Below are 1094576 nucleotides of genomic sequence, written 5' to 3' on the forward strand. Positions count from 1 at the left end.
CAGCTGAGATGCAGTCATCTGAAAGCTTGACCGGGGCTGGAGGGGGTGCCTCCACGGTGCCTCCCACACAGCTGGTAAGTTGATGCAGGCTGTTGGCCAAAGACCTCAATTCCTTGCTACATGGAACTTTCCACAGGCTGCTCGAATGTCCCCACAATGTAGCTCTTATCCGAGCAGGTGATCCAAGAAAGAGCCAAGAAAAAGCCACTTGTTTCATCCACTAATTTTGGATGTCACACACGGTTACTTCTGCGGCATTTATTGGTTATACAGGGCAGCTCTTTTCAGTGTCGGAGGGGACTGCACGCCGGAAGGTGGAAATCACTGAAGCCATCGTGAGAACTGTCTACGACAGTGCCCTGCTCTGTCTTGGGCTGTGTTCTGGGTGTGGGTAATATTGTAGTGAACTCTGTGACAGACCACACCCAGCCCTCATGGAGTTTTCGTTACTAATGAAAAGAGATACATAATACCTAAACTGATGAGTAAACAGGGTAAGAGCCAGAGAGGAAATGAAGTGGGATGATGCAACAGCGGCGACCAGCTGGGAAGGCCGAAGGGCTCTTTGGATGGAGCTGGCAGGGAAGGCCTAGCTAAGTGGGGGTGGGGGGTCGGTGTCCTTGGGGCTGGGACCTGAATGACAAGCGGGAGCAGGGAATCCCCAGTGGCAGAGTGTTCTAGGCAGAAGGATCAACAGGTACCAACTATTGTTAATAGTAACTGGTGGAACTTTGCGTTGTGCATGAGGGCTGAGTATTTGGAGTAACGGAAAAAATGTTTTGCTTTATAACAAGAAGTTACCCCTTATCCACTTAAAGCAAGAAATAGTATAGAATAGTGAGGTTGTAATAGAATAAAAGAATCAGTCTTCCTGATGCCATCTTGCTCAAGCCTGCGTAGTTCCCAAAACATGTGGATTGGCAACTTCTGCTTAGTCCTGAAGGTGGGCATGCTAATTGTGTAGAAAAATCTAACCTATAGCCTACGAATTACTGAAACAACTTCCATGCTTGAAACTACCTCCCAAGGAGATAAGAACGGTATGGAGAAAAGCAGTGAGTATCAAAGGTTTATAGGAACCTCATGATGGGGACCCAAGCAACTGGAATGCGTTGACCAAACGCAAGGAAGTCTCACTGTCCCTTTCCAACCCTCGATGGCACCCAGATGTCTGTGGTCACCCGTCACTTCCTGACTTCCAACACCTCCCATCCCTTAGCCTGACATAAAAGAAGCATGAATTAGGTACTTTCTCAAGATGGTTTTTTAGTACCCTGGTCTGCCATCTTCTCCCCTTGCTGGCTTTTTGAATAAAGTTGCTTTGCTTGTCTAACTCCCTGTTACTTGACTTATTGGATGTCATGCAGCGAGCAGTTCAAGCTTTCACTTGATAACAACGTGAGGATAAAATGGCACAAACACTTCGTAAACTTGCTCACCACTATCTACTAAAAGCTAAATGTGTGTTTCCTTCCTCACCCAGGGATTCCACTCCTACTACCCAAGAGAAATGAGTGCATGAGCCCACCCAACGACATGCAGGCTAGTGTTCAAAGCATCTTTATTCAAATAGTCCCAAACTGGAAACAGCACAAATGCCAACAACTGAGAAAAGATAAATTGTGATATATTCACACAATGGAATACTACATAGTAATAAAAAAGAATAAACTATCATTAGATGCACCAATTTACATGAATCTCCCTGACATAATGTTGAATGAAAGAAGACAAACACAAGCAAGTGCCTACTATGTGATTCCATTTATAGGAAATTCAAGGACAGGCAAAAACGATTTGATGGTGATAGAAGACAGATCAATGAATGGTTTCCCGGTAGGGGCAGTGTGTGCAGTGTTTTGAATTGGGAGGGTCAAGAAAGACTGTCTGGAGAATTGAAAATATTCTATACCTTCATCTGGTTGATTATGGCTGTGTCCATATGTGAAAATCCCCACACCCAAGTAGCAAGGCACATACATAATTCTTATTAAAATTGACAACAACCAGATTCAGTTTAATGTGTGATATCGGTAAGGGCTAAATGAAACAGGTAAAAGAACCTAGTTAGAGTCCTGAAGATTATCTTTTGGGTCCAAAGTTTCATCTAGTGCTTAAGTTGGCCAAGCAGAGAAGCTAAGGACCCAGAAGCCAAGTCAGGCCATGGAACCCATTTCTTTCAGAGGTTGACCCCCACAGTTGCAAAGCCACTCAACCTCCAGGAAGTCCAGCCAGACCCAGAGCATCCCACTGGCTTTCTTACTTCCTAGCCCCTCCCTCTTTCTCTTTCACATGTGCCTTCTTATCCCCTTGCTTTGCTGTAGAGACAAGGTGATTTCTTCAATATGTTAAAAAGTGTGTTTGCATGCATGCAGGAAAGAAAAAAAATGTTTTAAGTAGCAGCTTGTAAATTTGTGGATTAACTTTTTCTGCTAAAAGCTTTTCAGCAGAGGCGGGGAAGAGGATAAGAAAGAAGTGTGTGTGTGAAGAGGAGGGAGGAAGAGGATAATGACTTAGTCACCCAGGTAACCACATTCTGAGTGGAACAAAATTATCATGGCTTCTCAGTAGCAGGAGAAAAGAGAGGAGATGATCTCTCTCTTTCCAGTTTCTTGCTAGGTTTTAGAAGGGTTGGGAATGGGAGGAGATAGTAATATTTATTGGTACCCAATTTATGTCATGCAAAGTGCCACTTTGTACAGGAATAAAAAGCCAGGCAAATTGGTTTAGCCCCTACCTTCAATTATCTATATACCCTCTGCAGTGTGGTGCCCCCACTTCTCAGCAATATGAAGGCACAAGGATATGAGCTTTGCCTTTTGCTATTGTTACCTTACTGTGAGAATAGCTACCTTCTTTTTGTGGGCTGAGCAGACAGGTGCTGCACTAAATACTCTGTATTCATTTTCCTATTTAATTCTTAAGACATCCCCGCAGTGTCTGTATTATTATATTCTGATCAAGCAGGGCTCAGAGAGGTAAGGTAACCTGCCCAAAGTCACACAGCAGAGGCAGAAAAGAAACCCAGACTTCTCACACCTGAATTCTTAAGCCCCTAATGCCTGCCTCTGACTGCTGTGACCTAGGGTCCCTTTTGTGTTCTAAGGAAGCACTGAGAATGCTCCCCATTTCTTCTTCTAGATGAAATGTAAGCATTTCTAATACAACTCAGTAAAGGAATAGGCACTTTCATAAGCATTAAGGGTGGAAGATATCACCTCCCCGCTCCTTTTCAGATCTCCAACCCAGCACCACATGACCAAGCCTGTTCTGAACTCTGATATTTTACTTACATCACTCCGAAAGCATCAAATGTCTCTTCGAATCTGATCACCCTTAGATTCTTGTGAATTCCTGTAATTCCTTAGCATTTCATCAACATTTCTGATCTTGCACGCATCATGTTGCATGTCCTTCCTTCAGCCCATCATAAGCTGGGCCATGTTCAGGTACCAGGAATTCAGTCATGAGTCAAGACACGAAAATCCCTTCCCCATGGAGCTTGCATTCTGGTTGGGGGGAAATGTACAATAACATGGTCAAATATAAGGCATATCAGATGGTGATCAGTGATATGAAGAATAATGCAGGGAAGGGGGTAGGGATAGTGGGAGAAAGAACATCAATGATGAGTCCTTTTATTGTTCGTTTACTCATGTATCTGCTCAAGAATAGACACTGAGCCAGCCTTGGTGTCTTGAACTCTTCACCTTTTATACTGCTGGCCTTGTGAGGCTCAGGAGATACTTGTTGATTGAACACAGGAGGCCAGTTTCATGGAACTTATTTGGTATGGAAATAGTTTGCCTTTCCCAGCTTTCGATGGCATAAGTACTGGTCATACTACTCATGGCTCTCCCAAGAAGGAAGTGACTGTTTATTTTTGGGGTGGGTTCTCGCCTTTCTACAGTTTTATCAGGGCCCAGCGCACACTGACACGTTTGAACAGAGCTTCAGCATTAGCCCACAGAGAACAACAACAACAAAAATAGACAGATTTGGTCCGGAGCGATGAAGCTTGTTCCTTTTATGGAAGAGATGAAAAATGAGAAATTAGAGGGCAAGAAATAATGCCAGTGTTGGAAAAAGGAGACAAGAAAAAGCAATGAAAGGAAATTACAAAGAAACAGGAGAAAAATATAAGAGAACGACTTGGTAGAAAAAGCCCAAACCATGTTAGCAGAAACCCAGAACCCCTAGCTCTGAGGAAGCGCGGAAAACTGGAAGGAAGATCCTGGAGCGGGGAGAAGGGGAAGAAGCATCCAGTATTGAATCCGAGGCAGAGAATCTGAATTTATTTCTATTTTTGATGGATTGTGACTTTCTCTGAGAGTCTAGTAAGAGCTTATATCTCCTTCCACTAGTACAATTATCCCAATTAATCTTCACAGTCCTTAGCATCAGGAGGATGGACTTTGGAAAGGAGTGCATTGCAAGCAAGCCTTTTCTGTGACTGATGGGTCAGGAAGCACAGCGAATGTGGTCTGGGAGCAGTGGGTTCTGGACAAGGTCAGAGCAGGTCTTCTCTCATGAAAGTCAGCAGTGGAAAATGTTACATAGGCAAATGTGAAATTTTAGTAAGTCTATAAGGAAAGCTAGCTTATTCCACATAAAAATACTTTTTAAAAATAGTCAAAAGCAAGAGTGAGTTCCATTTTATTTATTGATTTTTAGAAAGAGAGAGGAAAGGAGAGAGAAGAGAGAGACATCAATTGATTCTTGCATTTATTTCTGCATTCATTTGATGATTTTTGTGTGTCCCCAGACCAGGGATCAAATCCCCAACCTCAGCTTATGGGGATGATGCTCTGACCAACTGAGCTGCCCGGCCGGGGCAGCGAGGCTCTTTTTAAAGACTACTTCATGACTCTTTGAATGCATGTATCTAGTACCTCTCTTACGGAATGAGGGTTCTTGTCTATCTCTGGGTGGTGGTACCAACCACACCTGCTTTCTGACCCCTCATCATACTGGGGAGAGGGAGAGGTGGAAAGATGTTGAGTAACTATAACTCAGGTGGCCGCAAGTAAGTGGCACTTGGCAGTCAGGCTGAGGGATGAGAAGATGAGTTTAGGGCCCTGCTCAGAGCTTCATACTGCCCACCACAAAATGCCAAGGGCTCCTTCTTACGGTAGAACTTATGTCCTCTGTTGAAGACATTATATCAGCCCGAGACCCTCACTTTCACCATCTCAGAGGGATGGGGATTAGCATTGTCTAGTATAAATTTATTTCAGTAAAACCAGGGTTTTTGTTTTTTCCTTTTTGTGAAAGCTCTAGGAGTAAATGGAGTTACAAAATGGTCAGGTCACTTACGCTGATCTCACTGCAAATAGTTGCTGGCGTCACAACTTGAACGGAGCTCTGCCTTTTCGTTTGTACACCCCTCAGTACACCTGGCCACTCCCTGGTGCTCACACCAGGGCCGCTGCGGAACACGGGATGGGGGGCCCTGAGGGTGGAACAGAGAGGGTTAGGGTTGTGTGCCCCACACGTGTCTGAAGACCTCCTCCCCAAGTTAAAGAATAAAAGGAAATGTCTTGTGTTGACATATTTAACAAATAATAAATACAATTTAACATGAGATATTCATAAAGCCTTTCAACTGTGTCTCCTTCAACATAAAAATTTAAACTGATTGTAAGGTCCTTACAGTGAATAATATTCTACATCTGTGCATTTATCTTTTCTATGTATACTTAGTCTAAAACTCCCAGTGCTGCTTCTTTGTGTTTGTTTTTTAAAGCATCATTGCAAGGAGCATCTAGTCATCAGCCTCGAGCAATCAAATACTTGAAGCTAGCAAATAGAAAAGTGTTCTGGGCTTCAAGGCTGGTCCAGGGTGTGGAGGAGGGGTAATGACTAGACCAATCTATATTTTCTGGAAACTTACAATCTACAACAAAAAATGCATCCTGGCAGGAAGTGCTTTAATTATTAAAATCAGCATAGTGTTTGCCCTGCAGACAGGCTTTTAGAATATGACTGAGGATAGGAATCTGCTTAAGTAGCAATCAGTCCAGTGTTATCTTTCAAAACATTTACAGATATGTAAACAGAGGGGTAGCCAGCTTATATGATACCAACACCCCAAGGAGTTTTTGGTCAGCTTGTTTCAGGAAGAGTAGAAGACAACAGAAAAAGTGCAAATATCAGTTCTCAACGTGGGAGGTCCCTCAGAAGACCAGGAGAGGTGACTCTGGTTTGCTGACTCCGCAGGAAACAAGGACGCGGAGGGGGAGAGTGTGAAAGGCGTTGTGGATTACCACAATGGGATGCTCTTTGCCTGGCCCAGACTTGCTTCCTCGTGACATCATCGAGTTGGGTGCTTTCCAGAGCTACAGGAGATCCAAGAAAGGGGTAAGGAATATAAAACCCTATTCATAGGAAAGCTGCTGTCTTCAAAAGACAAGAATGCATAGGATAAGACAGTGTCATTTAAAACCCTAGAAAACTGATAGAAAAGGCATGGTCAGTACTATCCTTGGGGTTTTCTAAAACACAAAATATCTCTGTACCTGATGAGGATGGCCCTGGAGACTTTAAGGCCAGTTTCATGCCACAACCCCAAGGTAAGGGGAGAGGGGAGGATCGATCGGGCTTGGGTCTCAAGTTTGTTTAAGAGCTTCCCCTTTATCTTCAGACTAAGATAAACACACAGTCACAGAGTGCCCAAGGGGATTAAAATAAAACGATCTTCATATAACTTTGACTTGAATCCCATAACAAACCACACCAATAATGGTGTCTTACGAATTAATATTTTAATAAATTCTGCAATTATCTAGCCTTATTTTGTGAAATCGTTATTACTTACTATTTATAATATTATTATTATTTTATTGCATTGTATCTTGTGTGTATGTGTGTGTGTGTGTGCAGGTTAAGAGTTTCAACTTATTAAAACTAACCATTATTAATATGCTGCATATGTTTACCCTATTTTGAATTGTCTCCAATACAAGAAAATTAGACCTGGAGCTTCAAAGAACAGGAATGACTGTAGCCTTTTGTAACCTCCCAGAGGCCTTGTCTAAAGCCAAGTGCCCCTTTGCTAGCTATTCTTCAGGCTATGACCTTGATAAATACAATTTTTAAAAAAGACTTCAAGTTCATCTTCACTTGGAAGGATGGAAGGAAGCAAATGAAAATGCTTGTTAACACACAGGAAGTTGTCAGCATGCTGAAAAGCTCTTGAATTAGAAGGCATAAGCATACATGACAGTGTTCCTGAACTTGTGGGGATTACAAAGCACACTTGGCCACTGATGCTGGGGATGGAGTTTTACGTTCTGCAGGATGCAAAGAGTTTTCAGGTGTTTCGCCCGGGCGTTTGCTCTGGTATTCTGCGGGGCACATCCCTCTCATGCCGAGTGACAGGTCCTTGCCCAGCTCCACTGGGATACCTCTCACATCTGCCCTCTAACACACGAGCCGGGATCTGCTCCTGCCTGTCGATACTTACTCGAAAGGACACAACAATTTGGCCTTTAGGAAGGCAAAGATATGTGTGTCTAGAGAAGTCCTCAGTATTTCAAGGAGTCATCTTCCCCCGTGATGATTAAAATGAGCAATGGGTACGAAGACCCCTTCTGGAAGAGTGTAGAAAAATGAGGACTATGAGAAAATTGTTTAGATGGCAAAATAGTCTTTGGTGAGGCCTTTTCCTCCTTTCTTTCTCAGCCTTTTTCTGAAAATGGTTGGGTACTTTTTGTATTTGTGAACACTTACTTAATGGACACAAAAGCTTTTTTTATGGTGTTGAGAGTATATTCTTAATTTGGCTCCATTCCTCGTAAACTGGCAAACCTTAAAGGACACTATCAGTGAGCCCCGGCCCGGTAGCTCAGCTGGTTAGAGCTTTGTCCCTGACACACCAAGGTTGCAGGTTTGATTCCTGTTCAGGGCACATACTAGAATCAGTTTATGAATAAATAAATAAGTAAGTAAGTAAATAAGTAAATGGAACAACAAATTGATGTTTCTCTCTTATCCTTCTTCGTCCCTAAAAAAATTAATAAACATGTATCAAAAAAAGTGCAAACACTTTAGAACAAAACTTCATCAGCATATTTATAATTAACAATGATTAATTTTAAAGGGAAAGTATACCAAGCATAATAACTTTGTGGCTCAACTAAATAATACATACGATCTTTTGTATCCTTAAATACGTTACTTTTGTTAAAATAAGAACGGAATTTAAAAAATCTCTATCCCCTTCTACTCTGAAGGATTACACAACTTTATTTTTCTAAAAGTAGATGCACTCCTTTTCTCATGAATGCCAATTTTTCCTCGTGTGCTCTTGGTTCTTTATCCTGGCAAGGAGTTTCAGCTTCTAGTGATTTTGTAATAACTTGGAACCCGCAGACAGTGGGACAAACAAGTGTGTAAGTCTTCCCTTCGGGCCTGAAGCCCCCCAGGACCCACAGGGGGCCAGCTCTGACTTGTCCCTCAGAGCAGCCGTATTCCGGATGAATGCCAAGTAAATGCTTGTTGATCGAAGTGTCCGAACGCAAATCATTCCTGAGGTTCTCGGGAAGCGTGCTTGTTATTTATTAAGCACCCACAGTGGGTCAGAGAGTCAGTGAATTTCAGAACTGGAAAAGATTTTAAAGGCGACCTGGTCCAACCTCTTTATTTTATAAACAAGGAAATTGAGGTCCAGCAAGAAGGGCCCTGCCCAAGGTCAAACATCTCGTATGAGCAGAGCTGGACTGGCCAAGGTCAAACACCTCGTATGAGCAGAGCTGGAAGGGAACTTTCGGCCCCGGCTCTATCCTTCTACCACCCCGTACAACATCTTCCACACCTGCTTGTTGCTCGCAAGAATTTTATAACTGAATTATACCAAATTTTGATAGTTTATGTGCATAATCAGAATGGCAGAGTGGGGATCCACATTTGGATTAAGGGGGAAGCTGTGGTAAGACAGAAATAAGCAGAAAAATAAACACCCCTCACATACATACATTTTTAAAAATGATTGACTTTATTTATATTCTACTTTGTTCCAAAAAAGATATTAAGAAGCTTTAAAGGGATATACAATATAACAAGATAAAATGAATAAGAGCAATACTACAAAAAAAAGCAAGAAAAATGACAAAAAGGAAAATAAAGATAGTAAAGTTAAGTTGGGAACCAGAGCAAGTCTGGTACAAAATACGTGCCCTAAAGCTCTAGGTATTTGCTACAGGAAGGTTAGAAATTTGTTGCTAAATCTCCTAGCAAGCTGTGGGAACTGTTACAAGACTCACAATTCCCAGATAAAATACAGACCAGCCCTGAAAAAGCACGACTCTCTTTGCTAAGGAGGCCTGAGAGCAGGTTCTCCCAGGTGTCCTCATACACCCTGAAGGACATTAGTTTAAACTGGAACTGGAATCCCAGCCTCTTTGAGGTTTGGGGGCTCACTGGGTTTGACTCCCTCCCCAGGAACTGGAAAAAACACTTCTCAAGGCCCAACCCTGACACCCGGGGCTATGGATTTGGAGGAGGAAGGAGTCTTGGGAATCATTTCCACAACAGACCTAGGGAGGAGGTCAGGATTTTACCTGGCAGAGGAGTCATTGTTCTCCTCTTTGAGTGTCCCAACACCAAGGGCCAGCTGGAGTAGCAGCTTCCCCTCCCCATCCCCCCACTTGCAGTCTAGAATATTCCTCAAGGGAGTTCTCTGAGGCCCAGAGGGGAGTGTCAACTTCCTGAATGACTGGAAGGATGATTAAAACACGCAGAAATCATTTCCCTGGGTAAAAGGCAAGCACCATTTACAGCTCTAAATATCCAGTGTATGAGAGAAGGAGGCTTAACTACCTGTGAGGAGAGGGGAAGGGGAAGCAGAGGTTACTGAAGGGAAAATGGAGTCCCACCTACGGTTTCTCTGTTAGGGAAGACACAAAGGGAACACCTGGGTTCACTTTGCCCTCGAGGTGGCTGAGAGTAAGGGTGTATTCAGATTGCTTTGCAGTAGAGGGGGAGGAAAATCTATGTTATAAAAAGGTCATTTGTAATTTAGTTCTTGTTTCTCATTTCTTAGGTCTAGTCTACCTAGGAAACTGATGGTGAGAACAACAGAACGTAACTTGGGAGACAAGCTCAAAAATGTCTACGATGAGATCCCATCAAAGGAGGGTAGGTAGCAGGGGTGGGGGGCAGGGGGACAGGGTTGAATACTATGCAGACAGAAAGATAATTTTTTCAATTTTAAACTTTTCTCTTTGATCTTGATTACCAAAGTATTACATAATCATTGTGAAAAATGCAGGAAGTAAGCTCTATGGGAATAGAGGATAAAATTCCCTATAATCTGATCCATTTTAAAGTTCTGAAAAATTTCCTTACATTTTTGTGTTTATGCATTCTCTGTTTTTAAGATTTTATTTATATATTTTTAGAGAGGGGGGAAGGAAGGAAGAGAGGGAGGGAAATATCAATGTGTGGTTGCCCTTTGTGTGTCCCCAACTGGGGACCTAGCCCACAACCCAGGCATGTGCTCTGACTGGAACCGAACCGGTGACCCTTTGGTTCTCATGCTGGCACTCAATTCACTGAGCCGTATCAGCCAGGCCTTATGCATTCTTTTTATACATAATTATGATTCAACTGGAAAACTAACTAATTTGAAAATCAATGTCCAGTTGCAAGATAGTTCTTGAATTTGCTTCTTATCATTCTTTAAGCCTAAAAGATTGGGTTTGACTATAAAAGTAATGATACTGGTTTTTAGCAAATCTCTCAGATCTTAACCATTGAAATGAGCAAGTCCTCTTCAAAGTAACTTGGGAGACAATGACATCACACCACCACATGTTACTTCAACACTGCTGACTTAGCTCACAAGGTTTCTTGAATTCTTCCTGTGGAATTAATTTCTGAATCCATGGCAATTTCTTTGGAACATTATCAGGTTAACAAGTTCTTCCACTTTGGAGGTGGGTTTGATGTTTGGAAACTGCCAAAAGGTCTCGGGGTCAGGTCTGATGAGTAAGGTATGTGATCCCTCAAGCTGGGGAATATTGTTTCTGGTTAAGAACATGTTGAGTTCAGCATGCGATGTCAGATTTTCTCATTTGGTGAAAGGTTTGGGGGAGGAAATGTAAGTGAAGGGAGAGCTGCCCTCTCTCTGTGAATCTCCAGGAATTCTGTAGTGTGGAGTGGAAAATTGCCTCTGGAGGACCAATGCACAATGGGTTATCTGATTTGTCATTACACTTTTGGTGGCCAAAATCTATTTGTTTCACAAGCTCCATGATAATTCTCTTCTCTGTTTCTAGCAAAGCAAAAAAGTGTTTCTTGTTGAAATGTACAATAGTCACTGAGGCCAATTGTTTTTAACCAACTCATTAGCGAACACTACTACACATAGCATTACCATTATCTCAAGATGTAGAAACCTTCCTGCTTTAATTATCCTGTTACTCACTTATGATGTTATTTCTATTCACTTCACCCTGAACATTCTTTCCCTAGTTTTCACATCAATCTGGTAGCATAAAAGAGAAAATTAGATAGTCCTGTTTGTCAGTACAGATTGTTAATATTTCTGAAGGTTGCACAGAGAGCCATGTGCTGCCTTCCAAATTCTCAGGCTTGCATAATATTTTAAGTACAAAGCAGAACTCTTCCCAGTGTTCTTTTATCATGTTTCTTATATTTGACAGCTAAAGATTGCAAGCTTTTTTATAATTCAAGAATTTTAGAAAATATCTTCAAGAAGACCCAACAATATTTCTCTTTATACTTTTCCCCCCTACACATTTTTGTTTCTTCCTGAGAAGTTGAGATACATAAATGATAAGAATGAAGCAAAAGTAGGTGCACGTATATTTTTAAATTTGGGGGGCTGTGTTCTTGATATTTACTAGTTTTTTTAATTTCTTGAAGACTAGTCTCCTTTCATCCAATTAAAAATATTTCCCCCCTTTGGGCCTGGTGGATTCTATGAAAGAAAGAACAAAATACTGTCTGTCATCTGTGTGCATATTATACTGCCATTTGACTTCAAAAAAGATGTGAGGGTATATTGCTGGATGGACATAGACTGTTTCTGGAAATATAAAAACAACCTGGTAACATTAGTTGTCACTGGGAAGAGAAATTGGGTGGCAGGTGGTGAGGAAGGAAGGAACTTGACCACCCATCTTTTTAAAACTTTTTGAGTGTTTGGACCATGAAGAATTCAATTACTAATTAAACAAACCTGACAGTTTTTTAAAAAGAGAGAGAGAAAAAAATCAAGGAAAAAGAAAAAATATATTTTCTGTTGGCCTGAGTCTGGAATTTGGAGTGGAGATCAAAAGAAAAGCATACCCTTTCTTGTTAACGTCATCTCTTCTGTATTTTTCCTTTTGCTCTGGCCAACAGCTTTTTTTACCTTCTGTTGATCCAATGAGAACTTAGGACCGACAGGTAGCAAATGCACCGAGTGTCCTTAGGATGCCCCTAAACTCCACAGGATCCTCCGGAGACAGATGTGTGTCCTTCACAGACAGAGGCCACCTCTGCTTTCCTCATCACAGTGTTAGCCTGGAACTGTGGCAAAGCCATACCTGTCAATCAATGTGTCCCAAACCATGTCCTTCTTGCAGTACTCTAGGAGTGTTATCATCCTTTGCTGTCCATTAAGTAGCCATGTTTTTCTCACTTCTGATTCTTCTGGCATGTGGCTTACTCTTTGTTTGGTTAACTCTTACCAACTCTTAAGGCCTTATTTCTTGAGCTCAGTGAGACTTAGTGGCTGGTGAGTACAGCCTGCCTCCTCCCTAAGTAGGAGGTGATGATGCCTTTGACCTCCCTGCCTAGCATTTCCTCTGTCCCCCATACTCCCACAGCCTAATTCAGGACTCCCTGTTTTGTTCCTCAGTGTTGGGCACAACAAATACCTGTAAATAAAACAGATGAATAAATCAATGAAAATCTTGTACACTTGTACCTTGCCTTCTAGCCAGAAGAGATGGTACCACATGTCTATCTCTCCAGGGTTTCTGGGGAGAGTTTACCAGGCCTTAGCATTATAGTTCATATATGTTAGACCTTCATAAATTGAATGCTCATGAAGTTAAAGAATGCTGGCATTCTCTTGCCACATGGTGGGTAAACGTTATCTAAAATGAGTTCAACTAGAAAACCTATGTGAAAAATAATAATCTCAAGTCCAACCTTCCAGAACTTTTATTTGCTTGTCCAGTACCATAGGTTTCTATCTTTTGTGTTTGTTCTTCAACCATTTGTTTGTTAATGGCTATAACAGAAGCAGAGACTTACTTTAGGTAAACAGTCATCTTTTGAGAAGTAAACCATTATAAAAAAACATTTTTATTCTATAGAAAGTATAGTTATAAAACATGCATATGTTATAAAGTTGGAAAGATTGATGGCAAAAATTATCCAAAACTTTTTTGAAACATTGAAAAAAGTTGAAACTAAAAAAGATGAAGTTGAACAGGATTAAATTAAAGCTCTGCATTTAGGTTTTAAAAAAATCAGCCGCACAAGAAGATGATGGGGGAGAGAAACTTGGAAGCTGTTCATATGGAAAGAATCAGTTATAACTGACTCGGATCTCCAGCCAATGGTGTGATGGTGTTACTTTAAAACTTAATGCATTTAGATTAAAATAAAGACTCCAGTTCTGAACTCAGGAAGTAGAAGCCCCTTTTGCTCACTCATATCAGCCTGCAATAGCGAGGTGCCACCTTCTAAGAATGTTAATAGGCCAGAGTGTATCTGGAGTAGTGGTTTTCAGACTGCCGGTTGCCACCCATGAATGAGTTAGAAATCCATTTAGTGGATAGCAATCAGCCTTTAAAAAAATGAAATAAAACAACACAGTAGTATTCAACAGAATAGAGTTGAATTGGGAAATATATGAGTACATGGCAGCTAAGAAGGGTATGTATTGTTTTATGAAACTTCTGTTTCAGTTACATGCCTATATATGTGCACTCATGATGAATAAAATGGATTTCTTTCTGTGGGTCATAGTCAATGAAGGTTTTAGAAATACTGATGCAGACAAAGATACCCAGATGATGAGAGAGATGGACACTTGGTTATTTAAGAAACAGGTGCAACCATCAGGAATGTTTAGCTTGAAGGGGAGACCAGTAAGGGATGACATAAGAGCTGTCCTTCAATGGTTGAAGGACTGTCACGAAGAGGAAAGTATGGCTTTGTTCTCTGTTGTTTCAGGATACAGGGGTTCAAGGGAGGCAGTTTTTAGATCACCATCCAGTTAAATTATCTGGCCATAATGGCTGTCTGTCAATGGAACTGCAAACTAACACATTCAAGGGGTACTTAAGTGCAAGACAGGGGACCATCTGCCAGGATTACTGCGGCCGAGTTCCTGTATCAGGAGAGAGGTTGAATTAGACATCCTGAATGTCCCTTTCTCCTTAAAGATTTGGCCGTTCTATTTTTCTCTCATGTGCATGTTAGAATTTCATTAGCTATGTGCTTTAGATCAGGTAATTAATTCAGCAGATATTTTAAACAAGTGGTTATTTTATATGCTCACATGTCACAACATTTAAAATTTAGCCATGACATATCTATTTTACAGATGAGATTCCTAAGATCACTTGAAGTGAGAACAGGATCTGGGCTTCCTGCATTCTAGCCTTTCCACTTAACTGTGGCTGCCTCTCCACCCTGAACAGCAGCACTGACATTGCTCCGGGTGTGGCAGACTGCTGGGTTCCTACCTCAGTATCTGTAACAGAACTACCGGATTTTACCTGGCCCGTGACCACCTGAGTTAAACACCTTATTTCCCAAGCTCTCTTACAGCTGTATATGGCCAAGTGGACTCAGTCATGTCCAAGTAATATTAATGGGAGAGAGTTTCTGGGCAACTGGCCAAAAAGAGAGCTGATATGTACCTACCTTTAGCTCCTCTACCTCCTCTTGCTTCCATCCTTCCTTCCTGTTGGGTGGATCTCAGGCAGCCATGTCGAACTGTGAGGTGGAAACCATGTGCTGAGGGTGACAAAGCCTGCGTCCCTGAAACCAAGCCACTGTCACAGTAGCCTGAGAGTGGTTCTTCTACAGGATCAGGAATGAACCCAAACTCTTGTCTTATTGAAGCCAATGTTATTCGTTGATTATATGCAGTCGAAGCCAACCTTAATTTATAAGTAGTGTCTTTCTTTTACCTGTAGACTTTGGGTGTCCCACCTTTTTTTGCTCTGAGGATGCCAATTATTCTGAAGTTAGAATTTCTGCTTCTTAGCATCTATCTCTCATAAGAGGTGAACACCCAAATATGTAAGCCAGTTTCTGTCTAGCTATGTAATCTTATCCAGGGTTAAAATGGGGTATATTTGCAAGCCTATTGCTTTTTCAGTATATTAAATGCTTTCTTTCTTAGTAGCTACAATTAATTAGACTTCCAAAGGGTCCTTAGGCCCTCAGAGAACCAGGCCTATCCATTGCACTTCTTCCCTTTAGCCCTTTAGAAAATTTTTCAATAACAATAGCTCCTCCCTCTTTTCCTAGTCTCAGTTCATCCTTGCAACCAAACTGGACCTTGGTTTATCACTTTTTTTTTACCACTTACTAGAACACAATGGCCAGATAAGTGACTGTGATTCTGGGAAGGGCCTGGATTTCAATGACCTCAGAGAACGTGTACAGCCCTTCCCATTTTCTCAAGAACAGGAGAGTCTGAGACGCTCCCTCCATAGTTATACAATTACTCTGGCTAAAAGGTGATCGCAGAGTCCTTGTGCAGAGAACACAGAATCATGTGTAAGACCCGAAGGTAGAATTTTTCCATATCTATTGCTACTGTCCTTTTTTAGATTTTCAGCAACAAGTAAAACCTTCTAGATACTCTGGTCAGTCTGATTCTGGCAGACCTGTAACTTTATCTGGTGACTCAAGATCACTGTGATATTTAGGGTAATACTAGTCTTCTTGATTCTTAGTTTGGAACTCTACCTATAGTGGTATTTAGTGGTCCCTGTTCGTGGTACTTTGGAATACATTTGATATACTGGAAGCTGGTATCACACATACATGTCCATAAATTTATCATGTCAGGACAGAGAAAAGGTAATAGAAGGGCAAGTATTAGTTTTGAGGCTGTGAGTCACGTGGCAGTCAGAGTTCTGATCATGCTGTAAGTTTGAAGGGTTTGTAGCTTTACAGAGCCTCGATCTAAAATCTCCTGCCAAGATTTCTTCTCAAAGTTCACTTTACTTTAGTGTAAAAATTCCAGATATTTTAATGATATACAAATATCATAAGAAAAAAAAACAAGTAATCTACTGAATAGTGTAGCTAAAAATGTTTATTTCGAAGACAATCTAGAGTCTCTGTAAGAAAGTTCCAAATTGGACTAAGAGTAGAATAAACATGGTTTTTGCAAAAGCATCTGGTGTGGCCCAGCAGAGCCAGTAGCGCTAGTGGAAGCATTTCTATTAGCCACCTCACACTTGCATACACATTTACTTAGGGTCTCAAAAATAAATTTAAAAATTCTTTTTTTTAAAAGACTCCTCATAGGGGGCATCAAATAAAGTTAGCATATTAGACCTCTAAAATTTAACTTTGTAACACACACACACAGACACCACTCTTCGCTCTTCCTCAACCCCCTTCTTTAGCAGGCTATCATTCTCATAAAAACAAAGGGAGTAACCTATTAAAGCAGAATTGCCTTATTTACTTTTGTGAAAAAGGACTTTTTTTGGTGACTACCTTTAATGTGTGTGCGAGGCAGGCGGAGAGAGATGATGAAACCACAATAACTAAATACCCGTAAGAGATAGAGTGTGTCAAATGGTTAGGACAGGAATCCTTCACTTCCTGTTTGGCATCCCTCTGTGTCACTTTGGACCAATCAGATTCCACTTTGTTTCAGCTTCACCAACTCTGAGGGGGAAAGCAATATCTGCTTCTGCAAGATACAAATGCATTATTGTCTTGACTTGAACTCCATCCTCATTGCCACAAATATGAGAATAAGAATCATTCTGTGCCTTAATAGCTCAGTTAATTTAATACTACACAATTCTCGTGGAAAAGAATTGGGAAAATACACTTATGCTCGTTAAAATAAAATAAAATAAAATAAGGTTTACCGTGCACTACAAATTATCACAAGGACTAAATCTAGTTTAAATGAGATGCCTAGAAAACACATCAGCTCGTAAAACTTCCCTTCCAGCAGTTTGCTGACAAAGAGGTATTTCTCTCCTGCCCCTACAGAAAGCTGTGTTACTCACTCCCTGCCTTTCCACTCCTAGGTGACTCCACCCAATATGATGACCAAATAAGGCGGCCCTGCAAGTGAGTTTTCCTCCTCTTTACTGGAATTGTTTAGTGAACAGGAGGATTTTTTTTTAAAGGACTAGCCGGTTCTATTTCCTTTTTGACACTCCTGACTCATCAGCCAGGGAGAGAACTGGAAGCATATAGGATAGCGATTCTCAGATTTGCTGCACAACAAAATCCATAGGGGACATTCAGAATTAAGGATGCCCAATTAATTGGCCTGGGCATTAGGGTATGTAAAAGCTCCCCAGGTGATTATAATGTGTATGTATTTTGGGGGGTGGCAGTTATGGAGAACCATTGCTGGAACTTGAAAGTTGTGCTCTCTTAATTCCAGAAGCCACAGTTGATAGTAAAATTAGTTGCCACTAATTGAGCACTCCCCGGACCAAGCGCTTTGTAAGTGCTTTACATGCTTGATGGCATTTTTATTTTCCCCACCACTGTGTCAAGAGCCAGTGATAATTTTCATCATCAGTCTAATGCAACAAAAATTTATCGAACATCATTATTGTTCTAGGCACCACTGCGAACGCACAGATGAGTAATACATAGTTCATGTCCTTAAAAAGTTAATGAGAACACTAACAGGGATTCATTAGAACCATAATATAATGAAGAAGACTTTTCACGAGAGGGTACAAATTACTGATGAAGGAAAAGCATACTACGGATCACAGATATCAAGAAAGGTGTCACTGTAGACTCAGGGGTGTGCAAGAGCCGGCTCACTGGTCTCTGAGAATGAAGAGCTCCATTTTCAGAAATTCTGTGAGGTGGTTGATGTCAGGTTGGTAGCTTGAAATTGGTGAGAGTGGGAATATTTACACTATGAGAATTAGCAAACATGACAAATCGGGGCTCCTTCTGCCTGCAGAGCTGGGTGTGCAATACTTCCCAGCATGCCCCTGGTGAACCTTAAGAGATGGTGGGCTTTCACCCTGGAGAGGTGTAGATGCCTGGTAGAAAGAAGAGTATGACCATAGACAAAGAATAGGAGAGCATTCAAGCTTGCTCAAGTAAGAAAGGATAAAGTCTAGTTTGCCTGACATAAGATACAAGTAGAAAAAGAATGGCCCTCACAAGAGGGAGGGATCTGTTAATTAAGTCTAAAGCTTCTGTGTAAAATGTCTAACAGAGGCTGACACTTGGTGCTCAGAAAAAGTAGCACCCCTTTCCTTCCTTTGCTTCTCAAATAAAATTCAAACTCTTGGCATCTAAGCCTCTCTATGAAAACCCCATGAGGAAGGCATTTTTAAGAAAAATAGATGATGAGGCTGAGGATCAAAGAGATGAAAAAAACAGGAATATGTAATTGCATTACTGAGCCTTATGGCGGTAAAGTGGGTTGAAAAATGGGTCTAAGCTGGTGACTCTAAGTTGGTGACAATGGATAATGGAGGTGCCATCTAGAGAAACAGGGAAGAAAAATAAGCCAAAATCTGCTGAGCCCGAGTGCTGGTTGGGCACACATGTGGCAATGCCTGGCAGCAAAGGTGGAGTTTGGGAGAGAAGCAGGGGCTAGAGAGAAGTATGGTTTGCAAGTCACTGCCCGGGGCCTGGTGAACATGACAAGTTCTTCCATTTCATAGGATCCACAGAGCTTGAAGGGCCCTAGTTTCTCCCTCTCTCATTCCTCTCTGAAGGCCAGGACATTCAAGCAGGCAGAGCTGCTTTAATGGGCAGCAATCAGAGATCGAGGATCAGCGGTAATTCACCAAAAGTACTAGGAATTCTGGAGCCTATGCATGATGTCCCTGGAGATTCAGTCCAGTCTCTGGAAGCTGAGATGCCTTCTGGTAGTATCAAATCCTGCCAGGAACTTGAACTTCGGTTCTCTGAAGGGTGGAGGAACCTGAAACAACTGGTCTTTCTGCCTCTCAGAACCAGGAAAACCTGACCTTTGGTCAATGGAATGAGGCAGATTTCCTGAATCCATCCCAGGTTAGGCCTGGCCGCCTGATGGGAGCAAGCTGAATGGCGAGTCCACATGCCCTTCAAGTGCCTGTGGCTGGCCCAGGGTAGGCAGCCCACCCCAAAGGATCTCGGAGAGTTCCTTAAGCAGTGGGTTTGAGGGCCAGAACCGTCTTTTTTAGAAGTAGCCATTCTATCCACTCTCATCACTGGTAGAAGCCCCAACCTGAGAATTCTGTCACCACACCTTGAACAGACTCCTGAAGGACAAAGATGAGCCAGGTGTGGAAAGCCCTGCTTTCTTCTTAAACCCCACACAGGCTGAAGAACATCTTTTAATCCTAGACTGCATTAAAAATTTTTCTGGGTACAGATTGTTCCAATTAAATTCTTAAATGTCAAAAGTTTCTTAAAATAAAACTCCTTAAAATAAACCAAATCAGCTGTTCTGGATTACAGCCAACATAAATCAAAGTACCTAACCAGATGGGGATTCTGTAAACGAAAGGTAACAGCAGTCCTTCACAGCTTAAGCCCTGATGAGAAAAGCAAAAGGCATTGGATAGGCCATTTTTCCTTTTCAAATTGTTTTTCAAAAACATACGCTAATATCTTAATAAACAAATGAATCGTGCTTCCTGTAGCACCTGTCCAGAGAACCCCACAAATATGCCTGTGAAGTTCTGAGAAAAGAAGCTGTAGTGCGCTTAGCAAAACAACTGGATTTATTCAGAGCAAGAGAGGAATCCGGCAGCTGCTTGTGGGAAACATGTGGGAGACATCACTCACTCCAGTCACCATTAACCTGGAGGAGGGCATCCGCAAGATGCGAGGTGACTTGACCCAGCAAGCATGGCTCTCCTGCACACCATGCCGCCAGGACCTGGAGGGTGGCCTGGCCGCGAGAAGATGTGGCTGTGTCAGAAATGGTTTCCTGCACAACCGTTGACCACACCACAGACATAAACCTTGCATTGAGCCTGACTTATTGTCCTGGGAGCAAAACATAGCTTTGTTCAGAAAGGAGGGCTTTCTAATAAGTTAAGAGGAAAGCGATGCCATCATGTATCTTGCTCCCCAGCTGGGTGGTGATCCTGTGAGCTGTCAGCACCAATATGGATGAAGTGGAAAATGGCCCAGGCCAAGGTCAGATACAGACAAGAACGGAGGCAACTCTCCAAACTGGGCCTGCAGAGCTTTCACCACCACAGGGCATTGGGCAAGGGCAGTGTGGAGTCAACAGCCAGAGATGCCAAGTAGGAGAAGGGGTTTCTCGTTGGCTGGAGGGATGGGTAAAGAGGCCAGCTAGAGAGCAGGAGACCTCCCCTCCCTCCTTTCTTCACCTGGCTTACCACTACTCATCCTTTGGGCCTCGGCTCAGACATCATTTCTAAAGGTAGCCCCCAGACCAGGGTCAAGTCCCCTCTGATCCATCCTCTTATCACCCTGAAATTTTCCTACACAGCACTCAGAACTGAAGTTGTGTAATGGGTGACTGATTGCATAGGCCTCCCTGCTGGAAAACTCCCTGAGCTGGGCCTGTGTCTGTCTGTCGTCTGTCTGTCTGTCTTGACGGCTCCATCTCTTGTACCTGGCACAGTGTGTGGACCATCCTCAGCCCTCCACACATCTTGGGTGGAAGGAAAGATGAATAAAAGGCATGACAGGGAATAGAGGGCTGGAGGAAGGACAGGAAGGAGAAGTCCAAGCGCACAAAGCTTCCTCCAGGTCCAGATCCCCTTTCCAGGGACCTGCTGGCAGGCTGGCAAGTGGAGGCGAGCACCGCACATCCTGAAGGTGCGGCGCCCCCAGCCCGGCAGCTGACCCATGAGGAAGACGCTCGAGGGCATGTGGCTGAGAAACCTGAACCAAGGATCTTTCCAAAAAAATGGGTTCACTTTATTTCTCAGTGTGTCACTCTCGATGAGGTTTGTTCTTTCTCTGGCGATTTGAGCTGAAAACAAGCTGAAACCTGAAACTATAGATACTCCTCAAGGATGATGGCATGTTGAAAGAATGTAGTTAAGATGTTCGTTAGAGATCATCTCCACTGGTAAAGAACAGGGTAGAGGAACAGATTTTCTCAATCCTAGGATTTTTTTCAACAGGATTTTACTAAAACAGGGTGAGCCTCTGAAAAAAACATAAGCATTTACAATGCCACTGCACACCAAATCTAATGAAAGACAACTCAAAAGTACAGGTAAAGGGGCAGCTTTAAGAAGCCTGAATTTTATAGGCAGAGACTTCTACCAATAGCTGTACTATCCATAGAATGTTTGTTGGCTATCAAATCAGCAGCAGATGGGAGCCTAGCGGTGGAGAGGTGGCTGGGACAATGGGTGTGGGGCAATTAGATGGGGGGAAGCAGTCGGTGCTCCTCAAACTTCAGTGTTCCTACAGTTTGCTTGGGCTTGAGCAGGCCTGGGTGGTGGCCAGATCCTGCCTTTTTAATGATCTCCCAGGCGATGTCCATGCAGGTGGGTTTTGGACTGCACCTTGAGTAGCAAGGCTGAGTAACACCGGATGATGTGCCATGTTGCCATGGAGAAAAGCACAGGTGAAAACAAAAAGCTCCTTGAGCGTAGGCAGCATCCCCAGGAATTTTGTCTTTTCCTGAGGTCTCTTCTTCACAGTGAACACTCCTGTATTTGTAGTTTCACTTAGATTTCTTGGCTTGCAAGAAATAAAGGGTCCCTCAGTATAGTCCTAGTGATGAGGTTTGTAGTGGGGACGGCGGAGGCTTCTGAAAAACGGGATCTGTGGACCTGCCAGGCCTCGCAGAGTGGAACCAGATATAGTTCTGTGACCAGGGCAGCTCCAGGGACCTTCTGGGCAGGGGTTTCTGAAATTCTTCACCCTCTTGTTATTCTTCGAAGAGCTTTCCTGTTTCATAGCTTTTACTTCCCTGTGCTTCCTCATAACTCTCGAAGGCTCACAGCTTCTCTAGCAGCACCTCTGACTCCAAGCCTCTGTGTCACTTTCTTTCAGTGTCTCTCTTAATGACAGGACCTTTTCTAGTTCCTTCTTACAGCTTCCAAGAGCAAGAATCAAACTGGCTTCCCTCGTTAGTCAGAGCAGGTCACCCAGCTTTCCCCCTTCAGGGCTGTTGTGTCCAGGGGCACATCTGGACGATGGACAGAGTGGTCCAGCCTGGCAGACCAGAGCAGGTGTGGCACTGTGTTCCCGGAGGCCCTTTTAAGAATGTGGTGGGCTCTGACCAGTGTGGCTTAGCTGGCTGGGTGTTGTCCTGCAAAGCAAAAGATCACCTGTTCGATACCTGGCTCAGAGCACGTGCCAGGGTTGCGGGTTCCGTCCCTGGTCAGGGTGCAATCGATCAACGTTTCTCTCTCACACTGATGTGTCTTTCCCTCTCTTTCTCTCTCCCTTCCCCTTTCTCTAAAACAACATGCAAACAAACAAGCAAACAACAAATACATAAGTATTTTTAAAAAGAATATGGTGGGTCTGATACTTGCGTCCTGCAGGACATTCAGAGCTGGTGGAGCTCCAGGTCTTTGTGGTCTTAGGAGAGTTACTTGCTCTTGGTTGTTCTTTGAGGCAAAAAAAAAATTACCTTTCTTCAGAAAAATATGGGGAGACTTCCTATTAGGAAAGTTCCAGTCAGTTCTACTGAAGATAGGGGAGGGGGTGTTCATTTTGCAGTTTTAATGGGTTGGTGGTTTTCTGCAGGACCCTCATGCACACCTGCTCCCTCTGAGGGGATGATTGGCACCCCCAACAGGCTGCAGGGTGTACACCCCCACGGATTGTCCATGTGCCATCCATGCAGCCCACTAGGAGTACTCATGGAGTGCTCCCTGTGCCGGGCACTAAAATGGGGCCCGGGGCTACAGCAGTAAACAGACAGACAACCCTCTGCCCTCCTAGAGCTTATGTTCTGGTGGCAGGCGGCCACTGATAAATATGACAAACATATAAATCAGACATTCTGTTAGATGGTGGTACATATGTGCTTTGGGGAAAAATACAGCAGAATAAGTGAGGTTAGGGAGTACTCATGAAGGGGGGAGATGGGTTGCAATTTTTAATAGTGTGGGGAGGGAGGTGTCCTTGAAAAGTTGATATCTGTGCCAAACCTTTAAGGAGGTGAGGGAAGATTTGAGATTTTGCAATATCCCTCAGGACAAGACACTAGAGGCACCTTGGAGTCTTGTGAAATCAGCCCTGAAAACCCCGGGAACAATCAACGAAGGAGTCAGAGTGTGCCGAGGCAGGAGTATTCCGCGGCTGGGCAGCGAGAGTGGCCCACGACAAATCTTTGGGGAGCAGGAGTAGCGAGAGGGTTTGAGAAAGAGGGGTCAAAGCAGCGGTGTGGGAAATGGTAGCAAAGTCGAGGTTCACTTCAGTATATTATTCTTTAAACTTTTCTGTATTTTGAAAAATTCAAAATAAATTTGGAAAAAAGTCTTAGTTATAATAATGGTATTGTGGTTATGTAGGAAAATGGCCTTATTATTAGGAGGTAAAGTATTTGGGAGTAATCTGTCACGATGTCTACACCTTTCTATCAAACGGCACATAGAAAATACTTTATAGGGACGCAGAGGTATGTTGCTACCAACTGAGAATCGAGGTAAACGATGTGTTATGTACCATTTCTCGACTTTCCTACCGATTTGAAAATGTTCAAAATAAAGTTGGATTCCACTCTGAGGTATTTACGCAAGAGGAATAAAATTACGTGATTACACATAGACCTGTGTGTGAATGTTTATAGCAACATTATGCATAAGAGTTCCAAACTGGAACCAACCTCGATGTCCATCAACTCTTAATGGACAAACAATGGCAAATCCATGGAAATACAGCTCAACAAGAAGGCAGGAGCTACTGATATACGCTAAAATGTGAACCAGTCTCAAAAACATTACACTACCTTAGATGAGCCAGAAGCACAAGACTATAGATTCTGTAATTTCATTTATGCCAGCCATCCAGAAAGAGAATCTATAGATGGAAAATCTATAGATGGAAAATGGATCAGTTGTTGCCTAGGGCTGGGGATGAAAGTGGGGATTGGCTGCAATCAAATATTAGAGAACTTTTTGGGGTAATAGAAATGTTCTAAAGCTGGTTTGTGCTGATAATTGCACAGCTCTATAGATTTGCTGAAAATACTGCATTGTCCAATTACAGGGGGTGGAGTTTGCAGGAGGTAAATTATGTCTCAATAAAGCTGTTGGGTAAAAAAAATTAAGGGAAAAACACCTCAAAGTTTATTTTTCTACCTGGGAATCTGATGGCAAGACCTTATTCATTCAATAAATTTTGGGTTTTCTTTAGTCCTACTATGTGCCAGGCACTGTGTGCTAAGCCCTGGGGATAACGTGCTGAATCAGACAAGCATTGAGGGTGATAAGCTTTAGGAGCTATTTGTTTGGTGCATTTTCTAGGAGGCCTGCCTGGTGGTAGAGGTATGGACTAGATAGCCTGCATTTCCTTTGCTGCTTGTTTTATTTGCGTTCTACCAAAGCAAAGCCAGAGACGAGTATAAGTTGCTTACTTGGCAGGGGTAGTAGTTTGAGTGGTGGTCTTCAAATAGATGCATTCATGTCCTAAGGCTCACAATTTGCGAATGTGATCATGTTTGGGAAAAGAGTCTTTGCAAATGTGATTGTTAAAGATCTCAAGATGTGAAATGATTCTGGAATACCTGGGTAAGTCCTAAATCCAATGACAAATGTCCGGAGAAGACCCAGAGAGAAGATGCGGATACGGAGGAGGAGAAGGCCATGTGGAGATGGGACCAAGATCAGAGTGAGGCCGCCACATGCCAAGGCGCACCTGGAGCGCCCAGAAGCTAGACGAGACAAAGGCGGATTCTCCCTAGAACTGTCATTCAGAGTGAATGCAGTCCTGCCACCACCTTGACCGTGGACTTGTGGTCTCTAGAACTGGGAGAAATAAATTCCTGTCATTTTCAGCTACCACTGAAATCATTATGATAGTTTGATAGAATCATTATGATAGAAATCATATTATGATAGTTTATCATAATATGTTACGGCAGCCTGGGAAACAGCCTAGGGAACGAATCCAGCAGGTGGCCGTTGGTGAAGGAGTGGGGAAATGAGACACAGGAGGGAGGAGACCCTTAAGGGAATGTAGAGGCACGCACTTCTGCCCTGAGGCGACCTTCTGAGAGACAGTGACAGAAGGGTGAAGGGCTTGGTTATCCACCAGCCCACTCCTCACCAGTTGAGGGTAACTCCTGTTTGTTAATATTTAGTGGAAGGGTCTCATGTTCCCATTACATTTGTCTTAACATGTGAGCCCCATCATCATGCATTCAATCAACCAGCTCCTTGTAATAAATATGTGAGAAATGCTGCCAGATGCTTTGTGTGGAGGCTGGCTCTCCTCCGACTCCGACCTCACAGCACCCAGTATGGCGGAGACGCACAGCAGGTGAGTAGCCAGCCCACTGTTCCAGGTCTCCGCTTCTCCTGCCCCCGGTCCCCATCACAGTCACTGCCAAGCTGTGCTTCTAACCGCGCTCATTTTTTGTCTGTTCTTTGTTGCTTCCAGCCAGCCATGTTCTTCTCTTGTTTCTCTTCTTCTAGTTTCTCTGCTAGTGCTTTTAGCCAAAACCGGGTGGGAGCTCTCAGCGACTATCTATGTCTTTTTATAAAGCTCCATATATCAGATTTGGCATTTGATACCCAGCTTCAAACACCAATCACCCCCACTCGCAAGGAGGACTCAACGATTTAGCACAGAATAAACATGTATATCTGAGATTAAACATGAAACTGTATCTGCTCACTTTAAAACTCAGCATCTCCTCTTCAAATTGGGGAAAATCTTGGAAATGGCATGTCTTTGCTTGTGGGTTCTCACCAGCGCACCCGGGGATGATCTGGGCTGAGGCCTCTCTCTTTTCTTAGCTGTTTGCTTCTATGGGCTGCAGTCGGGAGAGAAGAGCATCCCGATGACTAAGGTAATTTTGTGTCTAGCCATCTTTGGCTTAAATCCTCCTGGCACCCTCTGGCAAGCAGAAATAGCATCCTCTATCTGCACTAATGGCATTACCTTAGCTGAAAGAAGTGAGTTTTTCAAAAGCTCTAATTATAACTCATATCTAGAGAGGCTTTACCTCACACCAGGGCCCGTGCTAACGGCTTGGTGTTATTTATCCATTTCAGTCCTCACAACAAACTTGGAAAGTCACTCCTTTATCATCCGCATTTCACAGATGAGGAAACCGAGACTTGGGGAGCTCAAACACACATCTGAAGCCACCCAGGTGGTACACCTAGGATTCAAACCTAGACCTGTCTAACTTCAGAACACGTGTGCGGAGCCTTCAGGGTATGTGGCCTTTGAGCAGAAGAATCCTGGTCTTTTGTTCCTTTTCAGAGAGAGTTAAATGGAGAAGTTGAAAAGGCAACAGCCTCTGAAAAGGTCCTCAGAAAACCCCACTGTTAGGAGCCGGGTCTATCCGAGTTGGTGCAAATAAAGCGAGGGTTGCTGGCCAACCAGATTGTGGGCTGCTTCTGTTCAGAAAGACAGCATTGCCTCTAAAAGGAGCTTTATGGAAGTAGATGGTGGAAGTAGACATTAGGAGGAGAGAGTGAGCGCTGTGGACCACGGAGGTGCAGGAGGATTGAGGCCTGAGTGAATCGAAAACCATGGGGGCAACAGAAGGGAATAAGGCTTAAACCCTACGAGCGAGTATTCATGGGAAGAGAAGGGGAGGGAATTGTGACTGCTGGGCATTGGGGGCTTATCTGGGGGCTGACACCAGGAATGATGTGGGGTCACTAATGCATGGGGCGTCAGTGAGCCAGTGGTCACCTGGCCCCTCGTCCGGGCAGATGGGGAGGTTCAGCTGTGAGAATTCCGGCCCAGTGTGTCCTCTCTCTGCCTGAAATGTGGTCTGGCCTCCCGCCCCTCTGGGCTGTCTGGCTTTTATCACACAGGAACAGAGGAGAAAAATAAATTGGGAATATGGATAACATTTAAGTGACTCTGAAAAGTTTTGTGGTAACATGGACCTGTTTCAAGAATTATTTTTAACTGCAGACATTTAGTCCCAGTGGGAAATAAAACTTAAAAGGACAGTTATAATTAGGTCACATTTTGAGAAACTTATTATATTTTGCTGTACGTCCCTGGAGGAGTATATCTCGGATGATTTTAGTATTTAGATTCTATCCGAGCTGTGGGAAGCCCTGCTCGGCAGCGACTGTGTTGGGGACCGGGAGGCAGGAGGAGCGACCGGGAAGGGGAGTGAGGAATCTGACAGAAAGCTCTGCGCGGCTCACTTGCTGTGTTTCCGTGCCACACTCAGCGCAGAATTCCACTTTTCTATGCAACAATGGGGAGAGACCAAGAGAAATCATGAGAGCAGTGTTAGATGAAAGCAAAAGCAGGAATAAATTTAACTTGGGATAGAAGAAAGAGAAGTATCATATAATTCGTCTCCTCACTCCCACCTCTTTCTTTCCTCCTTGGCTGCACCCTAAAATAGTGTCTTTGGAGGGGCCTGGCTCCTGCCCCTGGGTTCCCCAGTAAATGTTCTTTTATTTGTGTTCAAGGGGAGAATTTGACCAAAGACAACACTTTCATTTCTCAAGTACAGTAGACTGCAGCAATTTAGTAGAAGAAAGGCGGGTATCTCACTGGGAACCAGAGAATAAATATTAACAGGGGCTGTTACCCTGTTTCTGTGATCTCCGGGCAGGCCTCAGAACTGAGGGCCCGCTGGAGACAGCTTAGAGCACCCTGGGGAGTGAGGCTGGTGGGAACGGGGGAGAAAGGTTGGAGACAGGGTGAGGAGAGGACAGTGGCCAAGACAGGGGTCACACTGCTCTTCGGTGAAAAATGGCCCATGAGACCTTTAGTAAACTGAAGACTGGCAGAAATCAAGGCCGCTGCTTTGTGTTCTACAGACACATGATGAAGTCTGGCCAATCGCTTTTCCCCAAACGATCTCATACACCTGTGCAATTAAAAAAAGAAACACTAACATTTATCTGTGCAGCCATGAGTTAAAGAGAGCCAAAGATGTGCTCTCCTGCTGACAAATATATATTTTTAGAGTGAAGTACCTCCCACAGAAATGATTTTACTGGCCTCTCCCTAACCTTTTGTAATATAAAAGGATTCATAAAACCTGTATTTTTAAAAGCATCCATCTGGGGTCAAATCATGGTTTGCTTTGAATGAGTGGATATGGGGGTAATTTGGGGTTACATGAGGTAGAAGAATTGTGTGCAGAGATTAGAGCTGCACCGAAAGCCCACTTGCATTTGATGAGCAGGCATGAGGCTTAGAGGAAATGGCGCATGGGCTGCCTCCCTGACTGGAGAAAGTGTGAGGAGTCAGCCTTGGTGATCAGCTACCTGAGGGTGAGTGGCAGCCATTCGTGACTGGTGGTGGCCATGGTGACAGGCAGCTCATACTGAGTGTCTTCTCCTCCTGGCAGGTCAATGTCTCTGCAGCTCCCTGCCTCATCTGCCTCTCAGTCTGTACCTATTCTTCTACTTGGAAGTCAGAAAGTGTGTTTTGCTGCCCTGGAACCTACATTTGGGAAGATCAGTGGAAGAAACACTACTCAGGGAAGTCAGGGGTCAGCAGTTAATAAGCCATCCTACTTTCTAAATCCAACAGTCCCATGGATCCAAGGTCCAGTCTACGCCAGCCCACCCTGTTTCATGCCATTTTAATAGGAGGCCTTTCCCCTCTGTTTTCCTATATGACAGACCCCCCTATTATCTGGTAGGTGGATGTGTTATTAGTTAGTGATGGATGCGTTACAACTCACAGAGCCCACACCAATATCTTCACTAGGTATCACAAATTTCAATGCCTACAGAAGGCATGCAAGTACTACAAGTGAGTACAGGTCCAGCGGGATCTAGGAGAACTATAGGAAAAAAAGTCTCCTTCATAATATGGGCATATGAGTCCCGTGTTGCCAGACTTACCAATTTTTTAAAGAAAGTTTAGGAGTCTGATTTTTATATGATCTCCTAATTTTCAAATGTTAGGCAATTAATTAAAAATGAAATAACTCTCATAAATCAAACAAATTAAAATATACACACTCACACACACATGCAGACATGATGTGGATCCTCCCTGAAAGCCGTTTTATTATGTCTGCATTAACTCAGAAGGCATTAGACTGTATGGTAGAAGATATCTCGGCATACCAAACTGTAGTCAGTGGTTACATTTGGGAACAGGAGTGGGAGTATGTGGGGACTTTTACATTTTTCTTAGCATACGTTTATTTTGTTTGAATTTTTGGTGATGAGAATACATTTATGTATTCCTAATGTAGATATTTTTAAAAAAATCAACAGTCTGAAAAATACAAGAGACTGGATTTACAAGTTGGAAAACATTGACATTCAAGAATGATTAAAGACTTATATTTAACATGGGAGATTGATTGCATAAAAACCAGAAACCAAAAGAAAAAAGGAAACTTGGAGGAAACAGGGAAAAAGTAAGGGAGCAGAAACAAATAAAAAACACTACTAATTTATGACATAAAAACAGATCCTAGAAAAATGAGAGAGCAAGAAAGAACTCTTAGAAATTAAAAGTGCAATGATGGAATAACATTCAATAGAAAGGTTAGAAGATCCCATTGATGAAGTCTCATAGAAAACAGGAAATAAAAGATACAAATTTGGAAAGTAGGAGACAAATAAGAGACACTATGAAGTTAGGAAGATTGATTCAGTATTTTCACATTCATCTCATAGTATGTTCAGAAAGAGTGAATGGAGAAAACTGAGGAAAGAAAATTATCAAAGAAATAATATAAGAAATCCCATGAAGTGACCAAACAAAATAAATAACAACCATAAAATAGAAACTCATACCAAGACACATTATTATGAAATTTCAGAACCCTAGGAATCAAGAGAAGATTCCAGCGAGATTTCCTGAGTGAATAAGCCACAAGAAAGGATCAGGGAGAGGATGACATCTGACTTTTCAACAGCAACACTAGACGCTGGAAGGAAATGGAACATTTGGAAAAAATATATCCGTACTTGTATATTTAGCCAAACTTACACCAAGTGAGAATGTGTAATGAAGACATTTTTAGACATGCAGGGTCTCATTTTTTTTTCTATGTACTCTTTCTTAAGAATCTACTAGGGAATGTATTTTACTAAAATGAGTGAACAAACCTAAGATACTACAAGGATGAATTGTATACTAGACCCTCAGAGGGATGATAGCAAGAAATTTTCTGTCACAGGATGACTCAGTTCTAACTGCCTTCCTACATGACAGTACTTAGGATTGTGGAAAATTTTATTGGCCCAACTTAGTCACATGCTAATCCCCTGCCATAGGATTAGCTGGACACCAGAACGAAGAGGGTGGAGTGGGGAGTGGAAGAGATGCCAAGCAGAGAAACCAAGCAAAGCTCCACCTATGTGGCTGTCCACAATATTTGTAAAAATAGTAACAATAAAAAATAGCTGCTGTTTGTGGAGGCTTGTATGGGCCAGGAACCATGTTCAGTGCTTTACCTCATCTCCCTGTCACCAGCTGCATGAGGTTGGTGGGTTAGGAAACTGAGGTGGAAGAGAGGCTGAGAGACTTCTGACACTGCTATTAAATGGCATAACCAGGATGCAAACCTGGATGTGTCCATCCCACCCAGCCTCTGCCTTATTCAGGCATATTGCCCTCCAAATAAGAATAAATGTTCTCCTTAGTATAACTCGGCTTCAGTGCCCTGTGCCCCTGACCCCACGGGCTTGGACCTGGCTGTAGATGATTGTTCTGATACCAGTGGGGCTCCTTCATGTTGCCACCCTTCATCCTGGCACTTGTTGCTTGCTCTCATAGGTGGTACCTTGTGTCTAAAGCATATCCAGGGGCAAAGTGTTCTCATTCATTGTCTCTTCACAGCCATCTTTGGGTGAGGTCCTCTCGGCTGAGCTGAGTGACTCTAACAAGGACCCATCTCTTGCTATATGCACAGGCCTGCCTCAGACCCAGAACCAATGCTTGGGTCCTTTTGTGCCCCTCTTTTCTCTTCCTTTGGATGAGGTCCTTCTCCTTTGGACATGCTGCATGGGAGATTGAGGGGCAGCCTATGTCTCAGAGCTGTCTGTCACCACACTCTCTAGGTCAGTAACTGCCCCTGGAATAACATTCATACATCTCTGTGCAAACATTCCTTGCCCTTCCACCTGCCCTGTGGCCCCTCAAGCCTGACTGGGTGGCTGTATTAGAACTGGGAGCCCCACTGAATCCTCTGGCACCTGCCCTGTACTGCTTCATCCCTAGTTCCTCCAGCCCCAGGCAGCCTATTAGCAAGAGTCTACCTGGCCAGCAGTGTACTGACTGCTCTTTGGCTACCCAAGCCAGGAATGTCTTGTCCTTCCAGCTCCCTCCCTTTATGATTCAGAAACCTTCAAAATTCTACTACTCCCTGGGCTGGGCAGCTCCTCTTGGGTGTGGTCTGGAGCTCGCCTCCAGTTGTAGAAACACCATGATTGAATTTAAACACTAAAATTACACATTCAGCATTGTAAGAGTTCTGCTCCTCCACATGTGATGTCTTCAGGACTGAGTGACTCACTGGTCCTCCCCACTTGGACGGGTGGTGTCGAACGCGCAGGCTGCCTGCTCTGTATCTCTGAGGGGCACGGAAGTTGTCCCTGAGCAGTCATAAAAGGCACTTGCAGCTGGGGTGACCACAGCTTGTTGTGAGGACATTCGAGTAGCCCAGGGGGCCCACAGTTTCCTAGGAAGAAACCTCCTCCTAGGCGAGTTAGGGGTGAGGGCCACTGGCAGTTCTCATGGGCCACAGAGAAACTCTTCTCCTCACCTGCACCCATGAAGGAGCACAGAAACAACGACCAGGGTTCACCAGGGACTGGGCACCGTTGGTCACATGCTGGCCTCTCCGAACCATCACCTGCCCCACTCCACCTTCGCAGGGAGGGCAAGTCTGATGACCCTATTTAAAAGGTAACCTGAGTCCAGGATTCTGGGGCCCTCTTCCCCCATCCCATCCCCTCCCCTCTACTACCTGCAGAGCACTTAAACTTTCAACCCACTATACAATGGACTTATTATGCTTTTTGCTGTTTTCTGCCTGTCTCTACCAGATCTTAACTCCATAAGGGTAGGCAGGGCTTCTGGTCTGTTTTGCCTAGGATGTATTCCAAGCATCGCAAAGTGTGGGCCTATAGTAGGTGCTCAATAAATATTTGTTAAGTGAATGATTCACCCCTAAGTGCCTGTGGTGGTTTTAAAACATACCCACTAATTCTGTGATACTGCTCCCTATAAGGGTGGAGCTAATTCCCTCCCCACTGAGTGATGGATGCCCTTATGACACATAGAATGTGGCTTTGACAAAAAGAACAACTTTCACCTGGCTCTGTCATGGACCAGTCACTCTGGGGGAAGTCAGTGACCTTGTTGTGAGGACATTCGAGTAGCCCAGCAGGCCCCCGTGGAAAGAAAGTGAGGTCTCCACCACCAATAGCACCAGCCCTGCTCGCCACGTGAGTGAGCAGACCCTCCGAGTGACAGCAGTCCTACCTGACATGGTGACGGTGGCACCATGAGAGATCCCTGTCCAGAACTGCCCAGCTAAGACATGTCTGAATTCCTAACACATAGCTATTGTGAGGACAATTGATAGCTATTATCATATAGTATTCGCTATGTTTTGTGAGTAATCTGCTAGGCAGTGATAAAGAACTAATACAATTTCAAGATCACCTAGTGCATTTACAATGTGACTTGCTTTATAAAGACTCAATAAGCCCCCAACTTCCTAAGAAAGCAATGCTGTGTGCAGACAGGCACAGCTACTGATATGTAAATAGAGGTTGTGTAGGTTTGGTGGCGAGAGAACAGGCGTGGGGACATAAAATATAAAAATTGTCAGATAGTCTTCATTCTGTCACTTATCGTGGGAATATTATTTTGAGGCGTGAGTCCTTGGAAGAAGCATGTGTCAGCAGCAAAATGGCACAAAGACTTGAGCCCTGACCGGTGGCACGCGCTTGGTGAAACACTTGTCTGCTGATTCAAGGGCCCATTGTCGGTTTATTCAGTGAGCTCACGCATAATGAGGCGCAGGGCTGGGGTCTGCTCAGCAGCTCGCAATCTGGGCTTGGACAAAGGCTGCAGCTGTTGCTGTATTCACTCAAATTCAGAGTGACCTTCAACCACATCCCCTAGGGGTGAAACGGCCAGACTAGTACACGTTGAAGATGTTACTCACCCCCCTCAGTGTGTAGAAGGTAGGAAATAACCACGTGGAGAGGCGTGCAGTCTCCCAAATTCTCATCGTGTGGTCAGACGCAGCCACCTTCGCTCTGCAGCACTTGCCTGTTTAGTGCAGTAAGTGGAGCTGGATGAGCAGCTCCAGGGGCTCCTGCCCTTCCGCCACCCAACTTGATCTGACAGAGGTGTTGGTCCTTGGAGCCCACTCCTGCTCCCGGAGTGCCTGCCGGTGCGGCTCACAGAGGAGCAGATGCAGTTCATCTGGGTGGCCAAGTCCCCAGTGCAAGAAACTGGGCCCTTGAGAGAATGATTGGATTGGCTTTTGACAAAATGATTGAAGTTCCCTTTGGGCTGAAATCCTCTCACCCGGGAGTTTCACCCGATTGTGGGGAGAAAAAGAGGGCTTTAGTCACTGGCTGTTGAGGATGTTCTTTCTAATCTGTCTTGTTTAACAGATGGAAGAAAAGATAAGAGAAAGGACCCGTTTATGAGTTTGGGGCAGAGAAATCAGAGCTTTCTGGTGACCTTGCTTGCTCGCTCGTAGTAACAATAATAATAGTAGATAATGTTCACTGAGCATTTACTATCTGCCCATGCTGAGCAGTTCAGGTCTATTTATGTTTAAACCCATGACTTCACTCTGAGGTAGGTACTATTTTTAGCCTCACTGAACTGTGAAGAAACTGAGGTTCAGTAAGTAATTTGCTTGGGGTTACATAGCTGAAGCAGGGTCTCTCTCCAGGCTCTGCCTGGCCAAGAACCAGTGCCTCAGGTAGAGTGTGGTCACTTTCCTGAACACTGGTGGTTTCTGGCTGGTTGTCTGTTTTCACGGTTGGTGTGTGTGGTGTGTCTCAGGCCTGCTGTATCCAGACAATACCCAGCATCAAGGAAGGAGGAGGCGGTAAAATCAAGAGGGAGACCCAGCCCTGAGCCACCCCTCCGTGCCACCATGGAGGTTCATACTCATAATCCTGGTTAGAACAAAAAGGCTAAATCGTGTCCTTTGCTTTAAAAAATAGAGAGGTGAATACTATGTTTTTGAATGATTTTCCTCCAAATGATTAATATTTTGGGGAAAGTATTGGTTCTCAAAGGAGAACACTTCTCCTTTTCCTGTAGAGTTCTGGAGCCTATGGAACACTACATTCCAAGGCTGCTGGCAAAGGAGGTCTCTTGTATTAACATGCTAACGTGCTGATGTAATTTGAAATGACACAACTTTCCCATTTTGCAGGATCCCATAGATGGACCAAGAGAAGAGGAAAACACTCCAGTGTGCCATCTTTAGGTCCTCCCTGCTCTGCTCAGACCTCACATGGGTTGTTCCAGGCTCAGCCGTCTGGGTCATTTAAACAGACTCATCAGTATTCCCACATCGGAGGAGTGATCCAGGAGTGTCTCCCTCAACACCACATCCACGTACTAATGATAGCAGTAATGTTTGTCCTAATAACAGTAACTGTCTATCGACTCTTCTGGGCCCAGGCTCTGCGTTAGGCACTTGCATCTATGTCCTTTAATCCTCTCAGTTACTCCCTTGGAGTTTTATTGTGCTCATTCTGCAGATAAGAGGAACCAAAGGGCAGTGAGCTCAAGTAACTTGCTTGAGATTACAGAGAGGAAGGAGTTTAGGCACAGATCTGCGCACCACACTTTTTCCAAAATATGTGTGCTATTCAGACAGTTTCATTGCCTTAGGTCGTGATGGGCACCAAAGACACTGGACAGCTGGGGGTCTTTATACCCAGAAAGAGAATTGAGAACAAGTTCCGTAAATATAATGTTATAAAGTTAGGTTGATTAAAGAAACACACACAGATGTGATCTGTTTACTCAGAATGAGAGCTATCCTTGAAAAGAGTCATCTTGGAAGACTATAATTTCTTTCAAACATTATCTAAAATGCTGGTGATTCCTTTTTGAAAAGCGAGCTCACAACTAGTTTACATTGTCCCCCACTGGGAAAGTGGCTTGGCCCTGGTGCTAAGGGTGTCAAAATGTGCCCAAGCTGTCCTTGTCTAACAGAAGGCAGAAGGAGGAAGAGAGTGCTTCCTCTTCTTCCTGCCTTCCGGTCTTTCAGCCTTGCCTCCCAACAGCGGATCCTCGCTGGAAATCAGCTGGCAAGAGAATCTGGAAAACATAATTCTCAGACTCCAAGCCCATACAGCTTTACAAATCAAAGTATAGAATGAACTGAGAGATAATAGAAAATGACAAGCACACATTAGTCAATCCCTTTAACACTCTGCAGCACTGTGAATAAGTAGGAAAGCCAAAGTTTAAACCAGAGCCCTACACCAGAGGCCTTACTCTCACAGTAAGTTTAAACACTTTAACTGTTTACATTTATACTCTGCCCTTGACTTTTCTCTTCTAACATTTATTTAGCACCAGCTATGTGCTGAGTCCTGTGCTAAATGCTTAGGCCATTCATATCCTATTTAATTTTTTAAAAAATATTTTATTTATTTATTTTTAGAGAGAGGGAGAGGGAGAGAAACATCAACGTGTGAGAGAAACAGCAATCAATTGCCTCTCACACGCCCCCAACGGGGACCTGGCCCACAACCCAGGTATGTGCCCTGACCAAAAGTCAAACTGGGGACTTTTTGGTTTGTGGGACAATGCCCAATCCACTGAGTAACACCAGTCAGGACATCCTATTTAATTTTTGTGCAGGTAGTGTTGGTGCAAAGTTGTCCAGTAAACAATTGAATGAGAAAACTAAGTAAAAATAAAAACTTTTCTTGAGTGGAAAATGTGTGTGTATACACACACACACACACACACACATTTATTTATTTATTTATTTATACTTATTTATAAAGATTATATACATAATGGCAGGTTATGTACATAATTACATATTATATATGGGTATATATATATTGATTATGCAGAACACTCAGGTGAAAAATACCATAATTAAAAGAAAACAAGACTATTGTCCTAAGTTATTCAGCATGTCATTCCAATCAAATTCACTTCACTTCAGAGCACAATTGTTAAACACATATGTATGCTCAGCAGAAAGCTACAAATAATAGAGGATACAATATGGATTCTGTTCTCAAAAAACATATTGTCTAGTTCTGAAATTAAGGCAGCTACATGGAATGACACACACATAATGATAACAGAAAGGTTAAAAAATGTCATGGGCAGTCGCTGTGGGCTGGCATTGTCAGGTAAGGTTTTGGAGAGAAGATGAGACCTGAAGGGACAGTGAAGGTGTGGAGGACTAGATGCAACCTGGTTCCATAGGTTCCATAGGACTAGAATCTATGTTCAGGAAGAACATGAGTAAAGGCTCAGAGGTGGGGCATGACTCTGCCATTATGAATAACTGCAAAGAGACTGTAGGTACTGGTAAGAGAAGTAACAATAAGTCAGCTAGTGGGGCTGAGTCCTAGCTGTACTTCCCCATACCCATTCTCTGTAGCATTAGAAGTTTAAGCAGGGCACTTGGCCAGCCTCCCTTGCAGCTAGATATGACAGTGTGACTAGATTCTGGCTAATGGGATATCAGCAGAAGTGATGTGTGAAATTTTCAGATCATGTTTCTGAAAGGAAGTGGGTTTGTCCACCACTGCTCCTCTTTATCTTTTCCTGCAGGCTGGAGTGTGGATGTAGTGTTGAGCCACTTTGGACTGTGGGAACAAAGTCAACTTCCTAGGGTTACCAGATAAACAATCTAGGAGGAGTCTAGATTCCCAGCATTGACAAACCGACGTCCCAGCCCTGAGTGCCTACCCTGAGTGATAAGTGAGAGGGAGGATTCCATCTGAAAGGTGCTGGGGAGTCATTTGCTCTCAGGCATCCACAGCACTGATTGGAGATTCTGGCATTTGTTCCATCTAAATTAGAAGTAGTTCCTCCAAATGTAACATTACCTTAGCCACCAATTTGCATACTTGCTATGAGGAGTATCTTTCAAGAAGACCTTTTAGAGAACAGGTACAGTGGGGGAGGAGTGACTTTCCTTCTGTATGTCAGACAGGGACACTCACGGTTTTGGCCAACCCTCTTCTGAAGGAATATGAAGTTCGCTGCAAACCCAGAGAGCTGGTGAGATCTTACAGTTGGTGTGGGGGAGGTATTAAAAAACACTAATATTTCTGGAATGGAAGCTTTCCTTGAATGTAAAAAAGATACCATGACTTAGAACAAATTGCCTCTGAAATCAAATACATCCTTGTAGATGACCTGATCTGGCTTTTCGGTTGGCTCTTTCCAAAGTAATCCCCGTGAAAGAACGAGCCCTTGCATCGGCTCTGGCCCTGCAGCCTCGTTCTCTCTGCAGGTACAACAGCGCACAAAAATCCGAGAAGCAGAGTTGGGGAGGAGGGGGTAGAAGTTATGGCTTTTAGATCCTGGATTCTTTCATGTTGGAGGGTTAAGTGTCATTTTTTTTTAAATTGAGGTGAAATTCACAGAACAGAACAATTTTAAAATGAACAATTCAATGGCATTTCGTATATTCACTGTGGTGTGCAACTGTCTACTTCGAAAACATTTTCATCCCCCAAAGGAAAGCCCCTCACTCATGGAGCCATTATTCCTCCTTCTCCCCCCCCACCCCCCCAGCCACTGGAAACCACCAATCTGCTTTTCGTCTCTATGGACTTACCTATTTGGATATTTCATGTAAATGGAATCATACAGTATGTGACCTTTGGTATCTGGCTTCTTTCACTTAGCTTAATGTTTTTGAGGTTCCTCCAGGTTGTAGCATGTATCACTACTCCATTCTTTGTTATGGCTCAGTAACATTTCATTTTTTTAAATTTTATTTTAATTGTTGTTGAAGTACAATTTTCTATCTTTTACTCGCACCCCAGCCCACCTACCCAGCCTTCCCCACCTCTCCCATTTCCACCCGCCCCTAGTTTTTGTCCATGTGTCCTCTATACTTGTTCCTGTAAACCCTTCCCCTTTCCCCATGAAATTCCCCTGAAATTCCCTCCCCTCTCCCCTCTGAACACTGTCAGCCTGTCCTCTATTTCAGTGTCTTTTGTTATATTTTGCTTGTTTCTTTGTTTTGTTGTTTAGGTTCCTGTTAAAGGTGAGATCATATGGTATTTGTCTTTCACCGCCTGGTTTATTTCGCTTAGCATAATGCTTTCCAGCTCCATCCATGCTGTCGCAAAGGGTAGGAGCTCCTTCTTTCTTTCTGCTGCATAGAATTCCATTCTGTTAATGTACCACAGATTTTTGATCCACATTCCATTTTATTGAAGCACCACAATTGGTTATCCATTCATCTGTCGATGGACATTTGGGTCATTTGTACCTTTTGACTATTGTGAATAGTGCTGCTATGAACATGTGCATATAAGTATTTGAGTATCAAGTGCCATTTTTAATGAATTTTAAAACCTAGGACTCAGAGGGAAATGAGGAGCATCTGAAATTCCTAGTTCTTATTCTTCTTCAGTGTGTGGGAGGAGCTGGTCCCCTTGAAGGGGCTGCCATGACACACAAGTCCAGTGTTTATGGTCGCCCAGAGCTGTAGAACAAGCGGTGCTTCTGAGCACGAGAGAGAGTGGCAGACGCATGGACCCGGCCTCCTTCCCTGCTGCAGACCCCTGTTTCTTTGAGAACCCAGGCAGGCCCACTGTTGGGTCAGTCCGAACCCCATTTCCTCTCTCTGTGGTAGACCATCCTCCAGGTTGTTCTCTTTATTGCTGTTCTGCTCAACGGGCTCAAGGCCAAGTGTCCTCACACATTCTGAAAGAGGCCTTCCTGGCTATATTGGACACACAAAACTTCCCAGATTAGGGCAGTAGGGACCCCAGGCCTCTGGATGGGAGACAGGGGACAAGTAGGAAAGGCAACCAGCTCTGCAAATATAATAATAATGGCTGCTAATTATTGGGTATTCACTGGGACCTAGACACTGTTTTATGTAATCCACTCAACAGCCCTGTGAGGCAGGCACTACATTCCCATTTTATAGATGGAAAGATTGAGGCCAGCGAATTGTAAATACCATCTTAAATTTACTCAGTTAGTAAACAGCAAGGTCAGGGATCACACTCAAGCAGGGGGACTATAACTACCCCCCAGGGACTCACTGTTAGGTGGGCCAGGGGAGAAAGGGTTTTGGCTGGTAATATTCTGGGGACCAGATGAGTGATGCGAGCAGGGATCCAGGAGAGAGGGTGCAGTCTGGAGCAAAGCAGCAGAAAGCAGAGCAGAAAGGCAGGCAAGGCCTGACAGGGCTCAAGAAGGGGTGGTTCCAGCACGGAGCACTGCATATGGCACAGCTCACCACAAGACAGTTTATTTGTTCATAACGAACAGCCTGGACCCAATAACACCTGTGCCAGTCGGCTGCGAAGCCACAACCTTCCCAAGACGAGTTGATCATCCTTGCATAATCAGCACCTAACACAATGCCTGGCACGTGACGGGCGCTCAGTAAAGGCCTGCTGAGGGGCGTGAATGAACGCACCTGTGTATATCATCACACTTTCTCTACAGCTAGGACATTGCACTGGCCTCCCCTCAGGCTGGGACATCGTCCTTATGTTGTCACCTGCATCCTCAGTGCCTTGACAACTTCTAAGGGCCACCAATAGTGTGTATTACTTTCCTGGGCCTGCTGTAACAAGTTAACACAACTGTGATGGCTTAAAACAATAGAAATTAATTCTCTCCCAGTGCCGGAGGCTGGAAGTTTGAAATAGGTGTCGTTGCCTCCCTCCTCTAGCTTTTGGTGCTTCCAGGTGCACCTGTGCTGGTGACCGAGGAGCTCTAGTCTCTGCCTCCATCTTCTCGCGGCCTTCTCCTCCGTCTCCAGTGTCCCTCTGCCTTCCTCTTACAAGGAAACTTCTTACCGGGTCTAGGTGGGTTTAGGGCCCACCTAGACACTCAGAATGATGTCATCTCAAGACCCTAAATTTAATCATACTCCTTTTCCACAGAAAGTCATGTGTACAGATTCTAGGGATTGAGGGCGTGGGCATTACTCTGGGGGGCACCATTCAATCTATACCCAGGACCCAAAGCCCCAAACGGAGATAAAGTGGAACCACTGGTTTCAGAAGGGCTGCCTTTCTGTCACTGTCATCTCACAATGGGCTGCTGCCTGGTCCCCACACTGTCCCCTGCAACCACAGGTAAACTGTAAACCCGTGAGGGAGAGTCACAGGGCATCCCAGGAATCAAGAGAAGAAAGTGCAGATTCCCCTGGGTGCTCACTGGGTCCTCACAAGGGTATTTTGGCTGAACAAGGCTGTGATGAGCTGTGTTTGCTCATTTTGGGAACTCATTAGAAATTCTTCAGTAAGCCTGAAGTTGGGACAGGTAACAAGGGAGGTTAGTTAGAAGGGCAGGGGGGGTCATAAGGCTGGGCGTGGTTTTCTCTACCCTCCTCTGTTTGGCCCCTCCGAGGCCACACTTCCCTTTCCCTCCTCCCTGCACTAGCCTGTTCTTTAGCAGAGCCTTCAGTACCTGGATCGCCGGCCCACTGGCTCCCAGGACCCAGGCTCTGGTCCTGGGAATGTGTGATGGAGAATTTTATGTGTCATCTTGGCTGGGGTGCCTGGATATTTATTTGGTCAAACATTATTCTGGATGTTTCTGTGAGGATGTTTTCAGACTTTACGTAAAGCAGATTGCTCTGCATAATGTGGGTGGGCCTCCTCCAATTAGTTGAAGGTCTAAATAGAACAAAAGGCTGGCCTACCCTAAGGAAGTGAATTCTGGAATAGACTCCCTTTGGACTTGAACTACAACATCAGCTCATCATTAGGTCTCCAGCCTGCTGGCCCATTCTGCAGACTTTGGACTTGTCAAGCCTCCATAATCACTTAAGCCAATTCATTAAAATAAATCTCTATCTATCTATCTATCTATCTATCATTTATCTATTTTTCTACATGCACACACGTTGTATTCGTTCTGTTTTTCTGGAGAATCCTGACTAGTACAGAATGCTCCACCTTCCCAACCAGACAATTGTTTTTCACGAGGGTGGGCGCAGGGTCCTCTGTAAGCTCTGTGCTCAGTCTCATGCTGCTTCCCTCTCTCTCTGGTCTCCATCTGGACCCCACAGTTTCTAGCTTAGAGAAAACCTGGCTTTTGACGTGCATAAGAAATTCATACTGGGTCTGTAATATAGTTCTCTTTGTTTCAAACTGCAGATCACAATTTTAGCCCAGCCAGGAGCCACCCCGCCCCCCAACCCACCAGCACAATAGGATTCCTGGAGGTGGACCATCTGAATATGAGAAATGGCAGGAATACAATAATGGTATGGCCCAGCTGGGTGTCCAGAAGGGCCAGGCAGCTGAGTCACCCTGAGCAGGACACTGATGCAAGAGAATAGAGACTGCAGCTTGCATGATGGCTAGTTGGGTTCTTCCAATAAGCGAGTCAGGTCTGTGTGGGTAAAGACCTACTAGGCAGGGTCTGAAAGCAAACACCATGTAACCAGAAAGAGGCCATGGAGGGGGTGGCGGTGGCGAAGAAACAGTAGGAGTGAGCCTGACAAATTTCACTGGGGAAAAGGTTTCAGCTGTCTTTTAGCCCTGTTTCTGCACTGGATAATATACACATTAGGCTTCTCACAGGGAAGCACCATTTGGTGCACAAAACCCTATTCCCAGTGCTTAGATGGTCCAGTACAGGAAGTGGGAGAAAGTGTCCTTCCAGCTGCCCAGGAGTTCTCTGACCCCGGAGGGACACGGCAGCCTCCTGAAGGGTTAGAGGGAGAGAGACACATTCAACCTGAGGAGGCTGGTAAAGCACACTCAGACTTCAGAAATTTAGGGAAAAAATGTGAAAGATTTTGAAATTTAGTGTTTGTTTGAGTGAGCTCAACCATCTGCGTTTGTCTTTCATGAGGCTATTCACAACCCCTTAGAGGTAGGTGTTTGTTTGTAGGAAACTAACTGTAATAATCCCTGGCCCGAGGAGTGCAAATGTGCCCACTGGAATGCAACTGATGATCACTCAGTGGTTATTGAACAGGTTCACATCCATTTGTCAACTCACTTTAGCGTTCCTCATCCAACTGCAAACCATGGGACTTGGAGTTCTCTCTTATAATACCTGCTGGCTCTCTTGGTAATTAAGAGTTAAACAGAATCTTTGCCCTGTGATCATCTTGAGTCATGATTTTTCTTTTTTATTTTTAAAAAGTATTATCCTTTAACAGAGTCCAACCTCTCTCAACCCTCTCCCAAATGAGATGCAATCACCTAATTAACTTCTACAACAAATCAGTCCATTGCCACACACTAAGATTATACTACAGAGGTTTAAGAGGTATACAGAATGGGACAAAAACTTACGAACAAGTAGAAACATTTTCAAAATTTCCTTCCCTCCATTTTTTCCATTTATAGGTTTATAGAGATTATGCTAAATTTAAAAAATCAAATTAAGAAGATCAGCATACTCTCTTTTTAACCTATTTTTAAAATTTATTCGTTGTTGTTCAGTTACAGTTGTACGCATACTCTTTATGCAAGAAAGGAAAAGGACACCGAGTCACCTTTCAGAAAATACGGTATGTTTTCCCATTTGCTTATGTGTTCTGCTGTGTCCTGGCGTGTGTTGTTTTATTGAGTTATAATTGACATACAACTTATTAGTTTCAGGCATTTAACATCCTGATTCAAATATTTGTATACGTTGCAAAATGATCATGAAATTCCAGTTAACATCTATCACTACACATAGTTACAAAACTGTTTTTTCCTATGATGAGAACCTTTAAGATTTACTCTCTTAGCGTCTATTGAATATGCAATATGATCTTACTAACTATAATCACCACGTTGTACTCCTCCCCACCTGTACCAAGGTGGAATATTTAGAAGGACCAGACATGTACATATAAACTTGTCTTTTCCCCTTCTTTCTAGCTCAGAGGTTCTCAACTTTGAGGGACATAGGAAGTACTGCACAGCATTTTGTACCTGGGACTGTGAATACCGGTCATCCAAGAGGTTTAAAAGCCTTACTGTATTTTAAGGAATACCAATGGTAATACTGACGGTATGAAGATTTTCATCTTTTATGATTCTGAAACTACCAGACCACCTCCTTCTCCCTATAAAATGTGACTGCACCATAATTGCATTCAAGGTCAAGGTGTCTGGTCTTATGCTGTCAGTTGCTTTTACTTCATATTGCATTTCCCTGGGAAGGCAGGTCTATGGCCCTAACTTAAAATATATATATATTTTTTTGAGGTGAAATTCACATAACATAAAGTTAACCATTGTAAAATGTACAATCCAGTGGCATTTAGCACATTTACACTTTTATGAAGTTCCAAAACATTTCGTCATCCCGAAAGGAACCCTGAATCCGTTAAGCAGTCACTTCCCATTCCCCTCTCCCGGGAACCACCAATCTGCTTTCTGCATTTATGCACTTACTATCCTGACTATTTCATATAAATGAAACCATAGCATATGACCCAGCAACCCCACTCCCAAGTATATACCGAAAAGAATTGGAGAGAGGTATGCAAACAGATACTTGTACCCATATGTTCATAGTGGCTGTAACTATTTGTCTTCCCTGGGCACTCTCTGTCTGCTTCTCGGTGGTTCTGCAGGTAAGGTTTTCATCAGTTGATCTGGATGGGTGAAACCCAAAATCAGGGTGGGGATAGGGGAAAGACAGGAGCAGCACCCAGTTACCCCCATTACTCCCCAAGCGTGACGACCCAGTGTGATGTTTCAGCAGAACTGCCTCTTGCCACAATCTTACCCACTGAGGGGTGCTGCACAAGGATGAATCAAACATGCCCAGGAAGGACAGGCCCAGCAGGTGCCCCAGGCACCATCGGGTGATTCACCAAATTCACAGGAAGCTGGGAGTGCCTGCCATGGAAGCCGCAGAACTGGGATTAGTCCGGGTCCCTCCTCCTCACTGATGAGCGTTGCCTTTAAGCTTGTCTAAGGGAGCTGGGTTTCCAGCCTCAGCGAAGACTGTGCAGGGGAACCTGCCTCAGCGTAGGGCATGGTTTTTATGGTCCTCGCAGGGGCTTCCAGGAGCACAGACCTGTTTCTAACTCGGTTCTTGGTTCATGAATTTTAAGCATTTGAGTCTAGCCCTCTGTGAGCTCAGGGCTTGGTGGGCACTGCATTCCCTCCATTACTGCATTCTCTACATCACTGCATCCACTGGTTTACACATGGAGAAACTGAAGCTGGGAGGCCTTTTCCAAAGTGTTCTTCCCTACTCTCACTTCCAGCAATTATTTATTATGAAGTACACTCATTATCCTTACAATGGTTTGGAGAATAAAGCTTAATTTGAATTGTTATTTCTGTGGCTTTGCCTAATAGCGTTTGTACCTGTACCAGCCCCACTAGGCCACTAGGCCGAGAAGCCAACACGTCTTTAAATCACCAGAGGCTCCAGTGCGCCTCTTCATCTTGGTTCCTATTGGTCTGGCCAGAGGCCGTTTTCATGAGAACATTTTAATGGGTCACCAGGGTTTTCTGTGGGGACAGCTGTCTCTGTAACGGGCAAAATGGGATTCTCTTATGAGAAAAGCTGGCCTGCAGGAAAATGATCAGGCTTAAATTCCAACACACAGCAGGGGAATAGTTTGCACCCTTTGCTGAAAGCAAATGCAAATGAGGCCACTCTCCTTTGCAGGTGAGGAACAGCAGGAGGCAGCTGGGAAGCAGGGCCCTGGGTTCAAGACCCAACTCTGCCAGTGTGTTGTTTGGGCAACCACTCTAATGCCCCTGAATCTCGGTGTGGAATAGGGTGATAGAACTAGAGTCATTGGACCACTGAACCAAATAATTGATCGAAGCGCCTGACACACAGTAGGTGCTCAAAGATGATAGCATGAGTATGCATTTTAGTACTCCAGTGTGAGCTGACCTAAAAGGATGAAACAATTGGGGGACGTTTTAGTCTCAGAACCTACGATGTATACGATGTTAGATCTCATAGAACTCTCCAGCCCTCAACATGGCAGTGGTCTGGGATTCTCACCGGCAATACTGGCCCCTCCACTCGTCCAGATATGTAGTTTATTTATTAATTTTGAGGGCTTCACCAAGTTAAAGCAACGTTTTTAGGTCTGTAATTCCTGGGGTTGGGGCAGGGTCTAGAGAGGCCGGTGGGAGGGGAGGGCAGGATGGGAGGAGAGTGGGGAAAGAACGGTCTGTTTTTATCTAGGTTGCATTCAAAGCTCTTTTGGCCCTATGTGAGTTATCCAGATGTGTTTCTGTCTGTCAGTCATTCACCAAATGCTAACTGAGCACCAGTTCTGTGACTGGCTGATACTCTAGTCCTTTGCACACGGGTTCCTACCTCCTTTCTGCCTGCTGTCTTAGGAAGGCCACCCTAACGGAATACATTGTTTTCTCTCTAAGAAGAGGAAGGGGCATGTGAAATAGCTGGGGGATGGTGTGAGTGAAGAGGGCATCCGAGAGCAGGAAGACAGACAGGTTCAGATAGGAGATGAGGGAACAGAGAGGGTTGGTATTTTTTCAGCAGAACTGCCTCTTGCCACAATCACTCCTCTCTCCCTGCACCCATGCTGCTGAAAATCACCCGTGTGATAGCTCTGCCATCAGGCCAGGAATCCCCAAGGGATGAGAAATTGCAGTCGTGTGCGTGTGCACATGCATGCGTGTGTTGCAACGTTTCTCTGTCCTCTGCTAGAAGAAACGCTTCCGTTCAGCCCAACTGCATTCAGGCTTCCTTTCTGCAAACATCAGGCTCCAGGGACTGCAGCGGTGTGACCCTGCCACGAAGAGACCACAGCCAGAGACGCCAGGGCTAGGATCCGGGAGGCACCGGGCAAAGGAAAAGACAAATACAGGCGAGGGGGAGTTGGTGCCTTCCTGCCTGGCTTGTTTATTATTACAGCTTAAGAAGCAGGAATGTGCAAACCCTTCTTTATGGCAGAAACCGTGACTGCCCAATTTTTCTCCCCTCTTTTCCTTTCTATTCAGCGTTCCTCTCCCTCAATTCCCCAACAACCCAAGACAAATTCCAACTGCCAGCAGTGCCCTTATATTCTCAGCATGCGAGGAAAGTGGTGCTAATACCCTCTGGGTGACTTGTTTAATTAAAGCCCAGGACATATGTTGGTTTCTGGTATATGTGGAGAAATGGAAAGATAATGAGGGGGTCAAGTGAATTAATTACCCACGACCAGATCTGTAAGCTCTTCTGATTTCCTGTTTTCTTTGTTAGCCAAAGAAAGGAGCAACATGGAGAATCATGACTAGATTTTTGGTTTTACATGCAAAACAAAAGTTACAGGTTATGATACACAATGGTAGGCAAAATGTATTACATATCTGTTTACATGTGGAATCCCTACTCGATTAAAATGGCAACTTAATTTATATTGCCTTTGTTGTTTTGCAATTCAATCAGACCTGCTGTCTCACTGCACCAGCCCCTGGAAAACAAGCTCCTGAGATTTTCAAAGAAAGTCCTGCTGTTACACTGTAATTATTCTTGTGGCATCAACCATTGGAAGGAAAGGAATTGGTGATTTAATATTGTGATGAGTTTAATATTATTCGCCCACGTCTTCAAACAATCGAGGGAAACGGCTGTGAGGGACAATATGACGTGCCCAGTGAAATGCTCCCGACCCCACCCCCTGAAGAAAACCTGGAATCTGCCTGTTTTGAAGTGTCTGCATATCCACTAGATCCATTGTAATCGTTTTCTAAAAATTTCAAGGTATAACATTTTTAGTGATCTGATATGTTGCAGAACTATACCTTGTAAATACATTTTTTAAAGTTTCCTTCACTTCCTCACTCATGAAACTTAACTTGAGTGATTACTACACTCAGGCCTTGCTGTTGGTGCAGGAGACACAAAGTGACGTCAGTCTGGGTGACTCACTTCCCCTCTTCTTTAGCCAGTCTGCCTCCTGGTAACACCCAGCACCTTGATATTCAATCAAGGATGGAAAAAATGGCCCTCGGATACTCAAGAGATTCATTTATCAACCTGTCAACCTCCCTGATGGGTCCAGCAAAAGCCTGGGCAGGCTTCTTATTGTCTAAACTAGTTTGAGTCACATGACCACACTGCACTAGGCTCTGTGTCTGAAGGTAGTGGGCCCTGCTTGGACAGCCTGGTTACATATCTACTGATGTAGGTGAGGGATGAGTTTCTCGCAAACACGTGGTTACTCAAAAAGAGAGCTCTCCTACAACAGGACTGGTAGGACATCCAGGGAAAAAGGGCAGTAGATGGCTGCTCTATAGCTCAAACCTCCTTCGTGGGCACCAGACCTGGATTATCTCATTGTTGACTCAGCATCCCCACCTGGATGTCTCACAGGCACCTCCTAGTTACCACATGGACAGCTAACTGTTCAGTAGCATGCCTGTGAAAGGACTCATCCTTCCCGACATGCCTACATCTTTCCTGATGTGCCTCCTCTTGGCAAAGCCTATCATAAGGTACCCATCCAGCCAAACCAGGACCTGAGCATTGATTGCAGATCCCAGTCCTCCTCACCTACACAGTCCATCTGTCTGGTCTCTGTCCCAATCTCTAGCCTTACTGCCACCTTTTTGCTTCTGGATATTATCATCATCATCATATCCAGATGACTGCAGTGGTCTCCTAACTGGCTTTCCTGTTTCTAAGCTTTCCCCTCTCTGATCTAGGTAGATTGTTCCAGAACTAAAATATGACCGTGTCACTTGGCTGTTTAAAATCATTCAATGACTCTCCAGTGCCCTTAGGATAAAGTGCAAGCTTTTAAGACTTGGCATACAATGCCATAGTTTTCATACACAGCCCCCTCACCGGGCTTGCTGACCGCTTCTCTGGCTCACATTGCACTGATAATATCGGGATGTCTATTTGCTTGACTCTGTCCCTAAGCTGGAGCTCTCTAAAAGCCAGGATATTCTAGTTTGGCTCACTCAACACCCAGTGTAAACATTCCATAGTTTGCCTTCTTGTTTGAGCTGGAAAATGAAGAGTTGCATTTGGAAAACTTACTTGTTGCTGGGATGTAGGAATGTGATGTAAGTTCCATCAAGCAGATACACCTGTGTGAGACTTCAACTAGAAATGAACAACGATACGTGGGTCTTCTGGCAAGCTGGCTGGTGATAGCTGGTTCCTTTGTGGCAGGTACAGTTGAATTTCTTGGGGTCCAGCCCCTAGCACAGGGTGTTAAGGTGATGGTGTTCTCACTGGAATATTGCCTGGGTGTGGGTGATCATTTTTCTTAGTCTTCATAGTTCCTAGCTGCATTGCTGCTGTCCATACATAGGAGACCCCGAGCCTGGCTCTGGCACTTCCCAAGGTCCTGTGAGCTACCAGTGTTCTATAAGAAAACCCTCTGCATAAACAAGAGTGGATGCTGTTGTCTATAAGTAAACACCTGATTAATACAGATGTTAATGAAGATGCATTACACATCTTTGTGTCTGTAGTGCCCAGCACAATGCCTGGCCCCTGAGAGATGCCACATGCATCACTAAATGAATGTTTTGAGTGGATACATTTTCTCTGTTGTTAAAGTGCCGACTGTACCATAAGAGAGGCACACACAAGAGAAAATATTTCGAGGCAATGGGTTATAATAGTGTTAGAGAGTTATATAATAATAGGGTGTACAAAGGCTATGAAAATGCAGAGATGAAAGCATTAAGGGCATCCCAGGGAAGGTAACATTTGAGATGGGCCTTGACAAATGAGTAGCATTTCACCAGCCCGACAAGGAGACAAAGGCTGTTCTAGGCAGCAGAATGGCGTATGCAAAAGTGGGAACATATGAGATGGTAGAAGGAATGAGGGAACGCGTGTGGTTGTACAGAATATGACTCTCTGCTTAGGAGATAAAGATGGAAAGGGAGGGAATGCCGGGGTCTGAAAACCAACAACAGTTAGGAAGGTAAATGTTGCTGGTGCTTTCCAGACACCGGATACTGGACTATGTCGCTTACATACAAGGTCCGGCAGAAGTAACACCTGCTTGAGGGTGGTGGGTAGGATAATAATATGGATGTAATAATTTACAGTTTTAATTTGAACATTTCACCTAAAATGTCACATGGTGTGTTTGTTGAGTGTGATATTGTTACGTTACAGAATTACATGCTTATGATTTTGTAATAAAAGACTTTGTAATAAAAAAGGGGACGTTGTTTGTGCCCGGCCCTGTACATTATTTCATTTAATCCTCACTGTTGTTATTGCTTTTCATTTCACAGGTGAAGTGACTTGCCCAAAGTCATAGAGTTGCATGTAGCAAAACTCATATTCAAATGGAGACCTTTCTGACTGACAGGCTGAAGTGCTTTGACTTTATCCGCAAATGGGCAACGATAAAGATTAGACAATAGTATGATTAGACTGCCATTGCCAAAGGATCAGGAAAGGGAGCTGACTGGAAGGAGTGGTCTGGAGTCCAGAGGAGAGCTGAGAACAGCCGACGAATCAGGAGTAGTGAGTGGGAATGGAAGCGATCAGAGATGCATCTGAGAACTATTTAGAGGCTCGCAGACAAAACTTGGAGACCAGTCCCATGCCGCGGAGTGAGGGGGCAACATGCGCCATGGGTCGAGCGTGAGCCCGAGACGTGGGCTTGGGCCCCTGGGTGGTTGGTGGCACCATTCATGACAATAGGAAAAAGCAGGCGAAGAAACTGGCTTCAGGTTAATTAATGCTTTTTGTTTTAGTTATGTTAAGATGTGATTTCTCTGCAACAATAGCTTGGCTAGATATCCATTTGCCCGAATCTACAATCCCTGTGACCCCGGAGCAAAGCCTGGTGCCCCGGGTGCTTTGGCAGCTGTTCAAGCATGACTGGGATCTGGCTCAGCACTACGCTGATGAGCACAGAGCCTTGCGTTGTTGCATGTTTAAAATTACTGGGCAAGCAGTGGAGCTGCGGAGATGAAAGGCTGTGGCTGGGGACGGCAAGCGCCCGCGCCATTCAATAATCCAGCACAGAGCCTATCTTGGCCGCAGCGCTACCGACACAAAGGGGCATTTTTAAAGTCAAACCCAATTTCCTTGCTAAGTCATGTCTGGGCCGCTGGGGAATTGCCAAAAGACAAGAGAAAACGCCAGGCCTCCTTAGAAACAGGTCCTGAGAGATTTGGGTACTGTGTGATGAAGCTGTCAGTCTGGTCTCCGCAGTGCGGGCATGTGACTCATTTACATATGTCACTTCCTTCGGCATACCCCAGTCTGCAGTCCCCTCCCCCTTCCAAATCCTGTGACCAAATAAAGCTGCCCAGCGTAACCCCTAAAATCGGATTTCAGGCTTTTTATACGTGGGGGTCTGCTTCATATCCCTCATCTTTACGCTGTTCTGGACTCATCCAACTAGAATAAAACTCTTCTAAGGAAGGGTTTTTTTGTTTTGTTTTGTTTATCCCTACCTGAGGACATGCTTATTGATTTTTAGAGAGAAGGGGAAAGACTGAGGGGGCGGGGAGGGAAGAGAAACATCGCCGTGAGAGAGAAACATCAATCAGTTGCCTCTCTCACGTGTCTGACTGGGGATTGAACCCACGGCCTAGGCACGAGTCCTGACTGGGAATTGAACTCACGACCTTTTGGTTTGTGGGAGGGCTCTCCAACCAACTGAGTCACAAGGGCCAGGGCTAAAGGAGATGTGTTTTAGAGGAGGGCCCCAGGCATGGCCGTGTGTGGGCTGGACAGGGGAGATGCTGGAGTGCCGCTAACATTCCGCCACCAGCAGCCAACTTCCAAAGCTCTGGGAGGACTAGCTAAATCCACTTTCTCAGTACACGGCTCCTCAGCCTGCCATGGGGGACGAACCCTGGGTGCAGCTGCCTGTCTCCCTGATCCCCTCTGGCCTTGGGACTGTGCCTCCTCAATGAGCCCCGAAGCCCTGTCCTGCCTAGACTTGGGGATCAATTACTAAGCCAGAGACCTGCAAGGAGACCTCGATCAGGCATGCATGGCCCTGCCCAAAGTGTTACTTGTTGACTGGTTAGGACTGGATTCAGGCCTTCATCTTTTTTTCTTTTTTGAGTTGGACACTGGGCAAAGGTGCTGTCAGCAGGAGAGATCTGACCTGGGTGCTCAAGGGCCCTGACCTAGCCTATCTGGTTTCCCCAAGGGCCACATGACCTAGGTCTTGACTGGTTTATAACCTACCAGCAGAGCCAGCAGCTCGTGGAAACCAGTAATAACAACCCCGTGTCTTTTCTTGTGGGTTGGCTCACCCTGTACTAGGACGCCAGGCTTGGTAGACAGGACACAGGCTGGGTTTCAACCCCCACGGTCCCCCTCTGCCAGGTTCTTTGTGCCAGCCGTCAGCTACATGGTACAGGTGTGGGCCCTGTCCTCGACCAGTCAGCCAGAGTGTTGTGCCCTGCCAGCCAGAGAGTCCTGCTTTAGAGACAGTTCTGCAATGCCTCACACCAGCATGAGGTTCAATGTAAAAACAGTACTGACCCTTAAAACACAAAACTTACGTGAATGTTGAAATTAAATTGACTTTACTTGGGATGTTTAGACAAGCAAAATTTTGGTTCAGGTGTCACTGAAGCTGAGCATTTTTTAGTTTTGTGAGAGGCCCCTGCGGGGCTGGGTCTCTAAGCTCATGTTTAGGCTGCCCATTGGGCAGCGCCGCTCTGTGCCTGGGGCTGGACTGCTGTGGCTAGCCCTCCTGATGCTGCCTGCCCGGTGGGCCTGCCCCATGCCACTTGCATCCGGTCACCCTGCATGAGGGGACTGCTCAGACCGTGTCTAATGGGCTGTGTCCAGCTCCTACTTTCCCCCTCATGCTAGTTGCCTGAGTTGGAGGAACTTGAGAGCCCATCCCAAGAGTGATGCGCATTCGTCCGTGCTCTTGTGCTTGGACCCCGATACTTCCCTAACCTTACTGTCCCTGTGAATTATGTTCGTTCTTCTCACTCTGAAGGGGATAATTTACAGATAGCAAAGTTCACTCTTTTTAGATGCACTTCCACATGTTTTGACAAATGTATGCAATTATAATGACCACCACAATCGAGATACACATATAGGACAAATCACCTTGAAAAGTTACTGCCAGGACCCTGATTTTCGTCATACATCCTAAGCTCTGGTGAATGGAAGACCTAGACTTGCCTTTGAATCTCAAGGGCATTTCTCTGCTTTCTGCTGCCATGCCCCACCTGAAGCAGTGCGTGCCAGAGAACTGAGTGGGGGAAGCTTGGGGACAGTTAGAAAATTCAGGAGTAGGACTTTGAGTTAATACTCTCACACCTAAGTCCTACTGCGTAGCCAAAGACAGAGCCACAAGGAGTGTTGGCGAATCAGTGAATGAACGAATGAAGGAATGAATGAATGAAGCAACCGAAGAGTAGAAAGGTAGGGAGGGTTATTTTCTTCCGGGTACCAGGGATCACCAAAGAGAAAGAACGCTAGGCAGCCGGTCCTCTGTCTTCCTGTAGCCACAGCCATGTGCCTTTGGCCTCCCAGCTCCTGGGGGAGATGGGGGTTGACTTCAGCCCAGAGGCAAAGTATGAGTCCTGCATTCCTATCTCCAACACAGCTCAGTGCAGTCTCGTAGATTTTTCCTGGAATGTGAAAGTGTCTTCTGGGCCCGTTCCTGCTCTTGCCTGCTAGTATTCACCCAATGAACCTACAGCTCAATGCTTGTCTCCCCATGAGAAAAAAAATAAATTCACTTAGACCCCTAATTCCAAAAGTGTCAGCAAAGGACCCTTTCAAACTTTGTTAATTATAAAACTTAACCTTCCCAGGAAAAGAGATCAATGCCCCTATCTTCACTTTTCTGCAGCCCAAGGATCTGTGTCAGCAACTACGGCTCCCAGGACGGTACATGTGCTCAGGGGGAAAAAGCATTACGATTGATCAGCACTGACGTCTGTATGAGGGAAGGGCAGGGAGAAGGAGAGAGGAGACAGAGCTCTGCGGTATTTACCACCCTGACCTATACTTGTGAGGCTACTGTTAGTTCTCTATGACATTGAGAAACAGCCCCTTCTCTGGCAAAAACCCTCCCATCCTTCTAGGAGGCCCAGTGGCCAATGCCATCTCCTCTAGCTGACATAGAAGGGCTCTGTCTGGATGCGGCTGTGTAGTGGCATTCTTTCTATTACTGGGTTGAGCAAACACGATGACAGCAAGGGAGTTGGCTCAGTACTCCCTCGGCCCTCTGCGCTGGAGGCAAATCAATACAGAGGTCTGAACTGGCCTTTCTTTCTCTTTGAAGGTCCTGGCAGCCAGTCCAGGGGCACTTTCATTACTTAGCGCCCAGAAGGAGGCGTGTGCTGTGTGAGAGAATGAGCCACACGGGTCCTAACACCTCATTGTTGCTTCTGATGAATGAAAACGGGCAGCCCGGCCTCGGGAATGCTGTTGCAATGGGGGAAAGAGGGTCCCAAGTCATACCCATTTGCCTGTTGCAAGTGCTGACCCTCCTGGGGTGGGCTGTGCATTGAGGGTTTGTTGATTTCTTGCTTCTTCTAACTGGTCACAGTAAAAGAAAATGAGGACAACAATCTCTGGGCTTTAAAAGGGAATTAACTGAAGTATGTGGCCGTGCTCTTTCCCCTGCCCTGTCGGGCATGGGCAGGTCTCTACAGTGCCCGGTGGAAGCAAAGACTCTGAACAAAGAGGTGTGTCTTCATCCTGTAGGACTCCTGGGGATCCTTGCAGTGGGGGTTGGATGGGTGTGGGGGGGGTACAAATCTGGGAAACAGCAGCCAAGAGCACACTGCTGAGGGCCAAGCTCGGATGACCTCCAGCCCTCAGTCACTGCAATCAAAGCAGCCTCACTGTGTCCGGATCGCATAAATATTGGATAAGGCTGCTTGGAAGATCGGAGATGCTTAAAGGATTTGGGGGGCGGGGGAAGAGTTCAACGCAGAAGATGGTGTCAGAAAATGCTGACCCTTAGCTAAGAGCTAATACAGAAGTCAGCAGCAGCAGAGCGAGAATGGATTCTATCAGGCGTGGCTTCTATTCTTGGCTCAGAATTTGCACGTGCCTTGCCTTTGAGGTGTAAGTGGTGCAGAAATTTGACTGTCAGTTCAGAACCATCAGAAGGAAGAGAGCACTCATCTTTCAGTTTGACTTCCCAGTTTCCTATTTTATTTGGAAGTCTACATGTTAATTTGAAGCTCCTTCTGCACTGCAGGAGGGCACTCTATCCCTTCCTGGGACACATGCTTTCAGGGGTCTCCCACAGGTGGGCCATTCTCCAAGGGGTCCCAGTCAGCTGGGCACAGCCCCCATGCCAGCTTCCATCAGAGTGCACATGCTACTGGCTCGTGTAAGTGTCCACCTCTCCCACTAGGCTACCGCCACTGGGACGGGCTGGTGCCTCACTCACAATTCCGTGACTCAGCAGTGTCTAATACAAAGTAGGGCCCCCAAACATTTATTAAATGGAACTGGGGAGTCACAGAATGAGCCATGTGGAACAGCTGCTTGTAGCGCAGCCTCCCTCTGCCCCCACCCCCTGCAACCAGAAGGTGTCTCTGAGTTCTTGTGACTTTTCCTGGCTGATTACTGGTTCTGCCAGGAGATTGACCCGGGATGATCCTTTTGCAAAAGCTGTACCTCAGGTTTTATCACCTGGCTCTTTCCTCTCCTAGCGGTACCCACCTATTGCTCAGTCTGTCCACCCTGGAGCATAATACATCCGGGAGGCCAATTTAAGAAACTCTCCCCACATAGCGTGGTGAATCTGGGTATACCGCCTGGTGTGTTTCCTGCTTGGTGGTTTAGGGTTAAAGCGTTCCAGCAGTCTCTTCCCAGCCTTTTCCATTCCTCTCACCCTCTCTGGCTGCTCAAAGTCCAGATTCCAGGGGCTTTCTGTCTTTGTAAATATTTTCCCTTACTTACTTTCTTGCCAAGGATTGAGATGTCTCTTATGCTTTCTCTCCTTTGTGGATTCATGGGATAGCAGGCAGTTTTAGGCCAGGGTTCCTAGGTTTTCAGTTGTTATGGCTCTTCCTATATATAATCCACTGAAAGGTGCTGTAGCACCACCCTGGGCCCCTGGCATTCATATTCTGTGTCCTTCCCCAGTTCTCCTCTCTGTCCTCCAGTCCCTTCTGAAAGCACAGCTCACTGGGTGCGTGCACCTAGACTTTACACCCCGTCAGGTTTCACCTCTGCCGGTCCCACCCTCCACAACTGTGCCCTGCAGTAGCTTCCTCATTCAGCCACACCCTCCCCTTGCCTGACCTCACTCCGCCTCTCAGAGCCTCCCACTATAGGCCTGCCTGCAGATTCACACTGCTTCACAGTCTTTTGCCCAGCTTGGGTCTCCCCTCAATTCACTTATAATTTGGGCAAAGAGTCTCACCGTTTTAAATTCTCACTCTCCTCTGCCCCATGTGGTGTTTGTAATGAGAAAGTGTCACAGGTCTTGAAAAGTTTTGCAGGAATTTGCCAGGACGATGAAGAGAAAAATTTCATTCCAGGAAGAGGAAACAGCCAATACAAAGGACCCAAAGAAGAAAATCCCGTGAAAGAGGGGCAGCCAGAAACCTGCTGCGACCAGGGGGTGGGGGGTGAGGGAGGAGTATGGGCAAAGGGATGAAAGACCTTGCCTTGAAAAGAATTTCCTGGGAAATCATCAAAACATCTTTGGGCAAATGAGTTATTGATTAGCTCTGTGTTTATATTCATTGTTCCTCATAGTACAGACAAAGGGCTAGTGTCCTCGATAAATAAAGAGCTTCAAATTGGTAACAAAGCTGATCGGAAAAATTAATAAGAAACTGACTTTTAAAAATAGCCAAAAACTCCACTGAAGAAGGTGTAAGAGATATAATCAGGAAAAAGCACTACAAACAGCTCTCACACATATAAAAGACGTTTGACCTCACTCATAATAAGATAGATGCAAATTAATTCTCCACTGAGATTCCATTTTCACCTATTAGGTTGGCAAGACCCCCAGAATTTGATAGCACATTCCCCTGGCACTCTCAAACGTCGCTGGTAGAAGTGAAAATTAGCACAACTGGGCTGGAGGGCAATTCGACAATATCTACCCAACTTGCAAATGCTTGTTTGACCTCTGCTTCTAGGAGTTCACTAGAGGGATATACTGTCCACGCGGGAAAGACTGTATGTTCAGGGTTATCAATATAATGGGAAAACGTAGGGAACACTGGAGTGTCTGTGACAGGGAACTGGTACCCAGCAGGTGGCCTAACCACGCGAAGAGCACCATGCAACCGTGGGGGAGAAGGAGGCGGCTCTGTGTGCCCACGGGCAGGGTTCCAGGACATCCGACGTGGTCATCAAATGATTAAGCAACAGGTAGACCAGTGGATATAGTTGGCACATTTTGTACAAAACAAGAGGGGAAAAATGAGAATATGTATTTGCATTTTTTTGTAGAAGCCTAAAGAAATGAGTGCTGATTGCAACATGGCTGCTCAGGTGGAGGCGGGAGAGGTGCCGGGACCAGGCAGATGAGGAGTAGGTGTGAGGAGACTCTTCACTGTGAGCTTTCATATATATATATATATATATATATATATATATAATTTCATTTTCTTGTTCACAGTCTTAATTTTTAAAATATTTATTGAATTTTTTCCAGTACCATTTAAGTCCCATATACCCCTTCCCTCTGCCATCACGACACTGCTGTCCACGTCCGTGAGTCCTTTTCCCTTTTTGCTCGATCTTATATTTTTTGAATTTTGAATCCAAATTATACTATGAACCCTATTCAAAACATTATACTACAAAATTAGTTTCCTTTTCCCTAGTCTTTTGTTCAGAACAGTTTTTCTACGGCCTGGCTGTCCAGAGGAACCCAGAGCCTGGTGTCATGTCTTACACGCCCTCCAAGGGTAAGTGTTAACAATGTTCTGCCCTCAAGTTCACCAGTGTCTCTAGAGCCAAGCTGCGCCGTGTCACCCGACTGTAAGTCATTGCAGCCTCCTGGGGCTGAAGATACCTCCTCGTCCTTCTGGGGGCTCTGATTCCGGTCTCTGCGTTTTCCCACACGCTTCCTTCCTGCTCAGGTTGTCCCTTTCAGGTGGCATTTCTAGTTAATAAAGCCAGTGTCTGCCTTTTTCTTGGTTTCTTTCCCCCTCAGACATTCCCTCCCTAAGACGACCCTGCTGAGATGTTCCTGAGAACGGGTCGGGTCAGGCCCCTCTTGGTGCTCGGTGACTGCTTTTCCAGACTCTGACTTTAGGCGTATCGAATGTGGTTACCCAATTTGAACACCTTGTAAAAACATTTAAAATCACTCGGTGAAAATCCTTCAAACAAGGAGCAGCTGTGTGGGAGAAAGAGCCAGCTGGTTGCTCACCACTTTCTCAGAACCGTGGTGAAGCACAGTGTTCAAGAATTCTAGGAGGTGAAGGGCAAAATGAACCTACACTTGTCCCATGGCTGGCTGTGACACCCGAGAAAACGGCCCTCTCCTCGTCCAGCTGGTTCTCAAAGTCGCCCTCAGCAGGGGGCGCAGACAGCAGTCCTTCCAGGTGTGCGCTTTGGGCTTGGCCTTCCCTCCTGTCGGCTCCATAGCCCTGTGGCTGCGACTCCTGTCACTCAGGTCTGAGCTGACTTGCCCTCCACACATCTGCAAGCAGATGTTGAATGAAAGACTGACAAGTTCAAGTCCAACCATGTTGGCTCACTCCTCTGCTCTTCTTCTCTAAAGCTGACCTTATTTAGAGTTCTGTTCTCTCATGTGCAGCCTGCTTCCTTCCTGGGATTAGAAAGGTCTAGATCTTTGACCCCACATGTGTTCTCCCAACCAGTTATAAACTCCAGGAGTGCAGGGGCACCTGTTTTTCATCTTGGTTCTCGCCACAGGCGCTAACACGCCGCTGGCCCTCCGTGAATGCTTGTCGAGGAAACAGATAAATGAGTGGTCTGGTGGATCTCTGATGCTTGCTGTGTATTTAGATCAACTCTGTCACACAGAAATTTCCGCGATAATGGAGATCTGTATCTGTGCTGTCCAATAATGTGGCCACTGAGCACTTGAAATGTGTCTAGTGTGACGGGGAACGAAATTGTAAATTTGAATTAATTGCATTTAAATGGTCAGGTGTGGCTCATGGCTACCATGTTGAATGGTGTGGATTTAGATGATTGTTTCAATGATTTAGATTGAGTTAGATAATTTGATCATTTGCACTGATAAAACAAACTGCGTAGTCTTCTCCAGTTTACGTTTTGTGTTTGATACATCCCAGAAACTCTCCACCACAGTCTGGAGGCCGTGAAAAGGCATATTAGCACTTCCCATGGCACTTGCCGTCATCACCGCAGGCAAATGGGGGCCAGAAGGAGGAAGAGAGAATAGAGATTAGTTTTGCCTGTTTCTTTCTGAGAAAGTCTTGGGTTCCCCAGGAGTGTAAGTGGTCAGCCTCTTGGACTATGACTCATCGGAGAGCCACCCTCCATGACTTCTCTGAGCCAGCAGGCAGGGCTCAGAGTCAGGGCTGAGTCTGAGGGCAGAGTGCCACGTGCTGAGTCACTGCGCCATTTCTCACCGCAGGTGTTCTCAGGCCGGCCTCCGTCGTGGGCGCCCCACCCAACCTGCCTTTTTACCTGTGGGGCTGACTGGAGCCCAAGGACAGGCATGAGGTTCCTTCTTGTTCAGGAATGTCTGAGGTAGTGTGGAGTGACCGGGATTTGTGCCCAGAGACCCCACCAGAAATTGGATCCAGGGGTGGGTTTTGTAATCCAGCTGCTCTGGCGGAGACCGAAGTCCTCTGTCTTCAGCGGCACCAGCAGCACCTTCAGCAACTTCAGTGTCCAGCCAGGACCCTTTGTTCCGCACTGGGTTCCACCCATTGTCACAGTGGCCGGGAAGCCTGGGGCTCTTCAGTCACAAGCAGGAGGAATGACTGAAGAGTGGGCACTTGTGTGTGTGTGTGTGTGTGTGTGTGTGTGAGAGAGAGAGAGAGAGAGAGAGAGAGAGAGAGAGAGAGATCCCCTAGGTGCCACTGTCCTCTAATAAATGGAACAGGACAGAATTCCCACACCCAAGGTGAGTGGGGCTCACTTCTGCTGAACTAAGGCAGCTCCCTCTGCTTCCTGGGTTAGGAAATGTCCACAGAGCGAGTTACGAATGTGCCCATGATGCCAGGTCATTGAGCCAAAGCTCCCGGAGCTGCCAGCATCCTCTCTTTCATTCCCAGGGACGCAGGTAAAAGGTACACACACCTAGGGCTCCCTGGTCCCAGGTCACATCTCCTCTGGGGTAGCCAAGCCTGCTTGTCACCACCTATTTTGAAGACAAAAAGATTGAAACTCTGGATCCCTGACACAGCAGAACCCCCAAGGTGCCCGAGGCCCAGGGTGGGGTCTGGGTGTGGCCTCTGGTTGCTGCAGAGCCATCTTCTGGAGCCTAGAGTTGTTTCAACGAATCTGACACACCCTACAGACCCAGCAGGCAGGGTGGGGGTGCCCAGGCTGTACGCACCACGCTGGAGAAGTTCCTGTTACCAGTTGCACAGCGGAGCCTCATTCCAGGACTCAGGTAAGTGTCAGGGTAACTTGTCACTCCACACTGATGCACCTCGCCCTTCCCTCTTCTCCCGATGGCATCTTCGGGGCTGGGGCAAGCGTCAGTCTGGCGTCAGACACCTGGTGTCTGGAGACCCCATCACTGCAGGGATCATGTGTTGACTGCATGGCCGTCCACTGTTAGCTTGTCATTAGGGCCTTTGCTTCTTGAAGTCCCATGCGGCTGCGTCTGAAGTCCCATGGTTTTCTTTACTGCCCTACTTTTTCAGAACTTCTCATCCCTGCAGATGGCGTGACTATTTCTGGGTCAAGTGTTACTGAAAAGAGTAGGGTGAGTGGCCATTCCGAGAGACACTTTTCAGGTTCCCTAGAGAAGGATTCTGTCCCAGCCTGCTGTTTGTGGCTCTCTGCATTTCTTGGGATGCTTAAGGCTAACATCTCTAGAAACTGTTTCCTAAATAAAAAGCACTTCTTTAAGGACAGGGGTGTCACTGGGGAGCATAGTCACAGAACTTTAGATTCTGAGCATTGGAACAGAACCTAGTCATCACAGCTTCACTTTTAGGGTGAAGAAAATAGCATCAGAGAGGTTAAGCAATTTGGCCAAAATCACTCAGCGTGTAGCCAGAGCTTAGAACCTTGAACAGGCAGTTGATCAAGACTCGATGTGTAAGCCAGTGAGTTGAGGTTGACTTCGAAGGGGAACAGGGACTTACTGTGGACCCCTCACTTAGGAGAAGTTCACTTAGGAGAAGGGGTATAAATTCAAAATTACTTTGGTTACTATTTTACCAGTATCAGATGCTCTAAATTTTTTTATATTAGTATCATATATTAGTATCATACATACTACATATATTAGTATCATATATCAAAGTGATAACCTGTTCTCTCTTTTACCATAAAATGTTCTGCTTTGGCTTTTTCCCTTCACTGCACCAGTGGACCTGTGTATTTGGAATTCACCTGATTGACTGAACCTGGTCGGAGGGGAAGACCCAAGTCAAGGTCTTGCTGCCAAAAAGGCAAGTGAAGCCAGCCTAGAGCCATCTTCACCTCCAGGGCAGTGGCTGCTGCCACGTGTCACAGATGATGAGACCTCTTGGGAGGACGACCCCGAGGGTGCACTGTGGACAAAGCTTGCTGTTCCCATTTTCCCTGATAATGTGTCTGTCGACTCTCAGGAGACCTGGACTGTCATGGGGCTGAGATGAGAATGGGGGGCTGACACCCTCTTACGACTGACATCAGCTTTGGCCGAATGAGCCCCCGGGTGAGAGGTGCCCAAGGCCTTTTTGCCAGAGCCCAGGATGCACACGAGATGAGTGAGGCCTCTGATCTTCCCGAGAGCCAGATGGGTGTCTCTCCTCCATCTCACTCTGGACACGCAGAGGGCAGAGCCTCTCCGAGTAGGATCTGGTAAAGAGATCAGTGAATGTTTTCCACAAGAATCTTTAGAGAAGGTTTTTTCCTTGTCCTGCTAGAGGTCATTCCAGTTCTGTTTATGAAATAGTTGCTAGTTAAGAACCTGGCTGTTATCCATCCTCTATGTGGGGCCAGTTTTGTGGTGGGAATCCTGTTTTTCTGGAAATGTCAGAGTTATAAACTGGTTCTCGGGCTGATGGCCCGTGTATCCTACCCATCTCGCACTGTGTTTTACACTATGTTGTATCTTCCCTCAACAAAACTTTGCGTCCCTTCAGCCCAAGTAATGCAGTTTCTATTTTCTTTGACTCTCCTCTAGTGCGTGGTGTCCTACACACAATGTCCACACTAATGGGCAGCTTGACTTGATTTGAGTTTTTAGAGGCTTAAATTAGGTAGAAACATATACTTATAGCAACATATAAAATACGCATTGCATATAGAGTAAAAATTTATAGTGAAAACATAGTTACTTATTCGCATTGGTGATTAGAAGCAGAAATGTTTTTTACAAAAAAATTATCTTGGTAAAAGACTTCCATTCAAAAGTCTAGAAGTTGCCCTGGCTGGTGTGGCTCGGAGGGTTGAGTGACAGCCTATGAGCAGAAGAGTCGCTGGTTTGATTCCCTGTCAGGGCGCATGCCTGGGTCGGGGGCCAGGTCGCCGGTGAAGGGTGTGCGAGAGGCAGCTGATCAATGTTTCTATTGCACATCAATGTTTCTCTCCCTCTCTTCCCCCCTCTTTACCCCCCAAAAAATAAACAAAAATGTTTTTAAAAATTCTAAAAGTTTTTAATAATGTCCCTTAAAAAAGTTGGCAGTCCATGTTGTAGAGAGCAATGAGTTAGCTCAGAAGGTACAAACTTCGCATTCACACATGTGAAGAAACCCCTCTGAAAACTCAGAACCAAAGAAAAGATGGAGAAGTGCCCCAGATATTGCACACGGATATTGCACACGTCCGGGGAGTCGAGTGCCGTGAGGACGCACTGGCACAGATGTCAGGTATTTGGATAGATAAGGGAAAAGCATGTCTCTAGTCACCCTTTCCAAAACTGGCCAGCTATGGCTTGGTGGAGACCAAGAGCCACCACACCACTTCCTTGTCGAGGGGTTTGCACATACCCGAGGTGGACACTCGGGGAAGTTCATGCCCCCAGAGGTGCTTGCAGCCTGGGCGCAACAGGAAGTTAAAGGAAGCATCTGGCTCCTGTTCTCTGAGATGAGTCAAAGGCAGAGCGGTGCCCAACCATTTCACTTTAATTTTTAACAACATGAGGGGCTTATGCAGTCCTGTTACACGGATGTGATCTACAGAATCCACAGCAGACGGGGCAGAAAGCGGAGGATGGGGACTCAGATCCTGGAAAGTAGCACTTTATGGGAGATAATGAACATGAATAGCTACCATTTTTTAAGTCCAAATTGCTCAGCCCTGGAAGGTTCTGTGAGGGGAGGAACCCGAGGAAGAAACTGAAAGGAGGAATTGTTCTGCTCTTGGGTACTGGTAGCAGATTAAATATCAGCAATAACACGTGCACTTAAAATCATTCCACTGGGCTGGAGAAATTTTAGCCCAAGGTCACTTATTTCCAGTTCTGAATACAATTATCTACGTTGTTGCCTTAAAATGTTCAGATGCATTTTTGAGCTGGACTTGGGCCACGCTGTCAGGCAGGCGTTTAGGGAAATGTTAGCTTTGGAAACTGCTCCCTCTGCCAGGGCCCTCGCCGCTAGCCCGGAGGAGTGAATCCATTTCCCCAAGGCTCTGGCTGGCGGTTGGCGCCTGGAGACCTCCATTCTTGCCTCTCTGACTTGCTTTTGTCCTGGTTCCTGGTTGAAGCTCACGGAAGTCCCCCTGCCTTTGTTTTTCTCTGAGCAAAAAACAACAAACAAATGAAACTCAACCAAGCACTCATACACAGTTAGATGTTTGTATTTGGATGCTACTTTGAGTTGAGTACTGTCTGTTACTTTAAAACGTGTCACCGACTTTTGTTTTCAATTGTTGCAGCCAAATTTAACACAAGGAGATCTGATGTCAGAAAAACAGCCCTGGCTGCCTCAGCGCAGAGTGGTGAGGTCGGGCCGGAAGGTGGGCTCCTGCCCATGACGCCCTGGCTCGCTGCCTGTCTCATGGGAATCGACTCCCATTCTTTCTTTGTGGGGACTCAACAAGCAAATTGAGGGTGTTGAAGCATGAGTACCCCTTACAACTCTTCTTCCTGTTCTTGAGTGAGACAGGGCTGGATGCAGGAATCACTTGGTTGCCAAGTCAGGCAACCTACACTCGCTGTGTGTCTCAAGCTGAGCTGAGCTGTGTAAGATCAAAAGAAGAAGGGACTTTGTTCATGCCCATAGGGACGCTGTACAGAGACACACAGCCCCAGCGGCCCCTGACACAGGCTGAGGAGGGCGCAATCAAATACCCATGACTTTCTGGGGGCCTCTCGTGCCAGGCTTAGACAATCTGGTGGGCACTGGACATGTACCCCCTCCAAGAGTGATACTGAGAATGTCCCCTTTGGGCTTAGGAAGAAATGAACTTCTAAGATGCATATTTTTAATGTGTAACAACTGACTCTTGGGGTGGGGGAAGCCCTGGTTTTGTAACATTGGCCAATTCCTGTGATGTAAATACTCCCGATGTGGCTAATTTCAAGCCACCCGTGTGCTGTCAACTTTGCCCAAGAGCCCTGCGTTATAACTGACCGTGTATTTAAACGTGGAACCCTTGCATAGATTTGTTTGGAGTATTTTGTCACTTGGGTTTTTCTTTTTTCTTGTAAGTGAACTTTAGAGAAGTTTACAGTGTTTCCCAATCATGGTAAAAGAGCGTTTGGCTTAGAAGAAGCGGATGGGGAAAATTCCTGAATATTGACAATGCACTTTAGCGGATCAAAGCCAGATTTAGCTCTCCCCATTGGTGCTAGCCCTGCACTGCGTTACTGAGACTGACCTGTAGACACAGAGTGCTGACTGCGGAGCCAGACACACATGGAGAGGCCCCCTTCCCTGGCACTTGGGAGGTGTGTGCCGCAGGCAGATTCCCTAACCTCCTCCGCCTTAGTATACTTCCAAAGATGACAGGCTCTCTTTTCCTGCTGCACTTCGGAAAATTACAGGGATGGCCACTTACCGGGTCATGTGGGTTCACATGTACACCCTGGACCAGGCTTTGTGGCCAGGTTGATGGAGGACCATGACTGGCAGCCTCCACCCTACCTTCTGGTATAAATTAGTGTTCCCCAGAAGAAGAACTGGGTGCCATTCTGAGCAAACACTACCCCAATGGCCACCTCAAGGGTCATGTGCTGCTCTTGCGGGATGGCCATGAGCCTGGAATAAGATAATACAAGGAATGCAAAGGGCTGCCCTGCAATAGGTATTTGATGTGTATTATCTTGACTCATCCCCTCCTCTCTCCCATTCTTTCTTACACCTCCTGCTTTGGTCCCAGGGAAACTGCCAGACGGACCATGGGCCTCTGGCAGGTTGGGGTCCAGTTGACCCACCCCACCTGTAACAAACAGTCCTGCATGCTCTGCCTCCTGTCCCTGCAGGACTAACAAGACTGTACCCATACTGATTGTGAGGTGCAAGGAGCTGGCATTAGTGCATAACCACCATCTTTTCCAGTATCTTCTTCTTCAACCTTTTTGGTCACTGATTTATATCCTGGGTCCTAGTCTTCAAGGACTCTGCTCTCAACCATTACAATCCATGAACCCTTGCACGTGAATTACAGTCACATCTTTTGGAGGTGGGATGTTGCAGAGCACTCTGCCAGCGCCCTACAGCTCCTCTCGGCTCTTCCCAATCCATGCACAGCACTCCAGAGCCCAGTGTGGTGCTTCACTGTCTAGGGGCTTCCCCGCACCCCTGGAGCACCCTCCCCTAGCTGATGGTGTGGTGAGAGCCTTCGGGGAGCATCATGCGACTAATGACTGAAGAGCCTTGACGATGAATGCGCTGACTCCCACACCCTTCAGGGGAGCTACCTCTGAAAGGTGCATTTTACATGAAACCCCAGAGCTTCCCCAATGGGATGAAGCTCCGTCACCTACATGGGCAGCTGGCTAGGTCACAGACCCCTTATTAGCTGCCTTCCTTTTCTTGTCTCTCTTTGGCTATTGGTGCTCTCTTTGCCTTTGAATCCTTGTTTCAGGGTCTCCACTTCAGGGGGAACCCAAACAATTATAGGAGATTTCTGAACAGATGAAAGAATGTTTGTTGGAAAGTAGAATTCCATATTCTATTTTCACAACTGGAAAGAGTGCATGCATGTCAGTGGTTAGGAACAAGGAATGGAATACTTCACCTGGAAATTATCCAGCAAAATCAGGGAGGCTTGGCTGCCAGCCTGGTAACACTTAATGGGAGAACACTTTGGGTTGGAGATGCTGCTTGAGCCCCTTTGGGCCAAAGGAAGCAAGCACGTAGCTTTCTGTCATGAGGTCAAGGTCTTGCAGAGGAGAGCAACCCTATACGACTTGGGCCTGTGCCTCTTCATGCTGTTGGTATCAGCTCTGGCAGGGCACCGGGAGCACATTCTAACTCTGTGTCTCACCAGATCCTTGAATAAAACCCATTTATACCCTGGAGCAATTTTCATGGAGGCCAGGCTCCCTTTGCTGAGGAGAAATGGGTATTTCTTGGCACAGTGGAAGAGGGGAGTTCCACTGCACATGCCTTTTGTTAAACCCCTGTGGAATGGATTTGTGCTAGGAAGTGGAATGGATTTGGGAGGACTATGACCCGCCCCATGGAGCTCCTGGTCTGAGTGGAGAGACAGACAGGACACCTGCTACCTGAAGAACAGAGCATCGTGAAAAGCATCCTGGAATGTCTGGTCTGATGAAGGGCTAGGGGAGGGCCTGGAAGAATGGCCAACTCCCATTCATGGGGTTGGAAAAGACATTCTGTGCGTGATGAGTGGATGCAGATCTTCCAGCCAAAGGTCAGACACACAGTAGGAGCTCCATAAACCTTGATTCGCATCTAGTGTCCTTTCCACACTGATAATTCTAAGTACAAGTGCACAGAGAATGTCTACTAGATGTTTGATGACGTATAGCTACAGTTATCTTCAAAATGAAAGGCAGAAAGCCAAGGGTCCATTTGTAGCCAACTTAAGGAACATTGGGAGGATCTGGCTGGTATTATCTGGACTGCTTGTTCTTATTGCCAGAGAACAATGTCTAGTTTCTTATTCTCCATCTTACTTGGTACTTGTGGCCTTGGCATCCAATCCCATATGGTAGGGGGAGGGGAGGGGAGGGCAGTGAGGGAGCTTACCCATCCAGGTTGGACCCAGAGCACAAGCGGCATTTTCAGTACCAGCTTCTGCAGCCTTTGCTGCCATGCTCACTGCATTCTAGTTCCTTCCAGAAGGGACTGACTGTCCTTCCAGACAGGGAGGGCTCAGACACCAGACACATTGGCAAGGTCCCCCCTCCCAATTATGGGCAAAGTGTATGTGGTGGTGCTTGGTGGTGGGACCAGTTCCTTTGTACAAGAGGGTGGGAAGGAGATGGCAGGGAAAATGCAGATTATTTGAGCCCGAGTCCAGAATCACCATGTGAAGCCCTGCAAAGCGACGTGAGCCACTTCATCTTGAGATTTAGGAGATCACTTGCAGCCTGCACCCCGGGGACTTCTCCCCAACCCTCCCACACAGCAGGAAAGATGCAATGTGTGTTTGCCTTCTGTCTGCTGAACATGGAGCTGTAGATGTGTGTGTGGGAGTGGGGGGGTGCCAGGGAGGGCCTTTGCCACCCTAATAGGTCGGGGGTGGGGGGCAGCTGTTTGGGGATGAGAGGCAGAGTGGGAGGGTGCCTGAGCTACATCAAGGGAATTGTTAGCTGGTTTATCTAGACAGCTCACTTTGGGGAGGCCAGGAAGCAATGATTTGTGAGCTCAGTGTGTGTGTGTGTGTGTGTGAGAGAGAGAGAGAGAGAGAAGAGAGAAGTAGGTCATGAGAAAGCAACTTGGGAAAAATAGGCAACACTTACCTTTAGTAACTCTTATACTAATCAAAAGTAATTGAATTCCTTTCACAGATGTATTTATTTGTACAATCTGATTTACTTATAAATCGCATTGTTTGGTTTTTGTTGTTGTTGTTGTTAGTTGCCTGCTTTGTTTAAGAGATGTTAGGGAGTGAAAACATTTGCTGGGACCATCAGGCCTCCCCCCTACTCTCCCCGCCCAAAAGAAAAAAGCTGCCTAGCAACAGTGTCCCTTTCCCCTCCTTCCCCACCACCCCCACTACCTCTCGCAAATGCAATTACTTTCTCTCCTTCCCTTTTTCTCCTCCTTGCCAATTTATTCTGTTTAATAATTTATTCATTTATTCTATCAACTATTCAGTCACCTGGTCAGTCAAGATACATATTATAGGCACATATGCCTGGCATTAGTATCTTTGGGTGGAAGCTATTAAAGGAGCAGAATTTGTTTTGCATTTAGTCTAAGGAAGAGTTTTCTGACAGTTAATTTCTCTCCTAAAAGGAGAGCATGTGCCATGGGGGGACAGGAGGCATCCTGGGAGCTGGCAGCAGCCAGCGGGAATGCCGGGGGAGTCTTCCTGCACCCTGCTGGGCTCGGCGGAGCCCACGATTTCCTGGTTGCAACTTCCGATGGAATCAAATAGACACCAAAGAAGGACCCTGGTCCCTAAACTGGATTTTCCCCCTCAACTCCCAAGTGGTCAATTCCTACCAAGTAAATGCCCTGAGCCGGCCTTCTCTCCTGCCTTCCATTACCTGGCGCTGTCCACGCGGGGAAAAGGGCAACGTGAAGCCCGGGCAGGACACAGGCTGTGGAGAGGCTCCCCGTGAGATGCTGCTGCTCGTACTACGTCCACGAGTTGGCACCATTCGTCCCCCAAAAGGGGGAACCGAGTCCTCACTCAGAACTAGAGATTACAACGGAAAATGAAAGACACGATAAAAAAGCACAAAACTGACAACGAGGCGATTTTGTCATTGGAGACTTGGCAGCCTGTGTGGATCCCACTGGGCAGGACGGAGCGCGGATGTCGCTTCGCTGTTGCTAGGCAGAACGTGATTCGCTCTGACAGGCACGATTTGCCCATTCCCACTCCCCACCCCCACCCACCCACGGGGTGCCCTTGGGGAGGCCGAGGGGGTGAGCTCCACACGGTCCACGGGGATCCTCAGAACCTTGCGCCTGCGGCCCTGGCTCCACCAGGCCGGGCAGGACCGCGGACGGCGCGGCCTGCTCACCACGGTCACCAGGCACAGAAGGTGTCTCTATGGTTAGCAAGGAGAATAATAAATTCCGACTTTGCTAATCCTGGCACAGACCCAAATTCGCCCCGGAGCCCACCCTGCTTTAGGCTCCTGTTCAGGAATCGGTATCAACGGCCGCCCCTTCCCTTCCCTCCCTGTCCCACTGCGGCGGCTCTGTAAGGCTGCGGCCCATCGGGCAGACTTGGCGGTGGGGTGTCTGTCGTGTCTGTCGGAAAGCCTGCTCTCACAATGCAGACCTGCCCGTTGCCAGTGATGAGGTAATTTCCTCTTAAGCTTCAGGTAGCCGAGGAGGAAAAAGAACAACAAAACAGGGTCTGTTAATAAAGGTGTGCCAGTCTCTGGGCATTCGCTGTTCCTGAAGAGACCTCAAGCAAGCCTGCTTCTGGGCTGAAAGCAAACCTTTGTCAAGGATTTCATTTTAGAAGGTTCAAAAGACACCTGAGGGAGAGTGAGAACAAGAAGCAGGAAGAGGCGAGCGCAGAGAAGGGGAGAGATGAAGGGAGGCGGAGGCGGGACAGCCGGGCCCCGCCGAGATGTCACAGGGGGCAGTCGTGAACACTGGCCCCAGCAGTTTGATCGCCGGGAGCATGTCTGTTCAGGTTGATGCAATGAAAGAGAAAAACTTCGGGATTTTTTTTTTTAAAGGATGTGCTTTTGCTCCTGCTGCTCTGCTCACCTGAAATGCCTTTTTCTGTCCATCTTTAACCCTTCTATTCTAGAGGGCTCAGCTCCAATGCCCCCTCCTCCAGGAAGCCTTCTTTGGTATTTCCAGTTAGCTGTATAATTGCTTTACTCCCTGCAGGTCAAAAGTAATTCTTTGCCATCACATTTCTTACTTTTATTTATGGTAAAATACACATAACATATTTTCCCATCTTAAACCTTTTTTAAGCGTACAGTTCAATATTGTTAAGTGTATTCACATGGTCTCCAGAAATTTTTTCTCTTGCAAAACTGAAACTCAATACCCATTAAACAATGCCTGCTCATTCCCCCCTCCTCATTTTATTGGCAATCACCATTCTACTGTCTTCTCGATACATTTGACTGCCTAGGTGCCTATTATAAGTGGAATCATACAGTTTATCTTTTTGTAATTGGCTTATTTCATTTAGGATAATGTCCTCAAGGTTCATTAACATTATAGCATGTGTCAGAATTTTCTTCCCTTTTAAGAAATAGTAATTTGATTTTATTTTTTTTTCTAATGGCATTGATAACATGCTGTCTTATTTTTAAGTGACATGTGCATGTCACATTTCCCCTGTAGAGTTCTAGGTTCTCTGAGGACAGAGTCTGAGAGTCTCTTCGTTGAGTCCCACTGCGCCTGTTGGCCCAGGGCTTGGCAGAGGGCTTGTGCCAACTGAAGACTTGTGGGGAAGACCAAAGGACAGCACTGTCTTCAGTGGGCTCTTCCAGCCCTCCCAGCCTTCCATACAACATCCCGAAAAGTCTCAACAGCCGTTTAAACCAGTCCACGGCACCACGTTGAGGCCAGCAGAAAGACATCGGCATCAACAGTTTTGGGCTCATCTTCTTACCCCAGAGCCTTGAATCAGTCCTGTGTCTTCTGCTTCCTTCTGAGAGTCTGGGAGTCATCTCCTCTGGGACAGGGAAGTGGACCCAATCTTAAAATAACAGAAAGCCAGATGGAAAGAGTAAGGAGAAAAGGAGATGGTTCACATAAGAATGGAAGCTAATATTTAGATGTAAATTTTCCATCTTGTTAAGTTTCTGGTTATGTGAAGATATACATATCTTCAGTAAAGGTGGGGTGGTAGGGGGAGTAGACTGTGGAGGTCTTGTTGTTACTTGGAGTAAGCCTCTTCTCCAACCCTCTCCCTCAAACTGGCACTATAGAAGATTTGCTTGTTTTGCAACTCAGGAACAATAAGGGAAGAAGCCTTGAAATTTGATTTGGGATCTTGGAGAACTAAACAAACTTCAAGCTTGTCTATAATAGCTATTTTTGGAGTAACTTCAGTTAGCTTTGCCTTTCCCTTGGTTCTTTCAGTCATTTATAAGAGGGGATTGTGGAATGAACATGGCATTGAGGCAAGTAGTCCTGTTTTCTGCTGGTGGTGTGACCCGGGGTGTGCCAGTTCACCTTACTGAACCTTAGTTTCCTCATCTGTAAAATGGGGGGAATACCCCCTACCTCACTCACCAGGCTTTCCTGAGGATTCAGTAAGCCCATGAATATTGAGTGCTCAGTTGGACAAATGGCAATTGGATAATACATGTGAATTCTCTTCTCCTCCTGAGCTGTCGTGATGTCCCTCTACTCAAGGCTGTGTCCCTGTACTCAAAGCTGTGGCTGACTCGGTTCCATTTGGATCCATGACTCCGTATCAGGCACACTCACTGCACTGGCTTCGTCTGTTTCTCAGCAGCCCACAACCCCCACGGAAACTCCATGGCACTTTATCTTTTGGGGACACCTGGACTCATTAAAAAATGGCATTTTGCCCTGGCTGGTAGTTCAGCTGGTTGGAGCATCAGCCCGATGTGCCAAGGTTATGAATTCGATCTCTAGTTGGAGCACATGTGGGAAGCAACCAATGAATGCATGGGTGGGTGGAATAGCAGGTCAGTATCTCTCTTCCCTCCTCTTAAAAACAAACAAACAAACAAACACCCCTAGCATTTTGGTTTGGTATGGAAAAGAACTCTTTTTAAGTCTAACAGAATCTTGTTGGAAGATAGAATTTGCAAACCCACAAGAGAATTCATAGCAGAACAAACCTCCATAGTTAGATTCACTTTCCAAATGATTGACCTCCAGCTGGGCAGAGGCTCTGTGCCTGTATATGCTGTTGGAGCTGTGGGGGCCCAGCCTACAGAGGGGCCATCACTGTTGTGACTCCTGTCAACTTTATCCAAGAAGCCTCATCCTTGGGGTCAGCAAATGAGTAACTGCGCAGCCAGCCCAGAGCAAGCAGAAATATGAGAGCAGTTTCTGCGATAGTCTTAACAGAACTGCTACCTTCTCTGACCTGGATGCCAAAAACCAAAAGCCTGTTTCTGATTTTTAAAAGTACATGGAATATATTTGAGTTTCCTCACTGTACTCATCAAAGTGTTATGCATTTATCTTCTTGAGCACAAATAGCTGTCCTTTGTCACTTTCCCTCATTAGACTTTACCCCTGGGCCTTTGGAGAAGGAAACGACGACTTCCGGCAAGGGGAGATCAGCGTAGGCTCCATGGAAGTGGCATTGAGTCTGGCCCCCCAAATGGGTAGGGTTGAAAATGTTAATATTTGGAAGCAGGCATTTCTGGCAGAAGGAACAGCAGCAGCAAAACACAGAAGTGGAAACTTATAGTGGCATTAATGGAGAATAATTTGGGGAATAAGATATACTCAAAGAATAATAAAATAGGTAATACCAATTAACCACATTGGTAGCACTCTTTAAGAAAACCCCCCCAATGATCTCTGCCTCCTGATCTTCACATTCTGTGTATCCCCTCTTCTTGAGTGTGCGCCGGATTTACTGACTAGCCTCTGATGAGTAGAATGCATCAGAAGTTGTGGGAAGCCCCTCTGAAATTAGACTATGAAAAGACTGTGGCTTCCTTCTTGGGCACACTGTCTTGTTCTTATTCTCTCTTGGAGTGTGTGCCCTGAAGAAGCCCAGCTGCTGTCACGAGGGAGCCCTGTGTAGAGGACCACGTGACGAGGGACTGGGGCCTGCTGGGAACCATGGAGTGAGCTTGGATGTGTCCCTTCCCCCAGGAGCCGAGTCTGTGGGTGAGACCTCTTCGCCAACTGTTTGGCTGTGATCTCTTGAGAGACCTTGAGGGGAAAATATCCAGCTAAACTGCACCCCGACTCCTGACCCACAGAGGTTGTGAGATAATGCTTGTTCTGTCACTAAGTCTGGGGGTAATCTGTTATGCAGTGATAGTAATACAAGCACTTACTCCAGTGTCTAGACACTGTCATACATGTTTCATGTATTTATGTCATTTTATCAACAGTCCTAGGTGGGTATTATTATCCCAACTTTTTTTTAGGTGGGAAAACGAAGGTTTAGACATCTGCCCAATATCTGTCACATATCTAGTAAGTGGAGGAGCTAAGATTCAAACCCAGCTATCTTCCTCCTGGGCATGTGCTCTTAACTTGGGCACTATGTGTTTTGCTAGGAGCCACTGTAAGTTACAGTGTGGTCCACTGTCATGGCCCCTCTGCCCTACTCTGTGTTTCTCAAGGTCTTCATGTCTCATCAGAGCCTGAAAGGAGACTTGGGAATTCCTCTGAAATTTTTTGAACAGAACCTCACTCTACACTCAGTTGCCTTATCTCCTTGCCACCCTTTCCCCTGGACATGACCCATGGTCTTAGAAGTCAAGGCTTGGGGCGCTACCCTCACATGGGTAATGATACTCTCTCTCTAACAACCCCGGGCTGGAGGTTGTTTCCTTGGACACTACCTCCTGTATTTCAGGACCTAATAAATACAATTTGTCCATTTACTTAAATCACAAGGCTGGGAGAACCCAGAGGGTCCTGTTCTCACACCAGGGGATGGAGAACTCTATCTTGTGTGTCCTTCACTAGTCTCTGATAAGAAAGTAAAGCTCTGCCCGCCTTGCACTGCCTCCCCCGTGGTTTAATTGGACACTGGTTTGTGCAGAGTATTCCTGCAAGAGTTATACTGGCCACTGCTCATTGGTCACAAGCGACAGTCTCTCCTTGGGTCTTTGCAGGGAGGCAGAGGGTGCAGATGTGTGACTCCCTCAAGGTCAGTCTGGAGTGACCATGGTCACTTCCTGATGACAGTATTTACTGACAACTCAGAGAGACCTTTGATACATTGCCTGAATCTCAAGAGGTCTGTAGATGAATGATTATCTTTGGCTAATATTAAAAACAAACAAATGAACTAACTAACTAACTAATTAAACAAACCTTCAGAGTTAGAAATAAGCTTTTATGATTGATAAGACATTCTTCACTGTTGACCTACCATTACATTTTGCTGTACTGTGTGTGTGTGTCTATTTGAGCTCATAAGCTCAGAGGAAGCAACCACTCAGAGAGTTAGCTCCAACCAACTGGACTTCATCCCTCAGTTCCGTGCCAACCTTGTTGGTGGGAATGAGCAGAGCCCTGAGATTCAGAAAGAACTTAGAGCAGGTGATTCAAAGTCCAAAGGCGACCTCCCCCTGTGACAGGAGACCTGGGCTCCGGCTCCAGCTCCACCATCCGCTCTCTGGGTGACCCCGGGAGGTTCACCTCCTCCCTGTGAACCTGTTCCCTTGCATGTTAAACCAGGAGGCTGGGGCAGGTCACCCCGAAAACCCTCTAGTCTTGACTGTAGTTTTGTGGGGTTTGGGGGATCATTTCTACGACTATGAGCAGAGCGGCCTGCCTGCTTTGTGTCTTTTTCCTCTTCTCACACAGGCTCCCCAGCCCCCCTGCCTCTTCTTGAGGTGGTACCCATTCATCTGAACCATGAACCAGAGCTTCACATAGAAGTGGTCTGTGGGTCCGAGGCTGAAGCACTCCTGGTGCAGCACCTGCTGAGGGAAGGAACAAACTCTTGTAGCTTCCCAGATCACTCCTAACAAGCCAGGAGTTTCCTTGGAAGTGTAATGTGCTGGTCTCCGAACATCTGCAACAGCCCATTCCGCACCCGTTGGAAGGTGAGGGAAGCGGGGTACAGGGACTAACCAAGCCAGCTTTTTCCTTCTAGAACTGGGCACCACGCTGGGACAACCCTGTGAGCAGGTTCCATTTTACAGGGGTGGAGGGATCGAGCAAAAAGGAAGAAGGACTCATGGACACAGAGAACAGTGTGGGGATTGTGGGGAGGGGGCGGGTAGAGGTGGAAGAGGATATAAGGGGGATAAATGGGAATGGAGACTCAAACTTAAGTTCACCATAGAGAAGACATTAATGAATTAATTCCATAAACATTTATAGAGTGGAAGTGATCTCAGTAGATCATCTGAGTTGGCTTCGAGGCAGTTTAACAAGCAGAGAAGTAAAATGATTTACTCAGCCACACAGCTAGAGAATGCATTATACATTAGGACACCTTTCTCTAGTAAGACTGACTCAGAGCCCTTTCAAAGTAAGTTCAAGGAAGTGTAAGTTGGTACTCTGCCTTCCCTCTGGTTTCTAGCAGGACTTCCTCTACTTTCCAAAGAGTGTTCTTTGGCCTCTCTACCAGCGGCCCAGACTGCTCGGCATTAAAGGGCTGCATGTAAACACCCTTCCTTCTATCTTATCAAAGTCCCTGTGCTGGGTTTATCAGAGCTGACTCACTCCCTGGGGCCCTTTGCAACGACCTGGGCTGGGATTGCTGGGCTGAGAGGAAACTGCCTTCTCTACCTCCTGCAAGGGTGACCTCTTAAACCCCCACTCCTCTCCATGTCCCCCCACCGGAAGTGCAGCCTTTAGGGGAGCTTGCCCCCAGGAGCTGTTCCCCTGGCCTTTCCCAAGAGCCCTGCCCCTGTCAGTGTCCTTTAGGGGCAGAGGATCCTGGGGAAATCAGACAGCTGTGGGCACACAGGAACAGGGGCTGGTGAGTGTGTGTGTGTGTGGTGGGGGGTGGGGGTTTGGATTGGGGGGAGGAAGCAAAGCTCTGAAATGTGAGCCAGATGGCAGTACCCCACCAGAGGCGGCTTGTTCAAGAAATGCTTCCTTTCATACCAGCTACTCCCACCTTCAAGAAGTACATTTCTAAGAGTAAGATAAATGATCATTTGGTTCAAGGGCCTCAAAGCTCTTAATTTTCATTGTATTTTCACCATCATGATGTCCTCTGGGAAGATGGGGGAACCACAGGGCAAGAGAAAGTCACAGTGATTTCTGTTTCCTGTGGGGCAAGGGTGGATCAGGGGACTGCAGCCACTTTCCCTGAGCAGGGCTAGTGGATGTGCTCCTCCCTCCCCTCTTCCTTCCTTCCTTCCTTCCTTCCTTCCTTCCTTCCTTCCTTCCTTCCATTAGAGTGATGACCAACCCCCAGACACTGTGTGGGATGCATGGGAGCAGAGACCAAGGCCTGACCCAGTCCACTGCCTCTTCCAGTCCGGTGCCAGGAGAGACTTCATACCAAGCCATGGCAGCTGTGAGGGACACTGCAAAGGAGAGGTTCATGGGCCCTTAGGGGTGGAGCGACCGGTCTGAAAGGCCAAGATAGATATTCCTGACCAAGTGATGTTTGGGCTGCTATATGAAGGGGCAAAAGCCAGGGAGGGAGTGGGAACGCCCCAGGCTGGGGGAGGTGCATATGCAATGACGCTATGAGAAAACTGCAGGGAATGAAAAGATCCAGTGTGGCCCAGGGTGGAATGTGAATGGGACTGAGTAGGAGTCAGGATTGGAAGCAAGGAGGCCAATGCAGAGCATCTGAGATGCGTCCACTGCTTCCAGGGTCTTGTCTTTATGATGGGAGGGATGGGAAGCCTATAAAGGGGTTGAAGCAGAGAGTGACATTCAAGGAATGCTGGAGAAATATTGGAGCACCCAGCCCAGTGAAAGCAGTGGGCCCAGAGGCCCCTCTGCCCTCCCTGTCAAGCAGTGTCCATGGGAGACCCCCAGGCTCAGCCAGGACGTGGTGGAGCTGGAGGCAGGGCTGCGACAGAAGGCGGGGGAGTGGGCCTTCAGCATCACCTTCTCCACCCTGTCCAAGTGAAGCCCAGGGCCCTCAGATCTGCCTTCTCTGAATGTTGCTCCCCCCAACCCCCCCACCCCCCCACCCTCTGAACGCTCCAGAGGGAGGCTTCTGTGTGCTGCCTCTGCCCTGGTTACACCCCAGGTGCTGTGAGTCACCCACCTGCATGGTGAGTCCAGGGAAGGGGTAAGAGGGAGTGCTGAGGAGGTGGGAGAGGCAGGTGGGCACCCAGCAGGCACCCAGCTTGGGGGGCTGCACCTCCCCGACTGGCCCCTGCCCAAAAGAGCCTCTTCAGAGAAATCCTTTGGCTCCATCCCCTGCAGCAGGCCTCTTCCCAGATTTCCTCTCCCTTTCTCCTCTTCCCCACTCTCCCTCTCCCCCACTCTCCTCTCCCTCAGCTAGCTGTCAGCAGACTGCCACCATCACCATGGCTACGCTTGCTCCTTCTTGCAGCTCCACAAGCAGCGGGAGTGAGAGCAGGGGGAGGGCGGCTGTCTTCCTGTTGAACTGGGTTCTTTTAGAATCAGCTCATGGCTGCGCACGGCAGACTCAAGGCCTAGCCGCTTACCTGGAGAGCTCATCTCAAACACAAGACAAGAACAACTAAAAAAAACAAATACGAAAGGGACTTATTTGCACCATGAACAGATGCAATGTGGCTTCCCTTTTAAGCACTCATGTGTAACTGCGTGTCGGACATGACTGGTTACCCAAGATTTGAGGCCCACCCACTGGGGGACTTGAGGTAGACTTGTTAGGTAGGCTTAGGTTGTTGGAGGCGATTTGGGACCAGACAGACTGGAACTGAAATCCTTACTCTGCCACTTATCGAAGGCATGGACTGGGACAAGTTATGGAAACTTGCTGGGCTTCAGTTTCCTCATCTGTAAAATAGGGATAATAAAACCCACCTTGTAGGTTGCGGTGAGGATTAAAGATAACTTATGCAAAATTTTGGCACATAGTAGGTGCTAAAGTGGTTATTGTTGTTTTTGCTCTTATTATCATTCGGAGTTCTGAGCCCTTTGAGATGCTCCACATGTATTTGTTGATTTGAGGTTAGAACAAACAGGCAGTTTTCCCCAGTACTGACTTAAAGGCTGCCAGGACCTCAGATTTCAAGATGGCAGTTAGAGCAATTTCCACTTCCTCCTCGAAAGTTCCTGACATTCTGGGAGACGTATGTGAACCTGATGAAGGTAGTGGAAAGGTAAAGAATTAGCAGACAGGAGGAGAGTCTGAGTGCCCGGGGGCAGGGGTGGCACACACTGAAGAGAAGCAAACTGCGACAGCCCATAGAACCTTGGCAAGCCTCAAGAACGGGGGCACCAAGTACTGTGGAAACAGAAAACAGAAAGGATTGTGTAGAGGTGTTTTTAAGAGGCCTGTGTGTCCCAGTCCCTACTCCTCCCGCAGGGGACAGGAAGTTTATTTTCCAGAAAAACTGAACCACTGAGACTTTGTGCTAATGACATGAGGTTCAGAGGGAGGCTGAGGAAGGGTAGAAGTTTGCACACTATATGACTCCTTCTCCCCTGCCCCTCTCCCCACTGAGCCTCAGAACAACAGGGACAGGAGATCGAGAGATTCTTTTCAGCAGCAACTGACCCACTTGGGGAAAAAGACATGCACATATCGACAGTTGGAGGAGGCCCCTGGTGCAAAAGCCCATTGTCCCCCTGGTCGCCCGAGCAGAAACCCCATCCGTGTACACAGAACTTCCAATCGCTCATTAGAGTCTCATCCTTAAAGGTGAGGGACGGCCAAGGATCACCATGGAGGGAAGCATCCACCATGGCAGAGAATAAAATAACCACACAGGGAAAAGAAAGAACCTATGAAGGAAGCAGAAATGATAAATGAGCAGCAGAAACTGAAAATAAACTATTTTGATATAGTTAGAAGCACAAGAGAAGGCAGTGTATCCACAGGATGTGATGAAAAAGGAATAAGTAGAGCAAGACAGAGTTCCTGGAAATGAAAAATATGAAGTAAAAATCTCAGAAGTCCTGTAGCAGTGTTAGAAGGTACAGTTAAGGAAATTTCCCTGAAAGCAAACAAGGAGAAAGACAGTAGGAGGGAAAAAACAAGAAAGTTAGAGGACTAATTCAGGAGGTTCAACACCAGAGTAGTTTTAGAAAGAGAGAACAGAGAAAAATGATGGTAATGAAAAGTACTAAGATGTCCCAGAATGGAAGGACACAGTCTTGATTGAAATGCCCAGCACAAGAGTTGAAAATGGACTAAGACACAACATTGTAATACTGCAGAACTCTAGAGATAAAAAAGTCTTAAGAATTTTCAAAGAGAAAAATGAAAACATTTACATATAAAGCACTGAGAATCAGAAGGGCACTGGACTTCTCCATAGCAACACTGGAAGTTAGAAGATGTTGGAAAAATGCTTTCACTATTCCAAGAAAAAAAATTATTTTAAGCCTAAACTTCTATTTCCAGTCACACTGTCAATAAGTAGGAGGGTAAGATAAAGACATTTCAAACATGCAAAATACAAAACAATTTTACATCTGATGTAGACTTTCTTGGGAAACCGCTGGAGATGCTCCACCGCGATGAGGGAGTAAGCAAGAATGAGAGCACCGTGCGATCTGACAAAAGAGAGGGCAAAGAGAGTCTCTAGGATGCTGGAGAAGGGACGTCCCAGGATAGCAGCTGTGGGGCAGGCTCAGCACCAGCCAGTCCCGGCTCGAGCAGAGCACTGAGGACTGGAGGAAGATTTCTCCAGGAAACTTGGACTACCAACAGGTTTGAGGTATAAAAAAAAAATGTATAAAGTGTCAGTTTGCCGAGTCATTGGGAATAGGGAAACACTAGATGTTTAGAGAAAACAAAGCAAATGCAAACTATGAAGGAATAATCAATTCCAGGAAGAAGAAAATATTGTGAAAAAGAAATGTAGTTTTAGTTCATTCCTTGGCTCAGTCGTGAACAATGCTTATTTTACATGATCATCATAATAAAAACACCATGTGGATCCAACCCAAAACTGACAAACAATTATGTTGGAAGGATGAAAAGTACATAAAGGGGAGTAGTGAATATTATAAAATATTCACTTACTATACTGAAAAATATTTAAAATAAGTGACTAAAGAGCTGTGTATGCCTATTATTTAAAACATGTGAATGAAACACAAGGAAAAAAGTTGTGAATGTTGGAAGTGGTTGCTTCTGGGGAACAAAAGGAAGATGAGCCCTGGCTGGTGTGGCTCAGTGGATTGAGTGCCGGCCTGAGATTCAAAGGGTCGCCAGTTCGATTCCCAGTGTACGGCACATGCCTTGGTTGCAGGCCAGGTCCCCAGTAGGGGGCACTCGACAGGCAACCACACAATGATGCTTCTTTCCCTCTCTCCCTCCTTTCCTCACTCTAAAAATAAATAAATAAATAAAATCTTTTTTTTTTTAAAAAAGGAAGATGAGGTAGGAAAGAGTTCAGGGGATATTAACAGATGATATACTTTGACAAAATAGAAATAAAAATTAAACTCCAATAAAGAAAAAAAATGTTGGGTCTGCATTGGTCAAACCATGGCTCTCCGAGCCCCAACACACCCCCAGGGTGCTCTTCAGAGTCCTCAGTCACAGTCCACAAAACCAAAGCGGCAGATGCATGCAGAACATTAGGAGAATTTCTGGAACTAGGGCTGACATTCCTGCTAATAGGAAAACATCAATAGTAACAGGTTTCAAAGGCTACCACAGGTTTCAAGGGCCACCACAGGTTTTTCAAGGTTCCCTCGCAAGTTAGGTACCATATTATTCCATGTTTTCAAGGAAAATACCAAAAACTCAGAGAACTTCTTTGGAAGTCTTTGTAAGTGGTAGAGGCGGAACCTAAAGCCAAATCCTCTGTGGTAGGTTATAGTTCCAAAGACGGACTAATGTCTCATGCTCTTCTTCCACTGCTCCACCAAAATATGGAGTCTATTTATTTATCCTTGAATCTGGGCAGGTCTTGTGACAGCTTCGATCAGCATGATACCATGTGAGTGATGCTGGGTGACTTCTAAGGCTAGATGATGAGAAGACATGCAGTTTTGTGAGATTTTTCCCTCTGGGACACTTTCCCTTGGAAAAAAGCCGCCATCCTGGGAGAAGCCTCAACCATGTGCTGAAGCCATCATCCCAACTTGGCCAGCTTTACCTGCCAACCACGTGAGTGAGCTGTCGTCTCGGACAGCCAGCCCAGGTGAGCCTTCAGCTGACTCAGTCACTGTCTGACTACAGCCACATGGGAAACCCCCAATGGAACCACACCGCTGATGTGTCAACCCACAGCCCTGTGAGTGGGAGTAAGAAGATTGTGGTTGGAAATCAGCAGGTTTTGGAGGGATCTGTTATATGGCAATTGGTAATTGAAACATCGTCTGACATCAAGGTCCATATCCTTTCCTCAAAACTGCCCTATAGGTGTTTCTCAGCAAAGACATTATTGGAACTTGTCAGCCCCTGCCGACGTCTAAGTTGCTGGTTGAGACCCTTTTGGCCCTGGACTCCCTAAGCCTGGCAGACTGTTGGGGTAACCGTGCCCATAGAGGGAAAGGGTATGGGAAGGACAGAACCACAGAGTATTGATCTGGGAGATCACCTAGTCCAACCCTCTCACCTCACCACCTACTGAAGCCAGAGGTGTGCCAAGACCACACCCCAGGACCCCCATCCCCACCCCAACTCTTTCTACCACTCAAACAAGGAAACGGTTGGGGTTGAGCTTATTCAGGTGGTAAAATGGACAGATTCACCTTTTGTGTGCAGAATACCAAAGTCCAAGTTGGCCTAACATGATTGCTGGTTGTATTCGTTTGCCAGGGCTGCTGTAACAAAGTGCCACAAACTGGGTGACTTAAGCAATGGAAATTGATTTTCTCGCTGTTCTGGATGGTTCTTTCCAAGGGCTGCAAGAGAGAACCTGTGCCCTGTTCTCTAGCTTCTGCTGCTTGCTGGCAATTTTTTGCAGTCCTCTGTCTTGATCGTCACACAGTACTCCCTGTGTGCCTCTGTGTCTAAATTTCCCCTTTTTATAAGGACACTGGTAGTACTGCATCATGGCCCACCTCATCTCAGTGTATCCTCATCCTAACTTACACCTGCAAAGACTCTGTTTCCAAATACTGTCACTTTCTGAGCTACTGAGGGTTAGGACAGGAATTTTAGGAGGACACAACCCGACCCATAAAAAAGTGTCCCGTGAACTGACATGCTTTCTGTTTCCCTTGTGAAGGTTTACCTTGGATTTTCTAAATTTGCATCTTGCTCTGACTTTTTGGCTTAAAACTGTACAATTCTATGGATTCGCTTGAAAAATCTTATTAACCAGATGAACACGGGGAACTGTCCCTTTTCCTGAGGCAGCGTATTGCAACCTGAGACCTGCTTTGGTGACTACGGAAAGTCTTTGGTGGGGTCTCTAATGTGCTCCTGTGGACACACAGCTGTGACTGGGCGTGAGTCCTATTTTGCCCTCGAAGGATCCCAGAGAATATTAGCAGGGTGAAAACACCTGGGAAATGCAGCCAGCTGGGAAAGGAGGAGCCTTCCAGCATTAGAAGCACAAGGTAACTTTGACAGTAATGAGTTGTAAGAGAATGTGGAAAAGGTCTAATGCCATTGGAAGTCTAGGGGGAAGTATTGAGTCATTCATTCATACATTCTTTCAACCTATTCTTACTGAGTACCCAATATGAGGCAGGCACTGTAAAATTTAAAATCTAGTGCAGAAGGAAAGTAAATACACAGTAGTTTCTGACTGTGATAAATAACATGATGGGAACAGTGTACAAGGAACAATAAAAATATCGACTTTTAAAGTAGTCTGGGGGCCCTTACTAACGACATAGTACTTAGGCTGAGACCTGAAGGATTCAGACAAGGGCATTCCAGGTGGTGGGAATAGCTTGTGCAAAGGCCCCAAGTTGGCAATGAACTCAGCGTGTTTGAGGAACAGAAAAGAAGCACATGTACAGGCAAGAGATGAGGCTGGAGAGCAGCATGGGGAGCAGATCACGCAGGGAGGGCTCTGTGGGCAGTGACAGGCGGCTCAGACTTCATGCAGACACGATGCAAAGCCACTGGCTTTTAAGCAATAGAGTGACATGATTTGATTTCTGGTTTTTGTTGTTGTTGTTGTTGTTCTTTTAAATCGTTCTCCTTGTCCACCAGATTGGCAGAGATTCGATTTGAAAACACACAGTGTTGGCAAAGGTGTGGGAAACAGACAAGCTCATATTGTGGGTAGAGTTATAAATTCATACAAGCCCTGAGGGGAGCAGTTTGGTAAAACTTATCAAAATCGAAAAGGCACTACTTGACCCAGCAATTTTATTTTGATAAATTTAACCTACCCATACATGCTTCAAAAATTAACGTATGCTAGGTTATTCACTGCGGCCTGGTCTATGATTGCAAAAGATGGAAAAGAGCTAACTATCAGGGAGCGACCAAATCCAACAGTATCGACAAGTAAGGGCTTGGATGAGTAAAGGCTGGACAACTGCAGGATGAAGGAGCTCTTTATGTACTGACCTGGATAGGTCTCTGAGATACTCAAGTAATCATTTTTTTCAAAAAAGAGCCGTGTGTATAGTGTAGCTATCATTTGTGTAAGAAAGAGGTGTGTGTGTGTTTATGAGAGAGTGTGGGTTCTCCAGAAAGCAGAACCCAAAATGGAATTAGAAGTGCAAGATTTATTGGGAAGAACTGTTTTTTTAGAGGAAGATGGGAGGTGGGAGGGGGGGCGGCAGGGAGAGCAGAAGTAAGGGAGGAAGAGCTCAGACCCCTTGCCCACTGCCACCAGTGGAAGGAGAGGGGGGATGAGTGTGGGGCCTCAGACTTCAATGCCGCCCTGAGTCTATCTAGGCCGCAGAGCAAAGACGACACATTAAAGGAGTCTTGTGTCAGGCAGAGCTGGTCCTGCTCCAGTGCCCATGCTGGGCCCTGTCACTGACAGGGAGAGACCTGCAAAAGCGTGGCCTTAGTGTGACCGTTGTGGTGCATCCCCACGTGCAGCAGCTGGAGGCTGTCAGCTGACAGCACCCTAGCAGACGGGTCCCTCAGATAGATAGGTCTCAGCTGTGCACCTCTGTGGCTGCCACAATTAATATGCATGGAATAGTCAGGAAGCATGTAAAGAAACTGTGAGACTGGTCATCCCTGGGAAGAGGGACCTGGAGGCCGGAGCGGAGGAGTGGGAGGCAGGCTTTCACAGTATAATCTTGTACCATTTGAATTTCGTCTTTTCTTTTTTAACTTTTCCAAAAAGATTTTATTGATTTTATTTATTTATTTTTAGAAAGAGGGGAAGGGAGGGAGAAAGAGAGGGAGAGAAACATTAATGTGTGGTTGCCTCTCATGTGGCCCCCCCTGGGGACCTGACCTGCAACCCAGGCATGTGCCCTGACTGGGAATCAAACTAGTGACCCTTTGGGTTGCAGCCCAAGCTCAATCCAAAGAGCTACACCAGCCAGGGCTCTTCTTTAACTTTTAATTCACTGGCACGTAGTGTATTCACAATGATGTGCAGCCACTACCTCTATCTAGTTCCAAAACATTTCCCCAAAAGGAGACCCTTTACCTCTTAGGAAGTTGCTGGCCGTTCTTCCTTTCCCATCCCACCCCCAAGCCTCTGGCAACCACCAATCTGCTTCCCACCATAGTGGAGTTACCTATTCTGGATATTTCACGTGAATGGAATCATACAGTATGTGATCTCTGGTCTGGCTTCTTCTACTCAGCATAATGTTTTCAAGGTTCATCCATGGCATAGTACTTCCTTTTTATGGCTGAAAAATATTCAATTTTATGTATATACCACGTTTTGTTTACCCATTTATTCTCTGATGAACATTTGGGCTGCTCCCGCCTTCTGGCTATTTAATTAATGCTGCTATGAACCTGCATGCCCAAGTATTTTTTTTTTGAGTACCAGTTTTCAATTATTTTGGGTACATACCGAGGAGTAGAACTGCTGGTCATACGGTAATTTCGTGTTTAAACATTTAGGAAATGCTGAACCACTTTCCACAGTGGCTACTCCATTTTACATTCCCATCAACAGTGCACAAAGCTTCCAATTTTTTCATATCCTTCCCAACACTTGTTATTTTCCAATTTTTAAATAATACCCATCCAAATGGATGGGAGGTGATATCTCATTGAGATTTTGATTTCCTGATGTCTGGTGACATAAAGCATGTTTTCGGTGCTTGTGGTTCATTGATGTGTCTGCTTTGAAGAAATGTTGATTCAGGTTCTTGGCCCGTGTTTTGGTTGGGCTGCCTGTCTTTTCTGTTGTTCTCAGAGGTCTTTATGTGATCTGGATACTAGACCCGAATCACCATTTGAATTTGAATTCATGTAAATGGTTTACCTCCTCAAAAGACAAATACAATGAAAACTGCAAAGCAACAAAATACCCTTTGGCCACTGTGTGGACAGCAGGGGACAGTGGAGGGGGTAGAAGCAGGAGGGACACTTCAAGCTGCAACGGTGCCCAGGCCAGGGGGTGAGTGGGCAGTGGGGACAGGGGGAAGAGGGGAGGGGCAAACGTGAAATGGGAAAGCCGCGTAGGGGTGTGAAGAAAAAAACGAGACTTGAGGGACAGCTAGCCAGGTTTCTTTCTCGAATTCCTGGGTAGGGTGCCATTGACCTGGAGGAGCAGCAGGCTTGGGGTGGGGCGTGGGAGGCAGAGCACTGAGGGTTTGGTTTTGGACACTGAAGTCTGGAGTGCCTGTGAGTCATCTAAGCTGAGGGGTTGGTTGCCTAGGAGCGACACCTGTGAGCCCGGAGTTGAGACTTTCCCCTTGATCCTTTCCCCTCAAAACACTGTCAATCTGTGAAGGACAAGCGGCCCTGTTCCGGTGACCAGAAGAGGCCGGAGCGCGCCTGCACGGGGAGAAGTGAGCGCCGAAGCCTGGCGCGGTTTCAGCCTGAGGACGGCGTGACGTGGTGAGAAGATCTCTCGGGTGCCAACATGACAGACGAGTCAGAGGGAGGAAAAGAGAGCCAGCTAGAAAGTTGTGGCTGAGGTACGGGGCTGAACAAGCCTAGCGCGAGGGGAATGGAGAAGAGGCTACAGCGCGGATGTGGATAGGATGTGGGGGTAGGGAGGGGTGGAGGAGCTGAGAATAACTCCCAACCTTCTGGCTTGAATGACTGCATGGGTGGTAGGGCCATTTCCCGAAAGCAAATGTAGGAGGAGGAAGGGGGAGGCAAATCCTTAATTAACTTAAGCTTGACTCTGTTCCCGGAGACAGGTCCAGGGTGGTGCAAAAGCTGTCTGTCCCCTCACTGTGCCGCACCCTGTGCTGGGGACTTCAGAAGGTCCTCATTCTGGCCCCACCGCTTGGACTCTTTCTCTCCTCCACATCAGACCCATCACCAACGCCGGAAAAACCCTACCATCGAACTAGCTCGGACCTGTCCTGGCCTTTCTATTCTTACCGGGGCCTGCCGTTGGCTTACAAGAGACATCTTGCTGCGACAGAGGCTGCTGTGCAGAAAATGCTACAGCAAACTGCGTGTCAAACCTATAAATAACTATCATTAGGAGCTTTCCTCTTAATAGCATGATGATAAGCCCTTTTTCTCCTCTCATAGATGATGCTGCCTAAATCCAAGGCCAGGATTCAGAGGAAGTTCCTCTGGACCTTAGGACCTGGGAAAGTCTTTTGATAAGTGGCTGACCACTATTCACACAGCCGCCCATCCCAGCGAGAGCCTGTCTACGGCCCATGGACTGTTTGCTACTGCAGGGCCTTGGCTCTGGAGGGGTGCCACCCTCTGTGGGTCATCACAAAGCCACACTGTACCTTACCTCCCGTTTTGCAGTTAGGGATTGTGGACGGTCTGCACCAGCTTGGCCAGGTACCGAATGTCAGGAGCCCAAGTAGGAGAAGCAAGGTGTGTGCTTCGCACCCACGCACTGTGTGGTTGGGCGAATTGTTCAGGAGGAGGAAAGAGCACCAGTATGGGAGTCAGGGGTCAGGTGGACCAGTTCAAGTCCTGGCCACACCTTTTATGAGTTGTATAACTATGGGAAGGTCATTTCACTTCTCTGAGTGCCAAGTTCACGAGCTGTCGAATAACGCGTTTTACTAGATGTTTCAGGGTCTTTCTTGGAAACACACACAGCAAACTTCCATGGTCTCAATGATCCAGGGCTGTACTAAGACCACTGTTTGCTGTTTGCTAGATATTTTCCCTGTGTCTTTGACCGAGTTCAGCTGAGTATTTCTACTGTCTCTGGACAAAGGCTGCATTTTGGCAACCTGGGGGGTGAGGGGGAACCACCTCTCAGGAGGTTCACTCACCCTTTCCCTTCCAGGTCACCCTGTCTGGGTTCACTCACCTCCCTGACTAGGGAGATAAAGTAAAAGATGTGAGGGGTGTTGTGCGAGTGTGTTGTACGAATGTGTGTGAGTGTGTGGGGGGGACGTGTGGCAGCGGAGCGGGGGACAGCAGTAAGGTCCCTGCCACTGTCTCTGGATGGCAGAGAACATGAAGAAAAGGGGGTGCCAAGGGGCCCCGGGACGGGGAGATGGCCTCGTGCTTTCTTACTCAGGCTGCTGCCCTCCTCTGCACTGGCCACATTTGGAAGCTGGGCCGGGGGCCTAGATTGTTTCTCAGAATCCCAGCAAGGTGGTCTGGAAGGTGAAGAGGAGAATGGAATAGGTTTGCCTCCTCATCTGTTGGACTCATGGTTGTAATTTGTCAGCTGACAGGTTTTTTTTTTTGTTTTTCAGTCAAATGAAGCTTTTGTTGGATGTTTGAGTGAAAAGCACAATATACTCCCATAATCAAAACCCTATGGGGGGGTGGGCGGTGGGGATCTATCTTTATTGTATGAGCAATCATACAGTCCTAGAAGCCAGAAAGTATTGTTTCAAGCACAAAATCTGAATAGACTCTCTTATTAGGCTGCTTGAATGCATGTTATGAGAGAGAGGGAGAGAGAGAAGAGCTGCTTTTTTTTCTCTGCCATCCACCCACTGAGGGGTGGCAGCTCAGGTCCCGGGGACAGCGCCACAGCAGGGAGACCCTGTGAGGCATGGGCTCCGGCTTCTGCGCTCCTCCAGGGCGCAGTCCTGTCTTTCTCTCTGGCCCTCCCGGAGTGACCAGTGCTGTGTGGGGCACATCCTGGGCCCTCAGAAGGTGCTGGCAAAGGAATAACTCAAAAAGGCTGGCTGGATGATCAGTGTGTGTGTCTGGGGCCATAGCAAGTTTTGGGGGTACTGTGACTCTGACCAGTCACCAATGAGCTTTCTCACTCTTGGGCTGTATCCATCTAGGGTCCACTGCAAGCCCGTTGACCTTAGACCCCTCAGAGCTGAAGCTCATGCCCTTGGACAACAGGTAGGAACAGCCATCCACTGAGCCTGCAGCCACCCCCTCACCCCTAGACCTCTGTCACCCTCTCAGCTTCCTCCACTGCCATTGTGGTGATTTCAGTATCCTCAGCGCCAGTCCTTTCCATGCCCTATTCTTCTGCTTCTTGATCTCCTGTCCCTCACAGGTGCTAGACCTGCCCATTATTAAGAAAAGCCTCTTCTTCAACCACCTCCTAACTTCTCATTTCTTCCAGAGCCCCATTTCCCACCATTGCTCCACTGGACCAGGACCGAAAACCCTACCCCATGTCGGGTGTCCCCCACCACCCTCCTCTCTATTTTCTCCTCGTGCACCTTCAGTTCCACGGTCTGTCACGGGGGTAAGTCCCTCACACACACGAACCCAGTCCCCTTCTGTTGCCTGTGGCGCTCGCCAAACTTCGGGCCCAGTAGAATTTGGTCCTTTGTCAATGCCATACCTGTCCCACTCCACACCTGGAAAACCCATCCCCAAAGCTGAACAGGGATGGACAAAAAGATTCTAAGCAGGCCGGTTGGTGCTGTTTTAAACCTAGGTCAGCCCTTTGTGCTGTCTGAAAACCCATCTCTCCCCTGGTCCATCCGGCCCCTAACCTCCTCGGGGGCTGTGTTTTCGCCCTCTGCCCTCCAGTGTCCAGCATCTCCATCCTCACCCTCCCTGGCAACATTACTTCTGGTTTCAGTCAGGAAATAGTGAAAATAGAAGAGCATTTTAAGAGATTCCTGTTATTTATATGGGTATTAGTTTGCTAGCACTGCCATAACAAAGTGCCACAGATTGGGTGGCTTAACGACAGAAATCCGTTTTTCCAGAGGTGTGGAGGCTGAAGGTGCAAGATCCAGGTGTTGGCTGGTTTGGTTTCTCCTGAGGCCTCTCTCCTTGGCTTGTAGGGGGCCGCGGTCTCTGTGTTCTCACATGGTCTCTCCTCTGTGTGTACCCATTCCTGGCGTTTCTTCCTCTTCTTATAAGGACATGAGTTGCATCGGATTAGGGCCCACTCAGGAGGCAGCCAGCCCACCGCCGTCCCCAGCACACAGGCTTGGGCTCCTCCCAGGTGGCTGAGCCCCGCTAGCAAAGGCTTGAGGGGCAAAACAAACCCTCCCTCCACACCTACAGTAGTGTTTCTGTTTACTTTTAAACAGGTTTTATTTTTCCATCAGGCCCCCAAATGCCAGCAAGACACAAGCAAGCGATGGGGCTCCAGGCAGGTCAGATGGTCTGTGATAAGATGTTTCCTTGTGTCTGGTGGAAGCACTACAGCCATCCTGTCTTCCCTCGGGCTCTTCCCGAGGCAGGCCCGGAGGAGGCGCTGCTGTGTCCTTCCCCTCTGCACTGTGTCTCAGCCCTCCGGGCTTCTGGCCCCTGTCCTGGAGCCCTGTCTAGGAAGGCCGAGCCCCAGTGTTAGACCCAAAGGGGCAAAGAGCTTTGGGGCAACCACAAAAGCCTATTGATAAATGCTTTATGTACGTAAGTCAAACGGAACCCAGCACTCTTAAATTGAGGAGGGCAGTTGAGGAGTTTGGAGAAGAAAAACAATTTTCTTGTTCTCTTTTGTATTTTTCTAAATGTCTCCTGGTTTTCTACTCCATTGTGGTGTTTTTGGGGAGAGCGGGGGAGAGAGAGAGAGAATATTTCCCATAATTTTAAGGAAGAAACGAGTCTCCAGTGTTTGCTTATTTGTTTCTCAAACCTATAAACTTGCTCTGCTCCTCACTCAAGTCACCTCGGGGCCCTGGCACAGGGACTAACGATCCGTTAAAACATAGAAGCAGCAGCGATGACGGGCATATATGAAAATAAAAGGGACACAGACCGTAACAGATTATTTTCTCTGTGGCCTGAGGCTGCTTCCTAGGCAGGCCTCAAAGAATCAATCATTTCTGCTTTTCTGAAGAGAAAGGGATTCCAGATTTTTCTTATTAATTCATTCCTCATTATGAGGAAGGCATCTCTCTTCATCCCCAAAAATCTTTCCAGCTGAGACCTCAGCATCCATATAAGTTTGCTTTGTACAGTTTTCTGTCTCCTAGGCTAGCCTTTTCTAGTTAGATTTTTATATTTTCTCTACTTTTATCATCATAATCCTTTTTTTTTTTGCATTTTTTTTTGGTTCCCTGTCCTTTTCCCTCTCTTTTCTAATCCTCTGACTCCATAGTCAGAGTATCATGATACCTGTGCACAGTGGGGACTAAACGAAGGTTTCAGTCAATAAAGGTTGCATCACTTGATCTGCAGTAACGGCTCATATTTACTGAGCATTTGCCATATGCCAGCTTTGGCCCAAGCTCCTACAAGGCATTACTCTGCTGAATCCTCAAAGTTTCCACGTGAGGTGGTCCGGAGGGCCAGGACTAGCGTGAGGCAAGTGGGATGCTGAGGGCAAGTGCAGGGTCAGCGCCCGAGAGCCTCACACTGCGCTTCGTCCTCGCCATCACTATGATCACGATCTCCACTTTAACATGTGAGGAAACTAGCCTTACAGAGCATAGGTCACCTGACCAAGGTAACAGTGTTATAAAACAAACAGAATTTGAACACAGGTCTAGCTAACTATAGATCCCAAGCTCTTAAGAATTATAATTAATATATGCCCAGAGCATCCAAGTAGCTTGCAAGGCGCCATGAAGAGTGAGCCCAGCATCTTCAGACATTTGTTTAAAGCCTCTAACACAAATGCCAGAGATCTAAGCAAACAAAACAAGAAATGTAGAAAACCTAAGCTCAGTGAAGGCAGAAAGCAGAAGAAAATTTCAAACCAAAGTTTATATTCCTAAAGTGTCATAAGAAGACATTGCATCTATAAAACAAGAACAGGAGACAAAGAGAAACATTCAAAGAATAAAAAAATGTGTAAAAATTAAGAAGCTTTTTTAAATAGAAATGAATATTTCAGTAGAAGAGTTGAACAGTAAAGTTGAAGTATCCTAAGAAATAGAATAAGACAAAGAGATGAAGAATAGGAAAGAAAAGATAAAAGCAGCCCTGTTTGGTGTGGGTCAGTGGGTTGAGTGCCGGCCTGCAAACCAAAGGGTCACTGGTTCAGTATCCAGTCAGGGCACATGCCTGGGTTGTGGGCCAGGTTCCCGGTGAGGCGCCTCCAAGAGGCAACCACACATTGATGTTTCTCTCCCTCTCTTTTTCCCTTCCTCCCTCTCTCTCTAAAAATAAATACAATCTTTTAAAAAGATTAAAAAATAAAAGATAAAACCAGAGAACTAATCCAAGAAGTCCAACATCAAGCTTACAGGAGTTCTAGAAAGAAAGAACAGCAAAAGCTGGAAAGAAAATAAAGTATTGTGAAATTTGAGAACACCAGGGATAAAGAGATAAAAACTTCCAGAGGCAGATAAAAAAGATCAGATATTGGAATAGCGTTCAGATTTCTCTTAACACATTTGTTAACCAGAAGACAATGCAGCAATGCTTTCACTATGTTGAAGAGAATGACTTCCACACTGCCAATTGAATATGAGGATAAACTAAAGACATTTTTCAGATGGGAAAAGTCTCAACAAATTCACTTTTGATGGACCCTTTCTCGAGCATCTTTTCAAGGATGTGTTTCAACAAATAAGGGGGCCAGCCAACAAAAAGCAACGCAGGAAACACCTAGTGTAACAGGAGCGAAGCGGAGGGCAGTCTCGGGACAATGTGGGGCAGTCGGTCCAGAGAGCTCTCCGTTCAGAGAGGAGCACAGGATGGAGGGAGGACACCAGCCACCTGGGCTCACGCACGACAAGGACAAATGATCTGCTCGCTTACTCCAAGTGATTAGTGAGAGACCCGGACAATCTGAACAAATGCAACCAAGTGGTCAGCTCCGGGGGAAACAAAACATTGTACATGAAAGGAAACATAACGATAAATTCTGAGGCTTAGCTATAAATCATATTTAACAATATCTTCGGAGGCACGTCGTCAGAAATTCTGTGTATTAATTGATCCAAAAGAGGTAAGATACCATATTGGAGAATAATTGTGAATGTGTGCTGTGTATAAAATGTAAAAACTGAATCTCCCTCTGCCATAGTAGGACGTTAATACGTGTCTAAAATAGAAAAAAAAATAAGAGAGAAATGTATTACTTAAAATTATGGAGAAAACTACCAGAAAATGTCTAAAAGAGTTGAAAGTGCTTGCAAAGCAGGGACAAGGGAATTTCTGCTTTTTATTATAAGCCTTGTGGCTCCTTTTGATGTTAAAGAAAGGCATATTTGTTACCCTGATTAGAATTAATAGTAAAAGGTCATTTCAATATGAGCTTACTCACTTGCCTTTCTTTGTCCACATAAAACCAGAACCTGGAGTGGGAAGACACCACCTCTTCTGGCCTTTTTGCTCTTTGAGCAGAATGCACTGTCTTACCTCTCTGTTTTCTCTACCAGTACAGAACAGAGCAGCAGCTTTAACCACCCAAAGAGCAGCACATCATCCTCAACCCAATATTTGACTTTGACTTTAATTTTACAGTTATATTTGACTACACGTAGGTCATAAGTTAAATTGCGAAAAGCCAGCTCCTGACAAATTGAAAAGGAGTTCCCCTCCCCCACGGCCGCCTCCTGCAGGGGAGGCTCTGCTGCGCTGTCTCTCTGAGGGCAGAGCAGCATCGGCCCCTCACTGGTTCTGCTCTCATTTGGGGTCCCGCACCTTGCCTGGACCTGGCTGCCTTTCCGTCACTAAACTCTGAGAGTGTTTATTAAGCCTTCCAGGATGGCTAACGAGATCTTAGCCCTCTGGGGAGAGAAAATACCAGAAAGAGTCTTTGCCTTGAAGGAACTTAAAATCTATTTGAGAGAGGGGGCCGTGGACAAAAAGGCATCATGCACGACGCAGCATTAACAGAGCCACTGTAGGTGCAGAAAGACAGCTGGGAGCGTCCTGAGCGGGGTGGGGCGGGGCAGTGGGCGTGGCCAGCGCGGGCTCCTGGGAGGAGGTGGGACTTGACCTGTGTGCTCAGAGGTCATGGTTAAAACTATCTTTTCTGGACTCCCCTGACTTGGCGCCTCTCCCCCCAGAGTTAATCACGCCTTCCCCAGGGCTGGCGCTGCATTTTGGATGTGCTCCTAGTACCGCAATCATCCTGAGACATGACAGTTGTAACAATTTGTTTACCCCACTCAACTCTGGGTTCCGCGAGAGCTGCAGGGCTGTGTCATTTTGGCAGCCCCAAACCCCAGCTTAGCCCAAGGGCTCAAGAATGCCAGCTGAATGAAAGAGTATTGTTTACTGCCAGGAGGAAAACGATGACCACTGGACGGGGACAGTTTGTGGCAGCCCTCTCCTTCCCACCTGGCAGGTTTGCATCTGCACGTGGGGACATGGGAAGGCTGGTGGCACAGCAGATCAGAAAGCCAGACAAGACGAGGAGTTCTCCCTGAAGGTCATCTGAGGGGAGAGGCTGAGCTCTGGCTGTGCCTGGAACATTGAGGACTTCCTGAGAACCCACAGCCTTCTCTCCCAGGCCCTGGGACTTCATACCACCCCGTGAAGGCCCTGGAGGTTCCATGTCCTCTCTGGAGTTCCCGTAAATACAGAGCAAAGCAGCAGCCAGGTGGCCTTGGTGGGGAGCGGCTCTGTGGGGGACTGGCATTGAGTGACCTCCCCAGACCTGTGGGTCTGGGGCCGCCTGAGCCCATGTGGTGAGCCCAAAGGTGGCAGGAAAGAGAGGCAAAAGAGGCTGGTGGGACCCATGGGGTCTGGCTGCTCCCAGGCCACCCAGGAGACACCCCCAGGCTGTCTGTCCACCAGGTTGGCCAAGGCAAAGCTGGCGCCAGTCTCACCGTACACGGTGGTGCTATCTCTGTCACAGTTCTTTAACTTCAGCCTCTTTGTCAAGGGCCCTAATAATATCCCCCTCACGCGACCATCAGGCCAGGTGAGGTAATGCACACGTGGCCGACGCCAGCCCTGCAAGAGCACACCTCGGTGACTCGGTGACTCTCGGTGGCCACACTGTGGTGACGGCTGTCCCACCCCCTCCCCGCAGTACCAGCTCTCACATGAGGGAGGCGCAGAGCACAGCAGCGTCCTGAAAAATGACAGGAGTTCTAACCATGACTTGCAATTTTTATAATTCTGTTTTTCTCTTGACCCAATTAAAAAAAAAGGCTTGTTATTCCTTTTCCTCTTGGGCTCAGGGGTTGTGCTAGTTTGCCCAGCTGGGTGTGGGTTGAGTCAGTCAGAACGTGTGCAGGAGGGACTCTGAGTAGTCCTGGGAGGGAGTGCTGTGTCAAGGTCAGGGCGAAAGTCAGCCTCCCAGGCCTCTGGCCTGGGCTCAGCCATCCTGGGGGAAGGAGGCGGGTGCAGGGAAGGAGGGAGGGAACAGATCTGAGCGGACAGCCCCCCTCCCCCATGCAGCTTCCGGTGCCCTTCCTGCCTAACGCTGGCCATCCTGGAACCACCTGAGCTGCTTTTAGACATTGTTCCTGCTGTTATTTTCAACCTAATCTTGCAAGTCGGAGAAAGCCTTGGAATTATTCAAGGCTCTCATCTAATGGACTCTGCACATGACCACACCAGCGGTGCCAGCCCAGGCTCTCCCCAGGAAGATCCTCCCGAATCGTTTTGCCCCCAGTAATGACAGGAATGTAGTTCGGTAACATCCTGTTACAAAAGCGTTTTTCAGTCGTCATCTCATTTAACACTAGCCCTGCCCTCGTGTCAATCCCACAGCTCCTTCTCCACCCGAGTGACAAACGGAGCCACGTCAGTGGGTGCCGTGGGCACGGAGAAGTCGCAGAAGCCGGCAGCTCGGGCCCCAGACCTGGCCTGGCTGGGCAGGAGTCTTGGACGTGTGCATACGCCACAGGTCACCTTCGCTGACACCTCGCATGGGTGCAGAGGGCATAAGGGGAATAAATGGTAATGGAAAAAAGAGTAATAAAAAATGAACTATTTAAAAAAAATTTTAAAGCAACTCATTTACTCTCTGGGAAGGGTGCTGTCCCCCAGCTACTTACCACCCCCATGCCCCCAAGCAGAGAGGACAGGGGACAGGACCCAGGCACTGGCAGGCAGGGGCGAGGGAGCCATGGAGTCACAGAGCAGTCAGGGAGACCCAGATGTCCTTCTTATAGCTTCTCTCCTTCCCAGGGACCCCATCCCCCTCATGCCTATCCCTAGTGAGCAGCTCAGCTGTGGCTCCCTGCTGGGAACTGCTTTCCCCTGAGCTCTGGAGGAGAGATGGAGGCGGAAGGAACTCCACTCAGGGAACCAGGGAAGGTCAGAGGTCACTTCCTGAGGGAGGAAAAGGCCCATTGATAAGAACTGGAGTGAGGCCTTGTGGCTGGCACGAGTGAGCAAAGTTGAGAGTGGGGCTCGGAGGTAAGTGGGGTGACAATGTGGGCTTCCGGGCTGTGCGCACAGCCTGTCTTTACTCCTGGGACGGTGGGAAGGTACTGAGGTGGCTGGCCTTGGGGATGCCGTCGCCAGATTTACGGTCTGTGCTGGCTTCGGCTCTGCTTAGAATCCCTTTATTCTTTCCACTGACACAGCATCGTCATAGGCCAGGCCGTGTGCTAGGTATGCTATTTGTAAGACTCCCTCTTCCTCGGGGCCCCACAGCTCATCCAGGAGGATGCCGGGACCCTATTTTGTCCCTGGCCTGTTCCAGGTCTCTGTCTGGCCCTTTGCAACGGAGTGAGGGGCTGTTTTTAGCTCCCTGGATGTTAGAGTGGGTGAGCCAGATTCGCCCCCTTTTGATGTCACATCTAACGTACTCAGCATCAAAAGTTCTCAGAGACAGAAGGATCCCTGATGTTCACCTTTCCCACACTCTCACCCGAGGCTTGAACTCACTCTGAAAGCCACTACGGGGTGTCAGGAGGCTAGCAGAAAGCACCCCTATGGATGGAGAGACCTACCCCCAGATGGCAGACCTCCCTCACCATGGGGGGGCTGAGGATGCCTGGCCAGCCGCCCTCCAGGGGGAGGGTATCTGAGACGGGTCAGGAGGGGCTGAGCCCGGGACATGTAAGCTCATCGATCAGTCAATCACCACCCCCACTTGGGAAAGCAGTGAGTGAGGGTGATCCAGTCACTCATGAAGTCCAGACACACTTGCTTCTGAACCCTGTTAGGAATGAGGCAGGGCTGGTGAGGGGTGTCCCCGAACGACCACCATTTGTTGAGAAACTACCGAGCACTTGATACTTGACAGCGCTTGTCCTTGTCCTAATGACAAGCCATTTCACAGACGAGGAAACTGAGGCCCAGAGTGGTTATCTAGTCCTAGTCGCATGCCTCTTAAGCAGCGTAGCTGGGCTTTGAGCCCGGAGCTGTCTGTGTTCCAGAGCCTGCCTGGCTCACGGACAGCACATCCCTCCGGTGGGTGCCGAGGGGCCTGAGCCTCCCCAGTGAGCAAGGACCTGAAAAGAGGCTTTGTCCTTGTTGTACAAATTAGTCTGCTCTTGTAGTTCAGCAGCTCAGCCCCAACTGGATAAATACATCCCAGCAACTGTTTGTTGAGGCAGCACTGTGGCAGCGACGTAATGGGTACCAAGAAGTATTCCCTTTTCTGTTGATACCTGAGTGCAAATTGTATCCAGAGACCTCGAGTCCTACAGAGCTAGGTAAGCCCTGCTAGTACCAAGGCACAGGTCACCCAGGGCCCCACACTGCATGCAGTCACGAAATGACTTAAATGGGTTTTGACTTTCAAACTATGACCCAGAGTATCCAATAGATGCTGGATGTTGCCAGAGATGTGGTGGAAGTGCTGCCTGGCCATCTAGGTAGGGCAGGCTAGACAGCATCTCTGTCTTAACAAAACTGGCGCGCGTGTGTGTGTGTGTGTGTGTGTGTGTGTGTGTGTGTTGGACTGGGGGAGGGGAGGGGGAGGCTGAGGATCTGGGAGGGTCTCCAGATGCCCTTCCCTAAATTCCACTGTTTCTATTCTGCTTTAATTTACTATATGTATATTGGAGGCCTTATGCTGAAAACAGTTGGAAAACCACTGCTAGAAGGGAATGGTGAGTTAATGAAAAACTGGGAGCAGAAAAGTGAGGTAAGATTTGCATTTTAGGAATGTCGCTCTGCTTGCAGGGTGGAGGATGGGTTGGAGGGGAGCAAGAGTGGAGGTGCTAAGTCAGCTGGGAGGGGCCGCAGCACTGCTGGAGAGGAGGGCGGAGTAGCAGGGTATTTTGGAATAGAATTGAGGGATTAGGTGGTTGTGGAGTGTGCAAGATGAGAAAAGGGGGTTGTGCATAATTCATTGGTTCCGGTCTGGGAGGACGGCGGTGGGTGTCTCGGAGCTGGAGCACACAAGGGAGGGGCAGTTTCTTAGGCAGGTGGGTGCTGGGCATGCGGTATGAATGCTCACGGGATATTCCAAGTACAGACCGATGGCAGATAAGCTGCCTTTTCAAGGCCGGTGGAGAGGTCTGGGCTCTAGATATAAGCTTGGGTTTTCAACATAGAAATGTCATTTAAAGTTACACGAAGGGATGAAGGAACCCAAGGGGAAAGTGTAGCTAGAAAAGGGCCCAGGATTGTACCCTGAGAAATCCAGCATTAAGTGGGGGCAGAGACATGAGAGCCAGGAAAAGAAACACCACAGTGGCCATGTGTTAGTGGGCAGCTGGATGTAAGCGTCTGAAGCTTGGGAGAAAGCACTAGATGCAGATTATGAGTCATCTGCACCCGGGTGTCATCGAAATCATGAGAGAGGATGGAAGTGAGAAGAGCGAGCCTTGGAGACGTCAGCTTGTCAGGGGAAAGGGAGGCGGAGAGGACCTGGAGGGAGATGGTGAGGAATCCACCAGAACAGCATGACAATGGAGACAGAGTAGTTTCAGGAGCTGGGTCAGTCCGGGTCCTTTTGGCCACGAGTAATAGAACAGCTGAATAACATTGGCTTAGGAGCTTTAACTCTCTCACGGAGATCCCGAGGGGGGCAGTTCCAGGGTCGGTTTGAAGGCTTGGTAAGTCAGGCGTCTCGTGGGCTTTTCCTCACATTTGCAAGATGGCTATAGCAGGTCCATGCATCAACTTTTCACCAAAAACGTGGCTCTCTTATCATGTCTCTCCTTCCCCTTTATCAGAAAGTAAATCTTTCCCACAATCGCTCCCAGTTAGCCTCTCCCTCAGGTCCCGTTACTCGGCTCTGGCAGGAAGGAGGCTGGCGAGGTAAATGACTAGCATGGCGGTCTCAGAGTGGAAGCTGAGCTCTCACTGCAGGCAGGTGGGAGGAGGCTGCCAGTGTGGAGGACGACAATGGGGTCTGCAGCCACAGCCCGCCGAGTTGAGAGGTTCCAGAAGCAGCGGGTGGTAAATAGTTTTTGTAAAGCATGTGGCTCAGAGCCATGAACACTGCGATTTAACAATAATGGGGTATAAGATGTTTACCAAAGCAGTTCTGGTAAATTGAGGGAGAAATAGAAAATGCAATTATAAGTGAATTGAGAAATGAATGGGGATAAGAAAGTGAAAGAGATAATGTAGACCAATGGTTTTGAACAGGGGAAATTTTGTCCTCTAGGGGACCTTTGGCAAGGCTTGGAGACAAATTTTGGTTGTCACAACTGGGAGTTGTCCACAACTATCACAGCTGGGGGAGGGGGAGCTACCCCAGCTGTCACTACTGGCGTCTAGAATCCTTCGCCATCTTTGCAAACTGAAAGAAATGCATGGGTAGTGGTACCTGCTAGGGGTGCTGCTGAATATCCCTCAGTGCTGTTATGGGCTGAATGTTGTGTCCCCCCAGACCCGAGTGTCGAAGCCCTAACCCTTACTGTGACAGCAGTTGCAGATGGGGCCTTTGGGAAATGGTTAGGGTCAGATGAGGTCATGAGGGCGGGGCCCTGGCCTGACGGAATTAGTGTCATCTTAAGAAGAGGCATGGGGGAGTCTGCAGCCTCTCTGAGCACTCAGACAGAGGCCTGTGGGGGTGCGGGGACGACCGTCTGCATGCCCTCACTAGAAACCACACCCTCTCAGATCTCGGTCTCGGTCTTCCAGCCTCCGTAACTGTGATACATCAATGCCTGTTGTTTAAGCCATCCAAGCAAGAGTATCTTGTTACGACAGCCCAAAAGAACTAAGATAAATGTACAGGATGGCCCCCACGACAATGAATATCTGGTCCAAAATGTCAGTGTGCTGAGGTTGACAAACCCCGGTGTGGATTCGTCTTTTAAGAAGTCACATTGAATGGGGAGGTAGAGTGAAAAATGCTGTGGCAAGAAAGGTGGGAAAACTTTCCCAGGCAGGGGGTGCAGCACAGAGGGAAGGGCTAGACATTCTGAAGTGAAGACTGACCGCTGGTGGAGGAGGACTCGGAGAGCCAGGGCGGGCTGGGCAGCGGCTGGTCCGAGTGGAGGCCTTGGACAGGAAGAACACCTGCGGCCCGAAGCCTGAAGAGGGAAAAACACACGGCTGGAGTAGGGACAGGCGGGGGGCAGGAACTAAGGGTCCTGCTCCAAGACCATGCCTGTCCGGAGCAACGGGGGGCAAGGCCATCTGCTGAGTGTGAGAGGAGACAAAGAAGGGGGAAGGGACGGTTTAAAATGTTAACAGAATGAACAGCAGTCAGGCCACATGTGGGAAAAGGACTGTGAAGCCTGCTGAGAGCCTGGCTGAGGGGGGAGGTCAGAGTCTGTGGCGGCCACCGTCCTCCTGGCTGTGTGACTTTCTCCATAAGGCTCAGCACCCAGGGCCAGGGGAAGATGCTCTGTGGGGCTAATGGGCGGGTCAGTGGCTGAGAGTGCAAACTGCAAAGTTGCTCAGAAAGGGGGTAGAAAAATGATTCAGGCAATCAGCCCTGTGGCCTAGGCCTTGGGCAAGTCATTTAAACTCTCAAGACCTCAGTTTCCTCATCTGTAAAATGGAGTTAATGCTGCCATAGTGTGACTGTGAAGTTCAAGTGGCAGGGTGTACAAAAGGGGCTTTGTGAATTGGGATACCTACCCTAAACACTCATTATTATCACTGCCCTCCTCTGTGCCTGAGTGTTCAGAACTGGGGATGTCTGTCCTGGCATGACAGGGGACGCATGAATTATCCCAGGATACACAGCAAGCCCACACCTACCATCTCTCTCTGCTGTCAGGTCACTGGTTGCATAAAAAAATCTTCCTTTTGCCCCAACCTCACCCCCAGGGGACAGGCCTCTTTTTGTCCTATCTCTCTGGTTTGGAAGGGACAGGATATATTCATTGTCACCTGCTGCATAATTTCATGTATAGAACTTAACCAGAGCCAGAGGGAGCCATGGAATGGGATGAGAGAAAAAGTGATTTAAAAAGGTGGGGAGTGAAGGGTAGCTGGAGATCCGAGTTGGCAAAGTGTTGGAGCCAGAAAACGACGGGGACGCTGGGCAAGGGGGGTGTTCCAGGGGCCTTTTCCACCTCGTTTTACAGTGTGTTCTCTGATCTCTCAGGGTTGAGAGTCCAGTGGCAGGAGGTGGGAGCCAAGGCCAGGGCGCAGGTGGGAGAAAGGAGGGCTGGGGTCACCTGAAAAATAAAGACAGGGCGGAAGTCTGGCAGGGCTGGGAGAGAGGGAGGGTCAGCACAGGAATGCCCCGGACACCAGAAATAGAATCCCTGGAGCAGGAACCAATTTCAGAAGGAAGATCAGGCTAGGAATCTATTCTGCGCCAGTCACATCACCTACATAGCTTATTGAATGATAGCTACTTAAGGTAGCTGCTATCAGTATCCCCACTGACAGGTGGGGAAACAGGGCTGCCAGAAGTCACGTGACTTGCTCTGGGCCATAGCCAGTAGAGGCAGCAGCACTTAAATCCAGCTCGGAGGCCTCAAAGCCTGTGTCCCAGCCCCTGTGCCACACCAGGGGCAACACCATCAGTGGTGTTCTCTGCAGAAGCTCCCAACCCCTTGTTCCTCTTTCCTTACAAGTTGGGTTACTCCTCCCAGCCCTTAGGCCTCCTCTGGACATCCCAGTGGCCACAGTGCATGGCCAACGGTTGACATCACCCCGATTGCTTAGGGGCATTTTTTGAAGTCAGTTAGAGACTAAAACGGAAAGGGATGCATTTTGGTAGCAGATTCACAGGCCCTGAAACTATAAACAGAGGAAATCATTTTGAACAGGAGGCTTTCATGTCATTCTCTCTATAGCCATTAACTAATTGTTTTATCCATTCATCTATTAGTCTGTCCATCCATCCATCCATCCTTTATTTATGGGGAGTCACCGTGGTATGATGGTTAAGAACGTGGACTCCAGAGCCAGACTGCCTGGGCTCAAACCTGAGTCCCATTTGTGAGCTTTATGAACCTGATCTTTCTGTGTGTCAGTTCCCTGGCCTCACAAATGGGAATAACACTTGCTAGCATTGAGGTGAGGGTGATCAGCTAACACACCTAAAGTACTCAGAACAGTGCTTGGTCCCAGCACCTGCTGACCTGTGGTTTAGCTATATATTCTGAGGCTTAGCTGTATTCTGTGTCAGCAGCGATACCAAGTTCGGAGGGGCACAGTTTCTGCCCTTGATCTTGAAGTCCAGGGAGGGCATCCGGGCTGCTTTGTCCACCACCCCTACTGCCAGAATAGAGACAGGGTGAGGCCAGACTGCCCTGGGCCTCTCCAAGGACTTTTCTTTCAGAGGCAGATGCCTCAGCCTTGAGCAGGGGCCCCGAGGGCCAGAATATCACTCTGAAACTGGGCACCTGCACCAGCCCTGCCTTTGGGCGCTGCCCCAGCCCCCAGGTATGAAGACCTGTTTGAGGCCCTGCAGCCATGTGCCTTTTTCTGACGACTTCCTTCTTCCCCGAACCCAGAAGCATGTGCCTTGGGGAGGTAGGAGAGGCTCTCAGGAGGCTGCAGCTGGCTCTAACAAGGGTTCATCTCCCCAGGGAGGCCAGCTGATGAAGATCGAGTCCTAGGCCCAGAATTCTGACCCCAGGACCTCACAGCAGAAGGCAGAGCCCAATCAGGAAAGCCACTGCCTTAAGTAGGGCACTGGCCGGGGCTTTGTCGCCCGCTAAAGACATCTGCTGCCCCCAGCGCTTTGTGCCGCGGCTCCTGGCTGCTGCTCCATCAAGGAGACAGCCTCTGTCTGATCTCCTCCTTTTGCTGGAGCTCAGGCAGAACAAGGCCGGAGTCTCATTTGTCTGTCTGAGATGGAGGCTTTCAGAGCAAGGCAGCTTGGAAAAATGAGGCGACAAAAGAAGCTGGCCAGCAATTAGGTAATGCCAGCCTGCCTGCTGGGCAGCCTCGCATGGAAACTGTCCCCGGAGTTCATTGGGGAGCCCCAGGGAGAGCACACATGGGGACTCTGTGGTTGGAGGTGCACAGCCATGCATTAGAGGAACAGCCAGGGTGCATTGGGAAGGAAGGACTCTGTTGAATAGTGACCTAACAGTGACCTAACCTCTCTGAGCCTCACCTATACACTGGGGTGGAGGATGCCTCTCTCACCGGCGGGTACAAGACCCTGACATAAGTCTACTGTGAGCACAGGTGACATGACAGGTGGTCGGCTGTGCCTGGCTCATTCCTTGTCTAGCTTGGCTTCAGACTGCCAGCTTGCACCCAGAGGAGCTAACACCAGGCAAGCGGCCCCCCGGTGCAGTGCTGGGTTGTGAGGACCTTCTAAGGGCCCTTCCCAACCAGTCCTGGGCTGGGAGCTGAAGGCCTATGCTCACAGCTGTGCGGAGCCCCTTCCCTGGCAAAGGCTTCTCCCACACAACTGCTAATTCTTTTCCTTGCTTTCTCTTCAGCTTCTCTGTCTTGACAAACAAAATTCTATGCTTATTCATTTCTCTGAATTTTCTCCCTGGCTAGTCCTTGGATTAAAAAAAAACAAAAATAAAAACTGGCCCTGGTTGGTGTGGTTCAGTGGATTGAGTGCTGGCCTATGAACCAAAAGATCACCGGTTCGATTCCCAGTCAGGGCACATGCCTGGGTTGTGGGTCAGGTCCCCAGTGCATGAGAGTGGGTGCATGAGAGGCAACTGATCGACACATCATGATTCCCTTTCTTATTAATTAATTAATTAATTAATTAATTTTTATAGTTGTTCAAGCACAGTTAACTCCACTTTGCCCCCCACCCTCTCTTACCCCACCCTCTCCCTTTCTCCCTCCTTCTCTCTAAAAGTAAAAAAAAAAATTAAAAAAAAAAATCTACCCAAGGCCCAGTTCTCCCTGGAAAGCTCACCACACACGCTCACCCCCGGAGAGCCGTGGGGAGCAGCGTGGCCCAGGACTTCTCCTCCAAACACCCGAGTCTCTTTCTCTACACCCAGGGGTTTATTTGGGTTTTGCTTTTTTTTTTTTTAAGTATATGTGAGCCTGAATTTCTGTGTGGAGTATTGGAAAGCCCAGAAGTTCTTTGGTCCTGAGTTCAAGTTCTGGCTTCACTGTGTACTAGCTGTGTGACTGTGGGCAAGTCACTTAACCCCTCTGAGCCTCAATTCCATCATCAAATAATATGTTGCCTCAGCAGCTTCTTAGAACAGCCTTACAACAAAGGAATGATTGAAACGCCCTATATTACAAGTGAAGAAACAAAGGCTTTGAGAAGTTTTCTGAACAGCGTCTCCGAGACACACAGCACACAGCTAGTGACGGAACTTTAACTAGACTCTGATCTCCCTATTCTCTCTTTGGGATCAGGGCTGGTGAGGATAGCTGTCCAGGCATTTCAGAGTTGCTGTGAAGGTCACAGGACATCATCCTCGTGTTTATTTAACAGGCATTTGTGGAGGGCTACAGTGGACCTGCCTAGGTTTCCTGGAGTGAAGGGAGCTGGGTGGATGTGAATAAGGGCGGGGTCCTACCCCCCACCCCCACCCCCCAAGGGAGCCCATAAAAGATTCAATTGCTGTCATTGCTTATTGGGTTTGGTAGTGACAGGCAGCCCGAACTCCAGTGTCTTTTTTGGTTCCACTCTGGGCTGCATGTACCTTCCCACCTTGCTGGGAGCTGGGGCTTCCTTAATGGGGTGGGGTCCATGGCCATCCTTCTCTGTCTTTGGAGGGAGGTTTGGGAAGCAAGGATTATGGGCCAGCAGGAGGCCTGGTAGGCCAGCAGAAGCCAGAGAAAAGACAGCTTCCCCAGGTGTTTGTGGGCCAAAGGCAGTGTTACTCAGGGTGGAGCTCAGCATGGTGCCTGGAGCGAGGTAGGAGCTCAGTGAATCCCTGCCTTGAAATTGTATTCTTGGTGCTTTTCTTCCATTTCCACCCTTCCCCCTGGCCCCCACCCCAGCTCTTTCTGCAGGGCTTCTCCCCAAATCTGTTAGAGGCGTCCTTGCTGCCTCAGGAAGTCCAGGGTTTTTAAATGTTAGAAATAGGCCTCACAGAATTGTCCTAGTGAGCCCAGGCTGCTGTGACAAAATACCACAGACTGGGGAGCTTAAATAACGGGAATTTATTTCCTTACAGTTCTGGAAGCTGGAGGGCCAAGATCAAGGTGCCAGCAGGATTGGTGCCTGGTGAGAACCCTCTTCTTGGCTTGCAGATGGCCACTTGCTCACTGTGTCCTCACAGGGGGAAAGGAGGGAGGCGGGATCAGGGAGAGAGAGGTGCGGGGAGAGAAAGAAGAGAGACAGAGACAGAGCTCTCCCCCTGTGGTCTCTTCTTATAAGGACAGTAATCCCATGTAACCCTAAGTACCTCCCAAAGGCCCCACCTCCAAATAAAATCACATCATGGGTCATGGCTTCAACGTGCGAATTTTGAGGGGATGCGATTCAGTCCATAGCATTCTTCTCTTGCCCCACCAAATTCATGTCCTTCTCAACAATTATATTCATTCCGTCCCGACAGCCTTAATTCATTCCAGCATCAGCTCCACAGTCTTTGGTGCAATTTCATCCAAAAGGCATCTGACTGAGGTATGGTGAGGCTGGAGACACAATTCATCCTGAGGCAAATTCCTCTCTTGCTGTACACCTGTGAAACCAGCTCCGTTCCAGGCTTCCAGAATACCACAGCGGGACAGGCACAGGACGGACATTCCTGTTCCTACGGGAGAAATGGGAAAGATGGAAAGGGCAGTGGGTCCCAAGAAAGTCCCAAAGTTAGCAAGACAAATTCCACTAGATCTTGACTCAAGAATAATCCTCTTGGGTTCAACGCTGTGCCTTGCAGACCCACGGGGCAGTAGTCCCCCCTCTGCAGCTCTGCCTAGTGGAGGTGGGAGTCTCCCTCTGATAGTCTCTGGATTGCCTTCAGGGTCCTTCTTCCCTTTCCCCGAAGAACAGTGCACATTTGCAACCAAATAGTTCTGTGGTCTGGTCCTTTAGGACCCAAGAGTCCCACAGGGTTCTTTCACTCTGTCCCCTGTAGTCCAAACTGGCAGCATCTTTGCTGTTATAATCCTGTCTCTATTTCTGGTTTCCACTGAGAGAACTGATTAGATCTCTGGTTACACCCTTGATCTTGGTGTGAAATGGCTGTTCAGCCACACCCTTAGCATTCTATCAGAACAAGCTTTCTTTGCATTCCTTTGCAATATGGCAGGCTGAGATTTTCCAAGTTTCCAAGTTCTGGTTCCTTTTTGCTTAACAGTTCTTTCTTCAATCCGTCTCTCCCTTTGCATTTTACTCTAAGGACTCAGGAGAAACCAAGCTGCTCCTCTACCACTTTGCTTAGAAATCTCCTCAGCTAAATATCCAATTTCATAGCTCAAAAAAAAATCTACATTCCACCAAATACTAGAACACAATTCAGCCAGGTTCTTTGCCACCTTATAACAAGGATCACCATTCCTCTGGCTTCCAATAACACGTTCCTCATTTACACCTGAGACTTCACCACATCACTCTTAACACCCATATGTCTAGCTTGCACATCAAAACTCAGTGTGAAAAGTGGCCACGCATGTGGAGACAGTGCCAGGCTGCCATGCAGGAGACCAACAGCCTGTGGAAGCTGGGCCTGCAGACCATTCCCCTGCATTTGGGTGGCACTGCCAGGCACGGGTGGGGAGCAACATCAGTGTGCACCCCTCGCTCTGGATGTGCCGCTGTTGGAGGCTGCCCCCAAGTCACCAGAGGATCAGGTACTCAATTTTCCAAAGCCCCTCAAGTTGTCTCCTATAAGCACCGACTTTCAAAGGCCCAGAAGAGTCATAAGCTGGTCGGGCTGATGGGAAGGAAACAAATCGTGGGTCAGGAGAGTAGAGAGCCCCTCTCCCCTCATATGACACATGTGACTGGCAGCACAGTAGGGCAGTCTGTACCCAGGCCTGGCAGATTGACACGTATGAAGTTCTGGCTTTGGCCCTGCCTAGCAGTGCGAACCTGGGTTAAGTTTCTCAGTGTCTCTCTGTTTTGGTTTTTTCCCCTGAGAGATGACGAAAATAATTCCCATCTGATGGAGTGATGGTAAGAATTAAATGAATTAATTCAAGTGTTCATACTGATTCATGGCATACAGTGATTCCTTAAAAAAATGTGCCATTATGGTGCACTGATGAAACTAACCGTGGCTGAGATCTGACAGCCAATCAGGAGTGAGGAGGCAATAAAGAGGCGTGGTCAAGGCTGGGATGGAACAGGTGTGGACTGAGATGTAGTGACTCAGGTATCTAGCCTTTCTGAGCCACAGTTTCCTCATTTGTAAAGTGGAAATAACAGCACTTAGCATATCCCTTCTTACCATATCTGGCAGTAGGAAGTGTAAAATAAATCTTTACAACTGCATTTTTTTTTTAAATTAGAAAACTGAGGCACAAAGAGCTCAGAAACTTGCCTTAGGTTACCAGCTAGTAAGTAGCAAAGCTAAGATTTGAGTCAGACCATTTGCCTTCAGAATCCTGTGTCCACACTTCAAATAAATTGTTGAAAAGATAATGTATTCATTTTTTTTATTAGGGGCTGTTAACAGAATAAGATGACACTTGGCAAGCAAGGGGATAAATTGTTCATAAACCTAATCTTCAGTGAATTCTCTACCCTCTTGATAAACTAGCAACCTTTAGAGATTACGTAAAAACCCATTCAAGGTGCCATCTACTTAGACTTCTGGGGGATCGTGCCCATTGGTGGCTGATTAGGCTAAAGCTACAATATATCCAAATCTGTCTACAAAACTGGAACGACAGCCATAAAATAAGAGGTAACAGCGCCAGCGAATTCTGCTTATTTCAGACGACATTCAACACAGCAGAGGTAGGAAGGAAGGTTCAGAGCTCTGAGGAATCCCTGCAGTGAAGGCTTGGCCTGTGCTCCTAAATTACACGGGCCTGTGGGCCTGGGGGGCCTGGGGGCCCTGGATTGACTCCCACCTCTGCCAACTGCTAGTTGTGTCTCTGATGGCAAACTCAATTTGTGGTCACTCAGCAGCACCCTCTGAGGTTACCACATGTTCAAGGGAACTTCTACAAAATCAGTGACTCTCAAAGTGAAGTCCACCAACCACCTGCTTAAAAAACACCCGGGGCGCTTGTTAAAATGCAGATTCCATGGCTTTTACCCCTCATCCTCTGTCAACAAGGCTGGGGAATGGGTATTTCTGACAAGTCCTCCACGTGACCGCGGGCCGGCCCACTCAGGCCATATCCCGTACACCTGAGGCCTGTGTGGGCCCTGGTACTGCAGATGGACCCTCCTGGACCATGCCACTATAGATCTGTCGCAGAGCTTTGCCTCAAGCCTCAAACACTTGAGCCTTTGGAGGTGGCATCCTCACGGACAGCGGCTCCTGCTCAGAGCTGTGACAGTGCTAGGGGTGACCTTGGTGATGGACTGGCGCAGGGTGAGTAAAGGCCTTTGTAGAACAGAAGTCAGGAACGCGTCCTTCCGGGTGAGGCGGGGGTGGGGGGTGGACATGTGGCCACACACCTGGCAGTCAGCGGTGACTCAGGTCTGGAAGGCAGGCGCCCAGGCCCCGGCTGTGCTGGGCAAGAAACAAAGGACCGCCCGAGCGCGCCCTCCGGGGCCTAGCCGCACCTGCCCGGCGGCCTCGCCCCCTCCCCCCTCCCACCCCACCCGGAGGCGGCAGAGACAAAGCGACTGTTGCCGGGCAGGCTGGGCCCTCGGCGTCTGCAGTTGGCTGCCCCGGCCGCCCCCGCCCTGTGAGTCATCCCCTCCCAGTCGGAGCGGAGCCTGAGCCACCACCCAGCCCCGCGCCTCTGCGCCTGCGCGCCGCTTGAAGCCTTCCGTCCGCCAGCGCTAGGCTCTCGGTGCAGGCAGGGACCCGGTGAATTTACCCGCCGTGGCACCGTCCTCCCGCCGCCGGTTTCGGTCCAACTGCGTGCATTGGTGGGAAGAAAACCCACTTTGGCATTCTTCTGTCATGGTTCTTTCCCGGCCTCCCCGATGCTGGTCACACCCGCCTGCGTGGCTCTGCCTTGGGAGGGAATGGCAAGTCGCTAGTGGCACCCACCTTACACTGCCTTCAGCTTTCCCCTTTCTCCTGCCAGTGGTTGTCCGAGGTTGCTACCCGTTAGAACCATCTGGGGAGCTTTAAAAAACCCTGATGCTCAGGCCGCTCCCAGACCAGTTAAATTCGAACCACGGTGCTGGATCTGGGCGTCAGCATTTTGCAAACTCCCCATGTTCTCAAACTTTAGGCACTGAAATCATCTGGAATCTTTTTAAAATGTAGGTTCCCTACCGGTAGGTCTGGGGCAGGGCTTGAGAGCGTGCATTCCTACAAGCTCCCAGGTGAAGCCGAGGCTGCTGGGCTGAGGGCTGCACTTGGAGCTGCAAGACGCTAAACGCTCCTGTCCCTTTACCCTTTCTCTTACCTCATATTAAAGAAGTGGGCTTTGGAGCAGATGGACAGGGGTTCGAGTCCCACGTCTTCTGCTTCCTAGCTTGGGAAAATTATACCCTTGTTCCTTGTGTGTAAAACAGTGAAGTTCAGCGGTATTAGGTGGCTAAGCTCTAGGTTGGCCCCTCATAGCAGAGTCTGCCAGGGAATGGAGCCTTCCAGGGTCCCTCTTCCCTGTTCTTTCTTATAGGATTAGGTTGGAAGCCAGAACACCACACTGTCTGGAGGGAAGAAGGGTGGTGCAGAAAGGAAGGGGAGGCCAGGCTGTGGGAGCTGGAGGAATTTGGGGAGGTAGGAAGGGTCAAGGTGAAGGTGAGCCTTCAGGAGAGTAGTAGGACCACTCAAGCTGTGGTGCACTTCTCCCTTGGTATGGCTCTCCTGAGCTGCCGACCAGAATACAACTCAGCTAACCTAAAAACGAAGAGGCCTTTCAAAGGGCTAAACAAGCATTTATCGAGATCAATAACAGCAGCTTCAGGAATTGTAAATTCAGGCAAAAGCTCAAATAATTTTCCAGCTAGGAGACAAAGACAATGGGCAGTTATGAGAAGGGAGGAAGAACAATTACGTCAATAGAAGGAAGATATTTCTATTGGTGCAGATAACATAACATAGTGATATTAATTCTAAACAATGTTTTAAATTTTTGATCTGGAAGTCATCAGTCCAGTAGTCAAAATAACTGCTTTCTTGTTATCTTGGTAAACAGTTTTTGGGGAAACAAGTTTGCTGAGGCCCAATCCAAAGGTCATTTTGCCATGTTTGAACATTCCAAAAGTTTGAGACATAAGACGTGCAAGACACTTCCTTTGGTGTGGTAGCTCCAGCCCCATTTTAAAGTGGCTCTGTTTATATTATAGTTTATATCGCATTTAGTGGCCTAGTAAAGGAATCAGAAGCCAGAGGCTCTGAATGAAAGCTTACTGCCTCTCTTGAGACTGGTGGTGGGGACTGCGTGCAAGGAGATTGCGCATGTCAGGAGGCGTGTGAATGCTCTGGTAGGATCTGCCCGAATGCAATGCTCAGCCAAGGTTTGCCCTTCTTGATGCACATGAGATCATAAGGCTGCACTTTCTTTTAAATCACAGGGTTCTAAGGTAGCACTGATGGGCAGTTCAGTAGGCAGGATTTTTAAAGAAAACTTTCTTCTACAAAGAGCCCATGAGCTCTGACAGCCAGGGAGCTGCAGCTGAGCCATGGAACTCCCCGGTCCTAAGGCCACCCTCACTCCAGGCTCCTGCAGTCTGCCCTGAGCACTGCTAGCTCAGTGTTCCCGGTACTGTTTTGTAAGCACTGCTGTCAGATCCCCCTCCCCGGACAGTCAGCCTTGCAAGGGCAAGCTGTGTCCCACTCCACCGTGTGTTCCCATCACCCAGCAGAATGCTGGCACCTAATCAGTGCTTATTAAGTGCTCATTATCAATGTAAGAATAAGTGAACTCTGGGACCTGGGGCAGGCACCTCATTCTCTGTTTTTGCTGGAGGGGTGGCGGGAGAAGAGGCTCAGTTTTTTCATACATAAAATGGGGTTCAGACTAAATTTGATCCCTTAGGCTCCCTCTGGCTCTAACAGTCACTGGGTTTGGATTACTCTTCATCTGATCATAATTCACTTTATTTTTCTTTCCCACATACATCCCACATTTGACCTTGATTTTATGTTTCCTCCTTACTTGGGCAGGAAGGTGGGGGTGGTGGATGAGCTTTATTAAGTGATGGTAAATGCCCCGCTAGGCAAGGCCTGAAATTCCTTTATTTTTTTTCACTAAATTCTTCTTGGCCAGGCCATCCATGTTTTTTGTTAGAGGCACACTGGACTGATCATTTGGGGCTGATGGAACTGGTTCTGTCTTCTCCACTTACTTTGGCAACTCCTGCAACATCCTTGGGCACACCTCCGCTGGGTCCCCAGTGGAGCCAACACCCCCTGCACCCTTTCCTGTGCCAGGGGTTCTCTCTCGGGCAAAGAGAGTGTGCAGACTGCCCAGGCCAAGGGAGTGCCACTCCCTCCTTGCAGTGTGTGATGTGGGCCCTGGACTCAACTGGACACAAAAGAACATCATTTATCAGTTACAGGATTGGATGAGTGATGCCAACTCCTGTTCCCTCTAAAATCCCCTCTGCATTTACCTGTTAGGGCTGAACCAGTGCAAATAGAATGTACTTTCCCACAGTGGGACTTTCTGAACTTCGGCCTAATGCTTGGATATCTGCCACTAGCAAGTCACCATGTGCAGTGCTGTCTGCAAAGTTGGCCATGCACAGGCCATCCCAGTTTGCACATGCTGCTCCCTGTCCTGAAAAGGTGGAGTCTATTCCCCTCTTCTTGAATCTAGGTTGGCCTTGGGACTGGCTTTGAATGATAGGAGGAGGCAGAAGGAGCGCTGTTCAGTCCTGGTCTAGGCCTTGTTCTCTCTACCCACCCTGAGCCACTGTATAAGGTCCTGGCTACCCTGCTTAGCAGAGAGCTAGCAGCCAACCTCGAGGCCCCAGGTATGTGAGAGGCCCTAGTCCGGCCAGCTTGGCTGACATCATATAGAACTGTCCTAAGACAGCCTTGCTGAGCTCTGCCCAAAGTCCTGGCCCACAGAATTATGAGCAGTGAAGTGGTTTTGTGGTTTAAGCCACTCAATTTTAGGGTGGTTTGTTACATAGCAGTAGGTAAACGAAACACCGTACTCTCTGGACCCTAATTTCTTCATTTGCAAAGTGGGAGTCCACCTTCAGTCTTTGAGATCAAGCCAGTGCCTCTATAACTGTATCTAACTCTCACCATAAATGAGCCCTTTGCCACTTAGGCCCCAATTAAGGGTTTGAAATCAGGAAAAATGCCCCTCTCTGAATCTGAGAGGCTACCAGCACTAATGCAGCTGAAATTCATGAAGGGAAACAAGGAAATACCATCATGAAGCACTGGTTTTGAATTCCAGTTCTGCCACTTTGCTGGCCTCTGGTCTTGGACAAGTTTCTTCGTCCAAATCTCAGTCTCCTCATCTGTAAAACAGATAATCATGGTACCGACTCCCAAGGTTAATGTGAGGATTAAGTAAAGTAATGTCCATGCATTTCTTAGCATGGTGCTGGGAACACGGAAGGTATTCAATAAGTAGTATCCATTCTTTTATTGGCTCCTATAATGTTTTTTGCTTTTATATCTCTCTATTGAGGGAGTGAAGATTAATCAAAACACAATAACCCAACCTTGCCCCAGCCAATAAGAAAATGAAATTAAATATTACCAGGAGCACTCACAACACTGGTATATTATCTCTGTAGGTTCAGAGACAAATCAGAAGATTTCTGTGTTAAGAAAAAATAAACAACTGAATGGGAGGGGCAAAAGTAAGAAACTGGCTAATGATTTGCTTTTGTTTCTAAGATGATGTTGCTCACTGAGTTTATGATTAGAGGGAAAGTCGATGAAAAGGATTTTAAAAATTAATTTGTGGCTTTGTCGAAATAGAACCCAAGAAAGCGGCACATTGGTTCGCACATTTTTAGAGAAAAACAACACAGTGGAACAAGAGAAATCAAAACCTAACCTTCTACCATCTGCCACAGATGATTCTGTAGCTCTCTACAAGCATCTCATTAGCATCTTCTAAGAGGCTGGTTGTGCCACCAGCAAAACAGTGATGGAGAAAGGGACACGCACACCCACGCAGCCACACTCTTGCCACCTGAGCCCGCTCTGGCAGCAAGGTGGCCAGACGGAAACTTGGCTCCCTCTCCCAGTCCCTCCTTTGTACCCAGGAATTCCATAGGCAGACAGAAGCTCCGTTTCAGCAAGGAGAGAGTTACCCTTTAAAAAAAAAATCTGCTCCAGGCAGCGAGAACAGCGAGGGGGTGTGACTGGCCCAGCGAAGACAAGAATAACACTGAAAACCCACATTTGCCTCCAGTTCTGGGCCTCCTGGGTCTGCTCTCTCCTGGCTGTATTTTTAAGTGCTTTATTTTCTGGAGCTTTTTAAACCTGGGCCTGCCAGATTTGAGATGCAGGGATAATGTCTCCCACCCCCTCCAACTCCCCAAATCACCCTCCCACCTTGCCTCCCGAAGGAAAGCAAGACAATAATACGAGGCTGTTCTCAAATGGCTTTCACCTACTCAGGGGCTGTGACAAGAAGTCAGCTCTGAGATGAAAGTGCTTTAGGAGGGAAAGGGGCCGATCCTGAAAATGGCTCCCAAGGGAGTTTGAAGGAATTCTGATTATTTTCACCATCTTTCTAATTCTTTTTTTTTTCTGGAGAAGTTTGCAAGACTGGAACCTGAGTGTGTGTATACATGCATGCATTCACATACATAGACACATGCACACACACATACATGTACACACACGTGAATGACATAAATACCACCTAGTGATTTTCTTTCTCTAGGAAGGCTGGAATCCATGAGATTCTGGAAATCTGCCAAACCTTTCAGGAACTGGTGATTCAACTGAACCCTTTTACTGTGTAGAAACCCAGGTCCAGAGGGTTGCTTTGATCCAAAACAGTGTGATTTCAATTCAGAGTTGTTAGATTTCTTTGCCCCAGTCTCCTTGTCCGGAGACATCCCAGGTCCCTAAGCAAACCATTGTCCATTTGGTGTCCCCTGGTCTCTAAACACTCTGGCAATAGAACTGGGGGCTGCTTTCTTTTGGGTACCCCCAGGAACTTCAGAGGCCGCATGGGAAGTGGTAGGTCTACAGGTGGGGGAGACAACGTAAAACTAGAACCCGTAAGCTCTGGTGGTCAGTTCGTTTACTGCCATGAGGACTTGGGCTGGGACTTTTAACCTGTTAGCTTCATCATTCATGAAACTAAATGACAGCACCGAATCACTCAGCTAAGGCTGTGGCTGTTAGCTCCAGGGGAATCCCACATGAATCAGTCCCTTGGGCTTGTGAGGGACCCCAACTAGCTTAAGCAAACAGAGGGGACGTATTGACTCCCCTCTCTGAGAAGGACAGGGGCACGGGCTCAGGCAGCACTGGCTCTGCTTTCTCCTGCGGCCAGTGGACGAAGGGAGGGGGGATGTAGGCAGTTCATTCTTATGTCACCCCCGCTTAGCCACCCCTGAGGAAAGAAAGGTGGTTCTCCCGATGCCTGTAACATTAACAGGACAATTTCCAGTTGGTGCCGCTTAGATCATGAGTCCACCTTTTGGGCAACGCCTGAAAACGGGAGTGAGGTCTGGCGGTGACATGGGGCGGGGATGGGGCAGTAACTCCAAGAAAGGGAGGGGATGCCATTACCAAAACTAGAAAACAGTGGACACTGTGCTCACACACACAAAACAGGGATTTGCCCCACGGGCTTAAAAAACATTTAACATTCACCAGATCTCCTCGTCTCTTGCCTTCAGATTCAGCTTTTACAGCAAGGTGCTGTAGGAGGAACCCAGAGTCAGGGTCTGATGTGTGTTTTCTAACACTGCCAGGCAGTTCTTCAGTTCTCAGCGGACACTGACCGGGCGTCCTTACAGTTCAACTCCGTTCTGACCCATCTCCCTGGAACGGCATCGGATCCCACAGGGTAAGGGTCCAGGCACACAAGACTGCCCCCCTGTGGATGGCAGTCACAAGTCCAGATGGTCACCCGTGCTTCTGACCAACTGGCTATAAATCCGGGGCTCCACCATGTCCTCCTCAGTTTCGATTAATTTGCTAGAGCCTCTCACAGAACTCAGAAAACGTGTACTTATATTTACCAGTTTGTGATAAAGGATACAGATGAACAGCCAGGTAAGAGGTCCACAGCGGGAGGTCCGGAAGGGTCCGAGGGCAGGAGCTTCTGTCCCAGGGAATTGGGGTGCGTCACCCTGTCCGCACACGGATGTGGGCACCAACCGAGAAGCTCACCGAATCTTGTTTTTCAAGAGTTTTTATAGAGCTTAATCTGCAGCCACCAGTAGCCCTCATTTCCTTCCACTTGTACTTTTTGGTGCCTAGACCCATCCCGAGACTGTGCAGGGGCCTCACTCTAAATTGCTTCATCAGCATACTCTCCGATATACTCAGAAGCGGTTCATTAGGAAGGACAAAGGATAGTTTGGGCAATCAGGGAATTCCAAGAGTTTTAAGATACTTGTGCCAGGAACGGACATAAAGACCATATACATTTCTTACTATGCCACACAGCAATGCCAACAAAGGCAGACTTGAAGGCATTAAGCAGGGCTCCTGTGGACACTTCCGGCGCCAAGGCCATTCCTCACTGGGCTTTGCTCCTAGCATGAGCCGCTGTGACCTCTCCTTGCGGCCCCACACTGACCCGGTTATGGACATGAACCCAAAGGCCTACAGCTCACCGGCAAGAGGGAGAGGTTCAAGGTTCATCTACACCCTGAGACCAATTGTTGGAACAAGTAGAAAAGTGTTTCCTGCCTGAGGCCGACCCACCCTCCCCAGATCCAGGTTGAGGTCTCCCTGGCCATTCGGATTTGGAGCTTCTGCCTCCTCTCACCTCTGAGGCCTGTGTGTTCTCGGCCCGTGGCTTGTGTAACAATATTAGCTAACAGCACTGTGTGCCAAGCATTGTTCTAGGCACTGTAGCTATACTGGTTTATTTTGTACTCATACTGCCCTGTGCGGCATGTGTAATTATTGTTAGTCCTCTTTTACAGATGAGGAAACTGAGGCAGCAAGAAGTGAAGTAATTCACTTGAGGTCACATGGCGTTGAAGTGGTAGAGCTGAGAAACTGCAGGTATTCAGGTGAAGTAAATATGCAGACCTTGAAACAAGACCGACTTTGTCATACCATGTGACCTTGAGCAATTTGCTTGGCTTCCCTGAGCCTCAGTCTCCTCATCTGTGAAATGGAACTTGAAATTCTCAGTGTATTCCAAGACTTCCTCAGTCCCCTTCAGGGCCTACACTCTCCTCCCAGGTGATCCTGTGCTTTAAGAGCTTTAAAATTCATCTGCACCCTGATGCTTCTTTAAGTTAGATCTTCAGGCCATCTCTCTCCCCTGAACGCCTGCCTGCCCCTTAGTCTCTTGAACAATTCTACTTGAAAGTTCATTGGCATCTCAAATTAGGCAAAATAGAACTCTTGCTTTTCCTCACCAAATTCCTCCCCAGTTTTCCTGGTCTCAGTGCATGGTACCACCCTCTACCTAGTTACTCAGGCTAAGAACCTAGCATCTAAATTGTACTCCTCATTTTCTCACTATTGGCTCCACTTCCAAGATATATCCTGAATGCTGGTCATTGTCACTGTTCCCATGGCCGCAGCTGTAGTCCCAGCCTAGAGGCTCTGGCCTGGATCACTGCATGGCCTTCTAACGAGTCTCCCTTACTCTGTCCTTGCTGCATCTCCGTAAACTAGATCATTTTCATGTCTCTGCTTAAAACCCCCCTGTGGCTTCTCACCGATTCAGGATAAAATTCAAACTTCTTTCCATGGGCTACATGGTCCTAATTAAACTGGCCTCTGCTTCCTCTTGCAAACTCTCCGGTCTGCTCCTTCCTTCCTGTTCTGCGACAGCAGGCTGTTTGTCTGCTTTGTTCACTGCTGGATCCCAGACCCTAGAACAGGGCCGGACACAGAGCAGAAGTTCAGTATCTACTGCCTTGTTGAATGAATGAGTGACTGTGTGCCAGCCTCATGGACATTCTCCCTCCCAAGCTCACTATGCTTTTTCCTGTCCCAGGGCGGATGCCCTTGCTCTTCCTTCTTCTAAAACTCCTCCCCAAGCTCTGCAAGACCACACCCTCCATATCTTTCAGGCTGTGACTCAGCTTCTCAGAGAGACTTCCGAGACCGGAGTAGCAGAAGCAACCCCTAATCCACGGAGCTCCCTCAGATCACTCTCATGTTCATGGCAGGTATCAGCACCTGAAATTACCTTCTTGGCTCTCTAGGTTTTGTTGTATGACCTGTCCCCCCTCCCCGTCCCCCGCTGCCTCCCACCCCGCAAGAATGCCTTAATGCCAGGGACTTTGTCTGTCTACTCATTGCTGTATCCCAGCACCTAGAACAGTGCTTAGTACATAGTAGGTGCTTAATTGTGAGCTGAGCAATTGCGAGCTAACTGGTGAACACTTCAGGTTGTGGTGAAGATGAAACACATATTAAAGTAACCACTTTGGGAAGCTGGTTGTTTCTAACAAAGCTAAACATACATTTACAAGAGCCAGCAATTCTACCCTGAGGTGTGCACACAAGAGAAATGAGTATATACATCCCCCAAATCCTCATACAAGGATGTTCACAGCAGTGTCAAAAACTTAGAAATAACCCAAATGTCCGTCCGTAAGGGAACAAAAAACCAAATTATGAAATAAGAAGGGCATAACTAGTGGCGAACCTCAGTACAACATAGATGAATCTCATAAGTAATATGTTAATAACATCAACAAAAAAAAAACCCCACACAAAAAAGACATACTGTGTGATTCTATTTGTATGACATCGAATCAAGAATAGAGGAAACTAATCTTGGCTGAGTCCCACGACCCCTTTCCTGTGCCGCTCACGGGCTGGGAGCGACACACACAACTTTTTAGGTTTGCAGAAGTGAGACAAACTCCTAAGAAGGGCGGGGGGTGGGGGAGGGTTCACATTACCAAATGGTGGAGTGTCAGTGCGGATACTGTGGGTGGAAAGAATGTGATAGCCTCGGTAATTTTGGAAAGCTATCTGCAAGGCTGCCTTGGCCAACAAAGGTTTGAGGAACAGCTGGGAAAACACAGAACTTTCAAAGAACACCAAAGAGGATGCTGCGGCTTCACGCAGCAATCAGATCTCCAAATGTAAAGCACACAATGAGTATGACCCCGGTAGTGACCGTTGCTGCGGCAGGTGGCTTCCTGCCCAGACTGGGAAGGGCGGTGGAGGAGGGTGAGGGGCCAGGGTGCCGCGGGCCCTGGTCGCCGGGGCCGCACAGGTGAAGGTGTTCCTCCATCTAGTGGTGGAGCGAGGCTGCTCTGGGGGCCCTTTCCAGGGCACCTGAAACTACGCAAAACGTGAGCAAAACAGGAAGAGGCCTGTAAGGTGTCTACCTGATAACCAAAAGGCCAAGATTTCCTTTACAATAGAGGCCACCAGAAGCAGCAGCACTCACAGGGGCAGAGGCCCCTGGACCGTCCCAGTCCTAGCTGCCACCCTTCAGTCATTCCCGCTCCCGACGCCGCCCATTCATCTGTTACGTTGCAGCAATGACTTCAGCTAGTTGGGAAACACAAAGATCAAAAGTAACTGCTGGGTGTGTAACCAGAACCTTGTGAAACCTGCAGTAGGCTGAATTCAGAAAGCGTGCCATGCAGGGCCGCGCAAAATGGACCACGGGGACCGAGGGCCTTGGGGACGCGGACGCGCACGCTGGGCGCGGGCGGAGTCTGCCTGCCGTTAGTTAATTGCACACAGGTGTTCACGGGGCTCTGCCTCCTCAAACACACAGCCCTCACACGGATGGGAAATTCCCCTCTTTCTGGATGGTTGGAAATGTGTTTTATTGTTCTCAATAATGTCCAGTTTTGAAAAGGGAATTTGGTACTTGCTGTTCAGAACAAGAATGTAGTACAATGAAGGGTCCTGTGTGCAATCGCAGTCATTTTTCAGTTTAAAAAAGTGCTTTTTCCACAAGGGCTCCTCCAGCCTGAAGACAGCACGAGAGGGCAAAAGTTCACGCAAATGGAAACTTGGATTCCAGTTTCAGTTGCAATACTACGTGCAAGAAGTTTCGTCCCGAAGGGTGACAGCGTTGTTAGATTATCTTGGAGTGAAATCCAGCAAAGTCAAGAGGGCAACGGGGCTTCCGAGTGGCAAGAAGTCAGTGAATGTGTGACTCCAGGGAACCACAAACCTGTGATTTGGCCCAGGCAGCCACGAGGCAGGCCAGGGGCTGCCCCAGGGAAGCAGTGACCTCATCACTTGCAGTGATTAAGAGGCTTGAAGGCGAGACCCCATAAAACCCAAATCTTACTGGTTATGGAAAAAACAACTGAAGCAAATCACGCTGATGATAAATTATATTAACGAAGATGAAGTGTAACTAGTTTTATTTAATTAGATGATGCATCTGGCTTATTCCTGTTCAGTCCTCTCAGAACTTCGAAGGAATTGCTCTGTGTCATTCCAGCTGTTTCTGGGGCACTGTCAATCAAGAGCCCAGTTCACGGGGGTGGCTTTGCACCCGGCCCTCAGCAACGGCCATCTGAGTAAAAAGGGTGCGCACGAAACCCAAGCAGGATGAATTCATTGCTATGTGGGTGCTGGGAGAAGGAAGCTTTGTTAGTTTTCAACTTTTTCTATTGCGATTGTCACGAGAGGGTGGACATTGAGGCTGTGGTAGGAAAAGCTTTCTATGGAGTGAAACTATTACTGGTGTTGGGGTTCTTGGGTTCTCCAAGACAGAAGTAGAGAGGAAACCCCACAGAAAGAAATTTCCAGACAGATTTCATTTAGCTTATGCTCGAGCACGAGGAAGGCTGCAGAGAGGAAAGGGCAGTCCTTTGAATCGGCGCAGGGGCTGGCTCTGCTTGGCTGCTCTTATAAGTTGAGACAAAGCACACTTGCAGGAAAAGGTGGGCTTTTTGAAAAAGGCAGGCTTGCAGAATTTTCCATTTCAGGGTCAAGTTCCTTCCTTTTCCAGCTGTTGCCTGGTAACTATGTCCCCTACCTGTGCTGTGGGGACAAGATGGTGGACTGCTCATTACTGCCACCAGACGAAGGTTGTACACAGCCACCAAACCTTGACTAACTGCGCATGTGGGCCTGTAGTTTATGCAAGCAGTGGAAGATAAAATCAGCTACCTCTGTGTTTCTGAGTAGAGAGTGGAAGGGTGGTGACATTCTTTCTTTCCTTCCAGCCCCTGGTCTTAACTTGGATCCCTGGCCACATGGTATTTTCCATTCCCGGGGCAGTCTCTATGTCCTCACAAAAACAAGCAGAGAGAAGCAGATTAAGTGATGAATGAAGAGAGATTCTATGGCGATGGTTCTCAGCCTTGGCTGCAGATTGGAATAACCAGGGAGCTTTTAAAACTGGTGGTCTGGGTCCAGCACCAGAGTTTTCGTGTGATTGGCTTCAGGTGCCGCCTGGGCCTCAGAACTTTTAAAAGCCCTCTGGATGACTCTTACCGGCAGCCAAGGATATGAACTGCTTGTCTAGAGGTACCACATCTGACGCCCTGAGGCCTTGCCTCCTGCAGCTCTTCCTGAACTTGTAACCCATCTCCATGCCCTCTGCTAGGCATGTAGTCATGTCTGCCTCTTCCCTGCTTTCCGCCAGTTCTTCCCTAGGGGTGGGAGGGAGAACAACCCTCTGGCAGCTCCCACTCAGGAGCAGGTTCCCTTCTGCCTAAGGTACGCTAAGGTGGAACAGATGTATTCACGGCAGAGACAGGAAGGCTAAGGGGTTTCTGTCCTGCTGTGAGCAGAACATCTAGCTTAGGTTCCTCCCCAACTGTTCTTTTGAGTCTTAAAAGTGGAGAGGAGCCTGCCTCGGGCGCGAAGCCACAGTTAAATACTTAATGGGAGAATGGCCCCAACAAGCCTCTATTGGTGCATTCAAAACAGGTGCCAACATATTAAAACCAACCAAAATATTAAGAGCATCAAATTTTATCAGAAAGCCAAGTCATCAGTAGGTAAGGACACCAGGTTTGCAGCCTTTGTGACAAAAGGAAGGGTGGTTTTCTCTGCGTTCCTGAAGGGTGCAGATTCAGCGTCACTGCACGGAACTCCAGAAACCAGGACTTTTCATCTCAGAGAGCACTCGTGGCCTCCACAGACCCAGGGCCCAAGACCCCAGATGCAGAAGATGCCTGGTAGCCTCAAGGCCTGGAGGTGCTGGCAGCACTCGGAGCGGAGAGCAGGCATCAGCTCCCAGGGTCGCGGTAGCCTTGGCCCCGTGCCTGGGAGTACCAGGGCAGGACCGCCCGAAGCCCGAGGGGCAGTGGAGGCCATGGAGAGCTGGTACTTGCTTGTGACCATCCACTTGACAAATATTTGTCATTGGGCATCTGTTCCATGCCTGCCACTCTTCCAAGGGCTCAGATACACACGGCTTCGGTCAAAACGGAGCGGGAGGACTTCAGCAAGTACCTCTTACAGGAGTGATCTTTTTTCTTCACTCTTTTCTGTACACAAATGAGCTTAAGGTTCTTTTCAAATTAGAGGGAAATTTATTAAAGTCAGTTATTCAAAACTGTCTGAATACCAGGTAATTACACATTTGCAAGAACAGAGGACTCTGGACCCTGAGGAGGCCTGAGGAGGTGTGGTCAGAAAATCAACACCAGATGGTTCTAAATGAGTTGGTTCCAGCTGTTATGTTCTCAGAAGTTGAACTAGGGGAACCTTTGTTAAGAACCCACTTAACGTTATCTGGTACTGTTTCTTTCATTCACTTAGTCATTGAAAAAACAATCTTGGGACTAGATTCTGCAAATACAGAATTGAGCAAGTCACCATCCTATTTATTGTCTAAGATCCCACATTCCTGGTAAGTTGACAGCTACGAATGTGGAACATTGAAGATACCGCAGGAGAACGAGTGAAGGGCGTGGACGGGGCCCCAGAGGAAGGCCCGCACTGTGTGTCTTTGACCACCATCTGATCTTGGCCCGTGGCACAGAGCATGTGACACAGCAGGTGCTCAGTATATTACTGAACGGGTCGTGTTTGGGCAAAGCTTCATGGATATGGTAACCTGGGAACCTGAGCCTTGAAAGACGGCATCTTTTTTTATTGCTTCTTTCCAGCTGCCCTTATTTCTTCCCGGGTAACACCAGTCACCCTTAGGTGCTCTCTGACCCACTGCTTACTTCACTTCCATCGCATTCACCATATGCCCTTGCGTTTTCATTTTCCACACAATGTGTTTCTTAAAAAATGCTGTCTTCATTTCATTTAAACCTACTCTTTCCTCATCATTTTTTTTGCCCCTGCTTCAAACAGGCCTTCTCTTTTTGTGTCCTAGCCAAGGTACAAAACAGTTTTCTAAAATTCTTTTCTGGTTCCTGAAGTATATTATGTTCAGAAATCTGTTCTCCCTCCAGGCTTCAGGATGATGGTCCGTTTCCTTTAATCTGCAACATTCTAGAACTTACCCTGTAATAAAGGGAGATCTGTTGGCTGCCCGTGTGGTTTGCTCTTGGCCCCTCTCACTGCCCATTTGGGTGTTGGTAGAATCCTTTTCTCAGATATTTAACTGGAAGCTAGTTAACTACGAACTAGTGAACTATGTGCACAGTTCAAGGTAATTTCCAATTTCTAGAAATTACTTATTCCTTTAGTGTAGCTTTGTCGGATTGAGTCAGAATCCCCTCCTACATCCAGTATCTGGCTAGTTGGCATTCTAAATAGATGAGATGCACACACACACGGGGTCCCTGGACAATGCTGTTTCCAGAACCCTTCCTGTATCTTCCTGTCATCACCAGAAGCATATTTGTTGAAATTGCACGTCCCCCAGTGTAGTCTGTCTGCCGTCAGACCACACCTAAGCACACTTTGCTATTGTGCACATACGTTATTGTGTATGTATGCATACACACTGTGTATTGTATGTGTTGTGTACTCGCACAGTTGTACACAACATTATGCGTTAGTGTCTTCTGGAATTTGTTTATGAAACTGGGACTTGAAGTTTCTTAATAAATACAGAAACCAAACACTGTGACGAGGTCAAGAAGAGGGGAATGAGGTTCTGTCTTGCAACACAAAACCTAAATAACTGAAGAATAAATTCCTAATATTTTGGTCAATCCAGACCCTAGAATTCCAGGCCAGAATATAAAAACCCAGAGAGAAATAAAATGTCTAGCTTCCTTCCTTGGTGCAATAGGCCTGCTCCGTCTGAGGCGACAGAGCATGGAGAGGCTCAGACTTGGATTCTCAAGGGGGCCCTGGAAGACAGAATTATTCTAAATTTCTTCCACACTCAGGCAGCGGATTTTCTAGTTTCTGGTGGATTTTTAGCTTCTGGTGAGACTCCAAGTTCTTACTGTTTTTGTGCATCCTAAATAGGTGTTTTAGTAGGAAGTTGACAGAGGTACTGATAAATAAATTCCATTTGAAACCAGAAACCCTGACTTATTACACCCTTGGTCATTCATCAATTCACCCGACTATTTGTTAGATACAAACCACGGGCCAGGCACCACGGTAGGCACTGAGTGTGAAAGAGCAGCCCCTATCCTCTTGAAGGTTAAAGTGTAGAGGGTATGTCAGACCCCTCTAGGAAAATGCAGTACAAGATGATAAATGTTTCAAGATTAAACACAAGGAACTCCTTCTCTACCCTGCCCTCTGGTCCATAAAGCAGACAGAGTAGGGGGAAACACTGGAATGAGGGGTCAAATGAAAACTTGAATTAAGTGTCAGCAGTGGAAACAGAGATACGAGACATGTTAAAGGATCTGGTGGTTGCACATGGTGGTGAAAATCAGGAACACTGATGATACTAAGGTCCTAGGTACCTGGGAGGATGGGGGTGTCAGGCACCCCAACGGGAAGGCCAGGAGCAGAAGCAGGGCAGGGAGGGGCTGGAGAGTGTGGCTTTGGACTTCAGAGGAATAGTACCCACCCCTCTATGCTTTCCTTCACACTTGACTGTTATTCGCTGTACTAACTCCATTCTTAGGTGCTAACACGTGAGGAGTTGAATGTTCTACAAAGAAAAGTCCAAATAGGCCTGGCTGTGTGGCTTGGTGGATTGAGTGCTGGCCTGTGAACTGAAGGGTCACTGGTTCGATCTCCGGTCAGAGCACATGCCTGGGTTGTGGGCCAGGTCCCCAGCTGGGGTGTGTGTCACACATCAATGTGTCTCTCCCTCTTTTTCTGCCTCCCTTCCCTTCTCTAAAAGAAAAAAAAAGTCCAAATAAATCAATTTGAAGAAGGTATTAAGACCAAATCTACATAATTATGCTAACTCATCACTTGATTTCATATGCTTCCAGGTCAAATGTAGCTAGCTGGTGCGCTTTATCATCCAAATGCCCCTGAACGGCAAACCGAGCCATTAGCTTCCTTTGCACTCCCAAAGGGTAGGCATTTGTTGTAATTTTCCTAAGGAGCCGGGGGTGGTGCGGTGTCAACTGTCAGGGCAGAAACAGGATTACAGAAATTTGATCATTCAGTCTTAAATATTAAAAAAAAAACTTTCCCTAATTTGAGGGGAGAGGGTAAGAATAAACTTGATTCCATTTTAGATTTATCAACATCTGCTTCTATTCCTCAGTATCTGTGTTCCCAGGAAAATTCCACCCCCATCTGCCAATCCCTTAGACCTGTGGGTTTAAGAAGGAGGACCCACAGATTGGTTCTGATCAGCTTCCATCACGAGAGTCGGCCCTTGGTTTTCAGTGGGGAGCAAGAAAGGGACGACACAGGCAGCCCAGATGCCCGATTTAACCGGTAATTCCGAATCCTCCTCCATTTACTACTTTTTTTTCATTAGAGGTAGCAAGGCTCAGCCTACGTTTCGGGACTGGATCTAACCAAATGTGAACTCATCAGAAGGCAAGCAGGTGGACGTAGGAAGGACAACGAGAAGTTGGGGATTGTTGGCTTTTCCGGAACTGACAATCGGCCGTGAACTTGCTCACTCTGTTGGTTTCATTTAGGAGAATCACAGCATCAGCACTGTTGGATTAAATTGGGGGCTGCCAGGAAGAATTTTTAGGAAGGCCAGCTCACTCTTGGTTCACCACTAAAAATCACCTCACAGATCGAAGACCCCCCCCCCACCCCGCCCCGCCCCCTACAACGGGTTTGAGTGACTGCAGGCAGAATGAAGAGATGGAGCAGGAGCTGACCTCCCGAGGCAGAGGCCCTTCTCATTTGTCTCAAGCTTTAAACTCTACCCGTTTGAGCTTCTGATATGACACAGTCAACCAACCACTGTTAATTCCTTAGACCCAGTCCACCCAAAGGCCCTTCTGTAGGCTCCCAGCTGCCTGCCATTCACAGCTGCACACGATGGAACCAAATCAGACCCTGGTTCTCACTACTCTCCAAACCACACACAACCACCTCTGCTCAAGTGTACCCACTGGTGCTGGAACATGTCTGTGCTTCCTACCACCTTGCCTTTGTTCTTATCATTTTTTTAAAGATTTATTTATTTATTTTTAGAGAGGGAAGGGAGGGAGGAAGAGAGACAGAGAGAGAGAGAGGGGGAGAGAGAGAGAGAAGCATCAATGTGTGGTTGCTGGGGGCTATGGCCTGCAACCCAGGCATGTGCCCTGACTGGGAATCGAACCTGTGATGCTTTGGTTTACAGCCCACACTCAATCCACTGAGTTACACCAGCCAGGGCTGTTCTTGTCATTTTTAACCCCCTAAATTCCTCACCCTCTTCTCTTGCAGGAAACATAGCTAATTTTCAAGGTCCAGCCCTTCCATGAAAACTCCCATTTCCCCAGGCTCGAAGTGATCATTCTGTCCTGCGACAGCACGTTGCCAGTGTATGTCTTACGACACTTACCACATTATGCTTTCTATTATATCACAGTAGCTTATGTCCCGTATGACTTTAATGTTCTCAGAAATGTAGGTCATGACCCACTAGTGAATTTTGAAATCACTTTTGTGAGTCATGACCTGAATTTTAAAAAATGAAATAGAATAAAAGAGAACATTTTAGAATACACTACATGTAAACATGTTTCTTACTTTGGTTTATGGTCAGGAAGCTTGAAAGCTTATGGTCAGGAAGCTTGAAAGTGCCTCATGTGGTAATGATGTTTTCAGCTTCTGTGTAACAGGCAGCCTTGATCCACCAGCTTAAATAATCAAGGAGGTATTACCTTATATAATGAGAAGTCTGGAAGTAAGGGAGCCCTAGGCTGGTTTATCAGCACCTTATTGATGACATTAAGGACTCAGGTTTTTGCCATCTCTGTCATCCTCCCATCTGCCTCCCCTCATTTGGCTAGATGGCTGCAGGAGTTCCTTGTATCACAACAACATCCAGTGGCAGAAAAAAAAAAGAACTACTTATTCTTTGGAGCTCTTTTTACTAGGAAACAAATCTTTCTCAGAACTCCCCAACACCAGCCAGACCTCGTCCCATTTCCCTTTGACATAAACTGAAATACAATGAATGCTATACCTAGCCAAGAGTGGCAAGAAAAAACAAAAATTGGTCTAGACGAGGATAAGTGCACCTTCTCAGAGCACTTGGCTAGTCATGAAGACGTGGAAAATTGCTGGACTGGAGGGAGGCAAGCAAACGCATCTGCCAGCCTCACACCAGGTGTGTCGGGCGGGATAGAAACAGGGTCCCCTCCCTTCTCCTCATAGTCTCTGCAGCGCCTGCCGCACAGCAAGTCTAGACAGTCACCTCGATTTCCAGTGATAAATTAAGTCATTTTGCCTCAAAGTATAAATATTCATGGGATACATAGATCAAATATCTAATTTGAGACACTGAAGGCATTCTGCAGGCATAATTTGCCGATACAGAGCTCACTAGAGGCAAAGATTTTTCCTGTCTTAACTTTTTTATTGAATTTTTTAAACGTGGAGGGCTTGATTAGCAACATTGTGCATTGTAATACCATTTAAATGATGAAATACATATTTGTCACAATGCAGATGGCAACTGAAGATGCCACAGATGGAACTGTGGCTCTGGGGAGGGACGGTAAATGTGTGGCAGTGGGTGTGGAGAGAGATTACGTCATCTCAGATAGGGGCTTTCTTTGGGAGCCTGGCAGGATTACTGCTGAATCATTCAACAAGGCAAATTATTGGCGTGTTAGTTGGACAAAGGTCCCTATATTTAAGCTCTTGTTCCATTACTCTTCTTGGCATCTTTCTGCTTATGTTGCCATTTAAGGCCAGACTTGAAGATGTGAATACATAAAATAATCATATCTGTTAGAATCAGTGACATAGAGTATGGAGCCTGTGCTGTTTCTCCTGTCTTGTATGCACATACATGTGCGTGCACGCACACACCCACATGCGCACGCACACACACACACCACTTTATCAGAGAACCCACAGGTTCAGAGGACTTTGAACTGCAGAAAAGGGTTTGTCACTGACGTAGTTCGAATCTTTCTATCTGCTCCTGTGACAAATGCAGGTTCCTCCCATCTGCCCGGAAGATAAGACTGGCCTTGTAAATAAATGTCTTGCAATTCCTTGAAACACAGCCTTGGTTCCGGAGTAACACAGCAAACCTCAGGATGCTGTAGGTGCATCGGGTTGGCCCCTGGGGAAGGGAGACTGGAGCTCTGCTCTTGCCTCTGCTGACTTATTACCTAGTCGCAAGGCTGTGCTGGGTCTGTGCGCCTCAGGTGTGGTCCCCGCTGTGCCAGAGCTTGCTTGCAGTTCCACATTCAGTTTCACAGGCTTCGTTTTTACGAAGGTCCTTGGCAAAATAGATGGTATGCTTGCAGCCAGAAATGATGGAGAAACTATGAGGAGACGACAATACAATAGTAGTGATTTCCATTATATAAGCTTTCATATACATCATCACATTTGATTTGCTCCCCCTATCAACCTTAGACGGTATTTACACTCATTTTGGAGAGACTGTAGAGAATGTAGGCCAGAGATTGAGGTCGATGCCCAGAAACATTCTTAAATGTGTTGTTTAACAGATGGCTTGGGAGAACACAGAAAAGGAAGTACAGATTACAGAGGGCTCCGTGGCTTCACCCTCATTTCCTTTCTATGGCATCACCCCAGAATTGATCATAAGAGCTTGCCATGTGCTAGGCACCATGTTAAGTGTATCAATGCATTTAAGCTTCACAGCAAACCCTGACGTGGGTGCTCTTAATATGTCAGTTTTACAGATGAGAACATAGAGCCTCAGAGAGAGAAACAGTCTTTTTTTTTTCTTTTATTTTCCCCTGTTTGGGGCTATCCTCTGTTTTTCTCCATGTTCATTATCTTGTTCTCATTCTTCAGGACTCAGCTCAAGTGTCCTGGCCCAGCCATTGAAGTAGACCATTGGCTGCTCTGGCTGGGTACTCAGTTGGTTGGAGTGTCGTCCCAAGGCACCAGGGTTGCTGGTTGGATACTCGGTCAGGACACATATAAGAGTCAACCAGTGGGTGCATCAACGAGTGGAACAACAAATCAATGTTGCTCTCTCTCTTTCTCTTTTCCCCTCTCTCTCTGAAGTCAATACATTTTTAAAAAATATAACCCATTGGCAATCTCAGGTGCCCTGTCACACTCCCCCTGTTCATTTCCTTCATGGGACATATCAGCATCTGTAGATAGCTTGTTTACTTATTGATTTGTTTGTTTATTTTCAGTTTCTACTACTCAGATATAAGTTTATGAGGGTAGGGACTCTGTCTCTCCCATTTGCCCTGTATTCTAGTGTCTGGAATGTAATAGGTACTCAATAAAATTTGAATGAGTGAATGAGTGCATATCTGAGTAAGCTAACCAATGGGAATTTGACGAGTTTGTCATAATGCTACAGACCAAGTTTGTAGACCTCTCTGCTCACATGTTTCCTCACTCATCCACTCAGCAAGCATTTATTAAATTACCAACGGCACCAGGCACTGAGGTAGGTACTGAGGACTCAAATAAGCACAGTCTCTGCCCTTGAAAACTTCTCCTATGAGGGGCATAGAAGGTAGTTGGGATGAAGTGGGTTTATTTTTTTAAAAAGGACAAATAAAACTATAGTATAATATGTACATCTTGTAATAAAGTACAAAGTGACACACAAGAAAAATAAGAGACCCCCTAGATGCCCCTGTTAAACTTGGGAGACTTCTGCAGAGCAGGTGACTTTGAACCTGACCTTGAAGGAGGACCCTGGACTGTGGCGGAGAGAAGAACATGTGCAGAGGCAAGGAGGGGAGAACTCACGGGTATACTTGGGGAATGGCATGAACTCATCCCCTGTCCTATACTGCTGAGTCACATTTTGATCTCAGTTCCCAGTTGTTAGGAGGGCCATTTACCAACAGAACTCTCAGTGGAAACGCCACGGAAGTGGGGGTAGCAGGGCAGCAGAGGTGTGTCTGAGCAGCCTGTGAGGTCTCCTCTAAGAGCAACATGACTCGTGAAGGAAGTCACCAAAACACGGGATGGAAACAGCCATATTCCCACCCTCAAGGTAGAGAATGTCCTAGTGAGAGGGTTAATTATAATCAAAACTTGTAGTTTCCAAAACATCTTCTCAAAATGATCTCATTTGATCCTCCAATAGCCTGCTAGATATTCTGAAGCTCAGTAAGACCATGTATTTGGTCAACAGTTACAGAGAGACTGCCAAGCCCTGCAGACCTGGACAATGCAAGGAGGATCAGCCCAGCCTCTGACCCCAAAGCACTTACATGCAAAGAGGCAATGAGAGAACTGTGTTAAGTATCGAGACTCCACTCTGCACGTAGGTAAGAGATTTAGCCCAGGGGACACAGGAGCTGAGTGCTGAACATGTGGCCAGCTGCATGGGCTCCTGAGTCAGGCAGTCTTGAGTTCAAATCCTTGTTCTGCACTCACTTGCTTGGATAATTAAACGAAATAAGTAGAAATAAATGAGAAAATGCGTGTATACTAGTTAGGTTATACGCTGGTTACTAAAACAAAGACTCTTAAGTAGATAGTGACTTTAATGAGATTGAAATGTATTTCTCTTTCACATGTACACAGAGCCAGGTCCTGTGGCTCTGCTGCAGGAAGTCATCCAGTCCTGGGCTCCTTCCTGCTAGTTGCTCTGTTTCTTCTAGGGGGTTGACCTCATCATTGGGTCCAAGATGGCTACTGATCCCAGCACATGCTGTGTTCGAGTTCAGATGCAGCTGTTCAGAAGTAGCAATAGGAGGAAAAATAATATGACCAGGACCTGGTCCTCTCTCCACATGGCTCCCCTCTCCTCTGAACGTTGGCCATATTCCCAGATAAGCTCTCCCATCGTGGTTATAAGGGGGTTTGGGCAGCTCCGTACTTCATGTGCTTCATGTCCAGGGTCTCCTTTCTGAGAGCCGAATAAAGGTCTCAGTCCTGACTCTCAGTAACCAGCACCAAGCCCAGTGGCCAAGGGATGGAAGAAGTTGGTTTGCTGAGACTAATCAGGGCCGCTCACAACTACATGGCTGAGAGTGGATGAGGAATGAGTCCTCGCACAACATTCTCCATAGTGCTGCCCTGGAGAAGAGTGAAGAGATGCCAGGTGGTTAAAAAAAATCCCTTACTCCTTCCTCAATTATATGTATTTGTTGGGTACACAATCCATAGCAATAATCATTGAACTCCACCATGTAGAAACCAATTTTGACTATGCTCCCAAGAAGTACCTTTATTTGTGAGTACTAATAACACATCTGCCAGTCTACTGCTATAGTGCCGTGGTAAAGGCTGCTAGTGGCACCCCAGTGTTCGTCCCTTCCTACTTCACTAGTACAGCATTCCCCAGTGGGCACATGACGTGCAGAGTAGACTATATGAGGCCATGTGACCAAATTCTAGCCAATGAATTGTCAGACGCGTAGGGTGGCAGTTCCCAGGAGGTGTCCTTAGTGGGCGAGGCACGCAGTTCTTTGCTTCTTTCTGCCTCCTGCTGCCCACAGTAGACAAGAAGCCTTGACCATGAGCAATGCCTTCATAAGGAAGTGGTAGCCACATTTTAGAAAATACGCCTTACCAGCACTGGGCAGCTTGCCCCCAGACTGCATGTACAAGAGAAAGAAGTCAAGTTCTCTCTTGGTGAAACTGTTGTTTTGCCTAATCTCTTCTTTCTTAATCTCAGCCGAATCTGATCTTACTTGATATAATTACATACTATACATTATAATACATGTTCCAAAATAGATATAAAAAAGGAAGAGATCAAACAACTATATATGGAATTTCTAATGTTTTCTGTACCCTACTGGGTAGAGTCTCACGCACCCTTGCCGTGCACCCCTGGCCCCTTCATTTTAGAGACTTCTAGCCTCCTCGGCCCTTGCCCAGTGGGGCCCACAGGGTTAGCTACATTTGTGAGTCTGCTGCTTCTTCCAAGTCTCCCCCCCTGCCCCCCGCAACCCCCACCACTACACTCTGTTCCTTGAGGCAGGGGCCCTGAGGCAAGTCCTCCAAACCACCTAGTGCAGCCAAGGGTGGAGTCCCTCCCAGGCCTTACCTTCTGTTGCCTGCTGATGTGTCATCCTGACTTTGCTTTTGCAATGGGGAAGAAGACCAGAAAATCGGATGGGAGTGACAAGGAGAGATGTGATCTGAACTCGAGAAGTAGGCAATCTGTAATTGTCAGAAAAAAGGATGTGCAATTCTAGCCCAGGCTGCTGCTGCTGAGGTCCACCCACTCCCCAGCCAACTTCCAGAGCTCCAGACTTGGGCTAACCCACTAATGCCATCTGGTTCCACCGGGAAGGTGTTGAGGGAGGTGGGGAGATGGGGAGGTAGGGAGGTGGAGAACTTTGTTGTTTGAGAGCTCTCTCCAGGCGCTGACTTTCTCTTCGCAGAAAGCAATGCCTTTGGCGGGGGGGGGGTTATGTCTACTGTACCACATCAGAGGTTGTCAGAGTGAACCCAGTTCCATGACCCTGAGGCAGTCAGAGGGTCTACAGACCCCCTGAAGGTTGTGCCCGGAAAACCAGGCCCCACCTGGTCTCTTTAGGAACCGGTAGAACCGGTGCTCCCTCCTCCCCTCCTTCCCTCCATCCCCTTGAGGCACTGGTATCCTGACTGTACCACAGCTTCAAAATCCCTGACTCATGCCATCCTTGAGTTTTAAAAAAGAGCTTATTCAAGTGGTGTAGGCTGCGTGCTCCACTGCTTCCCACTCAACTCAGTGCTGTATTTAATTACAGCTCTCGTGTGTGTGTGTGTGTGTGTGTGTGTGTGTGTGTGTGTGTGTGTGTGTATGTCAGAGGGGTCAGGGAAGGAAGGGGCTAGGGAGGGGAAGATGGGCTCCTGAAACTAGAGGGAGAGGCCCTTGAGGAAAACTTGTGTTGCTTTCATCACAGAAGCAACGTTCTGGTACCCAAAGAATGGCTGGCCCTGCACCTCAGAGCTGGGGATATAGGAAATGAAGAAGATGCCGGGGCCACGCAGGTCTGCTAAGGAAAAGCGACTGAGCTTGGGAGGGAGGCATCTCCCCCATCACAGGCTGATGGGCTGTTCTCCTACACTTCTAGGTAGCGAGGCTGTCATGTGGTTTGCTAGTAACCATGGCAACAAACCCTGTTCCTGAAGGGTAAGGAGAGAAATCCCACAGAAAGAGATCACGGTGCTGCTGACTCTAACTCCTGTTCTTTATTGGTGCCATGGCAATTGATGTTGTTACAGTTATTGAGGGGATGGCAGTAATTTGTTCTCTTCTGAGCTGGAGACATTGGCTTCTTTTGGTTTGCCTCCTGGTCCCTGCCTCCCATATTTTGGAACAGTCTCTAAGATGAAAGACAAAAATAGCCCTCTTCAAAGGAGAGGATGCTAATGCACAGCATGTTTTTAAAGACGGGCTTCTCATCACAAAATGTCCACCTCCAGTAACCAAAACCTTGCGAGGGTTCTGCTCACTCTCCCTGACCACAGCAAAAACACTGGAAGCCGATGGAGAGAACACAGTGCTGCCTGCCAGGAGAAGCTGGAGGGAGAGGTGCTTGGTGTTCTGCACGACTAAACAGCAGTGAGCGGGGTGCATGCCAACCCAGCTGCTGCGAGCTCTCGCCGCTCCCTGGCTCCCAGGCATAGCTGCTGGAGGAAGTGGCTCAGATAGTCTTTGTTGCACATGAAGCACATACTTACCGTTTAGGACAACGCACACTTTTCAGTGATGCAGCATACAGCAGCCAGACTGCTGCAGGGCAAGGTGGGCACACACAGTGCTCCCTCGAGCTGCAGTGTCAGCTGTCTTTACAGAGACTGGCTGGAGGGGCTGCTCGTTAGGGGGATGCCATCGCCGACTCCACTGTTCACTGCCAGTGCGACCTTGGACGAGTCACTGAGTCTCTTTGGGTGTCAGTTTCTCTATCTTTAAAAGAGGCAGAATATTATTTCTGTCACCTCTTTCACTGGGCTTTCATCATAATCATATATGATAATCTAAGGGAAAGTAAGCAAAAACTATAGATCCCTTCATGGTTTCATTCTCTTTCTTCTGAGTTGTAGAAGTATCCATTCTTAAAGGATTCCGAAGGCTGGAATGAGTAATTAGGCCAAAAATCTGTGGTAGAGCAAAGCTTATAGACATTGCCATAACAGGGTTTTTAGTTAACATTTAATGAATGCAAAGCAAATAGCCTAGCGCATTTAATTCTAACACCACCTCCAATGGTATGACAATTTCCATTTTACAGACGAGGCCCAAATTCACATAGCCGGTCACGAAGTCAGGATTCAAGTCTTGCTGGTCTGATTTCCACGCCTAAGGTCTTAATGCTGCTGGAGCTTGTGCTGGGGCAAGTTCATTGAAACGTTCTCCAGGCTGTTAGAGTTGGGTCGGCAGGGGTTTCCTGTCAGTTCATAGGGCAGCATGGGGTGTGTGTGTGTGTGTGTGTGTGTGTGTGTGTGTGTGTGTTAGAAAGAGGTGGCATGTACAGGAACCCAGTCTCCATTCTTCCCCGAGCATAAGCTGGTTTATAACAAGAAACAAGGCATACTAAACAAATTGAAGTCAGTGATTTATATAATGGGGCAATGAAACAAGAGCATTAGGTTCAAGTGAAGGTGCAAATGAATGATCAAATAGGCATACACAGCAATTATTCATTTACCCTAAAATATTTACTAAGCACCTGCCATGTGTAAGAGGTTTAGCAATGAACAAGACAGATGTGCCCCATTTTCTCACAGACATTATGCTCCAGTTAGGAAGACATACAGCTAAACAAAGGACACTAAGAAATCTTCTTCCTTTTAATTAAAATTGTGGCGGGAGGATGAACGGTGGTGAGAGAAGTGACTTTTAACTGAGCACGTCCTATATGCCACTGCGTAAGGCATTTTAATGGCTTTATTCCATTTAATTTCACAACATGGGCTAAGCGGAGTTATCCCTTTTCTGTAATGAGAAAGCTGAAACCCAGAGAATTTGTGATTTACCAAGTTCAAAGACCACTCAAAACGAATTTGTGGAGCCACGACTGTACGCCTTGCCCTGTTTCTGCTTTCCAAGAATTTATAGATGGGAGATGCAGGTGCAGAGACAGAGGTGCATCAACAGTGGTTTATGTGCAGTAATAGCGAAATGTTTAAGGCATTATGGGAGCACTCAGGAGGGATCCTCAACACCCCCGGGAAATGCCCAGAGAGACTTAGGGAGGTTTGTGAGGGAGAGGCTGAGGGCTCAACTGAGTTCTAAAGATGAGCTGGGATAGCCAGGTCCAGGGTCGAATGGTAGGGAGAATGGCAGCCTCTCAGGCAGAGGGGCTGCCATCAGCAAGGATAAAACAGGCTGCGGAGCAGGGACTGTGGACTGGGCGTTGTAGGTGGGGGGCCAGGCCCTGGCAGAACTTAACTTTGTATCAAGAAATACGTACTCTAAGTCCCATAGTTTACCCTGTAGGCAAAGAGCTCAAACAGGGGAGTAATATGGTCAGATGTGGGTTTCTGATCGATTGCTCTGGCTCTTCTGTGGAGGAAGAATTTGAGGTGGACAAGAGTGGGAACAGAGCGACTCTTTTGGAGGCTTAACAGTCATCAAGGCAAGAGATAATAAGACCCCAATGGAGGTCAGAGGTCCAAGTGATGGAGCGGAGGCAACTGTTTGGAGAACTACTTTAAAGGCAAAATCTTAGAATTTAATGGTTGATTGTCTTTGCTATACAAGATGGATGTGAGGGGGGCATGAGAGGGAGGGGAGTGGGGTAAGTGGGGGAGAGACCCCTTCCCAGTCTCAGTGGTAGAAAGAGAGATAGTAGGAGAATCACCAACTGAGATGGAAAATGTAGGGGGAAAAACAGATTTGGGACACATGGTGGCTATTGTCTTTCCAGGACCTTTTGCATCTCTTGTCCCCCTTTATCCTGAGAACAGACCCAAGAAGTGGAGCCGTGACCCAAGCTGGGCATGTCAAATTCACTTTTAGGAACTTGAATCTATGCCGTAATATGGTCCTTGCCTACCAGACCGCAGGCTGTTCAGTGATTTTTTTCCTGGATTCTAGGAACCATCTTGCTATTCTTCCAGTTAAGGAAGGATTAATTGTCCTTTAAAATGTGCACGAGCTAGACAGAATCAGTCAGTCCCTGTTGTTTGTAACCAAAGTGCCTTAATGGGGAGATGAATTCAGCTCTGGACATGCTGGGTTTCAGGCTCATGAGACATCCATGTGATGACCAGCTCCTCCAGGAAATATGAATCAGAGGGAAAGGTCTGGGCTGGAGTTATCAGCATATGAATCGTGGTTGAAACAAAGAATGAATCAGACCACTGAGAAAGTGTTGGGGTGAGAACACAAGTAAGCAGAGGGCGGCAACCAGGAGGGCAACAAAGAAAGGCTGAGAGAGGAAGAAACAGGACTTCGAATGTTCAGAGAGTGCCCAGGAGAACCAGGAGAGCACGATTTCACAGAGACCAAGGGAAGGAGGGTTCGAAGAATGTGAATAACTGAAGATTCCACATACAACCAACCGCCAACGTAAACTAGGGGCTGAACTTTGGACTTGACAAGTGGATGGTGGAGGATCTGTGGGTTAGTGTCCCTCAAGGAAGATGTAAGTAAGAAGCAGCCAGGGTGTGCGTGGGAGGTGAGGAAGAGGAGGCAGTGGCTGTGGGGGAGGTTAAATGGAAGCTTAGCTGTGAGAAACTAGATCATGCTGTAGAGGAGTCAGGACTAGCCTGACTGAAAGCTCATACTCCTTTTACTCAGAACCTGCTCTCCTGTGGTCTGAGAGAATGGGGGTTTGGTGAGGAGAACCCCAGCAGAGCAGTCTTTCCAGGTCAGTGGTTTTGCCTCTGCCAGAGGCATCACGGAGCGGGGCGTGGCTAAGTGTGGGAGGGGCTGGGGAGCATTTGCAACCTTTCTTGGCTGGTGGCTTTCTTGTGCTTGCTTCCTGCTTGACTTCTTTATAGACCGTTCGAAAACCCAAACATCAAGACATGAGGAACAAGAGGAAAAATCTGATCTACCCTTTTGTATTCAAACTAAAATCCCCTCCCTGCCCACCTGTCACCTCTCAAAAAAAGTTCAGGAGTGAAAAGAAAAGAAAACCTCAAACTATGTCTGAGAGGTTAGTATTGGGAGGAGGGAACTAGCCTCAAGCGTGTGTTGCCTCCGGGAAGGCAGGCTTGGTCCACCGTGCTGACTAGCACTTCAGAGACATACTTTTTCTTTAGATATGTACCGGCAAACGAGGGACAAAATGAAGTCGAGCCAATGATATGCTCTGTTAAAAATCATTTTAAGAATCCTTGAAATTACAAAATGTATATATGCTTATTATAGAAATTTTGGAAAATACACAGAGAGACCTCAAGTATCCTGCAGTCCCATCACCAGTAGTACCATCTGGGGATATTTCCTTCTAGATTTTCCCTCACATAGGAGGTCCCAGTTTGGGGAGCTGTTCTTACGGCACATCCACCAATGTCAGTTGCAAAGCTGATCTCAGGAGTGACCGCACAGCAGGTTCCTAACCACGGTGTGTGGGGGAAGGGAAAGGGTGGCACACTTAGACGCAGGGGGAAAGGTCCACTTGATGGTCTAATTTTAACCTCTGTGACAAAGAAGTAGCAACAAGAGGAAGAATGAGTATGCTCCCAAGTTAGACCTGGAACCAGAAATCCCGACTGCAGTGCCAGAACTCTGCATCAGACAGATGGCTGTCATAGGACAGGTGGCCTCACTTTAAGAAACCCACCATTCTTCTCTACTCCACTCCTAATTTCCATGCCTGCCGCATCACTCGTATTCTATTTGTTGTGGCAGGTTGGGCTATTGTTGGTTCATCTTTACTCCTCCTGCCATGTGATAGAATTGGCCCATACAGCCTCACCCCACTGTCTTTGGACTTAGCCATGTGACGTGCTTTGGCCAATAGAAACATTACTGGAGGTGTTGTGAGCAGGGGCTTTAGGTATGTTTTCATGGCGTGGCTAACTCTCTTGCACTTCTGCCATCTGCCCCACAGTGAATTTGCCGGAATAGCCTCTGGTTCCAGAATGAGGAGACAGTTGGAATAGATCTGAACACAACTGGCAGCTTGGAGACAAGCCTGGTTCCAGCCACCCAAGAGAATCATAGCCAACCTGCACACCCGTAAGCAATAAATTAAGTGTTTATTGTTGCAAGGCACTGAGATTATGAGAGTGCTTGTTACATGGCACTTCAATAGCAGACACCTGACTACTATAATTGCTCAGATGTGAAACTTCAGTCATCTTTGATGTCTGCATTTGCTTTATCTGGAGGCATTCCATGTCAAGTCCTCTAAAGTTCCTTCAAATCATCTTCCATATCTGTTTCCTGATTCCCATCCCACCGCCATCGTTTCCATCACTTCGTATTTGGGCTCCTGCAAGGGCTTCCTTAATGAACCCTCATTCCTTCCCCATCCAATCTGTCTTGCACGGAACTGCTGGGTTCAGCTGCCTAACAAAGCCTTTGCACAATGGGAAACCTCCACGCAAAAGCCTGCAGAGGCTTCTATTTTCTTCAAAACTGAGGCAGCTAGGCAACTCAGGACTAAATTTTATGTATGACTTTCATAACCGGCTTTAGCCTAGAGTTCTGGTGCAATTCTCTCCCCTGCTTTCCACAGCTCTTGTCTTTTATCCTTATAGGATGGTCCTAGTGACTATGGGTCATTTTACTTCAATTCTTCTCAAATCATTTTTTAGAAGTAACAAATATAAACTCCTCACATCAAGGTCAAATTTCTCTTCCTGATCTTTTAAGCCCTTCTATAATTTGTTCTCACATAATCCATTAATTAACACACACTAATAAGTAACAATAATAACATTTATTCAACACATATTGAGTTGCTTGTTATGTGCCAGACATCACTTCAAGTGTTTTATACATTTTATAGATTAGGATTAGGCTCAACCATGAGTAGAAATGGCCCCAAATAACAGTGGCTAAAATATTTATTTTTCTCTTATGTAGAAGTACAACAGTAGGCAGTGAAGGACTGATATGGTGGCTTTGCTCATGAAGGCTTCAGGGACATAGGTACCTTCCAGCTCACAGTTGTACTATCCTGAGGGTGTTGCCCTCATCCTTATGTCCAAAATGACAGCTAGATACCAGGCATCATATCCACATTCCAGGAAGAACCCTGGCCAGAGGTCACTTATATCACATTGGCCAGACATAGTTATATGGCCCATGCATAGCTACAAGGGAGCCTAGGAATTGTGGTGTTTATTTTGAGAGACTGCTTGATTAGTTAAAAATTGGTAGTCATTACTATGGAAAAAGAGAAAAAGGGTATTGTGGGGGGTAACTAGTAGCCTTTGTTGCAGATATATTCATTCACTTAATCCTCAAGACAATCTTGTGAGAAAGATCCTATTCTTATGCTCATTGTACAGATGGGGAGACTGAGGCATAGAAAGGATTACTACCTTGGCCAAGGTCACACAAGGTGAACTCAGACAACCTGCCTCCACAGCTTTTCAACACACCATGCCACACAACTTCCATGGGAGTGAGTCAGGTGCTCCTGAAGGCTGCAATTGCCTTGTGTGTCCCCCAGCTAAGCTCTGTCCTGCTCCCCGCTCCCCCACCTCCCTTCAGGCTCTGCTGAAAACTGCCATGATGCCACTGTCTTGGCTTACTTGCCCGAGAAGCAGAGACACGGTCTATGGCAGCATCAGAGTATGGACTCTGTCTAAGGAGTACAATATAGTGATTAAGAGCTTGGGCTCTGAAGTCCAACAGAATGAGGTTTGAATTCCGTGTGACTTTGCACCAGTTACTCAACCTCTCTGAGCTCATTTCCCTTGTCTGTAAAATGAGAGCTTTGAGAGAAGTTGCCTCATGGGACCAAGACCTGAGGCCAGAGCATGACACACAGCGAGTGCTCTATTTACAAGGAAGCTCCCGTGATTGTGCCAACATACGGATGCTTCCATCTTCCAAACAAAAATGCCTTAAATACACAGGAGAGAGGGACCCAAACTGGAAGCCCTTTCCACTGATGCCTCCCTCTCTTCTCTTGGGAATCTGCAAGGGCTGCTCGAGAAGAGCATTTCCTCTACAGCTCTGACCCTTGAGACGTGGCCCTAACAGCCATTAGAAGCTATAAACTTTGACTCCCTTGGTTTGGAATACAAACTGGCCACCCATGGACTCTTACTGGGGGGCGAGGCTATGATTTAACAGATATGAAATACTGTTCTTGGACAGAACACAAAGCAACAATGGTATCTACCAAAGGAATGATTTTTATTGTGACACAAAACATTTGCTATCAGAGCACACATAAATCCAGAGAACAGCTGCATTTTCAAAAAAAACAGATGGAACACCTTTGGTGACCTGAAGGGAGGCAGGGTAAAACAGGCCACACAATGTTAAAATTCAGTAATACTTTTACTGAATTTAAACAGACATGAAAACCAGGACAGAGCGAGAAAACACATGTTCACGAACATGCCTTCTCAGGAGCAGGGCCTATCATGATATTTACTGGTTTATGCAGAAAGACTGGGTTCTATTTGCTGGGCTGGGAAAGGTGCAGTGATGCCCACACCTGACCATGGGAGAGGGAGGGCCTCCTGGCACCCACCTTTCTGCCCAAGTCGGCCAAGCTGCCGTGCTCCTGGGAGCTGCCTTTCCCTGCCTGCAGGTCCCTTCTGAGACATCGACAAGCGGTGCTCCACCCCCACACATCCTCTGGGGCATGCACACATGGATAACCCAGCTCTGTTCATTTTCTATTACATCTGTTCCTTCCAGTCCCTTCTGGCCTCTTCCACCCTTTCTGCCTCATTCTGGGGCTAGTGCTGTAGTGTCCTGACAGCTTACAGTCTCTCTCCTCTCTGCTGCATGTGACCTCCAGTCTCACAGCTGAGAGCCTTGAAGGCTGGCCTTTTATCCATCCTGCCTCTGAGTGTAAATTATTCTCACCGTTTTCAAAACCATTTTCAGAGGTAGAGGATTTTAACTATCAAGATAGCCCATTCCTTCTCTGAGAGTTCTATTTTTTTTTTCTGCTGAATCCAAATCTATGTTCCCGATAACCTCCACTTGGTTGAGATATAATTAATCAATCATCTCCCTTTTACAGTTTTTCTTCTCACATGGAATTCTTCTTTTTCTCTTTGTGGTACACTGTTGTCTTCTCAGTATCAGTTTTCTCCTTCTTCAAAGTAGTTTTAGCTGGGTACGGTGTTACCAGCGAAAGACTACATTTCCCACACTCCCTTTCACCAGAGTGTAGCCATGTGACTAAGTGCAGGCAGAAGTGCCGGATATAAATAGAAACATTGTAAAGAACTTCCTCAGAATGTCCTTAGAATGACTAAGTGGTACATCTCGGTCGCTTTGTCCCTTCCTTCTGGCTGAGCATGGTGAGGACAGGAGCCGTCACCTTGAACATGCAATTGGAAGCCTTGTGTTGAGGTCAGAACAACAGCTTGGACAATGTGCCTATCTTAACTATTGAGAGAAATGAATAGCTTGGTGATAAAGCCTCTGTGATTTGGACTCTTTGTTACAGCAGCTTAGCCTGCACCTAATCCTCTCATCTCCACTTGTGACAACCCCACTCATTCTGTGAGGTTGCACCTAGCCAGGAGTGTGTCTCGTCATTCTTTGAACCTGTGAAGCCCTTTGCCCTACCTCTTGTGTTCGGCCTCTATTCTCCCTTGTACCACGTGGATCTGTGTGTGAGTCTTACATGCTCCTTGCAGCTCAAAGAGGAGAGGGGCCAAACTGCAATCATTGCTCTCTATCACACTAAGCCTCATACTGTCTTGTACATGACTGGTTCTCAACAAAGGAGTTGAATGAGTGAATATTCTCCATTGTCTGTATGCACAATGAATTATAACAAAATGAGCAGCTAGTAATATGTGGTTAAATAATGTACCCAAAGACCACTAGACAAGAGGTCATTGGCAAGTTGGAGAATGAGGTGCCTGCCAATCTGACAAGCTGCTGGTCTTTCCCCTGGTCAACATCTGCATCAACTTTAATGAAACAGTCAATATACAAATCATACCTGTGGGTCACCATGCAGCAGTAGACTAGATAAGAGAGTCAAGAATCAAAAAGTTCTGTAGTCAAGGAAGATGGGTGCAGATGAAATTCCAAATATCAAAGTGGGCTAAGGGAAAGAATGAAGAGAAGCAGCTCAACTGAAGACTGTACTTTTAAAAGGCTTAAGGGTTTTATTTGACTGGAAGCCCAGTGTAAGTCAAGAGTATGATGTGATGACCAAAAAACTTCCGTGCAATTCCAGGCTAATACGTTTTTTCAACAACTACTTACTGAGTGCCTACTAAGTGCTAGAGGCTGTGCGGTCCTCACTTTCAAGGAGCTTACGAAAACACGGCAGGTATTCCACCTATAGCACAAGGTAAAAGCTTTTGGTGCTGCAAAACCAAGGAGTTTAGCTTGAGTGTGGGCTTGTGAAGACCATGGGATGATCTGGTAGGAGTGTTTAGTACCAACATGCAGTGGGTTCTGAGTGCCAGGCTAAGGAGACGTGGCATTATGTGAGAGTAGGGGGCAATGGGAAGATTTTGCAGGAAAAAGAAGATCAGTGTTTTAGGGAGATTTCTTTAGAAGCAGTCTTTTGGGCAGATTTAGAGAGGGGAGATACAGAGTACCTTAGAATTAGAGGTAGCTTTTTAGAGATTGTCTTGTTCAACATCATTTTACAAATGGGAAAACTGAGGCTGAACATAGAAATCACGTACCTAAAGCCACAGAGAGGCCCAGCTGAACCAGGACCCAGGACTGGAGGCTTCTTTGCCCAGGGGGTGGGGGAAGACAAACCAAAAGCAAACAGACTCTGTATAGCCATTGGTGATTAGGGAAGCATTTCTGGGGAGACACAGACAAAGAAACCAGCTACGGGACCATTTCCATGGTCAAGGTGAAAACTACTGAGTAGTGGAAGTAGGAAGAGGGTGAGCTGTGAGAGGAATTGCTTGGAGGCTGGGGGTCGGAAGGGAAGGAGGGCAGGCAAAGTGACTGCATTTTCAGGGCTGGGAGACAGGAAGGAGAGCAGTGGGATTGATGGGCCCTGGAAACACAAGAATGAGGAACGAACTGCAGGAGTGCCAGTTGCGGGGGGCGGGGGGGGGTCCCATTTTAGTAAAAGGGTTACTGAAGACTGGAAAGTGTCAGTGGAATGTGTCCAGGATAGGGCAAGCAGAAAGCACCTCACAGGAGGGAGTGATGGAACTGCTTAGTCTGGAGAAGCCTAACTAGACTGCAAAGGGTGGAGCTGAGCAGATTTAGGGAGAGATATGTTCACCGGCTTTACATATGTGGAGGCTCTTACAGAGTGTTTGTGAAATCGCCTCCTAATTAGCATGACGCCAGTGGAAGGTCCCGTTGCGTGGCGCTGATGCAGGCTGTGGAAAGGGTGTGGGACAGATAATTTGGGGCAAATTGTTGCTCTGTGAAGCAATGTATCAACGGAAGAAACAAGGGCTTGGGAATCTCACAGACCTGGGTTCTAGGCTCAGGTGCACGCTGTGTGACCATGGCCAAGTTGCCCAACCTTTTTGTGCCTCAGTTTCCCCAAGTCCAAAATAAAGAGGCTTAAATGACTTCAAAGATCCAGTCTAGGTATACATTTCTTGGTATTAAAATGGTGGCTTATGCTTATAAAATAAACAGGTGCAAGTTTCAGGGCTGTCTTATTTGAATTTTGGTGCTGAACCTGTACTAATATTGGTGACGGAGTATGAACAGCCAGGCTGCTTCTGTTGCCCTCGACGATGGCATGTAATGATGGAGCAGAGCTGACACGTTCACAAAAGCACTTCTCCCTCTGAGTAGGAGTGGCAAATAGTCCCATTTAGCTGATATCACTAATTTTTAAAGAAAACCATATGAGCAAAAGAGAATGGAATCAGAATGTGGGAGCTATGAGTCAACCACTGAATTTCAACTGCATTAATTTTACATTATAAATGACACAGCTTCAGAGTTCCTTAGATTTCTTTTATAAAACTTGTGATTTTTCTTTGAAAAACCTCATCTGGATTCATTCTAATACACATTAAAAATACTGAACATTTACTCCCATCCTAAAGCATCTTTATTTATTTTTTAAGGACTTTTTTTTTAAAAGAAGAATTTATTTATTCACTTTTAGAGAGAGGGGAAGGGAGGGAGAGAAACATCAATGTGCGAGAGACACATTGATTGGCTGCCTCTCATACACCCCAGGTTGCGGACCTGGCCCACGACACAGGCATGTGCCCCAATTGGGAATTGAACCCATGACCTTTCGGTGAGCAGACCAGCACTTGATCCACTGAGCCACACCAGCCAGGGCCAAGAGCATCTTTAAAACAATGATTGGGCTCTTAGCAATTTTCAATATAGAATCCATTTTCTAGGAGTCTTATAAATTGGACACTACTTTTTGTGAAAACTAGCTTCTTCCTACAAAAAATAGCCCTTGTTACTCTTGTGGGATTTTTTTTCCTTTTCAGATTGTTTTGTGATGGATAATGTTGCTTTAAAACACTCAGCATTTCCATTAGAAATGAAATATTCAGGAGGCTTCTCGATAAGCAATATTTATATATAGTTTCTTCAGTCTTAAGCACCTAATATTTAAATAGCAGAAATGAGAGACTGTTTTCCTTCACAGCGGTAGAGTCGAAGGGCGTTACCAATTTTCAGGTAGAGAACTGAAACGGAAGACCTAGAGCTTACATAAGGAAGATCTGCACTTGCCATCCTTACTTCAAAGCAAAAGCCCCAGAAGCAGAAAAGAATTTCAAAGCCTGACTTTGGATTATGAGAAATAATTCTATCAAATCAAAGTTCAGGACAATCTTGGACTGCGGCAAGAGGAACATTTAGCACATCGTTAAAAATAGATGTTCATTCTCTTTTAACTATCGACAGTTCTTTAACATCTCACATTAGCAACGCAGAGAGATTGGACCCACTTCCAAGTTCATTCTCGGTCACTTAACCCTTCCTAGCCTCAGTTTTTCATCACCAGACTGGGGGCAATATTATTTATTTACTTCTAGGGTGCGAGGCTGACATGGGATACACATGTGAAATGCTTTGCAGATCGTACAAAAACACATCAGAGGGTCTTCCCGTTGTCGACGGGGTCTGTCTGCCGTGGCCGACACCACCGGCCTGGGGAGGACTTGGAGCTGCTGTCCCATCACACACCCTGTCGGCATCAGACCTGCAGGCGGCATTCGGTTTGCAGTCGCATCACTCGGGGGGAAAAACTGCTCTGCAGATTGCGACTGCGATACGGTGCCGTTCCTTGGCACAAACCTCCCCCTTAAACTAATTAAGCTCCACGCAGGTAGGAAGAATATGCGATTTTAGATCTGCCATGTGGACCTAAAGGGCAAAATAGTCTCCGGCTTTTTATTTTTTTCTTGCAACGGAAAGCAGCATTTTCTTTGTTTAAAAAAGGAAAGCAGGGGGAGGGGAGTGTACGTGGATTTCTTCAAATGCTTGGGAAAATTGTTTTAAACAGCTGCAGGAATAAAAGCGGGAGCACTAGGGAAAGATGTGCTAAATCTGAAGGTGTGAGCAAAACACCCAGGAACCGATGGAAAATGCTTTGGTGACAAGTGAGGCGTGTAATGGCAAGAAAGCAGAGTGTGTGCACATCAATGACTCGCGTGTGGAAAGCAGGCTTATCCTCTTAATTAGCATAGCTACTGGGAGAACCCTCTCCCTCCAGGTTCTGACCATTTCTTCCAGCCCAGAACCTTTGCGGTTTCTGCAATGTCCTAATGAGGCTGTGGGCCGGCTCTGAGTGGGGGCTGGGTGGGAACTGCTGACCTCAAGGCCGCCTCACACACCGGGGCCCAGAGTCCCCTGGAGGAGAGGCCAGCTCGGGTGGTCGTGGCCTGCCGTTCCCTCCAGCCAGCCAGATGCCCTCTAAAGGAGAACCAGGGAGGGTGCAAGCCTTTGATAATACCTTCAGCCAGATATCCTTGAAGGAGGTAACGATTCCTTTCTCCCTGACCTGCCCACTTTCCCTTCTGAAATGTTTTACTTTGCAGGAGTATGCTAGAGAGACTACTTGTTTTTCCCTTCATTCTCTTCCTTTCTTAATGGAGTCTATTTTTACTGGTTGACCAAAATACATCTCCCAGCCTTCCTTATGGCTGGTGTGTGCATGCGCATGCGTTTCTAAGCGCTGGGTGCAGCTTCTGGGGAGAGGCCGTGCCCTGCCTCTCTCCTGCCTGCATGTGGCTGTGGTGAGCCATCTGGACCATGCAGGTGAGGGCCATCCCCTAGGGATGACAAAGCAGTAAGACAAGCGGAGCCTGGGTCCGACACCACGCGGACACAGTACTGGTTCCAGGAGGCAGAACTGCAGACTGTTAGGTGAGAGGGAGATAAACCTCCATAGTGTTTCAGCGGTAGCTCTCTGCTACATGCAGTTGAACCAATGGTCAACAAATGCACCTTCTTGACCCAATTTTACCTTCTTACTCTGATTTATAAGCAAAGAATAAATTTAACTTTGCCTATATTTGGGGTAAAGACATTTGTAAGGGTCCCAGCAGTTGTTCCGTAAATCTGGTTTTTCTCCAAAAATATTCCAGAAAATTCATGATTGGAAAACTGGGTTGAGTAAGGCATAAAAATGGGACTTCTCCACAGGGGATTCTTTGGGCAGCTGATGTCTTCAGGTATGTCTCCAGAAAGCACTTCGAGTCTGGCTGGCTCATTAGGAGCTGGTGAGCTTGTGCAGGGACAGAGAACGTGGACGCGCCCTGTGTGACTGTAGCCGGGGCCTTGGACAGGGGAACAAAGCCCAGGTCAGCTCTTGCAAAAATGACTCTGCTATCTGGAGAGGCGCTGAGCATGAGTCACCGAAGGTAAAGCTGAAAAACAACAGCGGAGTCTGGACTAAGAGACCAGTGAGCCAAAGCCAGTGTGTTATACACGGTTTTACAGTGTTTGGGGAGAGGGAGAGGCTCTGGAAAAGAGCAATGTGAAGAACCTGTGCTGGCCTACTCCACTCCCCACACCCTTACATATATGTGTATGTATTCCAGGGCTGAAGTACAGTATCACTTGGGACAACCTTCTTTACATTAACATTCACTTCCACAATGAAGAGGTTCGCAACTATAGCTTTCAAAGAATCTTAGAACTAGAAAGAGGACTAGACAACCCTGCAGATGCAAACTCAGTGACTCCGTTTGCGTTTCTCTGTCCCAGAATCTGAGGCTGTTCTGTGTGATCTTGATAGAGGTAGGGATGACCCCGGTCACCAGCACTGTCCCCAATCTACCCCAATTGGAATGGTCTCCCCTTCCTTACAGATTCCTTTCTGAAGTCTCACAAAATGACTTTTTAATCAGGCATTCTATAATTTTTCCAAGAAACAGGTTCAAACTTACTGGCTTGTATTGTCCACAGCTGGTTGATATTTCCCTGATTCCTGTCCTCTGGCCACACCCATGTCTCATAAGCTGTAAGAATTTAGGGCTATTCAGTTATATCTGCCCTGAAAATAAGTTTTTAGGGCCGTGAGACATAAATAGAGTTTGTACAGCTACCTTTATACAGTGTTCTCCAAAACCATGTTTGTTTCAGACATTCTAATTTTGACAGCACTATTTTTGATGGAGAATACATGGATTTTTTTTTTTTTTAATTTGGAAAGAAATAGGTAGCACATGGAATGGAACCTTTTAAAAAGTACGATACTTTCCGAATGTTTAAACAGTAGAAGCTCCCCACCCTGGCTGCACTTCAGAGCAACTCAGCTGAAAACAGAACAAACACCAAACCATGCCTGGGCCCTGCCCCACAGATTCTGATTTGATTCATCTGGCTGGGTGGGGGCCCAGCCGTCTGTGTTTTTCTGTGTAGAATCGAGAACCGCTGTGGATGTAGCCATTAGAAAAGCACACCATTTTTAAGGCCCGCCCCACAGGAAACCTTGCCTGTTGTCCTATCAATCAAGTTGCAGCTTTGGTAGATGAAAAGGAATTTTTAGGCTGTGAGCCCTGTTGAGTATTCCAGTGCCTCACAGCCTTAGCCAACGACACGCACAAGCCTGTAACACATGTGGAACGGGCCCTCGAGCACAGTTCAGTGCACTCAGAGCAGAGCTTTTCAGTGCTGGGTGCGAACAGGTGAGACCCTGACACACCAGGGCCGCCTTCGAGTCCAGGTCTGCGCTTGACCACCAGACCCGGAAGGAAATGGCTGGCTCTGGACCGAAGAAACAGATGCTGACAAAGCCAGGTTTTCTGGGCCGTCTCCATCATCTCCGGGGCCTTCCTTTAGCAATGCTTCCCTAAAACAGTGTTCTGCTGTTTCTTGTCAGCTGTTGAATCACTGTCCTCCCTTAACCCTTGCTCTCCAGCACCTCTGTAAGTCCTGACCGGCCCCAGCCAGAGGCCTCAGTGGACCGGCTTCGGCCGTCCTGCCGGTTGCCAGTCGATGCCATTTCGGGGGCCCTGCTGGCACCTCACCTACACTAGAGCTCTACCATGCCACAGGGCCTCTGAGGTTACCTCCTTTCTCAGGTCAATCATGTGATTACATGACACAACTGCCTTTTTTAGGGCTTCAGCTCTCTTCCCCCAGAGTCTCTTTTAAAAAGCCTCCGGTTATGAAATCCTGCCTATGGTTTTCTGAACGTTCTATATTACACGTCCTAATACAGGGGGACAGGGAAGACTCCTCGAGCGGGGCTCCATCCAACCCCGGGGGAGGCCCCTGCGGACCCAGGCTCTCCTGCTAGAACCTGGGCACGGCTCTCGCTCCTTTTTGAGTTTTTTCCTTAACTGGGGACCTGCAACCCAGGCATGCGCCCCAGCTGGGAACCAAACAGGCAGCCCCTTGGTTTGCAGGCCGGTGCTCGGCCCACTGAGCCACGGGAGCCAGGGCTTTTGTTTGAGTCTTCACACCGTGTTTTCACTGTTAGTCTCCGTGCCTTTTCTGCATGAAACTGTGAACTCTACAATGCTACATTTTTCATTCTTGGTGAGAAGTCTGTCTACATAGTTAATCCTCATTTCTCATTCACAGAGGTGAAACTGTCAACATGTTGAGAACTTGCCCAATACACTTTAGCTGAGTGAACATTCTAGCAAAGGCTGAGAACCGAAATGCATTTTTACCATTACTGCGTCTTGCCTCTTTTTTTGGAATGGAGGTTAGGAAACTACAGCCTACAGATGCTGAGAATGGCCTGCAGTCTTTTAAGTTTTATACCGCCCCCGGGTGAAATCACTTCTGCTTCTCTTTTCTACCAGGTTTCTGGATTCCTGTGTACTTCTCTAACTTTTGTACATGTACTACTCATATGCCATCCCTTAAATCCGAGCATCCATATTCTAGTCCCGGGCCCCACGTTTCAGGAGCATCTGGGACATACTGATTTCTTTCAGGTGTTAACACCTCAGAGTCCCTTGGCTTGACTGATACTGACCTAACTTGAATTCAGATACTGCAGGTCCTCAAATACCATGGTTTCATCGTCACGTTGATGAATACCCCAGGAACGTAACTGCTGTTGATTCTGTTAAAGTCTCAGAACCCACCCACGAGGTGGGCAAGAGAGGGCTTACCGTGTGTCATTGCTTACCTTTTCCCATTTTCCCATGCAAATTCAGGGAATGTCCAATTGCTCTAAGTCTACGTCACATGTGTTTTCTCACACATGCCAAGGGTTACAGCTTCACCTGAGCCATTTTCCCACCCTCTCAATTCCAGCTTAAAGCCTTCTTGCTGACGTGCTGAACCTCTGACAAGCACATCTCCCCTGAATTTCACAGGGTGAGTCCAGGCCCTTGCTCAGAGAGCATCATTCCGGCAAGACAGTTGTTCCCCAGGCCACCGCCTTCCCAATCAGGGGTTGGGAAACCCTCACAGAGAAAAATGACAGGTGATTTTGGCTCCTGCCTTTCTGTGCTGCCGATCCGCAGAGGTGCTTTCTGCCCCACAGCCGGGAAGCCTTGAGTGACAGCGTGGGGCGCTGCTGGACCCGGTGAAGCCCTCGTTACTGGTTTCAGGGTGGGTCTTACTGTTCCCGAGGCCCAGTACTGCCCTGTCCTTCCTGCAGCAGTGGCTCACTCGCTGAGGTGGGAGAAGGCCTCGCCCTAGACAGTTACAGTCCTCTCACTGGACCCCGCAGAGGCGGGCCCTGTTGGCTGGTCACTCAGCACTCTCAGAGGACTCTGGATTCATTCCCTCCGAGCTGAGTCAGGGACAGCCGAGTGACACCACCGCTCAGGACCAACTTCCAAGGGCTCCATCTGCTGACGGAAACCTGTCCCCCAGAGCCCCGCCACTCTGACCCACCCGATCCAGGGGGAGTCCCTGCTGACCAGCGCCCTCTTCTCCCAGTGGGTGGGGGCAGCTTCTGTAATGACGACTATGAGTCTCAATGTTCTTTTCTACAACTTCTGCCTTAAAACCCATAAATCAAGTGAACATTTAGGATGCCGGGGACTCCGCATCCTCCTCCATCAGCTCCCTTTTACAATGAGACTCTCCAACTGGGAGGTCTGCACACCCTGTTTCTACCGGCTCCTCCCCCGTTCCTTCCTGAACCCGCAGATCTGGCTTTGTCCTCTCCACTCGCTCTACAACGATGCGTTCAGATCACCAACATGCCCTCACTGTTGCTGAGACTTCTCCAGCTTTGTCTCACTGGCCCCCATCATTTATTTAGCAGTGAGCTCCCCCTCTCTGAAGTCCTCTCGATTCTGGGTTGCTTGTTCCCTTCCTCCCTGGTTCTTCCCCGCTCCCTCCACTCTTGAATGTTGGGGGTACCCCGGGCTTGGGTCCAGACCCTCTTCTCTCTTCTAAGCAATCTCATCCAATCCTATAGCTTGAAAGACCTTCCACATGTTGGCAACTCCAGAATTCACGACTCCAGCTTGCCCTCTCCCCCAGAATCACATATGCACTGGGACACAACTGTTTCAAGTGCAATGTACTTGACATTGCCAGTTGGCTAGTGGGCACTCCACACACGTCCAGAACTGAGTTCTTACTCCACAGTCAGTTCCTTCTCCCATCCCAGTGTATGGCGTCAGTCTCCAACCAGCTAAGCCACGACCCGAAGAGGCCATAAGCAGGTCCAGTTGACTCTGCCTTTCAGTATCTTTTAAATCAGTTCACTTCTGTACTGACACCGTCCAAGTCCAAGACTCTAATATCTTTCCCCTGGAATGCTGCTATAATCTGCACTAGTCCATCTCCCATTATAACACTTCCAAATGGTCCTCAACACCACAGGAAGAAAGCTCGTGACAAAATGCAAACTGGATCCCTTCACTCCCCTGCACAGAACATCTTCTGTTCAGAATCAAGTCTGAAGGCCTCATGGCAGCTGGCAAAGCCTTGTCTTCTCTGGCTCCTGCTCGACTCAAAACCCATCCCCGGCCGTCCCATCCCTGGAATGTTCCCTTCGCTCCAGCATATGGTCCTCCTTTCCATTCCCACAACAGGCGAAACTCTTCCCTGCCTCAGGGCCTCTGTACTTGCTATTTCTTGGCCTGCAAGGCCCAGGTTCCTCCCAGAGAGGAATCTGATGGCCACCCTATCTACAGGGGGACACACGGCACCCTCCTCCCTGTCTGCCCAGCAGGCTACCAAGTGCACGAAGGCCGGGCCCTTCTATCGTGCTCAGGTTTGCACTGTAGTGCCTGACACATAGGTGACCAATACCGAACAGGGATCCACATGTAGGTCCTTTAGCTTTTAGGATTCTTCCTTTTTTTAAAGATTATATTTATTTTTAGAGGGGGGGGAGGGAGGGAGAAAGGGAGAGAAACATCCATGTGTCAGAGAAACATCGACCAGTTGCCTCTCACACGCCCCCAATTGGGGACCTGGTCTGAAACCCAAGCACGTACCCTGACTGGGAATCGAACCAGGGACCTTTGTTTGCAGGTGATGTCCAACCCACTGAGCCACACCAGTAAGGGCAAGCCTACAGAATTCTTAAGGCCTACCTTCATATGCTACATCTCCCCATTCCTCACCAAAAATGGTGCACTGAGGGTCTGCAACACCCGTGAAGTGTGCTGTTCAAATCTCCTTTAGGACAGCCAGCGGCGGGAAGCCTAGGTGACTGACAGCCCCCACTGCGCCTGCTTCGGTTCCGCCAGTCTCTGTGCCGAGGCCAAGTGCTCCACCCCACTGGAACACCACCCCCAGCCACGGACAGCCTGGCGGAGCAGTGCTGGCCCGTTCCCTGCCCTGCACGGAATTCCTCTCCCGGGCAACTTTGGCTTAAGGACACTCCACAGGCCCGACAGCTTTCTTGGAGCTGCACTGCAACCTGAGGCTTTTTCACTCGTCTTCTTTCCTTCAGTGTGAGAACTACACTGTGGTCTGAAGGCTTTCCCACCCTATCCTGACATTCTCCCCCTTTTTTCCTCCAGAGGTGGTTTCTCTCATCTGTTAAACTAACAGCCTCCCAGGAGCCCCTTTAGAACTTTGAAATATTGATACTATAAACCATGGTGCAGAAAAACAAACTCTTATTTGAGGCTATGCATAACACCATCTGTTCACTTCCCATACCTCTTCTGGGCATGACCTTCAACAGGAGAGAGATTAAAGAATACCACCTGTGCTCCGGAGCCTTTATTTTACCACCCAGGGCTCCGGGTCACTAGAGATACAATCCAGATTACATTTAACATCTGTTCCCATGGGAGTTAGCAGAGTGGGTGACCACTGGCAGACACGGTCAGCGCAGGCACAGCCCGTGGCTCCAGAAAGGTGGCTTTAAATCCACATGCAGTCACCTATAAATCCCTCAGTGCAGACAGCCGCCAGCTACTGCCACTTGTTTCGTACCAGTGACATAACTGCTGTAGCTGCTGGCCACTAGAACGTTTCAGTAATGTTATAAAGAACAGAATCGGCTCCCTTCGTAAGATTATGTAACTCGAATGTGTGGCCTTTCTCTGCCTTTTCTGTTTGAAAATCTGCTGTGCGAGCCCCATGAACACCGAAATTGTTCATTTGGGCCATGAAGGTACTCAGTAATTATTTGTTGGGCAAATACTCCGACAGGTGCTTTTGCGTTATCTCCCTGAAGCCTGGGAAATACGCACTGTCTTCCTTTGACCGAAACTCAGAAGGATCCGGCGACTTTCCCAAAGTCACCTGGAGCAATCCAACAATTCAGACACCGAAAACTCAAGCAGCTTATCTGCCAAGGTCAGAAAATTAGGTTCTTTTTTTGTCTGGTTAACATTTATTGAATATTCTGCTCTAAGCACTTAATGCTTTTATCACATTTAAGAGGTAATGAACTTGTATTATCATCCCTACTTTACCCATGATGAAACTGAGGGTTGCTAGGTTGAGGGACACACCTAGTGTCACACAGGTAAGAGGCAGGGCTGAAATTCAAACAGGGTGAGCTCAGAGGCCACGTTCTAAATTCTTACACCATATTGCTTAATCCCAGATAAGAAACAATTGTTCCCCCACCCCACCCCAACAACCAGAATTTAAATGTTGTCTTTGGGAAACTAATGAAAGGTCAACAGAGCAGCTGGTGGAAACAGTACATCAGAGGGCAGAACTACATTCTACCTCGCCTTTGAGGAACGCTGCTCTTTCAGTGGGTGGTAGGGAATCCACGCATGCAGAGGGAGGACTGAGTCACACACAGTTTTCCAGTGAGAGGCAGGTGGGTGCCCCTGAGCCCCGCATTGCTCAAGGGTCAGCTGTAGAGGGATCTCAACGTTAAAACAGTGACAGCAATCCTGTCATTGACAGCCTTCTGCCAACACTGACAGCAAATGACTTAAGGTACCCACTTCAAGGTCCAGAGATAGAAAAGGACAAAGCGGGGAGTGTCCTCTCAGGCTGAGGTGAAAGAATATCTGTGCACGTGAGAAAGAGAAAAGGCAGGCAGAGTAAAACAGAAGTGTTAAGAGACTGAAGCAAACATGGGAACTTTTCCCTGAGCTATGGCGTTCCCAGCAGTTTTGCATTTGACCATTTAAATCGTGCATCACACTCCTGTGTTCAGTATTAGAAATACATTTGCCCAACGTGGGCTTTTGCATTGATCATTCAGCTGTTGACACAGACAGGGATGAACATTCAAAACACATCATTCAACAACCAGCAGGGCATGGGTTAACCAGACTAGATCCTGGGCCACCTGCTGGTGCAGGTCCAACAAGCCCGGACTCTGCCAGCTGTCACCCTGCTAGTTGCTGGATTCCTCAGAGGCTGGTGGGGGCAGTGGGACATGGTGGCTGAGGCAGTGGACACAAAACCTGCTTAAAGGAAGAGCATCACTTTAGCATCATAATGCAAACTAAACGCAGCAGACAGGGAGAAATCCAGCAAAGCCTGTTTGCTCAACTTCCTTCTGTGTCCCGTCCTTTCTAGGGGGCCCAGCAGGAGTTTCTTTATCACAGAAATCCCAGCCCCCGTCCCCCTTTTCTCCTTAGTCAGAGTGGGTAACCCTCAGCTGGCTCAGTGCATTCTTGGGTCTGCATCCTTATGGCACTCTGACGTGTGCCTTGGACAGTTTCTCCTGTTAATCTGTCTCTGTTAACTGGATTATCAGCCAGGCCAGAAGAATTTAGAAAGGTAGAAGGAAAATTGTTTTTGTACCATCCATAGTGCATTAAAACTATTTTCTCTGAAACTCAAATTCTTCCTTTTTAACATCTTTTCTCAGGAATCGGACAGTAACCACAACAATCCTACAACAGGCAAATTCACTCCCTTAGGCCCATAATTAGGCTTTCAAGACCTAAACAAGAAAGTGCCAGTAAACCTCACTTTCTGTGAATATGCACTCAAACATTTCCATGGAAAAGGAGCAGGAAAGCTGAGCTGTGACCGGGCTCCAGGCCTCCCTCACTCAGAAAGCTCCTGCACATACCATGGGCCGTGGCATCGCATTAAAGCAGCAGGCTCTGGGGGTGGAGGGGAAAGGCTGCATGGAGGTGGGCAAAGGTGGGGAAAACTGGGGACATCTGTGATAGTGTCAACAATAAAAAAAACCCTTAATGAAAAAGAATAAAATGGGTTTTTTTTTCTGTACAAAAAAAAAAAGTAGCAGGCTCTCTTGTTAGGGCCTTTCATACACAAGCCAGTTAAAATCTGGTTTTATATTGAGTTATTTTAAAGAACAGAGGCCTGGCTGAGTTCAGAAGCAGTCTTTGTCAGTAGGTTGACTACTGGTCATAGGAATTTTCCCCTTTAGACAATGCGAACAATCATTTAAAAATAGTAACATTTTGGCCCTGGCTAGTGTGGCTCCGTGGTTTGAGTGCTGGATTGAGAATCAAAAGGTCCCCGATTTGGTTCCTGCTGGGGCACATGTCTGGGTTGCAGGCCAGGTCCCCAGTAGGGGGCGTGTGAGAGGCAGCTGATTGGCTGTATCTCTCATCTCTCATGCACTGATGTTTCTCTCCCTCTTTCTCCCTCCCTCCCCTCTTTAAAAATAAATAAAATCTTTAAAAAAATAGTAACACTTTGAATTTAAACAGCAAAACCCAAACTAACCAACCCATCAGTAAACAAACCAATCAAAACCAAAAGGAAAACCAGCTTCATGACAGGAATGGAAAAGTAGGGAGTAACACTTTCTACATCTGTATTGCCTGAATTGTTAACCACGAAGCATGAACTAGTGTTATAATTGTTTTTAAATTAATTATAATTAAAAACGAATTACTCCCAAACCAGATTCTTACATAACTGAAGTTCTAAAGCAAAGAGTTTAGCAAGGCATTTAGCACTGCTGTTTATTCAAAGTATAATAAACATCAAATATATTATATTGAACACTTGCATCTATCCAGACTGGAAGCTGGGTCCAGCGTGTATTTGTACCACACCTTTCCCAGGGAGTGCTAACTTTTAGATGGCCAAGAGCCATAGTTTTGGCTTTTAATATCTATCATGTGCAGGTACTGTGTGCTAAATGCTCACAACTACTCATAAAGCAGGTAGTTATCCTCATTTTAGAGAGGGCAGCAATATGTGAGATGAGTTTGCTACTTAACATCGCTCAGAGGCTAAATGGCAGTGATTGATCTGAACCTAGGTTTACCTGACTGAGAAGCCTGTGCTATTTCCTCTACATCAGTGACTCTAACATCTTTTCTTCCTGCTATGACACACATGCCACTTCATGTTCACATGTATGACACACAGATAGGCTGTATGTAACTTGAACTCTTCCTCTCCCTACGGAGAAAGCCCACTGAAATGCCACTAGGTGGTTGGTGCTCTTGTTGGGGAACATCATGAACCCACTCTAATTCATAAAACAGCCTATAGACTTGGGTACTTTAAAATGATCAATAGCTAACTTGATTTCTTTCTTTTTTTTTTTTTAAAGATTTATTTATTTATTTATTTTTAGAGAGGGAAGGGAGGGAGAAAGGCAGAGAGAAACAGGAATGTGCAGTTGCTAGGGGCCCTGGCCTGCAACCCTGGCATGTGCCCTGGCTGGGAATCGAACCTGCGACACTTTGGTTCGCAGCCCGCGCTCAATCCACTGAGCTACGCCAGCCAGGGCTCGCTAACTTGATTTCATAGCTGGAAACCACACTCTAGTATGCTGGGCACCACCCTGGAGAACCACTACATCACCCATTCAAAGGGCTTGACGTTTTACAAAAGCACTTTAATGGACTTAAGAAAAAGTTCCTCCTCACGGCACTAACCGGAGCTCCTGAATGTGTCCTCCACCACTGACCCGTGCAGACGGGTTGCACAGATGGCCTTGAACCCTAGGTCAAAGCAGAGCCAGTATGAAAGCCTTGTGCTACCATCAAGCCAGAACTTTCGCTTTCAGAAATTCCTTCTAGAAAATAACTACATTTTTTTTTTACCTAAAATAAAATGAATCCCTATTCCCTGTCCAACCAAATCAAATACTCTGTTTTCATGCTACCAATAAAGGCTAGTAAATTTTACCTATCAGAAGACTAAAAACTAAGAGCCTAGGTTAAGATGCTATACCTAAATATGGCATATTTAATCATGTTGTAGTATTTTAGGCCAACATTTTAACTATAAATTAAGCTTACTGTACCTAAAAAACGAACACCCTTACACAGCATATTTTAAACTGTGGGCACATTTCCTACCCAACTCCAGACAGGTTTCCCTGGCCACTCGTGCTCTGAAGGGCGGCCTTGACTGTGGAAATGAACGCTTGTCACGTGACACAAGCCTACTTCTCACCTGCTCCCTCCTTGCCACCTGGCTTCCACTCCTTCTGTTTTTTTTCAAAACCACACTACCTTGACCTCAGGAAAGCATTTAGGATGATGATCACTGCTGTTGAGAGTATTTAATCCACACGCTGGCACAAAGCAGACAATGAATGAACGAAGGGGAGCTCTTGCCCCTGACTACCCAGCCGTAGCTCTGTCTCCTCTCTCGGGTCCTCCGTGAGCCCGTATTACCCTGGTACTCTCCTTACCCCTTTAACTGCTCTTTCAGTGACTCTTCCTGTCCACCCATCCTGTAACAGTGAGGGCTTTCCACAGTTTTACACTCTCAGCTGCCTGTTCTTTTGACTATACATTGCCTTATAGATATCACCTCTTTCTAAGGTTTCAAAGATCACCTTTATGGATATTAATGCAACTCTCCCTCTTCAGTTCTGACTTCTCTTAAGTCCCAGCATCATGTTTCAAACTATGTGCACTAAATACTTAAAAAAAATGTTGTCACACGCCCTTTAGAAGTTTACTTTTCCAAGCGCATAATGAATCTTTTACCTTTTTTACATACTTTGCAGACGTTTATATATGGCACAGACACTTTACACATTTCATTTGTTTTCACTGATTTACACAGATCTATGCATTTGTAAGTTTTGCTAGAAACGCTAGTTTAAAAACAAATGGGAAAGTAGGGTCTCAAGTTTTATGCCAAGGAGCAATGGTTTCCAAAGTGAGGGGTGTGCGTTATAAGTGCCAACGTGAGATGACCCATTGGGATGTGAAAAGCACTATTAGAATGTCTTTTCATCTCATTCTATCTTATGTCTACTTTTGTGAAGGTTTTAAAGTTACAGTGGATGTACATGCATATAATTTATAAATACATTAGTGTACAATCAAGAATTCTTTTACCAACAGAACTTTATAATTTCAGTGTGGAGTCCAATGACATAAAGAATGGTTCTAACTTAAACTTACCTTACTACATACTGCTTGCCAGGTGATAAAAAGAAGCACTTCTAAGCCAGGAGCTATTATATACCCTACAGTCAGATGTACAGCTCAGGTCCAAATATGAAAAAGTTATCCTTACTCCTATCTGGACTCAACACTCTCCCCGTTTAAAACTTACAAGCATCTGAGAAAGGTAAGGACACAGACTGAACAGTTTATATGTTAAAATAAGTCAATATAAGAGCCGTTTTCCCTACTACTTTTTTCTATTGCCCTCTTGACAAAACTTGCTCAAAGCACAATGCCTCCTGGACTGTCCGTTACTGGCTCTCACAGGACTGCTGCGTGGAAAGGGATCACAGAGCCCCATGCCTTACCCCCATCAACTGCTGCAACACCCTGCCGCACTATCCCAGACATGATCACGCAACCTCTTCGTGGAGAACTTGAGGGAGGGGATGCTCATTCCCTGAGGCAAGCCGTTCTGCAATTGGTTCGATCTAGGCACTGCAATGTTCTTTACAGTGAAGTGATCTCCACCCATGGCTCCCAGACCTGCTCCCTGTAGCTACTTTCCAAGTGTTTCCCTTGTAAACAGTGTACAGTCTACTCATCATCCTAGACTTCTTCCCCCGTGGAACTGAATCTAGCCAAACAACATTTCACTTAAAAACCACAACAAAAACACCCGGAATCAAGTGTGAGAACTGGCTATACAATGCCTTTATATAATTAACATGTGTGTACTCCTAAACTAAGGTTACATTCCCACCTTTTAAAGCGAGAATCATGCTCGACTCATAAGCCTGCAATAAACAAACTGGCTCTCACATGAAAGAATGCCACGATGAATCCCTGTCCTTCTTGAACTCGCACAACGCAATTTTTATAAACACTGTGTGGATTTACATTAATTCCATTTGAACTACTTCCTGTTGGTTTCACTTCAATATTTCAGCCTAAAGTCTTTCTGAATTGTGATTTCGATGAGCTTCATTTCCTACTTGGTGCTACCTGTAAATTGCTCACACACATACATACATTATGTAAAATGGGCAGGACAGAGCTTCATGGAACTTGAGAGGGGCCACTCATCTATTAAACATCAAAGTACAGGAGTTCCAAATTGGTTTAACTCAAATATACTACCATCTGCATGACTTCTTGCTATTAAGATTATAATAAACTACTCTGTCTTGCTGAAATTAAGATATATTATCAAGTTGTCCCTTGATTTAAGTATATTTTTACATTCATTTCAAAAAAGAAAAAAGACAGCCCTGGCTGGTGTAGCTCAGTTGATTCAGTGTGGGCCTGTGAAGCAAAGGGTTGCCAGTTCAATTCCCAGTCAGGGCACATGCCTGGGTTGCAGGCCAGGTCCCCAGTTTGGGGTACATGAGTGGCAACCACACACTGATGTTCTCTCCTTTTCTCCTTCCTTTCCCCTCTCTCTAAAAATAAATAAATAAAATAAAAAAAAAGAAAAAATACTTTGTCAAGTATTCTACATACCTGGCATCACTTGTAACAAACACTCATGACTTAAGTCTAAAAAAGTAAAAAAAAGTTTTTTAAAAAAGTAATTCACAAAAGCAATGAGAATCGTTTCCTGCCATTTAGGGAATGCCACATTGAAAGGTAATAAATAGCTGCACGCTTGGTCATAAACATTCAAGTAGTCACAGAAACAAGTAATTACTGTTCCCAAGGATCCTTAAAACAACAACAACAACAACAAACCACACCCCAGAATATATGATGATGAAAAGATAAAAGACTACTGGAAGTGGCTTTGAGAGTAAGAAAGAGCAATCCTATTAGAGTGGAGAGCACCATGAAAAGTTAGAGATAAGCCTCAAAGGAACAGAAGAAGAGAAAGAGAGCACCCCAGTATTAGAGACAGAAAAACTGGAAGCCAGAAAGGGTAGTTCGAGTGACCCAAGAACAGCAAGCAGTTCGTTTTGGCAGGAGCCTGGGGTCGGACAGGCAGCAGAGGGGCTGGCTGGGGCACCTGTGGGGCCAGGCCGTGGAGGCACTGTCAGCCACGGCCCAGGAGTGTGGGCTTGTCTGGTGAGCAACGGAGACTGACCGACAGCTTCAGCGGGGACGTGGCTGGAACTGCGCTTTGGGAGAATTCCTCTTGTTGCGGGAAAGCAAACCAGGGTGCAGGAAGAGACTAGGCATAAAACTACACATGAAATTAGTTCAACTGACAAAAAGGGAGGCCCACAGTGAAAAGGCAATTATGTATCTACTTACAGACTAAGAGCAAATATACAGTTCTGCACTTTCTTCAATATTTTCTTTTGTACTTTTTGAAAACCAAGACACAAATTACCTATCTTGAGTGCAGTGGGGAGCTTCTCATCCGTATCTCTTTCCTGGAATGACAGTGGTTCAGACTTAGGGAGAAATCCTGTAAACTCCTATAGCCCTCGGAATTGTAATTAATCAAGGCCAGGTGAAAACCCAATGAAATTTTACATCCCCTTAGTATTTACTCCTATTAGGCTTGTTTCAGTTTGACAATGAGACTTTGCAAAACACATGGCAAATCAACACAAGCTGCAAAGGCAGCATTGTCAAACACTTACTCCTTGTGATGGATGCTTAGCTGAAAACTAAGCTATTTTCTTTACCACTTTTCAGGAACTCGGCCCTCCTACAACTCAAGTCTCCTGACACTATTTTTTAAATAGTTTCCAGCCTTGTTTCATATTTATTACTATGTATTCCTCTTTTCCACATTTAATAATCTTTTTAAAGTACTGAGCTTTGGCCCTGGCTGGGTAGCTTAGTTGGTCAGAGCACAGTCCTTATACGCCACAGCTGGGGGTTTTATCCCCAGCCAGGGCACACACAAGAATCGACCAATGAACGCGTAAGTGGAACAACAAATCAGTGTTTCTTTCTCTCTCTCTCTCAAATCAGTAACAAAATAAGAATTGCTCAAAAATTATTAAAAAAAATAATAAAGTGATGAGCTTCATGGAAAAAAATCAGCATTTGAGTTGAGCCCAGAAGAACGGGTTAATTTCCACAGAAAGAGAATGAGGTTCGATGGGAAGGAGAGAAAGCACAGCAGTGAGAAAAAGCACAAGCAGAAATAAGAAGAGCACATGTAACACACTTTATGTATGAATTTCAGTAGAAGGATGAGCACCAATGATGGAGCAGTTACTTCAACTCGCATTATTTCCTCCTTAAGGCAGAACGGTCCTTTGAGGTAGGTATTAGTTTCTGCATTTTATAGGGTGACAGAAGATACCGTAGCTTGGAAAGGTGAAGTAACTAACTTGTCCAAGTTCACCTGGCTAGGAAAAAGAAGAACCAAATTTGAACTTACAAATTGACATTTTTTCCACTGCGTCATTCAACTACAGCTTTAAATTCTCGTGTTTACAATCTCCTATCTTATTTCAGAAACACTTCGTTATCAGAAATATTCCTGGCTACTCAAAGCAAGTCTTAAGTGTAGTCTGTTTTGTTACGTATACGAAAATTTGAAATAACAGAACCTAACAAAATGCTGATCAGAAAGATCTAGAAGCATGAAAGGCTACTTTGTTACTGTAATTTGCTAAACTGACTTATAATAAAAATTAGTTTTCTTATTTCTTCATAATAGGCAGGTGTCAATAAATTAAAAGCAGATTTCATTAGTCTTGAATAAAAATACACCTTAAATACAAGGTGTGATTTTACAATTTGTTTATCTATAGCTAAGACTTCAGCAGGCTGTGCGCCGAGAGTCCAGCAGGATGTCTCCTGCATGAAGCTAGCGCGACACTCACAGCGCTGGTCAGCTCACGTCCCCTGCGGGCTTCAGTCCCTCCCAGTTCACTGTGCACAGGAGACTGAATGGAATGAGAAGACCCTAAACCAACAAATGGGCAATGAACAATTCACAAAAATAGGAATTAAAAATGGTTAACAAATATAATTAAAATGCCCAAACATCACTAGAAATCAAGGAAATAAACTACATTTAAACTACAAATTCATGAAAAGTGCTAGTATTTAAACAAAAGTAAGGCAACACTCAAACACCTTTGGCCAGGTGTAACCTGCTCCCCTCTGCTATCCACTGAAACTTTGGTTCAATATTTTAAAAAAATATTATACATTCTTCAAAATATCACCACCTATCTCCTAGCAAAAGAATGAAAGTTTATGATGCTTAATTCTAAATGTTGGAAATAGACTTCTACACAAGTTATGAAGAGGGGAATTGGCTAAAAAACAATACAGCACACCTACCCAAATGGATCATATAGTCACAAAAACTTCATTTACACAGTTTCTAACGTGAGAAAAACCCTACTTGTTATGTGTGTTAACTGAAATGGCAAAGAACAAAAACATAATATGTAAAAGTGGCTACATAAAAACAAAAGTGTGCATCAACTTAACATACGTATTTGCATGTACGCACAAGTACATGTGTGTACATATGCGAGAGAGAGAGAGAACAGTCACCAAAAAGTACCGTCCTGGTAAATTTTTAAACTCCAACTTTACCATATTTTCCAAATCTCTCTATATAATGAAAACATGTTACTTTTATAACAAAATAGAAGACAACAAATATCATGTAGAGACACACTGCAGCCTGCAACCATTTAGTGCAGAGGCAACCATTTCTAAATACAGCTGCTGGAGCACTAGCCATATCACTGCATTAGAGCAGAACAAAACTACTGCCTGTACACCTGCACTCATAATGACCTTGAATGATCAACTGTGAAATAACGGGCAGTATACTCTGTTAAAAAATAAGGAAAGTACGAGAGTTTGGAAAAAACTGTAATAACAGGATGTGTCAGTGGTAAATACTTCCTTCCTAACACCATGTCACTCCCCTGCCCCCACCCCTCCAAGGGTCCCCATGGCGTCAGGAGTAACGTGAACCAGTTATTGCAGTGCGCACACTCTGCGCAATCTGGTCCCATTCAACGACCGCTCCCCACTCTCGTCCGCAGGCTCAAAGGCTCTCATTCACAAGCCTGTGCTCTGGCTGGCCTACTCACTTGCTTTCAAAGAAACTTATGTACTTCACTGAGCTTTTGCTCACTCAGCCACCTCTTTTTGATTCCCTATTCACTCCTACTCCTCCCCCAGCCAATTCCCCATTCTTTCAGGCACAGAGGAACCTCTCTAACCCACAAGTCATCTCCCTCTTATTTGTATCCTGTAGAAGTTATTGCCTACAAAACACAACAAGCACTTAACCACATAGCTTAAAGTTATGTAAATAAATATATGCATTATCTTCTAAAATGCATTTTCATTTCTAAAGATAAGGAATCTTCGTTTATATTTCTTTTATAATAATGAATTACTTTTATGTAATGCTTTGCAGCTTACAAAGCACCTTCATATATATTATTCTCAATAAATATGTTGGTGAGTTAAAAGAGAATGCTTCAGTAATGATGTGCAGAAAACTCAAAGAGCTCATCCTCTAAAGAGCTGGGATAAAGATACTCTTCTCCCTACAACACTCAAATGATTTTAGTTAATGGTGGGGAAAAGTTCAACATTTCATAATTAAACAAAGAAGAACCCATACACCTCATACCCAGTGCCCAGATCTTACTTCTAAATACCATTCTCCAATAGAAGGGATCAGGGCTCTTTGGAGAAATGGCTCAGGGGTGGGCCACTCCCAGGGGCTGGGCAGGGAAAACACAAGACCTGTCTGGAACGAAGCAAGGAAATGCTCAAAAAAGGATGGGGCGTGGCAAAGGCATATAGGAGCCGATCTGAAAGACTACCCAGTGGCCAATGCTGGAATGATTTGAATATCAAAATAAATACCATAGTATCAGATTGTGAGTCCATGTGAATATAAATAAATAATTGAATAAATGGGGAGAAGAAACAAATCCTTATAGAATTCCAAATATTATATATATACATATACATGTATGTATCTATTTTTATACATGCATGCACACACACATGCACATACTCTCCCCTCCAGAAGGTGGAGCTAAATTCCCACACCCCTTGAGTAAGGGCTGGACTTACTTTGAAAGAACAGCATTTGAAAAGAAAGCAAACAGTAACTTTCCAGTGGAGAAACCTGGCAGATAGCACCTTAACCAGTGATGTCACGTGGGAATCATTCACCTGTGAGGCGATGAGAAGGGCACTTCACCACCTCTGTGGTCGTCCTTCTAAAACCCTGTCCCCCTCACGCAAGCATGAAGAAATCATTCAACAGGGCCAAACTGAGGGACGCCCTACAACATACCTCCGAATACCTCAAAACTGTCAAGGTCATGAAAAACAAGGGGAAGACTGAGAAATCACAGAACACAAGAGTCCAAGAAGAAATGACAACTAAATGCCACGTAGCATTCCAGATTGGATCCTGGAACAGAAAAAGGCCATTAATAGACAGATGGGCTAATGTTAACATACTAAAGCTGGGTTCTGACAAGCATACAACAGTTATGGAAGATTCGAACTAATTAGGGGTGGGTGATCTGAAACAAATATAATATTGTACCTAAACTATAACTAGAAAAAAATTATTAAAAAAAAGAATATTACAGAAGAATGTTAAAAGAATGTAAATTGGGTGAGGGGATACAAGAACTCCCTTGGACTACCATTACAACTTCTCCATAGGTCCGAAAGTATTCCAAAACTAAGAATTATAAAAGAGGAACCTTTAGATATCCAGATCAAGTATGTAGAAGCGACCTGTATCAAAATAAAAAGATTTGCCTAAATTTTCAGCCCAGCAGACAGCTAACTCGCATCCAGTGCTGCTTCTCCTTCCTTCCTCAGCAAGCGTTCTACACCAACAGGCCGCACCTCTAATCCCAACTGGCCTTTTCCCGTAAGTCCTTTGGGTGAAAAGATGGTCAGGAAACAAAAGTCTAAACAACTTAGTACAGACTACAAAGTTAACATGAATGCCCGTGAATAAAAGTATTTCAAAGTTCTGGAATCTAGTTCATTCTACCAGATATTTAAGTCTCCATAGGGGTTTTAAAATAAGAAATAAAGAGATTCACGGACTTTAAAATGAGACTTTTTTATTCTACATTTTAAAAAAGCAGTTGTTTACCCTGGCTGGTGTGGCTCGGTTGGCTGGGCATCGTCCTGCAAACTGCAGGGTTCCTGGTTTCATTCCCGGTCAAGGGACAAGCCTGGGCTACTGCTTCACTCCCCGGGTCAGGGCACGTGCAACAGGCAACCCATACACATTTCTCTCACATCAATGTTTCTCTCCCGCTTCCTCCCTCCCTCCCTTCCCCTCTTTCTAGAATCAATAAAAGAAAAAAAAATGTTTTTAAGTGCTCAAAGAAAAAAAGAAGCTGTTTGACATACTCTTAAACTGACATGTGTGAGTAAAAGGAGGTAATATTAAGATTTATAATGAGATAACTTAATATCTAATATTAATTTAATATTTACTATTAAATATTAGACTGTCTTTGGCAAACCAGGATGTATGGTCACCCTATCTTTAAGACCTCATTCTGAGACACACTGTTACACTGTTATAGAGGAAATATTATGATGGCCTACTTCATAGTAATTAAAATTTTAGTAAGAATCCAAAATACAAGGCACATTCTGAATTTTATAAGACAGTAAGCAGTCATAAAGTGAGGTACCTATTTGGTCTATAAAAACCTAAACCATCATTCATATGTATAGAAAAAGATGCATGCATAAAAAATGATTAAAAAGTACTATGACTTTAACGTAATTACTTCACAACTGTAGATATGCCCGTTATGGACATAAATAAATGACTTAAGTCTGTGTCTACATGTACAGATTTTAAAGTTGGAGCCATACTATGGGCAGAAATTGGAGCTAATGAAGGGCTGCTCAAAGGCAAAACCCGTTCCCAAAGGACAGCAAGTCAGTGAACAGCTTATCCAAAGAACATTGAAAATAAAAGACATTTAATTTTTGATTTAATATGGTAATCCACAATGAATGACAGGATAAACTTTTATTAATAAAAATATCTATTATCTCATTTAAGTTGTTAGATGTTTTATTAAATCTACACACTGGAAATTCCTAAGATTTTTTAGAAACTTTTACAACAGATAAAATTCGGCTAGCTGGGAATATTTCAGAATATAAAGTCACAGTAAACACAACCCCCTGGTGTTGATCTTCATTGCTATACACTCCAAAAATTATGTATCTCTGTCTAAAACCAAACCAAACCCAAAACACCACAAAAATGAAAATCTAGCACAAATGAATTGAGATTCAGTACTTTAAATGTTGGTAAATTCTACCTTATTCATGTGATATACATCTCAGAACTGAATTATGGTGTAACTAATTAGCTATTATAGTATTTTAAATATAAAACCAAAAGTGTTATCTCAAATCTGAGTCAATGTTGTAAGGAGTTATCCACCCAATTAACGGACCTACAGATGTTTTTAATATTATTTTATATTACTAGGCAATTATTTCCCTCTTCCAACAACTTAGTACACATCCTACAGGGTGAGGTTTCAGAACAACATGCTTCCTTTCATTTCTAAGGATATGCTATAGATCCAAAATAGACTACAGGAAAAACAATGAGAAATGAAAGAAATCTCATCACCCTTAAAACTACTCAGGAGACAATTCTGAGTTGAAAATGAAAAAACAAAAAGGGAAGAGGCAATATAAAAACCCCTAACATGTAGAAGAAATTAGACTAGTTTGGTTTTCTTTAACATCTCCTTTAATAAGACATTACAGAACACAACTGAGCCCCGTGTGCAGGTAGAGAAAGGGGTGCAGGTCCATATGAAGGGGAATAGGAACAAGCTGAATCTTAGCTCCATTCCTTTTGGCAACTATTGGAAATACAGAATACAAACGGACCAATTCTCTCTTGGTGTATTTCATCAGGTCTTTGAAGACATCATTTAACAGTTTTATAATGAACTTTGCTGTAATCTGTTAAAGAATCTTTGAATTAAATAACAAGGATGTTTAAGAATTTAAATTTTCCCCTTACAGCAGATTTAGCTCAAACACAATAAAGGGGATTGTCCTAACAATCCTCACACAGAGGATGAGAACTGACACCTACGCAAGATCAATGCAGCCAGTCCTATCACTGAGACGGTTAAACATGATGTCCTCAGCTGCTTATAAAAGAGGGTTAAATACAAGAACAACAAGCTTTTATTCTGAGTCAATCAGTAAAACGAATGAAAAAAAAATTAAACCAAAACTTGTGAATGGTTTTTAAATGATTTGTTACTAAACATAATATGCTCATAGCACTTTAAAACCTTTAAATTGTAATTTAACCAGAACTTCTGTAATACCCACCACAAGCAATTAGGCAAAGTCTAATAGTCTGGTAATCAACATATAAGGAAATAACATTAAAATCTGAAACTTAGGAAATTAAATACATGAAAAAAATCATTATTTTAAAGTAATAGTATAGGAATAGGAATTGCTAAGAAATTATCACCACTGAAGATTTTCCTCAAAATATCTTATTTTAAACTTACAATGAAGACAAACAAGGTGGGCACGGCAAAAAAACAAATGCAGCGATGAGTTACAGCAGAAAGGAGGAATGCATTTTTAAATCCACAGGATCAGGTTTGTGGCTCTAAGCAATTACCAGTAAATAATTGAGTGTTCTTCCTATTATATTAACTTTAAAATTTAAACTGAGTTACAGCAGTTTCACTCGTAAAGTTAATAGCTAACCCAAGCAAATTAGAAGAACCCTAAAATTAGCCTCCCTTAACTGGGTAGGATTTACCTCAACCATCTGAACCAACCCACTTCCCCATTCTTGGAACCAAATGAATGTGGATACTGGCTTAACACTTTTCTGGTTCAGACGGAAATCATATAATACACAGTCTTTGATTTTAGGAATCAGCACAAAGTAAACTCCCAAAATCAACGACTCAGAAAGAAAAGGAGGGAGAAGGTTCTGGGAATTAACCCAGCCACAAGTCATTCCAATCTTCCCGTTCATGCAAAATCCATTGGTCAAATCGTTAATAAGCTCCAAAAACTTCAACATTATGAGTTTCTATATCAAATTACAGAATTTGAAGAATGTTCAAAGAATCCAGCATAATTTATGAAAGATAAATCTTTACTAGTTCACATACGTTCCATCATATTTTGTAATAAATGATTAGGCTTACTGATTATTTCATTACGGCACGTATTTCAGAACCTAGTTTTTCAGAAGGGCTCACTAACGATCCAACCGCTTTAGGAATGTATCACTTATCTCTACAGGGCATACCTAACTGGTATCTATAGCCAAGTTATATAGCAAGTTGAAATATTCCAACCTCAAACACATGGAACAATCAGAAGAGAAAATGACATATGATTGCAATATACTAAGGAAGCAGGTAAGTCATTCCTCACCTAGGCAGCTGCCAATAAAATTGTGTACACAAATTTAATAAATGAGTCCGCTCTAGTTCAACTAATGAACCTGCCACTGAGCTGAGAGGGAGATAAGAATTGCGCTTGCAATTCTAGCTGATGAATTCATTACATTTTTATAAGGCAAATAATGTGAAAAGTTAGAACAGAATTTCTAGAACCATTTATCCTGTGATGTTGTAAAATCAAAGTACTACTTTATTAAATGAGTTATTTTACACAATATGAACATCAATATAATTACAATTGTAAAAAATTTTTTTATAACAAGGATGGACTGATTTTCAGATTTCCAAATTAGAGTCAACTGTACATTTACACAGAATTGTCTTTGCATGAAGCCCAAAGGGAACAGCATAAAAATGAGTGTTTCTGTAGCCCCTTTATTTTTGCTGATCAACAGTTTGTTAGAAAAGCAGCTGCAGGTTTGTTACCTAAGGTCTGGGACAGTAGAAGAGTCAGAGGTGTCATGAATTCACCTGTAAAACATAAGCGAAATTCTCTGTGAAGGAAAGCACTGCACAAATACAATTTACAAATATTTCAAATATCTAAAAAAAATACCCCCACAATACTCATAAGCTATCAAGTTAGTTTGACAGATCTTTCAATGGGATTTTGTAAACAGAACTCTGATTAATTTACTCAAAAAGAAATTTCTTGCACCACTACCACCATCACAGCTATTTAGGAAGAAAAAAAAAAGAAACCCAACCACACAGAAAATCTAAGCCGATTATTTTCAAGCAACCACTGTTAAGTACCTCTAAAAGGCTCTCAGGAACATTGGTCTGCTTCATTTCTCTGAGCAAGACCCTCAGTACCTTGGAAATAGTTATTTTCTTTAAGCTGACAAGTCTCTTCTATTCTTGGACCAGAGTTGGCCAGAATCCCTTCATTCCCCACCATTTCTGGCTATAGCAGTAAGTAGAACTTTTATGTAGTAAGGAACTTCTAGTTCATCAGGATATGCTCTGAGAAGTGGACTTCTAACAATTGTTGAACATTAACTTAAAAAGGGGAAGCAATCAAGACAGCTAGACGGTAAAATCAATTTCACAATTATGGAAGACACTTTTGTTCTTGAATACAACCCTGACATTAACAAAAAGAAAAAAGGTCAATTACCTGTAAACAACTTTATGCCTGAACATCAGCCAATTCTGGAGGAAGTGGAGTCTTAGGATGCTTGCTCTCAAAGTGCTGCTTGAAGGTCTTAGGGTCTGGCATTTGTGTCTAATTACAAAAATTGTACAAAAAAAAGAGTCAGACCTCATAAAAAAATGACCATGTAATAAACAAATGCCTAACATACTCCCACATTGCATACAGGGTGGGCCAGAGAATGAAGTATTCTGCTCATCTAGCAGCAAATCAGTAGCTTGTTCTGCACTATTATGTTAAGCATGTTACCAGAATTCTCACTGATCTTCACAGTAATCTTACATGAATTCCTACTATGCTCATATTACATGATAGGGAAACAAAAACCGAAAGCTTAATTTGCTCAAGACCTATGCTTTAACCTAGTGCTAGGTACTGTAGCTCTCAAATACCATACTATACTATACCAACTTCCCTAGGCAAGGACCTTCAATTATTAGTTCAATTTTGAGTGTGCATCAAAGTTCAATATGAACAAGATATTTAACACAACAGATCTGTCTTTTATGAAGTCAGGAACTTTTATTTCATTAGTAATGACTTCAACAGATAACCCAGGAATCATGTATTATCAAGATCCCTCCCCATCCATCCTAGCAATCTCTCTGTGTACATTTCCTTTAGAATTTCTATGTGCTAACCTCGAGGGTGGTGAGCTTAAACCAACGGGCAAGAAAGACTCTGGCCTGAAAAACTCGTTTTGTCCAGAGAGTGGACACTGGAGCTGGACTACCTGGGTTTAGATCCTAGCTTTTCTATGTCCTAGCTGGGTGACCTGTGCAAATTATTTAATTCCCATGACTCAATTTATTCTTTTGTAAAACGACTACAATATAAGTACTTTTTCTCATTGGGTTGTTGTGTGGATTAATGGGCTCATCCAGGTAAAACACCTGGTTTAGTGCTTTGGCACATAGTAAGCACTCAATAGCAGCTGCTATGATTCTCCTTCAACTCTAATAACACACGCGTGAACAAACTCCATATAGTTTTACAGACATCCTAACAATGGACTTAGTGAAAGAAAACAAAACAATCGTATAATGAGTCTTATTCAGTGGTATCTTATGTAGTTTAAAACTAAACTGACTTCTTAATATATATCTGACTTTTTAAAAAGATTTTATCTATTTATTTTTAAAAAGGGGGAAGTGAGAAAGAGAGGGACAGAAACATCAATGTGTGGTTGCCTCTTGCACGCCCCCTACTGGAGACCTGGCCTGCAACCCAGGCATGGGCCCTGACTAGGAATTGAACCAGTGACCCTTTGGTTTGCAGGCTGTCACTCAATCCACTGAGCCACATCAGCTAGGGCAGATCTGAGCTCTTTACAAAGTTCAAAGTGTATTATTTCACCTTAAGAAGGCATCTTTATTCACCCCGAGGAAAGGGACTTTGTTCACTCCTTTCCAGCACCTGGAAAACTGCCTGGCTACAGGAGCCATTCAATAAAGTGTTTGTTGAAGGAAGAAAGATGGATTCGTACAATAACCAGTTCTGAAATCTACTATTTCAAGTAAAGCATTTATTTTGACATGACTGCAAAATTTTAACCTATACAAATGAATCTTTAATGAAAGAACTGTCCATGGGAAAGCTATGTCTTTCAATTTCCCTTACCCTACAGACAGTGCAGGTATATATTAAGGCAGCTTTGGCAGCAGCCTTTTGGTCGTGCCCTTGTTTCTTCTTTTGTCCAGCTTGCTTTTTGGCATTTTTCTGCTGAGACTGAATCTTCTGCTGCCCACGAGCCATATCTAAAAACAGAAGTTGAGGCATTAGAGTAATTTATTTACTTTAATACAGAATAATCTAAACATGATTAACAATCTCAGAATCAATGGCTCAAATTTCATAGAAACAGTTGTTAATCAAAATGTATGGGTTTTCAAATTCTCACATACAATGCTACTAGAGAATAAATTAGTACAACCATTGTATAAAACTGTCTGTAGTTGTTTATAACCTAACAATTCCACATGGTATGTATCCAACAAAAATGCAAATGTATGCACACCAGCGATTTTCAACCGGTGTGACCTAAGAATTTTTAAAGCATGCAACACCTGACTATTTAGTCAGGGGCACTGGCCTCTTTCCCCTTAGATGGTCAAATAAAAACATGACAACAGCCAACACAGCAATTGCCATCCATTGTGAATGAATCATAATCATAGCTATTTTTCCTGTCAGATCAACAAATAGATTTTGGTGTGCCGCAGAGTTTTAGTAATTAGTTTACACGTGCCACAAGATGAAAAAGGTTGAAAACTGTTGATGTACATCAAAAGACAGAGTACGAGAGTGTTCAGACCACTTGTTTCCAAAACTGGAAAAAACACAAATGTCTATTAGTAGTAAAATGGATGTGTATTTTTTTTACAATGAACTACTACGTAGCATTCAAAAAGAAAAAATTATGTCACATGACTACAACTCAATATTAAAGGAAAGAAACCCAATACAAAGAACATATGGTATACAAAGTTCACACAGGCAAAACTAATAATCTGGAAGGCAGTGAGTGACTGGGAAGAAAGGACATGAGGGGGATTTCTGGGGTGTGATAATATTTTATATCTTGATGTGAGTAATGGTTATATAGGTGTGTACACTTGTAAAACTCACTGAGCTATCCACCTAAGATTTCTGCACTTACATAATCTTCAAGAGTTTATCAAAAAGTTTAGCCTCCTTCCCCAATCATTTGTTGGGTAACTCCGCAAAGGTGCGTTCCCCTTCCAGTGTTCACTGCTGTGACCTGACACGCACAACTTGAAGAGAAATAAGAGCTGTCACCTAATGCCTCTAAAAGAGATTACAGGAGCTACGGGGACTGTTCTCTTAAATACTAAGGTTTCACAAAACTCCTGTGCTGTTCTAAATCTTTCTTAAAGACTGGCCATAGCTGGACAATTATTAAATAAGATTAAATTAGTTCCCAGTTGAGTGAACAAGCCTTATTAAAGGGTAAGGGTACTTGTATAAAAATGAAAGACACCATTTTCTACTATTGGTGGACTGTAAATTTTAAACTTTTAAATCATTGCGGGACATAAACATACAATGGATCTACCTCAACGTCCCCAGAAAGGAGTACTGATTTTTTTTTTTCTGACTGGAACCCTAACTAGTTTATGGATATGAGGTCAAAGCATTTCATAGAAACACCTGAGCTTCTCCCAAAAAGGGAAACTGAAAAAATACACCAATGGGACAGGTTCCCTCCAGCATTGACTACTAAACTGAAAGTCAAATAAAATACAGAGGATGATCAGTGCTTTTCTAGAAAGCCAGTTGAATATTTTAACAAATTACAAAAATGTTTAATATGCAAGCCTAACATAAGAACCCTGTTTTTACCAAATAGTGGTAAATATTACCAGATGTGTTAGTTCTTAAACTTCCATTTTCTTAAAAACCAAATTCCAAGCCAAATGGAATAATTTTTTTCAAAGTACATTTAAGTCCAAATGTTATGGCAAGCGTACAAACCTATTGCTATGGAAATAGATTTGGGATACTTACATATTATTCAGATAATAGTACTGTAGTTGGTACTCAATCTTCCTGTACTGAAATGTTTGTAATGTCTCAATGTCTTAGTATCAGAACATTACATTAGAACACTTCAGTCCTCTCATGCATCTGAACTCTTCCACGCGATGTATGCTATGTATGTTAATACACTGATTGTGTGGGTAACCTCCTAATTCCTCTACACTGGGGGAAAAAACTCTTAAAAAATTGCAGTCCACTAATACAGAACTTTGATGGTTATCAGTTTCTTGATAAGCAGTGTCATTAGATACACGTTAGTTTTTAACTTTTGTATGTCAGATTTCCCCTCAAATATAATACCACACAACAGATTTAACCTACTTCCCACTGTATTTAAAAACTAACAAAAAAACCCATAAAAACTCTGTAAGAGACTGGTCACTTTTTCTTATTTTTAAAACAGAAACCTTAATACCAGGTAAAGGAACTAGAAACAGTCTAAATTCGTAGGGTAGGCCCCTAACGTCTAACAAGCAACTGCGTTGATTTCCTTTCTGAAAGTAGAAATGCAAACGCACAAACCACCTGCTTTTGGACAGTTCAGGGCTTGCTCCCAAGCCAATCGTATTTTCTGCAAAATCTTAAACATAACGGCTCCTTGATTAAATGTGACAAACTGAGGGGCAAGAAGTCATTTACAAATACCTAAAAGCTGTTTTTTAATGTAACTATGGTTTTCCGAAGGGGTTGCAAAGAGGGAAGTAGTAAAAAGAATAACGAGTTCTTTTAAAATGAGGAGCTCTTTACAGGAGGCAACAAGTAAGCACTGCCCCAAAGATTCTATTAAAACCAAAACCAGAATGAATAAGAGAAAATTTTGGATCCAGGAAGTAGGATCATTCTCCATAACCACTGAAACGCCGAACAGGCCCGTGCAGTTATCAACATCAGACCCTAGATTTTTAAATACATCCTTTTGGGAAAGGGAGAAGATGAAAGCACCAGGACTAACGTCTATTTCATCCAACACTTCACTGACCGCAGATGCGGGCTAGCCCACCTTCTTCCCAAACCCGCCTCTCTCGCCTCGGGGAGCCCCCTCTCCTCTTCCCCACCACTAAGGGCCATACAGCCCCCACCTACCCTCCACTTCTCTCCGACCCCGGCCCGAGACGCGCCTACTTGAGGCCTCAGCTGCCCGAAACCTGGCACCTTCGGCTACAGGGAGCCCCGGCGTCGAGAAAACGACCAGCTGCTGTCGCCAGGGGGTAAGGTTACCGCTCAGCTCCCGCGGCTGGCCTGCGACCCGGCCACCTGCAGGGCCTGGCAGGCGCCCGAGCTTCCCCTCCTTCCCGCAGCCCGCGCCGAGGCAGGATTAGCCCGGCGGCCCCCGGGGAGGCGGGGTAGGCCAGCAGCCCCTCGCGACCCCCGGCGACCTCCCACGGTTCCCGCCGACCCCGCCAGTGAGCGCCCACCCCGGTTCCCCGGCGTCCTGCGGGCGTTAGCGCCGCCCCCAAAGCCACTCACCCGGGCCGGGACAGTCTTGCGTCGGAGAGACCGCGCAGCGCGAAGGGGCCGGAGGAGGTGGCCAGAGGGAGAGGAAAGGGGAGCGCGCCCAGCACCGCTTTGGCCTCCTGCACCCGCCTAGGAGGGGAAAGAGGAAAGCCTGAAGCACAACAGCTTGCGCCTCGCACCCGCCGCCGCGCTCGCACCCGCCGCCGCCTCAGTCTTGGGAAAGGCCACTAAGCCTCGTGCCCGCGCACGCCGCGCGGCTCTCCCAAAAGCCCCAGTGCCCGCCCGCTCCTCCTAGCCCCCGCCCACCCCCCCGACTTGCCTTCCTGCTGCGGGCTCCTCCCCGCCCCGCTCGCACGCCCGCTCCCTTTCCGGTCGCGCTGGCCAATGGCAGCGCTCCCCTATTACATAAACCCGGGAGGGCGGAGCCTGGTTGCGATGGCTGGCCTTGCAAGCTGGGAACCGCAGGGTTCGTCGTCCCCTGTCCCCGCGCCCCGCCCCTTCCCCCCGCCCTGCTGTATTTGGGCCCCTCTGTGCGCCCTAGGATCCTCGTGATCTCGGTGTTGGTGGGTGACGGCCCGCAACGTGTTTCACAAGTGGCTCGCTCACTTACTCGGGCGGCGGCCAGGCCTCAGCCTCAGCTTCAGCTTCAGTGTCACTTCTCACGCTCCTTTTGGGCCCCGGCCACGGGAGGGGCCCGGACCGGAGCTCTGGGGCGACGTGGGTCATGGCTTGGGGAGACCGCCACCCACGTACACTGCCGCCCCACTCTCAGTGAGGCCAGCGGGCCGGGCGACCTTTAACAGGGCCACGCAACCATTATTCTCTTACCGGGCGCCCTTTACCTCATTCCCACGCAAACCCCCGTTACTTGACCAATGTGAGGTTTTCAGTGGTTTGCAAAGCAAAGCCTGACAGCCTCAGTGAAAATTGCTGGCTAGGTCTCCCTGACCGGTAAAGGCTGACTGATAACAAGATACTCGGTTGCTAAAAATTGAGAGTTGATTTTTTTAGTGTGTTTTGATTTACAGGCCACAATATTTAACTTCCAGTCTACCAAGAGCCACAGTGTTATCTGCTGACTTATCTGGAAACGGCATTTGAGACAATGATTTTATTCTGCTTCTCTCCTACCCCCTACATACACATAGGTTTGTAGTTAGATATAACAACAGCAAGAAAAAAAAAACAAAAAAAGAAAGAAGAAAAGGAAGCTTTTGCATTTGGCGTTCAGCTTCCCCATAGCTTCACCTCTCCCAAATTTACCCATCAGTGCTCAGGAGTCGTTATTTGAATATAAATACAGCCCAAATTGCCTGGACTGGGCTTTAGGTACCAGAGAATTGTTTAAAATAGCCGGAAAGGCGCTAGCTGCTTCTTGCTTTTGGGTGTCATGCAGTGTTCCGGTTGTTCAGTCCTGCCTTTTCATCCCTCTTTCAGCTCCTCACTCTTCCTCCCATACTACAGTTTTAAATTGCATGTTTAAATTCTATTAATCTCTCTCCAGGACTCAAATGTAAGCTCATTTTCATCAGTTTACTCAGTGCTATCCATGTGTTAAACATTATGGGCATTGAATAAAATAAATGGATATTGAATGACTGCATGTGTCTAAAGAAAGCAGGACTTTTGTTGACATACAGTTATAGCTTAATCATTAATAATCACCATAACCATAATAATTGTATTAACCTGGCTTAATAGGAGGTGGATGAGGTCCTTGGAGGGTGCATAGAGGGGAAATCCAAAGCGCTGTGTTCGTTTAGCCATGAATGAGCGTGGACAGTGGAAAGGAACAGAGGAATCTGGCTGGCAGGATGTCTTTTTAACTAGGAAATCTTACCTTTTGCCACGGCATGGATGGACCTGGAGAGTGTTATGGTAAGTGAAATAAGCCAGTTAGAGAAAGACAAATACCATATGATTTCACTTACATGTGGAATCTAATGAACAAAATAAACTAACAAAATAGAAATAGACTAATAGATACATAGAACAGACTGACAGCTGTCAGAGGGGTAGGGATTGGGCACTGAGTGAAAAAGGAGGGATTAAGCAAAAAAACCCTGAGACACAGACAGCAGTGTGGTGGTAAAAAGAGGGAAAGGGTGTTGGGGAAGGTTGAAGAGGATAAAGGGATAAATGGTGATAGAAGGAGACTTGACTTTAGGTGGTGAACAGACAATGTAATATGCAGATGTTGTGTTATAGAATTGTACACTTGAAACCTATTTCATTTTATTAACCAATGTCATCCCAGTAAATTCAATAAAAATTTTAAAAGTTTGTAAAACTTTTGGAATTTTCTGAGTGATAGCATTTTTTTTGTTTTTCCTAAGGATCCTCTTTTGATCACACCTGAATTTATGCTAACAAGTTACCGTATTTTGTTGTGTATAATTATGCACTTTTTTGCCACAATTTTTAAAAAGATTTTATTTATTTTTAGAGAGAGGGCAAGGGGGATGGAGAAAGAGAGGGAGAGAGCATCAATGTGTGGTTGCCTCTCACGTGCCCCCTACTGGGGACCTGGCCCAAAACCCTGGCATGTGCCCTGACTGGAAATAAAACCAGCGACCTTTTGGTTCGCAGCCTACACTCAATCCACTTAAGTATACCAGCAAGGGATTTTTTGCCCAAAGTATTGAGGGGAAAATAAAGATGCACATTATACATGGATATAATGATTACATATCATGGCTATAATAATGGGTATAATAATCCCATGTATAATGTGCACAAAAATGTGAGGATGCATTATACATGGTAAAACATGGTAATTATGGTGGGGCCTCTAGATAGCCTCAGGATGAGACTGGTCAGGAGAAAGACCAAGTGATTAGAGTATTAGAACTTTCAGCCCCACCCAAAGGCCTCTGGGAAGGCCAAAGGGAGAGGTCTGGGGATTAAGCTCTATCAAAACTCTTGAACAAGATTTGATGAGTTACTGGGTAGGCAAACGGGACATTTATATGGTGCGAGGGTGGCCCACCCCGATCCCATGGAGCCAGAAGTTCCTGGACCTGGAACCCTTCTAGATCTTGCCCTATGTATCTTTTCATTAGGCTATTCATCTGTATCCTTTATAATGTTTTTTTATAATAACAGTTTAAAGATAAGTGAATGTTTGTGTTTTGTGAGCTGCTCTAGCGTATTAATTGAATGAAAGGAGGTGATCATGGAAACCTCTGATAGATAGCTGGTAAGTCAGAAGCTTAGGTAACAACTTGACATGCAGTGGGCATCTGAAGTGGGAGGAGGCCAGACCTGTGGGATCTGATGCTATCCTCAGGTAGATAGTGTCAGAATTGAGTTCAATTGTAGGACACCCAGTTGATGTTTGGAAGACCTACATATCTGGTGTCAGAAAGTAGTGTTGCAGTGAAGTATTGAGAGTAGAGAAGACAAATAGAAAAGCATGTATTTCCTTACACGAGAGTAGCCAGAATAATATTGAAAAGAGGAACACAGTTGGAGGGCTCAAACTCTCATTTTCAAAGCTTGTTACAAAACTACAGTATTCACGACTGTGGCACTGGCATAAGAATAGACACACACACGGATCAGTGGGATGGAATTGAGAATCTGGAAATATATATTCACATTGATTTCAACACAGTTGCCCATAAAATTCAATGGGGGAAGGAATAGTCCTTTCACCAAATAGTACTGGAACAACTGGATAGCCAAATGTAAAAGAATGAAATTGGACCCCTACCTCACACAGAAGTACAAAAGTTAATAAGGTACAAAAATACAAAAGTACAAAAGTTAAGTACAAAATTAATAAAAACAAATCACAGACCTAAATTTAAGTGCTAACCTGAAACTATAAAGTTCATAGAAGGAAATGTAAGAGCAAATCTGTGTGATGTTGGGTTAAGCAAAATGTTCTTAGGTACAACACCAAAACATTAGTGACAAAAGAAATAACCCAGTTAAAAATGGGCAACACCTGGCTGGCGTAGCTCAGTGGATTGAGCTCGGGCTGTGAACCAAAGAGTCGCAGGTTCGATTCCCAGTCAATGTACATGCCTGGGTTGCAGGCCATGACCCCCAGCAACCGCACATTGATGTTTCTCTCTCTCTCTCTCTCTCTCTCCCTTCCCTCTCTAAAAATAAATAAATAAAATCTTTTAAAAAAAGAGTGCGCTTCTTTAAAAAAAAATGGGCAACAGATCTGATTAGATATATTTCTTCAAAGAAGATACACAAATGGCCAATATTACAAGAAAAGATACTCATCATTATAGCCATCAGGGAAATACAAATGAAAATCCTGAGATTGTATTTTACATCCATTAAGATTGCTACAATAAAAAAAATAATAACAAGTGTTGGAGAAGATGTGGCTTAACTGGAACCCTTATACACCATGTTTGCAATGTAAAACGATGCAGCCTCTTAGGAAAACATTCTGGCAGTTCCTCAAAAGGTTAAATATAGAGCTACAACATGATCCAGCAATTGCAATGCTAGGTTTCTATTTGAGAGAAATGAAAACACAACCATACAAAAACTTGTACCTGAATGTTCAACACAGCATTTTGGCTTTTTATAATAACCAAAAAGTGGAAACAGACCACATGTTTATCCAAGGATATATTGATAAAATCTGGTGTATCCATAAAATGAAGTATTCAGCCATAAAAAAAGAATGGTGTTGATACATGCTACAAAATGGATGAATCTTGAAAGAGTGTAAGAAACCAATCATGAAAGATCTCATATTGTATGATTCAATTTATATGAAATATCCAGAATAGGCAAGTCAATAGAAGCAATGTTGATTAGTAGTTGCCTAGGGCTGGGAGAATTGGGGAGAAATGGGAAGAGACTGGTAATGGGTATAGACTTTCTTTTCAGGATGATGAAAATGTCCTAAAATTGATTGTGATGATTGCACAACTCTGTGAATATACTGAAAACCGTTGAATCATACACTTCAAATGGCTGATTTGTGACATGTGAATTATATCTCAATAAAGTTGTTATATAAAAATTGATTTAGAATGATGAAAAATTGAATGCCCGATATTCTCTCCACTCCCATGCACAAATCTCCTTCTCATCTGTTTATCCTATCTCAATAAAGGCACTGCCGCCCACTGGGGTAACTCTTTCAAAAGCTTCATTGTTAACCCTGGCACTTGTCAACCCATTAGCTTCCACTTCCAACTATTGCCAAGTCACGTTGATTCTACTCCAAAATACATATTGACACTGTCTACTCTTTGCCCTTGACGCTGCCACTTTTCGCCCTCTCCACTGTCACTTTTCTAATCCAGATCACCACCTATCACCTGGTTGGTGCGGGGCTTGAACCTACCAGGATGTGGAGAAATTCTGCAGTTCCCCTTTCAGACAATCCCCTCTAGGCAATCAGAATGATCTTCTTAAAATGGAGATCTGCTGAGCCCACTTCCATTCCTAAAACCCTTCCCTGGCCATCCATGGCATGCAGAATGGAATCCGGTCTTGCTCCTGCCGGCCCACGGAGCCCTGTCTGGGCTCCTGACGTCCTGCTCTCCTGCTGTGCTCCAGCTCAGTGGTCTTTCAGTTCCCCAAGCCCACCAAGCTCTCCCTTACTTTGGGGCTTTGATGGATGCCCTTCCCTCTTTTGTAACACATTTCTCCCCACTCTGGCTACTTTTTAGTCACTCTTCAACTTCCAGCGGAAATATCTTGTTCTCAGAGAAGCCTTCCTTCCTTGAGTCCCCATCTAAATGAGGACTCGTCTGGTTTAACGCTCTCATAGCACCCTGTACTTTTTACCCTTAGCACTTACATGCTATGTGATATATTGTAAATATGTACATCATATTTATGCACACACACATATATAAATGTATATGTATAGACGTATATGTAAATATATATACAGGTATATGGCTAAACTTATGTTTGCAGAATGTGTGTGTGTTTATATATATACACATACATATATATAGAAATTCTCTTCATTTGACTCCTAGAATAATAACAATATGTAATATTTACATAGTACCTACTGTCTACCAGATATGGTTACATGTGCTTTACTTATTTTGATTCATTTAATCCTCTCAACAACTCTTAGGTAACTAAGGCACAAAATGGTTAACTTGCCCAAGATTACGTGGCTACAAAGGGGAAAAGCTGAGATTTGACTCCTGGCAGTCTGGTTACAGAGCAGACTGTAAAACAGGCTGGGCCACTGTTCTACACCATAAGGGTAGGCTCTCCATTTGTTCTTTTCAGCAGTGTAGCCAGCAGTGCTCATAGTGCCTGGCATGATGAAGGCATCCGATAAATACTTGTGGAATGAGTATATGCCTGAATGATCCCTCCACACTAGAGTTAGGAGCCTTCCTAAGTATCACAGAGCATGCTGTGGACAGATCGACATAGTGACAATAGTGTGAATATGAACCTACCTACCAATACAGCGTACTGAGCGGATGGGGGAATAAGAAGTCTGTACGTGTGGTGGGGCCAAGTGGGGGAAGAGCTGGAAGAGAGCTAAATTCTCATCTCCCATAGTGGGAAGTGCATATATAATGCCTAAAACTGGAAAAAAAAACCCCTTCCAAAAATAGTAGTATAAGAAAGTATTTTTAGAGATATGTAGATTAAATACCAAAAGAATTGACTAAAAAACTTCTAAAAAGTTGCTGTGGCCAAAAAAGAATTTGGAAGGTGGGAAACCGCTGGGTTTTTTATTTATTTTATTTTTTTAAATAACTAGTTTTGTAGGACTAGTTGAATTTTTAAACTCTGAGCATGTAATACTGTGATAAAACAAAAACTAAATTAATGAAATTATTTTTATCTCTAATAATTTGTCTAACCGTGTTTGTTTCTAGGCAGTACATATGTCATCACAGCGCTCAGTGCTTTAGAAAGATCGATGAGCGAGTCCAGGTATTATAATAAGTCCAGGCCTTCCTGGCACCCTTGGCATCTCCCCGCAGTTAGAGTCACTACATTTTGTTCCAGGTGGTGAGGGCATGCCTCGGTGTCTGCCATTCCACTTTTCCGGTTCTTTGCATACCATCCGTATCATCAGGCTCTCAAACAGCCGAACAAGCTGTGGAGAAAAGAGTTTCCACATTGAATGTGCCTGTCCTTGATGTTTTTTAAAAAGTATTACTCTTTAAAAATATTTTTACTAACTACTTATTTATTTAAATTAAGTATAATTGATATATAACATATTCATTTCAGGTGTACAATGATTCTATATTTATGTATATTGTGAAAGAATTCCAACAAATGTTGTTAACATCCGTCACCATATAGGGTCACAAAATCTTTTTTTCCCCTTGTGATGAGGAGTTTTAAGATCTACTCTGTTAGCAACTTTCAGAGAGGCAATACAATATTATTAACTATAGTCACCATGCTATGCATTACATCCTCATGAGTTATTTATTTTATAATTAGAAGTTTGTATCTTTTCACCTCCCTTAACCTATTTTGCCCACCCCCACCTGCTCCTGGCAATCACCAATCTGTTGTTTGTATCTATGAGGTTTTTTTTTTAATTTTACATGTAAGTGAAATCATATGGTACTTGTCTTTCTCTGATTTATTTCACTTAGCATAATGCCCACAAGGTCCAGTCATTCATGTTTTCACAAATGGAAAGGTTATATTCTTTTTCATGGCTGAGTATTATTCCAGGGTGTGTGTGTGTGTGTGTGTGTGTGTGTGTGATCAACCATTTTTATTCTTAAACTGGGGCAAAAAGCAAAACAAAACAGGAAACTCTAGAACAGAGCGAGTCATTGTTCTACAGACAGGAGTTCATACAGGTGTCTATTGGGTGAGGGCCTTTGCCTTGATAGCTTTGCCCATAAAGCTATCTTGGCCTGGTAGATGGGCCTGATTTTGTTTGAAGTCTGGTGACTGTACTGGTGATGGCAGGATGACTGTATACAGAGAAATCCATCCAGAAAACAATTCCCGTAGTTTTTTTTCTCACTTCTGATGATCTGCAGAGATTTCTTTCTAGTGTCTTTACTTGGAACTATTCCTTTAGAGGAGAGGAGGCAAGAAAAGAAGAAAAAGGTTTAGTTGTACTCTGAAATTTAACCACTTTTTGGCCGAGTGTGGTTATTGATGCTTTTAATTACATGTTTAATTATACTCTGTTTGATTTTAATAGCAGTTAAGCCATTAAGACCCAGAAGAATTTTTAAGGACTGATTCCCCAGATATAAAATGAAAGAGTTGGTCTAAGAGATTTCCAAGACCTCTTCTAGTCCTTGAACTTCTATGACTTGATCACTCAACATGAGCTTCAGGGTCTAAAAGAATTCTTTTTATGAAAGGCAGAGTAAAAATCTCCCCAAACTCCAACCAGATGAAAACTTGAAACAAAGGCTGCTTACTATGTATATATATAAAATGAAAATGTAGTTTCCATACACCCTAGGAGAGCCTAAATGATTAAGGGATGAGTAGAAAATAGCATGAAAGGGGAAATACTTGTTTGAAACTTCTGTAACAATATTAATCCTGTTTTTTGTATTCTGTATCTTAGGATGTTTTAATATTTGGGGGGGGGGCCTTCCAGAGCCAGGGAGAGACTGTACGTCCCAGGGCTAGCTAATTCCCGAATACGATAGCAACTGCCTAGGATTATACCTTTTGTTTGCAAACCAGCCAATACTGAGATTATACCTCATACCACTCTGCTTGTCTCACTCTTACTCCCCCGCCAATATTTCCCCTGACCAGGTAAGTAGCAGGCAATTAGAAACTACCCCTCCAGCCTAAAGCCTGCCAGAGTGATTCAACCTGGCTGATCCTAACATGTTCACCCTGCCCTGCCTTGCCTTTCCCACACAAACCCCAATGAAGGTTCTGGTGCACACTTCTCACTCCTGCCTCTGCCTCCTGACTAAAACCTGGTGCTCCACACGGGGCCCTGTGTGGCATGCCATGCACCCCCCTGTCTGGAATGGTAAGTAGTAAATTCTTCTTTAAATGGCATTGACCTCTCCATATCATCATTCAGTCACCTCCACAGATTAAAACTCCATGGGTACAAATGAGATAATGACCTGCATTCAGTTTTTGCTGCCTGCATAAATTGAGGGAAATTCCCTGCCCTCCCTGCGCTCATAGCTGTGGCTGGTTGGGTCACTTGCTTAGGACACCATACAAATGATAACCCAGACTTCTGACTCAGCCTCTGTGCAGGCCAGGTTAGTAGCTTAGCAACATTTCAAGATCACCCATCAAACCAAATTTGACTGGGCCAAATTGTCAAAATGAAAGATTTTTGTAAAAAGTATAAGGTGGCAAAGACATCTGGGAACAGGAACGGAGAATGGCAGGTGATCCCTGCACCTATTGTCTCTTCTGGAATGATTGGTCATTGAGCATGCCCTACTGAAGCCAGGCCCCTGGTATTACCTTCCCATAGGAAACTGACTCCATTATTACGCAAAGCCTCCTAATGATAGTCATAATAGCTGCAATTAATTGGGCACCTGCTGTGTGTCTCTCATCCTCATGTCAGACCTTCAGTGTGTGTCTGGTTATCCCCAATTTATTGATGATGGAATTGAAACACCAAGAGATTAATTTTCTCACTGTCACACAGCTAGAAGGTGGAGAGCTAGTCAGTACTAAGAATGAGGAAAAAAAGTTTAGTTACACTCTTTTGGAGTGTAACTCCCAATCCAAGAGTGTAGCTCTTGGAGTGAGGAGCCAAATCTGTCTGATTCCAAACCCTTCACACCTCTCCCACCCCGCACTGCCTCTGGAATGAATTCCAGTGTGGGAGTTCCTCCTCCACTTGGCTGCACCAGCCTCATCATGGTAGTTAACGTGGCCACCAAGTTTCTTTCCATGTCCTGACCGTGTCCTGATTCTCCTCTGGGTTGCACAGGGAAATCGCTTATTATCTCTGGCTCTTGTTTCTTAATCTGAAAAATGAGAGACTAGAGTAGATGTCATTTATGATAAAAATGTGGGTTCTTAAAATATGATTATAACTTTGCTAAATATAATATATTGGGTTGGCCAAAAAGTCCATTTAGTTTTTTCTGTAAAATGAAAGACACATTTTTCATTTTCACCAATAGCTTTATTGATTTGAATATTTTGAGTATGTTTTCTATCTCCTGCTTCTGGATTCTAGTGGGTAGAGGCCAGAGGTGCTGCTAAACATCTTCCAATGCATAAGCCAGCTCCACAGTAAAGAATTATTTGGCCAAAATGTCAACAGTATCAAGAAACTTGCAGACCACTTCTGACACATTGAATCAGTCACAGTACCTTCTCCACACACTACACAAATCTTTTGTGTGTGTGTTTCAGTTGCATTTTTACCTTTCTTAAAATAATAAAGCATAATATGCTAAAAATGTGCATTTTTCCATCTTCAATATTAGAATGACTACACAAAAATTCACCAATTTTGATAAGTTTTTTCTTTAGTGCACGCTGGTATGACAGCTTTCACAACACAATCTAACAATATTGTTTCGAATGAAGTTAAAGACAACTAGGTACTACTAGAGCCATCGCATGGGAAAAAACTAAGTGAACTTTTTGGCAAACTCAATATGAGAAATTTATATTTTATATCCTTATTTCCAAAGTAGATGTGGAGTACCCAAGTATCCAAGTGTTAGTTTTATTTAGTGACGTTTTTACTTTTCTTCTTTCACATAATTTCAGAAAGCCAACGAAGAACATAAATTGGTTAGTCTTAAAGCGAGCTATCTTTAGTGGCTCAGAATTTAAAGTACAAAGAAGAAAAGGATGTCTTTAATAAATAAATGATGTGTCATTTGGAACAAATGCAATAGGATGTGTGGGTTCATCCAGCATAGTCATCAGGATACTTCAGCATACTTGGCATAGTTAAAATTTCCAACGTGCCTATGTGTCTACTTGACAACCTTAGTGTTTAATTTCTCCACTGAAGGGCCGCAGCAGGGCTCATGCTCCCAGCTGTCCTTGTGTCTGTGGGGATGGGTGGGTACACACAGATCCTTCTCTTGCCCAATCCATCTTTTGACCTATGACTTACATGGGTCAGATGTTTGGCTCACTAGGATCTGTAACCGTAATGGTGCATTGGTACCTGTCTTACCAGGGGATTGGACCGAAGGCCTTTTCCCACTGGCCCTAGGGACTAGTCTACTGTCCTCACCAATCACACAGATCAGGAGATGGGAAATTTTTACATCAGCTGGGCAAGCCATGCTACATCATTGTGCTTCAGTTTCTACTTTATTTTTTTCCACAGGGATCATAATGCCACTGTGATATCTAATGGAAGTCAGTATTTTTCCTGATAGTATATATTAACTACAAGTGGTTGACTGGCTTATGAAATAAACCAATTAACTGGAAGGAAAGACAGTATACAAAGTTAAAAACCATTGTATTGACTAAAATCTAATTATAACTAAATTGAAAATTGGCTTTAAAATAATTTTCTCCAAATGTTCTCAGTTTGGAGAAAATTTGATATGGGGAAAAGAAACTGAGAATAGGAAGATCATTTTTCCTATTTTTGATTCAAAAGTTTTTAAGAAAAATACATATAAAATTTGCCATAATATGAAGATCTTGTGTTTCTTAATTTTTAGGCAAACCATCTTTTCCTATAACATATTATTGTAATTATTAGAGTGTATTTTTCAGGTGACAGCGCATATCTTGTTTCACAATATAAATGCTTAGTCCAAACTGTGATCATGGATGGCAGGGTTAACACTTCAGGTTATAAGCTTGCATTGAAACATGGACGAAGGTAGCAGGTTAAAATATTGGAAATGAGGCTGAATAAGCATTAAAAGCAGGGTGTGATCCTAAACAACGCCAATCTGTCTGGTCGCTGCCTAGTTAGGGAAGGGATGAGCAGACTTGCTAGACGAGTCCAACAGAGACTAACGAGAAGCTCTGAAATTGCGAGAGTTCTCATGTTCTGTTCCCATTGGATGACATTTGTCAGGTGAAAAGAAAATTGCGAAAAAAACGTGCTTTTCAACAAAACCTAAAACCCGCTGTAGCCCTTTAATGTTAAAGCAGGGTTCTGGTATTATCAGTGCAGTTGGTTTCTGAGAGCAGCTGGCTGCTGTTTTGCCTGTTACAGCTGAACATTCCAGGCGCCGTATCACCGACTCCTTCGCAGCAGCGTCACGCCCCTGCAGACGTACTAATAATGGACAGTCATTTTCCATCATCTGACAATGTGCTCAGTCTTTTTGTTTAAAGGAATTCTGGTTCCACAAATCTGATTTTTATTTCCTTTCCTCTTCTTCCTCCTTCTAGACAAAAAGTAAGTTAGACAACTGTTGACATTTTCTTAAATCATTGCTGCTTCAGTGACATCCCAGAAGCCTGTGCCGGAGACAGGAAATGCAGAGAGGTTGTCTTAATTCAGTGTGCAGACACTAGGGCTCCCCCTGGAAAATCACAGGAGACATATCAAGTCCTGCTCAAGGGTAATAATGGCGCGGTTGCTCTTCCGTAGGAACCTATGTTGATTTCTACGAATAACTCAATTATATCTAGTCTACTTACTTTTTTAGCCTTTTTGTAATTACACTGTGGAATATTTTCTTCTTTTTATCTTTACGTCTTTTATTTCTATGCTTCATTGAAATCATCATCACTGCAGGTAAAGCTTAAAGTAAGAAGAGGCGTGCGTAACCGTTTACTAACAGTGATGAAGAATTGGGAAGCCTCATGGCTTCTGGGTTCCGGTGGGAGTGGGGAGGCTGGGACCACTCTTGAGACGAATGGGGGTGATGAGTGCACAGGCGCATCCTGGGAAGAGTGAGAAGGGATGGCGGCAGAGTCATTCTCTCACCAGTAACTGAAAGTTAACCTCTGAAAGAGTGAAATTGTGCAAGTGAGCGTGGCACATTGGTTAACCACCATTTTTTACATAAGCAAATATCCTCAGGCAAAGATTGGAGTTCAGATTTAGATAGTGAATTTCATGTTAATAACCTGCAAGTCTTTTTCATTATTCATTTAAATTAGAAATGTGCACATGTTCTGTGATTCTTTTTCTCTGCCACCTGGTGGATTATACTTAAACTGCAGTAGTAATGGCCTGGTTTGAACGTGCCGACAGATGTTTATGTTTGATGATTTATCTCATTTGAATTTTTCCAAGTGATTGACTGTTAATAAACATTTTAAAGTCCATCATAGGTTAATAATAACAATCCCAAAGGCATCTAGGTCTCTTTTATGATTCCTTTAGCATGAATTTTTATTATTACATTATTTTTTACTTAGGCCCATTTCCATGGAGGAAATGGAGTGGTCATAACTTTGGGCAAGAATCTTAGTGAAGGTCTCTAGTTTCTTTTGAACTTTTAAAAGTTAACTTATTTTTATCATATACTTGACATGCAACATTATTTTGGTTTCAGGTATACAACAAAGTGATTATACATTCATATACCTTGAAGTGATCACCAGGATAAGCCTAGCAAACATCTCATGCCACACATAGTTATCACGGTATTATTGGCATATTTCCTATGCTGTACTTTACACCCCTGTAACTTGTTCTAGAACCGGCAGTTTGTACTTCTTAGCCCCCTTCCTCCTTTTCGCCCATCCCCCAGATCCCATGCCATTTGGCAACCATCAGTTTGTTCTCTGTATCTATGAGTTTGTTCTTTTGGATTTTTTAAAATATAAAAACTTTCAAGCATATGGGAACATTGAAAGAATTTTATGGCACATAAGCATATATCTCCCTTCAGAGATTTTACCATTAATATTTTCCTTTACTTGATTTGTTGTGTATTGTGCATATGTATACCTACCCCTCTGTCTATTCTTATATTTTTAATGAAATTTAAATTAAGTTGGAGACATCAATATACTTTAAATGCACTTCACTAATGGTAGTTCAATACTTGTTAATAATTACTTTTCTTTCTTTTGAGGTAAAGTTTACATACAGATGGATGCACGAATCCTAAGAGTACCATGTGATGAATTTTGGTCCCCTTTAAATGCCAATAAAATGTAGAACATTAGCCTCACCCCATTTTTCTTCCCCATCCCAGCCAGTCCCTACCCCACTCCATCAGAGGTAACTTCGGTCTTGATTTTATCTACCATAGACAGATAACATGTCTGTTCTAGAACTTCACATAAATAAAACTATATGTGTAGTCTTTTGATAAGACTTCTTTTGTTCAGCATAATGTTTTTAGAAACATAGTAAATTTATTACATGATATTCTACTCAAGCTATACAATATTTCTCTTTTCTCCCTCTTACCAACCAGTATCTTTTTGTTTTGACTAATAATGATTTTATATTTGTTCCACACCAATCTTTACCAAGTACTTACAAATCAGGGTTAAATAAAAGGTAGCAAATTATAGAAAGATACATACAGATAATCCATATGTAAAATCCACAAAGTAAAATCACATCCAACCTTATTTATTTCTCACAATCAGGGATTATATATCCCATTTTTTTGCCCTAGCTGGTGTGGCTCAGTGGATTGAGTGCCATCCTGCAAACCAAAAGGCTGCAGGTTCAATTCCCAGTCAGAGCACATGCCTGGGTTACAGGCCAGGTCCCCAGTAGGGGCCACTTGAGAGGCAACTGCACATTGACATTTCTCTCCCTCTTTTTCTCCCTCCCTTCCCCTCTCTAAAAATAAATAAATACAATCTTTTAAAAAAATTCCTCTTTAAAAAATATTTATCCCATTTCTCTCCTGACAAAACTGAAGCAGTTTGTTTTGGGCCATGGTACTAGATAAGCTCCTTATCTTGACTTTCCCTCTTCTACCAAATTGTTATCAACATAATGTTTTTGAAATTCATCCATTGATTGTAGAGTTGTTCTGTTCTTTTTAGTTGCTGAATAGAATTCTATTATGTAGATCAACCACAGATTGCTTATCCAATCTCCTACTGATGAACACTCAGGCTTTTTCCAGTTTTTCATTATTCATAAAAATCCTGGGTGCTGCTATGAACATTCTTGTGCAAGTCCTTCTTCAAACATGTACTTTAATAATCTTGGATAAATACATAAGAATGAAAGTGCTAGGTCATATGACAGGTGTATGTTTAGTTTTTAGGAAATTGTCAGACATTTTTCCAAAGTGATCATACTGTTTTACCTTCCCCAAAACAGTGTTTAAAAATTCTAGTTGCTCCACATCTCACTGACACTTGATATCTGTCTAGGTCTTCTCATTTTAATAAAGGGATAGCAGGCCTACATTCTGGTTAGAAGATTGTTCAATAAATCAACTTCCCCTTCATCAGTAACATGGGTGAAAGGTTCCTTTTAGAAAATATAACCAAATATTCTCTGCTATTCAACTCTTATAACAAATTTAGTTGTAAGAAATCATAAATAAGAAATTATTTCTTGAGAGCATGTAGTCCATTCATTCCTTTTAAAATCCGAATTTCATCCCTGGGGCAAAGAACTGAATACTTGGACAGCCTTTCTCCATCCCCTCCCCATGGACCTAATTGCGAGTTTCACCTTATGTTATACCTTTCACTTCCTCTGGGTAGCACTATAAAGAACAGCCGCACAGAACACAGTTTGCACTTGCTAAGGAAGTCAGAGAAGACATGACCTACTGTATAAATAGTTCTCCCCAGTTCTTCTAGAGTTCAATCCCGGGGACATCAAGGCTTCCTTTTCCTGAGCAATGGGCAGTTTTTGGTGTGTCTGCTTGCTTATCTTACAGACCCTACCTCTCTTATAACTGATCCTTTCTCTCGTGGGTAACTAGGAAGTTTAGAAATTGTGACCTACTTACTTTGCCAGAATTCTGGTATGTTACACATTTTTTGTGTGTGTGTAACTCCTAGCTTCATTTTACAATGCCATCTTGTTTTTCTTTCCATCTTCCTCTCTACCTATTTTGATCCTTTTGTATTTTGTAAACTTCCTCAAATAATTCCTGGACTGAGGTTAAAATAAATAAGCCTTATTTGGCACACTGTTTACAGCACTGATTGTTAAAAGAGAATGTCACCAGTGGTGTACATAAACATACGTTTGGAACACAGGTGAAACACAAGAACAGCTTAAATACCATTCTTCTATAATTAGGGTAATTAGAATTGCTAGTCATTTAATAACATCAGCACTATTTACAATAGCCACCAGGTAGAGATAGCCTAAATGTCCATCAACAGATGAATGGATAAACAAACTGTGGTGTATATATATGATGGAATATTATTCAGCCATAAAATGGAAAGAAATTCTGACATAAGATGGATGAATCTTGGAAACATTATGCTAAGAAAATAAGCCAGACACAAAAAGACAAATATAGTATGATTCCACTCAATGAGTTATCTGGAATCGAGGAATTTATAAAGACAGAAGGTAGAATAGAAGTTACCAGGACTAGGAGAGGGGGAAGTAGGAAGTTACCCCTTAGTGGTTATAGAGTTTCTGTTCAGAGTGATGAAAGAATTTTGTAAATAAGAGTGGTAACGGTTACACAACATTGCGAACGTACACAATGCTACTGAATTGTACACTCAGAAGTGGTTGAAATGGTAAACTTTATGTTATGTACATTTTACCACAATAAAACAGTTAAAAACAGGTTAGATATCGTTCTTTCGTGTTGAGGGTAATTAGAGCTGCGAGTTTTTTGGTGGATCATTAGTAGTTGTCATCCGGCTTTTCCACAAGGCATCCTAGAACCTGTGCCATAGAGCTGATCACTGTAAAGAAGGTCATGTTTTATTAAAGGAAGAGTGTTACAATTGAGAATTGCATTTAAGAGTACATTGCCAAGGAAACAGTATCGTGTAAGTTGCAGACATGCCCAGAAATATACCATAAGAGCCAAGACACGGTCATTAAGACTTGAGACTATTGTGTGTGTTTATACGTAAAGAGAGAGGGAAGCGCAGAGCGCTGGCACCTGACCCCGGGCACTTGCCAAGGCAGGGGCGGCCCCGCGCACATTTCTAACACGGCTCAGAAAAATGGTGTGACCTGGGAGTCTGCGCAGCGGGGCAGAGGGTCTGGAAAGGGAGAATCTACTCATGACACACCTGCAACTGTGAGGTGGGGAGGCAGACAGGAAGCAGATATCGGGGAGGTGTGTATGCTGGGCACAAGTTCCCACCCACTGGGAGGGGCGCAAGGCGGGGCTCCAGCTTCAGGGTGGAGTAAGGATCTACTCAGTTTCATGGATCAAGAACTTGGAAATGGTGGTGTTTGGAAAAGGTCTTAAGAGCCTTGATAATATATATATCCTTCAATTAAAACTTTTGTTCAGAAGAACTTTATTTCACAGAAGTAATTATTTAGTAAAAAATTGTAACTATTAGTACATTTTTATAATAACAGTGCTTAAAATAAAAGACTGTGATTGATTTAAATGCCCGAACAGTAAGGAAATCCATACAGCAAACGAACATGTAGCCATTAAAATTGCATGTTGTGGAAGAATTCTGAAAGGCATATAAAGATGCTTCCGTTTTTGTTTGTACACTATAGCCCATTCTTCGGTTAGATAACACTGATGTGAGCATGCCACTGAACAACTGCAGGGAGATTACACTGCCAACATTTCATGACGCTCCCTGTGTTTCTCAGGCCTTCTTCCGATTGCAATGCAAGCTCTTGGGATGAGAAGTCTTTCTTTCACTCCTCTCATAGTGTTAACATGTAAAGGTAGCTTTATTACCTTTGTAGATTTTACAGAAAGAACATTTTTATGAAGTCTTGCATAAATGCACAGTCAAAAGACTGTGTTAAAAAGTTTGCTTCTGGTACTGCAGGGAGGTCCTGTTCGGTAAGGAATACCACTTCCATCCACTCATCCATTCCCTGAACGCCTGCCATGTGCCCAGCACTGGCCCGCATCAGTCTGCTGGTCACTCACATTCCGAGGGAGAGGACGGGGCAGACCACCCATAAGTAAACCACGATTGTAGGTAGTGACTGATGCTGTTGAGAACAGGAGGGAGCAAGACTGGGGGGTGGGGGTGGCTGCTTTAGGTAGAGTGTGCAGGAAAGGCCTCACTCTGAGAAGCAGACACGTGACCCCGCATATATGTCAGCATGCCCAGAGAAAGAATTTTGCACTTGATGTTTCTATCAAACAATAAATCATGTCATGTTATTCAATTTATACTCAGATGCGCTGTGGTGAAATATGGCAGGATGCAGGTGGTGTATAGTGGAGAAGAAACTTTCAATAAATGTCATTTTTGACTCATTTTTTACTTCACTGAAAAGTCAGAGAAAATGATGAAATCAATAATTTGGACTTCACAAAATCAGCTTCGAATTTCTTCTGCCCGGAAAATTTCTACGCCACTGCCGTAAATCGACTGGGCCACAAAGCTGGTGGCCCAGGGTGGACATGCCAGACAGTAGCAGGGGTGCAGGTTCCTCCCCCGACCCCCACCCCCTCCAGGCCCTAGAGCCAGGCTAGGTTTGTGCAGACACTCTGCTAGAGGCTACAGAGGTCATTTCTTTCATTCATCCATCCATTCATTCATTCATTCATTCATGGAATGTTTCCTGAGCACCCAGTGCATGCAAGGCTCCGGGGATGAAGCAGGGAGCCGACCAAACACACGTCCTCTGAGCACAGAGCTTGCAGCTGAGTGGGAAAGGCAGGCAACTAAGCAAGTACGACAAACTGCAGCAGGTTATGAGGGAGGGCACACGGAGAGATGCGAGAAAAGGGAAGTTCTCTTCACCCATCCTATTTATAATGGAACAGTTTACAAACATATACTGAAGTGGAGAAAATAAATAATGAACCCCCATACATAGCACCCAACTTTAATAATTATCCACTCCTGGTCAATCTTGTTTTCTCTCTAACTCTTCTGTTTCACTAATGTGCCCTCCCCCACTCCCTGGGTTATTTGGAAGTAGCCATTGTTTTATTTGCAAGTATTCCTGTATTTATTTTATCTCCAGCTCCTGGTATAGTATCTGCTTATAGTAGACACTCAATAATAAACTGATTTGTTTGGTGAACCAATAAACGGTGGGGTGGATGGAAAGAAAGGCAGGCAGAGCCACGTGGTGAAGGGCCTTGTCCGCTGTATTGGGGTCTGCACTCAGCTCTGTGGGTCCCGGGACGTCAGTGCAGGGTCTTGAATCAGCGAGTGACATAAAGTGGTCACTCTGCCTTACGTGGACGAATTGGAGGTGAAGTTGTTTCTGCAGAGAGATTTTTAGGAGCCTGTGTACAAATGCAGGCAGCCAGGTTACAGCTGTGCATGGGAGAGAGAAAGAAACTGAAAGAAGTGGAAGGGGGAAAAGGCAGAAAAAACCCACCTAGAGACACAAAGAGTAAGAAGAAGGAAGGCAGACAGTGAGACAGAACAAAGAAAAGGGGTGAGTAAAAGAAAGAGAACATATACAATAGGGGCGCTGAGGACAAGGGGGCAGAAAGGTTCTTACCGCTGCCTCTCACTGTGCCAGGCCAGGCAAGAGCCTGCTGAGAGGGGATTGTCCGTTTCCTGCCAGTTCTCTTTGCCTCTCTGGGGGCAGTGCCAGCAACGTTCAGGGGGTTTGATCCATGGAGGGGGAGTGGGGGAGGGAAGCCCAGTGACAGGAGTTCTCGTGACAGCATCTGGGACAATCAGGGGGCGGTGGAGGGCAGCAGTGGGTAAACATAGGCAGGAAAAGAGTTGGCTGGAACCAGGCTGAGGGGAGAGAGCTCGCAGCCAACTGGGAAGAGGTTCAGGGACAGGTCCTCCCCCAGAAGGAGCTGGAAGAGGAACAGAGCACATGGGCTCTGGGCAGATGACCGTGGTCCCTGGCACCTTCGAGTGGCGTTTCATAGAGTGCTGGTGGCTCAAGACACTGGCAGTGGGGGTGAGAGCAGCCCTTCTCTCCCCACGCACACACTTCGACTGGGGTGTGGGGGTCACCTGCTATGCCTACCCTGTCTATCCGCCCTACCTCCAGATTTCGGGGCTCAGGGCCTTGGCCAGGCAGGCCTTGCCAGTGAACAGCCATTAGAACATAAAGCTTGGCAGGCAGGGGACTGATAATCAAGATATTCCATTTTCCTAAATGGCAATTTTACTAAGGTTTTCTAACCATCACAAGTAGGTATTGTTTTAGAGATAGATGACTGTGGGGCTGCTTCTCCTCTCTGAGCCAGATGGGCTGTGCAGGATTGCCCTCAACGCAGGTGGCCTCTGAGGGGCTGAGTCCTTGGGTGGTGGGTGACACTCCTTTCTCTCTGTCGGTTTATGGGGTGGAGTAATCTCCCTCCACTCCTTGGCATGGGTGGGTGGGATTTGTTCCTCCCTTCATTTCCTCCTGGGCCAGCAAGAAGCTGCCTCTTGGAAGTATGTTCACTTTTCAGACTCCACCCCCCACAGATGGGGGCTGACTTTGGACTGGGGTTAGCAGACCTGTCGGGCCAATGACCCTGAGCTATGCTCCTTCACCTGACGTTCAACGGCAGCACAGGTAGATTGGGTTAGCTCTCTGTCACCTCTTCTGTCCAAGACTTGGGGGCTTCTATTCTTGGGCCCCAGAGGGGCTGGACAATGCTTTGTGCAGCCTGGTTTCTGTCGGCAAGGCTTGGCCTCTAGTGGGAAAGTGTGCCCACCCCACTGGTCACTCCCGCAGGGCCCTTGGTGGGATCCACTGGCCACGTGTTTTTAATTTATTTGTGATATATATGGACACGTTTCTCTAAAACTCTCTATGGAGATATTTGTATCAAAAACAACCAGGAACAATAAACAAAAGGGGGCCCATGTATGGGGTTGACAGATACCCTTCATATCTCACAGAAAAGGGGACAGCCACCCCCAGCTCATTTCACTCGAGAACTTCAGTCACAATCTGATGTGCACTCTGTTCCTGTAAAAAGGACAGCCTGTCACGATGCAGCTGCTGGGGGCTTCAGGCCCTTTTGGACAGTCTTGCTACTTGTCTCCCTGGCCCTCCCGATGCTGCTGGAGCAGATCGAACAGGAGTGTCTGCCCTCTAGTCTGAATTTCAGTGTTGAAAGCTGGGGCTCATGGCGCAAAACAGTAATCGCTCAGCATGCACTAGCAGAGAACAGTTCTGGACAAAGATGTCATCTCTGAAACATGGCAGTTTAATTCCTAAAATTCATAGTTTGTAAGCATTAACTAACCCTTTCGACAGCATGTTCTCACTGCTCTGCCTTAGTTAACAGAGTAGGCTGGAACATAGCTTAAACTCCCATGCTTTCCAATTGCTACTGGACACTTCTGGCAGCACGCTCTGCCCGTGGGACAAACAGCCTGTCTTTTTCCTGCATTCCACCAGATTGCCTCCCGGGCAGTCCTCTTTGGCCCTGATTCTGTGTTTATAAACTTAATAGTTTTACTCTTGCACCATCCTTCCTTTGGTAGGCTCTCTACAACCCCAGAGTTTCACAGAGTAAGACTTTTTAGAGCGAGAAGGAAATAGGAGCCTCTAGTCTCTGGTTGTCACCCGGGCAACCAGAGAATCAGTGTCAGGCGCCGCACTAAATTAGAATGGCTCTCTGCATCTGAAGGAATAAAGTTTCAACGCTTTGTCACAGGTGCTGTTGTTGAGGTCAGAGTCTTTCAAACTTATTTACAGCTCGTCTTCATGGTCACTGTCAACCTGGAGCCAGGCTCGAGGAGGAAAGCACCGCAGCACTCAGACTGTAGCCCACCTCCACAGATGGAAAGGATCGGATCGTAGGGTTGGGAACTGAGGTCTCCTCTCAGGTTCACATGCCTCTTGAATCAGCTTTGGATGCAGCCATAGGTAACGCCGGGCAGTTAGGAGGTGTATGAAACGGTCCAAGCCAAAGGTTGAGCCACCGCGATGAGAACAGAAGAATGTCCAGGTTTGCTAGATATTCTAATGTGAGAGCTGGCGGGTTTGCTGACTGGTTTCTGGAACATAAGGGGTGAAGATGAAGGTAGTGAGGCCAGCTTGCTAACGTGGATGTGACGTAAACCGAGATCTAGATTCGGGCCCTGCGAGCTAACCTGATTAAACAAACAAGATTTAGAGCACAGAGAGAGGAACTACTTTGAAAGTGTGGACAGCAGGGGCTTTTTTGCATATGTGTGTGAGGGCACATGCAGGGGAAATACACTCATTTCCGGCTAACAAACATTCGGGCCGCGACTGCTCTGGAGGAGGTTTACGGAATGGCCCTGCCTGTGAAGACCGTGGGCAGGAGACAGTCAGGATGGTGGTTCTCTCGGGCCAGGTTCTTCCGTTAATCAACTACACTACCTTAAGCAGGTCATAATTTTTCAGGAACTTCCATTTTTTTTTAGTCTCCAAAATGAGACTATTTTCAAGATCTGTTCTAACTGTAACATCCATGGCCAGATGTGCTTTGATTCACGCTGTCTTCTTTTCCAAGATGGTATCCGGGCTTGTTTTTTCAATCGGTGTGTTTGGGCGTGCACACTGAGACAGCCATGTCAGTCAGTGCCTTGGCCCTATCAGCTGAGTTAAGTGACATCCTTGTCTCTCTGTCAGGATGTTTGCCTGGTATGGTTTGAACCTAGTGCATTATGTGATGTTGCTGATGGGGGACTTGAAAGTTGGAAAATTGTAGTTTAAGTAATAGCTAATAATCTTAGTAATCAATGCACGTAAAGCTGTTGTTCCAGGAAGTGAAGGTGTGACCCACCCTGACTCCAGGAGACCATAAGCAGATCCACCTGTGAGCCCCAGGAGGCATGCAAGCCATTCAAGATGGAATCTGAGCCATTGCGCCCCAGGGTGAGAGGCCCACCACCCAGGACACAGCTAAAGACCACTGTCTGGGGCGAGAATGCTGCATTTTTCTTAATCCAATTAACTCGCCCCCCTCCCCCCACAAATTCCAAACCCCTTACCTATACTTTGTTCTACTTATAAAACGGGGCATTTTAAAATGGAATTTAAGATGGTCCATTAGGGCATGAACCCACCATCTTTTCAGATTGCCAACCACCCATATGGGTGAATAAAGAACCCATAAAGATTCAGTCCCCTGCTTGTCTCTGCTTATAGACTCTGGTAGGTGACAAGCAGCACAAACACCAGCTTTTCTGGTCACGAGACTTTCTAAAGCAGTTGCAGGACCAACACTTCCAGTGCCGTGCTAATTCATTCACCAAATCATCTCTGGGACTCATTTACTATGGTATAATCTTAGGAAAACTTTTTTCTTTTCTTTAAATTGTAGTAAAAAACAACATATTATAAAATTCACCATTTAAACCATTTTAAAGTGTCAAATAGACTTTATCCACAACGTTGTGCAACCATCACTGTGTCAAGACCTCATTCCAGTGACCCTGGAACGCTGTGGATGGCTCGTCAAAACACGAGAAAAACATACACACGGACAACCAAGTCCTGTGGGGAAATAGGTGCGAAACAGCCACTGTGTCTAGTGGGGAGTGCCATGGCCACCCTCCCTAGGGGAGAGCACCCCATTCTCCTACCTGACCAGGCTTTTATTGGGTTCGTTTACACAGGAATTCAGGTAAAGCTCATTACTCATTGCCAGGAAGTAAGGATCAAACAATAGATAACAAAGAAGTCTGAGGGCCTATTTTGAGTCAGGGTCAGACAGCTAAAGAGCTGTAATACTTTGAGGAACAAACTTACTTCTTCCTTGGACTCTTATCATTCAATTGAGAGCATTCTAAACAAAGCAGGTTTCACAGGATTTTACATATTCTTTCTTAGGCCTGATCACCTGGGGAACCGCCCTTCAGCACAGTGCTGTACTACCAGCACAGGGCTGTACCACCCTGTCATTGTTTCAGGCTTAGGTGGAGCAAGGGAAGTAAGGCAGCCAAGAGATTAGGAGATTTTCTTGCAGACAATGAGGACTCAGGCTATGTCAAAGCGGAGGGGTAAGGGTCCATCATCTCCTTTTTTGCTGTAGCCCCCAAAGTCCTTCCTTGAGGGCCTCCCAGGTGATCGTGCCTGTCTTAGGTCATTCCCCCCTTGGGGAATCTTACCCATCATTGGCTAACCGACCAAGCATTGGGGGCCAGGCAGGGTGAAGTAAAAGGAGCAGAAGCAGCACTCCTGCCAGGGAGATAAGCTTTTGTCTCCTTGCTGGTTTACTGTCCAAGGTTGTTCCCTCAGCTTTAGCCTTGGCAGGAGTTACAGCTTCTGATACCAGGCGGGGCAGTTCCCAACATCACTGTTATCTAGTTCCAGAATATTTTTCATTATGGCAAAAGGAAAGTCTGTATTCACTAAGCAGTTACTCTCCACTTCCTCCTTCCTCAGGCCCTGGCAACCACTAATCTGCTTCCTGTCTGCATGGATTGCCTTTTCTGGACATTTCATACAAATGCAATCATACAACATATATTCTTTTGTGCTGGCTCCTTTTAGGAAACTAGTATTTGTTGAGTTTCAGTATAATATTAAAGAGGAATATCTACAATGATCATAAAGGCTATTAAAATACTTCCCTCTCTTTTTTTTCTTTTTAAAGATTTTATTTATTTATTTTAGAGAAAGGGGGAGTGGAGGGGAAAGAGAGGGAGAGAGATGAAACACCAAAGTGTGAGAGGAACATTGACCTGGCCCTGCCACCCAGGCATATGCCCTGACTGGGAATCGAACCGGCGACTTTTTGGTTCACAGGCTGATACTCAGTCCCTTGAGCCTTACCAGCCAGGGAACTTCTCTCTTTTTCTAACTACATGTCTATATAAGGTGACTTTTTCTCATTTGCTTCAAGCAAAATTGAAATATTAAAAAAATTTAAAAAATTGAATATTCCTCAGTTTTAATTTTTGCTACAATAAATGTATGTATGTGTATGTATGTATATGTATATCACCAACATAAACAATGTAAAGAAGTCCTGAGACCAAAAGATTTAGGACCTGCTGATCTCAGCTATAACGATATCATTAAGTTGGGAATTTTACTCTTACTATAGCCTGCCCTAGCTCTGCATATTTTGTTTTGAGTGATATGAACCTTTTTCCTTGTTTAAACCAGTGTAAGTAAAAGTTTGTTAGTGCTTACAACCCAAAGTATTCTAAATGATAGGTCATGGTACAACTTTCAAACCAAAGGACACTTTTTCTCTGAGGAAATTGTATCTGATACTAAAATATTTTAGCTGTTTTTGCTCTTTATGTTTTTCAAATGCATTCTAATTTTTTTCTGTACTATAAGCAACATAATTATTTAAATCCAAGTAATTTAATTCTTGCTGACTACCTTTTATAAAATATAGTGTGCTTAATACTGTACTATTTCCTTCTGGCCAGCCCCTGCATTTTCAGCTTCTCCAAGATGTTATGCCTAATATTATTATCATTCTATGTCAAACTCAAATTCTTCCCATCCCTGAGCATGTTCTGAGTAAGGCAATAAAGTTCTCGTGAGCCTTAGCCCAGGACTCAGTGAGGTCTGGAAAGATACTTGCTATTCACCTGGAGTTGGTGTTTGGCCGTGAGTTCTGAGCTGCAGGGAGCTCTTTTTCTTGCTCTTATCGTCTCTGACTCTGTCTCCTTGTTTATTTCCCTGTCTAGCCTTTTAGTTTCCTTTAAGTCCTATTGTGAACATCTAAGGTTTTTTTTGGGTTTTTTTTTTTTTTTGACTGCTCAGCATCATGTTGCTTCTCCTGGAAACAGCATTCTGATTTTCTTTTGAGGAATCAAGTTTTCACTCAGTGCATGTGGTTTTCTGGATACTGTTATTCAAAATGCTTTCTCCATCACCTGCTGGAGTGAAGACAGGTAGCCCGAGCTAAGCCAATCCAGGCCCTCTCTCCCCTAGGAGACTGAATCTTGGTTGAAAAGAGGGAAGGATAGAAAATGTTGATGTCAACACCAAGAAAAGACTTTCTCTTTGTCCCTGCTACCTGAATTCTCAGAATCAACCTAGTTCCTGTTCCTTCTGACAGTTGGATATTCAAGTTTTCCATAGATTTGTGAGCCATCTGTATTCATCACGAATTATTTTTGGCTTAAGTCTCATTCTGTTGCTTTCGACCACCCGGACAGAGGTGTGGAAAGCTGCTCTGAGTCACTGCCTGCTTGGCTGGGACTCTGATGCTCTCGCTGCCTTGCTGGGCCTTTTGTGCTCTCACCCGCAGATCAGGCTCTTCCGAATGACACTGTTGGTGGACAATGCATGGAAGGAGTTAGCCTGACTACCAGCCACTTACCTGGTGAAGCAGGCACCAGCCTTCCATCAGACCACATCACGGGAGATGTGGAGTACCTGTCTGGGCCCAGCCTGTTCCCTCCGTGTCCACCCAGACAGGGATGCCTCTTTGAGGACTAGGTACAGCTTGGATCTGGTTACTTTCCCTCCCCATGAACTGTGCTTATGAGTTCCCAGATATTTTCAGACCCAAGACTGCAATGAGCTTACAGCAGAGAAAGGACACATACCTGTTTTATATACGTCTCCATAGTGCATTGGAAAGAACAGGGGACCCAGCATAAAAACACCTGAGTTGAAATCTCAACTTTACTACTTACGATGTGGCCTTGGGCAAATCATTGAACTTCTCTTGAGTCTCAGTTTACTCATTTGTGAAATGGAAGGGGATATAATTATTTCTGCTTTACTTACCTTTCAGAGATGTTGTAAGGATCAAATCAGATGCTCAATGTGACAGCAGCTATCTCCACCAGAATGAGTTTCTAAGGGTCTGGGTTTCTCTTCTGCATTCCAAGTACATGGCATAGACCCTAGTTCATGGTAAATACAACAGGTTGGCTGAACCAGCCCACTCTGGGTGGGAGCTGTTTCAAAGCTCAACTAGAATGGGGACTAACTTGGTGATGGTGAGAAAAGAGCAGAGCTGGGAGCAGGTGGCCCCATTCTTCTGTCCCCCTGTTCTCCAATTCCTCTTTTAGGGCCCTTTATACTAGACTGAATTTTCATAACACCAAAAACCTGTTTTTTTTTCCTCCCCCAGTTGCCATTGAAACCAGAACTGCCCTAAAGAACAGCTGAGCAATTCATCAGGCTCCTGTGGCTTAGAAGGAGCTGCAATCCCACTCCAAATGAGATTTCTAACGACACACAGGCTCCAGTGAGGATGTTACAGTTTCATGGTCATGTGTTATGGGCATTGTTCTAAGCCTGCATGAAAGCTTTGGCTAAGCCCAGCTGTTCTGAGCTTTGCATGAACCGCCTGGGTAAACCACCAGCCCCTGTGCCACATTCTTTCCAGACCAGAAAGATTGTTGAGTATCACTCACAGATTTTTCTGGGGTGAAGCATCCTAGTAATATAGGTACATGTACCCTTGAAATGAGGCAAAGGCCAGTGGGATTTTTTTTGTTGTTAAGAATTTATTTTTATTGAGGTAAATTGTATACACAATAATACTCCTAGATCTTAAGTGTACAGCTGAATTTTTTTAAATGTATACACCTAAGTAAGCAACCCCCCAATCCAGATGTAGAACATTTCTGTCGCCCCCCAGAAATAGTCTTCTGTCCCCTTCCTTCCTATCCCTGCCCCACCCAGTAGTCAACGACCTTCCTGATGGCCATTGCCATGCCTTAGTTTGTGTCTTTTCTGGAATTTCCTATAAATGGGATTACACAGTATGTCCTTTTTAAATCTACTTTTTCTTGCATCTGGAGTCTTGTTTTTGAGATTAATTCTTGTTGTCACTGGTATTCATCATTCCTTATTTGTAATTGCTAGGGAATGTTTCATGATACAAATATAACAAAACTTGCTTATTCATGTTTTTGAGATTTATCATGATTGTTGTATGTATCAACTTTTAAATTATTTTTTATTGCCAAGTAATATTCCGTTATGCAAATATTCCATGATTTGTTTACTTCTTCTCTAGTCGAAGGACATTTGTTTTTTTTTTTTACTTTTCGGCCATTATGGATAAAGCTGCCATAAAGCTTCCTATAGAAGTCTGTTTTTGGAAGTCTGTTTTACCAAGATGTTTGATTGCTGGGTTGTGTAGTGGATGTATGTTTAACTTCCTGAGACCTTTCCCCACAGCGGTTACACCATTTTACACTCTCACCAACAGTGTGTGAAATTCTAGTTGTTGCACATCCGCATGTCAATCATTTTAGTGGGAGGGGCATGTTGGTATCTGATAAGGTCAGTGGGACTTCAGTGGACTGCTGTATATTTGTCTGTAGGCAGGATGGATGAGAGCAACAAGAAGACCCCAGCAGCAATTAGGGCTCTGGTGCCCCACACCCTCCTCCTCCCCATCCTTCACCAGATTCTACTGATTTTCCTCCATAGTCTCCCCCACATCTGACCCCTTTCCACTTCCAGAGTCATAATTAGTGCTCTGGCAGTTTCTATTTTGGGGCTGAATCCCTGAAGCTAGGCCAAACTGTAACTCCTTTTCCAGGAAATTGAGGGTCCTGGAGAGCAAATAGTATCAAGAAAGATATTTCTCTCTCACCTCTACCTCATTTCAGCCATCTGGCCTCCTTCAGGGTTATACTTTCACTGGAATATGCAAGTCAGATCAGTTACCATGGTCATTCTATCATGTGGGACAGAAAGCTCTTTGTGTATTGAAGATGATTTACAGGAATCATAGAACTTCATTCAGTGATCATCAGAGCTTTGCCAAGAGTATATAGTTAAGTGGGGTGGTAAGCAGGCAATGCAATATACAGATGATGTATTACAGAATTGTAGTCCTGGAATCTATATAATTTTATTAACCAGTCACCCCGATAAATAAAAAACAAATAAAAGAAGCTCTTTACAACCCTCCCTCCCAAAAGTATATAATCAAAGATGACTTCAAGGTTTTGAGTATAAAAGTCATCTCTTTACAGATCCTTAGACTTTCATTTTTAGAAAACCCATTGTTGCCTTGGCTGGTGTGGCTTAGTGGATTGAGTGCTGGCCTGTGAACCAAAGGGTTGCTGGTTCGATTCCCAGTCAGGACCCATGACTGGGTTGTGGGCCAGGTCCCTGGTAGGGGGTGCACAAGAGGCAACCATACATTGATGTTTTTCTCCCTCTCCTTCTCCCTCCCTTCCCCTCTAAAAAGAAATAAATAAAACCTTAAAAAAAAAAAACCCTCATTGTTTTATGGGAGCTCTCCAGGGTACTGGACTTCTGCTTGAAAACATCACTGACACCGAAGACTAGTGTTCCACGCCGACATCTCATATCTCTGTGTGTTTTGATCATCGTCCTTTTTATACCAGCATTCAACCCCAACACAAGTTCTGAATGCCCATGACTAAGACATTCTCTCTTCCATCTCCTCGTCCACTACTTCAATCAAGCTACCTTGGTTTTCCAACTCAGTGATTCTCAAACTTTAATGTACAAATGAATCACTTGGGCATCTTGCCAGAATGCAGATTCTGATTCTAGGTTTGAGGAGGGGCCAATGCGCCACATTTCCAACCAGCTCCCCTGTCAATCTGCTGCTGCTCTGTGGACCAAGGCTCTCATTTTCCCACTTTCACTTTTGCCCCTCAACACTAGAGTTATTTTGAAAACATAAAGCCTTCCAGTGACTTCCAATTGTGCTGAGAATGAAATAAAGACTCATCATTTTGGCCAGAAAAAGTCACTGCTGCACGGGCTGGTACCTGTTTGCCTCCCTCGCCACATTAGGTACCACTTCCTCTCATCCTCATGCCTCAGTCACACCGGTCTTTGACGGCACTCACAGAGAACCACATTCTCCCCAATCCTAGATCCTAGAGCTTTGCACATGCCATTTCCTCTCCTGGAAAACCCCTCTTTTCAATAGGACTGCTTCTTTCTAAGTCTTTGTGGCTCAGCTCAGCTTAAATGTTTCCTTTTTAGAAACACCCAACTAGGAGGTAAGCTTCATAGAGGTAAAAAATGTCTATTTTATTTGCTGTCATAGTCCTAGCATATAGTACATACTCAAGAAATAGTTGAGTGAATAAGTGTAAATACCACAAGCTCTACCCAAACTGGTCTTGATGAACATATCTTCAAGCAGTTTCAAATAGATAACTTGTTTTTTTTTGCTGGTTATTGCATCTGTGAACAATTGGCTATAGCTTTCTAACTGCTTTATCAGCAGGATCTCCTGCTTTTGAATCTATCTTATTCTCCATCATCACCTGTATGTCTGTGTCCTAATGCCCGGAACGTGTTACTGTGGTATCATACATGGCAAAAGGGACATTGCAGATGTGATTAAGTTGAGGATCTTGAAATGGGGAGATCTTCCTGGATCATTCAGGATCAGAGTTAAAGAAAGATAATGACAGAAGCAGGGGTGGTGGGGGGGAAAGGGGGAGAGAGCGAGAGAGAGAGAGAGAGAGATTTATTGATGGATTTGAAGTTGCTAGGCTGCTGGTTTTGAAGATGTAGGAAGAGGTCAATGAGCCAAGGAATGCCGATAGCCTTTAGAAGCTTGAAAAGGCAAGGAAATGGATTATTCTATAGAGCCTCCGAAAGTCTTGCTCATGCATTTTAGACTTCTGATTGCTGGAACTGTAAGACAATAAATGTGTATTGTTTTACACCACTAAATTTGTGGTAATTTGTCACATCTGCAATAGAAAACTAATACAGTTAGTAACGTAGGAAACACTCCAGAGGCCAAATTCCCAGACGTGAGCCAAAAGTCAGGTCTTCAAGCAGATCCTTCTGAAGGGCAACATCAGGCCTAGTATTAACTCCTCCTATATAACCGTATAAAGAGACAGTCCCCACACATGTGAGAAGGACCAGGCATGATCAGCAGAGCTGCCTATCCAACCCACAGGAGACTGTAGACATATGAATGAACCCAGCTTGAAATGAAAAAGGACTTCTCAGCAATATTATTATGGTGGGCAATAATAAATGCTTATTGTTTTGAGCCACTGAGTTTTACGGTAGTTCGTTATGCAGAAAGAGCTAACTAACTCACATAGAATTCAAAGCCTTTGAGTAGGAATTCATGAACCCAATCCATACACCTCATCTCATCTCTTGTTTAGAAACTGTTTTGTTTATACTGGTCTATTTTATGCCATCCAAACCACCGTTGTTCCTTCCTAGCAGTATACTTTTCTCCATGTCCTCCCTGATCTAGAATGCCTTTTCCTTTCACATCTTTGCCTGCTATTTCAGAATGTAACTGACAGGCATTTGGCATGTACTTTTGTGAACATCCAAGCTTCCAAGTCTAGTCAACTGATGCCATGTGGAATTCGGCTAGGATCATGCAGTGTGTTACTAGTACTGAAAAGGCTTTTAAGTCATTGCCATCTGTAAGCTCTCAAAAGAACAAAGACTTTAGAAAATGTTTTCCCTCAGATGAGAAAGTAGAGTTGGTGACAGAGCTGCCAAAGATTTTTTCTGTTAGTGAAAGGGAGGTTTATTGATTCTTTGCTCATGGAACTCTCATTTCTTCAGTCCCACAGTCAAGCTGTCTGGTACGCTCCTTGGCGCTTTGATTATTATTGTATTATAAATGCTAAGAGCTTATCTGGCCCAAAGTTAAGCCGCTTATTGTATTTCATTGCTACCTAAGAGTTAAAGCTAGCTATAGAGTCTTGAAACCAGCCGGTGTTCTGAAGTAAGAGCTGCAAATCTTGTTGACAAATACAAAATGATGACTTGGCAAATGCTCTGACTGCATTGTAGGAAAGAAACACCACGACCAGTATTTATGGAGTGCTTAATCTGTGCCGAGCCTGGCACTCAGTCACGGGGCTACAGACGTGAATGATACAGAAATGGTTTTTTGATCTTCTGGAATTTATAGTGTAGAAATAATAATAGAAGTAAATCATTTTTAGGTCAGCAGTGTGATGTAAAGGCATTTGAAGATAAAAACATGTAACAATGATGTCATCCCAAGAATATCCATCTTTCGTCTAATATAACTTACTCACTTGTAGTTTTTAAAAACAACACTCTGTAACAATCTTATACTCAACAAATATCTTTTAGGTGCTAATTCTGTCCTAGGCCCTCCATTTGACACTGAAGAAAACGTGGAGAGACCTATACAACGCACGCCCTTGTGAGTCATGCGTTCTATCCAAACATCAATAGCAGTAAGGACAGTATATCTGAGCCACAAAAGTGTGGCTCATATTGCATTATTTGTATGTTATGCATTATTGAAATTTGTGCATTTTGTTAAATCATTGAACATGCTTCTAAAAGCTACGTTCTTTTCTGGCCCAACTCCTTGATCTAGAGATATGTGGATTAGTTGCGTGGCTAGAGGTAGATTAGGTGTGAACTGTAAGAACGGAAGAACTGACCCTGGGACATCTGGCGGTGTTTTCAGCGGCTCCCCCATGTGTCTCATCATTTGTATGGTGAATGTTGTAAAAAGTTCTCATTTCCGCTTTGCCATGAAACAAAGCTGTATGATTTTGGGCAAATCACTTCCCCTTTTGTGTCCTATGAAAACAGGAATTTCAAGTCTGTCAGCTCCAATGCCTGGAACTCTCTGATCTATTTTTTCCACATAGTTGTTATTTCCATTCCTCTGTGACTTCCGAGAGTTTAAATTTGATAGAGAGGCCCAGCTACTTAGAGATAGAATTGCACACGAGACTAACGTCATATGTTACTACTATTCATTTCAACAGCAAGAACATGAAGTAGCAAAGAGTGTTTGCTCATGAGAAAAGGCTTGTTTGTGCTTAGGCAAACAGGATTCGGGGCAGCAGCCGTGGAAGATCACTGACTGTGAATGCCTGTTTTAGCCGCTGTTTCAAAAAGAACACCCAGCTTCAATTTCAGGATGTTAGCCCTGGCATGGGGACCCGGACATGGAGAGATGCAGCCAGGGCGAATGTGGCTTTTGTCATTCTGCCCACTCACAGATTCATGGACTGAGAACAGTGCATGGATTTGCCTTTTTAATTTTTTTTTTTCTGCTACAGAGCATGAATGTTTTCTGCCTTAGCAGCCCACAACCTCTGGCAACTCAAGCTTTGTAACTCAGTTACCTTAAAAGCCACCAGAGGCAGGATAGGGAGATTTTCTAGCTTGAGTGGTAAAGCAGAATCAAATAAAATGAAAAAATATAATAACATTAAAATTCCCCAAACAAATATTGATGCTTTAAGAACTTCGGCACGCTGGTTGGAGGGGAGCCCATCTGATTGCTTCTCCTTAAGGAATCTTGCACATGGAATCCCTAACAGTACCAACCAAACTGATGGCTCGCTCCAAAACCCTGGCTGCGGAATGATGACTTGGGCAAATGAATATTCATGAGGCTGTCTACGGCATCAATATTTATGAAGGACCATTAATGTGTTGAAAGACAGAGGGCACGGGTGATAGAGTGCATACTCTACTACAGGCTGCTACCTGGCTGCAGGGGAATTCTTGCATCTCACTGAACGCATCTCCCCACACACTCATGTCTCCCCCTTCCCCCACCACGGCCTCATTACTGAGAGGGTCAACTTCTTATTTTTACAAAAGGTACATTTTGGTTATCTGGGATCAAATATCCTTCCCTTAGATCTTCATGACAAATGTCTAACCCAACTGTGACCTATCTCCTGTGCCCTAGCAGATTCTGGAATCTTCCCCTGATTCTCTGTCACAGCTGCTGTAGAAACCTTTAGACAGGGAGGACAGCAAAGCTGTGAGAGCGCAGAGCCCAGGGGGAGAGGGACCTGGGCATGCAGGCCAGCGCGGGCCCCCGAGGTCCCTCTCAGTTAACCTCCTAGATTGTTTATTCATCTCTTAAAGTGGAGACTCTAAAGTAATGCTACTTACTTTCAAAGGGTCATTTTTAGGATTAAATGAGCAAATACAGGTGGGGGCTTTGATACACTTTACCAGTATATCTGCCAGGGTCCCGGCAGGAGCCAGATAGCATATTTAACCCAGGGAACCTGAGGAGGGTTTAATAAAGGACCTACAGGTGTTTACAAAGGTGTGGGCAGAGTTTAAGGGTGAAGGATATTGCAGTGCTGTGGGACTACTACCCCACTACAGGGGTTGGGTGGGGAGCAGTTGACAGGACCCAGAAAGGAGGGCTGCCTGGTAGGTCACACCACAGGGCCTGTGGCCCTCTTAGGAGGATACAGTAGCCCTTGTGATCTGAGGGGAAGCAGCATCATACCCAGGGAATACATGCTCCTCCTTCACTCTCCTCCTTCCTCCCTCTCTCAGTTTCTGCCAGTGCCTCCTTTCGGATGAACCGAACTAGAAGGGAGCCCATTTTTACAGTCTGTGTGGGTCGGCCTCCTAGGAATCGGAGCAGTACAAGAAGCAAGCAGAAAGCACCCAGTCAAGCTGGTATTGAAACCTCACCCATTGCAACTAGCTGAGGAGACAATGAGTCAGTCTGTGAGAGAACTTGAACTTCGGACTGGCGGACAGGGAGACGCTGGGTGGGAAAGAAGCGAGTTCCCTGGGGCCTTGGCCCAGTGAACAGGCAGGAAACCACTTCTAACTAGTACCCTGGATGTGTGTAGATGGTACTTCCAAACCAAATGGGAGTTTGAAAATAATTTGTTCTCCTTAGTAGTGCATGCTTCCTCTTTCATTGTGTTTACTCAGCAAATGCAAAGATAACACAGTGGCGAAATTTACTCCATGCTTTTCTGAACTCATAATTCCCGATCCAGTGGCACCCCAATGAATAAAAATTCTATTTTGATAATTTAGAAGACCCAACCAAATGATTCTGGGGTATTCACATTTGGAATTTGTATTAGTTTGCTAGGGCGGCCATGACAAAGTGTCACGGACCTAGTGACTTAAGAGAAATTTATTGTCTCGTGGTTCTGGTGGCTAGAAGTCCAAGATCAAGATGTCTACGGGGACTTTCTTCCTCTGAAGGCTCTAGAAAAGGGACTGTACCAGACCTCTCTCCCACATTCTGGAAGTTTCTTAACTTGTGGCTGCATAACTCCAACCTGCACTCGGCATCCTCCCTGCATGCATATGTCTGTATCCGTATGTCTCCTTTTTATAAGGACACTCACTGGTCATACTGGATTTGGCCCCACCCAATGACCTCAGTTTTTGCTTGATTACCCGATGTCCAGATAAGGTCTCATTCTGAAGTACTGGAGGTTAGGACTTTAACCTGTCTTCTGTGGAGGGACACAATTCAAGCCACAACAGAATTCTCTGGGCCATTGTTTCCTCTTCAGGACAGATAATGAGACCTGACTGTGGACTCCTTATTGTCCTGTTTTCATTAAGCTTCCTAAGCATCTGGCTACATGGGCGATAGGCTCTGGCTTGGCTTCACGAAACATTGGGCTCCAAATAGGGTGACTCCATGGTATTCACTGAAATACAATAAACACCATCTATTAAATAGGCTCTGTTTACCCCATTGTATAATATGTTCTTGCCTCCTTTGTCAAATATTAATTGACCATACAGATGCAGGTTTATTTCTGGTCTCTCTCGTCTGTTCCATTGATCTGTATGTCTGTTTTTACCCCAGTGCCATGGTGTTTGGGTCACTGTGGCCTTGTAGTATAGTCTGATATTAGGTGATATGGTTTCTCCAACTTTGTTCTTCTTTCTCAAGATTACTGTGGCTATTCAGGGTCTTTTGTGGTTCCATATACATTCTTGGATTATTTTTAGTTCTAGTTCTATGAAATATATTATTGGCATTTCGATAGGAATTGTGTTGAATCTATAGATGGCTTTGGGTGGAATAGACATTTTTACAGTGTTAAATCTTTTCCATGAGTATGGTATAGGCTTCCGTTTGTTTGTATCTTCTTCAGTTTCTTTGTTCACTGTGTTATAATTTTCTGAGTGCAGGTCTTTTACCTCCTTGGTTAAATTTATTCCTAGGGATTTACATTTTTTTATGGTAAATGGGATTATTTACTTAGTTTCTCTTTCTGATAGTTTATTACTGGTGCATAAAAATGCAACTAATTTCTGGATATTTATTTTGTATCCTGCTACTTTACTTAATATATTTATCAGTTCCAGCAGTTTTTGAGGGTTTGAATACTTACAGTTCTCTGTGTGCAGCATCATGTCATCTGCAAATAATGACAGCTTTTTCCCTGAGAAGGGACAGCATCATGTTTTGAGCACTTCCTATGTGCCAGACATTGCACCAAGGATTTTATATGTGTTATCTTTTTTAAACTTTATAACTTTTTGAGAGAGGGACAATTATTACCCTCATTTTACAGGAGATAAAACAGGCTCGTAGAATGGAAACAATTTATCCAAAGTCAAATGCAAGGCCAGCATTGGAACTCAGATCCATCTGATTTCAGACCCCCACATTTACCATTGCTTGTGTGAGTCGAATGTGGAAGTATGAAATAGTGGGGGCATCAGACACATGCACAGTTAACAATACTACCACACAAAGTTAGATGGCAGGCACATTAAACAGATGGATATGTAAATTAAGCATGTGCCCTTTCTAGAATGACTCAGCCCTGGTTCTATGACAGCAATTGGAGGTAAAGAAATAAGTCGCCTGGAATGTAATGCTTTCCCAGGGCTTTTCCCCCCTTAGTTTTCCTTACCACCTCTAGGCATGCCCCAGCTCAACCTTAGGACCCTGCCCTCACTAGGGAGCAGGCTGCAGATGGTGCAGAACTTCTTTCCCCTCTTCCCCATCAAAATTCCCTAGTTCATAAAAGCCTCAAAAGGTATTAAGGTTTGTTCTTTTGTACTTTGTTCTTCTTAAAAAAGATCTTATTTATTTATTCTTATTTTTAGACAAAGGGGAAGGGAGGGAGAGAGAGAAAGAGAGAGAGAGAGAAACATTGATCCGATGCCTCCTGTCCTCACCCTGCCTGGGACTGAACCCGCACCCGACGTGTGTGCCTTGGCCAGGAATCTAACTGGCGACCTTTAGCTGTGCAGGGCAACACCCAACCAACTGAGCTGCCCTGGCCAGAGCTCTGCTTTATTCTTAATAATAGTTAATTATTATCCAGCTGTTAGCCCAACAAAGACCAGTTTTCCTCTTTTCTCTTTGTATTTTATTAAAATTAAAGACCCTCACTGGTTAAAAATGAGATCATTTTTATGTTACTACAACATGGAAATGTGAGTCAAACGCACCAGCGACAAGCGCATTTTCCCTCTCCTAGCCCCCATTAGGATACTTTGAAAACTGCTCACAAATCTCTCTCCTAGCTTCCAGTCTCCTCCCAGATTCAGGTGCCCGAGTCCCAAGCCATGACTGTCAATGAAGACAGATCTGCCTTTTCAGGCTGTGGGCCTGAGGCCTTGGACACACCTGCCACATTCCCAAGTCACCCTGGGACAAGGTGGGGTGAGCTGGCTGGGCACTGCCCAGGTGACATGGGACTGTGACAAGGTGACAAGGTGACAGCTTCCTGGGAAAAGGATATAGGGACTCTGCCAGTTTGTTACATTCAGGGCCTTAGGCCAGCTTCTGCATCTCAGTTTCCTCCTTTGCAAAATGGTGTTAACTGGCATTCTCAGGGCTTTTGTGGGGATTAAATAAGATAATGTATATTGAACTCTTTTTTAAAAATATTAAACTCTTTACCCAGTGCCTGGCACATTTAGTATTCAAAACACAGCCCTGATGAGTGGCTGCATGCTGGGGACAAGGAGGGAAAAGGCATCCTCCGTGACTGCTGTTTGGAACAGCTCTGTCTCTCGTTCCCTCGGCTCCGCCTCCCTCTGACCTTCGGGGTGAGCAAAGCGATAATCGAGGAGACCACGCCACCTCTATTTACAGTCTCAGTGGCATCATTATAAATTTAGCCACTCTCTCCTAGCTGTGCTCAACCTTGGTTGCACAGTTTTCGCTGTCACCCCTGCTTCTGCGTTTCTCATGCCTGTTCCCTTGGAGTGGATCCAGGGGCGTTGCCCAGCCCTCCTCTCAGCTGGCCTTCTGCACGACTGCTGCACGAACAGTTGGAGCTGCAGGGTCTAAGGGAAAGAATGAAAATGACGGACTCATACATCTCATTTGCACATAAAAAGCACCTGTTTCCACTAAGGCAGAAGTAAAAGAACATTCCTAATCTGCTTCACATCTTTTGAAGTTCCATTCTTACACCAGTAGTAGAGTCAATAAAAGATTTACTTAAAATGCACTTGGTCATGCTCTACTTGAACTCAGCATTCTTCAAAGCACGAGTTCTATGGCATGCTTGTTCTGAAGAATGTGAGGAGTTAACACAATGTTAAAATTATCTCTAGCTAGTCAAATACGAAAAGAGGTTTTTGTTTAGCCCTATACAAAATTTAAATTGTAGGACCTCTCAGAGCCTTAGAATGAAAGTCTACTCTGAATCTCTAAGGGAGTTATGACATACAATGGTTACCAAATTGGATTTCCAGCTCTGATTGTGAGAAACATCTCACAGGAGTTGCGTTCTTCTCAATTCACTTTGGAGAACAGATATGAACCCAATGAAGATGAAACCTCATTTATTGTTTATTCTATAACATATAAAGTGGAAGTAAGGCTGAGAATGACATACTTGGGGACAGCCAGAGAATCTGTCCTTCTGCTGTGAGACGACAGGGATTTAAGAGGGCGGGAGGGCAGTGGTCACTGATGGGGAAGCAAGTTCTGGGGACAGAGTCGCACATGTGTAGCGGGGCTTCCTGTCTTGGATGCTTGTCATAAAAAGGAAAATAAAGTGCGTCTTAAAATATATGGCACTTAAACATGGCATTGCGGAGGGAGCAGGGGGTCATGGCATGGGGGGAAGGTGTGTGTGAGGAGTGCCTCCCTCTCTTTAGCTTTTGGGAAATATGACACAGCTGTGTAAAGAAAGTAAGCCAGTGCCATAATTAGGAAATAAAAGGCCCGATTATGCATTTTTATAATAGTATACAAAAATCAAAATTTTAACCACATGAAAAACAAAAACAGAGAACAGATTTTTCTTCATTTAGACTGATCACCACTATATCCAAGTGACCGGTGCCTGTCCCCGAACCCCTGCCACATTGCAGTCATTCTGCCCCTGCTGTGTGGCACTGACTCTTTCCTGCCCTCTCCGCCTTGTCCCAAACTCGGATAAGATATATCATCTTGTCTAGGACTATTTCACTTGTCTGTGGCAACAAACAAACAAAATAAAACTAAAAAAACAAAACCTGGCTTGAGCAAAGAGCTGAATTTATTGGATTACCTCACTGAAACATTCAAGAAGAGTCTGGTTTCAGGTACCGCTTGAGAGGACCTCAAACAAGGTCTCCAAGACCGGGTTCTTTCCCCATCCTCTGCCTCTGCTCCCCTGTGTGATGACTTCTTACTCCAGCTTACTCCAGAGCATGGCAAGAAAGCCGGAACTGCTCCTCACAGATCTCCAACTCAAGTCCAGCTGAGGCAGTGGTGTCTTACCCAAAGTCTCTGCCATTGTCGCTGTTAAATCTCATTGGCTCTGACTGGGTCCAATCGCCAGGCCTAGGGAATGGGATGCTCTGATTGGCTTAGGCTCAGGTCATTTACTGTACTTTCCAGCCAGTGCACTAGTGTGAGAGTGGAGGAGCAGATTTCCCAGAGAAAAATCAATGCTCTGTTTAATTACCAGAAGATGGTCAATGGCTGCTGGGAGCACAAATGAGAGATGCCCCCATACTGGACTGGAGAAGTCAGCTAGTGCTCTGCTCTGAGTGTTTGTGCCCTGTCCCCCCATTCCTGTGTTGAAATCCTCAGTCCCAAAGATAATGGTATTAGGAGGGGAGGCCTTTCGGAGATGCCTATCAAGAGGGCAGAGCTCCTGTGAATGGGTCTGGTGCCTTCATAAAAGAGCCTCCAGAGAGGTCCCTGGCCTCGTCCACCATGTGAGAAGTAAGTAGTCTGCAACCCAAGAAGCATTTCCTTTTTCTAAACACAACCATGCTGGCACCATGATCTTGGACTTGCTGTTGGCAACAAGACTGATTGCTTCCTTTCCATCTGGCCACAGGTCTGTTGTTCCATCCTGTCCCCCAGCCTGAGCTCCAGGCTCTTCCTTCTGCAAAGGGGAACACCTCACCCCCTTTCCCATGGCCCAGAATCGCCTTCTCAGCTCCCAGGTCTACATGACCGCTCAGCTCCATGGGCTCCCCTATTCCTTGTCTGTATTCCCAGGTTCTGAGACCAGAATCTGATTGGTCCAGTTTACCCATTCCTGCTAGGCCAAAGGTAAATGATTCATTTAGGGTTTTCTTCCATAGGGGAGGGACTTGGCACTCGTAGCATCATTGCATCCCCTATACTTGTCACAGAGCTTGACATGCAGTCAGTCCTCAAAAGTTATTTGCTGCATGAACGAATGGTCAGTTTATGGCAGGATTGCCTTCATCTAGCCAGTGGTGGGCGTAAGTGAAGGCAGGCTCAGGGGGACAGCAGGGACGGTGGATGGGGCAGTCTGCTTGCAGGGCCCGCAGTGGGGAGGCGCAGCAACCGACATCTTCAGTGCTCGCCAGGTCATTAGAACCTCACTGGGCTGTCGGCTTAGAGCTGGTGGCCGAAACGCTCAGATCTAGATTTTGGGTTCAGTGTTAGCAGCTCTCTTCAGCTTAGATTTTTCTAATGCAAGCACTCCTGTCTGCTCCTGTCTGCGCCTTTCCCTTCATCCAAAATTTTATGAATTTTTCATTAGTAATTATTTTAAAGGTTCATTGCCTCTGTTTTTTTTTTAATATCTCCAGCTCTTAAAAATGTTATAAACCTGAACAAAATAACAAAAATTGTAAGTGATAAAGTGGAGACAGGCAGTTGGGGGCCACGAAAGCCTGGACCGCAGGCACGGGAGAGGGAGTCTCCACCTGGTGCCGCAGGGAGAGGAAGGGCTGGGAGAGGGCACTGGGCTCCGCGGCTCAAATCTGAGGAAGGCCGCGTGCACACAGGGTTTTTGATCAAACTAGTAGTGGGGTAGAAGCAGGTACCTTCTTGTTTCAATACCTTTGTCTCCTTCTACCTGATCTTTAGAATATTCTAAAACCTTCAGCCTCACCTTTCACCTGCTTGTGGGTGGTTCATTGCAGGATTAACGAGGCTAACGTGCATAATTTACCGATGCAAATTTTGTGGCCAGGATTAAGTTCTGGATTCTCTCCCGTCTAGTTCTGTGCCAGTAACATTTTGGACCCAGCCTTCCTCTCGAGAGGTAGCTGCTGTCTTCCTCTGCCCCACACTCCTCCACTTGCTGGCTTCCCTCCCCTCCGCCCTACCTCTGTCCACGACCTGCCACACCCCAGCCTACCCTCTCTGCCCCGCACTCCTCTAGAAGTGTATAATAGGGTACCGCTTAGAGGTTCCCTGGCCATTGGTGACACAGGTCATCGTACTGTCCCTGAGGCCTTTTCAGATGAAGCCTTGGAGAGGTGAACAGCCAAGGCCCTCCCCATCCCCCTCCACCCCCACTTCCTTCTGCTGGCAGCACAGTATGTCGATAGCTATGTTGGGTTCCCCCATACCCAACCTCTGTGCTGTTGCCATAGTAACAAGATGGAGAGAGTTGGGTTGCCTGGTATCCAAGGTTACACTGTGTTCACACAATTGCTACATACTACATGTACATACAGATCTACAGTTGGTTTGAGACCAGATTTTAATGGTATACAGGTTTATACACGTGACATAGTGAACCTGGGTCTGATCATAAGATTTCCTCTCATTTGTAAAACTAGGGCTCAGAATTATAACTAGGAACATTTTGCAATCAACAGAGAAAGGCTTTTAAAGACAGGGTTGAAAACTGGGAAAAGGGTGAATGGAAAGAGAGAATGAATGTCATTATTTACTTTTTATTCAGTAATGTGAATTTATGAAAAAAGAAAAGAGGAGGCATCTTAGTACTTTACGGTTCATAGCCCTGGGTGCTCTCTCTGGGGAACCCACAGACCATCCGCCCCTAGATAGCCAAGGATCGAGCTTGTCATTCCGGAGGTACTCAGAGCTTACTCCAGGCACTCGGGTGCAGGCAGAGGCAGCAGGCCCTCAAGCTAATGTTCCTCTGGTGCCTCGGTCCACTCCACCACCCGCAGTTCTTCTCCTGCATCTGAGGATGCTGCTGAGGCCCAGGCTCTTCTCTGGCTGCGGCCTCTCAGCCCTGCTCACCTGCACAGGTTTTCACCTGGGTTCCTGCATAGTTTCCTCAGGCCTTCAGGTCCAGGACGCCTGGTCTCCAGCTTGGTTCACACCCGACAGTCCTTGGTGGTTCCCAGGGCAGTTTCACAGACATCTCATGTGATCCTGCAGACATCCAAGGAGGGAGTATTATCTGGCCTGTTTCGCAAGTGAACAGACAGGGACTCGGGCAGCCCACTTGTTAGCTCGGAGCCTGGGCTACACCTGGTGCCGGAGTCCTGAGGCCCGAGGGCCTCCTCTCCTCTCCCCGTCGCTTTAACTCGCCCCATGCCCCGTAGGAAGCCGTCCTGCCCAAAGCAAGCGTGCCGCCTCTTGCAAAGGAGATTTTGTGTTCCCTCAGAGAGATCGGAAAAAATTAATACGATTCCATTGGCTTTAGTAATGCTGTTCTCGATAAAAGTTCATGGTCCCAATGACAACATACACTGTCCAAACTAAAAAATAGAGTGTGGTCTCACCCAGGTTTTTTGCTAATTTCTGAATATGATTTATGAGAAAATTCATAAAATTCACATCTCATTTAGCTATACATTTAACCAATTACTATCAGTGGAAAAAATAAAATTACGTGAATCTGGATTATTTCAGAAAGTTTGGAACAATTGTGGCTGTTTGGTGATGCTATGAGTATACGGCATACTTAAATTTTTTAATTCATGTGCTATTTTTCTTTTCAAGAAGATTAAAATGATTTATAAACAACTTTTATTAATCCTTTTGTGAATATTGAAATCAAGTTCAATAAAAATTGACGACTGATGAGGCTTCTTCTAAGAAAACTGGAAGCGTTAATATTTAAGAGGAGCCATAGATTCTGATTGTTAACTATACCTGTTTAAAAGATTCATATTAGGAAATTAGTAGTCAACAGTGAAAAAAGTATGACCTTTGACTGATGTCAGAATGCACTTTAGAAGGATTTTCAAGGACATTTTACCCTTGAAAGTTTTCAGGGTTTTTTTTTCTGGTTTTCTTTCAAGGAGGTTTCGGAAGGATTTAATACACGTGTAGGTCAGGCAAATGTGCAGAATGGCGAAGATGCGACTGTAAATTCTTGGCCACCAGGGCTCTGCTAATCAGAAAAGCTGGCAGCAGCAATTTGCCAAGGACTTTATTTTACGACAGTTGGAAACCGAGAAATGGTGGTGTTAGACCTCCTGAAGCTACACTGCAGGAGTGTGGGGCACAGACGCCGTGTCATTTCTTAGAGGTTTTAAATTTAATAAAAACCTAATTGCAGTACAATTTTATTGCATGTTGATATTGCATACAAAATTATAATTATACAAATATGAAAATAGGCTTCTGTTACTGGAGTGCTCTCATTTTACAGGCTCCTGAGAAATTTTTCCTCAAATACGACACTAAGCACCTTTAAGTGACCTATTCTGCGACGTCAACGAAATGACCCTCCCGGTTTGTCTTAATCTAGATCATTTTGCAAGAAAGCACTCTTAAGATTTGACAAGTGTTTTACAGGGTTGAAGGAAATGGAAATGCACCGTTATACAATAGCTTTTTCAAACTGAGACTTGCATTCTCTCTGCAGGTGACTATTAACAAAATAAGCAGGATGAAAGCCCAGAACCGCAAGGAAAGTTATGAAGCTAAAGCTCTGTAGTGTGTCCCCACCTCAAACATACATTCGTCCTTGTTTAGTCTTTAAAATTATAACCTACCAGTCACCCTGTCTAGTGTCATTTGTGGCCACATGTTCAGAAGCTTCCGTTTCTTCCCACTTTGGAGACAGGTGCTCTGTGTGAAACTCATTTACATAAATATTCAGAAACTCGCAAAGTGTGTGTGGCCACATTAAAAGGATGATTGCATCTTCCCTGCATCCAACTGGTGCTACAGTGTTCCAGCTTTGAGCAGGTGAGACTCACAGTCTGTGCTGGAGTCCAGAGTGTGAACGACCGGAGTCGAGCTCCCTGCTGGAGAAACCACACACCGGAGAGAAGCCTGGGACCAAACCCATCCAGGCGGATTCGAATTCCAAAAACAGCCACCAGGTTTGCCCCGATTCGACTCTGACACACACAACCCACTGCAGTTAAAGTGGGTCACAAACACAGCTCGCATTACAGAGGTGACCGAGTCCGGGGCACCGCGCCGGGGCCCTGCGTTTCCCTTTTTGTCCTCCCTGCGTTGTCTTTGGCCCGGTTACACACCAGCCCAATCGGGCCTTTGTTCTGCTGCCCAACCTGAACGTCAGTGGAGCTTCCTTGTCTTGTTTTTTTTTTTTTCCCCATCGGCACAAAAGCAGCCCTCTTCCTACCCTCTCAAACAAGATTCATGCTGTGGGCAACAGCTTTTGGTAATAGAACTTGAACTTAAAGGATGAAAGAGAAAAGAGAACTGAGTTGCCTTTTGGGGGTTAATTGAACACAGTCCTGGGTGCAGTGGAAGGCTTGAATGTCTCTCCCTCTCCCCAACCCCCTCCCACCTCACACACAGCTCCCCAGGCTGTGACGCCTGGTCCCAGACGCACTGTCCCAATGCCAGCTTCTTGACAGAGCCTTTGCCCGGCACGTTCATTCTCTGCACTTCCAAGTTCAGCCAATCACAGTTGTTGATGAGTTCAACATACATACCGATCTTCTGCTATAGGCCAGTCATTGTTCTGTGGATACATAGGTCCATTTATTCCATTAATCCATTATCAATATTTTTTTAAAGACTTTATTCATTTTTTAGAGAAAGGGGAAGGGAGGGAGAAAGAGAGGGAGAGAAACATCAATGTGTGGCTGCTTCTCATGTGGCCTCCCCTGGGGACCTGTCCCACAACCCAGGCATGTGCCCTGACTGGGAATAGAACCAGCGACCCTTTGGTTCACAGCCCACACTCAATCCACTGAGCTATACCAGCCAGGGCTCAGTTATCAATATTTATTAAGCAATTATTACATGTGCTAGATGCCAGTTGTATAGCAGAAAATACAACAGCCTTCATGCAGCTTAGAATCTATGAGGGTAGTGGTGGAGATGAGTGAACGAATTACATATGTATAAATTACATACTATGTTAGATAAACCTGAAGAAAAACAAAGCTGAAAGTAGGGGGAGGGGCACGTGAGGTCAGGCATTGCGATTTTAAAGCACGTGGTTAGGGAAGGCCCCCCTCTAATGGTGAGGCCAGTGAAGTCCTGAGGGAGGGAGTGAGGGAGCACACCACACAGATGTCTGGGGCAGAGCTGTGCAGACAGAGGAACAGCTGTGCAAAAGCCCTGAGGCAGAAGAGTGCTGGGTAAGATCCATAGGGAGTCAGTAACCTGTCTGCATGTGTAAGGGGGCAGTTGTAGGAGATGAGATCATCCAGAAATAAGAGGTGGGGGAGGATCATCTTATAAAACATGAAAAGAACTTTGACTTCAACTCTGAGTGACACGGGGAGGCATTTGGGGCTTGAAGGCAAAGGAGTGATGTTTTTGCCTGTGGTAACAATTGACTAGATACAGGTGGGGGAGGGGAAGAAGTAGGGGATCAATTGGACACCCCTGCAGTAACACAAGTGAGAGACTCTGGTAGTGAGGAGCAGGGCGTGGGTGGTGGGGGTGATGAGAACTCTGTGTAAATTTTGAAGACAGAGCTGAAAGGATTTACTATGGATCAGACATGGGATGTGGAAGAAAAGGAGGCACGATGAAGATTTCAGGCCTGAAATTTGGGAAAATAGGCACAGACTCAACAGCTGCCGCAGGGAGCTCATGGTCTATGGAGTGCCCTCCGGTGGAGGACTACCTGCATTGCAGACTGAGAGCTGTGGGAGCAGGTTGTTCAGCGTCAGCTGAGCCAAAAGGGAGCAGTAGCAATTTGCCCGGCTGGCAAGGTGGGGATGTTCCAGAATGAGAACCCACGGAAGCGCATGAGACTCTGGGAACCCTGAGGCGACCCCAGCAAGGGCAAGGGAGCAAGTGGCCACCAAGGAGCTTGAAAAGCCAGTGTGGCTTCAGTGTTGCCAGACCAACCCAACAGGCCTTCCTACCCACTTCTTCCTTGATAGTTTACCGTGTGGAAAAGCTAAACGCAAAATTTGACTGTCTCCTTTGCAGCTAAGAGTGACCATGTGACACAGGTCTGGCCAATGACACAGAAGCTCATCTGCTGGGGGTTGGCAGCACAAACGTGCTTTGTTCTCCTCACGAAGGAGACGTCATGGCTGCTGGTCAGGACCTCTCGCTTCTGCTCAGTGTAGGGTGTGATGTGGAGCTGCAGCAAGCAGCTTGCAGGCCTGGGCTGGCAAACCCATGTGCTAAGGAAGGTGAAGTGGCAAGCCGGAAAGAGGTCTTGGTGAGATGAACCAGTGTTCCAGCTCTGCCCGCCCACTTCTAGGCCTCTTGCTTGTAAAATCACAGAATAGCTTTGCTTGCTTAAGCTTCTGTTAGTACCTGAAGTGGTCCAGAGTGGGCCCAAGTAATGGAGGCAGAGCTTTGTAGACCTTGCAGATTTGCTCTGACCTCTGGGCAGTGGGGAACTGCTGAAGGGTTTTGAAGGGGGTGATGTGGTTTGATTTTCATTTAAAAAAAAATCTCTCTGGCAACAACATGGGGCTGAACTAGAGACCGGAGACGAGAAAGCCAAGAAAGAGAGCCTGTGCTTCTCCATGTGGGTGGAGCTTAAGGTGGGTGTGGCCCGGGTGGGGCTCTCAATGGGCCCTTCTCTTACTCCTGTTCACTGGTCCCTGCAGCCCCTCCTGCTCTCTCTGCTTTCCTCCGCACTGGTCTTCACTGGGTGCTGCCCCTCTCACGCTCCCTTGGGGGCCTCTTACTATAGCCACCCAAGCAGGAGACTGTGCTCGCCTCTTCCTTTCCTCTCTGACACGCATGACCCTTCCTGGATTCTGGCCACATCCACCCACAATGGTGATTGTGAAACTGTGTGGGTCAGTAGCCCTGCTAAGGGGTGAGGGGGCGGGATTCTAGACCAGGCCCTGCCCTTATGGTACTGAAGAGCCTCGGACAAATCACTTTAACCCCTGCAGGCCCAGTTCGCTGACTCTAAGGTCCGGGCTTAGAAACTGAAGGTCTTGTGCCACTCCAACATCCTGTAATACAGGGATGTCTGGCCCCAACACGCATGACTGCCAAGCCGGGGGACTGGGAGCATCTCCTGGAAGCGTAATGTCCCACAACCGTGTCCTCTATTCTCCATCATGCCCGAGAACCCACCATTAGTTGTTTCATTCCGTTGGGTCCTGAAGACCCTAAGACTTCCCATACATTCCTACTGAGGTGCGAATACTCCTCCAGAGGGCTCCCTTCTGTCTCTCTCCACCTGCTGGGGAGGGATGGAAAGCGAGGGACTTAACAAGAATGGATAAAAAATTCTTGCTGAGAAAGAAACATGGGGACAAGAAGGGGGAGGGGATTGACTGGAAATATCCACAACAAGACTATATTTGCTTAGCAAACCACCCGTCACTGAGTCATCCGTCATACCCTACCCACTCTCCATTACCATCTGGCCCAGCCCCAGGACCGTCCAGTTAATGTACTGACGTGGTTCGTGAGTCCACTTCTTGTTATAGCCCCCTCCCTGCTGCCTTCTCCCTATCTTAGACAAACAGTTCAGGTGACAACTCACTCATTTCTTGTCAAGGCTTTGGGATGCCTGCCAAATGCTTACTTATATTTTTAAGGAGAGATGTCCAAGCATGGCGTAGCTGGACTCTTTCCTCCGGGCCTTACCCCGCTGAGATCAAAACTTCAGGGGAGGAAAACTCTAGAATAGGAATTGTATTGTCAAAAGGGAATTTGAAGTGAAAGTTTCTACTTTCTTGCTGGGTGGCTCTCAGCTCTGAGAGGCCTTCCTCAGGGGCGCTGACTGGTGTGGCTCAGCGGGTTGGGTGTCCTCCTGCAAACTGAAAGGTCACTGGTTCAGTTCCCAGTCAGGGCACATGTCTGGGTTGTGGTCTGAGTCCCCGGCTGGGGGTGTGCAAGAGGCAACTGATCAATGTTTCTCTTGAACATCAATGTTTCTCTCTCTTTCTCCCTTTAAAAAAAAGTGTTAGCTGGCTCTGTGGTCTCACCTGCAGCTTCTGGTTCTCTTCTAAGCTCATTCAGTTTGTTGGCAGAATTCAGTTCTTGGGGTTGGAGGACTGAGGTTTCCACTTTCTTGCTGGGTGGCTCTCAGCTCTGAGAGCACTTCCTCAGGCAGTCCTCAGAGGGCAGTTTGCTTTCCTGTTTGAGGAAAGGACAAATCTATTTTTGCCAGTCGGCTGAGAAGGAGTCATCTCCCCAAGTTCCCCTCGCATAAGAGAAGGGGGTGGGATGAGGCATGTGTACTGGGGTGTGAGAATCTTGGGGACCACCTGGAAATCTGACTACTCTCCCCACCATCCTCTTTCCCCCCTGTTCTCTTCTCTCTGTGAGATGTAATCTCTATGTACTTTCTCCCTCTAGGAAATTGTAGTCATATTCTGGAATAGGAATTTTATTGTCAAAAGGGAATTTGAAGTGACTCAAAGAAACCCGAATAGAAGGGAACATCCCCCCCCCCCACCATCAGCTAATCTAAAGCCCACAGATTTATTTACCAAACCATAGCATTTCCTATGTTCTAGGTCTTGCTGCTAACGCTGTGCATGCATAGTCTTATTTAATCCCCTCATCGTTGGTGCAAGGGGGGCCTTGTGCTTTCATGTCACAGGTGAGGAATGAGAGACACACTGGGGCTCACACAGGTAGCAAGCAGCGGACGAAAGTCTATTCAGAGCTCTGGTCTTAACCACTAGGTTGCCTCTGGCTGTCGCCTCCGCTGGGTGTGTGTTGGGGTGTGAGGAACAACAAAGGCGCCGCTAGGAATGACGGTCCTCCGTGGCGCTGGGTGGGAGGGGAGCTGTCTCCGCGCAGCTGCTGCATCAGACAGCCGCTCTTGGCGTCTGTCTCTGCGGCGGAGGGCGTCTGACAGTTCCAAACCAGCCTGCAGGAGTCTTCGTGAGAGATACAACTTGGCATGAGAGAGGAAGGATTTCACACCTCGAAAATCAGAAATAAGAGACTGTGAGTGTGTTAAACCCAGGGAGAGCCTCCGGCATTCAGGACTTGCATAAGTTTTGACTAGAAATTGCAGGAGCTGGAAATAGAAATGCCGACCGACCCCACACAAAGCACACACCTTGCCTGGGCCGATTGCCCAGGCCTCTGCGTGGGCCAGCCCTGCCCTGGCACTGCCTCTTCAGAATTTGGCTCTCTATGGGTTGCTGCCAGGGTTTTGACCAAGGCTTGTGAAGGAGGCAGGTCATTTTATTGGCACAAAATGACCACATGGCTTAGTGTGGGATCTTTGCTCACTCACGGGGATTGAGAAAGCACCCGGCAAGCCTGATGAGCGCGTGTCAAATGCAACCTCACAACTCGGTGAAGACCAGGGGTGTTGGCCCAAGTTCTGTGTTTAAACACCTGCTCTGCCATTTGATAGTTGTTTGACTTAGGGTGTTTTTTTTTTGAATGATTCAACTTTATTTCATCTACTGTGACACTGCTGCAATTTTAATGTAAGTGAGCATTGGTCTCTTCTTTATTGAGGTGTAATTGACATGTAACATTACATTGGCTTCAGCTGTCCAACATCAGGATTTGAATAGTTGTCTCTATGGCAAGATGATCACTACGAGACGCCTGTTTACCACCCATCACCACACATGGTTACCAGCTTTTGTTCTTGCGTGGAGAACTTTTGAGATCTGCTCTTTCAGCGACTTTCAAATATACAGTATAGTCTTATTAACTATAGTCACCAGGCTGTACATTACTTCCCCACGTAGGGAAGCTTTCTTACCCTCCCTGAGCCTGTTCCCTCTCTGTAAGCTGGGCATGCCTGCGAGAGAATGTAAATGTTACTAAACCACCTAGCCGGTGGTGGAGCCCTGCCCACAGAGAGTGTCTGGTGAGAGACAGCGGATGTATTGCTCTTGCAGCTGACGCTTTCTTGCTCTGCGCTGTCTGCCAACATCTTACAGGGGTACCTCCAAGCCCTAGTGGCAGCTCAGCCAAACTGCAAGCGGGAAATGCCCCATCTTCTGAGATACTTCTTTTAGGTTCAGCTCCTAAGTGAGCCTGGGGTGCCAGAGAAGCTGTCAGTATGAGAGCATGTTCAGAGCTGCACAGAGAGATGCACAGAGAGATGCACAGATATTAACAGAAGAAGAGAGTGTGGCAGGGGTCCGGGAGGAGGGTGTGACAGGGACAAAGGTCTGCAGGGGAGACAGGAATCTGTGGTTTGTCATTGCTGGCACTTAAGTCCCTATGTATTTCCTAGCCCTCTGTCTAAAAGAAGGCATGTAGGAGTTTAAAATGTACGAAGCATCACCATCTGTATCACTGAGAGATTTAAGTGTTTTGAAAAGCTTCTGTGTGTGTGAGCAGTACATGCACGCCTCCTCGTACACACGCACTTTGAGGCAGCAGTCTCTAAAAGTCCAGTGACGGCTGTGGTCTTAGGAATGGGAACCCGTTTTACAAACTGTGGCCGAGAGGAGAGAGCACACGGCCTCTCTAATGTGGGCGGCCATGGGAACAACATCCCAGCGTTGTTTCAAGTGGCCACCCTGTCAGCCTAGACCCGGGCACCATGGCGGGAGCTTTACCGGTGGCGTGACGGATGTGTTACTGTCTTTCTGCATGCCCCTTGACTCAGTCTGCAGGCTGTTTCATTTCCTGTCCACACAAGATGCTGGAGGAGAAGGGAGTCGGTGACAGCCTGCCCTGCCTACCTCCGGGGCTGGGCCTCTGCCTCTGTGGTTGCTGCTCTGGACGTTGTTGTTCTGGAGCCCTGAGTGGGGGCTCTTTGGGCCCGTGGACCTGTGACCTGGAAGGAAGGCGGCCCAGAGGACTGTGCGCACAGAAGGGACAGAGCGCTTTCAGCCCCAGGCATTCCTTCCTGCTCATTGATTCCATTCCCTTATCTGTTCAGCTTTGTCTGCCTCCTGGCTCTTTCAAAATGTGCCACAGAGTGACACCAGCGGAAAACAGAAGTATCTCCCCCAGATCTCCCAAAAAAGAAAGAAGAGAAAGAGAGAGAGAGTGAGAGGGAGTTTGTGTCAACCAGACAAAAAAAAACAAACAAAACCCGGGGCAATCTCACTGTTCTTGGGTGTCCAGATACTATAACTTCTGGGCAAATACAGCTGCAAAGGAAAGCACAGACCACCCCAAACCTCAAGGTCCCATCTGTCCAGACCCCAGGCCCTCCTGGCAGGGTCAGGCCTGTGGCCGCCAGCCCAGCCTGGCTGCCCCTCGCTCTGTGCACTGTTCCGAAGCTTGGGTTTCTCTGCATTTTCATCCTTCTCTCTTCGGAGTCTGCTGTTCACACGCAGGGGTTACTATGGTAATAGCAAAGTCCTGCTGTGTTAGGAAATTCTGTGGGAATATAATTCAGGCAGAAGCATGAACCTGGTGTGTTTATATTTGTGTGAGGATGGAAGCCCAGATTCTGAGTTCCCAGGGCAGGTGGAGAAACTCAGGTCAGAGCACAACTGTCCAAACCCCCACACCCCCACTCCCACCTCGCAGAAGTGGGCCACTGGGCCAGGGATCAAAGGGGCCTGGGCTGGTGCTGGGGCGGAGGATGACAACCCTGGTCCTGCCCCTTTTGCTGAGCTGTCAGACTCCAGGTCTGCCCATCATCCCTGCACCTGGCAAATCCCTTCAAGTGAGTAAATGAGTCTGGGCCTGGTTTTCTGTTTGCTCCCCAAGCTTCTCCCTTCCCTCCTTACGAGCTGTGGCAGGGCGAGGAGGCTGGCCGAGAGCCTCCTCAGAGCAGGGCCTGGAGCTGACGTGGGTTTTGCCCCCTCTTCTCCTGCTCCCTGAGCACCCGATTCCAGGCTCAGTGGGCACTCCGTGAATGCGTAGGTTGGCTTATAGCCCACGGTAGTGGGGACCAGCAGAGACCGATTTCAGCAGGGCTGTGAAAGGAGTCAGGGAAACGGGCAGCCTCCTCCTCAGGGACCTGTCTGAGCAGAGACCTGGGGCCAGAGGAGATGTGGGTTTCAGGGTCTGAAGACATCTCTACGGAGGTTGGGAAACTGACTCCACCCCCCCACCCCCCCACCCCCGCCGTTAGATAACCCAGGGCACGTCTACAAGACTGTATCATGTAAAACCATCCTGTGACTGGTGACGTGGCCCCATTCCCTCACTCTGTCCACCATTTTTTAGGCCGATTACCCTTTCTCAGCTCTGCAGCGTAAGTCATGGGGAGGTGACCTAGCTGTTCACAAGAGCACTGTGTAGAAATCATTGTCTCTTGGGCATAAGCGCTGCCCTGGACCGTAGGGATCATCTGGAACAGTGAGTGATTCACGATCTTTCTCACGCCCTGCACTCTGAAGAGCTGGGAGGCACGTCTGTCAGCGGGAGGGGGCTTCTACAGCAGTGGTTCCACTAGGGGGCGATGGGGAGGCTTCACTTGGAATCTCAGGGGTAGGGGGAACCTGTCAGCTTGCTTTCCTCTAGCAGGCAGAGCGCTTGGGGGAGACAACATAGAACAGACATATTTTGAAAAAGTGATCAAGAGTAGCCCAGAGCACATAGTGAGGAAAAGTTGTGAACCACCTACTCCCGTGATTCTGATAGCCCCCTGTCTACACTGAAAATCACCAATCAAGCTGACACCTCCTTTTGGAGACGCGGGAAGCCAGGGAGACCCGAAGAAGTGAAGGGACCAGAAACACACAGTGAGAGACCAGGCTATGCGTCTAGCCCAGGTCTCTGACGCCCAGTCCAGGTTAGGATGTAGCACAGCACACAACTGTCTAAAAAGAACTATGCGTTCTGAAGGAGAGGAATAAAGCATATTGATCTATTTGCTTGTTAGTTTAAAATATGGAAAGAAGGAAGAGTCCAGGAAGTTATTGAAAAGAAGCTGGAGAAGGCAGGGGGACCTGGGCGTCAGCCAGAGGCAGGGACGGGGGGGGGGGGGTGGCGGGAGCTGGTGCTCAGGACGGGAGGAGCCTGCTCGGTGTGACAGCAGACGCTGCCCCCCAGGATTGGCGGGCAGGGACGGGAGGGGCGCAGGTCGCTGGAGCCATCCTGTCCAGTGACGCCACGTTGGTGGCACACCCACTCTGCCACTCACTTACCAGCTAAGTGACTTTGGCAAATTGCCTAATTGCTCTGTGCTTCAATTTCCTCATTAATAAAAATGAAGATAACAATGGAAGCCCTCATCTGACAGGTTACCATGAGGATCAGATGAGTTGGTAAGGGTAAAGCGTTTGGAAGATGGTCAAGTAGAAAGCGATCCGCTGTATGAACAATGGTGTTTGTATTACCCTGGCTGGTTTACAGAGAATGTCGGAGTTATCATAAAACTCGAGCAGTTGAAAATGCAGCAGTGTAAACTGGGATTTATCCAGAGCCACCGAGTCTATCTGGGGCACATCACTAAAGGACTTGAGTGTTGGGACCTGTGATATGTCTGCTAAGCTTAGTGCCCAAAACGTCCCACTCGTTTTCTCCCAGCCCTCCCTGCTCTTTCCGGCCATGCTTCCTTCCTCCTCCCAGGTGTGGGCTCCATCCCACTCTCCAGCGGTGGCTACAGCCCCTCCACGCACGGGGAGGGACACCTGTATTTGCAACTTTACTGGGAGTTGCCATCAAACCTGCCCCGTGTCAGATGCCTGTCCCCCACTAGGTTGTAAACGGCTGCATGGATGAACAGATCCTAAACACTCACAGTGCTTCTGAGTGCCAGAGTCACCCCCATAACCACTTCAGGCAATGGTTACAATTTCACTATTAGTGCCCCAGAGAAATCGTGGTTTTGATAGAAGGGAAACAAATTGCTCATCAAGAAGGGTTCCTGATCACAGCACATTGAACCGTGGCTTTCTCAGGGTGCTGTCTACTACTCTCCCCATTTCCCCAACTCCACCCCCGCCCCAATAAGTCCCAAATGCTGCCATTCATGTCTACCTCAAGTCTCAAATACGCCTCCAATGCCATCTGTCCCAAACCAACTGCACCATCTTATTTCAAACCCAGCTTCTCTTACTCTCTTTCTCCCTGGGGACGGCAGCCCCACAACCACGACTGAAGTTGGCCGTTTATTCTCGATCCCTCCTCCTTCTTCCTGAACCCCATTTGGGTCTGCTGAATTTCGGGTGACCGACTGCTACAGTCTGCATGTTTGTGTCCCCCTATATCCATATATCAAAGTCTTAGCCTGCGTGGCGATGGTGGGTGGAGGTGGGGCCTGTGGGAGGTGGCACAACAAGAAGTCCATGACTCAGAAGGAGGCCCTCACCCAACCCAGACCAGCGCTGGCACTCTGGTCTCGGACCCCCATGTCCAGAACTACGAGACACACGTGTCTGTTGTATGTAAGCCACCCAGGCCGTGGTATTTGTTACAGTAGCCTGAGCAAACTGAGACACCCACTGTCCCAGTCTTCTGAGGAATTTCCCAAGATGTAAGAATTTTGGTGCAAAAATCGGGTGTTGGGAAAACAGGTGAATTAGTCATCCTAGGTGAACTTCACCTCCGACATTTCTCTTGACTCCATCCCGAGTGCCGTCTTCATGGCTCCCTTGCCCGTTCAGCTTGTTCTCACACTCTCTGGACCATGGCCACGGCCTCCTAATGTACCTCAGTGCCCCAGCCCGGCCCCTCCCACAGCCCCTCACACACAGCGAGCATGGTGTCTTCGTAGAAGCTGCTCTGAGCAGGCCGCTTCCCCTCATGGCTCCCCTGTGACTCCGTTGGCTTTTCAGTGGCTCCCATTACCTGTAGGTTGGAGCCAAGCTCCTCACCTGGTACCTGGTGGCTCCTGTGGTCTGGCCGCTGGCAATGACTCCAGACTCTCAGCCACTTGCTGGGCACTTTTACACGCCAGTGAGACAAACTGGCCTCTGGTGTCTTCCATGCCCTCCTGCCAAACTTGCTTTTGCATCCTTGCTCCAGCTATTTGTCTTAATTTGGGCTCCCTGAGAAGCAGAGCCTGAGACAAGGATTTGGATGCAGATAGTTTATTTGGGAGGTGGTCCAAGGGGTCAGGGATGAGAGAGTGAAGACTGTGAGACAGGCAAGGAGGAATAGCCAACCCAAAAGTGTGCATGACCTTCAACGTCTTTTTCGGAGACACGATGCAATCCAGAACGGGGAGAGGGGTGCTTTCCACTCGCAGGACCCCTGCTCTTAGTGACGGGTGCAGAGCTGGGCACTCACACTCCAGGACGCGTCAGCAGGTGAGCGGGCACCAGGCTGCCTCACTGGCTCCTGACCTCCACAGTGTATCCACACCCAGCATCCAGCCCCCGGGGTGGAGCACAGCAAGTCTTTACCTTCCCCATCAACTGGTCTTTTCAGGCAGTGCAGAACCCGTGTCAGAGCACCCTTGAGTTCCTTTTCCCTTTCCTTCCTTGTCCCTTGACATTCATCAGCTTTCCAGCTGAAAGGGCTGGATCACTCTTTACAGAGTAACCCAAAATCAAGGTCATGGACATAGGTTTCAGGCAAAATTCTGGGAGTAAGGCGACCCTTAAGCATCTGTATCATGTTGTGCAATGTCCATATCTCTCAGACTTTTGGGGGTGCTCAGACCAACTTCCACCGCCTGTCTCTGCCTCTGAACCTGAGGACTTCCCCTGACCACCCCGGCCCAACCTCTGAAATCTCGGCCCACTTGCAGGTAGATCGGAAGTGCTGGGAACTCACAGGCCTGGAAGCGACTGCCTGGCTGGCGCACAGATACCTGCTCCCAGGCTCCAGAGGGTGCAATTCTGAGCTGTGCATCTTACACCGTCTCTCAATTTCTCCACGGGTTACCAGCTGCCTGTCCTTCTCTGTGTCACCTCCCTGCTGGTGTGCCCCGCACTTCTCACGTGAAACACTCCCACTTGAGTCCTTGCTCCCAGATCTGCGTCAGGGAAAACCCAAACTGAGAGAGACCCCCTGGCTTGAGCCCCAGGTCTTCCAGGTTCCTCAGAGGAGCTCGTAGATCAGCGCTGTCCAATGGAACTTCCTGGCACAGCGGGAATGTTCTAGATCTGCACGTGCATACCCAGAGTCACTAGCTGCAGGCGGCTGCGGAGCACTTGAAATGTGGCTAGTGTGACTGACAGGTGAATTTTAAATTTTACTAAATTTTAACTCATTTATATTTAATTAGCTACATACATATGGTTTGTGACTATTATATCAGATAGCACGTGTCTGGAGAAAAATCATACCTTTCTCTTGCCCACTCTTAATAGAGTTAACAAGTACTTTGATCTGCAAAAACCAAAGGTTGGAGGTTGATTGGGGGAAGGCTGGGGGGCGGAGGGAGAAAACCCTGGCTTGTGACAGTCGCCTTCCACCTGTTTCTCCAGAGGACAGCTGTGCGGTTGGAGGGTCGGGGTTCACTCGAGGCACACACTGTCAGAACAGAAGTGCACTATGGGGGGCACACGTCAGAGACTGGCCTGCTGTAAGTATGAGGATGCTCGTAGCTCTGGAAATCAGTCCAAATAAGACCACTCCAGTGTTCCCTTGGTAAGGTCCTTCAAAGTCCAAGCCAATTTAATAACTCTTCTTCTTCTTTCTTTTTTTAAAAAAGTATTTTATTTATTTACTTTTAGAGAGAGGGAGAGGGAGGTAGAAAGACAGGGAAAGAAACATCAATTGGCTGCCTCTCGCATACCCACTGCTGGGGACCTGGCCCACAACCCAGGCACATGTCCTGACTGGGGATTGAACCAGTGACCTTTTGGTTCACAGGCCTGCACTCAATTCACTGAGCCACAGTGAATTGCCAGGGCCTCTTGTTCTTCTTTAAGACAAATGTTCTTAGAGACAATGTTTCTCATGACCTTGATCTTTTTTAGGTCGTCACGAGAGGCTGAGAGCAGTCTCCTTTGGAGGAACATTGAACACATATTTCTAGGAGAGAATGTTTGCTAATAAGCATTTGCAGTGAAGAGAAAAAAAATAAAAATCTCTTCTGCATAAGGAGCAGAGTCAGGCTGTCCACAGGAACTCAGAATTTTGTGATTATGCAGAATTTTGTGTTATGATCAGTCACATTTTGAGACAGAGGATACATACAGTACAGTGACAGGTAAGGGCTTTGGGGTCACTGTGACCTGGGGTAGACATGTAACTCTCCCTCTATGTGACTGTGAGACATCGGGCTTGTTGCTTAACTTTTCCCCATCTGCAGAACGGGCACAGCGACAGCACCTGCCCCACAGCAGTGTGCGAAGAGTAGATGAGGCAATGGAGGGAGGGGTCGGCACGTTGCCTGGCACGTGGAAGATGCCCAGTAAATATTGTCATCGGACAGAACAAGTTCCAGTCCCAGATCAGCCATTTATTGATCGTGTGACCTTGGCCAAGTTGCTTAACCTGGGTCTTAATTTCCTCATTTTTTAAAAAAGATTTTGTTTATTTATTTTTAGAGAGGGAAGGGAGGGAGAAAGAGAGAAAGAGAAACATCAATGTACGGTTGCTGGGGGTCATGGCCTGCAACCCAGGCATGTGCCCTGACTGGGAATGGAACCTGCAACACTTTGGTTCGCAGCCCACGCTCAATCCACTGAGCTACGCCAGCCGGGGCAGATTTCCTCATTTTTAAAATGGAGATATCTAGCTTGAAGGATTGAATAAAATAAAGTACTGGGTATGTAAAAGGTACTGATTATACACTTATTATTATGTCTTTTTCTCTATAGTTATAGGCACATAGTAGAAATGGAATAAATACTTTCTGACTTGATTTCCCCCCTCTGCTGAAAAATATCAGGCCTCTTTGAAACACTCCGGTGGATTCTGAAATTTGCATAGTGTTCTATAGTTTATTAAGATATGCCAGGGATATTCTCTCACTTGACTTCTTGTTTTTACTGGCTATAACTAGGGATAAGCTTTGTATTTTACATGTTCATCACTTCTCGGCCTGATGGCTAAGATCAAGTGTGTGCATATTCATTTCAGCCAAATTTTTGGGCATACTCAAGTTCATTTCAGGGATGAGTTGCTGGGCTAGGACTAGAAATAATAGAAATTATCTGAGTACTTTGTGTCCAGCACTGGGTCCAGATTTACCCATACAATTTCATCTTGCCTTCATAGCAATCCTTTGTTATTCCTCTAAGGGGCCATTATCATACCCATTTCACAGATAGGAAAACTGAGGCAAAGAGTGGTTAAACAGGTGGTCCAAGATCACACTGGGCCAAGTTTCAAGGCCAGGCTGTGTCCCTCCATTGTGTCCTTTTCCCAATGACCTTCACTTGGACCCAAATCTTGTCGAAATGAGTCTGGCCATACAAAAGAGTGGCTCTGCTCTTTCCTCTCCCTGAACCACTGGGTCCCAGCAGCAGGTCCCAAGGCCCTCCCTCCCCTCAAGGTCTAGGTCCGTCCTTGCCACCCGCAGGTATGGCTCCTGTGCTCACCTCTCTCCAGTTCAAGAGCTCAATGAAGCATATCACGTGATAACGTGTTTCCAATTGCTGTAGGTAGCAGCTTGGGAAATTGGTTTCCTGCTCTGGTGCTGCGGAAGGCCTTCCATCATCTGATGAAGACCAGGTAGGTGACGTCTGCGGGTCAGTGGGCATGTAGTTTGTGCTGGCGTGTGTGTTGCAGGGAGCCCAAAACAAGTTTGCTGGTTCCGTCTAATCTCTCTCTGTCTGTCCTGTCTGTCTGTCTGTCTGTCTGTCCCTCTCTCTCTCCTTTCTCCCTCCCTCCCTCTCTCTGTGGCTGTTTTGTCTGAATGGACCAAACTGAAAGGATGTTATTTCACGAACACAAAATATGTTGCAAAAATAAATTTTTTTAAAGGAAGCTGGCCTCTCATTGCCAGGCTTGCTGGGGTGGGTCGAACAATAACCATACATGGGCTAGATCCAGGCCGCGAGTCACATAATTCACATTCTTGCCTTCCTGAGTCACTTTTCATTATCTGTCCTTTTCCGGAGAGCCTGTGGCGAGTGGGCGGCCGGGAACAGGAAACCCGATAGGCCCCATCTGCGTGCACATCTGCTCAGAGGCCCCTTTACCTGGTTCTGGAGGAAGTGTTTCATGTTTGAAGGAATGCGACAAAATGTCTCGTATGGATTTCTTAATCCCTCCAGTCAGTGGACATTCCGGTCTGGACCGGAAGACGCATGGCTGCCGTGAAAGGCTGAGTCCGAGGCAGAAGTCAGCTCTTTCGATCCCAGACCTGATTCCCTGGGGAGGGGAACCCCGGTACTTCGGACTAGGGACAGGCTGTGGAGTTGTTCTCAGAATGAGAACCATTCTCCAAATCTCGTCCTTCATCCCAAACCCTCTCCTGTTCTCTTTCGTCTCAGCTGGTGGGACACATTCTTCTTCTGTGCAAAAGCCAGCCTTCTCCAAGCGAGAAGCAGCTCTGGAAATTCTCTCCTGAAAGGTTTCCCCCAAGTGGTGGGCGGCTTCTCCCTCTGCCCACAGGCCTGCTCCCTCTGTCAGTCCCCCCGGGGTCTGGGTAGAAACCCTTACTAAGGAGCCATCCTGTGAGAGTCTTCGAGGGTCTACGGTGAGGACAAGGGGAGGCGTTCATTACACCCTGAAGTGATCATGTTTTGAGGCCCAGGCTTAGGATTGGGACCCCCATGTTCTCCTCAGGAACTGGTCGGCTCCTACTGTAGGGACTTAGTAACCCAGTCCTGGGGTCACACACTCAGGGGCCCATGGGGCGGTGCAGGTCACGGATGAGGGGCGTGGGCGGGGCGGCCACGAGGGGAGCCCGTGTGGGCTCCAGGGGGCACGCCTATATCCCCTCCAGCTGATGGCCGCCAGTGGGAAGGCAGGCTGATTTTTTTAAAGGAAGGTAACCTAGAAAGACTTCCAAACAAAATGAAATATCCCAATTTTTTAAGGTTGGCAACCAAACAACTGAAAAATAAACAAATAAATGTTTACAAACCAACAGAAAAAGACTTGCAAACAAGACACTGGAAAGGCCCAGGCAAAGCATGTCCATGGGTCACATCCGGTCCACCAGCCTCCGTCTGCAAGTTCTGCTGACCCTGCTTCGTCGACTGTCAGACCCACGTCCATGTCCCTCCCCCCCTCAGCAAGCCTAGGGGCGCCCTGGGTTTTCTGTGCTTAATTGTATTTCAGGCTTCATTTTGTGCATCCTCGGTGTTTTGTTTTGTTTTGTTTTCTACTTCATCCTCATCACTTAATCCTTTTCATCATTGTGTGGTTAAATCGCATGTTCCTCGGAAGGGAGCTTTTTGGAATAATAAGGAGAGGTCAGCAATCACTCAGCAGCACCGACCTTTCGTCCCCGTTCTCCCAGGCCTGCCCATTGGGATGAGTCTCCAGGTGGGTGCTGATTGGTCTAAGACCATCATGGTAATTTCACTCCCCCGGCCAGGGATTGGTTGAGGCAGGTCATGCAGCGTCACCGACCAATGAAATGGAAGGTGAAATCTGATGGAAGGGGTGCACTCTGGAAACGTTTTCCTTACGAAAAAGCTCCCGAGTCTTGATGCCGTTGTGAGTCTCAGAGCCGACCACCCTGACTCTCTGTCCTTCTGCTTCGGCTTAGGTGAGACGATCGATTTTCCTTTTCACTCGAGCTGATTTTAATCATTCTTTTTTGTCAGAATTGTGTCAGTTTCTGCTTACTTTCTCCTATCAACATTTTATCCATTTCTGGCCCTCTTACCCTGTCATACGCTTCAAAATAAGACTTGCACCTCCCAGAGAAGCACAGGCCCCCGGAGCACCTGCAGTGAGGGTGGAGTCACGGGTGTTCATTACCTGCCACGTGGCCACTGTGCCCGGATGTGCCCCCTCCTCCCTGAGTCTAGGTCCCCTCCAGGCTTTCCATTCCCGAGCCCTTGGAGGCTGCAGAATACACCCTTGATGACGGCAGTGGTAGAGTCCATACCAGTACCGGCTCCTCGACATTGAGACTTGGTGTCAAACTCTGTTCTAAGTGCTTTTTGTATATTAGCCCATGTAACTCTTACAGCGAACCTATGAGGACAGTTGTCCCCATTTCGCAGATGGTGATCTACTGTTTTCTGGGTTAAAGATGTTGGACTTGACAGCCTGCGCCGCACACTGCTGGGAGTAGGTGTCCAAATATACTCCCTGGTGTGCTAACCTTCAAAACCCTATTCCTACCTGTAGGAATTCACTGACACCCATCCTTGGGTTTCCACCGTTTTTCCTACTGATGAGACCTTGGACGAAGAGAGAGAAAGGATGGGTCCTACAGTAAGAGCGTGGGGCCCCCATGTGGTCCCTGGAAAACCTCAGCTGGAATACCTCTGACTTTGGGGGTGTGGAGAGAGGGAACTCAGGGGAAAGGCATGGGGAGGTGAGCTTGGGCAGGGCACTCACCTGGGCTCTTAGACTGTTTATAGCACGAGAGTGGAGGGCAACTGATACATTTTCACAAAGTGAACGTGTGATTTTCTTGGTTAGATGTCTGTCTTCATTCAGATGCCATTGGGTATATATATTTCAATACGATGGCCGCATAACAATCACCCCCTAAACGGAGTGGCGTAAATCAGCCGTGCACCATGCTCGTGGAACCGGGGGTCAGGAATTCGGTCAGGGCCCAGTGAGCGGGCCTTGCTGTGTCTGCCCCTCCTGTCCGCCAGAGCCCGAGACGGCTCTGCGACTTCCCACACGTGTCAGTGTGGGTGCCACCCCGACTCCTGCCACCTCACGGGGCTGCCACGTCATCTCGTGAGTGAGCAGACGCAGAGCACTTAGAGAAAGGCATTATTGCAAAGGTAAGTTTTACGGTTTGCCCTCTGTCTTCTTGAATAAGCTGGACTTTGTAAAAACAGCAAAAGCGAGGCCAAGTTGTTCACTTGTTTACTCTACGAGGCCTCTGCGAAGTCTCAGGCTGACACACAGGATTCGCAACTTGTTTGTTTTGAAATCCCATGAAGCTCCTGAAGTCAGACACACACACGACGTGATGCGCATGGTTCACGAAGAGAACAGTTTCCGAGGTACCACACTAATGAACAGAAATAAATTTCCTTTAGTGTTTTCCTTCTTGGACTTCTTGACATCTGACAGCTCCACACTACACCTGTGAGCCAGTAAAAAATGCAGCCAAAGAATCCTGCAAATCCAGAAAGGTCACTGTGTGTGTGCATCATCTGTCTGTCAAGAGAAATTTTGGTTCAAAGCAAAAGCAAGTTTATTTTGGGGACTGGTGACTTGAAAAAAACAGCTGCAAAAGAAATGGGAAAAAAAGCCCTGCCACTTAATTTTCTTTCTAAACACTCACTTCAAGTCCAGCTTTGGTAAGGTGGGATGGGTGTCAGTGGGTGGGATCCTGCCAGACAGACGTGGCGGTTGGGAAGGCAGTACAAGTTGGAACCCAGGACCGCTGGTTGTATGCACCACTTGCTAAGGACTGAGGGTACGTGCAGCCCGGGCTGGTGTCTGCCCAATGCGGGCCTGGCGCCCCTCGCCTTGCCTGCCTTGTTGCACAGCCGAGGGGTCGGTGATGCTGTGGAAACTCGGGACCTCCACCAACTGCTCCTTGGATCCCAGAGCAATCCTCAAGATTTATGCAGAACCCCCTTCTCACCCCCAAGCTGGGATGACTTGTCATGAGCCCCTTCCACCAACTGGGTTCTTGTATACGGCAGCTCCTTCCCTGCTCTCTCTCCTGTGCTATCACCTGGAACCCTCAAACCACCCAGTGGGGCAGGTGTCTCCTGATGAGAGGTAAGAGAGAGGTCAGAGGACATGCCAAAGCCACGTGCAAATGGACGAACCAAAAGGGCCTGCCCTAATCCCTCCCCTCTGACCTCTGCACTGTCCTGCCTTCCCAGGCTTCTGTTCGGTCCATCAGGCGAGTCTCGTCCCCGCTGCCCCTGCCTGCACCTGCTCAGTGCTGGTTTGCAGGGTGACGCCTGTGTCTTCCTCTGGGGCATCTCACTGTTGCTGCCTGCGGTCTGCAGCTTGCCACTTTCAGGGGTGTCACTACTGGGGGTCAGTGAATTTGGTCGTGAGAAATGTCACCTTTGCTGGGAGAAAGCAATGCTTCTGCTCCTTTCTCGGTGTAAACAGACAGAGGTCAGGCCAGGGAACACAGTGTTGGCTGTCTCCCCTTTTCTCCAGGCCAGGGGACAGATGGAGCTCAGGCGCTGCCTTCGATGTCTGGCCCAGGGCACAGGTGGTTCCTTTCACGAGCCAGGGGTCCCGTCTTGGAGAGACGGCGCTGTGGCCTTGGAAGAGCCGTGCTCCCCGTGTCTGCAGCGACTCCCATGGTGGAAAAGGTGGAGACCGCAGACACAGAGAGGCTGCTGCCCCGGCCACCCTGCTGTCTCCTCTCCTCTCCTGTCCTCCCCCGACGCTGCGGGCCCACGGGAAGCTGAGCTGTGGGGCAGCGGCAGGGCTGGGGGCTAGCGTTAGGGGGGTGGCGCTGACTTGCACTGTTTTCAAACCCACACGTTTTGTCTGTTTTCAGTCGAGGTAGGCTAGGTGACAAGGAGCAAAGCCTTTCAGATGGTGAGAAGACATGTGGAAGATTCCAAACTGATTTTTAAAATTCAAAACTGGACATTTGGCCTGGGAGTCTTCCTCTCCAAGAACAAAACATGGCACCGTCGGCTTCTGTCTCAGTTGCTGGAGAACAGCCTCCCGCAGCCTGTGGCCTTGGCTCGGGGTCCCAGGGGCTGGGCTGGGCTGGGGGTCCTGACAGCTCTCGAATCCCAGCGCCTAAGCCTTGACAGACAGACCTCACTGTGGACAGAGTCAACATGAAACGCCTTCAGAGGCAGCTTAGTAGCACTGCTGGCTGTTTTCCGGGCTCAGGTCCACCCCTTGAGGCATGAAGTCGCTTCCCTGGAGAGGCAGCCTTACCCCAAGGCAGCTCTTCAATCACTGTTTGTGCCAGGCTCGACTGAACCTTCTGAGGGCAACTGATCTTAATACGCAGTCACAGACCCAAGTGAAGCCTTCGAAACACAGCTCCCTTCCGAGGCCGGGGAAGGGCACACGTGAAACTGCACGGGGACCAGAGCAGGCGAGAGAGAGGAGGGTCAGCTCAGGACAGGAAGAGAGTGCCTGTGTCCACGAATTACATAATCCACAGTTACATAAGCCACTAGCAAGTGGCTCTGGGGAGGAAAAAAAACATGATTTGTTTTCCTTTTCCTTTGTCCTTTTCTCCCCTCTTAGATGCTCGAACATGATTTATGATGCAAAATAAAGCACTTTAAACCTGTCATCCACGCCCACGTTGGGAGATAATATTAAACCTAGCAGAGAATGACTCCTCCACTTAATTTCTCCCGTAACACCGTTACTATAACTACCACTACTAAGTACATTGGGATGGACTTTCTCGGATCACAAAGTTCTTATTCCTTTCTTCGCCTTAAACAGCTGTATGTATGGCTCCCGTTTCCACGATCCGCCCTTCCGAGAAGAGCCAGCCCCGCAGTGCATCACCATGTGGAGAGGGGAGGCCCACATCCACACCCCTGGTGACACGTGGGTTGGGACTGTGGATGGATGCCACGGACGCCCCCCCGCCCCCCCTCGGAGCCTAGAGAAAGTGACGAGCACACGGTGGCTGTGCCGGGCAGCAAATTCTGTTGCAGTTTCCCATTGCTGCACAACAGGCTCCCCCAAAACCTAGAGGTTCAGCGTCACAGCCACTTCTGCTCCCTCACAGTCCTGTGCCCCAGGAATCCAGGGAGGACTCGGCGGGCTGCTGCTTTGGCCCCGGGGGAGTGGACCGTGCCCAGTGGTACTCGGCTGGGCTAGTCTGGAGGGTCGGCTTGCTCAGCACCTGGTGCCTCGGTGCGAACAGCTGGGAGGTTGTGCTCAGCTATGCCTTTATTTTTCTCCCAGCAGTCTTCAGGCCTCGTCATGGGGTCTCCCCAGCAAGGCGGTTGGACTTCTTATGTAGTGGGTCAGGGCCCCCAGAGCCACGGTTCTGAGACAGGAAATGAAAGCTGCCTGGGCCCGTACAAAGCAGTCCCCGATGCAAGGGGGTGCAGAGGTATCTCATGTTTGAGGTAACCCCGTAAGAGGAAGGAAGGCCCACGCCACTGCTGTTCGATGATGATAACCGAGTAGGTTTTTATGAAGGATGCTCCTAGTTTGAGAAGTTTCCACTCACAGGGGAGAAAAGAGTATGTGTTATCTACTTCGGAGTCCACAAATTCCTACCCTCTGACAAACAACCAGCTGTGGATTTCCCAGAGCACAATGTATACGACTGTTCATGGACCGGAAGATGTTAGAACAGGAGCCAGTTCCGAGGTGGTTTGGGAAGCCTGGGTTTCCAGTAGCTCTTTCTTCCCCTCTCAAGGGGTCTGGATCTTAATGCCCTGAACCTGTGCATGCTACCAGACATGGCAAAAGAGACTTTGAAAATGTGTTTAAAGATTTTGAGATGGGGAGATTATCGTGCCCCGTATAATCCATCCCCAGAGTCCTTTTCCTAGGGCGGTGGGAGAGCAGAGAGATGTGACGGCAGAGCGAGTGGTCCGGGTGAGGGGAGGGGGTGGGAGCCACGCGGGGCAGGCGGCCTCTGGAAGCTGGAGACAGCAAGGACCACACTCTCCACTGGAGCCCCACCTGGGTTTTAGTCCTGCAAGCCTCGTTTTGGCCTTCCAGTCTCCAGAGCTGTGAGACAATGAATGTGTGTTGTTTTCAGCCACTAAGTTTGTGGTAGTTTGTGGTAGTTCCTTACAGTAGCAATGAAAAACTAATACACTACCCTAAAGTAGAGCTCAGAGATCACCTAAAACATCTCATGGGCTATATATCAACAGGAAGGTTGACCTCATAAGTAATAAAATGTAGCAAAATCTTTCTGCCCAGAGATAAATTGCAATTCAGCATCCAGGTTCCAACTAAGTCCCTGTTAATACTCTGACATTTGCCCTCCCTTCCTTCCTAAGTGAGCAGCTTCCAGGGAAAAGAAAACTAACCATCTTCTAGTGACCAAGGGGGGGTGGGGAAGAGCAGTACACTTTGCTTTTGTTATACTTCTAAACTCAGAGGAGTGGTTTAACTGGGAGTGGGGGGAGGGTGTCTCTTTTAAGAAGGCCATTGATCATACAATGACTTCTTTAAGAATTATCTGGATGGTCCACACCAGAGAACAGAGCTTAATGTAATGTAAAGTAATATAATATAATACAATACAATTTTGTACAGAGGAATACTGCTGAAGATTTGTGTACCAAAGTTTATTTGCTTTCGAAGAGTTTCACAGACCACAGAGTAGACCACTCTCTGCACATTGCAAGGCTCAGAGCAAGTCCGCTGGTCTTCCCCTTGGAGAGACTGGGAAGGGAAGGCTCACCCACCCAGACTGGCCGCTAGTCATGAAGGAGCAGGTCCAGGACTCAAGCGCCTTTCACTAAACCTCCCAGGTCAATGCCGAAGGGAATTGTTCCCACCCAGCCTCTTGCTCCTAGCCCAACAAGAAGGGCTGGGAAATTAAAGTGGGTTAAATGGAAAATCAGTAAGATATTTGCCTGTATTAAGAGACAACTTGATCTCATTTTGAGATAACTGGTCTTTGAGACAAGGGGAGATACGAATATGAACTAATATGGTATTAAATGATAACGGCATGGTCGTGATTTTTTTAAAAGTCCTATCAGTTAAAGATGTCCCTCTGACATATTCTGGGGTAAAGAACATATTGTCTCAGACACACTTTAGTTGTCCATCCCTGCCTCCCAGACTTCTGACAAGAGATGACATAAGATCGGTAACCTGTTGAAACTCTATGTTGCGGCCCATGGGGTTTTGCTTTACTCTTCTTTCCGCTGTTGTATATGTTTCGAATTTTCCATGGTTATGAAGAGAGAGAGAACAGTGGCTTGGGCGCCAGGACAGATACCGTGCGTGCTCACCACAGAGCGATCTCTCAGGTCGGCTGTCCTCAGCCTGGACCCTCCCCCAGCCTCCTCGGTCACTTCAGTGTCTGAGAGCAGACACCTGCCCTGGAGCAGGAGCCCGAGGAAGGTGCGGGTGGCGAGCTGCTCCCGGTCAGCCTTGCGGAGAGGGGATGACGGTCTCCAGCTTGCCTGGAGGAGAAGCAGGAAATGCTCACAGGGGCAGCCGAGCAGCATCTGTCATCGCCTCTCTGCTGGGCACCAGTGGAGACGAGTTCCATGTGGCCCAAGGAAGACAGACTCTGGGGTCAGCGGCTAGAATCTGTCAGGCTCCAAGAGCACAGCTGGGCCCACTTGTCAGTTCCACAATCTCACATCCTCTGTCCTTTCATGATTCCTAATACGTTCCAGAGCAGGAGGGGGAGGGGCAGGGAGTTCAGGTACGAGGTCAGAAGAGGTGGGGATGTGGGAGAAGCAGCTCAGAGTTGTCACCGAGGAGCAAAAAGAGAGCTCCCTTTCCTATGACAGAGAGCTGGCAATATGCCCCCCCCACCCCCGCTCCCACGCAGGCCAGTCCAGGGAACCCACGTGGGGGTGGGAGAGGGCAGTGGCTGGGTTCTCCCAGCTCTTCGGAGAAGTGAGATGATTCACCAGCCCAGAGGACTGCCAGCGTGGGGCGTTTTCTGGCTGAGTGAATTTGCTGCCCAATTTGAGACCAGATTTCAGCTTGGGCCCCAAAGTAGCGGGGGGCGGGGGGGGGGGTGCTGGGCCTTCAGGCTGCAGCCAAATGTCAGGAAGCAGCAAAGAGTCCCTGACACCTTTCTGCTCTTTCGAATAACAGGGGCACTTTTCGTTCAGAGCAGAATTCCCACTAAGGCACATGTTTTCCTGCTTAGATATTCAGAGCTAATGCTTCTCAACCTTGGCTGTCACCTGGGAGTGTTAAACCCCCCAGTGCTGGGTCCTCCCCCGACCAGTTAAGTAAGCCCGCCCATGGGTAGACCCGGCACCACCTTTAAAGCTCCCCAGTGATTCCAAGGTGCACCTGAAGTTGGAGTCACTTGTTTAGAATCATTCAGGCCTCTGCTCACCTGTTGCTTTCTCAGGCCAGCCCACCGAGAGTCTGCTTATTTTCCCTTCTGAGTACCTATTCGATGGCAGACACTACATGACAGAGTTATCTGTGTCTTTGCGCGGTCTGACTGCTTGATTAGAAAGTTCTGTATGGTTAGGGACCTCACTCAGCCCTCTGTTTTGCTAGCCATCACATCCCTGGCTCTGGGAACTGCACCTGGCACACAGGAGGCACTGAATGAATCCATTAGTAGGAAACAGTTGTTATATATTTAATGACCCATTCGGAGGCTTGTGGTGGATGAATTATGTTTGTCAGATTGCAGAATGGAGGAGAGTGTATCTGAGGGTTGGTGGTGGGGCGGAGGGGCGGGGAAACGCTCGCTTTTGGCGGTTGATGGAGTCCCTCAAAATCACCAGTAGGTCGCTCTGCAGAGCACGGTGTACAGCGCCATCTGCTGGATAAAACGTAAAACGGGGTTTATTCTAAGATCCTGAAGGATTGCTTGCTCCGGAAAAGCAGCTGGCAAGCCTCATCCTGGACACACTGTCTAATTTGGGTGCACACCATCACGGATGTGAAGGTGAGTGTGTGTGTGTGTGTGTGTGTGTGTGTGTGCGCGCGCGTGCGTGCAGGTGTGTGAGTGGAGACAGTGACAGATTTTTACCTGATGCATAAATGCAAAACAAAACACCCCTCTTTTAGGATTGATCTAGACAGCCAAGACTCTCTGGATCTGTGCCAGAAAAGTCAAACCTAAGAATCTTCAAATAACTCTAAAGAGTAAAAAAATGCCAAGCTTGAACTCCCCGAGAGACACTGAGCTCTCTTTCTCAACATCTGTTGCTCCGGGGCCGGTCTGAGGTGACCACATAAAGGTCTAATTTGTGGTCTTTGATCAGCTTCCTGGAGCCAAAATGACAGGGGGCCCAGCTGTCAGAAGAGCGATTCCGAGTGCTTAACTGGGCTTTCAAATGCTTACCTTATGTTCATTAGACTTTAGACTGGATTTTTAGACAGTAATCTGATCTGCAGAATGAAAGCTTAGTCATCATCCAGGCTCTCCTCTCTCTCTTTCTCTCTCTCTCTCCTCCTTTCTCTTTCTATCTCTGACACACACACACACACACACACACACACAACCACATGCACGTCAGGCCTCATACACACACCGCGCACACGCACACACACACGGGATTTAATATATTTAGAAGCTTCCCTTAGACCCTTACAAGATTATTGTTTTGTATTTAAATTTGAAAATATTGGACAAGGTCAGAAATAATCCTCAGGAGAACTGAGATTTTTTCTTTTTAACTAGAAGAGGAGAAAGTTGATTTAAATAATCTTCAGCTGAAGAGCAGGACTTGATTAGGTAGAAATAGGTCTAAAATATGTGCAGGCTGGTCACACCCTGGGGACGTGCACTTTGTGGGACTGTGTTCAGGGGACACCATGCTACCCCGGGTGACAGCAGGTCATGTTGTAACAGAGTTCTAATGTCTACCAAGAGCCGTTATGCCAGGCATGGGCCCCAGCTGTTCTCCAAAGTTTGGAAGTGCTAAGAACAATGAAAAAAATCTGCGTACAATGCGGCTGGAGGAGCTGAATTAAACATCAGGAAGAGTTTCCCAACAGTGAGTTATTAGATTCTAGACCAAGTCCTGGAGCGAAGCTGTGAAATACCCTTTTCTGTGAGTCTTTTCAAGATACAGCAGATTCTCATCTGAGATTGCTGACTCAGGGAGTCTCAGGAATTGGAGGCAATGAGAATATTAGATGAACTCTGCGGCCGTCCAGCCAATACTAATGAGGACCTGATCTGTGTCCGGCTCAGGCCTGGTCCCCAGGGGCATGCAAGCGTGTACCTGACTGGTGCTGCCCTTGAGGGGGGTGAGGAGTGATGCAAATAAGCACCGGATGCCCCAGGAGAGGTTGCTTCTCCTGGGAGTGACCGGGTTGTGCTTGACTTGAGCCTTGAAGGGTGGGTTCAATTTTGTTTTATGGGACGGCTGGGAGGGAGGTGGGCAGGTGCAGCTCGGCCAAAGCACGTCGGAAATCAAGACCCAGACCTAGAAACACACAAGTCTAGCCGAGAGAATGGTGGGTGATGTGGACTGGAGAAGAGGAGTATGTGTGTGGCGGGGGGAGGCTGGGCAAAGGTACTTTTGGGTGGCCTTGAAGGCCAAGGTAAGGAATTTGGACATTGTTCAAACTGAGGACCTTCATGATGCCAGTGATCAAAAGGAAGAGTGTGAGCCACGGACATCTGAGCCTGTATTTTATAAGGCTGGGTGTCAGGACTCATGGGGGTCCCCTCTGTGTCCTGGCACATCTGGGAACCAGAGAGGCGGGGATGGCTGGGGCTTCCTCAGCAGAAAACACAGCCACGGCACAGGAAGATGCCACATTCCACCCAACATGCTTGGAACTCCATCTGGGAGGTATGACCTACACAGCATTGCCTTCAAGTGTCATAAGCGGGTTTTTACTTCATTATGTTTGTAAGCGCTAATCTTACACAGATAGTAGCCCTGCTCTTCCAGGAGAGGAGGAGGTCTGTGAACCTCTTGCTATTTTCCTAGGAGGAATAGCCTCCCTTGGTATTTTGAGCGTGGTTTATCTCCCTTGTTTTAGATTTGTACCTGCACTGTATCTGCTCCCTCTGATAGGCCTAGTGCTATTTGGAGGAATTTTAAAAACTGAAGTCCTGCCATATTTCTGGATAGAAGTAGTAAAATGGTTGGGCTCTTGAATCAGACTCCCTGGGTTGATATCCTAAAAACCTATTGTGAGCATATTGCTTACCCTCTCTAAGCCTCTGTGTCTCATCTGTAAAGTGGGCACATGACTGGGACTTACTACCTGACACAGCCCTCCGGAGTAAGTGACCTAAAACTTGCCAAGTGATGGCAGCAGGGCCCGACGCAGGATCAGAGCCCAGGGCCTGCTCCTTTCCACATCTCTTCTTGCGCTGGGGTCAGAGTCTGCTCCTCTCTTAGCAATATCCCTGGCTCCCGGCTGGCTTGGTGCTCGGACTCTTGTGATAAAAGAGCCCTATCTTGCCTGGCTCCTGCTCCCTGCCAGACCTCAAGTCCTGCCTTCCCTTTATGCTCCACACTCCTGAAGTCTGCTGCCATAGACAGGGGTGCTCGTTCATGCTCACTGCCTCTGTGTGTACTTCCCCTGGACTCTCAACATCTCTCCATCCTTCAGACCCAGCACGGGGGGTGACTGCCCAGTGAGGACTGCCCGAATCTCCACACCCACCTCCATTCCGCCCCCACCACCCCAGAGAGCAGGAGCACTGCCCGCTGTGACAGCCTGGGCCTCACTCATATTTTTATCTCTGCTTCCATTGCACGGGTGGGCGATTTTGTCCTTACCGGCCTGTCTCCGCCGATGCCCTGGAACCTCCTTGAATAATAGCACTCCAGCGTAGTAACTTCTGTGTTTGCACACTGGTGCACGTGAGATAGAGCAGCCACCTAACAAGGGCTTGCTCGCCTGAAATAAATCGAGCCGAGAAGATTCAAGTCCACGTTAGAGCTCCCGGGGTGTAGGAGACACTGTTTTGGGTGCTTTGGGGTGGGCACATGCACCTAATGAGCAGGGATCCATGAAGCTCTCGGTCAGGTTAGGGACTGCATAGGCCTGCAGGGGACAAGGCTCAAGGGGAATGAAAGAACAAGGCAAATGAGCACAAAATAATGAAGAGTATGGTAGATAGCAAGGGAAAGTGCTGGAGGAGGGGTGAGTCTAGGCCTGGGGATAAGGAAGGCAAAGACCTGGGTTTGAGGAAGGAGGTGGAGGGCCAGGAAGTGTGGGCCGGGCAGGGCCTGTGGGATTCCAGGATAAGGACCTGCCTTGGAAAAACGCACAAGTCCCCAAAGGGGGACACTCATGGCCTGCTCGCACCGGCAGCCCGTGAGAGGAGCCAGAGAGGGTAGGGCTTCGAAATAAGAATTCATGGCGGGGACACTACCATTCACTCTTGGGCAAGGAACCTTCGTAATAGGAGTCTTATCCTGCTAGTTTTCAAGTTCTTTTACTATGGCACTTTCATAATTATTTATGGAATGAACAGCAAGGAAGGAGATAAAATGTAGAAGAAAGAAGATGAGCTGTGGACTCAGACACCTGGGTCTGAATTCTGGGTCTACTCCCTGCTGTATCTGGGACGTCGGCTTGTTCCTTACCTTTCATAAGCCTCAGTTTCCTCATCTGTGAATTGAGGATGATACATGTTCATTTTGGGGGCTAGGTCAATTTTATCTAGGCATAATTTACATACAGTAACAATTTGCCTATTTTAAGAGTTAATTTTTTGTATGTAGACAACTGTGTAACCGCCACCCCAAAGAGTTTCCTCACGTCCCTTAATTAGTCCCTTCCCTCCACACCTGTCCCCTCGCAAATGATCATTTTTCTCTTGTTATAATTTTTCTGTTTCTAGAACTTCATACATGTGAAACTATACAGTATTGTGATCTTTATGTCTACTTTTCTCACTTTGCATAATGCTTTTGAAATGCATCCGTGTTTTTGTTATTATCAAGAATTCATTCCTTTTTATTGCTAATTAGTCTTCTATTTTATGGACCTTCTACAAGATATGTGTCTGTTCACCAGTTATGGACACTTACGTTGGTTCTGGATCTTGGCTATTATGACCAAAGCTATTGCGAGCGTTTGTGTATAAGTCTTTAGACTGCCCTGGCTGGTGTGGCTCAGTGGGTTGAGTGTCAGCCTGAGAACCAAAGGGTCTTGGTTTGATTCCCCAGTCGGAGCACTTGCCTGGGTTGTGGGCCAGGTCAGGTCTCTGGTGGGGGGTGTGCGGAGGCAACCACACATGGGTATTTCTCTCCTTCTTTTTCTTCCTCCCTTCCCCTCTCTCTAAAAATAAATAAATAAAATCTTTAAAAAATAATAAAATAAGAAAAAATAAGTCTTTAGCAAGACGTATGTTTTCATTTTTCTTAGGTAAAACCTGGGAATAAAAGTGAATGGACACATGACAAGCACATGTTTAACTTTATAAAAGACTTCCAGGCTGCTCTCCGAAATGACCGTGCCCTGTCACAGTCTCACAGGCAGTGTGCGGGAGCGCCAGCTGCCCCTCGTCGTTGCCGACGTTTGGTGTTACACATCTTGAAAAATTTTATCCATTCTATTATAATGAGTTTGCAGTGGTAATTTATTGATTGTTGTTTTAATTTTCATTCTTTCTGATAACACTTTTTATGTGCTTTGTGGACATTCATTGATCTTCTTTAATGTAATGTCTGTTCAAATATTTTGCCCATTAAGAAAGTTGAGTTCTTTGTTTTCTCACTACTCAGTGGTAAGAGTCCTGTATACAGTCTGGGTAGTCTTTTATCAGATATGTGACTCACAAAGACTTTCTCCCATTCTGTGGCTTGTCTTTTTATTTCCTAGTAGTGTCTTTTGAAGAACCAAAGTTATTAATTTAATGAAGTCTAATTCATTAATTTTTTTCTTCGTAGTTCATGCTTCTTGTATTCTATTTAAGAAATGTTTTACCAACTCAAGTCACTTAAATTTTCTCCTGTGTTCTTTTCTAAAAGTTTTATAGATTTAGGTCTTTTTCTTAGGTTTATGATCCATTCAGAGTTAATTTTTATATATGTTGTGAGGTAAGGATAACCACCTGTTCTGGCACCATTTGTTGAAAAGATTATTTTTTCCCTATTGAATTGCCTTGGCTTTGTTGTCAAAACCAATTGGCCAAATATGTGTAAAACTATTTCTGAACTTGCTAGTCTGTTCCATTGATTTATATGCCTATCTTTACATCAACATCATTCTCTCTCTTTCTTTTTTTAATTTTTAATTTTAAGAGTACTTTTATTAGAGTTGGGAATAGTGAAACAAGAAAGGGCTCAGGACAGAAGAATCAAGAGGAGAGAGACTAGGCAAGGCTGCTTTGGCTCTCTAGAAACATTATGGGGAAGAAGTGAGCTAAGGCAGGGCTGCTGTCAGCTCATTGGAGAGTCAGAAAAAAAGGGGGCCTTGGGGACAGATTCAGGATGTCAGCCTGGGGCAACCTGCTGCTGCCCATTGCTCCCTTGTGGGGACCCTTAGAGTTAGGAGATGCATGCCTGTGGGGCAAGAAGAGGGGGAAGGGAGAGGCACTTTATACCAAGTCTTGAAATCAGGTAGTATAATTTATAAATGTTGTTCTCCTTTTTCAAAATTGTTTTGCATATTCTAGGACTTTTGCATTTCCATACACATTCTAGAACCAGCTTGTCAATTTCTACAAGAAGCACTCTAGGACTTTGATTGGAGTTTTGTTGAACCTATAAATCAATTTAGAAAGAATTGATATCTTAACAACATCGAGTCTTTTGATCCATGAACATGGTGTATCTACCCTTTTTCATTTCTATCAGTAATGTTTTATAGTTTCCAGTGTATGTGTCTTACACACATTTTGTGGAATTGCATAAAAGAATTTAATAGTTTAATGTTTATTGTAAATAATATCTTTATAATTTCAATTTATGATTTTCTTCAAAATAGAAGTGATTTTTTTCATACTGACCTTGTATTTTGTGATCTGGCTAACTCACTTATTAAATACTAGCTTTTTTCTAGATTCCTTAGAAATTTTTACATCAACAATATGTCTTCAGTGAAAAAAGACAGTTTTCCTTTTTCATTTCCAATTTGTATGCCATTTTTTTCTTGCCTTAATGCACTGACTAGCACCTCTAATACAAGGTGGAATAGCAGTGGTGAAAAAAATGTTCTTGATGTGTTCCCAATCTTAGGCATACAGTCCTTCACCATTAAGTACGATCAGTTGTGGCTCTTTTCATAGATGTTCATTATTAGGTTGAGAAAATTTCTATCTATTCCTAGTTTTGTTTTAAATCATGAATTGTCAAATTTTGTCAAATAAATTGACATAATCTTGTGTTTTTAAAAAATGTTTTATTGGTTAAAATGGTGAATTACATTGATTTTTTAATTTTTAACCCAATTTTTGATTCTTGGAATAAACTCTATTTGGTTATGATGTATATTGTTGGATTTGACTTGTTAAATATCTTGGCATCTATGTTCATGAGAGACATTAGTCTGTACGTTTCTTTACCTAAAATGTCTTTGGTTTGGATTCGGCTGTCTCCTCACTGATGGAGTCCATCGGTCTCTGTCTGGAACCCCCTCCTTGGCACCGTGGCCCACAGCCTCTCTCCAGGCAGTGCGCTGGGGCAGTTCTGGAGCTCACCTTATTAGTTTCCTGTCCCACAGAGATTACTGTCCTTTGTTGCCTGATGAGGGCTGTTGTTTCATGTATTTTTGTCTGTTTTTTTAGTTGTTTCAGATGAATGAATGAATGAATCCTTTGTATTGTTGTACCTTTTTTTTTTATCATTTAACTTTGCTCCATTTGCTTTATCTTCCACACCAGAGCTAAGTTTCTTGCGTGCACCTCCCTGATCATCAGTTAAGCAGTATAACGAAGATCAAATTAAATTACATGTGAAAGTGTTTGAGCCAGAGTTAGGTGTATGTAGATACTCAATAGATTCCATGTACTTGTTTACTAACTTATGCTTCTTTCTATTCATTTAATAAACGTTTTCTTGCCAGGTGCCATGACAGGAAATGAAAGCAAGGTTCTGGGACAGGTATGACATCAAAGACACCCACCAAACTCTGTCATCAGTGTAGCTCCACGAAATTGCCACATTTTAAACTCGCAGTGCTGCAGGAAAGTGGTGGTATTTTTTGCCACAGCCCACATCAAAGTCCAGATGGAGTGAGGGAGGGATGGAAATGGGGCCCCATAACCCCCAGGAACTCTGAAGATTTCATCTCCTAAGTAGTGTGTTCCATCTGTTTCTGCAACTTCCTTAGCAACATAACAAGTAAATTCTTAAATAGTAACTGCCAGCAATATCTCAGTGTTTTTGTATTTCTTATTAGGTACGAGAGCCATGGAGGCCACCCTTTGTAAACTGTGTGCTCTTTGAGTTGTCCCCTGGCCTGCTCTTCTAGGCCCACATGCCCTTCCAACCTGTCTGTAAGGGGAGATTTACCCTTGGCCACAGTGAGTTAACACTCACACATCCCGCTCGACACCCACTGTGTCTGCCAGTCCGATGCCTAGGACCCTTTCTCGAGTAGCGACTCCCCGATCTCCCTGGGCCCCCTCTCAGTCTCAGACTACCTGGATGGGGGGAGGAGCGCACCTCTTGGATAATTATTTATGTAGGGAATTATGCTGAGAAACACGTTTCTTTTAAAAAGAAATCGGTAAAAATAATGTTTGTTCTTGCAGCTTTGATCTCCTGGATGGTTCTGTCTTGGAACAGTTGTTATGAACGACAGAGAAAACACTTTGTTGTACATCGTGGTTTGATTGGAAGTCTGCTGGCCAGACCTGGGGAGATGGTGACTGTGTTCAGACATCAAACAGATTTCTTGTTTCAGATGATGTTTTTCAAATCAGGGCTTTTTTGTTTTTATTTTATTATTGTTTTCAATATGACTCAAGTGTCAGTCACCACCAGAGTGCCCAGGGCTGTTTGTTGTTCCAACTCCCCGGTAGCAGGAATGGAAACTCAGGAAGTGTGTGCTCTCACACTGCCAGCCGTCACGGGGCGACGTCAGCAAATTGAAGTAGGGCCCTTCCTCTGTACGTCTTGGTTCTTAGGCTCCGTCATCCAGGTTGCCAGTTCGTGCAACGCCCACGTATGACAACCGTACGTATTTCCAGATTTGTCAGTCCTGATTTCAAAGATGTCCCCTCGTCCCAAACCACATCTTGAGTTTTGGATTGGCATCTAAAATCACTGTAAGACTAGAACGCTTGGTTTCATCACCCGGATGCCTCATCCCCCAAATGCCTCATCCCTCATGCTCTTGGCTCCTCCCCCCAGCTCCCCTTCTCCTTCAGGGGTCCCTCTTATTCTTTCTGCCTCTGGAATGTGGGTCTTAGACATTCAGCCTTTCCTTTCTCAAGCTGTTGACCTTTTATCTGATGACCATTGGAGTGGACAATGTCATACTTCTCAGTTCCCTTGGATTCGTTTTAAAAAATTACTTTAGCGTGTTTTTAACCACATAAAGGCACACACGGCACTGGAAGTGCCCAGAAGTTCCTGTCCCCTCCCCACAGCCCCCAGCCACTAACTGTGGAGCAGCGTGAAAACTCAGCTCAGGTCGTGACCGCGCTAAGGTGTCTCTTTCCCTTTTCCTCATTAGTGCCACCCTTCACCTGGGACAGGCAGACGACTGTGCCCACTGCTCCCTGGTGGCAAAGGAAAGACAGGCTTCCTGCTACTGCTTCAGGGGCCATGGCTGCCTCTTGAGGAAGTGAGGGAGGGGAAATCAGAACTCAGGAAAGTGAGGTTCAGCTCAGTGTTAGGCCCATTAGCCTTTTTGTTTCCCATCTCTTGTCCATTGTTTTCATGTACATGTTTCTACCCTTCAAGAAATGATAAATCACCTGGACTTTGAGATTAGAATGCGGGTAATTAGTGTCCTCAAAGTACTACTCATACACAAGGCATTTTATTTTTATCCTCACAAAGTTTACACTGAAAGTTTGTGCTCGTGGCTGTCTTATGTGATAATCAATCACTTGGCAAGCATTTACTGAGCACCTACTATGTACCAAGCACTCTACTAGATTCTGTGGATGCCAAAGCAACTTTAAAAAAAGGTGCATCTCCACAGACAGACATTGAAACACTAAAGAGAATTCAATGTGAGTGGCAGAAGGCCAGTTGTCCCCCAACTTCCATGCTCCCCTCCTTAACAACAGACCTTTCTCAGCCCCTGTGGGTGCCGGGGGCAGATAGTAAGAGAGAGGCTGGAGTTCTGAAAGGCCAGGAGGAAAGACCAAGGGTGGCGAGAGGGTGGGGAGTAGGGGCAGTTTCTAAAAGCAGAGAGGAAGGAAACTTCATAGCCATAACATGGACCCAGACTTCAGATCTACAGGTCCTGCCCTTGTGGCCCATTTCATAAGTGTTTGTTCAAATTTATTTTTACAATCCTAAATTTTATGCTTGTGACTACGCGGCAAGTTTGTTTGGTCTGGTGGTCATGAGAATGACTCACAGACTGAGTTCATTCCAGAACCAAACGCAGCCCAGCTGGGTCATCAAGGCCTGGTGCTTACGGCAGATCTGTTTTCAGCCTTGAAAGAAATGAATTGGAGCTGCGAGGGGACACGCATTCCAAGGGACCCCCAAAATCTCCACCTTGTATTGTCTATTTTCTCCTTTCAATGCCCTTGTGCTGAAAAAAAAAAAAAAGAACTTGTTTCCAATATGTAAAGCTCTCCTGTAAAATAGATTGTAATACTATTTTGGGGTCTGCTTCTCCGATTTCAGATCTGGGTTTTCAATTCAATCCGTCTCTTCAGGCTTCATTATCTTCCTTTGTACCTTCTAAAATGAATGAAAGGACGCTTGGATCTTGGAAGGCAGCTGTCACTCCTCCAAATTAAGAAATCTCCATCCAGGGATCTCACCTTCGCTGCCTGTCTGTAATGATTTTCCTTATGAGAACCCATCTCCACCCCGGCTGTCCGGAGAACATTCCTTCCCGCTCCTCCCCAAGCTCAGCAGAGAGGGGTCTCCCAGGCCATCCATTTCTTCCTTCTCCCACCTCCCCTCTAATTGCAAGCAAATTCCTTGCCTCAACCACAGAAGAATTACTCAGTGCTGTTTTTCATTCTTTATTTTAATTTTAGTTTGAAGGGATCAAAACTCCACCATCTGAAGCTTTGGTTTTCTTTAACTGTGCTTCAAGACTGTTCAGAACCTAAAGACTAATCTTTCTGTTTCCTGTTTCTGCCTTTCCATTTGGATTGCCCCAAAGTCCTTTCTTCATAAGGAGATTGTCTTCTTCATCTCTTAAACATATTTTTAGGACACTTACAAAGCTAAAACTGCATGCACCATGTGCCCAGCAAGTAAGTACAAGGTCGCAGAGGTTTTGCACATATTTCAGCCATTTAGCTACTTACAGGCTTATAGTTCCTTATGGTGCTTTAACTTTCATTCGCCACAATGGAAAACTCCCTTTCATTCAATGATTGAGAAATGGGACTGCTGGTGACTTGTTCCTTCAGGTTAACTGAAAGTTACCAAAACGGCATCGATGATGATCGATGTTCACATAAACCTCCAGCAAAGTGTGCTTGGCCCGAGAGCCACCCAACACCTTCTTGAACCTTTCTTTGATGGTTCAGAGGGTCTTCGCAGACAGGTTATCCCATAGCAGTTTATTACTCAGGCATCACTAACCTGTTGCTTATCCATACTGGAAGGAATATCCCAACTGATATTCCCAATTGAGCTTCCAAGAATTTAGCATTCTGGATAAATAAGCAGGAAGTTTATTCCCAAACACACCAGTAAATGTGTTCAGGTACAAAAGGCAACATTTTGAACAGGTTACATGCTAACTGATAAGAAGTTATTTGGCCTTAAAATAGATGAACAGATGTGGATAATCAGATCTAGTGCCTTTATTTATTTTTTTCCAGAGGGGAAAGCAGCAAGAAAAGGCAGCAAGCAAAGGTAGCCAGTGAGCTGATTCAAATTCTGGTCCATCTTCTTCATTTTCAGGAAGTTTTAGGCACAGAGGCCATGAGCTCAGCTTATAACCAACCTGGCTGCTTAGTCATTTTTCTGTCTTCAAAAGATGTTCAGTGCGAACACTATTGTGACAACGTGCCCGGGATCTTCAGGGCATACGTCCCCGTGGGGCCTGCCTGCTGACTCTTTCCTCGTCTGTGCGAGGTCTGTCCTGACTAGCGGGGCTCACGCCATGTCCCAGGGGGAAACTGGAGGTCCCTCGCTGGAGCGGAAGAGGATGGATGCGGGGCGGCCACACACAGCAGGTGCTCACAGCGGCCTGTGTCCTGGACCTCTCTCTCTCCTTCTCCCTTACCCAGATCAGTTACAGATTTGGTGATGTTTTTTTCCCCTAAGTGTTTGGTAGAATCTACTAATGAAGCACCTGGGCCAGGAGACTTTTTTTTTTTTAAAGGTTTTAAGTACAAATTCAGTTGCTTTGGGAGGCTTAGGGCTGTTCAGGTTGTCTGTCTTCCTGAGTGAGTCTGTGTTCTTCAGGGAATCTCTTCATTCATTTCAGTTGTTAAATTTATCAACAAAGAATTGTTTGTATTATTCCATTATTATCCTTTTATTATCTATAGAATCTCAAGAAATGTCCCCTCATTTCTGATATTGATAATTTCTGTCTTTCTGCTTTTCTTGCTGATCAGTTTAGCTAGAGATTTATCAACTTTATTGATTTTACCAAAGCTATTGTTTTCATCATTTTTTCTATTATTTTTTGTTTTTTTTTCTTTCACTGATTTCTACTCTTATTTTTATTATTTTTCCCTCTATTTACTTTGGTTTCACTTCCTCTCCTTTTTCTAGTTTCTTAAAAGCCATTGATTTTGAGGCGTTTTGTCTCCAGTATAAGTACCTGGTGTTATAAGATTCTCCTAAGTGGCTTTTTTTTTTTAGCAGAATCCCACAAATATTGTTTCAATTTCCTTTAAGTTTAGTACACGTTCTATTTTGCCTTTTGATTTCTTTTTGCCCAGGGGTTAGTCAAAGTGTGTTGTCCCCTTCCCACACCCTTGGAATTTCAGAGAGCCGTCTACTCCTGATTTCTAACTTCATTTCATTTCATGCGTATTTATTAAAGGCAGCAAATGGCTGGGTCTTGCTCTGTAATATAATCTGATGGTCTCTGCATTTTAATTAGACTGTGTAGACCACTTACCTGTAATGAGTATTGAGATAATTTGTTTAAATCTACCCTCTTACTGCTTTCCAGTTTGCCTCTGTTTTCTCTCAATATTTTTCCTCTTTTCCTGCCTTCTTTTTGATTCACTGAATACCTTTAATGGTCCATTTTTGTCCTTTCTTTGGCTTATTAACTATAACTCTTTGATTTATTTTTTTAGTGGTTGTTTTAGGGTTTATATGATGCATTGTAATTTATCACAGTCTACCTTCTGGTGATAATATACCACTTCACATATACATGGCACACAAACCTTACAATAGTATGTTTTCACTTTTCCCCTCAGGCCTTTGTGCACCTAGCACAAGCTGGGCAAGTGATTCTTTATTTTAATTTGTTATCCACAATAATACTGTTATCAATATAATAATAGCTATCATATATTGAGTGCCTTGGATAGGCCAGGCACTAGGGGAAGCACTTCACAGGTATTAGCTCATCTTCACTGGGATCTTGTTTCATTCGGGTGATGTCAGAGTGGCATTTCCCCTGTTACACAACAGCTTGATATAAACAACATCTCTGAACACTCACTCGGTGCCCTGCACTGCTCCTGTGGCAGGCAACTGCGTGCATTGACGCATTTAACCTTAATCATAAACCCGCAAGGAAGCTGGAGGCAATTTAGGCAGCTTGCTCCACACTGGGACTTGAGCCTATCAGTCTAACTCTAACTTTCTTGACTGGTATACTTAATAAAGACTATACTGACATAGTCAATTAAATAAATCATTATAATGCTTTGAGAAGGTGGTGCCTTGGGTCAGGATGACAGATAAATAAGGACAACTAGGAAGAGTTGTCTCTGCTCCCTGGACGAAACACTTTTCTTTCGAAGACCCCCACACTCGTCCCCCCTTGGGGGCTTGCCTGCTTTGACGGCTCACGGAGGCCGAGCACTCGGAGCCCTTCAGCCAACTGACTTCTCGGATAGAAGCACTGGATTCTCTTTAGAAAGCAAATGTTCATGTTTGTGAAAGCATGACCTTACTGCACTAAATTTTATTCCTTGGTAATTTATTCAGTGAAAATCCTTGTCTGTGAGCCATGAAATTAAAAACAATCACCACCACCGCCATGAAAAACCACTCTACCATGAGTTTTGCTTTTACTTTTAGAGTCTTATATGAGATGTACACTTTGAAATCATACTTCTCTTACGACAGTCCTAGAGGAAATACGCTACATGGGCGTGTATTTAGTTTACGGAATAATCTTTCCTTTAATAAAAGGAGACTAAATCAACAGGCACTAAATTACTTGTGCCCTGCACTGTGTGTTTGCTGGTTATTTCCCAGGATGTGCTCCATGGTAGGCATGTGTATTTCTGTTTTACAAAGAAGAAACTGAGGCCCAGGCTCACACAGCTGCTGCATGGGACAGGGGGATTGTGGGGCTAGGTCCCTCTTCAGCACACACCAGGCTGTCTCTAGTTCTGTTTATCACCAGATGAGAAATAAATTATTATTTTCTTTCTGCAGTTCTTATGTAAAGGCCAGAGTTCATTTTAAAAAGTAATAATAAAGATTTAACCTTGTGTTACTTATCTTAAATGGAAGTATGTTTCTGGAAAACTCAAGAAAGGAAATGTAATTAGAAGCTGATACTTGTCTGAGTGAAGCTTAGACAAATCATAGTTATTTTGGATTTGAACACAAATTGCCATAACCTGTACTTAGTATACAGGTGGTAGCTAATATGCATTGGGAATAATTTTATTCACAAATTGCGCTGCGATGTTTTAGTCAGCAGGTGGCGACATTGTGTCACAGAGGACATTCAATGTAGTGGGAGAGAGTAAATGGTGATTTTATTTCCCTATCAATTGTTGTATTTTTAAATAAAGTAATGGCTTACGTTTTTATCTCCTGAATCCTGTCTCTTCGCATGAACAAAGCAACACATATTGCTTTGACGGCTCCTCTGAGTGCTTAGACGTCGGAGTGGGGGAGGCTCTCCCGCGGACCTCAGTGAGGGTTGGGATTGGCGTTCCCTAGCGTTAGGGACCCTGGGCTCTGAGGGCGCCGTGGCTCCTGAAAGCAGGTGCTAATCACAGGGTTCACAGCCACCTAATGGGAGGGTAGGTTCTTCAAGGGACATGGGCACTGCAGCAACTTCTCACTTCTTTATAGAGATCCTCAACCCCATCAGTTCAGCTATTAAGATCTCATTCAAAAAGAGAAGCAAGGTGGGGGCGCGGGAAGCTTTTACACCAGGAAAATGGTGGCAGTGTTGACACACAGACCCAAATTCATGTGACTCATGCCTGAGAGAGAGCCCGAGCTGCTTACTCAGGAGCATTTACTCTTATTTTAGACGTGATTCCAATCTAAGTTTCTGCTACATAACAGATTAAAAACAGCCACTTGAAAAAGAGAAAAAATTGTTAGAGACAGGTACAAAGATGGACTCAAGTTCAGAAAGCAGGGTAGTGAGACTGGGAACAGAAAGGTGAAAAGAACAGGAAACTTGAAGGCCGGGGACTACAGCTGGCCCCCCATGGGCATCACTGCTGGCTGGTTATAAAGAAGGCCCCGAATCATCCACCTGAGTGCAAGTTGCGTTTGCAATGCTTGGTTTCATAAGGCAACTAAGTGTTCAGTGAGACAGATGAGATTTTTATCAAAAAATGGTTTGCTGCCGAACAGTTTCAGCAAGAGAGGCGAGAGGCGGGGCGAGCTCTGGTGCTCTGGAGGCAGACAGGCTGGGTGTGAACCCCCGCTGAGACCTGTTGTAGGAGCATCAGCGGGCTACTCACGCTCCCTCACTAAGCCTCAGCTCGCTCAGCCATAACATGGGGAATAAAAGCATTTGGGTGAGCATACCAAGTCCTTAGCTCTGGCCAGGCCCACGTCAATCACTGTCATCATTTTTCATTCCAGGTTAGCCGACATGTAAATATCTGCTGTGATTGAACTTCAAATGCCTACAGCGGCATCACTAGTTTGCTTAACTATTCTGTACAGACCCCGTGAGGCAGCTGGTAACACGGAACACTGGTTTAGACACATTCACCTCATGCTAATTACACGAAAGCCACCAACATCCTTGACTGGAGACACAGCGTTGCAGACCTTTCTGTCATCTGTGTGCTCTGGAAGAGGCAGCTGGACAAGGGGGACATCGAGATTATCATCATTATTTACACTACTGATTAAATTCAACAGTTCTTCCTCTGAAATCGAAGCTGGTTTCACAAATGTCTCACTGTCGATGGCAGACTGCTGAGAAGTGGAGGGCACCGTGGCGGAATTGGCATCTCTTTGTGGGCAGGAGCAGCTGGTGGCCAATGTGGACACCAGGGAAGGAGCTGCCACAGCCCACGCTGGTGTCGGTGCTGGCCACCAGGTTCAGTGTTGTTGCAAGTCTCTTAGCACCTGAAGTGCACGATCCCTCTCTCTCTCTCACTCATTCACACACACACACACACACACACACACACACACACACACACACATACACACACACACCCTAGCTTGATGCTTCAAGGTGAGAGGAGCACTGTTAATCCCCACTGGTATCCTGAAAAGATCATATCAAAACCAGACGTGGGGAAATTGGCTTCCATTTTCCTGTGCATTTTCAGTATTTTGGTGATGACCTATCTGTATATTTCCTTTCTTATTACTTTTCTCATAATTTAAATGTTTCTGTGCACCCCACGTTGTGATCTGCAAATATTAAGTTCAACAATCAGAAGTCATGCCCTGGCCGGGGTGCTCAGCTGTTTGGAGCATCATCGTCTCTTCCACCAAACGTCGCTGGTTCAGTCCCCGGTTAGGGCACAGACCTGGGTTGGGGGTTGGCTCCCCCAGTGGGCACCCATGGGAGACAACCAGTCAATGTCTCTCATGTCAATGTTTCTCTCTCTCTCTCCCCCTACTCCTCTCTCTAAAAACCAATGAACATATCCTTGGGTGAGGATTATTTAAAAGCCAACGAAAACTAAAGTCATGCGGGGGGAGGGACGACTCTTCATTCAGTGGGACCGGCCCACACATCGCAGGATGTCTCTCAGCCCTGCCCCCTTACAAGCCAGCAGTGCCTCCTCTTCAGTGACAGCCAAGAGCCCCTCCGAAGAGTGGAGTGAGACAGGTGCACGGGGGCGTGGCTTAGGGATGGAGGGGAGCAGGGTGAGCCACCCTGTGTGGAGCTGTCCTCAGAGGCTTGTATAAGCGCCTCTGAATTTTTCTAAGCTCCATTTCCAAGGGTATTCCCCACCATTAAAATAACTGCAGGTCTTGGCTCTCTGGTGTGAATCTTGGTGTCTATTAGTCGGTTACACGGATGGGTGCTAAGTAGACTTCAGGTTTCAATATTTTAAAAATTATTTTTATTTTTATTTTTAATTTAAATTATGTTCACGTACAGTTTTCTGTCTTTTACTCCCATTCCAGACCACCACCCCCAGTAGGTTTCAATCTTAACAACATTAAATAATGCAAAGGCCTGCTAGTTCCTTACGTCCATATGTGGAAATTTACCTATATGCAAATGACCTCATCTGCTGAGCCCACATGCAAAGCAACCTTTCAAGTCTTTCAAAGGACTGGTAGCCTCTGGGAGAGTCGGATAAGAATCAACAGGTATTTTCCCAGAGTGGGAACTGCTGGCTGCTCTTTCCAGCTCCATGAAGGCAATTTATCCGTGGGGACCTTCTGGTGACCTCCCTAGCTTTGTTTACTGTGCTTTGTAATATGCAACTCACTTCACCTCTGCATCGCTAATGACGGTGGGCCAGTATTTTCCTGAAATTTGAAAGAGCCCTTAGAAGTTTTACTTTTTGGAGCAAGATTATCAGGCCACCAGGGCCGGGTGCTCCCTAACCTGCCACTAGGAGTCTGCTTTCACCTGGCCTGGCTCAGCTGGCAGGCGACTCCCGGAAGTTGGAATGGGAAGAGGAGACAGAGCTCCTTCCCTGCCAGGTAAATATTGACTTGTGGTTTTGTTTCACAGCAATCGAGGCCTCTCCTGGCCTGGCTCTGCCTTGCTCTGGACTCCCCCTCCCTTCTGTACACTGTCGCCCACCATTCTGATACACAGACTGTTAGGTTTCCCATAACATGCTGAAAAACAAGCGTAAAAACTCTGTTTTGTTCACTCAGGGCCTGCCCTGGATGGTCCCCCCCGTGCTTCTCTATTGGGTGGACACTTCTTCCTGTGTCCAGGCCTCAAGGTGGCCTTGCCGGCTCAGCCTGGGGAGGGCTCATTCCACATGGCAGTGCCTCGTGCCCAGGTGTCCCAGCCTTGGGCCACCTTCCTCCGGGAATCCGGGTTGGTGCTCCTCACGTGCTCACTCAGAATCTGGGCAAACATCTCACTGAAGCCCTGTTTCACTGCATCACAATGGTCTCTTTGCTGCTGGCAAGGCTATGAGTGTCTGAAAGGCAGGACCATGATTTTGTTAAATTTGTTTGGTTTTTAGCCCCAGTCCTTAGTAAATCCACTAACATAGGTAATATGTGCTCAGCTAAAGCTGATGGAATTCACTAGAATTTCAAAGCTGAAGGAAAGATCACCTACTTCGGGTCGACTGCTCCAGAGATGATCACGTGTCCAGAAAGGCCAAGTGGCTTAAGCACACCAGCGACTTATGGCAGAGGAAAGACTAACCAAGTTCAGTGAAAAAAAAAAAGGTTCCAGAACACTTGCATTTTATTTAGCCCTCTGCATAGCATCATGGGATCAAAAAAAAAAAGGAAGACCATTTTTTCCGTGAGAAACTTATACCACAACCCACTAACAGCTACAATTATATTATAACCAATCCTCAGCAAAGGTTTATTGAGTGAATGAATGGATTAATGAATGAATGAATGATCTATTTTTATACTTTAAACTCTTTAGTGAGAAGTACACATACATACAGAAACATGCAGAGGTTATAAGTATACAACACAAAATTCTCACAAAGTAAACACATTTAACTATTGTTCATGTCAGAAAATAAAACTATGCCACTACCCAGAAGCCCACTCTATGCCTTCTTTCAATTAATGCTTATTCCCTCTTTCTAAAAGTAACCGCTTTCCTGACTTAACCACACATTTGTTTTGCTTGCTTCAGACTTTTTATGTAAATGAAACAACACGGTATGATTCCTTTGTGTCTGGCTTCTTTGCTTCCTGTCACGTTGGGGAGACTCAGTCGGTTATGGTATATTAGTTGTGGTTTGTCCATTTTCATTGCTTTGTAGGATTCCATCATTTGATCACACTGGTTTGTCCATTCTTCCACTGATAAATATCTGGATTCTTCCTGGTTTGGGGCTGTGGTGAATTATACGAACATTTTTGCTTATGGATTTTGGTCCACATTGAACATGTATTTTCCTCTAGAATATTTGTGGGAATAGACTTGCCATGTTATAAGGTGTGCATATATTTAACTTTGTAGATAATGCCAAAGTATTTTGCAAAATGGTTCTATGAATAGTCATGCTCACCAGAAGCGTGTGAGCGTCCCCATTGGTTCACATCTTCACCACCGTTTGGTATTGTCAGTCTTTTTAATTTCAGTTACTTCAATGGGTGTGTTGTGGTAATCATTGTGTTTGAATTGTTTTTCCTTCCTAATGAATCTGTTTGCTGGCCATTTAAATGTCATCGTCTCCTTCTAATTCTAATTCTTATTCTTCTTTTTGTGAAGTGCCTGTTAAAGTATTTTGCCTATTTTTTTGATTGGGCTATCTTTTTTAAAAATTGATTTGTAGCAACTATGTGTATGTTCTGGATACTCTTTGTTGTTTATGTGTTGTATCTTCTGCCACTTGGTGGCTTTCCCTTTGTATTGCCTTGTGCTGTCTTTAAAACAAATTATGGAAAATTTCAATATATACAAAAATAGAGAAAACCCATATATCCATTGTCCAGTCCCAACTCACACCAATCCCTCTTCATGCGTACCTTAGCACATTTCTCTATCCTTTCTCCCATCTCCACCCCTGCAATGGAAGGATGTTTTGTAGCAAATTCCAGATATCATATCCTTTCATGTGTTTTGGTGCGCACCAAAAAGAGATAAAGACTTTTAAAAAATATGACAACAATATTATTGAACCTAAAAGTATTAGTAAAAATTTTGTAGTTATAATAAATGCCAGTTTGTTTCCAAATTTACTTGATCACTGCTTCCCCCACTCTGTACACAATTATTTTGAGAATAAACAGTGTTTCCATTTCCCATCTATATGCATTTTTTAAATTTTTCTTTCCTTATTACACTGGCTAAGTATTCCAGTACAATGTTAAATAGAAGTGGTGAATGTGATGGCCTTTGGTATTCCACTTTATTTTCACTATTGGATTTTTTAAAAAGTGGCTGCTTTAGAATATACTATATATCTTGAACTTTACTCTCTGTACTTTGGTTTGGATAGTTTCCATTATGTCTTCAAGTTCATTATCTTTTATTTGGTACTACCTAATCTGCTATTAATCATAACCAATGAAATTTTCATTTTAGATATTCTATTTTTTAAATCTTTAGAATTTTCATTTTAAAAATGAGATGCCTTTCATTTGTCTTATTATATGTTTTTGTTATTTTCTTCATCCTTGAGCGTGTGGAGCATATATAAACAATTGTTTTAAGATCCTTATCTGCAAAGTTGTCACCTCTGTCATTTCTTGTTCTGTTTCTATTCATCAATTTTTCTCCTGATTATGGGTCTTTTTTCCTGCTTCTTTATAGGTGCACTATTTATTTTTTATAGAATAGTAGATATGGTGAATCATGCTGACAGCTTTTGTTGTGTACCTTTAACGAATGCCAGACTTTGTTATGGTAGGCAGTTTGGTCAGACTGGATCTGTTTGATCCTTTGGTGGATTATTTTTGAGATTTCTTAAAGGAAGTCTAGAATAGCCTCTGCTGTTGTGGTTTGAAATACTTGATAAAGTTATCTTTGAACTTGTGTTTTGTAATTGAAGTCTGATGGAATAATGAAGTATATGCATGAGCAGAGGGAAAACATGGAGAAAAGGAAAAAGCTTTATATTTTAGTACATTTAATAGCACATTATTTCTGCTTTTTGAATAAGAGGCTTCTTGTTTTTATTTAGCACTAAGCCCTATAACATGTAAGTAATCCTGGGTAAGTTTCTAGTTATTAACCTAGGTGGTAAGTGTACAAATCTTTATTTTACTATTATTATCCCTTAAATGGGCTGTATTTTCTTTATACTCTCCTGAATGTATAACACTTTTTGCAAGGAAAAGAAAAGAAGAGAAAAGGGGGAAAAGACAGTTAAAATGTTTTTAGAGACTGAGACTCTCTTTTCTATAAAGTTAATGAGGCTGATCTTCTTTTACAGAAAATCGATTTTACTTTTTGATGCAGCCAAAAACAATGTGGTAATGAGTCTGGGTAATGACTTTGCTGGAAGATGCCAATTTAATTCACACATAAAGTCATTACTATGACTGATTTTTATCATATGGTTCAAAGTGGTGCTAAAGAAACTCTAAATAAATGCTTCACACATACTTGTGAACACATAAACATCATAAGATTGTTTAGATGCTTCTAACTTGACACTTTGGATTGGATCAGTGACCTTGGAAAATGTGAGTCCTGATATGATTGTTAAGAAATTAGGCAAACCACTTTATTAAAGTCGTTTCTCCACATAATCCTGAAGTACTGTAATCTGGGCACAATAAAGATTTATTTAAAAATTAGTTCTTTCAGCCCTGGCTGGCATAGCTCAGTGGATTGAGCACGGGCTGGGAACTAAAGTGTCCCAGGTTCGATTCCCAGCCAGGGTACATGCCTGGGTTGCAGGCCATAACCCCCAGCAACCGCACATTGATGTTTCTCTCTCTTTCTCTCTCTCTCTCTCTCTCTCTCTCTCTCTCTCTCTCCCCCCCTCCCTCCCTTCCCTAAAAATGGATGAATAAAATCTTTAAAAAAAAATAAAAAATAAAAAAAAAATAAAAATTAGTTCTTTCAAACAATTTGGAGAAAGTTGCCATTCAAAGCAGCATAAATACATCCTTAACTGATAAAAAAGGGTATACTTACTATTTGGCCAGAATTTATGTGGAAAACATGAATGTATGGTGTTGGGGGGCCGAAATCGACATCACACGCCACGTGTAGATTTGAGATAAGGTGTGAAGGTAAGGTTCTCTATTCTAACTAATCAACATCTTTTCTTTTGTTCTTCTTGATATTGGCTAGGACTCTGGGTTTTATTTTCTTTTCTGTGGCAATTTAGTTATTCTTGTTTATTAATTCAGATCAAAATGGACAAACCAGTTTTCATACTGTCTGAATTAGAATGTAATTTCTGCTATGGCTAACCTGCAAACCGTGTTCTGGGTAATGACTCCAGCAGTGATAGCAAGGGGACAGGACTGCATGCTGATGGCATTCATGAGCTACATTTCCCATGATGCTGGTTTCTCGTGTTCTCTGGAGAAGACAGGAGTCATTAAAGTTATAAGATAAGGAGTCACAGCCCATGAGATTTGCCATCTGTCTCGTGTACTTCCTTACTTCCCTGCTTGGCCAAGTCAGCAGTGGGTCTGGCCCCTCCACCACTCTGCTCAGCAGAAGGAGAAGGTGTGGAACTCCAGCACAGTCATGAGTGAGCTAGCCTCCCAAGCTAAAGCCAGAGGTGTCCTGCAGCCAGCTCCTGCCGGCTAGCTGAACTGATTATGCACATCTCTTCCCAATTCCATGTTCGCTGACCTCAAGCTGATAGCTTAAAATTGGCCATTGTGGGTTTATTTACATGAAGGGAATTAGCAAATACAAAGCTTTTCTTTTTAGAGAGCATGTTGTTAAATATTTACCAGCACACCCCTGGCTGAGCCCTGAGAATGGAGACCAGAGCCTGTTGGGAATGAGGCTGGCCTTGGGAAGGCTGGGAAGACATCCCTTCAGTTGTGACTTAGCTCCTCACACAGTAGGAGGAACGCCAACACAGGGACAAATATGGGCAAGACTGTTGCAGAAAGCACAGACTGGCAAGTTGGCTGGCCCTTACAGGCTAAGGGTAAACTGGATTCATTAAAGTAATCCTTTTGTTTTGCATCTAACTGTTTTGGAAGAAGGGAAGCAAGCTCTTGTTCTAGGTGAGGCCTGGCTTATCATGAGAACTGAAAAGATGCCAGCGGGCACCCCATGATGCAAACAGGCCCCTTTCTAATGAAGTCATACGACCCCTTTTAATATTAGTTACCATTTCTGGTTCTTCTGTGTCTAAGCATCAATAATAACAGGAAATCAAATAAAGAAGAAAATTTTATTTACAAAAGTAAAATAAAAACCTAAGCAGAGCTAATGTAGGGAAAAAGGGTTACATAGCTTTTTTAATGTCTTTATCATGTTGTGAAGCCATGTCTTTAATTTTCCACTTGGTTTTCCTGTGTTTGTACATCCTACTGGACTGTGTAAATGGAACCCATTATGAGTGATACGAGCACTGTCAGCCCAGGTGAATTTGGGCAAAATACCTGTTGCTTACAGGTAACCCAGGCTAAACACGTGTCGAAGAGTCTGTCCTCACCGTTGTTGCCTCTGAGGACCTGAAGCCTCAGCGTCCTGCTTCCCTCTCAGCGGACGCCGTCTCACTGAGCAGAGGGCGGGTGGACTGAGTCCACTTAGCAAAATGACTCAGACACAGTAGTACCAGAAGTGCATTGTTTTAGATATTTTTGTCTTCACAAAAACAAAATAATTTTTCTCCTTTTTAAAACTATAATGACCTGTTTCTCAGCTAATTAAACTATCATACTTCTTAAATCCCAAAATGACATTTCTTGTCATATCAATTTCATTCACATTTAAAATTGTGAATGCTAAAAATAAAGTCACATAAAAATTCCACTTCAGAAATGCCTGGAGATTCTTTTTTTTTTAATTTCTGTGTGAATATACAGGGGTGGGCAAAAATAGGTTTACAGCTGCTCCTATGGAAAAAGACATGCAGGTTATGATTGTTGCAGTAGCTTTATTAACTCAAAAGAATGTCACAATGCAACTGTAAGCCCATTTTTGCCACCCCTGTATATGGAGAAGAGGCTGGGCTAACAGCCGTAGGAAGTGTGAGAAATAGGTCACATTTAATGAAATTCGTGCTGGATGTTCTAGGTTTATTCAACATTCAGACAACTGCCATCTCCACAGACTACATACAGCCAATATTGCTCTCTGGAGAAGAAAGTTCCTAATCCCGGAATTTATGAAATATGAAATACCTTGTTGAGGAAAGGTTGAGAACGAAAATGTCAGCTCTGAAATGTCAGGGAATTCTGGAGTTCTCCCTGCAAAGTTAATTTGCTCTTCTCAGAAGGCATTTTAATGTTGGGGAAAAGACTGAAGGACCAGCCAGGAGGGCCTCTCTTAACACACACATATACGGTACCTTCCTCCTGTATCTTCCCAGAAGCCTTCAAGGAAGGCCCGCACACACCCTCTATTCAATCCGAGCCAGCCTCCCGGGGCAGATGCTCGGTTTACTCTGCCTCTTTCATTGCAGAATGGCCACCCCAGTAGGGCCTGGAGCTGAGCTGGTGGGGCCGGCTGTGTGGGCAGTGTCTGCCTCCACAGTTGTGCGGCTCCCCCACCCACAGAAGTGCCTGTTGGTTGCATATTCCCCTAGGAGCGGGGCTTAGGGTCCCATCCCTCAGATAAAGCAGATGACTCAAGTGTTTTAAAAGCTAACTGACCCTGGAAGGTGATACGTGGATTCTTAGCTGTTTAAACCATATTGAGAATTGGTTCAAATGAGTGGTTTTCAAGAAAACAGCTGTGATGTCAGGACCTGGTGGCATTTTGGGCTGGATAATTCTTTGATGTGTGGAGCTGTTCTGGGCTCTGCAGGATGTTTAGTAACATCTCTGGCTTCTACCCACACGACACACCAGTGGCATTCTAGTCCCTAGCTGGAATCACGGAAAATGTCTCCAGACGTTGGCAAATGCCCCCTTGGGTGCCAAAGCTACATCCACCCCCAGCTGAGAACCGCTGTGCTGAAGGCATGAGAATTTTGTAGGAAAAAGAAACTTTGCAATGTAGGAAGATTAAGAGGAGGTCTGGATAAGATTGTTGGGGGCCTGGGGTATGGATGATACCCTCTGATTTCTGACCCAGTTGTGTCTCAGCCCCAGAAAAAACCCTCACTGTTCCAGTGAGAGAGACTGGTGCACCATGGGAAACAGCAGGCACTGGAGGCCAAGTCCACCCATGTGAAATAGCTCCTTGTGCCAACACGGAACCTGCGTGTCCTCCGGCATTTGACTGGTCTCTTCACTCCCTCGCTGCCTCCAAAATGCAAAATGTTGTAAAGTTAGGATTTACCATGGGAACCATCTTGTCCCACTTCCTCCCCTTCAGAAATGTTTCCAGCTCTTCACAGTGACAAAGCTGCCTCTCGTGAACGCCATAAACAGAGCTGGTTCACTGACACATCCTTGTGTCATTTATCACACGTGAGACCATAATACACGTTCCCAAACTTCTTTAATTCTGATCTGCCTAAATTCCACATTGCTAACGTGGGAGCATGTTTAAGTTTACAGAGGGAAGGCCGAGGGGCCTGGCTGGCGGAGGGCTGGAGCCCTGCTTCCCAGACTGAGCCTGGACCTCTGCAAACCACCCTCTTTCCTCTCACGCACTTCTCCCACCTTGGAGAAGGTTCTGAAAAGCTGTTTTTCAAGACCGTGTCTAACTGACCATTTTACCATCCTCACCTGAGGCTTCTGCTTTATTGGAGGGATGGGACCCTAAGCCCTGCTCCTAGGGGAATATGCAACCAGCCCTTGCTTCTGCAGGCGGGGGAGCTGTGCGCCTGTGGAGGCAGACACTGCCCGCCAAGGCCGGCCCCACCCAGCTCAGCCCCAGGCCCTACTGGGGTGGCCATTCTGCAATGAAAGAGGCAGAGTAAACAGAGCATCTGCCCCAGGAGGCTGGCTCAGATTGAATAGAGGATGTGTGCAGGCTCTCCGTGCTCCTCGGCCCACAAACTTTAACCACTGTGCAAACTGGTTGAGAACACTAAAGCCCAGCTGTTTGTTTAGGGCCTTTATTGACTCAGTTCCCGCCTCTGAGGCAGGTGGCCTCAGCCAGCCACTCAGTCATTGTTCTGACTCGGTGCTCCTCGGTGACACTGCGGCCTCCCTGTTGAGAGTTCCCTTTCTTTATTCTGTTTCCTGGTCCTTGAGCAGTCGAACAACCAACTCGCATTTACAGGTGTAGAGTTTCATTTTTTTAAGAGGCATAATTCACTCCGGTCAAAGTTTTCAGCTGGCTAATTGGGTTTGTTGTGTAATAAGTGCTTTTCTACTTTCCTCTTGCAAAGGGAAGGGCTGGCTTCCCAGTGGACCATGAGGAAGGCTGTCACTGTTCTGGCATGCTAACTCTTTCTGAGCCCGGGGCCTCACTTGTAAGTGGCTTTCAGTGTGCCCTGATGTGTAATTAGGATGGACCAAACGCTTCTGCAAACTTCCCAGAGGGCCAGGCTTCACTTACGAGAACTATTGATCTCCCCAAAGTGGCCACCTGGAAGAAAGAAACGGGGTTATTTTATTCATTGTTCATTGGAACAATAATATCACTAATTGAGCATATACTTTGTGCCAAGTACTGTGCTTAGTGGTGTTTTTATTAGATGCATCGGCTCCTTCGGTCTTCACCATAAACTTTGTGCTGTGTGTGGTTGCTCTCTTTTATCGGACAGGGAAGCCGGGGACAGATTGGTGAAGTAGCTTGCCCACAGTCCCTTAGTGTCCTTTAGTGTCCAGAGACAGAGCAGGAATGCGAACCCAAGTCTGTTCACCTCCACCTTATTCCGTCCCTAGCACCTGACCACCTCCCTCTTCACTCCACTGGCTAGGACCAAGGGAAAACCCATGGGCCCCGGTAGGGGGCAGCACTCACATGCAGCGGTCTGGGGAGTGAGGCTGGGGTGGCGCCAGTAGGTTTGCTCGCTACCGCCTGTCTGAGCCCCCTTGGCCACTTCTCCCAGCGGCCCAGAGCTGCATCCCCCCTTCTCCCTGGCCAGAGATGTCCCCGGACAACTTTCTCAAACTTTCTCGTCGAGGGCAGAGCTCATGGGTCACTTGATCTGGCTGGCAGGAAAGGACGTCGGGAGCAGCACCTGGCGTCACCACTCACACAGATGCAACATGCACAGACACACTCACCTGTGTCACTCATACATGCACATGTGCACAGGCATTCATTCAGACACATGCGTGTACACACTAAGACATTCACATGTGTGCACATTTGCATGCACGCCCACACACAGGCTTGTGCACATGCATATCCACACACATACAGAGTGGGGCAAAAGTAGGTTTACACTGTGAGTACGTGAAACATATTTTCTTCTTGTAATATTATTTATTAATTATTGTATTATTTTCCATATGAACAACTGTAAACCTACTTTTGCCCTAACCTGTATACATACATACATTCACACACACACTCACACTGTACTGCCCTCAATACATTCACTCACCCACTCACTCACACTTTCACTTACACACACGCACAAATGCACCTACACATATTCACATACATCACTCCCACACACACTCACAAGGACACACAGCAACAATCCCTCCACTTACATAAATTCATACCCACACCCTCACAAGCATTCACACATACTCACACGCACATTACTTACACACACCCTCTGCATTCACACACACAGGCACATACATTCTCGGGCACATGCACACCTCTCACTTCCTGCACAGAGGCTGAGGGCACACTGGTGTGCAAGATCAGGAGGACAACACCCTATATAATAAACTGCAGGGGAGAGGGTGGCGTCACGTGGGGTTTTGTAACTCAAAAGCCTCAGGAAATAATTGTACAGTGACAGCAAGGACCCTGGCTGTGTGTTAAGGAAATCTGGTTTCCATTCTAACTTTAATAATTGCCCCCAGTCGGTATGAGTCAGGTTTTGGCCCCAGGTCCTTCCCTCACACACTAGCTCAGCGACCTTGAGCAAGTAGCTTAACTTCTCTTTGCCTCATTTCCTCATCTGTAAAATGGGGATAATAGTAGTGCTTGCCTTACAGAGTGATGAGCACTAAACAAGTTAATACACGTGAAGCTCACAGACCAGGGCAGGGCACGCACATGCTCCCCACAGTGGGCTACTGACGGCTTGGGTTTGCTCTCTGTCCTTAACCAGTGAGAGTGGTATCAGAGGCAGAAATCAGTTCCAGATTTGATATGGAAGTGAGAACCACGGAGAGAGTCACCAAGTTTTAGGGGCTTTCTGCCCCAGCGGTTGCCATTTAAAAGCACTTACACTTGAAAAAACTTCAGGGCAGGGGAGAACTATCCTGTTTCCTCCTCACTCCCAGTGTCCTTGACTGCCTTGCACTGATGAGCAATAAACACAGTCACCTGGATCAGACGGGTAGCATCGGAGCCTACTGGCGAGGTCAGGGGTGCACCTGCTGTCCCGCTTCCAATCCATTAAATTATCCTTCAGCTTGTGAAAATTCTGCTGGGAGAAGGAGTCATGCAACCCGTGAGAGTTTTATTTTTGTGAGCTGCTTACTTGTAAGCAGGGTTAGCACATGCAATCTGTGATTCCAAGACATGCCCTCTTAAAAATTATAGAAGAAACTGAAATTACAAATTGGTAGTTGCAGAACAGGCAGGGGGATGTTAAGAGCAAGTATAGGAAATGGAGTTGCCAGAGAACTTATCATAGGCATGACCCATGGGGGCTGCTGGGTGGAGGGGGGCATTGGGAGGAAAATTGGGACAACGGTAATAGCATAATCAATAAAATTTTAATAAATGAAAATAAAAATAAATAAGTGGGAAAAAAGAGTATTTAGACCAATGACATGCTATTTTGTTCTGTTTCTTTCCTTGATCAGCTCATTTTTGAAAACTTCTACGCCTTCATTACCCCAGTCACGTCACTTTTCCCATTCATCCAGCGCTCCGGCAGGAACTCTGGGCCGTGCCTTCTCTTCCCTTCTCTGCTCTGTGGTGGTCGGTCCACGCGTCAGCCGAACCTTTCATTCAGCAAGTCCCCACAGGGAACTAGCGCTGTTCCTCCCCTCCCCATCCCAACTCCCTCCTCTGAGTTAGACCAAGGCTTGATCAGAAAGGCACCATTTGCCTTAAAATTCTAACTATTTTATCAGAGGGCTCATCTCATCAAAGGAATGACCAGAAAGAGGCTATTTAACATTCTCTGAAATCACAAGGGCCCAACGGTTTTCCTTTGTAATTCATTGTGTGTGTAGGTTTGTACTCCTTGTTTACAAAATAATCCCTATCTGGGCCTGGAGAATTGTTGGAATGGTAACTACTTAACACTCAAATAGTTACTAGGGGAGGTGTCATCAGGGGTGATTTTTTTTTTAACTGATTTCCGCTTTGTACTGTTCTGTATGTATCAACTGACTTAAAAACAAACATGCATCATTTTGTAAGAAAGAAAACCATTTAAGAAGAAATTTTTTAAAAAACATACACGGCAATGTGCTCCGACTTTCAAAAAAATACTTTGAAATGCACCATCTTCTTTCCCAGTTTGTTTCTGAACACCGCACCCAGCTGGCCAGTTAAGTAGCATTTCTGTCCGAGTGCTGGTCGAAGCAGGTTCTGAGGTGGAAAGAAAGTTACTCTGAGTGTGAAGCTCCCATTTTCCTTCATTCGGTTGAATTATCTCAACCCATACAGCTTTTGTAAATACACCTTATAGGCATATCTTCTTTTTCAGGCATTTATGGCCAGATGTCTCTAAAGAAAACCAGAAAGGCCAGTGGGGGAAGTGGTCGGGGGGTGCAGTGTGTGGGCTCTTCCTGGCATCACAGGAAAGAAAGGGGGTTCTTCTGCCCTGGCTGGCGCAGCTCAGTGGATTGGGGATCGGCCTGGGGATGAAAAGGTCACCTGTTTGGTTCTGGTCGGGGCACATGCCTGGGTGTGGGCCAGTCCCCAGCTGGGGGCCTGTGACAGGTCACTGATCAACTGATCAGTGTTTCTCTCCCACTCTTTCTCCCTTCCCCTGCCTCTAAAAATAAATACATAAAATCTTTAAAAAGAAGAAGGGGGCCCTTTTTCAAATAAATGTGAATTTTCCTTTGGTGAGTTTCATCAGCCACCCTCTGGATTACATCCTTGGGGATTATGAAATCTAGCTTCATTTATTCAATTTGTGTGTGTGAATTTAGCTATTATGTTATTGGAAATGGTTCATTTTCCATGCTGTAGAGTATCCTAGTGTGTGGACATATTACGGTTTATCTATCAGTCTACTGTGGATGGTCACGGTGAAGCTTGGTGTGGAGCTGTTGGGAAGGTGGAAGTCAATAGATGATGATGATGATGATGATGATTTGTTTTGACCTTGACCCCCTGACCTTGCCAGCAGGCTCAGATGCTACCCGTCTGATCCAGGTGACTGTGTTTATCGCTCATCAGTGCAGGTCTTCGGTGAGATGTTTGTATTCCCGTGGTGTGTGCGCAGGCGTGGAGCAGGATACACAAATGTCCAGCTTTACTACAGTCGTCCAAAGTGGTTGTAAGATGTACAATCCCACCGATCATGCTGGGGAATTTCAACAAACCACTTTTTAAAAAGATTTGTGATGATGGCAAAGTATTCCTGGAGAGAAACGCTTGCCTGAACCAACTGAGGACGATACACATGAGCCCGCCCACAAGGTCCCAAACACCATTCATTTGCACATTAGTTGTTAGATCAAAACAACCCTGTGAAACAGCTGGAGGTATGTCTTATTGTACTTCCTCCTGAAGGTGAGGAAAAGACAACTGAAATGCTTTTTCTAAGAGCCCTACTAAGCTCTACATCTCCCGCTCTTGCCCCAGTGGCCAAATGTGACTTTAGGTCCAATGCCTCTCTGTGAATTTGCTACGGGAATGCCATGCACATGCTAGCATTTCTACTATAACATTGCTAGTTTCAGATAACAAAGTGTGATGGTGTGAGTGAACCCTCATAGCATTTTCTAGGCAATCATCCAGCAGAAAAGGGCATATTTATAAATTCTCAGGCCCGACCTTGAAGGTGTTCTGACAGTTTTAAAAAGAAAGAAGCCTATTTGGACTTCCTTCTAGCTGCACGTGAGACTCACCTGGGCTGCTTTTCAAAATGCAGAGCCCCATCCCCTCGCTGGAACAAGTGAGCTGAATCCCTCAGATCGGGGACTTGGGAATTTGTGTTTTATGAAGTCCTCAAGGGAACCTGATTGAAATGGAGACCACTAGTCAGTCATTGGACTACTGGACTCACTCTCACTCACAAATAGGTTCTTGTTAATGATATTCTATTAACATCTCACCTAATCTAAACAGAATAGCAGAGTCCTGAAAATAAGAAGAAAAGTGAGTAAAAGATCAGACCTCTCTCTCTCCTTCACAATATTCTCTCAAAGGGCAATATCTTGCCAGATAAAACACAGATATGACAATTCAGTTAGATGTGGTTCTAATTCCAGGGTAATAGTACTTGTAAATTAACAATCACTTGGCACTTAATAGTTTGTTGAATGGTGTCACATATATTATTTCACTTAGTCACTCAAGATCTCTCTGAGGTAAAAATAATAATCCCCAATTTACAGAACAGGATGCTGAAGCTTGGAGGTTAAGTGACTCCTCCAATGACGTACAGGCGTGACGTGGAGGAGCTAAGACACAAGCCCAAGGGTCCCGGTTCCGAATGTGTGTGTTTCTCATTACCTCCTGCTGTACTCTAGGAGGCAATGAAAGCCGCCCGAAGGCCAATAGGTGTGAAGTGTTTCAACAGCTCTGAATGAGTCCCATGAGTCTGACCGGACTCCCTTGCATTCTCCTTCCTTTCCTCCCTTTCCTCTTCTCCCTTCCTTCAATGTGCTTGTAATGCCTCCTGTGTAACAGGTAATCTGCAATGTGCTAGGAAACCAGCGATTGGAGAAAAAGTCTCTACCCAGGAAAAGTTCACATTCCAGCTTTGGCTGGTGTGGCTCAATAGGTTGGGCTTCATCCAAGAAACAGCAAGGTTGCCAGTTCGATTCCCTGTCAGGGCACGTGCCTGGGCTGTGGGCCAGGTCCCCTGTTAGGGGCGTGCGAGAGGCAACAGATCGATGTTTCTCTTGCACATTGATGTTTCTTTCCCTGTCTTTCTCCCTCCTTTCTCCTCTCTCTAAAAGTAAATACATAAAATTTTTTCAAAAAGCTCACATTCTGGTGGGGAGAGAGACACATTCCTGTGGTGATGTGCCAAATGTCACAGTCATACCTAGTAAACGACAGACCGCCACAATCAGGTCAAAATGGGACAAGGAGACTGTGCTGGGATCACCCATGCAATTGGGCATGTGGGTTCATACCCTCTCCTCAGACAAAAAGTCCACGTTCTTAGAAGGGAGGGGAACTCACTTTGATGTACTCTCACTTCAAAGGGGGACTGTTTTATTTTGAAACACTCCCACTGCCTTCAGTATCCTGTTCGTACACCCTTCAAAATGTGTCTTTAGATCTCTCATCTATGTTCTATAACAAGTGTTTACCCTTTCCTAAATTTAGAAGCATGCCATCTTATTAGTGGTTCATTTATCTACTCTTTAAAGAATTATCAATGTTCAAAAGTGGTGTAGACGCCATAAATAAGTGCAGGGAGAGCTCAGAGATCCCCTTCCTGGGCTGGTGCAGAGAAAAAGCAACTTCCGATACATCAGGAAACAGCTTTGTTTACACTCAGCAACTGGGCTACACAGAGCGGGGGGTAGGTAGGTATGTGTGTGTTCGTGTGTGTGGCAGAGGTTGGTGGCAGACAGATTTTCCAGCATACTGTTTCATTAGTGATAATAGAATACCCACTTTGTTTTTTTAAACACCTAAGAATTGTTCAACAATAAGTAAATCGTTGTCAGGTGCCCCCTCGGTCCCAGCAGCTCCTTAAACACAAAGTCCACGGTTGTGAAGGAGACAGATATGCCCTGTGTACCCCGCCCCCTACCCTTTCTCCAGTAGCCTGGCGAAGACCAATTAAACATTTCTGGAAGAGTGAATGGGAGTGTTGCTCTCATATCTGATGCCTTACGTGCATCACTGCCTGACTTAGTCGACGTTTCTGGAGCGCTGAGCACTACCGATGGCCCCTTTAGTAGGCGTCTTTGGTCTGTGTGCCTCTGCTCTTCCCAGTTACCGTTTCTCTGCCTGCTTGCCCTCCTTTCTGCCTTCACTGTGTCTCCTCTGGACAGCTACGGCATCCTCTTCTTTGCTGCCTCTGCTCCGGGTCTCCAACTTTTAATCTGGTCCCATCTTTTACTTTCCCATTGGTGTTATCTTTTGCTTTTTTCCTGTTCCAGCTCTAAATTATAACAACTGACAGTTGTGTGGTTTCATATACATTTTCAGAAAAAACTTCCATCCTTTATCTGAGTCAGCACTCACTGAGAATCCTCTATGTTGTAGGCACGGTGCCTAGTTCAACCCCAGTGGTAAGTACTGAGGTTGGTCCAAAATAAGTCCACTAGGATAGACATGCTCAGGATTCTCATCCTTTATTCCGATTCCTTCCATCTGTTGCCAGGTGGTTCCCTAGGAGATGAAATTAGTGTGCAGGGGGTTGATAAGGAATACTCTTGGGACCAGAGCCTGCAGAAGGGAAGGGGAGGATACAGGATTGGGCAGAGGGAGAATCTGAGTGGCCAGGAGGTCTCAAAGGAAGCCTTAGAGTTCTGAATATGGGAGGACTCTCCAGAACTATCTGCTTATCAGGTAAGACTGACAGCTGAGGGTCGTCTGCTGGTAGGACTCAAGCAGCACAGCGGGTGGGCCCTTCAGTCACAAAGGGGGATCCAGGTGGTGCATCTCAGCACCCACCACCCCATCCCGCAAGGCTAGGATTCACTGGAGGTGGCTGACTTGACTTGTTGCCTTGGGTCTTAGTACAAAGAGCAGGAAGCTCATAGAGAAAGAGAACTGGGTTCCTGAGGCCAGGGCCACTGCCCTTGGTGGTGGCAGAGCAGGAAGAAACTGGAATGGGTCTGATTGAGTTCCACCAAATAAATGAACAGAGGCCAAGGTCAGGCCAAGGTCAGGCCAAGGCAGGCAACCCTATGTCCTGCCTCAGATCTTTCTCAGGTGCTGTCCCTTCTGCCTGAAATGTTCTTCACTCAATCTTCAGGTCTCTGTTTACATGTGACATCCTCTATCCTGTCTCCTTGAGCCCAACCTAAAATTTTGAACTTCGCCTTGGTCATATCTGTCCCTCTAGGGCCTGTCATGGGACTATTTATTCAATTCTTTTATCTATTTTACCAAGAGCCTTATGAAGGTAGACATTTATTTTTTTTTACTATGGTATCCCTCATGTCTAGTGGCATGCCTGACACATAGTAGGTGCTCAAGAAACGCTTTTAAATGATTAAAATTACAATGGGTGCTACATCCGGATTCTTTAGTTGCAAGCAACAGAAACTAACACTGACATGATTAAGAGAGAGAAAAAAAAGAGGGCATAGCTATGGAAAGAAAGTGGGGGAGTCCCAGGATCACAGAAACCAGGGATGAGAACAGGCCATGCCCAGCAGCTCTGGACTGGGGGTCCCAAGGCTGCTGGACAAAGCACCCACTTTCAGTCTCTGCCGTTCATCTCAAGTCAGTTTCCACAGGAGAGAGGCAGTGTCTTAGTGGCCTAGCCTGGGTCACATTCTGTCCTCTGGGCTATAATCCCACCCGTCTATATCCAAAAGGAAACTGGTGGTGGGGGGCGGGCTGAAGAAGAACTCACCAACATCTCTCTGCAGGCTGAGGCTGCCCCTGATGCACTAACGAGCCCAGCAGGGACAGTCCAGTGAGCTCCCTTAATCACAGACCTAGTCATGACCTGTGTCTGCTCAGAAACCTCCAGTGGCTCCCCATGGATTGTAGGATGGCATTCAAATTTCTAATGTGGCTCTTTGAGCTTTCCACACTAGCTCCCATTTGCCTCTCTAGCACCTCCTCTGGCCACCCTTCCCCAGGGCCCTGGGGGAGCTGCACAAGGCTGCTACCCTCACTGTCCTGCAAACGTGCAACCTGTCGCCTTATCTGTTCTTGTGGCTTTGCTTCTGCAGATCCTTTCACTTGAATGACCCTCCCTCTCGTTTGGCTCTGGTAAAACCTCTTCTGGAAAGCTGTCAGACTGTCTTGTGTGCAGTGGGGAGCAGTAGCTCTTTCTGTCTGCTTTGTTTGTACTGTTACAGCAGCACTTAGCACACTTTATGGCTGTTAGTTGCATGCAAATCTGATTTCCCTAATAGAATCTAAAGTGCTCCAAGGCCAGGTTTGCAGTTTAGGTGTCTCATACCCCAGGTACCAGAAATGCTATTCTGCCGCAAGTGAGTATAAATAGTAAATTCTTTAAAAATTAGCTTTCTCACCTGGCTGGCATAACTCAGTGGATTGAGCTTGGGCTGCGAACCAAAGTGTTGCAGGTTCGATTCCCAGTCTGGCCACATACCTGGGTTGCAGGCCATGGCCTCCAGCAACCACACACTGATGTTTCTCTCTCTCTTTCTTTCTCCCTCCCTTTCCTCTCTAAAAATAAATAAATAAAATCTTTAAAAAATTAGCTTTCTCCTTTATTGTCATCAGATCATTCCAGGAAGAAAAAGCTAGAGAGAAGTTGTTCTTATTGAAAATTTACTTTTATATAAGGCCCCCTGAGAAGAGGCTCTGATATTAAAACAAACAAACAAACAGCAGGCAACATCAAGAAATTGTGGAAACAAGTAAATATTCCTGGCACAAACCTGAAGTTCCCATGAGGAGATGAGTGTCCAGTGCTGGGATCCTGGGTGGTCCCAGACTACCTTCCCCTTAGAAAGAAAGTTAAAAAAAAGGAAAGCTTTTGATACATTTCTGTACTAGAAAAAGTCAAATACAATCAATGCACATATTCAGTTCCCCCAAAGCAGCTCACAGCATTCCTTTTCTCCTGCCGCTCTTCCTCGCTAGGGACCTTTGACAACTGCAATTTCAATATTCTCCACGTTGCTCGAAGAGATCGGTGTGGTTTAAGATGGAACTAAGAGTTTGCCGGTACAGAAGAGAGACTGGGCTCTAAAAGAACAATCAGGGGCTCTGTTTGGAGTTGTTGGTGCTAATCTCGACCACTTCCCGGAAAGAGTGGGAGGCAGTCACTGCAGCCAGATGGGCACGAGCACCACTGAGTAAGGAATCCCAGTGTGTGGAAGCCCGGTGGATTACTTAGCACTTACCCTTGTACCTTACGTACCTCACGTGTGCCAGGCACCACACATGAGCTGAGCCCAGTATTTACATGTCTCCTTTAATCTCCACAGGACCTGAGAGATAAGAAGGACTTCGATGACTTGCCTTTTGCAAACGAGGTTTAGAGGAGTCAAGGAACTGGGCCCGGTCATGGGATCTCTCAGCTCGGAGGCAGCACTGAAACCCGGGTCTGAATAACTCTGAAGCCTGCGCCCGAACTCTGCTCCTTGCCAACCTGGCTGCGTGTTAGCACCTTGGGAAAATGCAGAATAAATCAGACAAACAAAGGCAAGAACAATAACAACAAAACAAAACAAAATACATAGTATGTTGCATGGTTATAGCACTCTGGAGAATAATAAAGCAGAGAAGAGGGACCGAGCGCTGTGTGGGGAAAGGGTAGGTTGAAATTTTAAATACTGTCAGGAAAATGGTCAGGGAAGTGATCAATCAGATAATATATTAGCTAAGATCTAGGGGAAACTGAGGGAGTCCTGTGGGTATTCTGGACAAGAGGTTTTCAGACAGAGGCACTGCTACAGATGTCAGGCCCTGGTATAGAACCATTGGCCAGTGTGGCCAGAGTGACGGGGGTGGGCCTGGGAGGGGAAGCAGAAGATGAGGTCAGAGAATCATGTGGGAACTGTAAACCCCTGAAAGACCTTTTCCCTCTTAGTAGGTAACCCTACTGGTTGAATTGTTCCTATTCAGTTTTGTACAAGCGTTTGACATCTTATACATGAAAGCGAATTGGCCTAAATGATGCTAAAACTATATTTCAGAGTTGGAGCATCTGAGCAAACATTTGGCATCAGGGGCCAGGGAACGCGGGAAGCGTGGAGAGAGGACCTGGGACCCAGCTGGGGCTCCAGGGAGCCACCCACCTGCGACTGGTCATCCTCCCTTTCAAACACCAAAGAGCTTTGTAGGGACTCCTTGGAAAATTGAAGCTCCCCCATTTGAATAACAGCACATGGATTTATAAGCATTTTCTTCCCACTTCTCTTTATGAGAAATCAGCAATTTTTTCTATCCATTGCTTAGATTCCACCTTGCAACCTACCTAGTTTCTTTGATTTCTATTCTGCTCTCTTGACCACGCCGTCGACGGTATCTGTTTAAACAGCCATGGTCCCCTTGCTGATCTCCTTGTCCTCGCCCCCACCCCCAATTGGACCATTGTTTCAGGTTGTGGCTACATTCCCACATGGCCTCTGCACCCCCACTGCATTCCCCTTTCACACCCTCATATCACCCCACTATCTTGTCTCGGTCCTATGGTAGACTGTGGGGTTGTTGGCCCCCAATAAACCACACCTCAGAATAGTCATAGACTATTCAGCTTCTACACTGACCCTGGATGGGCTGTGGGACTTGCTTTGGCCAATAAAACATGAGAAAATATGAAGTAAGCAGAGGCTCCACTGGTGCTGACACACTGGAAGTTACCTGTCATACTGTAAACTTGCTGGGACCAGATTACCAACCCAGAGAGACACAAGTGGATGAGGTGCTGCCTTGGATACCAGTCTGAGCCACACTCCCAGTACAGCGCAGCTCCGTGACTTTAGCTGTCGCAGGTGAAAGAGAAAAGCTACCCAGCTGAGCCTGTTCAACCCCCAGACTCATGAAAAAATAAGAAATACTGTACTTGCTTTAAGCTACTAAGTTTTGTGGTGTTTTGGTACACAGCAATAGTTCACAAAAACAATCCCCATGTCTTCTGGTCCAAAACCTGTGGGTCCCAGGCCATCCTCACTTCTATGGCACCTCAGTTGCTGTGTGTCTAAGTGCTTTCACCAAGACCTACTGGCTCAGCCACACCTGAACCTGGGGCTGCTGCAGGCATCTGGTCTGGAATCGTTTGGAACTGGCTCTCAGAGCAGAACACAGATAGAGAGGAAACCAGGCACATGGGTCCTCATTATTACCACTGTGCTGTGTTATGAGGGCTGCACCACTCTCACACATTCCTAGGCCTGAGTTCGAGCTGTCATTATGCTGAGTCATTGTTTGGAAACACATCTGTATTTGCATTGTCTGCCAGCCAAGGAGCACGGCACGTACGGGTTCCTTTCAGAAATGCACTCCTTATAACAGTGTTGTCTTTTGTCTCGCTTTCCTCCTCTCCACATTCTTGAGCGTGAGAGAGGATTGGAAGCCGTGTCCCACATGAAGGCTCATGTATTGCCACACTCACTGACCGGGTGTAGCCCTTCAGGATAAAAGAGAAACAAACCAATGAATTGAAAGTTTACTAAGGGCTTCTGTTTTCCAATTATCCTTGTAGTCTAATTTTTGTTCCCTCAGCTTCCCAAGGCTCTCAGAAATGCTGTCGTCTCCAGCCTCTCTGCCACCTACTGTGGAACAAGCTAGCACCCCTAGGAGTCGACCTTCCTAGGTGCTGTACTGATGTCCCGAGTTTTCTTCTTCTTTTAGAATGGCAGGCCGTTCTTCACTGACATTTTAGCTCTCAGAGCCTTCAAGCAGATGTATTTTATTTTATTTTTATTTTTTAATTAAATTTATTGTGGTGACATTTGGTTAATAAAATTATATAGGTTTCAGACGTACAATTCTATAATACATTATGTACAGATTATGCTGTGTGTTCACCACCCTGAGGCAGATGTATTTTAAACTTTGTCCAGATCTTCTAATTGTTTTCTGCAGGGAGGTTGGTCTGAGTTGCCTCATTTGCCATTGCTGGAAAACTGAGGTTCTTTTAAAAATATTAATTACAATGGAATGTATTTAATTCTGGGGTGAGTTATTCTTAAATTCCCAGTATAATTCATTGAGTAATATTTTCATAATGACATGAACAATCACCATTACCATACTCTAATTATATAAATATTTGGGTCTGCTTCTAGACTTTCTATTCTGTTCTATCCTTGTGTATATTTCTGGGCCAGAACCAGGTCATTTACTGGGTACTGCAAATTACTATAATTTTATAATACATTTTAATATCTGATGAGAGAAGATCTCCTTAGTTTGTTTTCTCTCTCTTTCTCCCTCTTTTCTTTTTGCAAATTTTTTTGGCTCTTCTCATGGTTCTGTTGTTTTGAGCTGGAGCAGGAAGAGAGTGGCTGTCGTGTAGCCCATGTTTATGAACACACGTGACACATCTGATGGAAGCAGGTGGGAGTAGGTGGGGCAGACTTAACCCAGAGCAGGCTAGAGGGTGCTGTGTTAGTTCAGGTCCCCCCAGGAAACAAAAGAATGGTTGAAGGCAATGCTTGTGAAGGAGAAAAGAGGGAGTCAGAGAAGACAGGGATACTGGACCTTTGTGAAGAAGTAAGTAGGAAAAGTCTCAGACTCCAGGCCAATTCATGGAATGTCTCAGACAGGCTGACCGGGAGTCTCTGAGCCAACATCTGGTTGGAGAGCCCCATGTCCTGCCGTGCTCAGGGACTCCATCATGCTCAGTCATTGGCTGGGAGCAGTCTGTGGGAAACACGACCGTGGTACGTACGTATGGGACCAGATCCAGAGGGATAGTGTGCTCCTTCAGACAGTCATGCGCCCGTCCCAAGGGATCCAAGCTGCTCATCTTTGTGGCCACCACAGTCTCTTATGGAGGCCAGAATAGAAAACACCATTTGCTATAGTCTAGGAAGCCACATTTTTAACCCCAGGTCTGTGTTATCTACATGGAGAAAGTCAGGTTAACATTATTTGGATCTTAAAGAGTTCTATGCTTAGTTATCTGAGTTCCTTTATTCAGAACTGAGCCCTATTCCCTCCTAATGCCGGTTCACTGAGGTGCATTTATAGGAGGTAATTTTCGATGCCTTGAAAGAGGTTCTGGAATTACTGACAACTTGTGCAGAGATGGTCAGAAGATCAGAACGAGGTTTTCCAGGCTCATAATGTAGAAAGCAAATAGATTGTTTGCATTTCTCTAAATCGTACATAGAGTTGGCTCGGGTGATAAAGGCAAGGATATGTGAAGGAACCCAGGTGAAAGAGGAGAAACAACCAGCCCCTTTTCTCCTGCTGCTCAGCTGTCTAAGAAATAGAAAAATGGCTTTGCACACTCAAGATTTCAGAACATTGGTGAGAAAAAGGATTCTACGAGCCTGAAAACCTGAGCCCACGTGCATTTGCCATAATGCAGTTGTCAGTTCCAGAATGATTTGCTCAACTGGTCCTTCAGCCACATCAGGTTGATCTTGTTTATCCACACCGCACACCTGGGGTGGCCCCTGGGAAGAGCGGGAGGTAAATATAGGACAGGGAAACGAAAGTACATAGGTGGCGGCGACTCACTGAGCTTGTTATGTCAAGAGGTGGTGACAGCCAAGAGTATAAATAGCATCACTTGTTTCTGTTTAATTTAAAAAAAATTTTGTAAGAAATTATTCGGGTCAAACTGACATTGCCGGGAAGCAAGATCTTAAGCACTCCCTAAATAGCATCACTATCAAAAAGGTTAGAGAAGTTGGTGCCTGACAGATCACTAGCTGTGATTTGGAGGTGACCTTCTTTGGCCTCTTGAGGGTGACATCAGAGATGCTGTCCTATTGGTCTCACAACAGTCCCTACTGAGGCCTCTGGGAAAGTCAGATTTTTGGACTATATGTACAATGGTTCTAATGCAAATGTTTTAAAAATTTGAGGAATTTCTAAAGCAACCGTTCACTTCTATGGTTGTGCCAGCTCCAGGTCATCAGACCTGTGAGGGTGTTGCAGGGCTCTTTCTCCCAGAAGACAGTTTTAAGGGCACCACCCAGACATCTTCATCTGCTGGCTCTCGAGGATTCTGGAGCTCACCTAGTATTTGGTTTCTCTCTCGTGCGAGGTGTTGAACCAGAAGTTGGATCATCTGGAAATGCAGGGGTTGTTGAAAGCTTTTTCAAACACATGGTCCCAACCCACAGCAATGGAGCAGCTCTGATGGAAAGGATGATGGGGAGAAGATTGGGGGTTGAGTGCAGACAGCAGGCGACCTGTGCCCATCCTCTTTCTCTGTTCCCATCAAAGCCCCTAAGACTCTTCTGCAGGGGATAATTTGAGCACCACTGTGGCAAAGGAAATCAATCTACGCAGAGTTGACCTCATGGTCAGTGATACCTACCCAGTCTTAGGACTGCAAGCTTGACTGCATGATTCGGAATGCCACACTTGTGTGGCAACCAGAGTTGTCTAGTGAACATAGATGAACTTTTCTAAAAGGCAACATGCTCACTTGGACAGAACATGAATTTGGAGTAAGAAGACCCGGGTTCAAGTCTTGACTCTAACATTTACTAGCTTTGACTTTGGCAAATAACTTCTCCAAGTCTGTTTCTGGCCTTCAAAATGGGGAGAATAACATCTTCCTCAACAAACTGTAGGGAAGGTGAAGTGACACATCCGTGTTATCTTGGTCGAGACAGAACAGTTCTGCTCAGACAAACATTCCCCAGGAGCTCTTGTCTGGTTTTCTGACAGCTTGTTAAATCTTGATTCCCACCATTCCATCAGGGCTCCTGTCTTTGGCTGCCCACTTTGTATGCAACAGAGCAGCCCAATATCAGTGTTTCCTGAGACACAGTCCTGAGACAGTCCTGACGTCTTGACTCGACCTACTGTGACCATGGCTGAAAGGCATCTGGGCACTCCTAAGACTGGCCTTACAGGACTCTGGCTGCTGGAGAGGAGGTTGGTAGGTAGGCCTAAGGCCCTGAGATCAGCTTGGTTTATAACCTCACTCAGAGTCAGCCTTCTTATCAGCACTTGGGTTCTGGATCCTACCTAAGCTGAAAGAGCATGCAGTGGCTTCACCCTCACACTGTAAAGCCCAGTTCCTCACCCCAAATAAGCAACTGTCCTGATTATAAGCTACTGGGGGAATCTTTAGGTCTGCCAAGGATGGAATGCATGGAGAAGACCAAACGTTAGCCAGGACTCAAGGATGAGAAGATAGGTTGGGTTCATCCCAAATGAGTCCTGGCTGCATAGAGCATGCCGAAAAGATACCAAGGAGAATCCTCTCCGGCCATGAGCATGGAAAACGGCAGGGGCTGGAAGGAGGAAAGAGTGGTGGCCTGGGAGTCTTGGCTTGACCAGAGTCCAGCTGTCAACATCCTTTTTGACACCCTCATCAGGAGAATAAAAAGGTTGGATGAAGTGCTCCCATGGACGCCATAGATTCATAAGAAAGAACCTACAAATACAGGGCATGAGTTACAAGTGTTTTTTATTCCATAGTGGACCACCTCTGTGGGCAGATGGAAAAGCAGAAGGAAAGCCAAACCTTCTACTCTGGGTCACTTGAGAGAAGAGACCCTCCGTTCTTAAATAATTGAGCAGAAGCAACACCTTGGCCTTATCACAATTTATGCTCAGCGATGCACCACTGATATCTATAACACATGTTCTTGTCATTCCTGATCCCAGCTGATAGGCCGCCTTCTGTTCATTGTGGAGGCGTTAGCAGAAGTGAAAGGATGTGGGCAGCGAGTAATGGGGAGAGCAGGTTTGTCAAGCCCCGTCACCGTGGGTGCCCGGTAACGTAATCTGGGGAACATCAGATAAGCAAACAAATCTGTTAATGGGAGGAAATGGAGTCCAGCTCTGCCAGCTAAGGAGAGAGATTGGGCTGATAGTAAATAGCCCTTTCCTCTCCAGAGGCCATCGCTTCTCTCTTCTTGCTGATAAAGAAGATGAGACAGGCGCTTACATTCTACCTGGAACATGAAGTGGGATTGTGGCCACGTGTTCCAGATGTTGAGAAGCCTGACAGGAAACAAGAATGACAGAGTCTGGCAGAAAGGGAGAACAAGAAGCAAGAATCCCAGTGATGCTGAAGGAGAGGATCAAAGCAGCTGGGGTGCACGTTGCCCTCTGGGCTCAGCGAGGAAGGCTTGGGGGTGGGAGGCAGTCCCCTGCGCCAATGGGGTCTCCGACTGGGACCGTCCTCCATTCCACCATCTCCCTCGAGTTTGCGTCTTGTCTCCTAACTTAGGAGATGGATTTCATGACAACCCAAACTTATTTTTACCACCAAGTCGTTCGTGTGAAAATTCTTTATACTGTGTGTGCCAAGGATGCATCTCGTATCAGGCTTCCTGTGTTTCAGCCTGTCTTCAGAATGCTTTTTGGTGATGAGGGAACCAATAAATAATGATAATAGTAATAATAATAATAATAATAATAATAATGGCACCTGAGTGCTGGAAACTCTCTCAAGCACTTTACGTATATTTTCTCACTAAAACCACATAACAGCCCCTTGAGATAAGTACTACTATTATTACTATTTTAGGTAAGAAAACTGAAGCTCAAAGAATTGACAAAATTTACTCCTGGTTGCAAGGCCACTCTGTGGTGAAGTTGGACCTCCAATGCAGAACTGTCTGCACCCACATGCATTTCGTACGTTAATATGCTATAACAGTGCAGCCAGCACAAGCAGGGGCATTCAGTGAGATCTCACCAATATTCAGATCTCCCAAGAACTTGGCATTGCTAATCTCATTTCAATACAGCAGCTCATACGTACATACTATTCTTATCACCCTTTTTAATATTATTTTATTATTACAGAAGAAGACAGCGAGGCTTGAGAGGTTCAGTAACTTGCCCAGCCCAAGGAATTCAAGCAGCAGGTTGGAGCTGTAACCATGGGTGGTCTGGCTGGCAGGCTCACACCATTGACCACTGAGTTAAACTTGGAGTTAAACCCTCTGACCGCACTGACCCAGCGGTACACATACTATGTGTTGTGAATAATCTGAATTTCCAGGGTAAATCCTGTCTGTTTGCCAAGTTCAATTTTATATTTTAACCGTTTGGGGCCCTTCCCACAGGAGCAGTGCTTGGTGCCCGGCTGATGGCCAGCAGCTTGAATCTTCGGGTAGTTTCATTGCTCCCCGGTCATGCTTGGGCTTGAAGTATTTACCGCACAGCACCAGTCGTTTCCCAGGCAAAGGAAGCCCTCCCTGTGTGACCTGAAGGATGAGGAGCTTCCCTCCCTGCCCCACCCCCACCATGGAACATTGTCTAAACCCTCCCAAAACGGACAGGTGGCCAACTCCACACTTACTCTGCTCTTATTTACCCTCCTGCCAGGCGGGGTGTGAGCCCGCCACTGTGGGCCAAGTCCTCAGAACAATGCTGGCTATTCTAAGCCAAGCTTCTGTGTCGTAAGAGCTTTAGGACTGTCTAACACCAGACTTGCATTTGATTGGGAGTTCTAATCGGTCCCGGGCTTCCCTCCCCTGGTCTCGGCACTGCTCTGCCCCTGCCAGACCTCCTACACATTTGAAAAGGCCCACTAAAGCGTTTCTAATGTCCACCTCCATTTCCTCCAGTGAACTCGAATGTAAGTTCCTGGAATCGTATCAGCATGAAGAATCTTAAGCCATTTCTGATGTAATCTGCCTGCTTCCCAGATCCTCCTCAGCTACGCATCGCAAGTGGGATCCCAGATCAGGAAAGCCTCACTTTCGTACGAATGAGAGTGCAGGGTACTCCAAGTCTTCCGTAATTCCTTCATCCTTATCTTTTGTATAACACCTTATCCTTGGCCATTTGAGGAAGACGTTCGGTTTGTATCCTCAACCGTTTGTTTATTGTTAATTGCTTTTGTCCCTTGGAATGTTTCCTAATGGCCACTTTCATCTTTCTATAACTACGTTTTATTTTTTGATCCAGGACTTGGCCAAACTGTAGTTTGCTCATCTGTTAAGCAGTTGGACTAGATCAGGGCCAGTAACCTTTTTCTGCAAAGGGCCAGATAGTAAGTATTTTAGGCTAGTGGGACATATGGTCTCCATGGCAACTATGCGACTCTTTTTGAGTTGTAATTCAAAAGCCAAAGTAAAGTTCCAATAAAACTTTACTTATGGACACTACAATTTAAATTTCATAGAATTTTAAATTTCATATAATTTTAGATTGCATGAAATACTGTTTTTTTATAAACCATATAAAATTATAAAGTCCATTTTTAGCTTTCAGGGTGTACAAAGTCAGGCAGTGGGCCAGCTTGGGTTCCTGCACTAGACAATTTTAAGTTTCTTTGTATTCTAAGTATCATGACATTTCAGAACTCAGGTGGCCCCTAGAAGTCATGAAGTCCAGGCACCCTGTGTGCCACTGAAGGAAAAAGTGGCCCGCAAAGGCCACGAGACTGACCCCACTCACACAGTTGGCCGGCGAGTGGTAGTTCGAGCCCGTAGCGTGGCTCTGTGGGCTCCCAGTCAGAGTCACCCCCAGCGCTGTGCCGCACCCCCAGCTCATAGACAACATGCTGCCTTTCATTTCGTAGCAGAATGAGAGCATTATACAGAGTTACAAGTTTGGGGATCTTTCTTTACTCTTGCCTGGAAATAGCATTTTATATTCTTGTATTTAAATAAATGCATGATTGTGTATTCTTTATTTGAATGAACATATGTAAACTACTCACTTCTAAAAAACACTAAAGAATGTGTGTGGTATACATGTTTTCCGTGTTGCTCTTATGATGAAGGGCAAATTAGACAACAGCTTATATCAAGCAGAGCAATGTACAGAGATCCAAAATTTGTGGCACTTGATCTATAAAATAAGTTATTTAAATTTATCTAGAAAATTTTCTTGAGTGAATTGGACTGAAGTACTAAATTGCAGAATACACACACATACACACACACACACACATACACACACACACACACATACACACATACACAAAAAAGTTTTGCCTTCTCCCAATCAAAGACTGGTAAAATGAATACATTTAAAACTACCCTAGATGAACCAGATACAGGACATGCCCCTTCTCCTCTCCGAGGAGCCTTAAAAAGTATTGATGACATACTTGTTTTTGTAGCAAGACTGAGTCCATGGCAGTGCAGCCAACTTAAAGTGCAAAGCACCATTTAAAAATCCCTCACTCGCCACCCACATAGATCGACCCAGCCATGAAACAGATTATTGTTCCAGCCTGCACTTTTCCCTGCTTCTCTGCTAAAAACGGGTAGTGTCCTGGAAGGGGGTGTGTTGGGGTGAAGACTGGGCAGATGCTTTAAAAATTCAGAGCTCTCCGTTTCCTTTTCAGTGACTAGGAAGGTGGGAAACAAAAGTTGAGAGAAGAAGAAATTTCATTAAAAAAAAACAAAAGAAAAGAGCCCATCCATTTTAGGAGGGTAGTGAGGGGAGGAAGAGGTAGCCCAGGAGGAGAAGACTATTTCAGCAATTCCCATCTGGTTCTTGGTTTACACTTCCTGGATCTTCCCACTGTTTCTGCAGTTTCTTAGCTTCCAGAAAATTCTCTGCCTTAGCAGCCAACTTTAGCAACTATTATCTAGTGATCCAGGGAGAGGCATTATTGCAAAGAGAGAGCTGAGAGATACCTCGAGTAGCTTTTTGTATGGCTCACATCTTTCCATGGTGACCTTGTTCTGAACTGCAGGCGCTCACCTTTCTGAACCCTTCCCAGAACCTGTCTGCACTCACACCTGGGAAGAAGAGAAACTGGAAGTTTTAGCAGGAGCAGCTTTGATGCCGCTTTGGTCTCTACCTACCAGGCACGAAGTTGACCTCATAAGTAGTCAGGCCTTGGTGACTCAATGACTCCACAAGAGGCACTAAAGCCAAGAGGTCAGGGTCCACCCTTACTTATGTGGAGAACCTGGTCTTACAGGTGCTGAACCATTTCTCTCTGTTCCCCATACTTTTCAGGAGCTCAAGTCTTCATCTCACAAAAGCAAGGGATCCCAGCTTTATACTTTGCAGAGCAGAAAACAAATGGCTTAGCTTTTCCTCCAGGGTGAAGAAACCCTTGGCCTTGGTTTGTCATTTCCAGCATGCTGGCCAGCCTTCCCTGTTCCCTCACCCACACACAACACTGTGTCCAGGAGAGGAGAATCTGGGCATCTCGTGTTCACTCAAGCGGAAGTCCTGGACTATCTCAACTTCTGCTCACCAACTCCATTCTTGTTCATGTTTGACTCCTAATTTCTCAGTGTGGTCTTCCTTTTCCTCTCCATTTCTGGATCTCTATCCATAGTTGTTTGTGTACTTACTATTCATTCCTGCCACCGATACTGGGTGGCCTCATGTGCAGGCACTGTGCTAATGCGGGTGGACAACAAGATAGAGGAGGTTCCTGTGCACTTGGAACTTCATGTTTAGCAATGAACAAGGCAGCTGAGAGACAATAAATTACCTAAGTACTTACCTCCTTGTGATGTGGTAAGAGCGATGAAGGGTATATTACCTCACTAAATATTTACAGAGAACCTACTAGTGCCTGGCTGGGGGCACAATGGTGATCATAAAGAGACCCCTCCCATCCCTATTTTCATGGAAACTGACCATTAATCAAACAATCACACTCATGAATGCTACATTTCAATCTGAGTATGGAAATGGGGACCTTAGAATTCTGGGAGACAGGGGTGGCTTCTGGGAGGAAATGGCATTGAAGCAGAGACCTGCAGGGTGACTGACTCACTTTAGCTTCTCTGATACACCCAGTAGTGTGTGGGACCCCCAGGAACCCCTCCATGATGCAATTTCTGCTCCTGCCTCCTGCCTGTATCCGGACTTGCCAGGGAACTAACTACTTGGACTAATCCAAACCCTCCCCTGATACACCAAGGCATCAGCCCATGTGGCCAGCATCCCTGGTCCCTGATAGTGGGTGTCTGTCATGGGGCACATCCAACAGCTTCAGCTTTGCTTACTGTCTACCGCAGGGCCTGCGCGTAATAGTCACTCACTAATGTTAACCTTTACTATAAAGTAGGTAATTTCCATTCATTTGATAACTAACTCTGGTCCTCTGTGGGTGAGGGTCTCCCCTCACATTATTCTCCAACTCTGCTCTCTGGGGAGAACTTATTGCAAATACATTTCTATCTGCTGTAGCTAATTATTATCGACACAACGTCAATAGCAAGTTTATATTTTAGCCTCTGGGGTGGGTGTCTCATTTCTTTTTTTTTCTTTTAAGATTTAATTTCTTTCTTTTTAGAGCGAAGAGAAGGAAAGGAAAAAGAGAGGGAGAGAAACATCCGTGTGGGGTTGTCTCTCATGTGCCCCGTATGGGGGACCTGGCCCGCAACCCAGACATGTGCCCTGACTGGGAATCGAACTGATGACCCTTTGGTTCACAGGCCTGCACTCAATCCACTGAGCTACACCAGGGCTCATTTCCTTCATGAACTTAAACGCAGAGCAGTCCACCCTTCCTTGTCCTCTGTCTGTACAGACTGGAAGGCTAAGCTGGAGGAACACGGATGGCTCGATGGATTTATAACCTCGGGAAGCTCCGGACTGAGCCGGGGCACAGAAGCATGGCTGGTCACTCAGGGCGGAGCCTGAGTCATGATCCTCACTCCCCTGCCACCACTTTCTCTTTCCAGGTCTCCATTGCCTGCAGCGTTGTCTGGGCTCCTGTGCTGAGAAATGTTCTGAGTCCAGGAACACAAAGCACTTTTTCCCAGGATCTCTGGACAAGCCAGTTAGTGACCTTTCCTGGAAAGGAGAGTCACAGGACAGAGAGGAGCTGATCTCCCAGGACTGGAGGGGAATCCTTATTATTTGAAGGCACTTAACAAAGATGAAGTTCAAGGTCGGTGTGCCACGTGGTCCCTAATGAAACCTTTGGCACTTTGGAGGGGAGAGCTGTTGCAGAAGGGCAAGGTACTGGAGAGGACGGCCCAGGAGAGGGCTGGGGAGGGCAGTGACCGGTGCCCAGCAGGAGGCCGCGGCCCAGCCTTTTTGTCCATTCATCAGCTATTTCATGGCAGAATTTCTGTGATGGGAACAGGCTGCAAGATCTGATCATGCTCGAGTGGTCACCCAGTTCTCCTCTTAGGGTTCGTGGAGGGACTGTAATTTGTGTCCGCAGACAGCAGGTGGGTGTCCCCTTTGATGGGAACGACCGCTTCCTCCAACAGCCCTCGCAGGCCCCCGTTCTCGAGCTGACTCGCTCCCTCCTTTCAGGCACATGATCTGTAATGATCCCGGGGCCTCAGAAACTACCCTAACTGCTCAGTTTTGAGCTCTAGGATAAAGAATGTTTTTTAACTGTCTAAATAATATAGCCACATGTTAGAAATAAAATAGAGAAACTTAGAAAGTTTGTGTATATTTTTCTTTAATAAAAGAAAATACACACAATCCCACGAACATGAAACATTACTGCTAAATGTTACCATTTTGGTGTATTTTTTCCATCTTTTTCAATTCCTTTTTTTACAACGTGTAATGCTGTGCATTAAAATCAGTGTCCTGTGCTGCTTTATGTTTCTATCTGAGCTTCATAATCAAACTGAATTGCTAGATACTATTCATTGAAAGAATAAATCATATTTATCTTAATCGTTTCTTATGGCTTTACATTCTCTTGCTTCCAGTTTTTCCACTAGTGGGACGGAACTGCAAGGAACATTTTTGTGCAGGGTCCATGGCTGAGTCCTAGACAAGGGCCTGGGTCACACAGCAGAGTGGCCTTCTGCGGAAGGCTGGCTGGGATACCTTCTGTGGTATTTCGACTGGGGCTCACTGCATATCAGTCAGGAAGGGCCTCTAGTCACACGAAGGACTCTGTCCTGGACCCTGGATTTGCAAAGTCACCTGTCTCATTTCTCATCTCTACAAGCATTTGCTTCCTGTTCTTTCCACTTCTCTGAACATGACGTGGGAGACAGAAGGTAGCTACTCCTCAGCTCCTGGGTTTGAAGCACCGTTCCAAGGTCATTCCCGGGCTGAGTCTGACCTCTGAATCCCTCCCTATTCCAAATTCCAGAGAAAGGGAATCTGATGGCCCCATCTAGGCCTGGGATGGCTTTTTTCTCCCCTGTCAAATATAAGCAAGGAGGTAAAGTCACCTAGGACCCATTGCAGGCCTACTGTGTTGCTGTTTTGGCTGATGTATCTACCCCTGCCCCTCTGACGGTGCCCTGTATCCTACTCTGTCTTGCTTCTCAAGGACGTGACTCCTGCAATTATCCCCTCCCTCTAACTTTCCCTGTGACTCCTGTCATTTTGTTTGTCCGCAAACAAACATGTTCTAGTATCTTTCAACTTAAATAACAAACCTCCCTTGCCCCTAGTCTTTTTCCATTTAATTCCCAGACCTCTGCCCTTGTTGACTGATAACATTATCAAAAGAATTATCTCTCTTTCCAATTCCACTAAAATTGCCCAGGTTAAGGTCACCAGGACCTCCATCTTGGTATGTCTCTAGCCTCACCTAAGCCATCCTTTCAGAAATGTTCCACCCGGCTGGCCATTCCTGTCCTGAAATAATCTCTTCTCTTGGATTTGAGGATATTGTAAATCACAGAGGCCCCACTGTGCTAGCCAGATTGCCCCAGCGGGGCCCAGGAACAGATTCCTCCAGTTGTCAGGCCTGCTGGCGGCCCACAGCTCAGGGCTCAGTCTGTCTCAGAGGGCTGCCCTCAGATGGGCAGACCGTCTTACCCCAGTTGCGCCGGGGGAAGCCCATCTCCAAGGACTGGCTGATGGGAGGGTGCAAAGTCCAGGCCCCACTGCCCCAGCGTGGGACAGCTTTAGAGGACTGCCCCAGCTCCAGGGCCCCTGGCTGGATGGCACACGCCGAGGCTTCTGTGGTAACAGCATCACATTTGAATTTCTCCCTCTGCTCATCAGCTCTCTTCCTTTCCTTAAAGGAGCTGCCCCCAAGACCTCCCAAATCTCCACCTCGGCACTGGTTTCCAGGGCACCTGGCCCAGAACAACAAAGTCTCCTGGTTTTTCTTTTATCTCGTGTTGTGCCACCTGGATTTCTTGCAAGTGCATTCTTATATAACTCCATTCCTCATGTCTCTGTGCCTCAACGACTTTAATATACATTCTTTTCTCTCTTCCCCTCGCTTTTCCTGCTCTCTTTTTAGCTTTCTCCTCTTTATTTGTATTATCTGGTTGTCACAATGGTGCTAACTGATAAGAGTGGGCGCACTAACAATCTTCCTTAGAAATAACCACGCTACCCAGTGGCTGTATTCAAGTTTTTGGAAACCTAGGGAGAGAGAAATTGCAAAATGGACTTTAGCCACTGGCTCACTGAAATGAATGCAGCATCATTCCATAATCAGTTAAGGAGATAGTATTTACCCATGGGTGCAAACCCGAGGACCTGGTACACAAATCAAATCAGTGATGGTGAAATATTGTACTTATCTGCTATTTTGTTGTGAGTACATTTCATTCTTTCTCTTCATTAAACTCTAAAATAGAAAAGAAAATCCTGGCTGGCGTAACTCAGTGGATTGAGCATGGGCTGCGAACCAAAGTGTCGCAGGTTTGATTCCCAGAGTACATGCCTGGGTTGCAGGCCATGACCCCCAGCAACTGTACATTGATGTTTCTCTCTCTCTCTCTCTCTCTCCCTCCCTTCCCTCTCTAAAAATAAATAAATACAATCTTTAGAGAAAAGAAAAGAAAAGAAAAGAAAAGAAAAGAAAACGACCAAAAGTTTGGATATGCAGCAGCTCACCTAACTTAACCAAGGTCAATTTGGCCTGCTCATTTTGGGAAAGAGTCCTCCCTGCTCCAGGAGGTCCGTCCTCATCCATCAGAGCCAAAGGCTTCAGGTGGTCATTCGGGCCTACGCCTGAAACAGGGTCTCAGCTGCAGAGCTCCCTCAGAATCTTCAGTGTAAGCAGCTGGTCGAGGGTTCTCCCAGGATTCACATGGTCCCTCCAGCCCCTCCCATCCACAGGCATTACATGACTTCCAAGAGGGGTGATCTTTTGCTTGCTCTGGCTTTTAGGACCAGTCCGTATCCCTGGCCCATGTAGAGCCCTGGTTTATCAGTGCTCTCATACCGTCCTCTACACCTTGCCACAGTGAACCTGGTCCCAGCCTGTGGTCCAATGCTGGGGCAATAAATGTATGCCTTGGAGACACATATGATCAAAATGGATCAATAGACAAGGACTGATGGTCAGAGAAGAAAGTGTGAGATAGGAAAATTCATGCACGTGGCTGTCTTACGGTTGCAGACATAAACAGAGCACCCTGTCCTTGAACGAGCTGACATAGGAAATGGCTCACGTTTGGCCTGTTTCTCTTGAAAGTGCCATCTCCTCCCACTTCTCACTTTGCTCTCAATTTCCCGAGTCCCCGCTCTTGTGTCCCCACCTTTCCCACCTCCTTCTGGGGCTGAGAACCGCGGTCAGCCGCTTCCCAGCACACTTAAAACCAGTCCTCGGCTGCCAGGCACTCATCACCGATCACAGCTTTTCAGGTCTAACCACCTTATAACATTGTAAGTCACAAGATTTTGTTCAAACAGGACACCAGTGAGTGTCCTGTTTGAACTACTTCAAGAAAAGAAAGAGAGCGACATCCGAACAAACTGAGCCATGAAACTGTGAGCCTTGTCTCCTCTGGAACTGGTGACGTTCTGGTCATTTCTCTTTTTTTGTTTTTAGGAAATGGGGGACAATTTTCCATTCTTTTACCTCTTCTCTGCACACCCCCACCTCCCAGCAGATCTATCCTTGTCAGTTTTCACAGGCATCTTTCTATCCGGCTCACCCCCATAGTGTGACCCTTGTCTCCTCTCCCCTCTGAGCACAGTTGCTGAAACCCTTGGACCCCCAAACTCCTCTTGCCGAGACCCACGTCCCTATGATCAGTAGGCGCCATCATCACTGGTCTGGAGGGGTGAGTAAGCAGATGTATGCCCCTTAGAGGCAAGTGTGGATGATGATGCCAGGAGATGGGAACTCCACTTCAGCCGAGCAGTGGGCAATTGTCAGCGCACGTTGGAAAGGCGGACCCAGCGAAAGGCAGGAGAACATCAAGCCCCACATGTGTAAAATGACTCTTTGGAAGAACCTAACTAGAAACAGGAAGAAATTGTTTGCTGGCGTTAGGATGGTAAAAATAGGGCAAATGGAGAGGAGAATGCATTTGTCTTTAGCGTTTCTTTCTTCACTAGGTTCAGAGCTCCAGCTCGGCTCCATTCTGCCGGCCTCACAGCTGGCCTTGTGGGCTCATTTGCACTGTGTGGACATGTATATTGCTTGAAACAGACAAATGGATCACTATGGGAGAGTTTAAAAGACCCTAAGTGTTTATTTGTTTGCATTACATGTGGACCAGGGAGGTGGGAACCAGGCCTTCCCAGCCACTTAATTCTGGCACACAGACTGCTGCTGGCATCTCCCGTGCATCAGGCTGACTCCAAGAGAGGAAACAACATAGATACATGTTGAAGATGTGTACTGGGGTACCAGAGTGCTAGGGTGGGACTTTCTGGATCCCTGTACATTTTCATCTTATTTCTCCAATCTTCAGATGCCTGGATGGCTGAATACATGCATGGCTCCAGGTGCTAGGGAGATAAATACACCCAAGACACAGCTCTGCTCCTGCAGACACATGTGCCCATATTTACAAGAATGGTTTCAGCAGGAGGAGCTCAAGACAGGACAACTGCTGGCAGAGGAGGAAGGGGGGCAACCAGAGGGAATGGCTGTAAAGGAGGGAACTCTACTCTAAGCCACTCTGAGCCTGGCTGAGATAGTCTTAGGCTCTGCCCACCTAAGCCTCCAGAGGTCCCCTAGGAGTGGGGAGGTGGGATAGGGGAGAGACCCAGCTGGTCTGCCACTTTTCTGGGGGTAGCATTTCTCAGGAAGGTCATCTTCCCACAAGCCTCTCCCATTTTACTTAGTGGATCCTCAGGCCTCTTGGACCCTAAGGCTTGCTGTGACTCCAGTGGGGGCCAACTGAACGAGACTTCTCTGGGAGGATGCTGGGGCATCTGTCAAGAACGTTCTGTATGAAAGCTGAACACCTCAATAAAATGGCCACTCCATCCTTCCAGTTGCTCAGGCTAAAACCTTGGGGTCACCCTTCACACCTCTCCTTTCACATCACACTTTCAATCCATCAGCAGATCACTTTGGTTCTACCTTCAAAATACAGGGCTGGGCAAAAGTAGGTTTACAGTTGCAAGTACATGAAACACAGAGTTTATTCTTGTATTATTTATTAATGATTGTATTGTTTTCCTTATGGACAACTGTAAACCTAGTTTTGCAGGTTTATATACTGTGTATATACTGAATCTGGCCTCTTCTTGCTATAGATTTATTGCTACCACCTTGTCTAAGCCACCATCATTTCTCATTTGGCTTTTTGCAGAAACCTCCTAACGGGTTTCCTGGCTTCCCTTCTTGCCCTTCCACAATCTATTCTCAGCACAGCTGTTGGAGGGATCCTGTCCCTCCTTGGCTACAAAGGCTCCATGCCTCCCTGTTCCACTCTAGACTAGAAGTCAAAGTGCCGCAAAGTCACGACCAAACCAACCCAGTCTTGCCGACTGATCTCCTACCACCCCTCCTTCATGGCCTCCCCAGCCTCCTCCCTTATCTTGAGAACACGAAGCACACTTGTGCCTCAAAACCTCTGCCCTTGCTCTGCCCTTGGGATAAGATGCTCTTCCCTGGGAGACTGACCCAGCTCCTCCCTCACTTCCTTCTTGCCTCTCCTCCAGGGTTGCCTGATCAGTAAACCTTTCCTTGTCACCCCCCTTCCTAGCCCTGAGCCTGCTTTGTGTTTCCCTGCACCGCCTACCGTGATCTGACATATGTGTTTACTGCTGTGGTTTCGGTGGTCTCTCCCATGAGAATACCGGTTCCGTGAAGTCAGAGACTTCTGTTCCTCGATTTAGTGCTGTACCCCCGGGGCTGTGGACAGGGGCATGCAGGAAATATTTCTGAATGGCTAAGTAAATGGAAATTTAATTGGGGCACCATAAGGTACAGTAAAGATATTGTTGCAATTTAGATCTAGAACTCTGGTTTTGAAGCCTTCCTGTCCATGGACTCCTTTCTTTAAATGAAACAAACAGGTTGAAGAAGAGGGGAGAGTTGAAGGATTAGAAGCTATTCATGTGTCTCTCTTCCTGCTTTCCAAGCAAGTCCCCAGGAGTGAACCTGCACGGGTCTGACAAGCAAAATGGGAAGACCGGTGATCTAGGGGCTAATTGTAATATTGTGACTGTTTTAGTGGTTTAGAGGTTGTTTTGTCCTTTGGCTATAATTTTGGGTACATATTTGGATCCTTTGAAGATGGTCTCTAATTAAACACCTTTACCTCAAAAAAAGGCCACCCTCCTTCTGAGAAAGTAGAACTTTTTTTGGATCAATCAGCCTCATGATGCAGGTTTCTGGAATACTATGTGGTGAAAAGCAGGGACTCTTTATGATGGTGTTTTGGTAAGTCATCATAGAACTAAAACCCGGGAGAAATATTTCCACTTGACTTGTGAGAACTAAAGAATCAGACACCAAGGTACTCATTTTGCGACAAAGGTTTATAAAGGAACTGTCTTGTGCCAGGGACTGCTAGGTGCTGGAGATTCAGTCCAGAACTAGACAGAGTCCCTGCCCCACGCAGCTTACATTTGAGAGGGCCAGGCAGATAGAAAACACACACACAGGTGAATGGACTGTCTATTTTCAGATAGTATTACAAGCTATAAAGAAAACAAGTCAAGCCTTTGTCTTGGAGAATGACCTGGGAGTTGTCAAATAACATAGATTTATTCACTATTTAATTGTCCAGAGAATTTATCAAGCTGATTTCCATATCTCAAGCCTGAACAGTGAAATTTTGTGTTCAGAATGATTGTCCAGAAGAGCAGGAAGATCAAATTATATCTCTTTACTCATTTTTAAGAAAGAAAGAAGAGAGAAAATAGGAGGGGGAGAGAGGAAAGGAGGAGGGAGAGAAGGAAAAAACTGTGTTCTAGAAAAATTTTGGCAAAGTGAAGAAAATCCAATTAACCAAAGTATGCCACTCCCAAAGAATTTTAGCTTATCAATGATTCATTGAACCTTTAAAATTATATCTTTATAATTTGACTGTCTAGATTGAAAATCTAGAAAATAGTGTTAATATTTATTCATTTTACCTAATTTAAAAAATCACCGTCTCTCTTTTAACAGAGAATATCTTAGTATAGTTTTCATAAATATAGTTTTTATTTCAAGTATAACTTATTTTATAATTTAGCTCCTTTTGTATTTATAAGTGGTATCTTAATCATCCGTGGTCTTTATATAACTGGAAAGAAATATCTCTCCAAAAATGACAAATTTATAAAACTTACAATGTACTTTTGATCAAAGTGACCCAATTTAATCCAAATTGATTAACATTATTACTTACTTTGAAAAGAATTCAAGGCACATGCTAGACCATACCAATTGCTTCCATTTTTCTTGACTAACTAATACAAAGCAGAGTCATCCTTTTCAGAGAAAGTCCAGTTAAACTGAGTGTGACATAGGCCTGCATGATTTAGATGCAATTCCTTTCGCATTTATAAATTCAGCCTTTAAAATCAAGGATAAAGGGCATGATCCTGAGCTTGGGGCAGAACTGGGATCTTCTAGAGCAAATTTCTGTCCTATCGGGGTCCATGGAGAACACCAAGTGCTTGGTGAGAGCAGAGGCATCCTGGGATGTTCCCAGTGGGGTGGCTCCAATCCGGGCAGATATAAAATCAAAACAGTGTAACCAGTCAAATCTGGATTTTAAGATGCGGTTCTGGTGGGGATGCCTGAGTCATGCTTGGGATTTGGTTCATCTTCTCCTCCACCGTCGGACACCCTCATCAGAACTGCTAACTTCTGAGTGCACACTAGGTGTCATTCGTTACAGTCATTCACTCATGCAACTACCCTGCCAGGTGTGTACCATTATTATACCCATTTTGCAGCTGTGGAAACTGAGACCAAGTTAACTAATTTGGGCAATTTTGCATTCTAGTAACTGGAGGAGTTAGGCTTCCCACTGAGGCAAGTAGCTCCAGAAGCTGCATTATAAACACTATATTATGAAGAACTCTGCTTTGATCTCATTGTATGTGGCATTTCTTATACAATTTGGTTAAAAAGGACAAAAAAATGATGTTGTTAAAACAAAGCACTCCCTCTCCAAACCAGGTCTCAGAGACCACCCACTTAGAGTAATCAGAACGTCTCTACCTAGTGCATCCACACCTTGCAAAGGGGAGTAAATGGTGATCTCTACAGAGAGGCAACACCTTTGTCCTGGGGAAGGCTGTAAGCCTTCTCATGAAGCCCAGATGCCTGGGATAATAACAGGGAGGGGACAATGGCAATAATTAAGGACAACACCCATCATTTCTTGAGTGCTTGTTGTGTGCTAGGCATTAAGCCATTATACTAGGTACATTACATAGATTATCTCAACTGATTCTGCCCCAACCTTTGAGAGGTCAGTACTGTTGTTTATTTTGAATTTTAAAGGGAAGAAACAGACTTAATCCATGTGACCTGCCCAAGGCCATGCGGGACTCCTGAGTGACAGATATTTGAACCTTCATCTATCTGATTGCAGAGCTGGAGTCCACAACCACTAAATTCTATACAGCCCAAGGTCAAACCAAGCTAAATGTCCTGACAAGTTGAGGTTAGGTTAACTGCCTGAGTCAGAAACAGAAAGACATAAGCTTGCTAAGAAGAAAATGGAGTAAGGGTACAGCAGTTTAGAATGTATTCATCCATCCATTGATTCATTCTATTATTCTACAAATATTTCTTGCATGCTCACTATTTGGTAAGCTAAGCCAGTTCCACTTGTGAGCTCTTTAATACATTCAGCAAACATTTACGAGTGCTTCATCCTGGGCAGATAAAGATAAGTCAATTCCTGTTCCTAGAAGCTCCAGCCTAGCAGAGACATTGTGTTGACAAATCTCTAAGCAGAGAATCACCAACCTAAACAGAGCAAACCCCATTAACCCTGGGGCTTCCTTTCTGGACAGCTGCCTTCCCATGCACAGAGCCTGGTGGGAGAGGCAGTGCACCTCTGCTGCGTGCGCAGGGAGGTGGTTTCAGAGCTCCTGCTGTTGGTGTAAGCAGCCAGAGGGCGCAGATCTGGGGAGACAGGACTCTCATTCATGCGTGAGTTTGGGGCATCCAAAGATGGACCAGATCTTGGGTAGAGGAGGAGTGCAGACTGAACCTGCCGTGTACAGGGAATTGACAGGAAATGGGGCTGGGCGTGGGGAGATGGTGGGTGTGTGTCAGCAGGCTTAGGAGGAGTGAGGCAGACCCCTCGACAGGGCAATCACCTAAGGGTGCTATCCAAGAGTGATCGCTGAAGGCAGGGGATGGATGGGAGAATTTTAGGACAGGGCTCTTTAACACATGTTTTAAATTGCTGCCTGTATTATGTTTGGTTACAATGTAACCCTTGTCTCCCCAAAGCTTCAGTAAAATCCTGATATGCTGGTGCTACCTGGGGAAGAAGAGAGTAGAGCTGCCGTGATGACCTAGGATGCAGCGGGAGCCTGGGTGCAGACTGACGGCAGGACTGGCAGCCCCGGGTAAGCTCAGAAACTTTGAAGGGAACACTCGACTTGCCAGGCTACGACAGACGGAGCGTGGCGAGGGTCAGGAATCTGGCCAGAGCTGGGGCGGTGGCCTCAGCTGCATTCTACTTGGTTGGGGCTACTCTACAGGTCCGACTCTTGGGGCAGGGGCGCGGGGGGAGGTGGGGAAGGCGAGGCCCCTGGGTTAGATCATGTTTAGTCTGGGCCTTGAAGGATGCGTAAGAGCAGCCCCAAACAGAAAGGTGGCAAGAGCATTCTGGGAAAAATGCAGGAAAACAAAACTCAAGGGCAAGGAACAGCCAGGTCTGTGGGAGGAGCCAGAAGTGGCATCAGTGATGGCAGGGGTGGGTGAGAGGTGGGAGGAGGAGGCAGAGGAGGCCAGGTGGGACGGCTGGGTGAATCCCGCCTGGGGAAGTGGGTTACTCATCCACGGGCCCATGCTCCTGAACAGCCTGCCACGAGGAGTCTTCGCAGGCCCTGCTGACATGAGGGACCTGTGGACCTCTGTCTAACATAAAGATTTTTTTCCTGAAGTTCTATTCTCTTTTACTGATTAGTTACAGTGACCTTTCTTTTACGAAATTCAAATCTTGAATATAGATGAAAGTTTTCCAAAGAATGAGAAGGTATTTCAGATAATTAAATTTATACATCACAGGCTTTATCAGCTGTTAAGAACAGGTTAAACCAAAAAAAAAGTCCGGGAGGGACTATCCTTTCCTTCCAGATTCAGATTCTGAATGTTAACCTGGCGTCTTCTGGGCTGACGTGCTGATCATTCTAGCCTGCCTTCATTGCAAAAGTTGGGGGAGGCGGGGAAGTGAATAAATAAGCGTGTGCGATGGGGACGAGGAAGGACCCCTCTTTCCAAGCATCCAGTATTTGACAGGCACTGTGCTGAGCCCTTAAAACAGACTCTCTCATTGGATCCTCAGGAGCGCCCTGCTGGGCAGGGCCCTAAGGTCTCACACGCTGGGGAATGGAGGAGCAGGGAGGCTCTGAAACTTGTCTTCAGTCCCGTGGTCAGTAAAGTGGTAGAGATGGGACTGGAACCCAAATCTGGCTCGAAAGCTCTGGAAAGCGCCCAGCATGTATTCTGATTTCCCATCTGCTTTGGGCTACTGGACTTTGATTTGAGCGGTCACCTGGAAGGACCCCTCTCCCCAGATCCTCCAGCATCAGAGTACTCTCCTGCCCTTGAAGAAGGAGGAGGAGAGGGAGGCAGAGAAGAAAGTCGGTGAAAGCCAGCACGTGTACTCCCTCGTAGCTCTGAGGAAAGAGGGCAATGCTCAGCCTACCTGCATACCCTGATGGTCATCAGGCAGGAGGACGGGGCAGAGGTGACCTGCCCAGGCAGGGAAGAACCGGGAGGGGCCCCAGGCGGGGGTAGGGAGGCTCTGCCGCCACTAGCCTGGAGATCCATCGGTCTTAGCTCACCTGGCAAAGGCGTGGGGGAGGGGAGTGGTTTTCCGAAGAGTTGTAATGAGGCCTGTGACCAGCGCTCAGGAAAACGCTGAAAGCCTGGGGCCCCGATACGATAGCACCTACTGGTGTGCGGCCCCTTCACTCATTTCTTTACCAAATGTTTTTGGCCTGTTTTGTGATTGGCGATGGGGCCACTGGTGGCGAAAAAAAAGAGACACGGGCTTTGTCTCTGTAAATTTTATCATCTGGGGGAGGGACACAGATAACAGACGAATCCAAATGATAAAACTACGATTTATAATCACTGTTCTGTGGGAACTGTTGGACCTCTGGGCGTCATCCATGGCAATCGCAACCTTCGGGAGGCCGTGGGGTGCGGGGGGGGCGGGGCAGACCCGGGAAGGCGCACCAGGAACTAGGCTCCCGCAGAAGCGGGTCGCACTGGCCGAGCCACCACCGCTGGTGACGGTGACGGTGACGGTGACGGTGACAGAGGGCCTGTGCCGAGAGAGCGCCTTAGAGGAGACGGGGAGGGGCGTGAGAAGACGGTGTCCGAATCTGGAGGGAGGCCACCCCTAGACCGATGCAGTTGGAAAAGGTACGTTCCATCCGCCTCTCGCGCCGCTCTGGGGCAGCTGTTGGGAAGGAGCGTCCCTGAATATTAGAGCGGCGGCCGGCCAGTAAAGCTGCTTAAAAACAGTCAGTCCTGCTCTTCTAGCTCCGGGGTGCGAGTGTACAGGGTGGGGCAGACGCAGCTTACAGTTGTGAGTGTGCGAGACACGGAGTTTAGTCTCGTAGTGCTGTGTATTAATTATTGCATTATTTTCTATATGAACAGCTGTAAACCTTCCTTTGGCCCACCCTGTATTTCCCAGAGCCTGGGCTGTGGGCTCAGCTGTGCGACTTTGGTCCACGGGTTGCCAGCAGATGTAACATAAGTCCTGACAGTGGGCATTGCCTGCCTGCTCCTCTGTGGGGCCATGAAAAGAGCTTCCCCTGAGCGATCGTGACTCCTTCCGTGCGGACCAAACCCAAGCGCAAGAGAAGCCCAGGCCGGCCGGCCAACGCTGGGGCTCAGGGCCGTCACCCCTGCGGTAGACAGAGACACGTGACCGTGAGAATAAATACTGACGGCTGTAAACCCTGAGTTTGGGGGTGATCTGTTACACAACATTATGAGGCAAGTGCTCACTGATACAACCGGTAACAGTGCCAAGATGTGTTTGGGAGAATCAGCCCCTCTTGCTCAAGCCACCCCAAAACAAACAATCCAAGGGAAAACAATGGGTGTACTATGGGACTGTGGCATCAGAAGACTCCCTTTGGTGACTGCTCCCCTAGGAATGCCGGAGGACCGCTGCTGAGAACAGCTTCTGCCTCCGAACGGGGGCGTTGCTGGTGGCATGGCCCTCCTCCAGGGGCACAGGTGGGTCTCTTCATGCCAGTTCTCGCCCTGACCGTGGCTCTGACCTTCAGGGTTAAAGGCAGCAGCTCTCATTTCCACTGTGCCTGGACGTGTTTGAATCCCTGAGCAAGTGTAGTCCTTACCTGAAGTCTGTCCGCGAACAGCTCTGCGAGAAGAGAAGGGTGGAGCATAACCCCCATAACAGGGGGTGTGGAGCCACAGCAGCCCCAGGATGGCCTTCGGCGTGAGGGAGAGGGAAAGGGAGTCCTGTGGAGGTTTTCAGTCCAAGGGGACTGTCACCTCCTGCCAGAGCGACTGTGTCACTAACTTCCATCTCTCAAGCACTGTCCCAGAGCAAGACTGAGAATCTGCTGTCAGGGACATGGGGGATAGATAGTCTCTGGTTCTCTCTGAGTGTTCCTTGCATCTGCCTTCTCTGGGATGCATTGCATATAGGTGACAATAGGCTGTTACGTACATCTCTTTCCTTTTATCTGGTTTCTCTCTCTGGCTCTTCCCCCCTTCCTCTTCCTCCTCCTCCTTCCTAGGGTGGTCTCTCTCTCTTTGTCTCTTTCTCCTTCCTTTCTCCCCACCCCAGCCCCACATTTACTGCAAATGGGCTCTGATTGGCTCTGTGCGGGTCAGATAGACACCTGAAGCCCAGTCACCAGGCCCAGGGTGTAAGATCATGGTAAATAAACAAGGCCACAGGGAGCAGGCTTCCTGTGAGTGAGCGTAGAATGGAAAGTTAAGGGGGCATGGCGAGGTGGGCACAAACCCCCAGAGCAGTCTATTCTGGCCAGACCGCCTCAGTTATCCCTTTGCATCTGCACAAAACATTCCACACAGTGTCAAGCACATGTACGGGACACACAGAAGCTGCAGATTGTGACAGATTGCTTACAGTAGCATTTTTATACCAGGGAAAGAAGACCTACCGCAGCAGTGATACTAAAGCCAGTTACAGGGCAGTAGCAGGAAACCAGGCTTTCTCAGCATCCTCAGGTAACACTGAGCAAACAGCCCGTCAATTGATCAACAGTGTCAACATTGCAGCCCCTGTGTTTTCTCTTCTCTTTCTTACTCCTCTGGGACCCTCCCCCCTTACTCCCTGCATTTCAGAGTCCAGATTTCCATTCTTCGTTAGCACTTCTGCTTTGGCTCCTCCAGTCTCCCCAGAGCAGCTCATATGGGGAAAAACAAGAGCAAAACAGCGGGCAGAGCACAGAAACCTTAGTCCTGTTTTGGCTTTAGCACAATCTAGTTGTGTGACCTTGGACAGATTACTTGAATTTCTCAGAGGTTTTCCCCCTCAACTCTAATTAAAATAGAGGACGTGGTAGTCTGCAGACTATCCTCCCTGGAGCCTTAGGGATCTGCAGGGGGCAGCAGGGGCAGTCACAGGGCAGGGAGGCTGATGGGGGTCCAACCCCACCTCCGTCCAACAGAGCTCCTACGGTTTTATCACAGGTGTGAGACTTAGCGTTCTGCTGTTAAACAGGATTGGCCAAACTCAGATTCTTTTCCATATGACTTCAGAGTTTTGTTAAGTGACGAGGAAAATTTTCATAAGGACTGTGAGGGATCTACTTTTCTCTGATGTAAAAGAAGTCTGGAGTTCAGGGTCAGGAGGGTTGTTCCCCAATTTCGGCCATGACCCTGGCTTCCTCTCTTCCTGCCCCACCAGTCTCAGCCCTGGCTACAGGTCCCCACTCTTGCATTTGCTGAGTGTCTTTGGAGCACCCATCTACATGTGTGCGAGTACCCACAACCATAATAATCCCAAGACTGCTAGGGATGTCTCCACACACCTTGTCTGTGAAATCTTCCACAGGCAGAGTTGATAAATGCCCACATCTGGTGCCCATTCTATCAGTACTTTATATCTGACGAGTGTTGTGTTTACCACATTGCATTATAGGCCATCTTTCTATATCTCATGTGGATCTGGGCTCTTGACAATGGACACCAAGTATTGGCTCCTCTTTTTGTTCCTGATGCCTAATCCAGTACTTAGCATCCGGCAGGAGCATGGTGCTTGTGCAGTGGATGGATAGATGGGTGAGCCATGGCGTCATCCTGTCCTCACTGCTCATCGCCCCTCTCTAACCACTGAGAATTAGATCGTTTGCTCACAGTTGTATCCCCAGGGGAGGGGACAGAGGAGCAGGACACAGATGACTAGGTACAGGTCCGGAGCTCCAGAAGAGGGCTAAGCTGGAGTTAAATATGTGGGAGTTAAATTTGCAGGAAAGCGAAATGATGGGGACTTTAGAGAACACCCACATTTAAGAAGTAGGTGGAAAAAGAAGATGTAGCCAAGGAGGCTGAGGAGTGCAGAGAGGGGACGAGATCTGAGGCAGGAGAGAGCTTCATAAGGAAGCCATGGGCAACGCTGTCAAAGTTCAGTGAGGCAATAGGTGTACATGCTCGGCCCTGCCTGTCTTGACCAGTCTCCAGAGTTAGTTGTAGGGCACCAGCTGGACTTGAACTTTGACCCTAATTCTCAACACTCTCTGGAGGAAGCCCCATCTAACTGTCACAACTATACCGCCTGTTCCATAGGTAATTTTATCTATAGCAAAAGCCACTTACACTAAAATATGCCTTTAAGGAAGGGAGGCTGTTCTTGCTGCAGAGTTTTCATGGCTGGATGGTCCTAGCATAGGTGTGCCTATGGATGATAAGGCAAAATCAAACCATGCATCAAGCGGGCACTCAGAATCTGAGTCAGATCCTCAGGCTGGGGTTATGAGTATGGCAATGTTTCCCAGAGCACGCACCAAGAAGCGCTGGTTATAGGGAGATGATGGGAACAACAACAACAACAGAGGACTCTGTGGTTCAGTAAGAACCAGGAGATCAGAATCAGTTTGCTGAGCCAGAGACTGGAGGCTAGAAGCTCAGAGTCAAGAGTAAGAGAAGAAGCTCCGGAGTGCGGCCTCAGAGAGCGGAGCCGCAGTGTGAACGCTACAATAGACATGGAGACGAAGTGCTGAGAGGGCACTGAGGTAGAGGAGTTAACGCGTTGCAGGGAGATCTAGGACAATCTCCCAGATTGGCACATGTGCCGGGCATGTAGTAGCCATGCTGTGGATTTAGACTCAGATAAAGCCTAAATAGGATTTGAGCTGGTCTTGAAGAATGGCAGATAGGGAGGTGGGAAGGTGGATCACTTGGGGCAGAGGAAAACATTTGGACATAGCTTGGCATAGAGGGTTCGTTTTGCCAGCAGGTGGCTGGGAAAGGGTGGGGGTGGTGAGGCTTTCGCTTTGTGCAGTCTCAGCATCTCCCCTGGGAGGGAAGAGCTACTTTCAGCCTCGTGCTGTTTCAGGGCACAGTCCTGGAATGAAACAGGACCCACTGCCCTCATCAATGCCAGCTTTTGACTGAGAGTGGCCCGAGACTGGGACAGGCAGCCCAAATTCCCGCCTGCACAAAGCAGACACCCAAACTCTCCTGGCCTGGGCACCTGCGTGGGGCCTGCTTAGCCGAGCCCAGAGTCTCCATTACTCTGAGCGGCAGGCTCCCAGGCAGGGCCCCAGCTGCTTTGTCTGTGGCTGCTCCTTTGAGCGAGAAGGACAGTGGCGCTGGTATCTCCTCCCGGCTGAGGCACCCGCTTTGTTCCGCAGGACAGCCCCGTCGTTGTGCGCCCCTCTCCATCCACACTCCGGGTCAAGGGAGAGGGAGATGCGGTGTCCTTGGTTTAAAAGGCTCGAGAGCTCTTGGGTGGGAGGAAGTGTGGAACAAGGACAGACTGAGGATGTCTACGGAGAGTGCCAACACCCAGCACTGAGCCTTCTGGAGAGACTCCAGATGAATCTTCACATTCAAAGTATAACATTAAACAAAAGCAGCGAGTCAGGGAGGCTTTCTGGGCTGCAGTCTTGGCCCAACCATCTACCTGCTGGTCAGATTGGGACGTGCGCCTCACGGGAGTCCCAGCCTTTAACTCAGCCTCCTCTTCTGCTTAGTGGGGATAATCACATCTACTTGAAGGGAAGTTGTGAAGTGTCATTGAAATGATGGGCATAAAGCATTAGCATAATGCCTCGCACCTTGTTAAGTGCTTTAAAACGTGTTAGCCCCTCAGTGTGAAAACCACTGCCCTACCAGCCAGTGTTGTCCCCTTTCATACCAGGCTGGTGCATACACGCCTCCCTAGCCATGGATCCAGTAATTCCCTCCCAGGAATTCACCTTAAGAAATTAAACAACCAAGAGAAACAAGAAATATAGGCATAAGGATGTTCTTTGTAAAGTTTATAGCAATAGAAAAAAAAAGACCAAAACTCTCTTTTGTGGTATCAAGTGACAAAGTGTATTTATTATTAAACATCCATTTTAATGACTATTCTGCACTATTAAAAATTATTACAGTGAATAGCCATAAGAATTTTGAAAACAAACAAAGTTGGGGGATTGCACATAACCTGATTTCTTTTTAAAGATTTTATTTATTTATTTTTAGAGAGGGAAGGGAGGGAGAAAGAGAGAGAGAAACATCAGTGTGTGGTTGCTGGGGGTCATGGCCTGCAACTCAGGCATGTACCCTGACTGGGAATCGAACCTGCGACACTTTGGTTTGCAGCCCGCGCCCAATCCACTGAGCTACGCCAGCCAGGGTGTACATAACCTGATTTCAAGACTTACAATTACAGTGTGATATTGGCATAAAGAGAGATAAAAGTGAATTAAAGTTGAGAGCCCAAAATTAAACTGCTATGTTTATGGGCAACTGATTTTTGACAAAAGCTTCAAGGCAATTTAGTGGGGGAATGATAGTCTCTCCAGCAAACGGTGGTGGGACAATTGGGTATCCACATTGAAATAAAGACAACTTAGAGCTTACATTATACTCGACACAAAAAATAACTCAAAATAGATTACAGGCCTAAACATAAGAATCAAAACTAAAAAGCTTAAGGATGCAGAGTGGAGAAAATCGTTGTGACCTTGGATTATGCAAAGATTCCTTAGGTATGATACCAAGAACATGATCTGAAAAGAAAAACATCAAAATGAAAAACTTTTCCTCCTGCAAAAAATACCACTAAGAAAATGAAAAGCCACAGACTGAGAGAAAATATTTGCAAATTGTATGTCTAGCAAATGACATAAATCCAGAATATATAAAGAAAACTCTCACAACTCAGTAACAAGAATTCAAACAACCTAATTTAAAAACAGGAAAAAGGATTTGAATAATCATTTTACCAAAGGAGATCTATAAAAGGCTACTAACACTGGTGAGAAGATGTTTCACATCATTAGTTATTAAGGAAATGTACCTTGAAACCAATAAAATACCACTTCCCACCTCCTTTAAACACGATAATCAAAAAGAAAGACAATAGCAAGTGTTGGCAAAGATGTGGGGATATCGGAACCTTTGTACGTTGCTGTATGTAGGAAGGGGACACAAAATAGTGCAGCCACTTTGGAACAGTTTGGTAGTTTCTTTAAAAAGTTAAACACTCCCGGCTGGCGTAGCTCAGTGGATTGAGCTCAGGCTGCGAACCAAAGTGTCGCAGGTTCGATTCCCAGTCAGGGTACATGCCTGGGTTGCAGGCCATGACCCCTAGCAACCGCACATTGATGTTTCTCTCTCTCTCTCTCTCTATCTCCCTCCCTTCCCTCTCTAAATAAATAAATAAATAAATAAAAATCTTTAAAAAAAAGTTTCACTTAAAAAAAAAAGTTAAACACTGAGTTGCCATCTAATTCAGCAATTTCACTCTTAGTAATCTGCAAGAAAGGGGAACACAAAATATCTATATAAAGACGTATGTTCATAGCAGCAGTATTCAAAACATCCCAAAATTAGAAGCAATCCAGGTGTCCATTGCCTGGTGAGTGGAGGAACAAACTGTGGTACAATACATCCACACCATCAGATAACATTCAGCGACACAAGTAGGCAGGCTACTAGTACTTTCTGCAGTGTGGATGGACCTCAGAAACATGTTACTAATTGAAATAAACCAGACCCAGTTTCACATGAAAGTTCTAGGAAATTTGAATCTAAAGCAGAGAGCAGACCTGTGGATTCCTGGGGCAGGGGATGAAACGGGCACAAGGGAATTTCAGAGGATGGCGATGTTCTAAAACTGGATTTTAGCTACATTTGCACAACTATAAATTTGCTAAAAATTCTAGAATTATCCACTAAAATGGGTGGACTTTATGGCATACCAATTATGCACCAACAGAACACTTTAAAAGTTATAAAGTTTCTGTAAGCAACATGAACAAGAGGTACGTCATGTTAAGTAAAAACAAAAGAAGCTAAAGCACCCTGACTGGTATGGCTCAGTTGGTTGGAGTGTTGGTTGGTTGGAGTGTTGTCCCATGAACCAAAAGGTCTTGGGTTCAATTCCCAGTCGGAGCACATGCCTGGGTTGAGGGTTTGGTCCCTGGTCAAAGTGTGTACGAGAGACAACCAGTTGATGTTTCTCTCTCACATCGATGTTTCTCTCTTACTCTTTCCCTCACTTCCTTTCTCTAAAAACAATGAAAAATGTCCTCAGGTGAAGATAAAAAAAATAATATGTAAAAAAAGCTGATGCAAAATACATTTAAGTACGTAAAATACAAAGTACATAAATGATTTGCAACCATGGATGAATCAGAATAAAGATGAAGGAACTATGGAGCAATCAAAGTTGCCATATTAGTAAAATGGAGAATTTTTTTTGTATTTTAACAAAATGTTCTTTCATCATTTTTTGTTATATAAAAAAGATAAAAAGCCAAGACAGACTGTTTTTTGTTTGGTCCTTTAGCTATGCTGGGGCTGGGGGAAGAGAAAATAACACTTAGTTTTCCAGTTCTTTTCTTCTGCACTGCTAGAGAGCTTTACCGATATTAATTATGTCATTAATCCTCTGCAATCCATGAAACAGGAAGGTAATAATATTACCTTCCCCACTTTGCTTGTTCAAGTTCATTTAATGACATAGTTCAGAAAAAATTATAATGAGGGCTTTATGTGAAGCCTATTGTAATCATATTTTTATATATTCTAAATCCCCACCAACAAACACACCAGAATAAATGGATTACATTTAACCACCTTCTCAGAACTGGGTTATTTCTCCCCCATTCCCATCGCCCTCTTATCCATTCTGAGCTAACGCCGGGGTGTCGTGTTGCCTCCGCTTCCAAGCACGATGCCCAGGCCTGCTCACTGCTCTGGTGGGCCCAACTGTCTCTTCTTGCACTGCGCCTAAGTGGTCTGGGCGGTAAAAAGGATGTCCAGGCACCAGCTGACCCAGCTGATCTATGCAGCGTCTCTCTCACTTGGTTTTGGTTCAGACAGACTTTCTCTCCATCACAGACAGGTGAGGTCCCATCTTAGAGAACAGATGACTCCTAAATAACAAATGCTAGAGAATGTCCCTGTCACACACACCTTCTACCGCAGGTGCTGTCCTCTTGCCGAAAATGCCCTGTCCCGCCTTATTTACCAAATGACCTTCCTTGACATTTTGAGGACTGGTACCCTTTCTAACCTTTTCCATTTTTTTCTTTGCTTCTCTGTAAGTACTCCCCACTCCATATCGTAGAGCATTCCCTCTCCTGTGCTCTCATGGGTACAGACCTCGATTTCCATTCTTATCAGCCGGTATCATAAAGTGTATTTGCCTATGTGCTTGTCTCCCTCTGTTAGACTGTGAATTCAGTGAAAAAATAAGTGATTGGCATAATCACCTTTGAATCCAGCACACAGTGATGACGACTCTATTCATTTTCCAGGGCTGCTGCAACAAATACCACAGACTGTGTGGCTTAAACTACAGAAATTTACTTTCTCACAGTTCTGGAGGCTAGAAGTCCAAGATCAAGGTGTTGGCGGGTTTGTTTCTTCTGAGGCCTCTCTCCTTGGCTTGTAGATGGCCCTCTTCTCCCTGGGTCTTCACGTGGTCTTGCCTCCGTGCCCTAATCTCCTTTTCTCATAAAGGCACTAGTGTTGGGTCAGGACTCACCTATACAAACTTGTTTTGCTTTAATTACCTCTTTAAAGGCTCAGCCTCCATATACAGTCTCATTTTGAAACACTGGGGGTTAGGACTCCAACATATGAATTTGGAGGGGAATACAATTCAGTGCCTGACAGTGGTGATAAAGAGGAGGGTAACAATTCCCTTTCACTGAGTGCTTACTATATTTGGGGCACTTGACTTTCTACCAGGTATCTCTTTTAATCTTCAATAACCCTATAATTATGATCAATATATTGTCATTCCGGGTTTAAAAATGAACCAAGGCTTAGGGTTAATGTGCAGTGCAAATGGGATTCAATCCCCAGTTATTTTGCCTCTCTGATTAGACTCGTCATCACCATGCACCACTACTTGGTGCATAAGCGGTGTGCAGTGCACATTTGAAGAAAAAGTGACCAAGTAAGTGAATAAAATAATGAATAATGTGGACACGTGACATTTAGATTTGGTTGTACCATAGATTAAAACATGGTTCCACAAACTTAAATACTGCACATTTAGTAAAAGTTTGATAGATGATTATTCTAAAAATTAACTTTATTCTTGCCTTCTAATGCCAGATTTTAAAGGCACTCTATTAAATTTAAAACACTTTTTTGTTTAAAAAACGAAAGTTGTATGTCATACAAGGAACTTCTGAGCTGGGAGAAGTTTTAAAAATCATCCAGTTCAAACTCCTTTTACAAATGAGAAAATAAAGGCTCAGTGAGGTTAGCTCACTTGCCATTACTTTGTTAGATTGATAACCCGTTCTAATTATGTCTTATTGTTCCTATTACTTATCATCACTGAGCTCTTAGGTGTGGAGTAATCAATCAGCTTTTCCTTTTCCCAAAGGCCATTTCAGAGCAGCTGGGGCGTCAGAAGAGGTTAAGTCAGCAATCCTTCAAAACCCTCTTCCAACTGCCTTTTCCCGCTTCCTTTTTTTTCCTACTGCAATTCATTCAAACTAGAGAAAGGGGGCCTTTCCTTCCTGTGTAGGCTGGAAGGAGTGTTCCCTAACTGTTGCTGATGAAAGGAAAACCAAAGTCCTGTAAAAGTATGAAGATTAGGCAGGTGGATGGAGTGTTGCCAGGGAACCAACTCTTGACCACATCTCCTGCTGGGCGCTGGGCCCTACAACAGAATCATGAAAAACTGCAGATCCTTAGAGACAGAAAGGAACTCATACCTTATTTAGTCCAACTTCCTTAGATGAGGAAGTGAAGTCGTAGGGAGTGACTAACCCAGGATAGATCAGCCATTTAATGTGAGCATTAGAACCGATCACCCTCTTCCATGAGTGAATTGGACAGATTACATAAAGAAAGGTTCATTCACACCTAGCATTCTCCTTAGCTAGGCAGTGTTTTCCAAACTGTGGTCTGCACACCACTCCAGGTTACCCAATTTTTTTTTTTTTTTTTTGGACAAGGGAAGGGATGGAGAAAGGGAGGGAGAGGAACATCAACTGGTTGCCTCTCGTTTGCTCCCTGACCAGGGACTGAACCCACAACCTAGGCATGTGACCCAAATAGGAATTGAATTGGTGACCTTTTGCTTTGTGGGACAATGGCCAACCAACTGAACCATACCAGTCAGGGCTACACAAAATATTTTTAGCTATTCTTTTTAGCCAACATTTTTTTTCTTTTAATACTACATATTTATTTAAATCATTATTAGAAAAAAACAACTAGCCCATAAAAGCTATAAATTCACAAGTAAAACTGATTTGGAAAAGACCAATTTGATTCAGAAATACTCTATTTAGGTTTTAAAAAAGGGTGATTTGATTTAATGGAAAAGATCAGTAAATAATATTATGAACCTTTTGATAATATGGCAAAAATCGTGAAGTAGTATACAAGTGTGGGACACACTGAGCTGGGATAATTCTCTCCCTTTAAGAAATGCACTGGGGCCGTAAGGTGAAGACGAAATCTGCTCATGAACAGGACAGCACTACTTTTGTATATAGCTTGGGGATCTGGCCTCGCCCTGTCTTACAGCAATGCTAGGACAAGTCATGGGATTTCATCTATGTTTGACAGGTCATGGAATTTAAGTGGTTTGAGGATAGCCATTAAGCAGAGCTTTCTTCCCCCATTAGATAAATATTGTAAATACATCATGAGAACACAAGTTGTTCTGAAGTTTTATTGATACGCTTATGAGTTTGACACTGAAATGAGGAACCAGAAAAGACCCTGACACAAACGTTCTAATGGTAATCTGTCACTTATCAGATCCTGGTCTTTCATCTGAAAATTGGCAGATTGGACAGCAACCAGTCTACACTTGCCCTATACAGCTGCTGTTCTGACATGTTTACTGCGAACAAATACACCTTGTTTTTATAGGGTGAATAATATCCTGAAAGGGCAACTTGGGTTTCTCATTGCCCTATTTAAGCTGGCCCCAGATATCCTTAGCCTTTAAGTAACTCCTTCCTTTATTTAAAATGTCTCATTAAGTCCTCCAAATTCGCAAAGTTGAGTAATGAGTTGAGGTAAGACTTTCTGTAGAGTTTTCCTGTGGTTGTTCTTGTTGTTTGCAAAGTTCCCGCTGTAAAGATTCGTATCTGAAGTGTTTGTAATCCACCAGCAGAGGCTTAACCCCACCCCCACCACCTTCTTGCTTTTAGAGGAGGATCAAGCATTAATCCTCAGATTTGAAGTGTATGGCCCAAAACTCTGGGCCCAGAATCCTCTGCTTAGCCCAGTCCCCAGAAACCCATGGTTAATGCATTAAACCTCCCACTCCTACAGAGAGACTGTGGTAATGTTTTCTTGGAGACGCTTTGTCAAAGGAGCACCTCAGAACAAATTGGAAAGATACAAGTCCAGCCCTGGGGGTGGGGTCTCACAGGCATGTGAGCTACAACCAATTACAGGGCAATCCCTGGGTTGGCTTTCAAATATTCCCAGGGAACATGATGTCCAAGGGCCCTTTTCTAGAATGTTCCACTCTCCCTTGTGTTAAATATGGTTTAAGACACTTACCTTCCTTACTCCCTGAACCACCCTTTAGTCAGAGGCCATGAGACTACTGCAGTTAAGAACTTCCAAGTGTTTAAATCTAATACGTGTTGACAATTAGAGTAATTGTCAAGGTAAATACAGCTCCAGGCCTGGAGAGGTCTTACGTGCCTTGTTCATAGCTGGCACTCAACACAGTCCCTGGGACTGAGCCCTCACCCAGCCCAGCTCTCTCATTCTTTCTGATTCTGTGTACTCTTTTCCTAGTGTCACTGCAAATTCTGGCCCTCAGTTGGAAGCAGCAGTTCTTGTCTGGTTTCTGGCCTTGGCTGCCTTTCCTTCGCTCTGCAGCTCCCGTCTGACCTCTCTCTCCCACCCAGCTCTCGCATTTGACTCCCTTCACTTCTTATTGCCCTCTCCTTTCCATCCTCATGACCTGGGGTCCTCCTCCCACCTCTCATTCAGCCGAAAACCAGAGCCTGTCCGTTGAAACCCTTTGGTCCTAGCTCAAGAATCCTATATAACCCGTGTGAAGACTCAGTCGCTTCAAGTCATTATCTGCCACGGGAGGGAAAGTTACACGTTCCCGTAGGAGACCTTTTTCAAGGGCAGACAGCATAACAGCATCCTCTGAAGTTTGAGGCTGAGATACAATCCTCTTTAAAGACTAGAAGAAAATGGTGGGAAAATTTATCTTGAAAGGGGTGTTTAATATATAAAAATGTATCTCATATTTTGTGTCATCACAGTTAAGATACTTTTTACCAGATATCTCTAGTGTGTTCTGGCCAGTTCATATTTCCTGTTGAGTGGGCAGAAGACGAGGTGAATCTGATTGTACCTGGTGAGGACGTGGATCTCAAGAATGGTTCATCCAACCCTGATCAGTGTGGTTCAGTTGGTCCAGTATGGCTCAGTTGGTTGAATGGCATCCCACAAAGTGAGAGGTCACTGGTTTGATGCCCAGTGAGGGCATATACCTGGGTTGCAGGTTCAGTCCCCAGTCAGGGTGAGTGTGAGAAGTAACTGATTAATGTTTCTTTGCCACATCAATGTTTCTCTCCCTCTTTCTCCCTCCTTTCCCCTCTCTCTAAAAATAAAATCTTAAAAAATGGTTTATTCATGTATGGCATATGACATAGTCTGGTTCAACAGCTAAGCCAGTCAAATCCTTTCCTAGAATTTCAGGAAAAGATGCCCAGACAGAAATTAGTTCTGGTGCCTAGACCTGGGAGATCATGCAGATGTGGGGACTGAATGGCCATTGTGGGCCAGGTGTGGGCAAATCAGCAGAAATATCCAGGTGGCAAAGAAGATAAAGGAGGCAACACACAGAGACAGACCTTGCTATAAGGAGGAGAGTTGGAAATGGGAAAAGAGCGTATCACAGAGCTGCTGTGATCCCTGCATTTTTGGAGGCTGGGATCCTTGCCTCTTTTTCAGGGCCATTTTGCATAAGTGTCCTTCCAATAAACCCCATTATTTCTGGAACAACTTGAATGAGTGTCTGTTCCTGATTAAGGCAAAACCATGGTGGAAGCTCTGAGTCAAATGGACCTTATGAACACTAACCTGGGTGACCATCAGAGCTCTCTCCAAGGGCAGGCTGGGTAGTGACACCCTCCTCAGCACTGGCTTGGACATCAGCCCAGAGGATGCACGCAGGCATGTTCTGTCCTCATCCCAAGACTCTGTCTGGCCTCTGCCATTTTGCTTTAAAGGAGCTAACAAATCCTTACAAACAACACTAAATCACTAACACAGAATCACAGACCCTCAGTGTGGCAAGGAAATGAGGCCATTATATCCAACCACTCATTCCACCATTGAATTACTTCTATAAATCTCTGGCCAATGATTTCCCGATGGTGACTTGAATTCTTCCAGTAACAAACAAATTATAATAAAATCATAGCAACCACTTATTAAGCACCTACTATGGTGCTCGGCACTATGCTAGCTAATTTGCATACATGATCTTTCTTAATTTTTCTGAAAACAGAAAACTTATGCTTTAGAGGAGAAAGAGAAGGGAACCAACACTTATTGATTACCTACTATGTGCCTATCTTTTTACAGATACTGTCTTACGTTATACTATAAAACCTCCTGGGATTATTTTCACATAAAGAAAGTAGGGCTTGGAGAGATCTGGCTGTTTCCTGCGATCACAGTCATGCGTTGAGTTAATGATTGTGTCAGTAAAACTCTTTGCTCACCTTAGAAAAGCAGTCCTACTTTACTTAAGCAAAAACAGAATGTATTGGGAAGACACAGGTAGTTCACGGAATTGAGAGAGTATTGAAGAACAGGATAAAGGATAGTAATACTTCTGTTCTTCAAGGTCAAATCACATTGTAAAGAGCTTAGGTTGGAGATATAGTTCTTGATTCTCTTTAAAGATCGGAATACAATGATGAAAAATGTAGCTTGAAGGGCATGTTTAATGTATATTAATTAAACAATTCTAATATTTATTCTAATTAATATTTAATTAATATACATTTCTAGTGATTTATATACAATTCTAGTGATTTATATACAATCAAAGTCTGTTTCCCTCCAACTTCCTCTTGTTGGTCCTGGTTTTCCAACTTGGAACCACACAACATCAGCCTACTCTTTCTTGAATCAGAATATAAATATTTCTGGCTCCTTAAACTAGAATTAAACAATTCTAGTGTTTTGGCATCCTCATGAGCAAGAAGCCTCTTACTAGATATCTCTAATGTTTTCTTTTTAAAAATTAAAAAAAATTTTATTTATTTCTTTTGAAAGAGAGGGGATAGAAAGGAGAAAGAGAGGGAGAGAAACACCAGTGTGTGGTTGCCTCTCATGTGCCCTGTACTGGGGACCTGGCTTACAACACAGGCATGTGCCCCGACTGGGAATTGAACCAGCAACCCTTTGGTTCACAGGCTAGTACTCAATCCACTGACCCGCACCAGCCAGGGCATTTTCCTTTTTAAAAAAATTTCTCCCATTATAATTTCATTTGAGAGAGGAGAAGGGAGAGAGAGAGAGAGGGAGAGAGAGAGAAACACTGATGAGAGAGAGAAACATTGATTGGTTGCCTCCTGCATGCACCTGACTAGGGAATGAACTCACAACTCTGACTGGGAATCAAACAAGTGATCTTTCAGTTCGGGCCGATGCTCCAACAAACTGAGTCACACCAGCCAGGTCTCTAATGTTTTCTGACCAGTTCGCAGCTTCTTCTGTGGGAAGTTTAAGATCTAGGAACAGAAGCCAATGCTCAGATAGGACAGGGCGTTTCTCAGGGACAACTCAACTCCAGCCATTTGTCCACCCTTGTGTTTCTCAGCTCAAGATAGATTATCCTGAGAGAAAGGATCTGACTGGGTCACATACTCAAGGCCCGGGTGATTAGCACTACTTGATTGGCTATCCCACCAGGACTGCTCGCAATGGGGAAATGTGACTTCCCTTAAGGGAAATCAGACCATTGCCATCAGAATAAAGGAGAATGGACTCTAGAAAACCAAATCAACAAATGCTTACCACAGTGATGGAACTGGCATTCACGCGTTCTTTCCACTGTTCTCCGGACTGAGGGATAACAAACTTGTCTTTATATACAATCAAAGTCTGTTTCTCTCCAACTTCCTCTTGTTGATCCTGGTTTTCCAACTTGGAACCACACAACATCAGCCTATTCTTTCTTGAATCAGAGTATAAATATTTCTTGCTCCTTAAACTCTTCCTCACGTGACATGATTGAGTATGTTCTCTACTTTGGTTGTTCTCCTTAGAACCTGCTTCAGATTGTTTGTTTTCCCACTTAAAGCACGGTGACCAGAGGAGCCCAAGGTAGCACTTCTGGTCTGCCTTGTTCAAAGCAGAGTAGAGCAGAATATCTCAGAATTGTGAAACCTGAAAGACCAAATGGTCATTCATTTCCACATCTGTCTGATGCACGCCCTGGAGCTTGATGGGTCTAGTTCTGCACCTTAGCATTGCCGTTTGTTAGCTGTGTGATCTCAGGTAAGTTATGTATTCTCTGTGAGCAGGCTCCCTTCCCTATTACTTACAGTCGTAATACACATCTAAAGCCACTGTAATCATTATTATTTTTTAAAGGTTTATTTTATTCTCATTCAAGAGAAAGGGGAAAGGAGAGAGAGATAAACATCAATGTGAGAGAGAAACACCGATTGGCTGCTTCTTGCACGCACCCCAACGGGGGATCAAGCTTGCAACTTCGGCATGTGCCCTCACTGGGAATCAAACTGGCAGTCTTTCGGTTATGCGATGACACTTGAACCAACTCAGCCGTGCCAGCCAAGGCGCCACTGTAATTGTTAAATGAAACAATGCATGTAGTGTGTCTGGCACGGTACCTAGTGGGCCCTCTGTGTACTTATTACTGTTACCATTTATATTATTACTGTACCCCAAGTGGCCCTTCAGCCTTTCCACAGCTACTAAATATGGGTCATCTTGACAGCATCATGTCTGTCCTTCAGAGTGTGCTCAAAGGCACACAAGGGAGAGATTGGCCGAATAGCACAAAGTTCAGGATTCATACCCACCAAGAGGAGGAAATATCACCAGTTGGGAAATAAAAATGACCTTGTGGGGATATGTGCAGTGTTGCAGGGTAAGGGTACCGCTTTATGGTACAAGCCAACTTTGCTATGTGGTTTTCAGGATTCTCAAGAAACAGTTATTATGTCAGAATCTATAAAGATCAATTTCTAATCATGAAGAGGTAAAAACCAACTTGCAAATATTTGTTATTAATAAGGTACCTTGTCATCAAAGTGGCTTCTCACACCCAGAGAAAGCTCTGCTCTCAGGACTTACAGACTTGAATTTATGTATCCCGAACTTATTTGGCACATAAAATAAAGCAGGTCTGGAGTGGACAGGAGGTGTATATCCTGTCAAATGGCCATCGTCCTTTGCCGCACTCAGACGCGGCTGCTGAGGCTGTCTGAGCGTGGCTAGGAAATGGCAGAGGGCAACCTCTGGTAATCCGTGGAGTCAGCCACAGCAGTGGACTTTGTGGTGTGTGCACCACCAAGAAACCATGTATAGCAGCGACTTTCAACCTTCTGCATCTCATACATAAACTAATTACTAAAATTCTATGGCACAACAAAAAGCATATCTTTTGTCAAAAAATAGGTATAATTTTGATTCACTCACACTAGACGGCTATTGTTGTGTTGGCTGTTGTCATTTTTTATTTGACAGTCTAAGGGAAAAGAGGTCAGTGCCCCTGTTTAAATAGTCAGGTATTGCATGTTTTAAAAATTCTTGCGGCACGCCGGTTGAAAATCACTGATGTAGAGGGTGGTTGAGAGAGCTGCTGTAGGGGTCAGAAACACCAGTTAGACTCTGTGAAGTCTCATTTGTCCATGAAGGACCAACTCGAAGAGTTCATCGTGGTCTTGTGGACCCCGGGCACTGTGCCTGTCTCAGGACAGGCGTTCCAGCTGTGACTGAGTGAATGAACTGCCTGCTTCAGAGCCGAGCTCTTCCACTTACCAACGGGCTGCTCTTAGGCAAGTCCTGCAATTTCTCTGTGCCTCGGTCACCTTGCCTGTGAACTGGAGATCGTGATGATACTTGTCTCAGGATCACTGTGGAGACCAAGTGAGAAAACGTAGACCATTTGGCACAGCACATAGCACAGAGTAAGTCCCTGCAAGTCGTTATTGTTCTGACTTTTTATTGTGACTATTGATCAATTCTGGTAAATAGTCTGTCAACACATTAGCAGCTGTTTTACCACCAGCAATAGTCAACAATGAGACAGCTAAGTTTTTGTTTGCTTGTTTGCTTCTGCCAATTGAATTTTAAGATCCTCTGCTTCACTATAATTAACTCTTTGAACTGGCAAGCCGCTTTCAGTGTAATCATTAGCTGCCAGTCCTTCTCTGTGCCTCCCCCCTCACAGGCAGGACCTCGGTGGCTTGCATCCTGGGACTGTCCCCCGGGGACCTCAGGGCTCTGAGAGCAGCCACAAGAGCAGGAAGCGCCGATCATTTGTTTGGAGGTGACTTACCTAATCTCTGTCACGAAGAGGGACAAAGTGAAGGAGAGGGAGATTGTAATTTTTAGAGAAGTAACTTGGTCAGTTTTTAAAAATTCTTGAGAATTTTGAAAGAGTTTTGAGTTTGTTTTAGCAACGTTCCTTATTGCATTGCGATTCTCAGGTCCCAGTCTCCCTGGCTTTATTTCCCCCTGCCCGTCAGTGATGAATACGGAACAGGGAGATTGAAGTGATGCTACCGAAAACCCCTTTGAATGAAAAAGAAGTCATGGTACGTATGCAGGCCTGTGTCTGCGTGGGTTTCCTGTTGTACATCATGTGTAACATCCTAATGTCCTTCTATTCATTTAAATAGCAAGTTACTCTCTTTAATTGTGTTTTATCGAAACAGCATTTTTAACTTTAACAATATACAGATTATATACAATTTATTGAGGTGGGGGGAAACCCCAGAAATTTGTTTTCCTGGTCTTCTTCTGCAGCTATGGCAAGGAAAATAGCAAACACATTTCTAGACTGTCTCAAGCAGACACCATCCTTCAAGGAGCCCATCTTTCGCCCTCAATATTATGACCTTTTTAAGAAGGAAAAGAAGTTGGGGGAGGGGGAAGTGACTTTTCACTTCTATTATCTTTGGCATTTTGTACCAGTCTGGGGTTTCTCAAGTCTCGAGACACGAAGCACATGTTCATTTTAGGCATTAAAAGAAAAAAAAATTTTTTTGAATACCTTTTCAGTTTCTTCCTTGAGCTGTCTGGAGGGAACTATTTATTTTTCTTCTTTACCTTGCAAATAGCTAATGGCTTCCAGCCAGGGCTCAGCCCAACCCTTTGTGCCCTGCAGTCATCGCTGTGTCTTTAAAAGAAAACCGATTCTCTGGAATGCTGTGCGTGCACATGCCTGTCGGACCCAGCAGGCCCCACCTGCCCAGCAGGTAAACCAGATCCTCCACCGGCCTCTGCAGCCACATTCCAGCCAGGCAAGCTCCTACTCTCTAATTGTTACCTGTCAAACAGGTCAACCAGGCACTTGGGTCTGGTCCAAACACGCGCATGTTCCCACGAAACCCTAAACCAGCAAACCTTTGACCTTTCCATGGTTCCTGAGATCCCTTGATTATTTTAACCAAGGCTGATTTAAATCCCAATGATGACTTTTTAACGGGCACACAGGTTCTTTTTCCCTCTTATCAGGAATGGTAAAGCTGATCACGCACTGTTTGAGGTTTCTGAACTAGCACACCCGTGGTAATTCAAGATAACCGGAAGGCATAAATTGGGGTGGCCAGAGCTCCTGAAATGAAATCCACGAGCACCAAATCACTCATGGAAATCACAGGCTGTCCACCCTGACCAACTAGACAGTGAGTTCCTCAGGGGGGATAGAAATGGCGGTGACTCATAGGTAAAAAGTTTCTCCTCTCCTCCCAGGCCCTGAGCTGGCCATGGAGACTGCAGCCTGTGGACTCAGCCCCAAACTTATGACAGGTAAGACTTTGAGCAAGTCACGCAAACAGTTGGGGCCTCAGCTTGCCCTCTCCAGTACGGAGAAGAAAGGGACTCCTCCCGCTGCCACAGGACCTGATGAACGTGCAGCACTGCGGCCTCCTGTGCCTGCCCAAGAACTCCCACACGGAGCACTGCTTCCACCCTGGCCTCTCCTGACCACAGCTCTCCGACACTGCGAGGATGAGAATGGGAACATTGTGGGGTACGTTCTGGCCCAAACGGGAGGGGACCAAGATGACATGCCTCATGCACCTATCACCTCACTGGCCGTGAAGCATTCCTACCTATGCCTTGGCCTGGCTCAGAAGCTGACAGGCCAGGCCTCTGAGCCATGACTGAGAACTTCAATGCCAAATCCATCTCCCTGCACATAAGGAACCAGGCCACCATGCACCTCTATTCCAACACTCCCAGCTTTCAGATCTGTGAAGTGGAGCCCCAATGCTATGCAGATGGGCAAGATGCATAAGCAATGAAGCAGGATCTCACCCAGACCCCTGGTGAGCTGCAGCAGCACCTGCAGCTGAAGCAGAAGGGCAGGTGCACAGCGCTGGACTCCATCGAGAGTAAGGTGGAGAGCAAGGGCCACTCCTTTCCAAGCTCAGGAGACCCCTGTGGGGAGGAGAAGGGCCTGGCTGTGGAGGACAGCGGTGGTGACAGCCAGCACCTCAGCAAGGTCAGCGAGACCATAGAGAGTGCCGCCGTCAAGGACAGTTCGGAGGCCTCCGGCTCCTCTCCCTGCCCTGGCCTGCCCATCCCCATCTCACCCCTTGAGGTTTCACAATAAACCTCACCTGGTGGGAGAAAGAGAGAGTGAGAGCGAGAGTGAGAGCGAGAGTGAGAGCGAGAGCGAGAGCGAGAGCGAGAGCGAGAGGGAGAGGGAGAGAGAGAGAGAGAGAGAGAGAGAGAGAGAGAGAGAGAAAGAAAGCTCACACAAAGAAGGAGGGTAGCCTGGGTCATAAGGGTCTCTTCCAGAGCCACTTCTGTGTTCTTTCCTTTCACTGACGCCACTCAAAGTAGGGGTGCCACCTCACAGGAATGCTGCTGCTCCTTCACTGTGTTGTTATCGGGTGCTGGAAGGGGGGCATGGGCGCTGCTGCTGGGGGACCCTGGATCAGCGGAGGGCCCGCTGTGATTAGGTTCCCAGGTCTAGGGACTTCCCGAAGTGTGGCAAGGCCTAGGCTTCCCTGGTTGGGGCATGTTCACCTCGGTTTTCCCTCCGTATCTCATCCAGTGCGTCCATTCCTTTAACTGGGAGAGAGGATTATTTCAATTGTTTTGGTAGCACTGGCTGTCCTTTTTATTCTTCTGATAATGAATTCAGAATCAAAACTACAGGCTCACTGAATCTGAGTACTTCACATTACAGATAAAGAACCTGAGGCCTAGAGCAAGAGGAGGAGCTGCCGGCTGTCATTCCACTCATCCGGCTCCTCAGTCAGAGGACTGTGGGAGCCGGGGAACGGGGCGGGCCCGCAGAATCATTGCCAGAAAAGTGACACCCGAAGGTGCTCCCAGACTGTTCCAAAGACAGAACTTAAAAAATGCAGGCAGAGCCCATAAGTTCTCCGTCCAGCAGGTTTCAGAGAGGGGCGGTGCCGCCGGGCCAGTTTGCTCGGGGGCAGGGGGTGGCTGCTCTTCTTGGGCAGGACAGGTTATTCTACAAAGAGCCCAGGATCACTGCGGGCAGAGCAGGAACTGGCACTTCCTGCTTGTTCATCCAGCTCAGGCTTGTCCGCCAGAGCCCAACAGGCAGGGCTGGCTCCCCAGAAAACGTCCTCGGGGCTCCGGGGTGGTGGAGCTGGGCCGTCTGCAGGCCTGCCTAGCATCCTTCTCCCCAGCAGGTCACTAGAGAGGGAGTCCAGTGTGGTGTGCCTGAGCTCCAGGAGGGGAACGCCAGCCAGAAACCCACCTGGCTGTCTTCCAGGGTGCCATGCTATGAGTGCTGTGGTCCTCCAGAAAGGGGCTATAGGTACTGAAGGGGCCTTTGGCGGTCACACTGGACAAATGGATGGGCATTTTTATTCTCTTGAGGTCTCTCTGGGGGTTGCTTTAAAATAAATATTAAACAATATTTACAAAACATCCTTGATGAGCATTACTTTCTCATTTCCAAACACAAAACTTCCCACAAAAAATACATCGCTAGCCATCAGCTTCTATCAGCTCTCAAATGTCCCACTTTTCATGTGTTTCCCTGATTCACCTTTCCACACACTGACTGACTGTGGGCCCCTGAGCAAGGAACCTCAGCCTTCTGAGCCCAGCTTCCTTACCTGCACAGTGGGAGCAGTGGGAACAATACTTCCCTAATCGCCTCCCTGTGTGGAATGACAGATAAGTTCCCTGCCTGGCAGGGGGCCTTGCACACAGCATACATTTCACATCACCTATTTTTGTTGTTGTTGATATGAAACTTACTAAAGTAGTGACCCATGTGGCCCAGGTTCGGAATGTATGTCTGATGGTCAAAAAGTAACTTCAGAACAGCCCAGAGTTCTCTGCTTGTCTCCAACTCTGTGTGGGGGGCTCCGGTTTCCTCGCACACCAGGGCAGCTCCCTGTGTGCGCCCCGTCTTCAATTCCAGGCTCTTCCCCCTGCCCCTCTCCCTTCTGACTGCCTATGTTGGTAAGGGATCAGGGGTTTTAAACAGATTTTAGCATCAAAGAATCCAAAGCAGAATTAGAAAAGGTACTCTGAAGGGGAGGGTATTTTCAGATAATGGCATGGGGTCTTTCCCACCACGCCCGCTTCCTCCTCCGTTGGCTAAGCTCAAATGACCGACCACACAGGGCAGTAGCTATGTTGGGTGATTGTCTCTCTCCAACCCTTTCTTTAGGTCACCACACTGATTACAAAGCGGGCTTTCAGAGAAAGGAGAAGAATCTAAACACTGAGAGAACCCACTCACCAGGCGGGCAATCACCTCCCAAATCCTCAAGTGTTGACAGCTCTCTCTAAACTCCTGGCTTTTCTGAAACAAGAATGGCCTGGGGCTAGCCAAAGCAACTTGGCCTCGGGTGGATGAGGATGGGGAGGGCCAGTGAAGTTTGCAGGACGTTTGACCTGGGGGGCTTGATAACTAAATCATACTGACTGAATCCTAAAACTCCATTGTTTCTACTCATATTGACTGCTCATTGCTTTGTCTCTCTCTTTTAGAGCACCAAGGTTTGTTATGTGAATTAATAAAAGTGTCCTAACCAGTCTTCTAAGAATGGTTTATGTGGTTTTTGATGGTCTCACTGTTGTTTGCCTCTTCACCTCACTCTGGGATGCCCCTTCTCTGCCCCAGGGCATACTGCACAGGCTGTTCCCTCTGCAGGGAACACCCTCCCTGCCTAAACCCTACTGAGCCTTCAGTTCTGTTTAGACAATGCTTTCCACATCTACACCAAAACTAGTCTGAAACTCTCTCCCAGGCTCTCAGCAGCATGATGTCAGGAACCACTTCCAACTTAGACAAGTCTGCGCCTTGACCTATGCGTGCAGTGCCTGACCTATCTCAGCTGTTCACCATGCGTTTTTCTCATTCAATCTGTATAGGTGCCCTAGCACAGGTGTGACCAAACCCACATGACAGGTGAAGAAACTGAAGTTCAGAGACATGAAATAACTCGCCCCAGGTCACCCAGTTAGGATGGGGGCAGAGTCTATGGTTTAATCCCAGCCTACAGAACTGAAGCAAGATGTTTCCACAGGAATACTCAATTCACTCCTCAAGTTCAAACTCAAGCAAATGTGTTATCTTTCAGAGGAAGGTATGCAGGCCCCTGGGGAGCCATTTCTGATGGAGCCACACTAGATTAGCCATTTTTACCCCCATGAGTATTTAAAAGACACTTTTTATAATGATTTTTTAAAAACTAGTTTGGAAGGAGGTGCACATTTTGCTTTTAGTTTAGATGCTGCAGTCAGAACGTTTTATGAGACAATGAGGTCCGAGGGAACGGTTCTCCAAGTTCAGAAATGTACAGAGTGGCCGGAGAGGACTTAGAGAGGAGGCCGCCTTGATACTGGTAGGTACAGCCCGCAGAAGGATGGCAAACGGAAGGGCTCTGAGTAGTGAACAGGGACTACGAGAATGCCAGTACTCCACCCTCCCAGCGACCCCAGAGCTCCCGGGCTCAGAGGAAAGGACCTTCATTTGATGCAGAAGAACTAAGACTGTTCTGGGACTGTCCAGGTTAGCCGCATGGAAGAGTAAGTTGGAACTGGGGCTGTTTTAACCCTCTTGGAAAGGATGTGAGAAAGAGTCTGAGCCAAAGGCTTTCTAAGGCCTCACCCAGCTATTCCTGAGGGGACTTCAGGATTAAATGTCATGTTAGTGCCGAGAAGGACACGAGCACATCAGCTGAGCTGGCCTCCTGCTCTCGAAGAGAAAGGGTCAGCACTATGTAGCCAAGGGCTTTGGTTAGAAGTCAGTAGAAACAGAAGTGGACGAGACCCTGAGCGGAAAGGGCGACACATCTGGTGTCTTCTACTCCTTTGCTGTCCTGCCGTTTCTGTGCCCCACAGCCCTTGCCTGCAGACCTCTGGTTTCTGCTGGAGATAGGGCGGGGTGTAAGATCCTGGGAACATGAGTAAGATCACTGATTAGAAACTTACAGAATGTAGTGGGTTTTATGGCACAAATGATATGAGAAAGGAACATTTTTCTAAACCAGCCATAGCAAGTCCTTTCTGGGACAAGTTAAAGTACAAAATAATAAAAAGAAATAAAATTAAATACGGTAATATAGACTAAAATCCACCAAATCATCAGTAGCACCCACTGGGTCAGCAAAAGAAAAAAAATCATGTCAGAAAGGGAAATATTCTGTATACAAAGGGCAACGATAAACTTCAGAAATCAGTTTGTGCTTTAAGAGTGAGTATCACATACCTTGAGACTGCGCAGGCCACCTCCCCAAGTGGAAAGTATTTCTCCTGTTTATGGAAGCAATACGTTGGAACTTGAATGTCAGAGAACTACATGAATCAATTAGTGGCTGAATGAAGCAATTGAAATGCATCCAACTTCCTACCTATAAAAGGTAATAATGTTTCATAATAATTTATGATGATAATCTGCGATGGTATGTGAACACTGGGAGGCTGAAAATTTAATGTAAAAGGAAAGGGTTGTTTTTAAAAACATATACACATACACATATTCACACACACACGGAAGGGTGCGTGCTCCTCCATGACTTCAGCAAGAAGCCCCTTCTTGGAAAGAGGAATAGGACCAAAGATCCATCTGTGTTCAAAGCAAATCAGCACCACAACGACGGGAGCATTGGAGAGAAAGGAACCACACCACGGAGTAATTGGTCGAAACTGTCTATAGTAAAGCACTAATCTGACTTCTCTGGGGAAGAGGGAAGGGAAAGTTACACGGTGCAGGTTTTGTTAACAGATTTCTGGACTATCTTAAGAAAGCACAATTCTTATGGTAGCAAAATTCCAGAGGAACTTTGACAATTCATACAAAAAGAAACACTCTGCCAGTCTATCGCGCCCTTGAATGTGCCCAGGGCTTTCTGAAATACAGAGGAATCAGAAGACGCTGTCACTTCCCTCCGCTTTAATCCAAGTGGGCAGGCAGAACAAACGCACACTACGTGGGCGGGCGGGCAATGTGTAAGGAAGGAAGCTAGTCTGGTTTAGTTGCCCAGGAGCACGAGGAGTCTGTGAGCAGGGGAGCACGTGCTACCAGAGGATGGTTTCAATCTTGGGTGCTCAGCCCCGTGGTTCTCGAACGAGGGGTGTGGGAGTGAGGTTAGTGATTGCCGGGCGGGTTTCCTAAGCTCCGTGGATGTGCTTGGGTGCTCCTTGGGCCAGAGGCTCTCAACCTTAGCTGCACATTAGAGACACCTGGGGAGATGTGAAAAATCCCGCTGCTGGGCCCCGCCCCCCGGGGATCCTGTTGAAGCAGCCTGTGGTGGGGCCCAGCCAGCGGTACTTTTCCAGAGCTCCCAGGCGATGCTAACGTGCACCCAGGATGCGAACCACTGCTTTGGTGTTTGCATTCTTTTTCTAGTTGCAAATGTTGTATTCTTTGGCATTTCAAAAGAGGCTACTGAGATCAGATTATTTTCTTATTGCCAAACATTAATTTTGTTATTAACAGAGAGCACTGATAAAAAGCACGCAGTCAGAACTTCTGGCCGGGCCACTCTGTATGCTTGTGGTAGGCACCACGTGATTCTGGGGTAGTGATTTTCAACCCTTTTCATCTCATGGCACACACGAACTAATCACCAATAACTAAAATTCTATGGCACACCAAAAATATTACTTTTTGCCTGTCAGACAAAAAATAGGTATAATTTTGATTTATTCACACCAGACAGCTATGGTTGTGTTGGCTGCTGTCATTTTTTAATTTGACAGTCTAAGGGGAGAGAAGGCAGCACCTCTGACTAAATAGTCAGGTATTGCATGTTGCACAATTTCCTGCAGCATGCCGGTTGAGAATCGCTGTTCTAGGGGACACACCCACAGTGCGGTCTATGCAACTGGGGCCCCTTGGAATTGGTCGGTGCACACCTGCCCTGCTGTACCCAGCAGTCTGTTTAAGTGCCCACTGTGTGCCACCCGCTGGGCTAAGTGCCTTGGCTACCCTGGTGAACACAATGACATGGCCACTGCCCCGGTGGAACTCCCAGCCTCCAGGGAAGGCTGTCACACTTGCGATTTCCATGCCACATGGTTGTGCTGTGGTGGGAGGGGCACTGTAGGATCTCAGGTCAGAGTCCCTCACCCAGTCCAGGGGTCAGGGGGAGGCTTGCTGAAGGAACTGAAATTTGAACCAAAACCAAAGGATAAGTGGTTCTCTTGTGGGAAAAAAATAGTGTTGTCCACCTGGTGGGAACATCCCCAAAGGGGCAGATTTTACCATAGTCTTCACAAAAGAGCTGAAAGATGCTCAGAGTGAGTGAGTGTGACAGGCAAGGGTGAGAGATGAGGATTTCAGAGAAGGCAAGGTCTGGTTACAAAGGGTCTGTGAGCTACGCTAAGAAGTCTGGACTTCATCACATGGGCACGGAGGAAGGAAAAACCCTGTATGAGGCTTAGAAAGACCGTCTGGCAACAAGCAGAGCTGGGGCTGTAAGGAGCCAGGCATGGGCGTGGAAGACGGGTTGTGGGACTGTTGAGCAGGTCAGGGTGACAGACGGTGGTGGTCCAGATGAGGGAAGAAGAAAAGTGGACACATGTGAATGATGCCTAGGAGAGGCAGGCTGTGGAGAGTGCCGGGGGGACAGGGCGGGTGCTAGACACAGGTGGTGCCGCTCAGTGAGATGAGGCAGTACGAAGAGGAGGAGATGGGGTGGGACGGAGCAGGCAGAGAGGAAGATGATGTCTTTCTTTGAATGTGTTATTTTGGGTGTGATAGTCTTACAGGTTGAGTTGCTGGGAACTAGGCACTGTGACATAGTTCAGGAATCAAAATACGTCTTAAGGTGTGCTCTTGAGGGTGACACCTCCAAAAAAGGAAAGTGAAGGAGACAGGAGTGGGCAGACGGCGAGACCTAGCTGCTGGACAGGCCTAATGACGGGCTTGGCTGTGGCAGATTATATTTTGCAAAGATGGTCACACCAACTTGTGTCTCATCCTCCGTGTTTTCTTCAGTGTGACATTGATACTCTTTCGTGGAGAGATAGGCTCTATGCTCCATACTCTTAAACTTGGGTGGACTTTTGTAACTGCTTCACCAGAGTGATGCTGCATGACTTAGGAGGCTAGGTCATAAAAGGCAATATGGCTTCTGCCTGGTTTTCTCTCTTGGGATGTGCATTTTAGGGGCCCTGATTCCACAAGGAGGAAGTCTGGCTGTCCTGAAGCATCCATGCTGGGGAGGGCATATGGAGAAACCACATAGAAATATGGAGAGATGCCCATGGAGCCCAGCAGTTCCAGCCCCCAGCACCTTGGGTGTGCCCAGTCCAGGTGCCAGACATGTGAGTGAGTGAACAAGCTTGTAAATGCATTCAGCCCCAAACTCCCAAGAAACGCCAGCAGACACTGGGTGGAGTAGGGATGGGCCATCTCCTTGCCCCTTCTCCCACCTGGAGCCCAGCCCAGACTGCAGATTCACAAGCAAAATAAATGCTGCCATTGTTTTATGCCATTGCACTTGGGGGTGGTTTGCTAGACAGCATTAGATAACCAGCACATCAGCTTACCCCCTGAGAGGCCCAGAGCTAATATGGCCTTTCAGAGCTGTTCCAAGCTGGGTTGGGATGACAGAGCCTGTATACTCCCACACTGAACAGTGATGGGACATGGACTACCCTGAGAAGTGACATGACCTTGGAGGAGGAGGCTCTCTCCAGCCGAGGCAATTCTGGAAGAGGCTGACTGCTGAAGGCTGGATGTGGACAGCACTCATGTGTGCCCCATAGCTGGGGCAGAGGGGAGATCTGGTGGTACATCACTGTGACTGCTGCAACCAGGGAGATGTCAAGCCAACCACACAGTCTGGAACTTGGAAGGGCTTAGTATTGGAAATATTAGCCTATAGCTCAGAGTGTTTCATCCTGTGGTCTCAGAACAAAGAACAACCTGCTCTGAATCATGTGAATACAGCCCCCTTCCTTAACCTGACGGACCAGCACCCAGGCTCCCTCAGATTGTCCTTCTGCCCACTAACATTGAGAATCTCTGGATAAAGGTGATATCGAAGCCTCGGAGGAGTAGATGCGGTACCCCAGGGAGACTACATAAGATGGAGTGAGAACCCGGAACACCACCACTTGGGAAGAAGAGGCTGCACAGGAGAGATGGGTTAGGACTGGGAACACAGTGCTTTTCGGTAGGAGTTGACACTAGTAGTGCATGAAGACTGAGTCCAAGTAGAGCGAGAGCAGCGGGCAAGTAGGGTGTCCGTTGGACTTTGTGTGGCAACACAGAGGTTACTGTTGGCTCCAGCTAGGGTAGTCGGGGTGGCTGTTAATTACACGGCACAGCCCTGATGATATTTATCCTGGCTTCTTGGCTGGAATTCCTGGGGCAGAGGGAGGGACTCGGTGGGGGTTGTCTTGAGATGCGTCTTCTGCTCAAAGCAAAAATAAAGGGGCTGGCTAAGCAAAGGCAACACAGAAAAGATAGCAGAAAATAAGTGAGTGAGAAGCTGAAAGGAGAAGAAGAAACCTGCCGGGGAGACTAAGGACTAGCTAAAGGAGCGACACCCAGAAAAATGTGTGTTAAGTACCTTCAGGGTGTACACGACCCAAGCAGGGCAACCGGTGGAGGCTCTCGCTGGAATAGTCACTCATTTTAGTAGATGAGAGAACGAAAGTACTTGGCACCAAGAGACTTGGCTTTAGTTCCCAGCACTGTGAAGTTACGTCTCCTTGGAAGGCTGTTTAGCTTTTCTAAGCATCCACTTCCTTATCTGAAAATTGGGGGTAATGCTGCTTGACTTGCAACTTTGCTGCAAGGACTGTAGTCATTCACTCATTCAGTGAGTGTTTACGATGCACGGCCATATTCCAGACACTGTGCTAGACGTAGGTGGTGCAACAGCTAACAGCACAGACTTGGCCCACAGTAAGACGTGGTCCTTTAGTAAGAGACACGTTCAATAGATTATAACAACAATGACATCACTACTATTGTGACAAGCGCTATAAGGGAGAAGAAAGGCAGAGCATATTAGGCACCAAACAGAGCCTGAAACATAGTAGGGGCTCAAGACGTGCTATTTGCAGCCATCTCCACCATTGAATGGGATCGTGTTCAGCAAAATTGTGAAAAGAGATTTTTATACTCAATATCTACAGATCCCTTCTCTCTGCTCTTTCCTCTCCAGAGGAACTGTGGTATTTCATGTTTTTCTTATCAAAATTAGCAATTAGTCATCACTGTTAAATACGTCCAGGGAAAAGTGAATAGACTCGTGGGGAGAGAGGGCATCGTGGTTCCTGGGCCTTCAAACTCGCTCGTGGAGATGGCTGCCTCTGCCACTCACAACGCCAACTCACCCTTGAACCTCTTACATGTAAAAACAGAAGGTTTTAAAATGATTTCTCCTCCTGCACTTATTAGAACTAGCACAAAGGTGCTTTCCTGTGATGCTAATCTGTGTAGTATATTGGCACCTCTCTTTAAAAAAAATTTTTTTTGGATCAACATTGACACAAAGCTGACTCATTTGGCAAGAAAGTTTGCCAGTAGGAGTTGGGAGTGATTAGGAGATGCATTTTACAACTTATCATTTCAAAAATCACTGATAAGAACCCCCACTGAGATGCCATGTTCCCTATGAAGCATGGGAGCGGATGCTCTCCACAGCCGCAAGGCACAGCAACTCCACTTCGCAGCAGAGGAAGCCGAAACTCAGAGAAGTCCATGCAGCTCACCAAAGGTCCCAGAACTGTGACTCGGTCCAGGCTTTATGTTTCTCAAAGCCCTGCCCACCACACCAAGCTGTCTCCAGAAGGGGAAGAAGCCAGAAAGAGGCAAAGATGCTGGGTGGTACCTGTCAGAAGTCAGTGACGGGGTCCTGCCTTTCACCGCGACTACCACTCACTCAGCACACTGACTCCTACCTTTAGCAGCTTCTAGCCTCATATGTACATGTGATTTGGAGTCGGGGCAGTGTGAGCAGACTGTGAGGCAAAGGTGAAGGCAGCAGGATAGCTAAATGAGCCCGGGTCTGGGAAGATGCTGGTTGGGCCTGGGCCCAGAAAGAAATTAGGGCAGGTTAGTACAGCTACGGCAGTTTTGCCGAAAGTATATTGTGCAGGTAATAGAGAGAGAGGGAGAGACAGAGACAGAGAGACTACGAGGAAAGCACGTGTGTGTGTGTATAGAAATGTGTGTATGTGAGAACATGTGTGCATATGAGCATGTTGAGTGTTATGTGAGCTAGTGTGTGGATTTGTTGGAGAGCAAGTGTGTATGAGACAGCATGTATATGTGTGTCTGAGAGCATGTGTGTGTGGCTGTGGGTATGACGTGTGGATTGTATGTGATATGTCTTGAGAGTGTGTGTGTGATGTTTGTGTGTGAGAGAGAGTGTGCATGTATGAAGAGTCCACCTGGCGATGTTCAGAGATAAAGGTGCTCTAGCTGCCCTGGGTTACTCTGAGGCGTACCCGCTCCTGACTGACTAGGGCTCTACAATCGCTTTTCATTTCCTTTCGGGGGAATCTGAAGGAACACAGTCCCCAAGTTACCCGAGCCACAAATCCCCGGGAGTAAAATTCCTGCACACCGGCAGGTATCATTTAGAGCCTTTCTCAATTAGCAATCATAACACCTGAAGCTTTGAACAGTTGTTGTATGTTTATCTTTCTCTTCAAGTTCACTCTTCTGGCTCTCTAACCAGCCAAGTTCAAACAACCTTCTGTCTGGCAGCCACGAAGACAACACCCCCAGCCCCCACCCCAAAGGCAGATGGAGGATGGAGTCGATTTCCAGGATCTCTGTGTGTGTTCTGTTGCCTTTTTATTTAATTGTGCTGTACGATGTGCTTACTTCATCAAAGATTTGCAGCTATTTACAGTATTAAAAAACATACCCAAAGGCAATGCCTCAGAAACACAAAAGCTCAAATCAAACTCCAGCCATAGGAAGAGAAAGACGTTGCAGAGAGTGTATTCTGTTGCTTAATTTTCTCTTATGCGAAAACAGGGCCATTAGAAGTGCAATGCTGGGTAATGGTTAAGAATGTGTCTTTAGGAATTACCCTGTCTGGATTTTAATTATTGTGTTATTTGTTTGAATTCTCCACACCCCACTTGCCCCACCACTAAAAAAGGGAATGGTAGTAACTACCCCATAAGATCCAGAGCAAAGTAAGATAATGCATATGAAGTGCTTAACCCAGTGCCTGGCACACAGTAAGCGATCAGTTTGGTTGTGTTGCTGTTATCATGTTCACTGCCAGGCTGGGGTTTCAATTACACCCATGTTGCATCTCTTTTTGGTGTGTGCACAGACCGAGGTGGGATTTCCCCTGATCTGGCCCAACAAAAGAGAGGCAGAGTGAACATATTACTGGACACTGTGGCCTGCTCTTGTGCATGGCCGTGTGACTGTTCTGGCTGCATAAGAGATGCATGAAATCAAGATTTTAAAAATATTCTTGTTTAGTTTTGGTTGCAAGGTCTGTTAGACATTTGCATGAACTGGTTTGGCTTGTAGGCTCTGTGATCACCAGGTGTGCAGCCGAGCCAAGCCAAGGTGATGCCATGTGCTCAGCTGCAGGTCAGGCCTCGCTGAGACTATTCCAGGGGCATGGTCTCAGAAGACCCACGGGCCATCCTCCAAGGCCAACTTGAGCTCCATTGCCATCTGAGAAACAACTGCTCTGGGAGCAACCATGTTCAGGGAACACTGGCCGACTGTCTAGTGGGCGCAGCACAAACACCTCCATGTGGGTTCTTGACTCACCCCAAATGCCTACACACACAGTCACCACATCCATTCTTTGCTCACATCTTCAGTGGGTGAGTGGGAGATGACCTATGATCTCCTTGGGTATAACGGAGTGCTCAAGAGATTCCCACTGAGCCCTTCTGCCTCCCACTTCCCCTTGGCCTCACCTGTTTCCCAGGTTCCTGAGGCAAGCATCATCTGGACAGGATGTATGTGGGAGTTACTCTAAGAACGAGCAATCTAATCCTGCGTGTATTTGTTTTCCACGTGGATGTCTCCCCGTCTCTCCCTCCGTCTAGCAAGATGGGTTCAAGGGCCCATGGTTCAGTATTTATCTCTGTAACTCCATCCCCATCTTTCATCCAGGTCTACTTTGGTGCCTGGCACTCAGTAGGTACTCTATAAATATTTGTTGAATCAGAGCATGAGAATAAAAGCAAGTAAGGAAAGGAATGAAGTATTTCACAGAGAAAAATGTTAAGGCAGGTATAACCCCTAAGGCTGTTAGACTGAGCGCGCACACATAGTGGTCAAGGAGACAGAGGCTGTGACTCCCCTAAGAGGGAATGAGCCTCAGTGGCAGGACTAGAGTACAGATGTCATACTTTTGCTGTGACCCTGTGCTGCTTCTCATTCCCACTCTTAGTCTTCATCTGTCATGCTTCTCAGAGAGAGACTCCAGGGGTCCGTCTGGGTAACCATCAGCCCCACCTTTCACTGAAGTCACTAGTTCATTAACTAGGGTCTGACCGAGCCTGGCCTCAAAACGAAACCAAATCAATGGATATTGATTGAGTGCTGACCATGTCGACAGTCAGCTGAGAATGAGGGAAGGCATCAAGCACAGGAGAGAGAAGCTGTGCGCAGCTTGTCTGCCTTATTAATGGTCAGTCTGACGTTCCAATTCACGTTCATGACACAGTCTGAGAAGGCACAGGCATGCCCGTGGGCTTTCGGTTAGGAAAGATAAGGAAGGGGGGTGGTCTGTACTGGTTCCAGAGAAAGCGCCTTTCTCCCTTAGGCAAGAGGGAAAGGAGAATGTTGGGTAAATAATGAGTCTGAAACTGCAGCCTGTTCATGTACGAGAATTCCAAGAATGATTAAACCTGACTGTGGCTCCAGGATACACAGAAATTTAACATCACACTTGCCCAGTGCACTTCTCTGTCTGTCTGTCTCTCTGTGTCCCCGTCTCTCTCTCCCTTGCTCTCTCTCTCTCTCTCTCTCTCACACACATACACACACACACAACACAATGTGCACATCTGCCCCCTTGTAACTGGTCTGTAAGGAAGGTAATACTGGGCTCAGTCGGAAGACTTGACCATCGGCCCTGCTCACTGTGACCCTGGGTATAGAAGTTAATTGCTCTACTTGCCCATTTAAGAAAAGTATAATACTAATACCGTTATTTATCTGCTTCACAGAAATGTTGTAACTACAGTTATGCTTTGTAGATACAAATAAAACTACCGTATGCTTCACACAGTCACAGTATCAAAAGCTGACAATGAAAGTAAATACACCACAGAACATCACAAGGAAATAGAAGGCCTGAACAATACCATAAACCAGCTAGACCTAATAGACATCTATAAAGCATTCCATCTAACAATAAGAGAAATACCTCATCTCCAGTGTACATGGAACATTTTCCAGGATAAACCATAGCTAGGCCACCACTATGGACTAAATTGTTCCTTACCCCCATTCATATGTTAAAGCCCTAACCCCCAGTGTGACTCTAGAGTAAGAAAGTCATTAAGGTTAAATGAGGTCACAAGGGTGAGGCCCTGATCTGATAGGATTAGTGTTCTTGTAAGCAGGAGCACCTGAGCTCACTGCCTCTCTCTCTCTCTGCCAAGTGAGGAAAAAGAAACTTTGCAGGCTAGAAGGGATTGGCAAGAAATATTCAAAGTCATGAAAAGCAGGGACTTACAGCCAAGATTGCTCTGCCCTGCAAAGCTATCACTTAGAACTGAAGGGCAGATAAAAGGCTTCCCAGACAAGAGAAAATTAAAGGAATTCATCATCAACAATCCATTGTTATATGAAATGTTAAAGGGGCTTATTTGAGGAAAAGAAGATCAAAAGTATGAACAATAAAATAGCAATAAATACATATCTATCAACAATTGAATCTAACGATCAAACTAAGCAAACAGGAAGAACAGACAGAATCATGGATATGGAGAATGTTTTGATGGTTGCCAGATGGGAGGGGGTGTAGGGGAATGGGTGAAGAGGCGAGGGGATTAAGAAGTACAAATAGGTAGTTACAGAACAGCCATGGGGATGTAAAGCACAGTATAGGAAATGGAGCAGCCAAAGAACCTATACACATGACCCATGGACATGAACAATGGTGTGGGGACTGCCTGAGGGAGTGGGGAGTGCTGGGTGCAGGGGGGCAAAGGGAGAAAATTGGGACAACTGTAATAGCATAATCAATAAAATATAATATTTTTTTAAAAAGTGAGACTGCAGCTCTCTGCAAGCCAGGAAGAAGGCTCTCACCAAAACTGAATGGGCTTGATATGCCACCTTGATATTCCACTTCACAGTCTCCAGAACTCTGAGAAAGCAAATTCCTGTTGTTCCAGCCACAGTCTGTAGCATTTTGTTATGACCGTCAAAACAAAACCAAAACCCCCAAAAACTCAAACCCTAGTACAGGCACAAAACAAACCTCAATACATTTAAAAGGATAAAAATAACACCAAGCATGTTATCTGACCAGGACAGAAGTGAAATTAGAAATTGACAGAAGGAAAAATTGGGGGAAATGCAGAAATATGTGGAATTAAACAACACACTCCTAAATAACCAATCGGTTAAAGAGGAAATCAAAAGGGATATCAAAAACTACTTTGATGGGAATGAAAATGAACACACAATATATTGAAATGTATGAAATTCAGCTAAAGCAGTGTTTATAGGGAAATGTATATAGCTGTGGATGCTTACATTAAGGAGGACAGTCTCAAGTGAATAACCTGGTCTCACATATTAACACACTGGAAGAACACACCAAACCTCAGAAAAACAGAAAGAAGGACACAATGAAGATCAGAATGTAAATTTAATGAAATATAGGCCAGAAAAACCATACAGGGAAATCAATGAAACCAAAAGCTGGTTCTTTGAAAAGATTAAAAAATAAAAAGTGTTTAGCCAGATAGATTAAAAGTCACGTATAAATAGACTTCACTGTGGCTAGGGCCTTCAGGCCACCGCCCATCCGCTGCAACAGCCCAAAAGGCTGGTGGAGTGGCCAAAGCAGGGGCCAGAGTAGAAACAGTGTCCTGACCCCCACCGGGACCTCTGACACCCCACCCCTCAGGCAGCGTCCAGCACCAAATCAAGTGCCGTGTGTCAACTCAAATTTGAAAGGCAATAAAAAAGCTGATAGAGAGAATTTTGCCGTGATATAAACTGAGAAATCCTTGAGTGAATCAGATCATTGCCCCCTACATTGTCTTCTTACATTGTCTTCTGCATGAATCAAAAAGTGTCCTGCTCTGGCTGGTGTGGCTCAGTGGATTGGGCCAAAAAGGTCACAGGTTCGATTCTCAGTCAAGGCACATGCCTGAGTTTCCAGCCAGGTCCCCAGTTGGGAGCGTGTGAGAAGCAACTAATCAATGTTTCTCTCCCTCTCTTTCTCTCTCCCTTTCCTTCTCTCTAAAAATAAAAAATAAAATCTTTAAAAAAACGTGTCCTACTTGAACTCACTTGAAGTAGCGACTACTCCCCCCAACCCCCGGCCCCCGAGCACTGGGCCTATTTTCTCTGGTTGCTTAAAAACAACCCAGGCTATAATAGATGTGGAAGGAGAAAATTGGAGTCATTATTCTATAAACAGCTATTCTCTTTCAGGGTCATGGTGACTGTTTTGGGATTTTAATTCTGAACAGGGAAAAGCTGGGCAGTGGCAAAGCCAGAGTACACACTGTATTGGGGAATATGGTCTAGCGTGGGGAATCCAAACCCCCAGATCATTTATATGGAGAGAATTTATATGGAGAGCTGTGTCTCTCACAGTTCTCTGCAAGCACTGGGTGTGTGGCTGAGCTGGGCCGACCCTCGTCTAAACGATTTCAGAGAGAATCCTTGATTCTTTCCTGAGGAAAGATGAGCCTGGTGTTATTTCTAAGAACAAAATCAGAATCTCAGAGCAGTGATCTTATGGGAGACCCTAAGGTCTTCTCTCTCCTGAGCAAACACTATATGGAAGCCCCTCTTATCCTGTGAGGGGATGTGACCACTCTCAAACCCCTAGATTTTGCCCTTTGTTAAGTAATATTTTTCATAGGGTTCCAGCAGCAAATGTACTTCACAATCCAGTTGAGCTTTTTCTCCTTAATATGAATTTTATTCAGCTAAGGAGACAGCAGAACCTCAAGGCAGGGAGGGTTTTCAGTCATAGTTCAATGACCTTGGTCAGAGGAGAAAGTCTAGGAGTCATAATAATAACAACAGGTAATATTTGTCGGGCACTTGCTATAGACAAGTAATGTTCAAAGTACTTTACATAAATTAACTCATTTAATTTGCTTAATAGTTCTATGACGCATGTACTAATATTGACTCAGTTTTATAGATTAAAAAACTGAGGCAGAGCCCTGACCAGTGTGGCTCAATTGGTTGGGTGTCACCTTGCAATGTGAGGGGTTGCTGGTTCGATTCCCGGTCAGGGCACATGCCTGGGTTGCGGTTCCATCCCTGGTCAGGGAGCGCACAAGAGGCAGCTGATGGATGTTTCTCTTTTACATCGATATTTCTCTCTCCCCTCCCCTTCTCTAATATAAAGAGATGAAATCTTTACCAAAAAAAATACTGAGGCAGAGAAGTTAAGTATTTGGCCCAATGTCACACGAAGCTGACCTCCATTAAGTCTGTGTTCTTAAGCCCGCCATGTAACCAGCCACTTGAGGGCTTTTTAAGATTTGGTTCTATCAGTCCTGTTCTTTCTCTTCCTTTCTCTATCTGTCTATCTATCTATCTTTATATTTATTTACGTATCTATTCAGCACTTTTCAAATTCTTTTTTACTTCCTCCAGCTGGAATTCTCTTCAGGAATTTGAGTAATGAACAAATTAAGAATCACCATATGTTAGAATGTCAGACCTTGGGGGGACCTTTGAAATTATATAAGCGGAGCCTCTGTTTTATAGCCGAGGAGACTGAGGCCCAGAGCGTTCACAGCGTCAGAGAGAGAATTCTTCGCACAAGGCACAGTCACATAGCTTTAGATTCAGGCGTCAGAGGCCACCGAACAACAAACCTATTTTATAGCTCCTTCTAAACTAACTAATTCTGGATCTTTCTGAGAAAGAAGAGAGACTTGCCCAAGAGTTTTAGATCCTGCTGCTCATTCAAATCACCTGAAGAACTTGTTTTTGTTTTTGTTTTTGTTTTAAATACATCTAGCTCTGTTGAATCAGAATGTCTGTGGCATAACCTGGACACCTAGGTGTTTCTCAACCACCTCCGGGTGAACGACATGCACAGTGGAGGCTGAGAGCCATTTGCTTAGCCAATATTTGATATATGCTTGCTGCTTGGCCAAACCAAGACTTTATTTAGTTGAGTACTCAACTGGTGATGGTGGAATGACTTGCCATTCCATAGGTTGTTTTTCCCCAGCCGGGTTTGGACACTGTAGAAAAACAACATCAGTTTGGCTGCTGGCACCCTGAATTCTTTCTGTGAATTAGAAACCTCTTTCACAGCATGCAACACTTCCAGGTATCCCGTGAGCATGGCGTTAAGTTCAAAAAGATGAGTGGGCTGGAGAAAACACAAGTGTTAGGAAGGAAGTTGGCATTGTGTGGGTCTAATCCAGAAATGCACCACCAGAGCTACCGGAAAGCCCCACGTATCCCAACCTCGGCCTTTCCTTCCCTCGGTGTGCAAAGGCCTGTGGGTCCCATGCCAACCAGCTGGCCCCAGAGCTACAGTCAGGCTACAACTTAAAGATGTGTAGTTATAAATTTAAAAAAGAAGTCAAGCGTTGGCCAAATGAACAGGCAGGCAGACTCCCAACATAAATAATCAGCCCGCTTGCCCAGAGGGCAAGTGCTAACATTTGGGCGCGGAGGAATGAAGTGGGGAGGAAAGAGAACGGCATCTCCCATTCCCGCCCTGCCCCCCACGCCCTCACGCACTAAACAAACAAACAGCCATTGGAATCGCTCTGCTTCTCCTTTTTTACGCTGCACAATAGTAAAGACCATTCCCATGGTGTTTTCCGGGCTAAAGTTGTACACACTGCATTTTGTCAGTTTAAATAAGGCAATTTAAGTGAGTCAAAAAATTTTGTTATGGCTGAGATCAAACAGAAGTGAAGGAAAGTGGGAGGCGGGGTTAAATGGTCCATTTGAGATGTTCGCCGTGGGTGAGAGGAGAGGGAAAGTGGACCATGGTCTGGAGCGGCACGGGGCTTAACACCAGCTCCCGAAGGACCCGTGGACGCCTGTCCAAACCCCGAGTCTTCCATGGCAGAGCGGGACCGAAGATGTGAGTCCATGGAAGCTCTTTAATGAGCAGGGACAAACAGTGACTAAAGCGTCAGGGTCCAAAGAAAACAATTACAAATGGAAAAAATAGCTGACGTCGTTTCTTCTGCTTGTAAATGAAAAGCCAGGTGTGTACTGAGAATGTTAAATGTCTCCGTGAGTCGTTCTCCTGAGCAGCTCGATGCTGGCGAGAGAGGATGTCAGCGAAACGATCGCAGCCACACACTAGGGATCTTGACTCGGGTTCTGAAGGCAGTGCCTTTGGATTCCGAAACCCGTGCCTTTCTGTGAATTGTCCCCTTGTTTCACACAATTTCATAGGGCGCAGGAAGACTGAGCTGCAACACAGCCATTGCCCGCCACCCCCCACCTTCCTTGTCTTTCCTTTTAAGTTTTAGCGCAGGGGCTAATGACAAAGGAAGCGCCAGGAGGCAGGGCTCTCCGCTCCAAGATCCTTTGGTGCCCAGCATGGGCTGGAGTCAGGGAAGGAGGGGGTTCACCCCCATCTGAGACAGCGCGTCTGGAACGGGAGCCTCAGCTTGCTTCTAAGGTGCAAAGCCCTTGTGATGAGACTGATCGTAGGGAGAGATAGGAACCCACTAGCCAAGGTTTCTTAACCTCTCTTTATTTTTGATTTGCATATTCACTGACAAAGATCCTCATTGTTTGGGAAGCCACCCGAAGTCTTTTCATATGCATTTAAGCGAAGCGAATTTGCTTTCTCTAATCCCTAGGAAGAGGGAAAAGAATCACTATTAAATTCTTTTTTAAATTTAATTGTTCAAGTACAGTTTTCTGCCTTTTATTCCCATCCCAGCCCACCCCCCAAGCCCTCCTCACCTCCCTCCCATGTCCACCCCCCCCGCATTGTTTTTGTCCATGTGTCCTTTATACTTGTTCCTGCAAACCCTTCCTCCTTTCCCCTGAAATTCCCTCCCCTCTCCCCTCTGGTCACTATCAGCCTGTTCTCTACTTCAGTGTCTTTGGTTATATTTTGCTTGCTTGTTTGTTTTGCTGATTAGGTTCCTGTTAAAGGTGAGATCATATGGTATTTGTCTTTCACTATTAAATTCTTAATGTGTGCCAGGTCCCTTACAAATGCCCTCATTTTAAATCCCGTAACTACGCAGTATAATTACATTACCGGTTCCCTTTGCACAGGGAAGGAAACTAAGGCTGAGAGAGGGGAGGTAGTTTTTCCAAGGTTACACAGCGAACCAGTGGTGGGCTCTGGGGCCCTCACTCTTATTCTCCACAAGGGGCAGCCTCCTTCCCTGCTGTTTTCCCCTCATGGCTCATCATTATCTTCCTCCAATTTTCTTGCCTCCTGCCCTGAAGAGTGGTTTTACCAAGAGCAGCATCTGCCCCCATTTCCCCCCACTGTCCTTATTCCCAGTTGGCCCTGACTGGGTTTTTTACTAAGAATGTCGGAATGTCTGGACAATGGCAACCCGATGGCATTTTATGGCTAAAAGGATACACACAAGATAGATAGCCTATCTTTTGATATTTCAATCTTGCATTTCCCCAGTTTTTCTTAGGTTCCTTCTGGATAACAGGATGACATTCCTGTTCCATCTGAAGTGACGAATGTTAAAAGCTAGAGCTATGAAATAAGAAAGAGCCGACTTGAAGTGCAGGGAGTGGCATCGTGTGACTGCAGGTGGTAAAAGGAGGACAGTCGGGGACTGTCGTGGGCAGTGCACAGATTAGTGCAAATAAAGGGCTTAGTGTGGTGACTGGTGTGCAGAAAGTGCCTTGGGAGGTGTTTCTCCTCATCCTTATTGAATTCCTTCTACTCTGTTTTTTTTGTTGTTACCCTTACCTGAAGAAATCTGTGCATTGCTTTTTTTAGAGAGAGAAAGGGGGAGAGAGAAACATCAGTGCTAGAGGGAGGCAACCAATCAATGCTGATTGGTTGTTTCCTTTGCGCACCCAGCACTGGAATCACATGCGCCTAAACGGGGCATCAAACCCACAACCTGTGCTGGCAATAGGGATAGGACTGTGAGCAAGAAAAGCATGTTATTTGCCCTCATGTGGCTGGAATTCTGGGAGGAATTCAAGGTAGGAGAAGGTTATCAGGCCTAGCAGGCACACAGTGTGTCTTCAATAAACACCTGTTCCCTCCTCCTTTGCCCCAATTCACCCCACTGTGCTCCACACAGTTCAACTCATAACTGACATTTGTATTGTCGAAGATGGTTGAAGAGCAACCACTGCATACAGTCCAACATAACACAGCAGGGAGGAGGCCTGCCTTGACTTAAAGCAGTACTAGTAGCAACAGCTTCCCAGCGGGGACTTCAGTGAGACCATTTTTCTTGATTTCCTAGGAAGGCAATTCCAGCCCTTGCTCTGTTAAACCTGGTTCTGGAAGCAAGGCATCAAAACAGCCTGTTGAATGCTCACCGAGGTAGAAAACCGAGGCCCACCAGCCGTGTTCCATGTGGGGAACCACAGGTGGAAACAGGGAATGTGAAGGTAGCTGGCACACTGTCTGCGTGGACAGACGGACAGCAGCCTCCAGCCCCAGCCTAGGGCAGGGAGAGCTACTGGCCTCTCCCTTTTCCAGAAGCCAATCCAACCAACAGATAAGCACCGGAGATAAAAAAAAATATAATGCTATTTTGAACCCAGGCAAGGACCATCAAGGGGGATGCCTAGAATGGAGCCCAAATGTGCTACTCCTGCAAAAACTGGGTAGCTCAAAGAATTCTACTCTATTAACCTCTAAATGCCTCCAAACAACCATTTGATTATCATATCTCATTAATAACTGCTCTCAAGGACAATCTACCATTATGGAGGTATTGTCTTGTCCTTCTAGTTAGGGTGATAATGTCCAGTGTAAATAAAGCCTTCTTGGCTCATTTCAATTATGCATGATGAAAAGCCTTTTTTTCTTTTCCTTTTCCCCCCTTTCCCCCTAGGGTTCTTTGGACTAAATTTACTCTGGTTCCTGAAGTGTGGAAAAAGTAAACAAAGTCTTGTTTGGACTCTACCCTTCAGTTTCTCTGGACTAAAAGTGCCAGAATGTTAGCCCAAAGAAAATAATCGTCCTGGAGTAGGATAATAGTTTCAGAAAATGTTACAGAACAAAAGAATCCAGAGGTATTTATACTTAATGAGACGGGTAGGGGGAATGTTTGGTCTAGGTCCAATTGCTTTGTATTGCCACAGAGAGGTAAACAATTTTAAAATTCTTGTTAAATTTTAGCTAAATGGGTATGCAGGCCATTAAAAACAGGATGCCAATTGGTAGGTTAAATATTTCACATGATTACATCAAATTCTGACACAAAAACTTAAATGAATCATTATAAAATTTCTGAAAGAAAGATGAGATACAATAAATATCAGGGATTTAAAAACACAGATGCACAAAGAGGTAAAATCATCTGAATAAGTGACCTTGGCCTTTCTCTGTGGCCCTTAGTAACCTGCATGGAAGAGGCTAGTTACTGAGAGCTGACTTTTCGGTACGCTTCCAGTCAACTTCAGGCTGTTAGTAGTTGAGTTTTTGGGGAGTCAGAAGTTATACACAGCCCTGGTGGATGCGACTCAGTGGATGGGGCACTGACCTGTGAACCGAGGGGTCGCTGGTTTGATTCCCAGTCAGGGCATATGCCTGGGTTGTGGGCCAGGTCCCCAATTGGGGGTGTGTGAGAGAGGCAACCAATCGATGTCCCTCTCGAACACTGATGTTTCTCTCCCTCTCTTTCTTCCTCCCTTTCCCTCTCTCTAAAAAGTAAATAAATAAAATCTTAAAAAAAAGTTATATGTGGATTTTCAACTGCATGGGTGGGGAGGGAGTCAGTGCCCCTAACTTTGCATTGTTGAAGGATCAACTGTATTTACAAATGTAGGTAGTAGTTTTTGTAGTAAGATCACTACCACCAAGAGACTTATAGCATCAGGTATCCCAATATTGACACATTACACTTTGTTGACACATAGAACGTGTTGCACCATGGGTGGAGATTTGAAGCAAGTCTGACATTACACTGCTGTTCACAAGGACACCATCAGAACCACACTTACTGCATTTTACCAGAGTAGGCTCACACTGCACGGGACAGAAAACCAAATCATTTCCCATCACCATTCCCATGTCTAAGAATTCTTTGGTCCCATCTAAATTCTCATTAACATCACTCATGAACATTCATTCATGAAGCTAACTAGAGTGACTTACCTGATTTGAAAACTTGGGAAGCTGAACTGGACACGTTGTTTGGCTTCTGGCTGTCTTTCACTCTCTCGGACGCACCCTGCCTACAGGAAAGCGTGAGCTTTTCCTTTGCTCTTCCATTGTGTCAGTGCATGGGCCTCGGCCTGGGGCGGGGACTCGGACTCCAGAGTTCGGGCTGCAGGTCCTGCTGGGTTCTCCTGTTAAGTCATGGCCTTCAAGAGCGCCTCTCTCAGTTGGAAAGATAACATGTCGGCCTCTGCTTTCAGTTTTTATTTTGTGGCTCATCTTATGTAGAACCAAGGCGGGAACAGGGAGTGCAATTTATCGGAGGCCTCTTTGGGGACTTCAACAAGCTGTTCCTCTAAATTTTCCCGTTTTATCTCGCACATGGTTAGAGAAGACATATTTTGTGATGCTCAATAGGTACTTTTAGAGACCCACCATCTGTAAAAGGTGTAATGCACTAACATCACGTTCCTAACTGCATTTTGCAACAACCTCATTGACTTTATTCATACGTATGACAAAATCCTGAAATGTCTATATTGTTTTTCAGTTTGTTTTCATGACAATTATTAATTTGTATTCTTTTTTATTTAAAAAATTTTTAAAGATTTTTATTTATTTATTTTTAGAGGGACGTGATGGGACGGAGAAAAACAATAATGCAAATCCTTGTCTAGTCATGTGCCCTGCCCAGGAATCGAACTGGCAACCTTTCCCTTTGAGAGACGACACCCAACTGACTGAACCACACTGGTCAGGGCTAATTTGTGTTCTTTAGATACAGTTACTCTTTACATAATAAACATCACAATAGTCTTTATTTCCACAGAGAACTAGGCTGTCTTACAATTTTCTTAAAATAGGTGGTCCTCAATCTAAATGATTTTTTCCTCCATTTATGATAAAGGCATAGGAGCAGAAAAATGTTCAAGTACTAGAAGAGTGGTTAAGGTTGCAGGTGACACTCAGCCCAAGGGTTGCAGGGTGTGGCAGAGGCTGAGGCCGAGGAGACAGGAAGCGCCACTTCGGGCCAACACATGAGCCCGGGGTTGCCAGTCATCTGATTTTACTAAAAAGAAGCTGAAATAAGATTTTTATGTGCAATTCCACTTAAAAATTTTTTCAATTAAAAAAATAATAAACATATCAACCAAAGTTGTTCTTTGGCAGAATTCTTCCCAAGGACTGCCAGTTTACCTGTTATCACAGACAGCCAGGGAGCTTTGTGAAGCGGTTGGGGACAGATGTCTACCTATATCATGAAAATCTGTGTGGGGAGTGTGGGGGCCGACCTAGGGAGAGGATGTCTTCCTTTCTAAGAGCAGTGTTCCCTCACAGAGAGGGCGGGACAGTAGGTCGATCCTGGCTAAGGATACATTTTGCATTTTGCCTGGGGCAACCCACCAGCTGGTGACTCACTGGGACTTTCTCCCAGATTCCAAGTAGGCGAATTCCACTCAGACTTCTTTTCCTTTCCCTTGGACTTTTCTTTCCTTCCTAATCTGCGCATTCTGATTGCTTCTATTTTTTAAACCATAGACGTTTAGTTTCAATTCAGGTTCTGTAGATGGGTGGACAGTAAATTTCTTCCCGAGAGACACAGCCGAACTACTGAAACAAGGACCCAATTAATTCAACTAGAAAGGCAAAATGTTGGAAATAAACTAGAGCAGCCAGGAAAAACAAAAAAAGCTTTCATTTATTGTGGAGAAAATAGAATCATTAAAAAATCCAAAACAAAAACTCTTTTTTATAAGAAACATACAGAACACTTGAAGCTCTCCTCTAAAATGATTCAACATTCTGAGAGCAGACACATCCATGTTATACCACATCCTCAGGCATTTGAGTTACTCTCACAAGCATTTTGTCTTAAGATGCATTAAAAACAAATTTTTGTTTGCTTTTGAGTACATTTTTATCTTCATTGATTATTTGAATGTCCACTTTTTGGAAATGCTTGTTCAAGTTTAGTGGTCCATTTTCCTTTGGATGACCTCTTTCTTAGGGATTTGTAGAATTTCTTTCTGTCTTTCTTTCTCTGTCTCTCTCTTTTTCTTTCTATCCCTTCCTCCCTCCTTCTTTCTCTTCTCCTCTCTCATTGTTTTCTTCCTTGTTCCTTCTAGTTTTAAAAATATACTCTGGATATACATTCTTCACTATTTATATGAATTGAAAAACTCATTCTCTTTGGTGTGTGGATTTCTTTTTACTCTTTTAACAATGTAGAAGTATTAAATTTTGATGTAGTCCAATTTAGGGATAGTTCTTTTTGTTCTGCTTAAGATATTTTTTTGTCTACTCCAAGGTCGTGAAGTTACTTTTCTATGTTATCTTTTAGAAGGTTTATTGTTTTACTTTTAACATTTAATATTACAGTCCACCTGGAACTGACTTGTTTTGTGTGAGGTAAGGGTATGTTCCTTCCTTCCTTCCTTCCTTCTTTCCTTCCTTCCTTCCTTAATTTGGATAGTCTATTGGCTCACAGTCATTTATTTAAAAGACTGTCTTGTCCCCACTACACTGCATATAGCTTTGTCCTAAAGATGTCCAACAGTTTTTCAAGATTTTTTTTTTTTGAGCTTTGAAAACTACATATATGATAGGTAGCCTCTGGGATGGCTCCCATGATCTCACCCCCTGATATTCACATCCTGACGTAGTTCTCTCCCACACTGCACCAGGGTTGGTCTGTGTGACCAATAGAATACAGCAGAAGGGATGACATCTCACTATCAAAATTAGGTTGTAGAGGATGCTGAGGCTTCTGTTTTGCATTTCATCTCTCCCTCTCCATCTCCTTCTCTGTCTTTATGTCACTCCTTCTAGGGGGTGCCACCTGTCATTTCTTGGGGATATTCCGACACCCCTATGGAGAGATAGACATGGCAAGTCGCTGAATCTGCCATCCAACAGTTTGTGGAACAATCACATGAGTGAACTTGGAAAGAGATCCTCTGGCCTTCAGATGACAGTGACCCGGCTGGTGGCTTGATCACAACCTCATGAGAGACCCTGAGCCAGAACCACCCAGCAGAGCTGCTCCCAGACTCCTGACTCTCAGGAACTGTGTTTCTGAGATAATAATATACCATTGTTTTATTTTTAAAATGCTTATATAGTCAAAAATACAAACAGAACTAAAATTCTTACTTTATGTGAGCTGCTTGTATTGAAACATCAAAGGCACTTTTAAAGCAGAGGGTTGCCTAATAACTGATGCTTTACACGTCCTAAAATCACAGCACCTCTGACTCTGAGCACATCATTGCTATAGAAAATACGTGGCTGCCACTGACAGCACGAGAAAAAATCAGATTAAATCTGGAATTCCAGGATTACTTCTGTGGGTCCTTCCTTCTGGGCAATTTATGATTCTGGTAGAAATCTAAGAAGCCTAGTTCTCCCTTGAATCCTAAGAATAAAGAGCAATCACCTTTGTTCTTCCCTCTTCTTGTTTCTTCGTTCCTATAACAGTTTTAAGTTATTTACGTTAACTGCTGTAAATGCTAGCCAGAAAATGGATTGAGTATCTAAGATACAACTATGTCTAGAGCAGTGCGCCCGGTGCACAGAGTTGAGGAAGGGTGGGTAGTGTTAGGAGGTAGGTCTGAGAAAAGTTAAGTTGGTTACCTTTCACTCTTGGCCCACCGAGCAGGGATTAGCCATACATTGCTCTCCACGGGCTGGCCTCACCCTCCCCAAGTCTTGCGTGCTCATTCTTTTCATGTCTGTCTCCAGGGCCTGACCATAAACCTCCCCTGATAATTCCTGAAGTTTCTTTGTTTCTGGGGACCTACCCAGCAAAGAGATACTTATTTTCTCACCCAGTTTCTATTCTCTTTGCTTTCTTGGTTTGGGCATCACCTGATATTTTGGGAAAGGAATTCCCTGTTGCAAACCTCATCTTTAGGAACTTCATCCTGAGCTTGATAACTCACTAGTTCCTAAGGAAGAGTTGAGTCATTTTGTTTAAATATCAGATTTTCATTTGAGTCCTCCTCAACACACACACACACACACACACACACACACACACACACACTCCCCAGGATCTCACCTACCTATAGGTCAATGGAGGGTGGAGACCCACATTTTTTATTCTGGTTCTCAAAGCATTGTATAAATGCCTCCACACCCAGCTCCCCCTGTCTCCTCCCTTCCCTGCAGTCTAGTAGCTAAACAAATATAAAAATTGAGGTCTGGGTTTTGATGCTTTTAGAGAAAATTTTGCTTATAAAAAATTAAACACAGCAAGTAGAGAAAACAGTACAATGAATCCTCGATACCCATTTGCCCAAATTCAGTATTTGTGAAAGATTTTATCTCATTTGCTTTATCTGTACCTTCCCCCCTTTTGTTGAATTATTTTAAAGCAAATTTCAGATGTCATGTCGTTGCACCTCTACTAATTTCCATGTATATTTCTTTAAAATATGCACGTTTTCATATATAACTACCATGCTAGTATCACATCCAACAAAACCAAGAACAGAATTTTGGCACCGTTTAATTCCAAGTCCCTAACCAAATTTCCCCAATTGTCTCAAAAATGGCTTTAGACAGTTAGTTGTCCAATTCAAGATCTAAACCAGGTTCACAAATTACATCTGGTTGTTCACCTTTTAAACCTATTTCGGTGTAATTTCCTCTGTCCCCACAGCACTCTTCTTCTTCATGTCATTGACTTCTCGTAGTAAAAAGTCTGATTCCTAAAGGCTTCCCAACACTCTAGATTTGCCTGTTTGGCTTCTTAGAGAGCTATTCAACAAGCTTCCCTATCTTCTTTATTTCCAGAAGCCTGACTAGATTTAGCTTTACTTTTTTTAAGCAATAACATCTCAAAGGTGATGGCATAGGCTTTGTCGTGCCTCAGAAGGTCCACAGTGTCTGGCTGTCGTACTTTTAGGGATGTTGAGATCGACCAGTGGGTGTAGGTGGTGACTGCCTGACACCATTCTAAAGTTTCTCATTGAGTGTTCATCATGTTAGTTTCATCCATTGATAATCCCCAGTGAGTTCTGAAGAGGAAATTCTGTTACGGCAACAGACCTGGTCCACAATTTACCTGCAACAATCCATTATATTTCTTTGCCCTAAACACCCAGGATATATGGCTTCCACTCATGGTTGCATCTCCAAGCCCTAGACAAGTGTTTGTCCAACCTGAATGTGCATATAAATCTTGTCAATATTTAGATTCAATCCAGGAGGACTGAGGTTCTGTATTTCTAACAAGCTCCCAGGTTATTCCATTATTACTGGTCTGAGGCTACACTTTACATAGCAAGGCTCTAGTGCATCTCTAACATCCAACATCTCACAGGAATCAGAAGGAACTATAGGCTACTCAGAGATTTTTCCAGAAACTCTCTGATGACTTATGCCACCTGGTCCCAAGAATCAGGGATGACATGTGAATTGGGCAACAGTGTGGCTCTCTTCTTCTAACATGGAAAACAAGTACTTGAGGACCTCAGAAGCCTTCCTTCATATGGCTTCTGCCTCTACTGCCCTAGCCCATGACAATCCCCTTCCTGATGGGCTGGACTGCCACACCCTCCTCCTACCCTCAGGCGTGTCTCTGCCTGAAGCTCTGCCAAGTGGAGATGGAAAAAGTACAGTAAAAAAATGTTCTAAGCTCTTGTTGTGTCCAAAACCTAGTATACTGATAAGGGCATGGATCAGTATGTGCCACAGAGACCTGCTTCGTACAGGACAGAGTACCCTGGAAAAGTTCATGGCCCTGTCAGGACCATGCAGTACAGGAAAGGGAGGGGGCTGTACCAAGACCATGGTAGAAAATGCAATCAAATCATCCCCACCAGTGAAGGCCACAGCTAATTGCCCCAGATATTTTGCTGTCTGAATCTCAATGCTCCCAACTGACTTATACTTGTATCTCTTGACTTGATATCCTAGATTCATGGTCCAGTTTTAAGACCTGCTTTTGGCCCTCTTAAGCTTTAAGGTCCCTTCAAATACCCTTTCTGGCATTTTGGATCCACCTCCCAATTTTCATGCACGGTTTAAGGTTCTGCTTATACTTGTTCTTGGTGGGCGGGGGAAGGGAGGGGGCCGGTCTCAAGCTTTGAACAAGAACAGTTCTCTCCAGTCTGTAGCCCTGCAGGTCCCACATCAGGCCACACCCAACTCAGGTATCCGTATGCAGAAGATCAGTGGGGATGGATTCCGGCTGTTGGAGTTAGATTGAAGAACATCTCAATGGTAGATTAGATTACTTGATGTGTACTGAGGAACTGCTGAAGGTTTCCAAGCAGGGAAGGAGTCGCTACATGATAGTAGGTTATTTGAATATGTTTTTCTAGGCTGAGACACTTTCAAGAGTATATTGAGGCATTGACACTGAGCAGGCCTCATTAAAAACCTCAGAGAGAACATTCTGTTCTGCTGTAGCCCCAGCCATGGTCTCTGGCTTCTCATTTTGGTATGTTCCCTTGGGTAAGAGACATCTCTTCTCAGTCTATTTATAGTTCATTTAGATCATCAAAGTAACAATAAATTCCCAAAATAGGAAAAAATGCTCTGATGATCAGTGGGATACATGAAAAGCATTTTTATATGAGAATAAAAATAAAGAAAGTAGTATTAATATAATGCCCCACCACCACCCTCATTCTCTCCATCAACCCAATATGTGTGGAGTTTTTGCTTTATTATTATTTTTTTTTTGCTTCAAGCCTTTTTAGACTTTGTCTAAAGTATTTTTCTTCTGCAAAGCCATTACTGACTAAATCCACCACATTTTGTTACAGGAATAACTTCTTCACATTCAAGGCTAGGAGATGACATTATACAGACTTTGAAATAAGAGAAATCAAGATTTGAATCTTGAATCTGCTATTTACATTATCTGAATAAGAGTCAAATTTATCACCTGTATTATGAAGCATCCAACACTATGGTACCACTGTTGATTTTTTTTTTAACCAAACACTCATCTCCCACTACTTTCTTATTATAACAATTCTGATTTTTTCAGATATTGGGTGGAGACTCCTAATTTCATGAAGCGTGCATCCAACACCTGATTCTTACTGGCCATGTGAGTCAGTTCTGACCACTGAGATATAAGGTGAAACCTGATGGGGCCTTCTGAGAAAGATTTTTCATCCTTGGAGCAAGTAAGTCCATCATCTACATTCTTCCTGCTTCTAAACTTGTGTAAGGACATGACACTTTTTTGGGGTGAGAGGCAGACCAGTGCAAAGACAATGACCCAAAGCTCTGAGTCATGCAGCTGCCAATCAAATGCCAGCAATTGCCTCCCTTTGTTCTAGTCCCCAGACTTCTTAGAAGGCAAGACGGATTAACCAGTCTTGGGTAAAGCCCTTACTAGCTGACTGCCCTTTGGCTTGCTGCTGAAAGCATTCTCAACTGTTATAACTACCTGTCTTATAGAGTCTATTAAAACTTAAATAAGGAACCCACTGGACACCTGAAATGTAGAAGGTGCTCCACTAATGCTTATAGAATTCATTTGTTTACTCAACATTGTTGATGAAGTTGCTCAATTTGATGATATCTCTCTCAAAGTTTCTCAAGTTGTAGAATGGAAAGAATGCTCATGATTATTTGCCATTTATTCATCAAATATTTACCAAATGCTAGGTATAGCATTAAGCACTAGGGAGACAACAATAAGCCAATAATAGGCATCCTCTCTGTCCTCATGGAGCTTAGAGTCCGGAGGAAGGGGATGGTTGATGATTGAACACCTCGCAAATAAATGTAAAGTCACAACTGTGCTTAGTTTCAGGAAGAGGAGCATGATGTTGCATAAATAAATTATGGAGAAATGTATCTTCCCAGTGTACCTGTCCCTGACCTGGGAGAGCCCAAGAGGCTTCCCTGAGGATGAGATGATTGAGCAGGTTGTTCCAAGGGCAGGTTAAAAGCTGGTTAGAGAAGGAGAAAAAGAGCAGGAATTTTAAGGAGAGAGAAGAGTAAATGCAAAGACCCTGGGCAACAGGGAACATGATATGTTTGCAATTTGTGCTTTTATTTTATGAATCAGTCTTATTTTGATCAAAGTTATAAATGTGTGTATATATAGACTATGTATGTGTATACAACTATATAGTTTTAAAAGTAAAATAATTACACTGAATAATAATATTGACACTAATATTGATATTATTGAAAAACAATAATCTGTGCTTCATTTTTCCCCTCTTCAGCTCTTACTCCTAAGAGGCAACACTTTTTAAAACAATTATTATTATTACTGGATTTCATTTTTCTAAAAGTTATTTTATTGTTGTTCATTTACAGTTGTCTGCATTTACCCCCCACCACACCCCCCCCCCCAACCCCAACCATCCCCACTTCCCTCCCCTGCTTTCACCCCCCTTGGTTTTGCCCATATGTCCTTTATAGTTGTTCTTGAAAACCCTTCCCCCCTTCCCCCCATTATTCCCTCCCACCTCCCCTCTGGTTACTGTCAGAATGTCTGTGGTTATATTTTGCGTGCTTGTTTGTTTTGTTGATTAGGTTCCAGTTAAAGGTGAGATCATATTGTATTTGTCCCTCACTGCCTGGCTTATTTCACTTAGCATAATGCTCTCCAGTTCCATCCATGCTGTCTCAAAGGTTAGGAGCTTTTTCTTTCTTTCTGCTGCATAGTAGCAGTATTCTATTGTGTAAATGTACCATATCACTGGATTTCAAAAGAAAAATCTAGCATTTACTTCCAAATTTCTAGAAAATATACTGATTGATTAATCCAAAACACATATCCATTTTTTTCTTGCTTGTTTCCACCTCAGAATTTGGAAAAGCTATATATCCACTTTTGTAGCCATCCCTGCAGATAGTGGTACCCCTGTAACCCAGTTCTGGCCAATGAAATGAAGGCATGTAGAAGGCTTCTAATTTCAGTGCTGGCATTGCTGTGCTGATAAATGGCAGAGCTATGGGCACCACCCTTTCCCCTTCTTACTGCCTTAAGCATGGATGTGATGGCTAAAGTTGGAGGGCTCATCCCGTATCCACAAGCAAAAGGCCAAGAGATGCCACTAATCAGCCTTGATGCTGGTAGCAGCCCAAAGCATCCCTAGCTGATGTTTATGTTGCTAATTCTTGATTTACAACTTTTGACTTTCTGTTGATGATTTAACTCTTTCACAACCGTTTACTTCCTCCATGCCCACACAGACCATCTTCCTCTTTCCACCTTCCCAACTAAGTTTTATCACCAATTTTAGTAAATTACCATTCAGTAATTCTATTGTTATTATTATTATTATTATTATCATCATATGACTATTCTTCACTGTTGAACCAAGTATGTACTAAAATTAATATGCTTATATTGCCATTCTTGTACTTATTTCCCATCTGGAGTTACTGACTGCTAAATATTTGCGAAATTTTCTCTGTATCTGTTGCTAATACTTTCCACGCCCTCAAATGATTTCTCGATATAATTTTTCAAGATGTTAACTTTAATAGTTGGGTTCTACTTCCCAACCCGCACCCAGGGACCTCTGCTGAAAGAAAGTTTAGCTGCTCTCTAAGCCTGCCTGCTACAAAGCCATAGTTCTGACTTGCCTTGAACTTTCTCTTCTGTTGACTCCCTTGTTTTCTTAGTCTTAAGACATCCCTTTTTGGTTTTTATCTTGTTCTTCCATGTCTTTTTTTTTTATGCTCACCCAAGGACATTTCTTTTTTCATTGCCTTTAGAGAGACGGGGGGAGAGAAGAAAGGAGAGAGAAACATTGAAGTGAAAGAGAAAAATTGGTTGGTTCATAAGTTGGTTGCTTCCGGTATGTACCCAAATTGGGGGTCCAACCTGCAACCTTTCAGTTATGGGGTGGCACTCTGTTCCACAGAGCCACACTGGTCAGGACTGTTCTTTCATGTTTTAATGGAGCACAGCATCCAGTATCTTTCAGAGAAAGGGTGAATGAAGGCGATTTTGAGACTTTGAATTTCTGAAATAAAATTTTATTCTACTTTTATACTTCACCGATACCCTGCCTAGGCATAAAATTCAGTATTTAAAGACATTGCTTTCTTATACCTTCATGCTTACTGTGCTGTTGAGAAAGATAATACATTCTGATTCTTACTTTTTTGTATCTGAACTGTTTCACTTTGCTCATTTTATTTTATTTTTATTCTCAGGGAAGTTCAGACCAGACATTTAATGATAATTGCTTCAATTTATGTCATTTGATAATGACCCGCCTGTGCTGAGTAGTAGGTGGATCTATCAATTAGACTTGTAACACTTCAGTTCTTAAAAATCGTATTTTTATCTATTCTCTAATGATTCACTCACCATTTTTTTCATTCTTTCTGAAGCACCTACTAGTCACATCTTAAACTTTCTTGATTGATTCTACAATTTCCATGCCTTTTCTTTTTTATTGCCTATTTTGCTGTCTTTTTTTGTTTTACTTTTTGGAGATTTCCTTGATTCCATCTTCAAATATACTACAGAAGGCTCTATTTCAGCTTTTATATTTTAATGTCTACATGTTCTTTTTTATCTTTTCATTGTTGTTTTATTGTTTTTAAATAGTATGATGTTCTTGTTTCGTTGATGCAATATCTCCTTGTATATTAAAAATATAGTCTTTATCCCACCTCTGCACTATCTGTTTTCCTCAGAATCACCTTAGTTACACTTTTGTTCTGGTCTTTGTACTTCATTTTGTAGGCTTTCTCCGATTCCATGCACTACATTTTTATGGGACCATGCTTTCTGTTGAAGAGTTACCAATGGCCAGCCCAAACAGCAGAAACGTATGCTATCCTGAAGGAAATATGCAAACTTTAGCAAGCTTTCACACTGCTACCTCAAGAGCCTTCATAAAAACCATAAGTGTCCATGCAAATATGCATATCCATGCAACCATGACAAACAGAAATGGCTTTAAACTGCAAGAGAACTGTTATAACTCAGTTGGTTAAATTTCTATTTGATTTCAAAACCAGGCATCCAATGTACAGTTTCATTCTGTACAATTTCATTCTTTGCAAAATTTCTTCTTATGGATAATATCTGATCAAACAACTTAGCGTTTTTTAAGTTCAAAACAACCTGGGGGATACCACTGATCATTGGCTCCACAGTAAATTCGATGACAGACCTATTACAACAGCCCTGCGTATGAGAATGTGCAGTGGAAGAACACACAGCAAGCAGATGAATTTGACTAAACTGTAACCCTTTCAAACGTGATATTTCTGCCCAGATGCTGCAGCACTGTCATCCTTCTCCCCAAGTCTCTCTATAAGAAACTCACCATTATGACAATTTAGCATCAAATGCTGTATTTTTTACTTTAGAAAAATGGGATTAGCCATCATAAAAGATGCAAAAGACCACTACTAAAATAAAGCCAGAATTAAACAATACTATTTTTCTTTCCTGAGAATTTAACTAAAATTTTAATTTCATAAATTAAATAATTTAGTCTAAAAAAAGTACAGTCTTATCACTAAATTTTATATGAATATTAATTTTGTTGCTGCCACATAAAATGACCATCAAACTAAACTGTGCCGAAACCCCAAAGTCTATGATGAATACTGTGGCAGATACCAGGTTTCTTTTTATTTCTTTTAATGTACTAACTGCTCCAATTAAAGACAGTGGTCAACCATTATATTAAAAAAATCACTACTTTGGTAATGGAATAATCAAGGAAGGTAAAATCCACTCTTACCTCATGGTTATTGAAAACGGTTGGAAAACTCTGGATCCAGCATAATTTAGGATGAATGCCTTTGATGGCTAAGGATGTACCACTTCCTCCTATCGGGATAACATTCAAGTATGTTTCAAACTCTAATCTATCAGCACTGCTGGAGGGCTTGTTAGAAATACAAACTGCTGCCTATCTCCTTGAGTTGCTGCTTCAGGTCTGGGGCAAGGTGATGAGCATGCATTTCTAACAGGTTCCCAGGTGATCTGATGTTGGTGGTCTGTCCAGAAACCACACTTTGGGGACCACTGCCGTACTCAAGTATTTATGGATACAGGTGTTTGGAGAGAGAGAAATACTCTCTCGTGATGGGTGTGGCAGGGACTTTCCCATTCATTTATAATTCTTCTGCCAAAAGAATCAAAACCCTTAGGTAACTAAGGTAATTCCATGATTGACAACTTAAAACTGTCCATAAGGACCTTCTCCTTCACTAACCTAACCAATTAAGTACATCAGTAGGAAGCCAGTTGTGGGGTACTAAGCTATCTAATCAAAGTTGGGACAGTTTGAGAAAAGCTACTAGAAAATTTTGAAAATGGATTAATATTGAAGATGATAGATTGACTCACCATTATTTATCTTCATGGTCTTCTGCAAAGGATAGTAAATGAAGGTAGAAGAATAAATCCACAGGGACAAAGAGGAGAGAGGAGGGGTCATCCGCAAAAGATATATTCCAACACAATTCTGAAAGATGGGGCGATGAGAGTGGAAGCTGATTTAACAGAATAGCAGAATTTATGCAGAGGTCAGTATAGAAACAACTCACATACCCTGTAAATACCCAGAGTCACCTGGGTCTTGGAGATGCCGTAGATCATCAGATCACCGTACTGATGAGAGGACCCAGGGTCCTTACAGTGAAGGAGAGATGAGAGGCGGGGCCTGAGTGAATGTGGGCATTTAGTTGTCAGGTCCTTAGGTCCCCTGTCTCACTCCTTGCAGCCGGGTGATCACAACTCCCGCAGGGGAAACAGGAGAGAGGCTTGTGCCCCATGCAGGAATAAGGGCAGGAGTAATGTGTCTACCACAAAGAAAATGATGTTGTGAAGACTGCATACTAAGCAGTGACTCATCCAGACCCCTTTCTCTCAACTGTTTCCAGAATATTGGCAGCCAGATGAATACTCCCTTAGGCACGAGAATGAAGATATTTCTTCTGAAAAACTGAAGAGCCCGAAAGAAAAGACCTTTCATTCTGGTATTTGGGGCTCCTCCTATGGGAGGACCAGCTCTCACCTGATCACCATTCATCAAACCCACCAGTGAGCAAGCACACTCCCTCTCATTCCCTGTACATGGAGTCTCTGGTGGGACTTTCTTGTTCTTTCTTTTTTTTAATCTTTTTTTTTCTTGAGAGAGAGAAAGAGAGGGGCAGAGAGAGAAACATCAACCTGCTGTTTTACTTATTCATGAATTCACCAGTTGACTCTTGTATGTGCCCTGACTAGGGATTGAACCTGCAACCTAGGTGTATAGGGATGACTTTCTAACCAACTGAGGTTTTCCTAAGAAGAAAGCTTCTAACATGATGAGACTAAAACAAATATATGGGAAAAAAGGAAGCAGAGAGAAGGCAGAAAGCAGAAGAAAACCCTAGAGTAACTGTCCTCGAAAGATAGAAGAAATTATTGCACCCATGACATAATCATAGAATTGTCTAAAAAAATAACATAAAACATGAAAAGAGCTCTTAGAATAGCTGAGATAAAAAAAAACTTCAGCAGAAAGTAAAGTAAGGAACTATTCCCCTGTATAGAACAAAACATGAAGAGACGTCCAAAGGAAAGACAAAAATTCTAAGATTAATCCAGAGGATTCAATATCCAACTAAGAGTTTCAAAAATGAAATGAGTGGACAATAACTGAGGCCTTGCTTTGCATCTGGGCACTATTCTAAGTGGCTAAGATATATCAATGAGGAAATTATTATTTCCCCCCTTGTAATATATATATAGATACATTATGCATATTATAATTATACATGAGGAAAGTAGAGCACAGCAAGAATAAGTGACTTGGTCAAGGTCATGTAATAGAGGCATGATTTGAACTTAGACAAATCTTTGCTATTGAGTACCCAGCACGTAATTATGATATTTCAGAACATCAGACATCAAAGGATTATTTAAAAACTTTTCAGAAAGAAAAATCCCAGGTCATAAAAAGATGAAATAAGGATAGCACTGAAATTCTCAACAGCAACACTGGATGCTAGAAGATAAGAGAGCACCTTTTATAAACTTATGAAAACTTATGAAAAATTCACCTTGTTATTCCATCTCCATTGGGACAGAAGGATAAAAGACTTGGAGGGATGTTGGGGGGGGGGAATGGAATTGATTGTTTGATCATCTGGAAAATAAAATTGATAGTTATTGGATAGATAAGTTGTAGAAAAAATATCAGGATGGCTGCATAACAAAGTAAATAGAGAAAAGATTTTATAAGAAAGAAAACAACCTTACTACACCAGTAGGCTCTGCTGACTGGTGCATCCACAGCCACCCACTACTTACAACCCCTAAAGGGTGAATGAGCTATTTTGGAAGAATGGTGGAAGAACTGGGGGAGGGGGTTGTGAAAGCTAAAGCCTTATCTGAGACAACAGGTAGTTAAAGCACGATAACTAAATGGATAAATCAAGCTAGCAGTACAAACTATTTAGAAATCAGGAGGTATGTGACAACAGAGACAGTTCAAAGTGGAATGTGGTCCCCTCTAAAAAGATTAAGAGGGTAGACAAGGGGTGCGTAATGTATAATCTTAAAATATTATCTTTAAAAATGTGTGTGCTTATACTGTCTTTAAAAAGAATAAAATTTTGAAATTCATTTGCTGAGAGTGTAGCCTTGTTTCATAAAGTGATTTTAAAGGAAATATCCGATCCATAAAGATTAAATTAGAAGTTGTATGGTAAGCATTTCATGTCCTTCTTCAGTTCCGCGATTCACATGTGTGGGCTAGATCCCTATCAAAACTTCCACAACTACTCTTTGGGAGCAGCGATTGTACATTAATTATACCTTTGCTGATTCGCGTTGTTTCCAACCAGGTGACAGAAAACCACAAAGAAAGTCAATTTCATCCTGGATTGTTTCCGTAGCAACCATATTAAGCTGGAAAGATAAAGCACCTTTGTAGTAGCTGCTTCTGTTGAATTACAATGCAAATGTTGACGTCTGCCTGGAAACGTCAGAGGACCGTGGGGACGGACCGAAGGGGTGTTTGCAGCTCTGGAATCCCGGGCTGCGGAGTTGACACGGAAGAGGAGCTCCCGGGCCATTTTAGTGTCCCTTCAACCAAATCTCTTCAACCCACCAAAACTACGCCACTGCCCCTGTGGCCGGCCCGTGAAGGGATGCTCGCCTCTTTGAAAATCTGTAACCTACTTGGTATTTTTTGCACATCGGGACACGAAAAGTGCTTGTTGTGGGTAAGAATGTTAGAAATGACATTACGCAACAGACCCGGCAATCGCCGCGTTCCCCCTCCTCTGAGCACAAAGTAAACTTCAGCCCCGAACTCTCTGCCACTGTCCAGCAGTCCTCTGAAGGTGGACATTAAAAGCCTTGTGGTTGTGCTGCGCATTTGATTCCGGTTGGCTTGCGATACCTGAGTTCAGCTCTCCTTAGTCCTTCCGTTCGACCCACAATCCCTAGTGGTTGCAGGTGTAGCTTTTTTTTTCCTGGTTCCTTGTCTCCTCCAAGCCCCCCAACCGTCCCCCCGCCCACCCTGCGCTGCTCCCGCCACACCCCCGGTCGGCCCCCGGGAAGAAGGAAAACAGCGTGAAGTCTGCTCGAAGCACTGACCCTCAGCTCCCGCGGGCTGCCGCCGCGCAGCCAACGTGCCACCGCTCCACTCAGGTAAACTTCGGAGTGAGTTACCTGCACTTGGAGAAGGGCCTTACCTGAGCGCGCCTCTGCCAATGGCAGCTCACCTGAGGGAGCCCCACAGCCAATCACCGCGCAGCTCGTCCCTCGGGCTTGTACCCTTTAGTGAAAGAATTCAGCTCCTTGCGAGAAAGTTACCTGTGGCCGACCAAGTCCGCCACTTTCTGCTCTGTGACTGCCCACTGCCACGATCCAGGAGGACTCCGCGCCGCCCGGCCGCCTCCGAGCTCGGGCCCCATGTGAGGGGCCCCTCCTTATCCCACCTTTCCGGCTAGGTGAGGGCGCGAGCGGGCGAGCGAGCGAGAGTGGTGAGGGGGGACGGAAAAGCAGAATTACCTGTAGCTCTTGTTCTGCCATCTCGGGCGCTCTCACACACCTTCACCTGCACAGACTTGAAAGTCCAGTTTCACCAGAGGCTGAGGCTCCAGGAAAAGGGGAGCGAGTTCATTGGATCAAACATGTCACAAGAGTCGGACAAGTAAGTGGATCACACGCGCCGGCTGCTGCTACTACCACTTTGGGCTGATGGCAACTGGTTTGTTATGTTTTTGCTTTATTTTTTTTTTAAGTTGCTATTGTTGCTATTTTTTTCTTTTTCTTTTTGGTGTATCCGGACTTTTTTTTTTTTTTTCCAGATTAGGTTTCTACCCTGGTTAACGGGAGAAACCCTACAGTATTGTGAATGTCGAATACCCCCTCTGGGCCTCGGTAGGAAAAGTGGGTTCTCCTCTTTTCCTCCCTCCCTTACGCAGGGTCTCAACTCCCGTCTCCCAGGACTGGTGCTTGGATAAGGACAGAGGTTTGGGGAGAGGAAGGCGGGAGGCCTGTTATTCCCCTCTCTTTTAGTCGCTCCCACCACTTCAGGCTTCTAGGGCCATTTGGAAATTCGGCTGAGTTCCTTCGATTTGCCCAACGGGCCAGCTGGAAAAGCGGCTCTTGGCGGCTTTTGTGTGAGGGCAACAAAGAGCCTTTATACTGAAGCAGAAACGGCCATCTTCCCGCACTTGTGCAGGAGGGAGTGCGTGTGCGCGCCCCGAACGCGAGGCCGGGCGCGGGGGCGACCGGGGCCTGGGGAGCAGTCCCGCAGTGCCCGTCGACCCCTGCCCACTCCCACTCCTACCCCACCCGCTCGCCCCGCATTGTTTAGCGACTTTACGCTGGTGCGCGAGGACAGGGCCTTTGGAAAACAAGGGGAACTGATTTGAGGCATCGAGTTTGCGCCTCGGCAGGACGCGAAGGGTCGCCTGAAGTTTGCCTAGTCTCCCCACGTCTGGACGCTTTCCGAGCGCCCGGGGCCCAGCGCTCCACGCTGCAGGCCGCCGGCTCGGGCGTGGCTAGCGGGACTGCACTGGCTGCACCGGGTCTTCCCGGGACCTCTCAGCTGGAAAGGCTGGGGCCTGGCGGCGAGGTCGACTTCCCGCGCTTTGAAGGGCGAGCCGGGAAGCGCGTCCTTCCCGTCCGGGACCGGAGCTCTAGACTCGCTGGCGATCCGCGGCCTGAGCCGCGGGTTGCCGGGTCCAGTCGCGTCCAGGCGGCCTCCCAGCAGGCCTGGCCCCTGCCTTCTGGACGGCTTTGTGCTGGCAGGGGGAGGTGGGGCCGAGGGCGGGAGCTGGAGGGAGCCGGAGGTGGGTCCCGCGGCCTTTCCTGGGATTCGATGGCCACACTCCCTTCCCCCTCCTCTGAGGCGCCTCGTGAGCTGGGAACTGGCTGTGTCTTAGCTGAAGTGCGTAGTGGCCACCTTTTTTGCTTTCCCTGGTAACTTTGCCCTGGCGGTGTGGCCAAACTCAAGGAAGCCTTACTAAGGGCGTCTGCCCCAGGGCAAGGGCAGGACGCCCAGAGGCCGCGAGCCGCCTGCGCCTCTCATCGGAGAAGTGGCCAAGCACCGCCCGGAATTCAGGGACTCGGGGGCCAGAGGGAATGCGCTGCGGACCTGTCCTGGGGTTGAAGGGAGAGACTGTCCTCAAAGTAAAGCCACTGGTAGGGTAGGCACATCTAACAACACGCTGTCATGCTTTTAAAAGTCTACCAGGTGCCTGGACCACTTTACCTACCAACGAAAAGTAGCTGCGTACCACACACCTGAGGGGAATAACTAGGTTACAGACACAGGAAGGGGGGCGGGGGAGCAGGGGAAGGAACGGGAAGGTGTATGACTCTACGAATGCTCCCACGCTCACCTCAGATTCTCTCTGTGGCTTTTAAGAAATCTCTACTCGAGTTAAGAAATCACTACTCGATTTTAAAAACTTGGGTCGCCCAAAGCCTAGATGACAGCAGGGTTTTTGGTTTATTTTGATCTCTGTGTCAAAAATGGTCGCTAATCTAGGGAATATAGGATAAGACTTATTGTAATTCCTTAATTAAATCACACAATTAACATTTGGTTGCACTGTTTAGTTTTGTGATACAACACGACTTGAATGAATTAAGAATGAAAACGGGTGGGTTTTTATTTTCATCTGTTATACGTAGCACCAAGAAGGACAATTAATTTAGAATTGAAATTAAGTGCTAAACGCTAGCGATCTGGTTTGACTACAATGCATTACCTAATTTTTATGGTGATAACTACCTAGGATTACATATACATACATTTAGTGAAAGGAGCTTTTACCTACTCATGGTTTCCAAGAGTTAATTTTGCATCCTGGGAAAAACAACACTAACAAATGCAGCAAAGAAAAACACCCTTGGACCGCACTTGCCTCCATCTGCTTGGACTGCCGAGAAATGCTGGAAATTAATAACCGAGTTTTGGATTATTTTTGCCAATGCTAGCCTTGTTTTCTTACTATTCTAATGGAAAGCTGGCAGGCATAGATCCAGGTTTTATGTACCTGAAGTTTATGCAATTGTGTATGTGAGGTGAGGCAGGGGTACGGGCTCTTAAGAGCAAGAACACTTGAGCAGTTGCTGGGACTTCCTGCCAAGGCAAGCGAGAGGTCCTGAAAGCTTGAGCTTTGTCAGCTTCCCAGTAAAGAAGGCCTGACCGTGTTTTCTGAAAGTAACTTAAAGGAATACACACAGGGTATTTTTCCATAAACCTATTAAAGTGCAGGTGATCTTTTGGGCAGCATACGAAGACCATTTCAGTTAGCAAGCCCAGGAGGAAATAGTAGCATCGTCTTTTTTACTGTTGTGGGCTTTTCAGATTGAAGTGTCCTGCTTTTTATGTTCTGCAGTGTTGATACTATTGCTAATTAAAGCAAAATAATTTTAGGACAGTGTGTCTTGGTACATATTTTAAAATTCTCTGTTCCCCCTTTCTTAAATATTATGAAGGTTTATGACCTTTGTCAGCAAGCAAGTGTATCCTAGCAAAGCAATGCCAGATTTAGAAACTATTATTTTACTGCCATATGCAATATACGTTCAGAGAGTATAATTTTATTTGATACCCATAGGTATTTTTCACTACATAAATGTGTTTTCTGACTGCCTACTATTTGCAACACGTTCAAATAGACATTGTAGAGGAATAAAAAGATGTGGAAGGTGAGCCATAGCACCAAGAAGCTTATACTCTAGTGGAAGGTGAGACATGAACAGACATAAGTTTTTTAAAAATTTTAGTCAACATGCAATATTAGACTAGTTTCACATATGCAACACAGTGATCACGTATTTGTATGACTTACAAAATGATCACCCATCTGACACCATGTACAGTTATTACAGTATTACTGACTATGTTCCCTATGCTGTACTTTTTCTATTTTTATAACTGGCAATTTGTTAATTTTAATCCCATGTCCTTTTTTACCCATCCTCCCAAAAGCCCCCTGCCACGTGCCAACTAGTAGTTTGTTCTTTGTATCTGAGTCTGTTTGTTTTGTTTATGTATTTTGACTTTTAGATTTTGCATATTTGTCTTTCTCTGACTTACTTCACTCAGCATAATGCCCTCTAGGTCCATCCATGTTGTGGCAAGTAGCAAGATTTCATTCTTTTTTATGGCTAACATTTCATTAGGTAACGTTCCACTGATGGACATTTGGGTTGCTTCCGTATCTTGGCTGTTGTGAATAACACTGCAACAAACAAAGGGGTGCTCATGTCTTTTCAAGTGAGTGTTTTGGATATTTTCAGGTAAATGACCAGAAGTGGAATTGCTGGGTCATATGGCAGTTCTGTTTCTAACTTTTTGAGGAGCCTCCATATTCTTTTCCGACTGGGCTGCACCAGTCAACAGCCCCACCACCAGTGCAGGAGAGTTCCTTTCCTCCCTATCCTGGAAGGCACTTGTTATTTGTTGATTTATTGATGATAGATATTCTGACAGGTTGAGGTAATATCTGACTGTGGTTTTAATTTGCATTTCCCTGATGATTAATGATGTTGAAATGAACAGACATAACTTTAATTAAAGCAACACCTAACAAGTTACTAAAAGAAAATACAATAGTGTTTTTATCAGGCCATAGTATAAATCTCCCTGCTCCCGACCCACCCCACACTTTGTCTTAAGACAATTACTCTTAGTCATTCTGTGTACTTTTATCTTAAGAAGTCTGGCCATTATTCTAGCAAGAAAACAGAAAATGCCCAAGTGTTAGGTATTTCATGTGGATAACCTTTTAAGTAATGGAATGAAACATTTTGATTAAACTTTTACTCTTTAGTTTTATGAAGGCACATGTTTGTTTCCATTTGGCTATATGAAATATCTTTTAAGGCCACAAATATTAAGAATTAATCATATATTTCTTAGGCCACTAAAAATATGCAGTCGTTTATTCAGCGAACACGTCTTGTGTAGCACTATAGACCAGACATTGATCCTGACACTGAGATTTACTAGTGAGTAGGACAAAGTCCCTCCCCTCGTGCTGTGTACATTCTGGTTGTGGAAAACAAACAGTAAATTAATCAAGAAGTAAACACATAATAAATTAGATGGTGATAGGTGCTATGAAGGAAAGCAAAGCAGGTTAGAGAGAATAACAGAGAACTATTTTACATAAAGTGGTCAGGGATGGCCTCTCCGATGAGAAGGCTTTTGAGCGGAGACCTAAAGGAAGTCGGGGGTAAAGCGCTGAAGATACCTGGGGTAACGGTGTTTCTTACAGGCAGATGGAGGAGCAGGTGCAAAGGCCCTGAGCTGGGAGAGTGCTTAGCATGTGCTCGCATCAGAAAGGAGCCCCATGTGGGGGAAGCAGAGGGGCAGAGAGATTATGGTCCTGTTAAGTAAACTAACAGAACCAACTCTCTACCTATGACTATACTAAAAAACAGACAACATTATACTTGTAAACGGTCCCGGCAGTCAAGAGGTGAGTAAATAAAGAATCAGCTAATAACAGCAGTCTTATCTTTCCCTGGAGCATCACCAGTTTAATGGTTAGGGACTAGTGTTCTCTTCCCTAAAATAGATTGAATTCTGCATGCTCCTTAATTTAGAGATGAGTGAATGAATGCATTCTAGAAGAACTTGGCGAATGAGAACCGAAGAGGAGGGACCACCTGCAGGTAGTGTTTGCTCTGACAGTCCTGCTTCCCTAAAACTTTTCCTGTGTCATATCACTCTTCTGGGACTATCTCAGTTCTTCAACATCAACCTTCAGCAAAATAAGGTTTACCTTTCCTGCCTTCCTCTAGACCTCGTTCAATTTCTGCAAACTTGTGTTTATTGAAAAATATAGGCTAGTTCACTGTTTGAAAGTGAGACATTGCAAACAGTGTGCTTTGGTTAGTTTTGCATCTTCAGTGAAATACAACAAACTAATGCACAGGCAGTTAACCCATCTGAAAAATAAGAAAATGCTAGAGAACAACAGGAAGAGCTGGATTAATTGTAAAATGTTGAGGATAATTATGTATGTGCTTAATAGTAGAACTCTCCATACAAATCATTTAAATGACTGTTTCCCAAATTCATCTGATTACGAAAATATCACCTGAGACACCTGGTGGAACTACAGATGCTTAGTCCACACCCCAGAACTGTGGAATCATATTCTCCAGAAAGTGGCCAGGGCATTTGCATTTAAACAATGTCCTGGTATTGTTTGTGAATGGGTAGGTTAGCCAAATAATGCTTTAAGTACTTCTATAATAAATTCAATTTATATGCAATTTCTCAGGTGTTCATCAGTATGTCAGTGAAATGAAACCTGTAGGTTTATTTTATGTTTATTACAATGCTTCTGGGTGAGTGGCTTCAGATACAATAAGCTGGTGTAAGAAATAGGCCTTCTCTCAACATCACTTACTTTGCTTGCTTGCTGAATGGCCCCTTCTGGAAGAATGATGTCATTTTGATGGGTCAGTGTTTCCAGAGCCATGAAAGACGTGACTTGCCCTGGTGTCACCTGTGTGGGCCTCTGCCAGGCACGTAGCTCAAGGTCAAGGTCAGGTTTTAGGCTGGATCCCATGCACCAGGGAGCTGGGATGGAGTTAGAAGGCCAGTGTTGTCTTTCTATAGTTTCACACTAGAATCCAAAACTAACGTTCATTTTTCTGGGGATAGTCATTTCATTAAATTTAGATTCGACTTTGCAGCACAAAGTCAAAGATAACAAGGTCCGATTTGATGCTGGTCCCTGGTGAAATGGTTTAATGAGATGCTGGTTACAGTTTCATTTTTAGGGCTAATGGTAGCTTGAAGTAGTGCCCTGATGAGATGGTACTAGGCCTTCTGTTGGCCTGTAATTAGGTCCTCTTTTAAACTGGCTGCGGAGATGAAGCCACTCAACTGGGCGCTGTGCCATCCGATTTAAGGAGGATTAAAGTACGTACTGGGGCAACTGGTGAAGAGCCATTTCTACTAGACTTTGCAAGGTCAAGGAGACTTTCAACAAGCAGGCAGGTAAATCAAACACGCATAAGAACATGGAAAAAACAGCAATAACCAATAACCCCAAGAAGTATTTGTTTGAAATCTACAAATAAGTTAAGAAAAAAAATCATTATTTTGATGTCAGGTTATTAAATCTTAAAACATCTTAGATAGTTTCAGCAAATGCTTCAGTTCCTCTTCATGACTCTCATAGAACTAGGTATATATCTGAGTAAAAAATGAGCAATTTGGTTAAATAGTATTTTCAATCCCTCTTACTTCCTCTAGTGTGAACCAACATTTTCTCTCCCCTCCCTTCCCTTGGTCTGTCTCCTGATATTTTTCCCTCCTATGTTATACTTAGTGGGGATACACACACACACACACACACACACACACACACAGCTTTTATGCACAGAGATCAATGCTAATCAGATTTCAGGTGTCATTTTAGTCAGTGAACTTTGTTGCCTTTCCTTCATTTACAGTATCAGCAACCCATTCTTGTTACCTGAGCCCAGAGAGAAGGTGATGGCAGCAGGTGACGTCCTCCCATCTAACTCAAGTCAACTCAGTTTAACTTTGGGAAACTTTTAAGGTCTTTTCAACGTAGGAAAAGCCTCATCCTAGGTTAATTGTAGTCTCACTCATGATACTTGGCACTCACTTTGGGGTGTGGATACTCTCTTCCTCTTCAAAAGATATTCAAGGATTCCTGCTCGATTATTAAAAACTAGGTCTGAGCTGAAATAGAGGAGCTCTTGGTTTGGCAAACTTGTTCAGAAAAAATTCCTTAGCGAGCAGCAACAGGTTGAATGGGAATTTTTGCTTTGGCTCAGGACTAGTGGGTTGCTTAGTAATAACAGCAGGAACCCGGGAGTCCCTCAGACAGCTTCGCTGGTCTTCAAATTCAGGTGCCCCACACGCAGATCCACCCTGCCCTCCACCGACCTGCCCGCCTGTTTCTATCCTTTAGAGCAGCGATTCTCTTGTGCTGCAAGAATTTTCCGAATATGCAATACCTGACTATTTAGTCAGGAGCACTGACCTCTTTTCCCTTAGATTGTCAAATAAAAAAAATGACAACAATTAACACAACAATAGGTGCCTGATGTGAATGAATCAAAGTTATACCTATTTTTTTTCAGATTGGCAAAAAATACGTTTTTTTTTGGTGTGCCACAGAATTTTAGTAAGTAGTTCATGTGTGCCACGAGACGAAAAAGGTTGAAAATTGCTGCTTTAGAGATGTCCCAGCACCTTGGTTCAGACAGATAGATCAGTGGATCGGCGTATCCATCCATCCCTCTATCCATTACTGGGAAATTCCATTTTATGATGTAAGTCTTTTGAAGGTAAATGGTAAAAAGGACTGAACTGTAACAGGCTAAATGGGATAGAAGCAAGAAAGTATCTCTTTGGGGCTCTATCTCCACTCTCCCCCTCCATTTTATTGGTAAGAGGGTTAAGAAGTGTTTCAGTTTGATATGTTTGGAATAATACCACTAACAGGATTAAAGTGGTATTATTCCTAAAAACAGTACATTTTGATTTGTCATATACAATACCAACCCTATACACAGTTTTAGAGTGCTATGGAAAATACTAGACAAGCTGGTACATTTCAAGGATTTCAGCGTACATTTTGACACAGTAAGTTGGGTTACGGAGATGGAGCATGTGAGGGGGCTTGCAGGGGAAGGCCACCGCTTATTTTACATGGCAGTGAACTTTCTGGGGAGCACTCCTAAAGTGGGCTGACTTCACTTGCATTTCCAAGGAAATGTTTCTGTTACAAGTGTGAGTGCAGACACCGTGCAAAGCAGAAAAGGAAAGCAGGATTCTCCTGTTGCCTCTTTCTATTTTGACACCTGCCTTTCATCCGAACGCTGAATGTGCAAGTACAATGCACCCCCAAGGCCAGAGTCTTTCATTTTCCAAGGTCCCTGAATTTAGACTGCAGTTTTAGAAAAGGAGAAGGTTGAAGGGAAGGGAAGAATGGTTAAAGGACAGGACGAGAGGGAGCAGAAAGAAACTGCTTTAGCCGATGTTGAGTCCCCAGCATTTCCTCAGTTAGGAGAGTCACCATGTTCCTGCTGGGGTCTAGGGCGGGGTGATATGTGGCGTTTGTCCTTCTGGGGAATTGCTTCTAGCTTGAAGCCCAGAACCCTAGATGTAGGGAATCTATACAGGGCATCACACAGGGCATGTGAGTAACCAAGCATAGGATTTGGAGCTAAAACTTCATTTTGAGAAAGGTGCTTTACATTATTTCTTCTGTGTTGCATGTTGGGTTGTAAGAATGAGTGAAAATCTGAAGTTTTTTTTTATTATTTTTATTTTTAAATAGATTTTATTTATTTATTTTTAGAGAGGGGAAGGGAGGGGGGTGAGAGAGAGAGAGAGACAGAGACAGAGACATCAATGTGTGGTTGCCTCTTGCGTGGCCCCCACTGGGGACCTGGCCCGCAACCCAGGCATGTGCCCTGACTGGGAGTTGAACCTGTGACCCTTTGGTTAGCAGCCCAAGCTCAATCCACTGTGCTATGCCAGCCAGGGCTGAAGTTTTGATTAACTTGAAAAAATATGCTGTCTCCTTTTTTGTAGGGAGATTAAAACAGGGGAAGCATTGCCTATTTCCTCCTTAAAATGCAAGGTGGGGCAAATGTAGGTTTATGTTTGTTCACATGGAAAATAATATAGTAATTAATAAATAGTAATACAAAAATAAACTCTGTGTTTGGCTTACTTGCAACTATAAACCTACTTTCCCCCACCTTGTATGAACATAAGTATTAGAAATACCTGTTTAGGATTCTGATCACATTACTGTTAGTGTGGGCTTCCCTTTCCACATTCACCCCAAATCATTGTTTCTAGTTCTTAGCTCAGTGAGCCCCATAAAGTAACTGCTTTCTGCAATCCTGCTTTCTTGGAGTTAACTTTTCAACGAAGCAAGAAACAAAGGTAGCTTTTGCCTCTTTCCTGTATTGCCAATAACATAATTAACATAAAATCAGAGGATCCTTTCTCCAACTGGCTTATTTCACTTAGCATAATGCTCTCCAGGTCCATTCCACTTGTACATGGAATCTAATGAACACAGTGAACTAACATGCAAGATGGAGACAGACTCATAGAGAGCAGGCTGCCAGCTGTGGGGGTTGGGAGGCGGAGTGGGGGGAGTGTGGAAGGATTGAGCAAAAAAGAAAAAAACTCATGGACATGGAAAACAGCATAGTGATGGCTGGGAGGAGAGGGGATGTTGTGGGGGACACAGAGGAGGACACGGAGTGGGGGATAAATGGTAATAGATGGAAACTGGACTTGGGGCAGTGAACGCACAATACAGTGTACAGATGATGTGTTGTGGAATCGTGCACCTGAAACCTGTATAATTCTGTTAACCAGCATCACCCCAATAAGTCCAATAAAAAGGAAGACAACAGAAGATCAGAGGATTCTTCTTTAATTATTTCTCATCTGTAAAATGAAGTCGAACTAAATGGTCTCTGAGGAGAACCATCTGCTCCAACATTCTGTGGGTCTTCTCCCTCCAGAGGGATCGGGGTGGGGGCCATGGGGGCTCACAGAGAGAGAGGGATGTCAGCAAGCTAGGAGAGTACAGGGCACGGTGGGAATGCTTCTGTTCCCTTGCCCCCGAATTCCTTTACCAAAACAAAAGGCGGTCTGACTAAGATGACAAAGAAGCAGACTTCTGAGAAGTGGGAAGATTTCAGAGGGCCATGTAGAATTCAGAAGGGCAGCTAGGTGGTAAAACCAAGGGTTTGCCTCGAGGGCCCCTGCACGGCTCCACTGGATTGGTAGATAAAGGTTACGAGAAAATCAGATGAAAAGACCTGGCAGGTGCTCTGAGAGCTCTCTTTCCAGAGAGAACCCAGGAGGTGGTCTGCTCTGGGCAGGCTCTTGGAGCGAGAGGAGGAGGCAATGTCAGAATGGAAGAAACACTGAATAAAATTCAGTAAGTCGGAAACCTTAGGCAAATGGGACAACTTCCTGGCTTCCCCAACCACCTGCACCCCCTTTCTGTTCCTTTCTCTTCCTCTTCCTTGTCTTCCTCCTCCTCTTTTTTTCCTTCTTTTTCTCCTCCTAATAATAAAACCTAATTTAGGGATACCCACTGTCAGACAACAGTGCCAAGCCGGTAGTTTGGTAGGTGTTCAGAAAAGGTGTTAAATAATACAAGGATGAGAGTAGCACCTGCAGTTCCACTTCGGTTATGAGGTAATGTATTATTTCACATCGGAGCACACAGTAACCATTTAAGAATAAAATCTTCTCTGGTATTCTGTTGTGTTATAGGATTGGAAAGCCTCTGAATTCCGTTTTCTCTGCAGTATAGTGGAGTGGGGATGGGGAACAGACTAGCTCCTGGGAAGGTCTCACACTGAAGGACTTTTGGTAGATTATAAAATCCCTAAAGTACATTATTGCCTCCTTTGCAAACCATAGTTTGTTTGTTTGTTTTTTTTAGGTATTTGGAGTCTTGGTGTCTACTTTGAAAAATATGTATATCTTACATGTTTTTGAAAATATTAAAAAGGACAAATGCCTCAGTAAAAATATGGTAAAATAATACAAGTAGACAACTCACAAAAGCTATACAAGTGGTTAATAAACATATGAAATACTGTTTAGATTTACTGATAATCCAAGAAATACAGATTACAGAGCAGGGAAGTTCCAAGTTTCCTGTCAAATTGGCCAAGATCAACAAAACTGGATTTGGAGAAAATACATTTCTAAGAAGATTATAAATTATTACGAACTTTGTAGAAAGCAGTTCAGCAAAACCAGTTGAAATGGCCCAACCTGTTGACACCTGACTCCCAGTTTTAAGGATTTACCTTAAGGAAATAATCAAGGATATTAATTGTTGTATTATTTTTGAAGGTGAAAGTCAGTAAAACAAGTGCTTAACTTATAAAGCATTATAGAAAAATGACAGGAGAAAAGATTTATGATGTATTGCCTTAGAATGCTAATAGGCATAAAGAATAAAGAATAAAAATAATAAAACCACAATAGGTTAAAAGTAGTTTGCTCTCTGTAGAGAAATTGTGGGTACCTTTGTTTCTTATTTGTGCCTGTATATTTTTTTAGTGTGCTGAGGTGAACTTATACTGCTTTTGAAATTAAGGAGAGAAATTTAAAAGGTTATTTTTTAAAGTCACCATTCTGACCTGGACACATTTAAAGACATCACACACATACGCTAAATATAATGGAGAAGACTGCCTCCTCGCTCGCTCTGGGTGGAATTTCTCCGACTGCCACAGTGGCCCTGGCCTCGCTCCTGATGCGGGCACGCCCCCTGCACTCCCCTCTTGTGGTGCCTTCTGCACTCTGCCTCGCTCACCTGCAGGGTAGCTGCATTTGTACAACTCTGTCTCTTGGGATTTGCCCAGTTATCCAGTCCAACTATTTTTCAAAATGGCACAAAATGGGTGTAGTAGTTTCCAGCCTTTTTTTATAACTGGAAGGCGGAGAATGACTAAGGAGAGAAACTCCGTTTCTTCTGCTCAGGAGGCTGCGTGCGACTGCCTCCTTTCCCTTGCAGCAAATCCTCTGTAGGCGAGGCCGCCTTCCACACCTTCTCAGCCACTGCCGGCATGTTTGTGGGAGAGACGCGGTGGTGGGTCCAAGTTGCCCTTAATCTTTTGGAGGCATAGGGAGGGCCTGGAGTATGACTTCCTGTAAAAACAAGAAGCAGTTATAGGCAAAGTTAAGTTTCTATTATTTTTTAACAACAATTTATTTTTTCCATAACATAGACTTGGTTTTTCACCAGAGGGCCAAACGTGTGACTCATCTACCTGCTTCTACAAGCTTGTACACAGACCATGCCAGCTCCGGCCCGGAGTCTGTTAGTTAAGCTGGATGAGATTGCATCACTGGAGTTCCTGCAGGCAGCCTGTAATGGAGGCTTTGTCGCAAATGTGAAATTATTTGCTTATCAACACATCCTAGGAGCATCCACAACAGGGAACAAAAAGTACGCAATGTGACTTTGAGGAATAAAACTGCCCCAGAGGATCCTGAAGTTGCCAAATTACGTCAGGAAAAAAAAATGGAAAAGGGAGGGTTCAAAAAAATGGAAATGATCTCAGTAAATGTGAGCAAAACCAAAGCAATGTTTGGTTGTGGGAATCAACCCCGCTGGTGAAACAGGAACTCATAGGTACGCCTTTTGGTTGTGGGCTCCAAAGTGACATCTGCAATTGCCCGCTTCTCCCCCAGGCTCATCAGGCACCCCTCCCCCATACATTCATTCTCATTGAGCAGGATGTCACTGGGTCTCAAATCCTGCACCTTGTATTTAAAAAATCGTCATCTTCTTTGGATGTTCAAAGTATAAATAAAGGCACACCCCCGCCATGGGGCTGGTAGAGGGGGCTGAGGGGAGGGCTACGTTTTGTCTTTTTATCCTGTGTGTGCCTTCAGTTTTAGTAAAAACCCCACAAGCTGTGGTGTGTATTCTGTTCAGCCACACAAAGCCACACATTTGCTTTTTGAATCGGCCCTCAAGTTTTGGGACACAATTCATCGATCCCTTCTAGTATTCTGAAGTTGCATTGAACTGAGGTAGCCCATATAGCGTTTCCTTTCTCTTTCCTCGTTTAAAAGACCTACTTGCTTTGGTCATCCTGATCCTTCCTAAGCAATGAAATACCTATGTGGTCGATTCCTGGGAAACATTTCATTACAACTGCTAAGTGTTCTCCTGCAGCAGACCCGCGCTTGGCCAGGTGCACCAGATTGAGTATGCTCTTCAGAACTTTCAGGACTAGCCAGATTTTGTTGTTGTACCAAATGTTCCTGGAATATGGAAGAAACTGAACATGTTTTTACTATTCTGAGATTTTTGTTGTATTGAGTGTTTGATGGACTATTGTATAAATCACTGGTTGGAAGCATTGCTGAATCCTCATTGCTTCCAATGCTACTATACAGCAGAGACTGACTTTTATTGCAACTATTTTGTCATACAGTTTTTTACATTTGCAAGTTTCTTTTTTAAGCACTCTTTCTTGGGGAGGCTTTTTTTCCTGATTATGAAAATAATATATGCTCATGGGGAAGAAATGGAAACTAGAGAAACCTATATGGAAGAAAGGTCACTCATATTCCAGGATTCTAACATTTATATGTTTTCTTACAGTTTTTAATATATGCATACACGTCAATGTGGTTATAAAAGAGCATACAAATTATGACTTCTCATCTCCCCATTTTTACATTATTCACTAGTCTTTTAAGTGTCCTTCTACATAGTATTTAATGATAAAATCTATCTTCTATTTTTACACAGGTTTTTTTGCTTTATCTTTATTATAAAGCATGCTTACACATAAATCTTTGTATCTCTCATTATTATTTTAGAATATGTTTCTGGAAGTACAAGAACAAAAGACAAATATTTTTAGATTCTTAATTCAAAATTTGAAAATGATTTCTAGGAAGATTGTAAAACTTTATCTTTTCTTCCCACAGAGACTTTCTCTGTTTGAGACTTTCTCCTACTGTGGCACCAGTAAATGAGACTTATAAGTTTTTCTTTTGTCAGTTTGAATGAAAGGCAAACATCTGCATTTTTGTTTTATTTTGCAGTATGATAATTAAGAAGTTAAACACTTTTTCTGATATTTATTGGTCACTTATATTTCTTTTTTATTGAAGATCTGGCTCTTGCCATAGCTACTACATACGGGTGTGTTATTGTGTCCTGGACAAAGGGACCTTGGGGCTGAGATCCAGCCGAGTTTCCCTCTGGCCTCTCCCCAGGGAAAAGGGCACCTTCTAACATCTGTGCACATGCACTGCATGGGATAGCAGTGGCCTGGTCTTGTTTTTCACTCACATTTAAAAACTAGAATGCTGATATTTTTCTGATTGATTTGTGAGAGATCTTTATACACCTATGATTAGTAATCCTTTTGCAAAACTCCAGCTATTATTTTCCTAACTTCTTGTGTGTCATTTTATTACATGGTTAAAAAAAATATTCAGAACTTTAATTTTTTTGATGTTATGTATATTCCTCTTGTGTGTATAAGTACTTTCATCATTTTCAAATGTGGAAAGTTTGAGATCAACCTCTATGGACTTAACTCCTTAAAATTTTTTCCTTTATTTTAGCCTCACTTTTAAAGTTATTTAAAAAACCCCTTAAAAGGTAATCAAGTCATACTTAATTATAAAAACATTAAGAATAGAATTGTTGTAAAACTACCACTCAGAGATGTTACCACTGCTAACAATGCTAACATTTTGACATCTGTGTCTCTACTTTTTTCTATGCAATTATACACGAATACATGAAGTGTACTGAGGTGAGACAGTCATTTATATAATTTGTAACTTATGTTAAATGAATGTTGATCACAGGTAGCTTTTTGTGGTGATAAATATTTTTAATGGCCCTAATGTTTTACATTGAATGGAAATGTTCAAATTAATTTAACCAGTCCCCATTGTTGTACATTTAGACATCTTTCTCAGTTTTTTTTTTTTTTTACTATTAAGAGTCAATATTTGAACGATTATCCTTATGGCTAAATCTTTGCACACTTTTTAGTTATTTTCTTGAAATAGGCTTCATTGCATAGACATTCCTGGTGGAAAGGTATGTTCTTTTTAAAAACGTTTGGTTTGTATTTCCAAATTGCCATCCAGATACGTTCTCATAAGCACTCCCGACACCGGTGTATCTGTGGGAGAATCCCACGTTCCTTCCCCAGCAATGCATACTAGCCTTTCTTCAGTCTACCAACTTAATAGGGTAAAAGTGGTAATTTATTTTGAATTGCATTTCTTTCCATTCACTCAAATTATGTTTTCCATCTCAGAAGAGCTTGTCTTTTGTTTTATTTTTAATGTATATATAGTATTTTTTAATCATAAAAGGTCTTTTGGGGGTTTTGCAGAAAGTTCAGCATCAGTAAAAAGAGTCTATGGGTGGAAGGTCCAGCCACGTCTCCACTCTCAGTACAAGTCACTGGGTTTGGGAACAGTCCCTAACTGACAGCCCCCATCTCTTGCCAGTGAAAGCGATGACCCAGGTCAGCATTCAAGTTCCCTAATGGAAGACCACAAGTTCAGGGAACTTAGGCAAGGAATAGGGAGTCCATGTTCCCAAGGTGACGGATGACAGCGAGTTGTCATTCGAGGTGATTAGTTGTGGGAAAAGTGGAGGCAGGCAAGTCCAAACTAAGACAAAATAGTCAGAGTCTTCAAATTTTCTGCTTTATTTTGAAAAGACTTGCCACTTTTTTTTAATTCCTCATGTTTGGTCAAGCTTTCACCCATTCACTTTATTTATTTAGTTTGGTCTATTATTAGCAGTTAAGAAACACTTTGGTTGTTTATCTCAGTAGTAGGGCTATTTAAAATGGAGACACTTTTCAAAGATAAATCTCTAGGACTCTGTAATTAAACTTATTTTTTTTTATTGCCCAAGTTCCTGCATAGGTTTTATTACACACAGAGGGGAAGGGGCTCAGTCCTTCTGGGCTGCTTCGTTCCTGGTGGCTGCAAGGACATGGCTCGGTTCTGGTCTCTTCCTCTTGGCACGGATGCGCGTCCCCACGTTTTCTTGATGAATTTCAGGGCCCTCTTGTCCTTAGAGACCTTGATCACCTCCATGGCGCACCGCTGGTCGCGGAAAAGGCACACACCTCTCGGATCATGTCCTGCACGAAATCGGTGTGCTCTGGGAGGCGGCCATGCTGGCGGCTGGACCTCGGCTTGCTCATGCTCTCGTTCACGCTCTTGGTCACCTGGTGGCCCTTGGTGAGGCCCAAGGCCATAGGGGAGCCCAGAGCCACCGCGGCTGGTCCTCCACAGCTGCCGCAGCGGGAGTGGAGTTAAACTTTATATTACAGAACTTTTCTAGAGCCATAGGTTAGAGCGTTTGCTTGTGTCTCTGTGTAATGAATGTCGCTTATAGCGTTAGTGGTAACAGCTGTGCAAACTGACAATTTATGGAAGTAATTTGGTATTTTTCTTTCTTTTTGTGACCATCAAAAGAAAAATAAAAAAACTTTAACCATTTTTATTATATTTTTCCCATTACTATTTATCACCCTTATACCGTCTTCTACCGCCACCTGTCCCTGCCACCCCATCCCCTCAACCAATCTACACAGTTGTGTGTCCATGAATCCTGTTTCTGTTTTGCTCGGTCCCTCTGCTCCCCCTCCCCCCTCCCCCACCAGAGCTGTCCGCTTTTCTAAACTGAGTCGACATGAAAACATCTAGGACAATTAGGAATTTATATTTAAAATGTCAGTTGCTTTAGGGCCAGCTGCTTTAATCAGGAACTCAATTATCTGGTTGATGAATTATCAAGGCTGTTTTCCTCAATCTCCCTTTTATGGTTAACCTTTTAAATATATATATATATATATTTTATTCCTACAGATGTAACACAGAGGGCATGAAAAGGAAAATTCAGCTTAATCAGTTTGGCTACTAATTAGGGGAAAAGCATTTAATTTTAGCAGAAGGTTGAAATTATTATTTTAAATACACTCTTTGACCCCTGGCTGGTGTGGCTCAGTGGACTGAGTGCTGACTTGTGAAGCGGGGAAGTGGGGAGTCACCGTGTCACCAGGTCAATTCTCGCAAGTCCCCAGTGGGGGGCGCATGAGAGGCTATTTCTTGACCTTTCTTTCCCTCTCTCACTCCCTTCCCCTCTCTCTAAAAATAAAGAAATTAAGTCTTTAAAAAATCGCATTCTTTGATTATCTACGATTTCACATGATGCATACCATACTTTCTCCTATTTTTTTCAAATGTTCTTGAAGTTGTCAATTTAAGGTTTGTTTGCTTAGGAAGTCTATTATTTTCATGGTATAAATAATGGCCTCTCCCCATGACATCTGTAAATCACTGTGCCAATGAAGGGTAATCTTTAAGTAATGGTCATATTGCACATGTTTTTCTTTTTCCCAAGATAACTATATTCATTTTTTCTAAATATTTTAATGGCTGCAGAGTATTATGTGCTGTGGATTTACTATTATTGACTTACATTTAGGTTACATGTAGGTTGTTGCCATAGTTTTTGTATCATAAAATTATACTTTTATAAAAACCTCAGACATAAAACCTTTCAAGATTTTTAGATCATTTCCTAGAATGAATTTCTACAACTGGAGTTTACTGGATTAAAATGTACAAATATTAAAAAATAAGTTATTACACAATAATTGTAAATTTAGAGAGAAAAAAGATAAATGGCCCTTTTGTAATTCTTCCTCTCCAGTCATTTTCAGCAGAATTTTGGCAGTTTGTTGGAAAACCTCCTAGATGTGTTTCCAGGCATTATATCACACATATGAATGTTTATGTATTTGAGAATTTTTAATTTTTTCACTTTTTAAAAAGATTTTATTTGTTTGTTTGTTTTTAGAGAAAGGGGGAGGGAGGGAGGGAGAAAGAGAGGGAGAGACATACCAAAGTGTGGTTGTCTCTCGCAGGCCCCCAACCAGTTACCTGTCCTGAAACCCAGGCATGTGCCCTGACTGGTAATTGAACCATTGACATTTTGGTTTGTAGGCTGCCACTCAATCCACTGAGCCACACCAGCCAGGGATCACTTTTTAATATAAATGAATGATTTAATACACATTATTTTATGATTTTAAGTGGTTCATGTCAGTAGTACAAAATTGCTTTTTTTTTTAAAAAAAATGGTGGCACAATTTCCACAGTATGAGTGACTAAAGGATAAATGCACAGAAGTGGAACTTCTGGAGCACAGGCTACACATACTGAAATCTTAGATTATTCTCCAAAAATGCTCCTTTGTTTTATACTCCAATAATGTTTAAATATACCTATTTCTGCCTACTCTCGAGCAATAGATCTTATCAGTCTTTACAATTTTTGCTAATATATAAAAAAGGTATCTTCTTATTCTCTTAATTTACATTTTTTAAATTCTTTATATTAAGTTAAAAGGCATTTGTATTCTTATTCCTGTGAACTGTCAATGTTCTCTGCTTATTTTTCTATTTCATTGTTGATCTTTTAATTTTTTATAATAGCTTTGTTGAGGCACAATTGATATACAAAGAATTGCACATGGTTAGTGTGCACAATTCAATGGGTTGGGCATATGCAAAACCTGTGATATCAGCACCACAATCAAGATAATAGACATATACAGCGTGGCCAGAGTTTCCCTGTGTGCCTGCATGTGTGTCCGTGTGTACATTAAGAACACTTAATATGAGATTCACCTTCTCAGCAAATTTTGAAGTGCCTAATACCTTATTGTTAACTACAGGCCCTATGTTGTATAGCAGATCTCTAGATTTTATTCATCTACCATAACTGAAATTTAAAACCCATTGTATAGCAACTCCCCATTCCCCATCACTCCAGCGGCTGGTAACCATTATTGTATTTCCTCCCTTTCTGAGTTTGACTGCTTTACTTTACATAACTCATGTAAGTACCTCACTTAGCATAATATCCTCCAGGTTTATCCATGTTACCAAAAACGGCAGGGTTTCCTTCTTTTCAAAGGCTGTATAATATTTCACTGTATGCGTATAACATGTTTTTTGTTTATTCATCTGTCCCTGGATACTTGGGCTGTTTCCACATCTTGCCCATTGTGAATAGTGCTATAATGAACGTCACAGTTCATATCTCTTTAAGATCCTCATTGCATTGTTTTGGATACATACCTGGGAGTGAAACTGCTGGATCATGGGGTGTTCTTGGCCTTTTCTTGATGAATTTTAAGAGCTATGTTTGTACTGAGAGATTAACCCATGGTCTACCAGATTGTCCTTTGCCTTGACTATGTTGTGTTTTGCTCTGTGGAGATTTTACATTTTTAAGTAGCCAAATTCATCTGTTTTCTTAAATGGCTTCTTGGTTTTATGTCTTGCTTAGGAAGGGTTTCTCTGTTCTAAAGTTACAAACAAACTATCCCTCCCTCAGCACTAACTTCTCCCAAAGTTTATTCTATCCTTCTGTGATTTATGACCTCACATTTCCATCGAAAGCTTTCATCCACCTGAAATTGACTTGAAATGAAGTAGGATTCTTTCTTGGTGGACACTCTATTGTGCCAATTTCCTTTAATGAAAAATACACATTTCTCTCACTTATTTGCAATGCAGTCTTTACCATATATTAAATATCTATGTGTATTTGGGACTATTTCTTAAAATACAAACTTTTCCAAAAGTTTAAGTTTACTCAAGTATTTTTTTTGGTACTGTTTAGGGGGGGTCTTTTTTTTTCTTTTGTATGTTTTAGCTGGTTGTTTTACATAGGAAAGCTACTGATTTTTAAATATTATTTTGTATCCAGCCACCTTATTTTATTGCCTTTTATTTTTAGTTCATCCAGTTATCTTGGGTATCAGTCATGCTCTCATATTGTGTGCAGATGATGTGGATTCATCTCTTCCAATTTTTATACCTTTTGTTTCATTCTGAGTGTATCAACCTATCACTATAGAATAATGTTAGCTAGCACTTACTAATAGGTGTGTGAGTGGAAATCCTTATCTAATATCCTAAGGGTTTCAGCATTAAATATGATCTGGATTTTGAAAGTGCTTGGTTTTATATGATCTTATATCTGACCACCAATGAGATTCTTCTATTCTAATATCTATCTATGTATTTATCTCTCTTTCCCCTCTCTTTTACTGAATCTCAAATTATCCATTCAATAATTATGTTATCTATAAATAATGATCATTTTTCCTCCTTTCCAGTTTTTAGATTCCTTAAAACTTTTTTCTCTTTTATTGCATTGCTCAGGATGTCAAGTACAATGTTGAACAGCGGGATGATAGAGGAGGTTCTGTAAAGGAAGTGGTTTTCATGTCTCGCTGCTAAGCATAATGGTACTGTAGGTTCTTGGCTATCGAGGATGATTTTCATATTTTTATTCTTTGTTGTTCTTTTAATGTAGTGACATCCATAAATGATTTTCCCAATCTTGGGGGAGAGCACTCTTCTATTCCTGGGACACGCCTTGTGTGCCATCACATCAAAACATACTTTGAGGATTTCATATCTATATTCATCTCAGCCCCACTGCTTCCTAGTGATGTGACCTTGGGAAAATTACTTAATCTCTCTGTGCCTGTTTCTCCTCTGGGAACAGGATTAATAGTAAGAGATTTTGCCTTCTAGCATTGGGGTGAGGTATATAACCTTTCGAATAGTACATGGTACATGGTAAACACTCAATACATGTTAGCTATCCTTATTATTGTCATCACAGCTATATTATTATTGTAAATATTGTCGTTATTACTGGTCTCTTGTTTCTGGGGGAGTGTGTGTGTGTGTGTGTGTGTCTGTAAGTGTACCTGGCTGAATGCTATCTTTGTTGTATTTTGATATCCATGTTATGCTAGCTGATTAGAATGAGTTGGGAAACTTTCCATGTCTTATTATTCTCTGAAATAATTCAAACAATGTTGGAATGATCTATTCCTTGAAGGTTGCCAGGACCTGGTGAAGGTCCTTGATTAACCTTTCAATTTCTTCTTTCCTTCCTTTGTTTATTCAGACTTTCTACTTAGCATTTGTATTTTCCAGAAAATCGTCATGTTCAGATCACCTTTGTTAACTGTGGACTTGTCTCCTCCCCATTCCTTTATCAGGTTTTACCTTTCCTACCACCACTTTCACTCCCTTAAGCTCCACCCTTGCACACGCACACAGAAGACAGCTCATCCCTGCTTTTATGCACATTTGACTAGCAAAACTGAGATCACAGTAGAATAGACTTTTGCAGTGATTCCCGTGGATAGAACCGGGACCAACATTTAAAAATAAGATTTTGTCTCAATTTAGGTAAAATATACATAGGATTATATGCTAGTTCAAGTCTTCCAAGAAACAGTCACCGAGATGAGATTAAACAAGCAAGGATTTTATCGAGGGAATTCCTGTGTGAGGGGGTGGAGGGAGGGTGCGGGGTAAGGTGGGGAGGCCCAGGCCCTGAGGCCAGTGTGACCCTGAGTGCAGGAGAGAGGAAGGGGAGATTGGGTGGGAGCCTCTTGCATGCCCAGCAGTCTAAGGAGAGGCCTCTACTTCGTGCATTCAGACTTCTGCTCCTGCCTTGGCATCTGGGCTGAGTTCTGTCATTGGTGGGGGGCATCCTGGGGGAGGCCTGGCTCCAATGGCACTGGACCCTGGTCTATTCTCTCCCCGTTAGGGTACACTCCGGTGATGGCAGAAAGTAAAAGCTTTCTTATAATGAGAGTTTTCTACCAGTGGAAAGAATAGCTTGGTAAGGAGCGACTTCTCACTAGAGATGTTTAGGCAGAAGGATGTAAGGTGCAGGGGCTGGGCTGTGGGTTACACCTGAGAGGGATTCTCGACCTTTACAGTACCATTTCTGACCTCTTCCCCCAATCCCAGTCCTACCTCCACCCCTACTCCTCGCCCTCTCACTCTTCCCATCCTCCTCCTTGCTTCCCTGTCCCTTTTTTTTCTCCTTCTCCTCTCCGCCTTTCCCATCTCTTTCTCTTTGTCTCTCTGTTTCTCTCTCTCTCTACACACATCCACACACATAGGGTTGGGGTAAGTTAATCATTCTTCCTACTTCATGAGCTTTGCTTATAGGTAGAAATATCTTTTAATATTGAAATTAAACCATTCAGCACTCCTCCCCTGCTCAGACTGCCTTTCTGCCTTCTTCCACTCCCAGGGTCCTATCTCTTCATTAAGTTCGTGAATCTGATGGCTTCCATAGGTCAAGGTTTTAGTCCTGGTTACAAGAGAGTCAGGAAAATAATGTCGCGATATTGGGTCAGGGAGCCTCAGTCTCTTCTGCCCTTTGTGCTTTCCTGGTCCTTTGGAGTCACTGTTGCAAACCAAGACCTGTTGTAAGTTTTCAGTTTTCATGGGAGGCAGTTTAAAGTGCCCAGAACCCCCTCCCCCGAATCCCCCCCACCCCACCCACCCAGGTGTGCCTGCAGTGCCCCTCTGGAAGCTTTTAAAATCATCTCCATGTATTTGGTTTTCTGAAATGTCATGATAATATGCTTCAGTCACTGCCCCGCCCCAGCACTCCCTCCTACACTTTTTGTTCTAGATACTCCATGTACTGTTCATTCAGGTCCTTCTTTCTGTTCTGGGGCATTTTCCAATATTTCTGTAGTAATTACTTCCCATTAAGTTCTCTCTTTTCTCATTACAGAATCCACAGTCACATGTTTACCCTCTGACTGATTCTCTAATTTGCTCATATTGTCTATCTTTGTGCCTTTTATTCCTTTTATTCTGGAGCTCTCTTCACTTTGATCATCCAAACTTTCCATAGCATTTTTGTTATTTCATACTTTTTATTATTTACAATATTCTAGCTCTAGCTCTCTCTCTTTCCAGCCTCCTCTTTTTACTACATAGATGCAATAACTTCTTTTTATCTCTCTGAGAATATTACCTTTTTTCTCTGTCCTCTGCATTGTCTCCATTACTTTGTGCTTGTTTGTGTTTTTGTTGTAGTTTGTTTTTGTTTCGATCCGCATGGATCGATCCTGCCTCTCCCTCAGGCTGTTCAGTAGTGCAGTGTATTCAACCCCCGCATGTGACAGCTACTCAGTCAGCAGCTGACTGGGAGCTTTGCGTCGGGGGTGCAGGGAGGGCAGCAGTGGACAGGCTCATTGACTGCCCATTTCTCTGGGTGGTTTTCAGGCTGTGAGCCTTTTCTCTGGGGCCAGGGATCGCCTCCAGAGAAGGACCCTCTGGTTACAAGTACTGGGATGGGATGGGATTTGGGAAACTCAGGGAAAGGAGAGTCTCATGGTTTTTACATCGCCCTTTCACTTAACCCCTCTATTTTCAGTCAAGGGCTCCACCTTCTCCTCCTTCTCCTGTGCTTGGTGCTCCCAACCTCTGGCCTTTTAGGTTCAGTGTTACCAGAGATTTAACCTCCCCTTCATTCTAAAATGTAGGAGAGATAGACGCCTGATAATTCGGGGTGGGAAAAGAGATATGGGGGAGGGGGTGTTTATTCTTTTATGTGCTTTTAACCAATCCTGTTTGTATCTATTCCCCACATTCCAAGGTTTCTAATGCTTCCAGTTCCTCGGGCTGTCATAGTCAATGGTACTACTTGACTTTCTTCTTAGATATCCCTCGGCACGCATTGAGGCTTTATCGTTCTCCACTCTGCCGAGGCAGTGGCCACTCTTCTAGTGTCCGCCTCCCCTAATTTAGTTCGTGTGTCTGATACAGACCCTGTCCTCCTCTCTCAGACCTTTGACCACTTTAACTATCATTTTAATGGGGTTTTTGATAATCTGTTCAACGTGCTGTATTTCACCAGAAGCCTCTAGGTACTAGAACTTTGAATATTGTTTCTCTTTCCTTTGTTTGGTGTTTATTTCTGGAACATTTATATTATCTCCATATTCATTCCTCTTTGTCTACCCCCGGTTATTTATTATCTAATAACTCAAGGTTCTGTTTCTTCTCCACATGCACCATGATTATCACAAGTCTTTCCTCTGTCATTAATTCCATTTTCAGTTCCCTTGGTATTATTTGCTCTATAACCTGCTGTTTTGGTCTTCTCTTTTCTTAGCTCTGCAATTTCCCTTTTCTGCCTCATTCTATTGTGCCATCAACTGTGCACTTTTCTTTTATTGAATTCGTGTTCTTATTATGTTTTGTAGTATAGAGCAATTTCTGGGAATTTTATTCTTTTTCTCAGGGAGGGGTTAATTCTGTTTTCTTATGCACACCATGTTCTTTCATTATTTGTCTGGCTTCCTGTGGTAGTTTCTGCCCTGTCGTTGTGCCATTTCTTTTTGACTTGTTCATGCTTGACATGTTCTTTTCAAACCTCCTTTTGTTATGATATAATTAAAATGAATTATCCCTTCACTGTTTTTCTGCCATCTGAGGTGTGTTTGCATGCCCTTTCCAGGCCGGCTTAAAGCCTACGCGTTTGACGATGTGACAGGGTGGGAAAGCTCAGCTCGGCCACGTGGAGCCTGTGGGCGCCTTGGCCCAACGTTCCGTGTTGAGTTCACTCCACGTCTGCAGGAAGGCATCCTCTTCTTGTGTGTGTGTGTGGGGGTGCCTTTGGGTTTTAGGTCTGTCCTCTCCTTGACCGTCAAGCACTGTGGCTGCTGGAGACAGTCGTCTTGGTTGTCCACATCTCTCACTTTCATTCTCACTCCTGTTGGTCACGAGGGTTAAAAGAAGAGGGTGCTTCAGAGTGATGGTACCACTGTTAACAGTTTACATGGAAAGTCATCATGAAACTTCACCTGCAGCTTTCAATTGTCTTCTTTCTGCTCCTGCCCCAGTTTTCTCTGCTTTAAAGGGTCTTACCACATTTATCTACCATTTTATTTTCAGTCCTGCTAAGTTTCTCGTCACTGCTGAGGTGATTTAATGCTAGCTCCTTCTTCCATTCAACCTCACCCCTCTGGCTGGACCAGAGACCCCAGGGCAGCAGGAAGGGCAGGAAAGTGTCCAGATGGCTGCCCCAATCACCCCAAGTTACAAAAGCCACGGGGACAAAGAACTATGCTGACTGTCACTCCATTAGCCCTTTTCTGTCAAAGAAATCAGTCCTCTCACTGTGTTTGAGTGAGCTCTGAAGGACACTTTCATTGGAACATATTCTTACATTAATTAGGTCTTCTGTATAATTTTAAACAATGTTCGCTTTCCTCAGAGACAAGGCAGACAAGATGAGGTTTACACAGAGAGTGAAGTAACATAAAAAGTACAACACCGACATTTGTCTTTGCTTTAGACTTCCTAGTATGTTTGAAGCAGTCTGATACAAGCATCGCAAGCACTGTAATTAAGCAGCCACAATTCCTGGAAAGTTTTATGTCTCTTGCAACCTCACTGCTTTTTTGAAAAGACTTAGCACAAGCCTGGCCAGCCTTTGCCATGACTGAGGGTGGGAAGTGGCACTGCGCATTGTCATACAGCGGTGATACCAGGGAGGAGAGGCAGAGCGACACCTCTTTCTTAACACTTGGCTTATTCCCCCTGATGCCTTCACGGGGCCAGCAGGAGAACAGATGTGTCTGCAGAGTCTTAGACATTCTAGATCTTCCAGGCTCAAGGTGGTCCTCTTCATCCACAGCGCAGGTCCATTCCCTCTGATTCCGTGCTGTGTCCACAATAAGGCATGTCTTTTCTGACTTTCCAAGGTGGAGACCTTCACATCACATATTGCCCTGCTCCTTATTTCACTTACATTACATGTGCTTTACAGGTCACTTACATGTGCAATATGTGATGTGAAGGTGGAGACCTTCACATCACATATTGCCCTGCTCCTTATTTCACTTACATTACATGTGCATTACAGGTCACTTACATGTGACCTTTCCCATGCGAAAATCGTTAATATGGGGAAAGGTACCAATTGCTAGAGCCCCCAGGAGTGGCGCCTACACAGAATCTCTTCACTCGGTGGAGCACCACCTGATTTTTGGTCTTCCCTTGTGTGTTTGGTCATAAGACATGACCATTCTGCAGGCTCCTGGTCCTTATGTTAGACATTTTTTCCAGGGCCTCTCTGCTAGTCATTGACACAACGTATTATCTTTCTATGCATGAATCAATGTCCCTTCAGTACAGAACGATTCACTCTTAGCCAGTAAGAATTACTTACACATGGTTGAGATCATTCTGCATTTCTTCTCTTTCGTCTTCATACCAGAAAAATCCCAAGTTCTTTTCATCTCTGCTGAAGTCTGATGGTGGAGGTAATGATTTATCTATCTCAGAGGGTTCTCCCAAGCTATTATTCACCTGTCTTTGAGCTTCTCTCCATATTGGGGAGTTTTTAGTGAGAATGCGCCATAATTTGTTGATTTAACGTTTGTCTCCTGTACTTCTCTGGGTAATGGTTAAACAATCATATACTTTACAAAGTGCATGCCCCCTGCCCCACTACTCCCTGTACTAACTGGCACCATACCTAGCTATTACAATATTGTTGACTATATTTCCTATGCTGTACTTCACATCCCCATGACTATTTTGTAATTACCAATCTGTACTTCTTAATCCGTTCACCTTTTTCACCCATCCCTCCACCCCTCCCCTCTGGCAACCATCAATTTGCTTGGAAGAAAAGTTCTTTCAACCCCCTTGCTTCCCTTTTCCCTTCATCCCTCTTTTCCTTCCCCCCTCAGATAAGTTTCTTTACATGCTTACAGTTTTATGCACACACATAATTTATATAAATGCGTAATGTGATCATATTGTACACAGTGTATTTTTTGTCTTCCTCCTTTTCTTTTTTTCGCCCCTTCTCTCTACACTACTCCCATTCATCTACATCACACATATTCTGCCCAACCCTAAGTATGTCTATGTAAAGATATGTGTATATACACCTATGCATATCCATATACATTCACATAACATATACAATTATAAAATTAACTTTTAATTCCAATTACAGATCTAAGGCAATAGGAAGAACAGTGTTTTTGATTATTGTCCAGAAGAGGAAAAACAAGTAATTGGTTTTTATTTTCCTCATAGTGTTCTCAGAAGCCTATCTAAATTCTAATAAGGCAAACTAGATTGAAATATTTTTTATTATTTCCAGCATTATTTGTTTTAGGTTAAGTTTATTGTATAGTAAAGCCCATTTATTTGCACTATTTTGTTTTATAGAAGGGGCATCTTGTGTAATCAACAGATTTATTCGGATTTTGTATGGGCTTTCCCATTACTTTCTTGTGTAACCTTGTTAGGTCTCTAATCTATTTCCTTATCTATTAGAGATGGAGGTAGATTCTAATGTTTTTACCATTGAGTGTTTTTGTTAATTTTGGAGACTATAGACTAATTCACATGCTATGTATAATTGCAAATTGAATAAGACATACTACCCACTTGTACAAAGACAGTAAAAGTTAAGACTTTTACCTAAATGAAGACTAAGTAATAAAATATTGAATGTAAAAAAAAAGCCTGTTTACTCTTAAGAGAGACTTTATAAAAATGATTTTTTTTTTCAGTAGGTAGAAAAGGATCCTTAATTTATCTCTTCCTGGACCACTCCAATAGCCTCTTCCTTGGCCTCCCAGTACCTCTGTTCTTTTTCATCCATTCACTGCAGCCAGAGCGATCCTTCAAAAACACTTATTGATCAGGTTTTTCTGTGGCTAAAGACCCTGGCATACCTACCTCATGCACTTAAAGTTAAAATTCTTAAAGTGAATCACAAATCCTTGCATAATCTGGCCTCCGCCTATCTCTTAATGTTCATCCGATCTTGTTCTCTTTCTTTTTGGAACACTGTGATCCAGCTACACTGTCCTTCATTTAGTTCCTCGACCGGGAGAAGGTCCATCCCGCCTCAGGGACCTTGCACATGCTGTTCCTGCCATGCCCTCTTTCACCTCTTCTTTTCGTTTGTTTTTCTCTCTTACTAATTCTTCCTCCTCAAGTCTTAGCTTAGGTGTCACTTCCCCAGTAACCCACTTTCTCTGTCTAAATTAGATCTGTGTTGGTCTGGGTTTTCAGAGATGAAGATGCATTAGTAAAAAATCACACCTGCTGATATCTCCATCAGTCTCATCAGAAAATGCTTAGTATTATAAAGTCAACAATAGTGGTCAATGCCAGTTTTTAAAAAATCTAACTTTTGCTTGAAAACTCATCATTTTTGGCAACAAGTGCCATCAATTGTTTTACTTGAAATGATAAACTCACACTTGGTTTATATTTGTGAAAGTGCTGGCCAAACACCCAAGTCTGAACACATAGTTTATTGGTCTGTCATTCTTCCATGTAATAATGGAGTTTTAGGGGGAAAAGCAACTAGTTCAGTTTTATTGAAACTGTTACACAAGTCCCTTTCCTCTAGGAAAGCATTGTGCTTCAGTGTGAAGTAGAAGCGCTTTGTACGTAGTGCCTACTTTGTCACACGGAATGTTGAAAAGATGCATGCCTGAAGTTTGAGATTAAAACTAGTACTTTGTACGACTTCACAAGGGCATTCTCAAGTGAAGGTAGCATTTTTTGTTTGTTTTGGTTTTATTGTGTGTGTCAATAAGAATACACTGATTCAAGGAGAGTTTGATGTCACTTCTTGACTTATTTTAAGAACCAAAACTTTTACCCACCGTTAGTTTTGTACCATCAGAGCAAATGTCAACATAGTGGATAAGGCAAATAATATCTTAGTATCGTTATAAAAATAGTTCGACCCCACAGACCTCTGAAAATACCTGAGAGACATATTATGAGAATTGCTGCTCTAAAATTTCTATATCCTGTCTTTATCATAGCAATTATCATCACTGAATTTTTAATAAACACATTTAAACTCTTATTTTCTGTCAATATCAGGAATTAATCATTATCCATTGCTCTTTCTCTGGGCAAAGCAAAATCTTCAGTATACTTTTTTAAAAAGTTTTCCCATTTTTTTCTCCCCTTTATTCCCCTCTGCCCTGTACCTGCTTCCCTCCAATGTTCTTCTCGCTTAGTTCATGTCCATGGGTTTTACATATACATTCTTTGGCTTCTCCATTTCCTATACTATTCTTAACCTATCCCTGTCTATTTTGTGCTTACAAATTATGCTTCTTATTCCCCGTACCTTTTCCCTCATTCTTCCCTCTCCCCCTCCCTGCTAACAAGCCTCCATGTGATCTCCATTTCTGTGACTCTATTCCTGTTATAATTGTTTGCTTAGTTTGTTTTTGCTTTTGTTTTAGGTTCAGTTGTTGATAATTGTGAGTTTGTTTTCATTTTACTGTTCATATTTTTGATCTTCTTTTTCTTAGATAAGTCCCTTTAACGTTTCATATAATAAGGGCTGTGTGATGATGAACTCCTTTAACTTGACCTTATCTGGGAAGCACTTCATCTTCCTTTTCATTCTAAATGATGGCTTTGCTGGATAGGGTAATCTTGGATGTAGGACCTTGCCTTTCATGACTTCAAATACTTCTTCCCAGCCCCTTTTTGACTGTAAGATTTCTTTTGAGAAACCAGCTGATAGCCATATGGGAACTCCTTTGTAGGTAACTCTCTCCTTTTCTCTTGCTGCTTTTAAGATTCCCTCCTTATCTTTAATCTTGGGTAATTTAACTATGATGTGCCTTGGTGAGTTCCTCTTTGGGTCCAACCTCTTTGGGACTCTCTGGGCTTCCTGGACTTCCTGGAAGTCTATTTCCTTTGCCAGATTGGGGAAGCTTTCCTTCATTATTTTTTCAAATAAGTTTTCAATTTCTTACTCTTCCTCTTCTCTTTCTGGCACCCCTATGATTCAGATATTGGAACGTTTATAGTTGTCCCAGAGGTTCCTAAGCCTTTCTTCATTAAAAAAAATTCTTGTTTCTTCATTCTTTTCCGGTCAAATGTTTATTTCTTCCTTCTGCTCCAAATCACTGATTTGACTCCTGGTTTCCTTCCCTTCACTGTTGGTTTCCTGTATATTTTTCTTTATTTCACTTTGTATAGCCTTCACTTCTTCCTCTATTTTGCAACTGTACTCAATCATTTCTGTGAACATCCTGATTATTAGTGTTTTGAACTCTGTATCTGATGGGTTGTCTATCTCCTCCTTGCTTAGTTCTTTCTCTGGAGCTTTGATCTGTCCTTTCACTTGGGCCATATTTCTTTATCTCCATGTACCTGTTATGTTGTAAGGGGAAGAGCCTTAGGTATTTGCCAGGATGGGGCAACCCTCTTTGCTGCATTGTGGCACGGTATGTGAGGGAGGGGTCAGAGAGAAAACCAATGCCACTTGCTCAGCTCTTGCCTGCTTTCAAGAGACTGGCAGTTTCTCTGACCACCACAACTGCCACAGGTTTTTACAGCCAGAGGTTCTGAGGCTTTCTTTTCCTGTGCTGGAACCCTGGGTTTTGTGGTCTGTCTCGCTCCTCAGTTGTTCCTCCTGGTTTATCCATATGTGAATGTGGGATCACCTGCTCTGCCAGCTGCCACCTTGCCATGCATCATCCTCTTGCCCTGGCAGCCCATCTCCACCCCTCCTACCAGTCTGGATTAATGTTTCTTCTTTAAATCTTTGGTTGTTGGACTTTGATACGGTTTGATTTGCTGGCGGTTCTGGTTTTTTTGTTGTTGTTGTTTTTAAATTAGTTGTTTCCTTCTTTTGGTTGTGAAAGGAAGTGAAACATATCTACCTACACCTTCATCTTAGCTGGAACTCTTGAAATGTTTCAGTACACTTTTTAAAAAATTACTCTCCTATAACCTCTCAGATATTTCATTCTAGTTTGGTATTATCCTTAAGGATACTTTCTTAGTGGCATAAACTATATTTTCATGATCAGAAATTAGTTACAGTCCATTTAACATTTTACTGGTTTATTTGATACTCTGGTTTGCTAGATCATTTTTCTTTCCTAAGCATGAATGTCTTTTTTCACTTTGAGCTGAGGAAAAATTCTTTCCAAAGGGATATATGAGTAGAGTAGTTTTTGAATCCATTCATGACCAAACATGTCTTTATTTTGCCATCACACTTGTTGAACTTTTACTGTGTTCAGAATTCCACGTTCAAATCTCTTTTCTCGTCTTACAACATTTAGTGACGCAGATGAGAAGTTTGCTGGTTGACTTGTTTTGTTGTAACTTACTTAGTTCTTTTTCAACTTGTTTTTGGGTAGCATTTTCTATTTAATTTTTAGCACAGAAATTTTGCAGGCTATGGCTTGATGTATTTCTTTTGTTATTCTTTTCAGAATTTTGAAGACTTTATAAGACTCAAATTTCTCTTCAACTAGACGGCATTTTCTTTTGTTATTTCTTTGATTATTTTTCCTTTTACCATTTTCATTGCTTTCTTCTGTAACTCTTGTTAGTTGAATATTACACATCTGAACATATTTTTGCATGCTTTTTAAATTTTTTTTTTTACTTTCTCTAAAAACTAGGAAAATTCATTGTTTAGATCTCCCAGATCATTGCATTTTTTAGGTCTTATCAATTCAAACCTCATAAAAAATTTCATTTTTATTTCAGAAATTATGTATCTTGTATTATGATTATTTATTTTTCATAGTGACCTGACCTTGCTTTGTAGAGGTAGTATCTTCCTTCTGACATTATTTTTTCTATCCAACATTATTTTCCTCAACAATAAGCTGTTTTGATATTCTTGGAGAATTCTCTTTCATTCTTGTTAGATTTCCTTAAATATCTGGTGATTCTTAATTTTTCTATTAAAAGTGGAATTTGATCACCTTTCAGAGCTGGCAGGGTTTGTTAGTAGAGTGGAGCTCACTCTCCCAGAGTGGGCTGTTCTCTTAAACGAAGGAGTGGCCACCGGTGCTGAGGATTTCTGGAAGATTCCTTTGCATATGTACAAGTGAGATCCAAGGGGGTTGGACATATGAGAGGGTTTTCCTGTTGTTTTAAGATTAACATTTTCTTGGTTTCCAATTGATAGTTTAAATTTACTCTAGGCATTTCCCAGGTTATTTCTCTCTCTGATCCTAGGGCTTCCAAAGGTCCACTCATTCTGTACTTAAGAAGTGAATGCTTAGCTAGTTCCTTTGGGTGTACTGGGCCAAAGGAACACTGAATGATTGGCTTGGTCGTAGACCCTGAAGAATCTGAGTTAGGGTTTTCCAGGCTCACTGGGAAAACTGGTACTCACTCTTGCATCAGCCTCACCTGCACCAGAGCTGGTGAGTAGCCTTGGCTTTCGTTTCTCCTCTCAGTCTCTTCTGCTTTCTATCTTTTAGAATTGGACAAAATTTTCTGTTTCCACATTGACTATACACATTATTACTTTTTTTATTTCAGGCAAATCTTTCAGATTTGAAATGGTCTTGAGATGAAGTCTGTCCTGCAGACTTCTTTTAAAAATGGTTTTTCAATCTCTGCTCTCCCCTCACTTATAATCCTTCCCTGAGGATATGTTTATTGATTTTAGAGGTGTGGAGCAAGGGGTGGAGAGAGAGAGAGAGAGAGAGAGAGAGATTGGTTGCTGCCTGGGGATCGAACCCCCAACCTAGGTATGTATTCTGACCAGGGCTTAAACCCGAGACCTTTTGGTGCATGGGATGATGCTCCAATCAACCGACCCACCTTGTCAGGGATGTTCTATGGCCTTTTAAGAGACATTTGTGTTTTGTTTTTTTCTGCTAGAGATTTGAGCACAGTAAGTTCCTCTGAAGAACAGATTTTCTTTTTAGTTTTTAAAACTGATTTGCCTTAAAAGATTCTTTCTTTAAAAATTGTATTTTTGGCCAGTATCTAAATATAATGTTTTGGTATTTTCTAATTACTTATTTTACATTTCTATCAAGTCGGTTATATAAATTTTTCCACCAGACTTTTGGAAAAGTTGGCCTGTAGCTATGTCAAACTAAAGATGAGTAATGAGGAGTTGCTATGGTATGTGTCTCCTGGTAAACATACCCTGCGGAATGTTTCAGCATCTTGAATTCTACAAATAATCTAATCATAATGTCTTTGTCTTCAAAAAGTTCATAGAATTCCCTTTGCACACTTTCTCTAAAACTCTGAATTTGGAAATCCTGTTATTTACTTGCATGTAAGAAATTCCCTGTTCCATTGATCTCTTGTATCTCTCTTTTCAAGTAACTTTTTTTCCCTGACTATGAAAACAGAGCATAGTTAAGAACTGGGCAACAGAGAGGGATGCTTAAGAGCTCTGGTATTCAATCCTGGTGGACGCTGAGTGCTACGTGACCCTGGGCAAATTACTTAGCACTTGCTGCTCAGTGTCCTCATCTGTGTAAAGGGCAAGTCTGCATACTAGCTTTAAGGCTATTTTAATCCATGCCAGGGGCTTAGAACACTATCTGGCATATGATAGGTTCTCAGTAAGTATGTGTGACTTACTATTATTGAAGGCTATTTGAAAAGTGGAAAGAAGCAAATAAAAATTCACATATGATCACTATAAACATTTGAATTTAGATTGCTACACACACATGCACACACAAAGATTGTGATCTCTACAAATTCTTTACATTGAAAAAATTCTTTTCTTATCCTCCTGCTTTCACTTTCCAATGGGATATCTTTCTCCTTATGGTTCTTTTTACCACTTGATGATGTGCCTTTCCTGCAGCTTCTTAATTATATTTTGAATCCTCTCAGTCTCCGTTCTGGATTACTCAGTAAGTTGACTAAGATCATGTTGAGGGTGCTAGCAAAGCTGGGGCAACAATGAGAGAAAGAGGTAGAGGGAAAGTGTGCACACATGCCATAGATAATGCTTCAATCTGTGGATCAGCATATTTTGTTATTAGTGTATCTAAAAATGGAACTATCTTAATTTCTATACCTATAAATTTTGTTAGAGTTTATAATTTTCAAAAATTATACCTTTTACATGGTGGAGGTTATCATAATATTTTCACTGAATGGACTCCTTTCTTAAATACAACAGTATTCAACATTAAGATTATCAATATCATCCCAGGTTTGTGATGATATTGATCCCAGGTATTCATTTCATCCCCCTTGAATCTTACAAAAATTATTTCAGGGGCGAAAGGTTAGTCATTAAGGACAAATGTTCAGTGTAGAAAGTTCCTAATAAATTTCAGCCCTTGTTCTAACATGGAAAGTGTCTGTTATCTCCGGTGATTTGCCTTTAGCGAGCACCAAAAGGAGGCATATTACCAAAGATAGCCAGCAGTGCAATGACTAACATCATTGGCAAATTCAGTTATGACATTAACCATGGCTGGGATGATTGGTTCATTAGTTTCCATTTGAAAGTCTTCTGTTCATGGAGAAAAATGCCAAGATTCCAAAAGAAAGAATAATTGTCACTTCCTGAAACTTTGCTCTTAAGTTTAGTTTCTGAATGCGGTCTTCCTCCGCAACACACCCTCCACCCCACAGGCAGCTGAAGTATTGTCTATTAGTAATGAGCTATAGTAGGTCAGTGTCAAACAATTGAAGTGGGTGAGGACTAAACCCCAAGTGCGGAACACTCAGAGTATAAGATATCCTATTGATCTGAGATATTAGTTTTGAGATAAATGAGACTGTTCTTCTTATTAAAAAACATAAGGTATTCTATTTGGAGAACAGAATTGATACCATATCAAGAGAAGGGCTCTGTGAGAGACAGAGAGGTGGGGGGAGACTGAGGTAGAGGACATAAAATGAAATCCTGAATGAGAACTATATGAAAGCTTCACTTCTTAAAGAAAGGACAGTGCTTGTCCTGAGTGGAAAAAATTCTTTTTCCACTAATTCAGGTCAATGTTGGGAATAATGACCGACAGGTGGGAGAAAGGGTCATGAATATCAGACTTTTGCTGGTTGGATTCCAGTCTTCCCCTTGCTTCCCTTTGGTCTGCATGTAAATTTTCTTGGTTTCCTAGTACTGTAGCTCACATTTAAGGAGAGTAGAAGTGTGGAATATCATTTGTTTCATTCTAAGGCAATAATTAGGAAAGGAGGGAAAGATAGTTTACTTACAAATGGGAATGGTTGTTAAAGTAAACTTATAACAGTGCCTCCTAAAATCAAGGCAACCTGCATTTGTATAGCACTTCATGATTCACAACCAGCTTTACAAATATGTTATAAGTTGATTTCATCAAAATGTGAAACAGATAGCTTCCCCACTCCCTTCACAACACTTAAAACTCCAACTTACACTTCAGTTCCTCAGTGAACTTTTATTCACACATTCAACAAATGTTAATTGAGTACCACATATGAGGCAGGCACCAAGTGTGACGTAGCCATGAACCAAACAAAGAATCCCAGGTCTTGTGGAGAGGACATTCTCATGAGGGTAGACAAACAATGAACACCAAACACAATAAATAAGAAAGCTACATGGAATGTTAGAAGATGGTGAGTGCTAGGGAAGAGAGAAGGATTAGAGAGCTGAATAATGGAGATAAAGAGTTCTAGAGGGATTTAAATTTCAGGGCAGGTGGAGACAGGTCACTACATTAAATCAGGTAGTCAGGGGAAGTCTCATAGTGGTGAGATTGGACTTAGAGGAAATAAGTGTTAGCTGTGGGTATTTGGGGGAAGTACATTCCAAGAAGATGAAACAGTTGGAGCCAAGGCCGTAAGGTAGAGGCGTAAGCAGGGAACAGGATCAGAATGAGTAAGGAGAAAAGTATTAAGAGAGGAGGTCGGAGAAGTAAGGGAGGTGAGATCCTTTAGGGTCCAGCAGACCATTGGAAGGGCCTTGACTTTTATTCTAAGGGAAATGGAGGATCACTACAGGAGTTAGCATGAAGTGACATGATGTGATTAATTTTTTGAAGATTTTATTTATTTAGCTTAGAGAGAGGGAAAGGAGGAGAAAGAAGGAGAGAAACATCAACAGGTTGACTCTCACTCACCCTGATTACTTGCCAGGACCACCTGAGTGCCCTGATTGGGGATGGAGCCTGCGACCTAGGTATGTGCCCCGACCGGGAATCCAACCGGCGACATTTCACTTTCAGGACAATGTCCAACCAACTGAGCCACACTGGTCAGGGCTGATTTATGTTTTAGTGGATTTCTCTAGATGGTGTATTGTTGAGAATAGACTGGAGGGAAGGGGGGGTGGTGGTTAAAGCTGGGATGGTTAAAACTTATTAGGAAAGTATTAATTACCTACTGCTGTGTAACATATCTTAAAACTTATCAGGAAAAACAGCAAATATTAACTACCTCACAGTTTCTGATAGTCAGGAATCTGAGAGCAGTTGAGCTGACTGGCTCTGACTCAGGGTCTGTCATAAGGTTGTAGTTAAGTTCGTATCTGGGTCTATGATTGATGTAAGCCTTGGCTCTGGGGAATCTACTGAGCTCATTCATGCTGTTGTCGGCAGTTCTCAGTTCTTTATTAGCTATTGGTTGAAGCTTCAGTTCCTCCCCACAATATGTTGGTTTGCTTTTCCTAGAGAAAGATAGAGATAGAGATGAGAGACAGAAAGGGGGAGAGAGAGAGAGAGAGAGAGAGAGAGAGAGATTTATACCATCATGGAAGTCGCAGACTGTATTATCTAATTCTGGAAGTACCATACTACCGCTTTTGCTATATGCTATTGGTCCTATAAGGCAATTCTGGAACAATGTGGGAGGGAAAACTCTAGGCCACCAGTGGCAGACACAAGGCCCACTGGCCGAATCCGGCTCTCCACCTTATTTTACCAGTCTGGTACCTTGTGTCTACCTGGGGGCAACACCCAGCTCTCGCTTAACTGTTAAGGAGAAGTTACATTAATAGAGTCCTAAAATTACTTTTGGCTCTTTGAAGGCAGTCGCAAGGCTGATGTGGCCCCCGGTGAAAATGAGTTTGATGGCCCTCTTCTAGGAGATAAGTATCATTGGAGATCTCCTAGGACAGAGCAGATTAAAACTGAGATTTATTGAAACCATCTCCAAACCATCCTCCCCCTAGATTTATTGAAAACCATCTTGGTTTTATTGAAACCAACTCCAAAACCATCCTCCTCCTAGATTACAGAAAAAAACAAAAAACAAAACAAAACAAAAGAAAAAACAAAAACTAGCGCTCCTTCTAGAAGTTATGAAAGAAATGGATGATGAGAAATGGGTTGCACCTGATAATTTGTGTGAACAATTCACTCTCCTCATTTTTGTTTTGTGGTCCCAAGTACAGTGGATTTATGCCTGGCTTTGTTGACTATTACTATACGTACCTTTAGGAGGTAAAGATGTTGTGTGCTAAGTTTCATAAGCTTCTCTGCAGGAAAGCGTTCCTGCCTTAGACTCCTATCAATGCTCCAGGGTGGCGGGTGGCAGGCAGTATCTGACAGCGATCTGGAGCTTCTCTGAGCTGGTTGCTTGTGATTTCAAATCACATGACTGCTCCACCTCTTTCACTACAAAGCTGATGACTCATCTCTCAACTGTTCTCCCAACACCCACAAAATGAAGCAGTGGATAACCGAAAACAAATGTGAACAGAAAAGTTATATGCGTGATCTAATGCAGCCTTGGCCTTGCTGTCAGTGCTCAGGTGCCAATCCAGACTCCTCCGGAGAAGATCCACAGGTTGACTTTATAGTTGCTCTTTGCACTTCTGTGTTCGAGGCCACCCAGAACCTAATATAACTAAAGCTACACAAAAAATATTTAAAAAGTGGGTCGTGGCAGAGTTAGAACAGTGATGAAATCAACCACAGAAATTGTTCCAAATTTTGGTAAAAGCTGCTCTGTGAAACTTTCCTTTTTAAACCAGTCGACATTTTTGCTCACTGTACCAGAAAGATTATCCTGTTGTTATAAAACCAAGCTCTTTAGTCAACAGTGCTTTGTACCAGAGAGATTATAATCTGTGAAGAAAAAATACCAAAGTCATTATGCAATTCACAGGAAGAGCACAAAAGGCCCCTTTGGCCATCAAAAATATTAAAATAAATGCGTAAAGTTGTACTTTTCAGAATATTTCTTTCCGTTGATTATGTAAGGATTCATCAGCCATGTCATCATCGGGGAAAGGCTGAAGAGTCCAAACTTATGAGGGAGCATTTGTGCTGGGAACAGATGAAATCAGCAATCCAGGAAGCTCGGCAGGAGGGCGTAGGGACTTGAAGAAGGAAGACTCGAGGAGAAATCTTGCCAGTGAATTGGGACACTGCTTAGTGTATATCAAGAGTTGGCTCTCATCCTTTAGCCTGGCACTTCCTGGAAAACTTTTGGAAATTAGCCAGTGTTGTAATTAACACTCTCCTCCCTCAGCAATGTGTGTTTCTCTTAGGCCTGAAACAGAATAAAACCCTCATCTTTTTCGATAGTGAGGTAACTGCAAATAACAGGAAGCTCTTCGTTCCTTCCTGCAGGACTGAGCGTGTTTAGAAAGTGTGCATGGCGCCTGGGCCCTCATGGGCAATGATCAGGGTTCAGAATCCTCTATTTCACCCTTTCAGTAGAGGCTGCAGACCAGGCACCCAGGGAGGCCCCAACTCGACAACCGTGGAAAGGGGAGGGGTTGGCACTGACACAACGTGGGCCCGCCACCTCTGCCTTCTGGTTCTCTCCAGAGACCTTATCTCTTCCACCTGTAGACTTTCAGGAGTCCACCAACATCTGTGCCTCCAAATCCAACCTTATCCTATACGATTAATAACTTTTACAACACAAAAATTCTATTATTTTGCTGTTAGATCAAAGTGTGCAAAGTTCCCCTAGCTGAGCTTCCAAAATGAATACAAAAGGGCCCCTTTTGTCAGAAAATTCTATTATTCTGCATTGCCAAAATATTCTTCACCTTAAGTAATAGTTCCCACACATGCTCATTTCAACACTGACCAACACAGTGCTACCTATCCTTCAGGACTTGGTAGAAACTTCGGTTCTTCCTTGACCCTCTGATTAGGTTAGTCCCCTCTGTCTTAGTCCCCTCTGTCACCTACCCTCAAGACCCCGCCCATTTCCCTGTCTCACACTCTTCCCTCCTGTGGCACTCTCTGCCCGGCTGGATGGCCAGCTATGTGGCTACTGGGCAGTGCCTGCTTCATTTGCCTCTGTGTCCTCTGTAAGTAGCATGGAGTGTGGTACCTACTGGGCTCTTAATAAATACTTAATGGGATATTGCCGAATGACAACTTCACTTTTCCTTTTATTAATGATTATTGCTAGCACTTTTAAATTGTAACAGATTTTACCAAAAACTGGCATGCCCACATACTTCTCAGGAACATAGACATGTGCAGTGATGGCAAGACCTGCTATTTGCACAGCACGCACAGTTTACAAAACGCTGTTTTATCCATTCTTTTATGTGATTCTCACAATCACATGCTGAAGTGAACAGCAGGGTAGGCACCGCTGTCCTTTGTCCAGGCGCAAAGAAGCGGCAGCTCACGCAGTTTTCCGCCGCTGTCAGCGGTGAGCAAGGACGCACGTCTAGGGGATCCGCGACTCCCGTGTCTCCGTCCCTCCTAATGGTTCATAAACCCTTCCACCGGGCTTTCCTCATTTACTTTCAGAAACTTGATTTTATCCTTTTAATCCACTTCATTTGCAATTGGGTTAATATCCTTTCTTTCATCCCAAATCAGTTCTACCGAACCACGGGCACAAAGAGTTCAAATTAGGGGCCTGGAGACCATTTCACCTAAAATTCCAACCTGCTGATGGTGAATTTCCTACCCCACCTCCCCAAACACGTCTTCCCGGTGTCAGTGTTATTTTCTGACCTTACACCAGTGCATGGCACCACACCAGCACATACGTGACCCCCAAAACACTGTTGTGGGTTCATACCGGTTCTCTGTCACAAAGTGAGCTGGGAGACCCTCTACCACAGGAGGGTCCTGTCAATGGCTGCTTTACTCAAGTTTGGCTTGGTTAGGATTGATAAGTGATTGTTCCTGCTCCTTTCAGCACCAAATCTCTGCTGAAGTCTCTACTGAAAATTCTCTAGATACACTCCTCACTCTCCATGATGATTCTAGTAGCCCGTAGCTTCTGTGTCATTTAAATATAGTAGGATTCTGTGGCAATACTGTCCCAGGTCTTTGCTTCTTATCCTTAATACACAGCATATCTGCAATATGTCTTGTTTGCAAAGTAGTTTATATTGCTTGTTTTAATTAAGCAACTTGGATTAACCTCTGATTCTCTAGTAATTTCAACTGTACATTAAACTAGATGAGATGATTTTTAGTAATCATTAACGTGTGATTATGTATTATTGCACTTATTTCTAATTAGAACTCAGAGAGTTAAATGAAACCTGCTTCCTCACAGGGTTTCACTGTAATATTCATTAATGAAGAATAATCAGCCCTGGCTGGTGTGGGTGAGTGGATTGAATGCCAGACTGGGAACCAAAGGGTCACCGGTTCGATTTCCATTCAGGGCACATGCCTGGGTTGCAAGCCAGGTTCCCAGTGAGGGATGAGCGAGAGGCATGTGCGAGAGGCAATCACATATTGATGTTTCTCTTCCTCTCTTTCTCCTTCCCTTCCCCTCTCTCTAAAAATAAATAAACAAAATCTTTAAAAAAAAGAAGAATCAAATAAAATGATTTGGCTCCTAGAATGATTAGCTATGGATAATCAGGTATGAAGGGGACCAACTTACACTACTTATACAACCTTTTGAAGATCATTATTCTCATGGTGAAAACAATAAATCAGTGGCTTTATCAATGCGATGTGGCAGTCACTTCAGTTTTAATTATCCTTCCTCTCCATTCTGGGAACGTACATATTCACCATGTAATGTGTATATTATTAGTGGGAAAAGGAAATTTGTCTGATCATGAACCTCACATCTCTCTTGCTTTTACAGTAATAAACGACTGGTGGCCCTAGTGCCCATGCCCACTGACCCTCCGTTCAACACCCGAAGAGCCTACACCAGTGAGGATGAAGCCTGGAAGTCGTATCTGGAGAATCCGCTGACTGCAGCCACCAAGGCGATGATGAGCATCAATGGTGACGAGGACAGTGCCGCTGCCCTCGGCCTGCTGTACGACTATTACAAGGTAGCCTCTGCAGCCTCCGCCCTCCTCTCCCTGCCCCCAGGGCCTCCCCTCAGTGGTGGGAAGAAGGGACAGAATCCTTATGCCCCTCGGAGAGCAAATGGTATTTCCACACTCCTACGGAATTCAGCCTCTCTCTATTCTCATTGCCTCCCTGATTTCGATGAAGCACAACTTGCCACCCATCAGAGGAGGTTTTCTTCTGTACTCTCCATTCACATGCATGCATGCTATTTAATTCGTACTCATAAGGAATATATCATTCCTACTCATGCCATAGTGCCAATACTTTTGCGTTATGATTGTTATTTTCCGTGACTAAAGAATATTATATTGCGTACTATACCATAATTTAGTGATTGCTCATTTCTTGGGCATTTAGGTTGCCTTTAGATTTCCATGTTGCAAGAAACATTCAGGGTTTCTAGACTTTTCAGTTTTATAAGGAATGCTCTTGGGATACAGACTTCTGTAGCAATTCTAAAACCTAATTTTGTTACAACCCTACCTGTCTCCATTTGTTTTGATGGGTACTCAATATTTTGAAAAGCCCTTAAAATAAAATAAATGCACTTATATTACAAAAATTCTTGCCCTACACTACCTTCAAAATAGGAGTGTTTCAAGAAATCAAACAACAAACAGTGGCTTATCTCAACTAGAAAGGACTATGTATTTGGTATGACCTGCTCCCTGAGAACCAGTGAAGTGTACAAAATCCACAAGTATTTATGGAATGAGAAGATTTATTGCCTGCTTTGATGGTAAACACCATTGGCCAATGCTGGGAATTGGCTCAAAGGTGAGACCGGTGGTGTTTATTGGGCTGGCTAGACAACAGTGAACTTCTTATTTTAAAGTGAGAACTGATTCCTCACATTCCCCTCTCCCTCTATCATGAGACGATCTCCCAAAAGGAGCAGTGTCCCTTTGCATAAGCTTCAGGCTTGTTTTCCTACTTCCTTCCCGCTTACTCCTTTCTGTTTCCTTTCAGTAGTGTCCACTTCCGCAAGTTGTGCTTTTGCCTATTTCTCTTTTAAACCAGAGATCTCATGCTTCCCAATGATCTCCCTCCACCCGCAACTCTGGGAGTGCCCCCAGGCCTCCTCTCCCACCAAAGTTCCCTGCAGTGACTCATCCCTCTTCCGGCTTCCTCCCATGTTCCCCATCAAGACACCCAGGAGGGCTCCTTCTGTGGGGAAATGAGTGAAAACCAAGCCAAGCTGGCCTTCTCTAAGATGCAAAACAAGGTGTGAGTCAGACCATCTAGGGTATTTTAAATGGGGATACTATTAACTCAGATAAATGCATCTTATTATCAGAAAGTGCTAGAGAAATATATGAAGAATACTCCACTGGTACCTTTACCAGCCTCTGCTGACTTTTTCCCCTTAACAAGGGAGTGGAGTTGGCAGAATTTGACAGCCCTCTTGTGAAGGCGTAAAACTCCCAATATAGCTCCTGCCGTAGCAACAAGGGATTTCGCTTTGGGGACCTGGGCTACAGAGGACAGTGTATGTTGGGGCCTAGACCACATTTCCTGTAAGTGGGGCACTTTGCTCCAGCACACAAGTAGCACCTGAAAAAAAATGAGCCTGAAAAGCAAAGATGGTTTCATGGTAGGCTTTTCTTTCTCTTTGTCTTTGACTGTGGTTGTTTTCTCATTTGAGAAATGCAAGGATAAATTCTACATGGTTTGGAGTGAAAATTTCAAAATCTGTTGAGGGTGGTACAGAAACACGGAACTTAACAGTTAGACTGCCTGCTGTACGAGGCCATTTCTCGGAGGGTCAGCTCTATCGCACGTCTGCGATAATGCGTGATGTTCGGAAATGGTCTCATCCTTAAAAAGAGATCCCAGTTTCCCTTTATAATAAAAAATAGTTAAAACTTGTTTAATATCTAGTAATATAGCATTAAAATGACTCTGATTTAATCGCATGGGTCATTACAACTTCTTTTATAACTTTTATAAATAACTTTCATAACTATGTTAAAACAATATGTTAGTTAACAGTTTTATAAGGCTTGGAGGAAATATATTAAGATATATTTTGAAGAAATAACATTGTTTTATTTATTTTTTTTTAATTTTTTTAAGTGAATTTTTTTAAAGATTTTATTTATTTATTTCTAGAGAGGGAAGGGAGGGAGAAAGAGAGAGAGAGAGAAATATCAATGTGCGGTTGCTGGGGGCCGTGGCCTGCAACCCAGGCATGTGCCCTGGCTGGGAATCGAGCCTGGGACACTTTGGTTCCCAGCCTGTGCTCAATCCACTGAGCTACGCCAGCCAGGGCCATTGTTTTATTTTTAAAATAGATTTTATTCCATTGCTGTGAAATGGACATAATTTTATATATCTTTATTATATGGCAATTCTTTTCATGAAAAAGACAAACATACATAACAAAAACCATTAGTAATTTATGAAATCAATGTATTTTATTTCTCAGAGAATAATTAAGTATTAGTAATTATAGCATCTGGATTACCTCTCCTCTTGTACATTTTTAATATTTAAAGGTGTTGATATATTGTTTTCTGTAAATATTTTAAGATGCAGAGCAGGGACTTTACATAAATCTCAATTTGTAACCAAGTCTATTTCTGTTGAATTATTATTTTCCAGGATTAACTTAGAATATACAGTATTTTCTAGAACTTAGTATTTTCTTAGATGAGTATAGTTACATGACTTCTATTATTTCATACAAGGTTCACTCTATTTTTGCTTGAAACATTTTAAATATCAAAGAATTACTTTTGTTTCCAAACACTCTGTGTCCAAGTGATCATTTTCGGGCCTTGATCAGCCCTTTGGATGTTCGTGGCTTATATATGCTGGTGTTACAGTTACAACCAAGTTAGATCTACATTGAGGGTGGGCCTTCTTTCTGCAGTAAAGTAAAATGTTAACGAGAAGAGAGCCTATTTTTTGAGGATCAACTCTGGGAAATCATTGTAACATTTCTTGCCATCTTATTATTTAAATCTAATAGACTTTTAATACCTTTTTGGAATGCTATTTTGATTTTTTGTAATAGTCACCATTTTTCCTTACTCCTCAGGTTGGAGTACGTTATCCCTTATGGCAGGACTGTCAAACTCATTTTCACTGGGGGACACATCATCCTCGAGGTTGCCTTCAAAGAACCGAATGTAATTTTAGGACTGTATACATATAACTACTCCTTAACAGTTAAACGAGAGCTTGGTGCTGCCTCCGGGTAGAAACAAGGTGCCGGGCTGGAAAAAACAAGGTGGAGGGCTGGATTTGGCCCATGGGCCTTGTGTTTGCCACCTGTGCCTTAGGGGACAGTGTTGGGCATGGTCAGACAGGAGTATGTGACACATAGTAGGCACTCAAGAAATGCTGGTCTGTGTCCTTGGAGGCTGGCAAAGGCATATCATAGCATGATACTTTATATGTTTCAAAGTCTTTTTTCCAACATGCTTCATTCACTTTATTATTATCATTACTATTATTTTATATAAAATTATGTGGTGGCCACTGTGTGTCCCCTGCACAGACACTCTGGGGCAGGTGTTTACAAGATGGACAGTGAATTCCTGATAGGGAGACTCGGTGAACATGCACCCTTTCCAGAGCTTGGGGGTGAGATAGCCATAGGTCTTAGAGGCGGTCTTGGTGAAGTTCCACCCTTCAGCAGCAGCTTGGGTGGGCACAGGGCTGAGAGCAGGCCAGCGCCCAGGAGGGCAGATGAGGTGACCAGCACAGAGCCACGGCGCTGGTCACCTTGCAAAAGCTGGTGTGAGAGGAGGTTTGCCAGGCTTCTTTCCCTAGTAGCCTCACTGCGCAGGGACAATAGAGAACTTGGCCAGGATGGCGGCTCCACAGATGACAGTAGCTACCACCTTGAAGCATTTAGCACACAGACGACATGTCCATTGTAGTCTCCAGTGTTGACAAATGCCTTGAACTGGGTCCTCTGGCCAGCATGGGTCTGCTTCTGCACTGGCACAATCTTCAAGTCCTCAGCCTGGAGGGTTGCCCCCCGGGAAAAAGCCGATGATCTCAGATTCCCTGATGGGCAGGGAGAAGAGAGGTTCTCCTACAGGAACTTGATTTGCATGTGCTTGGTCAGGCGGCCTGGCTTGGTGAAGGACATCCACTCCTTGTCCTGGCCTTGCCTCTATGGGCTCCACAGCCCCAGAGCTCAGGCCTGGACCTGGGCATGGCTGTGACCTTGTCCCAAACACATCTTCCACTTCACCTCAGATGCCGCCACCAAACCCTCCACCAAAGCCGCTTCGGCCTCCGGTTCCTGGGCCCCCTGTGGCCTGCAGGCCCTTCCACAGCACCCGTGTCGTCGCCACTTGGTGTTTCCTTGGAGAAGTCCAAGTCTTTCCACCTACATTTTAAACCTGCCACCACAGGATCACTGCAGTGAAGCCCATCACCATGTTTTATATTTTACAGTTCAGGCAACTAGGTGGGATTGACCCAAGGTCATGGTCAATCCTAATGTCTGTTCCATTACACTGTGCTAGTCTGCTCAGGCTGCCATAACAGATTTGCCATGCGCTGGGTGGCTTAGACTGCAGGTTTAGTTTTTTTCTCTCAGAATTCTGGAGGCTCAAAGTCTGAGATCACAGTGCTGGTAGGGTTGGTTTCTCTTTCCTTCTTGCTTGCAGCTGCCATCCTTTCGCTGTGTCCTGACGTGGCCTTTTCTCTCCGCGTGTGTGCTTCTGATGTCTTTTCTTGTAAGGGCAGCAGCCCTGCTGGATTGGGGCCCCACTCTTATGATTTTATTTAACCTAAATTACCTCCTTAAAGTTCCTTTTTCCAAATACAGTCACGTTGGGGATTAGGGCTTCAACTCCTGAACTTTGGGGGCACACAATTCAGTCCATAACACTGTTCACTGTTAAAAAATTCTTTTCTTAAACCCATTTGAAAATGGGTTCAAATTGTTAAAATATACACTTGAAGCTACTTAGATGGTATCTGTTGTAAAAATAACCAAATTGCCAGAACCTTTCATAATTTAGGGGCTCTAATACTAGCCCAGTTTTCTATCCAGTTCAAGCTACTTGCCAATAGGAGCGCTCAAGCCAAATGTGTCCTCTTGATGAATTTTGAGCGTGACAGAAAAAACATGACAAATTCCATTTGTAAGTTATTTTTAAAAGTAGTTTAACTTACTTTGTCTGACTTTATTTTTTCCCTGATGAAGCTGGTGGTTCATATTCATCAGATTCCAGGTCTAGTGAAAATACGCTTCCCCAGCCAGCTGATTTCCAGCTGTTCTGTCAACCTGGTGCTGCTGGAAACCAGTTCTTTTGTTGGTTTGCTTGCCCATTTGTATGGTCATCCATTTATTCATTCCACTATTCATCCATCCATCCCATAAATATTTATTAACTAGCTGTGACCTTCCAGCCATGGTAATAGATATTGTAGAGGTGGGCTAGATATCAAAAGGCAGGTGGGACCCAGTTCAACATCTCTGAAAGGTCGCAGTCTGGGACAGACGCAGCCCCATAAAACTATAACCACAACTCGTGGCAGGAAGTGCTGTAAAAGGGATGTGCTCTGGGAGCAGTGGGGAGAGGCTGACACCTTCTTAGAGAGTTTAGGTTTTCCAGAGGAAGCAGTGCCTACTCTGTTGGGACATAGAGGAGGGTTTGTCAGGCAGACAGGTGGAGAGAAAGCATTTCAGGCTAAGGGAACAGGAGATGGGGAAACATGAAGTATCAAACCCCAGGCTGCACTCAGTGGAATCCAGGTAGTCAGTCTTGCTGAACTGCGGTGGTGATGGAGGTGGGGGTCAGAAGGGGGTGGGCTGTGAAGATTGATCCGAAAGGCGGGAGATCCCTCTGAAAGAGCCCAGCTGGTGGACTGGGGTTTATTCTCTCAAATAGGCGTCCAGGACTAGGTGCATGTGGCCTTGCTTTTTGCTGGATAAATGAGTGAATAAATAACTTAATATATATTTATAAGCTGTTTTTTAACAACCTTTCATTTTGAGAAGAAAATGAAATACCTTGTAATTCTTTTGTCATACTGTCTGGCACCATTTCCTCTAATACTGGAGAATCTTGAACATAGGCCTGATAGACCGTAGGAAGGATCTGTGCACGTTGCTGTGGCAGCAGCAGCAGCAGCAGCAGCAGCAGGAGGGTGGGTTATGGGGCAGGGATCCAGTGAGCCGTCCATTGCAATTGTCTGGATGGAAAATGATGAAGACCTGGCAGAAACATGACGGTGGGGTTCCCTGGGTCAGCAGCACTCGTGAGGCTCTCCTTAAGTCAGCCACCAAAATAAACACTAAATACAGACGAAGCATTGTGTTCAGGAAATCATTAACTTTTTGTTTGAATAAAGACTGGCAATGAACTGTGTATATGTGTGTGAGAGAGGAGTTGGTGGGGGAACCCTGTGACTAGGAATGAGCTGTCTGAGATGATTCCTGGGTTAACCAAGGTGGGGAGTGCAGAAGAAAGGCGATGGGGAGAAAGATAATTGTATGTTGAATGAGATGTGCTTGTAGTATGTCCAGGTAGGGATGTTTGATAGACAGTAAAGTGGATCTAGACTCAAGAGAGGGGCCGGAGTTCAGAGGTGTCAGTTTCTCTGTGGAGGACAGTCTTTGGGAGGCCAAAGGTAAACGTGGTTCAGAGCAGCCCAGACGGGAACACACCCGAAGGTGAGCAATGGTCTTGGCTGCATCGTGTCCTACACCGAGCAGTCTGCTCAGAGCCCTCATCAGTCAGTGCACCTGGGCAATAGTGACGCGTGCCTCCATGAATCTGGGGGGCAGGGGTTGCTGACATGTTTCAGTGTTTGGAATCTCTATTTCTCCTACTTCTTGTATTTTCCAGGCTATTTTGATTGATCCACTCATTCTTTCAACATGTGCTTTGTGAGGGCCTGCTACGCTCCAGGCACTTGGGACAAAACCATGTACAAGGGGGACACTCCTGGAGATTGTAGTCTAATCTGAGATGTGGGCATTTAGATGGGACTTGAAATATGCTCACAAATTAGCCTGGAGAAGGCGCAGGTGGGGTGGGGCAGGGGAGTGGGTGTGTTCCAGGCAGAGAGGGTTTTGCATGCTGACACCGCTGCAGGAGGAGGTCACGTGGCCAGAGAGGCGGTGTGGCTGTGTGCATGGCAGTGATGGGGGCAGCTGACGTTGAAGGGAGGATTCTGGAGGCCATGTTCTTGAGAATAATGAGGAGCATTGAAGAGTGTTATGTAAGAGCATAATGGGACCAGACTTACCTTTTTAAAATCACTCTGGACTTTCTTAATAGATCCAGAACGGGTTTGCAGGGATTAGGTGCAGGGAACAGTTAGGAGGCTGATGCAGCAGTCCGGGAAGGGATGTTGGAGGCGGGACCCGGAGGCAGGCATTACAGAGGGAAGTGTATGGACTGGAGTCACATGGGATTTAGTGTAATCTCCTTACGGCTCACTCACATTATAGCACATATGAGAATTTCATTTAATGGCTGAATAATATTCCATTGTATGTATATAACACATTTTGTTTATCTGTTTATCTGGAGATGAACATTTGGGTTGTTTTCACCTTTTGCTATTGTGAATAATGCTGCTATGAATGTGGATGGGGGTGCTGGGTATAGAAATTTTATGCTTATGTATCATCTTCAGTAGATGGTAGGAGCTATCTTTTATTAATTTCATTTCTATCTAGCACTTAGCAAAATGCCTGGAATATTGTACACCCCCAACATTGACATGTGAATGAAGGACTTGTCTTTGATTTATTTTATATCTATTTAATAAATACTTATAAAGTACCATACAATCTAAATACTTTTAAAAATTTTATTCATTTAATTTAACTAAAAACCCCATGAATCCCACTTCTGGGAATATATCCAAAGGAACTCAAAACACTAATTTGAAAGAACATAAGCACCCCTATGTTCATTGCAGTGTTAATTACAGTCGCCAAGATGTGGAAGCAGCCCAAGTGTCTATCGGTAGATGAGTGGATAAAACAACTTTGGGATATTTACACATTGGAATTCTACTCAGACATAAAAAGGAAGAAAATTTTACCTTTTGCAACAATATGGATGGACCTGGAGAGCATTGTGCTAAGCGAAATAAGCCAGTCAGAGAAAGACAAATACCATATGATTTCACTCCTATGTGGCATCGAATGAACAAACTGAACTAACAAGCAAAACAGAGGCTGACTCATAGATGGAGAGCAGATGACAGCTAGTGGGGAGGGAGGTTTGGGGAGCTGGAGGGATTGAGCAAAAAGGAAAAAGGACTTATAGACATGGACAACAGTGTGGTGACTGCTGGGGGGAGGGCAGGTAAAAGGGGACTAAATGGTAATGGAAAAAGTGCAATAAATATTAAATTAAAAAATACTTTATCATAAAGAAAAACCAAGCCTGTGAGGTGTGAAACAGTAAGCCTGTTTTACAGATAAGGAAAGTGAGGCAGCATTTAGTTAGTGGCAGAGCTAGAGATTTGAACTGGCAGTTCAGTGTAGGTCCTGACTCTTAGCCACCCGGCTGTGGGGTGTCCCCAGTTCTGCTGACCGGGCTCGTGTGTGTCTTCAGGTGAGCGGAAACCGTACAAGTTGCTAGGGGAATTCAGAAGAAAAATGCTTCTCATAAATGCTCTTTTATTTTATTTGTTTATTCATTCATTTTTAATCACTTTTTATGTTTCAGTTACAGTTGATATACAAGATTATATTAGTTTCAGGTGTACACCCCAGTGATTAGATATTATATAACTTCCTAAGTGATCATCCCAGTAAATCTTATACCCATGCAATGCCATACACAGTTATTACAATATTATTGACTATATTCCCGATGCTGTACTTTACTTCCCCATGACCATTCTGTAAAGAACCAATTTGTTCTTTAGTCCCTTCACCTTTTTCACTCATCCTCCTAGTCCCCCTTCGATCTGGCAACTGTCAAAATGTTCTCTGTATCTCTGTTTCTATTCAGCTTGTTCATTCATTTTGTCTTCAGATTAATTTTTGATAAATATGTATTTGTTGCCATTCTATTGTTCATATCTTTTATCTTTTTTTCTTTCTTCTTAAAGAAGACCCTTTAATATTTCATGTGATACTGGTTGGGTGGTGATGAACTCCTTTGGCTTTTTCTTGTCCGGGAAGTTCTGTATCTGTCCTTTGGTTCTAAGTGATGGCTTTGCTGGGTGGAGCGATCTTGGATGCAGGTCCGAGCCGGGTTTGCTGTCCTCCATGTCAGCACCTGCAGCCCCTCCTCAGGGTGCAGGGTCAGTCCCCTTTCTTAAGCAGGAGGCTTGTTGTAGCTCTAAGATGTTTTCTGTCTGTTCCAGGCTGAGGATGTCCAGATTCATCCTTCATTTATCATGTTCCTTTTCCATCCACTCCCAAGGTGGGGCGGGCTCGGGAGTCGGGCAGGCCCCAGAGCGCTGCCCGTGCCAGCAGCGCACAGCGGAACCCCAACAGGTGTGGCCTCTGTTGAGCATCACTTCTCTGTGTCTGGTCCACTGTCGTTGTACCTCCATAACCTTGAACCACCTCCTGGCTATAGCAAGCCTGCCACTTTCTTCCAGAGAACGTTCCATTTCAGTTTTCTGTTTGTTTGTTTGTTTGTTTTTGCCTATGCTGGCATATAACCCTGTACATAGTCACAGTTGCATCTGTGTAAATCTGACTGATGGTTGCTGATGTTTCCAGGTTCCTCGAGACAAGAGGCTGCTGCCTATAAGCAAATCGAGTGACAGCCAAGAAGATCAGGACAAAAGGTATGGTGTTATGTAAAGGCCTGTGCCTGGCCTCCCAAATAACTCTTGTTCTGTGTTTTTTGAAAACACCAGTATTAAACTATAGTTTTTGTTCTTGATAGGAGATGGGGTTAAGAAGCATAGCCTCCTCCATCTGTCTTTTGAAGGCTGGACAAAGACAGTATCTCTCGGTAGGGAGAGAAAATTGCATTTCTTGGTTGTGCAACCAAAAGTTCACTAGTAGGCTCTTAATATACCTACCCCCTTCCAAGGAGGCTGAAAATCCTTCTAGAGGTGATGCTGGCAAGGTAGCCCACTGCTGGACTGAATTTTTCTGTCAGTTCCTCAGCTGTCTAACTATGATCAGCCTACTGAGGGGTCGGGACACTTGGAGCTTGCTTCTGATGAGGGCAGAGGAGAGGCAGGCTGTCTCTCAGCCCAGGGAGGCAGCCCAGCATTGTCAGGGTGCAGGAGCAAGGAAAGTGTTAGGAGATCATTATTAACACTCCTCTTTTGCAATCTTGAAGTAAGAACCAGTTGAAAAAAGAAGACAGTCGTACAGATTGAAATCAAAAAGGAAAAAAAATCTCAGTTTGATTTCTGATGAAGGCAATCAGAGAATGTGATTTTGAATCTTCAATTCATAACATTTCAGTCCTGCCTTAGACACCCTTAGTCGTCTGGTCCCACGCAGGACTGCAGGCCTCCCTGTGGTATGTTGCAGGTGACCAGATTACCCCTTGTCTTCTGGTCAGGCTGATCTGGACATAAAGGAGGATCCAGACAGAAAAAAGAAACCCTGCTCAGCTACTTCTTCCAGACTCATCAAATACATCTCTGCTCCTGCAGAGGAATGGAGATGCCATAGTGTTTTTCTTTTTTAACTTTATTTTTTTTAAAGATTTTATTCATGTATTTATTTTTAGAGAGAGGATAAGGGAGAGAAATATCAATGTGTGAGAGAAACATCAGTTGGTTGCCTCTGGAATGCTCCCTACTGGAGACCTGGCCCACAACCCAGGCATGTGCCTTGACTGGGAATCCAACTGGTGAACTTCTGGTTCGAAGGCCAGGGCTCAATCCACTGAGCCATACCAGCCAGGGCTGTTTTTCTACGGAAGGTTTTTTCAAATGGAAATATGAAACCAGGAGGAATGAAATCCCCTGCTTTACACGTCTGTCAGAATCTTATCTGGCCTTGATAGGAACTGCTTGCGACATTATAGTCTGATTGTGTGACTAGCGGTGGAGGCCACCCACCAACCGGCAGCTCTAGGCTGTGCACCAGGTTACACCCCAGCAGAAGATTGGGACTATCTGCCTTTGATCTGCAGCTTCGCAGGTCTGAGGCTCCTGCTCCCGGGGCCTTGGGCCCTGGCTGGTCGTAGTGATGACAGGGACAGAGAGGCTGCCACTCTTCGGGCCCTGTAACATTTTCTCCATGTAGCCACTATTTCTTCAGCTAGGACCATGCTGTCTACCAGCGATCACAGAGGGATCAGGGAGAAAATGAGTCTAAGATGTGTACTCTGTCTGCATCGAAATAGACAAAAGAAGCCATGTTTTTGTTAAAGCCTCTTTTAAAACACCACTAAAGAGTGACAGTTGCTTATTGTATGTTTATGGTTACTTTTGTGATTTCAATGGAGCACCTTTAAAAAAAGCTGTCAGTGAAGTATAGACAAAACCACCTTGTATCGACTAATTATGACTTTGTAGACTCCGGCTGAATGTAATTTGGAAGGATATCATTTGATCTGCAGTGCATTCATGACTCAAGGTGCCATGTGCTCACATGGTATCATTACAACTGTTTGTATACAGAAGTTGCTTCTATGGAAATGGAATTTCAATGACATTAACAAAAATTTTTTAAAAAGTATATTTAATGTACCTTTCTTAGCATTGCGTTTTTCTCATATTTTAATATTTGGTTCAATTTTAAATTATATTGCAGTTGAGTTGGTATCTCACAATAATTCTTACTTTGTTCTAATCACCTAATTTTGGGGATGTCTCTCTGAGGTTCTCCAGCATCAGCTTCTAAAGCCAATGCTGTTCTACAGAGGGATAGGTACACATTATAGGTTGGTGCTGAGTCAGTTATTTCCCCCTCAGGTAATAATAATGACTCGACTAGATTTATAGAGCTATATAGTTTGCTTATTTATTTGTTTGTTTATAAGACCACCAAAAAATCTTTTGACTTATGTTTCTTGTTTAGAATTCACACATTTTGCATGAATTAAAAAAAACTAAGAAATTTGGACTAAAATGAACTCTTAACTATAGAGGAGTTGGTGAACTTGGAACATTTTGGCAAAGCCATTGAGACTGTGCTAGTTCAAAGCCCAGAGGAGTGGAAACTGGGTAATTGCTTTGGTAGCTAGTAAGTCTAGACCAACACTTCCACACCCACGTTGCAGGACGCTGCCCACAAGCATTAATAGTTAACCCTCCACAGAAGGGTCTGGCAGAAAATGAGTTTCAGAAATTCAGGGTTACCGTTGAACAGGTGAGGGCACACCGGGGGGGCCTCTACCGGGTCATGATATCTGTGACCCGCCAGGGTGGTCTTGTTATGGCAATGTTGTTTTGTTTTGATTTAATACTGATTTTATCATGGGCTCCTTTCTTTGAGGAACATCTATTAACATTCCATGCAAATGTTCTAAATAATGGGGTTTAGGAAATGCTGCTATAAATGGGTGGTCTGGGTTTTGGCATCCTCCAGCTCACTGAGCTCACATTAAACATAATTTCTAAATTTTCACTCTATCCTATATGCAGATTCACTGATTGATTTGGCCGTGAAAGCAGGTTATTACTTAAAGCCGGAATGTTTGTAGACTTGCGATTTTATTCTTTAAAGGATTATTTTCCAGAATGATTTCTACAGCTCTGTGACAGAGAAGTTTAGATATTTTTCTGTTGGCTTTGTTCATGTGGAGCCATTCTTTCCTCAAACTTCACTTTGAAGTTTTATCTGAAAAATCAAAGCTGAAATACCAAGTTCTGCTTGAGAGTCAGGCAAGCTCAGAAGCTAATGGGCTTCCTTCGCAGGGAGGAGCCAAGGGAACTCAAATCTTGGGACAACCAATTTTTTTTTAGACGACTTCTCACCCTGACTGGTGTGGCTCAGTGCGTTGGACATCATCCTGCAAACTGAAATGTCACCGATTTGATTCCCCATCAGGACACGGTCAGGGCACGTGCCTGAGCTGTGGGCCAGGTCCCTGGTCGGGAGCGTGCAAGAAACAATTCATTGATGTTTCTCTCATGCATCAATCTTTCTCTCCCTCTCTTTCTCCCACCCATCCCCTCTCCCTAAAAGTAAATAAATGATATCTTTAAAAGAATATTTCTCTAAACAAGAGATGCCAACAAGACCTGGAAAGAACATACTAGTGCAAAAAAAAGCAGACAGCAGAGACAGGGCTCCATTCCAAATATGTATTTTTTCTCTATAGCAATCAGAATAAACCATAAATAAGTGAGAGGTGGCCCCAGATTTTACTACCACAGGGACTTCACCAGTAAAATCATTTTGCGATCAACAATAATGTCTCATAAACAAAGCTCTCTTTGCTTCTGCTCTCTCCTAGAATTTAGTATAAATGAAAATATTTCATCCTAGTCCAGCAAGAATTAATTTTCTAAATCCTCTCCTTTTTCTTTGTACCAGCCAGGAGGTCTGAGATCTGAGAGATCTTGTTTCACATAAGTCCAGTTACACCACTTCCTTAAGCTCTGAGAGTAATTCAATGCTAAAGCTATCAGTGAACTCACACTATTTCTTTATTTAGTGAAAATATTTTTATGATAAATTTTCACTTCTTACTTTTCCTATAATTCTGAAATTTTAGCTTAGCCCACAGAAAGTGAAAAGTACCCTTCTCACCTCCCCTCAAATTACCATGTTAGTTCTCCTCCTGCCTTTTTTAAAAAATGAAAGCTATTTTAAAATGTTTTCTTTTGAAACTTTTCAAACATATTCAGAAGTAAAGAGGATAGTATAATGACCCCCCAAATATCCATCCCATCTTCCAGATTCAGTGATAACATTTTGTTAACACCTGCCTAATTTCCATTGTCTCTTTCCTTTTCTTTTTTATTTTCTTTATTTTAAAGATTTTATTTATTTATTTTTACAGAGAGCAGGGAGGAAGAAAGAGAGAGAGAGAGAAACATCAATGTGCGGTTGCTGGGGGCCGTGGCCTGCAACCCAGGCATGTGCCCTGACTGGGAATCGAACCTGCGATGCTTTGGTTCGCAGCCCACGCTCAATCCACTGAGCTACGCCAGCCAGGGCTTCCTTTTCTTTTTTAAATTGTAACAGCATTTAAAATGAGTCCCTGACATCGTGTCATTTTACCTTTAACTACTTCTGTTTTGTATCTCCAAAAACACCTAGAACATTTTATTACATTATCTCAAGATCTTTATGACACCTACTAAATCCACATACTTCCCTAATGTCACCTAACACCCGGCCCGTCTTCGATTACCTCCAAAATCCCATCGCTTCATCAGTGCCTCTTTGGTTTGTTCAGATCAGGATCCAAATAAGATCGTATTTGATTGTTATGTCTTTTAAATCTCTTTTAATCTAGAATAAGCCTCCCACCCTTCTTCCTTTTTCATGCCTCTGGCTTATTGAGAAAACCAGGTCAGTAAGATGTGCTGCACTCTGGTTTGTCCGGTTGCTTCTGTGTGATGTTGTATGAGTCCTTCTTCCAGCGCCCGTATTTCCTGAGAGCTGGAAGTTAGGCATAAAGGCTATTTAGATTTAAGGTCAATATTTTTTTATAGCAATACTTTCTGGGTGGGGCCGATTGCATGATACCATGAGGCTCATGTGTAGTTGTCCTACTCTAGTGATGCAAAGGTCCGTTGCATCCCATTGTGAAGTTCACCATCCATCTTTCTTCTGATTATTATACATTTGCATCCACTGACTATTGCCTGCATCAGTTATGTTATGAAGAGTTGCATAATGGTGACTTTTCTAATTCTGTCCTATTGCGGGGTGGGTTTAAACACACAGAAACTGTCTTGGCACCAGTGAAGCCCAGAGCAATGTGAGCGCAGGAGAAAACCGAGTACAGGTCCTAAAGACTGTTCCAGTGAACCTTTCCCTAAATCAAGACCACCTGGAGAATTCAAAACGGGAACAGTACAGCACGGCCATCTCCGAGGGCCCCACCATCGTCCCCGTGTCAGGAATCACGGTGGTGAAAGCAGAAGATTTCACACCAGTGTTCATGACCCCACCCGTGCACTATCCCCGGGGAGATGGTGAGGAGCAGCGGGTGGTTATCTTTGAGCAAACTCAGTACGGCGTGCCCTCCATGGCCAGCCACAGCACCTACCTCAAGGATGACCAGCGCAGCACCCCGGACAGCACTTACAGCGAGAGCTTCAAGGACGGGACCACCGAGGTGAGTCCCTCCTCCTTCGTTGGTAGCAAGAACCTAAATCCAGAGCCCCCAGCTCACTGTTTTTTCTCTATTTACTTTTTAAGTGGGATAAATGAATTAAACTATGAATTTATGGTTATTTTTTAAAAATGTGTTTGTATCTTTTGTTATAAGCAGGCTTTAATAAGCCATTGGTCTAGGTGTGTAGAGGAATAGTTGTGTGTTTTTTTGACTGTTAAATGATAGAGTTCTTTGTTTTAGTTGTAGTTGTAAAGTTAAATATTTATGAGGCGGAAGAGATTTTTGTGTTGAAACTTCCTACTTCTTAAAGTTTTACTGACCTCTTCTAGTTTGCAACCATCCAAACAGTAGCTACAGTTGTTGCCTGCCCATTCTTTTTAAAAACAATATAGCTCTACAACCTTGTCTGATTGAATATTCAAGAACATTTATATATTCAGTAATTAAGTGTGTATATATGTACTTTGTACCTTATAGAGACTACATAGTCTGCTCATGTGCCCATAGACTTTATAGAAACAATGATCTCTGCTGGCTTGTTTGCTTTGAAATCATGTGGTTTAAGTGCACACTGTGAAGCATTGTCACTGTATACAACTGTGTAACCAACGTCAGACTCGTAGAAAGTCCCTTCATCCTAGAAGTCTCCTTGATTCCCCTCGCACTCAAAGCTCTCTCTTTTCCCTTCCTCTTGACAAGCATGAACCTGCCCTCTGTCACTATAGTTTAACATTTCTGAAATTTCATACTCCTGGTATAATAGAATACATAATCCTCTTTGTTGTCTTAGTTCACTTAGCATAGTGTCTTTGAGAGCCATTCATGTTGTTGCTTGTGCTAAGAGTTTGCTTTTTTAATTGCTAAGTAGTATTTCACGGTAAGTATGTATCACAATGTATAATATATAACCTCAATTGCTGATAGAATTGTGGATCATCTCTTTAGTTTTGACCCAGAATATGGAATGTATTTTTTTATTAGTTCAGTCAGCTTCTTTGACATTTAGCTGCAGTGCCTGTGCATTTGGGATGGTGGCCATTGGCTGCCCATTTTTTCAGTCCACCTGGGCCAGTGAAAGACCATGGCAGAGGGAGAAAACGTGGGGTTTCTGATTTCCTAAAGAGGAGTGAGTGTGCTGGCAGCATGCCAAGCACGTGCTTGAGCCTGCTGCTAATGTAGTTACCACTGGGACAAAATGCAGCTTCCTGAGGTTGAGACTGCGTCTCTAAACAACAGTATGTAAAAGCACTAAACATTTAATAAGCACTTACTGTGTGCTGGGCATCATTCTAAGTGATATATGCTCATTTAATCCCCACAAAACCCCCGTGAGGTAGGTACTACTATTGTCATCTCTGTTTGCCAAATGAGGAACTAAGGCACGGAGAGCAGAAGTCTGCCCTGGTCAAACTGCGCTAAGTGGGGGAGAGAGCACTCCTCGCAGGCCGTCACCTGCAGGACCAGCGTCCTTGACTGTTGCCTCTGTGCGCTCAGAGACCTTGTGGAGCCACCTAATCTCAGTAGTCCCATTGCTTAAGACAGTGAGTGATTCACGAATACATCTTTCATTTTTTCTAGATCTGAGTGTCCTTTATCCACATAATTATTTTTTATCGTTCAGACCAGGAGAAGAGAAACAAAAAAGACTAGCTCTCTGCAGTGTTGGTAGAAAGTTAGGGTGTTCAAGTTGCCCTAGTAGCCCTCCCAGTCCTGCACCAGCCAGTGCTGAGTGCTTGCTGTGCATTCTAGGAACTCAGGTGATGAGCAGAGCAAGGCTTGATAAGGTCCCTGCCCTTGAGAGGCCACTGTATTCTTGAGTTCCAGTAACTTTATGATCAAATTATCAGTATCCTCATAATGAAAATATTGTCTTCAAGTTAGTGTCCTTAGCTTCCCATGCTGTATTGCTTAAAGTAATTAGCAGATTTTTTTTTTTAACTGAGCAAGGAAACTTGTAGGGTCTTTGGTAGTATTATTGAATATTTGACTTGCCCTCAAGCAGTCAGGGGTGCTTCCTTAGGAAAAGCAAATCACTCCACATGGGAATATGAGGTACATGACTTTTCACTAACGGGTCACCACTGCTGTTTTCCTTACATGGTGTAGAAATATTCCATTAGTCACAGAAGAGCCCATGGATGTGGTCCAATGTCAACGGAACCATCATGCTATTTGGGGGTTGTGTTATCAGTTGTGTTTGTGTTGTAGATAAAGAGGCTTGTGAAAGGAAGCTATTGTATTTGGGGTTCTGTTTTGAGGTGCATGAGAAAGTAACTTACCCGAAACTAAATGTAAAGATTATTCCCACCAAATCTGGGATATTTGAAATATTTCTCCTGCTCTCCTAGTCTTGGAAATCAGTGTTTACATTGCATATTGTATTTCAATCTGATATGAATTAAGTGGAATGCTCTATTATGATCTTTAGCTGTGGCATTGCCAACAGGTTATAAGATTAGGTGAGCTCAGTGATGTCACCAAGTAAATTTCACTAAGGAAAATTTGTCTATAATCTAGTGCTCTTTTAGGAATACTATTAAAATGTCTATGACCCTTGTTGAATTAGCAGGTTTCATTTGCTATTAGAGACTGAATCAAGTGTGTATGTGTGTGCATGTGTGTGTGTGTGTAGTGGTATCAGGAAGGGAGTAGTTTGGTCCAAGTGATTAAGAAATATATAGATGTACTACATCACATCATCAAATCATAGGTGTGGTGATGTTGGCTGTCTGCCTGCCTTTAGGTGCCCTTCAAATTATATCAGAAGGTTTCCAAACAGTTGTGAAAACTGGTAACTGTAGCCAGAATGGCCTAAGCCTTTTGGTTTTGATTCTTCATACTAAATCATTTAGGGCCATGTGACCCATCATGTGATCAGAGCTCATGAAGGGTCGTGCTATTTTCCAAGTGGACTCCACATTGAGTTTCTTTAATTATACTGATAATGTAACAGAATTAAGGAAAAAATTTTCAACTTTAAAACAGTAATTCTGTGTCTAAAACATATCAACTATTCTTTTCAGAGTTCTTGTTCATGTGCACTCATAGTTATTGGAATGAGACTCCTTATTTCAGTTAGTGTATAGACAATCTCTCTGAGTGCGAACAGTTGCAGTCTATCACACCTTCTCACATCACCTGGTGCATTAGAATTGTTGAATTTGTGAGTCCAGTATGTTTCAGGAGGCTGCAGAGTTCTATGGCATGGACAATACATTTACTCAAGGCTCTGTTTATGAGTACTTGTTCACCATGTCAGGTTACCGCATATTCCTTCAAAGAAGACTTTGGAAATGCATCTCCTCTGTCTCTGAAATACTTCCTTATATGCATTTTTCAGCATGCGACCCTCCTATTCCAAATTTTCCTAATCTTTAACTAGACTATGTGTAGATACCTTTTAACCAATCAGACTTGTCCAATAGAGCTTTATGCAATTATGGAAACTTTCTTTTGTGCTATCCAATAAGGTAGCCCCTGGACGCAGGTGTCCTTTAGTATTTGAAATGTGGCTGGTTACTGAGGAACTGAAAGTTTAACTTTATTGAATTCTAACCAACTTTAGCACATTTGGCTAGTGGCTACTGTACTGGGCAGTGAAGACCTTGGTTTTCAGGTCCTTCCTTCATAGTCAGGGCAGGTCTGTGCCCTTGACCCCATGTATTGGGTTGGCCAAAAAGGCCATTATATTTTTCTGTAAAACAAAAGGCACACTTTTCATTTCACCAATAACTTTATTGATTTGAATATTTTGAGTATGTTGGCTATCTCTCACTATTGGCTTCTACTGGGTAGGGGCCGGGGTGCTGCTAAACATCTTCCAATGCATAAGACAGCCCACAGCAAAGAATTATTGGGCCAAAATATCAATAGTGCCAGTAAACTTCACAAACCACTTTTGACATGTTCGCTCAATCACAGTACCTTCTCCATACACAACACAAATCTTCTTTTGCGTTTCAGTAGAGTTTTTACCTTTCTTGAAATAATAAAGCATAATACACCAAAAATGTTACATATATTCTTCCATCTTCAATATTAAAATGGCTGCACGAAAATTCACAAATTTTGATTTTTTTTTATAATGCACACTCATATGACAGCTGTCAAATACATTCTAACAAAATTGTTTCAAATGAAGTTAAAGACAACTAAGCACTACTAGAGCCATGGTTTGGAAAAAAGGTAACCAACTTTTTGGCCAACCCAGCATGTACCACATTTGTACCCATCATTTTGGCGTAAATCATGGTGGTCTTAGCTCACCTGGATTACTTTTTTTCAATTTCTTCAGTTAATCCAGGTTCTAGTTGGCTTCCAAGGGTCAGAGCAAGGTTGACAATCTCCATGAAACCTTCCTAAAATTCTGCTGAGCTCCCCTTCCTGGCCATGCCCATTCTGTGCTTTTCCAGTTAGGACACCTGCAGGAATTAATGAAAGATTCCACACATTTAGTCATTTGCTGTATTTTTCTTTCTGTTTTTGTTGTTTTTCATGTGAACTTACCCTTCTCCTCCACCAATTTTTATCTCTTTGAGGACAGGACGGTGTCTTACAGTTTTTCTCTATGTCTCCTGGCGCTGAGAAGATGAAGCCCCAGAAAATTCCTGTTGAATGCTTTGCTGATTGATTGATTATAAAAGAAACATAAATCTGAATATTTGATTCTGTCATGATTATTAAATCATTCAACAAGCATTCATGAAATATTCCTGGAATGCATTTGGGTGAAGTTTGAAGGGCAAACCATCTCCTTGGATCCAAGGAATTCATAAGACTGGATGACAATAGAGACCATAAGTATATACACATATAAGCTGTGATGTAAGGCTACACTAAATTCTAGAGGTGGTGGTTAGGGATTGTGGAGAAAGTTTGTAAAATAGCTGTGAGCAATCCTTTCCTAAGAAGGAAACCTTTGGACTACTGGTCAAAATATGTAAGTTTACGGCAGAGAAAGGAGAAGCAGGAAGGTTATTTCTTAGAAAGAGACACTTGAGAAAAGGTCACAGTGGAAGGACCAGGTGTCGCAAGGTCAGCAAAGTACTTTTTCATCAATATTCTATTATGTTCATTTTAGGATCAAGAGTCAGGGCTTTTGTGCTTCTGCTTTTGAAAATGTTTGAAAATGCAGCAGATGGCATCATACTTGCACTAAACATACAACAACTGAACATCTCTGGACCCGAGCTTCTTTACATAGTACTAAGACATAGAGTTTCCCCCCAAACTTACTCTTACAATTGTGTGATGAGTATCTTAGAGAAAGGCACTGAATATGGCCAAGTTATTACTGTTAACAGAATTTAATACTCACTTACAATGCTTATTGTGTACCAGGCACTGTTCTTAGTACTTTTATTTGCACATTTAATCCTTCTAATCACTATAAGGAAGCATTTTATGGATGGAGAAAATATGGCACTTGCCTCAGTTTACACAGATAGCAGGCAAACGAGCTAGAACTTGACCCTCGACACTCTCGCTCTTGAAACTGCTCCAAACCGCTCTACGATAATGCTCGTACTATAATATGTGGCCTCTCTGTAATTACTGGCCCAGTAACTCAGAATCTGTGACTTTTGGAATAAGCATTAGAGATCATGGAAGATGAAGGAGATGCTGTATATGTCTGAGGAAACAGTTTCCAGCACCTGCAAACACTTTAAGAACACCTGCAGACGTGTGAATAACCCACCAAGTGCAGATGCATTGTGTTGAGTGTCATTCTCAGTGTGCAGGTGACATGCAAGTTCTGTGCGCAAATGACAACTGTCTTCACTGCAGTTGAAGATGTAATACCCCCAAATACATAACTTCCTTTCTAAAGTGAGGAAAAGACAGTGTGGATACATTTACCATTTTTTACATTTGTACTAATGACTCACTTCTTTGTTTTAATTTCTATACCTTTGAAATTTTGCAGAAATTTCGGAGTGCTTCAGTCGGGGCTGAGGAGTACATGTATGACCAGACATCAAGGTAGGTAGCACTGGGAGATGCCCCTGGAACTGATGAATGGCGTGCCTTTAAGTGTGCCCTCCAGTTATACTTGTAAACCCTTTTTCTCTGTATACTTTCATTGAACAATCTGATTTCCTTTGTGTTCAATTCTCTCCTCTATACAAATGACTTCTACGTTACTACTTCCAGTCTGGACCAATTTTCTGAGGCCCCTACCCTGTCTTTGTTTTTCTGTTGACTAGACACCATTTCTTAGGTGTTCCTCCAAACTTAGGTGTTCCTCCGAACTTAGGTGTTCCTCTGACTAGGTGTCTCCAGGCCGATGTGTGTATAACAGAGCTCCTCGTCTTTATTTCCCCCTCCTTTCCTTCCGTCTCTGCTTCTTTCACATCTGGCCTTCTGCTTTTATTTCCTGTTGTGGCTAAGGATGTAACCATCCTCCCAGCCACCACTCTAGAGGTGTAAGGATCTGCCTGCCTTCCTCCTGCACTCTCACATCTTTGCCAAGTGCTTCGCGTTCTATTCTATCTGTCCTGTCCTTTCCAGTGTGCTCCTATTCACATTCTCCGGAACTATTGCAATATAACTAATCTCCCTGTCAACACTTTCTTTCCCCATCCGTTCCACATTGCACGTATCTGCCAGCCAGTCCACACTCCAGCGCCTCCCATGCGCCAGCAATGTGTAGGGTTTAGGGATAAGATGTAACCTCCCCTAACAAAGGGCCCATCAATTTTTGGAGGAGACAAATTTGGTGATGGACAAATGGCAATACTTTTGGTAAGTGGTGAGTCCTGCTGCAGAGATACGTAAACAACGCTGAGAGGACCTACAGGGCGTGGGTGAGTGTGTAGGTGTGGCTGGGGATGGGAGGCAAAGTTTCACAGGAAGTTGGATTTAGACTTAGATCTTGAAGGATTAGCAGCAGGAGTTTTCTCAGAAAAGGAGGAGAGTTAAGAACATCCTAGGTTGAGGGGACAGGTGTTCAAAGAGCTTGGTTGTGATCATGCCTGAAGACAGAAGAGAATGGCAAGGAATGTATTTATCCCTCACATTCACGGAACTGACTGGCGATTTCACCATTTCTGAGTTAAACACAAATTCCTTATGAAGGTGGTTAGGGCCCTGTATGTGCTGGTCCTTCTTTAACCCTTGTCTTTCTCGCCCCTTTGCTTTTACATGTATTTCCCTCCTCTAGTTTCTGTTTCCACTTGAAGTCCTCCTGGTCCTTGGGGGTCTTGCTCCAACCTCAGGCTCCCCATCACCCCCGCCCCAGCTCATCCTAGTCAGAATTTGGCGAATGGAGAAGGGGGCGGGGGGTGGGGTAGTAAGCTAGAGTTCCAAATCACCCTTTAAGATGTGGAAATGCATACATAATTTGCATGCTATAAATCAGCCCAGTTCACTCCATAATTAGCTGTCAGGTCAACGAGGAGCACAGAAGCACTGACCTACTAGCCCCCTGACCTGGTTTCTTTTTCTGTGGCTGTCGTTGCCGTTGCCGCGGAGTGAGCGCGTTCCTCAGCCGCTGCTTAGCTGTGGAATGAGGAAGGTGGTTCTTAGCCTCTGCTATAGATAAGCTTGGGAGACCCAAACCCCTGAAATTATAAGCAAAAGCATTTATATTTATATCTGTTTTTCTTTTCTTGGAAGAGGGTTCACAGCTTTTTACTTTTTAAAAAAATTGTTTTACTGTTGTTCAAGTACAGTTGTCTGCATTTACCCCATCCCTTCCCCGCACCCCAGCCCTCCCCACCTCTCTCCTCTGATCCCACCCCCCCCCCTTGGTTTTGTCCATGTGTCCTTTATAGTTGCTCCTGCACCTTTTTCTTGTTTTTCAAGCAGTCTGTGTCCTAGACAAGTTGCAAGCTACTAGTCTAGGTGGTTCTTAATATCCTGTCCAGGTCTCAAATTTTATGATTCAATGGCTATATTAAAATTGCTTTTTCCAGGCAAAATGATAATGGAATTGATTCTGTCTTGAATGATTTATATCCCACTTTGTTCTATGATACATATTCTGGAATTTGTTTTGTTTATCAGCTTAAGCCTAAGATCTTTATCATGTAGGAGGAATATTATTCCACCCTTCAAATTTTTTCTCATTATAAGAGTTAAAAAGTTAAATATTGCAAAAACATTAAACATAGAAAGCAAGAGTCCCCCTAATCTTGTAAGTAGGCCATTTTAAGAGCTAAAAAATAAGGAGCCTCAGTGAAGAGATTCTGAAAATTCAGAAAATGCACAGAGTCATTATTACTGGCTCGTCACTGTGTGCTGTCTTGAAGAGTAGCAGAAATACATACTTCCGAATGCGCACGTTAAGAAAGATTATGATTCCCATTTGTTGTTCATTTTAAATAATTAATATTTTCTTTAAAGTTGGGAAAATTAGTGTTTTGTTTTTTAAGTTAAATCTTAGTTTTAAAATAGTAGGGAAATTATTCAGAGCAAGAATTTGCACACTTTTTCCGTAATGCACTGTATAGTAAATGTTTTAGATTTGGCAAGCTATGCAGTCACAACTGTTCAAGTCCACTGTGCAGTGTGAAAGCAGCTATGAAGTGGCCATAGTCATTCAATGCATGGATGAATGTAGCTGTTTTCCAATAAAACTTTATTTACGGAAATCGGCGGTGAGCTGGATCTGGCGTGTGGACCGCTGTTTTGCGCACCCCCGATGTAGAGCCGCAACCCTGTCGCACGTTCTGCAGGCTTAACAAATGGAACACGACAAATCAAAAAAATACTCCCTGTCCTGGAACTAGGTTTCTAGTCGTGAATGTTTGAGTTTTGGGTTTTCAGCCTTTGAGGTGTTTAAAAGTGGAATGTATTTTTAATGTCTTGGTCAGACAAAAAAACAGGTGAGGTGTATATACAGGAGTTGAACAAAAGCGTTCACACATTTGGTTTGTTGATGGGAAAAAAGCAGCAAATTCTATAAATCCTTAAGCTTCAGGCATTGCCTGTCGCCAGCTAAGCCTAACAGAGCTTCTGCTGGCACGACCTTGCACGATCGGCCAGGCACATCGTGGACTTTGTCCCCTTCTGAACCACCTGGTTCCTGGACCACTGCTAGGAATGTCGTATACATTGTGCTAGCAGTAACCTTTGGTCTGGTCTCATCTCTTCTGCCATATGCTGTGTTTTTGTCTCTGAAATAGAGTAAATATTGGTTAATATTCATACAAAAAATATCGATGTGCAATTGATCAGAAAGTCAATTATGTCCAAGTGAGTGAATCTGACCCCTGTTTGTTTTCTGTTCGCAGTGGCACGTTTCAGTACACCCTGGAAGCCACCAAATCGCTCCGCCAGAAGCAAGGGGAGGGCCCCATGACCTACCTCAACAAGGGACAGTTTTATGCCATAACGCTCAGTGAGACCGGAGACAACAAGTGCTTCCGACACCCCATCAGCAAAGTCAGGGTACGCACTGCATTTCTTCAGTGATCCACAGAGGGCTCAGCTGAATGCAACTGCCACCCCACAGTCATGTGGGAAGGGCGTAGAAAAACATTCCAAAATAAACCATTCTAGAACAAATGTCAATGAGTTGGGGCAAGAGAACCTACTGACTTGTAGTTTATCATTTTAATCAGTAACCAATAAACCCTGGGGAAGGGATGTGGTTGGGACATGCTTTCTGGCTGTATCCAAGGAATTTTCCTGGCTTCATTCGCGACCTGTGTGCTACCTGGCTGCTGTTGTCATTTTCAGTCAATTGATCCTAATTTTTTAATTAAGTAGCCGTAAGCGAGAACATATTTCTACATATTTGCTGCTGTTTTCTTCTGTAAAGGAGGATGCAATTCATCTGTGTCCCCAGACCCATTGCAGCTTTGTCTAAAAGCCTTCTGCAGCCCAGTGCTTATCCAGGGGCCAAGGGGCAAGGCATGATACCATCCCTATGAGGAGTGACTTGGAGGAATGTTCACATTCATGAGTGTTAGTCCGATTTGTGGGAAATGAAAGTGCCCTGGAAGCCTGCCAGCTTCTGGCATTCTCACTATCGCCGAGAAGGGAGGGAACTGGTAATCCCTCTCTACCGAAAAGGAAAATGATAACAGAGCTCTGGAAGAGGTTGAAGGACTTCCCTGCCCTGCTGCAAAGTGATTTATGCTGCTGTGGGCATGGTGCCCACCCACCTTATGTTATCCATAGCTCCCTCCTCCCAAGCTCTTCAGCACACCACGAGGGGAACGCTGTGGCATGGGCCGGGATCACAGGGCGGCCCAATTTTACCCCCATCCCAGATCCCATCTGAGACAACAAGTGGGGTAGAAGAGAAGGAAGAGGATCCGGGCACTGGCTGGCCGGCCGGCCTGCCTGTGCCTACTTTTCAGTAAAATCATTGCATAGGGATCTCTGGGTCACCTGGGTTTTCTGGCTTTGTGTGGGGAGAAAGACAGGGAAGGACAGCTGCCCCTTCCTCCAGGCAGCAGGACGTGGAGCGAGAAGGGAGAGCCACATCCCTGGTGCTGTAATTAAAGGGTCCTTTGGGTTTGTTTGTTTGTTTGTTTTTGGTGCCTTCTTCATCTCCTAAATGATGGTGAATTAATGTGTATTTAGCTTAAAGAGGCTGTTTATAATTTAGAACTGAAAGGGGTTTTTGTATTCTTAAGTTTCTCAAGCTCATTTTTAAAGTACATCACATTACACTGAAATTTCACAAAATTTCAGTCACAAAATTTCAAACATGTGCTTATTTTCAGTACAAGAAAAAAATTGTTTTTATATTCCTACTCACCTCACAAAATATTAAATTTACTGGTAATTGGTTAATATGGTTGTTTCTGACTTGGTAAAAATGATGTAGGATTTTTGTTTTCTATATGCTGTTCTCCTTTCCAATTATCATTTAAGTAGGCTCATTTTAAAACAAAACAAACCATACAGCTGAGCTTGTCTGGGCTTTGTAAAGCCAGAAAAGCAACATCACAGGAACATACAGGTGGTTGAACTTCCAGGATTAGAGACCAAGTGAAGCAACCGAGGCTGTGAACAGAAAGTAAATCCCAGTATTCTCCCCTCCACAGAGCGTGGTGATGGTGGTCTTCAGTGAAGACAAAAACCGAGATGAGCAGCTGAAATACTGGAAGTACTGGCACTCTCGGCAGCACACGGCGAAGCAGCGTGTCCTCGACATCGGTAGGTTGACCCAGAACCTCCCAGCATGGTCTTTGGTAACCGACACGTTTTCGTGATGCAAAGGACGGCCCAGCACAGAAAGCATCGCTGGGACCCACACAGCTCTGATGATGTGCCAGGCACTGGCCTACGCACTTTTCCTTTGTTAGTGCATCTGGTGCCAACCAGCTAAGAATTCAAAATTGGGTTGAGTGGGAAGTACTTTTTGTCCTACGAAAGTCAACAGTGCCGCACCGATAATAGGAATATATTTAGAGATGCAAGGACTATGTCAATTTCTAAAACGTATTTCTGTGCCCTCCCGTGTTTGATCCTAATGGGCAGTTAGGCAGGCCACGCGAACTCTGATCCCTCCGTGACATGAATGACCAGGCTCATTTGGCTCTAAGGTGCTTGCAAAGGTCACGTGACTGGGTACTGTATTATAGTTCTCTAACTCTCCAACCAGTTTTCCGTCACTCGAACACACGTCTAGTGCAGCTAGTACTAAATGGGCCGGCAAATGAAACCTTTGAGAGACTTCCCCTGGCACTAAAGAAGTGACGAATCTGCCCAGTACATTTTCTGGAGCCTGTATACTCCTGAACATGATGTTTGTTCTCTAGAACCTGTAGTCCTTCCGATGAGACGCAGGGTCCTCTCAGGAAAGCAGGGCCAAGTGAGGGAATTCATTGCAAAGGCTGGAAGTGCTGAAGGCACCATGAGGCAATACAGAAATGAGCTGCTGCAGGAACATGCTGTTATTACCCGCAGGGCTGGAGGCTCAAAAGGAGGTGGTGGGTGTTGGGGGAGTCACCCAGAAAGAGCTGTAACCATTGGGGAGGCTGCCGCATCAGGAGTTGTGACCACAGAGGGACTGGCTTTCCAAAAGGGGGTAGAACCACAGAGGAATTGCCGCTAGAGACTCCCCTCAATGCCAAGAGCAGGGAGGAGAAGGAGTGCCCTGGCTTCTCCCTGCCTCCTCATCTCCCACAAGCACTTCCCATTGGCCAAATGTACCCACAAGCTGTGGAGCACATGACCCTGACACATTACGTTTGCAGGAATGAACCTCTGAGACAGAAGAAAGCAGGGGAAGTCAGGGATTAGATCTTAAAGTTTCGTAGAAATTACTTAAAAACACAGACAGTAATGTATGTGTTTCTAAGTAATTTTTAACACTTTAATATTGTCTCCATAAGCAATAAGTCGTTTCTCACTTGTGGGCTTTATCATCCCGCTTCATAGACCGGGAGGATGCGTCCCAGTAAGTGCAGACCAAGTAAAGGTTTCCATCGTGTCGAGTAGCAGAAGTATTACTGAGCCATAGAAGGATGCTTGCTTTGATTTCTTACACCCGGCAGTAATGATTTTTCAGTCTTCTGTCTTACCCTTGCTAGATGCCCTTGACCAATAGCAGAGAGGTTAGTGACCAGGTTAGAGTTAGCAACTCGCTGTAGAACATATTGGAACTAATTGCCAGTTTATCCTGCAAAATGCTTACGCCACTCTTTATCTCACACCACACTCACATGCGAGAGCACGCACCCCACAGACGTATATCTTCTGTTAACTAGTCCAACATCTTTATCTAGTAAGCAAGGAAACTGAGCCTAGAGAGGCTCACTGACCCACCACCCCGAGTGACTCGTCTCCCTGAGCAAGGTCACACACTGAACCTCCAAGACGGACTGACTGACTAGAACCAGGGTTTAGAGCTACTTGCCCTAACCTGCTGTGTAGCCAATCTGCATAGAGCAGAGGAATCATTTTATTTTATTTGAAAGGTTAGCCTTATAATTATTACCCAAGAAAATGAGAGGAACAATTAAACAGAAATGTGGACTTGGTCCAAATAAGGCCAATAATAGAAGCTTTTTACTGGCATACTTGTTGGTTCAACTTTGATATTATTACAAGGTTTACTTTTCTTAGGCCAGAATGGCTTCTCAGCTCTCATAGGACTTCAAGTCTTATCTCTCTTCTTTATCACCCCCCGTCTGCCTCCAGACGTTGCTCTCACGTAACCCTGCACACACGCACGTGCTCATACATGCACGTGTGTGGGTGTGCACACACACATAGGTCTGTGACATGTTCCTAAGTAGCTTCATGGCTACTTGGGATCCTTGCTCTGAATGTGAGACGAAGCCATTAAATCAGCCCCTTCGTTTCAAACAGAAAATTGATTTTCTGACCACAGTGTCTACCCTTATCCTCAACCTAACATCTACTCAGACAGGATAAGGAAATATGCAAAAATCTCATATAATTCATTATCTACTAGATTAAAAAAATCAAACCATGTGTCCCTCTCTGCTGGTGGGTTGTTAACACCATTTCCAATATAAAGGGGGAATGAGGCTGTGATGGCGAATACACCTGTGTGCTGGGTGCCATCATCGGCGGGGACTGGGACCGAGGTGTTGGGAATTTTGTGAGGCTGCGCCGTGGTTCTACCTGCTGAGGGGGAAGAGAGGCCAAAGGATGTATGTGCTCTCCATTTGCTAGTTTGGGTGGAGACCCTTCTAGTAGCCAAAAAGGAGGAGGAAGAATCCAGAATTATTTAATATATTCCTTTTTCTTAGCCTCCATGGCGCTGGAGGTCCAAGGCAGGGCTCCAAAGCTGTAGTTCCCAAATCTCCACCAGCCCCTGCAGTCAGCATATTGAACTGAGCCATGCAGGTAGTAACCAGTGGTCCTTGGAGTCAGTAGGTGGGACTAGGGGAGCCTCAAAGTCCTCAAATTGTGCACCACATAGTTTTGTGTGTATGAGTGTGCACATTCTTTCATTTACACAGCTGCCAGGATAACTGCCCTTCCACCAGCAGCCTGCCTCCCTGCCTCCACTCCAAGCAAAGCCTGATGGAGCTTTCTCACATCTTTGTGTCTTTCCTTATTTGGCAACCCCCAGCATGCATGCTCAAGGATTGTTCTGTTGTTTCTTGTGCCCTGTAAAAATGATGCCTAACAAACAGTCTATATCTTTTTTTATATAATGTGTCACTTGGATTAGATGGTTGGTTGTTCTTTGAGGCTGCTCCCAATCCTCTGATTACCCCACAGGGCTAGCTGCCTGACAGGGGGAGGAACCACAGCATCCCCAGTGGGATCCTGTTGGTGGGCCCCCTGCAAAGGGGAGTGGGAGCCTGAGGGCCCGGGGCCCAGAGGAGGAGGCTGCACATGGAGCCTTGACTCCAAGGTTCCTTGTGCCCTGAGCGAGGTTCCTGGTGAGACTCTTCCCGCAGCACACTGGGCATGCCCCTCCTTGGGTGGATATTTGCACCTTGTACATCTAGCTCCCTCATTTCTTTGTTGTTGTTTTTTTAAATCCTCACCAGAGGATATGTTTATTGATGAGAGAGAAAGAGAAACATCAATGTGCAAGAGAAGCATTGATCCATTGCTTCCCATATGTATCCTGACCAGGGATCAAACCCACAACCTAGTTATGGTTCCTTTATTTCAGGGCTGGTTCCCTTATTTCTTACAGGCTTTTTCTTATTGTCAGCTCATCAGAGAGACCTTCCCTATCCCCTTACCTAAAAGTCACACTCTCATCACTACTGACTTCCTTTGATTTCACTGCAGAGTGCTGTTACTACGCAACACATTATTTATGTACATATGAGGTCTGTCCAGAAAAGCCCAGCCATTGTTAATATAACAAGAACAGTTTGCATGACATCGATGTGACCTGGCAGCCAAGGAGAGTGGATTGGAATGTGCATGAGTGAACAATGACGAATTCCCTGTACTGGTCCGTGGGGGTAGTAAATGCTGTTGAGTGAGCATGTGTCCGTGTAGCTGTCAAATTCGAAATGGCTGAGCAATGAATCTGCATCAAATTTTGTGTTAAGCTTGAACATTCCCAGAACACCTCAGAATGTTGACCATGTATGGGCTGCAGTCAACAAAGATCAAGAACTAGAAGCTGATCTGGGGATTCCAAAAACTAGTGTGTCCAAGATTTTGACACAGGATCTTGGCATGAAGCTAAGATCACTTCTGAAATGGAAGAGATTTTAGACAGACGATGAGATTCAGGAGAATACAATGGGGCAGCTGACTGTGATTCCAATAAATAATTTTGCAGTATTTTGAGCAGTGGAAGAGATGTTGGGAGAACTGTGTGAGGTCCCAAGGTACCTACTTTGAAGGGGACTGAGGTGTCATTGTCCTGTGTACAATGTTTCTTATATCCTTTATCTTCTTCAAGAAATAATCTGTTTCTCATAGTACATGGCTGGATACTTTCTAGACAGACCTTCATATCTGTACCCTAGCCCCTAGAGCAGGGGTGTCAAACTCATTTTCACCGGGGCCACCTCAGCCTTGCAGTTGCCTTCAAAGGTCCGAATGTAATTTTGGACTGTATAAGTATAACTACTGCTTAACAGTTAAGCGGGAGCTCGGCACTGCCGCTGGGTAGAAACAAGGTGCTGGGCTGGATAAGACAAGGTGGAGGGCCAGATTCAGCCCTCAGGCCTTATGTTTGCCACGGGTGCCCTAGATAGTTCTTGCCACCACCCACGCCCCCTCCCCCACCAGCACTGGTTAGAAGTGGAGTGACTGGAGACATTCATTAATTGGCCTCGCTCTGACATGCTGCTTCTCCCCTCTGTACCGTCCTCTCCAGACATTGAGGACGTTTTGCAGTCTGGGCAGTGGGACCCAGCTGATGCTTGCTCTGACATTTCTGAAAGCCAGTTCAGATGTGTGATTCTTGTCCATTAGGCCACACATTACTATTTTTAACCAGGGGAGAGGGGAGGAAACGTTAGCAATTAGCTCTTACTTGATATAAGTAAAACAAACAAATGCTGGCCCCAGTAGTCTGCTGCTTTTGAAAGCACACGAGCAGAGTTCTCCAGGTCTCACAAGTTCTTTCTTGCGAGCTTGTTGAATAACAATAATTATTCCAGGTCATAAATAAGTTTACATTCTGCAGCACAAGAAGCATTCCTGTGCCAACTATTCCTCTTGGGCAGATAGCTCCTTAGACCCTGTTGGTCCTTCGCTTGTCTCTGAGTGCAGAAGCCCCTCCATCACGGGGTATGGAGTTAGTGCTGGGCCCATGTGAGGGACCACCTGTTTGCAGAAATTCCACATCCAGTCAGTAAACACGCCAAACCGTTTGTAGGGACTGGGGAGTCAGGGGCAATAGGGCAGAGCCCTGTCCTCAGACTGCTCCAGTCTGGAGGTAAGATGGGAAAGATGTTAACAGGGTGAGTGGCAGCTTGGAGGGGCACTCCCCAGAGGAGAGTTTTTGAGATCTCTATGCAAGGATAATAAAAACATCTGGGGTCACAGATGAGGATGAAGTTGCTACAAGTGAAGGAAGGAGCTCATGCATAGGTACAGGGGTCAAGACAGAGAAACCAAAACAGGGCTGGCAAAGTCCAAGAAACTGTTAGCACTGCTGGAAAGGGTGGAGCCTCTCCTGCATGCCAGTGGGAGTGTTCATCGGTTCATCCAATACAGAGAGTGGGTTGGAGGAAGGAGCTCTGAGTACCTGGGAGAGAGAAAATGAGACAGAAGTGTTTGATAATGGAGGAAAGGCTCACTGTTTTTGAGGGCAATCTTAGGGCAGCATGGATGTGAAGCCTGCATGGACCTTGCTGGTCTCAGGCTCTGAAAGGAGACTTTTGAGTCCAGAGGAGATGGACTGAGCCCAGCAGGGCATCCAGGGGCTTCTGGTGTCAGAGGGCCATTGGTTCTCACCACCTGTGCCCTGGTGGCAGCCCTCAGAGCGGCAGGTAGAATATGAGGGGAACGCTCCCATTTCAGCTCCTCTGCAAAGACTCACCATAGGGTCATCACCACACCAGATGTGGAGGGTAATTAAGCTCTTAGTTTCTTGCTCTCTGTGGCTTTGACACCATCGTGGCTCCACGGAGTCCTGTTTTGCAGTTTTGTTGGGGAGATATTGAAGTCTGTGTGTGTGTTTATAGCCTTTTATATTGAAGTATAACTTGCATGCCTTGCTTCTGGCTAATCCATGTCTTTCTGTTGTTGCACAGAGTGGGTTTTAGAGATCCAGGAATAGGTAAGAAAGTCATTCATCCAAGCGGGTGTGTTCCATTCATACATCAGTCCTCCCAAGACTCCGATAAGGACAGACAGTGGGGAACATGCAGATGTAGGAGGCAAGTGGAATATTGCAGTGAAGGGACATTCCTCTTTAACAAGTTGCAGTACTTGATTTCAGGCACTTGGAGAATCACTGAGGAGATACAAAGGTACCTCAGGAACTAGAGACACATTCTAGTAGAGTTAGACTCTCCCTGATGCATAGCTGTGGAGACAAAGGAGATGGAAAGGATCATAGGAGAAAGTCCTGATTTTGTAACTGGGCGGGGGAGTCAGGAGGAGGGGTGGGGACAGGGAGTCCGGGCCGGCCAGGTGCTGAGGTCAGCCAGGTCCCCCCGAGGAATTCCGTGTTGTCACACACAGAGCAGGGTAGCTTTTCCCTGGGACTCACTTGCAGAGGGGAGTCATCCAATTTAGCACAGTGTGAGCCATTTAAAAAATGCTTGAAATGAAGCAAGTCACAAAATGAATTGGACTCCCTACGAAGTCTACTCAAACAGTGGGCAATTCCAAAACCGCTTTCTGGGGAAGGCGCCTTTTTCTGTTTGTTCCCTTTCAATCAGGGAGGGAAAATTAGACGTTCAGCAACTAATATTAACTTTATAGAAGGAGAGCCAGAAGCCACAACAGATAAACTGAGGCACATCACAGGGACTTTCGAGCTCCTGAACATAATTACGAACGACTTTACTACTTTACAATGCAGATGTTCTGAAAGAATAGGCATCTCAGAATCTGCATTTTTTTAATGGGCATTCTCTGTCATCATGTAATCAGACTGAGTCCCCCAGCACGTACAAATAGGCATCATTACTTGACAGTCACATTCAGTGTAGCCATTATTGATGCAGTTAATTGTCAAATCGACCACTTGCTCTTTATTCAATCTCTGTCTTTAATTTGAGTTCACAGACATCTTTCCTTGTAGGGGATTATAAAACATCAGAATGTATTGGTTACATTGTTAATATTAATCCTTTAGTTTTCGGTAATTGGCAGGCGATTATAGTGCACCTTTGGGTATTAATGTGTGATTATAGGATTTTCATCTGTGCCCTGCTACAGATCTATTTCTTAAGAGTCGGTTTTTAAATTGTGCTCTGTTGATAGCAGTTTTAGATTAAGGTAAAGCTTTTCATGAAAACTTAAGTTCTAACTAAATAAAAACATCTCTTCAAGTTTAGCTCTAAATAGTTCTCTCTGAGGGTTCAGAGAGAAGCCTGCCGGAAGACTCTCACACGCAGAAGCTTGCCGACCCCTGTGAGCTGTTCAGCTGGGCTGCTCTGTCCAGGGCTAGAGCTATCTCCAGTCTGGAGTCGTGCTCCACTTTTGAATACAAAGTGATTAAAATTTGTATCAAAGTGATTAAAATGAACTAACGCATTTTTCCCAGAGGAGGGTGGCTGTGGCTGTGCCCCACCAGCGTGCTTTCTTGCAGTTTTCATAGCCCTGCCTGGGAGGGGAGAGACTGGTGAGGCGGTGGGGGAGGCAGCTGCCACCTCTCAGAAGCTCAGGGAGCCTGGTAGTCAGCGTGAACTCAGGGCCTTGCAGGCCTAGGAGAGGAGAGTGCCCTGCCGCTCACCGCTCACCGCTCTCCCCCGGGGTTTCCCCCTGCCCTCAGTGCTGTTCTCCGGAGGGCTCTCGTCCCCCAGGGTTATACAGATCTGCTCTCACCTGTGGTCGGATGTCGTCCACCTTGCTCTACAAATAACTCAAGTAGATGGAATTTTGATGTTTTTCTGGACTGTTTCCACACTTCCAAATAGATAGGAAAAGTAAATTTGATTCAAAACAAAACAAGACAAAACCCCACAAGAGCCCGCAACTTAAAAGGACAACCACCACCAGACCTGGCAGGTGCCCTGAGGCCCTGCGGCCCCAAGGTTGTGCTGCCTGTCCTTGGCTCTAACTGTTAGTGTGAGTTCGCACCGTGGGAGCCCCCTCTGTCCTACAGACCCGTGCTGCCGCCACAGTTACTGAAAGTTCCTTTTCCTTCAGCTTTGGTTAGAAAACATTTATGTGATGCAAGTATGATAGGCTATTAAAGTTATATATTTTAAAACATAAAATACAAGTATTCTTTTAACTTGAATCTTAGTTCAGGCAAAATATATTAACATTTAATAATATTTGAGCTATTATAGTTTTCAGTTATTACATGCATGTTTCTGTGTGAGTCCCAGAAGCTCATCTTGTTGGGGACGACAGCTTTGAGGAGAATGACTTCCTTCTGGGGTGATCTGGGCATCCTGGAAGTCCTTTTCTAGACTGCCCACCCACCCCTCCCCACCCCCAAGGGAAGGGTCTAAGACAGCACCAAGTTCACAAACTGCTGGTATGTCCAGGTCCTGATCTTTGCAGGCTCCCTTTCGAGCTATTACTGGCTCTTCCTCTTTCCTTCCACCCTATGTTTCCTAAGAGAGGATCCCTCTTCCTAACCCACACCCTAAACTAGTACTGGTGTCTCAAGCCAGTGTAACTTCTTTTTTCATTAAAATTTCTGAATGCCAAATCTACAGGTCTATTTTTGCCCTTCACCAGATTTTCTAGTTACTTCCAACCTCTCCTGTGTTCCTTCTCTGAGGCTCTCCTTGCCTAGAATCGCCCTGCCGTCCTTCTTTACTGGGTGGATTTTTTACCGCTTAAGAGCTCGTTTCCCTGTTCCCACTTGGGTGAGATCCTCCTGATGTTTCCAGCCAGAGTCGGCTGCTTCCTGCACGGGTTTTGGTTTATATCTAGATAATAGCTCTTTGCCATGTTTCACTTGGTTTATCAGTTTCCATTTTGCCCATCACCTGAGATGCTGAGCTTCTTAACTAGAGAGAGGACTTTTTTTTAACCTTTATATACCCAGCCCCTGGTACAGAGGAGCCTGGCACAGAGTAGATTTTTAGCCAGTGCAGACTGGCTGGCACGCACCACCACATGCGGCTTTGTGCACGTGGGTAACACTATGGTGAGCGGGCGGGCGGGTGTCTGGCCCCTCAGGTGGGATCACGCTCTCTCCTTTTCCATTCTGCAAGGATCAGTTTTGGTCAGATTGTTCTAGATGCCAGGGAGCTAAATGTGTATTTGGTACTTTAATTTATTATATTTAAAATATTATTTTATTTTCTTATAGCCCTCTTGATGAAACTTGTTTAACAACTTTTAAGACTTAATTGCTAACATGAAAAATATACATATACTAATAAACCAGGGGAAATTATTCTTCTTTAACATAACTAGAAATTATTATTGTTTCACTAAAGCAAACAATAGGAAATAGTTTAAAAGTGAATTATCCCCTCCCCAGCCAAAAAGTAGCTAGATTTGGAAATTAAACATTAGAATAATTGTGGTCCATTACCATTTTTCCTCACTGCTCCTGACACGTGTGTTTATCTGGTTCTAGGACATTATTATTTAATAAACCTTTTCTGGCAAAGGGATTCCTTTATGCTAACAATTTTAAAGCCTTGAATAATTCAAAAGAAGGCATGTTACAGAGAGAATGGCAAAAGACCCCCTGAGAATCTGTTTTAATGAGAAGAGATACTGGTTTAGATTATGAGCTTTCAAAATTCTCTCTCTCTCTCTCTCTCTCTTGCGCACGCGTACACACACACACACACACACACACACACACCCCTGAGACCACTTCATAGATCCACTGTATTTCATACTGTACATTTTTTAAATCCTGTTTAACTCTCCTTTTTTCATGTTTCCTGGGCACCACATTGTTTTTCCCCTAATTGGTGGGACTTTGCCCTTATCTTTAGCTACGTTAAGATCACGCTTTCACGTCAAACACAGAACGTATACTTTTATTTCAGTTTTGGGTTTTGCATGGGGCCTAATTATTTTCTTTCTTTGAGATTCATGTAGTGGAACCACAGATGACCTGATGGTTTCACATTTTTTAGGATTATTTGGCTGGCTTCAAAGCTTATTCAATCCAAAAAGTACCTGGAGACAACAGCCTGACAGTTGCAGGAGACGCAGCAGTTCACTGCACGAGGCCTCAGCGCGGGCGTCCGCAGCCTCCTGCAGCACGCACTGGACGCCTCTCTCTCAGCCAGCCTTTCGGCAGAAACAAATTCTTGTCTGCGCAGTCCCCTCCCCAGTGTTAAAACGGGCAGATCTCAAGTTCTTCTCTTCTGTTTACAAAGCCTAAAACTTGCCAAGAGAAAGCTTTTGCGAAATTAAATTAAGCTCTTTGAATGGTAGAAGCCAAAATAAGATGAAGCTAATCTGGAAAAAGTTCTTTGACGAGGCTCCAGGGATGCGGGGCCGCCAGCAGGTTTTCTGCTCGTGAAGAGACAAGTATTGAAAGGACTGAGTGCTAAATAAATGAGCGTCCCGTCGCTGGTCAGCGATCCTGTGAGGTAGGGGCTGGTATTATCTCCACCTCCCAGATGGAGAAGGACGCCGGCTTGGCCAGGTCCTGCCGCCTCTCCGAGGCTGGTTCGGTGGAACGCACACCCGCAGCCCCCAGACGCTGTGCTCGGCCAGCGTTGCAAAGGGAAACAGTGAAGGCAGCAACTGCTTCCTGCTTTAAAGGACAAAGCTTCTTCTTTAAGAAATATATCTAAGAGAATTACAATTTCAGTTTTGAAATAACATCTATATCCTCTATTAATGGATGAAAAGTTAACAGGAATAGTGGCATTGTTAATTCAAATAACAGTTATTGCAAAAGTCACTCACGTAACAAACAAAAAATCATTCATGTAAAAAAAAATAGCCAGTGCACTGTCCCCTCGCACACCGCAGTCCCGTCACACACGGGGCAGACTTACCTTCCCCGTCCCCAGGTCGGTGTGTGTGGCTGAGCGGTGGGGTGCCAGCGGGGCGGCTGAAAATGGAGGTTAATCTGAATGGAACTTGAGCGGCTGAAGGGACTGGGGCTGTGGTTCAAATTCAGTGACAGACAATCTGTGTGAGGATGTATAGTTCTTGTAATGTGTCTGTCCTGCACACCAGTTCTCTGACAGCCGTTTCTGCTGTTTAAATCTGTCCAATCTGCACTCAGAAGTACAATTACGTATGTTGAAAAATTATTTCTGACATGGAGGGCTGCTAGATACTAGAATTGGCCTTGGAGAGACTATTGAAGTTCTTAGAGAACGGTAATTCTCGAGACTTACTAATAATGAAGTACCATCGTTTGAGAAAGAATTCTATTTTCTTTTATACATTAATGTTGGTTTAACTGAGAAGTTATCACAGTTCCTACAAATGTCATTTGGGGTGGGAGGAGGTTGGGGACTGCTGTGCCAGGGGAGGGGGCCCTGTGTGTGAGGGGGAGGGGGGCCCCTGAGGTGATGACACTGGCCAGCTACTTTGGGCAGTGACTCTACTCCCACCTTCTTGTGACTCCTTGTCCCCACACCTACCCCTAAGAGTTTTAGTATATGAAGTAACGAGGCGAAGGATGGAAAACTGAAATAAAACATGACTAGTTCAGGTAGCGTACCGAGGAAATTATTTACCAAAGCACAGTCTATATCTTCACTCATTCAGCAAACTGTCAGAAAGTGCCAGGCATGATTTTTTTAAGAGAAAAAAATAGTTAAAATGAAGTTAAGCTTCATGAGTAACATAAACAAGTGAAAAGAGCTTGATTTTAAGCCCATCCAGGTTGATTTAAACCCAGAGCTAGAAGCCAAGGTGCATATATATGTGTATGAGCATGTGGGCTTATGTGTCTGTACATAGGATATGACCTTTTGTCATTCTGAAGTCAAGTTCACAGGTCAGGATCAGCATTCTTAAATAAAAAGGAAATCAAATAGAATAAAAATGCTAACATAAATGGAACCCAATACTGGATTACAATGTGAAATGCTTTTCTTACTCTACAATTATGGTTAATGCAGCTGAAAGCCATAACATTGGCCGACACAATTTCTTCCCTGGAAACAGAAAGGTGAATTAAACCTAAATAAAATATTACCCATAAGTTTAGCCAAAAGAGAAAATTCCAAGAAAGGTTCCATCTTAGAGGCTATCTGTAAGGATATGACAATAAACCATGGAGAGTAAGCAGTATCACTAATATTACTTCTTGTTTTAACATCAAAGAGACACTCTTTTTCCAGTCACATTCTGTGAGTCACAAATTGTCTTCAGAATTTCAGGCATCCTTGCCCCAGATTGTGTATGGAAAAGCGCTCATTTGTAAGGTTGTATATATCACAGAAATCAAAGGGCTCTGGCTTCATGTGTAGACAGAACTTCTTCCGTTCCCCTCCCAGCTTGGCCCCTCAAAACTAAATGACTGTTAGGGAGGGAAGGTATTTAACACATTTGCCAGTTTCCTATTCCACAAACCAGTAACAAGCTACTGATCAGAATTGTCCAAGGTAGTGTGTGTGAAATGTATTTAGCTCACACTGGTCTCCCCAAAACTGGTGCTGTTCCTCTATTTGCTCAGAATCCAAGACAAAGTGATGGAGATACACTTAAAGCCTCCATGACTCAGGTGAAGTGTCAGCACACTGAAGGAAACTCGCTTTACCTTGGACTTGGGAGAAAAGCAGTAACAAGGAAATGACTTCTTAGAGTTCTTGTGAGTCAGGTTTTAAAGAGCTCTGGGTTTTTTTTTTATTTTGAAAAATAGAAAGAAGTCTCAGAACCTAGTTGGACTAAAGTTTATTTATTCTACCTATTTCAAGGCAGTGCGAGTCCTCCTGTAATGACCCTCGACGGTTTCCTGAATTTGAGCTGGTCCTCTCTGAGCTTTACAGACGGAGGGGAGCAGACATGTGAGGTCAGGTGGGATGGGCCATGGAGGGACCCGTGTCCCCGTCACCCACTGTGGTACAGCAGGGTTTGTGGTCTCAGATATTGTTCCTCTTTTGCAGAGATGAAGTTCAAGTTCAGAGAGGTTCCATAACTCACTGAAGGTCATACATAGGGTCTGGAGCGAGCAGGCGAAAATTAGATTCAGGGCTGTATGTCTCTGCCACCAGTGTCCTTTCTTCCTGCGCTTTGGTGCTTACCTCTAAGTGGACTCCTTGTATACCCTGTTCTCAAATATATAAAGTGCCCTGAGTTCTTGACTTTAAAAAAATCTTCTTAGACTGCAGACTACGCACACTGAATTCGCGGTAGTGCCCTGAGCTGTTTTCAGCATTCCAGATTCATTATTTCACTAGTCCAGGCAAAGTCCATACCTTTCAGAAGAGAAGCAATTTTGATATTAATTATACCACGCCTTTTAATCCCCCACAATATATAAAAAAATAATTAGAAGGGGTAGTTATAATTTACCAAGCATGTGAAACTTAATTAAGGTGAAAGAATTAAAAAATGCCTTTGACAGCATTCCAGAATTGCACTTACACACACACCACTGATCATATGCAAAAAAGAAAAAAGATAACAGGATGATTTACCACCATGCTGCCCATAACAGTTCAAGTTGAATCCAATCCCATAATTCCTGTGTAGAAGGTAACTTGCCAGAAACAGACATGAAAGCGCCGGGTACACAGTCACCCGAACTCAGCAGCCCTTTGCTGCAACACCATCAAGTGTTTCCTCACCCCCACCTGCCTTGTTTTTCCCAAAGGGCTGGCTACTGGACTTTCTTCCAGTCTTCGTGGTGCCTGCGAGATTTGGAGATGCTTTCTCTGCTTCTCTCCAGTGCAGCACCCCAAGCTGGCCCTCCTTTGTCAAGGAACAGGCAATTGTCCAAAAACGGCTCGTCTCTCTGCCTCATTGAACCTTCCTCAGCACTTCCCTCCCAGCCAGTTGCCACATAGGATGTGCTGTGATTTTTCTCTATAAGCTATTAATATCTGGTAACAATTTATTGTTTGATTTGCAAGATAAATATAGGCCATGGTTAAAAGTTTGGCCATTGGCACCAAACAGACCTGAATTCAAATCACAGGTTGGCCTATTACCAGCCATGTGATTTTCTACAAGCAGCAACTTCTCCGTAGGAGGATGCTAATACTTACCTCACAGGCTGGGTGTGAGGATTAGGTTGGTAAGCTCAACACAGCCTTGACATTCAGTGAGTTTTCAGTTTGTGGCAGTTGTTTTTACCCCAAGAATATTTGCATTTTAATGTCAAGAGATGACAATGCCCTCACCCAAAGCAATGAGTGTTTTAGAGTGGGATTTAAACATTCGCCCCTATAATGTGAATATTGGTACATTTGAAGTAGTCTCAGAAGCTCCTTACACTATCCTTGATATTTGGGATTCTTTTTCCTTCTTGCAGTCCCTGATTGGATGTCTCTTTCTTCCTTATGTTCCAAGTCATTGATTTCATTCTTGGCTTCATTCACACTGCTGATGATTCCCTATAAATTGTTTTTCACTTCAATTAGTGTATCCTTCATTTCTGCCAGATGAGTGTGGTTTCTTTAATTCTTTAGTTGTTGGATTTCCATACAGCTTGACTTTCTGACAGTTATGAGTGATATTTGTTGTGTAATGTAGCTGTAATTTTTCTCTGGTTGTGCAAGAGACAAGCCATGATTACCTACGCCTCCATCTTGACCAGAAGTCTCCAGATGTACAATTCTATAACACATCATCTGTATATTGTATTGTGTGCTCACCACCCCAAGTCAAATCTCCTTCTATCACCATTTATCCCTGATTTACCCTCTTCTATCTCCTTCAACCCCCTTTCCCTCTATTAATCACCATACTGTTGTCTGTGTCTATGAGTTTTTTTTCCTTTGGTTAAACTCATCACCTTTTCTATCCAGTCCCCCTAACACCTCTCCCCTCTTACAGCTGTCAGTCAGTTCTCTATATCTATGACTGTTTCTATTTTGTTAGTTTATTTTGTTCATTAGATTCCACATATAAGTGAAATCTTATGGTACTTGTCTTTCTCTGACTGGCTTATTTCACTTAACATAATATTCTCCAGGTCCATTCATTCATATTGTCACAAAAGGTAAGATTTCCTTCTTCTTCTTCTTTTTAATAGCTGAGTAGGATTCCATTGTATAAATGTACCAAAACTTTTTTATCTATTCATCTACTGATGGGTGAGCTGCTTCCAAATCTTGGCTATTGTAAATAACGTTGCAATGAACATAATAGTACATATATTCTTTCAAATTAGCATTGCAGATTTCTTTGGATATATTCCCAGAAGTGGAATTGTTGGGTTATAAGGCAGTTGCACTTTTAATTTGGTGGGGGAAGCTCCATACTGCTGTCCATAGTAGCTGCACCAATCTGCATTCCCACCAACAGTACACAAGGGTTCCCTTTTCTCCACGTCCTTATCAACCCTTTTTCTGTGTTGATTTATTGATGATAGCCATTCTGACAGGTGTGAGGTGATTAGTGACATTGAACATCTTTTCATATGTCTATTGGCCATCTGTGTATCCTAATTAATGCATTTTTAAAGCGATTAAATTTCAGTTGCAGAAACAATGGAAAAATAAAACCTTATAATGCAGCAACTTATGAGATCTAGGATAAGTGTTCAACCAAACCACTTTGATTTGTCTTTATTTCTAATATAATATTTACTTTTTAAATTTATGATTGACCTAAAAACTTTTCTTAAAATACTTATAAAAACTTTAAAACAAAGTTGCATGACTTTCTTTTAAAACAAATAGCCATGAAGAGTTAGGGAACTTAATTTCTTTAAATTCAGTAATCTGCTTCTCTCTTCAAAATTTTAATAGATTGGCTGATCTGCTGAAAGCACAGGTTTGTATTTAAAATCATCCCCAACATAGTCATAAAGCCGTATTTTATGTTTGTAGGATATAAAATAGTTTTCCTTTGGCTTATCTGTTAGCTTTAAATATGTACTTAAAAATCAGTAAGAACATTTAAATACCCCGAGAGAAAACTGGGTAAAGAGCAGAATAGGAAGCTGTTGGGTGAGTGAATAAATATAAAAACAACAGAGAAAGAATATAAAGAAACACAAAGAACCAGAAAGCAAATGGAAGATGGTTCTACCTCCTTAGCAATCAAGAAATTGCAAGTTAAAATAATAAGATAACTAAAGTATATGATTGTCTAATCACTCTCCTGTACATCTGAAACTAATACAAAATAATAGTGAATATAAACCTATAATTGAGGAAAAAAATTTAATTTAAAAATATAATAATAAGTTAGCACATTTTGCATACCAATTTGGAAAGAAGCAGGAACTTAATACACTGTCATTTTTAATATAAATTGTTTCCATCTTTCCAGGAATAATTTGATGAAATGATTATTCATCATTTGGCCCTTAAGAGTATTTTTCACATGTTTATTTATTGACATGAAAAGATGCTAAAGATGGCCCTGACTAGTATGGCTCAGTGGGTTGGGTGTCATCCCACAAACCAGAAGGTCAATGTTTTGATTCCTGGTCGTGGCCTGTGCCTGAGTTGCGGGCCAGGTCCCGGTGGATGTGCAAGAGGCAGCAGGTTGATTACATCATTGTTTCTTTCCCTCTCTCTCTCCCTCCTTCCCCTCCTGCTTAAAACAAACAAACAAACAAATGAATAAATAAAGTATTTTTAAAATATGCTAAAAATTTATTAAGGGAAAAAAGCAATTAGAAAATAATTGTTACATGATTTTGTACAAATATTTACAAATTTTAGAGAAAGAGAGACAGAGACCAAGATAGGAAAAATGAAGTATGTCTTTTCAGTAGCTGTTTGTGGGTGAGTAGATTGTTGGCGCTTTTAAATAGTTTTATTTGTTCATGGCCTCTGACTTTCCTATGGTGAACTTCCAAGCTTTTATAGTAAAGTGTGTTTGCTTTATTTAAAATGTAAAGATTATAGTTTTGCCTCAAAGTATCCCTTGGGAAACCAGTAGAAACTTGGACAAAGGGTTTGAACCCACAGTTTAAATAAGGGCACGTGGGTGGGCTGTCCCAGAAGTGAAGAGATGCTTGAACTCATAACTGGTAGAACAAATGCAAATATAACATCATTAAGATACCACTTTGTCCTCCTGGGATTGGCTCCAAAAGTAGAAGTTTGGGGAGAAAGAGAGGAAATAGAATTTTTGTTGGGGTCTAGAGAGTAAGTGAGTCAGGAGCACCTTTCTGGAGGGCACCTCCAAGTGGGTTTTTCTGTGATTAACCATTGATCAGGGCCCAGAGATGGGGAGTTTATTTAAACAACAAAATCAAACTCTCTTTGTTCTATCATGGATTATTTTAAATTTGTTATTTTTATGGACTTTATTTTACTATTTGTATTGTGGGTAGAAGAAGCCAATAGGATTACTACTCTCAACCTGAGTCACAAAAGAGAAGGAGTTGTATTTAAAGATTTTTATTTATTTGTTTTCAGAGAGAGTGGAAGGGAGGGAGAAGAGAGGGAGAGAAACATCAATGTGTGGTTGCCTCTCATGCGCCCCCTACTGGGAATCTGGCCCGCAACCCAGGCATGTGTCCTGACTGGGAATAGAACTGGTGACCCTTTGGTTTGCAGGCTGGAACTCAATCCCCTGAGCCATACCGGCCAGGGTAGAAGGAGTTGTATTAATAAGAGAAAGTAATTACAATTTTGGTAAAGGTTGACACGATCTTAGATTCTGTGACAACTGAGTAGTAAACAGCTGAAAATGATTTCACATGCCAACTTCAGGGGGGCAGACTTCAACATTTTAAAGCATTTACGTAGAGAACTTGTTAGGGCCTGGAGAAGCCACCAGCCCTGAGTGATGAGGTGACTTAACAGAACAGGAAGAGGAGACAACCGTTTGACCAGGAACATGGCAGATCTCGTGGACAACGGGCACTTTACACATCCTGGGAGTCAGTCGTAGTAGCAAACTCCTAGCCTAACTCAGAATGGACAATTTTAACAGGCGTCATAAACAAATAGACCCCCAATATCATTATAATTGAGCCTCCCTCTGACCCGCCTTGTGAGGGGCAGTGTGAATGCACAGAGTCGTGTGCAGGACCTAACTGTGAAGGGCATGATAGGTTGTGGTGAAATATCTAGCCTTATAAAAACTATAAAAAGCACATGATCACAGTTTCATTTCAGACAAGTAGTTATGGAGGCTTAGAGAGAAAGAAAGCCTGTGACTAGGTGATCAATTTGTGGATAAACCTGGCCTCAGAAAAAAGAATATGGATTTTACCATGATGCCAGTCCAGCAGGACGTGAGCAATGTTTGTTTAGTACACAAAGGACAGAATTAAGGCAGGATGTCATTTCTAAGGAGTCCAGAAGAAGCCGGGGCGACCCCAGATGGTAAGTAAGCATAAGCTAGAAACCTCAGGAAGCAGTGAGCACCGGCCCAGGAACCCCGTGTCCAGGCCAGAAGCCCAGCGGAGGCAGAGACAGCGGAGGCAGTGAGTGATGAGGGTGTTGATCACAGGTCTGTCTGTGGTACCAGGGAGCTGGAGACCGCCCAAGGGCCCGCTCTGAGGAGAGGGGATAAACGGTGGTTGGCGGTCCCCCTGGAATTCTGCGCAGCTGCAGTTAGAAAAAGGTGTGTAGGGAAAAGTCCAGAGCGAGGCTTGCCAGATGAAATACAGGATGCTCAATTAAATTAGAATTTTTTGATTAGAAAAAACAAATAACTTTAAGGGTGAGTATATCCCAAATATTTCCTGGGTCTGACAGCCCTACCCATAGCACAGCCCAGTCGGTGAAAATGAACGCTATGCATGCGGGCGAACCAACACAACTTACCACAATACGTAGCAAACACATTAAGAGCTGCTGTGTCTGTGAGGGTGGGTAATCGGGATAAAGCGCGATACACAAATGCTACATGAATAAGGGATGGAGGGCCTTAAATGAGCAGGTGATGATAGCGAGCTGAGTGTGATCGCCTCAACTTTCCGTACCCAAGTCCAAAAAGAAGTTAAAAAAAAAAAGGTTTTCCAGCCCTGTCCTGGAATTTCCACCACCGAAGTCCTGAGGACACTGCCCAGCTGATAAAGAGAATATTCTGTTCTGCAGAACAGTCCCCACGGACTGCTCTGGCCCTCCCAGAAAACTCAGCAGCAGGAAAGTGAGCAGGAGAAGGAATGGGTCGGTGACAAGGGACTCGGAAGAAAAAGAACAACTTTATAAGCCTAGTGAAAAATGGAACTAATGAACAAATCAGAAACATGGCTTCACATTGATTTAGTCTTTTAATAGAGGAAAGTGTTTACATTCTTAGAAGTGTTAGTAAGAACATATCAGCAAGCATAACTCCTTAACTGTTGCCATAGAAACAACTAGAAGCAGAGGTGAAGTGTCAGTTTCCCCGGTGAAAAAAGTGACATGTTACTGAGTTAACTCTTATTCTTAAACCTGTTTTCTATTTTAATGTTACAGCGGATTACAAGGAGAGCTTTAACACGATTGGAAACATCGAAGAGATTGCATACAATGCTGTTTCCTTCACCTGGGACGTGAACGAGGAGGCAAAGGTGAGTAAGAAAGCAGCATTGATTCACTGTTCAGATCTTTTAAGTAATGTGTCCTTTCTCTGCAGGTGACTTTTCTTTTCCTTTTTTTAAAGTAAAAGCCTTTATAGGTAGGGAAAGATCTGTTAACCTGAGCCAGAACAGAAAGAAACAAACCTCTTATCTTTCTCTAGAAGTCACAAACATCCAATTTTGTTCAGCTAAATTGCCTTTTGGGGGGTAAGGAAGAAAAGGGCACATGTGTTCCTATGTGGCCTTCTGCAGAATGCTCCAAGACCCACGGCCCTCCCGAGCCTCAGGCTCCACACGTGAGCCCGTGGGGCTGGCCCAGCATGGGCCAGGAGGTCTTTTCTCCCTGCACTGTGGATCTTCCCACAGCCCTGTCTAACTGCAGCCTCCTTCAGAGCGAGAGAGGTATTCACAGGGGATGTTTTCATAGGCAAGTGACTGGGAAGTCTCCTGACCCCATGAGTGCTTCCAAGTGCAGCCTGGTTGAGCCAGCGGTAGGAGGCAGGGCCGCAGATCTCTGAACTTCCCTCCCCGTAGTATGCTCCCTGTGACCTTGGGCCATTTTCCCCCTTATTGACTGCTTGAGCTCTTCCTACTCCTCCCTGGTGTCAGTAGGGTTAAAAAGGGCAGCAGTAACTCTCCAGCAAGGTGTGTGTTCCCTGAGGACAGACATCCACCTTGTTGCCCCGGTGAAAAAGGGAAACTTCCTGATACTCGATTTGCTTTCTGGCCATGGGTCCCTTTGAGTTTATGAAAACTCCCCACTTTTCCGCCGGGCACTTTCTTTTCTGTGTCGCATAGCTTCTGATTCTCAATCTTTATTTTGCACCAAAGAGAAGGTTCCAGATGAAACCTCAGTTTGTTTTGTACTTCGGGTGTGGGCGTTAACAAAACTCTGTCTTCAGACTAATGGAAAGGTCAATGTAAACAACTCCCTTCAATGCGTTATTGTCTGCGAGCCGGGGGAAGGCTGGGTGAGAAGGAAACTGGATTGGAGTTTGTGGGCAGGATTTAGGGAAGATGAATTGCTCAGTGTCTCATTTCACTCAGGCATTAAACAATTGAAATGAAACTGGCTGTAGGCCCAAGGAAGGTGACTTAAATGGACGCACAGCAACAGCACGGAGCAGCCTGGAGTGGGCTGCCGGGGCTCAGGCGCCCCACGGAGTGAAGCAGGCCTTGCGAGGGTGGGCAGTCAGGCCCCACACAGAACTGTAGGGGAGTTGGTCTTCTCGGTCTGGTTCAAGTTCCTTGCCCAGAGCCCTGTTTCCCTTCCTGCCCCTTCCCTGCAGAGTCTAGGTTCCTGGGCTAGAGCAAGAAAAGGGTCTGTGCAAGGCCCAGCGGGGCTGGGATTAGAGTCCTCAGCGAGTCACCTCATCTCTCTGAGCCTCACTCAGTTCCCTTAACTCAAAACAAAATAAAACAAACCAAACTTTCCCCAGTCGCTCTGCCACAGCAAGTATGGTGCTGGGGGTGTGATGCGTGGAGATCCGGTGCCCTGGGGGAGGGAGGGCGACCCAGGGACCACAGAGCAAGTGTGAGGAGTGAGCGGCAGGCCCCCCACGGATCCCTGGGGAGATGGCAGGGTCCCAGCATTGGAAGGGCTTGTCAGCGTAAACGTGAGCTCCTGTGGGAGCCCTAATTTCATCATCGTGCAATCTGCAGTGGTGACAAGCACTTGTGGGTGAAGGCGCTCGCCATTCTGTGTCCATAGGGGGACCCTTTAAAGAAAATGCCACGGCCGGAGGGGGCCGCTTGAATGATGGAGGCTCTGAGAGGCAACAGCAAGGTCGTGACTTGGGGTTGAGCCGACCTGTCAGCCTAGTTAAGACAATACCACTCCTTACCCAAAGACAGAATTTCACTTTTCTTATTTCAGTGTGTTTGTGCACGTGCACTGTCCCCGCACGACGAATTCAAACTCACATGTGCTTTGACAACCGGCAGTGTTTGTTTCTTGTAGCAAAATGTGCTTGTCTCTTTAATATATATATTTTAGTTACTATTGCTTGATGGCTGCAGTAGTAGGCAGTCTGGGTTAACCAATAAGTAATACAAAATAATTTCCAATAATTTCCCTTGAATGACTGGAAGGGCTTTTAAAGAAAAACCATAAAAGATAAATTGTTAGTGAGGGCAAGACTTTTTTTTCCACTAGCAGAGCCTAAGGTATTTCTTTAACATATCACTGATGTTATAATTAGCAAAAAATGGAATCATGTGGTTGAGAAGAAGTTTAACAAAGCAAGAAGTAAAGGCGACTCTCTCACAGGGGAATTGTTTGTGATTTTCATACGGTGGACTTAGAAGCAGTTGAATTTGCTCTCGGGTTCCTGCTGGTGACATTCACACAGAAATCCTTCGCAGGTTTCGGGGCTGGGGCCCCACTCAGTGCCACGTGATGGTTTGGTTCCTGTGGCCGGAGGACACAAATCTGTGGCCTGGAGCCTTCATGTGGTCCACAGAATGTGCGTGTATATGTCAAGCATTTATGTACTTTTATTTCAGTGTTTAACTTTTTCCTCACATTTAACAATCAGGAGATCTTTATGATTGCAATCTGGTTGTCTGGATTCTTTTGGATAATTAAAGAATCTGGCAACCACGAGCCCAAGTGTTTACAAGGCCATGAGTGGTTCCTGTGAGGGACTGGCTGTTCTCTGGAAAGCCTTTGCTAGCCTTCTCCATTCTGGAACTTTCTCTGCCCAGCCCTGGTAGACATTTGAATTGCTGTGCCCGAACCATGCCCTCTTAGGCAGCTGAATATGCAGCTGACGTTTTCACTGGTTTTCAGTATTGGGGAACATAGTGACTCACGGGAGGTGGCTGCAGTGGATACGGGGGCCCGGGACCCCTGCCCGCAGTCCCTGGCTCCTTCGGCCGGGCCTTTGGCAGCCACGAGCCCAGGTGTTTGCAAGGCCAGGTTGGGCTTGGGTTGGCACCGTTGAAGAGAGTGGCTGTGACATGCTTTCGAACATCCACAAGAGTGGTATACCTTGATCTTTGAAGATGTTTTATAAAAAACACCAGAAATCACTGGGGATCAAATGTCATATCAACAAGTTGGACAATCCCACTTCAGGGTTAAAAGGAGATTTCTTTTCTGTAAGACCAGCTTTGGAGACGACAGGGTCATGAGAGACACTACAAATAAACTTTGAGCCACAGCAGCATTGCTCAAGAAAAACACATGTCTTCCCTAGATGGCGATGTTTAACTACAGTTTTTATTCAGATATTTAAGTCTTGGCGCATTTATTTAAAAAAAAACTAGCAAACAACAGTCCAGTATTGTGTCTCTTACTACATATGTAGAATCGTGAGCTAATGATAAGGCGATAGATTTTTCCAGAGCATGGTTTTACTTTTGTTGTTGTTGCTGCTGACCTACGTTTTCCTTCTCCCTCTTGTTGACCATGAGCAGAAGAGAGGAAAGGATGTGCATTTCTCATTGTTTAGTTTAACTGGAGGCAAAAGTCTGACTAGGGAAAGTGTTGAAACAATTAACATGCAGTTTGGGACTTAACTCCTGATTTCTAGTATCAATTGCTGTGGGATTCTGGCAGAGCTGTTACTGAGTTCTTCCCCCCGGACCGGTTTTGCTGGTTGTGCCACGGTGTCCTTCTGCACAGTGACAGAGCGAGCAAGCGGCAGAACTAGTCCCCAGCAAGACCTTTTTTCCCCTCAGTGTCTGTGCACTCTGGACACTTGTGTAATGTGAACAGGTGTCCCTGGGTCCCTGGGAATGACTCAGGTGGCTCCTAGGTGGGTAAGGCTGTGAGTCCCTGTCCACCTGTCACAGCCTGGAAATTGATGGGGCTGAGGCAGCAGGTGCTACAGAGGGAAATGCACCAAAATGGGGTTCAGGCACCCAGGCAGTCGTCCTGGCACCGGAATAGCCGGCTTTGCGACTTCTGCTGTCTGAGCTTCACTTTCCTCAGCTGGAAGGGGAGCAGGGATTATTAAAAAAACAGATGATTGAAGTCAATGGATATTGTTAAGGTCCCATCCACATGATTCTAGTAGCCAGACTGCTGTGTGACATTCTTTCACATGACTCCCATTTAGAAGGCTATTTCAGTTTTTCTTTCTTCCCATAGCCAAACACTGGTAGCCAAACCTACAAAGTAGATTTATTGGTGGCTAATCCCCAAGCTGAGGAATTCCCACGCAGACCCTACTGAGTTACCGAAGAGCAGTGAGATCAGATTCCTGGCACCCACTGCTGCTCTCTTTCTCTGGGCGATGACATCATCCCCCACCCACCCCACCAGAGCAGGAGCACAGCAAACCCTGATTAGAGGCTCCCCTTTCTCCCAGATTTCTAAGGAGATTCTTGAAACTGGGCCACCTATTTTTGTCCGGTGCCTTTTCTCTCTGCACTGTGATTTCAGGATGAAACTGACCTCAGTGTGCTATGTGGGTCCCTCCCACGTGACCACGGAGAATGACTTGAGCATTAAGATGCTCCTTTGTGCTTTGAGGAGCAAATCTCCTTTTCGTGCCTTTTCACTGGACCACCATACCAATTTCCCACTATTTCTTTGCTTTACCTATTTCTGTGCAGCCAAGCTTTTGGAATGCTCTGGAATTGGTGAAAATGCTCCTCCTCCCTTGTTTACCAGCCCTTCTAAGTCATCAAGCACACAAAGAAATCCACTACTGGCCCATCCCTTCCATCTCTAAGATGGCTTTAAAAATCTATTGCAATTCAAATATATGGAATTTTTTCTCCTGTGGGTTACTCTTTGCTGCCTTCTAGCCTGGCACCTCTGCCTGCAGAAGCAGAGCCATTGCCCACTGTGGGGAGGCCTACCCTGCCCCTCCTTCCCAGCTCTGTGCTGAGCTGTAGGAAGGGCTTTGGGGATTGGCTGGTGCCACCCTCTGCTTTCATGTTCAGTGGTGCACGCTCATCCTGCATTTGGGGACTTGGGGGGAACTTTCAGAAAGGAATCTGTTGCAATTTTAGAAAGAGTTAAGGACTCATATAAGGCATACGTATATTTTCATCCCTATTAACAAATTTTTGGTGTGAGATTGGGGGTGGACAAGACTGATACCTGATTGGGTTGGCATGGGGAGCAGAGAGGCCACGAGATGTCATGGGTCATTTTCCTGTGCATCCCACTTTCTGATTCCACTAAGTATCACCTTTCTATACATCTCTGGCACTGCACGATTACACAAGTGCAAAGGTGGGCCTTGAACCCACGTCCATCTGAGTCCAGAGTCCATGCTCTTAGCCATCCCAATACAGGAAAATATTCAATTTTTTAAAGGCCAAAGGATGCTATGGTTTTCCTTCTCAAAGATGTTTATAGGGTGCTACATCTATAGTTGCAGAAAGAAGGAAAACAAATGAACAGTCCCGTTTTCTTGAGCAAAGCTGTTTAATCAAGTCATCCTGCTTTTGCCACCTTCTGTCTCTGCTGTCCGCACCCAGATGGCGTCACTGGCCCAACACTGCAAGCACACGGGTCTCACCCTGTCCACGTCTTTGGTTTCCCTACTGCATTTTCTGTTGATACCGTACATGTCATTGACCAGCGTGGATTTGGGTGTAAGGACTTTGAGGATTCCTTGTCATGTTCAACTGTGTGTGTGTGCCTAACATTAGCGATCTCATCTGCACAATTACTACCTCACTCTGCATTAATCAAAGATCAATGCACTTTCTCATATTGTAAAATATCAGTGCTTTCTTCTCCATGTCTTGACACATTAATTCTCCATCCCCCACTTATCTCTAGCTCCTTACCATGGTGTTCAGATTTTTAGTTTACACTCATTTACATAATTTTCATACACTTTTCTTTTATGCTTTTTTTCTTGCTGTGAACGGTGAAGACTCTTCCTTGCTCTTTTGCTGCAATGCCATGCAGGAAGTACAGCCTGAAAAAATTCAAAGCGAGAACAATGATTGTTATCAGGGAAAATGAAAGTTGCAGAAGGCACACAGTGGCTCTCGGCTTTGTGTTTGCAACTTCAGAAATCCAGTAAACAAGCCGCATTCACCACGCCAGTAAATTGGAAGTAACGTTTACATATAGCAATATTTACTTTATACGTAGATGCCTCTAACTTTGGGTCCCTTTTGGGTGCTTTAAATAAATTGGATTTACAAAAGAGATTTCATGTAATTTTTGACATTGTAAGAAAATGCAAGGTGAGGGAACACATGGTGATATTTCCCCTGGGCCCCATTTTCCTTAAAGTTTTACTTTATTTTCCTTACACTGTTGCCTTTGTGACTGAATTTGCTCTGATATGGAGAGATACCATGGATCATCTGAGACCCGGTGGGAGGTCTGGAGACACAGATGTGTGAGACGGGCCAGCTGGGCGAGCAGGAGAATACGGGTGAAAGTCGGGAGTGGAATGCCCTCTTCTGTGTGTTTAGGTTCATCCTGAAGGAAGCAAGTGAAGTCGCTGCGATGCCGCGGCATGGCCCCATGGCTGCCCTGGACACAGGGCGTCGGGTGTGGCTCCCATCGTGACTTGCTTCATGTTGTGAGACATCACTAGAGCCATTGTATAGGATTGCTGGCTTTCCCCATACAGTGTCCAGGCCAACCCTCTCTCTTCCCGGTGCTGTCTTTTCAAGGTACAGTCTGTGGCCAGCAAGCCAGATTAGCTTTTTCCCCGATCAGCTGCTAATGAATAAAAAAAACACAGCCCCTCTGTCCTCATTATTTCAGTTTTAGTCACTCAAAAAATGGGAGGGCAGTGCTTTGATTATGACCTACAAAAGGCGGTAAATTGGACAAAATAAAGGTGTTCTAACCTTCTTGAACATTGTGAATCATTCAGTCTCTTGGGGTGGAAAATAAGGTTATGCTAATAGAAAGGCTGACTTGAAATTCAGTACCAAATCATGGTGAATCTAATAAATTGTCCTAAACATATTATTTCACTCCCTCCTTCCTTTTCTCTCTCTTTCAACATTTCTTTTTGCCCTAAAATATTTCATCAGCTTTTATTGGGTTCCCCCTGTGTGTCAAGCACGATGCCTTAGAACATTACAGGTTTGTAGGCTTCATAATCATGCCTTCCAAGAGGGTGTTTCTAAATGCACTGCCTTGTCCTTCTGCCCAATTCCAGTGCTGGATGCCAGGGAGAAGAGAAGATACACAAATAATTGACTTGCAGGATGGAAAAAGAAACCAGCCCTAGCCAGGAGGTTCAGTTGGTTGGAGCATCATCCTGTATACCAAAAGGGTTGCATGTTCGATCCCCCATCAGATCGTGTAAGGGAGGCAACCAATTATTGTTTCTCTCTCTCTCTATCTCTCTCTCTCTTCCTCTCTCCCCCCCTCTCTCCCCACCCCTCTCTCTTGTTCTCTGTCCCACCACCCTTTCAAATCAATTTAAAAAACATACCCTCAGGTAAGGATTAAAACAGGGAAAGAGACCAAAGGACAAGCCACAGGAGACTGTGCACCTGATGCCCAGTGGTTCCTGACCCAGCTCATCCCCTCTTGCTCCCGGGGGAGTCCTAGTTTTGCTCACGAGAAAATCTAGGATGAAATGGGGTTGACATTACTGATTCGAAAAGAGTTACACTCCACTCTCGCTGAAGTAGGACCCCATTTTAAACAGGGTTTCTTATGGAAGGCTAGAGAATAATCTAGAGCATCTTCTATAGTCTCAAGAGTAAAGAACAGGCTGGGGGAGGCTCCTGGAAAGGGTCTTAAAAGGTCAAGATACACGCCGTGAAGCAGGGCAAATGGCGTTTTTATGTGTTTGCTGGGGCGTGGCGTGGGTTATGGAAGCTTTAAAAGGGAAAGATAAACATTTGCTGGAGTCTTTGGTATTGAACTTAAACAAAGCCATGCCTTTGTTCCAGTTTTATAAGGTAATGGATGGCAGGAAGGGCTATAAAGCCATAGTTAGTTCATATATAGAAGGAGTAATCTTTGGAAGGCATCTCGCTAATAAGATATCAACAGCTTGATCTTTTGTTGGAACGTACGTAGAGTATCCATGGTTTCTGACCTGAATCCTGCTTAGGGCTCTGTAACTCACATGCATGAACTATTGTGTGTGCGCAGAGAATTAGATTACAGGCTTGGATTTCATAGACCAACGGTGTGTGTTAGTGTGCACCGTGGTTAATATTTGTTGAGCAATACCATACCCCAGGCACCCTGCCAGATGCTTTTTAAACATTACTCAGTATTCATATTTTTCAGTGGATATAATTTTTCATGGAATTAATGAAGAATGAGAAAAGCCCAGAGAGGTTAGCAAGCTTAACCAAGGTTGACAGCTCATGCATAGCAGAGCAGACAACCCACCCTGGGCTGTCTGAGCATGTGCTCTTTCCACACTGCCTTTTTATATTGGGAGGATCTAGTAGTAATATCTTCTACATTATCTCTGGCAAAAGGGCAATCATTCCTTTGAAGCTTTATGCCTGCTGCTATCATGCTCTAGGCCAGGCAGTGGGAACTCATGGACAGATAGCCAGGCGGAGTATCTGCTCTCAGAACATTTTGGCTGGGCGGGGGCCTGAGACAGAGCTGTAAGTCACTGTCATAATGAGGTAGAAAATGACAGTGACTCTAATAAACATAAAGTGCTAAGAGAGTTCTGGAGAGAGAAACTCTATTTATCTAAAAATTTTACTAATTTTATAATTTAAAAAGTTTCAAATGAAGATTGAAAGACCAATTGCCCTGAGTTAATCCAATTAACTCAGTAGGTTGGGCATCACCCTGCAAACTGAAAGATCACTGGTTTGATTCCCAGTCAGGGCACATGCCTAGGTTGCACGCCAGGTCCCAAGTAGGGGCGTGTGAGAGGCAACCAATTGATGTTTCTCTCTGCACACCAATGTTTCTCTTCCTCTCTTTCTCCCTCCCTTCCCCTCTAAATAAATAAATAGTCTTTTTTTAAAAAAGACTAATACAATTAATATCACATACCCTTCACGTAGGAGGACTCATTAATATTTTGCCAGATTTGTCTCTTCTTCTTGTTATTTTTGTTCTTCTTGTTCTTGTTCTTCTTTTTCTTCTTCATTTCTTCTTCTTCTCCTGCTCTTTGTCTCTCTCTGTACACACACACACCCCTATCCTTCACTTCTAAATATTTCAGCATGCAGAGAGGCCACCTTTCTGTGGGATCAGGGAAAGCAAGGGAGGATGTGGCCTATTGGCATGTCTTAAGGGTCAGGTACAATTTAGACTTGCAGACGTTGGAAAGAGGAGCAAACCAAGTGGAAGAACGTGTGTTTGGAGGTTCAGAGAGAGCAGAGCATAGGAGCCAGGGGACCGTGCAGGGCAGCAGGGAAGGTAGAGAGCTGTTCGTGAAGAGGGGCTGATGGAAGTCACGAGAAGGGATGAGATTGCCACAGAGAGAATTGGAGGGTGGGCAAAGAGGGGTAAGGGTGGGACTTTAGACCCATCCCACTTAGGGAATGTGGAGGAAGAGGAACCAAAGAATGAAGAGGTGGTTAGGAAGGAGAGTGGGAAAGAAGGCTGGGGGAGAGGAGTTGGAGGTGGAGGAGGAAGAACTGGCCAAGGAGGTCAGTGTTGTAGGCAGCGGCGCCTCCTAGCCTGGGCCTCCCCCTGCAGCATCAGCCCCAACATGCACATTGTTAGGAACGCAAAGACAGGGACCGCCCACCTTAAATCTACAGAATTGGAAACTCTGGGGGTGGGGCCCTGTAATCTACATTTTAACAAGAACCTGCAGATGCACACTAAATCTGAGAACCCCTGCTTATAAAGATGCTACTGAGAAAGCTGACCTTGAAGAAAGCAATTTTAGAATAGCAAAGACAAAAGTCAGATTAAAATTGTCAGTGCCGTGGCCTGTTCACTGCCAGGAATTTGTGTGTGCACGTGCGCACAGAAGCCGTGCTGACAGACATGCACCGCGTCACTGTTCGTGAGATGAAGTGCTATATGACATATATAAATATATAAAAAGACTGGGAAAAAACCTGATGTTTAGGAACTGTTACTCCATATTTTATGGATTTTTTTTAATCCTCAGGATATTTTTTTAAATTGATTTTAAAGAGAGAGGCAGGAAGACGGGAGGACAGAAACATTGATGTGAGAGAGGAACACCAATTGGTTGTCTCCCATACACTCTCCAACCAGGGATCAAACCCGAAACCTTTGTGGTGTACGGAACGATGCTCCAACCAACTGAGCCACCAGGTCAGGGCTTCACGGCTCTTTAAAAAAAAAGAAAAAGGAAGAGCTATCTTCAAAACTTGTCAAAGCAAGGTGCAGAATTGTGTGTTTACTATGCTGTCATTTGCATAAAAGACAAAAGGAATGTTTATTTCATAGCCTATGTCTAGAGGAATATGGAAGAAACCGAAGGATACTCGAGAAACTGGAGGTTGATTGGGGAACAGTGTAGGGCAGGGTGAGATTTCAGTTTACCCTTTTGTGCCTTTTGAATTTTGTGTCACAGTTAGGTATTACAAACTCAACACCAACTTCCAAGTATTAAGTATGAACAGAAAAGGGTTAAAATAACAACAAATGATCAGAAAATTTAATGAGTGAATCTTTCAGTCTAGGCTTAAATTCTTCCTCTGTGGGGGCTCATTATTTATGAAACAGCCCAACCTGTTGTTACACAATGTCCAAATTCTTCCTTCTGAGGTCCTGTTTCACAAGATCTGTTCACAAGATCACAGATGACAGAGCAGGTGGCAGAATCCCACAGTCTGAGGAGCAGTGCAAGTCCCGCCTGAGACGTTTCTCCCTGCTCTTCCCTCCATAAAGCCTGGACTCTCCCTCTCTAAAAGTGTTGGACAGAGAAAGATTTTATGTTTTCTCCTTAAATATTTGTTTGCTCAAATTAATGTGAATCACAACTAACCTACATTGGAGTCCTTTGGCCTCAAAAAAGGCCTCAGGAGAGAACCCAGAGAGGGGGCTATTGTCGTGGTCCCATGGAAAGGAGGGCTTGAACTGGGGGACCAGGAACAGGAAGGATGCTAGCCTCGCAAGAGCATTTGCAGAGGTGAAAGGCATAACTGTGCCATCAGCGGGGGTGGGGTGTGGGAGGGGACATAGGGGGCGAGGAAGAGCTTGGAGTCCGAGAATAGGACCAGCTGGACCACTAGGTATCTGAGAAGACAGAGACCATGGATGAGAGGTTTTCATGGCCCTTTACAATTTAAAGCATGATCTCATTTTAAAATGTGACGGTACCAAGGTAAGGATTGTTATAACTACTTAAAAGATGAGGCAAATGAGGCCCAGAAAGGTTAACAACAAGTCCAAAGTCATAGTGCTACGATTTGTACCAGGCACAGACCTTTTTCGAGCCTCTTGTATGTTTTTTTCTTGCTGTGCTTTCTTCTCATGTTGCCCTCCAGTTTCAGAGAGAGTCTTTCATTTATTTGTGAGTCGATCTCATTTCATCCCTGCCTCTGAGGCTCAGAGCTTCCGCAGCTCCTCCTTTTTGCAGCTTCTCACAGACTTCCTCTCTTACAGCACGAACACCTTTCCTGTCTTGGAAGAATGTCTCCGCTGGGCCCAGCTGTCCAAGGCCCGTGCTCCCGTCCATCCCTCCTCCCTCTGCCCGGCAGCCAGCTGAGCTGCTTCCTCTCCACCTTCATGTCCTGTCTCACGGGCCCCAGAAGTCTAGTTTCCCATCTTCCCTCCATTCGTCTGGCCTTGGACACAAACCTTTTTTCCTTCTGAACTTGGTGACCTTTTCTCAGCCCTCTCTCTCCTTGTCCTCCCTGCAACTTGGATGTCAGATGCTGTGGCCACAGTTCTATCTGCCCTTGGCCTCCATGATACCCACCTGACCTCTTCAAATGTCCATTATTTGACAACAGTGATATAAGCACTGTGGTTGGCCTCCTCCCTCACCAGTGTCCCTTTTCAGGCTTTTTCAGAACCTCCCAACACAAACCCTCCTTTCCCAGTAGGCTAGCGCTTTCTTCTGGCTCAGCGCTCCTGCAGGAAATCTTCCCTGGCTGACTTGTTGCGCTTTCTCCTTTTCATCACGTTCTTATAGCAAGTGTAGCCTGGGATATTCAACTCACTATCAAATTACACACACTATACAACAGTGGAAACTGTCACAGCACCCCCTGTTCTGTAAGGGCAGGGTCCTGCCATGGGCTTCTGTATCTCCCATAGCATCTCTCTATCAGTGTCTTCCATGGCGCGTGCATGTATGTGCATCTGTGTCTATAGCTGGACCATCTACCGCTGTCTATCCATTCTTGTATCTATACCTATCTATTTGGTGCTCAATTTATAGTTGTTGATATACAGGCAGGTAACATTTTTTTTAGTGTAAATCTGGTCAGAGCAGCAAACCCCACTGTACTATCTTGACAAGTTCAGCCACTCAAAGCATTCTCAACTCTTAAGAGGTTTTGCTTATGAAAGCAAGAGCATAGATCAAGAGGGAAATGTGTATTTAGAAAAGTAATTTTATCTTAACTCATTGGACAAATATTTGTTGAGTATCTACCATGGGCCTGGCACCGGGACTAGAGTGAACTTGGGGCCGACAAGGGCCCTCTCCTTATGGGCTCACAGTGAACAGATAGTTAAGCACTGAAGAGATAAACAGTGAGATAAACTACAAAGGGAATAGCAAAGAGCAGTGTGACGGAGTATGCTACTGGTCGGAGTATGCTACTGGTCGGGAGGAGGAGGAGGCAGGAGACAGCTCTAGATGGGGCGGTCAGGGAAGAGCTGCCCTCAGACGGAAACCTGCATGAGAAGAAGGGGCTGGCAATGTGACGGTTTGTGGGGAGAGCACTGGAAGCAGAGGGCAGAGCAAGCAGCGAAGGCTGTCAGCTGAGAGCATACTTCGTGTGTTCTGGAAATGGAAAATATCGAGTATTAAAACAACATAGAAAACTATGGTAGACTATGTGAGTAAACCAAATGTGTATGTGTGTGTATACAGATGTACCCACAGTGTCTGTAGGAGAAAATGAAGAAATAGACTGTCATGTTTTAAATCATTCCCTAAAAGTGCTATATAAATAGAGGTGTCAGGAAACCTAGGAGTTTCCTCGATCCTCAACAAAATAGCAAGCTCTTTGAGGGCAGGGTATCTAACCTGTCCACCACTCTTATTTCCCACCTCCTAGCATGGTGTCAGACCCGTGATAAATATCTGATGAATGAACGCATGAAGAAATGAATAATACCCAAGATTGAGAATTCACATATTAATATTGTCTACTTTTTGTCTATTTTTCTGTCTTATTTAATATTGCATCTACACCCAATACAATCACATAGAACCGAAGAAAACACTGAAATATAAGAAAACCATTTGAAGGTCTTTGATGATTCTAAGAACCAAGAAGAAAACAGAGTAGGGAAATTGGCAAGACCACACTTATGTGTTTACACATTGTCTGTGCTTTAGGGAGAAAATGCTGATTTTATGACCCTGTAATTTGGAGCCTAGTGCATGCGCCATTTCTTGGAAAAGGGTCTCAACCTAAGAAAATAGTTTTTGCAGTCTTTAATTGGAAGGATCATTTTGAAAATGCAAAATACAGTTATTTAAAGAGAAAAATACTTTCCACCAAATCATGGACATTTTGATTTTTTTAATTTCAAATTGTTTTGTAAATCAAAGATTGGCCTGTTTATTTTAATGGCAAGCTCTCAGAAAAATCTTGGGAGTTAATAATCAACTTAATGTAGCACTTCTAAAGCCCATCATCGACCTATTTTATTTTAATAAATCCTACTACCCATACCGCACAGCTGAAAAGTATTATAACCTGGGCAGAATCACTGGTCTTCTGCAGGAACTACACAGTGGGAATTGTAATTCATATGTAAAAACTCTTTGACTTAAAAATATCGATTGTCATGAGACTGCCTCTATTTCTGGAAAGGTCTTGGTACATTTTGAAACAATCTTTCTATCTGACTCAATCTTTAAACCAGTGACGAAATTAAAATCATTTCTACCGTCTGCCTGGATACACCTGTTTTAATAAATATGTTTTTGTTTAAATTACGTACTGTCAGAATTATAGGAAAACAAGTAACTGAGATTTTGAAAATAATTGTAGGAGCATATGCAACATTCATAACGTTCGGGTGACAGGCCAGTTGTTTGTGGCATTTACATGCTCTTTACATAATCGCAGCTCTTACTGAGGTTAAAAAGAACTCTCCGTGCTTGACATTTGGATGAACATTTGGTGGGGAAGGCATATCTTTCCCCAAGTTTCTGTAATACACATTTACAAACAGTGCTTTGTAGATAAACTTCCAAGAAATTTGATCTCACATTCGCCTGCTATGCCTGGAACTGGGACATGGTTGGGTTTGCAAGATGAAACAAATTAATGCTTATCAGTTCCCAAGCCAAGGTTTTAGTTAATGTGCTTCTGTGCCTTCCCACTCCCACCCACTTCCCCAAATGCAGTTAAAGTTCAACCATTTGGGTTTTGAGTGCACCACAGCGAGACTGTGATTGATACCATCAGGTCTGAAACTGTGCTTTGCCATTGGGTCAGGCAGCCAGGCAAGAGGAAAGCTGTGCCAACCCTATTATATACCCCTGCCTCTAAGGGTAACTCTGGGAGGCCAGCACTACGTAGCAAAGAAGGCCAGTTCTCGTGTTGTTTGCTTTTCATAGACTCAGGAGGCCATGAATCAAAGAGAGCCCATTGGACCTTCCACGAAGAACCTTTCTCTATTACAGGACCCAGTCTAAGTGTTTCCCGGTTGAGTCCAGTGTGTTGTAGCTCATTTGACCTTTAAAAACTTTCTCTACTGGGTGGCTGATTGTTTAAGCTCCTCCGAGGAGGACTGAGTCTATTTACTGTAATGTATTGCCAATAAGCACCTGTTATTTCAGTGGGCCTGTCCTACTGAAGTGGCCTTTGTAAATACATGCATTCCATCAGCCCAGCTCTCTTAGTTGAGACTCGGAGATGACAAGGCCACAGTTAGTGCTGTTTCCTGTGGAGTGTACGCCCACCGTGAGTGATGTGTAGATGACTCAGTGAGCCAGCCGCGAATCCTAGTGGCTTAGGAAATATTTACCACAACACTTTTCTCCTCTGGCTTTTGCAGTACGAGGCAGGCTTTATGAGGAAATGGAAAAATAACCAGTGTGGTTGAGACCCCTGTAGGTTACAGCACCAACTGGAAGGCTGGTGTACGAAATTCATGGCCCAAATAGTGAACAGTTGCATCGCTCGCCAGAGTGGTCGTTTGAGGTCGTTTGATTTGCTGACATAAAGTTATGTTCCCATGTTCTGGCCAAGATATTGCCACGCCAGGAATAACAATGAAAGAAGTCAAGTGTCCCTTGGAGAGTATGTTTTCTTTTTTGACTTGTCTTTTGACCTTGACAGCTGTTGATGTGTGGTGCCTTGCTAACATGTTTCTTATTGCCAGGTGAGAGGTTCACAAATAAAATGAAAAATAATCATGATATAGACACAGTACTAAAAATTAGATATCTGGTGTATAAACTACCAAAAGCCTACAGGCATGGAGCTGGAAATTAATTAGTCAGGCCTGGTAGTTAAATCAACAATCCGAATGGCTTTGGAAATGCAGCTCGTAGCCGTGGCTTGCCCTTAGCGGTGTTGCTGGGACGTGAAAGGCTTTGTTCAGGTCAAGGCTTTGAAGGTGAATGAAAATTTTGAGGGGACCAGATAAAACATGGGTCTGATAATACATCTGATGAAATGGCTTTCAGAATGCATAAATATACAATTTTAAAACAATGAGTGATTTAAAGTTTAATGTGAAGTAAGAATAATACATATGGCATTAAATGAAAACAGTACCAGGAATATAATACAGAACACCTGTTTTTTTCTAGTGACAACTCTTAATGTTTACATAGTTACCATGTAAATCTAGGCGCTGTACTCTATTTTACAATAAATCAACTTTAAATTGTATCCCGACATCTACCCACTGGGTAAAATGAGGGTAAATCTAGTCACTTATATTCCTCCATCTATTCTCCTCAATGTTTTATAATAAAATTATTATTTTCAGTTCTTCTATTGGTCAATGCTATTATCTTTAATAATTTACTTGTTTCCTTTTTTTTATCCATGTAATTTCTGTTGTGCCTCTTGATGGCGCATGTACTCAGCTGACGATGCTGGTGCCTTAACTGCGTTTCTGCCTCCTGTTTCCTGCCCTGCCTTTGCCAGCTCCTCTCGTACTTTCCCACTTCTTCTGTAACAGAGTTTACATTCTGATTTAAAGGGAAAATTGAGAACCAAGGACAACACGGAACTTGCCCGAGGTCTCTCAGATGGTTAGTATCAGAGCTGGGGCTAACACATGGTGCTTTAACTCTCACTCCCGTGGGTTTTCTGAAGACAAACTCCTTGGCTCACTCATCAAATGTTTGTTGACCACCTGTTCTCCACCATGAGCTGTGTTAGGTATCAGTAATACAAAATGTAAGAAATGCTCTCAAATCTCATAGTTAATAGCTTAGTAGGAAAGATAGGTATGTAAACAAATAACTATGTTTCATATAATAATGAAGAAGGTGTTATTTAGTGTGTGGTTTTTTTTATCCCACAAGTCAGATATTAAGAAAATTGATATAGTTATTAGAAGTTACAGCTTTAATATGTTAAGGAAATAGTGTTTTACCCAGCTAACTTGTGTGTGTTTGAAAAATAATTAAGCTTTTATCAGTGTTCTCTAAGAAAGGTAATTTTAATTGTTTTAGATTAAATATGAAAATAATATTGTATATATTCATGAATTAGGTAATTTGTTATATATGCTCAAAATGTTCTCATATCAGAGTATCCAAATATTCTTCAATTATCCTTATAGATTAGTTTAGTATTTTGATTTCTAGTCCTAAGGCTTCTGCATTTTTTATTGATTCTTTTCCTGGTGACTTAAGAACCTTTTTTTCTTTCTCCTCTCTTAGATTTTCATCACTGTGAACTGCCTGAGTACAGATTTCTCCTCCCAAAAAGGCGTGAAAGGACTTCCTTTGATGATTCAGATTGATACATACAGTTATAATAATCGTAGTAATAAACCCATTCATAGAGCTTATTGCCAGATCAAGGTCTTCTGCGACAAAGTGAGTAAAGATGACAGTTTGTCATAAAGGTATCTTTGTTATTAGATATCACTATTAATGAACTTTCCCCCTTGTCACCTTCTCTTGCCTAGTGGTGTCAAAATAATCACCTTATCAATCACGGCGGAGTGGTAATCTTTCATTCTCAATTCCTATCTAGGGAGTCATCAGTCAACTGTATTTTTTTTGTCAATCATTTTTATGACTAACTTAATGCCTAACTGACATGGTACTGTGCTGAGTCTGATTCACTTAGGTAACTGAACTAATAGATTAATAGTTTGTACTGGGTATAGGTCCTGTCCCAGAACAATCAATGTAACCTTTGTTACTCTGTGGGTTAAATGTAGTCTCGTTTAGAGGTTTTTGGAATGGAAATGGCACCTATAAAATAAGTGCATTAGTAAACGTGCACCCCGGAGGAGGTACAGTGTTTGAACCTCTCCGGTCTGGCCCTAAGAGACAAAGCAGTTAGGATAGTTGAGCTTAAAATCCCATGATTATGTGACACGAGATCTGAATCCCAGCCATTTCAAGACTTAAGGGGGACTGAGCACCAACCATTTCAAGACTTGTGTGTTATCAGCCTCTTCAGGGAAAGCAAAGGGGCCACTTGACTGTCGAAGAGCAAGACACCTCCAAAGTTTACCCATGGTGCTCACTGGAGAGTGAGGCGGGCTGTGGGAGGTCTACTGTGCCATTACGACCTCTGAGAGGGCTGCTGTAAGAGTGACAGATTGTAGGGAGAGGTGGGTTCTGTGAACAGACAGCAGAGATGGCCACAAGAAGAGAGAAGAAAATACCTGAACTAGAACTGCACTGAGTTTATGGACACGCAACATAGTGGCAGATACTGAAATCTAGTGGTAACATTAGAATGTCGACTAGCCTTTCAGGCCGTGACAGTTTCAGCTAGTGCCCATCCGCCAGCTACCAGGGCAGCAGAATGCACGCCCCCAGGGACAGAGCCTCCTGAGACAGAGAGCGGTTCAGCCAACGGGCAGTGGCTGTGTAGGTGAGAAATCGGTGGGCCAGTGAGCCCGGGTAAGGAGCCCAGAGGCCCCCAGTGACAATGAGAGGAGCTGCATGCAAACAACTCCTGTGAATTGGTCACTTTATATATATAAAATACCAAAATGGCAAGTGACGATTCAAAAACCTCAACAAAGAGCCAAGGTCAACTTTCAACGCAAAAAAAAAGAATGCAGTTACATCTTTAAATCAGCACATTAAACATTAACAGAACATTTTAAATTGAGGTACAGCATGGAATTTTAAAAGTACAACTGGAAGAGCATTTAAACAATTTGAGTTGCCTTCTTTGATCCTGGAGTCCCCCTCCCTAAACCTTCCTTTTGCAAGTGAGGAGTAAAATTAGAGGCAAGGAGGAAGGGGGAAGGATGGGCCCAAAGCACTGGGCAATCTGATTACCTTTATTCCCATAGTGAGTGCTTATGGGATACTGGTATAATTATTTTTTTCTGCAGTGTTGTTGTAATAACTCTAAAAATCAGAGTTAAAATGCAGAATGAATAGGAAGTATTGTATTATTGTTTGTGTATGCCCTAGAATAAGGACTATAAGAAACTAAGAGAGTAAATGAAATGATCAATGATGCTTCTTGTTTGAAAATATGTTTAAAAGCATGTCCGGTAAAAGGGAGAGGGTGGAAAAGAGCATTGTGTGGGTTTATTCGGATCATCTGTTTTCAAAAGTCAAAAGAGGGTGATCCGCAGCGAGGGAAGAGATGGCCGAGAGAACGGCTTATTTATGCATGTGTGCTTGTGCACGCGCGTAAGGACTGGAAAGAATCATATTAGCACACGCTTTGTCAATCAGAAAATGCATGGTGTTTCCTATAGCTCCTATTTAATTTAACTTTTTATTTTTAAAATTATTTATTTATTTATTTTTAGAGAAGGGAAGGGACATAGAAGAAAGGGAGAGAAACATCCATGTGTGGTTGTCTCTCATGTGCCCCTTACAGGGGACCTGGCCCACAACCCAGGCATGTGCCCTGACTAGGAATTGAACCTGTAACCCTTTGATTTGCAGGGCAGCGCTCAATCCACTGAGCCACACATGCACCAGCCAGGGTGCTATAGCTCCTATTTTAAATATCAGTCTAATACATACCAGTGCTAACTAGAAGAAAATGATAGCAGGATGTTGGGAAATGTTGTCATTTGTTGCAAGTTGCTAGTGATGTGGAGTTTCTGGTGGGTAGTTTTTAGTTTATATATCCTGATACTGAGGGTCAGACATTTAGGAAGAAAGGAAGAAATCTTATGGTGCAAACAGGGTATTTTATCCTTCACCACTATTAACATTTCTAATTAACTGAATATAAAATCTTTTGCAGTAATCTATCATCATATTTGCAGCTCTGATTTTAAAAACCAGGCAAAATTCACTCCTGGAAGATTAAAGAGAGAAAGTTCAATGTTAGTACTTTCCAAATGGTTGTGTAAATGTAAGTGATGAATTTGAATTATCTAAAGCAAAATAGTTAAGAGATCTTTCATTTTAAAACTGTAAGTTCCTTAATCACAGTCCAGAGTGTTAGACGGAATCCTGTACTAGTTGCAGTTCTCCACCTTGATTTCTAGTTAAGGTGCCTGTGAGACTGCAGAGGATGAGAAGGCTGTCTCTACTTTGCTTTTGGTATGATCCTTCTATTGAAATACCATACATCTACTTATGCATGAAAAATTCAGGATCTGTCTATATCTGTCTAAGTGTAGGGTCTGTCTACCTATACTTAATACCTGTGTCTGAATCTTTATATCTATATTTAATTACTTCCATTATCTTTCATGAAAAACAAGAATTGAATAAATACAGCCAGTGAGACAATTAAAAAGCTACTACAAAGGTTAAAAGAGACAAGTATCACATTCAAATTAAACTACAATGAGTAGTTAAAAGATCCACTACACAAAAGACCTAAAATATAGTGTTGCCCTGACCAGTGTGGTTCAGCTGTTTGGGCATCATCCCACAAGGTGGAAGGTTGCGGTTTGATTCCCAGTCAGGGCACATGCCTGGGTTGGGGGTTCAGTCCCCAGTTGGGGCGTGTGCGAGAGGCATCAATGTTCTCTCCCTCTCTTTCTCCCTCCCCTCCCCTCTCTCTAAAAATAAATAAAGAAAATCTTTTTAAAAATATGGTATCAGTAACATAAAGAATGGAGCAGGGAGTAAAAATGAAATCCTCACAGAATATATTCTAACTTAAATGCCTTTCAGCTTAAAACAGACTGTCAGAATGGCTATCGTTAACAAATCAACACATTAGTGCTGTGGAGGGCGTGAAGAAAAGGGAACCCTTGTGCACCGTTGGTGGGACTGTAAGTTGGTGCAGCCACTATGAGACACAGTATGGAGGTTCCACAGAAAATTAAATATAGAGATGCCATACAATCCAGCGATTCCACTTCCGTGGATTTACCCACAGAAAGAAAAGAAATACTAATTTGAAAACATATGTGCACCTCTATGTTCACTGCAGTATTATCAATAACCAAGCTATGGAAGCAACCTAGATGTCTATCAACAGACGAAGTGATAAAGAAGATGCGGTACATAGATAGGGTAGGGCAAAAGTAGGTTTACAGTTGTTCGTATGCAAACTAATACAATAATTAATAATAATACAAGAATAAACTGGTTTGCCTACTCACAACTGTAAACCTACTGTTGCTCCACTTTGTATACAATGGAATACTAGTTGGCTATAAAAAAAGAATAAAATCTTACCATTTGCAACATGAGGATGGACCTGGAGAACATCGTGGTAAGTGCAATACGTTGGACAGAGAAAGAGTAACACTGCATGATCTCACTTATACGTGGACTCTAAAAAAAATAAGTAAAGAAAACAAACAGAAACAGACCCACAGAGAACAAGCTGTGGTTCTGCAAGGAGGAAGAGGGTGGGAGGATGGGAATGAAAAAACAAAACAAGGATTGTATCAGTGCAAACAGTAACTGTGTCTTTTGCAAAACTTGAAAAATAAAGCCACATTCTTTTTTTAAAATAGATTTTTTCCTCTTTATTAATTCTTGTTTTGAATGAGATTTTTAAAATTTTTTTCTCATTTTTAATTTTTGTTTGGAATGATCTTGGAGGCAATGTCTGTGGAAAGATTATGGAAAACCTTAAAACCCTTCCTGGTACCTTGGCCAACTTTAAGTGGATTAAAGCACATTTAAAAAATAAATTTAAGAGACACAATATATGTCAAATAAAAACCAAGGACAGCCATTATCCCTCAAGAGGTGGAAAAGTGACCACAATATGATCAGGGAATCTTCAGGCATGTTTTTTAAATTCAGTACTCCATATGAACATTTAGGTGGGGGAGATTTTTTCAAATGATAAGTTTGGTATTAGTACCTAATTATACAAATTATGCTCTTCTGGAAGAACTAGACTTTTTTACATTTTAATAATCGTGGAAAGAATGTTTTCAAAAGTTTTGGGTCATAACAAATCGAAGGAAGAAAAGGAATTCTTGGAAGGACATGGCCAAGGAAGCTTTCTCCATCTAAACTGAGCGTGTCAAAGCTTCCCTGGGCCGTCGGGGAGTCGACGCTGTACTGTAGAGACAGGAACTGCGGCTCAGCCAAGCGTGTTTGGACGCTGTCAGATCCGTTTTCCAAGCTCACAGCTGGCCCTTCCGGGCAGGAAGTCTCGTGTAGAGCCCCAGAGCCGGGACTAGGCTCTGTGGAGCTCTCCCCTATGTTTTACGTTCATCTTTTATGTTAATGTCTGTAAAATAATTAGTCAGTGACTTTATTCCCTAAAAATCTATATTGAACATATAGACATTTTGAAACAGATGAATTCCAGACCTTTCCTGCTAGAAATAGTACAAAATAAAACATGAATTTAGCAATAAAATTGCTTGACAAACCGTGGGGTATGTCTTGGGTGAGTTATAACTGTTATAGGTAGATCAAAGTTTCACATTTCTATTTATATTAATTATACAGAGCTGTGAATACATAGAAAAATTCCATACATGGATACAACAGAAAATGAATTATAGGAGCCTTTAGCCCGTATTTCACACCCATTTGAATGGAGAGAGAGGAAGGAGAGGAAACTGTCGGAACGTCTGTATCTGTGGGGTGAGAAGGAACAGGCAGCAACGCTGGTGTAGAAGAGTGACCGAAGAGAGGGAGAGTCATCAGGGAATCCTCCAAGGCCAAGGAGGAAAGCGATAAAAGCTGATGGGAAACTGGTTAGGCAGGATGGGATGTGCAAGAGAAGCCAATGAAAAAACCAGATCACAAGCAACAGAGGAGCAAAAAAGGAGGGGAATGGACCAAACTCTTTTCTGTTTGGTTGAACAAGCACTGTCTCCAAGACCCCACGAACATATGAAAACAAAACACAGAATCACGCTGTAGATCCAAAGGGGATCTTACATCCTGTTGCATTCCTGTGCCCTCCATCATTCCCATTACTGCAATGATTATAGCAAGTTCCATCACAATGAGCAAATGAAAAGTGTTACAGGGAATTCACACTCAACTTGAATGCCCTCTCCATGCCTAGGAGTGACGATAACGGTCCAAGGCTTCATCTTAGGACATGTATTATAATCACTAATGTTACTGAACTGGCTTCACTGGCATCAGGAGCTGGGTCTGGGCTTATATATGGTTTCAAAATTGAAGTTGTCGAAATAGTCAAGATACCAAAAAGGAGAAATCTGGGAGAAGTGAGATCACACTCAGCCTTAGAACCGAGCCCGCCCTCACTGGAGTGGTGGCAGCGGGGCTGCCCCCTCGCCTTCTCCCCTCGTTTTGCCTCCTGTCTCTGTGGTTTGTGTGTGGATGACGTACCTAGCATTGTCTGTATTTGTTTTTCCCCATCAGGGAGCAGAAAGAAAGATCCGAGATGAAGAGAGGAAGCAGAACAGGAAGAAGGGAAAAGGCCAGGCCTCCCAAACCCAGTGCAACAACTGTGAGTGTCGCTGAGAAGGGGTAGGCTGCCCTGGGCCTGCTAGGGAACAGGTGGGAAGCAGTGGGTTGCAGGTGAGACTGCAGACTTGCAAGGGACTGCTTGCTTTTCCCTAGCAGTGGAGACGCAGTAAATTGTCCCAGTGAAAAGCAAATACAGTCAATGATCACAGAGTGTTTGCACTAGGAGGGACTTTGTAATATCATAGAGACCAACACTATGATATCCTTCTACAGACAAGAAATCTACAGACAAGAAATCTAGGGCACAGACACGGGGGCTGTGTGGAAAAGGTGAAGGGATTAAACGAACACAGCACTGACAGACACAGACAACAGTGTGGAGCTCACCAGAGGGAAGGGGCGTGGGAGTGATGGAAGAGGGGGAAGGGGCAATAAATGGTGATGGAAGGAGACTCAACTTCGGGTGGTGAACACACATTACAATATCCGGATGATGTGTTATGGAATTGTACACCTGAGACCCATATAATTTTATTAACCAATGTCACCCTAGTAAGTTCAATAAAAATTTAAAAACAAAAAGAAATCTAGGACACAGAGAGGGCCAGGAGGGCCTGAGGGGCCCAGCGCTCTGCCTCGAGAGTGCTCACTGGAAGTCCAAGTTCTTCCTGTTGGTTTGGCAGCGGGAAAGGGGGGTCTTTCAAGTGTGTTCACATTTTGGCATTTGGAAAGCTTCGTGGGAGAAGGTCATGAAGGTTAGCTGAGACTAGAGCTTTCATTCGAGAGTTCTTAGTCCTGAATAACACTCTCATTTTTGGGTTTTTGGTCACGTCCAGCCTCTGAAGGGAAGCTGGCAGCAATACCTTTACAAAAGAAGAGTGACATCACCTACTTCAAAACAATGCCTGACCTGCACTCGCAGCCAGTCCTCTTCATACCCGACGTGCACTTCGCAAACCTGCAGAGGACAGGACAGGTATGGGCTGCCTGCTGACGTCTTCCTGCCGTCCGTTCCTGGGGCTGGGAGGGCCTTAACAGAATCGCTTCAGACAGTGTTGACCTTAAAAATGAAACCAGCGTTCCGTGCACTCGGCAGAGTCATTCCCTACTGAAAATGGATTTTTATACAAAGGAATGTCTCAGGAGGGGAAACCAACTTACTAAGGGGAAGAAGAGGAGGAGCTGAAATTAGTGGAGTGTTGACAAAGCTACGAAAGAGGAAGAAACGTTAGAAGGCTGATAACCTGTACGAAGTTTTATTAGCCTCCTCACGTGGGATTAGCCTGATGCAATAGAGCTCCACCTAATGGTGGGAAATTGAACTGCCTGTAGTTTCATAAAGTTTCACGAGAAAAATTCTGTGATTAAATAAAACCTCATCAACAAATTTCCCTTTAGTAAATTAAACAGATCCCATTAAATAGCTAAACCATTTTACACTAAAAATGATATTGTAGACAAGCTCTTTGAAAAACAATTTCTGTCTTCTAGATATATCTGCAAGTGAAATGAAAGAACTGATAGTAAAATAACAAATGTCTAACAATGAACTCATTATGGTAGCTCAAGTTGATAGACTATTCTGTGGTCAATGAAGTTATAGTGACAGAAACCACGTAGCAAAATGGGAGCTAGTTATGACAATGTTTAGTGAAGAAAAGGAGAATACCTGTTTGTTCTACACAGTGATTCCAAATGTGGGGCTGAACTTGAAGGGAACAAGGACAGTCATAACCCTTGATGGTAGGGTTACAACATATGGACAATTTTTTTCTTTCTGCAGCATCCTTTGTATTGTTTATTTTATGCAATAAATGCAAGATGTGTGGGGGAAAAAGAAAATAATAATGACTTTCCTAGTATTTGCTGGAACTGTCCTCACTACACCGACGGAGCTTTAGTGAAGCTCGCATTGGGTAGTTTTCTTTAATCCCAAAGTCCTTTGGAGAACGTTCTGTTCTGAGAAATAGGGGCACGCTGACACACTCGCGTCTTTCCTCCATTCTGAGAGTGTAGACGCTCGCTGGAATTGGCCTCAGTCTGGGAGGAGAGACCATGATTGGTGTCGCTTTCTCCTTTTGAAAATATTTTGTCCCTTCGTGTTGTTTTTGATATGTGTGAGACAAAGCAGCCTCACACAGCACGGTAACAAAACACCCGCAGCTTTCTCTTAGGGCACATTCCACTAAAAACTAACTTGACATTCCCATCTTGTCGTATTTGTTTGATAGGAACAGGGACGCAGAAGGGAAAGGAAGAATGTGATGATTTATCAAGACAGGCAGGCCAGCACTAACTTTTATTTTATTTTTTAATTCTCGAGAACATGGTGGTGACTTACGTATCTACAGTCCCTGCTGCATGGGCTCTTATGGAGTTAGGTTTCCCCAGCTACTGGAGGAAAGGATCATTGAGTTAAAATGGTTGTATTGTCTGCTGTCATGATTCTGGTTTCAGCGTCATGTCAAAGCTGACAGCCTGACCTATTCTCTTGGCAACATTTTTCTGAACTGTAAAAAGCAATAAATAACTCTTAACAGAAAAAGTGACCCAAGTTGGCTTCCCATGAGGGTCAGTCTTCTGCCCTTATTTGCCACCTCTGCGTCCTGAGCTGGGCCCCTAGCCTGTGGCTGAATCCAAAGGGAAGGAGAGCTCTTTACCGTTTGTTGATTTCAGTGATGGCAAACCGCGTCCCCGTGCCATAAGTGAAGTTGGGTCCTGCTGTCAGGGGCTAACCCTGGCAGAGCCCTCAGGCTGTCCCTGTGTCCTTGGAATCAGGGTTACAGGGTCAGGGAGGGAGCCTGCCTGAGCTCTGGGCAACCAAGGGGCCCCTCAGCTGGGCCCTGGCACCATGCGTGACTGTTCTGTGGTCCGGTCACTTGCTGGACCAAGGAAAGAAGTACCTAGTGTGGCTGGTCAAGCCTTTCAAGGATGCCTTTTCGTAGAAGAACTAGAAGCCTGGGAGATGGGTCCAGAAGCAGGAGGGGAGATGGCAGTGCCATAGGGTGAGAAGGAGGCATGGGGCGGGAGTGGGCAGATGTTGGCATGCTAAACAAGAGCCAGCAGTGGCAGGTAAAGGATGGGCCAATTCAGCCATGGGGGGTGGGAGGGGCGGGGGTGGGGGAAAGAGGCAAGCGATAGTGTGAGCTCAGTAACCACCACAGGTATGTGCTTTGTTAGAACCAGTCATGTCGCAGCTCCACCCAAGTGCAGGGCAAGGAGCCCTCTAGTTCAGTCAGTGAGGCTCCTGAGCGACACTTACAGGCACCTTGGCCATGGTACAGCGATTCCTAGTCGGCCAAGGATGTGGATTGGAGAGAGAGGATTTTCCCTCTCAGCCCACTTGTACCCTCCCCCCCTGAGATCTCACTGATTTGCACGTGAACTAGAATATTTACCAGATGGTTATCAAAAACTAAAACGAGGGAACGAACCCACTGTGCAAGCACCGTGTCTGAGTCACCAGCCAACTTTGCAAAGAGCTGCCCACCACCCTGCCTTGGAGCCAGGTGAGCGGGTGCATTAGCCACATGTAAAGAATCCAGCCAGACACAGGCCAGCATCAGGACCTTTTCACGAAAAACCCAGGTGTGTAGCCAGGGCCGTGGCCCAGGCTCCCCTATTTAACGTGGGTCATCCCACTTGCGTCTAGATGGACAGTCCCATTTTCAGTGCATCACAATGACAGATTCTCGGATGTCCCACTGAAAATTGGAATTGGGGTTGGGGGATGTCTTACTGTCATCATTTTCTGTTTGAGAAGAAACAAAATGTACACTACAACAATGGGCAGAAACAAATTTAAGAGGGGAACGTTCCTCATGGAAATCTGAGCTAATGACTGGAATGACTCTTCCCCAGGAGTTACAGGTAACCGGCTCTGCGGTACAACTAAGTCCAGGCTTGGCAGGGTCCCAGGAGAAAGTCTGTCGGCAGGGTGTCTGTCCAGGCACAGCTGTGTCTCTCCCAGGGAACTGGGGCAGGGACAATGACAAAATGCACTAGAACTAGAGGTGACTTTTGAAGTTAATATGTAAGCGTCTGACAGTACCTTGGGCACTGTTCTTCACCCAAACGAAAATGGACCTGGAGCCCACAGATACAGCTCACGAAAGGTCTACAACTGACCTTTATGAAGAATTGGGTCAAGGGAACCTGTGTACCTAGCAGATCCCCGCTGGAGTTTTCCTATTGCTTCATGAAATAATAAGGATGCTTCATAATTGCTCTAGTTCTGAGTGTGCTTACCACCATGCTGACCACCTAAACGCATCTTTTCCTGAAGATCTTCCTCTGGCCACAAATACCTTTAAGAGCTACATGGCCTTTCCTAGCTTGGAGACAGCTGACTCCTAAATTTCTGAGGTTGCAGGATGCCAGGGGTTCGGGCCCCTCCGAGGAATACACAGAGGCCTGGGGTTGCTGCTGCCTGGCTACCGGGCCCTCCTCCTTGCTCCCCTTCCATCGCCTAAGCACAGTGCCCGGAATGAGCTCACCTGTGGGCTCGGTGGCATTGCTCACTCACAGGCCCTGCTCTACAGCCCTTCTGAACAATAATTTTCAGATCCTAGGAAAATATTTTCTTACTGTCCAAAGCAAGATTTGGCTTAGATCCAGAGGTAATCTGATCAGACGGACTTGAGCAGGAAATACTGAGATTTCCAGTTTTATTTCATTAATGTGTAAGAATTAACCCCATGGAGAATAGGAGGTTAAATGTGCATTTCCTTTGACAGACACATAAACAACATCAGTAAACAGATTTGTCTTTCTTTACGAGATAGTGTAAAGCTTTGGGAAAGTCTGTGCCTCATGTACTGTGTTTCCATTTCTGCCTCCGACCTGCAGTAAGCCTTGTGTCTTGTCCCACAGGTGTACTACAACGCGGATGACGAACGAGAAGGGTAAGACACTCCTTCTTTCACTTACACACCCAAAGTCAGCGCATGTCGGTAGAAATAGCTCTTCACACAGAGGGTAACTGCGGGTGGGGGACGGACTCCAAGCTGAGAGATGTTAGATTCTGGGCACTCGGAGGAAGGTTGAGGGGATACCACTTTCCTTCCAAATCTCTCTTTCCCCGTTCTCTCCTTCCCCCCATCTATCTTTGAATAACTAGCTGTTTTTCTAAATGACACATCTCTTTCATTGCACCTTTTTACCGATCACCCCATTACCAAAATCAGTTTTTTCGGCCTCAACACAAAATCAAACTGAGCTTGAGGCAAGAGCCAAGGAGGCAGCCTGCCTGCTCTCGGTGTCACCTGGACCGCCTGCGCGTGCCTCCTGAGCCCTGGCTCCGGGAAGTGAGCCGGGTGGGCCACTGGTGAGGCTGGTTCCGTGGGAACGGGAAGGCGAGAACCTACCTTTTCAGTGTCCATAGGATTGTAGGTAAGAGAGAATGGACTTGGGGTCGCCAGAGGCTCCCAGGGTGCTGTGTGTCAGGACCCGGCCTCCTGTTTGCCATCCACAACTCGTGTTATGGGCTCCTGAAATTTTAGAACCAAGAAGGACCCTTCAAGGTCATTTCACTGGCCCTCTCTCTTAAGTAATGTAACATCTTCTGCCATATCCTTGAGCAGCCAGCTTCCACCTGAATATTCTCAGTGATAGTACTGTTCTGAATATGCTCACTGGGTGTGAGGTAGATCATTGGTGTTGGATGATTCTGGCCCTCAGAAAGGTGGTTTGTCTAGCTTCTTTCGACTTCGAGTCATTGGCTCTAGTTCTTCGTATGACCGGAATGCTGTTTTCTTTTTTTCTTAGAACAGCCTACAACGATATTCATTTTTCAACATCTACATTACGTTACCTAAACTGTACCTAAGATAGTGGTTTGCATTACATGTGTGTAACTAAAAATCTCTAGGTCAATTTTTTTCAAACTATAGTCAAACCAGGGCTTCCCTGTTCTTATATAATTAATATATTTACTCATAAAACATTTCAACATGAAGTAAGTATGGGAGATATTGCTGGGTCATTTCCTGAAGCAGAGGTGGGCAAAGTATACCCTAAGGACACAGTTAGGCCCACCACTTGTTTCTGTATTGTTCACCAACATTTTTATTTTATTTTATTTATTTTTAGAAAGGGGAAGGGAGGCAGAGAGGTAGAAACAGCAATGTGTGGTTGCCTCTCACACGCCCCCTACTGGGGACCTGGCCCGAAACCCAGGCATGTGCCCTGACTGAGAATCAAACCTGCGACCCTTTGGTTCGCAGGCCAGCACTCAACCACTGAGCTGTTTACCAACCAGGGCTGTTTACCAAGGTTTTTAAATGGTTGAAAAAATCCAAAGGAATGTTGTTTAACATGTGAAAATTATATAAAATTTCACTGGAACACAGCCGTGTTCATCCCTTCATGTCTTGTCTATGGCCGCACTCGTGCTGCCCCAGCAGAGTGCAGTGCTTGCAGCCGACACCCTGGAGCCTAGAAAGCCCAAGTGCTTACCGACACACCCTTTGCAGAAAGCAGTGTGCCCCTTCTGTCCTGAAGGCTAGGGGTTCTCAAAGTAGTCAAACCCTTCCCCGGCTGAGGAGAAGCAGAACCTTCTCCAGGATCTGCCCTCTCAATTCTGAGCTCTAAATTTTCTGAATACGTAATTACGTTGTTCTTTTTATCTTGGCACATGGGTAATGACCAGATGATTAGCATTGCCAGTTCTGATCTGTTATTCACTTATTTTACAAGGGACAAGGTGGCATCATGGGAAGAATGCGGACTCTGAGCTCAGGAAGCCCGTGTCCCGCGCCCGGGCTGCGGCTTACTAATGTGAAGCCTTGGGCCGGCTCCTTGACCCCAGAGCTTTGGTTTCCTCAACTGTGAAACCAGGATTTTGTTTTTTCTGGTGACACTTAGCAGCCCTTTGTTTACAGTTCAAGGATTCGCTTCCTCTTAGTAATGGCTTCAAGTGCTGCTAGCCCTGGAGTTGTGTCTTATCACACATGTGCCCGTAGGGGGGAGCTTGACATCAGAGAAAGCACCTTTCTCCCTTGTCCTCGAGTCCTTTTGTGGCGCAGGCGAGCGGCAGGAGAGCTGAAATTCAGGCTCTTTGCATCCTTCCAGTGGGGCAGCCATATCTGCCCCTCCTTTCTGGCCTTGTTTTGAAAATAAATGTGACCATTGAATTCAGACCACACACACTCATTGACTCCCTGCTGGGCGTATAGAATTGAAAGTGTGAAAAAGCAGTTTTGAACTCTCAAGAGAAAAGTGGTCTATCCAAGATGTTATTTTAATGGCAAAGTTTTTCATGGCTCAGAACAGGGTGCTATCAAAAGTCAACAGGACTAGAAAAATACGAGTAAATCTCACTTGGCGAGAAAAAGAAAGCCACGGGTGTAGGAGCCCTCGCGGCGTGAGGGAGAGATGTCGCACGGTCTGGCGGGGCTTCGGGCTCCTCACCGATCGTTAGCCTGCTGGTCACCGCTCCTGAGGCCGTGGCCACTCCGGTTCCAGGACACGGCAGAAGAGCATAACCTGCTTTTATGATAAAGTAGCGAGGTGAAGACAGAGGGAAGAGTGCCCTAAAAACTTACTACCACCATCACTTGGGAACTGGGTTTGAGTTCTCCTTCTAGCTCTTTCCATAGTTTGACTTACTAGGGAATAAAATAAGAGAATGTGGACTCTCACTGTCACTTCTTTTACCCTCCCTCGTCTTCTCAGACTTCTTGAGTACCTTCAGCATGAGGCTGTCCCTCCAAGCTGGGTTCTCTGAACTGCCCTTTTCACTCATTAGCTGCGTCACCGTGCATGAGGCACTCGGCCCCTGAGCCTAGTTGGACCATCACTGAAAGGCAGTAGGGTTGGCACTTTGCCTGGCTGGTGCACAGAGCCCCTAACACTGAGCATCAAAGACACTGACGCCTAACACTGACGCCTCTCAAAGACAGTCCGTGTTTCCAATTCCTGTTCCTTTTGAACAGTCCTTCCATTCCTTAGAGTGCCCAGAAAGAACAGGAACTTTGGTAGGAAATGCAGAACTGTCAGAACTGGCCCAGCTGGAGACATGCTGAGCAGCCATGCCACGAACTCTCAGAAAAGGGGACCGAGCTCTCTCCCAAGGGGAAGGAAGGGAGAGCTTGGCAGCGGAGGTCTGGGTCTCTGGGGAACCTCCTCCACTGCACTGTCATCTGCTCCAACCAGATGGACTCGTGGAGCAGCAGGAAGTCGGGGCAGCCTCATAACTGAGGCTCAGTGAGGCTGGCCTGCACCATTTCCACAGGTCCTCTCTGTGCCCCTGGGGCTGGCAAGTACAGGACCCCGGGCCCTGGCTAGTTTGGAGGGGGCTGTGTGGCTCGGAGGCCACGCAGACAGCAGGGCTCATCCTGCTGCTCCCCAGCCCGACCTTCTCAGCAGGACGAGGGCTTAGGGGCGGGAGAGAGTGACTGAAACCCAGAGGTCTCACCTTGGTGGATCCACAGTCAGCAGTGGGAAGCATGTCTTCCATCCATGCTGTGAGGGTAGTGGTGCGTGCGTTCTGCTTCAAAGAGGGATGGCTGGGGACCTGCAAGGGGGCAGAAGGAGGCTGATGAGCGGGCCCAGTGGTGGAAAACTAGGGATATGCAAGCAAAGGAAAAAGGCAGGAACTGAACATGCACGAACCTTTCTTCTACTGCCCTGTCTGCTTTCCGTAATGCTTTCTGCTCATCTTTTCTAGCAGCAGTGTCCTGGTTAAACGGATGTTCAGGCCCTTGGAAGAGGAGTTTGGCCCAACACCTTCCAAGCAGATAAAAGAAGAAGGGATGAAGCGAGGTATCTCTCCCACTGGGGCACTCCACTGGCATCAGCAGAGTGACCCACCCTCCCACCAGGAGCGGGAGGGGGTGTTTGACCAAGAAAAACACACAGCCCAGCCCAGCCCACGCCCCTGTGGTTCAGGGCCAGCCTGGGGAGTTTTTATGGGCACGGGCAGTTCATAGTCTTCTCCTTCCCTTTAAACCCTGTCTTTGAAAACACTGTAAGCAAATGTTTGTTCTTCCTGGGCACCGGCTCTTTCCTTTGCCTTGGGAGAAATGTAATAAATATCCTGGCACACCCAGCAGTAAGATATGAGGTTAAGAAGAAACTCTTGCTGTGCATGTGACAATAACGTACGTGCCAGCAAGGAGACTCGTTCAGTAGATGCACATGATCAATGTCACACCAATAAATAAACCGGTTTTCGGTGACATCACAATTTCCATCCTCCCTCATGTCGAGGGTCTTACTCAGCTTCCCCGAGAGAGGAGACGAGGCAGCCCACCAGTTTCTTGCCCAGCATTTGATTCTGCTCACGGCTCGCTGTCCCTCCTCAGAACAAGAGGAAAGCGTCAGGGGTGGGGTACCAGTTACCCCCATAACTTGCTGCAGCTAACACCCAAAGCTTCCAGAGACCTTCGACTTCTGCAGGACTGGAGTTTTAATGAGTCAGCTTTACCACGTTAACTATATTCACCCTCCACACAGGCTTGAGTTTTTGTTATTGAGAAATTTTATTTTATTTTCCCATTTGTTTAAATGGGATTTACATGATGGTCAAGAGCGTGCCGTCGGTAGCCTCCCTCAGCCAAGTAGAGTTGTGTGACCCTGGGAAGGTCACCTGCTACTTCAGTGGCAGTCCTCACTGGTAAAATGGGGACCACCAGAGTACCGACTTCCCAGGATTGCCGTGAGGGCTGATGAGTGAATGCACATAAAACACTTAAGCGCCTGATACATAGTAAGCACTTGTGTTCGCTATTATAACTATCCGTTTTAGGATTAGGCCGGGTTCTACTTAAGGTATGCTATCATAATTGTGAATAAGTAGTTAGTGTTCAGAAAGGAAAGACCGTACAAGCCTGCAGAGTGGGAGTTCCAGCAGCAGCATTTAAGCCTCTAAAAGACTTCCATACTTCGCAGGCTCCCCGTCAAACATTCGAGCACATCTTGAGCTCCGTTCCTGCCTGCCTTTTGTGTCTCGTACTTTAGAATGGGGGCAGAGCTCTATGGAAATCAAAGAATCACACAGGAGAAATTCACTGTAGCTTGCATCCCTATTTAGTGCATGCTGACCAGTCCAAAGGTTGTGGTTTTCAGATTATTCTGAGATTGTGATGTCAGGACAAAAATTGCCACGGGAATTGTATTGGGCTGGGATGGAAAGCAAGAACCTGGCCTTTGAAACCTCGAACTCATAGGGACACAAGAGGGCGCTGCAGCTTACCAGCAGCAGAGGAGATAGTCTCCCAGGCCCGGCTTGGCTTTGCAGAGGGATCCCCCTGTCACTGAGGCCCCGCCCCCCAGAGCCACCTCCCCCTCCACCCCACCACTCCATCTGAGCTGGTGGTCTTGGACAAGCACTAGGAATCAGCGTCAGTGATGGTTCCTTTTGTGGATTTGTTAGACATTCCCCGGGAGAGAAAATGAGTGTAATGATCAGCAGTGTCATTAGTTGTTGTTTTGCCTTTCTAGCCACTTCTCAGGGTGGCTCTGATTGGAGTCACTTGGGGCTGCCCCTGTGGCTGTGTGCCTTTGTCCATTTCCTGGGCCGGGTGGTGGCGGGTCTTGCTGTCGGCAGCAGCGGACCGCGGGAGGGCTCTGCCGGGATGCAGGTTAATGAAAGCCGGCTCCCTGGGCACCCTGCGGGGTGTGCTGTGAGCCCAGCGTGCCAGAGTGTGGCTGCCAACACGCTCAGCAGGACACGTCTGCCAACAGGCCACCATGCCACCTTTAACCCTCTCCAGAGCCACATTATTTCAAAGACAATAATTTTAAAAGGAGACCTGTGAACCAGGGGGAGCAGCACTCATTTCAATAGAACATGTTTGGGGTTTCTTCGGGCTCAGACTGCTGGACGTTAGGTTTTTCTGCTGAGGGCTGTGGGAAGGAGGTACAGAGTGTTCATGTGTAGGAGCCACTAGTTAGAGGTTTTATTGTATTTTGTTTGTTTGTTTTGATATTTATTTAGTTGGTTTCACTCCCTCATCGAGTGGTAACCGAGGTCCTGAGGTCTACTTGTGCAGCCAGTGTCCAGTCCCCCTGCTGTGTCATTAGGTGACCAGACCGTTTTCGCTGAAGTGGAGGCTATAAAATATTCTTCCTGAAGGACTAAATTTGGAACTCCTTGGAGACGCACCCAGGCTACTTATTTAATTGGTGTTTTGTTTCTGTGCTGAGAAGAAGCTGCAGCATTGCAGGCATACGGCTTCGTTTCGTCCTGCTTCTGTCACGCACAGACGTAACATCTGCCTGCGGCAGAGAGGAAACTGAGGCAGAGCCCATGCACACCCATGCAGACTTGGCTTTTCTAAAGCAGCGGCTTTAATGAGGTCCTTGGGGAGGGGGCACGAGGGGGAGAAAACGTGGGAGTTCGGGTCTGAGCTGATTTCCTGTCCCAGCTCCAATGTCCTTCCTTCGGGCTGGCAGTGACTGTAGCTCAGCTGGCATCTATCTGGCTGTAGTCGGGGCCCGGCTGCTCAGGGCCGTTTGGCCTGCACATGCTTCCTCGGTGGCCAGGTGCCCCCGGCTGCAGCCCTGGCCCTCTTCCTGCTCTCTGAGGGCAGAACCACGAGCCTTGTCACCATCACCGACAGTGAGGAAGGACAGTCAGCTCGCTGGGGCTGCAGGGTCGCAGCTGAATGGCAGCCCCACTTCTGTCTGAGAGCTAAACCCCCGAGCAGTAGCTGGGAGAAATGGTAGGCATTGTTGGAGCGCCCTCACCTCTCTCATGGCACGTGGGGGCCTTATCATCATTTCCCACTTTCTGTGCATTGCCAAATTCAGAATGTTTTGTTACAGAGAAATGAATAGAAAGCCGCATTCACGTTCGCTCAGGGCACTAGAACCACGACAGTTGCTCCCTGATAAAGCATTCGCTGCCTGAGGAATGGGTGCTTGCTGTGTGCACGGCCCTGTGTGTGCGGCCCTGTGCTGAGCATCCCACATGGAGGTTACTTCATTTAGCCCTCACAGCAATCTCATGAGGCAGATATTATTACTACCCGTGTTCTACAGAGAACAGCAAAGCGTGGAGGGGCTAAATGACCAGGGCACGCGGAACTGGGGTCAAAGCCAGACCTGTCATACCCTTAGCAACTTGCCTCTGAAATGACCGCCTCCTGCCCGGGCCTGCGCACAGGTCGCCCTGTGGGCTGGAGCCTGCCCTCCCGTCCCGTCTCTGTCCCTGCTCTCCCCACCCCCTTGCCTGCGCTGCTGCCTACACACCCTTCAGGAGTCAGACCTCTCCTTCAAGGTTACCTTCTGGGAGCCCCACCCCACTCACGGCCCTGGAAAGCTCAGGCCCTGGGAAGCACTTTCTCCTGTCTTCTTCCTTCACAGCTCTTAAGACTCCATCTAGGTGTCTGCTTATCTGAGGAATGCCCGTCTTCCTAAGTGGACCACAACCTTCAGAGCAGGCTGTGTTTTTACTCGTCGCTGTGGCTTCAGCTCCTAGCCTAGTCTCACAGCCTGGGACCTAGGGGCCCCGATGGGAATTCATTAATACTTGTTGAATGATCAAATAAATAAATAGAAAGCAGAAGTCACAGAAAGAGATGTCTGAAAGAGATCCTGTATCCACCTTGAGAAATTCAAAGGTGAACAGTGTGTAAAAGCGTCTGACAGCCTGTGAGGTGCTGTTACCCAGCGGTCATTTCGTGCCCTCGAGTCGCTCCCTGACAGTCCCTAGCTTCAGGTCCTCTAGGGAAGTGCCCGGTCGTCGCCCTTGCCCGATGTGGGATGTGGTCTGGGTCAGGGGTCCAAGGCTTGTTAGCAGCCACTGTCAGCGTCCGATGCCTATGTGACAGGAGCTGTCCCCTGTGGCAGCTGCGGGGCTTGCGCAGGCTTCTGGGTCACGGCTGTCCTCCCCCTTCTCTTTCAGTGCTTTTGTACGTGAGGAAGGAGACGGACGATGTGTTCGATGCCTTGATGTTGAAGTCGCCCACGGTGAAGGGCCTGATGGAGGCGGTAAGCAGGGACCCCTTTCCAGGAAACCTGCTCCTGGTCTCCTGAGCTGGAACCCATTCATTCAAGTACAGCCTTTGAGATGGCTCTGGAATGGCTTTGCAAAGAAGAAGAAAAAGTGGAGAGATTTGTGGAGACACTGATTTCCATGCTACCAGGGCTTATTAGCATCTTAAAGGGAAGGAAACTTTGAAAAACAGCCAATTCCCTGCCAGTTTAAGGCCAATCAGAGTAAGATGCCATAGAGAAAGGTTAAACTGTGAGTTTCTCTCTCTCTCTCTTTTTTTAACTGTGAGATTCCATTTGTCTCTTTGCATTAAACCAAATTGGATATGTTTAACTTCCAAATATGCTCGGACCAAAAACAATTAGGGAGTGCTATGCTAGCTGTGATAATGTAATCTAAAATAGAAGTATGACCTCTGGTTGGTTAAGAAGAAAAATGTATTCCCGAATTCTGAAGAAAAATTCTGAGTTTCTTCCTCCCTTTTCACCCCTAATTTAGTTAAGGATTACCCTACCTGGGCTCAGGAAACATTAGTTTATTTTTTATCCATATATTATTTATCTAAACATGACTTTAATACGACTCCACTTTGAATGTGACTTCTAACTCCCTGTCACCGTTACTTTCTCCTCTACAATCGTGTTGTGGAAGCTGTGGGGTTTTATAGTGATTGAGATGATAGGCCTGCCCAGGACAATCCCAATCATTTGTGGGGTGGGAAAAGGGCTACGTTGGAAACAGCATTTTTGGGATATGGGGTGAAATGTTAAAATGTATAGGATAGTGCCTATACGTGCGATCACAATACATGGTCTCATAGCTGATTCACCGCACCTGCAGTGTTCAGCATGTTTTTGAGGTTCACCATCTTGTAGTATAATCAGTTCTTCGTTCTTCTTTACGGTTGAATAATATTCCATCGCGTGAATAGACTATATTCGGTTTCCATCCATCAGTTGATGGACACGTGGGTTTTCCCACCCTCGGGCTGTTGTGAATAGTAGTGCTGTGAACATTCATGCACAAGTCTTTGAACACATTTTTAGTTCTTTTGGGTATATACCAAGGAGTGGAATTCCTAGCCAGACAGAAAGGTCACGTATTATATGATTCAATGTATAGGAAATATCGGGAATAGGCAAATCCATAGAAATAGAAAGCAGGGTGAAAGGGTCGTAAGAAATGACTGCCTCATGAGCTGGGTGAAGGGGTAATACGAAGCAACTGCTTACTGAGTTTCCTTTTGGGGTGATGGAAAGTTCTGGAACTAGAAATCCCTGACGGTTGCAAAACGTTGTGAACGTACCAAATGCTACCAAATTGTAGACTTTAAAATGGTAAAAATGGCAAATTGTATGATGTGTAAAAAAAATGTCTTCACTGCTCGTCTGGAATTTTTGTTGAAATGCAGAGCAGCATCCCCAGTGCAGATTTCTCGCCGCCGGCGCCTGTGGCTGGCGGCGTGAACTAGTCCCTGGGTGCTGCTGAGCCGGGACCACCCTCCGAGGAACACCGATGGGGGCCAGGGAATCGTTCGGACCCCACAGGGCCCTGCAGTGGAAGGGAGTCATTGTTACTGAGTCGGCTGCGCCTGAAGGAAAAACAAAATAGAAACGAACACAACAAAAATATGATCTATATCTCTTCAAATGAACCAGGATTTTTAAAATGAACCTAACATTGCCAGAGGTAAACGTAGGAGCTAGAGGAGCTTATAAAATATTCAGACCTGCCGGGAGTTCTTCAGACAGGTTTCATAGCCCCAGCCCGGCCTCTAAGATCTTATTGCCGAAAGCCACTCACCTGGGACAGTGGTAAATAATAACACGAAGTAAGCAGTTTGTAAGGGCATCTTCCCAGACCTCAACTCCAGATCTGACTCTGCTAAATTGGAGGTGGAATGGAGGTGGCAGGTCAAAGGTCCATATTTTCAACAAGCTCCTCAGGTGTTCGGAGATCAGCCAGGCATGGGAAACACTGACCTAGACTGATCCCAAACTGATTCACAAGGCTGGGATTTCCTTGTGTCTTCCTCTCCCGCATTCAACATCCGTCCAGTTCTGCAAGTGTTCTGTAGCTGTGGTCTCGCTGGACCACTGTGAGGTTAAAGATCACCTTTACTCCCACCCAATCCGCTGCAGGTAACCTCTGTACGCACTCCCCACCACAGCAGAGTCCGCTTTTGATCCCTCTTAGGGGAGCTCCTTACATCCTCCTGGCTCTGCTTGGCCGGGGGCGTGGGTGGGGGTGGGGAGAGAAATGCGCGGTACCCGCCAACTTTGCAAGCCATGGACAGAACAGGTCCCCCAGGCTGGTTCCGGTCAGATTTCTTAGAGCAATTCTGACTTCATCTCGCCTGTATTAAGCCGGGAAAGAACAGTTTCATTCAAGCACCAGCATAAGCTGTCTCCTGGGAAAGCAGGGCCAGAAAGCCCCTTCAGGATCCGCAGGTGACGTGGTCAGGTGGCGAGCTCTGAAGCAGCACCACTAGCAGCCCTAGCAGTTTGGGGGAGACCATGAAGGATGATGGGTCCCGTTTAGGTGAAGGCTTGAGCACCCTGTGCAGCGAGAAGGCAAAATTTTGAAGAACACTGGATCCTGCTTGCCGTAGTTGCACCCTAAGTTTATTGGGGGCCCAGGTGGGGCCAGAAAGTGCTCCCTCTGGGGTATAGGTTCTCTGAGGAGCAGCACTTCACTAGCATGTGACATTTTACCATCCTTTTTTAAAAAAGATTTTATTTATTTATTTTTAAAGAGAGGGGAAGAGAGGGAGAAAAATATCGATCAGTTGCCTCTTTCGCACTCCCCAACTGGGGACCTGGCCTGCAACCCAGGCATGTGCCCTGACTGGGAGTAGAACCCTTGACCTTTTGGTTCACAGGCTGGTGCTCAGTCCACTGACACCAGGGTCAATTTACCATCCTGACACTCACGCACGTAGAGACAGTGTGGCCCTAGTAAGTCAGCGTATGGAGTTAGGGCTCAGAAACCCCTGTTCATTTCTGGGCAGTGCTTCTCACTAGCTGGGCAAACTTCTTCACCTTGTCTTCACCCTGAAAATGAGAATAATAGCAGTACCTACCTCACAGGGTTGTTGTGGGGATGAAATGAGATGATACAGATGTAAAACTCCCTGCCTGATTCCTAAGTCCCCAACAAGGGTTAGCTTTTGTCTCTAAACCATTGTTTTGAGGAGGGATCAGAGGTAGAAAAGTCACAGAGTGAATACTTCCTCCTTTTCCTCAGATTTTGGATTTCTCAAATAACCCCAAAGATGGAAATTTAGTTTTGCTCACGATTCCATCATGTAATTTCCCACTACTCAGGCACGTCCGAGGAGGCCGGGAGCTGGGGAGGGGGCAGGTGAGCGCGTCGGGAACCCTGGGATCTGCACGCAGAGCTCCCCCCTGGGCCCCGACACAGACAGCTGCTCCTGAGAAATGATCTGTGTGCTGCACGGCCCGGGGCCCCGCAGTAAACAGCTTCAAAATGGGGAGCAGTGCACCCTAACCGCCATGCTTTTGTTTTCGCTCTAATTTTAAAATAATATCGTCACCTGTGGGGCTTTATCTCTTTTAGCAACTAAAAGCTACATTTTTAAAAATCCCCAACTTTTTAGGCAATCTGTTTAATCCAAGAATGTTATACTTGCCCTCAAGCTGTCACTTGGAACCCTGTCACTGGTTGAAAGTGACTTCCCGTGAAAACACAGCGCCCCACTCACGGTGGACCAGCAGGTGCTGTGGGCCTCGGGCATTGCTTCCCTAAGTGGGAGATTCCACTGGAATCTCCCCAGATATTTTCAGTGGTGCCATCCCAGAGCCCCACACCTGACCTTCCAGTCCTGCTCTAGGGGTGGGCCCAGGGATCAGCCTTGGAAACAAGCTCCCTGGCTGACCTTGAAGTACACTCATGTTTAGGAGCCACTCCCTGCCGTGAACCCTGGCTGGGAATTCATATTAGGCCGCAGAGGTATCCAACATTTTGACATCTCTGGGACACACTGGAAGAAGAAGAGTTATATTGGGCCACACATTAAATACATTGTGACATGTAATCACAAAAAATATCTCATAATGTTTTAAATAATTTTACGATTTTGTGTTGGGCCGAGTTCACAGCCCTCCTGGGCTGCGTGCGGCCCACGGGCTGCAGGTTGAACACTTCTGTTAGGGTCAGATTCTGTCCCCAGGCCCGATGTGCATACTCACTCAGAATGGGAATAACCCCACTCATACCTTTGGGGGCTGAAGTCCCTGCAAAAGTAGCCGTGAGCAGGGAAGCGGCGGTGCACGGCCCTGTCCTGTGGGCCCAGGTCCAGGCTGTGTGTCCTTCATCTCCCATCAGTGGTATGGGAAGGCCAAATGTTTTCCCCACTGTGGGGGGTACTCACAGTCTTCTGGGGGCAGACCTCACAATCCCTGCGTAAAACCACCTGTGGGAAGTGTGTGTGTGCCTCGCAGTCGTTTTTGAAGGAGGAGCCCCTGCTAGGTATCAATATTCACGTTGTTTCATTCCCTTCCGAACTAGTTGTTGTGCCGCGACTTCCTCTCTGCCAAATGGCATCAGCAAGAGCCTTAATGAGTTAACACAGGCTCTCAGTAGACTTTGGCTGACGGGGCCACAGTGACAGTGAGGACAATGCAGCCACTTCCACAGCGGGACGATCTGGATTGCTTTCCGATGGAGAACCAGCTCTGGTTTCTCCCGTTAAACTCCAAAATCCCTGTTCTCAGGGTGGGATTATTTAGATGGAAAAGAAAGTCTGCACTGGAGGATGAAAAGCCAGAAAATGTGTATTTTTTCCCTGTTAAAAAATTATTATTGGCAATTGGTGGTGGAATGTTGACTTGTCATGGAGACAGAAGCGCATGGCGCTGCCACCTCCCTTCAGGTGGGAACTGAGGGCAGAGTCAGGAGGTGCCACACAGGCAGATTTTGTGCGCAGTTTGTAGGTGGCGGCAGGGTTCCTACGGCCTACACCGGTTTTCCCGGGTCTGGAAGTCAGGCTGAGTAATGGGATGGAGCAGTTGTGTTATCTAGAAATCGGGTTGTTTTTAGACTCAGCAGACACTATGCTCTCCTTTGAGTTACCATTCTGAGTTGGCCTTAACTAGAGAAGTCTCCTGTAAGACCAAGGTCACAGGTCCCACCATAAGCACATGCGCAGAAGCATGTAGAAGAAAAAAGAGTGGGGAGCTTGATTGACTAGGGCTCAGACCAGGACTCTGTAGTCTTGAGCAGGTCACTCTCAGAGTCTTTGGCTTCCTTCAAAATGTGGGACATGCTTACCTTCCAGAACAGTTATGTTTATACTGTACTTGACCCCTCATTGTCTTTGAAAGAACTCTTGACCACAACAAGGTCAACAAGAGTGGAATCATAGTTTGTCTCTGTCAAACCGGGTCAGTTTTCCTTAAAACAGACTGGATAATTCTTATTTACTGGTCCTGCACCTCCCGGGCCTCCATTTCACATGCCAGGAATCACTGTTCGTGCAGATGACGCCTGCATAGGAAAGTTAAAAAGTTCTCTGCCAGCTAGAGGTTACTGAATGTTCCTATACTTGGTGTCATTTGAATAAATTAGAATGCTTCTCTTTTCACCTGCATGTTTGGTATTGTCAGTCAAGCCATTCATGTGAATTGTAATAATTTACTTTGGCTTCTTTGTCCTTATATATAACTAAGTTTGAAACTGGATTGCAGACAAGGATTTGGTGATGACAATGGTGGCAGTGGAGGTGGCACAAGTTTTCAAACTTTCTCTTTTCTGGGGGGTGCGTTTCTGAGTGAGCTCACCTAGTAACCCTACGCATCAAGAAGCTTTGAGTACTGCGGGCTCCTTGCTAGTCCTCGAGCCCACCCAGACTATTCATGCCTCAGGGCCCCTGCATTTGCTGTTCCTTGTTTTGGGAGTTCTCCTCCCCGGATCTGCAAGCTCGCTCCTTCACTTCCTCCAGGCCTCTGCACACAGGTCTGATTCTCGGCTGGGCCTTCCCACACCGCCTACATAGACTGCATCTCTCTATTCCCCGGTCCTGCTTTGTTTTACGTCACAGCGTTTACCACCACCTGACGTAGTTCGCATTTGGTAAACGTTTATTCTTTCTCATTTCCCTCAGTGAACATAAAGTTCATGAGCACAGGAACGTTTTGTCTTGTTTTCTGTGTATCCCAGGTCCCTGAACATAAATAAACTGCATTGAGCATGTAGTTACCACCGTGCTGAGTGCTGTGACGCAACCTCACATGCACCGCTTCACTGGATTTGCACAATCTCCCCACGAACATGGCACAGTAAATATCATCACCATGTTCCAGATGCAGAGACGGCCCACAGAGGGGGTTTCTCAAGGTCTGATAGCTCCACAGAGTGATGGAGCCAGTTGAAGCCCTCGGGCGACTTACGTCCAGTTAGGGAGATGTCCGACATATGAAACGTTATTCCAAGTCACAGCTCACAACGAACAAAGGAAAGAAGCTTAGGCAATAATACGCCACCAGGCAAGAGGCAGTATGTGTAGTGGTTGGTCCCGCACAGTCAGGGTTCAAATCCTGGCTCTGACGCTCAGGAGTGGTGTGACCTTGAGCAAGTTACTCAGCCTCTCTAGACCCCAGTTCTATTGTTTCTGAAATGAGAATAATAGTAACATGGGATATCATTAAGAGGATAACAATGAGATGAAAAATAGGGTTGGTGCAAAGATTGAGTGGGTGTATAAGGTACTTAACATAGCACATAGAAATACTTTATAAATGACTATATATGTTCATATGTATATGCAACGATTAAATGCTATGGAGTGAGGGGGATGATTGAGATTCTCCCGAGCCAGAAGGGCTAGAGAAAGGGCCCTCGTGGAGTTCTTTCCTGGCAAAGCTAGCTGATGCGCACAAGGGAGAACATTGCTCGTGGGCCAGTAGACCCCTCGTCTATCCGGTTGAGTCATTCAGGCGTGGAGACCAAGGCCTGTGCGCCCTGATTCTCTCAGCAGGCCTGTGTGCAGGCAAGAGTCCCTTCTGTTTAAATGTATATCTTAGAGCCCACACAGAACAATTTCTGAATCCGAATAAAAGGCTTCCAGAGCAGGCAGCTCTGTTGGGTGACCCGAGCAAGCAGACTGAGTCCTCTAGTTGTTAAAAAACAAACAAACAAAAAAAACAAGGGACATTGCTGAGTCCTACCCATCACACACCTGAGGTTTCTGGGCAAACAGAACTTTCACCAAGTTGATGTCTACAAACTATAGATCATCAGACAACTGATAACACATTGATGAGATACGTCCAAGACCTAGGATCCTCCTAGATGTCAAGGAAGTCTTTTCAAATAGTAATAATGGGCTTTTTAAAAATTGTGAAAGCGTATGCTCATTTTAGACTAATTGAAAAGCAAAACAAACAAACGAACAAACAACCCAAGCGCTCTGAGTCCCCCTCATTCTGAGAGACTTACGGCACAGCACGTGCTTTCTGTGCATGGAAGGGAGGGTTGCATGGTGACATCATCCAACTCTCGGGCACGAGGAAGGCTGTAACCTTCCCCCTCCACCCCACACACACCCCAACAGATGGCTAGCTTCCTCCTGTGATATCCTGCACAGTCTCACTTCTTCCCAGGGTTCTGAATTTGGCAAAACACTTTTCTTCACCCTGCATGGAGGCAGAGAACGCCGAGCCATGTGGCATGTTAATCGAGCTGGCTTAGCCGTGGACACACGCACTGAGGATAGCACTTTGCTCTCCTCGAGATCGTCTGTCCTCCTCGGCAGCATTGGTGCACCTGCGTCAACGTTGCTGGCTGCTGCTTGGTATCGGATGGGGTCCATGAGGCCCCCTCCAAACAGTCTCAACTATAAATCTGAAACCAGACTGCTAGGTTGTTACCTTTCAGTCTGTCTCTTACTAGCTGAGGGACCCGGGGCAAGTTACTTAATACCTGTAAGCCTGAGTTGCCTCACCTGAGACACAGGGCCCGTAGAAGTGCCCCTTGCATTGTAACGCACCGGGTCAGTCAAACGATGCGGAGCTCTCTGTGACCACCTGCTGGGCACTCACTGAGCGACCAGGGAAGGCGAGCTGCTGCGGCTGCTCCCAGCAGGCCCCAGTGGAAACCGGAATTGTGCAGGATCTGTGAGGATCCCCCAGTTCTGACTGTCATTAACTGGTTTGTGAGCCGAGGTATACGTGCTTAATGGAAGTTTGCTGTACACAGTTTCCGTATTAGGAACAGCGATTCTTTGTAGAGCCTGGCGTACACTGAGTGTATTTCTGCAGCCCAGACGACTAGATGTGGAATAGGTGGGTCATATGATATACGCATTTTTAATTTCAGCAACTTAACACCAAATTCCCCTCCAGAACGGTTGAGCTGCTTGTTCTCTTGTCTATGGAACCTGAGGGTTGCTGTTTCTCATGCCCTGGCTGACACTGTGTTACCAATGTTTTAGTTTGTGTTAGTCTGATGGATCAAAAGTAGTATCTTATTGCTTTAATGCAAACTTTTAAATTATGTGCGAGGGGGTACATTTCTTCATGTGCCTATTGTCTTTTCTCTGCAAATTATTTACTTCCTGTTGTTTGTTTTTCTTTTCTCCTTGAATTGTTAGGTGTTTTTTTGTTTCTGTTATCTTTTTGATTTGCAGGGGTCCTTTGTAACTTACAGAGGTTAGTTTCATGTGTGTCATTTATGCTGCAAAAATGTTTGCCCGAGTATTAATCAGCCTCAGCTTTTTATGATGGTTTTTAATTCCATGTTATTTTTATCAACCATTGATCTTTTTTCTTCAGGTTTTATATCTTGCTTGGAAAGATCTTCCTTACTTGAAGAAGAGTAACAAAAAAAACTGACTCATGGGTTTCTTCTCGTATGGTTTCATTTTTCACAAGTAAATTTTGATGTGATTCATTTTGATATAGGAGTGGTGAAGAGATCCAGCCTAACTTGTTAGTTTGTTTCTATGTGGCTACCTATTCAATCCACAACATCCTAATGTAAGGGTCTATCTTTTCCGACTGATCTGAAGTGACCCCTTCATCATAGATTATATCCCCATGTGGCTGAATCTGCTGTTGAATGATTTAAGGTTTGTCCAAAGGGAGAACCTTGCAGGTGAGGCCCTTTGAGAGTCTGACTCACCAGTGAGGACGCAGGCGTCCAGGAAAATCTGCAGGAGGAGGACGTTGGAGCTTCCGCCCTGCTTCTGCTCGGACCGCCCCCTTGTGCTCACCTGCCTTTCTGTCCTTGGTGTTACAGATATCTGAGAAATACGGGCTGCCTGTGGAGAAGATAGCAAAGCTTTACAAGAAAAGCAAAAAAGGGTAAGAAAGAAATTGAACTTAAATTAACTTTCAAATTGGATAAGTCAACACAGGGCCTTAAAAACAAAGGTGGCACTCACTTTTGTTGGTTCCAATTGTCCATCTTTTACAAAATTCTGCGTCTTCTTTTCCAGGGAACAGCCTGCAAGCGTGAAGCATTTGAGGACCTTTCACGAGAATGGGAGGGAGGGTGATAGTGCATTGTCCTGATGTCAGATGAGACACCCCACCCCAGTGACGGGATTAGGGGGCTGCATAGAGGGTTCTAGAGGTGGGGAGAGTGGCAGAGTTACCCTTCTGTAGAGAGTGGAGTTTATAAAGAATCCCTTGCTGCTCTGAGGGTTGGCGTCAGGGCTGAGGGTAAGAACAAAAAGAATTCATTCTTCCGAGGTAATTAGTAACAAAATGATCTAAATAATCCTTGGACCCGCTTGCTCTCAGTGTTTAGAGCAGCAGCTGCCATTGTTGGGTGTTCAGGAGGTCTGGGTCCCCCGCTAAGTGCTTTATATGCATTGCTCTGTCGTTCATTGCCACACTGCGGGGCAGATTCTCATCCCTGATGTGCTGAAGAGGACAGTGAGCCAGACCCAGGTTAAGCATCTTGCCCACGGTCTCACGTACAATAAGTGGAACACAGATTTGAACCTAGGGCTGTGGCCCCCAAACTCAAATGCTTCACTCATTCTGCTCTCCGCCACCCCCAGTCTCCCTGGGGCTTCCTCTGAAGCTCTAAGAGTAGAGCCCGCAGGAGGCGGTGGGGTCCAGTGCCAGAGGGTCTCCGTGAAGTCAGCTCCTGGGGCTGTTTCCCATGAAAAGCAGCAAATGGGTCTTTACACTGTTCCCTGGGCCTCTTTCATAAAGCCCATGGGTGATCTGGGTAGCCCAGGCTTTCTCAGTCATGGGGTCTCTTGCTTTGATGGGGGGGTCAAGCAAGAAACCCTTTCTACTTGAACCCTTGTTGGAAACTCACTAAAATGCATTTTACAGTTCTTTCCGAGGTCAGTGCCATAGTCTGGGTTTATTCCCCGACTGTGAGCGGCATCTCAAGGTCTTGCTGCTGAGCTGAAACCACCCTCAGCGCCCAAGCCCATGCCGATGAGGATGGCGTTCCCTTTCACCGAGCGCTGTGTCAGGCCCTGCGCCAAATACTGTCATTTAACAACAAGCCTTTAGAGCAGAGTTGTTATTCTTATTTTTGCAGAAGAATAAACTGAAGCTCCTAAAGTCTAAACACATGCCCGATGACACATGGCTGTAAAACGGTAGTCAGTTTTTCATCCTCAGAGTAAGAGCTGTTTGACTTCAGTGGATGGGATTGGCTCAAGGACTGCTAAGTCGTGGACAGACCCCAAACGTTGCTGATTTTCTTAAAACTCAATTTGATGCAGGTCGTTAGTCAAGGACTAGGTCCCGTGTGGTCAAGCACGAGCTTCAGAGTGAGGCCAAACCCAACTCAGCCATGAACTAGCCGGATGAACTTGGGGAAATGATTTAACTCCACTGAGCGCAGTTTTCTCATTGGCGACACGGCACTAATCACAGCCACCTGCAGGGCTGCTCTGGGGATGCAGTGCAAGGTCTCGGGAACCCTGGCACATGGCGCGCATGCTCAGTGAAGGGTAGCGGCAGTTCCGGTTTATCTTCCTCTTCCTCCTTCGTGCAAAATACTTTTTAAGATGCATTTTCAAGAGGCAGTATGGTTTGATGAAAGTGGGGTCCCTAGCTGCTTAGATCCTGGCTCTGTCAATATGCCAACAGCTAAGTCTGTGAGTTCAGGCTCTGTGAGCTCCTCGGGGCCTCGGTTTACCCATCTGTATATCAAGATGGTTGGGTTGAATGATCTCTGGCATCCTATTTAATCATGAGGTTAGTTCTGAGAAATCGAGGCTTTGCTTTCCACAAACTGGTTTTGGGGGGAAGACAATATAAGGAGGGTCTTCTTTTCTGCCTTGCACCCTGTCTCCTCCACCCCTCCGGCCGCCCTTGCAAAAGAATGACAGAGGGAACCCCTCCCCCACCCCTCCGCGGCCTGTCCTTGCCCCGAGCACGTTGTTCACGGCATCTTTGTTTCCAACCCCTGCCCCACCCCGGCAGCATCCTGGTGAACATGGACGACAACATCATTGAGCACTACTCGAACGAGGACACCTTCATCCTCAACATGGAGAGCATGGTGGAAGGCTTCAAGATCACCCTCATGGAAATCTGAGCCCCGGTCTCGGCGCGCCCTCGGCAGGAGCCCTCGGCACACTCCTCCCTGGGAGAGGGGGGCCCAGCCAGCAACCTGCAGACCCGCCACACCCGCCTCACAACTGCTGTTACACGACTGTGCTGTGGAGCAGGACGAGGCACAAAGCCCCGCTGCCCGTCCGTGTGTCCGGCCCGTCCACCAGCTCCTGCCGTGGAGCTGAGGCCCGAGCCCCTCGGGAAGGGGCCTTCCACCCGCCAGACCCTTATTTATTGGCCACCTCTTTCAGGAGCCCCGGGACGGCCCACCAGGACTCTGCAGGCCACTGTGGCTCCAGAGGACGCCCTCCAGAGCCCGCCAGGGCCACTCCACCGATCCATTCATCTCGAAGCGCCTGAGAAGGCCTCGTCCATCTGTCTTACCTCTCCGCTTCTCCCGAGTGGCTGGACAAAATGAGCCGCTTCTGGGTGCAGTCGTCAGAGGCCGGGTAAGAGGTGGACACCCCCTTACTGGTCAACCCTTCAGGTTGATCTGGGGTCAGTCATCTTGCTAGATACCTCCAGGGGTCCCCAGCAAGTGGCCATCAGGCCTTGTACAGGAAGACATTCAGCCACCATGTAATTAGCAGGTGACACAGAAGACATGCCTGGATATCATGTACATAGTGTTTATAATATTGCAATAATATATTTTACCTGTGGTACGCGGGCATGTTTGCTGCCGCTGGCCTAGAGGAGGCACGTACCTGGAGACTGCTTTCTGTGAGAGGTTTCCGCCTCTTTGCTGTTCAGGAGACACGCTGGGCTAGGGAAGCGGCCTTCAGGGTGTGAGTGACTATGGTGGGTGCCAAGACAGATGCCCTGGTGGGCACGGCTGGACTCTGTCCTGTCGGCAGAGGGAGCCCCGTTCTCTCTCCATGGGCACCACCTGCTTTGGAGCCCACCGCCTCTACCCCATGGCGATGTGCTTTGTGTGAGTCTCCCTCTGAGCTGTTTCCTGGGAAAGATTGTCTGAGGCCCCGGCCCCTCCAGCTTTGCTGTTGGCACTGCCTGAGCTTTCTGGAGAGACTGCGGTGGGGTTGCCACTGGGGCCCGTTGCAGAGCTCCGTGGCGATCATGGGGATCCTGGCCTCTGGGCAGGGCCTCTCGGTTTACAAGCATTGTCCTTCATCTCAAGTGGCCCCTTAAGCCCGACTGCAGTTCCGAGAGTGGTGCCAACAGCTTGGGTCTGAGTGGGCGGGGCGGCCTCCTGGGTCTTGGTGCTGCAGAGGAAGGGACCGCTTGCTTCTGCTCCAGACTGCTGGATTTGGAGGGAGGGAGGGGCAGTGCCCCAAGAGCCCTGGCTCTTCTGAAACCAGCCTCCAGAGAACTCCACCTCCTGCTACAGGCCCTGAGAGATGAAGAGGAGAAAACACACTTCCCTAAAGAACCACAAAACCATGATCCATCTTGTGCCGCGGTCCTCTTTGAGGGGACAGGTAGGTGGCCCAGGGGTTTGCATTCACCCTTGTGAGTGGAAGCACCAGCCTTTTGGTAGTGAGATGCACCCCCCACCCAAGGTTCTGGATCTAGAACAGGCTCTATGTAAGGGCCCAGATTTGTTTGTAAAGCACTTTGATGTCTTACCTGGGGGCTCTCTCTCCAAGGGCTCCCTGCCCTGCCAGCCCTGCTGTTCTCTGTGAGGCTGCAGAGGGTCTGGACAGAATGCAGGGCCGGTGCCCTGCCTAGGACCTCCGGGAGGGGGTAAGGGAGCACCCTCCTGCGTGTCGTCTGGACAGCCTTCCCCTCCCTGTGGTGCCGAAGGTTTGCATCCGGGATTCAGCTCTGCTCCTGTCTGTCCCCTCCTCCTCCACTCGGTGATGGCCGCGCCCTGGACTAGCAGCTGGGACCCTCCTGGGCACCGATGGGGCTCTGGTCTTAGATGGACACATTCAGTGTGGAAATACCGACTACACTGTGCACTTCCCACGCTCCTGGCCTTGGGGGTGGGTTCCAGCATCACTGGCGGACGGAGTGGTAAATGCTGTTGGACAGGGCATGGGACTTCGGGTGAGGGGACAGATTAAGTAATCTGGAAGTCGACACAGGTCACCTGCCCTTCTCGCTGGACTCTGTGGGGAAAACTGCCTGCCGGTCCGGCCCTGGGCAGAAGGGGAACCGGAAATGCTTTTGCATTAGTTCCAGGTCCCTGAGCAGTGGGGGCCACTGGCAGAACAAAGGGTGTGAGGTCAGTGCCACCAAAGGCTGGTTTGGAGTGTCACCTCCCAGGTAATCTGGCCCCCACGTTTACCACGTCCCCTCGGCATTCCCGGAGTGCCCGTGGCTTAGCTATGACGTGTTCTTCACTGTGTGAGTTAGCAGAGCTCAGGTGAGGAACAGTTCCCGAGCAAAAACACTCCAGAAAGAAAGGAAAATTTGCCTCCTCTTCTTTTTTTGTCCCTTAATTTAATCACACTCAAATAAATAAGCTTTAAAAAGTCCATGTAAAATGAGGAACATGTGAAACAAGGTTTTTTTTTTGTTTTTAAATACATACCCAAATTGCTCAGACTTTACAGGTCTTTGGAAATGAAGACCAACAGAAAAATGCAATCAGATGTCATCTCGAATTGAGTCCTGAGAGACTAAGGCACGTCCCATGCCACAAACTTAGGAAGCGTGAAATGAATCAAACATTTATTTTTCCTCCTTATTTAAAATCATGGAATGCAACAGAAACAGAGGGTTTGTGCCAAATTCTATGAACAGCCCTTTCGTAAAGGCAAGCAAGGGAGATTGACAGATGGACAATTTGCTCTTGTGTTAAAAAAAAAAGGCAAATGTAACTTAATAGTTTTGTAAACGGGAGAAGGGGAATCTATAAACTACAAATACAGTTATTTTATTTTTTGTACATTTTTAAGAAGAAAAAAATAAATATTCATAAAGTAAGAGTCAATGACAGTGTCTGCTGTGTTTCACGAGGCGGGCATTGGGGTCCTTTGTCTGATCGGAAAGGAAGCTGTGTGTGAGCTGGGAAGGTTCTAGGCTCCCCTTGGGCGCCTGCGGGTCCTGGGCTTCAACACAGTGGGCATTCCGCTGGTCGCCTTCCTGTGTCCCATCCCAAGGCGGAGTGAGAGGGGGCTGCAGAAAGCCAGAGGCCTGCAGTGTGACTGTGCCAGGCCACCGCTGTGGTTGGTACTGACCTGTTCCCCAGGGCGGGGGGCAGGTGCTGCCCTCCATTCACCTTTAGCTTCCTCAGTCCCATCACTCACCCCTGCCTGAGTTCACATCAAGTCTGCTGGTCCCTCACTTCATCTGCTCCAGCCTCTACAGAGAGGCCGAAACCACATGGGTGAAACTTCAAATCCATCATGACAGTCTCGTCCTGGAGCCCAGAGGCTCACTAGTATCTGTCAGCTCAAATGTAAACACCCCGCTTCACTGTCCTGGTGTTTATTGGTGTTTCCTCAGTGAACCCCCACCCGCTGAGCCGCCCACACCCCTTCCGCTGCCATTCAGGATTGTGTCCTGGGAGCCTCTCTGTGCCAAACCAACGGCACTTCTGTGTCCTTCCAAGTCTTACCTTCTCTCTCTCTAACCATGTCCACAGCTTTCAAATGTTTGCTCAAAACCTGCCTCCAGACAGCTGTCTCTGACTTCAACCCCAGTGGCATTCCCAGCAGCCTCTATGTCTGGGCCAGTGGGGAGAGCAGAGGAGTTTCAGAGAAGTGCGTATGAAGGTTTCTGGAGAGATCATGGGATTAGAAATGGGCCTTGAGGCCTTTTGCCGTGATCCATGTTCCCTGGTCTAAGTAGGGGCTGCCGAGGATGCGGCCGGTCTCCATACCTTCCCCGGAGCAGTCCCTGCCTTGGCCCATGGCAGTCCTTGCCCAGCTCCTCAATGAACTTGGCTCACCTCGTGTGCCAACGCCCCCTCCCACCTCCCTGCCCTGGGCTGTGGTTGGGTAGTGAGGATGGCCAGTTGTCAGGGCCACAGGGTCCACTTCCACCTCTTGCCTTCCACTCTGCACCAGTTCAGTTCGGTTACTATGGACCAGGAGCTGTGCCCCACTCTGGGGACAGAGGTAGATGTGTGAGGCGATAATAGCCCGGCGTCATCAGCACCTAATAGGGGTTTACCCCCCCAGGAGTGGGATCCGTCATCCCCTCCGTCCTAAGGCATAGAAACCCCCGTACCCTCAGCCTTCCACAATGTGAAGGGAGGTCACCACAAGGACCTCACTTAGGGAAGGCTGCCAGCTTCCATGTCTGGGCCTTACGTTTCTGAGGGTCAACAGCAATGGGGAAGGGATGGTCATCAGTTCGGGTCCTCCAAGAAGCAGACGCCAAGATGGGATTAGATATTCAGGAGATTTATTGGGGGAATTTATGCGAAGGGGAAACAAGCAGGAGGAGATGGGCAGAGCATGCAGACTGGCCCCCTGAAAAAGGAGAAAGGGAAGGAAGGAAGCTTGGGCAGGAGGAGACTCAGACTGTCTCAGCCAGGCCGGTGGAGAGTCCCTGAGCAAAGGTCACTGGTGGGAAGAATCCCATCTGGGATCCTCATACACCCCAACTTGTGCACTGACAGGGAGCAGCCGGGGAAGAGTGTGGCCTCCGAGTGAACACAGGTGGCTCCAAATGTTGCAGCTGGAGCCGTCAGTCAGCTGTGCTTCCAGAGCCAGGTTCCTGTAATAGAAGATCCGAACAGGCGCCTCTGTGGCCACCATAGCTAACTCCTTCTGAAATGGTTTCTGAGCGGCCCTGACCGGCGTGGCTCAGTGGCTTAGGTATCGTCCTGCAAAGCAACAGGTTGCTGTTTCTGTTCCCAGCAAGAGCACATGCCTGGGTTGCAGGTTCGGTCCCCAGCTGGGGCACGCCCAAGAAGCAACTGATAGATGTTTCTCACTCACGTCAATGTTTTTCTTCCTCTCCCCCTCCCTTCCCTTCTCTCTAAAAATAAATAAAATCTTTTCTAAAAATAAAATGGTCTCTAACAGGGATTCACTGGGGCTCTACTTTTCTATTTTCTTTTCTTTTTATATTTAGAAAGAAGGGAAAGAAGGGAAACATCGATGTGCGAGAGAAAGATCCATCGTTTGCTTCTCATGCGCCCCCTAGTGGGGACCTGGCCTGCAACCCAGGCACGTGCCCTGACTGGGAATCAAACCAGTAACCACTCAGTTTGCAGGATGATGCCCAACCCACTGAGCCACATTGGTCAGGCAGGGGCTCTACTTTTACATGTAAACATTCCCTGAGTGGGGTTCCTGGCCTCCCACTTTAGTATAACACACCCTCTGTCTGCAGGGTCCTCCACCCCTACACTTCTCTGAGCTAAATGGGTGCATGGGTGTTTTGGAAACAGTGGGGGCAGGGCTCTAATCATTCAAAAGTAGAAAAGAGAGGAAGGGAATGTTAGAAGGCCACTGAAGGCAAATGCCACCTGCTCATTCCCTGGGTAGCAAACACCTCTCTCATGTACCAGTCAAGAAGGAACCAGCCATCGGACAGAGGTGTAAGCTTCTTCACAGTCATTGTTAAGGTGCTGGACAGACTTACCAGCTGAGCTGTGAGCCTGACCTCCTTCTTTGCTAGTACTCCTATCCGAGCCTTCACCCCCAACACACACACACACACACACACACACACACACACACACACACACATCCCTCCAGGACTGTAGTGCTTGGTACTGTGTTGGGCCAGCACTGAACACTCAATGGGAGCCCAGCAGAGTGATTAAACGTTGATATTGGGAAGGGATGTTTTGAGACAGGGTCTGCCCTCTGTCTACATGTGTGTGATACATTGATGGCAGATTTTATGAGTATTTAATGGGGTCGGCAAGCTGAGCTGTCCAGAATTTTGAAGCAGTTTCGCCATCTCTTCTAGAAAACTATTTTAAACTGTTATCCATTCCCCGGAATAGTGTAGAGAAAAGCAGTCGTGATATAAGCTTCCTCGAGACCCTGACCCTTCTCTGAACTGCCCTGGGGAGTTAACGCCACACTGTGGAATGTTCTTGGAGTATCACTGTTTGCAACCTCAGGTGTGTCTGGGACCAGGCCCGGGCACATTAGTACCCAGTGTGGCAAGTGCCCGGGACCTCTTAAGTCCGGACACATGGTTGGCATTCACGTATTGAGAAACCTGTTTGAAATGAATATACCACCGGTTATACCCTTGGCCCAAACACCGTCCACTCTGCAACAGTCTTTCTATTTTAGGTGGATTTCACTGATACTCTACTGCTTGGAAAATACAGGGTTCAATGTTCTTTCTCTTATTTCTTCAAGTCACATTAAAAACCAGAAAATTCCAGGAGAGTGCTAAGCATCTCCTGATGAAGACAGGAGAGGCAAACGTGAAGCATCTTTATTTCTTCCAAAGACCGTTCCTGTGAACAGTTCTCCTTTACATGGCTGAGAGGACACCCCGATTTCTCCCCGGCTGATGTGTGCCCTATGTGCCTGGACTAGGCTGTGAGGGGAGCCAGCTGGGTTGAGGTGCTGGAACAATACCCTGAAAATAAGAGCCCTGGGCTTGCGAATTTGCTGGCAATGGCCAGGCTTGCCTCCAGGGAGTGTGGGGCTGCAGACTCCCCATCGGGGTGGAGGCTCCCAGCCACCTTGTCACCATCACTGCCACGGTGACACGTGGTTATCCACGCTCAGTGCTCGTGGGCATCGAGGCCGTTGCTGGGCCTCAAGAGAAACTGTGTCAAGTAGAAAAAGACTCTGCCCCTGGCCAACTCATCTCCTACGTGAGGTCCCGCTGGCCCATGGGGCTCCCACCATAGCTGACACTCGGCCGTCTGTCTCCCACGGAATGGCCTGCTGTGCTGGAGGCGGGGCCCACGGCCGCAACAAAAAACAAACACACAGCCGATCTGAATTGGCTTTGAAGGCATGGACTCCGTGTCATCTTTTCTACTGGCTCTTCTTCACACTGAGGGGCACAGGGAAAGGGGAGGAGGATATTGATTTCCCACTGAGAAGGTCGCCTCCGTTTCTCACTCCACTGTGCCTCATGTGAGAGGCCGAGTTTGTAGCTGCGGTTGTGAGGAAGGAGAGGAGATGGAAAGGGAGCGAAGCCCACAAGGGGAAGGACATCAGGAAGCCCAGGTGCAGACCAGGGATGCTTTGGGATGGGGCTTGGGGCTCGGCAGCCTCCCCCAGGCCCTCTTTCACAAACCCTGGTTCCTTGTGTCTCTCCAGAGCAGAACGCATGCCCAGGAGGAGACCGGAACCAGCACCTGGACCCTCACGTAGGCACAGGTGCAGCCGGAGCAGCAGTGTAGGCCTGGAAACCGCATGGCCCAGACAATTGTTTGATTGCCGAGCTAGAGCGGCAAAGTCAACCGATATAGGGCCCGCTCCACTGATGGGAGTGATGGGATGGATGAGTTTGTATATTATTACGTGCACTTGTGGCAGGCGCTCCTGGGGCACAAGACGGGTGGGACAGCACCTTGGGCACCCCTTCCCCCCTAAACAAGGGTATGAACAGTCAAGAACTCTGTATCATTCTTCAATTTATAAGCCACTTTATTCCAGTCCCTTGAACATCACAGCCTGGCTTGATCTCAGACAGAGCAGAATCCATTTCCAGAGGTCCCTCAACACAGCAGTGACAATGAACAGCCCGGCACAGGAGTGACATAAACCTTCAGGCATCCAGCCTTCTGGGTGCCGCAGAGTCCCTCGGCCAGAAACGAGTGCCTTGGATTAGACATACAAAGGCCTTCCCGGGAAGAAGGAGGAGAAGAAAAACAACCCTCGAGAAAACACAGACAGGGTCAATGGCAGGCCAGGATGAGGGCTATTTCCGTACATCCCGGGCATGTTGGCGTTCATTAGCCGCGCGTCTGGCTCTCGTTTTCTTCCCTAAACAGCTGGAGCCCCTCTTCCCTGACACTCACTGCAGCCCGAGGCCCCAGGGGACACGCCAGGCTCAACAAGCTATCAGGACCCAGGTTAGAGCCCAGGTGGGTTTCCCACACAGTCACTCGCTTCAGCATCTAAGGAGAATTAAAGGAGGAACTGGACCTTTAATTGAGATCAGGGGACAGGTAGGTGTGACTCCTGAGCGCTAGGGAGAGAGGCACTGGGTCGCCTCGCCCCCTCTGTACTCCAGGTCTTAGGTTAATTCACTGTTTTTCAAAACTAGATTTTACCGCTCGGGCCACAGAGGAACTTGGCCAGTCTCAGGATAAAACACTGTGAGAAAGTGACACTCAGTGGAGAATTAAAATTATTTTACTGAGTTCAGGTCTCAAAATTTCATCCTGCACAATTGGTTCATTTTGGTTAACCACACACATTTGGATTTTTGCTACCTGTTAAAATGGATTCAAGTAATACCCGAGGATCTGGAGGTTGGAACCAGCTCAGCGTTATCTTTCTCGTGCTCGTGATGTCTCTCTCCATGACAGCAGACAGGCCCCCCGGGGACCTCTCTGCCTTCTCTCGGGCAGCTGAGTGTTCGGGTTTCCTCCTGCCTCCCGCCTACCGCCTACCGAAATGTCACTCCCTTGCGACCTGCATCTTTACTCTTCATTTTCCATTCCAATCAGTGGGTATGAGGTCCCCTGACTGAACAGCAACTCAAGTTTGTGCTGTCGCTTCTGGAAATAAAAATCTGCATTCAAAGAACACGGTGATGGGAAAGACCTTTGCATTTCCCACAGTGGGTCTTGGAAATCACAGATACACTTGCCCCTGGCTTCTTCACGGTGGATCAGATGACGGTCCAACCTCCCACTCCCTGCAGGGCCAGCCAGGGGCATGGAAAGTCGTCCTTCCCGCTGCGGCTCCCTAACCATTCACGTGGATTCAGCCACCGGGTAGTCCCGGCCGGGCGGTCCGTTTCCGGGTCTACAGAATACTGAGCACCTCCAATGTAATGCTGCCAATGGGCTGCGGGGCTGGCGGTCAAGCCGTCGCCTCCCCTCTCTCCTAGGGCTGACCCTCTGGCGCTCCAGTCACTGAGCCCACTCCAACCTGCCCTGCTTCTGTTCTCCAGGCACCGCTACTCTGGAAAAGCATTCACAATTCAGTTTGGGCCCTAGCCATGGTTACTTAGTACTTTTCTGGAATATATAAAATATACCTGTTGATTGGTGCATTTGTGCAAAGACAGATATGACTGTAAAACAAGACACAGACATTCATTATAGTTGGCTTACTTCACAATAAGCTACTGGAAACAGTCTTCTGTAATAAGTTTGGATTAGTGCTCACTAAACATGCATTTTATTTAAACAAGGCAAAACACTTAATTTGGTCTGCAATACCCAATATTTTATATACAACATTCTTTTCTTTCCTTTTTTTTTTTTTAAATCACAAGAGGCAACAAGATGGACCTGGCCTTGGAATATGTTACCATTTGTGATTAATTTCCAAGCAAACTCATCTTAGCTCAACTAGTGTAAACCTGTGAAGAAAGAGCTGAGCCATCTTTTCCTCGTTGCTATTAATTTACCTTGAAATGTTCACAGCTTAAAAACTACAGCCTGCTGGGGCCGGGATAGGGCAGGCCTGCGAGGGGGGAATTCCTCAGGTCCCTGTAATAGCCTGGCCCCAGGAGGTTCTCTATTCTTACTTTGGGAATCCCATATCCGGCGTCATTGCCCCTCAGGCATGTGTGAGGACAGACCCAGGGGGGAGGTTTGTTTTTCCAACAAGCCCCTCAAAGCCTGCCGGCCCGTCCTGGCACCAGATTGGTTCCCCTCCTTCTGCCGCTCCGAGTCTTCGGTGTTAGAACAGAGACATTAGAATCAAGAGAAAAATAATAATAACGATTGAAAATCGTCAGAACAACGAACACCACAAAGTCTGTGCAGGACGCACATGCTCTCCACAAGCGTTGGGGTTCTGGGCATGCCCAGGAAGCGTCCACCACAAAAGAAGCTGAAGGCGTCACGAGGAAGGTGCATCTGACTGCACAGGGAACAGCATCACCGTCGATATTTGGCCAAAAAAAAAAAAAAAGGTTAAAAAAGAAAAATCAAAAGGGAACACAAGCAGCTGTGCGATTCGTGGGGGGCAGGCTCAGAACTGGCCGGCGCTGCTGGGGTCGCACTGCAGGAGGCGCACGATGGACGGGTCGCTCTTGGCCCCTCGGATGAACTCCTCCAGGGAGAGTTTTCCTAGACAGCGAGAGGATGGAGCGCGGGTGAATGGCGGCAGGTGGCAGCTGGCGAACCCGCGCTCTTCCCACCACATCTCGGAGGCAGTGGCGGCTCCCGCTGTCCCTGCCGTCCCACACCTGCCATGAAGCCCACACTCTGTCTTCCGGATGCGAGACCTGCGCACGTTTCTTCCGGAGAGCCCGCTGCGTGCCTGCCCTGGCGGGGGTGCTGGGTGGCCCTGATGTGACCCCTGCCCTCCGGACTTTTCCACTCTGGGGGGCTCACTGAGTGTTTGTGGAAGGAATGGCCCCGGGCCTTCATGAGACCGAGCTGGGCTCTCTGGGCACCGGGGTCATTCCCACCATGTCACTGGGAGCCTCCTGCAGGTCACGTGGGCCTCTGCAAGGAGCCACCGTGATAGCTGAGGGAGGGCCCTTTTTGGACAGCACATGCAGTAAGGAAAATAAATGGGTGTGTGGGCAAGGCAGAGGGGTGCCCCCCGGTCCCGCCTGTCAATCAGGGTGCTTTTCTCCTACCCTGACAGGCTGGTTCTGCCCCCTGGGATCTCACTCTTATGTGTGTCCCTTCCAGAAGGTCCCTCTGTCAGGGTGTTGGAAGGAGGCGAAGCTTCTCCCCCGTTCCTGGTGCTTGCAGAGGGCCCCTCCCTGCCGTGCCTTCCTGCTCAGCACTGCCCGCTTCTTTCTCTGCCCCACCCCCGGGGTTGGCGTCAGGCTGCCTGCTCCCTGCTGCTGCGGGTTTGGCCCCCACGCCCACTGAGCTGCATCCTTGGATGAAGCTCGGTCCGCTGGCCTCTACTATTGCCCTTTATTTCTCAACTGATTCCAGCCCCAGGCAGGAGGGGGTGCCGTCTATTGGAGCTTTTACCCTCCACCCCAGTAAAATCTGTCTTCCCCTCAGCCACAGCCCCCTCCCCCGGGTCCTAGTTCTTGGTCAGCCAAATCCACCTTATCCACACGAAGGGAAAGGGCAGGAGTTAATGTATCTGTTGATTCTCAATGTGCAGAGCAGGCCCCCTCTAAGCCTGTGTCCTGGCCATGTTTTACGAGCTGTGCCCGGGCTCAGGCACTGGTCGAAACGGTGACAGCTTCCTCAGGTGTGAAGGCTGGCGTGAGGGAAAAGAGATGGGAGTGGTCCCTTGACCACTTTGGGGTCCCCCAAAGGGTGACTCTGGGCCCACAGGTCAAAGTGGTAGAACCAACCCCGAGTTCCAGGTGCACAACCAGCTCTCTCTGGCTAACTACCCTGTGCTTCTAAGGTGTCGCCGGGTGAACTGCAGGCCCAGACTTTTCTCAACAGGTCAGCAGCCAGAGGTTAGAAGCGAAGAGCTTCCACCAAGAAGAATCTAATGGCGGCAGACTCTGGATGAGTCCTGCTCCGGGCAGGGGTTGGACTCGGCCTTGGGGTTTATCCCGTTGTCTGGATCTTCTCCCTCCCAGGGCCCTATTCTAAAGAGGCGGCTGGGCCCGGGGCAGCACACACAGCCACCTGTGCTCCTTGGAGCAGAGCAAAACGTGTGGTTAGACATCAGCAAGTTCATTAACTATTAACATAACCCCGTACTTGTCTAGTCTTTGCAAAACAATCAGGCTAGTTGCTGTGAGTCAGGTGCCTAAGGGAGGATAAGATGTCCTGGTTGGTAAGGGCACCTCTGTGGAGGAAACACGGCAAGTGGGCTGTGCTTGGCCAGCACCCACAAATCCTCAGGCAGCAGGGGACCCTGAAGGATGTGGGGTGAGAGAGGCTGGCTCTAGTTCACAGCCTCCTGTCAGTATGTCCATCAGCTCATCATGGACCAGAACTGCGGGGGACGCCCAGCAGGGCAGGTGAGCTGGTAATACAGCAAGAGCTGTGAGTGACTCAGGGCTCATTACAGCCCGGGGCTCTGGGCCTAGCATGACAAACCCAGGTGTGACGTCCAGATAGGGTCGTGAGTTCCAGCAAATAAAATACAGCGTGCCCAGTTAACTTTGAATCTGAAATAAACGACACTTTTTTTCATATACATATGTTCACTATGCTGCATAGGGCATACTTGTATGAAAAAACTCACTTGTTGTTCATCCAAAACTCAAAGCTGGTGGGGCCTCCTGTATTCTGCCCTGCAACCCAACGCCTAAAACCTTCTGCTCTGAAGTTCGAAGCCCAACCTTCCTTTGCACTTTGCTTTGCGTCACCTGGTTGCATTTGCATTGTGAGGGCCCCCTCCCTCCCCTCCCACGCCCACCCACCCAAGGCCGTGGGGGCCCACTTGGCTCCAGGAAGCCAAACACAGAGAGTGTGCAGGAGAGCCTGCTAACGCCCTGGCCACCTGGGGGGAAGCCACCGGGGTCTGGGTAGAATGACACCCAGTCCCTCCCACTTCCTCATTAGCTCGCCTGCAGGGACCCAGCCTGCTCTGGCCTGGGCCTATCCCCACCCGATCCTTCTCTGTCCTGCTCCGCCGAGGAACAGGCAGGATGAGCTGCTGTTACAAAGAAAAGGCTGTGAGCCAGGTCCTTGTGGCCAATATCTTGTCCCCAAGTGGCGTTTCCCTGCTTGGACACCCTTAGCCCCTCGAGCAGCCCCCACTTGGGGCAAAGCAAAGCAGCCTCGGCTACCTACCATCTCTGTTGGTGTCCATCTGGCGGAAGATCTTTTCTGTCCTTTTCTCTGGGGTTGACTCATCTTCGGGCATTTTCATTACAGAGGACACCATCTTGTAGATCGCCTGGGGACAAATGCAACACAGTGGGAAGAGGGAAACACGGGCTGGGTTGGCCCACAATAGCCCTGTCCTTAAATCTCCCCATACAGGGCTGCAGTGAAGGGAATGTTCCCCTTCCACGCGGGGCCTGGCCCCGAGCCTGCTGATGTGTCTCGGAAACAGATGCACAGTCTCTGATGGCCACAGAGCTTTGCTGTGGCACTGAGAAACTTCAGGAGTAACAGCTGCCAGGGAGACCCACCAGACCCGTGGGTGTAAAGCTTCGATGTGCATATGAATGCCCTGGGAATCTTGTGGAAATGCAGAGTCTGACTGGGTGGGGTGGGTTGGGGGATGTAAGGGAGGGGTCAGATTCTGCAGTTCCTACAAGCTCCTGTGTGATGCCCATGATGCTGTTCTGAGGACCCCACTTCTGGGAGAAGGCTGCAGGTGACACTCCTCAGGCCAGAGGGACAGGTTGGTGTCTGATGCGGTCTCCAGCTAGGTCGCTCAGCATGCCGTGTGCCTGACAGTCTGCAGGCTGGGGCCCTGGTCTCACAGGCAGGCGTCACCCACCCATCCAGTGCCTGTCCCCTTGCATGTGGCAGTCGTCTCCCATTCCTTCTCGGCAAGCTCCCAAATATCCCCCAAAGGGAAACAATGTGCCATCCAAGTTCTGGCTTAAGTAATTATGCAGCGTCAGGCTTGAGACACACTGGACCCAGCGGAACCCTGACGAGCAGAAGAGGGCCCACCTGAAGGAGCTCAGCTCACAGTGCTGAGCCGGCCTCCCCGCCACCGTGGGCCCCCACCCCCAGGAAGGGCCCGGTTGTCAGATGCGGTTTTTATGTGGGAAGAAAACCGGAAAGTCATTATGTTTATCCCCAGATCATGACTTTGCTAATCAGATTTACTTTGGGAACTTTGGCTCTGGGAACACGTTTCACAAAAAGTAAATTTTGCCAGAGGATGGGCACAAACATATAGAAGGTTCTGGAACTCCACGTGCAGTGGAGTGAATCGCTGGAGGGAGGGGAGAGAGGAAGGCAGCTAAGGGCGGGCAGCCTCCGGATGGGAAATGGGAGCAAAACTGACACTGAAGGCTGAACTCATCCGCTTTACAGCCGTGTTTAGGACCAGCCCGCCTTGAGTCCCTAAAATGTTCTGGAGAGAGGGGGTGAATGTTCTCCTCCCAGTGGTGACACCGGAATGAAAAGGGGACTCACCCAGTGTGCTGCCCTTGGGCTGATCTCACCCCTTGGGGACCCCTCAGGACAGGCTTCCTGAGTCTGTCTTGAAGTCACCCAAAGCCCTCACTGAACTTGAGAGCTGCCTCTGCAGCGATTCCGTCTGGGAGGAAGGTCAAGCTCACAGCTGTGGCCTTTCTGGGACCATGGGTGTCATTGGGATAAACTTGGCCACAGTCAGCTTTCCCAGGAAACGTTCACCTAAGCGTGCTCTGGGGGCAAGGAGCAAGCCACACGCTGTCTTCCCCCCGGCCCCCTACCTGCTGTCCCCTCCAGCCCAGGTCCATGCTGCCATCTGTGCTGGGGTTAGTGCGCCACGGCCCAAGCGGCTGGAGAAACCTGACTCCTTGGGGAACTAGAAAAGGCTACAGAGAGCTATCTTTACAAGTAGGAAAAAGAGATGCTTAGATTTCACGGGCCAGGTAAATGTTTAGTAACAGGAGTAGAAAGCAGAAGTCTTTCATTCTTTTTCTTTTTTTAAAATTGTTCAGTTGCAGTTGTCCCCATTTCCCCTGCTGCAGAAGGCTGACTACGCCAGCAGCGTCGTGAGGGCACCCCTTCCTCGGCATCCTTTCCTCCTGCCGGGAGCTTTTCTTGTAACTCTCGGCCCAGTTATGGGAACTGGAGCACCAGCTGATGAACACACACACACCTCACGGGAATGTCAAACTGACATACGAGTAATCTGAATGTTTTGTGAATTCGCAAGCCCAGGAGACTTAAAACAACAACAAAAACAGTATCTGGAGGCAAGCATTGCTCTAGACGTCTTTACAGGAGCAGGAGCTGACCCGCTTCACAAGCTGCAGAGGTGATAGGGGAAGAGCACAGATGAGCAAACTGTAACGTAACTTTTTTGGCAGAAGTCTTAAGGATACATGCATGTCATGTCCTCAACTTTTGGGATTCGTTGTTTCTTCCCTGAGTCTGTACTGGTCTTAGTAAGCTCATCTCACTTGGTACCTCTGGGTGCCACGTGCTGTGCGTCTGTAACTGGCTGAAGGAGGAGTCCCCCAGTTCAGAGGCCTTGCAGGGGTTGTAGAGTGCCCGGCAACCTGTCCAACCCACTCCTGGGTTTCCTGGACCAGCAGCTTTGTTTAGACTCTCATATGAGTGTTTACCTATCCTTCTTCTTTTACCTTGAAATCTCCATCCATGTGCTGAGAGCAGACTGATATGTTACCCTCCTCCAGGAAGCCTTCCATGGTCTTCTTTCCTTCTCTGCTATGTATAATTTTCCTTCCTCTCAAATGGCTCCACCTAACCTCTCTGGAATCACTTCATTCCCCTCACTCTGACTTGTAGTTACCCAGGACACTGTCCTTCTAGATGTGAGGGTGGCAGTCAGATCTGGCTATTCTTCGAATCCCCGTGAGTCCCTCACACGGGTCTGGCGCAGGCTTAGGCTCACCAAGTTTAGCGGATTCATTCAGGAATAACTGTTTCCCATCCCACCAGCTTCTTCATGCTTCTCATCCTCTCTCAACGTTCTTTCCTTATGCTTCTCATTCTAAAGTTCCTCCTTTATCCTTTCATAATTTTTTTCATTTCCCCACCCTCTTTTCTCTTCCTTCTCCCTTTCTTCATATAATTCAATATATTTATGTGAAACCTCTCAGTCTGTCAATGATGGACTCTCATCTTAGAAACCCCTCAGATCCGCTCCTGGATACACACTCGCTGCCACAGACAACTCTGGGGCCTTCGGACCGAGGATCCCACTCGCAGACCCCAGGTCGGGGGAATGCCTGCTCTTCATTGACCTCCCCAGCCCGTGTTCAGTCCCTCATCCATTCCTCCGTCATGCACCAAATATTTATTGATCAACTATTGCATACCAGGCCTTAACATCTACCCTATCCTTGCCGTCATGGGTTTACTGATAAATAAGGCAGACCAACATTACTCAAACAATCAAAGAAATGCAAAGGTAAAACCTTTGTTGGAAGCAGTGCGAGAAAGGAAGATGTGTGGTTTTAGGGGGTGATTGATGTGCTGGGGATACTGGGCCTCATCAGGAGAGTTTGCGTAGGCTGCCCTGAGGAGCGAAGACTGAGCAAAGAGGTGAAGAAAGCGTGGAGCTTAGAGAGGGAAAGGGCAGAGCGAAACACACGTGTAGACACAGAGGCGGGGGAAACGCTGAGAGCGTGCAGGGGAGTGGGGCACGCGGTGGGGCTCCAGCGCGGGCAGAGACAGGCCATCGGGCCTTGCGGGCTCTGTTACGGTATTTGCATTTCTCCAACGAGCAACACACAGATGGAACTGCTAACAAGTTTGAATGTATTATCTACATCTACTTCTCCGATATACTGCTATGCCCTTATTTGCAGGCAGTGGTATTGAGAGAATTAAAAAGTGATTATTCATAATTTAATACTTACTGAGTGTCTACTATGCACTAGGTGATGGGGATTCAATTATTTGCAAGACTGAGAGGCTCTTTCTTATTTTATATCTCACCAACCCTCTGGCACAGGGTTTGGGAGACACCATATTGGAGGCCAAAAGCACTCAGATGGGTATGGTGGTTCTCGTAATGCTTTAATGATTGTTAGGGAAGCCGTCACCTACAGGATGTCTGGGCCCTCTGGTGGTGAGTAAAACCCACCGATCTGAAGCACTCCTTGTTGCTCTAAGCCTCTAATAGCCGGGGCTCATAAAATTATCATTATGGAATTGTGATGGGAAGTCAGCTGTGTAATAACCTGCAGATTATTCCCTGAAACTCTGGATTGAACAAATGGAGAAATGACCCAGGAGACAAATGGGTTTGTATCAGAAAATGAGCTCTCACACTCAACAAAAGTCTCAACAGAAGAGTTAGCTATTAGGCAAAAAGAGCGGGGTTGGGACAGAGAAATAAGGAGCTTAATACAATACAAAACAAAACAAAAGCAGACAACAGAGGTCAGGATGCCCTTACATGAACGTATTTGCAAACGGGGCTTCTGGGATGGAGCAAGAGGCTAATGTCTGAGTGCCCTGTGGGGCTGAGGAGGGAGTGAGTGCTCCGTTAAGAGACCCACATTCACAGATGGTTCTCAGAGCAGTCAGACGAGATGCTTCATGTTTTTTGTTTTTTAAATGTGCATCAACTCGCAGACAGGAAGTGCACAAAACCAGGTCTATGTCGTGGGTGGTACCAGAGCAGCGAGCAAAGAACCAGGGTGACGAGTCCCAGCGGTCCCGAGAGTGAGTAAGAGCATGACAGCCTGGCAAAATCCAGGGCTTCACAGGGCAGAGAGGGAAAGACAACTCCAGAGAGCAATCTGAAACAAATCATGTCTTTTATTAGCTCCGATTCCACCCCCACCTCCCCCACCCCCAAATTAATGGGATTAAACCATGAAGAGGCCAGGCTACTTCCCTACTTTATTTTTAGCAACATCCATGAGAGGCCCAGCAGGGACATCCTGTTTTTAATTAAACTTGAAGAACCCCATTCTCGTCTCTGGGTAAATGCAGAGCAAGGGGACACCCAGGAGCCCAGCTCTGGCTCTGCCCTTCGCAGACCCTGTGGCCAGGGGCCTCACTAGCTTCCTTACGGTCTGTATCTTTCTTCCTTTTTCCCTCTTGGAATGTTGGAAAGGAAGGACTCCCATCCAAATCCATAAAATTTGTTGGGGGACAGGCACAATTCCAAGAGTTAAAGCTCAACCCTCTTTCTGAAGGAAACCAGACCAACTCCTCTCATCAGAAGATGTGGCGTCTTTTACCAGGAAGGACATGCAAGGCCCCGCGACAGCCAACCGAGGACAAAGAAGCTAGGCAGTACAGAGCTGTTTTTAGATTCTAGGTCAAGGTCAGCCCCCTGCTTAGAAGGCGATCACATACCAGGAGAGGAGGGTGGAGGGAGGCCACTGGGCTCTCTCCTGGAAACACTTTTAAAATCGGATGAATATCTATGTATCTGGAATGGTATAAGGGCGTTCTTATTCAGAGCTGGAAGAATATGTTAAATGAGTAACTTTCCTAGCAGTCTATAGAGGAGGTGCTTTGGGCACACCCACTAGAGATCACCCACTAAGCAGCTCCATTCTTACATTAGGTTTCATGCAAGATTTTACATGAAGCAAACTCATTGTTATCCAACGCCCCCCACCTTGATCATTTTGTAAATAGCCCTATCATCATCCTACAATCAAGTCAAAGACAGCTCTGGTACCTCTCCACCACCTGTCATCATGTCCAGGCCAACACCAGACCTACTAAATCTGCCTCCTTAATATTTTCTTAAATCTATTATTCCTCCTACCACTGTCACTGGTAGTATGCATCATGTTTAGATACGGGTAGTTAATATTCTTCTACCTTATGTGAAGTGTTATGCAAAGGCGTCTTCAAACAGCCCCTTCCAAAGAACCCTTGGACCATCCTAAACAGGGTTCTGGAGTTTGTGTTACCGGCCTTCACACTTTGGGAGGCGGGGGGCAATAATGAGCTTGTGTTTGGGATGTTGACCTTGAGGTACCAGCACAACATCTTGCGATGTCCATTAACAGTTGAAACTAGCAGAGGTGAAGATCTGGAGGTAATCTGTATTTTCATCCATAAAATGGGGCCAATGAGGTTGTCTCGAGGATCAAATGGAGCCCCTACGTGCACTAGGTTGACTGGTGTCCTGCAGAAAACCATGCCCGTCCAGAACCTGTGAACCTGATTTGGAAATAGGGTTTTTGAAGATGTAATCAGGTTACAATAAGATCACACTAGATTAGGACAGGCCCCAATCAGCCCAATGACTGGTGTCCTCAAAAGAAGAAAATTCGGACAAGGCACATAGAGAGAATGTCATGTGGTGGTGGAGGCAGGGGTCAGAGGATGTACCTGCAAGACAAGAATCACCCAGGATGGCCAGCCACCACCGGAAGCTGGGAAAGAGGCCGGGAACGGACAGCCCTCGGGAAGTCTCCAGAAGGAATCAACCTTGCCCACTCCTTGATTATGGGCTTCTGGCCTCTAGAACTGTGACAGAATAAACTCTTCTTATTCTAAGCTACCCAGTTGATGGTACTTCGTTATGACAACCTTAGGAAAGTAATACAGCGTGGAAAGGACTTAGCATCAGGCCCAGCCCATAACAAGCACAGAGAAGATGAGACTTCGGAGCGAATGAAAGGAGACAAGTGCTGTGGCTGGAACTCTGCTTGGGAATCTCCATCCATGTTCAGGAGCAGGAGAAGGAACAGGAGTCCACAGAGGAGACTGGGAGGGAGCAGCCAGAGCGCCCTGTCTTTTGGGTAGACATCACTCATGCTGCCAGATGCCAAGGGTTGAACCCAAACTGTAGTGTGGCTTGTCCTGATAAGATCAAATCCCTAATAGGAAAAGGCACAACCAAACACGACTAATAAGCAAGCACTACGTTAGTTCTAAGAGAAAGTCACCAGTGTAAGCAATTGCTTTCAAGAGTTTCCTCCAGGAAAGAAATCTCAGCTGCATTCCAGAGTGACATTTGTGGTCCACATTTATAATTGAGAATTAGGCAAGAGTTGGGAGCTGAATTCCCAGGGGCCACATCACGATGGATTAGAAGCTCCCTCCCCGCCCCATTGTTATTTCAGAATCAGAAGAGCACAGTGTTTTAGGCCCCCGAGGATTCTATTCAAAGTGACATAGTGTCTATGACGCCAATTTAGAAAGATCATTGGGAGAAAAAACTTCAAGTGCCACTCAGGAAGTGCTTCCAAAAAGGATGTACAGAAGTCTCTCCGGTCCTTACTTTGGTTCTCTGTGATACAAACATCCACAGGCTGTGGTTGCCTGGAACGGTCCCAGTTGGTACTCTCACAGCTGGGCAGGATTACTCTGTGAGTTTGGTGCCACCACAGGGCAAACCTTTGCATGGCCACCCACCTCCTCATCTGGTTGCTCTACAGCTGTGTATGCCTTATTCATCACATGAGTGAATCAGAAACAAATTCTTTTCCCCATAGTGCTAAAAGAAATAAAAATGAAATTTGTTTTTAGTTATTTTTTAAAAACTATTTATTTATTTATTTTTAGAGAGAGGGAAGGGAGAAAGAGAGGGAAAGAAACATCAGTGTGTGGTTGCCTCTCATGTGGCCCCCACTGGGGAGCTGGCTAGCAACCCAGGCATGTACCCTGACTGGGAATTGAACTGGCGACCCTTTGGTTCACAGCCCGCACTCAAAAATGAAATCTTCTGTGATGGACTGACAGGGTACACCCAACCTCTTTCCTTCAGATTTCATTCATACAAAAGGTGTGAAAAGATAAACAAAAGGTATTCTGAGGTTCATTCTGTCTTCATCAAAAGTGCCAATTAACCCAGAATTGCAACTAAGGGGGATTGCAACTGATTCCAAGACAACAGTATTTGAGCACTAACTATTTTCAAAGCGCTCATTAACATCCAAGTAATGAATATGATAATTAGAAACTATTCTAACCTGGTCTTTAAAATAAACTCCCTGAGAACTGCTGTGGGTCAGACTGCTACTCAGACTATACATTCCTTTTGGAAGGTCCCTGACTTGAGCTTGAGAACAAATCCAGACAGGCCATCCCCACATTCCCAATGCACAAAGTGCACCTGCAGGCAGGCTCAAGTCCACAGTTCAGAGTTGGGGAACCCCTGGTGCCAACCATACTCTCCCCTAGAAAGGTGATCTTTCTCCCATCTGAACCCTGTGAACATCGGAGCAGCCCGTAAGCTTTAGCTCCTTCCCAGAGGGGCTGGTGTTTAGCAAGAAAGACAACAGGGGAAGAAGGCCAGGAACCCCTAAGGCTATCTGTACAAGAATCTTCTGTGAGTTCTGCCAACTGGAGGTCTAGCTGGGTCGCCCCCTTTTCTTGGTGAACATATACTGTATGACTAGGTAAGTTTAACTTAAGGGTTAATAAAAGATTGTATTGCTTTGACCTTTGAATGGGAAATGACCTACTTTTATTTTGTAGGAAAACGTCCTCTCCCAGCTAGGAAAACTTCTATAGAATAACAGCAGCCGACATTCATCGACACCCCGTGACAGGCGCTATGCTCGGCGCTCTGTTTGTAATGACTGTTTAGCTCTTACAGTGACCCATGAGGCAGGTGCTGTAATTAGTTCTAGTTCACAGATCATGGAAACAATGCACAGGAAAGTTCAGTAACTCGTCCAAGGAAGAGAAGGCAAAGGGAGACTGGAAAAGGAGGGAGGCGAGGTGATGCTGACCAAGCTGCCAACTCTCACACGCCAGTTCCCCCCGGCTCCCTCTTCAGCCTTCATTCGGACACAGGTGCTCACTCCTAACCAATGGCGGTCCTGTCGTTAAAAACTTCTTTCAAGGGTCCCTGTTACTTTCGCAGACCAGAAGGAGGGACAGTTCATCTCCATGTTCTTGCTACATTCTCTCCCTGGGAGTGTCGTGGTCCCATCGATGGATCTCTAAGTTCACTTCCCTCATTTCCAAGATCCCAGTGAGCATCTAAGCATTCATGGCCCAACTGGCCACACTGCTCACGCGCTCCTTGGCCCTTCCTCAGACACGGTCTCGCTGTAATGGGTTGTGGGTACTCAGACCTGCCCGCAGCGGGGGTGAGGGGCAGGAAACTGAGTAGGGCAGACAAGGGTCTCCATCCTCTTGCAGCAGTGGGCTGACCCCCATCCGCACCCAGAGGGAGCATCTGCTGCAACATGGGGAAGGCCCGAGCTGTCATCTGGCCTAAGGCTCCCAAGAGGCAGTTTTGGTGCCATAACAAAATACTGGACCTAAATCGTGTTCCTAAATTTGTCACTTAAAAAACAAACAAACATGTTCATTTAAAAGAATGTAAAAATGCTCATTTAAGACTCTAAAAATACATCTGCATATGGTTTTGCTTGTTCATCCAGATGTTCCAATAGCACAGAATTATTTTTTTTAAAGGAACACAGCTGCATTTTGGCATGTGTGGCAGACTGAAAAATGGTCTCCCCTCAAAGTGTACCTCCTAATCCGTGGCACCCATGAATAGACTTACATAGTAAAAGGGAATTTACAGATGCGATTACATTAAGGATCTTGAGATGTGGAGATTATTCTAGATTATCTTGGTGTTTGCAATGTAATACAAGGGTCTTTATAAGTGTGAGAAGCAGAATGAGACACCCACAGGAATGGCAGCATGAGACGGACTCAGTCAATACACTGTTGCTGCTTTTAAAGATGGATGAAAAGGGCCACAAGCCAAGGAATGTTCCAGAAATGAGCAAAAACAAAGAAACAGACTTTCTCCTAAAATCTCCAGAAGGAACACAGCCTGTGGACACCTCGATTTTAGCCCACGGAAGTTGATGTCGGACCTGTGACCTCAAGAACTGTAAGATAATAACTTTGTGTTGTTTTGAGCCTCTAAGCTCATGGTAGTTTGTTACAGCAGCAAGTGGAGGCTACTCCAGTGTATTTCAGCATCACAGAGTCCACGTCAGAGTCCTTCCTACCAATCTCGGGAAGCACAAAGGATTTCAACTGGCTGTCGTAAACAGTATTCTGTAGATGGCAAAGCTAAGCTACAGGAAGAAACACCAAGGAAGAAAAACTAAATTCCATCCATTGTCAAGCCTAATGATGAACTCGTTCAGACCCCCAACTTCACCTCAACCAGTTATTAGTGTATGGAGGTGGACATTATGAATTTGCATTTAATAAATCATTTGAATTTCTGAGCCTTGGAGTGACAGGAATTCAGCCAAGAACTTTGATACTGACACTTGTAATCAAGCTGCAGGTTTTACTCAGTTTACCAAAGAAAGCCTTAATTTGTATATGATCGGCAGGCCCACAGCCTGCCTCCTTCTCATCACTTCTAACAGATGCAGAGCAGAACCCAAGGGACAGTGACTCCTCCAAAGTGAATGCAGCATCTGCGGATGCAGGTTCTGCTAAAGGGTGCGAACCAGCTAGGACCAAATACAAGAGGATCCCTGCAAAGGCACACACCTTTTTGGGACAGCAGTAAGGCCTGGAGTGTGGGCTTTCAAAGGGTGGGGGTATGGTGGGGGTGGGAATAGTGTAGGAAGTTCCAGAACATTCTACAGCAAATTCCAATTCATCACGGAATTGGAATCCCTGAAAACTGGGGATTAGCATATGAATGAGACAGAATACATGCGTTGCCAGTTGACAAAGTGGCAGAATAGAATACCATAGCCCTTAGTAGGAAAATGGTTCCAAATGTAATTTAATCTCATTGGCAATTTGGAAGCCACCTCAGGCTGCTGCAATGTTTTCTCTCTACTGCAATGAATATTGATTATCAGGGTACGGTATTGCAGAAAACAACTTAGGAAATTTGAGATCTCCATTTGCAGGCTTCTTAAAAACTCTGAGTATATGTGTTTATTAAGGAATCTGTATCTTTCCAGCTATGACCTGGAAACTTACCGTGGGCCTGTGAGTGGACTGAGCTGCTTCACAGAGAAGAAAATGCCTTGTTAGGCTGAATGCTCCTTCGGTTTTATGGTCACTTTTGACATTCCGCATCGGATACCGAAGAAGTCAGCAAGGGCTCAGAGAGTGCTTGCTGGCACCTCCCGCACATTCTCTGCAATGGTCCCAATATCCCTTGCAAGCTGGATTCCACAGCACAGTGGAATCTATTTTCCTCCCTATACTATTGATTCCCAGTACCAGCTACTACTTAGTAGGTGCTTCACCCCAGGTGCGGAATGTGTGCCCACGTGGTTGGGAGGGTTCTCCCAGCTTAGGGGTCAACATCTCCATCAACGTGCGGCAGGTGGTTAGGCAGGCTTGAGCAGAGCAAGGAGGATGGGTCAGCTACAGAAGGTCACCAAGGCAGAAAGCCCCAGGTGTCTAGCAATGGGCAAAATTGGGCAAACAAGGACCTCACCCCCGGGATAACCTTTCCTTTGCCTAGCACATTGATGGTCATATGGTTTAGATCCCTTGAACTTTCATATAACTGGTTGTGCAGTTTAGACACCCTGACCTTTCATATCATAGCTGGTCATTAGGTTCAGACCCTCCCCTGACCTTTCTTCCCCTGGCATGTCACCAGTCATGTGGTAGACCCCTTAAAAAGAGGAACAAGGGGCCAAAGAGTAGCCTCGCATGACCCTCACATAGGCCCTTCATGACCCCTCCCTTAAGCATTAACCTCTAGGGATCATATCTAGGCTGCAGCTGTGTTTTAGCTCCAGGCCCGGAAAAGCAGCAAAATCAGACAAGCGATGCCATGACTGACATCAGAACCAGCTGCGCTGATTAATGACCCCTGCCTTGGTGCCAACCAATCAGTAGAAATCATGACCTTGAAAGGACACACCTTGGAAAGCTGATGAATATTCTACTGAGACTCTCCCCTGAGACGTCCAGATGAATACCCTCAATCCAGAGGATCCAGTGCAGCTGTCTAGGGATCTTGCCTGGGCCTTTCCCCACCCCTTCTCCTGAGGGTGTTTTACTTGCTGCTCTCCTTCTCCTGAGCTCCAAGAGCCCTTCTTTTGCCTCTGCAACTTGATTCCTGGGCCCATTTTCTCTAAGGCTCACTTCTACCTCTGTGACTTTCTAAATCAACTTTCTCTTAGAGTTTGAGTCTTGGCCCTGAATTCTTTCTTAGCCAGAACTCAAGTACTGTGGTTGCTGAACTGATTAAGAAAAATTAAGCAACGATTAAGAAAAATCAGAAAAATGCACCAATATGGGGCACCCTCCCTCACTTTGGGAGAACATGTGGAAACACAATTAGGTAGGGGGCATCAAGAACTGTAGAAATAGCCCTGGCTGGTATAGTTCAGTGGGTTGAGTGCGGGCTGTGAACCAAAGGGTCACAGGTTTGATTCCCAGTTAGGGCACATGCCTGGGTTGCAGGCCAGGTTCCCCGTGAGATGCAACCACACATTGATGTCTCTCTCTCTCTTTCTCCCTCCCTTCCCCTCTCTAAAAAAATAAATAAAAAATAAATCTTTAAAAAAAAATTTAAAAAAGAACTGTAGAAATAAATGCTCATTCCCTTTGGCCCAATAATTGTACTTCTGGGAATTTATTCTAAGGGAATAATCCTAAATATAGAAAAAGTTTCATGCACAAAATTATCTGTTACTTTATTTTTAAAAGTTCCAATATTATGTGTAATAATAAAAACTGGAACAACCTAAATATCAACAATAGGGGAAAATCAAGTATATTAAAGTGTATGACTATAATGCAGCCTTTAAAATATCTCTATTACAAGTTTTTATAACATGAAAAATGCTTGTGTTGCTAAGTGAAATGGTAAGGCACAAAATTCTGTATACACTATGAAATTGGCATTTTTAAATGCATGGAACTAGGACTAGGAAGATATTTGAGAAAATAATTAGTGCTTCTCTTTGTGGGATTATGGAGAATTTTTCCTTTATGTTTTCCTATACTGCCCATGTTTTTACAGTAGACATTATATTTTTCATGCATTTATCCCTGGAGGAGGAGAGAAATCCTTTGTTTTTGTTTAAGATCCCTGTCTCCGAGGGGCTAATTTAACACAACTCGCCACTGGTGGCCCAAGCAGAAAGGAGGGAACCAGTGGCCAATCTTGGAGTGTTTCCTAATACAGGGAGGTCACTTGGATCCCTGAACTGTGTGCGGTTGTCACTCCAACTGCCCATGTGGGTTCAGTCCCACTGGCCCAAGAGCAGACCCCAGGCCTTAGCCACCTGGCTCAATAACAAGTCAGTGTCGTGGGTCTCTTTCTGCCTCTGCCCTTAGTTTCTATGAGCAGGTCACCTTGGTCCTTGGAAAGCAAGTGCCACACATCCACTCTCATCCTCACCAACAGCTGAATCCTTTCTGTCTCCTCACTTACATCCTGCTTCCACCCTTCCAGAGCCTTTTTCCGGCCCCTCCCACCACCCCCATTATCCCAGGGGCTGGAGCCCTAGCTCTGAACCCAGATGTCCTGGGATGAGTGCTGGCTTCTGTGATGAGCCCCCCAGGAAGCCGGATGCCCACTCTCCCAGACCTGCTGTCTACTGCCAGATGCTTCCTATGCGTCTACTCGCCTGCCAAGATGGCGAGCGACCGTCTGCCAACCCTCCCGGTGCCGCACGCCCACCTGGTCCTCCTGATCGCCTGCAGCCGACGCTCTCCTGATCCTCTCCCTGTCTTGGTCTCCTTAGTTTTACCTCTGGGTCCCACTCACTGCTGATGAGTTGTCATTGCCATGACCATAGCTTCTTAAGTTCCTTTTCCACCCTTCCTCTTGGGTCACACAAGGAAAGTGTGGCCAACACCAGGGCCCCTTCTCCTGTCCTGTTCAGAAAATTTACTCTCGGTGAATGACTTCGGGAAATAAGTGGAGTGCCTCACACTGAAATGATGGAGCCCTTGATTTCTGCATTTGTGTCTTTGACTAGATAGACCCTAGACTAGAGATCCCTCTTTTTACTTGAGTCTAATAGTTGTAAATGAATGATGGCGATGATGATGAGTTCTTCTAATGGCTGGTGCTGTGCTAAATATTGAACATGGAGAGTCACAACTAATCTTAAAATAAATCCCTGATATGGGCGGGCACTGTGGGCAGTTCCATTTTACAGATGAGAACACTGAAGCTCACTTAGGTGATCGAGGTCAACGTCACAGAGGTGGTCACTGAAAGAGGCAAGATTTGAACCCAGTGACAGTTTGATCATTAAATATCACTGCAGGAGATGTAACACCAAAGGCAAGTCATTGCAATGAATGAGTGGACAGGCCATTGTGAGCACGACCAACTGAAGACCGCATGTCCATCTACAGGGTGGAAGTTATCACTAAGCCTTGGGTGACTTATGCGAGGCAAGAATGGGGGTCCAGCCTTGTCAGACCTCCTGAGTTTTCAAGAGATCTAAACAATCTGCATTTTCCTGTGCAGTCTCCCTGTTTAGTAACGTGGGTTCCACATTCTCAAAAACACTGGGCAGGCCAAGTCCATGCACAGATGGACCCCCAGTTTGCAACCTTTGCACTAAGCTGTGCTATGCACCTCCCGATTCTTACCGTGACCCGCACGCTTCTCTTTGGGAAGGGCTGGGGCTACGTACCTGCACAATCTCTAGCATTTCTGCCTTGCTGATGTAGCCGTTTCCATCCAGGTCATACATGCTGAAAGCCCATTTCAGCTTCTGCTCCAGCTTGCCCCTCGACGTCACACTCAGGGCTATGATGAATTCTCTAAAGTCTATCGTCCCATCGCCATTGGCATCGAAGGTACGGAAGACGTGCTCTGCAAATTTGGAAGCATCCCCGTAAGGGAAAAAGTTCCCGTAAATTTTCTTAAACTCTTCCATTGACAAATGTCCGCTGGGGCAGTCTCTCAAGAAGCCTTTATACCATTCCTGGATCTCATGTTCAGTAAAGTCTGTGCTTTCCAGCAAGTCCTGCATGACCTCTGGGCGCAACTTGCTGTTCTGTTTTCCCATCCTGGCAGCAAGAATTCAGCTGCAGATAGAAAAGAATGTATATAATTTTTAGACTTGTTCTGAAGAGGCACATTTTATAATCTGCACTTGTTCCTTTGGGAAAAAGAAATGAAGTCTATTTTAGTTCAATAATATTGTCTTGGTTTTCCAAAACTGTAGTCAGTCAAAAAAATGACTGAAAGACAAGATGGCAAATGATACAGAGCAGAAATATCACTGAAAGAGACAGAATGCTAGAGAGAGAGAGAATGTGAGCGGGAGAGAGAGAACTGGCTCCTTAGTTCTGCCTTATCTATTTGCAAGAGGTCATGCCTGGCTTTAAGAACACAGGTTCTAACACTCTGTCCAACTTTGAGAAGGGGAATTAAAGGAGAGAAAGAGAGAAAATCTTTACAAGTAAAGTGCTACTTGGGTACCTGCTGAACATTACAAACAGACATGAGTAAGGAAAATAGAAACCTATCTAATGCCATTAAAGTTACCATGCTAGGTCAGTCATTTGAATTCACAAAGTCAGGTTGCTGTCAGCATAGGGTTTAGATGGAAAAGATGATGCTTCATCAAGTTGTTCATGTCTTACTATAGGGGCTTACGGAATAGGCCAAACTTTCCTTCTTCAAATACAGATTGCTTCATATTTTCTTACTCTAATAGCACACATCCATAGCAAGACAGCAGGACAGCACAGCGGTGCGTGAAGGAAAAGGTCAGAGTCACTTCACATCTCAACACTTAGCGATAACCACTGCCGGCATTTGGGGGTGTGTCCTTCCGTGCTGTTGAACACACACTTATCTAAATACGCTATTAATATGTTTTAATGCATTTACATTAAAAACAAGACTATATGTATATTATCCCTTTATATATTTTGTAAACTTAAGACAGTGTGAAGAATAAAGACAACTTTTATGAGATGGGAAAACACCAGTAGTTACGGTCTTCGCCTTCACACAGCCATTCAACATGTATTGAGGGCCATATACCAGACACATTTCTGGTGCTGTGGATGCAAAGGAAAGTAAGACATGTCCCCTCCTCTGGAAGATGCACCCAGGTGTGTGTGTACAGGGATGGCGGGGGCAGGGAGGGGACGATGTAAGAGACAGGGATGGGTGTGGTGCGGAGAAAGCACACAGAAGAGACACTCAAGCCACATGGGGGCAGTCAGGGAAGCTTTCTTAGGGGAGGTATTATCTGAGCTTAGTTCCCATTTCCAAAGTTTTATAATCGAAGCATGGTCACGGTAAACCCTTTCTTATAAAGAGGCTCTGTATTTATATTTTGCATTTTTCTTATATTAGGAAAAAACCTGAAAGTAACACCTGGAAAGTTATAGAATATATAAAACACAACACATCTCCATTTTAATTATGATTTTCCATTTCCTTTAAGATTTTATGGGTTTTTTTGTACTTATTTGTTTATGTCTGTCTCATTCCCACTGCACAGTTTGCCCCTTGAGACAGAACCTCCACTAGGGTTAGTCTCTCTTAGGCCCACGACAGATAACATTTGGTGATTTAATGAAGGAGGGATACATAATTACAACATGGAAATGTGGAATAATCTCTTTGGAAAAGGCATTTTTTATGATAAAAGGGTGATGTCCTGGCATTCACAATGCTATCTGGCACACTAAAGATATCCAGTAGTTAAATACAAATGGCATATTTCACAGAACTAGAATAATCCAAAAATTTACATGGAACCACAAAAAAACCCAAACAGTCACAGCAATCCTGAGAAGAAGACAAAGTCACAGGTATCATGCTACCTGATATCAAACTATACTACAAGGCCAGAGTAATCAAAACAGCATGGCAATGGCATAAAAGCAGACACACAGATCAATGGAACAGAATAGAAAGCCCAGAAATAAACCCACACCTCTATGATTAGTTGATATTTGACAAAGGAGCCAAGAACATACAATGGAGTAAAAACAGTCCATTCAGTAAACGGTGCTGGGAAAATTGGACAAGTATATGCAAAAAGAAAGGAAGGAAGGAAGGAACAAATGAACAAACGAACGAACTAGACCACCTTCTTATACTGTATATAAGAATAAACTCAAAATAGATTAAAGACTTCAATGTAAGACTCAAAACAATAAAACTCCTAGAAGAAAATATAGGCAGTGAAATCTCAGACATTTCTCGTAACAACATTTTTTTCTGATGTATCTCCTGGAGCAAGGGAAATAAGAGGGAAATAAACAAATGGGACTATATCAAACTAAAAAGGGTTTGCACAGCCAAGGAAACCATCGATAAAAAAAGACAAGATACTGACTGGAAGAAGATACTCACCAATGATACATCTGACAAAGGGTTGACATCCAGAATCTATACAGAACTCACACTACTCAACGCACACAAATACACACACAAAAGAGCAATCCAGTTAAAAGATGAGCAGAGGACCTGAGTAGACATTTCTCTAAAGAGGACATGCGGATGGTCAACAGGCACATGAAAACATGCTCAGTGTCACTAATTGTCAGAGGAATGCACATTAAAACCACAATGAGGCATCACCTCACACCTGTCAAAATCGCTGATCAGTAAACCCACAAATGACAGATGCTGGTGAGGATGTGGAGTAAAGGGAACCCCACTGATGGGAGTGCAGACTGGTGCAGCCACTATGAAAGACGATACGGTAGTTCCTCAAACATTAAAAATGGGACTGCCTTATAACCCAGCAATTCCACTTCTGGGTGTATATGCAAAGAAATCCAGAACAGTGATTCAGAAGAATATATGCAGCGCTGTGTTCCTTACAGCGCTATTTACAACCACCGAGGTGTGGAAGCCACCCAAGTGCCCATCCATAGACAAGCAGATAGAAAAGCGGTGGTACGTATGTAAAGTGGAATGTTACTCAGCCACAAGAAAGCATGAAATGTTAGCATTTGTGACAGCATGCGTGGAAGGAGAAGGTACCATGCTCAGTGAAATAAGTCAGTCAGAGAAAGACAAATACCATACAATTTTACTTATATGTGGAATCTAAGGATCAAAATAAATAAACAAACAAAGTTGAAACAGACTCAGAGAGCAGAAGGATGGTTGCTAGAGGGGAGGAGGAGTTGGGGAACTGGGTGAAATAGTGCCGGGATTAAGAAGTACAAATTCATCTTACAAAATAGTCACAAAGTTGAAAAGTACAGCATAAGGGAATGTGGTTAATAATACTGTGATAACTATGTCTGGTGCCAGGTGCGCGCTGGAAATACCGGGGCTGGGGGACACTTCGTCAAGTATAGCATTGCCTGCATACCCATCTGTTGCTCTCACTAAAAATAAATTTCTAGAGGGCAGCATTTGCATTTCACACTGCTCAAACTTCTTTCGTAATATCCACAGCCCAGGAAATGGCAAGCAATCCTCAGTAACTGCCCAGGTGACTGATTTTGTGTTCGGAGTTCTGCACTGCAGACAGACCCGGCCCCTCCTGCTCCCAGGCCAGCTTCTCCCAGCGGCAGGGAGAAGGGAGCTCCCTTCCCATTAGCAGGACCAACAGCTGCAGGAAGGAGATTCCATTTGGGGGTCCGTCTTTATGCGGAAACAGGCAAACATCATGTTATACAAGCACACAACTCAACTCCAAATGGCGCACAGACAGAATTTATAATGTGAACCTTCCAATAACTTTCACTCCCCTCTTGTGTTCTTTTCTTTCCGAAGAAATAAAAGCCAAGTTAGAGAGGCTGGTTTTTATTAGAATTTTCAAACTGTCATTTAGTTGCTAAGTTGGCAATTTGCCTGAGGCAGGAATTCAGAAACATGAGGTAATACATAATACATGGGCTTACAGAGCTCTGAAACATTTGCTGGAATTTACAAGTAATTTTGTTTTCCTTTCGGGAGGGCGAGTTCTTTGGAATATAGCTCTCTGGTGTAGTGTTCAATCAAATCACCATTATTACACTTTTTATTATACTCTGGTTCTGTGCAAATCACTGTGCGTCTGGCCTTGGGGGAAAACGCCATTTCAATATTTAAATCCACTCTCTTAAAGAATGATTCATTTCCCTAAATGTACAAAACACAGTTTCTTCAAAACTAAACTTAAGCTCCTTTCCCAACGTTTAAAAAGCACTTCTCCTTTATTAGCTGTCTTTGCACTAGAAACAAACGGCCTCAGCATCTTGGCCGAGTCTCCCAAAGAGACTGGTTGGTGCACCGCCCTTTCCCACTGAACAGTAATTAAACCACATGTGCAAGTTCATTAGCACAGAAAGGCCATCACACAAACAAGACAGAAGAGCATGCAGTAAGTTCTTTGGGATACGGGTGTCTGCAATTCAGTCCTGCGTTCGTTTCAGCAGATAATTACACATTCTTTGCATGATATCTGAACTTGTGAAAACCATCTGGGCTTCGTTAGACTGGATGGCAAAAGTATCCGGGGACATATGATAGAGTTTCACTCCCAGGTGGGGGGCTTGGAGGAGACAGAGGCATGCCTGACAATACCTTTTTCTTTTGAAAGGCAGGAATTGCTGCCTGTTTGAGTTGAAGACAGGGGGAAAATATAATGCCAGGGAAATGCCACATTAATTAGCAGTAAAAAAAAAAGTAGTCTGGAGACAAAAGCTGCACCTCAGGTAAAATCTTTTTCATTTGCTCCATTCAGTCGTTAAAACACGTATCTTGTGCCAGCAGAGCATAATGGGGAGAATCTCAGGCCACCTGATAAAACTGCTCGGGTCCAGACTGGCTCTGCTGTTGCCTAGCTCTTGGGTGATTCACTCACCTTCTTGGTGCACCTCAGTTTCCTCATCTTTAAAACGAATTCGGTAGTCTGAATTCATCCCTCACGGATGTGATGTGTGAGTTAAACAAGACAGTCTTGTACGTAAAGCTGCAGCATTGAGTCAGGGCCAGACATGAAAAACAAAAACCACGTCTTCGCCTTGACGGCCTTTCATACATTATTCTACCGAAGCTTCCCAGCAATCCTGTGTGAGAGGCAGGAAGACATTCTCTACTTTATAAGCAAAGAAATGAAAACTCAGAGAGGTTAAGCGACTTGTCTGGAGTCACACAGCTTGTGGATGAGAGAGCCAAATGGTAAGCTCAAATTGTACTTGGCTGTCCACTGGTTTTATCTACCACACCCACCTAGCACCATGGACAAAGGACACCTAGAAATGAAGACAACAGTCCCATAACAAGTCAGAAAGAAGAAGTGATGAGAGAGGAGACAACTTTGCACTGGAACTCATTCATCCCACACATGTGTGCTAAGTGTCTGCTAAGAGTGGGGCACGGCTGAGGCACTGGGGGTTCGGCAGGAAGAAAAAAAAATCCCTGTTCTCATGGAGTTTATGGTCTAAGGCAGCAGACACACAGCAGATAAGATAAATAAGTGAGACAGTAGATGGAAGTGTGCCAAGGAGAAAAGAAGGAAAGGGGTCGGGGAACACCAGGGTGGATGGGTGGATGCTGAAATTTTAATTAAGAAGCCAGGGAAGGGCCCACTAAGAAAGTAATACTTGGGAAAGACCAGAGGAGGTGAAGGCGGTGGCCATGGAGGTGTCTGGGAAAAGGCTACTCCAGGCGGAGGACCAGCGCACGAGAAGGGTCTGAAGAGGAACGTGCTTAGCACGCTCAAGGACGTGGCCGGAGGGGAGGGCGTGAGGATGGGAAGGGGATGAGACCAGGAGAGTGGTGAGAGCAGGTGATGCGGGACCTGGAGGTGACCAGGACTCTGGCTTCCACTCTGAGTGACATGAAGCCCCAGCACAATTTTAGCAGAAAGGTGATACAGGAGAGGTTTATATCCTACAATACCAGGATCTCTCTGGCTGCGACATTGAGAGTAAGCTAAAGAGGGGTGAGGGCAGGGGTGGGGAGACTGGTTAGGGGCCACTGCAGTGATCCAGGCAAGAGACGAGGGTCGCCCGAGCTGGGTGGTAGTGGCAGAGGAGGTGACAGTCGGTTGGGTTCTGGACATAGCTTGCTGGAGTCACCAGGATGGGATGACGATTCAGCGGTAGGGTGTGGAAAGGATCAGCCCAGCATAACTCCGAGGCGCGGGCCTAAGCAACTACCAGGATGAATCTGAGGTTTGCTGAAATGGGAAGAGAGAAGGCGAAGCCAGGCCATGGATGTGGCAAGGCCCACGCGGCTCCCCGGAGTTACCTTTGAAAGACACAAGACAGACGATGTCACTCTGCTTAAAGCTCTACGTGGACATCCTAGCACACACTTCGAACAAAACCCAGACTGCCTCCGGCCCAGCAGGCTCGGTCCGAGTGGGCGCTAGCCATCTCCGAATTCTCTCTCCGCCCCCTTCGCCCAGCCACGCTCGCCTCCTGCACTTCGCCTCTTAAAGGCCTTGGCTTCAGGGCCTTGAAGAATACTTTTAATTGCAAATAGCTTCACCCTTTAGTATATAAATATAGTGTATATTATGTATAGCATATTAATTTTTTTCTGAATCTGTACTGCCTTTCATGAACTACAATGCATGTCTATTCTATTAATATCCACATTCTGCTATTTAGCAATTTGCTCTGATCAGGGTAACATGGAATTTCCCAACTTATTTTGGGTCACATCCACTCTCCCAAAAAATAAATCTGGGGTTAATATTGACCGCAGATGAAAAAGCCAAATATACAAGCAGAGAAGACATCAAACCACCAGCAAAGAGCCATGACCAGGAATTTAAAATATGAGTTAACTTTCTATTTAAAAAGAAGAAAAAAAACGCATAGTTCCTAAAAATGATGCCACAGGGAAAGGAAAGGAAATGGCGACTGGCGAACAGCCTTTCGGGACATCTGGGCACCCTTCTTCATTTTTCGTCTCTGTGGAGAGGATGGTCTGCAGTGTTTCATGTCTGCAATTCCTCAGGAGGTTCCAAAAACTCCAGGAGCTAACTCCTCAGAGCCCAGAGGTAGACTTCCCAGGGAAAAGGCTTCAACTTACCCTGGATGTCCTGGTTAGCTTCAGACGAGAAGTCTCAATGCAAACTGCACTGAGGTCTCCTAAAATGGAATTTACGAGATGCTAGCCTCAAGGTCAAGTTCAGCTACAACCAAGAACACAGAACCCGCAGTAGTTTCAGAATGAGATCAGGACAATTAAAAGTGTTTGCCTGGAGGGAATGTGTAAACTTGTCCGCTAATTTTTAACCGACGGATCGTCTAAATTAGGGAAACATAACTAGGAAAAGCTTCCTGAAATGTAGGGAGGGAAATGATGGCAGTTACAGATGAATGGGAGCAGGCAGTCATTCACAATGACTTGGACATTGGGTCCTTTGGCCATCGGAATTTTACAGGCGGCTAAAATCCAACAGCTTCCTTTCTAGGTCAGTTGTTTTCAATTCTCACTGCGGGGGGCAGGGGGCACAGGGGACAACTAGATAAAAGCCTGAAGAGCACATTGCTTCAGAAATTTCTCATCAAGGAAACTTGCCACCCGGTGGGAGTCTAAAAAAAGACCATATATAGCCCTGGCTGTGTGGCTCAGCTGGTTGGAGCATTGTTCTGTGCTCCGGAGGTCTGTTGGTTCCACTCCAGGTCAGGGCACATACCTAGGTTGCAGGTTCGACCCCCGGTAGAGGCATGTATGGGAGGCAAGTGATTGATGTTTTTCTCTCTCTCCCTTCCTCTCTCTTAAATCAATGGACATATGTCCTCAGGTTGAGGATTGGAAAAAAAAAGAGACCATATATATCAACTGAGATATTTATATATAATGAGCAAATTAGGAAATAAAACACAGTGGTACATAAAAGGAAAAATTAAAATATTAAAGAGGGACCATTGAAGTTATATGACAATTCCAAACTTAGCTTTTTCTTGACCAAAGCCTCTGGGAAGATCAGCTGCTGTACAGAAACCAGACCTATTTCCTACAAGCTCAGCTGGATCAAAAAACGGCTTTGCTGGAATTGCTGGAGTTTGTCACAAAGCCGCTGCCGGCAGGGAAGCCTCCTTCCCTGTGAGGATGGGCATGGGGACCTGCATCTCCTGATTGAGAGGGCACAGCTGTGATTCCGAGCCGCACACCAGGCTTCCCTGCAGAGAGGTGACAGAGTTGCAGATGAGAACTGAACTGGTACGGAACACACAGTGAGCAGGAGGCTCCGGTGGGACAAGCCTGCTCTTCCGTCCGCTCCCCTGTGCCAAGACAAAGCCCAGGAAGCCGGTCTGCCCTCCTCACGGAGAGCAGGGCCCGCCCGGAGCTCCGGGGCCCTCGCCCACAGCGCCTGCGCGTCAGGCTGCAGGTTTTATTTTTCAAAAAAAATAAAATGCAACTACGTAACTGCTAACAAAACACACATTTATGTTAAAAATCTGAATAGAACCCTATCTAACAACAACTCTTCGCACCTCCCCTCAAGATGGGAGGATCATTTTCGGTTTCGCTGATAACCAAAGCACGACATCATTATTGTCTTAAAAAGGAATAAAGGGATGTGGGAACTAGAACGTGAACACCCATGCTCCAACTTGAAAACACTCCAGAGAAGATGACCACTGTTACCAGTTTTCTTTGTGTGTACGTTCCCAGACATTTACACGCATGTACATGAAATCTGTTCGCTCTAAGTGGCATCATACTATACTATGCTGTAATCTTCACTTCATTTAAAAGTATATTGTGGCTGTTCTTCCCTGTTGTACAAATGGATGTATCTCATCCTTTTAAGTTGCAGAATTTTCATTGATTGGACAGACCGTATTGAGTTTGAGCACTGACCTAGTGCCAAGCTGGTAACGTGAGCCTTACAGCCCCTCGGTATTTCATCGCATGAACTTTGTTTAACTAATTTCCCTTGATGGGCTTTTCTCTTATTCCCTGGGCATTCACTTCAGTCCTGGTTTCCCGATTCTTCTGGGAGTATTTATTGCAAAGAAGTTCTTGGTATAGATTACAGATTCTCCCGTACAGATTTTCCAACAAGCCATTTTCCTCTAGGGCAGTGATTTTCAACTGTTTTCATCTCATGGCACACATAAACTATTTACTAAACTACTGCAGCATACCAAAAACCATATTTTATGCCAATCTGACAAAAAATAGGTATAATTTTGATTTATTCACACTGGACAGCTATGATTGTGTTGGCTGTTCTCATTTTTTTCATTTGGCCATCCAAGGGAAAGAAGGTCAGTGCCCCTGGCTAAACAATGTATTGTGTTTTAAAAATTCTTGTGGCCCACCAGTTGAAAATGCACCAGTTGAAAATGGCTGCTCTAGAGCCGTTACACCCTAATCAAGCATTTTGCAGGAGTTTGCACTCCAACTAAGATTAGAATTGAATTGGAATTGGAATTGGATTTGGAATTCCACTCTGTCCCCTCTGGCCTTCCTGTGTTACAGGCATACACACGCAAGTTTGCCACTTGCTACTTCTAGCACCTAGGAGGGCACACCCACCTTGCTCTTGAAAGAGTGCACTATTGTCACCACCTAAGTGCCCCCTCTTTCTTCTCTGCCTGAAGAGATACTTTGCCCAAATAGCATGCCACATCCTCTATTACTTGATCCTCCACTGCTCACTTCTCATGCCCACCCCTTTCCCGGCCACTTCAAGTCTAGCCGGTGGCTGACACCCCCACCACGTCCTCCTACAGTGCTGTCAACTGGAGGTGAGTTTATAGGGTCCTTAAGTAAATGCACAGGGCCATACTAAATGGTCACCCTGCAGACCTGCAGATGCTACGAGACTGTCCCAAAGAAAGAAATCAGTGCAGCCCCTGAAGTAAAGGGCCTCAGATGAAGCGCCCACGTCCCCTCGCCATCGGACATCCTGGCCATCGGGCCACTGCCTCAGAGCTGCTTCTTGGGGCCTCGGGGACAGATGCCAGGTGAGTGCCGGCTGCAGAGAGGGAAAGAGTGGGGAGCTCTGGGGCCCTCAACAGACCCGCAGGGCTGCCACGGGCTGGGACCCTTCCTAGGTTGGCTGACTTCTGTGGAAATTCAATGGCAATAAATGTCTGCTTAGCTAACGGTACTAAATATTCTCTGATTTAGAAGACAAGAATTATTACTTTGGGTTTTGATACAACTGTAAAGCAGAATAGTGAGCTGTCACAGGAGAAGAGCAAACAGATCAGCTGTGTGGGTCCAGGCCTCACCACTTAGCCAGCAGCTGGAGGTACAAGAGCAGCTCAAGTCCCCATTTTTAGACAGTCTCCAGGGGCCACAGATGCATTCAGTTAATTGATACAAGCCCCTCCACAGAGTCTAAGAATAGTTCATAATTTTTTTAGTTACTCAACAAACATGTGTTTAACATCTACTGTTTCCTGGATTCGAATGAATATTTTTATAAAAATAGTATCCTACATGGGACAGGGAAATAAAGGGATTCTGATTGCAGCTTGGGGCATTTTCATTAATGTTTGACTTTCATAATTCCACTGCAGAGTTGGTAGAGGGATATCACATCTTGGTTTTATTCCTTGGATGAGGGGTTTTGAGAAGCTGACTGTCACAACACGGTCCTATCTCTTGTGGTCCCAGGGGAGCGGGATCAGAACCACCCTCCCCACCCCCACCCCATCCATATCTTTGGCTCAGTTACTTCTGGTGTTTGAATGGCTGCTTCTGTTGGAATTAACTGGTCAATCACTCCCTACCCTGGCCAGCATGACTGAAATATTAATATTTGTCCCTCAACCACTCGTACAAATGAAAAGTCCATTAATCGGCTAACAAGGAGAGGCTATAAAGGAACTTCTTTTAACCTCTTGCACCTTTAGTGTCCTCCAGGAAAGTGTGTGGGGAGAGAATTGGACGTTGTAGTTGAGGAACTAAATTGAAGTTCTTCTTGTAGGACCATGTTGTGTGACCTTAGGAAAGTCATCTGAATGAACTGTGTCTCATTCTTCTACAGTGAAATAGGCCCCACAACACCGTTCTCCTGGGCTGTTTGAAGGACTCACTGAGAAGAGGGAATCCCAGTGACTGAGGAGAGTTCACTATCGTGTCTGGCATCTAGAAGGTGCTCAACGAACATCGGCTATTAGTCTGAATGAGATAAGGGTTCAGTTTAGTGGGGTGTTTACAAGATGAGCCCTCCACATCTGGGAGCACTACCCCCTTGCTTTAACGGAGAATTAGAAAGCACAAGAGCAGGAAACTGACAGAGAGAAAGAGAGCAAAGAAAGGAAAAAGAAAGGAAAGAAAGAAAGAGAAGAAGGAAAGAGAGAAAGGAAGGAAAAGAAGGAAAGAGAGAAAGAAAAGGAGGGAAGAGAGAAAGCCAAAGAGCCACTGTGAGCTTCCGGCCAGACTGCACCCTGGGTTCACTTCCCAGATGTGAGAGCATTCGTGTGTTTGCAGGCAGAGAGGACTCCTGCTGGACTCCTGGTTGAGTGTTTTCCCTGCACGAAAGTCATTATTTTACCCTGAAATTAAGCAAATCAGTTTCATTAGAGAAGCAGCTGATAGAGAGCAGGTCACTGTGCTGCTTTCTCTGTGTTTCTTTCTCCAGAGGCTGGGTTGGGGCGGGGTGGCCACCTGGGGGCTGGGCAGAATCAGAGCAGGCTCAGAGAAGCCCCATGGCCAATCAGCCGCCCAGCACTGAGCCTGGCGGGCCGAGAATGGTGTGTTCAGAACAAGCTGGATACCAGCAATAGACACAGGATATCAATGATTGACTGAGTCAATTCTTCCTTACTTGGGGGAACAAATCATTCTTACTTGTTTTATTGTTTTTTTTCTAACCAGTTTTTCATACGAAGGTCAGAGATAAAAAAAAAGGAATACATTTTTTGAAAAATAAAAACAAAACTCTATCAGTGAGGGAAAAAAAATAACCATAGGAAAATCCTTGTCTCTTGACTCCATTTCCCATTGCTGCCACTCCACCTGAACTCAGAAATATTAACTGCTCTCCATGTCTAAGACTCTGCATCTGATCTGGTCATGTGATTTCTCAGAGATCTTCCATGTTCCCCACTGAGGGCAGATTAAAGGCTAAACCTCATGGCCTGGGACCCAGGGCCTTTCAAGGGCACGCCCCAACCTCATAGAAATCACCAAATTCTACCCTGAACTTGCACAAACACTTTTATTGTCGTGCCAGTCCCCACAATGATCCAGTGAAGGGAGCTCATTAAACATAAACATTAAACCCTTTGTCAGCCTTGTAACTATGGCTCTCTCCTTCTCTACCTGTTTATATCTTACCTGGTGTTCAGGTGGAGGGTATGACTTCCTCCATTCAGCTGTTCTCCCTTTTCCAGGTGACCAGTAAGCATATCTCTGGAGTGTTGCTGCTACTTCTCTCTACAGCTCTGAGGAAGATACTAGCATGGGGGAGATGCTCCAGAAATGGCGGCTCCATTCTATTGAGACTATTTCCTATTGACCATAGAAGGTGACACATTGCTTGTGTCCTTTTAAAGGATTTCCATGAAGCAGAGTGCAGCTAAAATATTTACACATATTGGTGTTAGTTGGCAATTGTTCAGCAAGTAGTAACCAAAGTTAATGCCTACGGACTTCTGTTCAGTGAGTTTTCCTTCTACTGCGAATATCTGGGGAACTGAGGGGTTTTTTTGTTTTTGTTTTGTTTTTTTTTGCGCAGTTTTTTTTTGTGTGTAGGGTCAAAGTTTATAAGACATGGTATTAGTATTGGTTTTTTTCTTATATTGTTCTTCCGAGGAAACAAACTAGTCTCAGGATTTTTTTTTTTTTTTGATGCTGGTACAGTCACAACCATCTGGCTAAGGAAAAGAAAAAGTCCCCCAGAATGCATCAGCAAGCACGATTTGGAGTGGATCTGTGTGCACAGGAGAGGTAATAAAGGACGGTGGCTAAGGTCATGGGTGCTGGAACCAGAGGGCCCTGGTACCCAATCCCGGCTCCAAGACCTACTAGTTGGATGACCCCTAGGAACTTAGGATCCTCCATGCATCAGTTTTCTCACGAGAAAAGTGGGGTTTTTTCAGGATCAGGTAAGATAATGCGACAGAGGTTGGCAGAGTGAGCACTCAGCGGTATCTTCATCATTGCCATCCTGTTGCCTCTTTGGCCATGTATCCTATCATCTTCAAGTCTTTTCTCTCTACTTCAGCTTCCCAGGTCTCCTTTCTCAAACTCACTGGGCATGTTCCCTTCTTCGGACCTCGCTCATGCTGTTCCCTCTGCCTCAGATGTCTCTGTTCCCTCATATCCTCACGGCTCAAATCCTCCCTACCCCGCACTCTCACGTTCTCACGACTCACGCATGACTCAGTCCTTCAGATCTACTCCAATGTCGCCTTCTCAGTGCCTCCTCTCCTCATTCCCCAGTAAAAACTTGAACTTCTGATCCTCCTTCACTACTGTATTGATTGCCTTAATGCTTACAACTTTTAATATATTATCAACTTTATTTTATTTATTGTCCGTCTTCCTCCCTAAAATAGAGGCTGCTTGAGGTCACAGATTTTGGCCCGTTTTGCTCATCGGTCTAACCTCAGTGCCTAGAATGAGGCCTTAAACATAATAGTTCCTCAATACAAATCTGTTGATTGAATGAATGCATGGTTAAATTTAGTTTGGTCTCAATTCTAATTCAATCTATTTTCCCTTTGCTCCTGATCTCTCCATACAGATTATAAAAGTTTTAAGTAAAACAGAGGACACTGAATTTGGAATCATGTACACCTTATCTTTAAACTCACTCATCCTTACTACTAATATTTACAGAACTCCAAGTGTCTGCCAGGCACTGTACCAGCTGCCCGATGCCACAAGTTGAAAGAAAGTACAGTCTCTTCTTGCATGGGTTTAGAGGGCTTTCCCATATGCTACCCTTTCAGCAGATCCCTGACATATGGTGAGAAAAGAAGCAGCAAGATTAATTACTGAAACTGAGGGTGAAGATTTAAGGGTTTTCCCAAGGTCACATGGCTGACAAGTTTTAAAGGTGGAAGTAGAACACAGATCTTGGAAATCCATCCACTAAGCAGGACACCCAATAGTACAAAACAGAGCAAGAGCTCAGGGAGGATGCAGCCAGGTGCTGGGGCACGTGCTTATGTTTGTGTGCTGAAGGAAAAGACTTCCTGTCCAGCTATTCACATTCTGGCTACTATTTCCATTCCTGATAAGAGAAAGTAAAATGGAAGCTTAATCTTAAGAGGGAAGGTAAACATAGAGCCACAAAATGCAGAAGGTCCAAACAAAGGATGCCCCCCGCCTCTGAAACAGATGGGGTGCAGCTCTGTGGGCAGGTTTTGTGTCCAGCTGAGCAAAGCACCTCCCTGACTAGACAGCGTGTGCCCGGGGCGTTTACTCTGTTAGGTGCTGTGCACCCACCACCCCTGCCCAGCAGTAACCACCTGGCACTTTTCCTACTCCCCCTACCTTCTGATGGGGTGGCTCACTTCTACTGAGCTACCTCATTTTCTCAAATCCCTGCATCACAACATTGTAAAATATACTGTAGAACTGACATAAAAAATAAATGTTCCCCCAATATTCTAAAGTTGTCCAAAAATGCTTGTGGCATTTTCCTGATATGTCATTACCTGGGGTAGAGTCAGTGGGGGCAATAGCATAGGCAGAACCTCAGCCCTGTTAGTGGGACAAGGACAAGCAGAGGAGGCATCCTGCCCCCTACAGTACGTCCCTGCACACACACACACAGGAGCCCGCTTCAGGGTTCCCAGGACGCACTTCAGGGTCCCCACGCTGCTGAACCACAAAATGCACCGACTTCGTTAGAAGAGATGCAAAGAACATCAGATTCTGCCTTTTCCTGATTAATGTGATTCTGGCCTTTTTATTTAATCTTTCAACACCAAACAACTCATTCATACACACAGTTTGGTAGCTATGGTGTCAGCAAAGACAGCCACGGTGTGGCGCTGCAGAGATGAACTAAGGAGAGCACATTTTGGGCTACGCATTGTCACGTGAAACGGGTAGACGCCTTCAGTTTTTGAAACAGGCCCACAGCGTGTACTCAGAGGCGCCACCATAATGATGCTGCAAATGGCTAGAGCTGCCCACCTGGAACGTTCTCACTGGTGACTAACCCCCAGACTGCAACATGCTTACTCCTACATTAAAACCTGGACTGGATGGTTGGGGTTGGAACAAAAAGGATTTAGTTAAAACTAATAAAAATCTGAAATGTATCCAAATTATTTTTACTGAAGGAGAGAGAAACTAAGGAGGAGTGTTATTTTATGTTAACTATTCTATTGGAGCGATGGCAAAGATAAGGCTGCCAGCACTTCTCTTTCCCTTCATTCATGAATTATGATGTGTGACAATGTGTGAAGTAACACAGAACATTACTGCAATCCTCTGAGTCAATCATTTGTTCTTTTAAGAGCTGCATTTTCCATTATTAGGAAATTATGCAAAAATAGAATTTGATTATATTCACACAGAAAGTGATAATACAAGAACAACAGAAGCCTAATAAAGGTCCTAGAATTAACACACTTCAATAATCAAAATGGAGTTGAATCCATTTTTTCATGGAAACCAAAAGTGAAAGTTTTAAATCTGAATTTTAATAGTGGTACGCATATAGTTTACATTATTTCTTTCCTTTAAATTATGAAGACTTTACTTGTACATAGAAAGACATATTTTTTAAAAAGATTTTATTTATTTATTTTTAGAGAGGGAAGGGAAGGAGGTAGAGAGAGAGAGAGAAACATCAATGTGTAGTTGCTGGGGGTCATGGCCTGCAACCCAGCCATGTGCCCTGACTGGGAATTGAACCTGCGACACTTTGGTTCACAGCCCACGCTCAAGAGCTCAATCCACTGAGCTACACCAGCCAGGGGCTGAAAGACATATTTTTAACTCTTTAAATTTATCCCAAACAGATCAAATATGGGATTGAAAAGTTAAAATGCACATGAGACCTAGATTGCAACTGTGAGCTATGCACTATAATATGCAGGAGAAGCCTGGAGTAGTATCTTTATTCAAGGACACCCCAGGTCCTTTTGAAGTATTCCACAAGAATTTCCCGAAAACGAGTTGTGTGTCCAGGACTGTTTGAGAAGCCCCAGTGGATTCCTATTCTATGGGGCAGAAGGGAGGGGACAGTGGTTGGCTGGGAAAGCGGAGAGGCTACTGTTTCACATCAGAGACATGGTCTCTGTGCTGAAGGAGCATAATCTAGACAAAGTGATAACATCAGTCCTGAAACGACGAGGGGAGGGTTTTCACTATGAGATTTGGTGAAGGCGTAGTTAGAATGGTTGGGTTTTGCCTATATCCCGACGTGTGTAAAAGGAGACTTGAACTTGGGGTGGTGGCCACACAATACAGTAAATAGGTGAACTGTCCACTGGGAGCCCATATAATTTATTAACAAATGTCACCTCAATAAATTCAATGTTTAAAAAACACAAAGGTGGCTTTATGGTTCCTTGACATGGGAACAGGACAGTGCATGCAGGTGGGCACAAAGAGATAGTGATGCTTTTCTCCTGAACCTTCCTTGCCCCCCATTCCTCAGAGTCCCTCAAATAACACGGAGCTGTGACACCACAAATTCCGAGGCTCTTTTCATTAGTCACAGACACCAGAAGAAACAGGACAGCAAACTAATCTGTTTGTAGATTTATGAGAACATCGTAAATCTACAATATGAGATTAGAATTATAAAAAGGCCCCGAGGCTGAAGCTTGCAGTGAAGCGCTGCGTGAAGCATCTCCCAACCAAGTTTTGTGGGGAACGTGCTCCTCTGTCTTTGGGTGGGGACTGAAAACGAGGCCAACGAAGATCCCCCAGCACTCAGAGTGACAGCAGGAAGTGGGAGAGCATCCCTCCGGCCAAGGTGACACATGAGAAATCACAGAGGTGGCTCGGAGTGTGTGTCCTTACTTAACTCTTGAGAGAAGGAAAACACTGGCACACAGAGTTCACTGACTTGGGAGCAGGACCCCCTGTGCCTCTCAAAGAGAATACAATTCTCTGGCGTTAGGACCAAAGACCAAACAAGGCCCAGTTCCCCAGGCTATCACCCCACTTCCATTCTTCTTTCTCCCCTCTCAGCTCCCACCACCCTTGGCATTCAGGGTCCTCAGATTCTCCCCAGGGACGCCAGCCCGCCTCCCACTCCTCCATTCAACCTTCTCTCTGCCGTCTTCATCCCACTGGGGCTCGCCCGTTGGAGGAAGCATCGAAGAGCCGTGAGTAGCTCGGTCTCTTAGGACGGGCGTAGGTGGGAACCCCAGCTCTGCCTTGCCAGCAGAATACCCCTCAACAACACCTTTTCCCAAAGCAAAAAAGTCACTTCTTGAAAACAGGGCATTGTGGACATCTCCATGTCCAAAGACAATCAAGGCTTTACACTGGGTGGTTTTCCTAGTCAAAGAAATAGCCCCAACGCAGTAGAGAAATCTCCATCTCCAGCAAGACAGACACAGTTCATGGAATTTTTTGTAAAGCTTCTCCCTATCAAGGTTTAAAAATCTTAGAGTTGGAGTTTCAAGCTGGGTTGGGATCCCGTTTCACTATTTGTTTATCTACCACTTATCTTCACGGCCAAGGTTAAGCTAGTCAGGAAACAACCTATGAGAATATCTACTAACCCTGTGCCCCTACTGCGGTAGCAGGACACAGCAGTGCTTCCTGGCCTCGAGTACCTCCTGGCACAGCAGAAGATGACACTATCCATGCAGCACCCTGGGGCAGGCGAATGTGGGTGCCAGAGGCTCTGGGGGCCCAAGTGGTCCTGTCACCCAGAAGGCCAAGGGACTGATAGACACCACCCCATTCACAAGGCCCTACACCTCTGTGAGAAATCCTGACTTAAAAGACTAAAATAAAATTTAGTAATTGTAGAAGACAGAAAAATCTCACGACTCTGTTATGAATGCCCCACCACTGATTCAGAATGACTCAACTGCTTTCCTTCCGATTACCCCTGCTTTACCGTGTTAGCGGGTCCTCCCCACGGAACAAAGTGCACAGAAACCCCACCTGTGGCACGCACGCGTGGTGCTCCGGCACACAGTAGCTTCAGCTATGCAGAAATAAGCTCTAAGATTTGGGCACTGAAATTCCGAGTAAGAAAATCGGTCAACAGAATCTTTTCATCCCCAGCCTCACTGATACTGTGTCAAATTTTCTTTCCATCTACAAAATTGGGTACACTGAAATCAGACTCCCTACCCCCATGGACTGGCTAGAGTTAATTAGAATCTTTTCTCCATAGGACCCAGTTAAAATAACACCTTTGGGAGGGAAGATTTAATTACAAAGTGAAGTCCCAATGTAGTTAGTGAGTAGGTGCTGTGTCCAGAAGTCCGTTCTTTCCTTGCTCTTTGGTGTTATCACAATCACCTGCCGTGCGATGAGTCTCTAACGCATCTGAGGGCCTCTCTGTCCCTAAGTCCGTGATCACTCCCTCTCATCATAGGTCACGTGCCAGCCAGGTGCTCGATGTTTTCCACACGTCGTCTCATTTAATCCCTGTAACAGCCCTAGAAGTGAACTGCACCTCCCCCATTTCACAGATGAGGGCACTGAGGTTGAGGGAGATGAAACGATTTCTCCAAGACCAGGCAGATAGTACGTGGAGGCGCTAGATTAGAATCCAGCTGCACCAGACTCCAAACACCTGTTACCACGATGCAGCTCAGCATCACAGTTAAAGACAGGCGGCTGAAAATGAAGACCCCACTTGTGTAATGCTTCACAGCTTTACAAAGCACTTTCACATTCATTATCTTCTTTAATTGTCCACAACAACTCTGCGAACTGGTTATCCCCACTTTGTAGTGAGGAAAGTAAGGCTCAGAGAGGGGAAGTCATGGAGCAAAACATGCAGAGGAACTTCAGGCCTTCTGTGTAAAGACGAAATTCAGAAGCACCAACATGCAGTGAGGTTACCTGATGATAAGTAATAAACACAGACTTTGAGGTCAAAGATTTGAATTTGAGTTCCTGTCCTGTCACTTGCTAGTTAAGTGACCCAGAGCAAGTCACTTAACCTGCCGTGCCTCAGTTTTGCATATGCAAAATATGCATGACAATAATACCTTACAAAGTACGGACCCGATTAGGTACTGCATGTGACAGTAGTGTGTACGTCATCCAGTGCAGTACGAATTCACGTGTCTGCTGCCCGAAAGTAGAGCATTCCTATGAGACCCTTCATAAGCTGAAATGATGTAAAGCAAAGACGCAATTACCACTAATTTGCATGGAAACATTTTTAAGCATCCCTAGACTCCCAAAACCACCTACAAAATTATGCCAAATCACACATACAATGTAAAATAACACTAACATCTAGTTAAAGCAGGGCCATCCTGTCTGCTCGGGGTGCTCGCTGCCTGCAGAACAGCTCACTGCAAAACAAACGCTAAACACTGTCTTCATTTTTTGCCTTTTTTTGGTTAAGTGAAAATCATCTTTGGATTTCTTTTGGTTAGAAAAAACAGGTATAATGTAGGTACATATTTCATAAAAGCTGTGGCATATTGTGAACTTTCAAAGAGTGAGGGATACTTTTATTATTCACTAGTGTGTTTATTATTAAAGTGTTAATAATAGGAAGGGCAATAATAATAAAAGTTGTGATGTATGTATGTTAGTGTTATTTCAGGTTCATTTCAATCTCTGTAAGATGCAAACATAGGAGCAGATGCAAGGCAGACCTTCATAACAGCTCAGGCTGACTCAGATTCTTGCGATGAGATTTGAAATTCAGGTCTTCACATGCAAAGCATTGTATTTTTCCTGAACTTTTGCCAGAAGGACATCCTTGTCCTCTTTTCATCCACCAAAAAACCAATACCCGAGTTGTCATCACCATATGCCTCCCTAATGCGGGTTTCACAATCCACCACATTTACCGGTATGTCTTTGATATCATTTAATTAGATAAATCTTTGAACAGAAATAACGATTACCTTGTAGTTAGCTAAGGATTCCTTTCTCACTTGGCCTTCCGTAATATCCCACCAAAAAGATGTCTAAATACTGTGACACGCTGAGGGAAATGCAGCCTGGGTCTGGAAGGGCTGCCCTCGCTCCTGTGGGTGTTAAAGGGAGGGAGACCTGGTTGAGGACAAATACGGGCTGAGGAACAGACATGACCCAGTCATGTCACTCTAACACGGCACTCAAAGTAGCCAACGCCACAACATCTGATTACAGTGGCCTCAACGGGGTCACACAAGAAGCCCACTGCTGAAAGTCAGTGTCACATGTGGTATGGGAGGCACACGCCAGCAGAGCCGTGATGTGGTCCTGGCGTCTCCTCCTCCTCCCTGTTGTATTTTGGGCAAATTCCGATTAGTCTAAGCCAATGATGGTGGTTGTATTCCCCTTGGATGGAATTGACTGGGGAAGGCTTCAGCCTCAATTCTGGCCAATGAAACATAAAATAAAAGTTACTAGAGGCCTTTGGGGAGAGGAAAAGAAACAGCCTTCTTCCACAGTTTGATGTCGTGGCTGAACCCGCCATGGTCCTTGCGACCACAAAACATTAGGATAAAGTGATGCTGAGTGTGTGAGAGAAGATAGGAAGACCCTCGATGACGTCACTGAGCCACCTCTCGGGCTGTTTTATGTGCAGTGAGACACCTTCCCTGTGGAAGGCGTTGAGGGGACTCGCTCATGAAAGCATCCCAGCTGGGACCCCATGGAACCCACCACAGTCATACATCCCCACGGACCGTCTCTTCCTTACGTCTGTTTGCCGGGGGCCCTTTGCAGGCTGAGTGTGGGGGGAAGGACTAGACACTAAAAACTGTACGGGCAAAGCTGATTTGAACGACCTGCCACCATCAACTCAGACCCTCCTCATCCAGTGAAATGAAGCACATTCGTTTCTGAACACATCCCAGAGGCACGGGTGTGATCCCAGGGGGCAAAGGAGGTCTGGCCGACTTCCTGGTTCTGTATCCCCACAGCTTAGAAAGAGGAGAAGAAACGCCAAAGCAGACTTACAAACATTGTGATTTACTCTACGTATGTATGTTTAGCAAATTTAAGCTTTTATAATACACATAAAAATTCAGTGCACTATAATGATAACACCTACAAGTGAATTGTAGGATTAATAAAGAAAATGAAGTCACAGTGCACCACAGAAGCTGTGGTCCGGGGACCCAATTCAAGTGGCAAGTGACATCCCATCCGTCAAGCCCGTGAGTTGGTGTATAAACCTGAGGGGAGATAATAACAAAAGTCCTAATGTGTGGTCCTTTGTGAATGTGAGATCCAGGTTATATTAAAAAAAAAACACCTTTGCCCATCTGCTTCCTGTCCCGCCCAGAGTGGGCTCTGGTTGGTTGCTGTGATTTTTGTTTCTTGCCGTATTCCAGTAAAGCATTCCTTATAAACCAGAGCTTTACATACACCAACATGTTTAATCCCCATTACAATCATCAGAAGGAGGCCCTACCATCATCCTCATTTTACAGATGGAAAAACTACAGCACAGAGGAGTTAAGTGAACTACTCAAGGTCACACAGCTGATCAGTGGTAGAGCCAGGACTAAGGTGCAGGGCCGTAGCTCCAGAACTCATGTTTCTAACCAGTACGTTTACAGTCTCGGCGCTGGTACAACCACACAACCAAGTGAACCTGGAGGACAGAACCGGGTGATGGCCAGGGGGCATGTGAAATGTGTTGGTGCCACAGTGTAACCACCTTGCACTCCTCTCACTCCAGAGTGTGTGCACACCTGTTTTCTGCACGACAGGTGTGGCAGCATCTTCGCAGCCGTGCGGGTTGGGTTTACTTCCCTGTCCTTCGACAATCCCTGTAGAAAAGCTTTCCAAAGCCACCACTTTGCTCTCTAACATTTATTTCTAACCCGGTTTGACTGTGGATTAGGGAAAAAGCCGTTAAAATAACGACAGTATTCTAAAATGAAGGTCATTTATCTTTTTCTTTGGAAACAATTTTCATATTATAATTGCTGCGGTGGTTTCTAGATTCAGCCTCAGAGAAGGCTCTGCAGAAAGGATGGTCTCCGTGGTCAGGAATACTTCGCAAAGGAAGCAAAGCGTAGTTATTAAAACTGACCTGTTACAGAATTCCCATTCTACTTGCTGAGCAGAGTTAGAGAGGGCACTAATGGGGCGAGTGTTCTGAGGCCTTATGGAACTTCATCTGGGACCACGTCCGACAAAATGAATATTATGGAAAAACCGTTAGGTCACAGGTGGTGGCGTCCACCAGATCTGGGTCTAAGTCCCGCTCTGCCATCGAATGGGCGGTGGGCCATGTGCACACTCTCAGAGCCTCAGCACCGTCCCCTGTGAAACAGGGATGGTAGTGTGGGGGTATAGATGGTTGTCATTAAAAAAGTACGTAAACTGTGTGTATGTACACAAAGGAAGACCTTCTGCCCTTCCCTCCCCCTCTAGTTAGGTCACTCCCCAAAAAGCACTGACGTCGCAGGCTGAGTCTCCAGACTACTAATATGCCAACAGCAAAGCATACACTTCATTAAAGTCTAGTACATTCCCTCTGCTCCTTGCTTTCCCCTGGCTTTCCCCTGGCTCCCGGGATATGCAGGAGTCTCTGGCATTTTCTCCTCCCTGCTGCTTATATATATAGTACAGCGACTCTGTCCCTCCCAGCTTAGCGGCTAAATGGCAGAAACACTGAGGTTTGAGCTGAGAGGATGGAGGAGGTCTCACATGGGCTGGGAGTCTAAGCCACCCACTGCAACCGAGCAGGCCAACCCTGGTGGTTCAGCTAATGACAGGAGGCACTGGGATTTCCCAAAGTCTGTGTATTTATAGCTCCCAAGGAAACCCCAAGTTGGGGCAGAAAGGATCAGAGGGACAGGATTTGGAGATTTCCAGGTCTGTGGCTACAACCCCCACGAACACTACCTCATGGAATACAACGGAAGCCTCACTCTCCTAAACAGAGGCCATATGCAATCCTCCTCTCAGTTGCCTCAATTCTAATGAGAGAGACACATCCACTGTCCTCTTTCAAATCCTCTTTCCTGCACTAGCAACCAGACAGGCCTTGGGTGGAGTTCTGGGCCAGACCCTCGGGAGCCCCTCGCAGTCTCAGCCTCAGCCAGGCCACGAGCAGGCTGCCTCTTCCAGGTGGGGTCTGCAGCTGGCCCTGAGACTGTGAATTATAAAGAGGTCTCCCCTTGACAACATCATCCCACACTGCATGCTCTCTTGTTCGGCAGGGAAGTCAGATTATTTTAGGATGGTAACATCTGAGTTTCCTTTTTTTCCATCAGAAATAGATAGACCCAAATGCAGAAATGACCAGAGTGTCACTACACAACTTCATGCTCTATTGGAAAATCACGCACAGCCAAAACAATGCAAATGTCCATCAACAGATCAATGGATGAGCAAAATGTTGTATATGCACACAATGCAATACTACTGTCTTTAAGAGGAATGAAATTCTGACACATGCTACCATGCCATGAACCTTGAAGACACCGTGCTAAGTGAAATAAGCCAGACATAAAAGGACAAATATGACATGATATATGACATGATTCCACTTACATCAGGCACCTAGAAAAGGCAAATTCACCGACAGAAAGCAGAGCAGAGGTTACCAGGGCTGGGGAAAAGGGGGTGAATGAGAGGTGTGCTTACTTCATATAGAGTTTCTGTTTGGGGTAATGGACAATGGTGACAGTTACACAACCCCGTGAATGTACTTAATGCACCTAAAACGGTATGTGGTATAAAGTGGTTGATGGTATATTTGTTGTTATGTATATTTTATCATAATTCAAAAGAAGATAAAAGAGAGAGAGAAAGGACCACCCAGCATTCCCAGGATAATGACTCCATGAAAGGGGAGGGTCCCTGAATCCCACCGCGCCTCCCGGCTTCCACATGTCACTGGGGCGGAGCTTCCCTGAGTGACCGAGGAAAGATCAAAGCCCAAGGAAACAATGCTCTTCCCCAGACCTGGCAGAGAGCACTTACTAAAGCAGCCCCACTGACACAGTAATGGGCTCCCTGATTGTTTCTGCTCATTTGGGGGAACAGGACCCCCCAGCGGCCCACCCGCCGGGAGGGGCAGGCAGTGCTGGGCTTTCCAAGGCTGCCCCGCCCTTTGACCAGACGGCGACCCGACAAGCCTGCTGCAGTCTCATAACGGATGACTGTGCGTATTATTTATTTCCAAACTCAAACTACAGAGTCTTCAGACATTTCTGAAAAAAAAAAATTTCCTCCAAACAATAGCATTTTCTTTTTGGGGGACTACCATAATAAAACTTAATTCCTTGATGTCTGCTCATGAAAGATAAAAACTTTTGATTTTTATTGTGCCATTATAAACAGATTTCCTCCTAAATGTTTTCGAGAATATATTAATTTCGTTGGTCTTCTAAATAATCTTGGCTAAGAATACAATAAATGTTTTTTAAAGTATATATATAGTTCTTTTATTCATGAAAAAAGTAACTGTTGGCTATAATTCAGTGGAGTTGAATACAAAGAGCATAATGTACATTTGCTTCCTTATTACTAATAATGATCGTAAAAATAACTAAAAATGCTGGGGGTTGTCATGCAGATACCACCACCCTGAAAGTGTGAAATATAATTTGTTGAGGAATATCTGATAAGACAATGAAAACTAACAGAGACAAGCAAACTCAATCAAAATCTTTAAATTCTAGCTTTTCCTCTTTCAATCTGGATTACTTCATAACACACTTAGTGCCTGGAAGTAACCACGACAAAGAGTGATTTCCAAATGTGGCAAAACTTAAAAAGAAGCTTCAGCCTGGTTAGAACACGGGAAGAAATCAAAGCACTTCATTTTCACCAACTATAGTGTTTTGAGTGGGTTCTGACTCCAGTGGACCCCGAGGTGGGGAGCGGGAGCCGTGTAATGAATCAAACACGACACAGTCCCCCCTCTGCGAAAGCAAGCAATCTGGGGCACGCGCAACAGTGGGGGCTACAAATGTGAACCACGCAGGTCATTTTAAGTAGTCTAGCCATCACATTAAAAATGAAAAACAAACAAGTGGAATGAATTTTAATAATATATTACATTTAAGCAAACTGTATCCCGAACATGATCATTTCAACATATAATCCACTTTTAAATTATTAATGAAATACTTGAAGTTCCTCTTTCTTTTCTGTTGTCAATCTCTGAAAGCCAAAGGGTCTCTTTTACTCTCAGCGCATCTCAGTTTGGGCCAGCCACACGTCAGGTGGTAGATAGCCACATGTAGCCAGTGCTCCGGTACTGGACCAAGAAGACAGTAGGAAGCACAGAAAATATGGAAATAGCTCAAAAGCAAGACTGTTCCTTATCAGGGCTATAAATTAGCCGTAAAAAACACCTGCGGCACCTTCAAAGAGGTGGTTGCCTCTGAATCAGTTCTTGTGAGTTTTAAGTTAGGACCTGGTATACTCACACTTGCATTATATAAAGAGCTGACTGGGGGGCCGAAGGGAAGATCTAAAGGTCGGGACAGAAGTAAAAGGAATCAGGAGTCCAGGCAAGAGATGCTGGGAGCCTGGGTGCCAGGGCGAATTTAAGAGCTACTTTGGAGGTAGAATGGGATGTAGTGACTGACTAGAGATAGAGACGGTAGAAAAGACAGCACATGAGTACCCAGCAACCATTTCTCTTTCTTCCCTGGTAACAGAAACCAGACTTTGTTCAGGTGTTCTGTATCCTCTACAATGCCTTGTTTTGGGGCAGGTGAAAGAAAGCATTCCCAGCCTTAGGAGTGTGGATCTTGAGTAGCATAAGCCAATTATAGTAGCTCTGGCTTTTCATTGACAGGCTTGGGAACAGACGTGGACTCCAACTTTGGCCAATGGGACTTACAGGTTAGTGTACAGGATGGGGGTGGGATTCTGAGACGGGCTTCTTGGATCTGTGATACAAGGAAGTCTGTGCCTTGGTGTGGTGTGGTGGGGATGTCCTGTCTGGAACTACTGCAGCCAGGGTCATCCTGAGGGGAGTCAACCAGCATATGAGAAAGGCAGTGGAAACAGGGACTCTCGATGATGTCATTAAGCCACAGAAATAACCAATCCTGGAAACATTTCACCTCTGGGCTGCTTGCTTTGTGAGAGAGTGCATGTGTGGATTATTGAAGACACATGGGTTATCTCTTATTTGCAGGTTCTCTCTTATTTCCACCCTAACAGGAAAAGGGAAGAGTCTAGACAAGGTCCCACCACGGCTAACAGCTGTAATGTCTTTCCTTTGTTCAGCACGTTATACAGCAGATCAAGCTCTTTTGCCTCCTGTCCTCACGGAATCCTCCCAGCAGCCCCGGGAGGGGTTTAGGCAGACACTGCTGTCTGTTTTTGCCTGCACAGTGACCCTCTCCCCCATTCTCCTTTGCATTCCCAGCAACTAGCCCAGTGCCTAGAGTAATAATAATTGGGATCACTTTGTAAGCTTTTTCTGCGTGTCAGAAACTGTTCAGTGTTTCATATATAAAATTTCACTCTAGTCCCTCATTTACAATAGCTCACAACAACTCTGTGAGTTGGGTTGTAGTATCATCATTTAACAGATGAGGAAACCGAAGCTCAGAGGGGTTCAATAAGTTCAAGTTCCCAAAGTTAGTGACAGAGTTGCAACCTGAACCCAGGTGTGTCTCTCTGTAAAGGTTAATTCCTTACTACCGAGACACAATGGCCCAGTACAAGTCCATATGTTTACTGAATAAACGCATGAATCAATTAAACAAGTAAATGGACGCTCAGAGGTGAAGTGCCTTGCATAAGGTCACCCAGCTAAAGGCAAATTCATTACTGGACATAGGTCTTCTAACCCCAAGTCCATCGCCCTTCCTACCCCATCTCATGACGTCGCCAGCTTTACTGAGGTGTAACTGACAACCCACGACTGACACTCATTTGGCACTTGGTTCGACACCATCTTGAGTGGTTCCTGGCAATTGCTCTGTGTATGAGTCTTCTCTGTACAACAAGGTTGCCCATTCCTGCAGTTGGCACAGCTTTTTGTAGTTCCCACAGCAATCAGAATAATGTATTTTTCGTGGATAAGAGCTCTGTTTTTAAATACAGTATCTTCAATATATAGATCTATTATTGTTAAGATGACCACACATCACTCCTGGTTTGCCGGCAAGCTCCTGGTTTATACCTGTTGCCCTGGCCTTATTATCAATAGAGTAATATTGATACTCTCAAAAGTAATCCTACTTGAACAATAAACACTATGGTCACCTTAATCAAAGGCGGTAAACGGAAGCACAGCTGCGCTCAGATGACAGTGGATCCAACAGCCATCAAGGTCCCACCTGGACACTGGACACAGAGGGCCTTCCCGCACAGAGCCACGCACACCTGGCACCGCTTGTCCACCACTCAGCCCACATCCCCTTTCCCTCAGAACCTCCGCATCAGCAGTCTCCCTTCCTGCAGCCCCTTTCCAGCCTGCATCGCACGCCCTCAGGCTCACCTAAGGCAATAATGCAGTCATGGGTTTTCAAAAGCCAGGGAAATACATTCTAAAGCCACTGTGACTGCCTACCTGCTGCTCTTAGCTGAAATCCAGGATTTCAACTGAAGATCAACACCTCATCTGTAAACAGCAAAACAGGATGAAGCTAACCTTTCGTGTCTAACCAGTTACCTTTCGTCCTCTATGTCATACACAAACATGTGTATGTCTTTGGAATGTGGGGCACAGGGTAAAGCAGAATATTCTTTTATCAGTAAAAACATACAGTGGTGGCAATAAGAGATTCCCAACAGGTTAATACCATTGCGAGCTCAGCTTGAACTGCTTTGGGTTCTGGAATTACTATTGATGTGAAGAGAATAAGAAGCAAGATAATGCCTAAACATACTCACATGCAGAGGTGTCGTAGCATAGGGGACCTGTCATAGATTAAATTTTTGTTCCCTCCCCCCTTTTCTTTTACTAAGACAGGTGGTAAAAATCCAACCAGAAGTGGCCTCCTTTAAGAGTACAGATGCAGGGCTAGTGGCCCTAGTGTCCACAGGGAGGACTGACTCCAGATCCTACATTCTGAGGATCTAACAGAGCAGCCGGTCCACTGTTTGGGTGAAGGACCTTCAGAAAAAGATTCCATGAGGAGGCAGATGCTTATGAGGCCTTGACTCAGCACAACTGAGTCTGACCTATGTCCCGAGAGAAGTAGCTATGTAGGTTAACCCTCTTGGTTGGGAATCCTGGATCAGCTAGGATTCCCTGCAGCAATGAGCAATCAACAACAAGCTGCAGAGAGCCAGCGTTCAATGTCATCGCCGTGTTACAGTGAGAAGCAGGTCTAGGCGGATCAATGACACCGCAGCAATCCAGGCGAGGCATGTGGAAGTCAAGGGCCCTTTTTGAACTGAATAAGCCCTAGAGAGTGCTCAACAATTAAGGAGATGGATCAGATCAAGGGAGATATATTGGTTTGCCTGCTAGTAGGGTATATGGGGGTTCTAGAGAATCAACTAGAATATAGGAGGGATGCAACATCACCCGTACCCTAGTTTGTGGAATTGTTCTCATGAATTGTGAGTGCTTTGGATAAAAGAATCTGGCCGGATGAGATTATCCTGGTAAGAATCTGGCTCAAACACACTCGATACAGAGTGTGTTTTCTTTCGGGATTATTAAATTTGTCCTATTAAAATCTCCACTGTGCAACATGTCAGTTATTGACTCTTGTTCAATCACCCCTGGCAATAAATGAGGTCACAGTCCCCCTGCCATCTTTCCAATAAGGGAGTGGCTAATGGCGTCTGGAAGGGTTAACACTATCAGAGACACAGTGGCTCCCTCCTCCATCTCACACACTGTCTTTTAAAAAAGACTGTAGTATTCCCTCACGTACGTCTTTCCAATAAGCAAAAACCGTCTCCTGCTGTAATCCTTTTTCCTCTCCGTGTTTCCTCTTGGGTTCCGTGTCAATATTTACACATCACCATTCACTCCAACTGTTTACCTAAGATGGCCTTCAGATCCCGGCCTCCGCCGCTCATCAAATAACCGCACATTTTCCATTATTTAATATTGTCTCTCATAACGTTTCCACTTCAGCAGGAAAACAACTTTCCAAAGTCAACGGATATCTCTCTTTTAAAAAGAAAATTAGTTGAACATTCAAGGTGCAATGGTGAACCATTTGAATATTGTCCAAAGCTGTTTGTTAATTTCTCCCTGTTCACTCAGTTTTCCTAATCTCTCTGGAAGCTAACACAGAGCACGCCCTGACCTCAGAAGGCCGTGGACCAGCTGCTCAGAGAGGGCTTGCCATCACTAGCCCCTGCAAGCTCCTTCGCAGAGAATAAGAAGGAGGAGGAGGAGAAAGGCAAAAAGAAGAGTGGCTGTTTTCCTTTCTGTCCTGGCTCTGACCATTTGAATTCCAGGGGGACAAATGATCTCCTTTTCCCCTGAAATTGTTTTTCACTCATCTTCCTTCATCACCCTTGGTCCCAGACAGTCACCAGTTCTGATCAACTGTATCTCAGAAACATATATTACTTTTCCTCTCTCCATGTTTTGCCCACGTTCTGTCTTCATTTGTTTCTAACAAAATGCCCAGACGAGAGTTCTTTGACAAATACTGATGGACTGAATGTGAGCATAACTCCTTGCTCACATTAGTGTGCTCCTTCCTGACTAGCCTCCCCTCCAGACAATTCCACACACAGCTGTGAGGGAGGCTATTTTTTTTTTACTTACATCTCTCTATACCATTTCGTTGCTTGCAAACACTAATAACACACCACTACATTCAATAGCAAGTCTAACATCTCAGCCTGGTATTACAATTGCTTCCCAAACTGGCCCCTATCTGTCTTTTCTAAAGCTCTTGACCCTCTCCCCATTCACTCCTACCCCAACCACGATGAGGACAGGCTCCTCTTAAATAGCCACGCGCTCTCTCAGCTCATCATAGGTGTCTCCTACAGAGGTCTCAGCCCCTACTACGGTCCCTCATGCTGCCTAGGCTTCTACCAAATAAAGCCCAAATCAACTGCTTACTCATCAGTTACACATGATCATTGCCTGAGCATGTTCTAAGTGTCAAACTCTATCTTGAGCACTTTATTTACCATTCCAGTATTTCTTTTAATTCCAGTAATAACAACGAAAGTTAAGTAATAATTCATTCACTGACGTGTTCACCAAGTTAATAACGGCAGATCCAGATTTAACCCCATACATCTGCTATCAAAGACCAGGTGCTCTTACCCACCCTACATTCCACACCCTACCTCATCCCCCGCCATGTGTCTCTAGCACATATCTGTACTACAGTGCTCACTGCCTCACAAGAGAGTTACTGGTGACAGATGGCAGTTCCCTGGAGGGATTCCGAACACCTCAATAGGAAGGCTGGTTCTTATATAATCTGTGTATCTCCAGTGCTAAGCATAGCTCTGTCACACAGAGAATGTAAAAAAATTTTTTTTTGGTAATTGAATTTGAATCTATGCATCCAAGAATAAGAAAAAACTTGATCCCAAGTAAACTGGATAGTTGAGCCACATGTAGATCTCAGAGCTCTCTTACCTAAAAAGAACAAATCCTGGGACTCGACTGGACAATAAGGACACTGAATCTCCACTTCTATCTCCAACTCACTTCATAAATTACTATTTTTAACTCACCTGTAGGAACCTGGCATTGGCATATTCATGACAGCCATCTGCAATTCAACCAGCCAAGAATACAAGCAGATACCTCCTGCATTTTCAATAACAGCATTGCTTAATCTGAAATGCTTTTTTGAAGACAAAGAAGCATTCATAAAATGAAACAGCAGTGAATGTTGATCATGAGGAAGTTTTACAACAGAGCGCATTGCTGATTTACACAGTGCTCCCATGCCAATGGCTAGCAGAAATGTTTACAAAGGCTCCCTCTTCTAAGCCTAGGCAGCACATCAGGAAGGCCGTGTCTTTAAAGACAAGGAAACTAAAGGAGAGAGATGGGGAAGGGAGGGAGAAGAGAAGAGTGAAAGGGAGGGAGAGAGAGAGAGACTTGCCTTTAATTCCCTTAATTAACACTGGGGAAATTGTAAGTAGTAAAATGAAGTAAACATATTTTTTTTCCTGGAAGGACATCTCATCTGGATTCCAGGTAGCTCTGGAGAATATCTGAGGGACCTGCCTACTCTCGGGCCCAGGAGAGCAATATTTTCTTTCCTACTCTTATTTCAACCCAGCCGTACAGTGACGAGTTCTGGAGAGTGAAGGGAAGGGAGCCAAAAAGCTAGACATTCATGCCCAAATAGGACGAGAGAAAGTCATCAAAGTTCCAGGTTATCAGACTGAATTTTCAGGGGCTATTGCCACTATTATTTCCTTCCCTCACATGAAACAACAACAAACAAACAAACAAACAAACAAAAAATGAGAAAATGTACAGCTACCCCCAACACTTGCCTTGGGTGGCAATATCTGATGCTCAGACTAGGTCATCAGTAGGGCATATGGAGGAGATGCCAGCTTGGTCCCTGATTAAACAATGCTCAATATTTACTCTCGCTTAGCAATTCAATAAAAAGCATTTCCAAGGCCTTACCAGACCCCAAGAGGTTAGTCAAGATGGCGGTTGATAAACAAGCTGACCCAAGGTTATGGCTCATGTCCCATTAGCCTGGTTCTGACATGATTTCCCAAGAGCTACTGACTGATAATCCAAAGATCAGGCCCGGTTAGAGAATATCTCATCCCATTTTTCCCAGTGGAATACCTCATACACCAAGCACTTGTCATGCCAAGAACACAGGGCCTGGGCTTGGCTGGCCTGGCTAGCGAGGGACTTTATTTTTACAGTGCTTATCGCTGCCCCTTTATGTCCAGGCCAGCGGGCTCTGAAGCAGCTGGAAACAAGAGCCAGCTGGGGGCCCAGCTGAGCTGCCAGCTACTCAGAGCCTTCTACACCAGAAGTAAAGGATTGGCCCAAGGCCATATGCCTAAGTATTCTGAGAAGGACAGATGACAACATGAGGAGAAAGGGACCTCCACTCACCCTAAAGCAAATGCAAACTGACACCTGGACTGGGGTAGCTGAGGCTCCAGGAGAGCGTCAAGCTGCCTTAAGCAGATTCAGCAAACTCCTTGCTAATTCAGGTGAATGAAGAAGGCCCGTGTGCATTAGTGGAATTCCAAAACCACAGCACATAGGCTGTTCCTTTCAAGTTTATAGAGCAACTCAACTTTATCTTAACCTGGTTTCAAACTGAGGCGTGTTTGTGCCCTCTGCTACTGAATCCATATCTCATTTGGCATGTTCAGCAGTCATTAAATTCAATAGCTCATGATGTTAAATACTGCAAAGGTTTGCTCTCATGGCTATGACTTGTGGCCCCTTACACTCCTGTTTACCGTGTTTATTGCCACAGCTTGGCCTTCCTTCAAAGGCATCATAGAGATAAACCTGGGGCCGCTTGAAGTCAAATGATCATAAATTGCCAGTTAGCAGCGTACAAGTGGATGAAGTTTTTCCTTTATAGATCTAATCCTGTATTCCATCCCCTTCTCGTGGGAGCTGTGAAAAGTCTGAACAGATGTTCAGACTCAGGGGAGGGATGCTTTACTGCTGCTGTATTTACTTCCTCCAGCAGGGTCCATTTCGTTCCCTTGTGGACCAGAGAGGACAACTCTACCAGCCCAACTGCCACGTGGGGGAGGAGAGGCCTGGGATCCCAGTCCCCGGAAAGCACGATGCATTGAGAAGGGAATGCAGTACGTGTGCCATGGAACCTCACTTACCTCTGGATTTTAGTTTCCAAAATTAGGTCTGCAAATTTGCTGGAGCGGTAGCTTGATGCTTCATGAACCCAGAGGGGTGCATGAATGAAGCCACTGATCAGCTGGGACATGAACCTTTCAGTCGGAGGCTACCTCTGCATCTGTTTCCGCACAGGCAGCCCCTCTCGGTGAGCACTAAGGGGTGTGTAAGTGTACAAAGAACCCGCCTGTGACCATGATGTCCTTTGATATTTATTTTCCTGAAGTGTTTACCCTGGGATTAAATAGTGTTTATTCGGGGCATTATAATAAAAATTCTCCACAAAATCTCTTGGATGAGAGTACATGAACTGAATCACCCATTCGACAACTATTTATTGACCCCTCACAATGCGCAAGGTGTCCAGCAGGTGAGGTGCAGCCTTGTCCTTTAAGACCTTATTTAGTTGGAGCAACAGAAGTATTTATAGATGTGGCCGAGCAGGGACTTCTATTTGTCTCCCACAATCAATCACTCCTTCCTTTTAGTAACAGAATTCCCCAGGCTGTGCATGTGACTACCCTACACACTATGTTTCTTGGCTTAAATAGGGCCACGTGACCAAGTTCTGTCCAATGGGATATGGGTAAAAGCGAGATGTGCGACTTCTGGGTCATGTCCTTAAAAGGAAGCCACTTGTTCACTTTTCCTCTTCCCTCTTCCCAGGGCCCAGAATGTATATGTGGGGGTGTGAGCCAAATTCTCCCATCATGAGAGCGGCACAGTAGGGGACAGTGGAGCGACACCGTGGAAGGGGTTGGGCCGTGGAGGGCCTTAGGGGACAGTGTCCTCTCCCTTGATTGCTTATCTGCTGGGGAGAGGGGGAGAGAGAGGAAGAGAGAAAATGAGTTCCTTTCTATTTTGCTGAAGCCACTGTTCGTCACTGTTAAAGCAGCTGAATTAATAACCCAACTAATATATACATATTTCCCTATTAGAACCAGGAGTTTCTGGAAGTCTCTTTATTACCCTCACCCTGTCAGCAAGCCCACACAGAGTAAGTGCTCACCACATAGTTGTGGATGATTACACAAAGATATAGTTATTAAAAATCTCATTTGCTCTTATAAAATAATTTAATACCATTATAAGTATTATAAGAAGATCAAAGGATTAACTTATAAGGAAAGCTCCAAAGTGATATCTGGCTTGGCTTCTAAAGAGCTTTAAAATAGGCAAAGAGAACATATCATTAATCCATTAGTTTCTAAAAGGTGCAAATATTTCCGAACAAGAGGATTTTATCAGATGACTGAAAAGCATAGAGAAAAGACTCAGAGAATAAATCTTCTTCCTATGGTCAAGCACAACTACGTAAATGGGCAGTGGTCTGCGGGCACTGCTGTGTGGGTAAGGTCTATTTTTAATTAAAAAAATAGATGGAAAATAGTTGTTCAAAAACAGTACTGCAGGAGCATACCTAACATCAGTGCTTCTTGCCCGTGACTATTGATTGCTGCTTTAGAACAGCTTTACTCTTACTGTGTCACTTTGGCAAATTGCTTAATGGCTGTGAGCCTCAGTTTTCTCATCTCTGCAATGGCAATTCATCCCACAAACATTTATTGCTTGTCCACTTTATTTATTTGGTTAAAGGTTATTCTGAGTATACGGTGCTTCTGGGTGAAATTCGCATCCGTGTAGGTAGACCAGCTGGAGCAGATTGCCCTCCCGCATGGGCGCGGGCCTCGCACACTCAGTTGAAGGCCTGGAGACAACAGAAAAGCTGACTCTCCCCTGAGTGAAAGAGAATTCTTCCTGCTTGACTGCCACTGAACTGGAACACTGGCTTTTCTCCTGCCTTTAGTCTCAACCTGAAACACCGGCTCCTCTTGGGTCAGCCTTTAGACAAGAACTAGACCACCAGCTCTCCTGATTCTCAGGCCTTCAGATTGGGACTGGAACGAAACAGCAGCTTCCCTGGGTCTCCAGTTTCCTGCAGACCTGGGGACTTGCCTGTATGCATAAGCTTTATGATAAATATTTGTGTCTCTGGCAAACCCTGACTAACTCGTGGTTCTTGACATACCCATTAGATATGCAAGTGGAGGGTCCAGTAGGCAGTTGGGTGTGAGTCTGGAATTTGGCACTTAGTTTGGTGCTGGTAACAGATATTTGGGAATCACCGGCAAAGATGGTATTTTAAGCCAGAAGAAGACTGGGTAGGATCATTGTGGGAATAAATATTGATAGAAAAGAGGACTGTCATTGAGTCCTGGGTCCCTGAATGTCTAAAGATCAGGGACACTGGTCACAGAGGCTGGGAAAAAGCAGCTATTCAGACAGGAGGACACCACGGAAAGTGTTGTCCCGAAGCCAAGGGGACATCAATCAAGGAGGAAGGAGTCATCTTTTCTATCAAATGCTGCTGATTAGTTGCTGCCATTGGCGCAGGTCATTGCATTCAGCAATGCAGTAGCCACTGATGACCTTGACAAAAAAAGCAGCACAGGAGAAGTGAACTCAAAGCCCTCCGGAGTGTTTAGGAACCCAGGCAAGGAGGGAAGCTGGAGACAGTGAGCATGGGCTGTCTTCGGAAGAGCTTTGTTCAAAAGGGGCGCAAGAAGAAAGGACAGCAGTTGGCAGAGAAAGCAGGGAGGTCAAAAGAAAGACTTTTTTTTAATGAGAAAGCTAACAGCACGTTAATATCACCAGCTGCCATTTATGGAGCAGCTGACTGCGGTGCTAGGTACTTTACATGTGACAACACATTTAATCCTCCAAATGGTTTTGCGATGTGGGTATTAATACCTCCATCTTTCATGCAAGGGGACAGATGTTAAAACCACAATCAGTAAGTGGCTGTGCCAGGACCGAAACCCAGGTGCCTGTGAGTTGAAAGCTGGTACTTGTAATTACGACGGTACATTCATTGCCTCTGTAACACAGCCTGGTACTCACAGAGCCTGCCTCCCGAAGGGAGATCCGACCTGCTATGACCCTGAGCGTGTGTTATCCATAGGATTCTCATCACAGCATGCAAGAAGCTTCTAATTGGACAGAGCAGTGTGCAAAGAGATTTGTATCCTTCTCTGGTCCCAACCTTTAGAAGGAGGTGTATAATACATCCTTATGCTCACCTCTATACACAGAACTCCATGCGAACAGTGCTTACATCACATCTAGGGAGAAGAACAAACAGTCGTGTGCCCATTCTACCTCCAGATTGGGCAGGGCAGTGGAAAGAAGTCCTGCCCTTTCTTACCAACCACACTGGTACAGATCCAAGGAGTTGCATAAATATTTATTTGCTGCTTATAAACTTGCAACTTGAACCTGAGGGGGGCAGAGGGAAGAGGCTCACTGCTATCCTCAGCAAGAGAGCTCCTGGTCTCCGGCTACTGTCAAACCCCAACAGGTACAAAAATCCAATATACCAAAATTACATCAGACTGCAATATTACAGGTTCCTTTTTTAAAATACATAATTTTTTTCTTCAATGAAAAGTAAGTTGCTCCTGGAATCTTCACTTACACTCAAAATAAGATTTGATTATAAAGCTGTATGGAAATTCCCTGCATGGAAGACAAGGGATGTATATATGGGGGAGGGGTGGGAATGAGGAGAGAAAGTGTCTTCCAAACCCAGCGTTACTGTGTAAGATGATGACCCTGAGGCGGGGGTGGGAGGGGGGACGGCAAAAGAAAGCAAGTGAAGAGCTTCAGGAAACTCCCTCAGTTAAGCACAGGGCAACCTGGAAACAGCCATTTCAATTAGTACCAGGCTGACTGGGCATGAGGATTAAGAGGTCATTTTAAACAATAGCCCAAGGCTAATTTGCTTAGCATACAGACCTCTACTACAATATCCTTTGCTTTTTTCCTCGGCAATGTGGCATTAACCTCATTTACTGTTCAGTTCTTGCAGGGCACGTATTACTAGTCATAAAGGGCCTTTTAATTCTCACATAAAGAACTCCACTGACAGCCTCACGCACGCGTGTTTCCCACTGTGGAGAGCCCCGGTAATGCTTTCAGAAAATCCTGCTGACCGTCCCTCCAGCCCGCCACCCCCGACACACCTTATTTTTGGTTATTCTGAACTTTTAGAGAAAGTTTCGTTTTGGACAAACTAGCCCATATTTAGTGCATTCACAAAGGCCTTCTTTACATTTTTTCAGAGGTCTATCCATCATCCCTGGATTATGACTTAGGAAAACACTAGAAGCCTGGCCATCAGGAGAAAAATAAACAGTGAATTCCATTTTAAATTGGAGACAATTGGACTTCATAACCTTAAATCTTAAATTTTCTTAAATTTTCTTCCTGTGCTTTTTTCTTTTTTGTTGCCTTTTAAAATTTTTTCTTAATTATAGAAATAATACATGCTCACTGAAAACAGATTCAACCCATACAGAATGACATAAAGGATAACATAAAAATGTCATACAAACCCATTCCTCAAAGAGTGTAATGAACAATCTGCTGTCTATCCTTCCAGATTTTTCTTCCCATGTAATCCATACATATTAAAGACTGCTGACATGAACTTGTTGAAGTTGGGTGTGAAATTTCGCATGCATGTGTATCATATATGCACTTTATTTTTTTAAAAAATTATTTATTTATTTTTAGAGATAGGGTAATTGGGGAAGAATGAAAGGGAGAGAAACATCAATTAGTTGCCTTTCGCACACCCTGAGTTGGGACCTGGCTGGGAACCCATGTGCCCTGACTGGGAATCAAATTGGCGACCTTTTGGTTCGCAGGACGATGCCCAATCCACTGAGGTACACCAGTCAGGGCTGTATATGTATTTTAAAGGAAAAGGGACCATAACTTTTATCGTTTTTAAAAAAGTTTAAAATATATATTACTACATATTTAACATAACATATATAAAGTATACCATAATAAAGTATATATAACTATACATTCCTATTCAGTTTACAAAATTCACTTTTCCCACTTATGAACATTTTTTTCCATTTTGGAAGTATTTTTTGTTGTTCCTAATATCATTTATCACTTGGTTTTTCTCCCTTTAAGAGCCAGAATCTGGGGCTTGGAGACAGAAAGATCTGGACTGAACTCCAGGCTGAGCCACTTACAAGTTCTATGAGTTGGCAAGTTGCTCAGACTGTAGAAGTCTCCGTTTTGTCATCTGTAAAGTCAATTAGAATTATAATGGAACTACTGCAAGGCATAAATAGTTGGCACATGCAATGACTGGCACAGAATGAATATTCAGTAAACATCAGTGCTTTCTGTAGGTAGAATGCACTTGGTCCAAAATCATACATAAAACATCTGGAGAAGGTTTTTACAATCAGGATTTAGGATGACAATAAAGTAGATTACTGAGAATAAAGCGGACGCCACATGCTGGGATAAAAGAGTATTACCCATTACTTAAGAGTAAGTCAGCACGCAAATGATGATTTGTACAGCTGTAAATGTTACACAGGATCAGGTGTCAGTCCCGACCAGCATGGGCGGCGAAGGAAATTGCCTCGGACTGACCTAGTCAGGACTCCTTTCCTCTCCTACGGTACTGAGAAGGTCACCATCTACACCATTTCGTGCTGGGATTGGCCTTCCCTTTCTGGGTTTTGTTACTCAGTTCTCAGACTTTGCATGGGCAAGTGCTATAAGTTCAGTGTAAGGGCAGAATTCCATTTCTTACGTGTGTTGCTGGTGGTCTGCTTCCTTTATTCACACAGACATGGTTTGCATCTCTAGCCAGACCTGCTGCTTTCTTCTCTGCCAGTGCCCTGGCCCCGCTGTGTGCACTCTTTGCCTCTGGCATACTGGGCAGCCCACAGCGGGGGCCGGCCTGGTATAAGGCCCTGCCGTGACTGCCACTCTCAGGGCAACAACTAAGCCCTGGCATGCACTAAACGCTTGGCACATTTTAGTGTTGTGATCTCACAGCAATTCTGGAAGTTATCATCTCTGTTTTTCAGATACAGGGCTTGGGGTTTAACGAAAACAAGGAATTTGTGCCACATGGCACACTTAGTAGGGGACAGATTGGGTATTAGAGTCTTTTCTGGGCCCTGAAGGTGAGGAATGCTACCTCTACAGCTTTTGCTTCTGTGTAGTGAGCGGTCGGGTGGGCCAAAAAGTCCGTTTAGTTTTTCCCATAAAATAAAAGATACATATTTCATTTTCACCAATAACTTTATTGATTTGGTTATTTTGAGTATGTCGGCTCTCTCCCATGTGGTGCAGCGTTGATTGTTCTCAATTAAGGTCTCTGATCACTATCAACCTCAGCTGGTCTACCTGACCATGGAGCATTGTCCAGTGAGAAATCTCCAGCACGGAACTCTGCAAACCACTTTTGACACATTTCATCAGTCACAGCATCTCCTCCATACCCTGCACAAATCATTTTTCTTTTTGCATTTCAGTTGTATTTTTACCTTTCTTGAAATAATAAAGCACACTATGCTGAAAATGTGTATTTTCTTTCATCTTTAATATTAAAATGGCTGCACAAAAATTCACCAATTTTGATCAGTTTTTTTTAAATGCATGCTGACACGACAGCTGTCACAACACAATCTAACAAAATTGTTTCCAGTGACGTTAAAGACAATTAAGCGCCACTAGAGCCATCTTACAGAAAAAAAAGCAAATGAACAGTTTGACCTACCCAATACACGTTGCACTTGCAAGACTTTGGGGGAAAGGGAGAAAACACCCATTTGGTGCCCACTGGAAGTTTCCCTTGGACAGAGCAGATTCTGAAGCACCAGCAGGGAAAGACCTTCTCATAGCGGGTCTTTCTGCAGGATGACATTTTCAAATTCAGAGTCCTCACCCACAGATCAGAGCTGTAATTAACTCCTGCAACTCTGCAGGAAGACCAGTGAGAAAACTAATTAGAAAGAATAAATTAAGTTATCTGTGGTAGGCCAGATAACAGGCCACAAAGATGTCCACGTCCTAATCTCTAAAATTTGCGAACATGTCGCCTGATATGGCAAACGAGACTTTGCAGATATAACTAAGAATCTGGAGATGGAAGAGTCTCCTGGGTGATCCAGTTGAGTTTGGTGTTAGCACAAGTGTCCTTACGAGAGGGAAGCAGGAGCCCTGGAGTCAGAGGAGAAGACGGGACAACAGAAGCCTGGGTTGGGATGATGCAGAGAAGCTCTAGAAGCTGGGAAAAGGCAAGGAAACGGGTTCCTTCCCAGTGTCTCCTGAAAGGAGCTCTGCCCCGCTGACCCACGTTAGCCTCTGGCCTCCAGAAGTGTGAGAGAATAAACTTGTTGCTTCACACACTAAATTTGTGGTGGTTTGCTACAGCAGCCACAGGAAACCAAAACAATGTCCTATCCCAGGTGTCTCAGAACAACACTGTTCATATTAAACTTGAAGACCTATACCAGTTTATTTAAATTCCTAAGACGAATGTTTCTTGGCATTTCAAACAATCCATTAGTGATGTTCTGATCGACCTGTTTCTCCCTCTTCATAAAGAAAATGAATTAAAACCCATCTGTGAGGTTTTAGGCGAACACTGCACTGAGTGCTCCAGAGACTTCCTAAACCTAACAGAGACGGGTGTTTCCCTTTCCCTTGGAAACAACTGCAGGTGTGCTAGCGTCTGACTGACACACATTATAAACAACTGCGCGTACGTGCCAACAGATCAGACAACGCGAGTCAAACGGACACATGCCTAGAGACAGACAGTCTTCCCAAACTGAGTCAGGAGGAATCAGAACACCTGACTAGACCGATTACAACTAATGATATTGAAGCAGTAATGAAAAAACTCCCAGCACACAAAAGCCCTGGACCGGATGGCTCCACAGACACACATTCACGCACTGGCCCCAGCTTTACAAATCTAACGCAGGCAGGCCTGCTTGGAGGTGAATGCAAATTCCTCTTTTGCTCAGACACTTGCGAACATTCTCAACACCCACTTACAACAGCAACTTTCATGGGCTCCGTTGCAGGAAAGTTAAAAACTCTTCCTCATTTTGATTCTAATGAGCGACTTGCAGAAAAGCATGGTCTCCGTTTACATGCACAAATTTAGAAGCACTGTGAAATCTCAAACAAAATTAGCCACCAGGGAGAAAAAGAATTAGATAACCTAATAAAACCCAGGCTGAGCCACTCACATTCACAGGAGTCTAGATAATTCTGGCCAGCGGACCAAAGGGAGGGCAGCCAAGCACTGACGGAAGACCTAGCAACCCAGGAATAGAATTCAATAGAATTCAAACAACAGGACCAAAGATCATTAGCAGACTGACAGGGCTTTTGTTGTTCTTGTCCTCGAAAAGCAAGAGGTGCCCTGTAGGTGGAAGGTTCCTAACATTATTGTTATCTGAATGAGCCAGAAGACTTCAGATCCCAGAAATGCATCCTTTGTGGCCACACATTTGAGAGAGAAAACTTTGGATTTTGGGAAACCTGCTACATGTCCCTGGGCTCTCCAGCGGGACACCGCAATCACCCATGTTTCTGTGCAGATGCTGGACAGCGAGGGGACAGCCCAGGAACACCAGTTTGCTCTCCCGTATTAGTCATTTCTCCAGTCAAGAGCTCCAGGCTCCTGCGCATGCCCGGCACCCTAGACTAACTCCCTTAAAACTCATCTGGAGCTGGCATCATAGTCATTAGGCAAAAGTGTTGTAAGTATTATTTTGGGGGGATTTTCCCCATTACTTACAGTCTCTTTGTAAACAGGCTGCTCCTTACTCCCTGGTAGTAACAATTTATGTAGAAAAGAGGATTTAAAATGCCAGATTCCCTACGCAAATGTTTGCTGCCTGCCTGCCTGTAGGCTGGCAGATAGTTGCTATTTATTTCTTTCCCGGGGAAAAAACAAAATCAGAGTGAGTGATCTGTGTGCACGTGCCAGCTGCCAGCTGGGACAACAGGGAGTCTTAACCCACTTGGCAAAAGGTGAGAACTTCACGTCTCCTTTTCTCCCCCAGAGCAAAGGGCAGAGTCGGCCGTCGGCCACTGTCCGGATTTCCCTGAAGTCGTGGTTTCAAATAGTGTCATTTTCAACACAGTAATTTGTTTAATCTAACATGAAATGTGGCTTAATCCTTATGCTGGTTGAAGACTGTTCCTATAAATGTTTAAAAAATAGATAAAATCTTTAGACTATGTTATAAGCCTTATGTTATAAGGCTTAAGAAAGTGTGATCAGAATACATTTATACATTATTAAGTGTAACTAATAACATTTAAAGGTAATCCCCCGAATCAAACATTCACTTATGACACGCAGAGTTCGGACAGAAGAGCTCCCATGCTCAGTCAGTGCAGCTGTGGGCCTGGGACAATCTCCAGTTCCTCCTCACCCAAGTTGCTGCTTCACCTTCTACTTAATATATATACGAAGCCCCAACAATTAAATTTCTATATGTGTTCTATCATATGTAGTGATACATATATATTCACTATATATAGTGAATGGACACATAGACATCCACTATATATGGTGAAGTGCTATAGTGAGGTGCGGACAGATGGAACCTGCAGGCAGTAACAAGTCCCGGCTGCCACATGAAGCAGTGATCGGTTAAGCTGTGTCTGAGCGACCCTCTGCAGAGCGCTAGCGGCGACCAGGCTAGCATTGCAGTACCTCCACATCAGGAAGCTCAGGGCAGGGGTGAGGTGAGGTGGGCGGAAACTCTCATCAAAATGCATCATGCCAAGAATTCAGTAGTATGAAGCACAGAGGAAAGGCTTTACTTATTTGGAAAACTGCTTAAAAGAAACATCATAAACCGGTCAAAGAAAATTGTCCATTGTGGTTCCATCTCTCTCCTCCATTTCAACCTGCAAAGCCTGTGGCTGCAGAGCACACGTGGGGCAGCCTTCACGATCATGCGCCTGGATTTCCAGAAAGGCTCAGCCTGGAGACAAACAGACCCAGCAGAGCACCAGCAGATGGGTCTACTTCCTAAGGGAATCATTAAGATTATATTTTATATTATCGGAGAGTTTAATTTTGCAAACTATTCCCACTGCTGTTTGGAAGTGAGATGGGCAGGACTGTTACGATATACAGGTATCATCGCAGGTGAAAAGGAAAGACACTGAGTTAGGGCTGAAACTGACATCTCTTGATTCTCCATCCTACACAGCTTTCCCCAGCAGGAGGAGGTCAGTCGAGTATTTGACACCGAAGGCACAATATATGGCAGCGATTGGAGTTTGCCATAATGTAGATTGTTTCATTCATTTAGTCAATTATCATTCCACAAATAGGCAGTATTTGAGACTCAACTACATGCCGTTGAGAAGAACAAGACAGACACGACCTTGTTGTCATACAGTTTATAGCCTCATTTGTGACTGTTTCTCAGTGAAAGTGACCTGGGAATGTGGTCATGCCCTCACAGGGCTCTACACACCCCAGAGAAGTAAGGAAGGGCCCTGAGGCAGAAGCTCTGGGAGTTAAGACAGTAAAAGAGCCATAGGAGTTAGGGTTTCTCCCCAAGAAGAAAGCATTCCATGGTCAAATTAGTTTGGAAAACACATATCACTATGCCTTCCTCTTAAACACTTACAAGAAAATTAAAAGCACTGAAAAATCCTCCAGTACACATTACATTTCACTCGCCCAGAAAATAAGTATGTTCATCACGGAACATCCCCTAGGACCAGCTTTCCACGGGTCCTGCTGTGCTGGTCGGACCACAGTGGCAGAGCAGAGTCAGAGGGCTGTGTGTAGAAAGTGCGTCTTCCTAGCAGCACACACACTTGTCGGAAGGCCTCTGAGACACTGGCTCCTGGGACCCCTGGGTCTAAGGCACTGGCAGAGGGGGCAGGGAACAAAGACGTCCTGCTGGCCAGGAACAGCGGGCGCTGAAAGGCTGTTCCTAAAACCACTTCCTTCGGCCCTGGGCACCTTTCCTGGCTTCTGGGTCGCGGATTCTCTTGGGACTTGGCTTCATAGCCTCTGACTTGGGTGGCTCTCTGTGCTCTTTGAGCCAAGTCTTGTCACAACCCCATTTAGCTTCTTCGTACTTGTTCTCATCCTTTGGTCCAAGGATATAACCTGATTCCGGACCCCACAGCTTCGCCCTACAACTCTGAGGCCAAGGGACTCCCTGGCAAGCTTCCATCCACTCTTGTTTCCGTGTCAACATATGGTTCACCACTTTCAATCTAACCTGAGGTTCCTTGTGAGAATTAGTTACCTTGAAGGAGGGGGTAAGGGTCCATCCCCACTTCAACTGAGAACACTTAACAGTGATCCAGGAATCCTGGAAAGGCCAGGAGACACTAATGTATTACATCACTTACTATCTTGTTTCAGGTCCCAACAAAAGAGGAGGTGGTTGCAATTTTTACCTGTTTTCCAAATTAGGAGAACTGATCATTTAAGAAGTAGTAACTTACCCAAGATCACAGAGCTTAAGTGACAGAGCCAGTCGTACCTCAGAGAGCATGCTGCTCTGAACCAATAAGCCTCCTTAGATTCCCCTCCCCACCCCAAACCCTCACCCATTCACTCTCCGAAATCACTGCCCAGGAGCATGGTACCTCTACATGGTCACGATCCTGGGGCAGCCCAGGGTTCCCACCACCAGGTCTCCTTCACCCGTCTGATCGGCACATCGTGTACGCTGGGTTTGTTCTTCTCTGCCTGTCCCTTCATCAGAGCGATGCGTTTCTGCTGGGGTTCACTGGTGAATCACTCTGTGCTAATGTTTCCTTTCTGGTAGCAAAATGCTTTCACCCACGCTAGAAGTGTATGTCTCCACAGACTCCCCATGAAGGGGCTCTAATGGTAGGATGGCGAAGACTTGTGGGGGGACACTGGTGGGTTGGATTTAGAACTTCAGCATCTCATGAACCCCTGCTGACTTTGCCTGGGCCTGCCTTCTCAGCCTCCCTGTATGTGAGCATCGCGATAGTTTACTATTACTATTATTATTATCATTATCATTATTAAACAAAAAACCTGTGCCCATGCTGCACCCCAAACTAAATGACTCAGAATGCCTGGGAAAGGGACCTTACCACTGGCATGCTATTAAAGCGCTCTAGGCAATTCTTACATGAGATTAGAGATAAATATTCATTTCCTAAACATCGGGCTGGCTATGTAAATGGAAACACCTTTTTTAAACTTTGTTTTTTTTACATCCCAAAGAGACCAGTGAAAGAGGATGAATGTGCTTACTCAGAGGAGGAAAGAGGTTTAGCAGTCACGGACCTGGCTCTGATTACCACGTACTTGTGGGCCAGAATCAGCCTCTTTGGGGTTTGGGTTTCTCACTGAGTTATGGGGGATTAATACTAACTTACCTCAAAGGTAAGTGATGAGAAATGATTCATCCGGATGGCTATGGGGTACCACTTAAGCAAAGTTAAAATGCTGCCATGACAAGCAAGGGGATTCGGGTGGTTGGACTCTTATACATTGCTAAGCAAGCCCTGGTAATCATCAGCTATGGGCCCGGGGGTAATGCAGAGCAGTAGACAGCACAGCCCACTGATTACCAATAGGTGGCTGCTCCTCTTTCCTCTCATTAATACCTTTCCTCTGGATAGCAGTTTGGGAGAATAAATCACAAGAGAAGAACACATCTTGAAGCTTCTTTGGCACACTCCCACAAAGCCAATGTTATCTTACTTTTTAAAAGACTTTATTTATTTATTTGTAGAGAGGGGAAGGGAAGGAGAAAGAGAGGAAGAGAAACATCAATGTAAGACAGAAACATGGATTGGTTGCCTCTTGTACCCACCCCAACCTTGGGACCAAACCCACACAACCCAGGCATGCACCATGACTGGGAATCGAACTTGTGACCTTTTGCTTTGCGGGTGACACCCAACCAACTGTGCCACACCCATCGGGGCCCAGTCTTATCTTACTAACAAACCATTTCCTGGAAACAGGTGTGCCCCTACTTAAAAAATAAATGGGGACCTACAATGAAAGAAATAACCAAACAAAGTATTCTTTCATTTTACAAGCTTCCTTGAAATAGATACTTCCCTTGTGTGTAGTTCATTAACTTATTACCCCTGGGAAGAAAAAAATGGAGATGTACCTCTGAAATGATCCCATTAACCAGTGGGAAAATGTAATTTAATTTATGAAATCTTTATAGTAACTCATGATATTTGAAGTGAGGCACGCATTAAGCTAGAACTCTAAGAAGAAGAGACATATTTCGGTTCCAAGATGTAATTTTTCAGGCCTTGCCATCACCATCTCATGTCACAAGCGATGGAGACCATGGACCGTGAGTCAGGGTGGAGGACCCCATCGCCACTGATATGAGGAGGTCTACCCATAGCCCGTCAGTTCTGTCAGCCAGGCTCTCCCTGCCTCAACTCCCGCGTGGCCAGCACCAAGGTTCGCCTGCTTTGAGTAAGAATCATTTAACATGGATTCTCGACCTGTCTACTAGAAGCTGAGTGCTGCGCTAGGCTTTCTGAGGAAGGTGGGGATAACGCAGCACGCTCCCTGCCCTCCACTCTTGTCAACTTGTGGTGACCAGAGAGCCACGTTTGACAGCCTGGGTCTTTGGAAGAGTGTCCATAAATGGGATTAGGGGTAGGGTTGCCAGATGCCCAGTTAAATCTGAATTTCAGATAAACTACCAATGCTGTTTTAGTATACAAGTATGTTCCAAATACCTCATGAGACATACTTACACAGAAAAAAAAATCAATGTTTATCTGAAATTCAAGTTTAACTGTGTGTCTTATATTTTTATTTGCTAGATTTGACCACCCTACTGAAGTGCATCTGGAGGTGTGGTTACGAGCTTGGGATTAGCCCCATCCTCAGGTTGCTCGTCACTAGTGGGGCTCTGGAGCTGCTTTCCAGCTGTGGGAGTGGTCTGGGCTGATGGCTTCCTGTTTGCCTCTGAGGTCTTTATGGCCCATGGCCTCTATGTACAGCAGGGGATTTTAGTGACGCTAGGTGGTCACGTTGGGTTGAGGGTGCAGATCATGACTCTGTAATTTACTGACCCCTGAAAGCAAGCCCTGCCTTCGAGGCCAAAAGCCCGTGTTCTAGAATCAATTGTCAAAGGCGAGGAGGGCACAGAGCGTGCCTCCTCATATAACATGCTCCCTAGTCACATTCTTGGCTGAAATTCCTGGTGCTGGGCAATCTTTCCACAGCGGGAGGTCCTTGCAGAGTGAGAAAGTTAGGAGGTACAGATTGCTCTCAAGGATTAGTTGGTATGAGTTAAGAGTCACATAAGAAGTTTTATGATGAGGCAGAACCCAACTTCCAGCCCTGATATCCAAATTTGATTCTGATTCCAAGGTTTTATTCAGCCTCAAGAATCTGTGCCTTATAATCACATCGCTTTGATTCTGGCCACAGTGGTTGGGGGCCCATGTTTAGGCCGTGCACCTGTCCTCTCCAGCTCTGGGGCCTACTCCAATCAAAGGCCCTCAGGGATCCATTTGGGTGGGCGCTCCTCTCCACTGACACAGCAGCTCAGATCCAGCTGGGACTTTGAATAAGGAGAGGACTCTAGCTTCTCTTCCTGTGTCACATTTGTGCAGTCATTTCTCTCCCTGTGTCTCTAGACCTGACTACAGTATGGGCTGCCAAAAATGTGTCCCTTTTGCCAGTCACTTCACACTGCCAACATTCCCAGACCTCATCTTCCCATTAGCGTGGCCTGGCATAGTGTGATGGCTGCCAAGGCAGCTCCTGAGTCACACAGCTGGGAATGCCCTGCTCTATCCTGTCCCACATCTAACATGACAGTGTTGGGTGGCCATAGAGCCTCACTCTTAAAAAAAAAACAAGCTCCATTGGATGCTGAGACATTGGGGGTGTGATGGATGTGCCCTTTGAGGCAGGACTCTGCAGTGGCAGGTGAAGGGCAAGCCCACAGGGAACAGCGTATTCCCCCGACAGTCCTGTCTTACAGACAAATAAGAGAACCTTGCTGAGATGTCTTCAGTGACATGCTACATCCTGGTGTGAGTGATCCCCGGAGACGAGAGATGGATGGTATGTGGAGTCCATGATGGGACCGAGCGTGGCTGCAACGGGGAGAGTGAGTGCCCTGGGATGAGAAGCAGATGCCTGCCCTTACCTGGCATAATGCCCAGCAAAGGTGCTCCTCAACGCCAATTTCAGAAAGGGCAAACCCAACCTTTCCGCAGGTGTTTCATTCATTCTTTCACCCACTTGACAAATATTTATCGAGCACCTGCCACATGAGTGCTGGATAAATACACAGGTGTTGGAGCCCGGGGACGCAGTAATCTGTATGCTGCTGCTGTGTGAAGCTGTCATCGATATCAGCGTGTGAACTTGCACCTTCCCTAGAATGACTAACAAGTTCTGTTTTTGTTAGATACCCAGGCATATATTTTCTACTATTCTTTGTACTGTACACATGCATTATCATACTTGTTGCATGTACAATTTACAAATTTTTTCTTAAGAATGGAGTGGACTGATTAGAACATTCTGGTAAATTGTCAAACATATATATCGATGGCCAGTTTTCAAAGACTTCAGATAAATGAAATATACTTACAACTAAAACTTCACCAAACATAATTTAGTCTTTCACTGATGACTTAATCGGAAGGTTTGTCAGAATAATGGTGCAAATGTTCCGATGGTTTTATCATAAATATCAATTATAATTACATAATTATTATTATAGGGTAGTTTTATAGAGAATGTTATGAAGCCTTGATTTTTTTCAGTTAGTTTGAGTTTTATGTGAATGACTTTGCTAAATAACAAATTATATTTTATAAAATTATGAAATTAGCTCCCCCTACAGATATTACTCAGCTACAGTTTAAAGGGCCACTCGCATGGTACTGAGGGCAAAAGAGAATTCACATTTTAAAGTTCCCATCAGTAAATGAGTGGATCAAAAAACTGGTGTACAAGCCCTGGCTGGCGTAGCTCAGTGGATTGAGCATGGGCTGTGAACCAAAGTGTCGCAGGTTTGATTCCCAGTCAGGGTACATGCCTGGGTTGCAGGCCATGACCCCCAGCAACCTCACATTGATGTTTCTCTCTCTCTCTCTTTCTCCCTCCCTTCCCTCTCTAAAAATAAATAAAATAAAATCTTAAAAAAAACTGGTGTACATTTATACAATGGAATACTACATAGCAGAAAGAAAAAAGGAGCTCCTACCCTTCACAACAGCATGGATGGAACTGGAGAGTATTACGCTAAGTGAAATAAGCCAAGTGGTGAAAGTCAAGTACCATATGATTTCACCTACAAGTGGAACCTAATCAACAAAACAAACAAGCGAGCAAAATATAACCAGAGACATTGAAGTAAAGAACAAACTCACAGTAACCAGAGGGGAGCATAGAGGGGGTAACAGGGGAAAGAATGGAAGGGTCATCAAGGAATATGTATAAAGCACACATGGACAACACCAAAGGGGGCTGGTATTGAGGGTGCGAGGTGGGGGTAAGTGGGGCAGGAGAAAGTGGTGGAAGGCAAATGGAGACAACTGTGCTTGAACAACAATAAAAATACATAAATAAATAAAGTTATAACTTTTCTATGAGAAAAATGGAAGAAAACACTTAACAAATATTCGGGATTTTAAAAATAAATTGTCTAAGCCAAAAGAAAACAGTGTAATTGAGGTATAACACTGTTTGATACCTCAACTCATATACCACTCACTTGCTCCTAACCTTTTACTAGCTCCTACTGTCTATCAGGTCCAATCCAGCTTATCTTAAACTGATCAGTTCTAGCTCCTTCAGAGACCCACCTTATGGATTGTAAGTTTTTTTCTTTTTCCAACCAGTTTCTTGATCCCAGATAGGGTGTTTTATTTCTGTTGCCAGGAGGATATACTTAAGATGTTTCTTACTCATAGACAATCCTTTTACTTCTATAGTCACGCCAAATGTTCTTCATTGCTCACTTCTTCTCTTAAGTCATCTCAATGCCATGTATCCTTCTGTGGTTAATGTATTCACTGCTCACCTACTAGAGATTTAATCAGCGGTACCAAATGTCCAACACTATACTAGGCACTACAAGAAACTGCAACCCATAAAGGAGACATAGCTCTGGACCCCAGCTGCATATGCTGTCCAGCCTCCCCAGCTGGACTGTAACCTTTTCAAGGACTGGCTGGACCTATAAAACCCTTGTAGTACCTTACATAGCTGGCACATCTTGGAGGTCATGTGTGGGTCCTTAAAAGGTCTGGATGATGAGGCCACATCTGCCTGATGTCTACGATAAGCAAATAAGAGACACCTGGAGGAACCTTACCAGACCTTGGACACAAAAGAAATCTTTTTATGGGTGCTTAACTCCAGGGCTCATTAGATGGAGTTAATAAATATTGAACGAATATAGGAATGAGCAAACAAACCAATTAGTCTTCTAAAGGGAAGATGAGGAGACCGCCAGGAGGGGGTGACATATAAGTCTCTGCAGGAGACTTGGATTCTCCGCAGGAGAGGAGACAGAGATGCCCCCTGGAGTGAGGGCGCAAGGACAGCGTTTCTGAGTATTCCACGTGCCAGCTTTGACCAACATACGGAGCTGCAAGCCAGTTGGACAGCTGCCATTTTGGCAGCTTTGTCAAAAGAAAAAAGACTTTGCTGAATGAGCTGAATCTTACCTGACCACGAGGGATTCCCTAGCTCTACTATAAACTATTAGAGAGAGAAAAAAATGAGTTAGAAGCATTGGAAATGGGACAAAAGAGAGTGTCTGGGAGACCGAAGGGTCTAACAATAGAAAACTAGGCAGCAGATTACACAGAGTGGATGTGAGAGAGGGAGACAAAGGCGGGAAAGGAGGACCGGGCAGCGGCCAAGGGAGAACGGCCCAAGCACTGCCGTCCACCACGGCCTGTCCTGCAGAGAGGGCCCCAGCCGGCGGGAGGCAGCAAGGGAGGTTTTGCCAGGCCACACAGGCCAGTTTCAGGGTAGCCCGAATCTTCTCCCGGAACCAGCAACAGCACAGATGTGTACGACATCGTTCCCAGCTCACAGACACATGTGTCCCTGCAGCCTGTTTGCAATTTGATCGGTAGCTGAAATACATTTTCCTTCAGAAATGATTTTAATTGGGTTAGATATTTATACCAAATTGCAAAAACTTATTCGGTCTATACATACCTAAAGTTTAGTCCTCCATACAGGTATTTTAGTCATCTCTAATTAACCCCTTCTGGTCCAGTTACTCTAGTCATCTAAGAAATAACTCCAACACTTGACTTAAAAACAACAATAATTCTTGTTTTGTTCATGAGTCTGCAATTTCGGGCAGGGCTGGGCAGAGATGGTTCATCTCTGGTCTAGCTGGCACCAGGAGGAGTAAGGGGGATCTAACGGTTGGGCCTGGAGTCCCCTGAAGGATTGTCCGCTCATTCATCCAGCAGTGGGAGCTGGCTGTCACCTTTGACACCAACCCGTGGCCCCTCCTCACGGTCGGGCTTCCTCACAACATGGCGGCTGGTCTCCAAGAGCAAGAGTCATGTGTGGGAGAAACAAAAAATAGCTGAGGAAAAAAGAAATTATGTTCTTCCTATGTCCAGCCTTGGAAGTCACCTACATTGTTTCCACAGAGCTCTACCTGTTGGACCAATCACAGCTCCTGCGGGCAAAGGGGAGGGCGGTAGACTCGCCTCCTGATAGAGAGTACCAAGATTCTAGTAGAGCACGTGGAAGTGGGTATAATTGTGTGGCCATTTTTGTAGAGTACAACCTGCCACAGCATATGACACGACTTCCAGGAAAAACACAGCATACTCCAGCTTGGAAGGCAACACAACATAGTGGATGAAGAGCCAGGAGTCAAGAGCCAAACACCTAGAGCTCCAAAACATACCATGTGACACCGGACAATTTGCTTAAGCTTTCTGTGCCTCAGTTTCCTCCTGTATAAAATAGATATTGTGAAGAAAAGAAAACACTTTGAAAAGAGCTTTAAGACCATTTAAGTGCTAGATGTTCTCACAACACCAGGGACAGACTCCCTCCAGCGTGGACAGCAGCACTTCCCGGGCCCTGCAGGGATGGAGGCGGCGGCAGCCCTCTCAGAGGTAGAAAATGAATGATAACACTTCACATGACTGAGTACCTAACATCTGCCTGTCATTGTGCCAAGTGACTTAACTTAAAAATCCACCAGGCAGATACTAATAGTAGGCAGGTAAGAAAACTGTGACTTAGGGAACCTGCCCAAAGTAACACCTGTGGTGGTGACAAACAGGGTCGGCCCTCAGATCAGTTTAACTAGACAGAAGGAGCCTGCATCCCTGGATGACCGTGTGGAGCAGAATCCTTCTTCCAAATCTGATTTGTAGGTGAGCAAAAAATGAACTGTGCTGTATCACACCAGCATAAATGGTGCTTTTTATTCCAGCAGTGAGCCTATCTTGACTGGGTTAGTACCAGGAACATGCTATGGTTCTAATCAGGCCCCACTAATTTAAGAATTCCTTTCATAAAATGGAATGGCTGTCGTTATTTGCATAAGAATATTTGCATTAAAAATATCATTCTTTAGGTCAGTACCTACAAGTATCATTTCCTTTTGAACTGGAGGACAGACCGCCTTCGGCCCACTGGCAGGAGGGCAGGGCACACCGGTCTGGACCCTGGACAGTGATACGAACACATTACTTACAACTTAGGCTGGCTATTCACCAGCTGGAGAGTGTCTCTTCTAAGGTTTGATGCTGGTGTAAAATCAAATAGTTCCCAGGCTATTTGCTTTTCTTTTTTGTTTTGATGTCGGTTAGTTTGTTTTTTTCTTTTAGTGAGGATTCTCTTTTTGACTACACTGGCTAGCATGGCTATAAGGGAGAAATCTGAACAGGTTCTCTATATGGTTACCGTGAGTTCCGTGATGGTGGGAGACCACGCCTGCCTGTCCACCACAGCACGCCCAGTGTTTAGTGTGTGCTAAACCTCATCTAACGCATGTAAGATTTGAAGCTCAGGCAAACAAAAGTCAGAAGTCTACAGAGTAACTTGGGCTCTTTATGCCAGTGGCACAGATCACTCAAAGATCAGATGAGGGCAGAACCCAAAAATGCCAACTCTACTACTGTGGGTGCAACAGCCAGTTAATAAATGCTCACGGATTGAAGTGATGTTACCTCCCGCCGCACCTGATCCATGCTAAGACGTGGGGAGGCGTAGGTGGGATAACTGGTGGGATGCTGTTTTCATCTCCAAAGATGTTGTAAATATGTCCATCACAAAATTGGTCGTGGTTTTAGATGTATGAATCACATGAAAGTCTGTGGGAGTCAGCTGAGCAGAGAGCCAAATGTTGTAACACACTTCTTGACATTTACCTCTAATGGATGAGGTCTGAACTCATTTAAGTAAAGAAACTATGGAATCATTCTTTAAAAATTCATCTTGCATGAAGGCAATGTGCTGCCTTTGGTTTTCCTGCAGTCAGTGGGACAGAATTCAGAAACTATGGACAATCCTTCCATTAGGACAGGAGGCAGCTGGAGTATCTTTCAGACTAGAGATTTCTTTCCTGCAAATCAAATATAGAACTTTAACGTTAGCTGAGTATACTATGTTTCATGTTAGTATAAACAAAATTTTTAAAGAATGCAGTGTCTCTAATTAAAGGTATTTATAGAAAGATGTCCAAAAAACCAAGGCTCACTGCAGAGGGAAAAAGAACATACTGTCTTTAGTTTGGAGAACGTGGCTCCACTGAATTTAAATATTTACCATATAAACGTTGTACCAGAGTCTTAATGAGCATCACTTTTACGGCAACACTTCTGGAAACAATAGAAAAGTGCCATGTTTTGGAATGATAATTCTTGTTGGATTTCCATCATGGAGCACCATTTAAATAGCAGCTGATTTCATTAAAAAATGGTGCATTCCTTCCAGAACTTAAATGTCAAACACCTGCCATCAAAGAAGCACACACTACAGTGTGGAGCCAGAGATCTTAGACTTTTTCCAAGTTTCTTCATCGAGGCCCTAAAAGCAGGTGTCCTTTTCTCGTCCAAAGAATAAGACGTTTGAGAAAATCCCATTTCGTCATTTCCCAGAGAACACACAAAGAAAAATTGCTAAGCTTCCATTTCAAACCTTAGGGATTTGGATGGAGCTTAAACAACAGTTTGTGCAAATGTCATAGCTCCAATGCTGTCACGTTGAGAAAGGATGGCGCGGACCCCCAGACTCAGGCCAGACAGACGATGCTGCATGACGTCAGCCAACCGACTGCAAAGCCAGCCTGGTTGGTTGGAGAGGAAAACTAGGCATTATCTTCTGCAAATTCAACGTGACACAGAGAGTGAGACAACTACTTAGTCCCACTGAATAATATTCACACGTTCTATATCGTCCTTAAATATCCAATATGTCAAGTAAGATTCTGAATTCAGATTATTTGGGAAATGTCTCCATTTCCCACTTCATTTTGAATGTGTTTTGTCCTGGGGACCTTTGGCAGATAAACCTGCAGGCTCTATCCTGACTAACTGGAATTGAAATTGCAATTCAGTCAACTCACGCAGGTGCTTTACATTAAATGTTCTTTAATGCATGTTTCAAATGTTGTACACAAAGTACCTTCCAGAGTACTCCTCCAGCTGCGATCTCATATACCATTCCACATTCCTCATCTTAGTACTCCTGCTATTTTCTGAGTGGATAAAGGTCCCTTTGTAAATAGCTATAGTCTTACTTCTATGGTCCATGGTTTTAACTTGCATAACTTGCATTAACACAATGAGTTTTTCCTCTTAGCCCCCATCTAACCATGTAAGAGTTTCTCAGTCCAAATCGCGTAAGACTCCTTATGGATTTCAAGGAGGAAAAAGAGGAAGAAGTTACAGTTTGGTAGCTGTATGGATATATCATCCCTTTTACACAGAAATTAGAATATTCTGGGACATTCACACCTTCAGAGAGTAAAATCGGATATGGTGGAACTAAATGGGGACATGCTGATGGTGGATTTTGCTTAATGCTGTTATATGACCTTTCAGCATTACTAGCTCACAACCATTAAACTCAGGCATAGATAGAATTCAGGGGGATCCAGAAACTTGGATGGAAAAAAATACCACATCTTCAGTTCCACTAACCTCAAACTGAAATTTAGTATTTCTTTTCATTAAAATGGAGGCTGCAGACCACAGGACCTATGATTTTGTTGCCAAGAAAAATTGAAGGTGTCTCATATCACATTACAGTCATTATAGATATCTCAAAATATCTCTTACCCTCATTGCTACTTCAAATTATAGCAGTTATACCTGCTAGTGTGTATTGTTAAGTAAAGCACACATCATGATTTTTAAAACAACTGGTTAATGTATTTCGGTAAAAGCGGTGTCTTTTGTAACCTTGCAAACCCTGTCCCTGAGTTATGCATTTAAAAACAGCATTCTGGGGAGAGTCTACAGGCTTCACCAGACCACTGAAGAGGTCCATGGCACAGAAAGGTTGAAAATCCCTGAAACTACACCCAACACATTGAATAATGCAACAGCTGGGTTTCTGGAGTGAATCATTCCTTGCTGGTATCTTCTGAAGCTGAAACAAACTTGACCTTGAAATCAACACAGTTTCCTTGTTGTAAATAAGGATTCTGTTGACAGTCATTCCCCCCACCCCCTCCCTTGTTTTGCCACAAGAGAAGACCTGTAGATTCTAAGAACATCTCTGCTATCATAGCATAGGTTGTTTTCATCTAGTTATAACATTTATCATGAACATTTTGCCATCAACACTGAGTTAATCGTTCTCATACCTAAGAGTGCTGAAATCCAGCCTATTTTATAAGGGCACTAAATACAATCATTTTATAACCTTCATGTGAAATATAGAAAAAGCATCAAGAAAACTACTTGGACAAGTATCATGGTAATTCCTTATTTTGAGTAAAAAAGAGTAAACATCAAAAGTACTCTAGCAACAACAGTGCTTTTAAATAACATTGCTGCTGGTCCCATCCATGCTCATGACCGAGTTATGATTATGAGCTCAATGAAGTGACGTGCCCAGAGATGTGCCCTGGGCACAAGCACATCAGCCTTTCGGAAATTCCCCCATGGAGACTCTGACCAAAATAGACATCTCTAAAGTCGGCAAGTTAAATGAATATTCACTCACTGAAAGCTATTGGGAAATTACTGATGCACCCACAAATATTCACTCGTCACTGAAGCTAAGTATTTTGCAAAATGCTTATCTCCAGAGTAAAATAAATGCAATCAGAATTCAGGAACTAATAAAGAACACAAAAATAAGAATAATATATTCTTGCATTAAATTGAGATGTAATTCACATACAATGAAATACATATTTTTCATATGCATAGTTATACCATTATTTTCTAGTCATCAAAATAGTAGGTATATTGCATGTGCTGCTTTTAAATTTGCCCTTTTTCCCCCTTGTCAAATTTGTCAGATGTAGAAACCAGTTATACATCTAGGCTTTGATTAACTTCAATACCACAGGTTTTCTTTGAATTCCAAGCCACAGAATAATCCAACTCATGCACAGTGATGGAAAAAAGGAAATGAGCTACATTAAGGCAAATAAGCCAATCTGCACTATATAATGTTATAGGAATTAAGAAATAAAAGGCATTACAAATCAGTTTTCCAGTCATTCATGATCTAGAGCAAATTTTTAGTGACTATATATCTGTGTGTGAATTAAAGTAGATCCACCAATAATAATTTAGTTTTGGGGCTCTTGTTTTCTTCCAAAGAAATTATTTCAATTTCTAAATATACCAATAGCTTATATGACTCCTTAGTGGAGACCATCCACTGTGATTCTCTACACAGCTGAATTTTCAGAGGAAGATATTGAAAACCTGCCCTTTGCTTTAAAAACCAAAAAGCAACTGCATGCCCACATGCAAGAGTTTCCACCCCAACTTCCTTGGCATAGTCCAGATTATGTTTTTCTAAATGGGAAGCTGTTGACAGTTTTCCCTGGTATTTTCAGAATACCCTATTTGCAAGAAAAACCCCAACTTTTGTTTCATAGTATAATGTTCTTTCCTGCTGTGCCTGTTGTTGCTAATTATGAATGCTACAAACAAGATACAAACCAAATTCCAAACTATTCTGGGATGATTCCGAATAGGGTCGCAATTGTAAAAAGCAAAGTTAGCAATGTATTGCAAGGCAGGGCAGGAGTCCATAAACCCAAAGCTATGCTGAAGGGAGGATTCCTGGAATTCGATGAGGAATATTTGGCTCAAGATGCAAAATCCATGTCTTTAAATAATGTCCTGTTAGCAAGTGCTGAGCAAGAACGGCGATTATATTTTCACCTACTTCATAGAACATTAATCCCAGTTTAAGCAAATTCCAGAGACTCCATGCAAAATTAGCAACTAGAAGCCACTTCACATTCTTCCCCTGGTACAACGATAATTGCTCACCGAGAGAAACTTGTGGTAGGTAAGAGAGAGGGCAAAACCACAGGGATCTATGAAACATCTGACTGTCTGTGCAGAAAGGGAACTCATTACCTCACACGTAAGAAGTGCAGGATCTAACAGTCCATGCTCCGCAGCCCCAGGGAAGCAGCAGCGGGAGCGGTGGCAGCGTCAGCGGGAGCAGCGGGAGCAGCGGCGGCAGCGGCAGGAGCGGCAGCAGCCAGCATCCACCAGATTCTCACAGGCCTTTGACTCTGCGGACTCAGCCACAGACTCTGCCTCCAGCTGACGTCAAAGTCCCTGTCACATGGCCAGATGAAAGCCAAGAGAGCATTGGTTGTCATAGCAACCACAGAACAGCTCTGAAATTATTTCAATAGGTCATCTGTCACTGTGGGTGTGTGTGTGTGTGCATACATCACACACACACTCTCTCACACACACACCCCCCACAACCATCACGGACAGCTCCCTCAACCCTCAGAAGCGGTGACTCAAGAGTGCCTGCAACTTTCCTCTTTAAGACTTCTGTGCCTGCTCTTTACTGGTACTTGCAGGAAAGTGCACGCCACTCTGAAGTTCCTGTCGGCCTCACTTTCACCAGCATGAAGCATGTTTCTCTGCAGAACAAAAGGAAAGAAACTCAAAAATCCTGGGGGTAGTTTTCTGAACTAATGAAATCTATTTGTGAGTAAATGGATAAAAACAGAAGCTCAAGAGAAGTTGGAAGAAAGGACATTTTAAAACTATATAAGAATCCAACCTATGCACTGAGCCATGCTAGTGATGGAGAGAAAAACAAGAAACAGGGGGTGGCTGCCCAGAGTAGAATGAGAAATCCTAATGATCCTGACACCATCTAGGACGGGGAGGTGCAGGGAGACGAGCTCAGAATTCCCGCCCCGTAAAACGTGCATGCGAGGATAAAGGCCACTCATCAAACCAGTGCTGCTTTAAAACAACCTTGAGAGTACGTGTATAACTTTTTTGGACCTTCGCATTGGCGTCTGGCACAGGTGCAAAATCCTCTCCTCCTAAATGCTCTCTCAACCACACCCCTCTGAGGCTCAGCATGGAGTAAACAGGTAAGGGTTCTGTCAATGCAAAGTTCAGTGCAGCCTAGAGCAGAGGAATAAAAAATACAGTCCTGTACAATTTCTAACGTCAGCTTCATTTCCTTTAGGACTAGCCTAGCTTACTTCTAACATCACACGTGTGCTTATTTCCTACTTCACTCTCCCCCTATATGACAGAAAGCCAGTTAAACACAGTGCAATATAATTCACAGGAAGGCACTCTGAAAGATACATTCAGAAAGCATATACTCCTTCAAAGGGCAAAGGGGAGAAAAGCAGGGGAGAAGAGATTGCTCTTAAAACCCTAGGGACCTTTCCACGCCAGCATTATCAGGATGTCTATTCTGGCTTCTTTAAAAAAAAAAAAGAGTAGCTCTGGAGTGTTGCAAAATATAAATGGAAATGAAGCCAGCTGGGCAGATTACATTTTTGTCACTCCAAAAGAATACAATTTCTTCAGAATCACAGAAATTGCTTCTTGAATGATAAGATTAATGTCCAAACTGTTTGGCCATGCAATCTTCCCCTTCCATCATCCACTTGCTTTACTTCTGTCCCAGCTCCGGTAGGAAGAAAAGATATCTTTTTATTTCAAAAGTTATTTTTATGATGTTATTAGCTATAGCACGGCTAAAGTAAAACCAAACTGTAACGCTTCCCCTTTAATTTCAAATTAATGACAGCAGAGAATTTACCTGTTTGCACAGGGACAATTGGCTCATTGAATCCAGCATCTGTCTAAATGGGTCAGGATGTCTCACTGGGGGGCAGATTGCAGGAACAGTCACAATACACAAATTTGCAGTTTGTTTAGTCAGAGACTGGTTTTCTGTTCTGCAGTGCACATCCTGGTATTGAAGGGAATGGGAAGAGAGAAGAGAAAGAATATTCTTCTAAACTTTCAGGACCCCACGTCTCTGAGCTGCCTGCTTTAATCAGCTCTCTGACCCCAAATCCGAGGCTGCCTGAAGGCTTCTCTTCACCCAGATCCAGCATCTAAGGGAGTAAAATTGCAGTACCACGATCTGCCAATAGGTGGCGTCCTCTGAAACCAGAAGCTCTCAGTTCTAAAAATTCCTGAAATTCATGGTGTCAATTAGTTTGAGAGTTAACAAAAACTAACACTTTAATTTTTTTCTATTATTTTTAAGGCTAAGTATATTTTACCATATACTGACTTGAGCTTAAACTCATTATAAGTTAAAATAAGCTGTGGACAGACCTTCAATATGTAAAGTGAGCGCGTGTGATCCTTTTTTCTGTGGTGTGCTTCCTACCTGCCATTGCTTACTCTCCTTTGCAAACTACCTAGGACTAGAGATCCCTCTTACAGCTAAAAACGCCACCAATCTCCTGCAGGGTTGAAATCGTGATGATGGTCTCTTTGGAGCTCAGATTTCCATCGATTTGGCTCATTAATTCAAATGCAGTTTGAAAAGATCAGAGGAAATACACAAGGACCTTTTCACAACTTTGAGACCACAGCACTGAAGGAACACATGTTGTTTTATTTTTTAAGTGACAACTCACTTTTTTAGGTGAAAATGGTTCACTGAATTTAAAAATACCCGTTCAAAGATGCTTCTGCACTATGGTTTTGACTTGCCGTGTAAATATCAAAGCTGCAGGTTGTTTGTCTGACCACTTTGCAGGAAATAACTGGCAAACGCCACTAAATCAGTTTGAGCTGGGTTCACACACCTCAATTAACAGGTTGCTGGGTCATGAGCAGATGACTGTAATTGGCCTTTTGTTTGCCGTTTCTGTCTCACCGCCCTAATGCTGGTGGGAAGGCCGTGGACGTGGTTTTGGGGGGCACTGGGTTCAATTCTCACCTGGGCAAGTTACTTGAATACAATGGGCTTCAGAACCTACATGCTGGGGTTGCTGTGAGGGTTGTGAGGTTAATGTATTAGAAAAGTCTGACACCCTGTGTCAGGACTGAGTGTGTAGGTTCTTACTTATTTGTTTGACTCAGGTAAGTCTTAAAAGTCCTTCAGGGAAAGGATGGAATCTTACTCGTCTTACAACTCCACAGTGAGTAGCCAGCATGGAACCCAGGCTCAGGCAAGGCTGCCTGACTCAGCCACCGGGAAATGAAGGCTGCGCGGCAGAAGGAAACGGTTCCTGCTTCTTCCCACTCACAGAGACTAGGAAGCCTTCCCCAGCCCCCCAAAAAATGCAAAGGGAAAAGAAGAGAAAGAAAACAATGTATCACAAAAATTTCTAGCCAATGCATCGGTCCAAGTCGACCTACCAAGTAACTCAAACATTTCTAAATCATAAATACGTATTATAAGTGTACCTAAGGTATATGCTGATGTATTTTATGGCTGTTGCTGCTGATGCTGGATAATCTTTCACATTAATTGAGTACTTACTGTACGCAGAGTGTTGTTCTAAATGCTGTAGATACATTAAACCATTTATTGTAGTAACCCTACGGGGCAGTACGAATCTCTGTTCACCTCTCACAACGGGAGCACCTCGAGCATAGAAAGGCGAAGGCACTTGCCTGCTTTGTCCCTGGCTGAGCCAGGCTCCACGCCCAGAAGACCCGGCTCCGCACATTTTTGGAAATAACTTACATCTGACAAATTTTTAGAAAGAATGAAATGATTTATGTTGATTGTCTGCTTGCGAGTTGTTTTTATTTTTAATTTCTTAGGAGGAGGAGAAAGCCATCTTATCTTTTCTGCCTGTTGGAACTATAACGATTTTAGTCTGGTTTAGGCCTAAGGAGTAATACGGCAAGAAAAATCTAATCAGGAATATTTGAATCAAGGAAAGTGGGCCAAGTGAAACAGTGAACATACCCTAAACAAAACTGTGCCCAAATTAGTGCAGTCTTCACTGAAGCCAATGCGTGGATTGCCCAGGCTTGGGCACCCTTCCTTTCCCACCACTCGTCGTTCCATGTGTTCGAACCAACACTCTCATTGGGATAACGGTAAGAGCTGGATTTTTTAAAAGGGGTTGGAAGGCATCAAAGTAGCAGAGGCAAAAAATCTTTAAGTGCGCAGATAAAACAAAAATATATTGATGTTAGCCTGATATTCCTCACACTATCTCTGTTTTTCTCCTCAAGTAACTAGCTAATTCTTGAGCGGTGTGAGGCTTTTGGCATTCTCAGAGGCTGGAGAGACAACAACTGGAGTGCAGATATTCAAGAGCATCCAGGACTTTAGGGATAAAAATTCAGTATGTGTGTGTGTGTGTGTGTGTGTGTGTGTGAAGGAATCACAGAGAAGAAGGCACCCCAACATTCCAAACAGTTTTTCCCCTGGAGCATTTGCCACTTCCAAAATAGTGTTAGACAAGAGAACAAGAAGTAAAGCATAAAAATACATCAAAGAGGATAAAAACATAAAAGAAGAATTCAGCAACCTTATTGCCCTCCGGAGCCAAAAATTGGAGTACAGCATTCCAAGGAGTTTGAGTTGGTCAGTGTCCTAAGTTTTTGGGTCTCATAACTAAAAGGCAATTCCCTGGAAGTAACAGAAAACAAGAAATAGATGCACCTTCCCCAAAACTAGTTTCCATCCTAGAATTATTATTATAATACCTAATTGGATCAAGGTAATTTGACCCCACTCTAACTCCATTCCAGAGAAAATGAACCCTCTCTAAAAGAATACGACATCATCCAGAGCTCTTACTATTTTTCATACATCACTCCCAATTTAGTCCAAAATCAGTAATCATGCCAGGAGATGGGCAGGCCTAACTGCTCAAAATCTAGGAAAAAACAGGCCATAGACATAGATCCACATGTGATTCGTCTTCTGCAGTTGGCAGACAGGGGGTTTAAAATGACTGTAATTAATGTGTTCAAGGAAATAGATGGCAAGATGGAGAGTTCCACATGTAAAAAATAAAATCTACAAAAGAAATATATTAAAATTAAAGCACTGAAAAATACCACTGACATTAAAAACACAACAGATGGTTGAAGAGTAGAGAAGATATAGCAAAGGAGAAAATTAGTGAAATTAAAGATAGATCACAGACAATATCTAGATGGAAGCATAAGAAGAAAAGAAGAATAGAAAATACAAAAAAAGAATGTAAGAGACATTTGGAACATGATAAAATGTTAACATGTATTTAGGGAAGAAGGAGAGAATCAAGAAATAGAGCAGAAGCCATATTTGAAAAGAATTGGCTGCGAAATTTCCAAAATTTCCAAAAGATACAAAACAACAGAATTAAGAAGCTCCACTGACCCCAACAGGGTAACTACAGAGAAAATCACACAAAGAAGATACATTACGACCAACCTGCTGAAAACTAAAGACAAGGCAAAAATCTTAAAGCAGCGAGACAAAAAACATTAACTTTAACTCATATTAACTTTAAAGGAACAACAAAAGACTTTTAAAGTAAAACTCAACAGTAAAACAAACAAATGCGAAAACCTAATAAACTATTCAATTAGAAAATCAGCAAAATACAGGAAGAGATATTTTCCCAAAAATGTATACAGACAACAAGCACACAAAGTGATTTTTTGAAAATCATTTGCCATTAGGGAAATACAAGTGAAAACTGCAATGAAATATCACTACATACCTGTCGAAATGACTAAAATAAATAAAATGCTGTTCCAGCATTTGCGGGAAGGATACAGAGACACTGAGTCACTGAGACGTTGCTGGTGGGAATGTAAATGGGGCAGCCACTATGGAAAGCCATTTGACAGTTTTTTAAAAAATTAACCACCCAACTACCATATGACTCAGCAATTATATCCCTCGGTATTTCAAAGAAATGAAGACTATGCTAACATAAAAATTTGTATACAAATGCTTATAGCAGCCCTCCTTGTAACAGCCAATAAGTGGAAACAACGCAGATGCTTCCAACGAGTGAGCAGGCAAACCAACCCCAGCACCTCCACACCACAGAACGCTGCTCGCTGCTAAAATAGGGCAAACTACAGGCGCACACAGAAATCTGCCCACATGTCCGAAGGACTCTGCTGAGTGAAAAAGCGAATTTCAAAAGGTCATACATTTTATAGCTCCACTTATATAACATTATCGATATGACAGAATACTAGAAATGACAAACAGATCAGTGGTTACACCGATCAGGGATTACAGAGGGAGCTGGGGAGGGAGGGAAGGGTCTGCTGTGAAGAAGCAGCAGGAGGGTCCTTGCGGGGAAGGCGATGTTCTCGTCTTGCCCGCGTCAGTGTGGACAGCCTGGCGGCACCACTGTATCACAGTTCTGCAAAACGTTACCTTTGGGACAAGTGGGCAAGGTGCGTGTGGTTTTTCTCCGTGTTGTGTTTTCAGCTGTATGGGAATCTATATGCATCTCAAAATAAAAGCTTAGTTAAAAATGTTTAAATGATGGTGACATAGGACATTTCTAGTCAGAAAATGAGGGATTTGTTCCAACAAAATTATACTGACTTTCTACCAGCACTATATAGGTAGAAGAAAATGAACCCGGATAAAAACACAGAGAGATTCGGAAAGGGCAAATATATAGATAAAAGGTTTAATTTCAAACATGCCAATAATTTCCATAATATGTAAACTGACTAAATCTTCCAATTAAAAGGTAAACATCCTGGGCCATAGGAAAGTCTCAACACATAAATAATTGAAACCGTAAGTATACTTTCTGCATAGTGTAGAACAAAACTAGAAATCAATATAAAAAGACAAATAGAAAAACCCCTAAATGGAAACTAAGCAATATACTTCTAAGTAATCCATGGATTAAAAAGATGCACATTAGAATTTAGAAATATTTGAACCAAACATATATGTTAAAGAGAGAAAAAAAACAACAGGCATCGAGGCCCCAATTTTGGCGGGCACTTTGAGGAACCCCATGGACCTGATCCCTAGCGAAACAAGCATCACTGATGAAAAATACTTGAAAGTATCACGGAAAATCTCTGAAAATTGTCCTTAGGGTATACAGCCAATGAAGAAACATTTACTTTTTTTTTAAAGAAAGAAAACAACTAAAACTTGGTAAGAACATTGAGGGTCTGTGGCTCCCGAATCTCAATCCACGTCTTCCCCAGCCCCTCAGCACAGCTCACAGAAGCTTCACTCCGGAAGGGTGGGACCAGAAAGAGTGGGCTCCTCCCGCTCCAGCCCTCACTCGGGGGCTGCAGGATCTCTCTGGGAAAGGCAAGCCAACAGGCTTTCTCCAGCTCTGCTGTTGAATCCCCGCTGAGTACAGCCACCAGGAGGAAGAGAGAAAGTTTGATCGTGTTTAAGGCACAATTATTATACGTTAAATTTGTCCCCAACTGCTCACGTTTCCACCGTCAGGAAAAATTGAGAACTTTGTACATGTGAAATAAGCTTGTAGAATTTCATGAAATTCCCAGAAATCCCTATAGAAGAAAACAGAATGCACTACATTCAAAAGCTTTGCAGAAGAAGTACTAGAAAGCAGCTCCTCACATCTCTGAGTAAATAAATTAGTCACCTTTAACTAATAGTTGGTAAGATTCATTCAAAGACTCTCTACAGTCTTTCTGGGTGCTGAGGGGTCCCACGCACTGAAGATAAAGGAAAAGGAGAAGAGACAACAAAATCACACAATGAACAAAAACGGCCTCTCCTTTCACCCTGCCTGCCTTTTCATGGGTTGAATGAGAAGAATAAATTCTTTTCTCAAAGAGAGAGAATTTCTCACATGAAACTAAGGAGGCGGTTTTGTAGGCAAACGGTCCATGCATCATCACGTTATATTTAATCTCCCATACAAAAGGAAGACTGCAAAATGCCACTTTCCCATCACCAGCATCCAGTGCAAGCAGAGCAAATATTGTATTAAGACTGTTGTTTTTGCTTTTCTGTGAAAGGTGGTGTTAGAACCCTGTCTCTGCTGTCAGACGGCTGATGTTGCATATGTGTAAACCTAATGTTTACCAATCACCACGGATTCTGTCCCATCCTGCTGCCAAGGGATAAAGAAATAGGCCCGAAAAGCATGAAGAATCTGGATGCTTTCCTTGTGCCTGCATCCGAAGTGCAGCTCCTGTAAACTCGCACACAGGAACCCCACGTTCGTTTCCAGCCCAAAGTCATGCACTCGTTTGGGGCTCTGTGTGAAGCGCTGGCGTCGAGGATTCTTTGCCATGTTACAATGTGGGGAACATACACTTTGGGGGCAGGTACGTGCAGCTGTCCATGTGGGCTCCCCAAACATGACTGCCATCTCTGTGACTTTAGACCACTTATTTCACCTCTCTGAGGCTTGATGTTATTGTCTGTGAAATGGAATACTAACAACCACCTTGTAGGGTGATTGTGAAGAGGGATTCTCGATTTAGCAGTGCATCTGGTAGAGTTGCAGAGACAACACGAAGCTTCCTAATTAGGGAGAATAATTCAGAAATGTGCTAATGAGCACCCGGTTTACCCTGAATTTATGCTTTCTAAAAAATGAACTTATTTGAATATGATTTTCTGTTTTAATTAACTTCTTTGGCAAATAAATTATATTTGCTAAGTTATAGTGAGAACAAATTATTGTTCTCATTATCAGAAGCACTATGTATTCTCAACGCTTTTATTTTGATTTAATAGCATTTAGAACTACAGCATAGCATTATATTTAGCCTATTGTTTATTCTTTACAAAAGAGGGAAATAGAACATTAGTTTATTAACTTGTTGATATTAGGTTTTCCTCTCAAAAAATCCATTCCTAAAAAAGCAAACACACTACATACTCTAAGAACTGCAAATACCCAGTTATTTCTAGTGCAAAATCTTTTCCACACAACCCTTACACAGACTTATATAAAACATATGTTCTGACACTGTCAAAGGTGAGTATCTTGCTTTCATAAAATCAAATGCATATAAATTCTAGTGTAGCAAAAAGCATTAATTAGGACACTTAAAGCACACCTCCCTCCTATGATGAATATAAAATACAACTTAATTACAAAGAAATGATTTATTACAGCTTTTCAGAAGGACATTTGACTAAAGAATTGCATTTCTCAGAAATACATATCTATCAACAATTGAATCTAAAAAAAACAAAATAAATAATTGAGCAGAACAGAAACAGACTCACAGATGTGAAAAACATTTGGACAGTTGCCGGAGGGGACAGGGGTTGGAGGGGATGGGTAAAAAGGTGGAGGGATTAAGAAGTGCAAATTGGTTGGCACAGAATGGTCATGGGGGTGTAAAGTACAACATAGGGGACATGGTCAATAATATTCTAAAAACTATGTATGGTGTCGGATGGGTACGAGATTTATTGGGATGACCCCTTAGTAAGTTATATGTCTAATCACTGGGGTGTACACTTGAAACTAATCTAATGTTGCATGTCAACTGTAATTGAAAAAGAACAATGATTTAAATAAGCATCTTTTTAAAAGATGGCAGCATGTAAAGGTTTTAGCTCAAAGTTGCTGGCTTTGAAGATGGAGAAAGTGGCCATGAGGCAAGGATGCAGGCACTTCTAGAAGCCGAAAAAGAAAAGGAAATTGTTCTTGTTAGAATGTTTGCACCCCCCTAAAATGCACGTGTGGAGAAACTAACCCCCAACATGATGGTGTCAGGATCTGGGGCCTTTGAGAGGTTAGTGGGTAAAGCCCTCCTGAATGGGATTAGTTGTTGGGAACTGCCCTGCCTGGTATCAGAAGCTGAAACCCCTACCTACGCTAAGGCTAAGGGAATGCCCTTGGAACCATAAGCCAGCAAGGAGACAAAAGCTTATCTCCCTGGCAGGAATGCTGCTTCTGCTGCTTTATTCATAACTGAACCCCAAAAAGCTTGGTCGGTTAGCCAAAGACAGGTAAGATTCCCCAAGGGGGGAACGACTTAAGACAGGCACGATCACTTTGAGAGGCCCCCCAAAAGAAGGACTTTGGGGGCTGCAGCAAAAGGGGGTGATGGACCCTCGCTCCTCGGCTTTGACGTAGCCTGAGTTCTCAACGTCTGGGAGAAAAATCCCCTTATCTCTTGGTTGCCTTGGTTCCCTTGCTGCACCTAAGCCTGAAACAATGACAGGGTGGTGCAGCTCTGTGCTGAAAAGGGCGGATTCCCCGGGTGATCAGGCCTAAGAAAGAATATGTAAATTACTGTGAAACCTTCTTTGTTTAGAATGCTCTCAGTTGAATGAGAGGGGTCCAAGGAGGAAGTTAGTTTGTTCCTCAGAGTCTTACAGCTTAATGAGTACTGTACTTTACCTGAATTATTATGCAAAGTGAGCCCAATAAAAGCAGGTATGGATGGTAAATCGGCACGCTCCCCACTAGGGGGGGTGGCCATTTCGTCCCTACTTCCCCACAGAAACTAGTTTGTCTCTGTGCATGTTTTTTTTTTCTCGCGTGTTTATCGTTGAGCCATCCGCAGCGTTCCTTGGTCACTGCTGGCCAGTGACCCACACATCAATTAGTGCCCTTACAAAAGAGGCCCCTGAAAGCTTACTGGACCCTCCTACCATGTGGGAATGCAATGAAAAGTCTTCGACCTAGTGCGGGGGGATCCTCAGTCCCTTGTGCTGGGACCCTGATCTTGGACTCCCAGCCTCTGGGACTATGAGACATAAATGTGTGTTGTTTGTAAGCCACCGAGTGGGGGATATTTTTGTTGTAGCTGCCTGAATGGACTAAGATGGAAATAGATTTTCTCCTAGAGCCTGCAGAAGGGAACACAGCCCCGACTACACCTTGAGTATAGCCTAGTGAGATCCATTCAGATTTCTGACCTCCAGAACTGTTAGACAATAAATATGTGTTGTTTTCAGACACTGTGGTTGGGGTAATTTGTTACAGCAGCTGTGGGAGACTAATACAGGCAATAAACGTGTGCTGTTTTTGTCTTCTTAGGAAAACTACAGAAGAAATACAGATGAATCCAGCCTTAAGGAGCTAGCAGGGTGGAGTAGGAGAGAAAACAAATATGCAAAGAGAAGCACAGCAAACTGCGACAGAGCCTCAGGGGTGAGAGGTGTCCCGCCCAGCTGGGAGCAAACCCACTACTGGAAACCCCACGGCAGTGACTCCACAGCAGGCCTCCCAGAAGGCACAGGTTGCCCTGGCTGACCTTTGGCAGTTCTGTCGAGTCCTCTGATTCTGGAATTTCTATTTACAAAAAGACTTCCATTGCAGAAACAATATTTTCAAGAACTGGCCTGATTATGTCTCAGGTCAGAGAACGTGCTAAAGGGAAAGCAAGGAAGAAACCAAGGCACCACACTGCTCTCTTGCCATCATCCACAACCCAGCCCTGGCCCAGCACTGCAGGAAGAGGTGTGTCCCCAGGCTGGCTGGGACGCCATGGTCCATATCCAAAGGTAAGCTGGAGGTCTGTCCTGTCAAACCTGCTTTGAGGCTATTTTAATTTCCTGTAGTCTTATCTGTGGAAAGTCACAACATTTTTTTATATTGGCATCAACTAAGGAACCAAAATGTAATTTCTCTGTGAAGAAACAGTGTGACTGCTCACCAGCATATCAATAACTTCCCTTTGTGCCTGGGCACATGGAATGGGCTTGCCAGCCTTTGAAAGCAAACACAATCAGCACATCTTGGTGCTTCACGAAATTAGTGTCGTTGATTCTCGAAACTGAAAAAGACCTTGGGGCTTATCTTGCTCTGTTCGTTCACTCATTCGTTTATTCATTCACTTATTCACTGAAAAATCTTCAGTGAGTTCCTACTGCGTGTGTCAGGCACCGTGCTGGGCTGGGAGGCACAGCAGTGAATAAGAAACACTTAGAACTTGGCCTCCCAGCGTTTACAGTTGTTAAAGCATCACGACATTGAATAAACAATGAGTGATACAGAAGGAGCGCTATCTGCTGCCAGCCCAGAAGGACCTAACTCAGTCTGGGATTTCATGGAAAAGCTCCCTGGAGACCAGGCCCTTGAGTGAGGAAGAAAGAGGAGTGAGTCAGCAGAGGAGGTGGGAGATGTGTGAGCAGAGAAAAAAGAGGGTTTAAACCCTCAGGGAGGAGACGCAGCAGGGCATGTGAGAGGACCTGAAGCAGAGGCTAGGATGGCAGAATCCTCAGAAGAATAAGCGAAACACGGTGCATGAAGCAATTGTGGGTCAGGTTACGGAGGGTTTTGTAAACCGGTGTACCAAGGTAACCGAGGCCCTGGCTCAAGGATGCAGCTAGTAAGTAGGGAGCAGATTGGATACTAGCTCATCTGAGCTCTAATACAAAGACCAATTAGTATTTTAAAAGAAATGTTCTTTAAAATTTCTTTTCTGGCCCTGGTTGGTGTGGCTCTGTGGTTGAGTGCTGGCCTGTGGACCAAAGGGTCAACGGTTCGATTTCCACTCAGGGCACATGCCTGGGTTGCAAGCCAGGTCCTGAGCTGAGGGAGTGCGAGGGCCAACCACACAATGGTGTTTCTCTCTCTCTTTCTCCTTCCCTTTGCTTTTCTAAAAAATAAATACATAAAATCTTTAAAAAATTTTTTTTGTGATTCTAAAGGTGATGCGTGCTGATTATAGAGCAAACATTTCTTCTTTGGCGCAAAAACCACTATGGAAATGGCCCCAGGTGTGCAGCACCCACGTTGCATGGTATAGCATCACGTGATCACCCTCCTCGAATCCATTCTCCCAGAAACTAGACATCTTTAGAATGCCTTCAATTATAGGACTTGTCCAGATTGAGCCACAGAAAAGTCTCAGGATTAGGTTCATGGAAAATCTGTCCATTACACACAATAGCCCACACCCTTCCCCATATGTCAGCTGCTTGCCCGTTTTTTTACTGCATAAAACTGTAGACTTGAAGATCATCTAGTGATTATACTGAGAAAAGTATCTCGGAAAAATTATATGTGCCCATCCTCTGGCCTTTTTATGGCTTGGTCTTTAGAAAGTTTTTTACCATTCTAAAATCAGAAGATGGTGTTTCTATCACTCAGCCCCAAAAGCCATCAGGATGTCCCCACCTCTCCAAACTGCTGGCAGGTCCAATGCCTTGTGCATATCCAGCGTCAGCACTTCCGATAAGGATGCACGTGCCAGTGTAGGAGCCCCTGTCCTTCCTCCTGGGAAGGCACTCTGCAAGGCCAATGGGACCAACTTTTCCCGCCTAGTTTGTGGCCAAAAGACAGACAAGTTCTGAGACTCCTGGGATTCCTGGGAGCAGACAAAGTGCTTGATTAAAATGTTGTCCTCTTCACAGTTAATTAGCAGATTGTTTTTAAGAGTTCATGCCTTGTAGCTCAGTGGATTGAACACAGGCTGCAAACCCAAGGGTTGCTGGTTAGATTCCCAGTCAGGGCATATACCTGGGTTGCGGGCCAGGTCCCCAGTCGGGGGCACTCAAGAGGCAAACACACATTGAGTTTCTCTCCTTCCCTTTCCCCCTCCCTTCCCCTCTCTTTAAAAATAAATAAATAAAATATTTTTAAAAAGAGTTCATGCCTTGGTTCATGTTCTTTGTGGATTGTGATTTCATTTTCCTGCCACTGACATTAAAAGAAAATCTCTTTTGCATGTTTTTGCGGTTCCCAAGCCTAATAATAATAATAATCATGGTTGCAGCCTCTTTCCTTGAGTTTCTGACAGCATAAATAATGCAGGTGCACAGAAATAAAATGTAGCTATGCTGGCCTTTGCTTCTTTAACCAATCAGCTACTGAAGAAGAAGGAGAAGGGGAAGAAGAGGAAGAAGAGGAGGAAGAAAAGAGACTGAAGTGATAGAATGAGGCATTTTACTATCCAGCTGCCAAGAGGGCATTGCAAACAATGAGGATTTCAGAATAATAACCCCAAAGAGAAGAGGCTCAGAGCATCCCATTCATAGTGCAGGCGGCCTGAAAGACGCATTGTTCCCAGCAGGTCAGGTGGAAGACCCCTCCCCCATGAATGCAGCATTCTGAGGAAATGCTAGGCCATCCATTTTTTAAAACACCCCTGACATCAGAAATTTCAAACATGATTGGGTTCTCAGGGAGCAACACTACAGCCTCACAGGTGTGAGATAATGAGGCATCTAAGGACCGCAGCTTCTCCACAAACAGCTGCGGAAAGGAGGAAGATACAATCAGTCCATTTAAAATCCGTACGGTGGGCTCCCCAGCTTAATTGCATTCTGAGACTTGTGGCAGGTTGCAGAATCCAGCTCTCCAGCTGCTAGGAAGGGGAGGGGTTCTGACATGAGGACTTTGTCCTGGGAGCCTTCTGAACTTAGAAATATATTCTTTAAAATGTCAATATATGAAACATTAAAATGTGACATGCTCAAAAATAAAATATTCACCCACTCCCTGATCCTGCACGAGACCCTTTTCTCATTGTTGGCTCACGCGCTCCTCTAAACTTTCCTTTGAAAGAAAACAGTAAATATAGTTACCATAATATTTGCTATGATTCTTTTTTGGATTGTTTTTCGTTTGGCACTGGGTGGGCTGCATCACGTGAACTGTCTCATTCGATCTTCCCAATCGCCCCGTGAGATGAGCACCGTTACTGCAGACATGGGGAAACTGGGTTTCAGAAGGGCAACCATTGCTTGTCTGGGATGCCTGACTCAGTCTGCGAGGTCAGATAGTTCACGCGAGAGCTGGCATCAAATCAGACGCCAAAGATCTCAGAAGCCAAAAGTTCTCCCATTTTCCCCACTCAGTGTGGGCTAATAAATACCTTCCATAAGCCTCTATATTTATCCTTTCCAGCTGCTGCATAAATTCCAGCGAACGGCTACACCAGGCTGTCGACCCATGCTCAGATTGCTGTGGGATTCAGGAGCCAGAAACACATAAATATATTCATACATTAACTTTTTTCCTTTAAACCGTTACCTTGGAAAAAGGTGAATGAGAGTGATCTGTAAGCCATTACATATGAAAATTGTCGTGCCTGCTGACACTAGCTCTCTTCAGACTTTTAAATGAACTGTGACTTTTCTCGTTGCCACTAGCAAGAACTGACTGTCCTGTTTCTCCAGGGGTGTGTCCGCCGCAGCAGGCATGGGTGTGTATATACCTATGTGTAATAATAGCAACCGTATGCATGAGTTGTTTGTTGTTCTCAGTTTAATGAGCACCAAGTAACAACCTGTCATCACTTGGATTTCTATTTCTCGACCTACTGGAGGGGTTGAACATTGTTATAGATATTTGCTTGCCATTTGTACTTCCTTGTCTGTAAATTATATTTAGGACCTCTGCTCCTTTATCCATGGAGACCCAGATTTTGATCCGTACCCGATGCAGCTTTGCCAAAGTCTCAGGCTGGCATCTCTCTCTCCCTGTTTCCCAGTCTACACAGTGAGAGGATAATGAGGAAATCGGCTCTGTGTTCATCTCCATCCAAATCCCTTCCCATCCCATGGGCTTGGCCAGAAAAGTTTGTGGCAGTGCCAGGCCATTTTTTGACACTTGTTGTTACTCATGCACATCTGTGTGTATTCTTTAAAAGATTTTGGATCCTAAAGAAGGGATGACCTCATTTGCAGTTGCACTGGTCTAGTGCTTCCCATGAGTCATGTCTGGCGAGATAAAGAACGCAGCATCCTTTTCCCCAAGTGAAGTGGAGGAGACAGAACCCACGTCCCAACTGGAAACACATCACAGTGAGGGGAGAAGCTGAATGACTCAGATGACATCCCATGAGACTTTCAGGAAAATGGGGCCGAGTCCCTCTCTCACCTCATGAACCTGTGGGTGATGTCGAAAGTCACCCTCCCCTTAACTTTGTGCTTTTGCTGAACTCTCTCCATTGTCTAGACCATTTTGAATTAGGTTATATGTTACTAGCAATCCAAAGCATTCTAACTGATGTAGAATGATCTACTTCGTAAGTTTAAGAGTAAATATTTTGATTAATTTTTTACAGTTAAGAGGGACTTCAAATACAAAGCTGAGTGGGCTGTCAGGAAGACAACCACCATCCTCTGCCCTTCCCTGCTGACCTTAGGAATTTTGTACACAGATCACTAATGAAAATAAGGCATCAAAATCTAGGGCCTGGCACAAATAATGCCCATTTTTATTACAACTTCTTTTATTACAAAATCATAAGCATGTAGTTCTGTAACATAACAACATCACACTCAAGCACACAATATGACATTTTAGGTGAAATGCTCAAATTAAAACTATAAATCATTACACCCATATTATTACCCTACCAACCACACTCAAGCAGGCCTTACTTCTGCTGGACCCTGTATGAGGTATTTTTTGAGGTATTAAGAATTTAGGGATTACTTAGCTTTAACATTTTAAAACCAGGGGCAGTGCCTATTTTGTTCACTCTGTACAGCATGAATCAATACCTGGCACATAGTAAGTGCTCAAAACGGATTTGCTCAATAAATAAATGAAGGGAAGAAGGGAGGAAAGAATGACTGGATAGGTGAATAAATGAATTTATTTTTTAGGGTTAAAACTTCCCAAAAGAGAGAGAGATAGATGTGTAATATGAACTTAGAGAACTAACTCAAGTATGGTGTCTTCAACTTGGACTAGGGTAGGAGAATGTGAAAAATAAAGGAAAGCCCGTTATTGTCAATTTACAATTTTCTGAAAATTGATACCCGGTTTCTACAGTTTTTGCCAAAGTAATATGTACCCTGGTAAAGAAGGAATCTCCACCAAAGAACGGGATGGGTTAGGGTTAGGGGTATCTTTGTAAAAGCGTAAGTCCATGTCACTTGACTTCCTCCAAAACTTTCTAAAGAAACTAATTACAAAAGATAAACTAGAGAATGGGTGGCTTGATTGTTTTTTAGTCGTAGTTCATCCTTAACTACCAAATAAGTGGAAGCTACTTAAAATTGAAAGTATTCTGGAAAATGAAGAGAAAGCCACGTGAACATTTACTCATTCACGAAGCTGGACGGGGCGTGTGAGACATTGCATTGTTCCACATCAGGTTCATCCGGAACATTTTCCACCTTTGTGTGAAGGAGAGAAAGGAGCTGGTCATTTGCCTGTTTGCTCTCAATTCTATTCCTTCTTTTCCATGCTTAACTCTGTTTTGCAGGGAGCTGGACCCTGCAAGCTGCCTTCTCTAGAACCCTGCCAACTGACTTCCAAGCAGGGGGAGACACTGGCCTGCTTCTGGAAGGTGGGAGGAGAGAAGCCATTGTTTTTCTCCTCTCTCTGCTGCCGGCTGTGCGTCTGGCAAGGGCAGTCAGTTCTGGCAGCGGTGGCGGCAGGTGGCTCTGGGCTCCTGTGGCCTCTGAAGTCCCAGCAGGAGCATCTGGAGGCTGAGAGCAGATGCAGACTCCAGCAGTGGGCAGAGCCGGAGGCCCAGTCACGTGGGGTGTCCCCTCCACCCTGTTGTTCTCCCGCCGCAGCCCCTTCCAGTCTGATCTCTGTCATCCCACCTTCCCTTTCTGTCTCTTCAGCCCTTTCAGAATCAGCCCCCTTGAAGCCTCCTTTGAAGCCTAATGTATTTTGTGTTTTCCTGATCAAACCTTCACTGATATAATTATTCAGATGAAAAAAAATGAATAAGACCCTTTCTGATGACCAGCATCATATTCAACCAAAACAAAGCCCGTAAAATGCAGTCTAATTGCTTTTACACACCTTTTGAGGATGTAAAACCGTTCTTTGATATCTGGCACTTAGGTCGAGTTCAAAAGTTTTCTGAAGACAAATGGAACCTCTTCACAGAACGCCAGAGTCGTTCTGGCAAGGAGTTACAGTTTTAGGAAATTAAAAATATAGTCAGCATGTAGAATGTGAATTTCCCCCCTGCTGTTATCAAAGCCATGCAATTTTCCACTTAATCAAAAAAAAAAAAAAAAGACAAAGAACACTCTTAGAACTGGCTCAAAGACGAGGTCCTGGAAGCTTGGTTTAAAAGGCTGCCAGTGGAAGAGGCACACATGTGAAAGACAAGGACCCTTCAGCGTTTTTCCTTCGAGCCCAAGTTTGCATCCATAAGGCCTCCCCACCGGTGAACCTCACTCCAGACAGCAGCCCGAGTTTGGCTTGCCTTGGAACTTTGCCGGGCTGTTTAGGACAATGATATTAAAATAATAATTTTGGCCAATCCTGACAACACTTTGAGCAAGTGAAAATGAAAAGACCGTCATTCCCCAGGTTTTCTTAACATCAACAGCCTGGGGGAAAAAGTATCTCTAGAAAGATGCAAGGAGTCCATGGGTGTTTACATGTCTGATGAGTTCTTGAAATTCTAGACAATTCAACAGTGTTCTCAGAATGTTCAGTTCTTTAACCGGGGTTTAATATCACAATGCAGAAAAGCCCTAGAGAGAAGCTATAAAATCCTCTTAGTATTGTGGAAGATGACAACCCACTGGCTTGTGCCGGTGAGGGAATTACATAGCACAGCACCAGCTGAGTCAAGCAAAAAAGAAAATTCTGGAAAGATCCCTCAGTTTGCTTTCCAAAGTCCTAGGAAGAAAATTAAATGTAGCCACTTATTATTGATCCGCATGAGGGCAGTTTGCCTTATAAATTTTCATTTGCTTTTGATCAACTGTCGAAAGGAAACAATGTAAATCCTACAATTATCCTGTACAAAATGTCATTTAATCATCATGACATTTCTGTGGCCAGCCAATTGTTTCTTTGTTCTGATCTCAAAGAATAAAGGAAGAAAAAAATACTTTCTGTAAGTAGAGCATGGAACCTATGCTATTCTAACTGTCACCTTGGCCTAGCCCCAACCTCCGAGTAGAAGCTGGAATATGCTATTAGCACTGGCAGGACTGGTTACTGCTCAGCGCCAGCCTCCCTGTGCACTGAGCCCTCTCGGTATCCACTGGCCTTTTGTACCCTGGTCCTGATGGGGCCCAAAGCTGGACCCATCAAACAAAACCACATTGTTGCTGTTCTCACAGGGCGACAACAGCCTCCAAATTACAAAGAAAACCACTATTCTGGCATGCAAATTATATACGGACCCTGCTTTCCCTTAACAACCTGCTGTCGATGTATCCTTTTTCTTTAGATTGAACCTTACAATTTAATTTTTTTTTTGGCTGAACCACTGCTCCTACCACCTCATTAAATGGAGTGCTCTCCTGTGAATTTCGTTACCTCAACAATGAGCCCAGTTGAAAGGGATAGAGAATAGAGGGACTACTATTTGCCCAGCGGTATGGAAGTCTTTTATATTACCGGTAACTCACTCAATCCTCACATGAACGCTGGGATCAGAAGTATTATCCCCACCTTATGGGCGATAAAGCCGGAGGTCATCAAACTGACCCAAGTGAAAAAGGTGGAATAAGTGAGCCTGAGATCTGAGCCCAGAGCTGCTGGACTTGCAAATCTGTACGTTTTCTGGGTGTGCCACACTATGGCCATCATCATTCTGCACAAACGAATTATATAAATCACCGGGCAATGAAGAGGAATTTTGATGTTCTTATCTACCAGAGCCTTTTACATGGCAGCCTTCTTTTCTGAAATGCGATAGGGTATCTTTTCCATGAGGCAGTTATATAGACATCATTTCTTCCCCTCTCCTTTCTTTAAAAAGTATACCGGTGTGGTTACACCCACAAATGACCCAGTTCACAGAAGCTGACAGTCATGTCCTGCCCTGCAGGGGTTCCTCCAGGTCACCACTGTCTTCCCAAATGGCAAGCTCACGACCACCTGCATGCGTCTGCGGTCATCCTCTGAGTGGAAGCGTAGGTCTCCCCATTAAATCAGCATGTTGTAAAGGTGTGCGTCCACCTCTGGTGTGCACAGCCTGGCATATCAGCGATCACTGTCTGGAGGGCTTGTCTTTGAGGGTCTGTCAGTCTAGTTCACACACACTAGGGGCTTAAGGAATTGTTGGGAAAACCGCAAGGACGGGGTCGGGGCAGCTCCAACTGAAGGGTTGCTGAGCAACCGCGTTGGATCTCGGCCACCTCAGAATGTGCATACATGGAGACTCAGATGGTCCTGAAGATATGCGGTTCCACCACCCCTGCAACGGCTCAAAAACAAGGGGCCAAGGGTCAATCTGAACCGAACCCAAACCATGCTGGGGCCTCCGAGCTACCTCAGCAGGAACTTCTGGAACGAAGCGGAAGGACAGCCGGTGGCAGAATGACGTGCCAGGCCATTAATTTTGGATCTGAAGTCTCTGCTCTTCCACTTCTGAGTTTCTTTGACTCTGGCTCTGTTCCCTTGACTCAGAGCATGGGTCTGAAAACTGTTTCTGTTCAGGGCCGGAGAGTAGTATTTTAGGCTTTGCAGGTCTTACTATCTCTGTTCTAAATATTTCATTCTAGCCCTGGCTGGTGTGGCTCAGTGGATTGAGTGGTGGCCTGCGAACCAAAAGTTCATCCATTTGATTCCCAGTCAGGGCACATGCCTGGGGTGTGGGCCAGGTCCTCAGTTGGGGGCATGAGAGAGACAGCCAACTGATGTTTCTCTCTCACACCGATGTTTCTTTCTCTCTCTTTCTCCCTCCCTTCCTCTCTCTCTTTCTCCCTCCCTCCCTCTCTCTCTAAAAATAAATAAATAAAATCTAAAAAAAATTCACTCTACTATTATGGCAAAACAAACAAACAAAGAAAAAACCCAGCCTTAGACAATAAATAAATGGGCATGGCTGAGTTTCAATAAAACTTTGTTTTGTTTTTTTAAAAGAGAGGGCAGGTTGAATTGGTAACTGGTCACAGTTCTTTGATCCTGACTTAGAGGATTCAGAGGTCAAGGCTGGAGATGTTCACTGAAGACTGTCTCCCTGGATACTTGCGTTTCCAGAAATTAAAGCTTGTTGAAGATGCTCACAAAACGGGAGAAAGCTGAGGGCCTTTGGAAGATAGATTAAAGCATTGAGTTACAGTAATAAAATCCTCCCAAGATTCAAGGGTATCTGTAAGTAGCTGAGACCAGCCTCCCAGCATTGGAAATAAACAGGGAGATGGCAGGACCCAGAGAGGAATGCCTTCGTGGTCCATGCAACAAGGATGGACCCTGGGAAGCAAGGGGTTCATCTTGGGCAGTAAGTTCCATGTCTAACGGGGCACGATGGCTAAGAACCACGTTAGGAGACTGTGGGGACCTCGGTAATGAGCATGTCTGCCGAGACTGCTTCACCATCTCTTGCTTTGCTCTGAAAAAGGCTTCTAGGTTGGAGGGTAGTGAGGTATCAGGGTGAAGAAAGCTCGAGTATAACTGAGATTGAAGTCATCTTTAATTAGACTTTTCATTAAGTGTAGGATAAAAGCATCTGCTACACACTCAGTAGATCAAATTACTCCAAATAGAAGCTTGCTTTTTAAAAATTGAATTGATTGGGATTTCAGTGGTTAATAGTCATATAGGTTTCAAGTGTACAATTATATAACACATCATCTATATGATGAGCACACATCATTGTGTGTTCACCACCCAAAGTCTCGTGTCCTTCATCATCATTTCCCCCCTTTCCCCTCTCCTACCCCCACACCCTTCCCCTCTCGTAGCCCCACACCCTTGCCTCTGTCTATGGTTCTTTCTTCTCAGTCCCTTCACCTATTTCACCTGGGCCCCCGGCCTCCCTGTCTCTGAGAGCTGACTGTCTGTTCTCTGTGTCTATGAGTCTCTATGTTGTTTATTTTGTTCATTAGATTCCACATGTAAGTGATATCACATGCTATCTGTCTTTCTCTGACTGGTTATTTTACTTAGCATAATACCCTCTAGGCCCATCCATGCTGTCACGGAAGGTAAAATTTCCATCTTTTTTATGGCTGAGTAGTATTCTTTTTATGGCTGTGTAAATGCTTTTAATTCTTTCAGGGGAAAAAAGATGGCCACATGCGTAGATACTTTGGAATTTTTCAACAGATCAAGTTTTAACCCGAAGGTACATAAAGTTGTAAAGCGAGATGACTCAGTAGTGTACTTTTGTTTCAGCAACCATTGACTACCATAAAAATGCTAATGAGCAAACAAACTTATTCACAGCCTAACTTGGGAGGGTCTTGGCTTAACAACTGAGCAGATATCAGGATACGCCACACCGAAGGGTGCTATCAGCGCGTCACCTCGGCTTTAAAATCACAATTGTGCATGGAGTCGTTGCTGCCATTTTCACAGAGAAATTGAAGGACACACAATGTTCTAGCTCCTTTGAAGGATAAATGACCACCTAAGACATAGATTAAAGCCTAGTTCAATATTAGTGTATTAATTTCCTGTCTCTGTGGTAACGATATTACCACAGCCTTGGTGGCTCAAAACAACAGAAACGAATTCTTTTATGGTTCTGCAGGCCAGGAGACTGAAATAAGTACTGTTGGGGCAAAATAAAGGTGTTGGCAGGGCCGTGTTCTTTCCAAAAGCTCCAGGGAGATTCCGTTCCTTGCCTCGTCCAGCTTCTGGGGCCCACCAGCATTCCTTGGCTGAAGAGCTGCATTACTAAAATCTCTGCCTCCGTGTCACATTGCCTTCCCCTCTCCTGTCGCTGTCCAGTTTCCTCCCGACTTTTTCTTATAAGGACACTGGTGATTGCGCTCAGGATCCACCAGCTATTCCAGGGTAGAATCTCTGTCTCAAGACCCTGAACTTGATCGCATCTGCAAAGACCTCTTCCATAGACAGTGGTATTTATAGGTCCCACAGGAGAGCACCTGACATTTGTAGGAGCCATTATTCAATTGACTATAATTATCCAAACTATATAATTAAGTCCCTGAGCAAATAGTATTTAAGATGACGGCTTCTGCTTTGTTTCTGTAATTATATACAACCAGGACACCCCTCCCCCAACAATGGCTAGAGACTTCTCAACGATACACATAGATGCACACCCATAAATCAGCACCCCAGTGAGCCACTTCAAGGATCCACGCTGCATTCTGTGGGAAAGGCACGTCCTGGAACTGTGTGCAACGCAGTGGTTCCAAGTATTACATCAGCCCGAAACAGTTCTGCATCTGACCCAAACACCCAGCGCTGCGCTGGGAATGGAAGGGTTTCCTTCAAAACAACCTCCGTGACCAAGAAGGATATCCTTCTCCAACCATCCTCTTTCTCATAATAACCACTTATTTATTCCTTAATTTTTATATCAATTATTTTTTTTATTTCAATCATCTCTTATCCAGAACTTGAGAAAATTAGCTCTAAAGATCCCTTGAAATAAGCCAGCTCATTTCCAAAAAAAAGAAAAAAGGTATTTTGTGATTTTGATGAGTCAGGCATTGTGGTCAGGATTGGGAATGAACTGTGCAGGCGGAGGAGACACAAGAAAAAGTAGGTAATTTCAAGGTGATGTGGTGATAGATAATCCCACCTCCGCTGTGGTCCGAGCCACCTTGGGTGACTCTCACCTTGGTGACCACGAGGTCTCCTAATGGGTCTCTACTTCTGCACTTGCCCCCGGATATGGACTGAATATGTATGCCCCCCTAAGTGGATTTGTTGAAACCTACCGCCTACTGTGCTGGTGCTAGAAGGCGGGAGCTGTGGGGGGTAAGTACGACCAGATGAGGTCATGAGGGTGGAGCCCTCGTAATGGTATTAGTGTCCTTATAAGAGCCTGCAGACAGCGTGCTTCTCTTTGCTCTCTGCCATGTGAGGATACGCCACGTGGCGGGCAGTCTGCAGCCTGGAAAAGCATACTCACCAGAACTTGACCGTGCTGGCCCCCTGAACTCAGATTTCCAGCCCCTGGAACTGTGGGAAAAAAAGTTCTGTTGTTTACAAGCCGCCCAGCCTGAGATACTTGGTTAGAGTGGCCTGGACAGATTAAGACTCGCCCGTGTAGTCTATTCTCCATAACACAGCCAAAAGCATCCTGGGAAAATGTAAGTCAGACCAAGTCACATCCTCTGCACAGAAACTGCCAGGCACGTCCCATCTCATTTGGACTAAAAGCCAAAATCTTTGCAAGGCCTCCACATCTCTACTCAGTCTGCAAGTGGACTGACCCTCTTGACTTCCCCCGCCCCCACCCCCTAGGCACTTCCTCTTCCCTTCCCTCATTCAGCTGCAACTAAAACCCAACACACAATCCTTCCTCAGAAAACTCTCTCCTTCAGGGCGTTCCTCAAACATCGTACTCTCAGTGATGCTTTCTCTATTGAAAATTGCACCATATTCCTGGCACAACCTAATTTTCTTCTCTCCTTTATTTTCCCCATAACATTTATCACCATGTAACTTATTATAGGTATTATTCATTTTTAAATTATCTGTTTCCTATCCTTAGAATTAAGTTTCATGAGAACTGGGATTATTGGTGGTCTTGCTCACAGTCTATTTTGTATACCCACCACCTAGAATGTTGACATCTGGTGAGTTATCAGCACTTGTTGGAAGGAAGGATGGCAAGAAGGATGGGTGGATGGGTGGATGGGTGGGTGGATGAAGAGATGGATGGATGGGTGGGTGGATGACAGGTGGACGGGTGAGAGGGGCGGATGGATGGACACGTACACAGGGAGGTATAAGAGTGCAGAGAGGAAGGGGGCACTCGACCTAGCCCGACGTGATGGGCTTTGTGAAGGCAAACGGCTTCGTTCACCAGCTCACCCCCTTTGTGAGTCAGCCACACAATGAATATGTATTTGTTCTTCATGACAGTTTCACAGCACTTCTCCTCACCCCCAGAACTCTTTTCTAGGCAGCACAATTATCATCACAAGAAAGATCAGCATAGTTGGTCTCATTCTTTCATAAAAGGAAAATGAATAACTCATTTCAAGTTCAATAACTCCTTTAATATTTTGACAGGAGAAAACATACAAGGAACCTCCATGTATTGCAAAAGATCACATCTCATTATACAGGGTTGTAAAGATTCCCTTATGTTTTGAAGGTCTTTTTTTGAAAGTTATCCCATAGGGATGACATCATGGATCATTTTGCTGCTCTTCTGGCACTAACTACCTTGTTGTAAAAGCTTTCCTGTGTGTGGTTTGGGGAATGACTTTTATTGGGCCACACCTCTGCTCAGTGGTCATATCTACCTAGCTTTTCCAGAAAATGTTCTTTTAAAATTTCATTTTATTTATTTTTAGAGAGGGAAGGGAGGGAGAAAGAGAGAGAGGGAAACATCAATGTGTGGTTGCTGGGGGCCATGGCCTGCAACCCAGTCATGTGCCCTGGCTGGGAATCGAACCTGTGACACTTTGGTTCGCAGCCCATGCTCAATCCACTGAGCTATGCCAGCCAGGGCTTCAGAAAACATTTTTTAATTAAAGAAGTAACTTAATTGTTGGAGATACATCATCTTCTGTACACTTTCCCAGATGTGGCGCATGCAGGTGCACATGCACGAATTTAAAGTAGGTCTTTAGCTTCTGAATCACTGAAACGGACCCCAGCAAATACTCCAGGCTGAAACGTATTGACAACATACACGCTCTCACACAACCAAACAGCCGACATTGTGCACCGCTACCTGTGTTCTAATCCTCGCTCCTTCAGACATGCAGCTGTGTTTTCTATTTCTCTTCCAATAGTGTCAGCTGACAGAGAAGAGCATTTTGTTTGTCACTCTATATTTTTAGGTACTATTCCAACCATTTGCAACGGCTTCAGGAAGAACCAGTATTGACCCAGTCATAAGCGGCTTTTTTTGCTAATAAGTAAGAAACCTGAAAAAAGGCTCTTAAACATCTAGCAGTAAATTTGGCGAATTTTTAAAGTACTGTTGAGAATTGCATGCTTTTAACCTCCACCACAGGGGGCGGGGAGTGACCACAGAGGCTCCTGTCTGTGTCCCGGATATGCAGCTTTCAAATAAACTGCCAACCTGAATGGCTCCCCAGTGTCCTCAGGCTTATATTACAAGGCACAATGCATTCCTGAGTTACACTCATCATCGAGCATAGTGAAAATCATTCACATTTCACATCAGCTTTCTTGGAAAGGTTTCAGCACCTTGACCACTGGGTGCAATCATGGCTGGCATCGGTATCATGCAATGTCTGACCGTGAGCTCACAGCGGGGATAACAACTGTGGGCTCTGCTGTTTCCTGGGTGTGCCCTGTGCTTGCGTCATTATGCTCGCATTCTTTGCAAGGTTCATTTAAGTTGCTTGGCCACTCTGTCTGAAGAAGGAAGACAGTGCAATCCATAAATTCAGCTCACTAGAGCTGAGTAAAAGGCAACACGAGGCAATGTGTGGAGAGTGAACCATCAAGTGTTGGGGGTGGGGGGGCAGTGTCACTTGGGCCCTCCAACGTGGGAAGTCCCTCCATCCTCAGGAACTCTTCCTGGGCATGGTGGTGCGGGGCCGTCTGATGTGCAAACTCAATGGGCCCGGCTCAGTCAACATTTTCAATACTGGTAAAGCATAATTTCTTTCTTATTTTTAGAAAAATATTCAAAATCTGCCCTGGCTGGCGTACCTCAGTGGATTGAGCGCGGGCTGCGAACCAGAGCATCTCAGGTTCAAATTCCCCATCAGGGCACATGCCTGGGTTGCAGGCCACGGCTCCCAGCAACTGCACACTGATGTTTCTCTCTCTCTCTCTCGCTCCCTCCCTTCCCTCTCTAAAAACAAATAAATAAAATCTTTTAAAAAAGAAAAATATTCAAAATCTAATATCTAGTTCCTTTTTGTGAGCAATGGATTTTTCTTGTGCACTCTTCCAGGGCATAGGGGACTGTCCATTGTAGGGGTCACTGGTCTAGTGGGGGGCACACAGCCTTAGAGGGAAATTCCTCATAAGGTTGCCATGAGAACCAAACAAGAGGGGTATAAAGGAAAAAGCTACACCAGTGTAAGAGGTGATTATCACCGCTCTAGAAGATCTACCTGCGCCATTTGGATTATCTTAACCCAAGTCTTTGCATGTGCCCACTCTCAGATTCATCTCCAGTTCCGTGGCAAATCCAAAGTGTCGCAGTCTGAGAGATGAAGCCTCTCAAAGAGTATTTGAAACCCTAAGTAGATCTTTGCTCCTCTACCCCCTCCCCATTTTTATACCTATATATTTTTCATGAAAGAGACACTGAGATACTTTGCACAGACTTGTTTTCCCCTTAAAGGTTGTTTGCCTTGTGGGCTCATGTTGCCTTTCCTGTGAACCCTGAAAGTCCCCTCCTGAGGGTGCTCTGCGGTGTCCCCAGCACCTTCTATGCTGTGAGTCTGGGCACAGCTGCTCTGTACCCCCTCGGACCTCACCCAGACTCTTCCGCATCCAGGTGGCCGACCGTGGATCCTGCAGGCCCCACTCTCATCATTTCAAGCTGAACCCACAGGAGCCCCTGTCCTTATTGGGAAATGCAAATTTATCATGGCCCCAGGGCATGAAGACTCTGTATCTGCTGCTCCTATTCTCACGAAACGCCATGATTCATACAGCTGTTCTTAGTAACAATGGAAACATTCTTCTGTATGTTTTGCTAGTACAGATAATTCCTCCTGGGCAAACCCAGTCTACCTCTGCGTTTTGCCTGGACAGTATCCTGAGTGTATGTTTCCACAGGAAAGAGAGAAGAGAGTGAGAAAAGAGCACATATTGAATGGTCCCTATTTGCCAGACTTCTGCGGACTGGTCTGCATTGTAAGGTATGTAATATCTCATTTACATGCATCCAGGCCTCAGTAAGAAAGGAATGCAAATCCTTCTTTCTCTGTCTCCTCCAGAGGGGGGAAAAGCACTCCTCTCCCTTTCTCCTCCTCTCCCTCTCTCCAGGCCCATAAACCCTGGAACCTCCTGTTTCAGGCCGCTTACACCTGACCTTGGGCCTAAGGCTGAGAGTTTAGACCTAAACATGTGACAGGGTATTTTAACTTCTTCTTCTGGCATCAGAAATATTATACATGGCATTGTATCCTTTCCATTGTGGTTTCTAAAGTAATCGTTTTCATTGCTTCCCAGCACATTGTAAGGTTTGACCGTCAAAAATGATTTCTTCTTTATAATAACACTAAAATGTTAGAATCTATACATGGGTGACCAATTCTCTTGAATTTATAGTCCTATTTACAGTGAAAATAAAATCTTATATAACCCCAAAGGACTAGGCTGCCTTAGGCAGTAATTGCATCAAACCTGAAATATGAGAAATAGGTTATGTTTATTGTTTTAAATGAACACCCGATTTCAGGCACCTACTCAATAATAGACATGTGGGGATTAATGGGGATGTTTCCTCATATAAACAGTGAAAACTCCAACATAAATATTGTGGGTTCTGACCTCCAGCTTCCTTGTAGAGTAAACATCTGTGCTCCCGCCACCCCTGAGAAACTGTTCACAGCCAGGGGTTCGAATAGATGGTGACTCATTATTTACCATCTGGGTCTGAAAGGACCACATCAGCCCTTGTCTGTCCCACCGGGGTTAGTCTTCCAGTTAATTTTAGAAAAGTACCCACCGGGGAAGCAGCCCTAGAACACTCTCATACTTAGTGGTCAGGTTTAAGCATGGTCAGAGGCAGGTTTCACAGAGTTTCCAGCCACCTCATGAGCCTGCATCTGGAGAGACCAGGAGGTCAAGGTCGCTCGCTGGTCAGATGTCGCCCTTCTTCCTCAGCCACTGCTTGCCTCTGAGAACCTGCCTGGGCCTCGGTTTCCTCCTAGGTCAGATGGAGGAGTCAGACTAGACAAGCGCGTCTCAAATCTCAACGGGGACACGGAGCACATGGAGACCTTGCTCAACGGCAGGTTCTAATTCAGTAGGTATGCAGTGAGGCCTACGATTCTGCATTTCTAGCAAGCTCCCCGGTGATGCCGACGCTGCTGGCCAGTCCACAGACACACTTCCGTACACTCCAAGGAGCAAGGAGCTAGATGACCTCTAAAGACAGCTTTAGTGCTGCAGTTTTCTCCTATTCACAGTGATGCAGAAAGTTTAAACAACAAACATTGCAACTTAATACAGAAAAGCTGAATATCTAGAGACTGAAGACTCAACCCAGCTCATCACAGTGACAGAGATGCTTTGGCCAGGACTGTGAAGGAAGCACATAGGACCCCGATGCCAACACAGTTCTTTACTGCTTTTTCTACGAACAATTAAAATGAAATTTTTTTCAATGCTGTGAATTTTTTACAATTCAACAATGAACTCCCAGCTCAGATAACCTGAGGCCAAAGTTTAATTCCAAGAAATGCTAGACAAACTGGAAAAAAATTAGAGACATGTTTAAAATTGGTGATTATGCTCATTTAAAATGAAGTTTGTAATTCTCCAAGAGTGAGGATAATTGTTCCCCTTCTCCCAGCTTGAATTTTGGCTGGAAGAACTAGTTAGCAGAAGAGGAAAAAAAGAGGGAAATGGCCTACACCAACGATCTTCCTCTTACTTCCATCCCTTTTATACAGAGGCAAAGTGTATCCCAGAAGGCCCCTAGCACAGCTCCACTTACATTCCGTCGGCCATAACTGGGCCAGGTGGCCAGCCCTGGCTGCCAGGCAATCCTGCACAGCAAACATCTGGCTTTCTAGAGCCTCTGGTAAGAGGCAGCAAGGAAAAAGGAGATTGAGATAACTACTGAGTCAGTGAATCAGCTACCATATTTTGCCATGTAGAATGTGTTCCCATGTGTAATGTGCACCCATGTTTTTGGCCCAAACTTTCAAGGAAAAAAATCTTTCATTTTAATTGTTTAATTTTATGTTTTATTTATTTATTTATATTTAGAAACAAAACCAGTTATCATATTCCAGGGTATCATTTTGCATATGGATATTGTTATTGCTTTCTCCAGTTATACTTTTAGTGCATAAACATAAATAAAAGAATTAAAAACATTTATATAGATATGGAATTACTACTATCCATGTATAATGCACATCCTTATTTTTCCCTCAAAAATCTGGGCAACAAATTGCACATTATACACGGCAAAATACAGTATGCTTGTCCAGGTTAGAGAAGGAGAGAGGAAGGAAAAAAGAACAGGAGGGGACTGGGAGAAAACTCAGAAAGAAAAGGAAGATTCTCTGCAATCATTATTATAGGCAAAAAAGCAAAGTTTTCATACACAGTCCTCCCCAGGGTGCTCCTCCAGCCTAGTGATTAGTTATTACAATATCTGAAGTTTAGTGTCTAAACAATTTCTCATCTTCTGGCATAAACATATAAAATATACTTAATGATTGTTTCTTGATAAGAAATTGTAAGTAAATTGCATATCTCTAGCATGTAACATAGTACTTGGCACGTAGTAGGTACTTACTAAATATCTGTTAAATAAATAAATCAAACCAATCCAGATCATTTTGGGACAAGCACATTATGTCTGCTCAACCAGACATCATTAAGATTTCTTTGTTGCAAGAACTCAATAGAAATTCAAATTCTCAGTCCCCACCTCAGACCCACTGAGTCAGAAGTAGGTAGAGTCAGGAATCTATGTTTCAAACATCCTACATGGGTGTCAGTGCATGCTAAAACTTCTAAAAGCACGCACATGCGCACACATACCCCTAAACAATCTCTGTCCTTCATATTTGTAGGGCCGTGATTATTTTACTTACTGCAATTTCTCTTCTGTGCTACACTGATCATCTGAAGACAATATTCAAAGGTTCTCCTTTAAATTTCTTAAATGTCCAGTTATGAAATATTAAAATGTAAAGAAAAGTACAGAGAAAACTATAAGACCCACGTACACAGGGTGTGTTAGGATTGAACAAATGCTAACGTTTGCCATAGTGGCTTGCACATCTTTGTCACGTCGCCAGGCCCAGCACCATTCTCTCCCATCCTCCCTTCCCACTCTGACAGCTCGTCTCTGGGTCTCAGCATCCTGACCTTTCCCTGCTGCTTCCTACACCTCCAGGCTAAGAGTTCGCAAGCGTGTGATGGAAGTGCATATTTCCAATGATGTTCCCCCTGGATCCCAGTTAGTAGCGATTTTCATCATCTGAAGGTTACCACCCCTTCCCTTAGGTTCTGATGACACATGCTGAGACGGGCTTTATGTTCAGATGCCCACAAGGGAGGTCGGGAGTGAACTGAATTGTCAATATCACAAACTTCTCATCCAGAATGCAACTTTAAATTCTTTTCCTCTTCAAAAGTTCAAGAACAATATTTTTTCATGTGAAACCCACCCCAGAGAGAGAAAAGCCTGGAGCAAATTCAACTAATGGCAAGGATGCTGAACAGTGGGGAGTTCTAATTCTGACATCATACGGCATGACTGTTCTCTTCTCATCTTTTATTCCACAAACAAAGGGAATTGAATACTACCTGACTGTTTCTTCAAAGACTTTAATTATTTATTTGTAGAGAGAGGGGAAGGGAGAGAGGAAGAGAAACACTGATGTGAGAGAATAACATCAATTGGTTGCCTCTCCTATGCATGAGAGAAACACTGACCGGTGGGTCACCTCCTGCACGCCCCAAACCGGGCATGTGCCCTGACCGGAAGTCAGTGGAGTAGCTGGGAGGCACAACTAGGAGAGCTCTTTAGAGGGTGTTGGCTGACCGTTGCTTTGTCGGTGTCTTCCACCAACAAGTCTGTCTACCAGAAATTGCCCAGTCTCTTTCCCTTTCTTCTTGCTGGGGATGTGCCCATGATGCTGAAAAGGTTCGGCCATCTGGGGAGCAGAGGTGCCAAGTAAGAGCTAATGATGCTTAAATGGACAAAGGTGCCTGGGTCCCTGAGGACACATGGACATTCATTACACCTCCAGACTTCCCCACTCCAGGTCTCTGATTATACAAGCAAGTGAAAACCGCTAATTTATTTAAGCCTTTGTTTTGGGATCTGTGTTACATGGAGCCAGTGAAATTCTTAACTAACACACCTACCATATTAAACATCAGTTCTAGATATGGAGATGAAAATATATGTTTCTTGCCTTCAAGGAGCTTATGGTATAGGTGTGAAGACAGGAAACAGACACTGCTCCTGGGTGAAGGCGGAACCCAAGGGCCTGAAGGTTTACAGCAGCCAGCGCACGTGCCAGATTTTCTGAGAAACTGTTTGACAAAGATTTAGATCAGGGATAGAGGGTGGGGTGAGGTATGAGGTTAAATTTGGGGATCTTCTGATGAGAGGGTGGAAGTCCAGGCATTCGAGCTCATGAGAAACAGTGACCTGCCCCCCCGTCCCCATGAAAAGAGCGTGCTGGGGAAGGCCTGGGTCTGTCAGGGGGGTGGGAAATGGCTTGGAATTTTCCGTCAATGATCCATAATGCCACTCTGGAAAAGGTCTTCATTTCCCTGCCCATTCTCCAGGTAGAAAACCAAGAACCACGTCAAGCTAAAATTCACAAAATACTGCTTCCTTAGCATGAGAACAGAAGTCTCCTGCATTCTAAATGGAGCCAGTGTAGCCGCTGTGATGGAAAGAGCTATTCATTTTAGAAACCCACGCTGGACAGATTTATAACCCAGCAGAGACCAGCTAGTGCCAGCTCTTACCTCTGCCACTCTGACTGACGTGGCATTTGAAAGGAGGAATGACAACAAAAGGACAGGCCCCGAGCGGGGCAGCCCAGTACGTTCTCGGTAAAGACCAGACCCTTTCACGTGGCTCGCCGGCTGCTCACATCATTCAGGAAGTGTTGCCACATTCAATGAAACTAATGAAAAAAAAATTAAGTCTTTCAGATGATATTAATTCAAAGTGCCTTCCACATCTGATTGGTCATCCCCTTGTCCCATCTGAAAAGCCTCCGGAAGTTGGTCCGAAGGTTGTGGGTTATGGTTAAGCTGAAAAGCCTCCGGGCTGAGCACGTCTACGGTCCACGCTGGTGGGTGTTACTCAGAGAGACCTGGTAATGCCCCACCTGCCTTGTCTCAAAGGCTTTATTTATTTATTTTTAAAGAAAAGTTTAGGGCGGCAGAAAGAGACGGAGAGAAACATTGCTGTGAGAGAAAAACATCAACTGGTTGCCTCTCTTATGTGTCCCAACCAGGGATGGAACCTGAAATCTGGGCATGTGCCCTGATGGGGGATGGAACCAGCAACCTTTTGCTTTGCAGGGTGATGCCCAACCCACTGAGCCACACTGGTCAGGGCCAGTCACACCTTTTGGACTGCATGTCACTGAAGAGGCTCTAGGCTTCGAAAGAGCCAGAGGAGTGTCACAGGCCCTGCCTCAGCCCCCTGCCATGCAGAGGAAGACTCTCGCTCTGTCTGGAGACCTATCTGGCTGCCCACACATGTAGCCAGGACACACCCACTGACTGCTGGGTAAACGAACCTAACAGAGGACCAACTGCTTTCTAATAGATGTTATTTTCTGTAAGTAAAGGATGAGAAAGAAGTAGTACAAATATGTGCAGTGCCTGTGAGGAAACATAAAAGCTACCTACTTGTTCTAAAGAACTTGGGTTCATGTTTTCTCTAAATGCAAGGCTACTTGGGGAAGAAAAGGAATAAGCAAATCCATGGGTTATTGGAGGGCTCTTGGTTGTTTTCATACACACACACACACATACACACACACACACACACAAACAGAACAGCATCTGGAGCCACTTGAAGATACAAGATAAAACGTCAAAAGTTTTCGAACAACTTTTTGGTATGTTGTACTGCACTTTTTCATTGTGCAGCCGTATACCTTCAAATGTGTGTGAAGCAGAGGGTAGGAGATATGCTCTTCTTTTTCTTTTATTAAATTTATTGGGGTAACATTGGTTAATAACATTATATAGATTTCAAATGTCCATTTCTAACGTGACCTGTACATTGCATTGTGTGCCCACCACCCAAAATCCAATCATCATCTATCACCAAATATTTGCCCCCCTTCACCCTCTACTGACTCCCCACCCCCTCCCTCTGGCAACCACCATACCATTGTCTGCTTCTGTGAGTTTCAGTTTTATATCCCACATACGAGTGAAATCAGATGATTCTTAGCTCTTTCTGACTCATTTTGTTTAGTATGATATTCTCAAGGTCAGCTGTGTTGTGGCAAATGGCAGTATTTCATCTGCTCTTATGGCTGAGTAGTATTCTGTTGTATGTACGGCAGACCTCCAACAACCCTGAGTATTCTCCGGGGTCACTCAGGACCTCCTGGGTGCTTTGGGTTGCATGCACCATACCCGGCACTATAGCCAGCACTGAGGGCATGGCCTCACAGAACCCCGACGGCAACTCTGTGCGGCCGCAGCACTGGTTCCATGGTGTGGATGAGGAAGTGTGGGCTCTGCTGACATGAAGTAACACTTGAGTTCTTCCTAACGCTACGTCATATTGTGTTCTTTCTATTTCCTTACTCTCCTAACTCCTTCTCTGCCCAACTCTAAACTTCTGGCCTCTTTGATGCCCTTGGTCCCCCAGCAGGACTCGTATTGACCTTGGAACCATTCCTTTCACTACTGGATGCCAGTGTGGCTTGTCTTATGATCCAGCTCACTCTGGCGAACCAACCCGCACCATCAAGCCACGTGGTTAGAGCCTTCTCCAGAACAATGGGGGTTTGGGATGCTAGGTGGAGGGAGCAATGCCTTCTCCCATCCAGTCTTTACTTTGGGGACAGATCAACCATTGGACATAACTTCTCAGAAGCCCAGTGACAGGGAGGAGTGAGGAAATGAGGTGTTTAGAAGACTGAGGAGCCCATTGTGGAGCTGGCCCTTGCTGTACTGGAGCAGTGTCCGTACACAGAGGCCACAAGCTCCCAAGCCTGAAAGGGTCAGGCAGGGAATTTCCCTGGACTCAGTGGTTGGGGCTGCAGCAAATTGGAGTGTGCGTGCCTTGTCCAAACAGCCATTCTCAGCTTTGGCTGCTGAGTTGGGATTGCAAACCTAATAATGCCCCTCTCAAAAGTCAGGAAAATCCAGAATTCTATGTAAATTTTCTGAACTTTTGGTTTGTGAATGGGCCATGTGCAATATAGTTGTGGGGCAGCCTACATCCTGTGATCTAGAGTATTAATTAGGAAAGTCACTAAGGTGCCCAGGGCAGCACAGCACAGCAGTGAAGAACATGAACTTCACAGCCAGGCCGCCTGTGTCCAGATTCTGGACCCACCTCTCACTGGCTGTCCTGGGACCTCTTTTTGCCTCAGTTTCCTCATCTGTAAAGTGAAGAAAACATTATACATCCTTAGTAGGGTTTATGAGTATTAAATAATTAACATTCATGAAGGGCTTTCAATAGCAGCAGGCATTTAATTTAAGTGCTAAGTAAGTGTTTATTTCAAACGTCCTAAAAAACGTCCTGTCTAAGCCAGCTTTATACCTCTAGACTTCCTGGAGAGTGATATATTAAAAATTTTTACTTGCACTTTCTTTAGCTTACCAGAATGGAAAGATATTTTAAAATAAAAGATTCCACAAAAAAAATAGGTGAGGAAAAATGGGCAAACTCTAGAGTGATATTTTTGGTGACAGAGCCTAAATGATGGGGGGACTTTGGCATCCCAGCCCTGAAATCTGATAGCTTTACATGCAAAGGAGATGTGAGGTGATTAGAAAATGTTTCTTTCTGCTCTAAATACCTCTCAACAAGATCTGGACAACTTTGCAAAAGAGAACAAAAATGGTTCTTTTTATCATGATAAAAACAAGTAATTATTTAATTTGCTAATTTGAACTGAACTAAGTTGATCTGTAGGCTTTTGATGGGGACACCGTGCCCGGGAGTTCGTGCCTGTTCTTTGCTAACGGGCAGAAAAAGAGCCTTGGATCGTGGAATGAAAGCTGAATAGACTCCTCTCTTCTCAAGAGACAATTAACTTCCATCTGTTCGAACCTCCCCAGGGGACCCCAACATCCCATTTAACCTCCTCTCTGCTAACCCAGTGTGAAGTTAAGAAAACCAAACCCAACTGAAACACGAGCCCTTACACATCAAAAGTCAGGGGAGAGGCCTGACTGACCCACAGGTCACCGCCCGAGACACAGAGACGGGACTTTCAGGAACAACTGCTGTTTCTAGGATTATAAGTGAGAGACTTCACATCTGTGTTGGCCCAACAGCCAGCTTGAGCCCCCTCAAGATGAGGGATATAAAGTACATTAAAAAACCCCAAACCTTTAATTCTACATGCTATTTAGTCAGGAAGATGAAAGCATTCCTTGTGCCAAAGAGGGCTGAGCGGTTTCGAACAGGGCGGCAGGCGCGGCTCGGGCCCCTTCGCGGCTCTGGGTATGCAGGGAGCACCGGCTGCTGGGGCCCCAGCACAGGCGGCCTCTTCCGATCACAGGATTTTCATGGGGACAAGACGGGAGCCTCTCGACTTCCAACATGGTTTCAAACAACTTGGTGACTTGCAACCTAGGACACGGGACAGTGCTTTGTGGGGAGAGCTGAAATCCTGAAGTGTGTGGAACCAGAAGCTCCTACGCTCACTGTCCTACTGCCCAGACACTTCCTTCCCGCTCACTGCCTTCCCTCCTCCCTCACGTCTCGCACTTCATTATGCTGTTTCCTGGTTTCCCTGGTCTCTCCAGTAAGGCTTTTCTGGTTCTTAATGCTTCATTCCTTCTAACGTAAGACCAGCAATTGATCAATAGTTTATTTCTGCTTAACTTCAGAGCTAGCACAGCTATTATCCTGGAGGATAACAATATGTTTTGATACAATATCTTGTGGCTTTTATTTTAACTTCATAAAAGACAAGTTAACACTGGACACCTTAATCTCCCTTCTAGAAATTTACAATATCGATTTGTTCATCTTATACAGCAAACCTTAATGAATGTTTATATGTACCAACCATTACTAGCACTGGGGACACTGAGATCAATAATGCAACCACTGAGTGGTACGAGCAGGAGGCGGCATTGCCCACACAAGCAAAGTGGTGAAAGTGGGGCTGGGTTGAGCACTGGGGAGCAAAATGCCTCGGAAGCAGGGGTTCACCCTCCTAATGAGGTTGTTGGGGACCAGGGGAAGTAGTCAGATAAGACGCCTAGGGAAGATGCTCAAGCTGAGCATGAAGGAGTATGTGTCAGGCAAAGTCAGAGGGTCTGGCTTCTCCCACAGAAAGAAGAGCAGTTGCAAAGTGATGGAGAAGATGTGCACATGGCTTGTTGCAAGATCGTCTAGTTACCGGGTCTGGTTGGAACACGTGGGAAAGGGATGAGAAAGGCAGCTGGACAGTATACTGGCCTTCATGAGTCAGCTCATGAAAGGTCACAGTAAGGGAACAGAGTTTATAATAAAGGAGATGGAAACTACTCCAAAACTTTGCATCTCTCTGGAGGCAGTTAGAGAATGGGTAGGCTGAGGACCAGATGGCAGGCAAAGACACCTGTTAAGAAATTGTGTCGTAATGTAGGTGAGTCAGGATAAGGATCAGAATGAAGACAGTGGTAAAGGCAGTGAAACAGAGAGGTGGCTGGAGGAGATCTTTAGAGAGAATGAGTGACAGTGACACTGGGTTAAGTGACTGATCATATGTAGCAAGCGAAAGAAATTGAGGATGATCCTAGCTCTCTAGCTTGGTAATATGGTAGACACTTCTGTTGTTCTCCCGTATGTGGTTCTCCTCTAGGCACACAGGAGGATAATACCCCATGCCTTTGCTCTTGGGTATAACCATATGACTGGGGCTAGCCAATGCAGAAGTGATGTGTCATTTCTAGCCCAGATCATTTGATCGCTAATGTGAGGTCCTCCAGCTTTATCTTTCCTTGAAAGCACATGTTGATCAGAAGGTTCCTTTCCAAACTGAGCCAACCCATGAAGGAGCTACCCTGGAGAGTCAACTAGACCCATAATAGGTTTCAAAGGGGTGAGAAATAAATTTCACTGTGTTAAGCCATGGAGATTTGGTTGTTTCTGTTTTTGTTTTATAGCAGCAAAATATAGTCTATCCTGACAGATACAGTCAGGTGTAATTAGAGAAATGGATACACTCAAGAACTGGATGCTCATTTATTTACTTTTTATTTGTAATTTTTTTAAGTTTTTACCATGGTTTTCAGTACATAGAAATTTTACCTCCTTGGTGAAATTTATTCCTAAGTATTGTATTCTTTTTGATTCTATTCTAAATTGCATTGTTGTCTTAATTTCTCTTTCCAATAGTTGGTTGTTAGTGTATAAAAACTAATTTTGTATATTAATTTTATATCTGTAAATTTATTGAATTCGTGTATTAGTTCTAACAATTCTTTGGTTAAATATTTAGAGTTTTCTATATATAATATCACATCATCTGCAAACAGAGACAAGTTTATGTCTTCCTTTCTGATTTGGGTGACTTTTCTTTCTTTTTTTCCTGCCCAATTACTCTGGCTAGAACTTCCAGTACTACGTTGAATAAAAGTGATGAGAGCCAGCATCACTGTCTTGTTCCTGATCTCAGAGGAGACAATTCAGTGTGTCACCACTGCGATGATATTAGCCACAGGATTCTCATATTTGACCTTTTATAGTGAGGCACATTCCCTCTTGCCCACTTTGTTGAGAACTGTTATCATGAGAGGATGTTGAATTTTGCCAAAAGCTTTCTCTGCATCTATTGAGATGATCATATAACTTTTATCCTTCATTTGTTGATATGCTAGATCATCTTTATGGATTTGCATATGTTGAACCATTCTTACATTCCAGGAATAAATTCCATGTGATTGTGGTGTATGATCCTTTTAATGTGATGTTGAATTTAGTGTGCTAATATTTTATTGAGGATTTTTGCATCTACATTTATTAGAGATATTGACCTACAATTTTCTTTTCCTATAGTGTCCTTGTCTGGCTTTGGTGTGAGGATAATGCTAGCCTCATAAAATTAGTGTGGAAGTGTTTTCTCCTCTTTTATTTTTTGGAAGACTTTGAGAATTCACATTACTATTCTTTAAATGTTTGGTGAAATTCACCAGTGAAGCCATCCAGTCCTGAACTTTTTGGTGTTGGGAGATTTTTTTATTATTAAATCAATGTTAGTAATCAGTCTATTCAGATTTTCTATTTCTTCCAGATTCAGTCATAGTAGGGTGCATACTTCTAGGAGTTTATTCATTTCTGATAGGTTATAATTTGTTGGTTCAGAGTACTTTCTTATGATCTTTCTTTTGTATTTCTATGTTATCAGTTGTAATGTCTCCTCTTTCATTTCTGATTTTATTTGAATATTCTCCATTTTTTCTTGGTCTCTCTAAAAGTTTGTCGATTTTTTTTTCAAAAAACCCACTCTTGGTCTCGTTGTTCTTTTCTATTGTCTTTTTAGTCTCTATTTCATCTATTTCCACTCTGATCTTATTTTGTTCCTTCTACTAATTTTGGTCGCTGTTTGTTCTTTTCTTTGTTCCTTGAGGGGTAAAGTTAGGTTGTTTATTTACAATCTTTCTTGTTTTTTAACACAATTATTGATCACTATACACTTTCCTCTTGGAATTGTTTTTGCTGTATTCCACAAATTTGGATATGACCACATCCTAATTCCCAGAACCCATGAATATATTGGTTACATGGCAAAGAGGATTATAGTTACATAGAGGATTAAGGTTGCTAATAAGCTGACCTTAAATGGGAGATTAAGCTGAGTTACCTGAGTAGGTCCAGTGTAACCACCAGGGTCCATAAGAGCAGAAGAGGGAGTCAGAGTGAAAATCAGGAAAAGGGAGGGGATGATTGGAACAAGGTCAGAGTGGTGTGGTATGAGAACTCAACTCACTGTTGTTGGCTCAGAAGGCAGCGATGAGACATGGAATGGGGGCGACGTCTAGACGTGGAAAAGCAAGGACATGGGTTCTCCCCTAGAGCCACCCAGGGGACTCAGCCCTGCCTACTTTTTCATTTTAGCTCAGCAAGACCCATTTTGGACTTCTGACCTCCAGAACTCTAAGGTAATAAAACTGTGCAATTGTAGTCATTAAGTTTCTAAGTTTGTAGTACTTTTTATAGCACATAAAAACAACAAACAAACAATTAAAAAAATAAACCTAAAACAGGATGCTTTGTTCCTCTTGACTGGAGTGAGTTTGCTGGGCTGAGGGACCAATCCTGGGAGCTCCCAGCCCCCAGGAGAAGTTCACTGTAGAGGGAATGGAGCTCTTTAAACTCTTGCCACCTCCTGGGTCACTGGGTTTCCAGCCCCCAGTGGGAGAGTCCCACCGTGGTTCTTGCTCTCAGAGCACAAGTACACAGATGCTAAAAGCAGGGTGAACACATGTATGGGAGGAGCGATGCTAACACAGAACTCATAAAGAAACTCAAGGCCATAGCCTAAATGAACCAAAATAAAGACTTTAAGGCCACACTTGCGATATTAGAAAAAAAACCTAACCAAAGTATATGTACCCTACTTCAAGAAAAGCAAACACAGGAAAACTGCAGACTACATGAACGAATAGATCTAATGGTAATGAACCATGAGATAATTGTGTGTTAAGTACCTGCCATAAACTCCACCTTACATTCCTATTGTGTTCTCATATATTTGACTGCATTTCCCCCATAGATGGGCCCGTTGGAGACTCTCTGGCTTCATGAGATAGGAAGGGAGATGTGGAAATTAGTGTTCACCTAAAGCAGGCGCCTTGTCCACAGCAAATTAGCGGTCAAGACTGCGTGTGTACCCAGGTCTTGGCTTCCTGTCCAGGCATCATACAGTGTCTCACCGTAGGGTGCCGTAGTAGAGAGAAGAGAGGATCTGTGTCTTCAAAGAATTTTAACCACTTATTATCTGACAATTCTGTAACTGTCATTACAAAAAATAATCCTCAAATTTGCTAAAGGATTCATCACCAGGCTGCTCAGAAATAGTAAAAAGGACTTATAGTTCCTGATAATACTCAGTAATCATTTACAGGTTTTTAACTACCACATCTGACCAGGAATTACAAGTCCCTATAAATTAAAATCAAACAGAAAAAAAGATGATGTTTATAAATGCTATAATGAAAGTTAATGAGGAAAATGAATCAAATTATAAAAAGTTGTTTTAGTCACAGTTGGTCAAGAACAAGTTATTATATAAATTAAACTATATCTATACCATAACTAAAATCTATCTAGAAGTAATTACATAGTACAGTGTACCTATAAAGTATATCTATATAGTAACTATGAATTAAAGTATGTCTATCATATAATTAATTATGACATTTCCTGGGACTTAGTGAATTTTCTCTAATCAAATTATCTTTTTGAGGCCATAGGCCAAAAGCCTAGATTTTGGGAACTGGTTTCCAAAGAATAGTGGTTTTTTAAAATATTTTATTTATTTATTTTTAGAGAGAGGGGGAGGGAGGGAGAAAGAGAGGGAGAGGAATTTTAATGTGCGAGAGAAACACCCATCCGCTGCCTCTTGCACGCCTCCAGCCGGGAACCTGGCCTGCAACCCAGGCCCGGGCAGATGACGAACCCCTGACCCACGGAGCCACTCCCTCAGGGCTGAAGGGTGTTTTCTTCATTATGATCCAGGGGGCCTTGCTTAAGTTCGATCTTTCTAAGTGTTGACAAAGTTTGAAAATGTTTGGCATGTGCTTCCCTTTACTATGTTTTCTCTAAAACTAAACTATTCAAGTCACAAGCAAACATTAACTAGTGGTTCGTTTTTAATAGACAAATACAGAAGGAACACAATTTTGATTAACATTTTTAAAACTGACAAACAGCCAAGTACAGCTTTACACATTTCTCATTAATTTGGTTACTGCCACTTAGCATTTAACCGAACACAGTTTTTTCTACCAGGGACAGATAGAAAACTCTTTAAGTGCTTCGGGAAGAGCCCACATCTGGTCACATGTGTTGTTCCTGGCTCCGAGACTAATGCCATGTACTGGAAGAAACAGTTTTCTGCCTTTCTCTGGTAGTTTATACTTTGTAGAAAGGAATTAATAATCACACATGTGTATTAGCATTTCCTGCTTCCCGAGTAGTCTTCTACAAACTTTTCCACTTAATCTTCACAACAACCTGACGACTCGAGCGCTCCTGTGCTACCCACACACCAGCGACAGAGTGAAGGCCCAGGAAGAAGGTCAAGTCTGCGAGTCCTCGCAGCTGCGCAGTGGTGGTGCTGAAGCCAAATCCAAACGGGCTGACCCTGGAGTCTGTCTCCCCACCCACCTGCGCTTGCCTCCTCAGAACCCCCACCCTGCTCCCCACACCCCACTCCCTCCACAGCCTCCGCGTGGCCTTTGTCAGGGTGGAAGGCGTGGCCATGAGCATACATGTAGCACGTGACCATTTTTCTCAACTCCGAGGCTTTCCTGGACCGGCCAGGCTTATTCACTCCGTCTGGATGGTGGCTCTGTGACTGGGGGGATGAGGCTTCTTTCTGTTTGTTGGCTGAGCCTCTGCCAAAGACTTGCTTTCAATTTTTAGAAAAGATTGGATCTCTTCCCCTCTCTTCTTGGAATGTCTTTAAGACCATGTTTCTCACTTAAAAAAAAATCCAGGCTTCCTCCATCATCTACTTTTTCTCACCAGCCAGGAGGATTTATGCTCGCATTCCCTTCTGTGGTTATTCTTCTCAAAATACAATAATAGAGGATTTCAAACTTAGGGATGATGCCTTGAGAGGACAGGTCCCCATTCCTCCGTGGAAAACTCAATTCCTTATCATTCCACATATATTAATATGTCAGGTAGCCAGTACACGCTTTGGAAGGCACAAAAGCGTGTTGAGAAGATGACGTTGAGGTGTGCCAGGACAGAGACCTGAACGACGCTGATCAGCAGGCAGAGCACTCACTGCCTTGCAATCAGATGAGACCCTCTCAAAAGCTTCCTCGTATATAATATATAATATCAATTAACCCCAGTCAAGCTTCTAAAACACACTAAGCAAGCCTACTTACTGCCATATGGTGGTTCTAGAAACAATTTCAAAAAGATTTTTGCTTCAAGTCACATGTGAAGGCAACTTGAGTCTCTCGCTAAGAAGCCAACGCAGTGAGTGAAATGGCTTCCACTCACTATTCATGAACAGCGACAACCGCCAGGAACACGGAGACTGTGACCAAGAAGGCCCACTGTGTACACCAGGGCCCCATGACGACAGCCCTGACTGGGGTCGGTGAGGTTAATTTGGAGTTTTAATTTATAAACTTTACTTTCTCTCTCTGTGAAATTTATAATGGGAAGAAGCTCATACCAAATTGATGACATTGCCATATTTTTGGCATTTCCTTAATATTTATCTTAATATTGTCATTTAATCTCCCTGCCAAATTTCTGATGAGTCTATTAAAGAACGTGGCATGGCTAGGAATGAATTTTCAGCTTTTGGACAATTTAATTAATGTACCATCTCTGAACTTGGCATTGACATTCATTGTTTACTCATTCAGTATAGTCATCTGTTCCTAGGTATTCTGTGCTTACCCCAGGCAGCCAGAGGCCAGTTGCAAATTAGAGTGCGGATGGTCCCCATGTACTTTTTGTTTTGCTCACATGTTTAAGATAATACAAAGGCAGATTTCTAGTTTTGCTCAAAAATAAGTAGCAACACTGCATCACTTCTCCTGGGACCATACCTGTGGTCTCCTTTTGAAGGGGCGGATGGTCTCCATTTTCCCACAGCCCAAGTCCAGGCACTCGATGATGTCACCAGTCTGGCTGTTAGAGGCATTACTTCTTGTAGATGTGAGCAACTGGCTTCCGCGCTGAGCCTCAGCTTTAGAGCACCCCACACTGGCCTTCTTCTCCTCATGGGTCAGGGAGTCCAAGAACCAAGGGCACACACCCACATCGAGCTTGCACTGACCTTTTCCTAAGCCTAGATTACGTTCCAGGTGCCCAAGACTGTGAAATTTCATGTCCAGTTATTCTAGCCACTTCCAGGACCTGTGTAAGCCCTTATCTCAGCCGGCCCTCCCAAGGGCAGACATGCAGTGTCACTTTTGTTCCCAAGGACTCTGTGTGTGTGTGTGTGTGTGTGTGTGTGTGTGTGTGTGAAGGATGGGAGGAGATGGCAGTGAGTGGAGGGGTAGAGGATGGAGCTTGAACCAGAGAGTTCACATATATGGTAGGCCTCCCAAAGATACCCACATCCTAGTCCCCAGAACCTGTAAACATGTCACCCTACATGGTAAAGGAGTCTTTACAGACATGATGAAATTAAGAATTTTAGGATGGAAAGATTATCCTAGATTATGTGGGTGGGCTCAGTGCAGTCACAAGAGCTTTATAAGTGGGAGACAGGAGGATCGGAGTCAGCAGCAGGAAATGTGGCGATGGAAGCAAGAGGCTGGAATAATGGGAGAGGGAGGGGCATGGGCCAAGGGGTGCAGGCAGCCTCTAGAAGCTAAAGAAGACAAGGGAGTGAACGAATCACCTCCTCAGGGCCTCCAGAAGGAGTGCAGCCCTGCTGAGACTTGGAGTTCACGCTCTGACCTTCACAATGGCAAGATAATAAACAGGCATTACTGTGAGCCACTGAGTTTGTGCTAACTTGTTACAGCAGCTTCAGGAAACTAGTACAACGTGCTGGCATGGGAGGCCTCTCAAGAGGAGGAGCCCAGGGTGAGAGAGCATGAGAAGGTGAGGGCTGCAGGTGGGGGCTTCCGCCTGCATGCTTGTTTGGGGCCGTCTCAAATATTAATTTGTAACAATACAGGCTCAAAGGATGCTGTTTCAGTGAAAGACTTAAACCAAATTGTACACATAGACCTCCTATTTTGATTTTTGTATACAGGTACTGTTAGCACAACAGTATTTCAGAAATCCACCCATGATTGTATTAGTCACAAAATGATGCGGCAGTAGTCTGCAAAGACGATTTTGTCAAATCGTGATAAACCAGATGTAAGGAAGAAAAACATTTCATCGAGGCTTGATTTCATGCATCTCTTCTGACAAGCTTCAAACCGAATTTCCCCTGTATCAAATTTCTTAAATATTTACTTGTGTCTTATGTTGCCAGGAACCAGACATCATCATATGTTATTCTACAGTTCAAAACTTGAGGGAATTAAGAACAGAAAATACACCAGGCTGTTGGTATGGGCACACTGCTAATCTGCCAGGGTAAGGGAGGACCAACTAGACCCTCTGGTATTTTCAACTCAGCCTCTACAGGCTGCCATCAGTTCATACACTTAGAAAAGTAACTTCCCCATCAGAAATATGGCTGGTTCAGTGGTTTAGATCTATAGAAAAATGACTCTCTTCCCAACTAGAAAACAGGGCTAACACTGAGTATTTTGGAGCACAGGCAAAAGAAATACCTAATAAGAAAATATTTTTCCTACAGTTTCTATTTTATCCTAGGGGATTGTCTTTCATTTTGATTTGGTTGTATATATACTTCCCACAGGCCACTTTGTTCACATAAAGTTCATATGAAATGAATAAACTAGAATAAAAATCACATGAAAGAATTTGATTTTTCTTTTCCTTTTCTTTTTCGTGATCCAATGAGCTAAGTTGTGACTTTCCTTGAATCACTCCAGGAACCAGCCATGTCTGGAGGAGGATACGCTGCTGAGACGCATGGGCTCTGCACTAAGGCTGGACCTGCCAAAGCCTTGACGTAGCCTCGAAAATTGTGAAAAGTCAAGACATGTGCAACAGTTCCTCTCTCTCTCTTCCCCACTCCCTCAGACCCTCCCTCCCTCCCTCTCTCACTCTCTTTCCCTCTTGAAGTGGAAACACCTGGATAAATACGATTTTGTCCATGGGTCTTCCTCTAAAGAGAGACAAGGATAAAATGGAGAAGAGAAAATAAATAGGGAAAGAAATAAGGGGATTTTCAAGGAACAATGCTCTAAAAAAAGAGAAGAAGGAATAAAAAGTTTTCATCAGTTATCTAAAGAACATCTGGCAGAAATTGACCTGAAAATGTAATTTCAAGCAAGTGTTCTCTCAAATCTGGATAAAAACCAAAACCTTATTATAAATATCCTAGCTGAGGTTTTGGAAGAACAGAAGATGAGACTGCATGTATTTCATGTGCTCTGAGTACAATTTAATTCTTGGGCTTTTCCTAAATTTATCTCAGGAGAGGGTAATCAATACCATTCTCGGCACAGCTTGACAAAGAGCTCCTTGTCTTTTGGCTGAATCTGTTCTCTTGGACGGGTGGATTATACCCCATCTTCTCAGAGCCTCTCAGTTCCTGTATTCTTTTGGAAAGAATGGAAATCCTATCAACACTCCCTCTTAAACAGCACTATATTTAAATAGAAAAGTATGGAAAAATACAAAACAACATGGACATTTTTCCTGACCAGTCTTTGTGTAGCTGACTTGGCTGCTAATAACCCTCCCCCACCCCAGCCCCAAGCACAAGTCTACGGTATTGGGATTCATCAGCTTCTGCAGAAGTCCAGTGCGCTGCACGCTGCACCCATCTGCTGGCACTTACTTCAGTCGCGAGCCAGGGGACATGGTCCCAAACAGAGACATTTTAATCCTCTGGAATTCAGATTTTTTAAAGTGTATTCTTTACATGTGACTGACCCTTGCACAAAGGTGGGTTTGAATCAGTCAGATCTGTGTTATGACAAAGGTTAAAGCCATTCCCTTTCTTTACTGAGTGCAAAAGGATGCTAGAGAGCATCTCAACTCTTCGTAACTCCTTCTGTCTGAAAGGATTAAATCCATCTTTCATGCCAAGGCCATATGTCATGGAGAAGCTAACCTGTTTAGAGCATGATCCCATTAGCAGGAAGTTTATTGGACAATAACATACTTTTGATTCTTCAATGCATCCAATCAGTTCTCACACTGTGAATGAGAGTCCCAAAGTCAAAAACTAGGGGGAAGTGAGGACTCGATGAAACCTCTCACCTTTCATTTGATGCTCTGTTTCTTTGAGCAACTGTATTTCCCTCCAGTGTTTTCCCCGACCACCCCCCTGTTTTCCTGCTGCTTTTTCTTCTCCAGGTAATTGCTCTTCCTTTCCAGCTCCTTCCCCTGCTGCTGAATGCTAGTTTTTAGGCCAGCGCCTTCCTTCTCCCTTTGGGCCTCTCCCTCAGAAGGAAGGCTCAGACACTCTGTACTTCATTCCAAACCAAAATAAAGTGAGCAATCCCCAATGCCTTAGAATGAGATCCCCAAAATTTTCAGTGAGAGGAATGGCTTTTTCTTTCTTCCCAAGCTCTAAGATCCCTGGGCAAAGGGCACGTGGCAGTGAAATCTGCAGGGCTCTGCTGCTTACCTTCACAGCACAGTTTCTCAAAGCATGGAGTGCAATTTTAGGAAGTGCATAGGTAAGGTGGATTCTGGTTGTGTATTTATTGTAATGTGCATTAGAAAAAATATAGCTGGCATATCAAATCTGTAATTTCACAGCCATTACTGCTTCCGATGAAAATATAAAGAGGGAGTGATTTAAAGAAAGATGTTAAGTGAAAGAATAGTATAGATAGAATGTGGATATGGTAAAAATCGTGACGATGAGGCATGAATGACTAAAGCTTGGGAAATACCATGTGATGGAAATGACTTGGAACTAGGGAGAACGGGACATGATGTCAGCTTCTGGCTGTACTTTCTCCTTCCTTGCCAAGGCCTCCAGCTGAGGGCAGAGGGTGGGAATGCAGCTGTTACCCAGGCTGGGATGCACGATTTCACACCAGGGACCAAAATATGTAGCAATGTTTCAGAATGGATAAATCAGATTCATACCCTGCTATAACCAACGATAACATTGCCATTAAATCTACAATTAGAAGCACTCTGGTATAACCCAGTTTAGAGGCTAAAAAGCAACTAATTTGGGTTGTCTGATATTTTCTCATGATTAGACCAGGACTAGATATTTGAGGAAGAATAGTCCTTCCAAGGTGCATAGTCCTTCTCTTTGCATCATATCAGGGAGCAGATGCTATCAATATTACCTGACAGTGGTGATATTAACCTCGGTCCCTCATTTAAGGCAGTGCCTGTGAGGTTGATCAACCAAAAATTCCTCTGTTTTTTTTTCCGCACTCAATTTGTTACACGCATGTGAGTCCAACCTACATGCAAAGAAAATTAACCTTAACCTCCTGGAGGAAGAACTATCACAGAATCTGTGACATATGTTAAAATGACATATTTTGGAAGAGATACTTTGAGACTCTGCAAATATCTTTTTTTCTCCTTAAAGTTGCTCTCTAATATTAGGATTCACCAATGGATCTTATTTCTCAACTGCAACAATTATTGTTGTGATGTTCTAATGATGGTATTCTCTTGCCCTATTTCTTCTACATTTATAGTTTGCAAATCTTGTATGAGAAAAATTTGCTCCTTCTCTCTTATTTATTCATTCATTCTATCATTTATTTATATAAATATGGATTCATCCATATTTATTTCAGTCTTTCAGTTTTAACCTAATAATATCACTACTTTTTTTTTCAGCTCAAATTGTTCCACTTTAGCTATAGTGAACTTTCAGGTTGACCCCCTGTACCTTTAGACATGCTCTATCCTTTAAAAACAATTTTTATCTTTAGTACTTTCAAACTCTCTAGCACTACAAGTGCTCTAAATCCATGTTGTATTTTCTGATGCCTCAGCCCCAGAATCAGTCATTCCCCCAAGGATCCCTGATTTCTTTGGTATTTAGAACAAAGACGTAGAAGCTGGGTATGTTCATTGACATCTGGTATTATTGCTTCTAGGATCTCTTACTGGCCAGGGCTAGAAAATCTATGTATACATGTGAACCCATGCATGCACACACATCTATATTGATTTCTGTATCTATGTATCTGCATGTATTTATAAAAGCATGTGCATATATGTGTGTAAATGAGTGTGTATGTATGTGTGATATATGAGGTCTGTCTGGAAAAAGTCCAGGATTGTTAATATAAGGAGAACAGTTTGTGTGACACTGATGTAACCTCGCAGCCAAGAAGAGTGGACTGGAATGCACATGTGTGAACAATGATGACTTTACTGTACTAGTCAGTGGGGGTGGTAGACACCATTGAGCGAGCACGAGTACTGTGTGGCCGTCACATTCAAAATGAGTGAGTAGAGCAACAGATCTGCACCAAATTTTGCATTAAGCTTGAACATTCCTCCACTGAAACAGATGATTCAGAAGGCTTTCAAAGACAATGCAACAAGTGCAGTGCAAATACAAGTGTGGCACTAATGTTTCAAAGATGGTCAGTAATCTGTTGAAAGTGATCCACTTTCTGGAAGGCCTGCAATGAGCAGAGCACCTGAGAACACTGAACATGTATGGGCTGCAATCAACAAAAATCAGAGAACTGTGTGAGGTTCCAAGATGCCTACTTTGCAGGGGACTGAGGCATCATTGTCCTATGTACAATGTTTCTTATATCTTGTATCTTCTTCAATAAATGTCTCTATTTTTCATATTACGTGGCTGGACACCTTTCGGACAGACCTGTATACACACACACACACACACACACACACACACATACGTATATACCTTTGTATAATATGCATACATATACATATGTATGTGTATAAATATAAGATTACATTAATATCCTCAGATCTGCTTTTAATCTACTGGCTTAACACTGACAGCCAATATTATCTTAAAGGCTTCACTTTGCATTTAAAACCCTGGATCAGTAACTGTTATGGGCCGATGTCCAAAAAGATGTGTTGAAGCCCCAACCCCCAGTATCTCAGAACAATCTTATTTGAAAATACAGTCGTTGAAGATGTAATAGTTAAGGTGAGGTCATAATGGAGTAGGGTGGAACCTTAATCCCACAACTGGTGTCCTTAAAGAAGAGAAGACGGAAAAGGAAGACAACCCGTGAAGATGGAAGTAGACGTCAGAGTGATTCTGCCACTGACCAAGGAACACCTGGGCTATGAGCAGCTGGAAGAGACAGGATTCCTCCCGACGGCCTTCGGGGAGAGCATGGCCCTGTCAGCACCCTGACTGCAGGCTTCTGGCCTCCCACACTGTGGGAGAATACCTTTCTGTTGTCCCACGGCACTCGGTTTGTGACACTGGGTTACAGCAGCCCTAGGAAACTAATACAGCACCTGTGTGTTTGATGCTGTCTACGTTCTCTTCTGGATGTGTCTGGGAATACACACAGTATCCACCTTGCTTCAAAGGCTACCTCAGTTAGATTGCACTTACGACTGTAGGGATCCCATGTAGCCTGAGTTATTGTTATGTTATTTTTAGAATAATCTTGTATTTTCTTTCCGTAAGTTGAAGATCTTTGCAATATGTTTGCTATGGAATAAAGTCCTTTTTGAATTTTGTTTAGCCAAAAAAAAAAAAAAGGACCATCAGCCCTGGCTGGCGTAGCTCAGTGGATTGAGCGTGGGCTGCAAACCAAAATGTCGCGGGTTCGATTCCTAGTCAGGGTACATGCCTGGGTTGCAGGCCACGGCCCCCAGCAACCGCAAATTGATGTTTCTCTGTCTCTCTTTCTCCCTCCCTTCCCTCTCTAAAAATAAATAAATAAAATCTTTAAAAAAAAAGAAATAGGCTTTAAAAAAAAGACCATCTAGATCCTTCCTATATATCTGTCCTTAGTAGCAAAGATGATCACTTATTTTCTAGTACCTCCCTACCACCTGGTGCAGTACCAGGTACGGGGTAGGAACTTGCTAAATGTTTGCTGACCTGAATATCTGCAGGCTTCCTCTGTCAACCCACTAGATTAGACAGGAGGGTCTCCCTTCTAAGACGTTTTTTATTGCCTTAAGCTCTGCTGGGTGAAGTCCTCCCTCCCTCCCCTTTCCTCTCCCTCCCTCCCTCCCTTCCCTCTTCCCTACTAACCCCACTGTCCTCCAACCGATATTCATTGAACACATACCATGTCCATACCAGAGCTCTAGACACTAAAGAATTAGCAGTGAACAAAAGACACAAAAATCCATGATATCTTAGAGGCTTACATTCTAATGGAGAAGAAAAATCTCGAATCTGAAATTGCAAATCACCACTGTTTGAGTGACAGCATTGCAAATCGACAATGTTTAAGTGATCAGGGTGATAGAATGCGCTTTGGGAATGGTTTCCATGGCTCATTTGGCCAGCTGTGGTCTTGTGGCCGCTTCCCCCACAACCAAGGCTCCAGCTGAACAGCCGTATTTTTCTTATCCTATGTCTAAATTCCTGTCCCTTTCCTAAGAGGAAGAGTGAAGGAATGAGGAGAATCAGGGGAGAAAACAAATGCGCCAGAAAGAAAGAGAGGAAGGAATGGGAATAATGATTTTCCTGCAGCACATTTAAAAGCCAGCCCTCCCTGAGCTGTGCCAGGGCAACGGCAATGGCCTTGCCTGTGCTCACAGCTTTATTGTTGTTGCATCACTGAGTTGACCACATAGCTGCATAACAATAATGACTGGCCAGTACTGAGAACGTTACATGCCAGGAAGTGGCCTAGACACTCACCAGCTTGAACCCACTTTCTCCTCACCACAATGCTCTGAGACAAGTACTATTGTTTTTCATTTCACAGGTGAAGAGCTGGGTGCTCACAGAGGTAGTCATTTGTTCCGAGTCCCACAGTTAGTCAGCAGCAGAGTCCAGACACAGATGTTTGTGGTTTGGACCCCAAAGTCCTGGCCCTTCCCCTGTTTCCAGAGAACCCCCTTCCCCAAAAGGAGGCACCAGCTGGCTAGGGCTGCCCAGCCTGTACAGCCTACGGGCAGGATTTCCTTCCACAGCAACAGACCTTCTCGGCAACCCTGTCCCTTTTACCACTCCATTGTATTTTCCTCTACCCCCCACCCAGTGTTCTGTATCCCCTCGTTACTCGGGTAACAGATATTTGAGTGGCATTTGCTGGATTTCCAATGGTCACAGTCTGTCTTTCCCAGCACCTCTTAGCCTTTTAATTCTCTCCTCATTATTTAAGCCAGCATGGAGCAATTTTCCAAAACATCCAATTAGCAAGTGCACAGAAGGGACTGGGTCCGTAATTAGTTAATGATCTAGGGCACAACAAGGCAGAAGCAAAGCTGAGGGTGTGCAAAGTACCAAAAACTGACCCCGCAGGAGGGAGGTGCACATGTTCTAGGACCCTTCCTCCACCCTTCCTCAGGAGGGAGGAGGAGCCCAGCAATCTGCTAATTCAAACCCCCAAAAGCCCCTCCAGGATTTGGGATTGAACAGACATCAGTCACTGGGTGACAGTCTCCCGGGGAACATCTTCCCATCCAGGATGAGTGGCTGCCTTTGTTCCAGTGGTGAAAGGATTCGTTCCCCCTTGTTTCCGTGTGGGGAAGGCTGGCTCTCTTTCCTTCCACAGTTGTTCCCACTTCTTTAGAGGTAGTCTGTCCCGCAAGATGGCCCCAATGCCCGGCATGTCCTGCTTTTCCTGAAAGCAGAATCCAGGTTAGAACGCTGGGATTTAAGAGCCCGGTCTACGATGGCTGTGGAGGCAGAGAAAGGGAAGAGAGCAGAGCGTCGGGATTCTCTACAGCTACTATTCCAGCGTGGAGAAGACAGAGGGCTGGGGTAGAAGCGCCTCCAGATCAAATTCACCCCGACATCGACTTGTCCGACACCCCTGGTGAAGGGTAAACGGCAGGAGCATGCTAGCTCTGCTCTCAGTGAAAGCGTTACCTCTTCATCAGGAAGAAGCAGAAATGACATTTGCTGTTGGTTATTTGGGACTCCAGTCACTGCCTGAAAGACCAGAGCCGGCAAAACAAGGAGTCTGAAAAGTATTACAGCAAGTTCCCACATCTCACGGGGGTGACATAACCACCACCGCATACTCGCCAGCAGCGAAAATAGAGTCTTACATGGAACCGTAGAGTTGAAGGAACCTTTTACTCCTTTTCTTACCTACAGCCTAATTTCCTTTTGGTTCTAGCTTGGACTAATGCCAGCTTTCAGGGCTGATCTCTGCACTTAAGGGAGTGTGTCTAAAACCACCCTTCCCACACACACCACAGTCTAAGCACGCTGCTTATTACCATGACAATGAATATAGCCATGTCAGAAGAAAGGGAAAGGAAAATGAAGATACCCACCAGGACGTTTATAAGACATACTACTTGCTGCTACTGGTCAAAAGAGTAACTACTATGATGTGCACGTTGCTAAGCAATGTTGCAATTTCAGTCCTTAATAACTCCATTAGTAACACAGGATGGGACACACTACATTTTGGGAATGTTGAGATGCTTTGCCTTACTTCTGTGAATAATCAGCCTCAGCAACCGCGGCTTCCAACACAAAGCAGAAATGATTAGCCTCCGTCGCCCGGCTGGGATGCGTGTGAGAGCCCAGCAGTAAATGTCCTGTGGGGAAGGCTAAGGGCTCTCTGCTAAGCTGCTCCCCCACAGTGCCCGCCAGTCTTAAAAAATGAATGAATTAATAAATAAGCACACATGCTTTCCATAAGATGTCTGCTCTCCACTCTTGTGTTTGTATATAAAGCAAGTGCTAAAAAATTGTGAATTTTAAATACACTTAAAGATTGGGAGTAAAATGATTCTACAAATGTTTAATTGTCTGATTCCAACATAACACTGCTTTGGAGGATGCTGTGTGAGGGTGACCAGCTCTGCAGGCCCGTCCCAAGTCCTGTACTGATGGCAATGGTCCTCTGGCTTACAGATACGAGGAAGCAGCTCAGATGTGGCTGCCATCGAATGGCTTCCTGTGTCTTTCTCCCAGCATTCCCTGGTTACCCCAAATTCCCAGTGACCCAGAATTCACAGTATCCAGTATTCCCCAGTTACTCAGCATTTCCCAGTTACTAGGTACGTATTAGGAAGAAGTAATCTGCAAAAAATACTAATAATCACCTTTTCAGCAGGATTCTACCAATGGAATTCTGGAATTTTCCATCTTTAGACAAGCAGTGCTGCACGACAGACACTATTGTATCATAGTTAGAGCGTGGAGTCTGGATGGAACCAGACTCTCTCAGGTGAATCTCAACAACACAACTTCTCACTGAAGTAACTTCGGGCAAATGAATGTCTTCTTGCCTCTGTGTCTCACCCGCAACTGCAATGCTTCAATAAGTTGATTTACATAAAATGCTTTGAACAGTGCCTCCTTCTAGCACCTTCTGGCTCTGGAGCAGAGCCATATAAGTATTTGCAAGAGTCTTCAATTGCTCACCTCCACCCCCCCCAATTAAAAGAAAGCAAATACCACCATTTGTAAAGGACAAAAGAAGCTGACTCCAGAGGGCACCCGTAGGATCTGTATTTGCTGCTTTTAAATTTCCAAGGAAGCCACTGATCTAATAAAGCTAGAAATAACCAAATTTCAAATTCCTATAACATCAAACTGTTACTAATTATGGTTCTGGTCATGTGCCATATGTTTCCCAGAAATAACAAATGTTCCATCCATGGAAAAGTAAGTGGCTAATAAGGGTAGAAAAAACATATATAGTAAACGTCCTTGTTTTTCTTGGCTGTTAACTTTAATATAATGAAACATTCAATGAAAAAAATATGAACATTCAACTGCAACTACTTCTACACTCCAGAAAGACTCTTGAACTACTGAAAGTTAGAAATCTATTTTCAAATAGCATTGTCAAGCAATTTCTTTGGAATCTTACATTTTAAAGTTTGAAAAATATAACTCAGTTCTCAGTGTTTTTCCCAGTAGAAATTACAGTGATAGATGTTAAACTAACTCCATGTGATTCTCATTTTCAGAAACACAATTTTAGACTGTTTAAGAGTGTCAATGTATCCCCTTGGGTTGCATTTAAAAAAAAAGCCATTTTAGCTTTAAATATAGCTTTTTTGTGTGGGTTGCTTTTTTTTCTACTAGGAACACATTTCCCTGAGACAATTTCTCAATCCTGCTATTTAACAGGCAAAATCCTTTAGATTTTTAAAAATATCCCTTTATTTTATTTAAATATGACTTAAGTGGATTTTTGCAACTATCTCATGAAAGGAAATGAATTATTAATCAAGTGACTGTCATTTACAAAGGCCAGACCAGCACTGGGAAGCTGGAGGTGTGGTTTATTTCAGTACATTTTTTTACTAAAGACCACGTATCTTTAAAATAAATCAGTCTGATACTCTCATTCATCCCTATTTTCTGATGTTGATAAGATATGATAATCCAACAAATTCACAACTATCAACAACCAAACCTAAAACAAAAACAAACTAAGCAAACAACCAGAACAGGAACAGATTCATAGAAATGGAGATCACGTGGAGGGTTATCAGCAGGGAAGGGGCCGGGGGAGAATGAGGGAAAAGGTACAGGGAATAAGAAGCATAAATAGTAGTGACAAAACAGACAGGGGGAGGTTAAGAATAGAATAGGAAATGGAGAAGCCAAAGAACTTATGTGTATGACCCATGGACATGAACTAAGGTCGGGGAATGCTGGTGAGAGAAGGGGTACAGAGTAGAGGGAAATAAAGGGGAGATAAAATGAGATGACTGTAATAGTATAATCAATAAAATATATTTTTAAAAAGGACATATAATCCTGTCGGTGTTAAAAAGTGATCAAGATCTGATCCAAGCTACTTTGGAGACCGGTCCTGTTTATCCACAGTGGGATCGTACTGCCTGCACTAAGGGCGCTCACTATGTGACAGGCAGAGCTGGGTGCTGAATTACAGGGCTAAAAAAGCAGGCTAGGTTCTGTCCTCACGGAGCTTATAGTCTAGGGCGGTGCTGCTTACAGTGTGGTCTGTGGGCCAGCACTACCCAATGAACTACTCCTTATCAGACTGCAACAGGACAGGTAATTGTGCAGACAATTCTACCATGACTGGGCATTGCTACCACACCCAGCGTGTGATCATGTGGATCCATCTCGCCTCACTGGATGACTGCCAAACTTGCACCATGAATTTGGCGCGGCGGGATCAAAGGACTGGTCAGGACAGGAGGACATGTATTGGCTGTGACAAACTGAAAATTTAAAATAATCTACTCCTTCCAATACCTAGTTTAAGAAGCATTAGTCTAGGAAAGGGAAAGGAGCAGGGAGAGAGAGAGGGAGGGAGGAGAGGGAGAAAGAGAGTTTCATTCTAGGTGAGAATATCTTAAAAAGTTTCATGGAAGAAATGATTCTTTTTTTTAAATGTTAGGATCTTAGAATCTCAATATATATTACCAACTGCTGCTTTGAAGAAAATCCAACATAGAAAAGGCTTAAGCTGTTGATCAATAGAATCGGAAGGGACTTGATTTTCCTTCATCTCTTCTGTTTCCCATGAATTAAACAAGTAATCAAAGGAAGAGATAGAAAATGAAAGTCAAGATAAAGAGGGAAAAACAAAGATCAAGATAACCCAAATTTCAGTTCAACCCTTGGGTTAGTGAGCATGGGCCATATTTCTTTTTCTTTTTCTTTTTTTTAAATTGAATTTATTGGGGTGGCATTGATCAATGAAATTATACAGGTTTCAAGTGTACAACTACAGAATACGTCATCAATATATTGTATCGTGTGTTCACCACCAAAGTCAAGTCTCCTTCCATCACCATTTATTCCCTTTTACCCTCTTCCACCTCCCCCCTCCCCCTTTCCCTCTGGTGATCACCGTACTGCTGTCTGTGTCTGTGAGTTCTTTCTTTGCTTAATCCCTTCACATGTTTCTTCCGGGCCCCCCGGCCCCCTCCACTCTTAGAGCTGTCAGTCTGTTCTCTGTATCTATGAGTCTGTTTCTATTTTGTTTGTTTATTTTTTTTATTTATTAGATTCCATGTGTAAGTGAAATCATATGGTATTTGTCTTTCTCTGACTGGCTTATTTCACTTAGCATAACACTCTTCAGGTTCATTCATGCTGTTGCAAAAGTAAGATTTCCTTCATTTTAATGGCTGAGCAGTATTCCACTACGCAAATGTACCACTACTATTTTATCCACTCATCTACTGATGGACACTTGGGCTGCTTCCAAACCTAGTCTATCATAAATAACACTGCAATGAACGTAGGTAGGGGTGCTTACTTTCTGCACATATAGTAAAATTGGAATGATACAGAGAAAAAGTAATTCTTGAGCATGGATTGAGATTTAAGAGGTAGAGACAACAGGATTAGGAAAATGAAGGAGGAAAAGTACCAGAATGTCCTGGCCCACCGGGTTCATTGCAGTTGGAGTGTGACATGGGGGTGGGGCCAACGGGAGTAAAGGAGATAAATGTGAAAGGTCAATGGCAGCCAGCTAGCAGAGGACGTCTAATGCCATGGAAAAGAATTAGAACTTTATTTCTGAGACAACCGCAAGTTCTTAAATATTCCTGAACATGATAGTGACATGGACTGAAGTAATATTGGTCTCATTTGCATATTGGTCTCCATATGTAACACTTTGAGGTAAGGGGCCTACGGGGCCTTTAGGTGAAGTAAATAATAATAGTAAAAAGGAACTTTTAAAAATAGTTATTCCAGTGGTGTCTTATGTTAGTCATATTTCTAAGTAAACTCAGGTAATCTTAAGTATTCCCAGGCACCACAGCATAGTAAACTACCACTTCAGAAGATCTAATCCTGTATGATTGAAGTGATTTTAAAATGTCATTTCTTAGCTTATAGTACTTATCACATTTGTATAGGGAGAACACATATTCATGTTTTCACAAACTCTGATTAAACCACAGAGATTAAGGAACCTGAAACCAACAGACCATTGTAAAAACTTACACTCTAATGTCAAGGACCACCCCCAAGGAACACAGGAGTGTCCCTTTTTTCTCTCTTGTTCTCTGCTTCCTATAAAACCAGAACTGAACTCATTAACTGCGCCTCATTTTAAGTTCCTGTGTATCACCAAAAAGCAATTAATCCTTGCAGCCGACCACCTGGGAGTGTTTGCCAGCATTCAGATTTTCACAAATGTACCTTTAAAAAAATAGTTAAGCCACTAAGTAAGTTTTAAATTTGGAGGGTAAAATTTCATAAGCTGTTTAACAAATCAAACAGGACTCCCAAAGGGTATGCCCTCTCCCCAAACAAAACAAACAAACATACAAACAACAACAAAAAACCCAACGTTATTACCATGTTAGAATTCCACACATTTGGCTGAGTAAAAATATGATTGATTATTTAGTCTTCTAATTCTGGTTTCCTAATTTTTTAAGTTGTGGTATAGGAACTATGGAATTATAAAGAGGCCATCCTGCTGAACTGAAAGTTATGCATTTAGCATCGGCCATGTCTGCAACACTACCACTGCAATACAAAGCTCAGGCACAGTGCCACGGGTCACTCATGGGCCATGATGCACTAAAGCAGAGGTTCTCAACGTAGAGTGGCGCTGCCCCTCACAGAAGACATTTGGCAATGGGTAGAGATGGATGCGGGGACACTACTGGCACCAGATCGCCACTGAACAATCTACACTGCATAGGACAACCCCTCACAACAGAATGATCTGGTCCAATGTGTCAACTGTGTTACAGTCGGGAAGCCCTGTACTAAAGAATCACATGAACAGCATTCCCATCCTTCCTCTTGGCATATGTGAAAATCACTTTAACTCATGCAATCTGAAAATCAGAAACAAAGAAGTCCCTGAAGATTGAAGCAGATCATTAGTCCTGGCTTGTGTGGATCAGTGGATTGAATGCTGGCCTGGGAACTAAGGGGTCGCTGGTTCCATTCCTAGTCAGGGTACATGCCTGGGTTGTGGGCTGGGCCCCCAGTGGGTTGTACGCAAGAGGCAACCACACGTTGATGTTTCTCTCCCTCTCTTTCTCTCTCCCTTCTCCTCTAAAAATAAATAAATACTATTTTTTAAACAACAGATCATTATTATGCCTCCTTTTGATATAATGAAGTACCCCCCGATTTTTGTAAGCAAGACCTGAAGGTGCCCCGTACATATTTAATTCCACCAATGGTACTGTGTTATATACAGATTCACAAACATTGTCCTCAGGACACGTTCAAGCAGATCTCCAGAAAGGGCAGGTCTGGGTGAAAACTCAAACAAGGCTCCAGATACGTAGTATTTTCGGAGCTGTAAGTCACTGATGATGTTAAGATGCATCATCAGCTAAATAACAGCTTTTGGGGATGTGGCAAAGAAATACTTCTACTTAAACATGAACATTGATTGTAAAATGTGAACCCTTTGTAGCGATAGTAAATATGCAAAATCTATATAGTATATTAAGTATGTGAGCAGATATACTAAGCTTTTTTCTAAAAAGAAATAGAAAAATAGATTAAGTGTATAAGAAGGTATACTAAACTCTTTCTGTAAAAAGAACCAGAAAGACTGAAATACTCTCCCTGGGATCTTTCTCCATCGGTGTTAGTCTCAGCTATTTTCCACCTAAGTTTTTACACTGTCCCCTCAACCTGCCGCCCCCACTCCAGGAAGAGGTCGCCCCCACTCCAGGAAGAGGTCGTGAGATGCAGGGTGGGTCGCAGTACCTCCACTAGATCCTCAGAAACAGAATGAACTAACACAAACTTCACAGGTTCCCTCTATTGTCCTCTCTTGGGATTTCTCCAAGTCTTTGACTGTGCATTGAGTACTGCACAGAACAGCTGTCCTAGCACCACTACAGCATATGACTTCATGTAACTAAACAAAGAAATAAATGCGCTTAGATGCAATACATACAATACTTGAAATTATTTTTAAATTCCATCTAAAAGCCAGTGACACCAATTACACATAAAGAAAAACTTACTATAAAACCTATATATTTGCCTATTGGCATATTATCTGCTTGTTCCAGTAGAAGTTAAAATCCATGTGAACAGGGATTTTGTCTGTGTTTAAATGAGTGAGTGAATGAATGAGTGAATTTCTTTTTTCAAACAGCAGAGTCATTATGCAACTGCAGACTTCTTTAATTTTCACACTAATGACAGGAGGCAACAGGACTCACTTCATGTTATGAACTATACATGTCCATTCATTCATTCCCTACTGAGTCTTTCATGACCTGCCCCTGCCACCCCTCCAGTTTTCCCTCACATCACGCCCCCACTACTCCCAGCAATGCTGGCGTCGGTTCAGTTCCCAGGAAGCTCCATGCTCTTCTGTCTCGGAGCCTCTGCCCAGAACACCATCCTCTCCATCCCCAGCCCCTTCACATTTCTGCAGGAGGCTTCCCTGCTCACCGCTTAAACCGGGTGTTGTGCCTGTGTTGGATAGTTTCATAGTTTCTCATGTTTGGTTCGGTCTGGTTTTCATTACAGGACCTATCACAGGTGTAAAATATATTTGTGGAATTATTCGCTTGATGTCTCGCCCCACCCCACACCCCTCGCTGTAGGCAGAAGCCAGGACTGCCTGGCTCCCCATTCACAGCCCCATCATCTGGCACGGCACCTGTCAGATCGCAAGCACTCAACCAGTATTTATTGAATAAATACATGCATTGTGTTTCTAGGAGCATAATCTGTTACCAAATATATGAGTCCATGTATTCTGTATGAATACGTGAGTATTGGGATTAAACTCCATGTATATGAGTCCATGTTCTACTGTACCGTTCTTCCTCGGACTCAAGTTAGGTGCTTAATCAAACTTCCTGGTGAATTGAGACCATCATTTATCTACTGCAAGCTACATTCTCGGAAATCTACACGGCCCTACAAGAACTTGTAATATTGCTCAGAACTCAACTGCTTTCTATTCTGTTTCAACATACTAATAAAAAAGCAGTTTGCTTTTTTCTTTTTCTCACTTAATTTATTAGTTGTTCTGGCATTAAGAACATAACTGGGTGGAAAATGGTGGTCAGGAAATCAATTATTTGGATAATGAGTATTTACTTGTTTCTATGCCTGTATTTTAAAACCTCTGGAAACAGATTTTAATTATCCTCTAAGTATTTGGTGTCTTGTACTCACAGCCTCTTAGATAATCTCTCCCCATTGCTGTTCCTGAGTGAAAGATTCTCTGTTTCACAAAACAGGAGCTTTTGTTAGAGAAGAATTTATGGAACACTGAAGATACAGAGTAGCAAACTCCTAAGCTAAAAGGATTAAGACAATATTTTTTAAGAGGAGGAGCAGCAAGAAAGAGGTCTTTAATGCAGAAAACTATAGAAAACCATAATTCTGTACAATCCCATGTAACTAAGGAGCTAGTCACATAGGAAGCCCTGGGGAGGAGTAAGGAATTCTTGAGGATCCAGATAAAATGACTGCAGCCCAGAGGAGCTAAAGAGAGACACCGAGACAACAGCAAATCAGAAATAATTATAAACCTGAATTTTATTTGTATACTTCACCTTAAAATAGTTTCTTTACATACCTCTTCCGTACCTATGGTTACCAGGACCTCTGTCACTAGGCAATTTTTATTCAAAAGTGTGGAACCCTTCAAATAAAATTCCAGAAATCCCAGGAAATTGGGGCAGAAGCTGCTAACTGAAGCCACCCTCTCAAAAGCCTGAGACAGGAAGCTTAGCCCCCTGTAAAGGGCTCACCCTCATCCCGGCCTTGGTTGCTCCCTTCACAAGCTAACAGTGGTCGGACGGGGGCTCAATCACTGCCTCAGAGCCTTTCTGTCCGTTTCTCATCCCAGCTGTCCTCCTCCAGGTCTGGCAGATGCTTCAGATCTGCAGCACGAAGTCCTGCAACCTCTCCTTGTTCCACAGAAACCAGAGGTGAAGCAGAGCGTATTTGGGGCTCACACGAGAAGGGCCTCCCCAGGGAGGGGTCACCCGTCCCTGAGATCACCAACAGAAGAGAGACCTGGGTGCTGGAGGAGGAGCAGAAACGACCGGGAGCCAACAGCAGCCATACCGACTGCCTACACCTCCAGGTAATGGGAAAAGATTCTTACGTTGAATTGCACTCCTGCTTTACTGTCTTTTGGCGCTCTCTTATTATTCTTCAGTTGAAATTAGAAAGATCCAAGAAACTAATGCAATGGCTAGGACTGTATTCAGGGTCGTGACAGTCACAAGTAGTTCGACCAGAGCACTATCTACAAGAAGCAGCCTCTCAGGCTGCCTCATCCCGGCCAACTCCAATGCACAGTTCTGTCTTGGCCTCCAGCAGAAAGGCACTGGGGCTGAGACTTAATTCTCAATGTCAGGAAGAGAGAGGAAAAAAACAACAAACTTTAGACTTTACTTAGCACAGCTTCAAATATTTCTTTACTGTTCTACAGATCTCATTCAGAGGACTGACCTACCAAATCTGGAAAACAGACTTTTCACTTTCACTTTCTTATGACATTCAGGCGAGCCGTGTTGCTCAGCAGATACTTACTAATAGGCCATAGAGACTTGGAGGGGATAGAGGAAGTAGGACGAGTGAAGCACATTTATGTTTCCTTTTATATCAACTTACCTCCCTCCTCCAATATCAGTAAATTTACTGCAATATCAGTAAAACACAAAGCAACGTTTGATTCTTGCCCACGTTTATTTTATTTCTGTCATTTGATCCTCATATAAAACTATTTGGTCAAGTAAATATTGGATTAATTTTATGCTTCATTTACAAACAGCCCCCAAAATGTATTGCCAGGGCCTAAGCCATATACCTTGCTTCTAAATCTTGGCTGGCTCTCATCTGGGGCCAGGAGCATATTTTGAAAATATCCACAAAATTCATATACCAGGTTTCCCTTTCTGAAAAGCCAGTTTCCTAAATATCCCACAAGATGGCTTTTGAGACCCACATCAACACACTGAGAAAGTAATAAGGTTCCTGTCTTAATAGGAAATGCACTGCTGTGGCCGCTGCCATCCAGATGATACTGCAGTAGAATTTCAGAAGGACCTTTTCTGAATTAGAAAACATCCCTTCCACTTGCTGCCCAGTATCCACTTAAATTCTCCATACCAAATGAGTAGATCGAGAAAGAAAGGAGGGGCATGTACATGTACGTATTACCCATTTTTTTTTTTTGGCCAGGAAGCAAGACAGGTTTTTAAATGATCAGTTATCTTGTTTTGTTTTGTTTTTAAGTGAATTTCTTATACTCAAGTAAGGTTTCTATGTAATCAGAGTCACCAGAGAAGGGAGCAGAATATTATAAAAATTTAGACTGGGGCCACAGTTTTCTTTTTCAGTAACATGAATTTATCAAGACTTAAAAATGGAAACGTATACCTCACGGCAAAACCTTAATGACAGATGTCAGCTAGCATATTCCATTCACCAAAGACCAAAACACAGAAACAGGCAACAGCCTCACTAGGAGGCAGTAACTTTGCATTCTGAGTCATAAGTTACACAGTTTGAAACTCAGGCATTCAAAGGGGTGAAAAAAGTAACTCACAGTACGCAGCCACGTGTAGCCTCAGGACTCGGAGCCTCCCACAGTATCGTGGCGGATTTTATCAGCGGCAGATTTTATCACCAGTGGTTCTGTGGCCCTGCAATTGAGACCACTCATAATCAATGAATATTTTACTTGCAGATTTGACAGCCCAGTTAAGCAGTTTACATAAGGCTGTTGCGTTTAATTCTTCTGTAGCTGCCTTTATAAACAGGAAACAGGAAACATACCTCCAAGAACACTGACATATTTCAGTCTAATTGGTCTTTGTCTGTATCACAGCAGGTGATAGGTACAATCCCTAAAACAGCAGGCTCATGTCCTGGCATTACACACTCTAAAGTCCTTTAGACAGGTGTTATGCAAGCAATTTATTCTAGGGAGGAACAGGCATTCTTAGTAACATTCAAGCTTTATGGCCTTAATCCTGGAAGGACTATAAACTTTAGGATAAATTCGTGTATATATACACACATGTATGAATTATATATATATATATAACTGTGTAATATATTAAGTAATATATTATTTAAAATAATAAATAACATTAAAATAATGTACATAACTTTTCCTGAAATATATAAAAACTACCATTCAGCAATCTTTTGGCTATGAATAACAGAAAACCCAACTCAAATTCACTGACACAAATAAATAACAACAAAAAAAAGAAAATATTTTGGTTCATTGAACTGTGGGGGGAAAACCCCAGATGCAGGGTTGGTTTGGGAAGCCAGAGGTTCACACTATCATTTGATTCTCTGCAGTTCTCTTGGCACAGGTGTTCTCTGTAAATTGACTTGAACTTCCAGCTGCCTCCCCTCCTGGTACAAAAAATAAAGGCTACAGCAGCTGAAGGCCACACATCCACCTTCCAAGGGGACAGTGTAGCATGCTGGCTGTCTCGGTCTGACGGAGTTGCTCAGACTGCCCATTGCTAAACCAGTCACCAAACTGTGCTGGCTGGCTTTAAATTAAGCGAGGTTTATCCGTGGAGGTGTGGGTAGAATCATTCTGAAGAAAAAATCTTGTGGAAAGACATTTAAGATACTGTGAGGAAGGGAAAGGGTGTAGGGGAAGAATACTGGGGAGAAAATCAACAAGTGTGCACAGAGACACCGCTCAGCAACAATCTGGATCTGGAGGTTGGTGCTGGAGGATGTGCACCCGGGAAACACTAGCTCTGGGGCTATCGGAAGATGCCTGAAACAGAAAGAACTGAGGTTCAACAGATGATTACCCAAGTCTTTACATTCAGTCAAACTTCCGAGTCACAGTAGATTTGCTCTCTGAGAAAATAGCTCAGCATCTTTCCTCCTTGTTTACAAAATACATTTTATGGTATATCAAGGGCTCTGACATTTGATCTTCCGTTCTGTCACCACTGAGGATCTATGTACAGCACTTCCTTGTATCTGGTACAGCATGTCCGGCTACCAAGAAAAAATTGCCCGGCAGACCAAAGGGCAAGAAACACAATTGGAAGAGACAGAGCAAGCATCAGAACCATACATGGCAGGGAAGTTGGAATTAAAAGATGACGAACTCATATGACGGCTGGAATAATTTACTGAGCCAAAAGTCAAGGCAGAGTCACAGCCAAAAATCAATTCCAGAGGGATTAAGGACTTAGTTGTGAAAAGCAAAATGTTAAAACTTGAAGAAAAAAAACACATCTTTCTGATCTCTGAATGGGAAAGGAATTCTTAAGGCACAGAAGTGTTAATCATAAAAGGAAAGGCTGACCATTTTCTTACTGTAATATTCAGATCCATTTATCAAAAGAAAACAAAAGATGTGCCAATATCTGAGACCAGTTTGCAACATGTAAAATCAACAAAAGACCGGTATTCAGGTCATATAAAGAAATGTTACAGATCAGTAAGAAAAAGACAACACAATAGAAAAATGAGCAAGAGATATGACACACTGTTCCAGAGGAGAAAAGTACAAATGGCGAGTGAACATATAAAAAGGGGAACAACCTCACTGGTAATCAAAAAAGTGCAAATTAAACTGATGGTGGGAGTATAAGTTCACACGAACACTTGCAAACAATTTAACCTCATCTCATGAATCTTACCAAGATGAATGTTTACATATCCTCCAATTGAGCAAACCCCGCCCCCCGCACCTATATTCTCCAGAGAAACATATATTTGCACGGGGAGACACGCACAAAGTGTTTTTAACAGCTCTACTCAAAATAGCAAAAAGCCATATTTAATGCAAATGCCCACTGACAGGAGAGCACATGAACTGAGTCATAATCATCCAATAAAATATTAGACAACAGGGAAAAATCAATAAATCACAGCTGTATGCAACAACTTAGGTGAACCTTAGAAATCTAATGAATGTAAAAAAAAAAGCAAGTATCAGGTAACTACATACAAATGATGACAGTTTTTAGTAAATGAAACTCCAGATCAGCAAAACCTAAGAATATTTTTGTTTCAGCAAACACACGTGTGATACTCTTTTTTTACAGTTCTATAATCATTTTATCACATGGAGATTTCACGTAGCCACCATTGTAATCAAGACACAGAACTGCCCCTTACTGCACAAAACTCCTTCTTACTGCCATTCTGTAGTCACAGTCATCCCCTCTGCCCCAGCCCTTATCCCTGGACAGCACTGACCTGTTCTCCATCTTTTGGTCATTTCTAGAATGGTAACCAGTTGAACCATACATTATGTGACTTTTTGATATTGGCATTTTTGTTCATTTGTTTGTTTGTTTACTCAGCATAATGCTCTTGAGATCTACCTAAGTTGTTGCATCCACCAGTGGTTGTCTTCTTTTATTGCTGAAGAATATTCTGTGGCTTGAATGTACCACAGTTTCTTTGGCCACCACTGTACGGCATTTTAGTTGTTTCGGGCTATTACAAATAAATCTTCCAGGAGAAACTGCACACAGGTTTTTTTGTGTGTGTGTGTGGATATAAGTTTTTATTTCTCTGGAATAAATCACAAGAGGGTGATGCTGGGTCATATGATAGATTTATGTTTAGTTTTTTAAAAACTGCCCAACTCTGGGACAACTGTAATGGCACAATAAATAAAATATAATGTAAAAAAATCTGCCCAACTATTTCTTAGAGTGGCTATACCATTTTAACCATCAGTGTATGAGAGATTCAGTTTTTCTGCATCCTTGTCAGCATATGGCATCCTTGCTATTTTCTATTTTAGTTTTTCTAATGAGCGTGTAGAGATAGTCATCATGGTCTTCATTTGCATTTCCCTAATAGCTAGTGGTGTTAAATATCTTTTCATGTGCTGATTTGCCATCTATATATTCTTTTCAGTAGAATGTCTCCTTATATATTTTTTTTGCTTACTCTCTAATAGAATTGTTTCTTTTTTAACTGTTGAGTTTTGAGTTCTTTGTACAATGTAGATATGAGTCTTTCATCAGGTATGTGTTTTGCAAATATTTTTTTAAGTGTGTAGCTTATCTTTTCATCTCCTTCAGAGTCATTCATGGGACAAATATTTTTAATTTGCATAAAGTCCAATTTATTTATTTTTTCTTTTAGTGATCATGTCTCTGATATCATGTTTTAAGAACTCTCATGGAGTGAAGCTTCTAAAGTTTTCTCTTATGCTTCATCTAAAAGTTTCATAGTTTATGTTTTACATTTAAATCTACAATCTATTTTGTGCTGTACAAGGTGTTTTTGTTGTTTGTTTGTTTTGCCCATGGATACCCAATCGCTCCGGCACCATCTGATGAAAAAAAATAAAATGTCTTTCCTCCACTGAATTGCTTTGGATAGTTGTCAAAAATCAGTCGGCTCTGCTTATATGTGGCTATCTCCAGGTTCTGTGTTTTGTTCCATTCATCTGTGTCTCTCCCTCTGCTAATTCTCCAGTCTCGACTACTGTAGCTATATAATGTGTCTTGAAATCAGTAGATCAATTCCTCCTACTTTATTCTTCTTTTTCAAAATTGTTAGACATCCTATTGCAGCTTTTTTCCCTTGTCATATACATTTTCAGAATAATCTTGTCTGTATCTAAAAAACTCTTTGCTGAAATTTTTATAATAATCACATTAAAAGTGAATATCAATTTGGGGACAACTGATGTCTTTACTACGCTGAATCTTCCAATTTACAAGTACAGTATGTCACTCCATTTATTTAGAACTTCATTGATTCCTTTCACTGGCATTTTGCAGTTTTGAACATACAAACTGTGTGCATGTTTTGTTAGGTTTACACATAAGTATTTCATGTTTTGAGCAATTATAAGTGACACTGTATATTTAATTTCAGCATCCATGTATACATTGCTAGCATATGGAAATACATAGGGAGGATTTTTTGTAGATTCCATTGGATTTTTCTAGCAGACCTCATGGCATCTGCAAAGAACAGCTCCATTCCTTTCTGATCTGTACACCTTCTGGTTTCTCTCCTTCATTTATCTCGCTGTGTAGAATTTCCAGTACTTGATAGATGCGGGTCTTTTATAAACATTCTGTATCAGTTTCAGGAAGTTCTTCTCTACTATTTTTCTGAGAGGTTTTTTTAAAAAAAAAGTCATAAATAGCTAGTTGAATTTTGTCAAATAATTATTCTGCTTCAATTAGTGCAACTGCAATTTTTTAGATTGTTTATACGGTGGACTATATTGATTGCTTTTCATATTAAATAGCCTTGCATCCCCAGAATAAACTCCATTTTGTTGTGGTATGTAACTATTTTCCTATTCAATATATTGCTGAATGCTGTGTGACAACACTTTGTTACGGAAAACTTGAGAGTCATGTTGTTGTCTCATGGGGCACTTTTTTGACTTGTGGTGTCAGAGTAGCTTTATAAAATGAATTGGGAATTATTCCCTCCTCTTCTATTTTCCGGAAGAGATTTATAGGATTAATACTTAATTCTTCTCTAAATATTTGGTAGAATTTTCCAGAGAAACTCTTTGGGTCTGCCAATTGTCTGTTTGGAGAGTTCTAAATTACTAACTTAATTTCCTTAGTTATACAGCTATTCATATTATTTTATATGGTGAGTTATGGTATTTCGTGCTTGCTGGGAAACTGTCCCATTTTATATAAGTTGTGAAACTCCATCGTGGAGAGTTTTCTGTAAGAACTCCCTTGTGACCCTTTTGATGTCTGCCAGTCTGCCCTGATGTTACATTTTGGATTCCAGCTCCGTGATTTGTGTCTGTTCTCTTCTCCTCAGTGCTGCTGGAGGTTTTTCAATTGTTGGTCTTTTCAGAGAATGAGTTTTTGTTTGATCTACTTTCTCTACTGTTTTTCTCTTCTCAATTTTATTGACCTCTGTTCTTTACGAGGTCCTTCCTGATACTTCCTTTGGGTTTATTTTGCTCTTGTTCTCTAGTTTCTTAGAAAACTAGTTTCTGAAGAAGAGAACTTGGATTATTGATTTGAGACTTTCCCTCTTTTCTAATCTAAGTATTTAGTGCTATACATTTTCCTCCCAATTTGAATTCTTTAAACCTGAAGAGATTTGATTTATGGTTTATCTTGGTGTATATTTTGTGGTGCCTGAAAAGTATGTCTTTTCTGCTGCTGTTGGTGGATTCTATCATTGGGAGCTAGATCCGGTGTTACTGTGTTATCTGCACTTGTTGGTCCTCCGTTCAGTTGTTCTATCCGTTGTTGAGGGAGCGGTGCTGAAGTTTCCAGTTCTAACTGCAGATGTGTTCATCTCTTCAGTCTCATCAGTTTTTATTCCACGTAATTTCCTCTGTTGTTTGGTACATATTACGGAAGTGCATGCGAAATATGTACATTCGCCGCGTCGTTCCGGCGGATCGACCCTCTCATCATTCATTACGTGATGTCTCTCCGCGGCCCTGGCAGCCTTTTTGGTTTCCTTGCTCCGAAGTCTTCCGTACCGGACTTTTAATACCGCCCCTCCTTCTAGCTTTAGATGAATGTTTGCTTCGTATATCTTTTTGCATCTTTTAACTTTCACCATCTTATATTATTATACTTTAAGGCAGTTTTTTTGTAGATAGAATGTGGTTGGGTCATTTTTTTAATCCACTGTGTCAATCTGTCTTATATTTTGTATATTTAGACCATTTACACTTAAGTAATTACTAATATATTTGGCCTAAGCCTGATGTTTTACTTTTTGTCTCCTTGTTCTCTATTTTCTCTTTCTTTATTTTCATTTGCAACCTCAGTGTGGATACTCAAACATTTCTTAGAATTCCATTTTTATTTATCTATTTTTTTAGTACAGCTTTTTAAATAGCTCTTTGTATAGCTTTTTAAAATCCTCAGCAGAGGATGTGTTTTTTATTGCTTTTAGAGAGACAGGAAGTGGGGGGAGGGAGAGAGACATCAATGAGAGAGAAAGATGGGTTACTTTCCTCCTGCAAGTGCCCCGACCAGGGACTGAAACTATGACCTGGGTAAGTGCCCCGACAGGGAATCAAACCTGCAAAATTTTGGTGTATGGGACAACAGTCCAACCAACTGAGCCACCCAGCCAGGGCTGTCTAGCTTTGTTTGTTTGCTTTCCATATTACATTAAATGTACATAACTTACAAAAGTACATTGTTGTGGGTATCATACCAGTTGAAATATAATCCTTACCTCGCTCTCTATCCCTTTACTCTCCCTCATTTATAAAATAATTTTCTTAAATATTTTCTCTACACACATTGACAGTCACATCAGTCAGTGTTATAATTTTTTCTTCAATCATTACATACAGTTTGGATCACTTACGAAAAGGAAAGTTAATTGTATGTACTCCCACTTTTTACTCTTTGCATTATTCTTTCTTTCTCCTGGTATTTTAAGATTCCCTCTTGTATTGCTTCATTTTTTAGAGAACTTCCTTTAGCTATTGATTTCACATAAGTCTGCTAGGGACAAATTTCTAGGTTTTCCTTCAGCTGAGAATGCCATGCTCTCTTCTTTTTTCCTTAAGGATATTTTCCCCGGATTTAGAATTCTGAGTTGACGGCTCTTTTCTTTCAGCATTTAAAACACAGACTGCCGCTTCCTCTGGCCTCCATGGTTTCTGACGAGAAAGCCGCTCTCCTTCTAATCTATTCGCCCCTGCAGATCAGTTCTCGTTTTTTCTCTTGCTGCTTTTAAAATCATTTCTGTGACACTATTTTTCAGAAGTCTGACTGCTATGTGCCTGAGTGTGGACTTCTTTGGGTTAATCCTGTTAGGTGTTCACTCAGCTTCTCAATGCTATAGGTTTGTGCCTTTTGTCACATCTGAGAAGCTTCCAGCCATCGTTTCTTCAAACATTCTTTCAGCCTTGTCCTCTCTCCTTCCAGGGTGTCGGTGACACGAGTTAGCCGATTTCCATGTCCCCATAGGTCCCCTGAGGTTTTGTCCTTTTTATTTTTTTCCGCTTTCAGTCTATTTTCTCTGTCATTTGGATAGGGTCATTCCTGAATTTTATCTACAACTTCACTGATTCTTTTCTCTGTCCCCTTCATTTTACTGCGGAGCCCATTCATTGAATTCTTTTTGACTTCCTTTATTATCAAAAAGATAGTAAGATTTAAAAAGACAACGAAAATCAAGCCAAAACTTTTTTCTTCAGCTGCAAAAAGAAACAGCTCTCTTCTGCTTTCTAATCCATGAATACATTAATAAGCAGGCAAGGGGTCCAATGGCCACCTGACCCTTGTGACTCACATTGGGACTGGCCTTGCTTCCACTCAGTGGCCCTTTGTGAGGACATGTCCCCAAGAGCTTCTCTCCAGGACAATGAGGCTGCTCTGGGTGAGGTCACCTCCTAGAGACAGGACAGGCAGTTGAGGCGGGAACAAGCAGTGTTTCAGCGTGAAGCCGTCACTTCCTGGGCTACTACCCATCCTCTGGCCTTTTCAGCGCCACCCCACCTCTCGTTACGTCAGCCCTTCAGCTCACTCAGGTCCCAGAGTCTTGCATGGATTTTTATCTTTTTCTCTCACTTCCTGTGGCTTTCTACTTATTTGTCTGGCTTCCAAATCACCCTGCGTGTGTTATGACCTCCGTGCCTGTGTGGATGCTCTACCCCAGCTCCGTGACTAGGGCCCTGGACCTAATTAAACACCACCTGGATATTTTAAAGGGCTCACTTTCACCACCACTTCTATTGCCCTCCAACGCCAATGGAAGGCAGACTTCTTTTCTCTTCAGGTGGGGGGTGCAGGAGGTCGATCTGATGGGCCCACAGTCTCTCCTCTCTAGGAGATGCTCGTATGAGGCCACCAGCTGCTTGCTACACATGTTCCTTCCATCCCGAGCCCAGCACACAGAGGCAGGAAGAGAGATGGGTGCTAGGGCAGACGGACACTGAAAAGCTTGATAAATACTAACAAATACTAAAAACAGCTAAGCAGAAGTAGTCTACCTTTAGGAATTTTATTTGTTTCTCTGTATTGCCGAGGATGCAGGCGAGAAGGAGGGCTGTGGAGAAGGGGCTGGAAGTGTCAGTGTTCTCTGGGGGTGGAGGCACCAAGAGCTTCCCCAGGCAGACGGCACCCACCCCGTCCCTCCCTGAGATCTCTCTCTCTCTCTCTCTCTCTCTCTCTCAGCTTTCTCAGGCTTCTGCAGCCTGACAAATGGCTCTCTCCTTGTGCTGCAAATGAGGAAAAGAAGCTAAGAAACTGCAGGCTGCTCTGCTCCTCAACCTCATCCTCTCCTTCTGCAGAGCAGCCTGGCCATCTTTTGACCTAAGCTCCCAGAGAGCCGAAGGCGGCTAAAATCAGCATGCATCACCTGTACATCTGTGAGTCCCTGGTATGCTGGGTGTGATAGGGCAAAGCCATTAGCGCCCCATGACACAATCTGCATGGTATAGACAGGAATTCACAGACTAGAGTTCTTCATGTCCCCAAAAATGCCCTCTGCTCGGCACTCTTGCTGTCCCCCATTCCACTGCCAGCACTAGGGGCGTGGATAAATGACCCTGATCTTTTCATGGCCAGAGTCTCCTGGCTTAACAAAATAGAGGAGTGAAAGTCTGTTCAATTCTGTCTCTGTCATTTTCTCTTCCCCAGTGAGCCATTTAATGATGTTATGAATCGATACGGCTTGCTAGAGCTGGGGGAAGACACAACACGAGGGAGCAAGATGGTTCCCGCTTGGATGAATTATACCGACCTTTTGAGCTCTTGTCAGATCTGCGCAATCAGAAAAGGCAGAATATTTTGCGTCTCCATCTTCTTCTGTTGCCCTAATCCCTCCCCCATAAATGCAATCTCAATACCATGGTCAGACAGCAAAAGGAAATAAAAAGCCTCCCTTGTTCTTCCACACTCTGAAAACCTTCACATCTTTATCATCACCCGCTCTTTCCTTCATTACCAGGAGGAGGAGGGAGCACCCACCAAGCAAAGGTTAACGCATCCACTTCCGTCCTGATTGTCCCTTCCTCCATCATCCACAGCTCACCCTGTCCCATCCCCATCACTCCTCTTGCATCTTCAGGATGCCACCTCTCTGGGCTCCTCTGCAAAGCTGGAGGACAGGCCCAGTCTCTCTAGCCTTGCAAGCCTGCCTTTTTATTTGTTTACCCTTTACCATCCCATCTCTCTCCTTCTCTTCTCCATACTGCCTAAAAGAAGGGTCTACACTCATTATTTCCCTCTCCCTTACCTTATTTACTCCTTAACTCTATTGCAACTCATCCTCTATCTGCTTTCTCCAAAGTCCCTAATGATTCCCAATTTGCCAAATGCAATGACCTCAACCTTTCTGCTCAGCCCTCCCAAAATCCACTCTGCCCTTTGATTCCATGATGGTACCATAGCTTAGCTTTCCTGGGACCTGTCTCTCCACTCCAGACTCTCCCACCATTTCCTCTTCTCCTGGCCATCCCATAATTATGGGCAATCCCCGCCGTCTAGGGTTGCTCAGACCTAGCAAATAAAAACACAGAATGCCCAGGTAAATTTGAATTTCAGATCAAAAATGAGTATTTTTTTAGTAAAAGTATGTCCTAAATATCACACGGGGCATTCTTATTCTAAACGTGATACTTTGCCAACCTGAAATTCAATTTTAACTGAGCATCCTGTATTTTATCTGGCAGTGCTACCAGTTGTTTCTTCAGGGTTCATTTCCTCCAACTTCCCTCTTTATTGATGTTTCTATGCCCACAGCTTCTTTTCTCAGATAATTCCTAAATCTGCATCTCCAGCACCATCCCGCTCTCTCTCCCTCTCTCTCTCTCTCCCTTGCATTTCTCTGTTTTTCACTGGGTATTTTACAGAATCTTGAATTCATTTTATATAAAACTAATCTTATTTTTGACCCTCAAATCTACTCTTCTACCTGGCTTCTCTATTTTTATGAATGCCTCCTCCAGCCCGCCAATCACCTCAACTCCAAATCCAGGAGTGGCTGAATGTTCACGAGAGTCCCATGAGGTTTGATCGTGTTCTTCTGTGGGAATGAGGAAATGAAGGCTCACAAACGGAGACTGTGGACAATATTAAAGCCAGGCTGAAGCTTTCTGCTCCATCACATTATCTCCCAAGAAGCTAACATTTTGAACACGATTAAGACACTTTCTGGCTTTCCTAACTTACACTTGCACAGAACCTCTCATATATAATGATTTGTCAAATGTTTCATCTCATCTGAGGTTTATCATTATCCTGGGAGGTAAAAAATCTCATATTTAAGACATGACAGTATGGACTCATCAATTCCAGTACCTGGGTGAGGACATGCTCAGAAAGGTTAAGTAATATAACCTAAGGTCATCAGCTAATAAGTGGCAAAACTAGAATCAAAAAGTCAGATCATCCGAGGGCTGGAGAGCTGTGCTTTTCATCACACCTGTTCTGCCCCAGAGAAGCATCGCCAGTGTAGGCAACTTTGATCAAGATCACCCGTGTGCCCACCACGGTGAGCACCCCAGAGGGGGGATATCTGGGGCTAGAAGTCAGCGCCCAGGAGAAGGGGCCTGAAGTACTGAGAACTAGCTCCTGATGAGGACAGTCTAAGAAAACAGGGGCATCCGAAGCAGGGAACGGTGTTGCCTCTAGGATGTTAGGAGACCCTGGGAAGACGAAGCCGTGAAGAGGCACAGAAGGGAAGGCCCATCTCGGCCCGCTTTACCACTTTGCCAAGGACCGTTCTTCTTGGTGTGAGGAGCCATTGTAATTGTAATTTACACAATTATAATCAAAGCAACTTCTGCTCGATCCCCAACCCCCTTTCGGAATTCCATGTTTCACAAAAGCAAAAGGAACTATTTCCAATTTCCAGTCCCCACTTGTCCCGGGTGCCACTGCCATGTCGTGATTAGGAGCAGCAGGATCTGAACACAAGGCCCAGAGGAGACCACTCAGATGGAGAAGAAAAAGCAGACCAAAGTGAGGACAGGATGCAGGAGCAGGCAGAAGGGGCAGGAAGCATGCAGACATCGTTTCCACCCCAGATCTGGAGAGAAGAGGGCAAACACCCCACTCTGGAAATAAATGAGAGCTCACGTTACTCCAGGCAACTTTTAAGGAGGCATCAGCACACGTGAGAAGTCGCACCTGGTATTATATCTCTGCAATGAGATGCATAGCAGGCCCTTTCAAGCGTTTAATGTACTTGAATGTGCAGAAGTTTCACAGCTGGTCAAAAGCTCCTAAACACTAACATGCTTCTTTCACTGGGAGCCGCCATGCTACACTGGGATCCCACAGGGCAGCCAGGCTTCCCCCAAATCAAGGGACTCAAAGACTCTGACAACTTAACCACCCAAGAACAGAACCAATCTTGTAAACAGCAGGATGCAAGATGTAGACAAGAAGAGAAAGAAAACATGCAGCTTTTAAAGACCATTGCTTTGGAGAAGGCCGATGGGGTGGGGCTACGGTCATCTCCGAATATCATGGGACAGCAGAAGCCCAGAGAAGTGTGAAATCACAAGTCAGGTGGATTCGCCATGACCCGGTCCACTCTGCCAACTCACCCCTTTGGGCATCAGGCTTGATTCCACAGACTTCTCTCCCAGTGTCCTATGTTTGGGGGGTTTAATTTGTTTCTGTTTTGTTTTTCTTTCCTTTCATGCACAACCACCCGTATTTTCAAGGCTGTTGCAACTTTCCTAAGTCACATCTTTTTTCTTCTGTGACCCCACAAACAGTGCTGCTCTAGAGAACCACAGATGTGTCCATCTTTCCTGGGACTGAATCATGTTCTTGCATATAGGGAAGATATGTTCACATACTCGTACTGAGTCTTTGTAAATCCTTTATATGATCATTCATGTTGTTGGATGTTGTGCAGCAAAAATCCAGTGGCTTGTATCTTTCAATCATCTTACCGATAATTAGGCACTGAGCATGTGCTCTTAACAGTGGCCTGGAGATAACAGGAATGAACTGTCAGCTCCTGGCTTGGAGGACTGCAGAGTCCAAGAGGAAGAGAGAGACTCAGAAATGATTACGAGAAGAGGTGAAGCAACCTTTCCCCCTCTGCCCTGTGGAGAGAATGTGCACCCAGGCAGGCTGCTTCCACAGCCAGAACGCCTCGGCAGGCCAGCTGACCAGGGGATTGGGTACCTGTGGCAAAGCCAGCACAGATACCAGACAGCGCTCATGGTCTTGGAGGAGGTGAGGGGGTCCTCTTCTAGCAAGGTCTCCTGCATCCATCCCCACCCCCATCACTGTCTTGCTCTATGTATCTGTTCTCAGCCTCTGACCTCCAAACTGTCTTGCTTGGATTTATAATCCTCCTTTGCTCTACACATTATATTAATGGCACTCTTGTCATATATATTTGCTTTATGTGCTGAGAATGGTCCATACTTTAGCTCATTGAATTTTTATAGCATCTTTGGGATAGGTTTTGTTATCCTGGTGTCATAGATGAAGAAAAGTTGCCTCAATATTTTAGAAACTTGTACAAGGCTACAGAACTGATCAGTAAAAAAACTGAGAGTGGTACCCAGGATGTGTGATAAGAAATGTTCTTAAACAGTACGTCAGTCTGCCTCTGTGGGCACATGTAGCCCAACTGTCTTCTCAGTTACTTGCACCATACGAACAGCGATCAACATTTGCATTCTTTTAATAATCCCCAGGCAAAGTGGACCTATGAGCAAGCAGCGTAGGCATCTACCTGTGTGATTTAAGGGAGGTCAGACAAGGATGGGTTAAAAATATCTCCACCATTGCCTATCATGGTGCCTGGAATTTCGCCACTGGACGTACGTTCCTTTGGACCTTGAAGTCTTCCTGGTCTTCGGGATCGCTCCCGTAGAACACGGCTGGCCTAGGAGGGGTCATCCTCAGCTGAGACCTCAGTGAGGGTCGGGCCTTGGAGAATGAGTCCCAAGGACACGCCTAAAAACGAGCCTGGAACTCTGGAAATGGGCAGGTGGTTTTGAGAGGAGAGGGGGAGGTTCTAAAAAGAGTGGAGGATGTTTTGTTTGGCTCACCCCACCTCTGTGGCCCCCAGCTCTGGGCAAGACAGATGGGAGGCCCATACTTCTCTTGATTTGAGAAAACACTCTCTGGCTCAGGTGTAAGAGTTGGAGGCATGAAGGAGGTGGCAGGTCAGCACTGTGGAGCCATAAGAGACAAAAAGACAGAGTCCTTGACCTCAAAGAGCTTACAGTCTCTGTGGAGAAAATATATATATCAATAGCAAACAATGGGTGAATAAGATAGGTGGGAATGACCAAGCACAAAACACATGTATGACAGAGAACTCGGGAAAAGGAGAGCTCAGGGTGGGAGGAAGGAGGTGGTGTTGGCTTCCCCGGGGCCACGGGGCCCCAAGGACAGTACCAAATAAAGAGATACAACGAATAAGTCGGTGAACGTCTGTCATGCCAAGAGAAGACCCAGATGACCGTGACCTACCACCAGCACAGCACTCCCCAGCAAGGAAATCCGATTTGGACTTCATCACCATGATGCAAAATAAATAAATGTAGAATTTCAGTAATGGCTGCAAGTACCAGATTGATATATTAAGACACATGGAAAATAAATCTAATAAAACCATCAGGCAAATCTAAATCCTTCAACTCTTTCTGTGGGAAAGAGATCTGATGACTACCACAGGCCAACGACCTTGAAAGGTTCCAAGACTTTCCACTGGACTCAGCTCTGATAAAGAACAGCTTTATCCTGTGACCTTCCAACCAAAGACAAACGCTCTTCTTCTGCGCTTTCACTGAATACTCCCTCCCTTCGCAAGCAGGAAAGGTTACTTCTGTTTACTCTAACTTATGTTGTGTTTTTTAAAAAGATGCCTTTATTTAATTCTTACAAAGAAAACAACTATAAGGAAAAAAGGAAGCAAGCAAGCAAGCTTTGACCTTTATTTGCTAAATGAGTTATTTTACCAATAGCTACAGGTGATTATGTCCTCACTGCTCTGAATAAGCACCCTTTGTACCACTGGCATAAGAAAAACAAACGACCACAGCTTAAGGCTTAGTCTTGAGTGAGCAGAAGAAGAAATATATAAATATATAATATGTAAGAAGAGACCTGAGAAAGGTGAAGGGTGAGGAAGGAGTTGCCCAAGAACTCCTTCCTTTCTTAATTGAATTACCGCAGCATAGATTTCCTTTGAATTTCAGCTCGGCTGCTACAGAGCTACGTTTCCACAACCGGCCTGTTTCCCTCAAGGTGGCTGCGCATCTGAGACAGAAACGGCAAGGGTCTGTGGTTTGCAGTCACCACCGTGGAGATGCACGGACACAGTGGTCGCAGTATCTGAACCAACAGCCAGGCACAGACCCTCTCGCACAAAGAACGCCTGTGGTGCATGTCCAGATGTACACGGCAGCTTGGTTCATGCAGCTCCAGGGCCGAAAGTTAGCATTTCAGGGACATTTTGGTATTCTAAGGACAATCAGAAAAAAAATAACTATTTGAATTCATAAAAATCTGGGTGGTGATTATAATACTGTGGCAAAATGCCAATACCAGTATTTCTGTTTTTAACATTTCATAAGAAAAGGATTCAGAATCCATGAAAAGAAATGGGTGAAAGTGAGTATTCAATATATTTTAAATAGATAAATTTATCATCATCATGTAAAATGCAAAAAAATACAACCCAAATATTATTACCCTATTTGTAATTATTAGACAGAATTTTAAAATCTAAGTATTAAAAAAGTAAACATTCTCAAAAATGGAAAACACATTAAGTTATGAGCCCTAGCAAGTGTGGCTCAGTTGGTTGGGGGATCATCCTGTGACTGAGCTGTTGGTTGTGGGTTCGATTCTCAGTCAGGGCACATACCTACATTGCCCATTTGATCCCAGTCCGGGCGCGTGCAGGAGGCAACCCATGATGTTTCTCTCTCACATCAGTGTTTCTCTCTGTCCCTCTCCCCCTTCCCCTTTTTCTAAAAGCAATGAAAATATGTCCTCAGGTGAGGATTTAAGAAAAAAACTATGGCATAAACAGTTTAAAATATGACTATTTTATTTAAACTTTTATAAGGAAGCTTCTTAAAGTGTATAAATGTTATTGCCATTGAATTGAGAACACATTTTGGTGCAAATTTCTTCACTGCTAAAAACAGAAACAAAACACTAGTCAGGACAGTGCTAATGTCTTAATGGGCTATCTCCAAATATTTTTCTCTGACTTCTTCATCTTCAAATAATCAGAACTCATACTGGATAACCTTGAGGAGGAATATTTTACATATAATCATGTGGGGGAAGGAGTAGGAGAGAGGGGCAGGGATGAAATAAATTATTTACCTCGAGCCTCAGTTTGCCTGAAAGCAAGAAGCAAGCATTCTCTGTCTGCCTTCCTCATCTGTAGTTTGTTCGTGAACAGTGGCGACCCCAATGCCCAGCTGCCTGTGTCTTTTTCGAACCTGTCCCATTACAGGCGGCACACCCTTAAGTGACCCTTAGTCAGTCACACCCTCACACAATCTCTCACACAATCCCCTCCCCGAGAGTGCAGGCACAACCCCGACTTGTTTCTAGCCAGCAGAATACAGCAACGCCAAAAGGATAGTGGCTCCCTGAACAGGTCACTATATGGAAGATCCCATCCCAGCAGGATGGGGCGAGAGATTCCCCTGCTGGCCTGAAGCTGCCACATTGTAGTGGGGCCTGTAAGAAGCAATCAGCCACATGGACAGAAATGTGCACAACACCTAGCAGATGAGAACTCCCCAGGTGACATCCAGCAAGAAAACAGGGGACCTCAGTCCTACAACCTCACCTGAATTCCACCAACCACCTCGTGTTCTTAGAAGGAAAAACAAAACACAATAAAACCCAAAGCTCAAAAAGAAACGCAGCCCAGCCAAAATCTCAGTGGCATCTCTGTGAGCCCCTAAGTAGAGGCACCATCTAAAGCTGCACCCAGAGTCCTGATCCATAGACACTGTGGGGTAACATTTAATTACATGTTGTTTCAGACCACTCGTTTGTGCTAATTTGTTACACTGCAATTTATAACTAATGCGCACGTCATCCTCTGCTTAGAACTCCAGTAACAAGTATTCTTGCAAAAAGGTTTTGTGTAGCCAGTTGTTACATTCTTCCTCCTTTTGTGGGCTGCAGAAATATCACAGAATGCTTTATAGATATGCACACCTTTATCCAAATCAAAGCTGTTAATGCAGAATATAATTCTCCATGTATGAGTCTCAAAACATAAATGAGTTCATCAATTTTCAAAACACTATTATTTCACAGGTGCTCGAAAATTGGAGAGTGTACCTCCAAACCAGTTTTTAAAAAGTGTGCACGTCATTGCTTTTAAATAAACTTTTGCTTTGCAAACAGTTTAAGATTTAGAGAAGTACTGTGAAGACAGTATAGCATTCCTGTATATTCCACACCCAGTTTCCACCATGAATAATATCCTACATTAGTATGGTACATTTTTCACAGTTAACGAACCAGTGCTGCTCCCTTATTATCAACTAAACTCCATACTTTATTCCTATTTCCTTATTCTTTACTTAGTGCCTTTTTCCTGTTCCAGGGTCTCATCCAGGACACCACATAACAATTAGTTATCATGTCACCTTAGGCTTGACTTGGTTGTCACACTTTCCCAGACTTCCTTTGTTTTGGGATGACCTGGAGAGGTTTGAGGACCACAGGCCAGGCCTGATTTACAGGACGTGCTTCTATGAGAATCTGTCTTGTGTTTCTCTCTTCAGTAGACTGCAGTTATGTGTTGTAGAGGGAAAGGCCACAGAGGCCAAGTGCCATTGTCATCACGTCATACGAAGCACACCTGCTACCAACACCACACTGCACTGCTGATGCTGACCGGGGTCGCCTGGTTCGAGGTGGTATTTGTCAGCTAAACTACAGTTAGGTACTCTTTTACTCCTCTTTCTATTCTGTGCTCTTTGAAAAGGAGTCACTGTGTGCAGCTCCCATTTGGAGTTACGCTTTCCCTCCTAAAAACCAGAGTATTCCACACACATTCTTTGGAATTCTGCATGGGAGAGTTCTCCAGCCTCCTCAAATGTTTATCCAGTCATTTACTTATATCAGTAGAGATATTTATAGTCTACTTTGGGTTATATCCCAGTATGAATTTATTTACTTCATTGCTCAAAGTGTTCCAGCTTCGGCCGCTGGGAGCACTTTCTACCCTTGTGACTTGCCCTGTGTCACGCTCACCAGTGTGAATGCACTATCGTGGTCTTTCTTTTAGCACCTCCTTACTTCCTGGCACTATAGGGAATACTCCAGGCTCATCTCGCACATTTCTTGCCACAGTCTTAAATCAGCCATTTCTCCCAAGAGCTCTGGTTCCTTTTATCAGGGAACGGTCGCTGAAAGCCAAGCCTTGGGTGGTAGGTTATGTCTATTGTTACTGAAGTGTCTTTGCTTCTAGGCCAAACCAGTTTTTCAGTTTCTTACACAGGACCTTGGAGTGTCCCTGTATGCTAATTTATTTTAATTTATTCAACAAACATTCTTACAGACATTATTATGTGCCAGGCATTAATAAAACATTTAAAAAATATTAACCCATTTAATCCTTGTGACAACTTGATAACAAGAAGATAGGTAGTATTAGTAGCCCCATTTTCTAGACAGAAACACAGAGGCCCTGAAAGGTTTGGACTCGTGCACAAAATCGTGCAGCTGGTAAGTGGAAGCTTACAATGAGTGCAGCTGGGAACTGCAGCTGGGAACTGACGCCAAGCATCTCCGGTTTGGGGCACTAAGCAGTGCACCACGCGGCCTCACAGTGGTGAGGACCTCACAAAGCATAAAATTGATGAATTAATTAATCTACCTACTTATTCTCTAACTACTATCTATTATGTGCTCATTAGGTGCCAAACTCTGCCAGATGTTAATTACCGCTTAATGCAATTTAAGATATTCCTTGGGCTGTGTCTCATTTAAAACAAAGGAAGCGGCTGTTGTAGATGGGCTCTTGAGAGGATCTGTAAGCTGCCTGGGATGCAGCTGGTGTCCACATGAGGACAGAGGATGGCTAGAATGAGTGGGGTGACCACTCTGTGAGGTATTTTTATACCTTGTGTCCAATCACTGTATCACACACCTGACATGAACCTAACCAACATAAGATTGTATATTAAGTATACTAAAATAAAAAATAAATTCATGAAATTAAAAACAAAAATTATTCCACTTTGTGGCTGCAAATATACTTTATTATGCTACAGGATGGTAGGTAGTGCCTTACTTACTTCCATTCTATGTTATCCTTTCCACAAATTTTAAAGAGGGGCTTTAATATCTTTTCCTACCTGGGAAACTCCCACTCATTGTGCTACTATTCACTGATAAAATATTTGACTGAAATTCTCTCTCGTGAAAATCACTGAACAAAACTGCAATTTCCATTTACAGTTGATTGAAAGAAAAATTAAAATGTACACTTACTTTTGACTGTCACCAGTGAGTCGTTCCAAGAGACTGAAGTTGAGATGATCTAAAAGAAAACAGACAAAGTAACCCTGCTGAATGCAAATATATTAATGGATTATTCATAAGGTCGTTATTCCCACTGTTTTCATGGGTGCAGTTGTCAATAACACCTTTGGGAAAGGTGGGGTAGAGACGGGGCTCTGCAGAAAGGACTTAAGAAGGAAGACTTTTTTATATTTGTAAAACTCATTTACTATATTTATTGACTCCGTGTTGGCATTTATAAATTCCTTGGACTAGGATACAGAGTCAAGGGAGGGTCCCTCAAGAACATGGGCCTTCATTTGTTGTTTCAGAGCAAGTACCAAACGAGCTGCCTTCAAGATGACCCAAAGCTCTGGGACACTCCAAGAAGAGTAAGACACAGTGTCTCAATGCAACAATAAGAAATCACAGTAACATAGGTCAATGAAGGGACGCAGTGTACTGGTTTGATTCACCGGTCAGAAGAAAGGGATGATCAAAGGGGTGGGCCTGTGAGAAGCCTCCCCAGTGTGTCTGACTGCGCAGGCTTCCAGGAAGGGGGTGTGATGTGTTCACCTGCATCGTCAGTGCACATGGTGAGGAGGGTGGTCTCTCAGATTTTGTTTCTGGCGTTTATAACCTCTCTTTGGGAAAAGTGCATTTTGGTACCTCTGGGAGCACCAGTCTAGACAATCTAATTAGTTTATCCAATACAGTTTTAAAACTATCAGCAGGGTCAAAGCCTTCTTGGAAAATCTGTGTAAAAAAAAATCTCAATTCATATCACTGAATTCTTTTTTTTTAAAGATTTTATTTATTTATTTTTAGGGAGGGAGAAAGAGAGAGAGAGAGAAACATTAATGTGCGGTTGCTGGGGGCCGTGGCCTGCAACCCAGGCATGTGCCCTGGCTGGGAATCGAACCTGCAACACCTTGGTTCGCAGCCTGCACTCAATCCACTGAGCTACGCCAGCCAGGGCAAATTCTTGAATTCTTAAATACCAGGGTATCATTTTTATTAGGAAGAAAATACCAAGAAATGCACAATTATTTAGGTTTTTTAATATCCTCTCTTTTTTATTAACAAAAGTCAATGGTAATAATTCAAGAAGAAAAGGTGTTTCACCTGACATGTTAGAAAAAAATTTAACATTTTTCACTTTGTGGGTATTTGATGATGTGCCCGTCATTGCAAAGATGCATCTCAGTCAGTACACCAAAGATTCATATTCTTCTACACATTTAACAGGGAACTGAATACAGTTACAGCAGAACTAGGAGCTTTACCAAAAGTTAAGAAATTTATCCCCTTGCACATAGACTAGAAGCAATATATTTCAATGATAAGAAGCTCAGGCAAGTTATTTAACCTCTGGGTGTTCCACAAATGATAGTTGGTATCATGTTTTTAGTCATAGCAATGTAAGAATTCTAATCTAAGATGTATTCCTATCTTTCTTACGCATAATAACTTGTACATTTTAATAATATAGATATTTAAAAGAGATTTTGGCTTAATAAAATATAATCTTTCCAAGTATGATTTTTTTAGCTAAAAAATGATTTTTGTATTTTCCTCTCTCTCATAGCTATTTTGTTGACATACAAACACCTTACAACTTGAAAAGTGATGTTTTAGGTTTGTTCATCATTCGTATATGGAATCAAGTCAAAGTGAATTCAAAGTACTTTGCATTTCAAAGTGTACACAGTTAACTCGTCTTCAGACTTTCAGATTTCACTGGGGAGAAAAAACAAGCAAACAGGTGCTTGTTTACAATGGCAAGTTGAATCATGAGCAATTACTACAGCTGACCTGACAAAAGACCCCAAAGAGTGGCGTATCTGGTATCTGAGTGGACAGGCCATTGAAGACCAAGCTTGTTAAACGGCACCTCAGTCAGGCCGGTGAGGCCGGGGGAAGAGGGCATCACACGAGAGGGACTAAAGCTCTGCCTGCTCTCTATGCCATTGGAGAGGTGTCACTGATCCGCTCACAGGAGAACATTGAAACACAACCTATCTTGCCTATTTTTTCTCAGAGATTGATAATAAAATGATGGAGGGGGAGGGGGAGGGGCATGGCACGTACAATGCATGTACAAATAATGGACAGTGTATAGGCTGTTTTTATACAGGGTGGGGAAAAGTAGGTTCACAGTTATGAGTATGTGAAACAAAAGTTTATTCTTTCATTACTGTTTATTAATTATTGTATTATTTATGTGTACAATTGTAAACCTACTTTTTCCCACCCCATAGTACAGCTGCTTGCCTTGAAACATATCCATAAGAGAATTTTTGAAGATTTTGCATGTATCTCAATAGTTTAAATAACCATTTCAAGACAGGGGACAGGGCAGAAAGAAGACAGGGGTGAAGGTGAGGAATTCTGGGTCTAATCCACGCCCAGCCAGCAGGTGGCAGTGGGCTGACTTTGGAGCAGTCGCCATCACTGATTCCAGGCACAGACAGGGTGGGTAATAGTCCCGACACCCCTTTCCGACCTCCACTTCAAGTGGACCTTTACTTTTCCTTGACAATCTCTCTCAGGAAGTTTACGATTTCTGAAAAAATAAATAAATACAACGGGGCAAATTCGCTTTTTCAGAAGCCTAAAGTGAATCCCTTTTTAACGGTGGCAGTGCTTAAAATCGTTACTATAAATTATTTTGGTTTGCATGTACACATTTCAAGGTTTATGATAAGAAAGTCTGAAAAAAACTTGGACACACACTGCTTGGACAAGTTTTAAATGGCATATGAAGATACCGTACAGCTAGCAACACCCCTTAACCCCTGTCTCCAATGGTGCCATCAGTCAGCCACACCCTCCACTCAGGCCAATGATCAATGAAGTGGTTTCTAGTCTCAGTGCTGGTATCTATCATTTTACCCAAACACGGCATTTTCACTGAGCAAGTACTTGTGACTAGAACATATGGCTCTTTACGTTTCATCTTAATTTGATGTAATAAGTCTGGCAATTTGAAGTTCAGACGAAATCCAACCCAACTTTCCTCAGGAAGTGGAAAAGTCTTAATATTTGTTCATCTGGGAAAAAAATGTCCCATGCTCCAAAACACAATGAAACTGGAAACAGATGCTATTCATCCTCCTGGGGCATTTAGCATAAGCTAAATATACCCACAACACAGCTGACTGTTTATAAGCACAGCCACCGTGGCACCCCGAGAGCTGTGCTGAGGGCGGTCCCCTCACTGGTCCGAAGAAAACATCATGGCTGAAGCTGGAGTGGAGGCCACATGTAAACGCCGCACCATCAACATGGCTCTAATTCACACACATATTTAATAAAAGCAACCAAAAGCATTCCATTGTCCTGGTTTCTACTTTCAGACTCAGTACTTGAGTGAGGATTAATCTAGTTCTCTCCTCATCAGTCCATATGGGCAGTGAGTGTGCAGAGGGCAGGTTTAGCAGGCTCCCCACTTCTCTGAAGGAGCCACTACCTGTGCCCCTGTTACTTGTAGCACAGCCTCCTGGGCTGGGCCGTCCTGGGCTTCCTTCAGATGCCGCAATGCATTCTGTCGCCATGGTTCTGTGACTCAGGTTGTGAGGGAGGCATATTTTCCTCACTTCTTTCTCAGAGCCGGTCTCATATGCAGAAAGTATGATTTGACAGAATGAAAACAGTAACTCAGAGAAACCAACTGGATCCCAGAGAAGAGAAACTGGCCACATAGGAGCTAAATGTCTCATTTCAGCACTGGTCAGTCAACAACATTAACAGAGAGCCCACAAGGGCAGAGCCTACGTGGAATTCTCCCCTCCGTGGAATTCTCCCCTCCGTCCAGGCCACCTGCAGGGTCCCACTGGGGAGCACGGCTGCCTGGCTCAGAAGCAGCCAAGGACAGTCACCCAACAGCCAGGTCATACGGGATGTGTTTACTCATTCACTGGACACGCATTTACTCAGTGTCCACCGTGAGGCGGGGTGAGGACCAGCAATGGATGACATGATTCCCCTTTCAGGTGCTCAGTCTTGGAGGGAGGGAGGGAGGCCGCTAGTCTTTATGACAGACAAGTAAAGACAGTGATCGAATGTGAACGCTGACTCAGGGGTGCAACAAGCAGCACAGGGGATGCAGTCAATAATGCCGTCGTGATACCTGTGTACAATAGCAGACGGTTCCTAGCCTTACTGTGGTGATCACTTGGTAAGGTATGTACATGTTGAAACACTACGTACGTTACACACCCAGACCTAATATAATATTATATTTCAACAATAATTAAAAATAAATTTTCAAAGCATGTGAACAGAATGACAGACTCAGGTAAACATGAATACCCTATCTGAGCAATATGCTCACACACTCCTCACTCTTTTTTTCCCTGTCTTACGGTTTTCCCCATCAGCACTCGGTCATCAGCGCCATTGCCACTGGACGCCATGTATTTGTTTGTCAATGTGTGGCTGCCTGTCTCCCCCCATAGGAAGTAAGTGCTTAAAGACACGGGTTTCTCTGGTTCACTGGGGTGACCCAGCCTCCAGAACAGAGAACACCACACCTATTAACCGCTCAATAAATATTTGTTGACTAAATCAATGTATGAGTCAATAAACATTATAGAATTCATTTAAAAAATGGAGTGATTATCTAGAAAGATGGGAGGGAATGATGTTGGGTTATTACAAAGGCAATTAAATGTTGACAAAGGAGAAGCTGAAAAGCCAGTCGAGAGTCATTTGCTGGCAGGTCCTCAGGAACACCTAGCATCAGGTCTGTGGCGTCCAGGTAGTTTTGTCCAGATGTGGGCTGCCTTGACCACAGGGCCCAAACCCCAGTTGGGCCACTGGTTCTACTACGGGCATTTAAACCCCGAGCCCCTGTGCTCTCAGCAGTGGCCTCCCCGCAGAAGGATGGTTCCCACGTTCTTGCTTCTGAGACCCAGCTGTCCTGGGTCCCATTTTCCCCAAGTCCCTTCTGGTCAGCTCTTCCCTCCATTCTTTAAGCTATTAATATTCCTCCAATAAATATTATTTGTTTCTGGCTCCAGGAGTCTCAGTGTATTTCTGTTGATTACATCCAAAGCTCTCTATGACCACAGGGGCTGATTTAAAAGATGAAAGTGGTTTGGAAGGACTGGCAAGAAAGCATTTTCATTGAACACCAACCGGGGGCAGGTACTGAGCGAAGCCCTTTACAGGAGTTGTCCACTTTAACCACCAGACCATGTCTGGGAGTGCCTGCTCACACCGAGGCCGTCAGAAGGTGAACAGCATGTCCAGAGCTCCCATTCTACCAGTGGCAGAGCCATCCTTGGGCTCCAGAGACCCAAGTCTTGATAACTCCTCCCCTCTGTCCTGCTGGGAAACACGAGTTCCAGGGTGTGGCAAATACCGGGAATAACTGGCCGGGTCAGGTAGGGTTGGGGTGAGGGGTGGGGTGGGGGGTTGGGTCCCTAGGCAACAGGAGAGTTAAGGGCAGCAGCACCGGTTTCCACCGGGATCCAGCTGCTCTTCCCACATTTCAAAATGTGTTAAGGGTTTTGTTTCATTTCTATGCCATGCAGGGAAACTACAACGGTCGGTTTCCCACCAAGAACTGCTAAGATTGGCACCGCCCAGAACAGGTGGCTCCAAAGCCTCTGCTCCCATAACGGATACCGGCCCTGTTCTGCCCCCCAGATTCCTTGTTCATTCTCGGGACTGCCGGTTCACTGTCGCCACCCACCAAGGGCCAGATCCCGGGCAGCTTATTTACCCGCCAGCACAGGTCCTCGCCCTGCCCTCCTCCGTCACCCATCCAAGCTCCTCCTCCCACCTCATTTATCTTTTCACCAATTTATTTGTTATCAGTTATTCAGAAAATATGCGAGGGCCTGAATGTGCCAGGCTCTGGGCTCAACATGAGGAGCGCCCTGCAGATCAGACCAGCAAAGCCCCTGCCTCACGGAGCATCGGGTCCGGAGGGGGGACAGATGCAACACAAGGAAACACAGCATCGATGTATCAAGGGCGGCACATCGTTGTGAGTGTGACGGCAGAAAAGCTGCATCCGAGGCGAAGCCTGACGGAGAAGGATCTCCACAAGAGGAAGGACTCTAAGGAAGTGTCTTCTGAACTGAGAAGTGACAGGGGAGAAGGAGCCAACCTGGCCAAGGGTTGGAGAAGAACAGTGGAAGCAGAGGAAAGGGCCTCACAAGGGCGGGAGACAGGCAGGGGTCGGAGCAGGGAACGCAGGGGAGAGCAGTGGGGAGGAGCTGAGTGGGGTGGGCAGGGCTCGGTGGGAGTCTGGGTTTTATTCTGAGTGCAGCCTGTTCTCCTATTGCCCCCATACGGAAACATCAAAGAAAAGGAACTAAAAAAAAAAAAAAAAAACAAGGAGGAAAATATTTTCACCAATATTTCCATGTCTACTGAATGCTGAAGCAGCCAAGATTGGAAATCTATCTGTCAGGGCTCCAATTTTAATGACAAGCCAGGAGTCCACTGAAAAATGATCCTGCAAAAAGCCTCACATGGCAACTCTCGTTTTTTGAATCCTTAACAGAAACCAATTTAAAAATGGACAATCTCTCCAAGATCTTATGAGGTGGAGATGAGGACCCTCAGTACGTGCACGAGGGACATGAAGCTCAGAGATCCCACAGCAAATCAGGTTCGTCTGACTCCAAAACTTAGTCCCAGCCCCGAGACACAGTCTTCCTGAATCCCATCAGTTTAATAAAACCCCATCTTGTTGGGTTGACAATACCAAAGGATGGTGCATGCTGTAGGAGTAGGCCCCCCGGACCACAGAGACCCTTTAAAAATTAAAGCTTTAGGCCCTGGCTGGCATAGCTCAGTGGATTGATCGCAAGCTGCGAACCAAAGTGATGCAGGTTCGATTCCCAGTCAGGGTACATGCCTGGGTTGCAGGACACGGCCCCCCGCAACTGCACATTGATGTTTCTCTCTCTCTCTTTCTCCCTCCCTTCCCTCTCTAAAAATAAATAAATAAATAAAAATCTTAAAAAAAATTAAAGCTTTAAAATATGTACCTCCACAGATGAGAATTTTTCAAATGTTCCGCCATTTGTATATACCAAGTCCACGGTAAGCATTACAAACGCGAGTGATTCCATGAGGCTGCCCTCGGGCCCTCGGAAGCGCAAACACCTGTTTGCTCGTACGTGACCAGGACCCAGGCTCAACACAGTGTGTAATTTTTATTTGAGTTTTCTGTGTTTTATTCTATTCCTACTCCTTTATTTACTGTGGGGACTTTATTTCTTATCACTTTCAGTGTGGTTGCCTCATGAAACTTTTCCCCGAATATTAGTTTGCTAGTTGTCATTTACTGGGATTAAGAAGCCCAACAGGTTAGTGTTAGCACTCTTAGTATAAGAAGCATAAAGAGAAGCTACCTGAGAAGCATTAAACTGGAAGACACGGAGCTGTGGGGCACATGCGCTGGGGCCTGACTTGGGGGGGCAGGAGGGAGGGGGTGCCGACGCCAACAGGAGTCTGGGGGGTAGGCTGGGACGGTGGGTGGGCATAGGGGCAGTCGTTAGCCAGAAGGTCCTTCCAGCGGGCAGACCAGAACTCAGAACATACTCTCGTGCGGGAATAGCACTTACCATGGTGGCCGGGTTGTCTGACCATACTATAAAACTTTTTTTAATCCATTATATACATGAAAAGTTTTCTCCTTGATTCTATAAGAAGGTGAAATGGAGCAAGAATTCAAAAGTCCATGGAAATATTATAAAGCCCCAGCCCCTAAAAGAAGAAGAGGAAGAAGAAGAAGATGTGGAGGAGAAGAAAGAAGCAGAAAGAAGGAGAGAAGGAAGAAAGGAAGGAGGGAAAGAAGGAAGGAAGGAGGGAAGGGAGCAAAGGAGGAAGGAGAGAAGGAGGGAGGGAGGGAGGAAGGGGAGTTTTCTCTGGAGATGGAAGGGCAATTCCAGGTTTATAGTGTCTGAGCTTATAACAATTAGAGGCTCCTTTTTAGAAAGTACAAATTATGAATACAAAATTAAATATAAATGTGAATATTTTTAGAATGAGAAAAATAATTATAAAAATTAAATATTTTTAATTGAAAAATTGCTTAGCATAATAACATGTTATTAATTAACTACCAGATACAGGTATACATGTATACATGGAAATGACTGTAAATAAAATAAATCTATCTTATGAAACCCAAACAAAAGTGTATCCCCAACTCACCTCCCCCTGAGACTGGTCCCCAAAATGCCTCTGGCTACTCCACCCCCTCACCTGCTCTAGGCTGGCGGGGCTGTGGTAGGATCCCAGGAGCCACCTTGACCTGAGGACTGTGCCTCTTAAGTCAGAAGCTCTACCAGAGCATTACCAAGGAAGAGAGCGGGGCAGCAGCCACAGTACACAGAAGTAGTGCTCTTAACCAATTGTAGTTAAAACCTTTTTCTTTTGAAAAATCTTACAAAATGTATGGCCATGTGGGCCTAATGCTAGGGTGCCTTAAGCTTCCGAGCTCACAGTGCACCTGGCCTGTGCTTTCGCCCTTCCTAGTCCGTCCCGTGCTCACGGGCAGATCCTCTTCCTCCCACATCCCCCCAACAGGAAGCAGAAGAGGGTCCATGCTCCAGGTTTAGTAAGTCAGGAGCACTTGGGTCTCCTGATCCGGACCCATCAAAATGTGCTGCCTTTCCCAGGCAACACAGGAAAGCTGTGCAGCAGGATGAATGAGTGACACTGGTGCCACTGCAGCTTTACGGAGCCGTGGCTCTGCACCATCTCCTTCAGACAGCAGTAAACATAGCGGAGTCCAGATCGTCCTCCAACCCTTCACTGGCGCCGGTGTGTATGGCGGAGGGGTGGGGGCGGGTGGTGCTCTGCAGCCAGCACATCAAGTACCTTGGCCATGACTCTGACTTTTTCTATCCCAGGGAAGTGGTGACATTGCTGTCTTGTAGCCCTTACTCGTTTCTACTGCAAACCTTGTACAACTCATCTGGGGGAGTGGGGGAAGGTTCACCAGTGACTTTGCCTTCTGAACTAGAAGCTCCTTATTACTGTCATATAATCAGGAGGAGAAGGCTGTGTCCCAGCTCTGCTGCTCCTGTCACTGCTAAGCCTGAGGCCAGCCTGGACTGCACCCTGGACCATTCCACCCACTTCATGGGCCTTGGGGTGAGCCAGCCTATAGCAGATTAAGTACCAATTATCTCCACTCCAAGGATCAGCGAAACAGAGAATGTTCACCCTAAGGCAAAAAGGCCATTTGCTGCCAAACAGTAACTTGAACTTCACATAAGAACCTGATGGGATGACCTGGAGCAACTCACTTATCTTTGGTCTGGGTAACCAATGGAGACTCTCCTCCAGCGGACGAAGCCAGGCCTCTGCTCCAGGCTGGCGGGGCTGTGGTGGAAGCCAGCAAGGCACCCTGAACGGAGGAGTGTGCATCTGAAGTCAGAAACTCTACCAGAGAATCATCAAGGAGGGGAGAGGGGCAGCAGGAAGAAATCCGGATTGCAACACGTGCTTGACTTTATGTCCTGAGCTGTGAACTAGTCACAGACACGATTTAGCAAGAAATACGAACATCTGTGACTTAATCCAGTACAGATGCCTTGAGTGACAATAACCCCTTCCTATTTCTCTTTTCTTTCTTTTTTTTCAGCTGTCTTTTCATTTGCCTTTTTGTACACCAACTACTCTCATTCATGGGTACCATGCGAGTACTTCATGTATAGTCCCTCTTCTACTTCACATTACTGGTCCCCAAAAGGAGAAACTGTTGTTCTTATTTTGCACATGAAGAAACAAAGGCTTGGGGAAGTGACGGCTGTATAAATGGAGAGCGACCCCACATCTGGTTCACTTCCAGCTCAGGTCGGTGCCGTTGGAAGCACCTGGCATCTTTCTCCTGATAAACAGATGGCCGTCGGAGGGTCCTCACTACACACTGTGCATCGCTTGAGAAGAGCCTTCTCCACAAGTCTTGCCCTTGGCACCTGCACCACATCCTGCCGCCCCTGCAGTCTTGGCCCCACGGATGTTCCTGAGATGGCTGAGTGTGAACCATCCTCCCTCAGCACCAGCGCGGGGTAGGGGAGGGGAACGGGGGGAGGGGAGTGTGTCCCTCTGCAGCCAGGACATCAAATGCCTTGGTCATTACTTCAACTTTTTATAGTAAAAAGGGGGAGTACGGGGGGAAGGGAAAAGGAATATGGACTTCTACAGAGCTGCAGTGCCCAGTCAGTGGAGCCCCTGGGCATCTTCCAACTTTCTGCCTCTAGGTCTCTCTCTCTGTAATGTGGCAGGGGCCTACAGTCTACAGGTGCATCCTGGAAGGAGAGGGGGAACACCCCAGGAGTGGTCCTCAGCCCGTGAAAAGTGGGAGCTGACAATAAAATGCCCTGCCACCCCCAAGACACAAGTCTGAGAGACATTTGATAGTGAACATAAACACGTCCCCAACTGCTTATTCAGATCCCTGCTGCGGAACTGCTCCTGGGGAGAAACCAAACAAAGACGTCTTCCAACGCCCCTTTCGATTCCATCCGCCCTGCTAGCAGCCCTTCTGCCTCAGTGGACGTGTGTGCCCTATGGCTGTCAAGCTCCTCAAATGAAGGGCTTTCTTCCCATTTTTTAAATTAACCAGTTATTTCCCTTAACCATGACTTCCTTTAAAGAAAAGGGTGCATACTGGGGGGGAAGCAAGCTATAAATAACTCTCTTCCTTTGCTCAGAGTCCTAAAGCCGGTCTCAATGTCCCCATTACCAGGAGAGCTCATCAGAGCGGCGGACGTGCACGCCCCTTGCTTTGTCAAGGCGGGGAGCAGACATGGGGTACACTGTAATAAAGTAAAACTTAAATGATGATAATCTAAGAGTAAGTAGATAGTATTATTTTGCTGTCAGATATTAGGCATAAATCAGAGGCAGTTCATATAAATGACTTTAAGGTTTATCACTTTTACACATACACACACACACACACCCCTTGACCCTCAAAAGATTAAAAATCGAAGATTCTGGATTTCCTTCAACTACAAGTCATGCATCCTCCTAACTAACCCAGGTATCTACTGCTGTGGGCTGACTGATGGCCCCTCAAGTACGGCCACACCCTCATCCCCAGAACCTGTTAATGTTACCTTATATGGCAAGAGAGACATTGTCAATGTGATTAAATTAAGGATCCTGAGATGGAGAGATTGACCTGGATTACCCTGATGGGTCCAATGTAATCACAAGGGTCCTTTCAGAGGGGGGCAGGAGGGTGCTGAGGTGGTGGAAGCAGGGACTGGAGTGATGAGCCAGAAGCCAAGGAATGCAGGCAGACTCTAGAAGCTGAAAATGGCAAGGAAATGGACTCTGCCCTCGAGCCTCCAGAAGGAACCAGCCCTGCCGACACTCTGACTTTGGCCAGTGGAGCTGATATTAGATACTTGACCTGCAGAACTATTAGAGAATAAATCTGTGTTGTTTTAAGTCTCTGAGTTTGTGGTATTTCATTATAAAGTCATAGAAAACTGATGCAGCCAGCTTCTCACCTTGCCAGTTACTTTCTGTGCTGACCTCACCAGCACCCCCCTTTGCTCCCCTTCCCCAACCTACACAGGACGTCCGAATGAGGGACGTGGGGCTAGCTCCCCCCTCACCAGTCCTGAATGTCATGTCTTGGGTACTGGAGACATCAAGGCAACAGGAACTCTGGACAAGAGGACAAGAAACGCTTGCATGCTAGGGGAAGGAGGCGACCAGTTTTCTGGAGCAGCGGGGGCTCCAGAAAAGGATTCAGGAGCCATCAGCACATAGGTAGTGGTTGAAGTCAAACCATAGTTAAACCACCTAAATATATGATAGTGACCTTGACTGAGAATTAGGAAGTGGATCAAGGAGATTCAGCTTGCAAATGATAGGCCTAGATCCATTGGCAGAGATCCATAAAAAGTTAACAAAGGTAAAGGTGATCCAAAGTACAATTTCTGAAATTATTTCTTGAACTAAAATACAATTCTCAGCCTGGTGATGAAAAGGACTACGTGTGATGCAAAGAAAATCAAGCCTCCGAGAAAGCTCTTGAGTTCTTTATTAGGCACAAGAATACGAAAATAGTTCTAGTTCCTACCCTTAAGGAGGTCACAGATAAGTTCATTATAATGTAATGCATGGTATGCTAATGATGGCAACAAGTGTACTCTGGGGGGACCGCTGATGGCTGGGGGACAGCTGGTGAAATGCAAGGACTGAAGACAACCTTGCTGGAGGAAGTAATAACTAAAATTAGTTTTGAAGGTGGAGCAGGAGAGGAGAGAAAGGCGTGTATTCAAAGCAGAGGAAACAGCACAGTCACGGGAGTATTTAAATGAAGAGGATGCAGAAAGATTACGCATGGTGAGAAAAACAGAGCAGCAGAAACAGAGCCCTGGGGAGGAGCACGGGTGGAAGAGAAGCCAAGGGAAAAAATGCCTACCATCAGTCCAACAAGAAAAGAGGAGCAGAAGGGCGGTCTAGAGAGACTGGCGCCGTGGCACCGATGATGGCAGGGAGCTTCGGGAAGGAGGGAGTTGAGGAAACATCCCTTCAGAAGGGATGAGAGAAAGCCACGAGTGGATTTCCTCCGAGCACTTCTGTTAGATCATGAAAGGGAAAGCCAGGTTGCGAAGGGCTGAGAAGTAAATGGAAGTAAAGAAAGGGAGGCAGCGTGTTGAGACTGCACTTTCAAGGATCTTGGTTGAGCACCATGCCTGCTTGTCAGGTTTCTAAATTCTGGAGACTAAAATGGGCTCTACAAGCTGCCACGAAAAAGAAGAGGTAAGATTTAAATACGCAACAAGAAGATAAGCATTGACTTGGACCATGCCCCTCAGATCAGGCAAAGCTGAAGTGAGTGGAAATATCTCCACAAGAACAGTGGGGCAAGCTGGCTTGGAAGAAAAGAAAATTTAAAGTAAGAGACTATATATAAAAAACTTGCTGAAGAAGTCTCAAATTAAAGATCCCAAAAAGAATAAAGGAAATCTGGAAGCAGAGGAACTGGGGACATAAGTGCAAATAGTTCAAGAAGCTCAAGACAAAGGAGGGAGTTTTATACGAGAAGCAAGAGAAAAAGGACTCTGGCTGTGGACAACCATGTGGCGACGGCAGAGGGGTGGGGGTGGATGGAGGGAGAAGAGAGTATTAGGGCAATAAATGATAATGGGGAAAACACAATTAAAAAACTAAAAAAAGAGGCAAAAGTATTAATAATTAGATAAAATGTTGTGAAAACTGTAAGGTAAAAAAAATTGAAATAGGTAAAGAATTTCAGACAACTAAGATAATGATTCTAAAAACCCGGTTTCCATATCACCCCCAAATAGAGCAACCACCCCCTGAACACCGACCTAGGGGGACAGGATCGCCCTGACATGATAGCGTAACTGAGTATCAATGAACACAAACATTAAAAATGAGTTTCAGTAGGACATTAAAATGTCCTTTTCATGGAACCAAGTAGCCAGGCAAGATTTTCATAGATCTAGTATAAAACTAAAGACACTAAAGCCCATAACAGAAAGCACACCATTAAAATAGTAAAGGAAAATAAAAAGACAGGAAGAGAATGGTCAGTGGCATCTAATGCTGTTAAAATGCCCAAGAGGCTGAGGCTGAGAACTGATCACCGGAATCAGCAGCACAGATGTCGTGGGTGGCCTTGGTTGTGGTGGAGTAGTGGGGATGGAACTCTGAGAAGAGTGGGGTCAGAGAGAAATGGAGGGGAGGAAGTAGAGATGATGTCCACACACTACTTTTGCCATAAGTAGGAATAGAGAAACTGGGCTATTGCTTATAGAGTCACAGGACTCTTTTTCCCAAAGATGAAAGATCTTATACTGTGTTTGCAAGATGATGAAACTGATCCAGGGGGAAATTGATGAAGCAGGAGTAATTAGGGGTCAATTGCAGAAGCCCAGCCTTAGGCAAGAAAGAATATGAGATGGAGGGCCCATGGGAATGCTGGCTTTAATTGGGAGCAGGGACAATTCATCTCAGCTAACAAGAGGGAAGGAGAGCATACAGGTGCAGCGGTAGGGAGGTGACCAGATTTTGTAATAGGACTCTTTAGATAGTCTCTTCAGATTGCTTGCCTCATCTCAGTGAGAGAAGCAGAATCGTTAGTTGAGAGTATAGAGAAGATTGATTGTTTTGAGGTTTGAGGAAAGAAGAGAAAAAGGGGGAAAATAATCTAGGACAGCGAGAGAATGAAATGACTAGGGTGACTGGTTGGAATGACAGGGGGCACTTTCCAGGTAAGGTTTGCAGTCTCGGTTTTCAGGACAATCACTCAGCATGGTTGCACGGTCTTCTCCAGCCACAGCCACTGTTGCTTTGACTTAACCAGGGTTGGAGTTTGTCGGGAGAAACACGTGAAGGCTAGGATCACTAGAGTGGGCAATAGAGGGGAGTGAGGAGACACTGGGTGTGAGAAACAGTCAAAAGTTGGTAGGGTCAATGGGTTAGGGGTCCTAGTGGGCAAAAATGTGGTAGCGGTGTCCTCGTGGCAGAGTGGCAACTAATTTAGAAATACAGAAGGTAATGGTCAGAAAGTAGTATGCTAGAGACAGAATTATAGAAGGTGTGTTGTTATTAGTAAGGACAAAGCCCAGAGCAGAGGTTCTTAACCCTGCTTGGGAACCAAAAACAAGCAAACAGGACTCTTAGGTGAGGCCTGATCATTAGCATGCTTCTGTTTCTTTGTTAACCAGTTCCCCCGGAGATTCCAATACGCGGCCAAGGCTGACAACCGCTGGTTGAGGACAGGTTTACCTTAAAAATCGACCACGACATGGTGCCTGTGATTCCGATTAGCATACGGCCAGCTAAACCCTGCTCTTCCTCGTGACCTGCGACAGAATCTTGTCTCTGTTCACATGGTCCTCACAGCCTGCCCTGGAAATTGAATCTATTCATCTAAATGTCGGCATATTTACTTTCCCTCTCCATTCATTCCATCCCATGGGCTCAGATTTTAGGTTATTGAGATACATTTTGTTATGACATATTCATTACATCTTCCAATATCTATGATGAACAAGCCTTCTGCGTGTTCCTGTCGATTATCAAACTGTTCAATGAATATAACCCAGGTGAGCTCTGTGACAGTCGAACAGAGGCCTCTATCCGAGGACCCAGCACTCTGAGTCCCACCTTTGCACCTGGCCAGGAATTCTCTCCCTTTCACTTACCCCAATGGGTATGTAATGATCGCTGACTCTGGGTCAGTGCAGTTCATGGGGCTGCAGATGGGGTCCAGGCAGGCACGGTTCTTGCCCTGTGGGGTTGACTTTCTTGTGGAGGACAAATAGTCAATAAGTCAATAAATAAATCAGAAAAAGAACTAGATACATGGTGAGTGGGGTGAAGGAAAATGAACAAATACCGTAATAGCAAATGCTGGAAAAGGTAAATGGAGATGCGGTCACCTAAGCCATGCTTTAGCCCAGATTCTCTGTTCTCCAGCAGGACATTGTGAAAGACTTCCCAAAAAAAAAGGTTTCTGAAACCCACAGACCCGAGTAGAATACATCTTCCTGCTCTCACCTCGATATGACACTGATGCAGACCCCGCCCGCAGTGTCCACGTCATTATGGATGAAATGAGACATTCACACAGATTACTGAACTACCGAGTCTGGTGGAGGAAAAGGGACAGCATGGCTTTTCTCTCAAGGGGAGCAAAAGCCTTGGCCCACCAGCCTTTATTGGGTTTCTCCACCCATTACATGATGGTCCTCATTTACTATGCACAGGTTCACTTTAGGTGGTTACCTTTTACAGAAAACAAAGGAGCCAATGATGATAATCACATCACAGAAGAAGGATATTTATAAATGAAAAGGGAAAAGTAATTGAACCAGTTACACTGTCCTTGGAAGGTTTAGCATGGATTTTAGGAAGTTACTTTGCAGTAAATGTCCTCAATTCAGGGTGAGGGAGTTTTTTAGCAAGAGCAAGACTCATAGCGGCCTAGGTACATTGCAGGCCTGATTCCCCACGAGAGAACCTATCCATGGGCATGGGTCTTGTGCATCTCCGAGTGGGAGCTGAGCCCACGCCATGCAGAATGGTCTCCTACAGGGCATGACTTGTTATTTAATAACCCCTACTGCTTCTCTGCAATTCTTTCTAAAATGCCCATAAACCTTCTGCTTAATAATCCATGCTTTAAAGTCCTCGGGTTTACTGCACCCAGTGAGCAGTTGTTTCAAGAATTCATCATTTTCCTGTTTGTACATCAGAACAACTGGCCCATCAGACTTCAAGCAGTAATGATAAATTTATATTATTTATTTTGTATTACTCATAGTAATATTTATTATATTCTTTGTAGATAAATACAAAATATTTTTCATGTATATATGTAAATACAAATAAATACAATGTATAAATATATATGTGTTTGAAGGCCCCTATTAAATACTGTTTGATACTGCATTTAACCTTTATAATACGCTTCTGATATATACGTGTATCCCCCCTTAACTGCATGGAACGCTGTAGCTCAGAGGGGGTGAACTGCTCCGCAGCTACAGAGTGCTAAGTGAAGTCATGAGGCTGGAAGCCAGACAGATGACTCAGAGCCACTGCTCTTAACAATCGTGTTCTGCAGCACCGGGAACGTCCTGCCGTAGCTTTCAGGTTACTTATGTTGATAATGCTGTGACAGAAAGATTAAAATGGTAGCACCAGGAGGGGCAGGCCAACAGCATGGTCCAGCTCAGCCCTGCCCTTTCTAACGAAATCTGGCAACACTGAACAAGCAAAGAAATCATGGTGAAACTTTGCAAGTGGCAATAAAAACATATGAGTAATTATATCCCTGAAAATGTCTTCATAACGGCAGTGGCCTCTGGTGTATCCTCCAGCCGGACGCGGAGCCCAGGCTTACCGCCCCACACATCCCTGATCCTGACTGTGGTCGCCAGGGCCTGCCTGGCCTCGACACAGGGGTGAGTCACCCCTTGCATTCACTACAAGGAGGCAGACAATTAACTCTTGCCTTGTCATTACTGGGGTCATTATTTAAAAACCTTATTAAGCTGGTATCTCTCAGGGTTTGGCTCTGGTCAGGGTTCCCACAAAGAGGGAGAAGCACGTCTTTGCTGTTACAGAAGGTCAGCTTCATCTCTGCACCTTGATGCCAGGAGAAAAATTCTTCTACTGTGATGGAGTGCCAGCTCACCGACTGGCTGTCAATAAATGTTCAATGAACTAGCAAAGAGACAGGAAAGGAGCGTGCAGCAACAGTGCAAATCACTGTAAGTACGTGAAGGTGTTTCCCACAGTCTTGGTGATGACAGAGGCAGCAGTTGGAAGGACAGCACTTTACCTTGATTGAATTTCCGTATGTCAGTGCTAGAGACTCGGGGGTCCAGATTAATTGCAAGGAAAGCACGTTGTAATTAGTGAGCTGTCTGAAGTACGGCCTAATTTTAATGAGACACGCCTCTGTAAGTCACACAGAAACTAGTCACACAGGGACCAGGGGCAAGCATTACCGACAGGGCTGTCTCCACAGTCCTTCCAACGATTTAGATAATGATTGTTTTTAATTAATTCTTTCTCTTGATTTGCAAATAGGAGTTTCTAAAAGCTTTAAGTAGCTTAACTTTTCTCCTTATCACCATTCTGGTTGACAGCAAAATTTGTTTAGCAAATCCTTTCTTCTTAGTAAAAAATGTAAGTAATTAACTTCTGCTTAGCCCTGTCTAAATAGCTACAGATTCTGATTTAATGAATGAAATTTGTGATAATTAAATTTAGTGTACTTATGAACAAACCTGGCAAAGAGAGACAGACACTGTGGAATACCTAGCATTTGCGAAGTATTTTCTGTTTGGTAATGTCGTTTGATGCTTACAATTCCATGATACAGCTGCAATCACCCCCTCTATGCTGATAGTCAAACTGAGAGTCAGAGAGGAAAACAGGGTGTTAAGATCAGACAGCTAGTAAGTGGCAGCGGCCAATATGATCCTAAGTCATTCTCACTTTATTCTTTCGTCATCATACTGTAAGAAAAAAAAATACCTCATTCTCTGGGAGGTGACCCCGTGCATAAGAGGAGCGTTTAGGAGAGTAATGGTCAGCATGCAATTGTTGCCATTTTTTATCACTTAATGTTCTTTTCAAGGCTGCAGCTGTGCTCTTTGAACCCTTGTCTACTCTTTGAGCTCAGCAGATTTTGTTCAGTTTGCAATCCTGAGAGGAGGAGTACAGAAGAATGTTCTGGACTTGCCATGTTTTTGGCAAGTCATGAATCTCAAATACATTTAGGAAATTAATTGTGAAGGCAGATATCCAGGGAGAACTGGTTGCCTTGGGTAGTAATGGGAAGGAATTGAGTTCGATATCAAGGAGAACTTCCTGGCAATAAGACAAGCACTGAAATGAACCAAAGAAAGTGAATGACACGCTTGGATGAGGGTATATAACCACCACTAACCCTCCGTCTGCCAGAGGAGACGTGTACAGAAGAAAAAGGATGGCCCACGTTCAAGGGCCCCAACACGTCTCATCAAACGTTGACACACTGAAAATACAAACTGTCCTGTACTCTTTTCTGTGATGTCGGTCAGGCGCCACCTTAGGAGGAGGCAGAGGAGAACTTCAGGAAAACACATTGCATGCGGCCCCAGGTCCTAGGAACAGAATGCATGGCATGTGGGCCCACGGGGGAAAGCCAGAGCCTGTCTAAGGTCAGGAGGCAGCAAGCAAGGGCAAGGGAAAGGTGTAGGCTGGAGCCTTTAATGGGGGTTTCATGGCAAAGGCAAGGCTGGACAGAGTCAACAGTTTTAAGATTGGCTGGTTTAAGTAAGTCCTGTAGTCTGAGCTTTGGGCTATGAGAGTAGTCGCTGGTTGCCTAGTATGGGCCCTGAGATGATGTAGGATGGGTTTGGGTGGGGGGGTGGTGTTGACTTGATGTGAACGCCACTGGATGGAGGAGGTATGGCTCTGGATTGGTCAGTCTTCATGCCAGGGGCATGCCCCACCCCCCACCGGAGCCCTCTGCTCTCTCTCTGAGAATTGGCTAGCCCAGAGAGCAGCAGTCTCTCCCCAGCCTGAAAGGTTTTTGAGATATCAAGACATTATAATATATAGAAAATAAAACATATAAACCATGTACAAATATACTAAAAAGCACTAGATGTCTTAATTGGGATAGAGCCCCAGCAACTGTTTCACCTCCCACGTGACAGCCCTTCTCTCCCACGGAGCCTGTGCAAACAGCGGCAGGCACGCTGGCTGGGGGGTTGGGGATGCAGAGCGCAAACACAGCGAGTACAATGAACACAGCTCTTAAGCCAACAGATGATCCAAACCCCAAATGGGACAAGCTCTAGGTTTGGACAAAGGATATTACCAAGCATCATAACATATTGATTTAGCTGCACAGAACCTGATTGGTTAGCTGCTGAATGGAAAACTTAGAACAAAGCAGAATTGTCTTTAAGTTAAAGGGCACACAACAGCCAAACCGGCCATTGCTACAGAGGCGTGTGAACAGAACCCACCACCAAAGCTATAAAATATTTTAAGGTAAAATTAAGGATTTTTTTAAGAAGTAAGAAAATACCAACGTTTCGCCAACAAACAAGGCCCAACAGATTTCAGATTTTAATCTAATCTGAAATAAATATAAAGGAGAAATTCCGTTTGGTAAACTCCCCTCTGTAGCGAGGTTATAAGACATTTTAAATCTCAAAAGTAATCTACGCTTTCCTTTATCAGAAATCTAACATATCATTCTTCCTTCACTATCTGTATAAATGAAGGTTTTGATTATTCTGATGTATTACACAAACTCGTGAACCAGATCGCAAGTATCCATGCATCTTTCCACTATGACAAACAAGAGCGCACATCAGGCATGTCTACGGTGCCCTTGTCACATGCGTGCACCTGCAGAGATGTTCGCGAGGGGGCGGGGGGACAGGCGGACCTGCGGTGTGGACTGAAAGCACCATCTCAGCCTGAACGATGGCCGTTTCTGAAACAAATCATCGTGAGATGTCAATTCTTTCACAGTCACTACCTGCGCTTCTTTCACATCTCACCAGCATGGGCCAAGCAGTTTCAAATTAGAAAAAGATACATTTCTTTCTGCTTAAGGAAAACCAAAAACAGGAAGTAAGTTGCTATTTCTTTTCTCTTTCTTTTATCTCCCAAACCTCTGAATTCGTACCTGCCACGAGGGAGGTTAGTCAGCCATCACCTGAATGAGTCATCTTTGGGACCTGGCTGCCTCACCGTGAACACTTCACCGCAGAAGAATTCCGGTTCGAGTCAAGGGTATGAAACTTGCATTGGAAACCAAGCAAATGTTTTACAAAAAAGGGAGCGAAAGGGAGAGGCCCCAAGCCTCACTGATCATTCATTTCAGACACTGTATACAGCTCACTGAAAGGATGGGGAAAGCCCCTCTCTCGGCACCCGAGCGCACGGTCGGTCGGACTCCCACGGGGTAAACCCTCCTCGCTGAGGAGGAGAGGCAGGCGTACCCACGGCAGAAGTCGAACCCGGCTGCTGCCGGCCTCTTGCTGGACAAAAGCTCATTGATAAGTTATCAACATCAGTCTTCAGGTGAAAAAGCTTACTAAGCGATGGCAATTTTTCATTTTAACCAATCTCAAACATTTATGGGTTGCCGACTCTTTGCCTGTAAGGGCCTCACAATCTGAAATGGAAGGCAGAATTCAAACAGGGACAGTGTGAACGATGCTGTTAGGGGTGTGATTGATGTACTATAAAAACGAGGGGGACAGACAAACCTCTCCCCGGCATGCCAGAGAGTAGTAAAACAACGCAGTGTGTCGACTGCCTCCACCATTTACCCAGAACTGATCCCAGCGCTTTACGTGTTTAACCTAACTTAATCCGTACAACTCAATGACAGAAGTTAATAAAGCACAACATTCACTAAAGGTTACCATGTGTGAGTTCTAAGGGCTTTTTCATTAATGAACTCATTTTATCCTCACAACAAATCAATACAGATGTCATCGGCTCCATTTTACAGATGGAGAAACTGAGGCACAGAGAGATTTCTTTTTATTAACTTTCTCGAGGTCATAAAGCTAGGAGGTGGTCGAGCCACCATTCAAAACCAAGCCATCTGGCTCTGAGGCCTACATGCAGAACCACTGAAACATGCAGCCCCACCCATTTACCGTGCCATATTCTCAACGGAAAAATCAGGGCCTAGCTGACGAGAGGCTGAACTAGATATGAAGCGCAAGTGATGGGACTGCAGAGCCCGGCCTTCTGACCACTGTCTCATGGGAAGGGGCGCGGGAGCTGAAACGTGAAAGATGAGAATTTCACAAGATGGAGGTAAAAGGAAAGGGCGTTCTCAGTGGGGGGTAGGGAGGGGTGTGCTCAGAGGACTGAGCATCACGGAGAATCTGAGATTGAGAAATGGTCCGGAAGCGTCGCCCCCTGGTTCTGTTCTTGAGGGGCTCAGAAGAGACTGCAGAGCAGGGAGAAGTGAGCACTCAAAGAGAACAGTGTCCTAGCCACCGATCAAGGCTGCCACCCTAGAACTTTACCAACAACCAGTTGCTGTCATTTTTGCAAATTCAACTTTGAACATAATCCAAATGCCAGAAAACACTCATTTCCTATTTGCAGGACGTTTTGCAGAGCTGATTATGACTACAAAGCATCGTGCCCTGTTCCTTTTATCAGGAACCTCACTGACAGAGTCATTTGCTTTTTATGAAGACAAATGAAAATGGTTACTCTGATTAGAAGCAGAGCAACATCAGCTCGTGAACCAGACTCTGAACACAACATCTGGAACGCAACAGCTGTCCCGGCTAATCCCAGAGCAGGGGAGGGAGCTGGAGATGCATCACACGAGAGGAGACACCAATGCCGGGCACATTTGCAGAATCCAACTGACAGAGCAAGTCGTCCTGTGTGAATAGGCTCTAACGGGGAACAGAAGCTAGTCCCTCCTAGCAGCCTAACACTGATGTCATGGTCTTGGGGGTAGAAGTGAGGATGACAATGTGCTGAACATGCAAGGTGATTCTAGCCAGGCTGTTTCCCCTGACCAGTCTGCTACATACATACCCTTTCTGAAAGATTCTTTCCCTAGCCCGGCTGGCTTTGTAGCTGACTGGACCAGAGACAGGCATGTGTCCCAAAGGCAGTTTTCATAGGCTGCCCTGTGAGTACCCTGTCTGATAGTAGAAGGTAACACAATCGGATTGTCTCTGGAAAAGTTTAAATGCAAGACAGAGGAAGAACAGCGGACAGCAGAGCTGCAGAGAAGCAGAGAGAGATCTCAACTAAAGTCAAGAGACAGGAGGCGCCAAAACCAACGGGGTTGGAGGTGGGCACAGCGAAGCTGACCATGAGCAGGCTCTCTGTATTTAAAGAGAAAGTTGCTTACTAACAATAATGGAACAAGACAGCTTTTTGCACTGCTAGGGCCATCCGCCACCTGCTGGACCCCACGAGGCTGACTCTACAGATTGTATCACTTGAGAGCCCTTCCTCTCTGGCTCCCCCTTTGGCTGTGCCAACTGGAGACTCAGTGGGAGATCAAAGGGTAGAAAGAGAGAGAATGGGGGTATTTCTTCCTTTTTCCCTCTGGGGCTTGCACCCTGCTCTGACAGAGACTATGTCCCTTGACACATTTGGCCCTGTGATGGCCCCTTCCATGCCTCCACTTCTCACCAGGCTCCAGCTTTCCCACCTGCAGGCCCAAGGGTGATAATAGCTCTCACTCTTGCTGGCCCATGGATGCTTCCAGAGCCCCTTTGGTTCCCTGCTCCTGCTCCTACCTCCATGAACAATCCTTTCATTAAATTATCCTTCGGATGCCAGCCTTGGAGCCTTTGCTTTCTGGTGGGGCTGATGTGTGAAAGAACAAAAAAGAGACAGCAACTGGGACAAAGGTGAGTGGAATGATGGTCGGACCGTCCAAGCAATGGCCATGGGCTACACGAGGTCTGCTAAAGGCCTTTTGACTCCTCCTTTCTCCTCTTTTCACCGAATGTAGCTGGGGCAGGACACTCTGGAGTAACCTGTGGGAGAGGTCAGGGAGTCACCTACACGCTTCCCTCACTGAACTACAGTTCACTCAGCCAGTGGTTTTTTACACAAGCATTCTTTGAGTCCCTACTACGTGCTCGGCAACACGCTAGGCTCTGGAGACCAAGTGACCAGCAGAATAAACAGCCTTTGCTCTCATGGACCTCACAATGGTTGGGAGGAGGAGGAGACAGGGGTTGAAATAGGGAATAGAGCAGACAGCAAACAAATAATCATGCAAATAGCTTATAATTACAAACCATGACAAGTGATTCAAGTGAAAATTGGGAGGATCAGAGAATAATAGGAAGTCTAATCAAAAACATCACCTCTGTTTAACAACTAGAGTTGCTATTGGCCAAGCCATCCATCTTATGAATGAAGAGATGGATAAAGAGGAAATTAAACCCCAGGGAATAAGGCGAAGAATATGAGGTAAGCATGTTTAGGTCCAAATGTCCAGGCTGATACTGTGAAGCCATGTCCCCTCCAATAATACACCTCCTGCTACTGAAAACAGACGATGCTGGGTTTTGATGAGCGCATTATGTGGAGGACACGTTTTCCAAGGGGCACGTGTAGCCCGGACACTGTCCTTAACCCCTGCTTCCAAAGGTCACATCTCTAACCCCTCCCATCTCATCCACTATTGTCTCCTCCTCCCCTCACGGCTTCCCCAGGGGGTCAAATGATTCAAATGAATAGGGCATCAGAATCTCTGGAGTGAAAAAAAAAAGAGGTGGTAAGTCCTCCTCTTACTTTCTTTTATTCCCCAATGTCTTGAATAATTACTAGAAAAGAAATGTCTCTAGTGTGCCTTCTTACGTGATAATACATTAGAGAAAAAAGAGCATTGAATTTTGGGAGGTCTTGTTTTTGGGAATGAGGTGATTTACAACCTTAGATGTTTTTATGCAATATTCATTAAATATTCATTGAATAATTGTTGAGTTCCTATTATGTGCCAGACATTGAGTTAGCCTCTGGGGATACAGTAATGAGCTAGACCTACATGGTTCTTGCTCTTAAGGGATTTCTAGGATAGCCAGAGAGACCGCCAAGCAATTACAACCAATTATAGTGTTACACAGGATGCTTATAAGGCATTTAATAAAGACAAGAAGGTTCAAGGAAGGCTGTCCAGAGAAAGTTCTCAGTTTAAGTTAATACCTGGATGATGAGCAGGAACTGGAGAGAAAGGTGTAGTGGGGAAGGACTGAGACAGTTCTAGGCAAAAGAAACAGCTTCATGTGCAAGGGCACTGGGGTGAGTGACAGGTGTGTAGACACGCTGAAAGAAGTTCACTGTGTCTGTGGGAAAGAATGTAAGAAAAGAGAGATGGGAGCTGAGGCCGAAGCTCTAGGATTTGGCCGGGTCAGCCCCAGGCTTGGGAGCCAAGTTGAGGATATTGGCCCTTTAAAGGTCACTAAGAGTCCCTTGAAGAGTTCTAAGCAGGAAAATATACTATTGGGTTTATGGTTTGGAAAGATCGTGTTGAGTACAATGTGAACTAAGGACCGGAAGATCGCAAGCCTGGAGGCAGGGAGACTGTTTAGGGGACCTGATGCAACGGTCTGGATGAAAGTATGCAGGCCTGGAGCAGAGACTCCACCCAGCACACACAGACAGGGCCGTCCCTGAGCTACCTCGGCGGCTGGGCTGGCGGGTCTCAGTGGTCCTGGAGGGCGAACGAGGGGATTCGAGGATGATCCCACACCACTCCCATGCCCGCCTAGGTGAGTGGTGCTGTCAGACTGAAAAGGAACAGTTTTAGTGGATGAGGAGGAAAAATCATGAGAAAAAATATTAGGTACGAAGTGTTGGAGGTAATTTCCAGGCACACGTGTGAAGACACTTGGTAAGCAGTTGAGGAGACCCCTCTGGGCACCGAGAGAGATGTGGTGGGACACGGGGATGGTGGTCTGCAGCCCAGGGTGGGGAACTGGAGCCCTGGACACACTGCAGCTGTTCAGGGGAGGGCAGCAGTGAGGTGAGAATGGAGCCTGACCGACACCACTGGACAGCTGCCCTACGACCAGCCCGTGAAGAAGAGCCCAGACAGGATGGCTGGAGACGAGGCAGGCGTGCGAGGGCCCTGCAGCCCTCTCCCTGCAGATGCCGGGCCTGTGCCAGTGGGTGGGTCCCCGCTCCACCACTAAATGCATGGCCTTAAGCCACGTACCTAACTACTCTCACCTCCATTTCCCTCATTTTAAAAAAGTGATAATAACATCTGTAGCAGGGGTGTCAAACTCATTTTCACTGGGGGCCTCATCAGTCTCAAGGTTGCCTTCAAGGGGCCAAATGTAATTTTAGGACTGTGTAAATGTAACTACTCCATAACGGTTAAGCAAGAGCTCGGTGCTACCACCGGGTAGAAACAAGGTGCCGGGCCAGATAAAACAAGGTGGAGGGCCGGGTTCAGCCTGCGGGCCTTGTGCTTGCCACCTATGACCTATAGCACCCACTTCGTGGAGCTGTTCTGAGGATTAGATGACAACAGGGACAAGGGGCTGAGAACAGCGCCTGGCACTTGCCAAGGCCCGTTGGCCATTGATTATCGTTCACTGTACCTCGCAGTGAACAGCCCGCAGAGTTCATTCAGCTTGCCGGGATTAAAGTGCTCCGAGTGATGGAGGTTTATAGAAATGGACTTCTTACTACCTCCCCACCTGGTATAAACTACTTACCTTCCTAACTACCCCCAAACAACACTTATACTTTAATCGGATTTTGATTGAGCAAGGCGCTTTCACTGTTTTCTTTCGTTTTCCCAACAGCTCTGGGAGTAAGGAGACTTGTTTTCTCACCCAAGAAATCAAGAAAATTACTGAACGGATACAGAATGAAAGAAGCATAATCAGGATTTGAACTTGAGTTCAAGGGTCAAGGTTCACTAATCATCATTACAGGTCAGTTTTCTTTCTTCCCCTGCCTGGAAATATAGGACCCTGTATTTCCCGTTTGTAGGACCCTGTCCGGGTAGCACTCCAAAATGTTTCCATTCGATTTTGAGATGGTTTTCCCCTGCGGTAACCCCTTCCGCTGCCGCAGCTGTGAGCACCCAGTGCCGTTGGAGGGCTGTGGGCCGGACGACCGACCGGGAGGTGCGAGTCACCGCTGCGGCAGCGCCCTTCCCCGGTCTCCGCATCCCTTGGACGGGACGTGTGCCGGTCAACCAGCATTTGGAAAACACGGAAGAGCCGGCCAAACTATGAGTTACAAACGATCCCTCCCAGCCCCATTATTTCCAATGAACTGATAGAAAAAGTGATCCAGATCAAAAAAATATATTCAGGTAGATAATTTCTTAAAATGTTTTTGTGGTTTTGGGACACAACAGCAAGTCAGAAAGGGCGATCCTGCGGCTGACACTGTGCCAACAACCAGCCAGAAGGAGACGTGAGTCACCGCCCTGTCAGGCACTTCATCAGGGCTGCTCGGCTGAGCTGTCTCCGGGCAACCAGGGGCTCTGAGCAGCGCGTAATTAAAGCCAGAGGAGCTGAAGAGGGGAAGGAGGCTGATCATTAAGGTGTCAAGGAAGAGCCAGGTGGGAATGATGATGGATTGGAAACATGCTTTTAGCCTTACTCTCTCCCCAAGCCCCACAAAAATGACAGTGAAAAGGATTTTATCACAGACAAAAATACACAAGGACAAAGAGAATGTGAAAAGAGACAACAGCAATGAAATTTTGGAAGCTGGAAGCAGATGGGCAAGTGGTAACTGACTCAACAAGCCTGAAAATGTGAATCCTCAGGCGTGAGGAGGAAAGGCAAGAAGCAACTAGATTTACATTGCGTAACCCCCAAATGGCTCGGGAATCGGCAGGACCAGATGTCTCTAGAAGTAGAAGCTGATATTGGGGCTAAAAGAAGAGGATTAATTGAAATGCTTCTTAAGAGCCTGTCAGATCCCCAGATACCCTTCTTAACGCTGCAGGATAACGGCACTAGAGTGCACTCTTTTCTCAATTCTGGGTCCCTCCCCTTGCCTTGTGGTTTTGAAGTTACTGCCACTAGACACAGAGCACAATCCCCATCTCACTTGTATTGTGTTAGGCGGATGGGTTGTGGGCAGAAGTAACAGTGAACAGGTCTCTGAGCCTCAGCCTTGAAAGACTGTGTGTTTCCACTGGTCCCTGCTACAGTTCTGACAGGGCCCCAGGAGCCTGTGGGTCCGAGGATGAGACACTACGGAATAGGCCTGACCTAAGGCCACAGCCTGAATCCAAGCCCAACCAGGCCCAGGTGACCTGCAGTCACATGAGCTAACCACTAGTGCTCGCTGCTGTGTGTAACACGCCACTGTCATTTCGTAGTGATTTGTTCCACAGCACAGTAGGCTGGGGTCTCGATACATTTGCACTACTGGGATGCTGCTATGATGAAACAAAGGTATGCGGTTTTGGCTTTGGGACGGATCACAGGTGGTAATATATTCAATGTATATTTTGAGAGGCTCAAAAATGGTGAGGAAAATATTGCAGGAGCTGAAAAGATAGTGGGTACCCCATGTTATGCAATGGCAAGTCATTTGGCACAACTGTTACCTGCTTGGAAGACAGAGAACGCATCTTGAGCAGGGAGGCTTCTAGGCAGCCCGTTCACAGAAGCTACAGGAGCATCCTCAGCAATCTTAGGCCAGAGCACGTAAGGGGCAAACATGCAAGAATGTAGAGGGGGGTCTATGGTCTGTGGATGTGTGGGAGCTGGTGCACGTGGAGGGAGGGAGGCTGGACTCAGGGCATAGACTGAGCACAGACCCCCGAACTCCCACCCTTCAGCTGGGGCTTCAGTGATGCTTTCCACCTTGATCTAAAGGCATCTGGGTGTTTAACAGGCTCCTGTGCCTGCCAGTGGGCATGACCAGAGCTGATGGAACTGGTGCCTCCTAGGACACTTTATTTATATCATATTTTAACATTCCTCCCAGTGTCTGATACACAGCAAATGTCTCTTGAACAAATAAATACATGATCTTAAGTCACTAACCCCCTGACTTCAGTTTCCTTGGTTTTTTCCAAAGTTAAGTTTCCACGCTGGATATTTCCAGTTCTAATTCTCAAGCTATAGGAAGGCCTGGGAACTTCTGGGATCTGTTTGTTCAGTGTTAGACAGTCCCTCGGGCATCTGGAAGGAACCAAGCAGTCGGCCCCCTCCACGCTGAGCCCTGGGTTCTCCTAGAGTCAGGGCACCCCAGCCATGCTTCACCGAAGAGGAGAGAAGAGGATCATTTAGTCTGTGTATTCTTTAAAGACCTTTCTTCTATTCGAGCTACCAACGACTTGTTTTTTAATCATTTCAGCAAAAATGAGTAAGCTCTTCAGTGTTAGATCTGAGTACTTCTTAGCAGCCTTGAAAGACACTGGGCAAGAGGCAAATGGGAACTGGGAACTGAGAGCTCTGAGTGTTGTCCACGCAAAGAACACAAATGTGAGTTCCACAGGCCTCCGAGTCTGTCAGATGACACCCCCAAACAGCTCACGTCTTCATGCACTCACCCCTTAGGCTTCATGTGCGCAGCTCACGCTGGACCCGCTGAGAATCAGCCAGGCTTGCACACTGTCTCTGTTTGGCTGCGCTGCGGCGTCTCCGTCTGATTCCAGCATCTCCTACTTCACGTGACCTCATCTGCTATGGGCTTTGGCTGGCAGAACCACGCTTCATTTTACCTGCTGGTCTCCCTGGTCAGGCACCAGGTGAGGCTATGCAGGCACTGCCCATCGGACACGCTGTAGCCCTCATTCCAGGAGAGACGTTGCTGATGTTGACACCCCTGAGCCCTCCTTCCCGCCCATCTCTGATCACAGCTGCAGAGCACACTTGTAATCAGTGAGCTCTCCACGGGGGCTCTTCATCAGCTGCAAAGCTCAAGGCACCGTGGATGGCACTGAGAGGCTTCCCGGGGCTAATTTTCTCCAGGGTGCTTAGGGAGCAAAGAGATCACCTCCTTGTCAAGATGAGAGGCTGCCTCTCCACATGGGCTCGCTACCTGCCAGGCGGGCCAACGTGTCTGGCAGAACTGGCTGTTAGGAGGCGGCAGCAAGAATCTTCCTTTTAGAAACCACACCTTTTCTTTCCCCATCGCCCTTCTGTCTTCCTTCTCTCCTTCGCCCCCGCAGATTTGGAGGCATTTGGGTGGCACATCCTGGATCTCTCTAACAAGCCTGGATTTCTGTCAGGAACCCTTCTTTGTTGGCCCAAAATCCCAGTCTCTCACCACAGAGAGGAAAAAAACAGTCCTTCCAACCTGGGGTAGATGTGGGGCAATGGCCCCTCTGTCACCCACTTCATCTGTCCCCAGATCAAGAGCAGCCATTGCAGATGGTGACAGACGTCTCGATCTGGGTGTCTCCGACTGCTGGTCTTTTTCCCAACTGAAAGAACATCATAGGAAGCATGAGGTGGCCACAAACCCTCCGAAGTTTTCATGACAGAAATTGAGGGTCAGCTGATGGCGATTAGGACCCTGCCTAACCCAGCCATCGCCGTCAGCACGTCTCCTGCCTCCAATCTGGAGAGATGCTGAGAGTCAGCCAAAAATCTACCTTGCCCTCCCTGGTTTGTAAAACAAAGACATCCGTGCAGTTATCACTCTGCCCTCCTCAAGGGCTGAGGAGATCTAGCTGTTTTGAAAGGAAAAATTAGAGACCTCAAGGAGGTCCTGCAAGAAAAACAGTTTAAAAGAGTCACCCAGGTAGAGAAACAGGGCGTGGCCCAGAGCCTTGTTCCGAGCAGGTGCTAGATAAATGCACACTGTGCTCAGGGACAGGGGAGAAGACTAATTCCAGTGTGGTGCTGTTTATGAGATCACCAGGTTTTAGAGGGCACAGCATCTTTGTCCTGCGGCATTCTGATGGGACTCCCTTTTGTTTGGATGCAGAGGGCCTTGGAATAATATCACTTGTAGGACCATTTGTTCACTACTTGCCCTGCCCCTGGTTCCTAGGAGGGAGCCTACTCAAAGCTTGGACTTTCCCAAGTGATAGAAGTATGTTTGTCCCTTCTGATGGCTCCTCGCTCTGCACCTGAGTTTATGCTAATGAGGTGGCTCCTGGTGCAGCCCCCAGATGGTTTTAGGATGGGCCATGCTGGAAAGACCAAACATATGATTAGAGGGTTGGGGTTTTGAGCCATGTAATGTTAACCTGACCTCTGTGGAGGAGAGGGAGGTTGGACAGAGACTTCGACCACATGGCCAATAATCCAACCAATTGTGCCTGCTCAATGAAACCATAATGAAAACTCTGAACACCAAAGCTTGATTGAAGTCCTGGTGGCTGATACACACTCATGTGCCAAGGAGATACATCCTGAGCACGAGGAGGCTTTGCTTTGAGGACCCACCCAGAGCTTACCCTCTGCGTGTCTTCACTTGTCTGCTCCTCTTTTGTGTCTTCTGTAATAAAGCGGCGATCATAAGTACAGCACTGTTTTAAGTCCTGTGAGTCATTGTAGTGAATTATGGAATCTAAGGGGTAGTGGGAAGCCCTGATGGGTAGCCAGTTGGTCCAAAGTGCAGGCGGCTTGGGAATCCCAGAGCTCTGGGACACTTCTGTCTGAAGAGAGGGGTCTTGTAGAGGACTGAGCCCTTACCCTGGCAGTTAGTGTCAGAATTACCCTGCAGCTCCCAATGGGCTCTGTACACACAGGGGGAGAGAGACAACTACGGACTCTGGCTTTCAGGGGGCTCACAGTGTAGCCAAGATAGCAGACACCAGCTAAGCAACGGACGTGGAGAAGCTTTGTTTGGAGGGAATTACAGCGTGTGCTGAGGGCCAGGGCAGAAGGTGCCCTGGAACCTCGGGACATCAGGATTGGGCTGTTTTCTAACCATTCATATTTTGCAACCACTAGGATGATGACTTGGCCATCACAGGTGCTCAATAAATTATTTCTCATTTAAGTCAATGGAATAAAACAATAGACTAGAACATTTTCGATAGAGAGCAGGATGACAGCTAAGCGGGGAGGGTAGGGGAGTGGAGGGATTGAGGAAAAAGGACTCATGGACATGGACAACAGTGTGGTGACTGTGGAGGGGCAGGGTTAAGGGGGCTAAATGGTAATGGGGGAAAATGCAATATAAATAAATAAATTTAAAGAAAATTCTTAGGTTAGTGACTCCCTCTCACCTGCCCAGGTGGGTCATGTCACATACTTATAAAAACTTTCAGTAAAACATACAGCAGTGCTTTAGAAATGAAGCAATTTTTAATGTAGTTTCAGCTTAATTAAATAAGATAATGGGGGAAGGTGGGGCAAATAGCCAAGCAAACACAGAGGTGGCAAAATTAAAAGTCCACACTTTAAAACATAATTTTTAAGTAGTTATAGAAGACATTGAGACAATTGACACAATTTATATTTAGATTGTGGGTTAAATAACAACCCTGCATAAATGTTAAATTCCTTAGTTTTGAGCATTGTAGCAGTTATAAAGAGAATGGGATTGATCTTAGAAAATACACACTCAAGAATTTAACAGTAATAGGGTGTAGCGTCTCCAACTTACTGTCAAATAGTTCAGAGAAAAATACACACTAACCTCCCTCCTACATACACACAGAGAGAGAGAGAGAGAATGATAAAGCAAACAGGCCATAAGCCAAAATGCAAATATGTAGAATCTAGGTAAAGGAATTAGAATTATTTGTACTATACCTAAAATTTTTAATAACTTTAAAACTGTATTACAATTTAGAGGTGTCCTCAAATCCCCACAATTGATATAATGAGTAAATCACAGCTATTAATGGAGCATCTGCTACCCCCAAAGAGGCTCCTTCTGCTGGTGCTGTGCCTGAATCACGGGTTTCCTATCTTCTGCAGCCCAAACACAGGAAAATCTCAGACTGGTTGCATGCCAGCCCGGGAAGGTAACATGTTTTAGAATGTGAGTTAAATGACTATGTTTAAGTGAACCAATTCAAACCAGTTTCTCAGAGAGTTTATCTAAATACAGCTGGTGGAAAGAGATACTTCAATCAGAGTGGAACTGTCCAAGGCACAAAAATCATTAACTCCCAATTGTCCTTCAGCTACAGCTGCTGCAGCAAACATGCACCAAAGGCAATTTCCTTTGCAATTTTATAGCCATACAAGTATATGTAAGTATACATTGAATACATATGTTGCAGGGAGGGAAACACACACACACACACATACACGCCGAGGTCTGTCCAGAAAGTATCAAGCCATGTCCTATGAAAAAGAGACATTTATTGAAGATGATACAAAACAGTGTACACAGGACAATGACACCTCAGTCCCCTTCAAAGTAGAAGGGACTTTACACAGTTCTCCCAATTGCCATCAGCTGCCCTGTCATATTTTCACGAATCTCATTAATAGTCTGAAATCCCTTCCCTATCAAAGGTGATTTTAGTTTTGGGAAAAGCCAGAAGTCACAAGGTGCCAAATCTGAGATGGAGGGGTGGGGCTGAGTCACCTGGGTGATTTGATGTTTCACCAAAAACCTCTGCATAAGACATGATGCATGAGCAGGCACATTGTCCTGATGAAGCTGCCAGTCACTAGTTACCTATAGCTAAAGCCTTTTGGGTCATCCAAATAGTTTCCAGGCAGAATGTTGAAGTTTAATGCAAAATTTGATGCAGATTTGTTGCTCTATTCACTCAGTCATTTTGAATGTGACAGCCACACAGTACACATGCTCACTCAAAGGCATCTACCGCCCCCACTGACTAGTACATCAAAGTCATTGTTGTTCACACGTGCACATTCCAGTCCACTCTCCTTGGCTACCAGGTTACATCAATGTCATGCAAACCATTCTTGATACATTAACAATGGCTGGACTTTTTCCAGACAGATTGGGGGAGAGAGAGAGAGAGGAAGAAGAAGAAAAAGAAGAAGGAGGAGGGGGAGGGGGAGGAAGAGGAGGAGGGGGAAGAGGAGGAGAAAAACAACAACAACAACAACAACTATGGATTATAAAACAGCACTTACTTGGATGACAGTCGAGAAACAATATGGACAATCAGTTACCATCCAGTATCCCACTTAATCTCACAGGACTGAGCAGGGAAAATGATCAAAAGAACACACTTTATAAAGCTGAAAATCCTTATACCTAACCTATACCAACAGGCCCAGCTGGGAGGATACGATCATGTAACAACTACACTTTGACTTCATTCCCCAAATACATTTTACCCAAAATTCACTGTGCAGCTTAATAAAATACAGGAATACCAAATGGGGAAAAGTTAAATTCTGAACGAGCCATATTTAATAAAAATATATGCCTCCTCCCCCCGCCCCCCCAAGAAATAAATGAAAACAGGAAAGGCTTCTTCCTTAGAGGATCCCAGAGACAAACATAGACATTATGATAGTTAACTCTCTGGGATTTATGAAAGTAATTTTAATGCTTGCATTATTGAAAGAGATCTAGTTCTGGTTTACTTTAAATTCTAGTTAATCAGGAAAAAATTGTTCTTTTTAAAACGAACAATGCAATCAAATATAGACACTCTATTTAGACACAGTAATGTCAGCATAACAAGTGAGTTAAAAAAAGAAAAGGGAAAATACTTATTAAACAGATGGGTGGTGAAAAGTTGCGGGTTTTTTTCAAAGGCACTGAGCCTTCATCTCAAGCCAAGCAGAAATGGAGATAAACAAGAAGTTGCCCTGTGCAGTCAAAGAGCACCATGCCCAGGAAATCCAATGAAATCAGTCCGAAGGACTGCCTGCAGGGAACATGAACTTAGCGTCCTGATGCCAAATGAAATATTAAAGCAAGTCCCCTATTTATAGGGCTTTGTATCTGGGTGGTGGTATAATGAATCAGGGTGTATCTTGGCACACTCACTGGCAGCCTGAAAGAGATTTTGTTTTCTTACCAAAAATAGTTGGAGTCTTCTAAATCGTGATGAGTCTTCTAAATCACTTCTAAAAAGTGACCAGAGCACTTGAGGAATTTTTACGCAACCGTAGAGTCAGAAAGATCAGTCCGGAGCTCAAGGCCAGGGCCCTGATACCTTGTCTGGCTACGCCAGAACCTGCTAGAACCTAGTGGTGGCAACCAGAGGATCGAGCAGCACTTTGTCTGTGCCGTGTGAGACACACACAGATCCGAGGAAAACGGAAAAACTGGGGCTGTGGGGGGAGTCTAGAGCCGAGATCTTACCAGGCTGCTGATATGGAGCCCCTAGTCTGAAATGTGGTCGGTTAGGGTACCCCACAGTACAGGTCCCCACTTGGAATCTGGTAAATTCCTTTACTATCACCCAAAAGGTGTGCACTTCTCTACCAGAAACACTTTTCACCTTTTGCCATGGGACCTCAGGCTTGTCCACTTTATGTTGCCTCTTTGTCAGGATATCTCTGAATCCCGGTGGTAAGTCCATACCCGGGGCATATTTTACGTCTCTAGGCCTCAGTCCCCTCACCTACACAGTGAGGGAGCTGGACCCCGTGATGTCCAAGGTCCTTTCCAGTTCTAAAAATGTTATTACCATGAGCAAATTCTGGATTCCGGGCCAGAGAAATTAATTGTTGGCCTCCCACAGTCTTGGCTGTGGGTGCTAGCTATTAAAGTCTTGTTTTATCTGCCCAAATCTCGCAATTATGTCTAGTTAGCCAAAGATGGACTGAAGGTCTCCCCAGCGGTTCCTGGGATGTCCGGAATCCTGTCACTGTTATCTCAGATTGCTTGTGGGAATGTACTTTCAGAGCAGAGCTGGTCATGCAAACTGGAGCTTAGTTATGACACCGCTCAGCAGAGGGAGAAGCCCAGCGCAAGGAGGGCCCTTCCTGGATCTCATTCAAGGAAGCTGGGTTATTAAAAGACTAAGGAGAATAAATTACACAGATGTTTTTATCCGTTTAAGGAATAATAGCTGATATTTATTGACGGCTCACCATATGCCAAGACCTAATCTAGAATCCTTGCCTAACCATCTCACTGAAATCTCATCTCGGGCCTATAAAAGGAATCATTATCCCCCACGCACTCGAAGAGGTGAGGAAAATGGGCACAGAGAGGATAAATAATTTACCCAAGGACAGTCAGAACCGGAATTCAACCCCAGGCAATCTGGTCTCAGAGCCAGTGCACTTCAAATAAGGTGTCTTTGTAAAGACAGGAGTATATCATATGAGGGACACCAGGCCCTTGACCTTGTAGCCTGCTTTTATTTAGTTTTTTTTTTTAACTTCTTATTTGGAAGCAGTTTCAAACATACAGTGATGTTACAAAAGCTGAGCGTGTGAACCATCTGAAAGTAAGTTGCTAGCATTCCGCCTCCTGGCCACCACGAATGCTTCCCCGTACTTACCCTGTAACAATGATGCAGCCACAAAGATCCGGAAATTAACATCGAAGCACTGTTGTCATCTCACCCTCAGACCCCGTCGAGGTTCACCCACTTGCCCCACTAATGTCTCTTCTAGCACAAGGAGCCAGTTCAGACCACGAGTTGCATTCACTCATCATCACTATTTAGTTTCCTTCCATCTGCAACAACTTCTGGATCGTGCCTTGACTTCCCTAACGTGGGCACTTTTGGAAGACTGCAGGATAGTTATATGGAAGAACAGATCTTCATCTGAGTTATTCTGATGTATCCTCATGATTGGACCCAGGTTTGGCATCTTTGGCAGGAACATCACAGAAGTGTTCTGCTCACTGCACACCGCAGGTGGCACACAGTTTTGACTCGGTGCATTCCTGGTGGTGTGGTAACCTGGAGACACCTGGCTCACCAGGCATATTTACCACCAGTGTTCTCACCACTCACTTTTCCCGTGTAATGTGTAAGTATTTCATAAGACGGTACTGTGAGACTGTAACTATCCCATTCCTCAAGAAACTTTCAAGTTCCTTCTTTACTTACATTAGTAAGATCTCAGAGATTCCTGTTTTATTCATTGGGGTACAATGTTATCGTTTTTAATGCTCTAAGTATGCCAGATTTAGGCAGGGGGAGACCCTTCAAGCTGACGTCTATGTCCATCATCATTCTTTGACTATCTTCTTATTTTTTTACTCCTTAATTCTGGGCACAGCATAATGGCTAATGTTCATCTTGTACTTTTTCTGCGCTAGCTCTTCCAACCAGTTCTCCGAGGCCCCAGTTTCTTTCCGTGGGGAATGGTATTTAGAAACCAGTATCTGGGCAGTAGGTGTGCTCATATCTATCGCTCACTGCTCCTGTTGCCCTCCCATCCCCAGGGCAGACATTCTCTTCACCCCTGTTTGGTTTCAGCACCCCATGACTGTGCAGACAACCTCCTTACCCCAATCAGGCTCCAACATCCTGCCCGAGCTGCCTAAGCGTCCCTCCTCTCTTCCCATGATGCCCACCCCTCATTCACACTGAGTGAACTCCTCCCTTGCTCTGCCCCGTCTCAGGGCGTTTGGACTGGATGATTCAGGAAGGACAGAGAAACATGATGACTTAGCCTATCTTTGGTTTGCTTGTTTGGTCACCTTGTTTGCTAATTCTTTCAGGTTCACAGAAGGGAACACTGCAGAGCTCCCCCATGACTCAATTTCATTTTCTGTTCATTTCCATGTAGATGCACCACTGCCCACCATACCATTCTGCTGCATTTGTCTGACCCTTATCCAGAAGATAATGGCAACACCAGAAAGAACAAAGCTCACTGAAGTCGCTGCTAGAAGACCTTCACACGTCAGAGCCAGAGTTCCTTCGCTCTTCTAAGAGCAGAATGCAACAAAGCACACTGCCCCTGACCCATTTTCCAGAAGGAAAATGTTAACTCAAGTGTTTAAGGTCAAGACTTTCTTGTACATTTTTGCACTAGTGTAACTGTTTTACATGTAGAAATAGAGTGAGCACAGGGGAAGCGGAGGCAGCACGGCATGGGATCGGGAATAGCTCAACTCAGAGCTGATGCCACTTACGCCGCTACCAACAGCTACGTGACCTTGGGAAAGTCACAGGCCCTCTGTGTGCCCTGGCTTCTCATTTATAAAATGAAAAAGTGATAGAAAAGGAACAGTAATAATCATAAATTGAATCATTTCACTTTCCTGCTTTTAAAATGCCCCAAAGGCTTTCCACTTGCCTAAACTCTTTACCTTGACCTTGAAAATCCTTCATGGCTCTTAATATATTTCACTTCCACCCTCACCAGTATAGTTTGATCGCCCTGATTTCATTCCTAGTCTTTGAATATTCCAAGCTCCTTCCCTTTGGGGGCTTTGCACTTGCTGTTTCTCTGTCTAAAACACTCTTCTGGTCACTCAGGTCTCAGCCCAAATGCCACCTCCTCAATTTAAAGCCTTCCTCTTCCATCTCGGGCATCCTCATTATGCTAGCCTGTTTTATTTTACCCAGGGCACTCATCACTAGCTGATATGATCAATTTGTTGATTTATTTGGTCATTGTCTATCGTTCCCACTAGAACATAAAAATATGAGTACAGTTGCTACAGCAATATTCCCAGCATCTAAGAAAACAGCTGGTACACAGTGGGTGTGTAAGAAGTATGAATGGCCTAAGTGAATGAATAGTAGTTTTATATGATTTTATGAGTATTAAATGATGTAATAAAAGTAAAATATTTATCACAGCACCTAGTACATTGCAAATCAATAATCTGTGGTATGATTAAAAGTGCCATCCATGGTAAATAAAAATATCAGGATAGCTAAGCTCTAGTCTTGGCTCTGTCTCCAGAAAGCAGGGTGACATGGGGCAAGTCATATATTCTGATGAGAGACCTGAGCCTTAGTTCCTCATCTCCAAATCCTACAGGGTAGATTAGAGCATCTCTGAGGTCTCTTCCAAGATTTAAGTTCAATGGGTTTGCATGTCTCATGGTCAAAGTTTCCAGTCTTGCACAATGGCAATTCTCAGTTGGTCAAAACTGAACTGCTGGGGCCTTAACAGCATCTCAGAAAGGCTAATTGTGGTATTGGTTAAGCATTGCAGTTTCCATTTGCTAACCAAACTTTTAGCTCAAGTTTACAAAGGGGTTTCCAGGCAACTTTGCAGAGTTCTTGCATTTTCCACTGCACCTCAGCACTTTCCCCTTCTTCCCTACTTTCCAAACACAAAACAGAGCCTGGTTTTAGCTGAACAGTCAGCTGGCCTGGGCCATAGTGAAATATTTATCAAAACAAACCTAAGAAGATTTTAAAAAGAGCACTAAAGGCTGGCATTTCACCCAGATATTCTTGGTGGGATTTCTGGACCCTGCATAAAAATCTACCATCTCGGATGTATCAGTTCATCTCCAAAGAGAGAGTTCCTAGAAACACAAAAAAAGTTGAGAACAAACCAGGGCTCATTCATTTTATTTCCAAGAAAAAAAATGCAGAAGCCTCTGCTATCTATACAAAAGCCCATGACACTCTCCCCAGTGACAATGAACTCACCTACCCTTGAGAAATAATTCCTGGGCCACAGGTTAAAAAGACAACAATGTATCTCGAGGACAAGACTGGGTTGCTGCACAGTCGCCAAACTCCACTTGGCAGCCTGCATTTTATCTTTTTTTACCCTGATAGTCCAAGAGAACATATGATCTGCCTACAAAATAAATAAATACAAAAGAAGAAGGATGAACATCTCTTTCCCTTCAGCTTGCTCTCATTTCTTGGTCTGATTTCTCCAATCAAGCCAATTTGGTTGCTGGTCTGTTTGGTAACTAGCTTCAATCAAGTCACCTCTAATGCTTCCTACAGTCTGCTTCCCTGGTTAGTACCTGGAAAATCTCCTTCCATTTAATTAACTTAGTCAGTTTCCCCAGCAGGCCAGACATGAAAAGAATGGCTCCCTGTCCTCGTTGCAAAATGTCACCAGGAGAAAGGACTCCTCCCATCTAACACTGCTGTTGTGTAGTAACAGTCTCACCCTCACGCTTTTCTCCTGCACAGACTATTAAGGGTTGAAGTCTTGCTACTCAAGGCACCCAGTCAGCAACAATGGCATCATCTTCGAGCTTGCTAGAAACACGAAATCTCAGACCCTTCCCCAAATCTACTGAATCAGTATGTGCATTTACAGGATCCCCAGGTCACACTGACATGCTCACTAAGGTCTGAGGAGCATTAAGTTAAAATAATACCTCTGAGGTGTTTATTTCCCATGAAATGAACTTACTCCCAACAAGTTCCTATTCATTGGAGAAGGCGACTAGATTATTAGGCTTGTTTGTCATAGAGCAATAACTGATCATTAATCCCATAGAGTCCTTTTGTGATTTTATTTTGGTCTTGGTATTCATTTTTTTCTCTTTATTTGGTAGGATTTCTTATTATTCTGCAGGTTAAGAAAACCAGATGTACCCAACAATACCCATACTGTACTAGTAAACTGGCTTTCTGGAGGCGAGAAGTCCTGATTTGTACTGTTTGTCAATTTCCATGGTATAAATACTTCTTCATGATCAATTTCAAGCTACCAATGATTTAAAAATTGGCATGCAAAATTCCAGAAACTTTAATAATGAGCTCTTACAAATTGCTGAAAACGACTTCACCACATCACTGAAAGACCTTCAGAAATGAAGCCTCTTCCCAAGTCATATGCACTCCTCACTGAGACGTACAAACTAAAATAACACTAGGCTAGACCCCATAAACACATTTTCATCATGCCCTGGCTCTGCTCCAGAACCTAAGAAGGCTCCCTATTAGTTACTGAGCACATGGACCTAACCTTTTCCTGTTTTTTAAAACCCCCTCTCGTTCCTCATACCCCATTTATCTCACTTCATTCTCTAGATCTCCTTAATACGCATCGTATTCCCCCCTTCTGTTACTGCAGTTGTATCTGGCATCCAATTTCTGACAACAGGGAGCAGAACTGCTGCGGGATGAAACTGGCAACACAAATAAATGGCAGGTGGAATAACAAACATAACGTGAGTGCTGGTAACATCTTGGAGTTGCTGGATCAGCCTTCCCTGAGCTCACCCTTTTTGTGGACTTTCCATTCTATGAGCTGATAAGTATTCAGGTTTAGTATCTGCAACTGAAAGCAAACCCCACAGTGGGCCTCTAGAGAGAAAATCCCTTCATGGGACAACAAGCCACGTCACTGTGAAGCCTAATGAGACAGTCGCAAACACAGCCCATGAAGGCTCCCTCCAGTCCTCCATCCTAGGGAGAGAGGAATATTTAGGAAGATATTTAGATCAACTAAGGAGTTGATCATGATGTTTCAGTCTGTTACAAATATAAATCTTCTCTAACTTGACCGCCAACAATATAGTGTTAGTTAAGGTAACAGCAGTTGCTGTAACCAAATTTCAGCAGCTTGATCCAACTGAAGGTTATTTCTCCCTCCCAAAGATCCAAAAGCAAGGTTCACGTTGGTGATGACTCAGGGTCTTTCCCTGTTGTGGCCCCACCAACCTCAATGCCTGGCTTCCGAAGCTACCATGGAGAAAGGCCGTAAAGGATCAGGAAAAAGTGTGGTTGTGGGCCAAGTCTGGAAGTGGTGCACATGCCTCCTGCTTGCATGCCATTGGCCATCGCCCAGGGATATGCCACACCTAACCAAAACCCAGGCCAGAGGAACATATTGAGCTGTGCAACCAACTACGCAACCAGGAAGCAAGCTTGGTGAGCAGCTGGTCAATTTCTGCTACAAGTACTATGTGAAAACAGCAAAACACTTGCCTAAATGTCTAAGCATTTATAGAAATCCAAGTTACCCACAAGTCAAAGACTTACGTAACTTTGAAAAGAAAAAGTGGAGTCCCATGGGAAAACAGGTACAACAACCCATTCTTTACATTTCATGAAAGAGGGGTATTTGGGCCTGAAATGGGGAACCCCTCAACAGGAGGGCTTCTGAAGTTTTCCTAGAGAGTGTTTAGAGAACCGCACTTAAAGCATAAGAAAAAAACAATAGCAGGTCGAAAGTAAAAACAGATTTTTAGAAAAGATTTTCTGTTGCCTAAATTATCTGTAAAGAAGAACAATGTTGTGCTACTATTCTCATGTCATTATTAATATTTATTTAATTTATACATCCTTATTTAATAAAATGAAGTAGATTATAAAGTATAATTGATAGATTTCACTACATGAAGTTGAAAGTTTTTGTATGTCCATCAACAGTATAAAACTAAGAAAATATTTGCAAGGATGGTAACAAAAAGCTAATATCCCTAAAATATAAATAACTTTTGCAAATAATAAAATATTTGAAAATAAATACACTCATGAGAAAAAATGGCATGATTAGATACTTCACAAAATATGTATTAATTATCAGTACACTAAGGCAGTTTGACTCAACAGCAAACTAAACAAAAAAGGGGGAAAAGTTGTCCATTGTTTATTGCTCAAGTTGGTAAACCTACTTTTAAAGGTTTCTGTCCCTGTTGCCAAGAATGTGCCAAACCTAGCATTGTCACCTGGAACTGTTTGGCATAGGTGTGAAGAAACTTAAAAGCCCTTTCCGAACCAGAAATTTCATATTTGAAAGTCTGCCTTAAAGAACTAATCAGCGAAAGTCACACAAATTCCCACACAAAGATAGTCATCATCGCACTATTTTTAAGAGTGAAGGTGAAAAGAGCCAATGTGTCTGAACGTTGTTTGAGTAAACTGCCCTGGCTTCCTACCCCCTTTCACCAAGGGGGGCAACCACACCTGACTGCTTGGTTTGAACTGGAGACCCTATTCAATACACCCGTGCAAGTCACCCTTTCGAAAAAGATGTAATAACACGAAACAACGTTATGTGGGAATACAAATTAAGAAACAAAATAATCTCTACCGCATGGCCCTAACTTTATAGAACATGTGCAAGTGGGGTGTGCACGATGACACACCTATGACGACAAGTAGTCAGAATGCTTGACGAGGAAAAAGACCCAAGAGCTTTCAAAACAGCTGCTGAAAATTTCTGGAACAAACGAAATTCTAATTATTTCCACTTCTTACCTATCTGTTGGTTACTATGATATGAACTTAAAATCTTAAAACTTTGCACTTGGCCCCTGAACAGCGTAATAAACCAGGACAGAGGCTGCTAAGGAACGGGCTGAATTCCCATTTCAGAAATGGGGAGAAACAACTAGGACCCAGAAACTCAAGGCTGTGATGATTAAGGGAACACCTAAGTGTTCTCTCACTACATTTTGGTGAGAGAACAATACGACTTCCAGGGTCACTTTCTCTTTTGGTGAGGAGGCCTTTCTTTCTGGAAAACCCGTCCAGGTGGAACAAGAATCCTTGTGTCTCCTGTTCAATCCAAGCAGTCAGATGTGGTTACGAACCCTCCTCAAAAGGAGGTAGAAAGCCAGGTCAATTGGTTGAAATGCTGCATTTCCTGCCACCATAGACAACCCATAGGGACGCTGCTAACAGCAGAATCCAGCACTCCAGCACCAGCGCCTGCCAACTAGTGGGCGACCTAGAACCCAAGGGCCTGCGGGCTTATAGGAGTCATGGGGACTGGGGCCCCGCCTCGTAGCCAGCCAGTGAGACAGCTGAAGATGGGGATTCTTTCCCAGCCTCACTCTCTGGGACACCCCACTCTAAGGCAGGTCTGCATTCCTGTCCCCAGAGTTACAGGGGCTTGATACAACATTTTGCAATTTACACACACACACACACACACACACAACCATTTGCAGATCAGACCACTGTGCCAGGGCAGGTTAACTGGAGGAGTTCCAGCATCAGAACCTCCCCTCCAACACTTCTGGAGCGGTATGGAATCCAGAGCACTAGCCAGGTGGACTAGTTCGAGCCTCAGAAAGGACTAGAATAGGGAGCATTGACCTTCAAGAGGCCTTACGCAGATTCTCAGAATAGTGGGTAGGTGTTTGTTTTATGTCCACACAGCTGAAGGGAGCTACCCAAGTAGGTGTTCCCAGAATGAAGATTTTTTTTCTTCCCAGGTGAGGAAGTCACAAAAGCTGGGAACAGAAATGGCCAACAACCTTAAAGGATGATGTGTTTTGCTTAAAAGAAAAGGAATAAGAGATTTAAGTTCCAATTCCCCAGGTCCCCTGTAGCTGAGAGCGGTTTTTCTAGATTGAACAAGAGTGATGCATAATTGTTGTGACAAATAGATTTTTCTGTGCTCCAGTTTTAACAGTTTAGGATTAAGTCATGGCAAACAAAGGTCATCTCTTCAAGGTCAGTGGCTGAGATCAAGGCCCTGCCTAGAAGGCTTTGTTGCTGCCGCTCAGCCTCATGCTAACTGCCCAGCAGGACGCTGTGAAGAAGACTGTGTGATATGATGCAGGTGCTGTGTATCAGACACATGACACAGTGCATTCACGAGAATGTCTCACAAGGAAAGAGTCCCGTTTCCTCCCCCCATTCTCTAACTCATCCCCAGACTCCCTATACCTTTTAAAATGTAAAATAAACACATAATGCTAGTCCAAATGGTCATGTGTTTATGTGCTTCCTACATGGTGCTCCTCAAACTCGATCAGTGATTGTTCCCTCCTCCAAAAAGATTTCAGCAAAGTCCCAAAATGGAAACAGAGGGAAGTGGTGAACGTGTTCCTGAAGCAGCTTGAGGCTCCACGGCCTGGTGAAAAGTACCTGTTAGCGAAATGCCACCTCTGCATGTCTGTGGAGCCCAGGCTGCTTCGGAATACAGGCCCGGGTGAACTGTGACTGGGTTCCATTGCGTGCGCAGGAGGAAAAGCAGGCTGGAGCTTCCGGTGGCTCGGTCCCTTAACCACCCTGAAATTCGGGGACTCGGGCGTTCTCTGCGTGTGAGAAGAGCACCCGGGGTGAAGCTGAAGGCACCACCTGTCTCCATCCGACCTGGTGACACACGGGACCATTTGTTCCTTGCTATTCGCAGCACAAAGCTGAAGATATTTTTAATTAAAAAAAAAAAACAATAAGGAGCCATCCAAATGATGTCTCCATTTTCATATAAATCAAGCTCTGCCGGCCCTTCTCACATTGTGAGGAGAAACCTGCCTGCGTCGGCTGGTGGACACACTTCCCAGAAGGGACAGAGAAGCCTGGGTGGTGTCGCATTCAAGGTTGCGAGCTCCTGTCTCTGAACAGTCTCCGCTGAATTCCACTACACTTGGTCCTGACGGTGATGACGATACTATGTTACCCAATGTAATTTTTAACTTTGGAAGCCCTTCAACACATTTCATTTGACTACAAGACATGGCTTGGGGGGCTGGAGGTGCAAATTACATTATCATCTCTTCTAACAGAGATATAGGTAGATCCCAGGTCTCCTGACCCCTAGGGGGGCCCGCTGGCTGGTAGAGCACAGGCCGGCCTCCGCCTGGTGAGAAACCTGATGTTTCAGAACACACCTCAGAAGGACTTTGAGTTCCTTCCAACAGGAAGCTTCATCCTTGATAATGACCAACAGATAACGGGTGACATTGCACACGTTTTGTGAAACATCCAGAATTTATCAAGAAGCCCTTTCACATGCTTAGTTCAATCAGAGGAAATTACTAGTATTTGGCTGCTTTTGACTTATAAAAACAACAATTTCGCATGATTCCACCTAATAGTTTATAACTTCCAACCTTCTGTAGAATAAATAGGTCCAAGCTCTCAGATTTAGTTCAGATCTGGGAAATGTAAAGAGCAGGGGGAAAGCAAATGTCGTGTGTGTTTATAGGTAATAAGGCATAAATTATCTGGCTTAGTCAGTTAGGTACAATTCCCACAGTGCTCTCGGACTAACAACAAGCAAGTAAATAAATAATAAGAAAGACACTATAAACATTAAGTGCCTTGCTTATACCTTGACTCTCACTAGCCTTATTCTGCCAATCAATGGCTTGACCTGTGTAGGTTGTTTAGCTACCACAAACCAGTTCCAAACCCAGGTCCCTACTTATTGCAGCCCTGACTCTGCAAATAGTTAGAATGCAAATAATAACAATCTCACATGTGCGTTTTATTTCTTATTCTTAGCAAGGGAGTTATTCGGGTTTGTTCATTTATTTGGACTGCTCCAGCTGATTTCTCCTTCCCCTTCCAACCTCTCTTCAGCCACTTGGATACTTTAATTGCATTATGTTTTGCACTATAATAGTGTAACAACAAAATCTTTCCATGCAAATTTCCTGCCACTGCTACTGGCTGCCCCCTCCTGGAGGGCAGATATCTACCGTTCAAAGAGACTAATCCTTCTGCTGAGTGTTTGTAGCCTTGACCAATAAAGCTTCATCTGTCCCCAATAGATTCACAAGCTGCATGGAATAACTGTATTCCAGCAGTATGTTGCTCTACTTAGTTATTAAGTTTCAGGGCTCAAACTCGATACATGGTATAACAAAAACGAAGCTGTGCTTAAGAAGACATAATACTTGCCCTGGCTGGCGTAGCTCAGTGGATTGAGCGCGGGTTGTGAACCAAAGTGTCGCAGGTTCGATTCTCAGTCAGGGCACATGTCTGGGTTGCAGGCCATGGCCCCCAGCAACTGCACATTGATGTCTCTCTCTCTCTCTCTCTCTCTCTCTCTCTCTCTCTCTCTCTCTCTCTCCCCCTCCCTTACCTCTCTAAAAATAAATAAATAAAATCTTTAAAAAAAGAAGACATAATACAGAATTCTACTTCCAGTGCTATTGTATTAAAATTAATTTTTTAAGTTATAAAAAAACACACACCCATGAAATTGGAGCAGCTGTGCCTATTATAATGTGGTTTAAATCCTGCCTCCACTGAGGTCATTTCCCTGGACGTTTCTAAAGATACAAAGCATAAGGCTTCGGTATCTATCAGCTCACCTATCTTCAACTTCACTTCTGCTGTCTCTGCAACATCAGAGTGGAGCTGGATCCAAGGTGGGCTCAACCCCAGTCCCACCTCCACTGTTCACTGAAATGTCTTAATAAAAAATGAGGCCACAGAAGGATTGCCCCGGACGCCTGGCTCTATTTTCTCCACACGGCTGCCCATTGGGCCCCAATTATGCACCCTCGTCCCCTCCTCTTGTAACTACCATGTGCGAGAAAGCTGGAAAAGTCACGAGCCGTGCCACCTTCTGTACCTGGGAGAACAGGCCCTCAGATTTGTCTCGCGGGGGGGAATAGACCCAAGTAGCCTTTCCATGTAATCTCACAAACTCTCCGTGAGGGATCAGCCGAGTCACTAGAGGGATGAGAGGGGGATGACAATGCTGAGAAGGATGGAAACAGGTGTGCAGATGGAAACTTCTGCCTCTGGAAAGCACTGGCAACACCCAAAAGCGAATGCCAAGGACCTAGAGAAAATCTAGGGCTGGGGGCAGCGGGCCTGCCGGGGGCAGGGCGAGGGGGCAGGGCGAGGGGGCAGCCCGGGACCGGGTGCAGGCTTCGTCCGGTCAGGCCCTGCTGGCTCCACGCTTGGCCGGGTCATGCATGGGCTGCAACACCACACCCCTCAGATCCCTCGTCTAAACTGGGACACAAATATCTACTTCAAAATGCTGTGGGCATTAAATAAGACCATCTACGTCCAGATCCAGTGAAGTGTGACTACATAAATGTCTTTCCTGTTTTCTCCCCTTCCTTTCCGTAGGATGGCCTTTATGAGAATAACGAGGATCAGAAGCCACTTGGCAACCTGCAGAGAATTTCTGTAGGAATGGCGGTCTGAAAGCTAATGTCTTCCACCCTGTGAACTCAACTTATCTCCAGAATGTTCATCATCCAGCGCACTTTTCAAGTGCCTTTAGTATCTGGCACTGCATTGCAAGTTACTTTTTCCCACCCTGCTCACGTACTTCAGAAATACTTCAGGTTTCACTTTGGGGGGGAACCATCTAATTGATACTGAGAAAAAGTCTTAAAAGAAGCACAAGACTTCACTCGGCATAATTCAGCCGCCCTGAGCTAGGTCACACTGAAAGACTGTGGTCCCCAAATCCCCAAGAACTGCATCTGGGTTGGTGATCAGCTGTCAGCAAGAAGGTTTTGTTAGTTCCTTCACAGAGGGAAGAAGTAGTGATTATAATCTCAAGAGCAACTGAGCGACCTAGAGTAAACATAGAGCCCCAAAGTGCCCCCTGAAAGAAGTTAATGGGGACCAGAGGGAGAGGTGTGTGTGGAGATGCCCCCGCAGGAGAGGCATGCGGAGCAGGAGGGCTGCGGTGTGGGTAGGCAGGATGCGGGGCCAGCACCCTGATCGGGGATGCAAGGAGGAAAACTGGCACAGAGACAATTTCTGCTCCAGGTATTTGACCAGGGGACCTTTCTTTTCGAATAGACTTTAGTTTTTTAGACCAATTTTAGATTTATGGAAAAATTAAGCAGATAGAAAAGAGAGTTGCATGCACCACACCCCTGCCCCCATATACCTTCAAGAGGAGTAAGTCCGTATCCCATGCCCCATCCCAGCAAAAAGATTGCTGGCCCCCACCCTTCTTCTGTGTGGAGATTCTGGAGCCACCACATATGACATGGTAAGCAATATGTTATTATGGCTTTTTGACAAACACGAAAATGCAAGTGTAAAAATGATGAGTGATTGCTTTTACAGGACTGGTTTTGGAACAACCCTAAGCCTGCCTGCTGAACCATATCACTCTCCATTTTAAATATTTGATAGCCTAATGCACACATGGGCAGCTTTAGACACATGAGTTGACGTGAGCAGAAATGCAATGACATTTTCTGCAAATTCTCTGTGTTCAGAGCAGTAATGGGGATGAAACAATGAAGGACATGCTGCCAAGCGGCAACTGCCACTCTGGAAATCACACATGTGTTTAGGGCAGAAAGGTTCGTGAGCACACCCCTTTAGCTCTACCACAAAGGAAACGGAAAAATAACACCCCTGGCCATAAAGTCAGTGCTAATATTTTGAAATTTAAAAAAAAATATGCATCTCTGTGAACTACAAATACAGATTCCACACATACTAAATCAATGCAGCTGACACATAGAACATGTGAGCGAGAGGGGATTGGAAACAGGGGTTTCCGCGTGCACGTTAACCTTTAGAGCCCTATATTCAAAACACATTTTAAAGATACATTTATCATTTGAGTTGAGTGGATAGGCCCAGCGACCTCCTTTGCTCTGGAGGGGATCAGATAAGCACTGTTTGAAAACCACTTCTTTAATCCAATTTCCTTATTTTAGAGAACTATTTGAAAATACACCAAGACTGAGAAAGAATTGTGTGAACTGCAGTGTGTGTGTTGCTCACAGCCCTGAGCTTGCTCCTGCATGCTGTAAAAGTTTGTAATGTCTGCTACAGCTTCTCAAGCTTGAGCCTGCAATGGGACCACCTGGAGTGCTGTTAAAACACAGACTTCTGAACACCACCCCCTTCCCCCTTGAGAAACCAATGCAGAAGATCATGGTGTGGTCATAAATTTGCACTTCTGACCAGCTCACAGAGGCAGAGGTGGCTGCCACTGCTGCTGCTGCTGCTGCTGCTGCTGCTGCTGCTGCTGCTACTGCTGCTGCTAGTCTGGGGACTCCTCTTGAGTCCCTGCACTAAAAGACAGTCTACAGACAGAGCCTGGCACCCTTGGAAAGTGAGGGCGCCAAAAGTCTCCCAGTCAAGGCGCTCGTGCTCAACACATCGAGGTGCTTGCCAATATTTGTTGAACCAATGATCGGTTCATGAGCTATGGGATTTGAGGTTACCTGCTGCCACTGAGCAGCTCCAGGACTTTGGCTATAACACTTCTCTTCATCAGAACATTGCCCAGGTTGACCTTCCAAGGCCCCCCGCCCCCGTAAATATCCTCATTCCATTATGGGATTCTCATACTTCCCAGGTTTTCAGTGTCCTCTGGTGGGTTTCAGTGAAGAGGATGCAAGCTACGCCTTCTATCATCTTTTACCTTACACCTTCTCCTTGTACCTTACATCCAACCTGCCCCACCTTGCTCTGAGCCGTGCTGACCCTGATGGGCTAAATTAATGGGGTCCCCATTCCCTGACTTCTGGTCGCGTTGTACCAGCAGAAGGCACTGACAGGAGGTGAGGAGGCAGGAGGAGAGTGAGGGTGCTGTTTGCATTCCCCCACCTTCTTCCTGGCCAAGATGCTATGGGTAGGCTGTGCTCCTACCAAAGGGCACAGGCCCTTCCCGCCACCCTCTGTGGGCTCTGGTTAACTCCCCATCCCCTGACCTTTCAGGACTGGAGGGAGTGAGGACTCCCCCCCGTAGCTAGCCTAGGGGTATTGTACCCTCTCTTAATGGTTTCTATGAATCCTACCCTGACTTTTGTAAGTCATCTTTTTTGTCAAAGTCTCCTCAAATTGCCTGCCAAATTAAGGTGGCTTCCACTTCCTGCTGGGACCCTGACTGGTACACAAGCCTGTCTCTTTGACTGTTCTCATGAGAGACCACTCACGATTTACTCTCCCTGTGTTAGTTCCAATTCAGTAAAACTACCCACCCCTCCTCTGTCTCCCACAAGGATGAGAAGGTAACTTACTTGAAATCAATTCACACATCTGGAAACTTGAATGTTCACAACTAATTTCAGTGCAGCACGTGATGTATGCTCTGGCTTGGAAATTCAAAGCTATCTGCAAGATAAATCTCACACATGGACTTTTTTAAAACTTTATTTGCATTTTATTTGACTACTTGCAAGAATTGTGGAGGCCGATTCTTTCATTAAAAGGATGTCTGCTTTTTAATAAATGTTAGCTATTAGTTGACAATATAAATTGAGCTCCTATGATGTGCCAGGCTCTGGACATGGCCCAGTGTATACAAAAGAGGGAGATATTTTAAAACATATTTAAAGCTGTAACTGGTGTGGCTCAGTTGGTTGGGCATCATTTCACAAAGTGAAAGGCCGCCTGTTTGACTCCCATCCCAGGCACATGCCTGGGTTGTGGGTTCGGTTCCCAGTCGGGGCACATATGAGAGATAATCGATTAATTTTGTCTCTCACATCGATATTTCTCTCCTTCTTTTTCTCCCTTCTTTCCCCTCTCTCTAAAAATAAATACATAAAATATTTAAAAAGTAAAAAATTACAAAATTTACTCTTAAATTACTACCGTGTTAAAAGTATACAAGGGAAGGCGGCAGGATGGGGGTGGGGGCAGGGAAGGAGGGGATGAGATGGTGGGGAGGAGAAACAACTGTGTGCCCAGCGTAAGACATTGTTCAGAAGTGGTTAAGGTGGAAAAAAGAAAAATATTGCCATTGTTACACGTGTTTCACACCAAGAGAACAAGTCTCTATTTTCCATTTCTGTCCTAAACTATTTTTATTCAACATTCACACTCTACTGTGTTTGGATACCTCTGCTCAAAAATAAAAGTATTCTAAGAGAATTAAGAGACTTTTTTCTTCCCTCTAGGACATTTTTTTTTGTTGGAACTCTTGTTAAGTTTTCCAAAAAGTCATTCTGTGTGTCCAAATTGGTTAAAAGGCATTTAAAAAATCAACCAATTTTCAAATAAGCTAAATTTTTCAAGCAACAAATTTGGTGTTAATGGGGGAATGTCAGTGTGACCTCTTCGAGGCTTCACTGCTTTGTTGGCTATTTCAAACAGACGCCCCATGAAAGGGCCCTTGTGCGTGAGCACTTTGAGGCAGCACCTGGGTGTTTCTTCTCCCTGCAGACCCTGACGCAGGGACACACGGCCGCCTGCCCCCCGTTTCCGCGGTGAGCTCCCTCTCCATGTCCCGCAGCAGGGCTCGAAGAATGTCACACACAGATTTCCATCCCCGGTCAGCACGGGGCATCAGGGCACGTTACTCACTTTCGCCTGATTTATGAAAGTCTTCTACTTAAAATGTCTTCAATTATTTAAAGACCAGCTATAAAAGTTACAAACAAGCCATGGCAAACAGAGCAGGAAACAGGAAAGCCCACGGGCTTTGTCTTCCCCTCCCTCCTTTCTCCACTCTGTTCCCCTTCCCCATCGAGCCCCGTGGCTTTACTCGGAAGGTTTTTGCAGCAGGAGACGTACAGCCGTGTACTCGGCGACCAGCGGCCCACACAAGTGCATATGCATGCTTGTCGGACTCCAGGGTCTGAGTTTTTGAGTTCAGAAAATATGGCTACTGTACTCATATGTTTCCTAACATGTTTACCTACCTCTTTTTACCCCTTTGTTAATTTAGGGAGGGAGGGAGAGAGGGCGGCTTCCAAAAGAAAATAGTTAGGTAAAGAAGCAGATGGAAATGTGTAACTGTCTGCAGCTCAATTCCTAGATGTGAATGCCATGGTCTCTTAAGAAATAAGGAAGCAGCTTTTCAGTTGCTCAGGGAGATAAAGGAATAATGAACAAGATCGGGAGAAAATATGTGCCATATGGTAAAAAGGTGACTCAGATCAATCTATTCAAAACACATATAAATGGGCAAAAAACACTCAGAAGGCAAAAACCCAGGGAAGAATAATAATGCATCGGGCAGTTTTCCATTCCAGACGAGTCCAGGACTGGGAGTGGGCAGATGGCTAACAAGAGTGGGACAATGAAAGCAACTATAAGGGACGAACCTTATAGTAACCCGGAGGGCATCTTTCAGACAGCACTAATTCCAGGAATTTTTCTCCTTTTGCTAAAACCACACAAAGCCCATTAGGCCACCCCCACTCCCAAGTGTGGGGAAGGAGGCGTTTTACACCAGGAATGGTGTAACATTCATTCCACGAATGCTCACCGCGCAGCTGCCGTGTGCCAGATGCTGGGGACGGCGTAATGACAAAGACGGTGTTTCCACTCTCACACAGCTTACAACACATCAGCGAGTAAAAATGAAAAATATCAGAAAGCGGTCATGGCTAGGCAGAGAGATAAAACAAGGGTGCTGGGAATTCTCGTGACCCTTACGGCAAATCGGCAGCCACTTGTGAGAAGCAGGAGACTCGTCTACGGGCTCTGCAGAGAAAACATGCTACCATTTTAAAATGACACAAAATGAAAACAATAAGTCATTCTGAGCTTTCTCAATAAAGCCAAAAGCTATCTGTTCTCCCTCCCTGGACTGGTAGATCGTCCCTTTCAGAATGCTGTGATAAGCGTGTTGGGTTGGATTATAACAGCTCAGATCATTACGAGACAGAACAAGACCAGCAATAGAAAGAAGTAAATGAAACCCAATCTACCTAGTGCCCAGGACGGGTTCTGCAGGCCTTGGCCATCTATCTTCCTGGGAACTAACCTATTTTCCCAGACAGCCTAAAGGCCCCAGAAGACCCTGTTAGCTTCAAGAAGTGGTAAAAATCAGCAACTCGGCCACCACAGCCTTTGTGTTACATCGGGGCCTGAGGGCCCTCGGAACCCACCCCTCGGGATGGGGTGGCGCTGCCGTGGTCAAAGGCTTGGCTGTTGTGACAAGCAAGACACAGCACTGGGCTGAGGCCAGAGCAGGGGGAAGCCACCACACAGTGGCCTGGACAACACAAGTGCAGTATTTACAGCACTTGAGCAACGGCCTTGCTTCCTCACTAAAGGAAAAACAGCACAACCACAACCCCTGCGCCTCCCCCCCGCCCCCGCCCCTTCTCCACAGAGAAACTCAGCCTAGCTCAGCCAGATCCACTCCCAGGACAAGTGAAGGAAGAGACACTGCATCAGAGATGCTGCAGCAGTTTTACCACGTCTTCTGATTAAGGTGGTATTTCACAGAAGCGGGGCATGGTGTAAATATTTTTGGTTCTCTGTGGGGAACTCTGCGGCAACTGCTGGTTAAACCAGGAGCCTGCATTTATTCTGCAGGCACGGGCAGACTGCTGAAAGTCTCAACAGTAAAGTGATCAAATCCATGTTTCACAAGAGAAAGGTGTATCGGTGGAGGAAGGGTCTTGAGGTGCATAGAGAAAAATAACCAGGACAGCAACACATCTGGAAATGATGAAAAACGAGGAACAGCAGAAAGAAGTGGGGCGGGGGGAGGAGACTTGGAATGAAATAGTCTTCTTCAAATATTGCCTGGGCTCACAACTAGAAGAGGGATTCAAACTTCTCTACAAGGAAAGAACTCGAATGGAAGGTAAGGGGGTGCTGTGGGGAAAGAATGTCGATTTTACCTGAAGACCAAACCAAAGAACTTTCTAATGACTAATACTGAGCAAAAATAGAGCAGGTTACTTCCGAAGGCTGTGACTCACCGGTGGTGTTCAAGTACAGTGTGTATTATGTGACCATGAAGATGCCTGTCCATTTTAAGCTCTATTATTTCCTGATTTCCTCCTGTAATGCCCAAGGCCCTTCCCAGTCTATCCACGTCCTACGCATCCTGAAAAACCCAACTCAAGTTCTATCTCCAAGTCCCTCCAGGCCTTTCCATAATCATCTCTCCCTGTTCTGAATAAAGCACCTGCTTGCCCGTACCATTCTCTGAGCGATAAGCACGCACAGCTCTGTGGCATTGTTTCAATGGAATGGTTATTTATTTCTTGTATATCAATTACTGTTCATGGGTTTTTATCTCTGCAATCAGACAATAGCTTCCTGAAGGCAAGAACTTCATCTTATATTTCTAAAATCTAGCCCTGTGCATTCTACGGAGCACAGTCCTAACCTGTTGGTCTATTACCAAGATTCCTAAGTACCGTTCTGTAAAACTGTGTATCTCAGTATATATTTCTTGTGCACATACATGAAAAACCTCATGGGCTCTTTCAGATGTCTGAGTCTGACTATTCCGTTTCCTGATTACACGCAGTTATATTTTTTAGTTTTATTGAGCTAAATAGTTCTTCCAATTAAAATAGTATTCTTCCACAGCATATTTTTAGAGGATGGGAAAAAAAGATTGAATCGTTTTATTGAAACCATTTTAACCTTTCTTTCCATCACACAATAAAAGGAGCGGTTCAACTGCAGAAAATGTCATCCAGAAAACCAACCATTTATGAAAGGATTCATTTTTCTCATGGTTCAATTAAACAAGTGCAATTAACACTCCTGGTTTATTCTCCCACACAGAGGCTGCCTCCGCGAAGATTTGAATCCAGGGCCAAGGACAAATGAAGGTCACTTTCAAACTGAGTGACACAAGGAACTTTTCAGCCTCTTCGAGTCTTTCCATGGTCATACTTGCAGAACATGGTTCCTTAGGGGGACTATAACCTACTTATGTAAACACTTCTTTTTCTTTTGATGTATACATATTCCCAGTATACATCCTTATTTTTTGACAAAGAAACCAACTTCATTCCAAAGCCTAGGAGGCCAGAATTGCCCAAAGGCCCTGCTTTTGAACAGGCACTGTGAGGTTGCCATATACTTTGAGACTGAGGCAGACTGAATGGGAAACAACAGACCCATTTTTTATGTGAAAAGCCACTGTGCATGTTGTTAGGTTTCTTATAAAAGGTTATAGCCTTGAAAATCCCTGTGACTTCTTATACACAAAAAAGCTCCACAGAGAGTTTCCATGCAACATATTTCTCACGCATCACGTGAATTAGCTTACACTGGGAACTGTAAAGGTCTCCCCTTGTGGCCTGGGCTGTTTCCCCACCAGCGTGCAGCCTACGTGACCCCACGGGCCACGTGGAGTATAAGGCAATTCCATTTGTGAAGGGGAAACAAACCATGGGGTCATAGGCTGTTCCAAACCTGCAAGTATGCAGGTTCTACCGGATAAACATCCTTCTGGGATACAGGCTGAACCCTTCCCAGACTTGCTCCTTCCTTTGAGCTCATTTATGGCAGTGGTTCACCTGCCTTCGAGGCTCTGTCCCCATGCCCACCCCCCAGGCACCCAGGGGTCTGCAGTCCGGTCGATGGGTGTGTTTCCTCCTCATCTCGCTCTTTCCGGCACTCTGACCAGGTGTTATTTCCTGGTGCAGGATCGCCTTTTCTTGAGAAATGGTTTGTTTCAACTACCTCTGCTGCCTAACCTCAGAAAGGTAACCCTACACTAGGGCTTGAAGAAATCCAGAAACGTGAAGTCTCAAATTCCCTTTGTCCCAAGCCAATGAAATTGGGGCAAGGGGGTGTTTATGCAATCTGGGTGCTTACCCTTAACCTATTAGAGAGAATTTTTTTAAAATTCATCATGCAACTAGGCTCAGCAAATGAGCTTGATGTTTTGGGGGAAAAAAAAACACAAACAAACAAACAAAAACTAACAAACTAAAACCAAAACTGTTGTATCTGTTCTGTGAGCTGTTTTCCATTGGCCCCTTCAAATCCACCCTGCTCCGTACCCCAGAACACTAAATTTTATGTGGCAATGGGTTCCTGCCCTCTGTCTGGGTTTTGGTCAGGACCTGCCGACGGAAGGCCTGGGCAGATGACGAGAAGGAAGGAGAAGAGAGGCCGGAGGGCTTACTCTTCCAGCCTCCGTCCTGGTAGGGGGACGTCTACTTCTGCCAAAAGCGCAGAGCCCTTCCAGCAGCACCTCCTCCATCCCACTCTAGTCCCTCCCTTTGGCCCTTTGGGTCCAGGGATGGGAATGAACCCCCCTGCAACCCCTGCCCACTGTGTTTTCATTTGCCTTTGTTGGTTTCCCTTAGCCATGCCTACACTTTTGTAACCAGGTCATTCCTTCATCTCTCCTGCGTGTGCCTTTTGGTTCCTGCCTGGACTCTGCAACATCATTTGGGTCTAGCATTCTCCAGAAATGCCTCCACCTGAGGCTTCTACAGACCATAAGCACCCAAAGAACCAGGCGAGGGAAAAGAATCTGACTAGTTATGTAATATTTATAAAAATGACTCTTTCCTAATTCCTTAGACAGTCCTCCTGTTTCTAATTCTTAAACTTTCTACAGGTTTTAATGCAAAAAAAAAAATCTCTGCTTAATTCAAGCACTGGATACCATAAGCCCAGTCTCTGCATCCCATAGAATAGGCTCTCGTTTCCAAAACCAATGGCAGAGATGTAGCCTTCTTCCAGGATGCTGATGCATGGCACCGTTTTAATAAATATCAGTGTAACAATATGTATCATTATGACATCAGATAAGATTATTTGTAGAAAAAAATACCTTAAGCCTTAAGACGTGGGAGTAAAAACCTTCTCTCTAGGACAGCTGACTCATAAATGTTGAAGCTCTTGCGAGAGGGGAGTTTGGAATTTACTGCAGAAATCATTCAGCTACTTCTAAATGACTCAAAAAAAAAAAAAACCTCTCAGAAGCCTGGGAAATCAAGCGCTGAAGCATGTTCTTTCCATCAGTGGAAAGGACTTCAAGGACTCTCCAAATCACATCCTCTCTCCCTCTTCTAACGCTGGAAATTAAGACAAGCCAGTGGCTATCAAGTGTCACTTCAGCCATGCAGAACCTATCTGCAGAAAACAGAGTACAGCAACATTTCTCGATGAAATTTCTTTAAGAGCAAGGTTAAAGGAGCGCCGAGAACCCAGCACTCGGCTTTCAAATCACAGGGAAGGCGTTTCATGATCGACGCTGGGACTCTGAGAGACCGTCCGCCCGGGGAGTGTCCGCCATCATCTCAGATCACGTCTTTGCTGCCACGCTTGTCTCCGCCGGAGGCCCAGGCACCCCACGTGACTTGGGGGCTGGAATACCTCGTGAGTGACCTGTGGCTGCAGACACCGGGGTCAGAGACGGGGGTTTTATGGAACTGTGTAGCTGAAGGGCCCACCCAGAGATGATCGATTTCACTGGAGTATAAAATATCTCTAGAGAAGGTCGGTCCCATGCTCCCCGTAATCCAGCATTCTGCTCCTTGCTGAGACCTGCCATTTCAGCACCAGCTTCAAAGATGAAGGACATTCTCTTTATAAAAGCATGATTCAATTTCTGACCTACAAGGATGATATTACCAGCTATGCCACCCTCAAAAAGTCATCAAAGAAGCCCTGGCTAATGTGGCCCAGTTGCTTGGAGTGTCATCCTGTAAACCAAAAAGTTGCGGGTTCAATCCCCAGTCAGGAAACACGTCTGGGGTGCAGGTTCAGTTGCCAGTTGGGGTGTGTGCAAAAGGCAAGCAATCAGCGTTTCTCACACTGCTGTGTCTCTCCCTCTCTCTCCCTCTCTTCCCCTCTCTCTAAAGTCAATAGCATGTCTTTGGGTGAGGAGAAAAAATATATAAAATAAAATGTTATAATAATGAAGCAGACTAATTGGACAAAAATAAATAAGTGTCTAGTGGGGCAGTGATAACATTAAGTCTTGCTTCTCCGTCCAGCCGGAAGTTCCAGACTGGCGGCTTGGGTCCATCTGCTCTAGGTGGGGCAAGTGCTCTCCTTTACGTCACCATCCCTGACCCCCCACTTCATTCATCTACATGTGGCCCTGTCCCTAAATGGAATCCTCTGTTCACTCCTATGAACATTGAAAGATACAGTTAAAGAGAGGGGAAGATGAACTGGGAAGGGAAGGGAGAGTCCTGTGGATGCTGTGGTGTTTTCAGGGCATGTTGGCAAATTCTGTGACATTTCTCCCATCTAGAAGTAGGGCTCAATTCCCCTCCTCTTGAACATAGGAGGACTTAGGTTACCGACATCTACACGTGGTGGAGGCTATCCTGGTGACTCGCAAATTTAGGTCAGAAGAGCGATACAGCTTCTGTCTGGCTTGTTTGCTTGTTCTTCCCCTCTCCCTCTCTCTCTTTCTCATCCAGGCTGTCCACTTTGTGAACTCAGCCGTCATGCCACATGGAAACCAAGCAGCTAACGAGAGGACCATGTGAAGAAGAGCCAGGGTCTTCCATCCAACCTTCTAGCAATTCCCCCACCCTGAGCTCCCGGCTAACAGCAGCAACCAACGCACTAGCTATGCGGGTGCACCACCTTGGAAGTGGGTCCTCCAGCCTCCAGTTGACCTGCCCCAGCTGACACCATGTGGGGCAGGGACAAGCCATCCCACCCAGCCCAGCTCACATGGGAGAGGCGTGAGGCAAGCAAATGCTTGTTGTGTTAAGCCCTTGGGTTTCGGGTGATTTGTTATGGAGCAATAATAGGTAACCAGACTCAAAAACTTTTACCAGAATTCCAATATAGAACCTGTTGCATGCGTCCTCATCCAGTGAGAAAACAGAGAATTGAGGGATGAGGCAGATTCTAAAGCTTTCATACCTTGAAAAACAGCGGGAATCTAAATATAACTCAAAAGAGGCACCTGTGAGCTGCCACAGTGTGACATTTTACTCGCCCTTACGGGCTACAAGAATCGGAAGCGGAAAGGGGATGAATGTTGATGCCGGGACCGAAGAGCCCGACCTGCCAACCCCTGTGCCTTCACTTTAAGGTCCCTCAAGTGTTTCGTCTTTCTTCCCGAGTTGCTCATTTCTGCTGGCGAGGCGACTTGTCCACCCTTCTTCCTAGAGGGGCACCAGATCGAATTCCAAAAACATCGGCTAACATTCAGCGGGTGCGGGCTGAAGCTCCGAAGACTTAGAGGCTGCGAACTCCCCTGCACACCCTGCCCCACAAAGTTCCCAAAATTCACCATCAGCATCTCCCTCTCCGGTTCAAGCATGAGCGGTCGCCCCTCTGACTCGCTGTATTAAATCTGATGTCCTTGCCCACCTTGTCCAGTACCGTGGCTTCATCTTATGTATTGAAATACATGCACTTCCCCACCTGTCCTGGAAATTCCCACCTCTAAGGTTTGATTCATGCCCAGCCATAGCCCTTTATGTCTTTTTTATCAGTCAATTGCCTTTCAAAGCCATATTCAAGCCTAATCTCATTTTTTTAAAAAATGCCCCTGACAGCCATCCCGCTCTCCGTGCGACCTCTCGCAGTCCGCAGTGCTCGTCCGCGGTGGTGCAGACCTGCCCCTCCGCCGCGGCTCGCGGGAGGTCCTCCAAGTGCAGGCCCCCGTCTGCTCGGTGCTGGCCCCGCCCAGCTCCCCAACACACCCGGAGCCCGCCCCTCCGTCCTGAATATATGTGTTAAATTACTGCTTATTGGATTAAATAAACTAAACAATACAGTAAGCAGCTTACAAAGTTTATTCTAGTGGCATTTTATTTTAAGCACTGCCTAATCTTAAAGAATAAACCTTTAATTGGGCAATTTCGAGTGCTAGCCAGCCAGCTAGCATTAGTAAGTACTGGGAGGAATGGGGGGTGCTCCAAACAGCGGGGTCGTGGCTAACACCTTATTAGACATTCCCAGGGACCCCTTGAGTCCTTCCATCATAAAGTGGGCAGGATCTTAAATACTATCTAGCACAGAACTCTATCTGGTGTTTATTATACATGCAGAAAGGAACAGAAATTATTTAGTGTAAATCTTCATTTTGTTGATGAAGAGAGTACGACTCAGAGGATAGGTAAGGAGCCCAAAGCAGCTGGTTATCAGCAGAAATGACCTTGACCTCTGGTCTCCTGAGTCCTTTTCCAGCATTCATTCCACAACAACATAAAAACACTAGAGGACTGTTGCCATTTCTCAATAGCACTCCTCTTGGAAGGGCAGACTATAGACCATGTTTCAAACCGAACATTTGAATAATGTTTTTACAGTAAATTGATACTGTGAAGAATGACCTGAAGTGCTAGACACTTTCTTCTCAGGCAAAACAAACAAACAACAGCCCTTTGTTTTTCTCGGACCGAGAAAGATGTGTTCCTGTATCTAGTTTGCCAGCAATTTTTCTGAAGGAGACTCTTATCTGAGCGCTGCATCACACGCTGTCTCTGGGCTGAAAGCAGTGAACCAGACCAAGTGACTGGCATATCTAAAAGAAAAATGTCAAAGATGAAAGCCAATGCATTAAAACCAGACCCAGAACATAGGCAAGATGTATGCGTTTCCTTGAGAAATTGATAAAAAGCAATGTAAACAACCAACCCTTTTCTTCCAGCGTCTCAGCAACCGCTCCCTGTCAGTATCCTTTTCTACGTGAGTTACATAATCCAGACTCTAAGACGGATTATATTTTCCCACTGCCCTTGTCAAAACAGGCTTTTCTTGTGACAAGAAGTAACAAAAGTGACTCTATGGCAGGCAGGCTGACACAGACAATAGCACAAAGCCCCTAAATAATTTTTTTAAAGTAAGAAATAAATAACTCTAGTTTGTTTTCAAGTTCTTGCTCCATATTTTGATAAAATAAGGAAAATTATATATTTATATATCTATGCAGCTAAGATATATAAATAACAAATATCAGATATGGTGTATGGTATCTATGCAGCTAAGATATATAAATAACAAATATCAGATATGGTATTTCTATCTATGCAAGATAGAAATTTAAGGAGTATAGTACGGCAATCAAGAACCCAGTGCTCTAAAACCAGACCACCTAGTTCAAGCCCCAGCTCTGCCACTTACCATGTGACATTGAGGAAGTTACTTAAAGCATTTTCTAGTTCAGTGTCTTCATCTCAAACATGGAATTTGATGATATTAGTTAATTAACAAGGTTGTTAGGAGCATTCAGTGACAATACATGTAAAATACATAGAACAGTGCCTGGCCTATAGTTAACTTGTAAATGTTGGCTGTTATCATCACCTGTGACAGGGACAAAATAATGAACATGTCACTGCGTGGCCTTTCCTTATCCCCACCTGCTTCTAAGGAGGGCATGTTCTTGTTGTCAGGTTAGCTCCAACCAGAAAACATTCAGACCATATTTCTCAGGGAAGGGTCTCCATAACAAGGAGCTACATGTGTGGTGTGCGGGCTGGGGGCAGGTGGCTGAATGGACGAGCTAGACAGCAGGTGTCTGCAGCCAGAGAACAGAGAAGCCATTTGGAAACGACATGGCAACATGAAGAGGGAACAGGCTTCGAGCAACTGCAGTGTGTGATAGAATTGAAACGCAGGGAAAAGCTAGTGTTAAGAACCTCCATTTAGTGTTCTTTGAAAGATATAATAAAGACTGGAATTAACGTATAGTAATTGCCTTTGATCGTTGGGTACTGCTTCCTTCAGTGTGAGGCCATACTGAGACTGACTCTCCTTAGAACCTAGATTTCATATGGATTTCAGAGCAAGTTGTAGAGAGCGAATAATTAGGAGTGCACGACCACAGATTTCTAACTAGAACAAATGGTCCCAGAAAGGCCAATGTCATTGAACAGGGCACAGAGCTTTCAAAGGAGCTAAAATTTATTCCAAAAATGTACACACTGCAGCATTTAAAAAACATCTTCACAGTAGATATCCAGAGCCATAAAAATGTTCATTCCCTGTGATAAGGTACTAATTTATACTAAAGGAAAAAACAAGAAACTTTGTACACAAGAGGATGTTCATGGCAACATTATTTATAACAGTAGAAACAATGGGAACAGCCACCAAACAACCAAAATAGAGCATGGTGGCTTAATAGAATAAAATGACTTTGTTTAAAATGATAATGTGGAAACTTGTAGGAAATTTTAGAATGCAATATTAAACTATAAAAGCCACGAACACTGACCCTAATTCTGAAGCCATCCGCCTGCGGGTTAAAGGGCACTGAAAATACCGCTGCCCTGAGGACAGAGGGCTGGGGTGCTGCTCGCCGACGCTCTCCTGGCCAGCCTGCTTACTCGTCCAGACTCTCAAATCTCCTTTATTTCCCTCAGATAAAATTACTTTATCAGATTAATCCTCATCCAACTTGACTAGGATTTACAATGGCCCACCCAGTTTGAAGAGATCCGGGCCTGGCCTCTCTCGTTCTCCTTAATTCTAGTACAGGAATACCGAGGAAAAGCACTTGCACTTACTTTTTTCTGGTTTGGAAGCTTGGCGAATTTCACCAAGTTTCCCTGATAATTGGATTCAGAGAGTTAATGCAGCTCTTTGCAACACGCTTCCTTAAACACCAGTCCCAGCGTGGCTGCAACCACAGGGGAGGACCCGTAGCAGGGCTTTTGTGGAGGGCCTGTGTGATCGTCTGTAGAACTAGACCTGGGTTTTTATTTAAGGAACTTGCAGAAGACGAGAGAAACAGAACACCCTCCCACCATCCATCCATCCATTCATTCACTATGTCAGGCACCATGCTGGGTATAGATCCCAAGAGCCCCGACTTGTAAAAGATGCACAGAACAGGTAATGCCCATAAAATGTGATGAGTGCCTTGCCAGAGAAAGTGCTGGGGGAGATGAAGGGGGCACAACTAACCCAGCTCTGAGGAAGTCGGGGAAGAGGAAAAACATTCTCCTTTTAATCCAATCCTAACCAATGCAAACCAATCATGTAGAAAGAAACAAAGAAACAGGCCTGATTCGCACTCTGTATTCTTGTTTGTAAGCCATCTTCTCTCAGACTGTCCTGGCTTTGGGCAAATACATTCTCCTAAACACAGCTTCCAACTGTCATTTTAATAACAGACACCACAAAAGTAATTTGCGGAACAAACTCCCCTCGGCAAATAGCAAATGAACTACCATTCTCTGAGTGATCACTGCAGGCCAAGTCCTCATAGCAACAACTGCTAATCCTACCATTTCCATTGTCTCTGTCCTAGATGAAAGTATTCTCTCTCTCCACCTCCATCTGGCTTTAACTTAGCTCTGTGAATGACGGGAGTAGGAAGTGGTTTATTTGGGTTTTCAGTAGAAAGGAAGACACACTTCATTACTCCTTTAAGGGTGGCAGAGGGCACACTGACTCACCTTTTCCCTGGCATCATGTAGACGAAGCGCTATTTTTACAGTAGGATTCATCTTCTCCAAGTCTGAGGGTGTCCTGAGCAGACTCTTTGTGACAAGTCGGACAAACACACATGGACCCAGTCTTGTTGCAAGAGCTAATGCACTAGCAGGTGCCCCTCACCTGTCATGGGAAAACTACCAACACTACCTGCTCCCGTGAGGCTGAGACCCTTACAGCTTTACACGGGATGGGGATATGAGAAGAAACGGAGTCAACACTGATGTATTTCCATGGTAACCCCCAATACCAAAACCCTAACCCTGAAATCTTCTTTTAGCCTCTCCAGTAAAGTTTTATGGGGAAAAAAACCATTTTGAAACAAGCAGAGGTTTGCAATAGTTATCTACTTGAACTAAATAGTACTAACTTGTGTGCCTGAGTTCTCTCTACTGGCAAGTAAGTGGGAGACAAGAAAGTTCAGGGAAGGCCGAGAAAGGCAGAGGTTTTGGTGCCAAAAGAGCAAGACAGGGTCAAGGAGACAGGAAAAGAAAGGGTTCAGCGAGCCAGCAAATACAAAGGGGCTAGGGAAAGAGGCAGATGCAGGTAGGGAGTAGAAAAACACCCCAAAGGATAATGAAACAAATCTGGGGGTGCTTTCTATAGGGTGTCTATGGACAAGGCAGGGGCCATCAGGGCCCAGAACCATTTCAGAGGGCACAGCCGATGCAATCAAAGCCCTTGCCATGCTCCTCCTGCCCACTCCCTGCTCACCACCAAGGGTAAAGGGGGCTCTCAAAGAGCCAGTCCCCTTGAAAATCCCCAGGAAAGCCTCGGTGGACTCTGCCATGCCATCCGTCAACCATCCCAGCACAGCTAATTCTGGTGCTGGAGCGGATCCTGCTTCTCAGGCCGAGCACCTGCACTAGCTGCTTCATTTACAGCCATGTTGTACGAAAAGTATGTACATTATTAATGGCTCTCATCAATAAATCAACAAACAAGTGCTGGCGAGGATGTGGAGAAAGGGGAACACTTTTGTGCTGTCAGTGGGAATGCAGACTGGTGCAGCCACTGTGGGAAGCAGTATGCGGTTACCTCAAAAGATAAAAAATGGATCTGCCTTAAGACCCAGCAATTCCACTTATGGAAATTTGTCTGAAGAAATCCAAAACACTAATTTGAAAGAATATAAGCACCCCTGTATTCATTGCTGCATTATTTACAATCGCCAAGATGAGGACGCAGCCCAAGAGTCCACAGCAGATGAGTAGATAAAACAACTTTCAGCCCTGGCTGGTATAGCTCAGTGGATTGAGCATAGACTCTGAACCAAAGCGTTGCTGGTTCAATTCCCAGTCAGGGCACATGCCTGGGTTGTGGGCCAGGTCCCCAGTTGGGGGTATGCAAGAGGCAACCACACACTAATATTTCTCTCCCTCTCTCCTTCCCTTCCCCTCTCTCTAAAAATAAATAAAACCTTTTAAAAAAAAAACCCAACTTTGGGACATTTACACAATGGAATTCTACCTAGCTATACAAAACAAGAAAATTTTACCCTTCGTGACAGCATTGATGGACCTGGAGAACATTATGCTGCATGAAATAAGCCAGTCAGAGAAAGACAAATACCATATGATCTCACTCATATGTGGAAGCTAATGAACAAGCTGAACTAACAAGCAAGACAGATGGACTCATAGATAGAGGGCAGGATGGCAGCTCTGGCAGGTGGGGTTAGGGAGCAGAGGGATTGAGCCAAAATAAAAAGACTCACGGACACGGACAACAGTGTGGTGATTGCTGGGGGAATGGGTGGGTGGAAGTGGAAGAGAGTATAAGAGGGATAAATGGTAATAAGAAAAAAACAATGAAAAATGTAAAAAAATAAAATAAAACAAACTCCATGTGGTACGATGCTTGCACTATGGAAGTCCTGTGAAAATTGAAACTCTCTGAGAAAACAGTGCAGGCTGGTGCCTGTGCCGATGGAGGGGTGGAGCAAACTGCTGGCGTTATTCAAATGTTCAACGGCTTGCTCGCTCCCTCTGCCTCCCTCCCTCCACCATTTTCTCCTTCCCTCCCTTTGCCCTCATCACAGGTAGCTGGATTATGCTAAGGAAAGGCGTGTAACTTTTTCCCAAGGTCAAGTGAATGAATGAATTTTTATTATTGAGCTAAAATTATATGCATTATTTATAAAGACTGAACATAGAAACTGCTTTAGAAAACATTAAAACACAGAAGGATGACCAATGTATTGTGGATTGATAAAGAACATCGAACCATCAAGATCGTCCCTCCATTCTGTGACTGACAGGAAAGAGGACAACCCTGCCGCCTGTCCCATGGTAATACAAACGGCCTGTCTCCCAGCCTAGCCACCAAGCGGCTGGCTGAAGGTGGGCAAGGTAATTAACATCCGCATGCGACTTGCAAACAGGATTAATAATGGACCGCTGTAGGATGGAAGAGTTACAACGTCTACAGTGCTCACAGCAGTTCCTGGCACAGTGTGCACGCCTCACTCTGGTGGCAACAGCCCCAGGGGGTCTCTGTGGAAGGCACCCCCAGCCTGGCACGGAACCAGTGCTCACTCAGTATTTGCTATTCTGATCACTTACTGAGTTCTTACTACGTACTGAGTAAAGTGCCGAGTGATGTTTTTACTGAGTAATGTGCCTAGTGATTTTTTTAAAGGATTTCTTGCTTAATATTCAGAATAACCCTGTGAAGTAGGTACTCTTACTATGCTCATTTTTGAAATGAAGAAACTGAGGTGCAGAAATGTTAAGTAATTTTCCCAGGACAAGCAGAGGAATCAGGAAGCAGGTCCTTGTGACCTACCATTGGCCACACTACCCACCACTCAGCCTCTCATTGGCCACACTACCCACCACTCAGCCTCCCATTGGCCACACCACCCACCACTGCTCCTGGCAGGACACACAGAGGGCTGAAGGGACCAGGTCCTGCTTAGGTTAACCGGTTAGTACAATTAAGCCACAAACACAACTTAGAGGGAGAAAAGATAACAAATCACTCCCTTCATTTCCAGAATGAGAAGTCCAGGGCTCCTTAGCTGCTGCCACCACATTACACCAGCTGCTGTGGAGAACCAGAGTGCCACACCCAAAATTAACAAAGATCATCATTTGTCCTAAGCAGGGCTCCTGTCATTAGGTGGATGAGCACACCACTAGGTTGGTAACAAAAAGGTCAACAATTGTATCCACTAATTGGCTGATGAACGCTTGTCCGGGCAAACCTGGAGCTCCATTGCCCAAGAAGGATCAGAATTTTAGTCCTTAGTTTTGGGGACTATCTTTTACTCTCCAAGGAGTAATACGGGGAGAGGATACTATCTTCAACTAGTAAATCCTAGTGATGGATGCAAAGGGGAGCGTCTGACACAGAATGAGGGGTGGCCGAAGCTCTGACACATCTTGACCCTACCACTGCCCTTCCCTGTCCCATGGCACGAGACCCCCCACTGTGTTCGGGGCATTCTGCACTTTCACAGGTTCAAAGGACGGACTTCTTGAGGCTCTGGGGCAGAAGGGGCTCCGGAATCAGACAAACCGGGTTGACATCTTGGCTCCACAACCTCCTGCTGTCGGACTTTCCAAAATCCTGTGAGTCTGCCAAGCTTCATCAAGCAGCCTTGAGGGAACTAGGTATATAATTTTTGAGGATACATACTTTAAAAAACTGTCCTCGACTGAAAATATGTAATCAGGAATGCTGATTAGAAGCCCGTCTTAGTGCTGTGCATCTGTACACATCAAGTCCAGCCCCTGCTCTGCAGGAACTGGTTCATTGAGGGCACCAAGGGAACAGGCAGGTGGCCGTGGTCTGTGTGAACACCACTGCACCCAGCAGAGGGCCTTGCCCATAGCCGCTGCTCACAGAAGTTCATTCATGGATTACTGACAGGGAGTCTACACGGTCGGTAATAACTGGCTGGGAGTTTCTGAGCTAAGGCAGATTCTGATAAATATTATAGTCTAGGAAGCTCACTTTTTAGGAGCAAGGAAATACTATGAGCAGGCAGGCAGGCAGGCTTGTGGAAGGTTCCCTCAACAACCAGGCCATCAGGAAGGTTCTTGCCCATAACAATGGAAAAAGAAATGCTCAACCGTGCAAGGCTGGAAGGGACCACCATGGTGACTAACTGAACTGGAGGGAGCATGGAAGGCACCAGAGTTAAAGATGCACCAGTGTTTACCACCCTTGTGATTGGGAAAATGATCTTGACGCAGACAGGAATCACTGTGAAGGACAGAGACAATGTTCCTATCACTGCTGATACCCTTTACCAGGGACTCGGGTTCTCACCTGGGGTTAAATAAAGCAAGCCAGCACGGCTTTGCATTAACCGCTACTGCCCTGCGCTAACACCTGCACTCGTGGGATCAACAAGGACAAAAACGTCTCTATATCCACTGAGGGCATCCGTCGCAGCTCGATGACTCTAGCTCCTTGAGGAGATGACACTGTATCCATATGGCATGCTGACAGCCTGTTTGTCTTTAGCTTTGCTCAAAATTGCGATTCAACTCATTTATGCTATCAAAGTTAACGACCTTTAAACCTTAAACCATGTGGCCACTAGTTTATGACCAATTTTTTACCTTTTCATTTAACATTTGTCATGATCTAAAGAGATCAGTCAATATGGTTGAAGACCAATCCAGGTGAGACGTTTTTCTAAGCTTGGGAGACAAAGAGTAATAACAGTGTAAATTAACTAACAGGCATAAATAAACACATAGATCATATTTTTAAAGACTGTGATTTCATTTCTGTTTTGGAGCTTCTCCCATGAAGGTAGCTTTGCCCCAGAATCCATCACCAACGAAAGGAAAGTGGGCTTAAACAGGACAAAAATATCACAGCAGAAAGGACACTGACAAACTTGCACTACATCACATTTAAAAACTGTATATGAAGCATTGCAGAGAGAGAGAGTCCACCAGGAAAAGGGAAATCAGACACGAATTGCATTCTCCAAGAATGCAGTCTTCTGGGCACTGCTGATTTGTCACTTACTAAAAACCCCTGGCTCCAGAAAGCGTTTTCAGGTCCCTCTGCTGAAATTGCTGTAGCCAGTCTATTTTCGGCTCTATTTCTCTGAGCTTTCCCAGCAACAGTTCTTCAATGATCCTGGGATCAGGTTTGGTTTAAGTTGTATTGAAGGTTGTTCTGTTGTTTTGCTTTCATTTTCAAAGAATCAACAGCTGGGGATAGGGACGAAAGGGAGCATCTTCCCAGACACGAGCCTATCTGCCACTTGGTTGTCTGGGTCTATTTTCTTCAAATAATTTATGCACAGATAATCGATGAAGAACTGGAAGTGATTCTTTAGTAATTACGTTTAGCTCCAACAGAACAACCCATTAAGAAAATAAGAGCATACATGTTCTGACAGCCATTCTTAACTCGGAAAATGCCATCTGGGGCAACCAATAACGTGACGAGGCCAGTGCCCCTCCCTCAGGGTCCCTGAAGTTCACGTTCAGGCTTTGTGTTGTGTTAAAGGTCCACACCTGACACGGTGAGGATGAGAGAACTGGAGATAACAGGGTCTTCCGTGCACTGACACTTCGGGACAAGCTAGGGGAACAGTATGTTTTTAAAACTGTAAATCTCGCCCTATAAAAAGGGATTTTCTCATTAATTTAGTGCATCTATTTGCAATGCCTCCAATCTAATGTCACAAGTAATCATTTGGGGACCTTACCAGCAGTGGACCATGTTGCTGGTAATGCCCCATCGACAGCACTGCTTGCCACACTCCCCCCCCTCGCCCACCCCCAGGTCGTCCGTACTCCCTGGCCCTCTAGCTCCCCGTGGGGTGTGACTAACGGAGACCCCAGCCAAAGATGGGAGGGTGGGAGGAGAGCAGTGGTGCTGTCTTCCCCACTGTCTCCCTGTGTCGCTGCAGTTACGTCCCCTCACAGCTCTGGCTTCTGTCGCGTGGCCCTTCCTCTATGATTACAATGCTCACTGGGCTCCACCTTGTGCTACTTCCGTGTCTTTGGGCCGAGGATGGCAACGGCTTCCCTCGGCTGCTTGTCCTGGATGCTGGACCACCCCGTTTGCTCCCGTGACCCTGCCCACAGGGGCGGCAGTGGTCCTCTCATTAAGCCCTCTTCATTCAAGCCCTCGGAGGCTGATTCTGTTTCCTGACAAGATCTCAATGCGACCACTTTGCAGAATAAATATGGAAGGGCTTGCTTCCTGGCTGAGGACAGTGAGCAAACACAAAAGACCAATGTCTATGGAAAACATGCATGAACAAAACAGACTCCTACCAACCTTTCTGTTTTGGCAAGCAACATATTTAATGTCAGACTTACTATCAAAACCAGCAAAATACAGCTAATAGTCCTCCTTTCTAACATCAACTTCTGTTTTGAAAGGAGAAAGAAAAAATCTCATTTATTTCTCCCTCACCATTAAAAAAATTTTTTATAAACCCCAGGAAAGACCAGTTCTAAAAGCTAGTGATTCTCTGTAAGTCATGTGGATGCTTGAAAAAGATAAGCTTCTTTTTTCCACTCTTGTTCTTTTGCAATTACAAAAAGAAGAGGAACATTTTCTAAATTTTTTTTGGTACCCAGAATTTAATTCACTATACTGCAGAAAGGATAAAAATACCTAACGCCTTTCAAAAACTAGAGTCAAGTAACAAAACAAATGAACAAAAGCACAGTTTTATCTGTATCCTACAAGGTGGTAGGCTTGTGACACTCTTAAAATCCATCATTGCTCTAAAACTATGTCTCAAGTGGTACTTTTTTTGCTTCAATCTGGATATTTATCTGTTTAGCTGGAGGCTACAGTTCCATCATTAGCCCACCAAAAGGATATTTGTTGAATTTGCAACATGTTGACAAATTGTACAGTTTCCAAGGCTAAATGTAATGTTTTTGTTGGATTCTCCTTTTTAATTAAGCCATGGACCCCTAATAATATAGTAGCTATGAGTTAATAAACAGAGTACACCTTTCAACCCAGGCACAATGAACTATCAGGCTACTACTCTTGCATTTCGCTTTAACATGGTGCTAGTTCTTCTCACCTCGATCCCTCTCTAAATCCACTCTCCACATCTATTCTCCACTCCTCTCCTCCTGCTCTGCCCAGAAATTGTATCATCCGATCCCTGCCCTCTGGGTTCTCCTTGAGTTCCACTGACGGGAGGCAGCAGCAGGAGGTTCAAGGAAGAGGAGATGCAGACCCGAGTCTGCATTCCTCCATGTCTTCTGCACTTTGCGGGTCTTGAAGTTCTGGCAATGGCTGAACCTCCAACTCCCCATCCCTGACTACCGCGCCACCTGGCTGAGCCCTGCTCTTCTTGCCCCGTCCCCAAGGCAGTAAAAGCTCTTCCCTGCTGAAAGTTCCTGGTGGCCTTCATATCCCTCGTTTGTTCTTTCCACCCTGCCTACACCTCTGCACACAGTATTTTTTCTAAATTCTCTCTGGACTCCTCTAGACCTTGCCTTCTGCTTCCCGCTGCGTCCCTGACTGATAGGCGCATTGCACGGGATGAAAAAATCACAAGGTACCGCTCTGGCAAGGGGAAGCTCCCCCCGCCCACCGCGCATGCTCCTTAGCTTTTGACAGCTGTGCCCAGGGTCTGTCCCTGCCTTTGCAAGAGCAATGCAAATGTAGGATTTGAGTGTCTAAGGGCCACCTGGGGAGATTCAAGGAAAGACTAAGAAACTGTCCTGGGTCCCAGGAGACTAAGGAATCACGACAACAAAACGTAACGTGATACCCTGGATTGAACAGGAAAAAGACGTTAATGCAAAAACTGGTGAAATTCAGATAGAGTCTGTAGCTCAGTATTAGTGCACTGATAGTCATTTACTAATTTTGACAAATATCAACTGGTTAGGTAAGAAGTTAAATTAGGGGAAGCTAGGTGAAGGGAATATGGAAAGTTTTCTGTAAATATAAAATTATGCCAAAATAAAATGCTTAATTAAAAAATAAAAGCAGATGCCCAGACTCTGCATAAGACCCACCTAAATCAGAGTTTCGTGAGTGGACAGCTACTTAAGCAGGTGGTTTGAGAACTGAATCTTGAAAAGCCCCTAAAGGACATGCGAACTATTAGTTCTGGCTGAGACAAGGATGAAAACAACTGTTTACTGAAGCTAAATTACAGCATAATCACTGGACTATTTAAAGAAACAAGCCAATGGAAGCTTTGTCAAAGTCCACCTTCTACTCCAGTTAATTGGAATGATTCATCTCTCGACTAGACCGGTAGGTATATTTAGTTTCTCACATGAAAACACTCGAAGAGGTACAGGTAATTATGGAACCAAATAAAGACGTGACAGGGGAGTTCTTCCACTTCCTCCTCCCTCTGAAATCAAGGCTTCCTGCAGTGTGCGTCCTTTCTCTTTCCCTTGACTTTGAATTTCCAAGAGAGCAAGGCCATCCGAGCAGGCTGTTGGACAGTGATTTTCCTCATCTTCTCCGTGATGGGGCAGTCTGTCTCTCTAAGGAGAAGTTGAGCTCCCAGAAGGCAGGGTCTCTGTTATCCATCTCTTCTGTGTTCTTCCACAGCTCAATTCAGTGCTCACCAGTTACTTGGCTGGATGACAACCTGCACCGCCCCCTGGGCCCATACCTTTGCCTATTCATTTTAGATATAATTCTCACAGTCAACACTTTCATGTCATTGGAATGCATGAGAAGGGGGTAGGCAGATGTGTTGGCATTAGTATTACTTGTTTATTAACAAAACTGTTCATTGAGAACCTACTATGTACCAGGCAGTATTCTAGGCACTGGGGCTATAATAATGAATAAAATAATCTCTACCTTTCGGGAGCTTAAACTCAAATCAGGAGACAGATGATTAAGCAGCTAATTACCAAACAATCTATAGATTTCCCCTTACCATCCTCAACACTGTGCCCATCATGACAGGACAACTAGAGTCTGAATTAGGAACTGGGAAAATAGGTTCTAGTTCCAGGCCTACTTCTTGTTAAGAACTGATTTTAAAGGAGGCATAATCTTTTCTTTTTTTAAAGATTTTATTAATTCATTTTTAGAGAGAAGAAGGAAGGGAACAAGAGAGGAAGAGAAACATTGATTTAAGAGAGATACATCCATCAGTTGCCTCTCACACACCCCCTGACTGGGGACCTGGCCTGTAACCCAGGCATGTGTCGTGACTGGGAATCAAACTGGCAACCTTTTGGTTCACAGGCCTGCACTCAATCCACTGAGCTACAGCAGCCAGGGCAGGAGGCATAATCTTTCTGACCGTTAATCCCCTCATTCAAAAAAAAAAAGAAGGTGTGGGGGTGAAAACATAAAACTTGTCTCTCTGCCTTAAGGCAGTTGTTACAACAATGGATGCAAAAGTGCTTTGAACACTGCAAAGTGTTCTACATGTCAAGCAATAGAAATTAATGACTTAAATAATCCCTGCTTACTAACTCTACAGCTAAAAGTAGTGGTTCAGTGGCCTCGCCATTAGGCAGAAATTGCAGACAATAAGACTCTCTAAAAGGCAATCCTTTCAAAGAGCTAAGCTCGGCCGCTTTGGAGTTGGTGATTGATGAGAATTAGATTAACATCAAAGAACTGTTTGGGGAGAAGCTGCACAGAAGAAAACAGGCCTGCCATTTTAGTCACGGCAGACTCATTTTTTGCTTCACTCTCCCTGAATACAGGAGAGCAGCTACTTCAACTCTTCTGTGAAATTCAAAGCAATTTCTTAGCTAGAGCCATTCACATTTCTATTTTATTCAAAAAGAAGCTTCCAGATCAGACATGAAAGGAGAGCAGCAGCCAGTCAGGGCCGGAGCGTATAACCTCCGAGCAGTTCTCAGCAAATATCTTATAAAAGATCATGCTTGAGAGAACTTCTGAAAATCACATTTGCTGTTTCAGATAAATGTCGTGTCTATCCTCAGCTTCTAAGGTAGAAAATGTTCTATCAGAGCAGTTTACCATCTTCTGTCTGGAGAAGCTGATGAGCTTCTAAGGGCTCTCTTTGGATGCCATGGCAACCACATGATTCTGGTCAAGTCTGTTGTGTCTGGGGCACAGCAGAAGGACCGTTAAGATGGTACCTAAGGAAATATGCGTTAGAGACACTGCCGGCATGTTTTAATGGAACATATGGCACGTTCGCTTCGGGAGCACACACACCTATAAGCCTCCGCCACATCCTAGCACTGGGCCAATACGTGGGAAGCCAGGGAATGTAAGACACGTTGCAAAGAAGTCACAGTGGGCGTGGTGCCCTGGGAGCAGCAAGTTCATTACAAAACATATGAGTACATATAGAAATGGTATCGAGAAGTTTTAGCTTTCATACCAACATTAAAATTGTATTCTCCAGTTTTTGCTGGGACTCCAGTTGTACACGCCTTTTATGAAGATTTTTTTTAGCTAAATCTAAACCCGAGAGAAAGTTGAATGTGGAGCAGAGGAACAGTAGTTGGGTCAGAAAGACGTTTACGTCACTCATTTGGGCTTTCACAGGCACTTAGCCCAGGAAATCACGAAGAGTGGAAGGAGAACTGTGGTCCGTGGAAAGGGGCAGTATTTTCGGCATTACTGGTGAGGCCAAACCACACCACAGGGCAGGGCTCTCTGAGGTCTCCCCAGACTGTCCCCCTGAGATGGTGACTTCCCTTTACCTGAAAGCAATGAACGAATACCCAATGGTAGAGAGTTCCTTTTCACCATAGTGTATGTGTGTGTGTGAGTGTGTGTGAGCCCACGCGTGTTTACACCACCACCAGGCTGTATCAGAATCACGTTGGAGCTCATCATATACACAAACCCATGTACACGTCAATTCCTTCTATATACATAAAAAAATTGACCACTGATCCCACAATCCACCCACAGCCCGCAGCTGGGCTGACTTCCTCAGGAGACACCGAGGAGCATGTGCTGTGAGCTGAAGAAGACACGAAGGGAATGCCCTGTCTGGCCCTTCTGCACTCTGACTGAGGAGACAAGACAGACATGCAGGAAAAGCTAGATAGCGTGTCATTCTACACCTCTCACCGCGTACCCACTCTCCATTTCCCCATTCCCCTCCCCCCCGGGGATCTCCTGCCTCCGGCCTCCACACACACACACACACACACACACACACACACACACGGGCCTCCCTTCCTTCTATGCCCAACCCGACACACTCACAATCTCTCCATAAAACCCTCAACACCTTTGTGCTCTTGTCTCCCCAGCCCTGGACAAGCCTGTGTTCCGTGCTCTTGGCTCCAACACTGACCACTCCCAGAGAGAGCCCACATAGCCAGGCGCACGCCCCAGAGTGAAGCAAAAACCTCTGGAGAGGGCTGACGTCCCGATTCCTACGTAAGGTCCTTGAGGACAGGGGCTGGGCTTCGGCAAGCCCGACGGCACCCCGGCAGGCCCAATGAACCTTTTTAACAATGAATTAATACACACACACACACACACACACACACACACACACACACACACGAAATTGGAAAAGAAGGGGCCATACTCATCTGACAAATCGATGTTTGAAACTTTCATTCACAGTTAATGTGCAAATAGTCACAGCTATTCTAAGTCAGGCATTCAATGAAGGAGCCTTAGAAAGAACGGCCCCTTAAAAAGTAGCTGGTGGAGTTACTCTGTGGCCTGCAGAGTCGTAAAGGTCTTCACGGTTATTTTTAAATCTGGACTATTTTATAACTCAAGATCGCTCTTCCTGTTCATTCAAGCAACGTAGTAAGATCTCACTTCCTACACTGCAGGGCAAACGCCCTCCACAACGTCACCAGTAGGAGCCGTGTTGCCACAAAGGCAGATACCAAAGGAACCCTGAAACTTCTCATTCCTGGGAGAAGAAAGCGTCCTGTCAAGGCAATGGCCGCTGTGAGGGGTGAAGTTTCAGGGCATCAGCCACAGGGAGGGGGACGCTGCTGCCTGACCAGGGACCCTGGTAGAGTCTCGGGCAGTCGGAACCCACACTGGGAATGTGCAACGAGTGCTCTCCCTCACGCCGGCAGCAGACCCGTCTCCGAGCTGAGGGGGGGCACGGCTCAGGCTGCAATCCTCGTACCAGCGTGGCAGGCACCAGCCCAAATGCCGCCTGATTCCCCTGCGAATGTAATAATGTCTGACAAGAGGCTGATTGGACAGCACACGTTGTCATTTCCTCTAATTAAGAAACACTCAAGAAAAACCAAAATAGCTACAAAGCACTGTCAGCAAAGCAATCAGCAGCGACAATTAGCTGTCAACCCACAGTCCTGAGCTGAGCCTTGGGTAGGGAGCACGGCGGGTTGTTGCCGTTTTCCAAATCAGCGTGATGGTAGGAGACAAAGATGATAAGCTGAGAGGAGAAGCCAGTGCCCGCTGCACGCAAGGGCACCAACCCCCTGCAGGTGCAGCGAGCTGCCGCAGTTTGCGTGTGTATGTGTGTGTGCGTGTGTGTCTGCAGACATGCAGGGGGACCCTGTGAAGAACACTTCAACAAGCTTCTGAAACAGCTGGAAGTCACTACACTGCCTGAAGCCCGTGCTGTTGATTCACCCTAAATCACCCTTCTTCTCCGCCTGGAACAATTCTACCCACTCTTTAAAATCTATAAGCAGGCCATCTCTGTTTGCTTCGTGAGGCTTCACAATTTCAACACATGAATTCTCCCCGTCTCAATTCCCAGATCAGATTACCTCTAGGCCATGAACAGCAGGAGTTGGGGAAAATATACAAAGAAACAAACATAACACAATTGTCACACTAGGTAAAAATGTATAATAAGATGTCGTATGTTCCTTCCTAGGCACATAACACAAAACAGTTGACCTTCTTAAAACTACTGGGAGATGACTCCCACCCTTCCCTGCACCCCTCACCCATCCTCAAGGGAGCAGCTCCATGGACTGTTCAGACTGGGTGAGGGCGAGTGCATGGAGGCAGGTCTGGGAACCTTCCTTCTCTCTATTTCCATCCTCAGCACCATGTGGTTTTCTTTTCCATGAAAGATTTCAGCAACAAATGCAATAGAAGGTCTGATTACAGCTGATCCTGTCCATAATTTGAGCTCATTCTCTAATTCAGGACCGCTGGGAGGAAAGCTGATATTTAGCTCCCTGTTTGTCTGGTGTCCACATTTAGTTCTCCATCCAGAGCGAACCCAGCCCTGATTTCTTTTGCAGCAGCAATATGCTCAACCCAAAGATCCATTTTCCAGCCTTTTCTGCAGCTCATGGTGGCCATTAAGAATAAGGCAAAATTCACTGACCCCAGGCAACCAGGAAAACTCTTTACCTGGACAGACTCAGGCGGGAGACACGACCGTGTGCCCTTCTCTGCCTGCCTGCTTGGAACATAAGCACGAAGGCCCCAAGTTGAACAGGACATGTTTTCTTTGGCTATTATAATTTATACTGTGAAGAACGTCTTCGTGCGTGCTGATCAAGTGGCCTCACCTCTGTGTCTCAACTTCCTCATATATAAGAAATAAAACAGTGCATAACTCCTAGGGCTATTGCAAGGGTTAAATAAGAGGTTGGATTTAGGTCTTAGCACATCTTGGGAGAAAAGTGGTATGTATAAAACCGAGGGAAACATTTTCTGTATTTACCTGGTAGTAGATCTCTCAAAGCACTTGAAGCTTCAGGTCAGAAGAAGTCACTCTGTTAAAAATAAAGTTATTGTTTTAGGTAATTAGGAACAGAGGGTATCATATCAGGGGGATGCAATCAGCGATGAGGACTACTACTTGTTCCAGGATTCCCTCGCGTCACTCGATACCTTCTGCCCACCCCAGCTCCCACCCCTCTAATCAAGTAGGAATGATTCCTGCCACACTCTCTTTATCTGCTCTCACTCTGCAGCCCAGCAGCCAGAGTGACAATTCTAAAACAGAAGCATGGCACACCGCACTCCTCCTGAAACCCCTTCCACAACTTCCTCGTACCCTTGGGAGAAGGGCTGAGCCTCGCCCTGGCTTTGAAGGCCCTTCATCACCTGATGCCCCGCAACGTCTCCAGCCTGGCCCCCGCCTCTGCACCATCACCCCTGCCGCAGCCGCACTGGACTGCCTTTAGTGCACAACTCCTTGCCACCTCCCGGCTTCCCGCACGCTGCTCCTTCCGCCAGCATTGCCTTCACCTTCCCCACTCACCTCCACCTGTCCAAGTCCCGCTCGTCCTTCCCTCCTAAGTGTCACTTCCTCAATGAGGCTGCCTGCTCCCTAGACCATCTTAAGCTCCCCTACTGGCACTTCCAAAGAAGCCTGCACAGCTTCTTCTGACACCTCATGCATGCAGTCTATCCTGTTGTCCCCAGGAGCCCAGGCATTGGGTCTGTTTTGTCCACAGCTGTATCCTCGTGCCCAGCCCAGCACTGGTCGCAGAGCACATGCCTAATAAACATTGACTGAGTAAAACAATTAGTGAACTCAATCTTCAGACCTTAGCTTTCCAACTCATCTTCTGACTCATGCTAATAACTTACTAGGCTTCCCCCTTCACTACCATATTTCTTTGATTGTCAGGACTCACTTACTGTCAGAGACAATGCTCTGTTATAACAATAAAAAAGAAAAATAGCTACCAATTTAACAGGAGTGCAACACTAAGATTTAGAAGTTTTATTTTATACTTATTGAAAGAGCTCTTGTAGACTTATTCAGGCAAAGCCTTGAGCAAATGGTCACAGAACAAGAAATTTTTCAGTCATAACTGAATGAATGAATAAGTAGGCGATAGGTAGACAAATGGCATTTTTATGGTGCTTTACAATTTTCTGAAGAACCTTCAAAAGATAACTTACTTAATGAAATATTAGATATAAATCTCCTAGGATAATGCCTGCCCATAATTTTTGCTCGACAAACATTCATTCATTCTCTTCCTTGTAACCCTAAAACACACTCACTTCCTTTCTGTAAAATGAGATGACTTGGTAGTAGAGAATAAGCAACTGGCCAAAGATCACAAATCTAGTTACACAACAGAGTTGAAACTTATGCTAGGTCCTCAGCCTCTGTGCTCTCCACTCTTGCCTCTGGCGTTTCAGAAAGGACTAATCCATCAGTTGGGATGTGAAAGTCTAAATAGCATTATTTCTCTTCAAAGGTTTCTTTTGGTACTGTAATTTCTGTGACACTTAATAAATGCATGCAGTGCTGGATGGTATTAAACAGAGCTTTGCAAGAAGTTGGAACCCTACTCCCAGGTCTGCTACTTAGGGGTTAGATGACCTTGGCTCGACCTCTGCCTCTACCTGTCTGAACTGCAGTGTCTGCCTGTCTGAAATGGGGTGAAAATAACGATGATAATGATAATAACCTAACATTTGCCTCAACGTGTCATTGACAAAAAGTGAGATAATGAATCTGACAAACCTTTGAAAAACGGAGCTATAGTATTTTACAAATACAAACACTTGCTATAATTATCATTACTATCAACCAGAGATCAAGAATTGTACTATCTAATTAACCCAGTTTTTCTAATTTCTTGTCAACTCTTAACATTTGATATATAATATTTCCAATATTGTATTGCCCTGAATGTTACTTGCAGGTCCTATTATTAAAAGGGAGTTAATGCAAAATATAAATTAATTTAATTAAATGTGAAAAAAATAAAACATTGCATAATCAATTTTATAATCAATGAAATATGAGTGCTCAATAACGACTCTTCAGAGAACTTAGAAAAATTAATAGAAGAAGAATCTCAATCTCTTTCACACACACACACTCATTCACTCACACCCGGTCAGAGGCATGACCAGAAACCCTGACCCCTCGCATGTTGGAGTGGGGAGGTGTGTGCGCAGGGCGCGGGGCTGAGAGAAGGGTGGGGGGCGAGGTCAGCTCGCATGCCTCTGGCCAAGCCCTGGCACCAGGTGCTTCCGGCCTGGAGGAAGAAGGCATCTCCCGACTTTGCGCCAGCCCAGCCATGCCCCCGTGAACATCGGCCTCCCAGAGAAGACGCCAGCTACTTCTTTGACCTATTAAAATACATCTGGCTCCTTTTTATGTGGTTAAAAAAATGACGCAAGATCTGCCTTCCTGACACACATCTGCCTGTATAACACAGTGCCGTTAACAGAAGTACAACGCTGTACAGCAGATCTCCAGCACTGATTTGATCCTGCAGACCTGAAACTCTACACCCATTGAAGAGCAGCTCCCTTCCCCCTCCTTCCCCTTCCCCATAACCATTCTCGCTCCCACGAGTCTGACTGCTTCAGCACCTCATGTCAGTGACACCATGCGGTACTACTGGCTTATTTCACGCAGCATGACATCCTCAAGGTTCAGCTACATCATTTGTTGCATATGACAGCTTTACATTCCTGTCTAAAACTAAGAAATATCCTATGGTATGCATATACTACTTAAAATACCATTTTAAGGATCTACTTTTCAAATAAATGGAAGTTCTTTAGAAACATATCATCACATGAGAGCAGAGCAGACTCTTGTGCCAGGGGGTTCCCCACCCCAAACAGGCATGCCTGGGCCACAGGGGTTCAGTCTCTGAGTATTCAACCATGGCTGGGAAGAGGAGGAGGAAAAGGGGAAAAGGACACCACTAGAAAAGTCAGTGGGCCCCCTGTGCCTCAGTTTCCTCATCTATAAAATGGTCATATTGGATTAGATGATGTATCAGTTCAAAGTCCCAGCAGGTAAGATATTACACACTCACATGGGAGCTATTATGAAGGGGATTATTCTGAGGCATGGACCAGCTTAAGGAAACCACCCAATGATGGACATGTGGGTGCCTCCTATTGGCCAAATCCAAACAGAAGCCAGAGGGCAGAGGAGCCCACTGATAGGGCCCAGGGAGACCACCCCTCCCCCACCCTGGGACCCAGAACAGTGCAGAGAAGAGGGGAGAACGGACCTGGAAGGACAGAGAATACACAGCACAGATCATCCCTGAGTACCACAGAGCTCCAGGATTCCCTGACCACTTTGGTACAAAATTAAGCTTTGCTACAGCAAGAAAAAACTCTGTGTACTCCAGAGATTGGAGGAAAATCTACCAGGACAGTTTCTCATTATTCCACAAACTCAGTTCACATAGCGAAATTCATCTGCTGCCCCTGGAAACAGCTCCAGCTGAGACTGTCACACTGAACAGTCCCTGTTCTTCCTTAAGTGAGCTCTTACAAATGCAGTGTGATTCGGTGTGGAGCCAGTAACTGATGTTTCTCCCTTCTTGTCTTATCCCCTGAGATCCTTTCTTTGTTTGGAAGGAGGATCCCGCCATGTACAGGGCCTCACAGAAGAGATGTTCCAGCAGGAGCAGAGAAAGGGCTTTTTTAGCTTTTAAACTCAAGCCTCAGAGCACAGACAAGCCGAGGAGCCAGAGCGAAGCCTTGTCCCCCTGCCACCCCACAGCAGACCCGACAGAGGATTTCGTGCGGGGCAGGAAGCGGGCGGGGGGGGCGTGGGGAGAAAGCTAGGGCTGGGTAGACACTGGGGTACCTGGAAAGGACTCCCAGATCCTTCCCCATTGAGCTGAAACCGTCCCTGATAAGCACCCCTTGAGTTCTCTTCCTCTCCTCTCATACAAGTCATTTTCAAATCTCCCGTATCCCCCCTGGACCGGGCCATGCTCCAGGCGCCACCCCGTCCACCGCACACCCAGCCTCCAGTGGCAGCGAGCTTCCATGGGAGCTCAGGAGTCACTGGGGAGCTCAGTCCTGGGACAGACGTGTGAGATTTTTAATTTCCAGAGACAAGGATCCTGTTGAAAGTTTCAGTTTGATAAATGGTTGCTTCTCAGGAAGTTCCTAGGGTCCCCCACCCTAAAGACCCAGGCAGTTTGCTGACCAGTTTCCAACGTCTGTCCTTCCCTGAATGAGAGGCAGCCTCACGTTCCAAAGCACATGGGGCTCTGCTGAGACTGCCGCACACACGTCCAGCTGGGCAGTGCTGGCCACGAGGGAGCCATCACGCTGTGCCGTGAAAGCCGTGTCAGACTGCAGGGGAGTCACAGTGGGTTAGAACAAAAACCCATCTGGGGGAAAAAATAAGTTTTCTGAGTAAAACACGTCTTCACTTCTTTCAAAGGAGAGAGATTATTTCCAAAAGGCTTTAGAAAGCGAAGGAAGAAAGACTGTTGAACTTCTGGCAACTAACAAACTAGAAGACGGCGGAACAGAGGGTCCCTTCCTGCCCCGTCGGATCGGGGAGCCCAAGAGGGCCCCAGCGTTCACCGGTTAGCTGGGCGACCGGGACCCAATTGCCTCACCTCTCGGTGTCTCATTCTCTTCCTCTGCAAACATGCCAGGGGGGTTGAATTAAGATAATTATGAAGGTCCCTTCCAACTCTAAAAATACATGACTCTCCAGCCGGGAGAGGATTTGTCAGTGAAAAATGAAATAAAGCAGGAAGAGTTGCTGATACCAGCCGCCAGGGCTGTGGTGGACAAACAGCAGAGAAGTGCTCTGCAGGGCCTGTCATCCCGTCGCCTGGATGCCTCCCGGCTGCAGTCCTGCCTCGGTGACAACACACTGATGGGCTAGTGTGTCTCAGGATGTCCCACCGCTGTGTTAGGGATTCTCCCAGCCCCTCTGCACCATAACACAGTGCCGCCCCTGACGTGGCTGGCTCAGTCAGCTTCAAACTCAACTCTAGGTGAAAACGTTACAGCTGGGTGATGTGGCAAGTGCTAACTAAGTCTAATCCCCGCTGCCTCTTGTTCCCAAGTCCTTAAAAAGAAGGGTGCCAGATGTTATGCTTGTGTATTTAATGGGAAACTGAATGGGAAGAAACAAAACACAGGCAGCCTCGCGGTAACAGCTAACAGTTTTTGAAAACCCACCATCTAAACATATCAGAAACAACATATTTTCAGAACTGTGACAAAGTCAAATGTCTCTCAAACACAAAAACAATACGTCTGTCATGAGTAATTCAGAAGAAAGCAATCTGTCAGTTGTAAAACGCAAGTACTCCTTCACACACAGTTTGAACACTTCCAGCTGTCTCAAAGAATCCCGTGTTGACGCATCAGCAATATTCAGAGGCGGTTTCACTAACTAATCAGTTACTCAGGTAACGTCAGGCTAGATCTCCCACAAGCACTCAGCACTGATCGCTGATCAGGTACAAACCCACCCCCCAAACCGTCCCCTCCTCTCACTAGCCCATCACACAAGCCAGGGGCCTGGACATCATCTAATAGTCCCCCTCTTCTCCTTCCATCAAAGATGCGCCTCCTGGGCGTCTCTGTCTCCTGTTCTCCACCTTACAGCTGCTGCCTTTGATCAAATTCCGTCCTCTACCTACAGGCAAGGTCTTTCCTCCTTTGCCATCTTCAATTAATTCATTCATCCTTGAGATATATGTTTCTCAAATATGTCAATACACTTGATATGCTAGCCCCCCACTCAGACCCACTCCTAAATGGCTCCCTCGTACTGACAGCTCAGCTGTGCCCTGAACAGGCTTCAATCACAGCACCATGCTGCCTGATACACTCGCACATTGTTCTCACTCTACCAGACGGCAAACTCCTCGTGGCAAACATCAAGTTATGTCTTTGAGCAGGTGAATCTTTAAAAGGGTACAGAGGGGGACCCAGTCCTCAGATATCAATGTGTCAGAGTGCCGTAAGAATGATAGCAAGATAATTTTGTACTTCAATTTGCACTTCAGATTTTTAACATCAAATAACAAACATAAACTTACTATGCTGACTTATTTATGGGCAAATTCTAGCGAGATTCAGGAAATAGTGCACAAATGCTCATACAGTGCTCTCAGGAACGAGGTCCCCTCACTGTGCCACTCATCCGTCCCCAGCCTCTAGCACCGCACCTGCATGTTGTAGGTGCTCAGTAAGTACTTAGTAAATAAATGAACAAAAAACAAATATCAGAATGAAAAATGAATGATTTTATTCTCAAAGAATTTACTACTTAAATAAAGAACAGACAATCAAAAGTTTGAAATTATTATGGGCATTTCATATTAGGTTACAACAATGAAGTTGCTGCTTTGGGAGGTTAATTTCATATTATTTAATCTAATATTTATGTGTAGTAGTGTACGTGCATGCACTTTTTTCATGTCTATTTATTGTTTTCATTCATTTGTACAAGATAAGTTCTGATACAAATAATAGGTGTGTGCCTATGTTTTGGTTGCCTAACACCATTTTGGCTTAAGAGTATTGTCCTGGACTAATTATTTCCCCATCATATTCATATTTGACATAAATATTTCACTGTCAAGTGTCCTGGTTTAGATCATAAAACTCTGCGAACTGCGAAAGTCCCATAAGACATTCTAAGGCATGAGGTCATAACCATAAGAAAGTTTTCTCCCTCTACAGACTTTCTCCTTTGAAGACAAAGGATATGTATGATCAGAATAAATACTGGCTTCCCATGAGGCCTCATCTGGGGAAATGTCACGCTTAGGGAATCATAGTCTAAAAATAACTAATAAGTAAGCATAACATCTACTTGTTCTTAAAGAACACCAGGGAGAATCCAATACATGACTCACAGCAATATTTCTTCAAAGCTCCTTCCACTCCTTTGCAAGGAGGGCCTCCTTTCCACATCGCAGAGCTCCCAGGTGGGGGGCGGGGGGGGGGCGGGGCAGAGCGGGAAACCTGGAATTTCTAAAGCTCCACAACCGACTTCCAAAGGACACCCCTCTCCTCTCCCCTCTCCCTTGTGCCAGCCCATCAACCCATCTCCAGATCCTTCATCACTGAATTGTAAAAAGCAGGCAGCAGATCTGACAAAGATGGAACTTTCTGTAGAAGAAAGGGGAGGAGGAGAAGTTGAGTGGATAAAGGCAAATTTCTTTGATGGGAAGATGGGGAAGAATTTCAAATAGTGCATATTAATAATATGTATTGCACACAGAGACACACATACACACACAAATACCTATACCCATATAGACACGGACACACAGTGACACAAACATGCACACACACACGGCCCCAAACCGGCAGAGAGACTGTGCCAGGTCACGAGATGAAAGAGACATACAGGACCAAATGGATTCTGGACCTAAAAACTGTTTATAGGAACTATGTATTAGATGACTTGTGGTATTGTTGTTCATGTAATGACGACATTGTGTTTGTGCAGAAGACTGCCCCACCTATTTTAGAAGTATTTGGGGGTAACGTATCATGATGTCTCCAACCTATATCCAAGTGGTTCAGAAAAAGAATGTGAACATCTACCCATAAATCTTACTTAAACACAACTTAATCCAACGTGTATCCATAAGGTGGGGCAAATGTAGGTTTACAGTTGTTCCTATGGACGATAACACAATAACTAATCATAACAACACGAGAATAAACTGTGTTTCACATACAACTATAAACCTACTTTTGCCCCGGCATGTGGAGTAAACACCAGAGGGAAAGCTCAGACAGCAAAACGAAGGAACTGGGTATTCTGTCAACTGTCCTGCAAGTTAATTTTAAAAATAAAGAGGAATGGATGATAAATAATAAATAAATACAGTCCCTTTCACATGTGTACTAAATATTCCACACAATACCCTCATATTTTCCTTTGAAGACTTAGCTGCCCTGACCCGAGGGTGTGGAAACAATGCCCCTTCATGCTGGGAGAGACTGTTTATTAAACCCTCAGGGAACCGACTTTCTAATGGGAAAGTAACAGCTTCAGGCAGAGCCATTAGGAGGACCAGCTCTGGGAGGCATCAAAACTAATCTCTTCAGCTTTTCCTGATGGTCTCGGCAAAGCGGTCCCCACCCAGCTCAAGGCTGCTCCTTCCTGTGAACCTGTGAACTCCTTTGCCCCACATATGAGTACGATGCAGCCCTAATCCTCCCGTCACATATTCCGGGGGTGACCACTTAATGCATTGTTCAAATTACGATACTTTTGAGTAGAAGTAAGTGCCAACCAGACAAGGTGATAGGACAAGCAGGAAAGTAAGACTGTCCCAGGAACAAGTGGATATATGGCCGTTCTGCTTATCCCCCCGTGAGTGATTGTCTCAGACAAATACACAAATGATAGCAACAATAATCATTATCCACATAACAAAACAATACAAAGCAACTGCCATGAACAAATTGCTTGGGAGTCCAAAGGAAGGAAAAAATCATTCCTGTGAAGGAATCACAAAGAAATTCGTGGAGGAGGGGGAATTTCAAAGAACAGGATTTCTGCAGGGAGATATGGAAGGGAAGTTCGTTCCAAATAGAAGGAGCTGTGAGAGCAACAGGCAAGGCCAGAAAGCATGGGATGTGCCAGGGAAATGGGGGCGATCCATCCACTGTAGTGACCTGAAGGGCTACCCTTGTGGAGAGACGGGAAGGTAAATTGGAACCACAGTGGAAAGTGCACACTCAACCCAACAGGCAGTAGAGTCCCTGGGGGTTTAGAGGACAGTAATAAGACTGTGAAGAGCTCTGAGTGTCAGGCTAGTGCCAGAGAATCCGACAGAACTGTACAGAAAAGCCTTCTACAATAAGAATACCTATAAATGCAAATCATATTAGCCGTCCTGCAGACATGAATGATATAAACCGAAAGAAAACAGTTACAGACATTGATGTCAGAAGCTTCTCAAACCTATCTCTATTCTCTCTAGTGGGTGGTTCTGTTTCATGTGCTGGGTCAATAGTATTTCTGTCCATTTTTCATCATAAACCTTTTTACAGGAATTCTATTGCTAGAAAGTGATTATCACAGAAACAGAAATGAGAGAGTTAAATGTTCAGAACTGTCCAAGCTCAAGATAAAAGCAGAAGACACAGCATTCGAGGTAAAGAGAAAGCAAGTTAGCGAGAGGGGAGGGATGAGTTTCCTTTGAGGATAGGAAATTGAATTTCGAAGTCAGAGCTCATGTTATTTAAAGTCCTTCTACCCACACAAAAAAGCCCGAGGCAAGTTCACAGTTAATAAGATTAATTATATTTTTCCCGAAAGTTAATTTACAGACATTTAAAGGATTCCATAGAAAATTTCAGGGTGGGGAGGGGAATCAAAAGAAAAGATTTCAACTGCTTTCAATTTTTATCCCACATATTTGACTAGATAAGAGCACATGCCTTATAGAAGAATATCATTCTAGAGAAAACTATTAATATCAAATCTTTCCGGAAAAGGTGGACAACGCTGGCAAAGCAATCTCATTTTCAGAGGAGAATGGCCCAGCAGGAAGCCGGCGCTCTGGTCTCTAAATACAAAGTCAGGAATATTTGTAAACAGAAAGCACGTATCCCTTTTGTATAGAGGGTGTGCCCTGCTCTTCAAAACACAGTCCCTGGTCAGTTAAGGACACAAGTGAGTGGGAGAAAAGGCTGATCTAGAAATGCCATTCTTGAGTTTTCAGTCCACGGATTCTTATATCTACAAAGGACATCCAGGAGAAACAAACAGGAGCCAACTTGAAGAGGCTTCCACTGGGCTTAGAGCTTTCAGAAAAGATCATTGCAATTAAATGGAACCCATCGAATATGCTTAAGTACACAAGGTCCTGCATGTATTTACACCTCTGGAGGATGAAAGGGAACCAATTCATTATTGTGAAACTTGGTCAATAAAGGAGAATCGAATATTTGTCTTGCCTCTCCTGAATGTACTGCACCACGGGGTGATCGAAAAGAAAATGAGGGAAAGCAAGTTTTTATAAAGGTATTCCACCTGATAAATGAAAAAACAATAGTCTTAATTAAACTATCACCATTTTACCAACCCCAGTAAATAAATGAATCTAAGCATTGAGCCCCAACAATTGAGAACATTACAAAAAGAGGGACACATATATGCTTCCTGATGAAAGACACTCGTATAGTGTTGCCAGAGGAATTGTATCGGAGTCTGATCACACCTCTGAATTCAGCTACCGCTTTGCAGGAAATACAGGAGACAGAGGAATACAGTGGAATGGATCATGAGTATATAGTCAGCAAAATCCATAAAGCTCTATGAATGAGTGAATATCCCTCTTTTACTGGTCTAGTGAAATCGTCTATTAACTTTATCACCAGATATAGATGCAGAATGGCAAGTCCAGCTACCACCATTTGTTACTTGGTGCTCAGTCTTCCAACAGCAGCAGTGAACAATGAGCCCCAGTGGGCCAGGTTGCTGTCTGCTGGGGGTTGATTGCACTGGTTCCCTTCCAGCACCGAGGAGGCCAAAGATTCGTCCTCACCGGAATATATTCTGGATATGGATTTGCCTTTTGCAAGCATCACCATCCACATACTTAGACAAGGCCTAATTTAACATCACAATACCCCTCCCAACATTTCTTCTGACCAAGGCACTAATTTCTCAACAAAAGAGCTATAGCAGCTGGCTTATGACCGTGAAATTCTCTGGTCTTGCCACCTACTCCATCATCTAGAAGTAACTGGCCTAACAGAATGGTGGAATCACCTACCAAAGAGAGTCACCAACTAGAATATAACACCTTGAGTTTCTGGCACTATGGTACAAGGTGTAATATAGAAGGTCTGTCTGGAAAAAATCCAGCCATTGTTAATATAACTAGAAGAGTTTGTGCAACATCGATATAACCTGGCAGCCAAGGAGAATGAGCTGGAATGTGCATGCATGAACAATGATGACTTCACTGTACTAATCAGTGAGGGTGGTAGACGCCATTGAGTGAGCATGTGTACTGTGTGGCCATCACATTCAAAATGACTGAGCGAGTAGAGCAGTGAATCTGCATCAAATTTTGTGTTTAATTTGAACATTCCTCTGCTGAAACTATTTGGATGATTCAGAAGGCCACAGCTATGGGCAACTGATGATTGGCAGCTTCATCACAACATTGCACCCACTCATGCATCATGTCTCGTGCAGAGTTTTTTGCATCAAATCACCCAAGTGACTCAGCTTCCCCAACAACCCAGACTTGGTGCCCTGAGACTTCTGGCTTTCCCCAAAACTAAAATCACCTTTGAAAGGGAAGGGATATCAGACTGTCCATGAGATTCAGGAAAATACAATGAGGCAGCTGATAGTGATTGAGAGAACTATGTGAGGTCCCTAATGCCCACTTTGAAGGGGACTGAGGCATCATTATCCTATGAACAATGTTTCTTGTATCTTTTTCAATAAATGTCTCTATTTTTCATAGTACTTGTCTGGATACCTTCTGGACAGACCTCTTATGCTTTGAATCAACAATCCATACAGGGTGCTATTTCTTCCATAACTAGACTACCTGGGCCTGGGAACCAAGGGTTAACATTTGAGGGTCTGCTCTTATTATTACACCTAACAACATAATCACAAAATTGTTGCTTCCTGTCTCTGAGATTTGGGGTTCTACTGGTTCCCAAGGAAGAAATATTTTCTTTGAGGGCATAATAATGGTTCTACTGGACTAAAATTTGAGACTAGCCTCTGGTCATTTTAGAGCCCTGCGCCATTGAAGCAATATGGACAAAGAAAGATGTTACTGTGCATACTGAAGTGACAGGCCCCCACTATTGAGATGAAATAAGATTGCTGCCAACAGTGGAGGCCTGAAGGAGGATGTCTGTGATCCAGAGGATTCTCCGAGGCTCCAATTACTTCCATGTTCAGTTGTAAAGTTAACAATGGATTTTACCAGACCAATAAAGAAGGTACGACTAAGAACAGACTCTTAAGAAATGAAGATTTGTGTCAACCATGACATAAGAATCCTTATAAACCAAAGGGCTAGTTAAGGGAAAAGGAACATGGATGTGGATAAGAGAAAAAACAGCATCTCTAACTACAGATAAAGATATATATATACATATACATATATATATATGCTATATCTATTTTTATAGCTATCACTACAGCTAGATAGCTAGATACAGAAATAGAGATAAAGGAGATTAGAGGTGAATTATGGACTTGTGATCAGTTACAGAAATGAGGACTGTAGTAACTGTGTATATTTTCTTCATTGTTTTATATGTACATATTTGTATGTAGAAATTACTTTCCTCCTTTTTCTTTCCCCTGTATGTCAGGTAAGAGCATTTCTTGACAGTTAATTTTATAATTTAGTCTTTCGGGTTATAAAATAAAAGATTAGGTCTAACCTATGAGAGAAATTAATATCACTCAAATATGAATGCATTGACTGATAAACTTTTTTTCCTGGGTCTGTAAGAGATTCTCTCTCTCTCTCGCTCTCTTTTTTTTTTTTGGCTAAATCCCTTCCCCTTTTTCACCCAGCCTCCCAAACCCCTCCTCTCTGACAGCTGTCAGTCTGTTCTCTGTACCCATAAGTCTGTTTCTATTTTGTTTGTTAGTTTTTTTTGCTCATTAGATTCCACATATAAGTGAGATCATATGATACTTGTCTTCCTGTGACAAGCTCATTTCACTTAGCCTAATATTCTCCAGGCCCATCTATGATGTCACAAAAGGTAAGATTCCTTCTTTTCTATGGCCGAGTGATATTTCATCATGTAAATGTACCACAGCTTTTTTATCCACTGATCTACTGATGGGCACTTGGGCTGCTTCCAAATCTTGGCTATTGTAAGTAACACTGCAATGAACGTAAGGGTGCATATATTTTTTCAAATTCGCGTTTCAGGTTTCTTCTGATATATTTCCAGAAGTTGAATCACTGGGTCATAAGGCAGTTTGATATTTAAAGTTTTGAGATAACTCTATACTACTTTCTACAGTGGCTGCACCAGCCTGCATTCCCACCAACAGTGCAAGAGGGTCCTCTTTTCTCTACATCCTCCCCAACATTTGTTGTCTGTTGATTTATTGATGATAGCTATTCTGACAAGTGTAAGGCAATATCTCATTGTGGTTTTAATTTGCATTTCTCTGATGATTAGTGACATTGAGCATCTTTTCATTTATCTATTGGCCATCGGTATGTCCTCTTTGGAGAAGTGTCTATTCAGGTCCTTTGTCCATTTTTTAATTGGATTGTTTGTTTTTATGGTGTTGAGTTTTATAAACTCTTTATAAATTTTGGATATTAACCCCTTAGACCGATGGAACTTTGTATCTCCCATATCAAGAAAATGGTAAGAATGCCTTCATTTGGGAAGGGGATCATTGCATTATAATGCTTCTGTTGTTGTTTTATCAAGTTCATTGGCGGGGAGAGAGCTGGGCATGGATGTGGAAGAGAGAAGGCAGTGGCTGCTCCTAAGAGTGCCTGCTGTCGCTCAGCTCCACACTCACTCTTCCACATAGCTTCTAAGACCACACTCCTCAGACTGATGCACCAGTTACTTTACTGCAGGGTTCTGTCAACTGGGGCTCTAGTGGGAGACTGGGGGACAAGAAGAACAGAGAAGCATTTTTATATTTTTTTGGATTTCTGGCAGTGCCTGTGGTGGCCATGACAGTGACACCATCGCTAGCTGAGGTGGGCCGAGGGCTCCTGTGCAGGCACCTCGGTTCTGACAGCAGAAGTGGACTGTTTTACACTGACATGCCTGCCTGGCTTCAGGTGACACTCGTAGTACACATGTGCTTGTTTTGTTTTGTGATGTTTTTGGTAAAAGATGCAAGACAAAAGTTACCGTCTTCACCATTTGTAAAATACACCATTCAGTAGTGTTAAATATGCTCGCATTGTGTTAAACAGGTCCCCACAACTTTTCATCTTGGGAATCTGAAATTCTATAACCACTGAATAACAACTCCCTTTCCCCCTCCCGGCCCCCAGGAACTATCATCCTACTTTCTGTTTCTATGAATTTCACTACTTTAAATAAGGAAGCACGTAATTTTTTATTTACATAATTGTATAATCTCAGAGTTGAAAAAAAATTTAGAAATAACGTAGCCCAGGGGCTTGCCCAGCACACGAGTCCCACCACTTTCTGTTCAGTTTCTGATCATCGAATCCCTGCTGGAAGAGTTCCAATGACACCTCCACACAGGGAGCCACATGACGGGTGGACAGGTCTTGTGATTAAAAAAAGAAAAAGTTCTTCCTTACACCAATCTAAAATGTTGAACTTCTACCCATTGATCTTGGTCTATTTCCAGAACAGAACACATTCCCTTCATCTTCCAAAGTTGACATGTTTTATGCTATTTTAAAAACGTGCTTTTATCACGTGCTTTAGCCTGTCGTGAGACAGCAAGATTTGCATGGAGAAGATCAGGAACACAAATTAAGAATATCAACTGCTTTTTATATTCACCACTCAGCAATGGTAGAGCGAGTAGCCAGAGGTCTCCGTAACCAAGGGGAAGCCTGCAGAACTCAGGAGCTACTGAAAACAGCTTGCTCCTGAGGCCTGTTGCACATTTAGGCCTTTAAAAAAAATATTCTACCACATGTTCACGAGATTACTGACAGTTTCTCATTAGGTGACTACTTATCTCTTTAATAAGCCAAAAGATTCTCTCCCAGGTAGTCACAATATTTATCATGATGCGAAGACTGTCACTAATGAAATTTCATTCACAGAAGCCCATCAGTTTGCAGTGATTCCTGCAGTTACAGAGGCAGGATATGGTCTTGTTCTTGCAGCATTTCTAGCAGCGTCCACAGCAACCCCTTCCCCAGATAATGGCATGCAGTTATTTATACTGTTGCTATAGAAACATAAACAAAACTAATAATAATAATAAAGAATTGGAAAACACAAAGGCTACGACAAAACAACTCTGATGGAAGATTTGAGGCGGGCCCAGCTAGGCATGAGAACTCGGCTCCATGGGGCTGCCGCCTCTGTTGTACGCGATATTTGCCTTGGGCAGCAGTCTTCATCGTCTTCTTCACCACTGTTAAATGCACTCAATGTGTTTTTGATACAAAAGTGCACTTAATGTCACTTAAAAAAGAGAAATGTAAAAATAAGTAAAGGCCTGAAAGCAATAATTTATAAGTAATAAACGTCAATTGCAAACACACATATGGAAAAACATCCATCTGCCTTGCCATCAATGACAAGACAAAGACTGTGCAAATCAAAACAGCATAGTCTTCTGTCCCAACAAGTGAGGGCATGAGGAAGCGATACTCTCAACACGGCCAGTGGAGGTGTAAATTGGTACAACCTCCCAGAAAATTAGTTTACCAATAAATAGCAGAGAACTTAAAGATATTTATATTTTGGGTCCAAAACATTATTTGTCAGAATATAGCCTAAAGAACAGATGAAAAAAATGGGCACACAAAAAGTATTTAAAAGCGTTTCATAATTTATAATAACAAAAAATTAAAAACACCCAAATTCCAAGAAAATGATCAATTAAATAAATTATGACTCAGCCAGAAGATGGCATTCTATGCAACCATTAAAAAAAACATTGCCTATCACTTACCTGTGGCAAGCTCTAGTCAAGCAACTTATAAATACATTAATTCATTTAATCTTTATTATAATCCTATGAGGTAAATACCGTTTATTATCCCCATTTTTTTTTAAGATTTTATTTATTTATTTTTTAGAGAGGGAAGGGATAGAGAGAGAGAGAGAAACATCAATGTGCGGTTGCTGGGGGTCATGGCCTACAACCTAGGCATGTACCCTGACTGGGAATCGAACCTGCGACACTTTGGTTCACAGCCTGCGCTCAATCCACTGAGCTACACCAGCCAGGCTATTATCCCCATTTTTTATAAAGAAAACTGAGGCATACGAGTTAAGTAACTTGCTCAAGGAATTTTTTTACTTCTTTTTTAACTTTCTTTTTTCTAATTTTATCTTTTGCAATTAGCATATATTACTTAAAACATCTGTATACAAGGATGATCTCAGTACCATCACATAAGTATTCCTGATAGGCCACTGCCCTCAGCCTAGAACTTGGGAGGATCCAATTTGTAACACGACTACAGGACCAGCTGAGTGCTTCCCATCAGTTACCTCCTTGTGAGCCCATGAAACACAGCTGTTGTTGTTGTTTTTTAATCTTCATAAAAACAAAGAGCAAAGGACTGTGACCTGAACTGATAGGACTTTGTAAATAAAAACATCTTATATCAATAAAAGATTTGCATTATTTCAACACCTGAAGTTTCAACCTGTTCGACACCAAAGAACTCAACCTGTGTCCAGATAAAGCCTCTTTATTCCCTGTCTTCATCCTCAAGTCATCTGAATGGGAAGATATTTAATGTCACAAACAAAATTCCCAGTCGGGTGAAGGTAGTGCTGCTTATGATAGAACCTTATGCGCTGTGATGACCTTTGCCTTTCTGCCCCAGACTTCATCCACAGTAATTCCCAACTGAATCAATTTTGAGATTTAAACTGCCCCCAGGAAAAGGGCAAGTGAGATGTGACAGAAATTAACGAGCAGCTACCTACACAGACTGCCTACACCATGCCTAAAGAAAGCAATTGCCTAGGGGTCAGCCAGACAGAGGCGATAATTATATCCTCTCAAAGAACAATCCCTGCTCTGGGTAAGAAATGTTTCTCAAATATGCCCTGCATGGGGCTTGCAGAGTCTGTAAGAAACAGGGCGGGCGTGCCTGTGAGCCTGCAAAGGAGGCTGCATCAGCTGTCATCGGGATCAAGTCCGTGGACTGCCTGGGCAATTTCCACCACCTGCCTTTTGGTGGCCTGATTGTTATTCCTTGGCAGGCAGCAAAGCTCCAGAAGTGCTAAGTAGAGAGGCTACAGATTCCATAGCATTCACCAGGATAGCACATAACTCCTTTCTGGTGGCATAGCTACATTCATTAGTAGCCCATCCACAATTTCTTATAATTCCTTTTAGCGGTTTTGCTGAGAATCCCATGGGCTCCAAAACTGCAATGGGATTGTGGCAAAATCTAAGATGACCCCCACGATTCCCACCCTCAGTGTACCAATCTTATAAAGTCCCCTCCCCTTGAGTGTGGGTGGAACCTGTGAATATGATGGGATGTCATTTCCCCAACTAGGTTACATTACATGGCTAATGAGGATGAGACAGCCACCCCATTCTGGCCAATCAGGTAATCAGAGGGCAGCACCCACCCCCACTGGCCTGGAAGAAAGTGAACATCTGTGTTGCAAACCACCTGTGGGAGCCATTTGGCAAGGAGCTAGAGGTGTTCTAGCCTTTAGCCTCAAGGAGCTAAAAGTGTTCTCAGCCAACTGCTGGCAAGAGAACAGGGGCTTCAGTCCTACAAGTTCAAGGCAATGAACCCTGCCTACAGCTGGTGAGCCGGGAGGACAAGCCTGAGCCTCAGATGAGATCACGGGCCCTGCCACCACCTTGATGTCAGCCTGGAGAGACCCTGAACAGAGGACCCAGCCAACCAGCGCTGGACTCCTGACCACTGGGAACTGTGAGATAATAAATGTGGATTGTTTGAAGCCCAAGCCCCCATGGTCATTTGTTCAAAACAATAGACTAATACGATGACCATGCTGGAGGCATTGTCAGAACACACGTGAGTACTGTCCTCTCTCTCATTTCCGGGATCGCCAGAAGGAATTCCTGTCTGTAACATTCACCCCTAAGGAACCTACAGGACAGCAAAAACTAATATTTGTATACTAGTTTAGAGCGTAACCTCCAAAGACAACCTCATTTCAATTTTACACCATTAATCTGAATTTGATCTGAACAAAGATTCAGGAGCCACGCTGCCTGGATTTGATTCCTTCTCCTGCCCTTTACTCACTAGATGAGCTCAGACCATTTCCTTGACATCTCTGTGCCTCAGTCTCCTCCCTATAAAACAGAAATGTCATAATCCCTACCTCCTAGGAGCTTGTGAGGATTCAATGATTTTATATAAATTCTAGCTCCTAGTAAGCACTGTGTTTATCATTATCATTGGTAGTATCTAAACACACTAAGAAAGCAAAGTTAGCTTTGCTTACTTCCCACTGTAACACCCTGCAAGAATTGCAGCCTAAGGTTTTAACAGGCTCTGCAACCATGAGCTTGTGCACTATACTGAAGAAAGGTAACCTGCCACAGGGAAATAACCAGCCCCAGCCTCTAGCTGTTGTCCTGTGTAAAATTGGAAGGACATGGGCAAGACTGACCGAGCTTTCTGCATAGCCCAGAAAGGACCACATATCCATGGGCGAGCAAGACTATGGTGGCTTCCTTTGATGGCCTTATAAATAGAACCCTGGTTCCAACAGAATTCTGATTAGAGATGAGAACACAGCACAAATGGGTTCCTGCCACTATAATTAGACTCACATGCCTGTGCATCCCACAGTCTGGAGCACAGATGGGCTGCCCATGCTTTGATGCTGCGTTGATCAGCTCCAACAGGTGCTCCTTCCAGGGAGGCTCGGCGGGGGTAAAGCCATTACAAGCATCTCTCCTAAATCCTTCTGGCCAGTTGCAATGAGCAAGAGAGGGTTGGAAATGCTGCCAGATCCGTGTGTGACAAAGAAAATAGCATTCTTGTCGGTGGGACTGCTCAAGGTGAGCTGCCTGTTGTACCTTCATGACAGAGACAAACTCATAAGAGGGAGGATGCTGTCTAGTTCCAAGAGTGCCCCACCAAGCCACATGGGATGTTTCTCATGTCAGGGCTGCTGCGGTCCAATGGTGATATGTTGGTTCTTGGGCATGTGGTTACATGCAGTAGAAGTGTAAGGGTTAGTTAAAGGTATATTTTTCCCAGTGCAGTTTTTGTGCCATTAAAGTACCATTGACCAAGGGCCTACTTAGTCATCCCTTGCCTGTTTTACCAATTTTTCAATTTAAGTTTAAAACACTGTTATTGGCAGGGAAAAAGAATGTGAGCCTCTAATTGTCTCCAGTTTGTGGGGGGGTTTGTTTGTTTTGGTGTAATAACTGCCCCTCTTTTGTCCCCAGCCCTCGTGTGTGCAGCCTTTGTGATGCAGAGAGAGATGTGCCCACTGTCACTTCTCTTAGGTATCTTTTAGGTATGTTTCCATCACTCCTTCCCAACGACAAATCAATCACTGATCAAAGAGATGAAAAACTATAACTAAAACTGTGTTACCATGTCTCCCAAGTACGCAAAGGCATGTTGGTTTGTTTGTTCAGGAGTGTTCACCTCACCCCACGCTAGAAGATGTCCGAAAAGACCCAAGATCCCAGGGAGCCAAGCTCCAATGGCTGCAGGGTGTGTGCAGCTGGCATTCAGGGCTATCATCTAAGTAAAGACAAACCTAGATGACTTGCCTTTTGAAATGCTGTGCAGACCTACAAAAACAACCAAATGAAATCCTGTCCGTGGGCCACATAGGGCCCAGGACCACCTGTAATGACCCCTGACCTAGGAGCTCTTTCAAATGCCAGTTCGATAGAGGGTATGCAGATGGTCCCCTGACCCCCAACTCCAGGCAAAGGCATGAGGAGCTCAAAGAGAAAGTCAAAACCACTTAAACGTCTTTCTGAAAATTGCCAGCCTAGCTGATTCATGAGTTCTGAATTCTCCATTTGGCTTGGCCGAGAAGTCCGCAGGGAGGCTGACCCAGCACGCCGGTCTGGACACAAAAGGCCGCAATCAAGGGGGAATGCCCCGGCTGCTGGCGCCCAGTTACCCTCGATATCTTAATCAAAGAAAAATGTTTCCTTGTTCTAATCAAAAAACTCAATCACCTGCTATGGGTAGGTCTCCAACCATTTAGCAGCAAGCTCCACAAATCAGAGCATTTCCTACTGAGTAGAAGGTCTGTCATGTAAGCTTTGCCCTGGGAGGAGTTCCCTGCTACAAGGCCTTGAGAGCACATTTCGCTCCAGCAAAGCTTGGCCCAGGCCTAAGAGTATACGCAGCCCTCAAAGAGTCTGGTCTATTTATTACACGTGTAACGGGATGCCAAAATGGAAATTCCCTCTCAATTTAGAAATAATAGACCTCGAAGAAGATTATTTTAAAGTTAGCATCCAAAACTACTTAGGGGACTCAGTTCACTTCACGACAAGAATATCAAAGTCAGGGATGAGAGAAAAGCAACCAAGAAAGGAATGCGTGAGGAGGAGCCCTGCAGAGCTGAACGTGTGGCTCCTGCACTGTGGAAGTCACGGACAAGTGGGCTGAAACCCTACAGGGCGGGAGGTGCACTTGAGCCGGGGACACGAGCTCCAGGAGACGTGGCTGTGTGGACTCTGGATGGGCCTGCATTGCCAGGGCTCATCAGCACAAAGGATGATTGCATGTTTCCCATGGCAACGGAGCCAATCACAGGAGAGCTGGTGTGAGGTCACTTTAGGTCCTGTCTTCTAGGGTCTTAGACTAGATGCTTTATGAGACCTCAGCAATTGAAAGCTGAAAGTGACTCCCAGATTCCTGAGAGTGATGAAGTAAATGAAGAGTCCGAGAAGAGAGTACATCACCTTTAGCAACAGAACTACAGGTGAAAGGGTCTCATGATTAGGGTGGCAAGTACGGGAGGGGGTGGTGCAGGTTAGCCAGCAGCTGTTCTTCATCTCCGTCTTAAACAGAAAATGGGAAAAAAGAAAAAGAATAAGCTACATGTGTTGTACTAAGTCAGGCTGGAGTTAGAAGGAAGGGTTGGGAGGAGAACATTTCATAACTATTCATTGTCTTTGCTTCCCTGTTCCTTCCCAAAGGACAAGCCAAGCCAAAGAGAAGACAGCTGGTGGCTACCCCTAGACTCCAGGACGAGTTACATCTCTGCTGGAAAAAAAAAATCATCCGGGCATTTGTTCAAAAACTGTAGTTTGCTTCAAATGCCTGAAATTAAAACGTTACCAGAATTTTCAAGCACCAACACTTGGAATTTAAACATATTTTCACTTACTTGCAGCCAGTTATGGCCTTCATTTTAAGCAGAACATGTTAAACAACATATGGAAAATTGCTACCTGCGTTATTTAAAAAGAATTCTTTTTGGAGAATTTCAGTCAGATTAGTTAAGCCTGATAAACCACTAGAAGAGACAAAGAACAGGAATTTGAGAAGATGTTTGGAGAAGCTGTAGTGTTATTATTTACAACTTTAAGTGACAAATAAACCCATTAAAAACAGTTAATCCATGTTAGGTAACCGGAAGATGCACAGAAATGGGTCCAGGAAGAGAGGAATATTTGGGAAGCTGCTCCTCTGGGCTGCGGGAAAGGCTGGGGTAACTTCCACGGGCGTGGGAAGGAAGAGGCCGTCCTTCATCCCAGAGGGAGTGAGCAGGGAGAAGAGTGATGGGTGGTATGACACTGTTGAGTGGATGTTTCTATGAGTTATTATAGAAAGCATTTCCTTGACCAATCAGAAGAGACTCCAAAAGGTGTTCAAAGACTTGATTGGGTCAAATCTGAGAAGGACTCCTATGACATTTATGGAGAATATTTAACGTCGTGGTTAATTGCATTGTTCTGGGGCAGGTCTAAATGGGCTGAACTACAGCAATGCCAATTAGTGGCTGTATGAGTCTGGGCAAGTTAATGGTCCTCTCTGGGCTTCAGTTTGATACCAGGAAAACAGGGAGGCTTATGGGACCTACAGGTAGGATTCTATGAGATGAAAATTCAATGTGTGAGTACATGCAAAGTGCTTAACAAGGCACTTGGCACAGAGTAGATGCATTTAAGTTCATAGGCCCCTCAGCAGACAACAGTTCTACAAAAAAGAATGGGAAAAAAAAACAAGAAAAAATTCAAGGCTCAAAAATATTACCAACTGTTTGACATCACACTCAGTTCTAAGTCTCTATTTCTAACCTCAGGGCTTTCTACCACAATACACTGCTACCATGGAACCAAGGGGCCCGCAGCTCAGAGGGATCGACTTCAGTCTCACCTCCTTCTGCTGTCCGGGGCTGTACTCCGATGGCAAGGTCACTGAGTGCCCCTCACAATGTGGAAAACTGCCTCGCTCCAAGGCGTCTGTGAGTGTTACACGGGGACTCCAGTCCACTGACTTGGAGACACAGAGTCTTTCTTGGTTCAGTTCTCAGCTCAACTTCTTCGACAGCTCTGTGATCTTGAGAGCAGCACCTTACCCATCAAATCGGCAAATTCTTACATGTTATACTTTATTACATAACTGAATTACAGCCCCCTTATCCATGTCAGACGTATTCCAAAACCCCCAGTGGACGCCTGAAACCACTGAGAGTACCAAACCCTATCTGTACTAGGCTTTTCACCCAATCCTACAATAAAGTTCAACTTATAAATCAGGCACAGTAAGAGATTAACAACAATAAGTAACAATGAAATAGAGCAATGATAACAATATAGTGTAATAAAAGTTATGCGAATGCAGTACCTCTCAAAACACCTTACTGTACAGCACTCACCTTCTCACTCACAGGAAGCCCTTCATGGCTTCTGTTTGGCATGTTCAGGTTGCCAGCATCACCACTCTTGTGCTTCGGGGCCATCACTCAGTACACGAAGGGTGACTTGAACACAGGCCCCGGGAGACCACAACAGTCCGATAACCGAGATGGCCAATGAAGAGAAGCACAGACAGTGTGGAGAGACTGGGCAAAGGGACAAGTCAGGTCCCGAGTGGGACAGAGCAGGACAGCGTGAGATTCTACTTCACAGTTCAGAACGGTGCATGACTTAAAGCTTATACATCTTTATTTCTGAAATTTTCCATTTAACACTTTAGGACAGCAGCGGACTGGGAGTTACTGAAACTGTGGAAAGTGAAGCGGAGAACCAGGAGAGATGGCTATGGTTTAGCTGTTCTGGTCATCATTACCAACAATCACAGAGCTCCACTGTCCAGCTGACCCCTGAATCGCATCTACACCACTGGCCTGTAAACCTGTCTGACCACAGCCCTGAGAGGGAAAAAAATTCATTCCGACTCGCTATGCCCATACATGTATGCATTTGAAGCAAACATTTTACAATTCAATATTTTCCCTTAATACAAGCAACATACTCTGGTATTTCCCACTCCATTTCTTTCCATTTCAATTTTTAAATGCTGGTCATGACCAACTGATTCCAGAACACCGAAGAGGTTTAAATGCCCACAATTTAAACCATGCTGAACTGCACTGTTTCTGCCAGCCATTTCTGGGAACTCACAAAGACACTCAGTTTAGTTCAGCAATGTTCATCAAGCCTACAACGTGCTAAGCACTGTGCAAGAAATTAAATGTTTACATAACTTTCAAATGATATAATGCGTCCCCCCAAATAATTTAGCATGTGTGATAAAATTATTCCAGATACCTTGTAAATAAGCCATGCCATCATTAATTTTGCATGCTTACATTAGACCTCATCCAACAATACTTTAAAATAATTCACCACTGGGTTGTTTCCTGATGTTGCACTGAAGTATCGATAAACTCCACTTCACCGATTGAGAACAACATATACCGTATTTTTCAGACTATAAGACACACTCCCCTCGCCAAATTTGGGAGGAAAAGGGGTGTGCGTCTTATAGTTCGAATGTAGTTTACCTGGCTAGTAAATGTAGTGTACATTGACAATGGTGAAATATTATGTTATTTATGGCATTAAATATTTTACCACATTTTTTGCTTCAACAATTTTTTTTCCTATTTTCCTCCTCTAAAACCTAGGTGTGTCTTATGGTCCGGTGCATCTGATAGTCCTAAAAATATGGTAATAAGGCCTCTCAGCACCTTAAAGGATCCTTCTAAAAAACATAAACTCAGCCCACTACCAAGATAATTCTGGTCTTTCCTTTGCTGTGTCCGGCCTCTCCTTATCTGTCTAAGCTTCTCTGTCAGAATCACGTGCTGACTCCCTTACGTGGTCTTGGCAGTGTTTACAAACTGGAAGAGCCACTACAATGCATTTCACTTGCGTGATAAGTTTTACCAAGTAAATAAACATCTGATCTTCTGGACACAATTATTATTATTACTATTATTATTATTACTACTACTACTGCCATTACTATTACAGCTTTATTGTTACTTCATCATGAGCATTTTATCTGATACACTGTTAAGTCACTAGTTCGCTAATATTTGAAAGATGACTGGGCTCGTGAGTGTCTGTGCCACTGCGTATACCCCTCAGCAGCACTGACCGACATGACTGTCTCCGAAGAGGCAAAGGTTCCCTGTTGCATGGTGCTGTGTGGTAGCCACAAGCCACACGTGGTGCTGAGCTCTTGAAGTGTGGCTAATACAACTAAAGAATTTTTACTGAATTTTTACTTTTACTTTAATTAATTTAAATGTAAAGAGTCACATGTGGCTAGCAGCTACTATATAAATGCAGCGCTAGAGCATGTATCATAGTACGTACTAAAAACCCTGAATGCTCCTGATGATAAAGAAAAGGATAATGAGAGTGCCATTTATTGAACATTATCCAGGACCAGGCATTGCCTAAGCCCTTTTTATACAAATTATGTAATTTACTTCTCGGCAATTCTCCCGGTAAGTACGGTCATTCCTCTTCCCACTTTTCAGTTGAAGAAACTGAGATCACACCGCCAGAAAGCCGAGGGACGGAGGTGCAAACGCAGCGTGGCCCCCACCCCCCAGCACAAAGCGCTGCGTGCTCCTTCGCAGCAGCAGCACTCGGCCGCGTGTGCGTCTGCTCCGAACTTCAGTGAATAGGAAAAAGAGTAAATGAATTTTTCTTTATCCTTCTAAATATCTCCTCACTTAGTGCCCAAGACTGGCCTCTAAAGCAGAGAAAATTCTATGACTGAGGACTCTTCCAGTCCTTAAAAAATAGAAAAGTCTCTGTGATTTAACTAAAACACGTGCAGCCAAGAGGTGAACTAGAATTCAAATTGTATTTATGGTCTGGAGAATCTTTTCATGTGAAGATATGGTATTATTTTTACATTTACTTAAGATTTATTCTTGCCTGCTTCTGAGATTTTGAGGGGGCTTATAGGTTAAAATATGTGAGGATCATAAAAAGAATCACAGAAATCACTTTAATTAATCACGATTAATTTAATCAATTAATTAAAAATGTAATTTTAATTAATAAAGATTTTTAAGCACAATTTTTAAGCACCAATTTTTAAGCACCAATTTCTGAGATAAAGATTGACTAAACCTGTTTAGCTCAGGCAAAATAATAATAAAAATAACAACAACAGCTAGTTAATTAAAATGTAGGCATATTACGTTATACTACTGTTCTGTTGTGCTTTTTTTTTTCTTGACAAAGAAATCAATCAAATTGGTGTGCAGTTCTCACTAAAGACACAGGTTGCTCACTTAATTCTCATCTCTCCTCCCCTATAAAAGCAGACAAATTGCAGGAAAATGTAATTCAGTGAAGCCGATTCACTGAAGGGAGAAAGAAGCATCCTGCCCAGCCTGAACGAACACAGATGTGGCTGCCCTGAGGGCCCCTCTGCGTGACCTCCTCCTCCCACCGTGGCTGCTGAGCACTCAGAGACTGGGCTGAGGGGGTCAGTGGCCCCTCCACGACCAGAACAGAAGAGGAGGTAAGAAAAGGGGCTACTGGGCCCTGCAAGCACGCTCTCTCACGCCAACGTGGGAAATCTTTGTAAGTGGGCAACCGCCTGTTGCCATTTACTGGCCACTGAGCTACATTTGTGTGTGTGTCAAGGGTTTCACTAAATGTTCTTCTTTGTGGGTTTTATCTCTTTAAGTATTTTCTCATAAATATTTGGAGAAGAGAAATAACCACAAAAATGCGTGCACGTGCACACACAAACACACTTTTTCTACTTTGAAACAACCTACACAGGGATCCTCCAAGGAGTGATGCTCTGTCCTTACTGGGTCCGACAGTTCAAGGGTTTAGCCGCCTGTCACCCTTCGGCACACAGCTGCCTCCACCCCCTCTTCCCCACTGCACGCCTTGAGCAGGGGGCACAGAGCTCGGCTACAGAGAATGAAGGGGTGCGAGGCCTTTGACAGACATCACGTGCCTCAACTCGCACAGGGAGATCAAAGGAAAAGTTTATCTGTAATTTGTATGCTTACAACATGTTGAGGAGCTTTAGATGCCTTCATTTAATCTCCACAGGTCAATGGGAGCTATGATTTTTATCTCCATTTTAAAGATGTCTGCATTGAATGGCCTAGAACAAAGAAATAAGCACTCAACAGGCATTAGCTGACTGGCAGAATGTTCGCTACCCCTGCTTCTCTTGGGTGATACCACGACTTGCTTTAAAATGGAAACTTGAAAAGAAATTCAAAACAACTTTCCAGTCTTTACCCAAGTATCACTCCTCCCTCTGAACACGCACAAAGCCCCAGCTGCCTTCCGTCGTTCTGTGTAAGAGGGGACTCGTCACTCCCCTCCAGTCGTTCTGCCATCCCGTTCTGGTCCACCCTGTTCCAGAGATCTCACAGCACAACGCCAGCCACCGTGGACCGCACATCCTGAAAACTACGCCTCTTTGTTATGGAACAGCCGGTGAATTACTATTCCTTTATAAGTGCGTTTCAGAGTTTCAAAAATGAATGAATCTTAAGAAAAAAAAGAAATTAAGACCTAGTGTTGCCATTATCCCATTTATTTCTTCTTTTTTTTTAAGATTTTATTTATTTATTTTTAGAGAGGGAAGGGAGGGAGATAGAGAGAGAGAGAAACATCAATGTACGGTTGCTGGGGGTCATGGCCTGCAACCCAGGCATGTACCCTGACTGGGAATCGAACCTGGGACCCTTTGGTTCGCAGCCCGCGCTCAATCCACTGAGCTACGCCAGCCAGGGCCCATTTATTTCTTCTTAGTTAATAGACTTCATTTCTTAGAGCAGCTTTTGGTTTACTGAAAAATTGAGCGGAAAGTCTGTTCTCCCAACCCCCACACGCCAGCCTCCCCTACTATCGTCATGTAACCTTAGTACGGTACCTTTGTTACAACTGATCGGCCAACACTGACAAATTGTTTCTGAAGCTTAGAGTTATATTAGGGTTCTCTCTTTGTGTTGTGCATTCTATGGGCTAACATCTGGGCTAACACTTTTACTCAACAGCACTAGTCCTGAGGGCAATAAAGAAAAGGACAACTTGGAAAAAAAATCACAGAACCATCTCAACGAAGCCTTGAACAGTCTTGGCCCACAACCAAGCCACCGAAACACAAAAATCAAACACAAAAATCACACGCCACGTGTGTGCAGAGGAATCAGAATCACGGTGCGGCAAGTTCGCACAATGTTCCATTATTTCAGTATTCTTTAAACAGGAGATTTCTGGAAGGTATTGTATCTCTAGGGTTTTCATTCCAAACCATGAGGAGTTATGTCAAAAAAGAAATTTCAACAAAAATCTCAGCAAAGTAGGTCTTCAAATGGGCAGAACATTTCTAAACTGCAACTTGCTAGGTAATTATATCCACCAGAACTCTTCTATCTAGAAAGAAACTGAATTTCATGTTCTTTGGGTTGTTTTAACAGCAGCAAGGTAAATGGGAAGAATCTCTCAGAAGTGCTTTATGAAGCTATATAAAGAACTATTTTTTAAGCATTTCATGGTTGGCAGCTTAAGATAATTTTTTTAAGGGAAAGGTTTCTTAGTTTTTCCGACTTGTTGATAACATATACCACAGAGCTCAGTGATTATAGCAGATAAATCCTGGTGAAGCAGTTGAGAAGATTACAGCCTAAGAATCAAAAAAAAACAAAAGAAAAAGAAAAACACTCCTACTGGGTTATGCCCTTTTTTTACCTAATGCAGTTGGGTCTAAGCAATGACAGAGTGCAGACCTCTAATCACAGGCTCCCTCCGACTGCCTGGGGAGCAGGCCCACCTGCCACGACAACTTGCAACGGCAGGTGTGAAAGCATCGCGTTTCTCCCACACAGTGCCTCACTGTTCGTAACTGTCCTCGCCTGCATTGCCTTGGAAGGAGAGGAAGACTTGAAGGGGTTAAATCCACACACATCCTTTATTTTGCTTAAAGGCTCCTGTCTCTGCCCTTGCCTGCTAACTGGCTCCAAAACGGACAAAGCTGAGTTTCACTGAAGGTTATTACCGCACTTGAAACTGAACAGGGGTGGGCCAACTTTTCCTGGAAAGGGCTGGATAGTTCATATTTTAGGCTTTGGGGGCCCTGAGTCTCCGTGACAACCGCTCAGCTCTGCAGCTGTAGCACAAAAGCAGCCACAGACAAGACCTAGAGGGATTAGCTTGGCTGCTTTCCAATCAAACTTTATTTATGGAAACTGAAATTTGAATTTCATATAATTTTCACATGTTATAAGCTATTATCCTTTTGATTTCTCAACCATTTAAAAACCATTCTTAGCTCGAGGGCCATATCAAAACAAGCATTAGCCATACTTAGCCACAATATAAACAGGAGTCAGACCCTTCTATTATAATCATCTGTGGAATCCTGTGAGAGGACAAGCTTCCAACTGAAAAATATGAAGAACAATGCACCCAGGACATTTGTGGTATATATGTCTTAGAAGTCATCATATGTGTTATAAACTCATTTCATATGTTCTATGAAACTCAAGCACAATGAAAAATCATGATTTCTTCAAAATCTAACATAATACAGGGTCCAGCAGAAGTAACATCTGCTTGAGTGTGGTTGGTTGTGTGCATGAATGAATGTCTTGCATGAGATGGACAGCAATTTGAACATTTCACCTAAAATGTCGTATGGTGTGCTTGAGTGTGATATTGATGTGTTACAGAATCACATGCATATGATTCTGTAATAAAAGATTTTGTAATAAACAAGGGGCATTATTGGTCCCAGACCCTGTACATCTTGTCAAAAAATGGGAAATTTTAAAATATTAAATATTTAAATACTAATATTAAATATGAATATAATATTTTAAATATTACATTCTGAATATGTAAAATTGGGATATTTAAAATATTATCTCTATTCTCTCTATTCTTAACTGGCCAATAAAAGTGGCATGTTAATAGTACTTGAAGTCCTAACCAGAACAATGAGGCAAGAAAAAGAAATTAAAGGCATCTAAATTAAGAATGAAGAAGTAAAACTGTCACTATCAGATGACATGATTCTATATATAGAAACCCTAAAAACTCCACAAAACTAATTAGAATTAATTTTAAAAATTCAGTAAAGTTGCAGGATATAAAATCAACATATGAAAACTTGTTGCATTCCTATACACTAACAACAAAATACCAGAAAGAGAAAAGAAGAAAATAATTCCATTTACAATCACGAAAGAAGAATGAAACACCTAGGAATAAACTTAACAAAAGAGATGAAGGACATATACACTGTAACACATTGTTGAAAGAAATTGAAGAAAACAAAGAAATTGAAAGATATTCCATATTCCATGGATTAGAAGAATTAACATTGTTAAAATGGCCATTTTACTTAAAGCAATATATAGATTTAATGCATACCTATCAAAACCCCAATGGCAACCCATATGACAAAAAATAGTTCTACTTCCTCCTCACCATCCCCAAGTCTGGGACAGAAGCCTTGTCCATGTGCCACATAACATGATAGAGAGTACTTACCACATCATATTTCAGTTTTCTGCTTAAGAGTCATCCTTCCACCCACTAGACTCTAAATTCCTGGAGAGCAAGAACCTGACTATGTTCATTCATCTGTCTGACAGATGTTTATGGAGAGTCTCCACTATGCTGGGCACTGGCAATACAATGACTAACATAAATAGATGAGACTCCATCCTTGGACAGGTTACAGTCTAGTGGAGGAGATAGGCATCCATCAAACGAATATAAAAGTGCAACTGCAAAGCACTGCATTCACAGGAACTGTCGAAGCACTGACTTACTCAGGAAGGGCAAAAAAAACTTCCTGAGAAATAGTCACTTAGAATGAGACCAAAGTGGTTCGTGCAGCAGTTATCCAGGGGAAAGGGAGAAGCAGGAACCCTCCAGCAGGGAAAACCACACATTCCAGATTCTCAAGAGGGAGGAAGAAAGCCGTTTTGGCAAACTGAAAGAAGGCCAGTGGGAGAGAACACAGAAGCCCCGGCTGAGGAGCCCGGAGGGAGAAGAGGCTGGAAGAAGCAGAAGGGGCCAATCATGCATTGTCCCCTTGCAGACCCTGTTCTGGAGCCTAACTTGCCCCTAAAAGCAGTGGGTGCAGCTGCAAGGGTGACAAGATCAGACTTGTGGTTTGAAGCAGTCGCTCCAGCTGCAATGCAGGGGACAGCCTGGAAGAAGGCTGGAGGGAAGACGGGCAAATCATTGGGAGGCAGTTGCAAGAGCCAACTGAGAAGTGACGAAAGCTGGTTCACATCAGAACCCTGTGCCTTACACGGTGCTTGCACAGAGTCTGCTCTCTGTAAGTGTTAACTGAAATGACATACTTGTTGGAATGAAATGAATGATATCTGCCATGAATAGGACGAGAGAAAGAACAGCATGTAACAGCTGAGATCTCAGGGGGTCATAGGACTCTCCCAGACTCAAAAGGAAAGGAACAATATGGTTCAAAACAAAATGATATACCATATTTGGGGGCCATAAGATGCACCTAGGTTTTAGAGGAGGAAAATAGGAACAAAAAATTTGAAGCAAAAAATGTAATAAAATATTTAATAACATAAATAACATAATATTTCACCAATGTAAATGTAAACAGAACTCAACAACAACATTAACAACCATTATTCCCCCCAAATTTGCGGGGTGGGGGGGAGAGGGGGGAATGTGTCTTATAGTCTGAAAATACAGTGTGTCAAAATTAAAAACACTGATGGGTGGAAAAGCCCCATTAGGCTTCCTGGTACAACATGTCAGCCCTGATACATCAATTTCTCCTTCCAAAGCTTATTATATGTAAGTCATCCCTCCTTGTTAGACTTAAAATAAGAAACAAACAAGGACTATCGGAGACATGAGGCATAGCCACTCTAGGAGGTACTGTCTGTCATTGAATTAAGACCTGTGAGAGACCTTTAAAAAAAAAAAACAAAAAGATGAGACAAAACATGAAATCGTGGTGCTGGGCAAGTCTAGAGTTTCTAGAACTTTGTGACTACTTTTCAAATTTTATCCAAACCACAACAAAATGAAAAAAGAAGAGTAAGCTTGAAAATTATAATTTTATTTTTCCCTTTAAAATGTAACATCCCATGATCATATATAAAAATTTTATTTATAAATTCCTACCATATTTCAATGATCTTCAGTGAGCCTTGGCCCCTAAAATGTTCCTTGTCTGCTAAGTAGGGTCAAGGGCAAGAGTTTAGAAGTATAAAGGAGGTTGGATTAGGAAACCCACTTTGCATAGAAAAAGGGGAAGACTGAGAGATGGAAAGATCTGGAAGTGGAGGAATGGATGGTGGAAGGGATAAGAAGAGATCCAGTCACTGATAAGCTAAAAATCAGAGACTTAGGTAAAATAACTCATGAGGACTTGGGGGAAAGTGGAAAAACCTATAGGGTGTGTATTAAAACTTCCAATCCCACCTCAACTCCATTATGACACTTTTAATAAAATCTAAATGGCCTCTGTGGAGGGCATGCAAAGAATCACTAAGTCTAGTTTCATGGGTGGCATGAGGCCAAACAGGGACTGCCAGGAGCAGAGGCATTAGGGGTTATTCTTGGCTGAAAGCAGCAATGGATTGTTTGATTGACAGTTGCTTGCCCAGCATGCTCTGCCTTCTCCTCTCTTGCAGACCTGAGAGTCCGCAGAGAGAGTGTGTGTTCCAGTCTTCTTCCCTCCCTGCCTCTGGGGTGGATGCATCTCATTCGAGCACTGCCTGGGGCTGAGAGAGGGGAAGGAATCTGCAAACCCACTTAACCTCAAGATTAGGGCCTGATAAAAGGTAGACTGCAGAATGGAGCCTTAAATGTAAGGTTAAGTGGGTGTGCAAATATGTATTTTTTTGAAAAAATTTTTTCTTCCTGTGTCTCTTTCTTAATCAGTTCTAAACTCAAGCAGGAAAGAAGAGTGTTATTTATAGAATCCCTCAACTTCTGACCTCAACATCTGCAAGTATACTGAAGAACGTTTATAAGAAAACACAAATAGATACTTAATAGAACTTATGTGTAAGTGGCTATATTTTATGGTTTCCCTGTTAAAACCATGTGTGTTGCTTTCCCTTTCCCCAGCTGCCGCTAAAGTGCTCAGTCCTTTCGAGGAAGCTAAGCTGCCTTGAGGTGAGGCCCTCACTCCATCCAGCGACTAGCCTCACTCCCAGCAGCACTGGTGCAGCCCACACCATGGCCTCAATCTCAACTCGCCTGGCTCTTTGGCCCTTGTCCTGCACCACGATGTGGAGACAGTGATGGAGAGTGAGACCAATGCCCTCATTAAAGCAGCTGGTGTAAATGTTGAACCTCTCTGCTAGGGCTTATTTGTAAAGGCTCTGTCCATTGTCAACTTGGGGAGCCTCAGCTGCAATGTAGGTGCTGGTGGACCTGCCCCAGTGGCAGGTGCTACCCCAGCAGGAGGTCCCATCCCTTGTCCCCTCCACCACTGCTACTCAAGCCGAAGAATAGAAAGTGGAAGCAAAGAAAGAAGAATCTGAGGAGCCTTGTGACATCGGCTTTGGTTTTTTTGACTAAACCTCTCTTGTAACACATTCAATAAAAGCTTAACTCTACAATGACAACAACACAAATGTATTGCTTAAGTTTTCAAACTCCAGCCACTACTAAAAAGTAACTGTTTTATTTTACCTTTCCACCTATGTTAATAAGGCGGGATTTAAATTCAAGTCAGGATGCCTCCCACACTCATGCTCTCTTATTGTGTCCCCAAAGCTTTCTCCATGCCCTGATACAGTGCTCTTCCCAGTTCAGGTTAAAATTTCTTCCTTCAGCTCCACATTTTCTCCACTTACTGCTCAGCTCCACCTAACATTCACTGACTGTCTTCTCTCCCTTATTGCTTTCCAGCAGTGAAGTTTTAAGGGAAAAATGTTTTTTGATAATGATAACCTACTTACATTCAGGGTAGTTTGCAGCATGAAACATTTGGTGAAGATTGGACTAGAAAAGGGTATGTAGTTTATGGCCAATTTAAAGTCCATTATTGTTCATGATAAGTAGTCAATAACTGTTGTCCGATGACCATTTGAAAATGCATTCTAGAACAGACTAAGGAAGATGATTTCCCAGCTAAGAGACTTAAATGTTGGGGACTTTAAAACACCCATCAAAGTCTCCTTTTATGACACGCCATCTTTAACTGGGAAAGCAGCTAAAAGAGTTCTCAGGTCAAACAATGTTGTTAGAAAGGACAGTGAGCAAGATTTACTGTTATTTCACTCTAAAGGAACACTGTGTACATCCTGGACGCACCCCTCAGGGCTGGGGATGTGAATTGCTCTACTATGGCAATGCAATCCTAGCTTCTACTGAGGAGCTGGCAAGTCTATTGCACCCAAACTCCTATGATTCATAGTGGCTTACCCCCAAATTCTCTGGACCAGTGACTGAGAAAGATAAACTAAGTAAGAAAAACTGGAAGAAGAGAAAATGGAATTCTCTACCCACCTACTCCTGTCCCTGTGGCCAACATCCATTTTATCCCCTACAAGAGAGAGGAATTACACATCTAAAACAGTCAGTCAACTGAATTAACTCAGCCACTACAATTTTTAAAACTTGCGCTTCTGCATCTTTGTTGGGATAGAATCTTTGTTTCATTTTGCCATATATACATCTTCACTTCTCAATAGCACTTTCTCCCTCACTCCTGGCCATGGTGCTGCTACGCTAGGCTTTCTTATTACTGTATTTTGCCATGTACAATGCAGAGTTTTTGCCCAAAATTTTGAGGGAAAAATAAGGAGGCGCATTACACATAGGCAGCACTAATAACATTACTGGTACATAAAATTTCTTGTATCTTGGATCTGTTGTTGTGTTTTGTAATTATTGGTTACATAAAATTTCTTGTACCACAATGTGTTCAAAAATAAATGCTAAAATTCCTTTGTAATACAAAAAACAAGTATCTAAATATAAATAAATAAATAAACTAAAATTTAAAACAAAAGTTTTTTTCCTGAAATTTTGGGCCAAAAACATGCGTGCACATTATATACCAGAGTGTATTATACATGGCAAAATATGGTATGTCTAAAGCAGCCCCCGTACTCTCCAGCACCCATGCTATCCCTGTGGTAGGCAGAATAATGGTCCCTGAAGATTCCCTAATCCACAGAGCATGTGACTGTGTTATTTTACATGGCAAAGGGACTTTGCAGATGTAATAAGGTTAATGCCATTGAAATGTATAGATTATCCTAGATTTCTCAGGTAGGTCCAATCTCAACATGAGTCCAGGCAACCAGATAGGTGCAGCACAAAAACGTCACCATCCACCATTGCTGGCTTTGAAGACGAAGGAAGGAGGGAGGCACTACCCAAGGAATGCAGGCAGCCTCTTCGAGCTGGAAAAGACACAGAAACACATCGCCCCCTAGAGCCTCCACAGAGATATGCACTCTGCCAACACCTGATTTCAGCCCAGTGAAACATCCTCAGGATAATAAGTAAATTTATGTTGTTGAAGTTACCGAGTTTGTGGTAATTTGTTATAGTAAACACAGTCACTTATGTATTCCCTATACCTAGAACTTTCCTCCCTACCTTGACTCCCTGGTAAACGTGTTGTTCCTTTAGGCCTGCTCAAATTTCACATTTCTCCAAAAAGATTTCCCAAGGGCAACCCTCCTGTCAGTTTCTGTGGGTCAGTTCATCCTCTTTACCTCCAAATCTCTTTATATTTATGGCAATTAACATATTACCATTAACATATTGTGATTGTTGTTATAAACAGGACCCCATCATCTTCCCACACACTACCTATTCTTGACATCAGAGACCATGCCTTTTAATCAAAGCACAGGGTCTAGCATATAAGAGGCTCTAGTAAGAACACAGGGATTTACTCTTACAGGTGACAGGGATGAGTGGGAGAGACAGAGAGAAGTAGACAGATTAAAAACTGAAATCTGAGGCTTGAGTTCTAAAAGAAGTCAGAGAAAACATAAAAGAAATCAGGCTATAAATGTAAAACAAATAGTAAAATATCAACATATGATCTAAGCACCCACTTTTTTAAGTTTTCAGTATGTCATGAATCATTGCTGTGCTAGTATAATACTTGAAGGGGGGCGTTGAATGAGTATTTAGTGATCTCTTTAAAATTACCATCAACTTCTGGTCAAGATGGTGGCACAAGTAAACACGGCTTGCCTCACACAACCACACCAAAATTACAACTAAATTATAAAACAACCATCACTCAGGACAGTCAGAAATCAAGTCAAATGGAAGACTGACAAAAGTGGAATTAAAGAAACCACATCCAGACTGGTAGGCGGGGCAAAGATGCAGAACAGGCTGGTCCCACATCCACATGTGGCGGATAAAAATTCAGGAGGGATTTCTCAAGAGAGAGGAGTCCCAGCCCCACACCAGGCCACCAGCCCAGGGTTCCAGTGCCAGGAAGATAACTCCCCATAACTTCTGGCTGCAAAGACCAGCAGGGATTGAGTCAATGGAAGAAAATTCTAGAGTCCCAAACAATTCCCTTCAAAGACTCACGCATGGACTTACTCACACTCAGCCCCTCTGAGCTCTAGCACCAGGGCAGCAGCTTGAGAGGAACCAGTGGCATATGGAGAGGAAATGGAGTGTCTGGCTTCAAGGCAGGAGCTGGGGGACAGCTTTATCCCAGAGAGAAATGTGGGCAGAGACCAGTGTCCCCTTTCTGAACCCTTCCCGCACAGAGCAGCAAGCCAGCAGGTGGTTGCCATATCTGAGACTCTGTCAACCTGACTAGCACTGTTCACCCTGCCCTGGAGATTCCCTGAAACTGTGTCCTACCAAAAATATTGATGATTGGTCTTGCCTCATGCTTCTCAACTTCCTAAATGCTATCAAACAAGCAACAGCCGGCCTCAGAAAACCCCCAGTCCCCAGCATCTGTAACTCTTCTTAGGTAATCCCAGGCATGGCACTAGCAGCAGCCAGTCTAGATTCACAGCTTGGCTTTGCCTGGGAATCTCCAAGCCCAGCACAAGCAGCAGCCATCTGAGATGGCTGTATAGCTCAGGCAGGGTGGCCCAGGGCAAAACACAGGCAGGGGCTGACCTTAGCCTGCACCACCTGGAAAACCCCAGAGCCTGTGCACCCAGTGGACAGCTACAGCACCACTACCCTGCCCCTGCACAGCTGATTCTCCATGGAGAGTGGAGGTTGGTGGTCAGTGGTCACAGCCAGTCCTTGCAGCTGACTGGCCTAGCTAAATCCCTCCCATTGACCTGCCAACAGCAACCAAGGCTCAACTACAAGAGGAGGGTGTACTCAGCCCATGTGAAGGGCACACCTTGAGTACCCAGCTTGTATGATAGGGTAGACTGAGCCACTGAACCCTACAGGACACCTACTACATTAGGTCATGCTAGCAAGACAGAGAGTCATAGCAGTTCTACCTAATACATAGAAACAAACACAGGGAGGCTGCCAAAATGAGGAGACAAAGAATCATGGCCCAAATGAAGGAACAGATCAAAGCTCCAGAAAAAGAGCTAAACAAAATGAAGATAAACAATCTATCAGATGAGAGTTCAAAACACTGGTTGTAAGGATGCTGAAGGAACTGAGTCAGGATCTCAACAGTATAAAAACTTCCAGTCAGAAATGAAGCATATACTAATTGAGAACCATTTACAGAACCATTTACAGGGAAACAACTGTAGAGTGGATGAAGCCAAGAATCAAATCAATGATTTGGAACATAGGGAAGTGAAAAATAATCAATCAGAACAAGGAGAAGAAAAGAGAATCCCTGTATGGTACTATTGGGGTAGGGGAGTATAAGGGAACTACATGGTAATGGAAAAAATATAATAAAGATTACATATTTTAAAAAAGAAACACAAATCCAAAAATAATGAGGACAGTTTAAGCAGCCTCTGGGACTTCAAGAGGCCCAACATTTGTGTCATAGGGGTGCCAGAAGGAGAAGAGAAAGAGCAAGAAATTGGAACTCTATTTGAAAAAATAATGAAAGAAAATGTCCCTAATTTGGTGAAGGAAATAGACATGCAAGTCCAGGAAGCACAGAGTCCCCAACAAGATGGATACAAACAGACCCACACCAAGACACATCCTAATTAAAATGCCAAAGGTTAAAGATAAAGAGAGAATCTTAAAAACAGCAAGAGAAAAGCAGTTGTTTACCTACAGGGGAGTTCCCATAAGACTGTCAGCTGATTTCTGAAAAGAAACTTTGTAGGCCAAAAGGGACTGTCAAGAGATATTCAAAAGTCATGAAAAGTAGGGACCTATAGCCGATATTGCTCTACCCAGCAAAAATACTCAGAATTGAAGGGCAGATAAAGAGCTTCCCAGACAAGAAAAAACTAAAGGAGTTCACCATCACCAAACCATTATTATATGAAATGTTAAAGGGCTTATTTAAGAAAAAGAAGATCAAAACTATGAATGATAAAAAGGCAATAAACACATATCTATCAACAGTTGAATCTAAGTAAGCAAACAAGAAGAACAGAGACAGAATCATGGATACAGAGAGCATTTTAATGGTTGTCCAGTAGGGAAGTGGGTCATGGGGGAATGGGTGAAAAGGTGAGGGGATTAATAAGTAGAAATAGGTAGGTATAGAATAGCCATGTAGATGTAAAGTACAATATAGGAAATGGAGTAGCCAAGAACTTACACACATGACCCATGGACATGAACAATGGTGTGGGGATTGCCTGAGGGTGTAGGGGGTGCTGGGTGGAGGGGGACAAAGGGGGAAAAATCAAAAAAACTGTAACAGTATAATTAATAAAATACAATTTAAAATAAATAGATAGATATAAAATTACCATTCTGCTAATTTGTTAACTATTGGATGGGAACAGAATATTCTCTTTTTCATGATGAGCCCTGGACTCCCCGACCTACTCCACTCAGTCCCAGGTGGCAGATTTGGGGGCCCTGGTGCCCTGTAGCTCTTTTAAGGGCTATGGTTTTCCAACTTAGATCTCGTAGAGGGCTTGCTAGAGGAACTGGTCAGACTCATTCAGAGTGCCTGATTCAGTAGACCTGGAGTAGAGCCACGAAGTTTCATTTTTAACAAGTTTCCAGCAATATGGAGGATGTTGGTCAGAGAACACACCCAGGCCTCTGGTTCTGACCACTACTGGCTCCTCTGGACAGTCGGTGTAAGAAGACCTCTCTCGGAGTCTAGGCACCAGCCAGCATCGGTTGGCCCAGGCCCCAGGTAAACAATGATTTCCTTCCCCTCCCCAAGCACACAGAGGTCTTTCTTATGAAACCAGACCCTCAATTCAGCTTCAGTTTCCTCAGCACTTAGTCCTTTCTGACTAACATTGTGACACCTCTCCCTTGACTGAACCCCGGAGCCTGATCATTAAAACAGATCCGGCCCCGGCATCCGGCCCCTGGGAGGCAGTGGGCTGCCAGAGAGCTGGGAAACCCAACAGCTTTGAAAGCAGATCCAACAAGATCACATTACCATTTGGACTTAACTCAATAAGAAGGAAAACCATTAACTTCTTCACCTAGAAACAAAATATTGTTTCTAAATGGGAAAAACCATTTCCAAAATATACCTAAAAGTTCCCTCTCAATTCCGCATGGCCTGGAAGTACTCTTCACATCCGGAGTCAAAGCAATATCACCTGCCTTTCCACATTTCTCACCGTTTAGGACTGTGCTCCTTCAGAATCAGGTTGGTCCAGACTTCTCCCCGCACAAAACACCCCACACACTTTGAATCCATTCCCTCCTTATGTCCGCAAAAAAGAAAACTCAGTGAGATACAGCAGAGCTTCTGAGAAAGAACAAGGAGCATCATCCCGGAAATTATGGTGGGTCAAGTCTAGCCAGAGCCTACAGAATGGCCAGAGGGGAAAGCCAGACTCTCTCTGAGAACTACAGACCTCCCTTACCCATGGATCCCTGGGGCGGACAGACGGAGATCTTTTATGGCTCGGTGGGCACCCAAGTACATCATGACTGTGTCAGAGGGTCACCTCACCAACCCTAGATCACTGACACCCTTGAAGCCTAGAAAAAAAGGGAACTGAACATCACAGGAAAAAAAATCCAAATTTCACAGTATTCTAAAATGCAACAAATTACTTTTCACACTGCCTGCTACTTGCTATTACCAACCAGCACTAATCTGGACAAACAAGCTTCACTGCCGTTGAGTTAAACCTGAAACAGGCCTTGCAGCTTGAGGGCCTTGGAGAATTGAATATTTACGGCCATGTTTCAGCGCTGCACCAACCCAGAAATGCGAATTTTTGCCACCGATTCCCCATAGTCCTAAATTCATAAAACTGAACTTTTCAGGCATTTGAATATCTTTAAATGTATTCAACATGACATTCAAATTCCTTTCCCAGGATGCTGTTTTCATTACAGACCGGCCACCACAGACCTCCACAGTCGGCAGAATTCTCAGACATGCATAAATATAAGTGCACGCAGCCATTTACTCTGGTGAAATTTCACGTACACAGGGAGGTTATTTTTAGTCATGGAGCCCAGTCAAAACTTTGTAAAAGGCAACATCAAGCAAAAGCAGAATTGGCAGACAGAGTGATGATGTTCTTATTTTTTCCTTCTATTTGTCTGTTCTTTCCTAGACATTTGTAGACATGTGTACATGTCTACATGCAGACAAGAGAAGTAAATGCCTTAATGAGGGTGCTTTTGATGATAATGATGGTAAGATCAGTAGTCAAGATATTCCCCGACATTTTTGTTCAATATAAAATCCAAGGTAGACAGGATCACATTTATCCAGATAACCACGACTTTCCAAACATGTCAGAGCGAAGTTAGCTTGCCCTTTGGGAGAAGGAAAAAAACAAAGCATTCATCAGATACATAAGCAGTGAAGCAAAAGTGATTGAAAATCCACTAGACTACACTATTTTTAGGACTATAAGACACAACTAGGTTTTAGATGAAGGAAATAGGAAAAACAATTTTGAAGCAAAAAATGTGGTAAAATATTTAATAACCTGTGACCCCGCTCCATCACCACCAAATTTGGGAGGAAAATGAAGGTGCATCTTATAGTCCAAAATACGGTACATACTCCCTCCCTAAGGGCTAAGACTTGGTCTGTCTTGCTGATTGCTGTAGTTCCAATACCCACAGAAATAACTGGCATATAGTAAATCAACTGACTCAATAAAATCGAGGTTTACACACTCCATTGCATGACTGACTAATCTGTGTTGGTTGGCTATTGCCACAATAATGCTATGTGGCAAACGACCATGGATTCTCAGCACCATACAGGAGGCTTCCTTGTCTTGTTCACACATCTGTTGCTTGGTTAGAGCTCAGTTAATCTAGGTTGGGCTCGGATGGTTCAGGATCGTTATCTGTGTCTGTCATCCTCTTTGGACCAACAGCACCTGAGTCACAGTCTTGTCTGGGAGAAACGGAGGAGTGCAAGAGGCCAAGGCAAACCACAAGCTCTTCTCAGGCCTCTGCTTTTGTGTCTGTGAATATCGCGCTGGCAAAAGCCAAGTCACATGGCCACACCAGCATCCCTGGGGACAGGGGCATGTCATCCTGTGGCAGCGGGTGGGAAGGGAGGGCGTGTATCCCACAGACCAGCATGTCTAAAAAGTAGCATAAGGTAATTTCTCTTTAAACAAAAAAAAAATTCCTCAAGAACCTCTGGGGTTGGCCAAAGTTATTTTTATTATAGTTCACTTAAATATACAGAAATACAAAATGGCTTATAGACATCTTAGGCTGATGGTCTCATACCACTATACAAACAAATACCCATTAAACTCAGAGAGAACTGCAAACCCAATAAAGCAAAACATCATTCACGCCATGTAAAGGATTATGCCATTTCGCTGACACTAGATGGTTGCTTTCAGTCGGTCCGCGGAGCTGACTGTTCCGGCCCGGTCTCCCTTCCACTCCCCATGCCTGCGTAGCTACGTGCCAGGTGAAGACCCCACTTCTCGAATATTTTTTAGCCTCTGAAAAACAGCACTCCCTGCTCTCGTTGATGCAAATGCACTCTTTTTATATCAAGCCTGCTTCTATATCCTGCTCATTAGATCACGACAACTAGCGAATTTCTCCTCAGTGCCAAGGCTGAAGAAAACCCGAATGCACCAAAGTGGATGAAGAAGCATCCATGCTGTGAAATTACATGTTTTCAGGTGAGGGACATATTTTTAAGATTGTTATTTAAATGAAACTTCCAATTATGCAGTTCTCACTGAGAATCCCCCAGAGAAACACGGAGCTAGCCCACACTCTCCCATGCGTGGCTTCCTGACCATCACGTACTGCGAAGCCACTCAGTGCAGCCCTGCGCTCTGGAATCCTCAGCTCCATCTGCTGCCTCCTCATGGCCCCTTCATAGTTACTAACACGTCCCCTGCAACCCCAAGCCATGCTCTAAAACTCAAAAGTGCTCTCAATACACTATCTAAAACTAAACAGGCCAGAGGGATTAGGAAGAGGGAGGCCTGAGAAATACATTTCATTGTCAGGGGTGGACATCTCCCAGCATCTGTCGTACCAGCACCCACTGGACTACCCTCCTCAGCTTAGCGAACCTTCTGGTAAGGGGATGGACAGAATGACCCAGCTGACTTGTTCTTCCAGGAATTTCAATCTCCAGGGGAAGAATGCCAGGGTGGAAAATGACTGTTACAATTCATTCTGATGGTAGTCCTGAAGAGACTATCCCTTAGTTCCCCAATATTGAGAATCCCAGAATTGCCCAGGTTCCTTTCTGGGGCCAGGTTACATACAACGCATGCTTCTCCTTCACTCTGGGAGCTGCCCTGTGGCCTTCCAGTGGGTTCCTTTTTGGTTTGAGTAGCCAGAGTTGGTTTCTGCACCCCAACTGCTAAATATTCCAACATGAATTTCTAAACATAAACAATCTCAAACAAGGCAATGATTACAAGAACAAATGCAACTGTGTTTGCCTTTAGATTCCCAAAACAGAAGTGATCTCATCCCCAAATGCTGTTTAGGCTGTATATTCAGCTGTTGAAGTTCGGAGTTAACCCTTCCTCTTCCATCCTCTGGCCCCAGAGCTATTGGAGCCCCCCACCAAGAGGCCAGAGCGCTGGCCAAGGTCACCCCCCTCCACTGCCAGGGCAAGGGTCACTGGATGTTCATGCAAGACAGGTCTGTATCCCTTTCACTCATCCCCAGGCCCCTCAAACCACATGTGAGACTGGGGCAAGGAGGGCTGAGGAGACCAACGGATGGCTCATCACACCTCCACAGCACAACCAGGTTCCAGTCTTCCAAATGCCAATAATGCTGAATCACTTTAAATTTTTCAGTCTTTGTATGAACACTGCTCCCCCTACCCTTTTTGGCCCATTTGTGGAGCCCTTCCTACTTCTACGACAGATGCAGATCAAAACCAAACAGCATCCCACAGAGAGAGGGCACCTTGGGGATAGGGACTGTCTTACTAATCTCTAAGATCTCAGGGTCAAGCACAGTATTTACTTACATGCAGTGTGTCTGCTCAATGAATCTGTTCAGTGTACTGGAGAACCGAATCAATTACTCAGTCAATCCGAGGACACACACAGGCACTGCGGGGACACCACCATCGTCATCGTGACAATACCAAACACTGATACGCACCCACTCTGTGCCAGCTACTGTTTTAAAAATCTTCATGTATTAATATTCAATTGTCATTATAGCCCTGGAGGTAGTCACTATCATCATCCCAATTTTACAAGGGAGGAAAGAGTATAAAGATGTTAAGTAACTGGGGTCACCCGGTTACTGCCCAAGGGTAACTGCCCAAGGTCACCCAGGCAGTCAGCGGCAGAGTGGGAATGCAAACCCAGGGGGTCCGGCCTCAGAGTCCCTGCTCAGGGACACTGTACTGCCCTGTCTCTCACAGGACAAGACCATGTGAGGCCAAGTCCACCACAGTGCCTGGAGAATAGAGACCTGCCTTTATCCTCCACACACCTGACAGGGCAGGGCCCCAGAGTGGCTTAAAAAGGACATGCACCAATCTAGCAAAAAAGGGGGGAAAAGAGAGAGAGAAAGAACTTGTGGACTTGAACATCAGTGTGATAATCACAGGGGACAGGCAGGTGGGTGGAGGTGGTAGAGGGCATGGGGAGATAAATGGTGGTGGGAAAAATAAATTAAAAATAAAACAAATTTTAAAAAAAGAAGAGCATGCACCGTTCACCCCTATTCCTTCCAGCACCTGCTCCAAAGGGACTCGAGAAACAGTGGAGGAATAAACAGCTACATGTGTATGTTTTAAACACATTGCATCCTGAACTCCTCAGGTACCTACCTCATCTCGTACCCATTACTTGCCACTATTCACCACGTCCACTTAACAAAGTGGACGAGCAACACTTAATGAAGTACAACACATATGAAGCCAAGGCTGAAGTGACTCTTGGACAACTTAGCTTTGGTTAACACGAGAATATTTCTCATTTTCAATTTTATGTCTAAAAATACACAAAGGGAAGAAGATATATATATACTCTTCTACGGGGCGATGGTGACATGAGGATTTCGAGAAGAGGCTTTTCACAAATTGTGGCTGAAGATGGGAACTGAATCAGAAACAGAGACATCCGTACTGTCATTAAGAGTGTCGCTAACCAATGAAAGCAAAAGCTAAATCAAAAGCCCACAGTGCAAATTAATAGAAGTACCAGAAAGAGCCTTACTTCATTGTTCACGAAATGCAATTCAACAACTTTTGAGCTGTATCTGTCAGTTGCCCCATCCCAGTGAATGGGCAGGCAACCGCACAGCAGCTCAAAACCAGGTACAGCAGCGTGGGTACCGACGAGAGAGATGTATGAAACATACATACATGCCTTAGCAAGCTAACCATTGTCTACAGTGACCAAAATGAGTTTCTGCTGTACTGATGATATGAACTGCACAAAATTGCATAGCACACAGAAACACAAACTTTTCCTCGTGGATGTTTGAGCCAGGGGGCAGAGGTCAATGATTTCAGCAGGAAGTGCCCTTGCGAAGTGCCCAGCACAGAATGATTCCCTTAACAGAAGTCCATGCTTTAGTTTTTGTTCTTCTGTGTTTCCTCACCTGCTCATGTATTCGCTCACTCGGCTACGATTTATGGAGGACCCCGGCCTGCTTCAATTTGAGGTATTGTCTGTGGAGTCCCACCTGTGATAAAGTATCAGTCTCAGCAATTCCTTCTCACTCCAGCAAACAATCAAGAAACCCCAGGCCGTGGACTCCACGGCAACCGGCAAATGAAAAAGCTGAAAAGCAGAAGGGGCTTTGAGGTCTGAAGGGAGGGTGGAGAAAAGAAGAAAGAAACAGTGGGAGAGATGCGCTCCAGACCCAAAATAGAATCACAGAGCGGCTGCAGCAGATTTCAGTCTGCTGATCCGAGGAGTCATGTTACTGTCGTTACTGTGTCCTGATGGGAATCAGGGAGGCATTTTTTCAACTCCGTCCATGGCTTCCCACTGCCCCATGTGCAGGCCTCACCTCCTGATGAGGCCCAGCTGCAGGCAGCCTGTGACCTCCACCGGGACGTGAGGGCCAGGGACAGAGCAATGGTGGGTGAGCTGAGGATGTGCACAGCTCTAGCATCCACTCCAGTCCTAGTCCCCGCTACTGGCAGGTCCCCGAGGAATCCTGGCTTCAGACTTCTGGAAGGTTATTCCTTCATGTTCAAAGGCATAAATATAGAGTCGGAGCCTCTGGTGTCGCCAAATGGGAAACACCAAGGGTGAGGGCATTGAGCCTTTTGGAGCTCAGCTTTTTGCCCCCATTCCCTGTCTCCTCCCTCCCCGACCTTGTCCCCAGCTTCAAACTCTCCCTGGCCTATGGGCGTTACCTATGGAGCACCAATACTATGAACACCATCATTGCCCTCCCTCAAAGCTAAAAATCCAGACCATTTCCACCCTGCCACGTTTCTAAGTAGATAGGTTTGTGGGGATTTTCTGAACCATTTTTAGTAATTTTATAACTGCGTACAATTTTGTAACAGTAAATGACTCACTTATTCATGGGAAGACAAGTAAGTCTTTAGAAAATCCACCAGGATTCTTTTAAACTCCTAGTTTCACCTTCCTGGACCCAACACATAGTTGCTAACAAGTAGTAAAATGAGTCATTTTTCTTCACGCTCCCTTTCCCCTGATGAGGAGGCCAGTAAACACAGAAATGGTCAAAACGGAGGCATCCCAGAAAAGCACAGGAAGAAACATCACAGGTCACACGTTTGGAATGATCACAAGGACATTAAACCAGCAAGAATTCTTGTCCCAAGAAGGCCAATTCCCCCTTCACTCACCCTTCCTAAAATGTATCAGGTTCTGGTTTCCTAGGATCTTATTCATTAGCTATGAAGAGCACCTTACATTCTTTGCCCAAGACGAGGGACTATATCTCTAACACCAGCCTGCAGCTCATTGGAGCTCTGATCAGTGTAGTTCCAGAATCCTCGAGGGGCATGGCGCAAGGCCTGGGGGGCGCACCCCAAAGAGACAGAGTTCTGCCTTAATGAGGCTTGGGGCATAGTCAGGGAGGCAGCCATTAATTACATAAACAGCTATTTAATTACTATTGTGACATAGTTTTAAAAGAATACAATTTGGGAAAAACCATTCCCTTTCAAGATTTGCGGTTAGGGAGGAGAGGGAAGATCAGCAGCGAGGCAGGCACGTGCCCACAGGTTAGCATCTGACTGCACGTCTGCAAAGGAACCTTCCTTCCTGTTCTGTGAAATATCAACATGACCTTTGCACCCAGAGTCATCTGTGCAAGATGCACAAATTCATGTCGGATCAAAACTTTGGGGGGAAAGTCTTCAACCAAAGCACATGTCAGAGAGTTTTTCTGTGCGCAGCCCCAAGCGACGAAGGTGGCATTGGCCTGATGCTTGTCTGTGGCGTCACCCTTCTGTAGCTCAGGTCAGCACCGGCTTCACGCCCTCTGACCTCCTCCAAGCTCTGCCCCGCCCCACCTGCCACTGGACACCTACCCCCCAAGCTCATTCCCATGAATTCCAGCAGAAACAATAACTGACAATATAGTTATTGGGTGATAACAACCTGGTTGTTGGCATTATTTGCATTTTGAAGGAGAATTCCAGAAGACTGAAAGAAATCTTTCAGATTCTAGAAATCGGCATGATAAAATGTTGTTTGCCTGACCTGTCAAACGCTGTCTGAGAGAGAGACAGTCCCCCAGACTGTTGCTCATGGGGAAATATCTCCACCCCACGAGCCTCCTCTCATGTGTGCAAACCCTGAATTATTCCCTTATTTCCATTTGTATTTATTTCTAGCACGCCAGTCCCTGGAGCACCTAAGGGGACAGAAAAACATTCAAAGCCTTTTTTAAATAAATATTTTATTGTTGCTCTATTACAGTTGCCCCAGTTTTTGCTCTCCTCCACCCAGCCCACCCCCACCCCGTTCCCACGGTCAGTCCCCACCCTGTTGCCCATGTCCATGGGTCATTCATACATGCTCCTTGACTAGCCTCTTCCCTTACTTTCCACCCTTATCCCCCTTGCCCAGCCTCTCTGGTCACTGCCAGTCTGTCCCTTGTTTCCATGCCTCTGGTTCCCTTTTTTAAAACAAAAACTGAATCTAAATCTGGAGACCACGTCAGGATGTAAAACACAGATCAGATATCATTGAAAAAATGTTACTTAAACACTTAATTCTGCTACTGCTTTTTTTCCCTCATCCTTCAATTGTGTACTTTTAAGTGATAAAGAATCAGTCTTGTCCTAAATGCACACCCCCACACTCCTGTCCTTATGTGAACTTGACCTAATTTCCTTTAAACAAGAACTTTCCAGGAAGATCATCTGGTAAACTACCACTCAGAGCCATCTCTCTGAATGACAACTGCCTCCTGATAGCATACGACGCTGGTGTATTTGAATGGTGAACTAGTGTGAACCAGATTCAAAAGTCAAACAGACACCTTTCAGGCAGCCTAAGCAATATCACTTGTACCCTCTCCTCACAATCAGAGGAATCTGAAGCTCCACACCTCATTCAAGATGTCTGTGCATTAGCACACCTCACAGTCCTGCGGCAGGAAGCAGGAGCCCCAGGAAGGAGGGAACAGAAATGACGAGGATAGAACGAAACCGAATCACATCTAGCAAACAGACGTCTCCTTCCATGTTGTACTGGGGCCTAGTAAGACTTCTCCACCTGGCTTCACGACACCAGAATCCCCTTCATCACCTGCTCCACCTTTGCTCTGTTCTGCTGAATTGCATGTGCATTCCCAGTCCTCCGGTTTTATCAGTCTTATTCTACATAATTGGTTTTATCTCCTGATGCTTCACCCACAAACCCACATGAGAACTAATCTTGTGGTCTACCACGACCCAAAGCCCAAACTGTTGAAAGGAGCCAGAGACAACACTGCACGCTTGCCTCTCGATGAGCCCGATACACCTCTGTGCTGTGCACCTGGCATAGGCAAGCACGCAGTGTCATCTCTGGCTCCTTTCAACAAGGCGCACAGCACAGAGATGTATGGGGCTCACTGAGAGGCGGGACACCGGCAGACAGGCACCAGGCCAGGAGTGGTCGGGCAGGTCTCACGTCCAATTTAATCTCTTCTTGGGCACCCAGTGAACCCAGAGACTTTGTTTCTACTCCCCTCAGATATACTCCTTTTTGTCCTTCTCTCCTTTATTCCCAGTCTCATCCACTCAGGTGGTTACAATTGTAATCATACGTCAATGACCCCTAACTCTACCTACCATCCCACCAGACCCCCACCCTGAGAGCCAAATCCACATTTCCAGACGTCTACTTGACCTCTCCATTTGAACATCTCACACATTCTCACAACATCACAAATCCAGGGTGGGAGTAGGTATATAGTTGTTCATATGAAAAATAATACAGTAATTAACAAATAATGCAAGAATAAACTGTTTCATGTACTCACAACAGTAAACCTCCTTTCGTCCCACACTGTGTGTGTGAGTGTGTGTGTGCGTGTGTGTGCATGTGTGTAAGTGGCTTGTTCAAGATCTCAAAGTTAATGATGCAGCTGGGACTGGAATCCAGTTTCCTAGACCCCCTGCCCAGTCAGCGCCACGCTGAGGCCCGGGAGAGAGAAGTTTACCCTAGAAACATCCTACAGAGCGGTGGGCCTCGGTCGCACCCATAGCCATAACTCAAATTTTAGAGGTATCTCAGGAAGGGGACTTAGTGATTGAAAACAGGGTAAAAGGGAATTCCTTCCCTACGCTGCCATCTATTACACTTCTCCCTGTCCTTCAAGCCCAAGTTCAAGTGAACTTTCTCTTCTGAAGGCTCCTGAGATGAACTGTGTTGCCTCCTTCAACAAACAGTGACTGATCCCAGGCCTGGGGCTAGGCCCTGAGGACACAAAGACGGTAAGGCTCCCGGCCCTGCAGGGTCCTGCGGTCTCCTCCAGTGCGTATCCAGTTCTGCTCCAGCACAAAGGTTGTTGAGTATAAATATTCGTTTATCTCACTAATCTGAGAGGGCTTCAAGGGTAGACTTCTTCATCTCCATCCCCCAAAATGCCTCCCTCCCATTCCAAGTCAGAGGGAGCATCATAAAAGGAAGGAAGTGGAAGAGGAAGGTAACAGCCAAAGGTAAGTTGTATGGCTTCGCATCCAACCCCAGCATGTGGGATGTGGGCCACTAGCTCTCTGCATGCTAGGTGTGACTTTGTGCACAGGGATTTTAAACCAGAGTTTGTCCAAACTCCCCACTCCTCGGGAAGTTCCCTAAAGAGAGGAGCCATGTCTGCTCTGGTTGCTGGAACCACTGTTTATCTCACTTGCTCAGACAGCACAACATTCCATATACTTTGCATGAATTTAATGGAATTCTAAGCCATTCATTAGGAACAAGTTACTAGCACAATATGCATCCAGGTGATAGGAAATTGCAGCAGAAAGCACATAGGGCCACAAAAAAATGAGCTGCTGAACCAAGCAAGATCAGCTGCATATTAATATTTATAATTTGCAACTTCTTGCTCACTTCTCTTGTCTGCTGGTGCTGGCTAGCCGAAGAAGCAATAGCAGTCACCCAACAGTTCCATTCAGTAAGTTAACTTCTTTCTTTAACATTTGGAAAATATCATTCTTTGATTTGGGCTGGGAAACAGAAAGTCCAGTTCATGAAAGAAATGTTCTGAGAAAGCCTAGGTTGGGATTCATCTATTACCTCTATTCTGTGAGTGCCCAGCAAGGCCTTCCCAATGCTCTGGCAGCCAGCAGGTGGTCGGAGGATGCAACAGCACATCTGTCTGGGGCCCCAGAAGGAACCCTAAAAAAAGGTATATCCTACATCCCCGACTCCAACACTAACCAATAAGCAGCTATGTTGCCGTCTTAAGTTGTTGACCAAGAAGCTCCCCCATCCACTTGAGATGATAACCTCAGTTCCCCATAAATTGGAAAACCTCTTTTTTTCTTATGGGATAAGTTATTTTGCAACCACAGGAATATTTAGAATTAAACACAGAGATGAGACAAGTCAAACTTATACTTCGTATTAAATTTAGGAATAAGCTTTGAAATCACTAGGATGCTTTGGATGCATTTGATATTTAACTGTTTTATAATTAAAGAGCATCTGACATTAAAAATTCTGACAGATTTTCTTTGCAATTTCAATGTAAAATGTATAATGAATTTAGACTTAAGAGCCTGAAAATGAATGTGACTCATTTAATTTAGTATTTATTCATTTATTTAACAATATTAAACACATTCTTTGTACCCAGAACTGGAAAAATGCAAAGAAGTTATATAGCATTTTAGGGCAGAAAGGACCCTGTTCTAAAGAAGTTTATATATATGGGTATTTGGGGTTGAATAGTGTGTCCTCCAATGTCATATATTGAAGTCCTAATGCCTACTCCCTCAGAGTGTGACTTATTTAGAACTACAGTCATTGCAGATTAATTAAATTAAAATGAGGTCACATTAGAGTAGGGTGGGCCTCTAATCCAACATGACTAGTGTCCCTATGTAAAGAATAACACCTCAGTCTCAGCTTTTTAAGCTCCAGAATTTAGAGACAGTACATTTCCATTGTTGGAAGCTGCCCGATTCACGTACTTTGTTACGGCAGCTTAAGCAAGCACTTAGCTCCGAGCCCAGCATTCTATCTTCTGCACTGCGATCCTGAAGCTGGAACTGCAAACAGTGTCACCTACGCCCTTGTCAGCTGACTTCCTGGAAGTTTCTTCCGACACCAGGCACTAGAGAGAGACTGGGAGGTGGGAGGACAAACAAGGGACTTCCAGTTTCCCATTCCTGTCAGCATCACACCGCCAGCAGTGCCAGGCTGGCTCTTGTCTCAGCTTCTCTGCCCACTCCCAGCAGCAGCCACCATGTGTCTCCCGGGATGTGTCACCCTCTTAGCCACACCGGCCTGGTCACCAGAATGCCACTGCTGTGCGCTCTCACCAGCCAGGCTGCCCCCCCGCCTCAGACCCAGCCCATCCTGCCAGGCCGCTCCCCACAGCTCCTAAGTTCTTCTTACCCTACCCCTTCTCCGCTGTTTTCGCAGCTGCTTTCTGTGGGTGACTCCGGCATTTCGTTGTCGCTGTCAGATTTCCAGCACGTGTGGGGCCAACGCCACGCATGAAACCTCCTCTGACTGAAACACCTACAGTGATTGGGGTTGTGTGACCGGATCCTAACAGATTTAGCTTATAGCCCCCAAGAAGAGACAAATACACAAATCATCAAAAATAAACACAAGTCACAATAAATAGTGTTGGCAAAGGTATAGGTAAACACCCTTGATTTGATGTTCATGAGAATATACATGTAATTCAGATTTTCTGTAGGGAAGTTTGGCAAAATCCCATTCTAAGAAATTTACCCTAAGGATCAAATCAAATAATACCCAAGATTTATGTACAAGGATGTCTACTGTAAGTAACTGTTTAAAAAATATAGCTATATATTCTCGACATGGAAATATACCCGTATCACAGGTTATTAAGAGACAGAAGCAGATTTACAAATGGCAGTGATAGCATGAAAAAAGAGTTTGGAAAACAATTATCATTGTTTTATAACAAAATACTACAAAGAGTAATCATATCTGGGTGGCAGGAATTCAGGTGACTGGGCAAAGAGAAGTGTTCTATTAATGATGGTTACAAAAATACTTGTAGAACACTGTCAATTTGTCAATCAGTTCCAATGTCAATTTGTAAATGTTTAAGTAAACTAAACATATAAAATAGTTGAGAAAATCAGGCATTTGAAAAAAGTAATCATCCCACATTTATATTATTTAATCTAAATTTATAAGAGCGTGCATTTTGGTTTTCTCTTTTCTATTATTTCTTTCACTTTTGTCTTTTTCAAGGTGACCTATATTTATGCAGTGGCAAAAACATAATTCACTCACTGCTACGCTGGCTCAATGTGTGAGCCTAGTTTAATAGAAAAGTGTCAACCAAAGAGTAGAAGGCCAGAGAGCAGTCTCTGTGGCCTTGAGTCCAAACTGCCTTAAATCTTTGCCAGTTGACTGTTGGAACAGCTACTGGCATATCTGCAGCTTGCAAAGAAGTGAGGAAACCGTGGGATCACCTCCTCAGGAACAAACTCATCGTGCAGTGGAAGAGACATCCTCTTCCAGCCACATGAACAGCGGGATCATCAAAAGAGAAAGAATCACTGCAACTAAAATGCAAAATGGGTAGCGTAGTCCGGTCAGTGCTTCCCTCCTGCCCTGGGCGTCCTCTGCAGCTCTGTCCCCTGACTCTTCAGAACAGGCAAGAGCAGCAGCTTCATAGGAAGGGATGACTCACGTGAGCCCTCATCCTCATTTCTTAATATACTCTCACTCGCATACTAGAAATCTAAAAATAGCATTGCCCATTGGAATTTAAAGGCTCAAAACTGAACATTTCCCAGGCTTCACTCCAGTGATATTGAAAATGCAGATTTTTTTTTCTATACCAACAGAAGCTTGGGGAATTGGGACTAAAGGCAATGAGGTCCAGGGATCCATCTGCTCCGTGCTATCTTGGGGAGAGGCAGTCACTGCTATTTTGGAAGTCTCAAACGCCTAGCAAGACTTGTATGAGAGAACACAATGAACACTAACATAACATCAGAGAAGCAAGTGCCGGGAACCGGGACCATTGATCAGGCAGAATGACCCAGAGTCCTCAAGGCACCTGTGGCAACCCTTGCAAATCAGTATGTACCAGCTCCCCAAATTGGGTTTCAACCAGCATTCTTTTCCCTGGGAATGGTTCACTGATCATACAGAACAGTGAATTACAGCTTTAATTTCATTATTTTCTCAAGTGTCATTTACACAGTCAGACAAAATCCCCTTAATCTCTCCAGAGTTTATAGCACCATGGTAGGGCTTTGCCTCAAAGGATGTTTCCTTAAGTAGCGTATAGTCTAATGAGGAGGAAAGAAATGTACAGAAATTGTGCAATAAGGCAAGAAAAGAGATAAATATTATAAAGGAAACTGTAAAACTTTATTAGCAGATGACAAAATTATATATCTAGAAAATCCAAAGGAACTTACCTACAAACGATTAAAACAAGCATATGAATTAAGGAAGAACTCAAGATGCAAAGTTAGTATACAGAAGCCAGTTGTATTTCTACAGGCTGAAAATTAACAAGCAGAACTAAAATTTTTAAAAAGTACTATTTACAATGGCATAAAAAATCATATGCACAGGACTAAATTTAACAAAAGATATGTAAGACCCCTACATTCAATACATTGCTGATATAATAAATCAGCAATGATTTACTAATGGAGTAAATAAATGGAGAGATATGCCATGTGTATGGATTGTTAAGGTATCAGTTCTCCCAAATTGACCTATACATTCAACAAAGCACCAGTCAAAATCCCAGCAGGCACTTTTTATAGACATTGACAAGCTTATTCTGAAATTTATATGGAAATTCAAAGGACCCAAAATAGCCAAGACAATTTTTAAAAAGAAAAACAAAGTTGGAAGACTTAAACTTTCAGTAATTAAGACAATGGGCAAAAAAAAAAACTTGAACAGGCACTTTACAAGATAAGATACCCCAAGAGACCAGTGAATTTAAACTGGTGTGTTGCAAGAACTTTTTAAAGATGCAATACCTAACCAGGGGCACTGACCACGTTTCCCTTAGATTGTCAAATTTAAAAAATGACAACAGCCACCACAACAATAGCCATTCAATGTGAATGAATCAAAATTATACCTATTTTTGTCAGAATGGCAAAAGAGATATTATTTGATGTGCCGCAGGATTTCAGTAATTAGTTTGTGTACTATGAGATGAAAAAAGTTGAAAATTGCTGAAGCAGACAATAAGCATTTGGCATTGTGCTCAACATCATTATTCATCATGGAATTGAAACCACACGCTTCATTAAAATCACAACGAGATGCCACTACACATATAATAGAATGAAAAAGACGTATACCCTCAGATGACAGCAAGGATATAAATCAGCTCTCACATATTTCTGGTGAGAATGTAAAATGGAATAACCCCTTTGGAAAACTGTCCAGTGGTTTCTATTAACATTAAACATATCCCTACCCTATGACCCTGAAATCCATCCTAGATATATGCACGAGAGAAAGAAGGATTTGTTTAAGAATGTTTCAGCATCTTTATCCATAACTGTAAAAAACTGGAAACCCAAATTTCCACCAACAGGAGAACGTATAAACAAATGTTACCTATTTATACAATGAAATTCTACACAGCCATTTAAAAAAAGAACTATTGATAGATACAGTAGCATGGATGAAACTCAAAAGCATTATGGTGAGCAAAATCAGCCAGAGTGAAAAGAGTGCATATTGTATAATACCATTTATTTGAAGTTTGAAGACATGAAAACTAGTGTATGGGGATAGAAATCAGAACATCATTACCTTTGGTAGCCAGCAGTGGTTATTAACTGGGAAAAAGCATAGGGGAAATTTCTGGGGTTGTAGAAATGTTTTATGTTTTGATCTGAGTGGTTTTTGCACAGGAATACACAAATATAAAAATTCATCAAGTTGTACAATTAAGACTTTTGCATTTACTATATGTAAATTATATCTCCATATAAGAGAAAGTACAGAAATAACCAAATGGTAGGAGGAGAAAACTTCCAGAAAAGATATGCATATAAAGAGCTATTGGAATGGTGAAATTTCTATCTGAGGTGATAGTAATAAGGGACAGGGAGGGGGCTAGGATCAGAGAAAGTGTTACATTTAAAATGACCCTTGAAAGAGGAAAAAGGGTTGTATATGAGGAAATGCAGTATGAAGATGAGAGAAGGAAGAAAATACCGCAGGAAAGAAAACACTATACGTTGCTATGGTATGAGCACTTCTGTAACCCAACTAGTAGTAACCCAACTCCAAATTCATATGTTGATATCCTAACCCCCAAGGTGAGTAGTAGGTGATGAGGCCTTGTGGAGGTTCCTAAGTATGAGGGTGGAGCCTATGAACAGGATTCATGGCCTTGTAAGAGACCCCAGAGAGCTAGCCTGCCCCTTCCACCATGTGAGGACACCCTGAGAAGGCACCATCTATGAGGAAGTGGGCCCTCGTCAGACACTGAATCTACTGGCACCATGATCTTGAACTTCCAGCTTGCAAAACTGTGTTTACCACAAAATGTCTTCTGTTTGCAAGTCATCCAATCTATAGCGGTTTTTGTTATAGCAGCCCAAACATACTAAGACACACATTAAATGATAAAAATCTACACTAAGGTAGATACCATAGGGACAGGTGATAGGAAGAATATTATAGAGCCAGAGTGTACCTGATTTGCCAATTCATAAAATACAGAAACCAGAGCTCAGGAGAGAGGTCAGAGCTGAAGGCGGTGAGGGAGTCATTCTTAGAGAGTGATGTGTGGAGTTGCTTAGTAAATATCTGTTGAGAGGATGGATGGACAGACAGAAGAATATAGACTGAATTGGATTGTCAAAAGAAATATATCAGGTTTAAGCACATAAAATTGCTAGCATTTGATCATTTTCAGCCACACTGCAGTTTCATGTGGCTCATTCTAATATATAAAAATAAAATAGGGGTCAAGGGCAACTCTTGGAGCAGTCCTTTATCTAGGAAGAGGAGGAAGAAATGCCAGAGAAAGAGCAGATGGGAAAATGCAAATAGCCCTGGCCATGTGGCTCAGTTGGTTGGACCATAGTACAAAAACCAAAAGGTTGCTGGTTTGATTTCCCAGTCAGGACACATGCCTAAGTTGCGGGTTTGATCCCCCGCTGGGGCGCTACCAAAAGCAACTGGTTGATGTTTCTGTCTCACATCAGTGTTCTCTCTCTCTCTGTGTCTCTCTCCTTCTCCCTTCCTCACTCTCTAAAATCAATCAATAAATTTCAAAGAAAATGCAAAATAATGGTAATAATAGTTTTACATATTTTGGGAAATGTATTGCCTTAATTAAAAATTATCTAATTAAAAACTCTTGCCTAAGGACAAGAACTGACAGTTTACAAAAGATACACAAATTCTAATGCATATAAGAAATATCCAGCATCACAATAATAGAGAAATTAGCATTAAAACCAGAGGATATCATTTCACAGATTTAAAAAAAATAATAGTATATGTTTCTGGCAAGAGTTTAGAAAAACATTCTCACACATTTCTTTCAAAAGTATAAATTCATACAGACTTTCTAGAGAGCAACTTATTTATATGTATAAAATTCTTTAAATTTTTCATATCTTGTGACTCAGTAATTTCATTTCTAGGAGCTTATCCTAGGAATTTATTATGTGTATAGTAAAAAGTGCACAGAGATATATGCAGAAAGATGTTTACCACAATCTTACTTATAAAACATTAAAATAACCTAAATGTCCAATAATAAGGAATTTCAGAATATTATACAATTATTTTTAAGTCACCCTTGTATAAGAATATTTAATAATATAGAAGAAAGCTCACCATATCATCTTTAAAATAACACTTTGAAGTTGTCCCCTTTTTTCCATTCAGGACATAGAAATTATATATAGAAGAGTGTGTGTGTGTGTGTGTGTGTGTGTGTGTGTGTGTGTGTGTCAATAAAAAGAACATCTGAAGAAATACAAGTACATCAAAATCCCCAACACAGTAGAATTACAGTAAGTTTCTTTCATCTTTTTGTTTTTAACAGTAGCATAGGTCAACCAAACATTATTAATTTAAAAACAAAAACTAATGCTCTCAGATTGTCCGGCAACAGTGCAAACAGTGTGTGTATGTGCCTGATACATGTCTCTCTCTCTTTTTTAAATTTTTTTAATTTATTTTTTTACTATTATTCAACTACAGCTGTCCCCATTTCCCCCCCTCTACTCTCCCCTGCACTACCCACCTCCCACCTCCTACATTCAATCCTTCCTCCTGTTGTCTGTGTCCCTGGGTCCTTTATACACATTCCTTGACTTGACCTTCCCCTTCTTTACCCATTACACCGCTCCTCCCTCCCCTGTGGTCACTGTCAGTTTGTTCTTCATTTCCACGTCTCTGTTTCTATTTTGCTCGTTTGCTTGTTTTGTTGATTAGGTTCCACTTAACAGGTGAGATCATGTGGTATTTGTCTTTTACCATCTGGCTTATTTCACTTAGCATGATGCTCTCCAGTTCCACCCATGCTGCCATGAAGAATAGGAGCTCCTTTCTTTCTGCTGCATAGTATTCCATTGTATAAATGTACCATCGTTTTTTGATCCACTCATTTGTTGATGGGCACTTAGGCTGTTTCCATCACTTGACTATTGTAAATAATGCTATGAACATTGGGGTGTACAGGTTCTTTTGAATTGGTGTTTCAGGATTCTTAGGCTATAATCCCAGCAGTGGAATTGCCAGGTCAAAAGGCAGTTTAATTTTTAGTTTTAAAAAAAAATTCCCTACTGTTTTCCACAGTGGCTGCACCAGTCTGCATTCCCACCAGCAGTGCACCAGGGTTCACTTTTCTCCACAATTTTGCCAGCACTTGTGGTTTGTTGATTTGCTTATGACAGCTATTCTGACTGGTGTAAAGTGGTATTTCACTGTGGCTTTAATTTGCATCACTCTGATGTGTAGTGATGCTGAGCATCCTTTCATGTTTCTGGGCCCTCTGTATGGCCTCCTCAGAAAAGTGTCTGTTCAGGTTCTTCACCCGTTTTTTAATTGGATTGTTTGTCTTACTGGTGTGAAGGCATGTGAGTTCTTACATATTTTGGAGATCAAACCCTTATCTGAGGTATCATTGCCAAGTGTATTTTCCCATATAGTTGGTTTCCTTTTCATTTTGATGATTTTTTCTTAAGGAGGAATGCCCAGAAAGAGTGCTAAATGAAAAGAGGCAAGTAAACTATCAGATATTGAGTTCACAACAATGGTTATAAGGAAGCTCAAAGAGCTGAGTGAGAATTACAAAATCTACAGGGAAAGCTACAAGGAACTTACTGCGAACTACCTGAAAAAAGATCATAGAAACTATCAACAAGAGTCAGGAGGAAATGAAGAATACAATTTCTGAGTTGAAGAACACAGTAGAAGGAATCAAAAGCAGTCCAGATGAAGCAGAGGATCAAATCAGGGAGCTGGAGGACAAGGTAGAAAAAAATTCCCAGAAAGAGCAAGGAAAGGAAAAGAAACTCAGAAAGAATGAAGAGGGATTACGGGAGCTGCAGGACAACATGATACGTAATAATATCCATATAATAGGGATACCAGAAGGAGAAGAAAAGCAGCAAGGAATAGAAAACGTGTTTGAAAAAAGTAATGATGGAAAGCTTCCCCAATTTGATGGGAGAAAAAGTCACACAAGTCCAGGAAGCACAGAGCATCCCAATCAAGAGGAACCAGAGGGGCTCACTCCAAGACGCATCATAAATAAAATGGCAAAATTCTAAGTCATCTCTTTAAAGGGATGCATAGAGACGAGTTTCCCACATCACTAAAGAAGCTTAAGCTTCAAGACCTTGTCTGAGGGTCTGGGGGCCTTCCTGAAACTCCAAGAGGGATCTTAATAGTGTGTCTACAGGGTCATTTGTTTGTACGTTTAATTTGGCATGAATAAGCTATTTCAACAGCAATTGGTTAAAATTGCCCCCTCTGCCACATTAGGTGTCATCAGAGTTGCCCTGGCCATTTTTGGGACCCAGACAAGAAGAAGCTGAGTTGGAATCCATTTAGTTTGAGGTGCTAATGGGACATGTTACTGAGGTTTGTTATCCCCTCCAAGAAGTGCAGTTAGGTTGTTGCTGTCCCAGGGAGGATACGGCTTTCAGGAACGTCCCTACCACCCATGGTGTTAACTCACCTGGTGTAACTTAACCAAGGGGCAAGCCAGGGACTATGAACATGTCAGCAGGCGCCCACACTGGAAGTATGTAGGCAGTAGAGGAGAAACAAGTTTTGAAAGAAGGAGAAGCTAAGCTATGGAAAACATCTTCCAGTCACCAGAGGTGTAACAGAAGGTTTAGTCCTCACTGACAACTGCCCCCATTTTTCAGGACTCGTGGGCCTACAGAGGCGCCGAGGCAGAAGATGCGCCCCTGCACAAAGCAGGTGGGGGAAGTGGCACCAGAAGCACAGCTGTGTCCGTGGGCTGCTTCTTCGGGGTTGAGCCACCGATGGGGACAAATTCCTGTTCTAACTTATGACTCTGTCTTATGCTCTTACCTCAGAAGTTCCTGACCTTGGTGGAACAACCGATTCCGAACTCCACTCCCAATGGTCTGACCTACCTTCCTGTGTGTCACCATTTCTTCCCTTGCGATCTCAGTCCTTGTGCCCCAAGGCCAGACTGGTCGCCTGTATCCATCCTCACTGGTCTCTGTGCCTTAGGAATTTAGGCCTCACGGCCTTCAACCCCGACTGAACTTGTACCAGCAACCATCACATCAGTTCCTCAGGAAATCCTCAGCCTCTTCCTGTGGGCATACTGACTTCCACGAAATATTTATTATTTATGTGTATATGGATTCGTACCTTCCTCTTTCTAAAAGAACTTGAGTAAACTTATAAAAACATATGCAACAAATTTGAATAATGTGATTTTTAAAAATCAATTATGGGTATGTCAGTTCCAGTTACATTCAGCTGTAAACCTTATTTTCACCAGTCCCATCATTCCTGTGTAGGGCTCTCCTCCCCAGGTGATGAGTCGGCCGCTACACCTGTACACATCGCAGCTGCATTCCAGGCAAAAGGGAGGAGCACTGGGAGACACTGCACCAAGACATCTTACCTCTTTTTGGTGAGAACTGAGTCGCACAGCCACCTTTAGGTGTAGGGTAGCCTGAGAAACTGAGTTTTTAAAGGGGCCCATTGCTGCCCTGAACAAAATCAGGGTTCTGTTAGCAAGAAAGAAGGGGGCCATAGAGCACGTAGGAAACTAACAGCAAGTGCCACATCAAGAAAAGTGCCGCCATGCAGATGTCACCAAAGCCTCGGGTCCAAAATTTTTTTGTTGTCTGACTATGAATATTTACGTAGGTTTATCTAATACTATATGATTATGTAAATCTGCTAAAAAGTAAGTGTAAAAACCTAAATAATTACTTATAGAATATCTTAGGGTTCTTCCCCTTTTCTCCTTCATTTTCACCCTTCTGAAAATTTCCCCTCCCTATTCAAATCAATAATAGAATTTTTGGCTCATAAAGTGTTCCTAATTTTTGCCTCATAATTAGGGTTGCCAGATTTAGCAAATTAAATACCCAGTTATATTTGAATTTCAAATAAAGATGCACACTTTTTTTAGCATAAGTTGTACCAAGTAATACATGGGACGTACTTAAACTAAAAACTACTTATGGTTTATCCGAAATCCTAATTTAACTGGGCACGTGTTTTATTTGGCAGCCCTACCCATAGCACTGCCCCTGGGACTTTCTCCTAAGGAAACAACACAAAAGAAAGGAAAAGGGCCCTTCGGTGACAGAGCGGTGAATAAGTAGAACAGTAAATGCCCTCAAAGAAGAGAAGAGAAAATAAACAATAGTCATTCTCATTTATGGAATAGTCTACAGAAAACTAAAACCATTACCTTGTGAAAAATTATAGAAGAAAGGCAAGTTTTGTGTACACTATAATGAAACTTCTAAAAATGGTCATGTATAGGAAAAAGACCAAAAGGGATTAAGGAAAGAAAAAAGGGTTAATTAGGAAAGACTTGAGAGGCTTTCTCTCTTCAACTTTTGAAATACCTTTATAACCTCTGTCCAATACTCTGCGGAGAGAACACTGGGGAGTTAGCATTAGTAACCAAGTTGAGCGGAGTGACCGCACAGATTTGCAGATGGAAGATCAGCCTCATCCCTAGGAAGGTGGTTCACCACCTGCCTTCCAGGTCGTCCCTTTGCTGGACCTAACAGATGCCTCCCTGAAAATGAGACCAAGGGGTTGAAAGCAGAGAAAGAAAATAAGATTTTAGCAGCCCTGTAGCATCTACCACATTTCAAATCCAATAATCTGAGTCAGAAAGGTCAACTCTATTATCTACAGTTGATATGTGAGAAATAGAAGCTCACAATGACTTGCCAGGGAAAACACGTCCTCTCACAGCAGTAATAGAGGGAACTAACACAAAACACTCCTGCATTCACCTACGAGGCTTTTGGATGGAGTGAGTACTCTCTGTAGCTCTCCAATCACATCCCTCTAACACTGGTGAACAGGTAGCTATAATTAACACACAATAAATGGTTTGCCATCCTTTTCCAAGAATACACACTACGAGCTGTTTTGTTTTTTAAAATCCTCACCCAAGGACATGTTTATTGGTTTTAAAGAGAGAGGAAGGGAGAGAGAGAAATAGTGATGGGAGAGAGAGAAATAGTGATGGGAGAGAGAGACATCGATGGGATGCCTCATACATGCACCTTGACCGGGCATCGAACCCACAATCCAACCACCTGAGCCAGCCAGCCAGGGCTATGAGCTGTTTTTCTAATGCTGATGGTGGGTTTGTAGGGTCACCTGCACTTTTCACCCGGCTATGCCTGGAGCCCGCCCATGGCTCACATCTGCACAGCAATCAGCTGGCCACGATGGAAAATTCAGTGTGAAGAAAGGGAACAGAGTGAAGCAATGTTAAATCAGCTTGCCTAAACAACCCCATCCCTTACAGAGCCATCCTGAAATCACGTCGTGTCTCCTAATCAACATCTGCTCGCAGCATTCCCAAATGTAAGTAATGCTCTCTATTCTTTCCCTATCTCTTCCCTGAGCAGAGCTGTTCATCGAGACTCATGGCATGCCTTAGCATTATCTGGGTGAAAGATTTATTCAGACAGCATGTGTGTGAGATTAAGAGGATCATTTTGCCACTGACTGGGGAAGAGGTGCCTATGATGGTGGCCCCTTCCCACGGTTCCTCCCCAAAGTACCAAACACTTGGCGCTGTGGACACTGGATTATGTCCATGAATGTGGGTATAGAGAGTAATTTTTATGAGGTGGGGCCAAGAAAAAAAAGAAGACAGAAAGATAGGAAGAAATCCAAATATTGGTGGTACCAAGGACCTTGAAGATCTTTTAGAAAGTAAAAAGATAGAACTTGTAAAAAGTTTGTAAAAATGAAACAAACTAAGAGAAAGCTATGATGAGAAAGAGAGAGAGTGTGTGAGAAAGAAGTAATATCCTTAAGGGTCTGACAACCAAATTTCCAGTATGTTTGAGGCAGGTTTTAGAATCCCTACGCTGTCCCGTTATGAAATCTGAGGGAATCCTGCCCACAAAACTCAATGGACAGAAAGACTCATCTCCAATTCTCTTTGCCCACTTTTGACCAGGCCAGGAGTACTTAGCAAACTTGATGGAGACCTTGGTGGGCCAGATTTTAATTGAATTCAATGTCTCTGGAATTTGACTTCTTCCTCAGTCTTCTTTGCTGGTTTCCCTCCTCTAGACATCAGAGTGCCTCAGGGATTAACCCTGGGCCCCCTTCTCTGCCCAGCTATGTGATTATATGTATATACATCTCACTGGGTGATCTCAGCCAAAGCCCTGGTTAGAATGGGCAGCCAGATTCTCATTGCCAGTCCTGACCCCTCCCATGCGCCAGGTTCAACTATTCAAGTAGCTCCTTGACATCTCCTTTTGGGGTGTCTTGTAGGCATCTCAAAACTTAATATGTCCAAAACTCTTCCTTTCCCAGTCTCCCCACGTCAGTACACGTCAACTCCATGCTACTAGTTTGTCTAGAAAAAATCTTAGCACCCTCGATTCATCTCTCCCTCATACCTCCTATCCAACTCACCTACAGATCCTGCCGTAGCCCCACATGGCCACTTCACCAGCTCCACTGCCACCACCCTGATCCAAGCCACCACCCTCCTTCACAGGGATTATTGCAGTGGTCGCCTACCTGGTCTCCTTGCTTCCTGTCCTGCCGCTTTACTTTGTATTTTTAAAATAGCCATGAGTTACCTTTTAAAAAATGTGAATCAGATTCTATAACTCTCCAACTTAAGATTCTTCCAATGGCTTTCCATTTCACTTAGAAAAAGCCCGAACTCCTGACTGCACTACAAGCCCGTCCCTGGGTGAGCTGCCCCACTCCGCACCTGGCAGACCTCACCTCCGGCCACTCGCCCCTCACGCACTGCGCTCCAGCCACTGGAGCCTCCTGCTGTTCCTTCAACCGTCACTTTCATTCCTGACTCGGCCTTCGCACATGCTGATCCCTTTTCCTGGAATGGTCTTTTCTAGATCTCTACATTGCTAGCTCATCGTTCAAGTCAATTCCAATGCTTCTTTGATCACTTTTTTAAATGTGGCACAGCTCTGGCTGGTGTGGCTCAGTGGCTTGAGTACCAGCCTGCAAACCAAGGGGTCACCAGTTTGATTCCCAGTCAGGGCACATGCCTGGGTTGCAGGCCAGTCACCGGTGGGGCGCATGCAAGAGGCAACTGATTAATGTTTCTCTCCCCCTCCTTCTCCCTCCCTTCCCCTCCCTCTAAAAAATAAAATAAAAAAAAACTTTTTTAAAAAGGTGGCACAATATCTCCCACCTCCGTTATTCTGTACCCCGTCATCTTATTTTATTCATTCAATATCTGAAAGTGTATTGTTCTTTCATTTACACATTAATACTTGTTAATGAGTGCATATGAGACTTAGAATCTATAGACAGTCATTGGTGAGTTCTAGGCCTCAGAGGTTATAAACACTCAAGGCCGGGGCCGTATCTAGTGGAGGAAGCTGAGGATACAGAAGCAAAAGTGAAAGCCAGACAATTCCCGAGGACTAGGGACTGTGGCTGTAGTTTCTAGTCATTTTCTTGCTGCAGCTCCCACGGAGCCTGGCGGCATTCCGGCACCCATGTTTGGGAATTTCCCCGTTGTGCATCCTTTCCCCCTTCACCTGAGCTAGCTTCAGTGAGCTTCTGTTTCGTGCACACAAACAGCACTGAGCACGAGCTTAGAGCAGAGGCTGAAAAACTACCAGCTGCCTGTCATTGGTTCCTTATCTGACCCTCAGAAAGCTAAGTCATCCTGAGGAAGTGGGTGGGACAAAGAGCGCTCTGCACAGCATGGTATTTCTCCATTTTACAGGGAGAGAAACTGAGCCCAGAGGCATTCATGTCCTTCTCATGACAGCTCCAAGTCCCCAGGAAACTTAGCATTTGAACATAGAAGGATTCATTCCTCCTCTTACGAAACATCATCTCTACACCTAGTTTTTGGTATAGAACCCAAGCTTTTGGAAGCGTGCCTGATAACCTCACCCTCCAGAAAAGGGGGAGGACAAACAACTCCGCCCCCCAGAGCCCAGTTTGCATTAGAGATGGCTTTGCATTACAACTGTGCATGTCTTTAGCAGGTTATGGGCGTAACAGCCATGAGCCCTATCTATAGCAACAACTGCTGCTATTTTAACAGTTCTGTTCTCACACACCTCCTACAGCGAGTCACTTGACAGCTTTAAATGAATATTAACTGAAATGCATAATTAATAAATTGGATTACTTTCCCTTTGCACATCTGAACATAAAAGCAATCTGCCAGCATTTAAGGAAATTCCATCATGCCACGAGGCGTGAAGTCATATTTAAGGAAACGAAGACACAAGGATAATGGCAAACCTGCCCAAATATTACAAAGCACATCCAGCAAAGCGCCACAGCAACAAACAGGACGGCCGGTTCTCCTGCCTCCGCGTATTCATGCCTTGTCAAGTAACAGGAAAGACCTGATGGCAAACACAGCCATTCCACTGCACTTCTCAAACCTTTTAAATAAAAATAGAGCCCTGGTGCCACCCACCTTCTTTAAAAAAAAAGTCCACCGAGCAAATACAATTCATCTCTCTCCCAGTAACTTCACATGAAAGGTTAACGGCACCGTGTGCTGTCAGCGGGCAGTGCTGTTTGCTATTTTTGACTTTTCATTTAAGAGCTCGATTATTCGGAACAATCTCAAGTAAATACCTTTATTTAAATGACCCCCAGACAACCTTTATCGCCTCATACCAGGCTCATCTTGACAACTTCCTATAAGCACGCATTGCAAGACTGGCGTGCAGAAGCATCTAGAAACAACATACCATGTCACACCACGCTCTTTCAAACACCACAGATGTAGGGGCAGGCGAGCCCACTGCTGCACTGAGGACTGGAAGGCTTGGCCCCCAAGGATATTATTGTTCTGTTCCTGTGAGAGCCAGGCATGGAACTCCAGGGAACCTCAACCCAATTGCAGTGAAGTACTCTTGTCGGAGGCTGGTGTGGGGGGCGGGGGAGGGGTTGGAATGCAGCAGGTGTCTGCATGAACCCAAGGGAAGGCCTTGGGAGTTTCGTTTGACATGGAAGGAAGGCTCTCATATTAAACCCTGGGCTCTGGGGAGCCTCTGGGGGACACTAAACTTCTGTGACCCCCCACATGGCAGGCACAAAGGGCTTGGGGCTCCCACAGAAACTGCAATGGCAAGGAGACATCATGACTGACATCTATTATACTTAATCGATGGTTCTCAAATTAAATACGACCAGCGCTGGCCAGTGTGGCTCAGCTGGCCAGAGGGTCTTCCGGGTGTGCGTGTGAGAGGCAGCAGGTCGATGTTTCTCTCCTTCTCTCTCCCTCCCTTCCCCCCTCTCTAAAATCAACAAGCCTGTCCTCAGGTGAGGATAAAAAATTTTTATATACTACCAGTGGGCTCGGAGGGGCTCCAGCATATCTACGCCTCCAGCCCACTCACTGGGCACAAAGACAAGCCTTTTATGAGCATGCAGGGGCATAAGGGCTTGAGACAGGAACAAGTTTGATGCTAGAAAAGGTTTTGACAGGGTTTTTTGTGGGTTTGGTTTTCGTTTTATTTAGTTTCCATCTTGATTCCACCCTCCCAAAGTTTGAATCTTAGACCACCTGCATCATAATCGCCTGTGGCATTTGTTAAATATTCATATTTGTGGGCCCATCTCCTTACCTTCTGAATCCCCATCTCTGAGGGGCAGTGCCCTGGCGTCAGTATTTCATGCACGTTCCCCCAGTTTGAGAACCAGTCCCTTAAGAACAAAAACAATGAGCAGGCTCTTTTATGACCCCTTTTCTTCGTACTTTGTCCCATATTGTCAAGAAAAAAAGAACAAAATATTCATGCTTTTAATGTTACAAAATGTACTGGTTACCATAATGCCAATAAATCACGTGAATACAATACGACCAGCCTACAGCTCGATCTGCTTAGAATTCAAATGCATTAGCACATCATTTTTGAGGTTAAAAATCTCTAATGAGTCATTTAGTTTCCACTCTTTCAACAAAGCCGTTTTCACATAGAAAATTGTTCTTTAACGTTGTTGTTCTCGCACTGATAAAAAGGGATCTATATTGCGGCACAAATGGTCCATGGGCTTAAAAATATTTTAGACTATTTATGCCTATTGTTGACTTAACACTCAGAAGCTTTCAAATCACGGGAAGGTTTCCATGCGCACTCTCTCTGCTCTTCCGATCAGCACTCCTTTCTGATGAATCCTCCCCTCGGGTCACTCAGTCGGCCTGCTGTCCTGTGCCCGCACCTGAAGCCAGGCATTATCATGCTTATATATATTTTCTTTAAATTTTCTAGTTTTATTAAATGTATGGGGGTGACAGTGGTCGAGAGGATCACACAGGTTTCAAGTGTACATCCCTCGATACTACATCTGTATGTTGCGCTGTGCGCCACCACCTAAAGTCAAACCATCTTCTGCACCATATGTTAGGCCCCCTCCACCACGACCCCTCACCCTCTCCCCTCTGGCAACCATCACATTGCTGTCTGTGTCTGCTAGTTTCAGTTTTATGTCCCACATAAGAGTGAAATCATATGATTCTTAGCTTTGTCTGACTGACTTATTTCACTTAGCATGATATTCTCAAGATCCATCTGTGTTGTCGTAAATGGCAATATTTTGTATTTTGTTAGGGCTAAGTAGCATTCCAATGTGTATTTAAAGATGATTCTCCCCTGGCTGGTGTAGCTCAGTGGATTGAGCTCGGGCTTCGAACCAAAGCATCACAGGTTCAATTCCCAGTCAGGGTACATGCCTGGGTTGCAGGCCATGACCCCCAGCAACCACACATTGATGTTTCTCTCTCTCTTTCTCCCTCCCTTCCCTCTCTAAAAAATAAATGAATAAAATATTTAAGAACAAAGATGATTCTCTTTTTATCATAAGAAGAAAGAAAGATAGAGCACTGTTATGAATTGAATACATCGCCCCTAAAATTCATATACTGGACCCCTAAACGCAATGCGATGGTGTGTGGAGGTGGGACCCTGAGATGGAAAATACACGTCTGCTGTGTCGGTCAGCCAGTCCAGGGCACTCTGTTACCCCCTCTTGCCTTGTAACAATCACGTGATAAAAGAAGCAGAGCTGAGTGTTGCATTTAAACTGCCTTCCTAAATCTGGCTTCATAACCCAACACCCCCGACCCTTCCTTGAAGATACTCACTAATGCTGCCACACTCAAGTTCACTGCTTATTTCTCCCCCTCAGAGTGCAAAAAGGAATAAAAAGGTATGTGTCAGTGTTTGTCCTAAAACACCTTCTCTTGGTGCTTATTATTTTCAAATAATAGCCACTCAGAGGGGCAGTTATCTGAGAAATGAAGCTCTCCCTGGAGGCACAGTGACACGTGAGCTTCGTCCTGGCCAGAGCTGGTACAAGCTAAAAGGCCTCTGCAAACGGCAGCTTCTCCCCACCTTCCTCTCCATCTAAAACGGAGGTGGAATAGCCACTTCCCCCAAGTCCCACTTCAAACGGCTACAATATGTCTCCTCCATAAATGCCCCACAAAGAAAATTTATCCCTATGTATTGTTCAATATTTGAAATTAATATTTCTCCCGTCATTTCTAGGATTATTATTTTTCTTTATTTTAGAGCACAGGTAAAGAAATCACCTACTTAGCCCTAGCTGGGGTGTCTCTTGGGTTGGTCATCACCCACAAACTGAAAGGTCACAGGTTCAATTCCTGGTCAGGGCACAAGCCTACGTTGTGGGTTTGGTCCCCGGTTAGGGCACCTACAAAAGGCAGCTGATCAATGTTTCTCTCTCACATCGATGTTTCTCTCTCCCTCTCATTTTTCCTCCCTCCCCATCTCTCTCAAAAAAATAAAAATAAAGAAATCACCAGCTTAAAAAATGAGAAGAGTATTTAAGGTAACAAATGGTTGAAAAGGAGCCCATTCAGTTCAAAAGACTCTTTTTGGCAATAAGAACCCAAGTGCTCCCTCCCAGAGGGGTGCATTTGTAATGGGGCTGCAAACTCACTGAGCGTCTGGCATGCCTTCAAACCCTGGCTGGGGCCAGTCCTACCGGGGCTCTCATTCAAATCATTCTCGAGTCCACGGGTGAATAGTGCAAAAGACAGCTCGGAACAAAAACAGCAATTACAACTGAGATGTGAACATCTCCTACATCCCCCTACTTCCAAAAGGGCCAAAGAAAGTCAATGTATTTCCTTCTTTGTATTTATCAACGATGATTTTTTTTCTTTTGATGTGTAAGGAACAAAAAATAACTGTGGGAGGCAATACTCATAAAAGAAATATTGTACAATCTGAGTCTCTCCCCACCAAAGGGTTCATAAATTCTGACTCAGGCCCTAAAACGGCACCTGGCCCCACAACTCTGACTCTGAAATTGTCTAATGAAATCTACAAACCCAAGCCAAGAAGATACTTTTCTTCAATTGAAATAATCCATGAATAGCAGGCTTGTATTTCAAACTGGCTCAGCATGACTTGGGCTTATCTTCGGCAATAAACCATTCTGCAGCCCCTTAGAAGCCTTCCCACACCCGGTCACAGCGTGACGGCTGCAGCCACGAATGTTCAAGGAAGGTGCAGGGCCTCTGAGGATGGGGTCGCGACCCTGTCCTGGGTGCCAGCTGAGATTCCACCTGGCTGATCCACCACGTGAGGCTGGAGGGATCCTTTGTGTTTTCTGGTGTTGTTTTTGTTTTTTTGCCTTGTTTTTTTAAATCAAACTAACGGATGTATATTGCTTTCAAAAGTCAAATCACACTTTAAGGCTAAAGAGAAAAAACGAACAGCCCGCTACCTGCCCCCCTCCCTGCCTCTCATTCTCATTTCCTGCCAGTAACAACTCTTTTAGCTATTTCCCATCATCATAACCTCTGTCTTATTTCCTTTTTCCATTTGGGCATTCACTACTACTTCCTCCTAGCAAATATTAGAATTTAGCTGTTAACATTACTTCCTCCCATTTCCCTACCCTATTGTCACCTCTGTACAGTCATATTACTGTTTTGGTTACAGCAAGATATTTACATTGTTATGACTCTGAACCCCAACTGCCCTGGTTCAAATCCTGCCTCGGCGGGTACCATCTACACGACTTGGTGCATCATTTTTTATATTTGTAAAATCACAATAGTATTCACACCTACTTCATGAAGCTGCTGTGAAAGTTAAATGAATAATTCTATGCAAACACAAGAGTCCAGGCACAAAATGAATACTCTTTAAACACACAGTTAGAATCAATTTCTTTCTTGGTCCTCTCTTTACTAGGTTTTTGCCTCATTTTTCATTTACTTGATTTCCTATATAATTTTCACTGATGTCTCCTGAAAACTCACACTAAACTCTAAAATTTCTCTTATTGCAGATATCACATTATACAGAGTTTGTCTACTTTCCTTAAAGACACCCTCCTTGGAGTGGCCCATCCTCTTGTTAAAATCTGCCCAAACTCTATGATTGAGACAGACGCTGTAAGGGAACTATTCCCTTCTCTTTATCGTGAGGGTCCACCACCTGATCCTGCACCCCACACCTCCCTCCCTCTTGATATGCTCCTCTTTGATAGAGCCTGTCCCCTGGCATATTCCTAACACGGGGTCCACAGGAGAGAAATCCCGTCAGTCATGTAACTTGAAAATGTCTTTATTCTGCTTTCACATTTGCCAGAAGGTCTGTGGAATATAGCTTATAAAGGCGGTTTCTTTCGGAAATGATGGAGAAGTTGTGGAATTAGATAGTGGTGATTGTTGAACAACTTTTTGAATAAATGAAAAAAGCCCACTGAAGTGTACACTTTTAAGTGGGTGAATTTATGGTAAGTGAATTATATCTATTTCAATTTTTAAAATGTGTGACAAAAAATAAATAGGTAGAAAGAAAGGAAGGAAAAAAGAAGGAAGGGAGCTAGGGAGGGACAGAGGGAGGGATGGAGAGAGCGAGGGAGGGAGGGAGGACATTTCTAAGGGGAAATAATTTCCCCCCAAATGTTGAAGGCAACACGCCATCAACTTCTGCCTTCTAGTGTTTCTGTTGGAAAGTCTAAAATTTCATCACGGTACACATTTCTTGTACTGGGAATTCAGCAAACCTTTAATCTGGAAACTCATAGCCTTGGGGGAAAATTTCTTGTGTAATTTCTCTTCTCATTCCCTTCCTTCCATGTTTTTTAGAATCCCTACTAGTTGGGTGTCAGACTCTTGGACCATTGCACTGTTGTTTTTCTCTCCTGTTTTCCCCTCCTGTTTTCCCGTCTCTTGGTCTTTCTGGTCTACTTTCTGTGAGTTCCTCAATGTTACTTACCTTCATTTTTATTTCTACTCTCATATTTTTGATTTCCAATAACTTCTTTTGTGTTTGCAATATCCATTTCCTGTTAGAAACACACTGTTCTAGTTCAAGGGGTGCAATAGCATCTCTTATTTCCCTAGAGATACTGCAATCAAGTTATTTTAATGCTCTCCTCTTTTGCTTTCATTCTTTATTTTTCTTCTGAATTCCTCTTTTTTTAGTTTTTATCTCCATTTCTCATGAAGAGACTCTCCTCAACAATCTGCTGAGACTTGGTTCTCTGTTCATATTGAAGAGAGTCTCAAAAAAAAATGGAAGTTCTGGGAGAGGGGGTAGGACTGTGGGTAATCAGCAGGGACCTATCACGTGGTTGGTGATTTGAAGATGTCAGAATCTTTCTCTGACAATCTTTCTCAGCTTCCCAGTAGAGATGTTCTCCCGTCTCCCGCTGGGCCCGTGGCACGCGCATGCCCATACTGGTGGAGGAGGCAGGGAGTTCTGCCTCAGATTTTCATCCAACTCAGAGTTTCTGAACCTCTGTATTACTGACATTTTGGGCCAGATAAACCTTCGTTGTAGGGGCAGGCCTGTATATTGTAGAATGTTTAGCAGAATCTGCGGCATCTACCCACTAGATACCAGTAGCAAGCTGCTGCCGAGTTGTGACAAGAAAGAAATGTCTCCGGGCAGTGCCACGTGTCTGTTGACTTGGCCTATTCTCTGGGAAATCCCCAGTTTCGCCTCTACAGGCAGTAAACTATGCAAAGTAGAGGAAGGGTTCTTGCCTAGCATCACGAATGGAGAGAGGGGATCCTCTCTAAAGTAGCCCTCCCAGCAGTCCCACATTGGGAGGTATCCAGTACCACCAACACCTGAGGCTTTCTGGGGGTTTGTGGCACAAATCAGCTTGGTTACCATTTATCCCACTGCTTTCCATACCTCAAAATTTTGTTGGCATCTCTTATATGCAATCATCCCTTCCCCTATTCTCTTTGTCCTGGTGGGTTAATGCTGCTAATCCTTTCTGACACTTTTCATGGTGTTAAGGACGGGGAAGAGTCAAAATAAATATTGCATTAGGGCAGCATGTTTAACATAAAACTTCTCAATTCTTTAATTCTCAAATTGTGGTAAATGAAGAAAGCTAATAAAACTTATGGAGACAAGGAAAACATCACCTAAGCCTCTCTCATTTGAGTGTACAAGAGCATACAGGGTTTGGGTGTACATTTTATCCAAACCCCAGTGTTTAGGATTAGAAAAAGTATATGAAATCACAAATACTGCACTAAGACCAAACCAAGACCAAATCTCACCCCAATGGAGACCTGGTGAAGCCTAGGCTATTTTGAGAGGAAATAAACCTCTAGGACTCTACCCTGTTACTACCAATAAGCCTAATGTAATTACTTTCTCTTCCATATTAAAAATGAAATTTCATATCTTAGAAAGACTTATTTGGATCATCATCAGCCTTGAAAAGTCAAGTGGCTCTAAGAACTACATTCGTCCTTCTGAATCCACAAACTCCTCTCCACACCTACAATTACCATCATCCCAAACCAATCATCTCTTGCCTAGATTCCTGTCTAATCTGTCTGCCACTATTCAATCCACTGCAGTCCACTATCTATCAGATAAATCTTTTTAAACAGCAAATATGATCATTTCACATGCCCCTAAATCCCACCTCTACCCTAAACCTCAGTGGCTTCCCATTGCTGTTGGGGGGAAAACTGAAACCCTTAACGTGATTAACACATCCCCAGTGGCTAGTCCCTGCCCACCTCTGCAGTCTCGTTTCTAAATGTGCTTCTTCTTGCTCCTTGTGCTCCAGCAACACTAGCCTTTTTCCCATGCTCCTCCCACCACCGGCCTTCCCTCTTCTGTACTATTCCCTCTTTCTAGAATGCCTGGAATTTCTGGAATGCTATTTACCCACACATCCCCTTCAACTAAGTATTTCCTACTCATCCATCAAATTTCAACTCATCTGTGCAGTGAGGAGCTTTCCCTAACCCTATGACCAAGAGACTTTATCGTACCAAAGACACATCATCCTCGTCATCATCATAAGAGTTCTTCATAACTTTACATGCTTCTTCAATTCATTCATCTCTGCTCCACCACTGGACTGTCACAAAGAGAGAACACAGTGAGTCTGTCTACTCATGGCTCTATTCTCAGAGCTTCGCACATTGCTAGACATTTAGAAGATGCAAACAATTTACTACTTGTATAAATGAATGACTTCCCTAAATTCCCATGAGTTAAAACAAAAACTATCCTAGGTGCTCTAGAAAGAACTATTCTTTAGTGGCTCTTTTCGGTGCGATTGACAGTCTTGGTTGGAAGACAGGAAATGCATTTCCATCATGAAGGGGGTAATTAAGTGAGTTCAGGGAGCTGAGACAGAGATTTCTAGCTGCCAACATATCCATTATCTGCCATCTATATTACCAGGTGGCAAAGTCTCCATTAAAAATATTTGCATTTCCCCAGCCTTTTTTACAGATCATGTATTTTGTGAGATTTAAAAAGCAAAACAAAAAAGAAAACAGACAGCTGGGTTTGAACAAGGATCCTTGAGGCCTGACTCGGCTGAGACTCACAGCCCTTTGCCTCTCTCCTCTCTTCTACAGCTTTCCGCCTGGAGCAGGGGTGTGAAGGCTCCAGGGTTACAAGGCCATCTTTTTTGTTTCTTCCAGCTTTATTGAAATATAATTGATACATAATGTTGTGTAAGTTCGAAGTATACATTACAATGATTTGGTATGTTTAGATACTGCAAATGATTAGCACAATAAAGTTAGTCAACACGTCCATCATATAGTCACCATTTTTGTGCTGGTGGCAAGAAGTTTTTAAGACTTACTCCCTTAGCAATTTTCAAATATTCAATACAGTATCGTTCACTATAATCACTACGATGTGTATTACATCTCCAGAACTTATATTTGTGTTATAACTAAAAATACATACTCTTTAACCACATTTACTTATCCCACATACCTTCTCTTCACCCACTCACCCCCTTTTTGTCCCTGGCAACCAAAAAGCTACTATTTGTTTCTATGTTTTAGATTCCACATATAAGTATGAAAATATAGTATGTGTCTTTCTCTGTTAAAATTATTTCATTCAGCACATTGGCCTCAAAGTCCATCCATGTTTCACAAATGGCAAGATTTCCTTCTTTTTTATGGCTGAATAAGTTCATTGTATGCGTATAACATATTCTCTACCCATTCATCTGTTGACAATGTGGTTGGTTCCATGTCTTGGCTATTGAAAATAATACTTCAATGAACAAAGGAGTACAGATATCTCTTAAGATAGTGATTTCACCTCCTTGAGATATATATGATAGTTGGATCATGTGATAGTTCTATTTTTAATTGTTTGAGGAACCTCCATATTGTTTTTCATAATGGCTATACCAATTTACATCCCCACCAACCATGCACAAGGGTTCCCTTTTCCCCACATCCTCCCCAATACTCATTGTGTCTTGTCTTTCTGATGACAGCCATGCTAACAGACATGAGGTGATAGCTCGTTGTAGTTTCGATGTGCATTTCCCTGATGACCGGTGATGCTGAGCATCTTCTCCTGTACCTGTTGACCACCTGTTTGTCTTCTTTGGGAAAATGTCTTATCAACTTATTTGCTTTTTTGCTATTGAGTTGTACAAGTTCTTATACACTTGGGATATTCTTTTCTCCCATATAAGGCTATCTTGAGGACGGAAATGTGCACCAAAGATGAAACAGAAAACTTCTAGCCATACTTTCCCTGGACTGACTACCTCCAGATGATTTTGAGTCACTGAAGTCAGCTCTCTTCCCAAACACAATTCCTAACTGATGTGATAGTTAATGAAAAGAAACAAATCCTGTCCCTAAGTACCTTACAAATTGCTGAGGATAAGACAGATGAGCCCAGCACTGCAAGAAATTATCAGGATTAAGCAATTCCAACAAAATCCCAAGGCAACTGTTTCTAAGTGAGCCAGGGTATTTGATTATCTATCATGTTTCCAATTACGAATATTCCATCACTCCCTACATGACTTAAAGAAAAAAGCATCTCCTATAGCAGTTCCAAAATTATCAGTCACACCCAAAAAGGGTCACTCTTAAAATACAAAACTTGGGTAATGTTCAGATTGGCTAGAAATCTCAACATTAGCCATACAGTTATTACTTTTAAATTCTATAAAGATCACAAAGACATTTGCAAATTCATTTACATGAAGTCAGCTCTGTTTAAAAGGGAAGTGAGAGGTGACATTACTTGAACACGCAGTCTGTGTCAGGCACTGTGCCAGATGCTTTATGTAAATCATCTTCTGTGCATCTCACAACAGCTTGGTATGATAGATATAGTACTCATTTCATAAAAAAGGAAACATCAGGTTAGAAAAAGTAAGTGACTTGCCCAGGACTTCTCAAATAAGTAGTGGGGCTATGATTTAAATACACCAGCCTCCCCATCCTGTACTATTTCCACTACTTCATTCTGCCTTGCGATATTGTGATTTATAGGAAGAAATATATACATTTGTTATTTGTCCTAGTGCCTGGCACAGAGCTTCTAAAACTCTTGGAAGCTCTTAAGTGATAAAAGCAATAAGGTTTCTTTTATAATGTTAATGAGATAATTTTTGGAAGCCCCTTGTCACCTAAGGATGAGTGTTGGACACCAGAGAACCAACCATGTGGTTAGAGGGCTAGAACTTTCAGTCCCCCCGCAGACCTCTGGGAAGGTAAGGGGCTAGAGATTGAGTTCAATAGCCAAAGGTCAATGATTGATTCAAGCATGTCTACAAATGGTGAAGCTTCCAAAAGAAACCCAGAAAGATGAGGTTTGCAGAGACCTTCTGGGTTGGTGAACACGTGGAGATTTACAGAGAGTGGCAGGCCAGGAGAGGGCATGGAAGCTCTGAGCCTTTGCCCACATACTTTGGGTGTTTCTATCTTTTTATAATAAGCCATTAATCTAGTAAGTAAAATGTTTCTCTGACTTCTGTGAGCTGCTCTAGCAAACTAATGGAACCCAAGGAGAGGGTGTTGGGAACCTCTGGCTGATAGCCGATTGGTCAAAAGCACAGGTGACAAGCTCTTTGTGATTGGCCTCTGAAGTAGAGGGAGGGGACAGTCTTTTAGGATGGAGTCTTTAACCTGTGGAATCAGACTGTGTCTCCAGTAATTACTTGGTGATATGGGACAAAATGCACATTGGAGTTGGTGTTGGGACTGAAGTTTCAATTTATTTATTTTACTATGTGTTTTACTAATTATTATTTCATCTATTTATAGTAGTTGTTATTATTATTACCTTGTTACCTTTGGTGTATGGTATAATTACCTTGAGTGTATGGTTAACTTCTCCAAATCCTGTTAATGAGAAAATGCTCTTCTTCACAGGATCTACTGGTAAGAAGTTCTCTTGGACTGAACTGTGTTCCCCAAAAAGACTTGAAGATTTTAATTCCTGCCCCCCAGCACCTGTGAATGTGACTTTATTTGGAAAGAGGGTCTCTGCAGAGGTAAACAAGCTAAGGTCAGGCCACACTGGACAGGGGAGGGCTCTAAACATGGACTGTTATCCTTGGAGAAAAGAAAACTAGACACAGAGACACACAGAGAGGAGAACGTCAGATGAAGATGGAGATCGAGATGGGAGCATGTGCCCAAAAGCCAGGAACGGAAAGGACTTCTGATGGAGAACCTAGGAGGAGACAAGGAAAGATGGTCCCCAGGTCTCCTCCAAAGGGAACAGGGCCCTGCTGACAGCTTGACTTCTTAACCTCCAGGACAATAAGAGAATAAGATTCTGTTGTTCTAGGTGTCCCACCCAGTCCACGGTGATTTGTTATGGCAGCCCTAAGAAACCAGCACAGAAGGGAACCCTGACTCTGAGCCGTTTGGCCTCGGCAAGAACATATGTTTGGTGGAGTGTGAAGTTACACTCACTCCATGTGCCGGGGTGGCGTGCTGGTCAGATGGAGATGGGAACGTGTCCAATACTCCCTCCGGCCCAGGCCAGAAGGCCGTGAAAGAAGGAGAGGTGGACGGTGACAGATGGAGCGAGGGAGGCAGAACTGGGTGTGGTGGGCGGCGTGGGCTTAAAAACCAAGCTGGGCCCGCAAGACGTGAACAGATGACAGGCGTTCAGGATGGTGAGGCAGCAGCCCTCACTACTGGGTCTGCAGGCCCGAAGGCCCTCATTCTTCCACTCACCCAACATGGGGTCATGAAAGGCAAGCAAATAGTCCTCTGTTTATGTTTTGAGCATCTGTTAGGTTTGGACCAGTTAAAACCCACTGAGGAGTGGCTGGCTCCCGTTTTGTAATTTATACAACAGCAAAGATACTGTTAGTGGGTTCATTAAAGAGTGCAATTAACTGAAGCAAATGCTTAGAAGCATTGGGGAGATAACTACTCAAAATACGCACCCTGAAATGTATGAAATTACTAATAATACAAACCCAAGCCAAGAAAATATTCTTGTTAAAATGAAACTAAGTTAGGGGTAATGGAACTGAACAGTGTCTCAAACTTGCTTTTCATTATGAGGCTTGTTCACGGGGGGTGGGGGGAAGCACTCCTTTCTAGATCATTTCTAGCAGAAATAAACACCACGGACATTTATTCTAACAGTAGTTGTGACGTTATCTTATACTAGCCACTTTTCAATGAAGTCAGTGGGATAAAACAGTTAAGTCTTGCCAAAGCTTCCCTCTTATTAGGGTGACCAACTCATCCCAATTTGCTTGGGAATGTCCTGATTTTAACACTGAAGGTCCCATGTCACCCCACCGCCAATAAACAGCAGTAATGGTTAAAGCCAGAGCCTCAGCAAAACCTACATTCAAAGAAAAACCTAAGGAAGTGAAAAGGTCCAAGGAATGAGTCCAAAAGGAGGGTAACAGGCTGGAGATCAAAGGTCACTTCTCAAGCACACTCTCACTGGCGACCCTGACTGGCCACTCCCTCGGCCCACCACTCACCACCCCAGAGCCCAGCCACAGGCCATGTTTCCCAATCTCTGCTCAAGGTCCAGGCTGTCTCATCAAATTCATGGCTTTTAGTACCATGTCTAAGCTGAGAACCCCCAAACCTCTTTCTCTAGCTTTCAATCTCCCCAAATGCTATCTATCCTTGTGACTTGTTCCTTCTTGTTATTCATAATTTAGTTTAAATCCTGCCCTGGCTGGCGTGGCTCAGTGGATTGAGTACCAGCCTATGAACTAAGGAATCGCCGGTTCGATTCCCAGTCTGGGGCACATGCCTGGGTTGTGGGCCAGGTCCCCAGTTGGGGGCGCATGAGAGGAAACTGATGGATGTATCTCTCACATCAATGTTTTTCTCCCTCTCTTTCTCCCTCCCTCCCCCTCTCTCAAAATAAATAAATAAATAAAAGTCTTTTAAGCCTATTTCCTCAAAGAGGTTCTCCCTGTCCATCCAACAAATGTAGAACCACTGTGATTCTACTCTAAATGAGAGGCCATGCAATTCTACTTTAATGAGAATTCTACTTCTAATTCTCTTGAATGCTACTTTAATTCTATCTAGTTTCCCGAGAGTAGAAAAAGTACCTGTTTATTACACCCCCAACAGGCATTCTAGGGCCAAGAAGAGTGGATGACACAAAGTGAGGACTTGGCACATATTTGCTCTTTCTATTGAAACCAGTTAGTTACACATCTCAGGCTAGCCTTTCTCCAGTGTGATTTAGGGAAAAGGCACACCAGGCATAGGATTACTTCGCTGGTGATCTCTGAGAAGTATACAATCACAGCCCTGAAAACATGGGCACTGAAGGGAGTCATAGATGTGTAAGGATTTGGCAGAAACTGGGCATTCCCAGATAGCTAACCTAAGCTGTAGGCTTAGCTTACCAAAGTTGTAACTTACCCAAAGTCCCATAGTCTAAGATATCACAAATGGTAAGGCTGAGAGTTAGGAGCCAAAAAGGAACTAGAGCAAGAGGAAGAAAATGGAGAAAGGCCAAAAACTGGTTCATTCATTGCATCTAACCTTCATACCACACGTGATTGTTTGTGGGCATTCTCCACCTATTATTTCATTCATCTGCACAATAAGCCTGTGATCCAGGGCTCTTAGTCACAACCAGGGACCCCCACACCAGGTTCCAACCCCAAGAGTGTTTAAGGTCAAGACAATTTTATCATCTCTTGCTGTTGTGTTTGTGCCTTCTGTGGCTCATGATCACAAAATGTTGCTTCTTGATCCTTTATCATGATAAAGGATCTGGGCAACAAGGTTGATGCACAGATGCTATTTCAACAGAAGTTGAGTGGACCACGAAGGCCAAGGCCAGGAGTTCTTGATGCCTGCATGAGACAGGATTATCTTATCTGTTAGCACCCTGTCTCTGGCAATAACCAATAACCTCTTTGCAAAACCTCCTTATTCTGGATGCTCATCGACTTATCCTGTCATTTTTGCAGCTGAAACATTAGTCCTCCCGCTCCCTGACCCAAGAGTATCTGTCAAATAATCAGAGAAAATGGAGTCTTCAGCTCTGACAGGTGCACAGGTCATTATTTCCAATTTTAAAATTGTGGCATAATAAAACTTCATCCTACCTCCTTCTCTCTCCTTTCCCCTTGACAGCGGGTCTAAATCAAGACGCAGACATACAGTGGTTAAGCCAATATGAATACAAAAGTGTATGCACACGCATTAGGACTGGCATGCTCTGTTACAACTGCAAGCATATTGGACAGAATGAAAAGTAACTACAGCAAGAATTTGGCAATTAGGATGAAGGTTTGCTGCACTAGTTTAAAAGGCTACATTATAAAACACCTTTAAAGAAATGTAATCATAAAGCTTTTAAGAAAACAGTAAAACTGAAGCAATTTCTGTAAGTACTTGAAAACCATTTGTTTTCTTAGGGTTTAATATTCTCTGTATAATGTTAGTTGCACTCTTTTTAAAATTTTTATTTATTTATTATTTTAGAGAGAGGGAGAGAAACATCAATGTGAAAAATATTGATCAGTTGCCTCTCATATGTCCCCCAACAAGGGACTGAACCCCCAGGGACGTGTCCTGACTGGGAATCAAACTGGTAACCTTTTGGTTTACAATGTGATGCTCCAACCAAGTACGCTACACCAGCCAAGGCGTTAGTTGCACTCTTGATTTCAAAACGTTGTCCGTAACTGTACTAGTCCAAAATGCTAAGTAAATACCAGCAATGCAAATTCTAGGCTTAAGACTACCTAAATAACCAAAATTTCAAGTTGACATTAAGATTTTGTTCACATGATAATAAAATGGAATTATCATATGCCTAGGGCAGTTAAGGACATTTAGGTTGATCCTGTCATTAACAAAAAAAAAAAAAATCAGAAATACTAATCTCTAAAAAAAAGAACAAAAGCTTACTTTGACCTTTGCATTTAGCGTTCAGTTAAAAAAAATTACACTTTCCCTAACTTATTGCAACCTAAAAATTCAGAAATAAAATCTAAATTATTTTTATGTTTCCCATTATCAACACCTACAAGAGAAAGGCTTCACTGGCATAACATCGCACTCTGAAGCTGGACAAACAAGCCTCGTCTAGGTCAACAAAGCCAAACACATTGCAAATTTCTTTCTCAAACAGGAGCTTTGCATAACTAAATCCAAGGCTGAATAAATCACAAAACATTGCTTCCAGGCAGTTTGATTAATTCAATATTAAGTTTTGAAAATCCCATGGTAACTAGCTTTTACAATTTTAAAGAACCTAAGTCCTTTCCACAAGATGTCTCGAGGAATGGTCTTCAGTGCTTCCCAAAGAAGTTTATTAAGCTGAAGTCCAGTCCTGCAGTGCTTTGTCTTTAGGGGACCAGTGAAAGAAAGCAAAGTTTTCTTACAAGAGCATAGCTAGGAAACTGTCAAGAAACTTGTCAAAAATAAATAAATAAAAAGAAAACAAATGCTTAGGAGACTCAAACATATTTGCACACTCATGTTTGTAGCAGCATTATTTGTGATAGCCAAAACGTGGAAGCGACCCACGTGTCCACGGACGAGTGAATGGATAAACAAAACGCAATGGACTATTATTCAACCTTAAACCAGAAAAAAAAAGAAAAAAATGAGACACATGCGACAATATGGATGGACCTTGAAGATACCGTGCTAAGTGAAATAAGCCAGTCATCAAAGGACAAATACTGCATGAGTCCACTTATCAGAGGTGCCCACAGCAGTTCAGCTCGTAGAGAGAAAGTGACAGCGTGATTACGGGGGGGAGTGGGAACGAGAAGCTGCTTCATGAGTACAGTTGCAACTTGGAAAGGCAAGGAAGTTTTAGAGACGGACAGTGGTGAGGGTGGCACAATAACGTGAACGCATTTAATACCACCGAAACAGGCACTTTAAAATGGCTGAAATGGTAAGTTTTATGTTACGTATATTTTACCACCAAAAAGGAAAAACGCAAAGGCTCATGGGGGCGGGCAGGTCTGAGAGTAAATGACGCGGGTCGCCGTGTGACAGTGGAAAGAACAGAGATTCCAGCGGAGGAGCGTGCAGGCGTCCCCACCTCCCCCAAGAAAACGGGCACTGCTCAGCTGCTGATCGCTGCCACGTGGGAACTGGACCCGGTTTTATGATGTTATGATTTTGTGATTTTTCAAGAAAAGCCTGAAAGCCAGATTTTTATGAGATACCTTCTATTTTCTTTTTAAAGTTGATAACAAATCTTGAAAGTTTAAAAAACACTCTGGGGTAAACAAAGCATGCCCGCAGGCCTTTAGCCCGCACCTTTTGATTCCCACAGTGAACGAACAGCACCCCCTCTGTGCGCAGGCCGCCGACCCAGGGAAGCAGGCCGAGTCCTGGACAGCACCGGCTGGTGCTGGGAATGGGGTCCAGCCAGCATGGCCCGGCTCCACATTCACTATAAGGAAGACACTGAGTATATCGCAGCTGCGACCTTATTCTAGGAAGCTACACACAAGTGAAAACGGGTGTTTAGTTTGGCTTTTGTGTGTCTAAAATGAGAACCTTTAGAACTCACGCATATCTAAGAACACGCTGCCCATTTATTGGCCAGCTTACATGAGTCTCAAACAAGAAATGAATGCTCCATTGAAGAGAGGGCGGGGCAAAGATTCAGTTGGTCTTTGTCCAAACCACATGAAGGACGACTCAGCAGTATCACCCCTAGCTCCTGAAAATGGGGCTGCGGGAGCCTGGATTTTAACATAAAAATCACTGTTTTAATTTTCTATCTCATGAAGTGTGGTGACAGGAGTGATAATTTCAAAATTATAAAACATCTCAGAATAAACTAACATGAGTCATTATTAGATAAATGCAACTCAGGGACAGCACTAATAGCCCTTAAAACGCCTCCTCTGTTCCTCAAAATAACCACTTTTATTTCATTTCTGTTTATTTTGCTTCTCATTATTCCTATTCTGTAGATGGAGCAAACAGTGTCTTCAGTTCAGGAGTACAATTTGAATTCATTGATTATGAGGCAGTAACAGGCAATCTAACGAGTTTATTAAGCACCTTTTATATGCTCAGTGTTGTGATGGGCACAGCGGACAACACATAAGAACTGCGTCCATCCACTCTTCCCACCATTAACACTCCCCCCAAACAGTCTAGCTCACACTTCACACGGGGCAACAAGGAAGCAGACAGGAAACAACGGGAGGGCAAGGGAGGGCAGATCGACTGCGTAGCTCCCCTTGGATTTCGCTTGGAAACATTTTGTGCCATAATAGCCTCAACCATTATGGGGGGGGTCATCCTACTAGGTCATAAATATTAGAGTCACAAGAGACAACACCAGGAGGGCACTCAGCCATCTTCTGACTTTAGCAGGTAAAGATTTGATCTTCATTACACACATACGGTATCTGAGGCTCAGTTAAGGGACTTGTCCAAAGGCAAAAAGTAAGGGGGAGAAGGGACAAGACCCCAGAACCCCTGCTTCCAAGGCATGACCCCTCCCACCCCACTCCACTGCTCACTGCATCACCAGCAGCAGGTACTCTTCATTTGTTTAGGGAGCATTTAATGACCATCTTGCATCAGCGTGCCAGGCTCTGCCCATCCCTGACACATGTCTGGGGCTCAGCTTGTCACACTGTGAAAATTTAAAGGCAAGAGCAAGGAGAGGAGAGAAAGAGGTGGGGGAGCAGAGAAAGAGGTGGGGGAGCAGAGAAAGAGGTGAGGGAGGAGAGAAAGAGGTGGGGGAGCAGAGAAAGAGGTGGGGGAGCAGAGAAAGAGGTGAGGGAGGAGAGAAAGAGGTGGGCGAGTTCTCTGTTTCCAGCTGGGCTTTGCAATGCCTTCACCTCCCAGGGGTCACCACAGGTCCAAGGCCTGGACTTCAGCTCTGCACATTCAGGAATTTGATTGTATCAGTTCCATCAGGGGTGATGAGACCCTGGGGGACTGACTCACGCCAACCAGATGCTCAAGGCACTGATTGATAAACCAGAAGGCCAATGCACTCATGTACAACAAGAAACATTCGCAGGCGTGCCAGGATATGCTTTTATCTGCTTTGAAGTCCATTTTAGGAAACCTCTTGCAAGAGGAGACTCCTTAAAAACTACAGGCTCAGAGAAGTGGAGCCTTTCTGAACTGGGCTGCAGACAAACCACACAACTGTTCACACACGTCTTCAGCCTGCGATTGCCGCCTCTCCTCTCCCCAAATACACCCTACCCCATTCTCTGCCAGTTAAAATAATGTAAATAACTAAGGAATATTACTAATTCATTGAGTGCTTACTATGGGCTAAGTATAGCTCTGTTTCACATGCATTATTTCATTTAATCTCCCCAACACTGTGAGACAGCTAGTCATTATTTTGAAGGGTTCACTTGCTCACACTCAGCTGGCAAACCACCACCAGGTTTCAAACTCGGAAAGTCCGATCTCAGAGCTCATGCTTCTAACCATGAAGCCACCCTTCCCTCAAGGCACTGCAACTGCCTCGACGTGGCACTGCCTCTGGGGAACCTTTTAACGACCCCCTGGCCAGAAGGGTGCTTGCCCTCCTCCAGGCCTCCTTGGTCCTCTAGCTCATGCTGCACGTGTACCTATCATCCCTACCTCCCCAGTCAGGATGTAAGGCAAATCTATCAGCATTAGGCTGCTCAGGCCGCCGTAACAACACCACAGACTTAAACAACAGATACTGCCTTTACTTTCTCACAGTTCTGGAGGCTGGAAGTCAAGATCAAGATGCCACCAGGGCAGGCTGCTAGGGAGGCACCCTTTCTGGCTTGCAGACAGCCACCCTGTTGTGCCTTCACGTGGCCTGTTCCCCGTGCACTCAGAGAGAGACCTCCGGCGTCTCTTCCTCCTCTAAAAATGACACCAGCCCTTTCAGATTAGGGACCATCTTTATTTATGACCTCAGTAATCTTAATTTCCTCCCTAAACGACCTATCTTCAGATACAGTCACATGGCAGGTTAGGACTTCACTATATGAATTGGGGTGGGGGGGTGGCATAATTCAGCCCACGGCACCATCTAATAATAAATTACACTATAAATTAAACCATGTCATTGAAAGCCCCAGTGAATGTGTTTAAAGCTTCATTTGAAACTATTCATTCTATTTGAAACTACTGATTCTATTTGAAACTATTTTAATATTTGAAACTAATAATATTGATTTCCTGGTCATGTCAGGGGCTTACCAATCCTTGAATGGGGCAGAGGGACAGAGCTGGGGTTCTGCAGAGGTCCAGATCGCCCCCCAGTACCGATGAGGGAAGTCCCCACGTCAGATGCCCGGCTCCAAGGGCAGTAGTGTCGAGTTGTTAGAGGAGGTGGCTCTGGAGACAGACTTGGGTCTCCATCGCTGACAGGCTGTGCGGGTTTAGGCAAGCGGGTCACTCTCTCTGAGCACCAGATGCCTCGTCTTTCCTTTTTAGATGAGCCTCTTGCCTTCATGCAGGGAAAGGAAAGCAGATACGATGAAGCAACCAAGAACAATCAAGAGGTGGGTTGTGGGCAGTAACTGTGTATCCATCTGCTTAATGAAAAGAAATAAATCTATGCGGCATCAGGCCACGGGTCCTTTTGGGGTCACTCAAATGACACACGGTAAGGAACAGCCCTACTGCTCAGGCAGCCAGCTTTAAAAGAGCAAGGTATCCAGAGGTAAGACAAGATCCCCTTCTGGGACCTGCGTAGTACTGTATCATATTCTGTGGTCAAACAGCATTTTTCAATACTCCTCCCTAATTTCAGAAACTTCCTTCCTTCTGAGTCCCCCCTCCCAGAGAGGGAAGCCAGGAATTTGCCTCCCCAGCCTACCTTACACCTGGGGTGACCTGAGCTCCACCCATCAGCAGCATCCATGCAAAAATCTGTTTCGGAAGAGAATGAGATAGAGAAAGAGGGGCCATGTAGAATTCGCCGTGGTGGGCATTGGTGGATCATAGCAGGATGCTCAGACTGCGGACGCAACAGTGAAGAGATCCTACCAGACAGGACTCATTCACTGGTAGGAGCAGAGGGACCTAGGTTCTGTGGTGGCCACACCAGGGTCCCCCCCCGAACCGGAGTCACTAGTGCTGTAGTTCATGTAGTGCTTCCGGATGCATGGCCTCCAGGTCTGACTCCGATCCACCCCCCAGAAATTCGGTGAGCTGCTTAATACCCTTTTTAAAAACTCCCTTTGTATTTCAATGATCCAAAGTAAGTACTATCATTTGCAACTGAGATCCTCAGACCAGCATGGGACCAAATAACAGTTGCACCATTAAATGAAAGACGAGGGAGAAGGAACACATTTTGGCAGATGAGTGGACTTTTTTCAATCCTATGAATAACAGAATTTTAAATCAGTGAAAGAAATTAAGGCCATTGTCTGCAAAACTTTGATAGAAAAGAAACTGACCATTTGTTCCAAAGGATCTCTGGGACCACTGCAGTACGTACAGGAAACAAAGAGATGGGATTCTATCAGCATAAAGTTGTATCTACACCGCCCCCCATAAACACACACACATAAGACTTGAGGTTGCATGAGGACTAGCTGGTTTAACCTCCTCTGGCCTTGAAGTTCCTGATTTATGAAGTAGTTAAGAACCAAGCAATCATTTTCCAGTGAGTATTAAGATCATTGATATATAAATAGGGCAACTTAATCATTACCTGAATAAAGTGGGTCTTAAATCCTAGGCTCTGCTAAAAGTTTAAACAAAGCCTTTATATAATTTACCAAAGTCATTTCAATGCCAAAACAGTTTAGACTTTATTTAAATAGAGGGCACCTTGCAAGTGCCCTTCAAGCCTTATCCTCCTACTTGATGAAAAATTAAAGCCAAACCACGATGCAATTGGCTTTCTCAAAAAGATGTGAGTCTTAGTAACAATCTTACTTGGTTTAAAAGCATCATGTTTCAGGATTAATGACCTACAAAACATAGGAGATCTAGCCCTTACCAAACATCTACAATTTCTGAGATCTTTGAATTTGTCACATACAAATTAGACAAAGTCAGGGACCCAGACTGTTCCTGTGAGCCCCCAAACCTTGATTATAGATGTCCAGTCATTACAATATGCCGGTTCTGAAAACGTTCCACAGGATGCACAGCGGGTATTTTTGCCAGGATAGCATCCATTCCCTTTTCTTCGGGCACTGATCTCTCAGTTGTCCCCGGAGACCACACTCCTCGGTTCCCAGCCATGTGCTTTCAATGAGAGGGTGGCAGTGACCCAGACCTGCCCAATCCGCCTGGCTGCCACATCCAGTTGAGAGACCGGCATGCAACCAGTTCAGAGCGATGAGAATACAACCTGGGAATTCTGCTGGAGCTATCAGGAAACAGGAACTCTCCACTGAGGTAGCTCGCCTAACAGGCCTGGCGCTCCCGGCGGGCAGTGACTGGGTATCATGAAGGGAGGGCCTGTCTGAGGATGAACCCAACCCAGAAGCATGCAGAGCCCAGAGATGGCAAGAGACAGATTCTGATGACACTGTTTGAACCTGGATCCAGCCAAGCCTTGGCCTTTACAGTTACAGGAACTAATTAGATTGTTTTCTAAGCCCCTTTGAATTAGGTTTTCTATCATTTGCAACCTGAAGAGTCCTAACAGATTCTTTCAACGTTTCATAAAGATAGAAAAAGTATTGAAGTATAAAATGAACTTGTACCAGGGATGTTAAATTCCTGCTTTGAACAATTTCCCGTTCTAGCATGTGCTGCTGTACCCACAATTACCTGCCTGGGAAAATGGTGTCGGAGAAGTCTGCACACAAAGCAGCCACCAATGGGCTTGGGAGGAGCGGCCAACCCAAAGGCAGCTGATTTTGCTGGCCAGGCTCCAATGGCTCTGTGGCCTGACTCGATGAGCTGGATTAGCTGGAAACTCTCACGTGTGAGTTTGTTCCAGGAGGTACAGAGATCTCGGATTACAGCCTTACAGGTTGGGCATTCAGGGCTCATATGTAAAATGAAGCAACAGGAGAAGATAGGAGGAGAAGATAGGACCATAGATAGTGGTCCACTGAGCAGAGTTCACGTGACCTCTGAGAAAGATAATGACTCCATTTCCAATTTGGGAGTCCTTTGTTTTGGTCCCCACAGACCCAGCTGGGCATTGTTTCCCAGGCACAGAGCCCTGTCATGGGCAGAGCAGTACCTGGTTACAGAGCACGGCTCCTGAGTCCACCTGCATGTGAGTCCCGACTCCTGCTGACCACCCTCAGGCCACAGGCCACGTTCTTTAAGCCTGCAGCTCCTCAGTAGAGTGGGGACAACAACTCTCCCTGCCAGGACGGGGATGGAATGAGAGGAGGTCATTGTTACAATGAGCTCAGGTACTTGCATTAGTTTGAGTGATGTCCTAGTCCTTGACCACTGAGAGAGCCCAAATTAAAGCAATAATTTAAACTTACTCATCTAAATATATATATATATATATATATATATATATATATATTATACAGTATTGTGCTCTATTTCTCTTGGGCTCATCACTGACCCATCAGGACAAGTTAACTCCATATACTGGGGCTGATATGCCAACTTCCAAGGCTTCCCCTCTGCCTCTAACTGCACTGCTCGAAGCTTAGCCACTTCTCAGTAGCTATCTCTGCAGCTCCTTGTTCTTGTGCAACAGGCACAGTGCATGTGCAGTGTGTGTGCAGTGCATGTGCAGTGCGTGTGCCCTGCAAAAGATGCCACTGCTGTGGAGGAGGAGAGTGTGCATTGACCGTCCTGGCCTTCAGCTTGAAAGAGACAGCGAAGGCAAACCCAGCAGCCTTCTCTCATTACTCAAACTGCTGTCCTGTGATTACAGCACTTCCTGTTCTGAGCAGGTCCACCCCTTCTGAGGTTGGAAAAAAAATTCACCTAGAGGTTTGGTGGGGGGCAGTCATTCTTTAACTGTTTTGTCCCTTCTGTGAAACTTACAGACTATACTGACTTTGTCCATTTCCAAGTAAGTATCATTTAATTATTGTGAACTGCTGATCTATGCTTTCCAGCCTTTGAAGGGAGAAAAACTGATTTATCTAAAGAAATATGATGTAGAGTACCTTTCAAGGATCTTTTTTATTCAAAAAACTCTGTTTCTGCCCTGGATGGTGTGGTTCAGTGGATTGAGTGCCAGCCAGCAACCCAAAGGGTCACTGGTCCGACTCCCAGTCAGGGCACATGCCTGGGTGGCCAGAAAAGTCCCCAGCTGGGGGCGTGCAAAAGGCAACCACACACACACTGATGTTTCTCTCCCTCTCTCTCTCCCTCCCTTCCCCTCTGTCTAAAAATAAATAAATAAAATCTTTTTTAAAAATTCTATTTCCACAGCAAAAAAAAAATATTCACTGATACATACTTCAGACATGTTCCCCAAAATGTGTTGAGAAGAGGCAGGTATACAGGAGTCCTGAGAAAGGAACAGAAGTTTGATTTCTTCAGGAAAGAAATACGGGCCTCTCACAAAAAAACCTAGTGAATTTTGCCTTCGCATTCTTCGCTAAAAGGCATGATCAAAGAATTAAATCTACATTCCCAAGGTCTTTCTCCCTCCTTTTTGTAGAATCAGGATGTGAGCCATTGAGTATGATTGCTACAATTGCTACTCTAAACATCAGGGAACTAACCTATTCTTTCAGCTTCAGCAGAGGGCGGGGGGAGAAGGGCTGGGTGGGGTTCACACACGCCCACATTTCAGGCAAGGCAGCGTTCCTGTGAGTGGGCCCAGGCACTCCTGGACTGCACAGGCAGCCCCTTGACTTACACACTGATCTCGTTCTAAGTCTGTTTCCAATTTGGAACATGTAGAATCTAGAATGTGCTCTCCCTGAACAGCAGTGTTCTAAGCACTGACTTAAGTCACCCTAAAAGAGCTGTCCCAGCACCAGAGTTCCTGAGGGTCCTGCACAGGCCAGATACAACTTGTGACCTTCCTTTATGGAAATGCATTCAGAGTTCCAAATGAGACGTAGCATCTCAGTGCTTCTGACACTACAATATGGTCACCGGTGCCAAGACATCAGCGGTGGCCAAAGCCTGCCCCCCTTCCCCTCACCCCACCCACGCTGAGCAGCAAAGGGAACTGGGATGGATAAGAGTAGGGCCACGAGGGGTCCTTCCTTCCCTCCTTCTGGTCCACACTCGGCCACCAGCAGAGAAGGCAGAAAGCAGGAACTTGAGGCTGGCAGGGTGGACCCCAGGGCCAAGAGTGCTGGGTGGGGGAGGGCGGGAGAATTCTCTGAGGCTTCAGCTGGCTGGTTTCCCCAGCTCAGCCAGGGACTGCCTGTGCTCTTAGCTTTCATTTCCACTGCTGGTTGCTAAGAGCTATACATAATGCAAAAGTAAATAGTTACACAGCGGAGTTGGGGATACACAAAAACACACATTAATCAGCCAAGGAAAAAAAAAAACTCACAAAATTTCTAAGTCTATTTTTAGATCCTGGTTGACCACATGAGTAACCTAAATGTCCCAAGGAAGAGAAGCTGGGGCCAAAAAGTGTATTTAGAAACAGGAGACATTGATACTACAGATCTCCAGGCTCATCTTCCCTTATAAAATATACATCAGTCAAGTCCTCGGATATTTTAAGTACCTCATAGTAGTGCTTTGAATGGGACACAGTATCCAGTGCGCTCGACTCACAAGACTTGCTCAGTAGAAAACACCATCCCCTCTCCTTGGGGTTTCCAGACAATGGAATGAGTACAGCACAAAATACTGATTTACTTTAGTGAAAGACTCAATTTTTAAAAAGCAACTAAAACAATGTCAAAGGAAGAAGTGTGACTCCACTGAGGAAAGGAAAAGTGTTTCATTCGCCTTGTCTTTTCCCACGGCATCCGGCACAGAGCCTCGGAAGGAGCAGACACAATAAATGCTTGCTGAAAAATAATAATTATGACGAGCCCCAATAATAATGAATAATGTGCTCTCATTTCCAGGTGCAACTATCATTATGACCTTCCTGAGATTCCCAACATCACCACCAAGGCAGCCAGCCCAACTTGAAGTTCCAAAGATAAATGTATCACTATAAGAGGGAATCAGAAGGAAGACCACAACAGGACACCGTGAAGCAATTAACTGTCTGGAAATCAGTAATAACCCTGAGTGAATCATTGCAATTCACTTGGCTTCTTCACTTAGGAAATGAGGTTACATTTTTTTGCCCCACGGCCTTGTGGCAGTACAGTCAGGACGGGCGAGAAATCGTTCCGGGATGCACTGCAGCTCAGACCCTCCTCGCTCAGGCCACACTCAGGGGCTGCATCATTGTATTGGAGTCACAAGGGAAAGATCTAGGCCCGGGGGGCACCAGGATTTTCCTGGTGTGGCTTATTTCTAGGCAAATACGAAATCTTCCTTCCTTAGAAAAAACCTTACTGATTATAACTCCACTACTTTACAGTTGGGGAAAATACGTAGATAAGAGAAGTCACTTGTCATATGGGAATTTTTTTTTAAATGCCATTCAACAAAGGGTGATGCAACACCTGATTAGTAACTTAAAGAAGAAAAATATTCAGTTTAGATTCTCATTTCCTCCTTACTCCACACCAAAATAAATTATAGCTGGATTAAATAATACCATAGGTTCCTTTAAGTTAAGAAATTTTTCAAAGCCAGTAGAAAACAGAGCTGAGGATTCATCACACTCCGTGAAAGAGCAGAGTGGCAGGCTGTCCTCTCAGCGGGAGAAACTACAGTGGAACATCTGCCCACTTGACAATCTAAAACTGTGTCAAGGGGTGACCCATACCCTGTGAAAATAATTGTAGCAAATGTGACCAAAATATTTTACTATGTGTTATTCAAGATCTATACCCAGGATGTATATTTTAAGTGAAAAACAAGATAAGTTGGTTGTAAAATGAACCCCCTCTGTATCTTTAAAAAGATGTGTATTTGCATACACAAACAAAGAGAAGGGGGGCAGACACTCCCCAGGCCCTCACGGGGAGCGGGGTGGGGGGGGGCGCTCCCTGGAAGGCGGGGGGCGGGGCGGGGCAGTGGGGGGGAGTGGGGATACGGCAGGGAAGGGTTTCCTTTGCGTATGTTTATCCTGAAGTGTCATTTGAAAAAGTAAAATGCCACTCTTAATTTTAACTGATGAGAAAAATGTCCAGGGCCAAGGACCACGTAACAGAAAACGAGGAAAAGAAGAAATGCAACTAGTATACACATGAAAAAGAAATGTTAGGCTTCACTAGTAACCAAAGAAATATAAATGAAACTGAAGTCCTGTTAGTTACCAAGTCAGTAAAAATATCATCAAGATGAGACCAAAGCAAGGGAAAAGAGGTGAGACCAACACAATCACGAAATAGGAGTTGATTTAAGCCATTCGGAAAGCAAATGAAGAAATAAATCAAGATTTTTTTAGTGTTCAAAATTTCAATTTACTAAATCTACTGGAAATATAATCCAGGATATAATCTCATATAGAGAAAAAATTATTGTACAAAAATGATAATGGCAAAAAATTATTTAAAATGTCAACCAAATGACCAATAAAGGAATAGCTCAGTAAATGGAGGTATATCCATCCACAGGAATATTATATGCCCAATTAAGCATTGCCTGTAAAAGATTCATAATAAAAGTGTAAAACTCTTATAAAGGTAAAAACTTCCCTTTCTTTTACTTTCAATATTTCACTTCTGACACTAACGTGCAAGGGTTTTTTCCACACCTTCCAGTTCTCCGACTCTGGACACCAACTCAGTGCCGACTAATGACCTGGAGTTAACGCGGACGCCAGAGATTACGTCCTCTGTCCCACAGACTGCCCCCCACCCACTTCAGACACCCATTTCACGTTCAATAACTTGTCTAAACAGCTCACAGAACTCCGGAGAACCGTTTACTTTTAGATTCCCAGTGTGCCACGGTCTCCCATTATCCACAGGTGATGTATTCCAACACCCCCCGAGGATGCCTGAAACGGCTGATAGTACCAAACCCTGTACATGCCGGGTTTCCCCACACAAATATACCCCCTGTAATGTTTAACTTATAAACGAGGCACAGTAAGAGATTAATGACAACTCATAATAGCACAATTATAATAACGTGCTATTATAAAAGTTATGTGAATGCGGCTTCTCTCTCTCAAAGCATCACCCTGTGCCGCGCCTGCCCTTCCTGGGGCGATGTGAGGGGCACAACGCCTGCGTGATGAGAAGCGTTTGCAGCGCGAGGTGCAACAGCCAAGCCAGCACAGAATTCTTTTTCCCTCTTCCCAGTTCCGCCTGTACAAGATTCGTTCTTACCAGAGAGCTTAGCAACCCCAGCAACCAATTTTTTTCATTCTTTATTAAGTAGGGAACTTTGACCTTTCCCTTAAAGGAAAGGGCAATGATGCGGCAATCTGCTGCATTTATCAAATGATAAATCTATTTATCAAAATAGAATAACGATGCAAAAGAAACAGGAACGCTGGCCAGGGCGACATCCCAATATTAAACGATTGTAAATAACAACAGAGTAAAGTCCATCTCTCCTCTCAAACTTGCCACATAATCCAAGTTAATCATCTCACATTCGCGTCTGCAGTATTTCGGACCCTATTTCTATCACTGAATTAAGGTAAATATTTCCCCTTCAAGTGCATACAGTGGTCAGATAAACGCTCAAAACGATCATATAGCTCTACAGAGATATAGATGATATATATCTTTACATAAATCCTTACAAAAATGTTCACATAAAAGTAATGACAGACAATATCCCAAATATTAACACTGCCTTTGAACTATGGGTGATAACACTATAATTATGTTCCTAAAAGTGTAGGGGTCAACTAGAGAGTTTTCATTTCCATACAGCTATGAATACACCCAAGGGTATTCACTAGTGAAAGAAATTATCTGACATGTTTATAAAATCAAAAAAAATTTAAAGAACGTAATCATCCCCCTAATTTACCTCTTTAGTAAATTCGAGTATTTGCGTATCTTACATGGAATCATTTTTGAAAGGCGGTGCACTTGTACGTTTGATATTAAAGAGCAGCCACCGCAGCAACAGGACTTTTACACTCGAGACGTTGCACCTCCTGCTGACATGCGTGTGCCCACTTAACCTTCTCGACCTTCTCAACGACCCCATGAAGCAGGTATGACGTATTTATTACCCAGCTGTCACCTTACGATACAAGCTCCAGGGGGCTGCACAGCTAATAAGTGGCCTTCTGTTTTTCTTACACCAAAAATAACCTTTGCCTAAGCTTGGCATGGACGACCTATAAGTAAAACCATTATCAACTAACCAAATCAATAGACTATCAATGCAGAGGCAGCAGTGCTGAATGAAGGAGATACTGAATTACTACGTGGATTTTCAAAAAGTTCCCAGTTCCCAGATTAGAATTGGAGGAAGGAAGTTATACATGGCCTTCCAACAAAAGAAACAGAAAAAAAATAAAATAAACCAATTAAATGGTCTGGTGGAAAAGAAAAAAAGGTATAGAAAGGACTAAAAATAGTTTCTATCTTATCTTGGCTTTAATAATACCAGATTAGCAGCATTCTCTTGGGAATGTCACCTAGGCAACCAGAAAAACAGACAGAGATGTTCAGAAAAATATATGTATATAAATCTATTTTTGCCATCTTTTGAACACAAATAATCACTCTTGCAAAAAGGACTATAATCAGGATATTGTAGGGGGGGGGGGGGTATTTACAGTAGTTACAGAAGTTTTCTAAGTCGATGCCCAGAGTCAAGTAGGAGAATAAGGCATAAAAGCAGGTCTGTATTGATATAAGAAACCCAGACCCATTGCCTCAAATTCAGGTCCATAATCTATTAGGAAAGTTAAACATATTTTTCTGTGTTCTTTAAATCTCATGTTTTCATCTCATACACCACAGGCAGACTAATACAGAAGGGGGTAGGCTGGCAAATTTTTAAACATACCGGGAAAACTGTCTTGAGTGCCACTTAATTAGGGGGACCACATGTCCCTGCTCACCCTGTCTGTGCCTTCTTACTTGGTGTGTTTATTAAAAAACACTTGTCTTTCATTCCCAAAGCGTCCCCAGGTGAACAGTAAATTATACGGTCACCTCGTATCTGGCCAAGACAAACTTCTTGACCTAACAATGTTCTGGCAACTAGGATACACACTTACATTAGTACCCCCCCAAAATTATAAGATAGAATCCCCGACCTTCAGAACAGTAGACACTAGCTGAGAAGACAGAAATAACACCCGAAACAACAGTGAAACTGAAGAAAATGATAATCATCGCTGCAGCCTAGGCTGTAAATGCCTGAGTTCAGATCAGAGACAAAGCAGCCGTTGCCTCCCCTGAACTGGGACGCTCCATAGGACTCATGGCAACAGCAACCATGCTCTTTGAGCACTTGCTGTATACCAGGCACTGTGCCAAGGCAGACGCCCACGTGATCTCACTTGGCGCTCACAGCAACCCTAGACGCAGGGAGCTATCATTCTCCTCATTGTACAGATGCGATGACTCTCCCACAGTTACACCAGAGAAGCCAAATGCCTGACTCCCAAGCACGTGTTCCCCACCACTTCGATGTGGACACGTTGCTTCCCGGTTGGCCAGCCTTCCCAGGCACTGGCATAGCAGTCACGTGTCATCAGAGCCATCAGCTTCTCCGAGGCGGTGCACTGGTGTGCTCAAACCCTGGCAAAGGGCTGCTGGATCGGTTAGGGCCCAGGCAGCAGAGGGTGCTATTTAATCCTGCTGAGGAGTCCTGCTGAAGAGGCTAGGGAGAAGACGGTGATCACCGGCTTAGGAAAGCAATGAAGTATCATGCAGTACTAAGGCAGCAGGGAGTCGTCACTGCCCCTAAGCCTGGGTGCGCCAGGGCAGGGAGTGGTTTAAGGCGCCCAAGGAGGGGAGCTGTGTGGAGAGGCCATCTGGCAGGAGCTGTGAACTTTGAACACAGATGAAGCCAGCCTGCCACGTGCCACCCAGCAGGAGGGAATGGGAAAATAAACAACCTACCTCACTCTCCTCCCACCCTCCCAAGCGTGGGCTGGACCCACCTGTGGTCGATTTATACCAGAAGTCAGAAGACAAAGGTGGCCATTGACGCCAATGGTCATCGAGATCAGCCTCTCAGGGCACAGAGCCAGGTAGATAAGGGGCAAGAGAGGATCTGGAGGAGCCAACAAGAGATGTGCTTGCTGTGCCCTTGCCCTACAGAAGGGTATGGTCCCACTAAGGCAAGTATACTGTCCTTGTCACTCCTTAGATGTCAAGAAGGTAAGCAAGAAGAGGCCATCCTCAGCGCCCATGCAAGGCCACGGCCAGTCCATGGGCAGGTGACCTGTGCAGTTACACAAGGCCTCGTGCTCAGGAGGTCACCACACTTGTCTAACGCTCTGCCCGCACTCTCTAGAAGTTCTTCCTATTTTAGCAAGGACTCCACACATTCACTCTGCACTGGGCCTCACAAGCTCTGCAGCCGGGCTCCTGCAAGGCAGGCCAGTTTCTGCAGCTGGTGAGACTAGATTCTGTAAGCATCACAGTGCTCCAGGTATGTTGTTTAAAGCCCACAGATCCAGAGTTAGTATTAACCAGAACGACAGTGATGCAGCAGAATATAGAACATAATGAAGTAAAGGGATATTTTACCTTTTTTTCTTTCCTCTCTCTCCTTTGAAGTCAAACTGCAAAGTGTCTGAGAAACCAAAATTAGCTGCCCTCCCCCTCCCCGAAGAGAAACACACCTTAATTACAACTGCCTCTGCCTTGCACAGAGGAAATAGATTTTGGCTGTTACCCAGTTAATGTGACCAGTGCAGACAACCAAACAAAATAATTCATACCCTGGAGTGGATTTTCTTGATGTGTCCATCTAATGGGCTATAGCCACCAAATTAGCCAGGTAATTGCTAAAGCTACCCTTGGCCTTGCCTCCTGTGCCCCATGTACATAGACCCCAGACTGGGACTCAGTATTGAAAACACAGGCATAAAATGCTCCCTGATGGGCCGGCAACATTTATGAACCATATTTGTAAGCCAATGGTTTCTGAAAGCCTAGAAAGTAAAGCCTATAGTGCTTGCACTTTTCTTTTCTGAAAGTTTCCAACATCTAGCCTTCCTCTGAGTAATTCTAGTCTTAATAGAAGCCAGAAGAGCCCCAAGTGAGAAGCCAGAAGAGGGTCAGTGGCTGCCCTTTCTCCCATTCATTGCCTCCAAGGCCACTGGGCGAAGTGAAGCACAGAAAGCCCCCATCCCAGGCCGAGATCACGCTAGTTTTTGACAGCCTCTTTCACTCACCCTTTCATTTCAGAAATAGGGGGTGGTCAATTATAAGTGTCTTATTTGCTTTGTTGTTTAAAGTTAGAATAAAATTTGCCCTGGCTAGTGTGGCTCCGTGGATTGAGTGCCGGCCTATGAATCAAAGGGTTGCCAGTTCAATTCCCAGTCAGGGCACATGCCTGGGTTGTGGGCCAGGTCCCCGATGTGGGGCACACGGAAGGCAACCACACACTGATGTTTCTCTCCCTCTCTTTTTCTCTCCCTCTAAAAATAAGTAAATAAAATCTTTTTAAATAACACACAAAAAATAAAGGGAGAATAAAATTTTAATAGATCAAATCAAGAGCATTTACAAAACCTCTACTGTATTAAGACACTAGAATCCCTGTGATTAATCAAGTCTAGGGGCATCATAACAGAATCAGAGGTGCAAGGGCTGCAAGGTACAATTATGAGCCCTGTAGTAGGGTGAATGGTGTCCCCCAAAAGTTATCAGGTGAATGTGACCTTAGCTGGAAAAGGGACCTTTGCGGATGTAATGAAGGTGTACCCTGAAGCCAACGACTAGTGCACTTAGAAGAGACACAGAGAGCAGAGGAGGGGGCCATGTGACCGTGAAGGCAGAGAGGAGAGTGATGCCGCCTCGAGCCCAGAAATAATGACATCCACCAGGTGCTGGAAGAGGCCAGCAAAGAACTCTCCCCCAAGGCCTCTGCAGGCTTTGCTCTGCTGATATCTTGATTTTAGACTTCTGGCCTCCTGGTTGGTGAACAAATTCATTTCTGTTATTGAAAGCCACCAGCATGTTATATTTGTTACAGTGGCCACAGGAAATAAACACAAGCCCTCAACCACATTTCTCACCCGCGGCCTCCGCTTCGCAGCCTCCTGGAATGGAAAATATGAGGCCTTCCCGAGCAGCCCAACCTGCTCCACAGCGGCCCTGGTTCTGGCCCCAGGGAAGGTCTTTTCCCCAACACGGTGCTTCATGTGGTTGGAGGCCGCAATCACCCAGCTCCCACACAGCCCTTTCAAGCTAGAGAGCCCCTCAGTCATGCCTCAGGGGAGGTGGGCTCCATCCCACACTGGGCACTGCTTTCTGCATTCCCTCGAGCCGGGATAGGACGGGGGACCCCCCTGTCTCTTGTCCTGAACACTCTTCTTGCAGCGCCGCAGCCCAAGGGCTCATTAATGTTTAACTTACACTGGCAACTCCTTTGGAACATTCAACTTAAAGCAAAACGAAACAAGCCTCCATCTTTTTCATATGGGTTTCGAGGACATATTGTCACCCTCATCAATTATATAGAAAATATTTTTTATCTAAACATAATCAAACAGCTATGAAAATACATGTTATTTAGGAAAAAAAAGAGCAATTCTGAGCAATTCTGAGCAATCACACATTTTGACAGCCAAGCTAAGTTTGTACTTATCAGATTATTCTCAAAGAATCGAAACATACAGGTTTGGGGAAAACCCAACATTTCAGATACACAGAAAAAGAAAATGTTCCTGGGTTCAAATCCCAGGTTCACAAGTTACTAGTTTCTGACCTTGGATGGGTCATACGACCTCTTGATGCTTCAGTTCCCGTATGTGTAAAATAAATAGAATCATAATGCCCCTAATGCTGGACTCTCTCTGCTGGCCCCTCCAGATCCACCTCCTTCCCCCTCCACTCTGCTCTGGGACCCAGATGGCTGTTTCCTTTGTACAAGGTAATCCCGACATCAACAAGCTTTCTTGTCCTCTGGCTTCTGGTTGGTTTGACCAATTGGGAGGCACCAGCAGAAGATCAGAGGTGGGAACAAAGAGTGGCTGGAGAGGCATTCGCCTGGCGCCCTCCTGCCAGGGCACGATTTGGCAGTAGCTGCATCCCCCACGGGAGACCAGTTCCAGACACTGCTCTCTCACGCCAGTTCCAGGGCTGGGGAAGCAGAGGCTTGCGTGTATTGCTAGCCACTCTTGGTGATTTCCCTTAACTTTGCCCACACCTTTTGAATACTGCCTTTATTGAATTAATCCTTAGTATTTAGGACACTGCCTTGTTCCGAAGAAGTACATAAAAGCATTTGCAATCATTATTGTTATTATTATTAACAGCTGTCAATTTGTCTGCAGCACCCTTGGCCATCAGATAGCTCAGTGCCTTATTTACCTTTCCTCCCAGGTCCAATACCTTTCAGTGTGGTGATAAAAAGAAAATAGCCTTAGCTACATAGAGGTGGAGAAAACAATTAGGTTCTCATTCATCTAGACAATTACAATGACCACCTAACTCCTCTTCTGCCTTCCTCTTCTCCCCTTTCTCTCTAATGTCAGGATCCTTCGGATCAAGCCACTGCCACATTCCACAAATGTTCAATAGCTACTCACACCTCTCTGAACGAATGCAGACTCTATCCCTACTCCTCACAATTCAATCCTGACAGAATGTATTAAACATTTCACACCCACTAGGATGGCTATTAATTTTTTAAAAACCAAAAATAGCAAGTGTTGGCAAGGATGCGGAAAAATTGGAATCCTTGTCTCTTGGTGAGTATGTCAAATGGTGCAGCTGCAGTAGAAAACAGTATGGCAGTTCCCCAAAAATAAAACATAAAATTACCATATGCTACAACAAGTCTACTTCTGGATATATACCCAAAAAATTAAAAGGAGAAACTTGAACAAATACCTGCACATCCATGTTCATAGAAGCATTATTCACAATAGCCAAAAGGTGAAAGCAACTCATTGCCCATCACAGATGGAATGTGGAAAGACTTCCACATAAAAAATGGAAAAGACTTCCAGTCAAGATGGCAGCATAGGTAAACACTACTCACCTCTTTGCAGAACCACATCGAAATTACAACTAAATTATAGAATAACAATGACTCCAAAATGTCAGAAATCAAGTTGAGTTGAAGTCTGACAACTGTGGAATTAAAGAAATCACATCCATCCAGGCTGGTAGAAGGGACAGAGACTCAGAATGTGCTGGTCCTACATCTACATGTTGTGGATAAAAATTCAGGAGGATATCTCAGAAGTCAGGTGTCCCCACCCTACATCAGGCCCCCAGCACAGGGTTCCAATGCCAGGAAGATAAGTCCCCATAACTTCAGGCTGCAAACACCAGTAGAGATTGAGTCAGTGGAGAAAATTCTGGAGTCCCAAACAGTTCATCTTAAAGAACCCACACAAAGACTTACACTGACTCCCTCTGAGCTGCATGACTGGGGTAGCAGCTTGAAAGGCACCAGTGGCATACAGGAAGGAAGTGAAGTATCTGGCATCAAGGCAAGAGCTGGGGGACAGCTTACTCCCAGACAGAAAGGGGGCAGAGGCCATTGTCCCTTTTCTGAATCCTCCCCCCACAAAGCCACAGAGCCAGAAGGCAGGTGCCATATCAGACATTTCATCAATCTGGCTAACACTGTTTGCCCTGCCCTGGAGATTCCCTGAGGCTCCATCCCACCCAACTTACAGCTGTTAACCGTGGTTTTTCCATATAAATGGCTGGTCTTGGCTCATGCTTCACAACTTACTACATCCTTTCAAATAAGCAACTGTTGGTCTCAACGAGACCCCCAGCCCCTGAAGCCCTGGCTAAGTGGCCCCAGGCACAGCACTAGTAGCAGCCAGACTACATTCACAACTTGGCTTTGCTGGGTATCATCAAGCATAGCACAAGTAGCAGCCATCTCAGATTGCTTTATAGCTCATGCAGGGTAGCCCCAGGCACAACACAGGTGGGGGCTAATCTTGGCCTGCATCACCCAGGAAACCCCAGGGCCTGCACACCTAGTGGGCAACCACAGACCATGTAGGAGCACCACCACTCTGCCCCTGCACAGCTAATCCTCCATGGAGGGCACAGATTGGTGGTCAGTGGTCATAGCCAGTCCTTGCAGCTGACTGCCCTGGCTAAATCCCTCTCTGTGACCTGGCAGCAGTAATCATGGCTCAACTACAAGAGGAGGATGTACTCAGCCCACACAAAGGACACACCTTCAGTACCTAGCTTGGGTGATAGGGGAGGCTGTGCTACAGGACCCTACAAGACACCTACTACATGAGACAGAATCATGGATACCAAGAGCATTTTGATAGTTGCCAGATGGCATGGGTGGATAGGGGAATGGCTGAAGAGTTAAGGAGATTAAGAACTACAAATAAGGAGTCATAAAAGCTCTACCTAATACACAGAAACAAACACAGGGAGGCTTCCAAAATGAGGAGACAAGGAAACATAGCCCAAATGAAAGAACAGATCAAAACTCCAAAAAAAAAACTCAAACAAAATGGAGATAAGCAATCTATCAGATGCAAGGTTCAAAACACTGGTTATAAGGATGCTCAAGGAACTTAGTGAGGATCTCAACAGCATAAAAAAAAATCCATTCAAAAATGAAGGATATGTCATTGAAATAAAGAACAATTTACAGAGAAGCAACAGTAGGGTGAATGAAGCCAAGAATCAAATCAATGATTTGGAACATAAGGAAGCAAAAAATTACCAAGCAGAACAAGAGGAAAAAAGAATCCCCCCCCCCAAAAAAAAAAACAAGGATAGTGTAAGCATCCTCTGGGACTATTTCAAGCATTCCAACATTCGCATCATAGGGGTGCCAGAAGGAGAAGAGAAAGAGCAAGAAATTGGAAATCTGTTTGAAAAAATAATGAAAGAAAACTTCCCTAATTTGGTGAAAAAATAGACATGCAAGTCTAAGAAGCACAGAGAGTCCAAACAAGACGTATGTGAAGAGACCAACACCAAGACACATCATAATTAAAATGCCAAAGATTAAATACAAAGAGTAGATCCTAAAAGCAGCAAGAGAAAAGCAGTTAATTGCCTACAGGTGAGTTCCAGTAAGAGTGTCAGCTGATTTCTCAAAAGAAACTTTGTAGGCCAGAAGGGACTGGCAAGAAATATTCAAAGTCATGAAAAGCAGGGACCTACAGCTAAAATTGTTCTACCCAACAAAGATATCATTTAGCGTTAAAGGGTGATAAATAGTTCCCCAAACAAGAAAAAACTAAAGGATTTCATAATCATCAAACCATTCGTATATGAAATGTTAAAGGGACTTACTTAAGAAAAAGAAGAAGATCAAAACTAGGAACAATAAAATGACAATACATACAAATCTATCAACAATTGAATCTAAAAAACAAACTAAATGACCAAGAAGAACAGAGACAGGATCGTGGATATGGAGAGCATTTTGATGGTTACCAGATGGGATGGGGGTAGGGGAATGGGTGAGGAGGTGAGGAGATTAAGAAGTACAAGTAGGTAGTTGTAGAACAGCCATGGGGATGTAGAGGACAGTGTAGGAAATACAGGAGCCACAGGACTTACACACGTGACCCACGGGCAGGAACAATGGTTGGGGTGGGGATTGCTTGAGGAAGTGAGGGGTGCTGGGTGGAGGGAGGCAAGGGGGTAAAAACTGGAACAACTATAACAACATAATCAATAAAATATAAAAAAAGCTTTTAAAAGGGGGTATACACATATGATGAAATATCATTCAGCTTTGTAAAGGAAGGCAATTCTCACACATACAGCGATAAGACCAAACCTTGAAGACATGGCAAGTGTAATAAGCCAGTCACAAAAGGACAAATCTTGTATGATTTCATTTATGTAAGGTGCCTAGAGGAGGCAAATTCATAGAGACGGAAAGGAAAATGAATGGTGGTTGCTAGGGCTGGGTGGCAGGGTAGACGGATGGTTTTTGTGTACCGGGTGTGAAGTTTCGGCTTGGAAAGATGAAAACATTCTGGAGATGGATGGTGACAGCCGCACAGTGATGTGAATGTACTTACTGTACTTAGCGCCACAGTTAAATGATATGATTAGCATGGAAATATTTATGTTATGTACGCTTAGCCACAATAAAAACAAATCATGTATTCAAGAAATATTTACTGCTTGACTATCGCGCAAAGCACTGTAGTAGGGATGTGTCAGTGAACAAACCAGAAGGTCATGGTCTCCACTGAGGGGGCTCTGCTCCTGCACTTCCGCCCCCATAGCTCCAGTCACTCTGTCCCCTGATTATGTCTCGCACTTCCATATTAAAATATAAATACAGATAGGGAACTAGATCTTATTCTTCCTGTATCCCTGGAGCTTAACACGATGCTGCGCATGTAGAAACTGCTCAAGATAATTGATTGAATAAGTGAGTAAAATTCCAGCCAAAGAAGTCTGTCTTTTTCCTTTCTCCTATCTTCTAGCCTGTCAGTACGTAACATTTCTGGAAGTTAGTCTGCTGTATTTTCAGAAATAAAAGAATAGAGCTTCACGTTAAACTCACTTTAAATTTTTCTGTTCACAGATAACTAAGCGCATAAAGTATGTCCTTGGACAAGCTAACGAGTGCCCGAGGCCTGTTTCCCTCACCTAGGGAGTGGGGGTGCTGCTAGCAGTGCTGTGGTGGAGGTCTCCTGCTTTGCAATCTGAAACCCATCAGCCCGTCTGCAGGTGCCAGCTCAGGGGTGAAACCCGTGCCCAAGCCCAGCTCTAGCACTGTGTGGAACCCCAGCCGCGGTAACACAGGGACAGGCCTGGGGCCCAGTCAGAGCCAGTGAGCCACAGCCAGTCATTGTGAGCAATACTGGCAGAGAGGCTCCCACTTTCCGGCTGGATTTAAAACTCAGACTACATAAACTCTGAAACTCTGCCCTGGCTGGTGTGACTCAGTGGATTGAGTGCCAGTCTGCAAACCAAAGGGTCGCTGTTTCGATTCCCAGTCAGGGCACATGCCTGGGTTGTGGGCCAGGTCGCCTTTCAGGGGCACTCGAGAGGCAACCACACATTGATGTTTCCCTCTCTTTCTCCCTCCTTTCCTCTCTGTCTAAAAATAAATAAATAAAATCTTTTTTAAAAATCTGAAGCTCTTAGAGCCATCCTATAATGAAACGGGGCCTAAAAATGGTAACAACTCCAGAAAGCAAACCAAGAAACGTGGAGAGAGAAATCAAGTCCTGATAATGATGCTGGAGTCCTGGATTGAGCCTTACCTGAAGTATCCTTCTGAGTTCTCAGAGCCAAAATAATGTTTCCTTTTTTACCTAAAATAGTCTGACAGTTGCAACAGAACTGAGTCCTAATTAAAATAAATATTTCCCAAAAATGTTACAAAGATGAAATGAGATCTTCTTTTACGTACATATTGCACACTCAATAAATGGGCAAATGTTAACTACAGTGATAGTTCATTGTTGTGGTAGAAATTTCCTGGCTTCTTCTCGGAATCCCTTTCAACTCATGTGCTCTGCTCTGGAATACTCTCCATCACGGATGCTCTCTAGCACGGTGACAGAGATAGAGGGATGGTGAGGACAAAGTTTGTCTGCCACCACTCCCAAATCCCATACCCTGACAACCATCACTAACTGGTCACTGCAGTCATTCCTACTGAGTCAGGACCTGGCCACGGATTCATATTCAGCCCACTTCTCCAGGCGGCCGCGACCCATCAATCAAAGATGACATGCAAAATGAAACCAATTCTCTCAGCTTCAGAACAGCAGTTGACAAAGTTTTTCCATAAAAAACTAGGTAGGGTTTTATGCATGATCTGTTACATATTCTTCTTTGTGTTTTGATTTGTTTATAGCCCTTTAAAAATGTAAAAACCATTTTTGCTCTCTCAGCTGTACAAAAAAAAAAAACCTCTGCTCTGCATCCTTGACCCAGACTCGGTGGCTTTCCCAGAGCACCAGGCACCGGCTTTGTCTCCCTCCGTAGGGCTCCTGGGGAAGGGAGCTCTTGGAAGTGCTGCCTTAGTTGGAGGTGCACCCAGAGAACACACTGAGTTGCCCGAAAGTAACAGAGGAGCTTTGATGACGGGAGAGAGTTCCTGTTCTCATTATACCAGTCCCAGGGCAAGCTGAAATCCACACTCAGGGCGGGGAGCTACAACCGAAGGAAGGGCACAAAGCTCACGCATGTGGTGACCTTCACCTCTGCCTACGGAACCAAATCCACTCACCTCACACAGCTGGACCTCCACCCCCACCACCCAACCTGAGGTGTTTGACCTTTTCATGAGGGAAGCAAGGAGAGAGTTCAGATCACTACATTTCCACTGTTAGTCTGATCTCTTACACACACACGAATACACACGAACACACACGAACACACACCTCTGAAATGGTTCCAAGACGGCATGTCACACTTCCCAACACTTTTTATTGTGGAGTAGTGTGTGTAAGATCAGTTTGGTCCTCTTCTACGCCATCCTTTATGTTTGTTCCTGCCGTTAGGGCAAAGGGCTGAACTTCGCCTCACTGATACTCAGTTACTCATTCAACAGGCATCTCCCAATCCACCTCCCAAGGCACTTGCAGGCAGGGAAGAACGATAGGGAGATGATGATGCAGAGTGATGTGAGGGGCATGTGCGGGGTAACGGGCCAGCACCAAGCAAGGACAGCTTGGCCAGCTCGGGGTGGGGGCCCAAGCGTTCTGCTGGAAGGCAGCGTGGCTGCAGCTGAGTTGGGAAGAATGCATAGGAGTTGACCCAACGAGGGAGGGTGGGAGGGGGACAGGCACTGAGACTCCGTGGCCAGGGCAGAGGCCCTCGTGGGGAGGCTTGGGAGATGAGACTGGTGAGGAAACAGGGTGGGGTCATGAAATTCCACGGAATCCGAACTCTATCCTGAAAACCACAGAAAACCTCTGGAGGAAGTGAAGCAGAATGACAGGCTTAGATTTCCATTTCCAAAATGAGCATTCCAGTTGCAGCTCGGAGAACAGACTGGAGCAAGAGTGTCGACCGGGAGTAAGCAGCCCGGTGTGAAGGCGGTTGGAGCAATTCAGGCAAGAAGTTATGAGGCCATGAACTAATTGATGACAACGACAAAAATACTAAAAGCTCATATTTGTGCGGCACTTACTACTGAATAAGCACTGTGTAGAGTGCTTTCTGTACGTCAACTCATTTGATCTTTACAACAAGCCTGAGATGGGTTGGTTCTATTATCAATGTCGCGGCACAGATCAGGAGACAGAGAGGTGAAGTAAGGAGCCCAAGGTCTGGGAGCCATTCACGCTCCAACCACAGCTCAAATCAAATAGTCTGGCTGCAGAACCCTGCCCCTCACAATCCACTCTCCTAGCACCCTCCTGTGAGGAGTATTCAGAAGTGGGCACTGACGGCTGAAGTGAGACTCCAGGACAACTTCCAGTGGTGTGCAGTGGGTACCTGAACATTTGGGTTTCACTTCTTGAGCCTCTCCCACTGAATAAAGCCCCTCCCCAAGCATGCACTCAGCCCCCAGTGGTGTCCCCATGCACCCATACTCCCCTCTTCATCCCACCACCCCCTTCTCCCTGGCAACCCCTGCATGCTACGTTTGACCCTAAAACCCAGGCGTCTTCCAGTTGTGAAAAACCTCACCAGCATTGCTCTTTAGGTCTGAGGAGCACCAACAGAGAGCCCTGCTCCCTGTAATACAGCTGTTTAAGCCTGCTATTTTCAAATCAGACAGAACTGGGAGAACTTTGGGCAAGCTTGTGTGGTTTCCTTCTCCTCCGGTGAGTGAGCCCTTGGCCGTTCTGCCTCTGTGTTCCCCACTAGTTTTTCTATGAACAGAACGTGTACCATATTTTAAGGCCAACGTGCAACACAGTTGGCTGGCCTGGCGTGCAGCCTCAGCCGGACCCTCAGGAAGAAAGCGGTCCTGGCAGGGAGATCTTTAGACAGCCAAACGGCTCTCTTTCTCTGGGCGGTGAAGTGGAAGCGAGCATCTGCAGCGAGAAACTTGTGTATTTCCTGCGGACAGGGAGACCTCCTGCCCCTCCCGGGTTGATACAACCCACTTTGCACATCCTGCTTCTCTGAAGCTAAAAATAAATCGGTATGCACTGAAAAATACTCAAACACATCTCCCCAGCACACCCCTTCCCGAGTCCCTGAGGGCCGGAGATGCAAATCTTTCAGGTCCTGAGTCCAAAACACAGACCACTCCTCCTGGATTTTCAACTAGTGCCTTTCAGACGCTCCCAAAGCCCCCTTCCCCGGTCTCTACTCCTGGCACACGCCTTCTGTGGCCTCTCAGGGCCGATCGTAGGCCCAGGAACCAGCCAGTGTCCTCGACCTTGACCCCAACCCCCACCTGGGACAGAAGCTCCTGAGGTCCCCAGGCCACCAGGCTCACGAACGCCCCCTTCCGACCCAGCGCGCCCCCATCCTGCTTGCCCCGCGCACCTCTGCGCGTCCCTCTCCGCAAAGTTGCTTTCTCCTTTTCTGCCTGCCATTCACCCTCAGGGTCTTTGGTTTTGTTTTGTTTTTTTCCCTCAGAGGCACTAAGAGGGCGAAGTGATTCAAGGAAGGGCTGCGGTGACAGGTCCCCAGGACCGCACGCTCCTCGTGCCCGCCCATGCGCCCGCTGCGCCCCAAGTCCGCCTGTCCCCACAGCAGCCACTCCCCCACCCCCACTGTACCCCCACCCCCACCGCCAACCCCACCCCAGGCTGCAACTCCGACTCCGCTCTGGCTCCAGAGAAACGGAGGGCAAACGCTGCGACTCACCGCCTCAGCTGCTCTCGGCGTCTGTGTCGCCGCAGGCGAGGCGACGGCAGCGCCTTCCCTCCGCCCGCCTCCCCCTGGACAGCAACGCCGCCTGCCGCGCCCCCCTCCCCAGCCTCGCTCGCTGCCTCCTTCCTCGAAACCGCCCACCCCGCCTCCCCACTGCGCCCGCCTGGCAGGCAGCCTCTCTTGGGGTTCAGGGGGGCCAAGCTGAGGTGCAGGGTTTTACAGGTGCAGTGGATGCCCCCACCTTGCCCCGTGCAGCCACCAGACTCATCCACGTTGTGCATCCTAGTCCTAGCCCACCGCCCAAATTTCTGGCCAGGCTGCGCTGGCACTTTCCAAGGGGTGCCATCCGTTTGCCTGTTCAGGTCGTGGGGTGGTCAATCTCAACCCGCAGCACCTTCTGCTAGGCTTTGGTGTGGGGTGGAGAGAGGCGACTGGAGTCCCTGATGGTTGTGGCGAAGTTCAAGGGGGCCTTGGCAGGACATACATACTCACAAGGTGCGAGGGGGCTGCTCTTGCCTAACCAATGTTTTCACTATTCAAAGCCTGTGAATGGTCTAGAGATGGCTTAACAACAATTCGGAAAAAGGACAACTGAGGGGGCACCTTACACTCCCACCACCACCCTGTGGACCACCCCAGAATGTCACCAAATCTTTCATGTCCACTGGAGAGGTACAAAGCATGTGTCTTGTCTGTTCGTTCAACCACTATGTTTTGGTCTTACAGTGTTGGCCACTCATGACCTTTCAAAAAGCCACTGTAACTTTTTGCAATTGTCAACCCCAGCGACATTTCCAGAACCTATCAGAGGTGTGAACAGCAACTGAGATTCATTGATTTAAACATTTGCTGGTTAAAAATAGCAAAAGGTGCCATGTTGTAAAGCTGTAAAGTCACCTTGACCTGTCCATGTTTGTTATCACAATGACAAAATCTTTCAATATGACTAGTCATGGAAATGACAGTTTTATTTAGGTCTAAACAGCTGCCAACCCTGATTTGAAAATCAAGTGAATAGGTTCGCCTGACCGAAGCCATCCTCTTCATTCTGCCTTCAGTTTCCACATCAACCACTCCCCCAGGCAGTGCTTGAGTAGCAACACTGTCCGAGAGGCCAGCAAACCGTGACTGGATACTAAAACTCATTCTGGTGTGGATTCTGTCCACACCCACCGGAACCACCCAGCGAGCTGGCTTGTTGTTTCGTTTGTTAATGCTTGGCCTAGGCCTCCTCCCCAGAGATTTGGATTTGACTGGTGGGGGGTGTAGCCTTGCCTGGGCATGTTTTCCTTGGGCCCCAGGAGGTTGCGATGTACAGCCGGGGTTGGCCACCTGGGCTCGGGCAATCACCAAACAGCCTAAGGCAATGGGATACAGAAGGAGAAAGGTTTGAAGCCAGGAAAGAGGTCTGAGCAGGTGTTGCCAATTCCAATGTCCCTAAAAGGGCTTACGGGATCAAGGAGCAGGCAGGAAGAAGCGGCTTGGGCTGGGTGGACCGGGGCAGGCTGGGAAGGGCATCGTGCCGCAGAGAGGGCAGCTTCCTTTTTCTACACGGGAAATGCAGGTCCAGGGTGGCCATCAAGTCGGGCAGGTTTTTTTTTAAGTTTTCCATTTGGTTTTGGTTTTGGTTCTTCTTTTTCAGAGAAGCCAGAAATGCACATTTCATGTGAACTGTTCTCAATGTAAAATATTGGAAGCTAATTTTTACATCTTTTACATGCTCTGTAGGCCAAGAGAGGTTTGTGGGCCACAAGGGGTCCCCAGCCGCGACGTGGGCTGGTGGGTGCCCGCGGACACTGCAGGAAGACCCTGGTGGGCCAGAGGCAGCAGCGGGGAGGTGACAGTGGCTGGGGTGGCAGTGTCGCTCAGTGATTTAAAGCCCACTTTCTTTATTTTTAAATCTTGCTTTAATCAACTCTGCTTTTTTAAAAAAAAAAGCTTTATTGAGATATAATGTATATAGTATAAAATTCAGTCCTTCAAAGTACACGATTTAATGTTTTTACTGTACTCACAACTATCACCACAATCAATTTTAGAGCTGAGCTGGATCGCCCCCAGAAGAAATGCTGCACCTGCTGGCACTCATGCCCTTCCTCCTCCCCCCCGGCCCGTGACATCCACTGAACAACGTCCTGTATCTGTAGACTGTCCCATTCTGGACATTCCATAAAATGAAGACTTCGTACAATAATGTGAAGTCTGTTCGGCCTGGTTTCTGTGACTTAGTACAGTGTTCATCCACGTCATCGGTACCTCATTCCTTGTTACGAACAAATAGGGCCCCATGACATGGAAACATCGTTTATCCATTTACCAATTCATGGACATTTGGGGTGTCTCCACTTTTTGGCTGTTCTGAATAATGTTCTATGAACCTTCCCGTGCAGGTCTGTGTGTGGGTGGATGTCTTTACTGCTCTTGGGTGTGCATCTAGGAGTGGAATTGCTGGGCCACGTGGCAGTTCTACACTGGACATTTTGAAGAACAGCACAGTGTTTCCCAAAGGCGCTGCACCCCATTACGTTCACACCAGCAGTGTGTGAGGGCCCCCGTTTCCCCACACGCTCAGCAGTGCTTGTTATTTGCCATTTTTACGTTTCACCATCCTAGTGCGAAGCGATGTCTCATTGTGGCTGTGATCCGAATTTTCCCAGTGGCCGAGGGTGTTGATCATCTTTTCATGTGTTTATCTTCCTCAGAGAAATGTCTTTTCAGATCGTTGGTTCACTTTTTTAACTGGGTTATTTGTCTATTAGTATTTTTATTATTAAGGTATAAGAAAGAGTTCTTTAAATATTCTGAATATAGTTCCCTATCAGATATATAATTTGCAAATATTTCCTCCCATTCTTGGGTTGTCTTTTCATTTCCTTGGTGGTATCTTTTGAGGAACAAAAGTTTTCATTCTAATGAAACACATATTATTTATGTGTTCTTTCATTGCTTGTACTTTTGCTGTTGTATCTAATAGGTTTTGCCTAATTCAAGGTCACAAAGATTTATGCCTGAAGATTTATGACTGAATTTATGCCCTACTTTTACTTTTTTATTTTTAGTTTTTAAAGATTTTATTTATTTACTTTTAGAGAGAAGAGAAGGGAGGGAGAAAGAGAGGAAGAGAAACATCAATGAGTGGTTGCCTCTCACATGCCCCCACCTGGGGACCTGGCCCAAAACCCAGGCATGTGCCCTGACTGGGAATTGAACCAGTGACTTTTAGGTTCACAGGCCAATGCTCAATCCACTGAGCCACACCAGACAGGTGGGCCCAACATTTCAAAATGTCCCTTAACTGTGTGATACTGGAAACAAGGAACACTGAGACAACTGGCATTAGACTTGTAGTCAGAGTCTCTTGCTTACACAGGTTTAATTTGCTGGGACAGCTCTCTCACCACAGCACTGGGTCAAGTTTGGGCACCGAATTGAAGTTTTTGTCTAGGAAGTAACTGAATGTATAAATTTTGGACTAGTTAGGCCAACAACAGCATGTATTTGTTCATCCACTCCACAAATGTTTCCTGAGGGCTTCCTATGTGCTTGAGCTGTTCTAGGTTCTCAGGACACAGCCCCAAAGAAGACAGACAAGATCCATGCTCTGGTGATGTGGTGAGGTTTCCAGTTCAATGACAGAGACACAGAGGGCAGGTGGGGTGGGAGGGGGAGCGAAATATATAACAAATAAGAACTGTATCAAAAATTCACGTAGGGCAACATGCTGGGACAACTTAGGGAAGCAGCCAGGCAGAGGAAACATTGTGCAGAGGGTCTAGTTTGGAGGGGAAATTGCACAGCTTACTCCAAAAACACGAAGAAATCTAATGTAGTTGGAGCTGGAGCTCAGTGGAGCTGTAGCTGGTGGCGAAACTCCCTGGAAAGTAGAGCCCTAGCCAAAGGTTGGGTGCTACGACTTCATAGGACAGTGAAACCCCCCAGGGAAGAAGAACTGAGAGGAGAGAGCAGTGAGTCGGGAACAGAGGTGGAGAGCTGTAAGGAAGGGTGTCACACAGCTCCTTGTCGTTAGAGTTGCAGGAAGCACCGTGGGTTTATATGAGGCATTATGGAGACATCAGTTGAAGGAGGATCCAAGAGAAAGGGGATGAATTCTGGTGTTCAGAGAAGCAGTGTAAGGCTTCCGAAGCTCCAAACACCTGTTGGAGGTGAGGGGAAAGAGCACTGGTGCGGTGGGAAGAGAAGAAGTTAATTTGCAGGCTCCTTGTTCCCACTGGCCAGCGTTAATCACCGTCACTCCAGGGTTGCATGTGAGTGGTCACCAAGTAGGTGTCTGGGAAGCACTGGGGAAGGCCCCAGGTGTCCGACAAAGGGCGTACGCTGGGAGGTGAGGTGCCATTGGGCTGTATCCGAAAGCCACCCAAAAGACAGGGAGCAGCAGTCCCAGAGAGCTCCTCAGTCTGAGGTAGTGTGACACAAGGAGCAGCAAACTGGCTCCATCACCACAACGACAGCACAAACCATTGCTAGATGTTACTAGAAAGTTGGTGTCTTGTCATCAGTACAGGGGGAAGGGGAGAGCGAAATGCGGCCAGAGAATGGCAGGCCCAGGCCATGAGGTACTGTGCGAGTCAGAGTAAAGAACACAAAATCCATTCTAGTTGGAATTTATCCTAAGAACAACACAAGGTCATGGAGTGCTCTTCATAAATTTATGTACAGTAAGTAAAACTCACTTTGTAAAGGAACAGCTCTGCAAACTTGGATAAATGCAGAATTGTGCAGCCATCACAGCCATCGAGACCCGAAGAAGCGCCATCGCCCCAAAATGCTGCTGCCCATGGAGCCAAGCCCTCCCTTAACCGTCACCCAGGCAACCACTGGTGCAGCCTTCAGCTCTGTAGTTTTGTCCGTTCAAGAATGTCATATCAATGGAGTCACACAGTGTGTAGGCTTTTAAGTAGGTCTCCTTCCTCTTAGCATCATGCACGGGTGATTCATCTGTGTTGTTGGGCACATCATTGGTTTATTCCCTTTATACCATATGAATGTATCACAGGTTGCTGATCCATTCACCAGTTGAAGGGAATTTAGCTTATTTCCTGTTTGGGGCAATTATGAATAGAACTACTGTCAACATTGGCCTACAGGACTTTGTGTGAATGGACTTATCATTTCACTTGGGACTGCGTGGGACTGGGATTGCTGGATCCCACGGTGTGTGTTTACCTGTATAAGGAACTGCCATTCTGTTGTACATTTGAAACTAATATAATGTTACATATCAATCATATTTTATATAAAATATAAAAATAAATAAAAAGAGAAACTGCCAAATTGCTTTGAATTGCATTCCCAACAGCAACATGGGAACATTCCAATTGTTCTAGTTCTATTTCAGAACTTGATATTGCTAGAGTTTTGTTGTTTTGTTTTATTTTAGGCACTTTAAAGAGTGGGTAATGGCTTTAATTTTCATTTCCCTAATAACTAATGATGTTGGGCATCTTTTCATGTATTTATATGCCACCTATTTGATTCCATTGAAATGTCTTTCAAAATGTTTTCTATTTCTTCCCTGGTTCATTTGCTCGTGCATTAATGAGTTTATCGTTTATGTAAGCTGTACCCAAATCCTTCATCAGTTATGTGTCTTGTAACTATTTTTTCTCCCAATATGTGCTGTGTCTTTTCATTTTGTTACCAACAGTCCTTCACAAAGCAAAAGTTTTAATTTTGATGAAATCTAATTCATAAATTCATTATATGTCATCCTGATGGTGTTATATCTCTTTACCTAATCCCACGTCACAAGGGTTTTCTCTTAAACGTTTATAGTTTTGCATTTTTATTTAGGCCTAGTATCCATTTTTAGTTCATTTTTGCATAAGGGACCAGGTAGAGGTCAAGGTTCATCTTTTTTGCTTATGGATATCCAATTATTCCAACACCATTTGCTGAAAAGACTATTTTTTCTCCATCTACTTATCTTGCGATCAGTTGGCCCAATGCATGTGGACTTATTTCTAGACTCACTGTTCCGTTCCAGTGATCTACATGCCTGCCCTTTCGCCAGTACTGCCCTGTCCTGATCACTGCAGGTTTTTTATGAGTCTTGAGATCAAGCAGTACAAGTTCTCCAACTCTGTTCTTCTTGTTCTTCTTGTCTTGGCTGTTCTAGTTCCTTTGCCTTTCCACATATGCTTTTGAATATCTTGTCAATATATACATAATCTCTATTGAAATTGTGATTGTAAATACATCAAATCTATAGACCAATTTGAGGATAATTAGGAGCTTAACAATGTTCATTTTTATAATCCTTAAAATATGATAAATTTCTCTATTTAAGTCTTCTCTGATTTCTCTTATAAGTGTTTTGTAGTTTTGAACATAAAGACCCCACACATTTTAAAATATATTTTATTGATTATGGTATTACAGTTGTCCCAATTTTACCCCATTTGCCCCCAGTACCCACATTCCCTGCAGCATTCCCCCCACCTGAGTTCATGTGCATGGGTTATACATATAAGTTCTTTGGCTACTCCATTTCCTATACTGTTCTTAACATTCCCTCTATTTTGTACCTACCAATTAGTATTTCTTAATCCCTGCACCTTTTTCCCCATTCTCCCCTTTCCCCCTCCCAACTGATAATCCTCCAAATGATCTCCATATCTATGATTCTATTTATATTCTGCTTGTTATCTTAGTTTGGTTTTTAAGATTCAATTGTTGATAGTTGTGAATTTATTGCCATTTTAATGTTCATAGTTTTAATCTTCTTTTTCTTATATAATTACCTTTAACACACCATATATTAATGGCTTGGTGATGATGAACTGCTTTGGTTTTGCCTTGTTTGAGAAGCATTTGATCTGCCCTTCCATTCTAAATGATAGCTTTGCTGGATAGAGTAATCTAGATTGCAGGTCTTGCTTGTCATCACTTTGAATATTTCTTGCCAGTCCCACCTAGCCTACAAAATTTATTTTGAGAAATCAGCTGACAGTGTGATGGGAATTCCTTTGTAGGTAACTAATTGCTTTTCTCTTGCTGCTATTAAGATTCTCTCTGTATCTTTAACCTTTGGCATTTTAAATATAATATGTCTTGGTGTGGTCCTCTTTGTGTCCATCTTGTTTGGGACTCTTTATGCTTCCTGGACCCATATGTCTATTTCCTTCACCAAACTACGGAAGTTTTCTTTCATTATTTTTTCAAAAAAGTTTTCAATTTCTTGCTCTTCCTCTTCTCCTCCTGGTATCCCTATGATTCAGATGTTGGTATGTTTGAAGATGTCTCAGAGACTCCTTAGCCTATCTTTGTTTTTATAATTCTTTTTTCTTCTTGTTGATCTGATGGGTTGTTTTTTGCTTCCTTATGTTCCAAATTGTTGATTTGATTCTTGGCTGTATCCACTCTACTGCTGTTTCCCTGTAAATTGTTCTTTATTTTAACTAGTGTATCCTTCCTTTCTGATTGGATCTTTTTTATGCTGTTAAGGCCCTCACTAAGTTCCTTGAGCATCCTGATAACCAGTGTTTTGAACTCTGCATCTGATAGATTGCTTATCTCCATCTCATTTAGATCTTTGTTTGTTGTTACTGTGTATTAGGTAGACCTGCTTTGACTCCTTGTCTTAGAAGTATGGCCTATTGTAGAAAAGCACACCTGTAAGTTGTATGGAGTGGAGCCTTAGGTAATTGACAGGGCAGGGCAACTGGGGTCACTAATCTGTAGTTCTGTGGGGGGCAGGGCTCAGAGAGGCGACAATGACACTGTCTGGCAGCTGGAGTTTTACCTGGGAGGGAGCTGTCTCCTGGCACTCACCCTGATGCCAATCACTTCAATTTCTTCCGTATGCCACTGATGCCCTTCCCGCTGTTTCCCTAGTGCTGAATCCCAAAGGGAGTGGGTCTGCATAAGTCCTAAATACGTTGTAGGCCCTTTAAGTAGGGTCTCCAGAGATGCCTCTTCCTTCCACCCCAACCCCCATTGGTTTTTACAGCCAGAAGTTCTGGGGACTTATCTTCCTGGTGCCGGAACCCGGGCTGGGTGGTCTGGTCTGGGGCTGGGATCTCTCACACTAGAGGTATCCCTCCTGATGTTTACCCACCTCTCCTGCATCTCTCTGTGTGTCTTTGCATCTTTGCCCTTCTTACACGTCTGGATGAATGTGGCTTCTTTAAATCCTTGGTTGTCAGACTTCTGTATAGTTTGATTTTCTGATGATCCTGAGTAACGTTTGTTTTGTAGTCTAGTTGTAATTTTTTCTGTAATTGTGTGGGGAGGTGATGTGTGTTTACCTACACCTCCATCTTAACACATTTTTGCTACTTTTATAACTATGTATTACAATTCCTTTGTGCTATTAAACATGTAATGTAAATCTCAAACTCCAATTGTTTATGACTTGTACATAGAAATATGATTGACTTTTGTATATTCATCTTGTATCATGTAGTCTCGATAGACTCATCTAGTTCTAGGAAGTTTTTCATTGATTTCTCAGGATTTTTTTATGAAGACAATCATGACATTGGTGAATAGGGAGAAAGTTATATTTCTTTTTTTAATATTTTATTTATTTATTTTTAGAGAGGGAAGGGAGGGAGAAAGAGAAAGACAGAGAAACATCAATGTGCGGTTGCTGGGGGCCGTGGCCTGCAACCCAGGCATGTACCCTGGCTGGGAATCGAACCTGCGACACTTTGGTTTGCAGCCCACACTCAATCCACTGAGCTACACCAGCCAGGGCTGAGAGTTATATTTCTTCTTAGCCTTTTATTTTTTCTTGTCTTATTGCATTAGATATAACTTCCAGTTCTATGCTGAATCAAAGTGACAAGAGCTGACATCCTTGCCTTATTCCCAATCTCAGGGACTAGGAAGATATCTTCAGGTTGTCTCCGCTGGAGGGAGTAAAGGGTGTATCTCCTATGCATTTTTAAATCAGTATTCTTTAAAAGTACCCCACTGTACACCCCACAGGTGATTCCAATATCCAGAGAGATTTGGAGACTACCAGTCTATAAGATCTCTTTGCTCCCTGATGGCAAGATCTTAAGGTCTATGAGACAAAATCTTTTATTCAACCAATATTTACTCAGTGTTCTCTATGTGCCAGACACAGTTTTAGATTCTCTCTACACAGTAACTAAAGTTAGTACATGCCCTCACTAATCTTAAGGTCTAATGGAGGAGACTCATATATAAGCCTGTGTTACAATGCAGGGGAAATGCCTAATGGAGGTATATTCCATATTTTTCAGACAATAAGATGCACCTGGGCTTTAGAGGAGGAAAATAGGAAAAAACATTTTTTTAATTTTTATTTATTTATTTTTAGAGAGGGAAGTGAGGGAGATAGATAGAGAGAGAGAGAGAGAGAGAGAGAGAAACATCAATGTGCGATTGCTGGGGGTCATGGCCTGCAACCCAGGCATGTACCCTGACTGGGAATCAAACCTGTGACACTTTGGTTCGCAGCCCGTGCTCAATCCACTGAGCTACTCCAGCCAGGGCTGAAAAAAACATTTTTGAAGCAAAAGATGTGGTGAAATATTTAATAACATAGTATTTCACCAATGTAAATGTAAACAGAACTCAGTAGCAGCATTAACAACCATTATTCCTCCCAAATTGGGGGTGGGGGGTGCGTCTTATAGTAAAAAAAAATATGGTACTTGCTTTACTCTCTCTTAATCCCTAGATCCTTGAAGAAGGAATAAATGTTTTCCTACTGAATTCTAACTGCACCCACTGTGCCTCAGATCCCCAGAGCCACCTAAGGCCAATCATGTCTTCATCTTGCCTAAGAGAGGAGTCTTTCCATTGGTGATGGAGCCTCAAAACTTGTGGACTCCCTTTCAGATAATTTGAGCCTGTCATCTTATTAGGACCTTTTAATTTCTCCTCAGGTACATTTTTCCCTCTTCACCTTACAAGCTCTATAAAAGGGTCTTACTGCTTTTAAACATCTCCTCTTTCATCTCCAATCAGCAATGATCACATTTCACACCCTGTATCTAGATCACGTTGTTTCCTCCTACATGTGTATCTAACAATACATCTTCGTTTAATTATAGCCCATGCCCGCTAGCTAAGGATAAACTGACATACACCACGAAAAGCACAACATCACTGGGATCGGGGGAGATTTCTACTGAAATGGATTATCCACTGCTGCCAACACATTACTACTTCGTCTCTGAAGTATGTACATGAAGAAGTAGACCAAACACTTTTTGACAGTGGCAGCTGAATGATAAGTTACTTTCTAAATGTTCCTATTAATAAGGATTTTCTAGTGGATCTACTCATGTACTGATATGCCAAGGATTTGGAGAAAGTAGCCCAGGAGTTCTGGCCAAGATGGAGACACAGGTAGAAATGCTTCACTTCCTCGCACAACCAAAAGAAAGACAGCAACAAATTTAAAAACAAAAAACAACCAGAACTGCCAGGTATTCAAACTTCATGGAAGTCTGACAACCAAGGAGTTAAAGAAACATTCATCCAGACTGGTAGGAGGGGAGGAGATGCGCAGCCAAGGAGGAGAGGATGCACAGGCAAAGAGGTGGCTGGTAGACCAGTTGGTCCCACATTCGTGGGCCAATAGGCTGGGAAGAACTGTTATGAAGTGAGACAGACTGCAGAACCCAGGGTTTCAGTGTGGGAAACTAAAGACTCAAAACCTCTGGATGTAAAAATCTGCGGAAGTTGTGGCAGTGGGAGAAACCCTCAGGATTACAGAAGAGTCCATGGGAGAGGCTCACAGGGTCCCAGACCATACACAAACCCACCCACCTGCAAATCAGCATCTGAAAGTCCACAGTCTGCATGTGGGAAGTGAGGGAAGTGACAGAAAGTAGGCCTAGAGCACAGCCAGCAAGTAACATTGTTCCTTCTCTGACACCTACCCCACACACAGAGCCACAACACAGCAAAGAGGGTTGCCCTGCCCTGGTAAATACCTAAGGCTCCACCCCTTACAACATAACTGGTGCACTGAGACAAAGATATATGGCCCAAATGAAAGAACAGATCAAAACTCCAGAAAAAGAACTAAGTGACAAGGAGATACCCAACCTATCTGATGCAGAGTTCAAAACACTGGTAATCAGGATGCTCACAGAAATGATTGAGCTTGGTTGGAAAATGATGGAAGAAATGGCTACCCAAAGTGAAATAAAGGAAAATATACAGGGAACCAAAAGTGAAGGGAAGGAAATGGGGACTCAAACCAAGGATTTGAAACAAAATGAAGAAATAAGCATCCAACCGGAATAGAATGAAGAAACAAGAATTCAAAAAATGAGGAGAGGCTGAGAAAGCTCTGGGACAACTTTAAACACTCCAACTTCTGAATCACAGGGGTGGCCAAAGGAGGAGAGGAAGAGCAAGAAACTTAAAACTTATCTGAACAAATAATGAAGGAAAACGTCCCCATTCTGGCAAAGGAAATAGACTTCTAGGAAGTCCAGGAAGCCCAGAGAGTCCCAAAGAAATTGGACCTAAGCAGTAACACACCAAGATACATCATAATTAAGTTACCCAGGATTAAAGATAAGGAGAGAATCTTAAAAGCAGCAAGAGAAAAGGAGACAGTTACCTACAAAGGACTTCCCACCAGACTATTCAGCTGATTTCTCAAAAGAGACCTTGCAGGCAAGAAGGGGCTAGAAAGAAGTATTCCAAGTCATGAAAGGCAGGGACCTCCATCCAAGATTACTCTATCCAGCAAAGCTTTCATTTAGAATGGAAGGGCAGATAAAGTGCTTCCCAGATAAGGTCAAGTTAAAGGAGTTAAAAATCACCAAGTCCTTATTATATGAAATGTTAAAGGGACTTATCTAGGAAATAGAAGATGATCAAAAATATGAACAGCAAAATGACAACAAACTCACAATTATCAACAGCTGAACCTAAAAAACAAAAACAAAACTAAGCAAACAACTAGAACAGGAATAGAATCACAGAAATGGAGATGACATGGAAGATTATCAGTGGGGAGGGAGAGGGGGAGAATGGGGAAAAGAAAAAAATTATTTTCTAAAATCAATAATTTTCACCACCTAATACATTTAACAATAACAACTTTGTTTAATCTGCAAAGTTTCACAGAAGACAAATGGCAAAGCATCCCAAAGTTTGAAGAGAATACTATGGGAGAAAATTACGCAATTGAGAAAACTTTGTCCATTAACATTTGTTTTTCTTACAGTTAGGAAAAGACTCATTTTTCACTATTAATAGTAACACACTTCAACCCTGGGCGGTTATTGGGAAACCTCTTCTGTGCCAGCATGAGGAGTTACAAAGATGCACAAGCTGCTTCCCCTCCTCAGGAAACTGGTTAATAGAGGAAAGAAGCATGTAAACAGACGTGACATGGCAGTGTAGGGCGTGCCTTGGTCGGAGAAGAACAGGCTTCTGGGAACGTTCCGGAGGGTCTTTAATCCAGACCGAAGGTGAGCAAGTGTGCCACGAGAAAGGGGGGGCATTTCGTTTTGATGTTGCAGGAGACAGAAAGCAGGAATGTTGAAGTTCTGAGTATGACAGGACAAACTCAGTGATTTCACAAAGCTGAAAAAGAAGGAAGGAAACAGAGAAAGAAAGGAAATATTTTTAGGTTTTGTGATTTAAATAAGGTTACCTTTATGATAAGAAAATTTGAAACTATGTTTTCTTTCTACATACATGATGGCCATACTTCATCATACAATACTTTTGTATAAACCCATAGAATGTACAACGCCAAGAGTGAACTTGAAGGTAAAGCATGGACTTGGAGTGATTCTGATGTGTCAGTGCAGGTTCACCCTTGGTTAGAAACCTACCACTCTGGTGAGGGATGTTGATAAGGGAGAAGGTATGTATGTGCGGGGCAGGGGGTGCATGGGAAAACTGCACCTCCCTCTCAATTTTGTTGCAAACATAAAACTTCTCTAAAAAAGTAAAGTCTTAAGAAACAATATGTGTGTGTATGTACAGGAAGTACCACAGGGGAAATACCTGTAAAACATATATCTAAGGGCTTGTATCCTGAACAAATAAAGAACTATTATATTTCAACATGAAAAAACGCCAATAAAAATTTAGACAAAAAATTATTTACCAAAGAAAATACATGGTAAATGAGTATATGATAAGATACTCAATATCATTAGTTATTAGAGAAACACACACCAAAACCACACATAATAAGATACAACTCCATACTCACTAAAATAGCTGACTGAAAAGGTAGAACATACAAAATGTTAACAAGGATATAAAGCAACTGGAACTCTCATTCATTGCTAGTAGGAATATAAAATGATCTCTTTAGAAAAGTTTGATTACTTCTTAAAATGTCAAACATAAACCTATTATATTACATAGACGGTCCACAGGCCACCCCTGATACCTGGAAAGAGGGGGCCACATTAGGGCTGAATTTACCCTGCAGACCAGTGTGTCCTCAGGACCTGGCGCAGTGTCTGACACATGGTGAGCACCCAGCAATCCAAGGAACATCAAATAAATGAACAGACAATTATTCATATCAGCAGCTCTAGAAAAGAAGTCTGAGATGGCATTTCAAATTCAGAAGAGTCTCCGGAGGGAACACAGGGAGTGAAAATATGTGAACAGGGCTGGAATTTGAAAGGGTAAGTTGAAAGAAGGAGGGAGCTACCTACTGATGCTGAAACAGCCCAGCCATAGAGGTAGCTTAGAACTGGCAGAGGAAACTTCAATGGACGCTGCGGAGGAGAGAGGTTTGAAGAGGAAGAGGCGGTCAGGAGTTTCCCATGCTGCAGAGACATCAACTGAGGTGAGGCCCGAGAAGAGCTCATTTGTTCGGGGACTTTCCAGTGGAGCAGTTAGGGCAGAAGTTGGAACGTGTTGAGTCAAGAATTAAACGAGAGATGAGAAATGAATGAAGGTAATGTAGAGTAAAATTTGGAGGATGTTAGCTGCAAAGTGAAGAGGATAAAGGGGTTGGAAAAACAAAGGAACTAACCTTGGCCACGAGTTCCCTCCGGGCTAAGGGGTTTGCGAGGACATGTACATTACTTCATTGTCTCCTCACAGCAGCCCTGTGAAGTATTATTGTCCCCATTTTATAGACAGGGAAAGCAAAGTTTAGAAAGATTAAGAAACTTGTTAAAAGTCACACAACTAGTAAGATAAGCCACTAGCTTGATGAGAAAGCAACATAGGCAATACAGCAGACATCATTTTGGCCACTCACTATCTATCTCCCCACTTCTTCTGGTAACGATTCTCAAATTGTTACAGGGAAATTGCACTTTCTATACATTCATCCCATACACTCCACATGATCCAGGCTTCAATGCATATCACTAGCATTCTCCTTGGAATCATTTTTGGAAAAAAAAAAATAACCCTCAAGAATTGGCACGGATGAGGAAGTTATCCAACCCCTCTAAAATCTAAGGCATGTAGACACAGTTCTGGAATTTTCACTGGAACTGTCAGGAAAGCAGGCGCTCTTTTTTGGAGGGGAGGAGGGTTAGGACTTAGAAGCAGTCCTGAGTTCTGCCATCATCTCGCCCCGATAAGGAGGGAGCCTCACAGACAGTGGAGCCAGTGCAGCAGAAGTCAGAGCTATGAGGCGGAGAGAAACCAGGTCCTGCTGACATCGTCTGAGCCACCACATCTGGCTGGCTCCCATGGCTGGACTAACCCTAGATCTTCAACAACCTCCATGAATTCCCTGTTCAGTTCAGTCCATTAGGGCCGAGTTTCCTGTTCAGTCTCAACTGCTGCCCGATGTAAGAGGATTTCTCTCTGAATAGGGATGACGCAAACATGTTTGGAGATTGAGAGGGGGCTAATTGAGTAGAAAATTATCTAGAAGACAATAACATGAGAAAAGAGAGTAATGCAGTTTTATCTTATTTATTTACCTGAAGTAATACATAGTGTCTTATATTTTATTCCTGTTATCTGCACATCTCTGTTGCCATCCAAAGAGAGTGTCTCTGAGGCATAAAGCTCCATATTCCAAAGAACGATTATGTGTCACATGTCATTACTAAAGACAAAACTTACTCTTGAGCATCTTTTTTGATTCCTAGAACTCCCTCATCCCTCTGATTTGTATGGCCAGCTCCCACTTAGCCTTCAAGAGTTAGCTCAATGCTGTCAAACTCTGGGAAGATGTCCTCTTAGTTTTTCCTCAACCCAAACCCACCCCAAACTAAATTAGGGGTCTCACTTTGGTGTCTGATAATGTTTCCTGCATGAGGGACTTGGGGCCTTTTAACAGCCACCACAGAGTCACTTGATTGCCAGAACAACCACGAGGGCACCTCCTGATGCAGGGGAGCCCCATTAAACCACGAGGGAGGCACGGTGAATGCCAGCAAATGGAAGTTGTGGCAGCACTAGGCACGGCTGCCCTCTCAGACACACTCTCTTCAACCCCATGCTAAGGAAAGAGTCAGCACTTTCCTGTTCTGAAATCATGAGCAGCATCAGAAGAGACTCACTTCTTCTTAGTGTCTAGGGTCTGCTTTTATTTACAGCTTTTTGGGTCTGGCTCCACTTACCCATCTGTGAGGCCAAAAGGACAAAAGTTGCACTTAATTTACATGACGTTAGAGGCTGAGGAAGAAACAGTGTCATCCGACAGCACGCAGTGTTGTGGAAGGAGAGACACAGGCACGCACGTGTAATTATTTTATTGATGCTTCTAAGTTCCCATTTGTTTAAGGGGAAAAAACCCATAACGTGTCTGCGTTCTTACTTCGTCCTGGTGTGCTGCTGAAAACCAGAACTGACTAGAGAAGGAAGGGGCCGTGCCTGTCTGTCTGCGGGAGGCTCTGCGAACAGCCCCCAGGACATTCTCACGGAACTGCAGAGAAGTGAGCCGTGGCAGAACAGGGAGGTGGGATGCAGGCAAGATCTTCTCCTGGCCCTTAGCAGTGAGTTTTTGCATTGCTCATTTAAAAAAAAAATGCATTGTAGCTCCCTCCAGCTAGTCTAAAGGAAACGGTAGGGGTAAACTACCAAATCCATATTCAGTCACGCTTCTTTCCAATTGATTCTTTCCTCAATCTGCCAGTTGTAACACTCACTGCCATTAGGATATGGTTTGAGAAACTGGAGAAAGATGCTCAAAACATGACAGAACATGAAGCAAGATAATATGGGAGATTGTGAATTACCAAAGGGCAGTCACAGTTCTATCTGCTCTGCTAAACTATACTCAGGAATTGTTTGCTGAGACTCTAAAAGCTAAACTGTGAGTGCCCGGGTTCTCTAGAGAGACAAACCTGAGGCCAGAATTAAGGGATGGATGGTTTCTTTGAGAGGAGCAAGTCCAGGAGGAGGGGAGGGTGAAGGAAAGTAGAAGCAAGACAAAGAGGTAAAAAAAAAGCAGCCAGGTGAGAGTCATGATTGCGCTGGGTGGTCCTTTCCAACGAGCCACAGAGAGTGCAGCCAGCCATTCCGCAGGCTCACTCCGGGCTGCAGGCCGTTTCTAGAGGGGCTGCACGGAAGAGCTGTACCTCGGAACAGTCCACAGAGGGAAGAAAGGGGATGGGATGTATCTGCCCGGCTCAGTCCCATCTCCCACTTCCTCTGACTTCAGGTTTACCCCACAGGGAGCCTATTTCCCTGCACGGCCAGGTTGGGTCGTCCCAACCGGTGGCTGTGGGGAAAGCAGATTTCACACCCGCAGGATGGCATCCAATGAGGGCCTGGAAGTAAAAAGAATGACTGCATGCAGATGAGCTCTGGGCAGGGGAGGGGGAAAGGACGGTGGGGGGGGGGGGGCGGGGGGGGAATCCATGAAGGCCTGGTCCTTCAACTTGGGGAACTTGAATACTCTCACTACTTCTCATTGAGATGTGCCACCCGCCCCCCACCATCAAGGCTGCAGGAGGGGCCGTTCAAGTTGGAAAACCTGCTTAAAGATACTAAATAAATAAATACTATAGAAATGCACCTTAGAAACGTGGTGTTCAGCTAGGCTCTGTGGGGGATACGAGTAAGTTTGTAACTCGGTCCTGGACCTGAGAATTTCCGCAGCAGACGACCTGAGAAGAGGGAGCTGCACAGAGGAGAGGCACCAGAGCGTGCGGACGGATTTATTGCACCTTTTTGGCCAAGGGTTGATGTGTTTGCTATCTGTTGCTGCTGAGCCCCCATACTTGGCAGCTTAAATCAACACACATTTATCATCTTGCAGTTTCTGTGGCTCGGAAATCCATGCATGGGCCCTCTCCCTCACAAGGCCGCAGTTAGCCAGTGGCGGGGCTTCCACGTGGAGGCTTAACTGAGGAGGATCCTCTTCCAAATTGAATTACCTGCTTGTAGGCAAGATTCAGTCCCTTGAACACTGTTGGACCGAGGGCCTCATCAGTCGGCTGGATGGCCTGACTTTGGCCTGAGGTTAACCTCGGTTCCTTATGAGACAGAAGTCAAGACATATCACAGAAAGGACATGCCAATATTTCCACTGCACTTGATTGGCTAAAAGCAGTCACTAGGTCCAGCCCTCACTCAAGGGGAGAGGATTACATAAGGGTATGAAAATTAGGGAGTTGGGAGACAATTGAGTACCCTCTTAGGAGTCAGCTGGACTGCACCCATGCAACACAAGGTCTACACGGCCATTCATAGACTGAACATTGTAGGCTGACAGCACATCCAATGGGAATGCTTGAATGGAGAGATCTCACTGATAGCTAGAAAAGCCCCACATTTTTTGAAATGAAACAATATACTTGTAAATAACTGTTGGGAACTGCCCTGACTGGTATCAGAGGCTGAAACCCCCGCCAAGCTAAGGCTAAGGGAACGCCCTTGGAACCGTAAGCCAGCAAGGAGATAAAAGCTTGTCTTCCTGGCAGGAATGCTGCTTCTGCTGCTTTATTCATGATTGAACCCCCAAAAGCTTGGTCGGTTAGCCAAAGATGGGTAAGATTCCCCACGGGGGAACGACCTAAGCCAGGCACGATCACTTTTGGGAGGCCCCCCAAAAGAAGGACTTGGGGGGCTGCAGCAAAAGGGGAGTGATGGACCCTCGCTCCTCGGCTTTGACATAGCCTGAGTTCTCAGCGTCTGGGAGAAAATCTCCTTATCTCTTGGTTGCCTTAGTTCCCTTGCTCCACCTAAGCCTGAAACAATGACAGGGTGGTACAGCTCGGTACTGAGAAGTGCGGATTTCCCGGGGTGATCAGGCCTAAGAAAGAACATGTAAATTACTGTGAAACCTTCTTTGTTTAGAATGCTCTCAGTTGAATGAGAAGGGTCTTAGGAGGAAGTTATTTTGTTCCTCAGCCTTACAGCTCTTTGACCCCAACTCAATAGACCGGCAGAGTTCTTTGTTTTCTATGGTTCCTTACTTCCCCCGAATGAGTACTGTACTTTACCTGAATTATTATGCAAAATGAGCCTAATAAAAGCAGGTATGGACGGTAAATCAGCGCGCTCCCCACTAGGGGGGGTGGCCATTCTGTCCCTACTTCCCCACAGAAACTAGTCTGTCTCTGTGCATGTGTTGTTTTTTCTCGTGTGTTTATCGTCGAGCCATCCACAGCGTTCTGTGGTCACTGCTGGCCGGTGACCCACGCGCAACAGCTAACCCGTGGAAAAAGTCACAAGAAATATTAAAACTTATTTTAAATAGGATGATACTAAAAATACAACATATAAAAATGGGGCCCTGGCCAGTGCGGTTCAGCTGGTTGGAGCATCGTAGCATCATCCCATAAGCCAAAAGGTCGTGGGTTGGACCCTGGTTGGGCACGTATGAGAAGGCAACCAATCAACGTCTGTCTGTCTCTCTCTCTCCCCACAAAATGAAAAAATGTCCTTGGGTAAAGGTAAAAAAAAAGTGTGGGTGGCAACTACAGCCATAATGAAAGGAAAAGTTATAATCTTAAATGTTTATATGAAAGAATAAGAAGGGTTAAAATCAATGACATACCTTGAAACCTAAAGGATAGGAAAAGGCAAATTCAACCTAAAATAAGTAGGAAAATGAACATAATAAAGGTACAAGAGAAATCCATGAAACAGAAAAACAGACAATACAGGAAATTAACAAAACCAAAAATTTGTTCTTTGAAGAGATTATAACTAATAAACCTCTAGCAAACCTAATCAAAAGAAAAACGGAGAGAACACAAATTGCCAGTATCAGGATCAAAAGAGGGGATTTCTCTACAGAAAACATAACATTAAAAGCATATGAGGGTGGCACAGGCAGGCATGGCTCGCCTCTTTGCACAACCATGACAAAATTACAATGAAAATGTAGAAGGACCATTGCTCAGAACCAACAGAAATTGAGTTGAATGGAAGTCTAACTACAGAATTAAAGACACCACATCCATCCAGATTAGTAGGAAGGGTTCAGACATGTGACAGGCTGGTCTCTCACCTACATGTGGTGGACAAAAATTTGGGAGGGATGTTTCGGGATTGAGGAGTCCCAGCCTCACACCAGGCCCCCCCAGCCCAGGGTTCCAGTGCCAGGAAGATACGTCCCCACAACTCCTGGCTGCAAAACCCAGCAGGGATTTAGTTGGTAGAAGAAATTTCTGGAGCCCCAAGTAGTTCCTCTTAAAGAACCCACACACAGACTCAACAACTCAGACTCACTCCCTCTGGGCTCTAGCACTGGGGTGGCAGCTTGAGGGGCACCAGTAGTGTGCAGGGTGAGGCTGAGGTATCTGGCATCCAAGTGAGCAGAAGCCATTGTCCCTTTTCTGGATCCTTCCCCCACAGAGCTGGCAGACTGGTGCCATATCTGAGACTCCATCAAGCTGGCTAACACTGTTTGACCCACCTTGGAGATCCCCAGAGACTCCACCTTACCCAATTTACAGGCCCACACAAGCTGCTTTTCCATATGAATGGCTGGTCCTGGCTCCTCTCAAACATGCAGCAGCTGGCCTTAGTGAGCCCCAGACCCAGAACCAGCAGCTTCACAGCTTGGCTTCCCCTGGAAATCTCTAAGCCCAGCACAAGTAGTGCCATCTCAGATTGTTTTATAATTCAGGCAGGGTGGTCCTGGGCAAAACACAGGTGGGGGCTGATCCTGGCCTGCACCACCTGGAAAACCCCAGAGCCTGTGCACCCAGTGGACAGCTACAGACCACATCGGAGCACCTCCCCGCTGCCCCTGCCCAGCTGATCCTCCACAGACGGTGGTGGTTGGGGGTGAGTGGTCACAACAAGTCCTTGAAGCTGATTGCCCTGGGTAAATCCCTCCCATTGATCTGCCAACAGCAACCAAGGCTCAACTACAAGAGGAGGGTGTACTCAGCCCACATGAAGGGTGCACCTTGAGTACCCAGCTTGGGTGATATGGGGAAGCTGTGCCAATAGACCCTGCAAGTCACCTACTACATTAGGCCACACTGCCAAGACATGGAGTCAAAGCAGCTCTATCTAATACATAGAAACAAACACAGAAAGGCTGCCAAAACAAGGAGACAAAGGAATACTACCCAAATGAACAGATCAAAACTCCAGAAAAAGAGCTAAATGAAATGGAAATACACAATCTATCAGATGAAAGTTCAAAACACTGGTTATAAGGATGCTCAAGGAAATTAGTAAGAACCTCAACAGCGTAAAACAGATCCAGTCAGAAACAAAGGATACACTTATTGAAATAAAGAACAATGGAAACAACAGTAGAGTGGATGAAGCTGAGAATCAAAGCAATAATTTGGAACACAAGGAAGTAAAAACCAACCAATTAGAACAAAGTGAAGAAAAGAGAATTCCAAAAATGGGGATAGTGAAAGCAGCCTGTGGGACAACTTAAGCGACCCAACCAACGTTCACTTCATAGGGGGCCAGAAGGAGAAGAGGAAGGCAAGAAATTGGAAATCTATTTAAAAAATAATGGAGGAAAACTTCCCTAATTCAGTGAAGGAAATAGATATGCAAGTCCAGGAAGCACAAAGAGTCCCAAACAAAATGGACAAAAAGAGGTCCACCCCAAGACACATCATAAGTAAGGTGCCAAAGGTTAAAGTAGAAAGAGATGGGAGGGGGGCTGTGGAAGAGTGGGTGAGAGGTGAGGGAATTAAGAAATACAAATAGGCCCCGGCTGGTGTGGCTCAGTGGATTGAGTGCCGGCCTGGGAACAAGGGGGTCGCTGGTTCAATTTCCATTTGGAACACATGACTGGGTTATGGGCCAGGTCCCCAGTGTGGGGCGCAAGAGGCAACCACACATTGATGTTTCTCTCCCTTTCTTTCTCCCTCCCTTCCCCTCTCTCAAAAGATAAATAAAAAAATCTTTCAAAAAAAAAGTACAAAGAGGTAATTACAGAATAGCCATGGGGATGTAAAATACAGTATAGGAAGGGAGTAGCCAAAGAATTTACACACATGACCCATGGACATGAACAAGAGTGGGGAATTGTCTGAGGGGGTGCGGGTCGCTGGCTGGAGGGGAGCAAAGGGGGGGAAATCAGAACTGTAATAGCATAATCAATAAAATATAATTTTAAAAACATGTATTAGGAAATAATATCAATAATGATACCAGCAAGTTGGATAACTTACATAAAATGGATAAATTCCTTGAAAATCTCAATTTATCAAGTAATGGAACTGGTGCATGACAGAAGCTTCCTTGGTGCCTGTTTGGCACAAGATCTTAACCAAGGAAGAGGAAGTTACAAGAAATGCTAAACAAGCTCCTCAGAATACAAGGAAATCACACCATATGGTAACTCAGATCTACGGGGAAGAGTGAGGACTCCAAAAGTGGTGACTATGGAGTAGTGACTCCAAAAGTGACTATGAAAATGATGTATTTTTTCTTCTCTTAATTTACGGAAAAGCCATTTGACTACTTAAAGTAAAAATTATAACACAATATTATTCGGTTTAAAATGCATATAGCTGTTATATTATTCCACATACATGACATGTCCAGAACGGGCAAATCCGTGAAGACAGAAGAGCGGAGAGGTGCTGCCAGGGGCTGGGGGAGAGGGGAATGGAGAGCGAGTCCTGACGAGCACAGGCTTTCCATTTAAAGTGACAAAAATGCTATGGAAGTAGAGTATGGTAGGTGCACGACTTCTAAAACACAATATCAAAACACCCCTGAATGACATATTTTTAAAGGGTGAGTATTATGGTATGTGATTTATATCTCAAAAATGCATGTAGATGTAATATACCTGATAAAGATGACAAGGAGGATGAAGGAATGCAATTACACTATTACCAAGTTTCTACCTCTTTCTTGAAGTAATTCAGTATAAAGTCTGAAAAGATAGTGATAAATTAAGATGCACAGTGTAATCCCTAGAGCAACCAATAAAAATAAATAAATAAAAGGGGCTGCCGTTCAAATGCCAAAGCAAAAAGCTGCAGCCAATCATGATGGTATAAGGACAGGCCTTGCCCTTCCCTGGTCAGAAAACGGAAGGAAGTATACGAAACTACCGTTTCAGACATTGGATGACAGGGGCGCAGGACAGTGATCCGTGAGAGAACAGAAACAACTGGGCTCTACGTAACCCAGCTTTGCGCCTAGAGGCAATTCTGTGGTCACAGGTACAGACAGGGGGAGTCAAACAGAGCCTGGTGGCCTGGCTGAAAGAAACAGAGACAGAGTTTCTGTGACCAAACAGAGTTTGGGGAGATCAAGGCAGCTGAAAACTGTGGACCAAACATCTGGACCAGAGGGAGCTAAGTAGACAAGATGAAAAATATTTCCATGAGTCTGCTTGAGTCTTCGATGAGTGCTGGGTTACGCAGGTATACAATGAAATTTCACAAGGTGGGGCAAAAAACACAAAAAAACCCAAAACTGGAAAGTTGTAAATAAAATTCCCAAGAGTTCACATGGTGGAAAGACAAGAGCTCTGACCACCAAGAGTGGAGGATTCTCAGTGATCACCCAGGCACTTCCCAAAGACAATAAAATGTGACCTAGCACCTACACAAACAGCAAAATAACTCACATCAATACAAACAGCTTGCACCTTAGGAGACTAGACCCTTCAGCCTTTCTAGTCCATAAGAACTCTCATACATTGCTGACAGTTCCGCTTTTTTTTTTTTTACAAAAATAAACATACTGTTATCACACTTGGTATTTAACCAAAGGAGTCGAAAACTTATGTCCATCCAAAAACCTGCCATTGAATGTGCACGGCAGCTTTACTCATCACTGCCCAAACTTGGAACTAACCAAGATGTTCTTCCATAACTGGGTGGATAAATAAACTGTGCTATGTCCAAACAATGGAACATTATCAGCTCTAAAAATAAATGAGTTATCAAGCTATGAAAACACACGAAGGAGACTCAAATGCATTACTAAGTGAAAGAAACCCATCGAAAAAAGCTACATACTGCATGATGTTAACTATACGACATTCTGGAAAAAACAAACTATGGAAACAGTGAAAAGATCAGTGTTGCCAGGGGCTGGTGGGAGGGAGGGGTGAGTAGGCAGAGCCCAGAGAAGTTGGGAGGCAATGAAAAGACTTTGTATGATACTATAGTGGTACATACTTGTCATTACACGTTTGTCCAAACCAACACCGAGAGAGAAGCCAAACGCCAACTGTGAATTTGGGTGACTATGATGTGTCGATGCAGGGTCATCAGTTGTGACCAGTGTTCCCCTCTTGTGGGGGATGCAGATGGTGGGGGAGGCTGAGCATGTGTGGAGACAGGAGGTATATGAGAAACCTCTACACTATCATTCAATGTTGCTGTGAACCTAAAACGGTTCCGAAAATAAAATTTATTTTTGAAAAACATTTTCTGAGATAACGATTGTATTAAGAATTTCTCTCCCAGATATACCACTCTGTGTAGACAAACAAAAATTTCCAAGGAATTCATTGTTTGCAGCCACTGCTGTGCCCTCACTCTCTAAAACCGGCGTCGCCTCAAGGAGAAGGGGAGTCAGTCAAGAGGTCTCTGTACCAAGACTCTTACAAAGCAAAGCTGCTCACGAGAGTGTGCCCACTACTGGACATATGAAGAAATTTCACTGTGACAGGCCTGGCACCGTGGAACTTCGTGAAATTAGACGTTTTCAGAAGTCCACTGAACCTCTGACTCTCAAACTTCCCTTCCAGTGCCTGGTGCGAGAAATTGCTCAGGGCTTCAAACAGATCTGCGCGTCCAGAGCATAGCTATGGGTGCTTTGCAGGCAGCAAGTGAGGCCTATCTGGTTGGCCTTTTTGAAGACAGCAACCGGTATGCGGTCCATGCCAGACATGTAACAATTATGCCAAAAGACATCCAGCTAGCACGCCACACACATGGAGAATGTGTTTAAGAATTCAGTATGATGGGAAACATTTCATTCTTTTTAAAAAAGCTCTTCTTCCCTCTGGCTGGCGTAGCTCAGTGGATTGAGCGCGGGCTGGGAACCAAAGTGTCCCAGGTTCAATTCCCAGCCAGGGTACATGCCTGGGTTGCAGGCCATAACCCCCAGCAACCGCACATTGATGTTCCTCTCTCTCTCTCTCTCTCTCTATCTCCCTCCCTTCCCTCTCTAAAAATAAATAAATAAATAAAATATTTAAAAAAATATTTGAAGAAAAAAAAAAAAGCTCTTCTTCCTGTTATTGTTAGTTCTGAATGTTAAATATTTTTTCCCATGGGGTCAAAATGTATATAAGCATAATATTGCAAGCAGAAAATAGGGGACAGAAACCAGGTATTGGCAGTTTTTCCATTTTCATTTGCCTGTGAATGTTAAAATATAAATGCAGGGACATTCCGCATAAATGCAAGTCGAAGTGTTTCAGTGAACAAGTTTCAGCAGTTCAACTTTGTAACACTTATAAACCTGTTAAATGTTTCCCGACAGTGCCAGCATTTGGATTTTTAAAAAACAAGTAAATTTCTTACTGATGGCTACGAAATGGAGTTTGTAGCATTTTTATCATTCTGTAGACTCCATTCATGCACTATAGTTATCTAACTGAGTTGTCCTGCCTACAAGCATGTTTTTAATGTGGTCTGCCTTCTGTGCTGTTCCTGTGAGTTTGCTGTTAAAATACATTAAACTATAAAAAAAAATTCCAAGAAATTTTACTACAATATTTTTATAGCAAGAGCCTGGAAACATTCTTAATATCCATCAACATAGGGTTGGTTTAAAAAAAATGTTAGTGTATCGATACGATAGAATATAAGGCAGCCATGTGGAAGAGGAAGGCACTCTGGAAAACAGTATGGAGGCTCCTCAAAAATGAAACATAAGATTGCACATGATCCAGCACTTCCATTCCTGAATATATAGCCAGAAGATTTGAAGCAAGAACTCAAACCAATACTTGTACACCTATGTTCATAGCAGCATTATTCACAGTAGCCAAAAAAATGGAAGCAACCAGCATCCATGGCCAGAAGAATGAATAAACAAAATGTAGTATAGACACACTGGAGTGTCATTCAGCCCTTAAAAAGTGGGGATAATCATACATACTACAGCATAGATGAACCAACCTTGAAATATGTTACGTGAAATAAGCCAGCCACATCAGGACAAATACTACATGATTGCAGTTACATGAGGGACCCAGAGGAGTTAAATTCTTGAGACACAGAATAAAATGGTGGTTGTCAGGGCCTGCGGGGAGGGGGATGAGGAGTCAGTGTTGGATGGATATGGAGGGTTAGTTTGAGATGACGAAAAAGTCTGGAATTGGGTGATGGTGGTGGTTGCACAAAACCATGAATGGACTTAATGGCACTGAAAATGGTTTAAATGGTAAATTTTATGTTATGTGTATTTTGCCACAAAAAAATACTACCCCCAAATATGAGATCATTTGATGATGCAAAAGAAATAAATAAAAAGTTGGTTTCAGAAACAGAAAAGTCATTTCTGTGTGTACTGGTATGGAACAATATGAATATTTTAAGTGAGAAAAATGAAGGCAGAACAATGGAATATGACTACCATTAGTAAAAGAAAGAAAAGAATATTTTCACAAATGTATGTGTCTGTGAAAGTTATGTTTAAGTGTGAGATGCAAACACACACACCCCCGTGCATGACAGAATCCTCATGAAAGGGCTTACAGGCACTGGCAGAGCCGCATCTCTGGGATGCAGACCTGTGGGCTGCCCACTGGAGGTGTCAGGAAAGTCACTTTTAAATGTATATCCTTTTCAAGTTCTTGAACTTTGAACCATGTGCATGTACTAACCATTCAAATACCTTTAAAAATATGCTTTTAACAATAATGTGTGCACTGCCTTTGCAGGATTTGGTAAGGCAGGAAAGAGAGCTATCATCCCAGCTGTTGATGAAATTGTATGCAGAAAGAGGCAGAAATGGAAACTTCTACCTCGTTTCTAAAGCAACGCACACAGATCATGCAGGCCCCTGAGGATGACTTTGGGCAGGCGCGATGGGATGTTCCCACAGGTGGGCTGATGGATTGGAACCAGGCTGCAGGGCCGGTGGACCTGACTTTACCCAGGAGGCAGAGCAGCACTGGGGAAGATTCTGGCAGGGAAGTGACAAGATAAAAGGAAAGGGCACAGGGGACGGTGGGGGAGGTAGATCAAGGTGCAATGTGGACTTAGCCTCCAGGGCATGAGTGGGCAGCTGCCTGAGCGCTGGCAGGCTGGGGACAGCAGAAAACAACGGGGGAGGACAGATAAGAAACACCAGGCACAGCAGATCTCCGTGGAAGAGGCCTGAGACAGAAGCCCTGAGCTAGAGGAGGAGCAAAGAACAGAAGCAGCGGAGGGAGGTCCAAGGGGAAGACTCAGAGGAAAGGAGGGTATGATTTCTACCCCCAGTCACTGGTTTTGAAACCTGGCCATGCCTCAGATTCACCTATAGAACGTTTTTATTTTAGATTGTATTTATTTATTTTTAGAGAGAGGGGGAGGGAGGGAGAGAGAAGGAACATTAATGTGTGGTTGCCTCTCACACACCCCCTACTGGGGACCTGGTCCACGCCCCAGGCCTGTGCCCTGACTGGGGATCGAACCTGTGACCCTTTGGTTTCCAGGCCAGCAACAGTCAATCCACTAAGCCACACCAGCCAGGGCAGATTCACCTACAGAACTTTTAAAAAAATATAGATTCCTAGTGTAACCGGAAAAGACACCGGCGTTCAGGCTTCCTGTCACTACCAAATCCAATAAGCAATGACAGCGATTGAATCTTTTATGGGCGCTTTATTCAGATGGCCAGCAATCCGAGAAGACGGAGGATTCACACACTAAAAAACCATCTTCCCCTCTCTTTCCCTGCCAGATCTTTTATAAGGGGGTGGGGGAGGACAAACAAGGTGCAGTGAGGGCTTTGAAATTCAGGGAGGATTAGGTGAGCAAAGCTGCAGTATTCCTGTTCCCAAGGGTGGGGGTGGGGGTCACACAAAAGGCCCGGATGCCTCCAACATGTCCCCAGGCGGTAATCTCTAGCCAATGCCCCAGGAGGTCGGCTGCTTTTCCCAGGAGCCAGGATGGGCCTTATCTGTAGTTTCTGAAACAAAAGCTCAACATACACATTACTTGCTAGATTTACAGCTTTTTACCTTCAGCTAAAATTTTCCAAGTCTTGAGTCCCCTATCACTAGCTCCTATCCTAAATCTTCTAAATTAAAAATGGAGGAGTGGGAGAGGCAATAGAGCAATATTTATACCCTCTCCACCTCTAGCCCCCAAGTCCAGACTACCATCATCTCCCACCAGAGACACAGCAGGTATGTACTGGTCTCCCGCTGTTACTCTTGTCCCTTCTCTTATAATCTATGCTTTTCCGCAGGACAGCTGAGAGTGATCCTTTAAAAACCAAAGTCAGGCAGTGCCCTTGGCCATCCCCCGAATCTGTCTCTTGCTTCAACAGGGCTTGCACGGAGCAGACCCACGGACGCCCCTTCTTCTTGCCTCCAACCACCCCCCAGCCTCTTTTTCAGACACCACTTTCGGAACCACCTCTGCCATCCTCAGCCTCCGAGACCAGCCAACGCGTTTTTTGACCTTAACTCCTCATTGCCAAGCAACCGTGAGCTCTTACGCTCGTCAGAATTTTCCCACCGAGGTGGAGCCTGCCGTCCACCACCTGGTCACCCTGCATGTGTGGGGCCCCCCACACCTACCTCTCCCTGGGCTTCTCCTTCCACCAGGAAGCGGTGGCCCTGAAGGGCGTGGGCCACTTCTTCCCCAAGTTGGCTGAGAAGTGGGAGGGCACTGAGTGTCTCTTAAAGATGCAGAACCAGTGCAGTGGCCACATTCTCTTCCAGGGCAAGCTGAAGTCACCCAAGATGAGTGGGGTGAAACTCAGGAGAAGAACCTGGACCAGGTCCTGGGCTCTACTGTGCAGACCCTCATCTCTGCGACTTCCTGTGAGCCACTTCCTGGATGAGGAAGTGAAACTCATCAAGAAGGTGGGCAACTGGCTGACTAACCTCCGCAGGCCATGGCCCCCAGGCTGGGCTGGGCAAGTGTCTCTTCCGAAAGGCTCACCCTCGAGCACGACTAGGAAGGAGCCTTTGGAGTCCAGAGGCCTTTGAGGGACCCTTCTGCATTCCCCTGGTGTCTGGCTTTTGCCAGGGAGTAACTCTCCCTGAAACCACTGGGCATCCTTTTAACCACCCTGGAGCTCCCTGCCCATATGTTGCACCAAATGGAAACAATAAAGCTTTTTGCAAGAAAAAAAAAGTCAAATCTCGTCATTCATCTGCTCAAAACTTTCAATGCCTTTCTATCCTACTCAGTGTAAGACCCTAACTATTTTCAATGGCCAAAAGGTCCTTCCTAATCTGTACCCAGCTTCCAGCTCTTACCTCCTAAGTCTCCCTCCACCCCAACCTTTTCATCTTCAGTTGCTGGCCTTTCTGCTATTTCTTAAAGAAGAAAAAAAAATGCCCCTACCTCAGAACCTTTGCACCTGCTATTCCTTCTGCATAATGGCTCTTTGCCCAGATGTCCACACGCCTTCTTCTCTGACGTCCTTAAGGGCTCTGGTCACATGTCACCTTACCAACAGGACTTCTCTGAGCCCCTGTCTAAAATAACATCCCCAGCCCATCACCTCTGTGACTGTCACTCTGCCTTATTTTTCTTCATAGCACTTGTGACCATCTGACATATTATGTTTATGTGTTTGTTTGTCACGTACCTCCCCACACTCAGTGTAACCCCCACATGAGCCAAAACTTTATTTTGTTTGTTGCTATATCCCCATGTCTACAGTGCAGGTTAGTACCTGTTAGAGACAAAATAAATATTTTTAAGTGAACAAAATTGTATATGAGTAGCCCCCAGGGAGTCTTATGCAGCCAGTCTGGTGAACAACTACTGGTGTAGCTAATATCAAGTAAATCTAAAATATTAAAATGTGGATTTGGTGTGGCATTTTTCTCAATTATCACTGCTTTCACAGACACCTAGGGAACAGATACCACACACGTGTATGCTTTTAAAGCTATGTCACCCATTAGCAGGCGGTAGGGCATCCGCCACGGGCATACCAGGGAGCGGAACTGCTGCTCATCTTGCTCCCTGTCTGGTTCATTCTCCAAGCAACAGCACCCCCTCCCCTTGCCTGGATGGGGATGAGCCTGCTTCTCTGCAGCCCCTGGGGAGGGAGCCATGCGAGTAATCACAGAAGCCACGGAGAGCTTACAGGATCCAGAGCTTGCTGGGTGCCAATCTCTCTGGTCATGAAATCTTTCTCTTTTGGTTTTAATTTTCTGATTTGGTCATCTTAGAACTTAATTGACATATTAGAAGCAACACAGCAAAGAATAGAAATCGTGCTGAAGGGACAGTCAGAGGGACGACCACATAAATAATACTTCCTATGTAATTAGAGCCTTATCCTTTCCGAAAGGCTTTCACATGTCTTATCCCACCTCAAGCCTCTCCACAGCCCTGTGATTAAAGACAGTGGCAGCATCCAGGCTCTCGTTTTGCAGGTGAGGAAATTGGGTCTCATAAAAGTTGGTTCTTTCTGATTAAAAAATAAGCCAACGAGGCTTTGGAGAGGAGCTTAATAAGCACCTCTCCAGAGAAGATATGCAGGTGGCAAATAAGCATGCGGAAAGATGCTTCACATCCTACAGGCATCAGGACAATGTAAATTAAAACAATGAGGTACCACTACACACCTATTAGAATGGCCAGAATCCGGAACGCTGACCCCAAATGCTGGCCAGGATGCGAAGCAGTAAGAACTCTCATTCACTGCTGGTGGCAATGCCAAGTAGTACAGCCACTTTGGAATAACAGTTCAATGGTTTCTTACAAAGCTAAATATGTTCTTCTCGTACAATACAGCAATCATACTCCTTGGTATTTTTCTAAAGGTGTTCAAAACTTATCTCCACACAGAAACCTGCGCACAAATGAGTACAGCAGTTTTATTTACAACTGCCGAAACATGGAAGCAATGAAGCTGTCCTTCAGTGGGTGAATGGATAAAGAAATGGCAGTACATCCAAACAATGAAATATTATTCAGCACTGAAAAAATGAGCTGGCCAGTCATGAAAATACACAGAGGAATCTTTAATGCATAGCATTAAGTCAAAGAAGCCAAAGCAAAAAGCTACATCCTATATGATTCCAATTACATGACATTCTGAAAAAAGCAAAGCTGTGGAAACAACAACAAGAAGAGTGTGGCTAAGAATTGTGGGGGAGAGAGGGATGGACGAATGGGCAAAGCAAGGAGGACTTTCAGGGCAGTGAGATTATTCTGTGCGATACTATAATGGTGGACACATGTAACCCACAGAGTGTATGGCATCGAGAGTGGACCCTGATGTAACTACAGACTTCAGGTGAATTGGTCTGTCGGTGTGGGCCCATCAGCTGTGATAAATGAGCCGCTCTGTGGGGAGTGTTGATACTGGAAGGGAGGGGCTGTACATGTGTTAGGTGTAGGACTATATGGGAACTCTCTGTACCTTCCCCTTAATTTTGCTCTAAACCTAAACTTATTTAAAAACCTCCACTGATTCTAAATGACTTCCCTGACAAATGTTAAACTCCATATCATCTCACTACACGCCCGTCACAAACTAATCCTGACCTGCTCTTCCAGGCTCATTGTTGTAGCCTTACTCCATTCAAACTATGCCACATTCCCCCCATAGTGTCCCTGCACTTCTCTGTGCTTTTGTACACTGTATTCTCTCTGCATGTGATACTCTTACCTGTCTTTCCCATCTGGCAAACTTATACTCACCTGTACTATTGGGTATAAGTTAGGTGGTTCTATAGAAATAAATAATCAACTGTCAGTGACATAAAACTAAAAGTTCTCTTTTCACTTATTCTATATGCCCATCATGAGTCAGTTTGGGGTCCTATTCTGATTCCTCCTTACTCCAGAACCCAAGCTTATAGAGCAGCCCCCATTTGGATTGCTGTCAGACACTGAGGCAGAAAAGAAAGAAAGAGAGAGAAGGGAGGGAAAGAAGGAGGGAAGGAAGGAAGGAAGGAAGGAGGGAGGGAAGGAAGGAAGGAAGGAAGGAAATTTTGCACTGAATTTTAAAGCTTCTATTCAGAAATAACACACATCAACTCCAATCACTTTCATTTGCCAAGCACGTAATATGCTTGGGTTCAGGCATGTAGTCAGCAGATAATTGAATTTAATTAGGTTTGGGATATGCCAGGAGAGTGGGACAGAGGAAGAGAGCCAAGGGAGAAATGTTAAAATTCTAGACCTCAGAGTCTAAGAAGTGGATAAGAAGCGAGATCATAATGGGGTGTTGGACAGTGGTGGGGTCAATGAGTTGGAGACCCCTATAAGGCTGAAGATGAATGGTCTCTGAAGGAATCCCATGTTTATTGGGAAAGACATATATAAACAAATTTGGGGTGCACAATTCAACCTACAACAACTATCTATGATTTTTCTTGTTTATTGATTTTTATTTTCCCACAACTAAACTATTTTTATTTTCATCAAAGCAGGGACTTTGTCTTTTGTGTATGATTATATCAAGGCTAAAATGGAGCCCAACACATAGTAGAAGCTCTCTTAAGAGCTGAAAATAAATGAATGAATGAATGAATGAATGAATGAACGAACAAACAGTGGGTGTCTTCCATCTTCACAATATTCTAGAGAAAAGTTAATAAATGGCCCAGTCACCTTACCATGATACATAACCTCCAAAGATGATACATATACTTTCTTCCCTCCTATATGCCTGTGCTTTTTTGCCATTGAGAAGTGGAGTTTATTTTCCCTTCTTTTAAATCTAAGTACACCCACCCCAGGACTGCTCTGATCAACACAATGCAGTAAAAATACATTCTGGGACCTCTTGGCCCATACTTAAGAGTAGAAGCTTCTATTTCCTTCCTCTTAGAACTCAGTTCCCATACTATAGAAACACACCACGTGGAGAGGCTGTATGGAGGACATCAGGTCCTCTGTTTGACTCTCCTGCTGAGCTCCCAGCTGATGACCAATGTCATCTGCCAATCATATAAATGAATTGTCTTGGACATTCCAGCCCAGTCTCACCTCTGCAGCCCCAATAACATGACATGGAACAAAACAACCTCCCAGCTAAGACCAATCAGCCAACAAAATCACAAAAAATACTACAATGGTGGTTTTCTTAAGCCACTAGGTTTGGAGGTGATTTGTTCCACAGTGATAGATAACTGAAACAGAGGCTGGCAACTAGTCATGTGTGCTGCTGTGAGAAACTTCTAAAACATGCAGGATTGGTTTGGGAATCAGAAGGTAGGTGGAGGCCTGAAGACTCTCAAGAAGACTACTGTGAAGGCTGGCAGAGGAGTGAGGCCAGCAGGATGCAATTTATAAACCAGAAGAAAATGTGAGAGAGAAACATTGATCAGTTGCCTTCCATACATACCTTGACCAGGGATGGAACCCACAATGTAGGCTCAGAGTTCCACTACTGGCCAAGGTGGAGGTGTAGGTAGGTATGTTCCGCTTCCTCACACAACTGAAAGAAGGATAACAACCAACTTAAAAACAAAAGCAACCACAACTGCCAGAAAATCGAACTTTATGGAAGTCCAACAACCAAGGAGTTGAAGAAGAAACATTTATCCAGATTGGTGCACTAAGACAAGAAATATGGCCCAAATGAAAGAACAGATCAAAACTCCACAAAAAGAACTAAGTGACAAGGAGATAGCCAACCTATCAGATGCAGAGTTCAAAACAAGTAATCAGGAAGCTCACAGAAATTATTGAGTACAGTAATAAAGTGATGGAAGAAATTAAGGTCATACCAAGTGAAGTAAAGGAAAATATACAGGGAAGCAACAGTAAAGGGAAGGAAACCAGGACTCAAATCAACAATTTGGAACTAAAGGAAGAAATAAAGATTCAACCAGAACAGAAGGAAGAAACAAGAATTTTTAAAAAATGAGGAGAGGCTTAGGAACCTCTGGGAGAACTTCAAACATTCCAACATCTGAATCATTGCAGTGCCAGGAGGAGAAGAGGAAAAGCAAGAAATTGAAAACTTATTTGAAAAAAATAATGAAAGGAAACTTCCTCAATCTGGCAAAAGAAATAGACATACAAGTCCAGGAAGCTCAGAGAGTGCCAAACAAGTTGGGCCAAAGGAAGAACACACCAAGACACATCATAATTAAATTACCCAAGATTAAAGATAAGGAGGAAATCTTAAAAGTAGCAAAAGAAAAGGAGGCAGTTACCTACAAAGGACTTCCCTATCAGCTGATTTTTCAAGAGAAAACTTACAGGCAAGAAAGGGCTGGAAAGAAGTATTCAAAGTCATGAAAAGCAAGGAGCTACAACCTACACTACTCTATCCAGAAAAGCTATCATTTAGAATGGAAGGTAAGATAAAGTGCTTCCCAGAAAAGGTCAAGTTAAAGGACTTCAACATCACCAAGCCCTTATTTTATGAAATGTTAAAGGAACTTATCTAAGAAAAAGAAGAAGATCAAAACTATGAACACTAAAATGACAACAAACTCACAACAATCAACAACTGAAACAAAACAAAACAAAAACAAAGCAAACAACTAGAACAGGAACAGAATCACAAAAATGGAGATCACATGGAAGGTTATCAGCAGGGACGGGGAGCGGGGAATGGGGGGAAAAGTATAGGGAATAAGAAGCATAAATGGTAGGCACAAAATAGACAGGGGGAGGTTAAGATTAGTATAAGAAATGGAGAAACCAAAGAACTTATATGCACGGCCCATGGACATGAACTAAGTTGGGGAGGGGCTGATGCTGGAGGGAGCAGGGTGCAGGGCAGAGGGGGATAAAGGGAGGAAAAAAAATGGGACAACTGTAATAGCATAATCACTAAAATATACTTTAAAAAATAAACCAGAAGAAAAGTTACTGTGATGATGTCACAAATAGAAAGGGTACCCATGAACTTGTGGATCTGGTAAGCCAATTTCCAGGCAAAATGAAATTACCAATTGGCCTCTTTTAGCTGTGTATGCTATGATAAAATACAGGAAGAAGGGAATAAACTAAATAAGGAACTACTTGATCAGAATTTTAAGGAAACAAAGGGTCAGGAAAGTCTTCAAGGCAGCAAAATGTTCTCAATGTAAGAGATGGCCTTAAGGCGAAGATCGAATCCGGGCACCGCCAGGAAAACATAGCTTCAGTATGAAATTCAGATCAAAAGCGTAGCTCTACATTTGTTTGGCAAAAACCTTAGAAAGATTTAAGTGGATGCCTTAGAGACTCTTAAGCCAGACAAAACTACTTGTAAAAATCTCAAGGGCGTGATTGTAGCCCCCCAACAATGCAGTTTCTCGGGTATTCAGGCTGCTATTCCACAGCAGCTTAAAGCAACTTGGATGGCATTGTATGCCTAGTCAACTAGCCAGAAATAAATAATAAGGTGAACCATCCAGTGTGAATTTGGTTTCAGGGAAACATATCATTCATAATGCAGTAAAATTCTTTCAGTCTTTCTAGAAAGCAGTCTGGCAATAGTTAACAAAATATTCATGCCTTTTTTTCTAAGCAATTCATCTTTAGGGATATTGACCTAAAGTAATGACCCCAAAAAGATAATGTTAAAAGCTGTTGGTTTAAATGAACCTTCACAGCCATATTATTTATAATAAAGAGAAACTGGAAACAACTCAAATGTCTAAAAATAGAGATATGGATGAGTGAACTCTGGCATATTTTCATGATGGACTGCTCTATAATCATTAAAAAGACAAGTTTATGGATTGTGTTGACTCAAAGTTATGTGGGCTTGAAATATTATCAATAAGAGAGCAAAGCACAAAATGGTAACTATGAAGCTATTTCAACTTAATAAAAATAAATACTGTCTATATATTTTTAATAAAATAAAGAAAATGTGCACTGTAACAATTTAATGTTTAGTACATTTTTAGATTATAGTGCTTAACACCCTAGTTTGAAAGGGTAAAGTGGATACTTTTGGGAATTACTAGAAAAGACCTAAGGGAGGTTAGGACAGACATGTATTTACATGTATGAGATGTTTATTAATTAAGAGACATTGACAGGGGCCTACACTGTACTCAGCCCTGAGTTAGGCAGAGCAAACAGAACAAAGGAAAAGTAAGATATGGTCCCTGGACTTAATAAACATTCAAGAAACAAAAAGAACAGAACAGATTTTATGTAGGTGAAATTTTTTGTTCAGTTCTGTATAAAAGACCAAAGAGTTGTTTTTTTTTAATTGTGTGTGTTTTTAGAAGCTCTAAGTTTTACAAACACTTGCTAGAGTACTGTGAGCATTTTGCAAATAGAATTAGGCTTTAGATAATTTTGTGAAATTGTTGATTCTTAATTATTTATTTGAAAATGCTGGTTTTTAATTATTGTTTTTGTTTTAGAATGTTCTTTTAAAATATTTGAACACGGTGCAGGGTGGGGGGGAAGGAAGTTCAAAAGCACATCACCTAAAATGAATCCTATTCCTGAGAAATAATCATTGTTAACATTCGTAAACATCATTTTAGCCAGGTTTACTTAGTCAGGGTTCGACCAGAGGAGCAGAACCAGTAGGAGGTATGCGTTCATGGATGTATTGAAAAGAATTGGTTTGCACAATGGTGGGAGCTGACTCGACAAGTTCAACGTCAGTAAGACAGACCGCCAGGAAGGACACAGTAGAGCTCGGGGACACGAGCTAAAGCAGCTGCACACAGGTGCCATTTCTTCTTCCTCAGGGAAACCTCAGTTCTGGCACTCAAGGGAATCAGGCCCACCCAGATTATCTAAGAAAGTCTCCCTTACATAAAGCCAACTGATCGTGGAGTTTCATCATATCCAAAAATTACCCTTCACAATGACACCTAGGTTAATGTTTGAGTAAATAACAGAAAAGTGTAGCCCACTCAAGTTGACATGTCAAAAAGACCATCAATCACAGTCTACCCTACATCAACGTGGCACCCACACACACATCCTTAAAGCATACTTAATCTCCAAATAAAGACAGTAACGAGTCATGCTTCCACTTAACATGATACAACTATCTTCTGTACAACTAAAATTTTGCTAGCCCTTTTCCAGAAAAGGAAGCAAAGTCTTTAGGTATTGTTCACTATTCTCCTTTGAAGGGACTTCTATTTTGGTAGTTAATACGAGGCCTGTCTGGAACAAGTCCAGCCATTGTTAATATAATGAGAACTGTTTGTGCCACATTGCTGTAACCTGGCAGCCAAGGAGAGTAGACTGGACTGTGCATGCATGAACAATGGCGACTTCAGTGGGGGCCGTAGATGCCCCAGCTGAGTGAGCACGTGTACTGTGTGGTCATCAAATACAATATGACTGAGTGAGTAGATCAACAAATCTGTATCAAATTTTGGGTTAAGCTTGAACATTCCTCCATAGAAACTCTTAAGATCATTTCAGAAGGTCACAGCTATGGGTAAGTAATGATTGGCAGCTTCATCACGATAACACACCCGCTCATGCATCATGTCTCATGCAGAGTTTTTTTGGCAAAACATCAAACCACCCAAGTGATTGAGTCCCCCTACAGCCCAGATTTGGTGCCATGAGACTTCTGGCTTTTTCCAAAACTAAAATCACCTTTGCAAGGGAAGAGATTTCAGACCATTGATGATATTCAAGAAAATATGATGGGGCAGCTGATGGAAACTGGGAGAACTGTGTGAGGTCCCAAGGTGCTCACTTTGAAGGGGACTAAGGAGTCATTGTTATATGTATGATGTTTCTGGTATCTTGTATCTTCTTCAGTAAAGATCTCTATTTCTCATATTACATGGCTAGATAGTTTCTGGACAGACTTCATATTTTAATATACAAGCTAAAGCAATAATTATTAAAATGCTATCAAAACTATGACCTGTATACTTCAGGGATCAAATATTTCTGGAGATCTTTCTCAAGATGTGCACAGAGGGAATAAACTGCCTGCCAGCCTCCCCTCCCCACTACCATCCAATGTAAACAACGGAGAAGATCCCAACAGTGGCCCTAGCTCGGGAAGAAGAGCAGATTCACCCTGCTGGCAATGGCCCAAGCCTTAGGTTGGCTCTTGAAGTGGTTGCTGAACTGTATAGGTGATGTGGCAGAGAAGATGGGGCAAGAAATGTCGATGAAGCTAACACCAGTCAGAGGACTAAGACATTTTTGCCTCTTGTCATCTTGTTAGTTAACACATGGTGCTTAGCAGTCCTCATTATTTATGTTTCTTGCTCCTCCCCAGGCTCTTCAGTCTCTGGGTTAAGCCCAAAGAACAAAGTGCAAAGCTCGACAGAACATCTTCCACCTTCCTAGGTATTCACAGCACATCACGCCACACCCAGCAGCTCTGCTGGTTGAAGGCACTTTAGCAAGGCCTGTGCAGTATCTATCATTCTCCAAGAAATCTAATAACACCTTTTGTGGATGGGGCCAAGTCCATCATACTGCTAGGTGGTTATTGGAGAGGCTATTCTGAAGTCTTTCTCTCCAGAGAGCTGAGAAATGATTACCTATCATCACTTTTCTCTGTCCTCTCTCAGTGCCCTCCCTTACCTTCCTCAGCCAGCTAGTGAGCACCCTGTGTCCCTTGGCCGGGGTCAGGGTGGAGAGGGCAGTCCGGAAACCATACACAGGGAGCTGTCGAGTGAGTTAATTGTGCATTTTTAATTGAGGATGCTATGCTTGAGATTTTGTTTTTTATTCACCCAGCATTCACTTTTATGATACAAAATATGGTACAAGAGCAGATCACTTCCCCTGTCCCTTTAATCTGTGTTCTGGCTCTGATGGGTCAGCTAAGCATGGGAAGAATTAACGAGCTTTGCATCATAAGAAACCACATGACAAAATCTTAAGCAGGTATCGTTTGGTAGAAAAAAAGAAAAGGAGAGAGAATTGGTGTGGCAATATGGTGGGAAGAGGTAGGAAAGGGCCAAACCTCCAGGCTGAAAAGGCCCTATTTCCTAGTATTTACTTCCTACTCATCGCTTTAAATATCTGTTCTTTTGTGTTTCTGCACCCTTGCAATCAGTTCTTGTCAGTGGGAATTACATTGTGAATTCACACCTTAAATTCCTTAGTTCTGTGACTAGGTGAGCTCATGGAACCTAAAAGATCCACCTGCATAAGGTCCCAGAAGAGATGGGGGATGGAGGGGAAGTAGGAGTCCATGGGAGGTTCTCCCATGGAGAAAGGGAAAGCTGACTGCTTAGCACCAGCAAAGGCCTAAAGAAGTGCTGAGTGCTCAGCACCCTGAGTCAAGTTAGCAGGTGGGGTCCTTTGTTCAGGCCTTGATTGCACACTGGTCCCATTGAATTAATGAGGCATTATGTACAAGGTCTAGTTATGGGCAGCAGAATCAGTCCCATGATTGGTCTGGTTTGCTTCAGAATCACCTGGGGCAGAGCTTCTAAACTTTTCACACTCACGCAAACACACACACACACACAGTAGTTTTGGAATGAGCCATGGTACAGGAGAGAAAGGTTTAAAAAGCTCCCTAGGTGATTCTGCTATATGCCCTTATCCACAACCCAGCCATTTCTCTGGCTTAACATGAAAAGCCACAGGAAACTCTCTTTTCCTTCTCACCCACAGATGCTGCTTTCCTGGATGAGCCATTTACGGCAGTAGGCAGGACTCAGACTGGCCTAAGACTAGGGAATGTAGTGGCTCACTTTAGTGTGGCTTCAGGTGCAACCTGATCTAGGACTCAAAGGGTGTCATTGGGACATGATTCCCATTCCCTCTACTTCCTTTGTTTTAGCTCCAACCTCTGACCCTACGTGGTTGTAGATGGTGCAGCAGTTCCAACAACTGCCCCCTCCCTCATGTCCAACAAAAAGAGAGGGAGAGTCACTTTCCCAGGATTTCTGGTGACTGTGTCATTGGCTTATTCCTGAAAGAATTGCTGTGGCCAAGAAACTGTGATGTGCTGATCAGCCAATCGAGGCCACTTCTTGGACCTCAGGGTTGAAGTCAATCTCGTCCACACCACAAAGCTGGAAATACAAGAAGTAATTTCCCAAAGGAAATTTGGAATGCTTTTGTCAGAAGGACAGATGGATGCTGGGCATTAACCCATTGGTGACCACTACACTCATCGTGTGCAGTCAACCAAAGCAAGCGTCTCAGGAATCGCTCCGAGCATTTCGGGACTGACCTCACCTGGCTGCCTTGGAGAGCATGCCATTCTTCAAGCCTGTCAGTCTAAGGCTCACAGAAAACAAGTGAAGCTTGTTTCTGACCTCAAGCAGCCTACGACTTAGTCAACAAACATGTTTTCACTTTAAAAACGAAGAAAAGAAGCTGATCCATCTAACCGGACATTCCCTTTCTTGGAATTCAACTCTTAATGACTCAGCAAAGTTCTTAAAGTGTTTTCTTAAGTCACTCATTTTCTTCAACCAAGCATTTAATATCATTCATTTCAAATTTTCCCTCTGAGAGGGCCACCTGTTGAAATTGTATAAGCCATCCCCAGACCCGCCTGATGCACTCAGTTTCATCTGGGGATGGATGTCTAGCGAGGAGAGGAAAGAGCAACAGGTAAGGGGGCAGAAGACCTGGTTTCTATCCATTCTCAGCCATTACTACTGATGATGCTAGGCTAGTGGTTTTGTTCCCTAAATAGGTAAGGGCTTTTTAAACTTTACAACAACTTGGAAATCAGGAAAATATTGTTCCTCTTAAGTAAATAACCTTGTCCGGTTTACATTTAAAGGGGCTACCCCCAAAAAGGAGTTTCTGCTTTCAGAAAAATAAAGATAGTCATCAAGGGACAGCTGTTGCACACCCACTAGATGCAGACTCAGTGCTGGGCTCTAGGAATGAAAGCTACAAAGGGCCCAGCTCCTATTCTGGATGAATTCCTATGTTAGAAAGCCAGGCAGGTAAATAAACGATTATAATGCAATGTGTTCCACGCTGTAACTGAGCTATGCATGGGCTGCTATTTGGATTGAAAGGCTGCGCATCAGTCTCAGTGGTTGAGGATGAGAGTATCATGTGAACAAGGCAGAAAAGAAAGGGGGTCGGGGTGAGTGAGCATTCCAGGCCAAGGGAGAAGCACATGGTGAGGAGCGATGGAGCGCAGTGCATATGCTCTGTATTCTGTTTGCCTCTCCACTCCTGTCCACCCTGCTCTGTGCACGGGGGCTAGCTTCTCCGGAATGTCTCTCCAGGGCTCCCTTGCCTTCCGCTTCTAATTGGGTTCAGCCAAGAAGCTAACACCAGGTGGAGAATGGAGGGAAGTGGGAGACAAAGTTCAGATAATAATCTCCCCAGTTCCCTCCCTGCCAGGCAGGGAGGGATCCACAGGAATCGACTCCCTAGAATGACCCATCTCTCTTGAGGTCCTGGGAACAGCCCCCTCACATTGCCCCTTCAGGCCAAGAACTGATAATTAATAGCCTTCCATTCTTGTTTTCCTTAACTCTTCCTACATCTTAGTATACAGCCTACTAAACTCTTCAGTTACCCCTTTTGTGTGTTTTACCTGTTTCCTGACAGGACCTGACACTCATGTGGATTATGCAAGAATTGCAGGGCTGAAACAGGGTGTTTATGTCTGTACATGGTGAATGTGATGATGACAGAAAGTTGGTGGGAACCGGGTCCTTAAGGGACTTAGATTCTCTGTAAAGGGTGCGTGTAGATTTTATCTTGAAGGTAATGGGAAGCCATTTCCTAAGTCATCATATTTTTAAAAAGTCATTTGTCATCATTACGGGTAATATATGCAATATGCATAATTCAAAAGCAGCTACTTGCATGCTACTAGGGTTAGTAGAAATAAAGTGTCTCATCTTGGTAGGGATGGAGCATGGGACATCAGATGGCCATGCAGCTAAAGCTGCCCATCACAACATAGGTCCTGGCAAAGGTGAGAGATCCATCATAAGGCAGAAGTGGTGTAGCCAAGGTCAGGCACCAGCAGGGCCAGAGGGTAGAAGCAAGCAGCAGATGCACAAGGTCCAGAATCCCTCTATTTCAGTTCATATCTGAGGCTACAGCAGGGAGTGGTGGGGCTTATTATCAGCTGAAAGAGAAGGAAAATAGGCTGATCTTGGCTCATGGGTGAGTTGGCTCATGCTATGGCCTGAATTTTGTTCCCCTCAAAAGCATATGCTGAAGCTCCAACCAGTGTTGGAGACACCAGGCAGCGCTCTTAAGGACATGTGAGGTGCCAATTCAGAGATGACAAAATGAAAGGACTGGGTGCCATTTCAAATCCATGGCCATGACATGGAGCTATGTCCCAGTTGGTAGAATACATGGGTTCAGGAGATTTTCACTCGCCAAAATACAAGATCAACAAGAATCCTGTGAAACCTATTCCAAGGTGGGGCAAACTTACTACAAGAAGGATGTCAATATGAATGATGCAAAGGTGGGTTGCGATGAATCTACCCAGATCTGCTCTTTGGAGTCAATGCACTCGTTCCCCCAGCTGCTAATATCAGCTGTGTCTCTCACTGAACATTGTCTTCAGCCACAGGGCTTTGCCCACCTTAGAGGGCAGCCTACAGCCATGACTGGTCAATGCAACGATACAAAGGCCAGGCCTTGTTGCCTCCATGTGGACAACTGTGAAGGGCTTTCCTATCTCCAGCACTCCTCAAAGGGTAAGCTGAAGCCTCAGCTGCTACCACACTGTTTGATAGCTTCTCACTTTAACCAATCCCGCCTTCTTTATGTCCTTACAAGTAAACGTCCCAATCCCATTCCCCCAAAACATCCTTTGGCATTCAGATCTCTCAGAATCTGTTTCCAAGGGAACATACTATTAAATCTTCATTAAGCTTCATACTATTAAGCTTCATTCATTCTAACAAAGTAGACACAATGGAAAAGAGAGCAAGGACTTACTTTAATTTTAGGTTATACTAGGTGCAATTAGATTTTCATTTTGAATTTAGACAACTCTATTGTTTTTTTAAAAGCAAATGTTGCACATGGTGACAGGAATTCTCACAGCCACCTCCACCAGCTCCTCCTTGGCACGTTAGGCACCCACAACCATTGTTTAAGCCACCCAGTTTATGGTGTTTTGTTATGGTAGCCTATGTAAACTAATACAGAGAGTCAAGAAACTCATCTGGGCTATCAGGAATATTTCCCATGGAAAAGAGAGTTTAGTTCTAGCCAGAAGGAGAGAAAAGGAGGTTGAGTATTTTGTAACCCATATGGGTTTTATTATATAAATTCAAAGTCTACTGTTTAGCACCACTCATGATAGGCTAAGTTATACATGCTGTGGTAATAAATGGTTCGAAGCACTTCAGTGACTTACAACAACAAAGATTTGTTCCTTTTTCATTCTACTTGTCCAGCCAGGGTCAGCTGCTGCTCTGATCCAATTAATTTCACTCTGGGACTCAGGCTAATGGAGAAGTTGTGTTGTGGCATTATGAACCACACGTGCTGGCTGTTGCTGCTTCTGCTCAGAAGTGGCCCCTGCTATATTGGCTGAAGCCAGTCACATGGCCACTTCTAAGTTCAACAGGGCAGGGATGTATAATCTTCCCATAAATATACAATAGAGAGGAAGACCAAAATTACGGGAAACAGTAATATAGACTACCACAGTGAGTTGGTTCATTTTGCTCCCTAAAAATTGGCTCATATACTCAGAAACTCAGCCCTAAGTGGCTCTGCAACTATAATGTTTTTTGCATTTTATATTCATGGGACTTAAAGATAACAATATGTGACACTTAATCTAAAGACACCAAGTATTTTGGATGTGTGGTAGACATCCTATGATCTTTCTCATCAAAGAACATTCTTTCAATGTTTTTAGCATGTGATAAACATATTTCTATTTCTAACCATCAGAAAATTAGAATCTTGAAATCTGAAATATAAGGGGACAAATTAGATAGATATACATAGTTTTCCTGTATTCCTGTAGTATCTCTGTAATCAAAAATACATGAACAGAGGGGGGAAAGAGAGGAAGGGAAGGGGAGGAAGGAATGGAGAGAAAAATGGGGGAGTGAGAGAGGAAGGGAGAGAGAAAGAGAGAGCTAGAAATTCAGTAGCATGTCTAACACTGGAAGGTCCTAATATAACTTGTTAGTTCTGTAAGGAGCCACCATGGACAGTTCCCACAGTGAGCCTCTGAAGCAGAGAAAGCGATCCTGTCTTTCTAACTGCGAGGTATGGAGTTCTGGGGTAAACAACTAGGCTTTATCAGTTTTTGAAGTAAGAAGACCATTTGGTCCATGGAAATTCACCCACAGGATCTAATAATCCAAAAATACTTGGGGTAACAACAGGGTACCTCCCTATTTTTTTTATAACCTTATGCTGTACACCTGAAACTAATACAAAATAATATTGAATGCAAACTGTAATTGAAAAATAAAATCTTTTTAAAAACAAGGTATTTCCAAGTCATAAGTATTTTGGAGGCCTACAAATAGCTCTGTACTTTGAGGTGTCAGAGAAATACCTGAAAAGTGATACTGACAAGGCAGAGGAAAATAAAAAGATCTTTGTGAGTGATTCTTTGTCAGTGATGTGAGATTCAGTCCTGTGAGGAGCTCAAAAACTAATCAAACTTTGTAGAGCTATGTAACTTTTTCTAGCAAAGTTAGTGGTCTCTGGAGTCGAGCATACCTGAGTCTGAATCCTGTCTCTGCCAGTCACCAGCCACATGACTTTGAAGGGCCTACAGCCTTGGATTCCTCATCTATAAATGGGGATAATAATAGCACTTACTCATATGGTTGCAGTGAAGATGAAATGAGATGACACTCTTGGAACAGGGTAAGCCCTTTATAAGTATAGCCATTATCATCGGTCACCGTCGTCATCAGCTTCATCTTTTTCATCTTCATCATCATCATCATGAGCCAATCCATAGAAAAAATCAGGGAGGTGCAAATGTAGCTCAATCATGAAACATTCCAGAGGCTGAGGAAGTAATGTTTGTTTTTACAAATATATTCATATTGTGATCACCCAGTCTAGATTTCTTTAGAAAACATTGTGATAAGTTGCATTAATTAACTGATTGATGTCTGAATGTTTTATTTAAAAGGATTGAGAAATGTGGAGATATAACAATCCTAATTGTTTTTCCCATTAAATTTAGCAGCAGCCACAGCACTGCAAAAAACAAATGTCTTCATAATTAAACTATTTACATTCTTATTAAGAAGTCTCTGCAATTTGTAATTTCATGAATTGAAGTAATTTCTTTGTCCTCATTCAGAAAGAGAAAGCATCAGGTTTCTAATAATAATGTTGTAGAAAAATTACCACAGAAATCAGTAATTGTGTATTTCCTCCTTGGATAAATTTGCATAACTTTATAACTTTGTAGTGTTTCCTCAAAGGAAAAGTCAAATTTAAATCCATCAAAAATTGTTGGCTTCTAAACTTAACTTCTACCAAGCTGCTTTATTTGCATAATGACCCCAAAGCACAAGAGTAATGATACTGGCAATTCGAACGTGCCAAAGAGAAGCCATAAACTGCTTCCTTTGACTGGAAAGGTGAGTACTCACAGGCAAAAGTATAGTATGCAGTTTACCCTTGAACAATGTTGGGGTTAAGGGCACCAACTTCCTGTGCAGTGGAAAATTCAGATATAACTAGAGCAGGCCCTCTGTATACACAGATTCCCAACCACGGAGTTGACTGTTGACCAATGTGGTCTTGAACTACGTGGGGCAGTTGAAAAAAATCTGCATATAAGTGGACACATGGAATTCAAACCTATGTTGTTCAAGGGTCAACTCAAACACAGGGTTCAGTGCTATCTATGGTTCCAGGCATCCACCAGGGGTCTTGGAAGGCATAACCCATGGATAAGGTGGGGGGAGAGTATACTGGTATGGGAGTGGACTTCTCAACCCAGAATTTTATGCCCAGAAAAAAATATCTTTCAAAAATAGAGGTCAAATAAAGACTTTCTTCAGATAAAATCTATCTGAATGCTAAAGACTCAAAAATGAATAAAAAATAATCCCTGCCTTCAAAAAGATCAGAGAGCTTAATCAGGGAGCACTCTAATGGTGTAAGTGGTAGGAAAGACAACGAGTTTGATTTGAGTGATCTCTGGTCTGTAGGGTGTCTAGCGAGCAGATGGAAATGCTCTAGAGTCCGGGCAAGAGGAAGAGGATCTGGGAATCACCGGCATGGGATTCACAGTAAATGCCATGGAAACATATGCAATCACTCTGCAAAAGTATGTAGTGATGGAAGAGAAAGAGGGTGGTCCAGAGATGGCATGGAGAACACAAATGCTAGAAAACACGAAGAGGAAGCCTTGTGCTGGGCTTTATTTTCATCTGCATTCTTAAAAGGACCATGAGCCAAGGAACAGGGGGAGAGAAACACATGAGAGGGAGAGGAAGGAGAAATACTGGCTGCCCTGTCAGCATTTCCCATATATCATCTTATTAATCCTTATAGCAGCCCCACCAGGCAGCTGCTTTTATTCTAGATAACACATGAGGAAAGGAGGCCCCGAGGTTAAATAGTAACCTCAGTATCACAAAGTAGTGAGTGATAGACCTGGGATCCCAGCCAGATGTCCAGCTCACACACCTTCTTCTTCCCACTATACTGTACTATTATTTCCAAAGAAAGTAGGAAAGGGGCACCACTGCATTCATAACCACTTAGCCTTCAACCACAGTGGAGTCGAAAACCTAAAGGAGCAACAGGTAGTGTGTGAAAAGGGGAAGAAATTAGGAGTGCAAACTGATGGTTACGGAATAGTCATGGGGATGCAAAGCACAGCTCAGGGAATATGGTCGGTAATATTGTAATAACTATGTATGGTAACAGATGCGTACTCAATTTATTGGCTGATCATGCCAGAAGCTATATAAATATCTAATCGCTGGGTTGTATACCTGAAACTAATATAACATTGTATGTATGTCAACTGTAATTGAAAAACAAAAAGTTATTTTTTTAAAAGAGAAAACCTGCATTGCTACATTTCCAGAGAAGATAAACATGCCAACAGACCCATGAGGGGTCAAGACACTTAAAAGAAACTGTCAGAATATGACCCAAAGGGTAGGAATAAGAGTGCAGACTCCTAGTCAGTAGGGCTGTACGTGATCTAAGATTCCGCATGGCTAGCAAGCTCCCAGGAGATGTCTGCAGTGCCGGGGCGAGGACCACACTCAGAATAGCAAGGATACAGGCAGTGAGGGGTCGAAGCTGGCTGAGAGGCAAGTCTTCACCGAGTAGGACAGCAGAGCCTGTGCAGTCAAGAAGGCGGGAGGGACCAGAAAGAGCTAGGATACCACTGCGGACATTAGCCACATGGTCAAGTGGCCAGAGCAGGCTCTACCAGAGCAGAGCATCTCTACAAGGGTACCCAAGATGCTGACCCCTTGATTGTCCAGTGGCTGGAGCCCCGAGCTGGTCACCCCCATCCTCTGAAGCCTCCACTGAGGCTTCAAAACCATGCCAGTTCGTCATGGGGGGGAACGAAAATCTCACTTTCTTGGTGTGCTATGATGGGAAAAGGTTGGGGAACACTGCTTTCGAGGTCTGGAGACTGAAGGTTAAGGCTTGAAAAGCAGGTACCTAAGAAAAAGTCTCAGAGGCCATGCAGAGGACAAAACACTGCAGAAGAAAATGTGAGCAGAAACAAGCCCAGCATGGGAAAGCCCAGAGGCCAAAAGAGGTGAGGCCCTTTGCCCTGCCCTGACCGGTGTGGCTCAGTGGGTTGGGTGTGGTCCCACAAACTGAAAGGTCGCCCATTAGCTTCCCAGTCAGGGCACATGCCCGGGTTGTGCACCGGGTCCCTGGTTGGGGGCATGTGTGAAGCAACCGATCAATACTCTCCCTCACATCGGTGTTTCTCTCACTCCCTCTCTCCCTCCCTTCTTCTCTCTCTAAAAATAAATAAATAAAAGCTTCAAAAAATAAAATAAAAGAGGTGAGGCCAGATGGCTGCGTGAGAATGCACTGCAGCATGGGACCAAGGAGACTCAGCAGTCTGAGAGGTAAAAATCAACCTGAAGTTCTAGGGACGAGCACAGGCTGGGACCAGAAGGACGGGATCAGGACACGTGGGCTGGAATCAGACTCGAGATCCACGGCTCATGGCTGGAAGAGTTTGCCAATATCTTCAGAAGGAACTGGAGTTTAAGCAAGAACACTCCTGTGCTGTGTATTATTTTATTCAGCATTGAAAGGCATATGAGTCCTCTTTTTTTAGCAGACTGTGTCTCATTCATCCATAGTCACGTCTGTGTTCTCAGCTAGTTCCTTTTGTTGTTTCCAAAATGGGAATGTCTTCAGACTGAAGAATGTCTTCAGACATTGTAAACCGGTCCTGGGTACTGAACCGAACCCTGGCAAACCCAGCCACCTACCTGGTCTTCATCGTAATGTCTTAGGTGAGGAGTCCCCTTAAATATGTTAGCCACATACCCAGCACTCACAAGGGATCTCAGTGTGTGGTCGCCAGAAACGAAAGAACGGTGCAGTTCAGTTCTCCTTTCCGATCCTTCCCTTTCTCTGTTTATGCCTTACAGAGATCCAGCTTGGGATCCTCTGAGACGCCAGTTCCACAGGAGGCAGGCACCTTCTGGTCCAATCTGTAAAGAAGTGATTTGTTCTGTCAGTTCAGTGATTGTACCACAGCTAAATAACCAAATGTGGAATACATCAAGTTAAAAAGCACCCTGTGCTGGAGAGACACATACCCCCAAGGCATCTGGCTATGAGATGAAAGTGAATTCGTAAGATTGCATTTTTAAATATTTTATTTACCATTTTGAGAAATGTCGCTCCAATGCTCCCTGCTAGTAACAGAACTATGTCCCGAAGTGTCCTTCTCAGGAGGCCCAAACGTCAGGCCAAGGCCCCCAAAGATGCCCTCTGTGCTCACAACCCCATGGCCAGCCTGCCTGGGGGGAAACTGAGTTTGCAGAGCACAACTGCCAACAGTTCTTCATTTCCGGAAGGATGTCTAGGCAGGAAGGCCATCCCTGTGGCTACGGGACCCCTGACTACACCACAGACGAGGGACTGGCAAACCTAAAGTCAAGGTCTTCATGCTCCGGCCCTGCAGAGCTCTAGTGAACCAGGGGTTCCAGCACATAACTCCGTACCAGAATGTCCCGGTTCAGTGCAGACTTCAGTCTGTGGTCTGGCTCCATGAAGAACCCGTGGGCTGGGGGACTCATCGGGGTGCTCATTCGCTGCTGCCAGTCTCCAACGTGGCAGAAGTTCCACCTGGCTGCCAGGTGAAGAGCTGTCCTTTTTCAACAGAAGCTTCTCATGCAGCAGCATCTGCAGCTCCCCACAGAATTGCCTTTTGATCAGAATGAGGTCAGTAATGAAAGGATCCTTAGACAAGTGGATTAGGCAGAGAAGCAAGTGCTATTGCTTTGCTCTGAGGGTCGGACGAAGAAAATGTGTCAAGTTGCCCAACAAACAACCATCAGCGGTGGTGGGGATTTCTGTGCAATTGTTCCCATAAGCTCATAAGAGAGGACTACATGTTCAAGAAGCCGAGCCATCAAGATTTCAGGGCCCAGAACCAAATGGCAGCGTGAAGGAAGGTGACAGACAAAAGGGAGCTATCCAGACAACAGTGTTGCCAAACTGAGCGAACTCGTGTCAGCCTATGTGGGAAAGAGCCGGAGCTCGGGAAGGGCTGGGGAGAGGAAGGAGGAAGAGAGGCTGAAGAGTGAGCCAGGCGGAGCCCAAGGGGCACCTAAGGGGCGGGCAGGGGACATGGGGCGGCAGTCCAGCAGGCGGTCCTTGACAAAGTGCCAAGCTAAGGGAGGGGGTGGCATTTTGTGTCTGATTGCATTGTTGTTAACACGCCCTGCTATTATTTAGCTATTATTCCAACATCTAATGTGGATAAATTACAGGTGTTATTCCGTTCCATAGTCCACTGGTTCTCAAACTTTTGCGTGCGTCAGAATCACCTGGAGGGCTTTTAGAACACAGCTGTGTGGGCCCCAGCCCAGGTTCCTGATTCTGCGGGGGCAGGGCCAGAGAACTGGCCCTCTCACACGTTCCCAGGTGATGCTGCTGCTGGTTCAGGGACCACACCTTAAGCACCGTCCTACCCTTACACAGGTAAAAAGAAGAAGATGGAAGGAAGCTGGAGACACAAAGAGGAGAAAGGGGCCTGGGAAGAGGCGCCATGTGACAGTGTGGGTAGGGCAGTCCACTCTGTGGGCACTGTGATTTCAGTGGCCGTGGAAAATGTAAGAATTCTTTTTTAAAAGTTTGTATGCACTAACCAAGGCAAAACATTGCATAGGCAGAATTTACCACACCGATTTGAAAGCAAACACCTCTGAGAGGAAAATCATTCTCATCGAGGTTATCAGTCATTTACACTTTACTCTGAACAAGTTTTTAAATGCCTGTCTATGTGGAAAATTGTCATCTGCAAAAAAAAGAAGATGATTTTACTTCTTCCTTTTCAATATGGAAGGCCTCTCTCTCTCGCCTAACTGCTCTGGCTAGGACACGCTGTTCTACGTTGAATAGCAGGGGCGAGAGTAAGCATCCTTGTCTTGTTCCTGACTTTGGGGAAAAGCTCTCTACCGAGTGTGAGGTTAGCTGTGGGAAAATGCCTTCTGGGAAATTTCAGAGCCTGAGGAGAGGCGAAAGGGCACAAAAGGTGGGGATTTACGCCATTTAGCCCTTGGCCGGCTAGGGCTGAAAATGTTAAAGTCCTAGTTACCAAACAGGGTTCAAGTTAACACTGATGACTTAGGTCTAGTTGTGGTCACCGCCCCACCTTGCAACAGCTGGGGGGTCTCGGGCAAGGCTCTTGGTTGTTCTGAACCTTTGTCATCTGCTCCATAAAATAAGCCAGCAAGTGGCACTAGGCTATCCTGTGAGTAACACAGCTTTAAGGGGGCCTGGCCTGACCACGGGGAAATCAACTATCACTTTAAACTGGTTAACAGTTAAAACCCACTGAGACCAGCTCAGCCACAACTTGGACTTGACCACCTCTCTTCTCCCCCAGTGGTCTTCCTTCTCTACACCCAGCTCAGATCCGGGTTCCTCGTACATCACTACAGTGAATTAATACACTACAACTTCTTTAAACTCCCATTTTATGGATTGGAAAACTGGGGTTCGGAGGGGTTTAACTGCTCACCCAAGGTCACGTGGCTAATACATGGTAGACTGAGATTTTTCTTATCTGTCTGACTAAAGTATTTCATCTTTCCACTTTACTGCTCTCTGCAACTCCCCACAGGGCTCACCTTTTCACTGAGAACCTTGGTCTGTGTCAAGTGCACCTGCAACCCCTCCACCTGAGCTTCTGCCCGCCCTCCCCTCTGTCCTCGGTTACGGCACTCCAAACCAGGAAGGGGGCCTTGATCACCTGCCTGCGCCCTCCCACCTGGCCACGGGGCATGATCACATGCTCCCACAGCCTCCCGTGCGCTCTTTGTGACAGTTATGGGCTACAGGGTGGAATAAGCCCTGTAATTTATTCCTGTCACAGGAAAGTTGAATATTAGCTAAACCACAACAGGAAGCCAGCCATTCGAGAGTAACACAATCAAACATTTGACTCAGTCCAAACATACCTGCAGAAGGGAAAAGGGTTCCAGCTGACTTTGAATCTGAAGGAATCGCTGAGCATTTTGTATTCCAGGCATGAGCACTTCATGTATTATTTTCAGGACAAAAGTTCTGGTTTTAATATTAAGTCTGTCTAACTTGGTCTTAGCTACAAGGCAGTAGGACGGAGACCCCACCCACTCTGACCCCTCCTCAGGAAGGAAGGTGCTGGGGTCCATCCTGAGTGAGAAGCAGGCAGGGCTGTTCAACAGCAGAACTCAGGAATGCCTTCTTCCAGGACCTTGCTGCCATGGGTTTTTTGGGGGGTTGGGGTGCAGCAGGTGGAGCCATGAGGAAGGCAGCTGACTGACTGCTCAGGGCTGCACTGTGTCCCAGGCCAAACCCTGCAAAAGCCAGGCTGAACTGGGGCTGAGTGGGAAGGAACATTTGTGAGGGGTGTCAGCATCGCTAAGAAATGAGCCTGGTGTCTTCCATTTTAAAATGGCTTGTAAATCATGTAATCAGAGTGGGAGTATTAAAGCCACCCTATGGTGAGGGAATACAGGATGGGTGGGGAGGGATAATAATCTCATGTTGAATTGTTAAAAAAAAAAGGAGAGGTTGTTTCAATTAAGATGCACTTGTAGTAAAAGAAGCCACGAGTAAGAACAGCTTAGGTAATCTTGGTACTTATCATCTCGCAGAACAGAGAACGGGAGGTAGGAGTTTCCAAGGCTGATCCAGCCACGTAACAGTATCTTCAAAACCCAGGCTTTTTTCCCTTTTATCTCTGTCATCATCAGTATTTTGCTTTTTTTGTTCTTCCCCACGCCTGCTGCCTCGTGATCACAAGATGGCTGCCACTATTCCGAGATTATATCCTCACACCATTGTTTGAAGGCAGGGCACAGAGGAGTATTCCCCTCAGAGATTTTCTTTTCACAAGCCTCCTCTTGGAGAGGAAAAAATATTTCCCCATAAGGCTCCAGCAGGCTTTCCCTTACGTCTCTCTCATTAGTCAGATGGGGCCGCTTAGCCACTGTTTGCTACAAAGGAGACAGAGAAAGCAAGAATGTGGCTTCCCCAACATCCATCACTGGAAGTGGGCAAGGGTTGGGGATGGCTTTGGAGTAGACAGCTAAGAGGAGCTGCCACAGAGATGAATAGAAGTGTGGCCAAACATAAAATGAAAACAAAAATGCCTCCCCTAAGGCCAAAGAAAAGTTTTCAGAATGTATCTATAGTTTTAGTAAAAAGAAAGTTTTGTATGTAAACATCTCTTATATAAAAGAAAAAAAAAGACACAGGTCAGGCTGTATATATACATAGAGTTTTTTAAAAAGTAGCAGGACAACTTCAAAATTCTGCATGTTTCTGACCCAATTTATCCCAGGAGAGAATGCTGGACATGCATAAAGTTACGTACGTAAAGTGCATAAGTGTATAAATCAACGTTCCCAATCGACACTTATAAGGGCAAGAAGCCGGAACAATTGAGCACACCTACTCCATGCTGCTCCTCCAGGCACCAAGGTCAAATACAAGTTGGCCTGGAAAGAACGGACACCTTCCCTCTGTGTTCCCCTCATTGTGGTCTGTGTCTCAACACAGGTGAGGGTCTGTAAACCCACTCCTTCGAGGTCAGCTCTCACCCTTGTGTCACCTGAGAGCACTTGTGGAACGACCTCCACACTACATTCTGGATCTCTGCCCCTTCGCATCACGTCCCCCTCCTTGCCCCAGGGTTCCTTCTCTCCCAGGAGACCCCACACAAAGAAGCGTCAGGTGGGCTGCCACACAAGCTTTCTCAATGTACCCAGCCACTCGTGCATCCCAGTGTTGGGGCCTAGGCTCAGATCGAGGCCCCTAGTGCGAATGATAGATAACCCGTCTGCATCCCAGCTGGCGCAAGGAGGGCCTTTAATGAAGGTGGAGGAGCAGCAAGGCTGCGCCTCAGGCTTTCAGTCCAGGCGAGGCATCAGCGGGAGGAGATCTGGGGCTGAGGGTTCTCCTTCAAGCAGCGACGTACCGCTGAGGTGCCCACGCTGCTTGACTTGCCCAGTGTAGAACAAAATGGCAATTATTCACTATTAGGACTTGTGATTCGCTCATTAGCTTTCAAAGGGAACAGCAGCAAAGGATGTTAACCCGGCACGGATAATTAAGGCGGACTGCATCTCACTTGTTCCTAATGCTGTACGCAAAGTAAAACTATATTATTTGTTAAGGAAACACAAGAATGTATTTTCCAGCTGGATAAATGCTGGATATACTAAGACTATTTAGAAATGTATGCAAAAATTTGAATGACCAGTCTGTCAGATGGACATGAAACTCACACAATGAAATTGTTAACAGGGACAGAGCAAGAAACCTATAATGCGACCCCAGAGGGACTACTGACTATGAGGTCTCTCTAAGCTACTGGGCACGTCCCAGGCACAGAGCTGGAATTTCAGTGCCAGAGAGAAACTTTGAGATACTGGCTTCAGTTGCTGAGTACTTAGTGTCTGCTGGGTGCTATTTTCATTGTCCTGCATGATACCACACAGGAAGTCCATACCGCTCTTCTTCCCAGTGTCACGGATAATCACCTGCCAAAGTCACCCAGCCAGCAGGTGGTACCGCCAAGATCTGAACCCAAGGACTTCGGCTCTAAGGCCTGTGCTCCTCCACACAGCAGCAGCGCCCCACATGTGCTTTCTGGGTCAAGGAAGATTCACAGGATGGAGCATCATTAAGTGACCCCTAGCCTCCAGGAAACCTGCTCCCTGGACTGAATGGTGAACACACACCCATCCTGCCCCCACCCTAGACATCACCATCCCAGACTGAGGTGGGTGGGAGCTTCGGGGATCCAGGCCATAGGGACTCGCATGACCCCTTCTGGGACAACTGACAAGAACTAGTCTGTTCCCCTCAACCCTCGGGTCCCCTCAGAATGGGCCAGAGGGGGAGTGCCATCTTTCTGCCATTTCTGACTCTGCCCTCTGCACCGTCCCCCCCCCCCCCGCCCACGGAAGCAAATACCAACACCACAGCAACTCTGTGACCAGTCCAGGCCTCCTGACAGCTCACAAGGACGTGTGGTGTGGTCGGCTGCTTCGTTACTGCTCAGCATCCATTTATGGAAAGAGGCCTTTCCTCTTCCTGTCGGTACCAAGATGCAGGGCTTCCCCCGTGGCACGGTTCCTCAGACTCCCATCTCTACACAGCCGGCCTGGGCTGCGGCACCCAAGGGCTCCAGCAGGGAGCTGGCCCTTCCTAAAGGGCGGGTGCTGAGCACGGATTTCCTCCGTGTGTCCTGCCCAGCGGCCCAAGCGCATCTGGAAACAGAATCTTCCTTTTATTCAGTCTACCTCCTCAGTTTCTGCAGGGAAGCAGCAGCCTGAGCTGAAAAAAACCCAGCGGGTCAAGGGCTCCACCGTGTGGAAGTCTGGAAGTGAGTTCTCCAGCAAAACATTTCCACCACCACCTCCCCAGCAGGTACCGCCCACAAGAAGCCCAAGGCTGGAGATGGAGGGCAGGGGCCTGCTGGAGTATCCAGGCCACGGTTCTGGTCTGTAGAGCATGGAAGGATTCTCGGCACAGTGTTCCCCCACCCCAACCCCCACCTCTTCTGCTTCCCCCAGCCCCAGGGATGGCTTTCTCCACTTCCAGGAGGGACCCATGGAGGGCTGGCAACTCAGAGCTTATTGGTAGCAGCTGGCAAGTTGCTGAAGCTATTCTTCCCTTTCAGAAAGTTAGATGGAATTAGCTTTGCTGAATTCTCCCATTAGCCCTGGGAACCAAATGCCCCACTGATCACAACACGGCCACCTGCCAGCTGGGACAGGAAGAAGCAGAGTCTGGCCCTCACCTGCAGCGCCTTCTCCCCTGAAGCCTGAGCCACACCTGCAGCGGCCAGCCGTCTCTCCCACCTCGACCTGGGCACCCCAGGCCTCGCAGCATTTAAAGTGGGATGGGGCCTGCAACTCTGTGCCTGGCAGAGATGCAGCAAGGTTTTTACTGGGGATTCTGGAGAAAGCACGAAACTTGAGACCAAACAGAGCTGGGCCAATCTGGCTCTGTCAGTACCACTTTTTTAAAAAATTGATTTTAGGGTGGGGTGGGTGGGGAGAGACAGACAGACAGACAGATTTCTTGTTCCACTTATTTATGCATCCATCGGTTGATTTTTGTATGTGCCCTGACCAGGAATTGAAACCTGGGTGTACTGGAACGACACTCCAAACAGCTGAGCTACCCAGGCCGGGCCATCTGTACCACTTTAAGCAAGGAGTAGACAAGGAGTAGATTTTTCGGAAAGTCACCTCAAAAAATGGAGGAAGTAACATTTCTTTACTTTGCTTGTTTATGACATGTCTACACCTCTATGCTCCACGAAGCAGACATCATCCCTTTTCATGGTTTGATCTCTGGCGCCCAGCACAGTGCCTGGCACTTAGGATGCACTCAGCAAACGAGGGCGGAAGGAAGGGGAAAAATACCTTCCCGCCAGGGCTGTGAGGAGCATTAAGTGAGATGACACGTGTAAAGCATGGGGATTGCCTGTGCTCTGAGAATGACAGTTTTTGGCTACCAGCCTATTCTGATCACGTGACAGGAGGCTTCATGATACGACTGATTACGACTCTCAGTCATTCATTCATCCAGGAAATACTTACTGAACAGCTAACTCGCGTCTCACGGACAATGCAAACATGGAGAGCACTGTCCTCACCTGGAAGTGGCTCGGTTATAATTTTAATACACCGCGTGCCACATATAGAGCACAGAGAGCTGTGAACACACAGAGAAATGGGCCTTCCCGAGGAGCAGGTAGGGGCTAACCGGCACACAAAGCAGGAGCAGGGGCAGGGGGGTCCAAAAGGGGAAGGAACTTTCTGCACCAGACTCTCAGGGCCCATTCACCAGGCCGAGTCCCCGGAGACGAGCGGTGGGTGATGACTGCTGTCACACACGGGTGGTATGCTTGGGAGAGATTTCTCCTCGTCTGCTTTCTCAAGAGCTGTAAAGGCGACTGTATCTGGACATCGCCTTCTGCGGGGTAGACGCCCTTCGAGACTGGCGTGAAGGACAGTGCAAGTGCTCTGAGATCTGGGGCTCCAAGCGGAGAGCCCCAAACCAACTAGACGGCAGTGACTAGAGGCAGGTGCTGCTTCAGGGTCAGGAGTTTATATTTCTGTTTGCATCACTTTACTACCCTGAGCTCGGGAGGGGACTTCTTGGGGTGTTCCAACCTGGGCGGCTCTGAAGAACGTTTTAGGGACGTGGTTCCGGTTTCCAGAGTCTGTCCTAGGCAACCACGGTCAGGGCGTGCCATTCTGCGTTCCACCTGTCCTATTACTGTGCCTGGCACTTTAAAATGAATTACTCTTTACTTAAAGAAATACTTTTGAAGACTTATTTGACATATATGATGAGCAAACAAGTACTGATTGCCCTTGTCTTCACGCGGTGTTGCTATTCCAGCCAGGCCCCCACTGGCGAGCCCTCTCCTCACCCTCCATGAAGAGATGCTCAGACGCAATTCCCAGCAAGCTCTGGGGCAGGACCCCAACCAAGATGGACCGATGAAGCCCTAAACGGGTACCTACTAATGCAGTATGTTAGAAAGAGGGTGTGGGTCAAGGGGATCGTATCCCACCACAAGTCTTGAGTAGCACCAGCAGTAGCGATAAAAATGTGGGTGCGCCCAGTGAGCACAGGTGGCACCTGAAGGCATGACACTCAGGTTGGAGTCCTGCCTCTGACTTTTACTAGATATGTAGCCTTGGGCAAGTAGTTCATCTGAAATTCAGGTTCCTTATCAGTAATGTTACTGTGACATAGCAAGTTCTCGTAATATTAGCGAACCAGTGAGATGATTGCAATGGCGTGATTGCAAAATCGCCTTACAGACTTTGAAGTAGGTGCCAATGTTTATTATTTCACTGGGAATTAAATTTTCAAGATACCGCGAAGCACACACTTGTACTCTCAGAACTTGGACACCCTCGTTAACGACGAGGGAATGCACAAGCACACCCTCCTTGGCCATTCCACAAACTGTTCTCGTTTCCTCTGGTATGTGAACATGCTCACCTGGGGCAATGGGCAGGCGCGGTTGTGAGCTGGCACAGGGTGCAGAAAGCCCGGACGCATTAGTCACCCGTAAAGGTTACATAAAACAGGGACAGCGGTGTCGTCAGTGCAGGATGACCACCCAGACCGTGGACACCAGTCTTTTGGGTAATAACCCTGCTCTTCCACGATTCACACCTCGGCTCTGTCTCGCCCTTCTACTCTTCACCTGGGCCTCCAGGCAGCACGTCCCCCTCCCTGAAGGCTTACACGCCTGGCTCTCGGCGGGATCCACGCAGGGTGCAGACTTCGGGCTCTCAGCTCCCTCACTGATCCACACATGAACACCCTAGTTCTTTCCATTTATTTTTTTGTTTGTTTCCAGGAACCAACATACGGATCTTCTTATTTTATTTATTTGTTTGTTTGTTTGTTTGTTTTTAGAGAGAAAGGGAAGTGAGGGAGAAAGAGAAAAACATCAATGTGTGGTTGCCTCTCACGCACCCCCTACTGGGGACCAGGCCTGCAACGCAGGAATGTGCCCTGACTGGGAATCGAACAAGTGAACCTTTGTTTCACAGTCCGGCACTCAATCCCCTGAGCCACACCAGCCAGGCCCCAATTTCTCTTTTAACTAGGGTCCTTTGGGTGGTAAGTCAAGAAGGCTAATAAACTATCTAGACACAAAGTAGGCATTTATTACCTTGATAACAAAAGGTTGGTAAATGGAATACAGTTGGGTCTTAGGGGAGTTAGAACCAGGACTCTTTCTCTAGTTTGTCATGGGAATAAGTGATCCTCTTCCTTTCATTTCAACTAGGAAACTCATAGGTAAGGTCCTGGCCCAGCCTGGTCCCACGCTAACCCTAAGCCCAGACACGTGGCATTCGGACTAGTATTGGCAGCCCTTCAAGAACCACACGCTGAGAGTGAGAGCAGCAGCTCCCAGAATTAAGAGGCTGTTATTCCCAGAAAAAGGGAGGGAAACACAGGTATTCTCCTTAGGCACTCTGTGATGGTAATGTCTCTACAGATCAAAAAACCATGCATAGGAATTTGCATCTTGAATTCCATCACCAACTTCTTAGTTCCTAGACTTGACGTCTACATCCTATCTAATGGCGCCCCCTGACCGTGGTTGCCTAGGACTTTGGAAACCTGAAACCACGTCTCTAAAATGTTCAGAGCAGCCCAGGTTGGAACGTCCCAAGAAGTCCCGCACCGAGCTCAGGGTAGTAAAGTGATGGCAGATAAAGATACGCTGGCTTGGATTTGTTTCAATTCCTGACTCTAAAGCAGCACCTGCCTCTAGTTACTGCCACCTGTTGGTTTGAGGCTGTTTCTTGAGAGGACTTGGAGAATGTCTCATGTGTGCACAGAGAAAAAGCAGATGACAAGGGCAGCTCTCCCAGGAGGGAGGGTAGAAGCGAAGACTGTGAAACAGCAGGTGTGGAGAAGGGAGATGGAGTCAACCAGGACGTGGCAGAGGACTGCAAGAAAGTACTGAGGTAGGTGTGTCCCACCAGAATGCCCGTTGAAACCTAATCCCCCACATGATGGGTTTAGAGGTAGGGCCTTGAGCTCTCAGGAATGGGGTTAGTGCCCTTATTAAAAAGACAAGACCTCAGGGAGCTCTCTTCCCCTTCTGCCGTGTGAGGACACAGCAAGCAGATGCCTGTCTGCGAACCAGGAGGTGAGGCTCGTCAGACCAAGAGTCTTGTCAGCACCTTGATATTGAACTTCCCAGCCTGCAGAACTGTGAGCAACAAATGTCTTGTTTAAGCCACCTAGCATTTTTTTTCTTTGATAGCAGCCTGAACAGACTGAGACAGTGGGTAATCGTGCACTTATCGTAGGTCCAATCCGTCTTGTATGACCTTTTCTCTAGCAGTCTTTGTGCTAGGATGCGAATCTGGAAAAACGGGATTGTTGGGTCCATAATGGGTTGGGAAAATGTATGTTTCCTCATTAGGGTAGCCCCTGCATTTATAAAGAAATGCTCTTACTTATAAAGGACATACACAAATGATGTAGCGTTGACAGTTTACTTCGACATACTAAACAAAAACAAAACAGCTTATTTCTCTGGGGAAAAAAACAAATTTTATCTCATATATACAGGGTTGTCTTGATTGACCAATGGGTATTTTAGCAAAAAATACTTAGATACACATCTCATAAAGCTCTCTGTGCACAGTAGATACCAAGTAACTTTGCAACGAGACATTTGGAAAAATCAACACGTGGTTGTAAAGCTGAATCAAATGCCTAAGAATCTTGTGAACTTAGAGGAAGATTGTTATTTTTTCTTATCTGTATTTTAAAAATCATTCTTTAGTCTTCCACTTCCACATGTATTTTCTTGAACAAAATTAAGCCTAAAATTTAAAGGCTTAAACCCTTTCTTCCTAAAGCCTGGGGAATGTCAGATTCTCCATCAGACTTGTCTGAAAAGGAGACGACCTTTCAAAACAAAGATGCACAGACTGACTTCTATCCCACTTATGCAGACTCTGCCGGGTACGAGTTCCTCGGCTGGCGGCCGATTCACGCAGCGTCATGCAAACGTGGAAGACCTGCTTAGAGGGCTGGCCTGGCTCCCACACAGCCCACCAGGGGCTTCCTGTGCCGCTGAGAATGAGTTAGCGACATTTCACCTTCAGCTTCACCTGCACACATGCAATTTGGGAATTCTGTGCCGGTGATGGGAGCCCCCGCATTCATAAAGAAATGCTCTTACCGCCCTGGCTGGCGTAGCTCAGTGGATTGAGCGCGGGCTGCAAACCAAAGTGTCGCAGGTTCGATTCCCCGTCAGGGCACATGCCTGGGTTGCAGGCCATGACCCCCAGCAACCGCACATTGATGTTTCTCTCTCTCTCTCTCTTTCTCCCTCCCTACCCTCTCTGAAAATAAATACATAAAATCTTTAAAAAAAAAAGAAATGCTCTTACCTTAAAAGGACATACGCAAATGATGTAGTTATGATATAGTTTATTTCAACATACGAATGTAAAATGCAAGATTCTGATAATTAATTTATTTATTTTTTAAATCTACAGCACTTTCTCCATAATCACTTTTCTTCATTGACATTTTATTCTGCCTCAAAACAAAACCCTCACTTTGAACCGTATGGGTGCACAACAGGTAGGCCACGCTGCCAGTGATTGCTGGGACCCGGAGGGCTTGGAAAAAGCGTGAACTCGTATTTTTAGAGCACATCTTTAGAGCTGGTATGTGCGGTTTTTCTGTTGAATCGGCCCGGGACATCGCAAACAGTCTAAACTCTAGAGGGACTGTCACGGCACTTGCTTTGACGTTCAGAATGCCTCAGAAACGTGTTCAACGTCATGGCTTGTGGGTCCTCCCAAAGGCTTTGCTGTTAACATGCAAGCAAAGCGCACGAGACACTATTCTCTAAATGATGGCTGCCAAGTATTAAAACTTAATAATAAAATCAAATCACAAAACATTTCCTTGCAAAGCTTTACAAAACATATAAAATTAAAAATGTCAACCATCGTTGAAAATTCCAATTGTCCTACATACAGTACAGTTTTCCACATCTTTATCACTAGTGAATAGATTAAGGAAAATCAAGAGATAAAAATATTTAAATCTTTGAATTGCTTTACTCTATGACCTTTGCAAAAACACAAAAGTGGTCCGACTTTTTTCCCACTAGAGCTTAAAAGATAAAAAAGATGTACTAGTAATTTGTATTAGCGATGAACTCTACACTGGGTCATCTGGGGATCACAGGCCCCGGGACCAGGGCTGTGATATCTCCTAGGTTCCCAAAGTAACTTCTGACCCTCTCAATCCTCTTAAAATATAATGGAATGAGTCACCTTATCACAACAACATTCAAGGCATTATCAGGAAGAACAAGGGAATTGAGGCCTAGTTTTATTGTCTTAGAAAAGGGAGGGTGTTATTTATTTGAAAATACAGCTAAGTACATTCTTATCTATGATTACTTACATTCATATCCTGAAAAAATCTATTATTCGGACAAATCCTGTGATACATCATTTCCTATAAAATGAAGTTCTTACAATGAGCATGAGTAATTTATCCTTTCATATAATAAAGGTATGTATCAGATCTTCATTTGTGTTCCAAACATTACAAAAGAAAATTAAATTAAAAGGTCCTAAGCCTAGAAAGCCAGGAATAAAAGACCCAGGCATAGCTCTGCTCCTCAGCACACCCCCTGCTGCAAGGACACACTGTGTTTACTGCCTTGGAAACGTTTATCCTTTAAAAAATTAGTTGCTTTTCACATGCTCTAAAAAGCTCTTAATGTTTCATTGGCAATGGAATATAATGGAATTTTATAACATACAGAGTTACCTCTGCCTAAGAAACGGTATTTACTGTGTGTGCATAGTTTACTGACAAAGTTCTCTACCATCTAGCACTCTAATTAACTGACAACATAAGCTATCTCAAAAGGGTTAATACAGATTTCCAAAAAGAAAGAGCAAAAGATACACACGCACACACGCGTATGCACACACGCATGCACACCCCCGAGTACTTGCAGGCACACACCCAACCTTCTGTGGCCCAGAACACGGTATCACAGCCCTACCTGCAGGCAACTTGTAGTAACTGCCAAATACGATTTAGTGATAAGAAAGATCCCTTCAGTTATTAGTCCTATGGAAGTATTGCTTCAGTTTAACTATATATTAAAAATTGCTTAACCTTTTGCTATTTCAAATATATTTAATGCTCATTTTTAAAGGTAAGCAGCCCCCACCTTGGCCCATTATAACTGCATTGTATCTTTGAAATTAAGCAGGAAAAAAACACACAAAAACCCAGTGCTGGTGACAAATATCCAACGCGTTCCCGTCTTCATTGTTGGCAAAGACTGAAACCAGTTCTCAGGACCACAGAGAGCTAGAAATTCACCTATTTTCAAAGACTTGTTTGTAAGCTATGCAGCCACAGTGTTATCTTTCCTACCTTTGCAGTCTGCAAACCCCCTGCCCCCACACTCCCGGCGGCCCACCATGAGGAGGACACGCCCGGGGGCAAAGATCCCTGCCACATGGAAACCAAGACCTCCTGGCCTCCGCACCCGCCGCGGACACAGTTTGGACAAAGTGGGATTCCAAATGCTGAAACAATGCCAGCTGGAGACACCAGCCCGGGCTGGTCTCCGTTCTCTACTGTCATCACGAGAGAGATTATTAAAGAAGGACTCAGCGTTGTCATGGTAGCAATTAGGGCCAAGTGGCTCTTCTTCCTCTGCTTCCCTCCACTGTTTGAGTATCAGCTCCTGCCAATAGTCACTTTTTTAATGGACAAATGAGAAACAAAATGGCAAAAGAAGCAGAAAACTTCAGATGTCCCCAAATGAGAGAACTGTAAAAATTTCGTATGTAAAGACACAACTGGAGTAAGCTTATGTTGTGACGATGATTATTTATTATTGTATATGATCAGACAGCAAAACGGCCCACTGGAACACCCGGAATCCAGGTGTCTTCCCAAACCCTCCCAAGACACGAATCCACATGCCGCACTGAAACAGTTTTCGTAAACGCAGTGTGTCACAGAACTGCCAGTGTTTCCAGTCCCAAGTAAACTTAACTTTGACTACTAGAGCAATGATCTAAATACAGGTGCTGTAAAAAACTATAAACACACCCTGAATGTTGTTCTTTACCTGCAAAATAACATTAAAAAGAAATTCCACAACTTCTTGGTTCCTTGAAAACTAAGAGCCAAAATATTAAACATAATAAATAAATATGCAACCTGGGGGCCTGGAAAAGGGTATAGAATATTGAATATAATACACCAGTGTATAAAATCCAGTATTTTGATATTAAAATGGTTTCATCTCAATCCAGTTGGGTTTATTGCTACTGTAAATAAACTTCATATTAAGGCACAGGTCTTTCTTTTACCTAGGAGAAAAATTTGGATTCCAAACATGGGAGATGTGGGCTGTAAATGTAGACAGTTTTTCTTCTATTCCGATGTCATTACAGATATTATCAATTTTAACTGTTACATTTTTGTGTGGCAGTAGATACATTTCTTTGAATATATTACCTGATTATAGTTAAAATGTTTATGATCCTCTGAGACTTTAATTAATGTATATGATCATTAAAATATATGATACTTTAACGGGAAACAAAATCAAATTGAGATGGTTGACAAAACACGTAATACAAGAAACATGATATTCTGTAAAAAATTACATTGTAGGAACATTTGTAGGGATGGCAACTATAAACAGGTCTTGGCCAAGTCACTTAACTTCTCTGAGCCTTGCTCCTCCCAGCGGTGAAACTTCAACACTAACTGTTCTGTCGAGCTCAGAGAGCTGCTGTGAGATCAAATGAGGTGATGACGTAAAAACACACGGCAAACTAAGAAGCACTACACAGATAAATGATATTACCGTAGGGCACCTATCTCGTTTCCGATATTCTAACAAATAAGGTTACAGTCATTTCCCTTTGCATCCACTGGAGAACTCCCTGTTTTAATCAGTTAGACAGTTATGGCATAAATGGAGCAAAAATGTATACAAAGAGAAAATCTCTAAATTTTAACTTCCAGAATTTCATCAAGCAGCATGCTGTGAGTGGGGGACTCCACTGCTTTCTGGGGCTCAGACTATCTCTTGACACCTCCTTACATTCAGGAGGGCAGACTTCTCAGTCTCCGCAGACCTCAGTCTCCCCCACCACCTGCCTCCGTGTGGCGTGCCCAGCCCCATTGGAAGAACTACATCTCACAGCAGCGCAAAGCAGTGATAAAAGATTAAGGAAACACACCTGAGCCCAATCACGTGCCTCACTCAGCTGGACACAGACTTGAAATGGGTTCACAACCTCACCAGGTTCTCCGTGGCTTAGTCCACAAGCCCTTCTTCGATGTATAAATGGTTCTAGACCAGCTTTTTCCAAACTATGTCCTGAAGACCGGTAGCCAGGTTAGATGTTAACACATGGAAAGCAGATCTGTGCTAAGTTTGGGATAAGCAGGGGTAAATAAGTTTGCGTACCGTAGAATGTCTGTCTCTGATGTACTGGCTGAACACTGCAAGCAGGAAGGGACAACACAGCATTTTCCAAATTCTCCAGACCATGGAATCTCTTTTCTCCGCACAACATCTAGAGAGGCTAATAGCTCTTAGAATATTTTTTGGGAAATGCTATTCTAGCATATTTACCCGGTTTTAAACCTTCCAGGGTTATGTCTGATAATAATTACCTTTTTTTAATTTCTAAAGGAGCAGAATCATTTTGTCCACAAGGCAAACTACCACAATAACCTTCTGGATTTCGCTCCATAAGCATCCTGCCCAAAGCAACTAAGCACTAAACTTCCTTTACTACATACTGAGGAATTCAAAGTTGTTACTCTCAAATTAATGAGAAGTATAATTTTTAGGAAATTTTTTATATCCTTCCTCAAACACTAAAAATACAAAGATCCAACTCCAGGTTCAGAATCTAGTTCACAACTGCTTTGAGATGGAAGGGTTTTATCACGGTAGCACTGTGATTAACACAAAGTAAGGAGAAGGAGTAATAGCAGCAGCGGCGGTGGTACTGGTGGCACTAAGTACTTATTCTGGGCTTTGCTCCTCACGTCCCTTCTATGAAGTTAGGACTTCCTATTACACTCATTTTAAAGACAAGTGCGCTGAGGTAGAGAGGGATTAACTGGCTTGCCAAGCATCACACGAAGTGGGAAGGACAGAATCTCAAACTCCTATCTGACACCGACCCTCGAACTCGCAATTGCTACATAATGTCATCTTCCATTTCAGTAACAAAACAAAAACATTTAGGTCACACTCTGCTTGTTAAACTGGAAAGTTACAGTGCATTCACATAAATCCAAATGGATGGACGCCTGGTTTTGGATTTCCTGTTGAGCAAACTCCTACTCCCTAAAGGAGATACTGTAAGGTCTAGATTTGTTTTTAAGCAGAGAAGAACAGACTGCCATTTACCAACGACAGGTTTAGCTACGGGGAGGGTTTCAAAAATCCGCATCCAAGGTGAAGACATTGTCCGTGGTTTCTGTCATCACTGCAAAACGCTGATACTCTGAAACTCGTTTCTCAAAGAAATTTGTTTTCCCTTCCAAAGAAATATTTTCCATAAAGTCAAAGGGATTTTCTGCATGAAAAACCTGAAAGAGAAAATAAAGGAAATGTTAGCAGACATCCTGAGGCAACCAAATTACATCCCACAAGCCGAGCAACAGACGACTAACACAGAGCTCGGGCCGCCCGACACCTGCCCAGGCAGCTCAGGGTCCCACCGTCCCCTGGGGTCCTGGAGGTGCTGAGGGCTGCTGCATTTTCAGATGACTGAGATCACCTACTAGCATCCTTAAGAAACTGTACTACCATCTCTGGTACTCTAAGAAGTAGAAAGGGGAAAAAAAGATTATTTTAGGAAATGAAAAATGTAAAAGCAACCAACTAAAATGTTTTCACAGTTTGAGAAATTTAATACACCACAGATGTTACAGGCATTTCTCACAGGTATTACCAATAGGTAGTCACCTATACAGGATACTACAGATTATTAAATTACCAACAATGTAGTGGAGACCTAAGTATTTCATAGTTCATAAAAGAACAGATAGTCACATCAGCTAAGGGACCATCATGAGGTAAGGCAGAATAAATTCTATCCATAGTGACCCCCCAAAAGTGGGACTTATGTTGACAAGAAGCTTTTTCGCGGCTTCTCAATTCAAGAGGCAGATTTGGGGCTACGGCTTGATGGAAACTGTGAGACATTTTAATGATTCATGAGGGTCAATAAAAGATTTTTTTTCATTGGGAGTATTCTAGCAGAAATTATGAACACCACAGATAAAAATATATTCAAATAACTCAATTAAATGGGCAAAGAATGTGAGTAGACAAATAGACATTTCTCTACAGAAAATGCACAAAAAGCCAACAAGCATGGGAAAAGACGCTCAAAACCATTGTCCACTAGGTAAACGCAAGTCAAGACCACAACGAGATACCATTTCCTACACATCCGGGTGGCGACAATGGGGGAAACGGACAACAGGTACAGGTGAGGATGTCGAGAAACAAACTCATGTACTGCTGGCGTTAGTGTAGAATGGTGCAGTCACTTTAGAAAATGGACTGACAGTGGCTCTAAAGATTAAAAATGGAGTTAGTATACGACCCAGCAAAAAGTTCATTTGGTTCTCTTCCATAAGATGGCTCCAATAGTGCTTAGTTGTCTTTAACTTGATTCAAAACAATTTTGTTAGACTGTATTGTGACAGCTGTCATATCAGTGTGCATTTAAAAAAAACTCATCAAAATTGGTCAAGTTATGTGCTGCCATTTTAACATTGAAGGTGGAAGAATATAAGCAATGTTTTCAGTATATTATGTTTCATTATTTCACAAAAGGCAAAAATGCAACTGCAATGCAAAAAAAGATTTGCGTAAGGTGTGGAGAAGGTGCTGTGACTGTTGGAACGTGTCAAAAGTGGTTTGCGAAGTTTCGTGCCGGAGATTTCTCACTGGACGGTGCTCCGTGGTTGGGCAGACCAGCTGACGTTGGCAGCGATCAAATGGAGACATTAATTGAGAACAATCAATGTTATACCATGTAGGAGTAAGCCGACATACTTAAAATATCCAAACCAATAAAATTATTGGTGAAAATGAAAAATGTCTTTTATTTTATGGAAAAAAACTAAATGAACTTTTTGGCCAACCCAATATATACCCAAGAGAAATGAAAACATGTCCACACAAAAGCTTCTATGTGAATGTTCATATCAGCATTATTCAAAATAGTCAAAAAGTGAAACCACTCAAATGTCTATCAACCCATAAATGGAAACATCAAATTTGGTACAGCCATACAAAGAAATATTAATGGGCAATAAAAAGGAATAAAGTACTGATACGGGCTATAAAACACATGAACCTTTAAAACATTACACTATGTTAAGAAGCCAAACACAAAATACCATATTCTGTATGACTCCACTTATGTGAAATGGGATCTACAGAGCAGGCAAATCTAAAGAGACAGAAATTAGGTCAGAGGTGCCTAGGGCTGAGATGGGGGCAGGGGAAAGAGATGTGACTGCTTGCTAATAGGTACAGGGTTCCTTTGTGGGGGTGACAAAAATAATGTTCTAAAACAGATTGTTGTGATAATTGCATAACTCTGTGAATATGCTAAAAACCACTGAATTGTACATTTATTAATAGGTGAATTGCATACTCTGTGGTTTGTATCTTTGTGTGTGTGTGTGTGTGTGTGTGTGTACTAATTCCAAAAAGAGCTCGTCCGCTGGTATGCTTGGGTGGCAGAACCCTGTGAAATTTTCCCTGTCGGGAACACTGAGGGAGGGAGTGAACCGAGCTGTCACACACAGCAGGGCAAGCGGAGGGAGCACTAGACCCAAGGCATGGGTTCACTGGATTTTAAAACCAGGGACCTCCCAAAAGATCTGATCCAAATCACTCATGGCATGGACAAGGTCACTGAGGACAAACTAAATTAAGTGGCTTGTTTTTGACACATTGAAAGCACTCAAATATTTATTGACTAATTCTAAACTAAAAGAGAAGTTGAAAATGTCATCAATGTGGCTCCTAATTAGAATTCTGTATAAATGACAACCACTTGCTAATCTAAATAATCTCTTATTTTTACCCAAAACTGTTACTATCAGAATAGTTCTTACAGCTGCTCGAGCTCAGAGTTTAGTGTACGTATGTTAAATTGTGTTCTTTTCTTCGCATACTCATTCAAGACTATACATTTTCCTGCGAGGATCTGTTTGGTTGAATTCTACGAGTTTTGATACATAGTCATCCTAATGTCGCTTAGTTTATATTTTCTATTAGCTTATATTTTCATTTTTAATCTTGTTTTAAAGGTCATCTTTTCAATTTCTAAGTAGATGGAACTTTTGGTAATCTTTTATTGTGAATTTCTCATTTTAATGCATTAAAATCTAAGAGGTCTGTATAATTTCTGCTCTTGGGAATTTATTGAGATATGCTGAAGACCCGTGAAAAACGCTGTTTTGCACTGGGTTTAGCTATTCTTCTGTAGGAGGCACGGAGGGAAAACTAGTCTTCGAGGAAGCCACAGTCTTCCAATGAGCCAGAGAACACGGATGCGTGGACGGGAGGATATGGTGGTGGGACAAAGGATGATGGGTTCTCTTTGAGGTTTAAGGAAGCAAATTAATTTTCCTATAACAAACATACTGGTGTAACTTAGGAACAAATACACATTTTTAATACACAGTTTATAAATTTAAGAGATCATAGTAATACAATTGTAATATTGATTTCTCTCATTAATTACTGATAAATATAGAGAGGGCCTTCCAACTAAAATAATAAAATACAAATAGTTTATCTTACAAAAACTTTTCCCTCACCTGACTCCTTCTTCACAGTATTTCTGTGGTTCCCAGAATATAAAGGTAACAATTACCAAGGTAACAATTACCCCAGAATCACACATTTCATAAGTCTTCTTGTTAAATATAAATACAATTTAAACTTACATTTCCATGCTCAAAAATCAAAACCTATAATTTTTAACCACCATGGCGTCGTACATCAGAAAGGTACATGAATGTCCCACTTATGCTGAAAACGACGTGCCCACTCAGTGTGCATTTACTGTACGTCTGACCCTGTTTCAAGTGCTTTATGCTACTAACTCATCAAGAACCCTTTGTGGTAGGTATTATTACTATTATTATTATTATTATTATTATTATCTCCATTCTACAGATGAGGAAACAGGTAGAGGTCATGCAACTTGCCTAAGGTCACATAGCTATAAAGTGGTGGAACCAGGATTCAAACCCAGGTAGCCTGGCTGCAGCCTCCATCTGCTAAGTCATGTGAAAAGCACACCTCTTTATGAAACTCAGGTACATTATTTCTGATAAACAGAACAGCAGAAATAACTTAAAGACAATTGAGTTCAGAGTCCAGTTAGGACAGCTAATGTCTTCATAATAACTGTTTCCTATTTAAAACTATCATACCCCAAATTCCAACAAAGACATAAGGAGATTTATATGAGGGTAAAACACATATGTACATATTAAGTTCAATTACTTAATAATAATCCTCTTTTTAAATAGACTCCTGCAATTTTTACGAAGTAATTTGTTGACCTTATTCTAAGATTTATCAGGCTCCTACTTCTGTTATGAATTTCATTTCAAGTTTCAAAGGATTTTGCAAAGTCTTCCTGTTCACGTAAAACAAGGCTCTGTCGTGGACATTTTAAAAGTATATCAGTATGTTACAGATGCTTTCAGCTCAATTATAACATTTTAGTGGACTCACTTGACAAATAACATTTTAGCTTAGTAGTAATACATATAAAACACCTTACTTTTGAGAATCCAAGTTCCACAAATAATCTGTCAGCTACAAACTCAATATACTGTTTCATCAAAACACAATTCATTCCAATGAGGCCAACGGGCAAGGCTTCTGTTAAAAATTCCTGTGATAAAAACAAAAACAGAATACAGAACAAAGGCAGAACAAGAAATAAGTATGTATCTTCCACATAAAAAGTGGGTTTTAGTTTTATTCATCTTCTAAATCACTAATCTTGTCCAAGGAAAGTACACTAGGTTAAATTCTTTCAACATGCCAAACAGTGTCCATTTGTTTAAAATGTTTGGGGTATTTACTGTTCACATTTTTTCACATTCTCAAATAGCCAAAATAGACGGAAACTAATAATCAAATCACTGGTAAAGGAGCACATGTAGGACCTGAATTCATATGCTTTTTCTATAGAAAAAAGAGAGAGAGAGAGAGAGAGATATTTTGTCCTGAAATATCTAGAAAAAGATTCACCAAAGAAGATCATCATGGGGAACATGGTTACAGATGGGTTTTGCAAAAAAGAGAAAACACAGTTAAGAAAGAAAATGAGGAAGAAATAGGACTGGATTTGCGGGCTGGGGGACAAACTGAACGACTGTGCTGACAGTGGTGAGTGTGAACAGAGGAAAAATAAAACCATTAATCATCTGGGTTTCGTTCTCAAACGATTAAAGATACCAAAATGTATTTTATGCCTTTTCCCCCTCCCAGTATAAAAAGTACGGCTGTTAGACTACACAGTATTAAATTAGAAAATTTTTTTTTTACTTTTAAGCTAGTTCTTTCAAATGATAAAAACACATCCTAAGTGGAGCGGTCAGATCTTTCTAGCAATGTATCGTTACATGCTATAAATTAAGTTTTACCAGTCACTAATTCATTCCATCAGCATCTGGTGCATGCTTCAAGCTAGACACCCTGCTAGGTTTTTGACAATACAAATCAAACAAGAAACCATCACTGCCCTCCAGTAGCTAACAATCTAAAAATATAAAGCTAAAATAATTAAAATAGTGTTAGGGCATAAAATCTGACAGGTCAATGAGACAGAAAAACCAGTCCTTGAACAGACTTCACATATGTAAAACCATATACAGTACACACTTACAAACCCCAGTACAAACTGACACAATCATTGAAACACATTGCCTGCTAGTACTGTCAGACTGACCATGTAAAATCACTGATATTTATTTACTTTGACCTACGAAGTGACCGTTTCATTTGAGGCAGTCTAATAATACAACGGTACAGTCTTCAGAGGTAGAGGTATGGGTCGTACAAGCTTCCCTGCTTACCTGCTCGATTTTAACAGCATCAACAATGATGTCCCTGACCCTTTTTTCTGAAGGCTTATTTACTAAGTACTGAAACATGAGGCAAGCAAAGTCACAGTGAAGCCCCTAAAACAGAAGAAAAATACCAATGTCAAAAAAAATGCAACAGCCATTTCAGCACTGACGTGCCAGGTAGCGGATGGAGCGGGTTCTAGGAAGGCAGCACATAGCCTCTGGAAGATACAAGGGGCATCAAGAGGGTCAGGAACTTCTTTTCCCCAAATTTCATTAAAATGCCAATTATAATAACCTATAGTGAAAACACTTCAGTGTCAGCAAATCTTAATTCATCAACATGAAAGAAGAATTAATTAACAACAGAAACCTGCAACCTCGAGCATTTTTTAAAGGAAAACAAAGAAGAGCCAAAATAAAAGTTCGTTCATTTATAATGTCTAAAAAAATTACGAAATGATTAGATGGAAGTTAGTGGCCCTCAGTGGGATAGGGAAAAGAGAAGGAAGAATAAATCTCGGGGCAAAGATGATGAGTCTGATTTCTCCTTCCGAGAGAAACCGTCTAACACGCACTCGAACACACAGGCCTGGAGCTCAGGAGAGAACACGTGGCTAAAGACAAAGCTGTGGTTGTTGTGAGCATCCACATGGTAGCCGGTTCCATGGGAATAAGTAAGATCAGCCAGGACGTCACGTATGGTGAAAGGAAGGGGCCACGATGGGAACCTGAGGTACAATATTTAAGGATGAACAGAAGAGACTAAGAACAGTAAGAGGCAGGAGGAAAGCACAGTGTCTTAAAAGCCAGGGAGGAAATGACCTCTTATTTTCTTTTATCAGTAATTACGAGGATCCTGGGTCACAAGCATTTTCCAGGGGAAAGAACAATAAATGAACACCAAATATGAATACAAATATAACTAGAAGAACACTCCATTCCTTACCTCATCTCTGCTGATGAGTTCATTGGAAAAGGTGAGTCCAGGCATGAGACCTCTTTTCTTTAACCAGAATATAGCAGCAAAAGATCCCGAGAAGAAAATTCCTTCTACAGCAGCAAAGGCCACCACCCTTTCCCCTAAGAAACAAAAAAGTTTCATTTTCTGAAATATCATATACTGCAGACATTTGTAAACTATATATACACACACTTTTATACATTTTTTATAACAATACCACACAGCTAATCTGCCAAGAAATAAAATCAACGAGTTAGTGTGATAGCCAACGGTCTGCACAGGGGGAACTCTGCCACCTCTACCGACCACAGCAGAAAGGCACGTCTACTTCACATCTTACGTCAGACACTGAACTCCTGTGGGTCTTGGCATATAGATGGAGAGCCTTTCATACCAAAAAAAAAAAGAGGCGATTTATCTGTGCACCATGTGTGCCTGTGAGTGCAGTTAAATGCGTGTGCCTGTGTGTGTGTGTCTTAGAGTGTCGAAGATAGCTTTTACGACAAATGCCCCCCTCTTTGTGGCTGGGAGAAGGGAGGTTGCTGAGGTTCATATTTTAGAAATATCTTAGTGTAGCTATAAACATTTCAAAAATCATTGCCCTGCATCTGCAATTGAAGAAAAGCAGATAGCCCTGGCTGGTGTGGCTCTGTGGATTGAGTGCCTGCCTGCCAACCAAAGGGTCGCTGGTTCGATTCCCAGTCAGTGCACATCAGGGCACATTCCTGGGTTGCAGGCCAGGTCCCCAGTAGGGGGTACATTCCAGCTGAAGATTATTCTACCAGATAAAATGTCCCATCACATAGGAAAAATACAGTCTACTGCTAAAGATACAAGGCCCAATTTCAAAGGTTACTTACTGTTAGGCAAGGACTTTGCAGAAGCCCATCTCCTAGAATGAAATGTTGCAGTATATCTGTAACACTATCTTTAGGGGGTGATTATAGGTCTACCCCGGAAGATCATTCTCAAGCCCCTCATGCCACAACACTGCCTGCTCAGGAGAAATATTTATATATGTGTCTGTCCAGGGAGAAAAGTCTTGGTCTATGACACTATGAAAGGCAGCCGAGGAACTGAACCAGCTACAGACCTGTTTCATAGTAACATCATAGCCTGTATCCTAATGCTTGTGATGCAACCAAAAATGCAATAACAGGCACTTAACAAATATGTCCTGATGTGAATCAATGGAAACTATATTAGCACCAGATCAGTGATTTTCAACCTTTTTCATGTCATGGCACATATAAACTAATTACTAAAATTCAGCAACACACCAAAAAGTATATTACCAGTCTGACAGAAAATACGTATAATTTTGATTCATTCACACTGGATGGCTATTGTTGTGTTGGCTGTTGTCATTATTTTATTTGACAATTTAAGAAAATAGAGGTCGGTGCCCCTGACTAAACAATCAAGCATTGCATGTTTTAAAAATTCTTGTGGCACACTGGTGGAAAACCGTTGCACTTGATGAAAGGACATCACAGAAATTGCTGTAACTTGATGCAGAAACTGAGTAAGTGTAACTTCCCAAACAAAGGTCGTTATAACATTTAATTTAAAAAGAAGATGACTAGGTCTAAACGCTTCTGGCTGTCTCTAAACAGTGCTCTGGCTGGTCCTTGTTCTTCTCCTTGATTACCGTGAACAAATCAAATTAGATAGAGCAATTATACCAAATATGTATCTATTATTAGCCCAAAGTACCAGAAAAACTTTTACAATATTTTTATAGGCACAATTTAAACAGTCACTTTGGAAAAATAGAAGAAATGAAAATTAAATAAGTACTTGAGTACATACTATGTAGAAGGAATCACCAAGACTCTTCATTGTAGTATATGTTAAATATTCTAAAATTTAATCTTAAAATATATAATAATAATAATAATCACTATGCTCTGGTAATTCTTGAATACAAAAACGGCTCTTTAGACTAGTAAGATGGAGATTTATCATTAGTTTACTATACAGATTACTACTATATTTTCATTTCACTATTAATAAGGTAATAGTTGAAATTGATACATTTTTCACTGACATAGAGGTGATGTCATGTGGACACTGATCTGTAAGTAAATGAGACTCTTATTTAATACAAACACTGTGAGCAAGAGAGAAATTGGTGTTTTAACTATTCTGTGCATTCATGTGAACACTAAAGAATGAAAATCATAACAAACATATAGAAGCCTATCCTTTTTGGAGAGGATTGAAGGATTATAAAGGGTATATTTACATATTTCCATGGATGAATGTGAACTAAAAAGAGATTTCCAAAACATTTCTTCTAAAAGCTATACTGAATGTGAAGGCCTCGTGACTTGTTTCAGAGATGGGGAAGTAGGAGATATTTTAACGATGCATTGATCTCTTATGATGCTATGCACTAAGATACACTTTTTGATGTTTGAAATGAAATTTCACTACATATTTAAGGTTGAATCCATACATTTAATATTTCAAAGTTCTTTAAAGATACATTTTAAATTAAGTGGTATATCTCAGTTTTTAAAAAACTAAGCAGATATACAATTAAGAACTTTTAGCTCTACAGGAATTGAATCTACTTATATCAATTTCCAAACAACCTAATGCTTGTTTAAGGAATACTCTTGGGTTCTCTTTAGCTAAAAGTTAGAAGAGTCTGAATGTGAGAAAAGAACGGTTGCTCTCCTGAGTCCTATTAGGTGCAGAAGTCATCAAGGTCCCCTAAATAGTCACTAGCAGAGCCCGAAGCCAGCCTCACCAACCCAAAGGCACGAAGGTGCAGGTGGCACAATCAGTTCACAAAACGGCACTTCCCCAGCGGGTTAACGGAAAGTGCAGGTGTCTGCTGAGGCGAGACAACATTTTCATGTCACTGCTTTTAGCTCGTCTCCCAAAGAGGAGGGCCATCAAAGCCTTCTTCACCTTTTTCTTTTCCCACCACCCATTCCACTCCCTCGGCACCCTTTCAGACCATGTTCTTTCCTCTGAGCCTCTGACTTTGAACCCTGAATGGAGTATGCCTTGAAAGTGAGCAATATGAAAAATTTAAATGAAGCCCCTGATGTCACATGGTGACGGCCACCTGCCTCTTTTTTCTTTATTTCCAGGTTGCTTTCTTTGGCAGTGTCACAAAACACATGCTTTCTGGGAGCCTGTTCTTCATTTTCCATCGATACCTATCCAGCCTAGTATTTCCAGTGCATACTGAACACCTTGCAATTTCCCTTCTGTCTTTCTCTAAAGCCAATGTTTCTCAAAACGTGCCTCTTGAACGCCCCGTTAGAGCATCAACTGCAAAAAATGCAGATTCCTCAGTCCCACTTGGGCCTCCAGCAAGACTCTGAGTTTTTCCACAAAGTCTCAGGTGATGGTTATGCACATTGAGAATCACTGCTTTTCTCATTCTCAGAATAAACTGAAGGCAACGCAGGCTGTGTCTTCCCAGATATACTGGAAGCTTGCCATACCTTACCCTGCATCACTGGTTCTCACTGTGTGGTTCAGAAGTCCCTGTAAACTCACAGACCAAGGTCTGTGGCGTCAAAACTATTTTCAAAATAATACCAAGGCACTGTTTGTTTATTTTTTGTTTGTTAGTTTGTTTACTACCACTTTCTCATGAGTGCATAGTGGCGTTTTCCAGATGCTACATGGCATTTCCATAAAAATCTGAAAAGCCTGATAAAATACTCCTCCCTTTTCTAACTATGTATCTGAATGAGGGTGGATTTCTTTGTGTAATTTAACTAACAACATTCTGCAGAATTCAGAAGCAGATATAATTCAGCTGTCTTCGATTTCATCAGAAATTTAAAAGATTTGCAAAAATTAAAAACTATGCCCTCTTAATTTTTTTTGGAAAATATGGTGTTTTTTTCATAAATATATGTTAAACTCTAACAGGTTACTCTCATTTAAAAATGCATTAATATGTTGAAGTTTCTTGGTTTTAATTTATAATATGAAAATATCAATAACCCACACAAATAAAAGCACTTTGGGGTCCTCAATAATTTTTTAATTAATATTTTTATTGCCAGGCCATGAAAGACAAATACCATATGATCTCAATAATTTTTGAGAGTACAAAGGAATCCTGAAACCAAAAATGTTGAGACCTGCTTCCCCACCATTTGAATAAATCCGGAAAATAAAGACCACCAATTATAAAACAGATAAGAATGAGACAGATACTTAGAGTTATTCAAATGAATTATCTGAATATTTTTATTAAATTTTAAAAAGATTTACTGAGCAACTACTATGTGTAAAATACATATTAATATCTTCATTTAAAAAAGTTATTGGATGTCAGCTCATCCAGAAGGGTGAAAAATAAGCCTGTTCTTGCACTAATCTTTAGTTTTTTCAGAAACTACGTATTTGTTCCCTGAAAAATGCAAAAATTTTGACTTGTTTTAAATTCCTAAAATAAACATTTGTGAAAGCAGATATAAACTGCGGATTGCTTTAAAACTCTCGTCAGATTCTATGTAACTGACTTATTCACCTGTTATTATGCACTGACACCTTAACCTTTCAACTTCCAATTTATTAAACAGAATAGATACAGCTTTAGATTATTTTAATGATGGTTTCTAAACAATTATTAGAAAAAAATGATCCTACTCAAAGTGCACATTTAGACTTCCAGATAGTCACACCAGGCAAATTTGATATACATAAAGCTACATACCGAAAGTAGATTTTCTATCTGCTATCCACCGCAAGGCCCAATCTGCTTTTTTCTTAACATATGGCATTGTTTCAATTGCATTAAATAAAAATTCCCTGTCAAAACAAAAGAAGTAATGGCAAAGTTATTCATTTGTTTTTCTTAATCAGAATAAATTTTCATTTGCTAATCAGAGATAATAACTGCAACTCTATGGTCTACTATAAGAACTGTAATCTTTCTGTATTTTTGCATGTCTATAAAATATAGAAATTAAAGTGAAATTCAAATGAATGGTTTGGATCTGATCTGATACAAAACTGACTAAATTCAAATATTCAATTGCAAAACAGAATGCACTCCATGGGTTCTATACAAGTTCTTTTTTTAAAACAAACACATTATTGAGCCATAGAAAACATTATACCCCTAAACTTCTATATTTGAATAATATTTACCTAACATTTAGTTTTGGAGTAAATTCTGCTCCTAACATAATCAAACAATAGGATAAACCTCTGTAAATAAAATCCCAGCGGTGATACCTTTTCTTGGGATCTCTGATGTAGGTGTCTATGAGCAGACTGTACATCTCCGAGTGAACATTCTCGATGAGGATCTGAAAGCCATAAAAACAGCGAGCTTCTGGAACCTGCACCTCCTGACTGAATCGCTCTACCTATGAAAATAAAGGAAACAAATATATCCAGTTCTGCAGGCTCTCATTAAACACTAGAAATCAGAATCTAGACATCAGAATTATCAATTAGAACTCTCCTGTCATGCCACAAACAGGTCAGAAAGACCTTATGGATGGTTTTAAACAGTGCTGCTTACTCATCAACCCTCGACAATAAATTAGCTGCACGATGTATTGTTAAGCAGTTACATACATTGGCCTGTTAGGTGGAGAAATAGACTGTATTGCCAAATAAATTGTAGAACACCTAACAAAAAATATTATACTTTATAGAATTGACCTTATGTCATTTTGTTTCTCTGGCAGTAGACAGTAAAGCTACTGAAGCCCCTTCCAGTTCATGATGAAAGTTGGAACCTCCTTCTTCTCTTTACGAAGAGAGTATGCCTCGTGGCCACCCACAACACAGGTTTAAAGATGGGGAGCCAGAACCCAGAGCACTGTTACAGAGCTTCAGAAGGGTTACTAAGGTGCAGGTGCTGCTTTATTAGGATTCATATCTAAGGGTGAAAATCAAACTCATGTTTATGCATTTTAAGCAATTTTGATTGGTACTATATGCTTGATTTAATGATATTTTGCTGGTCAAACAATACAAATGCATAAACCATTTCCTCTGATACTTCATCAGAAAAACATATTCAAGAAATAAGCTTCATCTAGTTTGTTTCCTACATGTAGGTTTTTAGGATCAGTCTAATTATCTTACTGCCATTATCATCATTTAACCACTAAATGGAAACAAAAGTAAAAAAAAAAATCTTACCAAATTTTCATTTACAATTCCATCACTGGCTGCGAAGAAGGCTAAGATGTGAGAAATAAAATACTTCTCATCTGATTTAAGCTTGTTCCAGTGAGGGAGATCCTTTGATAAGTCAACCTAAAATAAAAAGGTTTTCAAATTTTTCACTTGAAGTTAAATTCTTCCCAAAATGTTTGGAAAACTTTTAAAGTTAAGGAGGGGCATTGCAGTAGCAGTAAAATGTTCAAAAAGGAGAAAATGTTAACATCACTGCTACGGATTGAATGTTTGTATTCACCCCCAACCCAAATTCCTGTGTTGAAAACTAATTTCCAAGATAATGGCGTTTGGAGGTGGAGCCTTTGGGTGATTAGGTCAAGAGAGTGCACACCCAGAGAACTCCACAACCCACAGAACTCCACGGCCCTTTCTGCCATGTGCAGATACTGCAAGAACAGAGCTGTCTATAAACCAGGAAGCAAGCCCTCCCCAAGGAGCAAAGCTGCTGGCCCCTTGATCTTAAAATTCCCAGCCTCCAGAACTATGAGAAATAAATTTCTGTTGCTGATAAGCCATCCAGTCTAGGGTATTATTTACTGTAGCCTGCACCAAGACAATTACTGAGGAACACAATAAAATAAAAAGATAGGAATCTATCTTCTGGTAAATTGAAAAGCTGGCAAAATATACTTTCAAAATACTGAAATTAACATAATCTATTCTCATCACAAAAAAGAAATGGTAATTATGTGTTGGGATACAGGTGTTAGTTAATGCTATGGTAGCAATCATCTTTTGCAATATATGTATTGTACATAACTATCTCAAATCAATACGTTGTATACCTCAAACTCACAACGTTATATGTCAATACTATCAATAGAGCCGGGAGAGCCCTGGCTAGTGTGGCTCAGTGGATTGAGCTCAGGCCTTCGAATCAAAAAGTCACAAGTTCGATTCCCAGTCAGGGCACATGCCTGGGTTGCAGGCCAGGTCCCCAGCAAGGGGTGTGAGAGAGGCAACCACACATTGATGTTTTTCTCCCTCTTTTTCTCCTCCCTCCCCCAATGTCTAAAAATAAATAAATAAAATATTTAACAAATATAAAATAAAATAAAGCTGGGGGGAAACATAGTCTAGTGGCACAAATGAGAAAAGGGCAAGAGGCAGAAGAGAGACTAGACTCTGGTCAAGAAGGAACTAAGGTGAATGAACAAATGATTTTCAGCAACCACTGCTTTAACATTTTAAACAACACATTATCTAACACTGTAGTGTTAAGCAGTTAAGCAGTTACAGCTGCTACTTGACTGCAGGCTAATATACTTTCATATCCAGAAGTAATGTCAGGCAGGTTAACAAACCTGGGTTTTAAAGCAATTTATAGGTATGCTGTCCTCTGAGAATAGAATTGTTTTTGAAAATGGTTGGTAGAACCAGTCCTTGGAATTAACAGAGAGATAAGGTCTAGAATTTGGTGGAATCTACAATTCAAAAATAGTCTTTAAATGTACCTTGTAAATGCCACTTCATTTCTGGAAGATCTCTTAAGTATGTTTCACAGTAACCTCATAAACACTGAAATGTGCAATTCTCCTTTGTCCTTCTTTTATTTATCCTACAAGATAGGATAAATAAATCCTAAACAAAACCAAATCTCTCTGACCACTCTAAAAAGGACTGGTTCATTCTTTTAATCATTTGTGTTCTTTTCTAAAACCCTTTCCCTCACTACTTTAGCCTTTCAGTGTTTACTGAGCAGCTCTTCCCAAACTTAAGGGGTTCGTCACTTGGGGTGTTGTGGCCAAGAATGAGAAGTGGCTGTTGCTGGGTATTTTTACTTCCTTGCAGTATGTAAAGAAGACAGGGGATTCATATCCCGAGCTCTGTCTCTTAAAAGGGAGGCTCAGTCATTGTTTATACACACTGTTTGGTTCATTACGCATTGATATCTCCTCTGCAGTTGGCTACACTCATCATGTTGGGTACACTTGTCATGTAGGTACCTGTCAAGCTCATCCTCTTTACAGCTGCATTTGCAAAATACTGTGCTACCTTTTACATTTAGTATGAATAGCATTTAGTAAGAAATGCCCAGTCCTATGCAACACTACTGCATGCTAAACACCATGCTGAGTGTTGGGGATACGATAGGGCGGGAAGGGGGGAATATCTGTATATATCTTTTAAAATATGCAAGCTAAAAATCAGGTCCTATATTATTTAGAGCTCAACTAAGGTTCAACTGAAGGGCATCTTCCTGGTTTTTAGGTATTATATTCCTGATACTAAATGTTAGCATCACAATATGTTCACTCTTACATATTAAACTAATCTCTTCAAACACTCAGCTTTCACAAGGTCCTATAAATTTTATTTATACTACATTGGTTATTTTCCATTCTCAACATATACCTTTCTGTCCAGCGTTATCCTATTTGAGTAAATTCTCCAATTGACTTCGTAAATATTGATTCCAAGCTACTAGTTATCAGAATTACCTAGGTAGCTTTAAAAAAAAAACAAAAAACAGCCCTGGCTGGTGTGGCTCAGTGGATGGGGCGCCAGCCTGCAAACCAAAGGGCCACCAGTTCGATTCCCAGTCGGGGTGCGCGCCTGGATTGCGGGCCAGGTCCCCAGTAGGGGTCATGCAAGAGGCAACCACACACTGATGTTTCTTCTTTTTCTGCCTCCCTCTCTCGAAAAATAAATAAATAATATCTTTAAAAAATAAAAATACAGAAACAAACCTCAGAACTTTGTCTTTTGAATCAAAGTTCCTGATGACCAGCCATATTTAGGAATAAAACTGAACCACTGATAAAACAATGTCTAAAGTTGATAAATTATAACTGACAAGTTTGTTTAAATGAAAAATATGTGGAACTAAATGTGTTTGGCTTCCCTTCAAAATATGTATTTGAATCTTCCTATAAACTGCCTACAAAATACATATCAACCTGTGTATTACAGGGTGGTTTACAATTGTTCACATGGAAAATAATACAATAATTAATACATAAATAATACAATAAACGCTGTGTTCCATGTACTCACAGCTGTAAACCTACTTTTGCCCCACCCTGTATAATTTTTCAAATTAGTGTTTCTTAGTCATAATATAACATATATTACATTTACTAGGAGATGCATATAATTTTCAAATGAATTTCAAGAAACCCAAGCGTCACAAGTGCCTTTTTAACATGATAAATGAAAAAGTCACCTGTACACTCCCTCTGTTCTCTTAACTACATCTAACAAAAACCTTTCTAAAAACCACAGGTGCCCTGCCTGGTGTGGCTCCGTGGGTTGAGCGCCAGCCTGCAAACTGAAAGGTCTCCACTTCGATTCCCAATCAGGGCACATGCCTGGGTTATAGGCCAGGTTCCCAGTTGGGGGTGTGAAAGAGGCAACTGATAGATGTTTCTCTTGCATATTGATGTTTCTCTCCCTCTCTTTCTCCCTCCCTTACCCTCTAAAAATAAATAAATAAAATCTAAAAAAACCACAGACAGTTAGTGGCAGTCAGGTGTGCCAAACACTATGACCCAATTTGAAAATGCTGGGGTTTTGTTTTGCTCTACATGTCAAATACAACAAAGATGTTAACAACATAACAATATAACAAAGTTGGGTAAGTGGGTAAAATTTGTAATAGAAGCTTCAGAAATGTGCTTCTGATTTCTAGTGCAAATTTCCCCCACTCTGGGTAAAATAATACCTTACATTTATTTGATGCTTCTAAGCGCCAATTAACATTCTAAATATGGCCTTAATCTCTTTGACAAGATTTATCTCGTCAACCCTCATAACAACCCAACGAACCAGGTACTATTAGCTCAATATACCAATGAGATTACATGGAAAGGTTAAGCAACTTCTGCAGTTCCACGGTTAGTAAGTGGCAGGCCCAGGATTTGCGCCCAGGCAGCTCCTCCAGAGCCTGTATTCTTAACAGCAGGCATTTACATGTATAGAATCAATCTTAAGGAAAAAAATTCATAGACATATAGGCCCAAATATATCTACCGAGACAGACATATAGACAGATAGACGGATAGATAGGTACACACATACACAGAGAGTGAGAGTGCTATGTGGGTACCATCCATCATGTTAAAAAATGACAACAATGGCTATCTGTTCAGTGAGACTACAAAGCAACAACTGACATGACAAATGTCCTTACCAAACCAGCAAGTATTTTGTAATTTGTTGAGTTCAAGTGATTTCCTAGGTGGAAAATGACACACTAACAGAAAGCATTCTCCAGATGTCCTGTCTACTGGGGCAGCTGTGCCCGGTGTGATGTGGCTGAGGGCGGGGCCAGCCTGGCAGGAGAGGAGCTCAGAAGTGGGAGCACGGTCCGCGGTCAAATGCTTCACGCGACAGCTCCTTCTGCACAATCTCAACTGAAGGCAGGGTCCCTAAGGCTTTCACTTTCATTTTATGGCTACAGCTGCAATTTTACTTATTCTGCTGACAATAAGTAAAGATTAGTTTCATTTAGTCACAGCAAACCAAAAGTCTGTTTAAAAACAAAAAAAAAAATGTCTGTTTAAAAATAGAAAATCTCCAAAATTATACTGGAAGTAAAAATCTGACAGACTGAGATGCCATTTTTGTGGTAGGAAACCTGTACGGACACCAATCTAAACACCAAACATTGGCAAACACTGTATTTCATCTCAGTTATTACAAAATTATCTCACACAAAGTTATCCTATACAGTGTATCTCACAATGTAAGTTAAAGTTCTGTTAATGCCCTGTAAGGGGAAATGTGAGCACCGCGCTCCAGAGCATGACTGCTGATGGAGGCGAGGCCACTGACCTCTTCTGCCGTCCAGAAGGACGCCTGGGCCTGTTTATACATCTTCCAGATGTCAGGGTACTGGATCGGGAAGATGACGAACCGGCGCGAACTCTTCCTCAGGAGCGGTTCTTCACTGGACTCCGCTGCATTTTCGCCGGGATCTGAAGGCAACCTCTGTGAAAATTAAAGCACAAACACCCACTTTATGTAGGTATTTCCTCTTTATTCATAACTAAACACACACCTGGGGGTGATGAGGGAAACAGCAGAGGTCTGGGAGCCAGTCTGCTTGCAGCCTCACTCGCATCTGCCAGCTGGTTAACAGTGTTTGGTTAGTTGTGTAACTTCTCTGAGCCTTGGTCTCCAAATCAATAAAATAGTATCTGCCTCACAAGTGGTCATCAAATTAATTTTGATAACTAAAAGTGCTTTAAACAGAACCTGGCACATAATAAACACTGAACAAACTATTGTCATTAATGCTGTTTTGAGGATAAGCATAAAATTCAACCCATAAATGTCACAGTGGGAAAATTTCTAAGTTTATGAACAAGAAGTCCCCTTTGTTTCTCTCCCAGAGACAGAATGCTGGCACAAAAAGCTACTGTTAAAGCCTTCTATTCTTTTTAGTTTAATGTGTTCTTTTCTAATCTTAACTGAAATATAATAATACGTATCTGAAAACTCTGTACCAATGGAGCCTTTGTTTCTCTGAAGCGGACCATCTACCAGTTTGTTATTGCTAGTTACATGTTAACATTACTGCCTTTGCTCTCACTGTGGGCTGCCTCACAGCTTTGAGGAGTGAAGTGAGAAACATACCTACATACATACTACTTGGAAACATCCAGGGTACTCCCACAGGGGACAGTGCCTTTTCTTTTAATAGTCAGCAAGAGCATCAGAAGAGTTACAAATGCATGAGAATGAGGATATACAAAGTATATACAAATAGACCAAAACATGTAAATCAAGGTTATTGGGATTTGTTTCATTGTGTTCCTGCATCCTTACCATTGCCTCCACTAATCCTCATGCTAATGTGGATGAAGCTAAGAGGCAAGGCCAGATGAGAGAAAGGCCCACAATCAAAGCCTGAGGCCACACAAACACAGGTGGGGCTTACACATTTCACACATGCTGTCTCATTTGGTAACTGCTTATATTGAAGGCATGAGCCTCCCCAGCTACAGCACTTAAGCCCCAGAGTGTAGAAACTAGTTTTTATTTATTGTGATATTCCCAGAGTACTGTGTCAGGCACAACATCAATAAGCATTAGCTAAGCAAGTGAATGCGCTGCTAATTTCTTTTTATCCTGGGCTCTGATTACTGGCTGCTGTTTGAATTTTTTAATTAACATAAAGCCACAATCCATCAGTGAGATAATCTAATGACCACTCAAATCAAGCTTTCTCTGAGTGCAAAAGTTTAATTGGAATCAACTCCCCCCACCGAGACATGTCACAACAAGAATAAAAAGTTGCAAATACAAGTCTTTAAACAGTTGATCTGGTTGATAAAAAAGACAATGCATTCAATTTCCAGATGTCCAGTCGAGAGCTGAAATTACAGTACTATGGTAGGCAGAGGCGCTGTCTCCACTCCCTCCCTAAAGATGCCATCAGTAGTCACCACAGGGAGGGCTGCGGTTACCCAGGGATGTCTTATGCAGCAGCAGCAGCAGCAGCAGCAGCAGGACTGAGGACCAAGCCTAGAGGAAGGGCAGGTGGAAGAACGGCGGCCAGCTGAGATGAAAACTGACTGGAGTGTGTGTAAAACAAAGGCAGAAGTGATCTGATTTGGCTAAAGTAAAGGGCCAACAGATGAGACAGAGAGGAATTTGGAACAGGATCCATCCCCTGGATATGAAACTAAGAGGTCAGGAATTGTATGAGCCAAAGATTTTCAAACATCTGGGGGCCTGGGAGGCTCCTGCTCTAATTTTCCACACTCGCTCCCCACCTCCAGGTGCGGGCATTCCCTGTGCGGCACAGTCTGAGAATCATTTCAGTGCAGAGTCGTGGAACGTTCCTGATTAGCAACTGACATGAACAGCGATGACACAAGGAAGATTAATCAGATATCCATGAATTAGAAAAGAAAAAAAAAAACCCCTAGATTTTGGTAGTAACTATGGTGTCTCGTTAGAGGTGGGAAGGACAACCTGAATTAAGATACGGCAGTTAGCATGAAAAAGTGCTTGCACAGGACTTTGCCAGTCTGAGGAGTTGGGCATTTTTTGGTGGGAATTGAGACCCTTTCTGCAGTTTTTATTTGGATGGAGTGAGTGACACAGAGGCACCAGTTTAATGATGGATTGCTTGGGCAGTGGTAAACAGGGATAGGAAAGCAGGTAAGGCTGCAGGCAGAAAGACAACCAAGTGGCAGCTGCACAGCTGTGAAGTGATGAGGATCTAAAATAAAGTTTCAGAGGCACTTCTTGGCAACATTCCGCTGTCTCTTCCAGAATAGTGTCGCTAGTTTCTACCTGCTTCAGTTTCTGGTCACCTGGTCCCCAGAGGCACCTGGACGTGCTAGCGCACCCATCTAAGGCAAGATTCTCTAGCTCACACTCACCTACGTAGGCCCCTCCCTTCCATCCATCCACCCAAATTCCACCACTTTCATTCGCCTTCACCTTTCTCCTACTGCTCAGGGGAAGTAGAATATTTAGATACTGACATGATCATATACTAATTGTAGGTATCGTTTACATTTTCATTCCTCTATTCCCATCAAATGTGACAAAACAAATGGAATATTAGCCCAGGAGCAAGAACTTGGTTTTAAACCTTGTTCCATTACTGAGCTGTGTGGTCTTGGGCAGGTCACTTAATCTGTTCTAGCCTGAACTTTTTTACTTTAAAAACAGAGACTATCAATTAGATAGTTAGCTTTGAGAAATGAATGAAAGCTATAGACCCCTTTCTTAGAAGGTTCACGTCTACACATGAAAAATCTTCAAACTTCAGGAGATTTATAAACCTCTATCAAAGCCCATGTATAAACCCTTTAAGGCAGTGTTCTGAAAACATGTGTGCCAGGATGACCTGAAGTGCTTGTTAAAAATGCAGTCCCAGACCTATCTCAAGAGATTTTGATTCATTATCAAAATTGAGAACTGGGAGGATGGATTTCTGGCCAAGATGGAGGTGTAGGTAGACACACTGTGCCTCCTTGCACAACCAAAATAAGGACAACAAAAATTTAGAAACAAAGTAACAACTAGAACTGATAGAAAACTGAATTGTATGGAAGTCTGACAACCATGGAGTTAAAGTAAACACATTCATCCAGACCAGTAGGAGGGGCGGAGTTGGGCGGCTGGACAGAGAGGGGAGGGGTCACAGCAAATGTGGTAGCTGGATGACTCCGGGTACACAAGGCAGCAGCAGGCAGACCCAGTAAGATGGTGGATTGTGGAGGGGCTTGGCGTGCAAGGTGGCTGGCAGACCAAGCGGTCCCACACTGGTGCACAGATAAACCAGATGAAACTGGGGAGCGAAACAGACCATGCAGCCCAGGCTCCAGCACAGGGAATAAAGCCTCAAAACACCAATTGAGAACACCTGTGGGGGTTGAGGTTCTGAGAGAGACTCCAGGCCTCACAGGAGAGTTTGTTGGAGAGACCCACAGGGTCCTAGAATGTACACAAGCCCACCCACACAAGAATCAGCACCAGAAGGGCCCAGTTTGCTTGGGGGAAGTGCAGAAGTGACTGAAATCCAGCAGAGAGCCAAGCAGGTGCCATTGTTCCCTCTCGGACCCCACCCCCACATACAGTGTCACAACCCAGCAACTGGGTTGCCCCGCCCTGGTGAACACCTAAGGCTCCACCCCTCTCTACATAACAGGCGTGTCAAGACAAAAAAAAAAAAAGTGGCACAAACGAAAGAACAGATCAAAGCTCCAGAAAAAATACAACTAAGCCACGAAGAGATAGCCAACCTATCAGATGCACAGTTCAAAGCACTGATGATCAGGATGCTCACAGAATTGGTTGAATTTGGTCTTAAATTAGATGAAAAAATGAAGCTACGCTAACTGAAATGAAGGAAAATGCATAGGGAACCAATAGTGATGGAAAGAAAACTGGGACTCAAATCAATGGAGTGGACCAGAAGGAAGAAAGAAACATACAATCAGAAAAGAATGAAGAAATAAGAATTCAAAAAAATGAGAGGCTTAGGAACCTCCAGGACATCTTCGGATGTTCCAACATCCAAATTATAGGGGTATCAGAAGGAAAAGAGGAAGAGCAACAAGTAAAAAAGTTTTTTGAACAAATAATAAAGGAGAACTTCCCCAATCTGGCAAAAGAAATAGACTTCCAGGAAGTCCAGGAAGCTCAGAGAGTCCCAAAGATGTTGGACCCAAGAAAAAATACACCAAGGCACATCATAACTACATTAGCTAAGGTAAAAATGAAGGAGAGAATCCTAGAAGCAGCAAGAAATAAGGAGACAGTTACCTAACAAAGGAGTTCCCATCAGACTATCAGCTGATTTCTCAAAAGAGACCTTATGGGCATGAAGGGGCTGGAAAGAAACATTCCAAGTCATGAAAGACAGGGACCTACATCCCAGATTGCTCTATCCAGCAAAGCTTTCATTTAGAATGGAAGGGCAGATAAAGTGCTTCTCAGATAATGTCAAGTTAAAGGAGTTCATCATCACCAAGCCCTTATTATATGAAATATTAAAGGGACTTATCTTAGAAAAAGAAGATAAAAAATATGAACAGTAAAATGACAGCAAACTCACAGTTATTAACAACCACACCCAAAACAAAAGCAAATTATGCAAACAACTAGAACAGGAACAGAACCACAGAAATGGAGATCACATGGAGGGTTAGCAACAGGGGAGTGGGAGGAGGAAAGAGGAGGAAAAGGTACAGAGAATAAGTAGCATAGATGGTAAGTAGAAAATAGGGGGAGGGTAAGAACAGTATGGGAAATGTAGAAGCTAAAGAACTTATAAGTATGACACACAGACATGAACTAAAGGGGGGAATGTGGGTGGGAGAGGCTGTGGAGGGGAGTGAAGGGGGGAATATGGGACAACTGTAAAAGCATAATCAATAAAATATATTTAAAAAAACAAAATTGACGACTGCGTGTAGGCCCAATAATTTACATTCTTTACAAAGTACTCCAGGTAATTCTGATGCAGACGGCCCATGATGCACCATCACATCTAGAAAAACAATGTACTTAAGGCATCCTTGGTATCAGAACAGATGCCCACTAAAATTAATTCTAGACCAAAATAGAGTTCTGCCTCTGTCTTTGTGGGTGTGTGTCACTGAGGTAGGAATAAAAGTTAACTTCCAGGCCTTGCGTCTTTATGACTGCTGGGGCCACTACCACAAAAGGGAAAATCTAAGTTGTCTTCAGTACTAAAGTTATTTGTTTCCATATGGGAAGAAAAAGTTGGAGGGATGCTAACAATTTGTTAGTTAGTTACTAAATGTTTACAAAATCAAAATAAAATAAAATCACAAACCAGGAATCTACAACTTTCTAAAGAAATGTAGGGTTAAGCCTGTCTCTGTGAGCTGAAACTATTCAATCAAAGAAACCACATAGAAACAGATTAAAAGGACACACAAATAGTTTAGTATTTGGAAAATAACAAAGTATGAAAATTATGGAGCAACAATTTGAACTACCTTACAACACTCCAGTCTACTAAATCCCGGTTTCTTTACTGTTAGGTACTTTTATTAATAGAGAAGCAGAGAGGATGGATATGTTAACTTAGGTTTATGAAGCATCCAGAAGTTCCGTAGTACTTTACATATTTTACTTAATCCTCTGTGAGTGTGGTACCACTTCCACTGTACAAAAGCAGAAAGTGACACCCCAAAGAGTCACAACTAGTTACGTAACCTGGTATGAGCAAAACTGGCCTCCTGAACGGGTTGTCTGGATTGTTAAGAAGATTTCCCGTCGCTCTTCCAAGGATCATCTCCACTCCACCGGCGTCATCCAGTTCCTTCGAACCACCCCAGACATGACATGCATTTCTCCACTAAGTCCACCAGCCGTCGTTCCTTGCCTCAGTTTCCGGGGCCAGGGCTCCAGAAAAGGGAAGGATGGGAGGAGAGTCAAGGAGGGAGTGCGCCTCGCCCCGGCCTGAAGCCTCAGAGCGCTGCCTTCGGCCCCGGTGCAGAGCAGTGGAGCAGAAACCCGGCACCCTTCTCACCCGTCCCCGGGGACGGCCTCTTGGGCGTTTGAACCTAGGCTCTGGCCAGGGATCCAGGCCGGGACCGCACGGGGTTTCCAACGGCAATGGGGAAATTTCCCCATAGCGGTCCTGCACCTTGCAAGTCCCCGCCGCAACCTGCAATCGAGAAGCTAGGCTGACCGTGGGACTAGGGGAAAAGCGGCAGTAACGTTTACCTCCTCCAGCTCCGGCCCGGCCTCTTCCGGCCTCTCGGGGTCGCCCATCGCGCAGACTCCGCCAGAGCGACGGGAGCTGAGGGAACCCGGCGCCGCAGGCCACCTCCGGGTAGGACTGAACCCAGGTGGCCCGTAGGGCTGCGGAATACGCCCCCACCCCCAGCAGCAGAGGCCCCTCCCACGCCGGCCGGCCCCGCCTCGCCCCGCTGCACCGCCCCTGCTTTCTCGTCTGCCCAGTGAGGGATTCTCGCTGCGTAGGCCCGGTCCTGCCTTCCCTGTCTCATGGACTCGCCCACTCCGGCTAGCCCCGCCCCACTCCAGTGCCCCGGCCCCGCCTCCTTCCTACCCAGTACGGACTCACCAGGCTTGCCCGGGCTACACCACCTCAAGGGCCCGCCTCCCCGGCTGGCCCCGCCCCATCCTCTGCGCCCGCCCCGCCTCCCGCCTGCCTAGCCTGGGAGCTCGCCGGAGCCTGCCGGGCCTCGATTCCCCGCCTGCGGCCCGAGGTACGTGCGGCCCCACCTTCCTTGGCAACTTCGTGCTCCACTGCCCTGGTACGGACCGGAGGTGTCCGTCACGCTAGGTCACCTCTCCAGGTCGCGATTCCCCCGCAGCTCTCGCGGTGCCCCAGGAACCCGGTATGTCGCGCTAACTCGGTCTGTCCCGAGAGATGGCCAGGTGGCGGTAGGACCACATTCCGGATGAGATGATAAGGAGAAAGCGCCATCCTTGTGCGAAGTGGTGGGGGGAAGCCACACTCTTGGTGGGAGAAAAAACCTGCGGCACCGCCAGCAAACGAAGGAGGAGGGAACGCTGCCTTGTTTTGTATTTACGCTCCGCCAAGAAGGGGTGCAGGGACAAGTGTGCCTGTGCGCGGAGTAGGTGGGGCGTAAGGGTCAGAGGGGAAAATGACTCAATTTAGGAAAATACTTTGAAAGCTCTGAAATTGTTTAAACAAACTGAGCTTTTCGTCATGTAGATTGAGTTCTTACAAAGTGTCAGGCGCCATCCTAAGCACCTTATATAAATTAAGTCATTTAGTTGTGAGCACATCTCTGAAGTAGCGATAGCAGTGGCCCTCACGTTGCAGGTGAAGAAACGCAGACTTAGGATAGATAAGACTACCCACCTAGAAAGTAGTCGACTGCACAGTCTTCTTGCCAAGTGCTCTTTACAAGGCCAAAAGTTAAAGCCGTGGAGGCAGGAAATTCTCTCCTGTAACAGTACAGGCAGTGGCTACTGATGGTCACAATAATTTGGTTGAATTACCAAGACCCGACTCTCAGGGGAACTATCTAAAGAAAAGTACAACAAAAGGAAAAAAATAGTTTGATCTAAAATGAGGTGAAAGAGATTTGTTTAGGTAGCTTGAAGCTGAACCTTTAAGCCTTGAACAACACGCACCTGTTTTGTGGATAGCTGTGTGAAGTGGGGTAAATAGGAAAAAAATTCAGCTTTGAAAACAACGGAAAGTTCTTTCTAAAACTTGCCCTAGAGTAGGGGGTGAGACTCATTTATCCTTTCTGGGGTAACTACCAGGTGTCAAGTGTAGAATAACATTTTTACATATATAACCTTTAAGTAATACAATAAATTGTATGAGAAAACTGAGTTTTAAAGAAGTTAGATCGTTTATCATAGGCCACATGGCAAATTAAGAGCAAAAATTCTGTTATTTAATTAAAGTCATCAAATAGTATGTCTGTCAGATAATATTTGCTACTGAAGATATGAAAATAAATGAGCTTAGTGAAAAAGAATATGAATTTTAGAACCATACCATGGGCATGAATTTGAGCTCCCCTGTTTATTAGCTGTGCTACCTTGGACATGTTACTTAGCCTCTTGACACTGTTTTCTCATTTGTAGGATAATAATAATAATAATTCCTTCCCAATAAGATTGTTGTATGGATTTGATATTTCTTGTAAAGCACTTATTGGGGTGGGAAATTACTCTGGTAGCTTCCAAGTACACTACTAATCAGGCCATCGTAGAGGTCGTGGAACAGAAAGGTTCAGATCAAATCAAGTTGCTTGAACTTCAGAGTTTATTGTTAGTTCTTCAGACCGAGGAGCAAACATAATTTATAGCCCATAATGTTCAACAGTGGGCAGAGAGATCTCTCCTCGGTTAGTTTGGGAGGGAATTGGAATGAGTGATTAAAACAGTGGTGGTTAATGTGTCATACTCACACTCAACATGAGTATGAGTGGGGCTAAAGGAGTCTCCTTGCTGGGTAGGTTTTTCTGTCGGATCTGGAGAAGAGGAAATTAGAAAGATGCTGATACTCTTTCTTCCTCACATCACTTCAACTTTTTTTTCTTTTACTTGATGCGGTGGTCACAGGACCAGGGCTGCTGCAACTACAAGGGCTAGAAGCAGGAATGATTCCTCAGCAAGAAACTCTGCTTTTAAACTTGGAGTTCCCAAGGGTCTGATGGGGCAGGATGTCCCTTCACCCCATCTGCCAAACTGGGGCTAACAGTGAATTCAGCTGTATTGCCTGGTGGTAAAAATAGCCCACTAGTTCTACACCTTTGTAACCTTACCTTATCTGAAGTGGGAAGGACTTGCTGGACTAGTATTGCTGTCTGCAATGTAGGCAAGCAGAGTGGCAGAACCTAAGGTCCTTTCCAAAGGTGGAAAAGTTGGGGCATAAATGGAGAGAAGGAAATATAGTAGTTATGAGTAAAGGAATGAAGAAATGGTTATGTAATTAGGGATATCCCATATTGCATTACCATACTGAAAGAGGCTCAGAGCAAGAGATGATAGTTCCACCCTGGCCAGGTGGCTCAGTTGGTTGGAGCATCATCCCATACACTGAAAGGTTATGGGTTCGATTCCCAGTCAGGGTACATAAGGGAGGCAACCAATTGATGTTTCTCTCTCATCAAGGTCTCTCCTCGCCTGAAGTCAATAAACATATCCTCAGGTGAGGATTTGGGGGGGGTGGGGAAGAGCCCTGACTAAGGTGGCATCATCCTGAAAGTGAAAAGTGGCCAGTTCAATTTCCAGTCAGGGCATGTGCCTGGGTTGCGGATTCAGTCCCGAGTGGGGGAGGCAACTGATCAGTGTTCTCCCACATTGATGTTTCTCTCCCTCTCTTCCCTTCTCTCTAAAAATAAAAAAATCTTTTAAACATTTTTTAAAAATGGTAGTTCCTTTGTTCAATTACACCAGATGTGGGGTGAAGCCATACACATCTGATTCCTCTCCTGCTTTTGAAACCTGACACAATCAAGTGGAAGCCCGCACACCCGAGTGGCCACTCTCAATGATGGACTGCATAGTTGTGGACTGAATAGGATTCTAGTAATTTGCCGTTATTCTTTGACCTTTATGATTGTTTTGCTGTAGGTATTTGTGTTCAAAGACCAGGGGTATACTGTGATACTGCGGTTTATAATACATACATACTTGGTCTTTTCCCTGTTTATGGCACAGAGCTTTTAAAACCCTTGGGATTTCCTACCTGATAAAAATGATAAAGGTGTCTTTTGTTGTTAATGAGGTAGCTTTTGGACTGCACCCAAGGATAGGGGCTGGTTGCCAAGGATGCCTGGTGACAATAGGGTTGGAACTTGAGGGCTAACCCACCCTACAGCCAGGGAGCGGAGAGGGGCTGGAGGTTGAACCAGTCACCAATGGCCAAGGACTTTAGCCATGCCTATGTAATGAAGCTCGGTAAAACCCCCCACGGTCAGGGTTCTGAGAGCTTCCAGGTTGGTGAACAGTTGAGATTTGGGGACAGTGGCATATTGGAGAACATGGAAGCTCCTCCTCCTTTCCCTATGCTTATCTCTCATCTGGCTTTTAAGTTACATCTTTGTAATAAACTGGTGATCTAATAAGTAAAATGTTTCTCTGAGGTCTGTGAACTGCTCTAGCAAATTAACCAAACCCAAGGAAGGAGTCACAGGAACCACTGGTACAAAACATTGACGTATATAGCCTGTCAGATGTACAGGTAACAAGCTGAGCTTGCAGCTGGCGTCTGGAGTCTGGTCTTAGGGGACTGAGCCCTTTACCTGTGGAAGCTGATACTGTCTTCAGGTACAGTGTCAGAACTGAGGTGAATGGTAGGACACCCAGCTGGTATCACAGCATCGCTTGATGGTGTGGAGGAACACTCACCCCCACCCGATATTAGAATGGGGTGATAAGAAACTTCAGTGACCAACTCACTGGCTTATAATCGTACCTTCCACAAAATTGTGTCACCGATCCCGAGGAATGTGAGCCCCAGAATGCCTAGAGAGGTGCCTCACTTCACACTTACTAGCTGTGTAGCCTGGAGCACATTGTTTAACCTGTGTCTAGTTTCCTATCCAAGAGGCTGGTAATAGGCTTTATCTTGTAGAATAAAATGAAATATAGTAAATGTAAAGCACTTGACCAAGTGCCTGGCACATAAGTACTAACAAAGGTTAGTAATTAAGAGAAACTTCATGCTACAGTCATAATAGTCCAGTAATACATATTTTTTAAGAGGTAATATACTTTCCTTATATTTAACCTATCTTGACATGAATAAAGTCACACTTTGATTTCTACATTAATCAAATGAGGTGTAGACGAGTTATCTGTATGTTCATGCTGACTTACTTAGGTCAATGTAAATATCGAAAACATTTCCAAAAAGGAAAACACTCCCTCTCACTGTCCAGGCAGTTTATCGGAGGCACTTCTAACCAGCCATTTATCAGGAGGAAGAACCTTCCTCAGGACAAGGCGATGAACGGAAGTACTTTTCCATGGTTGTAAGTAGGAAAGATGTGGCTCCTGGGAGCTTACCAAGAGGGGAATTTATATTTTTAATAAAAAGTAATGCTCTTTGGGTAGTGTTTCAGAATTCCCTGGAATCCTGTTTAAGAATAAAGACTTCTGTCCTCCATTTGAGACACACTGAACCTGAGCGTGACTGAGATGTGCACTAACAAGTCCCACAAGAGAACGCTATGCCTCAGTCACATGAGAACTGCCGCAGGGGAATGTATCTCCGTTTGCATTTAGACCTAGAAATTGCTACCTTTAAACTCACAAAGATAGTATCTTTGGGAGAGAAATCTTTAGAACAAATACTAAATAGTGAAATCACACTCTTTAAAAGCCCTCTCAAGCCTGCCCCGCGTAAGTCATTATGGAGTCTTTGATATTTAGATGATGTAAGAAAAGAGTAAAAGCAGCAGAACTTTGGAAACCCTCAGTAAAGTTCATTCTTGGTCTTCTCTTCCTAAATTTGTTTTCAAGTCTATTAGATTTAATCACTGAACAAGACCAAAAGAGAACTTTATTTTACATGACTTTATTTTACATTTAGAACCATTTTATGCTTTACTTAAAAAAAAAAATTCATTCTGCTTTTAATATTCCTAAAAGCATTTTAACCAAAAATCTTGATTTAGGAAGACTTGAGACATTTTGCATTATTTTAAATATTTTCATTCTCTCAGTAATTATTAAAAATAAGTTCACAATTAGGGTTTCAAATGTCCTATTCATATCTAGTTTGTTCTCATTTCATATTTTATCAACCCCATCATGTGCATACAGAAGGTAATATATAAATTTTATCTATTTCAGACACATCAATGATCAGCTCTTAATCTAATTACTATTTCATTTACTCAGAAATAGCATTTAGACATAAAAACCAATGTCTTACTTTGTAAAATTACCTTTGGTTAATTTACACAAATCTAACACAGCATGTTGTGTTTTAAGTTAATACAATGAGTTTCACTATCATTTTAGTTTTTAATATTTACTATGTCAGCAGGGCTGAGAATATCATGTGGTTCCGTCTTCTGCAGGAAGTTATATAATAAAAGTGTAGTGCCTTTGAACATGAAAAATATCCCGAAGGCCAGGAGTCCTATGAAGAAACTGAAAGGTAGGAGAGATTCCAAAGAATTTCTCTCCTCATTTTCAATGTATGAAGCGAACAGTTTAAGTCACTTTATTAAAGACTTCATGAAGAAAAGTGTTCCTTATTATGCCATCAACTTATGCTACTAAAACCACAGGAATTTAGAGATATTGGTCCTAGGCTACATAATTAATGGGTCATCAAAAAGGAACCTCTCAGTTATTAAGTAGCTATTAAGTGAGTTAACTTCCTATGCCAAGTAAGGGTCCCAAGGTCACTTCCCCCATTTGTAAAAAGAAAACGTGGCCTGGCCAGTGCCATTCAGGATTCTCTGCTAACTGTAAAATGTGGGCTGAATTTCTTGGTTTTTTTAGTCCATGTGTATATAAACTTTCAGTTCTTTAAATCAAAAAATTTTATGCACATAACCGTGTCCATGTATTGCCCTTAGTTTAAAAATGTACAACTACATAAATAAAAACTATTGTTTCTTCAATATTACTTGACATTTCTTCTGTAATTTATTTAAAAAAATGTAACAAGATACTTAAAAAAGGCTAGATACAAAAGTAGTTAAGCTGCTCACGAACATTTAAAATTTTCCAAAATGTATCTTCAATAGTCATGATCTTATAAAACATTTTACAGTTATCAGAAAGTGCCCAGGCTGAGTTTACATAACTGAAATACCTTAGTACAAATGTCTAGTTAGAACTGAAGTGCAGTAACCTCCTGGCTGACCTCTCGTTGAAATAGGGATACAAAGAAAAAAAAAGTCGATTGTGATCAAGTATTGTGCATTGGCCCCATCGTATGTACAAAAAAAGTGCCCTCGCTCAAATGAACAATTACATGCAAAATATTAGTGATATCATTTAATATCCTAGAGCTCAACGCAGCCAAATAAACCGCAATAAGTGGTTTTCATAGGTAAAAGTGATTTTATCTCTAAGATCTGAATGTCCAGAACTTTTTACAAGTTCCATATACATGATACACAATTGCAGCCAACCACAAATTAATTAAACACCATAAAAAAGTTAAAATGAAAACACAGAACATACTTAATTTTTTATTTTGAAATTCCCTATTCCCTCTATACAAGAACCTTTGCTGAAACACTTTCCACAAAGGCAGCAGTGAATTTTCAGAACATTTTACATTTTTCCCCCTCAGCAAAAAGATAAATCACAGTGTAAATTATGTTGTTCTGCTGTCATCTTTGGCTGGGGTGCGACCCAGAAGTTGTTGACTAGCAAACCATTATGGTCAAATGTTGCTAGTGCTCCTCAGGCCTTTATGCTACAAACTCAGCAAGGAATGTTTGCACTTAATCTCTGTAAGGTACCTCCAGGGGGTGTGACAGCATTGACTTCCATAAACTTTTATAGACAAATGGAAAAAAATCTACAAAATTAGCTAGTAATATTACACAGCAGTACACACTTTTTATACTCTACACAAAACCAAAATTCTTGGTCTTAATGGCGAGTAGCAATTTCTGTTTGAGAATCTGTTTAGAGGAATAGAGTGGGACGTAAAGCCGAGAAATGCACGTATTCGCAGTAGGAAGATGCTGGTCATCTGGTGGCCTTATTGTGATTGAGGGCATCGGCTGAAATCCTTCCTCACTGGCTGGCAATGATGGGCTTGATGTCCAAAAGTAAACCTAGACAGGAATACAGTAATTACAGTTTTGGCTTTTAACAGATTAACATTCAACCCTTAATTCTGGCAAATATACACACAGAGCCCCTTCTTGTGTTAAAACCTACAAAAGGGTGTTCAGATATATTTCGAACTGGGTTTTAAATTTATTTCTCTGTACTGAAAAGGAAAGGTTTGGGGATAAAAGGGAAAAAAAAGTGCCAGGTGTGTGGAAAAGCAGCTGTGTTTCAGGTACTCAGCTTCTCATCTGTACCGTGAGGCCATCGGGCCAAATGTTCACTAAGGTCCTTTCCAATGGCTCAACTGCATGGAGAACTGCTTAGTGGAAAAAATACATGAAGTCTTCCAAAATTTCATACAGGTTATCAAAAGAAGTTAAAAAATTCATGCAAGTTACCAAAAAAATTTATTTTGCAATTTATCTACTAGCAAAACAACCCAGTATTTTCAGTGCTACGCTGTGATACAGAATAACTTTATAATAGTAATCTGTACATCAAAATCCATGTAATAAGCCACATTAACATTGAGTTTTACCACATACCTATTTTGTGTGACATAAGATGAATGTTAACTTCTACTTCAATTTTTACTTACATATGATAACCAAGGATATGCTTTCCTGTAATGTTTATATAGTTGATTTATTTTTATTAATACATACCATTCCACATTGATCCATACATCTATACATGTATACCATTCTTTAGTGATAATTAAACACAGTGCCTATCTCTTAAGGTAAAGCTTTTAAAATCTAATGCATTTATAGTGCACAACTAAACAGACAAATACAGGGTCCAGCACAAATAATGCCCTCTTTTATTACAAAATCTTTTATTACAAAATCATAAGTATGTAATTCTGTAACATAACAATATCATACTCAAACACACTACATGACATTTTAAGTGAAATGCTCAAATTAAAACTATAAATTATTATACCCATATTATTACTCTACCAGCCTCACTCAAGCAGGCCTTACTTCTTCTGCTGGGCCCTGCATATTCAATATCCCAGAGTGACTAGGAAACCTAAACGAACTAATCTGCTATTTCCTGAAGCATAGTTTTATGAGAAATACCATTAATTCTAGAGACCTTATAATTTGCAGGACTAATAATTCAAGGGATAACAGTTGGGGAAACCCTGTTATATTCTTATATCCCTCAGCACTTCCCCTCAAACACATCAGGGCAAAGCCAACAGTATGTGAAGGAAAGGGAAGAGGAGAGAGAAAAGACACTTTGATATACTGCTTGAGCCCCCGGAATAGACTTCATACAGGCATTTAAAAGTGAAGCTCACAAATTAAAGATATTGATTGGAAATATTGAGGCCTTCCTTCATAGAGAGAGATTCTGTCTTTCTGTCTCAAGACTGAAGAGTTAGCATATTTCTCTTCTGGGAAAGCAGAAACTGCACTGAGATTTAATTTTGACTAGCTGGACAAAGGATGTACTGATTTAAAAGCAGCAGAAAATTAAAACTAGGGAATAGATAAAAATAGATACCTTAGATTCATACTAGATAGCCAATCATTTCTATTTCGGTTTCTGGTGGATCTTACAGAGTATGCTGCCTGTTACAGAGAAAGAAGGTTCCCAAATTCAAAGACTGACTGTAAGTGGTATAACCCTAAGCTATTTAGGTGCTCCTGAAAGCAATGAGGACAGATATGGTACTAGCACAGGTAGGGACTTTACAGTCCACAAGACTGGGAAAGCAAAGTTATATGGAACCAATTATACAGAATTTACCTACGGAACAATCTAAATGGAAATCACCAGGACTGTTGAACAAACTGAAATATTAGTGAAGAAATACTGGAAGACTTGGGGGGGACACACGTGTAAAGATTAAGGAGTACTAAACACTGGACCCCCTCCCTTCCCCAAAGTTAAGTTACTGCCTGAATTGAAAGTCAATGGAAAACCACAAGTTTGTGCTTTCCTGCACAAGTAACTAACCATTTCCCCCTCTCAAATAAAACTGGGGATGTATCTAGAAATGGGATCATTTTTATACATTGCATCAATAATCTAGTTTAGATTACTGAGAACTAAGACTAGTTCAGTGAGGGAAACGTTCCTCAAATTTTTACAAGAACATCTAGTGGAGACTTCCATTTCAAGATTAACGGACAAGTTATTTGGTTATGGATATATTCTAGGTTGGAGATAAATTCCATTGACTTTATGACATACTTTTTCACTGTGATAAAAGTTAACATCTGACTTCAGCTTCTAAGTTAGTAAGTAATAATGAGATTAAAATCATAGGTGTAATATCCACATATCACAATTAAGCTACTCTATTGCTAGTGTATGAATAGTAATCAAGGTACTATTCAGATAATCCTTCAGCTGTTCTGTTGCAGAGTTGCAAAACTACCCGTTACTTCTGACCTTCTACAGTTTAACCAAAATTTAAATAGCCAACCATTAAAAACTCCAAACAAAAGGCTGTCATACACAATTATTTTAACATTTTATATCTTCTTCTACAACTTGGTGAACTTAACTTACAAGATCTTGCCGCTCTGTCATGCTCATCTTCTCTACTATTGACCAGAACCAACGCTTGAACTGTAAGAGCTTCTCGGCATTTTCTCCTAAGATTGAAGAACGTAAACTCAATATACTGTACCAGTAGTTATATTTTTAGAGTATTTCTTATTATAATATATATATATATATATAATTAAAATGTTATTTAGGTCTAATTTTTAATACAGGAAATAAGGACCAGTTGCATAATGTAAAATCCCTATAGTTTATTAGTCAATCCTGACTCAAGATAACCAAGACAAGAAAAATGAACCTTCAGTCTCAAAACTGATAATCACATGACTTTAATCCCATCTGAAAGTCAGGATTCTTCTCATGATCTTAAGCCAGTGCTTCTAAATTTTAATGAGTTTACAAACCACTTAGAGATCTTTTTAAAATGCAGATTCTCATTCACAAGGTCTATAGGGAGGAGTGGGGAAAAGAAACCAGACATTTTTCATTTCTAGAAAACTGCAGATGCTGCTGCTGATCTGAGGATCATACCCGGAGTATCTTTAGATATATTCTTTCATCTCCTAGCTTTTTGACTTGTAAATGAGACAAATTCTTACCTCAAAAGTAATGAAAACTGTATGAAAAGGTAGTACAAAAACTATTATACAATGATATATATGCTACCAAGCATGAAGAAAAAAACAAGAAAATGTATCCAAATTTAACTTACTATAATTTGGCTGAAGTTGTTTACAGAATATGAAAAATAAAGGTGAAAAAATGGGCACTTCAATGTATGCAATAATCTTGGGCTATAGGTATAATCTTCTCATAATAAATTTCTTGGAGCTTCTGGTGTTTTTATCGTCTAGTCACAGCTATGAAGCCTATTCCTAGACTACAGACAGGACTTGGGAAAGAAAGAGCTGCAGCAAACCAAGCACTGTAGGTCAGTGTTATTCTAGGGAGGTTATCCCCACCTCTCTTTACTCTTTTTAGATTCTCCGTGTGTTTGTGTGCTGCCACGTCTTTGTAAGTGCGCTTTGGGTCCCGTTCCACAAAGCAAATACCACGCAGTCAAATTCTTTACAGAGTTTAAGAGACATGAATCAGGAAAGTCAATGGAATTGTCACATGAATTGTTTTTTCTTGTTAGTATATAAAATCCTTTTCACACAGTTGCTCACTACAAAGAATTTTTACTTTTTTACAAACTATATATTCCTTAAAACCTAGAAAAAATAAGCAATAAAAGCCTAATGCTAAGCCATCGTCAATCATGTTAAAAAAACAAAACTTTTAAGCATCTGAGTAATACTGCATTTCCAAAGCCCTATAAACGTATCTAAAAAGTAGGAACTCAGAAAATGCTGACTGACCAAACCATCTGTGTAACTTATTCCTTAAATAAACATTTCAAAAACTTCATACCTGATTCATCGTTGAAAGAGGTAAAGCTGATCAGCATTTGCACATTAACTTCACCACAGCCATTCACCAAAAGCCTAAAATCTTCTGCTGTTAAATCTTCTAATGAGTTTTTTGGAAGCACATCCAGTAGACCTTTCCTCATTGCCTAGAGAATTTCCAAAAGTATCCTTTTATCATTGGTACTTTTGCATGTAATCTTTATTGTTGTTAAAGCCTAATATCTAATTTTAGCAGCTTCTCTCTAAAAATACTACTTCTCCTTTTAAACTAGAGAGAAAAACATTAAGTTCTGCATTTTTAATTTCATATTAGTAGATTCAAAAGAGAGGCAAAGGGAGGGGTGATGGATAGGCTTCATTTCAAAGGTGAAGTAGTATTACACAGCAGTCATTAACTGAAGTAAATTTTTTAATTGTATTAACAACCAAGAAGGTAGTCATTAAATAAACAAGAATAGCTTCATCTGTTGAATGTGCTATCCTCCCAACATCCTAGCATAGATATTATTATGACAAAACAAACTTCCCCAACACAAACCCCAAATCTAGAAGCTAACTGAGGAATAATTACCATATGCCAAGAACTGATCTAAGCACCTTACATGTATTAATTCATTTAACCCTGTCCTCATTTTTCAGAGGAGGGAAGCAAGGCACAAAGAACTAAGTAGTTTGCTCCTGTCACACCTCAGACAGAGGGTGCTACAGCCATGACCGGAACCCTGACAGCGGGCTCCAGAGCCTGCACAGTCATTCCCAGTGCAAGGATCTGAAACATCTGCCACTGCCAGTCCTAATCTACATAAACACACATTTTCCCTAGAAGAGGAAAGAGTTAATGTACCAAGCTTGATGTTCTTCTTTAGCAGGGCTTGATTGGCCCTTGGCTGGTATCCAGGAACTTGGTTTTTGGAATATTGCCTACATGACTATCTAATGTGGATGTTCGGAATGTCTCCGGCAATGAACCCTACTGTACAACTTGCCCAGACTACTTGCGCATACAGTGTGATTTAGGATGAACATGTGCTTCCCTCTGGGAATCTGATTTTCGGTAATCATGGCTGGTTGTGAAGGCAGGAGGAATATACTTATGGGACTGGCCTCCAGTTAAAAACACTAGACTGATTCTTAAGCAGGCTTCCCTGAGCACAAGCACTGCACGTGTTGCTCTAAATCACTGCTAAAGAAAGAAGTGTGTTCTTTGTGACAGCCCTAGCCCAGCGAGAGAACTAGGGAAGCCTGCACCCCTTGCTGAGAGCCCTTGCACTGTAATAAGCCATAACCATGAGCACAACTGCCTCCAAGTCCTAGGAGTCCATCTAGTAAGTCAACGAAAGTTTGAGTGGTCGTCGACCCCCAGTCATTTCAGTCCCACGAGCATCCCTTCCAAACTTTTGCCCACAAAATTTTCTGATGATCACATGTTTTTTACAAGTAGTTTCACCTAAGAACATGAGTAATGGGCCTGGATTTGGGTGTAATTTACATTGTAAATAAATTCACTTTGGTTTAAAATTTTTGACCTTTTATAGCAAGCTGAATGTACCATGAACTAGTCTGCCACACAGGAGGACACATACAGCCTCTTCAGATCAAGTAACAGTGTTCAGAAAACACTTACGTGTAATGGCTGCTCTGCAACTACCAACATTCTGTGCTCTGCGTATTTCCGCACATATTCGTACACATTCTGGGGAGTCACTGGGATATTTACACCATTAGGAATAAGTTCAACCTGTGGAAAATTCAGCAGTGCCATTTAAAAATCTCAACAGTTCATGAAACAATTTCCTAAATTTTTAAACCTAAAGACAATTCTGTATCTGGCAAGTATCTAAGAGATACAGACCTTGTGCCCTAAATAAGTACAAAAACTCTTCTGATTCTCAATCTCTGTTTTCTCTGTTTCTCTCCCCCGCGCCCCTCTCTCTGTTTCTGTTTAACTGGTTTTTTTCCTCTGTATTTGTGTATGTCTCTTCCTTTCTTTCTTGGCTCCTATCTAAATTGTTTCCACATAAGAAAAACACAACAGACTAACCAAATGCTCTTGCCAGAATCAGAAAACTACATAAAATTGCTTTACCTGTCCTCCACCCTCTTCTTTACACAGGTCAATTGCAAATGCCAGATCCATTGCTGAGAAAACCGCATCAGCATCTGAACTCTGAGAAGCAAGGATAAGTTGCCGCAAACTCTCATACATCACAGGGTCAAAAAAAGCAAAATCATGCCAATTGACCTAAAAAAGTAATCATATGAAAATTATGAAAGAAGTGTCTTTACTGGATTCATTAGTACATTAAAATCTATGATAAAGAATAATGTGAAGATATAATGATGAAAAATAATCTCCCACTACATACAACTGATTTAAAGAGGAAACACTTAATAAATCTTTGGTTCTGATAGCACATTTAATTTTTAAAGTATGAAAAGTATTCAAATATTTTTTCAAAATATTGTAAGACTATTTTGAAAAAATTCAAAGCCAAAGTGTAATTTTTTTAAGTTCCAAAATCACAGATTTGCAAAAACCAGCACTAATTATTAAACAATGATTACGCTGAGCAACTAGTCCTAAAGTAAATATGCATCCTGTTAATCTTGACAATAATTATAAAATATAGATTACTAATTCATGATAAATCTGATGCGCAAAGGAATTCGGTAACTTGCTAAAGATCAGATCAATGGGTTAAACTTGTTATCTATTTAAGTCCATGATCTTTTCCATAAACCTTGTAACCTTGTTAAAGGCTAGACATAGCAACACTTGTATGCTGCTAAACTTTAATTCCAGTTCTTCTTTGCACAAGAACATTTTCTAGCTAGACTACTTTTAAGAATCCAATAGAGCCCTAGCTAGTGTGACTCAGTGGATTAAGCACCAGACTGCAAACCAAGGGGTTGTTGGTTCCATTCCCAGTCAGGGCACATGCCTAGGTTGTGGGCCAGATTCCCAGTTGGGGGCACACGAAAGGCAATCACACACTGATGTTTCTCTCCTTCTTTCTCTCTCCCTCCCTTTCCCTCTGTCTAAAGATAAATAAATAAAATCTTAAAAAAAAATATTTTTTTCCACCCAACTGGTGTGGCTCAGTGGATTGAGCACTGGCCTATGAACCAAAGGGTCACCGGTTCGATTCCCAGTTGGGGCACATGTCTGGGTTGCAGGTCAGGTCCCCAGTGGGGGGCACACAAGAGGCAACCACACTGATGTTTCTGTCCTTCTTCTTCTCTTTCCCTCCCCTTCTCTCTAAAAATAAATAAATAAAATCTTTAAGAAATAAAATTAAATTTTAAAAGATTCAGTAGGGTCAGTCTACGGCCATACCACCCTGAAGGCACCCCATCTCGTCTGATCTCTGAAGCTAAGAATTCAGTAGAGTCAGAGTTTGTGTTTTTATTTTAAATAATAATAATATATATACACACACATATAATATAACATTGCTGTTTTAATAGAAAACAACAGTGGGTTTGACTAAAGAAAATGCTTGAAAATGATTTACAATGGCTATAATGCTTTAAAATTTAATATTAAAATAATGCCATAAACAGTATGCTAGTATATAATTATTTTACAAAAGATAATTTTTGCAATTGTAAGAGCAGTTCAGTTCCTTAAAATCACTTACTTTTCTACCAAGCAACACTTTAATCACATGTCTATTCAATGTGATAGGGCACAGTTCATTCTGTAACAGACATAGTCCAAGAATCCTAAAAGCAAAAACAAATATTTAAATTCGAAAACAATTCTAGAAACATGCATAACCCCTCACATACATATACAATATACATACAGTATTTTGAGAAACTTTCTATAGCCTCATTTCTAATCATTATGGATTTGGATATATACATATTTTTTAAACTAATGTATTTTACAAAGTCTGATTAACTGAAATTTTTAAAAACTCGGAATATAATATTAGGGGTATTTTACCTGCCAATGTTTCGGAAACAATTCAACCTCGCCTCTGTGTTTTTGCCAGGCCGTGGAGTGTAGAACCCTCGTTTTCCCGGTTGGTGGAACAAAGGGGCGTTGTCATCGCCATCATCTGTGTCATCTAGGTCCATGTCCACCACACTCCGACTGGAGCCGTGACGCTTTCGGTTTTCCTAACAACAGTATCACAAGTTGAGTCCCAAGATTAATTTTAAAAACAAAACATACGAACTAGTCATTCAAAGTGAAGTCTGGTAAGTAGGCCAACATTCACATTTAAATCTATGTGTGTAACACACTAAAGGCACACTTGGTAATTCATCCTTTGAGAATTGTGATGTACAAAGCTTGTGCCATGTGAGGTCTGTAAATGCTCTGTTCATGTAAATTAAATCACTTAATGAAAATTCCTTAAAGATATTTTCACTGGATGTAGAATTCTGGGTTGATAATTCTTAAAGCATTTTTAGGATGATGTTTCATTGTCTTCTGCATCACAGTTTTTTATGAGAAATCCAGTCTTTGAAATCACTGTTAATCTCCATGTAAAGCACTGCTGACTCCTTGGTTTTACAAACGCAGTTTGACTATAATGCGTCTGGACATGCACCTTTCATTTTATCCTGTTCACAGTTCACCAACCTTCTTCAAATGGTAAGTCTGTCTTACATCAAATTGGGGAAGCTTCAGCTATTATTTCTTCAAATATTTTTTCTGTTGCCAAGTTCTCTTTTCTGGGTATCCCAATGACATGAATAGTTAATCATTCATGGCCCCCCCAGAAAGTTCCGTTTGAAATCTCTGTTTTTCAGAATGGATAATGTGTAACTCTTCAAACTGACTGGCACTTTGCTGTCATCTTCATTCTGTTCCTGACCTATTCATACTTTTTTTTTTTCAGACATTGTACTTTTAATTCTGAAATTTTCTTTTCATTCTCTTATAAAGTTTCTATTTCTCTGCTTAGAACCTCTATCTTGTTATTCCTTGGTGTTTTTGATACTTCTAACAACTGGGTCATCTCGACGTTAGCTTCCACTGGTTCTTTCCCTGGGAAAATTGGTCAGTGTTTCCTGGTTCTTTGCATGTTCAGTAATTCTGGAGTGTATCCTGGACTTCGAATACTAAGTTGTGAAAGTTGGGGTCTTGTGAGGGAATGCTGACGTTTTGGCTTTAGTGGGCAATCAACCAGGTTAGCTTCAGAGTGGAAGTGTCACCTCCTGTGTGCAGTGGTTCTAGCACCAATTAGGTTGCCAAAGCCTTTTATTACTGTACTGTTTGGGGCCTGTTCTGCATATTCACTTCTTCAGGTTGTCTTGGACTCAGACAGTGGTTTCTACCACAGGTTAGCTCTCAAAGCCTTTGCTCTGCCTTCCAGTTAAGATGGAATAACAGTGACCAGCTTTACTCTCCCCTCCTTGAAACGATGCCATAACAACTGTTTTCCAAGTTTTGATTTCCCTCTCCAATCTGGGTGCTACCGTTTACTTTTCAGGATCCCCAGGCAATTCTATTTTGCATTGTGTCCAGAGTCTTTAGTTGTAAGCAGTGAAAGAGATAAGAGACTGGGTTTGCTCCATCTTGGCTGAAATGAAGTTCTCAGGTAGCTTAAGAAGAAAATGCACCAGACACTAAAGAGCCTTTCCAACTGCTACACTGTACATCACATTCCACCTGCTGCTTTGACACTCAGCACTTGAGGAATAAGCTCTAGGATTCCTATTGCCTCTCCTCTGCTATTCATGACATCTCTAAATTAAAGCTTAATTCAGGCTGTGCTCAAATGGAGGCAGCCAGTGAGTAGGGGTACACTGAGCCCTAATTAAAACCAATCTTACTACCTGAATCTGTATATGACACTTATCTTTGGTTTGTTCCTACTATAACCAAGCATTTTACTTATAAAGGCATTATTTTTTCATAACTATGGCTTTCCTCCCTTTCTGTAATTCAGGTAACTCGTTACTAGTACATGTACAAAATATCTCTTACCTGTACCTTTTCTGAAGAGTCTAATAATCCAAGATCCAGGATACTATCAGCTCCATTTTCCCTAAAAACAAATAAAAACCCTTTCACATTCCAGATAACTGAAACTTCTCAAATTTAGTGTAGAAAAAAACATTTGAATTCAAATTTATAAGAATGTATAAATACATTTAAGATTTTAAATAAATAAATATCTGGGGCACTTACTAGTCTTAATACAGAGAAGTCAGTAATACATACAAAAAAGCACTAGACGTGCCATCTTTGATTCAAGATAATGAGCTCAAGTCTAAGACAGAATAAACGCGGTCTTCACAGAGGTGCTGAAACGTATGCTCGGGGGAGCATTGTGAAGAGCAGGGAAATGTTCAGAAGGCAATTACAATAGGAATTAATTTTGTAAAATTTATTTCTTTTGTGTTGTATTTTTTCCATTACCATTTATCCCTCTTATGCCACCCCCCGCAATCACCACTCTAATATCTGTGGGTCCTTCTTCCTTTTTGCTCAGTCCTCCAGAGCTGTCCGCCTGCTCTCTATCTATGAGTCTCTATTTTGCGTGTTTATATATAAATAATATATTATATTATGTAAGCATTACATAGAAAACACTACTAAATTAGCAAACCTTACACAAAAACTTATCAAATATGTATATCCTCTCAACTTTTTCTGTAACAGTCTGAACTCTGTCAGTGTGCTAACACGTCCAGAGACACGAAAGAGGATACAATAGCACACAAAGTCTAGAAGAAAAATAGTAATAGCAAAGAAAATAAACTTCCAGCAATAGTCTTTGGCTTGGTCCACTCAAAGTCTCTGAAACAGGGGAACTGACTATTAGTTCCAGTGCTTAGCCTATCTGCTTTCCACCTGTAATCTAAGTTCCTCATGACTGGGGAGAAAAAAAGATTTTCGTCTAAAATAACGAATACCTCAAAGCCTCAAACTGTCAAAGTAGCCCCAGGACAGAAGGCATATCTTCCTAATGTCATTTGTCAGCTTGGAAGAAGAAGGGTAAGTAATATATGTTACACATTTAAAATAAGACTTTTATACTGAAACAATTATATTACACAATGGGAAAGCAAAATCTTGCATGATTAAGATAAATCAGGAGGCCTAAATGAAATTGAATGCTTATGGCAAGAACTTAGGGATTACGCCCCAATTTCTGCCATGAGGGGTATTGTGATGGATAATTTGAGATGTACTTCTTACAATTTCTAAGTATCAGGTACATAAGGGACTGCTAAAACTCTTTGTAATACATATGAAACTCGGATGTCTCAATCATGGATTTTAAGCCATCTCTTAAAAAGCCATTTGAAGTCTTGTGCTGTATAGTATAAATTCTAAGATATGGTGGCATCCACATCGCCTAATCAAGTAGCTGATGCTGAAACGGAAACGCCTTCCCAACTAACTGTACACATTACCGTCCGTGCGCAATAATGAGCTCCATGGCCTCATCCACTCTTGCTCTCAGAGAATCTTCACTTGCTAGAAGGAGAAGCAACTGGGCTGGGGATAATTCCAACAACATGCCAGTGATTTTACTTGCAAATGCCTGTAAATGATGAATAAATGTTAATTGCCCCTACTCTCTGAAACCTCTTGTCTAAATTAATCTTACCCTTAACCGCAAAAAAACACACAAAAAAATGTATAAGAAACTTATATAACAATTCAGAAATTACTGAACCAGCAGGGTATTTTATTAAACTAGTTCAATTATAGAGAACTTCGGTAAGGAATGAAGAGTCCATGCGCTAGCCGAGTCTTATTAAAGCTTATTTAATATTTGTATGGCAAGCCTTTTTGTAATGCTTTTGATATTCATGAGTAAACATACAAAAATACTCAATTTGCATGTTTTTATTTCCTATTAGGGAGCCAGAAACATTTCTTTCATTTAGGTCGGAAAAAAAGAGAAAGGGGCTGCAAGTGGTGAAGGAGGAAGGAGAGAGAAAAAGATGCCTACATTAAAGGCTAAGGATTTAATGAAAGAAATATAACTGGGTTTCTCAGTTTTATTATTCTTTTGCTATATCATATACATATAGTTATGTATAAAGACAGACAAAGATCACAACCAGTTTGTTTCATATTATGAAAGAAACCTGACAGAACATTCAAAATAAAAATCTTGTAATACGTATCTGCAGTGAAGTACAATATTTGCAATGTATTCTAGCTACAGGTTGATAACAGATAAAAATCTGCTTTAGAATGTAACAATAATTTATGCAAATAAGGGTACAAATAAATACAACAGACAATTGTTTTACCACAGGTAGAATGCCAAGGCAGCATGGGGGGGGTACCAAACAGACTTCAAGCTACACACAGTGACCCTCCAGCAAACATGTTCCCTCCTAAGCTTCTTTCTTACCACAGTCCTCAACCACATGGCTTGGAGGGAGCTGACAACTTTCTAAAAATACCAACTTTAATTAAAAAAAAAAAAAACAAAAATGTTGCACAGCCGGTTAAGTGGCAGCTAAATGCACTGTACATACTGGTTGCATCGCTTGTACACGGGGATAAAGTCTTTCTCCAAGTGCCTGGCGATGTGCTGGCAGAGGATCAGGGTCGTCACTAGGGTTCCCTTCAGAGGCTGGCCTGAAGGGTCTAGTGTCGATGGAAAGCTGTCTTCTAAAGTCTCTGAAAGAAGAACAAAGCTATTATGACTTCATTTCCTCTGTCTGCAAAATGAAAACACCAGCACAACCAGTAACGAGGCTAGAAAACCCGAGCGCGTAAGTTGGTCCAGGTGCGGCACACCCCAAGGCGGTGAAATGCCTAAACATGTGACAGCTAGAAAATAAAGGTTACCTACATTTTGTCACTTGAAAATCTATACATTCACAATGCATAGTTGAATTTGATTCTAAGGGAGTAGGCCCTTAAAATACCATAATCAAGAGCCTACCCATAATTCTTAGAGATTTTAGTCAAAAGTAAAATGCCAATCATCCTAATAGAACAGTTAAAAGGTTTAAATAACATAATTGCCACATTTGTAATTTTAAAACAAATGTAAGACTGTTATGAAGTTAATAAAAGTTTCAAAAATTAAAAACTTGAGAATGACAAATAAAAAGCAAATATAATTCAACTGCCCTTGAGTTTTTAAAGCAGAATGTTTTAATAACAGTTGGTTAGACTATTTTTTAATTATTATGTATATATGCAAATATTAACTTTGATTTTCTAAAAAACAGTCCATAATTGAGATTCTTTTATTTACAGGCCTACCTTCAACTCACCAAAAAGGTAAAATTCAAGAAAAGTTACAAAACTATCTTACCTGTCCCGATCTCTCCGAGAACCTGCTCGCAAGCCACTACTCCTCCTCATTTCCCTTTCTCTCTCCCTCTCCCGATCCCGCTCTCCTCTGTTCCTTAGTCTCTGCATTAAACCTGGAAGAAAAGAGAAAGTACACTTTGTTTACATGAATGTAAATACAACTACTTTCAAGTCAATGTGAGGACAAGACCAGATATAGTAAGACATGACAGCCTTAGCTCATCTTCCTTACCATCCAGGTTGGTGCCTTTCTTTCACTCCCCCTAACGTATCTAGCATGCACTGGATGTTCACTCAGTGTTTAATGAATTTTCCCCTTGTCATGTCAAAGCTGTGGAACAATATGTAGCAACCAGGGTTATGTTACTTTCACCATAAATAATGCTGAGATTTCTTACAGCATTAGAACCATATTTGAATCTCTTCTGTATTACTGGTACTTGCTTTTAAGACTAAAGAAAGTCAGATGGTGAAACTAATGATGTGAGGCTGGGGTATGCGCCCAAATCTCTTCACACTCAATCCTTTCTAGAGCTCACTCAGCCTGCACAATAGTGGTTTTACAGCACCACAATAAAACACAGTGGAACCTGGGCTCTTGAACTTAATTTGTTCCAGAAAACTGTTTCAGAAGCAATTTGTTCGAAAACCGAATCTTGTCAACTGCGAAACGTGTGACTGATCCCACAAGTATCACCGTGAAAGGACTGTTGGGTACAGAATCAAGACCTGGCGTTTTATTAGACAACAGAGACACTGTTTTCCGTGAACAACTTGGTTGAGAACTGAATTGTTTGAGAACCCAAACATTTGAGAACCGAGGTTTGACTATCTATCTATAGTCTAGGTAAAATACAGGATTTCCTTAGTAATTCCCTCTCCCTCAATTACTTTATTCATCAACCTACAAAACTGAAACTATTCTGCCCCTACTTTACATGAATGCCAATTATCACCTATTTAAGGCTTTTATAATTTTCACACACATTTTACTTTGCTAATTGTAATCCTGAAAATTAGGCAAGGGTTCTAATCCCAAAGTGCTGATCCCCAAAGGAAGTAAAGAACTTGCACCATAATGTCGATAGAAATCTTACTATCAAAAACCAGTCTTGCTCTATTAAACAGTGAGGTTAGTGACACATCATCAACCAATTTACATTTGGTTGCAGGCTTCATTATCTCATTAGGAACGGGTAGCAACTCTACAAATCATACTTTTAATAGCGCTGCCCTAGAGAACAGTATTTTATTCTTAGGTATCTGTACCAATATAACACAGGAGTGGAAAATACTGCAGTCTGCTTGGTGAACATTTATATTTCCATGGATCTTATAAACTCCACTCCCAAACCTAGAACAACTGAGATGAGAAACTCAAAAACATAAAGATTAAGGAAAATAAATGTGGCAGTAAAACAGCAAAAGTGCTAATCTGTGGTTCAGAGTACTTTAAACAAGATTAAGTCACACTCTAGAATGAAAGTACATATATAACCACAATTATCGTTGTTTCAATCAATCAAGGAAAGATCTGTATGATGCTTGTTGCCCATAGAGTACTTACTTGTATGAGTGCCTTTGTTGGCATTTTGGATGCAATCTAGATTTGGCAGTTTTTCATTTGACAAAAATGCTTGCGCGATGGCTGTGTAAAAACTTCGAGCTACACCACTGCCCTCTCCTGGCTCATCCTTAAATGTGACCTTTACTCTGTGCACAGCCATTGGTGTTGTAGCACATCTTCGACCAAAGTGATTGTTGAGCTGCCTCATGGTCTGCTGAATAAGAAGGTCCCGATCCCGATCGACCTATTGAAACACATCAGCAAGGAGTGAGTTCAGTGTTGGAAACCACCCTGAAAACTTTCTATGTAAACTCTGAAAATCTGATTTTAGCTTTTTCTTGACAATTTAAATAATTACAAAGTGATCTGGGTTCTCAGAAACTTATACATTCCAAATAAACAACATTCTAAAGCACGTAATATTTTATGTCTCAAAGGGCACACCTCAAGTAATCAGCTTCGATGAGAGGGGAGCTGTGTCACTGGGCCCCACCAGACACCTAGTACATTAGAGGCCACGCTACCAAGAGGGGGAGCCATAGCAGCTCTACCTAACACAAAGAAACAAACACAGGGAGGCTGCCAAAATGAGGAGACAAAGAAACGTGGCCCAAAAGAAAAGAACAAATTAAAACTCCAGAGAAAGAACTAAACAAAATGGAGATAAGCAATCTACCAGATGAATAATTCAAAACACTGGTTATAAGGTTATTCAAGGAACTTAGTGAGGGCCTCAACAGCACAAAAAAGAACCAGTCAGGAATGAAGGATACACTAATTGAAATAAAGACCAATTTACAGGAAATCAGCTGTAGAATGGATGAAGCCAACAATCATATAAGTGATTTGGAACATAAGAAAGCAAAAAAACAACCAATTAAGAACCACAAGAAGAGTCCTGTCTGCTGTGGCTTAGTGGATTGAATGCCAGCCTGCAAACCAAAGGGCCGCTGGTTCAATTCCCAGTCGGGGCACATGCCTGAGTTGTGGGCTAGGTCTCCAGTGCAGGGCACGTGAAGGGCAACCACATATTAATGTTTCTTGCTCTCTCTTCCTCCCTCTCTCTAAATATAACTAAATAAAATCTTAAAAAAGAAAGACCAAGAAGGAGAAGAAGAGTCCAAAAAACAAAGATAGTGTACACAGGTTCTGGGACAACCTCAAGTGTTCCAGCATCACAGGGGTGACAGAAGAAGAGAAAGAGCAAGAAACTGGAAATCTGTTAGAAAAAAGAATGAAAGAAAACTTCCCTAATTTGGTGAAGGAAATAGAAATGCAAGTCCAAGAAGCACAGGGTCCAAAACAAGATGGATGCAAACAGCCCACTGCAAGACACACCATAATTAAAATGCCAAAGCTTAAATGCAGAGAGGGAATCTTAAAAGCAGCAAGAGAAAAGCAGTTAGTTACCTACATGGGCGTTCCCATAAGACTGTTATCTGATTTCTCAAAAAAAAATTTGCAGGCTAGAAGGGATTGGCAAGAAATATTCAAAGTCATGAAAAGCTTGCTCTACCCAGCAAAGATATCATTTAGAATTGAAGGGCAGATAAAAAGCTTCCCAGACAAGAAAATACTAAAGGAGTTAATCATCACCACACCATTATGATATGAAATACTAAGGGACTTGTTTGAGAAAAAGATCAAAACTGTGAACAACAAAATGGTAATAATAAATACATACGAATCTATCAACAGTTCAATCAAAATATAAATAACACACTAAGCAAACAAGAACAAGGACAGAATCATGGACCCAGAGAGCGTTTTGATGGCTGACAGATGGGAGGGAGTTAAGAAGTACAAATAGGTAGTTACAGAATAGCCATGAGGTAAGTCTACAGATGTAAAGTGCAGTATAGGAAATGGAGTAGCCAAAGAACTTACAAGCGTGACTCATGTATATAAACAAAGGGGTGGGGATTCCCACAGGGGAGGGGCAAAGGGGAAAAATTTGGGACAACTGTAACAGCATAATCAATAAAATATAATTTAAAAGGAAAACAAAATGAAACAAAAGAAAGGCCTTGAAGGGTAGAGTACATTGTAAAGAAACAATAGGAATGGAAACTAGGTTTCTCCAAATACATACTTCTTCTTTGTGTAATTGACCTTGCAACACTGTAGAAATTTTACATTAATTATGAAATAAAAGAACTCAACTAAAAAAAGGAAAAAGGAATTCCTAAAAACTGAAAGCAAAATGAAACAAAATGTCCTAATTTTATGGAGATAGTAGCAAAAACCACACAGATACAAATTATTTCAATTAACTTTAAAATAAAGTAACGTGACCATACATCTCCAACTGAATACACTCTAAGGGCAAAAAAACTGTGAATCTTAAGCTATTTTCAACAATCCTTTTGTGGTAGTGTTGACCTTATGATTCTAAGACTGTTGTGTGTGTGTGCTGTGAGAGAAAAGCAATAAGGGGTTTCATTAGCATTGCTGGGAATCTGGGTATCCAGTTTGGAAGAAAGGAAATAAAAGACTAAGGTGAAAATAAAACAACCTTGCGGTCCTTCATCTGTAATTTGATTGAGATTATCAGTATGAAATTATGAGGTAATTTTCTTCTTTTTTTTTATAAGGAGCATTTCCTTCCTCTCTCCACTAAAAAAACCTAGAAGCAATGACCAATCTAAGAGGCGGGAGCAACCCAAATTAGATTACAAATACAATTCAGAATACAATTCCCTACTAAAAGCAAGCAGGGCTTCTTGAAGAAATGGCTGTCCTAAGTAAGTCTGTGACAGGAAATACACTTGATGAGACATACGGGAAACTAAGCAAGTTATCAAAGATTACTGGAGTCATGTCAAAAGGACTGAGGAGCCAAAAAGGAACCAGACTCCTACTAGCCAAAAAAGAGACTATTTCAGCATCAGCTGGAACAATATCCCCAATGACATGAAACACATCCAAAACATTTAAATCCATGTTTTCATAATGATACTTAAAAAAACAACAACAACAAAAAAACACCTCATTGATCATCCCCAGAGGATGCTCGGAAACTAACTGCCAGAGATAGCCACTACTCTAAGTTTGGTAATTACCATTTATTTTCTTTAAACTTTGAATTACACAGCACATATCCCTAAACAAGATTATTAATTTTTGTTTTTATACTTTTCATAAATGGCATACTATACGTATAGTATAAGAAAATCTGAATACCTTTACCTCTAGTGATAAATCTCTTGACTGCTGATTTCTCAGTTTTTCCATTTCTCTACGGAATTTTGATTCTTTTACCTCAAAACCACCCAATTCGGTTAGGATCTTAAAAAAAATGCATGACAAAATTATTCTCTGAAATATGTTCTTATAGACAAAGAAGAATTTAAAGTGCTGAACATACGTACCGATCCAGGTTCTGCTCCCACGTCCTCCATGAACACCCGGCCGAACAGCTCTAACGAAAGGCGCCAGCGTCCCAGCAGCATGTCGTGGGAAATAACCATCCCCATGAAGCTGCACTGCGGCCTGAAGGGGGGTTGAGGGGAGAGTGGAAAGTCATTTAGCCAACTCTGAAACTTTCTGACTTTTGGCCGATGACAGTAATTTACTTGGTCTTTTAATTTTCTGAGGTTTTAAATACTGCAAACCACATCTTCTCTAGTGGAGAACTTTCTCTAGCTACTCGTTCCTCATAGGACATCTCCTATTTACTCCATTTTCCCCTCTGTCCTTTATATAACGATATACACCCAGGCTGCTTCATGTCTTCATCTTTCATTTGACCTCCTCTCCTTCAAGTACGATGTCTGTCTCCATCTAGGCGACTCTCAGACCCCTCTCTACTTCACACTTCCACAATAAGCCAGAGTTTCCACCGCACTGATATAGTCACTCCAATGATACTCAAAGTCAAAACGGTAAAACTGAACATGGCCTCTCACTGCAATGATATTGCCTCCTGACTTCTTTCCGTAGTAACATCTACTTCCCTACTGCACGCACACGAAACCAATTCTAATTTTTCTTCCCCCCCAGTTCCTCCAGAGGGGTCCAGTCCTGCAGAGCTTCTCTTCCTTTCCATGATTTTCTTTCTGTCCTGAAAGGCAGTACTCTGCTTCAGCTGCACCCCCACCCTTTACTGCTAGCACAGAACTAACCACAGCTTTCTGCCTCGTCTCCCTCCCTCTCGCACTTCTCTCTGTCCGTCTACCTGCTTCTACCCACTCTAACTACTTCGGCCCAAGGCAAGCTGTTTCTAGGACACTTGGGCCGCCCAGTCCATAATTCTTCCTCGCCTTTTATGGTTTTTAGACCACGTATAGTGTATAGAATTTCCTAAACCAGCTTTAATTCCTCTTAAGCAAAAATATAATCTGACATTATGTTAAGCAAAAAACAGCATGAAGCAGATACTCTACAAATCAGTTGGTGATGAGTCATATTGAGCCACAGTGTATGCTGGCAAATTTTTATTGGCAAAGCAAAGAATCTACCTCTTGAAAGAGAATTACCAACTGTGGACCTGGCAAAACAGCTGAAGTGAATGTGACAGCCACAAATCTAGAAACTTCTTTCTAGTTACTCTGACACTGCCCCTTAGCTGAGCTGCTGATAACAAATCTATAATTGGCTATCTGACAGATATGTGTGTGTGTGTGTGTGTGTGTGTGTGTGTATGTATTAACTTATTACCAAACATTAAAAACATAGTGCTAGAATTTCCTAAATAGCAAGGAGAAAATTATGCCAATCAATGACAACAGTCACAAAAAGCCGCCAAAACCCATATTTATTACTTAAATATCTGCTTATAATGTATCAGAACACAAAAACATTTCATTTTATTATATACAACTCAAATAAAATTATGAAGTATATAAATAAAAATTCTCAATCATATAATAGCCTCAAAGTAATACAACAGAAAAACTGTCTTCACTTAACAAATACCTGAAAGACGTGAGCGGCGGCCCCTCGCTCTCGGTCAGCCCTATTTCGGCCAGCAAACTGCTTTTCAGCTGCGCAGCTAGGTCATGAGCAGATGGCCCTGGTTTTGAACTCTCGGCTTCTTCTGGCACTATGTTCTGTTCTTCCCCTTCCTTTTTTTGCCGATTTTGCATGTTCATTACATTTTTCAAATTGGCAGCATAGGACATTTTAGTTGGAAGAACCTGTGAATTTTTACACTTAAAAGTTACACACTTAAAAACTGACCACCAATTCCAGTGCATTTACCACAGCAGCCAACAGGAACTTTTAAAAGAATCTTTGTAACATCTGTGTTTGCTTACATCTCTTTTGCACTTTCAAACTTTCCCTTTATCATTAAGATAATAAAATATTCTATTCAACTAAATTTCTTCTATCCCTGCTCTTAAGCATGTTATTACCTTTTCACTGGAGAAACAGTAAAGTAAAAATAGTAAATAGTAAATAGTAAAAATTTTAGGCTTTCAAATCAGACTGTTATCTAAAACCTAGATCTTTTATTTAGCTATATAATGACAGACATTCCCACATGAAATTTATTAAATCTTCCCCAAACCTCAATTTATATTACCCACCAAATCAAGAAAACAATATTTTCTACCCAACATGGCTATAAAGATTGAGACAATGCCCAGGAAATAGAATTATCCAATAATTACTGCTGTTATTTATTTGCATTCCAGACGCAAAAAAGAAGTTTCAAGATAATATTATACGTGCTCATATATATAAAATGTGTACTTTTATATACACATATAAACACATTTTCAAGAGCATCACAACAGTCAACTCCATGAAGTAGGGAGAGCACGTAACAAAACTACCGTTTCACAGATGAAGCAGCCTGACACAGTGAAGTCGTCTCACAGCACGCTAATGAAACAGCTGGAATTCCTTTTATTGTCATAAAACAGGAATTTCTGGTACTTCCATTATTTGGAGAAATATAATATTTTGAATTACTACATTTCCAAAAAACCTGGATGCTGGGGACAAGTGCTCATTCACAAATACTGTATTACAAAGATTTTTACTATCTTACCTCAAGGCAGTTTCTATCCACTGTAACCTCCATCAAGCACTTCCCACTACTGGCAGATGAAGAATAAAGACCCTGACTTGGACGGCCAAAAAGATCCTCCTTTCTAGCATTTGGCTGGAATTTTAGCAGAAATATTCTAGTTACATCGAACACTTGAAAAAATAAAGTCAATTAAAAAGAAACCTTAAAGACCAGTTAGTTCCTTTGAATTACCTGCAACAGATGTGGCTGATCAGCCAAGGGGATGGCTTCAGCCAGAGGCACTTCGAACGGATTCGGGGGTATACACCCCAGAAACGTCATGGAATCCGAGCGTCGGAAAAACGGGTGGTTTTGGCCAGTTTCTGCAGGAAGAGAGTCATCATCCTTATCATTCAAAGCAGCACCTAAACATAAAGAGAGAAAAGGTTTGGTTTTTAGAAAAATCATTTAATTAATGGAAAGGATAAAAAATATACCTTAATCTGCTCAATCCAAAATCCTCATTACCACTTTATAAATTTGAATGCCACTCGAAAACCAGTTAATGGTCCAAAATTTTGATATTTTAAAGTGATGACTTAAAATATTAGCAGTTTAAAAGGGTTACAATAATAAATTTTATGTTACGTCTTTTAAATAACAATAAAAATTTGCCAAAAAAAAATACTGGCTGTAAGAAATATTGCTCCACTTTGTATTAAACGGAAGTTTCCCATGGCCTCTCCTTTATCTCTCTGGAGATTGAGATCTGAATATAGGTAGATTCCTGAGCATATTCAGGACCTGGCTCACACATGACTCCAAAAAGAGGGGATGGTCAAAGGCTGAAATTTGAGCATTTGCTCACTTGTAAGTTCTGCTTCCTCCATAAGAAGATAAACAAGGAAATCTATGGGCATTTAGGAACCCTGATAGGAAGTCAGCTCACCAACTTGCGTTCATTTGAGTGGTGCTTAAAGTGTGCTGTGAGGACATTGTACGCGGTGGCTAGGTTCTCAAAATCTACCAGCAGTTAGGTCAGTTGTCTTTTCCGGGGCTGACTAAAAGGTCTAGCTTATAATGAGAGTCAAGTGGACTATCGGACCTCATTTTTTAAAAATTTTAATTCCACTTGAAATAATAGCTGAAAACTACAGACTATAGAAGATTCTAAAAATTTCTTGAGTTTGGAGTATTTTCTTTTTATTGCATTAACTGTCACAGAGTTTGACATTTTGGAGTTATAATTGATATTCCTCATTTTCTTGACTAAATCTATTTTGCATCAATATTAACAAACAGCCTTGGCTGGTGTGGCTCAGTGGACTGAGTACCAGCCTGCAAACCAAAGGGTAGCTGGTTTGATTCACAGTCAGGGCACATGCCTGGGTTGCAGGCCAGGTCCCCAGTTGGGGGTCACATAGAGGCAACCACATATTGGTGTTTCTCTCCCTCACTTGCTCCCTCTCTCCCCCTCTAAAAATTAATAAATAAACTATTAATGTAAAAAAATTTCTATTAAAAAATAAATAGTCTGCTAAGATTTTAATGTAATGCCTACACACTTAAGAGTAAAGGTAAACCTCAAATTAGGAAAAATGTATAGGAGAAATACAAAGATTATGCAGAAAAAACTGTTGGAAAGTTCCTAACATTCCTTTAATGATCCTTATTTATGAAGCAAATAATGCAAGAATGTATAAGGAAAGGTGGACAGAAAAGGCAAGAAATGGGACATAGAGAAGAAAAGAGAAATTCCCACCCAGACAGAAAATAATGAAGTTAAAAAGCCTGACGGGAACTACTGAGGCAGCCATTCCTTGAAGCAGACTAGCGGTTGTTCTGTGCACTAACTTTGGTTGGTGTCATCATCGTTTTCATGTTCTGAATCTTCATTGTCAATACCCAGTTCCAAGAGTTCTCGCGTCCTTTAAAAAGACAAACGATTCATTTTACATGAAATATGTGTCTACTCTGAACAGAAGCAAAGATGATGGGAACTACAAGCAAAAAACACTGAAAAGGTCTGTTAAGTATTCAACCAATTTCAAACATTGTGATAAAGTTTCAGACTCTGGGAACAGTAGACTAACCAGCCAAATGTACTACAATTACAAAATAGACTTAAACAGAAGTAAAAAGCTAATCACACCAAGAAACAGTGAGTGGTTACATAAATTCTAATGGAAAAGATGACCTACCAGGTCAAACTGTCTCAAACATAAAGCTTAACTGAATTCTCAGGTTTCCTGTTTTAAGTGAGAAGTAGCAGCTATGGTGAAAGGCTGGATACACTCGAGCCCACAATTCCTACACAATATGTTCCTGCACTATTTATGTTTTGCAATGCTGTTCTCCTTACTCCAAAAGTCAACAATGTACTAATGAAGACCACACTGAGCAAGTAAGTATTTCTTAAACCAACCTCGTGGCAAGTATGGATACCTTTTGCGTTCCAGTTGAGGTGTATCCAATGTTGTCTGTTGATTCATTGCTTTAATCCAATATATAAGGGCTTGAAAAACATACGCTACATGCTTCAGTGAGCAAACATCCAGAACTGGAAGGACATCAGAATGCTCATCATTATGTGACCGCATCAGAGACAGAGCATAATTTAGGAAGTCCCCTCGAGCAGACATCATTCCTTGGCGGGCAGAAAGCAATGTGGCACGTCTATAGAAATAAAATGAAATGGAAGTGATTATAAAAAGAACACAAACATGAAGTCTGCCACTATCATAAGTATGCAAAATTAAGCACTCAGACTATCCATAAATAAAAACCCATGAAGGCCGTGGCTCTACTTTAGATCTTTTGTACAGAAAAGGAATCCCAGTTTCCTTGGAATCCTCCTTCCAGCAGCGCTCCTTCCCTAAGACAAGGGTCTCAAACTTCAGCATCCATCAGAATCACCTGGGGGCTTGGTAAAACAGTTGGCCCCGCCCCTAGTTTCAGCAGGTCTAGGGTAAGGCCCCAAAATTTGCATTTCTAATAAGTTCTTAGGTGATATATCCACAGAACAAGCTGTTGTTCTGTGAAAATACGATAGACACCATCTGTAAGTGGACTGCGGGACTGACCTTGTGAGCTGGCCAGCTCACTGGTCAAGAAACAGCCAGAGAGAAACTGCTTATAGATGTGAGCTTGGACCCTAAACAACTGAAAAACAGCTAGTGTTTTGATCTGACACAGCTTGCATGTGAGCAAGTGTCTTACCCCCTTCCCACGCCCTATCCTGGGGCAGGAAACAAAGAAAACAGCTTTGTTTTCTGTACTCTCTGTAACCCTGTGCTGGAAAGCCTGTGTTGCAGAAAACTTCACTGGCCAGCCACCACCAGGGCACGCATTAATTCCTAACAAGCCCATGTCTTTCAGAGCCAGTCCTCTGGGTCACTTCTTTGGAACTGGCAAGCAGTTTGCCAAGGTTTTTCTCAGGCCTCAGCTCTTTGCATAACAACATGGATGAACCTTAAAACCATCATGCTAAGCAAAGGAAGCCAGACACAAAAGACCACATATACGATTCCATCTATGTGCAATGTCCAGAATAGGCAAATCTACAGAGACAGAGAGAAGGAAATCACTGGTTGCTTAGGGTTGGAAAGTAGGAGAAAATGGGAGGGATGACTGCTAATAGGCACAGAGTTTCTTGTGTACACCAACAAATATTCCAAAATTAATTGTGATGGTTGTTCACAGCTCTGAATATACTCAAAACTATGAACTATATACTTTAAAATGGGTGAATTATATGGTATATTAATTGTATCTCAATAAAGCTGTTATATTAACAGCGAGAACAAGAGAAAAGATCTGATCAAAACCGTTCTTCAGGGCAGACTGGCCTAATGAAAACAAGGTGCGTGCATGTTCGTGGAGCAGGCTTCCTAGGGCAGGAAAGCTGACGCCTCCCAAGTCCTATCTTTGCTCCAGATGGCTCTGCCAGGCATTCCGTTTTGCATTCTCTCCCAGGTCTCAACAAGTGCAAAATGCAAGTATGTGTGTTCATTCTACTCCTCTAGGATTTTCTCTTTATTTTCCTGTTATTCAAAATTGAAGTCTAAAAATCTAAAAGTAATTTCTGCTTCTTTTTGCTCCATCCCTCACAGCAAGGCCCTCAACTCTACTCACCTGAGTTCAAAGCTGCTCTCTCCCCTTCCTGACCTTTATTGCCCCACTGTAGTTCAGAAACTATTACACCTCTCCTGTAGGCTCCCACTGTGGGTCCTGTCAAGTTTCCTAGGCAGTCTCCTAGACCCCGTCTTTCCCTCTTTGTGGTCCACCCCGCCCCCCAGCCCAGGAAGCAAAGCCTCGGACCCTGAGCCAGAGCTAGAACCAAACCCCAGGACTCTGACTTGAGGTGCGGCACTTTCACCATACGGCACTTTCACCATATGGCACTGCCACTGTTCTGCTGACCAGTGTTCAACCTGATGCCTAGTCCTGAAAACGGTTGTCTCGTAACTGAGTAGAAAACAACAGATCCACAAAATGTTCTTTATGATTCAGCAGGTAAAAGAAATGTGATTTGAAAAACCACAGAGCAGCATTGGTAATTATACAGACTTTCCCCCTCCCCAGTACAAACCACATGCGTATTTAATCATGGTCAAAATAAGTCTTTCCGTGAATATATATGCCGTTCAAGGGGGAAATGGAGAGGGGGGCCCTTGGAAATAAGAAGACATGGATGTAAACCAACTCCTTCAAAAATGACCACATATTTAGTATTAGATTCCTATAATACAAATGAATTTTTTAAAAAATAGCCTGGATTATAACTAATTTGTTTTGCTTCAGCTACACAATTTAAAAAATAGAAACATTAGGCGTTCACTCCCTCCACAACAGAGCAAGGTCTGATGTAAAAAAACTTTCTAGAATATGAGGTTCTTTCTAAACATAAACATGAAGGAAGGTTTTCATACCGTCTGCCTTCGAGAGTCCGTAAACTAGCCTCTTCGCGTGCGGTCATCCTCTCTCTCCGCGCTGAGTTCTGAGAAGCATGAAGAGGATGACTGGGATGCCCCGGGTCACCAGCAGATGCTAATGCAGAACCATAACGTAATTGAGCCTCAGTAGAATCCATAATACTGACCATCCAGTTCCAAGTGGGTATAAGCTTTTCTTCTACATAGTTCTATGAAGACCAAACTAAAATAGTTAAAACTGTGAAAACCAAACTGAAATAGTTAAACTACCCAAATAAAGTTAAACTTGATATACAGCAGGGCCTCAAACAATGTCAGTTCACTGATGTGATGCTGTAGGAACATAACTCTTGTTTGTATCAATCAGCCTATGGTAAAATTGGTTTCGTTTTACTTAAAGTCCCAGAACCTACCACAAAGTTAAGTGAGGACTTTACTATAGTAGTATTATTTAAACATTTAAATATTTGTAACGTTAATTCCCATTATACTGGAGTTCTCATAACTTACAGCCAAAAAGTGTATCTGAATGAGTAACTTTTCAGTGGCTTCATACCTGTAAGTTTACTGCATCTTGGTAAGTCAGTTTCACAGCTGCTGGAATCTGCGAGTACACTAGGTGATTATACTTAGGAATAAGGCCCATCAAGTCTGAGATTTGTCTGATGACAATGCTATAAGCCCTGGCTAAACTGCTTGCGGATGTTAAGTAGCTGCTGGCATTGCTAGCTTCCAGTGCAGCTGCTGCAGCTGCAGCACTCGTGCTGATGGTTCCACTCCGGCGTAGGTTTGAAGGATCGATATAAATCAAGCCTGCTGAACTTGCTGTAAGGAACAAAGGACAAGCACAATAAGCTAATGTCAGTGGCTAATGATGTTTCTCAAGCACTGTATATATTTAAGAAAGCTAAAAGATTGACTGCATTTGCAAACATGGTAACAGCAAAACTTTTTTTAAGTCACACTAATTTAGGGAGGGGAGTGATGAGGGAGACAAGAATTAATATAATGTTCTCAACCAGAGGCAATTTTGCCACTGCCCCCACAAAAGAGTGACATTTGGCAACGTATGCCAACATTTTTGGTTGTCACATCAGGGCAAGGGGTTGCTAATGGATGTAGCTAATCATCCTGCAATGCATAATTACTATAAACAATTATTTAGCCTAAGGTAGTAATGTTACAAAAATTGAGAAACCCTTCTATATATAAGCTTAGATAAATAACTTTTCATATTTGACCTCAGCAAACAACAGAAAACTATTATGAAACTATTTGTTCTCTAGCTGAACATGTGTACTTTCCCAAAATACTCATTAAGCACCCTTAGGAATACCAAGTTTTCAGACTCGCCTGCCGGTGTAGACGTGCTGGAAGGGGCTGTGCTGGCTGCCCGCTGATGCTGGGTGTTGCGGACAGCCCACTGCATGGAACGCGGAGCCTGGGCAGCACCGTTGGCGTGGGAGCTATTCGTGGTTCTTTCTAAAGGCTCATCAAGCATAAAGGTCTCCTGTTCTATGTCGTCACTCTGACTGCTGCTGCTATCAGAATCACTCGAGTCATTTGATTGTGAATCATCTTCAGAAAAGAAGGCAGGAACACTGCTTGCACCTAAATTTTTAATTTTTAAAACCAAAACCATTGTGAGTCTGTTGATATTTAAAACGACAGTGTAACCCCTCATTCAGGAAAACATACTGTCTTAAATAGCAGGCTATATTCAACAGTCCACAAAGCACATCACTAAAATAGTTTAATTACGAAAGAACTCTTTTAAATGAACCTTAAAATACATTTTAAAAAAACAAAAGCAAAAGCCATTAAAATTAATACCTTCTTTACTAACATCTCTAAGGAAAAAGGATGAAGTTATAAAAAGGTGTAGTCACCCTTGTGCCTAGCACAGGGTACAGTTTAACAAATTCACACTGAACACACGCACAGCCTTAGCATCAGTAAGGAAGTTGCTAGGAGAAGGTGACATACCCGCTTCTGAGCCGGCAGTTGCTGCAGTGACAACGCTTCTGCGCCCACTAGCATTGTCTTGGTTGCTATGATTACTTTCACTGTCACTTTCTGTTTCAGCTGCTGCTAACAGGTCCAGTTCCATGTCACTCCCTAGCAGACACATTTAAATAAGAAACAAGAAGTACAAACTCACTGTGGATCCAGACTGGGTCCTATAAGCCAGAATAGCATAAGGGGGGGAACTAAGGAAGAGGGGGAAGAAAGGGCCGAGAGAAGTGGTAACTACACTACAGTGAGCGTAACTGCCTACTGAGCAGGAAAAGGAGGCCTCTGTAAATTATGGTACTCAGTGGATTCTTACACAGCAATTCAGATCTGTCCTGCAGAGCCCTACATAAAAAAGTGTCGAGCAGGAGGACTTTGGCCAGTGGGCACTGCTCTGGGCTAGGTCCACTGCTCCATTCTCACCTGTTTTAGATGCTGGGCTTGCAAAAGGGGAAGGAAGTTAAAAATGTCTAGTCTTCCTATTTCACGGTATATACACATATCAAAACACACAAAATGATATATTTATTGTATGTCAGTTATACCACAAGAAGGCTGGTTCTAAAAAAGTTTATCATATGGCTACTGACAATGGTTAAGTTGGCTGTGTGGTAAAAAGACCAAAATGACTATTAAAAGTGAAAAAGAAAGTCACAAGACTTTCCTACACAGACATGCAGTAGCTAAGACACGCACAGGAACGGGGCAGTGCGGGGGAGAACTGTAAGTAACATACAGACTGTGAGTACATGGGTGGCACTGGGGATCACTTTTCTTCTAATTTCCAAATGTCTCCTAATATTGGTTATAATTATTTTAATTTCTAAAAGCCTTTAAAAAAAAACTGAAGTGGCAGCCCTGGCTGGCGTAGCTCAGTGGATTGAGCGCGGGCTGTGAACCAAAGTGTCGCAGGTTCAATTCCCAGTCAGGGTACATGCCTGGGTTGCAGGCCACGGCCCCCAACAACCGCATATTGATGTTTCTCTCTCTATCTCCCTCCCTTCCCTCTCTAAAAAATAAATAAATAAATAAATAAAATAAAAATTTAAAAAAAAACAAAAAAAAAAAAAAACTGAAGTGGCAAACCAAGTGGTAAATAGGGAGAAGAGAATAAATTATTTTATATATATTTATATATGTATACTTGGTTTTTTTAATTTTATTTTAATCATTGTTCAAGTACAATTTTCTGTCCTTTACTCCCATCCCAGCCCGCCCACCCATCCCTCCCCACCTCTCTCCCACGTATACTTGTATATATACGCACACCACATTATTTCCTAAAATTTGTAAAAGACGCTACAGACTCCATTGGCAGAAACCATGTTGCCTATCTTTCTCACTCTACAGCAAATGGGGCTTTTCTCCACACTGGTCTCGCCCTCCAAGCCAGGGTGCCTGGGTCACCCATACTAGTAATAACTTCCCAAGTGGCCCGCATACCGTCTTCATCGTGCTCGTCGTGCTGCCCCTCGGCCTCGGCGTTCTCCTCCCCGTGTTCTTCCTGTTCATCGTGATGATCCTCTTCTCCAGCCACGCCCTCCACCACCTCAACCTAAACCAGAATCTTATTTGTAGGCAATTAAAGCACATATAAACCCACTTCTCTGCCAGTGTTCCTCCGCAGCAATCGGTAAATGAAAACACAGGGACCCCTAAATAAAGGGAGTCAAACTCTTCATTTGCTAGTTACAATTTGCTACCAAAAATTATGTTGACCTACCTCAAAGTTTATAATCATTGCCCATATGCAGAACCTCAAAATTAAAAGTTGTAACAATTGTGTGGAGTGTAAGTTTTTAAAAATTTCTGCCGTTATAAAACTTACCTAAAAAATACGTACATGGTATTTATTCTACTTCAAATACATTGCCCAAAACTACTAAAACTGTTTTTAAGTATCTCTTCTATTAACCCTTAAGTAAATACAAGTTTATTTTTCCAATTTCCTATTATTACCCAGTAAATTAAACACTATAAAAATTTTTAAAGATATATAACCACAAATGAGAAAATACAGCCAAAATCTGGTAACAGACGCATTTAATAGTAGCAAGCTACTATTACTAAAACTTAGAGTGACCATTTCCCCCTCCTTCCCTCCCAAATAAAAGCCTCTCATCTACCACCATGAAAACCGTTAAAACTACCTCTTCCACATCTGCTGAAACAATATCGTCCTGCTCTTCGTCTCTGCCCCGAACAGGCTGGGACTGGCTGATGCGCCTCTGCTGGGGGTTCCGGATGATGTAGGATGACTGGGACTGACTGGAGCTGTAAGGAGAGGGCGGTCAGGAGCACGCATGCTGCCGCCCCCTGCACCCAGTGTGGTTCAACGGGATTCCCTTGCTAGGACGCTTTTTTAAATCCGTTCTTGGAAACCAGTAATAATTAATCTAATCTCTCAGAAAGTATAAACCCCAAAGAAATTATTTTATCCTAAAGATTTAACTTATAAAGCCCTGGCTGCCATAGCTCAGTGGATTGAGCGCGAACCAAAGTGTCGCAGGTTTGATTCCCAGCCAGGGTACATGCCTGGGTTGCAGGCTATAACCCCCAGCAACTGCACATTGATGTTTCTCTCTCTCTCTATCTCCCTCCCTTCCCTCTCTAAAAATAAATAAATAAGATCTTTAAAAAATATCTATATATTGGGGGTAAAAAAAATCTATATAAAAGTTGGCACAGATAACTGGAAAAATAAAAATTATGGGGGATTTTTATAAAAACAAGATTTAACTTATAAATCTCAGAACTGTTTTTATTTTTAGTAAGCCATTTCAAATCTGTGTTAATGCATGTACTTTTCATGAGTCCTTCCACTGAAATGTTCTAAAGGGAGGTTTTTCCCTCTCCCGTTGCTTTCAACAGCAGCAACCCAGAGGCTGAAGAGCCTCTGGGGCTCCAGGAGCAGCAGCCATCATTAATGCAGTGTGCTTCCTCTGCACACTCACTCCTTAGGAGACCTGCCATCGCCTCCCCTGCCCCAGCTCACTGGCCTTTGACTTGCTTGGGTGTGAATGGCGGGGGGGAAAGACATCAGTTCAAAAGTATGATGTTAAAACTGAATTATAATGAAAGGTGGGGTGCAAAAGAGTATCACTTCCCTGAAAATCAGACCAAGAAACAGCCAAGAAAGGACAGATGCCTGTTATTTAAAAAAAAAAAAAAAGAGAGAGAGAGAACCAGAGTGCAGTTTATCACGCAGGTGGTTGCTGAATTACCCTGTGACCTAACGATTATCCTTTATTTGCAGATTTTAAAACACAGTCTAAAAGAGGTTAAAGGACCTTTGAATGTTTACACTGCTTTGTCCTCACCTCAGCTGCTGTGAAAAACAAGATCAAACCAGTTACACATGAAGAGTCATCAACTGACAGCCTTCACGAATCAACACGTGTCTCGGGCTGCAGGGATTAAAGGAGCCATAGTTTTCAAAGAAGACAGCCTGGGGTCTAATCAAAATAGGAGGGTGCATCATACAGCTCCTCTCTTCTGTCCCCTTCAAATGCAGGAAGCCAAACATAAACCACGATAGGGCACCAGATTTCAAGAGACCTAACCTCCATCAGCCATGGCTGGGTGAAGAGACAGGAAACAGGCCTCCTCAGAGGACTTCTAACTACGCGTCCGCGCTCAGGCACGTCTGGGGCTGCCATTGGTGCCACGGGGGGCGCAGGCTTCAGTGCTGGCTAATCCGGTGCCTCGACTCTCTCCCTACACACCAGGCAGCGATTTCTCTCTACTCTGCCGTCTAACTCTCTGCCTAGTTTAACAGGGGAAAGGAAAAGACCTGTCTAGATTTCTAAATATCTCTAAACTTCAACAGCCGTGGGGCCTTGTTACCTAACCTACCTGAGCCTCAGTTTCCTCAATTTTACAATTAGATTGTGGTATCTGTCGGTTATTGGGAAGACTCAGACAGGTAAACACCTGTAATACTTAGGAAAGTTCCTAGTTCATGCCAACATCTCAGGAACAATTATATGAGGCACAGAGATAGACACAGGTTATTTAATAAGCACACAAGAATTTTAAAAGATGGGAAGAAAAAACAGAAAAAGCAAAACTAGTAAACTTGAGAATTTATACTCCATGGAGTGACAAACACCATTTATCATTCAACACAAGAGAAATCCCAGACACTGGTCAAGTGTTTATGTTTTATTTAAAACATGCTTGGAACATTGGTCCAATACACCCCACATGAAGGACTAACTGTACTGTATCCTAATCAGAGACTTCTGTATTACAGCAGCAGTCTGAAGCATCAGCACTGCTATCTGTCGATTATGAAGTGAGGTCTCCTTCTGGAAAGACATGAGAGACTGGCCTAAGAGGACACCAAGGGGAAATGGAGTAAAGAGGAGAGCTTAGGAGTGCACAACACTGTAATACAGAAACTAAGAAGCAGGACAAGGTGAAAAATGTTAAAACTCAGTAGGCCCTGGCTGGTGTGGCTCAACTGACTGGAGTGTTTGTTGCCCAGAGGATTGAAGGGTGTGGGTTTGATTCCCGGTCCCAGCACATACCCAGGCTGTGGGTTCCATCCCTGGTTGGGGTGTGTATGAGAAGGGAAACCAGTCAATGTTTCTCTCTCACATCAATGTTTCTTTCTCTCTCACCACTGCTCCCTTTTCCCGTCTCAAAAACAATAAAAAAAAATTCCTCCATTGAGGATTTTTAAAAAAAAACTTAGTAACAACAGGCTCATAGATACTCTTTTGAGATGAGATGATACCAAAATCTGTTTAAAATTTTATGTTCTGAAATAAAACCAAGGGAAGGGCACAAAGAATTAACAAGGAAATACCATGTAAGTAACTGGGGGTTCCTTGCAAGGCGTAAGAATCAGGAGCATCACAGGAGTCCAGACGGATTTCACTAGCAGAACCTTTGGACATAGGGTGTATCTGGCAAGTCTGAGAATGTATAGCCTGATTTCTAACAGTTTTCAGCAAATCCTAGAAGTGTGTCAGCTGACCAGGCTGCCATGGGAGAGCTTTGACATGAACCTGGATTCAGAGTCCAGGGTGCCCTATGGACCTGACAGCGAAGGAAGAGCTGGGGCACATACTCTGGCATACGGAGTAATACGAACAGTGAGAGAGCAGATACTCAACCTCACCCCCGACGGAATTCAGGGACTGAGACTTGGCAACTGTCCAAATACTAAAGCAGGCCATTCTTAGTAACACACAGATGTCCAGAAGAGGAAGAAGGGTCTTTAAGGTCTTAAAGATCTTTATAAACACACTGTAACACACACATACAGTAAGAAAACCAGACTCGAGAAAACCAAATAAAATAAACAAGTATTTTTCTAAAGAGCTCTAGAGCCTTAGAGAGAAAGAACGCATGGACACGGACAACAGTGTGGTAACTGCGGGGGTGGGGAGGTGGAAGAGGGTATGGGGGGCAGGACAAATGGTGATGGAAAAAAGGTTTTTCAATTATTAAAAAACATATCTCTAGAGCCTTGCAACTCCAAAGTGTGGCTGCTAAACCAGCAGCTTCGGAATTACCTGACAGTTCATAAGAAATACAGAATCTCAGGCCCCACCTAGACCTCCAGAGTCAGCCTCTGCATTTAAACAAAACCCCAAGTGATTTTCATGTACATTAAAGTCTGAGAAGCACTGTGCTAAATAAAATACACTACAACATTTACTTTTAGGTTCCAAACATTCTGACTCAATGAGCTTACAGTCTAGTGATGGAAACTATCAAATAAATGGAAAAGCTGGCCCTGGCTGATGTGGCTCAGTTGGTTGGAGTGTCGTCTAGTAAACCAAAAGAAAGGTTGCAGGTTCGATTTCAGCCGGAATGTGTAACTGGGCTGCAGGTTTGCTCCCCAGTTGGGGTGTGTACAAAAGGTATCCAATCAGTGCTTCTCTCTCTTTCTCTCCCCCCCCCATCATGTTCCTCTCCCTTCCTCTCCCTCCCTTCCCCACCCCTCTAAAATCAATAAGCATGTCCTCGGGTGAGGATAAAAAATAGGAAAAGATGAATGAAATTTAAATAACTGTTAACTAGAAACACCTTATTACTGAGTTGTTTTAGCCCTATTGTAGTTAATATGGCTGTTTTAGAGAATATTTAAAACTCATCATTCTGACTGTTATTTAGATTATATATAATTTGCCCCACTAGCCTTTGGACACAGAGAAAGTTCTATTTTTTCCTTCTTCAACTTGACCTTCCAGTAGTTATCATTTAAAGGGAAGAAAGAACAGAAAGTAATGTCATCTGTGAAAGTCTTAAGTACCCTTTCTCATCAGATTACTTCATTGGCATAATAAAAACAGTGCCTTTCCAAACCAAAAACAAAACCCACAACTGTACGTCTGTTAAATGTGGAGACACATGCATAATTTTTAAAGTGCCTTCATATGTTCCAAAGTTAAACCTTTACTATTTGTTATACAAATGATCATGTACATCAGCTAAATGTTTATGGAAAGGTTCTGGTACGCCAAACATGACATTTCCAGAGCAAGAATTAATTAGCTTCTATTATCAGATAGAAATCTACCTGCTAGATTGGTCAGATGACGGTCGTGGCGGCAGGGGTTCCACTGAAAACAACTCCTCACTGCCCTGCATGGCGTCGATGCTAGTGCTGGCCAGCGTGAACGGCGCAGTGGGGCGTGCGATCCCCATCCTGACGGGGACGATCAGCGACTCCGCCACGTTGCACAGCTCCTCCACAGCGTACGGCAGCAGTGCCTGGAACACTCGCTTGCACTTCCCAATTGGCTGCGGAATAAAGTTGCTGAAGCAAAAAGGACAACATTGGAATCTTTTATGAATCCTTTCATACACAGTGTTATCTTTTTCACAAAAAATTTATGCAGAACACTATGTAAGTCACAAAAAGAATGCCTTACTTTTTCTTTTTGGATGAAGCCATTTCCACACTAAGAATGACAAAAACTCTTGCCACTGAACGCAAAAACCTCATTGTCACAGCGATGGCCTCTTCCCGACGCCCAGGCGTGTATTTGTTTTGGAGTTCTTTCACTAAGGTACCTAGTAGAGTATCTAGAAGCTTTAAAAAATTATAATCAGTCTATTAATGTTGACATACCTTAAAAGATGTTTAGACATTCATGAAATAAAAAGTTCTAACACCTTTTCAGTCTCAAATGTCTGATTTCTTGTTTTCAGTCTCATAATCCTATGCACAGCAATTAATACTTAAAAGAATACAAATATGTCAAGTCTGAGGAAGATGTTTCACTTATTACAGGGTGCTTACTGAAACAGCGAAGTAAACTCAAGTATTTACATTAATAAATCCATAATCCCATCCCTCTCACTTAGCCATTATTACTTTCTAGCCTCATTTCTATGCGTGGTCTATCATATAGGTATTAATTACAGAGAAGACCCAATTTCATGTTTTCTGGGTTTTTTTTAAATGTTACTTAAAATAACCCTTATTTTTAAATTGCTACATTTCAGTAAGTAGATTAACTGTAATTTGATTTATCAGTCCACCATTATTGGGTCCATAAAATACTTCCATTTTTTATATTGTTCTGTGACATGATTTTCTCTCTCATATCATAAATTATTCCCTTAGGACAAGTTCTGAGGGCAGTGATACTTTTATGGCTCTTGACATTGCTAAGCTGTTGCCCAAAAGAAGACCAAAAGCCACGCCATCCCACAGCACAAGTGCTCTTTTTACCATAACCTCACCAGCAATGGGTTTTGTGCTTTATATTCTTTTCTAATTCCACAGCAAAAAAGGAGTTCTTAAGAGTTTGCGCTGAGTTACTATTAATTTTGTACAATTCTCTCAACATTTTTATACTGTTGTGTTTTTCACACATTTTAGGAATTCATTTAGAATGAAAGGAGCTTCTGCTATTAACTGAGATATTGAAACCACCCCCCAAATTCCATTCCCCTTAATGTACTGCTTAATCAGAGCTATGAGTACTTCTGAGTTTTAACTAGTTGAAGTGTAGGGAAACATCCTTTTCATGTGCTTGTAAATAACCGTTCAAAGGACTTACCAAGATGTCTGCTGTACACTTGACTATAAGACAGTGAGTGAAGCAGTCCAGCCGAATTGTGCCACTTTGCTGGTTGAGGTACACTTGCTCTTCTGGCAAAAGATGGCCTATCCTACTGCTGGCACTCAGGCTGGGTGGGGAAGGAAAGACAGAATGCACTGTGATCACCTACACTAATATGGGAAATACATGAACCTTAAAAAAAAGTAATGAATATGCCCTGGCTGGCATAGCTCAGTGGACTGAGCGCGGGCTGCAAACCAAAGCATTGCAAGTTCAATTCCCAGTCAGGGCACATGCCTGGGTTGCAGGCCACGGCCCCCAGCAACCACACATTGATGTTTCTCTCTCTCTCTCTTTCTCCCTCCCTTCCCTCTCTGAAAATAAATAAATAAAATCTTTTAAAAATAAAATAAATAAATAAATAAATAAATAAATAAAAGTAATGAATACATACGGGTCTTTGTTCTCCTGTGACCCAAACATAATCATAGACTTTAACGCATTCCAGTCCTGCAGAACACGCTCTAGCGCAAGCTGGGCAAACCTTGGGGGCTCTAAATCATGATCAGGCATATCTGAATCTAAAGAGAAAAAGAAATTGTGGGTAAGACAAAAATAAACATCTGCTTTTCATATGTGTCATAACTGTATAAAAATGTACTCACCTTCGGGATTGGCCGTTTTTCGGTTACGATCCTCCCTGATTCGAGGAGGTCTGTACTGGCAGTGCTCCACCGTCTGCCTGGCGACCGTCTGTACTAAGAAGAGTAAGAGGTGCTCTCCCCTGCAAAACAGAGCACTGCTGTGAGGGTTAAGTGTGTGCTGGGGCGGGGTGGGGAGATACTACTTGGGTGTGCTGTGCTTTTTCAACCTAATTTACGTCCTTAAAAAGCCCACTTGCCTGCTGTTTGGCAGGGTGACCAGATTAGTAGCAGTGAGCAGGCGGTAAAGCAGATCCAGGCGAGCAGATTTCTGTCCAGCAATTAGAGTTTTACATTTACATTTCTCCCAACAATCACAGTAGGCTGTCGGTGATGTCCGTTTGAGTCTAAAAAGAATTCACACACAAGTACAAAAACTTTTTTAAAAAGACGAAGGTCTATATTGAAATTATAGAGGCATAACTCACTGAAACCAAACAAAAGCCTTGTTAATTTTGAAATGCAAAGTGAGACTTTTAACATACAAGTAACAAGGAGGATTACTCAGTGGTATGAAGTCTATAAAGCACCACGAAACTCTCCTGAGAAGGGGTGTGTTATAACTGACTTGGGTATAGTCACTTCCCCGGAATGCCTTCCCTATTTCCCCACAGCCCCAACTCAGTTTAAGTGACCTTCCTATGTACGTACATCTAATGAACCCCCAAACCCTTATGGGCAGATGTCTCTTGCTTGTGTCCTCTGACAGGACTGTCAACGCTGTGAGGACAGGGACAATCCTGCCTACCATCACCATAGCCACTCACATAGTGAGTGTACTTAGCAAGCAATGAATAAATGAAGACCATCACTTTTAGATGTTTAAAATAAGACAAACAGCCAAAATTCTTTTAAATGAAAATCATAAGTATCAATATAGTACTTATAATAATTTTCCGCCTGTCCCACATAATTATTTATTTTAAAACAGAACAGACGGTTTTTATAAACCATTTCTCTCAACTACAATTACCTAGGCACCTGCAGCAATTACAGCCTATGTCCCTATGAGACTCTGAGGCACATGGTGAATGTTAGTGCTAGGGTATGTTACTGCTTCTTAAACCTGTGACAACAAACTAGTCATGGTAAATATACTGCTGAACTGAAAGGTTATTATATTTAATTTATGATGTAAATGAAGCACAGGCCAAACATTCACTGTGATTCTCTTAATGTGATTTCCTGCTACTTAAACCCTGCTACAGGCGACCTAAGTCTTTGGCTGGAGCATACAGACAAAACCATCCTGTAGCTGAATCTCAAAAGATTAATCCGATCCTACTCACAAAGTATGATCACGTTTCCTGGGCATATTAGCCTACTTTTATTTAAAGAACAAACATTTATCTCAAAGGACACTTTAAATCAAGAACCATGTTTTAACATATAAACTGGCTTAAAGAGGGCAAGTTGATAAAAACCTCTGCTTTCTAAATCATGGAACAAAATATGACTTGGTATAAATTATTTCCACGCAGAAACAGGAACCCAAACAGTTTGTAATATTAGAGTAAACGAGACTGTACTCACTTGCAATCGTGGCCTTTATGACAAACCCTTGCACACTCTGTGCAACAACAGAGAGACTCCAGCAAGCCGCAAGTTCGACACTCAAAAATATCCTAAATTAAAAGAGCATACTTAAAAAGTGATATGTATGCCTCAGCATAATAATTATTTCTGGTATTTTCTACAACAATTCAATCACAATTACAGCAGAGCAAAATTAATGTGCTCTGGAAACAAAGTCATAGAAAGGGACATCGAATACACACTCAACGACATCAGACAGACAAAGGCAAATCGGGTATTCCCAGTAGGGCAAAATTAATTTACATCATCCAGAAAAAAAGGAGTATAGTTATAAAATTTATATCAAGAGCTGTAGATTGGATTATATTACCTAGTCAGGATTTCTAATTTTCATGATATTCCATAATTAAGACTCAACTCCTCTGCCTCATTTACTTCAGACTTCAATAAAAACTAATTTTCTTTTGAGAAGTTTATAACTCTCAGAATAACATGAAATATTAGACTTGCAACCCCGAGCTACAAACCATAACTCTAGCGACGGTCACGGGGAAAAGAACACTGAAGCTGGCATAAATGCAAGGAAGTGCGAAGCAGCTGACCTGGTTAATGTGCTCGGCTCCGGTCCACGTGAAACTGCAGGTGTCGTTACAACACAAGACGTACAAAGGGGAATCATCAGGGTTGGTGCCTGATGGGCAAACCATTCCCATAAATACGTCTTCCTCTTTCTCACTGGAGGACACTTCAGCTAAAAATATTAAAGAAAGGATTTAATCACAGCCATCCTCTACTTTCCTCAAATGGAAAAGCTCTAACATTTACAGAGTATAAATCAGAAACTACCATATGTTAATTTAAAAAATTGATGAACAAAGTCACCATGCAAGTAAATCCAGCCAATTCTGGTGCAAAGTAAAGCAAAATATAATGCTATCATGACCACATAAGAGGACAGTACGAACGCACCACACATCAGCCACCCAGTCCTTAGCTCTGAACTATGCAGTCAGGATTCAAGGCCTGGCTCTCTTGAACAACGTATAGACAATCACATCAACTATTTATAACCAGTATTTTAAAGAGGATAACTACTTTAATCTTTTAAAGAATGGATGATAGGAATTGATATTCCTTAATTCTTTCCATTAAGCATGAATTCCAAATTAAAACAAAGAGCAAGATATCTATAAAATTTTATTACTACCATCGTTTTAACTACTGGCAGCTTTTATCAATAATCCATTTTTATTTTCAAAAGACAGGTTCTTACACTGTACATTATGGAAACTTTTTGAAATTTAAGAAATTTATACCAGCTGCTTTTTGATGCAAAGTTAGAAGATATAATACACTTGAAATTTTACACACAAACATATACACAAAATAATTATCCTGATAGTTTCTAATCAACCATAATTTCCATATACAGAAATAAAGTTTGAATAATTGTGGTGTTATGTGCACAGAACAGAATCTGCTCAAGTTAAAAAATAAGCAACTCATTTGGGGCTTGGCACCCATTACCTTTGGCAATCTTCTGGGCTGTTTCTAGGATGGTGATGGCAGCAGGATAAGCTCGGCCACTCACCGCTGACATGAATGGGGTCATCCCTCTTGCATCCCTAAAGTCATAAAAATTATACATGAAAATATTAATTATCAGTTACATTTCCTTACTGATTATAAAAGAAATACATGTTCACGATAAAACAAAAACTAGTTACTTTTTTTTTAATTATTTATTTTTAGAGAGAGGGGAAGGGAGGGAGGAAGAGAGGGAGGGAAACAGCAACGTGTGGTTGCCTCTCATATGCCCCCTACTGAGACTGGCCTGTAAGCCAGGCACGTGCCCCCTGACTGGGAATCTAACCGGTGACCCTTTGATTCACAGGCTGGCACCCAATCCACTGAGCCACACAAGCCAGGGCTAGTTACGTTTTGTTAAATAATGTCCCATCACTCATTTGAAAATCACTGATGGTTATTTTCTATTCTCATTTTATCTCATTTAAGAAAGAAAACCACCTCTGTTGACTCCTTATCTCCTTATTTCCCCTTCTTAGCCTTTAGTGACTATATAGACCAGCAAGGGCTCTGGAGTCAAACTAATACTTTTTAAACATGAGGACAGGAATGGGCTCTATTCATGTGGCTTTGATGAGGATTAAATAATTACTTAAAAAGCTTTTAGCACAATGCTGGTGAAATAATATGTACTCAATAAATATTACCTAGTATTATTATGCATTTTCTCTTAAACACACACCTTCAGTGCTCTTTACCAAATTTCTAATCCCTCCTGGAATTTCCAAGGAGGGATTCCAACCCCACCCACCTGTGCCTCCCTCTCTCATCCACCATAGCAACTACCACTTCTATGAGGGTAGTACCGACATCTATACTTGCTTACTTGATAAACCTACTTGGGATTTCCCAGGGCTCCCTCACATTCAACACACCTAACCACTAACATCGTCTTTCTCCCCAAATCTGCTCTCTTCCTGCCTCCTCTATGTCAGCCACCAATATCACTGTCCCTTGTAACTAAGACAAAAAAATTGGATTCTTATGAAATCTTCCTTCTAAACCAATTTTTTTTACTTTGCATCTAATCTTTTCCATTTCAACAACTCATTAGTTCAGTTTATTGTAAGTAGGCATATAAAACATAGCCTCAACTCTAGTCTCTACTCTTGCCTAGTTTAATCTTTTTTTCATATCACCATCACACCATTATCCTTATAACCCCACTTCGATACTACTACAGTCTAAACAAAGTCACTATTCAGGAGATTCAAACCCAAAGAATAGAGGCCAAAGTGGTGGCTTTAATCTAACTTTTCAGATTTACTGGCTACTGTTCTCCTCTGACCATCCATTTTCAATTGGATGAATTACCGTTTCTTAAAACATTTATACTTCTCCATTTCCATGTTGTTGCTCACTCTTCTCCCTTATCCACTCCTCATGATCCTACTCAAACTTCATCTTCATAAAGCTACCTACTACAGAATACTCCCTTCTGTTTATTCCAAAATATGTGTGGGTCCCTCCTACCCCAAACTAACGTCTCAGTTCTGGCAGCAAGAGACAGACCAGCGTTGGGATTCCAGCTGTGCCACTCCCCAGTTTTGTAACCCTGGGCAAATTAATTAACCTCTGTGTTTTCCAACGTAAAATGGGAATAATATCACCTATTCCAGATGGTTATTGGTAGAATTAGAAGAGTTAATGCAAGTAGCATTTGGTGCCGATAATGGCCAGCTGTTATTAAAATGTTTATTGTTAAGAATTTGTAAAAAAAGATAAACAATCATGCTTAAAGCAGGGATATAATCTATTAATGGTTAATGAGCATTTACCCCAGAATACTTATTTGAAAACTCTGCACAATCTCACAATGCAGTCTATGAGCCAAAAAGATCTCCAAAGAAACCATCGGAACCACCTGCACAGTTTTAAAATACAGGTTCCAGGCCCCATCCCAGACCTATGGAGTCAGGCTTCTGGTGTAGAGCTTGGGAGAGAATCTGTATAATTTTTAAAGTTCTCCAGGTGACAGTGATAGAACTAATTTGTGGATTCACATTTGAGAATAATAAAGCACTGTGATCTTTTTAACATATACACACTCGGATCAAACTAACGTAAAATCATTTTATATTCATTTAGTGTGCACTATATTTTATGGAGAAGGCATTTTCCACTGAAGAGAGCATAGTAACAGAGGAAATACAATTCTGGATTCTGATAAATTATTTTAAATTCACATAAGGTAACTGTCACACACTACAAGAAGATCAGCTTAAAAGGAGCTAAGCTAAATGATCTTATCAAAAGCATACTAAACTTCTTACTTAGCAGAGAGGAGTTCCCGTAGATAGGGCTGCAGAACAACACTGTCACATAACAATTTCAATATGAAATGAGCATTGGCCTTTCGATCCTTGGATTCCACTACAGATGGCTCTGTGGAAGGACCTGTAATTAAGCAGAGCCACTTGGTAACAAAACAAGAGTAAACAAGACAGAGTAAAAGAATATTCTGAAATAACATACTAAATCTATTAAATGAACCACCAGAAAAATATCTAGTATTAGTAATAAATTGGTCACTTTATGAAAGATAATTTTAACGTATTTTACAAGTATCAACTGATGAAATGTATATACATGTACACCAAAATTTCACTGATGTAGGGAAGAAAATTAGATGCTTTTCAAGCCAAGGAAAGTCACCTTGAGATAAAGCGTGGACCTGTAAAACTTATTTCTGAAGGGAGTTCTTTTCCAAAAGCCTAATAAGCAAACAAGATATGAGAGATTCTCACCTGGAATGGTGGAGGTGCTTGGTCCTTGACCGGTGCCAGTGGCTGCTGTGGTAAGAGATCCCACAGCAGGGGCCAGGATAAAATCAATGTCACCATCTTTCAGTAAACAGAACAGCAGGATGTATATCATTACAGGCAACACAGCCCTAACACGCTCTTTTAACTGGCCTTATGGCTCTTCTGCACAAGCCAAACGACAAATCGGACAGAGGTTTGAGTGTGCACTTCTTTCCCTAACTATAAGAGAAGGAATCTCCTGGGTAATTTATTGACTTGTCTTGACATATTACTAGGTAGCTCCTTACCAGTACGGAAACATTTCAATAGAAGATACCTGACAAGAGCTTCTAGAATTTTAATTTTTAAATTACAAACCCCTTAAACCAAATCTTTATAATTAAATTCATTATAATACATATTAGGCTACTTTAAAATTTCAGATTTCTCAATATTCCATTAAATGTTCAATTACTTTTCTTTCATAACCTTGTCTTTTGGTTAAAAACTAAATAAACACCTTACCAGGATCCATTGCAGGAGGGTCAGGAACCCAGCTAGGGGGCGCTATCGGGGGTGAGACTGGATCCTGATGGTCACTGGACGAGGCTCCAGCTTCGTGTCTACCCAAACCAGCCGCTCTCAACGACCGTCTCATCATTTCCCGCAGTCTCAAACTAGAAGAACGCGGACAAAACCAAAACTCACTACCGTGACCAAACGTAATGAAAAAGGTGCACAGAACTTCTCATCTGAGATCAAAGTTTGTTCTACAAGCAAATAGTCCAGGCAAGGGCAGTGAGTACAAATGCCAATTCTGGAAGCACAGAATAAGTCAGTGAGGAATAAAAATGAAACTGAGGGCTCCTAGTACCCAGGTCAGCATTAAAGCCACTGTATTAAGCTCCCACACAAACTTAAGCGCAGGGAACAAAAGCTGTGATGAAGTTTAGAAAATAATATTTTATACAGTTAAGACAAATGACAGCTGAATATTGAAACAAAAAACTTTTCTGTCCTCTTTATAATCAGTAAGAATTAAGTTTAGTAATAGACATCAGCGAACAGACTGATTAGCACAAAACTAGCAGAGACTAGTTTAGCCCACTAAATCCCTTTTCTATGATCTCAAAAGCAACTGAACTAATATCCACAGAATAAGTAGTTTCAAAACAAAGACCAATTTAGATTTATTTTTTATACAAAAAGTTTTTTTAACAGTACATCTTGCATCCCAAGTAAATTAATGAAGGAAAATGGAGCTTGTAAAATGTGTTGTTAGATTAATATCTGGGCATAATATTTTTTCTCCTGCTATTAAAAAAAATACTGCACAGGTGTGCACATCACTAAAAGAAAAAGAAATATTCATAAACACAGACCTCGTTAGGGGAACTGGTAACTACCTACACAAAAATCTATTACCTCTAAATAACAGCTTACAAAAGCTACAAAATTAATACAGTAAGAATTAACAGCAATTAAAAGAGAGCGCATGAGACTAATCCCTTCAACTCAGACACAATTTCAGAGCTTCTAAATGAAAGAGTAAAAATTCAATTTTAAGGGCCAGGCAACATGTAAGGGATTTCATTCTTCCTTTCAAGTTTAATCCCTAAAATATGACATTTCTGATGTAAAAAACCTAACACCTTACCAGGTGAGCATTATTACATCTACAAATAAGTAACTTAGATTTTTATTAATATTTGAATCTCTAATTATGATTATTTAATCTGAGAGTAATTGTGTTTTTCCATAGCAATATGTTTTCAATTTTATAAGGAAATTTCTATTTCATTTAGAGGCTACTTTCAAGAAATGTCTATTTTACAAGGCTTTTGCATAACGATGTACCTCTGGAAACAGAAACATTCTTTGGAAGACTTTGCTATAAATTTTAGTGTCTCAAATAGTATCTTAGTTATTATAGTATTCACTATTTAAAAATACCTATAGTTAATTGTTACGTTATCAATGTCTTCTCTCTCCCAATTTGGAAATCTGAGCTTAAGAGTTTTAAAATGGGGAGGGGAGCAGGGCACAGTGATTATTTCAGCTGAAGTCACATTTCTGTCTGAAGACATCACCCACGGAGAAGGCAGGCTCCTTACCAGTGACAGTACACACCAGGGTGACTGTCCACACTATGATGCTCCTATGCCATTTCAATTAGGCTCAACACAGACCCTTAGCATCCTGAACGTATCTTACTCAACCACACACAGAAAGAAAAAAAGTCAGCTATAATTGGGAGGCACTGCAAGTAACCTGAAAATAAATGCAAGTTTTGGGCTCATCAAGAAGGCTTACACCAGGTTCACAAACTCTACGCCTTCTGGGCCCAGGTGATAAAATAAGTAGAGGAAAGGGCAGTCAGGTATAAGAAGTAGGAAGTAATGGCAAACTAGCAGTGCGCGTGCTCATCTAAAGACATTCAAATTTTAAAGAAAAAAAAATTTAACATTGCACAGGCCAAACAAAATGTATGTGAACTACTCTCCAATCTCTAGCTTAGAGTAGATTAAGAATAAGTGAAGGTAAATGGAGACCATAGTCTCATCTTGAACTTGCAAACTCCCAACTTTGTTGTTGTGGTGTAGACAATTCAATATTAAATGAGGGGACCATTCCTTGTCATTAAAAAAAGTTGTCCTTAACCTCTTTTCTTCATTAGGTCTTGGAAACATTTTTAAGTACAATGCCCAGCTCCTCATACAGATTCTTTAAAAACAAAAACAAAAAACAAAAAAAAAGAAAATTATTCTTCAAGATGTTGTACACAATTCATGAAGATTCACCTGTATCCTCAGTGGCTGAGGACAGTACTGAGAAGATACCACCTTGGCTGCTAAGGTTCAGAGTTTTGACATTTCTTCGTATAGGCTTGCCTGGAAGTCATCGTATTTTCTGACAATATGGAAGAATTCAAGGATGATGTAATTTCCTCTTTGTAAGCACGTTATATCCATGCTACAGAAGCCTTAGAATCCAGTCATGTTCAAACATACCACTGTGACAAAAAAGCGAAGGTCATGTGTCTTCCAGATTAACAATCTCTAGAGTACATACACCTGCAATCAGATGCATCAATCAAGCTTTCCACTAAATCTGCCCTTTGTACTCAGGAACTATTGAGTCACATAACAAAACTTCTGAGTCAAATCATCATTTGAAGGCATTTAACAGTACTCCAGTCAACATTGAAATCGCATCAGTTTTGAGCTTACAGCTCATGAATCCCAGCCTGCATACTCATCAAGGGGCATCGCCTAGAAAATCCAGTGTGGGCTAGAGGAGGGTTTCACTTCAGTGAAGCAGAGTCTGTGGACTTCCTACTGCCCGGCGTGGATAATAAGACTCCTGTGCTTTCATCTGTTCAATCGGCAGCCCTGAGTTTGAACTGGGTAAGAGCACTGCAGTGAAATCTTCGGCAAATGCCTCAAAGGAGCTTACTCTGCAAATTATTTCTGTGAGCAACGCATCACCCACTCTTGAAGCTCCTTTTAGTCTTTGCCTTCAAAATAATCCTTATATGAAAAAAAGATGCCGGCAGCACTGGCATTGGACCAACCATATCACAGTCCAACTTGATTTGCACCTGTATTCTCCCTGAGGAAATGAAATACCTGAAATAATTCAGACACTAATTTCTTCATGAAGCATTTAAGTTGCTTTCCATTTTTAATCAAATACTTTGTCTGCTCAGTGTAATCCTAAACAAATAAATTGGTCATCATTTCCATTTTGTATAGTCTATATAATGTCTTTGTACTGTTTTAAATTATAATTTGGTCACCCAAAGAATAGCGTTTAATAAATCTCACCTTAGGATGTTTTTGAACCTGGGAAGCTAGAAACCTGGTACCAATTTTAGAGGAATCATTTTTAAAGGGACAGTTGAATATGGAACAGAAAATAGGCAAAAACCCCTCCACTCTGGGTAGGCTTTCCAACCGTCACATCAGCACAGTGAGCAGTGCTTCCGTCCACGGTCTGTCAAGTGTCCAAGAACTCTGGCTGTCGGGTCTAATGTACGTGTGCTTTTTCTTCAGGAGAACAACTATATCCTGAATTCTCTGTGCTGGTCACCTACTCAAACACCTAGTAATAATTTTTAACGTGTTACTTAGCTTTGCCCATCCCAAAACTCAGGAAGCCTGAAAATCGGTAACACCAAACACCCTTAAGACACACCAGCCTTTCGCTGCCTCCCAGATCATTAAGACATCTGAGAAATTGACCTAAACAAGCTATTTGAAAATAAAAGATTGAGTTCTTTCAATTACTGTTATTAGTTGTTCTCCAACTAAAGAAAACAGCTTCCTAGGAAACAAAAATGATCAATTTAAACCACATTCAAAGACTCAAGTCTGAACTACTTGTTTAAATTATCACAAATTTCTGAAGCATCCTAGGCCCTACTGTTGTTCTACGCTTAAATTCTGAATAGAATTACCAGGTGTTTTTCCCAGGGTGCTACTGGGAGGAACAAAAACAAAATGAAAGGACCCATCAATTCATGCATGTGGTAAGTAAGAGATACATTTCTTTTCCTGTACTTGGATTTTCTTTTGCCAATTAAGCTTTCCTGGTAAAAATCACATTACCTTCGGCTACTCGATGATCCAGCCCGATTACCCGGGCCGTTACTTGAAACAACTGATATTGCATTTGCAATGGCCTCAACAGCAGAGAGCCTTTCAGCAAATGTATTTCTTTCAGAGCGCTCTGCTTCTGAAACATAAGAGAAAAAATTAGGATCAACTTAAACTTCAAAAGTAACTAAGAGATCAGGTACGTACAAGCCACTGAATGCTAACTGCTTTGTGTTTTAATGCTGATTCATACACTAGAAATGACTAATAACTTAAATTTTCCTCCCTAGAGCAATAAACGCCTAACCTAGACTGAACTATGAACTTTAATATATGAATTATTTCTTTATTCTGCCTTATGTTTCAACCCCCAAGAGATCAAAACTGTGGTTATTCATAAGTAGAATGAAATACAGCTCTCACTACCAAGGAGGGAAAAGATCCACATATCAATACCTCAATCTTTGTTTATATACCACTCACTCAAACCACTATTCAAAAATGTGGCTACTAGAATATCACTGGCAGAATTCAAAATAAGGAAAAACATTAAGAATTACACAGCTGCACTTTAGGTTTTCAGTTTCCCCCTTCATTCACCAATGAAAAACCTTAAAGCAAAAACTCTACTTTTCCAAAAACATCTAACAGCTCATTAGATTACTTTTCCCTCTGTATTCTGGGATTAAGATTGCCTTAATGTAACTTGCCTTCACTTGCTAAATAATTCATTCTCATGGCAATAAAAAATCACCTGCAATTATAAAATCAGTAAAGGTCACTAATTATCACACAGAGAATTTATATACATTATAGAGAATAGAACTCAACAACAAAACACATCAATAAAAATTTTACTTGCTTATGTCATATGCTCATCCTAATAAGAGGAAACTAACTTTTACCTTCTGAGAATGTAAAAACTCCTCGATTTTATGAAACAAAGTACCATAAATTCTTCATAATGATTAACTTCTTTCCTTCAATCGTTGTTATACTTTCAAAATTGTCTAAAACTCCTAAACACTTCAATATAGTTTTTAATCTCACCCTCTTCTTCTTTAGTTTCCTTATTGCTGGTTGGAAAGCACACTGATACACAAGCATGCAAAATATTTCGATTTCCATCACATCGGTGGCTGATGAATGTCTGTAGCACCTGTAGGTTCTGCTCCAAGACAACCGCTTGCTCTAGGTTCATAAGATACTGTCGACAGGCCTCATAGTCACAGCGGAGGATGTGCTGCATTAAGGTCTGTTTCTGTGAGCAAATTAGGGAAAATATCTTCAATAAATTTGAGTAACATTACACACATCAAAAATTTCTCATGGCCAACAAAATAATACAATCAGCTCTGCAAATAAGGACAATTTCAGGTAGATGGAAAAGGAGCTGAACTTAAGGGTACCCTTTAAATAGGGTGCGCAACTGACAGGAATGGAAAACAGTGGGTACATTTTCTATACAGAACTGGTAAATATTTTCAGCTTTTGCAGTTAACTTGACTCAGGCTGTCGCAGGAAAGCACCAATGTACAACGTGCAGCGTAATGGCAGTAGCTGGAGTTGGCCCACAGGCAACATTCTGCCAACCCCTGGTTCACATTATCTACAGGGTGGGGCAAAAGTACTGGTTTACAGTTGTGAGGGTGCAAAACACAGCTTATTCTTCTATTATTATTTATTAATGGTTGCATTATTAATTAATGCATTATGAACTGTAGACCTACTTTGCCTCACCCCAAACATATAACAATGACCAAATTAGAACCCTAATTAGTACTGTTAACCAATTAAGCAAAGGGTATACCTTCCACTTCAAGCCCACTCACACCCTCTTAAAGGCTGCACCACACTGTGGTACCTAAAAATCAAAACTTTCAACTTCCCAGAAATCATGACACAAGCAATGACCTCCTCAGAGGCCACAATGAATGTAGTTCATTATCAAAGACATGGTAGTACTGATAAAGCACAGAATGTATCATTCATTACCTGAGGAACAGCCTGCTCTAGACTGAATACTTGTGTCCTCACCCCCTTCTCAAAATTCAAATGCTGAAAATCAAAATGCTCCAACCCAATGTGACAGTGTTTGAAGTTGGGACCTTTGGGAGGTGATCAGATCACCAGGGGGAGCCCTCATGAGTGCGATTAATGCACTTAAAAACACCTGAAGGAGTGTCGCAGGTTCGATTCCCAGTCAGGATACATGCCTGGGTTGCAGGCCATGACCCCCAGCAACCGCACATTGATGTTTCTCTCGCTCCCTCCCTTCCCTAAAAATAAATAAATAAAATCTTAAAACACACACACACACACACACACACACACACACACACACACCCCTGAAGGAAACAGAATTCCCTCCTCCCACCACATGAGGGTAAAGCAGGCCCACACGATACACGAAGTCTGCCCAGGCCTTAATCTTGGGCTTCCAGCTTCCAGAAATGTGAGAAATAAATTTCTGTTGTTTATAAGATAACAGAATGTACTAAACCACAGCAAGAACATACTGAAAAGTTTAAATGAACTTCTTTCAGAATATAAAACTATAGTTATGGGATATTTAATGGAATGAATATAAAGCATTCGTTGCAGAAAACAAGTAATATTGTTCATTTTAACTAGAATTAGAAACTGCCGGAAAAAAGCAGGTGGGGAAAGAATGTGTGGAAATACAAAGGAGAGAGAGAAGATGCAACTGAACAACTTGCCACCTCCCCATCCCTTCGCCCAACCTCATGGGAAGGGAGAGAGTGCAGGATGGGGTGGGGGACAAAAAAAACTGTGTTCAGGACCCGCCACACGTGAGAGGGGCCATCTGAATGTGGAACTACGACTCTAAGGTGACCCCATAAACTGCAATCTCCGGTTCGAGAGTACCAGATGGGCCACATACAACTAACCTCGCCAGAGTCAAGTGACATATGTGCATTAATCAGCATGCTGGTATGGAACTATGTCCAAGTCTGTCTAAAGAACAAGAAGCACACTGCTTTTAAAGGTAATGAAAATAAGGGTGTTCTGCTGCACACTGCTGTGATACAGAACATCTTCAAGCAATTTTGCTAGGAGCAGCTACTCTTCAAGGAACTTCCATCGCCAACCTGCTGGACCGGACACAGGCTCTCAGAGCTGAGGGTATCAATACCACACTTACTCTGTTACAAGCACAAGAAGTTATTCTGCATCACTATATGTTGTATTTGTTACTTATTCTTATAGCAAAATGCAAGGAGAGTTCACAAAAAATAATTCTTGCAAGTCCACTATGCACCAAGCCCTAGTCACTGCAATACAAAGATAAATGACACACTTTATCCCCTACACATGGGGTAAGGACACATTTTATCTTTACCCTTGAGATGCTGACAAAGTGCAGGGGTCACAGAATCAAATGCCTACACAAGCATTTAAAGTAATATAAATGAGTGGAGGCAGCTGGGTGTAAAAAAAGATAACATAACCTGTATAATAAATAAAAGGCAACAACATCTAGACTCGGAGCAACTCCAAGCAGTGGGAACTGCCAGGAACTGCCAGGAAAAGCAGAGACCAAGACCACACTCCTCCTAGTTTTCCGTCTCTCTTGCAGGATCCTCATCGTCTTCCCGGCATCTAAGTGCTGGGACTCCGCTCCCAGCTGAGTCCTTAGACCTTTTCTCTTCTCCTTCAGCGTGGTAATATCCCTCATCATTATTCCTTTAACTATCAAACATACACTGACAACTCCTAAGTGTATTTCTCTAGCTTGGTCCCCTCTCTCTTCTGGTCTTTGGACTTCTACACCGAACTTGACACACATCTCCTCCTGGATATCCTACAGGCGTCTTAAATCTAACACGTCTGAAACCAAACTCCTGATGGCACACCCCACCTCTAACCAGCCTTCGTCTCGGTAGGTGGCACTTTCATTTTCCCAAAACCTTCTGCCCTCCTGTTTCCTCCATCTGACACCCTATATTTAGCCATAAGCAAATCCTGTTGGCTCTACCTTAAAGCACATGTGGCACAACCCAGAATCTCATCACTTCTCACTCATAACTGTACCTCCCAGGCAAGGCCACCCTCACCTCCCACTTAGATTATTTTAATAGCTGCCTATCGGCCTCCCTACCTCCCCCATCCCCCTGGTACTCAGCGTGTAGCCTCTCTAAGTCAACTGAGGTCAACCTCTGCTCAAACTGCTCAGTAACTTCCCATGGTGTTACCTCGGCATCCTACAAAGACCTCAACAGCAGCATATTCAACACGCAACTCCTCCTCCTCCCTCTTCCCATCTGTTTCCCCTTCTATGTTTCCTCTCCACATCGGCCACACTCACATCAGAAGCTTTCAAACTCTATAGTTCCCACTTTCTTCACAGCTCTCAAATCTACCCACTCTTGCTCATTTCCCAGAGTTCAAGCTTACTTTGTTTCTCACCTGGATAACTATATTAGCTTTTTTATGTCTCTGAACTTCTGTTCTCTGTCTACTGCTAGTCTTCCTTGTGAAAGCCAGCTTAAATTCCTTCTCCTAGCTTTCAGGGGAACTCCTACAACCCTTAGGTTAGCACGTGAGACACCTACTGCCTTTCTCCAGACTTTACCAGTGCCACTCACTAATATTTGTGAGCCCTACCTTCTTGTTCTGGCAAAAGGTACGAATTCTCCCAGGCCTGAGATAACATGGCCCACCTTCACCTTGTGTCCAGGAGACACCTATCTGATTGAGCTCTGTGCAGGGCACTGCCTCCTCAGAGAAACCTTTTCTACAGTCACAGTGTCCATCCCCATACTGTGCGTGCCCTCCTCAAACACTTGAATGACATGTAATCACTGATTCACTCATCTCTCTTGTCCTAGTAGACTATTAGCTCCTGCAGGGAAGGGGCAATGAATGATCGATCTATCAACTGGACTCATCAGTTGTCTCGTGAATTCAAATACCAAGTAGTTTCAAAAGTCACATTACCTCTACAGCCATGATGATTATAGCAGCTTTCTTTTTGATTGTTGAGTTGGCAGGAAGATTTACTAAAGAATGTACACCCATTCCAAGGCTACTAATGGGTGGAAGATCAAGCCAATCAGGATCCCTTATTCCTCCCATGCAGTCTTTGGCCATTGGATAGATTGTACCATTTCCATCTCGAAGAATAATAGGAGACTCCTATACACAGACAGGAAATAATAAAATTTGCTTACCAATCAAAACTGTATCTCCAATTTTTACAATAGTTACATATTTATTTTTAATTGGTTTTATATATATGAATACATATATATATTAGTTAGTAATAATGACTGAGTAGGAAACCTAGTATTCAAATGTGCTGAAAATTCTAAATTCCTCAATCGTTAGTTAATAATAAGCAAATTAGAACTATTTACTTCACGAAAATGACAATGTTGTCATATCACTTTTCAAAAGCAAAAAACGCCTCTGTACCTGTCCAGCAGTGAAAATGGCTACACTCCTCTCATTCTGACCAAGGAAAGCAATGCTGCTTGTAGGGAAGTTATTCTCCTGTTCTGCTTTTCCTGTAGCAAGATCAAAGATACAGTACCGTACCCAATTTCCAGTCTTCAAAACAGCATGCACACCTTCAGAAACATATAAAAATAAATTACTATATGTCTTTAGTACTCTCTGATAAATACTACCAAATTTTGACTTCTCTGGCCACATTTGTAAATCAATTCCAACAGATACATGTTACTCTATCGCATTACGTGCAGGGAACAGAAAGTGTCAGATGCCTCAAGCCACTTTAATCTGTCAATTACTGTGTGAGTGCTGAGGAGACACAGAGTATGGCAGTTGAAAAACTTAAAGAACCTTTACCTTTAGAATCTACATTCACTGCTAATATTTCTGTTTTTTCAGGTATGCAAAGCTTTTTAGGAGTCCTTTGGAAACAGTCAGGAACTTTGGGTGTCCCACCAGTTTTGACAACCTAAATGACACAAAAGGAATTTTGCTCTCAAATTCTGTAACATCCTCAAGGAGGCAGTCCCAAGACCCTCCCGCCGAGCGAGTCCTCCACGCTCACCTGCAGCTCATCGATTCTGAGTAACCTACAGTCCTGCAAGAGAGAAGAAGGGTCTGCATCTGACCCAGAGCTGCTCTGACAGTTTGTGCTACTGGACGTTCCTGGGAACTTGACAGCGACATAGGCACCATCCACCTTTAGCACCTAGAAACACAGGTAAATATACTAAATATTAATACTGTATGTGAAATCAATACAGCAAATGGTTTTCATTGAATTAATTTAACATTGAGGAATTTAATTCTTTTTGAGTGTTCCTTCAATCATCACCAATTTATTAAATCAACATAAACAGACCCACCGAAACTTTGTTGTTGTTATCTATTATTCAAGGCTTACTTTCTAGAGAAAAACTATTCCCTAGAGCCAGTGATTACGGTCTGCGGATGTTTAGCAATCTACTGAAAAAATTAAGTATAATCCATAAAATCCTCACATCATCCTTCTTTAATAGTTTAGAGCCTGGCAATGCAAAAGAAATTTTGCAATGAGGGTAACGTTCCATTGTCCCACATGATGGCCATTAGTGGCTTGAAAAGGGGCTGATGTGACTGAGGAGCTGGCTTTAATGTTACTTAATTTTACCAAAACTAATTAGCCACATATGCAGCTAGGGGCTACCATACTGCACAACACAGGTATACATACAGTCAATAATGCACAGGGAAACAAGCACAGGACTTGAACCCAGAATACCTGAGTCCCACCTCTGCTACTTACTGCTTTTGATTTTGAGCCAGAAGAAAATACCTGCCCCCAAATACAGTTCCACTTTGACAATCAAATGTAACAGAATATGAAAAAGATCTTTGTTAAGTGTGTGTGGTGTGTCTACTCTTTCCTTTAAGTACAAATGAAAGACCATCACATTTCAGAAATTAAGGAGCAACCAAGAAAACCTTTACTTTGAAAATATTCTACGATAGATCCATTTTGGTTTTAAGTGTTACATGGAGAGAAAGGTGAAATTAATGACATTCCAGCTGACACAGTCCACTAACTTGGTTTCCTAGAAGGTAAGATGTTCTCCACAGAGCAGGGAAGAGAAGGTCAAAGGTGACTTAAAGTAATGAGATGTTTAAATGCTATGGAAGATGGCCTCCATTAGAACTGTCTCCTAGTTCCAAAGAATGGGCTATATCAAGAAGTAATGAGCCCTGGCTGGCATAGCTCAGTGGATTGAGCGCGGGCTGTGAACCAATGTGTCCAGGTTCAATTCCCAGTTAGGGCACATGCCTGGGTTGCAGGCCATGACCCCCAGCAACCGCACATTGATGTTTCTCTCTCTCTCTCTCTCTCTCTCTCTCTCTCTCTCTCCCCCTCCCTTCCCTCTCTAGAAATAAATAAATAAAATCTTTAAAAAAAAAAAGAAGTAATGTATCTATCTCCTTGCAGCTTTTTTGCAAATCTAAAATTATTCCACAATAGCATTTTTTTAAAAAAACAACATAGCAAAAATGCTCAAAGAGGCATGATAATCGCCTGTTCATCTGTCGTGCACAGAGGGGATACCTGCATCAGATTAGGGGTGGGACTCACAGAGGTCATGGAGGGTGAGAAACAAAGCACCTTTGTCGGAGGAGCTGATGGACACTCACCAACCATAAATCTGGGACAACCAGTACCATTACAGTTCTGTTAGAGATTAACGCTTAGATGTTCTGAACACACCTTGCCAACAGGAACATTCTTAACATCTTCCACAAAAACGACTTCCCGAAGAGACCACTGCTCTTCGTTCACCTTCTCCTCCTCTTTGGGGGCTGGGGTGGACCGCCGTCGTTCTTAGACAACAACAAAAGGGTGAGTGCCGAAAAGACAGTGCAAAAGAGACTTTACAGATTTCATCTAGACACATGAACACTCACTGTCGAGGGATACACAGTCGAGATAGCTAAATAAAAATCTGGTGGACTCCTGCTTTATAAATTGCGGTCTTACAACCAACTTCCACTTACTAATGAATTCAGAGTGAAAACTAGCCTTATCTGTTCAATGTCTAAAAGGACTGTAGTAGTCTACAACCAGCTGCAAGGAAGAAGTACCAAACGTACCTTGGGCCCTCAAAAGTAGGGCTGAGCAAGGTTTAAAAAAAAAAAAAGGGTGCGTTGAGCTGTTTTTAAAACTATCACATAGCTATTAAAGTCTAACTTTCAGTTTCAACTGCAGAGCAACTACACTATAAAATAAATTTATTGTGAGGAACTTTAAAAACACTCTTGAAATCTAAGATACACTAGTAACTAAGTATACAAATTCTACAAATTCTGAGCGGAAGTTGTGCCTGAGCCATTACCAGTTTACAGTAACATTCTCAGCAAAGCTGGGCAGATAGCTAGCTAGTGGCAGTTACACATTTTATTTCCTGTAAAAAATTATAATGCTCAAATACAATAGGAATAGCCAATGCTGTAAATAATACTTTTTTCATTTTCATTTAAATAAAGCTGCACACACACACACAAATCAAACCAGTAGAAACACAATTTATATAAAAAGGTATTAAAAACAGCAGGAGCTGCCCCATCAGACAGAAACCGGACGCAGAGGCGTGCCGGACGCCCCGACCCGCGCACACCGCACAGGACACTCACTGTAGGGCATGGAGGCGCTGCTGGCGATGGAGGACGCGTCGCTGCAGGTGGACGCCGGGGATGGCGGGGGGCCCATTTCCGTCTTCACTGGTTCCTGCTTACTTTCGGGCCTGAGGGGAGAAATGAGATTTTCCTCATAATTAGGAAAAGGAAATATTAGGAGCTTGTCAAATGGTTTATTTTTAAGGCTCAATTCTATTCTTATATAAGGGGATGCACATTAAACACTTGAACAAAGCAGTTTATTTTTAGGACTCTAGGCACTGAAAAAGGCACGCAGTGCATACTTCACATTTTTAGTCCTGTTGTAAAATGGGAAAGAAATACACCGCACAGAGCTATCAACAACTTGGAATAATGCTTCAGATAAGCCCTATCGGGGAACAACAATGAAAGCTGCGCTCGATTCATCCACACAGCTTCATCATAAGCCTCCTGAGCAAACAAGTTTCACATTTCTGTGAACCCTGCTTGGACACAGCAGTGCAACTGAAAAAAACAAAAACGTAAAGGCAAAGCAACGAAAAAGCCCACTAAATCATTAACTGCTTGGCGTTCAGAGGAGGAACTCAACTCACAGTGGTTTACCAGAATTTATTCTTGAACCATCTGGTGATGAAGCATCACCTGCTATAACTAAAATGAGGATTAATATTAATCCTGTAACTAATCCTAGTTATTCATTAATTATACCTAAGAAAATAACTGCAGCCAACTATACAATATTCTGCAGATGGAAAAAACAAATATTTTTATTCACTAAAGGGCAGAAGTCAATTTTTAGTTGGAAATGTATTATACAGAGATCAGCCTGCTATGTACTATAATCAGGGTATTCATCTTAACCCAACCCTCATCTCCTTACCCCCACCTGGAACTTCACCTGAGTTCAGAAACAGTCCACAGAAAACCAGTATTATTTTCACCAGCATCTTAGCCAGGTGCTCTGGGCAAGCACACGTGAACAGCTGCTCAGGCAAATCTCCTGAGGTGCGAAAGCCAAGTGGTCCCGACTAACCATTAGCATGCCTTTAAAGTGAGTGGTTTCAATGACTTGCAAAGAACAGTGATTGACATGAAAATTATCTTCTTAGCATTTCATTTCACTAAGTTCTTTCACTAAATTAACTTTAATATAGATGGCAAATTCCAAGGAAGATCTTAAACAACTTCATAAGTACAGGATTTAAAATGCATATTCTATTGTAATCTCATTTAAACTATTTATGCACATCAAAAATACTTCAAACACTCTTTACAAAGTTTCATGAAAATGAAAATGTGTTTTGTTATTTCTATTTTTAGGTTAAAAAAAAAATCAATGAAGTTAGGGAATAAGTTCCAAGCACTAAAAACAAAACAAAAAAAACCTTTAATGAGACATAAATTACAATAGCTTTGGCTTTTTTAAAAAAATTATTTTACTGTCGTTCAATTACAGTTGTCCACATTTTCCCTCCACTACTCCCCCCCCACCACCGCCCCACCCCAGCCAAACCCACCTCCCTCCCTTGCTTCCACCCTCCCCCTTGGTTTTGTCCTTGTGCCCTTTATAGCAGTTCCTGAAAGCCCTTTCCCCCACTGTCCCCTCCCCCTACTCTCGTTATTGTTAGATTGTTCTTAATGTTAATATCTCTGGTTATACTGTTTTGCTTTTTTCTTTTGTTGATTATGTTCCAATTAAAGGTGAGATCATATAGTATTTGCTTTGGCTTTTTAAATATTCTTTTTTAAGTTATTTAATGGTGATCTCTGTGTTTCAGAATTTCAATTTGCATTTTTAACATTAAGAGGAGTAACAACAATAGTAGTAAATTTGTAATTATATTTGTTTCAGTACACTAAAAAATTGTCACTTTAAAAACCTGTGTATAGTAAAATCCCAAACATTTATTTTAAATGTCTATAAACATTTAGAAAAAACATACAGCAAAATATTTAAAATTTTATTTCTAGGATGTGATAGTATTCTTCCATATTTCTCTAATGGTCACATATTTTTATAAGAGTAAGAAAAAAGTTACTTAAAAACCTCTATTAAAGTTTTTAGGTTCGTGTACCAAACAACCAAATTGCAATACACATATTTTTAAAGATGAGGAGACGTTTCTAACAGTACAGGTGTTAAGATCTGTGTATCTAGCTCCCAAACCATAAGCCAGCCCCAGAATGTGGGCTATACACGATGCAGTGGCATTTCTGTTCACATATGTCTCCCATCTAAGAGTCTGCAAGTCCTTCACAGAACTTCCCTCCCCAGCACAGTGACCTGTAAAACCCTTCCAATGACCAGGATGCAGGCAAGACTAGAAACTAAGAGGAGGGGAAAGCTGACCTAACACAGGGAGGCTGGACCCACTGTTCCTGCTGCACAACACCTGCACCAGACAGAATGACAGAACAAAGACAACAGAGGAGACCCACACAACACCGTCATTCTGGCCATTAAACACCAAGAATAACTGTAACACACAAATATTAACCAAGCAGTGAATGGGAGATGTTGCCAATTCCTTTCCAAACTCCTGTGGATCCTACCAAGAACCCATCATTTCAGCACTTTTCTGAGTCTCTAAACACCTCTAAATCTCCCTTGATTACCCCCCTTCATATACCATGCACACTAGAAAGCAGTGTAAAATCAGGATTAGTGAGGGGATGGTACTTACTTAGCTTCAGTAGTTTTGCTAGCTTTGTCCATGCTTTTCAAGCTCTCAGGAGATCTAAGTTGAAATCTACAGCTATCATTCATATTCCAAACTGACTCCATTAAGACACCAACTTTAGGAATCCCAGCACTAATCGAAAACGCAACTGCTCCAGCATGATAAAGAGGATTATTTCTCAAGCACACCTGACAAACAAAAGAAAAATCACCATCAAGATGACAAACCAGAAGATATTTCAAAAATGTATAAAAATAGAATATAGGAAAGTATGTTGCTTCCTCAGTTTTCCAAATACAATCATCCACGATCGAGAGGCTGCTAAAGCATTGACTTCAAGGTCTCCATTAAGAAAATGCGCTCCCCAAAGCAGCAGGAACAATTTCAGCACATTTGCTGAAAATTAACTTTTAACATTTCAGGCAGCGAATATTCTGACATTCTGCTATAAGGAAACAATAAAAACAGCAGAGAACAAACTAAGATCATTTAAAAAGGGAAACATAAACAAAACAATTTCATGTTTTGTCTGTTTCTTATAATTTGAGTTATTTCCTTCCTTAATTTATGACACTATATAGGCTCTAACACTTCGAATCTATTGATGTTTGTTTCCCTCAGAAGACTGCTATTTCTACAGGCCGAAGCTTTCCTGGATAATATAAGGTTTCTTTTAAATTAAAAGAGTACGTAGATGTTAGTGTTCGCAGTTAACTGAGTTCAGGAGTAAACAATCTATAAATTCTCACCACTGGGGAACACCGTGAAACCGACAACCTGCAAGGTGGCACTACAGCAGCTCCAAAAGAGATATGAGCATTATTTCTGGAAATCTCTCTTGATTGCTCTGATAGCCCAATGTTACAAACATTCTGTTCAGTCGTCCAATAACTAATGATTATGTGGTACTTGACAGTAGCATATACGAAGATCATGGTTTTTGGTGCTTTATAATTAAAATGACACAGAAGATACCGTACATTTGAGAAGCGTGAGAACTGGAAATGCCAGCATAAAGTAGCAATTCTAGCAAAGCATAGCTGCATGTTACTAAATGCAGTTCCCAAACCTCTAATGAATGGGTTTAGAAGCTAACTTCTTGAGCATATATGTCCTTCTTTACTGTGACTTAAAGGGAATTTCATCCACAAATTTTCAGAAAAGACTGGTGGAAAGCAGAAAGCCTGAAAGAGGACCAATAAGAAAAAGGGCTGTTACTGAAAGGGAAAGGTGGCAAGACACAGGTTACTCATCAATGCCTTCTCGTAAAAAGAAATGCACTTAAGACAGGGAGGTGTGTGTCCTGGGTCTACCACATAACAAGACATGCAATGAAAATAAAAGTATACCTCAGAGATATTGTGGGTTCTGTTCCATACCACCATAATAAAGTTACTAACACAATAAAGCAAGTCACGCAATTTTTTTGGTTTCCCACAGCATATAGAGTTTTTTATACTATATAATAGTCTATTAAGTGTGCAATAGCATTATGTCTAAAATATATATACATCTTAGTTTAAAAATACTTTATTGCTAAAATGCTAACCGTGATGTGAGCCTGCAGGAGAAATGGTGCTCACAGACTTGCTTGATGCAGAGTGGCCACAAACCTTCAATTTGTTAAAAAAAAAAAACCACCCTGCAACACAGTATCTGCAAAGCACAATAAAAGATATGCCTACACATTTCTCTCAACAACTACGACCTGTGAGTGCAGATATGGCTGAAACCCCAAAATGATCAACAGCTCCTTCTGATGTTAACACATGAGTGCTCTCCTTATCCTGTGGTTGTGACTACTGTAAACGTCGTAAACTTCCATTTTCTACAGCTTCAAAACAAAACCTGTTTCTACACCAACTATTTTAATATGCTGTTATCTTTCAGCAATCCAGTGCCAAGCTAAATTAGTTTTTCTTTGACACATCTTTAAAGCGTTTGTTCTGCCCTCCCTGTCCACAGTAATGTCATCCTACATAGGAATAAGGCAATGACAAAGACGTCCTCTGTTACGTGAGTCCAGTGAACACAGAACCTGGAGAACATCAGAAGGCAGTATTTAAACTCAGAAGGAAAAGGGGCACTCCAAGAAAGGAGAGATCTGGCCACAGCAACGGACATAAATAATGGAGACTGAACAATAATATTCAAAATAGTGGGTAACTGCTGAAAACTTCCTAGTTGGAAGGCCAACAAAGGAACCAGAATAAAACAACCAACCATGAGTAGGACAAAAAATAGCCACAAACAAAAAGATCAGCTCCATTTGAACTGGGTTTTAAAGAAAAGTAACAGCTAACATGGTGACAACTTTCTAAGACACAAGTAATACTGTACAAGTAATACCACTTTGTAGTGAAGAAAAAAGAGTTGAAAGAATGTGCCAGATGAGGAAATCAGCACCACATTGTGGAATCAAATCCACATCTGTCTGAGTGGTAGGGACTACAAAGTCCTTCAGCGTGCATCACAGCAGTTGCTAAAATGAATATAAACGTCAAGCTGGACCCCGAAGTAAAACTTATGTGAGTCTAATGAATCAGACGTGTGACCAGAGCCTCAGATCTGGGTCTCAGAACCCGTTCTCCCTATTAAACAGGACTGAGAACCTAAAGATCTTTTGTTTATGTGGGTCATATGTAGTTGGTTTTTAATATATTCTATTAGTAATTAAAACTCAGGATTTTTAAAATATTCATTTAACAGTAACAAACTCCCTGTTAATATAAACAATTTTATGAGAAATAATTATATTTTCAAAAAATCAGCAAGAAAAGTGGCACTGTCTGCATTTTTGCAAATCTCTTAATGTCTGATTTAATAGAAGACAGCTGGATTCCCACGCCTGCTTCTGTATTCAATGTGTTGTGAAGTTACTTTGAGTAAAGTATATATAAAGACAATTCAACCTCACACATAGGTAATTAGAGAAAGATGGACTCTGCAGATTTCTGGAAAGGGTGGAGAAGCCAGCTGGGTATTAGAAAAATCACCTTCCGTAAGATCCCTATAGGAGCCTAACTCATCTGAGTCCACACGCAGAAACTGGCAGAAACATGGGTAATCTGACAAAGCCTCCAGCGCCGTGCTGATCACGTGCCCAGAGAGCAGCACGGAGCAACTGACTTGGTCCTAAGAATCACCGGGAACGTGTGTTCAACACAATGCGGCCCTGGTGCTACCACCAGACAAACTGAAGGAACGTACGTGTCGGGTACGAGGCTCCAGGCTCTGCATGAAAGACCAAACGCTTCCTAGAACCAGACAAGGCTGGGAACCCTGCCCCGGGGAAACCTCCTGACACTGGGCGACACCCCACGTGTTACTCAACTACTGAACAGAGCGATGTGCCACCTACAAGCAACTGGAACCTGGTCCTTTAAATGATATTTGTTTGTAAAACTGCTTACATGGGAGTTACTAACACGGGAAGAAAGTGATTTTGAAGAGAAAGGACGTCCCCTTAGGACAGGCTGGATTCTAATCACTTACCTGCGTTCCGACAGTAATATTCGGCATGGAAGAAATACCAGCACTAGATTTGGGCTTTTTATTTTTTGCTCTAGCTTTTTCTAACATTTTTTTCCTTTGACTAAAAGGGACTACACCCCTGAAAAGAAAAAGCAAAAATTGGTCAAATAAGCAGCAAACGAGCTCATCAAACAAATCTGAAATACACATGTCACTCAGGCATTTCTGGTACATTCCTTCCCCAATGTTTTTGCTTCAGAATATTAACATGTTCAACTTATACTGAATTATAACTTGATCATAGGTTTAATATGTAATTGGATCCATTTTTATTAAACGTGTAGAAATAAAATTTACCAAAAAACTCATCAGTTGGTATTTTATTCCAAATAGATATATTTCATTAGATTTCCCTATTATTTATCAACACAAATTTAGTGATGCCTTAAAACACAACAGAGAATACATTTAAAGTTCCTTCTAATAGTAAGGCATAGAATATTCATAAAATGAAATACTTTAATAACCATTAAAATGACATTTTAAGTAATGCTGTTCAATGAAAAAGTACCCTTTAACCTATGTTTTCAATTATGTAAAAGCAAAGTACACACTTATATATAGGAAAAACAATAAAATACCTCCAAATGTTAACAGTAGTTATATCTTTGAGGATGTAGGATTATAGGTGATTTTTATTTCTGCTTTATATTTTCATAAAATTTCATAATTTTAGTCACTAAGCATGCATTACTTTTATAAGGTTTTCTTTTAAGGTATTTTTTTAATGTCACTTTGCTCCAAAGTGAGATTTCCCTCCCTATACTGCGTTCTCTTTCGCTGATCTCCTCGTGCTGGGCTCCACTGCTCAGAGCCCCTATTCATTGCACACACACAGCATCCACAAGCCGCCTTCCATACTCACCACCAATACAAACTGTTTTCCAGCTGGGCACAGGTATAAAGGGCACAGCAATGTAAAGAAACTATCCGTTCGCCTTGAAGTTCTGAGTAAGTCTGTGCAGTGTGCTCTAATTTAGAAGCCACAGAACTTAAAGTTTCATCCACCCATGTGGCAACCTAAACAATAAAATATTAGGGATTTAAATAAAATCAAGTCATCTTTGCAAAAGAATCGTGGTCAAAACTTAAATGCTCTATGGACTGGAATTCTAAAATGTTTTGAGCTAAATGCTAAAAATAAATAATAATAATAATAATAATAATAATAATAATAATAAGTAATCCAGAAAAGGTTCTTAATAAGACTAGAAAGCAAGTTACTTTCTTCACACAAATAAATCAAAATAGCAGTTATTGAACTGTCTAAAGCCATATAAGGCATTAATCAAAAGTAAACATTTGCTCCAAAATTTTAAAAACAATTTGACTCTTTTAAAGCCAAACTGAAAATCTGAGGTATAATATTCATATCTTCTCAATCTATAATGCAATTTCAAGTTACAGTGCTTTTCATATCTTTTTTGTCAGCATTTACCTTGAATATTTTTTCCTTCCCTTCAAGTAGAAAGCTACCTCTAGAGTCGAATTATAACAGAGATACACAAGCAACAAAAAGATCACACATTAGATTGCAAGCACTTTTTCCCCTTTTGTTTATTGCTGACACAACTGCAGATGTCCCCATACTCTCCCTTTTTTAAAATTTTTATTTATTAACTTTTTTTGAGAGATAGATTGAGATTTGTTGTTCCCCTTAGTCATGCATTGATTGGTTCATTCTTTTATGTGCTCCAATTGGGATCAAACCCACAACCTTGGTGTATCAGGGCAACACTCTAAACCAACCGAGCTACCTAGCCAGGGCCTACCTACACTGGATTGCTCTACTCAAACAGAGATACTTTGTATTTATGGATCTAGTTAGAAAGACAGAAAATGGAAAGACAGAAAAGGGAAAAGAAATCAAGAATTTAAGCATGAAGTGTCCATCAATCAATGAAAGCGTGTCATACCTTGTTATTTTCTGTAGCTACAGTTGCTCTTATGCTATTTGCAGACAGGAGGACTATCTTTTCATTGGTTAGCCCCAAAAATGTTGCTCGTGGATGATGTAATGAAGGATTCTTTGAAAGCATAAGAAAAATGATCACCATTTTGTATGTTGATATGTAGGCCCTACTCGATGCAAAATTTAACGTAATAAAATACCTGTGCGTTTCTGAAAGGCTCAGATTCACTCCACTTCCACTGATAAAGTTCTCCTTTACTGCTAACAGCCAAAAGCTCGGAATATAGAGCTCCAATACAGATGAATTTTGTCCCATCCTACAAAGTAAAAATAATACAATGGTATAAATGTAACAGTTGCCAAACCCAATGATTTGGATACAATCACTACATAACCTGTGGATTGACTATGTGAACACATAAACCACAGCTACGTGAAGTCTGTATTTCAGCAGGGCCTGAAAGGCCCTCCACAAGGTGGCCCAGCCCCTCGCTCACGTCACAGTGGCCTCTTCCTGCTCCTGGATCCGTCCACCAGGTTCCTACCATGTCCTTGTTCTTTTGTCTTGTTTCTCTGTGATCACTCCCTCTCCTCAATCAAGTCTGCTCAAACTCGACCTTCTCTGGCCACACTGTCTATAAAACCACCACTCGTGTATTTTATCTCCTTACTCCGCTTTCCTTTTAGTTCACACATTTCACAACTTGACACATCATATTAACTTGTTTATAGTCTATTTTACTGGAACATAAGCTTTGTCTGGTTCATCCCTGGGTCCCCAGGGCTTAGGACAGTGCACATAGGAGGTGAAGCAGGGAAAGTCCAGCGGCAAAACAGAAGATGCCCTCCCTGTAGGCTCTTCCAAGCTGCTAAAACAAATGTGTATGTTGGTTTTTAAGGTAAAAGTTTGTTTAGTTTTAAGGCAATGCACATGTAACGAGTTGGAATGCAACAAAATTATACAAAGCTTTGACAATAAATGTAAATAAACAATTATCAATGACAATTTTTTTGAATATATGACCAATATAATCAGAGCCATGAAGCTACCCAGAAATCGTACCACAAAACTTGCCAGTAACAGATTTCGGCTTATCCTTTTTGCCAAGGTCTATACAGTAGTCTCTTTGGAATTCTGCCTCTGGGGTATGCTAAACCAACGGTGTCTTTACAGATCTCTGTCAGACTGCAATCCTACTTGGTCGGGTGGGTCACAGTACTCAGCTAAAGCCTGTGAGGTCTGCCGAGATTTTCAATGTAATAATAATGGGTTATTCCTCACAGTTGTACAGAAAGAAAAGTAATTTTAAAATCTATTTTATCAGTACTGGTCAGACCCATTTCCAAGTCATGATGGGAAAGAGACCAAACATGAAATTCTCTAAATAACAGACTCCTCTCTTCCCATCCCCAAGGGATGGCTATCCCCATGGCTATCTGAAAATCCCTGCCTACTTTCTCCACGGCTTCATCAAACCTTAACACATCCCTTGACACTTCCTTCTGACGCCCTGGGTTGAAAGAAAGATGGTATCAGACCAAGTAAGTCCAAAACCCAACACTTAAATAAGTATGTGACTTCAGGTACCTTATGTAATTTCTCTGAACACATTTTTCACCTCTAAATGGGCTCTGTACACAGCACAGAGCCCAGCACAAGCAGGAATCCATCCAAGTCCACCATCATTACTCTGCTCCCTGGACTTCATCTCCTACTCACCCAGAAAGCACAAGCTTCCTGAATATTCCCACTTCTACATTTACTTAATAAAACACCACCATCTCAGAGACTGAAGGGTCCTTCTCTCCTATTTAAAGATAACCCACATGCACACACTAGACACAACCCTCTCTTGCAATCCCAACAACCATCCAAGCTGATCTCTCCTTCAACCCCGCTCACAGTACGAAAATTACCACTCAGCCTGTTTCACCGTACCAGCTCTCCTCAGCAACGACGACTGTTCTCACAATGCCCCACGCACTTAATCAATCCACCTTCTTTTTCAACTGTTGGATCCTGTCCACCATCAGTCCTGAGACCTCTTCTCTCCCTTGTTTACAGGGCAGATCTTCATAACTGTTTTCTCCATCGCCTCTGCCTCACCACGACTCCCTGTCCCAGATTCTGTCCTCGTCACTTTATTCAAATTATCTTCTACCCTTGGCCTAAGTGACTATCCATGAGGGCGCCATGCTTTTAAACACGTAAATCTCCTCTCTCCAGGCTAATCTTCAGGAGCCCTGGAGGTCTGAAAGTGCCGGAACATTGCCAAAACAAATGCATCATCTCCTCGCTGCTGCCTGACCTCTGGAGTCCCACCTAAACGAGTGCCACCCACCACCTCCTCTGTGTAAGACAGACGCGGGGGAAGCTGGGCACTCTCCTCATCTCCTCTTCCCTCAACAACCGAGCGACCAGTGAACCGGTGGTGCACTTGTCTCCCCTTCCTCGGTCCCCACTTTGGTGGAGAGCCTCACAATTCCTTTCTATTACAATTCTACCAAGTCTCTTCACTGACTCTAGATTTGTCCTATTCCTGTCTTTCTCCCTCAATGCCAATGATGTCCGTCTCCTTGAAAACAAAACAAAACCCCACCAATCTTATCCCATTACTTCTCTGAGAACTCCCCTAAGTTCCTGGTGAGTGCGAAACCACATCTGAACTCCTTGGCAAGTTGTGCAGGGCCCCTTGCGGTCTTGCTCCATCCTGCTCGTCTCCTACTCCCCCCACCCCACAGTCCCAGTTCTGAATCCTCATTGTTCCCCAAAGACATGGCAACCTTTCATGACCTTAGGCCCATGCTTGATATGTTCGGAATGCCTTTGTATCTTGGTCAACGCCTACTTAACCTTAAAAATGCTGTTTAAATGTCATCTGATCTGTGAGTCACTGCCCAGTCTCTCAGGTGGTGCCAGCCCCTGCTCCAATTCCCCGAGCACTGGATTCTCACCTTCAGTCCTTACCGCTGATCACACTGTAAACACACCACGTGGTATGTGAATGTCTGTCTCCCCCCACCGAGTCTCCTGCGGGAGGGTCCACACCGTATTCACCCCTACATTCCCAAAGGCCAGCCAGCCCACCACATGGCACACAGAAGGAGCACACTAGGAACTAAATGAACGAATGAATCTAAATTCCAACTTCGTCAAGTGCATGCCTTGCCGGAGCAGTGCAATCCTGAACAAACCATCCCTATGGCAAAAACAGGGTGCACAGGGCCCGCTCAAAACCAACTGCCCCCGACCCTTCAAGCGCAGGCTAACGTTCCCCAGAATAAGAAGTCCTGGATGAGCCCAGCAAAAACCTACTACTGTACAGACAAATGTGGGCAGATGACACAACCACCAACCAAACGAAGACAACGGAAAAATCACCTACTGTTTCTCGCCTGCTTTAGGTTTGTATGGAGCGAAATACAAAACCATCAAATACATATAAAGAAACAGTATTTTTAGCTCACTCATTTCACAATGCCGTAGAAAACAATGCTTTCATTGTTTTAATGAAAGACTAACAAGGCTGCTTCTGAAGAAGCTGGGGGCCTGCCTCGACCCAGCTGGAAAAGTGAGCACGCAGTTTCCTTACAGATCAGTAGCTTTTGCCCTGGCTGGCGTAGCTCAGTGGATTGAGCTCGGGCTGCAAACCAAAGCATCGCAGGTTCAATTCCCAGTCAGGGCACATTCCTGGGTTGCAGGCCACAGCCCCCAGCAACCACACATTGATGTTTCTGTTTCTCTCTCTCTCTCTCTCTCTCTCTCTCTCACTCTCTCTCTCTCCCTCTCTCCCCCCCCTTCCCTCTCTAAAAATAAATAAATAAAATCTTTAAAAAAAAAAGATCAGTAGTTTTGCTCTATTTAACAAAAATTAAGTCCTTAGAGGGTGAATCTAATTAGTAAATTTGCAACTGTCGGAATAACAACAAACGGATCATCAATCAAATTAGAAAATCTTCCCCAAAGGGAGAAGGGAACTTAAAAACATGTTAGAAAGTAGCTCACAGCCAAACCTTAAAAGACTGGCAGCCGTGGGCCCAGCAACAGGAGCGCCCGCCACCCGGGCCATCTGCGTGCAGTGATCTGTATTTCGAAAATGTTGGTATGTCTGTTCCTGAATTTCTCCCCCAAAACTTGGCTTTCATCTATTTTCCTACTATCAGCAAACACTAGTTTTCCTCCCATCAAGCAGCAGCCCCAACGACGACATGCTGTGCACTGTGGCTGAAACGGGGGAACACAACGCAGGTCATACTGCAGTCTGACCGACTGTGCTCACCCACATTCGATCACCCTCGCCCGTCTACTTTCCCACATGATGCGTGCGTCTGCCCTCTCTTCCCAGTTCTGGTCCTGCTCTTACTTCACTGTTAAATTACATCTGTGACACACCTGGGTAACCCTTAGCAGATCTTCCTGGAAACGTCCCAGTGTCAATTAAAATCAAGGACAACAAAGACCTCTCCCACCCAATTTCCACCGCCGCAACCCCGCGGGGGAAGCAATACGGCCAATGAGTCTGATCAACTGGTTCCAACAAGGAGGCTGCTCCAACAGCTTATGTAAGAGGTCAAACATCACGGGGCTATTTCCTCCCTCCTCGTTCAAAGACACTGAGAATAACACACAACTCTGTAATTCAAAAGGCTGGTAGGATTAAGCTTCCTTATTGTCTCCAGGCTGTATATGACAACAGACCCAGAATAGCACGGGCCAGGCTCTAAGTTAACAGTGCTGACTTGCTGAAGCAATTGTGTTTCTTCCTCACCCACCACACAACTCTGACTGGGTCTGCTGGGAGCTCACTAAAAGGAGAGCACGCACACATCCCTTAGATGGAAAGGATTTGGGACACGGCGCAAAGTGAAATTTTCATGGTCAGCTTCGGCAGATTTACTTAGCATAAATTTCTGTGTAATTTTTCTTCTTCCTCTCCCTTCAACAGTAATTACTCAGCTCTCATATTCGCACTCTGCTTTTAACAGTCTGTGTTACTACTATAACTGCCTTCTTCCCCTTTTAAATAAGTCACTTCAGAGTCTTGTTAAAAGTAGGTTGGTACAAATACATATATAGTTACAATCTACACATTCAGCAACACAGAACTAGATTTCTAATCTGAGAAAAATTAATTACAATAAAAAATGACTGAAAAGTGAAAATGGAGTCAATGTTAGATAATCACCTAACTGAAAGACCATCTTCTCATCAAAGTGACTGAATCATCAAAGCTATTTGCAGAAATATAAAGGACAATACGCAAACAGTGGGCGGCACAGGAACGGGGGAGGGAGAGAAGTGCTGGGAGGGGACGCAGCATCATAAGATAGTTGGTTTTTTGGTAATACTACTCAGAAAGCAGTGTAAACGTGGCTAGTTTATACATGAGGGACTTGGGCTTACAGGCACAGACTTAGACACTCCCTGCACTTCTTACTTTGGTACGTACACAGGCTGCCTTTTAATGTCTCACTATGCTAAATTGTAATTGTAATTAAATATTTCCATTACTTGCATTCAAGTCCAATCAGAAAAGGGGCATGTTTATATCCTTCCAGCTTGTGCCCAATTCCCTACCAACAGAGACCCTGGCGCACAAAATGCTCCTCCCACAGGAACTACTTGGAGTGCCCACACCCACTCCCTGCCATGACCTTCAGGAACTTCCTGTTCTCTTGCGGAACAGGACTCTGCAAGAACCTTGCTCTTTACACTTCATGTGTACTAATTCATTTAATTCTCACGACAATCCCATACGGTCAGAACCATTATTAGCCTCATCTTACAGATGAAAAAACAAAGGCCCAGGAAGGTTACAGAATGGGACCAAGGCCACACAGCTATTAAGCGGCAGGGCCAGGGTATAAAATCCAGCGGTCTGGCTCCAGCGTCCACTCTTAGTAATTCCTTTGTGTGGCCTCCTGTGACTCCCTAAAGCCGCCTGTACCTAATTTTATTACTGTATCTGCTTGAAAAGTATTAATACCATTTTTCTGCCTTCCTACAAAATTCTCACCCTAACACTAACACATAAGCAAATGGCAATAAAACACAGCCTGCATTTAATCAGAGCTACTAAAATAATACTGATTTAATTACTCTCACAGCTTTGTCTTCATGGAGCTTTCTTTCAGCATCCCTGTGATAAATTTCAATTATGCTTTTACACTAGTTTTGACATTTAACTCAAAGAATAGTTCATGGAAATACTTCAAGTTTAAGGTTATCTCAAATATTTTCAGTTGAAGATTATAGCACAAAGCCTTCAAGAGAACACTCCACCATTTAAAAGGTTTACCAGCCTACAAAACGGTGAGACTGTGAGGAAGTGGCTGTTCCTCTGGCTGGGAGGTGGAAAAGTCAGTATTAATCCAGATAATACACCAATGGAACTGCACCCTAACTAAAAGGAAGAATGGAGAAAGCTGTGGGTACTAACCAAGCTTACAGCCTAAAAATACTGAATTAGGTCATTTCTGATATTAAGCTGGGATGCATATTTTTAGAGACCGACTACTCCCAAGAGGACATGCTGACATCTCCCTGACTCCACCTACCTCTCCAACCCCGACGGAGCCTTCCCCCAAACCTTCTGCTCCTCAGGACTCACTGTCCCTACACTGGAGGACCAGTATGGTCCCACATACTGCCTGTTCCTCCATGTGGTATTTATCCTATTCTCCTGTACAACAGTTCTGCATGCTGTCCAAAGTTACCTGAAGGCAAGGTCTTTTCACCCTTGAATAAACTACATTCTCTTCCTGAATGGAGCCTTCAGCCCTGCAAACAAGCATCCACTGGTATTTGTTAATAACTAATAATGTTTAATAGTTTAATTAAGCTGTTTTCCTGAATTGAAATTTTTTGATGTCTAAATTTCAATCATAAACTAATAAAAAGCCCTTTTCCAGTGATAATATTTTAAATTAGGTGTTTAACAGGAAAAGAACGTCCAGCCAGGATACCTGGTTCCACAAATTGCTATTCCTCCTGAGTCAATGTCTAAACAAACCAAGGAAATACACTAAGTAAGGTCTGTGAGGTGTCCAGATTTCGTGATGTACTTAGTACCCATCTCTGAACACAAGAGACCTAAACACATGTTTCTCAGTAAAGGCAAACTTACTGGCTAAATCTAACAGTGGGGACAGTGGCCAGGGAAAAGCTTGCTAAACTTGCACTACTCAAAACCCTTTCATTAATCAAAAATAATAAATGATAAAGAGGCCCAGACTAACATACATGCAATGGCACTATTAAAATAAGATTCCTGAATCTTCTGTGGCTGCCAGACAATATGCAGACACAGCCCTAAGATGGTCCCGGCAAGGAAAGAGGAAACACAGAACAGTGAGCTAAATAAACAAAAGCCCAAGGGGTTAAACACCCACTTCTACCACTTGGAATGCAGGTAGAACTTTGGAAATTTCTAGTTTTATGGAAATAAGTAAAAGAATTCAAGTCAGGGAAAGTCTGTCAGCTGCCAAAGAAACCAGAATAACCTTTTGCTTACAAAGAGACTGATTAAAATTCATGTTCCTTCTTGCATTCGAGTTTTCTACATGAGCTGAATGTAGTGGAAAGTAAATGAACTATGTCAAGATTCACAATAACTATGAAAAATAAACAAATTCAGAAAGTTAGATATTTTCCTTTTGCATCCCAAATCCAAATTCAACTTCAAAGAAAAAAAATCCTTATCAGAATCTCCTCATCTGCTAGAGATTAATTAACCTCAAAGTTCTTTTACTTCACTTCTACTTAAGAAAATTTCCTACCCAATTGATTCTGGAAATCGGAAAGCAGCACCACAAGAGAGAGGTGAAAATCGTGGCTCCCTCTAGGGCCCCCTGAAGATGAATTACCCATCACTGCATACGATGAAACCTACACACCATCAGTAGGATGATGTATCAGCTCCATTTCTACTTGTGGCGGTGATAGGCTCTTAAAGATTCAAGTCATCTTTAACACCTTGGATGCTTTCTAGAGGCCAGTCATCGTACGTCTTCTCAGGATGCAGAGCAGAACTCCTCCAGTCCATTCCTGTTCAGCCTGTTTTGTCTCCCACAGCACTGAGAACAAAGAGCCTGTCGGAATTCACTGCCATCAAAAGCGGCAGCTAACTAATCAAAGAAACACAGACCCCTAATCTTGCCCTGACACACATGCTTGTATCTCAATGACCACAAACGTGCCCTGCAGAAACTGGGGTCCCCATGACATTACAAAAGGAATCACACCAGAGACACACCACCAATTACTGGTGTAATTAGCACCACCAGAAAAGAAGTCTTAAAACATAATGCTAATGTATTCATCTGACTCACCATTCCAATTTCTCTAATTTATTTCATCAAGTGGAAAAAAATGGCACCAATGAAACATCTCACTAATAGGACACATGTAGTGCCAAATAAAAATGCTCTGTCTATATTTTAACAACAAAAAATCACAGCTGTGTGTGTGTGTTTTCCATTAACAGTAGTATAAAAATCTGAAATAAAACAGAAATCTTGGGGGGGGGGGTGAGGGTGTGGAGGGTGGTTGCCAGGATCTACTTAAATGGAAAGGACGGCGATTTTTTTTCCAAATACCTTATCAGGCCACCACTGCAAATCTTCTCCTAGGGATACTGGACTTTGAACAGGAGTATTCTTCTTATCCAAGTTTGGCTCTCCTTCCTTGCTGGTAGAGCCCCTTTCATTATCAAATGAGGCTCCATCAAGCCACCTTCGTTCACGTAAACGTAAAACGGACTCACGTTCACGCAACAGCTCAGAGTCTCTCTCTAAGGGAAGAAGGAGAACTGGTATGCAATTGGGTCACACCAGTGGGATAAAAGTAAGCCACTCTCTAGTAAAGACCCTTCAGGAGGCAACGAACAGCAGTTTATCTACTCACAAAATTCCACGTATATGTATTTCTAATAAGCCTGACATGCAACATCCAAAACATTAACTCTTTCAAGTGAATGTACAAACATCATAAACTAGTACTTTTCAAGAACTATGTAGAGGCAGACTTTTCTGAATTTCAACTTCGTGTTTTTAGAGAATTACTTTATTTTGTACTGGGTTTTGAATTTTTTAAATGGAGTTTAAAATTTTTGGCTTTCATTAAAAATGCTTACCACAAGTTTTTATTTATCTTTTAGAAAATGTACACAAATTAGAATTTCAACATTGGATATATATGTAAACCAACAGTATCTGTTACAATGTCGTCTATTATTTAAACAAAAAAACAAAAAACCTGCACATACAGGAAAAAAGCTGAAATGGTTAAATCCATTAACATTAACTATAAAACTTCTGATAATCTGAGCTCTTGTTTACAGCAATTTTATAGGCTGGATTTTTATGCATAAGTCTTATTTTAAAAAATTTTTGAGAAACCAGATAGGACTTTATTTTTTTCTTTTAAGAATCTTTATAGAAAGATTTCCTTACAAAATTGCTTACCCTGCAACTGGCTATCAATTCCACACAGCCAGTTTTTTGCAGTTGGCTCACACATTATTTTTTTAAATAATCAAAATAAACTTTCCAAGATTTTGATAAGGATTAAAAATAATATTAAGTTGAACCATGTGAAAGTGCCATTAATGCAGGTCAAAAACCAGCAAGTACCAGCAATTTTACATGGCTCAAATTAAAAGTAATGCCTACTACATAGAATGACCTAAGAAAAAGCAAAAGGGAGAAATTTAGAAGGAGTTACTTGTGTCAGATACTGAATATTTGAAAACACAACATTTTGGTGCATTTAAGGCACTTGTTTTAAAAATTTTTAAGTTATTAAATAGGTTCAGTATGTTAAAAGATCATAGGTTTGTTGTTTTAAAACTTTTTAAATACCAGATATTTGCAACAAGCTCTTAATATAATACAGCATCTTTTTCAGTTTGCTAATGATCAGTAAATAATATAGCTGATTGTTACTGAATCAGGCAGTTTTACATTCTGGAAAGTATTGCCTTAACAAAATTAAAATGCAAACTAAAATCTATACCAACATAGATACAGAAAGTCTTATATTTATGTAATTTCAAAATCTTCTTTCTAACCTCTCCTATATCCTCTAAAATAGCATTTTAATAAGCTAAACATTTCTATATATTTATTATTGGCCAATCCCATTCTAAGTTGTTTTTCCATTTAACCAGGATTTAAAATTAATAATCACTTTATTTTAATCAAATGAACTAAAGAGACTTGTTTTCCGAATGCTGCATGTCACTATAAAGTAGAATTCTGCTTTTAGTTCAGAATCCATAATACCTTTTAAAAATAGAGTTATGTAAGTCATAACCCTTGATGAATATTCCACAATATAGATAAGATCATCTCTAAAATATTGTGGCTCTTCAAAAATAAAAAATAACCAGTTTTAATGCCAAAGCATCCAAAAACACTAGTAATTAATGACTTCATCGACAGTAATGTTAAAAGTTCAAATACAGTAAATTTTACCACTCTCTCTCCATACAGTCAGCCATGATCACAAAGAAATAACTGCAAAATTACCTCGAGATGAGCCTAGCCTGGAAAGTGATGAGCGACGAAATGAAGGGTAACCAAAATAGCTAATGTCTTCGGAAAACATGGCATCTGCATCAATGATGACACTTGGGTGGGCAGAGTGAATGTCGGCATCAAGAAGAGACATAAGATCCTCTGTAAAACAGAAACAAAAATGAAGCAGGCGCAGAGAAAACATCTGCAGACCACTGAAAGATCTCTGCAAGTTAAAACAGATCAAAATCCGGAACTGACCGACATAGCCTGAGGAAAAAAGCAATAACTACCTAGGAAATAGTGAACATTTTTAACAAATATTTTAAGGAACATCAAATGCACGTCTGCTGCTTATGCTACCTATTAAAAAGTTACAAGAAAATAAGATCTCTATTTAAGATAATTGTGACATCGGAGATATTCTAGTCTAAATTTAAATGTGATTAAAGACATAGTCAGTAATAAAGGCACCAAAAAACAACATTCCAGAGTCATTTGTCAGCCAGCCATAAAGCCACACACAGACATCCATTTCTTTACTGGGATAAAACACAGGTCCACTGAGCAAGGACATGTCCCCAGTTTCCCTTTAAAAGAATTTTGTAATCAAAAACCACTACAGTGAGAAGTATCTGCCACCTTGGAAATTAAGCTCAAACTATTCACTGCACTTTAAAATTCCACCCCCCCTTTAAAAGAACCTCGCCCTCCAGAGATGAGAAAACCACCCTGGCGACCCACAAACCTCCAGGCAGGTAGGATTCGCTGGCGGTGTCATCCCCGTCATCTCCATCCTCATCGTCCCGGCTGAGCAAGTTATTTACAGCAAGGTTCACATCGAGATTTGTTCGCTGAAGTTCCCGGATAATGACGCTTCTGGATTTGCCTTGTAAAACGACTTGGGCCTGACAAAAAAAAATACAAAAGAGTGCTATGCTGATTCTCTTTTGATTAAATTCTTTCTTGAAATCATCTTCCTAGGATTAATATAGGAAAGCAGTGATATGAGCCCTGACTACAGTCCATTACAATATTCAATTTGGGCTTACACCTCACCCTGTGCCTGTGCCTTCGCTTCAGGGCTCTACAAGGTCCGTACCTGCGAAATCAGCTCCTCCGGGATGACGGACGCTGGAATGACCGGCTGTGGCTGACTGCCCAACAGCCCGGACCCTCGGTCCCGTCCTGTCCGAATCACTCGAGTCTGTCGACGGGAATCTCGAGCTCCAGCTGATGACCTACCAGAGGACCCTCCTCCACTCCCACCTACTCCAGAACTCCAGCGGCTTCTAAACATTGGAGAATTTATAGAATTATCACTTTATACAGTCATTCTGGAAAGAACACTTCAGATCTCACTTTCATTCTCTTAAGCTAAGATAAAGCTATTTGTCTAATTGATAGTGGAACTGAGCTTTAAAATAACACTTCTAATTTTTTAAATGTTCATGTATAAAAATCACTTTTTAGAAAGATAAATATCATACTGTTGTGCCATTTAAAATATTTTCTTAAAACATACACATACTGCCCTGGCCGGGTGGCTCAGTTGCTTGGAGCATTGTCCTATACACCAAAAGATTGTGAGTTTGATCCCTGCTCAGGGCACAAAGATAAGTTGTAGGTTCAATCTTCAGTTAGGGTGCATAGGGGAGGCAACCAATTAATGTTTCTCCTCCCTCTGCCCTCCCCCCAATCCCCTTTCCCTCTTTCTCTCTCTCTAAAATCAATGAGCATATCCTCAAGTGAGGACTTCTAAAATAATAACTAAAATTTTAAAAAGATCCACATACCAAGTGTTTCTACTGACAAGTCTAAAATGAGTTATACTGCACATCTCACCTCTGCTTAAAAGACCCACCAGATGTAACTACCAACACTGTCACACAAAAAGTAAAGTTCAGAGTTCAGAACTCGAAGTCCTTTGCATGGAATAAAATAATCATTTGCACAGGTAATACAGTGTTCATTAATATTCAGTACTATTAACTAACTTGACCAAGGATAACCTACTCCTTAAAACATTTGTTAATTTAAAAAAATTTTTATTGATTGATTTTATAGAGGGAAAGAAAGGGGGCATGGGGAGATAGACAAGGAGAGAGGGATGGTGAGAGAGGAGGAAATGTCGATTTGTTGTTCCACTTATTTATGCATTCACTGGTTGATTCTTGTACGTGCCCTGACTGGGGATCCAACCTGCAACCTTGGAGTATTGGAACAACACTCCAAGCAACTGAACTACCCAGCCAGGGCCTGGGCCCTAATTTTTTCTTTTTCCTTTTTTTAAAAAAATTAGTGACTTTTTCTTTTGTAAAGTCCTTTTTTTAAAAAAAAGATCTTATTTATTTTTAGAGAGACAGTAAGGAAGGGAGAAAGAGAGGGAGGGAAACATCAATGCGTGGTTGCCTCTTACGCACCCCCTGCTGGGGCCCTCGTCCGCAACCTAGGCATGTACCCTGGCTGGGAATCGAACCAGAGACGTTTTGGTTCACAGGTGGGCACTCGATCCACTGAGCCACACCAGCCAGGGCTAATTTTTTCTTAAGTATGAGAAAACAACTTAGAAAGGGTATGACATCTTCACTTATTGCCCCAAGCAGGAGAATTAAGTATCTTCATTCAAATTAAGTAAGCTAGATAACCATAAACAATGGCTTTTCTGCATTCATTCAGTTCTTATGAGTATGACCACCAAAAAATCACATTAGCCTTTAAATTATGACAGTGCCAGTTCTCTTTAAAATGAATCTAATACTTAGAGATTATTCAATCTAGAAAGTGGTACTTTACCCCCTCCTCTGCATTGCATTCACCCAAGACTGAAACCTTCCACCTCCCACTGCAAATAGATTTAGTTTACATTTGATTTTCCAAGCCTTCCATTTTCCCTCTTAAAAATGTGTGACTACATTAATCAGTAACAATACTCAAATCAACACACAACAAAAGTCCTTGGTCTCTCTTCTCACTTAACTGGAAAATCGAATCTCTGTCTTAATAAATAAAAACATTTTAAACAGTTTTCTCAGTAAAATGGGGGCGGGGGGAACACTCCAGGAAACCTAGTGCCATCCTTTATGAAAGCTTTCTTCACTTGTTGATGCACCCTGTCAATTCACACTCGTGCACCATCGGTATCTAGAGTCTAAGAACTGCCCAAGATAATTTTAGAGAAGAAGAATACAGTGTATTCTCAGGGCTGTATAACACGTTTTATTGGGTTAGCCAAAAAGTTCGTTTGGTTTTTCCCCTAAGATGGCTCTAGTAGTGCTTAGTTGTCTTCAACTTCATTCAAAACCATTTTATTAGACTGTATAATGACAGCTGTCATATCAGTGTGCCTTTAAAAAAACTAATCAAAATTGGTTAAGTTTTTGTGTAGCCATTTTAAATATTGAAGATGGAAGAAGTTATGTAATATTTTCAGCATGTTATGCTTTATTATTTCAAGAAAGGTAAAAATGCAACTGAAACACAAAAAAAGATTTGTGCAGTGCGTGGAGAAGGTGCTGTGACTGTTGGAACGTGTCAAAAGTAATTTGTGGAGTTTCGTGCTGGAGATCTCTCACTGGACGATGCCCCACAGTTGGGCAGACCAGTTGAAGTTGACAGTGATCAAATCAAGACATTGACTGAAAACAATCAATGTTATATAACGTGGGAGATAGCCAACATACTCAAAATATCCAAATCAATACAGTTATTGGTGAAAATGAAAAATGTCTTTTATTTTACAGAAAAAGACTAAACGGACTTCTCTGGCCAACCCGATAGAGGTGAAATGGTAAAGAGCCATTCATAGACCAAAAGAAAAACAAATGGGCATTAAAGTATATAACATTAACAAAAATAAAAAAAAATTCCATTTAGAGTAGCATCAATAAGAATACTTAGGAATAAACTTCACCAAGAAGGTGAAAGACTTGTACAATGGAAACTACCAAACACAGCTGAAAGAAATTAAAAGACGTAAATGAATGGAAATACATCCTGTGTTCATTCACTACAAAGACTTAATATTGTTAGGATGTCCATAACACTCAAAGCAACCCCCAGATTCATCACAATCCCTATCAAAATCTCAATGGCATTTTTTACAAAAATAGGAAAATTCATCCTAAAATTTATAAAGAATCTCAAGAGACCCAGAACAGCCAACACAATTTTGGAAATAAAGATAAAAAAACAACACTGGAGGGCTCACACTTCACAAGTTGACAGCATTACAAAGCTACCGTAATTAAAACAGCATGGTGCTGGCATGGAAGCAAATAGAATGCAATGGCACAGAGGCCCCAGAAATAAATTCTTGTGTATGTGGTCAAATGATCTTCAACCAGGGTGCCAAAACCACTCAATGGGGAAAGGATAGTGTCTTCAATAAATGATACTGGAAAAACTGGATACCCATACACAACAGGATGAAACAGAACCCTTGTCTCACACCACATACAAACATAAATTCAAAATGAATTAAAGACAGAAGCACAAGACCTAAAAACCATGAAGTTCCTAAAAGAAAACTAAGAAAATGCTTCCTGGCAGCAAACTTGGCAATGATCTCTTGGATATGACACCAAAAGCACAGGCAACAATACAAGCAAAATTAGACATAAAGGGTAGTATCAAACCTAAAAACTTTTATGCCCCAAAGGACATAATCCAGAGAGTGAAAAGGTGACCTATGGAATGGGAGAAAATGTTTGCAAATCATATAGCTCCTAAGGCATTAATGTCCAGAATGTTCAAAGAGCTCCTACACCCAACAACAACAACCACTAAACAGCCCAATTTAAAAATGGGCAAAGGACATGAACAGACATTTCTCCAAAGATGATACACAAATGGCCAAGCAAACAGAAAAATGTTCAACATCACTAATCATCAGAGAAATGCAAATCAAAACCAGTCAGATCACTGCCTCACACCCGTTAGAATGACTACTAACAACAGCAACAACAAAAATTACAAGTGCTGCCGTGGGTGTGGGAAACTGGAACCCTCATGTACTGTCAGTGGCACTATAAAAAGGTGCAGTTCCATAGAAAACAGTGTGGAGGTTCCTCAAAAATTAAAAATAGAACTATCATACGACCCAGCAATACCACTTCTGGATATACATTGAAGAACTGAAAGCAGAGTCTCAAAAAGGCATTTGCAACACCCATATTCCTAAGTGTACTATTAACCACAGCCAAGCAGCAGAATCAACCTAAACACCCACTGAAGATATACAGATAAACAAACATGGTATAAACCAAAATGTCCAATGTTAGGAATAGTAAAAAATAGGTGTGGGGCTTATGAGACTGTCAGTACCGTCTGTAATTCTGTCAACGTACACCTGTTCTAAAATAAAAGTTTATTTAAAAGAGGATACACACAGGCAAACAGATGCACATGTGCACACACCCTATATACCTGTGATCAGTGTGTGGGCCTGTGTATGTGCATATATTTATTTACATGAAAATATTAATTACTTCCAATATTTAAATCAGGAGATTTCACATAAAAATCCAGATCTGCAGCTTTTCTGAGGACAAAAAAGGGGGGAGAGGCACAGAGGGTTGCATTTGGCAACAATTCCCCTATGGTAATAATTACATGATGGTTAGCATTTTTTTAGCAAGTATTTTTAATTAAGGTACATACATTGCTGTTTTATACATGATGCTTTTGCAATTAACAAACGGACTAAAAATAGTATAAATATAACTGTTACATGACTCCCTTTATTGCAGTGTTTGTTTCACCGCAATGGCTGGACCCAAAGCCACAATTAGCTCTGAGGTATTGTGCCTGGATATATACAGAATCATTATGTTGCACATTTGAAATTTTATGTCAATTATACCTCAATTTTTTTAAAAAAGGCAAAATGTACTTTATTATTGTCTTTAAGTTTTAGCTAAAGGAATTTCAAACCTCACTAAATTAATTCAGAAAGACCTATCAGATTTGGATACCAGGATGAAAAAATCTTAAGTTGTTTTTTTTTATACCTAAGAATGAGTCACAAAACCAAAGATGGTATCACTGAAATTTCTAAATGACATTATAACCCCATGTGAACACTTCACATTTAAAGGCCAAGAACCTGGGTTAACTGTAATTAGCCTGGGTTATGTGTATCCTGGTGGCTCATCATGAGCAACAGGAGCTCCTGCCCAGAGTCGGGAGAGTTTCCTTACTGCATCGCTAGATAACACTGCGGACAGACAGGAACTGCCAGGGAACATTCCCAGAGCACCAGCCCAGACCAGCGGATGCCACCATCCGCCACAGCTTACCCCAGGGTGTTGCCTGCCAGCCTGCCCAGAGTCTCGGAGCCTGAGAGAAACCATGGGGAGTCGCTCGTCCTACCAGGCCTCGAGGTCCTCCCGGCCCCAGAGTTGCTGTTTAACTTCGACCTGGGAAAAAACAAGAGGCAGAACAATCACAGAATAGTCCCACACTGCCTGTGAACGAGCCTGGACTTCCAGGCCTCACTACTCCAGGACTTCTTATAGTAAAATACCAGCCTAAGTATTCTCTGATGAATCCCACTAAGGTGTATACTCACATGCAAGAGCAAATCTAACAACTTGTTGCCTCGTACAATCTGGAGTTCTTTACTGGTTGACACTATTTTCAAGGTTTAACTACAGATGAATTATTCTGTAGATTTCTTAAAGTAATCATGCTTTCCTTAGAAGCAGTACATTGAAATTCATCATGCATTGCCCAGCAACCTTTTTTATATGCCCATCATTTATAAAGACCAACATTTTAAAGACCTTGTCATTTTCAAACTGAGTTACTTGATTTGAAAATATTAAAAAGAAAAAAAAAAACATGATCTAACAAGTTCTTTCAGTCAAAGAGACAATCTGACTCAGGACCTACCACATACACATCGCTCTTCTGGTAACCTATTTCTGTTAAGTGATCATCAAAGCTGCTGCTATTTTTAATGCTGGTATTTTTAGCTATACATCACTACTTGCATAAAAATTAAAATCAAACTACAAAGTAACCATTTCACTGTTTTAAGTGTCTCATTTTCTGTAGTGCTTTTTTTTTAACTTGAGGGTTACCAAAAATCAAAACACAGATTTAAAATACCTTTGAAGAGCTAAATACTATATAGAAAGGACATGTCTTACCCATCATTATTATCAGGTTTACCCAATTCCAACCTGTCTGGCTGTACTGAGAAACCGATCCTGCAAACTCTACCATCCTAAAAGCAAAGAAAATAAAAGAAATTTCCAAAGTGAAACATGTGTGTTAAAATTTGAATTTATTCAAATTCACATTTTCCCAACATCCATTATGTGCCCATCACTGTCAATCTAAAGACAACAAATAAGCTCCCTTTCAGAAGGCGCTCATGCCTGAGCTGGGGAAATATGTTTTACATGCATTATCAAGAAACCAGAAAAAGTAATTTAAAATACCGCAATCTGACAGAATCAAAGTGAGGAAATGACTGAATATCAGGAACTTCTTCTCCATTCTGTTACTACTTAGTTTCAAGCTCTGATAAATCACTGATGCTTTCGCTGGCCCAGAGAATTTACACAATAGGGGAATGGAACTGGGTAAGCTCTGAAGTAAATCTTGCAAGAAACTGTTATTTTCCATGTTTAAAAAGAAAGAAACCTAATGATACATAGTTGTATTTTAACTGTTTATTTTCATTTCTCTTCTCCACCTTAAGTAAGTTACCTCAAGAAGAAAGGCAGCATGGTTTGGTCCCACCACACACTGTTTAATAGTGGCCTGTTCCAATACATTCAAAGGGGGGTGGCTGGTGAATTAAAAAAAAAAAAGTACGTAAGTAAAATTATTTTGTAAATGGTAAATATATTGCAGAGTTATTTTCTTTTTTATATGTTATCCAATTAACAAAAGAATAAAAGCTGGCAAATCCTGTTTTAAAAATGAGTATTTTTAAAGCAATAATTGAAGAATAAGTATATTCTCGTAGTCATTATAGCTCCTTGATATGCCAGATTTTTTAAAAACCAGCATAAAGAGAAACTGTAATTCAAATGAACCCAACTCATAAAAAGTTGATAGCTTAAAATATCCCTAATAGACGCTGCCTAAATATGAGCTGTTATTCCTAATAAAGAAATATCATTCTTTTCAGGAAACTGTAAATATCTTCTAACTCTTACCTGTTTAAATTATATTTGTTCAGTTTCTCTGAAACTTCCCGTAACCTTTAAAAACAAAGAAAAACATGAATAAACCACATGTACAGATGCTGTGTAAACAAAGCTGTATTCTGATCGGTGCTTATAACCACTATTTCAGTGGTTTCTAACAGCTGTGTGCACAGTATTCGCTATGGCAACGGTGTTTTTTACATTACCTTTGATTTTGGTTCCCAAAAAATCACAAGTCGACTCTGCAATTCCCTTCCCTCACCATCCCATTAGCAACTTCAATAATAATATTAATCCCATTTTACAGATGAAGAGGAGGAGGCTTCCAGAGTTTACATAACAGAAAGTGGCAGTAGAGCTGGTACTTAAATCAACACCCAATGCAATGCCAATTTTTAAACACGACGCGATACACACACAGGACGGAAGATTCTTGAATGTAAATGCACAACATGAAATGAAAATATATGGGAGGCACAAATCTATTTCCTCATAATAATAAAACTGAATCTTAATCCCCAGCAAGAGTAACTTTCAAATGATGCCGTAAGTTCTTTCCCAAAAAAGTAGATACTCACTGATGACTTTATTCTCACTCCCAAAAAACAGCCTCCGGTCCTGTGTGACATGGCCCCAGTGAAACACATTTATTTATTTTCACTAACAAAAATGTGTTTTCATTGGTCCTGGAGTGTCCAACTTTCCCACCAAACCCATTCCCTCATTTACAAGCACACTTCCGATCCCAAGACAGGAGAAAACAGCACTGGCACTGTGGTACTCCTGAGCACCACAGGAAGGCTGACCACATGTCCAGACGGCAGGCTGGGAGGCTCCAGACTGCACGGCTGGGCTGCATTCCGGGCAATCACAGCCCTCAGAGCACTCAGAGCACCCAGAGCCCGGCAGGACTGCCCATTTTTACCACGAGTCGTTTACAAAACTTTTCTCTCTACCTGAGCCAGAATATGAGAAAGGGCTAAGAAAGGCTTTACTTCCCCCAAACCATAGCAGTGACATTGTTAGAAGGTACTTAGTCACTGGCTTACAACTAAACCCATTTAAATACACTGTCTCTCAAGTTTTCACAAAGTGCACAGTGTGTGTGTGTGGGGGGGGGGAGGGCTGGGAAATAAAATCTGTCAAGGCCTTTCCAGAGCTGGACAATAACTGAAATTAATAAATAATGTTCCTTTCATGGCTCCAAATCTCACTCCAAGTAGCTAGTATTTATAAAGTTAAAATAGGTTTTGAGAATATCAAAAGGCTAGAAAATATTTAATAACACAAAAATTTAGCAAATTTCAGGATACCTAGGGGATAGAGGGAACAGTTACTGTCACCAATTAAAGTTTCTAATCTTAAAAATCACAGTGGACTCCTGACCACATCTGCAGCGTGCACTCATCCGTGCTGGAAACAATGCCTGCTGGACAGCCCGTGATCTGGGGACTACCCCCAGCCCAGCTACTGCTAACAGGGCTCCTTCAAGCCCATCAGGTCTCACGTCCTCCCCTATGTGAAGACGGATGAATAGTCAGTCATCTCTGGTTCTTTTCAGTCCTGAAATTCTTATGAATGGACAACAGGAAAGCAAATGTCTTCGCAAAGGATACATATGCAAAGTTTTTATGGAGATAGCACTTGTTAGTTGTCAAATTCAATGTCATCTTAGCCATCTGAAATGTTCATATACAGATTGATTTTACATGGACACTTATTTAGACAGTTTGCCCAAATACTAAATATTTTACCTTTCTTACATTCAATCCCAAAAGTGCATATAAAATGTATCAATCTTCCAAATCTCAAGACAGTTATCGTGACTAAACTGGCCACCTACACACTGCATGAATCCCAGATAATAGTGACAAAGAAACCTTCAAGCAAAAACAGTAAATTATAAACGTGTGCCTGGTTCCCGTTTGCATTTCCTCGGCAGACATGCGCGATCACTGCAGGCTGAGCCACCCGCACTCAAAGTCACTAAATCCTGAACGTCTCTAAGTAATGATCAAGCCCTTGTCTACTGTGAAAGATCTTCCTCTTAAAGCTTACAACGCTTAAAGTTATTAACTATATTTCCTCTCATGGCAACATTAACAAAAGTTTTCTCCTTTTTTAAAATAAAAGGAAAACCACCCTACAGTGCAGCAAATTCCATTTCGGAATCAATCTTCACATGTGGCTGTAACAGAAAACAACTTTAGGAGCGAAGTGTAACATAACAAAATAGCCCCGTGACTCAGTATTTAACCTCACTCGGGGAGACGCAGGAGAGCCTTTGTGGGTGGCTGGGACACACGTCAGACAGGTCAGCGCTGAGCTTCCGACAGGCCTTAGCACCACTACACAGATGCTGTATTCAATGTAATACATGCTGGATCACAAATGAAGGGGGGGCGGTACTCAGTGAGGTAACACTGGGGAAGAAAATTCCAAATACTGTAGGAGAGTCTGGACCAAGGGGTGTACATCTGTCAAGTTTCATGAGGAGACAGCTCAGCAGCAGCTGCTTAGTCAGATCCCACTGGGATCTGGAGACTGCGAACAGCTGGGGCATCTACTTGCGTGGCAGGAGGAAGAGCACTGGATCCAGACTACAAGGCTTAAAATTCTGGTTCTGCCATTTTTAAGCCATGACTGAGACACTTTCTCAACCTGTCCGTGCTTGTTTCCTCATCTGTAAACTGGGGATACCTATCTACTAAATAGTTATTGAGAGGTTATAATCAATTGCCGAGTATTATGTTCACTGTTGGGTAGTAGTAGTAGTAATAGTATCTGCTACTTTTTGTGTTTGAATATTTCAGTGTTGTCTGAGAGGCAAATCACAAGGAGAAGAAGGCTCACACCCTGCTCTCCAGGATCATGTCTTGGTTGGGCCACAAATACACACACAAGACAGACAGGCCCCAACCAGGGTGTGATAAATGTCCCTAGGGGCACAAAAATGCTGCACAACTGCAGGAGAGAAAGGCTCACCCCTGGCTCAGTGGACCAGGATAAATTCACACACAAGGTGCACACAGACTTGAAGAACAGGCAGGATTTGAGGGGGCCAAGCTCCTGGGTGAAGTGGAGAAGCAGAGGTGAACTTTCCAGAATAGCAAATCACATGAGCCGAGACAGGTATGTGTGTGCAGAACATCAAGGAGCCAAGTGTCCCTGGAGGCCAGGCTACGTCAAGGGCAAAACTGAGGGAGGTAGTTACTAAGGATAACAATGGCTTTTCTCATGGCAGGTGATGCAGCTCTCTGACAATTTCAGAACCAGAAAATCAGACTCTGAAGGAGGAGACAAGTGGCCAGTGAGGACATCACGGCAGATATTCAGATCTCAGCTGCGTAAGGAAGGTCCAGCAAGAGGGGGAAACTAAGAAATAAAGTGTGCCCGACAAATCTCGAGAGTAGAAAGCAAGTCCGTATACTCTCATATCTCAGTTTAAACACAATCGCTACCTTCTTTTTGTCTATAGTTACATAGTCAGGGTGGTTATGTGACCAAATGGGGTTTATAAGGAGTGTAGCATCCAGTCTAATGCAGAGTAACTGGTGACACCTGGTGGTGGTGGTGGTAGTGATGTTCTTCATTGCTGGTGATAGTGGTGATTATGGTGGTGATGGTGGTAACTACAGTGGAGATGGTTGTAATGATAATGTTAGTAATAATGGCTGTGATGATGGTGATGGTAGCTAAATGCTTCATGGGGAAAAGAAGTAGTTCTTTGGAGCAGAGAATGAGCACCATGGCTGAGCAAGTGCCAACAAGGAGAGGCCTCTGGTTGCAGATTCATTAGCTCAGAGCTGCAGATTCTTCTTCTCAGTTGCCTCACCTGGATGAAAAACCGTGCCATCACAAATAGGTCACATGCTCTTGGTAACCACTGGGACAACATCAGTGTTCCCTGACACTCACGCCTGTGTCTCCCAGAGATGAGTATGAGCGAGAATGAGATAGTTGTCTTGAGAAAGGGAAACAGGAGCCAGAAGAGAGGGGAAGGAGATCAAGGTGAGAGAGTAAAAACCAGATTTGTCCGCAGAGGTTCCCACACACTCACTGTCGCCTGCTTACAGAAGGCGCCTGTCTCCCAACATGGTCAGTTCTAGGCCTGACTCTCCTCAGAGAGGCTCAGTACTGGACATCTGTGCGGAAGAGCTGAGTAAGGAGACTCTGCTGCCATCTACTAGCACTTGCTTTGTTCAGTAACACCCAGGGTCACCAGGAAGCCCAGAGCAGGCAACACAGAGCCAGGAAACGGATTCTCCAGAACCAAGACAGCACTCAGAAAGTTGATGGTTCGCACAGCTCCTTCCCTACAGTCAGGTCCTAAGTCACCCCAGGGGAGGGATGGAGAGTGGGCAGCACACAAGTGAGGCTGGAACAGAAGCTAGAGGAGAAGGCTGAGCACTGGAGGAGGGTGCAGACCTAAGCCTAACTGCAATTCTCTGCAAACTCCTAAACTGGGCAGGACGTACAGGGCAAGGGAACTGCAGGCCCTGGAGTGGCCCTTTCACTGTGGTTGGCGTGCCAGCTTCAAGCACTTTCTTGGTGTCAGCATCTTCGTATCTGGTACCGCAGCAACTCAGCCACTTCTTCACTGTGGGCACAGGCTGCCCTTCCTGTGAGCATCGTTCCTCCTCCGTGCCCCCAGGGCTCCTCATCTCTCAGAGCCCTAAAGGCTTGCCCTCCTGCCGACTCCTGCTGACTCCCGCACAATCTCACAGTCAGTCCCCCAACCCATGAGCCAGGACACGAGTTCGCATTACTGCAACTGGTGTCTTTTTTTTTTTTTTACAATAGTGCTAATGTTTGTATCTTCAGGAAAGACTGTCAAAGAAAAAACCCTCCAACTATTCATAATAAGACATTTTGATATTGCCCAAAATGAGCACCATCATCAAAATGCAGAGGGGTGTCCTGCCCTTCAATTTAATTAATAAAACTACCCCTTAAACCAAAGTGTCGCAGGTTCGATTCCCAGTCAGGGCACATACCTGGGTTGCAGGCCATGACCCCCAGCAACCGCACATTGATGTTTCTCTCTCTCTCTCTTTCTCCCTCCTTTCCCTCTCTAAAAATAAATAAATAAAATCTTTAAAAAAAAAAACAAAAAAAAACAAAAAAAAACTACCCCTTAGACAATATCTTGATTCAATAACCTATTTTCTTCCTTCAAATTTACAGACATCTTACAGATCCAGAAGCTGGAATTTTTTTTTTAAGTGTCAAGGTAAGGTAACAGCAAATTGATGTTAACAGAGAAACTAGAAATCACAGTACAGCAGTACTTGCTAGAAGCTAACACATTTCACTACTGCCCTTGAAATCCCCTATAATTTCAGTCTCACTTTCCCCAAATTTAACATTCTAATTTCAAAAATAATTCATCTTCCCACTGGTACTACTCAACTGGCAACAGTCCCTAGTGCAGGCTGTTCTCCATCATTCTCTGCCTAACCCCTCCTCCCTGCCTCTTAACACACCTGCATGTTCTGACACACATATTCCTAAGTTGAATTTAAAAACCTGATGTATTTCTAGCTGAATTTCCAAAACTAAAAATATTTTGGTATATCCAGATTCCTAAGAGGTTTCAAGCCTCCAGGAGAGAGAGACAGTCCTAACATCCCACCTTCTATGAGATGATGGCTTTCTGCACCTGAAACTGTAAGACAAGGCCCGCCACCCATGTTTCATGCTCACCGGCAGCCTCCTTAGTGGCAGGGAGTGGCACACTCTGCCACCAGCATGTCTCCTCCAGTCTCACTCCTGGTCGTTCTAGGCCCAACTCAAATACGACCTCCTCCCTGGATTTGTCCAGGCAGCCCTGCCTTCTCCCTACAGAAATCTATAGCATCTCCCTCCTACAGAACCTTCCTTGTCTACTTTACATTCCAATCATTTATGTTAATGATCAGCTGAACCAGCTTCATAGACTCCCAGCAAAGACAGGATGAAACTTACCAAGTCTTTCCCCATCTTCCACTTCATCAGAGCCAGTTCCAACCATGAAAAATGTACAATAATACTTGTATGCAATCCGTTTCAGAGGCAGAATAGGTTTTTGCTCATAATCTCAACAAAACTAACTCAAGTCTTCCACATCAAATTAAAGCTTAAAGCAAGCAAGAAAAGTGTGAATACTCAAATTTCTTTTACAATAGTTTCCCATATAACTCTTATAAGCCGACTGACCAGTTGACATAGAGAAAATGTTTAATAATTCACTGTTTACCCACTAATATCAGCAAGCTGTCTTTAAAGTGACCTCACTCCAACCTCCAGAGTAATCCAGACAACAAAACAACAGCCAACAGTCAGTAAAGGTTACCTACAATAAATCGCAGATTCCTGCAGAAAACGTCTTGAAGCTCGCCTCTTGCCATCCATTTCAGAGAAGGCAGGCAATGCCAAAACACAAATGCAGTACATTCAAAATCTGTCCCCAGACATTTTCTTGTAAAAAAAGAAATACTGTAAGAATATTTATTGCAGTTCCCCAAAAACAAACCCTCAAAATCTTCACACCTGAAATTCAAGATGCAATAAAATTGTATGTATTTTTTTGGTGGGGCGGGGGGGAGAGGGGAACTACATTACTAGACAGATGGCAGAGACAGGAGTCAAACCCACGTGTAACCACAGGACATGGTCTTTTCCATTGTCTCACTGTGTCCTTTCCTCAGTATAGGCAGAAAGAAAGCCCTTCACTTTCATACACTGTGTTTTTACACAACTACTGTACCAGACTATACACACTGCTCCCTCTGAACTGCTTCTTTGCACACTAACTGTTCGAGTTATCACTGATATCAATAAATGCAAACTATGATGTTGGTCCCCACTGCCAGCCACTGTAACTGGTGGGAAAGTCTGTGCTTTTAGCCAAGTGGCCAAGGGCATTTCGAGATGGTCATGTACTTCATGACCATCAGCAAGTAAAGCTGATGGCTTGCATCAGCGAGCTTATTCTATCCAGTCGGAAGGGCAACCAACCCCAAATTCCTTTTCATAGTCCTAAGCAAGCTAATGGCAAACCACCTTGGGCATGCTCATAGGGGAGCTCCTTCAGGAGAAAAATGGAGGGGGGCAACTCAGTGTCCTCCTCTCGCTGAACTGTGATTTTTTTTTCTGTGAAGGGGCCAAAGCCTTTCCCCCTATCCACCCACTTGGTGTTGTGACTTAAATATTAGGAGCTACCTTGCAGCATGGTGCTGAGGATGGCAGATGAGTCTGTAAGAATAAGGGGTGCCCGGTCCCAGCAAGAACCACCAGAACATTAGGATGATTCTATTCGTCTCTGTGATTCTGAAAGTCTCTTTCGACTCTCTCACTGCATGTCTGAGATTGGACTTCAAGACATTATATTTCAGATACATTTTCTAAAAGTCATTCTGTAGTGCCTCTATCTGAATTTAACTCTGATTATGAGTTCCCCAACTTTGAGATTTCATGACACAGTAGATGAAAGTGGGAGTGGGTGATGAGAGAAGTAATATAGCTATTTTGACAACACACACAGAGGAAAAAAAATTACTGTGCCTCATTTTCATGCCAAAAATGTAAGAAGGTTACAACCTTAGAATAAATTAAATTAACTAAGTTTAGCTATATTAAAAACTCCCTATTGTGTCCTTAATTTTTCTCATGTCATCGTTAACCACAGAAAACTTCCAATTTAACAATAGTGAAGTGAGCAATAAGAGTATTATAAGGACAAATATAGAAGCTAAACAGAACAGAAACTAAGTGTTACCAGGGAAAAAAAAAGATTTTAGGCTTCAAGAAAGCAAAGACTGTTTATTTCTTTGTATTGTCTATGGGAGTGTGTTCTTTAAAAGTCAGCCAGAACCTCTGGGTGTGTTTTTTCACCTCCCCAAACAGTCTTTATGTCTTCTTGAGAGTCTCCGTTCCCAACCCCTCACTTCAATGGTCCTCAAACCGTTTTCATCTCAGAACCACCTTAGACTCTTAAAAATTACTGAGGACCCCAAAAAGCTTTTGTTTGGTTGGGATATAGCCACTCGTATTTATAACATTAAAGTAAAAAGCAAGAAAATTTTAAAATTTTGTTTTAAAATAACAAATTCATTATATATTGACATAAGTTACATTTTGAAAAATAACTACTTTCCAAAAAATATTTGTGGTGCGGAACTGCTTTACTCCTTTGCGGGCCTCTTTATTATCAGGCTTAATATAACACAGACCCCCCAGATCTGCTTCTGCATTCAATATCCCTCACAGGGTACTGCTTTGGTCGAAGTATAAGAAGAAAAGCTGGCCCTATACAGGTAAGTCGTTAGAAAAGGAAGGAATACTTTAATACCCTTTTCACACTGTTATATTCTTCTGATATTCTTCTTTGATATTACACCAAAACTCAACGAGCGATAGTTTCTTAAAGACTGGGAGCAACATGGCATCTGAAACCTGCCAGTAAAGTTGGAAAAAATCTTTTGCCCATGCAGGAGTCTGTGACAGCATGCATCGGTCCTGTGGAAAGTACTGGTTTGCTGACTTGTGCAGAGCTTCGAAGTCGAAACCATGTATGTTCCCGTCACTATCATTTTACAGCGTCCAACTCACGGTGATGGATACAAATTTCCCAAAATTCTAATTTTAGCTTCAAGCTAAATTTTATCACTGGCAACAAATAACTTCAGTTGCTTTTCTTGAAGTAACAGGCTCACTTTTTCATTTTCAAGAAAATGTCTGTCAAATACCCAAGTCTGAATAACCATAGTTTGTCAGTCACTCTTTCAAACAAAAATGATACTCCATGAAGAGAAATAAATAGCTAGTTCAACTTGCAACTAAAACATTTGAAGAAGTGTTTCCTTAACAAAACCAATGTTCTCATTTTGTCACACCGAGTATTAAAATGACATATACTCAAAGGTTAAGAGTTAATAAAATTAATAACAGTAACTGCTTCAACAAGGACCCCCTTAAGTGAAGTGGCGCCTTCCCCTCTTGCAAGTGCAAAAACACGTGAGGAACACAATGCTGTTCAGCACAGTTTGGTGCCGGTACTTTGATCTGTACTGAGAAGCTGATCTTTCCTCCACCACTGCTTTTGAACAACAGCACAAATGTCAACGCAGCGAAAAGGACAAATAAGTCTCAATATTATTGTGAAGACAGCTTTAACCTCAGAGTCCCTGAAAGGCTGTCGGGGATCCCCGGGGTCCACAGACCACACTCAGAGAATTGCCGCAGTGTATTCTCAAATGTTAGTGCCATCCAAGTCACCAATTATTACAGCAAAGCTGGAAAAAAAAAATTGTTCTTTCTTACTAAAACAGCCGCAAATGTAAACCAAAATAATTTCCTAACTATATACTTTTAAAATACTTTTAAAATAATGGATATTTTTTGATACTATACCAAAACCCAACAAGTTCCTTACAGGTTGGTTGCAATGTAGAATCTGAAACCCGATCAAGGAAATTTTCACACTATTATACTAAAATCCACTGGTCTATCTTGCGCTCTAAGTAAATCATTTACCCATGCATGAATCTGTTTAGATATTAAAGGGTACAGCAAAGCATCATAAGGCATATTAAAAATTTTAACACTGCCTTCCTCATAGCATTAAATTCCCCAGAGGCACTCAGTGCCTCGCATCCACTTCCCAGTGATTTTCAGTAAGGGGGGGGGGGCAGCAGGGGCAAGGACACAAAAGCACTTCTCTAAGATTTACTCGCAAAAGGGACAGTCGTTTACTAAAAGTGGTGGGGACATGACAGACACACTTAAGGAAATGTCACAAACTGCCAGCCTGCATATGGACACACAGTACTGAGTCGAAGGTTATTTTAAATGTTTAAAAGATTTTTAAAGATTCTTCACAAACTTTTAAAATCAGATTACACCTAGAATTTCAGATTTCTAGCTTCTCCTATAGAATGAGAACTAGCAACTGGGCTTATGTGCCCTCGTGATGCCCGGGTGTCCTCCCTTACCCAGCACCCTCAGGCATCTGGGTTTGAGGCTACAGACACAGAAGGATCGCTACTCCTCACACCCTCAGAAAAGGGTATTTCCCTGGTGAAGAGTAACCTGATCAGTTTTATAACTCAATCTCAGCCTGTACATTAATCCCTAATACACCTTTCCTCGGCCCTAACTCCTAACTGCATGTTAGCTTTTAAATCTGAACTGACAATTTCTGAAATAGCAGTGTGACTCTTCTCACTTTTTGCCCAAAGAAAACTATACCAAGTAGCAAACATCTGACTCCTTTTAAAGACCCCAAATCACACAAATGATGGCTTTCGTAGAGGAAAAATCCATCTGGCAGCTCCCTAAGTAACAATTATAGTTATGACTTATACATACTTTATGCTTATGGAGATGACAAATGCCAGTTTACATAATGTGTTCACTTCACTCTAAATGATGCAGGACATTCACCTTCAAGATGCATTCAAGACCAAAAGGAAGCTTCTAAATAAATAAATGATATAAATTTTTGTAAATGAGAAATTTAGCTTTTCCTCCTAAAATGGTTAAAAGATTTCTATAAAACTAAGGTAACAAAATTCACATTATAGAAATGCTCAACAAACTATCGTAGGCAAAAAATTATGTTATTTCTTCCCTTAACCTGGAAATTTGTTCTAGATATTTCCTATATACTATCATAAATAACATTCTACTGATAAAATAGAGATCAAAATGCCAAACAACTGTGCCATCTGAAAAATAAACACATCTCAGAGAAACTAAATGCTGAACACAACAAAATGAGTCATTTTCCTTTAGAGCAAACCAACCATGTTCTTTTCAGCTGCTTTAAAAACAGGAAAAGGGAAACACACATGCCAAATAGAGAAGAAGAAAGTTGGTAAGACAAGATAATTCTTCTGAGAATTCCGTAAGTCCATCTGTCTCACCTAATTTCGCCTTCCTCGCGTGCCACTGTAAGTACATACAAGAATCAAGCTGTGCTAACAGGTAAGATGGGAAGCCTTCTTTAGATCTCCCGTCCAAAAAGTTGATCAGCACCAGCCAAAATTTCAAGAGAAAATTCTGGGTTTTCTTTACCCTTAGGCTGTATCCTCATTCTGAATACCAGCAACATCATTCATTCAAGTATCTCCCAAACGCAGATAATGTATTCAAAATCATTACAAACCCAATTTTAACTCTACATACAAATCAAATGTCTCATGAGATAACTGATGCACTTCAGAGAATAAACACTGCCATTTGGCAAATTATTCAGTCCTTGAGCTAAAGCTGCAAGCTGAAATGAAATACCTGTAATGAAATCTGATTTTCCACAGAAACAAGTCAAGTAGAAGGTTATAATCCCGACCAAGGATCCTGAGGCCATTAGATTCGGGAGAACTTCTTTAAACTCAAGCTATGGGGATTTCTTCTTGTTGCCCTTTTAACATCAAAGATGAAATAGCAACTCTACTGCCTCTGAAACGGTCATTCACATCCCGAGCTCCCACTCTGTGGGCCACAGGAACCACACCTGCAGTCCTGTGAAGGGCGGCAGCATGGTGGGGCGGGGAAAGAGTGCACTGGGTTCGATTCCGTCCCTGCCATTAACTGGCTCTGTAACCTTGGGCAAGCTTACTTTTAACTTCCCACAGTATGGAAGCTTTCTTGGTCTGTTAAATGGAGATGAAAGCATTTGTCTGATAGTGATGCTGTAAGGATTGAAGGCAATTTTGTATGTACCTTGGCAAAGGCCAAGCATTTAAATGCTCACAAAATGGTAGCCACTATCATTACTAAACTGTATTTTTCTCATCCTGGGAAAGCTGGCTATGTGTGTGTACATATATGTTTGTGTATATATGTCCATCCAGAAGGTATCCAGCCATGTCATATGAAAAAGAAACATTTATTGAAGATAATACAAGATACAAGTAACATTATACATATGACAATGACGCATCAGGCCCCTTCAAAGCACACACTTTGGGACCTCTCACAATTCTCCCAGTCGCCATCAGCTGCTCTGTCATATCTTCCTAAATCTCATCAATGGTCTGAAATCTCCTCCCTTTCAAAGGTGATTTTAGTTTTAGGAAAAGCCAGAAGTCACAGGGTGCCAAATCTGGGCTGTAAGGGGACTGAGTCACCTGAGTGATTTGATGTTTTCCCAAAAATCTCTGCTCAAGATGTGAGACACGAGCAGTTCATTGTCAAGATAAAGCTGCCCATCACCATTTGCCCATTGCTGTGGCCTTCTGCATCATCTGAGTAATTTCCATGGAGGCTTAATGCAAAATTGGAGGCAGATTCGTTGCTCCACCCACTCAGTCATTTTGAATGTGACAGCCACACAGTACACATGCTTACTCAATGGTGTCTACCATCCCCACTGACTAGTACTGTGAGGTAGTCACTGTTCATACATGCACATTCCGGTCCACTCTCCTTGGCTGCTACGTTACATCAATGTCACACAAACCATTCTCATTCTATTAACCATGGTTGGACTTTTTCCATGGTTGGTCTATATATTTCCAAAATATATAGACCTCGTATATATATTTTGTTGCTCAAACCAACCATCACTGGCTTATATTGGTTGCCAAACCAAACTGTCTGATTTGAATCCTGAGACCTCGGAGGAACCTGGGGAAGCAGGGAATGACAGCGAAGTCTGGGAATTCTTGGAACTGGAAACCTGTGGATGCACTATAATTCTTTGTTTCTTGTGCATGGGTTTTTATTTCACAAAGAGTGAGATTCCTTCTCTTCTGGCCCCTACCATCTCTCTAATCACATCTCCTCAATCCTCCTTAGGACTCTATACATACTGCAAACACTATTATACTCTCATTAATTCCCTACCTAAATTACTCTATTCCCTACCAAAGTACTCTCTGTTTTTATACATGCCTATTCCTTCAGCCTAGAATAACTACACCCTCCCTGCCTTCTACATAGCGAGCTACTAGTCCCTCAAGGCTGGGCTGAAAAAACTGTGGGAAACCTTAACTCACCTTTTGCTCCAGGCTCAACTAGGCATTTCTGAATCCCAGTTACAGCTGGAGCATATACTTCATCTATAGCACTTCTTATGCTCTAACTACCTGCTTGATGAAATATTCCTGTCTTTCACCACCAGATAAACTCTATGAGGGCAAGAACCATGTTTTGCCAACTTTTTAGCCCCCAGCACCTGACACACAGCAAATCCTTAGTAACCGTCTGCCAACAGCCGGGGGTTAAACAAACGAATGGGCATTCACACACAGCCTCAAAATGGTAGACTTAAAAACTTTTTTATTCCTTTCAAAGCTGTTTAAGAGTTTTACATGTTCTGCTATGACCACTATTATGAGACAAGGTTTTTTAAAGCACCCAAAGGAATGCTGTCCCACAAAATAACCCACTGTGGGGCTACACCCTGGTTGGGATGGTCCTGCAATGCTCAGAAAGTTTTGAAATGCTTTCTTAAGTTTACCAGACAGGAAAATCACACAGTACTTTACAGCTCTGGGAGACTCTTCCTACTCTCTTCCACTTAGAGGATGCTCTTCGCTCTTCTCTCTCTCTTTCTCTCTCTCTCTTCACTCTCACTCTCTTGCTCCCTCCCACCTCTCTCCTCTGTGATCTAACCTGGGTTGGTGTTAAGAAAACGAGCAAAAGGGGCCAATAGAAGCTGGAAGGAAAGAGAGGAGAGGAGACTCATCAGGAAGCAGAAGGACAGATAAATGTCTAGTGCAGCCTGCCTTTTTAAGTGCCTGAAACTGACGAGTCTGTCTGGCTAAGTGCCTTAAACTGCAAACTACAAAAAGTCTAATCACTGGACATCTACTGGCCAGTAATGCAATAAAACAGTCTAATATTTAATGCTGTACCAAAATAAGAAGAACTGGATATAAATACCCATATTAATGTTTTATTTCTTTGGGTTTTTGTTTGTTTTTTTGGCCAATCATCAGCATTACAGACACGGAAGGGCAGAATCGGTGCCGACATGGTCCCACCTAGATAACTGAAGAAAGCCAGTGCCTTCTTTGAGGGCAACGAGTCCCAGCTCCACCATTAAAAGATGGAACGTGACCTTGAATAGGCCATTTAACATCTCCCGCTCTCATGTTTCCACTTCTTGACCAAAACATTGGTGGTTACCATATCTGTTTCACAGAGCTGTTTTAAGAATTGGGTAATATGCCACATGTCTAATTATCAGTCTCTAGGAAACACTTTAAAAAACATATTCCTAGGCCCTGCCCCAACCTTCTAAATCAGAAACATCCAAATACAAGGCTCAGTGATGTATATTCTGGCTAAATAAATTATGGCACCTGCATGAAAGCCTCTGAAAAGAGTAATGTTAGTCACCTATGAAGAGAGGAAGTAGGCAGGTAGAGAACAGAGCAGGGAGGGAAATTTTTCCTGGGTGCCAATGTACACTTTTTGAATTTTGAAACATATAAACATATGAACTCAAAATTAAAAAAAAAAATTCTAAACACTCAAAGTGATTCTAATCATGAATAGGTTTGCAAATCACTTGTCTAAAATACCAAAAGTACACGTAAGGATTGCTTAAAATAATCACAAGATTAGCAGTACATTTAGGGAAATATTAATCACTCTACTGTTCCAAGTACTGTTAATGTCACTCAGGACAGCCCTCTCTTAGAAATTAACAATTCACATATGACCATTAAAGACTCTGATAAATCCTGGCCGGTGTGGCTCAGTTTCCTGGGTGTCATCCAGCAAAGTGGAAGGTGGCCCAATGGATTCCCAGTCAGGGCACATGCCTGGGCTGTAGGGTTGGTCCCTGGTCCAGGCACGTATGACAAGCGACGGCAACCAATCCATGTTTCTTTTCTCCCATGGATGTTTCTTTCCCTCTCTTTCTCCCTCCCTTCCCATCTCTCTAAAAATAAATAAAACAAAACCCAACAAATTAAACACAAACCACACTTCAGGTCATTCTTTCTAGTAAGACCTCAGGAACCAGGACCCAGGTCTGACATCCTAGCTCCCTGAGGTGGAGACCCTGTCTTCCTTACCTCTCTGCCCCAGAAGTCGGAGGGGCACCTGGCACAGCGAAAGACTCTCCAAAAGCTAGAGCTCAAGAGAGACAAAATGCTTTTTCTGTCTTTTCTATTTATCTAATAAAAATGATTTCTCAATTTTCTTACTACTTAATCAACTTGAAAGATAAAAAGGAAACAACATAAACAATCCCACTCTGCCTAAAATTATATTGTTAAAAAAATCACGTTGTTTAAAAAAGCAGACTATCTTGAGCAGATAATTTTTTAAATCCAAATAATATGGCCACAGGCATTTTTATCCCTTTAAGTGAAAAAATCAAAGACCTTTAACTTCAAAATCATCTACTTTAAGGAGACAGCAGTAAATTCCAGTATCATTTTTCCCTCAGCAGTATAAGCAGACTTTACTGGTCATCTTTATTAGCATGAAGCCAGACTAATCAAAGACTGTCTGAAACCTGTCCTAGCAATAATCACTGGGTTAAAACAGGAATGTCTGCAAAAGCCAGTCACCGTCATCACAGCTACAATACACAAGGAGCCCTGCTGTTTCCCACAAAAAATGAAAAGCATCTGTATTATGCACTTCACTGTTTACAGAACAAAACAATTAACAAACCTAAACTGAAGCCAGCCTGAGTACAAACACTACTACTGAATCCTGCAGATTCACACTGGGCTTCTACTGTTGCTTTGAGCTAGACTAAATTTTCTGCTCTTCCTTTCCTCCCCCAACACTGCGCCTGATGTGGATAGCCAGTGAAGAGGCTCCTCCCAGTGAAGAGGCCCCTCCGTAGGTTTGTGGTCCCAGTCCCTCCATTTTCTCTCCTTTCCAACCAGAGTTGAAAAAAGTGGGTAAAACTAAAACAAACGGAAGGAACAAAATGTGTAAGTTAGTTATCAAGTAACAAGCATTTACCAAATATTGTGTACAGGTATGCAAACCAGCGGGGTGGGAGAACGGTTGAAGTAGAGACAGTGCAGTGAGTTCACTCCGGGAAAACCTCTCCTAGTCTAAATACACAGCTAAAAACACAGATGGAGAGAGAGGAAGGGAGAGAGAAACACAGACACAAAGCTAAGATCAAACAGAAGATAAACATCTCCACAGAAGGAAAATGAGGCTGAAAGTGTTCCCCAGTGAGAGACTGTACCATAGCCAGGTTCATCCCGGAAGCTAGAGTGCTTCCTCCCCAGTTTTGTTAGAAAAACACTATAGCTGAGAATTTTGGTAGTAACCTATGGTTTCCAAATCAAAAGAGGAAAGGGAAAAGAATGCAAAAAAAAAACTAAGGATCTAATGGATACAAAAAGGAGCAAAAAAAATCAGAAAATATGAAATTCAGACAGTAGAAATAAATCTACTGATTCAAGTGGCTCATCTCACATATTAAAAGCCAAAAATTATCAAAGTGGAAGAAAACAAAGTATTAATAGAGATAACAAGACACTAGAGAACAATGGGAAGGACTAATACAACAAGAACGTCTAATATGTGTGAATGTGAACATTCCTAATACCATAACCTCAAAAATACACCTACTAAAAACTGATCATTTGAGAAACTGTCAACTCCAATGATAAATTTAACATACTTCTACCAGAAACTGATAGTTCAGAGAAAATATTAGTAAAGATAGAAACTCTGAAAAGGAACATTAACAAGCTTTACCTAATAAATATGTGGAAGAACTGTCCCCAAACTAAGGCATTCAGTAACACCCCTTTTTAATGCGATAAAGTATGTTATCTGGATTTAACAGATTAGCAAAATTTCCTTCAAATTGTAAGGACAAACATAAGGTTGCCAACTTTTTGCTTTGCCAAGTAAGATTTAAAAAACAACCCACTATTATTACCAATATTTCATAAAAGGAAAGATGACAAAGATGACTCTAAAATTGAAAAAGCAGGAAAGACAATCCACAATAAATAAATTTCTAAGTGGCACCAGCATAAAACTGTACTTAATTTGATATACCTTAACATTTTCGATCTCAGGAAAACAAACACATACAGAGTTTTGTAATTTACTATGGAGTCCTTGATATAATAGTCTCCTTGTTTTCCATCCGAGAAAACAGAAGACTACACAGAGGTTAAGTGATTTATTTACCTGCAATTACTCAACTAAGAGGTGGGAGGGAGCGTGCCAGACGAAACCTCTCCAGGCCTCTCTCCAGTCCCGCCACACAGCACCCCGCCACAGCTGCGATGCGATCCACAAACACTTCCTGAACGCGGGCTGCGAAGTACTACGGGAAGTAAACTGAACTATGAAACACCCTGGAGAGACAGGGAAACAAACCCACCCACCCGAGGGGTTCTACGCACTGGGAGACACTGCCCCTGACCCAGCGGCAGCTACCGAAGACAGTCTGCCTACCGTCCGGGAGGCCCGAGAGGGAGAAAGTCAGGTTGAGAAACACTGAGTTGATCCACACATTTTATTTTTTCAGTGATTTACAATCCAGCTTGTAAAAACAAAATATACATAGAAAGGCAAAAAAAAAAAAAATAGTAAAGCAGGTGCCAAGATGAGTGCTAAAAGCAAAAATGACCTTTAAGAGAAGTCAGAACCCCTTCTGGGTTACAAGATTTAATGAGGACCAGGGCCCCGGGAGGGTCAGGGGTTGGGAATGGGCCTTGACGGCGGTTGGAACGCACCGTCTCAGGAAAAGGGGCTTCTTCAAGTGAAAATATTTATGAGGATTTATCTGTTGAACTAAAAAACACTGAGCTCTTATACAACTAAAAAAGTTAAAATTCTCCATAACACTTCTGGAAGCCAAGAAAATAATTCTAAGATTTAATTTTTTCCTTTTTTTTATAAGTGATCGAAACAGTGGGTAGTGCAAGAGCAGCCCAAGTCAAAACAATGCAGGAAGAAATGATAGCGACAAATGACATACCACTTTCCAGTGACCAAATAATGACTTTCTGGAATCGAAAAAAAAAAAAAGGAAAGACCCGTGTACTTCACAAACACAGACATCATTACCAGGACAGCAGATAAAAGGGACACAGATCTAACAAAACAACCCTCCCACTTTGCTACCTGTTATGGACATAAAATCATACAAAATGAAAGCTGTATAGAAGAACTTCAATGCTCTGAAGAGAACCTTAATGAATGGGTAGACAAAATAAAAGGAAACCTTTCTTCTGGCCCCTCACCAGATGTAGAAGAAAATAAGGAAGAACACGTTTCCAAACAGTAAAACACAAACCGCGACTACCCTAAGTTTTGAAGAACATGTTTCATGCCTGAAGACCAATGGAGGTCACACAAAATTAAAATGTGAGTCAGTCTTGAGTACATTTTGGAAAGTTACTAAATCTGCACTCTGTGGGATGCTCATCTTCAGGAGGAAAGTATAGTGTTACTGTGAAGCCCTATAGCAAGCTTCGGACCTCTTCTGAGAGCAAACAAGGACAATGGCCAAGAATCGATACAGGAGCAGAGATTAAAGAAAAAGTATACAAGCTAAAGAGAGACTCACATAAAAATTACACTGGGTGCTATGGGCTGAATGTGCCCCCTCTTCCCACTCATATGTTGTGATGGTGTTTGAAGAGGGGGCCTTCGGGGAGAAAATTACATCCTGAGGGTGGAGCCCTCATAATGGCATTGAAGCCCATATAGGAGACAGGAGAGAGCTTGCTTCCTCTCTCTCTGCTCTGGTCCAGGTGAGAAGACAGTCATCTACAAGCCAAGAGGGAGGCCTTCACCAGGACCTGATCATTATGGCACCCTGATTTAGGAGTTACAGCCTCCAAGACTGTGAGAAATATGTTTGTTGTTTAAGCCACCGAGTTTACGGTGGTTTGCTATAGCAGCTGCAGCAGACTAAAACACTGGGTAGAACTAGTCTATTTAGAGTAAGTAAGAATCATTTTCTCGTACAGGACTTCTCATTAAGTGTTTATCTCCACTACTTCCTACAACTCCACTAAAAGGACAACAAATGAATTTTAAAGTTATAAGGGCAAGAAGAAGCATTCAAACAAGAGAGGCAAAAATTCTGGAAGCTAGAAAGCAGACAGAGAAGTGGCAAATAACCTGACGAGAGAAACTGAAGCCTAAAATCTGCAGGAGGGGAATCAACAGCGAACAGACCTGTTCCCAGGAACTGAGGACACCAGGTGCCTCTGAAGTCTGGGGGTAACCCCAAACAGGAAGACTGTTGGAAGTTTCCCTGGGGAGCAGTTAAATAAATTCCCACCCTGTAGGCAGAACTGTTCCCAATTTGCAGAAATCCCACCAGAATAAGTGCCTGGGGACACCTAGCTAGGAAGGGATGGGCACAATGGAAGATGTGAAAGCTATTTATTGAAATGAGAAGTAGGCCAATCCCCAACCCAGAATGCTTGCAGACACACTTACCTTCAGGATTGCGCTCTGGGGAAACTGGTCCAACAGAGAGGGGGAAAAAAGTTCAACCTCATGTAAAACAAAATGGCAAAGCAATGTAAAATAGAGAAAGATGAGTAAATCATAGGAGCAATGGAGGCATCAAACATATACCAAATACCAGGAGCTGCGACCTTGGCCAGGTAGCTCAGTTGGTTAGAGCATTGTCCTGATTTGCCAAGGTTGTGGGTTTGATCCCCAGTCAAGGCACATACAAGTAACCAATGAATACATGCATAAGTGGAACAACAAATCTCTCTCCCCCTTTCTCTAAAGTTAATTAAAAAAATAATTAATTTTTAAAAATACCAGGAGTTCCAAAGGAAGAGACAGAAAATGAGTGAGGGAAAAACAGTATTAAAAGAAATAATATACAAAATTTCCTGGAACTGAATGATTCAAGCTTCTAGAATAAAGGGACCTAGCAAGTGTTTGGGGACCAAAATACAAAAAACGAGAAAAGGCCCTACCATCAAGGCACTTCAACATGACATGTCTCGGCACCAGGTATTGAAGTTAAGACCCTAAAACTTTTGGGGTAGGGGGAGGTCACGCAGAAAGAATCGAGTCAAAACGACGCTGAACTCATCTAAAGAAATACTGGAAGTTATCATTTTGGGGAAAAATTATTCCCAATCAGAAATAATCCTAAACCAACAATGCATACACAAAAAGTAAATTTGCTTCCATCTAAATAAAGCAACAAAATAGCACACTAATAACAAAGTAGAAACAAGGTTTTAAAGCACTTTGAAAACAAACTATAAAACTAGACCCGAAATTCCTTAAGCTATCACCAGAACAGTTAACTGAGATAGAAATGAAAAACAAAAATTTCTCCCCCTCCTGCCTTTCTGAATACAGAAACTACACAGACTCACTTGTCCAATGTCAGAGCAGTGCCTGTGGTCTTGTGTACAAAAGTGATAGAAAAGTAAAAGTACTATTTGTGTTTAAAATGTGTATGTGCAACTTTAAATGTTTTAAGCATTCTGAACATCAACTGTACATCCACAAAGCCAACAGCTTGGGGTAAAGCAGAAGAGCAAGAACAGAGCAGAAACTAAAATCAAACAAACAAAACTAAAGACCCCCTACGGACAAAACCCTCTTTAAAAACCTTAAGTGGTTCCTTGCAAGCTCTTTCTGAACCCAGTAAGTCTAAAGCACCTTGACCCTACAGCTTTAAACTCCCTTACCAGTTTCTCTAGTGGCTTGACCAGAGTCTATGAAGCAGACAAGCCAGAAAAATTCTAACCACAGCAATCAGGAATTCTTAAAAGCCTGACCTTTGAACTAAATCAAGAGTTTTGATCTGAACTACCCCAGAAAAGGTTATTGAGTCCCTCAACACACCCAAGAAATAATTTAAACAATACATTCACTTCTTTTGTAGCAAAGTTTACTTACACGTTTGAACCAACAGGGCATTACGGCACATAATATGCCTAATACAGAGCCTGGTACAAAAGGTTAGCCGCTCCTGCTATTCCTGCCCATCATTACCACGTCCAAAAGAGTGAAAGAAAAGGAACTGCTTTCCCCGTTCCATGGGAACAGGTGAAAAAGGAATTTGGGGATGCAGAACTATTATGGATGGGTGTACCACTTTGGATGAAGACAGCAAATATCTACCATCACACCCCATTAAAAAATAAGCACTGAAAGAAATGTTAAGGAGATCTCATAATTAACACATAGTATCAACTAGACATAACTCAAGTTCATGGATAAAACTGTACTTCTTAGGTCATTTATACTGTAAAAGCAATGGGAAGCCACAGCATCTGCATTTCAACTTCTCTAAATTACATTTAGAATTACCATTATCTACCCAAGGCACTTATCAGCTATCTACAGAAAGCATAAGCAAGGTACTACAGTCCAGTGGACACTTCCTCTTTTGAGCTCATCCAGAACTCATCGATCCTACTCAATTTTGCAGTTAATCAATTACTGCTTTGAACTGTCGCCACTGATACTACTAGTCTACTTTTTACATCTCTATTTTTTCCCCACCTACATAGTATACATCCCAAGGATGTGGCCTGTGACTTATTTTTTGCACATTACAGGTACTGCATGGATTGCCTGATTATATCAGAATATTATACAACGCCAGAGATCGACTGTTCTCCACTTTCCTCACTCAAACAACACATAACAGACAGAAACACTTCAGTGTTGTTGCAGTGATGATTCTAAAGTGTCCCCAGCCTACCATCAGACACCCTGGCATGTCGGTCGGGATGAAATGTCTAGCCAGAGCTTAATAAACAGGTACTGGCACACTGGCGTCAGAAATGAGCAACTCTCCCAGTTTCCATACACAACTGAATGTGGAGACTGCTCACCACTTTACACATGATCCGCTCTCCTCCCTCAAACCCCAGGCAAGAGGGAAAACACGCACGATGATGATTCTGCCCTCTGCAACCAAATTGCTATTGTAAAGCAATTAAAAAAATGTGTTTGTGTAGGCACGAGATAGTAAATGCGCTGCTTTTAAAGGCTAGAACATAGTCCTTTTCCATGACATTTTGTTTTATCTACAAATATTTAAAACTGCAATTCAAAGAAAGTGCCCACGAGCCTCGGCAGCAGAGCCCAGTGTGTAGCTTAAAAACTAAGGGCCGGTGCTGGGAGACCTGCTACTCAGAGCAGTGCAGCCTGGGAACCACGCTCGGTCTCCTCCAACTCAAATTTTCTCCCCAACCATGCGGCCAGGATGCTAAAAGAGATCTTTGAAAAACAGTGCTTCTTATGCAGTAAGGAGTAACAACACTAAAAATCATGTTTAAAATGAGCAAACCTCAGGATTACGTGATCAGTCTCTAAACATTACATAATTCAAACCCAGAAAGTTACATCCTTCAATCTCCAAAGGCGGGTCTCCATAAAACAACTTATTGTAACTTCCTTTTTTAAATATAGTCACATAAAGAAAACTTTTACGTCAATTTTAAAACTCGTGGTCCATTGGGCTTTTTACTATCTCTAAATGTAGAAGAGTCACTAAAAATTTATCTCAGCTTGAGTAAGTTTCTCTCTGATACAATAAGCAGTCTTTGTAAGCCACTGCCTTCTGTCTTGGCTTTCTGAAGCCCCAATGTGACTCAGTGACAACTGACCACCTCACTGGCACCTCCTACCATCTCCACCATCCATGACCTCCAACCACTTTACCCCTTAAGAGTGTCACACATGGGAAGGCCCCTAGAAACAGGCCAGTGACACATTTTCACTGTATAATGACAAAAGGCCTCTTTTATTAGAAACAGACAAAACAACAAAAAACACTGTACGTACAAAATAAATACAGGGTCTTTCTTTTTCACATAGGCACAAAAGATGCTGCAACTTCACATATTCCATTTAATAAAAACGGCAACACAGCAAGAAAAATGACACATGACTAATATCCCCTTAAAACTGACCACAAATAATACCAGAATACCACTTAGGCAAAGCTATGAAATACGGCCTATTTCTAACAAACTTCATAGGCAGCCTTCATAGTAATCATACTAGTAAGCTACACATTTATTTCAATGACCCTGCCCAAAAGATTTTTGGAAATCCCCTTTGGAATTGACTGTAAGGTTTCTTGTGATTGCTACTACATAGTCAGTAGCCAGTACAATGCCTGGCACAGAGCAGGAATATAAATGATCATTAAAACGAGTTAACTCAGCAGCAAAACCTAGTCACTTCAAGGCATGTGTGTCTCTGGACATACAAAACATTCAGTTCTAAAGCTGATTAATCACATGGACGATGAAGCTGAGTAGTTCTTGTCCAAAGAAAACTTTCATGGTGAAATGCACCCTACATGGGGGCACAATGGCAGTGAAGCAGCAGCCCCTCTCAGAGCACACAAATGCCTCCCATTTCCTACACAATGTGCCCAACCAACCGCCCGACTATGGGAGCAGCACCAGTGTCGTCAAAGGAACACATTTACATCGACTTCCCTGTGAGCCTGACCTGGGATGCTGAGTGCCTCCGCAATGTTAAGTTGTTGAGCAAGTTCAGTACTTCTGCCTGGAAATACCATGTTCATTAACAGTTACTACGTCTACAAAATACATAATGCCCAATGCCATCTTGTTATATAAAAATGTCCTGGCTGGCGTAGCTCAGTGGATTGAGCGCGGGCTGTGAACCAAAATGTCGCAGGTTCGATTCCCAGCCAGGGCACATGCCTGGGTTGCAGGCCACAGCCCCCAGCAACCGCACAGTGATGTTTTTCTCTCTCTCTCTCTCTCTTTCTCCCTCCCTTCCCTCTCTAAAAATAAATAAATAAATCTTTTTTAAAAAACTCCTTTAAAAAAAAACACTTAAAAAAATGTCATCTTGTGTTTATATCAAATACATGATATCAATCTTTCCTAATACTCTCATGGTACCCAAATCTCCTTCTGAATAATTATGCCTTGAGTTTATCATATTTTTTAATGGTTGTGGTGGTCTTAGGGGGGAAAATCTGTGAATTCTTTGACACTCCTCCCATCAAGAGGTGGAGTCTAATTATCCCCCTTGAACAGGCCTATGACTCGCTTGAGAAAAGAATGAGGCAGAGTGACTCTGCGTGACTTCCGAGGCTACGTCATAAAAAGGCATTCCAGCCAGAGGCTCTTTCTTGGGACACGTGCCTTTGAAACTCTGAACCGACACATCAGAGGGCTGGGACCTGGAAGCCTCCACTCTGCAGGCAGGGACCCAGGGACCCCACACACCGAGGGAGGTATGCCTGCGGGACCCGAGTTTTCCACGGACTCAAGCTGCCATCTGACTGCAACTGCAGAAGAAAAACCTAGTCAGAACCACCCAGCCAAGTAGTGTCAGTGCCCAGAAATAATAACAATGCTGTTTCATATGAGGTTCGGAGAAGTTTATTACACAGCAATAAAAATAAATAAATGAACGAATAAATAAACAAACAGACAAACAAACAAACAAACCTCAGAATGACCAAAGAAAACCTCAACATTTTCTTGGGCCCTAGTTCCACCAGTATGCGAACAAAACCTTACCTATGCTTTGTTTTTGGTATCTTCCTACCTACCCGTTTCCTGTAACTGTGCCAAGTTAAAAACCCAAAACTTTGTATTACCTACCTACACCTGTGGACTTCCTTAAGCATTTCAACTTCCTTATTTACAAATCTATTTAACCTTAGGCTCACCTGAACAGTAAAACTATGCTCAAAGTAAAAGCCAACCTTTCCATAAACAAAACCCAAGCGGCCCACACTTGTACACACACCCCAGTACAACAACTAGTGTGACACTGACAGGCTGACGCTCCTGTCACTCACCCCGGTAACACACACTGAACAGTGTTCTCCTTTCCCCATCCCTGCAGTCAGGACACTGCATAAGGACACAAAAGCCAACAGGCCAAATCCTTCATAAGCCACTGATTTCTGATTAAAATGGTCTCCAAACGTCCCTGCACGTTTAACACGGGCGCAGCCCGGCCTATCACTTCCACAAGTCTTGAAGTCAAGCTGCTGCTGATCATAGTTTGTTATCTGACAATAAAATGTAATCCAGTGCAGAATAAACTATACAAAGGACAAGTCAAAGTTTGTGAAAATTTAAAACAATGACAACTGTGCTTCAAAATACAATGATTTTAATATTTCAATAATCAAGTGTGGCCTTTGGAGAAACTGCAAATATTTTGGTGAAAATGACTCCATGACAAAACTCAAGTGAAGCCAAACATAATGTATGAAGCTTGACTGTATTGTGGTTTGAAAAACCCAGCTATCACAGTGTAAATACAGACATTCTGAGGATAAGGGGAGGAAAATGAGTGTATCACTGGCTACTGGATAGTCTAAAGGAATTTTTGTTAGTTTTCTAAGGTGTGATAGTAGGATGGTAGTTATACAGAAGGTCCATATTAGAAATTTTAAACGTTTTTAATTTAATTAATTCAAACATTTAAAAATAAAGCATAATGACTGCTACTTCCAAATAGTTCAACAAAATTATTTACCTAAAAATGCATATTTTGAAAATTTGACAAAAATGTTAACAATTACTGAACCTAGAAGGTGGATAACCAAATAGTCGTTCATTTTTTTCAACTTTTATGCATATCTGAAAATGTTTACAATAGAATGTTGAAGGGAAAAAAAATCCAATCCATCAAAAATACACACACACACACAGAGTGAAGGTCAAGCATTTAAGGAGGCCTCCTACCGAAATAAAGAGAGGAAAGTGAGGTCATGCTGCAATACCTTCCCATGGCATTGGAACAGTGTATGCCAAAGACTGTTTAAATTCCACACAACTTGATTCGCTCCTTATTCCAAAGGTTGGACTATAGTTGTAAGAACTAATTTTTAATAAAATAAAGTCCTCTATTTTGCTTATTTTTGAAGTTCAAATTAATTTAGCAAAAAGACGTACTAACATCCATCATGTCTGCAAAGACCACACTGAGCTCATCTTCTGAAGAGGTCAGCCCTCAGCTCTCCCCAGGGCACTCACAGGCTCAGACTGAAGGAAGGGCAAGTTTAAAGATCAGTCCTGCCCTGCAGGGCAATGACTTAAACTATTCAAGGATGTTTGTTACAAAGAACAGTTACTTCAGTGGGCTTTCCCATCATTTCTAACTGTTCATTTTAATAAGAATATATTCAAATAGATGTAACATACAGATGTTACCTACCACAATTTTCAGAGGAAGTGTCTCATAATTATCATATAAAAAGCACATCACTAGAATGCAAGCCCCACAGGGGCTGGAATTTTTGCCCCTAAGTAGCCCAAAACAAGCCCTCAATAAATGTACTAACAATGAATTAATAAAATTCTTAAAAGTGCTTTCTGAGAATGTTCACTTATATTTAAGTTAGGGAAAAAAATTCTGGTCAATCAACTGGGGAAAAGCAGTGTTTTTTACAAGTCGTCTTTCCCGGGATGAACTCGCTGTACAATGGAAGTGATACATCCTGGTCCAAAACCCGAAAGGCTTTCACTGCGCACCCGTCCTTCATGGCAGGGCTGTGAATCAATACTCTGCAAGCTCAAGTCAGAAATGGTGCCCATACCTGTTCTTAATGGGCTTTGTTCAATATCAAAGCTCAAAATAACATTTTTAAAATAATATCATACTTTGCCATGTATAATGCACACTTTTTGCTGAAAATTTTTCAGGGAAAAATAAGGGTGCGAGTTATACATGGGCATGAAAATCCCTTGCATGCTGGGCACGGAAGTGTGGGTGTGTGTCATACATGGCAAAACACAGTGGATGCACTTATAGAATCAGCCCTCAGTTTTATGCAAAGAATTGTATTTCCTCTAAGAAGTTTCTAGAGACAATAAATTTTAATGAAATTAAATTAGTATCTTTATTAAATGCTTTTCATGTTATTATTTTAGGTAGATCACTAACTAAACTAAAACACTTTATGAGGGATTTATTCTTTTTCCATTATTAAAGTAATGCATGCTCATATGAAAGTGTATAAAATACTAACATATATTAAGAGACATCAAAACTAATCACTCATAACTCAGAGACAAGTTGTCATTTTCAGCACTTCCTATGAAAGTTTTGTCATTAACATAGACTGTTTTATCTCAGTGATATTGGCTCATCTACAGGATTTGCCGTGTTTCCCCCAGCAGCAATGAGGCTTGTGATCTAAACAATCCCCTCACACTTGTCTGTCCTCAATAACAACAACAGCAAATACCAACAAGCTGGCTGGACAGAGGGGAAGGATGCTGTTTGCAGTCTTGAAATCAAGCAACTGGCATAAACCGGAATGGAATTCACGCCCTTTAACGCTCTGGTTCAGTTACTCAAGTCTAACCCTTCAATGAACCAGTCACAGCCAACATATGACCTAGCACATCAGATTTATATTATCATGATAACACAAAGCTCACTACTGAAGATATTAGGGTTGGCCAAAAAGTCCGTTACGTTTTTTCTGTAAAATAAGAGACACATTTTTCATTTTCACCGATAACTTTATTGATTTGGATATTTTGAGTACGTCGGCTCTCTCCTGTTATTGACTTCTTGTGGGTAGATGCTGCTAAAACATCTTCTAGGGCTCAAGACCAACCCACAGAAAAGTATTATTTGGCCAAAATGTCAACTGTACCAAGAGCGTTTGCCAACTTTTGACAAGTTCTATCAGTCACAGCACCTTCTCCATACACTGCACAAATCTTTTTTTGCATTTCAGTTGCATTTTTACCTTTCTTGAAATAATAAAGCATAATATGCCAAAAAAGTTGTGTATTTTTCTCCCATCTTCAATATTAAAATGGCTGCACAAAAACTCACTAATTTTGATTTTTTTTAAATGCACACTGATATGACAGCTGTCACGATGCAATCAAACAAAATTGTTTTGAATGAAGTTAAAGACAACTAAATACCACTAGAGCCATCGTACAGAAAAAACTAATGGACTTTTTGGCCAACCCAATAGTTAACACGGTATCTTTTTCTACCAAAAACAAGAAAACCTCTCAACTGATTTGAAACCCTATGCACTCATTACTCTAAGCATTCTGGGCTTAAGTTCTTCAAATGTACTGTACTCCCCCAATTTAGGGTAGGCAATACATACCGTTCCTTCTGCGTAGAAAGCTCTTCCAGCCCCCGACAGCTTGCCCTGCATCATACAAATCATCCACTAGCCTCTCAGCCTCCCTGCTGTTCAGAATCTTGATCCTTGTTTTCAACATCCCTTCTTCCAGTAAGCTTTCTTCCCTCATATGTGCCTCTGGTAAAGAATCTGGAACTCCCTCTTTCACTGCATGCACCATACTGCCTTGTACTAGCCTGTACCCACAGACTGACCTCCACCACCATACACTCAAAACTGGAACTGACATATAGCAGAAGCCCCCCCAAATTTACTGAATTACATGATGAGACATTTTAATGGCACATTTATACATATGGTGTTTCCATATTAACATTTATATTCATGTATATATTAATATACATGTGTCACAAAAACAAGTAACTTTCCATGTCCACTTCAAAAATAAAAGGAAAAGCAATAAAGCTGAGTTAATGCAGAGTCTTGTCTTTGTCACTTAACTAATCATCTTGGGCACTCCAGCCCTCATGTTCCTCAGCTGTAAAACACCAAAATTCTAAAATCATCCTTGGTGTAAAATTTTGAACATTTCAGGTATTATTTCCTACTCAGCAAAGTCAAGTACCTGCAGTCTGCTCAAGTCAAAAGGCAGTATAGATTACTACAGCCTAATATACAGAATGGTAGCAGGTGTCCTGGAAAACAGATGTTTGATTCCCATGGGCACCTGACAGCAAGCACCAGGACCTCCTAAACATCCTTGAAAAAGAGAACAGTCTCAACCCACCAACAATCCCGGGTCAGCACACTCCCGCCCCAGTAGGTCAACGTGCTTTTGCTTCATCATACATTATTTCAAATGAGCTTCTGACACATGGAAACTTGCCCCATTAAATTTTTATGGAAAGTATCATTAAAAGATAATGTAATTGTACTAAATTCATTTGTATCAAATACATTAGCCCTAGCTGTTTGAAATGGGGGGAAAAAAAAACAGAATAGCTGAGCTGGTTTTTAACTTCCCTCCAGTTAAACAAACAGGTGGAGTTTAGAATATCCACAATTCTAAACACCCACTGGAACAAGTACAAAAGGGTAGAAAAGCAGGAAAAAGCAGATTTGAAGTAGGAAGTAAAAAATCAAATCTTTAAATGGCAAAGCTAACCAACATGTATGAACTATAACTCATCAGACAGTGTCTAGAGGCCCACAGGTCACATGGATCCAAAGCCAAAATGAACTTTCTGACATCAAACGCACGCCGTGACTCATCTCAGGCAATGACACATCCAAGACCCAAAGACCAAGCCTCCTAACTCCAAATTCAGTGTCTTTCCAGAGCTCTCTCCCCATAGTCCACAAAATCTTTTAGATACACAGTAACACTCCCAAATTCTGTAAGAATTGTAATACTTAATAATGAATGTCAATATCAAGAAGCAAACCTGAAGACAGGTAAAAATGTATCACAAAAACTGAAAGACTAAGCAGATACATCGAAATTCAGAAATGTATTTTACAACTATTTTATCTCACCTTGAGGTGTTAAATCTGGTATGAAATTCTAAATCCATTAAAACAGTTCTATCACATGAGTATCTATAACCATAATCGTCAAATATTTATTGCAAGTACGTCAGATGAATATGTGTTTTAAACAAAGACAATAACAACGAGAGAGTCAGAGGACACACAGTCTCGTTTTTAACTGTTCTCCTGGCAGTACGCAAGGTGGCCTCAGGATCCCAGTCCCAGCCTGCACGCTGAGTGACAGAAAGGGGCAGACTCCCCACATAAACTCCCCACACATGCCGTCTCCCCTCCTTGCCAACCCCCAAACAGTTCAAGCATGAGGGTGAAGCAACCTGTTTTCACATCCTGATGGGGCAATTATCTTCTTGTCTTCTTATCCCTAGACAGTATCTTTGGCAAATAAAAAGCAAGAACAAAAAACCATTCACTTTATGTAAGCTGTTCTCACAGAGCCCAAGACTTCTGGGCTCTCTTATCAGTATCAAACACAGGCACCTATGATGAACATTATCTGCAACCCCACAGATGAAAATTCATTAGGCTCAAAAGAATGGAAGATAATGAACTAGTCCCAACACTCTGACACCTTGTCTGCACAGCCCTCCATAAGCACCGAGTTTAATCAGCAGACCCTTCTTCCCCATGACTTACACTATCTATTCACACTTAATTCTTTACTTACATGTCTGTCTCATTAAACTGAAAGCCCCATGAAACAACGGTCATCATCTTTGTACCCTAATCATACACTTTAGTTGGCAAAATACTCTTTGAATTGAACAAAAGAGTGAAATTTATTTTCTCACTTCCCTAGTTCATTTTTTCTATTCATCAACAAAATTTAAGTAAAAGAAACCATGAACAACCACAGACTCAGCTCTTTCTCCCCCGAGCCCTTCCACAACACGAAAACCCTTTTCCCTACCACAACGCTAACAGCATAGAAATCGGAGTGGGAAAAACCTAAATGATCTGGCCCAATTCTCACATTTTACAAATGAGAGTACATCATTTACTCAGGGTCACACGGCCAATTAGTGTCAGAAAAAGAGCAAATCCCCAACCGTCTTCCTCCCATTTATATTCCATTCACCATCATATCAAAGACTGACTGACTAAAAAATCACTGCCTAAAATATATTCCATCAACCTAAAACCATCTCAGAATGACAAGTCTTCTTTAAATCGGTCTTCTAATCTATGTTATCTTAGCAGAGAAATAAATAATTTTCAAAAATGCCTGAGAAAAATGTTCCTTTCCACCTCCAGGACTTCGACAAGGATGTGAAAAATACTTGACACAATCAAGATGTCATCATTGGGGGAAGCTCGTTATGCTCGTTAAGCTCGAGGGGCCTCTCTGCATTATTTTGGTAACTTCTTGTGAGTCTAAAATTGTTCTGAAGTAAAAAAAGTTAAATAAAAATGCACGGCACACTCAGTCGATGCTCCTCCCCGGGCCCACTAACGTCTCATATCACCCTTCCCCGCACACCCGAGAAGTTCCAGCTCCTTCTCGGCACAGCGTCCCAGGAAGCGACGGCACAAGAACCTGGCCTGGCACCGTGCTGGAGAAGCACACAAACATTGACTGACCAAGGGAAATTAATCCAACACTGTTGTTCTCAGAGCTCCAGGCAGGCCACTCAGGGCAAATATTTACACAGGCCCGACCCTTTCAGTCCTCCTGTTTGCTGCCGGCGGTGGGCCAGCTTCGCCCCCTCAGTGCGACCTCTGTGGCCCTCGGTGCGCTGACACCCGTATTTACAGAGCTGTCCTCCCCGGGTCTTAGGGCTCCGGGGAGCCCCTAGTATTTGTAACTTCACTCGAACTTTCAAAATTTCATTTGTGAAAACAAACAAACAAAACAAAAACAGATTACTCTTGCCTCGAAGGGCAGGAAAATACCCTGTTCTCAGACAGCTGAAGAACCCGTAGCCTGAGGGGGAGAGGATGGCTGGGGACTGCAAGGAACTCACAAGCTTGACCTTATCTGCTGGCATCACTTTATTTTAAACAAAGAAATGGAGAGGCAAGAGCCTTTTATACAGTGGTCCTCAAGTTCCTCAGCTCCTGATGACAGTGATCCATTTAGATACCATGAGAAGCACTACATTGAATAAAAGAATCTCTTAGTCAGGAAAACCCACCACAATAAATGTTTTTACTACAATTTGGTTAGGTTAGGTTACTCTTAAAAAACTTCAACATTCCATTAAAAAAAAAAAAAAGGTTTGAACATACCATACCCAAAAACAATGCTATTACCCCTCAAGAATGTCCTGGTATCTACTAAAGAAAAATTAAATCTTCATGTCAACTAAAAAGGCTTTTTACATGTCCAGACAGTCTTCTGAGGAGTCAAGAGGCCCCAGGAAAGAAAAGCAAAGGACCAACCACCCACTCCACAGTTCTGTGGAACCGGGAATGTTCTGGGACGTTATGGGCTGGCTGCTCACCTCATACTGGACCCTGTCCCTGGATGTGGATGTTGTATGTATTTTTCAGTAGCTCTCTGCTCTCAGAAGTGGCAGAAAGGTGAGAAGCTGCCAACAAAAGCAGCCCCCGTGTCATCTCCGACTTGCAGACCACAGGCAACCAACCTCCCTTACAGAAGACACCAGTCCTGGAGCTGCATCCCCTCAGCAGTGACAGTAACCTCACAGGGAGTCAGCAGAAACAGGTGCCACCAATTTGTTGTCATCCCTGCTGGCAACTGCAAGGAGCAAGGAAAAAGTAGTTCCTATACCTCACCAAAGAATCACCAACAGACTCTAAAGGTCACACTGTCCGCAGCACGGAAGTAGTCCCTCTCCTTCATTATTCACTAGCTATAGGGAACAGTCACAACCCGATAAGCAGAAAGAAAGCAACCACTTAAGGAAAACATCAAGGGGTTTCCAGGAGACTTCAGTTTAAACACCACTAGAAATCTAAGCATACTAAGCACGAATGTTCAAACTAGATTTGCATGCAATTTAAGAAAAATCACTTGATCGGTGCTTCCTTTGAAGACAAAGTAGGGTTTCCATATGCAGATGATGACAGAGCTATAACTGGACTAGTTCAAACTACTTTGGATGGGACACAAAGCCACTCCTTCAATGTAAGAAAATAGATGATGAATTGCACAAGCCCTAACCCCTCCCTGACAGAGCCTTTTATATATATTTTCTATATATATGTACATATACACATACTTACACATGTGTGTATATATATAAAAAACCCTGTTTTCATCATTTAGACAATAAAATAACCCTACCATATCATCTCTGTTGACTTTCTCATCAAATTAATTAAACTTCCCAATCTCAAAATTGGTTTCTTCTTAAGGCTTACAAAACCCATCATCTTCCACTTCTGATGTCATGGCACGTGAGCTGTCACAGACACAAAAAATACTTTTGGGGTGAAAATGTTCTCTATCTTAACTGTGGTGGTGGGTACACAAATTTTGTATACATGTGTCAAAAATTCATCAAACTGTACATTTAAAATGGGTGAATTTAGTCCTGGCTGGTACAGCTTAGTAGAGTGAGCACAGGCTGTGAACCAGTTCGATTCCCAGTCAGGGCACATGCCTGGGTTGCAGGCCAGGTCCCCAGTGTGCAGCACTTGAGAGGCAACCATGCACTGATGTTTCTCTCCCTCTCCTTCTCTTCCCCTCTCTCTAAAAACGAATAAATAAAATCGTTTTAAAAAATGGGTGAATTTTTATTACATGTAAATTATACTTCAATAAAGCTGATTTACAAAACAAAGTTGAAACCATTTTATTAAGGTGAACAATAACATCAGAAATTAAACAAATAACATTACTTTTGCAATAAATACACATGAAAGAACACTAATTACTAACGCTTTATTTAATATGCCAACAAAAAGAATTTACCATATTTCTCATTTTATAGAGGTTTACTACCACTACACTGATTCTATCCAGAAAGTAGTATGAAATATGACCTCATTAGAGAATAATTTCAACTTACCAACAGTCTGGCCTCTACATATTGACTGAGAAGAATGTTGCACACTTTTCACGTGGCAATCTTACTTCTCAAAATGTCCCACAGAAAATTACTTAATTTCAAGAATTCCTCCTTACTATCATCACATAACCATCACAAGTGACTCCTGACAAGGGAGCCTTAAGATTTCCAGTGTGATGCTGCCCTTCCTTTTAAGTCTACGACCCAAACTAACTCTCTTGTTCTCAGGAATTGTCAATGTTGTTAACATGTTAGAACCTAATTAGTCCCATTAGGTAAAATTATCAAAATTGCCAATCAAAAATAAGTATGGATGACAAGAAGAAAATCTAAACAGACTAAATTTTGATATTAAGGTTTTTTGTTTTGTTTGTTTTTCTGTCTTCCCCTTGGAGATACATCTTGAAGGTATACTGATGCAATTATCTAATGGTAGGGAGGAAGTGGGGAAGAGGCTTGAAACTGCTTAAAATTTTCCATAATAAGCTTAAAAATAGTTTTTGAAGAAACCTTAAAAATTATAAAAACAAAAGCAACAATTCATAATCACAGTGATTCATGTGTTCAGAATGCCAAGGTGCCAAAATGACGGAAACGGACTCCAACCGGGGTTTGCGCTCACTGAAGCAGGCGGGCATGGTGAAAACGGGGGAGAGAGCACACGCACACCCTCCTGCAACACGGAATTGCTTCCTTCAGTGTCCCCTATAAAATCTACTAAAGGGTGCTCTGACAGTCTCCAGTAATAAAACTTTCCTTTGGAGACTATTTCCTAAATAGCCTAATTGTCAGGGAAAAGCCTGACCTTTCTGAAGTTCATCCCATTACCCCCAGTTGCGCTCCTATGTACCATGTAATTTTCTTCCCAAGAGTCTGCTTACTCCTAAGCCTACAACAGTCACTGATTTTTTTTATTTATAAAATTCATCTGCCCTTCTTTGCTCTGATTTTCAGTATTTTGTTTGACTATGTCATACCTTGTCTTTAACCTTACAATACTTTCCTTAACCAACTTCATTTAATCCTTTTAGTTAAGCTCACCTGTACTTTCCCAGTACAGGTTCTGCGTTATTATTTCTAGTAAGGATCTCAACAACTAAACCGTGAGGCTCCCCACTGCTTTAGTGATGTGAGGAATGCTCTGTCCCACACGGACTAATATTTGTGGTTTTGAGTATGGCACACTGAAATTTTGGCTTTCAACTACCTACCACCACCTTTGTTTGGCTGCATGAAATCCCTGGCATATTTTCTGCCTCCTACTGAGAGGGCAAGGATTCGCCTGAGTCTTTAAAACCCAACAGTTCCAAATAAAAATAAGCAGCTCTTACTAAATGTCATGCCGTGCAAACAAGAACACAAAGGTGCTTCTATGTCAGTGTGGTCCAACAGAACTTCAGTGACGCGGGCCCTGTCCCACACCTGCACTGCCCAGTGTGGTGGCCACCAGCTCCATGTGGCTACAAAAAACTTGAAATGTGGCTGGTCTGACTGAGGAACTAACATTTTAATTCATTTCATTTTAATTAATTTCCATTTAAAGTCACATTTTCAGACTTATATTGCTTGGATTCTTCTTCATAAAGATCATTTCCATTTAGTTTTACAACTATATGCACTCAAACTAGCCTTGGACAGAGTTTCTCCCCTTCAGCACAGCTGACGTTTTGGACAGGATCTTCTTTGTTGCGGGGCTGGCCTGTGCACTGCAGGGTATTTAGCATCATCTCTGGGCAGACGGAGGCCAGCAGCAATGCCCCAGCTATGACAATCAAAAAGTGTCCCCAGACACTACCAAATAATCCCCAGGGGGGGGAATCACATCCAGATGAAAACCACTGATCTGAGATTAAGCGTCTGGGTTCTACACTAAGTGCTAAGGATATTCCGGAGTAGTTTCTTCTGGGAGGTCGTGCTTTTGTATTTGTAAACCAGACCACACTTAACAGCAGTTAAAAGTAACCATCTCCATAATATTTTCCACAGAATCTACTATATAATATTAGTGTTTTCCCACGATCTCAACTGCTGCTCACTGACGTTAAGGTAGGTGTTCAGCCATAAGAGACTGAGGTGAGGTGGGGGAGGGTGGAAAGGAGAAACAGGCAGTGAGGTTCTCCAGGGCTGAATGATTTGCCTACTGTAATATACTGAATAGTTAATAAACAGCAGGGCTGAGACAAATCCAGATTTAGGAACTCCAAATTTCAAACTCCTGTCCATCTCACCTTGTCGTATCTCACAGCATCTAGAGGGGAAGCTCCTTAGAGAAATGCCCTTCCGATATGACAATCTCAACCAGTCACAGCCCATGACTGCACGACAAGCAACAATAACAAAAAACAAAGCTCCCGTGAAAATTCCATACAGAAGAAACAATGCAAACTGGTTTGTATTGTTAACAACCTTCATTCTAAGGACTAACTAACGCAAGACAACGGCATGTCAAGCCATACCCACGTCATCTCAAAAAGGCCTCTCCTCTCCTAACCTAGCTCTAGGAAAGGGCTGAGAGGGTTAGAGCAGCCTAACAAAAAGCAAACATCAGTCTGGAGCCCTGGAGGGACGAGCTGAGAGGCAGGGGCAATCAAAAGTGTAAGACAGGCGGCAGCTTTAAGGCTGGGATGCCTCAGAAAGCAGAAATACCCCAGAATACAAGCCACATGGAACAGTGGAAAGAGCCCTGGACTTTGCAAGAAGTAGCCAGAAGACCTGTCATGTGGATCTCATCTGTCAGTAGTTCACCGTGTTCCTGGATAAATTCTGTAAACCTCTAGGCCTGTTTTTTCAACTCATTAGTGAAAAGACTGGTGTACGTGACTCTGTGGGCACCTTCCAGCTCTCCCTTCAACCTCAACAGGCAGAACCATGTTCTTGGTATCCTTTTCCCATTACTCTGAGCAATGTTTTAAGCAGGAACATAGCATTAACTCAAGAAACTCACTTGAAAGGAAATCAAAAGGTCACAAAAGTATCTGAGCAAGAAATGGTTTCAACTCAACATCAGGAATACCTGCAGAAGGCCAGCCCCTGGGCGCCAGCCGGGGACCTTGCACTCACTCTGGGAAACCAGGAGCAACCTACATCCTAGGCCGTCTGAATTCCTCTGCTCTGCCCCAAACATCCCCACCTATAGTCATAGACTGCATTCATTATTTGGTCCCCCAGGGCCCATAAGTAAAGACTTTAACAGGCAAAAATATACAAAGACTACCACAGTATTTAGCAAGTTTAAAAAAAATGAAGGAAAAAGTCAATGTAACTTTTTTTAATGCTGAGTACATTTTACATGTGTGAGACATCACAAGAGTACAATGAACAAAATAATTTGATTTTTAACAGGATGTGACTATTTAAAGAAACCTTATTTGAAGAAAATACTGATGTTTTGAGTCCCCTAAGTTTTCTTTAACTGAGCAACTGACTCCCAGTAAACTTCCTGTAGAATCTTTTAATTTTTTGTGTGAAGAATAAAGTCCACCTATTTACACCCCTTTTGACCCAAAACTATCATTTATCATTTCACTTGTGACTATCATAGGCACATTTCTCATATAAAAATCAAGCTATAGTGGCACACTCTTTTCTATTACCAAAACTTACTAAACCTTGGTCAAGTTTTTTCTGAAGATGAAAATATTCTAGGCTTCTTGTTCTAGATGTTAAGATGAAAAAAACAAAACAAAACACCCAAAAACAAACAAACAAAAAACCAGTATCTTTTGAAAACAGATTTTTCTCAAGCAATGCAGCAATAGGCTGGTCGTCTCCTTTCTTCTAAAGGAGAGAGACAGAGAGAACAGCTCCACTACAAGTTGATGACTGTACTTCAAAACTTAGGGTGAGGGACCGTCTCAAATGCTTCCTCCACAAATCTCAACAGACCAGACATTCTCTCTGCTACTAGATACAACTTTAGGTCCCTAAAATTTTACCGATAAAACTTTCCTATTTCAAAATATCTGCACCTTTCATGCACACAGTTTATGGTCTGAATTAAAAATCACTTGTACTTTGCTTCATGAAATGAAAACTAAAGATGATCTAAATATTCTTAATATTGTATACTGACACTACAGGACTCAAAACAAAGCTGATTACTTGTCTATACTAGGAATAAAAAAAGAAAAAGGCAGCTTAGCTTAAAAAAAAGATGCATTACTTGTCAATTTCTCAGACTAGCTGAAGCAAAAGGAATCCTGAAAAAGGAATCAAATTGCCCAACACCACTGCAAAATAGGTTTTGGCATGCATGGTTCACTGAGTCAACTAGTCAGGATTCTTGACATATATAAAGTCAGACTAATATTGAAAACACTCCCTACTACTCTCCTCCTTGGTGCAATTTTCTAAGTTACAAGATGTTACACTCCATACACTACCAGTTCGACTCTGTGAATGACAGCAGAGTTATCCGAACAACTAGCCTAATTCGAAAACTTACCCCAAAAATCCTCTGTTAAAGTCTTTTTAAAAAGTCTCTATCGCTAATGAAATAAAATCAGAATAAGGATCCCGTAACAAAATCTTAAACGATTTAAAACTTCTCCTAGTATTTAAAGAATCTATGTGGTAATTCCAAATGGTAATATCTTCAGAAAACATTCCAAAAGTTTCACAAACGTTAAATTACGGATACAGCAAAGATCAGAGGAATCCGAACCCCGCGCCAGAAACTAAGCAGCCAGCTTTCGGATTGAAATGCTGTCCGCCCCACCTGAGGCAGTTAGCTCCTTCGCGACAGAGGTTAGTATCTTAGCAGCAAGTTAGGCCTCTTCCTCCCTCCGGGAAGCGCATGACAAACAGGGTGTCAGGCAACTTATGACACCCAGTCACTTAGCAAAAATTATATCTAACTTCAAAACTTGGATCCCGGTGGCCTCCTACACTCAAATGAAAGACAGCAGCGAAAGCATCAGTGAGAAGGGGGCTTAAAATGCCCCATTTTGTGACCCCGTAAACATTCAGCCTATCATTAGATCCGAGTCCTAGATTCTAAGATTTGCTTTAATGGAGGCCTCCCTCAGACTACTCGGAGTCTGTTTTGCAACAGTGAAGGAACTTTTCCTGCTTTATCTCAGTTCCCTGAGAGGATGCAACCCTGCATTCAATAACCTAAACTGGCAGGGAACGGTGGAGGAGGAAAGAGAGAAATGAATCCACAGCCAAGACAGCCTTCTTAAGAAAGACCAAAAATCATCCCTCCTCCGCCCATAGCAAACCCATCCCAGAAATTTACAGCGTATTAGGAAAAGCAGCATTGCGAACTGCAAACGTAAGAGTTTTTCTTTGACTCTACGCAAGGTTTTTCAGCTGTCAAATTACAACTCAGGAAAACACTATCATTAGAATAAAAAAGGAAACAAAAAAGCTCACATCACAGGGGAGGGAGCAAGAGCTGCCAGCACCATTTCGGGAGGAGAGCAGAGGGAATCCAAGCCACTTCCCCATCCCCGCCTGAATTCATCCCTACCTCGGGCAGGCAAACCTCACTGCAGGGGCTCAAATTTAATAATAATAACAATAATCATGGCGCTTCCTCCCTGCACCCCCTCCCACCGCGATCTGCCGGGAATCAGCTTTTCGCCCCCGCCTCCCCAACCCCGTGATCTGCAGGCTTGGCAGGTCCAGACCACCCCAGGGACGCAACTCCCAGGGGCCCGGGCCAGCCCACCCTACTCCGGGGCCCTCTTCCCTCTCTTTTTACCTCCACCATCCCCCATCCGCATTGTCTGTCTCAATTCAACTTTGACTAATATGGATTCCTCTGGCCTGGGCCCGGCGATAATTACAGCCCGTCCCCCCCTTCCCCGGGAGCCGGACCAACCCCCCCCAATCTTCGCTGAGTTCTACGCGGCTCCTCGGAGGAGAGGGGGGGTACAGCGCGCGCTCCCATCTACACCGCGCTGCCCCCGCGGCCCCGGGCACCCGGGACCAGAAGTTTACCCTGGAAAGGGCCTAGCCAGGGGCAGTGAGGACACCAATCCCCGCCCCACCCTCCTGCCGGCCGGCCGGCGCGTAAACACTGGCGCCCGCCCCAACGTGGCCCCGTGGGGGAGGGCAGGACGGGGAGACGCCCCTCCCCCCGCTCGCCGGCCTTATTACCTGTCATTGAGCTGGTCCTCGGTGCCCGGCAGCGGGTGAACCACGAAATGGATGGACGTCATGGTGCTTCCTTCTCGTCCTCCTCCCGAGGACAGCCCCCTCCCGCTCTCGCCCGCCCCCCCGAACCCACTTCCCCTCCCCAAAACCCACGGCCGCCGCCGCCTCCCAGTCCCCAAATGGAGGGAAGCAAATGCGCAGGGTCCGTCGCTCCGTGCCGGGCGTGTGTTCGCGACCCGGCGGTCCGGCGGGGCGGGTTGGAGCGCAGATCTACCAGCCACCCGCTCCCCCGGCGTCAGCGCGCAGGACTGCGAGGCCGGCGGCCGGGGCTCGGGGCGCGCCGCCGCCGCCGCCAGCGGCAGCCGGGCGTCGGGAGAGGAGGGCGACTGGAGAGGGAGGAGTGGGGCGGGATGCGGAGACGGTGTGGTCCCGGCGGCGGACGGGGTCCAAACTGGGGAGGTGGGGACTGGGATGAGCCCGCACCGCGCGTCACTGGCGAGAAGCCGCCGCTGCCGCCGCCAACACGGCCGCCGCCATCTTCACTTCTGCCCCAGTTTCTCCGTCTCGCAAGCTCCGCTCCCGAGCGGCGGGGGAGGGGCAAACGGCGGGGGGAGGAGGAGGAGGGAGGAGACCGGCGGGCGGGGGCTCCGGCTGCGAGGGGCGGAGCTCCGGGAAACGGGCGATCAGGCCCTTTCGATTGGGCGGCTCAACGTTGTTGGGCCACGGCGCTGTAAGGCGCGCGCCGATTGGTCGGTTCGGCCCCGAGCTCAGCCCCCGGTGGGGATGGGAAGCTCCGGAGTGAGAGTCCCGGAGAGCACGTGTTAGGGAATGAGGAGGCGGAGGGGCGCGTCCTCCCGCGCGGGGAGGGAGTCTGCGAGAGCGCCAGTACGTCCCCAGGGAGGTGGGAAGGAAGAGTGGGGCTCCTGCGTTTTCTCTCTTTGATTTCCTTGGGGCTGCCCTAATTACTTAGCAGAGCCTTAGGGGGTTTTTTGGTTATTTCTCGTCTTCCCTGCGCAGTTATATTTAAAGTGGAAGTGTAAAATCAGCTAAGGTGCAGGAAATGCACAGCCTTCTATTGGAGAAGGTAGTTATGTAAGAACCTTTCCACAAGGTCCTATCCTAGGATCATAGAGCTGACTTGCAGCAACTTTTTTTATCTTAGTCTTCCCAATGTCCCCAAAACTACCACCATTGAGTAGCTACACAAAGAAAAAAATGTGGAAATTTCCACCAATTTCCTGATTTAAATGGTTCGTGATTTTTTTACGACTTAAAAATGAAAGATGTTCTGTCCCACAAAGGCTTACTTGAATTTATGATCAGTGGTATCATGATGGCAAATTTGTGAATGGATCTAATTGCTCTTTTCCTAGGGAGCCTTTCTTTCAAAGGCTTCTATGGCATTTTCAAAAAAATCAAATTTTGGCGGGGGGGGGGGGAGAAAGAGAAACATTGATTTGTTGTTCGACTTATTCATGCATTCATTTATGTGCCCTGACAGGGGATGTGACCTGCAATCTTGGTGTAGCAGGAGGATGTTACAACCAACTGAGCTACCCGGCCAGGGTTCAAGTACCTCTTTCAAGGTAAACATGAAAATCTGAAACCACTTCTCCAGTCTCTGGATATTGGTTAAAATCAGGGGGTCTTGTGATAAATTCTTAATATTAAATAACACTTTTCTTCTATTAATGTATTACATATACACGCTTTTGCTTAGGAAGTTCTTTCAAGCAAAATAGTCTGTCTAGAAAAAGTCTAACCATTGTTAATACAAGGAGAATGGTTTGCATGATATGGATGTAACCTGGCAGCCAGAGAGAGGGGACTGGAATGTGCATATGTGAATCATTAATGTAGACTTCACTGTACTAGTCAGTGGGATGGTAGATGCCATTGACTAAGCATACATCCTATGTGGCCATCGCATTCAAAATGACAGAGCAAGTAGAGCAATAAGTCTGTATCAAATTTTGCCTTAAGCTTGATCACTCCTCCTCAGGAAAACTATTCAGATGCCTCAGAAGGCCACAGCTATGGGCAAGTGGTGATTGGCAGCTTCATCACAACAACATGCCCGCTCATGCATCATTATCTCTAGTGCAGAAATTTTTGGAGAAACATTAAATCACCCAGGTGACTCAGCCCCTCTATAGCCCAGATTTGGCACCCTGAGACTCCTGGATTTTCCCAAAATTAAAATCACCTTTGAAAGGGAAGAGATTTCAGAGCATCAGTGAGATTCAGGAAAATACAACAGGGCAACTGATAGTGATTAGAACTGTGTGAGGTCCCAAGGTGCCTTCTTTGAAGGGGACTGAGGCATCATTGTCCTATGTATGATGTTTCTTGTGTCTTTTTCAATAAACATTTTTTTTTCATAGTACATGGCTAGATACTTTCTGGATAGACCTCATATGAAAATTTATTTAGGAATCAGGATAGAGTAGGTACTGCTTAAGACACATAATGAAACACTTTTAATAGTGTTTCACCACTATTAACACTTTCACCAGCTCCAAAATTGACTCAGATTAGTATTGACTAGAGGTGATTTCAAGACCAGTATTTATTAGAAGTCCATATGAGCCATGGGGAAGCAGGGTGGACCAACGGACACTGCTAGTTTTAGAGCCAGACAGACCTGGAATTGTGTACTGTTGCTGCTACTTAACTGTGTGGCGTTGATTAAATTACTTAACCTATCACAGTGTCTTTTTTCTAATTTGTAAAATATTCCAAGTAATAGGTGTACATAGGGTCATGGTGAGGTCTAAGGAAAATAACACATCAAGCACCTAGGGTACTTCATAACACTTAGTAGATGCTGCATAGGAAAGCTTTTATTTGTCAAGTACTCACAGTGTACCACTTTATGTGCTTATGTCTTTAAGTATTCAAATCACACTGGGATAAGTAGTATTATCCCCATTATATAGATGAGGACACTGAGGCTCAAACAAACACCTTAGGTAACTACTGAAGCGAAACTGAAACACAGATTATCTAACTTTTATTCCATTGCTGTTTCCACTGTGCCACAACTGCCATCTAGTTAGTAATTTAGAAGGAATAGAATACTCAAAGCCAATAGGAAAAAATGTGATATGATAAATGCAGTGGGTGCTACAGGAATTAAAGAAGTATGTGATTCCGGGCAAGAAAATTAAGAAAAGTCATTTAAATTGTACTTTCAAGAATATTCTGGGCAAATAGAATAGCTTAAGCCTAGTCGTTTTAGACTTGCTCCTAAACAAGCTGCACACCCAGGCTTTGCCTCGTGACTCTTTCCTCCAAGCCTGCCTTTCTTCATCTTTTCTTTGTGCTTCCACCCTGCTTCCACTTGATTTACCCACTCGCAGTTTCCTAGCACGGAGACTTCTGGCCTGATTGAAGCCGGTCTCCTCACTTGAGGCAGCCCATTTCAACTGCCCACTTGGTCTTTGACTGACAGCCACCTTGACACAGCAGTCTTCCTGTTGTCCCAGGATGGCACGTTCAGGAGGATTTTAGTCTCCCAGGGCCCTAATACTTTCGTGGGTCACACTTTGAACAGGGAAACACAAGAATAAAGGCATGGAATTGGGCAAGCCCGTTACTGGGATGAGGGAGGAGGGAATACAAACAGGAAATGGAGATAAACAGGGTTCAAACAGCAGCTTTTTGAAGAGCCAAAGCGCAATACGAGCCTAGAAAAAGAGGTGGAGAGTTTCCCCTAATAATTTGGACTTTTTCTCCCTTTGGAGACAACTAGAAAATTTAGCCAAGTATCTCTTTAAATCTGCTTAAAGATACAAGAGAGTTAAAATGATGAATTACCAGACTGAGATCCAAGGGATGAATAAGACCCAAGGAAGTGAGTCTTGTATTTGGAGCCACTTTTTCCTCTGGGATGAATGCCAATTTCCAGAAAGACAGAGTGGGAAGCCAAGAGGCTGAACAGTTCTGACAAGCATGCAGGACTAAAACACCAGGGATTGAGGTCCAAGGTTCCCCGATGCAGTGGTGAGTGCTAATGAACCCCTCTTACTTTGGGATGAGCCCTGGAGGGCTATACCTCTGAAATAGGCCTTGTCTTAGATTTGGTTTCCCCCAAAATAGACCTTAAGACAAGGATTTAGCTGTAAATAGTTTATTTAGGAAGTGATTGTAGGAAGCACTGTATGGGAATGAAGAAATGAAACAGGGACAGGAAAAATATGATAAAAGATGAGCTGATGAATGTTTTACCACTGTGAGCAGCTGGAATTCAATCCCACTGGGGACCATCTGAGGGATAGTGTTTGGCCATACTCAGAATTACCCCATTGGGGGAATGGGAAGAAGCCATAGGCATTTACTCATCAGCTTCATCCCTCAGTAGTTGAGGATTAATTGTGGGTTTTTAACTCCCTGATTCTTCAAGCTTTCCCCACTGTGGGCAAAGCACACTACTACAGATTAACTTTAAGAATGAAAGAAAAATGACAATCCAAAAAGAGAAAAAGGAGAAAAAAAGTGAGAAATTTTTAGCAGTCAACCCACACTACAGGGTATTCTTCAAGCAAAAGGAAAATGATTTCCCAGTGTAAGCCCAAGATGCATAAAGGAATGAAGAAGAATGAAAAGGGAAAATACGTGGGTATATGATTGCTTACTGAATAAAAGAACAGGACCTGAAAATCCAAAACACTGATAATACCATATGCTGGCAGAGATGCGGAGCAATAAACACTGTCATCTGTAGGTGGGAATGCAGAATTGTACAGCCAGTTTAGAAGAGAGTTTGGTGTGTTTTCTTACAAAACTAAGCATACTTTTAACACATGATCCAGCAGTTACACTCTTTGGTATTTATCCAAAGGATTTAAAAACTTATGTCCATGCAAAAACCTGCATACAGATGTCTATAGAAGCGTTTATTCATAACTGTCAAAACTTGGAAGCAACTAAGATGTCCTTCAGTGGATGAATGCATAAATAAACCGTGGTACATCCAGACAATGGAATAAAAAAATTCAGTACTAAAAAAAGTAAGCTATCAAGCATGAAAAGATATGGAGAAATTTTAAAGGCATATTACTAAATGAAAGAAATCAATCTAAAAGGTTGCATAACCTGATTCCAAATGTATGACATTCTGGAAAAGGCAAAACTATGGAGACAGTAAAAAATTAAGTGTTCAACAGAGGTTAATAAAGAGAGAAGGATGAAGATGCAGAGCACAGATGATTTTCAGGGCAGTAAAACTATTCTGTATGGTACTGTAATAGTGGATACATGTCATTGTACATTTGTCCAAACCCATACAATATTCAACATCAAGAGTGAATCCTACTATAAACTATAGACTCAGGATAATAATGATGTTTCAATGTATGTTCATCAATTGTAACAAGTTGACCACTCTGGTGGGGGATGTTGATAATGGGCAAGACTGCATGTATGGAGGTAGGAATACATGCGAAATTGCTGTACCTTCTTCTCAATTTGCTGTGAACCTAAAACTGTTCTCAAAAGAACCTAGTTTTTTAAAAAGAGATTTTATTTATATTATTTCTTTTTAGAGAGGGGGGAAAGGAGGTAGAAAGAAAGAAGCAGCAATGTGTGGTTGGCTCTCACACACCCCCTACTGGAGACCTGGCCCACCACCCAGGCATGTACCCTGACTGGGAATCAAACCAGTGATCCTTTAGTTCCCAGGCCAGCACTCAATCCACTGAGCCACACCTGCTAGGGCTACTTTTCAAAATTTTAAATATTAGCAAAACAAATTTGAAAGGAGAGAAGATTATAAACAAGTTCGATGATTTGATGTAGGAAAATCAACTAATGTAATTTACCATATTAACATAATAAAGGAAAAAATCATTACATCATTTCAGCAGGGTAAGAAAAAGGTGTTACAAAATTCTATAACCATTCATAAAGAAAATTTCTTAGCAAATAATAGAAGACTTCCCTAATTTAAAAAGGGTATTTCTAAAAAACTTACAGAAAACATCTTTTTGTAAAGGCAAAATGTGAAAAGCTTTGCCCCTAAGATTGGAAGCAGGGATGTCTGTTCTCAACACTGCCTTTCAGCATTGCAGTAGGACCCCAGCTAGTGCAATAAGACATGAAAAAAAAAAAATTGAAGTACAGGGATTAATTTTCTCGAGGCAAGCTGCCAGAGTTAGCAGAGGAACAAATTGTAACCAATGGTTAAAACCACCTCCAAGGCTGTCTGGAAGTCAGGGTGGCCAGGCAGGTACTGCTGGGCTGGAAAATGGTGGCAACTCCTACAGAACTAAGTAGAGGTACCAGGCCCGGGCCTTCTTCCACAAGCACACAGACATCAACTCATTCCATGGTCCCTACCACTTCTGGATCCCCAAGCACATCTTCAGATAGACTATGCAATGTATGCTGCCCCACGAGATCAAGCATGGCCAAGTCACTTGAGAGTACTTGAAGACATTTGGTAAGAAAAAGCAGATGATCATTTCTGCTCAAATTTCTGTGTCTAAAGTCACACATCACTTTGCCTACTTGAGGCACCTGATATATGAGGTTGGCCGGAAGTACCAAGTAGTGACAGCCACGCTGCAGAAGGAGGAGGATGAGGCCATGATTCACTACAGGAAGAAGTGGCTCAAACAAGCTAAGAAAACACAGGAAAGAAAACCAACAAATAAACATATTAACAGAGACTCATAGACTTCTAATTCGAACCAGATAAAAACTGTGTATACCTCAAGCCCTGGCTGATGTTGCTCAGTGGATTGAGTCAGCTGGCCTGCGAGCCAAAAGGTTACTGGTTCGATTTCCAGTCAGGGGCACATGCCTGGGTTGTGGGCCAGGTCCCCAGTAGGGGGTGCCTGAGAGACAACCACACACTGATGTTTCTCTCTCTCCCTCCCCCCTCTCTAAAAAAATAAATAAAATCTTTAAAAGAAACTGTTCTACCTCAAAAAATATATACGTTTTAGAAAGGAAGATATAAAACATTTCCACAGGACATATCTTAATATATAAAAATTATAATTCATAAGCAACTTTAGCAAAATAGAAGGTATAATGTCTAACAAAAATCAGTTGTTTTATATATAAAAATAAACAATTAGAGAATGAAAAGTGTAAATACCATTTAAATAATATAAAAACTATAAAATAGTATCTAAGAAAAATTCAATAAAAGATGTAGAAAACCTTGACACAGAGGACTTTAAAACATTTTTTTATTTTTTAAATATATTTTATTGATTATACTATTACAGTTGTCCCATTTCCCCCTGTTTATTCCCCTCCACCCTGCACACTCCCTCCCAACCACATTCCCCCCCTTTAGTTCATGTCCATGTGTCATACATACAAGTTCTTCGGCTTCTACATTTCCCATACTATTCTTGCCCTCCCCCTGTCTGTTTTCTACCTGTTGTCTATGCTAGTTATTCTCTGTACCTTTTCCCCCTCTCTCCTCCTCCCACTCCCCTGTTGGTAACCCTCCATGTGACCTCCATTTCTGTGGTTCTGTGCCTGTTCTAGTTGTTTGCTTAGTTTGTTTTTGTTTCTGTTTTAGGCGTGGTTGTTAATAATTGTGAGTTTGCTGTCATTTTACTGTACATATTTTTTAATCTTCTTTTTCAGGAGTTTAAAATATTTTTGAGAGAAAGCACAGATGGCCTGACTAAATGGGGGCCTGTACCACGTTCATGGACTAGTTCACCTGATGCTGGGGTGTTGTCTGGTCTCCCTCAAATGACCTACAGTTTTGCTGCAACCTCAACCAAAATCCCAACACTTCTCCTCCACCTCATTGAAACTCACAGGCTGTTTCTCAATCAGATAGAAATGTCAGGAGAGGCAAACAGGTCACTGAGGGAGAATAATGACCTCAGATACAGACCAAAGGTTAATGTATACAGGACTGTGTATGAGTGCAGGACTAGAACAACACAGGTGCTTCAGGGCAGTTCGGAAAAGAAGTGTTTAATATAAATTGTGCTGGGATGAATAGATATAACTATTTTTTAAAATTAACCTTAATCCTTACCCACATCATGTAAAAGGCAAATAATAAAATCTCTAAGAAGCATTATAGAATGGTATGTGTATAATATTAGAATAGGGGAGAACTTCTTAAACTGGATATAGAAGCTCTAATCACAAAGGATCATTATGTTAGACTAGATTATAAATAAGAACATCTGTCCATAAAAAAGAAAACATTAAGAGTTTGAAAAAAAATAATCCACAGAATGGAAGAAGATATTTGCAATACTACATTACTGACATCCAGAATGCATTTTTTCATTCTTAGATACTACACATTAAGTAAAAAGGAAGAAAACCAAGTTTCTAAAGAATGGACAGAAGACTACAATAGACATTCCACCAAAGAAATACACAAATAATGAATAAACATATGAAAAGGTGCTCAACCTCATTCTCATCAGGGAAAAGCAAATTAAAACCCCGATGAGGTGACTACGGCACACCCTCCGCAATGACTATAATCAAACAGACCGAGAACTAAAAGTGTTGGTAATGTGTGGAACAAGAACTCATCTCTACAGCTGGTGAGAACTTAAACTGATACAATCACTTTGGAAAACAGTTTTTCACTTTCTACGAAAGTGAAACATACATGTGTCCAAAATTTTGATTTCCAGGTATATACCAAAGAGATGTGCATAAATGCATCAAGAGAAAAGGAAGCAAATGCTCATAGCAGCACTAGTTATAAAAGCCCCAAACGGTAAGCAATTCAAATGACCATCGAAAATAGAATATCACACTGTGTTCATGCAAAATACCACCATACCGCAGTAATGAGCTGCAGCTACTTGAAAAACCTGAATGAATCTCCAAAAAACATAATGCTGAGTGAAAGAAGCCAGAGATGATACAAAGCCACTGCTGTGAGCTTCAAAAACCAGCAAAGTAAAACTACATTGTTGGGGATACGTGTTCAGGGAGTAAAACTAAGAGAAGCTAACAAGGGGCTGCCTAAGGAGCTGTAGGTGCCTCACGGCAGAAGGAGGGGCATTGATACAGAAGCAGCACAAGGGGACCTTCTGGTGCTGACAGTGTCCTATTTTCTGACCTGGGTGTTGGTCATAGGATGTTTATTCTTTGATAATCTATTTAGCTGCACATTTTTATTTTGTGTATTTTTCTGTGTTTGCTAAATTTCACTATAGAAAAAGACACTTTTCTTAGCCTGACCCACCCTCCCTCAGACGAGCTTAGAGTAGAGAGGCCAGGCTTCCTTCCCTGTGGGAGAGGTGGTTAAGAGAGGAGCATCACCTGGACTGTCCTCGCCTCACATTTAAAAAAAAATTAAAAAATAAAAAATAAAAAAAAGAAAAAAGACACTTTTTTTTAAAAGTGGCTGTACTTCACACTATATAGATCCACCAAAATGGATAAAGCTTCAAAACTCTTAGAATAGAGGAGCAAATCTTTGTGACCTCAGAGAACACAATAGTTTCTTATATACAAAAGCATAAACAACTCAAAAATGGATGAACTGGACTTTATAAAAATTTAACACTTTCGTGCTTCAGAAAGCAAGATCAAGAAAGCAGAAAGGCAACCCATGGAATAGGAGATAATATTTACAAGACATACATCTGATATGGGACTAGCACCAGAATGTATTTTAAAAACTCTTAACAACTTAACAATAAAAAGACAAATAGTCGCAGTTAGAAATGGGTGGAGGGGAACAAGGGAGCTAGGGATGAGCTGGAGCATGTGAAAGAAGACAAGAGGAAGGGGCACAGCGCTGGGTGGCGAAGGGGCAGGGATGCCGAGAGAGAAGTCAGGTTGCTTTCCTCCGGACTGCTCCGTCAAAGGGTGCAGTCGAGAAAATGTAGGAAAATATTGTGAAGGTGAGCAACTAAAGCTCATATTTGAACTCAAGCCTCCAGACCCAGATAATATCATACTGCCAAATAAAAATTTTTAAATCTTAGGGGTGAAATGGACAAAGGTTTTGAATGACATTTCTCCAAAGAATATATACAAATGGCCAAATAAGCACACAAAAAGATACTCCACATCGTTCATCATTAGAGAAATGTAAATCATTCCTACAATGAGATATAATTTCTCACCTACTAGGATGGTGAAGATAAGACAGAGAGACAATAACAAATGTTGGAGAGGATGTAGAGATTGACACCTCATACACGGTTGATGGGATGGTAAAATGGAGCAGCCACTTTGGAAAACAGTGTGACAGTTTTAACAACTCATCAAAAAGACCTAGAGTAATCATAAGGCCACTCCTTGGCATATCCCCATGAGAATGGAAAACTTACAAGAAAACTTGTAGGCAAATGTTCATAGTACATTATTTATAATAGAGAAATAGTGGAAATAACCCAAATGTCTATCATCCAATAAATGTATGCATTAAATGTGGTATATCCATCAATAGAATGATACTATTTGTCACAAAAAGAATGAAGTACTAATACAGGCTGCAGCATGAATAAGCCTTAATATATTAGGGTAAGAAGTTAGATATATTAGTAAAAGAAGTCAGATACAAAAGGCCCGATGTTGCATCTTTATATGATGTGTCCAGGACATGCAAATCTACAAAGACAGGGGACAGGTAGTTGCCAGGGGCTAGGAGGAGGAGGAAATGGGCAGTGACTGCTAATGGGCATACGGGGTTTTTTTTTTTTTTTTGGAGGGGTGGGGGGAGTGATGAAATGTCCTGAAATTAGATAGTGGTGATGGTTGTGCAACTCTGTGAATATACTAAAAGCCACTGATATATAACTTCAAGAGGGTTAATGTTATGATATGTTAATTATATCTTAATAAGTTCATTATTCAAAAAAGGAAAATGGTTGTGTGGCTTCATGCTCCCACTAGCGGTGCAGTGAGTCGAGGTTGATATGCACACTTTTTTATTAGCTAAGCTAGCTTGTACCTTCTCGTTGCATTTTTTAAAAATGTCTCTATCGTTCCTCCAAAGAATGAGTTCTTGAGTGACACCTATATGCCAGGCACTGAGTATTGCAGATGAATGCAACAGGATGGGCCAGCCCTCGTGGAGCTTACAATCCAGTAGCAAGAGGTGAAAAAATGGGGTTACAGATATTTTAATAAAAAGTAAGTCATGGGCCCCAAATCACACAGTTAGTACATAGAGGAGTCATTTTGGAAAGCAAGATCAAGTTCGACAGGACCCTAGTGGTCAGTTAACCCAATGCCCTCATTTCACAGAAGAATCTGAGGCTAAGAGGTTAAACTACCCATTGACACTTGGCTTATAATATACTATCTCAAATATACAAGCATCTCGAGTTTGGGAGCCCTAGAAACTCTCAAGGTCAGTCCACGTAAGACCCCTTTCAGCTGCAGATGCCATCAGAAACAGAAAAGCCATCCGTGCATTCAACAGCTGTTCACCACGGTTCACCATGTGCGAGGCACTGTGTCAAGTACTGGGGACACGGCCGTGAGCAAGACAGAGGCAGTCCTTTCTCCTGAACTTCAAGGAGTCTGGTGGTTCCCAAGTGCAGGTTGATGACTATTTCAGTGGCTACCTAAGGGTCATCTTGGGAGGTGAAGCTATCTAAAGATTACTGCCCCCACCCACACTGTGATTACACTGGTCTGGGGTGGGCCTTGGAATCGGTATTTTTAATGCTTCCCTAAGGTGACTGGTGAACAGCCAGGTTTGAGAACCAGTAACCTAGTGTACCCTACAACTTGCCTTTCAGAGTTGAGATAAGCAAGACGTAGAAAGTCTCACCCAGTCCCACAACTAGACAAAATCTGTTTAATATGCAAATAGGAATAGCGTTTTGTGTGTGTGTGTGTGTGTGTGTGCGTGCGTGTGCGCGGGCCCGCGCACACACGCAGAAACCCTGGATAGAACCAGGAAGACAAACTATTTATTCATTCGTTAAATGAGTATTGAGCATCTACCATGTACAGTATGCTGGGGCAAGGGATATAGCAAAGATAAGACTGTATCTTTCTTACTCTCAAGGTGTGAGTGGGGGATGGGAGCAGGTTGAAAGCCAAGAAAAAAAGAAACAAGATAATTTAAGCTCTAAGAATGAAAAGCATACAACGTGAGACAATGTGCATACGAAGTCAGTGGAAGGGACTCCGTTAGGTGGAACTATATAAAATTGTCAATATTTGACCATTTTTTATTTACAGAAATAACAATTTCATGAGATTCAGCTTTATAAGTAGGAGTTAGAGACAGGCTGAGTCCTTTCTCCCCAGGGGGAAAAAAACAAGAACATGGTCTCACAAGATGGGGAGGATTTGAACATGACAAGGACGATAAAAGACCAGAGGAAGGTTTTGTTTGAGCAGAGTCTCTTCAGAGAAACTATGGAAAAGAAGCTGGAAAGAAGGGCTGTTCACTCCAGGTACGTATGAAACACCATGTAAAAACCTCCCAAGTTGAAAAAGGGTAATGTACAAGCGCTGTGACATAATAAAAAATCAAATACTTCCACGTAAAGATTCACGCCATACCTCCTGCTGCAAACGTCCTGCCAAAAGCTGCCTATTCTGAGGTCCCGATCCAAATGCCACTCTCTCTGTAGTGTTACCCATCATCTCCAGTCAGGTGACATTTCTTTCTCCCCCAGACCTCCACAGTGCACTCTCCATCTAGTGCACTTGTGCACCACAGTTTTCTATGGGCTTCATGCTCCTCCCAACTCAAGGCACTTCATCGTGGAAAGGACTATGTCCTGTCCACGCTGGTTTTTCTGCCCGTGCATAACTGTCAGCCATACCAGATCCACAGATAAAAAGTGAATGAATGAATGAATGAAGGATGACTATCTCCGGATTTCATTTTGTATTTCGGGTTATGTAAGGCTGTAATAAATGGTCCCAAGTGGCTCATTCAGAGATTAAAGCACACTTCAGTTCTGGGGGGGAGCTACCTGCCATAGTAAGGTCTCTTGCCCCACGGGCACCTTTAAGTTCCATCTCACAAAGATAAATCTTTCAATGTTAGGGGTCAGCACACATTTGCTCAATGTGCTTCAACTGTGTGTCTGTGCCCCAGCCTAGGTCTGGAGGAGGCAGTCTGGCTGCATGCACAGTCAGGCCACAGTGCTCTGGCCTGCCCCGCTGCCCCAGCTCCCAACCCACGGACCCCAACACCCCTGCAAGTTCTGTTTTCTGTGGAAATGGTGCAGCTGCTCGCCACATTCCCAAAGTTGCCCTGAGTATGCTTGGAAATCATTAGGCTTCCTCCCATCCCTCTTTTCTGTAGAGGAAATTGCCCCTTCAGCTTTTGCTCGTTGGCTCAAATGTCCAGCCACTGAAGTTGCCACCAGGGCTCTCTGTTGGACACCACCTAATCACATCTGTAGGATTCAGAAGCTGGTTGTTCCAGTGTGTGAATTAACCAGGACTTTTGCTTACTTTTCCCCCTCGGTTTCTGCTATTTGTGTGTGAGCAAATGCACTGCTCAGTGACACCTCCCTCAGTGTCTGGGAAGAATGCTAATACTTCCATTTGTCCCCTGCTCTGCAGCCTGCAAAATGCTACTGTGTATACAAATGTACTGTCGCTTCCTAACAGTCCTGCAGAATGGATTTCAAGATCCTCTTTCTCCAGCTAAGCAATGATAAATGACTTGTCTGCAGTCACACAACTGGAAAGTACAACAGTTGGGTCTTGAACCCAGCTGCTGATTCTGTTCAGTGTTGTTACTGTTAAATCCATTAGAGAATGCTAATTTCCCAGTTTGCTGTCCATTAGAAGTCATGGAAAGAGCTGGGAAGGAGAATGGTTTCCTGATACTATGATTGGAAATAATCCACACACGTAATTCTGTCGGCCCCACTGGCTCGAGCTTTCTGCTCTGGCAGCAAGGCTGTGGCATTCACCCCTGAGTGGTCCCCAGCTTCAACAACCACGTGCCTTGGCCCCCAAAGGACACACTTTCTGAGAAGCATGTATTTTCAAGTTTCTTGTCACTGCCAGGGATAATCATGTCTAGCTCATTGAATCCTGTCTCCTGAATCATGGTGTATGAATCACCCAAACAAGCAAACAAAAATCGATGCCTACTTGCGCTTTTCAACCTCCAAAGTATGCTATAACCCTCTGAGCTACGTGTGCAAGGAAAATAACAATATTAAAACCCCCACTTTACAGATGAGAAGAGTAAGGCTCAGAGTGCAACTCTGAGCAACTTTTCAAGGTCACACTATTGGGGGCTTAAAAGGGGACAGTATCTTCTGTTTCCAAATCTTATGCTACCAGCATTAGGACATGGTGCGTGTTATTAGCTGAGAAATGACAAAGGCAGAGAGACCAACCTGATATTTTGTAATCAGAAATGGGCTGACTAGTTTCACACCAACCACAGGGCAAACAAGGCAGGCTCACAAATGGCACCCGATGCTCCAATTAGTGGCTATTTCCACAGACTAGAAAATAGACTGTGTATGTGCAGCCTAAAAGGGGACATTAGCCTAGCCGTGTTCTGTGAGCCCCATCCACACACAAAGATACCAATCATTATGAGTAATGTCCTCGTAAAATGCTGAGAATACCATTACGGGTCACGGTTACCGAATTGACAAGTGATTAAAGGTTGGCTCCGGAGCCCTCCCTCAATTGGGTTCAAGTGCTCACGGCCACCCACAGAGGGAAATCAGTAGTGCATTATTTCAGTGACAAGAGAGGAAGGGGAAAAGCCACACTCCGTCTTTTCTTCACTTCTTCCTTCTCTTTCTCCTTCCTCCATAGCTACCCAGTGAAGGAAGGCCAGTGACTAGATGGAGACACAAGAAACTAAACTGAAAAGGGTGTGTTAGACCTAGGTGGCCAGGGGAGACTGGATTCCCCCAGGGGAAAAGACAAGGTTGGTGGGATTCTCCATTTGCCCTGATAGTCCACTGCCGATCCTATTGGTTCGGTGCCCCTCTGCCCGCCAGCAAGCTGCTGCACAATGGCTTGATTTTTGTCACCTTTCCATGAGCACTGTAGCTGGGAGGGGCAAGTGGGGGAAAGGGAAAGGATTATCCCCTGAAGACACCCTTCAAGACTAGTGCCTTTCCAACAATGTAGGTACTGTTTTGACAGGAAAAAGCAGAAGCAGCATGAAAAGCAAGAGTGAAAGATTGAAAAGGAGGCCGGTGAAGAGTGCGCGCGCTCTGTGTTTGCCCTGCGCCCACGTCGGCCCGCACGCCCTCCACTCGTGGTGCAGGCCCCCGTCGCTGGACAGTCCTCCGCCTCCCCAGATGTACTCTCCACAGCGCTCTCTCCAGGAGGCTGACCCCACGATTGCTTCTCTGACACTCCCCTAGACCTCTGGCCTCCATGTGCACTAAACCAATGGCTACCACTAGGGGGAGATCCCCTAGCCCCATCCCCCAGCTACGTCTCTACTGGGCCAGGGTTTCACCCCGCTTGCCGACCCAAGGCCTCCCTGCCTTCTACAGCTCTGGTTCTCCCCGTGTTCCAGTAACTGCCCCGCTCCTTTCCTCTTCAGGCTGGGGGTGATAACCTGGGAAATGCTCACCCTCCCACTGGGCTTCGCTAACCCTTGTTGGTTTTTTCTAAATAGCCCCTTCATTACATTTTATTCTTTGGAGAGTACCATCCAAGTTTAGGTGGGCCCCTAACCATCATACCCTCCTGAAGCTTGTGTTCCGCCTCCGGTTTCAGCCTGTCCTTGTCCACTTTCCCACCCTTTCACTGAAACCCTCCCACACTTCCCTCTTCTTGCCTCTTCTTCACACTATCATTCAAAGCTCCTAACCTTTTTCTTTGCCAGTTCCTGAGTTCATGTGAAGTTACATGAAAGTAACATACCCTAAAACAATGCATCTTGACCTTAATTTCCTGACTCTACCCCCTGAAAAACAAAATCTCTCCAACAGGATCACCAGGCTCTGTCTCTCTCTCACGATCTCTCTCTCTCTCTCCCTCTCTCCCTCTCTCCCTCTGAGGAGTACTTTAGTTTAACACCACAACACACAGGGGACAAAAGCTGTGCTAAGCCTCAGGAAAGAGGGAAGCCCTGGTACACAGCAAAGCAGGACCTTCTGGTGAGAAGTGGGCGAGGAGAACGGGGAACTGGTGCGGGTGCAGGCCCTGGATTCAAAAGGCACAGCTGCTCTGTGTGTGCGGGAAGGGGGGCAGGGTGCTGGGTCCAGCCTCAAAGGATCTGGAACTTGTTGACGAGGCACTGCACAGCCACAAGCTGACTTCTGAGGCTGTCGATTTCTCTCTGCAGCACGAGGCATGGAGGGCAGACCCGTGCTCCAGGAGGTCACTGCTTCTTTTCCGGTCGTGGCGGATGAGGAAGCAGACCCTGGTCACCTGCGGGTGGGGGCACTCTGGGCTTGACTCCTTCCTGGGCCGTGGCCCAGAGCTGCGAATGTCCTGGAACTTGAAACATCTTGCTCTTGGGGTCTCCACTGTTGTGTCCTCCAACACGCACGGAGAGGCGCAATGGCCCTGGCCTGTCTGCTGGAAGTTGGCCCTTTGGGGCTTTCGTTTGGGGTGGTATCTCCTTGGGCCACCAGCTCAAACTCCCTTGTCCTGTTCACCACTGGTTTCTTCCTGGAGTTGTGCTTGGGCTGTTTGGGCCCCGAAAGGGCTGAGGAACACTTCAGAGCAATCCCGGGCACTGGGGGGCCAGAGATCTGAGAGAGGGCTGCTGGTTCCTTCGGGGTAGAGGCCTGGGGTTTCCCCCCAGGACAACCTTTGAGATACTGCCAAAGAGGGATTTCTTCTCCTAAAGCACCTCCTTCTGAGGTGGGGACTGAGGCAGGTGACTGGGCCTGACTGCTTCTCTTGCCACTGGCCATGCTTGGCATTCTCTCAGCTGATGACTTGTCCAGAGAAGAGATGTCCAGTTCTCCAGCAAATTCCCATTGCATGGTTGCAGCTAATGTGCAAGGAACAGAGGACAGGAACACACCCGGCCCCCCAGGGGTGCCCTGTCTGGATGTGTCTCCAGAATCATTCAAGCCACCGGATTTGACTTGGTTCCTTCTTTTTAAAAAAATGCCTCCCCTCATGAGTGGTGCCCTGGGGAACACATCCCACGACAGGTCGGAGCTCTGGGTCTGAGGGGGGCAGTTCAGGTGAAGTAGACCCCTCATCATCGTAGGGGTGTCTGGAAAGCTGGGTGGGTAAGAGGCTCTCTTTAACGGCGAATTTCATTCAAAATAAATGTGAAGCAAATCGAAGCAGCTTTGTGAACGAGGCCATCCCACTCATCTTAATATGCCCATCAAAAGGGGTTTCCTTACCAGCTCCTGGGAATCTCTAAAATGTGAATGAGATTTAACCTTAATAGGAGTAATTTCAATTTATACTTTTTTAAATTCTAAATGAACCTGCAAAATTAAAATAAGAGGACATGACTTGGGGTCTTGTCCCTGACATCCCTTCTCTGGGGTGCCTTCTAGTGCTGGCTCTATAATTACCTGTAGCTGGAATCAAAGATTTAATCTGGATTTGGAGTGGGATTTATCGTCTAAGAAGGATGCCAAACTGCCCTGGCTGGTGTAGCTCAGTGGATAGAGCGTGGGCTGTGAACCAAAGGGTCGCTGGTTCGATTCCCAGCCAGGGCATATGCCTGGGTTGTGGGCCAGGTCCCCACTGGGGGCCATGTGAGAGGCAACCATACATAGATGTTTCTCTCCCTCTCTTTCTCCTTCCCTTCCCCTCTCTCTAAAAATAAAGAAATAAAAAATACATATATATAAAAAGAAGGATGCCAAACCAAGTCTGGAACTCCTTCCACATTCTAGATGCAGGAGCCTTTGGTCTGAAAAGATCCAACGGGGAAGGAGAAAACAGAAACCCTTCCTTCCCCAAACGCCTCTAAATACTAGATGAAACACAAGTGTCCTTTTAAACATGGAGCTGAGCTCCTAAGAAAGCGAGAGAAATCCAAAGGCCCAAATGAAAGGTGGAACTTTTGGAAATAGCAGGGCCTTGGTTGCTGCTGCTGCAGCTTGGATGGGAGTGTCTGACCCCCTCTAGGTGATCCGGACACTTGGGATTTCATGGCCACGAGGTGACAGTAGGACAGGCAGAAGGTTGGAACTGAGAGCCCTGCCTGGAGCTCCAACCCCGGAAGGGTTACGTGGTTGGGGAAGGTAAGAAGGAGAAGATATCCATCTATCAGCATGGGGAGGCCACAAGGAAGCATGGGTTCAGCCCAGGCTCTGGTTGAGGTTAACACGAGTCAGAGCTGGTCATTTCTCACCATGGCTTCCCCTCATGTGCTTCTGTGGCTCCGCTGTACTCTACTGTGATCTGCAAATCTTCAAACACTTAATAGGAGCTCATGGAATATTAACGCCATTCTCCTTGGTAATCTAGAGGTGATCTATAAGCTGAATCCAGAGAGTGTATGAGTTTTATTGGACTCATAGGGTTTTAAAAAATTGATTTGCTGAATTAAATATCACAAGATGTTACATAAAATCCAAATATCCAAAATCACTTAAAAAAGTTTGAAGATCGCATCACACAGGTTCGCATTTGTCAACAGCTGCCCCTTTGGAGGCTATGCCCACTCCCAGTTGGTCCCCGTCCCCGCTGTACCCTTCTTCTCACACATCGGGCCACTTTCATTTTCTGCGTCCTCTGCCCGGTCCTGGTAGGCATTTGTCTTGGGCACTGTTCTAATCATTTATTTCCTGTCCTGGCTTATGGCCTGAAACAATTCCTCAACAACTCAGTATTTATAGCAGAACAGTCTTATTGAAGTGCACACAAGTCACAAAATGTCAAAAGCTAAAATCCCCTACTGTGCTAACATTTAATTTTCAATTAGTTACTAAGGTTATACTATCAAATATTTGCAATTATCCTGAGTTTACCTTCTAGATATTCCTCCCTCTGTTTCCTATTAGTGAAAAATTTCTTCCTGACTGGATCCTGCTTTAAACTATATAACATCACAAGACAGCCTCTGAGTTATAATTGTTTCAATATCCTTAATCTTCAGTAACTTCAATAACTCTCTGAAACATAATGTAATAAGGGCATTAACTTTTATATATTTTGGTAATTGTTGGCTTGAACCATGAAGCAGCGTTCTTTGTAGGCTTTTGGTTCTGATGCGTTTCAGAGAGATAAGGGTTAGTTTTTAATTTTTTTATGATCATTATAATTGTAATTTTTTTATACAATTATCTATTTACAATAGGTTTCATGAAAAAAAGACATGGAACTGGTGTCTAATTTTACACTGCCAGTCTGTTTGCTTTGTTTGAGTCAGAATTTGGCAGACTTGGTAGAAAAAAAACGAAACCTCGCCCTAAAACTTTTAACACAAATAGTCAAAATACACTAGTTCTTTGCTGTGCCCAAAATCTCCATACCAATGTTCTGATGCCACTGAGCTGTGGGGAAGAATATACACAACTTTTTCTGAAAGGGATTCAGACATTATTCAAATTCATTTTTCACCAACATTTAGAGAAGATTATTGTTGGGGACTGCTCTGTGTGCTTTCGGAGACTGCAGCCCCATGAGAGCAGGCTCTGAAAGGGGCTAGTAAGTCTCCCTGGAAAACCAGGTAATGCAGGTGGCAGACATGACCCGACCCTGACACTGCGGGTTCCCATGGGAATCAGGCCTGAAATGTACATTGTTTCCTTGGAAACTTGCTCTGCATTGCGATAGCCCTGCCGATATAAAGCGGATGTTTAAGTTCAAGGCATACGGAGTAAACTCCTTATCTCATGAACCACGTCTTAAAGACCCTCTGGCGTCAGCATGACTAACAGACCCTGACCTATGACAAATCTCTGTGTTCCTTTGATTGTTATCTATGATAATACCTGTTTTTGTATGACTATAGCCTTTTGACATTCATTGATGAGCTACCCATGTATGTTGTATATACCTACACGTACCATTCCCGATAAAAGCCATTTGGGAGAAGGGTTCAGGGCATTCCCCACTAGAGGGAATTGCCACCCCCTTTCCCACCAGAACAGCAAGATTGTGTCTGGGACGACTTATTTCTCATTCGCCGCAGCCAGGAGAGCTCTGCTGGACAGAGTTCCTCCCACAGATTATCTCAGGAAGAATTCCTCAAAAGCACAGGGAAAAATGTCATGGCCCTCCGTAGGGTATAAAACAGTATTTAAAAAGCCACTGAAAGTAACTTGAACTTACTTTTGAGTAGGCAGTAGACCTTCAACCCAGAAAACTGTATTTTCTGAGTTAGGGATTAAAAATGTCAAAGGCCTTAATGCTTTACTAAATTCTTATTTTGCTTTTTTACAATTTTTCATTTCTACTTTCTTCAACTTCCCCTCATCTTTTCTCAGCTTGCCCCCCATTCAAAGCACCCTGGTCCCCTCAGACCTCCTGCTTCCTCCTCACTGTACGACAGTGCCGTGCAGTGACAGTGCCGTGCAGTGACAAATCAGTGCAGCGGGCATTCCCTGAAACGTGGTGGGGAGTGTTTTGCTATATTACAAAAATACAACTTTACTTTAGGCAACTACTTTCAATTAATATACTTTTTAGTTATTGATAAAATTATATGTTTTTTCCAGGTAAAGTGGCCATTAAAAACAAAAGTGGAAGAAACCTAAAATGCAGCTGGTAGCTGCACTGGACACCAACAGGCAAGTCCTCTTGTTAAATCTTTTCAAAGTCACAAATTTAGGCTTCAGCAGTGTATTAGTTTCCTATTGCTGCTGTAACAAACTACCACAACCATAGCTGCTTCAAGCAATACCCATAGTATCTCATTGGTCTGGAGGTCAGAAGTTCAGTGGGCTCTGCTTAGGGTCCCACAAGGCTGTAAGAGAAGGGTTGCCTGAGCTTCATTCCTTCCTGGGGGCTCTGAAGGGAGAATCACTTCCAGAATCAGTTGGGGTGTTGGCAAAGTCTAGTCCTGTGAGGCTGTAGGACTGAGGTCCCTGTTTCCTGGCAGCCTGGTGGCCTGAGTTATTCTCACCTTCTGGAGGCTTCCCACGTTCCCTTGCTCTGCACATCCTTTCTCAATCGTCAGAGCCAGCAGCGGTGGAGCAAGTTCTTCTTGCACTTCCTTCTCATCTTTCCAGTCTCCCCCCTATATCTCATCTCTTCTGCTTTTCTCTGCTGTTTTCAGGGGCTTCTGTGATTACTTTTGACCTATCTAGAAAATCCAGGATAATCTCCCTCTTATAAGGTCAGATGATTAAAAAATCTTAATTTCCTCTGCAAGGTCCCTGTGAAGCAGTACTTAGGTTAGTGTTGGAGTAACCAGGGGATGAGAGTTTGGGGGGAAATCTTCAGAGTTCTGCTTATTCCAAATAGGGTTAACAACTTTTTCACCTCATGTATTTTACCAAATTTTAAAATGTTTGGTTATATTAAATGTTTAAAATAACCAGTACAAGTGGCAAAAAGCAATATGGGGACAAACAACAACTGTACAACTCAATTTGTAGGAAGAGAAGTGCGTGACTGTACTAGAGAGAAGCCTGCTGGTCGTGGGTGAGCAGTACGCCATCGACCCTAACAACACGGGCTGGAACTGCACGGGCTCACTTATGCATGGGTTCCTCCCTCCCTCCCTCCCTCCCTCCTTCCCTCCCTCCCTCCCTCCCTTTCTTCCTTCGTTCCTTTCTCTCTTTCTTTCTATTTATATTGAACTTTCTGGGGTGACATTTATTAATAAAATTATGCAGGTTTCAGGAATGCAATTCTGCAATACATCATCTGTATATTGTATTGTGTGTTTACCATCCCAAGTCATTTTCTTTCATTACTATTTATCTCCACCCCCACCACTTTTTTTTTTTTGCTTAATCCCTTTACCTTTTCCACCCAGCCCCCCTACCTTGCCCCTTCTGACAGCCACTGGTGTGTTCTCTGTATCTGAATCTGTTTATACTTTGTGTGTTAGTTTGTTTTGTTCATTAGATTTCACAAATAGGTGAAATCATATGGTACTTATTTTCTCTGCCTGGTTTATTTCACTTAACATAATAGTCTCCAGGTCCATCCATGCTGTCACAAAAAGTAAGATTTCCTTCTTTTTTACGGCTGAGTAGTATGCTATTATTTAAATGTACCACAGCACTTTTATCTAGTCATCTACTGAGGGGCACATGGGCTGCTTCCAAATCTTTGCTATTGTAAATAATGCTGCAACCAACATAGGGATGCATCTATTCTTTTGAATTGTGTTTAGGGTTTTTTCCACAGTGGCTGCACCAGTCTGCATTCCCACCAACAGTGCACAAGGGTTCCCTTTCCTTCACATCCTCGCCAGCACATGTTGTTTGTTGATTTATTAATGGTAGCCATTCTGACAGGTGTGAGGTGGTATCTCATTGTGGTTTCAGTTGCATCTCCCTGATAATTAGTAATATTGAGCATCTTTTTATGTGTCTATTGGTCATCTGTATGTCTTCCTTGGAGAAATGTCTACTCAAGTCCTTTGCCCATTTTTTAAATTGAATATATATCTTAACTGGTTCTTTTTTTATGGTTTATTTGTCCTTTTCCATGTTGTAGTTCTCACTAAGTTCCTTGAGCATCCTTATTACCATTCTTTTGAACTTTATATCTGGTAAATTGCTTGTCTCTACTTCATTTAGCTCTTATTCTGGAGATTTCTCATGTTCTTTCATTTGGGGCATGTTTCTTTGTCTCCTCATTTCAGCTGCCCCTTTGCGTTTTTTTTTTTTTTCTATGTATTGGGTAGATCTACTATGACTCTCAGTATTGGTAGGGTGGCCTAACATAGCAGGTATCCTAAGGGACCCTGCGACACAGTCTCCTTGATTGCCTGTGCTGGGTGCTCCAGGATGACCCTTGTGTGGCTTATGTGCACCCTTCTGTTGTAACTGAACCTTGATTAGCCCATCTGTGTGTGGGATCAACCCTCAGCCTGGCTCACAGTGAGGATCACCCCTGACCACAGTGTACGAGCTGACGTGCAGGTGCTCCCCACCCAGAGCAGAATTCGCCTCAGCAACGTCTGGTGCCTGCTGAGTTCTCCCTTCAGACGCGCCATTTGTGGAACTAGTTGGTTACTGCTCTGATATCGTCTGAAGCTAGCCACTGGGTATGTTGATTCTGGGGCCTCCTGGGAGGCACTCTGGTGCAGACCAATGTCAGATGCTGCCTTGACTGGCTCTTGGCAACCTGTTTGGAGCTACAAAGTGAGCTGCAGTTTGTGGCTGCCTCTGCTGGGCCTGGGTGTGTGAAGGAAGGACCAAGCTGCTCACCAAAGCTGGCTTTTACCAGCACCAGATCCCCAGGGCAGGTCAGCAAAAGTCCCAAGACCCCCTGAGACCTGCCTCCACCCGCCTTCACCTTCCAGCTGCCTGATAGGCTCAGTCGCTGAAAGAGCCTCTGGAGGAAGGTGAGTTGCATGAGACAGGTTCTCAGTGAGTCACCAGGTAGGGGTGAGTGGAGTTCACCAGACTGATACAGGTTCAAACTCAGCGTGAGTGCTGGGTCTGTGACCACTCAGCGAATGTCTCAGGGTATATCAAGGCTAGCTGCCACCCTCTGGGTGCTTGCACACCTTTGTGGGGGGGTGAGGTTTCAGAGAGTCATCAGGGTGATGCCAGCAGAGTTTATCAGGCCCAAACAGACCAAGATTTGGCTGTGTGAAGGGAACCAGCTGTGTGCACAAGAAAAAAATCTCTCTCACACTAGAGCCACACAACTCAATCTGTCCCAGAGTCTGCCAGGAGCTGGCTCTCAGCAGGGTGGAGCCACTGGGAGTCAGGAGAGGAGGCGGTGCCAGTCAGGCTGCAGGGAAAGAGAGGTGCGGGGAGGGGGGTCCTTCCATGGATTTCCTTCAATAAATACAGTCAGCCCTTGGTATCCTCAGGTGTTGCATTTGAGGTTGGGAACCTGTGGATGTGGGCACAGGTAGCAGCGAGCATCTGAGGATTTTGGTATCTGTGGGGTTTTGAAATCGACCCTCGAGGATACTGAGGGACAACAATGATTAAGTTTTCAGGAGTCAAAAGTTGCATGTGGATTTTTGACTGCACAGCACTCTAACCCCCGCGTGGCTCAAGGGTCCACAGAACCATACACAGCTGTCAGTATGTTTTCTGGAGAGACAGTGCATGTTGGTCCATTAAGTATAAGGCAGTTAAGAGAGTTCTCCTGTAAGAAACGAAAGGATTAAAGCCATATGATCATTCTGATAGAGGGTGATTAGAAGCTCTGAGTGGCTGAGACTTGTTCTGATGGCATCTCTGAAGGGCACTTGGCTGGGGCCCCAGCCGCTCTCTGGCAGCCCTCCCAGATTCAAGTCTCTGACATTCCGTCTTTGTGGTCGATCATTTTCTCAGGAGGGTGGTCCTCTAGAGCTGTCTGGGGTGGAGATGGTAGTAGGAATAAGTTCAACCTCCAGGGTTCTGAGGGCCAAGTTTGGGGGAGGGGTCAGTGGTTCACAACGCAGACCTTTCTGTTTTTTTCTGCCACTGTGGTCCACCCGTCCTTTGCCCCTGTGTTCACAGAATGACCTGATACTGCCAGTTTCTCGAGTTCTGCTGGTTCATGTTGTGTTTCCTGCCTGAAATGACCTCGGTGTCAGCTCCCTCCCTGCTCTCTGCTAAGTCTCACCACTCAGCCATGTGCTGCACAGCTTTGAAATTCCATTCCCTCTCGTCTCTGCTTCTGCAACATCTGAAACATATATTCCCCTCACTTTGCACTCAGTGCACTTTTCAGAATGTCTGCACATGATTTGGACATTCTACCAAGTTCATTGGGAATGTAACCCGATACTTCCTTCTCATTGTATTGTTTAAAATATTGTGCTGAGTCTGGGAAGTGTAAATATAATTTTTTCCTATATAAACATCAGCCAAAGAAGTCTCACATTGCACTAGACTTATGTACTATGACACCTGGATGTTAAAAATCAAGAAGCAATTTATCAATAAAACATTGACTAGAGAGACTCTCTGTAAGATACACTGCCTTCATGAGAAGAAAATTTGTTCTACCCAAGGGAAAAAATAAAAGACATGTCAAATAAGGAACTCTATTTGCATATTAATTAAAATAAATGTAAATGGAAAAGTTACTGTATTAGACTTCTCTAGATAATCAAAACCAATAGGATAGATAGATACGTACTTTAATTTATTGTACGGAATTAACCCATGGGATTATGGAGGCTCACAAGTCCCTAGACTTGCAGTCAGCAAGCTGGAGACTGAGGAGAACTAATGATGTAGTTCTAGTCCGGTAGTTCTAGTCCACTAGTTCTAGGGCCAGTAGGCACGAGACCCAACAAGAACCAATGTTTCCATTCAAGCCCAAAGGCAGGAAAAAATCAATATCCTGGCTGAAGACAGGAAGGAGGAAATTCCCTCTCACTTGTTGGGGCATCAGCCTTTTTATATTCAGGCCTTTGTCTGATCTGAGGAGGCCCACTCCGAGAGGGTAATTCACACAACCAAGCATTCCTAGTGCCTCATCTCAAAATATATACATAGGAGCAGCCAAGGATCCCTAGATATTAGAGAAAAGGCTGCAACAACAAAAAGAAAATGACCAAATTAAACAGAGAAATCAATCCTGTGGCAAATAATACAGAGCAGAGTGGATAACTTTAAAAAAATCCTTCTGTGTACTCAGAAATCATTGAGAAATGAAACTTGCACCTTCAAAACAAGAAAAGGAAGCTTGTAAAAATGACAGAGTGGGAGAACAGGAAAGACATTGTTACTGAACTCAAGGGTTCTCCACTTGAGGTGCTCTATGCAAGAACGAGGCATGCTTGACACAAGGTAGTTTTACTGCAGCAAATAAAGGAGATGGGATTCACATCCAAAGCTGTGTCTCTCTGAAGGGAGGCTCACCCATTGCTTTACATTCACTATCCTGTCAATTACATGTTGATTTCTTTGCTTTTTTTTTCATTTTTAATTGCAGTTTCCTTTCAATATTATTTTGTATTAGTTTGAGGTGTATAGCCTAGTGGCGAGACAATCATACACTTTACAAAGTGCTCCCCCAGTATTCCCAGCACTTACCTGGCCTTGTGCATGGTTCCTGCAATGTTACTGACTCTGTCCCCTGCACTAGACTTCGCATTCCTGTGACTGTCCTGTAACTGCTGATCTGTGCTTCTCGACCCCTTCACCACCTCCACCCAGTCCCCCAGCCTGCTCCCCTCTGACATCCACCAGTCCGCTCTCTGAGTCTATGATCTGTTTCGATCTTGTTTGTGGATTTATCTTGTTCTTTAGATACCACATGTAAATGAAATCATGTGGTGTTTGTCTTTCTCTGATTTGCAGTTGGCTGCCTTTATCCGGTTGAGTTCCTGCCAAGCTCATCCTCCTTACAGCTGCATCTGCAAAATACCGTGCTACCTTTTAACACTTAGTAGTAACATTTCCAACTGCTGGACCTTGAGACCCTTGGCCTATCTAACAACATCTTGGAAATTTAAAATGATTGCCAAATTTTAAAAATAGAATAGAAGCCTTGGAAAATAAAGTTGAAAGAATCTCTCAGAGGGTAGAACAAATAAACAGAGGAGGATGATATGAGAGTAATAAAGTCAATATCCCATTAATTAGAATTACAGGGGAAAAAAAAACAGAAACAAAGGGGTGGAAATAAAGAAATCATGGAAAATCATTGAGTTTTTGCTGGATTTTTGTATCTGTAGAGAATCTAAGGTTGCAGGTAAAGAGTATAAATTCTGACATGAATGTTGATTAATGTTTTTCTTTACACTATGCAACAAGGCAAAAGTAAATAATGAACAGGTGTGTCTCACCAATGACGTGAGCAACTTCTGGGCTGGACTGGATAACAGTTTTCAAGTGGTGAGGGAATATTTCCTCATTTTTCTGTGTTCTTTACAATGTAATGGCTATAGATGTGACATACTTGTAAATTTAATCTGCATTATTAACATTTCCCCCATTACTTCCTAAATCAAGAAAATCAGCAAAGCTCAAGACCTGATTTGTAGCATTTGTCAATTTCTGTGGCACAAACCAAATCGCCCACCACAGCCCATTTCAAACTATCGACATGCTAGCACTGAATGCAGAGTTGGGAAGAGATGTACAATAACATATACATACTATATCTGCATATGTTACACATTTTCACCATACAGATACAATGTACATATGCAACCTGAAAAATAGGGATACTTGTAGGAAGTTTTGAGCACCCTTTAGTATAATTTATTTAATTGTAAGTTTGTATGATTAAGATTTTAATGACGGCTGTGTTGAACAACTGGCTCACAAATTCCTGAAATTAAATGAGCTGTCCAAGCTGGTTTGCATGGACACAGCACATCCCCAGGGGCACAGCAGTGGGCAGGACCAGTCCTGGGTGCAACTGGTCCTCCCCACACCGCAGCAGACCCCCTCTGCCCGGCCCCACACTGCACTCTTAAGGACAGCCACTATTCTGACATCACAGCGTGTACTTTTGAGGTGCAGAATGTTATTAGGGAAAGTTCTAAACTTTATTTGAGAAAGTTCATACGATATGAATGTTTGTAGTGCTTCTAAATGCCATAGCAACAAATAACACACCATATCAACGAACATTTAAAATTCATTTAAAATTGTATTTTAATTACATTTTGATTGCTTCTGATTATCTATATCACAGAATACCTTACATCTCTTGCAACGTAGTTTCTAGAAACTTTTCGTCATTTTAAAAAGTTTGTTTTAAATTTATCTGCCCTTTCCAATGTGAATCCCCAGTCTCTGTGCACTTGGGGTCTCAGCTTTTCATTCTGGTTACTATGTACGTTAGATATCAGTCAGACTCAGAGCATAACCTTTGTGCAAGAAAAGGGTGGGTGCCCAGGCCCAAGGGGCCATCTTGACTTTATGAAGCAAAGAAAACCATTTGGGGTGGAGCTCTTCCTCAGGACCTGGAAACACATGTGCTAGTGGATGTCACTGTATTCTCAGTCCCCAACCACGTGCAAGACATTTTAGGAAGAGGTATCGTCAACATACAATGGCCATGTAAGCTAGTCACATTGTTACCTCTCCTCCGTTTTTCTATAAGCTGTAATAAGGTCCTGTCAGTTTCGTCGACTCCGAGCCCTTGATTTGCACAGGAAATGGTTCATGCTGTCTCACGCATCTTGGAAAGTTCTTAACTAAAAGCACTTCAATTGCCTGTGAAACCATTTTTCAGACCCAGGTAAGATTCTTGCCACTTACTTGCCACTCTGTAGCAAATTTGAACACTTGATATTTTGCTACTAAGCTTTGCTTCCTTTCTTTCTACTTGCTTTTGCAACCCTGTAATTTCTTCTCTGAAATCACTGTCAAATGTACTTGAAAAACTTACTTTACAATCTTGCCAATTAGTGACGTGAAAGGAGAACACCACGGCCTTCCTTTCTCAACTATGGAATAATAAAGCACTTAGACTGTTATACAAAAATATACTAAAACCTAGGCTAATGCCCGAGTGGGTATTACAGCAGGTCCTTGCTTACCATCCTTTTGTTCAATGTCCTTTTGTTACAACTCAGACAAGATGCCGTAGGAACTTCACTCTTGTTTATGTCAGCTAGCCAATGGTCAAATTGGTTTCCTTATGTGTTGCTTTAAAGTCACAGAACCGATTGACGTTAAGTGAGGATTTACTTGGTTTCCAGAAAAACTGCATAAATATAATATCAGGGTAGGATGAGAATAGGGTAATAGTGAAAAAAAGGTGGCAGTGGGCAGGGCTCTACCCAGCATTCCATAGGGAACAATAATTATACCTCTTAAACCAGCTGTGTACATTATAAAATGTAAGTGATGATTATATTTGTCTGGCAAAACATAAAAATATCCAATGTTTCACATGGATAAAAGCAAAGAAAAACTAAGGACATACATAAAGTAAATGTTTGTTTCTGCCCAGCATTCACCAGTTGAAACTCTACTTCACCCCCTGATGGTCTTAGGAAGTGGGGCCTTGGGGAGGCCCCAAATTCTAATCAGAATTAGATGAGGTCATCAGGGGGACCTCATGAATGGAATTAGTGTCCTGAAGAGTCAGGAGAGAACTTGCCCCCGCCCTCTGCTTTCTGCCATGAGCGGAGAGAAGGAGAAGCTGGCTGTTTATGAATCGGGGCACGTGTTCTCACCAGACACCGAATCTACGAGTGCCTTGATCTTGGACTTGCCAGCCTTCATATGTAAATTTCTGTTCTTTATAAGCCCTCTAGTCTATGGTATGTTTGCTATAGTAGCCCGGACGGACAAAGACAGGAGAACATGACTGAGCATCTTACCTAAAACATTGGTGAGTCCTCGCATTGTTCTGCAGCTGGGGTTTTGCCTGTCTCCTCAAGCAGGCTTACTTGTTTCCGCCAACAACTGTAAAGTTTGCAAGGCATGGTCCCCACGTTTTGTAGCTGTTGTTCAGCAACATGAGATTTCAGCTGTGGTCAGCGGTGTATGCTTGCACGAGTTTCCGTTGTTTGGAAGTGTGGTTGTTTTTAAAACATTGTCAAAACCGAAGTCAGTTATTATCTTTAAACAATATGCTGATATTCCATTGCAAGGTGAAGAATGGTGTCCGTGATGGTAACTTTGCAACAGAGGCTTTGTCATAACCGGCAATTAATCCAAGTTCATCTGACAGCCAGAGAATGATTCAGCGTCCACTTGGTGTCGTGCATATAGTTCGGAGTTCGTGAAATTGTGTGATAGACAGTACCCACGAGAATTTATCTGAAGATTACAATACAACCCAGGTGAATTCTAAAGCTTTAAGGAAATTGTTTCAATGGTTAGCATATGGTGTTGCCAAAGAATGTAATATTCTGTTACTTAGACTTACTGATCTCCTCCACTTAAAAAAAAATGAGTCATAAAAAATTCCTGATGGGAAATAGCCTTGAACATTTTTAGGAATCATTAAAAATTTTCAAAAGCATGAAAAAGTTGAAATACATTTGAAAACACTGCAACTTGAGAATAAATATTGATTTTTGTGGTAAAACCATTGATAATATAGATTACTTTCATTCTAATATTCCTGATATTCTAAGGTGAAAATATTTTTCTTTTTAAATAGCATTTACTTTTAGAAGTTTATTTCATCAATATATAAAGCAATTTTTTTAGCATTCATGAGTTGATTTCTATAAACATATAAACTCACAATCATTGGAATGATGAAGATGGAATAGTTGTAGGACATGATAAAGATATTTTTTCAGTTTATTCAGTACTATTTTTCAAGAAGACTAAGAGTGCAAAGAAAAAAACAACTATTGATTTATGCAAGCGAATCACAAAACACATCAAAGCCTACACTTAAAAGAGAGGTTCACTGATGATGAAAATAGGGCCAGCACTCGCTACCCATAGTATAAAATTATTTGCAGCAAACCAGAGCCAACGGGAATAAAATGCAGGGTTATACCTATGATGCCGCTGCTGACATGAGTGATAGTAACCAAGACTCAGTGGAATGTAAGCAAAGCCAAGGCCAGTCCCCAGGTGCTCACGTCATACTGCTCTGCTGGAGTAGTTACATGCAGTCTGGAGGGAAGTAGGGCATCACAGCTCTCTCAGTGCTGTCGATTCTATTTTCTATTGGTCGCGCGCCTGTGAAAATACTGGCAATATAAAAGCATTTATAAGTGCAGCGTAATGCATTGGAAGCTATTCTCTTTGAACCTACAGAACTGGACATCACAGTTCATTATCAGCTCCAAGCTGTTACAATTGCCTCTTTAATTACACACATTAACTAGTGAATGGAACAGTTTGCTGGTAGAACTTCCCAAATTTGACTTGTGCTTACTTAAATGTCTTTACCACGTGCTAAGTATGTAGGTGGGTAATATACAATTGTCACTCTTGCCATTCGAAGATTTCCAAAATAGTTTAGCATTGGCAAGAATTAAATAAAATGTACCCTATCTTTTGGATACAGACATCTGCCTTTGCTTCTGTAGGTGTGGCTTAAATTAGAAAATGTTGAAGGAAAGTATAGTACGACCAAATCTTTGTGCTTTGTGGTCTTTCACTGCCGAACGCAGTCACATACCAAGTCCTGGTTCTGCCCGTGCAAACACTTCTGCATCCTAAAACACAACTAACTCAGGCAGTGTGGACGCACGAGAAAAACCCTGTTTTGGAAATAGCTAGAATCTTACCAAATGGGTTCATCTCAAATCCTTTGCCTTACGCTGATGCATTCTGCAAGACTGCTCATCCTGCAGCCGAGCCAAAGAATCCCCATGGGACTGGAGAGTCCTTGGCGAAGCCACACACCCCGAAATGGGTGTAGTGGGGGCTCAAACCAAGGAGGAATATTTCAGTCAACGTCATGCACTCCAAAATGTGTAGCAGTCCTTTCTCATAGTTTGAAGCAGATCTTCAAATAATTGAAAGTGATAACATTTCTCTTTGGCATGGAGAAGAACCAAACTACAAACATTTCTCTGTGACCTTCTGGGTTTTGTTCCTTGTCACTGACCGATGCCACCAGGAAAAGAAACATGTTTTCTGAGCCCATTTTTGAAAATACACATACCACTAACTTCTTTAAAACGGTGAAGAGTCTTTGCCGAGCAAACTTTGAGGGGAAGGAAACTCCAGCTCGGGTTCCAGGAGGCATCCATCCCTGGACACCTGGCTGCCCACCTGTTCACCCACCTTGGAGGAGAAAGCCGCTCTGCAGACGTCTGTGCCGAAGACCTGGCCCACAGCCTGGCCTGTGCCGCGGGCTTGTTCACCGTCCTCCAAGCCAAGGCCTTGCGTTGCTATGTTTTCACGAGATTTTGTCAGCTAATAGTAGCAGAATATTATCAACCAGACAGAATAAGACAGGTCATGGAGGGCTGATAGGATTTGAAGCAGCAGTTTGCATGTGTGCTTCTGAGAAAAAGAAGAGCCCGTCCCTAGTGATGCTCGTGGGGGGCAGGGTGGGGGGGTTGCTCACAGCCTGGTGTGTTAGGCGGAGAGTTAGGGTCGTACTGAATGAGGTGAATCTTTCAGACCAAGGTCCTGAAGTCAGTCCCCAGTCCAGTTCTGCTGGAAAAATAAAATAAAATAAAACCAATACAAACTGTTTGGCCAAGCCTACACACTTGAAAGCATAACTTGGAAACAGAAAGGTTCAAACTTTCCGTCACTGAAGCACATGCTTCCACAGGCTAGAACTGAGAGTGACAAAGACACTTTTTGGATTCCTCTGCAGCCTGAAAACGGGAGTGACCCAAAAGCCCCCAGAATACTTCTGGGTGTACTTCTGCTCAGACAATCAAGTGCAAAGGGAATCCGTGATCTGTTCCTTGTCGACACACAAGGCAGTAGTGAAGCCGACCTTGCCAAAGATGACCTCATTGCCTTGAGAACAAAGGAAATGAAGTCACGTGAATTCCACTTGAAGGGTTTGTGGAGAATCCTGGTGTTCTTGATCCACGCCCATCCTTAGCTGGCCACGATTCCAAGTCTCTGCCACAGGCTTTAGTGCATTAGGGTTTCAACCCTCAGTTCCATCAACGCTACTTAAAGTCAATCAAATGATAACTCTTGTCTTATCTTTTCAAAAACCACACAACTTCTTATTAAATCAAAGGCGTCTCTCTGGAGGCAGTTGTGAGAACACAGCCAGGGCAGGCAGGATTCTAGCGACCCCCGAGGACCCCACCCCTGGTACACAGTTTATAGGATCTCCGCCCCTTGCGTGCAGGCAGAACCTGTGAAAATCATGGGAAGTCACTCTTCTGATTAGGCTTAAATCAGTTGTTAAACCAAAGGGAGAGGATCTGGGTGGGCCAAACCTAATCAGGTGAGTCCTTAAAGGGGCCATGCCCTTTGGGAAGTTGAAGAGACACACCCGTGCTGGCATGGAAGCAAGCAAACAGTCCTGTTAGGAACTGCTTATTGGGGGCACGTGGCAATGAACTGAGGACAGCATCCAGGAGCTGAGAGTGGTCACCAGCCTAGAGAGCCGACAAGAAAATGAGGGCCTCAGCCCTGTATTGAAATTCTTCCAACAGTCGGGATGGGCCATGAAAGCTACCCCAAGCCTTCTGCTACAGTTGCAAGGTTCTCGGCTTTCCTGTGCCCCGACTTCTGACGACAGAAAACTGGAAATAATAAATGGCTGATGGTTTTTTTTTGGGGGGGGGGATAAAATTTAAAAATCAAAGAAGCAGCATCTTTTTCACTAAAATTACTTTGGAGCAGAATTACTTATTTCTTGTTCTATGTACACTTTTATTTACAGTAATTTTTCAAAAGGTGACCATTAATTTTTGCTTGAAAATTCAAATCAGAAAAACATAACTATTTTGTAATTCTCTGAGAGAAGGACAAACATTTTCCAAGGCAATAAAATGAGTGTTATGCCAAGTCTCATGCGTGTGTTGACGTGCGTTTTTCTGGGAGTGAAGTCCATCGTTCTCATCAGCTTCTCATAGTAGTCCACGATTCGAGCAACGTTTGAACCACACGCAGACATAACTAGGAATCATGTCCCATTCTCGAAATCTAAGTAAAGATCAATTTTTTTTTTACTCTGTAAGTGGAAGCACATGTGCACCCAGACAAACATACCCTCCCCAGCTCCAGACCTCGCTCCATTCCCCTCCTAGCAAGTGGACTTGAATGTGTCTGGTTTGGTTTCTATCAAAGCTTGGGAAACTCAGGGCAATCTCATTTGGATGACTTTAGGTTTCTTTCATCTTCTTTATTTAAAGGGGTGAGTAG

General features: G+C 44.1%; 6 protein-coding genes, 4 long non-coding RNA genes, 1 other non-coding gene and 3 pseudogenes across 23 annotated transcripts; 7 read left to right on the forward strand and 7 right to left on the reverse strand.

Annotated features, from left to right (window-relative positions):
* Positions 1-128796: 128796 nt before the first annotated feature.
* Positions 128797-132184, reverse strand: LOC123833125. The gene is made up of 3 exons (XR_006788174.1): positions 131970-132184; positions 130345-130460; positions 128797-129368 (listed from the first exon to the last, which is right to left on the reverse strand). It is a non-coding gene; the product is annotated as an uncharacterized LOC123833125 (long non-coding RNA).
* Positions 132185-134730: 2546 nt separating this feature from the next.
* On the forward strand, positions 134731-136452 carry LOC123833126. The gene is made up of 3 exons (XR_006788175.1): positions 134731-134878; positions 135034-135103; positions 136295-136452. It is a non-coding gene; the product is annotated as an uncharacterized LOC123833126 (long non-coding RNA).
* A 30594-nt stretch (positions 136453-167046) lies between these two features.
* ZNF706 (zinc finger protein 706) lies at positions 167047-173339 on the reverse strand. Of its 2 annotated transcripts, none has more exons than XM_045861437.1 (4): positions 173067-173339; positions 169659-169795; positions 168003-168110; positions 167047-167353 (listed from the first exon to the last, which is right to left on the reverse strand). In XM_045861437.1, exons 2-3 carry the CDS (start codon positions 169791-169793, stop codon positions 168015-168017), a joined length of 231 nt encoding a protein of 76 aa, XP_045717393.1. In that variant the 5' UTR covers positions 169794-169795; positions 173067-173339; the 3' UTR covers positions 167047-167353; positions 168003-168014. The 2 variants fall into 2 exon arrangements, with proteins under 2 accessions (XP_045717393.1, XP_045717394.1); XM_045861438.1 differs by lacking the exon at positions 173067-173339 and adding an exon at positions 172683-172833.
* Positions 173340-320663: 147324 nt separating this feature from the next.
* Positions 320664-322446, forward strand: LOC123833272 (annotated as a pseudogene).
* Positions 322447-359453: 37007 nt separating this feature from the next.
* Positions 359454-496684, forward strand: GRHL2 (grainyhead like transcription factor 2). 3 transcript variants are annotated; one of them, XM_045861109.1, is made up of 16 exons: positions 359454-359799; positions 400356-400551; positions 410247-410314; positions 415341-415734; positions 421661-421716; positions 424971-425127; positions 426738-426849; positions 446205-446299; positions 463204-463362; positions 469249-469336; positions 470133-470272; positions 474169-474200; positions 477965-478059; positions 482147-482232; positions 491495-491559; positions 493654-496684. In XM_045861109.1, exons 1-16 carry the CDS (start codon positions 359780-359782, stop codon positions 493766-493768), a joined length of 1878 nt encoding a protein of 625 aa, XP_045717065.1. In that variant the 5' UTR covers positions 359454-359779; the 3' UTR covers positions 493769-496684. The 3 variants fall into 3 exon arrangements, with proteins under 3 accessions (XP_045717065.1, XP_045717066.1, XP_045717067.1); XM_045861110.1 differs by having other exon boundaries at positions 359455-359799; positions 477968-478059; XM_045861111.1 differs by having other exon boundaries at positions 359464-359596.
* LOC123833219 lies at positions 375620-378621 on the reverse strand (annotated as a pseudogene).
* A 6272-nt stretch (positions 496685-502956) lies between the features above and the next one.
* On the reverse strand, positions 502957-842519 carry NCALD (neurocalcin delta). 4 transcript variants are annotated; one of them, XM_045861404.1, is made up of 7 exons: positions 842438-842519; positions 735936-735987; positions 659920-659968; positions 641082-641178; positions 520828-521224; positions 506489-506594; positions 502957-503884 (listed from the first exon to the last, which is right to left on the reverse strand). In XM_045861404.1, the coding sequence occupies exons 5-7, from the start codon at positions 521203-521205 to the stop codon at positions 503787-503789; spliced, it is 582 nt and encodes a 193-aa protein (XP_045717360.1). In that variant the 5' UTR covers positions 521206-521224; positions 641082-641178; positions 659920-659968; positions 735936-735987; positions 842438-842519; the 3' UTR covers positions 502957-503786. The 4 variants fall into 4 exon arrangements, with proteins under 4 accessions (XP_045717360.1, XP_045717362.1, XP_045717364.1 ...); XM_045861406.1 differs by lacking the exon at positions 641082-641178; XM_045861408.1 differs by lacking the exons at positions 659920-659968; positions 735936-735987; positions 842438-842519 and having other exon boundaries at positions 641082-641184.
* Positions 842520-870470: 27951 nt separating this feature from the next.
* Positions 870471-870908, forward strand: LOC123833274 (ferritin light chain 2-like). Its single transcript, XM_045861396.1, has one exon. The coding sequence runs from the start codon at positions 870471-870473 to the stop codon at positions 870906-870908; it is 438 nt and encodes a 145-aa protein (XP_045717352.1).
* Positions 870909-902395: 31487 nt separating this feature from the next.
* RRM2B (ribonucleotide reductase regulatory TP53 inducible subunit M2B) lies at positions 902396-931634 on the reverse strand. 2 transcript variants are annotated; one of them, XM_045861002.1, is made up of 9 exons: positions 931442-931634; positions 925052-925207; positions 920237-920353; positions 919316-919449; positions 918792-918886; positions 914081-914214; positions 913141-913245; positions 911838-911951; positions 902396-907599 (listed from the first exon to the last, which is right to left on the reverse strand). In XM_045861002.1, the coding sequence occupies exons 1-9, from the start codon at positions 931487-931489 to the stop codon at positions 907447-907449; spliced, it is 1056 nt and encodes a 351-aa protein (XP_045716958.1). In that variant the 5' UTR covers positions 931490-931634; the 3' UTR covers positions 902396-907446. The 2 variants fall into 2 exon arrangements, with proteins under 2 accessions (XP_045716958.1, XP_045716959.1); XM_045861003.1 differs by lacking the exon at positions 931442-931634 and adding an exon at positions 930929-931421.
* A 225-nt stretch (positions 931635-931859) lies between these two features.
* LOC123833025 lies at positions 931860-952225 on the forward strand. Its single transcript, XR_006788153.1, has 4 exons — positions 931860-931947; positions 946926-947133; positions 947380-947533; positions 952124-952225. It is a non-coding gene; the product is annotated as an uncharacterized LOC123833025 (long non-coding RNA).
* On the reverse strand, positions 936762-1061048 carry UBR5 (ubiquitin protein ligase E3 component n-recognin 5). Of its 6 annotated transcripts, none has more exons than XM_045860999.1 (59): positions 1060921-1061048; positions 1021291-1021335; positions 1020836-1020917; positions 1020271-1020347; positions 1019416-1019535; positions 1014219-1014408; positions 1013865-1014024; positions 1013129-1013278; positions 1011197-1011390; positions 1002799-1002915; positions 1002603-1002713; positions 1001552-1001706; positions 1000648-1000765; positions 997156-997340; positions 994487-994596; positions 993564-993676; positions 991893-992036; positions 991685-991796; positions 991289-991443; positions 990812-991009; positions 986900-987110; positions 985862-985988; positions 981777-981928; positions 981255-981350; positions 980781-980904; positions 978448-978545; positions 977523-977671; positions 976918-977009; positions 975585-975731; positions 975349-975467; positions 975138-975264; positions 974681-974810; positions 973544-973704; positions 973189-973428; positions 968804-968927; positions 968097-968208; positions 966627-966758; positions 965994-966251; positions 965197-965465; positions 964638-964849; positions 962152-962382; positions 961561-961634; positions 959959-960131; positions 959746-959859; positions 958665-958885; positions 957119-957239; positions 956937-957035; positions 953748-953991; positions 952182-952293; positions 951391-951535; positions 950308-950438; positions 948872-948932; positions 946877-947052; positions 946566-946650; positions 945011-945166; positions 944549-944662; positions 942926-943070; positions 941516-941601; positions 936762-938985 (listed from the first exon to the last, which is right to left on the reverse strand). In XM_045860999.1, the coding sequence occupies exons 1-59, from the start codon at positions 1060980-1060982 to the stop codon at positions 938773-938775; spliced, it is 8379 nt and encodes a 2792-aa protein (XP_045716955.1). In that variant the 5' UTR covers positions 1060983-1061048; the 3' UTR covers positions 936762-938772. The 6 variants fall into 6 exon arrangements, with proteins under 6 accessions (XP_045716955.1, XP_045716954.1, XP_045716952.1 ...); XM_045860998.1 differs by having other exon boundaries at positions 956931-957035; XM_045860996.1 differs by having other exon boundaries at positions 956931-957035; positions 985862-985985; positions 1011197-1011408.
* A 693-nt stretch (positions 1061049-1061741) lies between these two features.
* Positions 1061742-1068998, forward strand: LOC123833206. The gene is made up of 3 exons (XR_006788186.1): positions 1061742-1061802; positions 1062419-1062503; positions 1068526-1068998. It is a non-coding gene; the product is annotated as an uncharacterized LOC123833206 (long non-coding RNA).
* Positions 1068999-1070097: 1099 nt separating this feature from the next.
* On the forward strand, positions 1070098-1070211 carry LOC123833390. Its single transcript, XR_006788230.1, has one exon. It is a non-coding gene; the product is annotated as a small Cajal body-specific RNA 21 (non-coding RNA).
* Positions 1070212-1075008: 4797 nt separating this feature from the next.
* Positions 1075009-1077497, reverse strand: LOC123833275 (annotated as a pseudogene).
* Between the last annotated feature and the right edge of the window lie 17079 nt (positions 1077498-1094576).

The sequence above is a fragment of the Phyllostomus hastatus genome, unplaced genomic scaffold (genome assembly GCF_019186645.2).
Source record: "Phyllostomus hastatus isolate PE091 unplaced genomic scaffold, TTU_PhHast_1.1 phas_scaffold_21, whole genome shotgun sequence".
Classification (NCBI taxonomy): domain Eukaryota; kingdom Metazoa; phylum Chordata; class Mammalia; order Chiroptera; family Phyllostomidae; genus Phyllostomus; species Phyllostomus hastatus.

What these genes read in the sequence shown, in the direction of transcription:
- UBR5 (XM_045860995.1), bottom strand. Translation starts at nt 1,060,982, where the DNA reads ATGACGTCCATCCATTTCGTGGTTCACCCGCTGCCGGGCACCGAGGAC. An exon ending in AAGAAGAGGGTGGAGGACAG is followed by an intron (nt 944,663 to 945,010) that starts GTAAAGCAATTT and finishes AATTTTCCACAG; the next exon opens with GTTGAACTTATTCCTAATGG. An exon ending in TTGCAGAGCAGCCATTACAC is followed by an intron (nt 943,071 to 944,548) that starts GTAAGTGTTTTC and finishes GAAATTCTCTAG; the next exon opens with GCAATGAGGAAAGGTCTACT.
- GRHL2 (XM_045861109.1), top strand. Translation starts at nt 359,780, where the DNA reads ATGTCACAAGAGTCGGACAA. An exon ending in CAAGAAGATCAGGACAAAAG is followed by an intron (nt 410,315 to 415,340) that starts GTATGGTGTTAT and finishes TTAAACACACAG; the next exon opens with AAACTGTCTTGGCACCAGTG. An exon ending in ATGTATGACCAGACATCAAG is followed by an intron (nt 421,717 to 424,970) that starts GTAGGTAGCACT and finishes TTCTGTTCGCAG; the next exon opens with TGGCACGTTTCAGTACACCC.
- LOC123833274 (XM_045861396.1), top strand. Translation starts at nt 870,471, where the DNA reads ATGTGTGGGGCCCCCCACACCTACCTCTCCCTGGGCTTCTCCTTCCAC.
- RRM2B (XM_045861002.1), bottom strand. Translation starts at nt 931,489, where the DNA reads ATGGGCGACCCCGAGAGGCCGGAAGAGGCCGGGCCGGAGCTGGAGGAG. An exon ending in CCGGGCCGGAGCTGGAGGAG is followed by an intron (nt 925,208 to 931,441) that starts GTAAACGTTACT and finishes TAATTTTCACAG; the next exon opens with AGGTTGCCTTCAGATCCCGG. An exon ending in GAATTGTAAATGAAAATTTG is followed by an intron (nt 919,450 to 920,236) that starts GTAAGATTTTTT and finishes TTATTTTCATAG; the next exon opens with GTAGAGCGATTCAGTCAGGA.
- ZNF706 (XM_045861437.1), bottom strand. Translation starts at nt 169,793, where the DNA reads ATGGCTCGTGGGCAGCAGAAGATTCAGTCTCAGCAGAAAAATGCCAAA. An exon ending in ATACCTGCACTGTCTGTAGG is followed by an intron (nt 168,111 to 169,658) that starts GTAAGGGAAATT and finishes TTTTGTAATTAG; the next exon opens with ACACAAATGCCAGACCCTAA.
- NCALD (XM_045861406.1), bottom strand. Translation starts at nt 521,205, where the DNA reads ATGGGAAAACAGAACAGCAAGTTGCGCCCAGAGGTCATGCAGGACTTG. An exon ending in AAATGCTAGAGATTGTGCAG is followed by an intron (nt 506,595 to 520,827) that starts GTACGTAGCCCC and finishes ATTTGTCCCCAG; the next exon opens with GCGATCTACAAGATGGTGTC. An exon ending in GATGGACACCAACAGAGATG is followed by an intron (nt 503,885 to 506,488) that starts GTAGGTAGCCGA and finishes CTCGCTGTCTAG; the next exon opens with GAAAACTCTCCCTGGAGGAG.